This window comes from Lathamus discolor, chromosome Z, assembly GCF_037157495.1.
Source record: "Lathamus discolor isolate bLatDis1 chromosome Z, bLatDis1.hap1, whole genome shotgun sequence".
In the NCBI taxonomy this organism is placed as follows: domain Eukaryota; kingdom Metazoa; phylum Chordata; class Aves; order Psittaciformes; family Psittacidae; genus Lathamus; species Lathamus discolor.
In genome coordinates, this window is record NC_088909.1 from 27,962,441 (window position 1) to 29,027,500 (window position 1,065,060).

The 1,065,060-nt window shown below is 39.5% G+C and overlaps 13 protein-coding genes across 37 annotated transcripts in view; 7 read left to right on the forward strand and 6 right to left on the reverse strand.

Annotated features, from left to right (window-relative positions):
• Positions 1-22,734: 22,734 nt before the first annotated feature.
• Positions 22,735-52,764, forward strand: PCSK1 (proprotein convertase subtilisin/kexin type 1). The gene is made up of 14 exons (XM_065663088.1): positions 22,735-23,064; positions 24,845-24,949; positions 28,418-28,528; positions 30,765-30,911; positions 31,349-31,425; positions 33,345-33,433; positions 37,442-37,614; positions 39,868-40,080; positions 41,225-41,325; positions 42,454-42,687; positions 44,168-44,325; positions 46,289-46,422; positions 48,313-48,474; positions 49,857-52,764. Exons 1-14 carry the CDS (start codon positions 22,885-22,887, stop codon positions 50,217-50,219), a joined length of 2,247 nt encoding a protein of 748 aa, XP_065519160.1. The 5' UTR covers positions 22,735-22,884; the 3' UTR covers positions 50,220-52,764.
• A 120,407-nt stretch (positions 52,765-173,171) lies between these two features.
• ELL2 (elongation factor for RNA polymerase II 2) lies at positions 173,172-207,674 on the forward strand. The gene is made up of 12 exons (XM_065663109.1): positions 173,172-173,382; positions 180,419-180,466; positions 187,696-187,817; positions 190,194-190,357; positions 193,072-193,331; positions 195,043-195,167; positions 195,312-195,399; positions 196,841-197,402; positions 200,241-200,310; positions 202,927-203,098; positions 204,049-204,093; positions 204,230-207,674. Exons 1-12 carry the CDS (start codon positions 173,254-173,256, stop codon positions 204,356-204,358), a joined length of 1,914 nt encoding a protein of 637 aa, XP_065519181.1. The 5' UTR covers positions 173,172-173,253; the 3' UTR covers positions 204,359-207,674.
• A 6,129-nt stretch (positions 207,675-213,803) lies between these two features.
• Positions 213,804-216,457, forward strand: LOC136005612 (glutaredoxin-1-like). The gene is made up of 3 exons (XM_065663241.1): positions 213,804-214,086; positions 215,756-215,870; positions 216,236-216,457. Exons 1-2 carry the CDS (start codon positions 213,889-213,891, stop codon positions 215,861-215,863), a joined length of 306 nt encoding a protein of 101 aa, XP_065519313.1. The 5' UTR covers positions 213,804-213,888; the 3' UTR covers positions 215,864-215,870; positions 216,236-216,457.
• A 15,591-nt stretch (positions 216,458-232,048) lies between these two features.
• LOC136005645 (glutaredoxin-1-like) lies at positions 232,049-234,795 on the reverse strand. Its single transcript, XM_065663294.1, has 3 exons — positions 234,513-234,795; positions 232,636-232,750; positions 232,049-232,270 (listed from the first exon to the last, which is right to left on the reverse strand). The coding sequence occupies exons 1-2, from the start codon at positions 234,708-234,710 to the stop codon at positions 232,643-232,645; spliced, it is 306 nt and encodes a 101-aa protein (XP_065519366.1). The 5' UTR covers positions 234,711-234,795; the 3' UTR covers positions 232,049-232,270; positions 232,636-232,642.
• A 3,936-nt stretch (positions 234,796-238,731) lies between these two features.
• On the reverse strand, positions 238,732-270,057 carry RHOBTB3 (Rho related BTB domain containing 3). The gene is made up of 12 exons (XM_065663156.1): positions 269,688-270,057; positions 269,240-269,456; positions 259,998-260,190; positions 257,482-257,633; positions 255,918-256,029; positions 254,699-255,067; positions 252,164-252,276; positions 250,730-250,841; positions 247,172-247,345; positions 245,794-245,960; positions 244,882-244,978; positions 238,732-242,446 (listed from the first exon to the last, which is right to left on the reverse strand). Coding segments are annotated over exons 1-12 (1,824 nt in total). The 5' UTR covers positions 269,690-270,057; the 3' UTR covers positions 238,732-242,330.
• A 13,123-nt stretch (positions 270,058-283,180) lies between these two features.
• On the reverse strand, positions 283,181-286,023 carry RFESD (Rieske Fe-S domain containing). The gene is made up of 4 exons (XM_065661804.1): positions 285,547-286,023; positions 284,524-284,704; positions 284,399-284,433; positions 283,181-284,180 (listed from the first exon to the last, which is right to left on the reverse strand). The coding sequence occupies exons 1-4, from the start codon at positions 285,622-285,624 to the stop codon at positions 283,899-283,901; spliced, it is 576 nt and encodes a 191-aa protein (XP_065517876.1). The 5' UTR covers positions 285,625-286,023; the 3' UTR covers positions 283,181-283,898.
• Positions 286,024-287,009: 986 nt separating this feature from the next.
• On the reverse strand, positions 287,010-303,830 carry ARSK (arylsulfatase family member K). Of its 3 annotated transcripts, none has more exons than XM_065661102.1 (9): positions 303,528-303,830; positions 302,048-302,177; positions 300,035-300,194; positions 298,077-298,359; positions 294,332-294,503; positions 292,687-292,911; positions 291,662-291,886; positions 291,311-291,577; positions 287,010-287,193 (listed from the first exon to the last, which is right to left on the reverse strand). In XM_065661102.1, exons 1-9 carry the CDS (start codon positions 303,669-303,671, stop codon positions 287,177-287,179), a joined length of 1,623 nt encoding a protein of 540 aa, XP_065517174.1. In that variant the 5' UTR covers positions 303,672-303,830; the 3' UTR covers positions 287,010-287,176. The 3 variants fall into 3 exon arrangements, with proteins under 3 accessions (XP_065517174.1, XP_065517175.1, XP_065517173.1); XM_065661103.1 differs by lacking the exon at positions 287,010-287,193 and adding an exon at positions 289,651-289,922 and having other exon boundaries at positions 292,687-292,845; XM_065661101.1 differs by lacking the exon at positions 287,010-287,193 and adding an exon at positions 289,651-289,922.
• Positions 303,679-360,283, forward strand: SKIC3 (SKI3 subunit of superkiller complex). Of its 3 annotated transcripts, none has more exons than XM_065661098.1 (42): positions 303,679-303,784; positions 304,095-304,201; positions 306,208-306,302; positions 306,806-306,949; positions 307,980-308,071; positions 308,510-308,585; positions 310,547-310,687; positions 316,396-316,494; positions 316,585-316,693; positions 318,458-318,598; positions 320,097-320,198; positions 322,557-322,690; positions 323,348-323,434; positions 323,524-323,627; positions 323,738-323,864; positions 325,146-325,325; positions 326,103-326,227; positions 326,620-326,873; positions 330,029-330,131; positions 330,956-331,132; positions 332,069-332,213; positions 332,382-332,460; positions 332,584-332,645; positions 332,767-332,823; positions 333,915-333,983; positions 334,972-335,046; positions 335,654-335,795; positions 337,658-337,751; positions 338,322-338,399; positions 339,672-339,796; positions 340,610-340,733; positions 342,964-343,182; positions 346,245-346,317; positions 347,043-347,096; positions 347,203-347,314; positions 348,223-348,351; positions 348,979-349,100; positions 350,887-351,045; positions 353,607-353,759; positions 356,096-356,226; positions 357,824-357,947; positions 359,437-360,283. In XM_065661098.1, exons 3-42 carry the CDS (start codon positions 306,213-306,215, stop codon positions 359,512-359,514), a joined length of 4,689 nt encoding a protein of 1,562 aa, XP_065517170.1. In that variant the 5' UTR covers positions 303,679-303,784; positions 304,095-304,201; positions 306,208-306,212; the 3' UTR covers positions 359,515-360,283. The 3 variants fall into 3 exon arrangements, with proteins under 3 accessions (XP_065517170.1, XP_065517171.1, XP_065517172.1); XM_065661099.1 differs by lacking the exon at positions 303,679-303,784 and adding an exon at positions 303,849-303,898; XM_065661100.1 differs by lacking the exons at positions 303,679-303,784; positions 353,607-353,759 and having other exon boundaries at positions 303,910-304,201.
• Positions 360,284-363,975: 3,692 nt separating this feature from the next.
• On the reverse strand, positions 363,976-420,832 carry FAM81B (family with sequence similarity 81 member B). Its single transcript, XM_065663830.1, has 9 exons — positions 420,448-420,832; positions 385,583-385,688; positions 384,790-385,030; positions 380,438-380,556; positions 375,278-375,407; positions 373,585-373,691; positions 371,440-371,575; positions 366,275-366,470; positions 363,976-364,088 (listed from the first exon to the last, which is right to left on the reverse strand). The coding sequence occupies exons 1-9, from the start codon at positions 420,830-420,832 to the stop codon at positions 363,976-363,978; spliced, it is 1,533 nt and encodes a 510-aa protein (XP_065519902.1).
• Positions 420,833-421,086: 254 nt separating this feature from the next.
• On the forward strand, positions 421,087-676,151 carry MCTP1 (multiple C2 and transmembrane domain containing 1). 3 transcript variants are annotated; one of them, XM_065662669.1, is made up of 20 exons: positions 421,087-421,718; positions 506,632-506,746; positions 517,946-518,088; positions 521,381-521,460; positions 521,985-522,093; positions 542,585-542,749; positions 544,322-544,452; positions 556,553-556,739; positions 561,757-561,850; positions 574,106-574,208; positions 576,381-576,483; positions 576,843-576,944; positions 577,292-577,366; positions 579,230-579,349; positions 618,762-618,881; positions 636,856-636,909; positions 664,498-664,607; positions 668,133-668,242; positions 671,818-671,915; positions 674,091-676,151. In XM_065662669.1, exons 1-20 carry the CDS (start codon positions 421,155-421,157, stop codon positions 674,160-674,162), a joined length of 2,655 nt encoding a protein of 884 aa, XP_065518741.1. In that variant the 5' UTR covers positions 421,087-421,154; the 3' UTR covers positions 674,163-676,151. The 3 variants fall into 3 exon arrangements, with proteins under 3 accessions (XP_065518741.1, XP_065518743.1, XP_065518742.1); XM_065662671.1 differs by lacking the exon at positions 421,087-421,718 and adding an exon at positions 446,910-447,193; XM_065662670.1 differs by lacking the exon at positions 421,087-421,718 and adding an exon at positions 493,933-494,034.
• A 10,690-nt stretch (positions 676,152-686,841) lies between these two features.
• On the reverse strand, positions 686,842-722,872 carry SLF1 (SMC5-SMC6 complex localization factor 1). 7 transcript variants are annotated; one of them, XM_065663720.1, is made up of 19 exons: positions 722,661-722,872; positions 722,195-722,308; positions 721,959-722,034; positions 719,920-720,163; positions 717,688-717,850; positions 713,959-714,087; positions 712,497-712,550; positions 708,460-708,618; positions 707,720-707,886; positions 706,179-706,316; positions 705,376-705,481; positions 701,294-701,404; positions 700,153-700,300; positions 697,914-698,059; positions 695,774-695,934; positions 695,155-695,288; positions 693,094-693,186; positions 692,534-692,716; positions 686,842-690,149 (listed from the first exon to the last, which is right to left on the reverse strand). In XM_065663720.1, exons 1-19 carry the CDS (start codon positions 722,850-722,852, stop codon positions 689,665-689,667), a joined length of 3,003 nt encoding a protein of 1,000 aa, XP_065519792.1. In that variant the 5' UTR covers positions 722,853-722,872; the 3' UTR covers positions 686,842-689,664. The 7 variants fall into 7 exon arrangements, with proteins under 7 accessions (XP_065519792.1, XP_065519794.1, XP_065519791.1 ...); XM_065663722.1 differs by having other exon boundaries at positions 695,230-695,288; positions 722,655-722,872; XM_065663719.1 differs by having other exon boundaries at positions 722,655-722,872.
• Positions 722,458-974,736, forward strand: KIAA0825 (KIAA0825 ortholog). 8 transcript variants are annotated; one of them, XM_065663713.1, is made up of 21 exons: positions 722,458-722,561; positions 732,844-732,930; positions 755,057-755,196; positions 764,130-764,298; positions 768,988-769,657; positions 790,476-790,646; positions 800,287-800,381; positions 802,115-802,342; positions 803,326-803,591; positions 804,827-804,977; positions 817,775-817,965; positions 820,001-820,183; positions 827,500-827,610; positions 832,852-832,991; positions 842,730-842,918; positions 844,397-844,630; positions 846,408-846,816; positions 849,916-850,063; positions 854,344-854,499; positions 861,087-861,181; positions 973,183-974,736. In XM_065663713.1, exons 3-21 carry the CDS (start codon positions 755,066-755,068, stop codon positions 973,304-973,306), a joined length of 3,861 nt encoding a protein of 1,286 aa, XP_065519785.1. In that variant the 5' UTR covers positions 722,458-722,561; positions 732,844-732,930; positions 755,057-755,065; the 3' UTR covers positions 973,307-974,736. The 8 variants fall into 8 exon arrangements, with proteins under 8 accessions (XP_065519785.1, XP_065519782.1, XP_065519786.1 ...); XM_065663710.1 differs by having other exon boundaries at positions 722,544-722,995; XM_065663712.1 differs by lacking the exon at positions 722,458-722,561 and adding an exon at positions 723,015-723,088.
• Positions 974,737-989,023: 14,287 nt separating this feature from the next.
• Positions 989,024-1,065,060, forward strand: part of ARB2A (ARB2 cotranscriptional regulator A) — a 298,119-nt gene continuing 222,082 nt past the window's right edge. For 2 of the 6 annotated variants that reach the window (XM_065662653.1, XM_065662655.1), the window contains exons 1-6: positions 989,024-989,112; positions 1,011,122-1,011,245; positions 1,013,549-1,013,650; positions 1,016,253-1,016,353; positions 1,046,826-1,046,891; positions 1,059,513-1,059,704. In XM_065662653.1, coding sequence (XP_065518725.1) covers positions 1,011,140-1,011,245; positions 1,013,549-1,013,650; positions 1,016,253-1,016,353; positions 1,046,826-1,046,891; positions 1,059,513-1,059,704 — 567 coding nt within the window. In that variant the 5' untranslated portion in view covers positions 989,024-989,112; positions 1,011,122-1,011,139. Of the gene's footprint in view, positions 989,113-992,526; positions 992,615-1,011,121; positions 1,011,246-1,013,548; positions 1,013,651-1,016,252; positions 1,016,354-1,018,269; positions 1,018,423-1,026,441; positions 1,027,763-1,029,291; positions 1,030,334-1,046,825; positions 1,046,892-1,059,512; positions 1,059,705-1,065,060 lie in introns of those variants that run through there. The other 4 variants (XM_065662654.1, XM_065662658.1, XM_065662657.1 and 1 more) reach the window with 4 other exon arrangements.

Consider the following 1,065,060-nt stretch of genomic DNA (forward strand, 5'->3'; position numbering starts at 1 on the left):
TGCACGTAGAGGCTGGCTTATGTCATCATCACCACAAACCACAGGAGAAAGTGATTCAATTCCCCATCTAGTTTGATTTCAGTTTAAAGAGACTTGCCATTTCAAAGCAAGCCTCTGCCTCTGTTTGGGGTCACTTGTGTCAGATACTTACCCAAGACAGCAAATCTGCAGGTGCTCCTGCAAGCATGCAAGCTTTAAAAACACTTCAAAAGCAGAGTACAAGCTTCAATCACAAACGCAACTGAAACTTTCAGTTTTGTTTGTTTTTTTGTGTGTGCGGAAGCTACTTGAAAATGCTGCTCTTTCTTACCTTCCTTTAGTAGCTACTGCATGGAGTATTTTATCTGCATGACGGTGGCTGTGAGGGCACCAATGGGGTGTTTGTACAGACATCCAACTGGTCCAGCTTACCTGTACTAGCCCTGTGGGAAATGATACACTCAGAGCTCCCTGACAGATCCAAGTTAAACATCCGGAGCAGGAAAAAAAGAACATAAAAAGTGGTATTTCTGAATGCAGAGGGCTGGGTTGTCTAAGTCATACGGGCAGGACACACCAGAGCAGCCTTGGGCTGCAGCTTTTTGGGGTCTCATCAAGTACCTAGAGGAGAAGTGCATCCCTCCTCTTCTGGAGCACAAACCCTCTTTGTCAGGCTTGCTCACCAGCTAGTACATCTGTATTCTAGAAATACGCTGAAGGTTTCTTATTATGTCTTTTCTGTGGCTGATTGTGTGAGTAAATCTTGTAGTCAGGCAGTGCGTGAATAGTTTGGCATATATAATTTACTCAATGTATTCAGATGTGGCATCCTGAATACTAAGCACCATGCTCTCATCAATGAAAAGGTCCAATTTTAAATGGTGGGTTTAAATTTTTCTTGACAGTTGGAGTTATATGTAAATCTTGTGTGTATGTTTCAAATATATTGCTCTGGTTTTGTGGTTGTTTTGTGGTTTGGGTTTTTTTGATAATCTACACAGGCTTGCAATAAGACAACTTGCTTGGCAAGTTAGACTCCATGGGGTAATACAGGAAGAAAAGGCAGTTCTGAACTAAAATGGGTGTACAAACCTAAGGCTCGAAGAAGTGTGCTCTGTCCCGCCATCCCCTGGAGCTAGCACATTCAAGCTTTTTTCAGTTCCTGAAGATGATGTGAATCTCTATCACTCATATCGAATTCTGTTAACCATTACCAGTGGCATTTCCATTAACATAAGAGTGCCCCGTTCTTTTATTTGCACCACTGTAAATCAGAAGCAAACACACAAAATGAACAGAGAGTAGAAGAGAATACAAGAACCAAGTCGACACACTACTTACGAGAGCTTTGGTCTTTATCTTAGCTTACTCTCTCTGCAGTTTTATTCTGGGATCATTCCCTTTGGATTTACACCATGGCTCAGCCCCCTCCAAGGGTGCCGCCTGATGCCCTTGCTTATGGAAGCATCTTGCTGTGGCAGCTCTGCCAGGTAAAGCCTACGGGTGACAATTCTGTCCCCCATCCTAGGGAACAGCTAGGAATGTGTTGGCATTCACACTGGGAAATGAAGGGTGTTTAGAAGAGAAACAGAAAGCTTCCCTTCCTTTCTTTCTATTTTTCCCCCCCTTTCTTTTTGTGTGTGTGTAATTAGAAAGCCAGAGAGCACTGTAACACTGAGCAGCTATTGTGCCACAGCCTGTCAGCTGTAGCGCTGGCAGGCAGGTGTCTGCTGGTTGTGTCTTGTGTTTGCTGATAGGAACCTTGCACCAAGAATATCTTCTGCCTTCATCAGACCCTCTGAACTAGCCTGCCAGCTCAGGAGACAGGGAACAAGGCTTAAGCCATGGTGATTGCAAGCCTCCAGCTCCTGCTGGGGAGCAAGGAAGACAGGAATCAAACCCTATTGCTGATTTCTAATTGGTAAGACAATCAGACAGTTGAAACCAGACAGCTACAATTAGGATGAGAGGCACTACAGAGATTAAGAGAAATGCTTCTTCATAAGAACAAGCTGGTGCTTCTCTCAGGGGGAGTATGCAGTGGGTGGGGGAAAGGTAGTCTGCTTGAAATGGATTAGCTATGTTAGTTAGAAAACTCAATATACAGACAGAAATGTTTTCCTCCTTTGAGCTCACAACTGATTTCAATGAAATCAGAGCTCACTGAGAAATATGAATTAATATTATTAATCTGGCAGCTTGCTTAGCAATAAACAACTGATATTATTCTCTCTACCCGCATGTTGGGAACATAATTTTTAACAGCTTTTATAATTTTCAAGGATTCATGGAGGAGCACAAGGCCAACTGCAACATTTAAGAAGGATGAAACAGTATTTACGAATTCTGCAGTGGAAGCTGATAGCCGATCAGGCAGCTGCTCTCCCAGGCCAGGTCCCAGAGGGGCTGCTCATGGGATGGTGGAGCTGCTGGCAGTGACTCCACACTGTATGAATGGTTGCCATTCCCTGGCTTGCTTCCTTCACCTGCACCTTTACTTCTCAAAGAGCGGTCAGCCAGTTTGGGAAGGAAAAGGGTTCAGAGGTGCTTCTCACCCAGCACTCACACATGGGAGGCGCACAAGTGTTCACCATTTAGTCATGGCAGACAGCAGCTGTGACCAGGGCTGTTACTACAGTTTCTGGTAAATAAACTCTTCCCAAAATCATACAATCATAGAATCACAGTATGGTTTGGGTTGGAAAGGACCTTAAGATCATCCAGTTCCAACCCCCTGCCATGGTCAGGGACACCTCACACTAGACTGTGTTCCCCAAGGCTCTGTCCTGAGCCTTGTCCTGAACTCCGTCAGGGATGGAGCATTTACCACCTTGTCGGACAACCTCTTCCAGGGCCTCGCCACCCTCATAGTAAAGAACTTCTTCCTTGTATCTAACCTGAACTTCTCCTGTGTAAGTTTAAACCATCACCATCTGTCCTATCATTACAAAATTTGTGGTAGAAGGCATCCTCCACTAGCACAAAGCTCTTATCAAAGAAGTCACTTCACCTTCCTTATTTCCTTCAGTGCTAATTTTAGTCTTCCATATTTAACATTGTCTGCAGGTTGTTGGTAACTATGACATTCTGATGCCACAGAAAATCAGTCATTACACATCTTGGGTGTGACCTGCTCATCCACGGGAAACTGGAGATGAAATTTTCTAGCATTTGAAGAATACTGCTTCAGCATATGAATGCTGAATGCAAGCAGCTGACATTTCCCTAAAAGTTACTCACAAGCACCACTAATTATCTTATTTTTTCCAAAATTTTATAAGTGGTGTCAATGCTTCAGAAAAATGAAAACAATCTGGAGAAAAAGGTTCTCTTAGAAATGTCAAGCAGAGGTCAGAGCTGTAGATGTTAAGGTCACAGGAAAAAGGAGCACAAAACCTGAATTCCTTCTGACAACCTTCATGGTGCAGCAACGTTGAGTATTATAGGAAAGCAGAAGTTTCCATCTCTAAAAATATATTCAGACCAGAACATCAGAGAGCATCTTAGCAGCACAGTGCTGCAGCAGCTGTGGCACTTTCCTTGATCTCCCCAAAGGTCCAGTTGGAAGGAATCAGGCCACTGCCTTTTGTATATTGATTCAATTGAAACCCTCAAAACAAGCAGCCAACAAATGCTTGGACACAAAAAACTTGCTTTCGGAGCTTCTGCTTTTCCACATGCAATTTCTTTTTCTTCCTTCCTGCTTGTGCCTTGTTCTCCAGCCGTTATTAATACTCTTGTGTTGGGTCCTTTAAAAAAAATCCAACCAAAAACGAGGATCAAGCACCTCTTTATGCTGGAGGAGTGCAGCAGAGAGACTAGTAGGCTCCCAATAAGGCTTCTGCTTGAAGCATACACCCCTACCCCGGCACTGTCCTTGCCCCTTGCTGCATGCAGGGAACCTGGAAGGACATCACTGATGTGTCCCCAGGGCATGCGGAAGGGGGTTTCTGTCCTACCTGTGGGGTGCAGACCCCCAAGCATGGGCAGCACCTGGGGCCACCCCATTAAAAATTGGACTGTTGAGGCGACACAGCCATCAATTTTCCCATTTTTAAATATCTGCTTTCCTTTGTTTAAGAGACATACACATTTGGATGGATAAATCAAATTATTTTTTCTCAGAATGATACCCACATGATCATAGAGACAGAACTTGATATCTACAGCATGTTATCTCCTGGTCTTGAAGATTTTTAAGGAACGAAAGAAATCAGGATGCAGATGTACTTAAATAATAATCAAAACTTGATTTATTTTGGCAGATAGATCCCCATATCCATACTCTGTGCATGTCACCAGCCAGGTAGTGCAGGGAAGAGGGTGTTTGAGTGACCTGGGCTCAAACATGAGCTAACTCAGATCTCTGGCTTGTTCTCCCTCAAGCTCTGGCAGTAAGCTATGTTAACAGCCTTATAACATGTTATCATCCCCCCTCCTCTACCACGCTGCCTATAGAAACAGTGGTGGGGAGGGAACTTACAAAGCTGTGTGAGGTTCCCATCCTTTATTCACCACTATCATCAATAAAGCTCAGTGAAAATGCAATGGCATCAAAGCAAATTTATGCTGAATATGTGATATAATAAGAACAATTACAGGTTATAGAGAAACTTCTTGTATATCATTACAAAATTTTTGTCTTTCCGAAAATTAGTTCTTCTCTTAATATTTTCAGTAGGTACTAATGAAGTAGTTACTTTCAGCAACCTGATCTAGTGGAAGGTGTCCCTGCCTGTGGCAGGGGGTTGGAACTTGTAAGGAAGCTATTTCAGAGCTTGAAAACTGACTTTCAATGAATATGAGGAATGAAAAGCTCTCTGGATTTTTAATGTTAACTCACTGATTGCATAGAGCACTGGCCTGGCACTTGGGATGCCTAGATTTTGTCTGCTTGGCTGCATGGCTCCACAGTAAGCAATGCATCTCCCTCTTCCTCCAGTTTCCCTCTGCATAAAAAAGAAATAACAATTCTGTTCCTCACTGTAAAGCGTAAGCTGATGAATCATGCTGTCTTAAAGCTAAATCTCTTAACTTACCATTCTCCCAAAGGAAATTATATGAGACTGTCAGAGTACATACAAAAAAAAAAAAAAAAAAAACCCACAAAAACAAACAAAAAAACCCAACAAAACCAAAAACCAAAAAACCCCCTAGGCATTCTTCTTCTCATGATTTTCTTCACATCTCTAAAATCAGAACATGTCATTATTTTCTTCAGCTGAAACAGATCTATGATTTTTGGCTTTCTTTCCAAACTAAGAGCTGACAAACTGATCTTAGAAATGGTGGTGGAAACTCAGGTCTGAATAGATTTGGGGCTTTTTGATTTTTCTTTAATTTGCACACCAGTGTGAGGCTTCTGCATGGCAGCTTTGTGTTTGACAGTCCTTAGTCCCCTTTCATGTTTGCATGAGCCAAAAGAAGAGGTAGAAATGGAGACTGAAAACCTCTCCCACACTTGCCTTACTGAAGACCATCACCTGCTCTGTATCTGCAGCCAGTGAGGCACCCAGACTGATAGACAGGACATGGTACCAATCTCTGCAACCATGGTTTGGGCACACGAATTCCTGATGAGCGTGGCACAGGTAGAGTTTATCCTAAACTTCCTATCTGGAAACATGTATTACTCTGGAAACAGGATGGATTTTACTGGAGGAAGCACCATGACAAAATATCAAGATGCTGATAAAAACCTCTTACAGTTCATCAGTAAAATGAGGAAGAGAAGGGAAGGGAAGGGAAGGGAAGGGAAGGGAAGGGAAGGGAAGGGAAGGGAAGGGAAGGGAAGGGAAGGGAAGGGAAGGGAAGGGAAGGGAAGGGAAGGGAAGGGAAGGGAAGGATGACAATAAAAGGAATGCCATGGTCACTTTGAACTCAGCAGCATCTTTTCACCACCCCCTCTTGTCTCTGCAGTCAGTTGGATAGGTGATACAAGCACTGCGATAGTGCAAACAAACATCTGCTCCAGTGGGTGTGCGCTTACTCACTCCAACATGCTCTTGAATCTAATTGGGAATTTCCAGGCATATATTGCTCATGCTCTTTCCAAAATAACTTTTATATGTGTAAAGTGTATGAATTAATCATCCTTTTAATCCGGCAAAAGATGTGCTATATCTGCTCAATCACGAGATATTTATTTCTGTCCTGACTATTCAGTATGGAGTATTTTTGTTATATTCTTTTTCTTTTCACAAGTGCCAGGAGGAATTTCCAGCTTAAAGGAAGAGAAGCAGTTGATTTTTGCAAGATTCACAGCCTGCAAGGCAGAGAACACTTAGCAGAATGGTTGTCCTAGGGAGATGATAGACGGGGGCTGTTTCTGTTTGGTTAAGTTAGTCCAGAGCTTCACACAACTTCAAAGAACCTAAGTACAACAGCACCATGTCTTGAAGCTCTGAATTTGACGCACATGCCAGGTGGTCAGGACCATTACTCCTTGGACTCATTCTCCTTGGTGTGGCTGAGAGTGAGCAATATGACCACACAGGCACCAGCCCAGGCACTGCATGTCGTTAAGCATTCTGATCATGCTGTTGGCATACTGGACCATGCAGTCAGCCATCATGGCATGAATTCTGGCATGTAATTTAAGACAAATCTACAGCACAGAGTGTGGTGCAGAGAGCTGTGGGCAAGGATGACCCAGGCACGTGGATGTGACACAGCCAGTACCACCTGAGCATCCCTGTCCACAGTGATAAGTGAATGGTGCACATCAGACATCAGGGCTCCTGAGGAGCACTGAGTGAATGTGCCTGTTCGGTTCCTGCTCCTGAACTGCACCTGGGCAGCAGCCAGATTGCTGAGAAATGCACAAATGTCAGAAGACCTCCAAACCCACCATGGGAACGAGGGGTGTATATCTCAGCCCACTGACATGGGGACAGGTTTACATCCACTGACTGCTCTACCTGCAATGACAGGGAGAAGACATGCAAAAATAACCCAGTTCCAGAACTACAGTGACCTTAAGAAATACAGCTTTGACACTAGAGGAGACACTACTAAAGCCACTGGGGGTAATGACAAATCCACCTGCGTGCTGAGCTGAGCTGAACAGGGCACCTCTGCCAGGCCCATCACAAGGAGAACGGATGAGCCACCAAGAAAAAGCCCACTTCTCTGCAAGACCCTTCCCAGGCTGCGGGGCATCATCAGCCTTCTCACTCTCTTGCATATATGAGGCAGGAGAGCGATCATTCACCGAGGCCTCCCCACAAAATAAAATGAAATTAAATGCAAGTGAAATGACATTTTATGTTTGTTTTTTTTTTTTTTTTTCCTTACATGGAGAGTAAGCGTTTAAGTGGTTCTCACAACAGTGAACATAGGGAATTTTTTACAGTAGAGCATTTCAGCAAAAGTTTCAGTTGCTGTGATTTGACTGGAAGAGAAAGAGCCATCCAGGTACTGATACTTGGATGGAAGGACTCTCTACTTAACATTCAGCCTGTATCACATATTATTCCAAGGCGGTCATTTAATAGTGGAAGCTGTCTAGCAGTTTAATCAAAATGATACCTTTTAGTCAAATAGCACAAGTTTTAATGTGATATGTTCTAGAATATGGTGAAGTATAATATACTACTCACATAGTAATTTCAGATTTTTAAAGAAGAAAGCTGTTAAAGGAGAAGAGGTTACAAGAAAGTGAAATGTCTACAGCAATTTAAAGATGTGCTGGTATGGCTTGCCTTCTATATTGATTTTGCTTTCTGCTTAGCAACAGGGTTTCATGCTGGTTATATAAAAATACAGAGAAACCTGCACATATCCTCTTGCTGTTGCACAAACAGCCAACCAAATTATTTAGGATAACCTGATCTAGAAATGTTGCTGGTATTGATTTTATATGGAATTGTTATTAACTTGGAAGATTTGAATGATAAAATGCAAAGCCAAAGTATTTAATCTGTGGGGAACTAACTGGAAGCACTTGCTTGTATGTGAAAAAGGCTTTTTCTTCAATTTGATTAAGTCTTTATAGTGAGTCCTGTTGAAACATATAACAGGCAACAGAAGACAGAAGACAAAGAAGATGGGTTGATGGAAAGCAGCTTAGAAGAGTGGGCTGTCCATAATCACATATTTTTGAGAAGAGGGTTTAAAAAATATTATACAAAATTTCAAGATAAAACAAATATTTATATTTATGTAGTTCCATGCAACTTCCCCACAATGTCATGGCAGCATGTCTTTTGGCCTAGGATATTCTGATTTTAAATAACACCCAATCTGACAGCTGTCACAGGACTACTGAAACATTTATTTGAGACAACTGGCCCAAAGTTTCAAATGCACTTGTTTTGGCTGTGCTAACCTTTGATGTCTCTTTTCTAATGATACTCGATTGAGTGTATTCCCCAGAAAGCACATTCTTGCCGATGGCTAGACACCATCATCCTGGAAGATGCTTCATGTTTTCAAGCTGTCACTGGAATTAAGTTTAGGTTGTTGGGAGCAGAATTTGCTGTCCTTACCCAAGCAGCCTCATTTGCCTCACAGGGTTGTCTCTCCTATCTCTCCCAGCCCATGGTACTGTGCTCTGCCTGAACCGCCTTTTTTTAGAGAAGAGGCTGGAAAGTTGCTCTTCCCTGGACACAGCAGTGGTAGCTAGGGAAATCACAACATGCCTTTTGTATGCAGCAGTAAGAAATGTCTGTGATTGTTTGTCATGAGAAAGGTGATTTAGGGAAGATTGGTTTTGAAACCTTTCTCCTTCTTTTATTGCTTCCCCCAAAGACAGGATGAGAATAAACCATCCAGTGACATTTGAATCAGCTCGATTGATGGCTACTTAGAATCACAGAATCACAGAATAGTTAGGGTTGGAAAGGACCTTCAGATCATCCAGTTCCAACCCTCCTGACATGGGCAGGGATGCCTCACACTAAACCATGTCACCCAAGGCCCTGTCCAACCTGGCCTTGAACACTGCCAGGGACAGAGCATTCACAACTTCCCTGGGCAACCCATTCCAGTGCCTCACCACCCTGTAAAGTAAAGAACTTCCTCCTTATATCCAACCTAAACTTCCCCTGTTTGAGTTTGAACCCGTTGCCCCTTGTCCTGTCATTACAGTCCCTAATGAAGAGTCCCTCCCCAGCATCCCTATAGGCCCCCTTCAGATACTGGAAGGCTGCTATGAGGTCTCCACGCAGCCTTCTCTTCTCCAGGCTGAACAGCCCCAACTTTCTCAGCCTGTCTTCATACGCGAGGTGCTCCAGTCCCCTGATCTTCCTCGTGGCCCTCCTCTGGACTTGTTCCAACAGTTCCATGCCCTTTTAATGTTGAGGACACCAGAACTGCACACAATACTCCAGGTGAGGTCTCACAAGAGCAGAGTAGAGGGGCAGGATCACCTCCTTCCACCTGCTGGTCACGCTCCTTTTGATGCAGCCCAGGATACGGTTGGCTTTCTGGGCTGCAAGCACACACTGAAGCCAGCTCATGTTCATTTTCTCATCAACCAGCACCCCCAAGTCCTTCTCCGCAGGGCTGCTCTGAATCTCTTCTCTGCCCAACCTGTAGCTGTGCCTGGGATTGCTCTGATCCAGGTGCAGGACCTTGCACTTCGCCTGGTTCAACTTCATAAGGTCAGCATCTGCCCACCTCACAAGCGCGTCAAGGTCCCTCTGGATGGCATTCCTTCCCTCCAGCGTATCAACTGGACCACACAGCTTGGTGTCATCGGCAAACTTGCTGAGGGCGCACTCAATCCCACTGTCCATGTCACCAACAAAGATGTTGAACAAGACCGGTCCCAACACCAGTCCCTGAGGGACAGCACTTGTTAGTGGTCTCCAGCCGGACATCGAGCCATTGACCACAACTCTTTGTGTGCAGCCATCCAGCCAGTTCTTTATCCACCAAGTGGTCCATCAATCAAATTGATGTCTCTCCAATTTAGAGACAAGGATGTCATGCGGGACAGTGTTGAATGCTTTGCACAAGTCCAGGTAGATGACATCAACTGCTCTACCCCTGTCCATCAGTTCCATAGTCCCATTGTAGAAGGCCACCACATTGGTCAGGCAGGATTTCCCCTCAGTGAAGCCATGCTGGCTGTCACCAAGCACCTTGTTGTTTTTCATGTGCCTTAGCATGCCTTCCAGGAGAATGTGCTCCAAGATTTTGCCAGGCACAGAGGTGAGACTGACTGGTCTGTAATTCCCCGGGTCTTCCATTTTCCCCTTCTTGAAAATGGGGGTTATGTTTCCCTTTTTCAGTCATCGGGAACTTCACCCGACTGCCATGATTTTTCAATTATGATGGCCAGTGGCTTAGCAACTTCATTCGCCAGCTCCTTCAGGACCCGTGGATGGATTTCATCAGGTCCCATGGACTTGTGCACGTTCAGGTTCTTAAGACGGTCTTGAACCAGATCCTCTCCTACAGTGGGCCCAAGGTCTTCATTCTCACAGTCCCTGCATCTGCCTTCCAAGACTTGGGTGGTGCGGTCAGAACATTTGACAGTGAAGACTGAGGCAAAGAAGTCATTCAGAACCTCAGCCTTCTCAAATCCAGTGTAGCGAGATCTGCTGATAGCTTCCAGAGGGGGCCTACTTGTCCCTAGTCCGTACCTTATTCGCTACCTTCCTGTAGAATCCCTTCCTGCTATCCTTAACATCCGTAGCCAAGTTTAATTCTAACTGGGCCTTAGCTTTCTTAACCTGGTCCCTAGCTTCCTGGACAACATCCCTGTATTATTCGCAGGCTGCCTGTCCTTGCTTCCACCTTTTATAAGCCTCTTTTTTCCTTTGAGTTTTCCTCAGCAGCTCCTTATCCATCCAAGGAGGTTTCCTGGCCCTCCTGCTGCACTTCCTTCTAGTTGGGATGCAGCACTCCTGAGCTTGTATCAGGTGATCCTTGAATATCAACCAAGAGTCTTGGGCCCCCCTGCCCTCCAGGGCTATATCCCATGGAACCTTACTACGCAGGTTCCTGAAGAAGCCAAAGTCTGCTCTCTTGAAGTCCAGGGCAGTGAGCTTGCTGCACGCTCTTCTCACTGTCCTGAGGATCTCAAATTCGACCATCTTGTGATCGCTGCATCCAAGGCTGCCCTGGAGCATCACATTTCCAACCAGCCCTTCCCTGTTGGTGAGCACGAGGTCAAGCATGGCACCTCTCCTTGTCGGCTCCTCTATTACTTGCAGAAGGAAGTTGTCTTCCACACAATCAAGGAACCTCCTGGATTGCTTGTGCTGGGTTGTACCGTCGCTCCCACAGATGTCAGGGTGGTTGAAGTCCCCCATGAGAACAAGGATCTGTGAGAGTGAGGCTTTTCCTATCTGTCTGTAGAGTGCTTCATCTGCAGGCTCTCCTTGATCAGGAGGTCTGTAACAGATCCCCACAGTAATGTCTCCCATCGCTGTTCTCCCTTTAACCCTGACCCACAAACTCTCTGTAAACTGCTCACCTGCCCCCAGACAGAGTTCCATACTCTCCAGCCTATCCCTAGCATAAAGGGCAACTCCCCCTCCCCGCCTGCCAGGCCTGTCTTTTCTAAAGAGCCTGTAGCCTTCCATTCCAACACTCCGGTCACAGGAGCCACCCCACCATGTTTCTGTGATGCCTGTTATATCATACCCCCGTAGATGTGCACACATCTCTAATTCCTCTTGTTTGTTCCCCATGCTATGGGTGTTCGTATAGAGGCATCTGAGACGAGCTCCAAATGAAGCCAGCTCATTGGCTGGAGCGGCTGGAATCTCTTTACACCTCTCCGAGCATTTATTATAGGTGCTGGCAACTGACTGGGTGTGTTGGGATGCAATGATGAGCCCCTCCCCCAACACTTGCAAAGACAAACGTTCCTGCATCTTACTCCCTTCTTTGAGCTTTTATTGCTCAGCATGATGTCATATGGCATGGGATATCCCTTTGATCGGCTATAACATTTCCATGTCCCCTTCCCAGCCTCCATCCCACTCTCTGCCATGTCCTGTGAGCACTGATCAGCAATAGCGAAAACATGGGTATGTTACCAACACTGGTTTAGCCACAGACATGAAGCACAGCATCATAGGCTGACTACGAGGTAAGTGACGTCCACTCCAGTCAGTGCTGACACTAACAAGGACTGTGGCAGGTTGACCTCTGTTGACTGCCAGATGTCATCCCAGCTGCTCTCTCATTCCCCTGCCTCAATGGGGCAGGGGAGAAATGAGATGGAAACGCTCATGGGTTGATATAAACCAGGGATATCACTTACCAGTTACCACCATGTGCAAAACAGACATAACTTTATGAAAATTAATTTAACACTGCCAACTATAGTGGATAATGGTTAAAAACAAAGACAAAAGCTAAAACCAGCCCTCCCCTTTGTCCTGGGCTCAACTTCACTCCTTTACTGCTGACTCCCCCCACCCAAGTGGTACAAGGGATGAACAATGGAGATTGTGATCAGTTCAGAACTTGCTCTCATTCCTCCTCATGCTTTTATCCTGCTCCAGCATGGGTCTCTTCCCTGGACTGCATTCCATTAGGATAAACCCATGCCAGTATGGGTCCTCTGCATGGGTCACAGATCCTGACTGAGAACTGAGAACCAGCTTCTGCATGGGCACCTTTCCCCACACTATATCAAAATCCACGTATCATCAGAGCACCGACCAAGGTGGACAATTTTTGCACACAATAAAATTCCACTGCTTGGCCCCTCACAATATTACAACAACAAAAAATTCCCCACAATTATTCCCTTTTCTGGTGATGTTCAGTCCAAGTTTTGTCCAATATCACTCCCATGATCAGATCCCACTATCCTTGATCAAACCCTTCTCCTCCTAACTAGAGGGGAAGGGAGACCTGTATCCACCCTCATGCCATCCTCTGGTTCTTTCTGCTGACCAGGGAGAGGATGTGAGAAGGTGATAGTGAAGCCACCTCTAAGCTGGCAGCCCACGGACACAGACAGATGGGAGAGAGAGCTGCTCAGCCTGTATGGTGTGGGACACTTAATCACGGTCATGGGTTTAAGCCCGTGAAGGGGGGAGGAGGTGTTTTACTTCTTATCTTTTCTTCTCACCATCCTACTCTATATTGAATTATCAATAAATTATTTCAAATTAAATTCAATTAGTTAAATTACATTAAATATTCCCAAATAATAGAATCATTGAATTGCTTGGGTTCGAAAGGACCTTAAAGCTCACCCAGTTCCAAACCCCTTTCACAGGCAGGGACACCTTCCATTAGACCAGGTTGCTCCAAGCCCCGTCAAATCCTGGCCTTGAACACTGCCAGGGATGGGGCAGCCACAGCTTCTCTGGGCAACCTGTGCCAGGGCCTCACGACCTTCACAGGGAAGAAATTTTTCCTAAGATCTCATCTCTATTACCCCTCTGTCAGCCTAAAGCTATTCCCCCTTGTCCTGTCCTTTCAGGCCCTTGTAAAAGTCACAGAATCACAGAATCCCAAGGGTTGGAAGGGACCTCAAAAGATCATCTAGTCCAACCCCCCTGCAAGAGCAGGGTAACCTACAGTACATCACACAGGAACTTGTCCAGGCGGGCCTTGAATATCTCCAGTGTAGGAGACTCCACAACCCCCCTGGGCAACCTGTTCCAGTGCTCTGTCACTCTTACAGTAAAGAAGTTCTTCCTGATGTTAACGTGGAACTTCCTATGTTCCAGTTTACACCCATTGCCCCTTGTCCTATCACTGGATATCACTGAAAAAAGCCTAGCTCCATCATCCTGACACCCACCCTTTACATATTTGTAAACATTGATGAGGTCACCCCTCAGTCTCCTCTTCTCCAAGCTAAAGAGACCCAGCTCCCTCAGCCTCTCCTCATAAGGGAGATGTTCCACTCCCTTAATCATCTTTGTGGCTCTGCGCTGGACTCCTTCAAGCAATTCCCTGTCCTTCTTGAACAGAGGGGCCCAGAACTGGACGCAATATTCCAGATGCGGCCTCACCAAGGCTGAGTAGAGGGGGAGGAGAACCTCTCTTGACCTACTAACCACTCCCTTTCTAATGCACCCTAAGATGCCATTTGCCTTCTTGGCCACAAGAGCACATTGCTGGCTCATGGTCATCCTCCTATCCACCAGGACCCCCAGGTCCCTTTCCCCTTCGCTACTTTCCAGCAGGTGAATGTCTGTTTTGCCAGCAACAGTAATTGACAAGTGTCATTGTCCTTATCTCAACCCACAAACTATTGCAGCATATTTCTCCGTTGTTCTCTGTCAAGGAGGATGAGTGAGAGAGCGTGTGAGTGGGTGCCTGGAAGCCAGTCAAGGTTATCCCACCAAACATAAGAAGGTATTATAACTTTGTACCCTTACTACTTTTTATTTAGGGTTAACATCTGTGTTTCGTTACTTTCAAACAATGAAAAGTGCAGATAGTTTTTGAAAACTCCACTAAAAATCCTCTGGACAAATAATACATCAGTATGACAGAAGTAGAGCATAGCACATCAAGATTTAGGCTTCTTTAGTGGGCTGGGTATGTATATGAGATAATAGAAATGTGTTACTTGACATTCCCTTCTGGGATCCAGAAAATTCTCTGGCAAGCACGCAGTGTGGTTCCATGCAGCATGGACGTAAGGACACAGACCTGCCGTTGGACCATGTTAGATGTGGGGGGTTGTATGCCTATGCAAATCTGCTGTGGAAATCCTCTGATTTTTCTACTGCATCTTCAAAACATTTTCTAAAATGCATACCCTATCCCTAAAAATTGTATTTGCTTTGGCTACCACACTGCTCAGCACTGGTAAAAATGCTTTCAATAGCATGCAAGAGAGGCATGCAAGAAGGGCTGGCTCTGCATTTGAATAGCAGCTTTAGTCTAGGGTGAGTTATGTCCTTTGAAATGCCATTGTTTTACTATAGCTGAACGTCAGCTCAAAGAATATTTATAAACTCTTTGCCAATTCAGTGATGCTCCAGTATCTCAAACATTGGCATTTTTCGAGATACATTTTAATCACTTGATACAAATCTGCACTTCAGTTATTAGATGGAATTAGATAGGTAGTTCCTAAAAGCCTCAAAGAGCACGAGGAGTGTCACTCAGCAGCACAGGATGTATAGCAGAGAAACCCAAAACACTTCCCCGAGGAGCAGAGCACAGGCACAAGCCTTGCCTATCCACAGCCTAATGCTGCTTTGGCTGTATTGGTCAAACCAACATGGGGATGTTTTAATTTCTGTTTAAGAATTACTTAAATCTATTCTTCATTGGCCATGAGGATGATCAGGGGACTGGAGCACCTCCCATATGAAGGCAGGCTGAGAAAGTTGGGGCTGTTCAGCCTGGAGAACAGAAGGCTGCATTGAGACCTAATAGCAGCCTTCCAGTATCTGAAGGGGGCCTATAGGGATGCTGGGGAAGGACTATTCATCAAGGACTGTAGCGATAGGACCAGGGGTATCAGGTTAAAACTTAAACAGGGGAAGTTTAGATTGGATATAAGGAGGAAGCTCTTTACTGTAAGGGTGGTGAGACACTGGAATGGGTTGCCCAGGGAAGTTGTGAACGCTCTATCCCTGGCGGTGTTCAAGGCCAGGTTGGACAGGGCCTTGGGTGACATGGTTTAGTGTGAGACATCCCTGCCCATGTCAGGGGGCTTGGAACTAGATGATCTTAAGGTCCTTTCCAACCCTAACTATTCTATGATTCTGTGATTCTAGTGCAACCCACAGGTAGATGTTTTAAGATGAAACAATGACGAGAGAAATTTTCCCCTGTTTGAATAAATCAGCCTGATTTCGGGCAAGTTTTACAGAGAGTAGGTGCATCTCCTGGCAAGGTGACCTTGGACACTGACGTGGGATGTGTAGTCTGTGCCATCCCACCCATTCAAGTGTAACATAAAGAAACGCCTTGGGAAGATGGATGTGAACACAACATGCTTTCACTTCCCTCATGTTCACCTGTCCTTGGGTTCACTGCCAAAAGGGACTTGACAGGGCACAGGCACTGCTATATTCTGCAATAGCCTGGCAACCTAACATCAGCCATTACTTGCCACTGAAAGGATTGTTAAGTACCAGAACAGGCTTCCTAGGGAAGTGGTAGAGTGACCATCCCTAGAGGCATTTAAAAGACATGTAGACTTGGCACTTAGAAACATGGTTTAGTGGTGCCCTTGCCAGTTAATGGTTGGACTTGATGAGCTTGAAGGTTTTTTCCAACTGAAACTATTCCATTATCCTACTGTGGTTTATGATTCTTTTTGCTTTCATGTATACATTATGGAACTAATGCTGACTTTGGTAGGAAGCACTTCAACTTAGTTTCACCCAGTTTTCTTCGGTGAGATTACCCTTTCCTAACACAAGAAATTTTAACCTGAAATCACCATTTATTGTGACTTTATGTTACTTACTCATAAGTGAAAAAAAAAAAAAAAAGAAAAAGGGAGAATTCTTTTACATAGCTTTTATATAGCTCTGAGTGGGGTTTAATCTGCTTACCCTTGTATTTTTACTCTTCTATATTCACGCCCTCTGTACTAACCAGTCTTTTCTCTTTTTCATCACACTTGAAATGGAACATGAAGAGGAAGAACACTGTATAAGAGCCATTTAAAAATAATTAATCAATGTACTTAGCCTTCTAAAATGACTTCTACAAAACCACCCCCTTTAAATTGAACAAGTAATGAAAATAGTAATTTTCTCAGAAGTGTTTTCATCAATGCTATTTGTGCTGTTATTAAAATACATCAGTGATTCATGCATTTATTGGTCTTCCCTTAGGGAAAAGCTTGCAATACAGGACAATAAAGTCCTTTACTGTAAGTAAAATATTATTAAAAGTATAACCCAAAGATGTAGAATTTATAAATGTTGGAGGTTATATCTATGTAGCTGAAGATGATAAAACATTTCCCTAAAATATTTTCTTTCTTTTATCACCTCTGTTATCTCCATTATGAACAAACAGTGCAACTGTGCCTCTTTCTAATGCCAGCAGTAAAATACTTTCGGGGACGGACTTTGTCTCTTTCAAGTAATGGCATTATTGCTGTTTTTTTCTGGGCTTTTCCACCTCTCCAACAATCCTGGCAGCGCGTTTTCCAGGCTTTTTTGCTTGAATTAGTTTCAGCTATAGAGTAAACAGAATTAACCAGGTTGCTACAAACGGACGGTTGTTCACCAACTGCTTCCTGCTCGCCTGAGAGTGTGCGCAGGCAATGGCTTGTGTCATTAGGCCCCTATTTAAGCACACGTATGGCTTGGAGGCCGTGTTTGTGTTTCATTTATACAGATATGATTAGCTGTTCTCAGTGTTCGTCTGCCATAAAACTGAAAATGTGTCATGCGCTATTACCCAGGCAAATGTAATGCCCCCAGAATAAACATGCCAGCTAGTTTGCAGGCAGTAATTGATGGAAAAACAGGTGTTTCCCATGTTCTCTGTGATTGCCTACACATATGGCTCCTTTTATACTATCCTTCAATTACTTTGCAGTTTTGGCTCCTACAGAAAAAGAAATAGTCTTACCAAAAAAGAGTGGGTTTCAAGACTGTTCTTTGGTCCACTGCCAAATAAAATATAAACAGCACAGCCCTTTTTAGTGTTTAAGTAATTAAACTACAGCAGCTACCACATCCACTTTAGACATCAAACTGCATTTCCAATTACTCTCATTCTAAAATGTGGTGCTCCAACTTAGTGAATTAACGCTACATATGACACAAATTCCTATTAAATGGTTAAATTTCCCAAATTGTACCTTTCAAACAGTAGAATCAGTAAAATCATATTGAAACCTGAAAATCAGTTGGCTTTATACTTTACAACCTGAAGTTTTATCTTTCAAAAGCATTCAGCTCCTGACAGCTGTGTAAGATCTACTGACCTTGCAGTGCTAATAATGGGTGGATTTTATAATGGCACACAGGCAGAAATATCAGAGGTCACTTTATATAACAAGTTTTCTGTGACGTATTGTTCTTCTTGGAGGAGGAATGAAAGGAGGATGAGAGGATGTGCCATCTTCCACAAGAATAGGAGCAGTTCCTCAGCGGTCAGGGTAGAAATTGTGTTCTGCAAAACCAGCGTTGAGCCTGACCCAGGAGCTGCTCCATGCACACGCAGCCAGCAGAACAGCCTGAGAGCCACCCTCAAGTCCTGAAACGCAGTAGCCAAAACACTTAGTCTAGGATTGGGTTGATCTTTGATCCCTGTGCATTGATCTCTTCCCCCAGACAAGTGTCCCCGCCTCTGCATCACTATTTCTTTCAGAGCTTGCAGAGGATGGGTCTCTGCTTCGGCTCTCTGCAGTGGTGAAAGATACCCAGCACTGAGACCTGGTCCCATCTTTCTCTGACAACTCAGCAGCAGAGTACAGGGGTGCAGTAACGTGTTCAGGCCATGCTCCTCCTGCTTCATAAACATGCCTCTTCTTGGCTTTCAAAGTGAGGACTTCTTGTTTACCTGCCAAGAACGACCAATATTTTAACCTAATTCAGGATACATATTAAAAGAAAGCCCTGTGGTTAAAGAAAAAATGCTTAGTTTCATTTTTAAAAATCAAGTGTGTTGATTTCCCTTTATGAAGTGAAATCAGAGATGAATTTGCTCCCTGGCTTTTACCTTGTTACTGATTCAAAATGAAATGTGACTACACAATATCCTTCTTCATCAAAAAAAAAAAAAAAGCTTTCAAAATAATAAGATAATAAAATAATGGCATTCCCCTGAATTATTTTGATTTTTTTCTGCAGATAAGGGTTTTTTTACCTGCCTTTGGTTTTCCTTATGCTCTGCTCCTGTTTATCTCTGCTCTTTCATTATTTGCCTCAGCAACCAAGACAATTAATCCTCTTCTACAATGTGCACAAAGATGAAAGAATGCAACATTATCTCTTTCTGCACTGCTTTAATTTCAGTGACAGCTTTGTCACTTCACCAGTTGCAGGGTTTCATGCCTGTGTTACCCACCTTGTAATCGGCGTATTTCTCAGGGTACCACCTGCCATTCAGAGGCAGTGAAGCTTTTGAAATCCCCAGCCTTCTCCCACACGGCAGATTTCACCTGACTGCATGGTTCTGACTGAGGGGCTGGGTTTGTGCATGGTGTGGATGTATGTGGTGAAGCTACACGGTACCAGCTGCAGAGAGCAGTTCCCAAGCGAGCCTCAGCCCCTGCTGCTCTTCCCAGGACCCTGCTTGCATACAGCCCTCTCCCTGCACCAAACCCCACAGCAGTCAGGAGTGGCTGTCCAGAGCAATGCCACAGAGCTAAAGCGGAGAGTTGGGCTCAAGAAGGTGGACTTAAGCCTTGAATAAGAATTGCTAGTTTTAAAATGTGTTACCCCAAATAATGAGCATGGAAACATGGTGTTCTGTGTTAAGTGCTTGGCTTTTCAAAGCCCGTCTGCCTCCCTCTCCAGTGGGCAAGATCAGAAATGCAGGTACAGAAACAGCTGTGGCCTGAAACCTTTACATGCCTTTTGACAACAAGGAAATAAACCCCAGTAAGTTAAACTCCTAGGCATGAGAGAGCTGGAACACTGCCTTTGGCTGTAATGGGAGTAAGTTTTCACCTGGGGTGTGTAAGGACATTTTCAATGCGATTTTCATCCAGATGTTGCAGACCAAGTTACCAAACGTAAATAAAAAGTTCTTCAAAGTACCCCTGCAAGCTAAGCGTGCTAAGGGGAGCATCCAGAACATAAACAATGAAGATATGTATTTATACTTGCTGAAACAATATGGGATTTGAGAAAAGATTCTTGCCCCATGGGTTCTGATTTGGGTTCATTTATGCTGCTGTAATACACTTTTCATAATAAAACATTTTATTTAGTGGGATTACTGGTGATTTACAACCTTGTTATGTCAATATCAGGATGGAGGAGTTTCATGTGTGGCACTCCTGCAGCCAGTGGCTACAGGCCTTTGTGGGTTAGGATTTCATACTCAGTCTTACACACTGTATTGGACACCTTACTTATGTGCAAGGAAACGTTTTGCACTTGATCTGCAAGAAAGCAGTTCAGCTTGGAAAACGTAATGATTCCCACCCAGCTGCCATGCACCGGAAGAGCTGCTCTAGTAACAATTCTCCACCAAATGCAAAGAGGTTCTTATCCGGATGTAGATCACATAGAAGCATATCTGACTTGAATATCATGTTAAACTGAAGTTATACACTAGAAATAATACTTTTACAATAGGTGCTGTGTTCATTTCTGATTTTACATTCAGGCAGAATACCACTGGTTGCATTAGGGGCTAAATAAATCACTGATAAACAACAAACCTAAATTGTTTGTGGAGCACGAAACAATTCTCTTTGGATCCACCTGATGCTGTTGAGCAAGCTGTTCTTTTTTATCATGATATTATTAGTTGGGAATGTAGTGGGGTTTACAGCATTCTTCATTGATTGATAGGATAACCCAGTTTGTGTAGCACATAGCTCCACACAGACTGGTTTGGGGTGGAAGGAACCTTAAAGCTCATCCAGTTCCAAACCTCTTTCACAGGCAGGGACACCTTCCACTAGACCAGGTTGCTCCAAGCCCCGTCCAGCCTGGCCTTGAACACTCCCAGGAATGGGTCAGCCACAGCTTCTCTGGGCACCCTGTGCCAGGGCCTCACCACCCTCACAGGGAAGAACTTCTGCCTAAGAGCTCATCTCAAACTCCCCTCTGTCAGGTTAAAGCCTTTCCCCCTTGTCCTGTCCCTAAAGGACCTTGTCCAGAGTCCCTCTTTAGCTTTCTTGTAGCCTCTTTAAGCACTGGCAGCTGCTCTAAGGTCTCCCGGAGCCTTCTCTTTTCCAGGTTGACAACCCCAACTCACCCAGGTCCTCACCACCCCCACAAGGAAGAACTTCTTCCTGAGATCCCATCTCATTATTCCTTCTGTCAATTTAAAGCCATTCCCCTTGTCCTATCAGTATATGCCCTTATCAAAAGTCCCTCATTTAGAAAAGAGTACCAAGATTTTCAAAGCACTCTTTGGGATGTAGATGTTCTAGCCACTACTTAAGAGTTGGGAATATAAATTATCATTATATATACATGGCTCTCATTTAATTTCTGTATGTAGATGATGTTTCTGCACAGTTGCTTAATACAAGATGTAAAATTCAAGCCCAGTTGCAGTTGCAGTCATGAGAAATAAAAAGGAAAAAAGCCCTTTGTGTTGTGAGTAGAACAGCAATGGTAAAACGGACAGAGGAAAAACCTTTGTGGACCCAGCAGTTGCTTGGTGAGACAACCACATTTTAACAAAGTCTCAGAAGCATTGCTAAAAAAGGAATGGAGGGATCTTTAAGGCATCTGTCCAGGAAGAAGAAGAAAATACATTTTTGGCAGTGAACACTGAGAAAATCATGCAGTGAATACAATAAATTAAAATGAAAACACTTCCTAGTCCCTGGCTTGACTTTGATAAACTCTCTCTTGTCATCTTACCATGGCGCAGATAACGGATATGGGTGGATACCAGGATGGTGCTGTACTGTGATTTTATTGGTGTTTTATTTGATATCAATTATCGATATTACATTGGTGTTTCCAGTATAGTTATTACATATTCATCCTTTTCCATCTCCCTTGAGCCATTCAGATTCCCACTATTTTGGTCTCCTGCTTACATCATGCCTGGTCCTTAGCTGCAGTGGTTAAAATCCCCTCATCCTTACGGAACACATGCATACTCAGGAAGCTCTTGGAATGGGACCCTTCCAGGCAGAATGATGTCCAAGGCTGAGATTCGAGACACTGGAGTGCTGGCCATTTAACAATATTTTCCACTCTTCAGTGTTTGGCATTTATGTTTTCCCTTATCTCCCTATTTTAGAAGCCAGTGGGGCATGCACGTCTGTCCATCTGTAATACATAGAGGAAGGCAGTATTGAAGGACATCTCTGACACCTAAATGCAATTTATTAAAATCTCAAGTTTAAAAGTTGGGAGAATTGAGCAGTGAAATAGAGTTAACTATGACCCAAAGCTGTTAAGAGGGTCTATTTCAGAGGCAGAGGCTAGAGCATTTAGGGCACATCAGGGAATTTTTAAGAGGCAGGGTTTTTTACATGTGGGAAAAGACAATGAAATGTTAGTGGGAAAGCTCAACGAGACAGAAAGGAGCTAGGGAAATACAGATGCAAAATGAAAACAGGGAAATGAGTGAGTCTTGAACAAACTCCAGCGTTTGATTAGAAAGTGCAATGTGCAGACTACTGGATGTGATTGAAAATAGAATTTTTTTTTTTTTTTTTTAAGAAAAAAGTTAATTTAATATAATTTTAGAGAGAGTTACTGTAGTTCTGGGTGGCGGTGCCCGTTACATAACCAGCCATGGTAGCGGTGCCAGGGAATAACCGAATACCTACGGTGGGGTTGCAAGTACCGGGGGATGCAGCACGTCCATCGTGCAGGTCCCGGGTGACGGGATGGATCGGAAAGAAGAGGGGTTGCTCGCCTAGCTCTGCCCTTGCGCCGCGAGTGAGGAGGAAGAGCGGGACAGCTGCAGGGCGAGGGTCGGGACCCGGCTCCAGCCGCCCCTCCTAGCTCGCCGCCGGCAGGGCAGGGCAGGGCACGGCGGAGCGGCACTGACCGTGCTGCCCCCAGGGCCAGGACCCCCGTCCCGGAGGAGCCGCAAGCAGCAGCGGGAGGGCCGGCCCCCGCCGCCCGCTCGCGTCCCGCCCGCTCGCTTCCGCGCACGCCGCCCGCCCCTCCCGGGAATTACCACCCCCCTCCCGGCTCGGGGGCCAGGTACACTTGACGTCAGGATGTCTGTCGTCGTTTGACGTGTAAACACTCATTTCCATTCCGACTCCAGAGGGTCTGGGTGCCGCGCAGCCCCGGGCAGCCGCGCCGGCAGGCAGCAGGCAGGCAGCAGGCAGGGACCCCTATCCCCGCGCTCGCTTAGCAACACATCGCCCTGCCGCCGCCGCGCCCCGCGGCCATGGACCGGCGCCGCTGGGCCGGCCGGTGCTTGGCACTGGTGCTGCTGGCCGTCTGCTGCCTGCCCCGCGGCGGCGGCTCTGAGCGCCAGTTCCTCAACGAGTGGGCAGCGGAGGTGCCGGCGGGCCACGCCGCCGCCAGAGCCATCGCAGAGGAGCTGAACTACGACCTCGTGGGGCAGGTACGGCTACGCACACAGGCGGGCTGCCCCGCGCCGGGGTCCCCTCAGTCCCTCCTTTCCTCCATCCCTCCCTGTCTCCGTCCTTTCCTCCGAGCTGCACCGAAACTTGCGCCTGGCGGCTGTTCGCAAGGCTCCGGGGAGTTTGAAGTGCCTTCTACCCCCGCCTCCCCTCCCTGGACCCGGGTCCACACAGGGACGGGAGGCCCGCGATAGCGGCCCCCAGCCGGGGACTGCTTTTCCTGAAGGGGCCGGGCAGGGTCGGGCTCTCCCTGAGGAGAACGGAGAGGGTCAGGCAGGGAGACTGCTCTCCCCGAGGGACCGGGCAGGGACGGGCAGGGCACCTCGTCTCTCCTTGAGGGGACCGGGCAGTGCACCCCAGCCTTCCTTGAGGAGACTGGGCAGAGCACCCCGGCTCTTGCTGAGGGAACCGCGCAGTGCACCCCTGCTCCCCGCCGGCAGTCCTGGCAGGAGGAGGCCGCGGGCAACCCACCCCGGAGCCGCCGTTGCCATCGTGGATCTCCTCTCCATGAGGCCCTCCCGGCGCTTTTTTGGGATGCTGTGACGTCAGCGTTGTCAAGGATGAGTAACCGTCTTTAGGTGATAGTCCCGTATCCCCCCACACCCCGCCCCGCAGGTGGGGGTCGTGCGCCGGGCAGTGCGTCTGGGAGAGCTGGGGACCCTGATGCCGCCCGCCGAGCCGCGGCCCTGCACCAGTAGCAGGCCGGGAGTGGCGGAGCCGCCTCTGCCCGGGCAGGCCGTGTGCCTCAGGGCAGCCCATTCGCGGCTGCTCCCCGGGAGGGCGTGCGCGCACAGCCCTGCTCAGCCCTGGGGTGTGATCGCACCGCTGTGGGATTGGTCTTTCCGCCTTTGGAGAGAGGGGATTCGCCCCTACCGATTTCAAACGGCACTGCTCGGGGAAGAGGGATGATCAAGCCCACATCTGCCTGTGAGCGGGTACTGTGCCTGTCAAAATGCCTGTTCGGAAGGTGCCCATACGAATCAATGCTGCAGTGAGGCTTCTGAAGCCACGCGGTGTTTTTTACACCTGTTCAGCAGCTGAAACTGGTGTGTGATTACGTTAAATCCTGTCCTTTGAAATGTGGCCGTGTCAAGGTATGTCCATGACAGAGTATGTCTGTACTGGTCACTACTACAAGTAACTACCGAGTACTGTAGTAGTACTGACTGCTACCTCACTAGCTCAGGTGATTCCCCAAGCTTCTTCTAGCAGCACACAGGCTGTGGCAAACACTCAATACTTGAAGAATGTTTTTTAGCTTAGATTAAAATAGAATCATAGAATAGTTAGGGTTGGAAAGGACCTTCAGATCATCTAGTTCCAACCCCCCTGCCATGGGCAGGGACACCTCACACTAAACCATGTTACCCAAGGCTCTATCCAACCTGGCCTTGAACACTGCCAGGGATGGAGCATTCACAACTTCCTTGGGCAACCCATCCCAGTGCCTCACCGCCCTTACAGTAAAGAACTTCTTCCCTATATCCAATCTAAACTTCCCCTGTTCAAGTTTGAACCTGTTACCTCTTGTCCTATCACTACAGTCCCTGATGAATAGTCCTTCCCCAGCATCCCTTATAGGCCCCCTTCAGATACTGGAAGGCTGCTATGAGGTCTCCACTCAGCCTTGTCTTCTCCAGATGCTCGTTTCTTGCTCTTTTGTCTTTGAAGCAGAATGAATTCGGTCAGGTTGCAATTGTTGGTACTTATTTGCGGTATGGAAATACCTCTCGATAGTTAAAGTACACCTGTGACTTACAGATCGGATCACTCAAAAATCACTACCTGTTCAGACATAAAAGCCATCCAAGGCGGTCTCGAAGAAGTGCCATTCTTATCACCAAACGACTTTCTGATGATGAGCGGGTGAGTGTTACATTTGCTTCTTGTCATGCTCTGTGTTTATTCTGTCTCCTTATTGCTAGCTTTACGATGAGGTCACAAGCAGGCTTTCCTTGTTTTGCAGGTCTAAGCTATTCATACATCCATATTCAAGCTGAATAGTACTTTATTATTCTGTCATTAACAGGCAAAGTCTGACCCTCTCTTACCATTTTTTTTGCATCTGCTTTCTAAATTAAGATTTAAAATATGCAGCAATGCAGAGGCTTGGAATTTCAGATGTTTGTCTGTTACTGATGAAAATAAAAACAACCACAGGGCTTGATTCAAAGTAAAAACCCATGGATGCAGTAAGTTTAATCAGGCCACACCTGTGCAATTACTACGGGAATTACATTTGATTTGAAGTGATTAAATATTAAATGACAAAAAAATAAAGTAGGAGAAAAGGGATGAGGTTTTGCTGGATTCGTTTCTGTGACAACCTAAAACCCCTTCTCAAAGATCCATCACACGTTCTAGACTTGCAGTCTTTAAGTACAGTGGGATCCCACGGCAGTCAGAGAACAAGCACAGTGGAGAGCCAGGGATCTAAGGATCTGCACTGGTGCAGTAGACACCCCAGTTATCTGACTTTATTTAAGAGAGAAGCATGTCTGTTTGTAAGTATACTGAAAAACTGGGATGGGTGACAGATTTAAGGAACGGACCAGAATGCTGTCAGCCCCTCTTAAAACCAGTTTCTGGTTTGAAATTTTAATTTCAAATCAGCAGTATTGCAGCAGTGATTGTAAAAATAAGGGTAGCCCAAAACATGAAGTAACCTGGTTGTGAAAACCAGGAATTTATTATATAAGGACAAACTGCTTCATGAGTAATTGGTTATATGGAGGTTTTAGAGGCAAGTGTCACCTAGGAAGAAATATTCTATATGTAGCTAGAAGAATTGAAGAAGGTGGTGAGACGGGTTATTTGCATGTTCCGCTTCAAAATGGTAAACTTCCATCTACATATCCATGCAAACATTGGTTTAACAGTTAAAGTCTTCCTGGTGAAATTGCTCTAAACTGAGGATGTTCAAGACCACAGCTTTAGTGTAAATTCTACCTTATGTCCGCACCCATGATCAGATGTTCAATGTGGTCATAGTACAATGTTCAAGAACAGTTTTGGTTCCAGTTCCTTCCTTTTTCAGACTAACTATATCAAATCTATATCTGTAAGTGGGAAGCATGACTGTGTTTAATATACCAAATTCTAATGCCATAAGCAGAGTGGAAGTGATTGTGTTACACACGTTACTGCCAAACATTGTCGCAGACTTACATACTCAGATTCAAAACCAGAGTTTCAAAGTGCTGGAGGTGATTCGATAAATTTTCTCCAATTTCACTTTTATTTACCAACTAGCATGCAAAATAACTATGTGAATGAACAAGATGTAATTATGTGATTGCATAAGAGTATAAACACAAAGCAATCATATACTACTGTGTATACGGACCTGCCCATGATAGGGGGGTTGGAACCAGATGATCTTAAGGTCTTTTCCAACCCTATCTATTCTGTGATGCTATGACTGTCTCTCAGAAAAGCTGCTCTTCTTCAGTAACTGCCTATTTAAAAAGATTTAAATTCAGTCTTTAAAAAGGGAGGGAGAAGGGAACAGCGCTTTTGTTTGGGTAACGCCTTCATGAATTTTACGGTATGTTAAGTGTGAAAGCTGGGGTAAAACTTGGCTCTCATCTGAATATTTATCTGCTTCTTATAGATATCCCAGAGTTTGTTGTAAAACAGATAAAGGCTGTGAATATATTGAAGGGATATAATTATCTGGTTCCCTTACTTCTTCCAGTGTTTGCACTAGTTCCACAGTCTACTTTCTTGCAAGATATCTGCAGTTATTTTCACTGCTTTATGTATCTTTGACTGGAAGCTTGGCACAGGGCCTTCGGCTTTTGCTGTAGATGGATGGTTGGAACCTCACCCAGCTGCTGAGTGACAAACATTTGGCTTGTTTGTCTGACATATGTGCTTGGTAGTTTCATCTCATTTCCCTCAGTGCAGTTGCCCACATCGAAAAAAATAACAAGCATGGAAGTTGTCAATTGTTAATTACTGTTGGGTAATGAAGAGGCCAAGCTTTGCTGTGGACAGGGAATAGAGATAAAGGTAATTGGTCTAACCTGTTCACAAGTATGTGTGGCCCTGGGTGTAAACAGGACAATTTAAAATGCTTATAGTTGCATGGGTATATTCATCTTCTGTGACTTACTGCAGTTTATAGGGGCTTTAACACTGAATATATAGCAAGGGGAACAGTATTAGGGAGCTTTCAGTAAGCATGCTTGGAGTAGTTACCGTTTTCAAGGGTTCATATTATTGTAGTGAATTTTCATTAGGCTCTCACTAGGAAATCATGTTTTAATCAAATCAATATCATTTTTAATCATTATAGTTTCTGAGTCACTCATTATTGTTTCATATATGGTGACAGATGTAACAATCAGAGAGAAAAATAATGAAATCTATTCAGACATTGAAAACAAAAGGTTAAATCCAAGTCATCCTCTGCTTTAGGCTTATAGCAGGAACTTGGCCATCTACTGAACCTGAGTTTACTTTGCTCATTTTGAAGCTGGGATGAAAAGCACCAACTTGATCTGTTTCAGAGTGACCGTTCAGATTCTAACAATCAATAACATTTTATACCCGCTCCCAAAAGGAGCACACAGCACAGAAGAGGTATTAGAATCAGAATTTGGTTTGGGCTGGGTTTAATAATGCCTTCAAGGGAACTAAGTGGAGTGCTCTTTTAAATGCAGCCTAGTGGCTTAGAGATTGCTGTGTGAGTGCACAAATACTGTGCCAGTTGTACTGATGCTCCAGCAAAACATGCTGAAGCATTTTGGCTTTCATTTTCCTGAAGTTGAATTCGGCTGTGATGAATTTAGTCCAATATTCATAGCTTACTAATTGATCGCACTTCAAAACACCACTGTGAAGGAGACTTGAAGGTCCAGCTGAGCTATGAGTAACAGCATCATTATGATTGCTAGACTAAAGCCAGCCATAATCTTTCTCCTTTCCTTTTAAATCCCAGTAGAAGTAGATGGGGTTTAAAACGTATGTAGGAGAAAGAAGCAGGCTGTGGTTTTGCTTGTTTCAGTAACCACCACAGCTTAGATAACCTTCTAACCGTATTGAACATTTGGTAATAAAAGCCTGCATAGTGTGGCACTCACAGGAGTTCTACTGTTCACTTGTACTAAATGATTTTCTATTAATTGATTCGAGAGTATTGTGATTTCACTGAGTCCTCTTCCCCAAAGTATGCTGTGCTAAAATAGAAGCAATCCTCTCTGTATCAAGCATTGCTCATTTTGCTTTAGGCATCACAATTTTGCTGTGTGAGGAAAACACTTATCCCCTAAAAGAAAAAAGTCATAACCCATAAAGGCTTACTTGTCATATCTATGCAAATAATTGTAGGTGTCATGGGCAGAGCAGCAATATGAAAAAAAGAGAACTAAGCGTGCCATCGTGAGAGACTCAGCAGACAATCTTTTCAATGATCCTATGTGGAATCAGCAGTGGTATCTGGTAAGAATTTATTTCACTATGGAACTGTGGAATGGTGAATTTCAGTTGTACTGTCAGCTGCCTTATTTTACTAGTATGAGTGCGACTGCAGTGAAGGGAGTAAATGAAGAGTCCCTCTCATTAGCATATGCTATAAAAATGAGAGATCTCTGCACATAATATTTCTGGGCAACCTTCTATTTTCCCTAAGGTGTCATTTGTACAAAGACTCTACAAGCCAATTCAGGCAGCTGCTTAGGATGGGGGTTGATGTTAGAAAGCGTAGCAGTTAAAAGCTGCCTTTATGATAATTTTAAAATATTTACTATTGGCATATTAGTCATCCCTTATCATGTCTGAAGGTGGCCATGTATTTCTTTATTAAAATTAGTAGTGCAGAGTGCATGCTCCAGACGAGAACAAAAGCGTACACAGCATATGACAGGCACCTTCAGCCTCGGAATAGGATTTACATAGAAGCGAGTCTGTACAGCTCACATGTTCAGAACCTCAAGGAAGAGAAATTTCCTGAGTTCTATAGTTCTTGTTTGCATCTGACAACTCAGAAATACAGTTGATCATTTATGTTTTATATGGTTTCTTTTGAGAGTCTGTATTTCCACTGTGCATTCTAGCTGTACCTTTGTTCTAGGCTTCATTGCTGTCACTCAGAATAGGGGTGGGATCAAAGGTGGATGCAACAAATCAAGAAGAAAGGTCAAGCACAAATGTGCCCCAATTGGCTGCAAATATTTTTCTCTTCTTCAGCTCAGCTTAGAGAAAACAGACCAAACTCTATGCTGTTTGTATAATGTTTTGCCCTTTCTTTCTTTTGTTTGAGCTAGGAAAAATAAATTAGAAACTACGTAGCATAAAATAGTTCCACGAAGATTCCTGCAGGCTTCTTTGCAACATAAAAAGGATTATCATTAAGAATTTAACTTTTACTTGAAGCTGAATATCTGTTTGCTCCTTTGCCTATTTCCAGTAGGAAGCAGGAAATTTCCAAAATGTCTGTGTTAGACATACATGCAAACACACACAAAAAGAAAAAGAGCAAATTGTAAAAAAAACAACGTCCAGTTCTCCAGGAGACATAGCTCCTTTTTCCATGTTTCAATGTTTTTCACTTCTTCCCTTTAGTTCTCCCATATGAGAAACAGAAACATGATGCTTGCCTTTGTTTGCAGTGCACGCTGATTTTTTTTTTTTTGCATAAATGTGTTAAATATTTTCTTCCAAAATACATTTCTTGCTTTGTAGTAAATAAATTAGTATTACCTTATTATTATGATTTGCAACAGTTTTTAGCTTCATTCAATGTACCTTCACACATCATCAGAAAAAAGGATTATTTGATGGCTTCAAGAGAATAAAATGTGAAACCTCAAATAACTCCCTGAACCGCAGCCGTGAGAATAGAAAGCATAAAATGAAAGAAAGGTCATTTCCATAATAAATTTATTTTTCTAAGCCTCATACTTTAATGCAGAATTCCTGCGGAAACAAAGAAATTAATAACTTGCGATCAACAAATATAATTATGCACAGAGAAACAGAAGAAAAAGCCTTTTTTTCACACCTTTGTTTTTATGGTTTTTTTAAGCAAGTAATCTAAATTAAATGTATGTACTGCACATCTAATATTGAAGAGGAAAAATTGCCCATTTAGGAGCTACTCTTCAAAGAATTTGCTGTGGAAGAGAAGGCTATAGATGATTCATGCTTCCAGTTGATTTACCACAGGAACAGTAATGAAGATAGTAAACAGAAAGTTGTGATTCAGCACAGTTGTTCCTAATCAAAGGACTACCTTAATTTTTTTATCCATTAATTGCTTTGTTCTGGCTAACTTGAATGTCAAAAGAGAAAACACATTTGGAGAAAACACAGCTGACTGTACTGTGGGGTACTGTCTTGGCTTCTCATCAAGGGAAAAAACCAAACATTAGCAGGTCTGATTATTAACTCAACGTTCCAAGGTTCATTGGTGCATCCTCACCATTGCCATGTTTCTGCTGCCTTATGCCCAGTAAATACAGGATGCTCTTTGTTCAGAGATGGTTTTCACAGATCTTGATTAAGGGCATAAATCCTTCAGTGCTACAACTAATTTTTATTTCATCTTTGCAAAATATGCGCTAAATCTACAAGCTCAGGCTGGGATGGTTTAGAGTGTCTTTAAAATACAGCTTTAGACCTGTGTAGTGTAAGTGGATAAAAATGTTGACGTATTTTAATCCTTTCTGTCTGCCAGCAAGATACAAGAATAACTCCATCCCTGCCCAAACTGGATCTCCATGTTATTCCTGTATGGCAGAAAGGGATAACAGGCAAGGGCGTTGTCATCACAGTGTTAGATGATGGCTTGGAGTGGAATCACACTGACATCTTCTCTAACTATGTAAGTTTGGCCATTAGAATGCTATGGAATAAATTAATCAACTGTAAATTTGATATACAGACACTTACTCATCTTGCTGTCTGTTCTGTAAGTCAGCTCCTGCAGTACAGAGACTGAAATATTTGCCTTAGGCATAATTTGGAACCTGGTCTGTGTCACAGGAACTGGAATGTTACTTAGCAATGATAGTGGGGTGGTTCTTTTGTTGTTTTGTTTTTCCCTTGGTGGATTTAGTTCCCAGGCATGTTTGTTAAAGCTCTGTGAAAAATTTATGGAATTGCGAGTGCCCATCAAATTCTACCAACTTGATTGCTGTCAATATGAGGCACACCAGATAAATAAACACAGACTGTAGAACCCATTTTGTTACATATTTTAAAATGCATTTTGTAGTTTTCCAAATTAAGTAAGTCTGTTGTTCTTTTTGTTACATGTAGGATCCAAGGGCAAGTTATGATTTCAATGACAATGATCACGATCCCTTTCCTAGATATGATCCAACAAATGAAAACAAGTGAGTAGCCTTCTAGCTGCGTGAACAGAGCAAAACAGCACAGTGTTAATTTGTCTCTTAGAATGTGCAAATGCAGAAATATCTGTGTATGTCCTTTATGACAATCATATAATAAAAGGAGGAATTTGTGTAACAAAATCACAGGATAGTTTAAGTTCAAAGGGACCTCTGCAGCTAATCTGGTCCAAACCCCTGCTCAGTCAGGGAACCTAGAGCCGGTTGTCCAGGACCACATCCATATGGCTTTTGAATATTTCTGAGGAGGAGGGAAGACTCCACAACCTCCTGGGCAACCTGTGCCAGTGCTTCCTCACTCTCACAGTGGAAAAAGTGTTTCTTGGTGTTTGGGAGGAACCTCCTTTGTTTTAGTAATCTCCCTCTGTTGTTCTAGTAATCTCCCTAGATGTGCCCTGAGTTTCTTCATATCTTTGTCAGGTAAGCTACTGACATGTTCCTGTAAACTGAAGGGGACTATCTGTTCATGTCACTGTGTGTGATTGTAGAATGATACCTCCCTAAGTAGAGTTTTACTTCAGTTCTTTGCTTTGCACCCAGAATTTTAGAACAATATGCTATAAAGGGCTCTGAAAGAGACTGTATCTTAGAGGAGCCTACCAAGGAACCTATTCCTTCAGGTCAGCTGTTGTAGCCAAGGATACTCTACTCCAGTTTTGGCAGTACCTTTTGGACTGATAGCATAGCTTCTAGCTCAGTGTGCGCAGCCACAGGTGAAGTCATACTTCTGACCTCATGTGAATTTGACACATGGTCAGACACTGAAGTAGGTTACATTCACTCCCATGACAATCTTTCTGTCTCTTCTGAGGCATATGGAAGCTTTATTTAGACCAGATGTGGCCTAAATATCCTCAACGTAATAACCTAGGAAGTTACAAAGTGCTTGAACACAAGACAACCAGCCAGCTCATTTAGTGGACTTGAGTGGCCTGCAAGGTGAGAGAAATTTTTTCTGATGCCCTCTGTAGAGCTACCTTTCTGATACTCTGTGGAACATCTGGATGGGTCTGTCACATCCAGTCATGTCTGTCATGCTTCAGTGAGGGATTTTGTCTATCAGAAAGGGAAGAGAATGGACTTCTTTAAAAGCTGGTACTTGGAAGAAGTCAATTTCCTAAAACTGTTAGGATGCTGCTACTCAATACAGATACAGCAGGAAACTAATGCACTGGTTCCCTATTGTCTCTCAGACAACACAGTAACATCCACAACACAAATCAGTGTATGGGGAAAAAACCCAAGCAATTAATCAAAGGATAAATATCCCATGAATAAGACATTTGAAAAATGACATTTCTACTTTGTTACAGCATTATTTAAGAGCAAGAGCCCACTATCCTGTTGTTCTGATGACATTATCTCTTAAATCTACCTGGTTTACCTCTGTTAATAAGTAAATGGAATTCTGCCTAGAAGCGTTCAAACACTTCATTGAATAACAGTCTGTACTATTAAATAATACAGCTCTTCTACAGTTTACACTTATATGAAGATATTCTGTATTGTGGCATTAGAATCACCTATGGAAAAAAAAAAAAAGAATTGCATAGAAAGTTGGTTACAAGAAAAATTTGGCAATGATGAAGATACTTAAAAAGCTTAGTTTCTGAAATCCTAAATACTGGCATCTAATGGGTCTGTTGACTTCAGTGTGTCTTAAGTAAGGTAATTATCATCCCCTCACAATGATCCTTTGATCATGAAGTAGATGAAGTTATGTTGCTTGAAGCCTACGAGAAGCAAGTATTTTTGTGTTACGTAGATAAAACTGAAAAGCTATTCAGTAGCTGCATTGCATTCATTTGAAGGAAGACCTCCACCAAATCAAGGTCACTGATGACTTTGTGTACATTACACAGAGATATTATGAGATGTTGCTTGTTCTTGCTATATTTATTCAGGCATGGAACGCGGTGTGCAGGAGAAATTGCCATGCAAGCCAACAACAGAAAATGTGGAGTTGGAGTTGCCTATAATTCCAAAGTTGGAGGTAAGAAACCAAAAATTATTAGACGCCTAATATGAACAGAAACCAGGCAGATCCTGTGAAGTGCTGAGCATTTTCACCTACAGTTAATCTGAAAGCAATGATTGTTGCTTTTCAGAAAACATCAATCTTGCAGTGTTAGGCTACAAAATCCTAAGTCTGGCGATATTGCAGAGTGTTACTCTATATGACAATGTTTTATGAATATCAGCACACTGTCTGGAATCTGGTTATCAGTTGAATATAGGCAGAATATATAGCAACAGCAACAACAGTGTAGGTGATGGTGATGATGGTGATAATAGTAGTAGTAGTAATAATAACAACAATAGCAAGAACCTATATTGTACCCAACAACAATAGCAAGAACCTATATTGTACTGAGAGATGAGACTGTATCTTTTAAGGTATGATAGACACCCTTACAATTGCTTATCCTGGGAGGAGGTGGCTTGAGGAAGAAGGATTGAGTAGAGTGAAAGTAAGAATACACAAATTTATACCTACGCTTGCTTGCAGAGTATTGTTTACACAATTACATTTGAAAGGTCATATCAGTGAGGATATTCAAACTGCTGTTGCTTTTGTTTCAACAGCTTACTTCTCTACTATTATCCTAAGTTAATTTTGAAAATAAGTATTCTTGCTTGCCCGTCCATCAATATTGCCATTTTTTTTGAAGTGGTGACTGAAAGCTTAATCCATTAGAGGTCTATGAAATAGTTGTGATCAAAGCATCAGTGGCAAATGGTTATTTAGCTCAGAGAAAGATACTTGTACAGAGCTAGTTTTTCCATTACTCCCCTTTTCCCTTTTAAACAAAGAGATGATGAGTGGCAATTGACAGCCATAACTGCTGTTCCACCATTTCAGTCTTATGCTTGTAGGTTCCCATTTACCCTACTGAGCTGTCATAGATGTCAGCTTTGCAGTCTGCCTTTTCCATAAAGCATTATGCTGTCATGCTCTGTTTAAGTAAAATACCTCACTCATAAGAGGAAGACGCCAAGGTTTCAAAGCAGGGGAGAATGGATGAAGCTGAAATGATGTCTGAACTCCCACTGTGCCCGTATTTTAAGGCACTTGCATCAACAGAGAAGATTCTTCCAGTTATTTGCATATGCTCTGTGTTCATTTGCAGATGCAAACTACAGATACATGCAGGGTGATTTTTCTAGAACAGGAAAATAACAGGATGAAAAGCAATCCAGGAATCCGAATTACACAGAAAGCTGTTTATACCTGGGCTACAGAGAAGGAAGAATGGGAAAGTTGACAGAAATTGTAGCTGTTATATACAACAAGCTTGATTAAGATAGGTACATAACAAAAATGTGTTCAAAGAGTCTTCAAAATATTAATGTAAATTTGAAGTGGCTAAACATTGGAAGGCTTTTTTGATGTTCCGTGCCATACAGGATTAATTTCTTCACAGTCTTTTTTTCCTTCTATTTTTTTTTTTTTTTTAATCCATGAAATGGCACACTACACACTTCTATTTGGCATTAGTTCAGGACGACTTCTTTAAGTGGCTCTTTGCTTGTAGCAGTTGCCGTACTGAATAAATCCAGTGGTCCACAGCCAATGCCTTCTCTTTGATAGTCAGCGATAGCTGCTTTAGGGAAAGAAACCCTGACACGTGGAATACCGTGTTCTCTAACCTTCAACATAAGAGGTTGGTTTAACTTTGTCTTGAGGGGTGAAAACAAAACATTCACTTCAGAATATTTTGTTTTCCATGAAAATACTGTCTTTAGTAGTCCTGAGTGTTCTCACTAGCAACATCAATGTCTGGATCTATTCTGAAACCATGATTAGTCTCTTCAGTACTCTGTGCCTGTGAATCCCATAGGCTTTTCACTGCGCTCTGTAAAAAAAATTAAAATGGCTCTTAATACCAGTTTTCCAAGTGACACCTTTCAGTGTCCTTTAATATTCACTTCTTGTTCTCTGTAGTGCTAAGAAATATGTGTGTATCAATCACTTTTGGAGTAAAACAGGAGGTATATGTTTTACGTGTACCCAATCATAGCACTGTGCTCCGATATTTCCATGGTGCTACCATGGAAATCAAATGATTAAGAAGCTCCATTTTACAAAGGACTGGGCTGAGAGATCCTGCACAGTGACATGTTGCTAAAAATAGCCTTCTGCCAGGCAGATACATGTATGTGTCTGAAATTACTTTGGCTTTGGCTTTTGATTTTGTGGGACTGATGATGGCAGCAAGCATGTGCAAGAATACGAAAGAGTTTAGGCAATAGGACATAATTTGAATCTGTTTAGGGAAATATCACTGCAGCCATCAAATCCCGAGTTGACTTAAGCAAGCAAGATTTTTGGCGATCACAAAGACAAGACAGCATTTTTTTCCTTGCACTGTTTTCATCAGTGTATCGTCAGTGTTCTTGCTTTCTCCCTTACTACACCATTTATCTTCAGTTGGCTCTGTCTATTTCTGTGGGAAATATCTGTACACTACTCTGCATTTTCAGTACCTCATTACGTGTTTCAAGCTCACACCCAGAGCTCACAGTCATATTTCCATGCAGGCAGATCTTTGCTCACAGTGCACTGCTATGAGAGCATCTCACAATTCTGAACCAACTGAAAAATGAGTATTCAAAATGTCATGAGTTTAAGCCTATCGAGGGTAAGTGGTGTTTTTAGTACCTGAGGCACAGGAGATATGGATATACCTTGATTCTTTTTCCAGCTTTGTGAGTGATAGTGGATTTGCAGTGGTTGAGTGGATTAACTCCTTTGTCTGTTTTTGATACTAATTAACATGAAATAATAAAGCCAAGCTTTATCTCGGAAGTAGTATAAGTCTTAGAGGCCACCCATATGGGAAAAGGATTATGCTTACAGCCTTTTTTTTTTCCTGCTTTATAGTGTGAAAATAATAGCAAGGCACTGAGCTACAAGAGCAAAGTTGTTTATGTTTTTTTTCTCTCCTTTTTTTTTAGTAGATCACATTTTTCCTACTATCCTTTGGCCCGGGGGGGGGGGGGTGGGGGTGGGGTGGGGGTGGGGGCAAATCCCCATTTTGTGAAAAACACTAGAAAATGAATCCTTGTATTTCACCAATGCCAGTAATGGTGCAGCTGCTGTAGCACTAACTTCCTGCGTTCAAGAGAACCCAGACATTTTTACTGCCTGAAAAAGAGGCTTAATCCTGACAACCATGGCTCTTACATTGCTGCTGTTGCTGGGAGAGCCATGTCATAGTGGGAACTTCGCCAGACTTCTGCTCTCCCTGTCCTCCTCCAGCACTGGACAGAGGTAACAGTCCTACTACAGAGCTCAGTGCTGATGAACCTCTGTCTGCCACTGAATTTTAAGTACTGCTGAGATCAGGGTTGCTCTGAAGAAGATTAGATCATGCAGTTCTTAATAAAATGTTAAAGGCTAGGTCTCTCTAGTGTCTTGGTATTGCATACAGGAGAAAAAACAAATGGTCTGTAAACAACAGTGGGAATTTTTTGTGGTGAAGATTGAAGAGCTAGTGAGATACCAGCGTAAAAGACAGCAAAACCGTTAATAACTGTGAGGACAAAGTGGTTTAGTCAGAACATCTGGAACTATGTCTTTGAACTAAAATTCTCAGAACTCTTAGAGGTAAAAGTAATGGTTATAAAACCTATTTCATTTTAGTGACATGCTAGCAGTTTCAGTTTGTTACAGATTTAACAGAGAGGAAGAGTAAAGGAAGAGCTCAATACAATAGGAAAAAGGAAGAGTAAGGAAAACATCTTGGCTTTATGTAGAAAGATAGAAGTAAATAGTAGTCAACTAAGATTTTTAGAGGCTTTTTTTAATGTTTGTAGAGAGCACTGAGCTCTGCATATAATGGGTAAGTGTACTGTTTCACACTGACATGAATGTTGCTTACATGAAGAACAGTAGGCTGTGCTTGGAGTAGTGACATATTAATTTTGCTGGAAACTTCACGGTTAACAAAGGAGGGAACAGAATGTAAATAGAGTCTGCTTCTTTTTCTTCATTAAGGTATACGAATGCTGGATGGAATAGTCACTGATGCTATTGAAGCCAGTTCAATTGGTTTCAATCCAGAGCATGTCGATATTTACAGCGCAAGTTGGGGCCCTAATGATGATGGTAAAACTGTAGAGGGACCTGGGAGACTGGCACAGAAGGCTTTTGAGTATGGAATAAAGAAGGTACGATGCTTAAGAGAAAGATAGAGTAAAATGTGGTAGAGAACAGAATTATAAAATGGTTGACACCAGGGAAAAAAAACCCACCATGGTTTGTGCTCTTTTTGCTCAAGTGTATTTAAAAAGGAGGAGATATGTTTTAATAGTACAGATCAGAGAGTTTACCAGCCAGAAAAGCACCGTTGAAGCTTTCTAACTGGTTTTAAGCTGTTATTCTCCACAGATAAGCTTTCTTTTTCCATCCTCACTTTTTCTGCCTTTGTCTCACCCTGCCACCCTTCTCTGCACTGAACAGTAATTGGATTTCTGCACTGAAAGCCTATACAATTCAATATAAAATTTCTGCTTTGTACGTATTTTGCTGTGTGAAATAGCAATGCATTTCTGCACCCTGTGGTTGAGCTTGTTTTGTATTAATTGCATTAGTTTATAAATTGGTGCATATCATGATCCAGTTAAAAGGAAGATAGTAAAAATGCATGATGAAGAGAATTGGAAACAATGTTTTTACAGTTCTTTTTCATGTTGTCCTCTTTAGATCTGGTTGGATGATAAGTAGGGTACAAACTGAGAGCTACTGGGGATGTATTAATACTGCCTTGCTCTTGCCAGTGAGGTAAAAAGATACCTAAGGATAGACAGGTACTAATAGAGGAAGACAGATTCAGAGATGAGAGAGGAGAGAGATGGAGGGAAGCTTGAAGGACAGAAGCAAAAAGAATGGGTTTTGGAAGAAAGGCAATTAACATTAGCAGACAGAAGGAGAGAAGAAAGAAGAGTCTGACAGCTGATGGGCATACTCTGAGGGAAGAATGGAGACCAAGAGGAGTGGGCTGGCGATAAACAGATCTAAGTCCAGAGGTAGGCAGCAAGAGAAGAAGGAGAATTAAAGGCTATAATTAGGGAGCAAGTGTTCAGTGGGCTTACTCTGAAAAAGCAGGTTCTTTGGTGAAGAAAGTATCTTTTTTCACAGCTCATATTATTTCTCAAGGGGAGCAAATTTGCCCATTCGTCAGGCTTTGGCAAGGATCTGGATGATCTCCACTCGGCTTAAAGTCAGACAGAGTTGGGGTGACCAGTGACTTTCATCCCTGGCACCTTCATTGCTGGCCTGTATGCTTAGTCTTAAGTGTCTTAAGAGGTATTAGCAGTACTCTTAAGTGAAACCAAAGCAAGTATTTACATATACCAGTGCTTTTTCTGGACTACAGCCTTTATTCTCAATGTAAGATACGATCTAATTTTCTGTAACTGACATAGCTTGTTCTTCCCATTTTAACGGTTGCATCACAAAGAGTGCAGTTTGCTTTTTCTTTATTTTTGGTATTTTAAGTACTGCAAATGTCTTAACACTTCCATGAATAATTTCAAATCTCATCTGAGTGGGATGATAAAAATCTGTATTTAACTGCTGTTTCTAATGAATGTGCATAAACCAATAATGAGCAACATATAAACTTTTGCTCTTCATGTGAAATTTTTTTCCCTTGAAGGACTAGCACAGCTTAAGACTGGGTAAGGTAATACATGTTTCCTCTACAACAGCTCTGATACTTTACATGCTGTCAGCTGCCAGCATCAGTTGTTAGCTGCTGCCCCCTCTTTACATACTGGAGACCAGAGCAGGGAATGAACATGGTTACATCTGGAGACTGGTGTTGCTGGCCCCCAGGCCTCTAAGAGAGGATTTTCAGTGAGATGTGCTTGCTGGCATCCTGTGTTTCAGCAAGTAAAGGCCAACCATGAAAGGCTTCCTTACAAAAAAATGGAATTGGTGGAAAAGTCTTATCGTGTACATCATTCATACTGTTTATGCATACCTCCATGATTGCAGAAAAGGCAAGTGAAATAAGTGAAATACATAAGTTTTTACTTCCCATTTCTTAAAAAAAAAAAAATAAAGAAAAATACTTTTTTTCATAGAAATAGTCTGAACTAGAACATCAGTGTATGGGAAAACTTACCCATTGAATACAGATTCAGTTTTTAACGTAAAAGCCTATTCTGAGGAAAATTGCTGTACCTGGAACACTAACCCTTGACCAGTCAAACTAAGATATGTACTGTAGGGTGTGTAGTAGGATGCCTCAAGTAGCTGGTTTCTTCTGTCTCTGTCTTCTACAGTGCGCATGGAAAACCATCCTTTTCTATCTGAAAATGTTTTATTTGTCAGGCTTTTTGGGGGGGAGGGGTTGTTGAGAGTACATTACAGAGACCAAAATCTCTTTGATAACTGCTCATTTCCATTTTCTCTAGGGCCGAAATGGGAAAGGCTCCATTTTCGTATGGGCTTCTGGGAACGGAGGCCGTCAGGGTGACAACTGTGACTGTGATGGTTACACTGACAGTATCTACACTATTTCCATTAGCAGTGCTTCTCAGCAGGGCCTTTCTCCTTGGTATGCAGAGAAGTGCTCTTCAACTCTGGCCACAGCATACAGCAGTGGGGATTATACAGACCAAAGAATTGTAGGTTGTTTTTACCAGATTCAGGACAAACATAAAAATATATTTCATATGCAAATAGCAAGCGAGAGCTCTTAAATGCTTGTTTTCTAGTATCCGCTTTGTGTTATGTGTTACATGCTTAGTGCTTTTACCTTAGAAAACAGAGGGGTTTATGATTCAAAAAGTGATTGCATTCCTGGAACGTCTTCCACTGTTAGCAATAGCTAAACAAAATCATTGTGTTGATCCAGTTAAATCAGCATGCTGAATTTGCCTGCTGTTTGTATTGCAGAGGTCTCTGCATGAAGCTTTATATAGTCTCATTCTTCAGAAAGGGCAAATGAAAGGAGTTTTAGAGGAAAGGCAAAAAGAACCTTTGAATTTAGTGAGTCAGTATCTCTGTATACCTTGCCATTACCTTTTGTAAGATGTGACAGCAATAGTACTGCTAGCGAAAGTTAAAAAGTACTCAGCAAATAGGCATATCAGTCTGCATGCATTCATTACTGTGCAAGAAATAACTTGTACTGAAGAAAGTTCATGTGATAAAATCATGTTGAAGTACTTATAATTTCTGTTCAGCCCTGGTGGATGCTAATTTTACTATAAACTACATTGAAGGGGATTAAAATGTCATTCCAAGTTAGCCAGGAGATGTATCCTTCCTAAGTGGTTTCTCTTCATGCCTGAGATGTAGATACATGGGTAGAAGAGCTTGGTATTTAATTTCCAAATAAAGCACATGTTTCATTGCAAATTATAGTTCTTCTGCTGAAGAGGGAGCAGAACACCAATACTAATCCTATGAATAATTTTCTAGCAAGCAGTAATTTTAAATGTTCTAGGCCCAACACAATGATCTGTTTTTATGATTCACCAGTAAGCCTGAAACACTTATTGTGAAACCTGAGAATAAAATAAGATACTTAGTGTGGGAGTATTTTGTTCCAACACAAAGCGTTTTGATACAAAAATTATAGTTGAAGTAAAAAGAGTGGATTGAAATATGAACAGATTTAAGCATCCATCACTTTTGTGCTGATGAGGAATGTATAGATGTGCACCAAGTAAAGGATATATGGTTATGTTTGTGAGTGTGGATATGACTGTATTTACAACTGTTTATTCATGCAGTCTTTTTCTGTTGTTGTTTTTTTTCTGTCAGACAAGTGCTGATCTTCACAATGAATGTACAGAGACTCACACTGGGACCTCTGCGTCTGCACCACTGGCAGCAGGAATTTTTGCCTTGGCACTGGAAGCAAAGTAAGATGCCACGCAATTACCTCTGAAACTCCTCTTTCTCAGCCGCACCACCATCTTTCCTGAAGTGTTGTCTGCATGAAGTGGCACCATCTCATGCTGCAACTCCACTTTCTGTCAGTCAGACTTGCTCAGGCTGATGACAAAAATAAGCAGCTACTTGCCTCAACACCTTCTAAGCAAAGAAGAACCAACATAAGTCATATGTGATGAGAGAGGAATTTTAGTCCCATTTCGTGCATTGGCCACAATTGTTCACTGAATTCTGTCAATTGCACTTCAAAGCAGTGAGGTTGCACATGTATCAGAACATGATTTGAAGACAATAGGTTGGAGGAGTTTAAATTAAGTCTTTAGTCAACTTCCTGAAGCTTTGCTGCTGCTGCTGAGACATAAAATGGAAAGTACCCAACCTTGACTGTCAGAGCAGGCTGGGAGCAGGCAGGTTCAGATCCTGTAGGGCTGGTAGTCAGAATGTAGGACTAAAAGAGGACAAGAAAGAACAGGATAAGACAAGACAATGGCTTTTTCACAGAAAACACATCATGCATCAAGGCGTAGGCTTAGTGCTTGAATGGTGTGGGTTCAGCTCCAGTTCCCATTGCATACTCCTTTGATGGCATAAGCCAAGATGCGTAGGGCCATAGAGTTAACAACAGATAGAATCAAATACCCAGTTAATTTTCAAAGTCCATGTCCCATAAAGACTGATGGGACATACTGAAATGCCTGAATAATTTGGAAGAATTTGACTCTCAATTTTGCTAGATAACTATTCTTTATTTACACAGAAACCTTGTCTTCCTGGAGAAGCATTGTGAGGATAAGCATGTATACTTTAAGCACTGTATATTTTTAAATAATGGAAAGCCATATACCTTCAAATTGCATTCTGTTGCAAACTAAATAATAATTATAACGTAATTAGATCATTATTAATAATGGTCACATTGTTATTTTTATTGTTGAGATGCATTGTTATTACTTATTATAATTGTAATTATTATTAATAATAATATTATATTATTATTGATATTATAATATTATTGATATATTACTATTATTCCTATAATAATAACTGAGAGAAAAAAATAGCCCTGAAACAATTAACGAGGAACATTTTCTCAACAGCCCAAATCTAACATGGAGGGATATGCAGCACTTGGTAGTGTGGACCTCAGAATATGATCCACTGGCTGGAAATCCAGGATGGAAAAGGAATGGAGCAGGACTAATGGTCAACAGTCGATTTGGGTTTGGACTACTCAACGCCAATGCGTTGGTAGATTTAGCTGATCCCAAAAGATGGAAAGGTGTACCAGAAAAGAGAGAGTGTATTGTGAAAGACAAAAGCTTTAAACCAAGGTAAGAATTTGCATTGCAGTAATAAAGCTTGTATCTCTTTTATTAAAGCCTGAAAGATAGTATTCTGCACAGATTGCTCTGAACCAGACTAAGAGATCTCTTTTGATTCATTTAATTTTGCCTTACTGTGTCAGGGGCAGGCAAGGAGCATTTCTTTGCTTGCTTTTTTTAGTGTAAGACTGATGGAAATTGCTAGCATGAAGCTGTAACAAAGATAATTATATCTGCTTGTGCAGCCGTTGTATGGATGGATGATGCTGTGAGACTGAAACCAATCAGGTAAGCTATGAATGTTTAGAATGCTGTCAGAAGATGGGTAAAAAGATACCAAAGACTCCCAGGGATTTTAAAAAAATTAAAAGTCTGTAATAGGCCTTAGCAATTCTTCTGTGGTAGGCAACAGTACATGTTGAAGTTAAGGTGATAGATTGAGCTTTAGTCACATGTGGCACATCTCTTATGAAACACAAATCTTAAAGGCTCACTAAAAAGACTTACTAGCCACATTCAGAAGTGCTCCCAGCGTAGTGGGCCTAACTGAGCTCAACATGCAGGTAAGTTATAATTAGTCACTAAGCTGTAATTAAGAAGGATATAATTTTTGTCTCCACTTGTTCGCTTACAGATTTGTTGTCTATTAAAAACACAGCTATTTCAAAGATTGAAATTATACTGTGTGAGTGCATTAAAAATCTTTCTGCAGAAATATATTACTATGTTTTGGAGTGTCACTTCTTGGTAACCTTATTATTTATACTGTTTCACTACCAATTTGCTTTTGTGAGCTCTCCTTTCCAAAGAGTGTTGACTCAGTGCTGATGTATGTAATACTTTCTGTTTATATATGTATATTGCAGTCCTCTATGTTACATTATAAAAACAAGATCCCACAATTCTGAATTTGGAATAATTTATGTGGAGATTTGGATACCTCATTCTCATTAGAAGTAATGAAATTTGTACATGGGGAGGTTTGCATAGTAGCTCTTTGTACAGAGAATGTACAGATGTTAGCTTTTCTTTCTTGGGATGGTGCTGACTACAAAAGGTTAAAACAGCTGTGCCTGCTGCAGTAGTTTAACTCCATGATAGCAGTTCATCTGAATATTTGAATGAGGCAACTAAGTCTAAGCCTGATATAGTCATGTGATGCAAAGATTGGTATTCTGTAGTCTCTGCTGGACAACAAAGTTTTGATAGAAACACTTGGTTGTCGGACTTGCTTGCTTCCAGGGTATGTTGCACAAGTCTGTCTTAAGCAGCTCTTATCATTTGGTCCACTTAAGTGTTATCTGTGCTTCCAGAGCTCCCCATGGCTTTTACTGGAGCATTCAAGAAAATAATGAATGTACAGTTTGTATTTACTTCTTTCTTTCTTATAATTTTGAAATGGGTGTTAAGTGTGTCATTTGCACTTAACATAATGATCCAGAATCAAAAGTTTCTATGCACAATCAAAGAACTCTTGTAATTTTGCCAGGTTATTAAGAGCAAATGAGGAAGTCATCATTGAAATTCCCACGAAAGCCTGCGAGGGTCAAGAAAGCTTCATTGCATCTCTGGAGCATGTGCAGCTGGAGGCAACGATTGAGTATTCCCGTAGAGGTGATCTTCATGTCACTCTGGTATCTCCAGCAGGTACAGGAGGCAATTACATGCTTTGTGTTGCTGTGGTGTGTAACATCTATTTCCTTAAAAAACACCTCCGTGTTCTTCAGTGGTTTAAAAAGAGCTAAATACATCATCAGACAAATGTAGTGACCTCCAGTGGGAGAGCATGAGTACAAAGCACCCTGGGAACCAGGAAACTGGTTCTCTGAAACCCTTTTTTAGCCTTCATGTGTTCTGGGTTTATTTGTGAGAAAAGGTTTGAAAGTGAGACTTCAGAAAATGAAGGCACTGTTTATAATAGGTTTTTGTGTAGCAGCAGGGCCTATAAAAACTGAGAGTTCCTGGCAGACAGCAAATTACAGTTCAATAGTGCTTATCAGCCTTACTACAATTAAACAGACTAATGGAAAACTGAGGAAATCTGACTCCCTAGATTTTGTGTAACTGTGTCTTCCCACTGGTGTATTTAATAACATGGTGTCTCTTTGTACAGCTATACTAAATGTGTTAGAATATGGCAAGCCATCTTGACAATGCCCAGAAAAACACCATGAGGAGAAGAAAAATAAAAAAGAGAATTAGTATGAACAACTTGGTAGAGAGTAAGATGTGTTAGATGAACTGGTGTTAGAAGGAGAAAGGCAGGTGTTCAGGTATGAATTTAAACATGAGGCTGATCTAATTTACTGAAATTAATGGCTAATCTAGTAATTCAGAGATAAACTACTAGAGTCTTCATTTGTATTATTACTGTAGGATCTCACTAGGGAGCAGGGTTAAGATACTGTACATGCAGTGTATTTCAAAACCCTACCTTGTCTGAGATTCCTTTTAAGCCTAACCTTAATTCTTCCTTTTCTGAGTCTACCTTTTTTCCTTTGAGAGCAATGTTGTTGTGAGGTGTTTTACCCTTGTCTCTTGGTGGTATTTCCAAATATAATTCCATCTTAGATAAGTTTTAGTTTGGGAGTAAATATATAGGCTGTGTGTAGTTACATCATGGAGATGACAGCAATAGTAACTCTTACTCTACTTTTATAGAAGTATTTCTCTGCCAGAACACTATTCTGTTGCTAATCTGTAGGAAGCATGGCTTCATCTTAGAAAAACACCTCTTTTTGAAAGACTGACAAAAGTAATATGTTCTTCATCTTTGTATGTATTTCTAAGAGTTTAGCTGAGATAGTCAAGTGCTGCTGCCTCCACTATATTATCATGTTTCCTTCATGGTTCAACTATTTTTCCCTTGGTTCTTGCTGTTTTTCCCCTTTTCTGTAGAACAGTGCTACCAAATGTTTGTCATTCCTTCTCTTCATTTGTGGTGTTACCTTTAAATATATTTACAGCTTGTGATCAGGCTCCCTGGGGCTTCTTTGCTTCTTATTATGTAAATATAACTCACTTGCTCTCCGGTTATATGCAGAAAAGCACAAGAAAATTCATACTATATGCAGCAGGATCTTTTCTGCTGCAGAAATATTCTGGGAACTGCAATATTTTTGTTATAATATCAATGCAAATTCTTTTCACCCTGTTGAACTCTCAGGCTATAACTCACACTAAAAATCTCAACTGTGAAATTCAGGATAAGGCTTTGGTTTCACAATACTGTGTAAACTGGTTTGCCTTCCGAACTTCTATCTCAGAAGTTTCTTGAACCGGTTGTCAGTGTAAAAGGCTGATTGCATCTGACCTCTGTTTCTTATGTTTCTTTATGTGCATCCACTGCTTTTTTGTGTTGGAGATTGAACACTAAGCAAGATGTACCTTTTTTCATGATCTAATGTGATGGTTTTTATGCTGTTAAATACTGCTGTGAAAATAACTAAAGGAACCACTGATCAGAAGTAGCACATTTCCTGTTCCACACGCCATGCAATAGTGCATTTTCCAGGTTATCTGTGCACTAGATAATGTGCAAGCTGAGCAACGTGAAGAGTAAAAGCAGTTACAAATGAAAGTCACTGCTGTTGATCTTGCACTAATACAGGGACCAGCACTGTCTTACTGGCTGAGAGAGAGAGAGATAGATCTCCCAATGGCTTTAAGAACTGGGACTTCATGTCTGTTCACACATGGGGAGAGAATCCAACAGGCACCTGGGTTCTAAGAATTACTGATATGGTAAGTATGTCTGTATGTTAACTAGCTACATTTGGAAGCTAACACAGGTAAAAGGATCATTAACCACTCTTCTCATTAAGCAAGCTACAAGAATTCACTCAAACTAAATCTCCATCTGTATTAAAGATATGGGGCTTTGAGTAACCTCATCTAGTGGAAGGTGACCCTGCCCATGGCAGAGGGGATGGAACTAGATGGTCTTTAAGGCCCCTTCCAACCTGTACCATCCTAGGATTCTATGATTAAAAGATAGGGTCAAATTTTCATGATCTTTACATAAATGCAAAGAACCATCCTCATTTCACCAACATGTACCTGTCAAAAAAATTTCATGCCTGTGTTTCTCACACATTATATGTCAATGAAAGAAATCACTTCATATAATTTTCTATGATTCATGGAGTGAAATATGTAATCAATGTATGATTAACTATTATTTAGTTAATAATATTTCTTTTTCTGTAGAAGAGAGCACAGGCTATGTCTAGTCTTTTCTTGGTGTGTACATAATTTTCATTAGTTCAAAACTTTTTGAACTAATGAATTTCATGTGAAATTCATTAGTTGAACCTCAGAGAGCTGTTCTGGTATATACCTTTCCCTAACTTCTTTCTTAGAGTAATTACTGCTGAACAGCATTTAAGGATTAAAGACAAGGAATCTACAGATAGGCAATAAATAAGTTTACTAGGACCACCTGGGGATATGGATTACAACAGCAAGACACCAGAATAAAGCTGCTTGATAGGCAACTGAAAAATCATTCTCTTCAAAGAGAGAGTGATCAAGCACACTCATCGCTGGAGGATTTCACTGAAGTTGTCTGTTAATAAGCTTGTCACTAGGGGTCAGATCCTGCGAGAAACTGAATGCTTCCTAGCGGACACTGAACCTCCAGTCCCTATTAGCCTCAGACTGTAAACAGGAGGATAATGCCTAGTACTTCGCAGATGGACAAGGCAGTAGAAGTAAATATCAGTGTCAACAGTGTAGTGGTATTGCTGCAGGCTTATAGATAACTCCATGATTACAGATACCCTGCTCTTTGTAATCAATATAATGCATTTTTTTAAAAAGTTTAGAACATTTTGTTTGCAATTATCTCTCACTTTCAATTTTCAACTGAGAGTTTTCTGAAACTTATAATAAACCAAGCATTTTGTCCTCAAGATATCATGTACTCTTTCTTCAGCTTGTAGTGTTTTGTGATTCCTGAAATAAGCAGAAATCACAGATTCCCATACAAAGTTATTCATAATTTAGTTGTGTGAGCTGTGTGTGTTAACTTTGGTATAGACTTCTGTTAGGAAAGAAGAGCTTCAGTCTCTATCTTCAGTCACTAAATGATAGAGCAAAAATTCTGAAAGAAGCTTTGGTAAAATAAAGTTTTAGCAGTCTCTGTACTTGTCTCTTCGGTTTTCTACTGCTAAAATACCACTGCCAAACCTAATGGACCTAAAGCTGTCTTTCAGATTGCTTTGTACGTCTCTGCAGAATATTATTCCAAATTACTGTTCCAGTGGTAACTTTTGTGAGGAAATTGCAAAGGAATGGCCTAGTGAATAGATAATAATAACACAAAATACTACTTCAGTGATTTTTAGCATTCTAATGTTAATTGTAACAAAATTCCACTGATGCTCACACGATTAATAATTATGTTGCATCAAAGTGTGATATTTGGAGTAGTTAAACCATTGCATTAAATCCCACTTTCTGATATATCCTGTCTCTAATATATCTCTTTTATGCTTATAAATAATTGTCTTAATTTAGATACTGAAAGCCTTATAATTTATTTTAGTCACTTCTGTCTATTTTACAATCAAATGTCCTGTTTTGTCTTCTTATGTCCTGAGAACCTGTGCTAATGCCATGCATGTCTTTTAGTCCAGAAGAATAGAAAATGAAGGAAGGATTGTAAATTGGAAATTGATTTTGCATGGCACTGCTACACAGCCTGAACATATGAAGCAGCCACGTACATACACATCTTACAATGCTGTGCAAAATGACAGAAGAGGAGTGGAGAAGATGACAGATTTTGTAGAGGTAGTATGCGGTTAGGTTTTTTCCCTATCTATTTTAAAATTTATAAGAAAATGTTTTTTTTTCCTAGTAGGAAGATCTGTGCTCATTCTGTATTTATGTCATCTAGCCCCTAACTACTTTTGAGTTTTGTATTGTAATTTTGTCCATGTCCACAACTGGTATTTTTATTAGTCTTTGTTTTCATATGCCAATATGTAAGGGTTTTAGGATAGTAAGAGGATATTGTTACTAAAGCAAGAGGATATTGTTACCAAAGCAGTAAACTCAATAGCTAATGCAGTTGAGTGGTACAAGGAGGAGGAAGACACCTTGGACAGACACACTAAATTTGTGTAATTCTAGTGAGAACAAGTGTCACATCCAGAAGGAGCTTTGCCTGCTGGAGTGCTCCCAGGATGTTTGGAAGGAAGTTAGTAATAGAAAACATGACAAAAGTCAGGGATTCACTGATTCAGAAGGTCTGCTTAAATGGATGCGTTGCTGCTGTCTCCTTTGTCACTCTTACTTTACATATCAGGTAGAGTGCTCTAAACAAACTCCAGGCTTCTGAGTGTGACAGTTTGTTTCTAGATACACAGGGTGGTAGTATTGTACATTTTCACAACACGTGATTATGTCAACATCTTTAGAATACTTAATTAATTACATAATCACAATAATGTCCATAAAGTATGGAGGGGTTAATCTTCCTCAGCTGGGTTTGAAGGAGAAGATTGGGGGAGACATGATTATGATCTTTAAATACATTAGATAAGTGTCCGCAGGTGCAGCAGCCATGTACATGAAAATAAATTGGAAGAAATATGTCAGTATAGGAGGCATAATAGACACTGTTGAAACAAGGTTATGCCGCTCACCAACTTCTCTGTGCGTTTGTGTCTGGCATTAGTCTTCCAGGGTTTCCAAGGTATATGTCATGGCCAACTGTTAGCCATATTTCACTATCTTTTCTTAGGTGAGATTACCAGCAGAGAAGGTTATATGGAAGCACAACAGTATGTGACACAATCAGAGCTGCCATCACTACTGCATATGCTTCCTTCAGTTACACTGCTGAGGACCTGTCTCCCATAGTACAAACAGAAGTATCTCTTAAGTCTGGGACAAATCCTGCTATAAAATGACATGTTGTAACCTGCCAATGTGGAATCTGAATTTATAACTTCCTACGTTGGATGTGTGGTGGAGGGATTTGACAGTTTATATAGTGCTTTGATAGTCTGTTTTCTTGCAATTATCTAGTTCTTTTCTAGATGCTAAGTGGCTCCTGAATGAAAAAACAGCATATACCCACACACAGATAGAAATAGATAACCAGAGCAAATCTGAATCCAGTTGGTTTTCTCTGTCACCTAACTTTCTTATGCTAATATGTATTCTAGGACCATACCACACAAGAGAACATGCGTGAAAAACCCAATGTCACAGAAAATACCAGTAGTAGCAGTGACAAAGCAGAAGATAAAATCCCATCAGAGGCTATGCTACATTTACTGCGAAGTGCTTTTAACAGACAGATGGCTCAGAAGCGACTGCCAAAGAAGACTGCAAGTGAGAAGTTAAACATTCCATATGAGCACTTCTATCAAGCCCTCGAAAAATTAAACAAGCCCTCCCAGATGAGAGATTCGGAAGAAAGTCTGTACAGTGACTACATTGATCTTTTTTACAATGCCAAACCATACAAGCATAGAGATGATAGACTGCTGCAAGCCTTGATTGATATTATAAATGAAGGAAACTAAACTATAGGGTCTGTCACTGAGTTGGATATATTCATTCTCCCCACTTCACTTGTAGGCTTTTTTCAGAAGTCTGTTGTATGCTCTAGTTGTGTGATTGCTGCTTTGATTGCTTCATATTTAATACAAATATCAAGGAAGAAAAAAAAAAAGTGTGTGGGAGTATAAGCCAGTAAACTGATGCTTTTTAGTAATAGCTTTTTTCAAAGCCTTTCTTCATTACCATCAAGAGTAGATTTGCCCCCTCAGGCATGAAATCCAGTAGTATTCCCCTGAAAACTTGAATGCTCTATTTTAAACAATTTTCACATTACTACCCTATTCGAAACTTGAATTACCAAGCAGTTTTGAAGCAAACTACCAGAGCTATGGGGAGGTACTCTCATCCCTGGATTTTTAACGAATATTGAAGTCTTATGTTTGGAATTTGTTGCAGATTTAACATGTGTAGCCAGTACTGCTTCCATCATAGGTTTTATGTTCCTTCTCCAAACAACAGTGCTCCCTTACCCTTCTATTCTCCCATAAAGGAGCAACTCAGAGGCTGGAGTTGAACTGGATCATCAGTGGACACTGATGAAGTTATTCACAATTTAGAATATAGACAGACACTAGCATAAAATATCCCCAAATGAGGATGGCCTTCTCGCCACCTAACTTTAATTACCTAAGTGAAGTGCCTGTATTATGAGCCTAGTCGTTCTAGGCTATATTTAATGAGGATAGAGGCTCCTATAGATAGCACTTCAGAGCACTTGGGTAGTCTTTATGCTGTTTTTAATTATCTGGATGGTGTACTGATCTTTTCATATCAACTATATGAGCTTTGGAGACCAGCCACCTACCTATGGAGCCTCAGTTAGATTCTTAAAAGTAAGTAATATAAACGAGATGCCTATGTCTGCAGTAGTCAGGACAATGAAGCTGGGATCTCTTTGTCCTTTCTTTGAACTGCAGCGGAGGTGGAATAGAAAGGGTAACTGCACCAGCAGATCCCACTTAAAGACTGGATCTTGGAGTGTCTGGGATAGATTGTAACATTTCCCAAGTATCTATGAAGTTAAGGCAAAATGGAGGGGGAGAGGTATGAGATACAAAAAATACTCCAAGAATGGAGTCAGAAATTTTCCACACAAAGCTCTCTAAAGTTAGTCAAGACTGACATATTATTTTGCTTTTCATAATTAAAATAATGCAGTGTTGGATGCTCAGAAATTAATGGGGATCTAGAACAAGGAAATGGAGATTCCCAGGGGATATTTTTCTCATTGCAGTGCCTAAGATAATCCAAACAAGTGCTGAATGGTTTTTACTTTATTTTCTCTCTCATCTACTACTGAAATGTGTTTTCCAGACACTCTAGAATATTTGATTCTCCTTCACTGTCTACTCTTTAAAAGATGATGCAAGTGTCTCTAAGTCAGGAATTTAGCTTTTTGCTCACAATTCATCAGTTTGGATAGTGATTTTTCATACTTCCCAGTAAATTCTGTAATTTAAAGGCAAATCTATTTATTGTAACAATATTTAGGTCATCTTCTGTGGAAAAAGGGACTGCTCTAAAGACAATTTTGAGAATTGTCTTTCCAAACTGGAGATTTAAAAATCTCTGCTTATTCTTTCTTTGTGATAGTTTCATGCCTATCATGGGCTTAGTGTGCTTTATTACCAGCTTTAGATAGATTTAGCTTAGTTGATTTAATAACTCGTCCATATTTCTTGTCCATACTTCAAGGATAACAGCTCCATGATTCTGACACTGAATCATTCCCTCTCTACTAAAAAAAAAATTGATTAGAATGAGAAGTCATTAAAAAAAATCCCCACAAGTGGTCCAGATCAGAAAGCTTTCTTCTGCTGTCCCTTACATATACAAGCTTTCTGGCAGTTTATAACTACTGAACAAGCAAAACCATAAAAATGTCTAATTGCTGTAATTGCAGAGTGAGAGCACTAACTTACTTCCACTAATGTTTCATTTTCAGAACTAGGAGTTTTATCTCCATGGTAAATATTCCCATCTGGAGAGGTAGGACCACTTTTAGTCGTGTGCATTGAAACTCAGAGGTTGGTTCCCCCAGATAACAGTGGTTTTAACCAGTCTTCGTTCAGGTATGTTACAGCAAGGAAAGTACTAGCAACACTAAATCATGCCTTGGAAAAGGTTTTCAGATAAAACGGGTGGAAAACATAAGACCTTCCTTTCTTTTAAGATTAGTTCCCACGTTGTAGCCAAAGTTTCATCAGAGGACAAGTTTAAAATCTCTCTTTTGAATGTTTCCAACACAGAGTAGATTGTAAAGGAGTAAATTATTTTTATTGTTAGTCTTTCCTTGGTGCCTGTGTGGGTTTTGTGAAAAATGTAAAAGGGAAAAAAAAAGTTTTCTCTCAGAATTTTAGATTATATTTTCGTTACAGGTATTTATAATATAGCAAAGATTTTATTGAACAGACAGAATTTTAAAAGGCATAATAAATTATATTGAAGAACCAGATTTTTCTTGGGAAAGAGACAATTTCATCCAATAAAGATATTTTTTAAAAGGCATGTTCCAATAGCAACTGTAGCATGTATGTAATGTGATGTTAGATTTGTCTACCAGTGACTTAATACAGTGTGTTAGCAGAGCTCAGTGTGTGGTCTTAACATTTTTAAAGAAAACGATAAGCTAAAGTCAAGCTATTGACCTAAAAGGACTGGGAAATACAGTTTAGAATTAAAAATAATGGCTTGAAGAAATAACCTGGGATTGGGTGGAGAAAGTGTGTGATTTATTGAATATGAATGGCAGAGGATTTCTTCACCAGGAACACTGGAGTGCTTACTCTTCACAACTGCAGCCAAAGTAAGATTTGTTGCAGACATCAGTGACAGCAGCACTGTCTGTAATTAAGATCCTGTAGCTCTTAATTACAAATTTCTGCCTTTTTCACATAAAGGTGTGTGTGTCAGAAGCACTATAATGAAATAATACATCAGAATGATACAGGGGCTCAGCATTAAATACGACAACCTTCTTGCATCAAAGCAGGAGCAGTTAAAATATTTGTTGTTCCTCCCCACCGCCCACTGCTTGTATTTCAAGCCAGTAGAGAAACAAGACCTTATAGACCATTATGTACTGGAAATAATTGTGGAGAGCTGCCTTGTAGTGTACCTGTCTGCTGGCCTGTACCAAGGAGTGGGCTCTGTGGGGACCATGTGTCCATGCACACAATTTTGGGTGTTCCATGGGCTCTAACCTGCACTGATGCACAGAATAACCAGAAAATTCCACCTTCATGAAACCTCATTCTCCCACTGTTAAGCTGAAAGGACATCAAGAGCAAACACTGCAGAGATGAGCCAGTCTGCTTTCCAAAGCTTTAATATCTTGAGGACTTACGGATCATGCATCTATTCAGTTTGCTTCTGAAATCTCAACTAACTACTGCTCAATTAGCAAAATCCTGCTTTGTCAAATGCTGTAAGGATAGTTAAAACATTTACTGTGCTTTCAATAATCTACATTTCTATAGCAGAAATCCTTTTAGTAAATGTAAAAATAGATTTCTGCAGTAGCATTAGGAAAAAAAACCCACAAATAGTTTACATTTGAGCAGTATTAACTGGCTTCCACACTGAACAATGGATTTTCTGTCAAGTTGGGCTGGGCTTTTAAATTTCATGCCACAACTCTTGAGTTACCCATGCAGAGTTTTTGATCAGTTATGTCTTGTACCTCCAGACTTGAAATATAGTTTTCAAAAGAAGCATCCTTTTACCTCCCTCAGAGTCACTTCTGAAATTTGAAAACAATCACAAGCATTTTCTGTAAAAAGAAAGGTATTTTAAGAAAGAAGAGGGGACTTTAAAAAAAGGTTTTAGAATCATCTTTGTATCAGAAGTTAAGAGAGGATGTAGTCTATTCATGCAAAGAGCACTTCATGGGAAGGGGAAACCTTGCTTATGAGCTCTTAACATGTCGTAGATGCAGATCACACCGTGGAGGTGACAGCCATGCTTAACAGCACATGCATCAGCCCAACAGCAGGAGCAGTGCTGTCCCTGAGAGGCTCCTTCTGCAACAGCAAACCAGCCTCCACCACTGCAGACATTGCAAACACAAGGAAAGTTGGCTCCTGAAACAGTTCAGCTCTGACAAAAAAAATATAGTTTAAAAATTGCAGGGAAAAAAATGGTCATTATGTAACACCACTTTTGTGTTTCTGCAGACATAGAACATCTGTGCTGCCTAAAGCCTTTCTGTTTGATGTCTTCTTTCCTTTCAGAAAGATCCAGGAAGCTCCTTTCCAGAGTTCCTAGGAACCATATCCTTCACAACAACACTGTAGAAAGCGACAACTCCAGAAATGAGTATTTTGTTCTGAATCAATTATACGGCCAACTAATATTTCTGACTACAAACTATATATTCTGACTGCAGCTAATATTTCTGACTACAATCAAAAAGGCTCAAACTGCAACACTGCTAGGCAACTAATAGAGATGATTTCTGTAAACATTTTTCTATTTAATTACACAAGTATTCATCAAAAATATTGCTTCTCTTATTGCAATATATCAGGAAAATGTAACCAGAAAGAATGAGAAATTTTGATTCCATCAATGCAGTAAATGCCCACTGGAAAAAAATAGGTCAGATATGTTCCAAGTTCCACTAAGATACCAGGGAAAAATAAATAGATAATATGTGAGTATGGGTAGTTATCAGGAAAATGTATCTTAATGGTTATATGATTTCAGGCATTTGACTACCTCCAATCAAATATAGCTGAGCATATATCTCTTTCTTTCTGGTGTTGTATGCTTTCCCTAAAACAGCTGAATTGGTTGCTGTTACATGTACCATTTTGTTTGACTATGCCCACATTATTAGTTGGTGTTTCAAATCATAAACACGCATCATAAAACAATGCCATATATTCTGATAAGGAAATGCACTTAGAACCGGGGACGTGCAGCTTTGCATATGCCAGTGCACAAACTGCTCATGTGGAAAAAGACCTAACGTAAAGGTTAGACAAAGAGGAAAGACATACGCCAGCTCCATTAGGCCTATTGAATTACTCCTTCAATACAGCTATGGCATGATGTGGAGCATCCCTGACATCCAAGAAGCCAAGGCACCATTCAGTACCACAGTTCAGTAGTGAAATCAGTCCTCTTCATGCTAATTCACAGTTTGTAAGGGATGTATTAAAAACTGAAAATTTAGAAGAAACATGCAGATATGAGTTTCTCCTCCTTTATGTTGCGTTTCAATTACCCTGCTTTAGAGGGATGCACCATACTTGAATGAAATTTTTCTGAAATCCCAGGTTGGATGGGGCTTGGAGCAACCTGCTCTAGTGGAAGGTGTCCCTGCCTGTGGCAGGGGGCTGGAACTGGATGGGCTTTAAGGTCCCTTCAAAGTAAGTAAAACTCAAAAGTATTTTAGGATTCTATGAAAATAGCTGTAGATCTTAAAACCGCTGCTTAAGCCGTGAGTTACACCAGGCTGTCTGAAGCCTATGCAATTCATTGATTATACCTTTACATGAAAAAATAGCAATTATCTGTTCACATAATTGTTCTCTCCGTGTAAACTCTCTTTGATGGCAGAACCTAGCAACTTTTAGTGGGAACAGCAAGAAGGAAGAAGCTGCAGTACTAATTTGCTAGAGGAGAATTTAAAGCTTAATTTCAGCTCAGATTTTGCATCACTGTAGTATTGATAATGCAGGTTATTTTGAAGAGGAGCATAGGACAAAGGCAGATTTGTTTATTTAATAATCCTTTTAAAAGCAGGAGTGCATTCTGCCAAAGAATTCTGTATTTCTGCAGCTGTGTTAATGGAAAAATAGTCCTACTCTCATAAAAATAGCCATAACTCTGTAGGGAGCTTTGAACAGTTTAGGCAGTTATGTAATGCTGACTTTTGTAAGCCAACAGGTAAGTATTTTATCAGGCTCTGTAAATGGTGGATCTCGGCTCTATTGTGAAAACACTGCAGTTAGAGTTCCTTCTTGGCTTTGAACACCGAGTTTGAAATTCACTACGGGAGGGTATTTATAGTACTCTGCATATTTCCTTAGATTTCCCTTAAAATTAATAGAAAGTGTCTCCTTTAGAGCATCTATTAGGATTCAGGGTTTATTCTGCACCACACCATGGAGAAAGCTGTCTCACTGGGAACATAGTAGCTCTCTCCTGAATAGCCCAACTCAGGTGTTGAATTTATGTTTCTGAAATTAGGCACGTGTGGATGCTGTCCTCAACTCTTCCCACTCTTACTCCCAGACTGGTGCTGAGCCATACTGAGCGTTGCTGGGTTACCTGCACACTGCTTGAAAGGCTAGGCTGAAGCGGCAAAAAAAACATCCCTTCAGTCAGCAGGGTCTCTGCAGTCCAGTGGTGGCTACAGGAAATTTATGAGGATGTCAGTGCTGTGTAGCTGTGCGTACATGAGACACCATATATGACCCCTGCCAGGCTAGAGGAAAATCAACTCAGAAAACAATGGGCATTCTTCAGTTTAGCAAGTTGTTTAAGCACGTGCTGCAGGTGATGTAAGGACATTAAACCTGTGCTTAATCTTATTTGCTCGCTTCAATCACTCTCCTGACCTGTTTAAGTATAGTTATAGGATCAAGCATCTGGCTGAATCCAAAAGGATTGCCCCTTGAGGGTGCCTCTGCACAGAGTAAGGGGATGTGATGTTAAAGTTCTGCTTAGTTATTGCTAAGGTCTGCTTACAATTCAGTATTAAATGTGAGTCAAGCTTTGATTTTCTTAGAGCATGCAAGTGAGTTTCGTGAGTTGATTACATTGCAGTGTACTGTGTCTCAGCCTGGTGTGGTGAATCACTTTCCCTCGGGGAAGTGTGCACAAGACATTCTTTATCAGGGAGGCAATAGTTACAGAGCCCCACACGAGCCCTGTACAGTGGAGACCTTACTTCATAGAGGTTAACTTTATTTTTCCGCCCAGCACGTAGGGGAATGGTTTTAAACTGGCAGAGGGGAGACTGAGATGAGCTCTTAGGCAGAAGTTCTTCCTGTGAGGGTGCTGAGGCTCTGGCACAGGCTGCCCAGAGAAGCTGTGGCTGCCCCATCCCTGGAAGTGCTCAAGGCCAGCTTGGGCAGGGCTTGCAGCAACCTGGTCTAGTGGAAGGTGTCCCTGCCTGTGGCAGGGGATTGGAACTGGATGAGCTTTAAGGTCCCTTCCAACCCAAACCAGTCTGGGGTTCTATGGTTTTATGTTCTTACTAAACATTTCAGGATTCAGACATATCTAACCTATATGATCTTAGTCTTCTTATGAGGTTCAGAGAATGCTGCCCATTTTATAAGAAGCTAGACAAACTAAATAATTATCGTAACTATTATTATATATTATCTATATATTATATAGATAATATATATGTTTTATACATATATATATTCAAAATCCAACGGGGTTTCCCCACACAGGTCAAGGAACTGTTGTGGTTTAAGCCCAGCCAGTAACTCAGAACCACTCAGCCATTCGCTCACTCCACCCATTTCTTCCTCCCGTGCTCCTGGAAGGATGGGGAGGATAATGGAAAGGATGTAACTCCTACAGGTTGAGATAAGAACAGTCCAGTAATTAATGTATAACATAAAACCACTACTGCTGCCACCAGTAATAATAATGATAAGGGAAATAACGAGGGAAGAGAATACAATTGCTCCTCACATCTACAGACCTGTGTCTCAGCTACTAACAGAAGGTGCCCTACTGTCCAAGAGAGAAAATACGAGAGAGAAGATATAGAGGATAGAGAAGATACAATAGATAGAAGATAAATTATATATAAATATAGAAATACATTTATAAAATATATTTATGTTTTATATATATATTATAACTAATTCTTATAATAATTAATGTGCTGTTACTTTGACATGATGTGCTGCTACGTTGCATGAATTTTGAGTAACTCCGCTGTCCTTACAGGCTCACTCCAAATTTTCTTGTGTACCCGACAGATGAAACTAGAGGAAAATAACTTCAGTCGGGTGTTGTTCCGCAGCAGTGGAAAGGAAAAGAGGAAGACGACAGAGTTGAGACAGACCCAGAAAAGATCGAATTTTGTGCTTTCTTTATTCAAGCAGGTCTCAGTTGCATTACTCTGGCTTCAAAGGACAAATTTTTAAGATCTTTCTGCTGGTCATGCTGATGAGTCAGATATGGTTTGTTTTGTAATAAAATGCATTGCTTTCTTGATCTGTCGCATCTCCCTTTCCTGCCAGAATTCTAATTACAAAGTCCAAAGCCCAGCATTTCAGATAGTCAGGGATCGTCAGCTCTGCAGTTAATCTGAGTTAATCAGCTCAGTTCCTTGACTTGGCGTCTATAATTTTTCACTGAAAGTCTAAGGCATTATCCATTTTTAAGAACATTCATCAACACGTGCTTACCTTTGAAGTCACTCGGTGTTTACTTTTCTCAGCAAATCTAATGGCGATTGTGTCAGCTCAGCTTGTTGCACAATTCAAAATCCCTACACACATCTATTCAAAGTGTGACCACAGCTCTTTGTTCTTGCAGAGGTGGGCTGACAGACGATTGTGTCATTGCTGAAACTTTAAAAGGGGACAGAAGGAAGTAGGGGTCCAACATCCTTCACTTGTCAATGGCATCCAAGGACCTAAATCCCTTAGGATTTTTGCTAAACCCCAGCCTACACTGTATCTCTCTGGAACAATATATCCCTGACAGATTGTGAAGTGTGGCTGGGGGATTGCACAAAGTTGAGTGTAATCATCTCCTATTAGCACAAAGCTGAGGCTGAGCCTGCAAGTGTCTTCTGTTTGCCTGCATCTGCAGCATGCAGTCATAAAATTAGTTTCTTTGTGTGGGTGGAAGTAACAGTGGAAGAGGTTTGATTTACTGCAGCACACCTTGCACATAAAGAAGCCTGATTCCTAGCTCACCCTCTCTCCTTACAGAGGCCGAGCAGCTCGCCCTTTCCTGAGTCATGAATGGAGCTGATCCACTCATGATCCTTGTTTTCATCCAGTGGCACTGCTGTCAGTCTGTTCAAAGAATCAAATGATGAAAAAGAGTTAACAAACTATATGCGTTTTTTTGCTTCAGGGAGACATCCTCCTTGCCCTCTCAACCCTCAGTAAATGGTTGAAGGTGATTTTCCTTCTACTAGAGGCTCCCTGCAGTGAGCTGATCACATGATGTACAACAATTTATCAGGAATGCATCTTTTTCCCCAATCTGGGAAAGCTCGAATAACCTGTGAAACCCAGAGTAATTCTTGCAGTGCTGACAGACGCGGGCTGGTATTTCACCTGCATCCAGTCCAGTCCTGCCTGGCCTGAAGTCTGCCAAAATACCCAAACAAAGTCTCTTTGCTGATCACCACTCTACCTGCAATCAGCTAAGATTTCATCTGTGCTGGGCACTGTTTTCTGGTGTGGCTAGTCCAGGAGCACTTATTCCAGTGGAACAGTGATTCTGCAGCATAGCTCATATTGATGCTCCAAATAGAACAAATTATAGAAGAAGTGCACTGGTTTTCCTGGTCTATGCTTTGACCAAAACATTCTGGAAGTCCAAACACTTCTTGTCTCTTTTAGGTATAAGTAGAAACACAGTGGTTTGGATTCCAGTGCATTTTTTGGTGCAGTGAAATTAATGACAAAACACAGTATCTCATGTATTTAATTTTCGTTAACCACCAATAAGATATACACACTGTGTGCAAGCTTTGCAGGTCCTGTAACTTGCAGGGATTTATTGGTTCCTTTGCAAAACAGGCTCCAGCCTGACAATAAGGGTATTGTCAGGACTAGGAACCTGTAAATTAGCCAAGAACTGTGAGATGTGAAACAGAACTACCCCGCCTGAAAGTAATGGTTGTTCTCCTCTAGAATTACTGATAACATACACATAGAAGCACTCATATACTTCTGTATAAAACAATACAAACCTTATAAAAATAAGCACCACTAACTCCTCCCTTGGGTTGCATTAGTGTTCCTTCAGTGACAACGTTTGACACTCATTTGTAAGCAGCAATGGGAGAGCAGAGTGCTGCAGCTCCCTCATTCCACAAACTGCCCTGGGTTTTAATGTTTTCCATCCTGAAGATGGCTAGGAGAAAGAAGAACACTAGCACTTCAGCTAACCAGAAAAGTAACATAGAAGAGCAAGATCACCTTTTGTTTACCCTAAAAGAGGGGCAGGCTGAGTCATCTTCAGGCACACCGCATGTTGAGTGCCTTGCTGTGCCATCTGTGTGACTGCTGTTCAAAAACCTTCCAATTCAGGGTTATTCTTGGCATGCCCCAGCTACTGCCGCTGACAAACAGGTTTTTGAGAAGCCTCTTAGAGAGATTAAAATGTTATTTGTGATATTTATAGGTTTAGGTATTATATAATCCGCAGCAGTGCTTTTCTCTAAATAAGACAACCTGAGCAAGGTGAAGTGGTGCTGTATGAGACAGCTGTATGACACGGGCTGTGTAGGAGAGGCCCTACTCTGAGCAGATTGCAGTAGGAGCAAAATGCAGCAAGAGGAAGAGTGAAGGCAGGATATGGATGTCAGACAGCATTTGAATACTTTGACAGAGACTTCTCTGCTCATATACATAGAATCATAGAATCATAGAATAGTTAGGGTTGGAAAGGACCTTCAGATCACCAAGTTCCAACACCCCTGCCATGGGCAGGGATGCTTCACACTAAACCATGACACCCAAGGCTCTGTCCAACCTGGCCTTGAACACCGCCAGGGATGGAGCATCTAGCCAGTCTTGCAGTAATAGCAGTAATCACAACTCCTTGTCTCTGTCTGATTGCCCAGCAGCTGTTCACTACAATTTGGAATGGCAAAGACCATGCCTGTGATCATGGCATTCACATTTGGTGCTCTCGTCATGATCCTTCACATGCAAATAAACCATTTTTGTTTTCTGAAGAATCACACTCACCCTGAGGAATTTTCTTGGCAAGAATGACTTGCTTTCTTCTGCTGTAAACAGAAAGACTTCAAGCTTTATAGGGAGCTGCTGTCTTCCAGAGCTCCTGCTCTCCAGATGCTGCTCAGCACCTTCCTCAATTCAGTTCTGCTCTCTGCCCAGGGCAGGCAGAGAAACCCACATTCCACTGACATCCAGATGCAGAAAGATCCTCACAGCTTTTGCTGCTCTTCTGCTAGGGCAGGGTCTGCCTTGCAGGGTCGGTAGTTTCAGACAAGCAGCTCCCTTGTGACAGCACATCTGCCTGAGTCCTTTCTTGCCGTCCAGAGATTGTCTGAAAAAGAACATGTGCAAACAGCGAAGATTTACGATGACCTGTAAGTAGCACTGCTTGCCAACACCTGCCATGGACAAAGGATTCAACATACTCTATAGAGAGAGTAAACTGGGGAACAGGTTGTTAGCCTGGTGTTCACTTCCCCAGAGCCCACCAGAGCCTTGGTTTTCTCACAGCCATGTGTCTGTGAGGGCTTGGCTTGCATTGGGTACTAGACACTGCAGCAAAGCTGGAGGACACCTCCGCACAACTGTCTCTAGGCAGGTAACAGCTCACCTCCTGCACTGTTCCAGCCGGCAAGCCTGTTGCTCCCTTCTGGGAGCAAGGTGGGGAGTCTGGGCCAGGTGTGCAGAGATGGGTGAGCCACCACTGGGCCGGCTGAGCTACCTGGACTTCTGCCACTGCCCGTCTGCCTTCTGATGGGGCTCAGCCCCATCCAGCCCAGGAGAGGATCAGGCTCCAGTCTGGTACCACTCCTGAGCTTCCCACATGGTCCTGGAGTGAACTGAGCCTTGGACAGCAGATGGTCAGACACTATTTCTGACATTACAAATAACCAGCAGCACCAGAGGATTCCTTCTTGCCCATATTATGTGGAGGAATTCTTTGTGGTACCTGATTTTTCCTGCGAACTTGAATGGAATACTCTTTGTGCTCTTTAATTTTCATTTGACGTGGCTCTGTTGAGATAAAAAAAAATACCCTGCAGGTTTTTTGCCTTCTCTTTTGACTGTTTAATGTAAGAGTCTTGTTGCAGCTGCATGGACACATGGAGTACCTGGAGAGATGCTCCTTTTTTGCTGCTGTACTGCTATGGCCCTGATGAAATTCAGAGCAAGGTAAGTAGAGGTGAGTGTATGGGAAATGGATTCATGATGCACCTGAATTATCTGACAAAACTGTCAGGAGGAAGTTACTGAATTTGTTCAGGATTTTTAAAAAGATTTTTAACAAGGGAGTGGAGCCAATAGAATGGTAAAAGAACACTTAATTCCTCTTGCCGCTCAAATCATGAACCAACAAATTGCCCATGAGGTTTTGGATGCTAAATGCCCTTCATTTTACTGCTTGTAAAGCCCTGCTGCTCTCTGAGCTAGACATTTGTTTGTGAAAACATGCACAGTGCACGAGACTGCATTGAGGGATGCCGCTGTCTGTAAGACAGAGTGGCAGACAGGCTAAAGAATGAGGCCCATGTCACAGGCGGCTGCTCCCTTCACAGGTCTTCCATGGAACTCAGTAAGTGCTGCCTAGTGGAAAGTTGCTCGTGTAGTATGGTGGAGGGGGGCTGCAGCCTGCCACCAAGTCATCTGAAGGCATTTACTAAGCCTTTTACATTACTCTATGGTATAACTGTATGGTCAGAGTCTGTAATCACCCGGAACTCTTTCTATGCTGTCTCTCTGCTGTTCTGAGCTCATATAAATAAGAAGCCTTATTTGTGTAAGGCTGATTTTCTTCAAGCAGGTATTAATGTTGCATCATAAGCATCCTCCTGATTATATATGATCTTACAGGCTATCACTTTCAATAGAATTTACTCAAATTGCTCTTATATTCTCAAGTATAGGAATTTCCTTATACACTATGGCCCAAACACACTGTGAAGAGACCTCTTCCGATACCTCAGAATATATCTTCCAATACCAATAGCCTTCCAGTAACTAAAGGGGCCAACAAGAAAGCTGGAAAGGGACTTTGGACAAGGGCCTGTAGGGACAGAACAAGGGGGAATGGCTTTAACCTGACAGAGGGGAGATTGAGATGAGCTCTTAGGCAGAAGCTCTTCCCTGTGAGGGTGCTGAGGCCCTGGCACAGGTTGCCCAGAGAAGCTGTGGCTGACCCATCCCTGGCAGTGTTCAAGGCCAGGCTGGACGGGGCTGAGAGAAACATGGTCTAGTGGAAGGTGTCCCTGCCCGTGGCAGCGGTTGGAACTGGATGAGCTTTAAGGTCCCTTCCAACCAAAAGTGTTCTATAATATGATTCTATGATCTTCCTTGCTTGATAGGTGAAGCTGTGGTTTCAGTGCTCTGAGCTGCATTTTGCCTTCCTATTCCTCCTCCAATAGAGGTGATGGTTTTGCCCCTGCAAGTCCTTCCCAAGCTGTGGCTTTGCTAACCTGTGCTACAGAAGCAAAGTTGCAGCACTTCCAGGCTTTTCCCAGTGATTGAAATGCCTAGGTCCTTTGCCACTGCTTTTATAGGTGTTTTATGGGTTCTGGGAGTGTTGAGATGTGCAGGTCACAGCAGCTGAGCACAATGGTGATCTCCAAAATGGTGCCGAGAACTAGATGCTGCTAGGCCCCCCACTGGACAATGCAGCCTTATGTGACCCTGGCTTTGGCAGCAGCACCTTTGCAGCACAGCCTAGTGCATCATAATTCATCTGTTCTCCTGCGGAAATTGCTTTCCATGTTGCTGCATCCCAGGTTTCCTCTTATCCAAGCGATGTTTCCTCTGGCTGCAGTTTCCTCAGGTTTCTCTTTATTAAATCTGGTTTCCACTGGCGAAATTTGTGCCTTTTGTTCTCTGCCCATGATTCTGGTGTGTGTTGCTTTGCATTAATTCGCAGCTTTCATCAGTGCTAACTAATCCTCTCAAGTATCAAGTCTCATTACATGCTGCTTGTTTCTTCTTCTGGATCATTAATGAGGATGCTAAATAAACTGAGCCCTGACACCCACCCCTTTGCCATCATATTGAACAAACCCTCCTCAGCTTGCTATATTATAACTTATCATTTTGTTTTCAGTCTTTCAGCCGACTTTAAAATGAGTGCTCCTTCCAAGCTGGTTTTACTGTAATTTCTCAGAATGAAATTTTATTAGTGTGTCAAGTGTTTCACTGCAGTCCAGTCTGGCTGGTTTTTGCTCTCCTTCAGCCTTGACCTCTAGTGCTTATTTGGTGTTTCTTTCAAAATAAGAAAATCAGTAATATTGTCAGGCAACAACTTGTTTCTCACTGCTCAGAGATCTGGCCATCTAAATTACCGGCCTTACAAACAACTGCATGTTAGCTGCATTTCACTTCTGTGCTAAGATTCAGCTGCTCTTTCCAGTGACGATGATTATCTAGTACAGTGTACTGTTTCTTAAGCACAGCCTGCTGCAGATGTCATATATTCACAGGAACATAGGACTAGAGGACAACATGTTTTTTGGATGGATGTTTATTTTTAAATCATGTTCAGCTGCAAACCCTTGTTCCTTGCCATTCCAGGTAATGATGCAAAAAAAACCTGGGGTGGGAACGGAGAAAGAAAGGATGGAAATGTGACTGTGAATGAGTACATAAATGCAGGGAGGTTTTGCCTGCTCACTTGAACATCCTGGTCCTCACAGCTCAGGTTTTGTGAAGTGTTTGCTAGATTTCCTGTTGTTGTGTGTTGCTTTGTGCATTGCAGCTTGCTGTAGCCAGCCCAGGTCCACATCCCTCTTATGTTTGGGCCCCAGAGCTGGACACAGGATTGTAGGGGGGGGTCTCCCCAGAGCACAGTAGAATGGGAGAATCCCCTCCCTTGACCTGCTGCTCACACTCTGGGGGTGCAGCCCAGCACACGGGGAGGTTCTGGGCTCAATGTCACGCTGAAGCTGGGTCATGGGCAGGTTCATCTCATCCAACACCCCCAGGTCCTTCTCTTCAGGGCTGTTCCCAATCCATTCTCCTTCCAGCCTGTAGCTGTGCTTGGAATTGCCCCAGCCCAAGTTCAGGACTTTGGACTTGGCCTTGTTGAACTTCATGAGGTTCATGTGAGCCCACCTCTCAAGCCTGTCCAGGTCCCTCTGGATCTCATCCCTTCCCTCCAGCATGCTGCCTGCACCACACAGCTCAGTGTCATCAGCAAACTTGCTGAGGTGCATCAGTCCCACTGTCCGTGTCACCAACAAAGGTGTTGAACAGGATCGGTCTGAACACTGACTCGTGGGGGTCACCCCTCATCACTGATGTCCACTTGGACATTGAGCCACTGACAGCAACTCTCTGAGTGTGGCCGTCTAGCCATAATCTGATGGAGGGACCATACTGAAAGCAGGGTATGAGTTTTCCTCCTCCTGCTCCAGGGAAACATCAGCCTCCCCAGGGGTAGGTGCTTCCATCAGCAGAGCATATATTTATAGATTTAATATTATATATTTTTATATTATATTAAATAGATATTAATATGCATAAAATATATGAATTAACATAAAATACAGATTTACAGTCTACCAGTGGTATAGCACGTATCTAGTTTTAACACTGGACCCAGAATCCTTGTGGGTTTGGTGCTATCTGTCCCCACTGAAGTAAGCAGAGCTCTTTTCACTGGGTTTCATCTTGTGCTCTGGTAGGTACTAATAAATAACACCATTTTTTGTAGTGCAAAGTGAATTGAATAATATCTGTTTTGTGTTTTGCTGTGTGAAAATGTGATGTGTTTTCTTACATTCAGCAAGAAAAAATACGCTCAGGTCTTATTTTCATAGCAAGAAGACTGTGTATAATTATAGAACTGCCAGGTGCCTTGTTATTTAGCATGCTTACAAACCATGCAGAGCTCTCAGGCTGCCTTGAAACACACTGAGCTTGTTAAAACATAAAAATGGTACAAAATAATTGGACAATTACCAATGTTGAGAACGTCCTTCATTTTACCATGGGAAAATTACACCCTTTACTGAGAAGGTAATTTTCATAAAATCAACGCTTTGGGATAAGAATGTATTAAGCAAATAAAAAGGTTGATTACCACTACTTGATAAAAGCTTGAAATAGCCAATGATAAAGTACTAATAGCATGAAAACCTCTTGCTCTTCTTTTTTTTACCAAATCATGTTATCTATTGATGTAATAATTACACCATACAATTTCAAGAGTAGACTTGATTTTGCCATCACTTAAATGGACGAAAATCCAATATTACTGTGAAAAATTGAAAATTATCTTTTAATTTTCATATCAGCTTGTGGACTTCAGAAAGAATTGCTCTGTAGCGTTGCACGTTTTCCTTCAGCTCTTTGAGGCTGTCTGTTTTGTTTCTCATTGAAACATGACCTTGCAATGAGGGTGACAGTGGCCTTGTCACTAGTAGCCAGAAGTGTTCTTCTTGACTTCCTTAGGTGCACAAATACCATGATTTAATCAGTCTTTCCATATTTCTCTAAGGCCGACAAGCTCCTGCTAGCTGAAACATTTTTCCCTTTACCTTAGGTTCTGGTAGCCCATTCTTAAGGAATTGCCCTCCATATCATAGTAAAATTGATATAAAACTTGTAGGATTTCTTTTGGTTTTTTGTTTTTTTTTATCTTACTGTGTAAGAAAGTGTGAAAGTGAACTGCTCTTGAATCAACTCCTGAAGTCCACATTTGTTTGCAACTATTTGTTTGTGCTTATGCCAAAGTTTGAAATGCTTTAGTAACCCTCAGTTGAAATGAAACCCCACTATATGACAGAAAGGAAACTTTTAGTTGGATAACGGGGTGTGAAGGAACTACGTGTGTGTATGTTACATGCAAAGTGTGCATATCCTCCAAGCAGGATTTTCCAAGTGCAAAATATTTTGGCCCTGCATGTGTTAATATACCTTTATTGGATCAAAACTTCTGATTTACTGACGAATGGGTCAGGAATGAAGACAGTACTCATAACTTTTTATCTCTGCTCTGTAACCTGTTCTTCCTAAGCAGGTAATCTATTCAACCATTACTAGATTATCTTCTCAAAACTTCATCTGAGTACATTAAAACCAGGTTCATGAGTCAGGAGAATTAGAAATTTATTAGAAGTTTTCTGTACAAGTAGTGAAGTAAGAAGTGCTGCCATTAAGCACAACCTAAATCACTGAGGAACAAAATAAACAGCAAATTGATAACCACTCTTGCGTACATAACATGAGATGTTGTTCCCACAGCAAGACCCAGCTATTGAGAATTTGGAAGTTAATAGTTCTGTTTGTGGAGGCCCATCTTTAGGCCGGAGCTCCGCAGTGGCATGCTCTGGCTGCCACACTGAATAAATCCTTTCAAAAAAGCATGCCAGAAAGAAGCATCCTCTTCTAGAGGGTTATGCTGCTCTGAATTCCCTTGGAAAAATAATGATTTATTCTTATTTATCTGGTAGGAGGAGAAATGCACATGAAGACAAGGCAGTTATGAATTGGATGAATTAGGGTTAGATTCTATGAATTTGCAAGTTGAAACGCTCAGCAGCCTAATTTTCATCAGCCAGCTCCTGAGGCAAAAACCACAGCATCTAATTAGAGACACGGTGAGAATGGGGACAGAAAGGTCGGATGTCTCAGGGTTGTTATTCCAAGCAGAAAATCTTGGACAGGTTTAGCTTTAAATCCTGCTGCCAGGGAGCAAAGCCACTTAACCCTGTTCTACAGAGAGGTGCCTGACAGTGGTCAGAAACTTTGGGACTTGGCACTGAGAAGTTCCCAGTCCAGAGCATGAACACTCCTCACAGAACCCGAGTTCACAGAACCCCAGACTCGTTTGGGTTGGAAGGCTCCTTAGAGGCTCCAGTTCCAATCCCCTGCCATGGGCAGGGACACCTTCCACTAGAGCAGGTTGCTGCAAGCCCCGTCCAACCTGGCCTTGAACACTCCCAGGGATGGGGCAGCCACAGCTTCTCTGGGCACCCTGTGCCAGGGCCTCAGCACCCTCACAGGGAAGAACTTCTGCCTAAGAGCTCATCTCAGTCTCCCCTCTGTCAGGTTAAAGCCATTTCCCCTTGTCCTGTCCCCACAGGCCCTTGTCCAAAGCCCCTCTCCAAGCACTCCCTAGAGAGCTGACACCCCCTCTGCCCTGTGTTTATGCTCCAAGCCAGGAACTGCGGCTGTTCCCACAATGCTCTTAATGTGACCTGAGCAGAAGTTAGGGAGTGAGAACTGCATCAGTACCGGCTCCTGTGCACAGACTGGTGCTGCTGCATGAGGTGAGTGGGGTGAGCCTGGCTCAAAACTGCAGCTCAGCAAACCACTGATGAGAGCCACAGGAGGGGCAGAGGCTAGTCCTTTGGTCTGTCTCTTAGCAGCTCATCTCTCCAGCACTGAGGGGCTGAGTCAGTGCTGCACTTGTCCTCCCAACTCTGGGGCTGAAGCACCAAAACTTGGAAGTCAAAATCAAGGACAATGACAACAGTGACTGCTCCAAGGTGAGGTGGCTTCAGCTGTGAGAAAGGAAGAATTCCCAATTCAAGCTGCCAACCCCTCATCCCTTCCTCCCCTCTGAGACTCTCACCTCGTGCGAGGAACAGCTCTGAATACTACCAGTTTGCGGGTGAATCAGCTCCTGGAGGGATCTGTTCGGTCCAGCCTGAGATACAAAGCAGAGGTATGTGCCTGGGGTGGGGGAAAACCCCTTATTCTGTCCTGTCTTTCCTAGGGAGCATGTCCCCACCTCTTTGATTGTTTGTGGGGATTAAATTTCTGTCAGAGCCATGGGTTTTAGGGTCGTTTAACCTCGACTTCAGCCTCCTGTGTTTATCTGGGGAAAGGAGCTGTTTTCTTTGCTAAAACGTGCCCTGTCTGCCAGCCTACCCTCATCAGTGTCACAAGCATGGGTACTGAAGGAGAAGATGAGATCAAATTTTGTTGCAACAGCAAGAGGCAGCTTTTCAGTACCCCTGCTTAAACATCACTGACCACGACTGAAATCCAAGGAACATTATTTTCAGGGGTAACCACATAGTGTAACTCCTTATTTATAAAATATCTAATCTCTCTCAATCTCAATATGTATATCTTGTAATCTGTAGGGTAAAAGTGCGTGTGTGAGAGACACGAGTCTCTCTTATGCCCACGCTTACAGGTCTTTGCCTTCCTTCTTCAATATCCCATTTAGCTGATTTTATTTTGCATTTCTATGGAGGCTTTTTCAGCCCTTTCCTTAGTTTTGTAGTCATGCTCTAAGCAGCTCTAGGAAGTCAGAGGTACAAATCTCCAGTGCATCTGTATGGGTGAGTTTGTACTGCAAGGGTCCGGCAGGACCTCAGTGCACCAGGATCCAGCAAGTCAGTGAGTTGGGTCTCTGAGGTCCAGATCAGCCAGAGGGCTTGAGCAAGGAAACCAACCCCGGCCAGAAACCAACCCTGAGAGCAAAGCATCTGTGATTGGGCACCAGGTCTGCCATGAGTGATAATGTGGGTCAGGGTGGAATAGTGGCTAGCAAGGTGGAGTAGCCCATGTGGCAGGAGTTGGGTGAGAGCTGAAACACCAGATGAAGAGCAGAGGTTATTATGTAGGATGGGGACCCAAGTTGTGAGAGGCAGCAGGTCTTGTTCAGAGGGTAAAACCTGCCCTCCTGCAGAGGCTGAAATAAATGTTCATGTTTTCCAGAAGCTGAAAATTGAAGTGAATTAGCACCCTAATTGATGAGCCTTAATGGGGATGTACCCTACAGGTAATGCGACGGCCTCATATATTACTACATTGCTGTCCTCCAGTGAGTCACTATTCCCATAACAGAAGGTGAAAGCCAGGTGATGGAAACAACAGTTGCTTTTCCAGATAAACAGGTCACTCAGCAGAAAATTATAAGAAAATCATGACCTCTGTCAGAATAGCAGCAGAGGAATTCAGGCAGGTCTGATGGGGCGGTACGCTAGTGCATGGGGCTGCAGCAAGAAGCAGTGGTCTTGCTCCTGCCCTGTCCTTGGAGTGAGCATGTCCCCAGGGTGCCCCAGAGTGCTGGGCTGGTACTGAGCAACCCCACATCCTCAGCCCAGCAGCGTGCAAGGAGGTTCTTGCAAATCACCTGGTGTTAATGTGGGTTAGCAAGGGGTGCTGGAGCTGACCTGGATGGTGGTTATCCATGAGATTTCAAACAAGCTCTAAACTAGGTCTCATTTTATTTTGTATCAATTATAGTTACCAGGAAAAACAATGTTCTAAGTCAAGGGTCTTAGCTTGGCTCTGTGTTCAGCTCTGGGGACTCCAACACAAGAGGGACGTGGAGCTGCTGAAGCAAGTCAACAGGAGGACATGGAGAGGTCGCGAGGGCTGGAGCTGCTCTGGAGACAGGCTGAGAGAGCTGGGGTGGTTCAGCCTTGACAAGAGATGGCTCCAGGGAGACCTTATTGTGTGCGGCTTTTCAATACCTTAAAGGGGCCTAAAAGAAACCTGCAGAGGGTTTTGGATGAGGGCCTGTGGGGACAGGACAAGGGGAAACGGCTTTAACCTGACAGAGGGGAGACTGAGATGAGCTCTTAGGCAGAAGTTCTTCCCTGTGTGGGTGCTGAGGCCCTGGCACAGGTTGCCCAGAGAAGCTGTGGCTGCCCCATCCCTGGGAGTGTTCAAGGCAAGGTTGGACGGGGCTTGGAGCAACCTGGTCTAGTGCAAGGTGTCCCTGCCTGTGGCAGGGGATTGGAAATGGATGGGTTTTAAGGTCCCTTCCAACCCAAACCAGTCTGTGGTTCTATGACTGGCTCAGTTGTATCTGACAAAGTGATCTAATGTTACTAAAATGCCAATACTTAGGGTAGAGCCCAATGGGGTTGTCACCTTCTGGCCCCAAACTCACCACACTCTAGACTCAGTGTCTTGATGCAGACCCACACCCCACTCCAAACTGGTGCAGAAGGGCTGGGGCTCTGGGCTTGAAGCCCACCAGCAAGGCTTGGCAAGCATTGGTATAACAGGTTGAGAACATCTACCCGTGCTTACAGTCCCCAAAACTGGACAGGAGCAGGGTGCACAATAATGTTCATGGAAACACTGGAACTTCTCAGTAATCTGCAGTAAGAAAGATAACTTTCTGGGTTGCCTGAGGTACACGAGCACTGCTCTCTCGACCTCATGAGAAAAACAAGCAAAAATTCCCGAAAAAAGTTGTCCTTTGTAAAGGTGGGTAAGATTACTGTAATTACTCATTTTCTGTGACCCGCTTGTGCCAGAGCTGCAGGAAAGAAATTTACATTCCTGCCACAATTAGAGAAACTGGCTAGGTAAAAGAACCTAAACATTTTCAGCAGAATACCTGAAATTCTTGAACATGGTTCTGCGTCTGTCGATTACCATTAACTGTCCTTATTACCTACCATCAGAATCTACCAATAATCTCTGCCTTCTGAAGCTTTCAGCAAGAGAGGAAAGCAAAGCTGACCTAACACTGCTCATTCACAACTATGCTCCATTTTCTAGTGAGATACTTGTTTTTTTGTTTCGCATCTAAAAGGTCCTGCAATTGAACAAGGGAGCAAATCAGTATTAGGTGAAGTCAGAGAAACAGATGGCAAACAAAACGCTCAAGCTTACTTTTGAAATAAACACTCATTTACTAAGAAAATGTATTGCACACCCACAGCTCTGCGATTCTGCCTGAGGGAAGAGAGAAAAGGCAAGCATAAAGCGAAAGATGAACTGTCCTCATTGTAACACCTGGAGCTCCATCTCGTGGATGCTGGCTACCAGCAGCTGCTGCTGCCCAGGTTGCAGAGGTCCACCAGACCTCTTCCATGTCTGGACCTGAACCAGGCTAGCAGAGGCATGGACGCACTTCTTGTTGGTCATTTTATTATTACTTTTTAACGCTGATAAACATAGTGCAGGTGTTATAGAACCACGCTGGAGTTACTGACAGACCTACCTCCATGTCCACAAGGTTCGTCTGCTAAGTCTTTCTGTTCAGCCATGAAAGAGAATTGGTTTGTCTAATTAAAATAGTTAATGTGCAAACATTTTTCATCTTTATGCTGAGATGCTTCCATGATCCTTCAAGAGGCATATTCAGCTTCCTAAGGTCTTTAAAAGATGTGCAATGTCCATATGTCAGCTAAGAAATGCAGACAGATATATGTCACAGTGTTGTAGCATTTAATCTATAGCATTTGCTTCAGAAAAAGCTAGGACGAAGTGGCTGGAGAGTGTGAAATAGTCTCTACCAGGTATATGTCCATTGGTAACTGTGGCAGAAAAGTCAGTAGTAGGCTGTCAGATAAACACAGCATATAATCATAGAATCATCATAGAATCACAGACTAGTTTGAGTTGGAAGGGACCTTAAAGCTCACCCAGTTCCAACTCCCTGCCATGGGCAGGGACACCTTGCACTAGACCAGGTTGCTTCAAGTCCCTTCCAGCCTGGTCCTGAACACTCCCAGGGATGGGCCAGCCACAGCTTCTCTGGGCAACCTGTGCCAGGGCCTCACCACCCTCACAGGGAAGAGCTTCTGCCTAAGATCTCATCTCAGTCTCCCCTCTGTCAGGTTAAAGCCATTCTCCCTTGTCCTGTCCCTACAGGCCCTTGTCCAAAGCCCCTCTGCAGGTTTCTTTTAGGCCCCTTTAAGGTATTGAAAAGCCGCACATAATAAGGTCTCCCTGGAGCCATCTCTTGTCAAGGCTGAACCACCCCAGCTCTCTCAGCCTGTCTTTGTAAGAATTAACTGCTTAATATGCATCTTCTGCTGTATGTCTTAGAAAGCAGCACCAAGGCTGGCACAGAGAGCCCGCATCCTTGCCAACAGGCAATGCAGACAAGTACTGGGGAGTAGCACGGGCTCCTGGTGATACTGGCTGCTACAAATGGCTGGGGAGCCAGAGAAGGATGTTGTTGTGGTTTAAACCCAGAACCACACAGCTGATCACTCACCCCTTTCCTTCCCTGTTTTGGGTGGGAGGGGAAGGAGAATCAAAAGAACATAAACCCCATGGGTTGAGATAAGGACAGTCCAGTAACTAAAATAAAGTAAACCACAATACTAATCCTAGTATCTGTAGTCATAAAGAGAATAACAAGGAGAGAGTCTAAAACTAAAGGGTAAAAGGAGGGGCTTGGAGCAACCAAAAAACCCAAATCAAAACAAAAGCCAGCTGTGATACACAAAACAGTTGTTCACTGTCTGCTGACTGATACTCAGCCTGATCAGAGCAGTGATCGGTCCCTTCTGGGTAACTGCCCCCAGTTTATATACTGGGCATAACACGCTGTGGTATGGAATACCCCTTTGGCTACTTTGGGTCAGGTGTCCTGTCTCTGCTCCCTCTCAGCTTGCTGTGCTCCTCCTCACTGGCAGAGCATGAGACTGAAAAGTCCTTGATCAGGTAAGCATCACCTAGCAACAACTAAAACATCGGTTTGTTATCAGCATTGTTCTCAGATTAAAGGCGAAACACTGCACTGCACCAGGTACTATGAAGAAAATGAACTCTATCACAGACAAAACTGAAAGGACAGATGATTACGTTGTCAGGGCTCCTCAAGAAGAGGGGATAACACTTGCAAAGAGAGCATACTTACGTGTTGTGTTTGCACCAGGAAGTGTGGTAAGCATGACAACAGAATCCTGTAGAAAGAACAAATTTTCTGAAGAAAAGAGATGTTAATAGCTGAGTTGACAATCAAGACAGAAACACAAAACAAGTGGTGAGTAATTCTGACTTCGGGGCATTCTGGCCACAGTGAAGGAACCCAATGCTGGAAAAAAATTATGTAATTTAATCTTCTGGACAGAAAATATCTGGAGGTGAGCACCTACTGTTAAAGCTTTGTCGAGCTAAAATACTTGCATTTCTTTCATGGAACCTTTAAACAGACCCATACTAAACTATTTGTAGGAAAAAAAAAAAAAGAGAGAGAATGAAAAAAAAAAAAAAAAAAAGCATCGCTCTCCAGCACTGACAAGGATGTGGAAGCTAGATGTTTTAAATTAAGAACCAGATTCATGGCGAATGTGCATGATAGATTCAGCTGGGTGTTGTTTCCTTGTACAAGAGCCTCTGAGATGACAGGGTTTGGAGAAGATACTGGAGCAAAGTTCATACACTAAAGCTCACATCCTCTCCAAAAGCAAAACTCTCATTTTGCATGTTGTACAGATGTGTGCGGCTACAGACCAAGCACTAAGTAAAGCCTCTGCTGAACAGCCAGCTGGACACATTCCAAGATGCTCTTGATGGCCAACTGACACAGCAGAAGTCATGTAGAGAATCCTCTGTGGAGGGTGAAATTCTTAACCAGCTACTTTCTCAGCCACAAAAGGTAGCAGGAGAGTTGGCCAACCTTGCACGGAGCTGACAAGCCCTGCCACCTTGCTGTTGTCTGTCCAGTTTTCATGGGCTCGATGCAATCCCTGCTTCAGCTCCATAGAGCCAACCTGGGAGAAATACGTCTGAACCCCGGCTTAGCAGAGGACATCAGCTCTGGTAAAAAGCTCACTGCCCCTGCTCAAGCTCCAAGACAAATTGGGGTGGCAGCACGACTTGATTGATGTGCAGAAGACCCGAATGCATTTTGAATAGATAAATTGCTTTTCACCCTGGGGGTGAACGTGGTCAGTGAGGGGTGTGTGCCAGACATGCCTCTGCATGTGAACTGAACACTTATTTCAGTCCAAATGCTCTAGAGGGCACCGCGATCCCAGAGTACTTCAGTGTTTATCACCCATTTGCGCGGAAGGCTGTAACTGTGAAACTTATTTAAAAAGGCAGTTCTTCATTTAGGATGTCTGGGAAGATTCCCCGCTGCTGAGACAGCATTAGTCCTTCCTCTTGAAAGACTTCAGCTACCCGTGGCTGTCTAACCTTGTCAAAAGGCATTAAGTACTGAAAAAGCTGTATTTGCAGTTGGGACTTTTATCACTAGAACTGATTTTGTATTAGCACAGATGTGTGCTAATGAAGGAAAAGTAATCAGCTGTAGCAGTGGTCTTTGGGGTGGACTGCTGCCAGTAGCTGGGACACCTTCCCACCTCCTTGTGGGTGCCCTCTCATGTAAGACAGCCAGAGGTCTACACTTTGGCCAGAAGAGATGCCTCTTGAGCTGAGAGTGAGACCCAGCTCGTGAGACCCCAGCTGGAGTACTGTGTACAGTTCTAGTGTCCTCAATATATGGAGGACCTAGAGCTGTTGGAGCAAGTCTAGAGGAGGGCCACGAGGATGAGCAGGGGCTAGAGCACCTTCCGTATGAAGATAGGCTGAGAAAGTTGGGGCTGTTCAGCCTGGAGAAGAGAAGGCTGCTTGGAGACCTCAGAGCAGCCTTCCAGTATCTGAAGGGGGCCTATAGGGATGCTGAGGAGGGTCTTTTCTTCAGGAGCTGTAGTGATAGAGCGAGGGGTAATGGGTTTAAACTTAAACAGGGGAAGTTCAGGTTAGATATGAGGAAGAAGTTCTTTACTTTACAGTGCGGTGATGCCCTGGCACAGATTGACCAGAGAAGTCATAAATGTTCCACCCAGTGTTCAAGGCCAGATTGGATAGAGCCTTGGGTGACATGGTCTAGTATGAGATATTCCTGCCCATGGTAGGTGGGTTGGAATCATAGAATAGTTAGGGTTGGAAAGGACCTCAAGATCATCTAGTTCCAACCCCCCTGCCATGGGCAGGGACGCCTCACACTAAACCATCCCACCCAAGGCTTCATCCAACCTGGCCTTGAACACTGCCAGGCATGGAGCACTCACAACCTCCTTGGGCAACCCATTCCAGTGCCTCACCACCCTTACAGGAAAGAACATCCTCCTTATATCCAGTCTAAACTTCCCCTGTTTAAGTTTGAACCCGTTACCCCTTGTCCTGTCACTACAGTCCCTGACAAAGAGTCCCTCCCCAGCATCCCTATAGGCCCCCTTCAGGTACTGGAAGGCTGCTATGAGGTCTCCACGCAGCCTTCTCTTCTCCAGGCTGAACAGCCCCAACTTCCTCAGCCTATCTTCATACGGGAGGTGCTCCAGTCACCTGCTCATCCTCATAGCCCTCCTCTGTACTTGTTCCAACAGTTCCATGTCCTTCTTATGTTGAGGACATCAGAACTAGATGATTTTAAGGTCCTTCCCAAATCTAACTATTCTATGATTCTGCGTGTAGGCAGGACCAGCTCCAAAGAAAGCTGCAATGGGAATCTGCTGGAGGCATCTTGGGAACTATTCCTCTTTTGGGTTTTTTTTTCATTATATGTAAGTAACCATGTCTTCCTTTCAGACTACCACCAGCTACTTCTAGAATAACCTTAAAAAAAGAGGCTTCTGCCTGACCATGGTTTATCTAAGTTCAATGGTAAATGAAATGCTTCTCTTTGAAAGGCCTTCCTCTGTTCATAATGCTGCCTCCAACTTACAGCTGGGGAGAAGTGTTATCAGTAGGGCATCAAACAGTTCCTTCACTCCATATCTCTATTTCTAGCCCTGGTCTTTACTTTGTTACAGAAAACAAAGACAAATAATTTTGTTAAAAGCAGCCTGTGCTGTTTTTCTGTGATGGAGATATGGGTTTTGAGGTCTAGACACAAGACCGAGTGAATTGAGTAACTAAGGCAAATGTGAATTTGACCATGTATCTGCAAACTACAGGTACAAAGTACAATGCAGCTAGTGCTCATAACCCTGTTTTTTGGAAAACAGGTCACTCAGTAAGAATGTATTATCTCCCTTTGCAGAGGAGTAACTGGGTGAAATGGATCAGCCTGGAAGTTAGACTAGATATTCTCAGTCTCCTTTGGCTTCAAGTTGGATGAATGCATTAACCCAGCATTCATCCAAATTAACTCAGAAAACCCAGGAAAGGAAAACTAACCCTAGGAAGACAGAACTTGAGAAGTTAACCTGCATTTTTTCTTTTGTTCTCCCTCAAAAAACCACACAGAAGCACTAAGCCTATTCTACTGGAAGGTCACCCTTTGGGTCAGGTAATAGGCAGCTATATGAAAACTTTTGGGGAGACAGAGATCTTGTTCATATCTGTATAGGAATTCAGAAAAGGCCAATACTGAAAATTTCAGGTGGTAAACTATCTAACAGGAATCAAGCTTGTGCATGAACACAGAGTGATCATACAGGTTGAACGCAGTGTTGAGTTCATTTACCCAGCCTCAATTACAGCAAGTGTACCTGTGCGAGGTACCTACAAGGTGCATGAAAGAGAAAGCCAAGAAGAAAAGTCTTTCAGAGCTGCAGTTACTGTATCAAATGGTATTTTCTATTGTCCCAGAGAATTCGTGCAGAAAAAGAGGCATTATAAATTCTCTAATGACAGGGGAAATTTCAAATGGAGCTCCTGTTTCCTTTTGACATGAAAGTCAATCATGCCAGAGATGCAAATCTGCAGGGAACGTGGCCTTGTTACTTCTGGTGCTCATGAAACAACTCTTTTTCTTATAATGAAGCAAATTCATAGGCTGTGCAATGTGTTCTGTGTGCAGTAATTAAAAATAATGTGAGCTGAGTCTTTCCACTGTGTTTTTAATAAGGGTTTTGACACAGGTAGGTTTGTGTGAGATCTGCTTTGGTAGATCCATCCTGCTGCATGAGCAGTTCTCTACAGCCACCTGTGAGCAGATGCTTCTTCCTGACACAAAACTTCATAGCACAAGCCTTGTCCTGACAAGCAGTTGGAATACACCTACATCTTGAAGCACAGGAGTAAAATTAGTGCAGAACAGATGAAGGTTCATACAGATTTGGTAGAGACAGCCGGTTGTACACAGGGTCCAGGCTGAGAGGTGATTTCTCAGAGTTTTGTGGACAAGGCGATTTCTGACATGCCAGAGTCTGAAGGCAACATTTCCAGGAGCTTCAGGTTATATTTTCAAAAGTGAGAGCTCCTCCCTCCATCTTAATACCAGCAGTAACCCTTTTGACTCTAAATTCAGTTGTGTACAGCTGGAGCCTGACTTTCTTCTCTTTCGAAGTAGTGTGTCCATTGCAGCTCACAAAGTCATTAGCCTGTTGAGAAGAGTTTTCATCACTTTACCACTGCAGAACTGGGGCCTGGTTCATCCTAAGCAAGGTTAGATGGGTGTTTTATGGGATGAATCTAGTCTGTTGACTCTGATGTGGGGGTCATAGAATCATAGAATAGTTAGGGTTGGAAAGGACCTTAAAATCATCAAGTTCCAACCCCCCTGCCATGGTCAGAGATACCTCACACTAAATCATGCCACCCAGGGCTCTGTTCAGCCCAGCTCTTGAACACAGCCAGGGATGGAGCATTCACAACTTCCTTGGGCAATCCATTCCACTGCCTCACCACTCTTACAGTAAAGAACTTCTTCCTTATATCCAATCTAAACTTCCCCTGTTTAAGTTTTAATCTGTTACCCCTTGTGCTGTCACTACAGTCCCTAATGAAGAGTCCCTCCCCAGCATCCGTATAGGCCCCCTTCAGATACTGGAAGGCTGCTATGAGGTCCCAACACAGCCTTCTCTTCTCCAGGCTGAACAGCCCCAAGTTTCTCAGCCTGTCTTCATACGGGAGGTGCTCCAGCCCCTGATCATCCTCGTGGCCTCCTCTGTACTTGTTCCAACACCTCCATGTCCTTTTTATGTTGAAGACATCAGAATTGCACACAGTGCTCCAAGTGAGGTCCCATGAGAGCAGAGTAGAGGGGCAGGATCACCTCCTTCGACCTGCTGGTCACGCTCCTTTTGATGCAGCCCAGGATACGGTTGGCTTTCTGGGCTGCGAGCGCACACTGAAGCCAGCTCATGTTCATTTTCTCACTGACTAACACCCCCATGTCCTTCTCCGCAGGGCTGCTCTAAATCTCTTCTCTGCCCAACCTGTAGCTGTGCCTGGGATTGCTTCAGCCCAGGTGTAGGACCTTGCACTTGTCGTGGTTGAACTTCATAAGGTTGGCATCAGCCCACCTCACAGCGTGTCAAGGTCCCTCTGGATGGCATCCCTTCCCTCCAGCATATCAACCGGACCACACAGCTTGATGTCATCGGCAAACTTGCTGAGGGCACACTCAATCCCACTGTCCATGTCACTGACAAAGATGTTGAACAGGATTGGTCCCAGCACTGACCCCTGAGGGACACCACTTGTTACTGGTCTCCTGCTGGACATTGAGCCATTGACCACAACTCTTTGCATGTGGCCATCCAGACAGTTCTTTATCCACTGAGTGGTCCATCTATCACATTGATGTCTCTCCAATTTAGAGAGAAGGATGTCATGTGGGACAGTGTCAAACGCTTTGCACAAGTCCAGGTAGATGACATCAACTGCTCTACCCCTGTCCATCAGTTCTGCAGCCCTATCATAGAAGTCCACCAAATTGGTCAGGCAGGGTTTCCCCTTAGTGAAGCCATGCTGGCTGTCACCAAGCACCTTGTTGTTTTTCATGTGCCTTAGCATGGCTTCTGTGATGGGTCGCCCATTTTCCGTTGTCATCCATGCTCCCTGGGTCATCCATTTTCCCCTTCTTGAAAATGGAGGTTATATCACCCTTTTCCCAGTCGTCAGGAACTTCGCCTGACTGCTATGATTTTTTAAATTTGATTGACAGTGGCTTAGCAACTTCATTCGCCAGCTCCTTCAGGACCTGCGGATGGATTTCATTGGGTAAAGAGCGTCCATCCTCTTTATGCAATTACCCCAAGAGCTGAATGTTTATAGGATCATCAGGGCAGCATGGAGCTCATGCCTCTTTGGAGCTGTCCTTTTTTGACTGAATACCAACAGAAAGCTTCATTCACTGTATATTGACCCTCACACTGGAATTATGCTTGCTTTTGTGTGTGCTTTTCTCTAAGAAGTCATCTTGTTATCCAAAAGCTTTTCTGAATGCCACTTCTTCCAGCCAAAACTGTGCAAGCTTTGGTGGCGGTGCTTACTCATTTATCCTCAATATGGATACCTTTAAAGGTAACTAAGAATACAACTAGACAGACCTAGAGCTGGACTTCTGGGTTTCTCCTTCATTTTCTTCAGGGACTATCTGGGGCCCTTTCCCTTTCTCCATTTGATTTGAATTAACTGCTCTCCACAGAGTCAAAGCCTGGTTTGCTGTGGACAGTAAAAAGCCTCCTTGTTCACTTTCTGCGAACACTTGTATAGAGTGGTGGCTATAGGCAGTGGAGAGCCATAGGCTCAGCTGCTGGAGGACAGATTCAGGGAGCAGCCAGTACTCCTCCGCACTTTAAAGGAGCTTTCAGATGGCTTCATCTTACTCCTATCTGGACTGATTAAAGAGAAAAGTCTTTCACTTATGTCTTTCTCCACTATAGATGGTAAGGAAGCCTCTTGAGTAAATGGGAAAAACACAGCGGAGCTGTTGTGGCGGTTTTGTAGTCCAGGAATTTCTTGGGATTTTTATAGCTACTTTATAAACTGTGGCATCAAGGGCACACAAACCCTTACTTCTTAACATGGTCTGATGATGGTGGGTCCTTAAAAGAAGAACAATTACTTCTAACAGGAAGAGACTTGCAGACAAAGTGCTGGGAGTGATAAGTCACTGCCACCGCTTTCTCCCTGGCAGCAGGATTGAGGCTGAGACAGGGCAGTACCACCTCCTTACCTCCTCACCTTTGTCACTCCTGCTTCTCTCCTCCTCCTGCCCAAGGGGAGCAGAGAACCCTCCAGCAAAGGCTGCTGATAGCCAGGCAGAGAAGTGGAAGCAGACTCATTGTGCAGTGAGGAGGAGGAGGATGAAGTCAGATACAACCATGTGGCACTTGCAGAAATCAGCCGTGAGATATTACATGCAACATCTGGGGTTACACCAACCTGGCCAGTGTGTGTCTGCTGTGTGTGACCTCCTTCAGCTGTGCTCGCTTGCATTCTGCCCAGCACTGCCCTGCAACCTTTTCACCACGTGTGTGATAGCAGATGCCCAACTCACATTCCTGGGAAGAATTCAGTGCTCTGCTCGGGGCTGACTGGGCTGACAAAATGGGGCTGCTGAGCTGTTATATGTGCACTGTGTGCTGTATATCTTATTTCAGGTTTCCCACTCCACATTAGTTTACTTAAATTGATTACTTTATTTCCAGTCTGTGCCAGCAGCTTTTCTGAAACTAGCCATGAAAAAAACCCCAAACAAACCCAAACCCTCATGAAGCTGGAATCTAACCAGCTTCAAACACTGCACTGAAAGGGTGCCATGTCAAAACTAGACAGTATTCCTTTCAGGAGCTGTGGTGTCCATCTATAGGTGGAAATACAAATACAGAAACCCAGATATGATTGGTGCCCAGCACTTGATCATAGATACCTCAGCCTTCAGCCAAAATCATATAAAAGAATTTTAGGGAAGAAGAGAAAGAGAAAGAAGATAAATCTAAAAGGAAAATGCCTGGCAAATATTGTTTTTGAAGACCACACTTTCATAACTAAAAAGCCTGTATGACAAGCAGTGGTATTAACAATGTGCCCTCTGCCCACTTTTCTGGAGGATCGTTGCTTTGATTTGTGCTAGGTCTGTAGCACAGCTGGCATTGTTGCTAGTCTGCTTTCACAGCACAAAATGCTGGTCCCAGAAGAGGCTTTACACTATATACGGCCTATGAAGACTAATGAAGCCATTGCACAAATATCAACAAATCTGACTTCATCCCCGTGCCTGCCTCCCAAGGCCAGAACTACTTTGGCGCTTTTAGTGTTAATATTAGAAAGCAGAGCAACAGACAGCAGACTGTTGATTCGCAGCAGTCTGGAGGCTTCGAATTGATTGAATCCTGCTGAGGACAAGCCTAATTACATGGTGTTTAAATTGGTGTCACAGCATCCAGCATGTATCAGGGCTCCTGAAGTTGCAGACAGCAGGATTTTAGTTTTCCATCCCTTCTACAGGCACTGTCTCTACATGCTTGATGCACTATTATTCCTAGTACAGCATACATACTGCATCGTCTCCCCAGGATGAACAATTTTAACTATTAGAAATTACTAACATTTTTCTTTAAATATTTCTTATTTAAGAAAAAGTTCTAGTTTTTAAAAATGGTTGCAGAGAAATAAATAATTGGTGGAGAAATTTCAGTGCAGCTCTTTATTCTTCTAATACTTAAATCAAAACCAAAATTCATGCAACGCCAAGCCAGTTGTTGCCACAGTTAATTCTAGGGTAATACAAGTAGTAAACTTGTAACGTCCTTTTTATTGTTCTCATGTAAGTATGGAAATTTAATTATGTCTATATATCTGTATACAGATACAGTTATAGGTATTGATACATATATATGTATACCTGGATGCATAGATACAGAGATATATAGATATATAGGCATACAGATGTATAGATGTAGGCATATAGGCATATTGGTATATATAGACGCAGATGTGTTTTTCCTGAAATAATATTTACCACCACGTTCTTTAATAATAACCATGTCCTACTGCAAATAAAAATACAATTTATTTTCACAAGTTAGTCTGCATCATTTTTTCTAAAAAAAAAAAAAAAAAAGAGATTTTAAAATAAATCAGGAAGCAATTAGAACTCATTTGTGCCTTTCAAAATTGTCAGCAATGTTGATCATCTGGATATTCTTCTGATTTCAGCGGACTTGGCAGGTGTAAATCCCATGCAGTACAACAGCAGGTTTCAAAGGATCCAGCCTGCCATACAACCCTAATCCCATGCTCTGACATGGGCCTGGCATATTGACCTGCATCGTGCTCCAGACCACTCCAATCTTGCCACTGGAACTGCAGGTTTTGGGTTCTTGATCTAATGGTCCTGCGATGACTAGTGTAAGTGTGTCCTAGCAGGCCCTTGCGTGTGAATGCTCACTCGAAACAGAGGAAGATGCTGCTGTGATGATGAAGAGCTGAAGCTATCACAGTGTAGATGGAGAAGTACCATGTCTGTGCTAATTTTAGTTGTTCGGAGTTGGACAGTGAATATTTGCTGATAGTCACATTAGATTATTTTGGATAGTCACATTAGATTATTTTGGAAAGTACCTTTCCTATTTGCTTCTTGAGGGTGTCCCCATCAGAGGGATCAACATAATGATTCTTATGACCAGGTTTTCATTTGTGCTAACATTTGACCTATAAACATGGTTTGTTAATTTTGGACAATTTGGTTGAACCATAAAAATCCCTGAATGAACATCCTTTATGCAGTTTAGAACTCTTATATCAGTTTAGCATACATCATTACTTCATTTTACAAGCACAAGCCCAACTCCTATGGCAAATTTTAGCCAGCACATGTAAAGAATCACACAGAATTTTACCCTTGTTTAACCAAACCAACTTCAATTTGAACACCACAATAAAGCCACATGGCCCTTCTAAACATTTCTGGCAATGGCAAAAAAACTTCAGTGCAAATTAGGATGAAGTTCTTACGTCTTGATTGAGTTTCATTAACATTAAACCCATCTAGAGGAATGTAAATTGCAATACTTTCTCTTCCTCCTGACTCCCCGCACCCCCCCCCCCCCCCCCAGCTCTTGCATGTCTGCACTCAGCTAGTTTGCTGCTTGCTCTTGAGAGATTTGATCCTTCAGAAGCTTTATCTAAACAGCATTCTCTTTCCCAAGAGCTCGATAAAATCCTTCTCTATAGGGAGCGTGTATCAATAGGGTCTTCAGGGAAACAAAACAAAGAAGTGACCCTGAAATGAATTTTCTGCATGAACATCTGACACATGTGAGGAGCCATCTGGCATTGAGTCTGCACCTAAAGCAATTTGATAAGGCTGGTGGGGAAGTGAAGCTGGAGATCTTGTGATTTATATTCACAAACCTAATCCAACCATTAGTTCATTTGAGTAGCAGCATGAGAGTGACATGCAGCTTTCTTTCACCAACTCGGAGAACTGGTAAAATAAGCATTCATGTCTCTCTTTGTTACTGGTGACTCTAAAGCACAAGCAGCCCTCCCCCACAGCAGCAAAGATAGAGAAGGGCAGGAAATTAAGTCTACTTAAAAAAAAAAGGCTGTCAGTAGGAATGATCACAGAATCACAGAATCACAGAATCCCAAGGGTTGGAAGGGACCTCAAAAGATCATCTAGTCCAACCCCCCTGCAAGAGCAGGGTAACCTACAGTACATCACACAGGAACTTGTCCAGGCGGGCCTTGAATATCTCCAGTGTAGGAGACTCCACAACCCCCCTGGGCAACCTGTTCCAGTGCTCTGTCACTCTTACAGTAAAGAAGTTCTTCCTGATGTTAACGTGGAACTTCCTATGTTCCAGTTTACACCCATTGCCCCTTGTCCTATCACTGGATATCACTGAAAAAAGCCTAGCTCCATCATCCTGACACCTACCCTTTACATATTTGTAAACATTGATGAGGTCACCCCTCAGTCTCCTCTTCTCCAAGCTAAAGAGACCCAGCTCCCTCAGCCTCTCCTCATAAGGGAGATGTTCCACTCCCTTAATCATCTTTGTGGCTCTGCGCTGGACTCCTTCAAGCAATTCCCTGTCCTTCTTGAACAGAGGGGCCCAGAACTGGACGCAATATTCCAGATGCGGCCTCACCAAGGCTGAGTAGAGGGGGAGGAGAACCTCTCTTGACCTACTAACCACTCCCTTTCTAATGCACCCTAAGATGCCATTTGCCTTCTTGGCCACAAGAGCACATTGCTGGCTCATGGTCATCCTCCTATCCACGAGGACCCCCAGGTCCCTTTCCCCTTCGCTACTTTCCAGCAGGTCAACCCCCAACCTGTACTGGTACATGGGGTTGTTCTTCCCCAGATGCAAGACTCTACACTTGCCCTTGTTAAATTTCATCAAGTTTCTCCCCGCCCAACTCTCCAGCCTGTCCAGGTCTCGCTGAATGGCAGCACAGTCCTCTGGTGTGTCAGCCACTCCTCCCAGTTTTGTGTCATCAGCAAACTTGCTGAGGGTGCACTCAGTTCCCTCATCCAGGTCATTGATGAAAATATTAAACAGCACCGGTCCCAGCACCGACCCCTGAGGAACTCCACTAGTCACAGACCTCCAGCTAGATTCTGCGCCATTGACCACAACTCTCTGCCTTCTTCCTTTCAACCAGTTCTCGATCCACCTCACTACTTGATCATCAAGCCCACACTTCCTCAGCTTATCTATGAGGATGCTGTGGGAGACAGTATCAAATGCCTTACTGAAATCAAGAAAAACTACATCTACCGCTCTACCATCATCCCTCCACCTAGTCACTTCCTCATAGAAGGCTATAAGGTTGGTCATACATGACTTCCCCCTCATAAAACCATGTTGGCTGTTCTTAATGACCCCCTCATCCTTGATATGCCTAGTGATGGAGTCAAGAATAAGTTGTTCCATCACCTTTCCAGGGATGGAGGTAAGGCTGACCGGTCTATAATTACCCGGGTCCTCCTTCTTGCCCTTCTTATAGATTGGTGTGACCTTTGCCATCCGCCAATCCTCAGGCACCTCGCCCGTTTCCCACGACTTACCAAAGATGATGGAAAGTGGCCTAGCAATGACCTCCGCCAGCTCCCTCAGCACCCGTGGGTGCATTCCATCCGGACCCATCGATTTACAGATGTCCAGTTTGCACAGCTGATCCCTAACCCAATCCTCATCTACCAAAGCAAACTCCTCCTTTGTCCTGACTCCTTCTGGGGCTATAGAAATCCGGGGCCCTCGGGGAGAGTCTGCAGGAGTAAAGACAGAGGCAAAGAAGGCATTCAGCACCTCTGCCTTCTTTATATCCTCTGTCTCCAGGGTACCCACTTCGTTCAGCAGTGGGCCTATATTGCCTCTTGTTTTAGTTTTATTTGCTATGTATTTGAAGAAGCCCTTTCTATTGTCTTTAACCCGACTAGCAAGATTGAGTTCCAAGGAGGCCTTAGCTGTCCTAATTGCCTCCCTACATCCTCTAACAACTGTCCGATATTCCTCCCAAGCGGCCAGCCCCTCCTTCCATAATCCATAGATTCTCCTTTTCCACTTGAGTTTGCCCAGCAGCTCCTTGTTTAACCACGCCGGTCTCCTAGATCCCTTACTTGACTTCCTACTCATTGGGACGCTCCGATCCTGAGCTTGGAAGAAGCGGTCCTTGAATGCTAACCAACTATCTTGAGCCCCTTTACCGCCTAGTACACTTTCCCATGAGACTTCCCTTAGCAGTTGACTGAAGAGGCCAAAGTTGGCCCTTCGGAAATCCAGAACTGTGGCTTTGCTAGGTATTCTATTCCTCCCACACAGGATCCTAAACTCCACCATCTCATGGTCACTGCAGCCAAGGCTGCCATTGACCGTCACCACTTCGACCAAACCCTCCTTGTTGGCGAGTACTAAATCTAGCAGCGCTGCTCCCCTAGTTGGTACGTCCACCATTTGCATTAAGAAATTATCATCAATGCACTCGAGGAACCTCCTAGACTGTGAATGACTGGCTGTGTGAGTCTTCCAGCAAATATCGGGGTAATTAAAGTCCCCCACGACGACTAAGGCATGTAGTCGCGAGGCTACTTCCAGTTGCCTGTAGAAAGCCTCATCAACTCCTTCGTCCTGATCAGGAGGTCTGTAATAGACCCCCACAACTGTATCACCCGTGCCAGTCAGCCCCTTGATTCGTACCCACAGACATTCCACTTGCTCCTCATCCGACCCCGGACAGAACTCAATACATTCTAGTTGCTCTCTCACGTAAAGAGCAACTCCACCACCTCGCTTCGCTGACCTATCTTTCCTAAAAAGGACATAGCCATCCATGACCACATTCCAGTCATGTGAACTGTCCCACCATGTCTCTGTAATCGCCACTAGATCATAACCTTTAGCCCGCACACAGACTTCTAACTCCTCCTGTTTATTCCCCATGCTGCGTGCATTGGTGTACAGGCATTTCAGGGAGCCAGTCCTAGTACTCTTTTTCCCCTGCGGGACAGGGTCTAAAGAGCTATCCTTTCCCACAAGTGAAACAAGAGATTGATAGTCCTCCTTAGCCCGCCATCCTTCAATCCCTAGCATGTTCCTCTTGGGCTTGTCCCCAACAGGCCCAGTTAAATCCCCTCCCCCCTTCCTAACTAGTTTAAAGCCCTGTCAATAAGCCCTGCTAACTCCTGCCCCAAAACCCTTTTTTTTCTCTGGGACTGGTGTATCCCGCCTGTCACCAGCAAACCAGGTGTCCCATACAGCAGCCCGTGACTGAAAAACCCAAATCCTTCTCCTCTTTGGGCTGTTTAAAGACAAAGTTCCTTAAAAGCAGTCAAAAAAAAAAACAGAAAAACAAAAAAACAACAAACAAACAAACAAACAAACAAAAAAACCCAAACAAAAATATTGAAAAGTGCAGAAATGTTCTCATTGTCAGCGGGTAGAGAGCTGGAGAGTCAACCCAACTTTGAACAGTTTCTTCCAGTGTAATTTTCAGTCATTCCAAAACTACAAAGTAACTACATTGCTTTTCTCCACCCAGGCAGCCTGTGGAACCGTGATCTAAAGCAATTCACAGAATCCAGTTTGTTGCTAAAAGAGCTGAAAAACTGTGTATAAGCATACTTCTTGTGCAGAAACACCAGGCTACAGCTGATTTGTGCTTGGGCTTTGAAGGACAAGGTCTCCTCCCCTGCAGAGGAGCCTGCTGCAGCTTCAAAATTCAGTCTCATAAATACAAAGATTGAGCAAACCTGTAGCTCCAGTTCAGCCACAACTCACCATGAAGTGAGGAATAATGTGTAGGTTGTTACAGAATGTATAGGCTGTCAACTGAAAGTGAATTTCAGTTTAGAGTCGTATCAGAAGTGACAGGCACCAAACGCTGGGTTTTGTGCCTGTTAGTTAATGAGTCCTGCTGCTCATGAAAAACACAACTTTCAGCCTCATTTTCTCCTTCCTTAACTTCAAATTCTAATAACAACCAGGAATTTTATGTCCAGTTCCTGGCAAATAGAGTAATTTTTGGATGCATATAGTAATTCGTCATTTTATTTATGCAGTGGACGACCTGATACCTCTGCCTTTAGTTGCTTCTAGTTACAAAGGTACTAGCCAATTTTTTAATAGGTTTACCCAGCAAACTGGATAGAAATGCAAAAAGGTAAACTAAAAGAACATGCACAAAAAAATTTACAGGTTATCATATTTACTAATTCACTTCATCAGCATTAATTCCTTGGCAGTCACACGAGAAACTTGATCACCTCCCTGTGTAGAGACTACAGACCTAGACTTTCTCAAACTAGTAGAAAGCAAACTGCTCAATTAAGGAACAATTATCACAGCAAGACAAGCCATGAGTTTCGTCACTGCCCAGCACAGTGTACATGGTACATCTTTGGCCATATAAAGGAATGAAAACTGTGAACATCATGCCATGCAGAGATGAAGCTAGTGCTGCTAAAAGGGATAGTTTCTCCTTGTTGCAGGAGGCACGTAACCTGGCAGGGTTATGAGAAGGAGAGCACTGATCCACCTAGATCTCTAGGATAATGTGCACTTGATTCATCATTCCTGTGAGGTGCCCTACATATTTTGTTATGCATTATCATAAACTGCTGCTGCCATAAGAGTGGAGATAACAGTCAATAATGATCAACACACATGCTTACCCAGATTTCTTTCTGTGATGTAAAAACATGAACTTACAGAGATGCTGAGCAAGTTTCAGCTTAGCTACTTAGCAGGTGAAGCTATCCTTCTAACTTTAATACTCTTTCCAGATGAAGGAAGATGGAGTAAAGATAAAATCATGTGAATTAATAAAAAAGTTTTGGCTGAGCTTACAAACCTCAAAACTTTGGCTTCATTTAAGCTTTAGGTGAAGTTTATGAAGGTGATTTGCACCCGAAATTAATACATTATGCTTATGCCAAGATCTTACAACAGCCATTGGAACCACTGAGTTTTTGTATTTCTGATGAGTGATGTCATTGGTTTGTCAACATCCCTCCCTAAATGTAAAGTTGCTTGTGTATCACTTTCTCTTCAGATAATTCATTCTTGGGTCTGAATTCCTGCACTGAAGTAAGAAGCGAGTCAGGCAGGGTGTGCTCTAAGTTTTGGAGGCTCTTCTGAAAGGCCCCTGGGAAGAGGGTTTCCTCTGCAAAACCAGGCGGTTGTTACAAGGACCAGGCTAGTACTCAACTCTGAGGCATGGTGTGGCAGTCCTGTTTCTACTTCCTGCTTTCCCTGCAACTTGCATGCAACATCGGTCTTATTCTGATTGTATGCCGAACTTATTTATGATGTGATCCCATGAAAATACTTTGTTTGACCTTCAGAACCTCAGTTTCCCCAAGTGGATTCCCCAGTTACTCCTGCCTATCTCTCTTGGCTTGCAAATGTTCATTACTATAATTACTGTTCGAATGAAAGCCTCCACAGAAGAGCAAAGAGGGGAAATATTTAATTCTGCAAATGACATACACAATATCTCCCAATGACATACCCTATAGCTTTACTTCTGCATAGAAGTATCTAAAGGGCTTAATGGGGCTGTTCCCAACATGCAAAACAATAACCTGAAAAACTGTACTGGTCATGGTCCTATGTCAGGTGCTTGTGCTGGCTTGCTCTTATCCCCACCAAAAATGATTTTTAATACTACCTGTGCCTGAGGGACCTATCCTTGTATTTCTGAGTATTTGATCTGGTTATGATCTTCCCAGATTTTTTAATTTCTGAAGACCTTAATTTTTAGGTTGCCCAGAGAAGCTGTGGCTGCCCCATCCTTGGCAGTGTTCAAGGTCAGGCTGGATGGGGCTTGGAGCAGCCTGGTGTAGTGGAAGGTGTCCCTGCCCATGTCAAAGAGCTGGAACTGTTTGAGCTTTAAGGTCTTTTCCAACCCAATCCAGTCTGGGATTCTGTGATAAAACCCACTGGAAGCGGGATGGGGAGCGGGGAGAGAGATGGGGGAAGGGGCCTGCAGCACAGAGCAGTTCCGTTTGTGGAGGTTCATTGCTTCAAATGTACAGGTGTTTTGCCAGAATGCTTTGTGTAGTTTAAAAATTGAGTTGTGTGTCAAATCCGTCACTGGAACAAAGGCAAGGCAGGAGCTTGTTAGCTCGGTGAGAAGGATGATGCTGCCATCTGCAGGGAGCTGCAACTGTGGAGCACTGGCTGCCGTAGCTGCTTGCCTCCCCAAACATCTCGCGGCTCTGCCTGTGCCTGGTGGTCACTCTGCAGGGAAGAACGGCCCAGCAAAAACCCAAGCACAGCTCAGTTTTTGTTGGTCACTCATATCTTGCTGTCTGTGGAAACAGTGTGCACACTATACATTTGAATTCTCTTGGAGTTAACAAAACAGGCTTGTATGCCTCTGACAGGGCTTTTTGAGAAGCATCTGTAAACCTTTCAGCACATGGTATGTGACTTCAGAAGTGACTGCGAGGATTTCAGCTCTGGGTTTGTTCCTCGGTGATGCACTGCATTTAGTTGATACAGTGCCTGTTGCTGGTGCACAAAGCGAGGAGAAATACATTAAATTAGACATACCACTTCTGTGTGGGTCTCACTTTTACTCTCCTTTTGTGCTGTAATAAATCCTTCAAGTATTATTTGCTTGTTTACTACCCAAATAGCCCAAAGAAACATCTTGTACCCTTCCATATTTAAAAAAAATGAAAAAGTTCAAGCTTTTCCTGCTATAGGGTACAAAAAGATGCTGACTACATTCCAGGGAAAGGAGCCAGACTGGTGTAGTGTCCCTTTCTCCTAAAGGGTCCTATGATGGTGGAAGCATCTAGTGCCTCACAAATCAGTTCAGGGAAAAATAACAGATGGTAGCCGTGCAGAACTTGGTCATCACAGCCCAAATATCTTCCAAATACTCTCACCAAGGTATCTGAACTCTTGAGAAATACCAGATAATTTCACCTCAATTTGGCAATATAAAGTAGAATAGAATAGAACAGCATAGCATAACGTGGCATAGCATGGCATGGCATAGCATAGTGTAGCATAGCATAGCATAGCTATGGCTGGAAGGGGCTTACAACAATCATCTAGTCCTGCAAACTTACAGGATACAATAAGAAATATCTTGAAGCATAGACAGGGAAGCTGAGAGAATAAGTAATGTAAGGATCCTCAGTGGGTGATGTGTGTCTCTGTTCTGACCACAGAGATTCCATTTCCCTTACCTTATCACAAAGTTACTCCCCCTCTTGAGCCTTGACCTCCTGAGAATGGGACTTTAAGTCCCAATTCCATCTCTGTGGAAGCTATCTCTGAGGGCCATGGGACAGAGTGCTTTTTCTATTTTGTACATTTCAAACGTGGTGCCTTACTGGTGCAATTTTTTTTTTCCCAGACACCTGGAAATGGGCACGTTTGTGTTTCCGAAACTGGAGGGTACAGAGTGATAACGCAGCCCTCCTCATCTATCAGCATAACCTTGGCTGATATCTCAGGATTTAGAAAAATATATGCCTCCATGTGAATGCCCAGTTTTTGTGCTTGCATTAAGGAATTCTGACAAATTCTTTGGGTCTAGTGTTTTTGTTAGATTCTGTTGCTGCTTTTGCTGTTGCTTGATTTATTATGCCATTAAGAGAGTTACTAAGGGTTGCAAGCTACAGTGTCCATGCACTAGCTCTAATGATTGGCATCAAAAAAATGCCATGAGAAAAGAGATGTTAAGGAGACTTCTTTTTCTGGGCATTCAGAGTGCCTCCATCAAGACTAGGAAATAGTTTAAATTAAATGAGATGAGTTTTTTCTTTGTCATTTTCAGTTGCTTGTACTTTACATAAATATTTTGGCTATAGAATAATCTGTTCTGCAGATATTTTCCTCTCCTTCTCCCTCTTCTACCTACATAGTTCTTCCTTAAAGATGTAAAGAAAAAGCATGGAAAAATCTGAGAAGGGCTGTTTTTCAGGAAGAGACATTCAATGAAATCTCCTAATAGTAGATTATTCTGAAGTTTTTTGAAGCTGAGTTGAGCATCACCTGCATTTCTTCCTACCAGACTAATTCCCAGGTTAATTACTTCTCCCACAGCACTCAGAAGAGGAGTGGGAGTCCTGTTTATCAAAGTGCAAGAAGAGGTGGGGCAGAGACTTCATCAGTTCTGCCTTTCAGGAAGCACTATAGCATCACAGGTCAATGAAGTCCTATTTTGAAATGCCTTGACATTTCCACATCTGAATTTTGCACTGAACTGCAGCATTTTGATCTGAGCAGTGTAGAAGAGTGATGAAAAAAAAACCAAACCAACAAACCACAAAACTTAAAAACCCTCAAAAAGAAAAACCCTCAAAAAACCAGAAAATTATTTGTAACAATAAAGCTAAGTATACAACTGTATGGATTTTTTCATAAAATGTCACTTTAGAGCCATTTTCTCCCAGAGCAGAAATTTCTCATGGAGCTGTGTCCCAGTTTTGATGTACACTTCAGTGGTAGTGCCCAAGACTAAGAATTTGCGATTCTTTTGTCCCAGACCTAAATTGTTCACAAAAATAATTTTTAAAAAATTTTATAACTGTATGCTCTTGTGCAAGCCACTTGCACAAGGAAAGGTGCAACAAGGCACTGCATCACAAAGCAGTAGCTGTAGAGATTGTTTAGTTAGGAGCACAAGGTGAGAGCAGGGAGCCAGACACAGCCGTGGAGAGGTGGAAATGAGAAGAGCTTTGTGTGCCGTGTTGAGCTACATGAGCAAATGCCCTCTTGCCAGCTGGATCATGGGAGAGCCTCTCGGACTCTAACACTCCATTAATAACTCTCAGAGCCCATAGCCCAATGTACAGGAAGGCCGGTGATGATCCTCCAGTTCTGCTCAGGATTTGGAAGACCTGGAATGTTTCTTGTGCCATCGGGGTCCCTGAGTCTGAAATGGAGAGCCACCAAACCACATAAGGGACAGAGGTGCCCAGGGCCACTGCTTGGGGGGCGCTGCTGCAGGAACAGAGGCCTTCAGCAAAGGGTTCGTTACTCTCATGTAAAAGTGATGATAATGGACCAGTAATTCCTTTGACATCTATAGAGCTGCTTTTAGAGGGTTTTCCTGTAAGAGCATCTCAAAATATGCTCTCCTGAACCCTATTTCTAGAATGTCACATTAGGACAATATTTAAGAAATCTGTGTGTTTCCACAGGCCTAGAATTTGTGCTAAAACCATTTTTCCTTTGAAATAAAATTAGGGCTTTTCTGCAGGGCCACATATTTCACAACACTTGACATAACGTTACATTTTGGGCAGATGACATGAAATGAAACAGACCCTTTTCTAATTGGGCATCAGTGGTGCTTTGCATGCTTTGGCTTTGCCTCTATGGTTCACTAAGCAACTTTAGAAACAACAGCTTATTCCCTATAATACCTGAAAAAAAAAAAAACAGTAAAATTAATTTACTGGGGGGACAAAGAGGCTCATACTTGCATGGTATTTCTCTAGCAGCTTGCCTATGCTGCTTATATGTGAACCACTCCTGAGTTGTTCTTCTCACAAGTTTCCTTCAGATATGCCTGCACACGAGTCATCCTCAGATAAACTGGAGCAATGCTTTCCAGCAAATCTCCACTTCTCCAAAATCAGCTGTGGATGTGATTGCAGAAAATCGTTATAGAAAGCCTGTACCCAGTGGAAGAAATTAGACTACTGAAAATGTATTGCTTAAAGTACTTAGTCTCATAAACTCAGTTAGATAAAGCGAAACACAGTGGTGTAACAACAGAAGCCTTGATTATGCCAGGTCTTCCATCCTGCCTCTTATCATTATTAGTTTGCTTAACCTAAAATATTTTGCAAATCTTAAATACTGTGCCCACATGAATGTGTCTCTGGCAGACACGTGTCTCATCACTGCGCATTAGAAGCAGAAAAGAAGAAAACGAACTCACTGGCAATGGTTTATGTTTCGACCCATCCTTCCTCTCCTTTCCCTCAGTGTTCTGAGCCAGCAGGATGCATTTCCACAAGGTGCTTTTCTCTTATCAGTATTAACTGTAGCTGCACAGAAGAGAATGCAATCCCAGAGTTAGCAGCTGTTTTCCATATCATTAGTTGTGCTATCAGTTCATGCTCAAAATGTCTAACTGCACCTTGATCAGAATATGACTCATATTTGCTTTTTAGCAAGGCAACTGTCTTTAATGAAACTTTAAAGTCAATTAGTCAGTGTGCCAGTGAATAGCCTTTGTACATCTGAAGAGGAGTTAAAATCTTGCCTGTAGTGTAGTAAAAGGAAAGGGTTTTATGGCCCCAGAACAGTCTTCAATTGCCTCCATTTTGTCTTGCAAATTTCTTTGCAAGTATAGCGATCTGGTTCCTTAAAAAACAAAGCTGAATAAGTTTTCCAGCAGCAGCATTTGATTCATGAATGAGTCTGTGGCTTGTGGGAGCATGCCCTTTCACAGGGAGCTGCTCCTTGCTGGGACTGCCAATGCTCTTCCAGGTAGTCCCACAGAATGACAGAATCCTTTAGGTTGGAAAAGATCTTTAAAATCATCTAGTCCAACTGCGACTCAGTAGGATTAAGGGGGAATAAAAGAAAGGTAGTAGATTATCATAACCTGCCTTTAACCTATGAAACTAAAATGCTTTTGTGCAGTGTGTGTCATTTTGACACAGATCAGTTTTTATCTTCTGCCCTTACTCTTCCTGCAAATGAACATACGGTGTCTAGAAGAGAGATGGATATAAACAGACATATGAGATCTTAAAATTCATTCAGGCCTGGCTTTATGGCTAGATGAATATATTGCCACTGTTGACATGATTTAATTATTTCAGGTGGAAATTAACTGGAAGAACACACTGTTTCTAGAATACTAAACCCATTCATGCAAACTGAAAAACTCTGGACTCTGATGGTGTCTTTCCCATACATACAGCTTTAGCACGTGTCTTGCAAGTTTAGGAAAAGAAGCATATTCATCTTCTTGCAAGATTCTTTGCTGAGGAATTGGGTATCTCATATGATTATGCCTTTTAAAAGAAACGTGATTAGGTCACATTTTAAAATACTTCTTTTTCTTTCTAATTTCTTTCTTCTTTTCCTTTTTTTTTTTTTTTAATAATTCAATTAAAGAGAAAGACCCATTATATGGCTGGAGTTCTTTTACTGTTTCGTTTTTCCCTTTTCAACATAGAAGTACAAAATGTCTAAGCCTGGGCCTCCCTTAGTTGCAGCAACACCGAGTAAGAATAAAGTGTAATTATTATTAGCACTTCAGCAGGAGATAGGAGAATTGTGTCTCTGACAAAGAAATCCTTTATGTAACACCACTTGTCAATGTACATTTTGAACAGATATTTCAGAAAAGGAAATCAAATACAAAGCTGAACTGTTAGCTAATGATCCTTTTCTAAGTCACTCCCTTTTGACTCTTTTATCTTCTGCACCATCACCTTGCAATGCTTCCGGAGGTAATACAGGAAATTATAGCTTAGAAAAGCCTGTATTTCTAATGTAAAAAAGAAAACAGGCAGTTCCCTTTATAAAAAAAAAGCACTGACCCAGTTATCCCAATTTTAATTATATATTTCTTTTTCTCCAGAGTAGTTTTGAGATCCCACCAGCAGAAAATGGGGTGAATTTGAGTCTTGTGCTCGAAGTGTCCAAAATGCAGAATTGCCACTGATTTTTAGTTTTTCCTAGCTTGCCAATATAAAATATGAAGAAGAAACTGTTATTGTTACACAAGCAGGCACCTGCCTGGCACATCTATTTGTTTTACTTCTGCTAAATAAGTTTTTGTTTCTACTTCCAAAGACATAATACCTCCATGTGAAGCAGGAGAGGAGTAAAAAGTTATCACTCAGAAGCTTGGAGGGTGCCAAGCACAGCTGTGGGAACAGTTTCAATAATCTGCTGCAGTATGAATTCAGCTGGGATTATTTCCAAAGCAATTTAAAACACAAACATGGCTGAAAGCAGAATTTTCTTTGTCTGAAAAACAACCTTCTTTTTTACAGTTTTTTTATGTCTAAGTTGTTATTCTCCCATGTCGTGGTTTAACCCCCTAAAATGTTAGCACTGTCAGAAAAGAGGGGAAAGCACCAAAGCAGAAACAAGCAGCTGGAGACTAGAAAAGGATGCTATTTGCTGAGTCTGGTCCTGCTACCAAGAACAGGCAAGTGTGCCCCAAGCTGGATACTTTCCATCAGAGCAGGCGAGGAGCGCTCTCTGCAGCTGTAACAGTCTGTACCCCTGTGCATAGATGTAGACATGTATGCGACAAACTGTTGAACAGAACGATTATATAATGATAGTCCAATACATAATGAGTTGTTATTAGGGCAGATTCCATCTGGCTTTCTCCATTCTTTTAATGTTTTGAAATTGGAGTTATTAAGGGAGATTTAATGTGACTTTCTCCATCCTTTCAAAAGTCTTGAAATTGAATGGTTGGATTTCATGATCCTAAAGGTTTTTTCCTATCCAGTTGATTTTATGGCTCTATGTCTCTTTAGTATCCTTTTAAAAAACACCTGCATATTACCAAGAGTGAATTATTTACACAGTATAACTGGAAGGTACAAAATGAAAACATCATGAATCTATATTGAATATGGCGCTGAAATCAAAATATACTGCTGGAAGTGTTCAGTAAAACCAAGAAAAAAAAAAACCCAACACCACAAAATATCATAACAGAGTAAGAATAATAAAATTTAATTAAATTAAATAATATACCTTGGCTTTTTTACCCTTTGATTCAGGAAAGTAATTTCTCTGTGCTTTCACTGCTGCCTCAACCCAGTGACATATTAATAATCTCTTGGCACTTAATCAGGGAAACATCCAAGTTTGGGCTTGTAGTTAAGGTGATGCTGAGGTGTTACTCTGCACAGGGTGAGATTTCAGTGCACAGATGGACACTTTCCTTAGTTGGGACCTGGCATGATGCTGTCTTGTCTCTGGTCCTGTGTCAGGGATGCATGAAGTTTGCCCCAGGTTGGAGAGTTTGGGCTTGAAGATGACCAGAAGTGGTTTGTAAGGCCAGATCAAGTGACCACTAGTGTGGGAATATTTTGGGGCTGCAGCAATCTGTGGTGTGTGAAGTGTGGGTTGTCCAGAGCTCCGCTTTGTCACAATGGGTTTGTCAAGCTTCCCAGTGCAGTTCCCAATTACTTTACCAAAGTGGTGTGTGTGAACATGTGTGTGTCTCCTCCACTCCACTTTGTACTCATTTGTTTAAGTGTAAAGTTTTTCTATCTCACAGCCAAAACTTGGATTTTTAATTCCTTCCATACAGCTTTGACTTTCTATATGCTTAATTCTCCTGGTGAAGATGTATTGCGATGAAAAAGGAATGCAGAGTGCACTCTTTACAGCAGCATGGTGTTCATGGAGCAATAGACACCTTCCAGCAAAGGTGAGAGCTTTACCCATAGGTCAAGTCACACGTCTCAACTTTTAATACACAAGTGTCTGTGATTTTTGCTACAATCTTGCTTTTCAGACTTAAAAAAACAGTGCTCCATTACAACTTCATCCATGCTCATTTAGCCTGGGTGAGGATGGCCAGCTATAACATGACCTCTGGGTGACAGCTCAAGGGAGTTCCTTCCTACAGGAGAAATATCTCAATGCTGAATTCACAGAGTCCTATCATAGCATGGTTCGGGTTCAAAGAGACCTTAAAGCTCATCTAATTCCAACCCCCTGCCACAGGCAGGGACACCTTCCACTGGACCAGGTTGTTCCAAGCCCCATCCAACCTGGCCTTGAGCACTGCCAGGGATGGGGCAGCCACAGCTTCTCTGGGCAACCTGTGCCAGGGCCTCACCAGCCTCACAGTAGTGCTGAATGCCAGGCAGAAGTGATGTGGGGGCTGTTTGCCTTCTCTGGCATTCGGAGCTTGGTCTCCTGCAGCTCAGACAGAGAAGCCTTATGTACCTGCTCCTGCTCAGTTGGGCTCCAGGCCTCAGGAGGTCTGCCTGACAGCTCTGGCAAAGGCTCTGCTGCCAGGGAGCCCAGAGGAGGAGGGGTTGCTGGTGCACACATCTCCCCTGAACAAAATGACATCATCCCCAGGTACTCAGAAGCCAGATGCCACTATCAAAATGTTGGGTGAAAAATTAGTATTTCCCCCTCTCTGCTTTGCTTTCCTTCTTTGAAAGTAGGAGCTCTTTTATGGATCTCCTGACATCGTTTTTTCCAGACTACTTGCTTGTAACCCTGAGGTCAAATAAAAAAATTGAGTTAGATTTATTTTTTTTTTCCTAATCACATTACTCCAGAAAAAAGAGTGTTTTGAGCTTAGAGATAAGGCTGGCAGAGTTGATGACAGTCTTGGTTTTACAAGGTCCCTGCCATTACGGTCCCTCCATCGTGGCAGAGAGCAAGTCACAATGTATTAAGAAAGTCCCAAATATTATTTACAGGCTAATAACAGAGAAGAAAGATCAAAAGTGACCTTACTCTCAGCAGCAAAACAAAAATATGGAAAAAGAAGCCAAATATCCAGACACCCAGGCCCCTGTCTTCCCACTGCACCACAAGCAGATCACCACATTGTTCTTCATCAAAGAGACCTTTGTTTTTTATTTAGAAAAGAGGAGATGCTAGCTATCTCTCTGAGGTTTGCTTATGTTTTCATTTCCCAAGCTCTGTACAGTGATAAATGTCTCCAGCTTCCTATTTCTGGAATTCTCGTTGCAGAGGTGGGAAATCTCTCTGAGATGTATTGAGCTGCTGTTCTTATGCAGAGCTCTTCTTGCCTTTAAAAAATATATGAATAAACAAAGAGGAGAAAAGATTACATATTTGACTTCACAAGGAATAAGTACACAGTGATGGTTTCTGTGCCTGCTTTCCTTTTATTGAGTGGAGGTTGCACAAAGCAAGGGCAGAAAACAGGCCGTGTGCTGTAGGTGACATCAACACCAAAACATCTGTGTATGGGAGAGCTGAAATGGGGGAACAGGGAAATATGTCTGCTGCCATGGCAGGCAAAACCCTATTCGTGAGGCTCAAGACATGTACTGGGACCAGGGTTGGAAACTGAAGACAGAGAGTGACTATCTGTGGGATGAACATGCTGGGGGTCTGTGCCTGGGTGGGGGTTGCATGGTAGCAGGTTTTGCTGAGTCATTGTTCACGCAGCGCTTGTTCCTCCCTTGACCCAGCCATTTAATTGCACAGGGCCCCACCAGAACTCTTTTTTTTTTGGCTTTCTCCCACTTTTCCTCCAAAGTCTATCAGTCTTCCGGAAGCAAAAGACTGAATTTTGCACTGTCATCACATGGCCTTGTTGCATCTTTCCTATTTTACTCAAGCATCAGAAGTGGAAAATTTGCCTAAAGAAAGAAGTGGGTCTTGTGTCATGCTGTGCATTTGAAATGTTCAGAGAACACTATGTATGCCACAATAAAAGGTCAGCAAGGATGCACGGGGCTTGTGGCTCTTCATTAGTGAGGGTGACTTCAAAAAGGGGAATTAGTCTGTATAAATACACAAATGGTTTCCTGCTTAAAGGTTCACAGAAGCAAATGAGATCTCTAGCAGAGGCCATCCATGACCATCAGAGAATTGCTTGTGGTCTTCCCTCACCTGCATCACTGAGCAAGCACTATGGGATTCACACAATCATAGAATCACAGGATTAGCTATGTTGGAAAAGACCTTTAAGATCATCAAGTCCAACTGTTACCCCAGCACTGCCAAGGCCACCACTAAACCATGTCACTGAGGGCCTTTGTCTACACAGTTTGTGAACACTTCCAGGGACAGTGACTCCACCTGGGCCTGACTGACCTGGGCAGCCTGTTCCAATACCTGATTGTCCTCTTGGTGAAGAAATTTTTCCTGATATCCAGTCTAAACCTCCCCTGGTGCAGCTCGGGGCCATTATCACTTGCCCTATCCCTTGTTCCTTGGGAGCAGAGACCAGCCACCTCCTGGCTCCATCCTCCCTTCAGACAGTTGTAGAGAGTGATAAGGTCGCCCCTGAGCCTTCTCTTCTCCAGACTAAACACCAGCTCCTCCAGTTTTTCCCTATCACACTTGTTCTCCAGGCCCTTCACCAGCTCCGTTGCCCTTCTCTGGACCCACTCCAGCACCTCAATGTCTCTCTTGTAGTGAGGGGCCCAGAACTGAACACAGGATTTGAGGTGCAGCCTCACCAGTGCCCGGTACAGGGGGATGATCACTGCCCTGGCCCTGCTATTGCTGATACAGACCAGGATGCCATTGGCCTTCTTGGCTGCCTGGGCACAAGCTGGCTCATGTTCAGTTCTGTCAATCAGCACCCTCAGGTCCTTCCCATGAGCAGCTTTCCAGCCATTCTTACCCAAGCCTGGAGTGTTGCATGGGGTTGTTGTGACCTGGCACTTTACCTTGTGGAACCTCATACCAGTGGCCAAAGCTCTTCAAGGCAGCCTGTCCAGATCCCTCTGCAGAGCCTTCCTATCCTCCAGCAGATCAACACTCCTGCCTAACTTGGTGTTGTCTGCAAATTTACTGTGGGTCATTTGTCTTCTTGGTGAATGCAGCTTTGCAGCAAAACATACAACCCATCCAGAAAAGTGACCTTTATTCCCAGGGGTCATTCCCTTAATAAAGAGTGTGTACTGACCATGCATGAAGGCAGCTGAAGCTGACTGAAGTGCCTTTCTGAAGGAAGGTACACTGAAGTTTAGGCAAACTGAAGTTTAACTGTGCAAACTTTGAAACAAAGCTTGTACAACACATAAATTAGTATTTCATGGGTTTAGTGATGTTCCAGCTGCTTTGCATGGCTGTAGTAGTCTAGTTCACTTAGTTCTGAGTAAATGTGCATCATCTGATTCAGATGTCTGCGAAGTGTGTTCATATTGAACTGATGCAGCAGGATAGCAAAGGAGGCAGAGGGAGAATTTCAGGGCCAAATTCTATCTCAAATTGCAGGATGCTGTCTGCAGCATCTTTGAGAGATTTCAGATGTGTCTTGTGGGGTTGAAACTGGGCAGGAAACAAGAAAATATTGTAAATAGAGAACTCCTGGTTCTTTGCACTTCCATGGCAACTCAGCAAAGCCTTGTGTGTGGCCCAGGTCGCTCTGACCGTTCTGTACTTGAAAACAACACATGCTAGCATTTCCATTAAAAGACACACTCCTGCCCTCCCTTCCTGCCTCTGTCTATGCAATCAACCAGGTAAAGAGACCAGTCAAGCAGAAAACAAACCATTATAGCCTGTATTGCTCCTTTGGGTGGTTTGCTCTACAGCCACAGCAGCCCTGGGGTGGTGTGGGAGGCTGGAATGGGGGAGCAGGCTGCAGAAATTCTTTACTCAGCTCTACTAGCTTGTGCAGAATGTGAGTGTAAGTGACATTGCAGCTGGAGACCCCCAGTCTGCAGATGAAACCAGGAGAGGCTGTGCATTCCTTGTGCCTGCTATAGGCTGGTGCATGCTGAGAGCCAGCTAGCAGACACACAGATGGGGACATGGCCCCTCATCACTTCTCTGACACTCCAGATGTCTGCTGGGGCTCTACTGCTAACACTGAGAAGCTGCTCAAGCTGCCACTGCCCATGGCAAAGGGCTGCCCCAGGCACAGCCAGATCATCCTGGCTGGAATGCTCCTGTGATTGGGTGTCAGTCCATTTTCAAAAACAACAGGGGCAGCTGCTCTGCCCCAGCCAGTGTCACAGCCTGTGGACTGACCTGCATGATTTTATTGTGTAACGATGGATGTTGTCTTCAGGTCTGTTTCATATGCCAGTTCAGGGTTTTTCTTTGTATTACTTGCTGGGCAGGTATTTTTAAAACACTTGTAATGCCAGATTTTTTAGAAGTAATCTTTTTGTCTATTGTGTATCTAAAATTCTCTGCTTCTCTGATCTGATAGTTAATTTCAGTAAAAACTTAAAGCAATAACCAAAACTTGCCTACATGCAGACCATAGCCCTCACCCATAATGCATCTTTATCAAGTGTAGAACAGCTGGCCCAAGATAAACAGCTCTTTCTCCTTTTAAAACCACAACCAGTATGATATAACCAGAATCATAATTCACACAATGGTTCCACAAAGATACTCATTTGACATTTTTCCAGCTTCCCATATTATCAAGAGTATGCACCTCTGCAACATGTGGTTTTCATTCCCATCCCCTTGAGATGATGGGTATTTACCAACTGCTTCCTCATTGGCTGTCAGTATGTTGGAATAACAGCAGGCAACAAGGAGAAAAAGGTGTCGGGTAATGCTAGAAAATCCTGTTGATGGCTGGGAGTTGCTTATGTAATGTTTATAGGGCTATCTCCTAGAAATAAATGATTCAAGCTGATTCATTTTCCAAAGCAAAATAAGGACTTGGCTTTAGCAAAGGGAGCCACAGCTTCTCCATTTTCAGGAGCTTTGCTCTTGCCTGGGTGCTCCACACCTGAGGCTTCTGGGCTGACTGTGGGTGTAGGGACACACAAAACCTTTTGGGATCAGACCCTGTCTTTCACAGCAGGAAGGCAGCACCTGAACAGTGAAAAGCAGGCTGTCATTCACATAAACTTGCAGATTTCTGTTTGAAGGGGTCAGTATTTAATTTCCCTACCAGCCCTGGACTTTGCATTTCTGCTGGCTCATTATGCCTACCATTAATGTGGCTCCCTGTGCCTCTTCTCCTCTGTTAACAAGTATAACTTTGGTGCTTTAGTATAGATAGGAGGTCACTGTTAAATCAGACTAATTGCTTGATTATTAAAACAAACGTTCTTAAAAGCTGCAAAGAATTTAATTTTATTCTCTATTTGCTTAAGATCTTTTTGTTTCCTCTGAGAAAAGCAAGATATGTTTGCCAGCAGCTGAGTTTAGCGAACACAATTTGTTCTATTAGTTTTGTGCATTGCTGTCTGTTTTCACAGACCATACACAGTAGGCAGTCTCCAGCTGATTACTATTATTGAGCATTTGTACATGAAAACTTCCTAAGCTATGCAGCATATGCTGCAGCCTGACAATACGCTTATGAAAGGCAGCATCTAGTCTACTGAATGCCTCAACCACAGAGGCCAGGAAAAAAAAAACAAACAAAAAAACCCCCAAACTGTCATGTTAAACACAAAACAACCTATTCCAGAGCTTTTAAAGCAGCTGAATCATTTAAACCTAAGTGCTACAGTCTCTCAGCAAGATGAACTTCCACTATATTCGCTATATTAACTTCCACTATATTCAAATTAACTTCCACTATATTCAATATATTATCTTCCACTATATTCAAATTAGTATTAAGCATCATGTTTTCTGCTCATGAATTCTACTTTTTTTGCACCTTTTTCCCTTTGTTAGGACTTTCATAAGCTGAACTGATCATGCCAGCATCTCCCAAAGGTGCCTTGCACCTTTCCCAGATACAGAAAATCCAGTATGTCAGAAAGCCCCATTCAGGACTGGGTGGCTCTTTAGCTTGGCTTTCTTACATTTCACTGCTGATTATTTTACATGACATTTATTTGAAGCATCAGCTTTCACTAGTCAAATCCCTAGCAGCTCTGGTCATCTTCAATAATGACTTTTTTCTGCCAAATCCTCCCCAAAAAGATAAATAAATTGACAAATACTTTTAAAATATATTGCAAAAATGAGTCACCCTGTTGTTCCAGGATGTCAGCGTGTTCCAGGTAGGCACATATTCCATGTGGGATGGTGACGTCTTTGTTTAGTGATGGGCAACTGGAAAGGCCAGGGCGAAACCACCGGAGGATGTGAGCAGATCACACAGGCAATTTGGAATCAATCTCTTGGCACTGTTATTTCGTTTTGGTGAGTGGTAACTGGTATGCTCAATCAAGAGCAGTATGATTGAATGTGATACTAGAAAATATTCCTGAAAGTAGCCAGGTAACCTCCCTCTATTTGTGTGGGGAGGAAGAGCTGCCTGAGCATGGAGAGGCATGCCATAGTACACACAGCCCTTGCCATCCCCTCTGGACACACTATGGCAGTTGCTCTTTGCAGGATTCTTCCTGGGCAGTGCCAAAGGTCAGGCATCAATCTGCTTTTCCAGCAAGGAACCTCTGTGGGTTGCTCACAACTTGCGCTAGCAGAGCCAGATTGTTAAGCACATGCCTGCTGGTGAACCTGTCCCCCTGGTTTTCTCAACTAGCGCTGGTGTTGCAGAGAGACAATGTTTCGGCTGTGCTTTTGAGTAAATTGCCATCTGTTCCTGAGCTTGGGCAGCATGTGGGGGATGGCACAAACCAGCTTTACACATGCCGTGAATCCTCTACACCAGTGACTGTATCATGCCCCAGGACCTGCTGCTGTGCATACCACAGAGTGGCATGAAGCTGGCCATTGGCCTTTCCCCTTTCAACTGGGACACCCCGGGCTGCCCATGAGCCACCACTCTGTGATGGGCAGCTAAAAGGTAAAGAAGAAAAGCATCAGTACTGCTTGTGGCTCTTTGCACAAAGTCATGCTGTAGTGAAGAGGCGATTCATAGCATTTCAGTGCAACGGCATGAGAAACAGAAATGAGAAAATTTCACAAACCTCAGTTTAGGAAGGGCAATTCCTGTGTACTGAATCCACTGAAAACCCATGAGGAATTCACACTAGAAACTTTTCTGTAAAAGACAGGGATCATACCTTGCACCCCAAATTCTCCCACCTAAAAGGGCACCTCTGGTTGCCCTGGCATTGTGCTGTGGCACTGCAGCTTGAGCTCCATGTCGACACATCTCCCACAGGATGGGCAGCATGCACCCCACTGCAAGGAGCACACTGTTGCTCCCAGCTGTGTTGCACAACCCATCCTTTTGCATCAAAAGTTATGCATCTCTAAGTACCAACAAGAGTTTTAAGCAACTTCAAGGTCATTTTTGCCTCAGGAATGAATAAATAAATGATGCTTTTTAACATAACTAATATGGCTTGAAGCCCACGCAAAAAGCAAACGTCATGAGCCACTCTGCTTCACTGTCGTTGAAAACTCTGCTGTGTGTTGGCTCCTGCCAGTCCCTGACAGCCCTCCTTTCTTGAAAAACCTACTCCATGCTTCACTCATTTGGAAAAAAAAAAAAAACATTTAACTTAGCAGCATCCAGGAATGTATACATGTGTGAGGTGCGTGCATACCTCCTACTACAATGCATGTGCACCTCATAGCACAACACTCAATTGTTCCCTACAAATGATAAATGTCACTCTCCTGGCACGAGATAAAACACCGTTCTTTCTCCAGATCTGTGTTTTCTGATGATACAAGTTATACAGCCAGCTCTGGGGCCCCAGACAAGAGGGATGAGGAGCTGTTGGAGAGAGTCCGGAGGAGGCCATGAAGATGCTGCAAGGGCTGGAGCAGCTCTGCTCTGGAAACAGGCTGAGAGAGCTGGGGTGGTTCAGCCTGCAGAAAAGAAGGCTCCAGGAGACCTTAGAGCAGCTCCCAGAGGCCACAGAAAAGCTGAGAGGGCCTTTGAACAAAGGTCTGTAGGGACAGGACAATGGGGAATGGCTTTAACCTGTCAGAGGCGAGACTGAGATGAGCTCTTAGGCAGAAGTTCTTCGCTGTGAGGGTGGTAAGGCACTGGCACAAGTTGCACAGAGGACCTGTGGCTGCCCCATCCCTGGCAGTGTCCAAGGCCAAGCTGGAAGGGGCTTGGAGCAACATGGTCTAGTGGAAGGTGTTCTTGCCCATGACAGGGGGTTGAACTGGATGAGTTTTAAGGTCCTTTCCAACACAAACCAGCCTGGGATTCTATTTTATGCATGATAATTTTCAGAGATCAGTGTCTACAAACTGAAGAAAAGTCCTGAGATAAAAGTTTGTAACAATTTAAACTGATTTAGCTTCTCTATTCAGTAATGGTAAGTGCCAAAATTTACCTTTCCCATCGAATTGTGTATTTATTATGGGCACTATACTTACTTTGACATTGGAATTTAGGCTGCAGTTTGAGGCAATTCACGTCAATAGGAAGGGATGAACATGAAAACCTTAATGCCTTAATGATTTAATAATTATTATTCCTTCTTCAGCAATTGGTCCTTGGGGAGGTTATTCCGTTACCTGTGACCATGCAAAAAGTAACCTGTTGTCCAGGAGTCTGCCAGATGTGCTACCCTTGTGCAAAGGGTCTGCAAAATTGGAGGTGTCCAAAGGCAAACACAGACCTCCATGGCCCCTGAAAGATATTTCATGTTTTGCACAGGAAATTGCCTAATTATGAAATAAAATTTTTGGGATCACTCCCTGAAGAGTACTGTCTGTAATCAGCATGAAGTTCCTGATAAAGAAGAAAAAAGGGGTTTGGATTCTGAATTATTTTATCCTGATATTTCTCTGTGCATTTTGGGTCAGAAATTTCATGCCTCACTTGGATTTAGCCCAGAACTACAATCATATTGGAAAAAACAGGTAACATTGGGAGAAAAGGTTTTTAATGCACAAAAGCATGAATTATTTGGGAATGATGAGTTTCTTTTAAAAAATCTATGCCACCTGCTAACATTCTTTGAAGAAAACTTTAGGGTTTTCATTTGTTTCTCAATGTGTAACCTCTGTGTAAGACTAGTACTTCACAAGCTAAGGCACTTCAGTACAATTTTACCACCATAGAAACCATAACAAAAGCAATTATTTCCTGTGGGCTGCTGCAATTCAAGGGCTGATCATTTGTGGCACCCAAGCTAAAAATTCAGTGTCAGAGTATCACTTTGACAGGTGTTTCTTGCATGAACAGTAAAGGTCATACAATGATGTATCTGTCTTAAAATATAAATGAGTGAATTCATCTTTTCGTGGCTTTATCATTCATATCAGAAAACTACTAGTGGACACAGTGTGGGGAACCTCGAGAAGTCTCCCAAACTTGTCTTCCCAGCAGGATGCCTCTCCTGGGACTGCTGTGGACATGGTGCTCTGAAGTCAAGCACAGGAAAGGTGTGTGTTTTCCAAACCTCTGATCATTCTCATTGGTTGTGTGAAAAGTCTCCTCTTATGGTCCCCATCATTCTTGCATTTGCTGCTCAAAATATGGTGCTTCAGTCCCAATGAGATCAAATAATCACTTTGTATGTTGCAGAATATGATTCAGTTCATGCATTCCACTATACAGGTATGACTGTCATTCCCACACCCTTCACGTTACCCTATTTATTCTATTGGCTTAGCAGCAACAGCATTTAAATGTCATTTGAAATTATCTATTCAGGAGTCAGCAATGCATGTTGTCCATTAAGTTTCTATATCCCACATTCTATAGCAAGGGAATTTCTGTAAGGATTATAGAATCAGACTTGGGAAACATAGTGAAAATAGCTGCCTGTGGAAATAGTAACATGGATGATGCACAAAAGGCACGGGGACAACCACTTGCTAGGGTTAATTCCAAAGTGTGAAATTAATACTCTCTTGCATGACTTTAAACATATTTCAAGCCTTTTCTGGACTGCTTTACTTTGATGTAATACTTGCATCTGACAATGCTGCAGACACAGGAAGAAAATTAAAAACAAACATTTATTCAAAATGGAGCATAGTTTCTGGAAAGACAGATCAGAGCTTTTCTATCTTCATTTTAATAGTAAGTAATTGGAAAAAGTGGTAGATACACACAGAATGAAAATGGGGTAAACTAGAAGGGGAGAGAAATCTTTATTAAGTAAGTGCAAAACCAGGATCATTTTCAGTCTTTGTCCTCAGGCACTCTTAGCACATAATATGCTACATATTTCAGTGCGGAAATTACTCCAAAAGGTATTATTTGAGAAATGCCTGGTTAAAAATTGGGAAGATAGGATAGAGGATAGAAAAAAATGTAAGGAATACCAAAGAAAAGCGAGTAAGATAATGTTTTCCTGCATTTCAAAACCCAGAGGTTTCCAAATAAATTGCAGACAAAAAACTGGTTTACAGTGTTAGAAGTAAACACCTTTAGAAGCAACCAACAAATAAACTATGAAGCTCATTACTACAGGACACCAATCAAGAAAAAACCTGTAAAGAGGAAAATGCTATATATGTAATATTACATTAATATTAGGATAAAAACATGCAGATGATACGAATCTTGAAAATCCAAGGCAGAACACCTGATTTACTCAAGGATAGGCACATCCTTCTGCTCCTGGTTTTCCACCCTGCTGCTCAAATCATGGGATGCTGTTTTCTGTCAGAAACAATGATGTCTCCCTAAATGCATGAGCCTGTCTGAATTGCAGCCACTGTACGTCGGCTTTTATGAGGGTGACAACAGCCAAATTTTTTTACAAAGTGTTTTAGCACAGGTTAGCTGCAACAGGGGTGCCAGAATTAGGCCCAGTTAGAATTTTTAGAGCAAAGAACAGAAAAAAAAAACAGAAAAACAGGTTTTCAAACCAATGATAACAGGCCTTACATATTCCCATCCAGCCAAATTTTTCACAAGCATTTTCTGTGAGTGCACAGTAACTTTGGCAAATGTTTCTCATCATTTTGCATATAGCAAGAAATTGTGACTTTTGTCTTCATTTCATTATATGTTCAGCTGTCAGCTCCTTGATGTTAGTACCGGTCTTAGACACTTAAATGTATTCTGAAAATGAAAGAATAAAATGTACACCAAAAGCTGTACATTAGAATTTTTTAAACATGGCAAGGCTTTGAAAGTTACGCAGTTTATTTAGTGTCTAGGATAAAAACTTTGTAAAGTAGAACTTTGTGTGTACAGCAATGCTGGTTTTGAATATTTAATTACAATTTTTTTCAGTGCAGTTACTTTAACTTTTAAAGCTTTCAGAGGAACTAGATATTTAAGTGGTTTGTTGATAAAATACCCTTTCAGCAAAGGCTGCCACAGAGCTTATATAGATCATTTCACGTCTTTGCACTGAACTACATAATGAAAAGTTTTCACATCTTTATAACCCTGGATGCTGTTTGTTTTGCTTAGATGAATAATGCAGAGAAATTTACAAGCTAACATACAGAATCTACAAATATGCATGTGTTTGACATCAGGCATGAGGGAATTCAGGCAAAAGCTCATGCTGCATAGAAGTGTATAGAAGTGTCACATCTAACAGCTTAACTAGTCTTCTTGAAGAAAAAATAAAGATAACACTTTTATGTGCCAAATTGCTCTGACATATGCTGAACTGACCATGTCCCCAGATGAATAGGGTCCCTGCAACAGGAGAAAATTAGGCCAGTCGTTGTTCGTCCAGGATGCCTAATGCTGCATTAATGCACATGAAAGTACCCACCAGACATGTGGCTTCCTGGCACTGTGATGACCATGCTGGCAGAGGGCTGTATAAACTGGCGAGTCTTGACCCTTGCTGCCAGGGCAAACCTGGTGTGCCATCCCTGTGGTCACTGCAGCTTCTCTGGCAAGCATGGCTCCAGCTCACCCTTAACTCACCATAACCTGCTGGTAACTGTATCTTCACTGGCACTGACAAGTAAAGCCTTGACCCAAACCCCGTTTTCATGCATGATCTATCAACATTGCAATCAGCGAGGGGTGAGTGACTTCTTTGATTTTGCTCAATTTGTTTAAAACAGGAAATTAATTTTTTAGTTGCTCAGCATAGTTTTAACTTTTATTTTTGGGAATAGTCCTGAATTAATTTTATCAGACTGGGGATTAACCTCTCTTATCTGTTGCAGAAGACGGTTTAGCACTGCTCACATGGTGACTTTCTTGCAGAACTATTGCACTCAGATGCAGTGTGGTATACATTAAAAGCAAGTAAGGAAGATTCATGTTTCTTTAAAGACTTTCCTGTTCTATTTTCATTCTATAAAGCAAAGAGAGTAGAAGAAAGCGTATGAGAAAGTTAACTTTTACCCTGCAAGTTTTACTGAAGAGTTAATGAAATACAGTAACTCAGAACTCAAAACTGTTCCAGTTTTCTGAGTTTCACTTTTTATTAGCTATACATTAGTGTATTCACAGATATGCAGTGTCCTCCTAAAAAATATAAAAGCACACAAAAGCAAAAAAATGTGAAACCTGACTGTATTCCCTTTCAGTCAGCCAGCAATAAACAGAAATGCCAAGCAAGCATACCAAAGGAGAAATGTTCTAATACAGCTTGACTACCATTGTAAATGACTGCAGGTGTATTAAAGAAATCAGGACAAAGAATTTTCTACCATCTGTTGACAAGTAAAAAAAAATAAAAAAAAAAAAAAGGAAAAAGACAAAGAAAAAAATAGAAGAATAATTTAGAATTCAGGTCAGCATATTGTGAAAAATAATGTATAGGTAGTTAATGTATAGGTGATATTGAGGTCAATGCACATTCATAAGGAATTTAAAAGCCTACCACGGGTTCAACTTTGCATAATTGAATTTGCATGTATCAGTTCTCAGCTTTCCAGTGTACACCTGCCTTAATGAATGCGTGAAAATTCATGTGCACAGAAAAATGTGCGTAAGTATTTTTAATTGCATTTCATTAATATTGTGCAAATAATTATATTTGAAAAATCATGGCAGTCAAGTGAAGTTCCTGACTGGAAAAAGGGAAATATAACCCCCATTTTCAAGAAGAGGAAAATGGATGACCCGAGGAATTACAGACCAGTCAGTTTCACCTCTGTGCCTGGCAAAATCTTGGAGCACATTCTCCTGGAAGGCATGCTAAGGCACATGAAAAACAACAAGGTGCTTGGTGACAGCCAGCATGGCTTCACTAAGGGGAAATCCTGCCTGACCAACTTGGTGGCCTTCTATGGTGGGGTTACAGAACTGATGGACAGGGGTAGAGCAGTTGATGTCATCTACCTGGACTTGTGCAAAGCGTTTGACACTGTCCCACATGACATCCTTGTCTCTGAATTGGAGAGACATCAATTCAATAGGTGGACCACTCGGTGGATAAAGAACTGGCTGGATGGCCGCACGCAAAGAGTTGTGGTCAGCGGCTAAATGTCCAGCTGGAGACCAGTAACGAGTGGTGTCCCTCAGGGTCAGTGTTGGGATCAATCCTGTTCAGCATCTTTGTTGGTGATATGGACAGTGGGATTGAGTGTGCCCTCAGCAAGTTTGCCGATGACACCAAGCTGTGTGGTCCGGTTGATATGCTGGAGGGAAGGGATGCCATCCAGAGGGACCTCGACATGCTTGTAAGGTGGGTTGATGCCAACCTTATGAAGTTCAACCATGTCAAGTGCAAGGTCCTACACCTGGGTTGGAGCAATCCCAGGCACAACTACAGGCTGGGCAGAGAGGAGATTCAGAGCAGCCCTGCGGAGAAGGACATGGGGGTTTTAGTCAGTGAGAAAATGAACATGAGCTGGCTTCAGTGTGCGCTGAATCTTGGAGCCAGAAAGCCAACTGTATCCTGGGCTGCAGCAAAAGGAGCGTGACCAGCAGGTCGAAGGAGGTGATCCTGCCCCTCTACTCTGCTCTTGTGAGACCTCATTTGGAGCACTGTGTACAGTTCTGGTGTCCTCAACATAAAAAGGACATGGAGCTGTTGGAACAAGTCCAGAGGAGGCCACGAGGATGATCAGGGGACTGGAGCACCTCCCGTATGAAGACAGGCTGAGGAAGTTGGGGCTGTTCAGCCTGGAGAAGAGAAGGCTGTGTTGGGACCTCATAGCAGCCTTCCAGTACCTGAAGGGGGCATATAAGGGATGTTGGGGAAGGACTGTTCATTAAGGACTGTAGTGATAAGACAAGGGGTAATGGGTTAAAACTTAAATAGGGAAAGTTTAGGTTGGAGATAAGGAGGATGTTCTTTACTGTAAGGGTGGTGAGACACTGGAATGGATTGCCCAGGGAAGTTGTGAATGCTCCATCCCTAGCGGTGTTCAAAGCCAGATTGGACAGAGTCTTGGGTGTGTGAGGTGTCCCTGCCCATGGCAGGGTTTTGGAACTTGATGATCTTGAGGTCCTTTCTAACCCTAACTATTCTATGATTCTAAGTACATCTATGTACACGAAACTGTGCTAAGAAGCAGATTGGAGCCTGACATTACATGATTCCGACTGTGCAATATGGTTACAAAATGCCAGTTATGAAGAAGACATTTTGAATTGTGTGGACAGTATCAGTATTTTGTACTCCTGTTTGAGAAGGAATAGGGAATTTATTCCAACAGAGTCCAAGTATCTTGATCCATCCAGGAACAACCCCAGACTTCTTTATTGATCCTCAGCCCACCTATGGGTATGGCTGGTCATTCCTTGTCATTCACCAGTAATCTTGTTTCAGACTCCTCAGGGAACTTCCAGTTCTCTTTAGGGAGAAGTGGGATTATTGTTATTCACAGGCTTCAAAAGGAAGAAAAAAGAAGAATGCTACAGATTGCTGGGGCTCAGAGAGTAACTCTTTTCTCTCCAAGAGAATAAAGACCTCTGACACCTGCTAGCTTTTGCCTCAAGGTGATACAGGGAAACGGATGTTTGCCAGAGCATCAGCAGTGGCATTGGTATATGTGTACAGTGTTAATAAGTACAGTCAAAATTCATAATGCTGCAAAGTGTTTTAAAGCAACCTGTGAAGGGAGTGTACTCAAGCTGTAATGCAGAAAATTAAGTGATGAAATAGCCAATAAACAGTGTATGGACAAACCTCCATTTGAAGGACAATTCATGCCATAAATGTCTTTGCATGACTCCTGCACCCACTGGTGTTGTTGCAGCCCCTGTCCAGCCTGCTCAGCTCTCCATGACATCTGTGCTCTCCCCATGGGGTATGGTTTTCCCTCCCTCCACATTTTATACCCAACTCCCTCTCATTAACCCTTTTCAGTATCAAATTATAACACCTTTACCATTAGGTAAACAGCTTTTTAAAACAGTGCAGATTTTTTTAAGACCCCTTACTGAACTTTGAAAGTGACAGCAAATATTGTATAGATACATCATGCCAATAAGAACTACAGATGCCGAAAACCTCTTTAACCATAATGTTGTGTTGGATTCTGATAGCAGAGAAAAACAAAACAGAAGTATGTCAGCATATACAAAAAAGAGGAAAAATCTAGAGTAAAAATATTTAACATCTTCTCTCTCAAGCAGATTTTTATACCATCTATAAGCAGCAGAATTCTGGAGATTATTACAAAGCCTCACCAGCTGAGAGAGACACTGTAATTGCAATACATTAAATAACTGAAAATATAAATCAAATACATTGCAGTTGCAAATTTTTGCTGTGGTGCAGCCATTCAGTATGGTTAAAAGTAACGAGTTCAGTTACTCATGGGCAGAATTACTCTAATCACTGACAACTTCAGATCACAGGACTAAAAAAGCCAGAGGTATAGCTCCATTCAAATCCCATCAGGGTCAAGGGGAATGTTTAGTGCTCAGCATAGTTTGCCTGCTGAAGTTGGTGGGTGGTGTTGTCAACACCTGTGCAATTTTCTGGAACCCAGCAGAACAGTTCTGGAGATGAGCTGTAGGCCACTCATGCCATGTAGCCTTGAAAGCAATTTACCAGAATCTGAATACTAGTGTTCCATATCTAGCTGACAAATAGCACGTGATATTCAGTACTATTTTTGCTACAGCAGTCCAAATACCTAGAATTTTACGGCGATTTTCCCAGTGAGGACAACGATACCATTAAACCCTTACCCCAGTACTTAGCAGTCAAAAACCCCACCGTAAAACAAGTATTATTTCTAAAACAAGTATAAAGAACGTATTTACCTTCAACTGCATTTGAAGGCATCTGTTTCATTTTGAATGGTTTGATTCATGTATTCCAGGAGTGAAACAATAAAAATAACTTCATGTCTGAGCTTTCAGAAAGAGAGTTCTTCTCTTTTCCTGGTGGTGCTTGAGGGGTGCACCTTTTCCTGAGAAGTGCTTGTGTTATCACATCACCTCTGCTTCAGAGAACCACTTCTAGGAAATGGGATAGGGCAAAATGTTTTGTTGAAAAATGTCTAGACAAACACAGTTTTGCATACCTGGGGGAGTTTGTGGTCTTCTGGAGTGGAGGACTTTGGCTGGCTGGGTTAGCAAACCTCTGGTGGTGTCCAAAGCATACTTGCAGATCACCTAGGCACTAGCTGGAATGGGCCAAGGAGCAACCCCCATCAGTGGGCTGCCCAGATGCTTCCATAACCCCTGGGTGCTCTCCAGCCCATGGTGAGGAATGGGCTAAGTAACCGAATACCTGACCCAAGCCATCTGTTTCACTGGGAGCCAGAGCATGTCCACAGCTGCATTTTTGGCCATCATCAAGGCTGGGTTTCCCAATTTTAATTATATTTTTTTCATTTTTCAGTATTATTGTTTTCAGTAGCTTTTGCTCCAAATTTGCAAAAAATGTTACCAGAACTTCAAATTGAAAACAGCAAAAAAGTGATGCCTATAATGGCTTGCACATCGTAGAGCCTGTGCAAAGCAGCCGATTGCAGAGAACTTTTTTTTAACTGTATCTACCCTAGAATTTTTCTTTTTTTCAGTTTGTCAATTACTTCCCATCTAAAAGGTGTTCAACAAACTCTTTCGGTGGTTAAATTACATTGTCAAGTTATGATTACTGAATCTGCAAAAACTTGAGGCCAGACATTGGAGGAAGAGCCTTAATATTTCAAAGCTGTCTAGAGTATTTGTAGGCATACGCATAAAATAACTGTTTTTTCCACAAGCTCTGAGTAGCTCCAACTCAGAAACACTTTTCTTAGCACTCCTGCAATATTCATCTCTCACCATGTTTTGCTCATCATGTGGATGTTGTGGTAGACTTTGGTGCCCCTTCACAGCTATTTCTGAGGAGCCATCAAGGTGGTCTTCCAAATAACTATCAGATGGGAAAGAAAGAAATCTGTTTTCCCAGCCTCTAGTTACTTGTATGGGGTTCTTCAGGGGTCATAGTGATTAACAGGTTGCATAGTGATTAACTTGGCTACAGGAAAGGCAAAATCAGGAACCATTGTTTTAAAGAGGAGTTCTAAACCACAGAGAAATATTTGCGTTGACTGAAGCAAAGAGTGTGGCATGATGATGCCCAAACTGCTGTTAAAGGAAAAAGTATTTCCTTCATGTCATATAAACTGACAGAAGTAAAGAGAAACCTTATCTGATGAGTACATGGTGAAGGGTTGCCAGTGGAATCATGTTTTGGAGAGTGCGCAGTGGATCTGAAGCTCTGCATGCCCATATCCCCTGGATCTAAGACGATGATACTGGTGATACTTGTCCCATCTGCAGGACAAGCATACAGAGATTTAAGAAGAAATAGTGGAATTGGATAAAGTGAAGGCCCCTTTCTCCTCCCACCAGCAGTCCCGTACCCCCAGACTGTACAGTCCAGAGCCATCAATGGCACATTTGGCAGAGAAGCTGTCTCACTTCCAGGAAAAGGAGATGTTGAAATACTCCATGTACCCAGTGACAACAGCAACAGAAACAGAAGTAACAGCAGAACAATTCGTTTGACAAATACAGACACTGTAAAAGAATTCAAGTGAATAATCTGTTTTGAAAGCTGAATCTTGGTAAAAAAGGCTGTTGGCACAGCAAGTTCCTATCATGTGCACACACTTACTAATAACCTAGCCTCTTCTACCACATACTGTTTTTTGCATGACACCAGAATTTTTTCCAGAAATGCTGTGTTATCCAGAAATGAGTTCTGCCTTTATTATAGTGCAACTGCAATATCAAGGCTGAGAAAGATCTCTAGAAATGTCTCTTCTTCAAACAGGAAAATATTTTCTGTGACGTAAAATAAAATATAAGCCTCGATTTTAACAACAAAAGAGGAAAAAAAATACATGGATCCTGTGATCCTAAAAATTACAGTCATCATTCCTAAGAAAACTACAAGCTTCTTGATCACACTGTGAGGTCATTATTAGTTGTCAATAAGCACGTCCAAGAGGAACCAAGGGACTACCCTTAGATGACGGGTGCAGAGTTAGAGTCTTGTTCTTTTGTGTTTACTGTTTTGGGGTGTCTTCATTTCCAAGTGTGTTTTCACCAGAATGTGGGACTGGATCAATCTCCAGTTTGCAGACTGTTGATTCTCATATAATGCTAGCGTGCAATTTTGCATATTTAAGTTGCTAAATGATGTCTATTATATTAATACTATTTTCTAACTCAGTTTGCCTAGTCAACTTCTGTGCGTCTCTTAGAAACACCCAAGGATTTGTACTGATTAAAATCTTAAACCCAACTTTCTGTAACTTTCCCTGACTTACAATTGAAGTGTAAGTTATCCTACACATGTGAACACATTTTTCTGGATGTCTGCAAAATGTACGTATGTGTGACAGACATACAGGTGAGCATACCCAAGTCAACTCTAATATTGTCAGTATAGGAAATAATAGCAACAAAAGCAATGCAAAAATAACCGGTGTCCTGTGCTAGACAGATGTGTTTCTTGTTCCTCCATGTTGATGTTCTGTATTTCACTGCTGGAATTTTATCTCCGTTTGCCGTGGAAACACAGTTCCAGATAGTACTATAGATAAGATTGTTTCCTATGACACTTAACAGAGCACTCACATTAAAAGTTTATAGGAATCTAGGAAAGCTGCTGCAGGCCAAATCTGGACTGTTGCACTTGTTGAAGCCATCTCGTTGCTAGAATTGTAAATCTTGTTGTTTAGTAGACATAAGACAAAAATATATCCTTCCATTCAAGGAGAAATGAAAAGCACATGGTTATTTTGACCTCACAATTTTGACCCTGCAACCAGCTGCTGCCCAAAATCCACAATGGAAATTTCCATGTACAACAAACAAGAAGCTGAGCCAAATTCCATTTTGTTTTTGCTGTTCTTTTCAAAATTAATTTAAAATGAGATGTTTATCATTAAATGTGTTCTGAGGAGAAGGCCTTCCATATTTCGCAGCAAACAGGTTTCTCAGTCATACGGCAGGGCGGTTTTCAGTGGCAAACCCTGAATGCTTGAAGAGCATCACTCCGCTAGCCTGGCTGTGCTGTAAACACAGGTCTGTCTCCAGGCATGAGAGAAGCTGATTTCATCTATACAGATGCCAGCAGGATATATTTAGAAACTCAAAATCTATGCTGCTGATAGATCAACTTTGGGCACAATTTGCTGCAGATTGGGCTTTCCAGGGCTGTGATGTGAGAAGGCAGAGTAATGAGGAAAACAGGAGAGCAGGCACTTGACGTTTTAAATGATGTTTCCTCTCTGCCAGATGTAAATATAGAAGTGCAAAGTACTTTCTGTTTGCTTTGCTTTAATTTGAAAGAAGTGCAGATGAAAGCCAAACAGATTTAGTAGCATTAGTCATTATATTTTTTTTAACTTTGAAGTACTTCAGAAAAGTGCTGTGATTTTACATCCTGCATTCATTGGTCATAGGACTTCATGAAATAATTTGGACAACAAATTTTCTATTTCCAGGCTACTTTTATTTTTAGCATTTTCTATTTCTTCAGTGTAGGCTATTCAATATATTGTGTTGCTTCTGCTCACTTATTTAATAACTAACATAGATTAAGCAAGGAAATACAATATTGCTGTCCCCATTTGTATGACTAGTAACTCATACTATATATATGCTTTATCTTCTGAGAAGTTTACTGTACTTTCTCATAAAACTTAGGAATATAGCTAGTGGGGAAATTTGCATCCATAATGAAGGCAGATTCTTAACAAAACAAAATAAAAAAAAAAGCGTAAATGCAACAACTTCATCAAGACCTGTTCTGGGAGAGGTTGATCAATATAAGCGGAACAACAGGAGAATAAAGGGAGAAAGGGCTCTTTGATGTTACAAGTAGCTTGCTAGAAGGGCACTCACGTGCTGGGGTGGGACTGGGTCTGAGAGGCTGCTATCCTTCATTAAAAGTAAATTTTCTTTGTTATTCCATATAAAGCACAGACATGAAACACTTTACAAAGCATTAAGTTTGTTTGCCATCTTTTGGGTGCCCAACTGTCAATAAATTAACAGCATAGAATCATAGAATCATAGAATAGGTAGGGTTGGAAAGGACCTCAAGATCATCTAGTTCCAACCCCCCTGCCATGGGCAGGGACACCTCACACTAAACCATCCCACCCAAGGCTTCGTCCAACCTGGCCTTGAGCACTGCCAGGCATGGAGCACTCACAACCTCCCTGGGCAACCCATTCCAGTGCCTCACCACCCTAACAGGAAAGAACATCCTCTTTATATCCAATCTAAACTTCCCCTGTTTAAGTTTTAACCTGTTACCCCTTGTCCTGTCACTACAGTCCCTGATGAAGAGTCCCTCCCCAGCATCCCTATAGCCCCCCTTCAGATATGGAAGGCTGCTATGAGGTCTCCACGCAGCCTTCTCTTCTCCAGGCTGAACAGCCCCAACTTTCTCAGCCTGTCTTCTTACGGGAGGTGCTCCAGTCCCCTGATCATCCTCATGGCCCTCCTCTGGACTAGTGCCAACAGCTCCATGTCCTTTTTATGTTGAGGACACCAGAACTGTACACAGTGCTCCAAATGAGGTCTCACAAGAGCAGAGCAGAGGGGCAGGATCACATCCTTCAACCTGCTAGTCATGGTTGCACTTCATACGGTTGCACTTGTAATGGTTGAACTTCATAAGGTTGGTATTAGCCCACCTCACAAGCGTGTCAAGGTCCCTCTGTATGGCATCCCTTCCCTCCAGCATATCAACCGAACCACACAGCTTTGCGTCATTGGCAAACTTGTTGAGAATGTGCTCGAAGATTTTGCCAGGCACAAAGGTGAGACTGATTGGTCTGTAATTCCCTGGGTCTTCAATTTTCCCCTTCTTTAAAATGGGGGTTATATTTCCCTTTTACCAGTCGTCGGGAACTTCACCTGACTGCCATGATTTTTCAAATCTGATGGCCAGTGGCTTAGCAACTTCATTTGCCAGCTCCTTCAGGACCCATGGATGGATTTCATCAGGTGCATGTTCAGGTTCTTAAGATGGTCTCGAACCAGATCCTCTCCTACAGTGGGCCCAAGGTCTTCATTCTCATAGTCCCTGCGTCTGCCTTCCAAGACTTGGGTGGTGCGGTCAGAGCATTTGTCAGTGAAGACTGAGGCAAAGAAGTCATTCAGAACCTCAGCCTTCTCAAATCCTAGGTAGCCAGTTCTCCTGAGTGCTTCCTCAGGGGGCCTATGTTATCCCTAGTCTGTTTTTTATTTGCTACGTACCTGTAGAACCCCTTCCTGTTGTCCTTAACATCCCTAGCTAAGTTCAATTCTAATCCTGTGAGAGTGAGGCTTTTCCTATCTGTCTGTAGAGTGCTTCATCCGCAGGCTCTCCTTGATCAGGCCATCTGTAACAGATTCCCACACTAATGTCTCCCATAACTGTTCTCCCTTTAACCCTGACCCACAAACTCTCTGCAAACTGCTCACCTGCCCCCAGACAGAGTTCCATACTCTCCAGCCTATCCCTAACATAAAGGGCAACTCCCCCTCCCCGCCTGCCGGGCCTGTCTTTTCTAAAGAGCCTGTAGCCTTCCATTCCAACACTCCGGTCGCAGGAGCCATCCCACCATGTTTCTGTGATGCCTATTATATCATACCCCCGTAGATGTGCACACATCTCTAATTCCTCTTGTTTGTTCCTCATGCCACGGGCGTTTGTATAAGGGCATCTGAGCCGAGCTCCAAATGAAGCCAGCTCGCTGGCTGGAGCGGCTGGAATATCTCTACACCTCTCTGAGCATTTATTGTAGGTGTTGGCAACTGACTGGGTGTGTTGGGATGCAATGATGCCCCCCCCCCCCCCAACACATCTAGTTTAAAGCCTCCCTGACCAGTGTGGCAAGCCTCCTACCGAAACTGCTCTTCCCCTTACCAAACCAGCATCATCAGCTCCCAGTAGACCTGGCCTACAGACTTCAGTCCCGTGTTCAAGACACTCAAACCCCTGACTATGACACCACCCTTTTAACCATTTATTAACCTGGCTAATACTCCTAGCTTTTTTTTAGGTCTTCCCCTGTGTCTTGGAGAATTGACAAGAAGACTATCTGAGCTCCAGAGCCCCTAACCACCTCTCCCAGGGCTCTGTAGGCTTTCTTTATGGTCCCCAGTCTACTACTATCTATATCCCTAGCACACACATGGATCACTAGGAGTGGATAATAGTCCGTGGGACTTACTAGAGCAGGCAGCCTCTCTGCAACATCCCTGATCCATGCCCCTGGTAGGCAGCACACCTCCCTCAAGACCGGGTCAGGCCGACAGACGAGTGCTTCTGTCCCTTTCAAAGTAGAGTCCCCTACTACTACGACCCGCCGCTTTTTCTTGGCAGCACCAGTAGAGATCTTTACCTGCACATCAGCTGGCTGTCTCTGGTGCAAGCATGTTTCCTTATTAGCCTCGTGCAGGAGAGCAAAGTGGTTCTGGTGAGGACAACAGATTTAGGAGGAAGCCCCTTGCTTTTAGTTGTCCTTTTCCTCCTTCTTTTATTTTTTTTTTTTTTTGTCATTAATTCCCAGCTTCCCGGGGTAACGGCCTCCTTCTTTCCTTCATGAGCTGGAGGGGAAGCTTGAGGCCCCCTTTTGAAGGCTTTTGTGTTATCTTCTGAAGGATGACCACCAATAACTTAAGCATGAGACAGAAGTCAAGTGAAAAAAAACATGCTGGAAAACTCGCAGTGGGAGATTCTATCATAATGCAGTGCCTCTTTCTCATGCTCCTGAAATGAGATATCAACCTTATTTTCAAAGACCAGTGTTTTAAAGTGAATCCATAAAATTGTATCTACTCAGGTACCTATCTGAATATCAAACTAAAGATAAAATCCTATCTGAAAAAAAGCATTTGTCAGCTTCTATTACTTTTAAGAGCTTTTGTTGTCATTCATGAGGGGTGGATGTGATGCAGAATGTGCCTTTTATATGAGAACTAGTTACCTTCAACACTTAAATTTAACTGTGGACACTGAATTCCCCCTACTTTAAAGAAAAGGGGGTTCTCATGAGGAAAAAAGTAATTACAACCTGAGTAAAGGACATACCATTTATAAACAAGGTCAAAGTCATTCAAGGGAAGAATTCCCCCAATATGGAAAGATTTCAACAGAAAAAATGGGAATATTTTTTCTACTGTTACAGGCCATGCAAAACAGAAATGCTATAAATACGTATATAAAATCCAACGAGGTTTTGTTATATTTGCTGCTTTAGCTGAACACATTTTTTTTTTTCCCAGAAACTACTATGTACATGGTAATCTCTGTTTTAACAACGGGTTCAGATTTAAAATGTAAAAAAAAAACCCCAACAAAACAAAACAAAAGAGGAAGGTAAAGATAAGGAGACGGAAGGGAGGAGGATTCAGACAGGAGCTATCTTCTCATAAAAAAGTCTGTCTACACTGTGCACAAGTAGAAGGTTACAAGAGACAAGACCTGAGGACCTATCTCACACGGAACCCATTATGCAGTCCTGAGTTTGCCTTTGAATCCATTGAATGCATTTCACGTCAAGGTCTTTAAGTTTGCTGGAGACGTGCTGAAAATATGATTATTAGGTTTTTCCCCTGACAGACTTTGATGCTTTCTGCAGGTGCCAGAAAATAATTTACTTTCTCCCTCTCCTTGAAGATTTCTTTCCCTTCCTCTAAACAGCAGTACCTCCAAAGGAAGGTATCATGAGGCCCAGTTAGCATGTCTCACTGTGCAATCAGGGCTGTTTGGTAGTAATTGCTATTTGAATTGAGCATCTGCCCCCTGGGTGCCTGAGAGAGGAAGATGGACCTGCTGATGCAGATTGCCCCTTTGGTCCCTGTCCCTGTCACAGGCTGGGGGCACAGAATATCATGTCACACCAGATAATGTGATTTTCACTCATCAGGTTGTCTTCACCAGATTTTTACTGTTGTTTTCTCAAATGGCAAGAAATCTGGGCTGATTTCCCAGTGGTTTTAACCATTTCCTATTGTGACCACTCTTCTAATGCTTTCAAGCAAAAGCAGAGCTCTTATAGCAACTGAAAAATCTGCTTCACTTAGACCAGTAAAAATCCATGAATTTTGCTCACATGTACCCTTGCTGTCCACCCTGTCAACCTAGTGAAAAATGTCCTGCCTTGATAAGCAGAGGTATAGCTTTTGATGCACATGGAACAATAGCTATCTTGGAGACAGGTTAAAGGAAAGCAGGAGTAGAGAGTTAGATGAAGACAATTGGGATGACATTGCAATACTGACGAAAAGGCTTTTAACCTCTTTGCTTATCATTTAAAGCAGCATGAAAGTGTTGCATAATAGTGCACAAACTTCCAGGCTCCCTAGCTGGCCGGCTGAGATGATGAGAATCTGGAAAATATACAATCTGCGTTGTCTTTGTTGCAGCAGTGCTTTCTCAGAGGTACCTTGTTCACTCCTCAGCCTTCTTTCAGCAAATCATTAGCTCTGACATTTCAGAGGACAGGTGATAATTAGAAATTAATGTATTAACCCAGACTGTGAAAGCGGGGTCTCACGATCCTTCTGGCTCTTTGGGTTTTAAGCAGGAGGTGTCAGAAAAGTTACCACAGGGATAACTGGCTTGTGGGCACCCAAGCGTTCATAGCGATGTCACTTTTTGATCCTTCGATGTCGGCTCTTCCTATCATTGTGAAGCAGAATTCACCAAGAATTGTTCACCCACTAATAGGGAATGTGAGCTGGGTTTAGACCGTTGTGAGACAGGTTAGTTTTACCCTGCTGCTGATGTGTTGTTGCAATAGTAATCCTGTTCAGTACAAGAGGAACCGCAGGTTCAGACTCCTGGTGCATGAGCTTGGCTGAGGAGCCACTGGCACGAGGCTACCATCTGTGGCTTATGACTGAATGCCTCTAAGTCAGAATCCCTCCTAGACGTTTGATGTTGTGCTGTTACAACACTGGTCGCTCGAGATTGACCCAGGAGACGACAGTCTTGCTCAGAATGCATGGGTAAAGCCCTTCCTGAATCTTCGTTAGCAAAGACAAGCCTTCCTCGTAGGAGGACAGCTCTAATTTCAAACCCAGGCAGATGGAGCTCATTTAGCCCTGTAAGGCCATTCATCTAAGAGATGGACACTCTAGCCAAACCACCGACCTGAGGACTTTGCTGTCACCGTCCAAGCTCGCTAGGCCCTGGCAGATAAACCTCAGGTGTAAAGGCTGGGGCCAGTTCCGCACACGCTGTGCCTCACCTAAAAAATCCACTGCGCAGGCCCGAAGGGTTTACCCACACTTGCAAAGCCCTGTAGCGACAGGCGAGGGACGAAATGGCAGGTGATAAGGTGCACTGGAAGCCGCAGACCCAGCCCTGCATTCAGGCAGTTCAGGACAGTGGTCGCTCATGATTGACGCAGGAGATGACAGTCTTGTTCAGAAACATCCTGAATGCCTAAGCAGCTTTTTTTCCAACTGGATTTGCCTATCCCACATTGCTGTTAGTCATCGTGCTTGTAGTAAGCGTGGGTAAAGCCCTTCCCGAATCTTCGTTCGCGAAGCCAAGCCATCAATATATTAACCATGTCCTCAAGTGGTACAAGCTAAGGTATATGGGCTGAAGGCTTTAACAAATCTTTCATGTGAAAATCAAATGCTTTATATTTATACTGCACCTGGGTTGGGGCAATCCCAAGCACAGCTGCAGGCTGGGCAAACGCTGGGTTGGGAGCAGCCTTGAGGAGAAGGACTTGAGGGTATTGATGAGAAGCTCCCCACGACCTGGCTTCAGTGTGTGCTTGAGCTCATATTGTCCCTGTGTGCTGGGCTGCATCTCCAGAACATGAGCAGATCAAGGGAGGGGATTCTGCTCCTCTGCTGTGCTCTGGGGAAGACCTGCTCTGCAGACCTGAGTCCAGCTCTAGGGCAACAACACAAGAGGGACGTGGAGCTGTTGGAGCAAGTCCAGAGGAGGACGTGGAGATGATGTGAGGACTGGAGCAGCTCTGCTCTGGAGCCAGGCTGAGAGAGCTGGGCTGGTTCAGCCTGGAGAAGAGAAGGGGAGACCTTGGAGCAGCTTCCTCAAGGGGAGCCCTTAGAGCAGCTGCCAGTGCCTAAAGGAGCTACAAGAAAGCTGGAGAGGGGCTTTGGACAAGGGTCTGTAGGGACAGGACAAGGGGGAATGGCTTTAACCTGACAGAGGGGAGATTGAGATGAGATCTTAGGCAGAAGTTCTTCCCTGTGAGGGTGGTGAGACCATGGCACAGGTTGCTCAGAGAAGCTGTGGCTGCCGCATCCCTGGCAGTGTTCAAGGCCAGGTTGGATGGGGCTTGGAGCAATCCGGTGTCCTTGGTGTCACCTGGAAGGTGTCTATGCATGTAGCAGATGGGTTAGAACTAGTTGATCTTTAAGATCCTTTCCATCCCAAACCATTCTATGATTATATGAAATGTGAAATAACACAGTCCTTCAGTATCAAAACTGTTTGAAGATTATCACATTTAGTCCCAGAGGCAGTAATACATCAGCAAAAAGCATACCATGCCATTCAAGGGCAGTGACAAGACCTATCCCACAAAACCTCACTTTCCAGGCCTGTGCTTCAAACCACATATATGTTCAGGTTTTTGCTGGAGGGTGAAAAACAATTTATTGAGTAGTTGATTACCTGGGGCAATCCCTACAGTTCTGAGCCAAATTGGGTTTAGTGGGCAGTCAAGGGGTTCTGTCAGCAGATATACACTTTACAACACTTTACAATAAAGATTGTATAAGATGCTGGATTACAGCTTCCTACAGGATCCCCTCATTGCTCCTGAGCAACTTGACTGTGATGTGTGAGTTCTTATTGCCCCACTGAGGCCACAAGTTTCTAACCTTTCCAAGGGCAATTGTAGGGACAACCATTGTAGCTTTGGATGGAAAGCAGGATATAGTGAATTCTACTGACCAAGAACTTTCTTCAAGCTCTACTTCTGTTTCTTGTGATCTTATTTGGGTTGTGGATGTTGCGAATGCTCCATCCCTGGAGATGTTCAAGTCCAGGTTGGACAGAGCCTTGGGCGACATGGCGTAGTGTGAGGTGTCCCTGCCTATAGCAGGGGGGTTGGAACTAGATGATCTTAAGGTCCTCTCCAACCCTAACTATTATATGATTCCATGATTATATTTCATGTGGCATTTTTTGTCATCCTGGAGAAGTACATGAGAAACCTTCAATTGCTTGTCTCTCCTGGTAGACTTTATTTTGTGGAACCTTAACTTAGATGCTTCCAGAAGATAAGAATGCTTTAAAAAAAAAACTGAATGAATAAATCTGCTCCTCAGGTTGGACAGGTAGTGCTCATAGCAAGACATCATATTGCAGACCCCAAGCCCTTGTGCCCTCTGTCAACCTCTGAGAAAAAATAACCTACCTCTTTACAGAAGCCCAGTTAAGTGAATGGGGATGTTTGCAACATCCAGCTGAGTACTGAAGGTCCCAGCCTAGTCCAGAGAGCTGGTGTGGAGGCCCTACATGCCCTTTACATGGCCACTGAGTCCACAATATGTGAAATTCTGATGCACTGGTTCCACTATTCGCAACAGTCTACTTGATTTTACTTACTCTGAGCCAGTGTAGAGGTCCTGTTCAGAAGTGATATGGAAATTGCTCTGAGTATTTGCTGCTACAAGTTACCCCTCATGAAAGAAACCCCAAAACACAGGTACTATAAAAATATAGGGTTATTAGATGATGAATAGAGATGCACCACCACTGCCTCAGCCATCTACACAAGGTGTCTGAATTTGGAGGTTAGACAGCTGTAGACCATGCACTCTCTGTAAAGAGATCCAAAGCAGTTCGTTTGGAACTGAACTCCTCTCACCAGCTGCAGAGTAGACATTTCAACCCAAAGCTAAGTGTTTAAAATTAGGACATGCAGATGTCACAGATTTCCTAGAGTGTACATCACTCCTAACTATACTGAGCACATGTTACATTTAACATAGTGTTAGTCCACGTGACTCCTTCCAACCCAGTTCAAACATTGCCCCATTTCTGAAGAAGTGGTTTAGACAAGGCAACGGACCTGGAGTTCCCTAAGACTGAATTCCATATGCCATGTTCATACAGAATTTGCCGAAGTGCAGGTGAAAGATGATGGAAGGCAGGAAGGGATTTCTGCCTTTGTCCTTCCTTGCTGTTTTCTCCCAGCCTGAGCTGTGAGTCAGACACTGAGATAAGAAGCCTGCCGCTTCAGCCAGCTGAGCGATGATCCCCTTTACTGAAAACCCTGCGTGCCCATCGAGCTCATTCCACTGGGTGCAGCCTTACACAGCCCAGGTGAGTCTGCCTTGACTCATCTGCTCCTGCATCCAGTCAGTGAATCAGACAGTGACTCCCTTCACCTACACTTGTGTGTCAATTACACCATACAAAACATGAAAAAAAGAATTTTGGCTTGTGTTTATGACTTATGAATGGCAGAGAATAAAGAAATTTCTTCCGTTCACTCAGATACCCAAATATTTTTCATTAGGCTCATTTTGAAGCACCTGAGATAGAAAGGAAGACACTTCTATAGGACACATAATTTTGCTTGTATATAGATAAATGCACACAGGAAGATAGGAGGGGACATTTGTTAGGGAAGTTTATCTGTCAAGAAGTGGTCTATATTTAACTGGTCTTTTCTTTGCATGATTTTCTGCCTAGGGGCCAGAAAGTAATTCCCTCCTGTGATAAAGATACTCTTGTCTCCGAGGAAGTCTTCTGTCTGAAGAGTGCCCTGCCAGCTGCATACCATGCTGGGGCAAAATATTTTACATTGCTTGCATGTCATGTAAATTAATTGTCAGTGAGTAACGGGCAAACTGCATGTACAGCAAAATACCTGTGTGATATACTGGATTTGCTGACAGCTTTTGAATATTCCTTTGTGTGATGATGGAGTGTGCATGATCCTGCTGTATGCATGTTATACAAACTTGAGATACATCATAACTGATAAGGTGATATAATTCTATTGAAGTTACACATGAAAGTAAACTGATGTAAACTTAATCTGTCTAGAGGATCTTCTCAGCTTTACTTCATTGTGAAATTGTTTTGTTTTCCTAAACCTCAGATCACTTTAATGTCCATTGGACATTCATTCATTCTCTGTAACGGTAGGTAAGAATAAAGAGAAAAGAAATCTGAGCTTAAATCTCTTCAGGATTTCACAGGGTTGCTTGTCTTCTCTGGGTTTGCTTCTTACATAGTGCTGCTCCAGGAATGGACACAGATAAAGGCACTAAAAAAGCTAAGTTATGAGCAGAGATAAATAATTGCCGTTCCTCAAAGGCAAAGGGGTTAAAACTACCTACACTGATAGCTCTGTGCTATCACTCTGTCCCTCCCCCGTAAAAAACTATTTGCTATGAAAACTTCACTGCTTTATGGACAGCACAGAAACTACTGCTTTTCATGTTAGTGGTGGCTTCCCACCATGCTGAGCCTGTTTTAATGTTGCCTTTTTTTGCATAAACTGAATTAATTTAAAATACTATAATTAGCTTTACTACTAAGTATCTTTTTATTAGTAGGAAGAATTATGGGTTACTTACAGAGTATTAGTGAAGTCTGACATTATGCATAATTTTGCTGAGTACATTGTTTTGCAGTGTTTCCAGCTGCAAGGTCAGTCTTTTGAGGCTTAGGCATTGGATTTTAATTAAATAACTGTACCTCAGGATATTTGATAAAAAAAACACAATAACAAACAACTACAACATCAGAAGCAGGCATGGAGTAGATGTTAGGATCTCAGTAGTCTGCCATCACTGCAGAATGAGAGCTATGGCATATGATGTTACAACTGTACAAGGTATTAGGGGATCCTTACCCTCCCATCAAGAATGTGACATTACTCTCCCAATGTGCATTATTCCTCAATGTGAATAATGGCATTTACTTCCATGATGATTTTACAATGAGGCCTTTACTGAGAATCCCCCAAAAGACAGAGAAAGCGGAAAAAAAACACCTCTTGATCAAGAAAAGAAATTAAGAATATTTACAACAGAGTATCTTGGAAGTGCCAAAGCACTTTATTTTTTTGGGTTCGTTTTTTTTTTTTTTTTTTTTGTGTGTGTGTGTGTGTGGTTTGCATTTGAGAGGGAGATTAATGAAGGACTTGTTAGGAGGCATGATAATATGATATGAAGAGGACACTGATAAATACTTTGCAAACCTGTGATAATCACCATCACTTCCAGCTTCCATGCACTGGAGAACTACACCCCTGTGTTACCTGCGGCGGGCACAAACCCTCTTCACTGAGCTGCCTGCAATATGCACCTGGGGAACATCAGCTTTACATTTGGCAGGTTACTACATATTCACATACAAGAACAGCTTAAATTAAAAAGGTAATACCCATCACATAAATGTACATACCTTGCTTACATATTCTATTATCTATCACAAATATATTACTACAATGAATCAGTATTGTGTTAAAGATATTAATCTGTTCCTATTCAGATGATGCTATGCTTTCCTCAGTAACTGTTGTCGCGGGGTTTTTTTGGCAGAGATTCATAAAGAATCTTGGTCACAAACACTGGCCATCAGCCATCCTGCACAGTGTAAACTTCTTACTATCTAATCTAAATCTAAATCTTAAAGGATTTTCTGCTTTGCTTAACTGCTTTTGCACTTGCTTACAGTGGTGAAAAAACAGATTTAGTAATGAACAAAGATAAATATTTACTGATCAGTCAGAGAGAACCTGTCCAGGGCTCTTGCAGGAAAAGCTGGAGCCTGTAGCAAGCACCTCTCTGCCTTCCAGCTCTGCTGACAGGCAGCAGGAAGCAGAGCAGCCTCTAAGCCTCTTGACAGTACCGCAGCCTCGGGATGGGAACAACAAAGAGCAGCACTCCATTCCTAACAATATTTAAGACCAGGATATGCAGAATGTAATCTGGGACAGGAGTTTGCAGTGTATCCATGGAACAACCTGCCAAATAGTGAATCACAGAATGACGGATCCTAGGTTGGTTTGGGTTGGAAAAGACCTTAAAGATCATCCCAGTTCTAAACCCCTCCTCCAACAGGCAGGACACCTTCCACTAGATCAGGTTACTCCAAGCCCCATCCAGCCTGGCCTTGAACACTGCCAGGGATGAGGCAGCCACTGCTTCTCTGGGCAACCTGTGCCAGGGCCTCAGCACCCTCACAGGGAAGAACTTCTGCCTAAGATCTCATCTCAATCTTCCCTCTGTCAGGTTAAAGCCATTCCCCTTGTCCTGTCCCTACAGACCCTTGTCCAAAGCCCCTCTTCCAGTTTTCTGTAGCCCCTTTAGGCACTGGAAGTTATTCTAAGGTCTCCCCTTAAGGAGCCTTCTCTTCTCCAGGCTGAACAACCCCAGATCTCTCAGCCTGTCTTTCGAACAGAGGTGATGCAGCCCTAGCAGCATCTCCGTGGCCTCCTCTGGACTGAAAAACAGAAAATAATTTATATGGATCACTATTTGTGAGTTATGTTATTGTCTTTGAATGCTGGGTAGATAACCATGTTCATCAGTCTTGAAAGACTCACTCATCCATACCAGCACAGTTACCCTATATTGTAGGGTACCTACTCTACGTAGACAGAGAGCAGATGCAACACAGCTTGACGAGCTTGACATCACAGCACCTTTACAGTGCTTGCAAAGGCTGCCTTAGCCTGATGGGCAAGTGCTTCCACTTTTTTCTCATTGCATGTTGTGAAAAATTGATGTATTTATATCTGTACTTTGTGGATGAAAAATAAAGCCACTGTGTTTAACAGCAGACTTAAAAGTGACTGTGGGGACAGCAGGGCATGGCACTCAAGGCCACATCACAGACACCTTGTCCAGGGCTGTATTGATGTGTGATAAAATGCCTGCTGCCCTGGGGCAGGTTGGGTCTCATCACTCTGTAAGGTACCAGCCGGAGCCTGATTCTACTGCTTGCAGGCAGGGGATTTTGTCTCAAAGGACCCTCTCATCCCTGTCAAAAAAGGCACAGGAATACTCCTGCAGTTGGAATAAGTTGCCTGAGCTTGTGAAGAGGTCTGCTGTGGAGAAGGGGCATGGGTCACCCCTTCTGCAGCTCACAGCCTCCAGCAAAGTCTTTCCTCTCTTGCTTTGTATAGAAACTGTGGGATGGATGCTCACGAGCCACACGCAGGATCTTAAAAGGGATTTTGCACAAGCTCCTCAGAGAAAACGTGCAGCTGTACAACATCTCCTTCAGCCCTGTGCCTCTCTTAATAGCTCTCTTAAAAATGCTAACTTTGAGCCAAACTGTAGCATAGCTTCATAAGGGCAGTGCCTGGAGGAAACAAATCCTTGGAGCACAGCCAGTGTCGATCCCGACTGCCTGATTGAAAACCATCCTCATGTTTTGAGAAGAATGAACTGCAATTTGTAGCTCCAAATTTAGCCAGAAACCCAGGGTCACTGAACTGACAAGGCGCAGGAGCAGGGTGTCTGTGCTATGCTGGCTGAAGCCACAAATACCTCTGATACAGGCTCAGCCGTGTCTGCTGAGTAGGAGGTGCCCACCTCTGATAGCTCAAGCCCTGCACATGGACAGGAGAGCTCCTACACAAAAACTGTCAGCATGAGTGGGAAAGGAGTTTAGGACAGGTGACAACAGCTCCCTGGGCAGGAACTCTTCCCCTCGGCCTGTCACTTGCTTGATCCCCTGTGATTTGTCCTTTTGACAAACAAAGGACAGCCAGGTGGGATACCCCATGCCGCAGAACTGCTGCTCTGTGGGGAGAAGAGAGACTTAGCCACACTCAAAATATACTTTATTAGTCCTTTAGGAGGCTGCTAGATTTCTGAATGATGACTAATACTAGTTGGATCCTTTACAGTCTTAGGAGCATTGTTTTATGAATGAGAATTAAAATTAGATACTTTGATATTTCTTCTGAATGATGACACATTTTATTTTTGTTTTTAATTAATCCTGCCTTTGGTTGTTTTGTGTTTTTTGTTAGGTTGTTGGGGTTTTTTTTGTGGGTTTAGTGAGTCAGGCAGCTCTGTATTAGTGTCAGTATTTTCAGGCACTGCAGGTAAGTCTCACGTCAGGCAGCTCCACTTCTAACTATTCTTCTGTTGGTTTTTTTTACTCTCCTCAAATGAAGTGTTGAGGAGATGCATAATCAAGTGTCAGCTGCATAATTTACTCTGAGAGATCAGCTCAAGTCATTAAAGAATAAAAACTTGTACAGATTTCTGCCTGAGAGGGCAGAGATATAAAATAATTGTCAAGCCCTGCCTCTTACACTCTGGTGTGAGATTTATTCCATTAATTTACAGGTAAAACCTGGAGGCTGCTTTAGCTGTCCCCAGCTCATGCCTCTTTGAGCAAGCTCCCAGTTATTTCCACTTGCAATGGTAGCCATGGTAAAGTAATGATTAGTAAAGAAAAGCCACAGTAAAATGTTTCCCAGAGATTTCACTCGAGATGGCAAAGGTGCCTTCCCTCCCTGGCAGAAACTGCCTTGAACCATCCACATCTATAACTCCCACCTCTAGAATCCCTGCGGCAACATGTCCACAGAGCCACAGTGGGCAGATACTCAGGAACTGCTGCCCAAAAGTATTCCTGCCACCAGTGCCTCTACATGTCCCTTTGGCTCTCACTAATCTTCAGCTCTCCTGGCATACAACCCTGTGTATTTACAGAATTCAAGCACACTTCCTCCAGTCTGCCTTTTTCTAGGCTAAACATCTACTGCTGAATTTTCTTCCTGTTAAGGTCTCCTGACCAACTATCTAATACAAAGCCATTAATTTCTATTAAAATGCAATGTCTATAGCATCAACTATGAGAACTCATTGGGGAAAAAAACAAACCATTGAACATACAAATGTAACAGAGTTAAGGGAAAAGAAGGAAGCGCTATCTCCTCAACGTTTCATCCTAAAATGAACAGCAGAAACCTTCTCTGCAGACTGCTGGTAACAAAATACCCTGTCTCTTTTTATGGCTTGAAGTCTGCTGATCTGTGTCATTTTACAATGAAAACTCAGCAGAGATGCCATCTAATCATCAGATTCAGAGGTCCTCTTCAGATACATCTACCAACACAGATGCTTACCAATAACATATCCAAATTCAGCAACACCACTAAGACTGAAAAAAACCTACCAAAAACCAAAACCAAAAAACCAAACACAAAACAGCCAAAACTCCTGTGAGAACAAGTTCTTAAAAGAATTTCCGGCATCTGCCAGTTCCACACGAGTTGGGATGCCCATAACATCAAGCATATTTTAGCTATGAATTGACAGGGCTGGCGTTCAAAAGTACAAAAGTATGGGTTATATCTGTCACAGTGCTACTCACTTCCTCACATGTGTGGACCTGGGCAAAATATGCCCTGCTCTCATGTCTTTTAATGTGTTGACTGAAGAATGCGACGAGGACACTGCTGGAGATGTGCCGAGCAGGTAGGGCCAGACCCTCAGGACAGCCACATCACATAGGGCTGTCCATGGGATGCATAGCCATGATGGCTGAGATGCAGGCTGGGAGGAACTCCTCTACATGTTTTACAGGGGCAGGTAGTGATAGGCTAGGGGGAACTGCTTTATGCTGACAGAGGGGAGATTTAGGTTACATGTTAGGCAGAAGTTCTTCCCTGTGAGGGTGCTGAGGCCCTGGCACAGGCTGCCCAGAGAAGCTGTGGCTGCCCCATCCCTGGCAGTGCTCAAGGCCAGCTTGGACGGGGCTTGGAGCAACCTGGTCTAGTGGAAGGTGCCCCTGCCCATGGCAGGGGCTTGGAAGTGAGTGAGGTTTAAGGTCCCTTCCAAGGCAAACCAGTCTGAGATTCTGTGTTTCTATGAGAATAATCTCTTCAGTCACTACCCCTAGCTGAATGAGAAAAAGGCAGCTGTAACATTGAGACATTGATTCTCTGAAACAACAGAACTCAGTAAGACAGAGGAAGAAAAAAGCCCAAGAGCAACAGCCATGCCTATAGACAGGGATCCCCTACAGAGCCCATCTGAGAAGGGTCAGGATACCCTCTGATGGTGAGTCCCTTCCTCAAATGCAGGACATGTATGTGGGGGAAAAGCAAACCCTACACATCATTTTGCCAAACACCCGCATGTGGGCCTGCTCCTCTCAGAAGGAGCCCTGCTGAAAGACAAAGCACAGACATTTCTCTTCCACAGGCATGCAAGCCATTGCTGGTGGGCCGAGCTAAGAGGCACATGAAGGCATGAGAAGCATGGGGAAGGTACAAGTACCTGAAGCAGTCAGGAGTGTGCAGCCACAGCAGCTCTTCCTGCCATGGGACATACTGAGCTGGCTGCTACAGAGCAGCTATATAAGGCAGAACATGGTTTTCTTCCCCCCGTGGCAAAGAACAGTCTACACACAGAATAACCAATAAAATCAGAGGTCACCTGTTAAAAACCTAGATTTCACCTTAAAAGCTCTGTCAAGAAAAGTGGATAAAAAGTGCAGCTGCAGCCTTAGCTGTACTCTGATGGCTTTTGCTCTGCATTATTGCTAGCATGCACAGAGTTGTAGCACATAAAGCTGAGATCAGGAATACATTGTACTAGATACCACACTTGCCCGTGCACATGTGTCCTTGCCTCAAACTGCTCATTCATCTAATCAGCAGAACAACAGCTCTATTTCACAGACACGTAAAACATAGGAGATGAAGACATTTGCTCAGGATCAGGGTTGGAGCCGAGTGTGGAATGGCATGTCAATGTTCTTCATCCAAAGTGGTGCTAAGATACCTGGTCTGCTCTCATCTCTCCTCTTGTGAGACAGATGGGCAGGACCTGGCCTGACCAAAGGGGAGGAGGACTCTTTCCATGGAGGACAGTGTGGGTGGCTGCACCTCTGCAAAACTTCTGTTGGCTGAAAGCAGCAGATAGCAGGCTTTAGAAATGCTGCTAATTATAAACACGTACTCAGAAGTATTGATTGATGGCTTGGCTTCGTGAACGAAGATTTGGGAAGGGCTTTACCCGCGCTTACTACAAGCACGATGAGGACTAAAAGGGCAATGTGGGATAGGCAAATCCAGTTGGAAAAAAGGCTCCTTGGTCATTCAGGATGTTTCTGAACAAGACTGTCATTTCCTGGGTCAATCACAAGCGACCAATGTCCTGAACCGCCTGCATGCAGGGCTGGGTCTGCGGCTTCCAGTGCACCTTATCACCTGCCATTTCGTCCCTCGCCTGTCGCTACAGGGCTTTGCAAGTGTGGGTAAACCCTTCAGGCCTGCGCAGTGGATTTTTTAGGTGAGGCACAGCGTGTGCGGAACTGGCCCCAGCCTTTACACCTGAGGTTTATCTGCCAGGGCCTAGCGAGCTTGGACGGTGACAGCAAAGTCCTCAGGTTGGTGGTTTGGTTAGAGTGTCCATCTCTTAGATGGATGGCCTTACAAGGCTAAACGAGCTCCATCTGCCTGGGTTTGAAGTTAGAGTTGTCCTTCTGCTAGGATGGTTGCTGAAATGCTAGTGAGCAGGATTGATTGAAGATGGCTTGGCTTCATGAACAAAGATTTGGGAAGGGCTTTACCCAGGCTCACTACAATTCTGAACAGGACTGTTATCTCCTGGGTCAGTCTCGAGCGACCAATGTTGCAACAGCACAACATCAGTAGGGTAAAACGTCTAGGCAGGATTCTGACTTACAGGCGTTCAGTCACAAGCCCGCAGATGGTAGCCTCGTGTCAGTGGCTCCTCAGCCGAGCTCATGCACCAGGGATCTGAACCTGCGGTTCCTCTTGTACTGAGCAGGATTACTATTGCAACAGCACATCAGCAGCAGGGTAAAACTAACCTCTCTCACAACGGCCTAAATGAATACAGACTGTGAAAGCGGGGCTTTGCGATCATTCTGGCTTTTTGGGCTTTAAGCAGGAGGTGTCAGAAAAGTTACCACAGGGATAACTGGCTTATGGCAGCCAAGCGCTCGTAGTGACGTTGCTTTTTGATCCTTCGATGTCGGCTCTTCCTATCATTGTGAAGCAGAATTCACCAAGCATTGGATTGTTCACTCAGAAGTATACAGTGGAGAGAAACAACACCAAATGCCCTTCTCTGCCAGCAGAGGCAAAGCATGAGCCTTCTCAGAAGCAGAGGTAGAAGCCCACCCCAGTTCCAGGTGCCTCTGCAGGAGTCTTCCACCCTTTCCAGGCACCTCAGTGAGAGCTGGGTAGTGCTCAAAGAGAAGCAGGACGGGAAATGTTTCATGGTTAAAGTGTTCAAGAAAGAAGGTAGAAACATTTCACATCTCCTCTGTCTCTTGGGAAATTTCTCAGCTCTGTCTTGTAATGTAGAGAAATCAGAAGTTAATGAAAGTTCTCACCTGGTTTTCATGCAAATCTGGGATTTCTATGTGAAGATTCTACATTTTCCTGTTCCTCAGGTCCTACTTGGCTTCAACATCAGCCACTGCAATTTGTCATTGAAAAGGCAAGAAAAGGAAGAAAACACCAGCAGGTGTATGTTCAGAGGAGATAAAATAAGGCAGTGGGCTTGGGCAAAGGAAGGTATGTACACATACACATACAGACACATGCATGTACATGCAGATATATTTATATATATTCCCACACACATGTGTGTGTGTCTACTGCTCTCTAAACAAAGAAAAGGAGGAGAAGGAAGAGGAGATGTCCTGTAGTTCCTCATTAGGAGAACAAGAGCCTGAAATGCTGCTGCACTGTTATAGGAGCCCTGACCCATAGACGCCAGCCTTCACCAGCACACCCTGCCCCCGGTTATTTTCCAGTTTGTCATGCTTCCGATGATGACGAGACAAGACAGTCACTCTATGCGAGATGGCTACTGACAAATACAGAATATTGCTCTCTCATGCCCTTGTTAAACTTGGCCCTTGCTCTTATGCTACCAGCCTGTGCAGACATGCTGGAAAAGACAACAGAAGAAACTGGAAAGTGAATGTAAGGATCTTTTATTTTAAGCATCACAACACTTTCAGGACATCAATCTGCATTAGCAGTCTATTTGAATATTTATCCCAGCTTAAAACTGCTGCTATAGACAACATGTGGTTCCAGCAATACTTACATAGATATGATTTCAAAACACAGGTCATAAAGCTCGTTAAAAGATACTTTGAGCAGAATACTCACCCAAGAAAAGTAGGATCAGTCAGTAGTATCTGTCTTTTCCTGGAAGACTCATTGCCTGTATTTGTATTCTTGGACAAAAGTTGCTTTCAGGTTTTGGGGTCCAAGTGCAGTCCTTGCCAGACACCAAGTCAATATTCATGCAAGAGTTAGGAGAGCACCTTAACCTAAGTTAAGCACTATAAGAATGGAAGAAATGGTATTATTCAAGAGTTGCAGATCGTTATTTCACAGCAACAATGACAAATGCGAAAGTCAGCATATCTGTAGTGATAAGCAAACAAAGGTCAAAGCAGACTGAAGTGTGACAAGCAGTTTGCTCTTGCCAGGTGAATACTACTATGCAGCTCTGCCCATCTTTTTTAGCTTCATACTTTATCTGTGTATTTTCCCCAATTCAGCTAGCACATTCTGCTTTCTATGCATGTTGCTGCTGCCTACAGATGCATCAACAGCTAGTCAGTCCTTGCTCTCCCACTGGCTCAGGTCACCAAGAAAAATACCAAGGAAAGCCCAGAAGCAAACATGAGGATGCAAGGATGCATTTCTTCAAGAAGTGCTGCTATATGCAAAGTCAGTGATGCTTACCAGAGAGCCACAGCAATAACAGTGTATCTCCAGCAGCTCAAATGCAGGACTGCTATTACAACAGGCAGTATTTGCCTATTCCTTGAATCTTCTGAGGGAGAGGAAGGTTGGTGCTATATGCCTGAACATACTCCAAGAGCAGAAAGATGCATGGGACATGGCCCTTGCAGGTTCTCCTGCCTCGGGCTCCCCAACAGTAGCACTGTTGTGGTGTGTACCATGCATGCCCCATGCTTTTACTGCAGCCACAGCGCTGCTGGTGACACTGGACACTGAGCGACCAAAAGCCCTCACAGACGTGTTGCACTCACACATATGCATCTTGTGCCTTGCTCTTCCTGAGGAGCCGTAAAACCACAGAGGGGTTTGATTGCCCTGAGTGCCATTCCACAGCTCTCAAGCAGAGCATGAAGTGTAGCACCAACAAGTTTGAAATGTTTTGTTTCCCTTTATGCTTCAGAGCACTCTCACAGAAGTGGCAGCCGCATGCAAGTACTAACTTGACAGAAACGTGAGAAAAATAGACCCTGTGCCAAATGCTATGCTGTTTTTTTGTTGCGCTATGTGTCCAGGTAGAACCCCACTCATGAGGATACTTTCTTGCTAGGTCTTGTTAAAGCTGCGCATCTAGGCTAAATCTCCCCTGGTTCCTGTTCTTTATGCATTTGAAATGCTTTATAGAATTATTGGTGGGCGATCTCCTGGCTCTGCACAGGAGGGGACTGCAACTTCCTACGCTGTCCAGAGCTGCGCTATATTCAACTGTCACAGCTGTATTTTGCAGTAGCAATGCCTTCTAGCAAGCATCTTAAAGGGGGTTCTTCTAGAAAATGCTGCTGCACTACACAGAAATGATTGACTGTGCTTGTGTCCCTTTGCATAGATTTTAGTTTATTACTAACTAGACAGAGAAAACTGCCACTGTTGTACAAGATGGAGGTGGGGTCATTCTGCTTGCTCTACGCTTTATCAGAATTGGCTAGTAATAGCCTCAAATTTGGCAAGGGCTAAATATCAGCTATATGCTAACTAAAGAACATTTACTAAAGAACATACTGTATATTAGCTTTATTAGCTATATGCTAACATATGCTAACTAGAGATACTGTCTTTGAGAGGATGATCACTGCTACCTTCTTTCAAGTCTTTGAACTTTCAAAGAAGTTAATTTTTATGTGAATTAAAAAAAAATTAAAAAATTGAAACATATGTTGAAGACAACAGCCAAGTCAATCTTCAGGAGATCTTCAAAAGGCTGCAGGGAGCTACTGGGAAATACCTGCTCCTGAGCAGAAGCCAAAGAGCAAAGGCTGTGAAGTTCAGAAAAGCCATCACATATGTCAGGCCACCTTCCCCCAGGCCCATACAGGGCTGCCAGCTCCAGTGTTCCCCTCACAGCATTCATGAGCACATTCTCAAAACGGTAATGGAGGCTTATCACCCTTCTCAGAGTTCAGCGGATAGAATATAGAGGTGAAAGTTGGGGCTCAGCCAACTTTTTTCAGGTGAAAGTTCAGCCTGGAGAAGAGAAGGCTGCGTGGAGACCTCATAGCAGCCTTCCAGTACCTGAAAGGGGCCTATAGGGATGCTGGGGAGGGACTCTTCATCAGGGACTGTAGTGACAGGACAAGGGGTAACGGGTTAAAACTTAAACAGGGGAAGTTTAGATTGGATATAAAGAGGATGTTCTTTCCTGTTAGGGTGGTGAGACACTGGAATGGGTTGCCCAGGGAGGTTGTGAGTGCTCCATCCCTGGCAGTGTTCAAGGCCAGGTTGGATGAAGCCTTGGGTGGGATGGTTTAGTGTGAGGCGTCCCTGCCCATGGCAGGGGGGTTGAAACTAGATGATCTTGAGGTCCTTTCCAACCCTAACTATTCTATGATTCTATTCTATTCTATGACCTGTCCTCCACCTTCTCCTGAAGCTCCAGAGTACCCAGCACATGCAGGTACTTTACAGGGCAAGACATCAATGATTGGATTTTATGATCTTAAAGGTCTTTTCAAACCTAGCTGGTTCTATGATTCTATGATTTTATGATCATTACTGGTCTCAACATTAGTTCATGGTCTGAGCACGAAAGCAGGACTTGGCTCCTTGCACCACAGCTCTCTGGAGGATACATTCAATGATCATACCACTTTAATGCACATGCAACATTTCACATGAAGACAGTAATAAGGCTTTTCCAATTGAAAAATCAATGAAGGAATAAGATTTGGACACACACAGCTTCTCTTCGGCAGTGGGCAAACAATTGTTGAATGGGGCAAATGTCAAGAGTCATGAAGTAGCACTTTGTCTTACAAAAAAGAGTGGCAAAATGCCACAAACTTTAGACTATTCTCAACAATGTTTTGCAGAATCTATGCAAGTATTATAAGCAGGTTACCAATCTCAAGAGTTTAAAAAATACTAGAGAAAGTGCTGGTACTTGTGGACTGCTCTTACTAGATTTGAGAGGCCAGCAGCATAAGGGGTTTAATGTGGGGGGTGTTTCTTTGCCAGAGCCTCTTGCAGTCCTGAGGAAGGACTGACCGAGGGAAGGCACATGCAGTAATAAAGTTCAGAACAAATTACTTCAAAGTGGCATTGTTTGAAGGCTAGCTTAGGCTAATAATTTTCTTGCATGCTTGTTTGTTCTGGATTGTGGAGGCAGTGGAGCTTTACTTTGGTGTCACTAAATCACAGAATCTGCCAGTTCAGGCTTTGGCAACTGGTCATGGCCAGTTGCAATATATTAAAACACATGCTCTCCTTTTTGCCACATCTTCTGCATGCACACGCTTCCCATCTGAACGACATTTTTATGTGAATTGCTTTATTTTCTATCTTTTTTTTTTTTTTTTTTTGGTCAGAGTCCAAAGTTGAAAAGTGGTTGAGAGTGACAGGGGATAAACACATGAGACAGGAATCACACAGAAAATACACACAGCACAGCACAGAATTACCGAGGAGCTGAGCTACATTTTTGGAGAAAACCCTAAACCAAATTTCAGCTGAATTTCTGGAAGACAGCAAAGAACAAACATACCACTCAACTGCTGACCTCTTAATTCTCCTGCTCAGCTAAGGGAAACTGAAGGAGACAGAAGTGCCATCAAGAATGGCCAGCAAGGACCAGAACCCTTGTGCTGCATTCACACAAACACCTGTCCTAGCAAATACTGCATCTCTCCCGAATCCCAGGTGCAGAGGAACAGAGAAAATAGGTATTTCTTTTTTAACTGCATCAACTAGCAAGAAAAGGAATGTATGAAAGAGGTTGTCTCTCATGGTAGTTAGTAAAGTAGTTCGGTGCAAGAGAGAGGACTTGAGGGACCGTTTTGGTTTAACAGGCAGAAAAGTGGCAGCCCTGATGGGAGCCAAACAGAGAGAAGCATGAGCTGGTTGCCAGCACCATGTTATCCCAGTTGCATTACAGTAGCCCTTCTGCACAAAAGCCTAGTTGGCTCCAGGATTACTGGCAATTAATTAAAGGAACACAAAAAATGATGATCAAGCCCTCTGCACTCTGCCTTGCACTGTGCTTTAGCTGGCTGAAGGTGCAGCTGGTGCTCCCTCTACGGTATATTTCTAAAGGAAAGCACTGGAGGTTGTTAGTTGTGTTTGAGATTCACAATAGAGCTATTGTGAATGGCAGCCCAGGAGAAACTGGGAAGCTGTGTAAGGAAAAAGCTAATTAAAGAGTAGCATGAGAAGTTTCCACTCTCATAAAAGTTGTCCAAACAATCGCATGATTTTCAATGAAATATGCGCATCAGAAAAGATTTGAAGCTGCACATAAACAGGTAACAACTGACAGAGGGTGGTGAGGCCCTGGCACAGGTTGCCCAGAGAAGCTGTGGCTGCCCCATCCCTGGCAGTGTTCAAGGCCAGGTTGGACGGGGCTTGGAGCAACCTGGTCTGGTGGAAGGTGTCCCTGCCCATGGCAGGGGATTGGAACTGGATAGGCTTTAAGGTCTGTTCCAACCTAAGCCAGTCGGGGATTCTGTGAGTCTATGAGAATGCCCTGTCCTCCTTCCAAATTTTTTTAAATATTTTTTATTCATTCTGCCTTAGCTTTTCCTTCCTTTTTCTTCCTTCTTCAACTTTTTCTTCCTTCTTACTGAATAGATGTATTGCAACAGAATCCACCAGTTTGGCAGAAAGATAGAACATGGTAAGTTTTTTCTGCTATGACAAACCATGACTTTATTTGGAAGTCCCACATGCAAATTTAAATAACAATTATTTCTAAGATATCTCAAAAATAGAAGTTTTTGAAATAAAATAAATTATGTAAGCAATAAAATATAAAAATTCATAAGGGCATGTTATAATGAAGCTGTCATACTGCAATGGGAATGGAAAGCTGCAGACAAACTGCAGCATGCTTTGTAATTCCTTTGGCCTGTCGCTTGCAAAATATTGCAGCAGCTCAGAGCTGCAAATCTGTGGGTTGCCTGCAAAAGGGAGGTAAGAAAAGGAAGAATGACAATTCCTAAGTCCACCTTACAGCAGTTTTGCTCTCCGTTTTAAGATGTTCTCCATGAGAATCTTCACAGAAGACAGACAGCACAAAGCATCCCTGAAGCCCCAGAGTGTCTTCCAAGTCACCCAGGAATGGAGAACTGTTCTGGAGGCACACTTCAGGCAAACTGAATAACTAAAGCATAAAATCCAAGGCTAAAAACAGGAATCAAAAATGTTGGGACCAACTCACAATCCGTTTCAGCAAATACTGCTGTTTTATAAAAAGATAAAGTGTCCTCTTGTGTCAGGACCCTTACCTCCCTTGTCTGACACCTTGTCAAGCAAGCTGATTCCCAGGATATTAAAACTAGCTCTCAGATTACTATTTGAAGCTTTGTTCTTACTGCACCATCAGTAGTTTTCCAAAGTCTAAGTACAGTTTGGGGGATACTAACATCATTTCTACACTTTGCTGAAAGGTGGCAGACAGGGGCTTATGGAACAGGTTTATTGCCAGTGCCTTGACCCATGGGCCCACAGGGGCTATGGCAGCACTGGCCAGAAAGAGCCTCTGATGTGGATTTGTATCTGAGTGCTACTGTAATGAATGGACACCTAATCCTCTTTGGGCAAAGGATCTGTTGAAGCAAGAGAGAAAGTTCTGCAGTTATGAATGCAAAGCATATGCACTTCATTTCTTTCTGCCAGTGACTGAGAGCTCATGGAAGATATGGGTCATTTTTTGAGCATGATTTAACTCACTGCAGCTGTACATTTTCATTCAGATCCTTGCTCTTGCTTCAGCTGCACACCAGCGACAAAACCCCATCTGTAAATCTGCTGCAAACATATCTGACAGTAACAGCTCGCAGGCATTTTGCACATAGCAAGGGTTTCAACTGAGTTGAGTCACTCCTCATGCAGCTCAATATCCAAAACAAATACATTTGATATATACAGTCATCCATGTCCAGTCACAAATGGGAAAGAAGAATGAAGAAGGAAAGGAAGGGAAAGGAAAGGAAAGGAAAGCAAAGGAAAGGAAAGGAAAGGAAAGGAAAGGAAAGGAAAGGAAAGGAAAGGAAAGGACATTTGGATTAGTGCAATAGATGACTGGAGTGGAGAATTTTAAAGTTTTTTTTCCAAAGGAAACCATAATCTTACTAAGCCTGTGTCATCCACATTAAAGCCAGCCATCACCGGGATCGTCCCTTGCATGGTCTGTGGCCAGTGGCACATTTGGGAAGCAGCAAATTATGGTTGTGCTGGGCCATCCACGATGGCTGCACCATGCATTGTACTGCTGGTAATGAGTGGAGTCCCTGTGCCCATACCAAAATGTCAAAGAAAAAAGTTAACAGCCTTGAAATTTTGGTGATTTTGGGCATGATTAGTGGGAATCAAGGATGAAGGCTTCCTTGCAGAGTGGTACCCGTCCACCCAGCAGCGGCTGAGGAACAGGGGCTGGTGTTTCATAGAAACATAGAATCACATAATGGTTCGGGTTGGAAGGAGCCTTAAGGATCATTCAGTTCCAACCCTTGCCATGGGCAGGGACACCTCCCACTAGACCAGGTTACTCCAAGCCCCATCCAGCCTGGCCTTGAACACTGCCAGGGATGGAGCAGCCACAGCTTCTCTGGTCAGCCTGTGCCAGGGCCTCAGCACCCTCACAGGGAAGAACTTCTGCCTAAGATCTCATCTCAATCTTCCCTCTGTCAGGTTAAAGCCATTCCCCTTGTCCTGTCCATACAGGCCCTTGTCCAAAGCCCCATTGCCCCATTCCAGGTTTCTTGTAGCCCCTTTAGGCACTGGAGCTGCTCTAAGGTCTCCCTGGAGCCTTCTCTTCCCCAGGCTGAACCAGCCCAGCTCTCTCAGCCTGTCTCCAGAGCAGAGCTGCTCCAGCCCTTGCAGCTTCTCTATGTCCTCCTCTGGACTCGCTCCAACAGCTCCACGTCCCTCTTCTGTCGCTGCCCCAGAGCAGGATGCAGGACTGCGGGGGGGTCTCCCCAGAGCACAGCAGAGGGGCAGAATCCCCTCCCTCAACCTGCTACTCACACTCAGACAATGCAACCCAGCACACAGCTGGGTTCTTGGCTCAAGCTCACACTGAAGCATGAGGTCATGGAGAGCATCTCAGCACCCAACACCCCCAAGTCCTTCTCCTCAGGGCTGCTCCTCATCCAGTCTCCCCCAGACTGTAGCTGTGCTTGGACCCTGTACAGACCTGTTTGCCTGGACCCTGTGTGTGACAAGCTGGTCACAGCTCTGCAGAGCTGGTATCTGCTGTCAGACAGTGCTAAGGGGACCAGCAGTGCACAAGTGATAATGGTTTATCTCAGACAAAGCCACTATGGCACAAAACTATGATCTTGGTGAGGAATCTCCATCAGAGACTGCTCAGGCTGTCAGTCGTTTGGGGAGGAAACTGGGCAACATCCAAGCTTCTCCCGTTATTCTGTACATGGCTAGAAAGGATTTTTTTTGTCTTGCATTGCACATGTAAAAAGACTCAACCACACCACTGTGCTCATGTAAGTAACTGTGTGCTACCCCCAGTGTTTTTTATCTCCTTTATTTTTTTTCAATTTCTCCCTCTTGTAGTTAATGTTTGGTGATGCCACAGTTCCTCCTACACCTCCTGCCTGGGGCCAGCTCAGGAATAAGCTGCAGCTGCAAGGTCACAGTACGAAACTCTGCCAGGAAAAAGTCTTTTCTGCTGCAGTAGTAAAGGTAGGACAGTGGGACTCCATTCCTGTGCAGGACTTATGAATCCATGCTAGTGTAAGTTAGCACATACTACATTTTTAACTGTGGTTTCACTTCCTGAAACAAGAGAAGCTTTCACATACTCTGCTTTTTAGGTTTTTTTCTTAGGAAAATCATTGTTATCCTGTCTGAGAGTGCTTGTTATTGATAGCTCAAGCAGGCATCATGTGTTCCCGGCATCCTTGGAAGCCCCACAGTTCTTCAGACTTTCAGCTTCCTTTTCCACCTATTTTTAAACTGGCTGGCTTACATTCAGAGGAAGAACTCAGCAGGAATTTTAATAAACATTTATCAACATAAAATATCTTCCCATCTGCCTGCACACTGCTGTTGGGCTGTGTGTGCCATGGTTGGTAGCACGGACACACCAAGGAGGGTCTGGTTCTCTCCCATTTTGTGCTTTCTGGGCATACTTTGATCAGGACAAAGCAAGAGTGAAGTCTGACACTTTTCTCATGGAGATGCTACCTCTTTATTTAGCCATTTGTTTGGCCACACAAGCAGCTGATTTAGGATAAAAATACCCAGTTTTACCAGTGAACAGGGCTAATTACTTGACCTTTTCCAACCTGCAGCCCATAAACAACTGTACCAACAAAACTAAACCACTGGTACAGGGCAGAAACTACCAAAAGGAGTTCCTTTTGAAGAAGGAGACACTCTTTAATTCCATCTTGCTGCAGAAGGAAGTGTTCATCCACAGATGGGCTGAACACAACAGCTGACTGATGAGGTCCTGCCTGCCTTCCCTGTGGACAGGTATGAATGATGTTACTGCTCCCATGTGCGCACCACGATTTGCATGGCAATGGATGGCCAGGTATGTCGTGGATCATTTTCTAGCAAGGGTGGATCTACAGCTCAGAGGGTTCCAATGCCACAGTCACTGGGGTTACGAGCACAACATGGGTTATCCTCAGCTGAACTGGGGATGGATGCTCTGCACCAAAACTGCACTGCTGCAGCTTCCCCTGCAGATGCCCTTGCATTGCAGCACATGGTTGCACAGTCCCCCCCTGAAAAGAGGCATAAGCTACCTTGTAAATAATGACAGGCAGAATGCTGTAAGCAATTTCTGGTGCAGCTTATTTGCTAGAACCCAAGACTTTCGTAATAGCAACCCACCACTGTGCCAGTATTCTCACTGAGCAGCAGGCAGCACAGCCTACAGACATCTCTACACATGAAAGCTGCCTCAGGATACAGCAGTGTTTAGAAATAAAGCTGAATAGCTGCATAAAGCTGATGCCCAAGTCCCTTCTCAGTCCCTTCTAAACAGCAACTGGTTCTGCTTCCTGAAAAATGCATTAAGGGAATTTCAGGCAGGCCATTTATTTCACAAATCAGGAGCCTAGAAAACCCAATTGTTTTGAATTGCCATGCAAAACTCCTTTTCTGTGCGTGAAATAACTGAAGCTTCAGGCAGTGTCGTGGTAAACTGGCAAGAACACTGCAATATAACAGTTCAGAAGGCGGCCAGCAGACAGATGAATGGGATCTGCCTGCTACCTGTCCAGGATTACATGAGGAAAATGAAAATGAAAGCTAGCCCCATAAAGCTGTGCTCTTCTCTGACGTCACACCAGCTGGTTGAATGAGACAGAGAAATACTTAACTCACTGCTGAGAGCTGAGGCAGACATTAAGCTGTAAACATGTGAATGCAACAATGGTTAGACTTGAAATTCAAGACAGTTTTGCTTTTGTCTGTCTGAGACCACAGCTCTCATCTCAACTTTATTTAAGCAGATTGCTAAATAAACTGTGTCCCCCTTTTAGCTATTTAAAATCAACAGCTTAATTGCTGTTCAGCTGTATCTGCCAATTCCACTGAGAAGCAGCGCAAAGTTTTGTCCATAAGAGCTGCTTACATCGCTTCACAGTAGCAAGTAGAAAAGACATTTTTAATATCTAGACTGTGTGCTGATTGAGAGCAATTAATCATCAAGAAGTCAGTATTTAAACACAAGCCTCACAATGACATAATCGCAGATAAGAAATCTGCCGTTATAGAAAGACAGCATTCTTAGCACAGCTTCTCCCTGCTGAGAACATCATGTCCTGTGCTGCTGCACTTTCAGTTTAAAAGGTGATGGGAATAGAGCTCACTGCAATTATTTCGTGGATATAGCAAGCACAAATACAAGCTGAGAGAACAATAACAGCAGTTCTTTCAAATTAGTATTTAATCATATATCTATAATATCATTGATATTTCTATATCATATTTCAATCTCTTAATCATATATTTATAATATCTATTGTTAAATTTCTTAGATTTTAGGGCTAAAGTGGAGCTCTTCCCACAGCTTCCCATAGTGACTGCTCAAGATGCACACATTAGATGTATTAATAGACACAAACAGCCTGAAAGCAGAAAACTAAAGCAAGGTGGGAGCAAATGGTCAGAAGTAACAAGACTCCTGTGATCAGTTAATCTTTGTTCATGTAGGGACTCACTTTCACCAGAAAAAATACCTCCTTTAGGAGCTGGGAATTAATGCACTTTTGATTGTGAACCTGTCAATCAGAGGAGAAATGGACAAGTCATTTCAGCACTACTTAGCTGATCTTCGCTAAATTCTGTAGCAGTTTATTCACAGCATGTTAATTAGTGAAGTCTGTGATCGCTATCTTCTGCTGTGACCTCACCTGGGGATTTAACTCAGTCTGAGTCATGACTTTGGACATTGATTAGCACCAAGTTCAAACAGCATCACATCTTACAGATTGGTCTTGTAAAAATTTGGCGAACACCCACTGGAGTCTAAGGCACAGCAGCTCACACTCCCCATCACCAACACCCTCATATGGCATGCACAAAGCAGAAGGTGGACCTCTACCATTTCAACGATTTAATAGATTAAGAAATGCATTTTCTAATTGAACTAAAAAAAACCACCCTGTTTTAAGTTGCTGTCAGATTTAGCACTGGTACCCACAGACCCACAGCAAGGCCACGTGGGTTTGGGTAAATGTTAGGTCACATCCATGCACTCAGCTCAGGTGCAGACGCCTAGAAAGAGAGGGAGGGCAGACCACTGGGGCAGCAGTCACTAAAATACGGCGCTGGTGAATGCTAGCATGGGGATGTGAGCAGGGATGCACTGTGTTCCTCCACAAGCGTGGGCAATTCCAGAGAAGCCATGAGGCAGGTATCTTTCCTCCACCTATGCACCTCATCAGTCCAATTTTTTGTTTGCTGCATTTACATTGCATCCTTGCAGTTGCGACAAATGACAGCAACAAGACAGTTCTTTGCAAGCCCTCAAAGCCTGTCCTTTCTTGCCATAGCCTTGTGCTTTTTATCCTGCGATCAGACATGGTCAGCCCAGCCGCAGGCAGGTAACAAAACCCATCCTGCACCCTCAGTGGAGCATGAAACCCATCTCCCTCCCATGTGGAGGCAGGCAGGGCTCAGAGCTGCTCAAAGCAACTGAGCAGCTCTTGTGCCACAGGGTCTGGCTGAAGAAAAGGCACAAGGAGCCCAACACTGGAAAACAGATGCTGCACAGTCAGTATTTGATGCTGTGCCTGTTCCTCTGTCACTATTAGCTATGATCATTTAAGCTTAGGATAAAAGATTATGAATTCCACACTGAGGAAAAATTGTGGCTCACTACTCTAACTGAAATTTAGTTTCTTTTCCTAATTTAACTGAATTTTACAAGGCTCTCAATAGGTTAGCCATGGTCAACTGACACATTTTCAATCACTCAGAGGTGGTAAATGGTCATAAAAACCTCCAAGTTAAAACACACTTTGAAAGATAGTTTAAAATGCATAGATACACTGCAGGCTGCCTAATTAAGTTGTAAGCAAATGCTTTGCTTCTGAATCCTTCTATTTCTGCGCCTGTATATAAATGTAACTTCTGATTACATCTCCTTAGTTTCACAACTCAATAGCGTCTGCCATGTAGTGAAAAACCTGCAAAGGCATTATAGCCACAATTCCAGTTTACTGCTGCAAAGCATATTCATCTTATCATAACAGCAACTGATTTCTACCATGTGTCTACTTCTGTCTTTGTGTCATGAAATACAATTCCGGAGGCAGCAAAAAAACCCCAAACCTGTGGCATTCCATAAATTGTTTCTGAAGGTCTTGTGATAAATCACTTAGCATTGACTGGGCTGGCTTTGGGAGTTATCTTGAATGAAATGGCAAAAATAAGCACAAGAAAATATGCTCAAGACTCACAGGGGCACAAGTAAGAAGCTTTTGGCTCTAGAAACAGCTATTTGCTGTTCGTAACTCTCTGTAATCAAAGCAATTAATTGCAAAGATTTGTCCTTAGCCACAACTAAAATTATCTTTCCGTTTTTGGCCAGCCTTGGCTGATAATACTCAGTAAAGTACAGAGACAGGGAACATCTTTGTGGTGTCATCAAGTTCAATGCATATCAGAGAAAGAAAAGGAGCAGCTTAAGGCTGGAATTTGCAAAAAACCCTCAGAGTGCATGAGGAACAGCTCATGTCCACGGCATTTGTACAAACACAATTATTTAGGAAAACAGAATGATTTATTTTTTAAGCTGCAGCATTTTACATAAGTACAACATCTTGTTTGGCATATACAAATACTTGTATTCAAACCAGCGTTTATCTGTACTCAGGGGAAAAAGGCATCAGCACAGAAAAAAAGTACAGTTCCCACTTGCAAAAATCAAACCAGTTTAAAATCACAGATTAAGTTGGAAGAAACCCTTGGAGGTCATATGGTCCAACTTCCTGGTCCCAAAGCACATCCAGCTAAATCAGGGGTTTGTCCAGGCAGTTTTCCCCACATGGGCAAAATCCCAGCATGTTCTGAACGTCAAAGGCCAGCCAACATAGCCTGCTACTGCTGCTGGTTTTGAATGCTGGGCTCACTGACAAGGCAGGCAGCTAAAATCAATGGATGAGGCTGCTACAGCCCCACTGCCAAAGCTTCTTGGGCAACCCAGACCAAAATATACATGAGCTCCTCAGAGAGTCTTTTTTATATTTATTTTTACTTAAGCCAAGGTATGTTTCATTACTTTTACTTGATTTTAGCAGAGCATTTAAGGCTTAGCTTAGACCAAGGACTCTGAACTCCACTCCTGCAATTATCTGAGCTACTTCAGGGAACAATGAAAGCAATAAGAATACAGCATGATGCATCAGCAGCTGAGCCTGGTTTATTTTTTAGTATCTGAGGTCATTAGAAAAGTTTTTTTCTGCATGTTTACAGTCCAAGCTGACCCCAAAGAAGACATAAATTGGTTTTTCCACTCTCTCAACATTTTCAAATGAAATGTAACAAACTAATTGAAAGTCATTTATTCATTTGCTAAAAATACCTATTTGCTCTTCTTCCTGATGAATTTACAGGTCAAGATCCCCCCACACTGTGCTCAACTACGCAAGCCCTTGCTTTCATTAGGCTATTACTCTGCTTCACGGAAATAACTATCATTCTGTACCAAACCTTTCCATGCACCTGTCCTGACATGATATTTTCATCCTTTTGCCATGGGCAACCAGTTTTGTTCCGGGCACTTTCCTGTTCCTATTGCTCCATTCACTTCACCCGCATGATATTTATAGTATTGCTCTCCAAAATTATAATGGCTTCCAATTTTACAGTATCATTATCACCAGATTTCATTATTTCACTCCCCCATTTCTTTTTTTTGTTTGGTTTTTTTTTTTTTTTTCTCTGTTTTGTTTTGGGTTTTTTTTCTTGGGTTTTGGTTTTTGGTTTTTTTTTTTTTTGGTGCCAATATCATTTTTTGCCAAGATCATTAATGAAAGTATTACATAACAGTGCTTCCAAAACCAATGCCAGTGGTAAGTCTTCAGCTCAGTAGTTTCTTCCACACAAGGCATTGTCATCTCTTTTGTATACCCTCTTCCTTTCCATTTTACAAGTTTACAGTTTGTTGCATTTTTATTATGTCTGATTTTCAATGTACTATGATAGCCAGCATTTTATTGAAGCCAGAACAGATTAAATCAACTGCACATCTTTTACCTACAACAAGGCTGTCAAGATTGGCACAGGCTGTCTTAGGGAAAAACCATGCTGCTTGTGTAATTTTTCATTTAATTCCATGTCCTGCTACTTTTTTTTCCTAGGGTCTGGCACACTGTCAGAACAGTGTGCCTGCAGTTGCTTGGAAAGAGGGACAGGCAGACGTTTTTTTCCAGCCACAAAGCATCACTCTTTGTTTCACATCTGTGGACTACCGGTCCTGCAGTTTCAAGTGCTGAAAGTCCTTCACAGTCCTGGGAGGCAGAGCAGCATGACTCCACGGGTTTCTGATTCTGTAATCTTTCAGTTTAACTTTCAGCTTCAGTACGAAGATCTTTATGTACCTTCTGGGTATGTGCAAGGTCACAAGCCTTATAATTCCAGAAACACCACTAGAAAGTGGTGGTTTCCAGGAATTTCAGCTTTTGTGGTTGAGATTTTCTTCTTTAGTGCAAGTCCAAGCTGTCTGACAGTCCTTTCCCTTCCTCATAAGCAGAAATACTATTCGATTTTTTTATTACCTGTCTATCTATTTGTTTAATCAGGCTTTACTAGCACTGCAAGACCAAGATCACCTTGGTCTGCAGAAGGCCCACATGGAACCACATTCTCACCCTTCCATCACCTTCCCTCCCAGAGGAGGATGGAGAGGTCAAAGCATCAGCTTCAAAGCTTTTGCCAGCATCACACATAATTAATTCGTGATAATACACTTTGGGCTCTAAAAATGTAGGTTCCTATTAAGTCAGCTATGCCTGACATTAAGACACTAAGAAATAAAACAGAGGGGTGGGAGACAGCAGGAATTTCTTCAGAAAGCTGAAAAAAAAACCCATGGGAGCATCCTGGCTGACAAGTCACTGGGTTTATTAGACCACTGAAAAATTAAACATATGACAGAACAATTGATGAAAGAGCATGTTCAAGCTTGATTTAACTTTCCACATCTGTACTAGGTGTCATTTTTTTGGGAAACCAGCCTCAGCTGAGAGTTTAATAAATTGTATTAAAATTAATCTAGCTCTGTCATATGAAGAACCAACAAATACTGTAAAAGCATATGAAATACTTAGTCTTAGTTTGTGCACAGCCTGTAACTCTGCTGTAACAGAAGTACAACGCAGCTAAGATTGTAACCCAGGTGTATGTGACTACTTGCTTGTCCAGATCAATTTTCCCCCTGCAGACTGTATAACCAAGGCACACAATGGCAGAGAAGAGTTTCTGTTACTAAAATACCTTATTAATTTCTGCTGAAGTCTTGCCACCTGATACATAAACACATTGTTCTACACATCCTACTTGCACAGGAAGGACATACAACCCTTTGAAACCTCCTGCCAGATGTTACAGGTGGGAAGTTTTGCCATAAATAAGGGCACTTGAAGTCAAAGACTTGGGTTTCTGACGCAGTAAAGACAGGTGATCATTTGCCTCGTTTTGAATAATGAATTTGAGAAAGGCAGAAAGCACCTCATGCATTAAAGGAAATTACATGTTTTGGACCCCACTTTGCATGCTGAACCTTAGACATAAAAGGCTGGCTCACAATGTTAAATATGTAGGCACACACTGGCTCTGATGCCATGGTGGTCACTTAATTTTTTCAGGTGTATAAGACCAAAAGATGTGCTTATCATAGCCCAGACTCTTCAGCATCCTTGGTAACCAGTGGAAAGTAGTTGCTCTGTAAAGCAACATTTCAGTTTCACACAACAAAAGGGCTAGCTGGGAAGAAGGAGAAGAAAAAGAAAAATCTTCAAAAAGATAACCAGCTTTTTCATAATGCTTAGAAACTCTGCTCACCAACTGTAGACCTGTCAGTTGTCTTAGAAACAACAGGACAAAAGTAGAATCTGCAGAACATCCCCAGAGATGGTTGATAAAAGTTGGTTAGTTCAAAGCAAGACTTTCAGTTGCTGTTTTCTTCTCAACCTTTCTTTCTAGCACATATTAAACCCTAATGCCTAATGGATTATTTGGACAAAAACAAGGATAAAAAGCCAGATAGTTACTTTATCTTTGAAGACCCCACATTCTCTTCAGTCCTCCAGGCAGGTCTCTGACATTCCTCTCCCCCCCACCTCCAGATACTTCAGCAATGGCAGGCAGAACTAACACCAGCAACCTTCCTTCAGAGATTCTAGAGGAAAAATAAACCTACAAGAAGTCTTCAAAAAAAATGTATGCAACACGAAAAGAGGAGCACAAATCCACACGTTTTCAACCCTTTCTTTCATAAGTGGCCTCAGGAGGACAAAACTAGGAGGACAGCAGCAACACGCCTGGAAAAAGAAATTTTGGCAGATTCATAATCTGTATCTCATCCGTGCTGGGAGAAAGCTGCACCACAACAGAGAGCATTGCCAGAAGCTGTCCCATGTCTCCCAATGGAAAAGGAGGCAATGCTGGAGACCTTCCATAGTGCCAGGTTTCAGCACTGATACAATGAGTCTTCACCACTTGCTCTCGTATGCCCCAGGGTTGAGGACTCTTGAGGTGCTTTTAAGCAGAACCACTCTCAGGTCGGGCTGCAACATCACGAAGATACCACAGTTAGGGTTGCTGCCCATCCCAGGATGCCCTGTACTATGCTTGCAAACCCTACATCTCTCATTCCATGTACACAGGGTTGCAAACCATACATTTCTCACTCTATGTACAGCTGGGATTTACCATCTCAGCTGAGGGAACTGGGGGGTTTAGTCTGGAGAAGAGAAGGCTCAGGGAGGACCTCATCTCTCCCTACAACTACCGGAAAGGAGGATGAAGCCAGGAGGTGGCTGCTCTCTTCTCCCAAGTAACAAGTGATAGAACAACAGACAAGGGCCCCAAACTGCCCCAGGGGAGGTTTAGACAGGAGATCAGGAACAATTTCTTCCCCAAAAGGGTGATCAGGCATTGGACAGGCTGCCCAGGGCAGTGGTGGTGTCACTGTCACTGAAAGTGTTCACAAATCATGTAGACAAGGCCCTTAGTGACATGGTTTAGTGGTGGCCTTGGCAGTGCTGGAGTAAAGGTTGGACTTGATGATCTTAAAGGTCTTTTCCAATCTGATTGATTCTATGATTCTTTGACTGCCATCATCTCCTCTACGATGATGCCCACAGCTTCCCTGGTAGTCCAAAACCACTTCACCCCTGGCAGAGGAGTCCAAAGAGGCTGCACAGAGGAGGGCAATGGTGACCGCAGCCAGAGACCCAATCTCACTGCCTGCCTGGTCTGTAGCACAGGAAGAAGCAGAGCTAGACGTTCTGGGAAAAGCTTAATTTCCCTGCTATCCCTCAAAGATAGTACTATTTTAGTGGGACAGTGCTGAGCTTCTGGTGTAACCTCGGCCCTTCTTCAGCCAACACAGGCAGTCTAATTCCAAAATCAACACCATAATAAGCAGAAAGTTCAAATACAAATCTTGGTAATGCAGGACAAACCTTCCCATGCAGCCAGCAATTTATGCTCCATTCTCATTTTCAATCCTTTCTTCATGACGGATGACAGCATATAAATCCGTTATTAAAAATACTTTGATATCAGAAATGTTGCAAAAACATTTGTTATGTTGTTTGCTATGTTTTTGTGGTCATGAGGCTGTAATCTCATGGGATGCCTACCAGACTCTGGACCCATAAAACACACATAAAGTGAATAAGCAAGCTTTTAAAAAAAATTAGCACTAGTCTTTACATTTGGCTTCTGCTAAGAAGCCAATGGATGCAAAAGTTTAGCAAACATTTTAAGTTAAAGCCTTCCAGATTCATCTATGGAGCTGCCTCACTTTGCCCAGCTCTCCCCTCCAGCTCTGGGTGGATGGGAAGAGTGGACAGACTTCCTGGCCTTGCTCTTACAGTCCACACGTTGCCACGCCTCTTCACAACATCTCCATGTCTCTGCTTCTGCTGTGGGGATGAGCCACCTGCAGCTACTGAAGTGATGTAAATTACAGCCTACCATAAAATCAATTAACTCATTAGCCTGAAAAATACAGCAGTTCAACTGTTGCTCTCTGCTGCTGTCAAACCAACCCTCCAACAACCCAGTGCTGGATAACTGAAGTTATCTTAAAGGAAGGTGCCCCTGCCCGTGAATCAGAATCTAAAGAGTGTCAGGGAAAAAAAAAAAAAAAGACTAGGAAAAGTATTGAAGTATTGGGGGAAATAAAAATTAAAAAAATAAAAAATGCACCTTTATTTGGTTTCTTGTCTGAATACAGGAAATTTTGAAGATAAAAACACCACACACAGTTCTCCATGTAAGCCGCTCCAAGACAAATGACCACATGACAATGAATTGGATGAATTAAGTACGAACCAAAAGAATGTCCTCTCAATTAGCTAAATGAGAATGTGCGAAGTTGAGTACCACACACCACCATGTTTTCCCACCTACTTCTAGCATATACACTGCCTCAACGCCTTCATTTACAGTGTGCTGTAAAGTGTTGGTGTTGCGGTTTAAGCTGAACCCAGGATAGTTGCTAATTCACTGAGGTTTCTGGGGAGTTCCACCTCCACCACTGCATGGGTGCTGCGGATGCCATAGATAGGTCAGCAGGCTGAGTGCTGCATGGGACTCGTTAATCCTGGATCCTGGATGCTGTAAAATCTCAGGCTTGTATTTAGCAGTGATCAAATAGCATCTATCTGCTATATTTTTTCAGCCGGCAAGCCAGCACAGTGAATTGACACCAGCTCAAAATTAGTCCCACTTTCCACTTGATAAGGTCAGCAGGAAGCCTGGCTTTGGTCTTTATGGTATGCTGTTCTGCTGGGTGATGGGATATACCCTAACAGCATAATTTGTCCAAAAAATCAAAATCCACTTTGAATAGCTTATGTTGTGTTTGGAAGGCAATTCCTCTAACAACTTCTCCAAATTTCAGCAGTACTGTGGAAAAATAGAATGGGGTGCAAATGAGTATAAACAAAAGGTTTGTTCATTTGCATAAAGTGTGAATTGTGGAATCATAGAATGGTTTGGGTTGGAAAGGACTTTAAGATCATCCAGTTCCAACCCCCTGCCATTGGCAGGGACACCTCACCCTGGAACATGAGGCTCTGTCCAACCTGGCCTTGAACGTCGCCAGGAATGGAGCACTTATGGATCATAGCACTTTTTTTATTTTTTTTTTTTATTTTTAATTGCTGTTGTTTTCCCCTTCTCAGATACACATCTTTATTGCCAGGTCCTGCTCCCATTCCATCACTTTCTCTCATTGCTGCTCATCCATGCTTACACACAAGACTATGGAAGGGTGGCAAGCAATGTGCTCTTCCAACATGAAACAAAAAGTCTTGCACTTCTTAAAAGCTTTCAAAAGAGATGTTAAGAATGCCAGCAGCAGGCAGAGCTCTTTGTGAGTCTTTGCTTTGCTCTGCCTTGTCCCATTTGATCTCCCCACCAGCCTGGGGGAGCAGGATGTCCATGGCCATACCTATACCTTGTTTCCACCATGAAGGAGCATTTTCAGAGAAGCACTCCTGGCATGCTTCTCTGTGCTGCTCAGGGAATCCAGCTCACACACAGCCCACGAATGGTCCAGTCACACCTAGGTGTGTAAAGATCCTCTAAAAAGCTAATGTTAATAAAAACACCCTCTCAGCAAGCCCATCACCATTTTTCTTGCTGAAAGGAATAAAAATACAAATAATTCTGCTTAAGCTTATATTTAACAATGTTTTTTTCCAGCATGCTGCTGTCCCGTTGTTGGCCAGGCTGCAATACAGCTGCTCCTTATCTCCCATGCACATCATGGCACAAATTGAATGAGGATTTCTGAGGCATTTAGGAGCTGCTACGTACACGGGAATCCAAACCTTCATGAGCAGCTGGAATAGATTACTCTATACACCACCTTTTAAAAAGATGATATGCAAAATGGCTTAAAGCAGCTTTAAAAAGCTAATCAAAACCTTAACATGGCAAGGAGGATCTCCAAATTCATATCTTATACTTCCAAATGAACCATAAATCACACATAGCATGAGGGATCAGACGAAGACAATGGAAATGTTTGCAAAAGCCCAGTACATCACTGAAAGTGTAACCAGCCAAGAAGTCAGTGTTTATTCTTTATTCTTCATTCTTCATTTATTCTTTATTCTTTACTCTTTATTAATTTTTTTCTGTTTTTCTTTTTCTTTCTTGCATTTTTTTTCCTTCTGTTCTTTTTTTTTCCCCCAATAAGAGGCTGAAATTCCATCCTTAGCTCTGTGTCTCAAAGTATTGCAGCATGAAGTATGTGGTATGTGAGACTGGCCACTATTTGAAGATGACTGAAATCTCTAGCCAAAACAAAGTGAATTAATCTTATCTCTCTTTTCCTGGCTTTTATTGTCCTAGAACAACCGACTGAAGTTGTTTTAGCCAGTTTCCTGTGTATGTTCTCTTTTTTTTAAATTTTGATTTTAAAAATGCCATCTAAACCAACATTGCTGGTGGATAAGCTACAATGTACTCTGTTTAGCCCTGAAATACAGGTTTCTTTTATGTGTAACTTTTCTATCCCCCCTTAAACATGTCAGTTAAACTTTATTTTTTCCATGTTACCTGCTTTTCTAAATGCTACTAATCCTCTAAATCTGCTCTCAATTTTCTCATTCGTTCTGTGTGTACCAATACACACAACAGAGACCCCACTCCTTCCAACTATTATCCACACATTCACACAATTTTTTATGTGCAAAGGAGATACAGCCTATACACATACCTTAGAAAAAGTGTCTTGTAAATCAGTGGAGTATGTTATGGTACATGACATATGTGCACATGCACATACATATGGTACATACAGACATGTCCCTTGGCATTTCAAAGTGGTAGGAGAGAACAGCAGAGGAGAAATGCAAAGTCTTTTATTGAAGTTATGGGCAGTGGGAGCAACCATGCACCCTTTCCCCACACCCCTACAGTCCTCCTGTGACAAGTGCCCCAGAGCCACTGCGCTGTGGGGCTAGAGATATTTAAACCAGCATCATTGTCACTGCTGGAAATACACCTTTGCTCCTGTTCTGGGGAGTCTTTGCACAATTTAACTGCAGAGCTGCCAGTATCCTGGAACAAGGGATGGCAATAGAAACTGTTGCAGATTTGCAGTTGTCAATATGGAAGGGTTTCCAGGATAAGTAAAGAGTAATAATGCAATATCAGTACAGTATTATCATTTGGGAGACAGTCAGGGTCCTCAGAAATCTATTCCTGTATGATTACATTGCTGGGTAATTTAAAAAGCAACTATTTTTTTCTAGTATTAAAAGCAGATTTGCTTATTTCTGATTTCTAACAGTATTGAATTGCCAGTTAGATGATAAGGCTTCACCTTTATGCATAATCAAAGCCACCTCAGACACCCTGATCCCTTGTCATCTAGCACAGAAAGAGATGTGTGGATGAAGTAAACTTACACCACTGGACTGGATCCCACAGTGCCATCCTGCATGAGAAAGCAGGTCCGGTATTGGGGGACCTGGCAGGGTAAAGAGTTAAAGAACTTATTTTCTAACCAGAGCTTACTTCATGGGTGACGTAGCAGCACATTTGAAAAATAATCTACCACCTCTCCTATTAAAAATAATTAAAAAAAAGAACTTATTATGTCTTGTATTTAGAGTGCAAGTGTGGGCTATGGTCCAGTACCTACTGGGACAGTGCTAGTTCAATAACCCCTCAGCACAGAGCTGCTAATACAATAGCCCACGGCTATCCCCAACAGCAAGCCATAAAAACTCTCCCATACCTCAAACCAAGCCGTAATAATATGACATGTTATTGGACCGGCTACTGGGAAAACGGCCTTTGTCTGCCAGCTCTGACACAGATATTTGGGCAACTTCCCTTGTGAAGCCCTTTGCCTCCAGCGCCGGAGCCCATCCCTGGCAGCAATGCAGATGGAAGCACTGTTGTATTTTCTTCTGGCAGTCCAGTGGACTGAAACAACAGTGGCAAATGGTGTGGATTTCTCCCATGTGTGGGATGTAAACTCTGAAGTCTAATCATGACTGTTTAGTTGGCAATAACATTAACTGTTTCACAGCTCAACTTTGTTCCAGAGCCATTATGCAATCGTGTGGGGCTGGACACATCTGACTAAATTGTGATGGTCCTTTTATTTTAAAAGGTACAAATACATATCCATGAATTTTAGTACAGGTTACAGGGAAAACAAAGGGGAGAGCTTATACATGGAGGTATTTGCTACTCATCCCTGCACAGAGACTGGAGAATTCAGGATTCATGACATATGAATGTCGTGGGATGTGGTGGGTTTGTGTGCATGTGGGTTAGTGGGGCAGAGGAGGCTCCTCTTCTGCTCACAGCAAACCAGCAGAGAAGAGGTGCTCCAAATCATACAAGGAGACCTGATATTCCCTGAAATGAATGTGTATTTAGAGGTGTCTCATTTGTCAGCCCATTGCACTGTTCCATTCCACCTTTGCTACTTGATGTGTTATTTGAATTTATTTAGAACATCAAGAAATTAATGCCTTAACTTTCAACCTACTATCTGCAACGTCCTTAACTGCTCTGTAATTTGCTGTCAGAGTAACCTGTAATCTAGAGGCCAAAATGAGAAGAAAGGTTTGATCTAACACTCTGATGTTTTCCCATTCAAAGGCTCAGATTACAAATAGTCATGCAGGAATTTCATAGAATCATAGAATCATAGAATAGTTAGGGTTGGAAAGGACCTCAAGATCATCTAGTTCCAAGCCCCCTGCCATGGACAGGGACACCTCTCACTAAACCATCCAACACAAGGCTTCATCCAACCCGGCCTTGAACACCACCAGGGATGGAGCACTCACAACCTCCCTGGGCAACCCATTCCAGTGTCTCACCACCCTAACAGGAAAGAATTTCCTCCTTATATCCAATCTAAACTTCCCCTGTTTAAGTTTGAACCTGTTACCCCTTGTCCTGTCACCACAGTCCCTGACAAAGAGTCCCTCCCCAGCATCCCTATAGGCCCCCTTCAGGTACTGGAAGGCTGCTATTAGGTCTCCACGCAGCCTTCTCTTCTCCAGGCTGAAAAGCCCCAACTTCCTCAGCCTGTCTTCATACGGGAGGTGCTCCAGTCCCCTGATCATCCTCGTGGCCCTCCTCTGGACTTGTTCCAGCAGTTCCATGTCCTTTTTATGTTGAGGACACCAGAACTGCACACAATACTCCAGGTGAGGTCTCACGAGAGCAGAGTAGAGGGGCAGGATCACCTCCTTCGACCTGTTGGTCATGCTCCTAATATAGCTACTGCAAGCCCTGTTGAGGACATGTGGAAGCTATTGCAGGTTTCCAAGAAACAGCTATTTTGATTTCACTCAGCCATGGTTATGCACCAGATCCCAAAAGGAGACCTTTACAACTAAAAGGTTCCTAATTGTACTTATATTATTTCTGGTATTTACAAATAACGGCCATGTTTTTAATTAAACCTGTAGTTATATTTATTGTTATCATGAGATCACAGTGTGCTGAATACTCTCTACTGCTAATGGAAGGAAAATTTCATAACTCCAAAAGGATTTAGTTGTTAAAAATACTAATAAATAGGTGGCAGTTTAAAGAGTCTAAGCATCAGATGACTGAATTTTCCAGAGAAAGACCACTATCCTCACAAAAATATTGCCGAGTTTTGCTGAATCACTCTCATGCTTCATCACTTCAGCCCTCTCCTGAAAGAATCTCTCTGTGATTAATCCTACAGAGCATAAGCCAAAAGAAATTTCCTGCAGCTGCAAAACTCATGCCACACCAATAGGAACCATCTGCAGCTATTGCAAGCAATCAAATGGAGGTGAGCTACCAAGAATCTGACTTTGTTTTCACCATAACCGCATTCAGGTTGGTATTCCATAGAAGAGGTGTTTCCAGGGGTTTGCCTAGAAAGCTGGATGTTGATAGAGCCACAAAAATCATCAAAGGGATGGAACACCTCTCTTATAAGGAATGGCTGAGAAAGTTGGGGTGGTTCAGCCTGGAGAAGACTCCTTGGACACCTTATTGTGGCCTTTCAGTTCTTAAAAGAGGCCTATAAGAAAAACAGGGAAAGAATTTTTAGCAGGGCCTGTTGCGCAGGACAAGTTTTAAACTCAAAGAGGGGAGATTCAGACTGGACGTGAGGAAGAAATCTTTTACAATCAGGGTGGTGAAACACTGGCACAGGTTGCCCAGAGCGGTGACGGATGCACCATTCCTTGGAGACATTCAGGGCCAGGCTTTATGTGGTTCTGAGCAACCTGAATTGAAGAAGTCCCTGATCATTGCAGGGGGCTGGACTAGATGAGCTTTGAAGGTCCCTTCCAACCTTTTCAAATCAATTATATGATTCTATGATTCTATGACCCAGAGATGCTCATGCAGGTTGGTGCACTGGGAGGCTACTGAGTTTTATGGAGCTCATGAGTCGTTCAGTTGGGGTCACACCACGAGATCAGCAGCTACTGTTGAGTAAACAGCCATGGGAAGAAGTTCCTTTCAACACCAGCAGCTTTCCTGGGAGAGCCATGTACACAGTGAGCATAGTCCCATCCCAGCACAGGGTAGGAACCAATTTTGCCTCCTTCTTGTGAGCTGCTCCCAGAATCTTTCTCATGCATCTTGCGGTCTCCACCCTATGCAAAGACCCTAGGAAAACCTTAAGGACAGCTTTCCGAAGCAATGGTCACTCTTTGGTTACAGCCAGCCATCTGCCAGAATGTCTTATACAACCTCTGAAACTAGTTGCAAAAGATGTTTTACAGGGGATCTTGCACAAGTGACCAGCTGAAAAGATAACCAGTGCCTACCAGCTCTATGCCAAATGCATACTTCATGTTGTGTTGTAGCTATTGCTGTTACCTGCTTCTTTCTGTGGATGAGATTTATCCTCTACCTCAACTTTTACCAGTCTAAAGGCTGGTAAAAGGGCTGGATGCATTTTTCTGCTCCAGTTGCAAATTCAGCAGAATCACACAGCTTGGCAGGGCTCAGGGCAGCTGTCACTGCACCCTACCACCACAAAAAACAGTTCTCAGACACTGGCAAGAAGACACAGCACTTAGCAATGGGTGACTTCTCTCCATCAAAGCATTTCAGAGCAGTCCAGGTAAGGTCAATGCCTGGTAGATATGCATCCTGGCAGGCATCTCCCCATGGCAGCCTTTCTAGGAGCTATACAGAAAGAAAACTTTATCCAGGAAGGAAACTTTATTATAGGGAGATTGTGTAGTGCTAGGAGTAATATTATGCTACTTAGAGAGAAAACAATTGCACTGAAAATCCCTAAACTTTAAAGAAAGAGCATTTCTTGCATTTGAACCCCTGCCTCCTCTGAAGAATGAGCTGAAAGGAGATGTGTCACATATCAGCTAGCAGGGGCAAGATGGTTGAGAAATCCATAAACACACTGGCAAGTCTGTCTGTTCCACACAGAAAAGCTTCAAATGGAGAAATCAGGACATACGCGCCTGGTGGAGGCACCAAGAGTGGTGCAAGATCCCCTTAGGAATCAGGGCTCCCTGCAAGGATTCCGTCAGGAATGCCAGGCAGTATTCATGTCTCCTGCATGCCAGGTGTCTTTGAAAGGTGAGGACATTAATTTTGTCAGTGAAGTCTTTTGTCCACAGAAAGAGCCACAGGCCTTTCTGTTTTAATACCAAGGAGTTAATTAGATCTGCTCCTAAATTAATGAAATCTTGAGCAAAGTCATTATGGGTTTTGATGACAGTAAGTGACTTAGAAAGATGCTAACAAGACACCACAGGGACCTACTGTGGACCAACCAATGCTGTAAGATTTAGTCCACGAGTATCCTGGAAATAGAAATCCTGTATATGATGGCTCTCGAACAGGAGCCTGCAAGCTTGACATTTTTATTAAAGGCCCTTCCAAGGAAGTGGTCCAAGACAGTTGTGGGATAGTTGGATGAGAGTTTGCCTCAGGATACTGAAGAAGGGCTAACAGGTAGGATGAGTCACTGGCAGCTGCTTATTAATTTTTCTGCTCTGTTAATTCTGGCAACTCCCCAAAACCTGCTTTTTAGTTCCTACAGTACCACACTGGCAGCATCCAGAAACGTAAGCTGCAGAATGGCCTCAAAGGGATGTTTTACATCTTATCAGAATAAGCTCGTGTGTTTTATCTTATTGGAATTATTTGCAAAATAGAACCTCAGGCCACTTGTGAATGTACAGGTTTCTTCCTGTGAAACAGTCCTCCCCTGCCCCAGCACACATACCACCACTCAGCAACACACACAACATGCACCACTTGGGATTAGTATTATTGGCAGAAAGTCCCATTCTGAAAGTTGTCCATCTCTTTATGATCATCTCACATTATCTGGAGAACTAATTACTAACTAACCCCATTGTGGGCTTCACAGCTGGTGGCTCTCCATCACTGAAACTGCTCCCAGGAAATACAAGTCACACGTGAAAAGGTTTTCAGGATTAAGGGTAAATTAATTATTGTATGGCACAAGAATACAATTAGCCTTACTCTCCAGTTTAGCTTTGTAGTAAGGCAGATATATTATAGTCATTGTATTTTTGCCTGCAAAGGTACGTAAATCAGAATCATGTGCCAAGAAATTATTTCCTTGCAAGTCACTGCCAGGAGCAGGAACAAAGCCCCACCCTTTTTGTTATTATATACTTGTACACTTCTAGCATCTACCAGCTCCTAATCATAAACCAGTTTTCCTTTACAGTAGGTATCACCGAAAATCTCATCCCATATTTAGTATTTTGATTTTGTTTGCTTTTGTCATGAAACTAAATTGCCTTTGCTTCTGCTGCTGTCTGAGACAGAAAGCATTTTTTCAGTGGGTCAGGGGTGGAAGGAGAAAGAATGGGAGCTGTGTTTATTTCCTCTGCCATGCCCGATGGCCCCTAGGGTGAAACCTGTGTCCCTGTGCAGTCAGCAGCAGCTTTCCCAACAGATTAAGTGGGATCAGAATTTCAGCCCAAAAGCAAATGATAGTGGTTGGTATATAGCACCTCTTTCCTTCTTTTCTTGTTTTTGAGTGAGGACATGTATTTAATTATTTTTGTTTATACAGTACATTGTAATCAACTGCCTAATGCAGTGGACCACATGGAGTACCTGCTTTATCCATCAAAATTTATGTCTTCCTTTTGAGTGTATGACAGAGTTTTAAAGACTGGAAACTAATGTGGAAGGCAAATATTCCAAGTCATACTTAACTGTCTGGAGGAATGAATAAGCTTTACAGAGCATATGTAAACCAAAACCAACTGAACATAAACAAGCTGATTTCAGCAGTCACAGCCTATGTCTAAAATTTAAACTTCCCTTCGACAAAGTAGAAAAAACTTCAAGCTTACAATTAAAAGACAACAAAAACAAAGAAAAAAAAAGGCTAATTTAAAATACAAGAAAGAAAAAACACCAACCAACCAACAAAACCCCAAACAACAAATGAACAAAAAACCAAACACATTTTAAACAGTGCAATGTAAAATAATAAGGGGTGGCTACCTAACAATTACCTGATAGTATAAACAACAGCGAAGCTGGGATGCACAATTCTAATTGTCAAAATTACAGTAACTGTAGTATTTTGACAGAGCTGAAGACATCTGAATGGTGACTATGACTGCTTCTAGCAAATAGGGTAAACAAATCTTTTTACTACAGCAGTTAGGGCAATTTTGTAAAGAAATTCAGTGCTGCATGTCCCTATTTGAAGAGCTGTAACATCTGGGACAATTTTAGTTTTAAGAATGGTGCTGAGAAAGAGAAGAAAAAAACAAATGTCTTGCTGTGTACTAAGTTACACATAAATTACAGGTTGCAAATCTCAAAGAAATCATAGTCAGGAAAACATGTCTGTAATTGGTTTAATGATTCTCCAGCATAAAAGACGCATATAAGACAAGTATTATATTGCAAAGAGGCTGCATTTCTATTTATAGAGTAAAATTACAATAAGAACTAAAACTACAATAAGGACTCAAACATATGTTTTAACAAGGAGCAAGTTCAGCAGCTGACCTCTTCCATAAGAAAGCACATCAAGGCTGGTACATTCCCAGCTATGCAAGAGTAGTGCTGAGTAAAAGAATCCTTCATAATTGTCTACATTTTATTCAAGCAATGAAACAAAAGATACTTGATACACAGTATGATAAAAAGTGATACGAAAATAAACTTCAAGAAATCTGGAAGCTTTTACTGATTCTATAACCTCAAAATAAAGAAAAAATATGGAAATCAGGTGTCATTCTCCAAAGAAAATAAAGTAGAACTTAAAGTTCACCATCACAGCCCTATATTCCCCATTTTGGGAAAATTATGTAATTATAGCTTATTTTCCTCTCTAAAAAAAAGCTGAAAAGCAAGGACAGAAAGCAAAAGTCATGTTTATTTTCTTCTAATAACGTTTGCTTTGTACTTGGCTATTTACAGAAAGTACGATCACAAAAAGCTCATTCATGAGAGAAACCAAGAATATTACAGATTATTACTAATTTTTAAAGCAAATGGAAACCAAAGTTAAGGTCTGTCCTCTCTGACAGCTTTTCATGACAAAACAAAACTGCTTTGGATTTAATTTTATGACTTTTTAAGTCTGGAAATACTAGACAGGATCCAGAGACACTGGACTGATGATTGTAGCTCTTTGCAAGACAGGGGATGTGAAGAGGCTGTATGGTGAGCTCTTCTCCATTCACTGGGGTAATATGCAGCGGGTAAGCCCATGCCTCTGCAACACATGTAGCTGTGTTGCTGAGTTTGAGGACAAGCTGACCCTATGAACCTGGCCTGGGCCAAGCAGAAATGTAGCCAAGAAAACACAAATACAGTATTTGCAGCATTCTCACTGCTCAGCCTGGAACACTGCTATTCCAATGCTACCACTTCCATCTAATATTAAGCAACAATTTAGTTAAAAGCCTCTAGATAATTTGAGAGCACAAGCTAGTTTGTGTTAAGTAATTTGTATTGTTCATTTTTCCCCATGCAAGTGCCAGGGTGCTGGCACCACCATACGGATACATGGGCAGCAGACACCGCACAACGCTGGTGTTGGCTCTGTGCTGGCTGCTGGACACCCGAGACCACTCTCTGACAGAAATAAAACACAGCTTTCGTGCTTGGTTTCCAGCTTTGATTTCACTCAAATCATCACAGTGATTTTATGTTTAGTTTTAGTACATCTCACCAGACAGACAAAGCAGTTTTGGTCCAGGTGAGGCTTCCTACTGGAAGTAGTATTACCTGGAGAATGAAATCAGCTGAATTGGCGCAAACCTCTAGGACCAGCATATGCCAATTTAAATTACATTTATTTCAATGGCAATTAATATACGAAATGCAATCAATTTTCATTGCAACTGCACAAGGTTACTAAACCACAGAGTGTGGCATATGAGCTCTTCTTCCTATCACAGCTGTGCAGAAAGAGAGCCACCTCCCAGGCTGTCATCAGCTCCCGAGGAATGCTCTAGACCTCCTAGAACAGCACCATTCCCAGAAGGCAAGGAGGGATGCAGAAGACTGACCTCCTTCTCTTTGAGAAACAGAGAAAAATTACCCCAGTCCAGGAAGGCATATTTTAAAAATTAATTCTGGGCAAAACTCATGCTTTCCAGAGAGGAACAAAGGGACAAAAGACAGTGCATTGCAACCCATGGCTAATAAGCCAGGCAGAATTAGGTGTGGTAAACCTGCCTGGTAACAGCTTCAGTTTCAGATGCTAGCCTGTTGATGCTGGTGTTACAGCTATGCACAGCCTCTCATGCCACAGGCAGGTCCCTCTGCTCCTTCAGGAGCCAGAGCTGAAGCAGGGGGTCCCACATGGGCTCCACATGGGGACAAGACACTCAGATGACAGTGTGAAGAGCAGGGGACTCCTGTGATGGCATCCAAACAACTGCTGTGGCTTTGGACCATTTATCTGACCGTGAAGAAAAAAACATAGGTATATCACTTTACCCACCAAAATCACCTTAACCAACAGGGGAACAAATTTCATGCCTTGATAATGGATCAAGAAAATTATTCAGCTTTGCAAAGAAACAGCATGTCAACAGTACAAACACAGGACTACTTAAACTGAATTCTCATGGCAGAGAGCAAGTACTTGATAGTGCTTCTGCTTTAGACATACGTGACTTTAGTTTACCTTTCATCCCGCAAACACTTGTGTGCATACTGACCTACGAGCAAATACTGTCTTTTGAAATATCATAGACTAAAATACACACTTATATAAAACAGAGCAACAACAAAACTTATGAAACTTTCTGTGAACTACTCTGTCATTCTATTCACATCTTTCAAGCATTAGTAAAATCAAACCATAATCAAATCGTAAAGTCAAAAGCTAGTTTCTTCCTGTCTCAGCCCAGTGTTACCCCTTCTATCTAATAAGCAACAATTTGGTTAAAAAAAAACTAGATGACTTCAGAGAAGCATAAAGACTCATTCTCATGCATCTGAAGCTACTCTTTGACGAAAGTACAGCATTTGCTTCAGAAATGTCAGATTGTCATGAAATGATTATGTTTGTGTATAATTGATTACAGAAGTGGATAATGTCCTTTGGCCACATGAATTACTGACTGGTTCTCCTGCTTCTTTGTTCCAGTCTTGGTTACCTTAGCAACTTCATGTTACCCAGGGGAATTTAAAAAGCACCGCATCAATCCAACTTGTGCTAAAACCAAGGCAGTGGTGTGCTGTGCTGTATGCAGTGGGTGCTCCCCAGCAGTGACCACACCTGTAAGGCATGTCGCGAGTACACAGGCACTCTATGTTTAACTTAGTCTTTGCCTTACAATATTGGTGTTTTTTTTCTTTAAGCAGGATAAAGAAAAATTTGTATTGCATGGCAGGAAAGTCAGTAATACCAACAGCACACATTGTGCAGGAGTATTTGTTTCACAATTCTGCTGAATTTCAGCTGAAAAAGTAACAGTGATGGTTAGATTTAAAACATCACAAAAGATTTTTTCATCTTGTGTATTTTCAACAGCCTTTTCAAAACAGAAATCTTGCCTATGTTTTGATATATAAGCCACAGAAATAAATACCATATATATATACAAACACACATAGGCAGAAGCTTTAGGACTGATGGAAAATAGCCATTAGCTTAAAACTGCATACAGATTAAAAAAAATAATTTGTCTTTCTAAATGCTTCTTGATCTTTCCTGTGCCTCATATGGACAAGGGCCTAATATGGGCTTAAATAAGCTGTTTGGGCAACTTGAAAATGATATGACTCTCAGTCTCACACAGCCAGTGAATAGTAGCAAAAATAATCTACAAAACATAAATTATGCAAGCTCAAGCCTGGCAGTATGCAGATGTAGAAGGCAGCTCTACCAAGGACAAGAACTGCAGAGGAATTGTGCATCTGACCCTATATGATACCTGTTGTGGGGTTCAAAAGAAGGGATGGAAGGTTTTACTTTTTGCCACAGTGATGAATGATCCCATGAAGAACAGGGATCAGGGATTACAGTGATAGCTATAAAAAGAGAGATAAGACATAATTCTGTATCATTTGTATGATGGACAGTATTTCGCTAACACTGTTTTATGAATGCAGTGAAGAACCATGTAAGTGGTTAAAGAGATTAAAATGTCAATATTGCACTGAATTTTAAAGCAACATTTTGACATCCTTGGAAATAATTTACTATTGAAGACTACCAAAAATGAAGTACAACCATTTCTTAGGTACACTTAAAGATTTTGTTTCAACTCTCTGTGGAAGCGTATTTTTAAGTTGTATAATGAGGAAATGGACATTTTTCTCGGCAGACCACAAAATATGCCCACATCATTCAGCACCGCTCTTTTAGCAGCATGAATTATCACTGCAGTCTCCCTTGCTCCATAAACTACAAAGAGCTTGGAGTGCATTAAAGGAGGAACAAACAATGCATACGTCTGTTTTGCAGCAGTAAGTGGTCATTTCTCCACAAATGCTGGCTACTTCATATTTTTTTAAGTTACAAGAAATCACTTTCTCTAACACTTGTTAGAGAAAGTGCTAGCCATTAAGACCTTGAGGGGTCCTGTCTATTCAAGCTGTCCACTTTTCAGTGGGTTCAATACAGTACCACAATAAGAGTAAGCAGGACTGGAGTTACCTGAACTTTGATTGCAGTACCAAGCATAAAAAATAGAAAAACCCCAAATTCCACAGGCTTAGTCATGGCAGTCACCTGTGAGATCTGATCCTACTTAACAGGAGCAGGTGGAGGTCCTGCCGTTGACATTACCAAATGGAAGATCACACCAAAACCTTTTAGTTGCGATAGTCCTTTGCAGGTAGTTCCCTTCATCAGGTACTTACCAGCCCACTCTGCATTACCAGTACTTCACACTCTTGTGGTAGCAGCACTTCAGGGGTGCTGAACTGCTGTGTGCTCACCAGTGCAGTGCTCCAGAGAAACCCCTGCTAGAAATGAAGGGTTTCCAAAGCATCGCTATCTCCTTCCTCCCTTCCTGAGCACAGACTAAAGCAATGCTGATTTTCAGCTGTGGCGTCATAGGAATGATACCCCCATTCCTACCACCTGTCAGCTAAACCTTGTGCGACAGTAGCGTACAAGCCAACACACCATATGCCTTAAAAAATTGTTGCTAAAGCTTGCCCTTTAATTTTGTGTGTGTGTGCATATAAATGCCCTACAGTGTTGAAAAACTGCAAAGCAATTTTGCTCATTTCAGTATAGAATGAAATACAGGAGAAGCAGAGGAAGGAATGAAAATAGTCTGCTTTTATCTGTCACTTCCCTTTGGCTGTGTTATTTGCTACAAGCTTAATTGCGCACCTCTGAATCACATCTGGGTTTTTACATATGCACCCCCTGTCTCCTTTCGCACACACTCTGCTCTGTCACACCTCAATAGCCAAGGGAGGAATGATGCTGTTGCCCAGCTACCAAGCTGCTTCTTTTACAGCTCCTTTTTTCAAGAAGCTCATCTAGGGCAAAGTAGATTATGGAAGAGAAAATAGTATACAAAACTAGCAGTATAGTTGGCTCCTTTCTTTCCTACACTCTCCTTTTCCACTTTAAACAACTAAAATCTCCCAAAAGCTACATAGAGATAGTAGCCTCTGCTTTTACAAAGCAATTATCAGAAAGGAGCAATAGTTTAAGCTTTTTAAAATGAAATTAGATTCCTCAATTTGACACTTGCAGAATGCTGTCTGAAAAAAACCTATAAGAAGATCTAGAAACTGCACAAATGTTAAAGCTCATTTGGAATTTGCATTTTAAACAATCAAAGAATAAAAACCAAACACAAAACAAAAAGCCTTCTTCATACCTGTCTATGCTCATGAAGAAATTATTTCACTTATCACTTGCCACTAAAGCAGTTAACTAAGTTCTTAACTTTGTTTTGCAAGATAAGTTTTAACAATTTACTGTGAAAGAGACTTGTGTCAATTAGCCTAAACCCACTACTTACAAAGCTGCACCAGTTTAAGTAGCTCAGCATGCAATCACACCTTTAATTAAAGCATGCCAGGTTTTCTTCTGGGGCTGTTTGCAGGGAGATGTCCTATGAACGTGCTTTGAAAAACCACAGAGCTGTGGTATTGCCATCAGCCTGGCAAGCTGTCTACCGTTTTTTTTTTTGTGAGTCTCATATTGCATCCTTGTCCACTGTGATGCTGATAATAACAGGAGCTGGACCAGTTCCTAAATCAAGTGAATGACCAGAAATGTTTCATTTCCCACAAAACATTATTTACATTCTGCATGTTCTCACAAAGGAAAACTAGCAGCAGAAAGACAATCCGCAAGCAGGTGAACTGAGCACAAATTAGGCTGTGCTTTTGCCATTGCTGAAGGTGTTTATTTTTCCACTATAAACCTTTGGTTTGTTTTACTACAGCTCCTGGCTATGTCTCTCTTGGATGAGGTTGTCTCTGCTTTTCCTAGGACTGTTGGTGGGGGAGAGGCTTTGCCACCTTCTTCCTGTGGTGATCTGTCTGCACACTTACTGGAGGTGAAAGGGGTGGCAAGGTCCCAAAATCAAAAGAACACTGCTCTATTCTGTTTGTCATGCATCTGATATCTGAAAATACAGAAAAAATTACGACACACATCACACACTCCCAAAACAAGCAAATGAAAGCAAAGACCAAAAAACTCTCTAAAGAGCTGAGCAATGGTAGAATGTGTTAAGGGAACAGAGAACATGGAAGAGAAATGGACAGGGTTACTAAAAGCATCAACTGTCTTCAAAGAGCTCACACAAACATTTATCCTTCTACTTTCTTGTCTTTATTTTTGCACATATTTTGCATTACCATTTGTTGCATATATTATGACCTGGTGAAAATTCCAAGACCTACATATTAAGGTATTTTGAAGAAGTCACTGATGTCCGCTCTCCATGCCCTAATGGTCCCCGAGATGTTGCTTATGTAAGAAAGTAGTCATGTTAAGAAAGATTCACATTCCAGAGAACCAGTCTTGTAAAGAAACAGGCAATCTTGATTGCAACAGAACACTGCATAGGCACACCTATAGGTATAACATTTATAGGTCTTGCATAAGCCATCTCTAAATAAAAAATGACAGAGTATGGATAGAATTATGCATATATATGGTCAAGAGACTGTTACCACAAGCTTCCTTTTTCTTTTTTTTCTTTTTAATTATTTTTGCTTAGCTTGGCCAAAAAAGTAAAGCTAAACAGGTATATATCAAGAAGTTACCTGAAGAAAGGGAGTCATATGTGGGTGCATATGTATATGTATCTATGTGTACATATATATCTGTATGCATAAATGAGGATGTGTGTATATATATATAGGCACATGAAAAACAACAAGGTGCTTGGTGACAGCCAGCATGGCTGACCCTGCCTGACCAAATTGGTGGCCTTCTATGATGGGGCTACAGAACTGATGGACAGGGGTAGAGCAGTTGATGTCACCTACCTGGACTTGTGCAAAGCGTTCGACACTGTCCCACACAACATCCTTGCCTCTAAATTGGAGAGGCATCAATTTGAAAGGTGGACCACACAGTGGATAAAGAACTGGATGAATGGCCGCACGCAAAGAGTCATGGTCAACGGCTCATGTCCAGCTGGAGACCAGTAACGAGTGGTATCCCTCAGGGATCGGTGTTGGGACCGGTCTTGTTCAACATCTTTGTCAGTGATATTGACAGCGGGATTGAGTGCGCCTTCAGCAAGTTTGCCGATGACACCAAGCTATGTGGTATGGTTGGTATGCTGGAGGGAAGGGATGCCATCCAGAGGGACATTGACACGCTTGTGAGGTGGGTTGATGCCAACCTTATGAAGTTCAACCATGCCAAGTGCAAGGTCCTGCACCTGGGTCGGAGCAATCTCAGGCACAGCTACAGGTTGGGCAGAGAAGAGATTCAGAGCAGCCCTGTGGAGAAGGACATGGGAGTGTTGGTCAATGAGAAAATGAACATGAGCAGGCTTCATTGTACACTCACAGCCCAGAAAGCCAACCGTATCCTGGGCTGCATCAAAAGGAGTGTGACCAGCAGGTCGAAGGAGGTGATCCTGCCCCTCTACTCTGCTCTTGTGAGACCTCACTTGGAGTATTGTGTGCAGTTCTGGTGTCCTCAACAGAAAAAGGACATGGAACTGTTGGAACAAGTCCAGAGGAGGGCCACGAGGATGATCAGGGGGCTGGAACACCTCCCGTAGGAAGACAGGCATACTATTACTGGAGGAAAAGAACAAAACTGGTAGAGATGAAAACCTAAACAGCAAATTATAATCTGAGCATGTCAGCCAGGAGACCAGAGCAGGGCAGATATGGATGTAGTCTTAAAGACAGGAGTTTAATTTATTACATGAAAAATGTGCTTTGGAAGATAATAGTGAACATATTTTAAATAGTATGCTTTCAACTGCCAACTCTTTGAAGACTAGACATGGGTTTTTTGGTGCTAGCTGACTGAAATGGATGGTAGAGAAGATGGGATAGCGGGAAAATGAAAGTAAAACTATTTTAAACTGCCTGTACTTTCCATGCATGTAAGATTAAATGGCAACCAGCAGTCAGCAGGACTGTAATTTTGGTCAAGGGCTAAAGCAATCCCTGTTTTATGCCAGCTCCTCCTACAGAGAACATGGAAGCCTTTGGATGCTGCTGGCTTGCCTCTTTTTAGGAAACTGTGGGGTGGGAAACGAGGAAATCTCAGATGGATTTTGCTAAACAGATTAAATGAATGACCACATACCTTTGATCAGGTATCGGAACAGGCTGTCTAACCTGTTCCAAAGCCTGTTCCAAGCCCAGGAACACATGGTCCCTGAAGTGTTCACAAACCATGTAGCCAAGGTCCTTAGTGACATGGTTTAGCGGTAGCCTTGCCAGTGCTGGGGGAATGGTTGGACTTCATGATCTTAAAGACCTTTTCAATCTGATTGATTTTGTGCTGTCATGCTGTTATGTCCAGCCTACACTACAAGGGTACATGTGCAGTGATATTAAATTGCTCCTTTTCCTGTGAGACAATAGAATGGGTCAGTTTCCTACTGAAACACTCAATCCACACTAGAAAACTGCTTCAAAACGCCTAGTGCACTATGTCCAAAACAAAACACTATTTAGCATTAGTGGTGCAGTGGGTGAAGTTGGCAACCTCCTAGATACCATCATGCCTCCCTACAGGTAGCATGCCTGAAACATGTGAGGCAGTTTCATGATGTTTCATAGAATCACAGAGTTGACCAGGTTGGAAAAGACCTTTAAGATCAAGTCCAACCTTTACTCAGCACTACCAAGGCCACCACTAAACCATGTCACTAAGACCCTTGTCCACACGGTTTGTGAACACTTCAGGGATGGTGACACCACCACTGCCCTGGGCAGCCTGTTCCAATGCCTGAACACCCTTTCAGAGAAAAAAGATTTTCCTTTCCAACCTAAATCTCCTGTGGCACAGCTTGAGGCTGTTTCCCCCTGAACTTGTTACTTGGGAGAAGAGGCTGACCCCAACCTCACTACAACCTTCATTCAAGTAGTTGTAGAGAGCGATAAGGCCTTCCTGAGCCTTCTCTTCTCCAGACTAAACCCCCCAGTTCTCTCAGCCGTTCCTCATCTTGTGCTCCAGGCCCTTCACCACCTTCATTGCTCTCCTCTGGACCCACTTCAGCATCTCAATGTCCTCCCTGTAGTGAGTGCCCCAGAACCGGCTGACCTTCCCCAGGCCGGGTTAGCTTGCCCCAGGGTCTCTGTCCTCCACCCCAAGACCCTGTGTGAAGGGCGCTGGCGCGTCCTCAGGCACCGGGCCGAGTCCTCGCACCTCACCCCAGAGCCGATCGCAACCCCACCGCCGCCACCCTGCGGAAAAACCGCCAACACCAGGACCACCACCCCCACCGCCGCCGTGGAACCGCCCCTCAGTGACGTCAGCGCCCACCCCTTCACTAGCCTTTATAAGGAGGCCCCTCCCTGAGGGGACAGTGCGCGACTGCGCGCAGGCGGTCCGGTAGCCCCGGGATGGACGGTGAGCGCGGCGTGAGCGGCGGCGGCAGGAGCGGTTGAGGGGCTCGTTAAAGATGGCGGAGCTGCGGGAGGGGGTGAAGTACACCATCTCTCACGAGCAGAGGGCACCCAATATCTCCGTGCTGCCCGTCAGGATGACCGAATCCGCGATGCGAGCGCTGGAGGAGTACCAGAGCGGCAAGGTGAGGGGGTGTGTGCTCGGCGGGTTCGCACCGCGGAGAGGGGTGTAACTTCGGTTTCGAGGTGTGCATCCCCTGTGCCGTGGGGTCCCTCCCGCAGGACCCGCCGTGACGGGTGGGCAGGTGTTGTGCTCCCTTCTCTGGGCAGCGCTCGCTCGGTCCCCGCTCCTGCTCCGTAGGCTCCCCGGGACGCCGCGCCCCGGGGGACGGGTCCGAGGCGCTCGGTGTAAGGCAGCGGTCCGTGGCCCTTGACGAACTTCCAGCCCCACTCTGCCGCACCTCCCGGCCAAAACTAAAGCCTCCATCGTCGTGCAGTCCTTGGTACAAGGGCCGCTGCGCTGTCACAGCAGGTTGCTCGCGCCTCTCCTGGTCTGCCACAAGCTCTAAGCCCGCGCCGCGTCCAAAAGTGACTCAAGTACTTGGTAGTTGCAGCCGCCGCCGCTTTCCTTGGTGCCGGCATGCCCTAAGCTCACCGAAAGCTTTTAGTTGAGGACGGGCGAGTTCCGTAGTCCGGAGAGGGGATGCGTGTACCTGGCGACAGGCGCTGAGTTCTTCTCGGGTGTTTAGGCGCTCTGATGGGGGGAGGCGAATCCCGGGGGATCGCGTACGCGTTATAGGTGTCGCGGTTTGACGCCGGGTGATTTTGTATGATCTAACGCGCTGACTGTAAAAAAAAAAAAAAAAACCACAAACCGAAAACTGCTTTCCTCACGGCAGGCAGATAAGTTTGGAAGATGTTTATTTCTAATTTATGAAAACAAAGTTACTTACCTGTGTTCTTTTTTTGTTCTTTTTTTTTTTGTTTGTTTTATCTAAACCAGGATGAATTTCCCAGTTAAATGTAATTTTCCATGAAAAAGGTGTAATGCAATGCCCAGTTATCTGGAAATTGCAAACTGGCTAACAAGCTATTTGTGGTCATTCTGATCGAGGAAATAATTGAGATTCTTTTCTGTGTTTCACTATTTTTTCTTCTCCCGAACTGTAAATAAGTCTCTCCACTCTTCTTGCCAGGTCTGCTTGCTCTCACCTACTCACGCTGGAGTTTGAATGTGCTGTGTGGAAGAATGTGGCAAAGTGGAAGACTAATGGAGCACAAAAACTTGGAGCTTTGTTATTCTAGCTTCCAGAATTTCTGGGTTTAAAAAAGGGTATCTTTAAAACGGCTTATCCAAATCACGCATTTCTGACTTTTGCACTGGCAGAAAATCATTCTATGGCACTACTCGGGAAGTGATCTCAGAGTTATCTTGTTGCAGATGCTTTGTGGTTTGTTTTATTAGTATTTGACAAGAATATCTGTATCAGGCAGAAGAATCAGGGAGGGAGAGGAAACTCTGTGCCTCAATTTTAAATAGGTGCAGTTGTGATCTGCTAGCTCACACATCTGCCTGGTGCATGAGGAGGACAGGATTGATGGTCTGTAGCTGGTGGTACCTTCCTTCTGTCTAGCTTAATGCTCAGCTACATTGCTGGCCCATTTCAATTCTGACTGTGCAACTGAAAAACTTGCAGTCAAGGGTAAAAATCAGCCTTGCTGAAAACTGAGGAATATGATAAAGTGAATACATGGAAGGTACCAGACAGCTCTACTGCTGCCTCTGTCCTGGGCTGGAAGATCTTATTTGTGTTATGCTGGTAATCATATTGCAAAAAGTTATAGAGGGGAGAAATCAGGATAACCCTCCCATGACCTACTTATCACCATCACCTGTAGAATCTGGGCAGCTAGTAGTCAGTCTCTGCATATTTAATTGCTTAATGTTTAAATTTAAGCAGTCTGCATAAAGAACGAAGCACTCACTCCTTGTTAGTACTGCTCAGGATTTTTTTTGCTGGCATGACAGTTAAAGAAAACTTGAAAGACTCTTGGATTTTTACATTAAAAACATTAGCTTCACCTCCTTCTTTACAAATGCAGACTAGAGGTTGTGTCTCTTGGGCAGGCCTGATCTCTGCAGCTTTCTGTAGGTGAGGAGAAATTCTGATGCTGTACTCACTTTATGAACTCCATCATCGTGGCCTGGGGCTGACTGGATTCAGGGGATGGAGAGCATTCTTGCCTAGACTTCCTTTGACTGTATTGAGCAGCATGCTTTAAGATACCTGCGCATCATCTGTGGCAGTATTAATTTAAAGCATCGCTAATCTTTTCGTATTCTGTGTAGCAGGGAGCAATACTTTGGCTTTAGTTTTTTTAAGTGCTGTGTGTTGCCCTGAAGGGTAGAGTTGCAGCCATGCCTCTGGAGAGAACTGGGAGAAGTATGGGATGGCTTGCCCTGGTTCAGTGTCTGTGTCCTGCAGGCAGGATGTCCCATGGTCCTGCACTGAAAGCAAGGCCAAGCAGTCCCTGCCCACCTTGGGAATGGGTAAGTTTTGGAGGGAATGGGTAAGGAAAGGAGCCAGACTTAACTCTTGCAGGCACCGTGGGCTGTTAAGCAGTTGATGGCCATACAACAAGAGTACAGCTTTATTTTCCAGTTCAGCTAAGTAGTTCTACTTGTCAGCTTCCTTAGGAAGGGCAGTCCCATCTTCTAGCCAGCACACCACCTCTTTCACTCTTCCAAGGGTGATCCTGTCTGGCCCCAGAGCTGTAACATCAATACTGTGGATCCGGAGATGGGGTGAGCAGATGGAGATGTGCCAGGGAAGCCCATTCTGCTCGGCATCTGCATGCTGCTTCTGCTTATATTGTTCTAGTGCTGTCAGTTTGGTTTTGGTGGTTGAGTGCTCCCTTTGGCAGGATCCCTTGTGTAGACTGCCACTGCTGTGTGCTGGTCATGGGTACAGTGAAGGGAACCAGGAGCTACAGGTAAGCATATTGGGTTCCAAAGAGTGTCGGTGAAAATCTTAACTTTGGTTTTTCACATCTGACACCCAGAACTCCAGATAATAGAGATTATCATCTCTCACTGCATGTAAAATGGTATTTAAGCCTGCTTATGGTGAATAGGATAAATGAACTGGTTTTTGTGAGGTGCTGCTAAGGTCTTTTCAATGTTTTGGGTTTTGCTGCTTAATACTGTGCAGAAGGCATTGCATATTAAAAAAAAAAAGCCACAAAACAAAAAATTAAACCTACCAACAAAACACTAACTCCCAAACTCAAAAAATCAGAATGAAAACACCAAAGGAGGCTAAGTTCCTGTTGCATCTCCATATCCATGTGTTGAAATGGCTCTGCCACCCAGAGCATGTTGGGGGTTTTTTTGATGTATTACATGTTGGGAAGTCAGAATTGGCTATCAGAACTTCAGTAAGTGCAGCTTGGCTGGTTGCTTTGGTACCTCTGTCTTTGCAGTCAGTGGGAAGCATGATACAATGGGTGGGTTCACTGGAGTGTGTACATAAGGAGGGATCCTCCATGAAAGCGGTACTATTCTCTGCAGTAATGCAATGGATTTTGTCAGTGCAGGTAGTTTTTCCATCCAAATGCTTTTTAGTTCTCCTTGTGAGACCTCTATAATAAATTGTATTGGTACATGGGATGCTCTGAATTGACTAATAACATTTTTTGGCTCACTGATTGGCTGTAAGCCCTGAAAGGGAAGAGAAGCTGCTTATAGGAGGATGAGAGAGAGTGGGGAAATCCTTAGGATGGCATTCCCAGAGAGTTCCAGTATCTTTTTCTAGCCTCTTCCTGCATAATACATAGCTCTTTAAAAATTACTAAAACACATGAAGAATTTTATAATACATCACAATCTTTAATGTGCTGATATGAAGGCATCTTCTGCTCGCTTTGAGTCACCATGCGTGAAAAACAGTAAGTAGGTAGCTTCATGTACAGGGGTGTTGCCTTGTAAATATCTGAGTTATTTGCAGTGTGTCATGTGTGTGCACAGAGACTTAAGCAAAACAGTGGGCTAAAGAAGCTCTTGAGTTTTTGGCCCCTGAATTAAGGGGAGATGTAAGACCTGACTGTCGTACCTCTAGCTAATATTTTTAAGGAGGCCTGTGTAGGAGAACTTATTCCTTATCTAAATAAAGAGCAGTTACATAAAGGTGATGGAGAGAGTCACTTTGGTGCTCTGCAAAGCTCTTTGGTCCTCTGCCAGCCCACATTTTGAGTTGCCTGTACAATCCTAGTTTGTGAGGGATGCAAGGAAAGACAGCTGTCCTCAGCTTGCTCTCAGCTGTAGCAAGAGAGACCATGAGGCTGAGGTATGAAGGATATGGTACTATGGCTTGGGGAATTGTAGGTGAGGTGATGGTAGAAACTGATACTGCCCACATCTTCAGCACTGGAGCAAGAGGGCAGCTGATGGAGCTGGCAGAAAAAAGTAAAGCAAGTGGGTCTGTTCACCTGTTGAATGGTGAACTTGTGCACCTTGCTGTCGTAGGAGGCTGGGAGTGGGCAATATCAGAAGGTCTGAACAGGGACTCCACTAATTAGTGGACAGCAAGTGTATAAATGGATGCAGTACAGGGCTAATGTGGGTTGCTCCCTGTAAAACACCTAATGAGGGGGGATGGTAAGGAAGTATGAGGGGAATGAGCATGGGAAAGTGGTGGGACTTCTGGTCTCTAGCTTCTCCAAAACTTCATACTCTTTGCTGTGAGAAAAGAAGCACAGAAAACCTGGGTGATCTTGGGAGGAGAGGGAATGGAGCTTTGGAGTAGTGCTTCCTGCATCTGTGCTGAAACCTGAGATCCACCTCCTCAGGTCCACAACTTGTGGTTGTCAGCTTGTCAGACACGGAGATGACAGAAGGTTTGGCTGCCCCTCTCCGTGCTCCAGGCCATCTCTCAGCACATAGGTGGGACCTTTCTGCTTGATGCCCTGCTAAATTCAGATTATTTTTAATGGCATTTTTTTCTCACTGGAGCAGGGGAGGTGGCTGGTTACACCAGCGCGGCCACTCTGGCTCAAAAAACAGTTTGTGTCAAATTCTTGTGTCAAATCCTCAAATCTTTGGTGATGGCTGCTGCGTGGTCCTATGCTGTCATCGCATTGCCTGTCTGGCTCGGTGTTTTGTGAATTGCCTTCATAGGTTAAACTTCATTCTGTAAAATGTCAGACAAGGGTTAGGATTCACAGCTGTTAGCCAGACTTTGTGTAACACTAATTTTTAAAATTAGCTTACTTGGATGTGCTGGCTAAGCAGACAGGTACTGTAGTAGTCTCAAATTCATCACATTTCTAAAACTTTCTGCCTGTAAGTTGGAAGGTTTGTGGAGCAGACGAATTTTCAGCAAGCCATATTTGTGTTTAAGGTTGTACTTATTGTTGGCTGCTGTGTATCTTCAGATAATGTATAAGCCTCCAATTGTGGAAAAACAAGCATAGTCATTTCTAAAGACCCTACTGCCAATTCATGTTTGAACTCCAGCCCTTCAGTGGTATTACTTCTGCCTGAGCCCCTCTCCAGGGTTTTGTGGCACTAGGTGATGGTCTTAGGCAGTGTTGAGACTTGGCTTAGTCGTACATTCCAGCACTCACTGGCACCCATATAAGCAGCACCAGCTCATTGCCAAGATCAGTGTGGGGAGTTTCCTGCTGGGTGAGTGAGACAGATTTTATTGCAAAAGGCTGAGGGAAGTGCAAGTGAAGGAGTAGGAATCTGTGGCTGGAGGGAAGAGAGGACAGGGTTGCATCTAACTTGACTTCCCAATCCTGAATGCTTCTGAATGGCACCTAAATTCCAAATCCATAAACACTTGCTTTTGCTGGAATAAAGAATTAATTCATTAGGATTTCATCCTTTGCAACTTGTTTAGGTTAAGTGTTTGCAGTGGGCTGGCAAACTCCCTGTAACACACTGTGGACAAAGCCTAGCAAATTGAGCTTGTCAGCATAGCTGACCATGGTTTTGTGTCCAGCAGCGTAATTTCAGGATTCAGTAGTGCTGGGCAAAGTCAGCATTGCTGCTGGAATAGGATATTCTTATCAGTGGGCTCCTGATGGCACTGGTGGTGTTGCTGTTTGGGCCATGTCGAGGAGCAGACCTGACCAGAAGCCAGCTTGTGACAGAGAAAAGACATTTTCAACTGGCAAGCTCTTTGATTTTTTTTTTTTGTTGTTGTTGTTTGTTTGTTTGTTTGTTTTTCCTTTAACATTTGCACATCCTCACAGACAGTGGTGTCAGCACGGCAGTAGTAAAGAGCTCTTCTATCCTTGCAGGTCAGGTGAAGGCTGAGAGACTTCATGGTGACAAGGCACAAGTGTCTTTTATTATTTTTGGCCATGTTGTGTATTTTGCTTGGCAGATAGGTACTGAAGAAGTGAGGATTGTTTGAGGGAGCTTAGGATTTTTTGGGAGCCAGTTTGATTTTTGACTTTGACACATGCTCATTGAGGTTAATTAGTGAGTTAAGAGTGCGAGGGAGAAGAGGCTACTCCTTGCCTTCCTGAGGACAGCTGGGCTGACTGCACTGCTGGGAGGTGGTAGGTTTCTAGCATTGCAAGTGCTCCTTGGCGTTACTGGTCCACACCTGGGGATCTGGGCAAAGAATAGGTAATCCATAACAGTGGGAAGTGACGGGGCCCTGCACGTTGTCCTGACGAGGAAAGCTGTTGTTATCAAGACCTTCTCAGTAGACAGGTTGCTTGTGTTCATCACATAATCTAAGCTGATACCTAGAACTCGGGTACATGTGAAAATGTGTCATTGAATAGTCTCTTGAGAAATTAAGCCATCTCAGTCCATAAGCAACTGGGACAGTAGGGCAGGGTTTGAGAGTGGGAAAGCATGTAATTTTGGACTCCCACATTAGTGGTACCTCAGGCAGAGAAGGGATTGGTTTCCCCTTCAGTGCCAGCAGATACCATTGTACAGCATTTTCTGGGCTCTCCATGATACCCTGATGATAAAATATCAGCTCTTGTGCTCCTTGCACCAAATGGAGGAAGCCCTGCATGCTGCGAGGAGCCTGGAGCTGCTGCTGGAGCCCTGGCCACTGGGGTCTGCATCATGCTAGGAGCACGAAGAGTCCACTGTGAGCGCATCCACCTTCTCTCTCTGCAGACAGAGAACCCTCTGCTGGAGTGTGGTGGTTTGTCAGTTTACTTACATTCTATTTATTTTTCCTTTCGTAGGATCGTGTTTCTTCTCAGCCTTCAATTCAGTTTCAAGGATCCCAAGGGGTAAGTGTTTTGTACTCTTATTAAATTGGAAAATAGATGCAGTGTAGATTAACCACTTCTACTTTTTTTAAATAATCTACATGCATAAAATCTGCTTCGTGCCAGATGTTTTTCATTGTATATTTACTTAGTAATTATTAATTCAGTGTAGTTGAAAGTGAAAGAGAATTATGCTTTAGATAGGCTTCTTTTTTATCTTGCTTTTCTCACTTTTTAGCCTAAATTTGAAAGCAGTGGGAATATCTTGTAAGTCATCAACTAAGCAGTGAAAATTTAATATGTTAAAATGGACTTTCAGTGGTTGGTTTCAAGGTGTAAAGCAGAATGGCAGTGTCGAGGGGTAGGGGTTTGTATACCACAGTCTACTGATTGTTCTTGACCCTGTCCTGAAACTCAAATAAAACAGTATTTCAAGCCTGTTGAAAAGTTGAAGGAAAACATGAGGAAATGTGGCCTCCTAAAGGCCATAGGTCCTGTTAAATAATCAGTTTTGCTGTGGTGCAAATTGGAAAACTAAGGCTGAAGGTAAAATTAAATACAGACTGCTTTCCAAGTAGAATGATTTAAGATTCTGGATTTAATATTTGAATTTTAAGGGATGGTCAAAGACTCATTTTTAAAGACTGCCCACAGGTGTGAAACTACAGCCCTATTCCAGCTCAGTCTGGCTGAAGGGTACTCAGATGTTGGGAGAATCGTGTCTATAACAAAGCTACTTCTGTAGACAAAAGTCTCTTAACATTGCACTTGTAAGAAGATCCTTTTTCACTGTAGACCATTTGCAGTTTATACTGGCAAATATTTATAGTAGTAAAAGAATTTCTTTGCTAGAGTGGATAATCATCTTAGTTAAGAGAGGCAGCCAAAATAGCTGTACCAGGAAGGAGTGGATGAGAGCACAGATCCATCTGAATTTGTGCAGCCATCAAGAGGAGAGTTGTGTTGTACTTGTTAATTTGGCTGGGAAGTGAAATGGACTGTCCAGCTCCACTGATCAGCTTCCTGACCCACTGTTTGTGGCAGCAGGTGCCTGAGGGCTGCAAGGGATGGAGCAGGCGATGAATTAAAAATAAGCTCTCAGAGTAGAAAAAAATGAATCTATCTCTTAGCATGATGTCCTGCAGGTGAAGGAAGAATTACCAGTATGCTTTATCTGCCCTGCACCTGCTCATTCTGTGCAAAAGTTCATGTGCTGCTTTCTTCTATGTTCTCTAGCAGCAGCTTCAAGGCAGTAGTATCTGAAGTTTGAGATGTTACTAGGCTGGGGTAGGCTTTGTTTCTCAGCTGTAAAAATTCTGCAGCTTTTATCAAAAAGTGTCAAAATCTCAGGGCCACAAGACTGCTGAAGAGCCAACTGTTAACTTTCAGTGTTGTCACCCTTGTTTCTACTAAAAAGTTAATCCAGGTCTGTACTTTTTCATTGTGTAACTCAGCAGTAAGTTTTGTTCCCTTCTTCTTTAAGATGGAAGCATCTGCAGGGACTTTGCTGCTTGCTGCAGAAGTAATAAGCTCATACAGAATCATAGAATAGTTAGGGTTGGAAAGGACCTTAAGATCATATAGTTCCAAGCCCTCTGCCTTGGGCAGGGATAACTCACACTAGACCAAAAGTACATTTCAAATCTATCCATATTTAAAGAAATGCAAACTAAGGAAGTTACTGACAGAGTTTCCTAGAGCCTAAGTCTCAGCAATAAGGAGAGAAATTTAAAGATATTAGGGCAGATGGTAAGTTAAAACAGTACATTTACTACTGTACATAACTGCAGGAGGGGAAATGGTTAGGTCATTATCTCATTATGTGCAGCCATGTACTTAGTATTTCCAGAGTATACCAGTTGCATGACAGAAGACTGGCCTGGCCCTTAGAAAGTTCTGCCTTCCTCCTCTGGACTGGTTTCCAGTTGCAGGTTTCCAGAATGAAGAGTGTTCAAGATGCATTCTTGCCAAGGTGTTGCAGGTCACCTGTGATGGCAAAGAATTTCCTTAAATGCTGCTAAAAACAGGCAGTGATTTTTGTCTCTCAAAAGTATTTCCTCTGCAATTCATAGAATTGTCTTAAGTTCCAGATGAGGATAAAATACTAATATAAAAAATGAAGATTTTTTTTTTTACTATTTAATATTCCATCTCTAGTTACACATATTCTAGTCCCAGTCGTCTATGGATGGTTGTAAAGGCTGGAGTGGAGAAATACAGGTGCCTTCTGGCTTTGAGTGGTCTAAAGTTGTGTTACGTGTGGGAATTGAGGAAAGGAGACTTCTGCGAGAAGAGGCAAGGGAGGAGCTTTTATTTTATCTATATGTTCAACAAGAAGTCAGTATACATGCCAGAGAGGTTCTGCAGTCATGCTGCCAAAAAGACACCTCAACCCAAAAAAAAACAACCAAAAAACCCCACTAGCAATCTTAATTCTTTTTTTTTTTGTTGCATGTTAGAGTTGCTCTGAAGGGATCTGGAGCTTGATGGAAGTATATAGATGGCCTCTGAAGGCACAACAGCTAATCTGCTAATGCAGTAAGATGGTTTGCATTCTTTAGGATAGTAAATCATTTGTCTGTACTGCATAGATAGCCTCTAGATGCTGTTCAGCTCAAGAACCACTGAAACTGTCCTGGAACAGTTTGCAGAAAATATGGGTAAGAACCCTGTGATTTGTGAATTAGTAAAATAGCTGGTGATTGTGAAAATAAACTTTCGCACCAGATTACAGGTCAATCTTTGGGAAGGAGAACTTTTCTTTTGCTTGGGAATACCTCACTCCCAGACAGTCTGGATGGTAATGTCTGCTGATGGCTGAAATACCTGAAGGACACAGAGGGACTGTGAGAAATGGATCATTATGTTGTAATTTTTAAGAAATAACCTTGTAATTAAAAATTTTGGAGTGCATACACCTAAGCTGCCTGGAGAATGTAGCAGCTATTCTGTGCTAGATTAAAATAGCACTGAGGAATGTAAATATTGGCAATTAACTTTTAATGCAGTAAGGATACATTTAAGTATATAAAAAATAGTGTTTATAGTCTAGTATACTTATGTAGTGATAATGTTTCAAGCAACTGCTCTTTCCATTATGTGGCTTCCCTCCTGTGTTTTTAACTTTCTCTGTTATGTCCTGCAACTTCCAACTAAATTAATTAGACAGAATTTACGAGGCATATGCTATACCTGTAGCTGGTGGTATCCTTAATCTGCTGCTGCAATGCACATCCCTAAATTGGAGGGCTCTGCAAATATTCATTTTTACCTCCTTTAACCCCATATAGAGGCTTACAGTGTGAAGTGGGTGCAGGTGTGGGTGTGGTTTGTGAGCTACCATATCTTATCCTTAAAAGGTGAGATGGTCAGGTTGAAATGATTCTGAGAAAAGGAGAGAGAGAGAGGACTTGGACACGTATGCTGAACAGAGGCACCTGAAAATACAGTGCTCATGTCAACCTGATGATGGAAGAACAAGAAGAGAGAGTAGGTAGATATGTTCAGAAAGAGATTAGATGACTCTAGTCTGTTCTTGAGACCTCACTTGGAGCACTGTTTGCGGTTCTGGTGTCCTGAACATAGGGACGTGGAGCTGCTGGAGCAAGTCCAGAGGAGGCCACTAGGGGGCTGGAGCACCTCCCGTGTGAAGATCGGCTGAGAAAGTTGGGGCTGTTCAGCCTGAAGAGTAGGAGCTGAGTGGAGACCTCATAGCAGCCTTCCAGTATCTGAAGGGGGCCTACAAGGATGCTGGAGAAGGGCTCTTTGTTAGGGACTGTAGTGATAGGAGAAGGGGTCATGGGTTCAGATTTAAACAGGGGAAATTCAGGTTAGATATAAGGGAGAAGTCCCTTACTGTTAGGGTGGTGAGGTCCTGGAACAGGTTGCCCCAAGAAGTGGTAAATGCTGCATCGCTGGCAGTGTTCAAGGCCAGGCTGGATGGGACCTTGGGCAGCAAGGTTTAGTGTGAAGTGCCCCTGCCTGTGGCAGGGGGTTGTAACTGTGTGAACTTAAGGTTCTTTCCAACCCGAACCATTCTGTGATTGTATCTCTCAGGCTTGGAAAGCAAAATACCTCTGGCCTGGATTGAGGATACTGTAACAGCATACAGTACTAGCAGGAATGACAAAAAAGAGGAGGACAGAAGTGACAAAAAGCTAAGAGCCAGAGAAATTGGAGTGTTTTTGCACAGGAGCTTTCGGATAAAATGATTTAAACTGCTTCTACATTAGAGAGCCAGATAAGGGTGGTATGTCAGAGTGAGATAGGGTAATATGATAGATCCAGAAATCAATTATTAAGAGGAAGGGATTAAAGTCAAGGGTCTGAATTGTTCCAGTGGATATTCTCTATTACTGAATCCATTAAATGGTAAGAAATTGCAACCAGTTTGAGTACATAGAATTTAAACTAGCATTTTAGAGTAGACAGCAGATGGTCAAGTTGCTCGATACTTGTTCTGAAGTGCTCCAGCCTGGCCAGATGTGACACTGGGGGCCAGGTCAGGGCACAGCATGCCACTCTTCATGCACATCAGACCGATAACACTGAAGGGTCTGCAGCATTGGGTTTTGCTGCGAAAACTTCCCCGTCATGGGATGAAAGGCATGAGCCAGGAATGGGGTACCGCTGTGTGTCACAAACAATGCTTTTGGCGATGCCCTCTTCTGCCTCGCTTTCCCCAGGTTGTACAGACGCTTAATTGAAGCTTACCAGAATTCATCTGTGTTTAAGTCTTGATTTTTTAATTTTTTTTTTTTGGGTGTGTATTGGTTAAAAGGACACCATTCTGTGATTCTGAAATAAGCTTGCTGGCCTACTGTCCTGTGTCACTTACTTTCATTTGTGAAGGTTTAGAAGTGCTTCTCTGCATTCTTTTGTTTCCAAACAGCTTGAAGTAAGAAGACTTTACCATTTTGTCCTAAAGCTTCAAATTTCAAACCCATAAAAACTTTGAGACTTAACCTCTACAGAATGTCTGTTCTTTCACTTTTTGTGAAAGTGTGTTTGTTGGGGGGGGGTTTGGTGGTTTTTTTTTTTTTTTTAATTAAAGAGAATGCTGTACCAACTTACTCCTTTCTTTCTTACGGGATTTCCTTTAGGAAAGGCCTGAGCAATGGTCATCTAGCTCTTACAAAGTTTGAGGAAAAATATATCCTAAAAATTTGAGAATGAAAGTAAATTTCTAGACCCCTTCTTTGCTTCTGCAAAGACAGCTGTCACAGTGGCTGTAGTGATGGCTCTCTCATCATTTTCAGCCTCTGTGTGTGAGGGAATCTTTAAAACATTCAGCGTTTCCATTTGAGCTCCTGAGAGGTTGTTGCTGGTGATAAGCTTCATAGGCATCTGCTGGTAAGGAGGCAGACTTGTTTTTCTCATACTTTCTCAATGTCTTTTTCAATATCTGGGAGAAGTTAGACCTCACTGAAGACAGTGGAACAGCAACAAACATGTTTTCAAATGTTCTCCAGGGCCGCTTCTGCCTTCATGTTATTGCATCAAAACACACTGAGGCACTCTGAGGTTTAATACCCACAGCAACCTTCCAGAATTTCAGATATAAATATGAGGGTACAGAAATGCCTGATGTATGTGCACCATGTTTCTGTGCATACACATTCTTTAGGCTGATCAATGGAAAATAAAGATTTACTCAAAATAAGCTCTGAGAATGAGTCCCAGAATGCATATCAACATTTACCTGCTTCTTCTGTTCAGCTGTATTTCTTGAGGGCCAGCCTTGGCTAGATCGTAGTAGATAGCTGTTTTTCCAGAAAGTATATCAGGCTAAAAGACACTACCTCTGCTAAAGTGGGTTGATTTCAAATTGTTAAGTTCATACATACATACCTGCAGTATTTATAGTAAAACCACTATGCTGAAACATTCAAACAGTGGTAGTAAATTTTGTAGAAAGTAGATGAATTTTAGTGTCATTTAGGCCTGGATGGTCTTCTCAGGTTTATAGTTACTCTGTAGTAACCTTTGTAATAATTAAAAGGTAAAGCTGCGCATGTAATCAAAGATTATGTGTTTGGTAACTCTCCCAATTTATTTCCATTCTTATATAAAATGTATGTATTGAACTTTTAAGCATTTTAGTACTTCAAGCTTAAGTAAAAGAATATGGTGTTCAGGTGACTTGCCTTTCTCTTTCACATCCAGTCACTGTCCCAAGCTGTTACAAGCTCTGCCAGTACTAATGATTAGAATATAAATGGTAATGGAATTGTGTTGTAGTAGGGCATTGTGCAAATTACATTGAAGTTTATTAAGCCAGTCTTGCAAGCAAAATATTGAAAGATTTCTAAAAGGCTGTCAAATACTGCTTTTATATATCTTTGTCCGTCTTATTTAATATTTCATTAAAAGTTCAAGCAGATTTCAGAAGAATCGCTTTTTTTTTTTTTAGATTTATTGCCAGCTAGTTTTAACTTTAGAATAAAGTAGTTGGATGGCAGTAGGCTTTTTGTGCTTCAGTATTGTTTTATATGGCAGCAGATTAAAAAATATGCCAATTATCAATTTAATACTTTCTCATATTTCCATTTTTAAGTTCCAGCAGAACGCAGCAAATTCTGTAGTAAGTCATTAGTTCAGCTGGGGAAATCCAGTGTTACTACATCTGATTAAGCTTACAGAAATATTTACATTTTACATTTATGCAAATAATTTCATCTGGAGCTTGAGTAAAAGAAAAATTTCAACTGCTCTTGAAGTTGAAATTCATCCTTTATACTTTTAAGAAGTTTTACTCTTGTAATTTGGGTGTTGCTGGAGCTTTTTTCCATTCTTGGAGTTAATTCCCACATCTGCTTCATTGGGACCAAATAAACCACGAAGCTGGGGCAGTGTCTGGTATGGTCTGTGAATTGCACTCATCTGTTCTGCCAGCTGAGCTTCAGTCCATTTAATTGTACTTGCGTGCATGCATTTAAAGTTAAGCATGTGTGTATTAATTCCACTAAATGGGAAAGGATGGCTCGCTACTTGAGCGCTTTGCTGAGTTAAGAGGCTGATTGATGGTAGTTTTTCCAGTGCAGCTACTGGTGTGACAGACACATAGCCAGTGCTGCTTCCAGAGGGAGAATTGTGCCAAAGCAGTCTTTTTAGAGATGTTACTGAAATCATAAGAAAACTTTTAAATCACAGTTTGTCATTTAAAATTATGGTCCTAGTTAATCACAAGTAAAAAAAGTGTAGACTAACGTTTTTACATAAACTTCGGGTTTGTTTTTTTTTCCTTTTAGCTTATTAAAATTCCCAAAGTTGATCAGCCAAATGAGATGAATACATTTAACTTCGTAGTGTCAAATACTGGCAAAGATAATTCTCAGGGAAGCTTTGACCTGTTCCAGCAAAAGGCCTCAGGGTAAGTTTTACTTAACATTTTCTTTCATTGCAAATTTAAGTAGATTCTGTGGCTTTGAACATACAGCGAAAACCTTTAACATAAGCATGCTCTGCTGATGAGCTGCAGTAGAAGTTTCATTCCTAGCAATAGCATTATTTCTTACTAGTTATAAATACTTGCTTTTATGTAGAATTTTTTTTGGTTTTGCTCTTTTAAAAGTAACTTTTTTAATACTTCCTAACCTCCTAGTGGTGTTTTTGAAAGCATTTTGAGCTCAACATCATCCAGGCTACACCAAATCCATTCTACAATCATATGTAAATATGATTATGGCTGGCAGCATGCTAGCATGCTGGCCATGATGGATGGTTGTCTTATTTTAAGAACCACATAAATCAGTGGCTTTACCCATAACTGTATGACCATGGTGGTTCAGAACCCAAATGTAATACAGCAGCACCTTGTCCTGGTCCTTTGAGTCAAATTGAACAATGTTAACATCTATTAAAAAGGCAAGAAAATACCATTTGCTTCAGCTTCTAGAATACTATGTTTAGTCTAGTAACCATGGCACTGAATAACTGCTTGTTCAATTTGATTAATTAGCACATTGTAGGCAGACTTCATGTATCGATTTGGGAAGCAGATAAAAAGCAGGCACACCAGCACAGGTCTCCAAAAGGCGCTGCTCAGGTTCTTGGTCACAGGAGAGCTTCTGGCCTCGATTTCAAAGCTGAGATTTGTATAGATAGCAGGGTTTAGGAGCAATAAGAAAATGAGCTGATTTAATAAGCTCTTTGCCTAACAGGAGATCTCTCAGCATCCTCATCCTCCTTGTTTTTCCCCTTGCTTTAGGTCTTTTCTACTATAGTGCAGTCTTTCAATGAGCTCACTTAGATGATGGGATTGGCAAAAAGCCGAATGGTTTAGTGGCAGACCTGGAAGAGCTTGGGAAGTGTAGGGGTTTTTTTGATTTTCTTTTGGCTTTCACTGTATCTGAAAGGAGCCAGACAGCTGCCAAGGCAGCTGGTAGAAGAGCATGTCAGTGCATGTCAGGTGTGAAAAGTCCTGAGCACTCTCCCAAGCATCTCTGAGGGCATCTGCTTCTTTGGGAAGGAGTACCTTCAGTTAAATTATTTTTAAGATTAAGTTTAAGCTGCTTTAGCTATGAATAATTCTGAATAGCATGTCTAGGTAGTTTTGTGGTTTGTCAAATGTGGTAGTCAAATGTTACTTTACTCTGGTAGTTTGTGGTAGTCAAATGTGGTTTGACTACAAGGTCCTTTGTAACCAGCTCTCAGTTTGTGCAAAGTGACTGCAATGTTAATGCAATACTTGAGTAGTGTTACATGCAGAGTCAGGTTGGTTTTTTTTTTTTTTAAAAAAGGTAAAACCAGAAGTGTCCTCTGCAGGGTGTCTAGTCTAATTTTGTGCTCAGGGCAGCTCTACCTTCAACACTGGCTTGGAGGAGGATTGCAGAGCCCAAGGAGGAGGATTGCATGTCACAGTCCGTGCTCAGCCATTCTGGTTGTGAAAAACAGTGTGAAGTCAAGGATGCTCAGGGAACAGGGCAATGACTAAAAGCTGTGCGTTATGTGGCAAGAAGGATCTTTCTCGTTGTTAATGTGGTGATTTCAGAGCAAGGAATACATAGCTCTAGCCTATGGATGAAATTGTAGCTGAGCTACTGGCCATTGGCTTGGTCTAGCTTTGTGACTTTCAGAAATTCTCTAAGTTGAGACATGAGATTCTTGACCCTTCTTCTTGAAGCCTTGGTGGGGAGTTTAGGGTTGTTAAAGTGTTCCAGGTTAGCTGAAGTTTGTGTCTTTTTCTTAGTCAGAGTTGTTCAGTGGTGGGTGCTGCACAGCATCCTTGTTACGAGCAACGGTAGTTAGGCCAGTTTAAAGAGAGCTCTGGGTGTGCACATGGACTGATCATGGTGGTCCGGGCTCCTCCAGAAGCATCTCCTGGAGTGCAGCACCTGCCCCAAAGCTGTCAAGGAGATGTTGCCGTCCTTCCCCTCATGAAGGGTTTGCTCTGTGCCTCTTCTCAAATGTGAGTCCTCAGAGGAGCGGGCAGGTGGAGCACAAGCACACTTAAGCACTGATGTGACTCCCTGAGCTGTCCCCGCCATTGTCATGGCAGCCATTACCAGCACAGCCCTGAGCCTGCCCAAGTACAGTTACGTGAGGAGATTGTAATTAAGCTGACAGTTAAAACAAACAATTTGGGTGTGTAGAGACAATTTGAAATATATTTACACTGTAGCTACCTGTCAGAACTGGAAAACGTTTTTTTCTTCACCTGTTAAGACAGGTTTTGAAGTTCCTGATACAACCACACTTCTAAATCTGAGCTAGTGCTTGGGCTCAACCTTTTTCAATGTTTTTGTAGTTCTGGACTCTCCCAACTCAGTTGCGTGGGAAGTATACAGAATAAAATTACAGTATGTGCAACAATTGATTCCCATGTGAAGACGAGAGAGCGCATGGCCCAGGCGGAACAGGAGGCGCGCAGTCGATGTGCAAAGTTTATTAAACCTGGTGGACCATTCTTAGGTATGGTTGTATTTTGTTTTTTACTAGATTGTAAGTTTTCTAAGTCAGTAATTCATCTATTCAGTGTATTCTTGAGAAGGTGGTGTGTTTAGAGATCTGAAGTGTAGGTAGCTTGCCCTCATGTTACAGACTTGCAGTGTCCTAATGCTGCGTGTAGATATCAGCCTTTATTCTTTTCCCTCAGAAAGCCTGCCAGGCCTTGCTTGCCCCCATATTTCTTGACTGGTTGAAATTTTGGCTACTGAGGTGAGGGGTTTTCACTATCCAATGCACTGAAATTCGCTGCTTTAGTAGCCACTGTTTGGTTTTGGGTTGGTTTTGTTTTGTTTTTTTTTTTTTTTTTTGTAACAGCACTTGTGAGTACCTAAACATTGTGCTAAACCATTAAGTTTAATTTGTAATCTAAAAAAAAACAAACAAACAAAAAAAAAAAAACAGAACAAAAAAACCCCACAAACAAAATTCAGGAAGTCTCATACAAATTCAGAAGTTTAATATGAAAAACATTGCTTTTCACACTTTCTAATGATGATTAAGTTTTATTTATTTTATGTCTTGGTGATTAATAAGTAACTGTTACCACAAGACCATAGCTTTGATGGTTGTTTTGGTTTGTTTGTTTGGGTTTTTTGTTTATTTTTTGTTGTTGTTTAAGAAGTTAAAGTAAGGTAATGTTGCCATCGTCCCATGGATTTCATCATTTTCCACAAAACATTTCACTGAGGAGCTTGCAGCTAGACACAAGGTAAGCATCCATCTTACAGGCACTCAGTGGTACAGGCAGCAGTGGTCCTGCCCGCAGCAGCAAGCTGAACCATGCCCATCCGTCTTCATTAAGTAACACAGGCTCTCCCTGGCTGTGTCTGCAGTCCTCTGCCAGCGCAGACATGAGTGATGAGTTGTGGTGCAGCGCTTGCTCTTCCTCAGTGTACTGCAGAGTTCTTTTAGCCAGAGTCGTCACGGTTTTTTGGAGATACAAAACTAGGTGTGTGTATCCTTGACACCCAGGGAGCTCGGCACAGGTTGCTACCAGGACGTGGAGCTGGGACTGCTTCCACTGTGTTGACTAAACTGCTAGTTAATGGCAATGTGAGAGGTGCCACTTTCATGTATTTCAAAATGTCTCACTGAGGAAGCTCTGTTTGACACTTGAATCATCTGCGTGATTCTTGTTGGTGGCGTAAATAGATCTTAAGTGAATATTTAACATTAGATAAATTGAGTCTGAAGACTGGCAGTAGGACGGTTACAATATTTAGTACTTTTGTTTCAGACTGGCTTTGAGGATGCTCAGGACAGGTCTAGTTGACAGGTCACGAGGATGACTTTGCAACATGCTTCATGCAGGACAAATTAAGAACTGGAACTGTGGTTGTTAATCATGTTAATATTTGGTTATGTTTTCAGAGTGGTTTGTTGGTTTTTTTTTTCTTAAGTGAATCAGAGACATGACTTTAGGAGGTGTTTTGTTGGAATGCTGCTTACACTATTGTCTGTGCCAGGGTTTTGTGACCTGCATCGAATTTAACTTGTCAAAACATTTGTAATGCATTCGATAAACAATTAACAAGTTCATATTGTTCTAAAAAATGTAACTATGTGTGTTTGCGTGATGAGGTTTGCTCCTGAAAACCAGAAGGGCAGAGTCCCGGGAGCGTGCCAGGTGGAAAAGTTATACAGGTTTGGCCTCCACTGCAAAAATGGAAGCAAATTTTTACTATTCGTAGGGACATGTAGTAAGTAGATAAGCACAGCTCAGTCTGTGTGTGTCTGATAGAAAGGAGCAAGCTCTGGATTTTCTCACCAATACTCAGCAAGTGTCCCTCATGTACTAAACATAAGTTGTTGGTTTTGGAAAAATACCTGGTTTGTGCTACATCTTCTGTTGGATTAGAAATAATATTTGCTACAAAGATTTTCTATAGTATTCTGAGAAACCTTTTTTCTGTCTGGTAGCAAATGCTATTTAAAAACACAGGGTAGAGAAGTTTGTGTCTTTTTCTGGAAAACTGAGATTCAGGTTGGTAGGTATTATTTTTAAATTCTGGATGCATCGCTTGCACGTACTTGAATTGTGCCTCCTCTTGCAAAACACGCCTGTTTGTAGAGTTTGATCCAAAGCACTGTGCAGGCCATGTTTTAAAACTTCACTGGCCCTGGGCCCAAGAACTATTGCATTTTTGTTGTGTTGTTCCCAACAAACCTGATCTTATTTAATAATAGGGGAACATTTCAGCTTAAAATGTGGTGTAACTTGTGGTAACTCAAGTGATTAACACTGAGCATCATTAGTTTCTTTAAACAGTGATGCAATTAATTCTGTAGACATTGTCTCTCTAGACATTAGTAGGATATCTTTTTAATTATATGGAGGACCTTTGCATCATACTTTAGAGTACTCATCTAAAAAGAATGCCTGGTTTTGGGTGTTCAGTGCTTGAGCTTATAAACTGGAAAAATAATAAAAGCCCCATCCATATAAATAATCAGTTGTCTTCCTACTGGTACAAATCAATTGCTCATTTGCCATCTTTTTTTAATATTGAATATTTCTTTGTTAATGCCTAGCTTGATGCATCTTTACTGCCTGTATTCTAAACAGATATTGAAATGCTAACTAAATGCAATTTTCAGGGTTTATCTGGCAAATATCAACTTCCTTGTCTTGTTTATGTTTGGGGTTTTTTGGGTTTTTTTTTTCACTGTTGCTTTAGGAAGAAGACTACCAGTTAAAAGACGACCAGAAGGCATTCCAGATTTTGTGCCTGTCAGAAAGAGATCAACTCCCATGAACCCTGCAAACATGATACGTAAAACTCGCACAGTAACCGCTATTTCTCAGCGACCATACAGGGACAGGGTGATTCACTTACTGGCACTGAAGAATTACAAGAAACCAGAGTTACTTGCTCGCTTGCAGAAAGATGGTGTAAACCAAAAGGACAAGAATTGCCTTGGAATTATCCTGCAGCAGGTGAGACCATGGAGTTTGTGCCAGCAGACTTTCTTTCCAGCTAGTCTTGTAATTTTGAGCTGTGTGACTCCAGTGTTTAAATCAGAAAATAATAAACAATGTACATAATGCTCTTTGTTTTATACAGATGCCCCAAACTGCATGTCCATGTGAGGAAAGGCAAGAAAGAATGAAAAGCTCTGGGGGAGCATTTTGATTTTGCTAGAATGGCAGGCAATAATTAACTGTTTCTAGCTTTGTTCCTAATGTCTTATTTTGTTCTCTCTTTTACTTGCGCTGCTTAGCTGCTTAACTGAGAGAAACTGACTACACATTCTCTCAACTGTGTGAAATAATTTTTTATTCATGTTTCTCTTGGTTTCGTAATGAGTTTTTTTGTATAAATCTAAAAGCAGCAGCCTGAACTTGCTAAGATCGAATATGCACAGGTTTCCTGCTTTTAGAATGCACCTTCAGGGTTTTTTTTTTTTTTTTTTTAAGAAGTGAATTATGGTTTTGGGGTATCTTTGTTACTTTTAATTTTTTTTTTTAAGCTGGGGACAGGCAGACATGAATTATTATTATTTGTCTGTCATGTTTTGGAGGGAAAAAAATAAGCAAAGCCATGACAAGTGGTAGTGGTGATGTATTGATATGTTATTCTGCGTTTTGTATGGGGCAGATTGATAGACTGTTTTTCTTTGTTTTCTTCAGAAGTCTGAACAGGTATCGGGTGTAGAAGTCTAAACCACCACTTTAGGTATAAATGGTCTCGAGGTTTTACTAGGTCATTTTAACTTCTTGAGTTACTTTTTATTTGATGATATATACCGGTTTCATTTTCAAAGGTAGCAAGGCATACACACAACCTTCTCATGACTGTACTTTGCTGTAATCCATCCTCTGTCTCCAAAACAGAAAAGTGCATTTGGGCCTGTACACCTCTCCTTAAACATACTAGCACTAAATCTCATTGTCAAAATGCAGCTTGTTAGAGATGAGTGCAGTTACTCCTTCCCTATCTGTAAAACTTCGATGTGTCTTAAAACTGATGGGATAAATGAAGAAGCTTAGTGCTCGTTACCACATAGAACTCTTCAGGAGAAAGCTAGTTTCTTGTCACTCAGGCACTTGAGAAAGAGATGCAGTTCTGTTTATCAAGACAAATGATGACATACTGTGGCCATTAATGGAATGATGGAAGGCATGCGTTGTTCCAGGTAGTCTGTGCTCTGCCATCACAGTATAGCTGTGTAGAGGGAACAGCAGATGTCCTGAAGTTGAAGAAATCTCAATTTGTATGTGAAGATAGTGTACTTCAGTTATTGAAAAGGAAAAAAGAAAATAAAAAACTTGGCGTATTGATGTATTTCATGCAGTTAATATTTAAAGTTTTGGCATAGTTTGCCTTGATTCTTAATTATATTTTAAAGATAAAAAGCCAGACAAATGGTGCAGAGAGAGATTTTCATAGAGTACGTTTATACATACTTGCAGCTGTTTGATATTTTCTGACATCCAAATTTCTACATACCAAATTTACCACAATTTTTAAAATTGGCACGCATTGTCTGAGAGCTACTTTGATTGTCACGTCTGAAAAAAAAAAAAAACCCAAAACTGGTGTGTGATTTTGTTTTGAGGTTTGATCAAATTTTGCAGTACCAATCTTATTTCTGTACTTTGCATTTAGGTATAATGAGCATTTATTTTCTTAAATGTCTGCCTGTAGGTAGCCATCCTGAACCCAAAGGATAATACTTTCTCTCTGAAGGATTATTTCTTTAAAGAAATTCAAAAAGATTGGCCTGGATACAGTGAAATAGATAAACAGTCATTGGAGTTAATACTTTCTAGGTAAGTTCAGTCTCTAAGGGAAGGAAAATAGCCATTTAAAAAAATGGGAAATTAATGTCTGTCCTCCCTGTAATGAAAGAAATGAAAGAACATAGATATTTTTTTTTTTGCCTTATAACCTGAAATGTTGGGTTGTCATTGCAGAAAATTAAATTCATCTGAGAATGCCACCAGCACCAGCTGTTCAGAGTCTTCTGTAACTTCTAACACATGTGCTCCATCAACTGCTCCGGTACTTTTTGTTTTATTTTTTGATTATTTACACTGTATCAAGATATCACACTTTATAGTGGTGTAAAAGCTGTGATGTGAAGCACTGATACTGTTTTTAACACATGAAAAACAGGAACATGTATTTCTAATTGAATTACTATATTTTTTTAAAGATGGTTGCATCAAAGGCTGCAAAAAACTTAAGGTCATGTAGCCTAAGGGCTGCTATATTTAGTGTTCTCTGTTCCAGAATGCTACCTTAAATGTTTATTTAGAAAAATAAACAATTCTTAGGTCTGCACAATATTTTTTTAAACACACCTTAATCTCTGACACCAACTACCCCAGTGCTAATGTAGGCTACTGTATCCTTATGCTACTATTTTAAGAAAGTCTAGAGAAAGGACAAATTACAGTAGTGATCCACTTGGAGGAATTTTATTTTTTTTCTCCCTATAGGCATGATTTAAGTACTTAGTTTTGATTCAGGGTTTCCCAGGTGTGAAAAGGCAGATCTGAATCAGCAGGCACTACATCTGCCTCCCCCCAGCTTTTTCAGACTTAAAATGTGCATGTCCTGTTTTCTTGTCAATGCAACAGTACAACGCAAACCCTTTCAGAAGAAGCTTGCAAAACCCTGCATAAAAAAAAAGTATTACTTTAAGGAAAAGTTTGATACCTTCTGTGATTAAAACTGTGTTTCACTGCTTGCAGTCTACAGCCATAAGCTGGGAAGTATGGAAAGTCTTTTACCACTGAGATGATTACGTTTAAATAGAAAACAGAGGGCAGGCCTCTTTTTTTTTTTCCCCCCTAACTTTCTTCCAGTCAGGGTATTAAATGGTGCGGGTCCCAAAAACCTCTTTACACCTTCCTCTCTACACACAGATTCTGGATTTATTTCAACTGGCTGGCACTCCTGGTCAAAGCTGCTGCTTGTACGTCAACATCAGCGGTGTATACTTGCTAGAGAAAAACATGTTTCAGCTGGAGAACCAGCTGAATGACAGCTGTGGTGAAGCTCAGGCTTTTACCTATTCTTACCAGCTTTGCACTTCACACTCTCTGATAAGCACACTGCTGCTTGCTTCTTGGGGTTGATTTAGGAAATAATATGGCTGTGTGACAGCAAAAGCTGACTCTTAACCTGGTATATCCAAACAGAAATCAGTACCTAAGCAAACAAACCCAACCTCCTCATCTTGGTGAAGCCTTTGATAATGCTGCTGAAAAGAGCATCTTTCTCCCCAAACCTTTCAGGTGTAGATTTGAAGAACAGCTTGCTAAGATTAGAAACTTAACAATGAAATAAACAGTGTAATAAGGTGCAGTTATTCCTTGTTTGAAAGCTACTTACAGATAAAATGTGTTTTCAACAACTGCTTGCTCAGAAATACTACTTTTTCAGAATGGGAGCAAAACCTAATTCTGATAACTTTTTTCATATTTTCTTATCACAGAAACCACTTTTGAGTTACACATTTTTCGATCCTCTGTTAAATGAGACGCAGAGGGTATCTCAGCCGAACAGTCAAGTCCAGCCAGCATTCAGTGGCCACTTGCAGCTCTCCAGCAAGGAAGCCACTGCTGCCCACCCACTGCCTGTAACCACTGCAGCCACCATTACTCATCCTCCTCAGCCACTGCCTCCTATACTCCTTCCCACTTACGACCCTCTTCAAACTGTCAGCTCCAGCTCCCCCAGCACCTCTGATGGTCGGGGGACAAACAACTTGCTGGTGGGCAGCTTCAGCCGAAATTACAGTAGCACCTCTGAGAATCAGCAACAAAAATACACCTCTAAGACTCCTTTGGGTACCCAAGCACCAGCTGTGATGCGGGTGAAGTCTCTCAAGTCTGCAAGAGAGAAGTATGCGATGTGGTACCAAAATCCCGAGAAGGTGAAAAAACAGGAGAAGGACAAAAGCAAAATGCAGGGCACTGGGAGTGTGAGCAAGAAGGAGAAAGACGTTAGAAAAGAAGAAACTGCCAAGCTTGAAGAATTCTTCTGTTTGGATTCAGGTGAATAAACTGCTTTTCCTAACTACTATATGGGTAGCCCTGGTGAAAAGCACCAGTAAATCCAGGGACTGGAAACACAAGTGGTCACTTTTTTACTTACTTTGCCATTATCCCAGCTTTATAATCATGAAGATTCTTACTGAAAGTTAACGTAATTCTTAAGAATTCTCACTGTGTAATACAAAAACCATTAAAACAAAGAAATCTTAAATGGGTTGCTGTGGTGGGCAGAAACTTGTTAGAGGGAAGAGCTAGATACTAGAAAAACACTGATAGTTCACTGAAACTTACTCTTTTTCCATCAGCAGGTTTTAAAGTGCATGCTGAAAATAAAAACATGTCACACATTTATTGCGTACTAGTTTACTGAAACATGTAGATCAGACATGATCTACCCCCGCCATGGCAGGGGAGCTGGAACTAGATGATCTTAAGGTCCTTTTCAACCCTAACTAAAATTCTATGACATAAGCGTCTTTCATCGTGTATCATATTCATTAAACTCTGCTGTTTCATGGGAAGTCTAAAACCTGCATAAACTGACATGTAGTTTTACCAGAGTTTTGGTTTGAGCTGTGCTGTAAGCTCTTCTCCACCTTGGCTGCAGAATTTATTACTTCAAAAGGTGTAGAAATGGTGCACACTTAAAATGGCATTGAAAAGTTAAACAGAAACACACAAAGAATACATGATTTCTTAGCACATAAGCACACAGAAAATAGGGTGGAGTTCAGTTCATTTGTTAAATGTGTGTTTAATTTCAGAGGTTTGGCTTATAAATTAGAAGTCAGGTTTAGCCCTTTCCTATCACAGGTAGGAGGCATCTGCAGAGTATGCAGGGTGGCTCTTCGAAGTGGTATTGCACTCCTAGATAAAGGTGCCTTAAGATGGTCTTTTCACATCAACCCTGGACATACTACACAGTGCCCACATGACTTGAGGTTGCTTTAGAAATGTTCATGCTTGAATTCATGAACATGTGAGCATCTTTCTCCAGAAGCTAGTAACAAAACTCTGAACAGCTAGGTAAGGATATGTCTGTACTATGTTTCAAGTTGGTGCTTATAGCGAAGCTTTGAAACGGACTGAGCCATATCAATAAATGCACTTGAATTTTTTTGAAGTTAAATGCTTACAGCAGAATTGTCTGCATAAGTTGTATTGTACATACTGTGACTACTAATATTACTGCTGGCATTTCCCTCAAAATTTGTTCCCACTTTTACACTTTTTATATTCCTGCTGTACCATATAATTTTAATATTAAAGCAGAAGAATCAAGTGGAACATTGCATGATGGCTATTTTTTCTCCCAATGACTTAAAGCTCAGGAAGCTTAGAGGTTGGCGAGAATGATTGAGCTTTAGTAAAAACACTGTGTTTACAGAGTGTCAGTGCAACTTAATAATGAGTACAAAGGATTGTATGGTTCTTAAGCTTGCCAGAAAACCCCACATGAAAAGCAAAGAGGTACTAACAAGATACTGAGTATTCCTTCCTGTTCCTATTAACTTTTCATTACAGCAGCTATTTTTCTTATTTATCAAAAAGGATGCTCCTGAAATACTTCTTTAAAAAGAGAGATTAGAGGTTAAGTACATCATGCTTTCATAATGGCATTTAAAAGAGCAGAAGAACAGTTTACAAGTGCAAATAACTTTGAAACATGTATTGCTGTTAATGAGGAGCAAGTCTTTATTGCAGGCTATTGAAGCCTGAATGCCAGCAACCTGTATACAGTGCTACTGACTTTTCTGCTTAGAAGAGTGTTGAAATTAAATGTAATTTCGGATATCTGTAATTGGCAGAGATGAAGGGATAAAAACATGGCATGAAAAGAACTTTAGCTTTCTACTGTATTTCTTGCTGGAACCTGGATGTTGAGATAGATATATATGTATATGTAAAAGGACGTGCTGCTGTGGTTTAAGCCCAGCCAGTGACTCAGAACCAAGCAGCCGCTTGCTCAAACACTCCCCTCCTTCTTCCTCCCCCCCGATCCCAGAGGGATGGGGAGGAGAATCAAAAGAATGTAACTCCGACGGGTTGAGATAAGCACAGTCCAGTAACTAAGGTATAACACAAACCACTACTGCTGCCACCAATAATAATAATGATAAGGGGAATAACAAGGGAGGAGAGTACAACTGCTCACCATCTGCAGACTGATACCCACCCTGACCCGAGCAGTGATCTATCCCTTCCCGGTAACTCCCCCCAGTTTATATACTGAGCATGATGTGCTCTGGTATGGAATGACTCTTTGGCTAGTTTGGGTCAGGTGTCCTGTCCCTGCTTCCTCCCGGCTTCCCCTCCTCCCTGGCAGAGCCTGGAACGCAGGAAGTCCTTGGTCAGAGTAAACATTACTTAGCAACAACTAAAAACATCGGTATTATCAGCACTGTTCTCAGGCTGAAAGTCAAAACCATAGTACTGTACCAAGTACTGAGAAGGAGAAAAATGGCTGCTACAGCTGAACCCAGGACACATACATATTTACGTATCATGCTGTTGTCTTGTGCGCAGCTACATCTGTTCCTGCATAACTTGAATTGCTGTGCAGATGCCACGTCTTCAAATAAGAAAAGCTGACCTCAGGTTAATATTGCAGTAGCACAAAGCCTGTAGAACAAAGTAGCCATGCCATTTTCTAAACTGTGGTACTGCCTACTGTGGAGAAGCTTGTGTGGGCTCTATTATTAACATATAGAGCTTATTCGAAGTAATTCACTGTGAGAATAAAGCTGTAAAGGTTTTTTTTCAGGTCCATTAGGTTGGTACTGTTTGGCTGTATTAAAAATCTGCTTACCACAAGTGTCATATTCTGCTTTTCTGTAGGAATTCAAGAAACTCTCGCTGCCTCCACATATCTTCCTTTACCAACAACTGAACAGCCAGACTACTTAATGTGAGTAAAATCATAAATAACTCTCTTGCCATTCATGGAAGCAGTTGAAAATTCACCTATAAAAGCTCTCATTTAGCTACAAAATTGAAAATTTACCAAAATATAATTTTAGAATAATATTAAGTTCCTTTAAGTCACCCTACTGCTTTGCTTGAGTACCTGTGAATTTTAAGGTCTGAGGTTGTCATCCCTTAATTATTGTGGGGGAATAGAAGTGCTAAAAAGGGTTTTAAACATATTTTAGAAGACAACTTAAGGTGTTTATTCTTCTTCAAGAGCACAGTAAAAAGGAATATGAACCTTCACTGTTTAGAAGTGAGGCAATACCGAAGGAAAGCTGAATACTAAGATACTCAATACATAAATTTGGACATCTTTTTTGTGTTCTCACTGCTTAGTGCACCTAAGCTGTAAAGGTTGGGAGGGAAGAAGGCAAACTTTAAAGTCCAACATGACAAAGCCTGTATATTAGCTAAAGAGAGTTAACCATCAAAGGTTTTACTGAAGCTTTAATATAAAATAGCCACTGACTAACCTGAAGCTACAGCAAAATATCCAATTTCACCACAGAATTGCAGACCAAAAAGCTAAACAAAAATACCCCCCCCCCCAATTCAGATTTTAAATGCCAGCTGCTTAATTTTTACTACAAAGCAAGATAAAAATGCATTAAACTTGACTGTAAAATGTTATGCATCTACAATGACTGGTACAATGCAGTCTATAAAGTTACAGAAGGACTTCGCAGTAAGTTTAATTTTAGCTCTTTAACAAGTTGTCACACATCAGATTAGCATTCCCAAAAGTTAAAATTTACCTCCTATATAAAAAAAGATTTTTATCCCTGACAAGTATTAAAGAACTTGCTTTAAATGAAATAGCTCTAATAACAGAATCATTTGATTGCCTAAACACTTTTTTTAGAATGTTAAAGCTTCTCTGTCAGGAGGATTCTTCTTTACTGTTGTAAAACAGAGAAGTAGCTTTTGCAAATGCCCAGTGTCTGAACTTTTTCCTGCTGTTTTATGGGTCACCATTTTTAAAAACATGTGAAAGTTGAAGGAGGCTGCAATGGAATAACTTGGTCAGTGGAACCTGAATTTCTATGAAATGCCTTTTTTTTTTTTTTTCTTTTTATGGAGGCGAGGGGGGAGAGGGAGTTAGCATAGTGAGAGCCAATATAAAGCTTTTTTCTCCATTGGAAGGCTTAGTTTGAGGTTTTGACAGGCCTTCAATGATCAGAGCCGAAATGAGCACCATGATAAGTAAAGCCAGGATAAGCCTGACACTTCCCAGCCATGCAGTTGCACAGCATGGGCCTAAGCAGGAACATTGAATCCCCTCATCATATTTACAGTACAAAAGAGGGGGGACAATTTTGTTGGTCTCTGAAAACACTCTGAATTGCTGGGTTCACCAGCTTCTCTCAGAGGACTAACATCACATCAGCAAGGGAGGTGAGGCCTCTCTGTAGAACTTGAACTTTGGTGCATTTTGTGTTTGCTTTAAGGTAGACAGCATGGTAGCATCCTGCTTCGTACTTAATACAGTTAGTGGTGCTCCTTGGAAAGACTGAAAGCAAGTCTGGCCCAGCAGAGAAGCAGTTTAGTACTTCATGTTTTAGGCTGAGAACTCAAATTTAATTCCCAGCCTCTGCTGGGTGAAAGTGAAGAGATTCAGCTGTTTGCTCTCTGTTTCTCAATCAGTGGAGGACAGCGATACTGAGGAGTAAGGGATATGGTTATTTGACATAATCAGATATTAAAGATGGATTGTAGAAACATAGAATAGTTTTGAGTTGGAAGGAAACTTAAAGACCATTCACTTCCAACTCCTCAGCCACGAGCAGGAATGTATTCCACTAGAATGGAAGCTAATAGCCATTTCTAAAAGTTAAAAAAAAAAATAAACCAGAAAACAACAAACCAAAACCACCACACACAAAATCGCACACACACACACACACACACAAAACCCTACAAAAACCCAACCAACAAACTAAAACCAAACCAAACCAAAACAAAAAGAAAAAAGAAAAAAGCCTTCATGCAAGATTTCATCAAGTTTTTGTTCAGATTTCACAAAGTGCCTTAGGTAAATGGAAGCAATGGAACTGGTGTTCAATAAAATAAGCAAATTTTATCATTAGCTATGCTTTACTGTTACTTATAAGCACAAATGTAGCCAAAAATCTAAGTGCATCCAACTCCTTAAATTCCATCCAAAAATGAAAAATATAATTAAATGAATTTTCAAATGTAAATGTAACTTAATTAACCTTCATAGAAAGATATTATAATCTAGCAGTTTTTCTTTCACTGAAGCTGATGCATTTATTAGTCATTCTTTATTTGAATGATTGCTAATGTTTTGTAAGTGTGCTACACTTTCTTACACTTTAGCAGCTTCTGAATAAAAACCCTCAAACATAAAATATTAGCAAATAAATGTCACAAAAATATGATAGATTTTTACAATTTCCAAAATAAATTATCTTGGAGCATGTGTGCTTACATATAGAAAGCAGTCAGTTAACTGACTTATAGCTTGGGTATCTATGCTTGATATTCTCTATGTCCTTGGGAGAAATTGCATGTGTGCTTGTTTTTCCATTAGGAAATACACAGCCATCATCTCAAAAGAGCAACGTGAGCGTTACAGGGAAGACTTCTATGCCGTGTATGGTGAATACAGAATTTTGCATGCTTGGGTAGAGAGTATCACCAAGAGATTCATGAAGTTTGATGAACGACGGAAACATCTTCCTCCCGGGTCCAAAGAATATGAGGTAAAGAAGGATGAAAGTGTTTCATCTCCCTCCTATCCCTTCCAAAAGTCCACATTTTCAGCACAGGCAGATCCCTCATATATTTATCTATTAAATTTTATAGATGTAATTTTCAAAGACTTGCCAGGTTCAGTGTCTGAGTGGCTGGTCACATAGCTGGAACTACCAGACTAGCTCAGTCTTTGCCGACCACCTCAGCATCCAGGCAAGGCGAGGGAGTGCTGTTGGACAGATGGGGAAGAAGACTGGAATAATCTGTAATCCCAGAGGTTTCCATGGCCCTCTCTTCACCATAATTTTAGACATTTAACTAAATCTGTATCCACAACTTACCCATCTTACAGGTAGCTGATCCTAGCTATGGTTTTAGCATAGAAGGAGTTTAAAAATCTGATATTCTGGATCTCCAGCCTGGACTGCTCTGGTTTGGACGTACAAATTCCACATGTTTAATATGAGAGTTCTTCAATTCTCTGTGCACTGAGGATTTTGATTGGCTTTTATTTGTTGGCCAGATTGCAAATGCATTTTTGAGTATTTTAAAGCCCCTTGTTCTGTGCAATCAGACAAAGGGAAAACTTGAAGAATTTGCATACATGCTCTGACCCTGCGTGGATTAGCTCTGGTTTTTGACACTTGAGAAAACTCTGCAAAAAGCTGTTCAGCCCTCAGACTCCACCTCTTTGAGCTGTCTGTGAACACAGACAGCTGTGTGAGCAGCTTCTGAAAGGGCATCTTCAAACACATGCTCCTTTTGTTGCCTATTTACAGGTTTAATTTCAGATCTTGGGTGATACGGGGGGCTGTGGGTTTATTTTTGCAATGCAGAAGAGTGGTGGTTCACAACTAAGAAAATATCTTGAGTGAAACCGAGTATATTTTCAGTATGTTATGTAAATTTACATTTTCTGCTAGTAGTGAAATGTTGTTAATTTTCTTTTTATTTGAAGGTACTTCATGAAGAAGTTGTAGAAGAGTACCGAGAGTTAGCACAGGTATGTGTAACGGCAGACTTGTGGGATGGGGTAGTCACTGAGGCTGGCACAAGTCAATTTTTAAGCAAAGGACATGAAATACTGAACTCTTCTGCAGAAACGTTTTCATGTCCTGATTCTCTTTTTATCTTTACAGTCTCATCCCAGCTACCATGAACAGAAGAGGAGATGCGAGTATCTCCACAGCAAGCTGTCTCACATCAAGAGACTGATTATGGAATTCGATGAACGCAACCCTAGTGATGACGTTAGTCATCTGCCTTGATCGGGACATGTGAATGAACCGAAGCTTATTTATGTAAAACCTAAGATTAGTTGCTCTAAGATTCTAAAAAATAGTATCAAACTCTGCATTAAGCAACTCTCAGTAGTAGCAGACTTAACTACTTTAGGCTTTATTTGTTGTCGCTATATGCATATTTTTCTGGTCCTTCTTTTCTTCAAGATTTATGTTTGTTTATTTTAAATAATTTTATCAGTAGATGCTGGGGAACCAGTACCTTTACTATGAAATTCTGCACATTATAAGAAAATATTGTAGCAAACTGAATTGTTTTGGGGCAAATATAAGGCTAGGTTCTGACCTTTTTATTAATGCAAAGTCTTTGCCTTAAATGGTAGAAAGCTTAGAAATTTGCACAAAATACTTTTAAAAAAGAAATCACATTGTTTTGGATGGTTAAAGAAGCATACGTATGTGCTATATATGGCCCATTTTGTTACAACAGAAACTCACCCGTGCAACTTAAACCCGCCTTTGCGGTGATTGCCTTAAAGTATTTGATTGGGTATATTTAGTGTAGCTAAATTTTTCACTACATTGCTTTCCACTTTGCTGAAGCACCTGGGAAGCACTACATGGCCTATTTGTACCCTACTTGTGTCTGGAAGTGTATGCTTGTACTCTTGTGTGTGTGCAAGAACGTGTGAATGTGAGCATGTGTGATGGGAAAAAAAACAAGCTGCTACTCTAAGTAGGCCAGACACTCAGGTTAAAACAACTGACAAGTGTTGCTGTAGGTTTTTCCTGTAAGATTCCTACTTCTGTCATAGAAGATGAGAACATTCCATTTCAATAGTTTGTCAGCTTTAATAATATTGAAGAAGTTGATAATTTACAAAAATGAAAGAGATATATAGTTTTGGGGTAAGATTATAAAATTAAACATGTAGGTTACCTATTTATATACTATTATTTGGGGATAAGAATTATAACTGAATAATCATTATTCAAAAAATATTTTTAAAGAGAGATATGCAAAGAAGCTATTGCTACATGAAATGTATTTTAAAGATTTTTGTCCTGGATACCAGGAATATAACAAAGAATGGATGTATTTAACTATAAAATACTGTGATCACCAAACAGCACAAACTTCCATTTCATGCAGTTTTTTGGTTTATTTTGATGTAAAACCATTGCTTGATGTAAAGCCATTGCTTGATGTAAAACCATTGCTTCTTGTAAAACCATTGCTTCTTGTAAAACCATTGCTTCTTGTAAAACCATTGCTTCTTGTAAAACCATCGCTTACCTTATCAAATCACAGGTTATTTGGTCACAATTGAACAAAATCTTTTGTGTCTTACTGTGTTTGTCTTTTCAAAATGCTGCCGCGAAGCATTACATATGCAAATCTGATTTTGGACTTTTGCCAAATTTTGCAAGTATTGCTAAGGGACTTTATCCTCCAGCATTTAAAAAAAAAGCTGTTATGTATCACTGTAAACAATGTTTTAAACAAAACAATGTTGTAAACAAAATGTTTTATTGCCAGAAAACATGTATTCAGGTAAATGAAAGCAATGGAATTTTTGCCTTAAATTGTGAGTTCAAAGATGTGAGTAGCAAGCAAGTGGGTTTTGTTACTTTCTTGAGACCATGTTGACTTTAAGGACCCTTGTATTGGTATAGTTGTTTTCAACTTCACATTTCAAATAGCAAAATGAAGAGAAGACTTCTTGGTTCCCGTCTAGAGCTGCATCCACCTGGGTTTAATGACTGGATTTTGTCCTGAGCGTGTGCACACAGTCGTGCCCTGAAACTGTTAAATTCATGGCAGTTATGTTGCAGCTTCACTGGGTGGTTTGCTTTCAACCTAGAAATGAAGTGGCTGTTCAGTTTAAAACAACACGCGGTTCCTGATACTGGGACACATTTCGGCAGTTTGGTACTCCCGCATGCCTGGATCTGATATTATCGGCTGTTACAGGACATGATGATACTGCTACAACTGTTTTGATGTGTTGTAATCACTGCTACTACCGTCACTGTAAAACTGGGACTCAGTGCAGTTAATTGATTTTATTTCCCCCCTACCTTTTGCCATAGACCAGCATTCACATGAATCTTCTGATTTATAGGCTGTGTATGTGTTGCAGTTTGGAGGTTAGTGCTACTTCAGAGATCTGGCACTGCGTGTCGTCACCAGACCTGGCAAGCTACTGTAAAGGTCTTAATTGAAGGTTTTGCTCATTTGCACTGGGCATTTCTGAAGCATTGCAAGTACACCCTGCAGCATGTGTATTGCGAAATAGTGCTGTAAGTCTACGTATCATTGAGTTCAGTGAATGCTGGGAGCCTACAAAAGCAGGGCCTCTGACTGAATGATTGCCTTTCCTGCAAAACTGGCCTGCTTACTCGGAAACAAACATTGCCTATTCTGGCATCTTGGCTGGGGTTACACTACTACAAAACCGAAGCAAATGATTAATCTAGAGGAGAGTCAATCGTCCACATCTTCTGTGTGAAAATAATGAATTTCACTACATTTGATATAAAAATTGTATGGTTGAAAGGGAGGCAATAGCCCTTCCCTTTAGGCTGAAAAAGCACAGTTTAGGAGGGTTGGTTTCCAGTCTTGCTGGGACTTGAGGGAGAAGAACTGCACCAGAAGTATTTTTTTCTTGTAAGTTGTAGTTATGCTCTACGCTGTCACTTGAAACAGCTCACTTGACTGCTTTTAATTCTGCACTCTACCTTGCCATTTATCGGACAAAAAAAAAGGTGATATTCAGATCATTTGGAAGGGTAAAACATATAGGCAAGTGGTGGAGGCAGCCTACTTCAATAGGTTTCAGACAGAAATTGGGTTAGTGTGGTGTTATTGTAACTTTGTTTATTATGTTGTTTAGAACAGTAATGCTACAAACAGTTGTTCTAGATAGTAACTGTTGATCCGTGCAAAGACCTATGGCTACTTTAAAGTATAGTTCTCTTTATAATTTTACTGTCCTTTGTTTCTGTACCTGATGGGAGATGGATGTGGCTAGCAATTCCATAATGACCTTTTAGGGAGGGATATGAAATTGGTCAAGGGAGGACAATATTTGGGAACATGAAGGCTTAAAACAAGGCTGTGAGTCCCCATTTCTGACTTGGAGAGTATTTTACAACTTTTCGAATTGATTCCATACAAACTGTATTAAGACTCTGTACGTGAAATATCTTGGGGTGTTTTGTTAACGAATACTTGAGCCATTGTTGCCTATTTGTTCTCTATCAGTTGAAATTCAGTAAAATGTCAACTTTCCTATTTGTTCTGCATCAAATAAAGTTCAGTAAAATGTTAATTTTGCAATCCTGAGACTTCACTATTTCATCATCTGCAGGGGGGCTAGCGGGGTACCTCCAACAATGCAGCAGTGCCACAAGCAGTGCTATGGGGACTGCTGCTTTACCCTGGGAGCACCTGTAGTCCATCAACTTGCCCTTAAGATCCTGCCGCTCATTTACAAAGCACAAAAGGTAGTGCTCTGGAGTGCAGATAAAGAAATGAGAAAGTCTGGAGACTGGATGGAGCAGCCCTGAGGAGAAGGACTTGGTGTCAGCTGACAAGATGCTCCCCATGACCCAGCTTCAGTGCTCACCTGAGCCCAGAACCCCATCCCGTGTGCTGGGCTGCATCCCCAGAGCGTGAGCAGCAGGTCAAGGAAGGGGATGCTCCCCCTCTACTGTGCTCTGGGGAGATCCCCCCCCCCCCCCCCCGCCCCCACAGTCCGATGTCCAGCCCTGGGGCAGCAACACAAGAGGGACATGGAGCTGTTGGAGCAAGTCAGCGATCTAGCACTGCCTTCACTGCCTTAGCTGAGCTCTTCATGCAGCAAATCTCAGTGATGGGGCCAGAAATCAAAGAGACATCTTTCCATCTTTTATGTACATTTTTATAAAATGGTAGGTGTTGTATCAGTAAGCTCTAATACATACCAGCTACTAAATAGGAGATTCCTATCCTCAAGTACGATCAGTCAGCAGCTTGCATAAACAGATGCTTCAGATTGACTATCCCAAAAGATGCTTAATCTTTCACAGAATTTTAGATTCATGGAATTAAAGAATTTTTCAGTATGGAAAAGACCCTCAAGACCGTAAAGTTCAGCCATTAACCCATCACTGTCAAGGCCACCACTAAACCATGCTCCTTAGTGTCATGTCTACACGTCTGTTAAATACCTCCAGGGCAGTGATTCCACCACTGCCCTGGGCAGTCTGTTCCAGTGTTTTACAGCCCTTTCGGTGAGGAAATTTTTCCTAGTATCAGTTCTAAACCTCCCCTGGCAGAACTTGAGGCTTGTCCTATCACTTGTTACTTGGTGGGAGGGACCAACCCCCACCTCACTACCACCTCCTTTCAGGCAGTCGGGAGCGACAATGTCCCCTGAGCCTTCTCTCCTCCAGGCTGAACAGCCCCAGTTCCCTCACCACACTTGTGTCCCAGGCCCTTCACCAGCCCCGTTGCCCTTCTCTGGACCCGCTCCAGCACCTCAATGTCTTTCTTGTAGTGAGGGGCCCAGAACTGAACACAGGATTTGAGGTGCAGCCTCACTAGTGCCCAATATAGGGGGATGATCACTGCCCTGACCCCGCTGGCCACGCTATTTCTGATAGGTGAGGATGCTGTTGACCTTCTTGGCTACCTGGGCACAAGCTGGCTCAAGTTCAGCTCTGTCAATCAGCATCCCCAGGTACTTTTCCAGCCACTGTTCCCCAGACCTGGAGCATTGCAATGCGTTGTTGTGACCCCAGTGCACAGCCCAGCACTTTGCCTAGTTGAACCTCATACCACTGGCCACAGCCCATCTATCCAGCTTGTCCAGATCCCTGTGCAGAGCCTTCCTATCCTTGAGCTGACCAACACTCCCACCCAACTTGGTGTCATCAGCAAATTTACTGAGGGTGCACTCACCTGCTTGTACAGACCATTGACAAAGATATTAAAGAGAACTGGCCCCAGCTGTGGTGAACCTTGGGGAGCACCAGTTGCACCTGGCACCCAGCATCTGACTGGGTGATGTTTTTCTAAGCAAATGCAGACATATTCATGTCCACATCATGAACTTGGCAGTTCAGGGAAGGACCTGAGCAGGTTACATTCATACCTTTTGTGATAGTGGCTGTGATTCCCTCCTGGTCTTACATGGGGCATTGCTATGAGAAATAATTTTATGAAGAAATGCAAGACTCATGCGTGTCTACATACCATGGGAAGCAAATGGGATAGCATGTGATGGTAAGAGGCAGACCTGAGCAGATACGTGATTTTATTTAAATTTAATTCCCCTCAAACCACAGCTAATTATGGAATTGTTTTTTTCCTTCATTAGCATTTCAGCGAAAATGTGCTGGGTTTGTTTCTAAAAATAAAATACCATATGTTTGAGGGGTTTTTTTCTTGTAGGACTTTTCGATTAATTCAGTTAATCCCCACCATAGTGCTAAAAGCAACAAGCTCTCAATGAGTTTTTTTGGCGATATTAGAGTAGGGGTCTTGCATGAGTTCATAACCAAGGGAAGGAAGGGATCACTCAGAAATGACAGAAAGTGGAAGCCTTTGATAAGCAAATATTGACCACCGTGGAGGTCAATTGATGCAAAGCAAACATTGCGTGCAGCAGGGGCAACGTCTCAGTTGGAGTAATAATCTCAGCTCTCCCCAGCATCTTTGCCTCAGCAGAGTGACGTGCGAGTTGACGTGCAGCAAAACCCCTTTCCAAAGGCCAGACTGTCCTGGAACAACTCCAACTGGCTCCACTCCATCTGTATCCAAAGAGCACCTCTTTCATATAAATTGATGTCCAGCTCCCTGAACATGTGGCACTTTCTGCATCCCCTCCATAGAGCTACACCAGAACTGTGTCTTTTAGAAACAATCATAGTATCATAGAATCAACAAGATTGGAAAAGACCTTTAAGCTTATCAAGTCCATCCATTACCCCAGTACTGCCAAGGCCCCCACTAAACCAAGTCACTGAGGGCCTTGTCTATACAATTTGTTGAATACTTGCAGGGACGGTGACTCCACCACTGCCCTGGGCAGCCTATCTCAATGCCTGAACACCCTCTCTGTGAAGAAATTGTCCCTAATATCTAATCTAAACCTCCCTTGGTGCAGCTTAAGGCCATTTCCACTTGTCTTGTTGCTTGTTATTTTGGAGAAGAGACAGACCCCCACCTCACTACAACCTCCTTTCAGGTAGCTGTGGAGAGCGATAAGGTTTCCTTGAGCCTTCTCTTTTCCAGACTAAACCCTCCAGTTCCCTCAGCTGTTCCTCATCACGCTTGTGCTCCATTGCCCTTCACCACCTCTGTTGCCCTTCTATGGAGCCGCTCCAGCATCTCAGTGTCTTCCTTGTAGTGAGGGGCCCAGAACTGAACACAGGATTCAAGGTGTGGCCTCACCAGTGCCCAGTACAGGGGGATCATCTCTGCCCTGATCCTGCTGGGCATACTGATGCTGATCAGGCCATATCTCAAGAGCATCTCAAGGGTCATGACAGCATTCAGGATTTCTCTGTCATACCCAAGAAGGAACCCACACAGCCACAAAAGATAATCAGGTTTATCTCACACAGCACAGTTTATGAACACAGGATGACAATTCAGTTCAAACTGAGCCCCCACTGGGAAGGGCAAAGCTCAAAGTCTCATCAAAAGCCGATGTTCCTCCTCTGACTGGCGAACCCATAAGGATCACCTCCTCCACAACCAGCAAATCTGACATCAGTGCTGTCAGCCCCCAGTGGATATCTGGGATTATGAGAACCACTATTCCCAAAAGAAATCACCAGGGCCAGTGAGTTTTTTCCCACCAAAGCCGTGAAAGCTGTCAGCCCTCTTCCTATAATCACCATCAGAGTTTTAAGTCTTACATTCCCAGAAATATAGTGTGACAATTGTCTAGACATGTAAATGTTGTGTTCCTGCCAGGATTAGGCAAGGCATTCACCACCCCCTTGTGTGGTCAGGGATACTGTCAGGCCACACTGGCATTGGTGACCAGGGGGAAAGCACAGGGGGACCTTGGGGATGCTATGAGCATCTCATAGCATTTGTTGACCACCTTGACTCTGTGTCACTCCTTTTACCTGTTTGTAGTTACCTGGATGGGATGGATGGTTTAACTCCTCTTGGTAGTGATGAATGTAGTTTTAAGCTGCTGCAAGATGTGGACAGTTGGATCCCGTAGGACATGGCTGCAGCGGAGAACTGGACCAGGAAGGTATTGGATAGCCTCGAGCCGTGCTTCTCACCACTGCACCAGGCAAGAGCCCTGGTGGGGAACTTTGGGTCTCAGTGGTTTTTGCATGAGAAAGAGGCAAAGGAAACTGCTCAGCCAGAGTATTTCAGTGCCCTCTCCTGCCCCCAGATCCCACTGGGAAGTGAAATCAAACCCAAATACTGTTTGTTAATCATAGCGATTTGTTACCTCAGGCCTCAGCACCTCTGCTGCCCCCATGGCCTTGGCATGAACCCCTTGCTGAGCCCGGGACAAGGCACCCTTCCTCTCTGCTCTCCTCCCCAAAACGGCTGGACGGGGAAAGCGGAGGCGGAGGGTAGGGATGCGCGGTCCCCGGGCTGCAGAGCTGCGCGCCACCTCCAGCGGGCGGCAGCATCGCCCCCGCTCAACCCGCCGCGCGTCCCCGCGCAAGCCCCCCGCATCCCTGTGAGCGTCCCCCGCGCATCCTGATGACCGTCCCCCGTGCGCTCCAGCACCGCGCACCCCGCACCCCCGCGCATCCCGCCGCACGTTCCCGGCATGACCGCCGAGCGTGCCCGCGCGCAAAGCCCCCGCAGGCAGACGGTTTCAGTGGCCGGCACAAGGCGCGGCTCCAGCTGCAGTTTTCTAGTTCTGGGAAGAGCATCTGGCCTCAGGAGCCTGCTGTTTTCCCATAAGTAAGAGGAAGAAAACTCACACTGAAAGCTGGCAGCGAGGAGAAGTTACGCTGCCCAGGACTGTCACAGCTGTGGCCGGGGCCGAGCAGAAGCTGCGGCTGTGCTGGTGCACAGGGAGCTGCCTAAAGCCATCTGCCTCCGCTTTACATTCCGAGGACTGCAAAGGAGTGTGTTGAGGTTAAAATGTGTATTTGTGCACAAAGGAGCAAGTTCCCTTCTACAATGCTGATGCTGCAGCAAACTGAGTTTGGGAAGCCCTGTTTGGGGAAGGGGCAGCCTGCCTGTCACATGCAACGTTGATCGGCTGACAAACAGAGAGCTTGGGCCCTGCTGCTGGTTTTCCCCTTTCAGACTCATGAAAATAGGAAGCTGATGTCCTCCATTGTCCTTCTGTATCAGGCCTTCTTATTTTAAACAGCTAAAATGTGAGCGGGTTGCTTATTAGGTGAGTGGCCCAAGCTACTTGTGGGAATTTCTCACCTGTGTTGGACCAGTTCCATGCTCCCCAGTGTGAGACCGGAGAAGAGGATGCTTGGGGTGGGGGCCTTGCCCGAGTGCGTGAATACCTGAGAGGGGAATGAGGATGATGGAGCCAGGATCTTCCCAGCAGAGCCCAGTGCCAGGACCAGAGGCAGCAGGGAGAAACCAAAACGCAGAAGGCTCTGTCTAAGCATCAGGAAAATATTCTGTTTGGTTTTGGTTGTATCCCTGGAGGCACTCCAGCCCTGAGGGGACATGGCACGGAGCAACCCGGTCAGGGTGACCCTGCCTCGAACAGCTGCTAGGGCTGGGTGATGTCCAGAGTACTCTGTTGTCCTGTGCAAATTAAACATATGGAAAATGCTGGAAAGTGCCAGGCAATTAACCAACCGAGTTCAAGAGAAAGCAGAGCAGGGAAAGCATCTTAGCAGAAGATGAGCTAAACATTAGACCAAGTCTGCCCAGCAACAGTGTCAGACGTTGCACATGGTGACTGCCACCCCTGGAATAGGGCAGCTGTGTGTTGGTGAGGGGAGACAGGCTCTGCCTGAGCAGTGATGCTGTGGTACTGGCGATGGCCGTCAAGAATCTCAGTCCCACTGAGCTTCTCACTTGTGGGTGCAACCTCACCGCCACAGCTCGACATCCAATATGTGGGCACAGTTTAGCTCTACGAGGCTTGCTGCCCAACTGTGTCTTGTAGAGCTTCAACTCTAGGAAGGACTGTAGCCTTAAGGCTTTCTCTTCTGTTCAGTTTACACAACTGTACGTAACTCAGTCATGCAACGTGTGTGTTAAATCCCTTTGATTCCATTTACCTTCTCCCTAAGCACATTTGCAACACAGGCCTGCAAAAGAAACAGTCTGGGTTTATTTTCTTTTTCAGTTCTGGAATTCACTCTTCAAATTCTTTTGGTTCTTATTTCCTGGCTGGGAAAAAAAAAAAAAAAAAAAAAAAAAGCAAGCATTGCTGCTTTAACAGCTGCGTTTTGTTGAACCGATGACACACTCCTGGGGAGGAGCTTCCAGGAGGAAAGAGCTGTGCAGTTCGTAAGTGTCTCTGCCTGGGATTGCTGCAGTCTCCTCTGCCTGTGAACGCGCTGGTGAAGGGCAGCATTCCCGCTCGTCTTGAAGCAGCAGCATGGCTGATAGGCTTGTGGAGAGCAAGATCAGATGTGACAAAGTAACCCTCTTTACAGAGAGAGGCTGCCGTTACTGCAGGAATGCCGAGGAGATGCTCAAGCAGTACAACTTTGTGCCTGGAGCTCTGGAAGTTGTTGATATCACCCAGCGCAAGGATGTCCAGGACTACCTGCAGCGAAGAACAGGGCACAGAACCGTAAGTTCTCGCAGCGGTTCCTCAGCGCTTGCTGACCCTCTGTCCCGGCGCGCCCACAGCCCGGCCAGCTGCTGCAGAGGTGGAGGCGAGGGCTCTTTCGCTGTAGCTGCCGCAGGGCGAGTGCTCGGTGCCGAGGTGGGCGCCCGCTCCCCGCCGCAGCAGCCGCAGGTGCGGAGCTTTACCTGCCCGAGCCCCCACATGCAGGGCAGGAGCCACCCCGCAGTGGTCCCCGCGTCTCTGCGTAATGAACACAACTTTGCTTTGCCTCCCCACTCCACTCCAGTGAGAACAACACCAGCGATGCCCCGGGGGGAAGCAGAAGGGACATGCTGGCGATCTGCCTCGCCACTGGGGCTTCAGGGGACTTTTCCTGCACTGGAGGCACATGCCTCCAGACATGTGGCTTGACTCAGCCCAGGGAAAACCCAGACCTGGAAGGCTGCTTCCAGTGCAGCAGGAGTGCTGCAGGCTCTGACGGAGGTGTTCCAGTGTCTGTCCTGCCTGAAGGACAGCAAAGCGCCAGCGTACCTCCTGTAGAGTGCTTGCTCTTGGAGTCAAGCCTCTGTCCTGCTTGTGCCTGGTCCTGCTGGCTCGGTTTTAGCCTCTTAGGGATTCCAGAGGGGACCATAGCTCTTGCAGGACGCCCTGGCCCTGTCCTGAGCCTGGGTACGGGGCAGCAGCGTGTGGGCAGGTCTGGATTTGCCCCTGCCAGGGCGGGACTATGGGCAGCCATCGACCCCCTCCAACGCAAGGAAAGGCTTTCCGAGCTGCCGTTTTCCAGGGACCCTTTTTCCACTTGCTGTTTCATGCCTGTTCTGGCCCATGTCTTTTGTCTGCGCTCCCTGAGCTATTACTGTCTCAATAATTCTACTCCTGCCGGTGTTTCCATCTCTTTTTACCTTCCCTGGCTTGCAGCGGTGGCTGTGGTGGTGTCAGCAGTGGTTCACTTCCCTTCGCGGCAAAACTTTGCCTTCAGAAGCCTCAGATCTAAGGATCCAAAATGGCTCCTGGCCGTCAGGAGAGGCCGGAGCTTAAGTTGGTTTTTACATTTGTTTCTGCACTGATTGCTGTCGTCTTGCTGCCAGGCAGCCATCATGAGGTGGGCAGGAGAAGGGACAAGCACAGGCAGGAGAACAGCACAGGCTGTTTCAGGGCTGTGAGGTAGGAGGGGAGCAAAAGGCCAGAGAAAGGGTATGTGGAGAAGGCGCTGAGCGAGAAAGGTGAGTTTGCAGGGCTGAGGGACTTTGATAGCGACGGTGGCCGTTAGGGAGACAGCACATGTCACCCAGCACCTTCACGTGCTGGCAAGCGCTCGGGAGCAGGCTCGGAGAACCTGCTGTGGGCACACGCATGGTCCGTACGCAGGTCTCAGCACTCAGAGCCGCTCGCTGGTGTGCTGCTCTGGGATCGTGTGCTTGGAGCATCTCCAGCACTACCCCGGAGTGTGTTTTTACCCTTCTGCAGCCTCTCTGAAATGCGGAGGCTTCCCCTGCCCCTTTTTCTCTCGCAGCGGTTTTCAGAGAGACGGGAACTGGTCATGGGAACAGGAGGATTTTGGAAATGATGGTCTCCCGGGTGCACAGTCTGCTTCCAAGACAAATCCTTTCCCCACACTGTGCCTTCAGCAGCCAGCTCTTCTGATTAACCTGTGGCATTGCTCTGTGCTCAGCTGCCTGTTGTCTTCGTTGGGAGATGCTGCATCGGAGGATTGTCCGACCTGCAGAGTGTGGACTGCAAGCTCCCCAGAATACTGCAGCAGATCGGTGCCCTGCGGTAGTGTAAGGGTAAGTCTGAGGACTCTGGTGTGTGCTGTAAAACATGGAGATGGAGCTGGGCCAGCAGCTTGAGTCAAACAGATGAGAGATCCCGTGGGTAAAATCTAGACTTGCTATCCTCACAGAAAAGAACTTAGGATTCTGACCAGAGGAGTTTAACAACGCTGGCTGGGCTTACAGTAGGCGTCATGTGCGTCGTATGTGTGCATATGCACGAAATCTCTGTGCATTTGTGCACACACACACATATGTCTGTAAACAGGCGAAATACGTAGCTATGTACACACATGGAAAAACACTGTTTAGTGACATTTTCTTGATCTGATAGTGCCAAGCAGCTGTCTACCCTTTTTGTCTGCTGTTTCTGCTTTCAGGAGAGAGATGACCAGGAGCTGCATCCACCTCATTCTGACATTCAGGGGCTTCCTGAAGGAAATTCTTCAAAACTTCCTTCTGCAGGATCAAATGCATACTCCCGGCCAATGCAGCTTCTTTCTCTGTCAGTGATCAGCCTTTTGAGATGTGAACATATCTCCATCCTTTCTGCAGCTCCACAACATGATCTGCTTCAGCCCAATAAAATACACTTGCTCTAAGCGTCTGCGTTCACTTGTTGTTCTTTTTCGCACAGACCTGTCAACGCGGTCATCTGCAATGCCTCTCTGCTCTCTGCAATCCCTTTCCCACCTGTCTCTCCCTACTGACCTCCTCAAACTTCTCCATGTTTGTTTCCCACATCATGCACAAACGTCATGACAATGGTCTGAGTAGGAGGGATGCGCAGACTACTGTACTGTTGGTGCAGGGCGGTGCAGTGCTGAGGATGGCTGAGGCAGCCTGTACACGCATCCCCTGCTCCGAGGACCCATCTCCTCCTGGCCGACGTCTCATGGAAGGGTCAGGACAAGGCCTCAGAAGAGTACTCTTTTGGCAACGGTTTTGTTACAGCACAGCTGCCGGCAGGACGTGATGGGGGTTCTCATTTACACCGCAGTGCTGTCAAGAGCAGAGCAGCTCGGGACTGAACACGCTAGCGCCTCCTGCTGAGGAGGCTGCTGACTGCAGAACCACCGCTGAGATAATGTTAAGAAGTACTCAGATACTGGTTTTGCAATCGACCATTCACCAAATGTAGCTGTCAGAACAAGATAACAAGATGGTGGTTAAGGCAGGAAACTCTGGTAGGAACCGGGTTAGTGGTTCATCAATGTACAGAAACCTACAGCAAAAGGAGATTAACAAATAATGGGAGTGGGCTCTCAGAGTAATGTGAGATGTAAAGAGTATATTTTGTAGCTAAGGCTTGGCCAGGCATTAGGAGAAAGGTATAGAAAGTGGTCCAGTGGAGTGAAAATCCCTTAGAGGAATTTCTAAGGGAAACCCGAAAAGTTTTTGTAAAGCGAGAGAAGGAGAAACAAAACCAAAAAGCAGAAATCAGGACGTCCGTGGTGAATCAAAGAGTGGAAAAGAGAATATAGAACCCGTAGCTCCAGGAGGCTGAGGGGCCTGGGCAAGGGGAAGGGTCCAGGGCCTGAGTGGTGCATGAGGGGGAGGCAGCAGTAGTAGGGGGCTGGGGAAATCTTGGCAGTGGCCACCATCTCCAATCCCAGCCACAAGGTGCAGAAAGAGCAGACACTTTAAACACGAGTGCCGTAAACTTAGAAAGGAGGAGAAGGTGATCCTGCTGGAGATGTTCAAAGACACTGAATTGGGGGGTCAAGGGTTCCTCAACCTGAGGTTCAGTCGGGACCCCTTGATAAATTTAAAGGTAGGACCTCAGGATGAGGAGGTAGCCCTCTTAATAGATATAGAGGCAGCCAGAGCCATATTGAATTATATACCTCAGGGACTGAAATCATCAAACCAAAAGCTAACTGTTTCAGGAGGGATTTTCAGTTCCCATATTTGAAGAAACTACCCTGAAATTAAATAGGGAAACAATTCAAGGGCAATTGTTACACATGCGTGAAGCAGGAATCAATTTACGAGGGAGAGATTTAGTTGTACAACTACGGTTAGAAATGAAAACTTATGGGGATCAAATTCGGTTTCAGTTAACAGAACAGGTTAAGGAAAAGACAGACACAGTCATTTGGGTAAAAGAGGGAAACAGAGGAGGATTAGATATATCTCCCTTAAAGATCAAACTGAAAAGGGAAGATGAGGTAGTTAATTAGAAACGATGCCCTATTCCTTTAGAGGGACAAAAATTATTACAGACAATCATAGAAAACCTAGTTAAGGATGGGCTTCCAGAACCCTTTAACACCTCAATCTTACCTGTACAAAAAATTGACGGGTCATATCGTTTGGTGCAAGACTTGAGAAAACTGAACCAAGTAGTTCAGGTCTGACATCCAGTGGTCCCAAATCCTTATACCTTGTTAAGTAAAATACCAGAGGACCATGGATGGTTCAGTGTGGTGGACATAAAAGATGCCTTTGGGGCATGTCCACTAGGCCCAGAGAACAGAGACATTTTGAATGGACACCTTAGGACACAATAGACACCTTTGAATGGAAAAACCTTACACAGGACGTCAACAATAGTACAGATGGACAGTCTTACCACAGGGATTTACTGAGTCACCAAATCTATTTGGACAAGTATTGGAACAGGTGCTAGAGAAATTTAATCTGCCCCCTGATGTCAGTGTATTGCAATAGGTAAATGACCTTCTAATCTCAGGGAAAAAGAGAGAAGTAGTGGCAGAAGCCACAAATGCCTTGTTGAATTTCCTAGGAGAATAGGAAACTGCACTCCCAGTCACAAGATGTTTCCTATGTGGAAAGAGTGGACACTTTAAACGCGAGTGCCCTGAGCTCAGAAAACAGGAGAAAGTGATCCCACTCATGACGTTTAAAGACACTGAATAGGGGGATTCTCAACCTGAGGTCCTACTGAGACCCCTTGGTAAAATTATAGTTGGGATCTCAGGATGAGGAGGTTGCCCTTTTAGTAGATACAGGGTCAGCCAGAACCTCATCTATTTGAATGAATATTGGAACAGGTGCTAGAGAAATTTAATCCATCCCTTGATGTCACGGCATTGCAATATGTAGATGACCTCCTAATATCAGGAAAAAAAGAGGGAAGTAGTGGCTGAAGTCACAAATGCCTTGTTAAATTTCCTAGGAGAACAGGGGCTGAGAGTTTCAAAAAAAGAAAAGGAAGTCAAATACTTGGGATACTTAATTAGTGAAGAAAAAGGAAAGATAAAACCAGAAAGGATAAAAGGAATAGTTGAGTTACCCCTTCCGAAGACTAATAAAATGCTAAGAAAATTTGTAGTGTTAACAGGTTACTGCCACCCATGGAGTGATTAGTATGCACAGAAAACAAAAGGATTATATTTAAAATTACTGGAAGAGGAACCTGATGTTTTAAAATGGACTGAGGAACAACAAGAATTAGTGAAAGAATTTAAACAAAGTTTGATAACAGCTCAGGTGTTGGCTCTACCTTCCCTGGATAAGCCCTTCCACCTGTTTGCAACAGTGAGTAAAGGAACTGCTTTGGGAGTTGTCATGCTTTAAGACCATTCAAGCCATGCAGCTCGCACTCTCAATTCCCACCCCTTCCTCTCCCCCCAGCTCCCAGAGGTATGGGGAGGAGAATCAAAAGAATGTAACTCCCATGGGTTGAGATAAGACCAGTCCAGTAGCTAAGGTATAACACAAACCACTACTGCTACCACCAATGATAATAATGATAAGGGAAATAACAAGGGAAGAGAATACAACCGCTCACCACCTGCCGACCGATACGCAGCCCAACCGAGCAGTGATCTATCCCTTCTGGGTCACTCCCCCTAGTTTATATAGTGGGCATGCCGTGCTGTGGTATGGAACACCCCTTTGGCTAGTTTGGGTCAGGTGTCCTGTCTCTGCTTCCTCCCGGCTTCCCCTCCTCCCTGGCAGACCATGAGACTGAGAAAGTCCTTGGTCAGACTAAACATTACTAAGCAGCAACTAAAAGCGTCGGTGTTATCAGTGCTGTTCCCAGGCTGAAAGTCAAAACCACAGCACTGCACCAGCTACTAAGAAGGAGAAAAATGACTGCTACTGCTGAACCCAGGACAGGAGTTTTAACCCAGACTTGGGAAGGCAAGCATTAACAGATTCTTATCCTTCTGGGTTGTTAGACCTGGTATCTTGAGGATGGCCAGGATGTGTGTAGGTCATTGCAGCTACCGTCTTTTTGGCAGAAGAAAGCAGAAAGGTAACTTTTGGAGGAGCACTGATAGCAAGCATCCCACATCAAGCGAGAAGTATTTTATTTAAATATTTATTATTAAGTATTTAAATATTCAACAGGCAGGAAGATGGCTAACAGATTCTAGAATTTTCAAATATGGGGCAATTCTGAGGGAAAAAGACGACCCGATTCTGCTTTCAGGAGAGAGATGACCAAGAGCTACATCCACCTCATTCTGACATTCACAGAATCACAGAATCACAGAATCCCAAGGGTTGGAAGGGACCTAAAAAGATCATCTAGTCCAACCCCCCTGCAAGAGCAGGGTAACCTACAGTACATCACACATCAGGGGCCTCCTGAAGGAAATTCTTCAGAACTTCCTTCTGCAGGATCAAATGCATACTCCTGGCCAATGCAGCGGAGGGTTAATTGCTGCTGAAAACAACACGTGCCTGCAGAAGTTTGCACAAGTCAGTTTCAGCTCTCCAGGACTCTCTGAAATCTGAGCTCATTATTGTGCCAGGAACTGAAGGACTTTGAACTTGCCAGGAGCAAAGCACTGGGATTTCCCGGTCCTTTTCAAGCATGGGATAATGCCTGTGGTTTCTGCTCTTCACCTTCTGAGCAGGCCACTTTGACTGGCAGCCCCCACTGACTCCACTGGGGACTTTTCGGCTTCTTGGGAAGCTGCAGCAGTCGGGACAGGCTAGTGCTGCCTCATCCCAGCCCTGTCACGGCAGAAGGGAACGTGCTTGTTCCAGGGTTTGAGGATTCCGGGTTGAGAGAAACGCAACACAACAAAGAATCGCAACTAGTTTATTAATACAGGGAAAATATAGAGATAATAAAAGATATTTCTGATAGGGATATTTCTGATGTTTGGTTATCTTACCTACCCCAAAGACCATGTAATGACGATCAGAAAACCGGCCCTGAGGAACATCATTGCAGTGTGAGGTGGCAGGCTCAGCCTTAGCAGGCGTCCCCACGGAAGCAATGTTGACCTGGGTGGTATGAGGTTCTGTCTCCTTGCATCACCCAAGGCTCAGGCTTTTATACTAGCAAAAATACACACACATTCTGATGTGGGGGGCCAGCCTCCGTCAGAGGAAGTGGCCAGCTATATCTGGAAAGGTCTCAGAGGGTCGGGACTTTTCCAGGGAGAAGCCACCTCGCAGAAACAATACTTTTCTATTTTCGTGTGTTTCACCACAGACCATTATCTAGTGTCACTGACACAGTGCTCAAAGCAGGGGTTTGTCAAGGACAAGCTGCCAAAGGCTGTGCTGGCACCGTAGCCCCCAGTCAGTGCTGGGTTCTGCCCCTTGGCCTGGTCTGCTCAGCACATCATAGAACTTACACTGCTGGTCAACAATCAAAGAAGTTGCAGGCTCTAAAAACCAGCGTCTGTAATTCCACAGGTTCTAAATGAGCTTGCAAAAAACAAACAAACAAAAAACCAAACAAAAACCACAACAAACAAACAAACAAACAAAAAAAAAAAGCAAACAAAAAAAATACCAAGCTAGTTTCTATTGGTTTTGTTTAAAAGAATGAAGAATGAGAGGACTGAAAGCAGGAAGAATTAAGAAGGTTTTCTTCGGGGTTTTTGCCTCCTCATCAAGTTGAAACAGCTTTTAAGTTCTGTTTGGAGACAGTGTTATTTAGTGCCAGTGCTTAAAGCAGCTCTTGCCCCAGTTTGGCTTGGTAGTAGCCATGCTGTGCATTTCCCATAGCTCTTTCCAGGCATAGCACAGTTCAGCTCAGGTTTCTGTCTGGCCTGAGCTATTGTGAAAAACTTAAAAACTTTTCTTGTAAAGGCTCATGTTAGACACAACAGTGAAGCAGCTATATTATTAAACATCTTTTGCAAAAACGGGTGTCCTAGTAAGTAGGCACACACCGGTTACAAGGCTTTGCCTTTTTAGTCCCAATTCTGACCTCAAAGTCCCTTCCTTGTTTCCGTATTGGCTAGGTACTCAAAGGTTTACAGACTAGCTGAGGCATCTAAATATCCCATGTGAAGTCCTGCCCCTGTTTACATCTCCCACTATTCTGAGAGCCCACTCTCCTTATTTGCTAATCTTCTTTTATTGTATGGTTTCTGCACATTGGTGAACTACTAACCTAGTTCCTGCCCAAGTTTCCCACCTTAACCACCATCTTGTTATCTTGTTCTGACAGTTACGTTTGTTTAATGTCTTAATACTTCTTACCATTCCCTCCTTCTCTTTTTGTTTGAATATTTTGTTTTTTGCATAATTTTTAAGGTACTATTCTATATGATGCTTTCCATCTGGACAACCTATTTTCACATTCTTGTCCTTGAGAGAGAATATTGTTAACTTCTTGTTCTTTGAGAAGCAGCATATTATCATATGGTGGTGGTTTTAGAGGCATTTGTTTAGGGATTTCTTCTTTCAACTAGTCTCTACATTAACCCTCTTACACGTGGAATTGTGCAGTATCCTATAGCTGTTAATAATTCTGCAACTACTATTAAGGATGTTAAAATAGATTTTACCATTCCCTTCTGTTTTCCAAACCAGGATTCCAGCCATCCTGTAAGGGAGCTGTCTATCCCTGAATTTTCTGCTAACTCTTCTGCTAAAGTAGTAAGGCTATGTAGAGCTTTCATGATAGTTCCATCAGGAGCTGTATTATTCGGAATAAATGTACAGTACTTATTTCCTAGCAATACACATACTCCTCCTTTTTCCACTAACATCATATCTAAAACCATTCTATTTTCCCATGCCATCCTTCTGGTAGCATCCAATTGTTCTGCAATTCCCTTTGCTGCATCCCTTGAATAGTTTATAAACTTTGGTTGATTATACTAGATATAATTTAACAAATCTGCATTCTTATTGATTGTGACCCACAAAAACAAAAAGGACTCATAGCCTGCTGCTATTTGGTTTCTGGCCTTATGTTCATCAGGAACAACTCTGGGGACTCCAATTGAATCAATATAAATTCTCTCATCAAAGGAGATTCCTAAGGTACTCCTTCTTACCCTGTTGTGGTTTATTGTTATTTGTTCTGAGCAGGTAACTCAAAACCACACAGCCACTCTCTCGCTCCCTCCACTTTTTTTCTACCTGCACTCCCAGAGGGATGGGGAGGAGAACCCAGAGAGTGTAACGCCCATGGGCTGAGAAAAGAACAGTCCAGTAACTAAGGTATAACACAAACCACTGCTGCTACCACCAAGAGTAATAGCAATAAGGGAAATAACAAGGAGAGAGAATATAAAACTAAAAGAGGGAAAGCAAAAGAAAACAATAAACACAAGTGATGCACAATACAATTGCTCACCATCCACTGACTGATACCCAGCCCAGCCCGAGCAGCGATCTGATCTTCTGGGTAACTCCCCCCAGTTTATATACTGGGCACAACATGCTGCAGTATAGAATACCCTTTTGGCTAGTTTGGCTCAGGTGTTCTGTCTCTGCTTTCTCACTACTTCCTGTTTCCCTCCTCCTTCTCCTGCAGAGCATGAGACTGAAAAGACCTTGATCAGAGTAAGTATTACTTAGCAAAAACTGAAAACATCGGTGTGTTGTCGGTGATGTTCTTAGACTGAAGTCAGAAACACAGCCCTGCATCAGTTACCAAGAAGGAAAAAAATAACCGTTACAGCAGAACCCAGGACACCTATGTCCCTGAGTTACTGTTCCCTTTTCAAATGCCAAGGTAATGGAATGCCAATTGGACAATCCCACATGTACCTTTCCAATTTGGAAGAAGTGTGGGTCTCAAGATTTTCCCTTCACCATACCACCATAGGTCCACTGTGGGGATACTCAAAGCTGAGTAATTACCTGTTTCATTCTCAGTCACGTTTAGAAATTCCAAGCACTTCTCAAATTCTTTAAGATCTTTTGTACCACTCACACCCTGCTGTAAGAGACAAGCTGTATGGTTACCAGCTGCCAAGGACAAGGTGGGAGGTGGTACTGTTCCACAGTGCAGGGAATAGCAGTGAAGGGGACTTACAGGTTTCATTTCCCCATGAAGTCCTTTCCTGGTGCAATGCAGTCATATGCCTCATTCCTTTTGCATCTTGAGTCCATCCTAAAGGAAAAGGGACTATCTATTGCTTCAAGGCACATGCATAGCAATTGCTTCTATTTAAACTTTTCGTTGTATATTTGACCCATTCTTCCCAGGCATTTGTATCTCCATATCCTGTTTCTATTTCAAATGTCTGCTTCAAATCTTTAACTTCAGTTACCTTTACTACCTTAGGATTATTTGGTGGAGTCCACACTTCTATTGATGGAGGAATGGTAGTGTATATAGTTTGGTTATATTCATTTTACTTTGGTTCCCGAACTACTATTGCTGAATCTAGCAATTGCATCTCTTCCTGCCACATCTGCCCACAGGCCACAAATTTGGCTTACATCCCCATCAGCATTTGTAATGGTAATTATTATGGGATTGCATTCTAAAGACTTACAGTCAGGTTCTACATGACCTTTAAGCATCATAATACTACTTTTTAGAGATTTTCCCTGAGCACTGGGTGAGATCCATCCGTTAAAAGCAGTTGTAAACAAAACATCACTCCCCAGGACAAGGCAGTCCCCAGTACGACTGGAAATAATACTCTGGGCATAAGTATTTATTAGTATTTATTGTAACTGCTTCACTTCTTTTGCTCTTTTAGATCTCCACGCTCAAGTACTTGATAAGTGTCAAATTGGATATTTTGTGGATTTTGTTCCTTAGTCATATTTATCCACAATTTGACTGGGTATCCTAGCATTCCTCTCATTTGGCCAACATAGGCTTCTTGTTCCATTTTTTTCCCTTGAACTCCTAATAGATAAAAGTTCATTATTGCTATGATCTTCCACATTTTTATTTTTTTTTTCTTTTGTGCTAATCAGCCTGCTCCTTTCCCTTTTAATCCCAGCAATACAGCAGATACAAAATAATACTGTAAAGGTTTACTCTAAGTTTTGGAAGCATGGGTGTGTATGCTTATTGTCTCTTTATCTTAATACACAGGGGGTTCTCAATTGATTGTATACTCCACTGCCTGTCTTCAGATGGGAGTTCCACTGGTCATTTGATCCTAGTATAGTGTGTCCAAACTTTTTCAGCAGCCCTCACAGCAGTTTCAGTTTCCGACAGTACTTGAAACAGGCTGTCCCATTCAAGCTGTAGTTTAAAGTTCTTCCATGGCTTGGTCAGTATCCAGTCCTCTGGTCAAATGGTATGGACTGCAGACTCTAAGAGTGGTGTTTGATCAAGGAGTCCTTTGTTTCTGAGAGAAGACAAGGAAGAAGACAGCCCCAGCACGTGATTCTTTAGGATTGTTTGAAACCTTTGGTTTCAAACTGTGGGATCTCACCTACCTTACCCATATAAGGTAGACCAAATATTCATAGGGAGACCAAAATTTCATAGGGAGATACCCCTAAATCTTTTCTGGGTGCAGTTCAGAGTCTCAGCAGGGCAATGGGCAAACTTTTAGTCCAAGGTAGTTTAGTTTCTAAGATTAATTTTGACAGTTGCTTTTTAATGTTTGGTTCAGTCCTTCAACTCTGCCAGAAAAGGGTGGATGACAAGGAGCATGGAAGTCCCAGGATATTCCTAATCCTTACATAATTCCCTGGAGCACCTTGGAAGTAAAATTACTTCCTCCATCTGACTCTATATTCTCCATTATTCCACAAGTAGGGATAATTTCTTCCAGAATAATCTTGGCTACACCTGCAGCAGCGGCAGTAGCCATTGGGTAAGCTTCTACCTATCCTGTGAGATGGTCCACCAATAGGCAATCCGATAAAATCAACTTGCACACTTTGAAAAGGTCTTAGAGCAGATTCTCTTCTTCCCTGTGGCTGCTTTTTAAGAATCTTATTTATCTTTTTGCAGACTACATATCTCTCACAAATTTGTTTGGCTTCTGTATAGATTCCCATGCACCCATATTTCCTTAAAACTAATCACACATTGCTTGTGTTCCCCAGTGGCTTTCCTGATGCAGAATAGCCATTATTTCTCTCATAAACTGCTTGTTCAGCATTTTCCTCCCATCTGGGATAATCCATTTTTCCTTCCATTTTTCCGCCACCCCTAATTTTATTAATTCCTCTTTCCCTTTTTCAGAAACACATGGGATTGCCTTTGATGCAGGTACTCTTGGGATAAGATTATGTATTTTTATGATTTCAGGTCCTAATGCAGCCTCCTTAGCTATTTCATCTGCTAGCCAATTTCCCCTGTCCTCCAAAGAATTCGCCTTTTGGCATCCATGTATGTGGACTACTGCTATCTCCCTTGGGAGAAGTAGGCTTTCACAGAATCACAGAATCACAGAATCCCAAGGGTTGGAAGGGACCTAAAAAGATCATCTAGTCCAACCCCCCTGCAAGAGCAGGGTAACCTACAGTACATCACACAGGAACTTGTCCAGGCGGGCCTTGAATATCCTAGACTTGGCTGATTAATTCTTCATGTAATAACTCTTTTCCCTTACTATTAATTGATCCTCTCTCATCATGTATTTTGCTAAATGTTTGTACCCCTCCAAAGGCGTACTTTGAATCAGTATATGTAGTCCCTTCTATTTCTTCTAATAATTTTAAAGCCTGGTTCAAAGCACATAATTCACAAGTTTGGGCTGACCAAGTATTAGATAGTCATCCTGCTTCTAGCACAACCTGCTTTTCCTCATCTGCTACCCCATAGCCACTGTGCCTCTTTCCTTTTATGAGCCAAAAGGAACCATCAATAAATAGAGGACAGCATGTAATGGTGTATCCCTTAAATAGAGGCACACATTTGTTTGATATTTGAGCATGTCTAGACAATTCTGTTCTATGCCCTGACAACCTGTTTTCCCTGCCCACAGAAAGGTGGTGGGATTGAGGCATGAAGCAATAGTAAGGATCAGGTCATCTTTTTCCCTCAGAATTGCCTCATATTTGAAGATTCTAGAATCTGTTAGCCATCTTCCTGACGGTTTTCTGATCGTCATTACATGGTCTTTGGGGTAGCAGCAGTGTAGCAGCTATTTGATTTCTGGCCTTATGTTCATCAGGAACAACTCTGGGGACTCCAATAGAATCAATATAAATTCGCTCATCAAAGGAGATTCCTAAGGTACTCCTTCTTACCCTGTTGTGGTTTATTGTTATTTGTTCTGAGCAGGTAACTCAAAACCACACAGCCACTCGCTCACTCCCTCCACTTTTTTTCGACCTACACTCCCAGAGGGATGGGGAGGGGAATCCAGAGAGTGTAACGCCCATGGGCTGAGAAAAGAACAGTCCAGTAACTAAGGTATAACACAAACCACTGGATTCTCCCTGGAAAAGTCCCGACCCTCTGAGACCTTTCCAGATATAGCTGGCCACTTCCTCTGACGGAGGCTGGCCCCCCACATCAGAATGTGTGTGTATTTTTGCTAGTATAAAAGCCTGAGCCTTGGGTGATGCAAGGAGACAGAACCTCATACCACCCAGGTCAACATTGCTTCCGTGGGGACGCCTGCTAAGGCTGAGCCTGCCACCTCACACTGCAATGATGTTCCTCAGGGCCGGTTTTCTGATCGTCATTACATGGTCTTTGGGGTAGGTAAGATAACCAAACATCAGAAATATCCCTATCAGAAATATCTTTTATTATCTCTATATTTTCCCTGTATTAATAAACTAGTTGCGATTCTTTGTTGTGTTGCGTTTCTCTCAACCCGGAATCCTCAAACCCTGGAACAAGCACGTTCCCTTCTGCCGTGACAGGGCTGGGATGAGGCAGCACTAGCCTGTCCCGACTGCTGCAGCTTCCCAAGAAGCCGAAAAGTCCCCAGTGGAGTCAGTGGGGGCTGCCAGTCAAAGTGGCCTGCTCAGAAGGTGAAGAGCAGAAACCACAGGCATTATCCCATGCTTGAAAAGGACCGGGAAATCCCAGTGCTTTGCTCCTGGCAAGTTCAAAGTCCTTCAGTTCCTGGCACAATAATGAGCTCAGATTTCAGAGAGTCCTGGAGAGCTGAAACTGACTTGTGCAAACTTCTGCAGGCACGTGTTGTTTTCAGCAGCAATTAACCCTCCGCTGCATTGGCCAGGAGTATGCATTTGATCCTGCAGAAGGAAGTTCTGAAGAATTTCCTTCAGGAGGCCCCTGAATGTCAGAATGAGGTGGATGTAGCTCCTGGTCATCTCTCTCCTGAAAGCAGAATCAGGTCGTCTTTTTCCCTCAGAATTGCCTCATATTTGAAGATTCTAGAATCTGTTAGCCATCTTCCTGCCTTTTGAATATTTAAATACTTAATAATAAATATTTAAATAAAATACTTCTCGCTTGATGTGGGATGCTTGCTATCAGTGCTCCTCCAAAAGTTAACTTTCTGCTTTCTTCTGCCAAAAAGACGGTAGCTGCAATGACCTACACACATCCTGGCCATCCTCAAGATACCAGGTCTAACAACCCAGAAGGATAAGAATCTGTTAATGCTTGCCTTCCCAAGTCTGGGTTAAAACTCCTGTCCTGGGTTCAGCAGTAGCAGTCATTTTTCTCCTTCTTAGTAGCTGGTGCAGTGCTGTGGTTTTGACTTTCAGCCTGGGAACAGCACTGATAACACCGACGCTTTTAGTTGCTGCTTAGTAATGTTTAGTCTGACCAAGGACTTTCTCAGTCTCATGGTCTGCCAGGGAGGAGGGGAAGCCGGGAGGAAGCAGAGACAGGACACCTGACCCAAACTAGCCAAAGGGGTATTCCATACCACAGCACGGCATGCCCACTATATAAACTAGGGGGAGTGACCCAGAAGGGATAGATCACCGCTCGGTTGGGCTGCGTATCGGTCGGCAGGTGGTGAGCGGTTGTATTCTCTTCCCTTGTTATTTCCCTTATCATTATTATTATTGGTGGTAGCAGTAGTGGTTTGTGTTATACCTTAGCTACTGGACTGGTCTTATCTCAACCCATGGGAGTTACATTCTTTTGATTCTCCTCCCCATACCTCTGGGAGCTGGGGGGAGAGGAAGGGGTGGGAATTGAGAGTGCGAGCTGCATGGCTTGAATGGTCTTAAAGCATGACAACTCCCAAAGCAGTTCCTTTACTCACTGTTGCAAAGAGGTGGAAGGGCTTATCCAGGGAAGGTAGAGCCAACACCTGAGCTGTTATCAAACTTTGTTTAAATTCTTTCACTAATTCTTGTTGTTCCTCAGTCCATTTTAAAACATCAGGTTCCTCTTCCAGTAATTTTAAATATAATCCTTTTGTTTTCTGTGCATACTAATCACTCCATGGCTGGCAGTAACCTGTTAACACTACAAATTTTCTTAGCATTTTATTAGTCTTCGGAAGGGGTAACTCAACTATTCCTTTTATCCTTTCTGGTTTTATCTTTCCTTTTTCTTCACTAATTAAGTATCCCAAGTATTTGACTTCCTTTTCTTTTTTTGAAACTCTCAGCCCCTGTTCTCCTAGGAAATTTAACAAGGCATTTGTGACTTCAGCCACTACTTCCCTCTTTTTTTCCTGATATTAGGAGGTCATCTACATATTGCAATGCCGTGACATCAAGGGATGGATTAAATTTCTCTAGCACCTGTTCCAATATTCATTCAAATAGATGAGGTTCTGGCTGACCCTGTATCTACTAAAAGGGCAACCTCCTCATCCTGAGGTCCCAACTATAATTTTACCAAGGGGTCTCAGTAGGACCTCAGGTTGAGAATCCCCCTATTCAGTGTCTTTAAACGTCATGAGTGGGATCACTTTCTCCTGTTTTCTGAGCTCAGGGCACTCGTGTTTAAAGTGTCCACTCTTTCCACATAGGAAACATCTTGTGACTGGGAGTGCAGTTTCCTATTCTCCTAGGAAATTCAACAAGGCATTTGTGGCTTCTGCCACTACTTCTCTCTTTTTCCCTGAGATTAGAAGGTCATTTACCTATTGCAATACACTGACATCAGGGGGCAGATTAAATTTCTCTAGCACCTGTTCCAATACTTGTCCAAATAGATTTGGTGACTCAGTAAATCCCTGTGGTAAGACTGTCCATCTGTACTATTGTTTACGTCCTGTGCAAGGTTTTTCCATTCAAAGGTGTCTATTGTGTCCTAAGGTGTCCATTCAAAATGTCTCTGTTCTCTGGGCCTAGTGGACATGCCCCAAAGGCATCTTTTATGTCCACCACACTGAACCATCCATGGTCCTCTGGTATTTTACTTAACAAGGTATAAGGATTTGGGACCACTGGATGTCAGACCTGAACTATTTGGTTCAGTTTTCTCAAGTCTTGCACCAAACGATATGACCCGTCAATTTTTTGTACAGGTAAGATTGAGGTGTTAAAGGGTTCTGGAAGCCCATCCTTAACTAGGTTTTCTATGATTGTCTGTAATAATTTTTGTCCCTCTAAAGGAATAGGGCATCGTTTCTAATTAACTACCTCATCTTCCCTTTTCAGTTTGATCTTTAAGGGAGATATATCTAATCCTCCTCTGTTTCCCTCTTTTACCCAAATGACTGTGTCTGTCTTTTCCTTAACCTGTTCTGTTAACTGAAACCGAATTTGATCCCCATAAGTTTTCATTTCTAACCGTAGTTGTACAACTAAATCTCTCCCTCGTAAATTGATTCCTGCTTCACGCATGTGTAACAATTGCCCTTGAATTGTTTCCCTATTTAATTTCAGGGTAGTTTCTTCAAATATGGGAACTGAAAATCCCTCCTGAAACAGTTAGCTTTTGGTTTGATGATTTCAGTCCCTGAGGTATATAATTCAATATGGCTCTGGCTGCCTCTATATCTATTAAGAGGGCTACCTCCTCATCCTGAGGTCCTACCTTTAAATTTATCAAGGGGTCCCGACTGAACCTCAGGTTGAGGAACCCTTGACCCCCCAGTTCAGTGTCTTTGAACATCTCCAGCGGGATCACCTTCTCCTCCTTTCTAAGTTTACGGCACTCGTGTTTAAAGTGTCTGCTCGTTCTGCACCTTGTGGCTGGGATTGGAGATGGTGGCCAAGATTTCCCCAGCCCCCTACTACTGCTGCCTCCCCCTCATGCACCACTCAGGCCCTGGACCCTTCCCCTTGCCCAGGCCCCTCAGCCTCCTGGAGCCACGGGTTCTATATTCTCTTTTCCACTCTTTGATTCACCACGGACGTCCTGATTTCTGCTTTTTGGTTTTGTTTCTCCTTCTCTCGCTTTACAAAAACTTTTCGGGTTTCCCTTAGAAATTCCTCTAAGGGATTTTCACTCCACTGGACCACTTTCTATACCTTTCTCCTAATGCCTGGCCAAGCCTTAGCTACAAAATATACTCTTTACATCTCACATTACTCTGAGAGCCCACTCCCATTATTTGTTAATCTCCTTTTGCTGTAGGTTTCTGTACATTGATGAACCACTAACCCGGTTCCTACCAGAGTTTCCTGCCTTAACCACCATCTTGTTATCTTGTTCTGACAGCTACATTTGGTGAATGGTCGATTGCAAAACCAGTATCTGAGTATTTCTTAACATTATCTCAGCGGTCGTTCTGCAGTCAGCAGCCTCCTCAGCAGGAGGCGCTAGCGTGTTCAGTCCCGAGCTGCTCTGCTCTTGACAGCACTGCGGTGTAAATGAGAACCCCCATCACGTCCTGCCGGCAGCTGTGCTGTAACAAAACCGTTGCCAAAAGAGTACTCTTCTGAGGCCTTGTCCTGACCCTTCCATGAGACGTCGGCCAGGAGGAGATGGGTCCTCGGAGCAGGGGATGCGTGTACAGGCTGCCTCAGCCATCCTCAGCACTGCACCGCCCTGCACCAACAGTACAGTAGTCTGCGCATCCCTCCTACTCAGACCATTGTCATGACGTTTGTGCATGATGTGGGAAACAAACATGGAGAAGTTTGAGGAGGTCAGTAGGGAGAGACAGGTGGGAAAGGGATTGCAGAGAGCAGAGAGGCATTGCAGATGAGCGCGTGGACAGGTCTGTGCGAAAAAGAACAACAGTGAACGCAGACGCTTAGAGCAAGTGTATTTTATTGGGCTGAAGCAGATCATGTTGTGGAGCTGCAGAAAGGATGGAGATATGTTCACATCTCAAAAGGCTGATCACTGACAGAGAAAGAAGCTGCATTGGCCGGGAGTATGCATTTGATCCTGCAGAAGGAAGTTTTGAAGAATTTCCTTCAGGAAGCCCCTGAATGTCAGAATGAGGTGGATGCAGCTCCTGGTCATCTCTCTCCTGAAAGCAGAAACAGCAGACAAAAAGGGTAGACAGCTGCTTGGCACTATCAGATCAAGAAAATGTCACTAAACAGTGTTTTTCCATGTGTGTACATAGCTACGTATTTCGCCTGTTTACAGACATATGTGTGTGTGTGCACAAATGCACAGAGATTTCGTGCATATGCACACATACGACGCACATGACGCCTACTGTAAGCCCAGCCAGCGTTGTTAAACTCCTCTGGTCAGAATCCTAAGTTCTTTTCTGTGAGGATAGCAAGTCTAGATTTTACCCACGGGATCTCTCATCTGTTTGACTCAAGCTGCTGGCCCAGCTCCATCTCCTTGTTTTATAGCACACACCAGAGTCCTCAGACTTACCCTTACACTACCGCAGGGCACCGATCTGCTGCAGTATTCTGGGGAGCTTGCAGTCCACGCTCTGCAGGTCGGACAATCCTCCGATGCAGCATCTCCCAACGAAGACAACAGGCAGCTGAGCACAGAGCAATGCCACAGGTTAATCAGAAGAGCTGGCTGCTGAAGGCACAGTGTGGGGAAAGGATTTGTCTTGGAAGCAGACTGTGCACCCGGGAGACCATCATTTCCAAAATCCTCCTGTTCCCATGACCAGTTCCCGTCTCTCTGAAAACCGCTGCGAGACAAAAAGGGGCAGGGGAAGCCTCCGCATTTCAGAGAGGCTGCAGAAGGGTAAAAACACACTCCGGGGTAGTGCTGGAGATGCTCCAAGCACACGATCCCAGAGCAGCACACCAGCGAGCGGCTCTGAGTGCTGAGACCTGCGTACGGACCATGCGTGTGCCCACAGCAGGTTCTCCGAGCCTGCTCCCGAGCGCTTGCCAGCACGTGAAGGTGCTGGGTGGCATGTGCTGTCTCCCTAACGGCCACCGTCGCTATCAAAGTCCCTCAGCCCTGCAAACTCACCTTTCTCGCTCAGCGCCTTCTCCACATACCCTTTCTCTGGCCTTTTGCTCCCCTCCTACCTCACAGCCCTGAAACAGCCTGTGCTGTTCTCCTGCCTGTGCTTGTCCCTTCTCCTGCCCACCTCATGATGGTTGCCTGGCAGCAAGATGACAGCAATCAGTGCAGAAACAAATGTAAAAACCAACTTAAACTCCGGCCTCTCCTGAAGGCCAGGAGCCATTTTGGATCCTTAGATCTGAGGCTTCTGAAGGCAAAGTTTTGCCGCGAAGGGAAGTGAACCACTGCTGACACCACCACAGCCACCGCTGCAAGCCAGGGAAGGTAAAAAGAGATGGAAACACCGGCAGGAGTAGAATTATTGAGACAGTAATAGCTCAGGGAGCGCAGACAAAAGACATGGGCCAGAACAGGCATGAAACAGCAAGTGGAAAAAGGGTCCCTGGAAAACGGCAGCTCGGAAAGCCTTTCCTTGCATTGGAGGGGGTCGATGGCTGCCCATAGTCCCGCCCTGGCAGGGGCAAATCCAGACCTGCCCACATGCTGCTGCCCCGTACCCAGGCTCAGGACAGGGCCAGGGCGTTCTGCAAGAGCTATGGTCCCCTCTGGAATCCCTGAGAGGCTAAAACCGAGCCAGCAGGACCAGGCACAAGCAGGACAGAGGCTTGACTCCAAGAGCAAGCACTCTACAGGAGGTACGCTGGCGCTTTGCTGTCCTTCGGGCAGGACAGACACTGGAACACCTCCGTCAGAGCCTGCAGCACTCCTGCTGCACTGAAAGCAGCCTTCCAGGTCTGGGTTTTCCCTGGGCTGAGTCAAGCCACATGTCTGGAGGCATGTGCCTCCAGTGCAGGAAAAGTCCCCTGAAGCCCCAGTGGCGAGGCAGATCGCCAGCATGTCCCTTCTGCTTCCCCCCGGGGCATCGCTGGTGTTGTTCTCACTGGAGTGGAGTGGGGAGGCAAAGCAAAGTTGTGTTCATTACGCAGAGACGCGGGGACCACTGCGGGGTGGCTCCTGCCCTGCATGTGGGGGCTCGGGCAGGTAAAGCTCCGCACCTGCGGCTGCTGCGGCGGGGAGCGGGCGCCCACCTCGGCACCGAGCACTCGCCCTGCGGCAGCTACAGCGACGGGGCGCACAGGGCGGGCAAAGCAAGGAACTTCCTTTCCAGTGCCGCGGGCTGCAGTTTCTCCCTGCGATCCGGCAGGGAAAGCCGCGGGGAAAGAGCCCTCGCCTCCACCTCTGCAGCAGCTGGCCGGGCTGTGGGCGCGCCGGGACAGAGGGTCAGCAAGCGCTGAGGAACCGCTGCGAGAACTTACGGTTCTGTGCCCTGTTCTTCGCTGCAGGTAGTCCTGGACATCCTTGCGCTGGGTGATATCAACAACTTCCAGAGCTCCAGGCACAAAGTTGTACTGCTTGAGCATCTCCTCGGCATTCCTGCAGTAACGGCAGCCTCTCTCTGTAAAGAGGGTTACTTTGTCACATCTGATCTTGCTCTCCACAAGCCTATCAGCCATGCTGCTGCTTCAAGACGAGCGGGAATGCTGCCCTTCACCAGCGCGTTCACAGGCAGAGGAGACTGCAGCAATCCCAGGCAGAGACACTTACGAACTGCACAGCTCTTTCCTCCTGGAAGCTCCTCCCCAGGAGTGTGTCATCGGTTCAACAAAACGCAGCTGTTAAAGCAGCAATGCTTGCTTTTTTTTTTTTTTTTTTTTTTTTTCCCAGCCAGGAAATAAGAACCAAAAGAATTTGAAGAGTGAATTCCAGAACTGAAAAAGAAAATAAACCCAGACTGTTCCTTTTGCAGGCCTGTGTTGCAAATGTGCTTAGGGAGAAGGTAAATGGAATCAAAGGGATTTAACACACACGTTGCATGACTGAGTTACGTACAGTTGTGTAAACTGAACAGAAGAGAAAGCCTTAAGGCTACAGTCCTTCCTAGAGTTGAAGCTCTACAAGACACAGTTGGGCAGCAATCCTCGTAGAGCTAAACTGTGCCCACATATTGGATGTCGAGCTGTGGCGGTGAGGTTGCACCCACAAGTGAGAAGCTCAGTGGGACTGAGATTCTTGACGGCCATCGCCAGTACCACAGCATCACTGCTCAGGCAGAGCCTGTCTCCCCTCACCAACACACAGCTGCCCTATTCCAGGGGTGGCAGTCACCATGTGCAACGTCTGACACTGTTGCTGGGCAGACTTGGTCTAATGTTTAGCTCATCTTCTGCTAAGATGCTTTCCCTGCTCTGCTTTCTCTTGAACTCGGTTGGTTAATTGCCTGGCACTTTCCAGCATTTTCCATATGTTTAATTTGCACAGGACAACAGAGTACTCTGGACATCACCCAGCCCTAGCAGCTGTTCGAGGCAGGGTCACCCTGACCGGGTTGCTCCGTGCCATGTCCCCTCAGGGCTGGAGTGCCTCCAGGGATACAACCAAAACCAAACAGAATATTTTCCTGATGCTTAGACAGAGCCTTCTGCGTTTTGGTTTCTCCCTGCTGCCTCTGGTCCTGGCACTGGGCTCTGCTGGGAAGATCCTGGCTCCATCATCCTCATTCCCCTCTCAGGTATTCACGCACTCGGGCAAGGCCCCCACCCCAAGCATCCTCTTCTCCGGTCTCACACTGGGGAGCATGGAACTGGTCCAACACAGGTGAGAAATTCCCACAAGTAGCTTGGGCCACTCACCTAATAAGCAACCCGCTCACATTTTAGCTGTTTAAAATAAGAAGGCCTGATACAGAAGGACAATGGAGGACATCAGCTTCCCATTTTCATGAGTCTGAAAGGGGAAAACCAGCAGCAGGGCCCAAGCTCTCTGTTTGTCAGCCGATCAACGTTGCATGTGACAGGCAGGCTGCCCCTTCCCCAAACAGGGCTTCCCAAACTCAGTTTGCTGCAGCATCAGCATTGTAGAAGGGAACTTGCTCCTTTGTGCACAAATACACATTTTAACCTCAACACACTCCTTTGCAGTCCTCGGAATGTAAAGCGGAGGCAGATGGCTTTAGGCAGCTCCCTGTGCACCAGCACAGCCGCAGCTTCTGCTCGGCCCCGGCCACAGCTGTGACAGTCCTGGGCAGCGTAACTTCTCCTCGCTGCCAGCTTTCAGTGTGAGTTTTCTTCCTCTTACTTATGGGAAAACAGCAGGCTCCTGAGGCCAGATGCTCTTCCCAGAACTAGAAAACTGCAGCTGGAGCCGCGCCTTGTGCCGGCCACTGAAACCGTCTGCCTGCGGGGGCTTTGCGCGCGGGCACGCTCGGCGGTCATGCCGGGAACGTGCGGCGGGATGCGCGGGGGTGCGGGGTGCGCGGTGCTGGAGCGCACGGGGGACGGTCATCAGGATGCGCGGGGGACGCTCACAGGGATGCGGGGGGCTTGCGCGGGGACGCGCGGCGGGTTGAGCGGGGGCGATGCTGCCGCCCGCTGGAGGTGGCGCGCAGCTCTGCAGCCCGGGGACCGCGCATCCCTACCCTCCGCCTCCGCTTTCCCCGTCCAGCCGTTTTGGGGAGGAGAGCAGAGAGGGAGGGTGCCTTGTCCCGGGCTCAGCAAGGGGTTCATGCCAAGGCCATGGGGGCAGCAGAGGTGCTGAGGGCTGAGGTAACAAATCGCTATGATTAACAAACAGTATTTGGGTTTGATTTCACTTCCCAGTGGGATCTGGGGGCAGGAGAGGGCACTGAAATACTCTGGCTGAGCAGTTTCCTTTGCCTCCTTCTCATGTACTGAGACCCAAAGTTCCTGACAAGACTCTTGCCGACATACAGGTCATGGCTTGAAGCCATGTAATGTCTTCTTGACTCCACCTTTGTCTCTTCCCTCTTCCTGTAATCACCACCACAGTTTCAAAATTTGCTTTCCCAGAAATACATGTGATGATTGTCTAGGTATGGGAAATAACCTGTAAATGCTGTGTTCCTGCCAGGATTAGGCAAGGCATTCACCACCCCCTTGTGTGGTCAGGGATACTGTCAGGCCACACTGGCATTGGTGACCAGGGGGAAAGCGCAGGGGGACCTTGGGGATGCTATGAGCATCTCATAGCATTTGTTGACCACCTTGACTCTGTGTCACTCCTTTTACCTGTTTGTAGTTACCTGATTGGGATGGATGGTTTAACTCCTCTTGGTAGTGATGAATGTAGTTTTAAGCTGGTGCAAGCCATGGACAGTTGGATCCTGTAGGACACGGCTGCAGCAGAGAACTGGACCAGGAAGGTATTGCATGGCCTTGAGCCGTGCTTCTCACCAATGCACCAGGCAAGAGCCCTGGTGGGGAACTTTGGGTCTCAGTGTTTTTTGCATGAGAAAGAGGCAAAGGAAACTGCTCAGCCAGAGTATTTCAGTGTCCTCTCCTGCCCCCAGATCCCACTGGGAAGTCAAATCAAAACAGAACACTGTTTGTTAATTCATAGCAATCTCATCTCATTATTACTGCCAGTTTACAGACAGGCAGCATGGACACAGTTGCATTCTCAAGTTTTCTCCTGACGTTGTTTCTGATAGGCAGGTGGCTGAGCAGCGAGTGGTGTCTTTCAGGGGCCTGTATTGGCATGAGCACTCTAACATCTTCATATGCACCATGGGTTCAAGAACCCTCTCAGCATGTTTGCAGAGAACACCAAGCTGAGTGTTGCTGTCAACATATGTGAGAGAAGGGATATGATCTTTAGGGACCAATGCCAACCTCACGAAGTTCAACAAGGCCAAGTACAGGGTCCTACACCTGGGCCAAGACAATCTCCCATACCAAAACAGCCTGGGGAAAGTTTGAGAGCTGCCCTGAAGAGGACTACTTGTGGGTGCTGGGTGATGAGACATGCCCCAAGAGCCGGCTTCAGTGTGCACTTGAGCCCATATTCCACCTGTGTGCTGGGCTGCATCCCCAGAGCATGAGCAGCAGGTTAGAGAGGGGATTCTTCCCCTCTACTCTGCTCTGGGGAGACCCCCCCCTGCAGTCCTGTGTCCAGCCCTGGGGCAACAACACAAGAGGGATGTGGAGCTGTTGGAGTGAGTCCAGAGGAGGCCATGGAGATGCTGTGAGGGCTGGAGCACCTCTGCTCTGGAGACAGGCTGAGAGAGCTGGGCTGGTTCAGCCTGGGGAAGAGAAGGTTCCTTGAGACCTTGTTGCGCTATTGAATACTTCAAAAGTGCTTATAAGAAAGCTGGAGACAGAATTTTCAGTAGGGCCTGTAGCAATTAGGCAAGGGGAATTGGTTGTAAACCAGCAGAGGGGAGATTCAGGCTAGGTAGAAAGAAGAAATTGTTTACACTGAAGGTGGTGAAACATTGGCACAGGTTGCCCAGAGAAGTGATATTGGCCCTGCATCTGGGAAAGTCAAGGCTGGGTTGGATGGGGCTTGAGCCACCTGGTCTGGTTGAAGGTGCTCCTGCCCATGGCTAGCAGGTTGGATGGGATGCCCTTTAAAGGCCCCTTCCAACCAAAAATATTCTGTGATTCTAATAAGCTACAAATGTATTTCCAGTGTAATTCTCAAATGTTCTAATGTGCACAGGTAAATAATCACATGAGATTGACTAGAGAAAAGTTTTTATTTTGTAACAAAATTTTACATACTCAATCTGAAAACATGTACATGTAGCCAGGGTGTATTAAAAATACAACATTCAGGGGTTTCAATGCATGCCTAATAAAATAGCTTTTCTTCCTCCTAACAGATCTTTCAGATCAAATACACCAAGACCTAAAGGATGATCGCAGAGTTTTGTTTAGCCGTCATGTGGTAAATCTTATCTGTGCAAAAGCTTTCTACATTAGTCCCTCTACAGCTTAGTGCTAGCATGGGACAAGCACACACATCTATAGGCGCAGTGAAAATTGTACAGTGCAATCTGCTATTCAAAAAACTGTCTTCTAAAAGTGGATTTTGAGAGTTAGCTCTAATGAAGGACTTGGGCATTGAAACTCCACTTAAACCGAAGTCTGAAACTATAATCCTAAACACTCCAAGACCTGCCTAGGGATACCAGAATTCAGCAATGGCCTCAGAGTGTGGGAGATGCTGGCATCAATGGAAGCCTTTTCCCTCAGACATTTTATTTCTTAAAAAACACATGACTAAATAACTTTTTTTTTCCCAGCTGGTTCCTGGTTTTTACTTTACACCAGAGTATAAAGGTGTTGGTTTTCTATACCATAGCATTTTTTGCTTTATACCATGCAAAGTCATTCATAAATACCAAACTCAGTACTGGCCTAATTCCTGACTATCTGTGACAGATACAGTCCATGGTTTAGTGTGAGGTGTCCCTGTCCACAGCAGGGAGGTTGGAATTAGATGATCTTAAGGTCCTTTCCAACCCTAACTATTCTATGATTCTAAGGCCTCTGCTAAAAAAATAACCTTACTGACAGCAACTCACCAAGCATCAACGCATCAGGATCTACTTTCAGTCACATTTCTGAATGCTGAAGTACCTATTTTAAAAACAGATTTAAGATAAACACATTTCTAGGGAAAATCATCTTACAGAATAAAAACAAGAGTTTATAATACGAAGACTTCTAATAATTTAAATTTTTCAGATGGTCTGTGCCTGCCAGAACAGCACATCTGCACCTGATACAGGCAGCATTGTGGGGATACTCAGTAAAACGGCAAGCTGTTTTATTGTCTGAATAGTAAGAGATGCTCTTATTATTACTCTTCCATATAGAAACATGCATTAATCTGTAAATAAATATTTTTACACTGCCTGGCTTGTCTGTATAAAACCTATAGTTATTACTGACTAAAATACATAATAGCAAAATACTTCTCTTGGTTGACTATAAAGTGTTTGTGTTTCCATTAATTTGTATTTCCATTTCTACTTTTAAATGCCTATAAAACTATATATGAAGTTAAAAGTATGACTTCGTTATTTGTTATCTATACTTAAATTATTGGCAACAGAGTAACTTGTGGCAAAAAACCTGGAAAAGCTTCAAAGAGTCAAAAATTTAGGACTACATGCAATGCAGACAAATGTTCACGCAGATTTTGTATCAGTACAAGAAGTCAGTGCCAGACAGATAATTCATACTATTGACAATGCAGCTGGCTGCTGATAGCAGCATGTGCTGCCACCGAGGGCGCTGTCAGGTGTCCAGGCAAGCTGCAGTTCAGCTGTATGCTCACTTTTGTTTATGACTTTATGCCTCAAAATCCTGCTTTATTTGCACATATTCAGTTAATGTATAGTTAAAATTTCTGATTTCTACTATAATGATAGGAAATTACCTTTTCACATCTGAGTTCCATACATATAACTTGCCTATTCATTTTTTTTCTTTAATGTTTTCAGCTTTCTTTAGTGATCTTGAAAAAACAGTGTAATGCTCTATATTTCACACTCACTATATGCAAGATGTAGGTAAGTATATCTCATCTTTTAAAGAACTTAGGGTCTCCAGATGAAAAACAAATAGGAAAGGAAATACCCTCTCAAGCTCTGCAAAGCATCACCAGGAAAAATAAAAAACTAAAAAACCCCTACGACTCTAGCATGAAATCTGAAAAGAGCAATTCATCGAGAAAATGGTTCTGAAATATGAAAACAATTCACACGAGAGAAAAAAAAAATCAGCTCCAGCAATTTTCTGTTCCATCTTCATCTCCCAGCTGTAATTTTCAGATAACTTGAGGTGATCTGCTGTGGGCATTGTGGAAACACTCAGTAATTTTCCAGTATGTTTTGTCTTTCTTGGTTAAGACTACATAGCAAAATTAAAGGCAAAGCAGAATCATAAGTACCAAAATTATAAGGAAGCATTTAGCTCCTTGATAAGATTTCATTTACAGAAAAGTACCTATACTCAGACAGGTACCCCTGTGCAAAGGCTGGGTTCATTTTGTCTTTAATATTACTGCATTCTTATAAGTTAGTTGTATAACAAATTAACGATTTAATTCAAGAAAACTCTCAACAGTGTCTGCAAGGGTCATGATAACATTGAGGATTTCTCTGTCATACTCAAGAAGGAACCCACACGGCCACAAAAGATAATCAGGTTTATCTCACACAGCACAGTTTATGAACACAGGATGACAATCCAGTTCAAACTGAGCCCCCATTGGGAAGGGCAGAGCTCAAAGTCACATCAAAAGCCAATGTTCCTCCTCAGACTGGCAAACCCATAAGGGTCGCCTCCTTCACAACCAGCAAATCTGACATCAGTGCTGTCAGCCCCCAGCGGGTACCTGGGATTATGAGACCCACTATTCCCAAAAAAAGTCACCAGGGCCAGTGAGTTTTTTCCCACCAAAGCCATGCAAGGCTGTCAACTCCCTTCCCTTTTGGTCCAGTCCCTACCAGTACCATGTTGATATTCTCCGAGTGGACTTGGCTCTCCCTGAATTCTTTCCTCATGGGGAAAACCACAACATGTACACACTAACAGAGGTGTTCTACAGCTTATTAAAACAGACCTTCTTCTCCTATTCACTGAAAGGAAACACTATTTCAGTATACAGATGTTTGCAAGTAATAGAGAACACATTGATACATATGCATTCTTCTGGAATTAAAATATCTACTCATACAACAGTAAGAGTTCTGTAAAAGGAATTAGAGAGTTACCTTGAAGTAGAAAATGAATCATAATTAAATTGATTAGTATGTCTACCCTTTACTTTGAAAACTAACAGAAGCTGCCATAAATTTTTGGATTCTAAAATACTTAAAGAACTTAGGAGTTGGCTTCTCAGCTTTTCTGCAATACTACTGTGGTACTATTGTATACTGACTTACAAAAGATCTGTTCTCAACCAGCGCCTTTTTAGCAGCCAAAAAATACCCATGAAAACCAATAAAACAATCAATGTGACGTTAGAAGGAGGAGCACATGACAGCATGACAGTCATGACATGATCTGTACTACATTTAATCCCCATGGTTATGAAATTCTTGTGCTTGAAATAAATCTTCATCATACATTTTTCCACGCTTTAACGGAAAAGTAGTAGTCCATTATCAAAGCAAGGAATGTTAGTGGGTGAGCTAGAGCATGGCATATGGTGTTCCAGGGTAGATAGGTATTTTATTTGCTCTTGAAAGGATTTTTATCCTTTGTGTAATTCCCAGTCTGAGGTTTCTGAGTCACGATGCACTTTGCATGTGCCCAGTCTTCTTACATTACCGTGCAATGGCATTTCTGAGAGTGGATGTAGTTCCTGTAATCAGCAAGCTGCTTCAGGTACAGATTCGAAGGCCATCTGTGCATCTCTACAAAATTGCGCTCCTCCACTAAACAAAGCAATAAAGGAATTAAATGTAATATCCAAACATACCACACAAGTGCACAGGCTGCAAAAAGTCTATAAAATAGGTTGAAAACCATTAAGGACATAAACACAACCAGGACAGTAAACAGGAGTGCTGTCTATCTTACATAGAGCTTACAGGAGTACAGGCAGAAGAGTTCCCTTGCTATTAAGTTACCAATAAATAAGTTACTCAATGAAATAAAAACAATACTTCTTAAAGAGAACAGAGAGGCTACTCTACAGATCAATGTTCTTTATCTCTAGAAGATAAGCAGATGTGGTAATCAGCTGCAAGAATTTTGTCTATGCTGCAACTCTACCAAGGAGGGGCTCTCAATCCCTATGCCAACAGTCCGTCTCAAGAGCATTTCAAAAAGCAAGGTAAGGGGAGCAATTCACTTTTACTTGTGTTGCATGTGTTTTTTGTTGCTGACACAACCATGTAATAGTCTTCAGATGTACTGCTTGGATGAATCCCTTTGCCTTGCAGAAATATGCACTGTCATCCCCTGCTCCCTGATTTTCCTGAATCCTTTCAGGGATTCAGACCAAGCTGCATGGAGACCAAGGCCCAGCAGAAAGGTCCTCAGTGTGGGAAGGGCTAAGGCTGGGGCAGCAGGCAGTGCCTTTCTGCCTACCTTGTGCCAAACACAGGGCTGTTCCTGGAGATTTCAGTGGTTGAAAGCCACTGGAAAGCTGCTGCTTTGTGCTGCATGGCTCTCCAAGCCATGCGGTGATGCAATGTCATGGTGCCTTCAGGAAGAAAGGCCAGCTGCCCATAACTGCTGTTGTTGGGGAGATTGCTCTCCTCTGAATGTGCCAGAGGGTGTTCATGCCCTGGCAAGCTGGAACAGAAAGGTTTTACCCACCCACGTATATTTAGTTTCTTTTCTCAGGCCATCTCACTGCAAGTTAAATGCAGCAGAATGTGTCAGCCCCTCAGTGAATCACGTGGAAGGGACTCAGAGGAAGGAGGAAGGCAAAGGAGAGGGTACCAGCCATATGGACACAGTTGGTGGAATATACCAGTGGTTGGAAGCAAAGAGGAAACCCCAGGTGATGACAGAGCAAACATTTGCTATGATGATACTGTACCCTGAGTTACTCGGGTGCTGTCAGAGCACACGCTGACAAGTGCTTACGAGTGATCTCTATCAGAAACATCACTGCATAACTTTCATGACACACTCATATGCAGCCTGATATCCATCAGGATTGCTGCAACATGGAGGCAGAACTGCTATTGCTATTACTTCTTGCAGAAAAAAAAAAAAAAAGAAAAAGAATAAAAAAGGCAATATTGATAAATTGATATCCCACTGGGAAACTGGAAAATGAGTAAGCAAATGTGCTTAGATTGAGTACTGCACTGAACCTAAATCAGAAGGGTCTCTGTGCTCTGCTGCCTCAGCAAGGGGAAGTCATCTACAATTCCCACGTTCACCAAATGATTGGGACAATCTGACTCCTGCAGCTTCAGGAGTGCCTCAGGGTGGCTGAGACAACACAGGCTTAATCCATGTTTAATCCAGATCTGGCTATACAAAATGGATGTTTCAGAAGATACATAGATGGGCCACTAGGAGACAAATTCCAGATCCAAACAGAACAGGGAGGGTCTAGCTCTCCCTCCTTCACTCATAATGATTACAGAGTCGTCCATCATCACACATACATATACGAGCCTTGCAAATGAGGAAAGAGTTCTTTCAATGTACTTTGGACCAAAAAAAGCTTTGGCTCATTGATAACAGAATCCTCAGCTGGAATACACTGGCCCCATACCAATGGTCTGAATACAAACCATGGATCGAAACAGATGCACCCATCAGGACCACCTTCACTAGGGAGTTGAAAATTCCCCCAGACAATAAGCAAAACTTTCTAGAGTTACATATAAAGACATGAATACAGAGTTCAGGAAAATAAATATCACTTCCCTGGAAGAACCTTGTTTATTTATTTAAATAGACATTAGTTATTTGATTTCATGATATCTGCTGGAAAGTACTGTCAGAATCCTTTTTTTCTTCAAAGAAAAGCCCAGCCCTTGAAAAGCAGGTAGTGGAAGTGACTCATTACCTTGGTTCTAACACACCTAACTGAACAAGATTACATACATAGAGGGATTGACACATAGTGACCAAAGTGTCCCAGCTGAATCAGTTATGGGTAGAAACCTTACTATCACTGCAGAAATAAAAAATACAAGGGGATGTGGTTGCTAGACATGCTGTTCTGTATGTGTCACATGCTGGTCCACAGCATGGTGATATACCATCCAGCTCACAAAGATTCTGGCCTACAGAAGTCCCAATTGTCTTCTCATGCAGATGTAGTATTGTCCAGTACCTTGCTTCTAATCTAAGCAGAACTGAAAAGCATTTCTTGTTTTAAAAGTAATAGGTAAATTACCTGAAAGATCTTGAAATTCAGGCTTTTGACTGAAGATGAGGTAGTTAGTGGCAATAAAATGGAGAAGCCAAGTTGAAAGGCAATCAGAATTGTGAAACTGCAAGAAGAAAGAAAACAAACAATACTTACTGCTATCAGGTCTAAAACAGCCGTTCCACTGTCAACATAGCAGTTTACTAAATAAAGTTTTGAATGTAGGAGATAACAGAGAAAAAGTCATTGACATAAATGTGTAAACAGATGGAGACTCAAGATCAAACAATAATACTTCCCCCCACCCCACACACAGTGGTGTGATCTAACTCCTGGGGCTCTTTCAGGCATGAATCTTAGAAATTTTTGTCACAGAAGAGCTTCAGAAAAAGGAAGGTAAGGAGTGCAGCATGTCAATTTTGTGGTCTCCTCTTCCACCACAAAATCCTGTTCATTTAAGACAACATCCTGCCTAAGACTTGTAAATGATTCATCTTTTTATTTTCCTCTTCTGTTTTCCAAGTCTGGCTTTATGGTCTCTCTCTTTTTTCAGCCTCCAGTCTTGTCTTTTCATGCTTTTCATGGTTTCCACTCAATATTCTATCAGGTTGGATCTTCTCTGCCACTTGCATGACTAAAAAGAGAAGTAGTACGTATTCACTGGCCCAAAATAAATCTTTTCTGGCAGAAGCTGCAGTTAAGCTGAATTACTGCAATGTGTCCCTGATGAAGGAAATTGCACAGATTGTGTTATGACCACACATTGTGCAATCAGAGACTGAAGGCCTTGTGCCACAGATAATCCTGATCAACAGACTGTATATTAGTGTTTGTCCTTGGGAACAGAAAGTATTAAGATCTTTAAAAATCTAACAATTAAACAACCCCCATTAACTAGGGTTAAGATATATGTTCTCATGTGATCCATGCAACACATACCTTAGCTTTTTTGAGCAAGCTAACAATGCTGAGACTTGTGGATGCCAGCTCCCTGCTAGGCATGCTCTGAAGCTGTGTGATAATGTAAAGCTCACAAATATGCTGGAGTCTCATTACTTGGTACATCTCTGCACAGATCAAGAGAGACATAGCTTGGAGAATACCAGCTGAAAAACAAGAAAAAAAAGTTACATGTATTTTACCTTTTTGACAATATGATCAAAGCCAGTTTTCACCAAGTCATCTTCCAAACACCTCACAATGAACATAGAATCAAACTGCTGTTGATCACCTTATTTCATTATTATTGATATAAGTTTGTTATACCACTCTCTTTTTCCTATTTAATTAACAGGAAAAGAGTACTTTAGTTTGTACTTCTTATAAGATAGGTCTAATAAATTCTTGTCAGTACCCTGTGTCTTGAAGATGCTAATCAAGGGCTGTTAGTGTATTTAAAGTAAGTGATGATTAATAAAAGGAATTAGCTTTCTAATATCTCTCTCAAAAAAGAACATTCATGATACATGTACAAGAAAATATAGCAAAAAAAGGCCCAAAAGAAAATTAAGCAACCATATATCTAAAAAAAAAAAAATTAAAAATTAAAGATTTATTACAGTTAATTTTTTTTTTTTAATATGGTACAGTGGTTGCATATTTAAACTGAAGGACAGGGAAATGGCAGATGGACTGAAAAGGGAATAAGAGCAAACCTAATAGTAAGGTAGGATTATTTGAAAAGAAAACAAAAGCAAAAATGCGTATCACAACATTATCCATTCACTATCCCAAAGGAAAATTATCTGTATTTAGATAATATTCCATATTTAGTATGCAATTTTCTTCTTATCAAAAAAGACTATGGTTAAGACACAAGGATACAATTTTTCTTACTGAATACTCCAAATGACATTATTTTTTTGAGGATTTACATACAAATAAGGTATTATTTGTATGTATAAATAAGGTATTCTTGCACTTTAACCTTAATTATATTAAATGTAACAAAATATATCCTAAACAAAATGAAAATTTTGGGATGAACCTAAGAATTATGATTCAAAAGCAATATTATTGTGATGTAGAAAGATAATTTCTGATATTGTAATGGACCAGAAATGAAATTTCACTGATTTTTGAGTCTTGTTGTGTAAGCCTATAACAAATACAATGTTTTATTAGTGATATCTGTTCTGTCTGCAGTTGACTTTACTTGAATAAGACTGATTTTTTTTTTATTGCATAACATGAAAATTTCTTTTCCTTGAGACATTATACATTAAATTATTCACATTTTTCAATAATGTAAATGCTACTACATTACTCTCTATCAATGCCCCACTGTGGAAAAATGTTTATTTTTAACTTTTCTTACCTGGACAGCAGGAGTCGGTATAGAGATACTCTAGAAAGGAGAGGAAAGTGTCTTTGGAAACCCCATACACTGGAACCAGAATACTATTTGCTTCTAGATAATTACCATTAAACATAGCTGCCATTACCTCACAGCGAGCTACCAGAACTGCTCTGTGGGCTGGTACAGTTGCATCTGCAGGACACAAGATAAAAATCTATGATGATTTTGTATACACAGAAAGATTATGACTTTAAAGCTCTGGTTTTCTTAGAAGGCCTTCACTTCAGTGAACATGATTAAGGTGCTTAAAATTAACAATATCCAACAAATAACTAATAACACACTCACTTTATACCAGTCAAGATTTTACATCTTTCTCATAGCCAGCAAAAAAAGGAAAGAGAAATACTAAATTTATTAAGACAACCTGCTCCCAACACCAAGTTCTCCAAATCTGGCAAAATTTTATTGGTCAGAAATAGGCTTTCAAGCAGCAAAAAACCAGATGCCACTGTACTTAACACCAGTTTACAAAAACTGAACCTCTGGCCCACTGCATAAATGTGCAAATGAGCAATCTGCATTCCTCAGTAATCCTATTGGTAATGAATGTATGTTCCAGAAGTCAAACTCACACAACCACACAAAGCAGAGAAAGGCAAATTATCCCAGATGAAACTCCTTTAAATCTATTAAGTATGACTTTAACCAGATTAAGTATTTTGCCTAAGCGAATTTCCTGAAGGCTGTCTTACAAAAATAATGCTGATGATTTCTTCTAGAAATGTTTCCATTTTTTAATATGTGTGCATGACTAATTTATTTTATCATTTACTTTACATTTACAGCATCTAGAAGACTTCTAAGGTTAACAGCCTTGGTAGCAGAGGTCTTACAGGCTCTTAATGAAAATATTGACAGCCTGAGCTGCCAGCACTGACCCTCAGACCTCTGCAGAGCCCAGATAAACTCAATGGTCCTGTGCACAAGAAAGGGCCAAACAGGATATCAGCCAAAGACAGAACAAGAGTTTACAGTTGGATGTAAATATTTTAATCAAAATTAAAAAAAATAGATCAACTGACATGCAAGAAAAACATACCGCAAATACTTACATAGAAGTTACTGTCTTCATTTCCTCCTCAACCACAACCCTGCTACCTACCTAATTCCTTGAAAACATCTGTCATTTTTTAATTTGTGTACTCTTTCTGTTCACCTGCGATTCTACTTCCAAAATGTGGCATATGAAATTTATATATTTCCATATAGACAGAACATGTCAATGGTATTATATATTTGCACATGTAACATGAGCATTACACGATGAAGGTATGATTTAAGTTATGCATGCAGTTGTGTATGTGCATGCAATTGGATATTTACCTACTAATTAGGAGGTTCAATCACGTTATGAATCTTTACACAGACAATATGGGCTCCCATTTTCAATGGCTCCCAAGTACTTCTGTAAGCCAGAAAGCTCAAAGCAACCCCAAATATTTGAGGAATTAGTTGAAGAATTAAAAATATTTGCCAAATCAAATATATTTTTCGATATATAAAAGCCTAAGATTTTAGCCTTCTAAAGCCTTCAGTTTCTCTTCATAATTATTTAATACAACTATTGTGGCTGATTAATTAGAGAAAAAGGCTTGGAAGACTTTTATCAAACATTAAGAACATCAGTTCACATTTTAGGAGTGGATAAGCACATTTTTTTTAACTACTTGTCAACCCAGGGCAGGGTTGGGTTTTTTTTCTGCAAAATACATAGTGGTGGTACGGTTTAATCAACTTCCCACAAAGCCTTTCTCAGGAATGGGACACTGAGATGATTTTTGATGTCATTAAACTCAACATCAGTATTTTGTTCTCATTTTCAAAGACCACTTTCAGTTTTTCTGCATATTAAACAGAATATCTAGACAAGCAGAATATCTGCTTGTCCTCACGTGCATATGTCTGAAGGATTAATGCTCCATATTTGGCTCTGAGATACAATTCCAGAAACATGTCAGCTATGACACTCCAGCAAATTGGTGCACCCTGCACATTTTTTGCTGGCAAAATGGGAAAAGAAAATGGTTACACCAGCATGGTTTTTACCCATGCCTTTGGCAAGGAGCACTTGGCGTCTTTGTGAGCAGACCTACAGAACACCACCACCAAGCTTTGTAATTTAACAGCCTCTTACAGACAAGTCAGCAGGGAAAGCCAGTCTCTGCTCCCTACATCTTTTTAATCCTGGCCACAATGAGGATTACGTAATTACCATCATCCCAAGAGACCTGGGACAACAAAACAACGAAACCCCAATAATTTAGATGTTTTTCACATTTCTAGGGTTAAGCAACAGGCAGGTCTAGCCAAGCCCCTGCAAGACTGAAGGTTGCTTTCAGGAGGAATCACGTACCCTACAGAAGTTGACTGTGACAGAAGCATGAAGATTGGTATGGGAGCATCTAGAAGGGCAGTAAAACACAGCAGGTGTTGATGGCACCTAGATTAGTAGGTCACAAAACCCCAGAACATTTAGGTGCAGTTCTAGGGGTGCTCATCTTGGGGGAAAACGGGCTGTGAGTAAAGTCTAAGAAAGCACAGCAGGGGGATGTAAGTCCCTGTCTTCTGGAATGTACAAAAAGGCATGTCCACAGCCAGCACCAGCCTGAGACAGGCAGAGGGAAGGTGGTCAAGAATCAATAATCAGCTTCTGCAGTCTTTTCACTGAGGGCAATGAGTGTAGATGTGGCCACTGGAGTCCGTAAGTCTTCAAGGTTCAATGCTGGACAGAAGGCTCAGGGTAGACCTTATTGCCATGTTCCACTATTTAAAGGGCGGCTACAAAGAAGATGGAGACTCCCTTTTTACAAGAAGCCCCACAGAAAAGATGAGGCGTAATGGGCACAAGTTACTCCTGGGGAGATTCCAGATGGACACAAGAGGAGAATTTTTCACAGTGACAACAACCAGCCACTGGAATAATCTCCCCAGGGAAGTTGTGTATTTCCCAACATTGGATGCTGTGAAGATCCAGCTGGACATCTAGTCTAGGTCATGCTTTGCCAAAAAAGGCTGGAAGAGAGGATCTCTGAGGTCTCTTCCAACCTGGAATTCCAGGATTCTATGATATCTCCTAGTGCTTGTACAGGTAGGAACCTGAGATAAGTAACTTAAAATCACCGTCACCTGTGATGCAATCCCTGGTGTAGCTTTGTTACCTTGGTGGTATGTCATTGCAGTCGTCTTTCGTGAGGCACATCCTTCATTTTGCTAAGCCTCCAAGGGACGCATGCTAATCAGAGAGGCACGAAGTCTACCATGTCAGGCAAAGGTCATTTGTACAGGTGCAGCAGTGATAAACCACATTGAGAGTGAATACTGCTGCAAAGCATCCATAGGGCAAGCATTAATTCTAAGCAAAAGCTGCCCTCCACAGTGACAGGAAAGCAGATACACATATCCTTAGTTCTGGTGCAACAGAAAATAGACACTTCTATTTCCCTCTCTCTTGCAAGCAATATAAATGCTGAAGGTGCAACTGAGCCAATGCCACCAGGAGCAGAGGTACCATACCTTGTATTTTGAAGATGACATCAGCTAGGACAGGCGTATTAAAGAACAGCCTGAGAGAAGTATTATACAGCCGTTTCATCTGTTGAGATTTGCAGTCTTTTGTAGTGTTTAACTGCAAAATAAATTATTAATAAAACACTGTCATGTACAGTTGCCCACAGAATAAAAGGTTACAAGACATCCTTTATATGGGAAAAATAAGTAACAACCTTTTGCTTTCTACTTTATGTTATTTTGCTAATGCTACTCAGCCATGCCCATGGCATGTACATTCCTTTGCAGCCATGGTTTATTTTCCTGTGTCCCACAGCGCAGCAGCTCCAAAGCATCCCTGTCTCTTACAGTCACACTTCAGCTCTCACCTTGGCACTGTATGACCCGTGACAAAACTCCCCCATCCAGCACCTATGGGCAGAGGTTTTTCTTACTTTGAAAATGGAATATAAAGCTACCAAAAGAACATCGAAATCATATTGCTAGATAATGGTAAGTGAAATTCAGATGAGGTTGAATTTATGGTTAAAGTCTTACCTGATTTATTAATTTTTAATTTTATCAAGAAAAATCACAATTTATTTATTTGCCTTTGAACAAAAGGTTTTAAATGTGAAATAAAAGTGCCTCAAAGGCATACACCCTCCCACCCAAACACTAAAGATAACAACAACAACTCAGGCTTATGATCTTAAAAAGTTTTCAGGACTTTCTATGTCCAACCTTACAAGGTTTTCAGCTGTGGACACTTAGGACTGGAAGGCTACAATTAAATAATCAGAAGCTTAAAACAGCTAAGCAACTTTCTGATCTTCCTATTATCTCAAGACAGTCTGAGGCGATTTCCATTTTAAATTGACAGAAATACTTTGTGCAAGTTCTACAGTAATAGGGAATGTATAAGCTCAACCAACAAATTGCTGTTAGAAGTAATTCTGTATTGTAATTTTTATTAACATCATAAAGTAACATAAATTGCATTATACTGTGAAAGCATCTGCTGAATTAAATATATTGAGTTATAGACAGCTTTACATATAACAATATTTGTAAGGGAAACCAGCTCTCCGGACCTACTGCAGAAGCACAACTTCTGGCACACGTTCAGGAAAGCAAAGCTTTCCTGGGCAGCCTCTATTACATGAGAATTAGCTCACATAATCATGTTGTTAGACAATGTGTAAAGCTGTGAATATGAGTAATCCTTTTAGGATACCTATTTGTGTGCTTTTAACTGATTACATTAATTATGTACATGACATCAGCATCCTTGTGTTTCTATTTTGCACATGCCTCTCAATGACCCACAATGTAAGAAAAGCTGCATAAGCTTAAGTAAGTTTAAAAGAAAGACTGGAAGAAAAACTTACCTACAAAACAATTTCCCAAGAATTTAAGTGTAACTAATACTAACAGTTACCCCAAGACAGTTAGATGTACCTTCCCTGGGGTTTTCAGGATGCATTTAACTTTGTCAAGCACATTTTCAGCTTTTTCTGGATCCTTCACCTTCTTTTTTATATCCTCCTCTAGTCGTTCCCACTGGAAAGCACCTGTCACAAGACCAGACAGAGTTGGAATATAAATCAACAAGGCACAGGCCTTAGCAGGCAGAGAAAAAATTATATCAATGACAAACAGTTCTTGCAGAAACCATTTTTTTTAAAAAATCAGCCAGATCTTTGTACTTAGAAAGGGCCAGATGTGATTCTTGCACAATAAAACTTCAATGGTGTTTTTTACTAGAATGCAATCAAGTACAGACAAAGACATGTCCCTTGCTTTCAAATTCAGTTTCTGAATTCCTCCCACTTCAATCTCTACACAATACAGGTAGATATTCAGGAAATAAAAACACCACCACCACCACACTGCTTTGTAGGTGACCAAACCAGAAAAACTTCACGCAGTTATATTATAAGTACCAGTAACTAAAAATAGCACAAAGTTTTCTTTCGGAGTCAAAGCCATGACATGCCCTTAGGTATCTCAATATTAAAAATTCTTCTAGGTGTTCTTCTAAATGTTTGGGGTTTTTTTTTAATACTTATTCTTTAAGGCCCTTTCCAGCCCAAAACATTCTATGATCCTAATAGATTTCTTGGAAAAATAAGCACTACTGACTAGGGTTAAAGCAATTGATTTATCCTTACACACTTTGCTGGAGAAAGTCTGAAAGGTGCCATGGGGCATTCTGGTAACTTTCAGCTCTGATCCCCAGGGCCATGTAACAAGGAAGAATCAGAGACAAGATAAAGCTCCAGGTAAAGCACAAGTCAGCAGAGCCTTGAAGGCATTCTGCTGCAGAAAAGTCTGAAACAGCATATACAGCATACGGCATCTGTAGCCCCATCAGCTCCTATATACACCAGATGGATGGTGTTCGTAACCTCATGGTTATGTCATGGTACTGAAAAGCTGAAAACACTACCTCATGTCTAATCTCTTCTCAGCCCTTGACTCAGGTGTCTTTGAGAGACCTCGTTACCTCTCAAAAGCACCAAACAGTGCAATCACTTTTGGCAATGCCTGTCAGTTCGGGAGCTGTAGCTTACAGCACAGCTTCACCTATGACTGTACAAAATATCCTATACCATTGGTTGACATAAACAGAAGTAAAAAGTAAAATTAATGCAAAAAAGGCAGCAGACACAAGTTGTAAATGGTAACAGATGAAGATACCACACTTAGATCTATCACTTGCTGAAATTTCAGGTTAAATTCCCTATTCATGTCACCAATGAATGAATGAATGAATGAGTATTAAAATAACTAAATAAATAAATCCACGCTGAAAAACTTCTGCTTACATTTTTTATATTTGATACTGGTTTGGAAAGAACTGAAAGGGGTGTTTCCAAAGCGCAAACTCTAATTGAAAGCTGAAGGTGTCCTTTGTGTCTTCACAAGTCAGTGCTCATGTCTCAGCTACTAAGGCAGAAATACTTTTCATATGTCAGGCAGGTATCAGTATAGAGATACTGACTAAAATTCTCTATAGATGAATGTCTAACATTATAATGATTTGTACTTTAATTCAAGTTAAAATCAGAATGCTTCATTAAAAAACATACTAATTCTTTCAACAATTATAAAATAAATATTCTTACGTAGTGATTACTTGAAAAATATTTTATAAAGAACAAAACAGTATCAGGTTATTCCAGAAGGAAAACAATAACTCTCCTTCACCTGGGGATTCCTAAGCTAGATAGTTAGAAAACTATCAGTGCCATCTTAATAGATAGCTGGTATGAGGTAGGTCAGGGCAATGCCTGTATTGAGCTGGTAACAAAAACTCATGAAATGTATTGGAGCTTCACAACCTGCACTTCAACCAGTTATCATCAGAGATAACAACTATGTAATCAGAAATAATAGCTAGACTAGGTTGCTCCAAGCCCTGTCCAACCTGGCCTTGAACACTGCCAGAGATGAGACAGCCACTGTTTGGGAGGTTTTTTATCACTGCTTTCTCTTCAAGAGCACCATAGCCAGAAAAGAAATCACTTGACGTTTTTTTAAATATCCCTGCACTCTCATCAGTGTGTTTAAAACATACAAACATTTTACGTATCTTAAAAGCCTGGGATCAAAACTTTCTCAAGCTCCAGATTTCTTTGCCAAAGCTTTTGAATATTACTGATGTTAGCTTATGGACTTTATTCAATAAAAGACTTGCTCAAGTTATCTTCATAAGATCTGGAATGACAGATAATATATTTTTATTAAATTAATAAAAAATATAAATAAAAGTCTAAATAAAACTATATTTGTAATTATAGAATATTTTTATTTTTTTCTTTTCATGCAGACCTTGTTTGTAATAATCACAAGGTATCAAACGGATACATCATCAAGGAAGAACATAATCTTCCAACAGCAAAGGCATATTCCTTAGAGTGATGCAGATACTCTTTCACAGGATACCAGCTGTACGAGAAATGAGTAGCCAGACCCATTCCCAGTGGGTACCTGAATAGATGAAGTGGAGGATGTCTGGGAGACATGAGCAGAAGGCAGAGTCTTTCACCACCACCCTCAGCAGCGGGATGCAGGATGGGATGCCGCGGGGAGCCAGTGGGAAGGCAGCCTCTGCTTCCACTGTGAAGAGGCTCTGCGCTGTCTGCATGATGGAGGTGTCACAGATGTCTGTGGGGCTCTTCACCTCAAAAAGCAGCATGAAGAGGTGGCTGACGGAGCAGAGGATGACCTTGTGAGCCTCCACCACTGTACTGAAGTCCTCGGGGTAGAATGCCACATCTGCACACTGGCAGCAGCAGAGCAGGTTGTGCAGGTCCGCGTCATAGTGCGAGGCTTCGCCCTTCAAGATTGGCATTTTTTCTGCTTAAGATAAAGAGTAAGGCTGTAGAATTGAGGCAAATATTAACCACAGGATGACTCTATTCCTAGAGACCTGATCAAATGAAGGATAATTTTTGAAAGAAGTACTTGATAAGAAAATTTCTTATATGCTACATGAATCTGTCTAGTAAAATGCGCTAAAATTTAAAATACCTAGCATAGTAAAACAAGAAATACAGGAAGTACTTAGTTTCGTAAGTGTCCCTCCTTTTACAAAACCTCTTTAGGCACTTATGCTTGAAAGAAACATTTGCCCATGAATCCCAAACCTAAGGGATCTGAGCTTATTTCTAGAACATCTGAGAAGAGACAACTACGTGTTTAGAGGTGACCACTTTCCAGTAATTATTTCACTGAATAAATGCATCAGATGCTCAGAAATCAAGCTTAGGAAACCATGTGCAGAAGCATACACCTCTCCCTTAATTTTTCTGTAGCAAATAAAATATTACTTGATGATATCGTAGAATAATAAAGAAAAATAATAAAGAATAATAATAAATGATATTACTTTATATTTTTTATGTAAAGCTTTTATGTAAAGCTTTTAATATTCACTTTGGCATTATTTCATCAAATGCACCAGAAAACTACCCCTATTATTTTAATCTAAAAGAAATTCCAAGTCCATTGCGGTCTTACATACTGTTACACAATTCTCCCCAAGTTAATTAAACCATCAGTAAATATTGATGCAACTATAGCAACATAACTAGAATACTTGATGATAGATAGCACAGATCACAGTATAATGAATAAAACGTGTTAATTGTGCAAAGAACATGACACACATAACAAGCGATATCAGAGACCAGACATCAGCAAGCACCTGGCTGTTCAAGCTGAGGTGGTTGAACTCGATGACACTTCTGCGTCTTTTTCCTTTTCTTCATTTTTTCAGGTGACTTCTGATTCAAACTTTGGATCATAAAATATTCCAGCTAAAATATGAAATGTATTTTTAAAAATATCCTAGTTATTTAAGAGCAAGCTAGACATCAAACTAAGGAGAATGAGTGGGTACTGTACGCAGGACTGAAGCTACTGTCATTATGAACAGTCACCTAGAAAAGTCCTTTACCAGGAGAAGGCACCCTATGAGTATGGAATTAGCACAATTTAAACCACTATTTATTCAAATTATGTTGGTTAATTCTCTTGTATTTAGTCTTCCCAGAAAAGACAGGCACAAAGATACTCAATTTACGAACTTCCATAGATGCTAACTACAGAATTACACAAAAGAATAAGATTTGACAGAAGATGATCAGGCGCAAGACATGGAAATAACAAAACCATATACAAGCTCTTCAGATTGCAGCTAACTGCCACAACCATGCAATGCTACTGTGTCCTCTGAAAAAGTCACATTACAACAGGATCTTTGTGGGCAACAGGCTTCATAACTGCAATAAGAATGTACTTGAGGGGAAATGATCCCTCTTACGGGAACAAAGAGGCACAAAGGGTGAGTCAGGTTAAGTTAATAATAGAATCATAGAATAGTTGGGGTTGGAAAGGACCTTAAGATCATCTAGTCCCAACCCCTCTGCCATGGGCAGGGACACCTCACACTAAACCATCTCACCCAAGGCTCTGTTCAACCTGGCCTTGAACACTGCCAAGGATGAGCATTCACAACTTAATGCATGTTTCAAATGCTTTTATCACCCAAGCTATTACCGTAGCACATACAGTGCTTTCTAAAACCTTGAAAATTACTCTGGCCAGACCAGATGTTGAGTGCATTTCTCATTTTTTTAATTGGGAATGAATGGATCCAATAAAAATGGGCTAGTGTTGTGCCAGATATTCCAAGTTATGACTGAATCCCATGGAAAATACACCACATATGTACACCAGTACAGAATCTAGTCTTTACTGTTGTGAAGACCATGTGAAATTACCATGCCAAAAAACCTGCATTTTTGTGTTCAAATCCAAATGCCACCAGGCAGTAACCAAAAGGTTAAAAAATTAGGTTGCACTTAAAACACTTCACAAAACCAAAAACTAAGTCTCAGTGTGAAAAAATTTTGTGAAGGCAAACAAATCTGAAAGACTGTATTTAGAAACTGCTCAGTGGGCTTTCCTGCGTTCAGAGTGGAAGAAGAACAAGAAGCTCATTAGAGGTGGGACATTTTAACAAGCCTCTTGGCTTCCGCCTCGCTCGGCTTTGCTGCAGCTGACTGCAGGTTCTGCTCAAGACTGCAGACTGAGTGACAGCCTCAGCACCCTCACAGGAAAAGATTTCTTCCTTAAATTTAATCTAAATCTCACATCAGTGGGAACTTCACCTCAGTGGGAAGGCTTGTGGTGTGCCTCCACTTCCTCTCTGAAGCCCTAACATCAGCTGTGCCATCCTGCTTTCAACCCAGCGGTTTGTCACTCACCACGCCTCCAAAATATTTCTGTATGTAGAAGTCATTGAGAGTGTGCAGCTCGAGGTAAGTGGCTCCTAGTTCCTTGGCAAGCTGAACTCCTTCGGCAGTGGTGACACAGCTCCTTCTGTCCGATGTGCACAGTGGGCAGGTACAAGGCACACCTAGGGAAAAAATTGGCACAAACCAGCCATGTTTGTCAAATAATACAGAATATTTATCTTCTTAAATAATTGGAAAAATGTATTATTTAGAAAAGAACAAAGAGGGAAATGGAAACACAGCAGTTTTATAGTAAGAAATCTCTAAATATGGAGGAAAAAAAAACCAAACCCAACTTCTTATTAATTAGTTCAAAATATTACTGGTTCTGCAAAGCTCAGTGTAAATGACATTAGTGTTATTTTACACTTCGTTTTGCCAAGGCTAAAAAGCCAAGCAGGACTTCCAGAAACCAGGACTGACTTAAGGCCTGGCTATCCTTCTATGCACAGGTGTTGTACTAGCCTGCTGGTGTTACCAATCATTGTTGCCACCTTTAAACTTGTTCAATTACTGTGGCCTGTCCATGCAGGAAATACGTACAGTAATAGACAGGAAAATTTTGCTGGCTCTTATAGTCATGTACATACTGTGGAATATGGTTCAATTACACATCATTTAACATAAACTTTTTTTTAATCCAAAATAGGTAGCTTTAAGATTATACCGGTTAACTGATAAAAATCTGTTAGCAACCTTAGTTCAACTTTGCTTAATGCCATGGATGGGTTTTCAAATGTGCTGTGCATGCTTTTCATTAATTTCCTCTGCTCAGACCTATGGGTAACATGAAATAACATGGTTTTGTTTGGGCTTTTTTTGATTTACTTTCGGCAGCATGGTTTGGTACTACAGAGGATTAAGATCTTAGTAATCTGAATGAGCAAACTGCTGTGTTCACAAATACCTTCACAAATAGAAACAAAAGGGTTCTGTGTGCCCACAGCAGTTTGCTCCAGTGGGTCCCAAAGCAAAACGGCAGCTGGAAAGCCTGACTTCTCCCACAGTCACATTATTTTGGGAGGAAGGCATTAAAAAATAAGTGGAAAAGAAAAATGACAGTAGCGGAGTCATTCATACTGGTGGTAGTCTGTGCTTAAATAAAAAGTGTAATAAAAGGCGTAGGAAAGACAAACATTAGCTTAGCAAGACCTTGTCTTTAGAATGGCAGCTTTACTACCCCTGTATAAAACAAAGCATAAAAACATTTGAATGTTAGAAGTGAACTACTAAAGGGGACAAAGATGCAATTGTTCTTTAACAGTTCTTTCTCAATTGCTGAGTAAAAGTATATATAAGTACACTACAAGTAGACCCTGGGAAAACCAAGAATTACATTCACAGACAACACATTTCATATAGCTAAATATAAATTTGTACATTAAAACAAAAGGTCTACATCTGCATCCATCATGTCTCTCATTCATAGCAGGAAAGATGCTCAGAAACACTTGTTTTTGTCAAACTCATAAAGTAGAAGACAGTCAACAGGTTCAAATTTTGTATTCATGGCTTAGTTAAAAAAAAAGAGAAATCAGGATCCATGAGTAAGAAGACCATATGAAAATCAAAAAAAGAACAATGCAAACCATTTGGAAACACAGAGGGAAGTCTGCATGTTTGTTCTATTGGTATCTGTGGTATTTTTTCTGAATTTTATTTCCCTGTTGTAAACAGACAGGAGTTACTAATGTCTACCCAAACTGTGAACATGTTCTCAGCAGCCTTGCCTGTATCAGCTGCTGGACTCTTGTAAGTCCATTAAGTCCTTATGCAGTTGTGTAATGGTGATTTTCATATTGAATAAACAGAAATGCAACAAAAACTTTAAATATTCAGTGTCGAATTGATTTGAATTGTTCTCATAGCAGACTACTGCTCAGCCTGGACAGGGCATTGTGTGAGAGCATAAGCTACGCCACAGCTATACCATGTCTATAACACAGCTACTCTGCCATGAGAGGTCAACTCTGTTGATGAAGCAGCATATAGCACTTTGTGGTACCTGAAGGGCTGGTGTATCCATTCATCTAACAACATCCCTGAGAATTTTGAGGCTTTTCCCACTCCAGTGGTTGCAAGCTAATGGACTTAGTTTTAATCTCATTCAATGGAAATAAGTGCTACGTGAGACATAACAGTAGAGAACTTGTAACCATAGGGTTCATCTCATACACCCAAATGTACGCTGCTTCATCCAAGGGACTAGGTTTAATCTCTGTGCATGATGTCTCCACAAGCACAGTTGTTGCAGAGGTCAAAGCAGGACAGTATGCCCTTCATCACCTGGGTTAATTAAGCATAATATTCTTTCCAATACACCAGTCTACAGAACCATACTACATGTACATAGTGCTGTCATCCTGACAGAGTGGATTTTTCCAAGTAATTGCAACTTGGAAAAACAACCGGCTTCTGCTGAAATTACAGCATAACTAAATTCCAAGTCAGATTTTAACTATTACTCCAGGAGACTGCATACATACCGTTTTTTCTTGCACCAATAGCAGAAATTATTACTGGAACTGAGCAGTGGTTTAATGTTTTTTTTATCATTGGGACATAATTGTCCTTTAGTTCTTGAAACGAAGTCCTATCATTGACGGAGTATTTAATCACAACAATATCAGCTCTTCCAATGAGACTGCGGGAGGTATACCAGTCACTGTCAAATATATCCTAAACAAAAAAAACACAGATCAATAATTTTCTGTCTATAAAGGAAAGGTGAAATTAATTCAGTGCTCTTAATGCAAAACCTTAAAGAAATATTTTTAACTGATAACTTCATCTCTTATTTGAAGACATGCAACAAAGAGCAGAATTCATGCATTGTAATTTTCTTGTCTGAAGAACACACTGTTCATTACAATGAACAATATCTCTCTTATGAATTCAGGAATTCTTCAGGAAGAAGAAAAAATAGGGTTTATCTAGGAATATACTTAGCAGAAAAAAAACTTTACCATTCAATTACTTAACTTCCAAATGTTTTTACTAAGGAAATAAAAGCTGCTTCAGTGGCAGAGGTTTGCAGCAATTAATACAAAATCATTATTTACAACATTTTAGGGAAAGAACTGTGTCACGTGGCTATGAACTTTTAATACAAGTTTCATCAACTGGGTGTGACTTTTTGTCTACCTCACAAGAGCTTCTACATAGATTGAACAAGTGTTAGTGTCTTCAAGATAAAGACTTTAATCACATACCTAAACTTTCTTTTCTACTTCGTGTTCAATTTGTCATTGAGACCATAAGACTTATTATAAGACTTACTCTAAAGTTATATGGTTTATTGTTAATCTACAACTGTGCTCTATCCACATGTAATATACAGTTACTACCTGTATATTTGTCATCAGAACCATAATTTCACAATTTCTGCTTTACCTAAAGGTAGCTCATAAATACCAACGAGCTTCACATATACGCTTAATTGAAAACTCTTGACAGAAATATGGAACTGGTCCAGAGAACTGAAAATCAACTCAAAAAAGAAGAAAAAAATACTATCACCTCTTGGAATAGACAGACTTTTTTGGGCTCTCAATACTTAAAGAGAGACCTTACTCTTACTAGAGAGACCTTTTACCAGGGCCTTTAGGGGCAGGACAAGGGGGAATGGCTTTAACCTGGCAGAGGGGAGATAGGGATGAGCTCTTAGGCAGAAGTTCTTCCCTGTGAGGGCGGTGAGGCCCTGGCACAGGTTGCCCAGAGAAGCTGTGGCTGCCCCACCCCTGGCAGTGTTCAAGGCCAGGTTGGACAGGGCTTGGAGCAACCTGGTCTAGTGGGAGGTGTCCCTGCCCATGGCAGGGGTTGGAACTGGATGAGCTTTAAGGTACCTTCCAACTCAAACCAGCCTGGCACTCTGCAACACTCTGATACAGCATGAAGCAAACGCAGAAGTTGGGAAAAAAAAATGGAAATAAGCAATGATAAAATAAAGAAGATGTGGAAAGGAGGAGTAAATTATCACAGTGGCAAAAAAAAAATAATAAAAAATTCTTGACCACTTTAGAAGGATAATTGTTTAAAATCTGTGGTGAGGTAGCTAGAACTCTCTAAGTACAAGAGGTAGCATGAACGTGATGGTAGTCTATCAGTCAGCAAATATTTGCCTAGAATGCCAGTGCACATCATACCCGATTTAGGTCTTGTCTTTAAAAGAAATAAGTCAGGAAATACAGTATAATATGAATTGCTATTTATTTCTTTAATAGATGTTCTTGTTCTGTAATAAGAAAACTGTGGACAATTAACATAAACACACATTTAGCACTTCTAGCTACAGTGCTTTGAGACAGCCAGCTAGATGGGCATTTGCAGAACCTGAACACACAGTCGGGCAAAAAGTGGCAATTTTCAAGGAAGAGCTTTCTTACATTTTTAACTGATGAAGTTCTCAACAGAGAACTTTTAGTAGGATTGTATGCATTTAATAAGACAAAAGTTTAGGGAAAAAATCAATACAAACAAAAAAAATAATACAGAATATTTAGTTTCTCCATGCTGGCAGACAGAAAGCATGACTACTGCCTTACAATTTCTTTCTAGCTGCTGTCTTCAAGCACAGCCCAGGTTTGCACATGCTCATCTCTGTGAGTAAAGCGATAACCAGCATTATCACCAAGAAGGTCTAGGGCACAGTTGCACAAATATGCAAGAACTCCACCACAACTGCAAGCCTTAATAACAAAATAATGTTTATGAAAACTTCTTACAGAATGTAAGATGCATTTTTTACATGTAGTCATCCGTTTGTATATGGTTTGTAGCATATTTTACAACAGAGATATCTCTTCAGTGCATTACAACACCATTTCCTGTTACAAAACAGCAAGATTTTGGGAAGATTTCTAAGTTAATAGAAATTATGTGTTAACATGAACACAGCCATGCCCAAGGAAAGAACCAACTCTGACTCTTGTGAGTAGCTTCAGCATAAATCTAGTCCTGACTGACAGCTGAGGACAGAACTTCTAGATACCAAAGTGCCTGGGGCTGTGGCTCCATCCTGACAGCAGCTCTACCAGCAGCTGAAGACAGGACTGATTCACAAGCAGCCATGCACTCTGCTCTAGCCCCAGACCTCAGCCTGACTCTTGAAGCAGAACACTGCCCAGTGAAATACCAGCCTGAAAATCCTCCGCGCCCTAACCTGAACCAGCGCCAGCTCTAGTGCTCTTCTTGTTGGTAGGAATCTCAACAGAGTATGTTGAAGAAGACTTGTGTTTGTCTGCATGTGCCTGCTCATGCATATAATAAAACAGTGGCTTGAGAAGTCAATACCACATAGCAAAATAATCCAATCATAAAGGGGTTTGTTACTTTTTTCCCCTAGTGAAAATAATACTAATAAGAAAGCCATTACATTTTAGGAGAAAAAAAAAAAAAAAAAAAAAAAAAGACAACAAAAAGAAAGTATGACCATTATCTTGTACAATTTCCATACCCTTCTTATACTTTGCCCAACTTGCCGTTATTTCCATCTCTGCAGGTGTGGGGAGAACTAGCAAAATCCTTACTGAAAACAGCGAAACAGATGTGCAAATACACCTCTTTGTTTAAATGTTAGAGAAAATAAATCCTATGGAAACGTGGTGCAGGCTACAACAGCTTCCCAGGCACGCATAGCTGCATGTTGCAGCAGGTTTGTGGAAGTCTGTGCTTTCAGCCACTGCGCCACTCCTCAACTGCATTGTTTGTTCATCCTACCAAGAAGGATTTTAACAAAGTTTATGAAGCTCTGGTGGGGATGCACCCCACCTTCCTGGGGTACAGGACAGCCCTGATTACATCAAGTAGTGAAAAACGCAAAATGTGCCAAACCAACATTTCATGACACCCCCTTTCTGTCACTGTTGTGCAGTTTCCCTCTTCTCTCACGTATGTGATTTAACACCCTAAAGAGCCCATTATTTAGTATGAATGTGACATTTAAACACACAGAGGAGACCTGTTTCCAGAGGTCTGGTGGTAATTATTTTCACTTCACATCAAGCGGAGCATGGAGTGCTCAGATTGCTGTCCCGTGCTGGGAAAATCCTCCCAGAACATCTCTGACAGCAAAGGGTTATTTACCCAAGGCATCACTGAGACAGAGCACTTGGATCCTTGACTATCTCTTTAAGGGAAGCTTTCATGCAAAAGTGACACAGGGAATTTCTTCATACAAGGAACAGCAGCTCAGATTCAGGAATAACCTTAAATCTGTCTATGAAATTCATGTAGCAGCTACTCCTCATCATGCATCCTGCTCTTGCCGTGGTCCACTTCCCAAGACAGCCATTGACGAAAGGAAAAAGTAACTGTACAGCCACTGTTATTATAATATGACCTTATTAATTATAGCTATACTTCTGTCTTTAATCATCTCAGGACTTATTTGAATAAAAAAAAAAAAGCTTCATTCTTCCCTTACATGTCTCCAATATACGTCTCACAATATATTCTTGCCGTTAGTAAGCCATACTTCTCAAGTATTAACATTGAAAATACAACCTTCAGAGGCAACGAAGAAGTGATTTTCCTACGAAATCGCATGACCCCTCAAGAGGACAATACTTGCTTTGTTCAAAATAATTTATGAATGCCTTTGCGGAATGGCAGTGAAATCCTGAGCACAAGTGCCCTCGCAATGCCTACACTCTGTCTAAAAGCTGCTCGCAAATGTCCCCATGTCCACCTAGTCTCTGGGGAGACAAGGAAGCCCCAAAGACCATTTGCCTGGGTTTTCCCAGGATCCAAGAGAGCTGCACTGAGCATACTGGAAAGCTCATATCTCTCTAGCATCCATTTACAGACCCATTCGCCATTAACAGACCCATTCTCCACTAACACAGCCTTCTTTCTAGCAATGCTTTGCACACCTCATACCAGAGCCTTCACCATTTTTTTCAAGGTTTCACTGCAATTTCCAACCAGTCAGGTCCACATTGTTCCATCACTCCCCTGAACTTACTTAGCTAAGTAAGATGCAGTATAGAAGGCCCTATCTTCTTCAAAAATAAAGAAAATTCGGACCATAACCCTGGCATGCTGCTTCTGTTTTTCCACTTAAAAGCTTTCCAAAACAGCTTTAACTGGTTGAGCTGACACACACCCCCTTTGCCCCCCAAGAAATAAATAAATAAAAGCTAGCATTGTCCTTTATTGTCCTCTCATAAAGTAATTTAATGACTTTGTAAAAAGCAAAAATAAAGAACACAGTAAGGAAAATAACTTATCAGGATATGATCACTTGTATAAACTTCCAACTTCAGATGTCCAAGCTTAAAAATGAGAGAGGAAGACATATTAAAAATTTAAAAGTTTCAAGCTATGGTTTTGTACTGAAGCAGTAATTAATGTTGATTTCTAAAAACAATAAATAAAATTAAAAAGTGGATCAGATTCCTTTATCTTCAAAAATATTAAGTGCCATCCAGTCTAGCCAGCACAAGGAAAGCAAGGATGCTGAGGCAGCAAAAAGCCAGATAACTACACTGTGGATGTGCATAAGAATGCTCACAGGGTTGAAGGGCTATAACACTCCTGTATCCTTACAGTACTGCCCCATGTAAGAGAGGAAAGAACCTAAGTCAGGTAGGTGAGGCTCACAGTGAAGTTTTAATTCTGCCACTTATTTTCCATCATCATAACTAAATTAAGCAAAATACAAATTAGAGCTCCTGTTTCATCTTTCATTCTGTAGCGAAGGAAGATACACTTGCCACCAGATATGACAAATTTTGCCTGCACTTTTTCTTTGGCTTTTGCTTGTACATTTGCAGAAGCATAAAAAAATTTTGTGCAAACTGACTAATGTTGCGAACTACGCACAAGCCAATATAATGGCAACCAAGTCTCAAAGATTCTCAAATCTGATATAGATTGCTAAATAAAGCAACCTTTTGCAAAGAAAATCTTAAAATTCATCTTGCATCCTTACTCCTTTTAAGTTACTCGCTCCTATACTGAAGTTTATCCCCAATCAGCAAAATTAGAAAATCTGGGATATGATAGTTCAATACGCTTTATGAGAGCACAACTTGAGCATGCATTAGCAAATGGTCACCTAATAAGATCACAGTATTCACCACGGATGTTAGTACATGTATATTTTCCCTAGTTCTTTGTATCTTCTCCCATCTTAGGTCTGCACTTTTTGTCAAAACATTTTCCAGCCATGTGAATCACAAGGGCATGGGTCCACTTGTACATCTGTCCTGTGCATGTGAGAGATATCAGCACACAGCTTTGCAAGAGTAGTGAAAGACATGGTGGGCCATATGATATACCCAGTGACTGACACATGAAGATCAGTGTAGTTTTGGGCACAGTGGCGTTTTCCCCCAGATTTTCAAAGGTATGCTCTACCCCTGTCTCTATGACCCTGTTTCATCTGCATGAATAACGACCGACCTCCCTAAATTCAGCACTTCCATCCTGCACCCAGCAACTGCCATGAGGAAGAGAGCTTTTCACAACATGCTGATGCTGTTTTACACATTGGCAAACATGATTTTAGCTGTGTCATTTCCTAAGCCAAGCAATAACAAAGAATATAGTAACCACAAAAGCAGTTATTTATGGCCACTATGTGAAAGCAGTAGTCTCACAACAGGTTGGAAACACCATTCCCCCGTGTCTGTCTGTAACACTTGATGGGCATTGCCTTGGGTAGTCATGCCCAAGAAGCTTTGCTTCCTAGCTCTGCAGTTTGGCAGCCACCTTCACTCACCTTCAGCTTATAAAATACCACACTCCCATGGCAGCACTGCTGCTCTTCACTGGTCATGTGCCCAAAAGGACAATCTCACCACACCAGTGTTGACCATATGGTCCAGACCCTCCATGTTCCTTCAAACCATCGGTACACTGGCACTGGAAGCTGCTGGAAAACTTTACTGCAGCCATGTGAGATATACAGTCCTCAGTAAGATACACTATAATGCAATAACATCAGGAAGAGTGGTATCATCAGGAAGACACTTGAACTGCTGACCTCTCCTGCAGACTCATAAAGCTGAGCAGTGTCACAGCCTGACAGAAACACGTAGCAGAGGACTGAAGCATGTTCAAATTCACCCTGTACCACATTTTGTCTTACTGAAGGGTCCCTCCTTGCAGTGGGGATCTCTACTTGACAGACTTGCATCCATGTTGCTTTTCCAGACTGAGCTGTAGCAGACAACAACAGCTGAGCACCCCTGAGTCTGGAGATTCAAAGCTATCAGTGTGCTCATTACCAAGTTTATGTCTAGGACTGGCTTGCCTTAACCATGTGAATTTAATCTGGATGAGATACAAATCTCATTTAAATGCAAATCTGCCTTTATGTTACACTCACATGACAGAGGTGGAAATAACGCAAGGCCCACCATACCACCAGCTCTATGTTTCAGTAATTTGCAGCAAGAATCCTCCTCCATGAAGAAAAGTCAACTTACTTGAGGCAGTATCAGCTAATGCTCCAAAATGTCCTGCACCATTTTCCCAGGCTATCACATGAACAGTCCTGAAAGGACAACCCTGACGTAACAAACCTCAAGCATCCAGACTCTGGAAAACAATCCTGTTCCACCTAACCACAGCAAGTTCAACCATGACAAGTGCAAGGTCCTACACCTGGGTCGGAGCAATCCCAGGCACAGCTACAGGTTGGGCAGAGAAGAGATTCAGAGCGGCCCTGAGGAGAAGGACTTGGGGGTGCTGGTCGATGAGAAAATGAACATGAGCCAGCTTCATTGTGCACTCGCAGCCCAGAAAGCCAACCGTATCCTGGGCTGCATCAAAAGGAGCGAGACCAGCAGGTCGAAAGAGGTGATGCTGCCCCTCTACTCTGCTCTCAGGAGACCTCACCTGGAGTATTGTGTGCAGTTCTGGTGTCCTCAACATAAAAAGGACATGGAACTGTTGGAACAAGTCCAGAGGAGGGCCACGAGGATGATCAGGGGACTGGAGCATCTCCTGTATGAAGACCGGCTGAGGAAGTTGGGGCTGTTCAGCCTGGAGAAGAGAAGGCTGCGTGGGGACCTCACAGCAGCCTTCCAGTACCTGAAGGGGGCCTATAGGGATGCTGGGGAAGGACTCTTCATCAGGGACTGTAGTGATAGGACAAGCGGTAACGGGTTAAAACTTAAACAGGGGAGGTTTAAATTGGATATAAGGAAGAAGTTCTTTACTGTAAGGGTGGTGAGGCACTGGAATGGGTTGCCCAGGGAGGTTGTGAATGTTCCATCTCTGGCAGTGTTCAAAGCCAGGTTGGACGAAGCCTTGGGGTTTGTAATAGATGATCTTAAGGTCCTTTCCAACCCTAACTATTCTATGGTTCTATGCTTCTAAGAAGACAGCTTCATTCAGAACAAATAATGTCCTCTAGTCCATCTACCTGAGAAGTCTTCAATTAAGTAAAACATGCCAATAGTTCCTCATTATTCCCAGTAATCTCCTGCCTCCTTTAGCTGAGAGAGGAAAAGCACAAGAGACCCACAAACATATATGATGCCCCAGACAATACCAAGCTAGCTGTTCAAGGGTAAAAATGATAAATTCTCCAGAACTGAAGAACCTTGTTTTGTAGAACAGCAAATGCAAATGTAACAATATGAAACACATGAACTATGTATCCACTGTAGGCTCACTCTTCCCTTCTCCAGCTATCCCTGCCGGCCTTCTCACCCTCCAATCCTCTGAAACACCCTTTTGAAGTCATACTGCCTTAATTTATATTCAGGAGCTTTAACTCATTGCTGCGCTCCAATGACTCCAGCAAACTACACGTGCAGGTCACATGTGGCTTCAAAGACTAAACCCAGGATCCCCCAGACCATATGAACCGGTGTCAGGAAAGTGCAGCTGACAAAAAAGTGTGAGAATCACAGAGCAGAAGGGTAGCTACTGAGTTTTAAGATTACAAACTATATGCATTTCTTGAACTATTGTGATTCCTGGAGATCCCCAAAAGAGTTTCCCTTGCAGGACAGCAAAAATCAAACTAAGGAGAGAATTATGGAGCTGAAACTGATTATTGTTGCAATTTCTAAAAGCTGCTAAGCTGAATTTTTTTTAAGGCTACTAATGAGTTATTAAATATGTTTTAATTTAGATTATCAGTATCATTTCTCACACAATCATTGATCTGCTCATACTCATAACTAATGTCTCTCACTAATGAAAGTGCTAACAACTTGGAACAGTGCCAAAACCCGTTTTACTTACCTTCAAATAAAGGAAATAATGTTAAAATGTGATTTTTTTTCATTATAATAGAAGTAAAATGACTCCATACACAGTTTTTTTACAAGATATCAAGTCTTCTAATTTGTTATTTTTCAAAGCAAGAAAACTGTCTTTTCATTTTTAGAAAAAAAATACATACATTTTGTTTTATAGTTTAGCAGTATTTGGAGGGAGTGCTTGTAATGCAGTGTCACAAAAAGGAGGTTTTTGTTTGCCTCTGGATTATCTCCAATAAAGTTTTCACTCAACAGCACAGCTGAAAATATCACCTTCCTGCAGAGGAGGTGGGCAGCAGCTTGTTAATGAGAAACTTTCTGCAGCACCTATGACTTTGCAGCATTTGCCGGCTTATGCTTTATGTGCTTTTGTTATTTGGAATAATTACAATGTGAATAAAATCTGTCAATTAAAAAAAAAAATACAAAATTAAGATACATATTCATCCTATTAAAACAGCTTGCACTGTTAAGTGCAGTTGAAAAGACAGAGACTGATCTCTTACCCATACAGGACAGTCGCGTACCACCAGTCTGACATTTCCAAACACAGAGGCTTGGTACTCAGTAAAAGCTGGGTTTCCAACGTGACTGGCAGACAAGCTGCAGTCAATCTCAGAAATGAGAGCACTTCTCCTGAGATAGCTCCAGATCAGGCTTGGCTGCTGATTGTCCTCAGAAGGCCCGTCTCTTTCATTCCCAAAGGCTGCAATATTAACCGACCTAAAACGAAGACAAAGCTGCGTTAACAAACACGAAGGGCAGCGATGAAAAAAACCAAACCCTTAAGTCAAAACTAACACTCAATCCTTCAGAATCCTCTTCCCTCCCTAGATTTTAACACCCCACACACAACCCCCTTCCTCCGTAATCAACAGCAAAACACATACATGATCTCAACTCCAACAGCAGCATGAGAGCAAAGTGGAAAAGAAACCTGGAAATGCTGCTTACATTACAAATCCCCAGCTGGCTTGGATTTGTATTTGTTGGCGTCCACGCTCAGCCTCGCTGCTGTGACCTCCGGAGCTCTTGCTGTGCTCCCTCGCCAGCAGCCAGCCTGGCTAACTTGGTGCCTGCCGTGCGCAGCGACGGGCTGCAGCCGCACGCCGGCTATGCGGCAGCGGCGGCAGCGGCAGCAGCAGTATCAGCGGTGGCAGCAGCAGCAGCAGGAGCAGTATCAGCAGCCCAGGCAGCAGTGGCAGCGTTGCTCAGCAGCTGTGGGTGAACTCGAGGCGCAAGGGCGAGCGTCCAGCTGGGCAGTCACAGCCATCACATCCTGACGTCAGTAAGCGGGAGCGCAGCACACGCGATGGGCAGAGCAAGCTGACTTTGCTGCAGAGCCAGCACAGAGCAGCTGGGTCAGCAGAGGCAAACAAAGGCGCTTGACTAGAGTGGTAAGGCAGTGCTTGCCTTCCAGGCTCCTGCAGAAGGACCAACATCACGACACTGAGTCACTGCCACAGCTCCTCTGTGCTATTAGGAGAGACCAGCACCAAGGGACTGTCACAGCAGCAGAAGAAAGCAGCGTGAAGACCCTCAGTTAAAGTATTTAAACTTGTTGTTAAATAACATCTATCTTTTCAAAATTAGGCTGACAATTTCTGAAATGCCATGTGGAATTTTTAGCATACATGTGATGTTTAAAGCACTGTTTTCAAGATGGACACTCTGTGATTAAAATAAAATGAACACAAATACCTGGGACCAAATCCATCCTACAATGGCATGTTCTCTGTCAGAAAATGCTTGCACATTAGAGTAAAAAAACCCAATAAAACGGAGTAAAAATATTTTAGGTACCCTAGATGATAAATAAGCATTCCCTATTTTGTGAACACATGCTGCTGTTAATCCCACAGGCAAGAACTCAGACAACACAGGTCTTAATATGATAGTCAACAGAATAATTAATAGACCTTTTCCTGCAAGAGTCCATACTCTGAGAAAGATACTATTACAGTGTGGGAAAATGTGGGAGGTGACAACTGATGCAACTGCCAAAGTTTTATGCCAGTAGTGTATTGATTGGCTGAGCCATTTTTAGAAATCATAAGCATTAATACATATTTTATGCTAACGATCTCAGATAGTATTTAAATTATTTATTATAAATTTTACAGGGCCTACTGAAAAAAAAAAATCCTACCAAACATAAATCAAATCAAACCAAACCAACAGATAATTTACCAACACTTTTGTTTCCCTGTGTTTCATCACATGACAGCTTCTTCTGCTTTTCAATCTAGCTTTCCTTAGAAAGCTAAGATAACAGGTAGAGGCTTTCTTTGTTTCCCTCCTAGAAAAAGAAGTTTGAATATTTAAATTTGAACTTGTAGTGGTTTAGCTGTTGAAAATGAGGAAACCTTTGAGAGACATGTTCCTTACAACACTAGCGAGCATAACCTAGTGTAGCTAAATAAGCAAATAAATATACACACACATATACACATACATATGTTTACATACTTGGATTGGAACTAGGTGATCTGCAAGGTCTCTTCCAACACAAACCATTCTGATTCTGTGATATGTATACACATGCAGCCTTGCACACAACACGCAGAAAATACAGGCTGGTAAATAAGGCAGCAGTAGTGAGAAGTGACCCAATTAACACAGTTAGCATAGCTCCAATTAGCATAGCTTAGTCTTTGCTGTGGACCTAGCTCTGCCCAAGTGTATGAGGCAGAGATGGAGGCTGGCAGAAAACACTGGCTTTCATTTCACTCCTTCCTTGAACCACCTGGGAAACTAATTAGAACTGCTGGAAACATTAATCTTGGCGAATTATGCAGATGGTGAATGTTGCACTCATCTCACCTGGCGAACAGCACCTAAAGATAACAGACTGAAACACCACAGTGTTTTCGTAATGCTTCAGCCATCAAATTCAAAACAATATTTAAAGGCAAGCACTAAAACTGGATGAAAGTGCCATCTGTTCTTCTGTGGAAGTAGGTCTATAACCCCATTTCTCTCTGCATTGCTGAGGGACTGTGTAATACATTTCAAACAAACAAGCAAAAAGTAGAAAAGAAAATTAGTTCATTTTTGCAGGGTGATAAACCTCAGGAACAGAGAAGTTTCTTGGTGCCCCTATCTTGGCACCCTTATCTAGATGCATTCTGCAAGTTACATGGGCACTTAAAGGGAAAGCCATAAAGGGCCATTTAAAGGAGAGATGAGGATTATAGGGGATTGCTTGGCATACCTCTTTGGCAAACTGGAAGTCGAATATCCTGTATCAACAAACTTTTCAGCCAGCAGGCAGTTCCCATTGCTGCTGACATATGAAGACAAAACAGCGGTAAAGAGAGTCTTTGACAGGGATCAGAAAACAGGCATACTTGGCCTCACGCTTTTCACACTGTGTCATTATTATTTTGTTTCAGATTATCTCTATGGAACCTTTCTAGCTAGTATCTCAGATAAGCAATGAAAACAAATATGCAGTCTTTGCTGACAGAAGAGTAGTGACATTTTTCATGGCAAAGAGATAACTGCAGCCAAGTCCAGGAGGAAGGGTTTTTTTAAACTTGTGGAAGCTGTAGCCTTACTTGCATTGATTCACATGTGACTAACTGGCCCATATTTTCAGGACAGTGAGGGGGTTCAATACACTTGGGTTCAAAGCTGTTGCCAACCGCACTCATTAGCTGACTCTGCATGCAGCACAGAGCTGCTGCTGATGTGATGAGCAAGTTTAGGTGCATGGGAAACTCACTGCTTCTGATGTGACTAAATCCTGTCCTTCACCATTCTTCCTTTTCTTACATCAGCTTTCAGCCCAAAACCCAACTTCTCATCCAATCTTGCGGCAACTTAGGTTCTTTATATACTTTAATAAGCTTTGCAAAAAGCTTCTCAAAGGCTTTTTGAAAATGCAAGAGGATTATTATGCCCACACGACCCCCTTTATCGGCATACTTACCGCCTTTCCTCCAAATGTTGGTGATGCCAGACTTCACTGGAGCCTCTCCAACACCTTCACAACAGATTGTGTTCTCCATACGTCCCTTTATTTCAGTTTCTATCACAGACTGTAACTTCTCACCAGGAATGGCAGCCAGCCCTATCATTTTGGCATTCCCCTGGCCCCACTAAAGCAGTTTTTTAACGTATCAGTAGCCTCCAATGGTTGGGTCAATCAATCTCCAATGACAGAGACCCAGCTCTGTGGTTTCTGATAAGAGTTTCTGAGGAACTCTCTCATAAATGTTATCTACTCCTGACCACTTATTCACACCTACTACAACGGTTTTTTATTTACTGTCAGGTCAAGTAATGTAATATCAGCCCAATACTGAATCAAAAATATGAAAGAGGTGGAAAATGATCTGATGGGAGGAGAAGAAGAAAGGAAAACGACACTTCTAATATTTAAAGCACTGTTTAAGTGGTTTATTATGTGGCTTATTATTATGCTTACATTTCAGTGTTTGTAGCAGAACAGAGCTGTGGAAGCAACCACTGGATTGTGGAAAGCCCCTAATACTATGAGGGTGAGCCATAGATCACCAGAAACCAGCTCTGTTGCTGCAGAAGTCCAGCGCAAGGTCTGCCCTCCAGGCCTGCTGCCCTCAGCAGTGCAGGGAACAAGGTCCTGTATATCAGAAGCACCTCTCTGGTGCTTACATGCTTCAACCTGCTGCAGAGGTGAAGGACTGAAAATTCAACATGTTGCAGAAGGAGACACCCTGTTCTCACTGGTAAGAATATCCAGCTGTGGACTGCACCATGTAATTCTCATGTCATTGTTTAACAAGTGTTGTTAGTTTCACTAGAACACAAGTCAAAGGATTAAAAAAACCCCAACCAAACAACGAAGTAGTTTATATGTTATTTCCACTTGTTTAGAATCAGAAGCCATCACCCTGAGGTGGATGCAGACCATCATGTCATGCAGAGGGGCACCATCCCCACCCAGCCTGCCCCGGTTCTCCATGCCAAGGCTTCTTGGCTTGGCCTGTGGCTGAAGCTGAGCTGCAGGAGAGGTGGGCATGCAGCAAGCACCAAGCGGAATGGTGGAAGGTCAGGTGCTCCCACCAGAGAGCAAGGAAAGGTCTCTCCTGGGATGGCATGGCCACACATATGACCAAACCACCCTGCACTCCACTGTTTGCCTGGGTATCTCCTTCCACAACGTATTTGGAGAGGTGTGGGACTGCCTGGGCAAGAGATGCTGCTGTAGCTTGGTGTAGGGGAGGGATGGCATATGCTCAGCATGTTTTGAAAGTTCTGGGCTATTTTAATCCACCTTATGATCCCCTGGATAAGCACTTAAGACTGAGTGACCCAGTGCATGAATTCTACAGAGAGAAGTGCCTCAAACTGCTTAATGTGGTCCCGCAGAAGCTCTGACCTTTGCCTGCCCACAGTTTTGTTCAGTAATGTATACAGTTTCTAACTTTTCTCACTAAAAATATATTGCAAGAGTGCAGGTAGCATTCATTACAACAGGTAGATGAAAACAATCTAATAATGTCGGGTAAACACACAATTTAATGTGCATTTTAAGAAGAGAAAATTAAAGAACAAAGATACAAGATACAGAGATACAAATGTCTAACATATAGTATATGCATACAAACAACAGTTACCTATCAAATTTGTAAGTTCTCAACAAGTCATAAATAACACATCATCAGGAGTAAGTTTCCTGCTTAAAATTACATTCTAACCCTTTTTATACAACTGCAGCTCTCCAGAATTAAAAGATAGAGCACATTGTTCATCAGGTTTCCTTATACAGATATCAAACATCTTCCAAGTGTCCACTGGATGGCCATGATCATATTTTAAAATACAATTTAGTTTCCCAAATATACAAAGTTCCATTTCAGTGCTAGACTTTAAATTGGCTGTTTGTTTTTTACTATTTATTTTCCTGACTTCCACTTTCTTATTTTCCCTTCTGTTACGATTTCACTGCTACTTAATGCTCGTTCTAGCTCCCAACCTCCTCTGCTGGCCACATACCTGTAACTACAGGGGTATATATCAAGGCAGCAAGAGAGAATGATCTATGTGTGGTAACTCAATGTTTTTGATGGATTTGAATGTTGTCCTTCCTGCTTTCACCATAACAGAAAATCACTCGATTTTAGTCTCACAGTCTCTTGCATTCCCCTGCACTCTGACATTACTCATACCAGAACAGAAGCCCACTCTCAGAAGGTATTTGGCTGCTGAGGAGCCTTTGCAGGGTGACAAATGTGCATGTGATGTGAGAAATGGCACGTGATAAAAAGACATAAATGAAAGTGTCTTTATAAATGGATTACTTTTGAGAACAGAAGCCAGTGAATGACTACTTTCCTGCCTCCAACCCCAGGTATGTAATGTATAGTCACAGAAGGGTTCGGGTTTTAGCTGCTGTCTCTGAAGGAGCGTTAATTGAGGTCTCACTACTGAACAGCCTATCTTTACAAAACTAGGAGGAATTTAGTATCCTCAAGGTTTTACCACCATAAGTCTAAGGGCTGACAGGTGGATGGTAGGGACAATGTGACTTTCTAAGTGTTGATTCCTCTGGAAGCCAGGCTGGCAATCCCTCTGAAGGGGAGGGAGATAGAAATACCCAGCACTGTGTCATTTTTGTTTTCACAGTGTCGCCTTGGTATAGTTTTGGTGTTGGTTTGGTTTTGGGTTTTGGTGGGGTTTTTTGTTTGTTTATTTGTTGTTTAGTTTGAAGTGCACATCTGCACGAAATGCCTCACGTTGAAATCACTGAGGCAGACCAGGACAAATTGTGTAAGTTTTCCCACAAAAAGTTTTCAATATAAAGCTGACATCTTATAAAAATAAGAAAATCCAGCTCTCCAAATGAAAAATGAAACCTTGATTTAATCCACAAAGCAGTGCGGAACTTTCATGTTTCACTTTGAGGTAAAGGAAACCACAAATTACCTTGTATTTGCTGCTGGTCTAGAGTTTGCACAGATGTAAACTGACTGATTTGTACTAGATATTTTCTGGTAACTAGCGTTTGTGTCTAATGCTTTATTAACAGTATTGTAGCTGCAAGAAAAATGACACCAAAAGATCAGGCTGGTCAGCATGAAAGACAGTCTGCTCAGAAACAGTCAATACAGATTAGCATCAAGTGTCTGAATTTTTCATATTTCAAATAAAAAACACTTACAGAAAAGAGCAAGGAGAGGAATTTTCCTGTATTATAACAATATATGACTCTTGATACTGCAGAAAAAAATAAATAACTGCTAAATAGTTTGAGAAAGTTACTGGCAAGCAACTGCAAAGAGAGCTGTTTGCACAGAATGAAAAGAACACACATTCAAGTTACACATCAGGTTTGTTTTCCACTTAGTATCTACAAAGTTCTAGCAAACCTTGACTAAGTAAATTGTTTAAATTTCCTTTTTGACTTCTTGTGTGGTTTTTTTTTCACGGCACGTGTGCTGCTTTTTTGATGGAGGTAAATGCTTTATAAATTTCCCTCTGCTTCTCTTCTATTAACCTCATAGTAAAACATCATGTCTTGTTAATATAAAAGAATGCAATTTTGTCTGAATTTCATAAATCTTCTTTCCTCCTTTCTTAGAAGTTAACTTTTTCTGTACTTACTCATAAATGAGAACAAAGTTGGTATTGTTCATGTTCATAAGCTGCTACAGTTGAGGTCTCCCCATTTTAAAACTGAAGGCAGAGCATATGACAAACAGCATCATTTTTATTATGGCAGAAGAGTTTAAAAAAAACCTGAACATAAATGGGACTTATATGAAAAGTTCTGGTCTTTAAGAGTATTTTCCACTCTCTATCAGTCAAAACATTTTTAGCAATTTCAAATTGACCTGTCAGCAAGGTGATGATTTAGTATATAGGAATATTTTGTGACACATACCTACAGACTGCTAAATGGGATTAAATTAATTTATTTTTAATCTTATTTTGGCACATCCATGGTTTAATATGCACTTCTCTGCTAGAGAACATGTTTTAAAATCCAGTCCTTTTAGTTCTTCAATTTCTGACCAAGAGGAGCTTGAAACAACCAGTCAGGAAGCGCAACAATCTGATAATATCACCCCCAAAATTTATGTGTACAGTTTTTTTTGCTTTCTTTTTTCTTTTTTTTCCTTTTTTTTTTTTTTTCCTCTGGGTCCATGAAGATTCACCTGACACCTTTTCATTTTCTCTGTGGCGCTCTAATTCTCTCATTACACTCCAGATTAAGAGGAAAAGAGGATGTAGTCTCAAATCCATCACCAAGGTCATAGCACAGGGTTGGGATAGCAGCTATGACCAGGTAGCATTAAAAAGGTTCTTGTCTCAAAACTAAGCTGTCACTTCCAGCTTGAGTGAATGAATTCACCACAGGTGGGAGAAATTTGTAGCTAATATCTTAAAGATTCTTTTCCTTACTACAATTCTTTAGTAAATTTAGGCAATTCACTTCAAACAAACATTAATGGGCAATGACTGACTACATTTCTCATTTTCTTCACACTTTATGCTGTGATTCATGTAAGTATGGAGTGCTTACCTGAAACAACCACTGAAGAAATCTGTTTTTTCACATGAAAGTGCTGTATGTTGTTACATACTCAGAAAAAAAAAAAAGAAAAAAAAAAATCCCAGACAAGTTTTCAGTATCTCAGTTCAGAGATATTGGACTGGACCCAAAGTTAACAATCACCATTTATGTTAATTTTTTGCCTCATTTGCAGGAATAATTGAGATTATTATCCTTTGATCTTGCTAGAAAATTGTGGTATGCTTTTCAGTGAAAACTTGGATATTACAATGGTACAGTTTGAGACATTCACAGAGCAAGTAAGATACAGAATCATAGGATCAGCTAGGTTGGAAAAGACCTTTAAGATCATCAAGTCTAACCACTACCCCAGGACTGACAAAGCCACCACTAAACCACATCACTAAGGGCCTTACCTACATGATTTTTGAACACTTCAAGGACAGTGGCTCCGCCATTGCCTTGGCCAGCCTTTTCCAATGCCTGATTACCCTTTGTGTGAAGAAATTGTTCCTAATATCCATCTAAACCTCCCCTGGTGCAGCTTAAGGCTGTTTCCACTTGTTCTATTGCTTATTACTTGGGAGAGGAGACCAACTCCCACCTCCCTACAGCCTCCTTTCAAGTAGCTGCAGAGTGTGTTAAGGTACCCCATGATCCTCCTCTTCTCCAGACTAAACACAGCTCAACAGTCAGAGAATGTTTAACACATAAGAAGACAGCTACTGGACATTAGGTCTTCAATCCTGCAAAACAGTTTATGCACCTGTGTCTTTATTCACCTACTGAATTTTCCTAAACTTGCCTCTGCACCAGTGAGTACTAATCAGGGAGCAGTATCAGGTTCCAATATCTTGGTATATAAACTTTCTGTTAAAATCTCCTCACCTTTATATCTCTGCAGAAGTTTTGCCCCTAACTTCACGGCTGTTGTGGGTTTGCATTTGAAAGAAGGTGGTGTGAGACCCAACTCCTGTACTGCAGCACACCAGGGGGAATGAACTGTGCATGTTAGTAAGGTGGGATTCTAACAGATTAGGTTGTGCTTCACAGACAAACACTGTTAGGCACTGTTTAAAAAAAGTATCTATCTCTTAAATTGTGCCCTCATTAAAAAGCACTGATTTTCAGCTGGTACAATACCCCTAGGATTAAACATCTGACTGAAGGCATCATCTCTCAGCTACCTCATTTGCCATTCACCATGTGCTAAAGCCTAGCAGCTACAGCTTTATGTACAGAGGTTTGTATAATATGCATCTTATATGCATAAGAATGTACTTAGCTCCTCTCAATCCACATTAAAACCTAGGTAGCATTCCCAGGGACCATGCAGCATTGTGCCAAAATCCTGTCTCAGCAGAGAAAGCCCCACCTTCAGCAGAGCAGGATATAGCTACAGTCAGTTCTCAGATATGTGTGCTGTTAAGTGGATTAAAAATGATCTTGCAAAGAGTGAGGGCTGATTGTTTTGGAAACATAGTTTGAAATAAACACCTGAGGCTTCCTGGCTGTTGGGCACCTTCCCCTCCACTGTTCCATTTCCTTGGCTGCAAGGGAACTTGGGAGATGGGTGATACGTGAAAGACCTTGACAGTGATTTCATTAGTGATATTAATTCTTTACTAATGTGTATGTTGCTCCTGAGGTACAGAGATGACATTGCAAAAGCCTGGTTTATGTTCAACACCAGGAGTTTGTCAGTGATCCCAAGATGAAGCTGCACTTTATTTTATCCAGAAAAACTCTGACAAAATAAACTGATACTCTCACGCTTCCTACCCATTCCCAGGTCCAACCCAGCCTGGCCATGCAGAAATCAACAGTGGTTTACAAAATACTGTGATCAAAGTAATCTAAGGAATGGGCATAAACCACCCACGTGCACTTCTAGCTTTTGCTAGCAACCACCTGAACCATAGCAGCTATTGCAGGAACCAAGAACCTCTCACGGAGGTGTGGATTTCATTAGCAATCAGTGATAGTCTGTAAAGGAATACACTGTCCCCTCGGGTGCTGCCCGCAGCTGTAGGCTGAGGGGTGAGCCCTGCAGAGCCAGGCACAGGGAGGGTTCTGGAGCTTTCTCGCAAGTGGAGCTGTACGTGTATGAAATGGCTAAATATGTCATTACTTAAGCAATGGAAAAGCTAGTTACCACAAGGAGCGCAACGGCTGCCCTTTGCAAGGGGCAGCAACTACAAGCTGTGTCACTTACCTAGAATTTCAGGAAGGGGATTTAGAACAGCTCTGGTTTTGTTGCTTTTGAATTTAAAAAGAGAAGAAATCCGGTTTATTTTGTTCAGCACAAAGGAGCATCTGGATTCCTTCCTGTTTCCATTTTGCCATGGGGAAATATGGGGAGAGTTTGGGCAAATGCCAAAACCATGTTTAATACTACTTTTGTTTCACTTTCAGAACTTACACTGGGAAATACTCATCTATATATACCAAAACTAGGGAACATTTTAAATGTTACTTTCTGGTTCAGTTTCAAAACTATGAAGTGCAGGTAATATTATTCACCAAGGAACTGACTGATAAAAGTCGAAATGTGGGCTATATGAGGCAATGTTATTGACTTACTCTATTTTACTCTATGAATTTTCTCAGAAAGGATTCTTCCATGCTGCACAACATGGAAAAATTGTGTGAACAGAAATGAATTACCTGTTCATAGAAATGAACAGATAATTACTGCTAAAGCTTGCATTGCCCAAATTAGGGAAGTAAAGTCTATTCAGATAAGAGATCAACACAGAAGCAGCACACATCTTTAAATGCCCGCATATTTTGTCTGTATAGTTAATGAGTTATCAGTTATTAAAAAAAAGAAATGGAAAAAGTAACCAGGATGCCTCAGAAGGAGCTGGAGCAGGAAGACCCCTGTGGTTGAATCTGCTGTGGGACTAGCTCTGCCGCAGCACTGCTAGCAAAAGGCAGGCTCCTCAAACACATTCCCTCTCTCCACACATCACCAGAGGCTGAAGTACCTCTCCAGCTATGTTATTTCATTCCCTATCCCCTGCCTTCTCCAGTAACCTTCTAAACAGTTGCCAAGCCAAGTGGGCAAAGCAATGGGATGTTTGTGAATTGGTGAATGCTGATTCTCACAAGCCCATGTACTTTTCCAATCATATACAAAAACACAGGTGCAAACTTCAGACCTGATTTCATCCCAAAGTTAGGCATGAAATTAGGAACTGTACAAAGCTATTGAAGAGGGCTTCAACAGTGAAAGGCTGGTTTTAAAGTTAATTTCCTACAGACCAGACACTGTGTGGATGTTTGCAGGTCTTCTGCGAAGACCTCTCTCACCAGTGTATGGGGTATGTCCATGAACCTCTCAATCCTGACACTTTTCACAGTGAAGGTGTCCTTTATTTCATGTGTAGCATTAAATTAAGTCAATGAGACATTGCAGAACAAGGCACTGCATGTAGAAGGAAAACATAGCAACCAGTCTCGCTGTTAAGATTGTCTAATTAAGTTTGATGGTGCAAGTACATCAGGCCAAGGCCAAAGCTGCTGTTAAAACTCCTACAGTTATAATTTTCACCTCTCTTTCTTGAAAAGATGGCTCCATGATAAGATAAATAGAACTTGTTTACATATTCAAGCTGCTTGTGAAAGCAGCTTACAGAGCCTGAGTGTCTCACAGAGTCAGCAGCATGAAAATTTTCAATCCAAAGCACAAATAGTATTTCTCTGTTCTTTGCCTGGCTGATTAATGATGGGAAAACAGATGGTGTTTGCTCATTTGGCAAGTTAAACTAAATCCCCAAAACTATCACCAAGAAAACACTCCTGAAGGATTTGGAGGGTTGATCTTAACTTTGCTGTCACTAACATACTCTCCAGGAAGCTCTGATTATCCAACTAGTGACTTCTTGGCCTCTTGCCCACAATTCTGCCTCTTCATTGTCCCTTAAATGTTAGCTCAGTCTCACTGCCTTAAGTCAACTGCTCCTTGTCTCCCTCCTTGTCCTGCTATTAGTCTTTAATTGCAAACAGGCACATTCCAGCCTTCCTCCATCTCAGCAGTGGTTCCCTGGACTTGGAGGCGCTCAGTCCCCCACCCTGCTTCAGTCTCCTTGCTGCCAAAAGTACCTTTTGCTGCCTTTTCTGGTTTTCCCCACTGAAGTCTCCTTCCCTCATGAGTACCAACACCACTTCTTCCCACCCATCCTGGCCCTCCTTTCTCAGGCAGCTCCAGTGCTTGCTGTCCTTGCCCTCCCATCACAGCTGGGACCCCGCTGTGTTCCCCCTTTATCTCTCCGCACCAATCTCCTGACCGGCTCCTTTTCAAGATAACCCCCGCGTTTTCCGTGTCTTCGCATGATATATCAGTATAACCAGAGACCTAGAAAGGGCTGTTAAGACTCAGAATGTCCAACTCTAGGAGTTTAAATGGTTACAATATTTTCAAATTTGGTGCATAATCTACCACTTCAAAGCTCAAATAAAATGGAGTAGTGCATATATTTTTTTTAAAGTAGCAACTGTAATACTCTGTAGGGTTTATTCTTTGCTGTCAAGAAAAAAAAAAAAGAAGAGAACAAAGAAAAAATGGAAAAGGAATAAAAAGAGGGAAAAGAGAGAAAACAGAAAAAGAGTAAAAAGAGAGAAAGGAAAAAGGGGAAAATATCTAACTGCCAGGCAATTCTTTCCTTTGTTCACAGCCACCTGATTTAATAATTCTCTGTTTCTTCTGTGATCATCAGCAAGAAAAAGCAAACTAACTGACAAACTTTAGATACTAATATGATCTCCCTGAGAATAGGAACATGTTTTAAGTAAAACCAAAACCACCTTAAAAGCTTGCAGAGAGTTATTACGAGAGGCACTGAAAAAAAGAGACGTACCTAAGCTGAGACACGTAGTTCCACTGATTCCATATGATTAACAGTGAACACTTGATTAAACACTTTACTGGTTTTTAGCCAGAAAATTCAATTCTGCAAAATGGTCACTTTTCTACAGATGTGAACATGTTCATGAAACTGTCAAGTAAAACTTCCTGTTACTAACATTCTACTAAATGTCAATACAGGCAATAGCAAATTACTTGTAATTAGTACTTTCTTATACTGAACTGCATCTTTATTATTCAAATAGTGAGTATCTATTTATGCATTATTTCCCCAGACAACAACCCAACCCAAACAATAAAAGTACTATCTAAGCAATCGTGAGTCAATTCAGGTACGCATTTACATCTGATCTCCTCAGCAAGGAGCTGAGCAAGAGGAGAAGGAGGCAGTGGCAGCAGTGAAGGAAAGCATTTCTGTGTGGTAGTTCTTCTAAAATACAAAACTAAAACAGGTCAGCTCCACGGCACTTTAAAGGTGCCACTTCTTCCTATCAACCATGAGATCAATGTAAGAAGGCACGATCAGCGGTGGACACCTAAATTTAAATGTGGTGAAATAAATTGATTGTGTGGTTTGCTTTTTGCATTGTGACATTGAGGCACAGATGTTTTGCTCTGATACTTCCCTATGCCTCACTACTTTTAAATACATACATTTATATGAGCAATGGTGGTGACCCAGACTTACTTACCCTTCACATACACTTTAAAAGCAAGAGAGCCCACTGCATGCACAAGAGAAACCTACAGAAGAAGACCAGGCAACTTCAAACTGAATCTGGTTACGACTGAACTTTGCAAACAGTCAAGAAATCACCAAAAATGCATCCCAAGGAATCGCAGGCAGGGGAAGCCACTGTGTCCAAGAGCCCAGTCTGCCCAGCACTCAGGAGGGAAAATTTCTTGGAGGGCTTTTGGGGCCAGTCTGATATTATGCAGTAAACACACAGAGAAACCTAACTTTTGGCTCTAAACAGAAAGCACACTTTTTCAAACTTGTGTATAAAAATGTGCTCGCAATAAACAAACAAAAAAAACCAAAACAACCCAACAAAACAAGCAAGAGCCACTACATTATGTATCAGGTTTTTATCTCCATGAGTTTCTTCTTTATCCAACAGAATCAAGAAGAACAAGCTAGACATGACAAATGCTTGTCACATTATTTGATGAACTGTCAAAAGGAGTTCAATAAGAATATAGATACTTCTATGGACTCACAGTAGTAATACAGAAAGAGACATTAAAAAGCTCACTAAAATATGCTTAAGATTTGTACTTCTCTTTGTAGCACTTAATAAACATCCTGAAATTTCTTGTGTATCTAAAAGGTTATAAATTTTCACATCATTTATACCGAAGGCATTAGAAGTATAAACTGTCAAGTATATAACTATAACCTTTACACCTGACTATTTACTTAAACTATGTGATGTGTCTTATAAGTAGTATTATACTACATTCACTTCTAAAAATTTAAACAATTCTAGCATAATAGGATTTCTAAAATATCAACTATTACAAAGCACTCTGCTGTCAATTAGTCTTTTTGAAATGCAAGTGCAAAAAAAAAAATCATTGGCACAAGATCAGTCACATTTCTGACAATGCAGAGCATCTTATCATACTCAATTTTACACATTTCAATGCTTTAGCATAACATTAACACTAGCATTAACACTGGAATTTAATCTGGAGACAATCTTCACAGCCACAGTACACTTTTATTTCATGACAATGGTGCTTCGTTAGAGCATTCACCAGGATTTTGATTTCTGGCTCTGATTGCTGCTCATGAGTTGCTTATTTTTTTAATAGCTAATTCACCACCATGTTTGTACTTTTCAGCAAAATAATCAGAGTCAAAGCTTACAGAGAAATCTGGAGGACTCACATATACGTTTCCATTGTCTATTGTGACCTTATGAATCCTTTGTTTGACTCCTTTTGATTGCCATTGTGGTGTTGGCGACGGCTCCAAAGGGTTTATTCCTTCATATAATCCTTCTCCTGTTTCCAAAGTAATTTTATACTTATGCCAAGGACAAACAATACATGCTTGACCATTAATATCCTGCAAGAACAAGAAATAAAAATAGCAAGTCACTGGTTTCCTATTCTTCTCCTGGAAGAATCTCTAGGATAAAAGATGTGTTTCCTAACTTGGCTGTATGGCTGATTGCTTACCTATTTCTTTTGATGATATATTCAGAAAGAGTATTAAAATACAACGCAATAGAGTTTTTACATGACTCTACACCACTACACATTATTTTTATTTTGCTTGCATACCTCTATTTCTCCAAGGCGTAAAGGGCCTCCTTCATCTGAAACATGGTAGAAAACATTATTAATTTACGCAGCAGGCTTTATGCTTAATTGTTGCAACATTTTGATCATATGTGCAAATATCTTACGGTAGCAGCGAGAGTCCATAGCATAAAATTTCCCTTCATGGTAGAAAACAAGAACTTCTCTGCCATCGACTTTGGCTGTTACTCTTCGAGACTTCTTTATGTCATCTTCTTTGCCAATTAATATAAGACCCTCTGGCTCCACTTCAACTGTTCCTGTGCTTGAGCTGTGCAAATCCACATCCTTGAAACACAAAAAATTAAAAAAGCCACTTCTAAAGCAGTTCATGTTTGAATTTCTACATGTAGAATGGATGTCTCAGTCCCGGAGAAGACCCCAAAGCATTTAACATGTGAGATTAAAGGAGCAGAAGTTTTACAAAAGACTAGCAAACATGCACACAAAGCAAAGCATGGGAGTTTGGTGACAACGCTTGACCAAAGTGTTCACTAATGGAACTCAGACTAGGAAAATCAGCTGCTGCAAACCTGATACCAGAGGCTGAGTCAAGATAAATTCTCAATCACAATTCCTTTACTCTACACTTTATTCGCCACCTCCCTTCAAAACCTACATGAAACAAAAATAAGAACAGCAGATGTAATTTGCTGTACTGTGTAGTTTGGCTATGCAATGGGTAGCATTTACATGTAGATCCCATACTCTTTAAATAATACTATGGCTAGAAATACAAAACTGATGCAAGCTGATAAAATATTCCATCTTCAAATGGGAAAAAAAATGTTTATTTAGAATTTGTATTCAACCTGGTCTCTTTAGCAAATGTGTCTCTTTAGCAAATATGTCTGCTTTTCCCTTGCTCTTTTTACATATTTCAAATGTCTCATAGCCTCTCCCAGCAGAGGACATAAGCAATTTTATCACAAAACCTGCCTTTCTATTAAATTTGCTTACAATACCTACTGTGTTCTAGTTCCCTCTGAATTCCCAGTACAGCTATACTACCCTCACTTCCTCAGAAAATCAGGTTAAGAAAGGTCTTTGTATATAGAGACCGAAGGGAAACCACAGATGTGGGGATCCTGCTGCAGAGGAGTGCAGAGCCACAAAAAGCCGCACCATACCTTAGGTCCACGCCAGATGGCAATGGAGATGAGAAAACAGATCAAGAAATGGAGGGTCAGAATAATGAGGTCCAGCATTGCCTCGCTTCACATGCAATGACATGTGTCGCAGCCCTTCTTTATGTGTGAACAGAAGGCAGCAGGGTTAACCCCTATAGCACCAGGGGCATAATGTATGGAGGCTCATCGTGGCAGGGCCCAGCTCTGCCAGAGCTGATAAGGAGCAGGGACATGCTGGGGCTGGCCTGATAACAGAAGAAAACTCTAGGTTCTTCTTGCTACCGTTCTTGCTGTCAGCCCACACCACCACCACCTCCTCCAAGAGGGATGTGCCAAACCAAAATCCTGCTCACAGCCACGCAATACATTACGTGCTTATTCGTGTTCAGCAGCTGCAAGTTTCCTGTACTGTTATACTGGGAAGACAGATATGAGTGTGACGTTTTCGAGGCCAGTTGTTATCTGATTTGCGCACAATCAGGACTGACCCTCTGCTTTCCAGCTTACAGGAACTTCCACCCAGTCTTACCTAGAAAGCAAAACATCACTATGAGACTCATGGGACAATCCAGTAATGCATTCATGCTTATTTTCTGAAAAAAATAAGAATAGAGTGCAGCAAGCTAACCGCAAGAAGAAATAGCAAGAAATACATAGTAAGAAATCCCCAATTTTTTCACTATCACCTGTTTACTGACTCTGCCTATAAATTTTTCAAATTGGCTAAAATTTTAAAATGCAGAAGCCTGTGGTTAGAAACACTCCTATGAAGACACCTCTAAAAATTGCATATCTAAATATACACACATATAGAAATACAGACACACACATATATCTACATACATCAACACACACACATATATATGTATGTCCAAAACAGTACTAAAATAACACTTGGCATCAAACCTGCAGCTCACTTACTGACGACGTCTCTACAGTCACACTGGATTTTGTATACACGAATTATCCAGGCACCCCAGTTTGAAACCTTGCTCAGACTGTCAGCACACTGTGGACCCTACATGGCCCAGTCAGTAGGCAATCAGTACCCAACGGCTTCATATTACCGTCAAGACTTGCACTCTTATCTACAACCAACTACAGACCAAGATCCGCCTTGGCACATGAGGAGTCCTCCAGAAGCCTTTGAGGCAACGTTACTGTGCTGCTGAGTTTGTTAAAACACATGGTAGCAAAAGACTTTCTTCTCTTAGAAAATGAGCACAGTTAAGGACTCCTCATCATGAAAGACCTGTAACTAGACCCTGTTACTGCAAGCCTACTGTTGTCCCTTTTTCTCACCTGTGAAGTGGACATGTACCTGCAAAGTATGAACAGAATATAAGAGATTTCAACACAGAGCAGCCCAGGAGGCACTGAGAAACCCAGCAGAGTCAGAAGTCTCTTGCCTGGAGAGTCCTCTGAGTCTGGGACAGGATCTAGGGAAGGGCAGCAGACTTCCAAGATGGTTTTCACCCATTACCATCTTTTATTCCACCTCAGCCCCTGGCTTGGTGCCATCCAGACAACACTTTCTCCACAGCTGGAACCAGATGAGCGAAGTTCTGCTTTCTCCTTCCTTTCTTTAAACAGCACAGCCACAGGTATTAAGAGTGCATCAGGAGATAGCTCAGCTTGTGACCATCCCTATCAAAAGCATGTTAAAATTGCAATTAGTCTTCCTATTTTCTCACAGCCCCTTGGAAAGTGGACTCTCTATCACAGTCTGAGGTGAAATAATAACTAGTTTTGCTGGATCCTCCTTCTTCCAGGTTGATGATGGTGTTAAAACTGTTCATTCAAACAAGACATGGTGCCCACATAACCCTCTGGGTCCCATGCCAGAATCCCAAGCTACCAAGCAGCTACCAGAATGGCACTTTGTTGCTGCTGTTTAAATCCACTATGCACCATTCCATTTCAGGTGGGCTGGTGTAATTCTTGCATTAATTAACTAATTAGCTGTACAGAGCGAGGGGCTGTAACTGGCATGCTGGATTGGATGTCCAGGTAGGAAACAACCCTGCTTGTGGGAAAGTAATCTAACACACCGTAACTGTTCATGCGAAACATCTTTTAAGGCAGAGCAGGATCACTGTTCTGAGGCCATATCCTCATTTAGCTATAGTTTTATTAGTAAGATTTCCATCACACCTACTTCACCAGCTGAACATTTTTTATCATGTTGACAGTACAAATTAAGCTAAACCTACAATTTTCTGCAACAGGAGAGCTCTACTGGGAGTGCTAGGACTGGGCATGAATGACGTGTAGAGTTTATAGCTGGCAGCGTATGCATGTCATGCCCTCAGGATGGTGGTGGTAGTTCACATGTATGAAAATGACTGACAAACCAGAGCAGGTAACAGTGAGAACTCTGCGCCTGCAGATTTGAGCTCTGTTAAATGCTGTAATTGGACATAGGAGGGACCTCACCAATACCTGATGGAATGGTATTTACCCTGCAAAACTGCAGCCTAGACAGTTTGCTGTTCACCACTTTAATAGTTTTCCCTTTCCCTTCTATTTTGACCTTCAACCAATCCATGCTGAATTGTACCTGATTGAATGATTTCAGGTAACTTTTTCCAGCTAATCAAGACTACTTGTCATTTTAGTCTGTCCACAGAAGCGCTGCTAGCTCTCCTAGGGTGTATTTTCTCATGTTTAATAGAAGTATCTACTCCTGAATTCAAATTACTTTCTAAAAAGTACCAAACAGTGCAGACCTTATTTGATCAGCCCTCCCCTTTTTAACTTTTGGTACCTGCTACTGAGTTCGATTTTAGCCAGTCATGAACCTAACTTACAGTAATTTTACCTAGCTTTCTTTTACCTACCTTCTATTTCCATAGCTTGCTTAAAGTAAGATCAGACAGGCCACTGCCTAGGTGCATTCAATGTCTGGATTTTCCCACTGATTTTTTTTTTTTATTCCTGACTAGGCTAGCTGTCCTGACACAGGCAGCACATGAGTATTTTCCTGTGATTTGTTGGCAAATTTACAGTGGCAGTCTCTTACCTCCCCAGTGATCATCTGGACCCTGTATTTACAAAAATAATCCCATTTTTGTTCAGCAGGACAGTGCTGTCTCTCCTGCCTCTGTAAGCACTTGAAAGAGAGGTGCAGAAGCTGATCACATCAATGCCCTTGTTAGTCTTAGGTAAATCCTAAGAGGCTGTGTTGACCTGGCTACACCTCCTAAATACCTGGTTTGAACCTGCTGGCATCCTAGCCTGCCTCCTTCTCCCTTTCATTCAAAAATTTCTCTTCAATGTTAATACTATATAATTCCCTTAGCACGTTTTAAAACAAGTTTCTTCCTGTTAGTTAGCCAACCTTGCATGCTGCAAGCCTCATTTGTGTTACAATAATGCAGATGCATTCACATAACTAAATCAGAGTAATTGATTATGACCACACTGTTAAATGTATCTATTTTAGTATTTAAATTAGCTCAGTTTTATTCCAACACAGGTAGACTATTTATTGCAAACAGAGGCAGGAAGGCACTAGGGGGCTTTTGCCTTCTCTCTAGCTTTTAAGAACAAAGGTTCACATGCAAATAAAAAGTAACTTGGAAAATAAACCTTTGACAGGTTTATTTTTAACAAACAGGTCAGTGTCTTCTATTTAAATAAACATTTTAAGACTACTGGATACGAAAAGAAGAACCAGAGTAGACATACTGACTTCAGATCATATCACAACCTGCTACTGGTTGGCTCAGATACCACAGAATCACCTTGCAATGGAGCATCCCTGCCTCTTGATGCTGTATCTCTGCTTTCTGAGCTGACACGTTCCTAGGGTTTTCTGCATTATCTGCAAACCTGCCCCCATGCATTGGGCTCTTCTGGAAACCCTTAGATACAAGAAATTATTTCAAGGAATTATGGTAAGAAGTTTGTTTCTCCAAGTTGTTTTTCCATTTTTGTAAGTCTAACACTTATGAAGAAGTTAATCTTAAAAGCTTGTATATTAAAAAAAAGACACTGTCCATGGCACTGACAAAATACAATTTTCTCTAGAAGTTTCTTTAAGCATTTTCTAGTAATTTCCTTAAAAGTTCAGCTATTAAAAAAGCACACACACATACCACATCCAGTTCACTATAATTTTATTTTAATATATTCTATATGATGTACTGCATTCTGTCCAGACTTCTAGAAAGTTATCCGTTTATCCATCCTCTTCCCACCTGAACAAGCTTTCATATGGATGCATTTATTTTCTTTATTTATGCAGAAGGTTTACATTACACTGCTAAGATGTGTTTTTTTCTTAAATAATTTCATTACTATCTGAATTCAGCAAGAATCATAATGACGTGCTCCAGTGTTTGCATTTTTTTAATTATTAATTTGTTCCATGCCTAAAAAAAAAAAAAAAGCTCCCATAGCAGTAAGTAGTATAATGTTAGCCTTAATGTTCTATGAACAAAGAAACATAAAATAGCTAAAACATTCATAAATATGTACCCAATTCTAGAATGTTGTTTGCAAAATGCATGTGGAGTACTCTGACTCAGAAAATACATATATTTTTCATGTTTATTTTTGGTAGCTTACTGCTGAGTATTTATTTACAGATTTCAGAAAGCATTTAGGTATGAAGTATAATGTCATCCTGATTTGTTACAACAGTGGCAATAACTGTGATCAAGAATAAGCAAACCTAACTGCTGCTACAACAATTATGTTTTCCCTTAAGCAGAACAGTTACTAGCTAAATCTTACCCTTCTTCCAAAACTTCAACTGTTTTGTCCCATCCCTGGAAAAATGTGAACTGGTCTTTTTATGTTAACTTTTCCTGAAAGCTTCAATTGCATCTCTTCTGTGTACATTTCAGGTTCCAGTTCGCCACCCACTGACGCACATTAAAACATTTCCCTGAAGAACCTAACTGTATAATGGAGATTTATTCAAGCAATTTTCATCTAAAGCTATGCAAATCACACTGTCACTTTTCAGAGAACTCCTCTATGCACAGATTTGGTCAGAGGGTTGTTTTCTGCTTTTTTGTTTGTTTGTTTGTTTTAAACTTCTGACAGTGACCAGAGACTAGATGCCTCTTCTCCTGTGCACTTGTTCAGTTAGTAGCCCATGCACATTATTAGACAGCAAGGAGTGGTAAGTACCGTATCCAAAAGCAAGAGAACAGAAGAAAGATCTTGAAAACATGGAGTCAACCACGTACAAAACAGGAATGCTGACGTCGTAACTACTTGAATAAACTGCATATATATATTCAGACCAATAATACTTGTTAAGTTTTTGATTCGATTTTTACAGCCGAAGCTTCTCTTAGGTGGATGAACGTTTCTTCACTGTGGACTGAAAATCCATCTTGATGGAATGTTGGCTCCAGCACATTTCACTGTAACTGGTATGCCACTGCACTAAATTTTATAATCCTTGCCTCAGTCTGTCCTTAGAAATGGAAATTGCTGTTGAGTTCTAATGCATATTTGCTACCAGCTAAATATTATATACACACAATCAGTACTACATACTATCCTTCCCATATATATTAAGTGTTACAGAATTATAATATGTAAAAATCTAGATCTGTTGTGTTAGATTGTTGTGTAAAATGCTCTTGGCTTTTTAAAACATAGTGGTAATTGTTCAGGCATTGTTGCTTTCAATCACTTATATAAGACAATAATTTTAACACTTGAAATCCAGCATAATATTACAAATGAATAATGCTTTCATATTCTCAGTCATATTAGATCTAGATTGCTTTTATTTACTTACTTTGATGAAGCCATTTGTCAATTGCATTCTCATATTTTTCTGGTTCCTTTAACCAGTCTTGATGCCACCTAAGGTTGGCAATAACATTTGAGTAATTCTGACCTAAACTTTGTTTCCAGCTGATAAACTGTCTTTTGTTATACTCCTGAACAGAAGAAGAAACCTTTGGGTAGTTTATTATAGAGCGGAGTATTTTGTCCAAGGAATGTACCATTGCTGGGAATTTTACAGCAATGTTTGTTAGCTCATCTGGATCAGCAGTAAGATCTGGAACAAACACATGTCAGTTAGGAGCCAGTTCGCATTTAAGTAAATTAATGAGTTGGTCAGGACATAAAAGCAGCAACATACCAAACAGCTGTGGAAGTACTGAATAGCCATCTGAGAACGTGATATATTTCCATTTGCCAGTTCGAAGCATGTACACGGAAGAATTTACATTGCATCCATGGAACTCACTCAACACCCATGAGGGCCGATGCCCTTTGGGTGACACTGCATTCTCAGCCTTCCCATGTAGCAGTGGTATAAGAGAATATCCACTGATGTTCTGTGGGACAGGAATTCCTGCTATATCTAAGCAAAGATAAAGTCAAAATGCTACTGCAGTTACTTCAAGAAGTCTTCTTCTTGAAGAGCAAGCTTTGCAGAATGCCTTGAAAAGACCATTTTTTCTGAAAAAGTCCCAGATAAACAATCAAATGGTGATTTCACCTAATGTTCAGTTTCAACGAGATTCATCTCTTGCATAATTTATCACAGGTAACTGTTCAAAAAATTCACTCTAAAAAATAACTGCCATCTGCATGTAAGCAATTTGCTATCAGTCTTTTTTATTTGATTCTCTGCCCTACAATGAATATTGCCACATCTAAGAAGGTAAGTATGATATCCATCATCATATTGTATTATGCTTGACATGATCAATCATACATTTCCTATACAAACTTGCTATAACATTTCTTCCACGTTACCCTTTATAAAAGACATTCCTAATGAACCTGCTACCCTTTCATGTTTAATCTCATTTCTGGATGCATTTACACTGTAGTTTCTATAGTAAACTGTTAGGTATGAGGGCTATAAAAAATTATTCATATCTAAACTGCATCTGACTTTTTTATCAGTTTTCCTTTGTTTTAAGATACTCTTATAATCATTTACTATAATTGTGTTGGTGACAGTAACTTGAAGAGCATCACGAGCTCCTTTAATTTTTACATCAATTTTTTGCATTTTAATCTAAGTCCATACATATCCTCTGCCAATAAACCGTTATCTCCCACTGTTAGTACATTGTCTCACAAAGTGGAGATGAAAGCCTGACTATAACACAACTGGGGAAAAAAAGAAAAAAATTAAATTACTTAACTTACCAAGCATAGTAGGATATATATCCACAAGAGATACCACATTTGGTATTTGCTGCTGTTTTTTTATGCCTGGCCCCATAACTAAAAGGGGAACATGTGAACTTCCTTCATACATGCTCATTTTATAGAACTGTCGGTGTTCCATAGCAAGTTCTCCATGATCTGCAGTGAATATAACAATTGTTTTTTTAAGAAGCCCAGTATCTCTCAGAGCTGAAATAACCTCACCTGCAACAAGAAAAAGATACTGAAAGGCTATGTTCAAAATGTTCTTTCCAACTTCTGTACCTACAAAGAGGCATGCAAACCCTGAGGAATCCTAAAGAGAGGGCTGGAAAGTCCTCTCTGCCACAGAAGGCAGAGCCCAAAGCATTCATTCCAGAACAACAGTCGCCAGTGAGTTGCAGGGCTCTGGTTATCAACGAAGTATGGAGGGCACTCAACAACAACAAAAATGTCAAAAGTTAAGGGTGCACCACAGGACAAGCTGCATTTTTGCTATGTCACTTTTGTTTAATTTCTAGCATAACTAATACTAATCATTTCAACAGCAGTAGGTCAGCAGAAGCTCTGACACTACAATTAGGGTGAAGGGCTCTTGAGAGCATCCACTTTACACAGAATCAATGCAAGTTTCTCCTTCCTGTGTCTACAGCCCCTCAGAAGTTCCTTGCACTTTTGTGCAATGAAGACAGGGTCAATGAAGTCAGTAATCACTTACACATCTTCAACATTAAAGATGATTTGTGCATAAACAGACTAATTAAAAACTTAGAGTATGTTACCAAATGAAACCCCAGTGCTGTGACTTTGCAATACCTTCATTTCAGAAGTGCTGTCAGGCTCCAACTGATGTCTCTTTTTTTGTTTTTAATTTTCTTTAAAATGTGGAAGAGTAATTCTGTGTCTTGATCATTCTAACATTGCTAAAAAGATTAGCTTATTTATTCATTAATTTTATATTACAATATAAGGGAATTCTTGTTCTTTCACGGTCACTTTTCAAATTTTGAAATAAAATACTTGTCCTGGGTTCAGCTGTAACAGTAAATAAAGACCAATTTGTATTATAATTTTTATGTATGTAGATGTTACTGCAAACTAAAAAGAATTCTGAATGCCTAATTAATTCTTTTTTTTTCTCCTTAACTTTCAATAATATGCTGCTAAGGGAAACATCGTAAGTTTACTATGTGTAATAGCTGTCATCCAGTCTATTCTTTGAAATCAATCTCCCAGGAAATTGCTTGTGCCATAAAATGTACCTTTCCTTTCAGCTCTGCTTTGCTAGTCTGTCCCCATTCGCAGTTGCTTGCACTGATTCAGTTAGCACTTACTCAAGGAGTATTTAGTTCTTCTTGTACACTGGTCAGGCAATGTTTTGCTGCAGTTACTGGGCTTTTACAGGGTCTCTGACTGGTGGTTGTGATTACTTTTCGCAGTGCTCTGAATTCACCTTGCAATAGCCTTAAAAACTATCCAGTTATTTATCATACAGACTGATTAAGCAGCATCCCTGTGGCTTACTCCAAGATCTGAACTGTGCTTTGTTTTGTTTTGTTTTGTTTTTCCAGAAGACCAGCTTTATGGGCATTTAATTACAAAAATCAGAACAAGAAAACTCACTGTAGAATAAAACATTACCTACCGAGCATGGCATCTGTTTCCGCACACATAGCATAATAAAATGCTCTAATATTTCTCACTTCTTGCTTTGTGAACTCTCCTGTGCAATTCTTGGTGTAAGATGAGTAATAGTCTACTGGATGCATCTCTGAAAGAGAAGACCACTTGGGTATTTTAATAGCTTCATAAGTCACCTAAAAATAAAAGGAAATTAACATTACTTTAGCAACTAATTATTTTTTTTAAAAAACAGATTCAACTTAAAACTTTTTAGCAAAAATTCACAGTTCTCAACTTGTGGTCCAGGAAACATCAGCTTCTTATCCATTACATGGTGCTGCCAGCTTCCCCCTACCTCCCCTCTGCTTCCACAGATATGAAGTATTTTTAAGAGAGTGCTGTAAAATCAGCTAGAAACTAAGGCTAGGAGCCATAAATATGTGTTCTATTAGCTGATGTCTTTTTTAAGAGAGATACTGCAGAACAGCCTTCTGGAACTGTACTCCAGAGTAAGTCCAAAAGTACTGGCATAGTTCCATTAACTATAGGATAACTAAAACCCGTATGTATCGAAAAGATCAACTGTTATGTGAACCCACAGAACAACATGGAAATTTACTTAGTCTGGTAAGGTCTCTACAAAAGTGGATGACAAGTCTTGACATCTTGATAAAAAGAATTCACTATTACTAGTCCAATTTTCTAACACTTTTCTATTTGTTTCTACAGTTGTCAATCCATTCAGTTATAAAGAATTCTAAGATCAGTTTGAAACCAAAAAGCAGGAGCCAATCGGTTACAAATAATGATGGATTTGTATATTCAAATTGCCATGCTCACAGATACTGTGTGCTGTCGTACCAGCTTTAGAGCCTCAGCGTTTGATGTACACGTTTAGCCTAGGCAGTCATACTGTACATATTCCTTTAAGTAAGTGCTGCATTTAACAGTTAATTACTTCCATATTGTGGACTTAAAGCACAAGTTACCATGAAGCAGAGATGTAGTCTTTGTATAGAAAACTTAAGTTTTTAAATTAATAAACCACACGTGTTGCTCTAATTTATGTCTGGAAATCTTCTTAACAAACAAAGCAGAGGCCTATTATGGCACATCAACTCTAGTGCCTGTGCAGCACCTTCTGGGGCTGCAGCCACAGCTCCACTCCCAGGCTGTCCCCAAACATGGGCATTAACATAAATTAACTGAGGTGCTTACTTTCCAAGCAGCTCCATGAAGCACAAAAGCAATCAGACCAAAGGTGTCCTTAGATGCATTGCATCCCTGTTTATTGGTGCAGCAATTTAATAAGCATCAATCTCTGCTGAACCCAATTTGGTTTTGCCCCAAGGTGTGGATGGGTAACTAAGAGCTGTCCGGAGAGCTACTAGCACAGCATCTGTCTCTGGAGCACATGGTATAGTTTTGACCACCAGTGCTGTTATGGACATGTGTTCCAATACCCACAAAGTTCTACTTCCCACAACAGTCAGTATTCTCTATTAAGTTATCTAGCAGATATATTAAGTCATAGAATCATGTAGGTTAGAAAAGACCTTTAAGCTTATCAAGACCAGCCATTAACCCAGCACTGCCAAGTCCACCACTAAACCATGTCCCTCAGCGCTATGTCTACACTTGTTTTAAATACTTCCAGGGATGGTGACTCTACCACTTCCCTGGGCAGCCTGTTCCAGTGCTTGACAATTTCTTCTCTTTTTTATGAAGAAAATGTTCCTCATATCCAGTCTAAACCTCCCCTGGTGCAACTTGAGGCCATTTCCTCTCATCCTATCACTTGTTACTTGAGAGAAGAGACCAGCACCTAAACAGTTGGTAAGGCAGCAGGAGGTGAAGTGCCCATAGGTATAAAACGCAGCATTGCAATATAGTCAGACATACCAAAACCTAAGTTTTCTTAGAGCCTTTAGAAAATAGGCTGCAAGATGAAATTACAGAAAACAAAATAATAGCAGGCAATTGCTTCAGACTTCTTCCTATTGCTGAAGGTCCTTGGCTACAAAAAGCCACATTTTAGACTCCTCAAATGGTATTTATTAGTTACTTTAGACAAAACAGGATGCAAAAATGTCCCACTCCATTCACCATTCATCAGAAGACTGAAAGAGGTTATACAGGAAAAGGGTTCTACAGGAAAAGGGTTCTACAGGACTACAATGTAGTTTTAGGGATTCACAAAGTCATGAACCCTTTGTTTGTCTGATGTAACTCATAGCTAGGAAAAAAGCCATATGCCCTGAAAAAGTACCGGCTAGTGCAAAATACAGGGGACCATCTGCTTAGCAACACAGAGATTCATAAACATACCAGGTTGATATTCTGTTCTGTGTTAGCTACTCAGTAAACGTAATCTAATTCAAGTTCTTCATCTATGCAAACTTCTTCACGAGATTGATCTCTGTCATTTTCAAAGACTGCTTCTTCCATAGGCAAAACATGGAAGCTACATTCCATAAGAATCATCCAACAGTCAATAAATGGTAATATGTGGTTCACATAACTGAGTATGTGTATATAGTGGTGGAAGAGACCTCAACAAGCTATGGAGTTTATGTACTCTAACTGGATGACAAAAATTTGTGAGAGATGTTATAACTGCTTGCGACTTTAAAAATGCTAACCCCACTTCCCAAGATGTCTAACCCAGCAATTAGCACCTAGCAAGTCTTCTCTAATATCCAAGACAGATGTTGATTTTTGCAAATGAAGGTGTTTTTTTTTCCCCAGGCTTTTCCTCTACCCAAAAGCTTCTCACCATTTCCAGAAGAACCTACACCTTGTACACCCTTTTTTCTAAGACTTTGTATTCTTGTTGCACCAGGATAATTTTGCAGTTTCCCAGCAGAAAAGGCCACAAGTTACATGAACTAGAGGTGGGGTTTTTTTGGTGGGGTTTTTTTGTGTTTTTTTTTTTTGCAGGGGTGTGGTGTGGGTTTTTTCTGGTTGGTTCATTGGTTGGTTTGGTTGTTTTGGGGGTTTTGTTTATTTCGGTTTTTTGTTTGTTTGCTTGTTTTAATGAAGGCATGAAGTCTTTTCAAACCCAATTGTCAGTTCTCCAGCTGCAGAGAATCTTGATGCCTTTATGCAATGAATGCTGTTTTAACCCATTTATATTTTTAGGACAGATAATGGTGCCTGGAGACCACACAAGACAGAGAAAAAAAATTACTACTTCTTGGAATGGAGTGCAATCTGTTAGCTTTCCACCTATGGACACAGTGGGACTTTCCTGCACTCTAAAAACATCCAATAGCAACAGTGGCACAGAAGGAAATTAACAGAAAAGTGACTTCTGTGTCTTACTACTTTATGTTCTCGGTTCATATTGTAGGAAAAGTCAATCACTCCCTATAAAACTTAGAATGATGACATTCAGCATCATTTATAACAAGCACAATGAAAAATGCTACAATGAACTTCAGATCATTACTGAAGAAAAAAACTCAAACAGGTATGTATAGCAGCAATTTCATTTTCTGTTTAATGTGTTTTTAGCCACAGAACTCCAAATTTCTTTATTGATTCAGTAACGACTGCTAACAAACCCTTTCCTACAACAGAAAGAAATTCTTCACTTCTAATTGCTCAACCTTAGAGGAAAAATCTAACATCTTGACCAACAATTATCTTACTCTGCACTGACATATCTAAACTGGGTCTGACTTGAAAAGTCATGTGAGGAATAAAATATTGTTCATAACAAGTACATTTATAAATAAATATATTCAAATTTCATCTTCACATACCTTTCCAAGCCAATAGGGAGATGTTACAAATGTAGAGGATCCAAAATTTTCTCCTGCATAGGGTGATGGATATGGGTGCGGTAAATTCAGCCCCAAGTAAAGAACAAACGGTTGAGTAAGGTTAATGGCTTCATTCTTTATCCAATTAACTGCTTTATCAGTATTCTGCCAATCTGCTTCCATCACTCTCACATGCTTCTTATCACCAGTCAGGTTTACCATGGGTCTCCCTTCTTGGCGGAGCAGGAAGTCAACATCCCTAGTCCAAGCTTCCACACGGTTACTGAAAATACATACATATGATACATACTCAGTGGAAAATGTATTCTTCACACCTTCTCCAAGTCAAAAGAGCTAAGAATTCCTGAAGAATTTTCCTTATACTGCAATCTATTTGTGATTTCTACAATAAAGAGAATTGTTATTCAATTGATCAATAGCTATTACACATCTATTTTATACTCAAAGCTTTAGCAATTTTTTTCTGCTTCTGAATATTTTTTCTTATTTATTATAACTTCATGTCAGAATGGTTCTTCTCACATCTACAAAATAATATTTAGAAATAGCATCACCACCTTCTTGGCCCTGCTACTCTTTCTGGTATGGATTCACATTACTTTACCTGGTAAAGAGGGCATTAGGTTTTTGTTATTTGAAAAAGTCCTGTGGGAAACAACTTGCCTGGAGACGCTGCCCTTAGAAGTATCATTCTGGTTTTGGATAACACTATTACAACATTTTTAAACACTATCACTTACAACAAAAGTCTGTAAGAGTGATTTATCTTGTACAACTGCTTTTGATATAACTGATAAATGCTATCAGGAAAAGGGAACAATGGAGTAGAAGGGTGTAGAGAAAGCAAGAAGGAAAAAAAGAATGCTTTAATGATTTTTAACAGATTTTCTAATAGCATGACAATTTTGCCTCTCTAAAATGCTGAGAAATCTAAGCTGCAGATGTCCTTAATTCTTTGCCAGACTGAATGACACCACAGCTGCCATGAACAAGGGTTGGGGAGTTGGAACAGTTCATGAAGAACTGCAGCCCATTGGAAGGACCCATGTTAGAGAAGTTGGTGGAGGGCTGTCTCCCATAGGAAGGACCTCATGCTGGAGCAGGGGAGGAATGTGAGGAGTCTTCCCCTGAGAAGGAAGGAGCGGCAGAGACAGCATGAGATGAATTGACCACAACCCCCATTCCCCATCCCCCTGCACTGCTGGGGGTGAGGAGGTAAAGAAAATCAGCATGAAGTTGAGCCAGATTGTAGGAAGGGGGAACAAGACAGTGTTTCAAGATTTGGTTTTATTTCTCATTATCCTACTCTGACCGCTAACTGGCAATAAATTAAATTGATTTCCCTTAGTCAAGTCTGGTTTGCTTGAGACAGTAACTGGGGGGTGATCTCTCCCTGTCATTATCTCAGCCTACAACCCTTTAGTTCTATTTTCTCTCCTCTGTCCAGCTGAGGAGGGAGTGACACAGTGGCTTTGGTGGCCACTAGACATCCAGCCAGGCCCAACCCACTGCAACAGTGCAAGTGTTTGAAAAGGTGTGACCTTCAAAGAAAAAAAAAAAAAAGACAAAAAACCACGTCATGTTATCTGATGGTGGATTTGATACCCAAGCTTTATCAAATATGTTTTCCTACACTGCTGGTATAATACGGCCTGGAAGTCTCAAGACACCACTTTTGAATTTCACTTATAGAGCAATGCCAATGATCAAAAATAATCTTCATTCATATTGGGCAAAACACCACAGCCTTGATACTCACCTTCCATCTACAGGTAAAAGCCATAGTGCATCTGCATGGGATATGCTTGCTTGTGCACAAAGTTGCTAAATTTCTCTCAAATGAAAACTACCATTTCAGAGACAGAAACCACTTGCCAGACAATTACATGATTAATTCACTCCTGCCTGTTTTGCAGGAGAAGAATCTATCTGATTACCTTACTGAATGATGTCCAGAAGTGTAGTCCAATTTCCCATACTTCTGTGTGTGGTAGCCATGCTTCTCCATGAGCTCCATCCATGTTACATAACCTGGATCTAGACCTTTGAAGTTATTCCAAGACTCTGTTAAATGAGTGAAAAGACCACTCCACATCGCTAGGGAGAACAAAAAAATGACTTATGGTTTTTGATGAGGTGGTACTTCCTATCTGAATGCAAGTTACCTGAGAAGCGATCAATCATTATTTTAGTAGCAAAAAGTCCACATGTACAAAGTATTACACTTCCAAATCTTACTTTCATCATCAATACAAATAACAACTTTTACTAAAATAATCCCCAGAATTACAGAACGTCCCATCCAGGTGCTATGCAATCATTAAATCAAGGTTTCACGTAGATCAGGAAATATTCCTATTAATTGCAGACAGAAAATGCTATGGTAGTACAGATCCTGATGAAACAGTCATCTATTTACATTTACAGAGTATTATCTGCCCTTACTTCAGTTAAATTCGAACACGAATTTAAAGTTTGTGGAGGGAATTAGTATGTATTATTTTTACAAATACTATATGCCCTCAGTTTTATCCTCTTTAGGTAATTTACTTCACTATCAGCTCTAGAAAAAAAAAACAGATTATTAAAGAGGCTAAGAAGAAAAGAAACCAAAGGAAGACTTGCAAAGGAACTGTAAGGAAAGTATTTATTAGTGAATTCTTGTGTTTCTTTGCAAATTGTTGAGAATCATTCACTCTTCCCAATGCTAAGAGTCAAAAGGAGTCCTAAACTGGAACTAAGCTGTTCTATAAGCAACGGAAATATCCTGTACGCACGAATAGTGTGGCAGCCCTACCCTCGTACCATGGCAATACTCCTACCTTCCCCACCCTAAAATCCTCCTTCTCACCATCTCTTCTAGTGTGATCGCTGACACCTCCACAACAGATGTACCCTCAGCTCCCTGCAGGTCTCCAAGCCACTGGCTAAACAAGAGATGTCCTGCTAGTTCAGAGCTACACTTGTGATGACTAACAAGTAGTTACGATGGTGTTGGTGGACCACCTAAAATTATAAACGGAAATGATGAATTCTTAAATTCATCATGCGGTATCTTCCTCACTGGGAGCACTAGCTGCTATTTTCACAAAACTTCTTAGAATTAAATAATATACAGTTACTATTCTCAGCAACAAAGATTGTCTGAAAGACTCAAAAATCAAGAAAACAAGACTGATGGCATGTTCATGTACTCTCATTTAAGATGAGGCCCTGAAAACAGAAAAGGGTACTAGGTTATCAGTAAATAAAGTACTAAAAAATTAATCTGACAGCCTGTGCCTGCTGCAGTCAGGATGGGATGCTTGTTCCAGTGTGTGCTTGAGAGAAAGAGGTATCTTTCTTCCCTTCCTGAAACTGAAAGGTCTAGAAATGTTTTAAGATGTAAACTTTGCTTCCTTCTAACTTCCCAGCAAATTCTGCAAGTGGGAAATTGAACACAGGGCAATGACTGCAGCAAGTATATTCAAATATTCAATTAAAGCTATTGAAGAATACATAATGCATTCAGAACACCGCTTGGAATAAGTGTCATTGGAAGGCAGTACTATTTATCTTCTATTATGTAATACTATTTCCTGAGACAGGAAAGAGAATTATTAATTTTGCATTGGGGAGAGCAGTTCTGAATGTAGCTTTAGCACTGCAGCAGACAGACTGATGATTTTTCTTCAAATCCAGAAGGATTTTTTTTTAAATAGTGAAGCTGCAGTGGAGTTTGCAAAAAGATTTGCGAGCTCACACGTAGCTTGGAAAAGAAGAAACAAACAAACAAAAAATAATGAGAAACAGAAAAGAGATACATATAAAACATGAGTACCCTCTATAAATTCAGACACAAACCAAAAACAATTGGGTCTTACTGAAAAACAAAACAAATCCCCTAAATTAAATCCTTTAAAATTTCCCATTATTACCACGTATTTAAATTGACACATGCTTGGTCCTACCTGCGCGGGAAGGACAACAAATTGGAGAATTGGTATAGGCATTGAGAAAGACAGTGCCATATCTTTTCATAAAATTTATGAAAGGCAAATCCACAGTCTGATTTCCAGGATAAAAGGTCAAGCGTCCATCCTGCATAGAAAAACATTATATAAACAGTATGAAATCAAACTACTGCTACATCAATTCATAGTTCTATTACCTTAACTTGCATTACTCAAATTTTGCAAATTCTACTCAGGTACGGAAAATAAAATGTTGAGAAGCTTTAATTACACTAATTTAATGGATAAACAAAAGTAAAGGCGATGAGGCCTTTTTCATAGCAAAATTACTTCCTTTCTACTGCTATACACATTCTAATGTCCATTTCTTGCGGCAGTAGAGTCTGACCATGATGTATTCAACAGGGATAGCTATGGTGAAAGGTGATGAGAAGCCAGTCTGAATCCTGATGCAGATGTGTGCACCGGTACGTATTTCTGTGAAATCAGAACTGATCCTTCATCTTTTTATTCCTTTTAAAGGTTTATCCACACCACTTCTCTGTGAACTTATTTTACACTCTGGACTGGAAAAGTGGCAAGACAGCTGAGTTTGGTTTAGAATACAAGAGTTACCAACATTCTCAGTAACATGGGAGGCCTGTCTTCAGTTGTAAGCAAGGAAACATACCTGGTATTTGTGAATTAAAGATCTTTCCTACCTGTCTGGAGGTTAAAACAGCTGTATCAATAAATCATGTAGTAAAGCCACTAGAAATCCATAAAAACATATATACTAGTTCCTTTATCCTTTTAGCTGTAGATATACATCCAACAAGCTTACTGTAATATTTGTTATACCAAACAGTGCAAGTATGATGCCCAACAGCTTAACTCAGTCATTTGCTCTGTGATTACAGACATTCTCTATCCCATCCCTAATGTTCTTAGGATTTACAATGGCAAAAATAACAGGCTTTAGTGACCTTACTTTCCATTTTGCTTTCTAGGCCGAGAGAAAAGCATTCATTCCTTTTACACACCAGCTCTGCCCCATTAGCTGCTGCCCTGCTCTACAGCCCAGCTGACATGCCTCCCTCTGCCGTGAGCTGCGGTGACAACCTGGAGGTACCACAGCTGACGCCCCGTACCACACATGCAGACGTCTCTGACTATTGTAATCCACCTGTTGAATACGCGCAGCACGCTCCCATTAAGAAAGCCGAGTTTGGCTTACAATACAAGAATCGCCGACTGAGCGACACGGGAAGCCTGCCCCCATTACCCCAAGCAAGCCCTCCACCCCGTAGAGGTGGTGGAGAAAACCCAGCCCTGTAGCCTACGGCTGTAGAAGGAACAGTCACGGAAAAGTCCTCTCTGCTATTAGACATCATCGAAGGTCCCTCTGTCGCCGGCATGTGGGAAATGCCGCCGCTCAGGCAGCGCGGCCGCCCTCCCTCACCGCGCCCCCGGCCACCACCCCGCACAGGAGCCTCACCAAGGAGTCGCAGGCCACCAGCACTACGCTGGGCCGGGGCTGGCACACGGGGGCGCTGGGCCGCGGCCTCGCCACTGCCCAGGGCGCGGCGGCCATAAGGAGCAACAGCAGCCCGGCCCGCCCCAGCAGCACGCCGCCTGGCATCGGCCCTGCGCCGTGACCTCCCTCTCCCGGACAGAAGGAAGCGGCAGCCCAGAAGGCCGCTCCGGCCGCACCAGAGGATCAGCCGCCACAGCAGTCGCGCTCAGCACATCAGGGTACGGCTCCGAGCGGCGGCAAAAACTACATCTCCCACAATGCGCGAAGCAAAATGGCGGTTAAGTCGCTGCCCTGACGCCAGCGCGTATGCGCCAGGGCAGTGGCTGATGAAGGTGAGGTGGCGGGGGGGTGGCCGCGGCAAGTCGTGTCCGGTTGCGGCTCGGCTCGGCCCGGTCTGCGGCGGGGAAAGCGGCCTTGCTCTGAGGGTCTGCCGCCGCTGTGCCACTTCTCCCCGCGGGCCTCCGCTGTTAGGTACGCGCTGTGGAGCCGAGCGGGTGTGCGCTGACGTGAGGCCTACTTTCTCTCTAGGTGGAACGGAGCCTAGGCTCGGAAACGCCGGCGGGGGATGTCAGTGATGGTCGAGGCGCCTGTGCCCTCTTAGGAAGCAAATTTGTCTGTAGGAGCTGCTGGGCAATGTAAGTGTGACATTTTTTTAATAATTTTTTTAGGCTCTTGGGGGAATCTTTGTAATCCACTCTCTTCCTATGTCCTTTCACTACTAATTTATTTCTAGGCCCTTCACCTGTTCTTTATGTCTTGCCTTTTAGATGTGAGAAGGTCTTTTTGTGTTTCAGCTTGTCCCTCTTCCCGTCTTTGAAAGTGCGGCCACCATCAGTGTTGTTTCTCAGCCTCCTCCCGTTTAAGCACTGTTTATAGAATCATAGAATCATAGAACGGTTTGGGTTGGAAAGGAGCTTAAGATCTTATAGTTCTAACCCCTTGCCGTGGGCAAGGACACCTTCTGCTAGACCAGGTTGCTCCAACGTGGCGTTGAACATTGCCAGGGAAGGGGCAGCCACAGCTTCTCTGGGCAACCTGTGCCAGGGCCTCATCACCTTATGGGGAAGAACTTCTGCCTGATATCTAACCTGAACTTCCCCTCTTTTAGTTTAAACCCATCACCCCTTGTCCTGTCTCTGCAGTCCCTGATGAAGAGTCCCTCCCAGGCATCCTTATAGGCCCGCTTCAGATACTGGAAGGCTGCTATGAGGCTACACGTAGCTTCTCTTCTCCAGGCTGAACAGCCCCAACTTTCTCAGCCTGTCGTCACACGGGAGGTGCGCCAGTCCCCTGATCATCCTCGTAGCCCACTTATGGACTTGTTCCAAGAGCTCCATGTCCTTTTTATGTTGAGGGCACCAGAACTGCACATAGTACTCCAAGTGGGATCTCATGAGAACAGAGTAGAGGGGCAGGATCACCTCCTTCGACCTGCTGGTCATGCTCCTTTTGTTGCAGCCCAGCACATGGAAGGTTTCTGGACTCAATCTCCCACTGAAACTGGGTCATGTTCAGCTTCTCCTCACCCAACACTGCCAAGTCCTTCTCCTCAGGCTCCTCTGAATCAGTTCTCCACCCAACCTGTAGATGCGCCTGGGATTTCCGAGACCCAGGTGTAGGACCTTTCACTTGGCCTTGTTGAACTTCATGAGGTTGGCACTGGCCACCTCACAAGCATGTCAGGGTACCTCTGGATGGCATTCCTTCCCTGCAGCGTATCAACCGAACCACACAGCTTGGTGTTATTGGCAGACTTAGTGAGGGCACACTCACCCCCACTGTCCATGTCACCAGCAAAGATGTTGAACAGGATTGGTCCCAGCAGTGACCCCTGAGGGGCACCACTCGTTACCCATCTCCAGTTCGATGTTGAGGCATTGACCTCAACTCTCTGCATGCAGCCATTCAGCCAATTCCTTATCCACCAGGTGGTCCATCCATCAAATTTATGTCTTTCCAGTTTAGAGACGAGGGTGTCATGTGGGACATTGGTGTTTCTGAAATTTGTTTGAGGCAAAATATTTAACTGTATACATCAAAATAATACATGATCACGTCAGACTTCCAAAGTATGAATGCTTCTTTGCTGTGTCCTTAAGTGCTTTTATTCTTTATCGCTTTTACAGCCATGGTGGGAAGCAGGGTCTGCGATAAGTGTGTGAGGGGAGAAGAGCATTGTGGACCACACCTAAAGGCAGCCTGGCCACAGTGCTGCTGTACGGAACGCCCAAGAATAACTCTTAGGATCCTTAGGAACCACTTACTGACTTAATCCTGTGCTGGAGCTGAATGTAAATAACTAATTGGTAAATATGTAATGCCACATCCCTGGCAGTGTTCAAGGCCAGTTTGGACAGGGCTTGGAGGAACCTGATCTAGTGGAAGGTGTTCCTGCCTATGGCAGTGAGGTTGAAACTGGGTGATCCTTAAGGTCCTTCCAGCCCAAACCATTCTGTGATTCTATGAATTTTAACCATATTATCTGTTTCAGCAGTTTTTAGTGCTGAATGTGCTTTGGCACACTGCATCATATTCCTTTGTTCTGAATGATCTCTTTGTAATTATAGTAGGATATAACCAACATTTTGAGTTCAGTATGTCTTTCTGAAAAAAATGATTATATACCCTTTTTACTTAATAGCCACAATGTCAAATAAGGAGGTGAAGGCAGCATTAAAGAGTGCTAGAGAAGCAATACGAAATAAAGAATATAAAGAAGCCTTAAAACATTGCAAGGTAACTAACTTTTTTGTTTGGAAGGTAATATTTTATGCATGTTTAGCTTGCTGTTCCCATATCCCTACAGCTGTGTAGTAATGCAGAGTGTGGAGTACCATATTGGTGTAATAGTTGAGATTGATTTTCCAAGTTTAACTCCATTGGATCATTCATGTTTGTTGCCCACATGTAAGCTTTTATTCTTCTTGCTTTTGCATTTGCTTATATGTGACAATAAGAACATTGAGCCTAAAATGATAGAGATAAAAATTTTTCTAAATTACACCTCAACAGGAGTGCTCTAATTGCTAAGCTACAGATCTTTTTCCTAGCAAAACAGTTCAGATAAGAAATATTATCTGGTATGAAAAGCTTAAGTTATTAATCCTAGCCTTTTTCTAAAAATTACTTCTTATATTAAGTTGTGAAATAATTCACCAAACTGTAAAGATAAAACTCAATACGTGGATTTATAAGATGAATTTAATTCATAAGTTTCACTTAAAATTTTATATTTCTAGGCAGTCTTGAAGCAAGAAAAAAATAACTACAATGCTTGGGTATTTATTGGCGTGGCAGCTGCTGAGTTAGAACAGCCTGATCAGGCCAAAGGAGCATATAAGAAGGCTATTGAACTTGAACCGAACCAGTTACTGGCATGGCAGGTACTGACTGTCCAGACTAACTTTTTCTGTAGCTGAAAACTGTCATTATGGAGTTAAATATTGCAACAAAGCAGAGTTGAGACTTGTATTGTGTCTTGTTGAGTTCTGCTGAAGCTTTGGAGTAGCTGAGGTTTGTGTTGTTTCTGTGTTCAAAGTTAAGTCATGGGTGACTGCATAGCCTGTATATCAGGGTAAACTTTTGATTTCAGTATATTTAAGTTTGTATTTCTTGTGTACACTAGTTAGCAGTGAAGCATGAAAGGGAGAACGTGAACTGAAACAGTAAATTCATCCATGCTTAGGAGTTTCCATGCTTCTAGCTCAAGGAAGATTTAACAGTGCTCTCATAGGCAAGAAAATGTTTTATCTACTAACATATTTTTCCAGCTTCCAGCATCGAGTGGTTTGTTACTGAATTTTTTTGTTGTTTAAAAACAATAGTATACATTTAAAGTAGCTGTGTGCTGGGTGGTGTGTGCATGACAACCAATAACAGTGTATAGTTACAATGTACAGGTAGGTTATTTGGAGACTTGTGAAGCATAAAGTTGTATATTAAGTCTGTCTCTGGTACCAACGATTGATACTTCTGGAAGACAGTAAGGTTCTTAGTATTTTTAATATAAATACCGTTTTAAAGCATAACCATTGGTGCACTATTTCAAGGCATATTGAAATTTCCTTTTGCAATCAGATTCTGGCTTTCTGTTACTATGGAAGATGGTATGATACTTGGACGTATATCTTTTATCACATGACAGTTTGCTTTGTATATTGTCTGTTATATAGACAACATTATGTAGCATATACGAGTTTCAAGTAGTTGTTGGTATTAGTTAAAAAAGTGAGGAAAGCTTAGTAAAAGGCTTTACAGAGGTATCAGCATAGATTCTGCTCAGAGATTATGACTTTAATACTTGACCCCATTGAAGGCATTGAGTAACTTTTGTGGGCAGAACTCTTGCAGTGTTCTCATAATACAGCTGTTGACAGAAAATCTTACTTACATTTCAAAAATTTTTTTCTAAAGGGATTAGCAAATTTGTATGAGAAATCCAACCAAACAGATGTCAGAGAAGACTTAGCAGATGTTTACCAAAAGCTCTTGGAACTCTATGCAAGGTAAAAGATACTGAATACCATCAATTCAGTCTAAGATCTTCAATGAATACTGTTGCTGATACACAGGATAGAGTTGTTTTATTTTTAAAGCCTTGTAACATCAGTGGGTTCAGCACTTGTTACTAATGTTGTCTGTACCTGTATAACTTTTCTTAATCTTGTCCCTTCTGATAAGGCAAAAACTCTTGGAAAAATTGTACTTAAAGTCAGCAGTTGAGAAAATTCTGTGTTATACTATGTCCTCTGTCTAAACTTTCTGCCTTGAAGCATTCAGCTCTCATAGTTCATTGTCTGCATTAATTAATAAGTAGGCTTATTTTTGTCTGCTTTAAGATGACAGAATATATGTCACCTGGTTCATATAGGTGCAGTTCAGAACAAATGTAACTCTCAGCTGGAAAACTTAGCTTGTTTGTGTGGGATTTTCTTCCTTTCTAGTGGTGACAAGCAGAAATGGTGTGATGTATGTAACAAGCTTGTGGAGCTATATCATCAAGAAAAAAAATACTTAGAGGTAGGTTGAGTAATTTTGCTTTCTCTCTTCAAACAAGAAATTTCCATTTAATCAGAACTAACTACTTTTCATCAAGGAATCTCCATTTTTTTGCGGCCACAGACCATTTAAGATTTTCTTGTGGTCCACAGTCAGGAAGAGCTGATTTTAACTGTATTGCTTTCTTTTTCACTGCGTAAGACATGAATGCAATCCATTAAGCTGACAAAATTTGACAAAGAATGTATAGTGTGCAGGCTGAAATGGTAGAACATTGTTCTTCTGTTTTATTTCTAGAAGTCAGGCATTATCCCAAATACACTTTTACATGTGTAAGTTGGGTGTCCTTTGCCTAGCTTGGCCAGTTCTATGTATCTGATTAGCCTTTCACTGGTGTGGTGATCCTTTCCTAGATTATTCCTGATACTTAATGAGAGAGGGTAAGGTGGAATTTCTACACAACCTGAACTTGATTACCTGTGCGTTATGTACTGCAGTCCATGTACAGCAATAACGACATGCAAAGCTACTCCGGAACAGGCCACCCAGCACTCTAGAAATCCATGTCAGCATGACCATTGCAGAAATAGTCTTGTCAGTTTACTGCAAGATGGAGCTGTTAAATGTCTGAACAGTTCAACAGTAGCATAGCCTGTAGCCTCTCGAGTAACTTCATGTTTTAAGCCCACCGGTAAGTCAGAACCATGCAGCCGCTCGCTCACTCCTCTCGTTCCCTCGGCTCTTGGAGGAGAATTGAAAGAATGTAATGCGCATGGGTTGAGATAAGAACAGTCTGATTACTAAGGTGTGATACAGAGGTACTGCTATTACCACCAATAATAATGATAAGGGAAATAACAAGGGGAAATAATATAAAACTAAAAGAGAAAGGAAAACAAAAAGCCATTAAACACAAGTGATGCACAATACAATTGCTCACCACCCACTGACTGATACCTAGCTCAACCTGAGAAGCGATCTGGGCCTTCTGGGTGACTTGCTCCAGTTTATAGACTGGGCATGATGTGCTGTGGTATGAAATGCCCCTTTGGCTAGTTTGGGTTAGGTGTCCTGTCTCTGCTTCCTCTTGACTTGTGCCCCTCCTCACTGGCAGAATAGGAGAGACTGAAAAGTTCTTGATCGGGGTAAGCATTTCTTAACAACAACTAAAACATCAGCGCATTACCTCAGACTAAAGTCTGAGCATTGTTCTCAGACTAATGTGAAACACGGAGCACTGCACCAGCTACTGAGGAGAAAAATAACTCTTACAGCTGAACCCAGGGCAAGTAATCAGTATAAGTTTTAGGATATGTATTTTTGCTGTTCACTCTTTCCTTACTCATTAAAAAGGTTGGTTTCTTACAAGGTGGTGCATGGTTTTACTCCAAGTCATCTCTGCTTTTCTCCAACCGTGGAAAATGAAAACTTTCACATATATCATAGCATCAGGCTGAAGACTATTAGTTGGCTCCAAAGCCTCTTTGTATACTAGTTTCTGAAACTAAAACACAATGCTAGTAGTTTAGCATATGAAGGCAGACTTGCTCTGTGTTCAACAGGAAACTGCAAATTAGGCATCAGGGTCCTGTTGCCTCTTTCTCAGTTCTGTTATTTTTTCCACAGTGGAATTCAAACATGGACTGCTGCTGTAGATCCAACAAAGCTTCCATTTTTTTCTTCAGGGTTGATCAAATGACTGTTTAGGTGTGTTTTTACTGTTATTTCCTCCAGGAACCAGAGTCAGAATTCATACTGTTGATGTAGACTCTCTTATTTACTGTACCTTAGAATGTGGACCACAATAGGTACCACATATTGCTTTGGGTATTTGTTTTAATCAGAAAGCAGGTAAATGTGGGTCCTTACTTTCAGTGGCACTCTGTTGCCAACCCTAGGGTGGAATTCTTGACAGTAATTAGAAAGCTTGTATCAGGCCCCCAGGTCTTTGAAGTGTGACAGCATGGTTCATTTGTTGACAGGTGGCTGAAACATGGCAGAAACTAATAAACATGAAGCAGAAGCAAGGTGCAGAAAATACAGAGCTTCATCAGCTTTGGAAAAGGATGATCCAGTTACTGAAAGACAGTACACAGTACCAGGATAAGAAGACTGAGCAGTTGGTAATGTTTATTGTTCCCACTCATCTAGATGCATACATGTGCATAGTGCAGCTAGACCAAGCAGAGACTTAAAAATGGTGCAGATCTTGTGGCTGTTTGTTTCATTGATGTTCAGCAGTACTAAACTTCTCGGAAAAGGGGTGATTTTACCTTCTGACAGAAACAGTGAGGATGTAGCAGCCTGAGGTAGGCCTTAGGTGGAATAAGGTGCCTAAATCCAAGAAGTTGTCCTGGAAGTTGTCTCCTTCATTAACTGCCTTGTGCATTCTGCGGGAGTCCACCCAGGCATTCTGTCACTCATCAGCTGGACAGGGGAGAGAAAATATGATGAAAATGGTCTGAACACCTTCTTGGTAAAAAAAATGCTCTCTCATATCCAGTCTGAGCCTCCCCTGGTGCACCTTTGAACACAGTTTTTCCATTTTTGCAAATATGTTATCTCAGAGGTGGTACCGCTAAAGTGACTGAAGTCAGTTACAGGCTTGGCCTTGGCCAGCAGTGGGTCCATCTTGGTGCTGGCTGCATTGGGGCCATCAGACATGGGGGAAGCTTCTGGCAGCTTCTCACAGAAGGTACCCATGTAGTCCCCCTCTTGCCATGTAAACCCAATACAGGCATTCTTCGGAGGAAGAAACTGCCTCCTACTTATGGGTGGAAGAGGTAGCACTGGTTTTCGATTTCTTCGTACCCTGTGCTTATCCTAAATAGCAATGCTTTAGTTCAAATTTTCTTCTTTCCTGTAGATTTTAAGCTAGCTTAGGAGAATGTCTAAGCTAATTGGAGCAAACAGAATGATTATCATGACTTATACTGATCCTGTGTTCTCTATGGGCAAAGTTAATTTAGTTTTATCTGATTTAACTGTTCTTGCAAGATGAACCTTCTTCAATAGATAGGGTAGAATTCCTGTTGCAAATCTGGTTGGTAGCAGTGCTCCAGAAAGGTTAAATAATTAAACTGAATTAATTTGAGATTCAGAGAATTGAATCTGGATCTCTGCTTTTTGAAAAGGAAAACACTTTGACTTACTGGCTGTTATATATATATTTGACTTAGATAGCTGTGATATGAGCAGTGCAGGTGGCACTGCTTTCTTTTTGGGGACAAGAAATTGAGAAAAAGTTGCATAAATATGAGGATTGGCATTCCTGTGCAAATCTGCAGTTCATTTTACTGTGGTTTTGAGTAAAGCACCAGAATCCAGAAGGATGTGGCATTGAAGGCAGCGTCCTGTTCAGTTTTTCACTTATGACAAGCTGTGGTCAACTTTTTGTTTAGCATGCTTGTTTGGCAGCCTGCACTCTACAGTGCCTGTGTTCTTTAGTGCATAGGAGGCAAGAAATAAAAGACTACTTTCTAAACTAGAGCAGGGGGAAGGGATAACAGCTAACGATAAAGGATAGTAACCTGTGTTTTGTGGTACCAAAGTCTTTCTTTTTCTAGTGGAAGGTGCCCTTGCCTGTGGCAGGGGTGTTGGAACTAGGTAAGCTTTAAGGTCCCTTCCAACCCAAACCATTCTATGGTTCTGTGATTTATTTATTTTTTATTTGGGATTAGGTATGAAGAAGAACCTATGTTCTTGTAAATTTTGACTTCCTTGTACCCATCTTATATTATGAAACAGTATATTACTGCTTTGTCTTGTACTAAACAGTGTGCTTTGGATCATATTTGAGTACTACTTCAGAATAAAGATTTGTGACTTTCTCTGCTCACAGTACTAGTAGGGTACAGATAATAACATGTAACTGTCCACCTAAGTATGGAGTATGGAGTATGTCCACCTAAGTATGGCAGTCTGCTGCCTGCCTGGGGCTCGGATTAGAGATGTTAAAAAGAAGCTCTCTGAACTGGTGCAGCCGTCTGACTACTACCCACTGCTGGTTTTTCAGGTTGGCAGTGACGAAATTATTACGAGGAACGTAAGGGCAATGAAGAGAGACTACAGGGCCCTGGGACGGCTGGTTAAAGGGTCTGGAGCGCAAGTGGTGTTTGCCTCCATACCTGTTGCAAGCGAGGGTGAAGGGATATATAAGAAGACTCTGCAGGTTAATGTATGGCTACGTGACTGGTGCCAAAGGCAGGGGTTTGGGTTTTTCAGTCACGGGCTGCTGTATGGGACACCTGGTTTGCTGGTGACAGGCGGGATACACCAGTCCCAGAGAAAAAAAAGGGTTTTGGGGCAGGAGTTAGCAGGGCTTATTGACAGGGCTTTAAACTAGTTAGGAAGGGGGGAGGGGATTTAACTGGGCCTGTTGGGGACAAGCCCAAGAGGAACATGCTAGGGATTGAAGGATGGCGGGCTAAGGAGGACTATCAATCTCTTGTTTCACTTGTGGGAAAGGATAGCTCTTTAGACCCTGTCCCGCAGGGGAAAAAGGGTACTAGGACTGGCTCCCTGAAATGCCTGTACACCAATGCACGCAGCATGGGGAATAAACAGGAGGAGTTAGAAGTCTGTGTGCGGGCTAAAGGTTATGATCTAGTGGCGATTACAGAGACATGGTGGGACAGTTCACATGACTGGAATGTGGTCATGGATGGCTATGTCCTTTTTAGGAAAGATAGGTCAGCGAAGCGAGGTGGTGGAGTTGCTCTTTACGTGAGAGAGCAACTAGAATGTATTGAGTTCTGTCCGGGGTCGGATGAGGAGCAAGTGGAATGTCTGTGGGTACGAATCAAGGGGCTGACTGGCACGGGTGATACAGTTGTGGGGGTCTATTACAGACCTCCTGATCAGCACGAAGGAGTTGATGAGGCTTTCTACAGGCAACTGGAAGTAGCCTCGCGACTACATGCCTTAGTCGTCGTGGGGGACTTTAATTACCCCGATATTTGCTGGAAGACTCACACAGCCAGTCATTCACAGTCTAGGAGGTTCCTCGAGTGCATTGATGATAATTTCTTAATGCAAATGGTGGACGTACCAACTAGGGGAGCAGCGCTGCTAGATTTAGTGCTCGCCAACAAGGAGGGTTTGGTCGAAGTGGTGACGGTCAATGGCAGCCTTGGCTGCAGTGACCATGAGATGGTGGAGTTTAGGATCCTGTGTGGGAGGAATAGAATACCTAGCAAAGCCACAGTTCTTGATTTCCGAAGGGCCAACTTTGGCCTCTTCAGTCAACTGCTAAGGGAAGTCTCATGGGAAAGTGTACTAGGCGGTAAAGGGGCTCAAGATAGTTGGTTAGCATTCAAGGACCGCTTCTTCCAAGCTCAGGATCGGAGCGTCCCAATAAGTAGGAAGTCAAGTAAGGGATCTAGGAGACCGGCGTGGTTAAACAAGGAGCTGCTGGGCAAACTCAAGTGGAAAAGGAGAATCTATGGATTATGGAAGGAGGGGCTGGCCGCTTGGGAGGAATATAGGACAGTTGTTAGAGGATGTAGGGAGGCAATTAGGACAGCTAAGGCCTCCTTGGAACTCAATCTTGCTAGTCGGGTTAAAGACAATAGAAAGGGCTTCTTCAAATACATAGCAAATAAAACTAAAACAAGAGGCAATATAGGCCCACTGCTGAACGAAGTGGGTACCCTGGAGACAGAGGATATAAAGAAGGCAGAGGTGCTGAATGCCTTCTTTGCCTCTGTCTTTACTCCTGCAGACTCTCCCCGAGGGCCCCGGATTTCTATAGCCCCAGAAGGAGTCAGGACAAAGGAGGAGTTTGCTTTGGTAGATGAGGATTGGGTTAGGGATCAGCTATGCAAACTGGACATCTGTAAATCGATGGGTCCGGATGGAATGCACCCACGGGTGCTGAGGGAGCTGGCGGAGGTCATTGCTAGGCCACTTTCCATCATTTTTGGTAAGTCGTGGGAAATGGGCGAGGTGCCTGAGGATTGGCGGATGGCAAAGGTCACACCAATCTATAAGAAGGGCAAGAAGGAGGACCCGGGTAATTATAGACCGGTCAGCCTTACCTCCATCCCTGGAAAGATGATGGAACAACTTATTCTTGACTCCATCACTAGGCATATCAAGGATGAGGGGGTCATTAAGAACAGCCAACATGGTTTTATGAGGGGGAAGTCATGTATGACCAACCTTATAGCCTTCTATGAGGAAGTGACTAGGTGGAGGGATGATGGTAGAGCGGTAGATGTGGTTTTTCTTGATTTCAGTAAGGCATTTGATACTGTCTCCCACAGCATCCTCATAGATAAGCTGAGGAAGTGTGGGCTTGACGATCAAGTAGTGAGGTGGATCGAGAACTGGTTGAAAGGAAGAAGGCAGAGAGTTGTGGTCAATGGCGCAGAATCTAGCTGGAGGTCTGTGACTAGTGGAGTTCCTCAGGGGTCGGTGCTGGGACCGGTGCTGTTTAATATTTTCATCAATGACCTGGATGAGGGAACTGAGTGCACCCTCAGCAAGTTTGCTGATGACACAAAACTGGGAGGAGTGGCTGACACACCAGAGGACTGTGCTGCCATTCAGCGAGACCTGGACAGGCTGGAGAGTTGGGCGGGGAGAAACTTGATGAAATTTAACAAGGGCAAGTGTAGAGTCTTGCATCTGGGGAAGAACAACCCCATGTACCAGTACAGGTTGGGGGTTGACCTGCTGGAAAGTAGTGAAGGGGAAAGGGACCTGGGGGTCCTGGTGGATAGGAGGATGACCATGAGCCAGCAATGTGCTCTTGTGGCCAAGAAGGCAAATGGCATCTTAGGGTGCATTAGAAAGGGAGTGGTTAGTAGGTCAAGAGAGGTTCTCCTCCCCCTCTACTCAGCCTTGGTGAGGCCGCATCTGGAATATTGCGTCCAGTTCTGGGCCCCTCTGTTCAAGAAGGACAGGGAATTGCTTGAAGGAGTCCAGCGCAGAGCCACAAAGATGATTAAGGGAGTGGAACATCTCCCTTATGAGGAGAGGCTGAGGGAGCTGGGTCTCTTTAGCTTGCAAAAGAGGAGACTGAGGGGTGACCTCATCAATGTTTACAAATATGTGAAGGGTAGGTGTCAGGATGATGGAGCTAGGCTTTTTTCAGTGATATCCAGTGATAGGACAAGGGGCAATGGGTGTAAACTGGAGCATAGGAAGTTCCACGTTAACATCAGGAAGAACTTCTTTACTGTAAGAGTGACAGAGCACTGGAACAGGCTGCCCAGGGGGGTTGTGGAGTCTCCTACACTGGAGATATTCAAGGCCCGCCTGGACAAGTTCCTGTGTGATGTACTGTAGGTTACCCTGCTCTTGCAGGGGGGTTGGACTAGATGATCTTTTTAGGTCCCTTCCAACCCTTGGGATTCTGTGATTCTGTGATTCTGTGATTCTGTATGGGACGGCTGGAAGGCCTGTCCCTCAAGGAGCGGCTTATAACTCTGGGTTAATCTTGTTTGGACAAAATGAGGCTGAGGTGTGACCTCGTTGCTCTCTGCAGCTTCCTGAGCAGGGGATGTGGAGAGGGAGGTGCTGATCTCTTCTCCCTGGGATCCAGGGACAGATGTGGGAATGGTTCAAAGGTGTACCAGGGGAGGCTCAGACTGGACATGAGAGAGCATTTTTTTACCAATAAGGTGTGCAGACCCTGGAACAGGCTTGTCAGTGTTTGAGAGGCATTTGAGCAATGTCTTTAATAGCATGTTAAATATTGATCGGCTCTGAAGTGGTTAGTAGTTCATCTAGATGGACTGTATGATTGTTGCAGGACCATTCCAGCTGAAATATTCTGGTCTATGAGTCATTGTTTTTGTGCACTCATAGTTATTTCTTATTTCAGCTTGTGACTGCGTTTGAACATGCTCTGAAGTCTTTTGACACCATTCCTGGTGAAGACCACCAAAACCTTTACAAGGACTTCATTCAGTGCTTGTCAAAAGTAAGGATATCTGTCTTTATCAGTAAGCAGATGTAATATTTTATTTCTAATAATTCACAGAAATAACTATTGATTTTGTTTCTTTTCAAGTTTCCTCATGAAGCAGCTAGGTTGGAAAAAGCCTGTAATGATATGATGGCTTTGTATCCTTCTGTGAGTTATCCTTTAGAAGTACTTTGCTTGCATTTTGTTCAGTCAGGTGAGTAGGATGGGTTTATACAGTTTGGGGGCTTAAATTATTTTATAGTTTTTTGACAATCTTTTTACAAGTTTTTACCATACTTTTATATTATATTCCTGCCTGTCTAGTAAATGAAAGGTGTTTGTTTCTGTGATTTGGTATTTCCTAGCTCTGTTACAAAGTGGTGACTGTAAATGGGGAAAGAGTGTATGTGAATTAAGTCCAATTCTGGCAATATACAGTCTCAAAGAAAGAATGCCTTATAAAACTCTAAAGCAGTCTGAATAAACGGTTAGCGTCCTAAGCTTAGAAGAGGCAATGGAGAATGTTAACCAGTGCTCTAAGACTGATGGGCTATGCTTAGGTTATTCGTGACACAGAAAATCTCTCTTGGCAAAAAAAATCATACCTGTGTGAAACTTCCTTCAAAAGAATGCCTGGTGAATAGGGAATAAACAGACCTGTGTAAATAATTTTGTTTTACGTAGAAAAGGAGAATCTCTGAGAAAACAAAACACGACATGTTCAGTAGTGCAGGGATCTGAAAGTATACAACTCTTATTTTCAGTAGGTCACTAAACAACAGCGTGATGGTATTGGGCAGTTTCTCAGTGTTTTCAAAAATAACTGCTGTAGTTTTGTCTTTCATTGTTTAAGGCATCAGAATTTGGTTTTAATTCTTTTTAAAATAAGGAAAGAAAATGGGGGACAAGCCGCCTCTGGTTTATGTAAGGAGAAGTACAGCTTTCACCTTAGGTAGAAAAATGCCTCTTCCAGTTTTGAAGGTAGGCTTCATGGAATAATATAGCAATGTAAAACAAGGGGGAGTTTTTCACCTTGGTTGGAAAGGATGAAGACAAATGGGGCCTGGCCCCTCATTTCCATATAAGAATGCTTTACGTTTTGGATTAGCATGAAGAAACTGATTTCCAAAAAATGAAGGATCTGGTTGGCACAGTTCTTATATACCAATGCTCTGACAACATCTTACCATCCCACAGCCATCTTGGGGTGGGAAGGACAATGATTAGGTTTTAGTAAATCTATTTATATCTGTGTCATTCCAACCATGTCATAGTTCTCTGTGTCCCAAACTTGTGGGCTTGTAACTCAGATGCATTATTAGTCACCTTTACTAAATATAAATCAAAGGCAAGTGAATCTGTAATTTTAAGACGGAAATAGTTCAAACACTGTTGCTGCAAGCCACAACAGTTCTTTAAGCAAGGACAGCCAAGTCTACAATCGCAACTAAACACAAGCATAAGAAGTTAGTAGCATCATTTAAAATTAAGCAAATGCATTAAATGATGTGGTTCACAGCAAGACTGTTTCAGCAAGCTTATCACAGTGAATTTGTAGGCCTGCTCTGGAAGGAAATTAATATATGCGTGGCCAGTTTTGACATGGGTGTTTAGCTGGGCTTATGTGAAAAGACTATGAAGGAATAAGTTTTTATTAATGAAGGAAGTATGCCTGTAGTAATTTAACACAAGTGCCCAGAAATTCAGGTTTCGGACTCAAAGTGTATTTTGTTTGGTGCTACTGGCTGTTTTAATTACTGCATATTTTGGGGGTTTGTTTTGGGGGTGGATGGTGATAAGTGCGTAGTACCTTTGGAAAAAATTCATTCAATAAATTTGTTACTTCAAGCTCAAAGGATAAGGGTGTTATTGATGTAGATAACGTATGCTGTGGTTTGTTGTTTTGTTGGGTTGTTTTGGTTTTGTTTTTTTTTTTTTGTCTAAAACTCCTATGAAATACTTCTTTTTTTGAAACCAGGTACTTTGTCAGAAGAGGCCCTGTGCTGTTTTTCTAGGCTTTTGGAGATGGACCCAAGTAGTGGTCCAGGCATTATTGGTTTTGGTGTGAAAAGCCTCCAAGAAAAGAAATACAAGGAGGCTGTTAAGAGTCTTACTGAAGGTAAATGTTTAATAAAGGAGTATAAGTACTCTGTAACTTGAACACCAGCTAGTTTTATGCTGGATATTTTGGGAATCTTGTGCTTGCATAGTACTTTGCCAGTTCCAAGATCAGGTGGATTTTAAAAGAATACTCATCACTTTCTCTGAGCATTGAATTTTTTTTAGATACAGCTTTAAGTCTAACATCTCTGAAGTCTGTCATTGCTGTTGTAGTCAGCTTTGTAGTATTTTCATGTGGTCAACTGTAAACTTTGTTTCTAATCTGACTGTTATTGGGGAAATACCTAGATGAAGCAGAAAATACAGCAGTAACAATTAATGAAGGAATGTGGAATTTCTGAAGTAAAATATAATGCTGTTTCTCTAGTTACTGCATTTCTGTATCTGAACAAAGATGACTTCTCTTTAAAGTTACATCATTTTAAGAAGTAGTCTCCATTCTCAACTGTGTTGGCCATGGAGTATTCAAAGCAGTTTACTGAGAAAGCTGGCTAAATAAACATTTGGGACCTACGTAGTTATGAGTCAGTCAGGCTATGTTGTGATATCCTGCATCCTTTCACGTAGGTTTAGGATAAGATTATTTCTGAAATTTGATTTCGGAATATTCTACAATGTTCTATGGTAACTTACCCACAGTGAAATAATATGTCTTACCTAAAATCTCAAATAAAAATTTCAGGTGCTCAAGAGGGAAGAAGTCTTCCATGGAAAGCAAATTCTCCTGGCTTAAATTGGCTTTGGATGTTTTGACAAAAATATGCATCCTAGTTTTGGCAAAAGATTCATCTCCCAAATAATTTTATTTCTTTATTTTTACTTTTACATGTAATACTCTGCTTATGAAGGTGAGAATGCAAAGGGCAAAGCTCTTGGTGTAATATTGTAAATATATAAAATTTGGAGACAGTGTCATTCCCAGTAAGCCAAGTATTTGCATTTTAGGCATTGAATCTTCAAGGCATTATTTAGTGGTAATATATATGTGTCTCAGAAGACTCAAATACAGTTATATTGCTGAATCTTCAATTAAGGCAGGTTTATTAGAAAGTTTCAGTCAAATACTCTTTCAACGTTTTTTTTTTTGCTGTCTTGCAGTTCTGTATGCCTTTTCTGGTTTCTAGTAAAACCCATGTAATATATACAGGCTGCTGATGTTAATGTCAAATTAAAGTGAAGGATTTTTTTATTTTTGAAACAAGTTACCTTAAAACAGTGTTGCATATTTCCTTGCTTTTTGCCCATTTTTTTCTATATATGTAAGTTTGTATGCAAAATGAAGTCTGACAGAAGCTAACATGCTTCCTAGTCATTGCCTTTCTGCATGAAACCCCGTATGTCTAATGCAGTTTAAAATGAGACTCAAAAATTAACTGCATGTCTTCTTATCTGATTGATAATATGTTTTGATGGCATTATATGGTAGTATAGCATCTTCAGTATTTTTGCAACCTTAACAATTTTTTTTAGTGCCTTGTTAAAACTTCTTTTATTAGGTTTGCAGAAGACAAGCCAGTGTCCAGCAGCATGGCATTATTTGGCAGATGCACAGATGAAACTTCACAAACACAGAGATGCCGTCCTGTCCTGCAACCAAGGTAACTGTTCACTAGCTGAAAGAGTAACTGCAGGGGTACACCATTTCATATAGTGCAGCCAAGTGCGGCCTTTGCATGGTAGATTTGAGTTGACAGCGTAGTCCTCTGCTCTCTGCAGTCTTATGGCTTGTGCTGGTGTCCCCTGCTTCTCTTGGTTTACGACAGCTGAAAAGCATCTTGTGCTACTTAGTCTCAGGAAAAGAGACAACACTTGGCTGATTAGGACCAGAGATCTGTCTGACAGTTAATATTCAGAAGGTTTGCATGTTCTGATGTGCATCTTCAGCTGGTGGTTGACCAACTCCACCAAACTGCAGATAATTGCCTGAAACACCTGAGAACTGAAGCACTGGAACAGATTGCTGAGAGAAGCTGTGACTGCCCCATCCCTGGAAGTGTTTAAGGCCAGGTTTTACAAGCCTCAGAGCAATCTGGTCTAGTGGAAGGTGTCCCTACCTGTGGTAGAGGCTTGGAACTAGATGAGCTTTAAGGTGCCTTCCAACACAAACCATTCTGTGATTCTATGAATCCACAAGGCTAGGTGTCACAAAATTTTAGGCTGGTAGATTCCATATTTAGACCCGAAATACAAGATTTTAATAAATTAATGTAAAATGTAGAAATGTTGCAGAATTGCACCTTAAAAAACCTCACAGAATGTAAATCTTCATCCGTGCTAGCTGGGAATGAGGGCATTTATTATGATCTAGTGATGCGTATTGTGTCTGCATAGAGCCATTATTTGATGGTTATAAATAAAGGGCAGCTAAAGTGGACTTTTTTCTGACAGAGAGAAATGCAATTAAAAGCTTCTCATGAAAGACTTGAAGGGGTAAAAGTATGCAGACCTGACTAAACAGCCCTGCAAAATTATTAAAAGCAAGGACAAGTACTTGCCAGCAAGGGAGATTCAAAAGGCCTATAAACTTGGGCAAAGGAAATGTGAAAACAGAACAAAGTAGGTAAAAAGAAATTTATTGCAGAAAAAATGAAAATTCCCATCTGTGTTCATCATGGAAGAGCTCAGGGTGAATTCTACACCATGATCCTTCTTTTCAGAGGATTAATCAAACAACTTGTCCATGATTATAGCATTAATAAAAGTTGCTATAATACAAGACAGGAAAAATTAGCATTAAAGAACTAATTGCTCCAAGCCCCATCCAACCTGGCCTTGAACACTGCAAGGGATGGGGCAGCGACAGCTTCTCTGGACAACCTGTGCCAGGGCCTCACCACCTTCGCAGGGAAGAACTAAGATCTCATCTCAAGCTCCCCTCTGTCAAGCTAAAGCTATTCCCCCTTGTCCTGTCCCTCCAGGCCCTTGTCAAAAGCCCCTTTCCAGGTTTCATGTAGCCGCTTTAAGCACTGAAAGCTGCTGTAAGATCTGTCCATAGCCTTCTGTTCTCCAGACTGAACAAGCCCAGCTGTCTCAGCCTATCTCCAGATCAGAGCTGCTTCAGCCCTCACAGAATTTCTGTGGTCTCCTCTGAGCTCATTCTAACAGCTCCATGTCCCTCTTGTGTTGTTGCTCCAGAGCTGGGCACAACACTGCAGGGGGGAATGCTCACACTACTGGGGATAGAGCCCAGCATACAGTTGGCACAAGACAACAAATAGAAAGAATTAACAATTTTGTTTCTCAGTGCAAGGTATAAGTTAATCTGTGGTGCCTTACTAAAAGATGCTGTTGATGCAGATAGTTTCCTTGGGTCCAAAGAATGTGTGGAAAGTCTGAGAGAGTTCTGAGGAGGCATTGCTTTATGTTTGGACTTTCTTACTGGCTGTATCAAGTCAGACAAAACTTCATCATATGTGAAAATAAATACAGTTAGATATAGTCAGAATTTTGGTGCCTCTGGGCAATGCCAAAGCACAACACAGATGCCCTAGTTCTCTGAGATGAGATTATTTTGTGTATTTGGGAAATAGTCAGTACTGTGTGGAAAGGTACACAATTACCTTTGCACAAAGGTTAAATCCCTTGTTTCGGTAATAATTTTTCTTTATGCACTGAAGTGAAAAACAACTTTTCTATTGAAAGGTGATTGTTTCTTCAGAACATAGACCAGAAAAAAGTAGCATTCCACTTATATGGCCAGCAGCTAGAAAGCAAAGTCTCTCCAGGTTTCTGAAAGGACCAATCTAAAATCGATTTAACTTCTAAATTTGAATGGATAGAAATTTTGCAGAATGATTTCTTCATCATGGGGAAGAGCAGTCAAAAACTGGTTCTATTTGGTGTTCTATTTGAGTGAAATACTGCAGTTAACAAGATTTAAAAGATACTGGGAACAGTGGTGCTCTTCGTAGTGTCTTTTTCTGTTTTTACTTGATGAAACTTTTCCCTTGATACAGCTCTCAGGGCTCTTGGAACATCTGAGGGCCCTAATCTTCAGTGGAAAAACCTCATACTCCAGTTGAAAGCAGAGGCTTTGATTAAAATAGCTGATGCCAGTGCTGCAGAAGAAGCCATTAAAGCAATTGAACAGGTATTTTCATTGACTAAAATGTATATACATTTTTTTTAAAAAGTGATATAATCTTTCTGTAGCAAAAACTCAGGCTGTGTATTTCTCCCCTTGCCTCCTTTTTACATTCTGTGTTGTTTAGACAGCTCCTAGCAATTATGGTGTAAGCCAAACATTCCTTCCTTCTCTGTTGTCTTCTGTCTGTCTGTTAGTCTTCTCTTACATCTTTTCACTCACAATTCTGATTCTAGAAGCTGTCACTTTTGACCTTGTCTGGTCTTGCCCAGTGCTGCTGGGTTCTTGCTAGTGGTATGTCTGTTGCTAACCGTAATCTGAATTATTTCTATAATCCTACTCCCTGCATCCTTCATTCACTTGTCCTTACTCATGAACAAGAGCATATTACTTTTAAGATCAAATGGCTAAGCTTTAAGCAGACTTTGCTGCCCCTTTTTTGTATCACAGTTTCATTATTGGCTGTTTAGTCTTGGGTACCTTTGTCCTTGCTATCTACAGTCTTCTCCCTGTTCTTCATAAAAATTATTGATTAAAATAAATAAAAATTATTCTGATTTTGTTTTTGTATTTGTCTTCATGCAGTCTGTCTGCGTTTGACACATTTGATTTCTTAATCTGTGGAGAGAATAACTTGACTGTGTATATTACTTGTTTTTCTAGATTGTGGATGCAAACAGTGATCCAGTGGTTTTAGCTATCAGCGGTCAGGCTTACCTAAAGAAAGGTTTAATGGATCAAGCTTCAAAGGTTAGTGCTGTATTGTCATTCCTGTAAGCTAAGTGGAATTCTTGTTCTCATAGAGGAAATAAGTAGGTAAGAATGACATTCTTTTGCAGATTTCACAAGAGCTTTTGTTGTCCCACCCTGACCTGGCTGAGTCACATGCTCTAGAGGGTTTCATCCATTATTCCCAAAAGAACTATGAACAGGCAGAAAGAAGGTAGATTTTTTTTTTCTTTCTTCTAGTAGGGAAATGTTAGGGGAGGACAGAAAATACTGTTGTGCACTTTTGAGAACTTGTCTGATCTGTCTTCTGTTCCTTTTGTTTAGTTTTCTAAATGCTATTGAAAGAAAGGCTGAAACTGCAGAGTATCATCAGTACCTGGGGCTCACGTACTGGTTCATGAGTGATGACACAAGAAAAGACAAAGGAAAAGCACTCACTCAGTTCTTGAAGGTAAAGGCTACTTTAACTGTTCATGTAGGATTAGTGCTTTCCTGTACAAGAAATCAAATATGGAAAATACACTGATTAGAATGACAGACTTGGATATTTTTGTCCCTGCCCATGACAGGAAGTTTGGAACTTGATCTTTAAGGTCTCTTCCAACCCAAACCTTTCAGTGATTCTATGATTCTGCTTGTTACAATTTACAAGCTTCCAGAGCCTGTAAACCAAGTTCATGTGTGCCAGAAGGTATTCAAGGAAGCTGTGCAATTCCTTGGAATTGCCCTGCTTTTGTTTTCCTCTGTTTGCCTGTTTCTTGGGGCCTTTGATTTAGCCAGAAGTAGTGGTGATTCTCTGAGTCTTCTTTTCTTGATGGAAGTGGAGGCCTCTAGATAACCAGTGTAGGTCTTTGAAGGTATTTTGAAATGGGAAGGGCAAAATTCAGATTGGAAAAAAAGGCAGGAAAAATTATGAGAATGGTGTTAAGAGTTCCAGTGTTTATCCGTAGAAGTAATTCTGCTAGACATAGTTTATGAACTGTACCTGATCTTTGGGGTTTTGGTGCTTGTGGCTTTTTCTCTGAACATAGTTAAGAATGTGAATCCAAAAATTTAGTCTGGCATATTTATTTGGAACACAGAAGTATACAGAGGAAGACTCTAGACATGTGTGTGTATGTGTATATATATATGTATATATACACACACACGTGTACATAAAACTCACCATATAAAATCATTATAGGTATTGGCAACTCAAATCATTGCCTACAGGTTGCACTTCAGTAGCAGTAGGGTATACTGGAAAACGTAGTTGAACGATAATTTTGGTACTAGACTACTTTCAGTGAGGGTTTTTTCTTATTATTATTGTTCAAATTGTTTTCAGCTGCTTGGGTCTCTGGCTTTCTTAAATATAAATTAATCTGCCAAGTATCTGAAAAGGAACTTAAACTTTAGAGAAGTCTGGAGATAATTGTCATGTAATATGGTAAGAGTATGAACGTAGTGGTTGAAATGGAGCAGAATATAAAATGACAGGAAGGAATTATTTTCTTCTAGCACAACTAACTTATTAGTAGTTCATGTACAAAATGCTTTGTATCATGAGGTTTGTAGCAGATTCTGCAAATATTTAAAGCTCAGGTAATCACTGAAATCGTAAAGTTTCTCATCCATATCACAGAAGGAGCTTAAATAAATTGATACCCAGATTGAACAATAGCTGTACCTGTCCATTAGCATAATCTTTTAAAATGCTGGTTTACACTGTGTTTATATTTCCTTACAGGCTGCAAAACTGGACAGCTACTTGGGAAGTGTCTTTCGTTATTTAGGTAACTACTACAGAGACATTGCTGGAGACAAAAGTAGAGCTCGTGGTTGCTATAAAAAGGCTTTTGAACTGGATGGAACCGATGAGGAATCTGGAGCAGGAGCTGTAGACTTAAGTGTGGAACTTGGAGACATGGTATTGTATATTCAGGGCCCTGGACTACTGCAGTTTCATTTTTCTGTTAAAAATGCTCATGAGGAATTACTTCATGTTTCCCTCGTATTTGAGAATAAGTTCTGAAAACAGATGTTCTGTCATTGCTTAGCAGCTTTCATGGTTGGACCTGCTTAATTTTTATGCTTCAATTCCAAATTAAATCTATCTGGGGATAGGTGTAGGAGAGCCAAGCATAGCATGGTAGTCATCACTTACGTGATTTAGATGAAGGATTTTTTCAGTAGGAAACATGAAGACTTAAGTTTTCTTTTCATATTCAGCTTGCACCACTTCTCTCCATCTTCCACCTTGCTGCTTTCAGGAAAAGCGTATAAAGACATCAGAACAATTGAAAAATACTTTTTTAGATGGCATTATGTAAAAAATTCTTAGCTTGTGATATTATAGAGGAAGAAAATAACCGGTATTTTTTTGATGTTGTTTGAACATCTGGAAAGTATCTAAGCATCTGACTTGCTGCAAATACTTGTATCCTTCTCTGGTTTAAAAATAAGATAAAATAATAGTTTCTACAAAACTGCAGGAAGCTTCCCTCTATTTGCAAAGACAAGTACGTAAGTACTGTAATCTGCCACTCAGCCCTTAAGAAGCTTCTGTAACAGTTCCTCGTTGCAGTAATCAGCAGGTTGGACAGCTTAATGGTTTGCTGGATTAAGAGTATTCTTCTCTAAGAAGAACTTTGTTCTTTACTGCTATACATGTTTACTAACCTGGCATATTTTGGTGCTTTGTTAGGACACTGCTCTGTCAGTCCTGAATGAGGTAACTGAAAGAGCAAGCCCTGGTACAGCAAAATGGGCCTGGCTTCATCGTGGACTTTACTACCTGAGAACTGATCAGCCGTCACAAGCAGTGGCTGAGTAAGGGAACTTGTGGTTGGTTGGTTGAAGTCATTTTCAATAAAACAGGCTTTGATCTAGCAAAGTTTGGAAGTAAGTTAGCCGACTGTAGGATGGATTGTACTAAACAATGGGAAATGGGTCTGAGCATGCTATGTCTGTCTTCAGTTTCAGAATTGACACAGTGTAGTGTTTTCACCATGGCAGTGTTCCGTACTAACAAGCCTGGTGACAGGCATAGACAAACATGGTGTAGCACTGAATAATGAGTCAAGAATAAGCACAGTGTTTATATAATGTGCTCTGAAGATGAAAGCACTACTGTGCTTTGTTTATATAATGCAAGGAAATAATTGTTTATATTAACTTGTATTACCTTTTATTTAAGCAAATTAATATCTTGATATCTTCAGTTTGCAGGCAGCTGTCAGGGCTGATCCAAAGGATTCCAACTGCTGGGAGTCTCTAGGGGAGGCTTATTTGAACAGAGGTAGCTACTCAACAGCTCTAAAATCCTTCAGGAAGGCAAGTGAGCTGAACCCAGGGCTCGTGTACAGCATTTACAAAGCTGCAGCAGTTGAGCAGATTCTAGGCAAATATGAAAATGCTATAGTGACCTATCAGCAAATTTTAAAGGATACAGAAGATTATGTGCCTGCGCTGAAAGGTAAGATGTTTGAATTTGAAAGGGTTAACTTTTTCTCTGTCTACACACTGTAGTGCTTTGTCTTGTGGAGAAGTTCTTGGTGTACTGAGGTTTTCCTGCATGGAAGGATTAGGGTTGGAATTTTGGGTAGGTAGAGCGTTGTGATCCCCCACATGAAAGCTAGTGTGTAGTAGCCTGCAAATGCCTGGAGAGCTCTTAAATCATTATGGGTGGGTGTGATCTTTTTTTTTTTTCCCAAGCAAGTATGAAAAGTTATTATTCCTGTGTAGCTATCAGGCCAGATGGGTAGAAGAAAAGAAGATAGATGAAGCCAGCTAATGGTGCTGTAGTTTTACTTAAGCAGTCAGATGCTGGCTCAACAGGCCACGGAGTCAGGCTGCTGTTTCGAAGAGGTGTGTTTGTACTAATTTTCTGCTGCTCCTGACCATGTGTTCCTCACTTTTTTTGTTAGCCCTGGTGATTCGGACACCTGAGCTTCTTCAAGGGGTGAACAATATCAGTAAAATATACCGCGAGGTCTCACAAGTGTTAGAGGTGGCATTAGATAGAAGTCTTTGATACATAGCTGGGAGCAGAGAGACATAGGGGAACTGTAACTCCATTCTGGTGTTAGAACTGTGATTCTTAAGATACATGATACTGGGAATGTATAATGTTCTGGTAGCCACTGAATAACTGTTTGGTTCACATTCTTCCTGCCCCTAGTATTCAGTCATTCTCACTCCATACATCCATCTGAAATAGATGCTGTTTGCTGCTTGGTACAAGTATAGACTTTTATGTTAGAGGGTATTCTGTCCTTGCGCATAAGGCCTTTTGATTTTGGGGTGAATGTAGGCTGGATCTTGTAAGACTAAGTCAGAATTGTTGGGTTACTATTCCAACAGTAAGCATATTACTGGAAAAGGATACAAGGTGGTTGTACATCCACCTCTTCCTGTATAAATTTGTCACTTGGAGTTTGCCAGACTAACGTGACGTGGCAGAAGCTCCATGATGGAGTTCAAGAGTATTGTGGATAGAGAGTTTGTCTAGTTGTTGGGTAAGAAGGCAACATCTGACTGCAGCAGTAGTTTGCAGAGGTGTTGTATAGAAATGTGTGTGTGTGTGTGTACATGGGTTTTCTGGTTTTTGTAGGTGACTGCTGACAGCATTGCCTAGAATAAAATGCTTAGACAGAATGTAAGCACATGATATCAGTGTTTCCCCCCTATAGTTGCCTCTATACTTATCTTGTTTTCTTAAATCTTCTAGATTTTCTCTCATAATCCCTCTCATCCTAATGATGATTTATTAGCTCCAGACCCTCCCGTGAGCCTCCAGTCTTTGCCTTCTTAGGACTGTTTAATGTTTAGTCTGGTGTGCTATCTTTTTTGTGGGCCTTCTTAAAATTTTTTGAAACATACATCCGTGTTCTTTTGGTTCTTTTCTGATCCATTTAGATGGATTTTGTTTTGGAATAGAGTTGTTGGAAGCGTAGTCTAGAAGGTGGAAAAAATAACTATACTGATGTCACTTGAATACATCTTCTTGATGTATTTTATTTTTGTGTTACTAAATGGTGTGTTTATTCTGCCTGTGCTCCAGCATATCTTTTAGTGCATAACTTCGGGGAATGAGATCAATTTTGGTTTTAGAATACATTGCTTCTTGACATCTCAGAAGCTCATGCTCTTGGGATGTCTTGTGTGGTCAAAACAAATACCTTATGGGGGAAGATAAGATCTTGCAAACATGACTGCTTGATGAATAGCTTGGGTTTAGGTAGAGGGTGTGAATGCATGAGGAAGGTAGCTTCAGAACTGTGAAAATAATACTGAGAATGAATGGTAGTTGTACCATGACTTACTGCCAGACAGAATCACTGCTGTGCCAGCAACAGTATAAATCAAGCAGTTAACTAGTTACCTCATCAGTTCCAAAATGCTAGAAATTGTTGTCATTAAATGAAGTTCCTTTTTAACAGTTGCCTTTATTTGCATACCTGGTGTCCTTGCTGGTCACTGAGTGCCTACCAAGCTACTCTTCCTTCCTCAGCAGGACAGGGCGGGGGAGAAAATAAGATGGAAAAAACTAGTGGGTCAAGATAAAGGCTGTTTCATAAAGCAAAAGCAAAGGCCGCACACAGAAACAAAGGGGAACAAAAGGTTTATTCTACTCATCAGTGAGTGATGTCCTGCCACTTCCAGGGAAGCAGAGCTTCAGTGTGCATAGTGATTTCTACCTAAGACAAATACTGTAATAATGAATGTGTTGTCCCCTGTCATAGCGCCCCCTTGGCCACTCCTGTCCTTTCCCCTTAGCTTTTTTTGCTGAGCAGACATCATATGGCCTGGAATATCCCTTTGGGCAGTTGGGGTTAGTTATCCTGGCTGTGCCCCCTCCCAAGATCTTGCTACCCCTACTGGTGTTGGGGAGGGATGTTGAAGAGACAGCCTTGATGCTGTGGAGCACTGCTCAGCAGCAAACAAAGCACTGGTGTGTTATCAGCACCTTGCTAGCTATCAGTACACAGCGCAGCGCTATGAGGGCTGCTGTGAGGAAAATTAACTACATCCCAGCTAGACTCCATACATCATATGAAGTAAATTCTTACATAAATAGGCTTAAATGATGTTGGTTTCAAGTCTTCTTCTAAGAGGACTTTCCCTTTAGCCTACTGTAACATTGTTTCTTCTGTTTGTGTTTTGGAAATGTTATTTGGCTGGTGTCAACTGAAAGTTGGTGTATTTGTCCAAGACTTCTCGGTGCAGAGCAGATTTCTCAGGAGGGGTTTTCTTAATGTTTGAGGACAAATCCAAAGCTTAAATGCTATGGGCTTTATGCTTTATTTGGTTTATTTTATAATAATGATTTTAATATATTTTTATATAATAATATTTATTTTATAAGAATGATTTAATAAACCAAATACTTTATTTGGTTTATTTCAATATCCAAGTTATTCTACAGTTCACACTTGGCAGGATAGATTAAAAGCAAGGTCTGTATTGTGGGCACTTTGGGTCTTTTGAGTTTGGCATGACCTGTGCATGCTATAAATCTTTATACCAAGCAGAACACTGACAAGGCTTCCATCCTCCCACCCCACCTCCTTTATCAAGCAGATCATAAGAGCATCACTTTTCATAGAGGATATTTTCTTTTATTTTCAGGACTTGGTGAATGCTATCTGAGCTTGGCGAGATCAGCCCTTGATAACTTTTTTGATAGAAAGGCTATGGATTACATACAGCAGGCTCTTGAATTTTTCACAAGGTTAGTACTAAATACTGAGTCATTTAACGTCCACTGGGATAATGGGTTGACAGGCAGAAGTATAAGAGTTATGTATCTTAGGATTTCCAGTAAACTAAAACAAATAGACCAGGCTTCTAATCTAAAAGCAAAAATGTGGTTATTGGAAATGGTTTGAATAATATGGTCTGGACTTGGGCTGCTTTAATGAATAGTAATTATAGAGTTGGGCGGGTTTTTTTCTGATTAATGATACTTAGTAATTTGATTATAATGCAAGTGTGAAATGACACACAGTTCTCTCCAGCAGTCTGCCTTTATACATGACTTTGGGAAGAGGGAATTTCTACCAAAAATGGTGGATAAAAGGAAATTGTTCCTCCCCTCCGTCAATTTTTTGTTTTGCGTTTCATTTAAAATGCTTTAGTGTCCTTAAATTAAAGTCTGGGATAGCTGCTCTTGCAGGACAAGGTCCATCAGGTTTCTGCAGATGAGTCATGCCTTGTGACATAATATGGTAGTGCTCTGAAATGCTAAAGTGAGTTTAGTCAGCTTACATGTTGACAGATAATGGATAATTTGCAGAACTGACACTTAGTCCCCAAAAACTTGGGATATATTGGCGTTTTGTAGGGGCTTTTTTGTTTATTTTTGATCTTTTAAACCCATAAGTTGAATAGGGAGAAAACAATAATTAAAAAAAAAAAAGAAAGAAAGAAAGACAAACAGCTCTGTTGTTTAGACAAACATGAGAGTTTGTGCTGAAGTGGTAAACTTACTTTCAGCAAAGTATATTGAGGTGTCTGAGTGTGTGTTGTGGGGATTTTCTATATTATTAATTACAGGGCAACAAAGCAACGTCCTGATGTATCTTGCCTCTGGAAACTGCTTGGAGATACCTGTACTAGTGTGCATGTTATTTCACCAGCTAAAGTGAATGTTCAAGTTCTAGGATCCCTTCTGGGTAAAAATGCAGCCACACAGAGGTTGAAGAAAAGTGAGCTGCTTGTACTGGGAGGAAGGTAATATTTTTTTATTATATCAGGTTTCTGTGCATCTTGAGATTCTATAGACTCTCAAGTGTTCTAGACCGTTTCTAGAAAATGAAAGGCATGCTGATCTGTCAACAATTGAGCAAAGATCAATGAGGTGGTAAATAGAGTCTCGTGCTTCTTCCAAATTACCTTACTCATTTCAGAATATATTTCCAGGATTGCCACAGTGGCTCTCAACAATTCATCTAGTATCTGCTATTCTCCTTGTTTCTGTCTCCAGAGCATGGCTACATGCTGCTTCTCATTCAGTAAATTACACCTTTTCAAATGGATTGGTTGCAGTAGTTGCTAACTAGTTCTCCCAGGACTACTAAAGTCCAAGATAATACTTAAGCTTTCTGTCTGTATTTCTTTCTTATAAAAATGTCATTGATTTTTCTTCCCTACCTATGGGGTCTAGAATACATTGGAAGGGGGAATTCCTTGTTTCTGGCTCATGATGGTAGAAAATATTTTCTGTAGCCTCTTCTGTGACTCTCCCTCTGAGCTTTGTGCAGTTGGATGTGTAAGGCAGGAAATGCAGCTGTTTTGTAAATCTCAGCCATGATACATGAAGTCAAATGCTTCTGGGGGAAGTCTGATCGAATGTAAAAATGACTAGTGCTTGTTTTAAGTAAAAGCATACATGCTGCAACTGACATAGTTTTCATTTAATGCATGTATGTGGCTTCGTAAATGGTGGGCACTACAGCCTGCCTTTAGACCAGAAAAGATTCTCTGAAGGTATCTGGCTGACAGAAAATGGGTTAGTTGGTTGTTGCTTTCCATTCTTGTCTGGTTTTGTTTGTATTTGTGCATGGTTGGTTAGTTTAGGTTTTTAAGCACTTCTTTGAATGTTTTCTCAGCTTTCTGCTCTTCATGCAGAAAGGCTTGGAATAATGCTTGTGATTCATATTTCTGTAGGTGTTATGGCAGAGCTTTAAAACTGATGCCTTTGCCTAGCATATGGTGTGATCTTGGAATAAATTATTATCGACAAGCAGAGCACCTGACAGCGGTGGGATCTGACATGAATGAGATCAGTGAACTGCTAGAGAAGTCTTTACAGGTATTGCCTGGTTTTCCCATTACATTCTTTAAAATTTAAATTGGTGTTGGTGCTTGTCTGCATAATCTTCCTGTCCTCAATAAAATTTGCATCTCTTAATAAGAAAGTGCATAAAGTCTTAGTTTTTGCTTTTCTAGTGATGATAATCCATATTTGATTTTCTTCTAGTGTCTCAAAAAAGCTGTGAGGCTTGACAGCAAAAATCATCTTTATTGGAATGCACTTGGTGTGGTTGCTTCCTGTAGTGGTAAGTGTTCAGTGAAACCCCTAGCTCCATAATATCCTAAATTAGAAGGCAACTTGACTAATGGCGTTTATGATATCAGCTAGATCTAGCTCTACTATTTCCTTTCTTTTTTTACCTCCCCAGCTATTGGGAATTATGCTCTTGCTCAACATTCGTTCATCAAATCTGTTCAAGCTGAGAAAATCGTAAGTGTTGTAGGCAGATGCCATCTGTTTCAAGTGGGCATTTAAAACTTTTTCCCTGATGCAGTGTTATGTTTGAATATAGTAATAATACACTGGTTTTAACTTCATTTGTTCTGTCTAGAATGTTGTTGCCTGGACCAACTTGGGGGTTTTGTATCTGACAACTGGAAATATTGAGGTAACTCTCTTCACTATCCTCATATATAGTTTCCCTTTCCCTTTTTTTTTTTTTTTTTTTTGTTACCATTTTGATAGAGATTTATGGGGATGGGAGTGTGGGCAAACAGTGAAGAATGTCTCTCTCAGATGCAAAAAATGTACTTTCTTTGAAAGAAATTGGCACCTGTACCTCACTTGAGGCATGCAAATAAATTAGATGTTTGCTCTGGAAGGAAACTTTTTCTGAATTGGTAACGTTGCTTTTCAAGCAACTGGATGGAACGAAAAATGTTTGGAAGAACTGAGAAGTGGTTAGTCAAAGCAGTGCACAACAGGTTTGACCAAGAACTTTTAGCTGTAAGTCACAAACTGAACTTTAATTTTTTGGGTTTCCCACAGGTAGTTACTTCATGCTCATTGGCAGATTTATGATTTATTGTAATTCTGTGTAGCCTTCAGAGTTTCTTAGGAGAAGAATTATAGAACATCTAAAGTGAAGTCCACATTTCTCATGCAGCTAAAGCTGTATCTGTTTGCTGGTCAGAATTACCCAAGTTTTATGTAATTGAAAATGTGAAGGTCAGAATTCCTTTTAATAAAAAGAACTTAATACTACAAGCTACTTACTGCTAAGACTACTAATGCTGGTGCCACACTGAGGGAGGAACTCTGAATATATGCAGTCCATAGAGCAAAGATAACTTGTAGGTGGTAACCAGTTCTACCATTTTGAAAATACTTTTTTTTAACTCTTTGCGTGAAGGAAAAATGAATTTCCAAAACTGGATCCTCCAGGAGTCAGATTTTAAAATATTAGTAGATCCAAGGGTTACTCTAGCTGCTGAACTATTTTGCTGTTATTAGAAGGAAGAATATTTGAAAGGGAGGGGAACTTTGAAAAGATATTTTTTTTTTTTTGTAAGGCTGAGGTGGTTTATTTCTCTAGGTGATGTATTGTTCTGTACAGCCCAATATATGTTTTTAGTAGTGACCTAATTGTGTATATGAAATCTTTTCCAATATTACTGCATGTAAATACTTCTGTATATTCAGAAGTGCTGTGTTACCATCACAGATACGTCAATAGCGATCTTGTCTTTGGTTCTGCAGCAAGCTCATGAAGCCTTCAAGATAGCACAGTCTTTGGAGCCTTCTTACTTACAGTGTTGGGTTGGGCAGGTAAGGTGATAAATACTCATAAAACTGTGCACTGAGCCATTTTTTGGTCAAGGAGAAGACTTGGACTCCATCCTAATAATTGGCACTTCATTGTGTTCTTGAAAATAACACATTTTAAGTAAATGTGTTTAAATGTTTACATTAAGGGAGCTTCTGCCTCCCCTGAGGGTGGATGGGACCCTTTGTTTCTGTAGTGGTAATACAATGGGAGCTACATTCGTCAGGTACTTTATATAATGTTTTTCTGGCTGATGTAGTGAGTTCAGTGAGAAACTAGCTATTAAAAAAACAGCTGTTTGCTGTTTGTGCTCTGAGGCTCTTTGTTGAGTATTGCCACCAAAGCAGCATCTTTATAACATGCTAGTTATTTCAGCTTAAGCTGTACCACTAGGTCATTATCTGGCACCCGTTATCTCTCTTGTCAGCCCTGCTTTCTAACACCACTGTTAGAAAGAGTAAGTCTGTAATGTACCTGGGACAAAAGCAGTTCTTATTTCCTGGGGAGTTACCCTCTCCTTACCAGTGAGGGGTGGATATCCTCCTGGCCATCCATGAATACTTGGAAGAAGTACTTGTGACTCATGCTTTTATGATCACTGTAGGTGTGCTACATAATCCCATGCTGCTAACCTGCTAATGATATCTAATTGAAACTGGATTCTGGGGGAGAACCTAGCACCATCACATACCAAAATTCAGCTCCTGTTCAATGTTGCAAGTTGTGCTAAGAGACGCAAAGTCTGTGTCCTGAAGAATGTGAAGTAGCAGCAGAAGACTGAGTTTCAAGTACTGATACGTTGGAAACTGCTTGTGCAGTTTAATTGCATTTGGTTTATTCATAAAACCAGTGTTTCTTGGAGAATGTTAGAGAAAGAAAGTGTCTTCATGTTAAATGCTTCAAATGTGCGTGATGTAATGTGTGCTGAGTTTTTTGTCAATGTCATAAATTTTGAAGTACCTGACTACAGCAACTCTTGCTTGTCTGTAGGCTCTTATTGCAGAGACAGTAGACAGCTATGATACTATGGATCTTTTCAGGCACACAACTGAACTCAGTATGCATGTAAGTATAACATTTGTATTGTATTGAAGTTTCTGTATATCTAATATCTCTACTTTGGTGATGTAATTTTTAAAAAAGAGGCATGTCTCAAATGGTGAAACAGTTATGGTGTAACACGTGAGAAAGTCTTGACTTCCGTGTTGTTGTTCTTGGCTTATGCTGCCACTGACTAGCAGTCATTTACTTTATTAAATGCTTTATTCCAAATGGTCTAAGAAATCAGTTTCATGACTCATGCAAAGACATTCTTGTCATCCCACAGAATTGGACAGAGGTGAAAGGCATAAATTATAACTATTCCAGGAGAGAGCAAGGATATTGCCAGTGCCTTTAGTTGTAAGAAAGTGAAGGCCTTTCACATTCTCTTTATAGTTTTTTGTCTGTCATCCCTCCAGTGATGCAGGAAGTGATATGTTAATATAAGAACTCCCTTTGCCCTAAGGACAAGTTAACACTTTCGTTTTCTTCTCCTGCTTAACACTGATGCAGATTTTTTAGGCAAGACTGTGCCTTGAAACACAGAATTATTACTATAATCTTTAATTATTTTGCTGTTGCTTGAGCAGGTTTAATGAATCCTGTTTGGTTTTTTCGTTTGTTTCTTGAGACTGAGGGAGCAAAAGGGTATGCCCACTGGGTGTGTTCAACACTGCAGGATAAAAGCAACAGAAGCACTGAACTATATCTATACAACATTGTTCAGATGAATGCTGTTCCAGCAGCCCAGGTGGTCTTGAGCAAATATACAGGTAGGTAATTTAAATACCTTACTAACCTGTCAAGACTAACAGATGCATTCAGAATGAACAGATGCACCTGTACTAATTTTGGCAAAGAGTGATCTTGCTGTGTTAGGGAGAGGCTTTTGAGCTGTAAAGAAACCAAAACAAGGTAACTGGGGCACTGATTTTTATTAACACAAAAATATGAAGTAGGTATGAGTTGTGTTTGCTGGCTCATTCCAGCAGATTTTGTTTCAAAGACCAGCCAAAATAAGAACCAGAGCCTTGTCATGCTTGTCATCGGGTGTTTGCTGTCAGACTTCCTTCAGGTGTGTTAATATGCATGCTACTGCCTCCTCTACCCCGTGCCATGATGTTTGACAGAAGCCTGCTCCCAGATGCTCTGTAACTCCATAACCTCAAGCATATGATTCTGTTAACCTTCCGTAGGAGATGAACCATATTTTTGCTCATGGTTCCAAGCCAGTGCGGCCTCACTGATGGGGTCAGATTGTATAGTCTGGAAGGTAGATAGAGCAAACGTGGGTTTTCTTAAATCTTCATCCATTACTGTACATAAATCCTTTGATGCATAATTTGTTGCTCATTTCTGAGAGCTACAAAATAAGGTGCAAGCATTTAAAATGTGGTAATGAGATAACTTCCTCAATGAGATAATGTTAAAATGAGATTGCTTCTTTGACAAGAACTTCACAATGACCTGGCAGTGTGCATATGCAGCCCAGAACCACCCGTGTGTGCTGGGCTGAATCCGCAGAGTGCGAGCAGCAGGTCAAGGGACGGGATCCTGTTCCTCTACTGTGCTCTGGGGAGATCCCCCCTGCAGTCCTGCATCAAGCTCTGGGGCAACAACACAAGAGGGACGTGGAGCTGTTGGAGTGAGTCCAGAGGAGGTCACAGAGATGCTGCAAGGGCTGGTGCAGCTCTGCTTGGAGACAGGCTGAGAGAGCTGGGCTTGTTCAGCCAGGAGAAGGGAAGGCTCCTTAAGGGGAGACTTTAGAGCAGCTTCCAGTGCCTAAGGGGGCTACAAGAAACCTGGAGAGGGGCTTTGGACAAGGGGCTTTAGGGACAGGACAAGGGAGAATGGCTTTAACCTGACAGAGGGGAGACTGAGATGAGCCCTTAGGCAGAAGTTCTTCCCTGTGAGGATGCTGAGGCCCTGGCACAGGTTGCCCAGAGAAGCTGTGGCTGCCCCATTCCTGGCAGTGTTAAAGGCCAGGTTGGACGGGCTTGGAGCAACCTGGTCTAGTGGAAGATGTCCCTGCCTGTGGTGGAGAGTTGGAACTGGCTGATGTTTAAGGTCCCTTCCAACCCAAACTATTCTGTGATTCTATAAAATGCGAGAATGCATTTCTTTGTCCAATCCCTGTTCTTAAATGGACTGCAGGAGGGTCCTATCTGATCATTCTTAATCTGGGAAAAAAGGCTAAAAGTTTGAGATAAGATGACCACTTTAAAATATGTACCTTAGCTACTAATAAATATTTCAAAGTTGTAGTATTAAAAATAAATTGTAAGATTCTACTAGTGTTTTACTATAGTCAAGATGAGCTGAATAGTTTCCTATTTCATTAAAAAACCCAAAACACTTCATGTTTTAAAACTTAAAATCCATTGAGTGTATTAATGCTGTGTCTTAAAATTTTAAACATTTTTCAGTTAACCTGCTGCAATGTTGTGGGTCTTCATATCTCTTCTGTATTTGCCTGCAGCCTGCCAAAGTGATTCCAGTGAGACTGACAGAAGCACTTGGCAGAATGTTTCCTGTATATGCGTACATTATAGCATCGGTGTAGCAATGTTTTTGTAATAATTTTGTAATGATCTTTCTGATCATGTTCTCTATACTGTCAATTCTGATTTTCTAGAAAGAAATCCAGACGATGCATCTTCTTTCACGATGCTTGGTTATTTAAATGAGCATCTGAATCTAAAAAGGCAGGCAGCTGATGCCTATGAGAGGTAACTGACACACTCTTGGAAAGTTTACTTATACAACCTCCTTGATCGCTTTTTCCATGCACCATCTGAAGAACTTAAGGGCTTTTCTTTTCCTTTAGTAAACCTTACTTTCTCAATTCAAGAGTACATTTCAACTAAGTGGATTGTGAGGGAAGTTGTGGGGATGTTCTTACATCAAATTTAGAAGTGCAGAATGCGGAAGTGGAGAAGTAAAGGCATTCCAAGTCTTCCATGTCTTACCAGGACATTTAGCTAATTAACTGTATGGGACTTAAGTGAAATTTTGGAGGCTGGTAAGCTTAGTTTTAGTTTTGGTCTTTACTCATTCTAATTAATGGAGGTGATTGGGCCCTGGCTTTGCTTTTTTATCTTCTTCCTTCTGTTCAAATGGTAGGTGGACATGATGAAGGAATGTGTTTGGTGAATATATTTGCTGATGCAGTAAAATGGGCTCTGTGCTTAATTAGCATAGAAAAGCTTCTGAGTAAAACATTTGTCCATAGTGAGAACTGTTGTCAAAGTGTGTGTTGTAGTCACATGGTAATCATTCTTAATTGTCATTAATTTCAGGGCAGCTTCATTGCTGAAAAACTCTGCTGATACTGAGAAATATAATATAGCAATGCAAAACTATGGCAGGTGTCTGTGGTAAGTGTTGGCTTATTTTCGCAGCCTCTAACTTCAGCTTTGGATATAGTGAATACAGTCATGCAGAACATGAGGGAGGCCAAAAAGTGGTTGTTAAAAATAATCTGCTAAGCATCATTCAACTGTAGACATGTTTGCCTGAAGTTTTTTATGTGCTCCAGAAATGGGTAGTCTATCAAAAAAAAAAAAAAAGTCAGATTGCAAGGAATTGCTCAGTATCTTCATAGTTTGTAACATGTTAGTAATTCCCTTATCCTTAGCTTGATACTTAAGTGCCTTAACATAGTCTACACAATGTAGCTGGTTTATGGTCTCCAGAATAAATTGTTTTTTTTGCAGAGTCCACAGCTGAGATATGTAATGGGTTTAGTTACAATAAAATAGCTGCTTCAGGGTTTATTCAAAATCACTTCTACCTGCCCTTTGAATGTGTACTGACTTGTGCAACCTGAAGCATGTGGGGTTGGGGTACTGTGTACATGAATGTGACCTGCTTATGACCCTCTCTTCTGCAGTTCTACTCAGAATTTACCGTTCCCTTCTGGTTCTGAGGGAATGCAGGACACAAGTATTAATGGATGAAGATTTTCAAACTTTGATACAACTCAAGCTCTGCTAATCAGATGTCAGCTGTCTGGGAAAACTTCCTATATTCTGAAGTTTTTGTACATGACACTAAAATTTCTAGGCTGTGGTAATTCATTCTTTAACTTCAGGGAAGACTTTAGAAGCAACTTTTCAGTTTCCTGTAGTCTCACATCCATGCCGTATGTGAGGTAATTCCTGTGTGCAATTTAAGCAAGAGGAAGGCTCCAGTACCTGATAACTAGTTCTGTTAAACGCAGTCCTGTATAATTTCTTCCATAGTGATCTTAGAACAAGAATGCTGTATGTCTGTCTGTATGTACGCTCAGCTATCTGTGTGCATGTGTACTTTAATTAGCCTTTTTGATGTTACTCCTTTTCTATTTTCTCCCACTCTTTTGTGTTAACCGTTAACTGACATCCTTACATACAGCTGTCATGCAGATGGGGAGGACTTTTTGGTGTAAGTTATTCTTCATGCGGAAGAGAGTTGGAGGGAATAGCAGCTGTAACAGAAGGAGGAATATTGCACATTTGTCTCCTAATCTGGCTCTTTCCAGAGCAGGTTGTAAGTTGCCTACTTACAACTGTTGTAGAAAAGAAGATACTTGTCTACAAGGACAGCTGCTCTGAATTGTAGCAGATGTTGGCATCATCCTTCATACCAGTGTCTTTTTGTTTTTACAGTGCCCTTGGTGAGTGTGATAAGGCCATTGAGGTTTATACATCAATACCCTTAACAAAGTTTGATGGCATTGTGGGGATAGCATTAGCCTACTTCAAGAAAGGACTCATACAAGAAAGTATCAAAGGTAAGCATCTGCCTAATTCAAAGCATTATGGGACAGATCTCTGGAGAGTAACCTTAATTTTTTATTTTGTCTGACCAACCTAGCTGTAGTTCAGTTTATTTCACTCTTTCAGTTCTAATGCGTAAGTACAAATTTCATAACTATTTTAATGAATTAGCTGTTCAGTAGGGTGCTACAAATACTAAAAGGTACAAAAGGAAACTACTTTTTTTCAAGTGTTTTAATTCAAAGGGAAGCTTCCCTTGTTCTGAAATGAAATGGCATTTCTGGAAAAATCAGTTCTGGGTAGGAGATTAATGTATTGTTCAGAGCGCTATAGTGATAAATATAGGTGCTATATGGTCATGTTCTGTACAGCTAAGATGTGAGACTCCCAAAAATGTGTACTGAATTGTCAGTACAGAATTGTAAGCTCTCACTAAGGAACAGCCAGCTCAGTATTTCAACTATCTCTTCCTTTTTTAGATGAAATGTGCCCATCTGAAGTACTATTTTGTAAATAAACTGTCACAGACGAGTATTTGTACTGTGTTCTTTCAGGCTTTTGCTGGATATCCTAATACTGCTTGTCAGTTCTGTTTCCACTTGATAAATATTAAACAATTCCCAAGCTCTTAACAGCCCTGGCATTTCTAACATACAGTTAACTTCCAAAGTCTTTGTCAACTTTTTTTTTTGTCTTCTATCTATTATTTGAGGTATGAAAATACAGTGAAACTGAAACCAAAGTGCCCTATGTCCTAATATCGTGCCTTTGTAGAGGCTTTATAAAAATGTAATTTTTCTCCTACTTTAATTCTGAATTTTTACCAGCCTATGAAAAAGCTTTGTCTGTTGCTGAGTCTGAAGAAGATAAAGCACATATCTTGACTGCCTTGGCAATAATGGAGTACAAACAGAACAAAGTGGATGCTGCAAAGACGCTGCTGTTTAAATGGTGAGTGGAAGGAATAATAATCCATGTATGATGTTTATGGTACTGCTGAATCCTCAGATTACTTTCGGGGAGATCTCATGTGAAATTTCTTCCTTTTTTATTTTTTTTTGGTGGGTGTGGATGCAGTGTTCCTTTAAGCTTATTCATGTGATTTATCCGTTTTATGGCCTATCTCTTCCATATTCTTAAAGCAGTATGGAGTGAAAGAGTTGGTGGGCTGGGCAGTTTGGATGTCTAAGTGTCATTGAATGTTTATCTTTTAAGATACGATGTAGTTTTCCTAAGCATGAGGCAATATTTTTGTTCTTTAGCTGTAGGAAATTTAGATGACAAATGAAAAAAAAATCAGTTTAAATAGTCAGAAAACTCCAGAACAATTGCGTTCCAAGCATCACAGGCAAGGACAGTCTTGTAACTTCCCCATGAAAAGAAGCAGACATGTATCAGTTGTTCACTTAAGTTATGAATGTCCTTTTTTTTTTTTTTTTCCCTAGCTATGGAGGCTAAAAGCCCATGCATCATTGTTAGTCTTCAGGTTGCTATGGATTGAGAACTAACATCTCAGGGCTATCAGTCAGGATGAACTCTGTCAGAAGAAACTCCAGTAGTAGCTGTACAGTCCCAGTCTTGCCAGCAGACTCCTGAAACAGTTAAGATTCATAATCTGGTACACTCTAAATCTTGACTAACTGATGATTAACTAGCTAGGAACCTGGTATTTCCTACATCCTGTTAATCAGTGCAGATTTCTATTTTTGTCATGAAAATCGACAGTGAGAGTTTTGTTGTGTGGGGATTTTTTTATTTGGTGGTTTGGTGGGGTTTTTTTTTCTTTAAACACAAAGTATTTAAGGAAAATAACATTGCAGTAAATGTATCTAGATGTGAATTGGAGGCACGGTGCTGCACAGATATACAGTGGATTTTACTAAAAGGGTCCATTCTGGTCCAGTAGACAGATGTTTTTTTTTTTTTTGCTGGAATTCAAGCTAGATGTCTTAAAGGGCCTGAGTTAGAACCTCACACAAGAAGCTGTCTTTCTTCTTTCTCATGACCAGCTTGTCACATAAATTTTTAGCAGTATGTCTTTATAGCTAATATGGTAGAATTCCACTTCTTATTTGTCAAAGAGCAGTGCCTTTGCAGCAGATAACAGTGCTGGCTATTTATGTTTAACAAATTTTTATTTATATATTTAAATATTTATTTATATTTACAAATTTTTCTTGCTAGGGACTGAAAACAAAGTATCAAATTGCAAGTTTACATTCTTGTCTCTTCTGAAGGCAGAAATAATAATCAGTAAGGCTTGATTAGAAGCCTGTAGTCACTGGATAAGTGAAAGTAAGCAGCACTTCAGTCTGTGGTAATGTTTAGGGCATTACAGTGAAGTAACTCCGTATTACTGTTGCCACACACTGTTTTGTTATTTGCCTCCATTCAGTTTGTATTGCCTTTACTGTAAGAACACCTTCACCTTGTACATCAGTTAAGGTAATTGATTTGGTTGGTTGTGCTGAGCTCATTGTTTTCACCGGATCTGAAGATCAGGGGATTAATTTAAGAATTCTTTACCTATAGCAGAAAAATTAGCTGAAAAAAATAATTGACTCTATCTAGTAGGTCTCCAATAAAGCCTGGAATACTATTTATATGAGGTTAAATTGCCTCTCATAATGAAATTAATAGAACAGTGCAACTCATGGGGGTACTGAAACTAGTAGATGGTGAAAAGCGTGGTCAAACTACCTTATGTTGGAGCAAATCTTGGTGTAAGCAAGACATAATTTCTGAGAAGATCCCTGTTCTTGGAGAATTTCCATGCAGCAGCTGTAAATAAATACACTACAGTGCAGGTTAGATACTAGTTAGAAGTAGAAATGTCCTCAAGAAAAGAAAATCATTGTCAGTGTTACACAGATTCTCTTTCTATTCATTTTGTGGCTGCTGCTGAGGGACACTTAAAGTGTCAGAGTCTTGCCAAGTAGTTGCATGTGATAAGCTTGGGTGCCGAAATGGCACACAACCACTGCTGTTTTCCATATCCTGAGACCTCAGGGATACTGATCTATCTTGATCCATGATCCAGCAGTGACAGGTTGTTAATTCTGTGCACCATACACAAGACATAGCAGCTGGAGGACTCAAAAGTAACAAGTACACTAATGTTAACAGTAAGTTTAATGTATGCTCCAAAATAGTGTCTTTTTCCCTCTCTATGATTCAACAGCTCGTTAAAGGAACCTAGTATGGAAAGTCTGATGGCTTTATGCACACTGGGACTTGTAAAGGAGGATGTTACACTTGCAACAGCAGCTCTGAAAGAATTACTGAAACATGGAAAAGGAAAAAATAAAATCTATGAGAGGTGCCTTATTGCATCTGCTGTTTATGCATTGCAAGGCAGAAATGTGGGGGTCCAGAGGGAAATCTCCAAAGCAATACACAGGTATGTCTTTTGTCTTTCTGTGGATTCCCATGTAAATACATTGTTTTGGTTATATTGGACAGTAAGCAAACCTTTGTTCCATTACAGGATTCTTCTAAAAAATAAAAAAAAAAATTAAAATTAAAAAAAAAAAATTATTTTCAAACAGTGTTCTCACTGAAGGTGAGAATACCAGCATCAGCTGCCAGAAGCTTGCTTTCTGATTTATGGGAGCAAATGGCAAAAGTTTCATGGCTTGCTTTCACAGGTTTTCTGGTTTTGTTTTGGTGGCTCCTTTAGCAGCTAGATCAGTTCACTGTTCTGTGCAAGCATTTTTTATCACGTGTAACAGAAACTTCAGCGTAAAAAAGTCTCAAGGGCTTTTATATAATAGCAAACAGCCTCTGAAGCTGTTGATTCTGTTGGCTAAATATCTGTGTTTAGATGCATTCTGGAAAGGGGGAACTTTATTCAGTGCCTTAAAGTGACCCGTCTTAGTCTCTCCAAGTGTTTTCAGAAACTCTTCTTTATGCAAACTTTTTTCTCAAACTGCAATTAAAATTCATTGCTCTTCAAGCTATGGTCGAATTTGAGATCCCCAGGAGAGTGAGAAGAGCGTGTAGCAAGCTCACTGCCCTGGACTTCAAAAGAGCAGACTTTGGCCTCTTCAGGAGCCTGCTTAGTAAGGTTCCATGGGATATAGCCCTGGAGGGCAGGGGGGCCCAAGACTGTTGGTTGATATTCAAGGATCACCTGCTACAAGCTCAGGAGTGCTGCATCCCAACTAGAAGGAAGTGCAGCAGGAGGGCCAGGAGACTCCGTGGATGGATAAGGAGCTGCTGAGGAAAATTCAAAGGGAAAAAGAGGCTTATAAAAAATGGAAGCAAGGACAGGCGGCCTGAGTAGAGTACAGGGATGTTGTCCGGGAAGCTAGGGACCAGGTTAGGAAGGCTAAGGCCCAGTTGGAATTAAACCTAGCCAGGGATGTTAAGGATAATAGGAAGGGATTCTACAGGTACGTAGCAAACAAAAAACAGAGTAGGGTCAAAATAGGCCCCCTGAGGAAGCTTTCGGGAGAACTGGCTACACAGGATTTGGAGAAGGCTGAGGTTCTGAATGACTTCTTCACCTCGGTCTTCACTGGCAAAGGCTCTGACTGCACCACCCAGTTCTTAGAAGGCAGATGCAGGGACTGTGAGAATTAAGACCATGGGCCCACTGTAGGAGAGGATCTGGTTCGAGACCATCTTCAAAATCTGAACGCACACAAGTCCATGGGACCTGATGGAATCCATCCGCGTGTCCTGAAGGAGCTGGAAATTAAGTTGCTAAGCCACTGGCCATCATATTTGAAAAATCATGGCAGTCAGGTGAAGTTCCCGACAACTGGAAAAAGGGAAATATAACCCCCATTTTCAAGAAGGGGAAAATGGAAGACCCGGGGAATTACAGACCAGTCAATCTCACCTCTGTGCCTGGTAAAATCTTGGAGCACATTCTCCTGGACAGTATGCTAAGGCACATGAAAAACAGCAAGGTGCTTGGTGACAGCCAGCATGGCTTCACTAAGGGGAAATCCTGCCTGACCAATTTGGTGGCCTTCTATGATGGGGCTACAGAATTGATGGACAGGGGTAGAGCAGTTGATGTCATGTACCTGGACTTGTGCAAAGTGTTTGACACTGTCCCACATGACATCCTTGTCTCTAAATTGGAGAGATATCAATTTGATGGATGGCCCACTCGGTGGATAAAGAACTGGCTGGACGGCCACACACAAAGAGTTGTGGTCAAGGGCTCGGTGTCTGGCTGGAGATCGGTAACGAGTGGTGTCCCTCAGGGATCGGTGTTGGGACCGGTCTTGTTTAACATCTTCATTGCTGACATGGACAATGGGATTGAGTGCGCCCTCAGCAAGTTTGCCAATGACACCAAGCTGTGTGGTCCGGTTGATATGCTGGAGGGAAGGGATGCCATCCAGAGGGACCTTGACATGCTTGTGAGGTGGGCTGATGCCAACCTTATGAAGTTCAACCATGCCAAGTGCAAGGTCCTGCGCCTGGGTCGGAGCAATCCCCGGCACAGCTACAGACTGGGCAAAGAAGAGATTCAGAGCGGCCCTGCCGAGAAGGACTTGGGGGTGCTGGTCGATGAGAAAATGAACATGAGCCGGCAGTGTGCGCTCGCAGCCCAGAAAGCCAACCGTATCCTGGGCTGCATCAAAAGGAGCGTGACCAGCAGGTCGAAGGAGGTGATCCTGCCCCTCTACTCTGCTCTTGTGAGACCTCACCTGGAGTATTGTGTGCAGTTCTGGTGTCCTCAACATAAAAAGGACATGGAACTGCTGGAACAAGTCCAGAGGAGGGCCACGAGGATGATCAGGGGACTGGAGCAGCTCCCGTATGAAGGACAGGCTGAGGAAGTTGGGGCTGTTCAGCGTGGAGAAGAGAAGGCTGCGTGGGGACCTAATAGCAGCCTTCCAGTACCTGAAGGGGGCCTATAGGGATGCTGGGGAGGGACTCTTCATCAGGGACTGTGGTGACAGGACAAGGGGTAACGGGTTAAAACTTAAACAGGGGAAGTTTAGATTGGATATAAGGAGGAAATTCTTTCCTGTTAGGGTGGTGAGGCACTGGAATCGGTTGCCCAGGGAGGTTGTGAGTGCTCCATCCCTGGTGGTGTTCAAGGCCAGGTTGGATGAAGCCTTGTGCGGGATGTTTTAGTGTGAGGTGTCCCTGGCCATGGCAGGGCGGTTGGAACTAGATGATCTTGAGGTCCTTTCCAACCCTAACTATTCTATGATTCTTCTATGATTCTATGAGAACAAGACCCTCAGCCCTGGAGTTGTTTTCTTCCTGTGAATGTTGATATGCATATTGTACATTTCATTTCTTTAACCAGAAATGTACTTCAGTCTTGTGTTGTTTGCTTTAAATTACTGTCCATGTCTATTTTCAGCCACAGCAGATTGTTTTCTTAATAGAACAAGATCCATTTGGGAATTACAGCAACTGCATACTGAGTTATGGAAGACCAGGTTCATAGCTAAACCATGAAGTCTAATGTCATTGTTCTTTTCCCAGTAACCCTGATAATCCTGCCCTCTGGTCTCTTCTGTCTCGGCTGGTTCCACTGTATGTGCCACAAAAGGCAAAAGTAAGTGCATTGCTGTAATACATACGTGTTGTTCACATCCTGAGGAGTCTTGTGTTATTTCTTAACTGGAAAAACCCCACCTTTCAGTACATGGACATTCACTAGTCAGTATAAAAATTTAAAGCTTTCATACACAAGCATATATGGAGCAATGCACAGGTACATACTGAAGCCACATACTCAGTTATTTGCATCTTTCATGAGGTAGTGATTCTTTTTCTTCTTGAAATAAAAAGAACTGCTAGAAATAGTCCAAGAAGAAAAGGCTCTGCTGTGTATGTTTCTTTTGTTTAGTTTTATGCATTATGTGTATTTCTATATAAATATATATTAGGATTTATGTATGTTCAATTTGGTTAATCTAGTCGATTTCACTTCTCACGCTAGCCAGTATTTCCTTGCCACTTTTGTGCTTATTATTAGTTATTCTCCAAATAAATACTCTTTGTCTTAATTTATGTCCATTATGTAAATAGAAATAGCACCTGAAAACAACTCCATATCTGTATGGGGCTAAAATAATAACGTACAATTAAACTCTTATCTTGAACGTCTTTTCCTAATTCTTTTTAGAGGAAGATTGTGCTGTAGGCAAGGAAAAGATCTCATTAGGCAGACTTTGTGTTTCTGATTGACAAAGCTAAAAAGATCTTGGCATTACATTTTGTATAAAATCTCTTAATCAGTCATATAACGAAGTCAATTATTTTTTTCTAATCTTGCAGGGGGGAGCTGTGGCAGGAAATGTTGCACATGCACTTGATGTAAACCGTGCAAAGGTTTGGCTTTCTTAAAATGCAGACTTTATAATTCCATAAATAATCCTAAATTTAATTCCATTTGATCACTTACAGTGTTAAGTCACATTTATGTTCTGTTTTATAGGAAGTCCTGGTGAACATAGCAGTTAATCAGCTGGCAGCAGGACATCACATGTTAGAAGATGAGAAAAACAATCCTCTGAAAAATATTCAGAAGGCAATCCACCTGTATCCAGGTTACTCTTGTTCTCAAACACAGTAGTGATTTTTATTTTTCTATCCATCAGAAACAAAATTATTATGCTAACAAAAAATAAAATCTACTTTCTTTGGGCTGTTTTGATACGGGTTATCCATGAATGATTTGGGGAGGACTCTTAGAGTTGAAATTTTAAATGTCATTCTGAGTTCAGACATGGGGAATTAAACCAGACAAGAGAAAAATTGCAGAGTTCTAAAGGTTTTTCTGAAGACAAGGGCAATTTCTTAATCCCTCAGCAGGAGAAGAGATAATTATTATTCAGTATATCATACCAAAAAGAAAAATGCATGTTCCCTCAGTCTGTATGCTGCACCAAGCAGAAGAGATTTATTCATCTATCTTGAGAATTTGGATTGGAAGTGTTCTCTTGCAGCATGCTGCTTATGAACTAGAAGCACCTGTTCTATTGTGAAATGGTGATCTTCATTAAATGTATGAAGTGTGACTGTAGTGGGGTTTTCAAGTGCTAATTTGTCTTGACAGTGAAATACCAGAACATTATTTCTTCTACTGTAATTTTGATCTGATGCATCAATGTGGCTGTGAGCTAAAAATTTCAGTAATCTTCCTACAGGCTGAAAGACTGACTGTGAGTGAAAACCAGTATACTTCACATTTTACTTTGTTAGATCTTCAAACTTTGTTTCCTTTTGCTGGCAAAATTCATTACCTTTGGGATGACAGTTTATCATCCTTAGCTGAGCTCTGTCCAATTCAGGACAGAGACTGCTCTCCCAGTCATAGTTTCTCTTCCTGGGGGTAGGTCAGGGTAAAGCTGACACTGGTGTTAGCTGGCATAAATGGGAATGGTAAAGACCTTTCTAACTGAAATAACAGTATATTTAGAATGGGCCTGAGTTGCCTTTAACCATTCTTTTCTAGATAATCCTACTGCCTGGGCAGTGCTCATGGCAGCCTGTCATGCTGAAAACACCATTGTCTGTCTAAACAACACTCAGCCAAAGCGAACGGATCTAGAGATGACACTTGTATCTAGAGTTTCAGCCAAAAGTAAGCTATACAAGTTTTCTAGTTTAAAAAAGTAAAATACAGTTGAAATGTTCTAAGCTTGCAGTATCCTTCTGAATTTTGGAATCTTGCAAGCTCAGTATTTTATCTGAGCTATTTTATCATATAAACTATTTATCATATAAAAATGCTAAATCCTAAGGCACAGATAGGGTTTATTTCCTAATTGAGGCTTGCTTTTCCCTCCAAAGCCTCAAATGTTGTTTTAAAATATTAGTACTGAACTGTGATGGCTAAATGGATGGGTGGGTGTATTATAGAACAGAAGTGCTCCTTACAAGGAAAGGCTAAAGTACTCCTGAGTTCTGTAACTTTTCCAATAGAGGGATAACCTCAGCCTCAGTCATGCTCAACATCTATAGTGTTTTCAAAACCAGAATTAAAATTCCATATTTGGTTGGTTGTTCTCAACCATTAGCTCGAATGGTATATTCTTTTTTCCCTTCTCTTGCTTTAAATTTTACTGTTTCTTAATGTTGCTACTGATAAAGAAAGCCGCATCAGGTTAACACTCCTGAAGTTCTCCCTTACCACATCTAGAGCATGGTACATGGTGTACAACTACAGCATATACAGTAATCTGGTTAAGCATTTTATCTGTTCTTGCAGCTGGAAAAAATAACCTTCCACATCATTACGTCCAGACTCTTGAAGACTGGTGTCTGTGTCAAGCTATTACCAGTCTGGAGGAGACTGGTAAACTCTCAGAAGCTGAAGCCCTTTGTACCAAGGTATGATGGTATGCAACTGGCAAATTGTGGTGGAATTGTACAGACATCATGATTTGTGTTCATTTTACAAAAAGGTAATTTTTGGATTAGCAACTATCTGTTACATCAGATCTACAAGATGCGATAGTTACTGGCATTTTCTCCCCCTCCCCCAGATACTTAATGTGTTTGCACTAAAACTGTGTTGTTAGTTGAAACAAGCAGTGCATGACATGGCAAAGCTGTGTCTGCCCTTGCCACCTTTATTCATTAAGCTAGTATTAAGCAAAACATTACAGAAACTCAAAGCAAGAAGTCCTAGTGGGAGACTTGCAGGGGATTTAAGTGTCTTGTGCTCTGTTGTGTTGGTACTCCATTTCAGAGCCACAAGTGGATGCTACAAGTTTAATTATTGAAGAGAAGACTCTTGAGGCAACACAGTTAGGGAAGGAGATTGGACTCTTAGTAAGCCTCAAGTGTGTATTTCATATGTTCATGAACCAAAGACTTGGCAGAAGATAAGCAGAAACCCAACTGGACTCGGCAGCACACATCCTTGACTTTCATGATGAAAAATGACTAATCCTGTACAAATGTGCTTTTTTGCTTACGGCATTTCTGTATAAACAATGAAGGAAGTTAAAACACCAACCCTCCCCCCTGCCACCAACAGATTCAGTGAACATGCTAATTCTCTGAGGGGAAGTTATTTCCTGCCTGTTTGCTTGGTGAGGTAGTGTTTTACTCTTCTAGCCAGCATCTCTACTCACCAGATACAAGTTGGTATCTGAGTATGGGGGAAGGTTATGATGGGTTTGGTTAATTAAATAGCTTGGGAAGAGGACAGTCAGTGCCTGCAATTTGTGAAGAGACAAGAGTAACATTCTCTGGTACTACAAACTCTCATAGACATTTTTGACACCAAGGATTCTCAGAAAGCAGTATAACGGGGGATGATGAGTCAGGCACTGGAGTCGTTCTCTTTGAGATAGGCAGCATGATTCCACACTTGTTTATGGGGGAAGTACAAATAGCAGCTTCTGTTGTGTTTCTGAAAGTATTTGCGTGTCTACACGTTCTTCACAAGTAGGAGCTTGCTCAGGACTCACAGACAGCATATTTTGTTTTAAAAAATGGGTGAAAAGTACAAATGTTGTTTTTTAGAACAGATCTGTTTTGCATTAAAATTGTTGGAAACACTGTGATTTAAACAGGTAAAATAACATGAATTGTGACTTGCAAAAACTTCACATGCTTCACCTGAAAAGGATACAGCAAAGATGCCTTTTTTTCTGCCTTTGCTTTTTTTGTGCATCTATTCTAAAAAATACTCTATAGGTGTCTGCTGTTATTGAACAGGAAATGCTTAGTAAAGTGCTTCTGTTCCAGTAAGAATAAAGCACCTTAGCTGGGAGAATTAAAATTGCTTGGAACATACTCAAGGTCATTTTAGCCACAGGACAGGGTTTTGCCTCCATTAGCCCAAAACTTGTAATGATTATGAAACCAAAGGAGAAGTAGAGGTCCGCTATTTACCTTTGTTTCAGAAACCTCTAAGGATAGGACATGTACAAAATTTAGGATGTACTTCAAATGTATTTTGAGGAGAGAATAATGTTATCTATTTTCATGTGTCAATTCCTGGAACACTCCTTTGTGCAGAGTAGGAGGAAAATGCTGTGTTGCAAGCATCCTGAGCATGCTTTCGATGCTGTATGCTGTAAAGACCAAAATGGAAAAATCAGAATATCTTCTGCTATTTGAAAATGATAATTTTATATTATGTTGAGCCTTGTTTTGGTTTTAGGGTTTAAAAAGCTGCCCTGAGCACCCAGCTTTGTTTTTGCTTTTGAGACAAATTCAGTGTAAGCAGCTGTTGCAGTCTCACAAAGAACTTCCAGACAACATCCTGGAGGAGCTTCGCAAGACAGTTATGACCAGTTCAACTTCAATGGCAGCCTGGCAAGTAAGTGTGGATCCTCTCCCTGACTTTCATGTGCTGCTCTCAGCAGAGTATGTATGACAAATAGGTGAGAGTTTGTTTCACTGTTTGCTTTTATTTGTCCACCAACAGCCAGTGACAGAGAAAGAACAGTTCATATTCAGTTAATTCTAAAGGTTTAACATTATGTTAACTTTCTTTAATAGCTGAAATACTAACAACCATTTTTAAGAAGCAGCAGACTGGGAGGCAAGAGAATTAAAAACTTGAGATAAACCCCTGGTACCTGTGTCTTTAGGGACCTGTGACTTGGTATGTGAGCAGAAACCCATGAAATGTTTCATAACCCATAAGAATAGGTGGAAGTAAATGGTTTCCTAATATAGTAATATACAATTCCTTATTCAGCATCTGAAAACCGAAGTAAGTCAAAAAGACTAACTTAATAATTATTCCATAATCTGCTGACATCAGGTGTCACCATTTGTTCGAGTAGGTTGAGTCTGCAGGGAAGAGATATCACTCCCAGTAACAGTGTTCTCTTGCTCCCTTCCATGGCGCTACAAGTGATCATTTTTAGGTAATACAGAGGTGCTATAACAAGCTTCATATGCTTTTCTGTGAGACAATCTGAGAAGTCTGTCTCACATATGCCAAGAGGTCTTTCTGGTGATGCAGCATATTTATTTATTTATTTATTTATTCATTTATTTCCTAACCGTTGCTCTTAGTTACGGTTACTATCCTCCTTACCAATGTTTAGCAGCACATTACTTAGAAAAATCCCATGTGTTTTTAGAGTCCTTCATATAGTTGGCAGGATTTATGGTGCTCCCTCTGCTGGTTCAGCAAATAAACACCTGTATGTGGTAAGGTTCACTAAAGTTGATTTCAGTCTTTAAGGATCAGGGCAAGGCTACTATAGAGATCTCCATTTCACCCATTACAAGGCTGCAGATCCCTTCTGGAATATAGGAGAATCATTTGTGGTGCTTTTTGGACACGTTTGATTTGTGAGACTTCATCTTTCTGAACTGCAGAAGTCATTCAGAGTGGATTTGCAAAGTATGGGAGCATACAAGACATGATTGTGTTCTCTATTTTAGTATTATATCTTGAAAATGGAATTAGGGTTTATATAAATTGTTCTAGCATCTCTTGCATAACCATGTGTCATCTTGTTTACAAGCAGGGAGAATAAGCAAACAGTGGAAGGGTTGTTTTAATTTGGTGTTTGGGGTTTTTTTAATACAGGCCACACATAAGATGCCTCTGAGGAAGTTCTTTTCAGTCTTCAGTTAAAGAAGATATTTCTTAGGATTGGATAGCATTCTGGAAAAGCCTGGCTGCTGCATCTGTTCCTAACAGATAAATCTGTGCTTTTATGTTTTCTAGCTCTAGGCTTCCTAAGAGTTTGATAAATGTTCTGTTTTACTTAAAGTATCCATTGCAATGCTTTATAGCTTTTTTTATAGCTCTAAGATAGAGGGGCCTTTAACTTTTCTTTTTGCTCAACTTTTGGCTTTTGTATAAATAGTTGTTTTGCAGGATTTAGGAGTGCTGCTGAGCTACTGTTCTGATGTCTTTTGTACTTTTTATACTGTGGCTTACCAAGAAGACAGAGAAAACTGATTTGGCAGAGCTGCCATTGTGCCTTTCACGAGAGTTCTTTTCTCCTTCACATTTTGAGTGCTAGAAAACTTCAGCTGTGAAGAAAAGACACCAAAGAAAGCTTTTTTACTGCACAAGTGGATGTGTTACTTTACAAAGCAGTTCTGCAGCTTTGTAATCGCACTAGTGCTAATCAATACTTTCAAGTGTGTCTCTTCTTAATGGTAAATCACTTTTATACATCAGAAAGGGTTACAAATTTTGTCCATTCTAACACCAGACAGTCTTTAGCTAGCAAAAGTCTAAGCACCTTTGCTTAAAAACAAGGGAATTGTCTTTCTAATAAGAAATTGTTTTGTTTGGTGATCCAGCAGATAATATTTCTAAACACGGCTTGCACATCTTGATGGATATGATATGCACATCAGGGATTTGCGAACTTGTGATGACATCTGCTTCAGAAAAAATGTGACATGACTACAGATATAAAGAGAGAGGAGTTAGAATCCTTTCTTTCTCTTCATGAGGAAATCGGGACATCCTGTGCTGGCAGAGCAGGCAGCCAGGACTTGAACTCTGCAAAGATCCTGGTGTCTGCTTCCTTTGCCCCTCCAGAGTTGGGTTGAAGGCTTGTAGCCCCAAGTCTACACCCATCATCTGAGTTCGGGCTCACATTGTAATGTCTTTCACGTTCCTGGCATTACTCTTATGGGCTGGGAAAACCTACTGTGTCCATGGATGGTCTAGGGAACTCCAAAATAAGTTACGGTAGTGAGGTGTGCTGCCCGCTCTGCAGCAGACTACATTTCACTGCAGGGCAGTGCGCAGCGTTGTTGTTGACATGAGGGCTGGGTGTGTGGTGGTGTTTTAGCTAATAACATGCTGTGGTACTCTCATAAATTTAATTAAATGATATTACCTAATGGATGTATGTTTTCGTGCCTCCTGAACTGATTCTGTTGGATTATTTTCAGTGGCTGGCAAATGTGTATCAGTCCCAGCGCATGATGGTTGGAGCAGAGATGTGTTACAGAAAGAGTCTGCAGTTGGCATCACAGCAGGGCAGCTGGAGCGGGAAGTTGTCCAGTCTGCTCAGGCTAGCTATGCTCGCACTGGAAGTCTGCATGGTAGGATAATCAAAATTATGTAAACTGCATGATTTAACAGGAGTTTATGGGATGTAGGACTTCTGCAGTCTTTAAATGAAGCCCTTTTTTAATTGACTTTGCATTTTATGAATGACAAGTGGAGGATAAAATGAGACTGCAAGGGGCAGTGGACTGTTCTAGAATCTCTTGCAAAGAGATGTTGCTGTGAAACAATCACGTAGAGACACTGTGTATGTAAAAAGCTAACTTGCTCAATAAGGCTTATTTCTGTAATAACAGATTCAGCTTGACCATCCAAACTGATGTTCCCATTCAAGTCTCTATGCTTTTGCTTAGACAAGTGCATTAGGAAACATTTTCACTCTGCTGTTGCTTGGAGACTTCAGTCAAGTTTCAAATACCTTCATGCTGTATGGTCATTTCTACATATGGTGCCTTGCCTTTAAGTATAAACACAATCTTAAGGGAAGTGTACCTTGTAGTATAAAGAAAATTATTCTACTCCTTGCACCAAGGGGGCAGGTGAACATAAGTTAGAACCATAGAATAGTTAGGGTTGGAAAGGACCTTAATATCATCTAGTTACAACCCCCCTGCCATGGGCAGGAACACCTCACACTAAACCATCTTATCCAAGGCTTCGTCCAACCTGGCCTTGAACACTGCCAGGGATGGAGCATTCACAACCTCCCTGGGCAACCGATTCCAGTGCCTCACCACCCTAACAGGAAAGAACTTCCTCCTTATATCCAATCTAAACTTCCCCTGTTTAAGTTTTAACCCGTTACCCCTTGTCCTGTCACTACAGTCCCTGATGAAGAGTCCTTCCCCAGCATCCTTGTAGGCCCCCTTCAGATATTGGAAGGCTGCTGTGAGGTCCCCACGCAGCCTTCTCTTCTCCAGGCTGAACAGCCCCAACTTCCTCAGCCTGTCTTCATACGGGAGGTGCTCCAGTCCCCTGATCATCCTTGTGGCCCTCCTCTGGACTTGTTCAAACAGTTCTATGTCCTTTTTATGTTGAGGACACCAGAACTGCACACAATACTCCAGGTGATGTCTCACAAGAGCAGAGTAGAGGGGCAGGATCGCCTCCTTCGACCTGCTGGTCACACTCTTTTTGATGCAGCCCAGGATATGGTTGGTTTTCTGGGCTGCAAGTTCTTGGCAAGTGTCTAGTCTCTTTAAGCATAGTCACTCTAGAAACTTGAAGTGCAGTATCAGACTTCATTATTGCTGTGATCATGGCTAATCCTTTTCCATGTATTTTAACAGATGATCAAGCTAACAGCCATAATCAAAATCAGGCAAAGAAACCCCATATATCTGAGTGCTTATAAAATAAAAGGCAGGCAGTTTTTCCAAGAATAAAGCTGCAAAGATACTGATCGTGGTGAGAAGAGATGATCCCCATCAGTGTAGGCAAGTCTCTTTTCTCAGAAGCCATATGCTTCAAAAGGCAGAATTTGTCAAGTGACAGGATTTTTCCTCCTATGATTCTTCTGTCTGTGTTTTAGTGATCTGGTCCCTGTTTCCTATAGCTCCTAAATGTCTCCGAAGGTAACAAGGTACCTTCTAACTTAATGCTACTTCTTAAGTGCTGGCCCGAATTCAGCCTGAGAATGTACAAGATAAGAATCTGATTATCTCATCTCTGTATTTTGCATGAGCAGAGTAGCTGATGAGTGGATTTCTTTTCAGCCTCTCTAATCTGGACTGGCTTAATGAAATGTGCAAAAGCCTGGTGAAAACCTTGCTCAGATCCAAGAAAGTTCTGTGGCTGATAATTGCTTGTCTCCCAGTTATCTGTCCAAATGAAAATTCAGGCACCCCTTCAAGTACAGCAATTTGAATGCTATCCAGACACAATAGGGGATAATAAGATTTTTCTGGAGGCAGAAAATACAGGGATTTGTTCAAGAGTTGCTCTATTACATAGTTGCCATCTTGGAGTTGATTTTTACTTCTGGTAAAATACGGTGTCACTTCAGGGGAAAAATTCTGTGTTCTAGACTAGTCTTGTACATAGGATGGAGATTTACAAGATGAAGGGCAAAGAAGGGTTTGTGATTAAAACAAGCATTACTAAAACATGTATGGAAAAAAAAAAAAAGCCAAGCAAGTGGAATGTTGGCAAGGCTGGACCTAGAATATTTAACATGACTTTTTCAGGCTCATCTAAACACTCATCTTTTTGTTTTAAAGGAATATCTTTTTAATCTGCCAAATGCTTCATACAACTCAGAACAGCTTGAATTGAACCTGCTCTTGAAAGAGCTGCAAACAAGAACTGATTTAGACCGCACACTACAATAAAGCCCTTTTTTTTTTGTTTGGTTTTTTTTTCTTTATCATAGGCTAATGTCTCAAATGAGCACTGGCCGTCCTTGGTTCAGGAGGCAACAACTGAAGCTTTAAAACTTACTTCTTGTCCCCTGGCAGCTCTCCTACAAGCACTGCTACAATATAATCGCAAAATGGGAGCAAGGTATGCAAGATCTGTTACGTTTAAATGGAACACACTGTCTACACAAAGCACAGGCAGTCATTATCCCCATATCTAGCTCCAAGAACTGAAAGAAAATTGAAAACAGGAATTAGTTCTTGAACTAGTTTGGCAGTTAAAAGGGAGGAGTTATTAGTAATGTGGGGAGCAGGAAGCAGCAAGATCTTCCTTCTTTTCTTAAAAAAAAAAACCCAAGTGTATGACCTTCATACTAAGGGAAAAAAAAGATCTTTAAGTCAACTTTTATTTTAATACCATGTTACCTAAATAAATTAATCAGGAGGTCTATACATTCTCAAAGGTCTTGTTAAATAGCACGGTGGAAACAGGTATCACTACCATATCTACTGCTGAGATTAATTTTGATCCTAAATTGGCCTTATAGTCCAAAGCTTGTGTTCATTCCTGAACAACCAGGTGCTCATTGTGGCTTTTTGAGGAAGTGGAGAAAGACTGAGGGGAGGGCTTGGAAGCCTTATACTTTTGAGGCAAACTGGCTTATTTTCTGTGTGGGCTTTTGAGGAGGGTAACAGGCAGACCAATGTGATTGTGATGGTTGATGATAATAACAAAATTGGGCTGAAAACTTACTTAATCAATTAAAATAAGTCTTACTACAATTTCTGGTATTAACTTACGTGAACAGTAAGGTATATCACAAGCTCTAGCTGATCTGCCTAGGTGTTCCAAAATACTGAAATAGAAATTAACCTAAAGTACAAATAACAAAAAAGACCCCAGATGCAAGCTCTCAACAGCCTGTGTTAAATCACAGTATACTGGGAAATCGCACTGGTTATAAAGGACAGAATTCTTAAAGTGAAAGCCAAAACTGACAGAGCACCAGCGAATGGGTACGATAATCCCTAAACTTAATTGCTAGTTTTTACTTCATTTCTAATGGCACAGTAAATTTGAAACTGTCTTGGTTAGGTATAAGATGGCAGTGTTAGAAGGTAGTGTCAGCCAAATAGAATTTTAGCCTGTGTGTAGTAGTCTATTCCAGTTTCTTTCTCTGCAATTTCACATCTTGCCTCTGTGTTTGCAGGAACTGCAGTACTTTTTGTGAGTGCCTGGATTAAATATGTGTGTGTATAATATGAAATTATATTTGGATTATTAAGACCTGTTGTAGTACCTGCTTCTCTCAGGTGCACTGTCTTCCAGCAGACTTATTTCATAGCTGTTGATCAGAATACCTGCAATACTTGCTCAGCAGATGACATACTGAAATCAGAGATTGTGCTGAGTTAACTGATAGCAAGATGTTTATTGTGTTATTGTAGCAGTTATAAAATCTGCTGTGTCAACTTAATTTGCATTACATGCTAGTTAAAGCACTAACTTGAGTGTAATTTATTAAGCATAACAGTGGTTGCAGTATTCCTTAACATTCTAAATGCAACTACATAGGAAACAAAGGAATGTACAGCTGTGCTCTCTCACTTTCTCATATGGTAGAAGGACCTTCCTTTATATTAGTCCTGGTTGCTGTTGCTTGCTCTGTGATACTGATATATTACATCTAACCTAGTCAGTGGTGATTTGATTTAGTTTATGTTTTGGTTTTTGCTTCTAGGGAGACTCGTCGAATGTTGGAGAGAGTGGTTTATCAGCCTGGGAATCCAGAAACCGTGGTGTCAGTGGCACGCTGGTACCTCCTGCAACATCTTTATGCCAAAGATGATCAAGAATTAATAGATGTAAGTCTGTTGCAGTCCGTTTTACACAGAAATTCAGTCTATTTAAATTGAATATTGTGCTCACAACTTGGAAGTGGGTAGAGGGAAGCAGGGAGGTGCTGGCTCGCCTGCTCTGGAGGCCGCAATGTTTGAGGTTTCCATGCTGAAAAAACATAACCTTAGTTTTCAAACTGCAACCAGCTTGTTTGAAAGTCTTCCAATCCTGCATGCAATACTAACAGAAAACAAACAGTAAAATCTCTAATCCAGACTGGCAAAAATTCTGCTAGTGGCTTGTTGGTAGACACAAGGACCTTTTTATCAGAATTTTACCAGAAGATATTCATGCACTAAAAATAGTAATTCCCTCAAGCCTGGCTTGAACAATGTGGCATCCTTGTCTTAAAAAAACTGAACAGTGGTGTGCTGTACTTTCTGTACTTAAGATTTTTATTATATCTGTGATGGTGCATTATTTTCAGCACATAGTTAATGGTTCATTAGTTTCTGTTGACAGTACTTCACAAATGCACGCAGGTCTTTCATGTGATATGGTGGTTCATTTGGGCTTGTAATTAGAATCACTTTGCCAATCACACTCTGCAGTCATCCTGCTAATATCCTCACTGCTGCCGCTGACACAGTGAGCTCTTTTGCCCAGATTAACAACAGTTCCCTGGTGAAACTAAGAATCTCTAACAAAATACATTTGGAAGAAGTAGGCTCAGAGTTCACAAAAATCAATGCATACACACAGGGATTCATAAAAAAGCTAGAATTAATGAGAGCAGATGATCCTGGTATGATCTCATTGCATTTGCTTCTGCAAAATCATCTGTACTCCCTGCCAATTTGTACAATAACAGTAATGGCTAGAGTAAAGATTTGCTTGATTCTACTTAGTGGTTTTCCTTTTCAATATGTATAATGTGATTGGATTACGAGAGAAGTGCCAGAAGCTTATGAACATTAGGCTGTCACAGAAGCTTTTTTAATGAGTAGAAAAGCAGCAAATAGGGGGGGTGTGAAAATAAACCAAGTAAAGTTAAATCTAAACGGAGGAGGGAAAAAGGTATTTTGGCAGTTTTAAGTAGCTGCAGAGAATGCTCCTGTTTGGCAAATTGAGATTTATGCAAACAAAATCAAGAGCAAGTGTATAGCAAGAGGCAAGTATATGGCAGCAGGGAGACAGGTTTCACCTGACTCTGCTCTTTTCATTGCCAGCAGGTAACTTTTCAAAGTTGGTCTCAGCCTCAAGTAACAGATGATGTGGTTGTTGTGCATTGCAAGTGACAACCGGTTTAGCAAGTCAGTACAAAGTAGGGGGGTTTAGGTGCCTGATGTTTTAAGCAAGCTGATGTGTCATGTTGAGTATTTCCTATCTGTGCTTATGGGTTGCTTAGTCTTTTAGGGAAATGGCATAGCAGAAATTAAAATGCATTTGAGATTGATGATAAAATACTAACAGCAAAATATTAAATTCTTCATTTTTCACTATTTTTCTCTGCAGGTGCTTATAGAAAATGCCAAAGCCAATGGAGATGTTAGAGCTCTGGAACTAAATGAGAAATTGTCAGCAAGTGCCTAGTATGGACTACATCAAGTGAAAAGTCTTCCTTTCATGCAACTTAATAGTCAGTCTTCCAAGACCTTATGTTGTTTGGGATTTTTCATTTGTGTCGGCTTTTTTGGTTGTTTTTTTTTTTTCCCCATTGCACCAACTACAACTTTGTCTTTAGTTTCATTTTTTCTTGCAAAAAGTAGGTTATTTTCCTGTTGACATGGGGGGGGGTTCCACCATAAAAAATATTTTTTATTTGAAAGAAATACCCTGAATTTTGTATTCGTTTTCTTCCTCACTTCAGCACTATTCACAGTGGAGAGTACTCGTGTGTATTTCTCCCTTTTGCGACACACAGAAGTACAGTATTAAATGCAAGTTTTTCTTGGAACAGAAATGTACTAGCCAGGTAGCAGCAAACTTTTCTTACAGATATTGTAAAACATTGAAAGATTTAAAATGTCTGTATTCCTCTGTTATACTTTGTTCTGCAGTTGAGACCCAAATCCACTTGGAACTTCATTATACTTTTTAAATATATATTTAGTTAAGTTTTAGTGGTGTATCCTCTTGACTGCAGGCTTCAGTAAACATTCCCATCAAGAAAAGCTTGTGATCATCAGGGACAGGATCATATTTACAAATGTGTATAACAGGCTCCGTTTATGTCTTGGTGATTCTGCTGCTGACTGCTTAATTGGATGAATCATGCCAGTGGTTCTTCAGACATTGTTATTTTGACTTTACACACATGAAATAAATGAAATAAAGCAATGACTCTAATCTGTTAACGTTACCATTTGGCTTTTCAAGCTGTTGATCATGATAGGTGTCCATACAATCCCTTATCATAGAGACAAGGGGAGCTTCCAAGGTGAGCAGTGAGATTGCATTGAACATACTCTCACTTGGTCTTGGAACCAGTTGTATAGGGCTTAAAGAGATAAAGCTGCCAAGCTGGTGTGTGTGGGGTGTGCATCTCTGTGACTATCCATGCACAGGGATCACTGTAAAGTGGGTGAGAGACACAAGTGTGACACTGCCACTTTGAAGAGGAAGTGGCTGGGATTCCTCCTGTGTGGAAGAGAGTAGAAACCTCTCTGAATGGCAAGAATCACTCCTTGTCTTCCACACTCTCAATTCTCCCACCCGTCATAGTGCAAAGTACCTTCCTTAAAAAGATTTTTCTTGTTAAATTTAGGTCAATTTTGGTTCCCTTGGCGGGCTGCTGTCATGTAGTCTTGAACTATCACTAACTGCAGACACCAAAAGGGAATGTTGCAAACGCCAGACTCGTGACTCTAGACAAGCTGTAACTTTTTTTAGCTTGCTGCTATTAAAAGCCTGGTGAAGTTCTTACAGCCTTTAGTTCGTGTCCTTGGCATATGGTCTAGAAGTTTGTGCCTCCTACTGCGGTGGTGGGAGAACCACCACCACCAGCCTGACGGCAGCGTGGTAAACAAGCAGCTGCCTGCCCTTGTGATAGGCAAAAGTGCTTCTGCATGAGTATGAGCCCATGCTTTTTTCAGCACGAAGCCTTACATACTTTCTAACAGCTAGGAGAACAAGCAAGTAACAACAGGCCGAGAAACCAGCTAAGTAACTATCTACTGTGAATATTCTGTATTAGTAAATAGAATACTGCAGTGCTCTTCAGAAGACCATGAAGTTACTTTTATTGTGATCAGTGATGAACTCCTTGAACAACATAGCCTGAAGTTCTATTAAGTGCTCTGCAGGGAAAAAAAGACCCACGTACCTCTACTCAGTGAAAAGCACTCAGGGAACATAAGTTTAAATTTCAAGCTTCTGTAAAATCCAACAGTATGAGGTAAAAATCGTGCTCTCCTCGTTTTTTAACCATGCATAGCCTCTACAAAATCTGCACTTTGTAGGTCTGCTGTAACACTGAGACAACATGCAGATTCATGCATATTGAAGCAGCCCTGTATTTTATATGATTGTAGAGCTCAGATTTAGAATGCAAAGCACTGTACGAAGGCACGTAAGCATCACTGGATTGGGGAGCTGGTAGTTGTTTATGGATTTCACTGCCTGGGAAGTTATATGTTCAGCTGCTATGACTGCAAAGGTGGGGAAACATTCCTCAGCTGTAATTTGTTTTATGTTGGCTTATGCTGAAGGCAAAATGGAATTAGATCTACTGAATTTCAAGGTAGAAATTTTTGCTACGTCAGACATGAAGGTGATGCAACTTACATTTACTTTTATACAAACATGAGACAACGGTTTACTTCTGAGAATTTTTATTTGTTTTAGGGTCAGGCATGTTCATCTTATTTTCTCTATTTCCTAAGAATTGCTGGATTTCTACCCAATTTTTGAGCTTCTCAAAGTGGTACCATGAAGTACAGTGAGTAATTGCATTAATTCAGATAATCTTCCTTAGAGTTTAACAGAAACACAGATGTATATTTCTGTCTCCCTAATACTTCTATTTGACACCTTTTATATTTTTTGAAAATCTATAAATTCACAGATATAAAATCCTTGAGAACTGTTTTCATGCTGCACAAATGCACTGCTGCAAGGGAAAGCACATCCCTAATCCAGCAGCCTGGCTGTCTAGAATTTAGCTTTCCTTCCTTCCTTTGCTTTCTTCTCGTTTAACTGAACTGCTGACAGTTAAATGACTTTTAAATTTAGTGTTCTCAAGGGTGAGAGGGATAGAGTTTGTCTGCAGCGTGGAGTGATAAATACTGAGATAATGCTTTCATGCTGTGAAGTCATTCAATAGCAACATTCCAAATGTATATATTCGTGTGTGATCTGAATTCATAGACACTCCAACCTTTCTGCTATAAATCCTACAAAGCAACAATCTTACCTAAAGCAACATCTGGTTGTGTCAGACTGCCAGATAGGTAGAAGGAAAACGTACAGCAATACTCTGAAGGTTGTCCTGGCTTGCTTTTAGCAGCATGTTCATCAATAACCTTGTATTTCACTTTTTTGCTGTGCCTCGGTATACAGAGAACAGAAGCACCCAGGTAACTGGTGGGGAGGCAAATACACCACACCACTAACTGCTGCTTCACTGGCAGCCAAGTAAATAGTCAAAAAATGGTGAAAGTGCCTAAAAGCTAGAGAATGGCAGTCTGGGAGGCTGCACTCAAGCCCAAATGTCTTGCCATGGTGGCACAATGGACTTTCAGTCTACAGTGGAGGCGGAGCCCCCTGTAATGGACAGAACATACAAGGAGACTGAAATACAGACTTTGCATAGCTCAGAAACTGCTGCTTGTTGTTGGCATTTCAGTGTTGCTGGTTTCTTGTAGCTGGTGGGAAGTGTGGCGAACACAGGCCTGGCTAGCAGCAGTTGCAAGTCTGGGAGTAAAGCAAAAGACCCATGGAGTTCAGCTCCAAAGAACCTGGCCACCAGGAGAATGCAGGAAGGTCACCTGCGAAACCTGGTGGCTGCAGTTTTGTCATCTACAAAACGCGAGCAAGTTCTTACACTTATTTGCTGGAGAAAGCTGAAACATATCAAAGTTTCTGCCTGCAGGAGCAGCGTGATTCGTTGCTGAAGTGGTATTCCCTACTGACTGTGTCAATTCAGTTTCAGCTGTTGTGCTCTGCAGGTCTGGCTCCTCACAAGCCACCTGTGATCCACGGCTGGAGAAACCTGCTTTGCTGTAGAGCAAGAAGCACAGGAGACTTGAGATGCCGATTATTGGAGGAGGATTATCTGAGTTCTTTTGGATTTTCTTTGGGCAGTGGACAGTATTGGGCTTTCTGGAAACAAATGTACAGTAGAAATTCAGGTTTCTAGTGCAATTGCACTGTGACCACCTTTTTTGGCCTCCCTGCTAAAGAACTCTAGTTAGCCTCTGTTGAGAAATTACAGTGGTATGTTTCTTTTCCACTGCTCCCAGAGTTTTTCCTCCTTATTTCCAGGTGTTTTTTCTTGTTATTGAAGCTAAACAAAACCACGGTGTCAGTTACATTTCTGAGTATTCTACTGCAAACCACCACTAGCTTTTATTCAGAAACGATAAGAAATAAACCTTTTTAATAATACATATGCTAGTAATTAACATGCATTTTGTCACCTATACACAATTTATTGGCTACTTTTAATGATTCAGTAAATTACTATAGTAGGTCCAAATCATGCCTCAGTAAATAGTCTGATACCAGTTTTGATAATGCTGTGTGGAGCTGGACAAATTTACTAGGCCTGATTTAAATATTTACAGCAATCTAGAACTGATGCAGCTTAAGGCAGGACTGGTGTAACCACGCTAAGTGAGTACTGATTTTCTTAACATCCTTTAAATAATATGCATATTTTTTGTATGAAGTGTTTGTAAAATTTTAAGTTAATCCTCAAAATTTAACCTCTCTTCAACAGCAAAGTATTCCGTTTTAAAACTGGCATGAAAATGACTATTGAGGAGCTACATATATATGTATATATATCAGAGCTGTTATTATAGACTTGTTCATGGTCTTCAGTCTTCCAGGTCACTTCTGTTGTACCTTTTTCATGTCTTTATGAATTTTCTTTTTTTCTAGTTTCAGCTTTGCATTGTATATTTGTCTGAGCAGCTCCAGAGACTCATAAATAGACTGAAATCCTGGTAGAAGAATAGGAACAATTAATTTAATAGTGGTTGCTTTCATCATATTTGAAGATTCTTTCCTTTGCAAAGGTTTCCTACCCTTGTTTAATACAGAGCACATTAAATCTACTCCATTTCATCATTTTATTGAATACCATAGACACACATTAGCATCTTGGGTTGCAAGTTCCTTGCTCTTGGAATGGTATCTTCCAATACCAATAATAATGGTATTGGAATAATGCCAAGCATGATTATAAATAGCAGTAAACAGCATTTGACATCAGGTTTGTGGTGTGGAGGAAAGAAAACACTATCTGTCTTTAAAACCAATGGTATTGTCAGCTTTTGAAGTGGTGGTTTTTTTTTTTTTCATTAAGCATTGGAATTTTTTTTTATTTGAGGGTTTATTAAGTTTTGGGGTTTTTTTAATTGGTGTATAAAAAGAGAGAGGTGGTGGTGTGCACACAATTCTTTTGCAAAACAGAGCTACACAGCACCTGATACACCTTTTTTTGGACCAGTGTTCCATCAAATATTGTCAATAAAGCCTGTAGAAGCAGATTGTAAGCTGCTGCTACCCAGCTGATTCCAGACTGAAGTAACTTTCAAATTGCAGCATAGTAGTGCCTTACATTTATTTAGTGTGTCACATAGGTGTTAATTTATTAGCCAACAAGCAGCCTAACAGTGGATTAAAATAAATTCTCTTCCTCTTTTTTTTTATTTACAGTGCTTACTGTAACATGGTAGCTGATGACATGTTTTTCTTTATGGTTCTTTAATATGGATTAATTTTGTCTCAGTAGCATTCAACCAAATTTCTTCATAGTGCTTAGAATTTTATGAATACCAAACCTGTCTCTGATCTCCAAGAGGCCAATCTGTGCACTAGTTGCTGCTGAGAGAGCCTAGACACTGCCTCTGTGCCCTTCATGCTGCTCCACAACCGTTCAGTGGCCTCTTTTCCCCCTTTCTGGGGGTCAGCTCCTGCTACAGAGGACTGCCATAGGAAAGAGCAGTCCTTGGACCTGAGTTTAAACACAAGCATGGCCAAAGTATTATATAAACAGATCTCTCCTGTCCTTAATTTCTGCAGGTGGAAATTTGAAGTTAAGCACTCTCTCCTTCCAGCACCAGAATCCTTTATTCCTATTTTTTTTAGCCACAGCTTTCTTTGGGGCCTTGTCTGGTGCTCACTCTCATGGTCTCGTAGCCAGCCAAGCCTCACCTTTCTGTCAAGCTGCACAAAGACCTTAGCTAATTTAGAGCCTGGTTTGCTACAGCTTTCAGCAGGGTTCGTTGGTGGGTTGAAGATGATGAAGGAATTGGAGCTGAAGTAAAGAGTCCTTGATCACAGCCATCTTGGGAGATGAGAACCAGATGCTTGAGTTTCAAGTGGGAACATGTAAGATGTGAAACCCTTGTGTAATGAATTTCACCCATCTGTTCCCTTGGAGAGGGGGCTGAGCGATTTTTTTTCTGGATAAGCTGATGTTCCCATGATCAGCTGCAAATGGGGGGTATTACAATAGGTTAGGTTTGAGTGACAGAGGATGGATTATAATGAGCAAAAGTTCTCCTTGAGAAGACCATGTGCTTAGTGTCAGGTGAAAGCCTTTCTCATTGCTGTTGAAAGTTGATTATCTGACTGATAAAGTAGTTCATGCTCTGTGAGATAGATTTCTGTGACTGTTCCCATAAGAAGCAGCTGCTGTGTGTTCAGCAATGCTATCCGACCACTTCCCTATCTGCTTGCACAAGGTACGCTCACTGTCAGGCAGCTGTAACTCATCCAGAATCCTCTTTTTTTCAGCTACTGTTGGTTGAGAATGGGGAGTACAGCATGGACATGATACAAAGCCATCACACAGGATCTCAGCAGCAGGATCTGTGCAAAAGGGAACGACTTGAGTCTTCCAACAGAAGTTAGGGACCTTGCTAACAGAAGGAATAGTTGCTGTAAAAAATCTGGAAAACAGGTTGTGAAACAGCCTTTTAAATGGTCTTACCTTGAGACTCTTAGGAAGAAGAGCAACCTGTGTGCAGATGTCATGCTGGCTGTTTGCAAAGACAAGTGGGCTAACCCACACACCTCTGTTTGGGGTTTGGGAGAGACAAATCCTAATTTTAATGTCTTTCTGTCTTTACTAGAAAGTATCTTTTGGTGCAGCAAGTTACTGTGGAAAGCCCATCCTCACCTGATCTGTATTCGTTTTGGATTTCCTCTATCTCCTTCCAGATCTGTCTTTCAAATCTGGTGAGTCTTTCATGCAGGCTTTTTTCATCACTTATCAGCTGGTTCAACTGTTTTTCATACTTCTGTGGTTTATCCATTTGTTCTAACTTTAGTGACAGAAATAGGAGCTTTTCTTCTACTCTTTTTTCTGTTCTTTCCTTTAAATAATAACACAGATTTATAGTAAGACACTTTACCTGCACCCACATTAACCTGCCTCCTGCCAACAACGTATTCAGTCAGTCTTGCTTCCTAATCCCATGCATGACAGCACTGAGTAAATGTGGGCAAGGCCTGGTATTCTGTAGGATGTGTCGATCCTCTCTTCCCCAACAAACCAAATAGACTGAGAAACCTGGGCTGGGCCAGGACAAGGGTGTTTTCTAATTATTCTTTAGTCTTTTATTTCTAATTACTTTATTCTTTTATTCATTTAAATCCAGTGATTTGTTGTTACATTTTGTAACATGTTTCAGATTGCTTTCATGCGCCCATCATTCAAGCTTTCTGAGCTAAGGGGTGCAACACTGTGGTGTAAACCCAGCTCAGCTGCTGGCATGAATAAGGAGGCTGAGCCCTGTAAAATGCAATGGCTCTGCCTCCCAAGGAAGGTGTCTGTAAACCTGAAGCAGCTGTCTGAACCTAAACACAATTCAGTGTGGTGGTGGAACACACACAGACATTGCTGTGCTGGTGGCTGATGGAGTGAGTCAGCTCCAGGAACTACCAAGATGCTGCTGTGTGCTTCCAGAACAGCTCCATTACCATCACATACCCCATCATGTCCACCAGCTACATGAGGGTTGCGTATTGTCCAGCATTTGTGCTGAGGTTTCCTTCGGCACCCAGGGAACTGAGCTGTGCCTCCACTGAGAGGACACCCAGAGGACCACCATGCATGCGCCTGCGTATGTGTATGTGTACATAGAAAAACAAATGCATTCCTTATTCAACCTATTTAAGAGTGGTTTTGAAATTTTTAACTCCTGTTAACACTGTATTTTTTTGGCACACTAGTCTCCCTTAGGAATGAATAACCACATATATTACACAGAATCACAGAATCACAGAATCCCAAGGGTTGGAAGGGACCTAAAAAGATCATCTAGTCCAACCCCCCTGCAAGAGCAGGGTAACCTACAGTACATCACACAGGAACTTGTCCAGGCGGGCCTTGAATATCTCCAGTGTAGGAGACTCCACAACCCCCCTGGGCAACCTGTTCCAGTGCTCTGTCACTCTTACAGTAAAGAAGTTCTTCCTGATGTTAACGTGGAACTTCCTATGCTCCAGTTTACACCCATTGCCCCTTGTCCTATCACTGGATATCACTGAAAAAAGCCTAGCTCCATCATCCTGACACCTACCCTTTACATATTTGTAAACATTGATGAGGTCACCCCTCAGTCTCCTCTTCTCCAAGCTAAAGAGACCCAGCTCCCTCAGCCTCTCCTCATAAGGGAGATGTTCCACTCCCTTAATCATCTTTGTGGCTCTGCGCTGGACTCCTTCAAGCAATTCCCTGTCCTTCTTGAATTGAGGGGCCCAGAACTGGACACAATATTCCAGATGCGGCCTCACCAAGGCTGAGTAGAGGGGGAGGAGAACCTCTCTTGACCTACTAACCACTCCCTTTCTAATGCACCCTAAGATGCCATTTGCCTTCTTGGCCACAAGAGCACATTGCTGGCTCATGGTCATCCTCCTATCCACCAGGACCCCCAGGTCCCTTTCCCCTTCACTACTTTCCAGCAGGTCAACCCCCAACCTGTACTGGTACATGGGGTTGTTCTTCCCCAGATGCAAGACTCTACACTTGCCCTTGTTAAATTTCATCAAGTTTCTCCCCGCCCAACTCTCCAGCCTGTCCAGGTCTCGCTGAATGGCAGCACAGTCCTCTGGTGTGTCAGCCACTCCTCCCAGTTTTGTGTCATCAGCAAACTTGCTGAGGGTGCACTCAGTTCCCTTATCCAGGTCATTGATGAAAATATTAAACAGCACCGGTCCCAGCACCGACCCCTGAGGAACTCCACTAGTCACAGACCTCCAGCTAGATTCTGCGCCATTGACCACAACTCTCTGCCTTCTTCCTTTCAACCAGTTCTCGATCCACCTCACTACTTGATCGTCAAGCCCACACTTCCTTAGGTTATCTATGAGGATGCTGTGGGAGACAGTATCAAATGCCTTACTGAAATCAAGAAAAACTACATCTACCGCTCTACCATCATCCCTCCACCTAGTCACTTCCTCATAGAAGGCTATAAGGTTGGTCATACATGACTTCCCCCTCATAAAACCATGTTGGCTGTTCTTAATGACCCCCTCATCCTTGATATGCCTAGTGATGGAGTCAAGAATAAGTTGTTCCATCACCTTTCCAGGGATGGAGGTAAGGCTGACCGGTCTATAATTACCCGGGTCCTCCTTCTTGCCCTTCTTATAGACTGGTGTGACCTTTGCCATCCGCCAATCCTCAGGCACCTCGCCCGTTTCCCACGACTTACCAAAGATGATGGAAAGTGGCCTAGCAATGACCTCCGCCAGCTCCCTCAGCACCCGTGGGTGCATTCCATCCGGACCCATCGATTTACAGATGTCCAGATTGCATAGCTGATCCCTAACCCAATCCTCATCTACCAAAGCAAACTCCTCCTTTGTCCTGACTCCTTCTGGGGCTATAGAAATCCGGGGCCCTCGGGGAGAGTCTGCAGGAGTAAAGACAGAGGCAAAGAAGGCATTCAGCACCTCTGCCTTCTTTATATCCTCTGTCTCCAGGGTACCCACTTCGTTCAGCAGTGGGCCTATATTGCCTCTTGTGTTAGTTTTATTTGCTATGTATTTGAAGAAGCCCTTTCTATTGTCTTTAACCCGACTAGCAAGATTGAGTTCCAAGGAGGCCTTAGCTGTCCTAATTGCCTCCCTACATCCTCTAACAACTGTCCTATATTCCTCCCAAGCGGCCAGCCCCTCCTTCCATAATCCATAGATTCTCCTTTTCCACTTGAGTTTGCCCAGCAGCTCCTTGTTTAACCACGCCGGTCTCCTAGATCCCTTACTTGACTTCCTACTTATTGGGACGCTCCGATCCTGAGCTTGGAAGAAGCGGTCCTTGAATGCTAACCAACTATCTTGAGCCCCTTTACCGCCTAGTACACTTTCCCATGAGACTTCCCTTAGCAGTTGACTGAAGAGGCCAAAGTTGGCCCTTCGGAAATCCAGAACTGTGGCTTTGCTAGGTATTCTATTCCTCTCACACAGGATCCTAAACTCCACCATCTCATGGTCACTGCAGCCAAGGCTGCCATTGACCGTCACCACTTCGACCAAACCCTCCTTGTTGGCGAGTACTAAATCTAGCAGCGCTGCTCCCCTAGTTGGTACGTCCACCATTTGCATTAAGAAATTATCATCAATGCACTCGAGGAACCTCCTAGACTGTGAATGACTGGCTGTGTGAGTCTTCCAGCAAATATCGGGGTAATTAAAGTCCCCCACGACGACTAAGGCATGTAGTCGCGAGGCTACTTCCAGTTGCCTGTAGAAAGCCTCATCAACTCCTTCGTGCTGATCAGGAGGTCTGTAATAGACCCCCACAACTGTATCACCCGTGCCAGTCAGCCCCTTGATTCGTACCCACAGACATTCCACTTGCTCCTCATCCGACCCCGGACAGAACTCAATACATTCTAGTTGCTCTCTCACGTAAAGAGCCACTCCACCACCTCGCTTTGCTGACCTATCTTTCCTAAAAAGGACATAGCCATCCATGACCACATTCCAGTCATGTGAACTGTCCCACCATGTCTCTGTAATCGCCACTAGATCATAACCTTTAGCCCGCACACAGACTTCTAACTCCTCCTGTTTATTCCCCATGCTGCGTGCATTGGTGTACAGGCATTTCAGGGAGCCAGTCCTAGTACCCTTTTTCCCCTGCGGGACAGGGTCTAAAAAGCTATCCTTTCCCACAAGTGAAACAAGAGATTGATAGTCCTCCTTAGCCCGCCATCCTTCAATCCCTAGCATGTTCCTCTTGGGCTTGTCCCCAACAGGCCCGTGGTTTTGAAAACTAATCACAAAAACTATTGGAGGAGGAAGGGAATTCAAACTTTGAAATTTTGAGATAGCAGCTGGCAAGTCAGAAATGTTTTTATTATCTTCATGGCTGCTCTAAATCGTGGTTGCTTTGAGTACAAGAGATCACTGTCAGGTAGAATAAATGGAGATTAAAGTTCAGGAGCCTTGTAGTTCCAAGCGACTTCTGAACCTGGTCTTTGATCAGCAGCTTTCATCCTGGTGCTAAGACATGGTGATTATGCTTAGGTCACTTTTGAACTCTGAAGCTGCAAACAGCAAAGAAGTAAAAGCTTTAAAAACTGAAAGAATTAATTAAAAGGCATTGGTCCTGTGCCAAGTGCTAACTGCTGCTGTGGAACCAAAGCGAGCTGTGTTTTAAAGTACTGACCAGAAGATGATGAGGGCTTGTCTGTATTTAAAAGCAGGCAGAACTTGCACAGATGCTACGAACTTGTCAATGAATGGAGCCAGGTGGCATTCAGTGGTGGCACCGATGCTCACCTTGGAGCTAGAAAAAGCCGTTGCTGGGTACAGCTGGGATGCACAGATGTGAAGTAGTGCCATGATCATAGAATCACAGAACAGTTTGGGTTGGAAGGGACCTTAAAAGATTATCAGGGACACCTTCCACTAGACCAGGTTGCTCCAAACCCTGTCCAACCTGGCCTTGAACACTGCCAAGGATGGGGCAGCCACAGTCAGTGAAGACTTTATATCTGGGATGCCCATAGCACTGTGGTATCTCCATCCTTGGAAACAAAAATCTCCTGGGTGAGGTTTAAGCCCTGACTTTGATGTTGGCTCTGTTTGACTGAGGAGTTGAACCTTATGACTTCCAGATACCCCTTCCAAACCTAATTAATCCATGATTACATGATTTTCATAACTCACCATTTTGCTGGCTGTGTCCTGAGGAACCTAGTTTTGTGTTGGATCTTGTATTTTTTGTGCATGATTTGGTACCTCCTGGGATCAAGGTGGTGTTCCTCACTCCCACTCCTGGCAGGGCTGCAAACCACCCTGTGCCACCCTCTTGGAAACTCTTACCAGTCTTTCCTTCACCAAGTCATGCAGCTGATGCCTCTGCTGGGCTTGATCTTCTTCAGACCTTGTCAACTGCGCTTCTGTCCACTTCCGATGAGTCTGTATCTGATCCCTGAAGTCACTTAGAACACTTGCCAATCTAAAATGATGGTTATTTCTTTAGTAGAAATATTAAGGCTTACTCAGCATTATGGAGGAATCTTGACTCAATTGTTTAAAGTACTCCATATCTCGTCAGTAACTTCCTAACAAGCCCTAAGCTCAATTATTTTCTTGATTATTTTCTATGAAGGCTGTACGTAGATGCCAAAATATGATTTCTGTGGTGTGGTCTACTTTAGGAAGATATCTGAGGGCTGAAAAAATATTAATTCCCGTTTGAATTAACTCTGAAATGGATGAAGCTACGCTATTCTATTGAATGTCGACTGTGTTGCTGGGCATTGGGGAGAGCAGCAAAATCAGTTGTGGTGTGAAATTGAAGCTCATAGGATAAAAAAAGCTTCTAACTAAACCAGGATCTGTAGGCAATTGAATTAACTTTGTACAGCTGAATGCAGCTATTCCAGTCTAACTGACCTCAAGAGATAAGCATCCACTTCCCTCTGAAGGGCCAAATTTCTGAGCAAGGCATGATGCCCATGAGATCCTGAAATAAGTTTACAATTAATCTGGTTTTCAGTAACAATACCAGTTAGTGAACATTTATAATAAAACTGCCAAACTGCAGTCAAAGGTGACCGCGTCTCAGGCAGCTGCATGTCAGCAGAAGAGGTAACTCTTGGCTTTAAAGCTGATTTAAACATGTCAAGTTTTATGCAGAAGCTCCAGTCTGTTCTGGAAGTTAGATTTTACTTAAGCTTTATAAAAAGAATATATAAATCTGGTAGACTTTCAGAGGAGCAATATAAAAGGAGACAGACACTTCCCAAAGGGCATGCTATTTTAATTAAATTTTATATTAACTGGAATAAAATCTCAACATTTAGTGAATAAGTATTTTGGATTTCATGTTAGATACACAATGCCACCACATCTTATTGTCTCGAAAGCCTCCTCTTTTTAAGCTTCCTGTTTCTGATGACAATTTCAGTAAGGTCTCATTAGCTTTTGAGGAACTCAGCATTTACTTCAGTTCTACAATCTCTTTCTTTTCTGTCATTGTTCCGTTTTTCCTCCTTTCTTATTTTGTTTTCATATCTTGTCCCTTTCACAGCATCTTGATCTCCATCATTCACTGCTCTCTGTCTCCCTGCTTGTCCTTCCCTTTTCCCAATTTTGATTCATTGCCCACTTTACCAGTTATTTTCCTGTTCACCCCAATCCCTTTTTCTTTTTGCTTGATGAGAACTTCCTTGTGCTTAAATTTCTAGCCTATTTAATACTATTCAGATAAAATCTTAATTAAAATAAATCTTTATTCAAATACTTCACCATTTTAAGGAGTGGAACTATTGCATTTGAAATATCATTAATGCAGAATAATTATAATTAGATTTGAAATTATTTGTGCTGTCTCTACTATTCAGTGCTGGGAGGTTTGGCATTGTTCTGAACATGGATGCCAGATACTTCTGTTCGTTGCATACTTCACTGGAGTTTCATCTTCTCTAAAATTCAAGATTACAATGGCACCCTAAAAATACATCTGGAATAGGAAAAATATGCTAGGTAAATAAGAAATAAATCGCAAATCTATGGGCACATGAGCCTGTATAACTGCTTTAGCCTTGTGCCCACCTTTCTTCATTAGCAGCACCCCTGCCCTGGGCAGTTGTCTCAGAGTGCAAGTGCACAAAGAAAACATTCTGCGCATTAGGCAAGTCACAGATTAGACCCAGTTATAATGGTAAACAGTGTCTTTGTATCTGCTACCTTTCTTCTAAGCGTATAAAGTTGTTTTCATAGCTTTCTTCTTACAGGATGTCATTTAGTGCCTCATTTAAAAAATTAGCTTGAGAGATGATATACTTTCAGTATGTATTTTTGCTATTTCATGGCATAGATCTTCATTAATCTTCTTTAAGTGTTTCTAGGTTTTGAGTGGGTATTAATTAAAGTGTTTGTTTTAGTGTTTCATAGCAACCTGTTCGTCACTCTAACACATTCAGGGTGAATTATCATAATGAAAAAACCTCTATCACCTACTTGTAATCCAGAAGTTGCAATTTGTGATGTTGATCTCCCTGGACTGTCTTTAAATTTGAGCTTTGATCAGAGTTGGAAGCCTCTATCTTCCCTAATAGCTGCATTACCTAATGAGAATTCAGCAGAAAGCCTTTATGAGCATTAACATTTAAACATGCATTATGATTGCAAGCATGGAAAAAACAGATAACATCAAGACACAGCTACATAAGCCCCAATTTTTCTCACCATTTCATTCAGTACAAACGGAAGACTTGAGCTCAGCGTCACCAAGGCTGTATGACCTGCTGAAGTCAAAGTCTGTGGATGCAGGTTTTCTAATTACATGCACAGGTAAGCAATGCTGCTTTAATTTGGACAGAGGCACCACTCAAACCTCCCCAGTGGTGGAAAAAACACAGGGTAAATCCTTGGAATTGCGTGTGTGTTGCAAAGATGTGTCTGTCCAACACCTAACAGGACCCTAGGAAGAGTGAAGAGAAGAGAGGCTCATCCACAATAACACATGCTTCGATAATAAGATGGTACTTGGTAGACCGTGTTCAAAGCATCTCCCTCCTTCAGGGGAGGACATCTCCATGTCCAGGCTGGGGCATTCATCCCCAGCTCTGTGCAGCCCTGTGCAGCCCTGTGCTCTCTAGGCTGTGGGATATCCCAGGTATCTGATTCTCTCCCACATGATTTTGTGTACTGCTTAATGTGATTCTGACACACACCAGGTCCATTCCATGGTTCCAGGTGAAAAAGTACATTTTTTCAAAGGTATTCAAGGAGACAGATGTCCAAACAGTGTCTTTTGACAGAATTTCAGGTAAGATATCTTGTTTAAATTCTGTCATGAGTAGTTTTTCTTCGGAGAGGAGGACCTTGGGTAGGCAAGGTACACGATGACTGGCACTGTGTCTTGTGCAGCAGAAGATGCAGACAAAATACAGTAATGAGATAATATTCAATACCAAAGTGTATAAGAAATTGAATGTTCCGTATCTGCTCAATCCTGGCATACGATTGAGTGCTCTGGGAAGACCCCTCCCTGCAGTCCTGCATGCAGCGCTGAGGCAACAACACAAGAGGGACATGGAGCTGTTGGGGCGAGTCCAGAGAAGGACATGGAGACGCTGCAAGGGCTGGAGCAGCTCTGCTCTGGAGCCAGGCTGAGAGAGCTGGGCTGGTTCAGCCTGGAGAGGAGAAAGCTCCTTAAGGGGAGACCTTAGAGCAGCTGCCAGTGCCTAAAGAGGCTACAAGAAACCTGGAGAGGGGCTTTTGACAAGGGCCTGTATGGACAGGACAAGGGGAATGGCTTTAACCTGACAGAGGGGAGACTGAGATGAGCTCTTAGGCAGAAGTTCTTCCCTGTGAGGGTGCTGAGGCCCTGGCACAGGTTGCCCAGAGAAGCTGTGGCTGCTCCATCCCTGGCAGTGTTCAAGGCCAGGTTGAATGGGGCTTGGAGCAACCTGCTCTCTTAGAAGTGGGTTGCAACTGGATGGGCTTTAAGGTTCCTCCCAACCCAAAATATTCAGTCATGATTCCGCAGTATCATGGAAAACTTCTTTTTTTTTAATTAAAAATCCTGAAATATTGTTTAAATCCCATATCAGTCTTTAATACTCGTCAGTAATTATGAAAAGAAACTATACCTGTATGTGCCTAGTCACCACTTACCAGGTGTTTAACTGTAGGCTTCTCTACTCACCTTCTTTTCAAAATCAGCAACACAATTTTTGAGGGTAGAATGAACGCCATAGAGCTCTTTATCAGTCTTCTGGGCCTCATGCCTGATAAAACTGATGTCTCCCAACAGCTTCGCGATGCTTGCCTCGCATCTGCAGTCAAACCAGAGACAAGAGCTTTTGCCAGGGGATGCTGGAGGGTGGCTGGAGGCAGACGCTAGTCCCTGTGCACTGCTGCTGGACCAAATTCAGCCCCCCAAGGACACTCTGGCAAGTGGCAAAATAGACTCCCCATTGCAACAACTCTGATCCCCAGTCTGCTTCCAGACATTACTGTGCATTGAAATGCTGCTGGAAGTGATGACAAGGAAGCAAGAGCCAGCCACAGTCAATGTCCCCCTGCAGCAGCCATTTGCTATCTGAACTACTGTTACTGGCTGTTAAAACAGTTGCACTCACCAAATTACCTAGTCACATTTTAATTGGACGAATGAGCAATTTGAGAGTGGCAGCATTAACTGAACAGCCTAGGGATTGAATAATATTCAACCAGCTAACCTTCCTGGTAAACAACTGTTTCAGCTTGTCTTTCATGTATGTATACACACACACATACTGTGTATGCATAGTATATACATATATATATACACATATATTAAAAAATGCACACTTATAAAAGCAATAAGATTTTCTTCAGTGTTTGTAAATATACATATGACATTATTAATATAATTAACATAGAATCACAGAATGGTTAGGGTTGGAAAGGATCTTAAGATCATCTATTTCCAGTCCCCCTGCTGTGGGCAGAACAGAATTCCCCTTCTGCTACCCTCCTTCATGCTGTTATCACAAAAGTAACTGACTGTTCCAGTGTCAGCTGTACAAGAGTGTGGGAAAAAAAACCCTTTAGGCCACAAAGTAGTGCACGATTTAATATAAATAACTGAATGCAAGTTCAGTGAGGAAAACAGCTAGTTTTTAAAATGCCAGAGAAATTATCATCCAAAGCACCACAACTGAATAAAGCTGGTGCTGTTGACAGATAAAGGATCTAAAGAGAAATTTTGACAGTTTAAATAGAGGGCTTTTTGTCATCTCCTGACTATGCTTAGATATTGTGATACACCTACAGAGCATGTAGATCAAGGAAATAAAAAGAAGTTACTGCGAATAATAAAGGCTTTGTAGAAAGGCCAGAACTGTGATCAAAAGAAACCATAGATTTGGAAAAGCAAGTACAAAATTGCTGGCAAGGTGAATGTGGACCTGGAGGGGGAGCAGGCTGTTGTCACAGCTTCTCTGGCTACAGACACAGTAATCACCACAAGAGCTGGTGAGGAGAGGCTGCAGGTGACCACAGTCCTGGGGGATGAAAGGTGCCTCTGGGGTAGGAGTGTTGTGGAACACAGGTACAAACAAAACAAGGCTACCAAGGCTGAATGCAAGGTTAGTGACTGGCCAGGTGACTGGGGCTCACCACTCCCTTAGGAAAATCCCACCCCAAGACAGCACTGGCAAGGCTTTGCAAGAAGTGCACAGTGAGAAAGAAGAGGATTAATGGATCTGTAGCAGTAAGAATACATAACTTCAGTTACAAGAGAAAGAAACCTGAATATTCTATACTGAAAATACTTAAAAAAAAAGCATTTGACAGGACCCAAAGAGCTCAAGAATTAGATTTGCAGCATGGGATTAATGCAACCACTTCTGCATTATGACCCAAGGGGTCATAATTCTGACCTGAGAGATCAGAGCTCTGCCTGGGGATCTCGCAGACATAGCAAGATTCACAAAGACTCTCAGAACCGTTGATGTGCCTTAAGTCTCCAGGCCTGCTCAGATCTCATTTTCCCTATAATTTATATCATTGTTATGGCAAAGTAGTTAAATGCATTATTGCTGTTTAGCAGATTGAGTGTGGAAGAGAACAGGGATACTTAGGAGTTGCTTAAATCTTGCTCTAATTTAATATTTCACTTAGGAGATATTCACAGCTTGCAGTGAGATCATGGTTGTCTAGCCATACAAAACAGAGCCTGGAGAGCGTGCAAGAAGCAGTGCAGATGAGCTGGGAATGATACAGAAAGCATGCTCCTAGATTTGCTTTTAAATAAAAAACTATAAAGAAATACAAGCCTCTGATGGTTATATCAAACCATTTAACTAAATATGGGAATAATGGTATATGTTCAAAGAGCTTTATCCTCCAAAGTCATGAAAGGAACAGTACATACTGGACTGCTGCACTTGCCAATTAGCATTTATGAAGGATCTAGTAACTTCACAGGTATACATTGGGGCTTTTTATTGTCTAAATCTGTGTTAGACTTTTTCTCTGAACAACAAAAATGCTAATGAAAAAAATAAGTATAGAAGTACGATGTAAGCATCTGCATACAGTGCATTGTTCATTCATTCGTTTGTTCATTCATTTTTTTGTTGGTGAGGCTGAAGAGAGTGAATTGTTATATATCAGAAGAGTGGCTTTTTTTTACAGTTGATTACCTAATTCTTATAATACATATTCCCATGCCCAAATGAAGTCTTATTAAGAGCTAGAATACAAATAAAATATATAGTTAATCCAATGGGAATACCACTATAGCTGAGATGCTGAAGCATGGTTTTTTTTTTTTTTTTTTCCAAAGATCACTGCTACTTGGCACTTACTTGTTTTACATGGTGTAGAAATGTAAGTCCCAGCATTAATGGACAACTACATCAGTGGCTGGCAAGAGATCTAAATCTATTTTTCAGGGAAGCATAGAGTAAGAGAATAGGCACAATTTGAATTTCAAGAGCTAATCCACTTTAATCCTTTACACATCGCAGAATACAAGAGGATGAATCATCTGCTCTGAGAAAGAGCAGTGGCTTCATTACATCCCAGATAGCCTTGGATTAAGGTTAGCCTACAAATCAAGAAGAAAGCTGTCACTGCAAGTTTGCATTTGGAAGTTTTCTATTAATGCAATAGATGTGAGCTACATGAATATGTGCATTTGTCTCTGGCCACTCTGAGCTCTACTTAATATACATAGCAATTTTAAATCCCGAACCTCAAGAGCAAAGAAATGTGAAAAACCAAAATATTAATCATCACTGTAATGTCAGTTCCCTGTCAGTTCTCGCTCACTCCTCCGCTGGGGGCAGGTATGCCATGGAGGCTTGGCATTTCCAGAGGGCAACTTCAGCAGCAAGAAAAACAAGAGAGTGCTGATGATTCATGACTCCCATGAAACTATACCACACTTTAGCTTAATGGGAACCATTTGGGTAAAACTACATTACAATATAGCTAGAGCTGTTTCTAAAACATCACTCTTTAATATCAGTAGTTTCTGGTGAAGCTAGAAAACCAGTCATTTTCCTTTCCCTCACCTTAAAACTAAATGGGGTCTAACAACTCAGTTTCCAGCATCATAAGATGATTTCTTTGATGTCCTCATTACAGTTTTTATGTGCAATACATATTTTGGGCTCTTTGCTTCTTCCTGTGGGAAAAGCTAACCAACACACTGCAAAAATGGGCAAGGAAACAAGGGAAGAGGGACTTCATGGAAGTGTTGCCGTGGACCTCCAGGAGCCCTGAACCTCTTGTCTCTTCTATTTATTTAATTTTTATTTTTGCAAGTAGAAGTGAACTGGTGATTTTTTTCCCCAGAATTATCCTGTTTTCCTATTTTCCCCAAATGCTTTTGCTTTCCTCTACTGCAGGCAAATGCTCAAACACAGATGATGGGAGCATAACCCAGCTGACAAAGGGAAGCATTCACTCCTAGGAAAAGACTGGGGAAAGAGGAGTGAGATAGAATGTTACGGCTTTTAAAAGCAAATTATCTAGAGTGTCTGCCGACCTGAATTTGAAAACAGAAGCAGAAGACTCTTGCAGAATCACCTGCAACTTTGTTCCAATGCTAATCAGCCACAAGGTTAAAAAAAACCGTCTTTTTCCTGCCAACTTTGAATGTGTTGGCTTCCTCTTCTTGTTTTGTACTCTTGGGTCTCTCTGCAGTAATCTGGAGTCTTTCAGTATCCTGTGATTTTATTTTTTTTCTTTCTTTTTTGGTAGTTACATATGGAAATGAAGATATCTCTGGATTTTTTTTTTTTTTTTCTATAAACTATATATAGATGTATACTTCCCTCAGCCAGAAATTTTCCTCATCTCACCACCACATTCCTGGCTCTCTTTTTATACTGTATTAAATTCTTAATTTCAGTAAGGGGACTCTAGGCTTAGCGCAGTATTCTGGTATCTATATGTGTGCCATACATAGAGCTAAAACAACCTCCCTGTTTACTGGTTCTCCTTCTCTCATCCAAGACGATATTCCTGGCATTTCTGATGCCACACTATTGTGAGAGCTCACGTTAAGTTCTTTATCTGATCTATTCCCCAAACTTTTCAGGGGGCACTGTTGTGAAACAGTCTCTTGTTGGGTTTATAAAGTACATTTCTTAGTCAGGCCACATTACCAACAATCCTGGTTAGTCTCTGTTACCATCTTGTCCTCACTTGACCAGTTGTGTGTTATCCACAAATGTCAGTAGCAGTGTTTTATATAACAAACACATGACTGGCCTCTGAAGGAAAGAAATGGTTAGAAATACACCAGTTCAGGGAGGTTTCTTCCTTAATGGTTACTTTTCCCCATATATTAGTTCAGACAGTTCTTAATCCATGTGTTTTCTTGATATTATATAGCAGAATTTCAGTTTGTCTTTCTTCTGATCATAATATTATGTGTTACAGAATGCCACATGAAAGTCCACCTATGATACATATGTGCAACTACTTGTACCAATGAAAACTTAAAATCCCTCCAAAAGGAGAAATCAGGTTTGCTCAACAAGGCCTACTTTCCAAGATACGAGGTTTTATTGAAACAACAGGAGAGTTTAAGTAGGAGGTAATAACCACTTCAGCTGAAGTCTAGCCAGACTGAAGAAGAAAAAAATCCCCAAAATGTTAAGCATGTGATGAAGAATGAGACAGGAAAGCATAGTTATTTTTCCCTGGTTTGGTAATGTTTCTAACACAGAGAGCATGAAAGCACAGATCTGGCACTAAAATGGAGATATAAAATGAGTGTGAAGTACATTTATGCCCACTCTGAATCTGCTCTGCACAAGTCAACTAGTGGAGATGAAAACCAGGGCCATGATGCATTCCTTACCTTGCCACTCTTCCACGCAGGTCCCTAAGGCACTGGCTGTATTTATGGTCCAGAGTTTGAACTGCAAAATTAGTTTCTGCTGCAGCACGATCCCTTGTTCTGATTTGCTGCTCCAAAACCTGTAAATTCAATTCCATTAATGAACTTTTGGCTTTCTGCTTTTGGCTTTGTTGCTTTGCTGCTTTTGTTTGGGTTTTTTGGTTCTTCTTTCATTTAAAAACAAGATTCAAAGCACCATTTATATCAGCAGGTCCTGCTGTTAAAGCACATTATGGATATACTCATCCAACTCTGAATAAGGATGTGGGTCAGTCTATACAGCTCTTTAATGTCTTCTTTTACCCTTATTGTTCAGTATGGGGCCTGATACCTCATACATTGCACAATATTGAAAGTCTGATCTAAAGATCAGACTCTTCTGAAGTGGCTCATCCTGACGGCACCTGAATGTGTCACAAGCATTAATATTAGGAAGCCCTTATGCCCTGTAACCTTTTACTGGTATGTGAATCAGGAGAATGATCTCCTGATTTTACTCTTCAGGTTGAAAGGAAAACCCTTGAGGTGATACTTCACTGTAATTCAGCACTACAGAGCACTTCACTTGGTCAAAGCATAGCTTTTACCCTTTTTCATGCAAATATCCTATTTACACAAAAAAGGAGTGGCTTTTATTGGCTTTTTAGTAAAAATGCTCCCCACTGAGTGAATTAAAAAAATGGAAAAGGAAAAATATCAGGGGAAATTTCAACTGTATATGCTTAAATTTTGGGATAGTTGTTGCAGTTGGGTTTGCCCAGCTCATCCCACTGCTGGAGCTGCCAGAGGACACAGGACAGCCCTGCTGGGTGTCAGCAGGGTTGTGACGATGCCCTGAGCTTTTGTATCTGAACATGTCCCTGCAAACAGAGCCAGGGCTAGTGTTTCGTGGCTGGCTGCCAGCAGGGCAGGTGTGGTGGCACATGGACATACTTGTAGCACTGAGTCCCATGCAGCAGCATACTCCTGTTGGAAGTCTCTTTGCTGGAGACAGTAAAGTGAGATACTATGGAACCAATCAAAATTAGGCACAGGTGAGTGGACAGAGGTGTAATAACTCTGGAGTAAAATGAAACTCAAATCTGTCATTTATTCAGTTATTCCTGAATAGTCCTGGCCTCCCCTCCTTCCCCCCACATACAGAGTATGGATAACTGAAATACTGAGTATTCCAGGCATTCCTATTTGTGTTCTGCATCAGAAAATAATGTTCTTAAAAAGCTGAATGTACTGCAGCACCCCAGTGTTTTTCTCAGGGCATTTGGCAGTGCAATTCTGATGCTGCAAGTCCATGAAGACAGAAGCACAAAATAGGACCATCACTTCCTCACTGGCAAAATCAGCACAAGACACTCACTCTGAGGACGGAAAGCAGCAGCCCCCTGTCTATCATGGGAGATCAATATGCTCCTTCTCCAGCAAGTTTCCCGGGCTCCAGTCAAGCACTCCCACCCCCAAGTTCACCATCCCTGGGCAAAAGACAGCCATGTGCACAGTTTGGCGCTTGTGACTGATGGTCACCCCTGAGTCTGTGTGCTCAGATGTAGTTATTTTAGCATAGAATCCCAGACTGGTTTGGGTTGGAAGAGACCTTAAAGAGCATCCAGTTCCAACCCCCTGCCATGGGCAGGGACACCTTCCACAAGACCAAGTTGCTCCAAGCCCCATCCAACCTGGCCTCAAACACTGCCAGGGATGGGGCAGCCACAGCTTCTCTGGGCAACCTGTGCCAGGGCCTCACCACCCTCACAGGGAAGAACTTCTGCCTAAGAGCTCATCTCAGCCTCCCTTCTGTCAGGTTAAAACCATTCTCCTTGTCCTGTCCCTACAGGACCTCGTCCAAAGCTCGTGTCCAGCTTTCTTGTAGCCCCTTTAGGCACTGGAGCTGCTCTAAGGTCTCCCCTTAAGGAGCCTTCTCTTCTACAGGCTGAACCAGCCCAGCTCTCTCAGCCTGGCTCCAGAGCAGAGCTGCTCCAGCCCTTGCAGCATCTCTACATGTCCTCCTCTGGACTTGCTCCAACAGCTCCATGTCCCTCTTGTGTTGTTGCTGGATGCAGCCCAGCACATGGGGGTTTCTGGGCTCAAGTGCACGCTGAAGTTGGGTCATGGGGAGCTTCTCATTGACGAACACCCCGAAGACCTTCTCATGAGGACTGCTCTCAACCCATTCTCTGCCCATCCTGTATGCCTGTTATCAGAGGTGATGCCAAGAACACCTCCTTCTGCCTCTGGGATTTTCTCTTTGCAATTTGCAACTCTCTCCTGGGATCATGAAGGATGTCTTTGTCAAGGGTCAGGTCATTTCCCACCTGGCACTAATTGTGTTGACACCCCTGATGCAGCAGCAGAAGGGATAATTTTCTGGCTCTAGCAGAGGGCTGTGTTTAACTCGGGCTCAGCTTCATTCTGGGTGGCAATGGCATGCCAGCATCTTCTCCGAGACAGGCTTTTTTGAGGGATATTTCTGCTTTGGGGAAGATCTGGAGTACAAGTGAGTCACATTTCCTAGCGGATCGTTTCTTTTTTAAGTGCTTGAGAAATTGACATTGCTGAGCTACTCTCATTTCCTGTGTGCCAGGAGCAATTCTTCAAACCCCCACTAATTCTGTGGTGGCTTTGATTGACATGTCTCACTGTGCTGTTTTCTGTGCTGCCAGTGCTCTACCCTGACTGAATCTTCACAACTGGAATCTACAAAGCAAGCACACACCGGAGATAAGGGCCCAGAGAAAAGTAATTTACAACTAAGGGTAAAGATTAGGTTTACAGAATCACAGAATCACAGAATCCCAAGGGTTGGAAGGGACCTAAAAAGATCATCTAGTCCAACCCCCCTGCAAGAGCAGGGTAACCTACAGTACATCACACAGGAACTTGTCCAGGCGGGCCTTGAATATCTCCAGTGTAGGAGACTCCACAACCCCCCTGGGCAACCTGTTCCAGTGCTCTGTCACTCTTACAGTAAAGATGTTCTTCCTGATGTTAACGTGGAACTTCCTATGCTCCAGTTTACACCCATTGCCCCTTGTCCTATCACTGGATATCACTGAAAAAAGCCTAGCTCCATCATCCTGACACCCACCCTTTACATATTTGTAAACATTGATGAGGTCACCCCTCAGTCTCCTCTTCTCCAAGCTAAAGAGACCCAGCTCCCTCAGCCTCTCCTCATAAGGGAGATGTTCCACTCCCTTAATCATCTTTGTGGCTCTGCGCTGGACTCCTTCAAGCAATTCCCTGTCCTTCTTGAACAGAGGGGCCCAGAACTGGACGCAATATTCCAGATGCGGCCTCACCAAGGCTGAGTAGAGGGGGAGGAGAACCTCTCTTGACCTACTAACCACTCCCTTTCTAATGCACCCTAAGATGCCATTTGCCTTCTTGGCCACAAGAGCACATTGCTGGCTCATGGTCATCCTCCTATCCACCAGGACCCCCAGGTCCCTTTCCCCTTCACTACTTTCCATATTAGGTATTTTTCTAGCAAAACAGTCCTGTGTATACTTGATCTGGATAGAGACAGAGGAACTGGATGGTCTAAAACAAGTAAGCAGTTTTATAGCATTGCTTATCTCCATAGTATCAAAATATTGAAAATAAAACCAGTATGAAATGTACATAGACCCTTGTTTAAATTCAGATTAACTTTAGGTGAGCCATGATTGCATACTTCTGAAGATAGATGTACAGAAGGTAAAATATTTCTCCAAGCACATGGAAAAACAGAATGTATTGTGATTTTTAGTGGTATTTTTAAGACATTTAGCACTACAAAGGACAAAACAAATCTCTGGAGAAGTCTATTTCATGATATTTTTGTATTTTACATCTTTGCCCTGAAAAGGTATTGGTAAATTTCACATACAAATTTAATAAGCAAAAGCAAATATTCAGAGGTCTTCAATCAGAAAAAGGGCATCCCATGCACTTCTAGCACAGATCCATCAGTCAGCTTAAATATAATGTTAACCTGAACATTGATTCCAGTCTGCACTGATCTTTGTGAAAAGTTTCAGAAATATTTGATTGATGCAGAAGTTTACATAAAGTAGCAGAACATCTTCAACAGGAAAAACTAAGAAGTAAACTCAAACTTGATTATTGATATTACACATTTTTACTTTACTTCCCCTTGTTGCCCCTGTTTTCACAGGTAACTGCAAGTCACCCTATACAATAAAACTCAGAATTTAACTAAAACACAGCAGTCATGTGGAGTACTTTTCTGCTCCTGAAGCCAATATTAGTGCTGAATGGACCACAAGCTAGAGCTGCACCACTAAAGCAGGTAAATGCTCCTCAGCATGTGTTACCTCAATATCCTGGCTGAGCTTTTTAACAATGCTTGTAATTGTTTGGATGTGGTTTTCCAGCAGATGCCGGGCAGCAGTCTCCCCATTCTGATAACCTTTGCTTCCCTGGAGGTAAGCAATGATGTCATCCTTGATTTGGAAAGCCTGATGGAGGAGGAAAGCCGTGGTCCATTCCTGGGTGGATAACCGCTGCTCCAGCAGGCGAGCCCTGTCTCCGGGACAAGGAGGGGAAGCTCCTCTCCTGTGAACATCAAAAACCCCAGTGTCACACCACTCGTGGCAAGCAAAACCAAGCGGTGGGACTGTTGGCTATCTCCTGTCCACAGCAACACCAGCGGACAGCCCTGTCTGTCCCGATTGTCTCTTGTACCAGGGACTTTGATGCTTCTGTGCATTGCTTACGCATCCCTGCAATGCCACAAGCCATAACAACCTCTCCAAGCAGGGCTACCATTTGGCTATTGCCCCCATTAGTGGCTTTGGAGATGAAATGCCATTTTTGCAGCTAAACCCGTACAGCTTAAGGACCAGAGCTTGTTTTCAAAGGCTTTGAGGTACTTCCACAGAATGCCATCACTGCACTCCTCATTTTAAGTTCTTCCTATGTCATTTAAAAAAAAAAGCAAATACAAACACATACAGTGACCACCTTTCAAAACACCCCAGTGGATATGGTGATGCTCGTGCAGATCATCTCCAGAAACACATCACAGCTGAGAACAGGCAGAAGGAGAGCTCATGCTAAGTACAGCTACACTTGTCTTTGGTTTTCCTTTGTATTATTTATACCTACTCTCTGAAAAGAAGTCTGAAATCCTGTTTTCTTACAGCTACCCCCTCTTCATCTGCCTCCTGAAACCCAGGGGACTGGTCCAGGAGCGAAAATGCACTCACTGAAACTGTGCATAAATACAGAAGAGAGGTAGGATGTCGCAAGGATCTGAAACTGGCAGGTACAGAATAAAGCTCAATTTAGATAGGCACAATCTGGAGTTTGAGGGAAGCTAGAGTAACTGTTTACTTTTTTTTAAAAAGACTGAGATTCAGCTACCACAGAACTTTGGTTTTGTATGCTATCCAGAAAAACGAAGCTTGTTTTGCATTTTAGTTTAGTCTGAACAGCATATTTTTATGATCTCAATCTTACATGGTGTACTCTTTCATCAGGCAGTTTAGCTAAACCCTGTAGCTTAATGATGAAGAAAAATATTCAGTCATTTGCGAAAGAAGTCATACAGATTTTCTCTTGATTTCTGCTTTTAGACTGCTAAAAATAAAAGTCCTGATGTAAAAATAATTTTTAAACAAGAAAAGCAAAAAGAATTCAGCTACCCTACTCAATCAATACGCAAAACATAAAGATGACAGTTTAATGACTGAAGTGTGCCTAAGGACACTGCAACAAATTTACAGCCATGTGGGCTGCAATAATGTTCTGCAGCTGGCTTATGTCTGTGTGTACCAGGAGCCACATTACATTTGTCTGGCAATTAAGGTATTAAAATAAATGTAACCTTTGGCAACCATGAAGTACTGACAGGATTTGAACATATAATTTCTGTTTCTTTTTTTTTGTAAAAACTTTAAGTAGCAAAATGACCAGCTGAGGCTGTGTGAGCTCTCTTCTGCTTGTGACACCACTAGTCACTGGCTGAAAATGAAGTGCGTCCACAATATTTTCTTTTTCCCCTTCAGGATTTTTTTGCCCCTTCAGTTTTCAAAAACATCTTGTTTCTTGCAAACCAACTTAAAAAAAAAAAATTAAACAAAACAAAACAAAAAAACAAACAAACAAAAAAAGGTTAGAGGAAATGGTTGTATGAGGATGTAAGTCCAGTGGAGTCCACTTTTGTAAAGCTCTATAGACAGTCTCAAGGCACAGGCTCGAGTTACACAATCTTGCCTGGCTTGTCAATGACCATGACTGCAGACCATAGTATGTGTGGAATAGGACACCTTAACTCAAGGCACTCTTACATAAGTCAGAGGTGAGTCTGCCCACATTGCATTTTCTATAAACGTAGCCAGCCACATGCATCATGGCTCCACTGGTGCGCAGCAGTGCAAAAGTGATGGCTTGATTTGAGCCTGAACCCTGCTAAAGAGTTGCAAAGAATGTAAATGTCTGATCTCTGAAGTGTTACTCCCCTTAGACTCCGCATTTTCACCTGCCTTGCAGCCAGTTTCCTCCTGTGTTGTCTCAGGGAACTCCCCTCAAATCCTTCACTGGTAGCCAAGCTGGTCCAGTGATTCCTGTAACCAGCAGAAACGGGTGTTGTTCTCCCATCCCTCTCTCCTGCTCTTTCCTCTGCTCCTTTTCTCCACCCCTAGCCACCCAGTCCCATTCTTGTATCCACATAGCACATGGAGGAGAGCTAAAGAGGCAATGAATTAAAACACAACGAAACAAAAAACCCTGGAAACCAGCAGTTACTCATCAGGCTAATGAGAAGTTCTGTTGTTATGACTGTTTCAAGCCCCTTGTGAAGGTCTGAATCCTTCAGGATGCCTGTCACTGGCCTGGAAGCTCCCAGCAGCCAGCCAGACTCTGAGCAAGCTGTCGTCAGCTTGGGGTGCACCTCTAAATGCAAACTTCTGGGAGCACAGGTGGTGGCTACCTCGTATCAGCTCCCATACATATCTTCCTCTTCATTATGACACTGGGACTCATCACCCTCTACCCATTGTCACCTTGTGTCAGTTTGAAGGCTCATGTGTATAATCCATGTGATAAAACTCACTCGATGATTGTCAGTCTGCACTGGAAGATTTCCCAAAGACTTAGATCCACAATTTACAGAATTAACCTCTGCTATCTTGCTGGCCTTCTAATTTAATGAAAATTTTAGGGGTTTTTTTGTTTGGCTTTAGTAGAGCTAATATGAATTTAGAAAGTCCAAGCCACTTTAATTTACTAATGACCTCCTTCAAAATGCTGAGTATGTTCAGAGGCTAACTGCTCTAAGAACATCAATTACTATTATCAGTCATAATTAACCATTGAGTGGAGAAGCCAAGAAGGTTTTCAGATTCCAACGACTTCACACACTACAAAGTACTCTAAGCCAGTTGCTTCTTCCATGTCAGGATGCTTTCTACAGGCAGAGACATCTCCTGTGGTCAACATAGATGAGATGCTTTATTCTCCATCTGAAGTGCTAAAGGATATACGTTAATGGCCTTAAAGTATCCAGGTATTAATAGAAAAGAGAGAGACTGCTAGAAAATTAGGGAAACTGATTGAATAAGAGTTCCCTGAATACGCTGCTCCCACAAGACTGAGGTTTAAAGGACCAGGAGGAACTAGCTGTATCAGAAGACATCTGAAATCCTGAGCTCAGGTGCTCATGGGATGTGCAAGAGAAAGCATGTCAAGCAATTGAAAGAAGAAAATGAAGTGGGGAAGCCGGATGAGTTATATAAGATCCACAGTCTGGGTCTGAAGGCTGAAGTAGCAGAGATGAGCTGGATGGGAGGTGGGAAGAGAAGAGTTTGTTTCCCTTGACCTTCCCATTCCTTGAGCTGGAATGCCTTCAGCTGCCCCACACTCTGGGACCTTCCCTTCCTTCCTCCCCAGTAACACAGTCTGCAAATCCACTCCACCAGCCCAGAGCCAGCATGCCTGGGGTAGCTCCAAGCTGTGTTTGCATTTCTGTATGCCACAAGATCAAACAAATAAGATGAAATAAAATTAAACGACCATCACTTTGCATTGAAGATGAGCAGTCACACTTCTCTGCAGCTCTACAGGACCTCTGGCCTCTGACCACTCTAAACTTGCCAGAAATTCAACACTTTGAGCACTAAAGTTTCCATCCAATCTGTTTGAAATGCCAAAGGAATTAAAAAGTCATGAAAAGAAGAGCAACTCCACTTTCGTTGAAAAGCAGATGAGCAGCAATGAAGGGAGACTGCAGATAGGGAAAAAAAAAAAAAAAAAAAAAAGATTCAAATGGGGCAAATGCTATATTTCCTGGATTTTTTTATTTATTTTTGTCACTACTGAGAGTGCTTTAGTCAGAAAAAAGAGGGACATTTAGCTCCTAGCAAATAACTTCATTGTTCTGACAGACTATGAGCATTTCCTGACAGACTTTTCTTGACTGTTCTTTGTAGATGCAAATCCACCTTCATTTCTCTGCTTATTCAGCAGAGAGCAGGCAATGAAATGACTTATGGAGAGTCTGGACTTTTCGTGGTTGAGCTGCTGACCGGGGCATAAGAGAAAATACATCTAAGACCTAGACACAGGATACTTTTTTTCGTGCATTGTTCGAGGATACTGCTGCCATTCCCAGCATAGGGACTTTCTTACCAGCATGTCCCTCCCTCCCTGATCAGTTACCTGCACCACCCCTGCGTAGTATGAATGCCAGAAATGAGTCCTGCACTGCACAATGCTCACCAATGGAAGGACAGGGCTGAGAAAGTAGGGATGTTCCTCAGAGCTGAAAAATAGCTCCTGCCCAGCCCAAGCTGTTGCATGTCTGAGTTAATTCATACATTGCATAAATAATTTATTTCTGTTTGGCATTTGGAAATCCATATCCAAGGAAGAATTTCTATAGCCACTGACAGGCTGTTTGCCAGTGACTCCATGTCCTCAAAATTCCTGCCTGCTGGGGGTAGAGCAGTTTGTATTTTTGGTGTAGGTCACTCTGCCCTTCCTGCAGTGTCACAGTCACCTCTTCCCTCCTTATTATAACTCAGCTGCAGAATTCTTCCACCTCCCTGAGAGCCAGGGACCGTATCTGCTGTGCAGAAACTGTGTTAAAAAATTCCATGACCAGTTTTAAGAAGTGTCCGAAACACACAGTAAATCTGGCCACATAGAATGGTTTCACGAGAGGTATGTATACACAGGTCTGGATAAAGCCTTCCAAATTCTCTTGGGGAGCAGCATGAGAGGAAAATCATAGAATCATAGAAGGGTTTAGGCTGGAAAGGACCTTAAGATCATCTAGGTCTCACTCCCTTCCATGGGCAGTGTGGCCTCACACTAGGCCATGTTGCGCAAGGCTCTGTCCAACCTGGCCTTGAACACCACCAGGGATGAAGCATTCACAACCTCCCTGGACAACCCATTCCAGTGCCTCACCACCCTAACAGTGAAGAACTTCTTCCCTATATCTGACCTGAACTTCCCCTGTTAAAGTCTGAGCCCATTACCCCTTCCCTTATCTCTACATTTCCTGATGAAGAGTCAGTCCCTGATGAGAAGTCAGGAGCTTTGCATGTTCCACAGCTCTCCTCACAGCATGGGAAGCCAATCCTTGGCCAGAGGCACAGCTCACAAAAGTTATGGAGATCTTATTCCAGAAAAATACCTCCAGCCTTTTCCAGCAGTGAGCAGAGCAGAGCAGAGCCTGAGGCAGGCTGGGCGAGGGCATTTGGAAACAGCAGTGCAGGCAGCACAGGGACTAAAAACAGTTCTACGGCATGAAGGAACCCCAGCGGCACAGGACGGCTGTTGCCGTGTGAGCCAACACATGGAGCTCGGGGGAGGGCTAAGAACACATTACCAGCCTGCAAAGGCTTGTAATATTTCACTGTGAACCACTCAGCTCTTACTAACTGTCTTCCTCCGTGCTGAAGAACAGATGCCACAGAAATTGGCTCACTGACACAAACACTCTTCTATACGGAGCATCGCATTTCATAACCATGGTGTGATAACAGAGATTACCCTGGGAAGGGCTGTAGCTTGGGAATCATTGCAAAAGTAACTGTAAAAAGGTAGTGATTACAGAAACTGCTTGCTACTTATCACTTCCCCATCACAGCCTCGTACTCAGTGCAATGAAAGCTACACTCCTGATAAAAGTTGCTGCGACAGTATGATGTCTGATCACTGGCTAGGAAATAAAAGTAGTAATAATTTTGTACCTTTGTACCACTGTGAATTTTGATTCACAACGAATGCTATAAGATGATGTGTTGAATTTATTGATGTTGTTCTCAAAGCAACCAGCTGAATAAAATGATCAGTTATATGACCCATCTTGGTATCTAGATAAATGTAAATGCAAATAATAAGGTACGTCCAAGAATACTGAATGTAAGGCCCTTCTTTTAAAATTATCACCCCTTGCACCTACGAGCAAGCCAAGGGAAGAAAAAAAAAAAGTTGTTTATTTTTAATTTATTTAATATTTTTTATATATATAAAAACCCCATGAATTATTAGCCTATTTTTATTTTCTGTATTACAGAGAACTTACCTCATTTCTATTGCTAGTCAAATAAATCATTATGAAGGCTCTTGCATGAAAAGAAATGAGACTATCAAATAGGCACAGGATAGCTGTTCCATAGACACTCCCATAAATGACCAACACATAACAAAGATGCACACAATTCCTCCTAAAATAAAAAATACAGCAAAGTAACATGAAATGCAGTACTGTACATGCAGCACAATGCAGCTGAAATTTTGGTGCTGCATCTGGATGTTACTTGTGTCTTTATCTCACAGAGCTGTACTGCTGACAGATGTGTTGGACCACTAGAAGAGCAAAGGTCTGAGCTCCTCCACCCCACTCCCATATCACAATGCTCCTGGGGGCTTCTGGTCAGCCTGGAGTAAGGAGAGTGGAGATTTTAGGGTCATTTGTCTGGTTTTCTGTGTTGTTTCTCAAGAAGCAGATGAGCAAGTATATGTTGAGTTTAACTCCAGGCATGTTCCTTGCTAAAACCAGTAACAAATGTTTTGCAGTGTACCCACAATAATGATTTGTCTGTGTTGCCTAATTGCTTCTGTCGTAAATTAAACAATCCTGGTGCCTTTGTTAACAATTCCTTGATAACATCTGTTGAGCAGGAGGTTTCTAAGCAATGACAACGGTCTAAGGAGTTCAGCAAGCTGCTTTCTCAGCCAGCTTCTGTGCTCAGATCTGTCTCCTGAATTTTTACTTGAATCAGTTTATTTTCTATTGAAACATGAACTGTCTCTTCCCATACTGAATAAAACCCAGAAAAGCTGGGATGCCTTGCAGAGCTGGGTTTAGAGTTGTTGAAAATAGCGAGTGTAACCAAGTATCATTGAGCAGATCATTTAACAGCAGGAGAAACTAGGATCAGCAAGAACTTTCTGGGAAAACAGATCATACTGGGAGAGCTACCAGCAATCTCCGACATTAAACTGAAAGCTGTGCTCCAGCAGCAGCTTGGGTGGCCAAAGTCCTTCCCGTGGCTTGCTTACTGCAACTTCCTTATGTTTTAAAACCCTGAGGGCTGCTGCAATCGTCTGGCTGAACTTCCCATAGAGCACATTTCATTATATCATCTTGCAGTGCCTAAAGACAGGAGACAACCTTCAGCAACTGATCTCAGCCGGTGTTTTGACTTGGGATCAAATCTCCAGAACTGCAGCTGGAACGTGACATTTTACTGCCTGGCCATCACACCTACAATTTTAACATTAATGATATAATTTCCCTCACATTTTTATCACCACAGCAAATTGGTGGCATGTATGCTGATCATCTAAAAGCAGAGCTACCAAATGCACGCAGAACATTTTAAAATAGAAAGTCTTTTGAGAGAAATCAGCCTGCAGTGTTGTGCAGAACATGGATTCAGCTAGCACAAAATTACGTAATTGTAGGTATTTTTCCCTTTTTCCTTGACCAGTTTCAGTCCTTATTTACAAATGCAAAAGTAGAAGAATAATTAATACTTGGAAGCAACTTAACTAGCTGGCTTTGGTAGTCTGAGGCTGCATATTAGGTCCTCAGCTTAAAGAGATTGCTGTCTGCAAATGTTTTAACTCATCTGGTCTAAGAAAACCAACTGCAGGTCTTATTTGCTGTGTCACTTAATCATGTCTGCAAAGAATCACCCCATCACCTGCCTGTGACAGTTTCAGCACTGCATGAAAAACACTTGCAAAAAGTCTGTCTTCAGTCCTCTCCCCTGGCACCTTCCAGGGCCTTCCTCTCTTCTTGGGGAGCATCCCTTGAGATGCTGTGGAGGCAGACTTTTCCTTATTTTGACTGTGGGCACTCTCAGAAGACACAGATGAGCTCAGAGGAGTCATCAGACCTTTGAAAGCCTTTCAAAATAAGCCTGGAAATAAGGATTACCTAAAGGGCTCAGAGAAAGGAGAGATTCTGTGGTTTTAAGCATTTAGAGTCTAGATGTGGGCATTCACATGCACAGAGCTTGAGGAGAGGTTTGTGTCACAGACACAAAGTACCAGTTACTCTGCACCTCTGCCTACCACTGTCTGGGGCACAAAGATCATCTTTAGCCCCATATTGCAGAAGGCTTCCCCATCCCTTCCACCTGCAGTCCTGCATCCAGCTCTGGGGAAAGAACACAAGAGGGACATGGAGCTGCTGGAGCAAGTCCGGAGGAGGCCACGGAGATGCTGCAAGGGCTGGAGCAGCTCTGCTCTGGAGACAGGCTGAGAGAGCTGGGCTGGTTCAGCCTGGAGAAGGGAAGGCTCCTTAAGGGGAGACCTTAGAGCAGCTCCAGTGCCTAAAGGGGCTACAAGAAACCTGGAGAGGGGCTTTGGACAAGGGCCTGTAGGGACAGGACAAGGGCAAATGGCCTTAACCTGACAGAGGGGAGACTGAGATGAACTCTCAGGCAGAAGTTCTTCCCTGTGAGGGTGGTGAGGTCCTGGCACAGGTTGCCCAGAGAAGCTGTGGCTGCTTCATCCCTGGCAGTGTTTGAGGCCAGGTTGGATGGGGCTTGGAGCAACCTGGTCTCATGGAAGGTGGCAGGGTGTTGGAACTGGATGCTCTTTAAGGTCTCTTCCAACCCAAACCAGTCTGGGATTCTATAATTCAAGTGACAGGTTCAACAGTTTCAGGTGGGCTTTCAGCATTTAGACATTTCTGAGGGCAGGACACTGTGTCAACCTGAACTTTCTCTCCTATGCCTCCATGAACATCACCAGACCCAGCTGGCTGGGGAACCGGGAATGATTTCCTAACATTGCTAGTGAGAAATCTGTGTAAATAAGCGTAACACATTTCTCTCTGTCTGCACAGCATTACTTGCACTCCATCATCAATTATGAATGCATAAATTGATAATACACCTGGTTATGATTCTGTAAGAAAAGCAATTATAAAGGGCTTCTGGAATTCAAATGTCTGAGCTGGTACTAGCTGTGTAATACCTGTTTAAGCAATCTCAGTATTGTATATAAGCTTCTTCATACAAAAAAAAAAAAAAAAAAAGAAAAAAAGCTTTTTTTGGGTTTGTTGGTTTGTTTGTTTGTTTCCTAAATATAGAGAATAACAAAAGCAGCAGACTGGGGCTTCTTGAACAATTGTACAAATACCACCCTACTACCACAATGCCACCAAATTGTCCCCTTTGACAACAGCAGCTGAAAGCCTCAAGAAAGTCATAGACCATGCACCTTACTTGAAACTGATAGTTTCCTCTCCCTTTGTCTTTTCAAACCTTAGCTAATCCTAATCCTGGCCACCCAAATTCTGTCTCCCTGCAGCCAGTTCACAGGTTTGCTGGGCAGACCAGAAAATAGAAAGCAAACCACTGACATGCATGCTGCTAACCTGCCCAGAATCCTGTCCCCTGTGAGCAGGCTAAAGGCTTTAAATTAAAGAAGGACCCCAAAGATACACAAAACTTGCCTCCTTAGCATGATGCAGCAGAAGCAGCTGGGCAGAGGGGCCACCGGGTGTCTGGTCGGTGCAGACTGTTGCTGCCAAGAGTTTTGTGTTTGCTCATGTCTCCAGGAAACCCCAGTGCCTGCTCCAAGAAGGAAGTGTGCTGAGGATCAGTAGCTGTGATCTTCTTATCCCATCTAAACTGTTGAGATCGATTCACTGGGGAGGGGGCTGATTTGCTGCAGCTCTCCCAGCCTGTCAGATGAGGAGCCGTGTGGGGATACTGGGGGTGAAGAACCCTCCCTAGCAGTACCCCAGTGACTGCTTTATGGCAGCGGCTTGGCTGCATCTTGAGTTGCATGGGACCCACTGCCTCCAGCTCCCTCTGCCTCCAGCTCCCCCTGCCTTCAGCTCCGTGTTCAAAATCTATCCAAGAAAACTTCGGCACAGTGGGGTTGCCCTTCAAGTGCAATATATGATAAATTACAAGTAGTTTGGGCAGTGTGTTGGCATGTTTGCAGATAATTTCCCCAAGATCTGTGGCATCAAACCTTGCAGGAACCTCTTCTGAAGACTGTCATTACTCTTCACCTGGTAGTTGTGGTGTCAAAGCAGTGTCCAAGGGCTTGACAGCTGATGCATCAGAAGTATTCAGCATCGTTCTTCATTTGCAGGTGGGCTGGAGAAATGTAAAGCAATAGCAAGCATAAATGAGATGGGTGTTCAAGAAATGGTAAATAGCGCTGTTTCACATGAGGTCTTGCATGTCGGGCAGGTGGCAGTATTATGTTAGGGTGCATGTCATCCTCAGCATCTGGGGGCACAGAGGAGGATCAGACACACGGGGGTCACAGCATAAATGATCACAGAATCACATTTGACAGCCCTGTCCCTATCAGTGAAATCTTCTAATGATTTGCTTTTGTTATGCTGCATGGATGTGCTGGGCACAACACAGAGCTGACCATGTCAAGACATAGTATGTGTCAAAGGACAAAATGACAGTTCCTTCCTTTTTGTTGATGCTTCTGCAAATAGAAAATGACTGTGATTTTCTACAAACATATGTCAAAAACAAGAGATGAATACACAAGAAAGCTAAAAGGCCTTTAAGGAAATATCACTGGACATAGGCGATATTTTATCTTGAGAAAATGGTCTCAAATTAGTTTAAATCCTTCTATAGCACTGTAGAGATAACATGTCATAGACTGACAGGTGGATGGCTCCATTGGAGAAACCAAAACATTCCACAATGGAACATTTGGGCACCCTTTTCACCTCTGCTCTGGTGAAAACAACCTGCAAAACCATCCTGAATCAATATTTGGAAGTTCAACAGTTCTGAACTCTGGAAAAGGAGCAAGTCTTGTCTCATAGCACCCATTCTGTGAAAGATGGTGTGAAAATCAGCCCCTAGCTGAAATAAATCTGCCTTGATGCAATCCCATGAGACAACCATGGGCAATATCACAGCACTTGTCTCTTAGAGGACAGAGAGCGTTTTGTCTTTGTGTTGGACAAAGGGGAACCAAGTCCAAAATCCACCACAATTGACTGCTTTGAATTTATCTCTGTGCCCTATCTGACCCCCAAGTATCTCCTTTCCTCCCTCCAAAATATAACCTTCTAGGATGACCAGAAGAGGAGCTCCATATACACTTTATCAGTTGCTGATGGAAAGGAACATCCTAGAAGCAAGAGTAGTGCCTGATTTATCAACCAAACTGAAGGTTAGATATTATTAGAAGTTCAGATCTGCTGAGTACCAAAGTTTGTGCATAGACAATAAGGTAAAAAACTAGATTAATTGAAATATGAAAAAGATACATCATGTTTTAAATAAGGAGTTAAAGTTTTCTAAGACTAATTTCAAGACTCTCTGTGCACGTTTGCAGCTAACAGGAAGTTTGACCTGCTTCCCACACAGAAGTAAGACATAGATATTTATATATGCTTCCTATATACAAATAATCCTTTATGCTCCTTCTATACATACACGTTTCTTTTGCAATAACAATCCCCTGTAGAGGCGTTACAAGTAATAGTCAGTATTGGGATGATAAGGCTGAGACAATGAAGGCCCAGAGAGAAAGCATCTTAAAAATGATGAGTCAGAGCAGAATACTTTCATAGGCAGTCAGATGCTCACACTTCATTTCTTTCTTTGCCTCTTGGAAAAGGAGAAGTAGTGCTCTCTTTGTTGTTTTTGTTCCTGTTTACTATAGAAATAAACTGAGCTGTTCTCCCAGCCTCAAAAGAACTATATTTTGCTGGCAAACAAAACCCAATAAAAGGTGCAAAACAGAGAACCTGAAATCTAGCCAAAAGACAATACTTTGCTTTTTGAGGATAATCCATAGAGAAGACAGAGTAACAGAAAATAGTTTTAAAATGTGGCAATAGCTATTGTGTTCTGAATTTTTATCAGGGAATGCCCTTGAGAAGTACTAGGTGAACTACACACACTTGAGCTTTTTGAATATGTCCTCAGCATGTTGCTGTCTTAATGGAACCCTCTGGTTTTGGACAACATTTGCAACAAAAGAGAGTTAAGTGATGACTGGGAAATCCTGACTGCTGAGCATAGGAAATAAACAATTATATTAATAAATTATCTTATTTACAGAGCTGGTCTCTCCTTCATGCCAAAAAAGTTATTGCTTCAAGGAAGTGGTGGAAATTCTTTTCCTAAATAAAAGAATTAAGAAAAAATGCTCAGATATTAAATGGAAAAGTCTTAAACTACATTGGAAAATTTACATTTTCCAACATAAATTATTATCTCTTTCAAATTACTTCCAAGAAGCTGTAGCAAGAGATTAAAGGTATCAGTTTTGTTACTTACTAAAACACATTGTTACTGATATGCTGCCTCTTAAAAAAGAAGAAATATCCAGACTTGTACAGTAGTGAATAAGGGGAATATTTTTTACAGCCCCTCCCAAGAGGAGAAGGAATTTACTCTTAACAAATACTGCTATGGACTTATTTTAAACTCCTTTCTTCAGGAAGGTATTTCAATGTGTAGTGTCTGTCAACACCATCAACGTCAACAGCTAGATGTTGATGTAAATATTATTGCAATAAGGTAGAACAGGCTATCCTAAAGCAGGTAGAAGGCAATGGGACAGAGTCACTGTTTTCTGAAGTCAGTTACCGAAACCCCTGTTTTTTACACATCTGTTTGGTGGAGTGGCACCCAAGCTGTTTGCCTGGATGGGCAGGTCCCCATGCTCGCTGGCGCTGACTTTCAAAAGACCTAATGAGGGGTCCTTCTTTGCCCAGCAAGGGCCAGTACCTCCAGGGCCAGTGGGGTAAAGCCAGTTGTGTTCCAGTCCTCCACTGGTGCCCTCAAAACCTTCTACTGATCTTGCCTCAACCCTTTGTGTCATCTCAAGGAATTTCTGCTTATGACATCTTGGTCAGGGTTAAAGACAATAGAAAGGGCTTCTTCAAATACATAGCAAATAAAACTAACACAAGAGGCAATATAGGCCCACTGCTGAACGAAGTGGGTGCCCTGGAGACAGAGGATATAAAGAAGGCAGAGGTGCTGAATGCCTTCTTTGCCTCTGTCTTTACTCCTGCAGACTCTCCCCGAGGGCCCCGGATTTCTATAGCCCCAGAAGGAGTCAGGACAAAGGAGGAGTTTGCTTTGGTAGATGAGGATTGGGTTAGGGATCAGCTATGCAAACTGGACATCTGTAAATCGATGGGTCCGGATGGAATGCACCCACGGGTGCTGAGGGAGCTGGCGGAGGTCATTGCTAGGCCACTTTCCATCATCTTTGGTAAGTCGTGGGAAACGGGCGAGGTGCCTGAGGATTGGCGGATGGCAAAGGTCACACCAGTCTATAAGAAGGGCAAGAAGGAGGACCCGGGTAATTATAGACCGGTCAGCCTTACCTCCATCCCTGGAAAGATGATGGAACAACTTATTCTTGACTCCATCACTAGGCATATCAAGGATGAGGGGGTCATTAAGAACAGCCAACATGGTTTTATGAGGGGGAAGTCATGTATGACCAACCTTATAGCCTTCTATGAGGAAGTGACTAGGTGGAGGGATGATGGTAGAGCGGTAGATGTAGTTTTTCTTGATTTCAGTAAGGCATTCGATACTGTCTCCCACAGCATCCTAATAGATAAGCTAAGGAAGTGTGGGCTTGACGATCAAGTAGTGAGGTGGATCGAGAACTGGTTGAAAGGAAGAAGGCAGAGAGTTGTGGTCAATGGCGCAGAATCTAGCTGGAGGTCTGTGACTAGTGGAGTTCCTCAGGGGTCGGTGCTGGGACCGGTGCTGTTTAACATTTTCATCAATGACCTGGATGAGGGAACTGAGTGCACCCTCAGCAAGTTTGCTGATGACACAAAACTGGGAGGAGTGGCTGACACACCAGAGGACTGTGCTGATATTCAGCGAGACCTGGACAGGCTGGAGAGTTGGGCGGGGAGAAACTGGATGAAATTTAACAAGGGCAAGTGTAGAGTCTTGCATCTGGGGAAGAACAACCCCATGTACCAGTACAGGTTGGGGGGTGACCTGCTGGAAAGTAGTGAACGGGAAAGGGACCTGGGGGTCCTGGTGGATAGGAGGATGACCATGAGCCAGCAATGTGCTCTTGTGGCCAAGAAGGCAAATGGCATCTTAGGGTGCATTAGAAAGGGTGTGGTTAGTAGGTCAAGAGAGGTTCTCCTCCCCCTCTACTCAGCCTTGGTGAGGCCGCATCTGGAATATTGCGTCCAGTTCTGGGCCCCTCTGTTCAAGAAGGACAGGGAATTGCTTGAAGGAGTCCAGCGCAGAGCCACAAAGATGATTAAGGGAGTGGAACATCTCCCTTATGAGGAGAGGCTGAGGGAGCTGGGTCTCTTTAGCTTGGAGAAGAGGAGACTGAGGGGTGACCTCATCAATGTTTACAAATATGTAAAGGGTAGGTGTCAGGATGATGGAGCTAGGCTTTTTTCAGTGATATCCAGTGATAGGACAAGGGGCAATGGGTGTAAACTGGAGCATAGGAAGTTCCACGTTAACATCAGGAAGAACTTCTTTACTGTAAGAGTGACAGAGCACTGGAACAGGTTGCCCAGGGGGGTTGTGGAGTCTCCTACACTGGAGATATTCAAGGCCCGCCTGGACAAGTTCCTGTGTGATGTACTGTAGGTTACCCTGCTCTTGCAGGGGGGTTGGACTAGATGATCTTCTGAGGTCCCTTCCAACCCTTGGGATTCTGTGATTCTGTGATTCTGTCAGTGGGAAGGAGCAGAAGGGTGTGTAGAAATATGCTGCTACTGCTTTCATCAGTGTTACACAGCACTGAACCCAGTAGATGTGTTTGTAAAGGTCTGGCATTTTTCTGGGTTTGTGGTTGCCACAGGGAGAGCACAAACTCTCTGTGTGTAGATGAAGCCCTTAGTGATATGGCTTAGTGGTGGTCTTGGACAGTCCTGGGGTAATGGTTAGACTTGATGATCTTAAAAGTCTTTTCCAACCTGGCTGATTCTATGATTTTACAATTCTAAGCGATAGGCTCCTGGCATCTGAAGCTGACCAGAAAGACCCTGTGCGTCATTTTCCCCAAGTGACAGTAAGATGAAGGGATGGTGCTCATGGTGCCTGTGACAAACTGTATTTTCAGACAGATGGGCTCCCACATATCTTGTACCTCAGAAAATTCGCCAGGGACCTGGCAGAGCTGCCAGATAACCATGTGTTTCTGAACGCAGCCCCTGCATGGCAGGCTCCGGCACTCTATGTTTAGCATGGGGGTGAACAGATGGGCTGTTCACTCAGTGCGCGTGCAGGCTGGGTTCCCTTGGTGTGAAATAATGCATATCTCGTCTAGACAGGGATTAAATGGAGACAGGGCGTATTCTCATGAAAGACCTGCTTGGCTTTTCCTATGCCGGATTTTCATTGATGGTGCAATTCTAACAGGAAGGCAGGCTGCTCCAAAATCAGGGTGCTTGGAAATTTTCCATTTCCATTTCTATTTGCAAGACTATCAGAAGGCTGGAGCAGCTCTGCTTTGGAGACAGGCTGAGAAGGCTGGGTTTGTTCAGTCTGGAGAAGGCTCGAAGGAGACCTTAGAGCAACTTCCAGTGCTTAAGGGTTCCAAAAAGAAAACTGGAGAGGTACTTTTGACAAGAGCCTGTAGGGACAGAATAAGGGGGAATGGCTTTACCCAGACAGAGGGGAGACTGAGATGAGCTCTTAGGCAGAAGTTCTTCCCTGTGAGGGTGCTGAGGCCCTGGCACAGGATGTCCAGAGAAGCTGTGGCTGCCCCATCCCTGGCAGTGCTCAAGGCCAGGTTGGACAGGGCTTGGAGCTACCTGGTCTAGTGGAAGGTCCCTGCCCACGGCAGGGGGTTGGAACTAGAAAAGGAACTGTTTGTGGGAACCACAGGGTGGCTGGGCACCAATGTGGGGACCATGGGCTCCTCCAGCCCTAGCTCCCCAGAGGCAGCAGCAGTCCACCCTCACCACTGGCTCAGGACAGGGACACTGGAGAATCTCTCAGAAGGAAAAATCAGAGGGAATCACTCATATGGGAATCACTAACATGTAGCCTGTAATCACGTGAGAGACTGGGACAGGAGCTAAACCAGTTACAGATACTACTTTTTTTTTTTTTTTTTTTTTTCAATTCAGATGAACTACTTGCATCTGAATAGTGCCAGGCTTTCAACTGCTCCAGAGGAAGACACTGTATTTGGCTTCAGCTGGGAACACTCCATAAGTGCAGACCTGTTATGTGAATTTGGACTTCATGGTTGTTGTTTATTTTCACATTCCAAATGCAATTAAGATCATTGCTGGTTTTATTTCAATGTAAAATCTGGAAAATCTTGCTTCTTTAAGCAAAAATCATGACATTCTCTTATAATTGAACACGCTGGGCTAAAAATACATATGTAGCAAAAGTACAAAAATAGAGCATGTCAGTGGAAGCAAAGATTATATCCCAGCAGATTGTATATATATGTATATACATTCAAACTGTGCAAGTCACAAAATTTTGATTGATAAGCACTTGAAAATCCAGGTCACTTTATTTTAAAATTTCTATAAGAAAAAGGTAGCATTATAGTACCACTATTTCCATGCATCAGGCTACCATGTCTAGTGTAACGTGCTGTTTTACTCATTTTTGTTAACTGCATGACTGGACAGTTATTCCAATTAGATTTTGTGGCTTCCAATGAGAAAGACTATTAGCTCCACATAAGTAGGATATGTTTCATTTAACTTAGCTGGACATATGGTCATAGTATTTTTCAATGATGAGCACAACAGAAGTATTTATTAAATTCAGTGGATCAAATCAAATACACTAGCACATCTAATAGCACAAAACCTTGCAATAATATAACTCATTTATCCCATGATTAAATTAAGAAGACTTACACTTCACATGAAATGTAGTAAAGCCCAAGTATAGCTATATACAGGATATCATAATAAGCACTTCAAATTCTGCTAATGCTCCTTCTATTTGGTAGGAATAAGGTGCAGCTCGTAAAAAAATTAAGGAACTGGACTTTATAGCTCTTTTTATTGACTCTTCTGAAGGGGATGTTTTGCCTGAGGTTAGTTACATGTTCAAGGAAGGTGTTTATATATTTACAGCAACACAAAGATATGTCTGCACAGCAGAGAACTTCCCTAGAACTGTGTTCCTTTGCAGACACCACAGGTACACCCCACTTTGGTTTTTTAAGTATGTTTTCTCCTCCTCTTAACTTTCCATCACTATGAAGGTCTTGTAAATACTCCATGAAAGTGAGAAACACAAGCAAGAGTTATTTCTCAATGAAATGAGAGGGCCTGAAAATTTTTAAGTTTTTGCAGAGAAATGACATTGCTAAGTAATGAAGCCACTATCTACTTTTAACATTTTTATCCTAATGATGAAAGACATGATATTGAGCAATGAAGAGAACAATTTTAGGGATTAACCTAGAAAAAAAGAAAATATACTTAAGGGTGTCTGTCTCCCTGTTTGAACACACGCAGTGTTTTATTACCCTCTGATCAATAGCATGGAGCAGTAGATGTGCAGGGAAATAATTTCTGCAGTACGTGCTCTCAGAGGTGAAGTCTCCTGTGATCATCATCCAAGAAAAAGAGATTGACAAAAAGGCTTATTTTGTAGAAAGGAAAACAAATGTGTTCCCAATGATTATTTATTGTTTCACTTTAGGTCAGATTCTTTCTAAGTATGCTCTTTCATCAGCATAGACTGCTGTTTCTAGGTTTATTAGAGAAAAGAGGACATTTTCCTAGCTTCATGTATTTCAAAAAAAAAAAAAAAAGAAAAAAATTATGAAAGCTGCTTAATATTAACAGCTCTGATGCCAATGAAATAGAAAAAACTGTGGCTGCTGACATCAGTTAATCCTAAACAGAGAACAACTATTGCAGCTGTTACTGGGAGTATATACATTCAGCAGGCAGGGTATGCTTGGTACAATGCTTTAAAAACCCTCATGATAGACTAATCCCATTTTATCTGCAAAAATGCTCTGTCATGTGTGTATGAATTCTGCATGTCAAACATAATAACAGTGTAATTTCACATTGGTGACATAGTAATGTTGTTAAACAGACTGCTTTAAATAGAAGAAGTGTTTGAATATGCTCCTTTGTAGTTGCCCGTTTTGTGCAATTAATCCCATAGTATTTTTTTATCAGTGATTTATCAGTCTCTGTATGAGTCTGATATATACACTGAATGTATCAACCCAAAACTTTAAAGTTTGGCTGGATAACTACGACATGCAACAGGAGCAGCTGAGCAACTCCAAAATAGGCCACCTTTCCCATAATCTCCACTCTCGCTCAAAATCATTTGTTGTCCTAATTGATGCTTAGGAGTGGAAAATGCCTCACGTAATGAAGGTCAGCATAGTGAGCATCTTTTTGAAAGTCTCGGTAAAAAAAACCCTGTTTATTGTTCACCATTCCAACCCTTGCTGGTCCTTATGGCAGGCAGCTGTAGGAGAGAGCAGGATGGGACCAGATGGGTCGTCACCAGCCACCATGATTAGTTAGTGGCCCTGGCTTTGAGACCTGGTCACTTGTTCATGGGGATATCTCTCCATTGAAGGTATTGTCTATGATGCACTTTAACTCAAATATTATGCTGCTTACTTAGGCAGCTGATTGCTTTTATGCCTAATATTTATTGTAAGAACGGTGTCACACTTGTTCTAGAAATTGTGATGCTTGAAGTGGTTGAGGCAGGGTCAGTTTTAGTGTGATCCCCTCTGTTAGTCAACTCTTAACTTGTATTTCAGTATTACTTCTCCGAGAAATCCAGTGAAAGCAAGAGACAGCCTCTATAAACTCTAATACAGAATGACTCTCTTGATAGCCATGGAGAAGAACAATTAATGTAGTTTAAAACTTGGAGTAATACAAGCAAGAAATCATCTCCACAGAGAGAGTGGGCATGTAGTTATGTTCTTCTGAAGCATCTTGAGACTCACAAAACATGTCAACATGAGCAAGCCCTTTTTTGGTTAGTGGAGAAAGTAGGAGCTGGCTAAGAGAAATATACCTTGAAATGTAATTGAAGGAAGCAATTTGGTTTAGAGTTCATGGTAGAAATTAAACATATTTGGTTCGAATATTTTTCAATCAAAAAATACAGAATATGCTGCTGCCAATTAAGTATATCAAACCGGCACAGAGTGCATGATGAAAAAAGGAGCAAAAATGAGATAATCATAGGGGAGCCTGGCAGCATTGCCTAGACACTGCCAACACGAAAAGAGTAAAAGCTGCCAGAGAAAAGGCGAGCTTGTCCATTGCCATGTGACTAGATCAAAGAGAAGAAGGAAGACCTCCCAAATCATGTCCCTCTTCCAGAAAAATAAAATAGCAGAGGTAGATATGGGTATCGAAAATACCAACCTCAGTCACAACTCAAAAAATACTGTCTGAGTCTCTTGCTGAAGTTGAGACACTTCTGAATATATTGATTTCACATTGTTTCTCCATTTATAGTTCAGGATTTTTTGGCTGAACATAGTGATGCCTAACAAGATTGGCGCAATATTACCCAGAGGAAGAAAAAGCTGCTATGAAAATCATACGAAGTTTTGCTGCACTTATAAATACTGCTTCAGAAGAAGCATAGCGGCTGTCAAATGGGAAATATGGGAGAAGATGTCTGTTGCTGAGCCAACAACTGTGGCAAAATCACTTTCTTTAGGTGAACCTTGGTCATATAATCTCATTGAATTTTATACCAACCAGTGGGACGCCTATTGGGTAAGAACTTCATCTTCCCCTCACTAACTAACTAACTCAAGCCAGCTGTCACTGTATATCACTTCAAGATTGGTTTCGCAGACGGTCCCTACCACCAACAATCCATGAACCTTCATTTGTCAGTTTTATATCAATAAAATGTGTTACTCTGTAAACTGTCAGCGTCAGTCCTTCATGGGCACCAGCAGTTGCCAGCAGTGGGTAACATAAAGTGGGCAGACCGCCTGAGGGTTCGCCCTGAGGCTGCTGTTGCATTTCCCTCAGCAGGTCAGTGAAATCACCCGCTGACACAGCTGGAACGGTCAGTGAAGGGTCCCTATAATAGGATGCTGACAGACTGGTTGGGCACAAGGGTCTTGGCTTTCCTGTGGTGCTGATAGACAGATCAAACACTAGGAATCAAGAAAATCTTCCTTCCCATCCCCCCCCCCCCCGCCATGTGGCAACAATGTAATGAAGATAATATTATTTAGCTGTTCTAATGACATGACATTTCTATTACTTTGCTTTGAGTGTGTAAATCCCTGCAAGGCATTGGCTGATGAGTATCAGAAGGATGTAGATATTATGTAGTTTATTCAGGCAGAAGTGTTTATTACTAATCCTCTCCAATGTCATGCTAAGCTTTACTAAGTAAACAACTCACCAACACATTTTCCCCTGATATCTAGGATATTGAATTAATTGTTTTTTGTTGTCAAACAACTTTTTAGAGAAATTATAATTTCAAAAACCATTGATGGCTGATTCCTCCGGACATGTGGAGGCCAATGATCTGATGTGCCTTTCCATCTGTTTCTTTCAGAAGGTCACACAGGGCATAAGCAAAGGCAGTCACTAGCCTCCTCTACCATTCAGGAAGAGCCGACACATTCCCATTCATATCCCTAAGCAGTGCTATCTCAGCTCTTGTAACCTGAATTCCCAGCACAAGGTACAACAGAGAAGGCTATGTTATTTTTTCCTACCTGACAATGACTTTCCATAGTTACAATGCTAGTAAAAATTGAGAACTACTTAGAAAAAAAAGAAAAAAAAAATTAACACTGATATATTCCAGGCACAAAATGACTCATAAAACTCTTCTATTGTTTTAAAAACTCTTTGTCATTTGATCATATTCTATATAGAAAATTTGTAAAGAACTGGATTTGTCTTTTTTATGCCTTCTTTATGTTGTCCCAAATCACTTGGTATTAGGCATTTATGCGAATACTGGCTATGGTTCTTTTTGTATACCTAGCAAGACAGTGAGCAGCATCGTGCATATTCACTAAGGAAAATAGGTCCTGAATTAAAAGTAATTTATCATATTATTAATTTACATGAATGCTCGAAGATGTGTAAGGTTTTGTTAGCTGCAACAAGAGAGGAGGCACAGAAAAGTTCAGTAGATAGTTCTCCAGAATATTTGCTGCTTTTATTGTCCTCCAGTTTGGCTTAACCCTGAAGTGAAGGTTGACCTGAATTTTGCTCAGAAAAATGTCATTTTGACTTAGTCCAAGCAGGCATCATCCTACCAGCTGCCCACATCCAGGCAGGATCTCTGTGGATGGCAGAGAATGTAGGTCTCTGCAAGGAAGTGGCACTTGTGATCAATCTCCTGTGAATTCTAATTACAGGGGCTGTAAAGCAGTGGTAATGATGGATGTGGGCAGCGGGCTTTCCCAGCATGTGACAGCCAGCTTTTATTAAATAAGCAAAACCTGCAGCCTTTTCCACACATTACTGCTGGTCTCAGCTCAGTGTCACAGGGCTGCTTCAGGTGGAAAGATATGGGTTCCTATTGCAGAATTACTTTTGTAGCAGTGAATTTACTTATATAGGGATTAGTCTTCACTTACGGTACCACATACTCATGTTGTATTTCTGGTAAAATGTAATCCTTTTCCCAGTAGACACAGCCATCAAGTTTTGGACAAAATAATTGGCAGTATTTTGTGATTACTCGTAGTTTTCCACCTGACTGTGAAAGGCTTGAATTAATTAAGCTTCTCATTATCCCTGTGATGTAAGTGTTACATTAATTAAACCAATGCATAGCCCTGGAAAGCCCACTGCACGCATAAATACTCATATTGTAACAGGACAAAATACAGGTCAGCTTTCTGTACTTTAAAGAAAACAAATGAGAATGGGTCTGCACACCAGCTTATTAAAGTGCTCATAGAAGAAGAAATGCTTTTTATGGGCTCTATTCCACACTGTCATTTTCCATTGAAAATCCATACCAATAACAAGAAACTAGAAAGGGCAAGCTAGAAAGATCTATTGTGAACCCCAGAATAAAAGGGAAGAATATGGACTTTTCTTATCCATCTAAGTTTTTTTTTTTTGGAAACTAATTGAGGTGGTGTCCTGCAGAGCAGTGTGTCGGTAGGGCACCATACACAAGCCTACACGAGTTCTTTGGAAGGCGGAATACATTGGTTTTGTGAAGATGTGTGGAAATGCAGGTGAGATTCAGCTGGGGAGCCATTCTTGGCACTCCCTGAGCTGCGGGAGACCCCAGCATACCTGCAGCACATTTGCAGGGACTTGGGACCCCAGCATCTCCCACCTCAGCATGGTCCACCCTGCTGGGAAGCTGCCTCTGAACCAGGATTTCCACAAATATTCAGGGTTTCCAGAGTTCCAGACATGCAGCTGGGGCTCCTAAACCCTGGGAGCTGTGGGTTATTGAGACCTTAACAGCTTGGGCTCCCTGGTGTAAATGCATCTCCAGGTTTGAGTAAAATTCTGCTGGATGAGTTTTCTGTATGTGCCAGTGTATAGTCAAATGCCTCAAGGTCAAATGATCAGGCGATCACATGATGGTAGAGCTCTGCACATTATTATGTGAACAGTGCACACCAACTGCTCTTCAAGAGTGCAAAGTCTACAAAACAGAACATTGCAGTACTTGCCTGTGACCCTGACTTGCATTTATTTGTACATGTGTTTAAAGTAATACTGAATATTTTTTTAATCAGTTTGTTTCATCAGCTGTAGTCTCCATGTCAGGAATGCATTATTCATCAAATGATTTCCAGCAACATCAATCATGCATTAGAGCTTTTGATTTGTTTGAAAATGTTCATATTAATTTCATTAGTCAAAAATTAATTTTTCTATGCATAATTAATTCTTTTACCAGCTGTTGCCATTGGTTCTTTAAGAAAAAGACACAAAAAACTCATTGTGACAGAGAAATCATTAAACCTAATTCCTAATTTCCCACCAATGACTGTTTTTTCATGGATACTTTCAAGACTGAGGAAAAAACAACCAAGGAAAAAACCATATCTGTTACAAGTAAGAAATAAATGAAGTACCTTTTGAAAAAAAATGTCTTTAAATCTATGTAGTGTAAGTAAGCAGGAAAATGTGCCAGTGTTGCTTAGATAAATTTTACTTTTTTAATTTTTCTCTTAAATACTCCCTAAAGTGTTCTGACACTTGAAACTCCTTATATCTGCCACTTAGAGCTAAAATGTGGTATGACAGACTGTAGCGCTGAATCTGACAGAATTTCTGATCTCACTAGAAATACATAGGCAAAGTCAATTCTAAAAAAGCAAACAAGTCAAGAGAAGAGTGAATGAGAGAGATGAATTAACACGCAGAAAGGAATAAGCAGAGAAAGGCAGAGAGTAATCACAATGCTTGAAAGGATTAGTGGGAGGGAAATAAGGGAGAAATATGTGGGCAGTGGGAGCATTTACAGTATGGATAAGAACATATCACAAGAGAAGTTTGGGTATAAGAGGATGAAGACAGCTCTCTTAGCTCCCATATTTTGGGATGCTGTTGGAAAAGCACATTGTGTTATAAGAAAGTTATTGCTCAATAGAAACATGTACCCTTGAATGCTTGCTACACGCCACATCTGCCCACGATGGTCTGAAGAAAGGAAAACACATCCTTACCATGCTGCTTTACAGGGACTGGCAGAAGGAACAAATCCCTTCAGGGGAGTTCATCATTCTGCAACTACTCTACCTATAAAAGCAGACAGTGCAGCACCCCGTTAACCTTGAAAGACCAAATTCTTCTTGTGTAAACCATAAGGTGTTGAACATTTCAAGCAAAGCAGTTATTTCTTCTTTCATTACAAAGTCAACCAAAGAATGGGTGCTAAGGGAGCCTCTCGTTATGTAACCAGCTTCAGTTGGTCCTGGAAGAGAGGATCCATGCTTAGTTTTCTAAATGCCAGCAATTTTGGCTTTTCATAGTCTTACAAAATTTTGCCGTAAGTAGCCTGTACAATTAGGGGTGGCCCTTCCCAGGGGAAGGTGTGGAAGTGATTCTTCATGCAACACAGCCATCAGACAACATCTCTGCTCCTTAGTTCTCTTCAAAACTGGTCCTTGTTCAGCAAAAAGCACATCACAAAGTGGGGGAAATGCAAACAAACCCTTCTGAGCTCTGGGTTTGCTCTGTGTATATGCAAATATATACACACATTTGGGTATATTTCCATGCATTTAGTGGAAAAAATCTGCCTTTATATAGATAACAGACAAATAATATGCTATTTATCATATCCAAGAGGTAGTTCTTTGATTCAAAATAAAGATTATTTTTTTTCACTTGAGAATATTGCCATTGGAGATTGTATCAATTCAGACTACTACATCAAGCAGATCTTCTTGCACAGATGCACTTTTTTCTCTTTGCCTGATATACTTTAAACTACTTGTTTCTTTTACTCTACTTTCCCTAAATTTCTGCTTTTCCAGTTGAAGTTCTCTGATAATAACTTTCTAGGCAAAAAGGGTTTCATAAATTATTTGATCAAAATAAAAAAGAGGTTCTGCAAAGTAGCAGACAAGGGCTGGGAATACTTACCCTGATGCTGAGTAGCTGGTAAATTTTCTTGTAACAGCTTTGCAAGCAAAATTACTTCTATGTTCTGCAGAAAATTAGCTTGATTGAATTGAATTATGAGGCTGCTGCCAGGTTAGAGGGACAACTCCTTTCCTTTTCTTTGACTACCTCCCACTTCTTCAGCATTGCCTCCCCAGCCAGGATCAGGTGAAATACTCTGTCACAAAATCATAGGATCATAGAATAGTTACGGTTGGAAAGGACCTTAAGATCACCTAGTTCCAACACTCCCACCATGGGCAGAGACACCTCACACTAAACCACGTTACCCAAGGCTCTGTCCAACCTGGCCTTGAACACCACCAGGGATCAAACATTCACAGCTTCCTTGGGCAACCTATTCCAGTGTCTCACCACTCTTAAGGTAATGAACTTCTTCCTTATATCCAATCTAAAACTTCCTTGTTTAAGTTTTAACCCTTTGTTACCCCTTGTCCTGTCACTACAGTCCCTGATGAAGAGTCCTTCCCCAGCATCCTTGTAGGCCCCCTTCAGATATTGGAAGGCTGCTATGAGGTCCCCACGCAGCCTTCTCTTCTCCAGGCTGAACAGCCCCAACTTCCTCAGCCTGTCTTCATACGGGAGGTGCTCCAGTCCCCTGATCATCCTCGTGGCCCTCCTCTGGACTTGTTCCAACAGTTCCATGTCCTTTTTATGTTGAGGACAGCAGAACTGCACACAATACTTCAAGTGAGGCCTCAGGAGAGCAGAGTAGAGGGGCAGCATCACCTCCTTTGACCTGCTGGTCACGCTCCTTTTGATGCAGCCCAGGATACGGTTGGCTTTCTGGGCAGCAAGTGTACACTGAAGCTGCGTCGTGTTCAGCTTCTCCTCACCAAACACACTCAAGTCCTTCTCCTCAGGCTGCTCTGAATCTCTTCTCTGCTTGGGATTGCTTCAGCCCAGGTGTTTAACCAGCACTTGACTTGGTTAAACTTCATAAGGCTGGAATCAGCTCACCTCACAAGCGTGTTGAGGTCTCTCTGGATGGAAGGTCATTTACTAATGACCTAGTGAACACACTATAGATCTGAAAATAAAATTATTGCTCATTTGAAGTTCTGCCTGGCTGCATTTCACGCAGCAGAAACCACAGCAATATGACAGTCCTCTTTGCAACATCTTCTCTACTTTCACTGAAAACAGATTATAACAATATACAGTGTAAAATCAGATATTTTTTTTTATTTGCAGTGCATAAGCTATGCAGGGATATGCAAAGTTAGAGACATACGGAGATACCATATTGGTTCCCTAAGAAAGGATAAATTGCAAAATGCTGAAATTCTGAAGTAGGTAATATTTTCATATTGGTGTGTGCAGCTCTTTAAATACCTAAAGTTGATAAGGAAAGTGTCAGAGCTGCATCTATTAATTCCATAACCTTATAAAAACATCAAATCACTTTCCACAAAGTAACCATAAGTTACTGTAACTGCAACATGCCCCAGTGATATGCTCACGATTCACCAGCCCAGCAGCATGATGTTTTGCAATTCTGCAGACTTGAATGGGCTAGAAACTTTCAGCAGTGCTTGAGTACTGCTTTCTGAGGCTTTCTATCACTCCCTGGTGTATAAAATTGTTCACACAGAAGTTAAAAGATTCTTCAGCTTCACTCTCACGCAGTCTGATCCACATCTATTCACAGATGTAAAAATCTGGCTCTCCTAATTGCATATGTGACAAACCTATAGTTATTACAACAATTACTCAAACAAAAAGGCAATTACTTTGGTTTTGTCTTTTATTGGTGCCTTCTTGTACAAGACAGTAAGTTAGCCTCGTCTAACAATGAGCTGCGTGCGAACAGTAGGGTAAGCTGAAATTCTAATAACATATCAAGGAAAACAGGTGCTGAATATTCATAAGTACACATATTCTTGATTGTGTAAGACAAAATTCTGGCTTAACAGCCGCATGTGAGGAAGTATTAGCTTGCAGTTGTCTGCAGGTTATGAAACAAGCACACAGGAGAATGTGCATATCCAGAATTCAATGTGCAAAGTGAAATGCACATTTTGCACATCAGGCCATTTGTATTTCACAAAGGTGTGATCTCGGTCACTTCTGGTCCACTTACATGAGACTGATCAGCTCCCTGAAAGCTTCTGCTCAGTGGGAAAATCCCAAGAGTCTTGCCTAATCTCAGTGAGTGAGCAGTAAGAGTATGAGAATCATAAATTCAGATTACAATCTCTTGTCTGAGTGGTATGAGATTGCTGCAGATTGAAAGGACTAGTGTTAGTTTCATGCTGCTGAAAAAACTATTTCCCTCATCATAAAGACACTAGTACCTTCCAACGCATACCATGTAGAAAAGATATTAAATACAAAAATCATTTTAACGTTCAGAGGTGTTAAATACTTACAAAATGCATTTCAGATGAACTGTATACATACTCTCCAGCTGATAAAAGAATAGCTAATGAGGCCAGTAACAGGCTACAAAGTCTCACAGTTCCCATAAGAAGTGGTGCACAAACGGACAGAAGCTCAAAACAAAGTTCTATTCCCATTGCCCACATCATAGCAGTTCTGTTGTTCAAAGTGGCTTAATTTTTCAGAGCTCTCAGACTTGTAATTTTTTTGGGTTCAGTTCTCAGTGTAGCTTGCAGTTTGGGTGTTTATGCATGCAAATAATTGCATGTGTAGTTAGCTCGTGTGCAAATATGAGCTGGTAGACATCCAGACTGAGATTTCCAATGCTCAGTTCAAAATAAAAAGAATAATAAAACATGTGTGTTCCATATACTTCTTTAGAAGTTTGCATGTCCAAGCAGGTAATTGGGTAACAAGTTACTACTGCTTGCATCTGTCATTTAAAAGTCCAAATGCAAGAGAGTACCCAGAAAATATGACATTGCACTGGCAGTTCTGAAAATCTGTTTGTGAACATGAAATTTGCCATCTGTCTTTTGTGCTATGGATGCCTTTGCAAACCCTCAAAAATCAGTTTTGTTTGGGCTTGTGCAGGATCCTGTGCACCAGATGGCACTTATATTGAGCTTGGCTCTCAAGTAGCTGGCCACAAGTTGATATGCATTTTATCAATGTTGTAAAAATGTTTATAATTTGATGTGACTCTAGCTTACCTTTGAAGTTAGTTACTCTCTATTGATATGCAGAAGTTCCTCTCTGCCTGTCATGCAACTAGAATAAATGTATTTATGAGCTTTGAAAGAGTTGAAATCAAAAAACATATGGTAAAAGCAACTGTACAAATCAAAACCATAAATGTTGTATTCGTTGTGAGCTTCATACTGAAGTCATTTATGACAAAATGAAAACAAGGTCAAAATTGTGCTAGACAATGTTGTGTTCAAAAGAGATACCTGATATTTTTAAGTGGTTTTGTTCCACTTAAAGTATACTGAAAGTATAGTGAGTTGTTCTCATGAGACCTCACTTGGAGTATTGTGTGCAGGTCTGCTGTCCTCAACATAAAAAAGACATGGAACTGTTGGAACAAGTCCAGAGGAGGGCCACGAGGATGATCAGGGGACTGGAGCACCTCCCGTATGAAGATAGGCTGAGGAAGTTGGGGCTGTTCAGCCTGGAGAAGAGAAGGCTGCGTGGAGACCTCATAGCAGCCTTCCAGTACCTGAAGGAGGCCTATAGGGATGCTGGGGATGGACAATTCATTAGGGATTGTAGTGACAGGACAAGGGGTAATGGGTTAAAACTTACATAGGGGAAGTTTAGATTGGGTATAAGGAAAAAATTTTTTACCGTTAGGGTGGTGAGGCACTGGAATGGATTGCCAGGGAGGTTGTGAATGTTCGATCCCTGGCGGTGTTCAAGGCCAGGTTGGACAGAGCCTTGGGTGGCATGGTTTAGTGGAAGGTGTCTCTGCCCATGGTTGGGGGGGGTTGTAACTAGATGATATTAAGGTCCTTTCCAACCCTAACTACTCTATGATTCTATGGTTCTAAAGCTTTTTGTCTAAAATTAGAGGTAGCGAATATAGAATCACCTGAAGGAATAATCTAGCAATGTAGTTGGAAAATAGAGTTGTTCCAGCAGGACCATAAAGTCTTTGCTTTCTAGGAGTCTATGTAATCACTGGCAATCATTTCCATGTTATTGTTGTCTCTTGTAGTTTCTCTTTATCAGAAACTACACTGGCATTCCACATTGCCTATTTTACATTGGCTACAGATGCAGGCACTAGTAGTTTTTAACTATTTGCACATGTACATTCTGTCAAGATATTATGGATCTTTACTCAATCACAGCAGAACAAATTTAGTACTGTATTCTTAAGGCTGTTCCCACTGTATTTACATCCACATCAGAAGTTTCAATTTGGTCTGCTGCTGCATGTCTATATCGCCATGGCCTATGGAAGTATTTAGTTGGGAAAAGACAGCTAGTACAATACACAGATGTAAGTCATAAGTTCAAAACTAGAACAGCCAAACTGAATAATAATTGAGTTCATATAGATAGCTTCCTTTATAATTAATACTTTAAGAATACAAGGCAACCAAGGAATATACTTGTACGAGAAATTACAGCTAAAGGAGCTTGACATTTTGGTGATTGAAATAACAGAAAAGCAGCATGATTCAGATTATATATATATATGTATATACATATAAGCTCCAAATGATTCTCTAGTCAGCTTTTTGCCTTCCCACTCCTGCTAATGCCAGTGCTAGGATAGAGGAGAAAACGGAGGCAGCCATATGACTCCTCCACAGCCTCTCATTTCAACTGGAATTGAAACTGCTCATTGTACTGCAGGACCCCAGAATCTGGGGTTGCAGAACCTGAAGTTCTAAATCTGAGCAACGTTAATGTGAAAAAAAGATCATAATGCTTATATCCTTTGGGATATCGAGAGCTTACAAAACAATAAGGCTGTTGGAAGGGGATATGATTTTAAGCAGAGATCACTCAAAATAAGTAAAATTTTAAGAGAGAAAAAAATCATTAGTTTCTACATTGTTCAGTGGTAGTTGAAATAGGTGAAGTGTACTGACTGTAAAGGTCAGTAAATCTTATGTGTATTTCAGTATTTCGAGCTCTCAGTTATGATGCATATAGTCAATTTCCATACAGGGTCAACAGGACACATCCAAAAGAACAAGCAGGAACGGAACAAAGGGCTCACCACTGGTGATGCTTCCACAAAGACACGAAAGCTGTCAAGGACTACTGCCAGATTCATTCTGAACTGAAACAAAGAAATACAAAATGAAGTATAATCTTTTCTAAATAAGTAAAATCAGTTCTGCTTTGTGGTTAAGTAATGTTGAGCTTGGTAGCTTTGCAACAATAGCAATGGGTAAGAGCTTTCTGGTAGATGACAGCGAAGAAGTATCTCGGGTAAAAGTTTTATAATAACCAGCTAGAACCGAACTAGTGTTTGCTGGCATGACAACAGGACTTTTCAAACCTAAAGTTCAGCCAAAGGGCGAAGTGAGGAAGAAGATGATGAGGAAGAAACCGCCACCAGGGGTCCCAAAGACCCACTACCCCATTATTGTGAGCATGTGGGAGGAATTTTTTAGAAGAATGATGTAATGTATAAGTACCTTTATGAATATGCATGTAATGTAATGAACATGTATGTCAGATGACATCATGGCTTGTTTGGTGCTTGAACAAGACACACTCAGAAGAGCTATCCCCCCGTGTCTCCCAGGGTGCAAATAAAGAACACCTGCTTGTCAACTTAAACTTTCATAGTGAGTCCTCAGAATTTTTCTACAAATCATAACATCTAAGATGCCTAACATCAGACGAATCTACAGAGACGCTTTTTTTGACCAAAGAACAGAAAAACCAAACAGTGACAAAAACTGTTACAAGAAGATTTAAGAGGCACTGTGTTAAGGTGGCTAAGGAACCGGGCAAGATCTGAAGTATGAGATGCTTAGCAACTTAAGATGCTATAATAAGATGAATATGGAGAGTATCTGCAGTTTTGTTTCTTTTTGTTTCTAATTCTAAAGTAAATGATGTCGTGGTTCTAATAGGACACTCAATTAAGTGGCTAATGTGCATGCGAAAGAAGGAAATAAAGAAAACTGAACTTAATACCTGAAGAGACAGAGGGATTATGGAGAAACAGGTCCAAACCTTAAAGAGAATAATGAAATTTCTCAGAAAGCTAGGCAAAGGCCTGAAAGCAACCCCCCTTAGAAAGAGTTTTCAGAGGGACTGAAAAGGGAAGAAGTTTTAGCTGATCTAGTAACCCTGGCAGATACTGAAGGAAACACCAGAACCTGTCCTGAAGCAAATGCTGAGGAGCAGTGGAAGCACTTCAAGGCTTGCTCATCGATCCATCGATCCGATTTTTGTAATGATATAAAGCTACTTGGGTCAATTAGCACAGACAACTTTAAATGTCAATATGACCATTTGTAGTGAATCACAAGCACTGATTGGGTTTTATAATACAGGAATAAAAAGCAAGGCTAAAGTTGAGATGAATCACAAAACAGAAAAGAAAAAATAATATACTTATTTTGTTGTGCAAATATATTTGTCATGCCAGCAAATTAAGATTAGACTAGTAGAAGAGGCCTAAGAGTTAATACTACCAATTCATGAAGACCCTACAAGCATTTAAAGATGCAAACTTTTTTTTTCAGACATTTGTTCCTACTATAAAACCAGCCCACATACAATAAGCAGAGGGTAGTTTGAAATGTTGAATCAAACATAGGCTTGCACATTAATGTACGTATTAACTAGGGAGATGAAGATGTCAGACAAGTTTAGAATAAAATTGAAGCTTTATAAAGTTTCTAAATTAATATTGTAATTCAGCACTGACATTACTGCAATTTAGTACTAACTTCAAAAAAGTGAACCAGACCCCATGTGAAGAGCTGTGTATTCAGCGGTGCAGATCTGAAGGGAAAAACACCTGCGAACATTTGAGAAAGTGTCATGTCTCGATGCTCAGCCCTCTAGTAGGTGGAGCTTGCTGCTTCTCCGTTGTTAGAATGTCTGGTTGGATTTCCCACCATTGAGTGTAGACTGGTATATGGCTTAACTACATGGTTCGGAGACCTGGACATGGCTTATGAGATAAAGATGCTGTGACTTTGCACTGACCTGTGACTCTGCTTTTACTTCCCCTTTATTCCCCGGAGCTGCATTAGACCTTCCTCACTTGTTGTTAGGGGAACTGTGTCAGACACCAACAGCACCAAATGCACAAATAGCTACGAAACTTTAGCAGAAGGCTAGCAATACAACTAAAATTATGTACAAAGACGTACACAAAATTAAGGGAAATCAATCTCGAGTGAACTGACTGAAGTTCTTGTAACAGTGCACCCTATAATCTTCATGGTACTTTGCTAATATATAAAGGGGGTTATCTCATTTCAGGAAATCATTTTGAAGCCTGCAGTATCCTCAGTTAATGGCTATATCTTTATCGTCATTGCTACACCCAAAAAACCTCAACAGTTGGTTAAAAATATTCAAAACGGCACCAAGACAATGAAACATTTTGCTGAGAGAAGTTGTGATTTACTCTGTGAGATGATATGTTTTGTCAAATTAGAAAAGCCGTATGTGGTAGGGGCATAATTATCTGTATAAAACCCAAGAAGAAATGTACTCATTGCTGTGTACTTGTGGGTGAAGACACGACTTGTTGTACTGCCTCTAGCTAATGCTGCCTGAAGCTCCAAACCATGTAACACAGTTTTAACACTTCAAACACTTCAAAGCTCTTCTCTGTTATGACTACAATGCTCTATACTGAATTTGTGCCTTATGCTGAATCTTGATTAGAAAGTTTCAAGTAAAAATACTTTGGCCATGAACAAGAGAAGTTAAAGAACATGTTGTTGTCTCCACAATACAAAAATTCTTACAACAAGCTTGGGAGAAGTTGCTTGAGATTATCACTTACGATGCTAAGACTTGAAATTCATCCATAGGTTGCCTAACATTCCCTTGTTGCTGTTTGGGAAAAGACAAGCGAAAAACAGCAAGTATAATGCTGTACTTAAAAACTGTGTTACGGACAAGAACTTTGCCATTTAAAACATCACTCAGATGAAAAAGAGACTCAAATTAATAATCATTCAGACTGGAAAGACACTGATAAAGAAGACTAAATGACAGCAGCAAACATGTGCAAATGGTGTTAAAATGTGGTTCCAGGCTGAGAAGACCAAAATTGTGTTCATCCTTTGAGCTATCTTCAAACAAATATTACCCTCATAGCTGTCTGGTATATATTTCAAAATATTGACATCTTTTGCTGTATTTTAGATTCTGAATGATAGCAGAAGCGAGGGTATTTCAAAAGGAAGCATTAGTAAAGAAAATTAATTGTATTTCCAAATATAAATATATGTAGATAATGACCTAAATATCAAAAGCTGCAAAGTAGCTTAATCTCTCACAACCCCAGGAAATAACCAACACCAAAACAAGAGATTTTTACTTTAGGAGAAATTTTGGGCTTTGCATCAGTCTGCAAGACTGCTAAAAATATATGTATTTTTTAAAAAGCACAGTGCTTAGCACTGAGTGGTACATTTGTTTTATCAGTTTAAATTAAACTAATTAAAGTAATCATGTATACAGATAGATCAAATAGAGTTCTGGGGAGATTAATAGTTGCTTTCCTAAGAAAGAGTTCTTCTTTTTTGACATGTATAATTAATACATTGGAAATAAAAAACATTCTCTGCTATGAATCTCCTTTGTTTCATGTCTGAAATACCGTATAACACTTTTTCTTGGTTTTATATTCTGTTTTGTTTCAGGTAACAAAACGCTGAAGCAGTAAGGCGTAAAGAGATCTTTTCAGATATCTTTCTTTTATTTCTAAGGCTAATAAAGGCTTATTTTTACATTTTTAAAAGTGTCATTCCCATCTGTATAGGTGTTACATCCATATTTTTGTTAAATGTTGAGATCTCTGTCTGAATGTTACTTGAAGTCTTGCTGTGATCTTTATGCCAGGTTCAACTTCAACTTTAATAAATGAATGCAGCTGAGAGAATTCAACATGCAGAATGACTCATTTGATTATAAAACTGTTTATGGTGAACTGATTTGAATTCTAGAATAATCCTGCTCTGTTACAGTGCAACCATATACAGCCTTCTGGTCCCAGATCCGCTTTGCCCCCAGGACAGTATGTTTCTACAATTAAACAGCCTGAGCTACTCTTGACTTTTTTCTTTTCTAGATTAATTTACTTTGTAGTTGGATAAAATGGACACAAATTAGACAGATTTGGAAATTATCTGTAATGATACCACTTTAATGTAAGGAATGCTTAGGCTGGCTTTTGTGGAAAAAGAATCAGGAAGCCTGACAGCATATTGTTTGGGACAACACAAGGCAGGCAGGGGTTGTGAGAATACAGCACAAGGCATACTGAGAACACCAGTCTGCTGTACTGCAGTGTGCATCTGCTCATGAGACCATGAGCTTCCATATAGCACTGTACTGATGATATTGGTTGCTGTAGTGAATATGTCTATACAAGTAACAAATTTCTGGACTTTATTTTTTGTTTGTTTTCTGATAGTAAAGCATGATCACTGCAGAAAATAACTGTAATTTAAAGATGAAAATGGTCCAGTATTTTGTCAAATAAACAGTTCTTCTGAACTCAATGTTGTATTCTTCCTATACCTATTGGTGGTGTGAAAAACAGCATTCACTTTTCCATAACTTTAATAGAAATTACTCTTTCTCTGAAAAGCTGCTTATTTTAGACCTGTTTCAACTGTATGAAAATAAAAAAACAGAAGGCAAATACATATACTGAAATACTTTAGATGACCTTTGCCACTCTCCTGAGTATAGGCAAAGGACTAAATTAATTTTTTCTTTTACTTTTTTATTGCTGCTGAGTACATCCATTACTCACCAGCAAGCAAATCTTCTAAAGACTTTCAATCTCAGCACATTTCTTTGATTTAAAGATGTCATGTCAGATACTGAGACACATAAGCTTCCTCTAGGCCTTGATGCATTTGATCTTTGCTATCTGATGCTTTTGGTTTTAGGTGGTTAGAAGCTGATCATTTGTATTCGCTTCCAGAGATCCAAGTAGGTTGACTTATCTCTGATTTTCTAAATTTTATTTTTCACTATGTTTGTCTTTTCCGGGTCCTGAAATGACACTTACCTGACAGGACTTCTCAAAAATAACCTACAGCGGCTCAGAGATTATTTTGGCGATCTTCTCAAGTGTTGTAGCTTGAATTCCAAAGGCTCTGATGATTTGAAAACGCCCATTTTATCTCAATACTTTTAATTTGTATTCTTCCTGTTCTGTTCAGTATGAGTTGTATTGTCAAATGCCTGGTTGCCAACTTAGTGGGGAAAGCCAAATCAGAATATAGGTGGTCAAATCCTCTAGGGTGCAAAGAAGTGACTTCTGCAACAAAACCCAAATTTACACTGGGTAAAGGTATGGCTCATGGAATGCAAGAAAGATACAGACTCACTTTTCACAAGGAGTCCTGTGCAAAAAGAGGAGGTATAATGGGCACAAGTTACACCTGGGGAGATTCAGGCTGGACACAGGTGGAAAATTCTACACGATGAGAATGAGCAGCCACTGAAATAATCTGCCCAGGGACATGGTGGACTCCCCAGCAGTTCACATTGTTAAGACATGGCTGGACAGGGTGCTGGGACATCTAGTCAAGACCATACTTTGCCTAGAAAGGTTGGGCCAGAAGATCCTTGAGGTCCCTTCCAACCTGAGATTCTAGGATTTCTTTCACTTCAGTTTGTTTCATGAGTGTATAAACCTGTTCTAACCCAAATGCTGCTATTTTTATTTAAAAAGAAACTTCAGCTTTAAGCATATGAAAATACAGCGATGCGGGCACTAGGATAGTGTGCTACGGTGAGAAAACTATGTGATTATTTGCAATTATATTAGTAATATGCAATTATTATTTACAGTTATTACCATGCTCTTTCGGTTTTTCGAAGAAACGAAACCGTGTCGGATGAGCTGAGGTTCTTTCCCCTCCGCATTCCTGACAAACCCGCTGGCCCGGGCAGTGATACCGCAGCCACCAAAGGGCAAGTTCTCCCGCAAGCACCCCGGGGCCCGTGACCGGTGCTTCCATGCCGTGTGCCCGTGCTCGCCCTGTGCCTGTCGAACCGGCTAGACAGGAGTCGCCGGGGCCGGTGCTTGCAGCCTCTTCGCCCAAAGGCCGGGTGACCGCCGGCTCCGCCGGAACTGCAGCATCGCCGTTTGCCCTCTGCCTCCTGCACGATGCGGCTGTCACGGACACAAAGAATAGGTGGAGAGGGGGCCGGGCAGGCCCGCTCTGGCTATGTCCCCGCATCGCCACACTTATATAGGCGGGCCGCCGGCAGCCCGCTCCGCGCCATCCGCTAACTTTTCGGCCGGGCTCCTCGCCGTCCTCCCTGGGGGTGCTCACGGCGGCAAGCCTCCCGCCCGGCGGGCCCGGGGAGGGAATTTCATCCTCCCATTCCCAACTCCGGGCAGCCCCGGCCGTGCCGCGGGGGGCGGCGCGGCAGAGCCCCGCGGTCGTCTCCGGCGGCGAGCGCCGCTCCGGCCCGCCCCGCACTGGAGTAAAGGCGCCGGGCTTCGGCGGGCTCTGCTGCTGCTATTGCTACCGGCGCCGCCGCAGCAGGAGGAGGAGAATGGAGCCAGGCAAGGAGCCCCGGGCGGCCGTGGGACAGCCAGAGCCGGCGGTGTCGTTCCAGGCCCGGCTGTGGAAGAACCTGCAGCTGGGGGGCAAGAGCCGGAGCGGCGGCGGGCGGGCGGCAGCAGATCGCCGCACTGCGGAGCCCCCCGCCCAGCCACCGGCCAGCGGCAAGGGGGACATACCGCCCGGAGCTAAGTGGGGCGGCTTCAAGCGGCGGAGGCAAGTGCTGGACCGCGTCTTCTCGTCCTCCCAGCCCAACCTCTGCTGCTCAGCCGCCGAGCCGCTGGAGCCGGGCGGCGAGTCCGGCTCCGCCTTGCGCCGGCTGCGGGAGCACCTGCTACCCCAGGGCAAGGGGCCGCCGCCCGGCCGCAGAGACGACCCCGGCACCGCGGATGAGGGGCCCGCGGGCGGGAAGGAAGGCCGCCGGCCCGGAGCGCATTTGTCCCACCAGAAGAGCTCCTCGCTGCCGAGCACCGCCTGCCTGGAGCAGCTGCTGCAGGGCTCACCCGCCGCCGGCAGGAGGAAGGAGCAGCAGGCGGAGGACGGCTTCGGCAGCGAGGTGAGTGCCGAACCGTCGCCGCTCCCCTCGGGGGTGCGCTGCAAGCGGCCCTTCGCGGGTGGGAGCAGGGAGCGAGGCGGAAAGGTGGTCTCGGGGAGGGGAGGCGGGAAGAGAGGCGAGGCAGAGGGCGGCTGCCGGGAGGAGGCAGGGAAATGAGGTGAGAGAACGGGGGGCAAGGCGGGGGTGCGGCCCGGGCTGACTCTGCCCCCCGCCCGCTGGTGCGGCGCGCCCCTTCGCCTTAGGCAGGGCAGCTGCCGGCCGCTGGCTCCCTGTTACAGCTTTCCCCGCCACGGGGCTGGGCCTGGGTGCCGGCCGGGCGGTGTCTGTCGTGACAGGCGGTGTGGCGCGGCCATGTCGTGGGCGCGCTGCGGGGCGCCGGGTGCTCGTCCCTCAGAGCTGCCCACGGTACACCATGCAGAGAACGGGCGTCCCGACGGCCGAAGCGGGGCCGGTACCCTCGCTTCACACCTCTCCCCAGAGCCACTCTGTGTCCCTGAGGTCCTGCACTGCTGGTTTTTGTCCTTGGTGCATCTAGGGTGGCTCCACTCTTTTCTTGCCTGGTTATCCAAATTTGAATAATTATTTCTTTTAATCTCTGCAGGACACCTAAACAACTTCCACTAGTTAGCAGATAACTATTTTCCAGAATGTACCAGGCGCTGTCACACACAGCCGTCGGTTCAGGCTGATAAAGTAGTTACTCTTCCCTCGTCTCTCGGGAAAGGTGGCGTACAAAGCCTTAGCTCTTCCAACTGTCAGTTCTGAAATTAAGTGGTGAAGCTAGAATTGGTAGGGGCTGCTGAAGCTTGCAATAAATTTCCGAAGAGAAAAAGAACAAACATGTGAGTCATTCTGGAGTTTGTGTAATTCTAAGCAGCCATCCACTTTTTGCAGGAAAAGTTGACTAATACACATTATTATATATTGTCTTCTGTCATAATTAGGGAGAAATGAGCAACGAAGCTGTGTAAGTATACTTGGTGACAAAACCTGTGGTCATGGTCTAGTGAAGAGCAGTTGTGTTTCTGCAGTGACTTGGAGAATCCCTTGAGGGACTGTCATGCCCCTCTGCAGCATCCAGCACTCACCTCTATAGACATGGGACCCAGACCTAACTTTATGTCCAAGTCCGTCAGAAGGTGCCTTGGTTATCCCATGTATAAATCATGCTTATAAATGTTTTAGGTGGTTGCTTCTTGAGGTAGGATTATTTAAATAAGTGTTGAAGAGTAGTCAATTGCTTTCTCCCCCCAACCCATGCCTCACAAAAATGTATTTTACATTTTAAGTATTACTGTTTGGGACTACCGGATGTTATTCTGTCTTACACTGCTACACCTAACAATTAATAAGTAAGAAAATATGGGTCCCTCTTCAGTGCCATTCTGCTGTTGAGTTCAGCAGGGATCAGCACATTTATTTACAAAACATATAAATTTTTAATTTAATTGTGAGGGTATTACTTCTGTTTTGGACAAGGTACAGTCATAACGTTTGGAAAGAATACTCCTGATCAAAACAAAGTGGTACCCAAGCTTTCTAACATATCTTTAATTAGCAAGATCATGGCGAGTTCCTCCAAGCAATTTCTAGTATTCTAGCACTTGGGCTGTGCCTCCATATAATGAGTTTGGAATAATTTGCTTTTTCAAAATCCAAATTTTACTCACAGCAGCACAGACTTTCAAAGTTGCCCTGAAAGTTGGTTTTGGGTTTGTTGTGGGTTTTTTTTTTTTTTTTTTTGTTTTAATTTTAGTTTTATTGCCCTGCAGCCTTACCTGTCCAAAGATCAAAAATATTCTAGTAAGTAACAGAATCACAAAAATGAGGCTAAATTATGTGTAAGTAAAACAGCACTAGAATTGCAGCTTGCTTTGAAATGTATTTAAAACTTGATTGAAGGCAAGCAAATTCTACTGCCTCTTTCAGATCAAGACTTAAACTGATTTTTTTTAGCAAATATGTACACAAAAAGACCTACTAAATATTTTAAGGGAGATGGTGGGGGAAAATAAAATCCCAGGAGAAGTCAAATGTTCTGTGCTTTTAAACTGAAATAGTACAGTTGTTATCAGTGAAAAGAAGCACAGGTTAGTGCGGTCGATTGGAAGACTTGCCATGTCAGTTTCTGTACTCTGTGTGGATTTAATCTTGCAGTGTACTGTTCGGCATAGTTGAGAAATTGTTTGAAATGATTAAAATAATTAAAATATGATGAAGCAATACTGCACTGGACATGGGCAGTCTAGCAGAGGCCAGGTTTTCTTAGGTGTGGATAAAGTGTTTGTTGCAGTGAATAGGATTAGTGTCTTGGTTTGAGTAAAGGTGCATGTTTATGGGTGGAGTCTTACACAAAGAATAACCATTACGTTTCAGCAGTAAATGCTGATCTACTTCTCCCCCGGAGACTGGATACTTCTCACAGGTGTCCTTGAATAGGGCGTCTATTCAAGTACTATATATAATTCACGTAAATACAGTGAGTACTCTGTGTGGGGAGAGAAGGGCATCATAACCACTGTATTTGTTGTCAAGAGAAACAATGTTCCTTTTAAAGAGTAGCCAAATATGGTTTATTAGGACAAGGAAATAAACACAAGCAGAATTAAATATCATACTTCTTCCTCTTCCAAAGGCTGTATATCAGGCTTTCTTGGCCAAACCTTTCCTAATCCCAGACGTGGCATGCAGCCACCTTCATGCAGGCGAGAGCTGCAGGATGTGTTCTGCACCGTGGGGGGAGGGAGTGAAGGGTGATGGAAGCCTCAGGGAGTGTTTCATGGGCAGAAGGTGACAACAGCCTTCCAGGGGTTTTGTGGCTCATGGGACTTCCAGCCCTGGATGTGCTTCCCATGTTTTTTTCCCATTTTACCTAATAATTTGCATTTACTCACCAGTGGGAGCTTGGGTTTACCCAGCAGTGCCCATGCCAGCATGGCCTTTCTCTTGAATGTGAGATGCTGTTTTGCATGGAAAGCTTTATGCTACTTGCAGTGTATCATAATTGTGTAGTGAAAACCAGGAGGGTGGAAATACCACTATTTCTTAAGATTTGCAGTAATAGGGAACCTACAAGTATTTAATCATCTTAATCAGAGAACACTGGTGTGAGCGTATGTCATCTTGAATTGACAGTGGACATGAAGAGCATTTGGGGAGAGGGTTCCTGGCTGAAGAGGTGTCCAAGCTGCAGTCTGGCAACTACACTGAGAACATATGTTTCCCCAAGGATTTCCTTGCAAGATAATGATTTGTCTTTTTTAGCTATGTCCTGGTTGATCTGTTAAACTCAAGATTGGACAGGTTCTTAACTGTTTCCCTCCCTGTCTGTTTCCAGTTTTGTGGTTATGTGAATATATTGGAGTTGTGGGAGGGCTTACTGCAAGGAGGAGGAGTGGAGGAAGGCTAGGACTGCCACTAAACCATTAGATGCATAGCTGTAGGAAATGAAGCTTCATTAGTTTTGCTGCACTGGAGATACGTATCCAGATCTAGTGTCTCTCCCATTTTCTCAATAGTGTGTAAATATTGCTCAATAAAGTTGGTGTAAGAGGGTGTGGCACATGAAAGGGATCTGCTGAAAAAGGGGAGTTGAGTGAGCTGGGTGGTGTGGAGAGAGAGATTGCACTTCCAGAGAGAGGAGCATGGTGTTGTACTGAGATGTGTGGGAAGAAGAAAAGGAGGAGTAGCGATGAAATACAAGCAGAGATGGAGTAGTGATGGAATAAGAGCAGAGGTAGAGCTGTGAGGAAGCCTTAAGAGAGGAGAATCTTGAATTTGGTGTGGAGGGGGATGGAGAGCCAATGGTAGCCTGATTGGTGTACCGTGCACGTTTTTTCTGCCTATACCAGAACAAGTCTGTGTCTGGCATAGAGCCACTGGAGTCAGTGAAGTTGCACAGGGTGAAAATTTGGCTTGTGTGTTCTAACTGCTGTATTTCACAGGTCATGTTTCAGTAATTGATCCAGCCAGTGAAAGCAAAATACCAGAATAAAGACAAAAGAAAAGGCAGAAAACATCAGTGAAAAGCTACACAGATAATGCCATCCCAGAGCATCTTAATTGCTACTTCGGATTTCTAAGCGTTGCAGTGGGAAAGGTGAAGGTGGTGAGGAAATTCAAATGCTTCTCACTGTCAAGATTACATTTTCCTGAGATAATGCCAATACAAAACAAGGAGAGTAAGAGAGAGCTAATTTGCACAGGTTTTTGGAGCATGATTTGAGGCCAGCAGCATTCTGAGAATAAATGGGCAAAATTTCAGAAAACAGGAGAAAGCTTGATTTTGGGGTCTGGCCACTGACACATGGGTAGTAAGTACATGACTGAATGTTTAGGCTGGATCAGAAGAAACTAGAGCTTGTTAATAGAAATTACATAGAAATCACAAGCAGGAGTAAAAAGCTGTTGCTAATGCTCATTTCTTCTTAAGAAAGCTGTTGCGGTCTTTCAAGGCTGTTTGCTTTTTCAGGAGTTTAATTAGACATTAGATTTTATCAGGGGATGTTCTGCACTGCCCTATTTTGTCCTTATGTGAGTATCTGATAGAAGGCTTATGTTTCAGCAGCTTGAGAAGCATTAATCTTTTTCTTGTGCTCTGTCAGCTTCTGACCAGTCTGTCAACTTACAGTATGTTAGTACAGTGTATGTATATAACTAAAAGGAAAGTCAAGAGAGGGCACAACAGAATTCTTGGATAACTTCTGCTTAATTAACTGAAGAATCTCTCCAGAGTTTTCAGAGTCAGCTGCACCATTTTTCAGGATTGCCCAGTTTGCATTTATCCTCATGTGAAACACTTAGCTATTTTAAAATGAACTAGGAGCAGCTGTTAATTTAGTGTTTATCCATGACCTCATTTAAGCTTTGCTTTATCTCCTCCTCCCACCCTGCTTTTACTATGTATATGCAAAGGTGTTCATAGTAAAATAATGGTATTGAGAATAATAGACAGTTGCTGGAGAGGAATTGAAACAATCCCTGCACGGAAGGAATAAAACCCTGCTTATTTTCTACTGGGTGACTCTGTTGTGAAGTGATTGAATTTCAGTGTAAGGATTTCAGCCAGATTTCAAGTGACTGTGGCAAAACCGTTACTTCAGTGTACTTCACGTGTGTATCTCATAACCTACTGAATTGTGTTAAACCTTTTAAATGTAAAAAGACAAACATCTAAATATGGTTACAGAATCAAGTTTTTTTTTTCCAGGAAAAGTTCTTTCCCTCTTGTTGGAAGTGTTGAATGCAGAAAATTATTAGGCATACCAGTAAGACTTATTAGTTACTATATTGTTGCCATAAAAAGTAGTTTTTAGCATTTAAAAAATACATGATTAAAAGCATTTTAAGACTGCCAGTATGTCATTCAGCACCCAGCTCTGTAGGTAGTTCTAATTTAACTGTTTTGTCTTGTGATGTGGTACTAATGCATGAATAGACCCAAGTGTCATAATTTCTTTCCTCTTGGAATTTGAGGTCTTTGGCAAGGTGGTTGAGGACTCTGAATTGATCTGAAGACTGAATTTGGCTTTTTCTCACAAATTGATCCTAGATCTTAGATACTGTAAGTGTTATCTTCCAGGGAATGTAAACCCTGAAGCTTAAGTTTTAAAAAGAATTATTTTCCTTTTCCCTTGTGCAAGAAGGCAGAATTTCTGCAAGATTTATCTGTGGTAGACTTAATTTATTGAAACTTTAAATTAGAATCATATAATCACAGAATGGTTTGGGCTGGAAGGGAGCTTAAAGGTCATCCAGTTCAAACCCCTGCCATAGGCAGGAACAACTTCCACTAGACCAGGTTGCTCCAAGCCCCATCCAGCCTGGCCTTGAACATTGCCAGGGATGAGACAGCCACAGCTTCTCTGGGCAGCCTGTACCAAGCCCTCACCACCCTCACAGGGAAGAACTTCCTGAGATATCATCGGCATCTCCCCTCTGTCACTTTAAAGCAATTCCCCCTGCATCCTGCTACTGCAGAAAGATAGTAACTCCCGGCCCAGAAATGTAACAGAGCAAAAATCTGTGTTGAATTACAGACATGGTATTCTGACAATGTGTCTTTTCACAGGTGAAATGCATGCCATAAATGTCAGACAATATTGAACCCAGATAATGGCACAGCAAAAACACATTTAGAGCTTTTGCTCTCAGTAGGAAGGGAGCTTCAACCACTGGGACAGATTTTGTTGAGCTGTCAAAATGTTAAAGTATCTGCAACACTGTCTCTTCATTCTGATGTTGGGAAATGTGAACCCCTGTGAGCAGAGTTTATTCCTCCCTTCAGCCTGTATTCTCTGTCATTCTTTTCTGTTCATTCTTTTAGGTTTTTTTTGTTATTATTTTTTTAGATCAAACCCTATTTTCCCCACTTCTGCATTACCTCCTTCATACTAAGATCAAAAGTTGCTGAAAAAAAAAAATCCAGAGGCAACAACTTCATACTTTTGAACGAAACACTGCATTTGAAGCTTTGCTCAAATGCATGTAATTCTTCATCGCTTTGTAATTTTCCTCAGGCTTCCGTCTGCCCATTTGAAATGGCAGGAAGTAAATTTCTTTTCAGAAAAAAAACCCCAAAAAACAAACCCACGAAAAAGCCCCAACACAATTTTGTCAGTTGTTTAATTACCCTTTTGACCACTGGCCTTGTTATGATGCTCTATAAAACTGAGTAGCAAGTCTGTGAGATGCTGCAGTGTTCAAACTTTTGCTCTCCTCATTCGTTATTCCAGGGAAGTTCTACAGCTGTTGAGAGAATCACATTCAAGAATGAGTCATGAAAAGTGACCAGGCAGATTAGATTTTCTTTTTTTAAATTTTTTAATTTTTTTTTTCTGGAAAAGTCTGAGTGCTATTTACATACAAAATTGCCTTTAGGATGCCATTTGGTTTTGATGTATCTGATCTGGCAGCATTCATATTACTGTATCTGCTGTGCTTGTGATTGGGTGATCATGCTATGCAAAGATGAATAATCCTTTGGAGGCTTGCAAGCATTTAGTGAACAGGATAAAATTAACTTGCCTTACAGTTTCTTTGTGCAGAATAACCAAAGAAACTGTTCAGTACCTTGCAGTTAGTAAGTGTCCTTATTGATTTCTCACCTTGTGCGAGTTCTGTTTCATATCTCTCATGTAAGTGATGCACGCACCAGTGAGACGCTTCTTGCTTCTCATGTGTGTTATTAAATCAGCGGCTAGACTGCCCAGTAGCTATTGATAAATATTTTATGGAGTTTTTAAACAAATACAAGAATGTTCTGTGTAGTGCCAGAGGGATGAGAACCCAGACGCTTTTCTGTTGCCTGTGTTTGTTTAGGGTAGCTTATGCTACAGTCAGTGTAATTATAAGGGAAGGGGAACTGTAGCTAATGCATTTGTTGGTTCCTTTGAGCCAAGTTCTCTTTCCAGGCCTTTTCTACCCAGCTCTGGATCCTAGAAGAGAGCACACAGCAGAGGTCACTGACTGAACTGTAGTTTCAGTCTGTGCTGGCTCTCTGTATGCTGTCAGACTCAATGCATGGGAAAGGAGTTGAGACATTTTCCAGAAACTAATTCTTGCCCAGTTTGGACAGGACTCAATTTTCAGCTGTGGTGAACCTCCTGTCCTCTGTCCAGAAAATGGAACTACCTCCAGGGAAGTCTTAGATTTAATTTTTTATCTCCAGAAGAAGAAAATCCTACCCATTCATTTAGGCATTGGCTTAAAAAAAATAAAAATAAAAAATTAAAAAAAAAAATAATTGCAAAGTCCAGCTGATTCTGACTGGCAAATGGCTCTAAATTCTTGGGGAGAGGGGACAAAGTCTTTCCAGCAGGAAAAAGAAAAGGCTGACTTCCTACTGTTGTATTTCATGGGTGAGAAATGATTATCAAATGAAACTTCATGCACTGCAGAGAGTCTGAAGTTCTAGGAGGAGAAAGAATTACTGAGGTCAGTTAATTGAAGGTAGGAAGTGAAGTCTCTCCCTTTCGTTTTAAGGACACCCTTACTCTTACAGTTAAAGGTTTATTCCCTTGTTTGCACAGACTTCTTATATTCTGTTACAGTTTCAGTAACTCAGTTTTTGAATTTTGAACATTATTGACATTAGTTGGGTGTTTCGGTGTTTTGCATTACTGTAATCAGTACAGTATTAACATGAATAGTGTTCTATGACACAAGAACCAGCTTTTGCAGTTTGTTTTTCTATTACATTCTAATGAAAAAGACAGAAACGCCATGTGGGAGTCAGCTGGAGTCCAGGAAATGTGAAGGAATAAGTGTATATTCATAATGTAACCCTTGTGGGATGCATAAAATTTCCTCTCTGAGTTACAAGAATTGGGAATTTCAATATTTATCATATTTATAAGATTTATTTCTAAGATTCAGCTAATAAATGTAGCTCAGTACACAGCATAACAGTTGATCTTCTCATCAAAACAAATTTATGTTACAGTGTTTCCTGTGAGTTAGTGTGGAATAACAAGAGAAACAGCCTAAACATCTTGATGTGTTGGGAGATCTGCATTTCTGAAATTATCTATAGAATGAAGGGATTTTCCTTTGAAAGCTGCATCTATACGGTAGATACAACTAGGGGGAGCCCGTTTTATTTTTTTTGTGTGGTTTTTTTTTTTTTTTTTTTTTTTTTTCGCTGTTACAGCAGTAAGATGCTTTGATTGCCTGGCTTTCAAATTAGAAACATATGGTGCATGGCTGTGTGGTTTTGTGTGGGGAAGACACACTCACTGAGGGGCATTAGCTGTGTTTTAGTATACAGTGTGTTGCATCTGGGATTGCAGATACATTAGGTGTGGTGTAAGTGATACAGACAGGTTTGTTTTGGTGTGCTGGAAATTGATTCTTCAGCTTTAGAAAGTTTTATCAGTCATCTAATCTGGAATTTCTGAATTCCATGGATCTTTGTATTTCATGAGCTCTAATACTCTGTTGTTCAGTCTGAGTGATTCTCTTTCCTTGCCTTTCTTCTCCAGCCTACATATCTTAAGTTTTGTTTGCATTGTGTGGGATTTATCTTAATTTGCTTTACTTTCTAAGTTTTATTACTTCAAGTGTGGGTTATCTGAATGAAAATATGATGAGTAGTTTAAATGTACACTGTATATTTAAGGTGATACTTGCTTAATATACATGATTCATACTTTTACCACTCCCCCCGCTTTTTATTTTTCCCCAGCATAAGTAAAAAGTTGCACTGACAGTGGAATGCTCAGACTCTGATGGTCCTAGACTGAGACATGGAAATTATGGACTCTCTGTTTCAAAGTGGTCCTGTCCTGTGATGCTGTTGTGCATTTGGAGATGTACTACAGGTTATCTCCTGGTCTGCAGCTGCAGGCAGACTTGGTTTACATCAGGTTCGGTCTGTATGCTTTTTTCTCTTTTTCCTTCCTCACATGGTTGATCTAGGTGGAGAATAAGCACAGACAAAATGGAGCAATATCATTTTAGCAGGCAATTAAAGAAAAGCTAATTAGCATTTTAATTATTTTCATTTTAAGTGACTTCTGCTTATTCACTGTGGGTTAAAGAACTCCCTTTTACGCCTGACCGGATTACGTTAATTACTATTCTTAGTAATTACATGGAATTACTTTTTGTGTAAGGTTAGATCCTCAGCTGGTGTTAATGGGTGTAATTCTGTGATATACAACGCAGAGGGTCAATTCATATCTGCTCAGGATTTGGTCTGGGTCTAATTAAGTAATGCTCTAGGGATACAGGTATCATAAGGAAGTATAAGGCATTTAGTTCTGCTAGTTAAGAATTTCTATCCAAGGATTTCCCTTGTAGTAGGCATTCAAACCCATTAAATGTGGCTCTGACTTCAGAATTCTTAAGGGCTAGAGTCTGCTTTGTGGTCATCTCAGTCTGAGCAGCCCCTGCAAGGTTTCTGTCTGAACTTTGGGGCTAAAAAAGAGTGTGTCTGTGTCCTTGTTTTGATAGACTGTTAGGCACTGCCCAGCAGTGAGACTGGGATCCCTGCAAGAAACTTGGCAAAGTTGTGTTTTTCATCATGTGGTGGTCTGCCTCCTAGCCCGTTGTGTCATAAGACATTAAACTAGCTATTGAGGAGTTGGGAGACTTTGATTCAGTACCTTTCTATACAGAAACTAGTGAAATCCTCATCTCTTGCATCCTGCTAAGCTTGAGTTTTTCTAGACAGTCGTTTTCATAGAATCACAGACCAGTTTGTGTTGGATGGGAGCTGAAAGCTCACCCAGTTCCAACCGCCTGCCACAGGCAGGGACACCTTCCACTAGATCAAGCTGCTCCAAGCCCTTTCCAATCTGGCCTTAAACACAGCCAGAGATGTGTGTTTGTTATTAAAGATATGCTACTTTAAAGGAAAAATTAAAGAAGCAGTGGTTGTAGAAGACTCATGAATAAACATGAATCTATCACCTAGGAATTAAGACTGTTGATACTGATATTTGGTTTTTAATTGTTTCTGGGTTTTGGGGCAGGGTGGTTGTTTTGGGCATTTTTGGTTGGTTTTTTTTTCCTTCCATAAGAAATGCTAAATACGAAATGAAGCAAGAATTGGCTTAGGAAAGGAATCTTGGTTCACTTTTCTGTGCAAGATGATACTGAAATATTTTATAGCTTGCAGGAAAGAAAATGGAGATTGTGCTGAAGGAAAAGCTTCTTTGCAGGGAACAGCTGCCTTACCATTTCAGCACCAGTTTACAAGACAGGAGTAATAATCTCTTGCTTTTGTATAGTAGGTTCTATATGTTAAAAAAAAAATGAAAATGCATTTTTATTTCATTTATGACATCACTGAAGTGCTCTTTGATGCAAACATGTGACATCAGGCATGTGCGCAGCCAGTTGATAGTCAAAGCTATTACCTGCTATGTAAGAGGCTTTTTTTCTGTGTTAGTGCTTATATGCTTAATGCTTAATGCTTTCTGTGTTAATGAAAATATCTTCATTCAGAAGAAACCAACTTTCAGTGTTGTCATTGTTAGTTTTATAATAAAGTAATGAAAAGTGATGATTATTTTACCTATTTGCCATGAAAATGTTAAGTAATTCTTGATAACTGTTCCTACATATTTGATTAGGTTGTGATACTTGTGATGGTTAAATACTTTTTCCTGTGTGTGCACATTATCTAAAAATAAACAGTTTAAGTAATAAACCTTGTACAATTTACCCTGTACAATTTAATGATTTTTGCCTCCAGATGAAGGTTGGCCTGTTATGGATTAGTAGTTTTCTTTTACAAAGCATTTTGCTGAAGGAAGCTTGTTTTAGTTGTCATTTTAATGTGTTTGAGCTTGGTGTTTGTCAAGGGTGGATGCTTGTAACATGATTCCCCCGCCCCCCCTTCCACTTCTATGTGGAGAACTTCCTAATGGGAAAAAGCCTTTCTTTCTTTTTTTTTTTTTTTTTTTTTTTTAGTATCTAGCTTCTCAAATTTTGATGTATTTTTCAATTGTGTTTTATTTGAGAGAACATATTGCTGCCTTCTTGTTTGGACTGTCAGACTGCCTCACCTGTGTCATGACTAACAAACAGCCTTATGGCAATTTCAATTGCTTGCACATAAAAGACAGTATTTGTTTGTGTTTATCTCTGTTTTAATATCATTTAGCAGTGAAAACAAGGTGAAAAAAGAGTAAAAAATAGCGCAGCATATCACACCCCCTCAGCAATATGTGACAAGCCAGTTGCAGACTGGTAAACTGTGAAAGACTTCTGAACTGCCATTGATTTATTTTTACAGTCCATTTCCTCCTCCTCCTGAAGAAACTTGGAGTTGCCTTTCTTTTTATCTGTGGGTTTATGTATTACTCCTGCCCTTTCATGACCCTTGTATATCTTGGTACAGTGTCTCCTAGGTGATCAAGGCAGCCCAACTACATTTTTTTGTGGGGCTCGGACTGCTTTGCACCATTCTGAAAATGCTCGAGCTGCACTGAGCAGCTTGATGCACCTCTTCTCTGGGATGCTACCAGCTGTAGAAGTGCACATGCTTAAGCTCAGACAAGCACGTCTCTTCTCTTTTCCTGTAACTGTTTTTACCAGTGTGAGTGCAAGAAGCCCTCTCCTGTGCCTCCATCCTTGCATGTGAATTGATCCCTCTAGTGCTGAGGTCCTGTTTCAGGTGGTCTGCTTGTCTGGGAAGCCAAAGCTGAAGGGGAGAATTGGTTCAAAGAAATCTCCATATGCTTGCAGATTTCTCTAGTGTCAGTTCTTCATCCTTGGCAGCCAAAATTTGGCCTCAAGTACTCTTTATGCTGGTTGTTAGTGTTTAATTTAATAGGACAAAAAGGACATTCTATTCTTGGTAACTATTTTTATTGCTGGTAATAATGCAGTAGACATAGCCAAACTTAATTTTGGTCTTAATTTTTTCACAGGAGGAACTGCAAGCATTTGTTGTGGAAAATATTGAAGAACAGTAAACAGTTCCATATTGCAGTTTTTTATTTTATTTTTTTTTAAAGAACAGAACTTAATTTTGAGGAGGTGTTTCACCAGGAAAAATGATGGTACACAGCTTTGGAAATTTGGAATAAAGCTAACTTTTTTGGATTTGATTTGGGGTATGTTTAAGAGAAAACTAAGAATATGGAATAGCAATAAATAAGGATAGGCCAAAGCTACTGTATGTTGGGAAACAGAAGGTACATAGATTAAGACTTTTTTTTTCTTTTTTTTAATCCAATGTCCTATGAGGATTTGCTCTGAATGCTGTACATTTCATCTCAATAAATTCAAAATCATTGCATTTTTAGGTCAGAGCTGAATTGAAGAGTTAGATTAATCTTCCTAATTTATTCCTTTGTGAATGTTCATTACAGAGCTTTAGGAAAAAGGCTGTGGCTTGTAAGGAAGAGCTGAACTAAAAATATCAGAAGCAGTTCAACCTCTTGTAGACAATTTACACTAGAGAGCAGCTATCTGTTTTTTTTTTTCCAATTTCATAGTCCTTTAAGTATCATGAATTTCATGTATTTATTATACCACCAGTTAAAATGTCCCTTTGTTCTTGAAAATTTCAGAATCTTTGGTTTTCAAGGAACTCTATTTTGACTTGCAGGAACATTTTGCCAACCAAATGTGCATGGGTTCTTTAATTTTCAAGGTGTCACTGCTGTTGCTGAAGTGATGTGCTGTGGTGAATTATTTCTTCTCTCTTCCCCATTTTATTTACAACTTAAACAGTCTATTAAAAAACCCCAACAAACCAAAACCAACAACCTTTATTTATTTTATTTATAACTTAAAATGTCATCTGATAGGGTGATGTAGAATTAAGTGGGGCTAAAAGCAAGCTAGCTTGTGTGAGTTGCTGACGTGCTGAAGCTCTTGTCTACCTAAATACATTCCCTGTTTGTATCTAGTGGATATCTACCCAAGTAACATACTAACATTAACTTTAAGTAATATATATACTTGAAGCATGTATACTTTTGATATGTTTTCTTGTTTGCATTCTATGTTATGAATATTATTTAAGGAATATGATAATAATGTGTCAGAATGTAGAGTGTGGACTCATAGGATTTGTGATTTTTTTCTATCAGATACGTAAGAGTATCAGATGAATATTAAAAATACTAAATGCTAATTATCATACAGTTTTTACATATTCTTTAAAGATAACTTTACATGCAAAAGGCAGTGGTTTTAAAATGTATCATTCCAAGTGCATGCGATATTCATTAAACTTCAGTTTTTTGATGCTGAATTTAAAAAAAGCATACCATATAACAATTTTTCAGTATTATATGTGCTCTCTTTATTCCCAGTGACACTATGAAACCTGTTCAGACATGCAACACTTTGTAAATAAAGTCGGTTTATTTAACTTCTGTCCATATTTTTAATGTTTCAGTAGGAGACCTGATTTTGAGAAGTGTTCAGTGACTTGTAGTACAAATAGAGCTGATAAGGGCTGTGAGTTTCAAAAAACAAGCTGCATATTTAAGCTCGGAAATACAGACATGTCCAACTTAGGCATTCATTTGAGAAACAACAGATCTTGTGTGTAATTTGTACTCATTGTTAGGCAGTACTTCTGTTTAAAATGAGAAGCATTAGAAAATTCTGTAGCTGAGCCAAAATATGTTTTTCCTGCCTTGGAATTTTAACTCTGAAGTTAAATTGCACAGATTTTTAATTAATTATTAAAAAAAATAAATAAAGAAAAAGCAGCTTAATGTTTAGCGAGATGGCAAAACAGTAATGGTTAGAAAAATGAGGAACTATCTCTGTGGTTTGGTTCATAAACTTCAAATTACCTTTGGAGCAGCTGCTCCAATTAATCTGTTAAAACTGCGGCGTAGAATAAAGAGGCGAAAGTTTGTGACAAGAGAGTGACATGTAGAATATAATAGTTTCCAGCATCACATCCACATTGTTTTGCCTCCGCAACTGCCTGTTAAGAATGGTTATCTCTAAAGTATCACTTAAAATATCTGTTATTGGAATCAGCACTCTTAGGAAAAAGGTATAGATAATTTTGTATAGTTTAGGTAGCTTTGCATCCCTTCAGATGCTGGGAACCCTTAGTTGTGTAGCACTGGATGGGCCTGCTGTGTGGTGGTGGGTATAGGTACTACTTGATGTTGTCAGCTTTCCTTTTCACTCATAGATAACACCTCAGTGGAGCAGGGTATCACTGTTGCAGTGGTACTTTGACTTACTCTTCATATATATTGTTTTTTAAAGTATCCTTCAACAGCTGAGAGAATCAGGTTGTTTTTTAGTAGTGCAGCAGAGAGGGGAGGGCTGGACCTCTATTTCCCCACTTGGTGCATCCCAAGCTGTTTCCTCTTGTTGCAACTTCCATTTAAATTCAGTCTGGGGAAGGTCTATGGGTTCCCATTTGAGAGTGGCCACCAGGATCTACCCAGGGCTTGGGGGAGAGAGGCATCAGAAAAATCCAAACTGGCCTTTCCCCTTTTCTCCTCTACTCTTCTGCGTCTTCTGTGCTTCACTTTTGACAAAGGTCTGTAGGGACAGGACAAGTGGGAATGGCTATACCCTGACAAAGGAGAGATTGGGATGAGCTCTTAGGCAGAAGTTCTTCTCTGTGAGAGTGGTGAGACCATGGCACAGGGTGCCCAGAGAAGCTGTGGCTGCCCCATCCCTGGCAGTGCTCAAGGCCAGGTTGGATGGGACTAGGAGCAACCTGGTCTAGTGAAAGGTGTCCCTGCCCATGGCAGGGGGTTGGAACTGGATGAGCTTTAAGGTCCCTTCCAACCCAAATGGTTGTCTGATCCTATGATTTGTTTTCTCCTCGCGTTCCTAAAACCTCTGTGAAGAGTTTTAGTTTACTTTGAGCTGGTGCAAGGACAGATGGGAATGAAGGCTAGCTTCAATCTTTGGTATGCTTTGTGTGTACAGTAAGGCCACTGCATTGGGCAGGTGTTAATTCTTCCTCTTCTGTTTCCTCCAGTCTACATGGCAGACCTTCAGTTCCAGAATAGTGAGTCTTCTGTCTGGGATCAGGCTAAACTGGATAACTTGGCCACATTCTAGAGGGTGTCTTTTTTGGTTAGGGATGGATTTTTCAGGGGGTAATGAGGGAAACTCGTTGCTGGCAGCATCTACTAGGGGAAGTACTGCTCTGCTGCAGAAGACAGACTGCTGAGTGGATGCTTCCTCTTGGGGATGCTGGTTTTGGGTCAGCACAGGACCCTGTATGTCTGGGGAGGAGAAGGCGTCGTGGGCCATGGCACTCAGGGGTTCTGTGGTAGCACAACTCAGCAGCAGGTGGTGCAATGTGAGGCCAGAGAGCAGGCATATCCGTACTTGTGTTTGTTTGGGAAGCAGGATGGAGGACTGCTCACAGTGAAAAAAAGAGAAGTCCTGTCTACAATGTCTGAGTTCCTGCTTTGCACAGTCTTTTGTGTGGCTGTTTCAAGGCTTAACATGCTTTTTAAGCATTTTCTTCTGTTTACCACACGGGAACCACAGGAAATCAATCCTTCCTGCCTGCTGCTCAGCAACACCTTGAAGCACTGACAGCCCTGACATGGGACATGTTCATCTGGAGAAGCTCTAATATTGCATGAGGAGTTTTGAAAAAGTTCTTGTGGGGAAGTAGGAGGGGCTGAATGTGGAAGAGGAAAGGGCAGAGGAAGAAAGAGCCAAAAGGGATTACTTCTGTGTTTCTCATATCTAGACTTTAGGGTATATCCTCAGCTATTTCTCCTCTTCTCTGGAGCACCCACCTACAACAGAGCTTCTCAGTATGTGTCCAGAAATTGATTTTTAGAAGAAATCAGTTGGTAGAGGCATTCCTGTAGGAGAGCAAGATAGATTTTTAACATGGCCATAGCAGCATCCTCTAAATAATTAAGAATGAAAACAAGAGGCTACTGGATCCTACTTACTGCACTTCAAAACATTTATGCTGTCATTATCTCATTTTTGAGGAATACACATCCTAATTAAAAAAAAATGCCTCTATTAATCCAGACTTCTGGCTGTGACTCTCAGTTACTTAAAGTCTTTAAAATTCAAGTGCTGCTGTTTTACATTACTGTAATGGGATTGGGCTGTGGGGATCATTTGTGTCAGTTCGTGGTGAACTCCTGGCACATGACGAATTCCTGCATGCTGAAGGCCCAAAGCACCATCAGCTGTTAAGTCTGTAACAGAGAAGATGTTTTGCACAGAAAAAGAAAGCTGCATATGTACCCTGGCAACCTCTGCTTTCCTGAATGCTCTTCTTGTCCCAGAAATGTTTCAACTTGGATCTTGAGACAGCTTGGAGCAGCAGTATGGCTAGTCCAGTTAGCTGAGACAGAGTAGTGTACTGATCTGCATGTCCTTTGTCAGCTCCTGTATCACATTCAGCTCATCAGTCAGAAGAACATAGTCTTAAAATTTGCTGTATATTTGAAAGCTGTTCTTGTACACCCCAAAAAAATATAAATTCATTCTGTTTACATGCAGGTTACTAGGCTGTGGAGTAGCTGCTTTGAATATGTGTGCAATATGGTTTGTTAAAGGTGTAATGTGGAGCACACTTTCTCTGGGTCAGTGAAAGAAGAAACCTGGCTGAGAATTGCCAGGTTTCTTAGTGTTAGAAAAATGCAGCATTCCTCCTAAATGTTTGTTACGTGTTTATCCCTGAGAAGACCAGGCAAGTTGCTGGAAAAAGTCACGTTGCAACACAAGTTACTTAGAAACACATGGAGCAAAAGTGCTATCCTGATGTGGAAAAAATTCAGATTTAGAGTAACAACTTCAAGTACCATGAGTGTTCTAAGGAGGAATTTGGGGAGGAGGAGTGAGAAGGTAATAGAGCATTGATCTCAAGGTGCAGCATAGTACTGCTGTCCTTCAGCCTTCAGAATAACTCGTGCTTCTTAGAATTGCAAGCTTAGAGACTCTGAGAGTGAAACTAATGTTTTGTTTTGGTTGCATTCTGAGGCTTTCTTTTGACTTTCAGGGAACATTGATTTCTCCTGAATCTTCAGACTCAAAAGCACAATGGTTATTAAAAAAAATAAACAAACAGTAAGGAAAAAGACTTTTTTTTTTTTTTTTAACTTAAGTTTTAATATTTCACTATATTGTATTGATTCCAGGAGCTCTGAAGAAAACCTCAGAATATCATGAGACCTGTGATAAAAATTGAGGCATCTTTAACACTGAACAAATATGTGGTGCATATGGTGCTGTGTGGTACAATAGAGGAAATCCCACCTTAAACTCAGTGAGTAAATCCAAGTAGACAGACTGAAGGTATTTTAATATGTTCTCCAAAGATAACTCATGAAAATCTTATGAGTGAGGTGACACTAGTGTGCAAGTAGAAATACTTAGTGGAATGAAAACCAAGTGCAGATGCAGTTTCCAGTGTGGTTTTGCAGCTTTTCATGCTAGAACTCTTTTTTCTCATCTGGTATAGCCTTTAAATTGGAGCTGTCTCAGCTGTGTCGTTGTTCATAAAAACAAGAATAACATCCTAAGGACATCGACACAAAGTCCTAATGCAACTGCTGAGGTTTTCTGTGCCACCATCTACTATAAGCTGCTTATAGGTGAGTTCTAGCTTCCCAGCTGTCCATATAGCTCCTTCTGCACCACATCTGCGAGGTGGAGGGAGGTGGAGCGGTTCAGGTGAAAGGAATTCCAGCTTTCTGAAGGCAGAGGAAAAGCTTTAAAGCATACATGGGGTAGAGGATTTCCTTAGCTAAGCAGGAGAGGAGAGAGAGGGTTAGGGGTCTCTGGTAGAAACCCTGTTTTTAGGAAATCTCGGAAGTATTTGTAAGTAGTTTCCAAGTTTGCCTTCTGCACAGAGTCCTCACATGCTCAAGTACACAAGTATTTTAAGTCCAGGTAAGTGCTGGCTGAAGTTCATGTAAGTGCATTTAGAGTGCTGGCTTAAAGTTGATATAATCCTTCAAATTGATGGTGTCAGCGTGTCCAAGGTCAAAGGCTAATACTACTTTTTCTCCCTTAGGTGATTTCTGACCACGAAGCTACAGATGCTGCAGATAACTGCTTAAATTCAGTGTATCTCTAGTCATTAACCAAACTAACATTGAAGACTGATTAAGTTGTACAGTAGTACTAGATTATTGCATGTGATCATGTTAAAAGCATCCCAAGAAAAGCCAGTTAAGTTCTGATTTTTTTTAATTCTTGAGGTTTTCGGTTTATTGTTTTGATTTGTTTGTTTGTTTTTTCTTAACCAGGTATTAGGTATTGGTCTGGTTTATCTTGGTTGATTTATCTTAAATCAGGAAATGACTTTGTTAAGACAGGGATGGGAAGGAAACTAAACCAGATCTATTCAGGCTGAAGTGATTTATCAGAAGGTTTATGGGGAAAATGAAAAATGCTTAATAAAATTTTTAAATAATGCAAAGATCACAGTGCATTCATCCATAACAATAATGTGAGCTGCAAGGAGCCATGAAATTGTAAAAGGATAAATTTATATATGCAAGCATGGTACTTAAAAATTATGCTGCTGTTTATCACATGGCCTGTACTTTATCTATGTTTTTGCTGGGTTGGTTCCCTTCATACTTGCAGAGCTGTGCAATAATTCAAGTGAACATGTGGGTATACATACAGATCATGTGTGACGCTTCATGTCATTGCACACTGTGTATGTTGTACACATAACACTGTAAATGGAAAACATGTACATAGTAGGTGCTGGTAAGATAGAATAGTGGGCATCGCAGGATAACAGAGTCCAATTTTATGGTCTAAGCTTGTTTTCTGCTTTAGAAGTACTTACTTTCAGTTTAAAAAATCCTCCTACAGTGCAGATTCTACCCTTTGTTAGACCTGGATGGCTATCTGTTTCTTGGAGCCTTGTGGGATTTTAGCAGGAAAACTCATGAGTCAATTACTTCTTGGCGAGATTCTGTTAATTTATACAGAATGTATAACAGTGCCTTCTGTGCCTCCTATTTTGCCGGATAAAGTAGCAGCAAAAAAAGAGGAAACAATCTCCTTACTTATAGGAGCAAGGAGACTTATGATCTGGTAGGCATTACTCGTTTCTGGCTGTCACTTTGGCTTTCTGCTTTTGTGATTGCTTCTGCCATGTGCACATACAGCTGCATCCAAATCAGTTCCTAGCTTCTGGTTTGTATCCAGCCTAGACATGAGGCTTTTTTCAGGAGTCCCTTGGCTTTCATTTAACTACACTGAATGCTGCTATTGCATTTCCAGCTTCAGCTGCTCAGGCTAGTAGCTGATACAAACTCCATTTCAGGGTCCTCTTAACCTGGTTCCTCTTTCTCACTCCTAATCATTGTTGAGAAATTTCATACAGTGAAAGTAACTAAATATTTTAGATTTTAAAAATTTTACAAATCACTCCAAAGATTATGGTGCGTGTTCAGGCTTTGAGAATGGGATCAAAGAAATCGTCTTTGTTGTGTTGATTGGTTGTGGAGCTAAAGATCAAGGATATCTTAAGGCTTGGAAGGGTGGGAAGTTTGTTGTTAGATTTTTATTTATTTGTTTTTTTTTTTTTAGGTTAGCTGCAGCTACCATCCATTTTATTTTCAGATTCTAGGAGCCTTCGTTTAGTTTCTGTTAGGTTTATCTTCTTGCTGAATATAAGAAGAGTTCCAAAAAGATACAAGTGCATTGCTTAGGCACTGAAATCAAAACAGTACAAATATAAAACCCCCAAATAGCTCTACCTGCTTCTTCTGGTTTCTTTTTTGCTAGCTTTTGAAGATGTATTTTTGATGCTGTATAGGCATTCATCTAGTATGTTCCAGGGTGGTCTCAGAAAAGGATATATGGTTTAATCTTCTACCAGTCTCCTGTGCCTGTGATACAAGGACATTTTCCAGTTCTCTGTGAAGACTCATTTTGAACCAGAGGTTGCAGGCAAGGAATGTTATAAAAAAAAAAAAAAAAAACAAAAAAAAAAAAACAAACCAAAAACCCCTTAAATTTTTAATAATACATAGCAATTTAAAATTGCTGTAACTGTCTCTAGCACCAGATAACAAGTTGGCTTCATCTACTGAGTCAAAATGTTTGTGTTATTTTGTTCCTTTCAAGGCTAAGACAATTTGTGTGTCTCCAGACAGTAACAGATTTTTCACATGGTGGATAAAGGAAAATAATGCCATGTTTCTCGTTTTAGTTGATACCAGCTGGCCACGAGCAATGTGGGTTTTTTTTTTGTCTATATTGTAAGCAAAACTAGCAAAGTAGATATCCTAATGAGCCAGGTCAGCTGGAGGAGCTGAGGAGGTCATGCTGCTGCTTCTAGATTTGAACTGTTTGTTCTGCAAAATATGGCCATGTTTTTTCCAAGGATTTTGAGCAACATTATCTGATTTGTAAATTCTGAGGTGTTTTTGCTTTATAATTATTAGCTACACATCAAGGGGATATTTTTTCCAATTACTTTGTAGGATGCATATTCATTTTCTTATTTATGCCTTGCTTATGTATGCAGAGTAATACAGATTGCAGTAGGACCAGCTGTAGTTGCTCTCTATAAATGCTGCTGCACTATTTCTGGCATTAAAAAATGGTTGTGATGCTTTACAAGGTGACAGTTGACTCTGGCTTCTGTGTACTGTGGAGAGTGTGGAAGGTATCTGCATTGTGTTCATGAGTGTGACTTACTTGCCTAACTATTCTTACGTTGTGGGTGGTATAAATTTAAGGTATTGCTTCATCCTGTCCATCTAGGAAAAGGAGCAGTGAGAAAAATTGTTTTGTCTTGCACTACTCTTTTAAGTATAGACACAATAACGTAGTAATTGGTCAAAATTTGTTTTCTGTTTAAAACGAAAGCCTGGATATTTGAGGCAACAAAGCACGCAATGGTGAGATTTGCTTCTATTGAAAATTACTGACACAGATACCTATAACGCAGCTTTTGCAGATAAAGCCAGAGGCTGTTGTGGCATGGGAAGATAAATAGGGACTTAATGTTTTCTGTACAGTGAGGCACAGGATACAGACCCCCAGTGCTGTTATGGAGTGAAAGCATCCATTTACTGCAATATGTGCTTATGCCTGGGGGAAAAAAAGTCCTGCCTCGAAAAGGACTAATGCATTTGATACACTTGTTCATGGCAATCTTTAACATAGCTGTACTGTCTCCTGTTGTGGAGCTATTGTAGTACCCAAAGTATCTCGGGGTATGAACATGTCCTAGGAAAGCAGAAACTGGAAGATAGCTTAAGTCATGATCTCAGACCTTCTTCATTACTTTAATCAGAATCTCTAAGTAAGTTCTGTGTTTCTTTGGGTACAACAAGAAATAAAAAGGTCAGGGTTTATTTGTGCAAGTGGGTCAGTTGAGTAGTAAGGCAGTATGGATCCTTCTGAAGTAGTCAGATCAGTGAGAAGGAGGGGTGGAATTTGGAGAACTCCTCCATGTGTGAGTAGACGTGGGACTGTTGGTGAGGCTCCTGAGGACTTCCCTTCAGCAGCAACCAGATGGAAGAAACAGGGAGTGTGCTGCAGTCTGACAACGACAGATTTTTGATTTTCTGTTGAAGCAGAAAAATGAACTTTCAAACTACCTTCACAGAATGGCATCTGACATTTTTAACTCTTGAAAAAGGCTTATTTGTTTGTCTCCAATACTATATTTGTAATGCCTCGATGTCCTTCTGTGCTTTCCAAATATAGTGTGTTTCTGGGTGGCAGCTGAGTGAAGCATAGGCTTTGCCCTTATCCTCTGAGTTCTGGCTACTTGTTTAAGAGGAGGGTTTTAAGCTAATGGAGCTATTTGTGCTGTGCTATGGGTTGGGACTCTGGGAAGAGGTGTACAGGTCTGCCAGAGCAGCCCTCCTGACCTAGACTCCCATCACCATTATCTGTATGCTACTTTGCAGGTCTGCCCAGCAGAGAGGGGCTCAAGTGTGGCATGTAAGAAACATGCTCAGAATTTATTGTACAAGTGAGCACAGTTAGTAAATGATATAAATGGTATGTCGCAGGTCAGCACATTCTTCTATTAAGGCATGATTGACAGGTTAGCTGATCATCAAGGAGGATGTGTTGGCATTTGCTTTTGTAAGTTGGTGTACTTTTGTAATGTGTTATGAATAAGCATTGCATTACAAATAATTCTTGAAATTAAAAAGCTTAACATCAATGGCAGGCAGGTGTTACTTATGTTAGCTTTGTTTACCTTTGTTTACAGAATGCTTGACTTCCTGCTGTTACGGTATCAGACTTACTAAACTTGGGTTTGCTATTTATGTGAGGCAAGGTATGTGCATTAAGTGCTCAAGTTCTGGTGTTATGTCCAGTTTCCCTTGGAGACACTTAAAAGTGTACGATAAAGATCCCCCTTGGAGACACTTATAAAGTGTACGATAAAGATCAACAGACTTTTTCAAGGCATTACTAAAATCCAGACAGCTTAATTAATGTTGTAAAGAAGTTGTCAGTGGAAGGATTATACGAAAATAATGTGAAAGAAGGAAAGAAGCCACTGTACCAGCTTCTGTTGATTGAATTTTCACATAAAGTTTTTGAGAAACTGAGATTTTGAACAGTTGCAAACTTCATCTTATAACTGATATTTTAGTGGACCACATTTGAATGTTTAGTGAATTCCCTGAATAGCTATCCTAGATACAAATTTCTTTAAAAACTTTTTTGTGAGTAAGTTCACTTTCACCTGCACTTTATTTGAGCAAGAAGTAGAAATTCACAGGATTTACTTCACCAGTGTATGAGAGTGCTAATGTGGCACTGCAGGGATTTTTGGCGTGTAGAATACCTTTGTAAAGAAAAGAGATTGCCTTCCCATGTACCTATTCAAAATCTAGGTGCAAAAAAATAAATGAAAGAACTTACGGAAAAGTGAAAGAATAGTTGCTTTTTATGGAAGGGACAACGGAAAGAGTCTCTCTTTTAATAGGAAGTATTGTCCTCTAGTAGCAGAAAATTGATAAAATTGAAGGTCAGAAAACTGTTGTACCTTCCTATGTACTATGCATTATCAAATTTCTGGAAGAAATGGAAGAAATAAGGACTCACGTACTTGAAGAGAAATGCCTAAAAATAAGTTTGTGGTGTGCTAATCCCTTGTGAGCACAGAAGAAAAAATATTTTAAAAAGCTTACAGAGTGAGTTTGTTTTTATTTTTTTTTTTCTCCCAAGCATTGCTTTACACATTAGGAATTAAAGTTTTTGCCACTTAATCCTTCTTAATCGTTTAGATTTGAAAACATAAGCAATCACATTTATTCTTAGAGTATAAGTTGTTTGGATATTATGAAATAGAAAATAAGAACTGCAATTAAAAAAAAATAATTGCTTGGAACACAAGAAGCCAGATATGATAGATACAAGAAAGGAGGTGTGTGCATTAAACTTCCACTAGGTGTTTTAAAAATGTAACATTTCTAAATGTGTCCCCTCCCAACTTCAGTTCATAAAACACTGATACTGACAAAATATAAAATGTGTTAGAAGAAGTGAGAGATATCTTGTATATTTTTGTGCAGATACATAAGGGCAAAGGATTCCAAATATGATTATGCTTTTGTTGTTTAAAAAGAATTTAAAAATCTTTTAGAATTTTGATATGTAAAATGTTTTCATACTACTAATTTACTACTTACTCATGACCCTTCACTGGAACGGTGAACTCAAAACACCTTTCAGGTGTTTTGCCTTTTGTTTGGTTGGTTTGGCTTTTTTAGGCCAACATGTAGACAAGCAACAGAAGGGAAAATAACCAAACTTTAAAATAATGGAAGGGGATTTTCTGCGAATTTTCCATTAAGGCTTTTAAAAGAAAACCCCCAAAAGACAAACAACAAAAGCAGGGGTTCAAATGGTACCCTGGTACTTAGACCTATATAAGGCATTTGAGACCCTGAGGATTTGGACATCAACCTGAGTAATACAAACATTCTTTAATTTGGGAGTTCTTGTAAGATTCCCAGCACTTTTTAACAGCCTAAATTCATGTTTGTGTCAGGTCAGATCTGTGTGATCTGAGTCCCTGCTTGTTAACATTTTTCACATACCAGTGTGGGTTAAGTACTGAAAAACATCTGTGATCCCTGTTTCTGGAGCCCCAGTATGTATTATTTTTACAATGCCCCTGAACAAGTCATTCAGAAGAGATGACAGAAAATCCCAGGTCAACAGACTATTTGATGTCAAAGCATAACTAAGAGTCCTCTTGTGATACAGTGTGTAGAGCTCAGCATCCTCTCTGTGGAAGATGTGACAGTCTGGAACTCTTCACCTGCTAGTGGCCATGTATGCACCTTTGCTGTTAAAGCACATGGCAAGATAAATTATGTGTCAGAAAATCAGATATATATTTGGCAGAGTTATTATTGTCTGCACCTTTGCATTTGAGTGTACTGTTCTAGAAATAAAAAAAATTATACCAGCCTAACACTGCAGTCATGATTTTGCTTTTTTGCCAGCTGGAAGAAGTAGAAATACACCTGATGACTATGTGTCTGCTTGTTTATGAAGAACTTTTTCAGGGACCTAATTTCTGTGTCAGTAATATTTTAAAAAAGCATTAATGAACTATTTTCCAGAAAATAGTATTTGCAGGACAGAGGCATGGGGAGTTTTTCATTCACTGTGTGACTGGGCTGTGGTGCGTCCAAACTCCATCTCCTATGTGGGCTCTTTTGCCAAGTTTAGCTTGTTTGAAGGTCACAGTTGCTGTTGAGCAGCCAGAGCATAATGCGAAGTCAGATTGCTGAATGGAGCACGAATGGCAGAGCTTGTACCTGCTTTGCTCTCAAGGCAAACACCACTCAGGCAGTGCTGGGAGTATATTTGTAAATTTTGATTCCACAGGCTCAAGCCAATCTTAGTTTTTCTTGCCTACAAGATAAGCGAAAGTATTTATTGCAGCTAGAGAGCTGAACGAAGAAGAAAGCAGCGTGCCGAAGAAGCAGCTCGTGTACATGAATACTTAGGAATACATGTGGACTTCCAGAAATGTTCCGAGGGCTATACAGGCCTGTACAAAGAAAAGAAACTGGCCGAAAAAAGTAAGTGTTTTTTATAGGTAAACTGGAATAGTTCCATGATCTTCTGATGAGAGCCTGTGTGAACTTTTCTATCAGAATATACCTGTTCATAGGAACTAATTTAATAATTTAATAATCCTGTGTTAGGGATTTTTATCTTTAAAAAAACTTTTTCTCCTACATTTTTCCTGTGCTGTGATAAACTTGTTTTGTTTGTGCAGATTTCAGTAGAGTTAAGGCTCTTCTGTTAACAGGTAATGGGTTTCTGTGGGAAGGATGCTAATCTGTGTGGTGGGAAACCTGGATGCTGTCACTCACTCCCTGAAATCGTTTCACTAAGTCCTGTCTTCCTGCTTCTGTTTCTGTGATAACAGTATGACTTACTCATCAATGTCATAGTGGTAAAGATGAGTTAATTATTAACCAGCTTCTCTATCAAGTATAGTAGCTTCAACCATAAGGGTCTCGGCTTCGGTTAAGCAGCACAAGATTGCTGCAGGTTCTCTTGGCAGTTTATTCAGCTGGGGCTAAATTTGGGTGCACAGTTGAGCTACCTATCTAGCTTGTGTTAAATGTCAGCCAGCTGCAGCCACAGCAAGGTGCATCACTCTTGAAACTGGCAACATTTTGGCCAAGAGTAGGAGATTTGATTCTGCTTTTGGAAAACAGTGTAGCTTATTCTTTAAATGACAAAAAAATACTGAACTTTGCATCATCCAAAATGAAGCGCAGTACAAATTTATTTCATTAGGTGGAATAGAGTCTCAAAATAATTGTCTGCACCTAAATGAGGCAAATCCTCCACTGCAGAAGTTTAATTTATGACTTAGATGAGTCTAGTAAAATTTTTTAACGTGTACGTAATTTTAAGGATGTAAGGGAAGAGTTGCATTGATTTGTGTTACTGCAGGCCCTCGTTTCTTCTCTCCAAGAAGGTACTTTTGATCCTGCTGTTATTTTACTCAAACCCAGTAAGTGTATTCTGAATCTCTGTTGTTACATGATAATGAATAATGAAATAAATGAAAATAGTGATTTTCACTGAATTACAGTAATTCTGTTGTTTTCTGAAACCAAACTTTTTTCTCCCTATGCTACTTCAGAGAAACTTAAATTCTGACTTTTTTATAGTAAATTTAAAAGGAGTTTATATTAAACGTAATGTGTAGTTAGTAACCTGCAACAAATGTACATTGTTTCTCAAAAAGTGTCTGTGTTCAAATGTGTAGTTTGTATTTTCAGATTTATGTGCAACGACTGTGACATTTCCAGCTTTATATGTAACAGCTAGGACTCTTGTGTTTCTTTTAATAATAATGCAGTGGGGGAATGAAAGCCTTTAAATTAATTCTTCTACAAAAGTTATTTATGAAAGGAGCTCCCCAAAAGGAAGCCTAATACTCTATTCTGGGAAGGAGGATTTATATAATCTTATACAATACAAAAATATAAAAAAAATGAATATATGCTCTGTATAATGTTATGTGTTCTATAATGTTATATGCTCTATAAATGTATATATGTTCTGTATAAGTTCTATATAATGTGACATATCACACAGTCAGTTTCCAGATCCTGGTTGTTAATTTGTGGTTATGTTGTTGTTCTTGTAGTGTGCAAACTGTATAGTCAAGATATATTTCACCTTTCAGATATATTATTTATCTGAGATTACAAATTCAAATTAGTTCATCTGACCATATTTATGCTACCTTTTAAAATTTTGAGAATCCTGTAAAATAGTTGGGAACAAGTAAAGCAAACATTTGTCTGAGTTCTAAGGCAGAAAAGTTTGTCTATTAGAATAATAAATGTTCTTTGCTTACAGCGATCCTACAATTTCCTTATCTCTCAGAGTTAAACCCTGGAGACTTGCACAAGTTACAGGTTACTGATGTTGCTGAATGAGGCGCCTCTGTTTTCTGTCTCAGCTATTTTGGTGACTGGTGGCAGTGTGTTGATTGCAATACCCCATCTTCTGGTTGGGAGGTGCTGCAGTTCCATTACCTTTTGCTTTGGTGGGTTTATTAAGAAGTGTTCTTTGTTGCAGTGAAGGAGGCGTTAATGCATTAATGCATTCAACCCACGGACTGGTACTGGGGGTGTCTCCTGTGATACAGTTCTTCAGGGGAGATGACTATGCAAAGGGAATGCAGGTTTTTTTCTTTAACTGTTGAGTTGTCAGAGGGCAATAGAATGAAATTTTATTGTCTGTGCATGGAGCCCTTCCTCAGGCAGTTTGAGTACTTTTGTACCATATGAGCTTGGCAGCTAGGTAACTTCATGTGCTTTTAAGTTTATATATATTCCGCTGAGACATTTCTGACCCTCCCACACGTCTTTCTTTTGGCAGTAATTTAACAAGTATTCATGTGCATTTGTATGTTTACATGCTGGGGTATGCATCTTCACCTGTGTACACCAGTGCTACAATAGAATAAACTTGAGGTTTCACTGCTTCAGTAACATGGCATTGGAAAGAACCTACTCTAAATCTTTGTCTCTTCTCAGTGATGATGTCATGTTTTTATTAGTTATTTTCTGTGCCACTGCCAGTGGCAGGGGGTTAGAAGTAAACGACTTTTAAGGTCCTTTTCAGCCCTAACCATTCTGTGATTCTATCAATAGTTGTAGTGATGGAGAGTTTTTTCAGCCACTGCTTTACTTTGATCTCTTATAGGGCATAAAGCGTGTTCAAGGGAGATGGAGGTCTGTTGAGCAGTGATATGCCTGTGTAAATTCTGTCATGGTTTCAGTTGTATTTAACTGTGACATTATGTAATTGTTCTGAAAGAAGCTGTAGTGTGTTATGCAAGTTAAAGTGAAGTGCAAGCTCCTGCCGCTGAGCTGGGGCAATCCCAGGCACAGATATAGGTTGGGTGAAGAGGTGAATCAGAGCAGCCCTGAGGAGAAGGAATTCGGGGTGTTGGTTGATGAGAAGCTTAACATGACCTGGCCATGTGCACTTGAGCCCAGAAGCCTCATGTGCTGGGCTGCATCCCCAGCAGAGTAACCAGCAGCTTGAGGGAGGTGATCCTGCGCCTGTGCTCAGCTCTTGTGAGACTTCTCTCGGAGTGCTGTGAGCAGTTTGGTGTCCTCAGCATAAGAGAGGCATGGAGCTCTTGGAGCAAGTCCAGAGGAGGCCATGGGTGCGATCAGGGGGCTTGGGCCCCTCCTATTTGAAGACAGGCTGAGAGAATTGGAGCTATTCAACCTTTGGAGACCTCAAGAGCAGCCTTCCAGTATCTGAAGGGGCCTATAAGGATGTCGGGGAGGGACTTTTCAGCAGGAGCTGTAGTTACAGGACAAGGGTAACGGGTTTAAACTTAAATAGGCGAAGTTCAGGTTAGATCTTAAGAAGAAGTTCTTCCCTGTGAGGGTGGTGAGGCCCTGGCACAGGTTGCCCAGAGAGGCTGTGGCTGCCCCATGCTTGGCAGTGTTCAAGGGCAGGTTGGACGGGGCTTGGAGCAACCTGGTCTAGTGGAAGGTGTTCCTGCCTGTCGCATTGGGGTTGGAACTGGGTGGTCTTAAGGTCTTTTCCTACAGAAACCATTTTGTGATTGTATGATTTTAAGTTATGCTTCTTCATCCTAATTACACGTTTAATTAAATTTACTAAATGTCTTTTAGAGAAAATCGTTCTTCAAGAATGATTACAAATAGCTGTTTTACATTTCCTGTCACTTGAAGATTAACATTAGTAAAATGAAGTACTACCTACTTTTCAAAGGAGAAAAGCTATATTGCAGGAGTATTTCTAGAAAATATTCTGAACATTCTTCTCAGGTAGCCATAGAAGTATAAGCCAGCAGTCTATTCCTTGTGACTGAAGAAAAATGCGATACTAATATTACTCACTAATCCTTCAGAACAGTATGCTGCTGACACTGAAATTTTAATCTGACCTGTCCCCTGTTATTTCCATCCTCTGTTTCTAGCAAATGAATGGATGGGATTTGTTGTTGTTGTTGTTGGTGGTGGTGGTGTTTTATTGTTGTTGTTGTTGTTTTTGTTTTGTTTTGTTTTATTGGGTTTTTGTTGTTGCTGTTTGGTTTTAAAAATTATTTTTCTGGTCGTTTTAGTGGCAATTTATATGTGAATCACAATACTGGTAATGTGTACAGTTTCAGAATTGTCATTCTGTAGCATTACTGAAATAAGTGTCAATAATTAATTCTTGCTGCTGTAAACATCTGTGTCTCAATGCCAGCAGTGAGCAGACAGCTGATACAGTTCTCAAAGTGCCCCCTGCAATCTTAAGTGACTGCAAAACTGTGCGTGCCTTACAGTCAGTGCTAGCTAGCCAGATACCTTTTTTCCTCTATGCAGATAAGTTATTTGATGCCCTGTGAAGTTAAAGTCAGAAGTATAGTCATGGGATTTGAAGTTCCACTGCTACAATTGCCTTCTGTTTCTTCTTTGCTCCTTATTTCTTTTTGAAAATTGAAATGGCTACGAGATTATCTAAAACAGGATAGGAACCTGTATGAAGTGATTCTGGAAGTATTAGGTCTGATTGGAGACTAGAAAATTTCATGAAAATGTAGGAAAAGATCTTTTGAGCCATTTAAAAGCACCTTGGGGATTAATATATGAAAAAAACTTTGTCTTTAAAATTTATTTGCAGGGTTTTTTTTTTGTTTGTTTTATGCTTATTTATCTTTTTTTTTTTTTTTGCGTGGATTCTAAGAGGAAAAGCAGAATGCTTTCTTCCATTGTGTATTTTGTTGACAGCTGCAATTAAGCAGCATTTTGAAGCTCTAGTTGACATTTGAGGTTTGTATAGATGCTGTGCTTTGCCTTGCATTTGTACAGGAAATTAATCATAACCAGAATTACTAGGCAGTGAATGGGAACTAGTCTAAACACTTCCTGCATGTTTTGCTGGTGCAGACTCTCTCTGTGGTTTTGGTCAGCTGTTTTATTCTTCGAATTCCTTTTCTGCTTGGGTTATGTTCAGTGTTCTGCAGTGTTAGTGGTCTCATGTGGATGTCCCTGTGACTGGATATCATATTTTCTAAGCAAGATCTGTAGTGGTAACATCCAGTCACAGCTTCTTGTTGTTAGTTGAAAGGACTTTCTCTCAGTCATGTATTCTCTTTTATAATCAATCATGACTGGTTATTTTCTTTTGGCCATGGGATTTTGCCATGTTGCCATATACCCTGGTACCAGTTTTCCAGCATTCATGCTGCAATTATCAGGGCCTATTGAATGTCTTTGAAGATAGTGTGGCTGGATTCAAGGTGAAATGTGATTAATCCCAGAAACAACTGCAGACTTTTACGAGATGTCCTGGAGGGGCATGTTCATTTAAGTTTGACCTCATCTTTGCTTGTCGGAGACTGAGATTTACCAGTATTTCGTGCAGAGCAGATGCTACCCCTTTGGGTATTTGTAGGCTGCTGAACTGGGCCTGCTCACGTTTGCCTCTGTAGAAGGAGCTATAAACTGAATCATTCAGTCAAAAGCTTCACTGTGAGGTCTTGATAAGTCTTTGTTCTAGTCACTGATGAATGATAAAATAGAAAGAAAACCCTTTGACAGGGCAATTGTCTATAAAGAACAGATTTGTCCTTGAATGTGCCAAAATATGCTCAGCATGTTACGTGTATGTGGTGATCATAATTTTATACTGATGGCCTGTAACATTGTCTTCTGTGCATATAAGAATTTATTTGTATTAGAGAACATAACTAATGTAAGGCCTGTAAGGTAATGTAGGTTATTATAATTCTATTTTTGTTCAGGAGCAGAAACTGGTCTTAATGACATATATACAGGTGACTTCTAAACCACTTAAAAGTATCATAAAAATCTATATTCAAAATAATGTTGATGAAGGCAAAATTTCTTGATGAATGTTGATGAAGGCAAAAGAACTTGCAGTTCTCTTAGCTTGTATTATCCAGATAAGAATGAAAGAAACTTAGTGGCTTTGTATAATAAATCTGGTGCAGTATATGCTTGCAGACTGAACTGAAGTCCATACCTGATGATTCTGTTGGCGTATATCTAGTGGTATTGTTGAAGTGTTATCAGGAAAGGGATCCCTAATGCTTATGCCATGAAAAATGCCTTTGAAATGTGTAATTTTAAAATGCAAGATGCAGTCCTCTCCTTGTACATCTGAGATGTCAAGAGATATCTTGCAATGCCACTGGCGCTGGTGAAACAGTGCAGGCAGGAGGCCTGCGGTGGGAGGACATGCATGTGAGAGCCCTGTTGCCTTCCTTTGGAGTTAGTGAGCTTGTGCTGAGGGCACATGTAGGAGATTTGGGACATAAACTCAGCCTTTTCCTTTCGTGCCAGTGAAAACATTATAGAGAGCCAATCTACCTGTATGGAATGCCCTGAAAAACCTCAGCAGAAATACTTCTGCTCAGTGATGCTAGAAAATGACTATTTTTTTTATGCATAGTTATTTTTAACATGAGTTTTAATGATAATCATGCAGCAAAAATTTTTAGGTATAACTGTGCAGTCTTGGCATTGATGTCAACGTGGCATGTTTGACATATCTGTACCTTACCTAAATGAGCAGATAGCATTTAATCCTGCAATTTATATACTCAAGTCAGAAGAATTTTAAAGTGCAAGGACTTTTTCTGCACTGTAAACAGAGTAGTTGCTTACAGCAACCGTAAGTCATTCTGTATTCATGTTTTTAGCAGTTTGGATTATGAAGTGCGTTCCTGTTCTGCTGACAGGCAGGGTACACAACAAAATGACCATACACTAGCTGTATAACATGCACAGTTTATTAAACAAGCACATTAAAGTGAATAGTATCACTAAAGCAAATAAGCACGCTTATGCAAATTGGGTATATATGTCCATATAGTAAGTAAGTGCAATAAAGCAAATCATATATATGTAAGTAAAGTACAGGGAAAATTTAGCCATGCATCAAATCATTACTGCATAGGGAGAACAGAGATTAAGAAGAAATGCTTCACCAGTTACCTCCAAATCATCATCTAGGCTCACACTTCCAGCTGGGAAGCCCCATTGCAGCCGCACGCATCCACCCATAGCTGAGGCTTTAGATTTGGCCACAAGAGGGTCCTGCTTTTATACCGTTAGAAAAACAACCAGCTTTATGCCAGCTCTGTCATTGTTTACTTGTGTGGCCGTGCAGTTTCTCATCATCTCAATGGCCAAGTGTGAAGGTCATAGAGCAGCTGCACCCTCCTATTTTACTGCTTCTTTCAAACAATCATAATGAACATACATACATACTCTACAGAATACACTTTGACAAAAACATACTTTGTTATGTCTCTCAGTCATGAGATGGAATCAACTCTCAGCTTACAATTTCTTTGTTTTATTTGGTTTGGTTTAGTTTTTTTGTTTGTTTGCTTGTTTTCCTGTGTCTCAAGCTATGAGTTGCTGAGACACTGAGCTCCCACAGGGACTGACACTACTGGGGTGTTACAGGTTTCTGCCTGCATTTGAAACCTCTCAGAGCTGGACTCTAAAGGGATGGATTCCCAGATACGTAAATGGGTTTGTTTACAATTTGTGTTCATAAATTCCTGTTACAAAGGCATGCTGAACTGAACAGAAAACATGCCCTCAGTCAGGACTTAATTACAAATGAGACTGGGGTTAAAACATTATCTCAGCAAAACAAAGGTATGAGGGAAAGATAGTGTATAGAAATGGGCTGAGATTGTTGGGCTTGTTCAGCATGTACAACAGAAGGCTCTGGGGAGACCTTAGAGCAGCTTCCAGTGCCTAAAGGGGCTACAAGAAACCTGGACAGGGGCTTTGGACAAGGGCCTGTAGGGACAGGACAAGGGGGAATGGCTTTAACCTGACAGAGGGGAGACTGAGATGGGCTCTTAGGCAGAAGTTCTTCCCTGTGAGGGTTGTGAGGCCCTGGCAGGTTGCCCAGAGAAGCTGTGACTGTCCCATTCCTGGCAGTGTTCAAGGCCAGGTTGGCTGGGGCTTGGAGCAACCTGGTCTAGTGGAAGGTGTCCCTGCGTGCAGCAGGAGGTTGGAACTGGATTAGCATTAAGGCTTTTCCAACCTAAACCATTCTGTGATTTTATGATTTGAAACTGTACGTGCAACGCCGAAGAGAAGCTAATGCACACACTTTGCAGAAAGTGCAACTAATTGACATACAGTACACCTGAGATTATTAGAATAAGTAGGGCAGAAACACTGAAATGCAGGCCTGGGAAGTACCGTCTGGATGCAGTCATTGAAATATGGGTTATAATTGCGTCATCTTACCACTATCTGGGAAAAATGTTACATTTTCTCTGTCCTGTTTCTACTCATGTCCTAGACCGATACTCTTTGGTTAACAGGACACTTTCTTCAATTTTCCAGCTTAGATTTGTTCATGCTCATCAGCAATTGTATACCTTACTTAAATAGCTAGTCTTTGCTTGCATGAATTGTAAACAGACAACCATGTATAGGGCTGGGTTTTAATTGTTTGTTGTTTCATTGTTGGTTTTCTTTATTTTTTATTTTATTTAAGAACTTTTGCCCCCCTCCAAAAAAAGAGAGAAATATTTTAATATTCTATAAGTTATTACAAGTTGCTTTTCCTGTCTCTTTCCTTTTATTGGCATAATGCTTAAGAGCAACAGTTGCATATAGCTGGGCTCTGCAAAAGCAGTAATACCATGGTCCTCTCTCTGCATATGTGACAGCATTTTTTGTTTGTTTTTTAATCCATTAGTTTTACTGAAGTTTTCTAAGGTTTCGTTTAATGAATTAAAACAAAAAAACTGGCAACCATACCTCAGGAGCCTTACCAGCAGCTCATGGCTTGAGGAAGTCTGAGTGCCAGTTAGTACTGCCGTGGTGTTTGGATGATGTCTGGAGCATGAAAGCACCACGAATGCCCAGTTCTCATATAGTGCTCCTTCAGGCACAGGGCATTGTACAATTCAGAGTAACTCTAGCTGTTGTAACTCCAGCTATTGATACCACTTTTCATTTTATTTCCCTATTCAATCCCATGGGTTGTAATGAACCAACAAAGTAGACCTGATAAGAGTATTGAGTCTGGAGGAATAATCCTTTTAAATAGTAAACAGCTATTTGCTAAACACTAAGCCTCAACTAGAGCAGAGCTACTCTCTACTATTACTACGCACTGTAACCATCACCCAAAAAGCCATAATGGCCATTATTTAGGAAAAGCCATTATTTAGGTAAAGATCTTACTTGCTAAAATATTTGCTTCAGGGATGGGTGATGCAGTGATTTTTAACGAATATCTTGCATCCCACATCTCTTAAATCATACAATGAGTTTTAATGCATGTATTATACCTTATGCGGATTACTTGAGTTGAATGTATAGACTTGTGCCCCACTTATAGGTAGTAGCTAGATAGGAGGATATGTAGTCAACAGTTGCTTGGCCAGAAAAACATTCAAATAAGATTAGGTACTTGTTGAAGGAGAAACAGTTAATAACAGGAGCATGTAAAAGCAAAATAAAGATATGCCAGAAATCTCAATCTTCAGTCTTGAAAGGTGTGGTCTGTTGTTTTTGGCTTCTGGCGTCCCATCTTGGAGTGGCATTTTTGTAAGTGCTGGAATTTCTTCTGGCTTGCGGAAGTAATGTTTTGGCAGATGACTGGAAATATATTAGCAACAATGAGTTCATTTTGGATAATGTAATTCTTCTAAAGCTATGTCTTATAAGAGGCACACAATTCTATGTGCCCCCACCCATGAATAGAAACTAAAGGACTTTGGGTTTGTTCAGCTTTGCTCAGGAGCAGCTTCACTCAGCAGCAGATCTATTTGTAGGAACTGCAGCAGAAGCCTGTTTAGAATTGTTCCTGGGCTGGCCATTGTCGGATCTCTTCCAGTGTCTGCCATATCTAAACTTTGATCTACTTTTTCATACAGTTGCTTGATAGCCCAAATGTTTGAGGATCTCACTGTCATGGCCGTGATGTCTTCCGCATGTGTGAGGCAGTGTGAACAATTTTTCACTGATATGTTCCAGACAGGTTTTGCAATGTCTTCACACAAAAGTCTGTCTGTCCTACATTTTCTTTCTGCTTTGTAAGAGAGTAGTAGTATGCCACATTTCAACTTGCAGTGTGTGCCATCACAGTTTCATACAAACTTGAAAACTGTAATTGTCTAAAGTTTTTTGGAAGCACTCTGATTTCTCTCCAGGGAAGTGGCGGATTCCCCAACACTGGACACTTTCTAAGATTTGGCCGGACATGGTGCTGGCACATCTAGTCTAGGTCATGGCTGTCTAGCAAGGTTGGGCCAGAGGATCCTTGAGGCCCCTTCCAACCTGGGATTCTAGGATTCTATCATTCTGTGATTCTAATCCAAAAACTGATGTTATTTCTTTTGTGTCCTTCCTGATGAAATAGAAGCAAATCTTACAGCTTTTCTGTTGTTTGGTCCCTCATAGATACTGTGAATTAAACTATATCATGAATTCTGAGCATCAGAGCTGCACCTGTTATTAAAATGCCCAGTCACAGTTCTCTGTGTGGTCTGCATCTGTGTTAATGGTAAGGATTTTTGCATTTACTGGGCAGTAGTTATTTATAATTGAATTTATACCTCTGGAGCAAACAAATTGAAAATAGCAAACTCAACCTGTTCCCTCTCCAGACCTACTGATTGAACAGATATAATAACTTGTTTTAAATCACTTTTAGTATGTCAAGCTCATGTTAAATCATCTTTAAAATGTGTATATATGTAATGCATTTTGAAATTGTCTATTCATAAACAAATGCATCATATATACATTCAAAATGAGTGGTTCATAAAAAATTTAGCAGGGAGGTAATGCACTCCTGTACATTTAAAATCATATTTAAAAATTCACACTCTCTCAGGAATCAGGTTAACTGAATATTTTATAAAGACTCCCCAAACTCATATGGCAGATTCTTGTTCCTCTCCAGCTCCTCTCAGAGACAATGCAGACTGGAAGTCTAGCTTCTAAGTGCAAGTGAATTAATTTTTAATACATTACAGTTTTATATACATGACAGTAGAGACTTCGAAGGGTTGTAAATGGATACCCTGAAATGCCTGATATAATTCAGTGCTTGAGAAGGAAAAGAATCCTGAAGGAGATGGGACTGGGAACAGTTTTTCTCCGTCCTTATAAAAATGAATATAAGTAATTTTGAATGGATTCAAAGTTCAGCTCTGAGTACCATCTGACACATCTCACTGTATCTTGGTATTTTGCCTCTGGAATAATCGGTTGCCAGGTTTGATGTTTCGTTATTTTTATATCTTTCATATGAAAAGTTCTTAGGTGTTCCATGGATTACTGCATTCCTGGAGGTGTTTTGAAAATTAGCAGATCTGCTGTATGTTCCCTGCCCTTTTTTTACATTACAGATGTTATGTATGGCTTTCATCAATAGAAAGGTATGAATGTAAAAGTAAATGCAGGTGTTTTGGACAGTACATTAAAGAACTTGTCTGGACTATGTACACTGTGATATAAGTGTGAGACTGTATTCGGCTGTCTTGCCTTTTTAGTCTTTTCTAAACATTACATTTTGGCTTGGTTAGGTGTATCACTTGTGCTTTAATGTTAGTCATTGCAATCTAATTAGCAACTTATGTTACATCATCCCAAGCAGAGTGTGCCTACCCAGGGTAACAGTCCATGCTTGTGCCTTTCCCAGTGCCTTGAGGCACATTGAAGCTGAAGTTGAGTGTTAGTAGCAGTGCTCTGATGTGCTGTGGGAAGGAGCATGAGTGTGATAAGATAAAGGTGAAGAATGACCTTAACCATGACAGGACATCAGTTCCTGGAGTTCTTGAGTCATTATTGTGTTCAACCCTCAAAGCACTTTATCAGAGCACTTCAATTTGAGAATACTGTAAAAAATAATGATTCCTTGCATCACTTACCAGTAAATAATTGGGAATATAGTATAAATGTAGTTCTATTAGTATGGTGGTCAAAAAAGTGTATAATTTCTATTAGAATATTATGAATTAACATTCAAGTGTTCTCATTTTAAAAAGGTGAGGGTGATTAAAACAAGGAGCTATACTTAAGAGCTTTACAAAATAATTGTGTTGCCTCTCATAACCGTGATCACTGTTACAAATGCTTGTAGAGTGAAATGTAATGCTTGACAAAACACAAAAAAACGCATAGGCTTGTATTTCTACAGGCCTTGTAGCTCTAGACACAGTTGTATTTTGTCTGTATGTCTTGCACATGTTCAATTCTATGTATCTTTTGACTAAAGTGACCCCATTGCTAGCTCTGTACATTTTGCACAGCTGACACAAGCAGCTTTAGATGTTGAGTCTGGTTTGGATCTCATAGCTGATGGGTCCAAATGCAAACACCTCTCAATAATCTCCTTTGGCACCCGTGTCTCTTTGGCTCTTTGATGTGTTCTCCTGGTGTGAATAAAAACTTTCACTGATACCTTATATGTATCTGTCCTTAAAATATGGGAATGAATGCTTGATTCTCATACTGCTTTGTGAATTTCATAGAATTGTAACACAGAATCCCAGACTGGTTTGGGTTGGAAGGGACCTTAAAGCTCCTCCAGTTCCAGCCACCTGCCATAGGCAGGGACACCTTCCACTAGACCAGGTTGCTCCAAGCCCTGTCCGACCTGGGCTTGAACCCCGCCAGGGATGGGGCAGCCAAAACTTTGGATAATAATACAAATATTAGAGTGTGTAATTACAACAATAACAACAAAAAAAATCAGCTGGCTGACTCAGGCAAAAGTAAGTTCCTAAATCCATTAGTACTCCCACAAAGTATGATTTTTTAAAATTTAAGGTTTTTGTTCAGAATTTCCTAGTGCTATTTTAGGCTTGTTATCTGATGGGAAGTTTGCAGGAAGCAAAGTCAACACACCATTTAACAGGTGCAGAGAGAAGGGTATACTAAGAAGTAACCTTTCTGAAGTGTAGAAATCAACATGACCGAAAGGGTTGTTTCATCACCCAGCACCAAAAAACTCTTTCAAAGGCGTTCTATTCAGCAACAAACTTCTGGTTTTCTATTCAGCAACAAACTTGTGTTTCAGGGAATGGCACCTTTCCAAACGCCGCTTGGGGGTAAGAATGTAATTAGCTGAGAGGCAGGAGAGCAGCACTTACTGACAGCAACAGCAGTCCTGGGATTAGGAGAACTGGCAGGACACATTATGGATTTTAAAAATATATATGAGCTTCTGAGGACCACTAAAATAAGATGTTTCAGCTTTTAATATGTTAGTTTTAGAATTACTAGAAATTCGCAGCTATGAGATGGGTAATTCCTCAGTGTATCTGTGTGTACCGTCATCACCACAGGAGACAGTCGAGAATGTGTTCTTGAGCTCTGGTTTTACTTCATTAGGCAAAATGTCTCACTAATTTCTGATGTTATTTGGTTAAAGTGTATGATTTTTACACCAGGATAAATTATTAAAATGATAAATTATCTCAATTATTTTAGTGTAAGGTGCTAAGTATTTGTGGGAGTATGTTCTTAAGTCACAATTATTGCAAAATGTATTATTTTTGTTAAAGCTAACTTGATACTTTCAGCTGCCATTGTTCCCTCACATACAGTATTACATTACAGTATGGCCTGTTATCAGCACCCAGTGTGGCAGCAGAACCATGGCAGTGATGATACCCCTGTACTGGGCACTGGTGAAGCCGCACCTTGAATCCTGTGTTCACTTCTAGGCTTGTCACTACTAAGGGACACTGAGGTGCTGGAGGAGGTCCAGAGAAGGACAGCAGAGCTGGTGAAGGGCATGGAGCACAAGTGTGATGAGGAACAGTTGAGAAAACTGGTGTGTGTGTGTATGTGTGTGTGTTTGTTAGTCTGGAGATGAGCAGCCCTGCAGAGAAAGACTTGGGAGTGTTGGTTGACGAGAAAATGAACATGAGCTGATTTCAGTGTGCGCTCGCAGCCCAGAAGGCCAACCGTATCCTGGGCTGCATCAAAAGGAGCGTGACCAGCAGGTCGAAGGAGGTGATGCTGCCCCTCTACTCCGCTCTCGTGAGACCTCACCTGGAGCACTGTGTGCAGTTCTGGTGTCCTCAACATAAAAAGGACATGGAACTGTTGGAACAAGTCCAGAGGAGGAACACGAGGATGATCAGGGGACTGGAGCACCTCCCATAAGAAGACAGGGTGAGAAAGTTGGGGCTGTTGGCTTCTCTTCTCTGGAGAAGAGAAGGCTGCGTGGAGACCTCATAGCAGCCTTCCAGTATCTGAAGGGGGGCTATAGGGGTGCTGGGAATGGACTATTCGTTAGGGACTGTAGTGACAGGATAGGGGGTAACGGGTTAAAACTTAAATAGGGGAAGTTTAGATTGGATATAAGGAGGATGTTCTTTCCAGTTAGGCTGGTGAGGCACTGGAATGGATTGCACAGGGAGGTTGTGAGTGCTCTATCCCTGGCAGTGTTCAAGGCCAGGTTGGATGAAGCCTTTGACGGGATGGTTTAGTGTGAGGTGTCCCTGCCCATGGCAGGGGTGTTGCAAGTAGGTGATCTTAAGGTCCTTTCCAACCCTAACTATTCTATGATTCTATGAGAATGCTCAGGAAGGACACTGTCAACTCTCTACAACTACCTGAAAGGAGAATGGAGCCAGGAGGTGGTGTTGGTCTCTTCTTGAAGTAACAAGCAACAGAACAAGAAGAAAAGGCCTCAAGTTGCACCAGGGGAGGTTTAGATGTGATATTAGGAAAAACTTCTTCACCAAAGGGGTTGTCAGCTACTGGAACAGGCTGGCCAGGCAGTGGTGAAGTCGCCATTCCTGGAGGTATTTGAAAAACGTGTAGATGTGGCACTTGGGCAAATGGCTTAGTGGTGGCCTTGGCAGTGATGGGTTAACAGTTGGACCCAATGAACTAAAAGGTCTTCTTCAACCAAAGTAATTCTATGATTCTGTATTTTGTCTGCTTAGTCCAAGCATGTAAATCTGTTTTTTCTAGTTAATTTGCTTATTAAACTGATGGTTTGAAGTTCCTTTTGAGATGAGAATTAGAGCTTCGGGTTCCACAAACATAGAAATCATTTAAGTCAGAATCTTTGGTTGCTCAGGTGAGTAACTTTACCTCAGAAGATGATGGAGGGACAAAGGCAGGCCCCTACCCCTCTGACTGCAGAGAGCCAAGTGCATCAACTTGCAGATATTTCTGGAGCCTTAGGTTGCAGATCATGAGAGGTGCTTTTATGCACCACAGAATGAGGTGCTTAAATTCGTAGGAAGGGGTAAGCAATTGCTGTGCCTTGCTAGCATCAACTAGGAGACAGTCTCACTTAGCCTTCATTTTATGTGAAATCTCAGCCAGCGGTTTCTCCTTATGTTGTGGAGATGAGACATTAAGTAAATTGCAGTTGTGTGTTCCACAGACTGCTACTGAAAGATACGTATTGCTGTACCGATCCAAAATTAATTTTGTTTTCTTTTTTTATGATTACCTTCATCCAGATTTGCTTGCCTATTCATTCCAGTACTTCTTTCCAATAGTCCTTTGTATCTTATCAGTGATTGTGGCTTCTATTTATGTCCACATCCTGGCTTGTGAGAGTGTTTTTGAGTGACAGAAAATGCATACTGGAAGGTATGCAGTTAGTGGGTGTAGGGTCCTAAAATCAGCAGAAGCTGCTCAGATGCAGTCTGTTTCCAGTTGGGCTTTGGGATTGAATAGTTGCAGCAAGAGAAATCTGTGAGCCTTTTTGGAGCAGAGCCTTGCTGTATTGTGAGCTGGGGGTTGGAGGTGACTCTCCACCTGTTCTTTCTGTACACTGGAGGCTGCAATCCAGTCATTGTCCGTGGCCCTGGTGTGTTTAAATCTGGCTGTAATCATTTTAACTGCAGAGTGATTTGGCCTGCTTCTTGCGCTACTGCATCCTTGCCTCAAAACGACCTATATACTGGATCAAGGCTGACTGTTGTGTGCATTGCTTGAAGCACAGCAGTTTGCATTGAGTGTTGGAGACAGTTTAGATAGCATTGCTAGACTATGCAGTGTTCAACGATTGAGAGGTAGGAAACCTACTTTAGTTTAAATATCACTTGTAGTAATTTCATTGTTACAGAATCACAGGGTCATTAGGGTTGGAAGGGACCTCTGGATCATCCAGTCCAACCCCTTGCCAAGGCAGGGCCACCCAGAGCAGGTTACACAGGAACGTGTCCAGGTAGGTTTTGAACGTCTCTGGAGAGGGAGACTCCACAACCCCCGCTGGGCAGCCTGTTCCAGTGCTCTGCCACCCTCAATGTAAAGAAGTTCGTCCTCATGTTGAGGTGAAACTTCTTGTGTTTTAGCTTATGGCTGTTGCTCTTCATCCTGTTGCTGGGCACCGCGGAAAGAAGTCTGGCACCATCCTCCTGGCACCCACCTTTGAGAAATTAATCTGCATTAATGAGATTCCCGTCTCAGTGTGTTCTTCTTTAGACTAAACAGGCCCAGCACTGGCCACAATACTCCAGATGTGGCCTCAGCAGAGTAGAGTAGAAGGGGAGCATCACCTCCCTCTACCTGCTGTCACAGTCCTCCCAGTGCACCCCAGGGTACTCTTGTCCCTCCTGGCCACAAGGGCACACTTGCTGGCTCATGGTCAGCTTATCATCCACCAACAGTTCCAGCTCCTTCTCAGCTGAACTGCTCCCTAGTAGGTCAGGCTCCAACTTGGGCTGGTACTTGGGGTTCTTCCTCCCCAGGTGCAGGACCCTGTACTTGTCCTTGTTGAATCTCATTAGGTTCTCTCCACCCAGTTCTCCAGCCTATCATGGTCCCACTCAGTGGAAGCACAGCTTCAGGTGCATCAGCTGCTGCCCCAGCTCCATATCATCAGCAAACTTGCTGAGGGTGCACTCCAGCCCTTCATCGAGGTCATTGATAAACAAGTTGAGTAAGACTGGACCTGGTACTGCTCCTTGGCGAGTACCACTGACTACAGGCCTCCAACTGTATTCTGCTCCACTGATTCTGATACTGGATTCTTCTCTGTTAGATAATGAACTTCTAGAACAGCTAGTATGTTATGCTGCAGAAGCTGTGTTTTAATTACCCTAATGTTGCTTTTAGTGTAATAGGAAGCATTTACAAGATTTTTAGTTTTATCTTACATTATTCACAGAATATTAGCACTAGCTAAAGCTAATGATTTTTACTGGGCCCATAGGAATTAAGACATTTTGTAGATGAGCTAGAGTGTGTAAATGTATCAAAAGTTCTTATTTTCAGACACTGTAGTCTTTCATTAAGGGTAAACCCCATTGCTCAAAAGGAAAGCAAGATGGAGTGAATGTTACTGCTTTTCTGAATAAGGGGAAGTATTTGGAGAAGATGTGAAGGTGTATTAACTGCAAGTTCTGTAGGCATACAAGAGCTTACGTTGCAAGGAAACTTCCATTCGTTATGGAGCTGCATTCTGCTGCAGCATTTGGAAGAGATTTTTACTTTTGCTAAATTATTGCTAGCATCATGTAGGGAGGGCATCCAGTGTAATGCATCACTGATACGCATTTGTCCTCATACCACCGATGTGTGTGCCTTCCTGATGGCAGGAGCAGTGGTTGCAGGGTGCGCGCACTCAGCCACAGAAGCACTGTCTATGTGAGGAGTGAACTGTTTTCCTAGTGGGCCAATGAGTCAGCAGTTTTGCCTGAGATTGGTTAAAGAGTTCTCTTAAGGAAAGCTAGCAGGTTGTGATTAGACATACAGAACCAGATTCTGAGGAGTCCCTTTTAAGGGAGGTCAAGAACTCAGTTAATACAAATTTTAGGTGCAGCCAAGGGTCTGTTCTGTGTCTTGAAAACTGCAGGGGATGTTCCTGCAGTGCTTGGTTCTCTCACTGTATAGTCAGTGTAAGGACCTAATAACTACTGTATGAAAGTCTTGGTCTAGTCTAGGATGTAGGGGAAAAAGAAAGAATTATCACAATCTCCTTTTCAGGGGCTGGTTGACATTTTACTTAACACAGAAGTTACAGAGTTTTCACATTCTATAAAAGAAACTTTTGGAAATTATTGAGAAGTAATATGGAGCCGAGGCTTGCTAAGAAAAAAAAAGTTTGCTCAGAATATGAAAAATACAGCAATCTGTATTTCTCATGAAAGTGAGTTTTTTAGCTGACTGGTGATTTAAAGTAACTTTTAACAAATAATTTTATTTTTACTGTCTGAAATCTAGTAAATTCTGTACTACCAAGTTTTATTATTCATCTCACCTTCAGCAGAGATCAAATTGTTATCAAAAAAGCTCAGCTACAGCTAAGCAGGATCCTGAAGAGGCCAAAGTCTGCTCTCTTGAATTCCAGGGTAGTGAGCTCATTGCACACCCTTCTCACTGTCCTGAGGATCTCGAACTCAACCATCTCATGATTGCTACAGCAAAGATTGCCCTGGAGCCCTGCATTCGCAACCAGCCCCTCCCTGTTGGTGAGCACAAATTCAAACATGGCACCTCTCCTTGTCTGCTCCTCTATTACTTGCAGAAGGAAGTTGTCATCCACACAATCAAGGAACCTCCTGGATTGCTTATGCTGGACCATACCATCTCTCCAACAGATATAGCAGTTGAAGTCCCTGTAATGACAAAGGCCTGTGAGCATGAGGCTACTCCTATCTGTCTATAAAGAGCCTCACTCACAGTCCTCCTGTTCAGGCAGCCTGTAGCAGACCCCCACAGTAAAATGTCTCATTGCGGTTCTCTCTTTGACCCTAAACCACAAGCTCTCAGTTGGCCCATCACCCGCCCCCAGGCAGAGTTCCGTATGCTCCAGCCTATCATTGACATAAATAGCTACATGGCATGTTATGCAACTTCCAGTTAGTTTTTATAATATTTAAAAATTAAAGCATATTAATTTCAATGAAGCATTCAAAAAGGAGTTATCCTATCTTTAGATAAAAGATCATCTGCTTTTTATTTTTGCTTCTCGTGATACCATGCTGCACTTACTGAAGACACACTGAGTACTTTGAAATGAGCTGGGGGTGCTGTGATTGATACTTTCTGTAAATCCTTTCCTTTATCTGTTGGAAAACGGAGATGGGGAAGCACATAAGAAAAAGAGGATAGGAAGAGAGTGACGGACCAAGATTAAAGTAGTTAAATGTTGATATGGAAAATATATTACTATTTTACTTTGTTGCAGAGATTCTGGAAGGTGTTTTGCTTTTTTTCCATGTGTTGAACTTAGAGCTCCTGGATTTTGATTTTCACCAGTGCCAAAGGGTTCATTGTTCCGGAAAAAAATACATCCATAAAACATGGGTATATTAATGCCTCTCAGGATTTCTGTGACAATAAAATAATGTGGTGGAAAAATAGGCACTAATTGTTTGTGGGATAGTACTCATAAGGTCCTTAAAGCTCCTCCAGTTCTGAAACGCCTGTGATGGGCAGGGATACCTTCCACTAGACCAGGCTGCTCCAAGCCATGTCCAACCTGGCCGTGAACACTGCCAGGGATGGGGCATCCACAGCATCTCTGGGCAACCTGTGCCAGGGCCTCACCACCCTCACAGGGAAGAATGTCTTCCTTTTAGTTGATCTAAATCTACATTTTAAATAAATTAAATAATATGAATATGTATATATCATAATATATAATTAGATTTTAATATCTAATAACATAAATTATAATGATAAATTTTGATTCATACATTTTGACAAAGGCTTGGTCCCACCCTCTGGAAGTCTGCCTCTGAACATCCATCCTTCAGTCACGTCAGAAGTGCTTCTGGCTTCTCTATACAGATGCAGGAGAAAGAAAGCAGCCCTTCAGAGCTCAGAACACACCCAAAATGCATACAATGTATGTGCCTTCATCTCAATTGACGTTTCCATATATTATGATTATTTTTGCCAAAATAAATGAGTCTTTGCTCACCTGCCCCTTTAAAATTTCTAGCAAAGTACTAGGCATTTTATTTGATCTCACAGTAACAAGTTTCTGGGTTTTATGTTGAATTCTTTCATATCTTTTTGAAAACAGCACTAATTCTGTATTAAAGTTTAAAAGGTTCCATATGCTTGCATGTACAACCCTGTAAGGCCTCTGCAGCTATTTAAGCATCAAATTTGTCTCTGACTACATACTTAAACCAGTTTACATCATACACAACGCTCTTGTTTATGGAATATGTTCAGTTACCACCCAAACCAATGTAGGGCCCACATTTATGTTCCACATAAGTTTTATTCACTTGAATATTCTCCTTGATCTTAGACACAGAAAATAGCAACAGACATTTCACAGCCTTCCCCCCACTTTTTTTTTTTTTTAAATTCTAGAGGACATTTTGTCTACAATTGGTAATTTCCCCATGTAACTATTATGTCTAACATAAAAGGATAGGTGTACACTGTGGTTTGATACTGCAGACATCACCTCAAGCAAATTAATAATTTTACTTAAACAAGTACTCTTTGTGGCACTAGAAGATGCAACATTGTGCTTTAAACCACCGTAGAACAGAAATGTTAGCAGAACTGCAACACAGCCCTCCTGAGCAGTTTTGGAGACAATTGAAATCTTTTGGAAGATTAAAAAAAACCCCCAGGAATTACAGAAGACAAGTAACTAATGCACTGTTTGAAATACTACAGATTTGTCTAGGTGATGGGTGTAACAACTGAATGTATTTATGCTAGAAGTAGCAAGCTGTGAGATATTGCATTTACAACCATACTTCAAATTTATAATAACTAAAGTATTAATTTAAACCATATTTTATTACTCACAATCAAAATTATGCAGAGGAAAGCAGAACACAGAAATACTAAAAAAAATCCCAGTCTACTTCTGGGGAACCTGGAGGTTTAATATTACTGAACAGGAGAATAATGCAGGAAAGGTTTTGTCAATTAAAATAATTCAGAGTTATAAATGGGAATTTAGTATTTTGCCTAGAAAAACAGAAATAAAGGGTTGAATGGAGAGCATTCAGTAGGCAACTAACTTTGGAGACTATTGGGTCCTTTTAATAAAGTCGACTGCGCAGCTCAAACCTACTGGAATCATACCATAAACAACTAACATGGATCCATGTGATGGTACTGGAACATGATTATCTAAACCATACAGATTTGTACAGTTGCCTTTATGAGAGTTTTCTGCACCTCTTCATTGGCTTGCAACATTCCCTACCCATAGCAAAGCATCTTCTAGTAGCTTGGTGGTTTACGAGGTAAAATGGAACACAATTGAAATGCAAACATTTTCCTCAAGTTGCAAACAATGCAAAGTCTTCCATTTAAAAAAAGTAAGCCTTTGAATTAGTAGTAAGAACTTTTTTAATTCGCAGCAGTGCGGGTACTAGTAAGAGAATGACATTTAATTATCTGTATTTGCAATAATACTTAATAGTTTAGCATAGCCAAGAACATTAAAAAGCTACTTATTGTATAATAGAAATATATGTTTTAAAAAATGCATCAGGAAGGTTAGCTGAAGGCATTATGCTAGAAAATATGAGTAGCAGGTAAATGAGTACTGCTACGTAGTCCTGTTGAATTTATAAGTTACCTACGAAAACTTTCATGGTATCTTAAAGTTAGTCTCTCAAGGGCCAAAATAAATTATGTGTTCAAGTTGATCCCTGGAAGTGTCCAAGGCCAAGTTGGATGGGGCTTGGGGCAACCTGGTCTAGTGGAAGGTGACCCTGCCCATGGCAGGGGGTTGGAACTGAATGAGCTTTATGGTCCCTTCCAACCCAAACCAGTCTGGGATTCTGTGATGATTCTATGATTATGATTTATTCTTTCCTAATAACATTGTTGTTCACATCAGCTGTGAAGCAAATTGAATTTAGAGTAGAATAAAGCAGAAACATGTAGAATAAGTGAGATGCACAAGTCAGATGCGTTCTTGTGAAGTACGAAACTGGAGAGAGCATCACTATGTAGGATTTATTCATAGCTCCCTGGCAAATAATACTTAACAGTAATCCCTTTTCTAGAACAGGGCATATATCCAGAATCAATAGTACTCTACTTTTAAAAGAATTAAATGGTTAAACAATGAGAAGGAGCAATAAGAAAGCATCTGTCTACGATTGTTCCATAACCTGTTCCTCTCTTTTGCTCAAACATTGGGCTGATACATTGAGGCCAGTGACCCTTTCTGTTCCTCCCAGTTGCAGCTCTTCCATCATTTTCCAGATTACACTAGGAGATGGAACAATGTTAATCCACATACTTATGAAAAAGCTATTTTTCTATTATGACTATGTTAGTTTTAAATACTATATAACTTAGGGAATGTTACATTTCTGTGCCAAGTTAATGGCAGAAGTGCTGCAGAGCAGCACTGCAAAGCAACTGCTTCATGGATTTGTCCACTCTGCCCATGAAGACTAGACTTTTGTCTCATCTCTTTTGTGCCTTATAAATGGTTAACAAAAATTGCAGGTATTTTCATGTCCATGAATTATGAGAAAAAACTCTGAGTACAAGCATGCTGCTGAGACAGATATTTTCGGTCTGAGGGTGGAAGGCTGGTAATGAAGCATGTGTTGTGTTGCTTCACCGGGTCTCCTGCACCACTTCACCTGTTCATTTTTTCCTCACTCCTGCCAGCTCAGGACCGGGGAAGAGCAAAGTGGGTTCATGTTTTCCGTACTGGAGGATATACATGAAGTGCATTGCTGAGTTGGGGATTCCTGCCACACTACATATTACTCCTCAGATCATTTTCCATAATGTTTTTCTAAACCACTCAATCACTCTTTCAGAGAATGTATTTATTTTACTGTATCATGTGCCTCATCTGCTTGATGGTATACTCTGAATCCAAGGCTGAAGCTATTTTCTAGGTCAGCCACCTTCACCTGTGAGAAATGAATGAGAAAAACACAGGACCTCAATATGAGGAGTTTAAGAATTTAGATAGTCCTGTGTTAGTTGTCTTCATGGTAGGTGTATTTCTGTGCATGCTTTGTACAGCAGTGTTCAAGGTTAAGTGTCTTTGTGATAGAGCAAAAGTTGACATAAATGAATAATGCCAGACAGAGCACCCGTACTGAAACCCAGTGGCTTTTCTGAGCTTTTTCACTTGGCATTAATGAAAGAAGTGGATCTAACACAATAAAGGATATTGTTTCATTTCCTTTTTGTCTATTTTAATAACAAAGTTTATTAGACAATAGATTGTGTTGTATGGCTTCTCTCGACACCACTCTACTAGATGCTTTTAGGGAAGAACACATTGAAGCCATCTAGGGAAATACAATAGAAAAGATTTAAAAACAAGAGGAGACTTGACTGAGGTCAACGAATAAGAATGACTCCTTTTTATTTTCTCCTGTCCTTAATGGGTCAATCTTGAAAATCTTAGTGAGGCTTTTAGTTTAATCAGAACCGGATGACACAAAGAGCATATCGTTAAGTTGAGGGAATTGAAGGAGTTCATAAGGAAAGTTCATAAGGAAAGCTGAAGTAAATGGCAATTGTGTACTTCTATTTAAAAGAAGAACCATCTGAGACGGTAGCACTAAAGTTCTTATAGGTGAGATGCTGTTTCGTATAATTGCATGTGTCTGTTTTCTTGTGGGATATTAAGCCAGCACAATTCAGCAAGAAAACTTCTGGAAGTCTTGGAGAGTAGGAAAGTGCAAAAAGGTGATGAGGAGTTTGGATAATGTGCCAGGAGATAATTGGTGAAAAGCTTGACTAGGAGAAGAGTAAAAGTGATTATGGCCACTGCAGGGGTTAATGTATTTCATGTCCTTTTGAGACTTTGGTAAATAAGCCATCTGAGGGAGCTTAACTTAGGAGCAGCTCAAAGACCTCTTCCGTGAGCACTTCCTGAACTACCAGCTGAGGAACTGAGAAGCTGATGCTTGCTCTGGGGATTGGGAACAGTTACAAATGTCCTCTAAATGAGCAATTCTTGTTATGCTTTCTGCCTATGTTTGGGAGAAATTTTTATTCATTGTTTGTTTAGATTTCCTTGGTTGATCCTCTGAAGGAAGCTTTAGTAGACCTTTCAATTGGGTGAATGTTCCTGAATATGCCTCCTGTGTGGTGTGGTTCATTGCATTTTTTCTGTTTTCCATCACATTGGTGGAAGAATGAGAATGTTCAAACACAGCAAATTATGGTTTTGAGTTAATAGAAGGAAGCTGATAATTAGAAGAGGGACTTTTCTAGACAAATATGTTGTCATAAGGCATGTGAGATTACTTATTTATAGAATACTGAGGATGCATATAATTAATTAAGATGATTATTTCACAAATGTGATAGTGCTGTGATTCTCCCTTGTCCACAGTATTGCACTTACTGGTTTTATATTCTCTTACTAGGTAGTGAATATGTATTAAGTTTGAATAAGTATTCAACATAATAAGTTTTGAAGAGAGTGAGAGAATGAGGGGGAAATTAATTAGGTTTCCTTACACGTCACTTTCTGTTTGAAAGGTAACTTATACTTCCTGAAGTCAGACTTCTTAATTAAAAAAAGAAAAAAGAGGAAGGTAAAGCAACTATCAAACATACATAAGATGAAAGGTGTAGCTGAATCTATATAGGTAATGCAGGAACTTCCAATGTGATCTTTCTGAACAGGCAGATAACACTCTACTCTCAAAAATTAGTTGAAGACAAAATAAAATGTTGAAAGTTTCTCCTAAGAAGAACAGCGCATGAAATCCATCTTCACGGGCTCATCGCCTCTGGCTGGGGGAGGGTAAAATTTCCTGTCTATTTGAAACCGCAACTAATCTATTATCTCTGTGTATCTGGAGGTGTTCAGTTAAAAAAGAAGTTCAGTTCTGGGCTGTCAGTTACATTTCCAAATGCATTCACATATCCAACTTTGTAGCATTGCTTCCATTTTCTGCCCTCCTCTTTGCCTACAGGGGAACAACTTTTCTTTTGGCCACCTTCTTGCAGTTCATTGTACCCTGGTGAGTCGTGAAGCAAGCATTTCATTCCCAAAGACTCTGTATAGGTGTGCTGAAGTTTGAATTTGGATCTAAGCACTCCAGAATTGTCACCATCACCATTTAAATATTTCTGAAAGAAAGAAACATTTTAAGTTTCATTTTAGTGTGTAATCCTGAAGATAGCAGTGCTGAAAAAAAAGATAGATGAATTTAGTGAAGTTATAAGCCAGATAATGAAAAAATTGAGTGTCCTTTTATTGCTGTGCTGTTAGTATTCTTCACCAACTCAAACTTGTTTCTATATGATCCAGTTTTTATTCAAACTTGTCTTGTTATTCTGAGTACGAACTGTGCCAGATTATCAGTTTTATAAGTGAATCCCCAATGAATATAAAACGGTACCTACTCTACCCTGTGAATTTGATGGATTAGCAGTAGAATTTACAAGGTAAACTTATTTCTCAAGAAATGATACAGGTTTCTATACAGAATAAATAAGCTACGGAGATTTCATGTCTTCATTACAAGTGTAATTCGGTTTGTGCTTTTGGATAAGTGAGTATAAGAGATTTTTCTGACAGTCTTGCTTTAAATAATGCTTTCTGCCTTTTATACTGGATTCATTCTCTTTTACAGTCCAATAGAATTCTTAATAGAAAAATAAAGCAGGAAAACACCTTTTCAGAAACTTATTAATAATTGTTAAATTAAAAAACTAAAAATGTGACTTTTATGTGTTTAAGGGTTGATTTGGTAATTGCTCAAGCTGGCTGGAAGAGTATGGGCAATGAACTGAGGGAAGAAATAAATATTGTAGAAAATTACTCACTGTCATTTTCCATTAGTACTTCAAATAAAGGCTAAAATGAAATTGTCCATTTTTGAAGTTTCTCTAGCTATCTTTGTCTTTCCAAAGGCAGAGAGCTGTCTGTCCTGCAGTGTCGTCTCAATAAAAAGTTGAATCAGGATAAAATTTTAAGAACCATACACTTCAAAGGTTTCTTTTTTGTTTTATATGGAGCTGTAGTCTCAAAACAGTTAAACTGAGCTGTGAAGTTAGTCTACATAAAAATACAATAACAATATCACATGCTGAAATTGGTGATGACATGATTTTAATTTTTGAATTATGAATATTCTGTGTGTCGGTTCATGTTCGTGACTGATGCAGACTCCCACAATGTTTTTTAACCTCACCAATTATTTTTTTTGTAAAATGAACTTATTGTGCCTAATTCAAATTTTAGGGTCACTGTTACTTGTAGTTCCAAGATTAAGAGCTAGAGAATGTATGCTGCCATTGCAAACAGCAGTGCATTTGGTTCAGTGATCTGGTCTATTGTTTTTTTTCAGTTGTGCCTCCTGTAATATCTTGAATTGAGGGCTATTGAATGTCATTCTCACAAGGAATTTATATTTTTAGTGGCAGCTAATTAAGAGATGTGAAGAGCTGAGCCTTGATGCTTCAGTGAGTAATTACCTCCCTTTGATACTTACCTTATTTTAAATTTGACTTATGAAAAGAGTAATTTGTGGCTTTCAGCAGAAGCGTGGCTCTCCCTGGAGATGAGGGCTGCTCAGCTGTGGGGAGCTGCGTGCCCCTGCATTATCTGCTGCTGGTGGTGGCACTGTGGGCACCGAAGAACTTGCACGTGTGTTTCTGGAATGGCTTTTGTGAGGACCACTGCTGATCTCCAGCTCTTTGTTGGGGCTTGGGTCCCCATTGCTGCCTTCACCAGGGTGTCAACGCCAATCTGGTTGGTGTTCTGCCACCCAAGGATTCATGCCTGCGGGGGATTCCTCTCCTGGCAGGGTGGAAGGGTTTCCAGTTGCTTTGCACTACTGAAGCATTGCAGAACCAATAGGTCAGAGCCAGAAAACAAAGACAAAAGGATTTACTAGTGTCAGATGTGAAGACTTTACTGGAAAGTTACTGTGAGACTGTGACCTTGCCCTTCACTGTGTGCAGCAAGAAGCAGAGGTAAAGAAGCTGTTTCTGCCTTCCACAAAGTTCCTGTTTTGGCCACTTGTTGAAGCACTCTGCATCGTTTGTACTGTTTGTAAAGTTTGGACAAATTCTGAGATAATTTATAGTTAAATATAATTTTAATAGTAGTACATTTAAAGGTGTTTCTGTAATTTAGTGAGTTTATGCATGAAAGAAAGTAATTCAGAAGAAATTAATTACTGTATATTTTGTGTAGCACTTCCATAGAATCATAAAACGATGTCCCCATCATTCTGCCAGGGATGAGACAGCCACGGCTTCTCTGGGCAACCTTTGCCAGCACCTCACAACCCTCACAGAGAAGTTGAAAACTAGTGCGCATCAGGGAAAATTGTTAGATGAGTTTTGATTTGGTGAGGGATGTTCAAATGTTGAAATCTTTCAGTATTTGCTGTTCCTGATACCTTCCAATGTTCACCTTCTAATCACCCTCTTTCAGCTTGAAGCCATTACCTCTTGTAGTCATTCTTTCCTCTCTCAGGTTAAAGCCATTCGCCTTTGTCCCATCCCTACAGGCCCTTGTCCAAAGCCCCTCTCCAGCTTTCTTGTAGCCCCTTTAGGCACTGGAGCTGCTCTAAGGTCTCCCCTTAAGGAGCCTTCTCTTCTCCAGGCTGAACCAGCCCAGCTCTCTCAGCCTGTCTCCAGAGCAGAGCTGCTCCAGCCCTCGCAGCATCCCCAGGGCTTCCTCTGGGCTCACTCCAACAGCTCCACGTCCCTTCTGTGTTGTTGCCCCAGAGCTGGACACAGGACTGCGGGGGGGTCTTCCCAGAGTGCAGCAGAGGGGGAGAATCCCCTCCCTTTTCCTGCTGCTCGTGCTCTGGGGATGCAGCCCAGCACTGGAGGGGGTTCTGGGGTCAAGCTCACACTGAAGTAGGGTCGTGGGGAGCTTCTCATCAACCAACGCCTCCAAGTCCTTCTCTTCAAGGCTGCTTCAAGTCCAGTCTCCCCCAGCCTGTGTCTGTGCTTGGGATTGCCCCAACTCAGGTTCAGGACCTTGCACTTGGCCTTGTTGAACTTTATGAGTTTTGCATGGACCCACCTCTCAAGCCTATCAAGGTCCCTCTGGATAATACTGCCATTTAATAACTTGTGGTGTGCTTTTGCTTTATATTTAGTAGGAGGCCACAGGCACTAAAACAGTGATTGTGGTTTTTGCTGTGGCAAGGGAAAATTATCCCCTTTTGCCTCTCAAAATGAAAACTTCCTGTGTGGAGGGTGAAGGACTGTGTGAAGTAGCTGGTGCCTCTTGCCAGAGGCCTGTGTCAAAATGTGTGCAGCTGGTCATTTTGGCAGCAGAGTTGAGCAGGCAATAGTTTGGAAGTTGTTACAGACTTATATGTTGATGTCTGTGTTTCAGTGAATGCATTTGCTTTGGCTGGGGTAGAGTTAATTTTCTCCATAGTAGCTGGTATGGGGCTTTGTTTTTTGGATTTGTGCTGGAAACTGTTGGTAACACAGAGATGTTTTATTTGCTGCTGAGCAGTGCTCACACAGAATCAAGGCTTTTTCTGTTCCTCAAACCCTATTGTATTCTTTTTGGACTTGATGTGTAGGCAGTTTTCCCTGTAGAAAACCACAGTAACTGAAATCATATGATATATTGGGCCATCTGTGTCACATGTTTTGACATTATTTGTTAAACTTGCACTATACTTAAGCTGCAAATAATATTTGAGCATTCATGGTGTCTTGGCCAATAGCTCAATGCTTAGTCTTTGCTGGAACATCTTAGATCAGGACCTTGACTCTGAAGTTGGTTCTCAAATAAGTGGAGGAAGTACAGTGTAGGTACAATGTGTGGGTGAAGCAATGCAGTGATTGTGAATTCTGATGATCTTTCCTCATGGTTTTTCATAGACACTTAAAATAGATGCATTAAATGCAGTGTGGGTAGAAAGAGAAGCATAGTAATGATTTTTTAATAGTTTCTTCACAAGAAGATTTTCTCGTCTTTAGCAAATTTGAAGAGTATTCTCTCCAGCAGGTATTGACAAGCATGTATGAGTTAGCATTTGCTATCTGAAACAAGAAACCTTCATAATTTATTTCACCGAGATTTTAATTGTTATTTCTTATAAGTATATATGAAAGAAAACTGAGAATATTAATGGAATTTATGGAAAACTACTGGAAACAGAGCCCTTTTTTGTTTCTGGATCATTTTGAATGCAAGATCTTGCTTGGTCATTTAGCACACAGTTTACTCCTCTAAAATAATGGTCTGATTAAAGACAAGTTCTGATTAACTTACTTTTTTATGATTTAAGATTATTTTCAGACTTTTATATCATAGAGGAAAAAGATTATTTAAATCAATTATGAATATTGCTGTCATATAATATAATTTATTTCTTCTTTTTACCTGCTAGTTGGATTCAAGAATGACCTGAAAGAGAATGCTCTTTCTTCAGTCTCATTTTTCCAAACTTAGAGAAGGTTTTTGTCAACAGAAATAAAGCAGGCAAAGAGCATGAAAAAATGGAGGAGCTGCAGATTAGCAATATTGAGACTGCTACTGTTCATTTTCACTTACAGCCAGAAAATTGACTGGAAGACTGTTGGCCAAGATCTGAGATACTTAACAATGGTCTGAACTAAGCACAGTGAAGTTGGTGCTCCAAAAGCTTACAGAGGCTTAAGAGGTGATATTATATAGCTGAGAGTGTGAAAGAGATATAAGTGGTTTAACATGAATGACTAATGAGGTAAAAGGGAATTAACATTGACAGGGAAAAGAAGTTAGCAAAGCACAGAAATAAATTACGTCTGATTCTACCATTTGGAGATAGAATTGGAACATATTGGGAGGAACTTCCTGAAAAATCTCTTGTTTCAGGCAACATTTAGTGGAAGAGATGAACATACCCACTTCAATAATAAGGCAGTTGATTTGTTGGTCTCCAAGGTCAAGCGATGTATGGTATCACTCAGTGAGTACAGTGTCAGGTGAATTATGTGGATATGTATATATGCAGTTAGGAATATATGCACATATGAATATATGTGTAAGTTAAATTCACATTTTGGTTTGTATCAGAAGAGATTTTTAAGACTGCTGTCGTAAATTTTGTTGTGTAAGTTGATAGTTTTATTTGCACATTCTTACTTGTTTTAATACAGTGATCTTGTGAAATCTTTAGGTGCATTTATATACTTTTGGCAGTCAGCTTTTTCTCTGAGAAAACTGCACATAAGCAAAGGACCCCTAAATAACAACTTAGAAAGTTACTGGTTGATGTGCATCCTTTCTTATGCTCCAGACTTCAAAATATGTATGAGCACTGTTTGAATGAGAAAACATACTGGTGATTTAAAAGTTATATGGCAATAGCATTTTAGTGATTCACTTTTACTTTAGGAATGAGATTTAGAGGCCTAGTAGAAGGCAGTCCTCCTCTGATACATCTGTTTTTTTCTTTTTTTTTTCACTTTAGATGTCTGTTTTCAGGGAAATTACTCTGTATTTCCTAATACAAAGGGCTAGATTTTTCAAACTCTGTAGCACATAGAATCATAGAATAGTTAGGGTTGGAAAGGACCTCAAGATCATCTAGTTCCAACACCCCTGCCATGGGCAGGGATGCCTCACACTAAACTGTCTCACCCAAGGCTTCGTCCAATCTGGTCTTGGACGCTGCCAGAGATGGAGCATTCACGACCTCTCTGGGCAACCCATTCCAGTGCCTCACCACCCTAACAGGAAAGAATTTACTCCTTATATCCAATCTAAACTTCCCCTGTTTAAGTTTTATTTTAACCCATTACCCCTTGTCCTGTCACTACAGTCCCTAATGAAGAGTCCCTCCTCAGCATCCCTATAGGCCCCCTTCAGATACTGGAAGACTGCTATGAGGTCTCCACACAGCCTTCTCTTCTCCATGCTGAACAGCCCCAACTTTCTCAGCCTGTCTTCAAACGGGAGGTGCTCCAGTCCCATGATCATCCTTGTGACCCTCCTCTGGATTTGTTCCAGCCGTTCCATGTCCTTTTTATGTTGAGGACACCAGAACTCCAGGTGAGGTCTCACAAGATCTTGCTGTTTATAGTGTCATAACAGTTTAAATAGTTGTAGAATAATGTGTATTCTTGTCAGACATCTGAGACTCTTGGGTAACACTCCAAAATAGTCATTTTAGTGATAGCTTTGGTAATGACTTTAATTCCCACAGAGGAAGTCAGTGCAGTGTAATAAATTAAGATTTCACTAATGCATACTAGCGGTGAGGGATCTTCACTTCTAATTGCTGAGATGCCTATTGCTTCTTAGCACTCTGTAGAACGAAACCAGTGAAGAGTGTTTCTGGGCTATGATCTCTCATTTCCTGAGATTTAGTCAGTTAGACCCTTCTGTCCATATAGAGGCTTCAGCATCTGTTTATGTGTAACTTTCTTCAGAATTGGGTGTTTGCTTGAAGGGGATGGCGAGTATCTGCAGTGGACTGAGATGATTGTATCCACATAAACTCAACATTTGATGAAACACATTAATCTCTGTTCATGTGTTAGCTGCTTTCAACCATACAAAATGGAGCTGTTGAGTAATTCAGTGTGCTTTATTTCTCTACTGTGTGTACTCTTTCCATCTGTGAGGCAAACTGTTGAATCCATGTTAAGCTTCTGTTATTGTAAATCTAAGGGACAGTGATTAATTATCCAAATAATCTTTTTCTCTGCTTAGAAATCTCAGATTTTTAATCCAAGTGAAATAAGAATATACAGGTAGTATTGAGACAAGTGCTAAATTTAGACCCAAAGTTTATATTGTTCAGAATGTATCTAATGATAGGAAGACAGGAGAAATATATCAGCTTTGTTGAAAATGTGTCACAATACATGTAAATATTTATGCGCACATAAATTTGTTTGAAATGAGAAAACTTCAGAAAGCTTTACTGTTAAAAGTGCATAGTATCAGTAATTTGACAAATAAATTCTTGGTGTTTTTGTTTTTCTGTGCATGATACTATTGTAGTATTTAAATTTGAAGATGAGTTCCAAATTCAGTCCTTGGCTGACAGACTAAATAAAAAATTAGGTTAATATCAGTGTTAAGTGAGTCTGCATACTAGAAGCATAGTACAAGAGAGAGCTAAAATGTTTAGCTTTAAAACCTTCCAGTACCTGTAGTACTCTGTTAAGTTCTGAGGCCCTCAACACAAGAAGGACATGGAGCTGTTGGAGGGAGTCCAGAGGAGGCCACAGAGATGCTGCAAGGGCTGGAGCAGCTCTGCTCTGGAGACAGGCTGAGAGAGCTGGGCTGGTTCACCTGGAGAAGAGAAGGCTCCTTAAGGGGAGACCTTAGAGCAGCTGCAGTGCTTAAAGGGGCTACAAGAAAGCTGGAGAGGGGCTTTGGACAAGGGCCTGTAGGGACAGGACAAGGGGGAATGGCTTTAACCTGACAGAGGGGAGATTGAGATGAGCTCTTAGGCAGAAGTTTTTCCCGGTGAGGGTGGTGAGGGCCCGGCAAAGGTTGCCCAGAGAAGCTGTGGCTGCCCCATCCCTGGCAGTGTTTGAGGCCAGGTTGGATGGGGCTTGGAGCAACCTGGTCTAGTGGAAGGTGTCCCTGCCCATGGCAGGGTGTTGGAACTGGATGCTCTTTAAGGTCTCTTCCAACACAAACCAGTCTGGGATTCTATGATTCTAGGAAAAAAAGAAACGTATCATTTGGGAAACCAATATGTGCATTGTCTATTACAGCTATAATCAAAGGCTGATGTTTAGGATAACGGATTCCTGTGAATCTTGCAGATTTTGGCAGTACCTTTCTTACCTTGTCTTTGCTCTATATAAGTGGCCTTATTACAGACTATTCAGGTTGCTTCTGGTATGCTTTTTTGCCTTTAAGAACTGTTTAAGTCAGGGAGTGATGCAAACCAACTGAGTGACAGTCATTGGGAATGAATATGTCACTTAAACTGTGCTTATTACTTATACATGGGTATTATATATGCTGTCTTTGCTGAGTCACATAGGATGTAAACGTCTTATCACTTCAATGAGAAGTATAGCAGTTCATAAACTTTTAGAACACATATTAGAAGTTTTAATGTGTGGTAGAATGTTTCAGTTTGCTAGCATGAAATAGCACTCATTTCTAGATGTTCAGATTAAAAAAACAACATAAAATTTATATCCATTCTGCATTTATGCTGTAATTTTGAATGTGTGCATAGGTATTTTACAAATAGTATGTAAACATTTTTGCCAGACAGGGTTATAATGGATGTTCTGGATTACATTAGTTTTTTTTTTTGTTCCTTTAACCCAGTATTATGCTATAAAATGTAAGACTGATGGATGAGGGCCTGAAAGGATAGAGGTAGAGCAGTAATTAGTGAAAGAAGGTAGAAGGTATGACAGAAGGAAGTTAGAAGAGCTGAGGCTGAGGAGTGGAGCACAAGGTAGGACATCTAAGTGTCTTTGAAATCTTTCCTTGGTAAAGGTTGATTACTCTGAAAGTTACTCACCCCATAAGAAGTAAGGAATGATGGATTTTCAGTGTAACAACTTATTTCCTTCAGATAGAGGACTTACTGAAAGAGAATATGTCGTGGGTAAATGACAACAGATCTTTGCAGCATGCAGGGTGTTTTTTTTATCTATGTCACTTCATTTGCTAGAAGACATGCACTTGCATGCAGAACCAGGTTTTTGGGTGTTGGTTTGGTCTTCCTACTGTGACTTGGCTATCACCCAACTATCTATTAGTTCTTCAAGTGCCAGAAAATGAAGAATTGTGTTAGACATTTCATAAAGGAGCAGTGCCCACCTTCTTATTTGTGTTCTGTGAAAACTTTGAAATTAAACGCAGTGGCTTGGGGCTTACAGGTTTATGGATGTTCCATTCAGTCTGTGGTGAAGTGATTGATGGTGCCCTTTTGCTGTTTACTCCTTCTGGAAACTTACTAGATAGAGCTGATCAGTTCTGTGTTTCTGATGAGACCCTGGGAAAAGTTAAGACTTTGAGCAGTTCTCATTCCTTTGCCTTGGAGAGGGAGAAAGCAGTAACTCCAGTAAGACTGTAATCAGGCTTCCCTCTTCTTTCTGAGGCAGTAACTATGAGTCAGCACAGTTTGATTTTCATGACATGGTTACCAAAAATACAGGCTAAAGCTGGTTTTGCATTTGACTACAGCAAAAACACTGATTTGGTATAATAGTTTTAAAATTTAAAAATGCAGAGTTATTGAAGCTTAAGAAAGCAATGGGCAGGGAGAGGAAAGAAATGTCCTTTTTTTTAAAAAATTTTTTTTTTTTCTATCCCCATCTTACTGATGTGTTGCTGCTCCTTATCAGATTTGTCTGCAGTGCAGGACTTTAGCCATAGTAGAGGCTGCTATGTGTCACTGAAATTAATGTAATTCGTTTGGTCTCTCCTGCTCTGTAACACTGAGAGGAAGCCCTAGAACAGAAAACTTCATGTTTCATTCAAAAGGCTGCTGTCGTGACTGCTGCTATAATTAGTATCGTGCAGCTTATTGTTTTATTCTGTACTGTAAGAACTGGATAGTCCATTGCTATATTTGTGGTTAATTCATAACTGATGGTGAAGATAATGTCAAAACACCTCCTGTGAAGTCAGACACTTCTCAATTAGATAATACTTTACTGGGAAAATTAATTGGCTACATAAACAGATCAAAAGGTTTCCCAGTAAAGCATTGCCTAATTGAACAGTGTCTGACTTTACAGTTCACATAAACATATCAAAAAGACTGTGCCAAAGTATCAAAAAGACTGTGCCAAAGACTGTTTGAAAACAGCTGTTTACTTTTGTACTGTTGCAAACATGTGCCCTGTCATAGAAGTTTGCCATCATATTGCTTATGGACAAGCTCTGAACTACTCAGGCTTGATTATCGTGGGGTCATTTTGGTCTCCCTTCCTACATGCTACAGGTTAAAATTATATGTTTCCCTTTTCTCTTTTTTGGTTGGCTTTTTCAGTGATTTCATCTTATGTTCTCAAATGTCTTCGAGACAGTCACAAAATACATTCAACATAAATAAAAATCCTTTTATTGCACAGGTGCTGGACACAGAACTGTTTCATTCTACAGAATATGACCCAATACACGAAGCTGGGCTTCTCTTATAAAGAGTTTGCATCTTGTAGGCAGTGGCATTGTAGGAGGGGATTTTCTTAGACAGGAAGCTATCCCTCAGTATCAGTCCTACTGCAGATCTATGACAAACTGCCCTGTGAAGTGTAGAAAAGCAGAACTGTCAGGTTGTTAGATTTTTGGATTTAGTGCTCAACCTCTTAATCACTTCAATTTACCCTATTGAAAGGTTGGAACAAGTCATTAAGATTAACTATTGCCATCATCATCAATCCATCAAGACATTGTCTTCTCTTTCCTGCCTATCACCACAACTTTGGAATAAGCTCAGCTTTCTCATCCAAGAAAATATTATTTTTTGGAATTTGGAATATAGACAAATGGTTATTTGGAATAGGGACAAAATATCTCCTCCTCAGTTGTTCTTTTCGCTCTCAGTAATGGCCATATTGAGATTCCTATAGCTGTGTATTATTTGGGGAGCATTTAGATAGCTGTTGAATGTTTCGTGAAGTGCTGCTTATATTGTCCACAAGGTACATACATATTGGATTTTAATCCATTGCTTGTGGTTGAAAGCTATAAAAGCAGGTTGTAGACAACTCATTTTGTTTTTCTTAATTGATAGTCTTTGTAAGTGACTTTTCTTAGATAAGGTGTCCTCTGACATGAGGCTTACATGACAACATACTGAGAGATGTGACAGCTTGTACATTGAGCAGGGAGTGTTCAAACTGTGCCTTTCAGTAGTGATTTACTGTTGTGCAACTGTACTTCTGTTGTGATTTTTTATTTTTTTTTCACTCTGAGAAATTTGTACTGGAAGAATAATGTGCAGAGGTGGCAAATCCTTTAACTCTCTTTTGTCTTTTTTTTTTTTATGGAATACTTCACAATTACTGTCACTGTGGTTTTTACCTAGGTATAATCAATAGAAGCTCGAGACCTCTGGTGTGCTTCATTCTGTGTATCTCAGCAGTTACTTGCCACACTACGCCAGGTGATTTTTGCATGACTGGATGAGCTCTAGTTAACTAAACAACAATTTGAGTATGACCTGTCAGCATCCTGCCTGTGGTTGCCTTGCATTACTTCTCTGTCACCTTGTTTGCGGAAGATATTTTCATATGAAAATACTCACATTTCACATAATATCAGATATCTGGAAAAGTACATTCATGTTTTGTGTTCGGATATTTGAGCTAACTCTTTACAGAAGTGGCTTTTTGTGTGAATAAAAAGAGAACAGGGAAAATTAATTTGATTTTTAAAAGATAGAAAAATGCTAGGAAATCAGATGTCTCCCTTCTATGACCTGAGGAATGGTAGTAGTTCTCTGGGTTTGGTCTAATTAACATTAGTGGAGCATTAATAACTGACTGTTACTGTGAGTTACAGTTTGTACAAAATATTGGTAGTTCCATTATGTGTTTAAGATTTATTTACTGAAGAAATCTAGTAAAAGCAATCGTTTAGGAAACTGATTACAATCTTTACTGAATTTTGTTTTTTAATGAAAGGTACAGTGTGCATTAGTGACTTTGGCTGAGGAGGTTGTACTTCTTTAAAATGTTTCTAGCACTCCATGGTTTCTTACACAATTCTAATTCCATTTTCTTGGTTAAAAATTGCTATTCTTTCACATCTTTCAACAGTGTCAGATTTCATGTGGGGGCAAGTGATTTCTGTAAGAATACCAAATGCAGTTATGAAATACCCAGTTCAGTCGCATTCTTGAATTACCTACTCTTGGTCACACTCGTGTTATTCATAATTCTCAGTCTTTTTCATTGTCCCAAGTTAAATGGAATTAATCTCATTCTGCACAGATCAGGCTTAAGGTCAGGGGAAAAAAACAGAGCAAAACAGGAAGTATGATCCTGTTACTCATTGACAGTGGTGTGCCTTCCAGAATGCAATCCTATCTTCCAGTCTTGTCTTGCAGTATGAAAATCTAAGCTGGAGGAGACAGCTAAAAACAGGGAGGAAGGGATGGGTTGTAGGTAGCACTGAGAGCAGGTACCCTGCAGAATAGATGGCAAATGAGGAGGATTTTGGGGGGTGCGTGAGGTTGCATTTTAGTCTGCTCAGTCTGAATTCAGCCAGCATGCTGAAGGAAATTCTTATGTGCAGTAGGAAACTTAAGTCTGATTTTGATCTAGTACTAACTGCTGATCTTAGCTGTTTGGTCTCTTTCTTAAGCAAAAATATTATTTGCAAGTGTTAATATAAGTTCACCATGTGGCCACTGTGCTGGCCTTTGATATGTTCCAGGTCTTGCTTGACAAATTAATTGGCTAATTAGAGCATGAGGACACATAGAAGCTCGGCTTGAGGCAGGAATGTTTTCTTCCTAAATAAAATCTAAGTTCTGTTGAAGAGAAGGTGCAAATATATGCACTTACAAGTTCAGAAGACTTTTGTAAATCATTACTAATGTGATAAGCTTTGGACTTTTTTAAGAAAAAAGCCATCTGTATGTTTCGACATTTTTTTGTACAAAATTTGTGTCTTTCTGCCTATGAAGAACAAAAGAAAATGCAGTCCTATAATGCAGCCTGTCAAAATGATGCTTTTCTAAGTTGCCTGATTTCACTAGAGTAGATTAAGAGGGTTTGAGTGCTCTGTTCTCTTCCAGGGAAGTCTGCAGTGTTCCAGTGAATAAAATGTTCTGTGGTGTGCTGTGCAGTGACTGTGCTTTGAAAAAACTGAAGCTATTATTTGATGTAATGGTATCTCTAACAGTCCATCTTCAATATTTGTATTTACAAAGATGCTGTGAATCCAGCACAGGTTTGGGAAGAAGCCTGGGGAAGTGTCAGAAATGCATTTTTATATGAGTAGAAAAAGGAACTACTCTTCAGGTTTTCAGACTGGGAAATAGCTATTGTAGGAAATCAAAGCTTTGCTCAGTCTATCAGCTATTGAAGCGTCTTGGGTCCAGCCTTTCCCCAGAGCTCATAAATTCTTCTCTCTGAGTGTCTGGAAGAAATTACTATGGAAATGAAAAAAAAGCCATACAGACAATCATAGAGAAATTCTTCAAAAATTAAAAATACGCAAGCCGCTAAAATGAGAAAGTACTAATTCTCTTGTTTCAGAATGATTTAGCACAGAAATATATTTCTATGCTGGAGTAGGTTTATAGTTTTCCATTTATGCTGCTCACTTAGTTAACTCCAAGAGGAGTTAACTAAAACTTGAAAAGTTATGGAAAGAAGATTAAGCATTCTGATACTGCAGCTTTGTAACAACAATTAAACAGTACATATGGATATCAGAAGTCACTGATGCATTTAAAGGTTCCTGAGAATAGTTAAACCAAATTCCAAAAGTCCCTGTCCTGATACCAGAAAGCACAGTCCTGAGTTGCACATTAAGTCTCCCTGTGTGCCTACAGCGAGGCGGCTGGTATTAACCTATTAGTTAGTACTAATATCTCATTATTAATATTTTCTTGAGGAGAAACTTACATCCAGCACCTCCTTCAGCTGCAGAGCTGAGTGTCAGAGATGTGCCCTTGGAATTCACAGAGCAGCACTGCTTCTGGAAGTAGGCACCTCTGCTCTCTCTTTGAAAAAGAGACAAAATACCACATCCAGAGGAAAAGTCTCAGCTCCCTCCTTCCTTACTCCTACACAAAACAGTGCTGTTTGTTACAGCCTTCCTGGGTTGCACACAGAACTACAGGCAAAATTGCACTTTAATGCAAACTTTAAAATCTGGTACCAGATTGATTTGAAGGAAATATGTGTATAATTTTTTTATTACTTCTAGTGGGTCTTGTGTCCCTTTCTGTTTAGTGGCTATGTCCCATCTTTCATCCTCTTCATTGTGGCTGTTATAAAAGTAAAGTCCTGAAGGTTACCTGGAACACTTTCATGGTGGTCATGTCTTTGATGTATTGAAGAAGACTTCTTTATAGGAAAGGGCAACCCTTTTTAAAGACAAGGTGATGCAAAGAGGCATCTTAGGTGAATGAGATATTTGTGCTCTCTGAGGTGTTTGGTTAATCTGTTCTGGGAACATAGTTGTCTTTATAATAAGTGTAATAGATGGACATGATGTATTCTAAAAGGCTATTTTAGTTCAGCACAGATCTTTTTTTTTTCCTTTTTTCTTGTATGTCTTTTTTTGTAGCAGAACTGTCCTCTGTTGTGTCACTGTCTGGGTCTTCTTCCTTCTCTGTTAATTTAGGTTTCTGTTGTAACCAGACATCTGTCATAACAAACTGACATCTATACAATGTCACCTGCATTCAGTTAACATCTGAACTGTACCATTAGGACAGAATATTTGTTAAAAATACGTATTTTTAACCAGTAGAAAAGAAACAACTGTACAGACACAGAAACTGCCCATAGTGGCTATGGAAGTACACTGTACATTTTCAGTGGCTAAAATAAGGAACCAGACTCAGTTCTCAAGAGTCTGCTAATACCAAGTTCATGTCGTAATCAGTTACATTGCACCAGGGCTACAAATCCAAACTGAGATAGTTTATACAGCTTTTTCTTAAATTCTGTTGGCATTTAGTAAGACGGTATCTCCCTTAGTACTAAATGCTAAATACTCTTAAGATGTAAGTACCTAACTGTAAGTGGATAGTCTCTCATTTACAGGAATAGCTACTTATTTCAAAATCCTTAATGTTTTTTTCCAAGTAGGTAAGATGCAATACATTGTACAAGATTCTTTTCCCTTACATCTTTAGTGGGTACTTTGTTAACCAATCGTTTGGCTATTAGAGAGAATCAGCAGAACTGCAAATTTGTACACGTGTGTTTTAAACATTTCTGCATCCCATGGTTCTCCACACAGACGTGAACCCTATATCTTCATGCATCATATACTGGAAGTTCCACTTGGATTAAAAATGCATTTCAAAATGCATTTCAAAATTGTGATTTTGAAAATGGTGAATCAGTGCTATGCAAGATTCTGTTTGTAGACCTAGAAGTTCTACTACAATGTTCATCTTTCATTTGGGGAAATGCAGTAGCATCAGCAAATTCTGATGAGCACTGGGGTTTATTCTTTACCAGGAGTTCCTTTTCCATAAGTACTTTAACAGCTCTTTATTGTGCGATCTCTGGGTAGCTTTTTACTCAGCTGTGCTGAGACATGTATCTTACAGGTGATAGCAACAGACTAGAAATTTAAAAAATGAAGTAGTTTGTAATATGCAAAGAGTACGGATTTAATCTGAATTTGTGCTGTTGTGTCTTAGCTGTTGTTTCCACTTAGTTTACTAAGAGCGGCCTGACTTTTTCAGGTCTTCAGGGTAAAATCCTGTGACTTGTGGCACCAGATGAAAACCCCTGGGTCTGACTGTCAAATCCCCTACAAAAATGTTAGTCAGCTCTTGAATTAGGGGAAGAAAGCTGTAATTTCTATTCAATAGGTGAAATAAGTATTAAGATCTGTGGTAGCTTTGCCTGTCATGGTGCTATCTTTTTCTCCTCGAGAGTTCTTATGATTTGAAAGATGTTAAGGTTGGCAAAAGAAATACACAGGAGAGATTTACCCAAAGGAAGTTACAAGAAACATATCCAGTGTATTGTGTTAGAAGTATTCTAAGGAGAGGGGGCAGGAAGGGAAAAAAAGGGATGTGAATTCTGCCAGAAATGCTGCCAAATCTTTCAGCTGATAAGAACTGCCTTAGCCCATTTGTGTGAAATGTAAAAAGAGCTATTAACCCTGTTTGCATGGGACTGAGAGTGTGTTTGTGGGAGAATATAAAAAATGTGAGTATTGTCCTCAATTATTTCCCACCACTTAAATGTCACTGTAAAGCTTCATAGATCATCAAAAAGTAGCACAATAAAATAACATTTTAAAGGTCTCCATGGCATTTATATGTTTGTTAGCATGGAGTTGCTCATCTGTGTCCATAGCTGAGCTCTGGATTTTGGAGACAGGTTGCATGGTATTGCATTGTGTGTGGGCACCCCCAAGCAAATTGCCTGGTTTACAACAAAGCTGTAGTCTAACCAAAATCACCTAAAGTTGTATTCAGTTGTCTCACAGACATGAATGAAAACTGTTTCTGTAATGAAGCTCTAAAAGGAGTTTTGATATATGTAATCCAAAAAGGCCTGGAGGAATATTTCCAGGAACTGATATTATAGTCATCTTCCATTATGCATGAGCCATGAAACTATAATTACTAATGGAGAATAAGTAAATATATTCTTAAAAAGAGATATACCTAAGTAGAACTCCATTAACTCTTATCATTCATTCCAGGCCAGGCTGTATGTGGTTCTAGGCAACCTGGTCTAGTTGAAGATGTCCCTGTTCATTGCAGTTGGATTGGACTAGATGACCTTTGAAGGTCCCTTCTAATCCAAACTATTCTGTGATTCTATGATTGCTTATTTGTACCTAACTTTTAAATGCTTCTGAATTCATTTTGTATTTGAGTGATTCATCAATGCTTTAGAGGAAGAAGTGCACTTTTTTTTTTTTTTTTTATGAAAAAAATGATGTTTCAGTTTGCTTTTGTTTCAGGTAACTTGGGACATCATGACTCTTTCTAGAGTGCATCTGTCTGTAATATGTTTATGTTGGCATAATTTACATATTTTCTAGTAGAAGCAAAACTTCATTTTGCTCTTAAGGAGGAATGTGCTGTTGCTTTACCTGCTTCTCTCTTCTGTAAACTGCATAACCTTGAAGTTAACAGAAGCTGTGAAAAGAATAGATCTAGTGGGAAGGAGAGAAATTGCATTTCCATTTGATTCCAAGAACAAATCTCCTGAGAAGACAGCTTTATCTATGGGCTATACTTACTTGCTTCCCTTTCTATAAGAAGTGGAAGTATATAATTACTTTTAGTTTGACTTTCTCATAGCATGGCAAAAGTCAAATGTCATTGCAGGATCTTCAGAGGTTAGTATACTGATCAGACAGGGGGAATTTTGAAATCTAGCAGAATAATTGCTGAGGACTAAGACGAGGACGTGGTTATTTTTGACATTGTCGTGGTTTAAACCCAGTCACACAGCTCGTCCACTCGCTCCCCCTGCCGTTTCTCCCTCTTTCTTTCCTTCCCCACCTCCACACACCACCCCCACACCCCCACCTCCGGGGGGGATGGGGAGGAGAATCGAGAGAATGTAACTCCCATGGGTTGAGATAAGAACAGTCCAGTAACTAAGGTATAACGCAAATCACTACTGCTACCACCAATGATAATAATGATAAGATAAAATAACAAGGGAAGAGAATATGATACCACTCGCCGACCAAGTCCGAACCCATCCCACCCCACCCACCCACCCCCCCCCCCGGCAACCCGAAGAGAGCCTGTGCCCTTCCAGGTAGCTCCCAGTTACCTCCCTGGGCATGACGTGCTGTGGTATGGAATACCTCTTTGGCTAGCTTGGGTCAGGTGTCCTGTCTCTGCTTACTCCTGGCCTCCCCTCGTCCCTGGCAGAGCATGAGACTCACAAAGTCCTTAGTCAGATTAAACATTACTGAGCAACAACTAAAAACATCGGTGTTATCAGCTCTGTTCCCAGGCTGAAAGTCAAAACATAACACTGCACCAGCTGCTAAGAAGGATCAAAACTGACTGCTACTGCTAAACCCAGGACAGAGATGTAAGTGTTCCACCGGTATTTAAATGTCATAGATGCTATCCTTTTGCTAAATAAAAAAACCCCAAATAATTAGACATGGAAGTTGGTGTTTCAAGTTCACAAAACTTTCTAATTTATGAATTTACTTATCAGTTCTCTCCAAAAGTTCGAAGCACAGTACTAAAAATTAATAGTGAAGTCTAAACCAGTCCAAGTCAAATAGCAGACAAACCAGGAATAAAAATTATCACCTTTACTGAACAGCTAAGGTCAGCTTTTGCATTGAAACTATTTATAACGGAATGTGGTAGACTAACCTTACACTGTAGCAGGTTTAATTTTATCAGATTACCAAATCCATATTCTGCCCTTGTCCTTAAACTTACCTACCCTTTGATCATTTATACCTTTAGAGTGACCAAACTGCTTCAGAAACATAATCGTAAGTAAAACAAAGCAGATATGTAAGCCATTGTACATATTCACAGCAGAAACTAATGGCTTCTATAGCACATGGTTTATGAACAAGCCTTTGAGCTCTGAATATGGGCAACGTGGTGAGTGGTGGACCAATGTGTATGTTAGCAGTACTGGTGGGCATTCTTGTGCAAAGCAGCCAGTTCAGCTGAAGTGAGAAATTTCAGAATACTTTATGTAGCAAGAAGATGCGTTATCCTCTCATTTTTATCAAGGCAGTGACTTAAAAGATTAAATTTTCTAAATTATTTTATTTAAATAATCTAAATAAATTCTATTAAATAATCTAGTTTGTTACATTTTTGTACATACTGTTCATATTATTGTGCACATTGGTTTGCAAAACAATCTGTATAGAGCTTAGAGAATGTGAAAACAAATATTTGAGTAGCTTGTAAGAAAATAATAATTGACATTTCTTATTTTGTTTCTTAATATGGATTTTCACTGAACCTCGTGTTGGGTTTATTTTGTTTGTTTGGGGTTTCGTTATTTGTTTTTCTGTTTGGTTGTTTCATTATTTGTTTGTCTGTTTGGTTGTTTTTTTTAAATTGAACTTTATCATAGGGTTCTTTAAGTTAATCTAGTATTGGTAGTTATTTAATTGGCAAATCTAGGAAGACTTTTAGAATAAAGTGTCTTGAAAAATGAGGTTCTAATCAGCAGTTCCCCAAACAGTTATTTTCTTTTTACATTGTCAGATAAAAAGTAAAGATTTTCACAGAAGCATCAAGTGGCTGGGGTTGGCAGAGACCTCTTGAGATCATTTTGCCCAGCCTGCTCATAGCAGGGTCACCTAGTGCGGGTTGCCTGCAACTGTGTCCAGCTGGGTTTTGAGTGTCTCCAAGGATGGAGACTTCTGGACAACCTCATCCAGTGTTTGACCAGCCTCACAGTATAAAGCTTTTTTCCTCATGTACAAATAGAGTTTTCTGTATTCCAGTTTGTGCACATTGCCCCTTGTACTGACTCTGGGCTCTGCAGAGAGGAGCATGACTCCATCTTTCGTACTCACCCTGTCTGATATTTATACCCTCAGCTAAGATTCCCCAAGCCTTCTCCAAGAGGAGCAGATCCGGCTCTTTTGGCCTCCTTTGCATGACCTTCTTTGTAATCCTTTTATCACAGAATCACAGACTGTTTTGCATCAGAAGGACCTGAAAGCTCATCCAGTTCCAGCCCCCTGCCACACACAGGGACATCTTGCACTAGACCAGGTTGCTCCAAGCCCCATCCAGCCTGGCCTTGAACTCTGGCAGGGATAAGGCAGCCACAGCTTCTCTGGGCAGCCTGTGCCAGGGCCTCACCACCTTCACAGGGAAAAGCTTCTGCCTAAGATCTCATCTCAATCTCCCCTCTGTCAGGTTAAAGCCATTCCCCCTTGTCCTGTCCCTACAGGCCCTTGTCCAAAGCCCCTCTCCAGGTTTCCTGTAGCCCCTTTAGGCACTGGAGCTGCTATAAGGTCTCTCTTCTCCAGGCTGAACCACCCCAGCTCTCTCAGCCTGTCTCCAGGGCAGAGCTGCTCCAGCCCTCACAGCATCCCTGGGGATGCAGCCCAGCACACGGGTGGTTGTGGGCTCAAGCTCACACGGAAGTTGGGTCATGAGGAGCTTCTTGTCACCCAACACACTCAAGTCCTTCTCCTCAGGGCTGCTCCAATCCAGTCTCTGCTCTGCCTGTGTTTGTGCTCAGGATTGCTTTGTTGCAGATGCAGGAGCTCGCAAGACCTTCCAGATAGTTGTTTAAACAGCAAAGTCATCTAACTGAAATGTACACGTAGATGCTGTAGAAAGTGTTTGTACTGTGTGTGTTTATTGGCATGTGAGCTTCACCAGAAAATGCACATTTTAAGCACTCTATAGTGTCACAAGTCCATTCTGTTTAATTCTTATAGGAGACAGCTGTGAGACCTTTCGTACCTTCCAAATAACTGATTTCTCACCTATTGTAATAGGGTTTCAAAACCCAAATTTGCAAAACATTTGTTAGTGCAACACTATATAATCATGACTCTTCAGAAACTAAGAGGGACACATTGCATTTTCAGAAAAACAACAGAAAAAGAAGTCCAGAAATAGACTTTCTTCATGGGAGTTGCACATCATTACATGTATGTGTCGGTGGGATGCTCAGGATCATGCCTTTTCATCCAGGCATCCATGTGAGCACTCTGGATGGTATTTCTCAGTCCTTCCCTCACTTCCTTTGCCCATTTGCTGGTATCCAAGAGAAGTTATCAGTGGGTTTGGGGAAGCCCTCAGCATGAGGACTCAGGAGAGTGGCTGTTGCGACTGGCAGATTATGGAGAGTTCGGGGGGCATCGGTCAAGAAGAGGATACCTTACCAACATTGCACCTGATGGGAAATTCAGTGATCTCCATCTCCCTGTTCTATCCACAAGTCAAAGGGGCTCATTGGGCTGGGTGCCCATCAGCAGCATCCCTATTCCAGTGTGTTTTTGTGGTCTTGAGTAGCAAAGTGATTTCTTTCATCATTATGAAAAGCGATGGTTGCTTTACCATCTTTTAAGCCACTTCTTCAGAGAGCTCTTCCCAGAGGGATTTTAGCTGTATATAAGTACCTGTCTTTTAGCATTTATTAGTTTGGAGCAAATGGGATTTCTTGCTTTGAAGGCAGAGAGCAGTGATAGATTAAAAAAAATCTATCTGCTTTAAGAAACATATGCTTTACACTTTCTTCTTTCCATAGTGTTTTGGCCTCCATTGCTTCCTTTTACTGTATGGAAAACACATGAAGTCTTTGGAAATTGCCATTAAACAAGAACAAAACCATACATGCTTCTTGTTCTCTGGAACTGTGGTCAGGGGTGCACGAATGTTACTATTTACTATGAGAGGCCTAGGAAGAGAAAACCCTCATTTTCAAATGCTTCTCATTTCTTGCTGGCTGTGGAATATTATGTGTACTGCAGAGAAAGAGAATCCCAGAAAACTGAAACCCCATAGATCAGAAGCAGTCAAATGCACAGGGATATTAAAGGAACAGAAATAAAAAAGTTAAAGTCAAAGAGATATACAGATTTTGAGGAAAATGGTTTCTTTTCCCATATTCAAGATTCAAGCTAAATTAAAGATTTTCTTCAGTGAATAGAGATGGAAGAAATAAATTGTCATATTGTATGTAAAACTGGACAGGTTCATATGCCAAACACATAACAAAGTGTATACAGTTGTGGAATACTTTTTCAGTTGTAACTGAATGCATATTGAAACTCAGTTGGATTAAATCTACATTTTTACAGCTTCCTTATTATCTCAACTTCTATTTAATATCTTTCTGTAATAACCAAGAAGAACTTTTTCTAAAATTTTGTGAGATGAATATCAGGTGGTATCAAATACTGCTTTTAAATCTCAAAATATTTTCAGAGTTAATATATTAGGATAGAAAGTATGTGTTCTTTTTTATTTTAATGAAATCCTTATATATTCATTTATTACAACAAACACATAAGTTTAATGCTGCTCTGCTCAAGGTGGTATTTGAAAAAAAGTCAGTGTAGGGATGATCTATAATTTTATGTGTAACAGTTAAACTTTAAAATTTCTGTCACACCAATATTTAATAAATAAACTTTAGAACTCTTCAGCTTACAGCATCTTCTGCAGTGGCGGTGGGGGAAGGAAGCAGCTTTCAATGTTTAAAGAAGTGGAGATAATTGAGTCATTTCCCCTGAATATGTGTTGAAACATATTCATGTACCAAGACTTCTCTTACTTTCATTCTGAGTAGCTGCAGTTCACAGCAGCAGTGAAATGATGCTTGCACAGAGCTCCTTCTACCAGCGGGAGGTGAACAGTACTGAGGAGCCGCCAGCTCAGGAGGCTAATCCAGATTTGCAGGTATCTGTGTGAAGCTAAAGATGTTTAAACTCACTCAGGTAATACTGTTTTAGGTAGGTGAAAGCTGGAGGAACTTCTCAATTTGGACCTGTTAAGGTAGGAAATCAGGGTTTTTTAATAAGGTCTAACGTGCTCTGGTATGGTATTATATGCATCCTGCTTTAAAATGTGGGTAGTTAAGAACTCTGTTTTGAAAATAATTAAATGCTTGGTTTTGATGGAAACTGCATGCCCTAAGTGGATAATAGAGAATGAGGAAAACTGTTTCTTCAGTTTAGAGTATACAAAATCATACAGACAGAAGTATCAGGCACTGGCAGACTTATGTCTGCAGTAGCTGACAATACAGAAGATTTGCTGAAATCCCACTGTTGTAGTTTTTTTTTTTTTTCCTAAATTCTCCATGTTAACAGAAGAATCTTAGTAATTTAGTTACTTACAGTTATGGTGGTTTGAAAACTGCCACTCTTCCTTTTAATTTGCTCTTGGATACCTGCCTTCTGCTGAGTAGTTTGTGGAATTCTGTGGATTTTATGGCTGTAGCACACTGTCATTCCTTAATAGCAATTAAACATGTAAAAATATTTAGGCAGCACATAGTCAAATAAATCTGCCCTTGTCTGAAAAATTTGAGTCTTATTTTTCAAATGTTTTTGCCATTTCTGTTTAACAAACCAGTGTTATTGGTCTTTTGACATGTGAATATCACCAGCAGTAAGGAAGTTCCTCTTTGAAGCAGTTTAGTGTTGTTTTACAGGTAATGACACTATTGCTGTATTTGCTTTAAAATTAATTCAAAATAATTCAAATGCCATGTTTTGGTAGTTATATTTTGTAGAATTTAAAATATAATTTTGGCATATAACTTAAATACTCCTGAATAACCTAGATTACATAAAGTACATTTATATTTATGTATATAATTGATTATGATTAATAATATGGAAAAGTAAGCTAGGAATATTTTAGTATGGTCTTCTATTGTGAAGATATGGACAGTGTATTTTTAAATACAATGACTACAGATTATTTTTTTCTGAGGGAATGGTGCATATTGCATGTATGTTGGCTTCAGGTATTTGTCTCATTTTGAAATGGAGACAGCTAATTGTTCATATATCATATTTGATATGGATGTGACACCTGTCTTTATCTCCCACTTGAGTTATCGTTCATGTGCCATGTTTGACACAACTTGCAGGGCAATTCTGCACTCTTCAGGCAAGAGAGCGTATTTTTGTGCGTGGCATTGCAAGTTTCAGAGATGATAGAAACACCTAACTGTTAGAAACTAGGGTATTGCTGCATCTCCCTGAGAATTAGTCTTTAGAAAAAATAGAGGAAGGAAAAGCAGACATGATTTTAATGATTCACAGTTTGATTGTTTTAGGAATTTAAGGTTTGATTTAGACAGAAAAAAAAGCGTGTTATTTTGTATTTTCAGTGTGATTTCATCTCCTTGCAGACTGCTTTTATTTCCTTATTTACTTAGTGCATGTATCAAGAGTGCAAGTGCATGTATACCTGAAAAAATGTGCTGAGACAGCCATGTAACTAACTCCCAATAACCATCTTAAAATGAAAATGGCTCATTCTTTTTGCATGTGTTGGAAACTGAATAATTATGCACAGATGAAAGTCAGATTTAATTCATTCCATGAGTGTTTTCATTTATTCTGCTTAAAAGAGCAATTTTTTTTTTTCAACTATTATACTCTTGGGGTTTTTGAGAGTATGGATAAAGTACACTGTAGAGTGCACGCAGGAAGCAACATCATCTTTATGCAGTCATACGCAGTATTTCTTGCTGTACCTTTGAAAATAATGCATTTCTTTCACAGAATAATACTGGAATGTGAGGGGAAGGGTTTAAGTTGCAATGTATGTGAGGGCAGCAGCATAAATGCCAGGATTGTTTTGGAAGTGTTCAGGTTTTATATGTATCTTGGTATCTAAGACTCTTCTCTTAACGGGTGAAGAGGGTGGTAGTTCTGAATGCCAATAACAGCACTGCCATCTCAGTCCAACCAGAGGTGGAAGGCAAAATGGCACTTTGAAGAAAGGTAGCTGAGGTCAGCTTATGCTTTATTTATTACGATATTACAAAGTGATAGAGCATCACAGAATGGTCAAGGTTTGCAGGGACCTCTAGAGACAGCCCAGTTGAACCTCTTGCCCAAGCAGGGTCGTCTAAATTTGTGCTGTGTCTGTATGTCTCTTGTACCAGGTGGCCTTGACAATGCTTGATGTGGCCTCACCAGTGCTGAACAGAATGGGAAGAAGTGTAGAATGACCCCTAAAACTGAAAATAAGCTTTTAAAAAAGAAGAAGGGGTCATGAAAAACTCCTTTAATTCACTTTGTTTCTAGGGCTTTATTTTACACTCCAAATGTATTTTCAAGTCTTACTCTGTAATTTATCAAGGCTCTTTATACTTCTGGTAACTAAAGACTGAGGCCAGTAATAAGCTTTACATTCCCATAGGATAAGATAGCTTGTAAATTATTTTTTTCACAAGTAAGATGAATAATCTGGTAATAAAATTTGCTGTAGGAATATCTTGCATACTATTTGTTATTTACTAATAAATGAAGAGTGGTATTCTCCTGTCAAATGTTATCTCCAGAACTAAGAATATACAGAATCCCAATCACAGAATCACAGAATCCCAAGGGTTGGAAGGGACCTCAAAAGATCATCTAGTCCAACCCCCCTGCAAGAGCAGGGTAACCTACAGTACATCACACAGGAACTTGTCCAGGCGGGCCTTGAATATCTCCAGTGTAGGAGACTCCACAACCCCCCTGGGCAACCTGTTCCAGTGCTCTGTCACTCTTACAGTAAAGAAGTTCTTCCTGATGTTAACGTGGAACTTCCTATGCTCCAGTTTACACCCATTGCCCCTTGTCCTATCACTGGATATCACTGAAAAAAGCCTAGCTCCATCATCCTGACACCTACCCTTTACATATTTGTAAACATTGATGAGGTCACCCCTCAGTCTCCTTTTCTCCAAGCTAAAGAGACCCAGCTCCCTCAGCCTCTCCCCATAAGGGAGGTGTTCCACTCCCTTAATCATCTTTGTGGCTCTGCGCTGGACTCTTTCCAGCAATTCCCTGTCCTTCTTGAACAGAGGGGCCCAGAACTGGACGCAGTATTCCAGATGCGGCCTCACCAAGGCTGAGTAGAGGGGGAGGAGAACCTCTCTTGACCTACTAACCACCCTAGGATGCCATTTGCCTTCTTGGCCACAAGAGCACATTGCTGGCTCATGGTCATCCTCCTATCCACCAGGACCCCCAGGTCCCTTTCCCCTTCACTACTTTCCAGCAGGTCAGCCCCCTACCTGTACTGGTACATGGGGTTGTTCTTCCCCAGATGCAAGACTCTACACTTGCCCTTGTTGAATTTCATCAAGTTTCTCCCCGCCCAACTCTCCAGCCTGTCCAGGTCTCACTGAATGGCAAAACAGCCTTCTGGTGTGTCAGCCACTCCTCCCAGTTTTGTGTCATCAGTGAACTTGCTGAGGGTACACTCAGTTCCCTCATCCAGTTCGTTCTCTTTTGTGACTCTAGGTTTTCCTTATAAGAAATTTTTGCACAGTTTGCCTCTAAAATGCATGAAGGGAACAGGGTGGGGAGTGAAATTAGGGAGAGGGATACTGCAACACCTCTCAGCATATTTGGCATTTGACCAAATTGCCTTGAGTTTCAAAGTAATTCCCATTCTGTTTAACAATCCTCCTTGGAGGAATTAACCCAGGAGGCTGTACATGCCACCAGGTTGCACATATAGCTAGGGCAAATGAAGTATATCTGTAATGGTGTAAAGAAAGTATCTCTTCTGGAGCTTGTTTACATTTGAGACAGCTCTAATTATCTGGGAATATCCATGGAATTTCTAGCAAGCCATCTGCTTGTGCAAGAAAATCAGTTCATCTCCTTACTCTACTGTGTTTGGGCATGTGCCAGTCCACTTGGATGATAGAACTTCCTGGTCAGCAGCAATGAATGAGGCAAACCTGGAGGTAACACATCCAAGACTGATGCTTTAGGAGAATGACTCCTGGGATAAACTGATTCCTTCTCCAGATGCTGCTTGAGCCAGAGCACTTCATTTGTCAAAGTCCCTGACCTGACTTGTCCTTGAAAATTGGTAGGCAGCAGCCAGTTGATTTGCTTATTTCTTTATTTTCTATTCTATCTTGTGGAGCTGGCGTTGCATTTCCTGTCATGGGATCCAATGTGGGTCTAAGTGACAGAAATGTCGAATGTACATTCCCTCTGTATATAGTGGAATGTCAGTGCGCCTGTGCTGGGACAGCAGGTCCTCTGCCTGCAGCTCAGGCCTGGGATGAAAGACTTCAACAGATGCTACTGGTCAAGAGCCCAGATTTATGGCAGGCTGTCCGTTCAGTTTCTCCTGGACCCTTTACCAGATGTTGAGACAGCTGTTAAGGTGGAGTCCTGTAATGTCTGTAGGTTCTTCAAGGGATGGTAAATTATTTCACAATATTTATGTGCTTCACAAAGATTTGGAAAGTGTAGGTGAGCAACCGGTGCTGAAAGGAAGTCCATGTTGAGCTGTCACAAGCGCTGTCACTTCAGCAGAACTGGCCCATTGGTGCCAGGTTAAGGCTTTGTCACAAGACTTGAATTGGTGGGAATGTTCATTCCAATGGTGCTGACCATGAATCTTCAGCTTAATTTTCTGGTATTGCCCACCCACATTTAGCTTCTCCAGTTGTAATGATGCTGGCTTTGTGGGCACGCACAGATTATCTAGCTTCCAAAAAATATATCAATTGCTGTGCTGTTTCTCATAGTTTACTCAAAGATGCTAAAACAAATCAATCTTTTGAGAGTTGTGCATGATGATTTTTATGCTAATGGCACTATTTCTATTAAGAAAGAGATGAAAATTTTTTTCATAGTATAAATTCATGAGAGAAGGTGATCAGTTGCCTCCTGAAAGATGACAGCTAATTTTGTTATCTCCATTCTAAGTAGAGTTCCTTCAAATGAGAGTTCATAAATATGATAATGGTTCATATATATGATAATGGTTCATATATGCCTTATTATTACTGGTGTAACTACTCTGGCACTTGATTAGTTAGTATTGCTGGTAGGGGTTTATTCTGGAGTTGGATAGACGACTGCAGGAAATGGGCCTGTGGTCATTACTTTGCATCTCATTCTTGTATCAAAGATTATGCAGTAGATGCTTCTATTGAATTAAGGAGCTTGCATGAACAATATAATACCTGTAAGGCTGTGGGTCATTTTTAGGGGAAAAAAATGCATAAACAGATCAGAACTAATACCCATCACTCATATGCTTATACGCTTTTCCTGTGAACTCCAAAAATTTGCGTAGCTACCACCTGACTGTCCTTCCCACTGCAAATTGTTTTTTTTTTTCTATCAGATTCTTTTTTGCCATCTTTTGTTTCATTACTTATATTGGATTTTGGTTTAACCATTTCTGGACATACCAGTTTAACTGTTGTCAGTAGGAAGGTTTTCAGTGACCAGCTGCTATAAAGACTGGTAAAAATCATGCAAGAAAATACCTTTAAAGCCACAAGAACTGCTGACACTCTTGGTCTTGTTTAGGAGCTATGAAACCTTCACCTCCAAAGAATCTTGCTCTGTGCTTTTGAATGTACACTTCACCTGAATATAGGTTAAGATAAATTCAGCTTCCACTTTTTGGAATAATTTTCCTCAAACCAAAATGATCTTAATGGTAATTGCTGCCTTCAAATGCCTTTGTCCTGTTCAGCTGAAGTCCCTGGAGAGTAATTATGCTAATGATACTATATTGAAACCTCATGTGGCTGTCTTTGGTACTGTTACTAGTTTCCCTGCAGCAAGGAAAGATACTTCTGGGAAGATATTTCTGGTACATTTGATAGTACTAGTTTAACTGGAGAAGTTTTGTGCTGGGAACATGTCAAAAACAGTTCTTCCTGGTTTATATCTTGCTTCTGCAGAGCAAGTTATTTCTGGATTTCTGAATACCAGAAAATAAAGTTTTGTATTACAGAATCATAGAATAGTTAGGATTGGAAAGGACCTTAAGAACATCTAGTTCCAACCCCCTGACATGGACAGGGGCACCTCCCACTAAACCACATCACCCAAGGCTCTGTACAACCTGGCTTTGAACACCTCCAGGGATGGAGGATTCACAACTTCCCTGGGCAGCCCATTCCAGTGCCTCACCACCCTTATGCTTTAATAAAGATAACCCAGGTAAATATACACAGTAATAAATTGTTTTTCTGTTAACACAGTTTTCAGGCTTGCATAAATAAGGATCTAGTTTCTATAGGCTGTAAATGCAAGGCAATTTAAATAACGTGTTTAGACAGTGTTTTCCTCTAATAGACAAGATGCTTCCTTTTATACTGGATGTTGCAACCATCTTGTGCTTGAATGTTTTCACATTGTTTGCTTTCTGAAGTGATAGTTCACAATATCAATTTTTGCACAAATAAAAGCATAAGAAAAGCTCAGTGCTGGGGAGTGATACAGGGTTAGTAGTCCCTTTTGTTTGGTTGTATCCAGATATGTGTGTATCTGTTTACATGTCTTCAGGGTTAAGGATACTTTTGTTGGATGATTTGTGTAGTTTGCTGCTTATCAGCCAAAAGCATGGGTTAGAAAGCATAGAATCATAGAATAGTTTGTGTTGGAAGGGACCTTTAAAGATTATCTAGTCCAACCCCTGCAATGACCAGAGACATACTCAACTACATCAGGTTGACCAGAACTACATCCATCCTGGCCTTGAATATCTCCAAGGATGGTGCATTCAGCATCTCCCTGGGCAACCTGTTCCAGAAATGTGGGTATCTTTTGTAGAAAATAGCTTTGTTTTCTTTCTTTTAAACTAGGTAGAACATTTCTTTATTCCGTGTTGCAAGGGCTATTTTTGAAGGTAACGAGTAGGAATACCCCAATCATTGTTCAGGTTTTCAGTTTTAATAAAGTATGTCAGATCAGAAGTACTTTGGTTTGCCTAGCATGCCTACTTGATTTATTCCTGATCTCCTCTGTGATGTTATTGAGAAGGGAGTTATACACAACCCATCCCTCCATTCATCTTCATCAACCAGCTCCTCCTGCAAAGGCACCTGGTGGTTGGGGAAGTTTTTGTCTTCCTGCGAAGGACTGTACAGCCACTGGTGAGGACACAGGGGTCTATCAACAGTAGGCTCCACCATGAAAGCTGTTGGAGAAGGACCTCCTCTAGACATACCGTGTCTTAGGTTAATGAAGAAGCGTTGTCAGAGAAAAAGGAGCTAAAAAGGCGGTTCCAAAGCAAACCAAGAAGCTGTGACAAATCACTTTGTTCAGAGAGTAAAATGTGTCAAACCTGATGAATTCTTGGCAAAAACGTGTTTACCTAAAAGCAGAATCTGTAGTGGAGTGCTGGGCAACAATAGATAATTTCTAATAAAATGGACTCATATTTTGGTACTTGTGATCTGCAACAAAATGTAGTTACAACTCAAGACTCACAATACCAAATATAGTAGTTTTCAACTTATGTCTTCTAAAAAAATTACTCATCAATAGTAGATTAAAAAGCTTTTCATTCATCAAAGCAGTGCAATACAAGGGTAAACAAAGTGATAAAAAATATTTTGGCTTTCAAAAAACCTGTGACACAATCCATTAAAGGAGATGGAGGCAATGGACTTTAAAGGAGAAATGAGATGGAAAATGCAGCAAAGAATTAGCAGCCCTTACTTGTATATGAAAACAAAGACTTTCTTCAGTCCTTGAAAAGTTTACAGTCTAAATTTCTGTGCTTACAATGTAGGCGAGCTATTCTGAAATTACACTGGTAATGCTGGAAGGATGTGGCATGATTACAGCAGTAGCTTTTCAGAGATGAGAGCTTTTAGTTTGTGATACAACAGATTAGGATAAGAACATGGCGGGAGGATGAGAAGGCCAAGATGGAGCGTGGCAAAACGGGGAAGGAAGTTGTGGTTGCTTTTGTCAAGAATAAATTTATAATCATGGTGGAGAAGGGATTTTCTGTTTGCTTTACTATCATAGTCTGTAAGTGGTGCTGCAGAAGTAAAATTTTATAGTAGATTTGAATGAGTAAGTGGCTGCAAACTGAGCGCTGTCACCATTGTGTGATAAGGAGCACATATGTAAAATACAAATTTATCGTTCATTAGTATGTACACACAACAGTTGTGGCTTTTCACATTCATTATAAGTTATCAGGTCGTAACTATGGGAAATATCTGACGAGCTTTAACAAATTAGCCAATCCCATCCGAAACGCATACATGTTTAATCAAAAAGCATATTATTAGTTCATATAATATACTGCTGATAATTTCTGCACATTCCCATAATATTTAAAATCCCAGAATGTTCTTTTATATTGCTGTTGAAATGGATTCACATTATACACCTGCCCTTTTATTCAGGGAATAAGGAAAACGGAATAGAATGAGACGAAGGGAGCTGTATAACTTTTTCTATTCAGAAGTTCCTCAATTCTTTCTGATTTACTATCAATCAGAACACTAGCATACAAAGTGTTGTGTAGGACATGATCAGCATAACTCTTAAGTTAGCTAAGCGAATACTGTCAGCAAAATTAAAACTTGTTTGTAACTTGACTGTATTGTCGTAACTTTGAAGTACAGTCAGTACCCATTAGTTGCACTAACAAGGAGTTGACAGCTACCTAGATGTTCAGAATTTCTGAATTTCTTGCAGGCAGGTGTTTTCAAAGCATGAAGCTTTGACTGGTGTAAATGAACTGAAGAAATCAGTTTGAGGTAGGCAATAGCTGGTGTGGAAATTTCTGCTTATGCAACATTGAAGACACAGACCAAAAAATTTAGATTACTTCAAAAAATTCAGTTACTTCAAAAATTTAGATTTTTTTTTTTTTTTAAACATGTTGTGAACTCTTTTGCTGCTCCCTTCTTGCAGGACACTTTTATTTGATTTTGTGTGTTCTATGCCACTACAAAAAGAATGCTGATTATTTCACCATCCCATTTCCTTACAGTGACCCCAGCACACAGTCAGTATGGTCACATCTATAACTTTGCTTGTCACTCCTTTTATATGATTTCTGTCACATTTCTGTTTTCCTTTATCTACCAAAGGAAGTGTTGATGCTGATGCCTTTGTTTTTTGCTGGAAAAAATAAATGCTTTTTTTCTTGTCTTAATCTGTATCTTCTGTAATAATATTGAAATGGAAATCAACAGAACCATAACCTGTTGCTTAAATGATTCATATGAGAGTATTACTTCAATCTACTTCATAGACATTTCTGAAATATATTTTTAAGCACAGGAAAGTGTTAGGTTTGTAGCTGTACCACAAAACTTACGGATTTTTTTTTTTTCCTTTTTGGATCAAGGAGTGTGTTACAGGTCTAGATTTTTTTCTTAAAATGATGACTAGATTTTGGCATCAAACAAACTGTATTAAATTTTAAGATCTCTTCCTCTGAAGTGGTATTAGTTGTCTGCAGCAGAGATTTCCTTAAATCTCTTAGATCCCTTGAATTGCTGGCACAAAATCATGCTAGTGTGTGCTATATAAGCTGTAGGAGGGCAGCAAAGCCATTGATTTTTTGGGTTGGTTTAGCTGATTAATTGTTAGAAATATTAAGAGCTTTGAGGGAGAATGCCAGTATACATGGTAGTGTAAATGATAGATGGTTGCTGGTTGTAATCTTCAGGGTCTCATTCTGGGAGAAGTTAATGTGTTAGACTGAAACTTTGTAATGTGTTTTGTAAGAAGATAGCACAAATGATGTTACTGAATCTCATCTTCCAGCTGTAAACTGCTATCATGACTTTAGTAGATTTACCCCTGACTTTGGTAGTGCCTAGTTACCACGATCAGGTTCACTGGCTTTTTGTTTTGTATTATATTTTAGCAAACTGTGTAAAATCATATGATGATAAAATAGCAGTGATTTTAGGCACTCTGTAAGTTTCAAAGTGCTCTCATTTTGTTTGCACGCTGAGGTGAAACTAGGTTCTGGCCCTTTGTATGGCAGAAGTATTGGATGCACAAAAGCTGGGATAGCTTTTTCCTTTATTACTGGGTGCAGCTACTCACTGTGGTGGGTTGACCCTGCCTGGATGCCTGGTGCCCACCAAAGCTACACTGTCTCTGCTATCTTCAGCTGGACAGGGGAGAGAAGACAGAATGAAAGTCTTGAGCATTGAGATAAGAACAGGGAGAGATTATGAACCTATTATCATCATGGGCAAAACAGACTTGACTTGGGAAAATTAGTTTTAATTTGTTACTGATTAATCAGAGTAGGATACTGAGAAATAAACCCAAAATATAGAATCATGGAATCATAGAATGATTTGGGTTGGAAGAGACTGTAGAGCTCATTCAGTTCCAACTCATTGCCATGGGCAGCGACATCTTCCACTAGAGCATGTTGCTCCAAGCCCTTTCCAACCTGGCCCTGAGCACTGCTAGGGACGGGGTGGCCACAGCTTCTTCAGGCAACCTGTGTGAGGGCCTCACTACCCTCACAGGAAAGTTCAAAACTAGTGCACTTCAGAGAAAATGTTTAGATGAGCTTTCATTTGGCGTTGTTCTTGAAATCTCCTAATATTAATCTTCTAATTTTGTCATTGTGGCATGCCTAAAACTATCAAGACTTCTTGCAAGAGTCTTGCAGAAGGCACCCATCACCTTCTTTTAAATGACTAATGACTCACTCACCACGTCTTTTTATTTCCATTTTCTTTTTTCAGTGCACTGATTGCAGAAGGATGCAAGATTGAAAATAGTGAATTTTCACCCCACCTCTGCAATGCTTAGTATCTAGTCCAGCCAGAAACAAGGAAGATGTTCCATAGTGGCTGGTTCCTCAGCCCCAGCATTCATTAGGGTATTGTGAAAGAGGAAACTTGTGTTCCGAAGTAAATGATAAACACCAAAATTTCCTTTGCCTTTCTTACCCTTCTACAAGAGCTTGCAGACACAAAAGAAACATGATGTCTCCCAAAATTTATAACCTCCTTCCTAATTCTTCCTCATGGCATCCCCTCTCCCTTCCCTCCTGAGGTACAACACAAGATCCACACTAAAGTTCTTTGGTTTTGCTGGTGGTTGTCCCTGCCCATTGGCAGGGAGGTTGGAGCTAAATGAGCTTTAAGGTCTCTTCCAATCCCAAGCAGTCTATGATTCTATGAATTTTATTGCTGTAGAAAGGGTGAGCATGTCACTATATAGTTTGGCCAGCACAGTGTGTGTTGCAGCAAAGATTAATGGGCTGAGACTCAGAGTGGTAACTCTGGACTAATGAGAATCAGCCATATGTTAAAATGTATTTTGTGCTTAGTTCATGTATTAGATTTATTATTACCTTAAAAAGCAAAGAGGCATAGTAGGAAGAGAAACAAGAGTTTCTTCTTGAATTGATACAGCTGTTAGTACACACGTGGTCTCTGAAATGTTTCTGTCATGCTTCTTTTCTTGCAGAGGACCCATAATCAGATAATAAAATATTAATAACACTGGTCATAAAAGATTTAGCTCTTAGAATGAGAATGTGTAACCGTGGTGCTCAGTGTGTATAATACATTAATGTATTATATACATAATACAGGAGAATAATAGCTTCTGTATGCACTGTGAATGTATAATAGACATAGTTGTTCTAGTCTTAAACTTAAATGTGATGTTCCGAGCATGCTCTGTAATTAGTGGTTACTTACAGAGATGTGTTAAAAAATATTTTGCAAAAGTTTATACATATTAAGAAATATGATTTCTCTCTTTTGTTATTTGGGATAGAAATGTAGTTACTATTTATGCAGGCCAAAATGTTCCTGGCATTCTGGGATGCAGTCATACTTCCCTTAAAAAAAAAAAAAAAAAAAAATGGAAAAGAAAAGAAAAGAAATTATGATACAGTTTGTATAAATAACTACTCTAAGAATCTTATCTTTGCCCTAGCATACAAGCAAACTAAAAATGAAGACCTACAGCTTCATTTATTACCTTTAATGATTCTCCCTACCCTCCCTGGTTTCCCCCATAACTGGAAAAAACCCTCATATCTTGCAAAGTACTGCATTAGCTGACAAAATTCTTAACTCTTGTATCTTTATTCAGTGCTGAGATTAAGACTGTTGAATAAATACAAAGTTTGAGGGTACTGGTAGTGACCAGTCCAATTAGTACTGCAAGGTCCAGCTCTTAATTATCCTACTTTAGTGGACCTAGAGAGTATATGAATGTAATTAAAATGGAGGTTGCCATAATAAATACAGGTATCAATTATTTTCCAACCACCTTTTTTAAATAATAAATTTAACCTTTGAAATGTCAACCAGTTTGTTTGTTGTTTTGGGATATTTTTTTAAGAAAAAAGAATCCTGAAGAGTTGTGATACTGATGACAGGAGCAGGTTCCTTGGTGTTGTATTAGCTCTGAGGTGGGGGAATGAGATACCATTCACCATCCTCAGTTCAACAGGATTGTGATACCAATGAAAAATACACCTTACATAAAACTTTTAGTAACATTAGCTATTGCATTTTTATTTTTTCTCCTCCAGAGAACAAATCTGGTTGGAACGAGTAATGCAGATTTTCCCCCAGGGGATCCCGGAATGTACCAGTTGGACGTTACTCTAAGAAGAGGACAGAATCTAGCAGCACGGGACCGTGGGGGTAAGTACACTGGCAAACGCTTCCTTAATGTTTGGAAAGTCACCTGTCCATTGGGTAAATTTATATGAGGGCATTAAAGTTACAGTTGAGGTTGTAGGTATTTTCATTAAGCTCTGCTTAAAGCTATGTAGTTTAAATGACAATGGACAAGAATGTTAGCTTATACGATTCAGAAAGATTATAATAAGTTTTATCTGAGTCAAAAATACACTTAATGATTTTTAAGAACAACTAGGGATGTGCAGGTCTGGAAGAACTAGTTTTTAAATGCTCAGCTTCCTTATCACAGAGAAAGTGAGGATAAGATGCTGAAAATTTCTATAGGAGCTTGGCATGCTTGTTACTCTGGAGTTCATGTAAAATTAAGTAGATAAGTGGACCAGCAATCACAGTGTGTAAAAAACGTTTACAGGATATTTATTTTAAAGGTATTTATTATTTTTATTCAAGGGTATTTGCTCATTAGGTAGGCAACACTTTTTGTTTGTATCTGAGTAAATATGCCTAAGATTGAAAAGAGACTACTGGAGTTTTAGTTTTATTTTCTGCAGAGAGCGGTTAGCTTTCCTTAAAATGGAAACTGGATTTCATTCCAATTGTCAGCAGCTATAGATCAGAGTTGCCCCATGTTAAATGTGGACTGGGGAAAATACTTCTAATTTTCCTTTCTGTGCTTTAGTCTTGCTGCCACGCTCTCGCTCTCTGCAGCAGTGCAGAGGTTTCTCTTCCTGTTGTATATTTTCTGCTCACCCAAAGGTATCCAGATCTTATTCAGGGCCCTGGCTGTTCTGACTCATCCCTGATGGTGATGGGGAATAGCTTGCTTTTGCTCATCTCTGATGGTGATGGGGAATAGCTTCCTTTTGCCATGTAGAAAAGCACGGAAGAATGAGCAGAGAGGAGTAGTGGGAAATGGGGTTGCACATTTAGCCTAAAGTGCATCTAGTAATGTAGCATCTAGTGTGCTACAACAGCATTGTTCATCCAAGCAAGGCCCTATGCACCCGAGTCCACTGCACAATGTGCTCAATCTGTTGGTTTGGTTCCTTCTGCTCTCTGCTTGAGCCGGTGCTGCTCCCTGTGGGGTCCTTACACGCCTGGGCTGCATTGTCCAATGAAACAGCTTATATCAGGTCTACATGCAGCATTTTTCTTCTCATATGGCTTTCTGTCATGCCAGTCATTCTTACAGTCCTCACATGGTGGTGGTACCTGACTGTCCCCTTGAGAACTTCAGAGGGAAAAGCTTCTCCCATTTGCATAGGAAGCTAAAGGAAAGTCAGTCCATCATTTGCATCCTGCTGATCATAGAATCATAGAATGGCGTGGGTTGAAAGGGACCTTAAAGCTCATCCAGTTCCAATCTCCTGCTATGGGCAGTGACATCTTCCACTAGAGCAGATCATTCCAAAGCCTTTCCAGCCTGGCCTTGAACACTGCCAGGGGAGAGGAAGCCTCAGCTTCTCTGGGTAACCTGTGCCAGGGCCTCACCACTCTCACAGCGAAGAACTTCCTATGATCTTATCTGAATCTCCCCTCTGTCAGCTTAGAGCCATTTCCCCTTGTCCTGTCCCTACAGGCCCTGCAGTGTTTAGGTAATCAAACAGGGCAAAATGATGGGCAGTCTAGTTACTTTTTTATAGTTATGAAAATCATTTTGACTGGGAATATTAAATTATCTTCCTATCAGGAGTAAGAAATGAGCTGTTTTTCAGTCAGAATACTGTATCTTGCCTTCTAATGATGCTTACCTTCTGTGTTGGTTTGTAGCTGGCTTACTATAGTCATATTCTTGGTAGCTATCACTATAATAAGAAATTACAGTCTTGCTGAAAGGAGAGGTTAATGGTTCTATTGTATATAGAATCATAGAATCACAGAATGGTTTGGATTGGAAAGGACCTTAAGATCATCTAGTTCCAACCCCCTGCCACGGACAGGGACACCTCACACTAGACCGTGTTGCCCACATCTCTGTCCAGCCTAGCCTGGAACGCTGCCAGCTATGGAGCATTTATCAATTATTTGGGCAACCTGTTCCAGTGCCTCACCCCCCTCACAGGGAAGAACTTCTCCTTACATCTTACCTGAACTTTCCCTGTTGAAGTTTAAATCCTTTAGTTACCCCTTGTCCTATCACTACAGTCCCTAATGAAGAGTTGCTCTCTAGCATCTTTGTAGGCCCCCTTCAGATACTGGAAGGCTACTCTGAGGTCACCCCACAGCCTTCTCTTCTCCAGGCTGAACAGGCACAATTTTCACAGCCTGTCTTCACATGGGAGGTGCTCCATGTCTCTGGATTTGCTCCAACAAGTCCATGTCCTTCTTATGTTGAGGACACCAGAACTGTGCATAGTACTCCAAGTGAGGTCTCACGAGAGCAGAGTAGAGGGGCAGGATCACCTCCCTCAACTTGATGGTCACTTTGCTGGGGGCGCAGCCCAGCACATGGGGGGTTTCTGTGCTGCGAGCACACACTGAAGCTGGGTCATGTTCAGTTTCTTATTGCCTAACACCCCCAAGTCCTCTGCAGGGCTGCTCTTAATCACTCCTCTGCTCAGAAATATTCCTTTTCTGATTGCTGTGTGTCATTGATACTCTTATCATCCAGAGTTTGATGAAGAAATGTTGCTGTGTAAGTTAAGCTATAAAGCAAAAAGTAATAGCAAAATGATGGAAAATGAACCTTCTGGCTAACAGCAGTACAAGTCTGTCATTAGGAGTGATGTGTCATCTTTGATGAAGTCTGGTGACTAAAAGTTCGGAGCCTGTTATCTTCTGTCTAAAAAAGATTTCAGCACTGTCTGTTTCAGAATTTGACTTCAACCCAGGAAAACCAAACCATTGTATTTCTATATAATGGCCCTTACTGGTCTGTACAGAAGGTCAGATTTATGCAAAGGACTTGCTGTGTTTTTCCTGAAATGATACAAAGCTTCTGGTATGCTTTTATTTTTTTACTTGTTGCCATGTCCCAAACAGGAAATTAATCATGGGCACAATTCAGCCCCCAGTGATCTTGATCTAAGCATGCAGACATGTGCAAAAGACAGATATTGGCTGATGAGGAAGTGTGAGGAGCTTCCTTCCATCTGCAGAAGAGCCTCACTTTTCATAGGAGTAGCACAGTGTGACGGTTTTGGTGTGAGTTACGTGGCATGAAGTTGAGAAGCAAGGAAGAGGTGGGTTTACATGAGGGCTGTCCTTTGTAGATGAGAACAAATTCCTGTTGGAGGTCAAAATTTTCCTACTAGTCCAGTAGGAATGGCAGGAGATACTTCCAGGGTGCAAGGTGGAGTTTCCCATTGTGTTATTATTCCAGTCCCTTAGGGCTTTTCAAAGTGGGAATCACACTAATTGCCTGCTGATTAACCCATACACTTCATCCAAAGCACACATGGCTTAGCTTTGTAACTTGCTCAAGTTCTTTCTTGTAAATTGTCATAGTCTAGAGTATAATCTGGATCTTTTTTCTCCCAAACTATAAAACTGTAGTTGTGATTCCATTTTTATTAGTTCCAAAAAGTATAAAAATAGTCAAAATTTGTTTGAAGACTCTAGAAATAACGTTAGGGATGAGGATTTTTTTTTTTTTTTTTGTTCTGTACCTTTTAATCGTTGGGGGCTTATTTTTACCATCACTTAGAGGTGGCTATTTCTGGTGTAAGAGCAATAAAGAAAATAAAGCATGTTTCTTCTTTTTCTCTTCTATGGTAAATGCACCATGGTATTGGTTATTCAGCAAATAAATTTATGTGATAACGAATCTGAAATGATTTGCCTATGTTTTAGTTTAATTTGTGTGATACTTATTCTTTAAGCATCATAGAATGTTTTTATCATTCACTCTAATTTCACAGGACAATCTATTGTGTAGGTACATGGATTTTTCCTTTGCTAGACGTGTGGAAGAAATTGCTAACATTGCAGATTACAGAATGTTCTTGTTTACCACTGTAATTTGTGGGGACTAAGTTTTCATTCCTTTTTAATATCTTTTGTTCTCGAAGAAGATATTAATATTCATAAAAGGGGAAAAAGCTTGTATGTTCCTGGATACATCTCTGGACTGTTGTATGAGTGTAGGTGATCGCTGGGTCTTCCCAAGTTGTAAATATCTTATTGAATCTTTGAATTGCCATCTTCCTCTAGCTATGAAGTGATGGAGACAAAGCAAGAGGACCCTGACAGTGCTATAATAAGGTAGAAAAAGAAAGTTTGGTAGGCTATCAAGTCACTTATAGAGCCTCTCAGCTATTGGCAAATGCCTGTGTCAACAGCTGAGTGATGTTGCTGAGAAGTGGAAATTTATGCCAAGAGTAAAAACCTGTTGGTGTTGTAGATGGACACCAATTTCACTCTTTAGAGAGAAGTAGCAGTTTATTTGTTTATGTAAAATAGCAATTTGATAGAGTTTGATAGTAAATGCGACAGTGGTTTAACAAGGTTCAATGGTGAGGTACACTTGAATATTTACTGCATTTACAAAACTGTCAGAGACCCTCGTGTTGAGTCACAAGGTTCAGAAAGTACCCGCTTGTGTTCTAAACATCTCAGAGTGGAGTCTAGGTACAGCTAGATCCACACTTAGTCCCATGCTTGGTCCATGGTTTATGTCTAAAGGGTTATATGTGCACAGTGAATCCTTTCAATCACTTAGCTAAGACTTCAGAGTTTAGCATGCTATCAATCACTTACTAGGGGTCTCTTGCAGTGAGGAATCTCTCAGCCTCATGGAGTAGCATTGAGAGGTGTCACTACTCAAGGGGAGACCCTGAACTGCAGCCTGCTGTCACACAAAACAGCTCCATGGGCTCTGGGCTGTCTACCAGCTGTGGAGTGAGATAATTGACCCATAGTTATGTTTGCATACCAACTACAGCAACTTGGCTTGAGTTGAACTTTGACCAGCACCATGGTTGGGGTGTGCATGTTGGTCAGATTAGGTATTACCTGTCTCCCCTGAATCCACTTTGAGCTGTATACAGCCATCCTGACCAGACACATCCATTACCGCCACCGTTGATGACTATCACTTGAGCAGATTTATGGGAAATAAAGCCCAGGTTGGCAGGGGGAGCACACCACCACAGCTGGCCAGTGGTCTCTGCTGCTCCAGTATCCAAGATCCCTGTGAAACCATTTATTGTTAATGCAGGTAAATTGACAGAGCATTGGTAGCAGCAGCTTGGCTTGAGACTTCCAGACCATCATCCTGGAGAAACCTGGTTTGCAAATTCAAATTAGAAGGCATCAAATACTTCTTACCTGATCACTAAAAGAGAATACAAAGTCCATCTTAAACAATTTCAGGAAGATTATAATTTAAGTCATGAGGTTTTAGGGACAAACAAACAATGTTTCCTTTGATTAAGGGGTGCAATTCTGTTTATATCAAAGTATATTAACTAGAATAATAAGTTGAGCTACCATGAAAACATTTCTATATCATGCTTAAATCCTGTTTAAATAAACCTGACTTCACCCATGCCAAAAATGAAATATGAATGTTTTCTTGAAATTAGGTTGATCATTGCACATTTGCTTTTTGCTTTATTCTGTCCTATGCCAGTATGTTTGGTTGGGGTTTTTTTACTTTCTTTTTATTTCACAAGCAAAATTAGTATTTGCTTAAATGAGTATTTAATAAACTAAGTAAAGATACTTACAATGGGCTACGTTGAACTATAGTATGGCAGCTATCTTTTTTTGTGGCAGGAATTAGTCTTCAAAAGAAAGATAAAAAGCTGTGATTGTTATAAACAATATTTCTTTAATGGGCACTGAATAATTAAAAGTTTGTATTCCCTGTTCAGTTTTGAGTAGAAGAACTCTGCAGCCAACAATATCCGTGTGCTCACTGGGAATTTGTAATTGGCATGTGCATTCTTAGGATATTAGCTTTCCAGAAAAGCTTTGTATAGTTTAAGCTAATTAGTGCATTGTTTTAAGTGAATTGGGTGGATAATTCTTTGCTAGGTGGACAGAGTGACAGAAAGTATGATTATTTATGGAAAAGTCTTAGGCTTTAGTGGTGTATTTGGGGTTTTTAGGGGGTTGCTGAAGACCAATGAGAAGATAGGCTTGGCAGCTCTTCACAGAATCACAGAATCACAGAATCCCAAGGGTTGGAAGGGACCTCAAAAGATCATCTAGTCCAACCCCCCTGCAAGAGCAGGGTAACCTACAGTACATCACACAGGAACTTGTCCAGGCGGGCCTTGAATATCTCCAGTGTAGGAGACTCCACAACCGCCCTGGGCAACCTGTTCCAGTGCTCTGTCACTCTTACAGTAAAGAAGTTCTTCCTGATGTTAACGTGGAACTTCCTATGCTCTAGTTTACACCCATTGCCCCTTGTCCTATCACTGGATATCACTGAAAAAAGCCTAGCTCCATCATCCTGACACCTACCCTTCACATATTTGTAAACATTGATGAGGTCACCCCTCAGTCTCCTCTTCTCCAAGCTAAAGAGACCCAGCTCCCTCAGCCTCTCCTCATAAGGGAGATGTTCCACTCCCTTAATCATCTTTGTGGCTCTGCGCTGGACTCCTTCAAGCAATTCCCTGTCCTTCTTGAACAGAGGGGCCCAGAACTGGACGCAATATTCCAGATGCGGCCTCACCAAGGCTGAGTAGAGGGGGAGGAGAACCTCTCTTGACCTACTAACCACTCCCTTTCTAATGCACCCTAAGATGCCATTTGCCTTCTTGGCCACAAGAGCACATTGCTGGCTCATGGTCATCCTCCTATCCACCAGGACCCCCAGATCCCTTTCCCCTTCGCTACTTTCCAGCAGGTCAACCCCCAACCTGTACTGGTACATGGGGTTGTTTTTCCCCAGATGCAAGACTCTACACTTGCCCTTGTTAAATTTCATCAAGTTTCTCCCCGCCCAACTCTCCAGCCTGTCCAGGTCTCGCTGAATGGCAGCACAGTCCTCTGGTGTGTCAGCCACTCCTCCCAGTTTTGTGTCATCAGCAAACTTGCTGAGGGTGCACTCAGTTCCCTCATCCAGGTCATTGATGAAAATATTAAACAGCACCGGTCCCAGCACCGACCCCTGAGGAACTCCACTAGTCACAGACCTCCAGCTAGATTCTGCGCCATTGACCACAACTCTCTGCATTCTTCCTTTCAACCAGTTCTCGATCCACCTCACTACTTGATCGTCTTCACCAAGAACATTACTATTTCTATTTGTTAAATTACTATAAAATAATTCATGCTAAGTAATTCCTTACTTTTCAGAATAAATGACTATACAGAGCAGACATATTCTTCTGTGTTCTTTATTATGAGATGTTTCACAATGCAGTTTGAAAATGTAAAATACGTAAAATGCTAAGAACTGATAGGTGTTATACTTGACATACTCTGCTAACGCAACTGAGAACTTTCCCCCCAGTTAATTAGCATAATATTCTAAAACTTGCCTTGAGAATTTTGGTGTCCAGTTACTGTATGCTCCTGGACTTGGGCGGTGTCTTTAGGTATCTGTTAGGATGATGTATCCTAGGAAAACAGAGGCTGCCACCCTGTGTCAAGAATCCTTATTGCCTTTACACAAGTAGTTGTGGTGCTTCAGCAAGAAAGCAGCCTCTCACAGAAGTTGTTTTTGAGAGAAGCTGTTAAGCTTGTGATGATGCAAGGTCCTGCACCTGGGTTGAGGCAATACTAAGCACAAACACAGGCTGGGCAGAGACTGGGTTGGGGGCAGCCCTGAGAAGGACTGGGGGTGTTGGGTGACTAGACCCCATGACCCAACTTCAGTGTGAGCTTGAGCCCAGAACCCTCCAGTGTGCTGGGCTGCATCCCCAGAGAGTGAGCAGCAGGTTAAGGGAGGGGATTCTCCCCCTCTACTGCACTCTGGGGAGACCCTCCCTGCAGTCCTGTGTCCAGCTCTAGGGCAACAACACAAGAGGGATGTAGAGCTTTTGGAGCCAGTCCAGAGGAGGTCACAGAGATGCTGCAAGGGCTGGAGCAGCTCTGCTCTGGAGACAGGCTGAGAGAGCTGGGCTGGTTCAGCCTGGAGAAGGGAAGGCTCCTTAAGGGGAGACCTTAGAGCAGCTTCAATGCCTATGGAAGCTACAAGGGGCTACAAGAAAGCTGGAGAGGGGCTTTGGACAAGGGCCTGTAGGGACAGGACAAGGGGGGATGGCTTTAACCTGACAGAGGGGAGATTGAGATGAAATCTTAGGCAGAAGTTCTTCCCTGTGAGGCTGGTGAGGCCCTGGCACAGGTTGCCCAGAGAAGCTGTGGCTGCCTCATCCCTGGCAGTGTTCAAAGCCAGGTTCGAGGGGGCTTGGAGCAACCTGGTCTAGTGGAAGGTGTCCCTGCCCATGGCAGGGGGTTGGAACTGGGTGATCTTGCCTTTCTTTATACATATACTTTTAAAATTTGATGGTCTCTCTTAAGGAATGTAAGAAGTCTGTGAAAGGAATGCAGCTTTTGGCTCAGTGGACCTAATGAATTCTCAGCTTTAAAATAGAGATGTATTGAAGCTAGCTTCTTAGTGGTTCTCAATGTTTACAGCACAGAGATAAAAACCCTGAGGTTTTGCAATGTGCTAAGTAGAACCAGCAGCTGAGCCACTTTACTACTAAATTTACACAAAAAAGAAAAGATATAATAGTAAATTATTTGCCATCTGGATTAAAAAGTATTCACTGGGCATGTATTCACAACATTATTTTACATTGATTTCAAATTTCACCAGGGTTTTTGAGATTTGTGAAGTCTGCACAATAAAAGATCATGCTTAAAGTGCATCAAGGGAACCATGAGGAACCATGAGAAAATCACTGCTTACAGGGAGTTATGGCTTGTATTAGTGTCATTAGTTTGTTAGTGTCCATATTCAAAGTATTCTTCATATTTTATTGAATTAATTCAGATGTCGGGTCCTTGCCTTAAAAAGCAGTACTTGAATACTCATGAAGCAAGCTAATTATGCCAGAATAAGTATTTTTACACAGTTGAAATTCTGCTCCAGTCATTTCCAGAGTGAATGACCGTAACGCTGTCACATACGTGATCATTGCTTTACACCACTACTGTTTTTTGAAAGGGATTTAAGGTAAAGAGTACTGACATCTTGTGGCTTCATGAAATAGTGTAAGAAGCTCTGGTCAGAGCATGTTCTGTTTAGAAGAGCATGTTGCAATTTCGGCAAAAGCTAACGACTGCATTTCCCAGTGGATGTAAGCACACTCCTCTACAATATGCCTGTCTTCTGAAAAATGTTAAAAGTAAAAAAAACCCAAACAACAGCCCCCCGCCTCCCCCCCCCCCCCCCCCAAAAGTCTGTCTTATAATTCTGCTACTGCTCTTGAAGATGGAGCTTTTCAAGCTAGAATTATTGTTTATTTTAAGGTACTCTTGGATTGGTTAGACTCAAATATTATTAAGGCTCAGAAATGGTGAAGAGAGAAACAGAAAATCACATCCAGTATTTTTTATTAAAATGTGTTTCGCTTACCTAAGAATGAAATTGTTACCAACTGGCGTTTTAGGGAAGGGATTAGTTTGAATTTTCTCTCCAGCTTTTTTCTTTTGTTTAAAGACAGCCACATTTTTTGCCATCAAAATGTGCAGGAAAAGATGTGTAGTCTTTCTTCAACTCACCATGGAAGTGGTGGTTTCATGAGGACTGTCTCAGGCACAACTACATGTCTTACAGCTCTATTTGGGGCCCATCTAGCTGCAAAATGCTTGCCTTTCTCGGCTGGACCAGTTCCCAAATCCATTTGGTGGCCATTTCCTGAGCTGTTGGTGCCAACGCAGTAGAGGGGCAGCAGCAAGCGCCGCAGTTGTTCCTTCCAGCAGCAGCAATGGCTCTGGCTTCAATACTTGTTAAGGGCAGCCTTGTGCTGCTCACTGCCGGTCCCCATGGTGGGGCTGCTGGGCACAAGTCAAAGCAGCATTTGTCCAGTTCTGCCCGCATCCCTCCTGCAGGTTCACCCTCTTTCCAAGCATCAGCTATAGTTAGTGCACTGGGAGTGGAGGCTGAACTGTGTGAAACAGAATCACAGCAGGGTAATAGCAACATAGTAAACCTCAGTGTGAAACCTTGTGGCAGGGGAAAGTGATTTCATTTTAAACCCAAACTGATTTTGGTAATTTGCTTTCACTTTCACACCCACATACACACATTCACAAGCACAGATGTGTTCTCTGGGCCATGCATAATAGGGAGGGCAAGGATGTCAGCTGACAGGTCCTCTTTCCCTCTCTGGGATTTCTGCTAGTCACTTGACTATATCAATGATGATTTTGGATGGGCCATTTTGTACCTTCTCAGGGCTGGCTGTGATCTCTCTCAGCCTTTTCACATCTCTGTGTGTGCCGTTGGGTTTTTGCTCACTGTCCTTTGCCCACATGAGTGCCTTGAGAAGAGGGCACACGTGCTCCTGTATGGCAGCTCTTCTCTATGCCCCCACTATGTGTCATCTCAAGAGCTCTCCTTCCACCAGTTGCTCCTTCTGACATTTCCACATCCATGTCCTCTCCATTCTCCATTCATGCCATATTTGACATTTCTCTTTCAATTCCCTTTAGGGTTGTTTTTCTGACCCTAGTTTATTGTCATTCAGTGGCATCAGGGGGCTTGGACCTTGTGCTGTCGTGTGGGCTGGTGCTGCAGGAATCACATGAACTTTGTGGACTGACTTCATAGTTGATCTGCCCATTGTGAGTGTTGAAGGAAGTGTGTTTTCATGGAAAAGGGAAGCAGGGAAACAGTAAAGTCAATGATGAAGCTACACTAGTGGTGCCAGTGGAGCTTGTGCCTTTTCAAAGGCAGAAGATAATTAGATTAATATTTTTCAGAAATAATTTTAACTTTATAATCTAATTGTTGTGATTGCATTAAGATAAAAGCCTAGTCCTAATAAGGATATAATTCTGTTAACCGAAAACTACACTGCAACAGCCAGTATTCTATGTATGACTGTGAGTACAGATTGCAGACAACAAAGTGATGCAAACACCCATTTGACATTAGCACAATGAATTACAGAGTAAAGACACTGCGGAAAATAATAAGTTGTGACAAAAAAAAATTCTTTCCTCAACTGCTGTTTTCAAATTGACTGTTGGTAGAAATTGCATTTACTTCTGTTTCAGTTAATTTAATTTCCATTCCCTTAATGTATTAAAACGATATCATTAATAGTATATACATGTCTTTAACAGGAACCAGTGACCCATACGTCAAGTTCAAACTTGGAGGCAAAGAAGTATTTAGAAGTAAAACAGTACACAAGAACCTCAATCCTGTGTGGGACGAAAAAACATGCATTCTTATAGATAACCTAAGAGAGCAGTTGTATATAAAGGTGAGACACTACTTTACTTATGTCTGTAAAATTATAACAGAAGAGTTATAGGTAGGATTTAGATCTTACAATTTTTGTGTGCTGAAAAATTTTTTGTGCAATAGTGGGTTACTGAAGACTTTAGAGGTGAAAATTACTTAAATTACATCTGGAAATAACAATATCAAAATTTTCAAAAGTAAAAGGTAAATACAGGTATTTTTGTTTCTTTCAGGCAATATTTTTTCTTTTATACTTCTTTAGTGACATCTTAGGAGAAGGACAGAGAAAGCTAACTGTGTTTCATGATGATGGCATCCCTTTTATTACAGAAATATTGCATCTTCCTGATACGAAGCATAATCTGTCCCATTAAAATAAATTCTTTGCTGAGATTAATTTGTCCTATGTTTTCTTTCTTTTTTTCTTTTTTTTTTTGTACTGAACACAGTGGGTTTGCTTATATGTTTCATAATGCTTTATGCTCTTTTCTATTTTCATGTTGTATCTCTTTTTTAATATATGACAAGGGAAGATGATTTTTTCATAACAGAGGCATCACTTAATCCAGAAGAACAGATAGCTTGAGTTTAAATCAAAGAGAGGCCAGCAGAGCCCAGAGTAATTAGCAGCAGTGATAGTAACTAATCCATGTTTGAATGGACACCAGAAAACCTGTGATCATTGTTTTATAGGCATGGAAACAAAAGGCACTTTTCTGGCCCCAATAATTTATGGTCATCTATATCCAAAAGTGATTCTTAATTGCGTAAAGGAGTAGATAAATAATCAGTTAGAAAATTGTGTCAGAAAAGCTATAATCTTAGGCTTCTAATTAGGACACAGAATCATAGAATAATTAGGGTTGGAAACTACTTTAGGATCATCTAGTTCCAACCCCACTGCAATGGACAAGGACACCACACACTAAACCATGTCACCCAAGACTCTGTCCATCCTGGCCTGGAACACTGCCAGCGATGGAGCATTTATCACTTATTTGGGCAACCTGTTCAGTACCTCACCCCCCTCAGAAGGAAGAATTTATTTCTTTTATCTAACCTTTTTATCTAAACTTTCCCTGTTGAAGTTTAAATCTTTAGTAACCCCTTGTCCTATCACTACAGTCCCTAATGAAGAGTTGCTCTCCAGCATCTTTGTAGGCCTCCTTCAGATACTGGAAGGCTGCTATGAGGTCACCCCACAGCCTTCTCTTCTCCAGGCTGAACAGGCACAACTTCCTCAGCCTGTCTTCATACAGGAGGTGCTCCAGTCCCCTGATCATCCTCATGGCCCTCCTCTGGATTTGCTCCAACAGCTCCATGTCCTTCTTATGTTGAGCACACCAGAACTGCACACAATACTCCAAGTGAGATCTCATGAGAGCAGAGTAGAGGGGCAGGATCACTTCCTTCGACCTGCTGGTCACACTCTTTTTGGTGCAGCCCAGGATACAGTTGGCTTTCTGCACTCCAAGTACACACTGAAGCTGGGTCATGTTCAGTTTCTCACCGTCCAACACCCCCAAGTCCTTCTTCTCAGGCTGCTAGGAATCTCTTTTCTGCCCAACCAGTAGCTGTGCCTGAGATTGACCTGACCCAGGTTTAAGACCTTACACTTGGCTTGATTGAACTTCATGAGGCTGGTATTGGCCCACCTTTCAAGCATTTCAATGCCCTTCTGGATCTCATCCCTTGCCTCCAGTGTAACAACTGAACCTCATATGTAGTTCAAAAACACTTAGAGAAAGTATGGAAACTTGAGTCTTACCTATGTAATCTTTTTAATTTGTCTGTAATATAATACTTTAAATCAGCATCATTCTTAATCTGAAATACATGACAAAAATTTTAACTGAAATATCAAATTGTAGATTTTTTTAGTAGATGAATGCCACTTAAACAGCCTCTGACTATTGATCTGTACTGTTTCATGTATTCTGCTCAGATAAAGTGCATTGTTACTAGAAATGTGTAAAGTTAATTGTAATTGTCAGTTGACATTTTCCTACCCTTATTGAGCTTAGTAACTCACAAAGAATAAACACATGCCCAGAACTATGAAAAAGAGAAGCAGATTTGAAGGACACTTAAAGCACAGCTGCCTATTTTGGTTTATTTATGCCAAATACCAGCCCTGCAGTAGGGTCATGAGGGAATAGGTGTGTGTATTTCTATTTCTTTTCCTCCTAGGAGGAGTGTGCCAAGTGGCAAATGTCTATCCGTGTTTGTGCCCTGAACACAGTGTGCAAAATACCTCATTTTTATAGCTTGTCCAGACACTCTAGGCAGTGCTGTGTAGTGTTTGGGCCATGAGGCTTGTTACTACTGTCTTACTCAGTCTGTGTTAAGGTATTTGTAGAAGATGAACAGCTTTAACTGCATCCTGGAAAACAGTTTCTGTAATGCAACCATCAAAGTATTTACATCAAAACTGAAGACCTTGAACCTAGACATGTCACATCTCAAATATTCTCATTGCTGTTCACAAGTCTCATTCTTACTTAGAGCTGAAAGTATATTTTGGTCCTTACAAATTCTGTTGACAATATTTGCCAGGAAAATTTAACTAACCTAGAAAGTAAATTTTGATAACAGACATTTTCCTCTTTTTTGTTGTAATTTTGTGTCACTTTTTTCAGTTGCCATCCACCTTTTTTGCTTATTTCCCTCCAAAAGCTGTCCCCAGTTTATTTATTACATGGGAAGGCACAGTGTATCTCAGATCATTGATACCATTCCGTGTACTGGCACCATAGTTATCTGTGGATGTCAGTAAATTTGTCCATATGCTTTCTCTTCTAGGTAGCAAGGTTTTTTCTTACAGAACTACATTAAGATTTCATCTTAGGTTTTAATATTCCCAAAACCTAGAAACTTACACGGCCTTCAAAATATACGCTTTTATGCCTAATACCAATGCAAGTGCAGTAAACCCCCACTTTTCACATTTTACTACCCTACTGCTTGTACTCTGCAAAACTGATAAAGGTATCAATGTATAGCATATCAGCAATTCTGCTTGACTTCACTTGTGCTCTTTGTCTTCCTGCATTTAATGCCCAAGTTTATAAAAATTCTTCTTCTGTTTCTATAAAATTGGTGTTGCTCACATATGCAGTCTGGTAGTAGTATAGCCTCATGTGTGTAGATGATGCATTTTGACTTATATGTAAGCAGTTTCAAACTTGATTTTGTGGCCAGAAAGTTTCAGGTTACTTTCAGAGTCCTGGTTTAACAAGCAATATGAAATAGTAATATATAAAAAAAGATTTCTAATACTGGAAAATGCGTTTCTCTCCTGTGCGTCTTAGGTCTTTGACTATGACTTTGGACTTCAAGATGACTTTATTGGTTCGGCATTTTTGGATCTCACATCACTGGAATTAAACAGGTATGACAGAAACAAGCCTACGGAGTAATTCTTCACGGTTTTTGTGGAATTGCAAATAGAGCAGTGTGCTGGAAAATAATTATATAAACCTACATCATATAAAACCATCTGAGGAAACCACTTATATTTAGGGAATTACTGTAATATGAAAGTTAATATATTAATTGATCATGGACAATATTTTTTACAGTGTCTACAGAGACGTTAGCTTTATAACCACTTTAACCTTGTATTTATGTTCCTTGCATTCACAGCATTACCACCTACCAAACTTTCTTTTTCCAATCCATTAATGTTACAGTTCAGATTTAATTACTGCAGTATGTGTAAGTCCTTAACACAGGGTAACAGTTATTACTATTTACGAGTGTTCAGACTGCAATGCTTGGAAGTAGAAATAGGGTAAGTTTGTGATATTTTCAAGTGTTTCATATAAATGTTGATGCCCTTAATTCCCATGATTCAGAAATTTCATTATCTGAAAGCTTGTAATCAAAAGAAATGCATATATTTTTGTTTCCTAGGCAAACAGATATTACCTTGAGTCTGAAGGATCCTCATTACCCTGACCATGATTTGGGAAGTATATTATTATCAGTTCTGTTGTCTCCTAGAGAAGAACAGCGGGAAGTGGTAATTTCAAATGTTTTAATATGTGTTACCTGTCTTGTTATGTAACCACAGATGTTAAAGCACGATAATAAACCAGTTAAATACAATAATAAACCAGTTAAATTCTGGGATTAACCTGATTTTTCCAGTTCTTAAAATAAAGTTGGAGAGTGTTTCTGGTGTAGTACCACATATTTTGTCTGATTTGAATCTTTCCTAAGACAGAACTGCGGGATCCAGATAGAATGTAAATGTTCAGCAGTTTCAGTTAAAGTCAGTTTCAGGTGAGTGGTGCTGATTAATACAGATAAATATCAGTAAACCACTGGTGAAGGATTTTGGACTAGTTTTGCCACCTCTAGATAAGAGCATTTGAATCCTATTCCACACTGTAAACAAAGAAACTTGAAGAAAGGTAGTATTTCTGCTTTTTGGTATCTAATGATGGAGTATTATTTGATGTTTTTCAATTCCATGACCTGATTTCAATTATAAAATCATGCGCGTTTTTAGGTTTATTGTAATTTCTTCACCAATCTTAGTTTTTAATCTGCTTAGTTATAAGTGAAAATTGTTTCCAGTTTTATAGATCCTGTTACTTCTGAAAAATTCTGTCTCTAGTTTGATGTATTTTACTAGTTTTTTTGTCAGTTGACTTTTGACTTGAGCAGTACTGGTATAACTATGGCAGAAATACAAGAGATTATTTCTGTCTCAGAGCTTGTAAAATAATGTGGATTGCTTTGGCTTCAGGGAGGTCAAGAAAAAAATACTAATATGATGAAATTTTCCATGGATATGGTCCATTATATGGTTTTTGTAAGAGAATATATGTTTCTATATGCTGCAGTATGACAAATCATCCTGTTGTATACCTGAGGGATATTGGCAGGTTCTAATATGCTTCGTTTTCCTCTTTTCTCCTAGCTGTTATTAAATAATCTATTAAGTTAGTTGTTGAAACTAGGTGTTTTGTATTTGGTGTGACAGAAGTGTGGAGTTTTGAAAACTGGGTTTTCATCTCTTCATGATATTCGATTAGAACTCAATAAAGAGAGTAGAATGTGGAAGCAATGGCAGTTTAATTAGTACGTTTTTCTTTTTTGTAACAATACACTTGTACAGACAATTCAGAGTACTGTCTTGCCAGATTTGTACCACTAAGGTGTTTATCACCTAAATTGAAAATTTGATTTAGTTTCAGGGGGGTTTGCTTGTGTGTTTGGGTATGACCAGCATTTCTGAGTAAGCTGGTAATAGCGCTGTTTTCCAAGTGGGTTTGGCACTGTTCTGCCATAATCCTAAGTCAACACAGCATGGAAATACTGTATTTTAATGTGGAAATCAAACACGTGAACAGCACGTTAGTTTCCTTTTTTTATCATACAGCTAGGATAGCTACCGTGATGCTCAGTGTTACCAGCAATTATATCAAAAGCACTCAAGAAAATCACAGATGAAAAAGTACAATTAAACCTCTATAATGTAACATGTCTTTCACATGAGTATTTACTTGGTGAATTTGCCACAGAACGTCAGAAGTAATGGGAGCACCATAGGCTTGCTGGGTAGCAACTTTTTTCACACCCAGCTGACTGGTTGTAATAGGGGGAAGAATTGAATTTGTGCTATTATGCTTTTTTTTTTTTTTTTTTTAGCTCTCTCTAATGGGTGGATTCAATGATCTAATGGTTGGACTTAACGATCTTAAAGGTCTTTTCCAACCTAAATGATTCTGTGATTCTATTTAGTAAGCAAATGCTCTTAGTTTAGCTCAAGTAACTAATTTTTCTTCCCATTTGAACTGTTATTATGGGACTTCATTCTGGAAATGGCCAAAATTCAGAGTAGGCTTCAAGTTCTTAATCTAAAGCTTTAGTATTAGAAACCAGAGTCTCTAAGGTACGGATTTCAGAGCAGTTCTGACAAAGTTGAAATAAAATTAGAGAATTTGTGTCAGAGGGGAGATGACCTACAAAATCAATACTGAATTGCTGTATATAAGTGTGTTAGGACTTTAATAATTCAAGGCACTGTTATCTTTTATTCAGTTGCCACATGCACATATTATTTATTTATTAGATTTTATTTACTCTCTAAGGAGTAGATATATTACAAAATGTGTTGCCCCAATTAAATTGTCATCCTTAGTCATTTTAAAAGGTCTTGTAATAATGAGGATAATTTTTGTTGAATTTAATATGGCTGAGATCAATATTTTTTCAAATGTTATGTTAAAGGATTGAGGCTAGTTCTTGTCCACTCTGGAAATGTGCAATGTACAAAGTACTGATTAAAGAAACTCCCAATCTGTGTAGCATGCTGTTTGCGTAATTGCTGCTTCCCTTGTACTTGGATATCTCTATGCAGGTAATAATTCAAACAACATAGTTGAAATATATAGATAAAACAGTGTAAGCACCTCTAAATATGCTTTAATGACTGCTGCATAGAACATGCAGAAACACTGCCTCTTCACATAGTTCACCTTTTTTTTCTTAAATCGTTGCAAATTTATTTAAATCTTGTTGTTTTGATATCTCTATGTAACCTCCATTTAAAAAATATAATTTATTCTGAATAAGTTTTAATTTGTTCAGGTGATAATTCTAAATTTGCTTGCACATATTGTCACATGTAAATGGTGTAAAATAGTTACATCTTCAAGCTGAAGAATTGAGAAATTAACCCCTACTGCTTAAATTTTAGGTACTTCAATTCCATATGTATTTAAAATTAGAGGGTTTATTGAGACCACTGGGAAAATGAAAACAGGAGTAGCATTCTTGTGTAGCCATAGAAGCAATGTTGTGTCTGATCCTGCATTTTGGGCAGCGGAGCTTTTTTTTTCGAATATCAAGATAGTGCACGGGTGTATTATAGGAAGATGCATCCTGTCACACTACGTAAGAAATACTGACACTGCTGGAGGATAAGATACTGCAGCTGGAATTTTGAAGTTAAATGGCACAAAATATGTGGCCTTGTATATTGCTGTCTGTGATAGAGGTATTATCAAATCATTTAAAACAAGCAGTCAGACAGAGGAATACTTCATTTGGTTTGGGTGAAACTTATCTTCTGTGAAGCTGTGAGGTGTGTGAAGAGAGAGAGATTATGTATACTTAGGATCATTCTCTTCCTCATCTTTCTGAAAGAAATTCTGAGGAAATGCAGATTTTCTGTGTGTTGTCTGATGACAGGTTCTTTAGAATTTATAGCCAGAAGGACAGTTTTGCTAGGATCAAACCTGATTACATCTTTGGATTCAGATATCAAGCAGGAATATTAACATATGCATATGTTCGTGTAAATGGATGTGAAACTGTATTATAGATTAGGAGAAGGGAGAGTTTGTCTTTGAGTCATGGAGGATTTACTTACTCTGGAGCGAAAACCAGTGCTCAAGTAGTTTACTATTTGTGTTTTTCCAATAAAAAAATGTTAGACATGGTTTCAGGTAAAGCAGATTTGGTGTACTAGTTCTATAAAGAAGAACACACTATTTGATTATTGTGGTATGTTTTATTGGAAGAAAATACAGAAGTAGCCTGCAGTTGTCACTGAATATTAATTTAAGAGTATGGGCCAAACTTTCTAGCAAATATTCTACGCCACTATCTTTGCCTTTTGTGACCTAATGCTTGTTGTAAAGGCATAAAAATGTGAACTTTTAAAGTAATAATCTTGTAATATCTCATTCAAACTATATACGTGAATTAAAGTCCTATTCTTTTGAATTTTGACGAATGAAGGCAATCTGATTTGTTCCTATTTTCAATCAGAACTTGTGAATCAAAATTGATGAATATTCCTAAAATTATTCCTAAAAATAAGAATGTCTTAAGTATTATCTAAAAGTAATCTATTTCCAGCCTAACATAATTCTTTGCAGTAACAGTGGTTCCAGTAATTCATATGCATTTGCTCTTTGCTGTCAACTATACTTGTCCTTTACATTAATTATTTAGCATTTTTAATTATTTTGCTCTGAGAGAAAAGATAGCTTAGATAACTAGTTTAAACTAAGAAGACATGAAATAAATAGGTATGGGGAAAAGTATGTGTTTAGAAAAACATTAAAACCTGTGAGGTCTACAAAAAATGTATTAACTCTTCTTTTAAGAAATAATATGTTTATGATGTACTTTCTGTATTTTTCATTAATTTCTCCTTTTGATGCCCAGTTTGAAAGAAGTCAAAGCTAGCAATGATTTAATTTTTTTGCTTAGACCTGCTCCAATGAAGCTCGCTTTTTTCTTTAATTCCAGCAGTATCCATTAATACTTCCCTTCGGATGCGTGTAGTGCTGTGCATGCCGCTGTGCTGTTTGTAGCTATGTGCATGCCAGTCACACTGTGCATGTGAAGTCTGCAGGTGCTGTGTTTGGCGTTGTTGTCACAGGTGCCACAGTGTATGTCAGTCTCTTTCTCTGGCAAAGCTCAGCACGTAGATTTCATCACTGCAGCATGACTGCGTGCTCATCACTGTTGCACATCTCCTGTGTCTTCTCAGTTGTTTCCAACCATGGTCTTGCAGGCAACTCTTGGCTACAGAGAATGATAACAACTGTTGCTTTGGGGCCGGCAGAAGCTGGGGACTACCATTCCACCAGTGCCAATGGCCTGGGTAGTGTAGAAAGTAGGAAAAAGGAAACACGAATGCTACTTGGATGTTGCTATTCGATGAGAGCAAAGTTTACAGCATTTTTTTTCATTAAATAATTTATCCCAAGTGATGCTTAAGTATTTTTCTTTTTTTTTTTTGCTTCAAATAAAGATATTAGAAGCATTAATATGCTGTCAATTTGCTTGCTGTCTCAGATCTTACAGTGATTCTTCTTTCTTTTTTTTTTTTGTTTGTTTTCTTTTTTTGTTTTTTGTTTTTTTAATTTTCAGGAGGGATATTATCATCATATAAAAAAAAAAAGAATAGAAGGAGATCAACTGAGGGCATAGAATCATAGAATTATAGAATAGTTAGGGTTGGAAAGGACCTCAAGATCATCTAGTTCCAACCCCCCTGCCATGGGCAGGGACACCTCACACTAAACCATCCCACACAAGGCTTCATCCAACCTGGCCTTGAACACTGCCAGGCATGGAGCACTCACAACCTCCCTGGGCAACCGATTCCATTGTCTCACCACCCTAACAGGAAAGAATTTCCTCCTTATATCCAATCTAAACTTCCCCTGTTTAAGTTTTAACCCATTACCCCTTGTCCTGTCACTACAGTCCCTGACGAAGAGTCCCTCCCCAGCATCCCTATAGGCCCCCTTCAGGTACTGGAAGGCTGCTATGAGGTCCCCACACAGCCTTCTCTTCTCCAGGCTGAACAGCCCCAACTTTCTCAGCCTATCTTCATACAGGAGGTGCTCCAGTCCCCTGATCATCCTCGTGCCCCTCCTCTGGACTTGTTCCAGCAGTTCCATGTCCTTTTTATGTTGAGGACACCAGAATATTTTCAGATTAAACAGTTCTGTGTGGATTATCCATCCTAGTCTTCCATATGATGCGTACTTGTTTTACTGGCTTCTAAGGATGGTTATGATGGCTTCAGCTTATCCTGCTGCAGCTGGTGATGATGCTAATTCACTCAACATGTTTGGTCTTAGGTTCCATAGCTATGACTCAAACAACTCCTCAGAGTCTAAATAATATTTAATATACAGTTAATTCATCTGTCAGGCCATATTCTCCTCCTTGCTCACAGCCTGGTCCAAATCCTAGTTGTGTTTCTGCTCTGACTTACAGCTGTGCAGGATTCACAGGGTCCAGAAACCAGAGGTTTTCTCTTACCGCCTGCTGTGGGCTTCAGGCTGCTCAATTCTTGCATGAATAGCTTTCTCCAGCCATATAAAACTTTTAGTATCTATAGACATTTGTCAAAGCCACAGTGCTACACAACTTATGGCAGTCTTTAGGCTTTAACTTTCTACAGCAACTTAAACTTTCCTCACCAGCTCTTTGATTTTCTTCTCCCCCAAAACTGTGTCAATTGGAAGAATTTCTGGATATGTCAAAACTAAGAATTACACTTATTTTCTCCCATTTTCAAATTTTACCCATGTAATACTTTCATTTCTTAGCAACAAAAGTGTCTGCATTTCAGGATATGTTTCCATTATCTGAAAAAGAAGGTGGCTTTGGAGTAATTAATAAAAATAAAAATTACGTTTGTTTTCATGGCAAACTTTCAATAGAAATAAGTGATCTTTGATGTGTCAACAACAGGCTGCTGATTATTATTTAATTGTATAAATTTACTTGTATTTTCACAGAACTGCTTTAACCAAGAGTTATGTTCATGGGTAAATTGTCCAGTCCACCTCCATCTTGACCAGTATTTCTCTTTTTTTTTAAGAACGTGTGTCTGTGGACACTTTGCCTCCTGGCATGTCAGAACATTGTATCTAGCAGTCCCAAGGTTTCACGGATTATTTGGGTAATGGTATTTCGGCTACTGCATTTTGGGGTTTTTTGGAATCAAAGTATGAGGTTTTTTCTGTCCCATGTGCATAACTATCAAGCCAAAGAGCTATTTTTACTGCTGTGAAACTAATTAGCAGCGGCAACCTTAAGGACTTTTTCATAGATACATGTTGTCCAAAGAGCCTTACAGAAGATTTCTCTTAGGTGGCTACACCTGTGAGCTAAAAAGTAGTGGTCAAAAAAACTGGAGTACATTAATACTAAAAAACCTACCATTCAAGTATCACTCAAAGTTGAAGTCACTGTCAATAATGGCACATTCATTTTTTCCATTTGATAATCTAATTATTTTTTTCTTTCTTTTTTTTTTTTTTTTTAATTTAAATGATTTCATCTAATGTGTTGTCTCCAGAAACAGTGCCGACTCTGAACTGTGCTGCTAGTTGCCCAGATCTATTTCAGTCTTGTGTAGTTGTTGCTGGAGTGTACATGTGGCTGCTTCAGTTATAGTGTGGTTAAATGTGGATTGTCCCATAAGAGATAGCTGGCCTCCTTTTCTGTATTGCAGAGAAAAGGTAATTAAATTGCTCTATTTTGTTTTCAGACAATGCTAATGAGGAAGAGTTGGAAAAGATCAAGTAAGGTAACTTTTAGCATGTGGCTTTGTGTTTCTTAGAAGAACTATGTTTTACCAAACATGCCATATAGGGCCTGAAACTTGTGGCACAGGGTTTATTCTCCTTCAAATTGTGTTTTAATGACTTTGTTTTGTGTTTCATCAAACCAAAATCGTGAAATAGTTGAGCTTTTACTGTAATCATTAAACCTCTCAACTTTGTTACAGCATTTTAGCCTATTTTGAAGTCATCTAGTAACTTCGTGTAAGTGGCAAACATGTCCTGCTGCTTTGTCTAAAACCTTTAATTTCTCTTGTATAATCAATTTTCTCAAAGCTTACTTGTTGGTGCAGAAGGAATTCATGCCAAAGGGTAACATTTATTTCCCTATTACTTTCTCTTCTTACTGATCAGAGTTTTTGTGTGTGGAAGATTTCAGTGATGCTTCTCAAAGACAATCATAGCTGGGCTTTCCAAGAGTGGAAGGTTTAAATAATCCTTTTCAGCCTCCACTTTATACAGCTCTTTAGATGCCTCTTCAGGCAAGTTCAGTATCTGGCTTTTCTCCTACTAGGAGTCATGGAAGTGGTGAAAAAAGAGCAGCGTATGCTCCTTATCACTAGGGAAAGGCCAGGAGTTTGACTCCCAGTGGAATACAATCCATTCTTACCTTTTTCCAGTATTTGTATCCAAAAAGATTACGAAAATGTGTATAGTTATAGTAATATTATATTAATATATAATCATAATGCTGAGATGCTGCTTTCAAGTTTTAAGCCTTCTTCTCGCATAATTAAAAACAGAATTAAAAGTTTTCAGCCTTGATCTGGTGTGGTAGGTCTGGGGTTTTTTGAGATATTACCCTGTAAACGTTAAAAAGGTTAAGGGTTTCTCATATTAAAACAGGAAAAATGAAATAGCTATGGTGGGTGATTTCACTTATTTTGCAAAGTGGTTTTCTTCTTTGGCATATTGATGCACATATTTAAACAGAAGATTACTAAATAAACAGTAGGTATAGTGCTAGGTGACAAATATTTTTACAGTAGTTTTAACCTTTTTAAGAAAAAGAGAGCAGGGTTCATAATCCTTGGGTTATGGATAGGTTTTTCAAACAGTCCGTTTCTGCAGTGCAGGACAGTACTCAGTCTGTTTCCTTTTTGAAATCTGTGAAGCAAAGGTACTTGGTGAAGTGATGATGTGCAGTGTTTTGTTTTTCATATGGTTCATGTAACTTTTCCTGAAATATCTGAGATGCTCGAACTTCTGAAGAGTTAATGAAGAGCTGTGAGGATGGTGGAGGGCAGAGCTGTTTTGCATCACAAAAGTTATGCATTAACTCCTGAGGTGCTGAATGTGCTGTTGACAGTTTGTAAAACCAGTTTATTCAGAACTTTCCCATGCTTCAAATGACAAACTGAGAAAACTGTGAGCTTGAATAATCGTGAATGGATGGCACAACATGACAGCAAGGAGTTCTTCAGGGCTGCTCAATTTAATTATTTATCCATGTTCTCCTTTGTTACATTCGTTTTATAACATTTCACTCAGTAGTTGCCATTTTTGCAAAAGGAGGTATCAAAAGATCTGGCAAATAGCAAATGTATTAATTTAAGTATTTCATTCTTCTATATTTATCCCAGCTGAAGTAATAATTAGAGATGTAATGCACGCACAACATCTGATGTTCACTGAAAGTATCTTAAAGGTCTTTTGCAAGCTAAATGTAGTATCTCAGTTAAAGCACAGGAGCTCATTTGCCTTGTGGGGCTATTTCAGAGTTCCAGATCTTTGTTCTGTTCTCAGGAAAAGAAACTAAAGAAATATTTTATTTACAATGGATACCTTAAAAAAAAAAAAAAAAAGAAAAAGAAGAAAAAGCTGCTGTTCTCTGTGATGCAGGATGATCAATATTAAATAAAGCATCATTTGTGAATTTAAAAAAAAAGAAGTCTAGAAATATATCCTTGATGCTATTAGATAATGGCAAAAGTGCCCTGTTTGAGGCTTATCTTCTTCAGGAAGAGTTTGTTTGCACTTGTGAAAGCTTAGAAAAAACAGAATATTAAAATTTTTTAAAGAGATTATTATAAAATTTCCTGAAACTACTTTTTTAGCTCTCCAGAGTCTTTACAATGGCACTTCTAATAAATTAATTTGATATTACAGATTATGGCACTGTATTTTAATTTTTAAAGTCTATATTCTTGAAGCTTCTTGTTCTGTAACAAGTGTAGACTGAAGTTAAGATGCAGCAGCACAGGCGACCGTGGCATTGTGTGTGTTTATGAACTGCACTGCTTGAACATACTTCCTTGGACATGTAGTAAGATGCAAAAATAATGGTAACTGATCTTTTCTAAAGGTATGCATGTATTTGCAAACAATTACTTTGGCCAAATTGAATCTCTGCTTCAAATATCACCCCTCCTGTGCACTTCAAAATGGAGTTAAATACCATTAAATACCCAGGCCAATGCAGCTGTGAATTTTACCTACTTTGCATGTAAACCACTGTTTTCAAAAACATTCGTGCTGTAAACATTTGTTAGTGGCATTGCAAAAATGCAACACCAATTTTCCTTTTGTTGTTAGGGTTTTTCTTCTGATGCTATTGTTTATTTTTGGGGGGGAGGGAGAGAAGAGTCTTAGTTTTGCTTGGGTTTTTTTTTTTTTTGTTTCTATTGTTTTAGAGGGCCTTGTAAGCCTTGTTTGGTTAGGTTTTGGTTTTGACTTTTTCCTGTCATGTTTGCATTTTATCACACATACTCTCCATCCAAGTAAATGGGAGCCATATCACTCCCCACACTGTCTGGGTCAGAGGGAATACTCACCTTTCACTGAATCTAGCAAACATTAAATTCGAATAGTTTTGAAGTCAGAGCATTTATATCCTCATTCTGTGAAAAGTCTTCTTGTCTTCAGCAACAGGAGACTCCTGGTGGGCTATTGAAAAAAACACCAAATTAACAAAACAACCTAAGCTGTTTATATACAAACCCCCAAAACTTCATTTGGGAAGATACATTTGCATTCAGTTTCAAATTGATTGGTTTATTTTATCCACCACAAGCTTGGTGTTGCAGCAAAGTGAACTGGTGTCTGGTGTTATGACTTAGCGGGCTGTTTGCTGCATGGTCTGGGAAAGGAGGCAGCTCCATTTTTACCACTATGTCTGTACGATGATCCATTACACCTCAGGAGAAAGGGGAAGTGTGTTATTCAATGTTTTGTGCACTTTTTTGTGACAAAGGTGTTTGCTCAATAACCTTAATGCGCCCATGCGTCCTATGGTTTAGGGTCCATTTTGTTAGATATTATGAGGGTTAGCAGACAAGTGCTACAGTAAAATGACAGTGCTTGTAGGATCCAAATAGTCAGTCATTCCTTTAAACCAAACAGGACTTTTTAACTTCATTTTTCTTTTAAAAAAGTTCTTGGAAATATTTTGACCTGTGTAAAATGTCTTTTCTCTCCATGTATGGATCTGACTTGTTCAGCGTCTGTGGTTTTCCACATCCACAGCCAATTTCCCTTTGGGGTGGGTTTTCTATTTTGTATTAGTTCCTCTGCTGACGGTTCAGACTTTCCTTAGTTCTTATTCTTTGGGTTGAGGGGAAATACCTTCCTGCTTCTCTCTTGCTTTCTAAATTGTCTGCTTACCAGATGTATTTTATTAAACAGTTGATGCAGTTTAGGTGTAAAAGGGGCACAGAAGAGCCCAAGCTTCCAAGAGAGGTAATTTATTACTAGTAGTCAACATCACCTCTGACAGTGAGATGAATAGTGCTAATTGCTGGAGTGATTTCCATTACATGATCATTGAGGTGCAAGCTATCCTCTGGCGCCTCAAGGTGATGAGAAATAAAGAATCACTATTTCCATCAGGAGCCAGTGTGGACTAATTGGGAAGACTTGTTTTCGCCTTTTTCTCTGGTTATGAAAACAAGAAAATAAATGAATTCTGACTTCTTATTTAGTAATTCTCTGCAGCACAGAGGCTTAATCAATAGCTGGGGAAATGGTATGGGAACGGAACCTACCAAAGTGTTGGCAGCATGCAACTGAGTTAGAAATGCACATATTGCTCTTTCTCCATGTAAATTATTGCAATGTTCAGTGCAATGCTGTCACAAATAACAGTAAAAAAAAAAAAAAAGCTTAAATTTTTCTTTACTGTTTTTAAGGCTAGAGCTGGTAACAGAGGAAAAAAGAGACTGTTTAAAAGCCCTATTTTTTCTCATGTAAAAATTATCTTCCCTGTAAGTACCTCCTCCTCATTCTTCTCTTAGCTTCTAATGGTGAAATTTCATTACTTTTCCCATGCCTTTACTGCCAACATTTTTAAATGAGAAAAATTCACCGCTTGTAGCACTTTTTAATGTGAAGTGCTGTTTAACTTTAAAATCAAAAGCATAAATCCTGAATTGGGGCTCAGTGAAGCTGAGGTTGTAGCTCAGCGCTGACAGATGTATTTTCCAGGCCAAATCAAGATTTTGCTTGATTATAACTTGAAATTAGGAAGGGGAAGAGCCTACATGCTTTTTAAAACAAACAAACAAATAAACCAAAACACAGCTTGTATTTTTTCTCAAGAGTTATTAGGTAATTTTACCTACATTTGACATTGGTTGCATTAAGTTAAGCAGAAGCTTTTCTTTGCATGCTCTCTCTCAAAGAACATTTCATTTTATATAGAGCAGGCAGACTCCTCTTTGAGCAACCTGAAAATACTAAATATTTTATGAAAAATCACCTGTTCCCCCTGCTGTTGTATGATTTGCTGTATGATTACAGGAGATTAATTGAGAAAAGAGTAAGGAATAGTGGCTTCAGGTGGTGCTATTTACTTACTGATAGGGTAATGCACCCAAGAGCTTGCTTTGAAAGTTTTCTCTCTGCTGTGCCAAGTGGGAGGAATGGAGGAAAAAAAATCAGGCAAGGGTCTTTGGAAGGTAACAAGAATATCTCTGGAAGATGAGGCCAATGACAAGGCAGGTAGTGCTGGTAGACAGACCAACCCTCACTTGCCACAATTTTAAGTGTCTGGGATATTTAAAAATCTACCTGAATGCAGGGTACGCATGAAAAAGAATGTAGGATTAACACCCTGAAAAGTTGTATTTCTACCCTCAAATGGGAACAATGGCAGCTAAGCTCTGTTTGACAGGTGTTCAATCTGTCCTTAAAAATCTACAGTGATGGATATTCTACAACTTCTGGCTGTGGCTGGTTCCAGTGCTTAACTGTCATCTCCATTAAAGCCTGTTTTTTCTCTAATGTCTGACAGTATTTCCCATGGTGCAAATTAAACTCGTCTCTTCCCACAACAGAGATGGGTATGTTTTATCACACTGATTTCGGCACAGTTTATATACTCATTTTAGATTGAGTCTTTAAAAAATGATCCTTTGAAACATATATGTGTGTGTATACACACTTCAGCTGAAAGTTTAGGATGCTCAAATAATGAGCATTCTGCATGTAAGCGGAAGCAGAACAATGGTGTTTGGAATTAAGTTTTACTGCAAGCAGAAAATGGGTCAGGATGAATAGTGAAAAGGTGGGACAAGTTAAGGCTGGTGCTTTGAGCCTAGCCAGTGTGAAGCCTTGATGCTGTGTGCACGCTGATCAGCAGTAGCCAAAACATTGCTGTGTTATCCACACTGGTTTATCCACAAATGCAAACCACAGCACCCATCCCCGCCAGACCCAGCGCAAGGCAAGGTGGAGTGATGTGGTCTGACTGGTTTGCTGCCAACCATGTCTCATGCTCACTCACTGGTCCCTGTAGCGTGGAGGAAGCCTCTTTTCAAGGAAAGGGGTTGGGCAAACAATTACAGACATTTATATATGTCTCCTCACTTCTGCTGTAACAACAAGGGACTTGACACATTGTGGATTTACTGGACATTCCCAGAGAAAAGAAATGTGAAAAATAAATATGTTTTGTTTTCATCTGAGAACCTTCGTATGCTTCATTGTGTTTGTAGGATAACAAAATACCCTGTCAAAGATAAAAGCACCGAGGTCTGATACCTGCTGAAAAGTTCTGGTTGTTTCTATAGGGCACTAAGCAAAATTCCAAGTGGGAAACCCTTGGAAATTAAGTTTGGTTTGACTAGTTGTCAATGTGTCTTCCCTTCCTGCTCGTTTAATTTACAAGACAGGAGTATGAAAGTGATCAGGATCTGTCTCAACATTTAAATTTGGTCTTCCAAACTGAAGATGAGAAGATGTCAGTGTAATTTTTACCAAGTAAACAACTCGTCCTCTCTGACTGAACTTGGACAGTGACCCTGGCACAGGGTAGCTCCTGTGTTTTCTAGACAGCATAGAGATGAGTTAGTAGAACAACAGAAACTCACAGAGAAGATGGGTAACCAAAAGCCATAATACTAGCTGACCATGCTGTTTTGTATTCCTTTTTTTATAACAAGTTCTGATGAATTTGGTGTGTTCCCACATAGTGGTCTGATTCTCTCTGAACAGAGTATACTGATGTTTATTGTGAGAATTTTTGCCAGCTTAGCTAGAGGGTGAGTGTTGTGCTATCTTATGTGAATATTTCATTTTGACAAATCCTACACTCCAAGAGAACAAATTAATACACTCACTGCATCTTTTCACAAACTGTATACAAAGAAATAAGATTAGCTCATGCTTTCCTATGTACCTACAAGTTTTTAAGCAGCACTATTTCAATTAAGACAGTACCTTTTAGCCAAAGCATACTGGGAGACCTCTGTCAGAAATGTTATTTCATTGAAAATTATTTTCATCAAAATAAGGGACTACTCTGCCCTTTTCACATCTTAGGGAGAATTGCCATTAAATTGGGTTCAGACATGATCACACCCCATGTTAAACCTGCTACATTAATGATACATTAAGAAAACTTCAGGAAAATCTTTTGAGTGCCTTGAATTCAAAGACAATCAGAGGAATGAGTGGTATGGCATGTTTACCCAAACATAGTAGGTTAAAAGATATTTAATAATTACCTGCTGTGTCTTATCAAGTCATAGTATTCCAGTAAAATCAGGAGCAAAAGATGTCACCTCTTCTGAGAGAATACTTGTTTTTGTAAGCCATGAGGTTCTAAATGGCAGTTCATCAGCTGCAAACAGTGCTTGATGGAAAGCTACTAAATAATGGAATAGAAGTAAAAAGATGTCAGAATAGATTCACCTGTCTGTTAGACATCTGGTTATAAAAATTATTCAAATATTTGGTGAGGTTTATATCTGCATTATTTGTATGTGAGTGATAACAGCTGATACAGTTAACAACCAAAACAGTGGAGTAAGCATTTCACTGTGGGGTTTTCTGGGTACGTGCTCCAAATGAGGAATGGCTTTAAGCTGACAGAGGGGAGGTTCAGATGAGATCATGGGAAGTTCTTCCCTGGGAGGGCGGTGAGGCGCTGGCAGAGGTTGCCCAAAGAAGCTGTAGCTGCCCCATCCCTGGCAGTGTTCAAGGCCAGATTGGATGGGGCTTGGAACAACCTGGTCCAGTGGAAGGTGTCCCTCCCCATGGCAGGGGGCAGGAACTGGATGAGCTTTAAGGTCCCTTCCAAGCCAAACCAGTCTGGGATTCTATGATTCTATGAATTCTGAAAGCATAGTGAGTTTTCATCAAGTCTTGGTAACACTGGTCATCCTGGGCAGTAGCAGGGTCATCAGGACACCCTTTGACTTTAACTCATTGCAACCACAGTAAAGGGGAGTTGTTGGAAGGAAGACAAGGGAGAATAATACTGACAGAACCTCTCTGACAGCTCATGCTGCATACCGTTGTCTTGTGTATGTATTTCCACCCTTTTCTAGAAAATGCAAGCCATTGTGGGTGCTTGAGAGAGTCACGACCTTCATCATATTACACCTGAGCTGGCTTCGGCAAGTGTCCTTAAGCAGAATACACAAGCAAACAACAGAAATAAGTGAAATGCTTCAGAAGTATCACCTCTTATTACAAATACTGTAGTGCACTAAGATTGCTACTAAATACAATATTAAGTTGTTAGAGCAAACATCCTAAACCAGATTCAACATGGCAGTCACATTAAAACAAGGTATAGGGCATATTTCTCAACTACAGAAATATAGACTAGCTTCACCTAGAATCAAAATATTCTGAAATGTTAAATATAGTTGATAGAAAGTAAAGTTAAATGTTCTTTCATATTGCATTAATTATCAGTAGTAGTTAATTTGCAAAACTTGCGTACTCACAACAAGTGAACATTAAAAAGGAATCATTGTGATCCCATTGAAGGCTTTTTTGTGGATCAGTGTCTACAGGTTGATGAATTCTGCAAGGTGTCATATTTCATGTGATTTCTGACAGAGGAAAAGCATTGTGAATACATACGACTGTCCCTTGATTTATTTTCATTATATGGACAATGCTGCATCTATTGGCATTCTCAATCCTTATTTTAAATATTTGTCCAAGGCATGCAAGCATCTCAGAAACTGGGTCTATTATTCAACTCTTCTAGAACAATAAATTTTGCATTCAAGGATGCAGAGGAGGAGGAGTGTGTCCTAGTGGTGTGTGTAACAAGGAGGAGATTTTGTAAAAGCAAGGCCTGTTGTCATGGGCATAACCACTGAGAGAGGTGGTGCTTTGCAGGGCTTGAAGGCTGCTCAATGAAGAGGTGAGGTATCCTGGGTTCAGCACTAGCAGTCATTTTTCTCCTTCTTAGTAGCTGGTGCAGTGCTGTGGTTTTGACTTTCAGCCTGGAAACAATGCTGATGACACCGATGTTTTTAGTTACTGCTCAGTAATGTTTACTTTGACCAAGGACTTTCTGAGTCTCATGCTCTGCCAGGGAAGAATGGAAGCCGGGAGGAAGCAGAGACAGGACACCTGACCCAAACTAGCTAAAGAGGTATTCCATACCACAGCACGTCACACCCAGTATATAAACTTGGGGGAGTTACCCAGAAGGCCCAGATCGCTGCTTAGGTCCTATTATCTCCCCTTGTTATTTCCCTTATAATTATTATTATTGGTGGCAGTAGTAGTGTTTTGTGTTATACCTTAGTTATTGTTCTTATCTCAACCTGTGGGAGTTACACTCTTTCGATTCTCCTCCCCATCCCTCTGGGAGCGAACAAGCGACTGCATGGTTCTGGGTTACCAGCTGGGTTTAAACCACGACAGTTGTTTGTGGCACCCAAAGTGGGGCTCAAAGTGTTTAGATAAGGTTGAGGTCAGGCTGTGGGTTTCTCCAACTCATTAAGAGTGGGAGTTCCAAAGATCAGTTAGATACAAACATAAATATGTGTGAAATTTTCAAAAGTACTTACTAAAGGCTCTCTTTTGAAAAGAGCAATAGTTAAGCCGTGGCAATTAACACACTCATCAAGAACATGGTCTTAATGAACCTGGGAACAATGCCCAGATTCTGGCTACGCCTAGTTGGTTTCTACCCAGCAATGTTATCCAGCAATATGTGGCTGAATATAGAACATTAAGCCATGTTGTAAGATCGTCTTTCAGCTCTGACATTGTATTTGGCTCACTATATTAATCATGTCTAATAGAGGATACAGTTCTGTGTCAGAAGACTTTCTGCTGTTGGCATCTCTCTCCCTCACACTACCCCACATTTAGACAGTATAAGTGAAACGCAAATAAAACCTAATTTTATCATGTAATAAAATGTTGGTTTTGAATGCTGTTTATAGTATAAACATTAAAACAGCGTATGGATATGAAAAGTTTTTCTTTCACAGGCAGGTTTGAGTATCCTTTGACATGAAAGACTGCTTTTCAGAAGTATAATTTTAATTTACTTGTGAGAAAAGAGAGAAAGCTTCACAGTATGGAGGCTGCAACTCCCTTCCACATCTCTTCATTTTTTTTGTTTAGAACATGTCAGGTGGGAATGTCCATGCCTGCATATAAATGCGCAAGAATGGGAATAATAATCCCACATTAATGACGGTTGTAGCCTGAGATCTTGACCTTGCTTCTTTCCAAATTGTGGCATTGTATAGACAGTATAGCCAGTTTCAGATGGAAATACTGTGAAAGACATTACTTCCCACCTATTCCCAGAGAAATGAAAAGCTGTATAGTGTGTTTGTGTTTTTTCTTTGTGTCAGAAGAATGAAGCCAAGATGAAGTATGCATGTTCTGCTTTCTGAGGGAAAAAGTTATCCAAGAATTAGTCTTGAGAAATGCTCCTTTATAGGAGAAATTTGGAAAGATCTGTGGTCATTTCTTTATTTTACCTTCATGTATTCCCTTCTGACTCTGTAACTGATCATCGTGGGCTGGATTACAGAAGGTTGCTCAGATACCTAAAAAAGTACCTACAAGTGACATACCTCTCTCACACTGTGGAATTAAGTTCATAAGGGAAGAACTCTAAAATGTGAAATCAGTCTTATTCTCCCATTTTTTACATCTGTTAGCTCTTTTTCAAATTTGACTTGAAACCTAAACATTCATATTTATTTATTTTACTTCTTACAGAAAACTATATGAAATTAGAGATGATGTCAGTATCTGTAATTTCTGAGGATAAGGATGACTTCACCTCTAAGGAAAGCATGTTTCAAATGTGCTCAGTCTCACTTAGAAACAAGAAAAATGCCAGCTGGAAAATTTTCTTGCTAGAGAAGGACATGTGTCCCATGTCTTTCATGTCCAGATGATCTCAATAGCTTGAGCTTCAGCCAGCTATACCTTTCAGTATGTTTTCCTGTTGCTGTTCCGTGGATCTGGGTGTTACCAATAAAGACGTGGAGAAAAGAGCATTGCTGTGGTCCAAATTCCTAACCTCAGGGAAGAAACCAGACCACGCCACTTTACTTTTAGCATCCAGCTGCTGTTCTTCCAGCAGATTAAGATGTAGGCTCTTCACTTCACAGTCAGTCAATGTGCCACTGGACTCTGTGAGGCGTGCTGTGTGTCGTTGATCTGGCTCTGATCCAGAAGGATTTTCTCCAGCAACACATGAACCACTACACGCAGGGTTTCTGCTTGACTCTTGTAAACTCCTGTCTGACCCAGCTGTCGTATTACGCTTTACGTGTGGTTATTCAGTTCTTGCCTTGCCAACTCATATGTAAATTACCGTCGTTGGTGAAACTCCCTACTGGTCATAAAAAATCAGCACATCTTATATGGTGGCAGCTGCTCTAATGCAGCAAATTATTTTAAGAGCCATTGAAAAAACAGAATTTAGATCAAGTATACTCTCTAGATGATTCACTGTCTCCTTTGTGATTCGTGAAGTAGAGCACTGAGCAGTTGTGCTTTAGCTTTGCTTTACAAGAATTGTAAATGCAAACTCATACTCATTTCCATGATAGTATCCTGGAAATTGTTTGGATCCCCACTCAACTGTAAAAAAACCCCAAATCAACAACTGTGCATTCTTTACCAGAATCAGTCTCAACTAACCACTGCTTCTATCCACATGTGAAATGCCCAAAGTACCTCGTCTCGTTTCTATATCATAAAATCCTAGAACGGTTTGTGTTGGAAAGGGACCTTAAAGCTCATCCAGTTCTAATCCCTTGCCATGACACCTTCCACTAGACCAGGCTGCCTAAAGCCCCATGCAATCTGGCCTTGAACACTTCTGTATCATCTTCTTATTTTCAGGGCAAAGTCAATTTTGGTCAATCATTTTTTGGTTATTCAGTGTTTCTTTTACTCAAACCTAATAAAAAACTGGAACCAGAAAAACAAAAACAATCCACTGATTCTTCACAGGTCTCTGGCAATGTTGAATGTGTATCCCTAATGAAGGGGTATTTGTGCTGAGGAAAAAAAAAAAAAAAAAAGAAGTTTAATAGAGTTCCTGTGTTGTGAATTAAATCTCTTCTGGCAACTGAATTTCTCAGTTGTGCCCTAATTTTTGTAGAGTTTATGCTTTCTGGTGTCCTGCTGCTTCTTCATGTCACAGGTTAGGTTAAAGGTTATTCCACAGTTCCTTGTTTGCCTTTGGAGAAACAGTAAGTTTGTGAGAAGTTTCTCTGCAGTGAAATCCTTCACTTCAGGAAGAGAAATTTTTAATAAATATAGTGAAGTATTTCAGGAGTAAACATCCTGCTTGGAATGAATAGCCATTGGAAAGCACAAATACTTTCTAATACAGTATCTGGAATACTGCTAAAAATATGTTATTCAGATTTGCTCCGACCCCAATGGCCACAGTCCTTGTCTGTAACACATCCCTCAGGAGTCTGGTGCCTGCAAGTTACAGTCCAGTGACTTTGCTCCAGTGTACTTTCTGTGATCTTCCCTAGGTAACATAAAGTTCCTGCCCTGGGCACTTGTATAGATATAACCATCCAGCTGTGTTTAGCCTCAAACCAAATTTGCACTGAAAACCTCTATCAGAGATACTGGAAGTATGCAAGTGGTGAAATGAGCTGTGCAATCCTTCATGTGGGGGAGTTGCTGAGCCCATAAAGCCTTCATTGCTTAAAGTACATTGCATAATAACGAAAACGTATATATTTGTTGTATTTATAGCTGAATATACATGCAGGCTTGCCTTTTTATGCTTCCTAGAAAGTATAATTTGTGGGTTTAAGTATTGTTCCACTCCCTAGTGTTCTGATTATAGGTGAGGTAACCTTGAACAAATAATATTTCTCGATACAAGGAGAGCCTTTGGCAGCCTTACTCCTCAGGTGCACCTGAGATGCGTTTGCCTGCAAAGGGGGTTCCCCCATTCTGGTACCTTGTTACCTTGGTAGCACAGAGCTGGGTAGAGCTGATCTTAAGTTACTCAAATTTGTAATCCCAACTTTTGCCACAGTGGGGTTCACTGACGAATGCTTTGAGTCATTCCCTTTGAACCCCCAACCAAAGTCAGCAATTCCAACTAGCAGCTCTTCAACATCTTGTTTTGAAACTCTTGGGCCAACATGCTGGTATTTAATTCAGTTTTCCTTGTTCTTTTGTGGTAAAAAAACCACAGCATTTTAGAGGCTGAGATAGTTGTCACGTGCCCAGCAGTTTATTATTTTTCCTTCATCTGTGCTTCTCTTGATGAGTTTGCACTATTTTTAATGGAAGTTTCATATTCCTGCTTTTTTTTATGTTTATTTCAGTGTTTGTTCAAGATCACTTAATCTTATGATACCAATAGAGGGGACTTTAAAACATTGATTTTTAATGTTGTTAGTTGTTTTAGCATAGGAAGAAGAGAAGCAGGAAAAAACACTATTTTCCCCAAACATTTCCTTCAGTAGCATTTGTTCTGTTTGCTGCTGCAAAAGCAGCATATGACATTACCTGCATATTTGTCCCTGTTTTGTTTCTTTCAAAGTATTTATTTTTAATACAGTTTACATATGTACTGTCAGATAACTTCAAAATGGCTTAAGATTGTTATTTTACATTCGTAGTTACATGAAATTGCACACTAAAATGCAGAGAAAAAAATTGGGGATGTTTTTAACTAAATCTCTGATTTTATTTCAGACACAAAGCTTACGTCTCTCAGACCTGCACAGAAAATCTCAGCTGTGGAGAGGGATAGTTAGTGTTACCTTAATAGAAGGTCGTGAACTAAAGGCAATGGATGCAAATGGACGAAGTGATCCTTATGTGAAGTTCCGGTTGGGACATCAGAAGTACAAGAGCAAGGTAACTTTAGCTGTGACAAAAAATATGCCTTGGCTGTGTTTGAAATGTTTTGTTCCTGTTTGCAGGGTTTTTTTGCCTGGCATGACTGTTTAAATTGTAATGGAGAGTTACTCTTGTATTAATTAGCTGCCAGAATAGCTGGAGTTTTGTTTAGATGATTCTTTTTACTTTGTTATTTAAAAAATAAATAGTAGGTGGGGAAAAATATAGTGCTGAAAAACGCAATGTGGTGGGGAAGCACACCTGCTTTTCTATGCAGACTGTGTTGGTTTTATTTGCTGGTACAGGTCTTATCCTCAAATCACATCATGCTTATATTCTCACTTTCCTCATTGTGTTATTACAGCAAGTTTCATTAAAGTTTTGTGTATTTAGGAGTTTAACAAGTAGATAGATCTGTGTGAAGATGATTGTGGAGCCTTGCTTGGCTTTATTGCCATTTTTTTTTACCCCCCTGACCCCTACTGGTTTGAAAATGGCTGTTTATGAAAGATGCTGGGACTGCTGATGATGTACTTGACCTTTCTCTCTCAATGGCCATGGCAGCCCACGTGGATTTCACAGCCAGATGAAGGAAAATGAGAGGAAGAGGCCAGGAACATCAAGGTGCCATGTTTGCAGACCTCTGAGCCTGCCTTGTGTCCTCTTAGTCTGAAATTAGAAGAAATCAAACTTCATGATTTTGTGACTTAAACATTTTCTTAGCATTTCTGCATTCAAATCCTCTCTGAGTTTTGCGTTTGTTTTTCAAACCAGCAGAACTGGTAGATGTAGAAAGTAGTGATTGCTTTGTATGGAAGGTACTAGGCAGTCCCACTCTTGCTTAGGACAGATGTGACTGCTGTGAATACCGCTTTTGCATTTTGGTAGAAAAATGTGCAAGCTTTCTGTTCTGCAGAGCATGGTCAGAATTACAGACTGAAATCCATTGAATGCACTTTTGTTAGAAGAAACTGGACTGAAAATGATGGAGAAACCTACTTTATTTTTACTGCAAAGGAAAGGCAGTAAAATACAGTTTTTTGAGGGGAAAAAAAAAAAAACCCACCCAAAAAAATACCCACCAAAACCAAACAAGCAACAGAGAGTATTATTCCATAAATATAAAAAGTAAACCATGATATCATCTTTCCCACAGCTTACTGCAGCTAGGGAAGGAGGACATGATAAAATCATTTCTTTTGAAATACATACAGTCATTATCTAGTTGTCATTGCCTGTGCTTTGTTTTCCTTTAGGCTCAGACACAAAACTTTAGAGCTAACTGTCACTTAAGATTGGGCATAATTATTCTACAGAAAAATGGACCCATTGTCAGGGTAAATCCTTTGTTTGGGAGGCTTTTTGAAGGTGACAGGTTTCAGGATTTTGGAGGTTGCTGTTGTGTCAGAGAGGCATGAGAGAACTGGTCAGTGGACTTCTCTAATTACTATTTTGTCATTCTCACTGGTAAAGATAGTCACAGTGCAAGTAGAAGGAACTCTCTGAACAGCCTCTAAACATTGAATTCACAATTCTAGAAAGTGCATGCCTGTACAATGCAGTATGACTTTCTGTTTGCTCTTCTTTCAGATTGTGCCAAAAACTTTGAATCCTCAGTGGAGGGAACAGTTTGACTTTCATCTCTATGAAGAACGAGGTGGAATTATTGATATTACTGTGTGGGACAAGAATGCTGGCAAAAAGGATGATTTTATTGGCAGGTTTGTGCAGTTACAACCTTCTTGCTCCCTGGAGATGAGAGCAGATGATTAAAATGAGCCTTGCTGTTGAAACTATTTCTTATGACCATTTGTTCTTGGGTTTTGCTGTGTTTTGGGTTTTTTTTTTTCCAAGGTGGGGAAGGATTTTTTCAGAGTATCAGTACCTTTTGCTGCTTTGATGTAATTCTTTACTTCGCCGGTGTAAAATACTTTTTATTGACCAGTAGGTGGCAGCTTTTACCAATTGATAGTTTTTCCAAAGTAAAAATCATAGGGTTAGAGTAACATTCAAGATGCAGGAGATTCCATAGGGCAGCAGCTTGCTTGGAGGAAAAATAACTCTTCTGGCTTCTAATAGGCACGTAAGACCAGAATTATGTACTTACTCTTTTAATCTGTTAGGTAAATATAATGAGAGTCTTGAAAGGCTACACACAGCTTTCGGAGCAGAGAAATAAGATCATTCACCTAATTTGGGAAAAGCAAATGTTTGGGATCTCTTAGAGTTCAAGAAATTGTATAAATTTCCCCAGTCACACTTCATTTTACTGTGTAGGAAGAAGAAGATGCTAGTGGGTATTTTAACAATGGTGTTAACTGTTAGGTAATGGGAAAAACTGTCTTGTGTTCATGTCAGCCACAAAGTAGGTGCTATTTGGAAAGCTCACATATTCGTTTAAATCACACTTTAAGTGCTAACCATACAATAATTATAATAATTATTAATCCTTTATATTTTGGTTGTGTTTTAGAATATTGTTTGCATTGATACTGTAAACTAGTAGAATTACTTTTTTTGCTAGTTAAAATTAGGAATGGAAATCCAAAAGACCAAGGATGTACTTTTTGTTGTCAGTGTGGTTATGTTTCTACTGACTTTTTCCTCCCTCTTATTCTGTTTAGGGTAATGGCATTCTTTATCAAATAATATCAGTTGGATAATATTCTGTGTTTATTTGCTATCATAAATTGTGGGAACTCAGGACACATACAGAGTCTGTGGCAAGCAAACAGCTTTAATATCAACAAAACCACTTCTCAAAAGTATACACAGCAGGATTTTATTTCATATGATTAAACCCTATGGAAGGGATGATATACTTGAAGTTTTCATGTTGTGTTTGTTCCCTGGCTTGATTTCAGTTGGTGCATATGGTAACTATTTTTCTTGAGTAACAAAATAATTTAGTCTTATGTCAACATGTAATATACCTTGGGAAATTATTCCTATTTTCTGCTTAGCTTTAACCTTCCTTTCCAAAAGATGTTGAGATTCAGAGTTTTCAAGTGTGATTTTTCAGAAGACTGTCATCAAAGCAGCACTTACATTGTTACTGTTACCAGTAATTATAAAGTCTTTGTAAGAGCATTGCATAAAATAAAAGACACCATTTTTGCTCAAAGGCACTTGAAATCTATATAAGAATGTGATAGAGAAATTAGAGAAGCAAAAATTGTAACTTGAAACTTGTGATCTGCTTGGGTAGTTTTTCAAATACCTAAAAAAGTTAAACGTGTTTAATTATGCATCTATCTCTTTTTAGTAACTTGCACGATATTTTGCAAGTAACAAGTGAATTCTACATTTTATTTTGGCTAAAAATACTTGATAGCATGAGAAGTCTCTCGCAGAAGAATGCTTGAAACCTTCATCATTTTTCAATGGGAGAACCTTGTTTTGTTATATATTATTTTCCTAAATAGGTGTAGTAATTATACTAAAAAAGATGCTCATTAAGCAAAGCTAATCTGCAGTGCTTCTGCAGTATATAACTGATTTTAACAAAATCAGTGGTATTTTTCCCTGGTATCTTGCTGGTCCTGATTTTTGTGGCCTTTCTGCTGACAGTGTATGTATAACCCGTCCTTAGTTTGTCCTTTCAGACACTCTCCCATTTCACCTTCTGCTGGAACCTTATCTCTGGATAATGCAACCTGCAAACAAATTCCTCTCCATGAAGATTTCCATGAAAATCTGTCATTTGTCAAGCTCAATCTGAATACAGAAATAGGTCTTAATATTCCTCCTTTCTGACACTCTTTTCCAGTCACTGTGGATAAAAATCACTGACACCTGACAGCTCCACTTTACATTGACCTCTCTTTTCCCCAGTTTCTCCTTTCGAGGCTGCCTCTAAAAGTTGGAAGTATTTTGGTAGAGACACTAAAGGCTTGCTTGTGTGTGTGTTATGCAAAATGCATATTAATTTTGTAAACCATGACCAAGTTGTGCTCCACCACTAAGGCTCTGTGACTCTCAAGGCGTGTGAAGTATATTTAATATTTTGGTTTGGGCTGTGGGAGGGAAACAACAGACTTGCTTGTGGTATTCTTGAATTGCTTAGTAATGGAGAGGAATCCCTTTCATTTGACAGTGATCTGCCCCCTTTCTTTAACAACGTGCAAGTAGCAGCTGTTATATGGGAATAATTTTTTTAAATGCAAATGAAAATAATTATTGCTTGAAGATGTCCTGCATGGTCAAAGTATGGTTAGGGAGAAGACACATTGATTGAAGAGATCCTATTCATTGAGGAATACAGCAGACCAAATTGAGAAAGCAAAATAGAAAGTTGTTTAAGGAGTGGTTCTCATCTCTCATCGATGGTATTGGGATTTTGAATCCTCCATGTTCATCTGCTACAGGACGCGTGTGAAGGCTAGCAGAAAAACAGGCATTACCAAGCAGCTTTGCCAGGGGATCTCTTTGAAGAAAGCCATCCCTAAGATTGGTTCAGTGGTTCCAAATGGAGCTGGAGGTGGGAGAACAGGGTTGCCAGGTGACAGGCTGAAGGGACAAACTCCGGGTTCCTCCTGGAAAACATCATGGGAAATCCCCTTGAGCAGAAACGTTCTTACTATGATAAGCTCTGTAACTTGCAGATTTTACTCCAAAGCATAATGTCATAACTTCTCCTGGAGCGATACTCTGTCTCTGCTGGACTTCAGTGAAATAAAAGAAGTGGGAAGTCAGGAATGTAGATGTCTGTGGCCTCTGCGTGTATTGTCATGCTTATTAGGCTGGAACATGTTCTGGGCCAGGTGAATCTGGGATTGTGACGAGGTGGCAATGGCATGTGTGCTCAGACTGTGAGGGCTTGGACGGTAATCTGTAGCTGAGAACAGGAAGACATAAGAAAGATATTTGAGAGGGCTGAAGACATGAAAGGGAGATCCTGGCTTTGGGGTGGCATAGCAGGAGGAGGGTGGAAGTGGAAGAGGTGGCTTGTAAGAGATAGGAAAGTGTTTAGAGAGTGTGAATTACATCCTGATTCAGAGAAGGAGAAAGACATGTCTTTCACAGAACTGTCATAAAGCTCCCTCTTCATCTTGGTGCCCAGGCAAGTTCAGTATGGGAGTTCCTGGAAGGAGACGCTGATGGCTTTCCATTCTTTGAGCACTATGTTTTTAGAGAATTCATTTGAGTTTATGTTCATTCTCCATGAGAATTTGAAGGATGTAGCACCCTGTGAACTTTCATCTTGGAATACTCTGAAAAAAATGAAATAGTAGAATCATTTCAATGTTTCTTTTGGGATTTCAAAAGCCTGGAAAAATACTTCAGATGAAAGCTTCAAGAAAGATATATTTCTGATCAGATGCTGATTTGTTTGATGAATCACAGGGCTTAACCAGGACTGAGCTTCATCATGCAGGAGATTAAATTCTGGCATTCTTCTGAATATCTTATTTAAAAAAAAAAAAAAAAAAAACACAACTCTTTCATCACCATGAGAATTTAGTTTTGGGGTATTTTTTTTTTTGGTTGGTTGATTGGTTTTTGTTTTGGGTTTTGGGTTTGTTTCTTTTTTTGTTTGTTTCAAAAAAAAAACCTATTTTTGACTGTGAGGGTGATGATACCCTGGCAGAGGTTGCCCAGGGAAGCTGTGGCTGCCTCATCCTTTGCAGTGTTCATGGCAGGGGCTTGGAGCAGCCTTGTCTAGTGGAAGGTGTCCCTGCCTGTGGCTGGGACTTGGAACTGGATGATCTTAAGGTCCCTTCCAACCCAAAACAGCCTGATTCTATGATTCTGTGATTTCCAAGTCCAAAGACTTGAGCTCTAGAAGTTTGGTTTTTATTTTTTAAAGCACCAGCAGCTAAAGCCACAGGGGCAGCATTCTTGAGTTCAAACAAGCATATGAACTTGAGAGAGCATTATTATTCATTGCTTCATCTGATAAATAGATTTACATAAGTCTGTGTGTATATTGTTCAGTTTGAGTACATTTAACATTCACATTTTTTTGCTATAAGAGAACAATTTCTCATCTATTTCTCTCAATATACTCCTATTATTATCAGCATATATTGCAGTAGGTTTATGTAGCTAATACTAAGATCAAAATGAAGGTGGAATGATTTTAGTCTTCATGTAATTATTTAACTTTCTTATCATTTCTGGTTTTGAGGGTGATCCTGACTGTCACCTTTACAATAATCAGCTAATAAATCCTCATGATTGTTACAACTTTATGCATAGCAGTAATCTGAACAAATTGGCTGCTGACAGGCGCAATAAATTGCCAAGAATGAGTGCTGTCAGAGAATAAGTTGTTTCTGTGAACATACAGGATAAGTAAATCCCATGTCATACTGTTTTTTTCAGCTGAAGTTATTTGCAGTCCAGTACAGCAGGATTTATAGCATTATTTATTGTTATGAAAAATGTGTGTTTATTGTTAAAATGACATTGAATTTTGCTCATATTTTTGCCAGGAAATTACTGTTCACATCATCTAGATCTATTTTCATTGGTATTTGTAGATGGTATTATCTTTTTTTCCCATCTGATGCAAATTAAGAACAAAAGACCTTGTGTACTCTGTATTTGTTAAGGCTATTTATTAATTTTATCTGTAGCACACTGAAATCTCCCTGAATATTGTCATGAAGATTCAGATCTACTTTTGTAATGCAAGAGTGCATGGGTACACACCATAATTATGAAATACAAAGCTAAAATATTAAAAACTAAGTATTGAGTATTTCAGTGCCTAACCTGCTATACTTTAACTGTTTATTTTTTTCACAGTAATGAAGCTATAGAGATTTTTGGGGATACATACAATATAATAATGTGTAATAGTTTGTTGATTAAACATGATGACTAAAGTTAAATTACTTCAGATCTATTTCTCTATGTAAAATGAAGATTTTGCCCAAAGCATTAAAATCTTAAAGTGCTGCTGGCAGGCTGGCCCTTGACAAATCCTGACAGGTGCTGAGCATCTCCATTTTTGACTTATCAAAGGGAGTTGGATGTAAATACTGCATCTCAAAATTCAGCCCTTAGGTATTCCACACCTTATTTATTACTATCCCTCAAAATTTTAAGTTCTGGTAGTGCAGGGGCACTGCTGGTCTGGTAGAAAGCCAGAAAACTTTCACTTTTGGCTCACATAGCTTCAGAAACTTTCTCTTATCAGGTATTTCACTATATACAGTTCTTACTGATAGTTGTTATGTCCACATACTGTTGCAAAATTGATAGTATTTGCCAGTGTATTCTGCAATACAGAATGCTGCACGCAAGCTGGATTATGTTTATGGATTATGTTTATGGATCCTTCTTCTGACCCCCTGCCTCCCACCAAATGGCAGAAGAATGGCAAAATAAGTGCAAGGGAGAGGGAAAAGTGGAGTAACTGCTCAAACATGAGGAGCATGTCAATAAGTGTAAAAAGTGGTTAGGGGTGTAAAATAGGTATTTGTGAGGATTTGTGGAAGGTTGGAGCTGTGGGAAAGCTCTTGCAAAGCTGCTTGGACCAGCTAGTGAGAGGAGAATCATGTAGGAAGGCACATGATGTTTATCAAAGCAGAGCAAAGTCAGCTTTGCTGCAAAGAAATTGCACATGTGACACTCTAACAGCACTACTCTGTGAGTGTATGGCTGTGCCACAAGTACAACAAAGGAAATACCAGCACACAAAAGGCCTTCAACTGCTTTTTTTCTGTCTGTGCACTCTCCAAGGTAAATCCGTGGTTTCATTGTGAAGAGCTGTGCTTAGGAAGATGTTAATTGCTCATTTCAAAATCCTCCAGCAGGATTTTGTGGCACAGGCTTTTTTTCATCAAGCAATAAACGCCTGACTGTATTCAGGAATTGCTCATTGACCAGTGACATTGTCCTGTATTTCATCTAGCTCTCATATTCCCATTTTCAAGACTGATTTAGCCCAAACTGCAGAGCTCTTTCCTGCTTTCCATGTGTTGCTGCATCAAAACACTGCCTCCCAGGTCCTTCTGAGTTCTCCCAGCTTTCCAAGGATCCTCTCCAGCTTCCTTGGAATCCTCTCCATTTTCCCAATGACCTTCTCAAGCTTCATGTGGACCCCTTTCAACTTCCTGAGAAACTTCTCCAGTCTTCTGGCATCCTTTCCATCTTCCCAGGTATCCTTTCCAGCTTTCCAGTCTCCCCGTCACTCTCCCCCTGAGTCGGTGTCCTACTTAGCCAAGTTACAATCTCCATCTCCTTTTGGAGATCTCCTGGTTTTCAGTCTGTCACCTCTATCAACCACCAATCACAAGCATCATGTAGGATCTGTTTTTTTATTTCTTTGTCATTATCTTTACACTTAAAAATTCCATGCTCTGGTTCTTCCAAGAACTTCACGTTACTGCGGTCCTGTCTCCCCGAGCTGTGTTGTTTCCTGTCAGTGCTTTCTGTTGGAGAATTTCCCCTCTCTGTTTGTTTCTTGGTTTTACTGGAACATTGTACTCTGCTCATAAAGGATATGGAGTCTTATAGATTGTAGCAGTTTATGCCTCGTTGCTTCTGATGTGTGTCCAGCTCAGTTCTAATTGCAGAATCGCACAGTTTCCTCTCCCTGGCATCCTTTGGAACAGCATAGACCTGGATCACAGTGGAGTTAAAAGGCTGTCTTCCTGAGGAAGTGCTGATGATAATTAAGTTGCCTGGGTTGTAGCCAAGTGGTGCTTTTCTGTCCCTATCACTTAGGATTTTGCCAATTCCTCTTTTATGCTTTATTTTGTCATGTGAGAAAATGATCTTGCTGTCTGCTGTCTCTCCCTTGCCTGGCCACCTGGCTTTTAAGAGGCCTTCTATGTCATGTTGCTACCTTTGTAATTCATCCATTAGCAAGGACATTTCACCAGGGTGCCAACGCGGTCTTACATTCCAGATTCTGTTAGAACTAGCGAGGGGAGGTGATTTTTACCTCTTAGACATGCTGATAATAAAATACTACATTTAGTTCTGGCTTCCACACTTTCAAGAGGAAGCAGGAGGATTTCACTGGATCAGAAAAGTTACAAAAAGTCATTTGAGGGCTGTAGGAGATGTGTTCCAAGGAAAGGTATAGGGAGCTGAAGGTGTTTAGCATATCAAAAAGAAGATCAAGAAGAGACATGATTTTGGTTTATAAATACCTCCACTAGAAGAAAACACCGAGCACTAAAGGCTTTTTCAACAGAGTAGACGAAGGCATTAAAAGAACCAAAGGCCAGACATATTTCTAATTAAAAATAAATCAGAAATGTATTTATAACAGTTTGGGTGATTAGCACACTGAACACAGTTTCAGAGAAGTGGTAGAATCCCCTTGAAGCCTCAAATTTCCTTCAATGGGAGCTGTACCCTGTTTCCACAGCGACTTTCCTGCGATACTTTGGTACACGAGCTTGAGGCGCTTGTGTTTTTATTCCCTCCTGATCTCCTAAGAGCCAAAAATCCAGATCCACCTGGTGCTTGATAATGCTCATATGCAGAGCTGGTCCGAGATGTGCCTCCGTAGCTCTCCTGGAACAGTCAGCCAGCCAGAGCCCCTGCCTATCACTTCCAACACTGACACAAGTCAGGCACTGAAGGGACCATACAGTGAGGGGCAGCGGAGAGATGCAAAATGCTCAAACTGCACTAAAAAAATTAAATTCACTGAAATGCCATGTATAGCCATGCTTGAAAACCTGTCTGTGAAGTTAATGACTATTTTTAATAGCTTGGGGATGTTGGCTGATGAGAAACTGAACACGACAGGCAGTGTGCACATGAGCCCAGAACTGCCCTGTGTGCTGGACTGCATCCACAGAGCATGAGCAGCAGGGAGAGGGAGGGGATTCTGCCCCTCTACTGTGCTCTGGGGAGATTCCCCCCTGCAGTCCTGCGTCCAGCTCTGGGGCAACAACACAAGAGGGATGCGGAGCTGGTGAAGAGAGTCCAGAGGAGGCCACAGAGATGGTGCAAGGGCTGGAGCAGCTCTGCTCTGGAGGCAGGCTGAGAGAGCTGGGCTGGTTCAGCCTGGAGAAGAGAAGGCTCCTTAAGGGGAGACCTTAGAGCAGCTTCCAGTGCCCAAAAAGGGGCTACAAGTAAGCTAGAGAGGGGCTTTGGACGAGGGCCTGTAGGGACAGGACAAGGGGAATGGCTTTAACCTGACAGAGGAGAGACTGAGACTAGATCTTAGGCAGAAGTTCTTCCCTGTGAGGGTGGTGAGGCCCTGGCACAGGCTGCCCAAGAAGCCGTGGCTGCTTGATCCCTGACAGTGGTCAAGGCCATGCTGGACAGGGCTTGGAATAAACTGGTCTCATGGAAGGTGTCCCTGCGTGTGCAGGAGGTTGGAACTGGAAGAGCTTTAAAGTCTTTAAGACCTTTTCATCTTCCAACCCAAACCATTATATGATTTTATGAATTCTTCAGGCTGACTTCTTCAAAGCTGGAGAACTTTTTCTTTCAGCAGCACCATGTAACTAGGAATTCCATGAGAAACGGAATTGTCAGTAATCACTATTATCTCCTACTTAGTGACAGCTGCCAGTTTTATGCAACTTATGGTCTCCTCAAATGGCTGTAATTTTTCATGGTCCTCAATTTGAGAATGCAAGACAAAATTTTCTGCCACAACAGTATCATTCTGCATCACATTCTGATAACATTCAAATTCACCTTCAAACTCAAAGCATCTTTGTTCTCCACAGTTGTTTGTGACAAATGTCTTTTAACAGAACATCTTAACTGATAAGAAAGTCAAAATTGCTGGAGCTTTAAAGCTTGGAATACTTGTATACACTCTCAGTAATATGGAAAGGGGCATTGTCAACTCGAACTTTCCAGAGCTATTTATCTTTAGAAATTTTTTGTTAACTTCAGGGCTTGTAAAGAAACTAATCCGAATAGAAGTTTGTGAGTTTCCTACTGATGTCTGTAAAGGTTATTCTAGGATAGGGTTCTAGGTATTCTAAAGGTATTCTAGGATAGTGTTTAGGCAGTGCCTCAGTAAAACCAGGTTTCTTAGAAGCTGCATGTCCTACAAGGTAGAGGAGGGGACATGGCACAGAACAAGAAATGTGCTTTCACCCAGCGATGTACTCACAGAAATGCACTCAACCTGCATTTCTGTGAAAAATGTTGGCGACACTCCTTAATGGAATCACAGACTGGTTTGGGTTGGAAAAGACCCTAAAGCTCATGCAGTTCCAACCCCCTGCCACACGCAGGGATACCTTCCAAGAGACCAGTTTGTTCCAAGCCCCAGCCAACCTGGCCTTGAACACTGCCGGAGATGGGCCAGCCACAGCTTCTCTGGGCAACCTGTGCCAGTGCCTCAGCACCCTCACAGGGAAGAACTTCTGCCTAAGATCTCATGTCAGTCTCACCTCTGTCAGGTTAGAGCCTTTCTCCTTGTCCTGTCCCTACAGGCCCTCATCCAAAGCCCCTCTTCAGCATTCGTGTTGGCCCAATTTAGTTATTGTTTTCATCAAGTTATCTATGGGCCCTCAGAGGATTTTTTTCCTGTTGAAATGGTTAAGGCACCTGTTGTAAGAAGCTTCCAGATAACTTCCTACCTGTTGTATGGTTTTAGGAAATACCAAGCTGGTGATGGGGTGTACATGGAGATCTATCAACCAGACAGTGGTGACATGTTTCTTTGGTCTTCGTTCTAGAAGTTAGGATATTAGGAACATTTTATAGATGCATTAAAGGTGCACAGGTAAAAGCAGTTCTTTCTTTTGACCTAAATAAAAATAGCAAGGACTATTAATGTTACAAATGTCCTGTAACTTCAGGAGTTGGAGAACTTGGAACTCTGATGTAAACAATGTAATTTTACAGTCATCACAGTTTTCTGATTCGTGCAAGTTTTTCTGTTCTGGTGGGGTAGCTTTTTGTGCCTGTATTTGAGTCAGAAGTGGATTATTTCTACATTACTTGTATCATAGTGGCTTTCTTTAAGAGAGTTTAGTCTGATCCTTTCAATGATTATTGTTTAAAGATGTAATATTCTTGCAGAGACGTATTTTTGAGTGGTATCTGTTTTGAAATTAACTATCAAAGAATATTTAAACCAGGGACATCTCCAGCTCTGGATACTTGATTCCAATATTTTTTGTCTTAAGGAGGGCTTTACACACCTTACTGCAGCCTAAATAATAATTTGTCAATCTTTGTACATGTGCAACATTTATATTGACCACCAGCCTCCACTAACAGCTTTAGTCTTTCCTTACAGTTGTTCATTTAATTTCTCACTCCTTATCATTGAAAGGGTTCAATTTAAAAGGTATATAATCTGCTCAGAATTCTATGTCAGTTGGAGGTTTTTTTCCATTGTAAAATAATTGATCCTTGTTACTCTATGAGCTTTGCAGTAGCTCAATTTTGACAGCTGCACTACAGACAGTAAATTTAAAAAAAAAAAAATTAAAAAAAAAAATTTCCAGTACCAAATTTAATCTGCCTATGATAGCAGAGGACCCATTTTATGAGGCTGCATTTATTCTCATAATTGGCTATTTCCTGTCCTTAAATGCCTATTTATTCATGTCTGCCACTTTTTTCTCAGTTTATTGGCACTGAGGTCACCACATTATCTTTCTCTTCAAAATCAATTGACATTGTATGAAAAGAGTTTGCTGGATGTTTAGTTTAGTGAGAGTGGCATACCGAACATGTGGTTGTCACATTAAATAGTGGCTTTTGAAAGCAGAGTATTCAGTGACTTAACTGTATATAGAATATATTCATTTACTTTATTTCAGTACTGTTATTGTTTTTATTTAGAGTAATGAATTGGCAAAACATTACTAGGGGATGCTATCAAATATTCCAAATAGTGTTCTTTCACAGAAATTCCAGAGCAGTGCACGGTGGCGTTACATTTGGCATAGGTGTTGAATTTCTCAGCATGCTTAGAGGTGCAGTCTAGGAAAGTTGAAATTAGTGAATTATACAAATTAAAATATTAAAACTTCTAAGCTTTGCACAGACTAATAACTCACCCTAAGGTATTCTTGTTCTAATTAAAAACTTGTGGACAGCTCTTTGTTAGCAGTGATACTCTTTTACCTTCGATGCTCTACCTCTTATTTTTAAAGGTGTCGCAAAGCTATTTCTGCTGGCAGGCACATACGAAGCCATTCTTCATTAGCTCAGTGTACAGTACAACCAGGGTTTATTCAGAAGGGGATCAAGCAGGCTTCAGCCAGTCTGTGCAGTTATAAGTGGTCCCTGCTCATTACAACAAGAGTCATCTTATTATATAGGGGGTTGTGGCATGAGGTTTTATCCTAGATGCCTGCATGGAGCTTTGACTGCAAGCCGTGCACAGCTTACTGCAGGAGAGCTGAGCCTTTTGGGTGGTGCTCCAGTCCTGGTTTTCTATGCTCAGTTATGCCAACTCCATCACAGTTAAGTCCACGCAGATTTTCAGTTTATTTATTTATTTATTTATTTACTTATTTATTTTAGGGATTTTTACTGTTAGATAAATGGCATAAAAAATATTCACATCAAAACTTCTATTTTTTGTGTAATTAAAAAACAATTTGCATCCAAAGCTGCGTTTTTAAAATTCTTTTTGGCGGCATTTGAGTAAGACACATTAATTAACCTTGTTTCTAGTGCCTACGTTCTTTTTAATATTTAATGTTCACAGGGATAGCAGATTGTAGCTTAAAAAAAAAAAAAAAAAAAGGAAAAAAAGGTCAAGCAAATGGTGTAGGTTGAAGCTGAAGAGAAATCCTTCCACAAGCTGGGAAGGAGCAGGATTTCTAATTATTTTTTCTGTCCGGCTGAAGGCAAGTAAGGCAGTGTACTCTGGTTTAATGTGAAGAAAACTGCATGCTGATGGAGAATGTTTGTTCATAGGTGCCAGGTTGATCTGTCGACCCTGAGTAAAGAACAAACCCACAAACTGGAGATGCCGCTGGAAGAGGGAGAGGGATACCTGGTGCTGCTGGTCACTCTCACAGCCTCAGCTGCGGTCACTGTCTCTGACCTCTCTGCCAACTCCCTGGAGGACCAGAAGGAGCGAGAGGAGATACTGAAGAGATATGTATGCAGTGCTTCTCTTGCCCTTTGCTTGCAAAATGTTTGCTTATATCAATAGTAACTATTGGGGGAGGAAAAACACACATATATCTCTTATATTCTTATCACACTCAGCCAGTGACAATCATTTAAGCTAGTTACTAGTGTTATCACAGCTGGTACAGTTAACACCAAGAAGGATACAAATCCTCTTTATACAGTAGGGCTTTTTAACATAGTGATTCAGCTATTTGGTGAGGTTAAAGAAGTTAGTTTTACTGCCTTGCAGATAATTTTACCAAGTACAAAATAACTAAGGGGTCAGTCAGTGACTGTATACTTTCTAGTGAGTATTTACTCCAAATGGTTTGATGTGCCAGCGGTTTTCTGCTTGTTTTGAATATCTACAAAAGGGCAAGAAAACGTTTTTTTTTTACCTGCACATTAGAGGCTCAACTAGTATTTTGTGTCATCAAAATAATTGTTTTAAGCAATATTTCTATTTAAAAATATTCCAAAACAAAATATTTTTATTTTTCACAATCTAACATTGCTCAGAATCTGTGTAGTTTTATCAAAGCAACAGAGAGGGGAGCTCTTACTCCAGTGTTTGCTAACACCTAAATCACTAAAAGTAACTGTCTCACTGCACATGGAGAAGTCAAAAAAAAAAAAAAAAAAAAAAAGCGTAGCTTTTTCCACTTAAAATTACAAATCTTTTATTGTACAATGCTGCCAGGTGTTTAGAAAGGCTTCTCTAGACACTCAGGCATTAAACCAAGCTCTGATTAACAAAGAGCTGCTTAACTTTTTTTTTTTTTTGATTTTAAAATATTCCTATTCCATGACTGACATCCTTTCAATAACTGAATTTAATAAAGATGTACCTTATCAGGCTGTGCAGATAACATGAAGTGCTAGTACTAATGCTGTACAATATTCTTCAAACAGATTAGCAGGATGTGCGCTTCAGCAAATTTATTCTGGCTATCTCCACTGAATCAGCTGTCTGCTAATGCTTGTACAACTCAGACACCAATAGTGTTATCACAAACACAGTTTAATAGAGGTGACTTAGTGAGGCTAAACATAATATTCCTAAACCAACTGAGAGCTAAGGTATTGCGCACCATCTTTGAAAAATAATTATAATTAAGAGAGTTATTGCACATTTTGGAATTCACATAGACAGCTGTGGTTGTCAGAATAGACCTTAATAAATGTAATAAATTTCTGGTGGATATGTTTTGAAGTGACATACTTCCTGCTACCAAGTCCAACAGTACCGTATTTCCGTGTATTATTGTGTGTGGTGATATGGCAGCCAAGTGATACTGATAGTTTTGATAATTTCAGTAGCAGTATAGAAACCTGTGGCAACTGTGTATTATTAATTGATTTTCCTAAAATCCTCAATTTTTTTTTGTTCCCAGTGTAAAGCAAAATCATGTGGTATAGATCAATCTATTTATTTCTGTTTCTTACATATTCAGTAGGTATGTATATGTTCTTGGTTTTACATTACTGTAAGCATTTAAAAACATTTACATTTTTGGAAGATGTTCATATTGCAGAAGCATGAATTTCTCATTATGTGTTTTGGAAAACTATAACATCGATGTACCTTTGAGATAAATTTTACTGTTTTTATTAAAATGACTGGTGGGTAGCAGAAGAAAGAAATTATAACTGTTAATGAAATTCGAGTAGTTTATTTTTACTGATGTTTGATTTGTCTTTGGTATTCATCTCTCTCCTTCAGAACCAATACAAAGGAAGAGTATGCAATGAGAAAGATGTACTTTTCCCCATTGAGTAGCTGTATTTTGGGGTTTCTTTTTTGTCCTCTTAAAAAAAAAACTAGCTACAATTTGAGAAATGTATTTTGCACCCTTTCTGCAGCCAAAACCAGTTAATGAGCTGACCTTGCCATCAGATCAAATAGCCTTGGAAAATGACTCTATTACTGTCATTTAACCATTTGTAGCTGAACATCAGAGCCTTACAAATTAAACAGGCATTCCTGTTTGAACCATTATTTTACCACAATTGTCTGAAAAGATTAATTCCTTTTGGGGTGAGGAGGGGGGCGCATTAATGGGTACAGACCAAGAGAGATTGTATGACCTTTTCAGAACGGGTGTGCTGAACCCATGGTCCCCCTTGTCACAGTTTAAAAACCAGAGGAGCTAGTTTAGAGAAGAAGTTGTTAGCATTCCATTTTTATTATGACATTTCACAGTCATCCGATTTAATGTCCCTTGACCAGATTGTCCACCGTGAGACGATGGGCTTGAAATGTTATTTAGAGCATTGATAAAAGGTGAGCAGTTCTAAGATGACAGCAAGTCATAAGGCTGGTGGTGTGACATTAATTTTCTCCATAACAGAGATGGAATAAGACGTCATGGTGACAAGCTGTCAATCAGTACTGGCCCCTCAGTGTATCTTGATGCCATAGGATGGGGTATTGCTTCTTCCATAATAGAGCTGAACTGAGATGCTCTCCCTGACAGCTGCTGCAGCCATACAGAAAATATATTATACAGCCTTTCATTAAAGAAATAAAGAGGACTCATCTCCAGAGCATTTCAATCTTTTCCCATCTATTGAGGGCTGAAAAGATTCTCAGCAAATCACGGATTCCTCTGCTATGGAAATTTCAGGCTTCAGGAACCATGCAGGTTTCGAGGCCTTCAACAATAGTCATAAATAAGAAGACAGAATATCATCTGATAAATCATTACTTAAGGTTATGTATTTAAAGTAACATATTAAAGTAATTTGCTTCTCCTGCAGTCTCTGCCACAACATTGTACACATTTCCAGCAGTCTCTGCAAGTCACGATGTGCAGTAAATGAATCTAAGACAGCTGACTTGCTGGAACTAAAAGTTAAAAAATAATTATTCTGCGGGATGCTGACAAAGGTAGCAAAGTGAAATACAGCATGGGTGCCTTTAGGCAGAATAAGCTGACCAGAATGAAATTTGGAGAAAAGGGGACTGTACAGCACTACAGGAAGGGGGGCAGTCACTTGGCTTGCTTCGTGTTTGGCTTTTGCTTTGTTTTCTTTCTGCAGCTTGGTGTTTGTTTTGTTCATTGGGAAACCTGGGTGAAATGGAGAAACGTTTTTGTAAATCCTTTCACCTTCATCATAGTATTAGAGCAGAATTATACCAGTCGTGGTATCAGTTCTGATAAGAAACACCCAAATCTTGATCGTTACTATAATAAATGAGGGATGGTGCCAACACGCTTCTGAATTTTAACAGTGTTATCTGTAATACTGTCTCTGCCACCTTCAGTGTGTAAGCACACAAGCAGAGGGTTGAGCACTGATTAAATTTGACTGACAGTGTTTTTAAGCTCTACTTCTGGTGATTAATATATTAAAAATTATAAAAATATTATTAATCATTAACTCATGATAACATGCATACATGTGTTCATATGTGTGTACCATGTGGGTTATTACACTTAACTAGGTTCCACTGTTCCTTATACCAAGGTCAAACCTTCACTCTAAACAGTAGATGGTCAGTTGGTGCTTGTGAAATTAGTATGAGGTGATTTAACTGTTAGAATTGTCTTACTAATAAAGGGATGCATATTATGCCCATTATAATGGATAGGTTATCTATGCATAAATACTGTACATTTTGCAAGATAACATTTAATATTTCATTTAAACAGTGCCTTTGGTTTTCAGATAAGTGATGTTGTTTATTCTGCTTTTCCATAACAGTCGAGTTTGTCTTCATAGTAAATTAAAGAACTGTTGACTTGGTGTTTTACCTGATGTTAGTGTTTTCTAGAAATCTGGACATTACCATAAGCAGTGGAAAAGGTTTCACCCGCACTATGTTAAAATTTTAGAAAAGTCCACAGGCATTAAATGAGTTAGTCCAGATTTTAAAATACTTCAACATAAAGCTACATGCTAGCATTTATGAACAAGACTTGCAAAAGCAACCAAAAATTAGGCCACATAAAAGTACATGATTTAAAATGAATCTGAAAAATCTAATTTTAGTCTTCTCTTTTGGAGTTCCTCCCCTAGGTTATCTAAAACTGAATGATAATAACAGGTTGGTTATTAATTAATTGCAGATTAAAAGTTTCACTCAATATTCTATCATTTGAAATTCTGCAACTATTGAAATATATTCAAAACTAGATCATGGGAATTTTAGCATTTCACACCTAACCAGTGCAATACTCCCAGACTTCTAGTTATTTGAAAAAAGAGCAGCAACAGAGCACATTTTCCAAACAGCTTTCTGAACTATGTTAGATGAATAAATGCAAGTGTTAGCCTACTCTTTAATTTTTAATTCCTCTTTTTAATATCTGTATATATTGCTAAAATGTATGTTTAAAAAAAAATAAAAAATTATGGTGAGTGCTTTCTGCCATGGAATTAGAACAAGCTTGTAAGTCTTCTTTTTTTTTTTTTATATATATAAATAAATTTTTGCACTTGATTATTATGAAATTTAAGTTGTTAAGTCCTCTTTTGATTGTTTTTGCTCTTGTTATTTGCAAGCTAGGTCCAAGCTTGCATATAATAGTGAACTACAATAAAAAATATTGACCCTAAGTCACTGTTCAAAATTTTGTTGGAGCCATCAAAGTGAAAAATAGAAAAAGAAAAATAGAAAAAATAGAAAATGTGAACATATATCTTACAAAAGTATTCAGGAAGAGGAACTGTTTAATTGTATTAATTTCATTAATACACTGATGTAGTTTAAAATGTTGATGGACAGTTGTTCATGAGGATTAAGGCAGTAGAATTGGTGATGTATTTAATAATTCATATTCTCATTTTTCCTTTGCATTTCTTGATTGGGAAGTTAAAGTTGCAAAACACTCAAAGAAACACTGACAACTGTACATTCTTCAGAAAATAGTGTTTAGAAGTATGGGTATGTTGGACAAAATTGCACTAACATCTGAGCTCGGGAGGGGACTATTAATATTGGTTTGGTTTGTTTTTTTTTCAACCCAGAATTGTTTTTCTTTTTATTATTTTTTTAGAGTCCAATGATGATGTTCCATAACATGAAGGATGTGGGATTTCTTCAGGTGAAGGTCATCAGGGCAGAAGCATTGATGGCCGCTGATGTCACAGGCAAGGATTCGTTTTAGTTTTTGTGATAATAAATATTGTAGTAAGACTGGACCTTTTTAGAAGTGAAACATATTATGCTTAAAACAGAATCTTATCCAAAGATTGTCGTCTTCACAGAGCTCAGCCTCACCTTCTGCTCATTAAGAAGAAAGCCTGCAAACAAGTAAAACTTTTGTAAGCAAGGCAGCAAGTCGTTCTAATGCTAGCAGAGCATTGCATAGGTTACTTCTCAGGAGGGTGAAATATACATTTTTCTCCATCAGAGGTCTTCAAAAAAATACATAGAAAAAACTTCTTTTTTTTTCTAGTAGAGAAAAAAATACAAAACTATCCAAATTAAAGATGAATTCCAGAGGACTAGGCAAAGGAAAGGTGCTAAATTTAGATGCAACTTCAAATTTTTTTCTGAAAGAACAGCTTGATATCTGCCAGACATTTAGCAAAGCTGGTGTTGATTTCAGACATTTCAGTGATTTCAGAGATTTCAAATAAATGCAAAATAATTGCAGTTTCTTGTAACTACTGCTTGTCTGTTTAAGAAATAAAATAAAATTTTTTTTATTTTCTGTTTTTGTAACATAAGCTGGATGGATAATTCAACCGTTTGCTTTTCAAAATAAGAAAAAGTATTTCAGCCATAATGGCCATATTTCTCCAGAAATATCCAGGTTGTCTCCTGTAAGTACAATCACATTCACGCTGCATAAGTTGAATGGAGCAAAATGAGCTGCTTCTGTGTCAGAAAATAGCCATCTCTGCTTTAAAAAAAAAAAGATTAAAAAAAAAAATTATACTAATCTAGCTGGTTTAACTGCAAACTGGACATTGTTCTGTTACAGGAGCTGAAGTAGATATATATCAACATACTAACTTTTAATAATTTTTGTGAATTAATATGAGCACCAATATTTATTTTTTTTTTCCTCAGCCAAGTTAGTTAGCAGCAAAGACTTTATTTCTATAACTGATCATCCAGTTTGTGGCATGCAAAATAACAGATTCTGTTTTCGGGGAGGTTGGAGAAATGCTTCTAAAGATTCCTCTCTCTGCTTTGACCTTATAATCCAATGTGGTCTGAACAGAGAGAGAGATTAAGTTATTCAGGGGCAAATGGGATAATTCAGTCCCTGACCTCGTTCAGTCTTCGACTTTTACAGATCAACATGTCATTTGTGCTGGTTGAACAAATTTTTTGGAAATACATTTGATTCAATTAAAGATGCACAGAGCTACCAAAAATTTTCAGACATTTCATTTACAGTGGCGGTCACGAAGACAGGGAAGAGCAGTCGTTACCTTCCCGTGTCCCGCATATTCTGTTCATTGGCAAGAAAATGTGTGGCAGATACGTTTTGTAAGATGGTTGTGCATTCCAGACACTGGGGAAATAATGTATTTTGGACAAAATTACCTTGTATTTTGAAAAGAGGTTTTATTAATTGCTGCAGTAATGTATATTTACTTTTAGTAACTTATGGGTATGTACAGATCATTGATTTCGGATTAAACTTTGAATAATGATTTTTAGAAATAAAGTAGTCATTTGGTGATTCAAATTTGATTTGCAAAAATTGTTTGAAACTAGACCTTCCACCTTGATTCAATGGGGCAATGTTATAAGTCAGTGTAGAGAGCGCTGTCATCAGTGGTGTAATTTACGCGACTAAGGATTGCTTCCTAAGGACTCGTTTGCTCTACTTACTATGTTGTTTTTTCAGAGTTAATCTTTTGTCCTCCCCTGAGTCTGAAAAGTAGCTGAAACACCTGTATAGTACCTGTGTGGTTTGCTTTGCTTCCTGTCTGCTGAATGTATCCCATTTCACTTTCAGGAATTTTTTCATGTGAAGCAATAAATCAAAATTTATTAGTTTGGGCTGAGTGGATTTTGAAAATCTTTAATATTCCATCATTAAGGATAAGCATAGACAGAAAAAGATTTCTGTAATCTTTTAAGTAGTCATCAATCTTGCTACAGTTGCAAGGATTTTTTTTCCTTTCAAATTGTGAAATTTTTCTTTTGTTACAATACATTCATTGAGCAGCATTGTAATACTGTATTAACTCTGCGTGAATAAAGAGCAATTGAGACTCCCGTTGAATGAATGAGTAAAAAGCACAAATTACTTTTTAATGAAACCCTCAATTCTTCTGCTTTTCTTAGAAAGCCCCATAGCCTTGTTCAACTGAATGCTGCTACAGTAGGTCACTTCACCTAAGCCCCTAATAAACTATTGACAGTCAAGGGCAGTTTTTTCTCCAGTCTCAATAGCCCAGTGTTGGACAGTGCACTTCAAACTGTTCAGGTTAGCGTACTTTTTTAAAAGAGAGAGATTAAGGGTGGTGGCTCATGCCTCAGTTTACAAACAGCCCTCTGGTCCCATGCAAACATGTTGAACAAGGTGGCAGGGTGGGCTGGAATTAGGGCAGAGTTGTGTACAGGGAGCAAGTGGCACCACCTGTTTGAAAATGAGGCACTGCTTAAACATGCCAGAACTAAGTTTTAAATATACTGCAGAAAAGAACAAAGTGAGATCTGTCCTCACTCGACGTCCTTGCAGGGAAGCCTAAGAAAGGGAGGAGCACTGGAGGGTTGAGAGGTTCCCCACCGGTGCTTGAAAGCTGACCTTGAGTGCAGGGGGAGCTGGAAAACAGGGTGTCTTCCAGGACTGGTGCGTTTGAGAGAATTGCCAAGTCTATGAGGATGTTTCTTCTGCAAAAGCAGCATCTTTCCATGGTCAAAACACAATTCTAGGGCTTCCACTAATGCAAAATTATGTTTTGTTGGAAATTGTGGTCACAGCAAATATCCCCATCTGGAAAATGTGGGGGTTATTTTAAATTTATTATTTTTTTAACAATAATCTAACAAATGGAGAGACATGGAGCGTGGCGTTTACTTTTTTCTTTTCTTCTTGAGAGGGAAAGGGTCTTTGACTTTTCCATTGTGTTTTAGCTGTTCACTGTAAGACTGTTTTCTCCCTAAAATATCAGCTAAAAAGTTTTATATCCCTCTTTCCCCACAGGAGTCTTTGGTCATTTGTGGTTGCTCTGGAACACATACAGACCTTACTGAGGGTTCAGCTGCTTGCAGGGCCCTGGCATAGAAACATGTGTCAACAGAGGTGTCCTTTACACCAAGAAATATGCGATGGTGCAGTAAGACATAGAGCATAATCAGCTTACCATGACAGCCTCTGAAACCATATGCAGTTCATATAACCTGTATGAGTTTTGGAAAGCAATAGACCATCAGATCTTAGGCAGAAGTTGTTCCCTGTGAGGGTGGTGAGGCACTGGCACAGGGTGCCCAGAGACGCTGTGGCTGCCCCATCCCTGGCCGTGTTCAAGGCCAGGCTGGATGGGGTTTGGAGCAATGTGGTCTCGTAGAAGGTGTCCCTGCCTGTGGCAGGGGGTTGGAACTGGTTGAGCTTCAAACCAGTCCATGGTTCTAGGATTCTATGATCCTATGACCTGGTGCAGCTGGGCCAATAGGTAGGCATATTCTGTTTGCTGCAAAGAGAGGTGTAGGTGTGTTGCACTGGGGGACGGCAGGCTTTGCAGGCAGCACTTGTGTCTCCTTTACTGGGGAGATGTACTCTTCCTTTTCCTTGAATCATGAAATACAGTTGAAAACCTCTGCCTTATTACTGGCAAGAAGCAAGCAGGTTGGGAAAAGAAGTGCTTTGATCAGTTTCATTTGATCAGTTTGATCATGGTTTGATCAGTTTCCTCAGAAGTCCTATTATTTTAAGGAATAATAGGTAGCAACTCAGATTCTTTAGCAGAGCAAAATCCAAGCTCCATATGACGGCCTGACTAGAAAACAGTTTGTTTTGCTGTCTTTGGGCTTTAATTAAGACATGTTCAATTCTTGCCCCCTGGCTCCCTGCTCCCCCTGCCCCCACCTTGCTTGCTGTGTCACAGACCGGCGATCAGACGCTTTCAGATGGTCCAGCCCATGACTTTGACCTTCTGCGCGGTCTGGCGTTCCCTGGGGAACCGTTCAGCTCATGAGGTCTGATTTCACACTTCCAGGATGCCTCGGCTCTCTTAACAATGACAGGGAGACAAAGCCCTTTAGAGAGGGCCGCATGGGGACTTGTTTAAATTGGAAACTAGAGAGGAGTCAAGGAACAAGGTTACAGGCTGCAGAATAGTGCTTTTAATAAAGAGCTCACAGCTCTGGTTCAGCTCAAAGAGGGCTACCTCTGTACAATTAATTGAGACATTTATCTGGAGCATCTTAGGCCTCTACTTTCTCACAGAATTATGTGATAAATATCAGCTAAGAGGCAAATGAGATGTGCATGAAATGAATTTTTAACACTTTGATTACTGTGTCTCCAGTCTTCATTAGAAGTAAATTTACTTGTATTTCTGACCTTATTATTAATCAATTGTCTGAGAGGTTGTTTTTTTTTTTTTGGTTACCATGATTCCAGAACCTGACATATTAGAAAGATTTTACTGAAGAGTGATGCTTGGTGATATTTCAGTTTACAGTCAGAAGCTTTCCAGACATCTCCTCCTCCGAAGAAAAGAAACTAAGCATAAAGAATTAAGATTTTTTCCCCTTCTTTTTCAGTTTTATGTATGAAAACTGACTCTCTTCTAAGAAAATTCCATGTTAAAATTTTGATTAAAGTACTTGAAAAGAGGATGAAGATACCAAGGTGGCTAAATGTGCAGAATGTAAATGAGTTTTCTAAAATCTGTTTTACTAAAATGTCCTTGTAACACATGTGCAAAAATAGTCTTTGAAATTGCTCTTCAAATGCTAGGAAATGTCAGAGTAATGTACACAAATGTTAAATTCACAAAGGTGTGGAAGCCCATGTATGTAAAATGGAAGGAATAAATTCAGAAGCCCTTTGGAAATACAGTTCCAGAAGTAATTTGCTCTGTCAATTAGTGCAACTAGATTTCAATATACACTTGAATTATCTTCATGAAGTACTGAAATCTACTAGGTGGGCAGTGTTCTCTGATAGATAAAATTTCACCTGCTGCTATTCCATAGGTCATCTCAAGACATAAGTCCAATATTGTGAACTGCAAAGTGACTTGTTTTATTAAGAAAGTAGCAGGCTTAGGATACTAGTGGCAAAATTAGGACTTAAAAGAGATTCTTGGTTAATCACAGCGTTTAGAATTAAATATGCCGTGAAAAGATGACTTGTGGTTGTTAACATTTTTCATTTTTTTTCTGTAAATATTTTGTGGAAATGAGTTTGACACAACTGTGACACTACACTGAATTGTATAGTGAGATATCTTACACACTCATGATATGGGTCCATTGCAACATGTTTGCAACAGCCCCATTAAAGAGGAATTATCATTTCTATTTTAAAGATGGGAAAAACTAGGGAAGGTTAACTGGCTCAGCTAAGGCCGACAGAATGAGTCCTTGTCAAAGCTGGCATTTGGCTGGGGTCCTGTACTTAATCCATTAGATAAGGCAGCTTCTCATGCTATTAAGCCATTTCTCCTCCTGGCCAAAGGTCAGAGTGACTGCTCTGTTCCAAGCAGCTGGCTGGCAGGGAGCTTGGAACAACATTAGTGACATTAGCGTCTGCATGAGTGGCACTGCCCCCCAGAGTCATGAACTGGCTGTCTTGTCTTCCCCCAAAATAAAGGCCCTTTTTTGGCTGTGGGGACTCAGATCCATAATGGACAGGCATCGCCAGCGGTAGGGGAGAACCATAATAGCCTATGAAATATTCAAACAATATTTCAGCTTTCATAACCACATTAAACTTGGTTGAACTTTATGAAGTCATGGTTTGTGAGCTTGACTTTTAAAAGTAGAAATGGAGTTGAGATCTCATTAAATTTTTAATCTATCAAAAACAATTTCAGTAATCTTTGGTATTCTAGTTCAGTTTTGATAATGTACTTTTAACAGTGCAAAAATTCATCTAATGGTGCAGTATAAATTTCAGCAACTTGTTTAAAATCAGTTCGTGGTCTAGCTAGTGCTGGAGTTTAAGTAACATTACAGACTGGTCAGTGGCAGGTAAATGTTGACTATCTATATTTAGTCTGCAACATATTTCTTTTAGTTGAAAAAACTCTTTAAGAAACAAAACCAGCAAATTATTTGTGTCTTTGGATGTGTAGTGACACAATGCATATTTTCTATAACCAAGGTAGAAGTATCTCCATAGGGCTTACAGGGAGCTAACCCCGTGCTCTCTGCCATTTCTTGCAAGTTAATATTTTGAAGTACAATGTTTGCCAGGGGACAGGTAGATCTGCCATATGCTTCTTGGCTTGCATCTACTCTGGAAAGAATTGCATCAATGGTAGTTTCTTTTAAGACTCCATGGCAGTGTTGATTGAGAAAGAATGACTTGTTCTGCAGTGACTGATGGTCTTTCTGATTTTTTATTTTCTTTCCTGGGCTGGATTTTCAAAGACTGGAAACAGAAAAGCATGATTGTATGCAGGTGGGTTTTCTCTCTCTAAAACAGGGAATCATCATACTGCATAAAATACAATGCTCCCATATGTTTGTTTACTAAACTCTCTTTTTTTTTTTTTACAATATTAATCAAATAATACACAATGACACACAGTTTTCAGGAGACAAGTGTTTAACAGAGTTTTATAATAGGACATCACAGTTTAAGTGGTACTAAACATTGCAAGTAAGAAATGTAACTTTAAGCTTTGGTAGCTTTTCATCAAGGAAAACTCAGCTTTGTGTGCAAGTGAAGCTAGAAAAGGAGTCCAGAAGTGCAATTACGTTGAAGTCCCTCTTTGGAAGTATTCCTCTGCCCCAAAATGAATTTTTGCTGGGAAAATAATCTGCTAACAACCAAAATTTTTATTCGACAATTTCCCCCCCAGGGACCACTGGAGGACATATCTCTTTAACTTGCCCAGAGATATGAATTATATTGTATTGCAGTTTGACAGCGCTAATATTGACAAAAGATACTTGCATCTGAATTGTTCACATGCCATTCAATTTCCTGTGAAAAAGCAGTACTTTCGGACTTGAATTTGAGTTGACACCCAGTGTTTTGTGCTTTAACTTGCTGTTGGACTGGACAGATTACAGCTCACCTCCAGCCTGGAAGTGGGCTGGAGAGGCCTCTCTCTGGTACTGGTCTACCCACCCTCAAACATAGTTCACAAGGGCACACGGGCCACCTAGCCTCTTTGGTACTTGCTAATGAGTTCCCGCACAGTGAGCCAGCTCGCTTACAAATGCGGAAGTCCTGTGGCCTTCAAACTGATGGAAACAGCCTTTCTTAAACATTTTCAAATGAAGCATGGCCAAAACATTAGACAATGTGGTGCTGTAACCACTTGAGAGGAAAACTCGAAATTCGAAATTGTGTGATGGTTAAGATTTTGCTGTTTTGATTTTCTAAATATTTTGAGAAGCAATTAAAAATTGTCACTATTCAGGTCTCTCTTCTATGATGAAAAAGTGTATTTTATATACTTGTAGAAGAAAAAGGTTCTTCCAGTGGCCAGCCTTCTGAGATCCAGATAATGAATCTGAGCTCTGAACTGACTTTGATTCTTTTGTGATGGAATTTCTGCCTGTGGGGGACTTTGAGTTTTGAAGCAAATAACAAATAAAACCTCTCTAGTTCCTGGTTAGCATCACTTGCACCTTAACCACTGTTGCAGACTTCAGCTGGTTTCACTAGATGGGTGTACAGTTCATCCAGAGGCATGCAGTAGTTCAGAGAAATAAGGTGAAAAGTAAAAAAAGTATCATGTTAATTAATGTGTGTATAGTGTGCAGTGTGAGGGACACAGTGCTGATGGAAGTGAAACATTTTACATAGATCTAAGTAAAGTAATCTCAGTTTGTGCTCTGGTTTTACCAACTGTCTAAAGATTAAATGCAGTACAGCATAGCATAAACCGCGGTATCTGTCAAACTAGCTGCAGTGTGTGGTGTGATGAAAAAACCAGGAAGCTTCTAAGGATAAGTAGTTCCTTGATCTTTTTCAGTAGTAGCTGAAATTACCACTTAATTTTTTTCAGTGGCAGCTTGCATTACAAAGTAGAAATCCTCTAGGGTACATTCTTAGATAATCCAGCTCTGTAATGGGTAAAGGGTTAAAAAAAAAATATGAGGGAGGCCTGTCCAAAGAAAAGCTGCTCTCCATTCCATATTATTATGTATACTATGTAAATTAGCCCTTTATTGCTGTCATTTCAGGAGCCCTTAGTCCTGTGTAAGTAGAGACCAAAAAATGTGAGACATTACAGCAACAGAATAGATTAATGAGATTTGTTTTAGTTCTTACTGAGGTTTACTGCAGGTCTGATTTCAGAAAATTGGAAGGTGATGTTCACTGGGTTTTATTAACCGCTTGTATCACAAATTCCTTCAAACAGTGCTGGGTGTAATAATAATTAATCCTAGAGAGGTCGTGGAATTACTCAAAATTGTAAGTGCTGGTTTCAGTGCTGCTTTTAATGTGTAAGTGAGGTAAGCGGGTGGTGGTAGTCTCACCTTGCACAGCACTGAGCACATTTAGGGCCATATTCAGAAAAAAAATTATGGCTGTCCTCCTGATCAATAGAGTTGAGTACCTCTGAAGTCACTGGAACAGTAGCTGGAGAGCTAGGGAGGGCATGGAGCAGGGAACTAGGTGGAAGACCCTCATTAGGCACAGCGATACAGGTAGAATTTGTTGACATAGGACAGGTGACATATGGTGATATATGATAGTTGTGATTTAGTCTGTAATGAAAGGCATACTTGTGATGATGACATAATTTAGAATGATGTGATTGAGCTTAGGCAGCACAAGTCTAATCACAAGATAAAACGTGTACTGTTAGAATTGCTAGATGTGCTAAACAGCACATACTTCTCTGAATGCATGTGGTTCTTTTATATAAAAATGAGGGAAACTATCTATTGATAATTTTTGAAACTGCTAGTTGCATTAACCAGACAAAAGTTATGTGCCTTGGTTAGAATATGTGTTGTGCTTAAAGTTCTGATTTTGAATAGTACAGTGATGAGTATATGTTGTACGTTCCCAGATTCTCCTTGGCCCTGCTAGAGACCAAAGAGACCTAAGGATGATGTCTTTTAATATTTTAGTGCTGTCTTAAGTCTTTCATTGGGAATGATCCCATAATTTTGAAAACTCCTGCAATGCGGCAAGTTGCCATGGCTGTCAGTGAGAGTTAAGATTGCAGTTATCCGTTATAATAATGAGAACTTTAAAGATGACAGATGGATATGAGTTTCACCAAGTACTTGTATATTGCTCTGGCTTTGTCTTTCTGGATCATGTTCACTTATTTAGGTTGGTTTCCAAATAACTTTTGTGCATACTATATGTCAGCGAAGTGTGTTGCTTCTCAGATACCCATCTTGGTTGTGATGAGTGTTTTAGCATACAGAAGTGCCCATAGGTGATGGTGAAGGGCTTTGCAGATGAAAACTTCATAGCTTCCTCATATGGCAAAAACAGTATTCTGTTTCAGAGATACTCACACCCAGGAAACTTCTACTTGTCAACCATGATATTTGGGCCTCCCTTTTTCCCTTTCACAATATTTCTTTCTGTCAAATTTGGTCTCAAACTGTTTTCAAGTTATAGGGGGGTGGCGACATTGAATGTTGAGTGTGAGAGGGGGATTTTTTTTTTCATTTCTGAAGATCATTTGTCTTTGTTTTGATTGGGGACCTGTGTGATTAATATCCATATAAATCTAAAAGGAAACTAATTGAAAAAGTGCATGTCAATGAATGCAGAAAATAAATGAATGTAGTAAATACCTTCTCTTTGTTTACAGGTGTCCTTAAGACACTGCAGTGCATTTTCCTGTGTCTGCATACAATTAATAGGCAGATATAACATTGTAACATCATAAGCAAATATGATTGATGATACTTTAAAAAAGGAGATGAAGTATTATTGCCTAGCTTGCCTGCTCTATCACTTCTGCCCAGTTATCTTAACTGAGTCTTTCTTTTTCAAATACTGAAACCTAAAGAATTAAAACAAGTACGATTTTTTTAAAGTTTCCTGATACCTTTTAGGCCTGTGAAGTAGAAGAACATTGAGATGTGTGATACATCCATCTCTGATGAGTAATGAATTAATTGCTTTTCAAGTTTAATGGGAAAGATTCAGCAGTATATTGTTTTCTAGAGAAGGTAAACATCAACTCTAACCATAATTCTCAATGTTTTAAAAACAATTATTCTTTATCATTAAAGTAAATAATATACACATTAACCTCTGATGTAGTCTGAATCAATATTGCAGTTTGGGAGATGTGACCCCTCCTTGATGGCTTTGTCTAAGTATTGATTTCATTGTCATTTGTATAAGGTACGAAACAAATTACATGCCTTCCTAATATCATTAATGTAGCCCCATTGAGCTACTCAATTTATGGCTTCTTACAATGCATGACAAAACATTACAGAGTTATTGAAGGCAACAAATTGCACAACAAATTGTGAAATGCTATTGCATTGTGTGCCGGATTTGATTGTGGAAGATCAGTGCCAACACTCAATAACTTTCAAGCACTTTGCTGACCAAAGAAAGTCCAGAGACAAGAACGAGCCACTCTGGAGTATCTGACCAAGTTCCCTTGAGTTCTGGGAGCAGCAATTTATTCTACAGCTTTCTACTTATGTGTTTGTAGCCTTACATGAAAATAGTCATACGCTTGTTTTCTGTGCCAAGGGAAAAGGTTGTTCTCTTCAATTACTGGAGAAAATCAAAATAGGTAGGGGAGATAGCCTCTCTCTGTCTTGGGCAGCATTTACAGTGGTTGTCATTACTGTCATAATTTGAAATATGAGTTAAATAATTTACTTTACACTGTGATTTCTTCCCTTTATTGCCTCTCTTTTGTAACGGTCATCTCACTCATGATTCTGTAACTGCTCCTTCCCTCATAGCTGTTCCTCAGATCCTCTTCACAACACCTTCTTCCCCTTCCAGGAGATTTCAGGGTTGCCCTGAAACTCTGGAGATATTTATCTTCCCTTCTTTTGCTTCCTCCCTCTGCAGAGAGCTCCTTTATTTACACCACCTATCTGTTTTTAAATACGAGATTCAGGCATCTACTTTCCTTCTTCTCCAAACCTTGGCCTCATGGATATCTAAGAAAAAGCTTAGCATAAGTTTCATGGCTTCCCCCAAAACTCTCAGTGGGGATGACTTTTCTTGCTCTTTGCTTGGTATCAGCACTGCTCACCTGCCGTCATTGGCTATAAGCTGCTTATTTCACATTTGGGGCTCATACACAGACACATGCACGCTATCCCACTCTTTTTTTTCATTGCATTGAAAAAAATAAAAATCAATTTCCATGCCCAATCTAGGATACTGCTTCCATTATCTATATACTATATTTTCAAAGCAGCATCTTCATACTTTCTCCTGTGGTGGCTTTCGTGCTGAGGGACCTTCTTGTAAATATATGGAAAGCTACCCTGTTGTGCTTTAATGTATACAAAAATCTCAACCACTTTTGAGCTTCTGCTGTGCTGAGACTACAGCCTATCATTCCAGCTGGTATTGTCTCATTGTTTAATTGTACTTGCCCACTTTCTCTGGTGTTAGGCTTTTATCTGAGACAGTCTTTAAGGCTTTTTGATTTTGGAGAGAGGATTTGTTCAGCATGAAACATGTAGGGCATAGTAATGATTGGATACGTATTGTAGGTGCTATGTTATTACAAATAATGTGGAATAATACATTTCTACATATCAAAATGCTCTAATTATGTTTTCATTACAGACAATGTAGAGTTGGCACCATTAAATTAAAGTTCCCTTAGCTGTCTGAGAAGGGTGCTTAGCACCTTTTAGGAACATGCTGGGTTTTCGTCAGAAAGTCTGTATGGGTTTTTTCTTTTCTGTTTCTTTTTTGGGGTTTTTTTTTTTTTTTTTGGTGTGTGTGTGTGTTTTGTTGGTTTTTATTGTAAGACAAAAAAGATGTTTTTTTAGTGAGGAATGTTAATAGAATACAGAGGTGAACTGCCTGTTATAGTCATCTTGAGCATAATGCAGACCATAGGTTTTCCCTAAATTAATTCCTGTAAGAATTACAATGCAGCTTAGGAAAAAAACTTAAAATGGAAAAATAAAATACAATAAAAAAGACAACCAACCAAACAAAAACCAAAATGAAAACCAAAAATCCTCAACAACAAAACCAGCCATAACTAGTGTTTTCTAAACCTTGTTTGTGGTGTATTTCTTAGTTGATATATTTTGTTCCAAACTTTCTCTTACAGGTAAAAGTGACCCCTTTTGTGTAGTTGAATTGAACAATGACAGACTGCTGACACATACCGTCTACAAGAACCTCAATCCAGAATGGAACAAAATCTTCACATTGTAGGTGTTTGGATTTTGTGAGTGTTTTGTGGGGGGATGGGGTGTTTTCAATTGAATATATGTTTGAGTCAAAAACAACTACTGCTGATTCTAAAGCAAGAAAGCAGTGACATACTGGTACTACCAAACTAGCCAGCTGAATAATTTTTTTGAGGATTAAGAACATGAACAAAAATAAAGAAGAGCTACCATTTTAAAGGTAAAAAAGTAGGCCTGTTACTTGGAAACCAGGTGTGAGTAATGCTGAGCACTCCAGATTCCTGTCAGGTTCGGTGAAGTTTTCAAGGCCAAATACATCATGCTGGGTTTGGCCCTGAAGTTTTGGGTGGGAAAAAAAAGATACTGTGATTATGACCTTCATTAAAATGTGGTGTTAACTTTAATAAACTTTAGGTAACTTCATAAAGGAATATTTATAAATACGTTCATACTTTCCTGAATTATGATCAGATACTTTCCTTTTTTTTTTTTTCATTTACCAACTGCACTTTTCACAATACCAACTAGCATCAAACCAGCACAATGCAGCTATTGGGTAAAATGCAGTCTTAAGCATTTAGTTTACTGGGAAGTAATATGGTTGATGGGGGGTTTCTTGGGTTTTTTGGTTTTGGTTGTTTGGTTTGTTGGGTTGTGTTTTTTTTAATCCTGTTATTTTGAAGCAAAAGGCTCTGGCAAAATAGAGAAAGTCTTCCACAAACAAAATATTCCTGGTATCTGTCTTGCTGAGTTGCCTTTTTTCCCTGCCTCTTTTTCTCTCTCTGGCTGCAATGTGACACCAGTGAGTAGAAACCTGATCAGTTGTAGGTTTCCCCGCTACTGAAATCAGCTCAGAATCCACTTCAAAAGCCAGTATAAGCTTTGTGTAGTTACTTCACTTTATCGTAAATGAAAAGGCTGTATTTTGCCCATAATCTGAAAACTTGTTCTGATTTTAATTTTCTCTCTCTCTTTTCTTTTTTTTTTTTTAATTTTATTATATTTATCATTCTTATATTTGGCATCTGTAGCTTTTTTTGCCGTGCAGTGAGTTCTCAGTAATGAACTGGGAACAAAAGAAAAAATCTCACAACAGTTGTACTTTTTCATTAGCTTATTAACATTGTCCTCACTTATGTATCCACAAAACCACATTAAACTCTTCATTAATTTATTTTTAATTACCTGCTAATAGAGCAAATAACTAATCAATCTCTTCTGCACGGACAGTATTCTCTGCATAAGAAATTGCCTGGGTTTGTAGAGGACAAGAGACTAATCAAGTAGGAAAACTCAAAAGGCCTTCAAGGAGAGTTTTTACCTCTCTCCTGTGTATATTTGCATTGATCATTTTATTTATCCTCAGATTTGTTAATTAATTTTGGGCTAGCAATCCAGTTTCATCTGAAGGTGTAGATCTTACTGAAGTTAAACTCTGTCGCTTGAATTTGTAGTTCCTGGATCAGCCATTTGATCAAAGAAGAGTTCTTTCACACAATTCTGTGTTGTTTTTTTCTCTGAATAATGAATGTGAATTTTTCACTTGAGAGTTTACAATGTACAATGACAATTTTTGTGCGTGGTGGTGGAGTGTTTAATAGCTTACAGGCAAAAAAAGCAGTAGTATCTGAAAAACGCATTTCATATTGCTTGTTCCCAATTTGTTCCCAATGACTGTTGTATAGCTACAATTAAGCAAGGATTTCAGAATTAAAGAGCTTGTTGGCAGGGCTAAGGTATGCTTGTGTGGGTCGCAGTTATTTCTATTGACATACCCATGGATTTCACAGTATTTGCAGTAAGAACTGCTGCAAGGATAGCAGTGTTTAAGGTTTTTAAAGGCTCTTGCTGCTGCTGCTCACTGCTGTAAATCCCCACTGCTGCGCTGCGCTGGGCTGGCTCTCCTTGCAGCTCACACAGCAAAAACGCCAGGTAGGGGATTTAAAGCAACATCCCTCGGAAAACTTCAGCCTAGAAAGCCCCACAGAGAGCAAGCACGACCACTGCAGCCCTCAGAAAGCATTTTGATTATATGGAGGGATGCTTCATGTGCTTAAGTTCTGTTCTCTGCTCTGCCTGTTCTTGGAAAAATAGATGGGTACATGTTTTTTGCTAACCTTTCATGCTTTTGTCCTTGGTACTCTCCGGTGTAGATGACTTCTCTCTTCTGTGTGTGTGCTTCTCCCTTTGTAGCAATATTAAAGACATCCACTCCGTGCTTGAAGTGACAGTTTATGATGAAGACCGCGATCGCAGTGCTGACTTTCTAGGCAAAGTTGCTATACCACTGCTGTCTGTAAGTTCCATTCACCTGACATACGACTCTGAATTTTTCCTGCTGAAGTGAGGGGGGGTGGAATTTAAAAAAAAAAAAAAAATTAGAAAAAATTGCAGCTTCGTGCCTGTCATTTCTCAACCAAGGTCTGTAATAAGAACACTAAAATTTTAACATACTCAATTCACGGCCATGTTGAATCCCATGATAGTTAATTTTTCCTGACAGACTCGGTGCTGGTAATGAACAGGTACTTGTCAGACTTGCCACAGTTGTTTTGGGTTCTCTGTCAGTTTCAGCAGCTGAGGGTCAGGGGTCGCCGGGGGGGTGTATTCAGTAGAGACCGCGAGACAGACGGCTGTCATGTCCTTTTCCTGCAGATTCAAAATGGTGAACAGAAAGCCTACGTCTTGAAAAACAAGCAGCTGACAGGGCCAACAAAGGGGGTCATCTATCTTGAAATAGATGTGATTTTTAATGCTGTAAGTCTTAACTTTGGCTTTTTTGTACTGCTAAAGAGTTCAGTTTCATGAAAGCTTTTGTTCCTGATTTGTAGAGAATTTCTGTCATTCCTCATTTTCTCTAAACCTTGATGTATACTACAGAATACTCTTCTGCCACTGCCTGGCACACCCACTCTTTTTGTTGCTGCTGCTGCTGCTGTTGCTGTGAGCGAATGGAGCAGCAACCCATGCCTCTGTGCACTTACGTGTCGCTTACAGGCTTGGCAGCCATGACTTTGAAACTTGGTGGGTTTTGCAAATTGAAGCATGTGTTACTAGTAAGGAGCGGGTAAGCTTGAAATACTGACACACATTTTAATGTGTAGGTGAAAGCCAGCATACGAACCTTAATGCCCAAAGAAGTGAAGTACATTGAAGAGGAAAACAGACTGTCTAAACAGGTAAAGAGTAAGGAAACACTAATCCTTTCTGAAAGCCTTAATATCAAGTGTGCACATCCAAATATCTGGTATCATACTGCTGAGGGTAAAGAATAACATTTTCATTACCTGTTTACAAAAGAATATGATAGGCTGGAAAAGGCAGAAACAAAATACATGGGTTTATTGTGTCTCCTCTATAAATTGCACCTTAATTTCCATGAAATACTTGAATAAGAACACAGTTGAAACCATTAGGTTCCACACATATCAGATTAACCCACAGGTGCATGTAAACTAAGTCTTGCATAAATTTTTGCTGTTAACCTTGACCCTAAAGATCTTCATTTGTTGCACGGTGGAGAGCCTTTCAGCATTCTTTTAGCCAAATTTTAAATAAGTTAGTTGAGTAAGGTTTGAATCAGTGGTGAAAGCAGACTGAAAGTCTTTATTACTTTGAAGAGTCCTGTGGGTAGGAAATCACAGAATGGGCAGAAATCACATGTCTGCACCTTCCCCCACCCCCCACCCCCCCCATGTATTTTTGCTATACACAGTTCTAATGTTTTGGTAACATATATTTAACACATCTTTTTCTCTACTTGAACTACTTTTGATTAAGGTTTATATGTTCCACAAATGATGCATTTTATATGGAGAGAACTGAGCTTTTCATTGGGCTTTGGGAGTGAGGTTTTTGTTGTTTACACGGAAAAAGGCGAAGGTCTCAGAACTGTTTTTTATTTTGCTGAAAGCTAGTAGACTTGAGCATAACTTAAATTACCTGCTGGATTAATTTTATGTCATTTATGTATTTTATTTATATTTATTATGCATTTCATTAAAAAAAAAGATTTCAAGAGGAAAAATATTTCTTTCTTTAGTGTTGTGAGTAATGCAGTTACTAAAGCTGCATTTTGTACAGTTGTTCCAGCAAAGAAGCAGCAAGGCATTTTATTCAAGATTCATTCTTCTCCCAATTTTCATAACAGAAAATGGCATTGTGATTTTTGCAGATGACAAGAAGAATAAACTTAAAATACCTATTTCCAGTTGATTGGGATTTTTTTATTAACTTGAATGGGATACCCCACCACAATACCACTTTGGGTGAGGGTAAAAAAAAAAAAAAAAGGAATCTTTGTGTATAACTGATGTGGTTGTATTTTAAAGCATCCACATTTTCCAAGGGTGAGAATGTCTTACTTAACTAGCATTTTCTATGCTGTTCACTACACAAATCATTCCCTGGTTTGTTCACTTTTTTTTTTTTTTTGGTCAAATGTAATGCACTTTTAGAGGATTTAAGCATATTTTCCTGATTTAAAACCTGCAGCTGTTATGTTTCATCTCCATAGATTGAATGTATGTGAGTAAAGTTACTTTGATAGATACAACCATGTGGCCAAAATTTTCATCACAGCAGACAAATTTGATAAAAATGAAGGAAAAATGAATGTAAAAGATGCATGTGATCTTAATCAGATTAGAGCAGTAATTCTACTTGGTTTCAAGTTACTGTCCTGTAGCATCTTTTTATTCAAAAAGGCTAACATTTGCTAGAGTACCTGAGAATGGGGAAAGTCTTGCCTGCATAGTAAAATCTTAATATCAAAATAATTCATGAAGTTCTTTATGTGGCTTTTTAAAACTAAACAGCAACTTGCCAGAATTTAATTCGACAAATATCAATTCACACAACTAACAAATTCTCTCTCTTACAAGACTCAGATTTTAAACTACCTTTCTCAGTTTGTGAGCTAGAGAGTTTAAAGTGTTTTTTCTCATTCTTCACCCAAACTAAGAATGAAAATATTATAAGTGTTAGCCTCTTTTGAAGCTTTTGGGTTTTGAAACATTTGCGTTCCTTCATCTTTTCAATAGCTATTGTTAAGAAACTTTATCCGGATGAAGCGTTGCATCATCGTGCTCATAAATGCCGCCTACTACATTAGCAGTTGCTTTGACTGGGATTCTCCCTCAAGAAGTCTCGCTGCTTTTTTGGTATGATCTTCTTTACATTATTGTTAATAACACTGGTGTATTTGTGTTCTAGACTGAGAAATAATACACTGTTGACATGATGGAGTGTTATTTATTTATTTGTTTTAAACTTTGCATTATGGAGATACCTCAAGTCATGTTTATTCACTTTCTTTTTTTATTTTTAAGTTTAAAATGTCACACAAACAAGACAGAAAGTTGGATCTTTTTAAGATTTACAATTGTACTAATAATAGAGTGATAGCACTCAAAATACAGTCCATGAACTATGGATGACGTTCTTGAGCTTCTCACCCATTACCGCCATTAAATTTTGCGTGGGCCCATTGTATGTCACATATTTATTCTTAAGATTTGTTTTGTATATTTCATGGATTCTTTTACATTTCAGGAGCGTAAACTTAGTGTTATTTTACCCTCCACATATCAATATATGTTATGCTTGTAACTGTTTTAGAAGTACAAAACTCTGGACCCAAACAGTCACTTCCTGTCTAAGATTTAGTGTTCTTGGTTAAAAAATAACAGCAAACAAAAACCAAACAACAAAACAAAACAAAAATGCCACCCCAAAATAAAACAAAACCAACTTTAAAATCATTAATGTAAACAAATTAGCATCTTGTAGTCATCAAGCTCTGATCATAGTTGTTTTCAGTGAATTCATTTTTAGTGATTTAAATGAAACTATTTCTCCATAGCCATTAGCTTCACTAATATTAACATTTATTTTTCTTTTAAATTTAGAAAATTCCAAGCATCATTGTAGGCTAAAGTCTGGTTCCCAAATGAATATATTTTAACTTTCAAAATCATATGAGCCACAAATAAGACCAAAGTCTCTGTTTTTTGTTTGGTTTTGTGGGGTTTTCTTTGTTTGTTTGTTGTTTTTTTTTTTTGTTTTTGCCAACAGTAAACATGTATGCATGGGCACAGTTTCTGGAATATCTAAATTTATTAAGTTGGCTTAATACTGACATTATGAGCCTCTTCACCATGAATATGAACATGGGTTTGGTGTTGCTTTGAATAATATAAAGGGAATCTGGGGACAGTGCATCTAAGTTGGGTGTCTGAAGCTCACATACCTCAAATCTGGAGAAAGCAAACCAGGCAGTGGAACTGGCTGTGCTGGAGCCATAAAATGGCATACTTTGGTGTATCACTAAATTTAGCTGGTTTGCAGGAAGTTTCTTTTAGCAGGACTCCGTTTGTACTACAGGACTTGTTAAACTCTGTTGTAGCCTGTCATCATCACCATAGCATGGTTTGGGCTGGAAGGAACTTTAAAGATCTTCTAGTTCCAACCCCTTGCCATGGGCAGGGACACTTTCCACTAGACCAGGTTGCTCAAGCACCATCCAACCTGTGAAAGGATGGAAGCACACTGCCAGTCCTTGGTTGCAATGTTCATCAAGAGTAGAAGAGATATGTCTGCTGTTGAAGCACTCAGGGGTTTTATACTTTTACTGATGTCTGTAGTAACTATAATATGTGCAAAACCTAAACAACTTGCTACTGTTTACTTTAGAAAAATTATAATTTCAGTTTAAAGTAATCAAAATTTCATAGGAAAATGCAGGTCTCTACTTAAAATTTAAATGTTCATGTTGCTATTACTGCTCCCATTAGTGAGTATGAATCTGTCTAAGTCTGATTTTAATATGGATATGGAAAACCCACTTCTTCCTTGTAGAAGAAAGGGAAGTAGAAAGACATCTTATTCTTTAGGCTAGTGAAATTATTTCTCTCTCATAGTGCAGTTCAGTGGCCATAGAAAAAGTTGTGTTGTTGTCAAGTTTTAATTGTTTCCAATCATAACAGAAATTCAGTGTCCTAACAAGTAGTTGGAAATATGTAAAACAGAATTTGAGCAGGGAGAGCTGTAGTTAGCATATTGCTGTAGAAACTAGTTCCTGGTTTTATTTTTATATATATATTATTTATAAGTATATATATATATTCAAAGCCTGCTCTTAGTTTCCTTTTAGGATTTGTTTTGCTATATGGTGGTTGTGGTAGTTACGGATATATTACATCGACATCAGTGCTGAGGCTTAACAGATGTGTTCCTGCTCTGCATCCAAAGTGCATACTGTGCTTTTCAACCTTGTGTTATTCTCCCCAAAGATCAAAACAACCCTCTGTGGGGCAAAAAAAATTGATAAGATTTTGCTAGGCAAGTCAAATCTACATGAACTTCTATCATGATCATAAGCTTTGGAATTTAGATGGTTTCTGAAGTTTCAAAGCTACTGTAGGCCCTTAAAAAATCTTGAGAGTGGTCCACTTGCATGTGTGATGCTGAATTATGCTTGCATTAAGGTTACACTTCAGTTTAATAGAGTCTGTTAAAAAAACTGTACCTATATGTATCATTTTCATCTCTTCACTACTATACAAATTGTATCTCCTCTTGAAGTCATTTCCCAGAGGTTAGAGAATATCACAGTGAAATAACAGTGCCAGAAAGCAGATGACAAATAGACTGGTTTGGAGCATTCCAACTCTGTATTTAGACTAATAAATAATGTACGAGAAGTAAACTTTTAAACTAACCACTTTTTCTTTCCTGTTGGGTTTGAAGACATACCTTGGTGGATAACATTCTGATACAAATTTACAGCCATTTCACATAAGTACATGTGTGAGGGTTGATTTTTCAGATCTCCCATTGTCCCAAGTTCCTGTCATTACAATTACAGGTACCCTTGTCTCATATCTCTCCCCAGGTCTTCACTTTCTGATGGGGCTACTGATACAGGAGACCACGGGGGTGGAAATTCTGGCAGACTAGCTGAGTTTTTAGAAATATAAATAATAAGAGAGATCTGGAAAGGCAGACTTGTCTTCGAAACCCACATAAAGCCTCCGTTAATATAGTGACTCTATAACATGCTGCATTTATGTGCTTTATGCTCTTTGCATGCTGAGGTGTTCACTGCAGCTCTTTTTAATGTCATTCTCCTTGGAGAGTCACAGTGGTGGTCATCAAGACTATATGTGTTCATTGAAGGGGTTTGCTGATTGTTTATATTCCAGAGCTCAGCTGTCTCAAACCAAATGTTATTTGGGACAATGGTTCTTTCTCAAATCTCTTCAAATGCAACAGCTCAGTGACTAGTTTTGCACATGCTGTACCTAGAAGTACAGAAACCTAGAAGTTACATTTTTAGTGTTACAGATGATGCACTTCCTCAACTAAACAATGTTTTACCTGTTTCTGTTGAACTCCACTGGGGATTTTGTCTGAATGACTTAAGGGTTTGACTCCACTTTTTTTTTTGTGTGTGTGCCTCAGTAATTCAGAGGAAAACAATAATTCCTACCCAGAAATATTTTTTGTATTCTTACGCCAATCTGTGACATATTATTTGTAATTTTTCTGATATTCAAATATATTTGTAAATAGCTCATGAAACATAGATTGCTCTGACTAGAATATGGCTTTGGATTTGAACCATCAGAAGGTTTTATATTCTCCACAGTTTATTCATATTTATTTCCTGTTAAATAAGTCTATAACAACAATGTTAAAATAGTGTTTGAGTTCCAGAACAGCTTTATTATATTACATATAGCCCTGTTATGTCTAGTGGCTGATAAGAATATGTTATGTGCCTGTGTTAATGCTTCGTAAGAGACTAAATGCAATGGAAAATAATGCTATAAGTAGAGAGAGCCTTCACTGTAAATTCGTATTATTGATTGTCTGTATTTAAACAGACCTTTGGATAATTTAGCAGTTAATTTTTATATATTTTTAATTCAGTAATTAATATGTTATGTGTCAGGCTGAAGAACTTTATTACAGTATGGAAAAAGGGATGTTTTTTCTTTAGATTAATCTACTGTGGGCTCTCAAATGTCTGCTAAATTGGGCCTAATTTCCATCATCTTCTTGACCAGACATTTGTGTTCTTGCAGATGTCAGTGGGTGCAATGTAGGGGGAAAAAAGTGTGCACACTTTTTTTCAAATACTGTCATTTCTCACTGTAATGAGCACAAAAATAATTGGACAACTGAGCTATCAGTAAAAGGACACACTTCAACTTGAGTCAATGAATTATTTTACGGGACAAACTTTAATCTTTAAATGTGATTGTAGATAATTTGTGCTACCATCTGTCCATTTGGAATTCTTTTAGCCTTTTCAGTCGTTATACAGTAAGTGCTGCTGTGTTTAACATTAACATTTGATATTTTACACATTTAATTTCTGTACTGCTGCATGGTCCTTGGGGAGCTTTGCTGTAGTGCTACATGAGAGAGACAAAGTATTGATCAGTTAACATTTCAGCTACATTTATGTGTGTCGCAAAATTAATGAAAATGCCAGACAAAAATGTCAGAGTGCACAAAAAGGTAGAATTTAAATTTGGTAGTTTAATGAAAAGTTTAATATGTGCATTATCAAAAATATTCCCTTACCTTTAAAGTACAATTCATAACTGATTAACTAAAGGGAACCACATATTTTACTTAGAGGAACATTGAACATGAAATATGAGGGAATATATAATCTTCAAAGTATTTGGTATCCCAAAATGGTCTTACTAAAGCACTTTAATTACCTGCTTGAACATTTAACTGTTACTTATAAAATAAACTTGTTTCCTTTCTTATTTGGAAGGAGAGTACTCTGGCCTGATCACATGCATGCTTTTCAATACACCCTCAAATTAGGTCTTCCTATGAACATATTCTCCTGTTCCTCTTCATATTCCTCAGAATCTTTCTATATGTGTGTATGCACACAGAAAATACTCTCCTTTCTCAGACTGAAATATTGATAAAATGACTTGCCCTGCATCCAGGTCATTTGTCAGGTCTAACTTACCTTCGCTTTGTCTTCTAATGTTACAGAATTGTGCGTGAAAATGACATAATAGTGTACCTAGCAAGAGTTAGTTCTCTTGCACATACACCATTTAGTTGTGGTGATGTCATGCTAATTAATTGAAACTGAGAAGGAAACAGGATTAAAACAGGGAAGGCCCCTAGCAGGAAATGAGACAGTAAAGTAATTTGATCAACTTACTTGGCTTTTCCGTAGTGAAAAGGAAGGTGATCACTACCGTGTATTTCAGAAGCAACTTTCACTCAAAGCTGAAGGGCAGATTATGTTTTGGGAGTGTGGGTGCCATCAGGAGTGGGAATGTGCTTGTGTTAGCTACTAGATATTTACCTTTTTTTCCACACTGTAGGAGAATCAGAATTTTGAGAATATATTTGAGAGCCACTGTTGATAACAGTATTGAGGACATAAACACCTTCAGATTGCGTTTTACTGAACCCGGTGTTAAGTGGACCATCAGGTTGTCTTTGCCACCTGTTGTCTGGAGTTAGAAATTGGAAGAAATGCTGGTGAGGTAGTTGCAAAAAACGTATTGCATTCTGAAAAAGCCTTTCCAAAAATTCCTGTTGCTGTCAAAACTGCCTGTTCTAGAAGGGGAGATTTTCAGAAGTAAAGTGACATGGAAGTGGCAAGGCCAGATACAAGATTCATTTCTGATGCGGGTTGCACACATGTGAGTGTGCAAGAGTCTTTGAGCTTTTGTCATCTGTATCTTCACCAGCAAGAAAGAGAACGAAGTAGACCAGACTGCTGTGCTTTTGCTTGTTTGTTTCAGGTTTTCTTTTTCGGCAGAAGTAAAGCAGATGAAAAGTGATCTAAAACCCGTTTCCTCTTTCCTGGTTTTCTATAGATCAGAAGAACTAATGTGAGACTGCTGCAAAAATACAGTGGGATTTGAGCTCTCTGAAGCACTTAGCTATACTGTGGGCCAGGTTTTAGAAAGTGGGATAGGGAAACAAAAAAAAAGAGCAGATCCTGGTATATCTGACCATTGAAATCCTGAAATCCATTAACCAGTCATAACTAAAGAACATACCACCAGCAGCAGTGATTAAAAAACCCTTCTGTACTTATCTTTAAAACTGAGGAAAGATGCCAGTGTAGAATGATGCTTGGTGCCATCAATCTATGTCTTATGTTTGAAACATTGTGTGTTTGTAAATGTGGTATGCAGAAAGATTGGGTAATATTTCTGTATGTAAATTTTCTTGTTATTTTATTTTGGGTTTGTTTTTTTTTTTTTTTAATCACTTTCATTTCACTTTCTTCATGGAGTGAATGCAATACTTGCTAAACCAGTTTAATGGTGTGATTAATTGCCTAAGTGCAGACTTGGTGCTGTTTTCAGTAACCTCGAGCATCCTGTGCGCTACCCAGCTGCTGTTCCAGGGGGGCATGTGTCTGTCGTAGGTTCTGTGTCATTTCAACCATCACCATCCAGGTAACTGGGTTACCCACCCTATGGTGTCTAAAGCAACATCAGCTCTACCTTGAGGCTCTTTAATTGCTCCCTTGGGTGTTTATTTTACCTTCATATCTATTTTAGGTACTTACCTATATTCCGTTCTAAATTCTCATGATCTTAAAGTGTTCCATCTCAAAACTAGCTGCGCAGTGTGGGGAAATACCTTCCTTGTTTTATGATTTCTCAAACAGGAAATGCACAGCAGACTAGAGCATCAGTATCCCGAGTCTTGGACTTTTCCGTTCACTACTAGGCCATCCTTCTCATCTGTTTTCTTCTTCTCCCTTCTTAGAAAACTGAAACTTTGCACTGAAAGTTTTTGATTAGCAGAACTTAGATTTCCTTTTAAGGCAGTGAAGTGACCTGAAGTCCAGGCAGCCAATTCACATGAGTTGCAGTCTTGCTCTGAAGTACATTTCCCGTAATGCAAATCATGCAAGGCAATTCTCAGCTGCCTGGTGTCTCTGGAAATGTTGCAGGGTGGATGCATTAAACCCAGCATGGTTACATATCCAGAAAGGGGTTGCATTGCATCAAGTATTCTTACTTGACTTTCCTCTTGAGTGCACAAAACTCTTCAGGATATAAAACATTCAAGATAGCACTGATATTAAATTTGGATAATTATTTGGTAATGCTGTTCTAAGAAGGAAGCAGTTGCACAGCCTTTCATCCTTGTGTTCCCCGAGTTGCTCTTTAACAGCCATTGCAGGAAATCTTGGCCATTTAGACTTTAATTACTTAAATAATACACATGGATGGATTATAAAGTACCTTACTTTTTCATCATTTAGCTGTGAGTGACATGAAAATGAACACATTATAAAATCGTGTTACAAAGAGTGTTTTACTTCCTTTTTATTTCAGCGGTGGTAGGTATTATAATGGTTTCATTTGAAGTGAAAGAAGTATGGGGCACACAGATTTTACTGGGCCGTTCAATAGGTAATGCAATGTTTTGCAAAAAGGGTTTCTAGTAAAGAAAGAAGCAATCAGATATGTTGCATGCTAGTGAGGAAAAGCCCAAGTAAGGAAAATCAAGCAGAGAAGCAGAAAGGACAGCCTGTTCAGAAATGAAGATACTGGTTTCGTTCTAATGTTCTTAAGAAATCTTCAGTGTGCTCATCCCTACAGAGTAGTGACTTCCTTAATAGGTGTGTAGATGGTATATGATACTGTAATCATCTGTGCCTGGGTGGAAGAAGTAATTTTCAATATGCTGAATTTTACTGGCATGAAAACACCTACAGTAATTATGTAATATTTCAAATATTTGTCCTAAAAATATTAGTCCTGCTGATATTGTTCGACATGCAATTTTATAATTTCAGTTTTGATTGCAGAATCTGAAATCCACAGCATTGATATATAAAAAAAGGCTTAGAGCATATTTAGTTTCCACTGGTGCCACACATGCTATATGACTGACAGCAACTGATTTTATAGGTGTTGTAAGTAAAGCCTTCTGAGTAAAGAAAAACACCCTTACGAAGCTCTTTCCAAAGTTACATGGAAAATTTTGTCCCTTTTCTGTAAAAAGGGACTGTCTGCCACACACAGCTTTATCCTGCATTTTTGGCCAAAGAAAGATGCTTCATGCTTCTCATTCCAAAATTGTCTGGCTTGGACCAGAGAATGTTTGAAAGCTTGCTTACCGCTTGGGAATCACTGGCAGGTAGGAATGCTGCTTGTGATGGTGTCCAAAACCAGCAGAACTGGCAGGGAGAATAAATGATCAGCCTGTTTGCTGTCAGGACAGCAGGAAATTGAAGTGGAAATCAACTGTGTCATTCTGCTGCCTCTTTCTTGTGGCCCCTCTGCCTTCCTCCTCTAGCTTGAGGTGTACTTCTTGTGTAAGAAGCTTTATTTTCTCCTGAGCTCCACTCAGATTCATGTAGGAAAGTCCTGGGAAGGAGCTGGGTGTTTACAGCTAAACTAGGAAAACTGCTTATTGACACAGTTGGGAAAACTGCTTGTGGCAGGGTGTGAAAAATTTACATTGAGCGGATCACTATCTAGGGAGAATGCTTGCTTAAATTGCTCAATTAAAGGACAAAATTATGGCTTCGAAGTTGTGAAGAAAACCCTCACATAGCCTTAGCCATGTAAAAGTTGGGTGTTTGCAATGGCCTGTCTTGCACAGTAACTTTTTATACAGGTGACAGCAATATAAAGAGGAACAAAAACTGCCTTGAAAAGCCTTTTAGTTAAGTATTAATGCAGGAAACAACGTTGTTTAGGTAGTCTTCTAATACATGAAACACTCAGAGTGTGGATGGAATGTTAAATTTTTACCAAGTGTCACTCTATAGTAATTCAGCTTTTGCAGGAGAGGAGAATTTCAGTTGACCTTGAAAAAAAAATCTGTGAACCTCATAGCCTTTTGTTTGGTAAAAACAACATCTGGGTTTGTTTTTTTTTTTTTTTTAATATTATTTACTTTAATAATTTAATTTTCAAAAGAAAAATAATAGTTGTTTATATCACAGAATCTGTTTATTACTTTCAGTAAACAAGGAGACTTAATTTAAAAAACATAATTTATTTTGGTTTCACTGGTAGATTTTATTTATTCCAGAAAAAGTATTGACAATTATCCAGGAGAGTTTACTAATGTTGTGACCAGAATTGCTACTGAAGAGGAAAAAATAAATCAGTAACTATAAGCCAAATGGCTGTAGCTGTTACTGAATGGACGTAGAGTTGCATGGCAGATCTTTGGAATTTGTACATTTCCATGAATAACATCCACACAATTACTGTAGCTCTGAAGTTACAAGATACCAACTGCTTTCCAGAGATACAAGTATCCTAAGAAGAATCCACTGATTTGCAAAAGCAAAAAATTGGCATAATTTAGTCTTGTTTATTTGAGATTGACCGCTGCTCTCACAGCTATTTGTTAGCTCTGCAACATTATCTGTTAAAACCGGTACTATGCAATTGGAACTTCTTGGGCAATTAGCGTGCAGCACTGGCTGAACAGGAGACATGATTTTCTCCCCACAGTCATGTAGTAGCTGTGATTAGACATGCCTGTATTCCAGTTCTAATTGACTGGCCTCTGTAAGCAGACACTGCTCATTAATGAACAAGAGACAGACACATCCTAATCTGATTAAAAAAATAAAAAGGTAGCAAAGAAATGTTTACAAATGGATAAAATTAATTCTGTTTTGATATACTGAGTACATAGTTTTCATTTTTGCTACAGAAGTGTTACTGTGTATATGAGTAAACTTAGTATTAAAGAAAAATATCAAGCCATTATTAATGTATATATCTGCACTCAATATGTCTCCTGTAAATCATAACTTGAGGGGTAAACATGTTAAACTGAAGGTAAATCTCTACTTTAGTATTAGCTCTGGCAGGACTAATGCATGAGGTTTTGCCATTTCCTTGTATTGCTCCGCAATTTCTAAGTATATGAGTATGCACTGTCTGTTTAGCTTCAGATGCTCCTTTCTGGACTACTCTTATCTTAATAAAGTCAGCCTGAATGATATGTCTGTTCTCAATCTATATGGGAGAGAAAAAATATCTCAGGTGCACATATTCGAAACTCTATTTTCCAATGGCAAATTCTTCAATTTCCAGGAAAATTGTATTAATAGTAACTAAAATCATCTAATTCCTTTGAAGATGAATGGTTGATATTTTAAGGGATGGTGTTAATGACTATTTAAGCCTGTTTTCCTTAATAAAGAAAGAGGTTTTGTTTTTTTCCTCAGTATAAAATATCCCATTTTCCCCTAAAGAACCTCCAGTACCAGCAGATACTGTATCTCCTTAATGTGACTGAAACATTTAAAAGTAGGTATTTTCAATATTTGCTGCCATCTTAATTATTAGTGGTTTAAAGCACCACTGTTAGCAGAGGGAGTATGAGTTAATAAAAATGTCATTGTATTAGTATATAAAACACAATATAATTTTCCCAAGATAATGATTAACAGCATAAGGCACTTGGCGCTTATTCCCTATATGTGCTTGATTTTAATCTTTTAGGAATGGTATCACAAATAAACATAGAGACATTTTTGAGTGATTTGTTTTAAAGAAGAGGTAACTGGTGAAATCTCTTGTTAGGGTTTTTTTCTGTGTTATGTCACTGTCTTTGTAGCATTACAGATTCGCATCAATCTGAATAGTCTTTTTAAGGCTGATATTAAGCCTCCCTGGTGCAACTCTGGTGAAACTCATTTAAAAGTTATTTATTCATTTATCATTAAAAAGTTATTTGTTCATCACAGTCTATTAGCTAAAGCATTTGGAAAGTGACTTCTGAGTGCTGGTAGGTCATTACTGTGTCAGTATTCCTTTTACAGACAAGAATCACTTTGTGTGGGTTGTGTGGTGTTTTTAACCTCTAAAGGTATTTTTGCCTTGTTCCAAGGCTGCTTCAATTGTTTCAAAGCTGCTTCAATTGTTTCATTAGCTACCTTGATTCAATTGGCATGACCAAGACCCATCTCTGTAACTCTTGATGCACTCAAGCGTGTGTCCTGGCGTAGCAGCTGCGGTGGCCTCCGCTAGCCCAGCTTATGGGTGCTGTAGACCACTGGTATGACCGACCACAGCAGGGTGGTCCTGCTGGCTCAGATATCCCCCGGCTGCCAGCTGAGCACCTGCAAAACAGCAAGAACGGCTCCATTGTGGAGGGGAGAAACGTTTGTTTCTGGGGGAAAATTACTCCAGTTCTACTTCTGAATGAAAGACGGGGCTGTTATTACTCAAGGGATGTTAGGCCTCGCTGCTTTTTTGAGAAAACAAATTTGCTGTAACTTTATCTGTAATTTAGTACCACATGGGTGCAAATAGAGTCTGCATTGTGTGGAAGAGGAGGCAGAAGTAAGGGTTTGTTAAAGCAATAAAAGGCTTGGGTAACCATTACATTTCCGAAAGTAGCCTTATCAGAGTCATAGGTTAAAAAAAAATAAAATTGTTGTGGCCTTGCCATTAACCATCTGCTTTGAATTTGCTTTAAAAATAGTATTGAAGAAGTGAGCTTTCTGTCTATGTGGAGAATATGGAGGAAAAAATTTATTTGGAAAGTGACCGTAGATATTTTGCCTTGACCAGCAGCTGACCCAGTAGGTAAAGTGGGTTGTGGTAAAGGCTATTCCGATCTTTTTCTGCAAAGTTGTTTATTTTTTTTTTTCCTTTCTCCCAGTAAATGTAGCAGAGTTTTGCGTTCTTAAGTTCCACTTTCTTGAGGACTATGATGTCAAAATGCTTAAGTAAAATTTTCATCTTCTTGATTTAATTGTTTAAAGCCTTTGTCCTGCTTGCATAGGAAAACAGCCTTTGCAAATTGTCCTATTGAAGCTGGTCAAAAATCAGTCAAGTACCTTATTCCATCGAAGTTTATTTTCACAACTGTATGCTTGTTCACTGCCTTACATCCTGATTAGGTAGTAAAAATGCAAACTCCTCCATAGTCTTTCTCTTTTTTCCTTTTTTATTTTCAATAGAAGAAACTGCTATCCAGTTGTAAGAGTTTGATCTTGCTGATTAGCAAAGTTAAAGTTAAGAACTTGATGTGGTTTCTAATCATCTGGCAGCTGTTATTAGTGACAATGTATTTAATCCCCCCTGACACGCAACCCTGCCCCTGCATTCTCCCCAAAACAGAGGCAGCCACCTCCAAGCACACTCCCAGCCAAAGCTGGGAGCTGGGAGTGTGTATCTGACCCTGGATCTGAACCAGGGAATCTCTGGTTGGTACACTTCATTGCCTCTGGATCACTGCACTCACCCCTCTGCTCCTTTACTTACAATGTCTAATATGCCTAATTTAAATTAAATTATTTTAATTAAATCATTCAACTGTTTCTCACAGTGTGAGATAGTTAAGAGCTGTAGCCGGTGGTGTTTTAAATCAGGTGCCTTCACTTGATCGGATCAAACATGACTGTGGATTCTGACGCAGGCAGAGCAAAATGTGTCTGTGAAAGGGCAGTCACAGATTAAACTAGAGCTGAGAGTCATAGCAGTTATTTTTATAAACATGGGTAGCATTCCTGGTGCTATGTTTCTCTCAGTGTCATGCCACAAGCGATTTGCAGGAAAGGCAAAAGGCTGAGCAGAGAGTTTGTGATTTCTGGATGGAAATAAAACTCATCTCAGTTTATCTCCTGATTTGAGCAGTCCTGCCTTTTGCCAGTCAGAGTAATGAATCCTCTGCTGCCTCACTGGACAGGGTTTTTTGTAGGTAACCTCTCGACAGCTGATGACAGTGCACTGTGGTACTCCAGGGCTGGTATTTATTCTGTTTTCTGCAGGCATCCACTCTTTCTCACACTTTTTATATTAAAACCACGAATATTCCACTCCTCCAACTTACAGAGAGCAAAGTAAACCAAAACCCCTGAAGAATTCTAATGCAGGAGGAGTGCTTTAAAACAGGCTGTCAGTGTTTTAAAATGTAGTTATAGACTAATTAAATTCCATCGTCTCCCTGGCAATGACAAATATGGCACTTCTTTGAGACTACTTCAAGGTCTGCATGGTAGAACCAACACTCCCTTGTATCTCTGAAGTACAGACCATCTACTTGCTCTGTGATGAATCTAGTCCCTGCTGACTTTTTGGTTTTTAGAGCTGGTAGTCAAATATACAGTATAAATTGGTTAAAAAATGACAGAGTATTTCGGGGGCATTTTCAGTGCTCACCTTTATGCTAGTTGTATTTTTTTAAGTTAATGCAGTTTAAAAATAATTTTCAGTTTTGTAACACGAAGGCAAGGAATGAGATATTGGATTCACAAACAAAAGCTTTATTGTTTTATGACAAGTAATCCATCTTTTTGCATTAGTGTAGCATTCTACCCCAGATTATTTTTCATAATTGATAATTTGTGAGTCAGATATTTGTTATCTATTCTTTTATGGGTTTTTAAATAGTGAATGATGTCAAAGGTCATCAAACTTTCATAAAGGAAATGGTTTTTATTTTGTTTTTTAAGTTATGATTGGTGTTCTGAACAACTTTGAGGACATTTCAAGGAAAAGTTTAAAGGAAAAAAAGTGATAGCAATTTTCCTGGTAGGAACTTCATGCAACATACTGTTACAGCAGTTAAAAGCTGGAAATGCATGTGTTGCATATGCATGCAGCAAAATCAAAACCGATATTTGAATGTGATTAATTTATTTTGATTTTTTTCCTTATCAGAAATATTTTTGCAGTAATCAGCCAGACATGGTTTTACTTCTAGCATAAAACTAGGTGGGTGTTGCAAACATGTGCCGTCTCCACTTTTTGGAGGAATACTGGTTATGGGTTAAAAAATCTAACATGGGGGAAGAAAACTATTTTTGCACTTTAACATGTTAGAAGACACCAAAATGAGATTATACGTGATGCATTTGTTTGTCAAGGTAAAGTAATTAATAAAAAGATGTGGGCATATGATTTAAAATTTAGTTAGCCTAATGCAAAAGCTAGGAGGAACTTTTCCTTTTACTGTTTCTCTAGCAACCCATGAGCATTGCTCACAGAGCATTCTTATGCAATTAAAAACTATTAATAAGTTTAAGCAGGGAAAGGCAACTTAAAATAATTTACAGACAACTATAAAGGAGGCATAAAGTATTTTTAAATTAAATATTAATTTCAGAGCAAAGTTGTTATGATTGTGCTGTTACTTGTGTGGTTCTCTTCAACATTCATTTAAATGCTTTTGAACAGTTTAATCATAGTGAGACATTTCTATTAAAAATGATTCAAGATTATCATATTAATTAAAATTGCATAGAACTAATTTAATTGTGTTGTAATTATATTATTATATGTAGAATGTCATTAAAATGGTGTAAACATTTTTCCTCAATTTCTAAAAATAAGAAAAAGAATAGCTGCTAGTTCTTGCTAAAACTGTTCTTGAGATTTTGTCTGAAAATCATCAATAATTTAATATTTTGAAAAATAATTTGAATCTCAAATCAATGTCAGTAGGTTCAATACTTTTTGTCCTTAAGAGCTATTTCAGTTGCATAAGATTCAAGCAAAAGTTATGTATCATTGCTGAATACTTTTAATTTAATTTATAGCATACATCAATACTGTTGCTTTTTCTCTGAGATTTAATTTTTTTTTAATCAGAGTTTATGTTGGGTTTGAGGGTTGGTTTTTTTTTTCTTTCTAATAATGTTTCTAGCCAAGCTGGAATTAGTAATGTATTGTAACTATTTCGGAAAAGTGCTTTAATCTAGTTGCTCTGTTCAACCGAGACTGTAAAATAAAGCATTTTTTTTCGGCTTATCAGATTATTAATCTTTAATATCATAATTATTTGATACAAGTAAAAATTGTATCTTGACTTTTTGTAGTAAAAATTGTATCTTGACATTTTGTCCCTAAGAAGTATTTAGGATTTGGACAAATAGACACAGAAAACACGCATTTTAAAATTCCCATTTCACATCATTGCAGTGATTTTAAATAAATCTAATGTTGTGACATTCTGATGTCCTTTCATCAGTACAGATATAAAAATACAGCCTTTAAATACAGAAGTGATGAGTGCAGTACCTGGAAGGAAAAATATTTTTAAGTTATTACTCTGGTATCTGATATAAATATGTTTAATAATATTACTGTTTTTTCCTGGTTTCATACTATTTGGGAAACTGTGCCCCCTCAAAAGAAAAAAAAGAAAAAAAGAAAAAACCAACCAACGAACCAAGCAAACAAACCACAAAAAAACCCACAAAACAAAACAACCCACAAGACAAACAAACAAGCAAAAACTAAGAGAGAAAGGATGTCAGATCTTTTTTGAAAGCCAGAATGCGCTGCTTTTGCATTGTGTGGCTTGCCTGAATCTTAGCAGAATATCAATGCAAAGAAGACGCTGCTGCTGCTGCTGCTGCTGCTGCTGTTATCATTATCTGCTGGTTGTATACTGCATTGATGTCTGCAGGGCAGCGGGCACACTGTAGGGACCCTTGTTCTGAAAAGTTAACAAACTGAGCCTGTGCTGTTAAATTCATATGATTCAATTTTAATCAGTAGGGCTGTCCCCAGGAGTAAATTTACACATATGCGTAAGTATTTGCTGTATCTGACCTATGTGAGGAAGAGATGAATGTAGAAAATGCACAGGGAAGAAAAAGCATACACTTAGATTAGAGAACCTTTCCAAGCATTCAATATTGGACATGCTGTTGTATTTCAGCTATTGTTAAGTAATTCTCAATACAGATGCAACTGTGTCGAATGAAGCATCGGTTACACAAGACAGATAGAATAGAAATATATGTAATATGATACAGATACTTCCTATCTGGCAACTTAATATGTTTACAAGACCAAGCAGTATTTGTCATCTTTGAATGTGATTTTTCAGTAGTTATGGTCAAAATTTTTTGGCAACAACAGTATGTCTGAAATATGTGTGTCAGAAGAGCATAGAGGTTATTTAATGATTGCTACTAAAAAAGAAAGTCTATTTTTCATGATACCCGAAATAATTCACATAGAGAGAAAGAAAATAATAATAATAATAAAAAAAATAGAAGTACCATCGTTAAGATTTAAGATTAAATTGGGTTAACTGAAGATCTTTGGGATTATGAATTTAAAACAAACAAACAAACAAAAATCGGTAAAACACAGGTTCTTTAGCCTGAAATTAAGAAGGGTTTATCTTAGTGATAATACTGGTTCTGTCTTATTTCCTCATAAAAATAGGATCTTTTCTTCCCTATTTTACCTGGATGTCATTCTCCACGCAGGCCTGTAGGTAGCACCCTTGCACCACACAAAAAATCGCTGCCTTTCTGAAATGCAATTACTATGTAGGTCGGGAAGTCTTTACTTGCGCAGACCTCTAAATGTAGCTAGTACTATTTGCATAATTTCCAGACTTTGATGACAATCTGTGATCTTAAAACAGTAGCCTAAAGATTATGCATTATGTTGTTTGGCCTTGTGACTCACTCCTCTCTTAAGACTTACCCTTTTTTTATCATGGGATGGGTGGAGGACGGCACAACAGATCACTCTCATGAGGAAATGTGGAGGTACAATGTTCTCTCATAATTATTTGTTTTAGAATCATAGAATAGTTAGGGTTGGAAAGGACCTTAAGATAATCTAGTTCCAAGCTCCCTGCCGTGGGCAGGGACACCATAACACCATTTTAACATACTGTCGTTCAGGTATGAATACACGAGCAGAGTTAAACATTTTTGTCTCACGTTTTCTTCTCTGTTCTGCAAAATACGTGACACTTGCAGTGTCTTTAGCTGCTGGTTAAGGTAAACTCTACAGCTGTGAGCAAACTCTTTTCATCCTCCCCTCCAGAGTTTGATCTGTACTTTGAGTCAGTAACTGTCCCTTGAGTTGCTGCCTACTGACTTGGTGGTGACTAAGTTTCACCAAAACCAGTGGATCAGCATCAGGCCACCCGGAGAGCATCAACCCTGCTGTCGGTACTGGGGACGTAACCCATTACCAGTGCTGCTGTTACTTGCTTTTTCAACTAGTAAACTATACAACAGCAAAAAATGCAATATAAGCATTATTTTTAAATCCAGTACTGTTCAGATAGAAAATTGTTCTGCAAATCTTTAGAGTTTAACTTCCAAAGATAATTTGCAGAATTATCCCCTCCACCCCTTACCCCCTGGTAAATGCTTCCATTTCCAGAAACCATCAACATTTCATCTCTTAAAATGACAGTTTATTTTCCTTTGGAGTTGCTCTTTGGTCACTTAAATGCAGAATGTCTCTAGGTTTATTTTTTTCCTAAAAGCTCATAACAAAGGTCTGGTTATCACCCTTACCCATGATCTCAGTATGCTGAATAAAACTTTGTATTTTACTAAGATTGCATTTAATTTTACTGAGAGGCAGTATAAGCAGGATTTAACAGCAAAAATCATACAAAGCTATTGTCACTGGGCAAGTTAATTTCGTCTGTGTGCTGGTCTGGGATATTTGAGAAGGGAACACTGATCGTCTGAGGGAGCCTCCCGTGAACAAACTGGTCTTTAATTGTATTGCCTGAATACTGGGTTGTGTATTAGAAGCAGCAAAGTATGATGCAGGTGGGAGGGAACTAACCTTTGACTCACTGTAGCAGCAGAAAAAGATCAGGACTATCAGCATGGGAGTTTCCAGCCTTTCCCTTTCTTGCTAGAATAGAAGGCATTTTTGTCATGGAGCAGAGAGAGGCACAGATTGAGTTCCCACACACACCGAGACACTCTTTGTCTGTTTTTTGTGTTTTCTTTTTTCTCGTGAGTTATTTTGGGGATTTTTTTTTTTGATTTTTTTTTTTTTTTTTTAATGAAAACCTCCTCAGCCTTGCAATTGTTACAGGAACCCAAGCATTAAATAACAACTGAGAAAAGAGTATTTTTTACTGGTTGTTTTGCCTGGGCAAGGTTTCCACATGGTTAACAAGGAAAGCTGACGCATTTTTGAAGGCCCTGCTTCAATTTGTAGTGTCAGTGACCAAGTTAGAAAGGCATCTGCTCTTCATAGCCACTATTGTAACTTGGTAGACAAGGGCTTCGTTTTTCAGCACAAGCGTCCTTGAGGGAAACAGGATGCCCAGGAGGACAAACTTTCATCAAACCAAAGAATATACTTGTATAGAGAGGAGAAGGGAGGGGAAAAAAAAAAAAAAAAAAAAAAAAGAAAAGGAAGGGAAGGAGGCTTTTCTATCTATACATTTGAGAAAAAAACCCAAACTTGTTTCAATAACATTTAATTTTTTTAATCTCCTGTTACATCCTCACAGCAGTGCACATGTTCATGTCAAAGTATTTTATATTCAGGTCATACACAGGTTTATGTAGACATACATACAACTTGTGAAGCACGATGAAACAAGTCATGTACAGGCATGGCTGGTAGGGTTTTCTTCTGTATATTGTATTCTCTGTATTTCTGTTGTTAGTGTGTGGAAAAAATAATGCTACACAAAACATGACAGGAAACCATTTAGCTGCTTGTCTGGGGGATATAAGTTACCTTTTCTAACTTTTCATAGTTAGGTAGCAGTAGGTAGAAATCTGCTGGGGTCTGTGGCAGAAATATTACAGAGAAATACACTTATATGGTTCTATGGTAGATTCCTCTAAACTTAAAGGAAAGTCTCTAGTGAGGATATAAAACAGTACCTCATGATAAACTTATCCTAAAGCTGCTATAGATCACTTTTGGTTTTTTCCTACCTGTTTTCTTTTTCTGCCTTGTTTTTTTGGTGTTTTTTTTATTTTTTGTGATTTTTTTTTTTTAGTGAGCTGATTATTTTTCATTAATTGCTCAGCATATAAATACTACATATACCTCGTTGTGCATGGGGTATTACAGTGATGTGAAACTTGCATTTCAGGGATAATCGTGAACCATGCCATAAGAAAAAGAGGCATTTTTAATGTTTGAAGTCATTTAAAATTTACCTGGTAATCTATTTTAAGATGTTCTGTCCTGTGATGACATTCAAGCAATTAGATCAAACTCTTTTTAGTAAAGGGCAGATTCGGTCCATGTGAATGTGTTTACCTGAAATACTCCTCTCTTGGGGAAGAATATCTTCTATTATCAGGCAGGTCCACTGAGCAAAGAACCAGCAATTTGTCACTGTCAAGACACAAGATCAAATTTTCAAAGGAAAAAACTGGAATGCAATCACAAGCTTTCACGACGCAGACATGGAGTATTGTGGTCTTACTTTTAATGTATTTTTTGTTTTGAAATCTGACATGGATAAACATTATCAAAGTACTGGGTTAGGCAATTACTGATATTACTTTGTTGTAAGATGTGAAAAAACCCATGGACGGATTCTGTTCTCATTAGGCTACTTTTACATCAAGATTTTTAACAGTATTGGATTCTCCACATGATTGCACCTTTTTTATCAAGTTTCAAGTATTTTGTTGCTGAGGCCAGTTTGCTGGTGTAGGCTGCCAGTGACATCATTCTCTCAGGAGAGGAAGGATGGCGTTTTTTAGCAATGGCGCTTTCATTCAGTCCAAGTCAGTACAGACAGGAGCCAGAGGTCACTGCTTTCTGGATTCCTGACACCAGAATGGCTGCGGCTGGGTCTATATCACCACATCCATTTCTGTCATTTTCATGGTATTGTCCTGGCCAGGAAAGGTGTTTTCTTCTGCTAGCATTGGGATGCCATTGCCTGAAGTTGTAGTGTAGCAAAATAAAGGTCCAAGAAAAGAGAATGTAAGAGGCTTACAGCCAGTTCTTTGTAATCTGAAATCTTTTATCTTAGCGTGGTAGTATTTTAGAGTGGGATGTAAGCACTGCTCTGGTTTTGGCTTTCTGCACTCTGAAATAGCTGAATCCTTTCAGGTTACTTATGCCTTCATAAAAGTAAAGTCACCAGATTTTTTTTCACCCACCTGTATTGAGAAGTCTGTTAACTAAAAGACTCTACTACAAAATATTCAGCTATTTAAGAAACAACAAACGGGGTTGTTTGGAAAACTCACAGTTCTTTAAAGTTACTACAAGTTGGTCTGCGAATGACCTTTCTTACATTTCTATCCAATTTCTCCTTGGTCCATGGTGTTTGTGGAGAAGCTAGCAAGATGGTAGCACCAAGTCGTGCCAAGGTGCAATCCCACCAAAGTAATCTTAAAGATATATCCTTTTTTTTTTTTTTCTGTGGGGGTGAAGAATTCTTCATGATTGAATCAACAAACCTAGTGTTATAAATTATATAATTTTTTTTCTGTATAAAATCAGATGCAGTGTAATACCTATCTGTTTTCTACCTGAATTTTAAGTAGCAATAATTTTTACCCCAGCAGCCAGTGTTGGTAAAAGACACACTCTGTATTAACACAGGTTTACCTTTAAAGTGAAAAAAATAATCTTGATTGTAAATTGGGGCAGAGTGTGTTAATATTGATTTTGTCAAAAGCAGTAGTAAATCAAGAAGGGGGCTGTACTTTTTGAATATTTATTATAAAATAAGTAGTAACAGCTTTGCATTTTGTTATTTCATGGAAAGCTAAACCACCAAGTGAATCGGAGCCTATTTATTTCACAGCTACTTTAATTTCACAGCTACTTTAATTTCACCTTTTTTCCCCTTCTGTGAATGCTTAAAGCCCGCTTTTCTTTCCAAGTGTGTTTAAGACCAAGACCTAAATCAATCCTAAGCGGCAACCAATTCTCAAAGTGTTGTGTGTGGCTGTGTGTTAATTGGCTGAAATAGATTATCCCCTGGTGTGTAGCATAGTGTCTGTGGTAACTTTTAGTGTGCATAGTTTGAAGTGGATTTCATGTTTATTTTCATGTACTGAGGCAAATTCTCAGTATGTCTTCAAATTATCTCCTTGGGGGTGTTTTCTTCCTGAGCTAATCCTGACAGACTCTCCCTGCCAGTATGCCCATCATCAAGAACAGGAGAACACTACATATGCAGGAACCTCTGTGCTTGGGGCTGTATGCAAATTTAATGCCCATCTTGTTTCTGTTTCTCTTACATGGATGACAGACATTTTAACAATAACTTTCACTTTTCCCCATGGAAATTCCATTGTATTACTATATGTATATGAGTGCATACATGCATTTACTTTGTGTACGTGTTTGAGCATGATATCAGGAACACCTATACTTGTAAATATGTTTTACGCCCTATTTGTGTATTTGCATGTAGATAAAATGTGTGCAAAAAAGCTTGTGTCAAGAATGCAGTCATCAAACAGGTTTTTATCAGAGATGTAGCTGGATTCCAGGGAGACTTATCAGATACTAAAAAATAGGGTGGAAAACATAATAAACAAGAAATTGACACTGAATATAATTCTACAGCATTTGGGACTTTCGTGCCTTCATATTGTAGTGAGAAGCGAGAACATAGGAAATAAGCTTTTGTTTTCTGATGTTTGAAACAGGTACAGTCAGAGCAAATGATATCCCAGCAATTGCAAATAGAGCTTTCTCCAGATATGTCACAATCTTTGTGACTGAAATGCATTCTCCCTGGTGATACAGGTTTGGGAAATGCTGGGATTAGCTGAAGAGCTTCTAACTTTTTCTCCACCCTGCTCTTTAAGTCAGTAACCGCAATGTGGGCTCTTTGACACCAGCATTTGTACATAAGTGCTGAAATACAAAGTGATTTGACTAGCAGGGGTGTAGCACAGAATACCCATGGTCACTTTCCCCTTTCTCTGTGTGTGCTTCTGTGTGCACATCCATGCCGCCTCCTGATAGGTATTACAAGAGGAAGGGGTCACAGCTTTGCCCCAATTGGAGATGAGACATGTACCTGTTCCTCAGTATCTATGAAACCAAAAATCGGTTATGCTGGCTTCTATGTTTAAACTTAGGTAGCACAAAAGTCACTCTTCAGAAGAACTTTGAAACAGAGATTCCAGAAATATGGAGAGAGGTTTTAAGGCGTTTTTAAATCTGTGAATTAATACAGACTTATTAGTCTGCAATAATATACAATAATAATAATATTTACAGGCTGTAAATATTATTTTTTCTTTTGATGAGAATTTTTTTCCTCTGGAATTCTTGGTCTATCTGTATGCTAAAGTTGTGTTGCAATAAAACTTTTCTTATTAGTCATCATTCATGTTGCATTTTGACTTTAAAAAGACATTATTATTGGCATACTATTTTTTTACTTCAATGTACTGGTAGATATCTTCTGCCCTTTCTTTTTCCTACTCGAGGTTGGAATGACAATTTCATGGTGGTGGTGTGCAGAAGAAAAACAACAAAAAACACCCACCTACTAAAGTATTCAAAGATTACCATCACAGCTCAAGAAGTTCTATAAAACTGATAGGAATATATTCAAGTATAAAAATAAACTGTAGAAGTAATTCAACCAATTGTCTTTCTTTTTATTCTTAGAAATAGAGTTATTATTGGTATGGAGAGATATAGCTAAACCTATGTGTAGATATAGTTGCAAAAAATATATATACATAAACCTGATTTTCTCTACTTTTTGACACTGCCTGCTCTTATTAAATCATATTAAGGAAAATTAAAGAAAATACCTCATAATTAAGGTTCATTCAGTTTAAGACATTATACCTCATCAATTTTAATGTTATTTCACAAATTAATGAATACTATGTAGTAGTACTGAATAGTGTGTAATAAAGTGAGAGGAATGAAAGAAGTGCTATAGTTATCTGGTGGGGTTTTGACACTGCTTTTAACTTTACTGTTTGATTAGTTTTAAAAAAGAAGGAGTACATACCTTTCAGAAACATCTGTTGCTTTGGCATGTTTTTTTTTTTTTTATTTACTGGTGTTACTTCTCTTTTTTACTTCATTATTACGCCCTCTTTTGTTTCAGGCTGTATTTCTTCTGTTGTTTGCTTTATCTTTTATTGTGCTATATGATAACTTACTACACCACTACTTCTCTGGTTGTGATTTGTAGTCACTTTCCAGAGCAAGTGCTTCCCAATTATAAATCTATATTATGTAGCAAATATTTAAAAGTTTGATGATGAGAATGTGTGGTAGTCTGGAAGAAAACGTGATGACTTAAAATGGCCTATCATTTCAAAAGCTTGAGAAGTAGCGCTCTAGGCAGTACAGACTCACAGAGGTATAGCCATATCTTGAATGATTTGAAGGTAAGGTGAATAACTCACTCATGGCATGCTGTCTCATCTTTACATAGCCTGCCTCACAGTCAGAACACATCTTTGTCCCTCTAACACAGAAATACAAGAAGTTATCCACGTTTCTTGGGAAGGGAAGGAAACCTCTGAGAACACGGCAGTGACTCCTGTGGCACATCTTGTTTTCTTATAGTTGCTACAGATGAAGGATTTTGCACCCTGCTATTACAGGCTGTAGTGGGACTGTGTCTTGGGAGGTCAGCTACCGCATTTTTCAGTTTTATCCTGCCTGTGTAGTGGGCAGTAGACATCAAGCTGGTTTGTCCCTTCGAAGTTGAGCTGCTCTTTAACATACGTGGAGAGCATTCTGAGAAATTTCAGGTAGAAAAGCTGTATAAGCAAGCCTGGAAGGATATGAAAAATTCTGTGATGTTTTCACAAATTTGTGTTTTATTAAAAAAAGAAAAAAGAAGAAGAAAAAAACAAAAAGCAAGCTTTCTACATTATTCCTATACCTTTCTGGCAGCTTTTTAGTGTGAAATTATTCATATTCTCTCAAAATAGAAAACTTCATTGCGGTGATCCTTCATATAACATACTGGATTATATATATAAATATTTAAGGAATGATGTTTTTAAAAGTATTCTCTACAATACTGAAATGTATTTTTAAGAAACTCAAGTATTTTCTGGACGATTTCACTTATGCACTGCAGGATGGAAGGGCATACTTCCAGATTTTCACTGAGGCTTATTGCCTGTAGCATGACAAAAAGCCTGTGATGTTCAGAGAAGATGGTAAAATACTGACTGTTACTAAATTTGGAATTTTCCCTGTGTTTACCCATTAACTGTAGATTTAAAAACAAAAACAAAAACAAAGCAACCATGACTTTTTAATACTGTCTTAGGCACTCTGAACTCAGGTAGGAAAAAGGGATACTCTAATATAAAGCAAAAAGAACAAGACCAAAAGAAAATTTTCCAGCCCTTTCTGTAAAATCTGAGTTGTTTTCCTTTCAGTAAGAGTAAACTTTATGTATCATTTTCAAGTGGGCAGAACAAGTGCAGAGTAGTAGACAGCTTTTCTACTTTATCTCATTTCTTTACTGTGCAATGGTATAAGTGATCAAATGAGGTACTGAGCAATGAAACCTCATCCCAACAGTGATATTACTAAATTATGTATGTGACCCAAAAGACCTATCTAACAAGTGTAAAAATGGAATAAAAAAAAAAATTGTGCAGGAAAGATTACTGTGCTATGTAAATACATAGTGGTGTGTGCATACATTTCAAATTATGCTTGCACATAATGTATGTTTATCTCTTTATCTGGAGCTAGTTCATTTCTGTTTCAAGTTGGTATATGTTGATTTTGGAGATACGGCTTCCAGCTGTGGTGATTTCAGCCTCACCAGTATTAAAAAAGTATGGAATCACACACAAGTATGTCTTTACTAATTAGATTCTACCAAGGGTTTTCAAAAAACAAGAAGTTCATGCTTCTAAAATATGAAGAGAGAATGTTGGAAGGGACTCGTAGTTTGTTCTATTTTGGACAAACAGTGCAGCTGTGAAACTCTTAATGAGGAATACAGTTTTTGTGATTATTCCATAGAGACTTTGGCCAATAACTCAGATCCTGATCTGGTAATGCACTCAAACTCCTTCTTTGTGCCTGGTATTTATTGTATTTATTGTCGATGACAACCAACATGGCTTCACTAAGGGGAAATCCTGCCTGACCAATTTGGTGGCCTTCTATGATGAGGCTATGGAGCTGATGGACAGGGGTAGAGCAGTTGACATCATTCATTTGGACTTGTGCAAAACTTTTGACTCTGTGCTGCACTGCCTCCTAGTCTCTAAATTGGAGAGACATCAATTTGATGGGTGGAAAACTGGCAGGATGGCTGCATGCAAAGAATTGTGGTCAACGGCTCAAAGTCCAGTTAGAGACCAGCAACAAGTGGTGTCCCTCAGGGGTTGGTGTTCAGACCAATCCTGTTCAACATCTTTGTCAGCGACATGGACAGTGGGATTGAGTGCACCCTCAGCAAGTTTCCGATGACACCAAGCTGTGTGGTTCAGTTGGTATGCTGGAGGGAAGGGATGCCATCCAGAGGGACTTGGACATGGTTTAGAGGTGGGACAATGCCAACTTCATGAAGTTCAACAAGGCCAAGTGCAAGGTCCTGCACCTGGGTTGGAGCAATCCCAGGCACAGCTACAGGTTGGGCAGAGAAAAGATTCAGAGCAGCCCGGTGGAGGACTTGGGGGTGCTGGTCGATGAGAAAATGAACGAGTCAGCAGTGTGCACTCACAGCCCAGAAAGCCAACCGTATCCTGGGCTGCATCAAAAGGAGTGTGACCAGCAGGTCGAAGGAGGTGATCCTGCCCCTCTACTCTGCTCTCATGAGACCCCACTTGGAGTTTTGTGTGCAGTTCTGGTGTCCTCAACATAAGAAGGACTTGGAGGTGTTGGAAAAAGTCCAGAGGAGGGCCACGAGGATGATCAGGGACTGGAGCACCTCCCATATGAAGACAGGCTGAAAATGTGGGGGCTGATCAGCCTGGAGAAGAGAAGGCTGCATGGGGACCTCATAGCAGCCTTCCAGTATCTGAAGGGGTCCTATAAGGATGCTGGGGCTGGACTGTTCCTTAGGGACTGTAGTGATAGTACAAAGGGTAACAAGGGAAGTTTAGACTGGATATAAGGAAGATATTCTTTACTGTGAGGCACTGGAATGGGTTGCCCAAAGAAGTGGTGAGTGCTTCATCCTTGGCGGTGTTCAAGGCCAGGCTGGACAGAGCAGCATGGTCTAGTGTGGAGCATCCCTGCCCATGGCAGTAGTATTGGAAATAGATGATCTTAAGGTCCTTTCCAACCCTAACTATTCTATGATTTTATGATTCTAGATTATTTCAGCAATGTGGACTGTGGTTAACATCTGTCCATAATCTCTTCAGTTGCCTTTGACTTTCTGAGTCTTCTAATGATGGGGTTGAAAATTTTCACTTAGTCAAAGTAGTAATGCAGTTTCTGACATACAAAAATCATATGCTCACCTTAAAATACTTGTAACCATCTTGAGGCTGAATTCCTATATTTTTAAACTTACAAGGACTTACTAAAAAGGGGTCAGCTACTCATGTCAGTGTTTTGCCTGTTGCTTTCTGCCTGTGCACTGGCAAATGTTGGCCAGCTCTTGAAAGCTGCCTAGCCCATGTGCTGTGATAGACATGTTCACAGTGTCCGTCTGGCTACCATCTTCTTTTTTACACTCTCTTCCCCCACCAGCAGCCTTGGTGCTCCATCCTGTGGGAGAGAAGGCCACATGCAGAAGCTGGGATCTAGAAAACCTCTTATGTTTTCTCTGGGGCCTGCAGTACAAGAAGGGTATGGAGCTGCATGGTTGCATCCAGAGGAGTCCACAGAGATGCTGCAAGGGCTGGAGCAGCTCTGCTCTGGAGACAGGCTGAGAGAGCTGGGCTGGTTCAGCCTGGAGAAGGGAAGGCTGCGGGAGACCTTGGAGCAGCTGCCAGTACCTAAAGGGGCTACAGGAAAACCGGAGAGGGGCTTTGGACAAGGGCCTGTAGGGACAGGACAAGGGGGAATGGCTTTAACCTGACAGAGAGGAGGTTCAGATTAGACCTTAGGCAGAAGTTCTTCCCTGTGAGGGTGGTGAGGCCCTGGTGCAGGTTGCCCAGAGAAGCTGTGGCTGCCCCACCCTTGGCAGTGGCCAAGGCCATGTTGGACAGAAGTTGGAGCAACGTGGTCTAGGGGAAGGTGTGGCAGGGGCTTGGAACTGGATGAGCTTAAAGGTCTCTTCTAATCCAAAGGTTCTATGATTCTATGACTCTGTGTCATATCAAGGCAAGGAAAAGGAATAGGGATCCTGATCCAAAACTTTTTTTGGGAGGGAAGGAAGAAGGGAATGATAACGCATCACATTATAGAAAGGGTGGGAAAGAGGATGAGATAGATTTCTGCTGAGCGTTGTGACAAACTGGGAAGAGAGACAAGAACAGGATAGAGAGGAGTGCAGTTAGTGAGGCGAGACCAATCAGTGGAAGGTGAGCTAGTTCTTTCCCCGTGTGAGCTGGGTAAAGACAGAAGAGGGAGAAGATAAGGGAAGGGCGTCAATTGAAGCTGGTCAGAGGTCCAATGAGAGGGAGTGACAGAGGGTGGAGCAGTCTATACCTGCTGGAATACACTTTGCTATAGAATAGGTAGTTGAATTCCCGAGTCTTGCAAATACCTTTGATGAGCATCAGCAAAACATTTAGGCCACTTTCAGATGCTGGTGTGTGGATAGTGGCCCTGCAGAGCGTTACCTGAAGTGGTAAATTCTGACCTGCAGCTCTGAAGAGCCCAGGCCTGCTCACAAACCATCGTTGTACTTCAGTGTGACAGATCAACTCCACAGTACCTTATAGGATTTTTTAAATCCCAGTTGAAACTACCACTGCCTTCCTCTCCCTAATGTCAGCAGAAGCTTAGGTGAAAGTCAGGTACAGGGGAGTTAGGGAAGAAGAAGCGACATCAGAAGGAGGGTCTACTTAAACCTCGAGTCTGCTCCCTGTATATTAATAAAAATACAAGGTCAGTGTTTATACCATGCACACTTCAGCTGCTTTGACTATGAAAGTCACAAGGTCAAGTCTTGAGTTTTCAAGGTGTCATCATTATTTTGGCTTTCTGGCAGTGCAAAAGGAAGTAGGGAAGTGAAGTTTTTCAGAAGTGTGCAAATCAACTAAGCATTAGTGATTACATTTGGAAAAGAAAATGTACTCTTTTTGCCCTAAGGACAACTTCTTGTTTCAAAGACATGCATTAGAACTTCTATAAAATTGCAAAAAAAATCTCTTAGAATGGGAAGTGGTGGGCAACTTAATAATTAGAGCTTCTGTAATACCGTATTCAGCTGGTTTAGCTTGACAGAAAGATTCTGGGACTTGAATAAGCTGTTGTGTTAATAATTCCAGGTCTTGAGTTCTGCTCACTTAAATTAGTGAAATGTCTAATGCCAGGGTTTGGTGCTTTCAAGGGGAATACTTCTTTCCCTGGCATGTGTAGCACCTTTAAACACACACACATACAAAACCTGTCCTTGTTTTAACTCCAGCGCTCTCATTGTGATGTTATTTTGCAGAAAAAGTTGAGAATATAGCAATGGCTATTAAGAATGATGATGCACTGTTCTGTAGATAGCAATAAAATCCGAATTCCCCTATTCACCTTTTAAGGATGTGCTTTAATATGAGCATCTATAAAATGTACTGTTCTTCACTGGTTAGTAAATGTTATTGATGATGCTGCTGGCTCAATAAATGGTTTTTTACAGCTGTGAAACATTTCTATGTTAAAGTGCAGCTCAACTTGTTGGACTGGCAGACGTCTAAATAAATGAAGTGTAATGTTGCTGAAAAAATGAACTACTGAAAGGTGAGGTAGATTCTATGAAACATCATATATTTGGAGTGCACAACTGCACTTTCTGCAAACTACTACAGCATGGAGAGAGATGATTGTAAAAAGGGAGACAGTTTGGGTTGCAGCATTTGCTGGCTGGAAAAAGTAACTACAAAAACAATAGAAAAGTTGCAAGGCACACGTCTTTGAGCTAAATATGATTTAATGTAGTTTTGGAAATAGAAGTATAATTAAATTTATTACAGAGAAACAATTGGAAGGGCATGTTTGGTTTTTAATAGCATGAAAATATACTTTTCCCTGCAGAAGCATTACCTCAACAAAAGCAGCAGGAAACAGTTTTCCACTTAGGATCATAAAAAAGAGAATCTTGTCTGGTTGAATTTGTTTGTCTGACAAATTACACTGCAGGTTATAGATTAAAAAATTTATTTCTCTATGTATCTGGCAACAGTGAAGCTTAAAAATTGAGTTAAAAATGTCAAAAAAAATTGTAGGCTGCTTAATTACATGGTTTGATTTTTCTTTATTTTAGATGGGTTGTGCCCTATCTAGCTTACTGCTATCCACAGAGCTTGCAGTGACTGCTATGAACATCTGAACGTCATCCACCTTTAATTCTCTTTCAGCCTTCATATTACTTCAGTTTCTCCTTCACCTTGTATGAATGGTTGCTTAAATCTAGCCAGAACGTTTTGTTAGTGGTTTTTTTTCTGTAGTTTGTTAAGAAAAATAATTCAGTTTTTGACATTCTTCATGCAGCACCTCCAGTTCCTCCAAGATGCTGCTTTTCTTCTTGCCCTTGTTAAGTGGAGCAGTTATGTGAGTATTGAGAGAAACTTTTCACAAGTCTGAAAGTGCATTTGCCGCTGTTAGGTGTGACTAGTGTATTTCTTAAACAGGTACCTGACTCCATTTCTTGCACAGCTCTCGCCTGTTCAGAGTTTTGCTGTTACAGGAAATGGTGTATGAATTCAATCCACTGCTCAGATGCACATGACTGGAACTTTGCAGACTAGAGAAGGTCTGCAAAGTTCCTAAAAGGAAGAGAGAAGTAAACTCAGCCAATATTCTAAGTGGTGATAGAGTAATAGCTATCTTTGGGGTTGTTTTTTTTTTAATTATTTTTATTTTTTCATTTGTGACTGTTCTACCAAATTGTAAAGATATTGTTAAGAGTTATGTTTGCACTCCTTTCTGCTGTGTATTACAACAGAAAGAGTCAGACAGAAAATGTACAGGATATCTTACTTTTCACAGGCACAGGCTGCCCAGAGAAGCTGTGGCTGCCCCATCCTTGGCAGTGGCCAAGGCCAGGTTGAACGGGGCTTGGAGCAACCTGGTCTAGTGGAAGGTGTCCCTACCTGTGGCAAGGGGTTGGAACAGGGTGAGCTTTAAGGTCCCCAACCCAAACCAATCTGTGACTCCATGATACTGTCACATTTACCTCATGGAAATATATTGAATTTGTACGGTTTATGCTGATAGCAGAATCTGTTGCTTCATTTATAGTGCAATTTTTACCTAGAAGGATGTGAACATGCATTAGCTTCCTGAGGATCTACTGTAGCCAACAAGAGAAAACTGCCAGCGAAAAATGAGCTTAGTTTTATTTTGCATTTATTTTGCAAAGAAAGTTTTATTTTGCAAAGAAAGTACTGCAAAATATAATGATAACTATCCTACCAGGAAACTAAAAATACTTGCTTGTCTTTGTGGCCTTAGCCCCGTGACAGTCTTACTACTAAAGAATTCAGGTTGTTCAGACACCTGGAGCTGCCTTGCTCTCCCATCTAAACTAGTATTCTCTGCTGACTTCTTGTTACTACAACCTGAAACATTAATCTGCACAAGGACATTTAGAGGTTTGGTGAATACTGAATAAAAATATATACCCATCATGCTAACATATAGATATCTCTGGCATCTAAATAAATGTAAAGAGATAATTCCAGGTGGAAGTGCAAAATAGAACAGGATGTCCACTGTAAAAACTGTAAAGAAACAAGATGTCAGTAATACCAGCCCTGGATTAGTATTAGAGTTGCAAATAGAAACAGGCACACATTGCTGGTGATGCTACCTATAACTCTGCAAGGTTTCAGAACTGAAGTTTTGGTGGGGCGGAGAATTCTCACAATCTATGAAGCAGAAAATTAGAAAATTACAAGACAGACTGGGAGACGAAATTACAAAGAATGGTAAGGTAGCTGAAATGTCTTACTCCTTAAAATTGATTTACAAAGCACATTAAAAGGTAAGAAGGTATTTTCTTATGTTGTGTGAACAACTGTAGGCTAGGTCATATGTGCTTAAGGAGAGATGGTCAGTGAAAACCTAGATGTTAGTTTATTTATGTTTTACAGTTATACCTAACCAATAGTCCAGAAATCACAGAACAGCAAAATTAAGCAGGTCATCAATCACAAGCATGTAAATCAGCCTGGAGAGCTCAATAAGGTTGACTGATATCTTGAAAAGTTAAAATAAGCCAACATTAGATCAAGTTAGTTGCTATCAAGTAATGGTGGCAAGTGGCACCTTCTGTAATTGCTTTTAATATGTACAAAAGATTTTAAAGAAACCATTAGGGACAATTGAATGTCCGCATGTGTTAGTGCTGTAAGTAATGGATGTTCTCATTATTTTGAAAAGCAGTGGCCCTGCCACTTGGTGATTCTCCTGTCATCTTGTTCTTTGATGTCTCTGTCTCCTTTTCCTCCCTCAAAAGCAGCATAAAGGTTTCTTGATTCAACTTTATTTCAGCTCTGATTAAAGGGACAGATCCAGCAAGGGGGTTCTGTGTGTGAGCAGTTGACATCTCCAGAACATCACAGAAACCAATGTGTTGATGCAGTTATCTCCAAATATTGTGGAAATGAAATTAAAGGATTTAACCCTAAAAAAAAAATTAAGCCAGAGTACCTATGACAAGGTCAGTACAGATCTGGTCTGTGAAATAAGCCTTCAGAACAGCTTGTGGACGTGTCTCTGCTTTTCTATGGAAGTCACTGTTTCTGTTTGCTCCAGACATGTGGGTGGTTATCAAACCAAAAATCAGTAACCTTGTTTTTTATCACTGGAAATCACAGACTGCCCATGTACTTTTAACCACATGATTTTAGTCTTCATTCATACAATTTAAAATTTATTGCTGTCCCTTTCACTTCTGACAGACACTTGGCAAAGTGTAGGCTTTCCTACAATCAGTGTAAGTTTTTCTACAACCAAAGGACTTAGTTTTTCCCTGGCTAGACTTTCTAATATCTTAATGGTCTGTTTATTTTGATGGTGGCTCTTTGTGAATGAATAGTGAGGAGGGGTCGTTTGTTTTTTCTGTAGTACAATAAGGGTGAGCATAGTAAACATTTGGAAGTTCAAGTAGTTCACAGTCAGCTTTTTTAAGTAATTGACTTATTTTTCTTTCAAAATGTGAATATGCAAGTCTTTTATCTTCCAGTAGTTGGGCAATAGTAACTATTTCTACTCTATTAAACTTTTTATAGCGTTTTCTTGAAATGCTGAGTGATATTCATACATCTCCAAAAATGGATGGAGAATAAGGGAGCAAATTAAGAACAAGTTGATCTGATGCAGTTATGGGATGTAAAGAAGATACAGCACTTGGAACAACTTCCAACAAATATCCTGAGTATATCTGTCGTTTAGACTACAGTGGACATAGAGTGAAGCCTTTCTTAGTAAGCTAAAGAAGATTATAGCAAATATTTTTTCTCTATGCCCAGCTTAATAGATTTTGATGGACACTTTAATTTTACAATCTTCAGGAGTTTGGAAGGAACAGGAGGCAGGTTCAAAGCCTGTCAGCCCCTGCTCAGTGTATCAAGCTGTAAGAAAGGAAGGGGGCAACCCATTACACATAAATAGCTATAGTTATCTAGCATGATCTATGTTGTGATATTACACTTCTCATAAAGTCAACACTTTAGAGTTTTCTTCTAAAGTGACACATAGATTTACACTTTCAACAGTCCCACCCTCATATCACCGCAATTGTAACACAGGAGAAATCTGTCAGATAACTTTTTTTTTGGTAAAAGGAATGTAAACATAGATTTGTGACATATATCTGAGTGTAAAAAAAAAAAAAAAAAAGTAAATAATGACTTGAAAAGTACTTTGTAGAAATATTGGTCATAATATGACACTTCCAACAGAAATGTCATGTGTGGTTCTGTAACTGTTAGCAAATTTTTAAGGAATTTTAAAATTGGGAAGGATAGGATTAATTTCCAAGACAGGAAGAGGTATGTGCAATAGGGAGAGGGACAAAGCACCTCTTCTTAAAAGAAACGAGTAAAATTTGACAATTTGAATTACAAAATTACTTGAATCGTACAGCTGGTGACTAGCCTTTTCAGCAGAACTGTGCTAAAAAGAATAGGTCAACCTAAGAGTTACATATTAACCCAAAGCAAAATCAGTCTGGGGACAGGCATTGAAAGCACTTTTTAACTTGGAAAATAATTAATGTGTAGAACAGTCTTCTAGGTAATGTCACTGAAAAAAGGATATGGGTCATTCAGTAAACAGTTGGGTATTGTTCAGAAAATGAGGTATTAAAATGCAACAGAGCTTTGATGAATCTAATAGCACTCCTCTCTGCCATGCCTTTGATCTAATGTATCCTCACTGGGCATTTGTCACTTGATGCCAGGTGTTATTGCTCATAGGGAAAATATTATCAATTTCTCTTAGTTGCCTGCATTTTAGCAGTCTGAGAGAACAAATCTGTATAGAAGTGCCCTGAGAATGGCAGGAGGCTGTGAGTATGGGAATGGCCTCAATGAACCATATTTTGCCCTTATAATTTTTGCCTGGATACCAACTGCACAGCTGTAATAATGCAGTTCAGAAACTCTGAAGTGAAGGGAGAAAAATGGATGAAGAAATTCCACAATGACTAAATATTTAGAGGGATGGCAAGAGGAGCATCACTAACCTTTGCTATGTGAAACCATTTACAGCAATAGGACTTTTATATCCATAATTCATGTGCTTTTTAAAACAGTGCTGCATTCATGAGGCTCAAGTTCTTGGAACTGTCGGTATTCCCAAAGCAAAGTAATTTTGCTTCTGAAAGATTCTGTGAAACATCATTTAAAAGTGTAAGCAAGAGAAAAGTATGCAGAAATTAAATGTACATTTTTTTAAGCTTTTAGTTAGAAAGTTTTACTGGTGCTGACAATTTTGTAAAGACCCTGTTATGTTACAGTATGATGTAATTGGACAATAGAATCATTGTGAAGGTTGTTCAGATGAAAGAACTATCTAGCTGCAGCAGTGTTTCAAAAAAATCTGGGTGGGTTGAAGTACATCAAGTGAATCACACTTAATTGTCAGACTCCTTTAATAACTAATGGTACACCATGCATAGATGAAAGAAGTGAGATGAAATAGATCCGTGGGTTTGTTGTACACCTTAATAATTTGGAAAAACCATGAACAGAGGTGTCCTACCTAGTAAGAAGTGAATTTCTATTTTTTTTAGCATTCTTCTAGATGTGGGATCCAGGTGCTTTAACGAGAGCTTAGGTCTTTCAAATATACCAAATGTTTCATCAAGACTGGCTTTAAAATAATATTTTACCCAGTTTGCTAAGATCTGACTATTATTTGTCATGGAAGTATCTCCATTTTCCACATGAAATAAACAGAAAGAATGAGAGAAAAAAAATCTAAATTGTGGAGAACTGGATTATTCTAATTCCAGTAAAGAGAGAGAAGGAAATCCCGTAAGGTTGTTTCCGAGTTAAAGTAGTTCTTAAAGGATCAAATTACTAATTATTAGCATTTCTCAGGCTACGAGGATCTCAGGCATTTGAAAAAGAGAACCAACATTAGTCCAAGGTTGCACTGGAAATCTGTCAAAATAATGCAGGTGGGAATGACATGAATCTTTTCCTGTATTTTTTCTTTTACATATTCCATGCTTTTGCTGTTTTCAAGTTGACTTTTGCCTGTTTAAAGAAACGGAGTAATGGAGAATGTTGTATCCTCAGTCTTTCAGATGCCATCTTGTCCTGGCACTCAAGTAATTGGAAGTGAAATTGCAAGACTGCTGAAAAAAATCTGCTGGAGGATACTTTAGAATATGTTCAAAAGGCACATTTTTTCCAGACTCACCTGCATAAAGGCATTGCATTTGAAATGGATTTCCATAACTGTTTACATTAGTACTGGCACGTTTGAGATCTGATACAGTTAAAAGAAATGCTTCCTTTTTAATTTTTTAATACAAGTACCATACAAGATGAGAGGAGTTGTGATTGCCAGAGGTAACTAACTATTTTTGTAGTGGAAGAAGCTACTGATTCTCCAAGGTACAGCAAAAAGTATTTTCAAGTGCTTTGCTGTATAAACACGAGGCAGAATTTTACCAGAGCCCTTAAAACTGACAGTACTGTGGCAGAGTCTATACCATGCAGATATGGGGGTTATCTTTCACTCTATTTAGTCTTCTGAGAATATGTCTAAGGGGCAAAGCCTCAGGAAATACAATTGTCCTTTTAATCTTAAAAGGTAAATGGACAATCTTATCATTTGAGCATAGTGTTTGGAGCTGCCAAAACACTGTGCAGCCAACTTCTGCATTTCCAGGGTAGTCAGGAGTTGAGTAATGCATATAATGCAAGGATATAGGTAACATGTAAATGCAACCATAAGGATCTTTTTTGAAAATGATCAGAGAAAGCCACAATTGGACAAGGAGGCTGCTGTGTGAGTGGCATGCCCTGTGTATCCTGACACTGATGAGAGTGCCCATAGCCCATCACACTGCCCGATGCATTACAGCTCATGACTGTGGTAGTTGACAGTGCAAATCTCGAGAGCTCCCATGCCAGCCTGGGGCTGGCCAGGCTCACCCATGGGGACTTCCCCTTCCCTGTTGCTACCAGGAGAAGCTGGAAAGCAGAAAAGCTGGCATGCCATCAAGATTCCTTTTCTCTTTTGCCTGAAGACAATCCACATATCAAGGTTGCTGTGAAGCTGCAGATTCTGGAAAGCTCCCTGCATGTCAGATAGGAGAGTCTTATGCCTGGTCCTGTGACTGTCACCAAACCCAGGCAGTTCTGTGAAGTAAGCAGTTTCTAGATTTTGTTGGAAGGTTCTCAAGCAAGAGCCACATCCCTGGCAGTGTTCAAAGACAAGTTGGAGGGGGCTTGCAGCAACCTGGTCTAGTGGAAGGTGTCTCTGCCTATGGCAGTGTGGTTGAAACTGGATGGCTTTTAAGGTCCCTTCCAACCCAAACAATTCTGTGATTATATGAAGCAGCAGTACTCGCAGCCCTGCCTTGTCATATGCACTGCTCTCTCCTGCACCTGAGGATGTGGGTTAGTCTGTTCTGTGTGGAGTTATCCTCTTCTTTAGTGTTTTCCTCCGTTTGCAGTCAAAACAGAAGGGAAAAAAAAAATAACATGAGCTGGGAAATGAAGGGGTTAATGCTGTGAAGCCTGTGGGTGCAAACAGGGTTCTGTTAAAAATGAAATGAAATTGGGTGGAGGTAGATAAAAAGAAATCTGAAATAATTGTTCTGTAGAATATGGCCTTTCCACGTAGGCAAAAATCTTTCTCTCCACTTCTGTCTGAAGAGAGAGTCAAATAGAGAATCTCATCTCTTAATTAGAAAGAAAAATACTCATCAAACACATCTCATCACTGGAAAGCTAATGATCCACAGCTGCTAGTCTGAAAGGGCAGGCTTTTTTTCTGAACAGTAGGAAGTGTTAATCATTTTGGATGAGATTTCTTTTTAAAATATACTGTAGTTTGCAAAAGAATAGGATATTCAATATTCTAACTTAAATTATTTTTTGAAGTGTTGTACACCAGGGATAGTGTCATGTGCCTCCCTGAATGATCGTTTAATGCGTGTGTCTCTCACTAAGAGTATCATAGAATCACAGAATGGTTCAGGTTGGAAAGGACCTTAAGACCAACTAGTTCCAACCCCCTGCCATGGGCAGGGACATTTCCCATTAGACCATGTCGCCTAAAGCCCTGTCCAGCCTGGCCTTGAACACTGTGAGGGATGGGGCTTGTGATGTTTTAAATGGCCAGTTCGTGCCTGTGACTCTGAAAATCTTGATCTCATGGGGGAGAAGAAAAAAAGTCCTTCCTTATATTCTTCTGTGTAGGGAATGGCAGCTATATTAAACTGTAACCTTTGAGACTCCCACTCCTCACTTAAAATAGTTGGCTTGTTTCAGTAGCGATGAGGCTTCTTTTTTAAATGATCTAGAGCCATTATTTCCTTGGAAGAGATCATACCAGATACAGTCCATGTTTCAATAGATGCCTTACGTGCATAGTCAAGTCCAAAAACTGACCTTTTAAAATTGCTCCATAGCTTTTCTGGATTTTTACTCCTCATGCTTGTTTAATTGTTGAAGACATAGGATTCTCTCCCTTCCTGTGTGAAGTGAAGGTTTCTGCATAGCACTTCTTCCCTCTCTTGCCCCCAGCTACTGGGCTCTTTAAGTCTCAGTCCTGTTCTGCACCATATTTTGGGTTTGCTCATGTTTACTTGGTTTTTTACAAGCTTTGTATAATAATAATACTAAAATACTAATACTGGGAATATGCTTGCTTTCTCCCATGTGCATTTCACGAGTGCATTTCTCTTCTGGGGAAGGTAGTGAGGCCATTTTGCTTGCAGTGTCATCACTGTGCTGGTCTCACACATCTCATTTGTGTTGCCAATACGGAGTCCCTGTTTTCCTAGTGACTGGCTGAGACAAGTGCCTGAAAGGAGGAACTGGTTGAGATTCAGCCAGACTAGATGGAAATTTAGGTGGCAGGTCCATGAAATCATCTACAGGAGGTGGTGAATGTAATAGCCGCATTTTTGAAAGGTATTTCCATACAAGTCATAAAGAGGTAATAATATAATATTTTACTGGCCTACAGAGCACAGTACTGTAGGGAATTAATACTTTGAAGGATCATCCTGCACTTATAAACTCCAAGTGAGGGGTGTTTGGATGAGAATTCACTGATTTTCTGGAGTACAAAGTACTTGATGGCCGTGTTCCTCAGTCTCCGTTGAGGTCTGTATCTCCTGAGACTGTCTAGGTTGTTGGTTTCTTCTGGATCTACATATTGTATGGATATTACTTGATTTTCTTTCCATCTTTCTAGCCAAAGTTCAGATGGGACCATAAGAAAGAGACTGTGCATTGCCATTTCTCAACAGATAATCTCCAGTACTTGGTTTTCTGATACTTAGGTCATGTTTGCCAAATTCCAGAGCTCCCTTCAGCATACATCCATGGACTTGAATCATTTCTGGGGTTAAAGGGTGCAAGGACTATTTTCTTTCGAGACACAAATTCTGTTGCAAGTTGCCGTTATCAAATTTACTGCATCAAATCTCTATAATCTTGCTCTCAGTAGGGTGGTTAGCAAGCTCATGGAAGAGCTTTCGAACTCCTTGAGCTGATGTTTGCTTCTTATTCATTAGCATTTCTGACAGATTTCCTTTTAAACTAAACAACCTAAAAAAGGCAGTTTTCTTTCAAATGAAAAACTGTTAGAAGCGCTGGTATCCTCTTACATATGTCACACACACACTGCTTTTTTAGTTTTTCAGTATTTATTATGTTTGACTTACAGTCTCACAGGGCTTCCATATATATAGCTCTCAGTGGAAGAAGGCAGGGCATGAGGTACATTAGCTCATCTTGAGAAAGGAGATTGCTCAAAATGTACATTTTTTTTCTTTTACATGGAACCTTGTATTTGATAAGAGTATTTTATTTTAACTCTAAGCAAAAATCCAACAGAAGATTGTTAAAATCCCCATTTTAGTCTTAGATTTATCTTGGTGGCTGGTTTGGGAAAATGAGCCCCTTTTAGTTAATCTAGTATTACCTAACTACATTACCTTTCAGTTTATGTAGCTATTGGCATTGCTTTAGTTCTGTGGCACAACACCTTCTTTCACTTTAGTAGGTATTAAAAATACAAATATCCAAACCAGTAATTATTTGGATGATAAAGGCTTAGTAAGATTTCTGGGTGTATATCCAGCTGTGGTACATAGCGTGATTTGCTATAGTGCTTTCACATTCAGTTTTTGTTGTATTAGAAGAAAACAAGCCAAAGTTATGGCTAGAGCTGGCTAAAATAGGGGCGTTTTGTTCACAGGCAAAACCAGATGTAAAAACGGTTTCAGTCTGACCCCATCTAAGTTCAGATATTTTTAACTCTTTCCTGCAAAACAATAATTTTGTACCAGCACCAGAACATTCAGGCTTCCAAAAAGTCATGTTTGTCCCACCTGATGGGTGTGACAGAGCTCAAGTCCAGCATATGAAGCTGATCAGATTTCCATGGCAGAGATCTGAGGTGTACAGATGGTTTCTCTTGGGCTGCGATCCTTGTGTGGCCCCAGCGCTGGAGAGTATCCCCAGTTACCAAGGCACATGCTTCTGCCAGCTTCCAGCCATGCAGCACTCAAGGGTGCTGAGAAAACACTTCAGCAAATCAGTTTTCGAAGTGGTGGACTGAGGTGGTTTCTCAGCTTTCTTTTTAATCCCATTTTCAGGAAGTCTGTGGTCAGTACTGTTTTACTTGTTTTCATTTTTAACTTTTAGTGTGATCTTTTTTTTTGGCAAGGTTTTTTTTCCAATTATGTTGTTTGCTTCTTCTGCTTGCTTGTGTGACATTACTACTAAATAATCAAGTTCTTTCTTCTAGATTATTAATTTTTATTCATGGAAATAATTAAGTTTTCTTTCCAAAGTTGTAACTTTATTATTATGCTATTTGCATTATTTTACAACAGAACAATTAATACAATTAATATTCCTCTTAGACTTCATCAATTTTCCTTTTGTATGAATTAAAGTATGAGCAGAAAGTGTAGCAGTTTTTTCATGTGGGTAAGTGGCTGTTCAGCAAAGTGGTTAACAACTTTCCTGCTAAGGAGAGGTGGGTTTCCTTTGAATTGTCTAAATTTATTAGTCTTAACTGTGCACAGTAGTTTAATGTAATGCTGATTTGAATCACTTTTTTCTGCTCTGTCTTCTAGATTTTTCTTTTTGTGGTCTGGAACTTTGAGCTCTACATGATACCACTGGTTTTGTTGCTGCTGCTGGCATGGAACTACTTCTTGATCATATCAGGGAAAGATAACAGGCAACATGATATGGTAAGTCTTCTCTACTTCAAGAGCATACGTGTCCTTTCCTTTTATTAACCAGACAAAATTTTGTAATTGAATTACCTATGACATCTTTTTGAATATGTCTCAGTTCATAATGCTTGATGGACGATTTTCTCACCTGCAATTAAATTTAAATTTTCTCCGGCTATCTAGTAAATATGTTTGGTTTTGTTGAAAATGTTGGGTAAAAACACAGGAGAACATGTACTATCCTTAGAATCTGGTTTGTGTGGGAGCAGAGATGAGAGGCATGACCACCTTTTCTGTGTTCAGGAGAAGGCACATTCTTTGAAAATGCTTTTGTGTGCCTAAGTCCTTATGTTGCTTTTTTAATCTCAGATATTGAAGTTAAAGGTTGAAATTATTCCAATTTGTCAACAGTTTCGGAATGTATCACATTTTATTGTATTTCACATTTTATTGTATTTCACAGTTTATCATTAATACGTTAGCATTTCTTGAGCTTAGCTTAGGACTTTTATTATTATTTTCTTTTCATCTAATGCTGTCACTTACATGCATATAGTTGGGATATAAAGTAGCAAACATTTACTAATAGCTGCCATTTATTATTAATAAAAGCGTGGCTGAGTACTACATATCAGAAGTTGAAGTTGTTTCTATGCTGTGCAAATTTTCTAGTGTCCAGGCAGCTTAAGGTTTTTGCATGCATACTATTGCTGAGACTGATGAATCTGATATTTACATCAGTATTGATATCCCAAAAGCAGTGTACTTTATAGGACATTATGATCTGGATGGACAACTGGATGGGTGGGAAAAAACCAAAATGCGTTAAATAACTGATCTCAGAGGGTAGTGATTAATGAAGGCTGATTACAAGTGGAGTACTGCAGTGTACAAGGGCCTGTCATGTTTAACATCTCTGTCAATGACCTGTAGGAGGTGGCAAAGTGCACTCCCATCCAGTTTTTGGGTGGCATCAGTTAATACCCTGGATCTACCAGTCAAAAAGACCTAGGTAGGCTGGAGAAATGTGACAGCAGGAACGTGATGAAATTAAAGAAGGTGAAATATGAAGTCTTGTTCATAGGGAGGAATAACCCCCTGCAGTGATACAGGTAGGGGATTGAATGTCTGGGAAGCAGTTGTTTGAATTGGGCCTGGTCGTTTTGGAAGACAGCAATAAACATGAGCCAGCAGTGTGCTCCAGCGGAAAAGAAGGCCTCCCACATCCTCGGCTGCATTAATAAGAGCACAAGCAGTGGATTGAGGGAAGTGATTATCACCTCTGCTCAGCACTTGGTGGGCTAAATCTAGAAAAGTGTCCAGTTTGGGGCACTCCAGTTCAGAAAAGCTTTTGATTAACTTGAGCGACTTCAGTGGAGAGCTTCAAGACAGTGAGAGGGCTTGAGCACTTGGTCTGTAAGGAGATGAGGGAAATTGGCTTGAAAGATCCTAGAGAAGACTAGGCTTCAGATGACCTAAAAGGGAAGACATGAAAGCTGAAGAGGGACTTTTTACAATGACATGTAGGCACAGGACAAGGGGGAATGGCTTTAACCTGACAGGGTGGAGATTGAGATTAGATTTCAGGAAGAAGTTCTTTCTTGTGAGGATGGTGAGACACTAGCACAGGTTTCCTAGAGAGGCTGTGGCTGCCCCAACCCTGGCAGTTTTCCAGGACAGGTTGGATGGGGCTTGGAGCAACCTGGTCTAATGTGAGGTTGTTGTGGTTTAAACACAGCCATGCAGCTTGTTCACGCTCCCCCTCTTCTTGCCCTCCCCCTGCTCCTGGAGGGATGGGAAGGAGAATTGAAAGAATGAAACTCCCACAGTTTGAGATAAGAACAGTAACTAAGGTATGGCACAAACCACCACTGCTACCACCGATAATAATAATGATGAAGGAAATAACAAGGGAAAAGGATACAACACCTCAGCAACCGCCAACCAATAGCTCACCCCACCGCACCCGACTGAGCACCAACCGATACCTAGTACAACCCTGCAGTGCACTAGGCCTTCCGGGTAATTCTCAGTTGTATCCTGGACATGACGTGCTGTGGTATGGAATACCTCTTTGGTCAGTTTGGGTCAGGTGTCCTGTCTCTGCTTCCTCCTGGCTTCCCCTCCTCCCTGGCAGAGCATGAGACCCACAAAGCCCTTGGTCAGACTAAAACATTTGAGTGGTAACTAAAAACATCGGTGTTATCAGTGCTGTTCCCAGGCCAAAAGTCAAAACACAGCACTGCACCAGCTACTAAGAAGGAATAAAAATGACTGCTACTGCTAAACACAGGACAGAGGTGTCCCAGCCCACGGCAGGGGTTGGAACTGGATGAGCTTTAAGTTCCCTTCCAACCCAAACCATTCTGATTCTATGACCTGAGCAACAGCTCTCCACTACCTATATGGAGGTTATAAAGAAAATGGAGCCAGACTCTTCACAGTGATGTGTGGTTGAAGAGAAAACAGGCATAATTTAAAGCAAAAGTTCTGACTGGAGATCGTTTTTTGCACTGAGAATTTTCAAGCCATGGAAGAGGTTGTGTAGGAAAGTTCTACAGTTGATGGTAGAAGTATTCAGAATCGGAGTGGATAAAGCTCTGAGCAACCTGATCTGACCTCATGGCTGACTCTTCCTTGAGCAGGAACTTGGAGGTCTGTTTAAGTCTCAATGATCCCATGACATGCTAATAAAAACCTGAATGTACACAAAAGCCATGGGACCCGATGAAATCCATCCTCGGGTCCTGAAGGAGCTGGCAAATGAAGTTGCTAAGCTACTGGCCATCATATTTGAAAAATCAGGTGAAGTTCCCGATGACTGGAAAAAGGGAAATATAACCCCCATTTTCAAGAAGGGGAAAATGGATGACCCAGGGAATTACAGACCAGTCAGTCTCACCTCTGTGCCTGGCAAAATCTTGGAGCACATTCTCCTGGAAGGCATGCTAAGGCACATGAAAAACAACAAGGTGCTTGGTGACAGCCAGCATGGCTTCACTAAGGGGAAACCCTGCCTGACCAATTTGGTGACCTTCTATGGTGGGGCTACAGAACTGATGGACAGAGGTCGAGCAGTTGATGTCATCTACCTGGAGTCGTGCAAAGCGTTCGACACTGTCCCACACATCCTTGTCTCTAAATTGGAGAGATATTAATTTGATAGGGATCAGTGTTGGGACAGGCCTTGTTCAACATCTTTGTCGGTGACAGGGACAGTGGGATTGATTCTGCCTTCAGCAAGTTTGCCGATGACACCAAGCTGTGTGGTTCGGTTGATACGCTGGAGGGAAGGGATGCCATCCAGAGGGACCTTGACACGCTTGTGAGGTGGGCTGATACCAGCCACATGAAGTTTAACCATGCCAAGTGCAAGGTCCTACACCTGGGTCAGAGCAATCCCAGGCACAGCTACAGGTTGGGCAGAGAAAAGATTCAGAGCAGCCCTGCGGAGAAGGACTTGGGGGTGTTGGTCGATGAGAAAGAACATGAGCCAGCTTCAGTGTGAGCTTACAGCCCAGAAAGCCAACCGTATCCTGGGCTGCATCAAAAGGAGCGTGACCAGCAGGTCGAAGGAGGTGATCCTGCCCCTCTGCTCTGCTCTCGTGAGACATCACCTGGAGTATTGTGTGCAGTTCTGGTGTCCTCAACATAAAAAGGACATGGAACTGTTGGAACAAGTCCAGAGGAGGGCCACGAGGATGATCAGGGGACTGGAGCACCTGCTGTGTGAAGAAAGGATGAAAAATTTGTGGCTGTTCAGCCTGGAGAAGAGAAGGCTGAGTGGAGACCTCACAGCAGCCTTCCAGTATCTGAAGGGGGCCTATAGGGATGTTGGGGCTGGACTGTTCATTAGGGCCTGTAGTGATAGGACAAGCGATAACGGGTTAAAATTTAAACAGCGGAAGTTTAGATTGGATATAAGGAAGAAGTTCTTTACTGTAAGGGTGGTGAGACACTGGAATGGGTTTCCCAAGGAAGTTGTGAATGCTCCACCCCTGGCAGTGTTCAAGGCCAGGTTGGACAGAGCCTTGGGTGGCATGGTTTAGTGGGAAGTGTTCTTCCCCATGGCAGGGGGATTGGAACTGGATGATCTTAAGGTCCTTTCCAACCCTAACTATTCTGTGATTCTATGATTCTGATATCTATCAACTGCAATTATTAGTGACCAGGGAAACTGCTACAGCCCTGATCCTGGCACTGGTGTGGCTGTCTACATCGCTATGCTTCCAAGGGTCATCTAAAAATAGGGGTTGATGATATAGTCCCTAATCCTGAAGTTTGTTATGTTTATATAAAAGACCAAGATCAAGATTTAAGACATGTTTAAATCACAACCCTATGTCTCCTGCTGCATGGAATTCTTAAAGCTTCTCAACCTGAAGATTTTATGGGTAACTAAAATTCCTTGTGAAAAGAAAGGTTTTGCTAGCTTCAATACACTTCATTTGTCTTTCAAATAACACCTGCCTGTGAAGATTAATTGGGTCATTTAACCTTACTAACAAAATAGCAAAGCTATTGATGGGCTCTGTTAAGGACACCAAATGCTACTCTAAACATTCCTCTTGGTGAGATTTCTTCAGACCAAGGTACACAGCTCATATCATCCAATCCTGTTCATTCAAAATATTTTATATCTGTGCCATTAATTACTATTTTTTGTTTGGCTTTATCACACGTAAGTTGGGAGCCAACTTTTGATTATTTGAGCTTGGTTATCATCGCAGTGAGCATCTATCTTCTATGAAGTGATGCCTTTTCTAATTAACTCCCAAATCTTCAATAACATCTCAAGTCTTCAGCTCATTAGGTCATTAGCACAGTATCATTAGATTAGGAGTCATTTAAATATTTCTGTTTTCTTATGCAGAGTATAAATATTAACTAAATTATTTAAGCAGTGTTTCCTGGTGGCTAGAGAATGCTTCAGGATTCACATGATCTGGCTTCTGTTCCCAAACCTCGAGAGATTCCTTGTGTGACTCAGTGAAATCATTGACTACTTATCTTAGGAATTTGTTCAGAAGTCACTTTGACATCCTCAAGCTAATGATAACACAAAAAAAATAAATATATTTGTTTGTTAATTTTTCTCACTCAATTAACTCTAGACAAGTGTGGTTAGAAATCATATGCGCTTCAAATCTGTTTAATGCCCATGGAAAATAGTTAAATTTGGGACCTCCAGAAGTAGCTCAGCAGAGTTAGTTTCCTTTGTAATATCCCTACAAGAAACCAATTATCAATTGTCTCATCAATTCAGGCATTAGGGACTGCACTCTTCTGTGGGTCAATGAAATAGTTATCACCATGTTTCTGTCCAGATACGTCGTATGGAACTTGTTTGACCATCTCTATAGACAAGGCATCATTTGCTGTGTTGGGCATCAGTTTCTTTGAAGTAGTTTGGAATTTACTTTCCCGTGAAATGATTCACCTACCAAATGGTCTGGCTTACTCCATCATGACATGAGCCTGTGCTGCTCATTTAAGTGAGAGTATGATACTTTTGCCATTTTCTCTGACTCCTAATAAGTAACACGTGCAAGTCCTTTCTTGAATTATAAGTTCAATTAAGTTGGGGTGCAGGGGAGCCCAAGTGTGTTTACTAAGAGGAGATAAGTCTATTGGGAAGCTAGACAGAAAGGTGAAACAGCATATTAGGTGATAGTGCTTTCATGGATTCAGCTGGACTCTTTGTAGGATTGATCACTGTGGTTTTAATTGAACACTGGCACAGACTTCAAAGAGAAGCGTTGGATTCCTTGTCTTTTATACATTAAGATTAGTTGTGTTTCTGAAAGATGTGCTTTCATGAAATATGAACTCTTGCATTAAACATTGGTGTAAGCAGATGTAGATAGATGTAGATTTAGTGGACAGCTCTGTTCTGTTAGAATTCAGAACTGATCTAAATGAATGAATTCCTGACTTTGGGTCATATGGCAGGTATAAAAAATCAGAGAGTAAATTTTTACTTCCTGTATTAAGCAAGGAAAAAATCACTAAAATGGCATTCTTAATGCCTTCCTCTGAATTTTGCAGTAATATTTTTTGCCTGAAGCTTACTCTCCAAGGATCCTTGCACTTCCTTAAAACACAATTCCTAAATATCCAACCTCACAAAATAATTTCTTTTTAGCACCATTGCCATTCTGCTCTTAAACCATCATCACCTAAACACAAAAGACTAGAGCTGAGTGGATCTTACTGCTGTTATCCTCTTTTCCCTGCCAGCCCCATGCCTATGGCAGGTAGGGGGTATCAGAGCATGGCACAGTGACAGACCGCAAACTAATAAGAAGTATGCTGGCACTTAAAGATTCTTGTCTTTTCATTCTTTGTCAGAAACTACCTAATATTTTGATGTTTTCAAATGTGTTGGACAAAAATCCCCACCTTTGCAGCTTGGAGAAAACAGCAGCACAGCTGACTGGGATCACTTCTCAGTGGTGCCCAGTGACAGGGCAGAAGAAAGCACTTTAACTGTGTGGTGGTCCAGGGCCACATTCCGCAGGGACGCTGTGGAGCCTCCATCCATGGAGATATTCAAGACCTCACTGGACATGGTGCTAGGCAACCTGCTGGGAGGTGACCTGGATTGAGCAGGGTGTTTGGACTTGGTGGTCTCTGGTGGAATAAGGCAGTTGAACTCAAGACGTCCCTCCTGACAAACTCTGCCACTTTGTGATTTTCTGACTGAAGATACTAATCTTTCTCTCTTTTTGGTCTATTATTAGTTAGGTTTTTTTTTTTTTTTTTCCCAAGCAATTTAAATTTTAATAGAAGAACAATGCACAAGCCTGGAGTTACCTTCTGCCATATATACCCCTACGGAGAACAGGTTTAATCAGTTCATATTCTGCATTTACAGTTAATACTTAGAGCCTTTAAGGAAGTATTAAATAGCTAATTTCCTCAAGTTTCAAGTTGCACATGTCATTGCATAGAAAATGATGGTGAGCAGCTGGAAGTTAATGTGCCATACAAAATTCTTATGAATGTGTATAATAGAGTATATACACATATTATTGATCTTGTAAGAGTGGTATACATGATACATTCTTTAATTTCACTGGAGATTTTTTTCAAAATAGGCTTTTATGATTTATGTTTCTGGAGTATATGTTTCTATTAGAAGTTGGGCTGGACAAGCTCAGGACGATATTTTGAGAATAGGAGAAAAATACTGTTGAAGACAACCTTTCATTCTGAGATTTTAACCAGTTTGTGTGGGTACATTCTGTGTAGTCATCTGATATGGTATGTATACTTAGATTTTTTATTCATCTTTATTTTTTTTCTGGAAATTGCCACATGAAGAAAAACAAAAGGGGGAATGGGAAGAAGGATGCTTATGAACCATGACCCTAGATTCTTTCTCTCCTCAAGAAAGAGTTGTAGGCATGATGAGCTCCAGCTGGTTGTGCAAAACCGTCTCAGCTGCAGCTAAGATCTTTTTCGATTACAATTGGATCAATGTCTTTGGGGGCAAGGCAACAGTGTCTGTCAGAGCTTTTGGTGATTTTTTTGGAGGCAGGAGAGTGTCGCTTTGCTGTGAATTCAATACAGAAGCTAACTCCACTAGGAAAGCGCCTGACTTCACCCACCTGGTTTACTGCAAATTGAAAACCAGCTTACCAAGCAAATAAACAAGGTTATAACTTGATTTTTCTCTGTTTCTTCACATTATGGTCTTAAAACGTGGAAGCATAAACCTTCAGGTTCTTAGTTTGCAAGGGGTTTTGAAGGGTTTCATCTGCAGATGAATACAGGACAAGCCCCAAGTGCTTCAGATCCTTTCCCTGTGTAGTACTGAGGGGTTTTGTGCTTGATATCGAGAAATTCTCTTCTGCCAAGGAGTTGGTAAAGATTTCTTTGTTGAGGACTGAATTCTTGCCGTGAATTTATGGCAAAAAATAAGTATCATTGTCCTTGTATTCTAGCTAAACAGTGTCTGGAATACGCCATTTGCATAGATGGTAGAAAATGGCTTTGGGACTTAGGTTGTCCATTACATCTTGACTTGACTGTATGTTCCTGAGAAGTTTTGTCTGTGGTATGACAGCAACAATAGCAGCCACAAAAGCCCAAAAGCATGAAGGCTCATGGGGCAGTACAGCATTAGGCATAGTTACATGTGTGTAAAACTAGTCTGCTTTTTGGTACCTCTGAAATTAAGGAAAATATGGTTGGTTTTGTAGAACAATTTTCAACATCACACAGAAAGGATTTTACCTTGTATTTGATAACCAGAGCTGAACTTTTGTTCTCCTCTGCACCTCAAAATAGAAAGTGACTCTTTGTTTCTGCTGCAGGCAAATGTGAATCAGCACATCTCTCTGAACAGTACAGCGAAGTCCACCATCTTTCTTTAAAACATGCAGCCTGCCTTGCTTTTGCCAAATTAATCTGTCACAAACTTGCTCTCCATTCATTATCATCAAAATAAGTTAGGAAGGCTTTTGCAAAGAGGTGGTCATTTGCCCGTGTGTTCTGTGTGGGTGCTGTCAGAGTACAAAGACCACTGGCAACACATGCCGGGGTATTAAGCAATCTGCTGAGAGCCACTGCTGTCTCCCTGCAGCAGTTTGTTCTTTCTATATGATCCATATAGTCAGAGAGGAAAAATACCTTGGAGTATCCCATTATTAGACAGGGCTTTTTATTTTAATAAATCAGAAAAGAAACATGAAAATGTCAGCTTAATCAAGCATTTAAATTTTATTAATCAAGTCTAATTTTTATGAGTGCAAATAATCGCTGAAGCTGGACAAATTTGCTCTAGATTGCATCAGAAACATAATTTTAATATTTAATGGCCTGCTGAATTTAAATGGAGAATTATCTTTATGAAACATGCTTTTGATAATTTGCCATTAAATGAGAAATGAACAAATCAACATTAATCTTACATAAAGGTTATTTAACTAAATATTGGTATTATAAATATTTTAAATGCATTATGCACTAATTTAACAGTCACACAGTACACTATATAAAGATGTAAGTTGGGCAGAAAGTGTTTCGTTCCTGCAGCGTAATAGAATGTGATACTTCAAGTGGTTATCTTGGCTCCGGTTAAAAGAGTCTGTGCTGCAGTTATAATCCCCATGTCAGGGATTTACATACAGTATCAAAGTATGGAGTAACCCTTCGCTAAAACTTTATGTGGCTGTTCTCATTCCAGTAACAGTTACAAATTCCAAACGCAGTACAGAATTGGAATATTTTGGCTGGGTTTGGTCACCTGAAGACAAAACCTCAAAACCTTGGGTATCTCCAGCATTTAAAAAATCTGGATTTTTTTTTCCTATCATAAATCACTGAGCTTTCTAATTTAAGTTTTGCCACATTCTTCCAAATATTGTCTTCCAATATTTCAGGCATCTAAAATAAAATTGAAGTTTACAGCTTACAGAGATTTTTTTTTTCTATGAGAATATTTTAATGATTTTTATTTTTTTTTAATCAAGATTTACATGGCAAAAAATCTCAGTTGAGAGATTGTAGTATAAATAATCAATATAATATAACTCAACATCAGTTTAGTTTCCAATAAAAATTCCCATAGTCACATGAGATTTTTATTTATCTTTGGTTTAGTTTTTTTTTTTGCTTTAGCACATTTTAATTCAGCCTGGACTTTTGGCACTTTGGGATTGTACTGCAGTTTTATTGTATTTACCAAAATGTATCAATACCTGGAAAGTACCTGGAAAAATATTAACTGAAATAATAATAGTGTGTATTAGATAGATTGTCACCTAAAACGCATAATACAGCTTTTTTTTCTGTCAAAAAGTCTGTTCAGCTCCAAATTTGTATCTAATAGACTGTGTCACACCTAGAAGCTTAAAATTATTTGGATAAACGCTGTTCTATAAGAAAAGTGTATCTGGTCCCATTAGAATCTGAAAACTTTTTGAAGAGAAGTAGTAATAAGAGTGAAAACCATTATTGAGCTATTTTGTTGTTAATAAGACCTGTCACAAGTTGTTAATAATTTGTCGTTTTATTAAAAAGTTTATTGTGAGGTCTTGCCCAAGAATTCTGGCTCACAACATTTATTGAAGGTGTTACTTTTAATAGTCCTGCATATTAATCTTGCCATTGGAATTTGGCCAAGCAAGGAATATTTTTTGCTGAACTAAAAATGAAGCATTCTGAGATGACACTTCAGAGTACAGTACACGTTGAAGCCTTTAGATGGAGACAAACTTCAAATAAACATCTAATATTCAGTTCACAGTGCATTATGTAAATAGAAGAAAGAGCTAAAATAAATGTGAAAGAAATATTTAAAGAATTATAGAGAAAAAGGCTTATAACGTGTCATTTTTACTTTAAAAATGACTCAGTCTAAACTACATTGGCAACTGAATTTTGAGGGCATATAACGGTGACAACAGGAAAAAGGTTACATGTTCTTGTATAATAAACTGTATTTACTGCCCATGCATGTTGCTAAGAAATTTATTATACTGTAAATAAAGATTCTGTTGTTGACATTACAGAACTACTTGTAATCAGCAGTGTGCATCAAAAGCCATCTGATAGCCATATTAAAGTCTCATTTCCTATTAAGAATCAGACTCAATAACAATATGAGCACTTCCCAGAATAAGCTAACAAAATGCATTCTGTAAGAAGAAATAATTGCATTTGAATGGAAAAATCAGGAAGTATTTTAGCAGTAAAGTATTAATGCCTTTCTTTTTAGTTTGCTGTCTTCTGTATTGCAATATATCTAACCTTACTGGTAAGTTTATCACACTAATTATTATTACATCTAATGGCTCAGTTATCTTGATGATTACTGCAGATGAAATACCCCAAGGTCAAAACATTAATAGTATAAATCAAGATCAGCTGTATTCCAGATACACTACACTCTTAAATCAGAATCTGTTAATTTAATTTTTTATTTACCTTACAAATGTGAAAAAGGTGGGCATTTTAATTAAACTGTATCTCCTGTAAAGTTTCTTCTCGACAATTCCATGAAAGAAGCAGACATCATGTTGTGAAAATGAGCACAAAGCTGCTGCAGGCTTATTGATGACACACATCTTTGCTTCAACTTGAAGTACCTGGAGATAACCTGTGAGACCCCAGGTGGTTTTATGCATCCTTCTTAATCTGTATGCATTGCACAATTTTATACTGTACCTACACATAAAGAATTTAGCAGCATGCAAGCACAAGGAGCTGTTTATGTTTGGACAGTATGAATTATCATGAAATCCAAACCACAGTTCTGACCACATTCACTGCACATCTAAAATGTGATTAATTTGGAACCAATTCTCTTTCTCTCATTTATTCTTTCTTATTAATGCTAATACCTATATATGAAAATAGAAATATCTGCAAATATCTTGACACCATAACATGTGATATAGCATAAAAAGTTTTTTCTTTTGTTATTCACTTGAAACCACCTATTCGTGCTCGAAGGACTACATCAAGTAAGATACAAGCAAATGTAGAGAAGTGCTGAGCAGTGGGGCATTGCTTCACATTAAATAGTAAGGTAACTCATCAGGGTTATCTGAAGTGGTAGTGCTTCTCCATTTCTTTTTTCTTTATCTTGTGTATTGGTGCCAAACATATATCTGGTATTGTTAAAACGTAGGGATATCAGACTATCTTCTCTGTAGGTGTTTCTGTTGGATCAGCCAAAGAACTTTGAAGACAATGCATGGAGTGACTTGTGGTTTGCACATTGTGTGTGAGAAATGGCAGGCTGATACTGAGAAGGACCTTTCATTTAAAGTGGTATTAAGTTTGATGTGTCATTTTTCTGTGGAGTCTTGAGATTCAGGAATGTCCTGGGTTCAGCAGTAGCAGTCATTTTTCTCCTTAGCAGCTGGTGCAGTGCTGTGGTTTTGACTTTCAGCCTGGGAACAGCACTGATAACACCGATGGTTTTAGCTGCTGAATGGTTAGATCACTGCCGGGGTCAGGTGGGTTATCGGTTGGCGGGTGGTGAGCGGTTGTATTCTCTCCCCTTGTTATTTCCTTTATCATTATTATTACTGGTGGTAGCAGTAGTGGTTTGTGTTATACCTTAGCTACTGGACTGTTCTTATCTCAACCTGCAGGAGTTACATTCTTTCGATTCTCCTCCACATGCTTCTGGGAGGGGGGGAAGAAAGGGGGGGAATGAGAGAGAGGCTGCGTAGCTGGGCTTAAACCACGACAAGGAGGTATTTCAAAGTTGTCTGCAGTCATGGGGGTTTGGTTCAATGTGCTTGTACATAACTAGGATGCCACCACAATTAATTATTTTCTCAGAGATCCTATGCTGTTTGTTAGTCAATAGATCATTTTGAGAATAAATTTAAGTTGTACTTAATTTTCAGCTTCCTCAGAAGACTCAGAGTTCAGAAACTACAAAACCAGGTTTTCTTTGGCATGCAAATGTGGTGGTTGTGCTTCTTTTTGCTAACCTGCTATAATGTAGCTGCACACCATTGCAGCAGAACAGACGCTCCTCCGGCCTCTTGTAGATTATGAATCACAGATTATTTATAGTCTGAGTTCCTCAAAGAGTGTGGGAATGGACTGGGGGCAATGGCAGTACGTAGGAATTAGACTGCATACTCCTGATTAATAACCTTTCGGCGGGGCTATTTCGCACAGGAAGGATCTTGACTTTGCAACATTTAAACATCATCTGCTCACTCTTTGGCAGTGAAGTAGCTGACATGCTGTATCTGAGGCCATCTACCTGTGTATTTGTATTGCATTCAAGGGACAGTACCAAGAAGCAGGTACTTTCAAGGCCTTCTACCAATACGCAGCATATAAGACTGTGACAAGTGACGTTACAGAAGGTCATGTCACTTTTAACTGCTTGCATTAGATCTTTCTGATTTCCCATGTGCCCTTCCTTTGTCTGATTAACACTACTTGATTTCAAGCAATGTATTGGAAGGCATAATTTAGAGTGAGTATTCTAGGGACAGTCTAAGATTTTTACCACAGAACTTTTAATAAAATAACACTAATGTTTCATTTTATCTTCCTATGCTTTTTCCTGTCCTCCTTCTCTCTCCTCTCCCTCCATCCCCACCTCTTCCCTTCCTCCATCACACCTCCCTCAAGTACAATGCTTGACATAGAGATCTGAATAACTACTCTGTTCCTTCAAACCAAGGAGCACATGTGCACTTTATTTGAATAGCAATGAGGCAGAATCAAAGGAGAAAAAAATCCATTGTATTTTTTTTTTCCTACAATATTCTTACTACAATGTTACACTGAAATCTGTTGCTCAGTCCCACTGTACCTCTCTTGCTTTGTTCTGCAAAAAGAGGTCAAACTTCAGTAAATGGCTTTTGTAAGGCTTTGGCATACCAATTCCTCATATATCATATGATTATGAAGGATCTACTTTCTGTGTTTTAATTTATGTCAAAGTTCTGGAAAGCTTGTTATAGTGAACTAATAAATTGTATTATTGTGTCCATATTGTCTGAATGTTCAGGGTTTGTATTTTTATTTTGAACTCTTTTCAATTTCAAGACAAGTGAAAGCATGGGCTATGTTTCATATACTGTAAAGAACAGTTTAAGCACCTTGGGCGTAGAATCACCTTTACTACATTTTATTTTGCTGCAATATTTGAATTCTGTTTTCCTTTCCAGACAATTCAGTACTCCAAATCTCAATGTAATTGATGATATGACTAACCTAGAACAAGAGCACAAAGTGGCAGTGGCTTTTGAATTAAAAAAAATTGAATGGGGGAGCTGGAAATCAGGGCTTAATCCTGGGCTTCAAGCAATTTCAAAGGACTTTTTATGTCCTTTGAATGAGTTAACATTTTGCCACTCTATAGAAGCTTGTAAAGTAGTTTGAGATCATTAGATGGGGAAGGAAAAAAAAGTAAAAAAATTAGTTTAAAGTATTATTATCTGGATAATTTAGAATGGGTATTGTCACGCAAGTGATTTCAGCAAGGTTCCATCATCTGCAACAATTTTAGAGGTTTCCAATTCAGCTAATTGTCTCCATGCTAACTTTAGCACTAATGTGAGATAGGCGTTCTGCTGTTCAATCCTGTCAAGACGAGAAATTTCTGGATGTACATAAAGAGATCTTTAAGTCTCTGGGGATTATTAATGTTGAAAAGTATGAGACCTAGTGTGTTTAGTCAGCTCCAGGCGTAGGCAATATCTGAGTCAACAGATTCAGGTTTATAGCTTGGGCTTCAGTCACATAATGATGTAATTACAGACTTTTCTGCATGTGGCAAAACTGATTTAAGAAGTTTTATATCTTGCTGAAGCCCTTAACGGCTTGTTTTCATCCTCTCTTTTCAGTTCACCATTTCCTTGTTAGAGCTAACGGTAATGTTTTTGGAGCTGGTTGGTAAACTGGATCACTGAAACCATCCACCTCAAAAGTTTTAGAGTAGGTAGGTCCTGCACATGGCTCAGGGCAATCCCAAGCACAGCTACAGGCTGGGCAGAGACTGAATTGGGAGCAGCCCTGAGGAGAATGACTTTGGGAGTGCTGGTTGTCGAGACGCTCCCTGTGACTTGATAATGTGCTCTTGTAGCCCAGAAAGGCAACCCTGGAACTGTTTAAGGCCAGGTTATACACAGCTTGGAGCAACCCAGTCTAGTGGAGGTGTCCTTGAGGTGGAAGGAATTTGGAAGTAGGTGGTCTTTAAGGTCCCTTCCAACTTAACCGTTCTATGATTCTGTGACATGCTTGTGAGGTGGGCTGATGCCAACCTCATGAAGTTTAACCACGTGTCCTGGCTTCAGCAATAGCAGTTATTTTTCTCCTTCTCAATAGGTAGTGCAGTGCTGTGTTTTGATTTTTTGGCCTGGGAACAGTGTTGATAATGCCGATGCTTTTAGTTGCTGCTCAAATGTTTTGTCTGACCAAGGACTTTCTGAGTCTCATGCTCTGCCAGGGAGGAGGGGAAGCCGGGAGGAAGCAGAGACAGGACACCTGACCCAAACTGACCAAAGAGGTATTCCATACCACAGCACGTCATGCCCAGGATGTAATGGGGAGTTTACCCGGGAGGACTAGTTCTCTGCAGGGCTGGAGGAGGTATCGGTCAGTGCTCAGCTGGAGGGAGTGGGGCGAGTTATTGGTCGGCTGGTGCTGAGGTGTTGTATTCTTTCCTCTTGTTATTTCCTTTATCATTATTATTATTGGTAGTAGCAGGAGTGATCTGTATTCTACCTTAGTTACTAAACTGTTCTTATCTCAACCCGTGGGAGTTGTATTCTTTTCGATTCTCCTCACCGTCCCCCCGGGTGTAGGGGGAGGGCAAGAAGGGGGGGAGTGAGTGGATGGGCTGTGTGGTTTATGGCTGACTTTGTTTAAACCATGACACCATGCAAAGTGCAAGGTCCTGCACCTGGGTCAGAGCAATCCCAGGCACAGCTACAGGTTGGGCAGAGAAGAGATTCAGAGCAGCCCAAGGAGAAGGACTTTGGGGTGTTGGTCAATGAGAAAATGAACATGAGCCGGCTTCAGTGTGCGCTCGCAGCCCAGAAAGCCAACCGTATCCTGGGCTGCATCAAAAGGAGCGTGACCAGCAGGTCGAAGGAGGTGATCCTGCCCCTCTACTCTGCTCTCGTGAGACCTCACTTGGAGTATTGTGTGCAGTTCTGGTGTCCTCAACATAAAAAGGACATGGAGCTGTTGGGACAAGTCCAGAGGAGGCCACAAGGATGATCAGGGGACTGGAGCACCTCCCGTATGAAGACAGGCTGAGGAAGGTGGGGCTGTTCAGCCTGGAGAAGAGAAGGCTGCGTGGAGACCTCATAGCAGCCTTCCAGTACCTGAAGGGGTCCTATAGGGATACTGGAGATGGACTGTTCATTAGGGCCTGTAGTGATAGAACAAGCGGTAATGGGTTAAAACTTAAACAGGGGAAGTTTAGATTGGATATAAGGAAGAAGTTCTTTACTGTAAGGGTGGTGAGGCACTGGAATGGGTTTCCCAAGGAAGTTGTGAATGCTCCACCCCTGGCAGTGTTCAAGGCCAGGTTGGACAGAGCCTTGGGTGGCACAGTTTAGTGTGAGGTGTCCCTGCCCATGGCAGGGGGGTTGGAACTAGGTGATCTTAAGGTCCTTTCCAACTCTTACTATTCCATGATTCTATGATTCTATATAACTGCCTAGCTTACATCAGGTCAGAGGCTGCAGAAGATTCCATCGTCATGCTGCTCCTGACAAAATTGTTCTCCGGGCAGGAAAGAATTGAAGAGCAATTCTTCCTTAATTTTTTAGGTCATGCTTCTGCCTTGGGGTTTTGGACATGCTAACTCTTTACCATTTCTTTGTGTTTCTAGTTCTTTTGGTTATAAGCTTAAGGACAGAGCAGGTAGCAGACAGAATTGGAGGCTACTTCCCCTCCAAAATCCCAGGCTTATTGTCAGAGGGGTTTCAGGACTGAGTTCAATCAAGGATGAGCAGGTGGAACCGAAAATGTTTTGAACTCTGCAGTTGACTTGCATGTATGCAGAGTGTGTGTCTAGACATGCATGCTTAGTACACCTACGTGTTGCTTACATCTTACATGGGCCCATGTAACATGATTAACTGGAAGCTTCGTGACGGTTGAGTTACCTCAGAGAAAGGCATCTGATATGCACCCATTTAACTTTTAAGTTCTCTTGCCTGAATTTGGCTCTTGGATAGTGTTAAAGTCCATTTGGTTTTTGGACATGGAGTTAGACTTAGTGAAAATATCCTTGCAGCAGTGTTTGCTGGTGAGGATCATGAAGTTTTATTTTTAATGTGTTGTCTTAAATGACAAGTACCCTATAACTGTTTGTAGCTTCACTATATGACGAAGTGAACTATCTCATTTTAGCTGGCTTCAAGTCTGTAAAATAAGCACAAGTATTAATGTTTCATACCAACAAGTTTTTCCTTCTCTTGTCCTTTTTATGCATATTTTACAGTACATAATACAAACTTTTTGCATCCATAATATGAGACTGGGCTAGGTAGATCTTTGCAGACCTTCATTATGGCTGTACTTATATCCTAATAAGTCCCTAAATAATGATAAATAAGTATAAATAATGATCTAAAGTGTCACATTATTTTCTGTTTATAAAGAGGTACAACTTCATTTCAATTCCACAAACACAAAATTTTTCCCATAGGGTGGGCTGAAGACTTGATCACAGTTTTACGAGAGAGGGATTTTTGAGTTTTTTAGTTGAATCTGTCTCTGACCTCAGAAAATCACTTAATCTCTCCATAAACCAGATTTAACAGTGGTTCATTTGATGCTTATGGTGTGATTAATAATTATTAATATTTGTAGAATGAATTACATGTACTTGTGTATTTGATAGTTACACTGAATAGGCTTTAAATGGAAAAATACCTAGAGGCAGACATAGCAACTGCAGCTAGCAATGAATGTGCATAAAGTCAGATGCACAGATTGTATAAAATCACTAGCAAGAAACAATGTTAATTCTGACGGAGCTTATGGTATATATCGTTGTTGTAGATCATAACGAGATAAGCCAGTATAAATTTATTCCAAGTTGTGTACTCTTCAAAAATCTATTGGTGAATGCTGTAAATTCTATTTTAAATGTTGCACTTTTCTGTAGGTAACAGTAAATAAAAGAAAGCAAGCATCTGTGTGTGCTGCATGCAAACCAGTGGAACTGATAAAGGATTCCTTTAGTTAAAACAATCATATCTTGAGTTTTGAATTACCTTTTAAATACTTAACTTGTCAAGCAAGCATTTTGTGCAGGAAAGGTTTTCAGTATATAATTCCCAAAGGTAGGTCAATTAAAGCTGTAACACTTTCCTGAATTTGAATCTCTAGATCAACTGTTTTTTTCCTAGTTGCACATTTTCCTTTTGTACATTTATTTCAAACATTAAGAAAGTTTTCATCTACAAAAGGTTCAGAATTGACAGAACAGCACTCTTCCTTTTTAAATCATGACAACTACTACTGTTTCTGTCTGCAGGTAGTGGAGGACGTGCTAGAGGACGAGGAAGAAGAGGATGACAGAGATGACAAGGTAATTATCTTTCCTAGCACTTGGGTAACTGGGGAGGGGAAAATTTAGACGTGACACTGTTTTTAGACAGTTAAAAAAGGAGTTGAAGTGTTTTAGTCCAGAAAATTGGACGGAGCTGTTTATCATCCTAACAATGCTACAGTGCGTTGCAGGAAAGGACAGACGACTATAAATCCTGCTTTTCTGGGTTTTTTTTTCTTGGTCCAAAGCTGGACCATTTTTTCTGCCAGGAACAAAAATAATTCAGCCTGTCTGGGACTTGATAGCTGTTGTGAAGATAACTGCAGTGACAACTGTTTTTGAAGGACAAAAATTTGTCCTGAATATTACAAATAGGGCTGCACTTTAGGGAAAAACTGGTGTAGCAATAGCAACTCCATACTGGTTAAAGGTGGGATATTGACATGTATAATTTTCAAGGAATTACTTGCCGGAAGAATGGCTGAAATGTCTTGCATGCTGTTTGACATTTAAATAATCACAATGCCTATAGACGTCCACTTGATTTGAAGTTGGCATTGTGGCCCAGCAAGCCAGAATTATGATGCAGATCGTTCAGCTATTTGAGCAAACATGGTTCTGTTTGGAGGTGGCTGGTTGGGTTGAGGATTGCAACCACAGTAAATAACAGCTCATTTCCACATCTTATTGAGCCAAGCTATGGGACTGCTTGGATTGCTTGTCCCCCAGGGAGAGGGAAAAGCCAGAGAAAAGAAATTAGAATGACCTTGCACCACTGAAGCAATGGCTGATGCTGGCAGGACAGCTTTCTGGTGAGATGAGTACGGTGAAGACAGCCCCATTGTTGCTGGTATTTTCATACCAGGAAGGTGATATTTGAGGAAGAAAAGAAAAGGAAAAAAAAAATCATAATTTTGCAAGAACTCTGAATTAAAATACAGATGATTTTGACCTTCATGGATGTTACCACACTGCTGTTGTAGTACAGCAATGATTTTTTTCTTTTTTTTTTTTCAGGAGGAGAGAAGAAGTGTATCTTAATTTATGCCCTTGACCTTTGTTTCTAGTTGAGATGTACCGTTATATACCACTGTAAGAACTCATATGCTGGCAGCAGCATTTGAAATGTCAGAAAATTCACTGTGATTAGTTAATCCTCTGAATGATTATTTTTCTGTTAGCTAGCACCTAAGATCTGAGAGATGATAAAAAAGGAGTATTTTGCTCATTGCATTGCCAGCTCAAATATTTTACAATTGACAGAAAGTTATTATGTGATATTCTTCTATACATCACTTAAATTGTTAGCTACATCATTTAAGAATTGGCAAACACTGTAGTAAGAAAACCTTCTTTTACAAGACACATATGTGATGGTTTTTAGCACTAAATGATATGAGCATACACTTCTGGCAATAAAATATATGATTTATTGCAAAGGTCAGTCACGTAGCTGTGGAGAGCTTGTATTTTAACTCAACATGCTGGCTTTTCTGATAAACACTGATCTGCCATCCATTTGAGGCCATTTTCTCTCATTTCTCCCTCCTTTATTATTAGAGCTGGTGCAAAAGTATCATCCCAGTAACATGTGTATTCCTGGATATTTTAATCACTGTGATTAGTTCACAAAGAGTAGTGTTTGACTGCTTGCAGTTCAAGCCAGCCTGTGTACTTACTGCATAGTGTTTTCTGGAAAACGTTAAACAAATTCTTTTTAAAGGGAAGATGAGGGAGGGGGTCAGCCCTCTCTTTTCCTTCCCAGTTCCCAGGTGATTAGCAGATGGCGGGCAAAACATACCCAATTAGAAATATCAGTGTAGGTTTCAATGTTGTGATCTAATATTCACCTTTCTCAAATTGACACAAAAGTTAAAAAAAACATTTTTCTAGATCTACTTGCCAAGGTTGAATAAAAGTGAGTACTGACATTAATGTGTGCATTCAGTGAGCCCTTTTATTGAATATTTAAGAGGTGTCTTTCTATACAGGAGGTGTTTAGGTTGATTTTTATAAATTCAAAGCTGTCTTCATCATTGCAAACATTTTGAGTTCTCGTGATAGAATATGCTCTTTGAATGGAAAAAGCAAATCACACTTTTTAAACTAAGCATGTATGGACTACCATGTACATTCAGTACTCTGCACAGCAGGCATTATTTTGCACTGGGTGAAACTGTAAAACATCAACACATCGTTAGGACTGAATTGATTGTTGCTGGAAAATGGTAGGGTGTTTTTCCTTTTCTGGTGTATGAGACATACTGTTAACTACTGCTGTCCTTCTTACATCTCTTTGTCAAAGTGAAAGGGTGCAGTTCCCTATTATTTTATTATATATATGTGTTTTCTCAAAGCCATGTCCAAAATGGAGTTTTGTGAGAAAAAGTGTATGTTTTGTAACACCACCTAGTAGTGGCCTCTGGCTTTTCCTATTTCTTTTTTTTTTCATATGGCATAACAGAAAACTCAGGTAAATGGGTCTTCTTAGGCGATAAAAGTAAAAAGATTAATAAATGTGCCAAAGCCTCACTTTAATTGAAACTGAAGCATATGTTGCAAGTATGTAAAATATGACCCAGATGTCTGACCATGGCCAGTGTCTTTGTTTTCCCTGATAATCACAAGGCAGCTATTAGTCCTGTAACCTTTGGACTTAACAGTAAATGGGCTATGACATGGTGCAGAACTGGAGCACCTGTTTTCCATTCAGTAAAGACCCCTTGCAGGCTTTACCTAAGCCTATCCATATGTTTTCACTTAGCAGATTGTTGGGCGATTATGAAAAGTGTCTTTCTTTAGAGCCAGCTTAGATATTAGTCACTTGCTCGCAGTGAAAGGGCAACTTTTTGGCTACTTGATGAGGTCCACGTGGGCATGCACTGATGTAAGTTATGGGACTTGTGATGGAGGGACGTTGCTCGACAACCCGAAGTTGCAGAGTTACAGGAGTAATAAACTGGGCATGATGAATGCTCAAGTGTATGCAATTAGTTAAAATAATGCATTTTATGAATATTAGTGGTGTGTGGTACTGAGAGGAGTTTGACAAGGTGGATCTACACTTACCACATTATTTAGTATCATTTCAATGTTAGGGATTTTAGTGACTTCTTTCTCACCTTTTGCTGTATGTTAAGGTAGAGAGGACTGTCAATTTAAGGTAGCAGGAAGTTGTTTTGGGGTTTTTTTTTAGGTTTTTTGCTGGAGAATATTAACTTTCATGTTCAGTTACAATATGACTAATAAATTAAGATGGAAGGTACACTTCTTATATCAGTTACAAAGTGGTGTTTAGCAGCTGAACACTTTTTTCTCCAAATTTTATTTCTTTGTCCTATTATGTATTTAGGAACTGTCCATAATTTAATACCTTTTTTTCGAAGAAATGACACTAGATTCTGCATTCCATATGTTCTGTACCGCTTGCGAAACCTATGCCAACCACAGATTTACAGTTTGATATGATTTCACTCCTGTCTTTTTTTTTGTTGTTGGTTTTTGGCTCCCTTCCAAACACTAGCTTACGCACTATCTTAGCAAATAATGGTCACTTAAATTATATGAAGTCAAGTTATCAACAAGCTATCAAAACAATTTTCACACAGTTATGTTATAATAACGTAGTGGTCAATATGCATAATTTACATATATAGGATTTTAGTTTGTCTTTTAAGAAGTGCTTTACTCATATAACAAGCTCCAGATAAGATTTCAGATGATCACAAAGAACCTCAATTCGGCATTTTCTGGGAAGCCCTCAGCATGCCACAGAATTGGGCCAATGAGCAATGCTACTATTGCAGATTTAAGTGGAAGAAGATGCATGCTACAAGCACTATTTTATTTTATCTTTTTATTAACAGTAATAATATTTTATTAATACAAAATATTCAAATCATTTGCACCCTTGACTACTCTCTCTCTAGGCTTTTGTTCTTTGGAAAATTCTTTGCAGTTCTGAGTCAATGTTACTACCTTTCAAGATAACTAGAAGCTTTTATAATGAACAATAGTTGAGTCAAATTAAATTACGTTTTAGAGCTGTTAGTCATCACTGCTGAGAAGTACCAACTTTGTTTTCAGACCAAGATATGTTCCTAGCCAGTCTTAGAAGCATGCCCTGTGTTTTGCCAAGATTATGAAAAGGAAGAAAGATAACTCCAACGTAGGTTATATTTTTATATCCTATAAGAGAGAAGATTGTAGTCTATTGTAGTGGCACTTATTTCCTATAAAATAAATGGTAGGAAAACAATAAAGAAATAGAGAGTGGAGTGAGGAGAAAACTCTAGAATTAATAAATCCATAGGTTCACCTTTAGCTTGATTCCACCATTAAATTCTGCATGAATGTAGCACCTAAATACCAACTGTAGATTAAAACTTAGTAGCTTTCAGTGAAAACTGTAACTTCATATGAAACTGCTGTCCCTTAAAAGCTTAGCTAGGCTATGTGTACTTATCAAACAAGCCTACAACAGGGCAATCTACAGTACATAGCTGCAGAGGTCAAACTTGTCAGTGCAGTTTGTGTTCAGCTCAGCTTAGTTATTCTTATAGAGGTGGTGATAGAAACTATGTGACTTTTATCAAAAGTGTGCGTAATAGGAAGGAGTGATGGTGTAGACTGCTTCAACCCATCAGCTGTGGCTGTTTCTGATCATTGGATCACCCCAAAGTCACTTTTGTCCGGGTATACCTTGGATCATGTGGAGCCTTTTCACCAGAACTTCCACAAAGAGCAGTTTTCACCCTGCCTCACTCTGGGGCATGGGATGTGCTTTATGATCAAAGTGTACACCTTTGAAGACAGGTGACTTGGACAGCCTTCTGAGCAGCTTAGTTTTAATGAGATCAGACTTCTTCATCCTGGTGCAGCCCTGAAATACTGTCAAAATTAGTGGAGTAAAATGAGTATTACTGACATCAGAATCTGAGATTTATATATGAAGTTTAGCACTCAAGGAGGTGTACATGCAAGATGATCCCTGGGGGACTTTGGGTCTAAAAACTGTTGAATGAATTACACTCATCCATGTACATGTTTTTTTTCACCTGTGACTAATATAGTGTGGGTAATGCTCCTCATTTATTAAGTAATCCAAGTATAATTCAATGAATTATTAAATCAAATGAAGAATATGTTTTAATTATGTTAGCTGCTTCAGAGTATGACATGATTTTGTCCTACGGGTTTCCTCTACCCTGAATATTATTTCTTAATATAACTAAGCAGATTGAAATTCTTTGAGACCAAGCAAAGGTTTGTTTTCAACTAGCTCCTCAAAAAGTAACTTTATAAAATGGGCTATAGTAAAAACATCTGTATGGTCTTCTCTGTGGCTCAGGGAAGATGAATTATGAGTGTCGAGGAAACAACTTTTACTCCTTTTACTGCTGGCTCTCTTTGAAACCTTCCTACATGTTCAGGTTGGTTTACTCCTGAGCTCCAAAGGCCTCCAATTCTTATGTGGCTTTAAAAGTGGTGAGAATAGATCATTCTTCATTATCTAACAATTTTTTAACCTAGTTTCACAATGAATTATATTCTGTTTAAGCTGCTGCCACGAGCAACTTGCAATTTGCGAGTGCTCAAGATGAGGTTGTATGGGCTTGGAGCAACCTGGTCCAGTAGAAGTTGTCCCTGCCCATGGCAGAGGGTTGGAATTGGATGAGCTTTAAGGTCCCTTCCAACCCAAACATTCTAGGATTCTACGAGTGTAAGCAATCCATGTAGTCAGTGACGCCTAAGTATTTGCTAGCAACCTTGATATTTCTCCAGGTTTCTCCATAGCTCCCCATTTTAGCCTTCTAAAGAACAGCCCCAAACACCTGTTTTAGAGAGATGCCATTTGAACTTGTTCTTCAGCAACACGTAGAGCCCGTAATACATTATTCTTCATCCAAGTCCCACAGAAAGCAGAGAGTAATGTATAAGACAGAACTTTGGAAGCCTGGTAGAAGGAAAATGATGTTTGAGATGTACTAGCATGAGGATGAATGCTGCATGGGCCCAGCCCATGGTGGCAGATATGTGGCTGCCACAGTGTCCGTGAATGAGAATGAAGGACCAGCAGAGGTGATGTTGAGAGAGAAGACAGTGTCCATCAATACAGCTCTGCAAAATGAGTGGCATGTCATGTTCTGGGTTTTCAGCTGAGGTTTTATGCTGAGGGTCACAGCACAGCACAACTCAAAAATCTACTTTTTAAGCTAGGTGTGTGCCTTTGACTCCGCTGAAATGTGAGAAAAATTTTAAGCTGAACTGCAAAAATTTGCCATGACATATTATCAGGCGTTGCTGTGCTTTATGGTGGAAAATACAGGAATATGGGAAAACAAACTGCAAGTTCTTACAAAGAATATGCATATATTTCATTTGCAGTTTGATGTATCTGTGTGTCAGTAGAAGCTTTCATATTCTTTAGTTAGTGTTGATATATGGATCAGTGATGAAGTTTCTGGACAGATCATTCAGGCAAAATGTGATCCCAGCAAAATGAAAGAGGCATCCCCATGCTCAGGAATTTAAGCGCAAAGCTTTCCCTAGAGGAGTGTGGTATGGAGTTACAATTGGTGTTGTGCGGTAGCATCCGCAAGGACACATCATGGTGTGGTAGACAGCAGAGTCCAGCACTGCTCAGGTTTCATCTGCTGGTAGATGAAGAGGTACATTTGGCGTAAATAAAACCTGTGGGAAAACAGTGCATACAATTAGCTTCATCCTCTCTCCTTTTCATTTTGTAGATATGAATTTTATGCATTTACTTAAGCTAGAAATGCATTTACTAGAAAAGCTCTAAAGCTGTTATACTTACCAGGGCGGTTTAACCTCTAAGTGAATTGTTGCAATTGTCTGCTTCAGAAGGCTTTCAATACACTTTCATTCAGAACAGACAACTAGTTCCACCTATCCCAGCAGGAGGACATGCAGCTCATAACTAGCAGGTATCTGTAGATGCCTAGGGACTTTTCACCAGTAGTTTTGTTTGTAGGCATTTTCCACTTCACTATCCTGGAGTATGCATGCCTTTTTTGGGGAAAAAACATGTATTAGAATATTGATAGATAGGATGACATCGTCTCTGCCTAAAAAAAGCTTTGTCTAGTCCTCAATCCTGTGTTATTGCTTCCACTTTCTGTTGGAATAGGGGTTAGAACAGTTGTTTGTTACTTCATTTTTGTAGCTTCTTGGGTTTGGTGTCTGTTGACATCAGTTGTGCACCATGTAAGAAATGTGCCTATTTTTCAGTATTCCAACCTTACAGGTGATTCCTTAATCACAGGAACTTTCCATTAAAACACTTCTGTATATTTTAAAGTGTAAGTGCAGGGAAAAATACATTGGGTTTTGGTGTGGGACAAGTATATATTTTTGTTGACATCTAGCAGAGACTTGAAAATAACCAGTGAGATGTGTGGCTGCTACGAGAAGGATGAGGCTTTTCTAATTACTCTGGAACTCATTCTTGCTTGCAGTTTATGCAGGTTGGTGGTAGATCTGGCCAGCGGAAGAGGCAGCAGTTTGCCAGCCATCGGTAGAAACTTGCTAAAGCCAAGCAGTTGATTTGTGAATTCCTACCTCTGTCATCACAGAGAACCCTTTCTGTGGGGCTGGGACATCAGCTGCTGCTGCCTGGCATGGACTCATAAGAGGTCAAGTGTTGGAGCCAAGTGCTGGCAAAGGAAATGAGTTTTCAGTGTATTTATTATTACGTTGAGGAGACGTCAAGGGTGCAAATGCCCACCCACAAGCCTTGTAAGAGCAGATCTGAGTCAAGGAGTCTGAGGGGGAATCAAGAGGGAGCAAGAGGGGGGACACAGAGAGAGGTGTAAACAAAAGGCAAAAAAACAATGTAGAGACAAGTCAAGGAGAAGGGGTGGCTGGATGCTGAGCAGGCAGGAGTGTGGAGAAGGATGCTGGGATATATATCAGAAGGCAGAGAGAACCCACACAGTGCTGGGTGGAGGTGTGCTGGGGAGTAGGCATGGACTGATCATCCATGATGCAGGCATGTGCAGAGCTTACCTTAAATCCCACATACTGTAATTTTGGAGCATTTGGCTTCGTCATCTCACTACTTTGGATGTAGTGTTTGGTGTATGGTCAAAAATTAGAATTTATGGCATGTGAAAAAGGAGTAAACGGTTGTTTCAGCCTTCTGGCTTAGTATTAAATGTGTCTTAAGGACTTGGGTGGTATCTGTATTATCTGCATGATCAGCAAATGAATGTTTGACTGATTTGTGAGCCAGTGAGGTAATACGATAGGTTAACATACAGCTGTAGCAGTCTGATAATGCCGTGTTGTTATTGATTGTCTGAGTAACTACACCAGGTATTATGTTTGCTTGTCACAGTGCTTAGTGCCTGGGGTAGTTGAGCAAGTTACTGTTCCATTGAGTTGACCCCAAAGTCCCAAAGTCTTTCAAGCAAACTCCTCAGATTTCATACACTGGCAATTCCTTTCCTTTTCTAATGGGCTATATTAAAGAAAATGTGTCACCTTTTGCACCATGTAATACTAAATCAGATCAGAATTCATGCACAATTATGTCAGTGGAAATGTAATATTACAGACCTGCTTATCTTGAGATAGCACATGGAAAAATAAACTTGCACAACTGACAACTGACTTGATTCTACTGGTAAGTTATTTGTATGTGGTTGAGCCAAGGAATATATATATAGGCTATTTTCATACATCTCAAAAAACTTATAAGACAAATGGCTAATAAATATTATTGTTTCTTTCTCCTTTCTCTTTCTCCTAAATCCTTTATCTTTTTATCATTTCTTGGCCTGCTCAACTACTAAAGTAATGAAGTCCAGGATGGGAAAAACAGATGTTATGTTAGCGAACTCTTTTTTGGTCTGAAGGCTAGCAAGTTCAGAAAAACAAAATGGACACCACTCACTGATGTAATGTCACAGATATCTAACGGCATCTAGGTAACACAGAACTCTGAGAGAAAAGCGTTCTATTGAAAAAGCATTGCTTTCTGGTTTTCTTTAACAGTGTGAAGAAGTCACAACATCGTTGCTAATCTGAAGCTTTCTTGCAATCGGAAATAGTAATATAAGATCTATTGCTCAGCAGATGTGCTTTTTAGTGTTTTACACAAAAGAATGGTGCAATTCCTCCTACCTTCAGCATATACATCTGTGGTTTTGCCATTTAACTTTCGGTATTAGCTATAATTTTAAATGAAGTACGGAAAAGCTGTTCACCTTTAATTTAAATTCACCTGGAATTTAAATTTTAAATACCAATATGGAAAGAATATATAGAAATCCTTTAAAATACCATCTCTGCTGCTGACTAGGAGGTTAGTTAGTGGCTGGAATGGGTTGTTGGTTTGTTTGTTTGTTTTGTTTTGTTGTGTGTGTTTGTTGGTATGGGGTTTGGAGGGAGGGGTGGGTTTGGTTTGGGGTTTTTTGTTTGGTTGGGTTTTTTGTTGTTTTTTTTAATTTTGGAAGGAATTTGACATTTTTGCATACGTTCGTGTGCACCAAAGCATCTTCCTATCTATTCTGTGAAGGCCCAGGGCTGCTTTCCTTTGCACTCTCAAAGAACAAATGCTGCCTGAATAATTTAGATCAACACATACCATAAAGCAAAGATCCAGAAAGAATTTACTCAGCTATTTTTTATTTACACACCCCTATATTTTTACAGAGGAATGGTTTGTATCGCATTCATTGTGGCTTCTAGACAGTATATTAAAAATTAAGATTTTATAGTATGTTCTGGGAATGCTTGAAGCTGCATTATGAGAAATTACATTATATAATGTTAGAGGCCAAGAGCCACTTTGTTACTAAATAGTTTTTCAAGCAGTATTAGGTTGTATATTCCTTTTCACCCACCTTCTTCAGAATATGATTCAGAAGAAGCTGTTTTCTAACACCGTGATATTAAAATAAGCAAACCAACAAACAAAAAAAGATCATGCTGATTTTTGAAGTCTTAAACCGTAAATACAAAAATGTCATTTCCTGAAAGTGCTGAAGATTTTTTTCTTTCCTGTGAAGTGTTGTTTGTTTGATAATGGACTGAAAGTGTTGAGATAACAGCTGCAGGCAGTCACTTTCTTGGTTTGCTTTTGCAAATCAGTGCCCACAGACTACCCAGAGGAACTGCAATGGCCCACTGAAAGTTTCTTTCAAGTGAGACTAAAAGCGCTTTTCAAAATAATCTAATCAAGAATGTAACTAACACTATGCTCCAGCAAAGCTTACCAAGCAAACACAGGCCACCTTAAGGTGTAAAATGCTGTTCTGGGGGTTGTATTGTTTCAGGAGACTGGTCTCACCCCTGTGCACAGGGAGGCACAATTTTCCTCAAACTGGCCAGCTTGGAAAGGAAAACACAACAGTTTGGACCAGGACCGTGTTTTCTTCTGATGCCAGTTAGACATCAGGGACTGCTCGTCCAATGGGCGGTAGCCCCCAAAAGCCACAAACAAAACCTAGCAGAGACAGCGCAGCACTTCATGCTGTTGAAGCTCCCCCCGAAAAATTTGTTGAGAAACCTCTTTCCTAGTAATTCTGGTATTTGGCATTGTGTCTAATGATTTAGTCAAAGAACAGCAAAACCCCCTCCTGCTGAAATAGTAATATAGGGAAAGTTCAACATGTTTTGTATCTGCAAATTATTGTTTTGATAAGAAGTTCAGGTGTCACCACAGATATAATCTATTGAGTTTGAAGAAATACTATTTCCTTCTAAAAGCGGGGTAGCATTAAAATACAAGGGAAAGTAGAACATTATGCAAGGTTTGATGAAGTGTGTAGAACAAAGTGAAATTCTTTCTCCAGATGACCAAATCAGAGTGGTTATAAAGCATGCGAAGTAATTACTGAATCCTGGAGAGTTTTTTGAATCAAATATATTGGGTTTTTAAGTTATTTTTCCTGCAATATACTGTTTATTTTTTAGTGTCAGAACAGTAGAAAAAACTTCCCTTGCTGTTGGCTTTTTTTCTTTTCTGTGGCTTGGGGATCAAGTTATTGATTACCCACTAATCCCTAAATCCTTTAATTTTTGCTCTGCAATTCACATTTTGATGACAACTAGGACACTAGAATATCTATTTTCTTCAAAGTTCATTCAGGAAAAGAAACAGTTTCAGTATTGTTCTTCCAGGTCATTCACAAATATTACTTGAGGGACCTCAAGAATGCAGGAATGTTTTACAGGATTTTCTTCTTTATTCTCATTTTAATACTGTGATTATGTGACTACTGTTTTAATGTGTGATTTCAGATTGTTAAGATTCAGCAGTCTGTCCATGTGTCCAGAGCTAGAGTAGAGAAAGAAAGGTCTTTTCTCCTTCCTTTAAACATTTCTTCTCCTATGCCAAAACCCTGGGGGAGCAAGTCTGTGAATGGTGTTATTTGTCACAAGTATTAATAGTTCTAGGAAATTACTGTTTCATAATGAGCAGCGCACTGGAGTAACTCTTAGCAAATATGGGAAGAGTGAGTCAGGGGAAAAGGTACAGGGGAGGCAGAGAGGAGAAAAGAAAAGAGTATGTATGATGTATTTCACTGGGATAGGTAGAGACAATGGATGAAGGGCTTGCAAGGACATTGTCTGCAGAGCTCTGTATTTCTGGGGCATTTCAAATGTATAAATATAATTTGCATGCATTATGTCTCTTAAGGTGATAAACACAAAGCAGCTTGGAATTTGTGGACAAGTTAATACAGATCAATACACGAGGGGTTTTGGTTTTTTTCTCCACAAAATGCATTGAAGTTCACAAACCCTAAGTGATATGTGTTCACAATTCCTTTGGGAGGAAAGGATGGCCATAAACATCCAGTCCCTGTAGTTTCACAACAGATTGCTTGAAGATCCAAGGTTAAAATAAAAATGTATTAAAAATAGATAAAAAGAATTTGACCAAACTGGACTACAAAGTCAATTAAGACCTGATCTCCAAAATCAGTATCAGGACTTGGGCATCTAGGATCAGTTCGGTACCTCCTGTCAGCTTCCCAGGAAGCTGAAGAGAGTTGGAGGAATTTGTTTTCAGAATCTGAATGTGAAAAACAGTCACAAAATACAATATTACCTTTTAAAAGAAACTTTAAAAAGATAAATAAAATAAGAGTCTACAGTCAGTGCTATCTTACATCATGTTCTTATTTATTTTTATTTTTTTAATAATTCCATTTACAAGTATGAGATTGCAATGACTTCCAGAGAGTCTAAAATATTTCCTCAAAGATGAAACTAAACAGCAGAAACACTGCTACAATTATGCTCTAGTGGTATCCTGCTTTGCTTTCTCCATCATTTATCTACAAAAAGGTTAGTCAAGGATAGGAAGCACTGCAACATTGTCTCACTACTCAACACGCGCGGTGTTGTTCTTTCCTTTCAGAAATGTCAATACCATCAAGACACTCTATGGTTCTTCTGGGCACTATCAATATCTTTATGCACAGTTGTATCCTAGCAGAGCATGTAAGGACAGAAAGCAGAAGCATAGCCTGAGCTCTGGCGCACATTTATAAACTATGATATACTAGATAGGTTACCTGCTGTTAGGACTTTGCCAAGTTTTTGTGTTTAGAAAACCTTTATTTTCTTCCTTCTCCCTCCTTTTTTCCATGTACAATTCTTCCTACTCTTATGCTCTAGGAGAAAATTGGAACTGTGATTAGATATGCTAAATTACCTCCACCATAAACTATGCATAATTTGACGCATGTAGTTATTGCTGTTATTTTACAGGTTTATGTCTTATTTAAACCACATTAATGGTGGCTAGGTTTTAAAAATGTTTATTGAAAGTAACTTTTGTAGTAACAGAATGGAATATCGAACGGGGGTGGATAACATTAAAGCATATTGCTTCTTAATAATGTTTCGGGTGAATAATTTGAATCTTTCTTTTAATAATATATATCTTTTCCAAATAAGATACTTATGATTTGCTCCATAATATTGGGCAAGTTGGAGAGGGGGAAGCTTAGTGCAACTCTGTCACTGGAATCAACTAGGGGATTTGTACCACATAAATGAACTCTAAAAATGTTGGAAACAAAAATAACTACATGTAAGGGTGTAATAAAGGCCTCTTTGCCATTGAGCAGATCTCAACCCTCTGATGCTGGGACTGCATTTAGTGATGCAATGCTATACATAGTGGTGCCCTTGTGCTTGGAAAGGATCTTTTAGGCACTCACAAAATACACACAAAAGACACAACATGGTGACAGCTGAGGAGGGCAAATAAAGTCTGTGCATGAAATATTAAAAATAACAATGATTACCAGCTGTGAAGAGGTGGCTTTCTATACTACTTTTGTGAGAAGTGATTCCCATTTTACTTCGGTTTAACTAGTTGCTTTGTTACCTTGCATGCTCAGAAGTAATTGATAAATTCCTGAAAGAGGGTAGACTCAGATTAGGTAAAAGGAAGAAGTTCTTCCCTGGGAGGATAGTGAGGCTGTGGCACAGGTTGCCCAGAGAAGCTGCAGCTGCCCCATCCCTGGCAGTGTTCAAGGCCAGGCTGGACACAGGGTCTTGGAGCAACCTGGTCTAGTGGAAGTGTCCCTGCCTGTGGCAGGGGGGTGGAACTGTCTGTGGCAAGGGGTTGAGCTTTAAGGTCTCTTCCAACCCAAACCAGACTGTGATTCTATGATAAATTATTATTTAATGCTTTTTTACTTTTTTCATTCACCTTCTCTGGTGCAGCCAACTTTTTCTGCTCCCTGCTTCAAGGTAAACTTGTCCTCTGGGGATGTTGACTGGAAACCCCGTTTCTGCTTCAACAGGTCTCCACTCCCCTTCCTAGGGTGAGCAGCAAAAAAAATCTTAACAGCTGTAGTCATTAATTCCATTAATTGTTAATAGTATTATCACTTACTAATGTTAATACTGCAACTAATGAAGAGCTTGAGCTGTGTCCCTGCAGTGGGGAGCAATCTCAAACACAACCCTGGAAGGAGGGTGCCCATTCAGGATGTGCCATCCTCATTTGCCACGGAATCTTCCTTACTTTCCCTTTACATTATCAGTTGGGATATCTCTCAGTTGCTTCCAGGTACTGGAGGGAAATGCTTTGCATGCTACACATTTCAACCCTCCCCAATTTTGAGTGAGCCTTGTTAGTACTGTATTAATATTTTCCATTCCATACGTTAACATTTTCAACCACACGGGAATCAAAAGCACTGAAGTCAAAGGAGAATGAGATTTTGGGGATGAGATTTTGCAGCAGAGGCAGTGCAGTAGGATGCCATGTGGGAGCTTTGTGTTCAGGAGTGCCGTCTTCTCCAAAGCTCAGAGGCCATCTGTGAGAGAATCTCAGTACCCCAGGAGGAGGTAGAAATTCCCACAAAGTTTTGAGGCACTGACTTAGTAGCCGATTTCTGAACTTTCCTGTCATAACAATAGAAAGTAAGCAAACTCAAAGAAAAATGCTGTTGTGTTTTTATATGTAAAGCAGAGGTTCTCAGGTGATTTTCAGTTTGAGGTTGGGTTCAAGGTATTCAGATTTCCTCTCCTCCCCGAGAACCCTGGAGATCTTCTTACACATTTGTTTTTGTACATGCTACTGTACAACCATGTAATAAAATGAATCTATTCCAAAACATGGATTGGCAGAGTTCAACAGAAGGAAACATTAAAATAGCTGTTAGGACATAAGTATTGATGTAAGTGACCAGTGTTACAACCATAGACATGCCATGTGTTCTCTTAGCACTCTTGTCCATAACCAGAGAAAACACAGTAAAATTAACCATTCATTTGGGAAGAAAATCGTTAGCCAAAAGTGGAACTTGTAAGTTTTTTTTCTTCCAGAAGAAGTCAGTGCTGTAGCTGGAAAACATGTGGCCATGTTTGTTCAGAAACTTTCTTTGAAGTTTGTTTCCACTATATGGCTCGGCTGAAAAAACAGGAGACTTTTTTTATATGTGTGCCTATCTGTACAATCCTTTTTAGCAAGCAGTGGACTGTAATCCTCAGTACTTTTTCCCTAGGCTACAGTATCAGCAGTTGGTTTCTTGTTCTCCTACTACTGCTCTGACACATTTTAACAAAGATGCAAGTATCTCAAATAATAAACAGGAAAGGTTTCATCTCATGTGTGCATTGTGTACACTTAATTTTCAGAGTAACTCCTGTTCTCTGTTGTCACTCAAACTCCTGCTTGGGCTCCACAGGAGATTTTAATTGTGTTATAATTTTGTCTGAAATGACGGACAGTGTTCTACCCACTATTTTCATAATTTCATGGGAAAATGATGGTGTATGTGCTTAATTCTGCTATTAGTTTTATTATACTCTTCATATTAATGCTGTTTTGGCAGTGAGTTCCACCAGTGAGTTTTGCATTGTGTGGAAAAAATTTTGCTTTTATCAGTTTTACCTCTGCTGCTTTTCAAGTTCATGGAACATTTCTCTCTAATGCCTTATGAGAGTAATTAGGAGTCCCAATTTACTTTCTCTAAACCATTCATTATTTTGAATATCTTGATTATGTTAATTCATCTTCTGTGTAAATTAAAATGTCTTAGCCCTTTCTGTTGCTCATTATCTAATTTTTCCTCTTACAACGTTCATTATTTCAATAGCTCGTGTCTGCATTTTTTCTGGATCTGCTTTTTTTTTTTTTAATTTTTTATCAGGAATTTTATCTCATCAGGTTATATAATGGTGCTAGGTAAAGTTAAACCACTAGTGATAGTAATTAATCTAACTTTGTTTCATTCCTCAGAAATTTGACATCACCTCCTTAAGTAATTCTGTCACCTATAAGATTGGGATTTCAACCTTCCATCTTATTGATTTAAATTAATAAATATATTAAACATCAGGTCTAATACCAAATTTTATGATAGTTTACTATCAATCTTTTAAAATATAGCTGCTGTTTTACCTCTTTCTCCTTGCTTAGTTATTTTTAGCTTTTTTAGCTTTTTTTTTCTCTTCCATAGGAACAGTCCAAAAGATTTTGGGTTTTTTTTAGCATAATGTAAGTTACCATTTGCTTTCCTTAAAAAAATTTGTTAGAAATCATTTCAAAAGTTTTGTATACCGTATTAAGAACTGTGGTTGTCTGCTGTTGATCATTCTGTTTCTTCACAGGCATATATCCATACTGTGCCTTGCCTGAGCTGTCCTCCCACAAGTTTAATAGCAAAGAAGTGTAGTACGGTCTGGGTATTTCTAAATATCACACAAATCTGTCCCTTTACAAAAAAAAAAAAAAAAAAGCAGACTTAATCTAATACAGTTGCTTATTGCAGTCTCTTTTGATAACTGTTGTGCAACAAAGTCTAAATACCTCAAGTGTGTGTGCTTAATCTCAAACTGCCTTTCTAGAATAGCACAGTTCTTCTAGAGGAAGGACACCTGCTCTTTTCGAGGTTTCCTTTGGAAAAAGGTTAAACACAGTGTAACCTTCCAGCCAGTTGTTTCAGTGATGATAAAAATTTCACAACCTTCTCCCTGTTTACTTAGCATCACTGTGCCCTAGATATGACAATGTGTGCAGATCCAGGAGAAATAATGAGATCTATGGAAAGCAGGCGCACAGGAGAAAAAAAGGCACTTAACAATGGCAGCTTTATTCCCTGCTGCTGTTGGACTGCAAATGGGTACTGAGTTTGCAACCAAGGCTGAAAAGCATTTAAACTTTATTTGCTAAACAATAAATAATACAAAGACTGTTTGCAGAAAGTTCAAGAAGAGAACTGTCATTGGATTCTTGCACTGTGGCTGGTGGCTGATGCTTTTCTGAGTGCCACTAAAGCAAGTTGTGAATCTGGGAGAAGGGGAGGGGGAAAGCCTTTCTAATTGTTTTGGGTTTGGGGTTTTTGTTTGTTTGGCTGTTTTTTTAGTTTGGAGGCCTATAGGAGTAAAATAGGTTATTCTAAACAGACTGCACTTTGTTAGACATCACACACTATACAACACCTTCAACTAGAGGGCAGTGGTGGAGTTGGAGAAACAGGAGGTGGCAGAGCACACAGACATCTGCAAACAGCTTGCGCCTGCAAACCTTTGAAGCTTTGAAGCTGATGGCATCTTACGCTGATCTCTGGCTTTTGTGAAAAATGTCAGGAAAGGATCAGGGATTTAGGAAGTGAGAGATGGTCTCCAATTCTATTTACAATTTCCTGTTTTCTCTCCTGAAAATAATTCCATGTTCACATGGGTCCTCTTCAAACAGGGGCACATCGTGGCTTGCATCTTTCTACAGCTTTCCTACAGCTTTTCCACATCTTTCTACAGCTGTTCTTCACAGACTGATTCAGGTTGGAAGGGACCTTAAAGCTCATCCAGTTCAACACCCTGCTACAGGCAGGGGCACCTTTCACTAGACCAGGTTGCTCCAAGCCATGTCCAGCCTGGCCTTGAGCACTGCCAGGAATGGGGCAGCCACAGCTTCTCTGGGCAGCCTGTGCCAGGGCCTCAGCACCCTCACAGGGAAGAACTTCTGCCTAAGAGCTCATCTCAGCCTCCCCTCTGTCAGGTTAAAGCCATTCCCCCTTGTCCTGTCCCTACAGGCCCTTGTCCAAAGCCCCTCTCCAGCTTTCTTGTAGCCCCTTTTAGGGCACTGGAAGCTGCTCTAAGGTCTCCCCTTAAGGAGCCTTCCCTTCTCCAGGCTGAACAAGCCCAGCTCCCTCAGCCTGTCTCCAAGCAGAGCTGCTCCAGCCCTTGCAGCATTTCTGTGGCCTCCTCTGGACTCACTCCAACAGCTCCACATCTCTCTTGTGTTGGGAGCCTCTGGCCCTTTTTCGAGCTAAATGCTGTTGGATACTCTTTTGCTCATTCTAGATTCAGTCTTGTTTATTCATTTGCTTAATGCCCAATATCAACTGAATTGTTAAACAGCAGTGATCAGTCAGTTTGCTGTCAGGCTTGTTATTCCCTGCAGGTTTTCCAGCCTTCCTCTTCCTGCATTTACATATCATAGATCTTAGTATTTTAAAGTTTTTGAATAGATGGTGTGTAAGTTAGGAGATGGTGAGAAAAAGGCTGGTGAAATGCACACCATGTGGTGACATGTTAAAATACTTTGTTTTGTTGGGTTTTTTTAAGAAAGCAGGTAAATGCCATGGAATGCCTGGTTTTCATCTATTGTAAATTAGGTGTCCCAGCTGTTTTTTTGATTCTTTGATTTCAGGATTTAGTAAAAATTGTAGAATTCAATCAAATAGTTAGGGTTGGAAAGGACCTTAAGGTCATCAAGTTCCAACCCCCCTGCCATGGGCAGGGACACCTCACACTAAACCATGCCACCCAAGGCTCTGTCCAACCTGGCCTTGAACACTGCCAGGGGTGGAGCATTCACAACTTCCCTGGGCAAGCCGTTCCAGTGCCTTTACCTTTACAGTAAAGAACTTCTTCCTTATATCCAATCTAAACTTTCCCTGTTTAAGTTTTAACCCATTACCCCTTGTCCTACCACTACAGTCCCTAATGAAGAAGTAGTATCATCTGTGATCCAATATATGTACTATGTCATGAATGGTCAAGTTAATACTGCCCGAAGAATGACAAATTTCCTGCCTTTTTTTTTTTTTCCATCTGCCGTTCCATAATTACAGCAATCATCTGGATTTTGCACTTGATTTTAACAATGCATTCCTTTCCTTTTTCCTTCTACAGCATCTCCATTCATAATCAATTCAATTTAGCAAGTTTCATTATTCATTTCTTAGAAGTAAATTCACCAAAGGTGACTGAAGACAATGTCTGGTAGCTTCTTCTACAATGTTTTTTTAATTTAAAGTAACAGATATCACAATCAAAATTTTGCTTTAGCTACATTCCCCCCCCCCCCCCCCAAAAAAAAAAAAAGAGGCAGGAGTATTTGCCTTTGAGCTACCATTTTCTTTTCAGCATTGCAGATTGCGTACACTACCAGAATGTGTGCACCTCTTACAATGTTATCAGTCGGAGTGTCATTTACTGTGGTCCAGCATATATATGTGCTTTTTTTTACTTCTAAGACATTAGTTTGCTGAAGTGGATTTGAAATGAATGTAGAACAGACTACTGTAGTCTGTTATGCATTAAAACAGCATTGTTTCTAATTACCCTTCACTGTGATTTTGTATATTCATGGACTCACCCTGTCTTCACTAGATGGCTCAGCTTCAGATCTTGTTCAAAATTTCAGTACTTCCTAATAAGCAAGAGGGGTGGGTTTTTTTTCCCCCTATTTCAGTAAAATAAGCACACGGTGGAGTCTTTTCAGACTTTTATCTGGATTTTCTCCAAAAGGACCCTAGAATTCTTGGTACACTCTTCACTCCCGCCTACTGTTCCCCCAGAATATTTGCAGGGCTATTTTCTAGGTGCTACTTTTTTCTTCCTTTTTGTATTGTTTTGTCTCAAAGACCAAACTATTTTTCTACACTATATAATTTTCCAAAAGCACAGCTTGAACATTTATGCAGGGGAATTATATAAAAAAAAAGAGTGGTTTTTAAAAGCTTTCTTTCTTTCTTTCTTCAATTTATTTATATTTGATTATATTATTTATTTATATTAGATTTCTTGAATAATTGTAACTGCTGTTTGAAACATGTACTTATGTACGCATGGTCTTTGGAAGATCACTTTTTTTTTCCTGTTGTAGACACGGTAGGCTTTCTTCTGAGCTGAAGTAGCAGAGCTAGTGACAGGAAGAGCACACTCCGCCTCCTGAGGGGAGCACTTCTAGAGAGCAGTTCATGTTAACTCTGCAATAGAAGTCTAAGTCTGGAGTACTGAATCATCTTTTAGATCATAATTCGACTCCTTCCAATGGCTCTTCTCTTGGCAGTTCATATAGTGGTGGTGACAATTCTGAGGTTTGTGAGGTGACAGTTCTGTAGTCCAACATTAGAGATGCAGGTCTTTTGGCAGCAGAAGCAGTTACAGGTGCTGTTGCTTAGGCTTGCCAGGTCTGGTTGATAAGTTAGTGTAAAATCGTTATCTCTGTTTGTTTAGGTGAATGACTTACTTATATAAGAATTATAAGATCATAATATTCTGTCAACACAGGGCTGGGAAACTTCCAGAGACAGTAGAGTAAATCTAAATGCAGACTTTGGTGCATAGTGTCCTAGCCCAGTTTGGAGGTGATCTTGAATATTCAGTCTCTGCCCAAATGCATGTTTAACATTACTGTAATTTTTACAAGCAGAAAATGAAAATTATGTTCTACATGCACTAATACCTCAAATATAACTTTTACACCTGCTACATTCAAGCCAATGTATTTCAGAACTGCAACAGAAATTTTAAACAACTCAACTGCAGCAGAACTCCATAATCTTCCTTTTATGTCAATCAGTGTTGGCTGTACGGATATTTTTTGAAAGATAAATTTTAAGACTACTTTAAACTTTCAGAACAAAGCACTACATTACTTTGATGAGGCTCTTGTTGGTTACAACTGGACAACAAATACGTGTGGATATGATTTAGATAAGCATCTCAAAAATTCAGGTGTTTCACTAATCGCAGTCTTTCATCAATTCCCTTTCTGGTTTCTCCAGTCTCTTGCCCCCATCTGAATACAGAATTTTATAGTAGCTGGTATGACTTGTCCTCACCCCACAATCCTTCCAGGCTCTTCCATTGTGGGGCTGTTCTTATTTAAAATAACTCTTTCTCATAGAACTAGCAGGATCATTCTTTATGTTAGTATTATTAGAGCTTTGAGATTTAACTTTTTGATTTGCCATCCCTCATATATGTATCACAGAACTTCAGTTCTGTTTTCAGTTTTGAATTGTTCAGTTCAGTTTTGAATTCAGCATAGATAGAGGGTAAGCACTGTTAAGAACTACAGGAATTTACAAATCCAACTGGAAAATAGTGGCCAAAGTTTGCTCATTAGTAGAGCTTCAGGACTGTATTCTAAATTAGGTATTGCAAAAAACTGCTGGACAATATACAAAGATTTCTTTCATAGCCTCTGTTTGATGATGTGGCTGGATAAAAGAAGAGTATTACTGCGATCACTGTCGAGCGCCATTTCAGTTCTGTCTCATATAAAGAAAGAAATTCTCTCTTTACTTGTTTAAATATAGCAGAGCAGGGTGAAGGGGAGGGAGGGGGAAAGAGGCAGCTGAGAGAAAAATTTCAGCTTTTTAAAAACCGAACATAAAGTAGGTGCATCTGATGGATTCTCATTACCCCAATGCTTACTCCCACAGTGCCTTGATTCTTTTAAGTTTCCTTCCCAAATAATGTCAAGAAAAGCAGGGCATTATTTAGCATTGTTGACTTTTTGCCCATAAATGTGTCACCATGAACAAACAAGCTTTCCCCTTTTTCAAGTGATATATTTGTTTAGAGTATTTATGAAATTAACACTTCATAAAGGTTTAGCACTAGCCAAAAAGTTATCACACAAGGAAAATTTAAGTTTTTGTTTCCCCCCACTAGATGGCCCTTCAATGGAATGGCATGTAATGCCACTGACTGGCTCTATTACATTCATACTTCTGTGTTTCTACTGGAGTGTTATCTTTACAGTATTAAAATGTGCAGTGAAGGAGACATCATGAAGGAACATGTTTAAACAGCATTGGGCAATACTGTGGAATGTTGCAGGGAGAAAGAAAAGGTAAAAAGCATTGCAAAAAAGAAAATCTCCATTTAATAAGCATTTATGTAAGAACTGACATTAAAGTGTTTCTTTGCTTTGTAATAAGCTTGCAATATCTTCTTTTACCATAGAATTATTACTGTAGCTCTTGACCTTTTTTTTTTTTTTCTGAATTTGACATGTATGTTCTAGCACTGCAGCAGTTCATTACACATGAAAAAGTCTAATTCGTTACATAGGTCGTAGTGCCAGAAAGTCACAGAAGGTTCAAAATGATTTTTATCAGCTCTTAGTGTATGCTTGAGGAAGAGCAGATTGTTGTAATATTCATGCTCACAGGCGTGGTGTCTTCATAAACAGTGAATCTTCAGTGTTTCATCCTCATGTTTATATGGTTTCTATTGTGCCTACTTTCTGCTGGTTTAAATATGAAATGCTTACTAGACAATAATATTTTAGCACTTCTTTCTTTAAAAATCATGACCACAAACATTATTTCTTTTTATAAAAAACCAACTTTTTTTAATAACTATGTGTCTTTCTCCATATTTTAAAATCTCCAGCCTAATTTCCATTCAGGCATAAGCAATTATTTTCAGACCTATTCTGCATGCACACATAAAGACTTATGTTAGCAGGTGGACTTTAGAGATGACATATTGAGCATTTGTAAACAACTGATAGTGTCTTAAAAATGTGGTGACAGAAGGTGGGGTGCCAGGTAATACAGATTCAGAGAATGGTTTGGGTTCAAAGGGACCTTAAAGCTCATCCAGTTCCAAACCCCTGCCACAGGCAGGGACACCTTGCACTAGAGCAGGTTGCTCCAAGCCCCGTCCAACCTGGCCTTGAACATTGCCAGGGATGGGGCAGACATAGCTTCTCTGGGCAACATGGGTAAAAGTGAAGCCCACAGTTTCAAAGCTCAGTTCTGGTTATGTAACCCTTGCATTTGATGTCCAGTGTTAATTGGTGCCAGCGTTGCACAGAAGCCTCTTCCCAGTGTTCCATTTCAGGATGGTATGAGTACCAGCCAGGCCTTCTCTTTTGCTGGGGGGAGAATGTAAGCTGGTAACTGTCTGCCTGGCCTGTCATCAGTAACTATTTAAAATAACTGAAAGAGTTACAAGGTGGCTTACAGAAAGGGTGGAAACTTCTAAATCAGTAAGGTCCCACGGAAAGTTTTCAATGCCTCCAAGAGTCTTCCTGTGATTTTTCAATTAAAAGGTGGCAAGACTAGATGGTTATGGTACTCCACAAGTGGCCACCTTTGAGATGGAAGTGCAATCAAAACATGATCTTCGCAGTTCCTTATCAACAGAATGGAGGAGGTCACCTGATGCACTTTCCCACATCCTGTAAGCCATTCAGCTTTACTTCATGATCACACTTCTACAGTTAGCTTTAAAATGGCAATATCATTCTGACCTCTCTCCGTAAACTAATGACTTACCTGAGTATCCATCACCAGATTTAAAGCCTTTTGATAGGTGTTCAGAAGACTTGGAGGACATCAAGTGTGTCCAGAGCTGGAATAGTGTTGGCTTCCTATCTTCTTCTTAGTGACCTTCCCAGGAAGCAGATATTATAGTCTGGGAGGTAATAGCTGGGGCTATTAATCCCCAGTGACAGGTTTTTGAGCAGTGGCCAGAGCGTAGGACATTATTCAGCAGTTAGTACCTACGTGCCCTTCCTGGGAGGTACTAATGAATCCTGACAGTAAAGGGCTAAGGCATTTCCTACCAACACTTGTGAGTCTACATCATGAGCCTCCACAGGGAGGTCTACCAGGGTGCGGCAGCCCTGCGTGTGGCTAAGATTCATTCTGGGGGGTGACACGGGTGCCTATGGATGCACTCTGCTTTAGTGTCCAATTATTAGTTGAAATAATCTGCAGTGTTTCCTCATAGAAGCAGCATTCTTCTATTCAAGTAATAATAATCTACAATTTTGTTACTAAAGTTGTTCCTCACAGACAATTGTGGGGATATACTTGTGTGGCCATAGGTAGTCTAGCATGACACAAGAAAACTGCAGTCTTTGTCAAGAGTGTATGTGTCTTCTGGTGGCCAAGTGACAGGACCACAGCATGTACAGCATATCAAGTGAACACTTTTGCTCTCAGTGATGGCTTCATATCCTCTCTGTACCTATTACATCTTAGTCTGGCCTTGTCTCAGTTGCTTTTGATCGTGCAGAGATGCTTCATCATATCAGCTTGGTAAATGAAGGGTGTTTCTGGAAGATCCATCTGGATCCTTTGTCTTTCCCAGACAGCATCTCCTAAAAATTTCAAAATGTCCTTCTATTCTTGAAACTCTCTTGTTACTTTGTTTTTATGATCTGTGCCTTTCTCTCCAATTTAGCAGTTATTAGTAGGACAGTTACCCACCAAAAAATGTTCAGAGTTTTATACCCTGTACTAAAAATGTCTCCTTTCACTTAAAGCTCTTTTTCTTGCTGGTGTAATTCCATTAACTTTGTTAAAGTTCACTTTTGATTCTGGCTGTCGTGGTTTAAGCTGAACCCAGGACACTGGATTATATATTTCTCCTGTCTTTTGTAAAATTTGTTTTGTAAATGCACCTTAACTTGGAGAAAAGAGAGGTTTTGGGGTTAGATGTATAATCCTTTCCTAAATCACCCTATTTTGCTATGGATTTGGAACCATAGTCCACTGAATGGAGACTCACACAACATGGGCTGTATTCACGGTTTCATGTGAATGAGCTCCATGGTCTAGAGGAATTAATTTACTTTGTTTTGCTTTGTTTTTACCAAATGTAAAATACAATTATAGCTGAAAATCAGTTAAGTATGATTATTGGAGTTATTATTATATACAAGAGTTAAGTATTATTATTGGCCAAGCAGTATATCTGTCTGTAATCTACCATTTCCTATGAAGGAGGAGAGGACATAGTCTCAGACTTTGTTTTTTGTTCATTCCCTTTTGTAAATTCAAGTCAGTCTATCAACATCAATTTGACTTTGCTTTCACAGTTTATGCTTAAAGCTATCCCTTAGCACACATCTTGCTTTTCAGATACCTTAAGCCTACTGCAAACAAACAAATCATGAAAATTAAATAGTAATAATGCTGTTGTTAGCTTTGTATAATAAATTTTATCCACTATTTAAGTGGCAATTATTTCCAGAAACTTGGCATTCTAGCCATACAAATGATGAAATTTATTCCAGTTACAACCCATCTTTCTTTGGAAAGGAAATACCAATAGTGTTTGAAAAATGGATTATTAAGAACTTTGGTTTGCTCAAAGTGGCACATATGTTCTATTTGCTAACACAGCACCTTTCTGGGAGAAAGTGAGTACAGCTTTTCCCTAGCCCAGATTACCTTTTCCACAATTCTTTGGATCAGGAAATAAAAAACAGCTAATAGTTGTGGGGCATGTGGAATTAGTTTAAGCAAAGCCAAACCCTGATCCTCTGACTACCTCCTCTTTCCTCTGTTTTGTCTATTCCTGCCTCATACTATGTCAACAAATCTTCTTTAAGCTCAGAAGGTGCAGGGGAGAGGGGGTGGATATAGTGATTCTTTCTCTGTCTCTCTCTGCCTTTGAGGGTTTTGTAGGGTTCTTTTGGGGAATGATTTAAAACAGATGTATTTTTTAAAAAGTATTAGTTTGTCTTGTAAAATATTTGTAAAGAAAAACAGCATCAGGATGTCTGAATGTAATCCCAGTTGAGTTCTGGAGATGTCAGAAAGGGAACTGGTTTCATCACAATGACATAGCTCTTTTCTCACACAAGTTAATTACAAATCAAGGTAACTTTACAGAAAGGGCAGAATCTGTTAAGTGAAAATGAAGGGGCAAAGTGTACAGTATTTTAAAAGCAGAAAAATACCTGTGCTTTCTGTGTGGTTTATTGTTCACTTCTGCCATATGAGAAAACATTTATTTTCATGTTTCTCCAGTACTGGAACTACGTGTTTTACATAAAGGAATAGAACAAGTACCTCTTCCCAATGAAACATGCTGGGTATATGCTGCACCTCTTTAGAATCTGTATACCTGAGGACAATAATGGTGTCATTCCTAGGCTTCAAGCATATAATAAATATTAAGGAAATAACTTCCCAAATAATTCAGTGTTGCTGTGCAGCACTGGATGAAGTTGATATCGGTTGTTGTGGTTATGGTCATCCTCAAAAAAACCAAAAATATTTCTTATGATATGAATAGATACTAATCTTAACATAGAACATAAGCCCTTTCATGTTACCTGAGAAGCTGGTGTTTTTTTCTGAGTCTGAAGTGTTTGGGGTCTTAAATTATAATCAGTCATTGGAAGTAGTTCTGCCATCTCTGTCTGTTTCATGATTGTATATTTTAGTCTATGTTCTGTAGCTAAACACTTCCAACATTTTCACAAGAAATCTTGACAACATAATTGCAGAACCAGTGTTGCTGAGGTAACTTTAGATGATTAAACACTAAATGATGTTTTTCTCAGCTGATCTGGTTTATTAAGATGGCAAAAATGGCAACGATATAAGTGAACCAATATACTGTATGCTAATTAAGCATCAGGAGAAGAAAATAAAAATTAAATGCAACATATGCTAATTTCTTGGGTGCTAGACTTTGGGGTCAGTTACAGAGACTGTTGTATTATGCGGTTTGTGATGGCAAAATGTTGAACAACTTTTTTATCAAATATTTTGCTAATCTTGAAATATTTATTTTTCCATTTCTTATTTTGAGAAAACACTAATCATATTCAAACTTGATGCAGTAATATAGCATCAATCCATTGGAAATGTTGAACATAAATTTTTGACATACGTGGAATCTGATTAAAAAAATTGAGAGAAATTGTCATTTTTTTCCCATGGTGATGCTTCATTTTCATCCCATGTAACACAATGTTTTGTTGAGAGTGCTGTTGGCTCTGTGTGGATTTGATGCTGCAGCCTTTATAAGCTTAGAAATAAAATAGCTTTCTGAGGAAAAATGAACAGGTCATCGGAGCAGGACAAAGCCCAGTTGAGGAATGATCCATGGAGTACATTGATGTATCCAGGCAGTAGATTGCTGGGTTCTTCCAAGATGTAAAGTCTGCTTGAGTTGGCAGAAAGGAGGACAAAGACCCCAGAAAACATCTTAATGAGGGTGGTTCCTGCTTTTGAGGGACAAATGGTCATTCCGTTTATGAAAAAACTCTCAGAAATTCTTGATAACTTCAACAAAAATGACATTACGGTTAGACTTTTATGTTAACATACATTGATGACTTTGTAAATTTAAAGCCAATAGTGTATAGAATACCTGAGTAAGTAAGGGGGTGGTTAAATTACTTCCTACTATGATACCTCTCCTGCATTTTTCATTTTCTCCATGGCTGAGATGTTATATGCTTTTGCAGTATGGGCTGAGGTAACCATATTGTAAAGGCAGTTGGAGTTTCATCTCTGATGTATTTCCTGCACAGTGGCACTTGAATATTAGAAAACAAAAATGAGAGAGAGAGAGAGAAAGCAAGTATGCTCAACAGCCAAGCAGAAATGATGATGGGGGCATGGGTACGTCTGACAACTTAAACACAGAATGGAGCCAAAGGGTATCATCCCTGTAAGAGCTGGGGTGTTTCTGGTTTCTCACTCAGCACCTTCCACCAGGAATGTTCATCTTCCTCTTCCTGGTGCATACAGCAGCACAAGGACCAGCATTTTGAGAAACTGCTCCCATTCCACCTTCTGTCTCTTTACCACTTGAAAGGGTGCACAACATAGGGGTTGGCACCTTCAACATGTTCATAAGCCAGCCACCTGGCTTATTGAAACACGTATTTAGAAACTAATGCAGTGACAAACAAAACTGTGTGGTGCTCAGCGTATACTCTATCATACTTACTGTAAATACACACAAATACACAAGAAAACAATTTCTGATAACCAGGTTTTATGAATTACTTCTAGATGAATATGTAATGTGCACTTTTGAAACTTAACTGATGGATACGTGGTCCTTTTCCTACAGTCAGAAATTTTTTTATGCAACTACTTTTATTCTTCTCTTTAGGACAGTGAAAAAAAAGGATTTATGAATAGACTTTATGCCATCCAAGAGGTGTGTATCAGTGTCCAGAATATCCTTGATGAAGTGGCTTCCTTTGCAGAAAGAATCAAGAAGTAAGTGCTGACACAGGTGCCATATTGCTCTCCAAAACTATTAATGTTGTTTTCCAGCTGAAGTACCAAGTGTACCCTTCGTACACTTTAGTACCTTTAGACCTTTACTCCTTTTTATTTTGTGGGGAACTCCAGTTTTTGATGATACATTGTTAAAACTCATCGATATTTCCTTTGCTTTGTGGACGCCCTCAATTAATGAAAATCCTGTCATATTAATATTGTAATTTAGAAGTACAGAAATTGGGGGGAAGAAAATTATAAAGAAGGCTTTGAAGTAAAAGAGAAACTTGCTGTGAGACCTTACAGTAGTTACTTAAAGGTAATAATCAATAATGCATCTTTGATAAAGGAAATAAGCAGAGCTGAATAGGGGTTTCAGATTTTAAGGATGTACATATATATGTTCAGCTGATGGAAGTATTGCAAAAACCTTTTCTTCTACAGTATTTGTAATTTGTAACACTTCATACATGATATATAAGAATTGCCAATAAATTTAGGCCTTGAGCAGGATTGGTTCTGAGATTTACTACAGGAAGTTTTGTGTAGTTTTGTCATGGTCAGTGAACAGCAGTGTAATATTTATTACTGGAGATCAGAAGGGGTCCAGAAAGATGTCTTCCAGCCATCATCTGTGACACTGGCTTTCTGGGGCTCAAAAGCCAAGAGTGTCTCATCCTTGGTGGGTGAGATGTCAGGAGCAGCATGTTCACAACCACCTTTCTACTGCAGGTAGAGCGGGCAGGTAGAGAGATAAGCAGGGAGCCATGCCGAGTTAGAAAACCTCCACAAGAGGCTTTGCTGTAAAGCTCCCACTGGTGCACGCAGCACATCTTACAGGAGAGTTAAAGCCATGTGCTGCCTTCTTCTGGGTGGGATCTAGCAGTGTGAGGCACCTGTCTCATCCGCTGCTGGTGCCATCTGCAGCACATTGGTGCCTCACGCCTCTGAGACCATAGCCTGTGGAAGGGGTATGGCCCCCAAATAAGTTCCAACTTCTGGAAGTGAGTTTTAGAAACTTGATGGATGAAGGTCAGCCTATAGGAAACATGAGGATCATCTGTCTTGCTGTTCTGCCTAATTTTTTTCCCTCCAAATCTATCAACAATGGCAAGCATATCAGGATTCAAGAGGAGGTCGCCGTTTTTGCATTTAAGAGCAAAGTCCCTAACAGGAAAGCTTGGGAAGCATTCCCATGAGGACACTTCCAGACAGCCGTGTTCACAGCAGCACAGGCAGGTGCAAGCACATTATATTGCATTACTTTTCCAGGCAAGCAAAATGAGCCTGTGTCTGAAATAAATCCTTTATCAAAAGGCTGTTCTTGGAAGTTGTCTTGATAATTAAGTTTTTCTAATTGTGCATTTTGGAAGTAGGTCCTGTTCTATTATATACCAGATGAGAGCAACAGAATTTTATGAACTGAGTGAGACCAAATCTTCCTATAAATCTTTGTAATTTGTTCCTAAAACTATAATGGGAAACCTGTACTGAGTGCTGTGCTAACACAGCACATAAGGAGGTTTGCTAAGTGAGGAGCCAGTATTCCCACACATGGCGTGTCTGTGATCCATTGCACAAAGCCGAGTCACAGGAACATGAGCAGACCCTCAACCTTCTGTTCATCCCAAATGCATGCAGAAGAGGGGAAAAGAGCAGGTGTCCCCTGAGGAGAAAGGGAGTGATCCTGCACCAAGTGACACTAACATAATGTTCACTCTGGAGACATGTCAAAATTGCCAGGGAGAAAAGAAGACAAATAAACACAGGAAGCCAGAGCTCATTATGAAAAATATGGCTAGCAATTCAGATAATTGCAATTATTCAGCCAGAGAAGCCAAAATAATGTAATCACACTGATTGGGGATGTAGCTAGTGATAATACTTTAAAGAGTATCATCAGACTACTTAGAGCCAAAGCCACATTTTCCTTCTGGATAAATGTCATGCAACACTTTTGACATGGTGGTGCCTTCATGGAACAATCCCATTGAGCCAAGCTCCCTTTAACCAGTGTTCCCATGGGACATATATATAAATAGGCCATCTGGACTCCCTCTCCTTCTGCACACAGAGGTTGGAGAGCCACAGTGTGGCTCTTTCAAGATTCCTCAGCTTTCAGTTCCTCTCTGTCACACCTCAGACTCTGCAAAGTGAGGTGATCACAGCGTAGAGACTGGGAATCTTGATGAGGATGTTTTTATCTGGGGCTTTCTTGGAAAGGCAGTGTCCTGAAACTCTGATGAGATCCCAGAAGTTCTTTTCCTTTATCCGTAAAGAAATACTATTTCTTTTATTTTATCTAAAAGATAAAGTTTTTCTTTGCAGTGTACTTTATCTTATTCACTCCCTCCTTTTTTTCTTCTTCTGTCATTTTTCTCCTTTTTTTCCCCCCCCCACTCAAAGGTGTTTTATTTCGTTCCTTCATTCAGTGCTTTTGCATTATGTCTGTCTTCAGGACAGACTGTTCTGCACTCTCCTTTTCCCTAACCCTCTCTTTCTTGGGTGCATGGATGAATTTCCAGCTTTGCATACCCACACACTTGCCATTTCCTGAACATACCCCCAAGACAGAAGGGGACGTGGCCAGGAAGTGCATGTAAATGTTAGGCAGAGGGGAAGATCCCTGCTCAGACTTTAACTGCTTTCACTTTCCTTACAATAAAGCAGATAACGATAAGGCAATGTGCACTTGAGCGCAGAAACCCGCCATGTGCTGGGCTGCACCCCGATAGAGTGAGCAGCAGTTCGAGGGAGGGGAATCTGTCCCTCTGCTGTGCTCTGGGGAGACCCCCCCTGCAGTCCTGTGTCCAGCTCTGGGGCAACAACACAAGAGGGACATGGAGCTGTTGGAGCGTGTCCAAAGGAGGCCATGTTGATGCTGCAAGGGATGGAGCAGCTCTGCTCTGAAGACAGGCTGGGAGAGCTGGGCTGGTTCAGCCTGGGGAAGAGAAGGCTCCTTAAGGACAGACCTTAGAGCAGCTTCCAGTGCCCGAAAAGTGGCTACAAGAAACCTGAAGGGGGCTTTGGACAAGGGCCAAGGGGGAATGGCTTTAACCTGACAGAGGGGAGACTGAGATGAGCTCTTAGGCAGAAGTTCTTCCCTGTGAGGGCAGTGAGGCCCTGGCACAGGTTGTCTGGAGAAAGCTGTGGCTGCCCCATCCCTGGCAATGTTCAAGGCCAGGCTGGATGGGGCTTGGAGCAGCCTGGTCTAGTTGGAAGGTGTCCCTGCCTGTGGCAGGGGGCTGGAACTGGATGAGCCTTAAAGTCCCTTCCCGACGATGGGCTTGAGACATGCACACTCCACAGGGAGTGTGTTAAGCTAGAAGCTCTTTTGGTTTCCACTGGTAGTGAGTCCAAGCCTAGGCTCAGCTGATTTACAGCATCCATGTATCCATTTGTAATTTCAGTTTGTTCTTGCTGACGGAACTGATGCTTCTCCCCCTGGCCTGCCCATTATTTGTACTTTTATTGGCTCTGTTGGGTGACCACATTTCTGACTTTTGTTAATTTTCCTTTTAGTACATTCAACTGGACTGTCCCATTCTTGAGCTGGCTGGCGATTGTTGCCCTCTCCGTGTTCACCATCATCCTGTATTTCATTCCACTAAGATACATTGTCCTTGTCTGGGGTAAGTAAAGTCTCTTTTAACTGTCTGTGCCACTTAGAAAAAACTGGTTTTGCAGGGATGACTTATATTGTCAGTACTTTTCCGTATTTATGGTCTTGAAGCTGCCCCATGATGGAAACAGACAGGTTAGCTAAAAATCACAACTGTGTAAAGATTTAGGTCCACCTGTAAAATGCATTTTTCTTGGCTGGCATTCTAGACTTCATCATACTATAAACATGTAGCCATGAGGATTCTTCATATATCAAAGTGTAGCTTTGTCCAGATATTACTCAGATTTATTTTCACCACTTATACACAGACAGAGGCATTTCAATCTATATGATGCATTTAGGACAACATGCCTTTTTTACTGCAGTACTTCATCTTCTGAAACTGTATGTAAACATAGCAACAAGAAACCTGTGTAAAGGGTCACCTTTAGTCAGACAGAAAGGTATATGTGGTAGTCGGTGTTGGTAATGAACAGAAACTGGGGGGGGGGGGGTTGGATGGGCAGCGAGGTGAAATCATGATTGATCCAAGCTCTCACTACTTGTCCTTATGTTTATTCTTTACACTGATTTTAAACAGCTACCGTTACCACATCTGTCATAAACAATACCCCAGGTTTTCATTTGTGTATTTTGTATATACATTTGTATAGTGTATATACATCTTACACCACCAGCAGCTGTACCCTTATTCCATAGTGCAGACTTGTGAAGAGCACTGTTCTGTTAAATCTGGGGCTAGTTTTGTTTCTGAAGAAAAGGATGCCTCTGTGAAAAAATTCTGAATTTAAGAGACAACATAAAATCATTGAAATAACAGCGAAGAATGTAATTTTTATACATCAGCCAGTATTATTAATATTCTGACCGAGTCTTCACAAATAATTGTAGCAGAATATGCAAAATAGAGAAGAACCAATAAGGAGGGTTTGAACAAAAGTATTTCTATGGAACTAAAAGAAGCAAGTGTGTGGGCTTACTGTCTTTGCCTGTCTTGGAATTTCACTTATTCCTCACGTACCCTATATCACGTGGGTGCTATCTAGCACACACACACACTATGGTAGGCCTCCTGTTACTTAAGTTTGAAGTACTTGGTCTATTATCCTTTTTGCTGGTGTTTTTTGGGCAGATCTGGCATCTTGTACACTTGCTTTAATATATCCCCTTGATTTCATGCAAGAACCTGAGATTGTAATACCCACAAAACTGTAGTTAGCATTTTTTTATTAAAAACTCCTGATATGGACCTCTGTGATACCCCGGGAAGGGTCATACTCCCCCACAAAAATTGTCTGGCAAGGAAAAGCCTCAACTCCCAAACTGGAGTCCATGCTTCCCAAACCATGGATAGATAGCATAAGCACAAATTACTGTAAATGCACCATGTTCTCTTCCCCTCCCCATCTCTTCTCTTCCTGTCTCCAGGTTACCTAGTCTATCTAGATACAACTTCAAGCACCTTTGTTCATAGAGTTTTCAGGTCCACATTTTCCTCCTGCATTTCAGTTTAGGTAGCTTCTTACTCAGCAAGCTTGTGGGGATCCTGCTACATTTTTTCTGTATTTCTCTTGCCCATGCTAGGAGACTAGACATGTACTGCATAGGTGCAATGCCAGCAGCTCAGACCTCCCTGGGGTGAACCATGTTCACGCAGAACCACATCATACTGTGTGTAGCTTTAAGCAGCTGTCCCTTCAAAAAATGCATATTCTAAACACATGCCTGTTTTCTCCATTAATGTGTATTTCTAGGCACCCCTGTGTATATACATTTCTTCATACTTTCTGCACTTGGAAGAAGATTACCTTTGTTATCTGACTTTTGTTCGCAGGAAAGTTTGAACTGGTCTGTAGCAGCATCACTCATTTCATTGTTTGGGAAGTCAGGGAGTTTTAAATGAAAATTCCTCTGTGTTATGGCTGGTCTTTCTTACAGCTGTCTTTATTCTGTGCATCTGTAGGCACTGCCTTTTTCAGCCTGCCCTGGCAGGAAATTTTAGTTCTTTCCCTCCTGGCCATACTTTTTGGTATGGAGACTACTGGTCCTTCAACACGTGGTGCATTAGCCACAGTAGAGGAGGAACCGCCTCTGCACTGTAATCTCATTCACTGTAGTGGTGGTAAAACCACTGGGTTTATCTCCTGGTAAAACCTCCTCGTAAAAGCTACAGATGTTTATCTGGAAAAGACTCTAAAAAATATTATTTTCATCAGAAAATTTCCACACTTTGGAAAAGACCTAATCTTCTTGTTGTATTTTAATTCTCTGGTAGCGTCCCATCTCATCTAGTTTATGCTTTTCTTTTCTGAGCCTTAATCATGATTTATTCATGCATTTACTTTCACAGCATGACTAGTACTTTATCAGGTGGGACAAGGTGAGACCGCATCACCCATAGGCGGTCCAGTGGCGAAGTGCAATAAACAGTGGGGCAGATCTGAATTTCTCAGTCACTTGCGGATGCAAAGGACCCTCTTAAACAAGGTTTTCTAATCTCAGATGTTCCTTCTCAACACTCACGGCTCAGTCACTAGATAAAAGGATGGCAGCATCTCCTATCTATACCACAGAACTGAGAATTCATGAAGTGGGGGGCTGTGGGTGTTATCAAGACTGCAGCTTGCACTCTCCATCCTAAAGCTTTATGTCCTTGCTAAAGCTTTCCAAAAGGCCTTGGCATCAAAGACTTTGTGGAAGGTAGACTGTATTATCTTATCTCTGATACAGCCTGGATAAATTACACAGGATGGCACATTTTTAATGCTGCTCTGGTTTTCTCGACTCACACAAGAGTCTGCACAGTTTGTACCATTCCTGCCTGTGCTTCAAATGTGCGTGCCAGAGCCCATGAACAATGTTCTTACATGAAAAGTGTATGAACCTGACCCAGCATGTAATAATAAGAAAATTAGTTTAATTTAAAAGCCTGTTTTCTGCTTAGTTTGGGGAGGATTTTCTTGGTGCTTCTGAGCAGTAATTTTTAATAGGCATTGTAAAACCATGATGTCTGAGGAAGGTACCACATCTCTTCTCTCCACTGTCATCAGCTCATCTGTATCTGTCATTCCCGTACAGAGGCTTGTGTAAACTCATCCTAAAGCCTTCACCTGATGCAGACTTCGCTGCTTCCTGTGTGTGCTTCACCATCCCTAGCATTAGGAAGATTTACTTGTGTCTGACCTGAGTCTTCTGCCCTGCAGATAAGCTGTTAAGCTTGTTACTGCTCATCCTCTCTGCTACAGAAATGGAGTATGCTCTATTCCTCTCTTTTTTGCAACCTCCACATAACAACCACAGTTTCTTTTACTTTACCCCCCCCCCAAAAAAAAAAAAAAAAAAAGTATTTGAGGAATTTGAAAATGTGCCTAGAACTTTTGCATTTTGAAGCAGAGGGAACCACAGCAGCAGCTTATGACTTTTAGAGCTTGAGTTTAGAGTTCATTCATTCACTAATTCAGTGCTAATGTCAAACTTACTTTAAAATGGATCGTAAAATCTTTTTTTTAGAACTTTGCCAAGAGATATGTTGGTTTGGGTTTTTTTAATAGTGATAGTAACTTTTGAACTTTCACTTTGTAGGTATCAACAAATTTACAAAGAAGCTTCGAAGTCCGTATGCGATTGATAACAATGAGCTGCTTGACTTTCTATCCAGAGTTCCTTCAGATGTGCAAGTGGTGTGTATATTTTTAAAGCGTCCCTATGGCTGTTAATATGATATATGGCATCATGATTTTCTGGGTTTTTTAAAACACATTTTAAAGAAGTTACTTTCATTCAATATCATATTCTTTAGCACAGTATTGTATTCTTTAGACAAGAAATTGCATACTCAAGCTGGGGAGGGTCTATGGACATTAAGAAGGTTGATAGACCTTTTTCCAGTGAGAAAGTTGCCACTACCTTAGCTGTGCCTTTGAGGATTCTTTGGAGCAATGAGTAAAAAGACAAGTAGATGGGTGACAGTAACAGGTGTTAGTTTGTATAAAAGAGCCTCCAGCCTTACGTGAAAATGGCTAGGATAAGGCTGAACATGAGTAAGCTTGCGCCCAGACAGTCAAGAAGGCCAAGACCATCCTGGCCTGTATGAACACCAGTGTGGCCAGCAGGGCTAGGACAGTGATGATCCCCCTGTGCTGGTGAAGCCACACCTTGAAGCCTGTGTTCAGTTCTGGTCCCTCACTACAAGAGAGACATTGAGGTGTTGGAATGGGTCCAGAGAAAGGCAACAGAGCTGGTGAAGGGCAATGGAGCACAAGTGTGATGGGGAACGGCTAAGGGAACTGAGGGGTTTAGTCTGTAGAAGGCTCAGGGGGTACCTTATTGCTCTCTACGCTGCCTGAAAGAAGGTTGTAGCCATGAGGTGGCTGATCTCTTCTCCCAAGGAACAAGTGACAGGACCAGAGGAAATGCCTCAAGTTGCACTAGGGGAGGTTCAGAGTGAAGATTAGGAAAAACTTCTCCAACCTACCAAAGGGTAGTGAGGCATTGGAACAGTCTGCCCACAGCAGAGGTAGAGTCATAAGGCCTGGAGATGTTTAAAAGACATGTAGATGTGGCGCTTGGGGGCATGGTTTAGTGGTGGCCTTGGCAGTACTGAGTTAACAGTTAGATTTGATGATCTTAAAGGTCCATTCCAACCTAGCTGATTCTATGATACTACGATTCTAAGGTTTTGTGTAGGAAACGTATCATAGCCTTTCAATATCTTATGAAGGGCAACAAGAAGGCTGGAGAGGAGCTTTTGACAAGGGTCTGTAGGGACAGAACAGTCCCTGGCAGTGTTCAAGGCCAGGCTGGACAGGGTTTGGGGCAACCTGATCTAGTGCAAGGTCTCTCTGACCATGTCAGGGGTTTGGAACTGGATGAGCTTTAAGGTCTCTTCCAACCCAAACCATTCTCTGATTCTGTATTACCTGGCACCTCACCTTCAGTCGCTACATTTTTAAGACACTGTCATTTGTTTACAAATGCTCTATATGTCACCTCTAAAGTCTACCTGCTGACATGAGTCTTTACGTATGCATGGAGAATAGGTCTGAAAGTAATTGTTTATGCCCAAATGGAAATTAGGCTGGGGTTTTTAAAACACGGAGAAAACCCACACAATTATTAAAAAGTTGGGTTAAAAAAAATAAAACAGGAAGGTCAAATGGCGAAAGGAGCAGCACCAACACGGAGTCAGTGGTGGGTGGCTTTGTCTTGCAGCAGGACTGTGAGAGCATTTCAGCCTTCACTTTCCTAGGGTGAAAGATTTTGATGTGGCCACAGTTCAGCCGTGCACATAAACACTTTTAAAAATAAGCTGGTTGTGAATGATAAGCTTTTGTAATGCAGTACACAATCTCTTGAGGAGGTGCAACCGTTAAGATAATGTCAGGCACATAAATCACCTCTGGTATCACAAGGATTATGTACTTTCGACATTTCCAGGTAGCAGTTTCAGATCAGAGCTGGTATAAATTGGAGGTATGGGTGCACAAACACCTCTGAATCTCATCCCTTCTGTGGCTGGCCTCTGAAAATAAGCAAGTTTTTAAGAAATGTTACAAAGACTATTCATCCAATTCATTAAAGAGAATACTCTTTATTCTCCATTAAAGTTCATGGAAAAAACAAAAGGTGTAGCCTTCTTATATTTTACTTCAGCACACAGTGTTGCTTCCTGGCAGGATTTTCCTAATGCTGTCTTTCCTTCTTACTCCAGATCTATCATTCTGTTGCTGTGGAATCACAGCTACAGATCCCATTTAGTTTGCAGGGGGATAGTTTTTCTTTAAAAAAATAGAGATCTTTCTTTTTCTAGCATGTACCACCTGACTAGTTTCTTCCTGAATGTTGTGTTTAAACAGGTGCAATACCATGAATTGAAACAGGATCCCAGTCACAGCCCGAGCAAGAGGAAGAAAAACAACCCTGGCTAGCCAACTCAATGTGTTGAAGGGACAAGCATCTGCTGGGGGAAGATTAAAGAAAAAGCCTACAGCCTAAGCAGTGTTTCCTTTCTCTCTTGAGCTTTTTATTTATTTTTCCTTTTTACCTGATGGGGAGATTTTGTAAATACTGTAAAAAGGCATTTCTCATTGAAGATATATTTCACACTGTAAAGACATTTGTCGAAGGTTTGAAGTACGGTTTCTGCTTTTGAAAGCCTTATTAGATGCAGCATAACACATTAAAGGAATCGGTCTAAAATGGTAAATATGCACAGCTACTTGGTGGTCAAAGGTACCTGAAATACTCAAATCATGCTGACTAAATCTGCAAAAGGTGTACATTTAAATCTGACTCAAAAAAATCAGTCAGATTGTATTTGTGAACATTAATATTTTTATCCAGTAAACCACCATTACAATTTTCTATGTTTTATATGTTTCAACAGAAATACAATGTAGTGAAGGCTACTGCACTTAAGTTTTAGCAGATTTTTTTTGAACTCCAGACCCTATGTTAACTCCTGGTGCAATGTTTTCCTGTGCAGGAGGGCTGCTTATAAGGTAATGAGAAACACCAAGTGCAAATCTCTTTCTGGAGCTCCCAAAAGTAGTTCCTGATGTTTTTATCATTCCATTGTAAGATCTAAAAATCTCTGTCTCTCAAAATACTGCCAGGTTTGTAATTGATTGCCTATCTGATTTTTCTATATGTACTGGTAATCTCCATTTGTACTACATAGTTTAGTGAGTAAAGTTCATAATTCTGTTGTAATGGAAGTACTATCAAATTAACTCCATATTGCTTTGGTGTCATGCTATGAACACCTTCTGTGCACATAACTATTTTAATATGGAATCTTGCAGAAAATGTTTTTGCTTTCAAATCACAAGACCATATCAATATGCTTTATGGTATAGCACATTATGTGTTACCAATGTGAAATAATATGGTGTGGAGGAAAAAATGCAGTTGTGGTAAAACTCATATACTGGTTTTATTTCCTTAGCTAATAATGTAGTCAATTCATCTGATACAGTTGTGCCCTACTGCATGGAAACTGTATTATTTTATAAATTATGTGGAACATAGATGGAAAAGTTTACATTTCAAATGTCTTAGTGGCCACTACATAACGAGTACTTGGGGATATATTCTGGTAGCTGCATGTAGACTTCCATGCTCAGCTCCCCATGTAGTGAGCAGAGACTTCATTCCTAAGGGACTATCTGTGCACAGCTCTTAGCCATAGCTCCCAGCAACATGAAAAGGGATTTTTGCCCAGGGGAGAATGGTAGGACTGATTCTTTGAGGGGAGCTGTTCCTGTGGTCCTGTTTGGGTTACCTCTTGCTGGTTACAGTTGCTGATAAAGTTATATTGCACTACTCTAACAATACTTTTTGAAAAGACTATTTAGAAATACTTTGAAATCAAATGTGTATATATTTGTGTAAAGAATTGTATGTTAGCTGCATTGCCCATGAAAGGTCATCCTGGATTTGTTTATTTTACAGATGTGATGATAGCTGGTTTCTGATGTGACGGCTATTTTGATCCTTCTGTTTCTATCTTTGAGAAAATGCCAATCAAATAACTTCTGCAGAAAGTCTTGGACCTAAATATGCTCTTGTTGCACCATGACTTTAAAAGAATTTATTTATGAAGCTTGTGTAACCTTGTTTTCATTGTATGCTTCCTGAAGAGCAGCATACAGCTGATAAAGTCAGAATCAATGATGAGCCTATTTTGTTTAAAAAAAAAGCCAGACTTTTGTCTTGACAATGTGCAAATGTTTGTTGCCAGCTGTCAGTTTTGCAGAGTTATTTGATACCCTGTAAGCCTTGTACCTTCTTAATGTTGCCCATCGGTCTGCGTACGATTTCCTGCTGTGTTTCTTTTTCTGTACTCAATTTCAAATGTCTACTTTGGTAGTAATGTCTGAGTTAGTTACACACATCTACTGCATTAAACACATTTTATGCATCTCTCTACTAGCTATTACGAAGCCTCTTTCTTTGAAGTCCTATGCTATTGTTTTCCATGAGTGGCGCAAAGGACAAGCAAATGAAAGCACTGTATATCTGTGTGTGGTATTTCAGTATTATAAGCCCCAAAACAGAGAACTGGATGGGTTAAGGGGAGAAAAAGACTTGTCTGTGGAAAACTGATGAACTACTTCTAATGCCTTGGTCACTCAAAATTGATATCACTGAAAATACAATGCAGGACTAAGAGTGCATTTTGGTTAAATGCGACTCTCCTGCTACAACAGGACATTTTAAAATCACATTTTAAAACAATTTTTCAGTGAATCCACTTTCACTATTTGCAGTTTGTCTATTCTACTTTGTGTGGGAGGCCTCTGGAGAGAATCAGTCCTGCCTTGTGCTGTGAGTGGTTCAAGATTTCATTCCATTTCCAGATTTGTTCTGAAGTAAATTTCTAACCTGCTAGATTTACTGAGTCTTATTCCTAAGCAACTTCCCTGTTCCTGAACAATCAGAAAAGAATAATGCACTTCATGATCGTGAAACTTTATCTGCTCTCAGAAAATAACATTTAATGACTTCATTTGAGTCCAGTGAAAATTAGTAATTTAATTGGGGTCCACACTTAAAATAGGTGTCAGGATCTACTGAGGCTAATTGTCTGAGAGGTTCTAGTCACTGATTCTGATGATAACTTACAATACAGAGCTTGTTTACCCTGATTTTATAGTTATTTCTTTTTGTAGTAAGGAACAGCTCAGTGTTTTTCATATTAGCAATGAGCTTTAACTTGAAAAGCTACTGTAACTTAGCATTTTTAACCCAAGTGGAATAAACACTCCTATTTTTTATTGCAATTAAGACAACAGTGGAATAATGAGAAAGTAATTAAGCAGGCTGCATACAGTGTATCTGGCAATATCTACCAACAAGAGGAAGAGCTGCTGGACCTGCCACCAAATGAACTACATGATGCTGAAGTATTTCATTCTAGGATAGTGCATGAGCACAAAGGAAAGGAGAGATAGGAATAGTTATTTCTGTCATCAGCGCTAGATCACATACCTGCCACACAAAATATAATAGAACCTTTGCAGTTCTGTGCCCATCAGCCAGGGATACCTGCCTCATGGGAGAAGGGCAGCTTCTACCTGTGCCTGCTCTCCCTCAGCTGCCAGAGCCTTGTTTGACAGTTAGGCGCAAACTTCTTTCTGAGCGTGCTTCTCCTTTGAGGGCAAACTTCTTCCTCCCAGCTGGGCTAATTTCCAGATGCTGTGCAGCAGCTTCTGTAGAAGACAGCTCATCTCCCCACTCCCCCACCAAAACCGGTACTGCAAATTTTCAATAAATACCTCCTCCTCCTCCAGAATATTTCCGAAATCTCCCCAGAATCAAAAACCAAAATGTTTTATAGCAAGCACAATTTCAATTATAGCTATTTTTCACTGTGGAACACCAGATTTCCATTACTTTCTTCCTAATTAAGGTATAGTATAAAAAGTGTAACTTCTGACTCTCAAAGTGGTAACTACTCCAGATAAAGTGCAAACTTCAGATGTCAACCTAGAAGAACGTGAAGGCTTTAACAAAGTATACTGTTCTCTACTCTGTCACTTAGGGAAGTGGGTGAAATCCAACTGGTTGAAAGCCTCATGCAGTTGGTGAATCAGTTACGGGGAAGCAAAAGGGAAGGAGGGCAAGGGGCAGTCTAGAGAAGGGCTTGTAGACAGAGAGAAACATTCACAAGGGCTCACCTCTAGGCAGTGATCTCCACCTGCACCCGATGGAGAAAGAAAAGATCCTTCACATTAGAACCTGTGTAGGTGTTCTAAACCACCTTTGCCTTTGTTGTGAATAATACATCCCGTCCATCAAAAGCAGCCTTTTTCTCTCAGGAAAAAAAAGTACTGCAGCTGCTGCCAGCCATGGAAGATGTGAGCAAGAGTATGTCAGGTCCTCAGATCAGGAGGCTGGATGCTGCAAAAGGGTTCTTTCACACCATACTTAACCAAGAGAAGGCATGTTTCTCGTACACTAAGGATTTTAGATATTAATTTAAAAAAAAGTCCATAAGCTATCCTATGGCAAAATATGAAATAAACCTTAGCTATGCATTGCACAGAACTGTATATTTCTGAATGATGTCTTCTTTACGCTCAAAGTCAGATTTAGCCTACTTCAGAGAGGACGAATTCAGCATCAATGAATCTTGAGGGTCAAACTTGAATTTCTTGAAGTTTGAAATTGAGTTCTTTTAACAAATGGACAAAAAAAAAAGTGTAATAATGTTTTTCTCCTCATCAACCTTAGTACTGAATTAAATTTAAATGTCAAAACCTTTTTTATGGTTCAGGTTGCACAATATAGAAGCCTGAAACCCTTAGTTATGAGTCACCGGTAATAAGTATTTTCCCATTATAATCAAAAGAAGCTCAAAACTTCTTTTCTCACTTAACTTCTAGTTAAATTGCAGCAAGTGATTAAAGTAAAGCCCACAATGTTGATCACTGATACATATTTTGATTAGAGCTCTGATGAATAATTTCTCAAGAATTCTAGTTAGTATTGCCTGACATGAAGACACATTCCTAGAAGTTTACATTTTGCATAGTTGTACATGCTCTTTTTTGGGGGGGGCTGCTCTGAGCCTTTACCACTATCTCACTGAAAGGTAACTGTAAAAGGGCTTTCTGCTGAATGGAGTGCTGGGAAAGCTCTTTTCCAGTGGTGTTTTTACCACGTTATAGGACTGGCCTCAGTAATTCATGGTGTGACACTCTAACCATTTCTTTCGTTTGCAAAAAATTTACATCTCAGAAAACAGCCTTCTTGGTGCACGTCTATCCTTGAGTTATGACATGCAGGAAGATTTTTCACTGCCTCCTGAACAAATATGGTAACAAAAGTGCAAAATCTTTTCCTTCCCTGCAGGGATGCTAGCCCTGGGACATGTAACAAGCTTGATAAGCAGTGGCACTCAGACTGGGAGGAGCTGTTGCTCATAGGCACAAAATAATGGCTTGATCAGAAGAAATGGGCCTGGGGACTAAAGCAGTTTATTCCCTCAGCTACAATTCTGTTCCTCAGGCTGAGGCTCCCTGAACACATCTGTTGGGGAAGGGGGAGGAGAAATAGGAAGGGATTGGGCTGCTTAAGTAAAAGATTTACTCATAAACTAAACTACCAATTCTTGCAGATTTATTTATTATTTATTTGGTTTTTTGTTTGTTTGTTTATTTATTTATTAGACTGTGTTTTATTTGAATGAGAAAAGTCCTTCTGCACTACATTTCTAGAAGTAAATATCTTAGAAGAAAGTTCAGTCAGCACAGCTTGCTGAGGCAGCATACAGTTTTGGGAAGACTGGGTGGCATCTTGGTAAAGAGCTGGGGGACAATTTCAATGGATTACGAGACTGAAACTAGCCTGCTTGCATTTTCCCTTAACAATATAAACAGGTCCTTTCCCCTAGCATACTGATGGAGATTCACAGCTCAAAACTATAGTTACATCTACAGGCTTCTTTCCAGGTACAGCACCATTTCCTATCTCTTCTCAACATCAGAGATTGCTCTTCCTTTTTTCCACTTTTCCACGCACTCCCTAGTGATCAAACTGAAGGATACAGCACCATATCTCTTCCTCATTTCCTAGTCACTGCTGATACAAGCAATTAAGCCTTACTGTGAAATCTTACTGTTTGTCATGTCATGCTTTCCCACTTCTCCCTCACTGTTTTTTGTTGGCTTCTTTCCCTTATCCACAATTTCTGTTTGGCTTATTCCTTTTCTTTTGGACCTAAGTCCTTGGCAATATGGTCACAGAGCTTCAGCTGCTTGCTTTGCATTGGCACTTCAGGTTTCCCTTATTTATCTCCTGTCTCTGAAGTTCAATGTTTGTTTGGTTTCTCATCACTGAATTAAGCAGTCATTCCTTTATTTCATCAGTGTTGCTCCTCTTGAGCCTGCAGTGACTCCCATCTAGACTACCGTCCTTTTGGTATTCTACACCCAGACTTTGTTGACTCCCCATTCCCTTGTTGTGCCATATTTTGAAATCTTTCCCCATGAAAGTCAGTGCAGAAAAGATGAATACAGGAAATGAAAATCCAGGTTTAAAGGAAGAAAATGTGTCCTGGACGATGTGTAACTAACTGTTCCTGCAACATACATGCATCTTGCTGTCAGTTACTTGCTTCTGAAGTCTCTGAGCTTAACCTTCTGCTCCACTCCAGGTAAAGAATTTGGACCTCTGTGTCACTTGCATCAAATCGTAATGAGCATTCATTTTCAAAAAGAAAAAAAAGTAACATAAAGCCATGCCAAAGCAGGAAACCTGTACTTTAAACATAATCTCCTTTAAATATATGGGGGGAGGATGTATGTTTAAAACTGGCAATTGCATCAGCTCTGTATTGTTTGGGGTGAAGGAAGATTGCTCTAAGGAATTCTCCATCACTGTTCAATTTGCTGTTCTTCGTTAAATCCTATGATCCATAATTAAATACAGGACTATGAATTTTTTGCAGTTTGGCTTCCTTCTCTTCAGGGTAACACAGAAGCTGCACTTGAACCAGACATTTTCAGAACTAAAGGTTCTATTTTAAAAAGGAATGATTTTTTTAAGTAGTTGACACACTTGGTGTTGAAGCTGCCAAATGTCAGGAAGTTTAAAGCCAGGGTCTCTGTGTATCTTTTGATTTAAGTTGTGATAAAGCAAAGGAAGAGGTGCAGAGAGGATCCATTGTCACAAGGTGCACCTGCTTTCAGAGGTAGGAAATTGGCCTCACATATTATTGAAGATATAGGGAGTGGTACAGTTGATGTGTGCTGTCCCAGAGCTGCAGATGCTGCATGGCTGACAGTAACCAATGAGACAATCAGGGTTGTAACAACAGAGGCATGAGATGCCCTGTTACCTTTCTGTGAAGAGCTCTATACAGTATCTGTTCCATCTCAAAAAGATGCATAAGTTCATTCTTTTGTGAGTGCAAATTTAAATGACCAGTTTACAACAGGAAAATGGTCATCGTGCAAGGGAGGCAGGAACACTCAGTCTTAATTTTTAGTTTCTTGGGCTTTCTCCATCTCAACCCTTTTTCTTCTTTCAATACACAGTTAAGTAGATCTGACATACACCACTGCAGCTATTTCAGAAGTTCTGAACTTTTAGAAACACAAGTTACTATATTGATACTTCAGTTCATCTGCACATCCTTAAAGAGTGCACATCCAGCGCTGGTGCTGAAAAGTAGTCAGTTCTCTTACATTACTCATGCATGCAACAAGGAAAGGCCACATGCATCTCAAATTCTCTCATCGAGTAACACTCAATGATGAGAAACACATGCTAATTCTGATGTTATTTTGAAAAAGGCAGTGTAAAAATAATTTTTCACTCCCTATATTCAGTAGCAAAATGCAGTTGACAGCTTGTCTCTTAATTTCAGCCCACTGCCAGGGACAGACTTTTAGCCATGGAGTGAACTACACCCCTCAACCATGTGTAGAATCCATATAATAGACTCTGCTGTTAAACGAGGAAATAAATTATCAGTCTTAACCTAGAATCAGCCTACTTAATCCAGAGGACACAGATAAATTTAAGAGGCACACAAGTCGTATTTTAAGGCTTGTGGCATGCTCTCATACAACATTCTTGTGAATTTGGAGAGATACGGATTTTATGTATAGATACTTGATGGATAAGGAATTGGCTTGATAGCTGCATCCAAAGAGTTGCAGTCAACAGCTCAGTGTAACAGTAACAGCTAGTGTCCTTCAAGGGTCCATCCTGGGACCAGTACTGTTGAGTATCTTCACATTGAGGGATTGAGTGCACCCGCAGAAAGCCTTCAGACTACACCAGGCTGTGTGGTCCAGTTGACATGCCTGTAGGATGGGATGTTACACAGTGGGACCTTGACATGCTTGAGAGGTGGGTCCATGCAAACCTCATGGAGCTCAACAAGGCCAAATGCAAGGTCCTGAACCTGGGTTGGGGCAATCCCAAGCACAGCTACAGGCTGGGGGAGACTGGATTGGGAGCAGCCCTGAGGAGGTCTTGGAGGTGTTGGTTGATGAGAAGCTCCCCATAGCCCAGCTTCATTCTGAGCTTGACCCCAGAACCCTCCCTAATGCTGGGCTGCATCCCCAGAGCATGAGCAGCAGGACAAGGGAGGGGATTCTCCCCCTCTGCTGCACTCTGGGGAGACCCCCCTGCAGTCCTGTGTCCAGCTCTGGGGCAACAACACAAGAGGGACATGGAGCTGTTTTTGAGTCTAGAGAAGGCCATGGAGATGCTGCGAGGGCAGTTTTGAAAGATAAGCACAATCCTCATTCTGCTTTGTAGGGACCTCTCTTCCCCTGTGTCACTACACAGAAGCCTAGAGGGCATCCAGAAGTGTTTCTTGGATCTGTCATTTGCCAGGTACTCGATGTGTAATTCATCTGTTATTCACAGGTCTTCATTTCAGGATGCTGCACATTTCAGGGTAAGAAAAATGAAATTTATGATTAAATTTATAAACAGGGAATATTTGAAACGATGCCTTGTTGCCCAACTGTAGTCTGTCATGCAAAGAAGTTTTCCTTCTTTCCCCTTGGCCAGCTTGCGACAGCCTCCTCCAGCAGCCAAGCAGGGTTAATTTACTGATGTTTGGCCATCACTGTGGGCAAATGAGATAGTACCATCTCAGAATTCTGCGTCTTAAACCTGGTGCTTCTGTAGCACAATGTGGAATTTGTAGAAAAAAACAAAAAATCCCTAATTTGTATCTTAGTTTTATAGTGGTGATGAAGTCCCTATAAATACAGTTGTGATAGAGCCTTTGATAACTGTACCCATCATCTAATCTTATAATTTCCCTCCTTGCTCTTTCGTGTGGAGTTTACAAAGGCCTTTTGTTACCAAACAAAATCCTGAAATCAGAAGGGGTTGTCAGAGAAGATAAGTTATCGTCAGTCCACATGGCGTCCATATGAAGTTCAGTCTTCAGTAGTTCAAGAGCCATTATAGATAGCATATCCCCTGCGCAGAGAAGGTGTGCTTTGAACAGCTGAACGTGGCGACTGGTTGACCATTTCAAATTGCCAGATCATGTTTGTTCTCAGAGCAAAATTTCAGGAGGCATGCACATAGTATAACATTATTAAAGAAAATTGGAGCTGGAGCACTAGTGAGAAGTAGAAAATCTCAAGTTTTAAGACTAGATGGGTAAGAAAGGCAAATAACAAATTAACAAGCTGAATTAGTGACACTGCAGTTCTAAGATTTTTTAACAGATCTGTCTAGATTAGTTTAATTTTTTAGTTTTTTTCTTTGTTTAGCTTTGCTTTCCCTAAATTTTTCCAAAGTGCCACTGGTTATAGATGAGCTTGTATAGAGATAGCTACATATCTTGGCAAGATACCCACTACTTTCAAATAAAAGAGCTAGGTGATTTAGGTGCACTGGGAGTTAGACAAAAATGAGACCTTCTTTATGTGACTATCCTGAAAAACTGTGACATTTAGCAAACATATATACCAGCTCATGTAGGTAAGACAAGAATTAGATTAATTAGACTTCAGCTGTGTGTGACAAGCCACAACAGGTAAACTTCCCTGTGTCAGCACTGAACAATTTGTACAAACTGACTGTTCACTCTTCCACTGTTTTATTTTCACTTCTCCCACATTCAAGATTAATGACAAATTTCCAGCATCAATAAGACAGCTCTCCTGAAAGATTAATAAAAGTTCACTTGAAAGAACCCTGTAGATGGATCTCAGTTTCTTAACAGCCAGCAGTCCCTTTGAGTGTGAGTGGTAGGTAACAGTAACTCCTGGTTGTTAATACCCAACAAAATAGCCTATTTTTAACTTTTTTGGGTGTATATTATCATCAGCTTTTGGCAGATAGAAGTATTGTTTCTTAATATTCCTAATTATTTTTGGAGTAGTTTAGTCATGGTCTGCAAACACCTGGTTCATGGATGCCAGTGTAGATAGTGTTACTGCAGCTCTGCAGCTTTAGTGTTTTACTACTTTTGCACAGCTATCCCCACTTGCCGGCAGGACAGTCTGTAGAACAGTCCTCAGCTCATCCTTTTTTTTAAAGAAAGCATTTTGCATTTACTCAGATACCTAAAATATGCTACTATAATAGGATCTATTGATAACTTAACTTAAATCAACTTCTTAGACAAACCAGAATCCATATTTTTTATACACAGACGTTACAAGTTTGGTTGGTAGATCAGGTACATTTTCACTATCTTCATCCAAATTTGAGAGCTGGGACAAATACTTTTCAGACTGTGATTTTTAGGGTTGTTTTCTTGAAGAAGCATCATTTCACATCCTGGTAAACATGATGATAAATTTATGAACTTGTAAGGATATTTATATACTATAGTTTGATGATGGTAATTATTTAATGTGCATTTTACAAATTAAAAAGTGGTTATCAGACAGATTTTAAACAGTGCGCACTTGGGAATAATCACTGAGCATGAAATATTTCTCATGGTGTTCCTTTGACTCCGACTGGCATGTTTCACCAACAAACTAAACATTCAGTCATTCATATTCACATTTGCATGTGGAAAGGTCTTGACGTAGCCAGTGCAAGTTAAATACAAGACCGCTATGAAGGCTGTATTTACCTGAAAATAATTTACTAGGCACTGTTGACCACATGGGAGCATGGCACAGTGCTAAGGAAAAAGGCGTAGTTTGGTCCTTGAATTTATAGGGAAAGGGACAGTCTGTCATGGAATCATGGGATCATAAAATAATGATAGGTTGGAAAAGACCTTTAATATCATCAAGTCCAACCATTAACCCAGCACGGCCAAGGCCACCACTAAACTATGTCCCCAGGTGCCACATCTACACATCTGTTAAATACTTCCAGGGATAGTGACTCCACCACTGCTCTGGGCAGCCTGTTCCAGTGCTTGACAAGCCTTTCATTGAAGTTTTTCCTAATATCCAACCTTGTTCTTTCCCTTTTTTGCTTGGAAGAAGAGACCAATCCTCCTAATTACAAGCTGCTTACAAGTAGTTGTAGAGAGCGAGTCTCCTGTAAGACTTTTTCTCCAGACTAAACACCCCCAGGTCCCTCAGGGGTTCCTCACCACACTTGTCCTCCAGGCCCTTCACCAGCCCCATTGCCCCTCTCTGGACCTGCTTCAATGTCTTTCTTTTAGAGAAGGACCAAAAACTGATTCTAGGTGAGGCCTCAGGATTGCCCAGTACAGGGGGACAAAGCAGGGGTCTGATAGTACCTGCCCAGGGCATTTGTGATATTGCTCTGTGATTGGCCCTTTTGCAATGCAGCATCTTAGCATCAGTTGAAATAGTAGATGGTGCAGGAAAGAGCTTCAGGACTGTTCAGATAGTTTAAAGGGAGCTCAGGCTTTGAGGCTTGGACCTCCTCTCTAACAAGTTTTAAAAGTTTATTGGAGCCACAGTAATTAAATTTTATAAGCTAACCTTTGCTCCTAAACACAAATAAGATATATCAACATCAAAATTCCAGAGCCCAAACTGCTAGTATACTGGCAGTGGTGATTTACTTGCCAATGAGTATGATCATTTTGAAATCAAGAGACACTCTGTAAAACATCTTACAAACACCACCAAGACTTCTGCATGCTAGATGTGCTTCACATCTAGCCACGGCAGTTGTGTGAAACAAAGAATATGGGTCAGAAAAAAATCTAGCACTGAAATTTGGCTTGATGCAACCTTTTTACCAGCTTTCAAAGCTTGACAAGTATGTTGGCACACCATTCCTGACTGCACACCCTAGTGTGCTCTGTCTTCTGTTTTGCTGCTAACAACCATCATGCTGCTGGCTGCTGTTACTCAACTGTCTGGGCAGCACTGGGTTCATGTGTAGAAGGGAGATTCTCCAGCTGATTGTTGAAGGTGGAAAACAACAAAGAACTTCTCAGAGTCCTCGGAAAAACAGGCCTGATTGAAGATGAAGATGTACCTTCCTGCTTGTGAAGTATGTTGGCATGTGAAACAGCAGCATAGAAAGGAAAAGTGGAGGGGGGTTAGATGTTTTTTTTTTTTAATCAAGCCAGGAAGTGGGAAATACCCTACATACCTAGAGAGATTTTAAAAAGAAGACAGTTTAATCACTAATAGATTGCACCTTATTGCAATCATGATTTAACAGGAAATTTTCTCTATTCTAAAAGAGAGCAGGTACTCTCTAATAAATCAGATGAAGCACATAATTTTGTGTTAAATACAACTGAAAAATACGTGAGACTTTTTAGGGATATGGAGTTTGCAAACTTGAGTACACATAAAACTGAATATGTATAAAACTGAACAGGAAAATTTTCAGTATATGATCCTTAAACTGAGAGAACATTAGGGAGAACAAAATGGTGTCACCATACAATTAAAGGCTGACTATGCACACAGACAATATCTAAGTCCACCCTACATGGGGAATTTTAATTCAGATATTTGCTAACTTTTGATGTTTCATTTTGCAGTGTTAATAATGTTCATTTAGCATATGCTATCTATTTTACAGCATCTTGGAGAGAGGTACTTAAAATTAGTTTAAATAGGTAAGTAGGACTTATAAATGGCTAAGATGTCATTTACATATGAAAAAGCACATAATAGCAAAATAATGTGAGGATATCTTGGATATATAAGCAGAATCACCTTTTATCAGACCAAAATAATGGTTTTCCAGCTTTCATTTTATTCAGTCATGTATTCACTAATATATTAGGAATAGATATGAATATTTTGAAGCATTTACTTTCCCAGATCCAAAAGAATTTTTTTCTATGGTTCTCCAAGTCCCAATTATTTCAAATTTCCAATTACTGTTCAAATTTGTGACTAAACAAAATGTTAATATTGCCAACTTAAATGCATATTTTGCATTCTTTAGAATGTATATACATAGTATTTCTTTCATGGCATCCTGCAACAGGGAATACTGATGTTTATTAGCTCATCTCTGTCTTGGGTTTAGCAGTAGCAGTCATTTTTAATTTTTTTTTCTCCTTCTTAGTAGCCAGTGCAGTGCTGTGTTTTTGACTTTCGGCCTGGGAACAGCTCTGATAACACTAATACTTAGTCTGACCAAGGACTTTGGGAGTCTCATGCTCTGCCAGGGAGGAGGGTAAGCCGGGAGGAAGCATAGACAGGACACCTGACCCAAGCTAGCCATACCACAACCACATACCACATACCACAACCCTTCACGCCTGGGAGGTAACCGGGAGTTACCCAGAAGGGCACGCTCTGCTCGGTCGGGCTCATTTCAGTGAGCGGTATCGTATTCTCTTCCCTTGTTATTTCTCTTATCATTATTATTATTGGTGGCAGTAGTAGTGTTTGGTATTATACCTTAGTTACTGGGCTGTTCTTATCTCAACCTGTGGGAGTTACATTCTTTTGATTCTCCTCCCCATCCCTCCAGGAGGCGGGGTTGTGGGGGTGGGGAGTAGACTGCATGGCTGACTTGCTGACAGGGCTTAAATCACGACAATCTCCTATATGATAAAGATTTTTTCACTGTTGCTTTCTTACTAGAGAAAAATAGAAAGTGCACAAACCAAAACAAACTCAGTATTCACTGTCCCTTTATTCTATTAGAGCAGGCTGTTCTGCATGCATGTATAAAAATAATAATCTGTCATTAATAACCACTCCACGCAGTGAAGGTCTGCTTCTCAGACCAACTCAGTCTGAGCATCTTCAGTGGATTGCTTTGAGATCATGTGTCTCAGCTGCAGAAAGGCTAAATGGAAGTTCTGATGTGTCCCAAGCCAGCTGCATCAACATAACTTACTCCCTCTGGCCAAACAACATCAGCTTCAGAAGCAGCTATTATTTACACCTTTTCTTTAAGGGTCCTTTTTTAAAATACTATAAATGGCTATTACAGAAGAACTGTAAGTGTCACTAATTAGTACCTTCCTTGCTAAGATTTTAGACTACTCCTAATTTATTACTGAATCTTTTAGAAAAGTATCAGGTATTCTCATTCTAAAGCAGCACTCCCTTCACTCCCCCTGGAAGGAATAAACTTTTCTATAACCAGTGTCTTTTCCCAGACCCTAGTCTGAGATGAATTCAGCACTGAATCTCTACAAGACACATGGCAGGAAAAGTAGTTGTTGCCCTGTAAACATACAATAAGACATCTCCAAAATATGTAACTGTTCCCCATCCTCAGCCCCATGCAACACCATTATGTAGTTCAGCTGCCTCACGAGCCTCAACATCTTCAAGGAACAGCGCAGGATTTTCTCTTTGTCTTAATTAATTAAAAGGACCATCTGATAGAATATGTAGCACACAACTCTAAATTAGGTTAGAAGATTAGTTTAGAGGATTCATCATGTGTAGTTTGCATGTTTACAGAATGAAGAACAAAAGCCTCATACTAAATGGGGTGTAATTTTTAAGGAGATCTGTATTTAGTGTCTTACAACATTTTGTCTAATCATCTGTAAATTTCCCTGCCAACATAACTAGATTTGTGCCACTGTTACCACTGGCATCCTTAGCTGAGGGAATCCCAGGAGTGTTACCAAATCATTTTACATACTGCCAGTGTAATGGATATATCAAACGAATGCAAGCCAACACAAGTTACAGCAAAGCCAAGGACACTGTATGTTATGCTGAGGGTAGATTTGGCCCTTCACCAAGTCAATGTACTGGGAAGCAGCAGGATGACTTGGTCATTTTAAAGCTCTAGAGTCCCCACTGGAATAGTGCAAATCACCTGACTATCTGCACCAGTCTCCGCAACTCAGTCACTGCAGAAATGAATGTGACCACGAGCACAGCATGCTGACAAGGGAGAAGATTTTCCACACAACTTTGTGTAAACATTTCTATGAAATTCACAAAGACCTGTGAAATGCTAGTACATCCATTCTGTAAATACAGATATACTACCTTCTGATTTGAATTTTACACGGTGTTTTTAATTTTTACAAGACAAGGATAAATAGGACAAAAATGGATAGAAGGAACTCTCTTTTCAACATGTTTTAGTTTAATGACAGATATTTGTAATATTAGTTTTATTAAAGGGTACTAAAATATGTAGACACAAGCCTTTTTAAAGGAAAAACTGCTTTTTTTTGCAACTCTGGAAACCAAAGTAAACTATGGCATGAGATGGGTAACAAAGATTTCCAGGACTGAAAATGCAAAGTTTAACTTAGTACAAATGATATAGCACAGGTGGTCGCATTCAGATCTGCTAGATCTAGAAAACTAGAAGGCATTAGTACTGGAAAAAATTTGCCCCAAAAGTGCATTGACTCAATGCATCTGACTTCCAGGTTCTGCTAGAGGAAAGTATTAACAACATGGGAGAAACTACAATGTAGGGCTCATGTAGGCTGTGAAATCAGTACTGCTTCAGTTGCCAGAAAAAAAATTTAGGCCAGCACCAAGGGTGAGAATTCAAGATTCAACCAATGCAGTTTGTTTGGAAGCTAACTGTTAAAAAGATCTAAGCAAAGCGCTTGAATGCTTCTACTATAGTTTCCAGAGTAGCTAATAAAGCCTTCATCTGTTCCCCAGGGAAGAAATCCATATTTGCAGATATTTCCTGAAGAAATTGTGGAAGCTTTTGAAAAGTTTCTAGCTCTTTAAAATACATATCTACTAGCCAATCTGCAGAAAACGTATTTTTCATCTCACAGTTATCACGAGCCATTACTGGAAGTACATTTGAACAACCTACCTCTCTGAGAGTTAAAGTAAAGGGTGAAGACAGATTATAAACTGAACAAAAATTCAATAGCATCTTATTAAATAAAATCATCAACAGTTCTCTCTGCTGACTGTAAAAATCTTGATCTGTGCGTTCATAGAAGCTTTCAATACTCTCTTCCGGATGAACAACATTCAAAAGTTCTTGCTTTACTGGGATGGACTCAACACAATCCAGTGGCAAGTTTCCAGTGCAATCCCTCTGCTGTAGAAGGACTGGTCCTGCAGGAAAAATATAAACATTAATAATAACAGTATTTAAATTTGGCAGCCAAACAAGATCCCCCCCTCACCCCTCCTCCCTAAAAGCTAGAAGTGTGTTTAAATTCCGTTTTGTTATGTTATGTTGATGTAACTGATAAGTTACACATTTACAATACAATCTAGAACATGCAGAGAGGCCCTTTGTAACAATTTCTTTTCAGTATTGTCTTAATTTACAGAGAGTATGTAAAAACTTAATGTTAGTACTGCTGTAAAATTCTATTAAGCCTTTTATAGACCAGATTATTTGCTGACACTGACTCCAAATTAAATGCATGTTACTATGATGGTCTTTATTCTACTGGTCCAGATGCTGTGGCTGACCTTGTCTTAGACTATGCAGCAAGGTAAACTATTGAGGTAGGAATCTTGGTCTCCCCCAACAAGTGAATTTCAAAATTTGGTCTTAACAGACTTATGAAATGCAAAAAGTATTCACTCAAATAGTTTTAAAGTAAGTAAATGGGACATGTTTTACTTGTTCAGATTTTACTACATTCTTCTGGCGTTTCCTGTTTATTAGTACAATGAAGCTATTAATATTTAAACAGTTTACAGATGACTTCATAAGCTTAAGAAAGGCTGTACCAGAAAAAAAAAAAAATGAAGGCAGTTAATATGCTACAGGTGGCGGTTTTCAAAGATGAACACATCCGGAATCCTTTTACATGTGGGGTTACTGTGCTAAAGGAACGATGTCATTTTAACTTAAATACAGTTTTAGAAATATGTTTTAATAACAAGAGGTAATTCACTGCATTACATATCCATGCTAGAGGTTGTAACTTTGATGTGATGAAAGCTGTATCATTTTACGCCATCACTGATTATCCAGTGCAATTAATTTTTGCAAGCTGAAGGTTTCTAGAGACAGAGATGTGTTCTAAATTATTGAGCTGAGTAAATTCACACTCAATGAGTAACATGCCTTCTACCACAGTCTTGTCAGTTATTTGACAGGCCAAAATCCAGAGCGTGACAAAGGCAAAGGTAAGGGTATATGCAACCTATGCAACCTCACAGTTGCCAGAAAACCTTGATGAATGCAAGTGCAAGTAGAGCTCTTCCCCTAGGACAACAGGATCATCCACTACCTATTCTTCACAATAGCCTAGAAAAAATGCACATCTGTCAGTGCAATGCCATTTCAAATTGAGGAGTTGAGCTTACTATAATATTGGCTATTGCATCACTTAGACCGATTGAACTGAGCCCAGGTATTGGCTTGGCATGTCAGATACATGGTTCAGTAGATATATAGAACACCTGGGAGCCACAGATCTGAGGCTCAGCAAACACAGAGGTAGAACTGCAGAGAAAAGTATTGATTATGACCTGGTGCTTGCACAACAGGCACAGAAATAGCCTTTAGGGGGCAGGAGAAGACTGTAAATACAGAGGGTCTAATGCCAAGAATGAAACAAAATTCTGTTTCTCTACCTTAATTAAGTAATAGGTCATCTAAATACAGTGCATTCTTCTGCCTCATGGGTATACATACAATGATTTTTATAAAAAAAATCTGGTCCTGGTGTATAACGCACAGAGATTAAACTGACAAAGTAGGTTAATGGTAAGGCTATCACAACTATTTGCTTTAGTAAATGAATTAAAAGACGGAAGAATTGCTATCCAAGAACATTCTCTGCAGTTGTTTTTAAACAACATGCCAAGTTAATTATATTGATACCGTATATTTCAAGACAAGATACAAGTTCCATGTCACTGAACACAAAATAGTGTTCAAAACATTTATCATGCCTGCCTAAGGGGCAATGTATCTTTTTTTAGAAACTAAGATGCCCCTCCCACTATTATTCCTAAACAGCAGTTATGATTACAATATAGATTCCTTTCTTAAACTAATTGCCAAGCTAATTGTGTTCTTCAAAGATCACCACATTAATTTTCATAAATGCTGAACAAATTTATGTTCAAATGCATTATTATATAGAGATATACTGATCTATTTTTGCATTGTGGTAAAAATAGATCAAAAAAAAAAAGAAAACCCTTAGTTTTGCTGGGTAATCTTTATCTTCATTAATGAGTTTGGAGAATATAGTTACAATGCATATGGTGTAAAATACAGAAGAAAAACATTACCATATTGTAAAAAATGTGAAAATCCTGGTTAATTTCATATTCAGCTGATCAAGATACGTGTGAAAACAGTATTATTTTTATTGTGACCAAAACAGCTTGACTTAAAAATGTTTAAAAATAAATATTTCATCATAACATTGTATTTTAAGCAACTATTAAGAAAAACACCACGAACTTCATATGCACTCAGAACAGTGGATAATTTACCTAAACCAGTTTAGCATATATGCACTCACCCCCATACTGAAGTAGCAGCTTGCCAATTTCTACATGTCCATTTGACAGTGCATCATGCAAAGGAGTCACCCCGTCCACTTGACTGAGCAGGTCTACCTCTGGACAACGCTGCAAAATTTCACGGACACACACTGTGCTGCCATGGTTACAGGCTTCATGCAAAGGCGTCCAGCCAGCATAGTCTGAATTATAAATCAAGGGAAGTTTTAAAACGGCAGAAGTAGTACTAAAATGTTAATAATGCAATTCATTAGACAGCAAAGCACTTTGCTTTTTATTATTCATCACAGTGGCAGCTAGTGATTTCAAACCAAGAAATTAGATTGGAAAATATCTGGAAAATATTGAATAGGTATTTAAAAAATCAACAGAAAATGTGATATCAAAACACACTTCAGCAATAAATTAACCTTTCCTTAATGTTTGCAATAAAGTCTTCATTTTGTGGTGTTTAAAGTAATAAAGACAGTTTTAATAGTATAAATATAAACCTTATTACCAAACAGGTATCAATACAGTTCTTTACTTATTAGTTCTGTAGAGAAAGTGAATAACTTACCTTTAACATTAATGTCTATTCCAGGCAAAGAGAGAAGCCGAATCAATCTCTCCACTTTGTTACTTATGCAAGCTTTATGCAGGGCTGTCTCTCCTACCATAAAAAATTAATAGATTACACTAGACTAGGCAAGATAGCAACTAAAGAAAATAATCAAAGTGCCTGGAACTAGGAGACCTGGCTATATGCCAGAAAATTCAATAATGAGTAAGATTTTCCTTTATCCTGTTTAACCATCTTTCAAGAAAATTCAAAAAAACCCACAGAGCTTCTGTTCCACCAGAGATCCAGCAATGAAATTGTATTGCAAACGGTTTAACACAGGAATTATCTCCCCCCAGTTCAAGGTTTAAAGCTTCAATCACACTATAAAAGCCCCAAGTGATCACAGAACACCAAAAATACTGGGTTTTGAAGCAATAAAACTTTAGAGCGCAGTTGCCCTCCCTTAAATTTATTCATGAACCTCTGTTAAAATGTATGGCTCTTTTTACACAGCATTTATAGCTTAATTCAAATGAATGTTTCTGGCTAAGCACGAGTGCCTCTACACACTCAAGTATAATTCAGAACTTCAAATCTGTTAACAGATGGTTTGCTGTTTCTCAATAGGCTGTCTAACTTGGCTACAGTAGCAAGGGAGGGGGGAAAGAGAGAGAAATAAACGAAGAGGTCTTAATAATAATAAAAGAGAGAAAATCCTCAGGAAAATAAAAAAAAATCCCGGGCCTTAATACCATGTAAAGCTGCAGTAAGTGTGAAAAACTGAACAGCAAGCAACTGAGAACTGCTACTTATATGTAAAGACACCATTAGTTTCTGCATGATAAAAACTTCAGAGCCATTCTAAAACCTGTTTTGCTTTCGCTAAATGATCATGTTTGAACAAGAGCCAGAGGAAAATCTTGACACCAGGTGAAAAATGATGTAACAAACATCTTGGAAATAAAAAATATCGCAGGCTAAATCTCTCAGCATTTGTGATAAGATTTAGATGGTGTATTTTATTATATTAATACCTTCACTATGTAAATCTGTCAGCTCCATACTCATTCTTGCAACAGAAGATACTACTTACAATGTTGGCAGGGAAAGAATAGATAAAAAGCAGTTTGGATTTTTTTCTGCCCTAGTCCTCTAGCTCACTTTTCTTTGTAGAAGTCAGTATGTAATAATTCGCATCAATTTTACTTGCAAAGGCAATAAAGAGAAAGGGAACCACTTCTAAAAATGCATGGCCTGGCTCTGTTATTGAAGCTCTCTTAAATCCCAAAAGAGGGTTAGGGTATTTTTGTCCTTCAGTGCTTGTAATACAATTATGGTTTTAATTTTTTGAACAATCCCAGCTTGCTTTTGCAAAGTTTTTTTAAGCCTTCTCTTGGGTGTCATATTAATATAATTGTGTTTTAAGCGATATATGTAAATTTCTGATGATGAAGATGACAAAAAGTAGTTCCAGCAAGTAATTCTGTTCAGGTAAAGGCTCATGTAAAGTATGATTTATTAAATTTGTTTAGTAAGCTGAAACCAAATTACTGCAGTGCTGTTTTATTCCTTAGGTACTTGGGTTCCAGTATAGCTCAGACAAAAGCCAAATGCCTTTCATAGTCTGGGCTGAATGCCTGGGAGAAAACAGTCCATATGCTTAACACAGCTATGTAACATAGCATACTCCTCAGTCTTTGTTCACAAAATGTCTAGGACTGAAAGAGATGAAGACTGAATTATACTTTCAAATCAGAAGACGTTGATCCTACCAAGCACAGGTTGAGGTGGATTAGCAAAGTAAGGCAGGCAAGACTGGAATGAGCTTGCACAAGCTGTACACTGTATTTAATATCTAGGAGGGGGAGGGGACTGATGAAGGCAGCTTTATTCCACCATATATAAAATCCCTCCTTTTAAATACACATCAGAAAAAAGGAATATGAACCATAAGAAAGTAATTCTTGGGTATAAGCCATAATTTTAGTCAGCACTTACCAGGACAAGATTTTTAAACCTGAAACTGTTGATTCTAACCGTATAAATTTCTTAACATAAATTAGATATATAGAATACCTTTAATATTTCTTCTGTTAAAGTGTACCTCTTCAGCCAAACGGCAGTGATTCTCTTTGGTATATGCAGCCTTACCTTCTGCTTTTGCTCCAACCATCTGTGCCAATGGAGGGCGCTTCTTAAAGACTAAGTCACTGAAGACAGAGCAAAGGGAACATGTCTAAAATCACTATTCCATATTTTCAGATAATGCATGTGTATTTAATGCTTTAAAATACACTATACTTAGATCCTCTACAAATTTCAGAGTAATTTCTGAAACTTAATTACATACTTTTTATTTCATTTAATTATAACTGTATTTAAAACTGTAATAAAATTAAATTACCCACAATTAAACTTCCTTTAAAGTTAATTCTATGAATGGTTCAACTTCTCTATGCACCCTTTAACACTCGGAAAATATAACTACATCAGACTGCATACAGACTGAGACAGATAATGGGGAGAAAGGTGGAACCCCAGCCCAGAGGTGTTACAGGTTTATAATGGAGCTTTCTGACAGTTGCAGTAATTTGTAGACAACAAAACAGGTCATATAAAGTTCAGGAAACATGTCAGGTCAGAAGCTGTCCCCCAAAGCAAGAGTAAAATTGGTGATGTTATAGGTATTACTTACGGTAGATCAGGCAGCACTTTGACTTCGTTCTTATTGCCGTTTAGCATCTGTAATGCCCTTTGAGACCCAGGGCATGGCCACTGCCCTATTTTCTTAGTTTTGTGTATCTCTCTTTCTTCATGCATCCCTATCTCTTGCAAAATGGGCAAATAGGAACTGACCTGTTGCAAAAGCAACATTTTCAATTACTTTGCATACGCTAAATTAAAATGCAGTCAATTTTCTTTTGTCACCCATGATGCAAAGCAGTGATCCACCACTCACGGCTTGCAGTACCTACATTTTTAAAAATATGATCCTAAGTGATGGCATATATAGATTGTTTAAAGCTGTCTTCTGCAATCTTATTTTGTGTTATTGTAATTCACCTTTATGCTGGCCGCAGAGGTGGGTGGGTTGTGTCTGAGCCAGAAAGTAGGAAATTCTAGACTTCTGACGCAGATCTTTGGTAGCTGAGAAAATTTTGATCACTTTAGCTGGATTTAAGACTGAAGTAAAGCTAATTGATTCTCAGTACTTAATGAAAATATTTACAAACTTCCTGCTCACAACCCAGGGAGCAAAACCCAGGGTGTAATTTGGTAAAAAAATACTCCCCTCCTTCATCTCTTCTAAGATGGATCAAGCCCTTAAGCACTGCGAGTGTAATAAGCTAGTTCCTTCTTAGGTGCTGTCCCATTGGTAGGATAGCTTTGGACATTGTAGATACGGCTTCTTTCTTGTAATACAAAGCTTCCAACTCACCTACACCACTCATTTTAAAAAGTCTTGTAAGTTTCTGCAGTTTTGCAAAAGCAAAGGAAAAAGTCCACTGAGGAGACTCATTCAATGATTGCACAATAATAATACATGAAGAAAGATATTAAAGAAGGCTTTGAGTATCTAGCAGATCACTGTAGATTCTACAGGCAACTTGCAGTGGGTGAAGGACACCTTAATTGCACCTTTACTTTACATTTACTGTCAGAGAGTAGCAGGTCACCATTTAAACTCATAGAATAGCCTAGCTGGTAAGATGGTGTATGAGAAGAGCCGGCAAAATTGGACAATAATTAATATTTATTATAGGGAAAGAGAAAGGAGGCACAGTAATGCTAAGGAAAGCCATAAAAAGCACATGAACTTGTTTCAAGCACTACAAAAATTTACATTTAAGTACTTGCAAGAGTGATCAGTAGTCATGGCAATACTAAAAATAGCAATTGCTGCTGCATATGTTCTTGCAACATATGTTAAATATTAGACATAGAGTTGGTTTATTTTTAAAATTCTGACAGTCCTTTGTTCAAGCTCTGTTTAAACATGATGTATTAATAAACAATGTTCTCTATTCACAATACCTCATGTAAAATTCAGGAAAACTTATGTATGGCAAATATATAAAAGTGTAAATTTCTTTTTCTTTGACTCTACCTGGAGAATTTTATGACATATAGAAACAGTTATGGATTCCATGTTCTGTTTATTCATTAGTATTAAGATTATTGAAATGAAGCTCTAAGTTAGGGCATGTCATTACTGTGTGATCTCCCTGATTAGCCCGCATCCTGCCAGTAGTCATGGTTTTGAGAATTTCTTTCACAGTTTTCACCATATATTTCTTCATCAGCTATCAGAAATTGTGATTTGAAGACAGGAAAAGGTTTGCAAGTAGGAGAAAGTTCTTAAGAGGGAAAAATCACAAGAAAACACTGTTGTTCAAAGTCATAAAATCTTGTATGCAACAAATGCTTGGACCCAACAGAATAACAGACCATCATGTCTGCAAAAAAAGTGAAGGAAAATATAACCCAGGAAAATCACACACATTTTCCTTAATTACAAATGTAACACTGCAATAAAGTGTTTATATCAGAGATTATTTTAAAAAGCTTTCATTGTGACCTTTAATGTTAATTGAATGTAAACAGATGACCTGGGTGTTACAGATTCTTTGGTAAGAAAAATCTTACCATTGTTTATAAATTCAGGTCTCCATCAAAGAGAAATTTAAATGCAGTACAGTCTATCCACAGGTGGAAGACAATGCATGCCATGAGCATAACTTCAGACCACAGAAGAAAGGTATTTTCCAAGACTTCCACGAATCCAATTACTTGTAAAATACTTGAGTGTGATGGTAGATAGATGAGTTACTTACTATTTTCTGAAGAGAAAGAGGTTCCGTAGAAATAGTTATACTCCTTTGTAAACACAGTTTTTTAAAAACTGCTTCTGCAACAAACATTTGAAGCCAGAGGGATGGTATGGAACAAATGAACATTTCTAATTCACGCACTGAAAAATCTGGATAAAAACATAGGGAATAGGGGGGAACAGAAAGCCTTAAAATAAGAATATACAAACCTGTACATCTAGAGTTATCTAGAAGATAGCTCTCCCAGATGCTTTTTTCTTCCTGCTATTACAGATTCAGAAGCTAGTCTCTAGGAAAAATACTAAAAATGCTCATATTAAAAAAGATTATATCCATCATCTGATAATAAGACCAGCTTCTAAGAGAATGGTCAACAGACTTTAAAAGGCAAAGCACCACTTTTTATGTGAAAATTTTAAAAAACCTTCACTCGACAAGTTACATCTTGGTTTTGAGAATGATTTATTTGGCAAATTACACGAGCGATCACCTTTAAAATCTGTGACACAATACAAACGCAATTCAGACAAAATGAGTAACACATAAATAAAGAACAAGTAATGCAGGGTGATCTATAAACTCTACATTAAAAATGACTGTAAGCAAATTTCAACCCCATTCAGATGTGCCAAATAGTTCATACTGTCTAAAAACCAACCAACCAACTAAAAACCAGACAATGGCTGAAGAATATATATCTGCCTCAATATATATGGCATATATCTGGCTACCTTTCTTTGTTTTTGGAAAAGGAGACAGAATGACTGATTTTTCTTGTAGGGTGGTAAGAATTTCTATTTTGATTCCAGCAAATTAATTTTTTTCAAAATAGCAAATGAAACAGGTGGAAAGCAAAGGCTGTCATGAGGAAGAAAGTCTTTACTGTATTAAGGGACTACTCTATTCCACTAAATAGTACTCATACATTAATTGTTAGACATTAACGTTAATTGTAGGCTCAATCAAAACAGAAACACAAGTTTTGAGAGTACAGATCTTTCCTCCTCCAAAAGCAACAGAATTTAGAAGAACTCTACAACAATTTAAAAGACTTTAAGCACTGTGGGCTGAACCAAGCAGCAGTAATCATCAGTAGGTCAAATAACTTTCACTCTTTATAACCAGACTGTGAATGTTGTTCTTGTGAATCCTCTCAATAAAGGAGAGCATAGAAAGTATAATTTTCCATTTGTGTACTGGAAAGTAAAAAAGTCTTACAGAAATACATATCAAAGATTCTCCCTATTACATGACAGCTAGCAAATCTTTTTGAAAGATGGCATCATAGTAGGTACTAAAAGCCCCATTGATTTGAATAGTATAAAGTTCCAAGTGATTTGGCCTTCTATGATCTAAAGGAGGCTATAACAGCTCTGATGATTTGCTTTCTATGAGACTGGAGTAACCAGGATGTCCATATTTCATAACTGGGGGGAAGTTTTGGTTGGAATTAAGTTTCAAAATTAAATTAAAGCATTCGGTAGTTTTCTTGAGATTATTTTTTTCTTGTCTTTTGAGTTCCTCATTCTATAGTTGTTAAAAGGACAGATACCTTGAAAAACATGCCATGTTAAATGATATTTGAATTGTTACATTTCTCTTTATCTAGTATATTTAATGAAGAGGAACAATACTGATTCATTTGGTTAGTTGGAATTTTCCTCCCCTTCCCCCCACATAAAGTCTGTTAAGGATGTGGAATGAAACAGTGAAATGTTTCATTTGGAGTCTGCATGGGTCAAAGAGTTCAGCACAGCTTCTGGACTCATGGATGAAGTGTCTTTAGTGAAAAAAAAATCAAGTTTGTGGAGTGAAAAATTTCACCTGAGAACCTGCCTTAGGTAAGGTATCTCCAATCGCCTCTCTGAAGTTATGGTTTATTATCATATGCTTTCAGCTCTTCCTAAACTTACAGGGGAGTTCCAAAGATTTTCCAAAGATTTTTTTTTTAACTTCTTTTATTCTTCATACTGTGTGGTCGTGCTTTCACATTAACACCTACTGATATTTATTTAGAAGGATTTTAATATGAAAGCCTGTTCCATTTGATCTTGGGAGAGACAGACAGATGCATACACCCAACAAAACACAATAAAACAGTTTCCTGCATACATACACATCCTACCGTAAGAGTGCACATATGCAACAGAAGGTTAAATAAAACTTGGAAGTAAACCGAGGATTTTACTGAGCACTTTGGTGTGTCTGATTAAAAACTTTGAGAGGCCTTTCAAATACTCACCATCACATGCAATGGCAAGGTACTGTGCCAAACCATCAGATATTTGATTGAACACATTTCTGTCCATAAGCAAACTTGAGATGATCCAATACTCCACTACAGTTCCAAGAATTGCATTTAATAGACCACCTACTTCACATATGAAAGCCTACATAAAAAAAAAAAAAGATAGAAAAAGATTATCTATAGACCTGTAGTGTATAATAAATTGACGCAGATAATGTGGCAGTAATAACACTAGAGAACTTCTTCAGATAAAAGACCACTCTGATGTCACATCACTTTTTTACTGTTTTTCCTTTTTCTGCTCCAAGGTTAACTGTTGGAGACAGGTCAACAAAATTAACACGCTATTGATGCCACATCAGTTAAGACTTGGCACTGAATAAATATGATATTTGAAAATATCCTTTCTAAACCAACATGCACAATGGGATCAAAATTTGCCAGTCTGTGGGATCAGGAAACTTTCTTCTGCTACCGAAAATTCCAAAGAGACTAGCAGCTGCAAATTTAGAAAAGCATACATATGAGAATTAGCCTTACCTTTTTCTCCCCTGAACCAGCACAAAATGGTCATGATACAGAAAACAAAGTGTATTTTTGGCAGGAGGCATCAAGACAACAGATCATAATGTAAGACAGATGAATGTATTTGCTCACCCGCATGAGTAAAATGTGGGTGAAAGGGATGGGGAGCAAAAGCTGACCTTGAGGCAGCAAATTCAAATACTGACTGTTAATACTGCAGGTATTAATGTTTTGCAGTCACATATATAGCTGCGTAATAAATGTGGCTGGTACCCTAGTTGCAACTGCATTTGCTCAGCTAAGTATCTCTGCACACTGACAAAGACAAACTATATACTGCCAACTGGTGTAGGCTTGGTTGCCATTTTGGTAAAACAATGGTAATACAAAACATGAGCTTCTTAGTATATTGAAATGGTTCAATGCCACGTGAGGGGGATATGCTCCAATTAACTGAAATCATCATCTGTTCTGAAAATATTTTCATACTCAACCACAAACCAATACAAACATAGTAATGAAAACACATGCAAAATTTAAGGAAAAAAAAGCATTTCCATTAAACATAGGAATTGTTACCATGTATGACAGTGCCAAGGCCTTGACTTACTCCTACTCTGCTCCCACAGCAAGAAGCTGGGAGGTGGCACAGCCAGGACAGCCGACCCAAAATGACCATGAGATATCCCATGCCATAGAGTGTTATGTGCAGCAATAAAAGCTGGGGAAAGAGGATGAAAGGGGGGACATTTGGGGTTATGGTGACAGCCTTGCCAAGTAACCACTACACATAATGAAGCCCTCATTTCCAGGAAGTGGCTGGACATCTGCCTGCTGATGGGAAGCACTGAATGAATTCCTTGTTTTGCTTTGCTTGTGCATGCAGCTTTGCTTCACATATTTAACTGCCTTCATCTCAACCCATGAATTTTCTAGTTTCTGCCCTTCCAATTCTCTCTATCATCCCACTACAGGGCTGGTGAATGAGAGGCTGAGTGGGCACTTACCTGCCAGCTACAGTCAACCCATTACAACATGCACAGCAAATAAAGTAAGATCCAGTTAAACCTTTTTTCAAAATTCTCTTCCTTGTTCTTATTGTTGAGAATCAAAGCTATCTAACTAAGAAAAGCACTGAAGTGGGAAGAGGCTGTTGACTTTGTTAGCATTCAAAGGTCACATCAGTACAACTGATGTCTGCCAGCTTAGCAAATACAATTCCTACATTGCTGTTCCATTTAATGCTTTGCCAAGTACAGCACGGCAGTGACAGAAGTTTCACAGTGTGTTTTAGTACACATAAAAGTTTTTACAGAAAAGCTTTTAAGTCATAGGAAAATTCACCTTAACTTTTTTTAGTTACAGCGTTATTTTAATTGTTCTTTACAGTTCTTTTTCATATGGTGTAAATGCAGTGCTCCGAAATTGAAGTGGCAGCTAGACCAAAAAGACATTTAGATCTATAAAGTTACACCACAAAAACTTATACCAGGTAATGGTACTTGAAACAGGGAAGAAGACAAATTAGAAATGTGTAAGATGATACAATTAAAAAATGGAACTAATGTCTTTTTCACTTGTCAGGCTGTGCAAGACAGCTGTTTTTGAAAAAAAAACCCACACCAGTAGTATCAGGAATGAAAAACATTTCTGTGGCATTATTAAGAGCCATGCAATCGCTCAATATACAGGTTGCTTCATAAATTCTTAAACTGAATTAACAGCTTTGATTCAAAGAACCTTGACCCAGGAGTTTCTGTATCAAACCTATTTGAATAATGTAATAAATAAAAAATATTACTTATATTAGAAGTACATTTGATATTGATCTGGAGATCTCAAGTAGTGGAAAAACTTGTATGTTATCTAGCAGTGCATTTGTAATTCCAAGTACACTATATCAGTACTTTCAGGTATTTTTAAGATAAACTAACATCTATCAAACACCAGAAAGCAAATGCACTCATATATGTAACTTAAGGCTTAACAGCCCTTCATTCTTTCTTTTTCTTATTTTCTGATGTAGGTTATAATAGATCTCAACAGTGAAATACCTTCAGAGTAAGTAAGCCAAGGAAGCCAGTAAATCAGAATTTCAGCACGGATTTTCACAGAATATTGCAATTGCTTCTGGATTGTTCTTTCTACACACACACATACACACAAACGTGTATTTATAGAACATAACTTTGCAACAAATCAGCACTGGAAGCGAGGAAACATACACAGTATTTTCCCTCAAGTGATGACTTGTTGCAGTCTTAGAATCAATCTGATTCTAAAAAGCTAAAGAAGAAAAAAATAATTTTCCACTTTTACTATGTAGGAAAGAATGTGTTAGATATATCCCAATAAAAAAATTGTTTACCTGGTTTTAGTTACAGATATTTTCATTGGAGAACTGCACGGAAGTTGAGTATATTAAAACTCGCATGCTTGTTTCTTCCCACCAGCTAACATGCTCGTAAAACTGGGAAACATGGTCACCACTTTACACTGTGCTATAAACCACTTAATTTCTGTGCCCAAGTCATTACTTCCATTTATCTTTCTGAATGGCCTTACATGATTCTCACCAATGTATTGCCTCTTAAGCAAAGAGCGTTTAAAAAACCAAAACTGATAACAATGACTCACACCCTTAAACTCAAGACAGGAAGGGAAATTTCACACCCAATATGCTATATTTAATGAAATAGAAATACTCTGGTTTTACTTATGCATCTCTAAAATAATAAAAAAATAGGGAGAAAAAAAATAGGTGGGGAGGATTTGCTCCTTTGGCTTTCTGAATGCCATTTTCAACCATGTCATGGAATTTTAAATGAGTCTCTGAATATATGGAAAAATCAGCATATCAAATTTTAGTATAATAAAACTGAGAGTGCAGAAAAATATAATGACGATTTTTAAATGTAAAAATATAGTATTTTGTTTCAGAGTTTATTTTTGCCCAAAAATGCAAACAGAAAGAAAGTGAAATATGAAATTAAATAATAAAGCTGTAAGAAAGAACATACAACACTACAGATATATGAGCCAACAAGGTGCTTTTTAAGGTTAGAATTTGTATCTCCAGGGCTATTGTACAAATTCTTATATACACGTACAATACAAACTAAATTGAAGGCAACTTAATTGCTGTTCTGTGACCTGCTGACCAGCAGGACATTGACCTGAAAGATACTGTGTTCTGTATACCACCTCTTTCTTTACAAAATCTAGAGGCCTTGTAAGTACAATTCTTACATACTACAAAGTACAATAATTATATACATGTATATAAAGAAAATAGAATCTAAACAAGAGGTAGCTCTCTATATTTTATGTTATGTTTTATTCTTTATTTTTCATATATGTATTACACTCTATCTGACACAAGTGATTATTCTGCTTATGCAAAGAATGGTTTATGAAAAAGGTATGGCTTAAAGTGCTGGAACTTATCAAAGGAAGGTGTAGTAGAAAAAAGAAAATGGTGCCTATACTTGAACTGCGGATTCAACACCAGGAACATATGAAAGCAGTCTCATTTTCCAAAGAAACAGAATGGCCACTGACACCAACTGAATGCAAGCCTGCTTGGTGCTCACTGCCTTTGAAAAGGTAGGTTGTTTAAATATAAATACAGGTATAGAAACCCAATTTTAGGCACTTTTTTAATATCTTGACCAAGGATAAAAGGCAGCACTGTTTCAGAACGTCTTGCTTTGATAGCCCTCAAAAAAGGTAGGAGGTCTGGCAAGGTAAGATGAGTGAAGCTCTCATTATGTTTAATCTTTCTTCTTTCTTAACATAATGAAGAACTACTAGGTATTATATTAAAAGTGCTTTTTTCTCCAGAATACTTCATTTTCTATTGTTGTTCTGTTATTTTATTGAAAAAATGAATGAAGTACCTATTTATTCTGTGCTTTCACAATAATTTAAAAGAGAACGCAGAGACAGCAGTAAGTTTGTATTTTATTTGAGAATCTAGAAGTCAAAGATGTTTCACAAGGCCTCTAGCTTCTGAAAAGAAAGAGATGGTACAGAGGACACTCAGTATCTTTCAGGTCAATGTCCTGCTGGTCAGCAGGTCACAGAACAGCAATTAAGTTGCCTTCAATTCCGTTTTTCTGAAAAGACCTAGGGAAGATACCAAATGAAACTAAGGGACTTGGAAAGAAAACTGAGACATTTATTAAAATAAAATAATGCATATCTGTTGAAAATAATAAAAAAAACCCCAAAACATTAGTTTTGTCAGCTATCCCCTTCCAACATTTCCTGAATACAATCACTGTAAAATAAGATAATCACCTTTTCCATTACACCTTATTGTTTGATAGGATGTGTTAAGTTGGTGTCCCTAATGACCACAGTAATACCTGCTGGTAAGGGCATGTGAACATCTGAATGCAGCCAACAAGCTACTCATGATTCGTTTCTTCTCTACAGATCAATATGAGTATCTTATGGATCAATTCATTTCCTTTAGTGGAACAAAAACCAGCATGCTTCACAACAAAAGGCAGCTATAACAAGCAGCTGTGATACTTACATATAATTCCTCACAAAGGAACGAACAAAGGAATGCCTTTAAAAAAAATGTCAGTCTTCATTATTTTAAAGCATAAAATTCATACTCACATCATTTTTTCTGCTCAATTCTCTATGGGAAAGTATGACCCAATCTGCTAAAATATTTACGTTTTTGGTAAAAAGCACTGAGGTTTCACTTCCCAGCCAGAAGGTCTTTAGAAGAACTGTCTGTGGCCTGACTTGCTGATGCTGTGAATTGGTCCCTTCAACCAAACTGCAAAAAAAAGAAAGTGAAAAAGCTTAAATCTTTATGCTGCTTTGATTACTGTAGTTACCAGACAGAAACGCTGTCTTCTGTCAAAACACACACAGGTTTGGCAATCTTTAAGTGTGGAAAGATCAGACACAATTTCTGATGAATAGTAAGTAAAATAATGATGACTATTACAGTCAGACTGAAGGAATGCTAATATTGTGCTAATATTACATAAAGTAAAGGCTGCCTTTACAGTATAAAGGCAGAGCAAAACCAAGACTATTTTTATACTTGATAAACTAAGGAAAGGTAATTGTCTCACTGGCAAAAGATAAAGGTTAATTGAATAAGAAAGGAAAAAATCAGTATGTTCAAAATACTGCTTGTCTACCTTAAAAGAATGAATACCAAAGCATTGCAAAGCTAAAAATACAACCTTATCAGCAAAATGAAATGCTTACTGAAACTTGTAATATCGTGAAATAACAGGCTGGTAAACGTTAGAGACCTTAAGTCATGATTATGAAAAAACCTATACAAATTACAATAAGCATATTAAGAATTTAAAAATACAGAAGGAAATGCTAAACTGCCATCTCTGTAGAACATTATCTTATTAGGAATATACAAAAATCAGGATGCAACCTGCTGTAGATACAGAAATGCATATGAAATTGTGAAAAATAGTAAAAATGTATTATCCTATAAAACCTACCTTTTTGTCAGATACTCTACTTCAGATTTTACTAACTCAAAGAAAAACTTCAATAATCTTTTGTGAACTATCCTCTGTTCATCTCCTCCCCCTGAAACTGGGACTGCATGACAAATGGCTTTGCAATAAAGGCAAGACCTGAAAAATAAACACCAAAAATCCATTTGTATGACAGGAATCATAGTCTGATCTACCTGCTAAAACTGACTTTCGACAATTCTGACAAGGAAATTTCTTGCTCCCTAGCAACATTTATAATTTTAAAACCTAACTTTCTTGTTTTAAAGCATTATTAAAAAAACCCCAACAACATAAAAAAGAAAGGTTTGTGACTGGGACTTTTTGTTGTAGCTTAAATTTTTTTATTATAGTCTAAACTAAATAATGTTACCCTATTTAATTATTCTGTCTCTACCTGAGGTACTACACAATTACTGAATTTAACAGGACTTCTTTAAAATCTTTTAATTACAAGGTAGTCTGGTAATATTTTATGGACACTGTAACATTCTACAAAGCTTAGTTAAGGTAATAGTTCACACATACTGCTTGACAGGACTAGTTTCACAGTTTGTGACCAAGTCTAATGATCAACATGATGGAGATAATTTTGAAGTCAAGTGTGAACACTTTTTTTTTGGCTACTGGAACACATATTTTGGAGTACTGGAACCACCAGGTAAACAAATACCAGGTATTCATATTCTGTAAGTAAGTACCAAAAGATAAAATACTTTATCTAAGAGATAAATTCTCTCGCATTCCATGTGACATGTTCCTAATAAAAACTATTAAGTGTCCAATTACAGTGATCCAATGCCCTTTAAAACCACAGACATGCTTACAATCACACACATTCATATATCTGCAATCATGGTTGCATCAAAATACTTAGTTTTTACTTAACATTTTATGACAGTAATAAGAAGAGGTACTGTTTCCCTTCCAAATGTACAGAAGAATTTATTTCTATTGATGTACATTACAAAAAGTGAGTTCTCAAGCTAAAGGTTAGACCATCTACCCAAACAGCTCCTATTTATGAGACTTGTATTTGTCAGTGTATAGGATATAATCAGACTTCCTGAACAAGATGGTAAAGTTTATGATTAAAATCAAAATAAAACATGAAGCTTCATATTTGGTAAGGCAAGATTGGAATTTGCTTTGTAATTGCAGCTCTATGTATGTGTGTATACATATATGTACGCACACATAAAATCCAGAAGAGCAGTAATACATGGATTATTGTAATTTGTGGAAAGCTTAAAATAAATCATTTTTTTAAAGGAAGTAGGATGAGAAAATGTACTTCTTTTCCTTTCCAGAAAGAAAATCAAACCCTTTTCCTGTGAGCTAACACTTACTGAATCATAAAAGTGAAAGGTCCAGATCTCAGTTACAATTCTAGACCTTCACATTCTGTTAACTTTTCCTGGTGAAAATGTGACTTTAATACAGTAGAATTTCAAGTCTCCACCCCCATCCCAGAGTCTGGAGCAAGATAACAACTATTGCATCCAACACATCATTAATCTTACCTTACAAGCACCTCAATCAATGACCATGTGCCTTTCTTACAGACAGGACACTGAAGAAGTTCCAAATAATACTTTAACATAGATGGGGACTTCCAAGGCGGATCATGTTGGAGAACAAGGTACAAAACGTGATAAAACTTAGCATAAAATAATGCATCAGTATTTCCCTGTAATAAAATGTGAAAATATTATTGTTTCACTACTGGCCAAGGATCCCCCATCACTGAGTTTATTCATTTTCTTTATTTCTTACAATCCCAGGTGACCAAATTTAATCATTGAAGTAATACATAATCTAATGCATAACTACAGCAGCAAAATTCTGAGTTTACAAAAAAAAGGAAGGGAAAAAAGAGAGCTTGCTCGAGTGTGATATTCCAGCTGAGCATATCACTGCTTAGAACAAACCTTCTTCTCAATTATGCTCTCTATATATGGTCTAATAGGTGAAAAAAAAAAAAAAATCACAGAAGTGCTGTTTCTAAAAGCAACAAAAAACATTATGGGCCAATTCTTCCACGATTTTAGAGCACTACATTCATACAGTTTGTAAATAAATAATAAATTTAAAGAAATGCTTAAGTATTAAATTCTTTCCTTTTTAACACACATTGACGAACACAAAGTGAAGGGTAAATACATCACTAAAAACCCCACTAAGTACTATATCAGAAGCAAAGATTGTAATGCTTCAATTTCTTGCTTTAATATTTATAACATTTTTAGTCTTCATCTCTCACCAATAGGACATATTCTAGAAGAGAATTTATAAGTTGCACAGGAGGTGTAAAGTACTTCTGATTAGCAGCAAGTTCTGTGATTACATCAGGAAATAAATACTCTTCAACTAATCCTTCAAGTATATACCATGTGCCTCTGGACAGGTCAGTATTTTTAACCTAGGAATGAGATAACTCTGTAAGTAAAAGAACAACTTAATAAAACCAAGCAAAACCAAAACCAACAACAAACAAAAACACCTTACAAGAACTAGCAGGAAAATGTTGGTAAACAGGGAGAAGATTACAAATTAAAACAGAAATACCACTTATTCCCTGATCCAATAAGTTGTCATCTAGAAAAGTTGCTCTTACTGAACTAGGATTTCATTGAAAAGACAGTAGGCTCCAGAATGTGCTTCTCTTCTTAGAAGAGCTGGATACACCTACACTTTTTAAAAACAAAACAGAATTCACACACAATAACTTGTCTACAATTTATGCTGGAAAGGTATGCAAAGGAGCGTTAATATTTCTAAAAGTGCAAAGTACCTCCCACAGGTACTCCACAGTGGCTGGAGCACTAAGATAATTAGTACCAATGAACAGCTTCTGAACAGCATTGAAGTTAGAGAAAAATGTAAAATCATGAAATACATCATTTACGAATACATATTATAAAACCATAAACCATGTAACTGTTTTATCTCCCCAGTTCTCCTATTCCCATTTAGCATGTCAGAAAGCAGCTAATGCTACAGATAGCATAGATATTGATCCCAGTGGACTTTCAAAGCTCTGAAGATCATCTTAATGGCACAGGCCGTTATTCTCCACCACTCCCGACAGTGAAACACTTAACTATGCAAGCTTTCAGAGGACCCAGAAGGATCTAATGGCTTTCATGAAATGCTGTATCTGCCCTGCAATTTCCCTGTTATTGTCTGTACTCTCAGCTTTCCAAACCTTTATTTCCACAGATTAATGATAGGAAAGAGGAGCTACTGAATATCTCAGCTACATTGTTATTTACCTCTTTCCTTCAGCAAGGTATTGCTATTTCTAGTCCAGATTCAAGCTGAAGCCAAGATGTACTAACCGGTCACAACCACATTGCTAACAGAAGCACAGTTTATGTCTGCCTGATAAATTTCTGTTTTGAAATCCAGCTATTTTGTTTGACCACGCTCCCTGAGGCTCTGGTAAATTCCAAGAAACTCGGCTAGGAAATCACAACTCAGAGAAGCAGTCAGGAAGACCACTGACTGAACTGCTGGGAATTAAACAGTTACATAAATTTATTGTTGCTTTTGACCCTTATAAATTGTAGACTTTATGATTCCTGCCAAAAAAAAATGGCTCTTAATGTACATTAGATAAAGCTACTCAACACATCCTAACTAACTGATCTAAAATTTGTTTAAAATTTAAATTAACACAGATTTTGAATCAAATTCTGGTTTTCAGGTCTGTGGAGTACACTGCTATTGGTGAGATTGTTTTCAAAAATATTTCACTAATAAAAACATTAGGAGCTCAGGTCAAACCTGAAAAATCTCCTGAAGGAAATGATAATCTTAGTTAAAGCATAGCTAAAGTCTCAGCAAATGAGCTCCACCTTAGCACAAGACTCTCTGCAAATGTTTTATTTCTCAGTTTCCTAATGTATGTCACTGTTACGTTAACAATAAATAAAGCTGCTCATCCAGACAATTTTCTTTTAATCAAGTCTTTATTCATCTGGAGTTTGCAACTCACATTTATTTCAATTTTCTTGTTCATATATGTACTATTAAAATCTTCACATTATTCCCCTTTGGCAATAATGGTTGCATTCATACTTTTGTAATGTCAATGGTATGCAAACAGCACATATAAAGAGCAATCATAAACTGTTTAATAGCAGTCAGAGAACAACTTCTCTGTTGTCTGGATTTAAGATCTCTAAAGATGACTAAGTATAGTGCCCATACAAGCAGATTACTACTGGCCCTCATCTGGTGATCATACCAGCAGCCGTCGTTTTATGTTGTGATTGAAACTTGTATCTCTTGAAAATTCTAGTACTAGAATAAATAGCAGCATCGATGCATTATTTGGAAAGTACACCGAGACAAAGCTATTTTGGGAGAGTGTGAGGCTTTTTGCATTACATTCAAGCTAAGGAGGAACTGAAGAACTGGTTTTCAGTTTATTTGTAAGGGGGGAAAGAAGAAGGATAGAAAACTGAGGTCATGAACTTTGTTCAGTAGCAGAGACACCTACTGTAGGGCCTTAATATTCAATAAGCTGTACAAAGCTGCACTGGCTCACATCTGGCTGATGAGGAACTAGCAGTTTCTTACGAAACACTGCTGGCACAACTATCAAAACTATAGCAGAAACAAATTAAAGATCCACAAACAATTAAGTTGTGGTTTATATAGCATAATGTGGAAGAGAAGCTGACAAAAGAGAAATATTTTAGAGAAGATAATAGATAACAGAACACTCTCTGAGTTAAGCCCTCCTAGGAGATGCAAACTGAGATGACTGAACATAGTATGTAGTTCTAGTCTGCTAATTTGGTTTGCAGATTTTATTTTGCTTCACTACTATTACTGGAAATGTTTCTTGGAGCTGTTTTTAAAAACCATTAATATACTGCTTATAAAAAACCCATGGAAGATGCAAAGACTAGCAACAGATATTCTGCAAAGCAATAAAAGCCAGTGGCAGGTCATGCATAAGAAAAGTCTTAAATTAGTCTTAAAATTTCCATACAAAAAATATACGCTATTGTTAAAAGTACAGAAGAACAAAGATAGCTAAAGGGGTCTTTCCCCCATAAATTCAATAAGCTAAACATTAACCTTAAATTTCAATACAAATCTGTTCAGTTACAAATCTGTCCAGTAACAGAAATGCACACAGCATTCTGCCCATTAATGGCAGTGCTGGATGACAAAGGCATTTTAGTGCTCATGTTTTAAAAATATTTTTTTTCTTCCCTTTCTTACAGTGTTAACAGAAAGAAACCAGATAAGAAGAGATTTATGTGAAGCCTGAGAGCTGATTCTGTCAAACTAGGACCTCAGCATACATCCCATAACTATTTATGTAGGACAGCTCATGAAGTTACCAAATCTTCATTTACCAAAAAATACAGGAAACTCATAGATAACTTCAAGTGTTTCCTATTTTAACTCTTAAATAACACAAGTTATCACATAAAGTACAGTACCTCATTGCTACTACGTATAATGCTTTTTACGTACTAAAAGGTAATGTAGCAACATTATTTAAAGTTTTATGATTAGCATTATAGATAGAAAAGGAAAATTTTGAAAAGTATTTAATTCGATATAACAAAGGCTTAATAAAACCTGCTGCTGACCTGTACCATGATTTATGGCATTTATTTGGCTTAATTGGAAGAAAAAGGAGAAATGGCACAAAAAAAAAAAAAAAAAAAAGGAATTAAGTCAAAGTAACTGTGAAAACAGGACTGTAAAACATAATGTATTCAACTTGCAATCTCCGCTTCAGTAGACTTTGAAACCTGCATGATGATGTTTAAGGCTCATGCTGTAAAAACTACTGTGGTTTTTTCTACCATGAGACAACCTTCAGTTAAAGTCTGTCCCTACTAGCAAAACCAGGTGGCCACTGCAAAATGTGTACACTTTCTCTTTATTGCTACTGCATAAATATAGCGCTTGAACAATTTAAGATGATCTAAATCATATTAGGGCATTTTGCTTCTTCTAAAATTAACAGGTAAGGTTCTCTTAGGTAACAGGATTAAAGAGTTTCTTTGTAATAAAGGGGACAGTACAGAAAGTGCTGTAAGAACAGGCAACATTAAACATAGGATCAACTAGACTGGAAAAGACCTTTAAGATCATCACATCCATCTTTCCAATGATGCTTTTTAACTCTTCAATAATTTTATCAGTTTTGGACAACAAGTATTTTAAAATGTTTCTCTGATAGAAGGCTTCTCACTGAAAGTGCATTTGCCTAATTCAATAATAAATTCAATATACGCAACATGACCTCTCTGTGACTATACTTACCTCTGCGTCACGTCTGTTCAGCTGGTCTTTTTGAGCAAACTTGTGCTTAACAGCCTGTAAAACAGGATAAAGTCAATCTACCAGTAAACATATTCAATAAATACTGTACAAAGTTCCCAAAATGAAAACTTTTGTTAAACACAGTACAAGCAAAATATTCATCATAGCAATCTATTTCTATTTTAATATTTGGATGGTGAAGTTATGAAATAGTGAATTAGTGACCTAAAAGGAAAATAATATGGGCATTCTTTCTATCCATTTTTCTTGATATTCTCTGTTTCTTGTTTCTGGGGTTGTTTGGAAAGGACAGTTTTACTAGATTTGGTCCACTTAACCACCTTAAAAAATATTAAGTGTTTTCAGTTTTTCTGTGGCAAAATGCAAACTTTGGATCTCTCAAGTTGCCTAGATATGGCACTAGGTGTAAAAACGTGTTACTATTGTTGCTGCATTTAGTTAGCAGCCTAGTGGTACAATTTTACTAATACATGCTACCAAAGAAGTCTTTTAAGAGAGAGAGATTGCCTTCAGGATTATGTTTACGCCGTATGCAAATGTAAACTACGTAACAGTTTGAGGGAAATATAATCTGATAATAAGTGCACTTGTGTGTAGTATACATGAAGAGTCAACAACATGTTTTAAAGGCCTGGAGGGCATAGTCATGACAAAATGTCTCTGAATGTAAGATGTATCATTTGAAGGTATATAGATTTAAGCAGCACGAGTCTTCTATTTGTTAATCTTGTATTTAAACATTCTGTACATTAAGGAGTTAAAAATTTTGATTCTTTTGCTACTAAGAGCTTCATATACATAGAGTACCTGATTTTGCAATCACAAAATCATATAGTGCTTCATGTAAGCAAGCTCTTAATAAATACACCACCATCTGTATCACTGTAACTTACAGAAATAATGTGCCTTAACTGAAATTATTGTGTCTTTTTAGATATGAAATAGTGGTTTTAATTGCTAATGCAGCATGTTTATCAGAATTAGGTATCTGACATTAAGACAAAGAAGCACATCTAGTTCCATCTTTCACTTTAAAAAAAAACATTCACATTAATCACCAAAATACTTGCTCTAGAATATGGTTAGTTTTGCATATGTGTTAGTGCAATTTGGCTAAAGAACAGGAAAGTCCTAGAAAACCTGTAATCCAAAGACATTTCCGTGAACAATATTTGTTACTTATCTCACATATTACACTATGATTTCAAGTAGCCCATGATGTCTTTCACACATCCATACTTATCAACTACCAAAACTAAATTATAATTCAACTAATGGCAGATGTAGTAAATACAGGATTATAAAACGCTGAAGGTTAAAAGGCATTATTACTGTTTCAAAAAATGTAAAATATCTACTTTAATCACTCTGCACTAGAACGAAAGATAAATTTAATAGTATACATTGTACGCTAAGAAAGCATTAACTGCTTGTTACTTACTTCAGCAAAATACATATGTTTTATAACAGCATTTTTCATTTCAGCAAGCTGCATGTTTGACATGATTTTGTCTCCTTGTGCAGCCGGAAAATGGTCCGTTATAGCATCTTTGGTATTTTGTATTTCATTCTGTGCAGAACAAAATGATACTTTTAGTTTCAAAGCTAATGCTCTAAACCCACTCTTATGTGCTAAATCTTTCCACATATTCTATTATAATCTCTTGTTTATGCATGCTGATGTAATTGTTCAAGGTTCTACATTACGTGCCAGATAAACAGCTGGTGGTTTGGAAACAAACCACTGATGCTGTAGGAAGTTATAGTATAGTAATGACCAACATCAGCTTCCCCAGAATTATTTTTCCTAACTGACTTTAACTCTGACCCAATCGTGTGGCTGAAACAAGAGCTGTGTTTCCATAATGGATTCTTTCATGGAACTTCACAAAAAATAAAAATGAAGCCTGCACATTTTTAAGTAGTTGAAAATGTGGTAGAGATTTTTTAAGACATTGTTTCATCAATTTGATTATGACCATGCCTTCATTTGATAAAGGCCACTACAATAAAATCTTCTCCATTCTTGCTTATAAGCCTGAGGTAAGGTAGTAATTTAAAATGTTAAAGGTTTTTTTGGGAGGTTTTTTTGGTAGGTTTTTTCACATTTATTTTTTTGTTGAGGGAGAAGGTTGGTTTGGAGTTTTTTGGCAATTTATTCTCTAAGTCCACCTATTGTTTCCAGCTATCTCATCAGCACTGCAATGAGGATGCATTTCTGAAACTGGTTTCCGACTCATTCTGAAAAGACTCTCAGTAAATCCCCTAGATAAGTATTTTAAAGTTATTTAGGATAGGAGGACAATACATTTCACTAAGCGTTTCAATGTATGCTTGCCATTAAAGACACAAAGACTAAGAATAAAATACCATTTTTGTTTTAGGCAAACACACATGTAACTACAAAATCAGACTCCTCCAGCAGTGTGATGAGTTAAGAATACAAGGTAGATACAAGGGAAGTGCTCCCCTTGGCCACAGTACTGATGAGAGCAGGTGTGGAAGGCTTGGAGTAGCTTGCCTTCTTATTCAAACACCTACATATGCTGGGTGGATGAAGTATGAGAAATATGGGAAATAATAGTAGGCAAAAAACCACAGTAGTGCATGCAGTGGCAAGACAGAAGTATAAAATTGTTTATGGATTGCAAGCTTTCAAGATAAAATTTCATGCATGTTTCATCCTGATTTTCCCTTAAATAGGATTCACACCAACATATATCTCAATATATAATTCAAATGAAAAGTATTTGGCATGGGCCTTACTGTATTTCTAAAGAAATACTGAGTTTGTTGCACATTACAGGAGAGTTAAGTATTTTTGGTGACTTGAAAGATTAATAGCTTTTGATGAGCCGGAGACAAATGAACTCTTATTCCTTAATCTTTATCTCTTGTGGCATTTTCTTCACATTATTTACAACATGCTTAGAAAAACACTCAATTTACAGTACCATCTTGTCAAAATTTTATGAATTTCAGCATGCATTCAACAAAGCATTTAAAGCCTCTTGTTTGAGAAGAGCTCCCTAAACATGTATGCTTTAATATCTCAAACCAATCTTTGACACCTTGTAGGGTCTGATCATTAATGGCAATCCCACAGAGCATTTTAACACTACAGAGTTATGAGGTTGAGATTATAAGAACAGATACAGAAATATAAAGGTGAAACAAAGACTTCGTTCAAGAAGAAAAAAGATCACAGCAAGAGTAGCCTGAACATCAGTGCAGTTACACTGAAAAAAATAATATAATACTGTTCTGCTAAATTCCACATCTGGATATGTATGTGGGTGTTTAAGGGAGGAGGAGGTATATTTATATTTGCTAGAAATAGCAGTGAAATAGCACAACTACAAATTTACAAAGTTGGAACAGTCTGAATTATGTGCCAAGTACTTCTAGAAAGGAGAGAAAAAGATCATGTTCGTAACATTCTTTGATAAAGCATAATACATTTGGACAAGCACTGCGATTTGATTGCCTATGTTTTATTCTTTTCCTTTTAAGAGACTGTGAGCCTTGGCAGTTTTCTGAGTTCTTTAGATGCATTTAAACAGAAAGTAATGCTCTCTTGGCCTCTGAGGTGAGTTACTTTAACGAAATCTAAGAAAAAAAGACACGTGCAAGTTAATGGACTGTTTAAGATGGAAGCCTGGGAGCAATTCAAGGTGCATAGCAAGAAACACTTTATTCTCGGAGATCAATAAAAGGTGAGGCAGACATAAAAACTTGACACTCATTCCTCTATTAAATGTAAATGTCTATCTGAGCTGAAAGGTGCAATAGAGAACAGTTTCCCTGAACAAGTTTCCTTAAGAGAGTAAGCACTAGACTCAAATTCCATGTTGATGTGTATTTTATTCACAGCGTAAACAGTAAGACCTTTCAACTCTTTTCTCACCGTTTCATACAGCTTTGCTGCTCATTAAAGAGCTGAAGAATCCAAAGGATTTTCAATTAAGTAGGTTTCTCCTATTAGCAAACAGTTTTAGCTCCTACTTGCTTGCAAAGGTGTTTTCAATTGGCAGTTGACTAAAATTATCCCACAGTCTAAGGGACTATCAGATAAAAAGAATCTTCTGAGGCCTCGGTATTTTGACCTGGAACTACTGAAAGAAGTTCCAAATAGTGCATCCAGTGAGCAAGCAACTACCAATCATGAGGCACCTCTCTCAGGGGAAACAGCAAGAAAAAATTCTAGTTCTAATGAATTACATACATACAGGAAAATTCACTCAACGGTGCCACGTTCTGTCAAGGTTTAACATAGAAAAATGAAAGGGAAGTAAGCTGCTTTTCTTGTTCTGCCATGTCTTTTGCACCACTGTAATTTTAACCTCTGCAGCTTGTAGCTCAATGGTAAACCTAACACTCTGAAACAGTTGATATTGCACTGGGCTCCTCATCTGGCTCAGCTATTCCAACAAAAAAATTTCATCTCTCTGGAATGATGACTTTTAGTGTGGCTTGTCTCAAATAAGGTCCATCCAGGACTTCATGTCTTAGTGGATCTGATGACGTACTGTCTCATTTTATATAGTTAGAGTAACTTTGGAGAATCCTCTATCAACCAAGAAATACAGAGCTTGCATTCTCAAGAATTTTAACTTCTGACTAATGAAAGAATTTTTGTCATGAATAGCCACAGGTTTTCCGACATGAAAAGAGACAAGTTGAATCCAGTGAACAAAGCAGGAGCTAAGGAAGAACATGAAGAGGAGAAAGAAAAAGAATGATGGAGACTCCACAGCCCCTTCAAGCAACCTCTTCCAATGCTCCATCACCCTCACAGTAAAAACCCAAGTGTCTCCTGACTTTCAGACAGAACCTCCTATGCTTCAGTTTGTGCCCATTGCCTCTTGTCTTGTCATGTCACAGGGCACCACTGATGATAGCCTGGCTGTCTTCCCTCATGCTCCCTTCAGGTAAGTATTCATATACATTCATCAGCCTTCCCTCACCTTGGGTAAACAGTCCTATAATCAGAATGTTTTGTTACCTTTGATTAAATCACAAAACATTCAGGCTGACCATTGTTATTACCATTCATCTATCATTAATCATTAATCGCTAATGTTGCATTAAATAATCAGTAAACATTATAAATTGCTAACAGTGACAATAAAAAATCCTAATTTTAGGTTATGTTTTTTAATTTACTTACCTCAAAAATGTAATGTCCTAGATATTGCACAGGGTAGTAATGAGCTTCAGAGAGACAATTTTTGCTTTGCATAGGAAAAGTCTTATTACTGACAAAAATATGAGTTATATTGCCCTCTGCTTTTTGTGATGAACATATCACTGCCTTTCCAGCTTGAAGAACTCTATAAATAAACATATTTGGGAAGACGTTTACTGCATTACATTAATAACGCCTAAAGCTACATTCACAAAATAGAAGCATACAAGTAGAAGTGACAAAGGGTTCTAGATGTATGGCACTGCCCAGCCTTCAGTAGGGCACCTAATAGCCTTCAGGAAAGGAAAGAACCTTTTGTTCTTTCTCTTCAAAATTCAACAGTATCAATTAAAATCAATGTACACCTCCTACATAGCTCACAGAAGGCTTTACCTGTGCTTTTTTTTCAAAGATCAAATTTGGTGACAGCAGCTATGATTTTATTGCATTATGTTCCCCACAATGATGATAGTCTTTCTAACTGTAACATGATATTTACGCAATTATGGTACTTCTGCTCCATTTTGGAGTCATTTAACAGCATTTGGTGCTGTCCTATATCACACATAGAAAACAGGTTTGTCTTTGAGACACCATTACATGTAAGTTTCTCCAGAGTTGTACTGCTGCAACTGTTCCTATCATTTAGAAAAGATGACAGACAAAAAAAAAAAAAAGGAAGAAATAAGGTCTCTTGGCATGCTGGATATACACAATCCAGGTATGTAAAAAGAAAATTATGCTGGTCTTGCACTCTTACCCATCCAACAGCTAGGGAATAAAGGCAGGAAGGGCATAGAAGGAGGGAAAATGGCAGAGTTTTATTAAATACTAGAGAAAAAAAAGTCTTTTCCCAAAGCTATAATGACTTTAATGACTGGAAACAGAACTTGCTGTAGAGAAAAAAAAAAATAACTACTTTTCAATGGTTTCTGGCCAAGTAAAAGGATGTTGATGTATGGGAAAGTCAGGAAAAAGAATTACTTCCACAAAACTGCCTGTTCATCTGTCTTGCTGATCTAGCTCCTGTTAAAGGTTCTCTCCATTGCAAACAGAGCTGTGCAAAACAGCATTTCAACAGTTATGCATAAGCAGTTTTTATGGAAAAAGAAACAGCATCTTTCACAAGTATAGCAGGAGGAGTGCATCCTTCCGCTAGACAGCATATAGCAAAATCTTCTACTCAGCCAAGAAAATAGTCCACTTAGAATGTCTTCAGTTGACAAAATCAGAAGACAGTATCTTCAGATACACCTCACTTTGTCCTCATGAACTAGACAGATGGTACTCTGTGATGCAGCATGCAGACTCATAGCATGATCAACTGGACAAACTGCACTTCCCTTCTTGCCCCTTTATCTGTGGCATTCCCAGACCTGACTGTAACTGGGATTTCTACAGTGCAAAGTAGCACAGTATCTGCTCCTGCAGTGAACAGAAAGCTCTAAAACAGTGTACCAGAAGCAAACACTACTTATTATGCTCTGTTTGCAGTTCAATGTAGCATTCAAACCATGGAACACTAATGTGTCGGCAAGAGTATGGGGGGGGGGATAGGGGGGGAAGGCAGTCCCAGAATTCTTGCCCTTGTGTTGTTTCCCTGTTCTCTGCTTTTCCTTTATACCTTTGCCCTTTCCCTTCTGATCCATCTCTGCTTACCTCTAATTACATAATATCATAAACATCCATTACAGTACAAACTTGGTCTTCAGAGCTACAAGAAGCTGTTACGTAGATGTGACACAGCAACCTCTCAGGTCAGACAGTGTGGCCCAGAACTGCAACACACAGTTCACACCTGCCTCAAGTCACCCACCCAAGTGAAATTACTTATCCTGTTCTAGCTACTGTTTGAATGTAACATCCATACAAAATAAGCAATTACTTACAAAAAACATTAGCCTATTTATCCTGCCTCATGAAGAAAGTTTCTGTAAGCAGTTTCCTTAAGACACAAACATATGTGAACACATGCTATTTTTGACACTACGCTGAAAGAAAGCAAGAAAAGCAGAGATGTTAAAGATTTAAAGTAATTTTATTATAAAAAGTATGGAAATATATTAGTGTACGTGCAGTGAAAACAATTCAGAGTTCAAAGAGCTGGAGGTTGTTATGGACCAAATTAACTGGAATGCAAGAACAGAAATGTGTTCAACCATACAGTAAGTGTTCCATCATTCATCATTTAAGCTCTAAGACATATCCTCCTACCTTCTAATAGATGCCATTTGTTTATCACCTTCCTTAAAGGGGAGGACAACTTTCCATCTGTGGAAGGCCCCTGGAGCACCAGAGTGTGTCAGTTCTTCGCGCCATCTTTTAGGTGCAGATTGCATTTGCGGTGAATAATGGGTGTCTTCTTCAATTTCATATCCCCATTCGTACGTTGTTTCATCAAGCCATCTGCCACTTTCGGCACTATTAATTATGTACTCCTTCGTCAGTATCCACTTTCCTAAAAAGCAAATGAACTGTCAACCACAAAAGATTTTTTTTTACGAGTGCTATTTCTAAAACTTCTTCCTGCTACAAGAGTTCTCCTCTTTACACTTCAGAATTACAATGCCACTGAAACTGTTTGTTTTGTTTTCTTTTAAAGATGACGTACCTTTCTACACTTCCTAGATAAAATATTTGTTCATCACCTCAAAAAACTGCAAATGGAATTTTTCAGCTTCCCAGACTTTAAGATTTTCACAGAACCTTGCTTAACCCTTTATTTTTAATATTATTTAACACTTTTATAAATGTACTAGAAAGTAGTAAAATAATACTTGATCATCAATGATTAAAAGGAGGATCAAAGGCTTTAGCATGTAAGCTGCTTCATTTATATATTCTTAATATTACTTGTACTGTGAGTGTAGTGAATACCAACATGAGAGAATACAGTTTTAGACTTTTGTCTTTCCCCTTTCTTCTTTTCACATCCTTTTCTTTCATCCTTTGGCTCCACCTCCTCCACCTCTCCTCTTCATCTTCCACATGCATGCTTTTGATACTGTACATAATGATCTCCCTCTTTTTCTCTGTCTCTCTTTTCTTCCAGGTTCAGGTCAAGAGCTGTGGTTAGTACCCTGCACCTGTACTGAAACACTATCTACAGAAGATACTGTAAAAAAAAATTACTTGAATTGTGTGAACCTAATTGGTTTCACAGAACAGCAGGTTTGACTGGCAAAATGTCTCAATGCAGGAGCACAGATGGTACTTCTATATAACCTAGCATAGCTACCAGTAGACTTGTGACTAGAAAAGATATGCTGTGAGCTACCTGTATGTTAAAACCACCTTCAGTCAAAGCTTCCACCTCAAAATTTATGCCAGTTAGGACCTCCATGAGGACAGGCATCCTGGTTAGTACTTCTATTCACATCTAGGGAGCTCTAAATGGGTTTAAATACGATCTTTTACACTTACTTGAAGAAAAATCTTCATCTTGGGAATGAAGACACTCCCTCTGCCATAAACGGGAAGAGCAATGATTATGTGAAAATAGCACCTCACCCCGGAGTACTAGATGGTACTGGGTATAGAAACATGACAGCTTTGCATTGCCACGTGGCCACTGCCCATATTGCCTTCACGCAGTTCAAGAAAATATCTCCAGATGCTTTAAGTTCCAAAAAGTAAGAAATTCTTACTCTACAAGCATTTTAGTTGCTTACATAATGGACTTCAGCATCAGGACTTAGGTAAAAAAAAAAAAACCCACAAAAAAAACCCAAAACCCCAGCAAGAGTAAATACCAGCGGCTTGTGTCAGAATGGAAAAAAACCCTGGAATTTTCTCTTGCTGCACGAACAGGAATGTACAGACAGTGACCTTTGCCAGTGAATGCTACATGTGAATTTGGTGTCAAAAACCCACGCTGGCTACAGGTGGCCATACTCTCCCTGCCTCCTTCTCAAGCAATCTGTTTTTAAGTGCTTATATCATTTGCCTATGACTTCATGATCTAAGTAATAAATATACTAATACGCTAATATAAAAACAAATGTCTGGGAACAAATGTGGATCAAATAAGGAAGATGGCAGGAATATCATTTAAGAAAATACCCAAACCAAAAATAAGTAAATCAGAACTTGAACATAATGCTATGTTAAAAACCAAGGTTAATGGAACAAGTGCAACGGTTTGTAAGGCCGTTCATTCCTGAAATAAATGCAAGTAACGAGACACCTTTTAGGGGTCCTTTCCAGTCCTACATTATGGTGCTAAGAATTTTTAAGGTAAACCTTTTACTCACCAGCAGAACAGGCAGCTAAGAACTTTTCACTCTTGCACAGCTTTTTTGCTATAAGGTGTGTACAATTCCTGTATTTCTAACAAAACAGAAACAAATAAAACACACTTGCATCACTGGAAACAGTTCCAACTTCCTTGGTTATTTATACACAACCCTAAACTCCTGCGTGGTCCTTTCTTTTAAGGCTCGTATTTTTATTTTCTGCGCTAACCAGCAGGTACTTTAGTGTACAATACCTTAGTATCTATGAACACACAGTCCAGTCTGAACAGCCATTTCAGCAGCGCTTTTTTCTCCTGTTTTTTAAATCCAGTGAACTGGATTATCCGCTTCCGCCCAGCACTTGCCATCTGTTAAAATGTAAAACACACGAGAAGGAAACATTAACACAAAAGATACAAATCACGAAATGTTGCTAGGATCAAAAGTGGAAACCCGCCGCCAGGCTCGAACGCCACTGGGCGGCGGTTCGCCACAGCTGAAGCCACCACCCCGTCCCAACGGCAGCACGGGGCCGCACCCCCGGGCAGCCGGAGGCTGCGCCCCTAAAGCCTCTGCCTGCTGAGCCCCGGCGGCTCCGGGGACCACCCAGCCTGCCATGAGGTAAAGCGACTTCCCCTTCCCCTTCTCCGCTCGCCATGTGGAAAAGCTCCGCTCCCTCCACCCGCCAGCTCTCCCGCCATGAGGGAAACCCACACCCACTCCCCAGCGCAATCCCGCAGAGAAGTGCCCAGCGACGCGGCGAGACCAAGCGGAAGCCGCAGGGAGCGAACGGCCTCGCGCTCCGCTGCGGGGGGAGCCGCTGGCCTCATGTACAGCCGCTACAGCGGCGGCGGCGGCGGCGGATCCCCCCTCACTCCTCACACTACTCCCCCTCCGAGCCGGGCGCTGCATCCCGCGCTCGTCCCCCGGCGCGTTCCCGCCTTCCTCCCTGCCCCGCCCCCGGATGTGGCGGCGCGGCCGTTCCAGGACGTTGTCTCTGACGCTCCGCTGTCGCCGGGGCTGGCAGCGCGGAGCCGCGGGGGGAGCCCAGCCGGGTAAGTGGCCCCGGCGGGGCTGCCCTTCCCCTCCCGTTGCAGCGCTGCCGGGGTCGGGGACCGCCGCGTATGTCCGAGGCGGCCGTGAGGCTGGTAGGTGCCCCGCTGAGGGGCCCGATTTCGCGCCTCGGCCTGGGGCGGGGAAAGGCATTTTTCCTTTCCTCAGGCCGCGGGCTCTGGGTCCAGGGGCTGAGCCATGCGAGTGGCGGAGGGAGATAGGCGGGACACGCCGGCTCCGACTGACATCCTCTGAAAAATCACTGCTTCTGTTGCTCAGCAGAGTTAAGAGTGGATTTCTGATCCCAAGTACCTTTATGGCTGTATCTCAGCGAAACTTTCAGAGTGCCTTGTACTACATGGTGGCTGGTCCTCAGGGAAGGTGGCCAGGTACTGCCACAGCCAGACATATTTTGAAAGGCATTCCTGCCCTCCATGATCAAGCTGGTGCTGACCTTCATTGTGGAAGTCAGGGTTTGATTTGTTTTTTTTTACATTAAAAAGCACCCCGAAAAGGTCAAGGTAACAGTCAGCTTGTACCTCAAGCATGCAATTTAGAATTTAGAAATTTAGCAATGCCAGTATTATGAATGTTTGCGAAACTCTGTTTTGGTCCCTTATGTATTTGAGAAGTGACTTTTGACTTGATTCCCTTGTCATGTAATGTGCTGAATGGATAGCACATTAATAAGGATCATCTGGTCCAGCTTTTTAAGAATACTGTTGCCACTTCATAATAAAATTAGCTTTGTAGCACACTTTAACTCCTTTTTTAAAATAGTTGGGAGTGTAGAAGGTGCACATCCTGATTCAGGCAAAGAAAGGACTGAATTGCCTGCTTAGAGAGCTGAATGCTGCTCTCTCCACTTTCATAAAACTCATATGTGAGGGTGAACAAGGCACTTTGTACTCATTGAGGTACCAGCTTCGTATGTAAGTCCTGTAAACTGAGGTATGTATGGCAAATCTTTCACAAGTGCTTGGCGTTTGTCACTGCAGCTTAGATCTGTAGTTTTCAGCTCACCAGTGCTGCAAAGCATAGGTATTCCTGTGGAAAGAACACCAAAACCACCTAGCTTCTGACATCTAAAATTTGGCAGCACATTGAAACTTGGTTTTGAATCTGAGTTTCCCAGATATCAGAATGGGTAAATAGTTCTGGTGGTTCTAGTGTTGCTGTTTATAAAGTATTCTGGTAGCCATAATGCTTACTGAAGTTCACATCTTCTGTTTCCTCAATATTCTAACTGTATTTTTGTATGCAAGCATGATAATGTAACCATCAACAACCTCTGACATGTATTTTTGATATGTGGCACTGAAAAACCTCTGAACATCTACTTGAATATGCAGAATACAGTGGCTGTGTTTATTGCTTGCATTTATCGATTGACAATGAAAATAAGTTGTGTTCTCTATTTTGCACTGTTCCACATCTTTATCTTCCCTTCTGAGTTGTCAGCACTGTAAAGGTATCCATTTTAATTCTTGTAAACTTTCACTTTCGTGTAAACAGTTTAGTTCTTATTAACTGCTACTAGCTACTAACCATTACTTAACTGATAACTAATAGGAGTTCTTAAGGGCTCTTAACAGGCTGGAGGAGTCTTCAGCATACAGTACAATAAATTTCAGCACACAGTACTGTAAACTAGCTTCTAATGAAGAAGTTGCATACTTCTATGATGACTGTCACCTTTGAGAATTAAATATTTTCTAGGTTTTGTGTCTGGTGTTGTTTTTGTTTTGTTGCTGGCACATGAAATGTAGAATCAAAGTAACTCAAACATTTGACCTCAAACATTTCACATTTATATTCACTTTAAAATACATGAAGTGTATACTTCAAGTGTAGATTTAAGAAATGAAGAACATGTTAACTTCATTTTAATGATATTTGATGTTTGGATTTCACTTACTCTCTCCATTATTTTTTTTTTTTTTCCATAAAAAGCCTGAAGTACTTTCCTCTTTTCTATCCTTCTTGTCATCTCTTTATAGTAGCTAGATATCTCTTAATGCATTATGTTTTTTCTTAGTTACAAGGGTAATTTAGGTCTCATAGGTCTAGGGAGTGATCTTTTTAACTGGTGTATTTTTCAGTACCTCTAGGTTTCTTTGTTCTTTTAATGTGATTGTCAAATACAGTACTATAAACTATGTTTAAGCTGTTTGTTTCTGGGTTTTAGATGGTTATCTACTTCTCCAGTTCATCTTCTACAGTACCTTTGATGTCTTCTGTAAAAATTCAGAAGTGATTTTCAGTGCTACATGAATGGTATTTGACTTACAAAATTTCTAATTGCATTTGAAGGACTACCAAGAATGGCTGTACAGCTTGCATGTCCTCAGTTCATTAAGAAGCCAAGATCGGAGGAATATGCTTATGTCAGACTTCCAAAACTGCTTCTTTCTTAATTTTATTTACTAGAGAGCCAAAAAAAAAAAAAGTGTTTTGTTTTCATTCCACTGTTCTAGTTTTCTACCTAATGCTTTTTATTCCCTTTATGTTTGACACAGAATCGTATTACCACCATGTGTTTTCCCTTGAAATTTTACTTCTTACATTTTCCCATAGACAGCTATTCTGTTTTTCTCCAGGGCTCACTGGTGTTGCCATGATCGACGTGAACTTTTTCTGTAAATCTCATGACCTCTTTCTGCAGGTCTTCACCACTTTATCATTAACTTTGCAACTTACAGTTTGGTGGGGTTTGGGTTGGGTTTTTTTTTCAGTTTTTCATCTCTAAAAAGGGTTTTGTCTTGCTGTGTTGAAAATTTTATGTAATTTCTTGCAGTAGTTGTGATAGTGATACAATTCAAGCAAAACCATCAATTTTGAAATATGATCTGACAGACTTTTTGTCATCTAGTGGAAGATACTTTTCATTATGTGCTTAAAATATTTTCCATCATGCAAAGAAGTGTATTAGAATTTCAAAAATTATTCATTAGAGCTTTTTTTGTCTGTTGCATGAACATAACACGTACACTCGTTTAAGCAGTACCCTTTGACAAAACAAAAATTACAGTGCCACAGGCAAATTTTGGTCAAACAGTAACCAGAGCTTTGTAAGAAAAAACAAACACAAATCCTGAAGTGATACTGTAAAGTCAGTCTTAAAAAGCTAAAACAGAATGAAGTGTCTCCACACTGCCTTCATGTGGAGAAAAATCTAACTTTATGCCCTATTTTAAGTCCATGTTGTAAGTCTGTCTTCAGTACAAAGCAGTGACAAAATTATTGTAAATTTATCGTAAATTTATGATCGATAATATTGTAAATTTGTTACCATAAATTTGTAATTGGTATCGTAAATTTATACTTGTAGTCAGAGACATCTTTGTGGTCTTTTCAGGAGAGGTACTGTTTCAGTTTCTCTTATTTATTTTTTTTTTTTACAACCAGTGTTTCTTTTTCTGATTATTGTAAGCTCAGCCTATGTTCTTACCTCCTTGCACTCATCAGCCCTTCTGCCAACTCACATTCCACTGATGTCTGTCAGTTGAGTCAGTGCTGAGAGTCAAATGCAGACAGCGCAGAACAGTGTTCAGCAACTTGTTCAGTAACTCTTCCGTAAATGGTGCCAGGCTGTATACTTTATGTGTATCAGTTCACTCATTAATGAATTAATGAACTGCACTTCATGAGTGCACTTTCAGTCACTCATGACTTGGAATAAGATTTAATACTTAACCTTCCCACCACGTGAATTTTAAGTTTCCTGTTGTTAGTCCCTGGCATCGTGGACCTTCTTTCTTAATCATATTACTGTTCTTCTGCCCTGACCTAAATTTGCTGTACCTGCCTGGAATACTTAATTGAGCTAATTCCCCCATTGACCTCCTAGTACTTTCTCTTGTGTAGAAGATCCATTCTGATGTGATCAACAAATTTTCCTTCGTCAGAGTCCTTTCACCTTTTCTTTTTTTCCCCGAATCTATGTAAGCTCTTTCAGATTGTATTGTTTGATTATTAGATTTTGAATTTTTGGGGATGTGTTTTAAAATGCATTTTCTTTGTCTTTTGTGTATTATCCTTTTCTAAATAGCTGCCATCAGAATGGTGAATGTGTGTAATGGCAGAAAAATTATAAATATTTCTTACATTTCTTAGAATATTCCAGAATTTTTTCTTCTCTGTAGTAACCCCTTTCTTCCCCCAGTTTTGCTTATTATTAGGCAGCTGCCAACAGCATGGCTGATGCCCCACAATGCAGATAAACCTGAGCCCTGGCTCACAGACATTAGGAAATTGAGTTAGACATGATGTAACCAGTGGGGTAATGTGGTGCATGTACACTTTTTGCCTTCTCTGCTGTTTGCTGTACTTCAGGTCAGTATAGAGGGTAGGCAAAGGGTGCAAATGATTGTGGATGAATGGAGAAGAGAAAAAGACTAAAAAAGAAGTTAAGAGAAAATATAGCATAAGTTATTATAGAGAAGATAGTGGAGGTACAACAAAGGCAAGCTAGTATCAAAATACCACATAGCATTTTGCAGTTCTGTCAGTGTGTTTTATCAAAACGTAACTTGAAGCTTATATAAAATTGTGAAATACAGGTATCAGATATAGATATGCTATTTTAGGTGTGGTTAATAATATATTGCAGTGGTTCCTTATAACTGTTCAGTTCTTTAAGTTGAGGTGGAACCCCTGTTATCAGCAGATCTTGTAGAGAACTCTTGTATTCATTTGATATCCATCCAAAAGAATTCCAGGTCAGCACACCGCGGCAACTTACCCTGGGATATTAGTGTCTCTTTAAAATCTCACGGAGATTGTAGTAGAAGCATTATGTACCAAAATGATTAGCTTTTATTGGTTTGTTTTTTTTTTTTTTAATTTTAGCAGCTATCACTGTCTACTAGACTCAAAAAGCAGACAGCATTCAGCACAGAGTAAATCCAAAATGAACTGTCAGAATAATAGCAAAAAATATTAATTAGTGTAGTATTAACGTAGTAACCTGTTGCCATAAGAAGGTGAGTTTCTCTTCAGATAGGCTTTGAGGTCTTTTTCAATGCAAAATAAGCAAAATAGCCATAATTTTTGCTTTTCTCAGTCTTACGAAGTCATTTGCATGAGCAAGAAATTTTGTGTAATGGCTCTTTGCTTCCCATCACACTTGTGGACTTGGGAGGTAAGAAGTGGAATTTTGTTGCTGTGAACATGATGGTGTGATTCTACTTGTCTTTGGTATAAGGTGTAAGACCCAGGTATAGGACATACAAGTCCTTTCCCCATCCTGAGATAGTACTCTATGCTATGAGGGAAATGTTCCCTCGAGTAAAGAGATGGCAGTGGTCTTTTGTGATCTGTAGTCTCAGGAACTTTCAGAGAATTGGTGTGGTCCTTCAAATATCTTTCTGAAAATAATCTGAGGATTGCAGAAGTGTCTAGACCTTTTGCAGAAGGGGTACTTTGGCAGTCCCTTATGCACAGAAGAATGAGAAACTTCATTTGAAGCAATTGCGTAGGTAAGGTCTCTCTGTCCTTCCACTTTCCCAGTGAAGCAATGACATTAGTGCAGAAGGTTGTTGCTGTTAGCTGTTTCTCCCATCTGAGGTGCCAGTATTGGCAGAAGGGCTGTGTGGTTAGTAACATTACTGCTCATAAAGATTATTAGTAAGGGCTGAGATGAGAGCAGGACTGAAATCCTTGACTGGGAGCAGCGTGTCTTTTCAGGAAATGCTGGGGAGCACCTCTGGGAAAGCAAAGATCCCTTGAGAAGGCATTATGGGCCCTGCTGCATAAGCATAAACTCTCTAAAGTGGACAGCCCCATTTCTCTCATTTTCCTGCCTCCCTACTCCCCCAGTGGCATCCTCAAAAATTTATTAGGCAGTCCAGAGTAGTACTACTGTACACTTGTCCATCTGCAGCTGACTAAACCCATGTTTTGGTGGTGGAAGGCTTAAAAAAGTATGCCTGTTCCACTCATGTTGTTTAAGGACACTATGACAGGAGAGGCAACAAAATGAAAAAGAGCAGAGACTAATTAGGGGAGTTGCATGTGTAGCATGTTGAAAACATACAAGATGTATGTTTTGGGGAGACTAATTAGGGGAGACTAATGGAGAGACTAATTAGGAGAGTTGCATGTGTAGCATGTTGAAAACATACAAGATGTAAATCTTCTGAGGTAAACGGTAGATGCTGACTGAAATATGGTAAATTAGTATGTCAGGTTTATAGTTTAAACATTTATAATTGCTTGCAGAAAGTGGTTTGTTGTGGTCCGTGGAGGCATGAAATAGGCCTCAATATTCGGAAGTGTTTCCATATTTAAGTTACTCATATGCCAATTTTTTTCTGTGCAAAACATCTACCAGTTAAATTTTCAGGATCAGTGTTATTTTGGAATGAGCTTGTCTCTGCAAGAAACAACATAGAATTAATCTGAGACACTGCGTTAGTTAAAAATGTGTAAGTGTACATGTGTCTCTATACAAATATACAAGGTAGTAGGATGTGCTATACAGGAGCGTTTCTTGAACAAGGCAAAATTCTTTGCAAATCCAGCAAGTTCATTACAAAATGTATTTTTGTATAAATGAATGATTATGCATTCTACTTCTGGGTTTGTTTGGTTTTGTTTTTTTTTTTTTAATGGATAGATTTAGATCACTTTATAAGGAATTAAAAGGAAAATTATGTTACAGAAAGAATCCTTGATTAAGAATCTTTGATTTTCCCTCTCCCCCTTTAGTTCCTATACTATTATTGTTCTTTACCTAAAAGTCTGAGCAATACAGTTAGCAATTCTTCCTTTTATAACTACATATGTCAGATAGCTGTCAGCTCTGTGATGTGCCTGATCTTCTCTCTTGTGGAGTTCAATATCAAATCCAAATCATCTGATAGCGATGCAAAATGCTGCCAGAACGTTACTCTGCTCTGCTTTGTAATCTGCTCTTCATTCCTAAATTTTATGTTTGATAGAGGTGAAACTCTTACTCATTGTTGCTTAGTTTATTTCTTATTAGTTGATATAGGTGAAATAATCAGTGTGGTGCATGCTTCTGCTTATAATTTCAGTTTTAGCAAATACTATACTTACTTAACTTGTCCAAACATGTTGAAAGTATTGAATTTTAAGGCAAAAACATTCTGAAAAGAGAACACTGACAAGTTCAGTCAAAAGGGAAAAGAAGAATAATTTATAAAAGGAACTGTAGATAATGATGCCATCCAGTTGTTTTAAAGTGCTTCTACCTCACCTTTAATGAATTAGATTTGTCAACAGCATATGTTTTATGCACTACTTCTAATGAAGTGGCATACCAGCACTGCAGCGTACTTTGAGGTTTATTCCATCAAAGCTTTTTGCTGTCGTAAAGTAGACCTTTTTAAATAATAGATACTAAAACCTACATTTAAATAACATTAAGGTTGTGACACAAACACCAAATGACAAACTTCAGGCAATTCAAACTCAGGGCTGACAACTTGTCATTAACTTGCATTGTTGCTTTTTAAAAAAGAAGCCCAATTGCATGATTTAAGGATTTAGTGTCAGACTAACTTTAAATTTCTTGGCTTTTGTCGGCTGAAGTTACAACCTCACTGTCATTTTCAATATAGTTTGTTGTTTGCTGGGTTTTTTTGCATAGCATCTCTTTTCAGAAAAATAATAAATACTATGGAAAAAATACAGGCTTTGTTGGCATTGTTTATAATTTAAAACACAGGTATGAAAGTGTTGGTCAAAGGACAGGGGCTGTCTGTCCCATTGCTAAACTTAGATGCAGTTCTTTCAGTCTTCCTTTGTTCTTGCCTTTGATTCTCTGTAACTCAAAAGTTCTGTAAAAGAATTTAGTCCTGGGGTACTTCAGCTACAACCATGGCAGGTGCTAAGAGTTCCCATTTCTTTACCATGTAAAGAACCACTTTCTTTTTAATACTTAAGTACTGAATCAAATGGGAATTTTAATACATGTAGAAAACCTTGTAAAAAGGCATTTAAATTACTTAAAATATTGTGAAACAAAAGCAGGTGAACAGGACACTTGCTGTTACTTCTTACATACACTTTAGCATTTTGTTGCTGTTGAACATAATGGACATTTCTGTTCAGGTACGTAAACACAGTCCTTTCAGTTCCTCTGTAGAGGTGGTTTCTCAAGGTCTGTAAGTCTAATGCTGGCAATTTATCATTTTCATCATAGTTTTGTCAATTTAATATAGCATAAGCTGCCACTGATGCTAAGTGGACAGGCCTGCACCAGCCACTCACTGTAGTCACCTGCCCTGATCCAGCCATGATTGCCTTGTAAATGAGGATGGATGGGCTTGCTTGGGGTAGGTGACTTGTACAGAAGGTTGGTAGAGTATTTTTGCCATGTGTGATGGTTTCGCCCCAGCTGGCAAGTAGTACCCCTTCAGACACTTGCTCATTCACCCTATGGTGGGATAAGGGGAGAGAATGAGGTGAAAGATAAGAAAACTTAACGGGCTCAGATTAAGACAGTTTAACAGGTAAAGCAAAAGCTGTGCACACAAGCAAAGCTAACTAAGGAATCCATTCACCACTTCCTATGGTCGGGCAGGTGCTCTGCCATCTCCAGGACAGCAGGGCTCCACCATGTGTACCAGTGTCTTGGTAGGACAAATGCTGTCACTCAGAAATGTCTCCACCTTCCTTCTTTCCCCCCCAGCTTTAGATTGCTAACCATGATGCCATATGGTATGGAATATCCCTTGGGTCAGGTGGGGTCAGCAGTCCTGGCTGTGTCCTCTCACAAATCCTTGTGCATCCCCAGCCTACTCGCTGGTGGGACATGGTGAGAATCAGAAAATGCCTTGGCTCTGTAAGCTGAGCACTGCTCAGCAATAATGAAAACATCCCTGTGTTACCAATACAGGGCATAGAGCTATGATTCAGGTTTGTGCTGGAAATGCAAAAGAGCTGGAAAAGTTGCTATGAAGAAAATGAACTCCATCCCAGCCAAAACCAGGTCACCAAGCTAGTCTTTAGCTACCCTACTTGATTAATTATGTTAGTGTCAACAACCACAGCTGGATGCAACAGTCAGTCATTAGTTCTTTCAATATAGGCATCGAATAACAGACTCACAGACTGGTTTGGGTGGGAAGGGACCTTAAAGCTCATCCAGTTCCAACCTCTGGCCATGGGCAAGAACACCTTCCACTAGACCAGGTTGCTCAGAGCCCCATCCAACCTGGCCTTGAACACTGCCACAGCTTCTCTGGGCCCAGCTTCTCTGGTCTACAGTATCAGGGCCTTACTACCCTCACAGGGAAGAACATCTTCCTCAGATCTTATCTAAATCATGCCTCTTCCACTTTAAGACCCTTGCCCCTGTCTTGTCACTACAGGCACTAGTAAAAAGTCTGTTTTTTTTAAAAGTCTCCTTTATATGTGGGATGTTAATCTCAAACTTCTACCTCTTATTTTTTGTAAGCTGCTCATTTTCAAGTGGGTGACCACAAAGTAGATTATTCTCAGTGAAAATGCTTAGCTATTTGGACCTTGCCTAAGCATTTCTTATGGGTGCCGTATGCTATTTTGGGAGACTCTGTGGCTTTCTGATTTCCCATCCCATGCATACCTACTCTCCATTGGGTTTCTACCTTTGCAACAGTGAAATGAAGTGTTACGTAGCACCATAGTTTTATAAGTCTCAACAGAAATGGAGGCTTCTAAAGCTAAAACTTAAAAAAATTCTGAACTTGGACTACTATTTACTAGTTGGAAGTAAGACTAATACTCTCCTAGAGTATGAGCAATTTTATATAATACTTAAGCAATTAGGATTTTTAGCTGTGAAGGTGTTAGTTCATCAAATGCTACCTACTGGTATTTATAATACTTTCTATTTACATAGGACCACTGATGAAATGAGTATTACGCATGGGCCCTTAAAACTGAAAACAAAAAGATTTCAGTTACAGAGAGAAAATAGTGACTGAAGGTATGTATTTATGTAAATTGTACAATGGTTTGTTCTGAAATTGACTTGCTATAAAATGTAAAATGTTTAAAAAGTTCTAACTGGGTGGTTAGATGACCTGTAAAGTTTGTAAGAATTGCTGCTTATCGAGAATATATATAAATTCTTGCTGCTTGAAGAAAATGTAGAAATGCTGCATTTAAGAGGGTTTAAGTTCTAAATAAGCTTGTTCAGATTAACCATTTTGTAAATTCTTACCTTTCTGCAGCAGCTACAAAAATTACTAGCTGTTTTAACTATTAAGAAATTGATAGGTATGAACTTTGGATTAGTATAATTTCATAAATTTCATTAAGTTATCTCTTTGTAGTAAGGACTTACACAGTTACTGTGGAAGCTGAGAGCATTGTTTTTTAAATACGTATTGTACTTTGCAGCATTTGCTTAAGTGCAATAGTCCCTAACATTTGTTGTATTTGGAGCAGAATACAATCTGTTCTATAATATACAGAAAAACCTACTAAACTCTCTTTGGTTAGCAAGGTCAGAAAATGTGCCTGTCTCTCAAATTGCCTGAATCTCTACCTCAGTATAACCAATCAGTTTCTCTGCACTGTTTTTATTGCATTGCCATTAGTGCATAATAGTACAAAAATCTAACTTGAATAAAAACTTGTGATCATTCCAGGAAGAAGTGGTTTAGGGAACTATGTCAACCAGTAGTACAGATGAAGAAGTGAATTATTTGAAGTAGGAATAATAGACTATAAAATGTTTTAAAATCTTAATATGCCTTTTGACTGGGAGCACGTGAGTTATGTAAGGTAATGCAAGTCTAGGAGCTGGTGAGGAATACAGCACACTTAGCTATTTTCCTGTAATAAACTTGTCCTCATGCACACTGTAATAGAAGAAAACAGTGAAAGAAGCATTCCAGTCTGTCTTGATATTAAAACTCAAATTATTTGTTCAATATTATTCCATGATACACACTGGCAAAGCAATAGACTTTTGATTCTCTTACTTGGAACAACCTTAGAAGTTTCTGAATAATGTTCAGCTCCAAAGATTAGCATTGAATAGGATGTTGCAGTGTCACTTATTAACAGCTTATCTAGGAAAAACATGTCATTTCATTAAATGCTCCCTCCCTTTTCTGTCCTTGAACTCTTTTCTCCATTATTCAGAGCACATCCAATTAACTGTGTTTCCTATTGGATGTTTTCTTTGTGCTTGTAACATCCTGCACACTCTTCCCTGGTGGTGTACCACTGAAAGGAATCTTCGGTTGGGAGCTCATGCTATTGGCTGGGTCACAACAAGCATGATCTGTTTTACAGGCTAATAGAGTAGAGTTGTAACCACAGAACCTTATTTTTTATACAAAAATAGGTTTTGACTAAAAATAGATTAGATTACAACTCATGCTTCTGAAAGATACTCTGCTAGAGTTGTTACTATACTCAGTTTTAAGCAGTTAAATTAAAAAAATACATGTATTGAACCTTAAGTATTTGATTATAATACAAGTTTCCAGCTTGAATGATATATAGCTTACTAATTTTTAACTTTAGAAAAGTTGTAAAATGCTATAAAATTAAGGAAAAAGAAATGTGCTAAAATGCTAGCATGACCCTGGAAAAAAAGTTTTACTCTTTTTTAGTATGATGTCCCCTTCTTTTTCTGTCTAGAAACTTGAAATGTACTGTTACTTCCAGATAAAAAAACAACAAACAGATCTTCAGTTTTCAGTCCAGTTTTGTTCTGAAGCAAAAGATTGATTTCGTGTGATAGACAAGTAGTGCACTTTGTTTACACTGTAGTTCCACTTCTTGGCTGGTTGCACAACTCATTTGAACCTTGTAAGTACGTAAGAAATAACGCAGCTCATGGTGTTCACTTGTAAGACATTTATGAACACTTGCCCTTTTAATCATGAAAACAAAGGCTAAGTGCTTTCTCCACTAGAGATCTTACAAATTGTACAGTAGTTGTTTAAGATGATAGGGAGGAGGAACCCCTTTCTGCATTACAAATCAGCTGATTGTCTTTCCCTTTACACAGTAATTTATGACCTTTCTGGTTCCAAACAAAGATATCTTTTCCCCTCTGTGAATGCATTTTTTTATGATTCCTTCTCCCTCCTTTGTAACACTATTACTTCGATATTTTGAAATGGTATTCTTGACACAGGATCTTCCCAGAAAAGATGGTAGAAAGGCGTTAGAGTTCTCAACAAGTATTCTTGAATCATACCAATGTGGCGCTTCCATGGCATATACAGCCTAACAGGATAGAGGTAAATGAACTTCACCATGAAGTATGAGATGTTTCCTTCATGAGCTGACAGCTACAGGCCTTAGTTGCCCTATCATAAGGACCTTCAGGCAGGAGTGTGAGTGTCATTTAAATGATTCTTGAGATGAAGGAAGTTGATTTCACTATAACTATTCCTTTATTTTCCTTTCTTTCTTCCGCAGCAATGGAAAGGTATTGTGGATAAACATTCTTTAAAAGTGCCTCTTGGTTCTGCATTTCTATTTTTGGGGGGTTTTTTGTTTGGGTTTTTTGTTTGGTTTTAGGCAAACACCTGATAATGTAAGTGATGAGTGAGATAAAACTGGATCAAAATAAAGAATGCTGTGGGAAGATCAACGCTACCTCTGAGTAAGTAGTTGAAAAAATGTGTTATATATGGCTTGTGGATTAGTAGGAAGCTCCTGTCTTAAAAATAAACAAAGAGTGGTCATGGAGCACCAGCACCAGTTGCCAGCCCAAACTGTTAAAAGAACACTAAAATGCTGCTATATTAGTGGAGAGCGTAATTCTCTTGCTGTGGAGCTCTAAACACGATCTAAATACTACATTTCGTAGTGAAATTATGGATTTCCCAAAGGTAGTGTTTTATTGTTTGGTGTATTTAGACTTGTTACCAAAGAATCTTTTAGAACAGCTTTGATGAGTCTTAAATTAGGTCTATGCATGGGACAGGCAATCTGAGATGTTTAAACAAATACTTCACATGAAGCTTCTGATGGGAAACATCTTGGTTATTTTGGTGGGTTTTTTTCATAGCTAGTAACACTTTAAAACCCGATTGCGAGTTTAAATAAGTCAGAATAGTAAGAAGCAATAGACTTTCAGATGATTGGAGAGACCGGTGTATCTCTGTGAAGAAAATATTTTTCATAAAAATGTATTGTGCTTTGATTAATCCACATAAACTTCAAATAGAATGCTAATTATACAATGCTGTGCCTCATCAGAGAAATCAATTACTTTTAAATTGATACATGTGAAGCAGAGAGTTATGTTATCAAGCTTGCTTTGAAGACTAGCCAACAGAGAGGAAAATGATTACAGATCACATCCTTCAGTGGAAGCTTGAACATATTTCCTGTTGTCAAATGCTAACCTTTCTTAGACTACAGCTGATGTAGTTGAATATAAAGTTATCCCCCTTGAAATTCTGATTTATACTGCATCTTAGCTGCAAGCCTTTGGTCAATCTCAGAAATGTAAAACGATCTTGAAACACATCCTATGAGATCTACTAAATTGAAATTATTTGTATAATCTTTTATTTCAGTTAGTTTATGACATGCAATTGTCACCTTTTGCAAGTAATTTTTTTCTTCTACTTGAAAGCAATGGCTTCTTTAAACACAATTACAGTTGTTGGTTTGCTAATCCTGTGAGTCAGTCTGCACTAAACAAGAAGCTTATCTCAAACCCTTGGCAGCTTCAGTGAAAATTAAAAAGCGTGCTTTACTGTAGAGTTTGTCAAAAGTGGAAATAATATTTGTCCAGTAGGACAGCTTGCTTTTGTAGTCTCTAAATGAAAGTTGAGATTCTGTCTCTTCCTTGAAAGCTTCTGTGTCAAGAAGGTAATTTGGACTGTTTGTGGTTTGACAGGGATTATTAAAATCAGATGAAGTGAAGGGAAGGAAGTGTGAGAAAGCAAAATTGACAGTGACACTCTCTATTATTTGCAGCTTGGATCATGATGACTATGTTGATATGATAGATTCTAAATGTTAGGTTTACTGTTGGGATATGTTAAGCAGCAAATACAGTACAATGCAGTTACAGATAATTTTTCTGACTTAACACAAGATCATCCAGCGTTTATTTTCATTGGGAAATTTGAAAGAGGGAGTCTAGCAGAAAATGAAAGACTAGAGGGGCAAGTGAAAGGAAAAAGGGAGTGAATCAGAATGAATTGAATTTTCTCCCTTGTGGTTTGATTTAAACGACAACTCCTTACCTTTTTACCCTTTTTTTTTTTTTTTTTTTTTGAGTTCATGCAGCTTTCTAGTGTATGTCAGAGGGAAAAAAACTCAGCGTTAAGAATTCATGTGACAGGTCATAAAATTTATTTTTCTAATTACTTGAATTTTGGTGGGAAATTTCTAACAATAGTTTTGCAGAAAGTGAGCTTAAGTCTTAAAGATTGCTGATCCACATCACATTTTTATGACTTGCATCTTGCATCTTATTGTTATATAGTGATCTTTTCTGCTGCTTTGAGATAAATTATTTAAAAACTTAAATTATTGCAATATTCCTATAGCTGAATTTTTGTTTGCTGGAGATACATTAGCCTCAAACTGTATGCATCTTTTGGTGTCTAGTGAATACAAAATGTATCGTTTATCTGAACTCTTTTTATCTCTTGGTCAATAGGTAAACTTTCAGATTTTGAGTATGCAAGTTAATGCAGAAGTAAGATAGAAGTCTAGTTTGAAGGTAGCTCTCATTTCCATGTGGTTTTCTTTTCTGTTTTCCAGTACAGAAACTGCAAAAAAAATCTATTTTGGGGGCAATCTTCAGTGTAGAGTTTTAGCATATTTTTGGAAATTAGAAAACTGAAAGGAAAATAGGTGACACATGAAAGCTTTTGCTGCTACTTAGCATAGCCATAGCTTCATACCTTTCAAACATGTCATGCAATGTTCTAACAGTTGAGCCATGCCAGTATAGCAAGTCCCATTTCTCATCTGCACCTGTCTTTGCAGCAGAGTGAAGCATATTAGCATCCAGAGTGATTCATCTCCTTGAGCAAAAAGGGTAAAGGAGCAGAATGACTGAGGGAAAAGAGGTTACCTAGAATTGTTCACAGTCTCACAAAATAAGGACTGTCATGAGGGAAGAGTGTGATGTTAAAAACATTGAGGACACTGGTAAAAGAGCATAAAAGTGCCTAATGTGAGAAGAGTGTGCAGACCCCAATGTAGGCTGGAGGGGAGAATGTGAAGCACAGACAAGCACCATGAAATAGACCCTGAGATGAAGGAAGATTGAAAATGTGTGCAGAGGACAATGTTAGAGGGACATAAAAGGCACAGCAATGAGCTGCTCCTGTGCAAGAAAGGAAGGGCTTAATGCTGTAGTTAGAGAACCATATACTGGTACTTTCAGAAAGTTAGATCATAGAATCATAGAATAGTTAGGGTTGGAAAGGACCGCAAGATCATCTAGTTCCAACCCCCCTGCCATGGGCAGGGACACCTCACACTAAACTATCCCACACAAGGCTTCATCCAACCTGGCCTTGAACACTGCCAGGGATGGAGCACTCACAACCTCCCTGGGCAACCGATTCCAGTGCCTCACCACCCTAACAGGAAAGAATTTCTTCCTTATATCCAATCAAAACTTCCCCTGTTTAAGTTTTAACCCATTACCCCTTGTCCTATCACTACAGTCCCTGACGAAGAGACCCTCCCCAGCATCCCTATAGGCCCCCTTCAGATACTAGAAGGCTGCTATGAGGTCCCCACACAGTCTTCTGTTCTCCAGGCTGAACAGCCCCAACTTCCTCAGCCTATCTTCATACGGGAGGTGCTCCAGTCCCCTGGTCATCCTCGTGGCATCCTCTGGACTTGTTCCAGTAGTTCCATGTCCTTTTTATGTTGAGGACACCAGAACTGCACACAATACTCCAGGTGAGGTCTCACAAGAGCAGAGTAGAGGGGCAGGATCACCTCCTTCGACCTGCTGGTCATGCTCCTTTTGATGCAGCCCAGGATACGGTTGGCTTTCTGGGCTGCGAGCGCACACTGCTGGCTCATGTTCATTTTCTCATCGACCAGCACCCCCAAGTCCTTCTCTGCAGGGCTGCTCTGAATCTCTTCTTTGACCAACCTGTAGCTGTGCCTGGGATTGCTCCGACCCAGGTGTAGGACCTTGCACTTGTCATGGTTGAACTTCATCAGGTTGGCATCAGCCCACCTTACAAGCGTGTCAAGGTCCCGCTGGATGGCATTCCTTCCCTCCAGCATATCAACCGGACCACACAGCTTGGTGTCATCGGCAAACTTGCTGAGGGCACACTCAATCCCACTGTCCATGTCAGCGATGAAGACGTTAAACAAGACCGGTCCCAACACCGATCCCTGAGGGACACCACTCGTTAGTGGTCTCCAGCCGGACATCGAGCCATTGACTACAACTCTTTGCGTGAGGCCATCCAGCCTGTTCTTTATTCACAGAGTGGTCCATCCATCAAATTGATATCGCTCCGATTTAGAGAGAAGGATGTCATGTGGGACAGTGTCAAACGCTTTGCACAAGTCCAGGTAGGTGACGTCAACTGCTTTACCCTTATCCATCAATTCTGTAGCCCCATCATAGAAGGCCACCACTTTGGTCAGGCAGGATTTCCCCTTAGTGAAGCCATGCTGGCTGTCACCAAGCACCTTGTTGTTTTTCATGTGCCTTAGCATGCTGTCCAGGAGAATGTGCTCCAAGATTTTACCAGGCACAGAGGTGAGACTGACTGGTCTGTAATTCCCTGGGTCTTCCATTTTCATTAATGTTACAGTTTTCTGTTGTCCTGGTTTTGGCTGGGGTAGAGTTAATTTTCTATTTAGTAGCTGGTACAGTGCTGTGTTTTGGATCTAGAGTGAGAACAATGCTGGTAACACACCAATGTTTTAGTTGTTGCTCAGTGTTTACCCTAGATCAAGAACTTTCAGTCTCATGTTCTGCCAGTGAGGAGGGGCACCAGAAGCCAGGAGGGAGCACAGACAGAGCACCTGATCCAAACTAGCTGAAGGGGTATTCCATACCACAGCACGTCATGCCCAGTAGATAAACTGATGGCACTTACCCGAAAGGCTCATATTGGTGTTTGTGTCAGGCTGGGTATCAGTCTGGTGGTGAGCAATTGTATTGGGCATCACTGCTGTTTCTTGTTTGTTTTGGAAATTTTTTGATAAGGGAGCATCTCATTTGCTTTCAACATAATTGATTTTATTTTCTAGTATCAGGACTTGTTCTGGTTTTGCCAGTCATCTTGCAGGATTCTTCTGGTTCCAAGATATGTATTTTCTGCTTCATTTATATACTGTTCCCTAATCTTGCACATTTTCCTCTTTGTTCTTCTGAGCCCCTTGTTTGCAACCATACCATAAGTTTCTGTTTGTTCCTCTCATAGAATCATAGGATGGTTTGGGATGGACAGGACCTTAAGATAATCCAGTTCTAACCCTTCCACCATGGACAGGGACATCTCACACTAGACCATGTTGCTTAAGGCTCTGTCCAACCCGGCCTTGAACACTGTGAAGGATGGAGCATTTACCACTTCTTTGGGCAGCCTGTTCCAGTGCCTCACCATCCTTACAGTAAAGAACTTCCTTATATCTAACCTGAACTTCCCCTGTTTACATTTAAACCCATTACACCTTATCGTATCTTTGCTGTCCCTGATGAAGAGTCCTTCTCTGCATCCAAATTTTGGAGTTGTGTGCACCTGTTTAGCTGAGTTACAAAATGCTTACACATTTCCATGGGTTATGCTGATAGTAGTGCTGCAGGGTGCTTATGCACTGTCAGCAGTTGTGATGTTTAGTGACCATGTGTCTCTCTTCAGTGCAAGGAAATACTAAATTATGTCAAAATAGTGGAGGTGGGGTTGTGATTGGAAGCATGGGTTCAGGAGTTGACTGCAGCTGTGAGATGGCATTCTGATGTTAATACTGGATGGGAGGAGACAGAGTACACTTGAGCCATAGCAGTACACCACCTGACAAAAGTTAGAGACAAGCAGGGCTGCCCAGACAGAGGGAAAAGCAAGCTAGCTATCTGCCATTTCATGGTGAATCATTTATTTGTTCTTAGAGATACAGATACTGTGTTAGCTCTTTCAGCTACTGATAGGACATAATTCATTGTAAACAGCACTGTGTTACACCTTTGTGTTTTGTAGCCTGTTGTTAACTCTTAATTGTGGTATAAAGGTGTAAAAGTGAAAACCAGTCACTTTGATGAAAATGGGAATGATTTTCCTTTTTTCCCCCCTAACAAATTAATTTCATTTGGGGACAAGCAGTGTCAAATGTCAGCTACATATCTTCATATTTACTTCTCTATCTATTCTCAAATGACAATATGTTATTTGGTGGTGGTAGTCTTTGGTCTTGTTAAAGTACTTCCAAGTGCAGAAAAAAAAATATTAAAAAAAATTCATGGAATCATAGAATAGTTAGGGTTAGAAAGGATCTAATCATCTAGTTCCACCCCCCTGCCATGGACAGGGACACTACACACTAAACTATGCCACCCAAAATTATGGAGTACCTAATTAGAACAGTTAAAATTCAGTGTACAGTGTACAGTTTGTGTGGACTTATTCTGGGCTGGTTAGGGTTGGGGAGTGCTGCCCTTCCTGAATGTGCAGATTTTACTGTGTTACTTAGCTAAATACTCGTAATTTTGAAAATATTTTGTTGGAATCCATCTCTGTCTCCTGATGCCTAGTATTTATCAAAGGGGAGGTGGTTGAATCAGGCTACGTTTTCTATTGGCTGGCTGTGGAATTAGTCTGAAGAGCAAGGAGAGAGAAACAATGAACTCAAAACCTTGCATTTCAGTATTTACAGTGTTTTCAGGTACAAGAGGTAAGATATTTGCTAGAGATTCAGAGCACAGCAGATCAGAGGGAGAGGCTCCTGGCAAAAGTGAATATTTTGCATCGTTCCAGAATTAATTACAGATTCTTCATTGCTTATGTTAGTGTGTAATGGTTGTACTGAGTTTCATTCTTAAGATGAAAACAGAAATGCCTTTCACAATTTATACCATGTCATATTTTTTCTGCAAGTATAATGCATGTGTTTACATTTTGACGTTATGTTAGTCTTGGAAGATGTAATTTAGTATTTCAGTTCCTACTGAGCAGTTACGAGCTGAGACACCTTTCCTTTTATAATTAGTTTTTAGTGCAGGGGTTTTAGTTGTGGGAAAGGTGTCTTTTTTATTTTCTTATTAAAAAAAAAAAAAAAAAGAATCATAATGCAGAGCCAGTATTTGTGATTAGCAGAGGTTCACTTTTTACCTGTTCCTCCTCCCAAAGCTTTAGTCAGCCAAATGTAAGGGAGGAGGCCTGGAATCTTTTCCTAAAGACATCTCCTAAGTAATGGAGTTAAAGGTCACTACAGGCTTTTGGTGGGCCTCTGCAGAGGCCATGGTCAGCAGAATCTAGTTCACACAGTGATTAAAAACTTCTTGTTGATTTCTAAGGGATAACCTCACCTTCTATCTGTTTTTTATGTAAAGGACTGATTTGTCTTTATGCGGTGGCTGTTGTTTCCAGAACTACTGGAGCTAGAAACTAATGCTACACTTTGGTAAACTAACATGTTAATCTCCTGCCTGTTTGTGATACCAGCTGTTAAAAGCTGTTAAAAGCTTGAAATAAAAATGTAATGTGAACAAAAAATAAATAAATATATATATATGTATCTTTAACCTGTTAGCCAAGAGAGAATTATGGTTATCTTCTGTCCTGGGTTCAGCAGTAGCAGTCATTTTTCTCCTTCTTAGTAGCTGGTGCAGCGCTGTGTTTTGACTTTCAGCCTGGGAACAGAGCTGATAACACCGATGTTTTTAGTTGTTGCTCAGTAATGTTTACTCTGACCAAGGACTTTCTGAGTCTCATGCTCTGCCAGGGACGAGGGGAAGCCGGGAGGAAGCAGAGACAGGACACCTGACCCAAGCTAGCCAAAGAGGTATTCCATACCACAGCACGTCATGCCCAGGATGTAACGGAGAGTTAGCTGGAAGGGTTAGTGGAGTGCGGGGTTGAACTAGGTATCGGTCGGTGCTCGGTCAGGGTGGGGGGAGTTATCGGTTTGCGGGTGGTGAGGTGTTGTGTTCTCTTCCCTTGTTATTTCCCTTATCATTATTATTGGTGGTAGCAGCAGTGATTTGTGTAACCTTAGTTACCAAACTGTTCTTATCTCAACCCGTGGGAGTTGCATTCTTTTCGATTCTCCTCTCTGTCCCTCCGGGAGTAGGGGGAGGGCAAGAAGAGGGGGAGTGAGAGAGCAACTGCGTGATTTATGGCTGACTTTGTTTAAACCACGACATCTTCTGACACCTGTTCTGGTGTTCATTGTCACAATGCTAACATGATGACTAACTTAAATATTATGAAGGGATCAGGAGTAGCAGCCTGAAACTGGAGGCAATTTAATTTATATCTGAGAAATAAATGTCTAAAAACTTGGTCAAAATCAACAGTAGAATTTGTAAGAAAGATGACAACGTGTGTGTTGCTTCAAATGAGAGTAGAGTTTATTGTCAGCAAATGGACTAAACTTCGAAGAAGGAAGGAAATCCTTTGGCCTACAACCCAGGCAAGGCCTCAGTTGTCTTCTTTCCATTGTTTAAACCAATTGTGCAGGTTCTTACCACATTTCATAGCATATTCAACTAATGAAAAAGATCTGACTAGTTTTCTCTACAAATACTTTATGTTATTCAAATCTTTTATTTTGATTACAGTTAAAAGCTGAACTTTAATAAAATGAAAGCCTAACACAAAAATAAAATTGTGTTAATTAAGGTTAAATTTAAATGAACAAGCAGCTTAGGTTTCTGCATAAGGTTAAGTATTAGTAACGTTTGTCAAGCGCTCTCTTTCCTACTTCCGTCTGTTTTGAGCTAAACTTCTTCATGTCCTTGATGGTATTCACCTTCGGAAGAGACTTACTACACTGCTTCCTGAAGCTCAAATAGGCCTGCAGGTTGAAAAGCTATGGGCTGCAAACTGCTGTCTGATCTAGGAAGAAAAGCTAAGTTACATATGGAATCATACCATCTTCCTTCTTTAAACAGTGATGCCAGTTACATTTGATTGAGTACAAGTATATGATTGCCTGTGAAAAAGCTTAAGATTTAGTCATACAGCAGCTATTCCAAGGTAGAAATACGAGCTGGATATTCTGAGAGCTAACAAATACCCATTCAGACCCACCTACATACGTATCTTTTTTGGCCTCCCCCTTTTTTGATAAGTGCTATCTGTTTTTCCCCAACATATGACAACCTGGGAGATTCAGAATAGTTACGTTCTTTCTACCTTTGGTATGCTACTTCAGCAAAGCCAGGAGACTTACTTTTACTGTATATATGGTGTCAAACAGAAACAGACTTTTTATAAATATGATGTCTAGGGTGGAAGTCTTCAAGTCAACAGTTTTTATAAAGCCACACAGATCTGTGGTTTGATTATAAGCTGGAGGAGATAGATTTCTTGTAAGAGAGACTTGCAGGTCAGTATTTTGCAAGCAGTGTTCTGAAAGGCAATATCCCTTGCAGTTAAGCCCTCCTGCTTCTTATGCTTCACGTATTAATATTTAGGCCACTATGCACCTGGCATTGCTTGAGTTCCTCTCAGCTGTGTAAAATAGCAATGCTGTTCTCAGCCACATCATAGTCATGAGAGTCTCATGCATTCTGCAGTTAGGGCACTTAATTTTGTCATTATTTTCAAGAAGAATCCACACATACCTTCGTGTTGTTTTCTTGTTGGGTTTTTTCTTTCCTCTGCTCCTGTGTTTCTGAATAACTTCTTATGCAACGTGCAGCAGCAGTATGAAAATAAATGGTTTAAAAAATTATTCAAAAACACAGACTTAGAAGGTAACATGGTTTTGAGAGTCAATGGAGAAACATACTTCTGACTAGTGTATTGTGTGCACTCTGTTAGGTTCTCATTCAGCGAGAGGCTTCAAAACTGCCTGATGAAGCCTAACTTCTGCATTTAATCATAACTTTTGTCCTGAAATTCTGCTTTGGGACTTTGCTCTGGCAAGGTCCATGTCCTTTCTGTCAGCAGACCATTTAGCAGTAGCTGACATTTTCAAAGAGATCTGATGTCAGGAAATACCTTTCATGAGTGTTTCAAAACACTGCCTTGAGTGTGCAGAGGCCTTCCCAATACCACTCATCATTCATCTTGCATTTTGAGAACAGTTTGTTAACACAGAAGTTGCATCTGAGTAAGTTGAAGGACCACAAATAGCTTCTCACTGTTTTCCTGTTTTCCTTCACTGTTACAGGGAGAGGAGTCCAGCAAACACTCCTGGATGTTGCAGAGGTTAGTCATCAGTACTTAGAACCACTTCAAACATAACTATTTAGTATAAATGGTGCCAAAGTGGCACAGACTCTCCATCAGGCTGCTTTTTGCTTCTGCCTGTCAGAAGTGGTCCTTATTTAAAACATTGCATCTGCCGAACAGTAAGCATCCTGTGTGCAAGTCAGGTCATAACTTTCCATGTTTTCCAGCATCACAGCATGGCTGCATTCTTAAGACATACCTAATGTTTTAAGGCTTTGTCTTTCATATTGAATTACAAATTCTAGGTAAAATACAGCAGAATTAATTACAGGGATTTTCTTGCATTTGTGCAACTGTTTTCCTGAAAATTGTTATAACTTCATTATCTCTGAGTCTTCTACTCCTTTGCAAAAGTTGGCTGAAGTTGGGAAAAGCGTGTGCCTGGGGCAGAGTGGAGAAAGATGCACAGATGATGGTTGTGTAAGCCTGTTTTCTTTGCAAAGTAGACTGGAAAGCAGCTACCTGGAGAGTTGAAATAGAGGAATAGAAGGTGAAATTCATATATTAAATAGAAAATAGTTTTGTATAAAGAATGGAAAATAACAGTCGTCTTTAAATTCTATATACTTGTGCTTTAAAGAAGAAAAGGCTACAGACACTGGGGAGGAAGGTGTTATAGGCAGTGTGTAATTATTCTCACGCTATGGTGAAAAGCCTTTTTTCTGAAAGGGGGTGATACAGGTGTCTTTATTTAGTCTTGTTTTGCAGTCCTCCTACAGTTTGTGTGTAACTGAATATTCCCATCGAAAATACTTTGTCTCTTCTGGGCTTGATCATGAATTTGCTGATATACTTTGAGTAGGAGCAGTGGTGGTTTCTTACAAATTTAGAGGCTGAGATTACATCCTAAAGATAAGTCTAATTTGATCTACTGGCTGCTTTGAAAGTTTTGGTGAGAGACTGACTAAAAAGCTTCCATGTTTCCATTTCATACTCCTGGATTTGGAGTATGGGTGAAGGAAGCAGATGCTTTTTGTTCAAACAAGACTGTGTCTTGCAACCTTGAAAATGTTTAACTTTTCCTCTATCATGTGTACTCAACTATAATGTACTCCAGTATACATGGTAAAAGGAAGTAGAGTGCCATTACTTATGTCTGGGGTTTGCTTTTTGGGTTTTGGTGTTGTGTTTTTTAAAAGACAGATGCAGAAGATTAACAGTGCTTTTGAAGTTGAGAACTGTAAGTAGTAAGAAGCAGTATGTGGCTGTGTTACCCAGTAGTATCTTAAAGATGTATTGAGCAGTAGGCAGTAAGGCATGAAACTTTACAAGTTGAGTTATGCCAGGAAGAACTAATTTAAACATTTGATTTAATAAATTAAAGATATTTTTTAAAAAGGAAGCCTAATGGACATTTACAGTTTTCAGTTAAAGTGTGTCATACACCATTAGAATTTAGTGAGAAGCTATAATATTTCGGAAAATAAAGTCCATGACGTTTATGCTACTAAGCAAGCCACTAAGACTGTGACTGTAAACTTGGACCCACTTAAGAGACATTTACGGAGAGTTTTTGTATTCCATTTTTAGAAAATTGTCATTTTTCTAATTCTTAACTTTAAAATGAGAAATAAAAGAAGGAAATAGAATGTGAGGGAGTGAAGGGACTGAAATGCAGTCTGTTTTCAAAGCTGCGGTTACAGACTTCTTTTTGTAATTCTTTTAAATACAGTAGTTTCATTGGAAGACTATTTCCTGTTAAAATTGTAACAATTCTGTATCTGATCTACACAACTATAAGATCTCAAAGGTCTTAAAATTTCTTTCCTTTAAATACCATTGTGCTCAAAGAGTATTGTATCAGGATGGAGGATTTTTCCAATAAACAAGAAGAGAAGAGGCTTTTGTGGTCTAGTATAGAAGCGGTAGTATTTATTTGTAAGGGTTTTAGTTGAAAATTGTATAAGTTGGGTTCTTTACCACTGTGTTAAAAGATTAGTTTCTTCAGTACAGTCCTTATAAATCTGCACAGTTTTAAACATTAATGAGGAGCAAGATAAGAAGGCTGTAGCAGGTTATTTTGAGAGCATAGATCTGAGAGGGATTTGTGGTTTTATAAAGAATTGCCTCTTCCTTCTGAGTTTGTAAGTAACACAAAATGAGAAAACTCATCTAAATAGCATCTCTTACTGCCACAATTGGAAAGACAATTCTAGAGTAGATGCACTGTTAGTCTCACACATAGGAGATCTCTTATATTCTTGTCCTCAGGAAAAAACAATGCCATGGGGTCTTTCTGGGGAAAGTAATTATTGCTCTCAGACATTTTCTCATAACAGCATGCAAAATTTGCTTAATACTTAAATCTTCAGGTGTAGCTATAGAAAATAAATACTGTATGCTAATTTGAGCTTATTCTAATTAATGTTTTTTTTTTCCTGGCAAATACCATTAGTAAAAAAGAAAAGGATGATAAGAGAACATACAGTAGGTATTTCTAACTAGGGTTCTAAAAATCTCTTGTCTATGCATTAGTGATTATAGCAGCCTACTGATTGGTAATTATTTTGCAATTGAAAAGTACCCTTGAAACATCCACCATTCATAAAGCATATCCATTGGACAGTGAGATTGACTGATGTAGTCTTAATTGAGGACAGTGGCAGAAGAGGATTTTATGTCTCATTTGTATATATGTGGCAGTGGCGGAAAAGTTGATTACTGATTTTACATCTAAAGAAGAAAAAATAGCACCAGATTTATCCGTTTTTAAAACTTACTAAATATAATAGAACTACAGGCACAAAAAAAAAAAAAAATCTGTGAGAAGAAGCATCTTGAATCCTTGTTTTATCTCTACTCAAAAACCCGAGAAAAATAAAAAAAGCAGCACACTTGTATACAAAAGTATATAGTTGTATGCAAAACTTAAGGCTTTAGTAACTGTAAAGACTAATAAATGCCACTGACTTCACAGGTAGGATGCTTAATGTCTTTGGACTTCTGGTCCAAGAATGGCTTGTCAGTGTTGACTCTTGGATGTTGTACATTGTGGGATTCCAGTTATGGGGTAACTGACAGAGAGGCAAAGATGATACAGGACTGTTTCACTCAATACGTACTCAGTAAATGGCCATTTCTTCTCTTCAGAAGGTTATGAAGTCATGTTATGCCTTATTCCTTTCTTCTGATGTAACTCCTCAGGAGTTTCCTTGCAACTCCAGATGGCATATTCCTCTTTTGAAGTCACTGCTTTTGACCAATAGTGTTTGATTAAGTTTATGTAAATGAGAATTCTCTCCTTGTCTTTGAACATCTCTTACCAGTCCCAAGTAGCAGGAAATATAAAAAAGCAGTGCTGATTCCTTTGGTTTATATTCTCAACATTTCATGTTGTGTGAGTCAAAGAATGGGGGAGAGGCAGTAGAGAGAGCTTCTGCGGATCTCAGTTTTAAATTCTTGCATGTACATATGACTAGAAAAACAGGACTAAGCACCATAGTTGAAAAAACCTGCAGATACTAAAAATAACAATATATTGCTGTTTGGCAGAAATGTGTATTTCAGAGTCCTTTTTCAAGGCTTGAAAAGGTTTGATGATTCAATGGCTGATATAGCTGCCTTAGATCATAGGACTGCATTCTAATATTACAGCTTGAGATGGAAGGCACAGCTTCATCCACGGTGAGGACTGTTTCTTCAGTCCCACTGTGGATTGTATCTTGTTCCAACTCTTTTATCTGCTGTTATGTTATAGTAACAGAATTTGGGAAAAAAAACTATATTCAGTATGGTTACAAATTTAATTATAGATAGGTAGAATCTGTCTTTGAAAGATGTAAAAAAAAATATGTGTATGGTGAATAATAACAGGGGAATGTAAAATCAACATTTAAATACAAATTTGTGTCAACAGCAAATGTGGAAAGTCTGCAGGGGGAACATTGCAAGATTTTTTTAATAAAACTTGTTTAAAAGTTTGTGACACTCAAAATATGTAAACACTAAGAAAGACTTTTTCTTATGCATTATATGTTCTTTTTTACTGGAATGGTATGGTATTCTATTAGTAAAAGCTGTGTATGACTCAGCAAAGTGTGGGAAATAAGTGAATATGGAAGGCAAATTCGAAAATCTAAATGGGGATCTTTAATACCTGTGTCCTAGCAGAACTGAAAATGGGCTATTTTCTTTTTTAGACTTTATCATTTCTTCCTTTTCTTTTGCTGTCTTTATTTTAAATAGTGATACAATTTTGAAAGTTTTCCCACAGAAGCTTTTACTGTGTCAACATACAGCTCAAGAAATGATAATTTTTAAATTTATTTCTTGTGTAAGCTGTATGTGGTTTCAAAAAAACCCTTTAAATATTCAGGCGATGTGGAGTCCAGAACAGTAGGAATTTCACATTGAATAGTATTATCTCAGTCCATTGCCATCACTGTTTCTACCTGCTGTGTGATTGCAGATGACATCTTCTGTGCTGTAAAGCAGCTGGGAACAGTTGTGCAACTAAAGATACATAAAGGAAATCATTGTTAAGGTGATGGTTTGAAAGTGTAAGCTAAGTGATGAAAAATCTTGTCAATTGTCTCATCCCCTTTTAGTTTTGCAAGGATGCTAGGGCAATAAGGAGATACCCCCTGTAAGGTAAGAAGCAGGATCAGAAAAAAATCTTCAATGGTTCCGCTAGCTCTCTGTACATACAGTTCTGCAGTTTGAAATAGCCCTGTTTTCAAATCGTGGCTACACTGACATCTTCTTTTTGAAGTAATGCTAATGGCAACAGTTTTCTCTTATTGTCCTGGATATGGGTGGAATGAGAGCTCTAGGGATAAAACTCATATAATGTTAAAGTAAGTTTTCAAATATTTAGATTGGCTGTAAAGTAGTAGTCCAGAAAATTTGATTGCCATGGTGCTTGGATTACGCTTAGACAAAGGTTTTTGTGCAGAAGTATGGAATATGATGTGTGGAAAAAAATTGCTAAATAAATAAATGTTATAGTAGGTAATAGTTTCTAAGTGGTTTATATGTACTAGTTTTTATTTAAATTCAAAATATAGCTATTTTCAAGTTATGCTGAAATACTCGGAAAGTAATATTTGAAGTATTTGGAAATAAATGTCTTATACAATGTCTCGTACATTGTTATTAACTGAATGAGATTAATGACAGGTCGTGTTTTTTAACTATTGAACGCTTTAAAAGCTGAATTGTAAAATAACAAGATTTATGTTTATACAAATATTGACTTAGAAATGAGTGATTTGGACAAAACAATACAAGTGTGCTGTTCTTTCTATCCACTCAAGAGGTTTGTTTACATATGTATGCTGGTCGTGGTGAATAAGACAAGTTATGATGAAACCAAAACATTTTATCTGTAATAAATCAGGAAGCTTTTATTTGTTTTATTCTTCAGCTATTAGACACAAACTTGGTATTTTATTCTCTATCTTTGTGAAACTGTTTATGTTAAAATGATTTCAGGGTTCATTTAAGATTATTACTTGTTAATTTTCAGTCCAGGAATAAAACTGTTGTATATTGCCTCAAATTCTGATCTTACCAGGTTAGAAATACTGGGAATTAAGACCTTCTACGCAAGTATATATACATTCCCTTGATGAGATACCCTATAAATTATTTTTTCCATTAAACATCTGCAAGTGCTTAAGTAGTAGATTCTGTTTAGGTAGGTTTAGAGAACTTCTTTAGATTATTTCATACACAATACTGTGTGTATAAAAGCCTGCCTTTGGACCTTAATGAAACCTTAATGCTTTGTTTTGTCTTTTTTCTGAAAACCTACTGTGTAACTTGCTGAAGTAGGTGCTATAGTACTCAAAGACTGTAGCATCTTTGCTGTATCTCTTTGGATCTGCATTGTATGCAATGATATTCTGCTAAGGCTTCTCAGTTTGGTTAGAGTTTGCATAAAAGTATACAGGCATTTGAAAACCTATGAAAATTTAACCTTTAGTTTGAAGTTTGACACAGTGTAGTCAATCATAATGAGAAACTACGTCTAACCTTACACTTACTGCTTTAGTTCTACTATTATTTGCTTGAACACATACGTACTATGATTTTTTTACAGACAGCCCAGCTGACTGATTTTCCGTTAGGCTTAGGCAGCTGATTCAGAGACAACTGCAGGTGAACTAAAATTTAGATTTCTTTAATTTTTTTTTTTTATTTTATTTTTTTTTTTTTTTTTGCATACTCCTAGCTGTTCTGTGTAACTGTAATAAAAAAAATGCCTGGCATTCTCCCTGGTGATGTTCTTCTGTAATAAGTGAAACCCACTGAAGCTGGAACAAGAATCTTAGCTGGCCGAAGTGCTGTAGGGAAGTCACAGAGTAACGGGGCTGAGTACTGATGCATGAATGAGTCTGTCAAAGTTTACAAAGTTTCTAAAAAATGCTGGAATTAGTTTGTATGCTATAAATGTGAACTAGTAATGTTCTACCAAGTGAACTGTAGAACTCGACACTAATCTATGTTTTAAAAGAATAGTGTTTGCGTCAAAAAGTAGGAAATGTCTGTTACCTGCTTGTCTACAGTATGTTAGTCTATGAATTTAAATATTACGACTTTCATACATTGAGCTACATCATACATGTGTGAATTCAGCCGAAGTGCTCGTACAAAAGTCTGTTCAAGTTTTATGTCCATGTGAACAGTGTGTTCGAGAACTAATACTAATTATAGTAATTCAAACATTTCAAATTAATCTTGGAAATCCTGTGGAATTTCCCATGTATGTTTGTAGTGGAAGGTTTTCACAAGATGTTTATTGAATTATTTTATCAGAATGAAGAAATACCTATTTGAACTAGGTATCATTTTATATAGGACTTCTAGGAGAAGATTCCTTCCTTTTGATTGACACTGAAAAAGAAAATACTAAAATGGAAAAGTACTTTTTGGTGGTAAACACTACGTGAACTGAAAAAGCAAGAAGTATCTGTTGATTCAACTTGAATATTTCGTAGTGTTTTTTCAAATAGAACTAATGGGTTTTGATAAAAATTGGTTTATTAGAAGTGGTGAGTTGTTACAGTGAAGTTAAATTGCATTGGTGCTCTGGTTTAAAATAAGAGACCTGAAAAATATTTCTCATTAAGCTACTCTGTACATAAGTTTCTTCAGTAGCTACTAAAAGGTTGACAACTACATCAGTATAATGGTAATGAATAGTCTTCTAATGTGTTTTGAAAAGAACTATACCTATTACAGATAGGAACATATTGAGTTGCATCTGAAGCAGGTTCTCTGGGACCATTTGTCTCAAAACTCACAGTATTTCTCTGTAATAGTAAAAGGAAATATGATGGAATGATACTTTTAACGAAGCATAGTAACAAGTGTGAAATTAACCTTTGCAGACGAAATGGGTTGCTGCTGTCTAAAATACTTTGAAAGAATTTGAAATTTTAAAACAGAGTTCTTCCCCATATCTCAAATAATAAAAATTTTAAGAAATGTATTTATTAACAAAAATTGGGTTTTGCCATCAGACGAGGACTGTGTCATACTGGCTGTCAGGGTGCAGCAATGACTGACTGCTCTTTCAGGGTCAAGAGAGAAGACAGATAAACTAAGTGGCTGGGGAGGAGTCTTGGCAAACTGAGGCCCATCCTGCTGCCCCTAAGGGATGCAAGAGAGGCAGGCACCAAAGTGGTAGTCTAGTTCCTCTGAGAGTCCCGGTCATCAGACAGTTAAAGCGCCTAAGTGCACCTGGAGCCCGGACACTAGTTATGCTAAATAACTGTAGAATTTTTTCTCAATTTTTTATCAATTTATATCTTAATGTACTTATTTTTACCTTCTGAAACATTTTTGTGTTTTCCTTTTTCATGTGATAGTCTTGTATTAGGGAAGTTCTTAGACTTTTACAAGAAGAAATTACTATTGACCAGCTAAAACAGTATTTGAAAACTGAATAAACAGATGTTGCTTTTTCTCTCATAAACTGAGAGTGAAAGCAATAATTACCTTGTTTTGATGAGTGAACTGAGGAAGTATGACATAGAAGTCTTACGGGAATGCATACATGAAAACTAGGCTGTCATGTTAACAAGGTAATTTTTTCATGTGATGAATTTTTCAAACAGTAAGTGGTCTGTAAACTATACTGATATTTTTCTGAGGAACACAAGCTTCTTTTGGCTATCGTGTAATGGAAAAATATTGGAATAAATATAAAATTTTGATAGTGCAGCTATTTTATGAAAACTCTGAGTCATTCCAAGCTGTTGTTATTTTTGCATTACATATATCTATTACGGAGTACATTTTATACTAACCATAGACTGTTCTGCAAGCATAGTTGAATAAAGGGTGGGTTTGAATTATAAGTACTGAATGGAATTAGCATCGTATTCTGTAGAAATTCTGAGATATTTCTGAAGAGAAAAGGGAATGGATTTGAGTGACCTTATCTGAATATAAAAATATGTGAGTGAACAACTGTATTTTCAGTATTGCTTTTATCTCAGTTACGTAAAGCCCTGCTTAATCTTTTCCATTTAACTTCTGCTTTTAATTGCAATGTCTTTAATTGCAGTAACAGATGTTAAGATACTTTGAGTCTTATATTCAAAGACTGATCTTTCCTCAATGAGTTATGTGTATTTGGTTTGCATCCAAAACTTTTAACCGGAAGGATGACTTGAGTTTCAGCTACATTCCAAAATGTTGAAAGTCTTTGAATTGTTATTTGAAAAGCAGTATTCTGTAGCTTCTGAGAATTAAAGAAAATTACATATCCATGAAATATTTTGTAATGTTGGGCTGTTAAGTCGTATGTGCAAGACAGTAGGTTTTAAAGGACCTTCACGTTCTCTTTATTATTGAAGAAGAAAACCAGAATTAGTCTTTCTGCTGAAGAAATGCACAGTTCTGCTACTTGTAGGTCTTCACTCACGTTTGTTCAAAACCTACCATCTTGACCTTGCATTTTAATCTGATGTTCTTTTAGAGCATGTAGCTTGTATGCACTTAGAAAAACTCGTGTTTTTCTCATAGTGCCTGTAGGTAAATTTCTAATCAACAGTGTAATTGCTTCATAAAAGAATACTGCTTGCAAGAAAAATATTTATTAATTCATTACATTTTGTTGCCCAAAAATTGTGTGCATCTGGCTAGTTATGTTTTGTTCCTCATGTTGCTACTGCAATATGAATACTGTTATTAACTCCGAAATAGCAGATATGAAATATGCTGGTTATTAAGAAGTTTCCACTTTTCATGTAATTTTAACTTTGGTAGTAAGTCATCACTGTTTGTAAAACCAACTGCATTATTTCTCAAAAAAGAGAGTACAGTAAAAATACAAAACAGGAAAAAAGCTCTGGTAATGTTTTCCTTCTAATATAAAGACTACTGGGTTTTAGTGTCTTAGAGTAGGTCAGTGGTTTTGACATGTTTTGAGAAAATATTTATTGAGTAAAATGTGTACAAAGCAAGATGACACTTGTTCTGATCTGAAATTTTGTGTTCTAGATATTTGCAATGATGTGCCTACTGTCCAGACAGCAGTTACTTCTCAGACAGAAATTATAAGCACACAGAAAGGAAATTTACACTCTGATATATTTATTTGTATATAATAGAAATTTATAATAGGGATAATGAAGAAATCTACTACTCTGATTAAGGTAAAAGAACTACATAAACACATCCTTTATTAGTCCAAGTGTTTCGAAGGAACAAAATTATGTATATTTTGATACTTCTGAGTCTGAGTTTTTTCATTATTTAACCACTGTATCTATTTTGCAGATTCTGAAAATGGAATGGGGAGGAGAGTATTCTCTAGATTCTTCCAATTTAGACTGTTTGTTGGATGTCCTTCCTACAGAACTGGAGTTTCAACAAATCCTCAGTGATCTTGATGAAAAAATAAAGAAGAACTCTTCTAGGTAAAGAGTATTTTATTTGCATTCGAAATACTAGTGAAAGTCATTGCATTAAGGAAGAAATATGACTTTTGTCTTGTTTTGTTTCTAGTTGTAGGTTAAAAGTTTTATAATTATTTTACTAGTAATTTTACCTTAACCACTTGCACATTTAACGAATTTTTAATGCCATATAATTTTTGTGCCATAGTTTTTCTCTCAATGGAATTTTTGACTGTTAAATCATCTTAATCTTAGGAATTACTGCAGTAGGTGTGATAGTGGAGGAAGAAAATGTGTAGTCCCATGACAGTTGTATTTCCTGCAGCTATGAGATAGAACTTTAATCACTGAAAGAGCTACAGAATTTTACAAGAAGGCAAAATTTGAACCCCATGTGTTCTTTAAGCTTTTCTAATGGAAATAGAAAAAGCAAGGAAGTTAATGTATGTAATCAGTGCTACAGAAACAGTGGAGTGCTGAAAGGCTTCTTTGTTGATGCAGATTTTTTTTCACCATTACAAAAATACCAGCTCAAGGTTTTGTGCCTTACTTAAAAGCAGTGGCGGTGTTTTGTGGCTAAGCACTTTAGTACCTTTAAAATACTTTGGAAGATGCTCTCAGGCAAATAAACTAATCGCCCCTTTTGGTGTCAGAGAGATGATATATATCATAATTTTGTATTAAATTTTGCAAATGCTTGCCTTTGGATAACAGTGCATGTTACAGAGTTGTATGACTTCAAGGAAATAATCTTCAGATGACATCTGTTTTACAATTGTGTCATTTGGAAGCCCACATTTCTGAGAGGTCTTTGTCTGCTCCCAAACAGCTTCCTGAAGAATGGAAATAAACCGTTGCTGTATCTCACTGAAAACTGGTTTATTTTATTCATCTCTGAATTATTGCTATATTGTTTATGCCAGACTTGAGACATTTTTCAGGCTTTTTATTTATATTACTCTTACCTCATAGTTTGAACATTCTCATTTAAAAATAGTGTTTACAAAGGTAGTTGTGATAGTAATAATGTGAGGGTAGCAATAATAGTGAAGATCTGGGAAATACACTTGTGGACCACCACATACTGCAATTTTGTGGAATCATATTACAATTATCCAGCTGTTGACATCAGTGAAATGTAGATGCTTACTCAGAGTTTTGTTGATGCCATAATACAGTAATAGGTACTTAAGTTTTGAGTTGCTATGGTCTTGTATATATGGGAAAAACTAGGATCAGCATTTTTGGCAGTTGTCACTTCAGCTACCAGATAAAGGTGATTTTGTCATGATTATACAGAGCCACCTCGAGAGTTAGAAAGGTTATTATGAAGATGAGTCTTTGGAATGCATCCTTTACTACTATTTTTGTTTTTAATTTGTGTAAGATGTTTGCTGCTGGTTGAGAAAATTTGGGCTGTGGGAAAGCAGACCAGATGTACACTCCTTTTAATGCTACTTTATATTAACATTTTATGGTACATTTTACATTAACATCATCACAGTGGAACTGTTTGTAATTTTTTTAACAAGGCCAATTGTCTCTGTCTTAGGACATGGACCTACAAATTAGAAGGGACTTTGTAAGTTTTATAAGATAAAAATGGTATTTTATGCAAGGGCAGCAGGAAAATGGATTAGGGAGTGGTACACAGCAAAGCATGCCTGGAAAAGCTTTGTATTTCTGCTGAATTGACACTTAAACTAGTTTTCAAACTAATTTTCACAAGCAAAAATCAGAAAGTAGCCCTGTAGTTACCAGGTGATATTTTGCTCCTGTGATATGTCAGTTTCAGAAATGGAGAGGAGTTTAAAAGAAGATGGACAGCAGCTGATATGACTTTTAAATTAAAAAGAGTCCTTTTATTGCTAATATATTAGAGGTAGCATGGAGTGAAATCATTTTCAAGTTACCATTGATCTTTGTAAGTGGTATGATAAGAGCAGCTCTATGCGCTACAGTGATACAACTGGAATACAATCCATTTTTCATCAGATAGATTTATGATTTTAGTATACCACAGAGAATAAACATAATCGTATACAGCATATATATATATTTTTAAAAATAAAACATTGTGTAAAGAATTATGATCCAAAAGTGTGTAAATCATTTGAATGTTCATTTATTGCCTTCCAACTGAATAGCTTTTATGAAATTGTGTGACGCGACAAATCAGATATGCTTTCCAGCAGTTGAATTACCTTCACTATATTTATATTGTACCAATTCTATTTGGTACTATAACAGAAGAAAAAAAGAAAAGGCCATCTGTGTGAAATCATTTTATTTGTAAGTTTTAAGGGAGTAAGTCCCAATATCCTATTAACAGAGCCCTTATTACACTTGAATGTTAACTATTTTTGCATCGGTTTATAGAAGCAAGTGATAATGAACTCTCACAGCTATTGTCACTGCTGGCCAGTTTTGTGTGCAATGATACTCTCAGGTTATTTGCTGATTTTGTTTTCATAATTTCATCAGGATGGCCGTTTGCTTTCAGTCTTTCCCTTACATTTGCCTTGCCTTTCACTGTTAATCAAAATTCTTTGGATTTTTTTTTTTCCTAATTGGAGGATTAAGATTAATAAGAGTTACTTTTTGAGCAATCCACAGAACTAAACTTTCAGCTGGTATTTAGCAGGAAACAAAGTGCAGAGCTTGACACCAAGCTTATAGCACATAACTTGAAAGTGACTGTCAACATGAAATCTCTTCAGCAGTTGGGTTTTTTTTGTGTATTCAGTTCCTAGTCAAGCTATGAAAAAAATGTTATCAGACACATGAACAAACCTGTATTATTAGCACAACAGCTTTACTTTCTGTCTTTCTCCTGTGCTGTTGGGTTCACCATTGTAAAGAACATAAAATATTAACAGGATTTTTATCCGTTTATACAGTTGGGTTAAGGAGAGTGAAAAAATGGGCATGCCAGAAAGAGTAAGCTGATGGTCAAATAGATTAAAATGGAACAACGTAAACATTCTAGAACTGGAACTATAATAACCTCTTCTTTTTTCCAGAATATTAGACATCCTAAGAGATACATTGTACCATTAGTGTTACAGTAGGTTATCATAAGCATTGCAGGAACATGCAAGATGATAAACAGCCGTTTTTGATAAAATCTCTTGTTTCTGTTCAAGATAAGATTATCAAAACATTCTTTGCATGAATTTTTATGGTTTTGTGGGTTTTTTTCAGTTAGATTGTATCTATAATTTTAAAAGTTACGAGGAAGTAGTTTATATTTTTGGTTAAATTCCTGCATCATCAGCAATGCCCACATGAAATTTTCTGTAGATCATGGGAAATTTTCTTACTATTTCTCTGGTGGCAGCTCAGTTTTCATTAAATAAGCCAAAACGCTTGGTTATCATGGAGAAATTGTAGCAATAAAAATGCCTGTGGGTGTTATATTGGTAAAAGTCTCTCAAAAATTTTTTACTACTCTGACACACAGGTTTATAAATGATATGACTGATTTTTTGCAAAATGGTTTCTAGTATACAAGCTTTTTAACGAATACACATGATAATAATAAAGTAGCATTATGCTACGGTTTCTTCAAAAAACAGTGGAAACAAGTATTTAATTATTTTTGAACCGTCTCTTCTCAATAGAAGACATGTAAACTGGTTCTAAAAGCAGATCTCCATGAATATGAGGATCTTAAGCATAAGTAACATGAGGTTTAAAGATAATTTCACTTTATAGCTTAGCAGTTTAATTTAACCAATCTCATTGTCATTTTTATGGCTGCTCCATATGTTACTTGAAATAAATTGAAACTATGCTTGTTAGAAATTGAAAGGAGTTAGATCATCCTTCAGCTTACTCATAGTATTCTTAGGAAATGGAAAATGATAAATGGAGACAGCAACCCTCATTTTGATACTGTGCTTTTCAAAATTGTCTTGTATCAGTATAGTAGTGCTTACACTATCAGTTCCATTGTAAGTACGTGGCTTGTTACTGGCCATTGATGCAGTCATGTAAAAAGCAGTCTCTCCATATGATTTATTCCTAAAAACTGTCATTAACTTAATAAATAATAGCACCTAGGAGTTCTCAAATTGAGACTGCCTCTCTACAGTGGGAATACTTACCAAATGGTATAGACATGCTACTCCAGAGAAAGCACTCCAGTGTGGAGACAGACAACATAAGAGAGCTTACACTTAGCTTGTAAAACAGACCAAAACTGAACTGTAAAAAGGAGTAACAATTTCAGTGAAATCATTTTCACTGGCATAATGGTATACCAGTAGTGCTAACCACAAGCACTGATGTGCCTACAAAGGCTCAAGATACTGCTTGCATGGGACAAAAGATTTCTTTCTTGAAAAATCAGTCAATTTTACGAAAATCCATATGAGCCTAAGTATCATTTCTACAGAGAAAAGTTAATTTTTCTTTGAGCTTTTATATTCCACTGCTTGTTTAATAGTTTGGTGACTGGTTTTTTTTCTGTTTATGTCTGAACAGTTCCACAAGTTCAACAAAAAGTGCAGTTGTCTCCAGAAGAAAAACTGGGGGCTGATAAATACCAGGACACTATCTGACTTGAGTCCATGTGTCATAAACTGCTAGAGATGATGAAAATAATCTGAGAAATCTCAAAATATTAGAATCATCATAGAATCATATAATGGTTTGGCTTTGGAGGGATCTTAAAGCTCCAGTTCCAGCCCCCTGCCACAGGCCTGGACACCTTCCACTAGACCAAGTTGCTCCAAGCCCCATCCAGCCTGGCCTTGAACACTGCCAGGGATGAGGGAGTCACAGCTTCTCTGGGCAACCTGTGCCAGGGCCTCACCACCCTCACAGGGAAGGACCTTATATATGTTGACCAGTGTTATTATGACTTTTTTTCCTAAACACTTTCTGAATATATGCATTCAAAATATTCACAATATCCTCCAATTCTTAAGTTTCATAAGTTAAATATTTTTTTCTTATGATTTTTATTTTATTCTTCTTTGGCATGTTCTAATGACCACTGTCAGGGACTCGAGATCTTCCATCTGACCAGGAATAGGCTAGTTTCCAATGGAAGAATGAAGCAGCTTCCAGTTAGGTTCAGCAATGTCTCAAAATTGGTATGAGCAGCCAAAACATGAATTGTGTGCCTTGCCTTATCATTAAGGTATAGTGTTTCAGAGGGTGTTTCAGAAAACTTACATACAGAGCATAGGACCAGTTAACAGTAGTAGACAGGGAAAAAGCAGTAAGTACTGTAATGTGTCTAATTTTGGGGTTGCACACAGACATGTTGTATTCTTCCACTGACTGCACATGATTTTAAGATGATTTATGCTTCTATCATACATGTATAGTATGAATTGATATCAACTGGGTTGGTGACTCAATTTGTTAAAGAATGGAGCTTATTTTCTGCACTGAACTTGACAAAATATATTTGCATTTAATGAAAAACTGTTATTTGTGGGGAAAAAAGGAAGTTAGCACTTTATATGGCTTTTTGTAATTGTTCTTTTAAGAGTGAAATTCATTAAATACATTAAGCACATTTTTCATATCAGAAGTATGTTTATGTTTACAGTTTTGAAAACTCCAACAAATTACCTAAAAAAAGGAGCTCAAAGTCTCATTCTCCCTACACTGATAAGAAATTATAAAGTTTTAAATACTGGTGTACATAGTGAGAATAATTTTAATCCTATTTGTCAGAAGTTTTTTATTTTAAATGATTGAGTTTTAAACCCAAATGATACTTCTTTTTTTTTTTTTTCCCAGAGGTAACCAAATTCCTAAATATTTAATTATGTAGCTAATGTGAAGGAATAAGTACCTGTAGTTAACTGTGTTCTTGTAATACTAAGTGTTGAGAAAAATCTTAAGAGTGTTTCTGAAACCCTGTTTACATGCAGTATACTGGAAGCAAACAAGATGAAAATATTCAGTCAAAACCAGTTTTAGTCCTAATTCATTGTTTACTTTATTGGGATAACAGGATTAAATAAAATGAGCAGACTTACCGTGATTTGTACCTACAGGGAGGGTCACTGAAATGTATCCCTTTAATACCCTTATCAGTGTTGGGACAAATTACCAAAATATCCAGCTTTGAGAGCGCTGTCGTCTATTCATAGGTTGTAGTTTATTGGCTAGCACACAGATTCATGTGTCAAAGACGACTGTAAAAAATGGTTTGTAATTGAGCAGATTGACAGAGACTAACAACAGTAGTCTCTTTTACAATTCACAATGCTGTAATCTATTTGGGTATGTCTGAATGAGACACATAAGCACACCACAATAAAAGCCTTTGGTATTGTCTCAGGAGTCCAGGTGTATGAACAGGGCATTCAGTTTTCCAGCCCTGAGAACTGGTTTCACAAATAAAGAAAATAGATACCAATATTTTATGAAGTTCAGAATTGGCATCCATGGCTGGACAGTCCCATCAGGCCACAAGCAAAGAGCAATTGCTTTTCATGGAGAATCTTTCTGCTCCTGGTAAATCCTTGGATGATAGGAAGATACTTGTTCCAGTGCACTTCATTTTGAACTCGGTCATGCTCAGGATTGTCTTTTACATCAGTTTTATAGGGGTGTTTTATAGACCATCCATGTATTCATAAATTTAAAAAGGTTTATTTTATATTTTATCACTGGTTGTAGTTACTGAATTTGGTTTTTGAAGGTAATGAAGCTGTAAAATATGACTTCATTTTGTTAAAGTAGGTACACTTTGAATGGTTTACTTAATGTCTTTTAAGCGTAAAGCAAATATGCCCATAATTCTTAATGAATACAGTTAAATATGGGAAAATAAGATGTTCAAAATGACCTACTTATTTTGATGATTTTTTTTTTTAGAAGTTTTATGGTCATAGTTTTGGAAACAATTTATTTTTTACAAAGCAAAATCTATCATAGATAATTATGGATGTCATTCTCAGAAAAAGTATACTTCTCTCTTATGTGTTTGTTATAGGTAAGTAAAAAATAAAAGGAAATAACAAACTACTGTTTATCTCTGAACTTAATTTTTTCTGAAATAAAAATCTCTGTTATTTTTTTCCACTGTTTTTTAAAATGTCAATTCAAACATACTCAGTTTCCCAAGGTATGAATGACACTGATAATACTTAATTGCTGTTGATCAGAATGAGGCAGCTAATAGGGATTTAGGGTAGATTGCATAACATCTGCAAAAGAGTGAAATGCAAATCACTCAATAAAAGAGAGAATCCAGTAGAAAATCAAATAAGTACTTCTGCACCCTGAAAGCAGTACTGCAGTCAGAATTAAATGAAGTAAAATCAGTTAGTGGGTGATATGCAGAATGCATCTCATCACTGATTTCTTCTACAAATTGTTATGGGTTAGTAGTGTTTAATTTTTTTTTAATTTCATATTCAAAGCCAATTATATTTTTCATAAAAATATTTTCCTCAAAATTTCCTCACATTTCATGGAAAATTAATCTTTCCACACAGAGATGCTATGCGGGAAAAAAACTTTAAACTTTATTCAGGGCTGCTAATTTAAAAAATAGTTTTCCTTTTTTTCTCTTTTTTTAAACTAGAGGTCTTTAATTTGGTATTTTGTCCCAGCCTGTAATGCACTTAATGATTTTGTTTGTTCTCCAGTTTCTTTTCTTCCCTCTCCTCTCATTCTCCTTTTCTTCTCTTCCTTTTCTCTTTTCAAATCTTCTCTAGTCTACTTTTGATAAAAATTGTCAAGTTTTAAAATGTTAGTCAGCAATTAAAAAAAAACAGCCATACTTCATCTCTACAAAATAGTGGCAAGCAGCAGTATAATAGACAAGTTTGTTGTTTTGTTGTCATGAAAATAGAAGGTAGCATGATCAAAAGTATTTGACACTGAAGTACCTGTCTCATATGATCCCATATCTCTGCACAGATGGAAAGTACTAAATTTTAATTTGTGCTAAACCTTTCATCCATTTTTGTAAGACCATAAATGGAATAACTAATACACTCCAAAATGAAATTCAGATAGTAGTGAGAATCACTTAGTACTTCAGTAAACCAAAACTAGCAACAATCTTATTGTTGGCTGTCTTTGTATTAAGCCTAGATCTGCCTAGATCTAGGCAATGCTGCTTTTCTAACTGAAACTATATAAAATATTAAGCATTGTTTAAAAAAAAGTCATTCTGAAATACTGAAAAGGTGGTTTTGTTAGAAAAGATACAGACTTAATTTGTTTCTGGATTTTTTTTTTTTGTTGTTGTTTTCAGTCTCCTCACAACTAGAAATAAAATCATTTTGGATATTCAGTTGTTCTTGCAAGTTGTCCAATCGAAATTCCTGTAACAACCGTAGCAGCCACATCTGATTTCATAAATAGGGTGATCATTCTAGGTGAATCTTACAGAGTGGATCAGTGCCTTGAAAACAAACTCCATTTTCTTTCAAATACTCTAATGACAAAAACAAGAAAGAAAAGATCTGCTTTCTCAGCACAACTGACTCTAAAGTTCTTTTCAGCATTTTCTGTGATGTCAGTGAGTTTTTCAGAAGTCGTTAATATATGTTATGTATTATAAAACAACTGCTGATTGCTAAAAGAGCAAAATGACAAATTCACCTTTGAATGAGGTAGTTGGTTCAGGTTATGTTCTCTCTTTTAGCTAATTAAACACCAAGGACCAGATCTTAGGTTGGATGATGTCTTACTCACTGACAACAGTATTGAGAAGTGGGGTAGTATTTATTGAGGATGGTGCAGTCTGTCCTGAAGGAAATTTATGTTAGCTCTAGCTCAACTGTATTTAAATATTAATCCTGCAAATAAGTCAGGCCTTATTTTGCAAGAGTAATTTAATCTATTAAGAAGGACTAGTGCTGCATTAATTTGATGTAGTTTTTCTTTTTGAAATATGGAGTATATAAAATGCTTTTATCTCCTAAGTCTTGAAAAAAAATCCTGTGATTAATTTTATTTTATTTTTTTAGCATAGACCAGTGTCTTAAAGACCTGCAATCAGAAGTAAATGAAGTATGTCCTGATGAAGTACTGCAAAGCACAACTGACTGCCTTCAGTGGCTAAACAACTGCAATTTTAGTTCTCTCAGACCTTGTCCTACAAACCATGGAGAGCTGATGGAGTTCCTTAGGACCCTGGTAAAAAGACTTCAGTGTTTGGGAAAGTTGGTTATGTGATGAGGAGGGGGGGAGCTAAGGTTAATTAGTGTTCTCATTTCAGTCTTCACTGTGGTGAGGATAGTCCAGAATTTTTATTATAAGGCTTAGTACTGGGTTTATGTCTGCAGCAGGGAGTTATGTTTCCTTTTGATCATGCCTTAAATAAACAAACTTGGGACAAAATCTTTTCACTGATACTACCACATGTTCAGCACTGCTAGGACTGTTATATGAGCACATGTTGGTGAAAAACATCTGAAGTTACTGTCTACCCTGAGGCTGTTACTGTTTGTTTTTCACTTGTATCAGTATAATTTAATTCCTCTAATACAGATTATTGTTCCTGGTGCATAATTTAAGTATTAATTATCTGTCTACTTTTTGTTATTAGAAGTGTGGAAGCTACATCCTTTGTCCTGGCAAGTTGTACAACTAGATATAAGCAGAAATCAAATTTCACTTGAATAAAAAAAATCCATCATTTTAGAAGCCATTTGTATCCAAAATTTTTTATTAAAAGTTAACCTTAGGAAATGCCTATGGAAAAGGAAATCTGGGAAATTGAATTAGCTAGAGAAATGAAGGATGATACCTCGGTAAACAACAGCCTGCAAATTTATGTATAAACTATGTATTAGTGTGTTTAGATGATGTAAATATGTAACAGCGTCAAAACAAATAAATGCTATCCAGTGAATTTTTCTTTGTCACTCTCATGTCATGGTTTAGTTATAGGGCATGAACAGCTTTAGATTAAGATTGGCTGTATTGGCAGAGGGAAACTGCTGCGAAGAAGTGGAGTATTTTGTCCTTTGGGACTACCTCCTGGCTAGAGCTCCAGCTTCATCAACTCAGCTCTTGGTTTTTCAACTCTTTCTTAAAGGGGGTTGTTGATCTTTCAGTCACCCTTTAATCAACTGAATATTAAGCTGTGTCAGTTGGGGAAGGCATCTCTAGAAACACCAGGTCTTTAATGTTCATGCGGTGAAGATTTTTGTCCCCTTCTAACACAGTATGAATGTTGCTGTTAATAATCATCACACTCAAGGATGTCTGAGATTCCTTGATGTCATGCTTCATCTAGAAAAAAATCCCAGCAAATGCTGACTTATGAAGTCTTTTGTTACTCCTCTTTGTCCAGTTAGCTCCTTACTTAAACCCCCTCCGAAGAGGGCATGGCAATGATAACTTCTGTTCATTTCTTGCTCTCTCTTAAATATCTGTTCAAACCATATACCTGAACACCAGGTGGCGGTATTTGTTTGGGAAACACTAAAATGGCCCCATCTCTGCAATATTTGGGGTATCTCTTACAGATGTGCTTTCTAGCTCTTGGGCTTACCAGGAGCTTACTGGCTGCATAACAGTCTGGATGTGGGCTTTGGAGTACAGTTAGTTCTTAAGAATGGCTCTGTGGCAGGCTGCTACGTGAACAGGAAAGGGTGAGAAGCCTTAAAGTCTCATTTCTGCACAGTTTATCAAGAAAACATCAGGAGCTCAGGAACTTGGACGTCACTGTTTCCAGGCTCAAGATAATCCAGCCTCTTGTGTAGATGAGACTACAGATGAAAAGTGTACATGTATCAGCACAGGCAATCCTATCTGTAAGAAGTTATACTTGCAGTAAATAATCTAGCTCCATAAACAATTCTGCAGTAAACTGGTTTCAGTAATATCCAGCATTAATGAGATTATTACTGTCTGACCTTTCTTAAATATGTATCTTCATCCATTGAACTAATTATTCAGTTGACTGAATTTCTCACTAGCAAGCTATTAATTAAGTATCATATAATTCATATTCAGTAATAATAACTTGCCTCCTTCAGGAAAATGTCCCTAATCATTGTTACCCTTTACAATGTGTGTTTAATGTGCTATGGATTTTGTTTATCTTTTAAGCTATTGGAACAATTAAAAAATAGTGGAGAGTTACGTATGTGCTTTAACTGAAGTACTATATTTAGATTTATTATTAGTGTGGTATTTCCATGCATTTCTGAACTGTCATGCAAATACTGAGAGGTTCTTTATGAAGCCCAAAAATCTTAATTATGTTAATTTTATCATCCTGTATAATGTTTTACAATTCTAAATATTTAAAAGCTGAATATGTTTGTGAACTGATCTTAATTAAATTCTGTTCCTGCTAAACTAATGACAAAATCATTTTAAATGAAATCTTAATTTTTATTATATTTATTTATTGATATGATAGGTAGTAGTCTGTATTTAGGTTAGTAGTCCAGTTGGTAGACTGCAGATGTTTTCCTCTATATTGTTGTCACTAAATTTCTCATAAGAGAACTTTTCATGCTTCTCTAAAACCTTTGGATGCTAATTTGGATCTTTTTCTCTTTAATAGTTTTGGCATCATCTTCTGAAGTATTTTTACAGGTTAATTTTTAAATAGTAAAGCCTATGCCAATATAGGGAACGTTCAAAAAGACTTGATGACTCTGTTTTCAGAACCTCAGAGTTCACTTCAGGGGCCTTTTTTCTTAGTAACACCATGTCTAACATGGCATCTGTAAGCCTTAATTTAAGATGCAAAGGGCTTGAAACAGTGCTTAGTTTCTTACTAGCTTTCATGAGTAAAAATATTTCTGCTTAACCTTAAAAAACAGCAGTAGGGATTTGCTTGGAAGACATTTTAGATTTATCATTATTCCTTATGCATCAGTTACATTCACTGTTATGACAGCTTCTCGTTTTCTTTATTTCAGAATATAGTATTTGAGCATGATTCATTAAAAAGAAACCCCAACATTTAAACTCCAGAAGCCTACCTGTGGAGACTTAACTGTTCATCACCGTGGTTAGTGATTAGGGTTTCAGTTTACACACCGAGACACAGTCTTTTTGGTACCACAAAACTTTATAGAATACTTCAGTGGATAATAACAGAAAATCAAATCAGCCTTATGTATATGCATATTGATAAGTATGATTTAGGATTTTAACTAGTTATTCATATTTCTGTCATCTGCACACGTTTTTGTAGGATATTTGACTGATAATTTCCTTTATTATACTTTCTTCCTCATGTGTTCCCAGCTTATAAGTAAAAAAATTCATAGGAAACATTCTGAAATAAAGATGTAAAATGGAAGAAAAATAGCTAGTCTGTTATTTTTAAGACTTTCTTTTATGGGAGGCACTATACTCTCTGTCTTTTGTTCGGAGTTAGCTACTGTGGTGCAAGTCTTTTTTTTTTTTTATTTTCACCATGGAGTATGCCCAAGTAGAGGGCAATTGAAAGGTTAAACTCTTGTTTTCCTACATGAGAGTGTAGGATTCAACAGTTTTGAATCATCTGAAACAAAGAATTTGAGGTTTGATACTGAAAATTTTTGTGACTCAAAAGCATGAGGAAGAAAAAAAAAGGAGCCTATTGAAGCTTTCATTCTAAATTCTGTCTTTTTTATATTTTTGTGAATTATCTATTGATAAAAGCTTGATACAGTAGAAAAATTGTACAATTACTTTTGTTTGGAAATATTTCTGTAGTACCATAGTAAAATTTGATTTGTTTCTATTTCAAAATTAAAAAAAAAAATAATTTTCTCAAGTGCTGTAGGATACATAAATGATCAGTTCTGAAGGTGGAGGTTTGCCAGGTGTTTTTTTGCAGGATGGGGGATAGCCAGGAGACCCAGACGAAGGCCGTTAGTGGAAAGAACTAACCCTAACTGATTTGCCAAAATGCTTTTCTGTGTTGGACAGAAGTGGTAGGTGGCAGGGGAATAAGGGAGGAGGTTTCTATGTTCTGCTTCACCTAAGACTTGCCTATTCAGTTTCTGAAACCCAGAAAATCAAGAATACCATCAGTTTCACTCAGTTTTCTTGTGACTGTGATGGGGAAATTTGTAGGCACCCCTAGTGTAGCTTCAGGATTGAGAAAAGATCCTTACAAATTTGGCCTAGCACTGTGGTCACATCCAGCCTCAAACAGGAAAAATGTTGAAGATTCCGGAAATGCGTTTATAAAAAGACAGGGGGGTTTGTCTGAAAGAGAAAGAGGATTTTGATAAATTGTTAATATATTCATCTGAATCTTGATTTGACAGGATACACAGCTTCTTATTCTGCCCTGTGTGATTTAAGCCTGTTCAATTCTTTACAAGTTTTCAATTTTAGTTCTTTAAGGGGGTCCTGGGAAGTTTAGTTTATCCTTAGAATGGCCTTTTTGATGGTTGTTGAGCCAGAACATATAAAGCAGCAATATTTCATTTTATTAATTCCTGTCTTGGTTTGATGAGCAGACCCTGTCATTATCTCTATAAGTCTTGAGTCATTTTCATATAACTTTCTTTCGAAGATTTGTGTGCAGACCACAACAGGCTGTAAAGGCTTACCTAATGAGCTTTCCAAAGCTTTCCTTTGAATTGCAGTTTAGAATTGGTAAAGAGAAGAGGTTGAGGATGTAAGAAGGATGGGAAGATGAATGTGAGTTATTGGAGCAGGTAGAAAAGGAGATGGATTGGCACATAAATCCATGGAAAAACAAGCTTTCTTATTTCTGTTGCTTATATAATAATTTGAGTATCTGATTTGCTGGTAAGATAAGTAGCATTAGAAACCTTTGGTACCATAGCATGAAACTGTTTATTTTATGAACCAGAATTAACAAAGCATATCTAAAATACTCTGATTTACTTTTGATAGCAAAGCTTGCTGAAGAATGAGCAAAATCAAGAAGAAATGATACTTCACTTCCTTCTGGATCTCTCTAGTCAGTGTGGTGTCTCATTTCCTTGTACTCCGAGTGGGACATCTTTTGAGTTAACTTCTTCCCTTCATGCCATTGAGGATGATTCGACTATGGATGTGAAATCTCTCTGGGATGATGTGAGATTGCATCTTCGAAGATTTTTAGTAAACAGACTGCAAAGTCAAGAAGAAACAGCTACTAATGCTTTACAACAGCAAATTGAGTTTAAAACTCAGTACATACAGCAACTTCTGTTTCTTTACCCTGAATCAGAAGTCTTAGCGAAGTATCAAAATATGCAAAAAAGTGTGGTTAGAGATCTTCTGCAAAACTGTATTTTGTCTAGCTGTGGTGAAACAAGCTTCGATAAGGTGGTTCATGGTTACCAAAGTTCCATACCCACACTGTGCACAATGATAAAAGAAGATTTGTATCTGCTATGTGGAACTATTGATCCTTCTTCATCATTGAAATTTGTTAATGAAACTTATCTGGTTACCATCACTGAAGAAATGACAGTTCTTCTTGAAAGACTTTGTGAGCTGCAGTTCAAAGAAAATGCTCTACATATAGTTAAGGCAAACAAGATTTCAAAGAAGCATAGAGGAACAGTTCATGCTGTGGGTTAGTAGCCTTGTTTTATGTCCATTGTAGTTAGATATTATTTTAATTATACTTTTTTTTTAATGTATATTATTATTTCCAATGAAGGGAGAGGCCTGAGATTGTTAATTGCAGCTTTATGTTTTAACCATATTATTGCAGTTGAATTACAGACTGTTTCAAAATTGTGATAAAAAATGTTTTAAAGTTAAGGGGAGTATCTTGTGCTTATGTATACAGAAACACAGTTATAATTCACTGGATAACATTGTCAAATCGTAGTAATTTTTTTCAGTCTAACTTATTCCAACTGCTGAAATGTATAATAGAATAAGAACTATTTAATCCGGGTTTAAGAGAATACAAACTTCTCTGCTGTCTACACCCACGTTTTCAAATTGTCAGAAGCTTAAAGGATGTTATAGGAAAGTCTGTACAATAATGCAACCATAAAATAGACATAGATTCGTACATCAGAGCTGACCCAAAAGATTACTATACAGATTCTAAAATAAGTAATATGTTTTCTAATCTTGTGAAAATACAGTAAATTAGTGTTAATGCAACCTGGTCCTTTCTTCTTGTTCTCAGGAATTTAAGACAGGAAAGGAGTCTGTTATAGATGTGGTATTTTCTATACTTTTCACTGTTGGTGAGTCTGACATGTTAATTTCTAAAAAGAGGAATCAGAACTTTAGAAAAAAAGTCATACAGAATGGACGTTTTCATCACATAGTTCAGTATGCAAGAGGTGTTTGTTCATAGTCTTCTATAAAGGTGAAGTAGTTTGCAGATGAAAAATATTGAAATTTCGAATCATGAAAACTAAGAGAAACCAAAGATAGATCTTTGGGTAGTACAACATACACAGAGGGTGAGTGAGGTGATGATTTGCCAGGTCTACACAGAATAAAGTTATACTCTTGTGAGTTTTAAAGTCAATATACATGTTAGTGTCAGTCAACTAGAAATTACACTGGAAGAAATGCAGAAATAACTTTTCAACAAGAGCTGAAGTATGGGGAAGCATGTGGAACATATGTAAGAGAAGGTAAGTGAGAAGGCATGCAGACAAATTATGTGAAAGGATGAGAATTTTAACATAAAGCTGATACATTAGTGGGATGGAGTGTTGGTGGGAAGCAAGGAGAAGTAGTGTCAGAGTGAACTTGAGTTAAGAAATAAATGACGGGAAGTGTATCTTTGAGTCACGTAGTGAGATGGGACACAGTGAAAGGCTTCATTGACAAAAAATTACTGATACGGAACTGGAAGGTTTTAAGCTTGTTTTTCTTCCAGTCTCAAAACAGCTCACAATGATAGGGAAATTCTATTGTCTCCATTTTACGTCTAGCACATGGAGATTAAACTGAGTTACAGTCAGGGTGGCTGTCTATAAAAGCACATGTTAACTGTTTCTGTATTGCAAGAAGGAAGATAACAGTCCTTCAGTCTATTAGGATAGTCTTTATTCTTCTACTTAAATTTTCTACTTAAATAGTCTAGATTATTCTAATTAATTTTCTTTGCCACAAGATGTGTCTTTACATGCTTTTGTGCCAGCAAATCAGGACAGATTTCCACAGTTCTGTTATATATTCAGAGAAAAAGAGGAAGATAAAAAATGAAAAGTAAATCTTGGTACCTGCTTGCAACTTTGAAAGATTTCCTTTGATTTGAAATATATTAAAGGTCAGATTTGCAGGTGCAGCAGCTATCCTCTCAGCTCTTACAAAATGTATTTAGAAGTGGTGCTGGTTAATATCATTTAATCCTCAAAATTACTTTCTTCACAGTGGCTGTCACACTGTATGTTTTCACCTCTGCACAGTGTAGTGCTTCATACTGTTTTTCTTCAGGAGGCTGGTCTGGGAGGCAAGCACTGATTTTTTTGCAATCTCTTTTACTAGTTTTCTGCAGCATCAGACTTTTCTAGATGATCTCTGGTTATAGGCCTGCAGGCAGCCAAACAACAACAGTGCGTGAGGTCAGCAGGCTAGAGCAAAATAGGGGGTCAGAGTTGTGAAGTAACACAAGATTTTTTTTTTTTTTTTATTTTCATTTGGTGGACATGACATAGCCTATTATTTGTCGTTATTTATAAATTCAAGCAATGTTTATACTTGTATCATTAACAAAACAATTATTATTGAAAAGTTTATGTATGTTATTGAAAATGCTCTTCTATGAAGAATTTTTTTCTGGAAAAAAATTTCTTTTACAAATTTTTGAATATACTATGTTTTTACTACACTAAGTCAGAAGAAGGCACTTTTCCTTTGGAATTAAAGTGTTCAGAAGGCAGGTCACACTGAAATAACTACTCTGGAAAAAGTTCAACAGAGTAACTGGTTTTGGAGTTTTATAATGGTAGACAGGTGCTTAGCTGCTGTTGCTGCTCGGACTTCTTACTTAATTCTGATACCTTTGCTGTCCTTCCACAACTGAGAGTGGACGTCTGTACTTATACATCAGTGTAGTTAAAAGACAGTTTTAATAAGTTGCCTTTAATAAGTTGACTGTGATACCAAATTTGTTGACTATCAAAAAGAAAAAACACCAACATGCTGGAGTGTGGATGGAAGGGGAGAAAAGAAAGAAATGAGATTTTCTTTTTTCTTAGTTGAGAGACAGTTATACAAATCTGTTTCTTCTTTTCCTTTTTTTTTTTTTTTTTTTATGCATGTTGCCTCTGCCTGTGGAAACCACCAAAGCGGTACATTTCAGAACAGCAAAATAATCTAATCTAGGGAGTTCAATTGGAACTGTTATCCCAGAGGTGAAAAAATGATTTGTGTTTACTTAGGTCCACCCTCAGGGAAGTGTGGTATTTTGTTTGTTGAGTTGTATTTGTTGGGGTTTTTTTGCATTGGTTGGTTTGCTTGATTTTTTCATAAGTCGTGCTGTAATTGATCATACTGCACAGGAGAGGAAAAAAGTAACATAAAATAATGAGCAATGTTATAACCTCAGAAAACTTTAGATGACCTATTTCTGTCAGGAAAATACAGGCAGACTATAACAAGGTTTAACAGCATTATGAATCTTTAAAATATTTCATTTATAACAATCCATTTGTGAAGGAATTATCATTTTTTTTTCATACTGTATTAGAACAGTTCTTTGTCAAGTACTGTAATGAGATTGTATCCATTTATCAAGATTAAGGATGAGCATTGGTTTAGAGAGAAGCTAGGAATAAGGTATGGGAAAAGAGGAAAATTCTGTGCAGCTTGGCGTCTTTAATTGTTAACTTTAGGAGACAGGTGGTTTTATGGTATAACTTTAACCTGTTCCCGGTTAAGTCAGTGACTCTATTTTAACAGTGCAAGTTTTACAAACTATTAGTGTTTTGGCTAAGTTATTGTAATAGGTTTTTACCTGGTATGGGTCATAATTTCTCTGTGCTGTGTGTACTCTGAGGACATCATTGGTGTTTCCGATTTGCTAAAATAATATCCAAGAAATGATTCTTATTTGCCTCAATATTTTTTATGATGTAATTTTGTAAGATGGTGTTTCAGCCTTTATGTCATACTAATCATATGTGTCTTTCAAAAAAATATGTAATGTTACAGGGTTTAAAAAAATACATGAAGACACAGCTGCTTTTATAAATTATATCAGCCAAAGAAACTTAAAACCTATGAAATTATCCGTATTTTATATATTAGTGGAAGGTTTTCTTTGGTATTATTTAGTCCTGTTTTTTTAATATGTCTACAGAGAGAGTGTAAATATATGTGGAGACTAATTAGACAATTTTTAAATTTGTATGGTTAAAACTAAAAGAGATTAGAGCTTTGAGTTTTTATTTTTTGTGACATGCACTAATTAATCGGCTTTGTATTTATATTTAGTCACAAACTTACCAGAGATCCTTAAATAGGCTCTCATATCTAATGGCATTTGAAAAAAAAACCCAAACAAAAACCCAACCAACCAAACAAAAAATCCAGAAACCAAAATCCCAGCAATTTTAGTATATTTATTTGTTTATTTATTTTAAAATTTGAGGCCATACATAATGTCTTCTTCAAAATCAATAGTTGATTATTTTTACGAAAATATTATTGCAAAATAGAGGAAAACTGAAGTGATACAGATGTGACTAAGTATATTTTTAGCTACAAAGTAATTTAATTACCTTCACTGATATATTTTAATATTCATATTTTACACTTTTACCCCAATATGTAAGCCTCTTATGTGTCCAGAAGGTTTCTCTTTTCTTTTTCCAGAATACGACCAACTTCCATTTTATTGTAAAGACATATTCGAATGCAAACTGTGATTTAAATAGTGATATTTAAAAGTTATTATCTTTACATATTCATGAGTTCCTAAGGAATATGTTCTGTTGATGGAACACCTAACATGAATATGACATATATCTAAACTTGAATACAAGGACTAAGTATTGTTTAGAGGAGCTACATTTGTGGGATGGAGCTGAGACCCAGAAAAGAGACAGGCTTTGGAGTAACTTGTTGAAATGAAGGTAACTTTGGGACATGAAATTAAAGTACTTGGTAAGGAAAATTTCTTTTAAGGTCACTTATCCTTGCATATTCCCAGAAATTTATTGTCCAGCTAACTTGAAATGTTAATTTTGGGGTTTTGCACATTTGACTTAAATTTGATTTCTCTACATTCGTGTGCACATGGCTTTATTTCCCCTGGTTTATCATTTCTTCCCTTGGAAATAAAGAACCTTTGTTTCAGACTTGCTTTTATCGTTCCATTTAATTTAAATTCAGTTGGTTTGTGACTCTCCAGCCACCATTGTTGCCTGCAACCAGTCTTCCATGATCTTCTTCTTATCTATTAAAAATATGCCAAAAATAGCATTGATATATGCTGGGTTTCTGACTGCGTGATGAAAAAAAAAAGCAGTTACTCATGTCTGGGAATAATTAGGACCCAATAACTTTAGTATAATTTATTCCCCCATTTATATCTGAAAATTGAAGTATTCCTTAGTTTCATGTAATTAATATTTATGTCTTTGCACCTTTTTTGAAATTGCTGTCCAGATTACAATCTATAGCAGATAATTCACAATATTTATGTTGTTTTTCCATGATGTTTTCTTATCTGTAGTACATTGTTGAAGTCTGGCTTTTTAGTGTTTAGAAGAGGGAGGTGTCTCAGTCACCTGGCTGACTGCTGTTCTGTCCGGGAAAGTCCTGTTGCATTTTTCAAAGTGTGGGTACACCAGGCTATTGTAAAAGTAGCCCATATGGATTGCAGATTGTAATATGCAGTATCACACGCTGCCTCAGCAGTTCAAGTTCATTATATTTTCCGAATCATTGCATTAATAAAAGCAAGTTTTCAGTTATATCTATAATCTGTTGCTAAGGGCTAAGCATTTTAGAAATACAAAGTTTAAAGCTTAATTATGGAGGTTTATTTAAAGGGGGGTTTACATTAATTTAAGCTTTAAAATATTTCAAGACCTACATATCTATTGTAGTGACTGATAGACATTATAAAGACAAAAATGAGGGAATGGTAACAGAAACTGGAACTTCACCTCCTGGCTTCCTTGCACATACTTCTTTTCTTTCTTTACTCCAGCATGCCCACAATAATCTGCACATCCCTTCTGATGGACATGCTAGTTTTGTTTCCGTTTCTGCATGACAGCTGTAGGTGATGTGCTTCCATTATATTTTCACCTGCTTGGCATCTCCTCCTCTCTTTGATTTCCACACTATCTGTCACTCTGCAGAGAACCTGGTGACAGCTTTTATAGGAACAGGTCTTGAGAGGCCTGTATGAAACAAGGTATGTAGCAGTTACTGGAAAGAATGGTACATGGGCTTTGCAGCTACTGACTGTTGGAGCTGCACTGCCTGTGGTGATATATGGCACAGTCCTTGACATATCTTACACAGATGGAGTGAAAAATCCTACAGTTTCCATCCATTAAAGTTGGGGGAGCAAAATCATAGCCCTTCTTTCTTATGCATATATAACCTTCACAGAAAACATGACATCAGCAAAAATTGCATAGGCACCACAGATGGATCAAGTAAGAATGCAGATGTCATCATTAGATTTTTTTACTTCATAAATACCAGCTATTTCTACTTCTGTATTATGAGCCAATCAATACTGAGATATTCAGTAGGTTTAGTTGTCATGTACTTAAAATAATGGAGCAAATAGTGTTGGTGGGATTTTATATCAGGAAGTTAAAATTGAAAACTAGTGGACGTACATATATGATGCAGATTTCTGCAGCTGTCTTTGTTCCTTGGGAAGCCTATAAAATTTTGACAGCCAAAACAAGATCATATTACTCAGGAGAAACAAAATAAATGTCTTTGCATTTAATATAGGAAATTATGTGTTTCATAGCCTGTCACATATTGTTTATTTCTTTTCCTTGCAAGTATTGTATTTGATTTCTGTTGCGCAATTATATTAAATGGAAATATGAGTAGTACTGAGGAGAAAATAAAACCATCTGCTTGAACATACAGAGTTGAAGTTTTAATAAAAAATAGGCACTTTTTTTTAAAGGCCATATGAACATAATACCCCAGGACCACAAATGTGTTTCTAGCGGGAGAATGACATTTTCGTAAAGATTACAAAAGCATTAAGCTTGTTACTTGTTAAGCCTGTAGTAGGGGGTAAGATAACAGTATCCAAGTTACTGAAATGTCAGTTGAACTGACAGAATTTCAAAGCTGGTAGCATGTCTGAATACCTTCCTTCTTTTTAGAGCAGTTGCTTGAAATTACTTATTAAGCCCATAATATGAAGACGGGCAGTGAAATCTCATTGATTCTTCATCATATTGAAAAGATGCCCATCCCAAATTTTTATATTCATGGTTTTCATTTAATAAGTAAACACTAACTTTCTTTTTCAAATTATTTATATATATTTTAAGTGTCAAATTCTTGATACTTCTTTGAGTTGTATTTTATTAGACTGTCATGTCCTGGTGAAGTTCTTCCACATCTTCTTTTCCAGCAGGAAAATCTGTTTTCCAACAGCAGATCTGTTTTCTGAACTCTATAGAGGTTGAAAGAGGCATAGTTCCATTCTTTAGGTATAGGGTTTTTTTCTTGTTGAAATGTTTACAATTAGCAAACACTGACTAATTATCTTCCTTTTTGCCCTCTTGACACACCTGCATGTTCTTCCGCAGTGTGAAGAGAGCGTTTGACTCACTATGCCAATTATTGCATTCTGCTCTCAAGTTTAAAAGGTGAAACTGATTTGCTCTCCAGTCTGATACTTTCTGAGTGGTCAGAGGTCAATTTGAGTTTATATATCATAGTATTATATATAATAATAAAAAAAAGTGACAAAATCTGAGAATTACTAAACTAGGCTCCCTTACTTCAAAATATAAGCCTGCATGAAGAAGAGTGTGTAGAACTAAAACAGATAAGAGAAGACTTCAAAAATGTCTTTTAAAGAAGCTCCTTCTGTGTTCATTGAAAAGAAAGTTGTTACAGAAATCTTCAATATATGCATCTACTATCATATAATCACAAGATAATTAAATGGTCCTGGCTGTGATTTTTGTCAAGACAGAGAACCTCTTCTGACGTAAAATGTGTATTTAGAGAGCAAATTTAAATTTTAAAGGGCAAAAGTATTTTAATCACAACAGTTTTGCAAAAAAAATTATGTGTTTAAATTGAGTGTGTTACAGCCACAAGATGGATATTACATGCTAAGTTAGATCATGAATCTCCTTTTCACTGTGACTTAGGCTTAGGATATTAAAAAAAACCCTCCATCTTCAATCAAGGGACTGCTCTATCTACTGAGTTTTTCAAAAAACAAAGTTTCAGTCATTTTATAATACTTTCTACTACATTTGCTGAATATAGGAGGGCAATGGAGTTACTCCTGTCTGATCTAGAGAGAAAGGTGGTTATAAATCAGTACAGCTTCGTAGTTAGAAAGTTAGCAGTTAGTGCCCTGGAGGTTTTTAGGACCCCTAAATGTTGTGAACTGTCTGGAACTGGATCTGGTCTTAGATTTTCAAGAAGACTTCTTTTTCCTCAGTAGCTTCATGCACTGATAGTTCTCTGACTAAGACCGAAATCTTGGTATTTAAGTACAAGGGATGGTGTATGGATTTGCTGTTCATGTGCTGGGAAAGTCCAGCAATTTCTGTAGTGCAGGAATTAGGTGTTCTGTTATGCACAGTACTATGAGCTAAAAAGAGGTGTTTTAAGAGTTCACTCAGTGAGTAGGAGCCTATATGTGTACATCTGTGCTGACATATGATTAATCCTTCATTTGTATTTCAGCCTTTACCCAAAATATTTGTTAAGAGGTTGAATTTCCAAACTTAATTCTCTAGAAGTTTTTATATGGCAGTGTCTGACATTTTTTCTGTATGCCTAGACTTATTTCTGATTTTTATATTCCTTTTAAAAATGAGTACTTTGTGGTGACTTTACCTAACTAGGGTTTTGAAATATAAAGAGGTAGGAAACAGAATACGAGTACTGACTCCAGCTTTATAAGTTTTGGGGTTTTTTTCGTTTTTGTTTTTTTGTTTTGTTTTGTTTTGTTTTTTTTTTTGAGTGTTTTCTCTTATTAGAACAAAAGCTGTCACCATCTGCCTCTGTTACATCTTGGAAATTCCAAGGAGTAAGAAAAGCAAAAAGTGACAGAGGCACTTTAATCTATTATTTAAGGAGATACATAATATAATGTGTAGAGTACACAAAAGAATGATGAACACTTGATAAAAGTTCCTGATTGGTTGAAAGTTACTAACAGTCTAATTTTAATGATGTAGTGAGCCAATCTGTGAGACACCCAACCATTCCACTGTGAATATAGATACAGAGGATAGAAATGAAGCTAGCAGGCATTTTTATATTTGCAGACATTAAAGAAATTGAAATCAGATTAAAATAAATATGTTAATTACTGTGTTTTCAAATACAAAGTGCACTTGTTTTTTATCATCCAAGTGTTTTAAATTACTTACACAGAAACATGCAAGTCCTATCAAAGATAGAATTAATGGGAAATTTTGGCAGACCTGGCAGTATGCAATTTCTCATTCAGCAAAGACTGATGAAGAAGATTAACTTCTTAGAGTTCTTCAAGGACTCCACTGTTTCAAAATAAGTGTTGTGTCCAGATTGGTACAGACTCCCTCAGTATTTATGCTTTCTGTAAACACTCTATTTTGATGTTTTATATCTGTGTGTGAAGACTTCAGGAAATGCTATGACTCCCTCAGTGCACAGTGCAGGCAAACAATTCAAAAAAGGTGAGTGTAACCAGTTTCTGTCATTGGTAACGCCACAATACAGTGTCAGTTCTACTGAGAAATGTTACAAAGAATAGCATTTTGTCACAGGATGATTCTTGGAGTTTTCTAAAGAGGACTGTTTGCTGATAGTCACTACTTCAGAACAAATTCTCAACTATAGAATAGCACCTAAAAAAAGAAAACCCATAAATGCTACAAACAACTGCGAAAGGGAAGTGTAAAGAATGCCTGCTATTTCATTATTATGACAATTATCAGAAAATTATTGGATACCAACTGCTAAATTCCTTAAATAGACCCATAATTAATGAGTTTTTATTCAGAGACTAATTAATTTATTTACATTTGAATTTTTTAAAATGTCATTGTCTACGAGAAATTGCAGTGTATAATCAAAGCATCTTCTAATTTATTAGAGAATATGTGTGGTTTTGAAAATTGATGACCAGGTTGAGTCTCTGGTTTCACAGCAAGCTGAGATAGGTATCTGTGTATAAAGTAGTTTTATTAAACATTACTACAGGGCACTTCATCCTCAGAGCCCTTGGGGAAGTCTCTGTAATTTGTTCAATGGACTTGTAAAGTAGCTGCATGCTGTCAAGGAGTAAGATTGGTGAGATGATCAGCACAAGATTACTACACCAGTTTGGTGTCAGAGCATGATCAGATATTCTTGCTTTCCAGCCTGTGTTTCCACCAATGGTCCTTTATCAGTTGGTCAGTGATCATGGTTCCAAGATTTAATTTTGACGGACCTAAGCACTCAGTGCGAACAAAGGACTTAAGCATTTAGTAGCAAACATCTAACAACCTGATACGGAATCAAACTTCAGGATGAGGTGAAAACTGATCTTATTTAACTGTGAAGACATGATGGAGCAGATTTTATTAAAATTTCATGTATGGTGAATCTCTTCCAAAACATTCGTGTAGTCTTCACTGAGGTTGTTTAATAGCTGGCAATGACATGCCTCCTTCTATGGCAGGCACACTCTCTTGATTAAATATATGCAAATTCGTACATGCTTACCATGTTTATACACAAGTTGAGATCCCTTATTTCACTTTTCTTTTTTTTTTTTTTTTGACACTTGCACGGTATGGATTTATAGTATAAGCACTTACAAAAGTCACAAGTTAACAGTGATGTCTAATAAGAAAATGATTGCTCTCTGTCCATCTATGACCTTTTTTTTTTTAAAAAAAAAAAAAAGCCACCAGACAAAAATAAGCCACCCTGTAGTTTGTTTGTGTTAAGCTGCTTTATCAGATTGTCCCAGGGCTCCTGGGTTTCATTGGAACTAACAGGGAGCTGCAAAGCAAGACAGGTGTTTAAAAAAGCTTAAATACTCATAACAGTTTGCATCCATGTGGTTTGCTTTGCTACAGTGATAGTTCTTTATAGGTCTGTCAGTTTCAATCAACAGAGAGCACATGTGATCAGTATATCTGATAAACTTGTCAATGCCTTTTTAAAGCAGGATTCCCCGACCTATTCTCTTCAGCTCTCCTCCCCCCTTCCCTTTTTCATCATTTCAAGTAGAATCTTGATAAGAGAAAGATATGTTATAGGCAGCTGTGCATAGCTAGCTCAGGCTACAACTAATTTGTGCAGGAAAAAATTAAATCAGGAGGTAAATTATTTCATGATTGCTCATTCCCAACAGAGTTGGGCATCATTCTGAAGAAAATATCAAATAATTGGTTTCAGGCCGTGTCAGACACATGCAATTCCCTTCACTAATGGCTATGTGAGGTAGTGCTAAGCCTCAGGGGTCATCGAAGAACTGAAAATAGCTTAGTGCCAGGCACAGCAGTAGAGAGACAGAGCACAGAATAAATGAAGTGGCAATAAGTGCAATCTATAGGGGAAATGTGCTTCACTTGGAGTTTAATATATTGGCTTAGAATCTGGCAGTAAGCCATGCAACAATTGTTTACCTTTTTGTCAGCATCTGCATCTGTTCTGTTTTGTAAACGGCACTTAACTTTGAGTCAGTAAATGCTGGAATCAATAACAACTGTTAAGGGATTTCCTCTCTTTTTTTCATATTCCATAACAAATGCATGCTACAAGCAATGTTTGCATTAGATTAACAAGGAACAGACATTAGCAGGGTCAAAGGGATTTGGTTGGGAACATTTTATAGCTCCTTGGTTTTGCAGTAATTGTATCTGTGTGATTTGAATGTATCTTGTAACCTCTCCAAATTAAACTGTTAAAAAAATGCTAGCATGCAGTAATGAAGATGATTTTTTATAATTATCTTAAGTACTGTGTATAGAAAACTGCTGGCACTGTTTATAATAATTTAATTCTGTGTAATATTGTGTATTACATCTGCTATGCAGAAATATTAAGTTGTCTCTTACAGTATGAAGAAATTAGTGATTATATCCAGCAATAGTAATTATTTAAACCTTTACATTACATTATTTAAATGAGTTACATTAAAAAACATACACCAACATGCGGTTTGGGAAAACTGTGAGCAGATGTCCATAGAAATTTAATATGTCATTACTAAATGCAAATGAAAGAATGATACAGTTTATATACAAGCTTTGTTTAGGAGATAGTGTGCAGATGAATGCCATCATAAATGCAAGATTGTTATAATAGTTATAGCATCACTTAGAAGTTAATATTGCTGAGAGTTGAGGAACACATTATTGTTAATGGAATTTATGTATATAACTCCCTGTGCACTGCTCTGAAAATTTACCCCTTGAAATATCCCTGTACACAGTGACGATCAGCAGCTGAGTTTCTATTAGGCTATTTCTTTTCAGATTTTAACAAAATGTTAGTTCCATTTATGAAAAGGCTTTATTATTTGTACACCAGTTGTAGATAGATTTTAAGTTTAATATTACACTTTTTCAATTTTCTTCCTCAAATGGCTTCGCTGGATGAAAACCCTTACATCACTTTCTTGTGTCCCTTACAGAACAATATTTTAGATCTATCTTATATGAAATTAAGCCTTATAAATGGGGGCAGGGGAATAATATTTAATGTATTGGGAAGGTATTTTATAGTAAAATTGATTAAAAGGGTTTTAAACCCTTGGTTCCTGCTGAGGGAGAAATCCCCACTGTAATCACTGAAGAAGGCAGTCATCAGGTTGCTTTCCAAGGATTCCACCATGAGTCTCAGAAGCAGTTTAGTCATGTGGCTCTGTGCACTAAGTAGTAAGGCTAATTAATCTGAGAGCAATGCTGTCTTAGTGTAGCTATTCTTGAACATCCACAGCCAGCTCACATACGATGCAGGGATTTCTGCACCACACTTTACTGTGTCACATCCCTGGATGGATTGATATGATCAGAATTAGCTGTCAATTTTTTGAGATCTTGTGAACGCCAAATTGTTTAAAACATATAGGATAATATGCACATTAAAAAAAACCCAAACCAAACCAACCAACAAACAACCCCCCCCCCCGCCAAAACCAAACAAAACACACACACAAAAAAAATCACTAAAGTTATGTTAAAGTAATGGGATCTATTCATATGCATATTTTCTTATGCCTTTTGAGATTTTAAATGCTTCCAGGCTATAACCAAGGATATTGGAAACACTTTATTTAATGATTTCAAGAGCTACAGCTTTGAGGAAAATACCACTTCTGAAGCATGCTATAGAGTCGGAAGTTAGCAAGTGTGCACAGGTCATTAGATCTAGCAGAGCCTTATTTCTCATGCCGCTTCGTTTTTAGAGACGAGGACAAATCTTTTTAAGTTGTAAGGCAGATATCTTGCTACTGAATATAAGTATTTAAAAGTAGCTCAGGCACTATGATCAAGTGCTTTATTGAACGTGTGTCACTCTGTGTTGCTTGAAAAATGTTTTAATTAACTTACTATCTGACTGAGAATTCATATGGGCACTTGTCATCACTTGTGAAGTAAAATTCTCTAATACCATCTTTTTTTTATTCCTAAGAGCTCCCAAGTGGTCACATTATTTTGCAGAAAGTATCTTTAGATAAAAATATGTAAAAGAAGACTGAGATTTAGTGTTCAAGATATGTTGCATCAACATGGAATTTGATCTTAACATTTGAATGACATGCTGGTTTTTTTGTTAGAATTAATATTGAGTAGAATTAGCTCTACAATGTATTTATCTTGTTAGAAGGTGAGATATTAATTTCACTATTAGTGTTGCAAAGTTGTCTCTGATTTCATTAGTAATCCGTATGTGTCTCTTTTACAGTATTGCTGCTGCCTGTTTCACTAGACTATATCCTATAAACACATTTTTTTTAGTTGTAGAAAAAAGCAGAAGAGACTTAAGGGTAACAAGGTGATAAAAATACAGAACAACTTCCATATAAGGAGAAATAAGCAAGCTACAGTTCCTCAGTTTGAAAACAAAATTTAAATGGTGAGATACAATAGATGTCTATAAAATAGAGGCATTATAAAATGTTTCAGTACTGGGTTTCAGTAGCTGATTGATTCTTAAAACTGGTTGACAACAGGTGAAGCTAGAAGATGAAATGTTCAAACAAACCAAATGATGTATTTGTTAACCCACAGTGTAGGTAAACTGTGAAACTTCTTTCTACAAAATGTTGTGGGTAATAAAAATGTAGAAAGGGTTGAAGAGTAACAGGAGAAATTGATGAAATGGAAACTCAGACTATTAATGTATGTTGCATCTGTGTGTGAAAGCTGCCCAACTATAAGTGGTCAAGAACTAGGTAATCTCTGAGGAAAAAATACTGAAATAAAAATGGATTCCTTGTGATATTTTTATTTGGTCTTCCTTTCTCAGCCACTGCTGAAGCCCAGGATATGGGGTAAAACACTGTAGCTGAACCCAGTATAGGTGTTCTTACAAGATCATGTGTTTATGTTTTTGATACACAGAGATTCTTATTTATTAGCCACACTTATCTGAGGTGCTTGTAGTTTTTCAAATTAAATGTATTATGCACTAAAATTTGTTCTAATTAGTATAAGTGAAATCCGCTTTTTGTTACTCTCTATTCTCAGGATTTTGTGTTAAAAACTTCGGTAAAGATACCATTAATTTCTTTGGAGTGTGGTGTTTTTCATACTCCAATAAAAATGTTGAGGCATGCATTTTTGTTGGTAGTTGATAGAAGAAGGTGTTTGCCAGCTAGTTAGGTTAAAATTGTTTTCAGTCTAGCATTTCAAGCCTAAGATACAAGAATACATATAATTCATGGCAGCGTGCTTGTCTTCAGTTTCGAAGTTTTGAACCCTTAGAAGGCTACCAGAAGTCTAAATAGATATCTGAATTTTGTGTGTGTAACTTCATATGCACAAAACTAATGCAATTTTTGTTGTTTTCTAATCTTCACAAGTAAATCACTAAACCTGGTTCTTGAAAATTATGATGCCAGTGTTTCCATTTTGTAGGGTGTGCTTGCACTACGTGCTCATCTCTGCAGTCTCAGCATCTGAATCTAAATATTTACTGTTAACCAAATGTCATCTTTCATGCAGTGAAATAGGAAGACCCAGTGTTCATCCGACACAGGGCTCAATGTCCAATTGACGGGCAAAGAGTGGTGTCCTTCAGGGTTCAATGCTGGGAACAATCCTGTACAACATCTTTGTTGGTGACATTGGCAGTGGAATTAAGTGCACCCTCAGCAAGTTTGCTGATGACACCAAGCTGTGTGGTTTGGCTGATATGCTGGAGGGAAAGAATGCCATCCAGAGGGACCTTGACACATTTGTGAAGTGGGCTGATGCCAACCTTATGAAGTTTAATCACACCAAGTGCAAGGTCCTACACCTGGGCCGAAGCAATCTCAGGCACAGCTACAGGTTGGGCAGAGAAGAAATTCAGAGCAGCCCTGCAGAGAAGGGCTTGGGGGTGTTGTGTGATGAGAAACTGAACATGAGAAGGCTGCATTGTGTGCTCGCAGCCCAGAAATTCAACCATATCCTGGGGTGCATCAAAAGGAGTGTGACCATCAGGTCAAAGGAGGTGATCATGCCCTCTACTCTGCTTTTGTGAGACCCCACTTGGAGTGTTGTGTACAGTTGTGATGTCCTTAACATAAGAAGGACATAGAGCTGTTGGAGCAAGTCCAGAGGAGGCCACGAGGATGATCAGGGGACTGGAGCACCTCCCGTATGAAGACAGGCTGAGGAAGTTGGGGCTGTTCAGCCTGGAGAAGAGAAGGCTGCTTGGAGACCTCATAGCTGCCTTCCAATATCTGGAGGGGGCCTACGAGGGTGCTAGAGAGGGACTCTTCATCAGGGACTGTAGTGATATGAGAAGTGTTCAGGCCTAAACAGGGGAAGTTTAGACTGGATATGAGGAAGAAGTTCTTTACTGTGGGATGGTGAGGCTCTGGAACAGGTTGCCCAAAGAAGTGGTGAATGTTCCATCCCTATCAATGTTCAAGACCAGGTTGGACAGAGCCTTGGGCAACATGGTCAAGTGTGAGGTGTCTCTGTCCATGGCAGAGGGGTTGGAACTGGATTATCTTAAAGTCTGTTCCAACCCAAACTTCTTTGTGATTCTTTTCTAAATTACTCTTAAGCTGAGTAAACTCATTTGGGTTTAGAACATTTGAAAATATAGCTGAAGAGTTTATCCATACAGATTGTAGAATTGTTTTGTCTTAAATTTACTTAAGAGCACGTATTAACTGCATGTTAAGGAGCGCAAGACCCATGGATTTTATGTTAAAATGTTAAAACACCTTTGTGAGAATTTTGAGAACTTGATTAGTGTTTTGGTTGCATAATAGGCAAGGATGGAACAGATGCTTAGATTGTTTAGATCTAATGATGTATTAAAAATGTAGATCAAATTTAGGGACCATAGTGATAGGACAAGGGGTAACAGGTTAAAACTTAAACAGGGGAAGTTTAGATTAGATGTAAGGAAGAAGTTCTTTCCTTTAAGGGTGGTGAGGCACTGGAATGGGTTGCCCAAGGAAGTTGTGAATGCTCCATCCTTGGCGGTGTTCAAGCCCAGGTTGCACAGAGCCTTGGGTGACATGGTTTAATGTGAGGTGTCCCTGCCCATGGCAGGGGTGTTGGAACTTGATGATATTAAGGTCCTTTCCAACCCTAACATTTCTATGATTCTATGATAAGATTATTGATGTATGCTTATCATAATGCTACCTTAATTTGGAGGATGTGCTTGTTTCATGTTTTTATATGGGGTTTATGACCAGAATTTATTTCTTCTGCTTTTCCTTAAGGAATAGGTTTTATTACTTATGGTTGTGGCATTGATGCCTTCACTAAGGGCCTCTTCTCAGGTATGTAGCATTTGCAATGGCCATATTTCTTCCTTAGACTTGCCAGCATTTGGGGCTTTCCTGCTGCTTTAGAAAGTACTCTGCATTTTCTAATTTTTGCTGTCAGGAGGCTTGGATGAGATCTGAGCGGAAACTTGAGATTCAGTATATTTTCATACAGATTCCATCTGTAACACCTAGTTTAGAAGGTTGATTGATCCAGGTGATGAAACTGCTTATTCTTACCTCCTGAAGACTAATAGTATGCTTCTTTCCAGATAGAACCAGACAGATGGTCTCTGATAAGATGGACTGCTTCATTCTTGAACAAGTGAGGGTAGTGAGACCTTGGCATAGGTTACCCAGAGAAGCTGTGGCTGCCACATCCCTGCAGTGTTCAAGGCCAGGTTGGATGGGGCCTGGAGAAATCTGGTTTAGTGGAAGGTGTCCCTGCCCATGGTAGGGGTTTGGAACTGGATGATCTCTAAGGTCCCTTCCAGCCCAAACCGCTCTGTGATTCTAAGTGTGGCATATCCTGCAGATCTTAAGAAGATTTCTTCAGCTTCAGTCCGTTCTGCTAAAGTGAAAGGCCAAACTCAAAAATAAGTGCCCCCAGTTTCTCTGATGCTGTGTGACTGCATCAGCTGCCTTGGCCCCAGCATTGACAAACTTTGCACAATTTCATAAACATTCAATATTAGTTTTACTTGGTTTTTTTTTTTTTCTATAGGCAAAGCTCTCTGAGGCTGTCCTTATTTGGGATGGCGGGCTCCTGCTGCCAGTCTTCTGATGGTTGGGGTGATAAATCAGCACACCAGAGGAAATGAAGTACCCTTTATGTCCCCTTTGCTTCTATGTGATAGGAAGTCAAAAGTACAGATTTTCTAAATGTAGGGATTGTAAGAGGATGACAGTTTTGAGCTTATTCCTTTGCTTCCTTCCAGTGTTATGTAGTGAACTGTTAAGATTTATTTACAAATAAATGCAGTGTAGGTTCAAGTTAATTCAAGTAAATCTTTTGTCTTTTCCACTTTTTCTTCCCTCTACCTCCTAGAACCACAGTCCAGATAACAGAAGACTAAAGTACTTTTATGGAATCATAGACATGTATATGGAAATTACTGTATGTGAAAAGAAATACACTTCTGGTGATTCCCCCTGTCCAGTTCTTCCGCACTGCTGTGGATCAACTAAGCAAAGTTGAGGTTCAAGCTAACTTCTTCCAAAAGTTGGCCTGTTCGATAACATGCTTTTGTTACCCAAACCCACAAAAACAGCACCAATCTTACATAAGAATTAGTCTGTCCATGTTTCTGGCACACTTACACTTCTGCAGCTGTAGTGGCTGAGGTAAAGCACTCTGTAGTAAGACCCATGGTTTTTTGTATGAGAAAAATGAGATGGAACACTGCCATGCTGTGAGAGTCCTGTGTAGCTCAGATGAGTAGTTCAAAGATTACTGCCCTGAGTCAAGAGCCTCAAAAACTGTAAGCTATGCAGAATAAGACAAATGACTTCATCTGAGCTGTGCAGGTCAGCAGTTGAGAAGTATTACTGGACCAGCACTCATCCTTTCAAATACCTACTGCATTACCACCATCAATTTTGGTTGATAGTTCAGTGATATATGAGCATGATTTGTAGTGATTGCTAATGAAAATAGTATGTGGCTTTACCCATCCGTAATGTTGTAGCAAAAAACTTGTGTAAATGATGCATGACTCTTTGTCACGTCTGGATCTTTGGTATAATTTCATGTCCAATGTAAATCACGTTACATTTTCTTTAGCACAACAAAACGTAACAGAGGACTAAAGAAAATTTAAGAATGGGTTACCTGTAGTATATGGAGCTCTTTCTATATCCCATACAGATATTTGGTTGCTTGCTTGCTTGCTTTTTGGTCACTTGGTCTCCTTCCAGAGAAGTCTTAAGATCTTGTTTGTATGTATTAAGGATTCTCTGTCTTACACCTGTAGTGCAAGATGATTATTAGCCTTCTTCCCTCAGTGTCAACAATTCTAGGAGAATAATATTTACATGGTGGTCTCATCTTTCCTTTCTATTTTCTAATGCCTTTATCTTGACCGTATTCTGATCACAGAGTTTTGCACATCATTTTGTTTCAAATTGTATCACTGCGTTCTCACTGCCTTTATGTGTCTGATGAGTTTCAAATCTCTCTTTCAGGGGGTTTCAACTTCAGGCCTTCATGAGTGTACTTAAAACACTGTTCTACTGCCTTCTTTCCTCCTGGCTGTGAGGGCTGGCTGGTTACCAGATGATGGTGCATATATTTGTGCCATTTTGTCAAAAACCTCTGTGCTTACCTCCATTTTGTTTCTTAATTTTGTGTCAATTTTGTGTCAGCCATGAAATTAACATACTGTTCTCCACTAGCTTCAAGCACCTAGAGTTTGTCTATACTTAAACTAAAAGTCTAAGGGTTTTTCTAGATCTTATAGAACATGTAATATTAAAAGGTAAGCTTTTGCTCTGATGACTATATAAGTGTTTGCATGTGCTATGATATGGTTTGTCATATATTGAAGTGTTCTCTCAACTTCCAAATGGCATGAAGGATCTTTGAACTTATTATCTTCAGCTTCCAGCTGAAATGTACTTCAAATGGTCCTTGAAAGTAAAAATTTAAGTTTTGACTTTTTTCTGAGTCTGGTAATATATTCTAAAATTATTATTACTGTGGTAATCTTTGGCTTTTAGGACCACTTCCTGTCAGTCTAATAAGGACAATATTGCTTGGGGCAATCATATAATTGGAAGGTTTCCTTGTCCTCAAGAGAGGGGGCAGGAGCATCACAAGGTTTTGGAATTATAGGATACACACCTAATCTTCCATTGATTTTTATTATGTTATCTGTGGTTCTTACATTTGGATCTGTCTGGCTATGCGCAGTGTTGGGAAGTCATTTCTTCACAGTTAAATGAAGTTTTCAGGTGAAGGAGAAAAATTCTCTGAACAGCAGAATGTCCTTTCTTGGAAGTTTAAGACTTAAAATTGGAAATCCAATGATATTGATATTATTTACTTGTTATTCAGGGGACAGACACTAACAGAGGCAGTTATGCATAACAATTTCCTTTGCCATTCTTAGAAATGCAAGGGAGTAGCATGAATGCATCTGTTTGGAACCTTGAGGAAATTCAGATGTGAATGCAAAACTCACAGCTCAATCTCTAAGGCTGCAAAACTGGAATAGCAAATTAGGGAATTTATATTCACAGCTCAGCTTTGCTACTTAGATCTATGTCTATTTAAAAGTGATTTGTGAATACCTAAAAAAAACATATCTAGGAGCTTTGAGGGAAAAGAGAGGTATTGGGTACTTCAAAATTGCAAAGGTAGGAGATATTTGACACATAAAAGAACATTTCAATCAATTTCTATTTGTTTTCGTCTTTCAGAGCTTCCCTTTCAAACTACTCTGGCTTTTGCTCTGACACTTTCTACATAAACTGTTCTTCTGATGTTACATCTGCAACAGAACTGCATAGGAACATGGTATCAGCTCATGACAATTTGCATAGAAGTGCAAATTTATTATGTTTAAAGAAGTTATAAAATTAAAACACTTAAACCCATGTGGTTTGGTAATACTGAATTAGAAACAGCTTACAGTCTTTTATAGTCTGACTGTGCTCAAAACAGAGTTCTCTGGTTGATGTGACATGATTGTATGTTATGATTACAAGTGTTAACCTTTCAAAATAAAATGTTCAGTTTCTTCTTTTAAATACCAACTGCTTATAGGTATAATACTTGCTGATATTTGTTCACTGACAGTCTCACTTGTTTTCAAGCCCCACATATTTAAAGTTGTGGAGTGTTAGATTGATGTTTCTTTTTACTCAAATGTCATATTCATCAACTGTACTGTGCTAGCAGATTGTTAAACAGACAAGGTGACTCGCAGAGTGACAGTGTAGTGATATGATGTCCCAAACCATTAAAATACAGAAATGACATGGTTTTTTTTCCTTTTGTTCAATCAGTTTTACAACACAATGGTATTTCTGTAAAACACAGGTGAGAAGGTTTCTAAGAAGATCTGTTGCTTGGAGAAAATCCTAGTTAATCAATAAAAAAAAAATGGAATTCAGTTGCAACTCCCCAGAGAGCTGAGAAATGCCAAAGACTTAGGAATAACTAATATAAGAGTATTTTATAATGAGAAAAAGACACATTATGCTATGACAAAAATGAAATTACTTGATACATTTTCCTACATAACCAGTTTTGCAGGATCTTTTCTTAAGCTGTAGTAAAAGGTATTCTATGATTTTACTTGAACAGCCTCCCAAGAATATCCCAAAAAAGGAAGGAACTTCTGCTTGACATTGTATCAACTCAAATGTCTTTCTCAACTTATCAAGCTCTTTTTATTAATGGAAGAAAAAATTGAAGAGCTCTCTGCAGAAATTCTGTTGGTGCCTTCGTTTACTGAGAGGAATAAGAATGCTGAAGGTAATGAACACTTTTCTTATTTATTAATTCTACTTTGTGCAAAAGGATAATTATATATGATTTTAAACATTAATTATCTAATTTATACCACCATATCTTAAAAACAAATGTATTACCATATCCACTCGAAATGTTTTTGAAATATATGGATTTATATTTGAGCACAATGACTTGCAGAAAAGAACTGATAGTTGTGTGTAAAGATGTGATGTACAGTAGTTACTGATGGAAAAAAATAACAAACTGTCAAACACTGTAACATTATATCTCCTATTGAATTATATATAAAATCCTGTGTTTCATATAGGACAAAACAATACGTAAAGTCTGAATTCTTTGAAACTGTGACTGTTTCTGAACTTATCTTTGCTGCCTTTTATAAGAGAAACAAACACTGACATGGACAGTGTTTAATTGACCTTATTATACATGCAAATAAATGTTTTAGTGTATAGTTCTGCTTTAAACCGTAGTTCTTGCAAACACTAATTTGTGCTATATTTACTGTCATGTTTATCCGACTGGCTTAAGTGTGTATTTTACAGAAATAGGCTTTGCCTCAGAAAGTAAATTTGTTCACAGCCAAGCCTCAAGTTTGCATTTGCTTTAGATTCCTGGGTGACTCTCTGTATCATCTGATTGCATTCATGTTATATGACGAGAACCTAAAATTTCAAAAATTCAGGTGAATAACACCTTCCAGGTCACAGTATGCTCATAATGCTGTTCTACTCTGCTACTTCTGCCAGTAGAGAGACTCCAGATCACCAGAGAGCAAGTGGTTTCAAGAGCTTTGATTAAACTGCAGGAAAGGATCAGACCAGAAATGAGGCCAGGCTGCTTGGGGAGAGAAGATAGGTGGAGTCAAACATTCGATATCTCTCTAGTCAAGCTGCAGGCTGAGAAGAAAGATGTTTTGGGAATGTAGTCTCAGAATACTAAATTCATAAAAAATTAAAATTAAATAAGAGCAGTACTGAGGCACACATTTTGTTGATGAATTCTTCATCTGAAATACTGACACTCCAAAATAAAGAAATAAGGTTAAAGCTATGTATTTTTAGAACATACATAAAGGCTCAAATAAAATCTGCATTCAGGTTCCATTTTTTCTATTGATTTCAATGTATTTCTGCCTTCTTCGGCCTCTCAGTTTTACTAATTCTCAAGAAATGTTAAGCTACTATACACTAGGTTTTACATTTTATGCCCTTGATCCTACAAAGAGGTGTTGCAGTAATCTTCTCATAAGGGTAATGTGTAGTATATAGTATATATTCAGTAAGGGTAATTTCAAGTGTTCTTTTTATTTGTATATTCTGTGATAAAATGTAAAAAAAATTAAACTCTTGAATAGTAAATATATTTAAGTACACTCTAAGACATGTGATTTCCAATAATTCAGAGAACTTAATGATGTCAGTGTTAGAAAGAAATATTTTGCTTTCTAGGAAGTGTATTTAGGACTTTATCCTGCAAGCATGCCACCAAGCTTAATTACACTCAAAACTGCTCCTCAAAAAATGTGTTAAGTCTTCTTTGAGGAATATTCTTTTAGAGTAATCCTGTCTATAGCAAGTCAGTTCTTAAACGATGCATCTAATTAATCAAACCTAAATGGCAAGTATTACTAGGTCTTCTTGTAGGAGGCAGTCTTATGGGTAGGTCTGTTCTAAAAAAAACCATAAGATTACATTTACCCTGAAACACAGGTGAAGGCAAGTCTTTCCCATGGAATGTTAGTGAAGACATCAGACATATTTCTGTTCTTAATGTTGCCATTCTGATCAGATGATTTTATTCAAAAATCTTTGCTCATTGTACCAGTTTCTTTATAATATATCAAGACACTACCAGAGTTTTTTTTAAAAAGTCTGACTAAAGAAGGATTTATTGGTGTTATTTTCAGTCCATATCATCAGAAGTCTCAGTTGTAGTGATGAAGTGAAAGATGATTTGGTATGGGAGAATGAGAGCTATGTTCCCAGTAGTTCCAGGTTCTGCTAAGTACCAAAAGGGATTTAAGATTTTCTTTGTTAATGGCCTATATTGGGCTGATAGTTTTATTTTTTTCACTGATGAAATCTGAGCTTTGATAAGAAGGATTGATTAGAATCCTTGCTTTGTTTTCATCAGAACACATTATATTTGACTAGAAAACATAATGGCTGTCTTCTGTACTTATTTAGAAGCCTTCTTACTAGAAATCTTGCTTAATTTAGTAGGATCTAGATCTGTCCAAAACAGCTTTAAATTAATTCAGATACCAGTATCAGGTTTACAAGGCAGCACGGGCTGCAGAACCAACTTAAGAAGCAGAGTGAGTTAGCCCAGATTGGACTGAGCTAGACAGTTACCCATACTGCCTCTCACTGGTTTAAAGCTAGGTTGGGTGTAGCTAAACTACCTTGCAGTCATTGCAGTGTAGTCATATCTGAAGTATCAGTCCCCTGCAAGTCATACTGCTGGCAAATTAAGGGAAGCTGGCCAGTTCATAAAAGGTAGGCTAATATCCAAGTGAGCTAAAGTTTCCCTAGGCATCACATATATTGGAACCTTGCACTTGCTTCCTTTTCTCTTAGGTTGCTTTTAGTATTCACGGGAGCCTTTTTATCTATGTAACTCACGCAGAGATGCAACAAAAATAATGTTTTTTCATGTGCTTGTGTCAAGAGTTGTGTTTATGTGTGTAGTTCTTTCAATGGCAGTTTTAGTTGATTTTTGTTCAGCATATCCCATAGAACTTCAATCTTGATATATAGAACATGTGTAAAGTTCCATCAGAAACAAAGTAGTTCTTTGGATGGTTCCTCTTTTTAATTTTATTTTTTTTTTTTGTCCCAAAGATGGCATATGAGTTTTATCTAAACCAGACGGTTTCTTGGCCCTCATTTTTCCCTAAACCCAGCAATGACAAAGAGCAATGGCTGCATAAATTGGATGTAAGAAGAACACTTAGGGTTTATCACAGAAGAATCAAAGATTTCATATCTTCTGAGAGATTGTTTGTACTCTTAGGGGGTCTTAAGAGGGGTCAAATGGCTTCTAAGAGTTCCTTAGCTAGATGGTTAAGGGATTGTACTAGGGAGGCGTATGTAGTTAAGGGTAAAGAGGCTCCCAGGGTTTGTAAAGCTCATTACACTAGGACTATAGCTGCTTCTTGGGCGGAGAGGTCGAAGGCTTCCACATTGGAAATTTGCAAGGTGGCCACCTGGGCTTCTCTTCATACTTTTTCATTGCATTATTGCTTGGATGTAGTCTCTTCTGCGGATTCTGCTTTTGGTAGGAGGTTGCTTGTGAACCAGAAAAAGAACAGTGAAGAAAAGAAAGACATGTAGTTCACAGTTCTAGCTGGCAACAAGACAAGTTTCTTTGCAGTGTGCACAATGGAATCCTATGAAGACCAATTTAGGCAGTTGAAAATAGATGTTAGAGGGAAGTACTGCCTACCAGTGTTCTCTGATGGTAACCCCATAGCAGACAATAGCACCAAAGGAAACAGTGAACCGGAGTGAACTCTGTAGGGAGATGGATATAGAGAATTTTTTTAGGTGATGCATACTTCTCAGAGTTCAGTTCCAGAATATTGTACACAGCGTCTTCTGGAATATATTCAGAATCTCCATTTTCCCAAATTGTTTTGCTCAGATTGAAAAAAAAAAAAAAATCTATTAATTGCATTTTCCGCTTGAACCTTTCACTATTCTCCATCAAGATCTTCCTCATTTTATTGTTTGACTTTCCTTTACCAGACCTAACTTAGGATGCATTCCTCGATAAGCAGTGTGTACATGCCGAGTTTTGCACTTGGTTTCAAAATGTATTTGTGTGGTCTAAGAACAATTTTTGAAAAGGCCCTGTACGTACACATTTTATCTAGTACCAGTGTAATGTTCAAGTTTTCTCTTGAATCAAATAGAAGGAGAAAGTAATGAAAACCTCTCAGACAAATAAATGATGGTGTGGTTTTCTTCCATCCCTGAACTTTAATGTGGTGTCAAGCATCAAGACTTCTACTGTGTCTTCCTGAGGAAAGGTATCCATATTTTTCTAACATTTACAGGACCTTTATTCTCCATGTTGAGGAACCTTACTTTGTTCCACTACAAGCAATAGGTTTCAGAAAACTAAAGGAGTAGGCACCTTCTATTTTAACTTGACTAGACATTTAACCCTTCTCTATTTACACTGAGTTGAGATTCCTGAGATGTTCCAACTGGAGTTGTTCTCCTTGAAGGAATCTGGAACATTCAGCTACAGTCAAGGGTTGAGCAGGAGATTTTGGTTTAGAATCCCGCCAAATTGCAGTCTCTTCCCATCCTTAGGGTAGATTTCTCTTCCCTCTGGCTTTTCAGAAGCTTCTTATTGAGATTTAAAAAAATCAGAAATATCTAACATACTTTCATCTGTCGGTCACTTTCTTTTTTTTTTTTTTCCTATTCCAGTGAGGAAGGTGAACTTTGGACAGATCAGATAATGAGTACCAAGAAAAGCTTTTTCCAGTGGAGCTCTTTGAAAACACTGTGGGCAAAGTTGTCAAGGTTTATGAGCTTTGCCTCAGGGGACTGGGAGGATTTGCAAAGGTCTTTCTTTCACAGCAGCAAGAAGAAATTCTTTACTCTATATCCACTTATGCAAGGTGTAATAAATGGAGTGTGGAATTAAATTTACAAGGTGCATTCTCTTAATAGACTTTGAAGTTGTAAAGATTTGAGTAAGAAGGTATGATTTTTGCTTTGGTCTCAAAGCAAGATGTTCAAGTAGCTTCTTTAAGAAATATATAGCTTCAGCAGATCAATCCAAAGTAAAGATGGAATTTACACCAGGAGGGAGTTTGATTTCAGATGAATATTTTCTGTATTTGTGTTATTACAGTTTGCTCAGTATAGTACAACAAATAAAAAGTCCATTATTGAAGACAGAAAGCAGGAGGGTTTTTAATCCACAGCTAGTCAAATATTTTTTCTTTCTTTTGTTTATTTATACTGGTAGGGGAGTGATATTTCCCATTTCTGCGAGATGTATTATTTCCAGTAGAGTTTCAATAAAAGTTCTGTTTAAGCCAACCAAATCCAACTAGTAAGCCACTTTGGTGGTGCTGCTACTTACCTTAGTCACAGTTAGTGAGCTGTCGTACAAAGGGTTTCCTTGATGCTTTACTGTTCTATGCTTTGCTGTTCTATGCTGCATGCAAGATGATGTCGTAGTGACTGCTCTTATGACCCTAAATGCTATGAGGAAAGTAGAAAAGCTATGGAATTCTGTAGAAAAAAATAATAGAACTTTTTGTAAGGAAGAATAAGATTTATATTAACAATGCAAGAGATCTCTGTCGTATTCATCACAAAGCCAGAAAAAATACAGAATTGGAGAAGGAATTAAATACATTGAAGACAAAGGGGACATAGGTAAAAAGGTTGGCTTTGAAGAGAAGAGTAATCCCAAACAATTTTCAGTACATGTAAGGAAAGTTGGCTGAAGAGTTTTAATTTTAAGTGAAGCATATGTGATCTTGTCTTGGATATTTGCTTGGATATCTGCTATCTACTGGGGACTGGTAGAGCTGGTCTGATAAAGGGGAAGAGCAGTTTTGGTAGGAGGCTTGCCAGACTGCTCAAGGATGCTTTAAACTAGATGTGTTGGGGGAAGGGGGCATCATTGCATCCCAACACACCCAGTCAGTTGGCAACACCTATAATAAATGCTTGGAGCAATGTAGAGAGATTCCAGCCAATGAGCTGGCTTCATTTGGAGCATGGCTCAGATGTCTCTATGCAAACACCCGTAGCATGGGGAACAAACAAGAGGAATTAGAGATGTGTGCACGTATGATATAATAGGCATCACAGAAACATGGTGGGATGGCTCCTGTGACTGGAGTGTTGGAATGGAAGGCTACAGGCTCTTTAGTAAAGACAGGCCCGGCAGGTGGGGAGGGGGAGTTGGTATCTATGTTAGGGATAGGCTGGAGAGTATGGAATTCTGTCTGGGGACAGGTGAGCAGTCAACAGAGAGTTTGTGGTTCCGGGTTAAACGGAGAACAGCTATGGGACACATTACTTTGGGGATCTGTTACAGACCACCTAATCAAGAGGAATCTGTGGATGAAGCACTCTACAGAGAGTTAAGAACAGCCTCACGCTTGCAGGCCCTTGTTCTCATGGTGGACTTCAACCACCCTGATATCTGTTGGAGGGACAGTACGGCCCAGCACAAGCAATCCAGGAGGTTCCTCGATTGTGTGGAAGACAACTTCCTTCTGCAAGTAATAGAGGAGCCAACAAGGAGAGATGCCATGCTTGACCTCGTGCTCACCAACAGGGAAGGGCTGGTTGGAAATGTGATGCTTCAGGGAAGCCTTGGATGCAGCGATCATGAGATGGTCAAATTTGAGATCCTCAGGACAGTGAGAAGAGAGTGCAGCAAGCTCACTGCCCTGCACTTCAAAAGAGCAGACTTTGGCCTCTTCAGGATCCTGCTTAGTAAGGTTCCATGGGATATAGCCCTAGAGAGCAGGGGGGCCCAAGACTCTTGGTTGATATTCAAGGATCACCTGCTACAAGCTCAGGAGTGTTGCATCCCAACTAGAAGGAAGTGCGGCAGGAGGGCCAGACCTCCTTGGATGGATAAGGAGCTGCTGAGGAAAATTCAAAGGAAAGAAGAGGCTTATAAAAGGTAGAAGCAAGGACAGGCAGCCTGGGGAGAATACAGGGATGTTGTCCGGGAAGCTAGGGACCAGATCAGGAAAGCTAAGGCCCAATTAGAATTAAACTTGGATAGGGATGTTAAGGATAACAGAAAGGGATTCTATAGGTACGTAGCGAATAAAAGATGGACTAGGGCCAACGGAGGCCCCCTCCAGAAACTACTTGGAGAACTGGCTACCCAGGATTTGGAGAAGGCTGAGGTTCTGAATGACTTCTTTGCCTTGGTCTTCACTGGCAAATGCTCTGACCACACCACCCAAGTCTGGGAAGGCAGACGCAGGGAATGTGACAATGAAAACCCTAGGGCCACTGTAGGAGAGGATCTGGTTCGAGACCGTCTTAAAAACCTGAACGTACACAAGTCCATGGGACCTGATGAAATCCATGAAGCTCCTGAAGGAGCTGGCAAATGAAGTTGCTAAGCCACTGGCCATCATATTTGAAAAATCATGGCAGTCAAGTGAAGTTCCCAATGACTGGACAAAGGGAAATGTAACCCACATTTTCAAGAAGGGGAAAATGGATGACCCGGGGAATTACAGACCAGTCAGTCTCACCTCTGTGCCTGGCAAAATCTTGGAGCACATTCTCCTGGAAGGCATGCTAAGGCACATGAAAAACAACAAGGTGCTTGGTGACAGCCAGCATGGCTTCACTAAGGGGAAATCTTGCCTGACCAATGTGGTGGCCTTCTATGATGGGGCTACGGAACTGATGGACAGGGGTAGAGCAGCTGATGTCATCTACCTGGACTTGCGCAAAGCATTTGACACTGTCCCACATGACATCCTTGTCTGTGAATTGGAGAGACATCAATTTGATAGATGGACCACTCGGTGGATAAAGAACTGGCTGGATGGCCGCACACAAAGAGTTGTGGTCAATGGCTCAGTGTCCAGCTGGAGACCACTAACGAGTGGTGTCCCTGAGGGATCGGTGTTGGGACAGGCCTTGTTCAACACCTTTGTCCTCCTTCTTGCCCTTCTTGATGGTATAAGTGATATTTGCTTGCCTTCACTCTTTGGACTCTTCTCTTGGCATGATTGATCAAAGGTTATTGAAAGTGTCTTTGCAACAACATATATCAGTTTCCTCGGAACTTCCAGGAGAATACTATCAGGGCCATGGGTTTATGTTATGTCCAGTTTACCTGAGTATTTCCTGATCCCTGTCCACCAAAAATATATCTTCCTTGTTCCAACATTACTGTCTGGGACTTGGGATTCCTGAAGGCTGGTCTTGCTGGGAAAGACTGAGGCAAAGCAGGCATTCAGTGCCTCAGCCTTTTCCATGTCTGTGTAACCAGATCCCCTGTATCACTGAGCAATGTGCCTACATTTTCCCTAGTCTTCCATTTGTCACCTGTGTACTTATAAAAGATCTCCTTTTTGCCTTTTGACATCCCTTAGGTGCATTTGAGCTTTGGCTTTTCTAACTTTGTTCCTTGGTGCTTGGATGTTGTTTTTGTGTTCCTGTCAGGTTACCTGTCCCTTCTTCCACCCTCCATATGCTTCATTTTGTGTTTGAGTTTAGCTAGGAGCTCCTTGTTTATCCATGCTGGCCTCCTGGAATTTTTTCTTTTCCCAGCACTCTTAAGCTCAGAGGAGGTGATATTTGAATATTAACAAGCTTTCTCAGGCCCCATTTCCATTGAGGACATCCCATGGGACACTTCAAAGCAGATCTTTGAAGATGCCAAAGTCTGCTCTCCTAAAGTCCAGTGAGCTTGCTTTTCACCCTTCTCCCTGCCCTCAAAATCCTGAATAACGTCATCTCATGGGCACTGCAGCCAAGGCTGCCTTTGACCTTCACATTGCAACAGGCCCCTCCTTTTTGGTGAGTATGAGATCCAGCGGAGCACTTCTTCTCACTTGTTCCTCTATCACTTGGAGGAGGAGGTTATCAACACACTCCAGAAACCACCTGGATTGCTTGAAATGCTGATGCAAGTGGTGTCTACCCAAGATATTAATTTGTTCTTGTCAAAACTGAGGCAATATTCCCATTACTCCAAGATTTGCCTGGAGAAGAGAATCTGCATGGAGACATCATAGCAGCCTTCCAATATCTGAAGGGAGCCTTCAAGGGTGCCAGAGAAGGACTCTTCTTCAGGGACTGTAGCAATAGGATAAGGGGTGATGGGTTTAAACTTCAACAGAGGAAATTCAGGTTAGATATAAGGGCGAAGTTCTTTACTGTGAGGGTGATGAGGCCCTGGCACAGGTTGCCCAGAGAAGTGGTGCTTGCTCCATCCCCGGCAGTGTGTTCAAGGCCAGGTTGGACAGAGCCTTGGGTGACATTGTCTAGTGTGAGGCATCCATGCCCATGGCACGGGATTGGAACTTGATGATCTTAAGATCCTTTCCAATCCAAACCATTCTGTGATTCTATGATTCTATGATTTCTGAGTGAGCCCTATACCAGCCCTTCTCAAGGAGCTTCACTTGATCCTGTTCCTGTTGCCATTATTTGCTTATAAAAAACAACTGCATTAATTAACTGTCTTTTTATTCTTATCTTATTGGCATTTTCAAATAAGTAAAAACTATAAAAATACGTTAGTGTGCAATTCATATAATATATTGGGCAAAGAATAGAAATCAATTTCTGCATAGCTGTTCTAACATTATCTGTTCTCCCTAGGAATAGGTGACTGCACAATCAGTATAAAAATGAATTAATGACAAAAGAAACTATATTTTACACATTTATATGTATGTTTGTATAAAATCTGAATACAATGGGATGTGGATTTCATCATGTTATATAAAAGGAACTGCGTATAACTTGAATTTGACTTTATCATTAGTGTTCCCCTACATCTTGTTGAGGGTTTTTTTATGCTTCATATTGATATGTCAGAATGTGTTGTAGGCTGCTGACTTTTCTACAGAATTAATCTTAACTTTGATCCCTTTTATCATACTGTGCAGGAGTTCTGAAGAAAGCTAGTGGGGAGCTTTTAATAGGAGAAAGTAAAGCAAATGAAACCAATGTGTTTCCTGAACAGTTATTTCAGGTAGAAGAGGTGAGTATGAAAAGTCTTGCACTTTGTAGGGGATTTTCTTTTGTTTGTGTCTCCAGTGTAGTCTGTCGCCGTGTTCATTATAAACACCTATTTTCCTAGTTTCATTATTTAGCTACTGTAATTAATTTTAGCTGCAAAGTCTCAGTTACAATGGAATAAAATCTTACAACATTCATGAAGGATTGGTTGTTATTTAAGATTTAATAATAATATGGATTTAACATCAGAAATATAAGATACCTCATGACAAAACAGTAAAAAATGCCTAAAATATTATAGCTTTCTTCAGAATTAAATACATTCTCAAATACAGCAGAATCTTAAAAAAATCTATCAAGTTCTTAGCCTTTGATCATCGTGGTCAAATAAGAATAAATACTTACATAATGTCCAGTTTCTTTGATGCCAACAAACAACTGTGTAGTAAGCATTATGCTTTGTAGAATGTATATGCAAGACTAAGTACTAGTCTGGCTTACATTTACTACTAAACACATTTTTATTTTTGAGTTTTGGGGGCCTAAATGCTCTAAGAAATCTGTTATTTTACATTAGTGGCATTTAATTTCCTAATGGCTCAATTTTAATGCTGAAATCACTTTTTAAAATGTATGTTGAATCAGTCTGTGAGACTAATGTTCCTATTACAGATTGCAAAGAACAATATCTTTGAGAGAAATGAGCTTTACTTGACCCACAAATAAAAAAAAAAAAAAAAAAAGAAGAAGTAGGGAATGAAAGAATGGGCATCCATGGAGGCTGTCTCTGTGCTCACTGGAGTTCATTGTTGGGAGGGAGAAACAGAAAGGAAGGAGAAGGCAACTTCTAAATTGGAGTAAACTGGAAGGGCTTCACTTAATACCCCTTCCTTGACTTCCAATTTAGTATTATAGCCACAGTTCATTAGGAATCCTTTTATTCTTTTCTCCTGCAATGCACTTATGGTGGGCATCTGTACTGTATATCTTATGTCACTAAAATATTTCTCTTTACAGTGTTGCAATTCTCAGTTTGCTACTTCCGGTAATGTTTAAGTCTGCTGTATGTCAGATAAGCAATGCAAATTAAGATTAGTGGAAAAGTAATGATGTCCTACTGTGTCTTCTTCTCACAACTGCTGCATTTCAGATAACTTCAGGGGTCTTTATTTATAGAAGGCAGGGAACTGTTCTAAACCATAATAAAAGCCAGCAGTGGCTCAAACCTAGAAATCTCTATTTAAACATTTTAATCTTTGCTAAATCCAGCTCTAGAGAAGGGATAACCAGTGTGGCTGTTTTAAAACCAGCTTCTTGAAAAGTTTTCCATTAATATTCATGGTTAGTACCATCCACTTATTGCCTTGCAGTGAATATTATTGCAGGGTACACATTGCTGGATTACTTGTTAAACTGTTGAAAATGGTCACACTTGATTAAGTGCATTCTGTTAAAGATTATAAATGCATAGATGAAGAATGGCTTTTAAAAAGCTGTCTTGTTTAAATGGAATCTTTTATAAATTTATTTCTTTAAAATTTGATGACAAATTTAATATTGTTATGCATGTTCAATTTTGTTGAGTGTATATACTACTTCTAATATAATTTCAAGCAAGCAAATTTTAAGTTACTCCGATGAATTTCAAAAGGTGATGGTGTCCTTTAGTTTAATTATGAATGTTTGTATAAGTTTCAGACAATAATAACACTCAGGAATGAATTTGGATTGATTTAATGTAAATATGTGTTTCAGCCTATTTTGCTGAATTTTGGCTGGAGAAATGCATTTAAAGACCTGTCTTCTTCTGTGGCTCACTGTATAACAATAGCAATAGAGGATTTTTCAGCTAAAATTCTTCAACATGAGCAAAAAGAAGAGTTTTCAGCTGCAAGCTATGCAATGAGTCTTGTAAACAACCAGCAAATGAGGGAGTCCTGCAGAGCAGTCCAACAGGAGGAGCAACCAAAACGAATTGCTAAGGCAGGTATCAAAAGATCTGAAGTTTGAGGGGAGACAGAATGCCAAGGCTGTTTGCCATCTACACTTTGAAGTACTTACAGTACCATTAATATTCTATATCTTATATAAATGGAATTAAAAGGAAAGTGAGAGGCATTATAATATGAGGCTAAGCAGAGCTTTATACAATAGCCCATAGTCTATACTTGAAAGAATTAACTTTTAAACTTTGCCGGCATAATTTTTTTCATCAAAAAAGTTCTAAAACATTCTGATTTGTATCAGCTCTGTTACCAAGTGGTTTGATGTAGCTATAAAGGGATTTCCTGTGTTCATATCTTTAGGCATGCCATTTAACTAATCAGCAAAACCAATAATGTGGCCAAATTAGAGTTCTTTGATTTGGTTGAAAGGTCATTTATGACGGTTAATTAAATTGTTTTTCTAAGGAGATATATGCTTGAAATTTTGAGTTGTTTTCTTTTTCTTTAGTAAGCTTTGCAACTGTTCTAGCAAATTCGGAATACTGTTAATGAATATTTGCTCAAAATAACATAGAAGCTTTGGGGAGATAATTTTAGGGAGATCAGTGTATGAATTTAGATGGAAATGACACGTTTGTTTTCAAATTCAGTATTAAGAAATATGTTTGTATTTTTTAAAATAAATTATTTGAGAAAATTATTTTTGTTTACAAGGAATTAATGTTATGCTTTGAATGTACATCTCATTAAATCATGAACAAAATGAAGGCACTACTAGCAAAGATGGTTTTCATTTTTTTCCTATTATATTATGCAGCTTTCAAGCAAGAAGGAATGAAATAATTTATTTATTGCAGATAAACGTTTCTCCCCTGTATAATAGAATGAAATGTTTTTAAAGCTGATTTAATATATTTATGCTTTATGCCAATTTCATTATTCAAGAATCTGACCCTAGTGTATATAAATTAAACAGTGCTGTCAGAATACAAATAACAATGCCATGTTTATTTCTCTCAGTTTTGTTCTGACATCATGGAAGAGCTTGACACATTACTTCCATTGGCTCTGGCATGCAGAGATGATTCTCTTCAGGAAATCAGAGCAAACTTTGTGGAGGCCTGCAGCAAAGTGGCAACAGCTGTCCTGTCAAGACTGCAGGAGAAGAGCAAAGACGTCCCCTCCAAAGCTCCCGTGCAAGACTTGTATGCTGCCCTTTCCACAGCAATATATGTCTCTCAGCATTTTACGGCGTATAGCAATTTAATGAGAGAAACAAGCAAAAAGTGAGTCCCTTTGCCTTACAATGGTTTAATTCGAACATAAATAATACAGGGCTTCTTTCCATTTTGGATGATACGGCATGGTGGTAATTTTCCAAATTGCATCATATTTTTCAGCACACTCACTGTGTGTGTTACTTATGGGAAGAGCTGAATCAAAGCTGTTGATAATCTAAAGCATCTATTGCAAAACAAATTATTTGTATGTTTAAGATCTACATTTGATTTGCAGATCAATGTTTTTTATTTATTAAGCTTAAGTAAATAGGATGGTCCAGTGAACTGAATGTTCTTTGCTATTATATAAATAAAAGGCTAAGGCATGAATTTCCTTTTCTGACCTTTGCAATAGCTGAATTTTCATAAAATCTGATTTAGCACATAGCAATCTTAGAGGACAGTATAAATATACATTCCTGTGCCTTTTCCTTATACCATCTGTATCCAAATATGTGAACAAATACATCCACTGTAGTTTTAGAATTTATTTTTTGTCGCACACAGAATAAAAATTAGAGATGATATGAAGTAATAGTGTAAATTCTATGTCAGTGTTTGCCATGGGAGGCAATATAACTACATTTGCTCTGCTTTTAGGAAATTTTACCTGAAGATACTAGGAATCTCTTTATTGGTCCACATTTTTCTGACACGTAATTTAAAAGCAGAAAATGGGAGGGACACCTGAACTGGTGCAGTTTTCAAGGAATGTAGGATTTCTAAGGGTTTGTGTGCACTGCTGAGCTGCTTTCCATTTGATGTTTTACTCTCTCCTGCATGAAGTATAAGTTTGTGAATGGGAAGTTTGATCCAAAATATTGCTCAATAGTTCTACTCATGTGTATTATGAAAGGTTCTTAGTACATGCCTACCAAAAATAATCTCTGGACTCTGTGTTTATGTTTTCTTTATCACACTCAATGCTGATGCAATTATGTTTCAACCCAGAATCTCCCAGTAACTGGATGAAAAACATACTTTTATCTCAGAAAATAGAATGAATATATTTTTCAGTGATGTGGTTAAATGAGAACTTGGAGATGAGCAGATATATGTAAAGAATTTCTGAAACAAAGGCCAGATGCTTTTCAAAAGTGAATACTAGTCTCAGCCTTCAAGACTGAGAGGAAATTAGTGATTGATAACTAATAATCAAAACCATTTGCAGTACTGGGGATTGTTACCTCCTACTGCGCAGCCTTTCAATCTTTGCCTCTTTGATCATTCTCTCTGAACAGACCCCTGTCCCTCATGCCTGTCCAAAAATATCAGGAATTCATCAGTGTTCTTCAGTTTCAAATTACGAACTACTGCGTCAGAGTCTGTGCTACAAGCATATTACAGGATGCTGAGAGCCACCACTGGGATGACTACAAAGCTTTTTATGAGGTATAAGGTTAAGTTTATTGCGCCTCCCTTTTTACAAAATGTGTTTTACTGGTTGCCAGCTCTCTAACTAATTAGAAGCATAAGATCAGCATTATTTTTACATAAAGATTATTGGATTTTACTGCTTTGAAATATGTATTATCGCAGGCAAATATCTGTAGGAATGATGTAGGAACACATAAGCATTTAAAGATGAGATAAATTGTTACGATGGCGTGTTTGTGTCATTTGCTTAATAAAATATTGTGTCAAGTTCAAGACATTTATACAGAACTCAGTTAAGAAGACATTCAGAAGTCATTTTAACTCTTCTTACAAAAAGCATGACATATGAAAATGAAAGCAGGTTTTCTCTTGAAAATTTTTAATGCAATTCTTTGCTTTTTTTTTTTTTTTTTTTTAACTAGTTCCCCTTCTTACCTTTGGTAAGTGAAGAATGTAACAAAGACAGACTATCAATATAGTTACTTTCAGTATTCAACAGTATATTTCTGAGATAACTACTGCTATTTCATCTGCATTTTGAAGTCACAGATCTAGTCTTAAACCATAACCCTAACGATTCTGTGGAAAAAAAAACCCTGCTAAAAAGCTCCTAATGATTCTCTGAAAAAACGATCAAGTGAATTATCATTTATTGGGGTTTTTTCTTCATTCCATTCAAATGGAGACATAGACTGACGTATACTGTTTGAAATTATTTTCACTTAATTTCTGGATGAAGTGGAAGTGTTATATGTTTTTTTATCATGAATAACTGAGATCTCTTGGAGCCAGCATCCTGCTGTTCCTTATGTCATTTGCTGTGTGAAAGAATTAGGGTGGTTTTTTTAACCACTTTCTAGAACTCTTACATGAGAGAAAAGTCTGTGTGATACATGTATTCTACAGATGTAATATAAAAGCTGCTGAGTCAGTGACAGAAATCTGTGCTAGACAGGTGTTGCAGACCTTAGTATGAGTAATTATCAAAATGCCCACCTCTCAAGGATAAGTAAACAAACATTTTACTTTTGTTTGAATGTGAGCACAGGTGTCCTTGGTTGATCAGGTAAGAAATTTAGCGGCTTTTGGCAACTGAAAAATCATGACATGATCTTCACTTTACCATATGGTGCCATGTCCTGTTTTTTAAGGCACCAATAACTGTTCACTGTGGAGGAAACCTAATTGTCAGAAATAGCTGTCCCAAGAAAAAAGGGTGTAGATTAGCTAAGCATTTTTATCATCACTGATCAGAACTGATGTGTGTAGGAAGGGATGAAGACAGCTGGCATCTCAGCTCTGTGTTGTTTGCAGGACTAAAGGTGGGATGTAATTTTATGTCATCGCTCTGCTTTTTTTATTGGGCCATGGTCCGTGGACCAAGAGTGTACCATGAGCTGCTCAGGGTGCCTGCAAGAGACACGATGCTAACCAACCACTACTTCCATTGTGCTCTTGTAAGCATCTGAAATAAAAGAGGTTGGTGTAAGACTTATTGATTGTTATAGAGGCAACAACCTACTGAAACTCCTAGCAACAAAAGGTAGCTCCTTCTGAGGTCTAAGCTCTGCAGGAAGTGTGAGGCTCTGCCTCTTAAATCACACCGATCTTGCTGAGCTCAGAGAACAAGAGTAGCTTGGAGTCAGGTGCCAGAAGACTTTACCACTCATCAAGAGCAGGCTGTGGTATGAGTGCCTCCTCCCTCAGTTGGAACATATCTTGCACTTTTGTGAGTCCCTCATTCTAGTCTTGCATACTTGATTACAATCAAAATGGTAATCCTACACTTGAAGAATCACATAAGTTACTCTTCTTTTTCCCCAATAATATATGACTTTCAACTGGTATTAAAAAGAATATGTGATAGCCTTCTTTTCTGTCCACCACTAATGACATATTGATTAATAAGACTGCTAGACTTACTTGTTGTGTAAGTCATCTGGGAAAAAGCCAAACCCACTGAAAGACAAAGGGAAAGGAGGAAAGGGCAGGGGACAGTGTCTGTGTTTGATTACACAGAACTGCAGTTTCCATATCCATTTATTTGTTTGTTTGTACAATGGTGATATCTGAGAAGAACAAGATTGCTAGCAAATGGTTATTACATTCTGTAAAAGAATTTGCTGCATTTTAAAAATAAGAATAAATAAAAAAATATTAAAATATCTTTTGGATTTTCATAACCGATTTCATGACCTGCTCAGCCATCCTCCTTCTGACGCGCACCTAACTCAGTAGTGGCAACTGTGATTAAAAGCCAAAAGACCAGTTATAATTAGGGGATGAACACATTACTCTTTTAATCACTGTGAGATCACCAAAAGTTCCAAATGCCTTTTAGGTAGAGATTTTGCGTGATACAAGTAGTGAATTGGTGGTGATGTAAGATGTGAGCTGACCTCTGAGAGCAGTTCCTGTTCAGCACTATGAATCTGAGCTGCCAGAGAGGGAAACTCTGGGTTCGGTACAGTGAACACATGCTGTGTAACTGGCCAGGCCTCCAGCTTAGGCATCCGAATGGAGCCTTTAGCATAGCAGACATCTGCTGTAGCTTTGGGAACTTATGTTTTCTAATAGTCAAAGAATAAAGAATTGTCTGTTCAAACATAATATTGAGTGCCTTATGCAGTAAAGCACAGCTACTTATTTCGTGATGTGTAAGCGAAATAAAAGCTCACATCTGTTTGTATAATTTGAAGCCTGCAAAAATAACAGATGTTTACCAGTAGAAATGACAACAAATTGGAAAACAAGTCAGAAAAGGGGAAGGAATCTTGTTTAGATCTTCAGTGACACTGTTGCTTCTGCACTAGTGGTACAATGTTACAAAATGGGTATTACTCAATTTACTGCTTTAGACTGAACAAAACAGAGAAACTAAAGCATTTTGTGTTTAAGGTTACATAGTTAAAAAGTAAAACTCACCAACATACAGTAACTTAAAAAAAAAAATACTCTATGTTAAATAGTCAGTTTAGAATTATATTTCTGGTTGCTAAGACTGCATGGTTTTTGAATTTTTTTTTTTAATTAACCATTCTATGATTCTATGAACTAAATAAATTAGCTTCCATTAGGCATTCAAACTAATTATTTTTTACCTGGTAAATTTATTCTGTAACAGTTGAAATGTTTTTTACAAAGAAAGGGAAATGTTAGCAAAATGTCTGTGAGGTAGGGTTAGGGATTTACTTCTGGCAAGTTCTACTGGAAGGTACCCCAAGAATAGTCATGGTGTTAGAGAAAAAGGCAAAATTTTACGATAACTAAACATTAGAAATGATTATATTTGAAAATTTATAAATCAGTAGTGTGGGTTTGGAAATACTGTAATTTTCCAGTACAGTCTGTAGTTTGTACCAGAGTTATTCAGTAACCAATGTTAACAATGGTAGGCTAGGTGGTAAGAGCTAACATAATTACATACGGTAAAGGGCATACGGGTGGATTTAAAAAGTATTGTGAAAGTCTATCGAAGTAGAAATTAATGGATACACCAGGGTAGTCAAGTGAGAACAAGACAATGCTGGCGTCCACACAATGGTTGGGATATATCCAAGGAACAGAAAGGTGAAGGAGGACAGAGCGAGGAAGACTTCTTACTTCATCTGAGGAAGACTCCTTACTTCATCAATGCGACCACCAGAAGAGGCTACGCAAGCGCAGAAGAGGCTGATGTCGTAATAGACTGATGTGGCAATCCTTGATGCATATGTATTAGTTAATGATGCAATCCGTGTTAAATATGTATTAGTAACCAAATTTTAGTGTATAAATTGCGAACGCGATGTGACGAGGTCGAAGCCAGATTTGGGCGAGTGCCCCTGGTTTCCCAGCGCTGCAATAAAGCACCTCATATAACCATTCCGGTGGTTATGTGTTTATTCTTACGCTAACATTTTGGCGACCCAGATGGGACCTCGCGGGCATTGCTGAGGCGGATCGCGTTTCGATCCCGCTCCAGCCGGCACCGAGAAATTCTCGGGGAGCCATCGACCGCGACCGACCTCTGCTGCTCACGACGGACCTCTGACACGGTAAGAAAGGTGCTTTATTTAAGTTACAGAACCGGTTTCTAGTAAAAGTATGGTGTATTGACCTTTGGTTAGGTCTGGTAAAAGCCTGCCTGTAATACGCAGCGAAAAGCTGCGTTTGGCTGGGCTAGTAGTAAAGCCTGCCTGTTAGACGCGGTGAAAGCTGCGCTTGGTTGGGGCTAGAGAGCTCTCGGGGTAAAAGCCTAGGCGCCGTCCGTTAGACAGTAGCGAAAGCTCTGCAGGTTCGGCAAACGTGGTTATGGTATTGGTATTTCTGCTGCAGGATCAGCATCTGTCTGTGTAATTCCTGTAACGTAGTGGTAAGTGTGTGTGCGTGTTTTGGAGATCTCTTTGTATTTACAAAATGCCATTGGTCCCTAAGTCGTCTCCATTAGGTTGTTTTTTTTAAGTCACTGCAAGGAGGGTCGGTTTGGGCAGAGCATGCAAAAGAATAAACTAATTGATTACTGTAATGTACGGTGGATGCAATATGAATTAGAAGACCAGGAAAATGGCCTGAGAATGGAACTTTACAGTATAATACCATCTTGCAGTTGATGTTGTATTGCAAAAGGGAAGGAAAATGGGACGAGTTTCAAGGGAGGCAGGAGCGAGCTGGAAAGCCCTGCTGCTGCCTTCCTCCCACCCACCTACCCCTCCTCCTTTACCCCTCTCCTTTCCCCACTCCCTTTCCCTCCCTTCAGAAAAAAGAAAAATGAAAAAAAAAAAAAAAAAAAAAAAGATGAAACCTTTAAAAAAAAAAAAAAGAGAAAATATGAATGGCAGAAATCCTATGGAATAATGGTTGTTAAGGTAAATACTAATGAACAATGTAAGGGATGTGTTACTACTAAGAAAAGAGGTATAGGGTGTCTTGCTTTAAAGAATAATTTACAACATCAGAAAGATATTGAAAGCTTGGATTTGACAGTTGCCCCATCAGCCCCACTGGCATTAAATGAAGAAAGGGGGGGAGAAAGAGGATTTTGTAATTAAAAAAAAAAAAAAAAAAAAAAAAGAGAGAGAATGAATGTAGACAGAATGTGATATAATCAATGTGCCCTTTGCAAGCAGGAAGGAGATTGGAAAAATGAATGTCCATCAAAAGGGGGGCAGTTCATGTCAACAAGAAATCCTTTTGCAGGATCCGACATGGCTAAAACAATGTTGTTGGGGGATTTTGTTAATCAAAGCTGACTAAGCCAAGCAGAAAATAAAGAACCCCTTGTAAAGATCCAACTAGGAGAGGAGGAAGTAAAATTTTTTTTAATGGACACAGGGGCTACATATTCAGTTTTAAATGATTTATTTAAAAGAACTATGACAATTGTGAGAGCCACAGGGAAGGAGGAAATACGGCCATTCTTGCAGCCCCTAGATCTGCGATTTGGAGGGAAGGAATTAGCACACGAATTTCTATATGTACCTGAATGCCCCATTCCCCCTTTAGGACGGGACTTATTGGCCAAATTGGATGCAATAATCATTTTGAAGATGGTGTATTAATAATGCAAATCCCCGAATCAAAAGCAGGACAGATTTTGGTTCTTAAAAAAAAAAAAAAAACAAAAAAAAAAAAACAAAAAAAAAAACCATTGCTCAAATTCCAAAAGAGGTAAAAGTGGCTGTGATACCGACAGTTTGGGAGACAGAAATCCCGGGAAAATCAAAAGCAGCTCAACCAGTAACAGTGGAATTAAAAGATGGGGTTAGGCCAGTAAGAGTTAAACAATATCCTTCGAAGCTAGAGGCAAAGTTTGGGATTATAAAAAACAATTGAGAAATTTTTGAAATGTCGAATTTTGGAAGAATGTGAATCAGAATATAACACACTAATTTTTCCAGTAAGAAAATGAAACAGTGAATATAGGTTAGTACAGGATCTGAGGGCAATAAATAAAATAACAAAAGATATCCCCCAGTAGTAGCAAATCCTTATACACTGTTAACATCTGTGAAGGAAAAATATAAATGGTTTACAGTGATTGATTTAAAAGATGCCTTCTTCTGCATTCCTCTTAATAAAAATAGCAGGAAACTGTTTGCATTTGAATGGGAAGAATCCACAGAGTGGACGAAAAACAGAACTAATGTGAACCAAACTACCACAAGGATTCAAAAACAATCCAACCCTTTTTGGGAATCAATTGGCTAAGGAACTGGAGACATGGACTACTCAAGGAAAGGTACAGGTACCGAGATCACAATATCTCCGATTGCAATACGTAGATGGTATCTTTATTGTGGCAGAACAGAAATCATTATGCATAAAAGTGACTATTGAAATCCTGAACCAGCTAGGAATAAAAACTGCATAGAGACAATTTGTGCCATTCCAGAACCATGGAATTTACATGAGTTAAGAACATTTTTGGGCATGGCAGGATGGTGCACGTTGTGGATAATGAATTACGGACTTATTGCTAAACCCCTGTATGAAGCCCAAAAATCACATGCTTTTGTTTGGGACAAACCACAGAAAGAGGCCTTTAAAAACTGAAGAAGATGTTAATAAAATCACCAGCATTGGGACTCCCAGATTTGACAAAGGACTTTCAGTTATTTGTCCATGAGAGGCAGAGATTGACGTTGGGAGTATTAACCCAGAAAATTGGAAGCTGGAAAAGACCAGTAGGATATTTTTCAAAACAACTAGATCCGGTAAGTGCGGGATGGCCTTCATGTTTAAGAGCGGTAGCGGCAACTATTGTTCTAATACAGGAGGTCAGAAAACTGACTCTGGAAAACATATGGAAGTGTTTTCACCACATATGGTAAAAACTGTCTTTGAACAAAAGGGGGGGTATTGGTTATCCCCTAGCCGAATGATGAAATATCAAGCAATCTTAACAGAACAAGATGATATGAATCTAAAGACTACTAATTTGTTAAATTCAGCAGCTTTTCTAGGAACTGACCTAGAGGAAGGAACTCTTGAACATAACTGTACAGAGGTCATCGAGCATATATATATGCAACCAGAACAGACTTAAAAGAGGTACCTCTTGAGCAACCGGACTGGGAACTTTTCACGGATGGAAGCAGCTTTGTGGAGAACAGAACACAGTACGCAGAATATGCTGTAACAATGCAACAAAAGGTAATTGAGGCAAAAACATTACCTCCTGGGACGTCAGCTCAATGGGCAGAGCTGATAGCTCTTACAAGAACGTTGGAACTGAGCGACGATAAAAGGTGAATGTATGAACTGATTCAAAGTATGCGTTTGGTATAATACATATACACGGAACATTGTAAAAAGAACGAGGACTGTTGTCTTCACCAGGGACTGATATAAAATATCAAGAAGAAATTTTGAAACTGATAATTGCTGTACAAAAACCCAAACAGATAGCCAGTATGCATTGTAAAGCACACCAAGGAGGAACTTCGAAGATGTCCGAAAAAAAAACACTGGCAGATTGGACAGCTCGACAAGTTGCCCGAAAGGTATGGAACATGATGGCCCTGATACCTCTCAAGGTAAGACCACTCCATACCTATCTTTCACAAGATCCTAATTATTTAAAAGAAGATGAAAAGCTGGCAGGACTATTGGAGGCTCAAAAGAATTCTGAAGGGTGGTATACAACAACAACTGGACAAATAATAGTACCACCAGCAATAATGCGAAAAATCCTACAAACTGAACACCAAAAATGTCATTGGGGTGCAGAAGTATTGGTAACTTATTTAAGGCTAGGAATAATTTCCACACAGATGTTAACGATGGCAAAAGCAGTAGGATCAAAATGTGAAATTTGTCTAAAAAAAAAAAAAAATAAAAATAAAAAAATCCGATAGTAAGGAGACAAATTGAAATAGGAAAAATTAAAATAGGAATGAAGCCAGGAGATTATTGGCAGGTTGATTTTGCGGAATTACCAAAAGTACAAGGATACAAATATCTGTTAGTAGGGGTTGACACCTTTTCTGGATGGCCAGAAGCCTTTCCCTGTCGCACCAATCAAGCAAAAGAAGTGGTAAAATGGTTACTTAGAGAAATCATTCCACGGTTTGGAGTTCCTTTAGGAATATCATCAGATAGGGGTCCACATTTTATTGCCAACGCAGTACAAGAAGCTAGTAAACTATTAGGAATATCATGGAACTTACACACTCCTTGGAGGCCCCAATCTAGTGGACAGGTAGAAAAGATGAACCAAACAATAAAAAGACAAATCTGTAAAATATGTCAGGAAGCCAAAATAAAATGGCCACAAACATTGCCTATAGCTCTGCTACGAATTAGAATAAAACCCAGAAGTAAAATGTCAGTAAGCCCCTAAGAAATCCTCTATGGAAAACCATATGAGACACCGGAACCCAACCCTAATACCCATATTAAAGGGAATCAGGATGTTTATAATTATGTGCTATCTCTCGGTAGAACCTTAACTCGACTGCGAAGCACTCTGGTGTAGAATAGGCCACTATCTCTGGAAAATCCAGCACATGATATCCAACCAGGAGACCAAGTATACATCCGGAACTGGAATAAAGAACCATTAAAAGAACAGTGGGACTGACCATATCAAGTATTGCTAACCACATTCACAACAGTGAAGGTAAAAGGAATAGATTCTTAGATACATTATACACGAATAAAGAAAGTTTCAAAAATCTGGGAAATACAGGTACTAGGCCCTACAAAACTAAAACTGGAATGTAAATAAGATGCCTGCGTTCTATTATAAAACTTTGATTTTCATATGGTCGTTAACAGAGCTGACAGCTGTTTTTATCCTAGCAATCCCTCGGAAAGAAGTTTTAAAACGACCTAAAACAAGATGCCATTCTGACTTGCAAGTTCGCAAAAACCACTCCAATAGGACCAACACCAACAAGGGTAGTTGTGAAAAAGATAAATGGTTCTATAGGACTGGATATACAATTAGCCATAGCGAAACTAAGGTTACAAGAAAAAGGACTAAAAGATCAGTAAATTCAACACAAATAATCCAATTGTATCATCGAAATCCTGAGGAAAATTTAATGACAGGACTGATTGAAGATTTTGCAAAGATGAAAAACACAAGTAGAATAACAGCTTGTTTACCAATACCCAAAGCGGCAGGAGAACCAACTGAATGGGGAATAATAACATTCTCACTTTCAGAAATTAACAGAGCAATCACGTGTCAGGAAAAGGAGGTAACGGAAAACATGACAGTGACAGAATATCGAGAAGAAGGTGTTTTTGGAGATCCTGCAGTTTTAGTACTGAGGTCAGTCTGTGAGAGATACCAAAATGCTCAATTTACCTCTGTAAGAGATGAATGGGGAAAATGCATTTATAAGAAAGAAATCAAGATAAACAGGCAAAAAAGGGTGTGGGAATGTGGAAAAACAAATAGTTCAAAACAAGACTGGAATGCAATTTGGTCAGTGAGCATTTTACAGAAATTCCAATATATTGGGAACATCTCTTGGTGTCTTAGATGGACAGGAAAACAAAACTTAACAGAAAATATAAACATCAGTAACTTACTGTCCATAAATAGGGTTAGTCAAAATATAATCAAAAATGTTTCTTGGTGGAATTGTACCAGAATCTTAGATTGTGACACTGACCTTGAGAAAATTACAATACCTCCAATCAAGATTGCTTTAAAGGCAGGATGCGCGTGCCGAGGACTGAAAATTGGAGGAAAAGTAATACAAGCCCCCGTTGACAATATAGATTGTAAATATTCAGCAGTGCATAGTATGGGACATTTCGTTTGGGCAGCAAGTGACGGAACCTGGACTACCCACCTACCCATGGAAGGTCCAGCTAAAGAAATTACTTTAGGATTACCAACTCTTTGTCCAATTTGGAAAAAGTCACCATTCAAAGGCAAATTAGAAATCTTACAAATTCGAACAAGAAGAGATATAGATAATAACGACAATAATGATGAAGACATTTGGCAGGAGCCCTCAACAGGAGTTAAGATAGGATGGGCTTTTGAATCTCTACTTGCCCTAGTGGCAGCATATCGAAACAGAGAAATGATTGACAACCTGTTTAGTCAAACAAAAAGGTTAGCCAGAATAACAAAAAAAGAATTCAGAGATTTAAATTTACAATTGCAGGCAACAACCAAAATGACCTTGCAGAACAGAATGGCATTAGACATGTTATTACTTAAGGAACATGGCGTTTGTGGATATTTAAAGGACAGAGTGGATCACTGCTGTATTCACATTCCTGATGTGACCACAGATATAGAATACGACATTTCCCAGCTGTACAACATTGAAAAAGAAACGGAAAAAGAAAAAGAATATATTGAACAAAACTGGATCGGAGCACTTTTTGATGATCTAGGCCTTCACCTCACAGGATGGGTCCATTCCCTCGTACAAACTATAATAGTGATACTGATTGTATTTTTAATGCTATATTTGATGTATCTTTGTATTCGAAAGGAAATAGCCCAAAACAGGGCATGGACCCATCGAATCATAGAGGCAGGAACTAGGAAACATTTGAAATACCCTACACCTCCACTGACTTATCAGGAGACAGCTACCTAAGAGAATGAAAATACTTACTTAAGTTAAGTGAAGTATTTTCAAAGGGGGGAAATGTTAGAGAAAAAGGCAAAATTTTACGATAACTAAACATTAGAAATGATTATATTTGAAAATTTATAAATCAGTAGTGTGGGTTTGGAAATACTGTAATTTTCCAGTACAGTCTGTAGTTTGTACCAGAGTTATTCAGTAACCAATGTTAACAATGGTAGGCTAGGTGGTAAGAGCTAACATAATTACATACGGTAAAGGGCATACGGGTGGATTTAAAAAGTATTGTGAAAGTCTATCGAAGTAGAAATTAATGGATACACCAGGGTAGTCAAGTGAGAACAAGACAATGCTGGCGTCCACACAATGGTTGGGATATATCCAAGGAACAGAAAGGTGAAGGAGGACAGAGCGAGGAAGACTTCTTACTTCATCTGAGGAAGACTCCTTACTTCATCAATGCGACCACCAGAAGAGGCTACGCAAGCGCAGAAGAGGCTGATGTCGTAATAGACTGATGTGGCAATCCTTGATGCATATGTATTAGTTAATGATGCAATCCGTGTTAAATATGTATTAGTAACCAAATTTTAGTGTATAAATTGCGAACGCGATGTGACGAGGTCGAAGCCAGATTTGGGCGAGTGCCCCTGGTTTCCCAGCGCTGCAATAAAGCACCTCATATAACCATTCCGGTGGTTATGTGTTTATTCTTACGCTAACAATGGTAATGTGTCTAAGAAACCCCACCTTACAGAAATGATTTGGCATTTGAATTATGTAAAGCTATGGAGTTATGTTATGAGTTGTGAATTAACCTTGTACTTTTTTACTATTATGTTTCAGTATATCATGCTATAAAAATGTAATTTTATTTCATATAAGAAAAGCAGAAAATTATTTTAGTATGTCCATTATTTTATTTTATCAATTTTTGAACAATGAAAGACTATTTAACCTGTGTGGAAACACTTGTCAAGTGCTTCATTGTTCAAAATGAATTTGAATGATTTGGTTTGGTTTCCCAGTTGAAATATGCTTGAAGCAGTTATAAGATGTCCATGGTTGTATGTATGAAGAAAAGTAGATGTATAATTTTGTCTTGAAACTTCTCTGTATTACATTTCTCTGTTCTGCTTTAGAGTTTAGTACTTTTGGTTCTAATTTACCAGTTTTTAACATAAAATACACTTTGAATATTATGGCAGAGAAACACTGAATAATGGAAATTCCTAATAATCTGTTCATGTGGTGTGTGTAAAAAAGAAGACAGATTTATTATTATTATTATTATTATTATAATTATTATTATTATTATTATAGAATGCATATCAAACTCTTACAGTGTTTTAAAACTCATGGGGTTATTTTATATTTTTGATAATGCTAAAATATCAACAAATTCTTGAATTATTTCTTAACTCCATTGTAATTTTTTAAGTTAAGATTCAAGTCTTTGTTCTGATGCAGCTTTATCATAATCATAGAATGGTTTGGGGTGGATCATCCAGTTCTAACCCCCTTACTATGGGCAGAGAATAACAGAATCTTTTGAATAGGTACTAGTTGAAATACTTAGATGTGATTTGAATCATGTACTGGGAGATGTTATGGATTAACCACTGTGATTTTGACTCCTCTTTATCACTGTATCATATTGGGGTGGCTCCGTATAAACAATGAAATATTAATACTGATGCTGATTCCTTCCTAGAAACTGTTTTATTTCAATGAGTTACCATAATAAGATGAAAATTAATCTTACTAAAAAATTCTGAACATTTCTTATTATAATTTTAATTGTTCAGTTGTTATTTTTTCTGCTCTTACTGCATTTCCATCACATATAATCAAAGTTTCATAATCATGGTTATGTGTAGCATTTATGAGTTTGTTGAAACAGGTATGCTTAACTAATTTAAATTATTTTCTTTTGAGGACAAAGAAACTGTTACATTACATTCCTCTGACTATTATAGTGAGTACAGAATACTGTACGTGTTTTTAAACTAATCTTAAAACACAGTGGGTTTTGAGAATAGGTTAATTAAGGATATAAGAGGTCAAATGTCGTAGTTTGGTTTTGTGGCAGAGCTCGAACATGAGTTTTCTTGTTAACAAAGATGTTTCAGAACTTGCCAAGGACCACATTTTGGTGCCTGAGACTTTTAATCTATTTTCTTTCAGATTGAATTAATTAGACTTACAGGAACTAAACTGACATTTGGAAGGTGTGTTTTTATTATTTATTGGTGGTTTTGCTAGGGGGAAAGATGCTCATTCTCTGTCCAGATGTGGCATTACTTCTGCTGTGCTCTTCAGCACGATCTATGGACTATTCTACCCCCCAAGACAGCCCAGGAGATTCTTACAGATGTACTAGAGGAATCTTTGTGTATGCTGTCCTCCAGATATTGTCAGGCCTGCCCCAGTTACAAGAGAACACCACAAATCAGGTAATGGTTGTATACTTAATACAAGTTTTTAATGGATAAATAAGTCTTACTTTTCTGTTATGCGCTTTTTTGATTCAAATTTAAGTGTTAATGAACACAGCAGAGGGGATAGACACAGTTTCTTACTTGGATGTCATTTTAATTCAATCTATTTTGTATATATTGGTATATTTGGTGGTCATACACTAAACTGGGCAGAATCAAAGACCTCTTTTGAACTCTTAGTGAAATTGTTCCATAAGCGGCTTACTTGGTTTGAAAGCCTCATGAGAAACAGTGCACCGAGGAGTAGTAGCACAACTGAAAACGTGGGCAGCATTGGCAGCATCAGGAATCATTGATTCATGAAGAAAACTCCATGTGTTCCAATAGAATTTGGGTTTTCATAGGGCTTTTCAAGTCGAAGAGCTAGAAGGTCACATCAGAACATGCCAGAAAGAAGCCAGTGATGCAGGAGAGAGAAAAAAGAAGCTATTCCTTCTCCTGTTGTTTTAGGAAGTATGAATGTGGAAGTTCTTGTTGGGATTCTTACAGTTTGCCAGAGAGGAGGGTCTCTTCAAGAAATACTAAAGCAAGTGGCTCCAGGTGGAAGCTTACCCTACCTCTGTCCTTTCTCTTTCTATGAAATGTCGTGTATTAAAGAAATTGGTGCATTTCCTATCTTGCCTGTTTGTAGGAAATGAGACACAGTCAGCAGAGATATGTTCTGTCTGAGCTAAAAGTTATGTGCTATCATCCTAAGTTTCATTATGAAATGAAGCAGTGTCATGGAAACTTAAGTAACTTGCACAAATTCGCATTCTTAGAATAGCTGGTGAAAAAAAAAGTTTTATTCTACATATCAAAATGCCATTTTAAATGCTCTATTACTGCAATAATTTCCCATTACTTTGTATCTTTAGGTACAGGGAGGTTTCCTGAAAACTGCTATAAATTTCCCGGAAAGTAAAAATACCCTGAAATATGAAAAATATGTATTGATATAATTATTTCTTAAATGTGGTATTAGTCAGTTCTATATGAATTTGCTTCAAAATACTAAACAAGAAAGATTTTTTTACACTGTCATTTTGTAGAGAAGCTGTTTTATCTAATAAGGCTATTCTTGAATTTGTCAGTAAGTAAATTGAATTATCCAGCCATCCACAAATGAAAAAAAATATTTTTAATTAAGATAATTCAATATATTTTTATTATAGAGGGTTTACGTATTCATTTATAATACAGTACTTTGGAGGGGGTCTTTTCTTCCAGTGGTTTTTGAAATATTAGAGATCTGATCTGCAATATAGACAAATGCGTGTTTGCTTAACTTTTCCAAAAATAAGATGACCCTTAAAAATGCAGATGATCACATATGCATCCATTGGCTTTTAGGTAATGAGGTCCTTTTTTCACTCCAGCATCATGCCTGCTGTATATTTTGTGTTATCCTTCTGTTTCCTATCTGTTGTACGTCAGCATTTGAGATTATGTCGTTGTACTTTGCGTTCTTGCTATTGTTTAGGCCAGTATCCCATGATGCTCTGTCAGCCAGTATCAACAGCAACACATTACTGACTCAGAAATGCTCCGTATTGTAATATGTTGCCTGGCAGTTTAAGTTTTACAAATTGAAGATTTAGTTCACTTATCATGACTTTTTTTGCACCAGCAGGATTTAAAAGTAGTATGAACATTCTAATTATACTTTAGTCATAAAGAAATCAAAATTTAATTGTATTTAGTTGTAGTTTAGAAAATAAGGTGCTTCTGCCTAGTGGCATTGTCCTTTGAAAGAGGAAATGTCCAAATTTTTTAAGTCTCCTCTTGACTAGTGTCAATAACAACTTTTCTGTGGAAGTGCTGAAGTTTTACAGTGTAGCTCATAATTCCTACACCACTGATGAAAGATGAAATTTGAAGTCCACGCTGTGATTTAGCTATTTTATGTTGTCAGAGGAAAGCTCTACTTAACTGAAATTTACCACTCTCCTGATATCCCAAGTAATGTTATTTTCATATTTTTCTTTTTTTTTTTTTTATTCCCCTACAGAATTGATATTGCAGCAATTTTGATGTCCACTGAAGATATGCTCTGGTCAGTTTGTAGCTCTGTTAAGGAGTTTCTAAATCCACATGAAGACAGAGATCTCAAGATCTATAAAATACATAGCCACTGCAATAGTCTGCTGTCTGTGCTGGCTATTTTAACTTCACCACTGAAGAATTTTTATGAGTGAGTATGATTGAAACATTCAGTTTGAGATAAAATTGGTTCTTGAACTTGCATAGGTATATCTACGAGGTGAATAATGTGTTGAAATACAAATGCAATGTGTAGTGTTGACACATTTTTATAACCTTCAACTATTTCTTGATTTGGTCTTGCACTTCTCCTTAAAAGCTTACCTAAAGCACAATTATATCTTGTGGGATTTTATTAGCTTTGGATCAAGTCCTGTACTTCACAATTTGTCTGGTCATAATATAGAATGCAGTGAATATCTGGTTAGATTTCCGCTGTAGCACAAGCAGTAGAATTTCATTACTAATTACTGGTCTAAATTTGCAATTTACTGTTTAGTTAGCAGACATGTTGGAAACATATTGTTATCTCTCTAAAAATGTTTACTACTATGGCATCAAAGCCTGTGGTAAGGTTTTTCAAGGACTTAGTCACTTATACAATTGAAAAGATTTTCATCTTCATACTTACTAGTTCAGATTTAGCTACATAGAACTTCCAGGTGAATTAGAACGTTCTGCTGTCATCCCATAATAATTCTATAGGTAATGGGTGAGCTTTAACTCATCCATTTGGGTCCCTTCCAACCCAAACCATTCTCTGATCCTAAGATTCTATGGTAAGAGCTCTGCTGTAAATTTGGTATAATACAAACTGAGATCACAAATTTTAAAAACCCAAGAAAACCCAAAACCAACAAAGCCAAGGCCTATTCAACTGATTTTAGTTATTAATCTAAACAAGAATATTCTAGGTGATATTCTAGGTTGTGCAACTAAGAGGGTGGCGACCTCCTGCAGTTAAGCTTCTTTAAATATTTTTTGCCACGTGTGGGCTCTTTTCAGTCTTTTCATTATTTGTAGACTCTGAGGAACATGCAAAAGTGGATTATAACTAGATGTTTGATCTTATAAAATGCAGGTTTATGAAAAAAAATTGTAATTAAAAAGGTGATTCACGAGCAGATTAGGTAGTCTTGCTGTGATGATAAGAGGAAGTTACAGCTACCACAATGCCCATTCCTGCCTCCATTACTACTTCTTCATGAAAGCCCTTAGAACGATGAACTAAAATAAACACGTAGTATAGTCTGTTCCTTTTAGCTATTCTGGGCTACTTCAGTAATCCATGTTGTTTACAGATTTTTCTATACCTGGAATGATTATAAAAACTGTGCTAACTTGAGAACTCAGTGAGTTTCAGAACAAACTGCCAATGGAGAGAGTGAGGCAGCATATTTTTATTTTATGTAAAATGCTACAGATTAACAACTTGGTCATATAGGTTTCATATTTAGGCATATACATTTCAGTATCATAATCTGATTTTCTAGAGATCAAGAACTTGACATGCACAGGATGTAGCAACTCATTTAATTTACTACAAAGTACTCTGCAAATCATAACCAAAATCTGGCAGCTTTATGTAGGAAGAATATAAAAAATGTCATATTCTGTTATGTGGTTACAAAACCAATATTAACACTGAAAAACATTGTTAGAGATATGATACATGCTTTTGTGTAAATAAAAGGGGGCAATTTTAATGAACTGTGTATTCAAAAGTTCTATTTTCAAAACCTCTGAGACTTCACTGTCAAAACAGTTCTTTCATATTGTATGTTTCATTACAGCCAATATTAGTAACCTTAACCTAACCCGGTGTCCAGATACAAAGAACAAACAGATTAACTTCTTGAATGATCATACCCAGTTGGCAACACTTTCATATACTGAATTTTATGTTGAATTCCTAGCTCCATTGTTTACTGAGCTATGGGTGGCTTACTATGTTAAGAATCTATCAATAGCAAATTTAGAAGCTCTTCATGATTTTAAAGGGAACTAATCCTTTATCAGTTCTCTTTACAATTGCAGGTGTGTAATCAAAATTTCCATCAGTTAGCTTGACCCTATATCTCTCAAAACATTTGTAAAATTAACTGGAATTTAAATAAAGATTTTTCTTTTAAATCTATCATGCTCACTTTTGGTGCTAGCAGATTTCACTGCAGGGCCTAGATTTAAATTAATCTTTGGACTGCTCAGGAAAAGTTTTGTGTAATCAGAAAAGTGGTGAGGACCGAATGTTGTTTTCCAGGATTTGTCTAATATGATAAATAAAAAATTGCATGTTAAATAAAATGTGAAAATATGTAAAATATGAGAAAGTTGTCTAGTGTGATAAATTAGATAAAGTGACTGGTTCATTTCCAGCTTACTAGAGATGCTCTATTATAAACTATTGCTTCCAGAGAATTAAAATTATTCAAGATTCTTTATTATGTTATCGAAATGCAATGAAATAGTAAGGGTGCTGAAAAATTAATAATATCCTTAACTTCAAATAAAGTGATTCTGGCTTTCTCCTTCCTAATTTTGTGATTTAATGTTTTGCATTCTGCTGCCACTTAAAGTTTCTTTTATGTATGACAAGGCTTCTTAGACCCAATCCTAAACTCACCCATTAATCTTGACTCATCAGTTTTTAATACTCACTCAGTTTTCTGTGCTTCATTTTCCTTCACTGTTCTCTGGCCTTCCTGAAGTAGCTTTAGTGTAGAAGTGTTGGTTGAAAAGGGTTGGTGGAGGTCACCTAGTCCAGCCTCCTGCTCCAAGCAGCACAATCACCAAGAGTAGTCAGACATGACTGTGTTAGCTGACCCATGTAAACCTTTGGGACCTGAGATTTTACAACCTCTCTGGGCAAACCAGTTCCATGGCGGCACTGCCTTACTGCAAAGTATTGCCTAATATCTAGTGTGAACCTTCAAAACTGCTGGCTATGACTTGCCATATCACACCAGCCCCTGCTCAGAGAAGTTTGTCAGTGTTGTCTGTGTAATTACTCTGCATAGGCTGCCATTAGATGATTCAACCCTTTAGCCACCTCTTCGCCAGTGTAAAGGAGCCTAGATCCCTCAACCTGTCATCATAGATGGTGCAGTCTAGTCCCTTCCAGTTTTGTCACAGCCTCCTTGAGCTGTAGGACCCACACCTGGGAAAAATACATAAGGTAAGGCATCACAACCTTTAGGTTGCTTGCCATAGTCTTTATGCAGCCCAGTGTACAGTTTGCATTACTCCTAGTGACAATGCACTGTTTGCCTCATTTCAGCACCCTGCTGCCTATAAACCCCAGGCTTGGGGCTGGGAAGGGTTGGTACTCAGACAGCCCGTTCCCAGGCAAGGTTGTTACAATTCTGTTGCTGGAGCAACAAGTTGCACTTTATCTCAGTGAACTTTGTGAGTTTCTGTTGGCCCAGTGGTGCATGACTTGGCACTCTACTGTTATGTTACCTACTGTACTCGCTTTCCTCCGTTTAGTGACACCTGCAAATGTCCTAAATGTCTGTTGGCATCTGTCTGCTTTTGTCAAGGTTGTTGAGGAACCTCTTGAACAGCAGCAGTGTCGAGGATGTGTTCCCCGAAACTACTAGGTGTTGCTATTTTCTTGCTGCTTACCCAAACCTCTGAAAAAAGGGAGGTCATCCCTCAGAATTTCCACTTTTTTTCATCCCTCAGATGAAATTTCCACTTATCATAGTCTTACTCACTGGCAAGGTTGTCAGTTACTCAGTTCAAGTAGCTATGGTTTTTTGCAGTGGATCTAAGAGTTTCCATCCTGCTTGTGGATTCTGTAGGGCAATCCAATGCTGTTCTTCATTCGTTATTTTTACAAAATTAAATCATCCAGAGGCAGGCTGGCAATATGCGGTACAACACACCCATTTATGACTTCAGACAAGAGACTGTCTTCTGCACCAGGTTGAGGGTTGCTCAGGTTGGAGCAGATACATTCTTGTGGTTTGTTTTCTGTATTCTTTAGTCTTTTGTAAGGAGTGGGAAATGACAATCTTTCTGTTAGGGAAGATACCAAGAGTAAGGTGGGTGCACCTATTTATGTTTCCATGCTATGAATTATCGTGTCTTGCTTTCTCAGCAATAAATCAGGTAAATTACTTGAATTATGAGAGAATAATTTTCAGATTCTATTGGTAAAATTGCTGTCTGTTGGGTAAAGATATCTGTCATTCAACTGTAATAACTGAAAATATTTCTCTCAATTTTAATGTATGATTTTTAATTCATGAAGTTGCTTTTTAGTCGTGTTTATTCCTTATACAGAGCTAAATCATTTGAAGTCTCCAAGGAAATACCATTAGAATGCATCTTGTTTGCATCTCATTTTTTCACACCTGCACTGGGGCTTACAAGATCAATTCTCACCTTGTCACACTCTACGGAAGAATGAAACTACTGTAGCTTGGAATCTTGCTGTAGTATTAAATACTTTCACAGATGCCATCCGCTGCTTTGAGACTATAGGCAGCTGCTTTAACATAACTTGTAGTCAAAACAAATCTCCTACTAGCTATTATTATACACCTGTCAGAAGAGTGGTTGAATTAAACTGTCTGGCACAGAGTTGGGTTTTCCTGACAGGAATTACACAGCCAGCAGTGGACACTGAGAAATGCTGGCACCAGAATTATTGTATTATCATTAGACACTTGATTTTTTGATAGTATTTGAATTTATTCCAGTATTTCAACTATTTTAAGGCCCTCAGATTATCTCCATTTCAGTTTAAAAATTTGTGTGTTTTGTTATAAGCCTCAGAGTCCAAAAGCCTGCCCTGTGATTGTACTTAGGAGACGGCTAAAAAAACACACTAAGGAAGCTGCTTAAGCCCAGAAGTCTCTCAACACTTTAGACACTATCAATAGAAAAGATGTAGATTATTTTTTATTAGGTTACTACCCAAACTGTATCTATCATGCTTTCTTGTAGGAAGTTTGCTTTATGCTTTGCTATATTAAGAAAAATATTTCAACAGATGAGAAACAGTAAGGTGGGGTTTTTTTTCTTTAATTTTCTCACAATGTTTAAATTACTGTCTTTAAGATAATTATTTTGTAGTTCAAGTTCTCCCTTTGTCTATATTACAATCTCTGGCTTATTTTTAATCTTCATGTTTTCATGAATTCACAAGGAGCACAAATTCACTGTGTGCTAATCCTTATGCTCAGATACCATGATATCATTCTTCAATATGAGGGTGGTGAGGCACTGGCGCAGGTTGCCCAGAGAAGCTGTGGCTGCCTCATCCCTGGCAGTGTTCAGGGCCAGGCTGGACTGGGATTGGAACAACACGGTCTAGTGGAAGGTGTCCCTGCCCGTGGCAGGGGGTTGGAACTGGATGAGCTTTAAGGTTGCTTCCAACCCAAACCAGTCAGTGATTCTATGATTCCATAGAATCATAGGATCCCGGGTTGGAAGGGACCTCAAGATCATCTCGTGCAACTTTTCTAGGCAAAGCGTGACCTAGACTAGATGTCATAGAATAGGATCATAGAATAGTTAAGGTTGGAAAGGACCTTAGGACAGTCTAGTTCCAACCCCCCTGCCATGGGCAGGGACACCTCACACTAAGTGCTATGTCCCAGCACGCTGTCCAGACAAATCTTCACTGTGTCCAACTCTGGGGAGTACACTACTTCCCTAGGGAGATTATTCCAGTAGCTGGTTGTTCTCACTGTGAAGAATTTTCCTCGTGTCCAGTTGGAACCTCCCCAGGAGTAACTTGTGCCATTTACAGGTCCTCTTTTCCATGGGACTCCCTGCTTACTTAAGATAGTTTTGAAATCTGTAGTAAATTATTACTATTGGGTTTATTAGTAACTTTATTTTTATAAATAAATCACCCTGTCTTTTGGAGAAGTTCAGAAGCTACACACCTGTCTTTTTTGTTGCATAAGTGTAATTCTCTTCTTTCATCTGGGTCTCATAGCCAGACAGTGACTTTATAAGCATGAAGCTACATGTCTAGATAGCTTACATGCAGCTCTGAAAAAGAGCTTTTTAAATAATTAAATGACAAAGCACAAATTCTACTGGTGCCATGGTGACAAAGCACTCTATAAGAAAGAGGAGATCTTACCTTTTAGGTTAGGAGTTTGTGAAGTCTTTATTCCAAAGGGTTTCCATTCTGTCTCCAGTTTTAAATGCTTAGATAAGTTCTCACTCTTTCTGTACCATGACAGGAGCTTTTTTTAGCATCTTGTAAAAAGAGCCTCTTGTCCTGAAAAACTCCTCATGTCTTTTCCTGAGGTATTTTTAAATGTCCTTCTACTCTTACTGCAATAGAAATACTGACTCAAAAGTGGGAGTGACATTGAATCACTTCAGAAAGTAAAGCAAATATACCATAAATGAGTTCTGTAGGAGTGGCATTTTTAAAGGTAGTTGCCTTCTTTGTATAACTTAGAAAATACCAGACATGATACATAAAGGAACAACCTTCAGGGAAGGAAAGTTATTAAGATGAAAAGTTTACCGCCAAGTTATTTTAAAAAATAAGGTGCAAAAGAAGTGATCATTGATTGTATTTAATAGAGGATGGATGTAACAGACTATATCCCCTCTGATGCAACTGTATTCAGTGTAAATGAGAGTAAAAAGGTAAGAGCCCAAGGGGCATCCATTCTTATCACATTATTGTATCTAGTGATTGCTACAGAACTCACAAATACTAATGCATCTATTATTATTACTTATTAAATAACAAAGGCAAATATTAAATTTTATGATCCTCTCTATATATACATATATATAATCATAATATCATTAATTAATAAAACCAGTTAATTTTTAGTATCAGTGAATTGAACACATCTGATTTTTTGCCTCTCACATCCTTTAAGTGAGAGAAGTTATGCAAAAGTGACATAAAATTAGCTTATCTAATTCTTCACTAGTCTTTATATTTGAAAACAGTACTTTTTTCAACCAGCATTCTAGTTCTTACAAACCAGTGAAGTTCCAAAGCTTCTGGTTCAAATCTTTTGCCCAGTTTAATCCGAAGACTGTAAATACTTGAATATTAATCAAAAGATAACCATACACTTTAAAAAAATATTTTGCTTGATTATGATAAAAGTATTGTTAATATGATGCATGTATTATGCAGAAAGAAAAAAGCTATAGAAATGAATGAAGAATAATGCTCATTCAATGCATTTTCAAACATAGTTTGAAAACGTGCTATATAGGAGTGAAAATACAAAGAAAACTGCTTTAACAGTACTAACAGTGCTAGATACCAAGTTTCAAAGAGTGAATATAAATAAGATATATTAGAAATTTTTAACAGTACATAAGTAAATTTGCAGTCATGTATGCATATGCATATGCATATTAGTACTATTTGTCTTAAGGGATTTTCTGTGTATTTGTATGTATTTAGTAGCAGTATTCTGAAGGGATTTTCTTCCATGTAATTCAGAAGTATTTGGGTTTTTTCAGGACATTTCTGGACAATTCTGATGAACATCTTCCTCCAGATTTTTCAGAAGTCTTTTATCACCCATTACACTGGTTATGTTGTATACCGGCGTCTTGCTCTTCCTTACTGAAGTGAGTATCAAAAGTTGATTGTTGTTAAAGAATCACTAGCTGGTCAGTACTAATCAAATTCTGTTACATTTTGAAGTCTTTTCAACATTTTGAAAAATCTATATATTAATGCATGTCTAATTGATATTATGATTAAGAAAAAACACAGAAACATCTTTTTAAATTCACTGTAAATTTTCCTAATTTTCAAACTTTAACAGTCTGTAAGAAAGGCCAAACTGAAAGCAGTGTACTGTGTAGCTTTTTGCTAGTCTATTCATTATGTTTGATATTCTAATTATCTGTAAGTTTTTTTCCTTTAATTAAATAGTATATAGCTCTTGACAATAATGTATTTCAGCACAGTTCCTGTTTTGAAAGGTTTATAATAAAGAATGTATGACTCCCTGTTTATGACTGCTGGCTAAAAAAAAAAAAAAAAGTTTGATATATAAATAACTCAATGAAAAATATGCTGATTGATCGTAGTTGATTTTTTGGGAGATTACTGCATGATTAGAGGCAAAAACTTAGCTTCTTTTTCTGTGTCACTGTATATAATGACAAGTTACATACGAGACGTATGCTACCAGCTGTGCTGTCATTCCCTTTCTAATTTTGAACCTGAAGCACTCCCACACCAGTGCAGATTCTCTCCTAACCCCTTCACCTCCTCCTCTTCAAAAGTTATTTCCTGAGAGATTTTCACTCTCCATTTTCCTGAAAAGCTGCTTTTATGAATTGTTATTGTGTTTTGTGAGAAAGTATTATTATATTTTGGAGGAACACGTTATCATGTGAGTGGTCACCTATGGTGACCTCCCAATGACCAGTGTGATGTGGATTTACTGCCTCTTACCTTATATACACAAGATCTTCTACCTTGTATATTGCAGTATCTTCCCTACGATTTTGCTCCATACTACACAAAACATGTGATTTCTCTTCCTAATCTTCATTCCTAATACATTTCAGTAGTACTGTTATCTCCTTCCTGGGTGACTTTGATACCTGCTGAGCCAGAAACAATAGACGCCGTGACTGAATCAAAGTTGTGTGGTTCGCTACCTGGAACACCAAACCAAGTGAATAACTGTAGGATTCAGAATGTGTCCTTTTCCCTGCTTGAAATAGTAACTTAAGTTTTTCCAAAGCTTGAAAGATCAAGTACTTTTACCTCTCAGTTGAGTTTCAATGAAATTTGTCAGTGGCTTTTTAAGTTATACATGGGTAGAGAGAAAGGAACGTAGGGGATATAGGAGAAGGAGTGACTACATCATCAACTGAAAAGAGATCTACTCTATTTCTGGGAAAATTTACACTTCATTAAGCACTCATTGTAGAAAAAGTGTTAAGCTCTTTGATGCCCTCAAAAAGCCACTTGGTCAAAATTTAAATTATATTGTGGGTTATCAGTTTTGGAAGATAACTTCACAAATGAGTACGCTCTGCTGTGTAAAAGTATGTAAAGGAAATGCTGATACCATTTCAGTTGAATATAATTCTGTTTTTGGGGTGGAATTAGTATTTTAGAGATGATTTTTAGGGCAGATTTGTCTTGATAAATAGCATAAGACTACTCCAGAGTTATCTATATTTTCCCTTTATGAAAAATGAGAAAATATGCATCTTCTTGACCGCATAATGAGAAAATGAGGAATGTAAAAGAAAGCACATGTCTGAGAAGATAGTTAGCCTGCCTGTGTGAGGACAGTCCACATATATAAAGCCATGTACATTGTCCTGGTGATGATGAGTGAAGTATGTTGGTAAAATATTGAATGTTGTCTTTCAACAACGTACCTTTCAGCTGCTCACAAACCACCCCCCAAAGAAAACAAAATAAAAAAAAAAAAAAAGGTGAAAGACCCTGTATGTAATGAAGTAATTTGAGGGACATATTCTGAGGCATTCTAATTTTGTATTGGTTTTACACTCTATATTCGTGTCACAGAAGATTTTCTTTCTTGAAATGTTGCATTTGGTGTATGAATGAGACGCTTTATGAATGAGACACTGTAAGTGTTGCAGAAAACTAATTTTTAGAGCATTCTGATTCTTCCTGGATTTTATGTTTTTACTTCTTATATCTAATAAAAATACATATTCACTGTCCATAACAAAATTGGAAGCACAAGCAGTTGTATACACCTCCCAGCTGTGGCCACCTAATTTTTAACTGATGGCTCTAACCTGCCATAAATATAGCTATAAAATATTTGCTCTTCCTAAGCTTGACACTTCAAGAGAAGCTTTTGCTAGTTCCTGAAATTATTTTATTTACAATTTCACTATTTAACCAGATTTACTACATTATTTTTTATGCCTGAAAAATGCCTAGTCTATGTTCTTTTATCTGACTTCTACATCTTTGTCAATATTGTTAACATGAATTAGTTTTAATGTTTATTTGCTTTTTAAAATCCTGAACTTACCATTTGAGGTCTTCTGGTTTGTTTTGTTTTGTTTGGGTTGTTGTTTTTTTTACCTTGGATACTAACCAAAATAACATAGTTGATTATTAAACTAAATAATTATTGATAATTTATATTACAGTTCCTTTAGTGGTAATTGTGATTCATTCTTTGCTTCATTTGGGGTTTATAATCATATCATTCGCAAATCAGAGTCCTGGGGTTTTTTTCTTTTACTGTAGAAAACTGATCATTTATATGTGTGATATTTATATGTACTTCACCTTTTGTCACTTTTTATGAGGCTGGTCTTATTTTCACTAGTACTGAGCTACAAGCATGGCAGAACATATGCCTCTCCATATGCATGTTACAAAACTTCTCAGTGCATTTATTGGTGCTAGCTACATGGCTGTAGGGAATGTCTGCTGTATTTTATTTTTCCTCCAAGTGAGTCACATCACTGTACATTTCAATTTGCAAGAGGCCTAAAGAGCCAAGAACGGATGTATATCACAACATGATAACTTCCCATCTGGTCAATGACAGACAAGATTTCTTTCAACTCAAATATTTTAAAAATTATATTTATTTCTTAAGTAATTTAAAATACTGTCCTTCATAAATCTAATTGACCAAACCTGTCCCTTTTCTTATAGTTTGAATGCAATAAGTAGCTTTATATATATATTATATATATGAGCAATAACATGGCATTCAAGGGAGAAACAAAATGAAAGTGAACCATATATTTTAACTGAGTTAGTGAATTGTGAGTTTGCTTTCAGACACAGTGAGAACTAGTGTGAATATAGTAACTGTTTTAATTTAAACTTTAATTACTAACTACATATGAGTTCTTAACATGGTGAGAATTTATATAACTAATCTTGAACATACAGAAATTAAGATAATACTATTAAGAATGCAAAGCCCCAGTGCTCAAAGTTTGAATGCAGTATGTATTTTAAATACAGAAAATTTATTTTGGCTGCAATTCTATGAATATTTAAATGTATATGTGTATATATATTTTGATAAACATTATTAGAATTCAGTATGCAAAAATATAATTGTGGAGTTAGCACGATATTGTCAACAATTATATATAGTGTCCCAGATGAAAATCACAGTAGCTGTTCATAAGTTTTCATGGCACGTACATTACTTATCGACTCATATGTATTTCCTTTGCTGTTAACATTACAAAGTCTGTGATGTATAAAATCCTCTTTTACTGAAATGATTATTACAGTATTAATACTTAATTATGTAAAGTTTTGACATAATAGTGTGATGTAAAGTTCCTTTTGGGCGATGCTCCTATGGAAGCTCGGTTTCCTTAGGTAACTTCAAGGTTGCCCTGCAAGATTTGTGGCAAACTGCTTTTCTGGTGATGGATGCAAACATACCTGAGAAGGAATAAATTGAAAGAGTGTATCAAGTGACATTTTCATTTCCAGGTGTTGTACATTTGTATTAGGTGTATTATCTGTGTATCAGCCTTGACTGAGCAAGGAAGTTCTTGCGCAGTTATCTTTGTTTTTTTCATGTGTGCATACAGGCAGAGTTGGGTGGTAACACAGTTGGTCTAGTCCGATTGTCTTAGAAGTGTGCACATAACAGAGAAATTCCTCTCTGTTAAGACAGTTTAGTTCTGTCCAAATATTTGTGTGTAAAGGAAACATAAAGTATATCCATATAAATCCTTATACTTTCCTGACAGGAAAATCTAGCCGCTGATGAATAAAGCTTTAGCTGATGCTGAAGGTGTTGTGTGTGTGCTGCCAGAAAATGTTTATGCCTGCATAGTCAATTTGTCAGTGCATATGTAGTTCTTACAGCGGTACATGTAAAATTTATGTGCATAAAAGTTTACATATGCAGTGCATAAACTTTCAATGTTAGCAACTATTGTTGTATAAACTTGTAGCCAAAGTGAATAAATACAATGGCTAAACAGCAGCTGAAATTTAATTTTAAAACCTTCAAAACAATGACAAATTGAGCTTTCAAGGAAAAAAAAATAACCACAACCCAATTTTGAAAATATCTCTTTGAAAATGTTGCAAGAAGAAGAAAATAGTGAATACAGTGGGTGATAAACACCTAGCAGGACAAGATTTTAATTTTTTTCTCCCCTTTGCCCTGGGTGAGTCCAACAGTTGTTGTTGAGTCACTGGCTTATGTCAGAGGAAGCCCTGGAATATTTTTGTTTGGAAGTCTAAACTTGCTGTAAATGCAAACCACAAACAGTAAACAATCTGCAATCTCCTTGGAAAGTATTGAATTTGTACCATGATATCTCACTCCTCCCTGTTGGCAAAGCAGTCATTTAACCAGTCTAATAGTTCAGGTAGATTTTTCAGGATGTGTAAGCATTGGTCAACCTAATGTGGCATGTTGCAGCCCCTTTGAGCATTCTCTGGTTTTTAATTATGAGCTTCATATACTTCTTCAAGGACACTTCAGAGCTCTTGCTAAGCAATTAATGTAATAGTGAACTAAAGACTAATAGCCTTAAATTTATTCCAGCACAAAAAAAAAAAAAATCTTTTTTGCCTGGTAGAACAAGGCAAACATGGTTCCATGAATGAGATAAGTGAGGTTGCTTTGTATCAGTTATAACTTTGGCAGACAACCAAATGCTAATTTGCTTTTAGCTAGTTGAAATTAAATGTAATTCCTTCCCTGAGCTGCCTTAAAGTAAGCAAGCATGAAAGCGTTTTCAGAGTAATCTGGGAGGAATTGACATTTAAGGGAGTTAGCATTACATCTGCACTATAAGGATATTAATTTCATAGATAAATTAACTACATTATTCTCTCTTTATCTTACATTTTGAAAGGACTCCATCAGCCAGAGAAATGGCAGCCCAGGGTCAGCTAAAACTGCTCTTATCCCAGCCATACTGCAACTTGAATTTGCTTTTGGAAACACTGCTACATCAGGATTGTCTCTTAGTAAAAATTTTACTGAGAAGTTCAAGTAAGTATTTATACTGTCAATCCTTATATTAGTGAGAAACACAAATCCATTTTTAACTACTTGAATACTGCAAGGAACCTGTCACATGTTTTGGGGGGGGGATATTGGTTATTTTTCATATATGCATACACGCATACTCCATATATATAACTATAACCTATTTGGTTTTGGGGGTATTCAGTTTTCAGTAGGGCGCACCTCTTGAATGAGTAAAAAGAAAGAAATTATTGTGTTTTTCAGTCAATCTGTACATTCTTAGTTTCAAAACAGACTGTGATTTGATATTTTCATATATTTGTGACTGCTATTGTGAATTCAGAGGAGTCAAAATAAATTTTAACTTAACACAATTTGATACCATAACTGCTTCACACAGGTTTTTAAAAGTGTGGATTAGTAGTCTGAAAGACCACTTTCAAAATTGTTTCAACAGTGAAAAGCTTCTTAGAGGTTTTGTTGAAGTTATTTTATGTTTGTCACTGTAGGCATTCTAGAAGTACATTTATATGCTTCCTCTTGTTAATACTCTCATTAATGCCACTATGAAAGCGGAACAAATAAAAGAATGGTTCTACAAGATTTTTTTCTTTTTATTCTGCTAGCACTGTGTTTGAAGCAACAAACTTTATCACATCTTTTTTTTTTAATAGCTTCTGGATGAAATGGTCATACTGTTGAAAAGCTAATGGTATAATCACATTTGACGTAATTTTCCAGTAATAGTGAACGACAGTTTTGGTTCCTATCTTTCTTTAGCAAAAGAATTCTCCCTACTTATAAAAAGAAAAAACTGCTAGGTTCACATAATAGTAGATGAAACATAATTTAGTTCTGTCATTTTAAAATGGTCTAACATTTGTCAGAGGTACAACTTTGCTTCCACTTCTGTCATGCATCTAACTGAGAGCTGCACTGCATCTGCTTGCCTACTCAGATACCTGTCATATTTTACAAAGACTAACAAATGTTTGATCAGGGTTGTATTCTTACCCCAGTGTTATCCAGTATTGTATTTTACTAGCTGCTTAAATTATCACAGGTATTAAGTGACAGAATGTATTAATCTATTGGCTGACCAACCTCCTGAGCTTCAGGGAAATATACTACTTTTAATTAGAAAATGTGCTATTTACACAGACTTTATTAATGTAACTACAACTTTGGTATGCATAAACTTTCAGTTTAGATTAAGTTGAAACCTGCGATGATACATATCTTCTAAATTAATTTCAATGGGGTTAATTATCTAATGATGAAATTATTGTATTCTTTATTCCCTCTCCTATGCAGCAGCTTTGTGATGCTATATAAAGTATTATTTTTTTACTATGTGAGCTGTTATATATTAGTACAAGGAAAGTTGGACTAACAAGCCATACTTTAGTACTAACAATGACAGTTTTGGATTCTTCTGTTCAGTAGGATAAAAGTCTCACAGAATTATGTACTCATCAACACTAAAATTTTGTAATGTGTAATATTATGAGTGAAAACAGATTAAAGGCTAAGTATACTGTAGTTTTTTAGTTATTTGCTGTAGCAATAACAAAACTCCCTCATATTTAACTACATTATGAGAATATTTTTCATGTGAAAACAATTCTCACATTTTAGTTTATTTTACACTCAGTCTTTCTTTCTCCCTTTTAGAAGGCAGGCCGGAAGGCAAAAATTCTTTATGAAGAGGTGCTTAAATGTAGATTTTTTTGGTAATGTTACCTTTTTTTTGTATGGTAGCAATATTTTGGTATAGTTGCAGTAGGCGTCATACAAACACATTTAATTTAATTGCATTCACCTTGTTCTTGTACAGTTGTACCCTGGTAAGGGTTACAAATAATTTATATTCCCTGTCACAATATGGAGTATTGTTGGTATTGACTTAGTTGTCTCAGTAGAAAGAGTAGTTTGGCAGAATGCATGTATGCATCAAAAATACTAAAAAGCAATAAATGAGGATATCTGAAACTGGACCACTTATTTGTCTCCAGGGAGAGTGACCACTAGATAAAAGGCAAGTTTGAAAAATATAGTTGAAAGATTGGATTTGCATATTGGAACTCTGTAACTTAAACTACGAGTCTAAATAATGGAGGTGCATTGAATTGCAGTTAATTATATTTTCATATAATCCCATACAGGGATTTATAGGGGAATATATATTACCATAGCTCCAATATTTAGAAAATATCTTCTAAGACATATTATTGCATGAGTGAAGTAGCTAGCGTCCTTTGCTGTGCCTTTGTGGAGAGAAATAATGAAGGTACCTGGTACTGTGTTAGTTTTCTGGCAAAACAAACTGTTCTGCAATTTTCTGGGTGACCTTTTTCACCAGAATTGCTTTATCACCAATGGTTGTGAAAAAAAAAATTGATTATTTTGACAAGCCACAAATAATAGGGGAATAAAGAGAGTGGTGCTTGCGTTGTATGAGTTATTTAATCCAGCAGATGATGATATGAAAATGAGAAGGGTGAAAGTGAGCTCTGAGATTTTCTGCTAGACTTGCTGTAAATACACAGCATGCCAGCAGAGCAGTCAGTGGGTTCTCATTTGAGAGTCTTTATTTCCAGGAACCAGGACTTATTCTCTGCATAATAAAGCAAAAAGTAATAGCTTTATTGAATTGCACTAGCCTAACACAGGTTTAATGCCAAAGGGAACCTTGTCAGTCAGCGGACACCTAGCCATTTATCAATAGTTGATAAGAAAGAGGTCACTGAGAAATTGTCAACAAGGCACATCTGAGTCCTTCAATCAGTCTTTGGGCCTCATACACACTTTTGTTTAAGTAGAGATGGTAGCACCAAGTTAATGCTATACAACAAAAAACCCAATGTATTCCTTTAAAAAAAAAACAACCCTTATTCATAACAATGAATGCATGAGATTCCAGTTGTCACAGAGATATAATTTAATTTTCTACACAAACTTAAAGCGAATACTGGCATGTGGAGATAAATTGGAAGAAAACTGGCCTTCACAGTAGGACAAGGCCATTGGCAGTTTCACCTAATGTTTTTGGATGGCACAATGCATATTTGAGAGACTAATGTAAGAGAGTATTGTACAGTTAAATCTAGATAATATGCTGGTCCCCAGTAAAACTTAGTGACATTTGCAAATATTCTGTGTTAAGTTTAAGGCTGCAAAATGGAAATTGTACCCAAAGAAATGTGAGATATTTCAAAAAAAAAGATAATTTAACTTGCACACCTAAGGAGGGTTAGGAAAGGAGGATTTCCCCTGAGAAAAATAAAACTGTGTGGTACAGTATCATCCAATTCCCCAGACACTAATAGATATGAAGAGCTTTCTGCTACTGTGCTATTATAAACAGGTTTCTGGCAAGAGATGTTACTTGAAACTATGTTTGTCAAATGGAAAGACATTTTTCCCTTACCCCAAGTTTTTGCCCCTTGTGAGGTAGCTCTTTAACCACCACTATGTATAATGTGGAATTTAAAAGTAAATTTTAAGCACTAGTTAAATTTTAATTAAATTCAATTTAATTAATTGTTAGTCATGTAAAGGTAAACAGCACTGGGTTTTCCAAGTTACCCAAAAAAATTGCGAAAAGTGGTAGCTTTAGCAACTGACCTCGCTCAGGAATCAGACTGAACTTTGTGACAGTAATGAGTTACCACCAAAAAAAAAGTACATTCCTTTAATAACTTATCAGCTCCGTTAAAATCTTGGCCATTGGCAAAACCTGTACAACAGTTCATTTCAAGTACTTGAAGGTCATTATTTTTGTACTTCCTTGAAATAATTGTCCTCCTTAGGAGAGCACAAGTCCCTTAGAGGCATTTATATGCTTATGCAGAGATAGCTCTGTCCACAGATATTTGTGGGTCATCCAGGATGAGGCTTGTGAGTACAGACTCCAGAAAACCTAGAAGTTTTCTTAGCTTCTTCATGATAGCAAACAATATCATGGTAGCCTAACGACAAAAAAATCAAAAGATTACTTTAAAAGTGGCATCCCCTTAAAATACCTATCTGACCAGCAGACTTATTGGGTACTGTACCTGCGTAACCAGTGTGGTAAAATTGTAGAAGGGTTTGCAGGTGTCCTGTGCTTCTGTCTGGAAGATCAAGAGAAAAGGGACCTTAATCAGGTATCCTGTTCCTTTTGATAACTTTCCAGTGATAAAATAAAACAGTAAACAGATTTTATGGACATTCTGAAATGCTGAACAGGAATTTCCATGTGGATTTACTAGAGCCCTGCTGAGAACCACATACCTGCTTTTGACAAAATGTGATGATAGTCTCTGTGATATATCTGTGACTGTGATATAGGGTCGTATGGGTAGTTTTTTAATGACATTTCTGGTCTTTTAAAATAAGTAATTTCTGGTAGGAACTTCATGCTACAGAAGTAGAGCTCTAGAGCAAATACATTTTAAGAGGGGAGGGTTACCTGTTCAGTATCAGTCCTAATACATGGACTAATACAAAGCAGATAATGTGGTCATAGGACTAAATTCAATAATGCCTCATCAAATTTTGGCTATCAGAATGCCACAGTTTCAGCATACTATCCCTGTACTGTATTACTGTGGGTATTCTTGTAGCAATTATTTTTTTGTATTTGGCATGAGTAAAACAGATTTCAGATAAGCTATTAACCTAGAGATTCATTAGTAGAAGGTTCTTCTCAGATAGTTGAAAATAAAATGGTTAGGTAGAAAAAATACTAAGAGAGTCGAATGACAGTTAATTACTATGGGATTGGTGATATACATAGCTGCAAAAGTAGTATGCTGATTTTATGGGCAGATGTTAAATGTTTGTTAAAGTCTTTTTGCCTTGTGTTGATCCTTTTAGTTGTCACAAATTTGGGATTTATTGAATTCACAGGTAGCAGCTAATACAGAGGATTATTTGGGTTTTACTGCATTGAAATGGGTAGGATAAAGATCTGTATTTCATTCAGGATGGAAGTAATACAATCTAAAAGTTCTTTCTGGAATTAAAAAAATAGAATAATAGACTTTCTGCCAAAATAAAGACATATTCAAAGTTACAATAGAGTCTAGCTGTCAAGACTGACTGGAGAATGATTGCATTGGAGAGGAGCAATTCTATGAGAGACAAGTAAAATGATCTACCAGAACAGATACAGAAAAAGAATAGAAAAAAACCCTCCAGTAACAGAAGAAACACTGAGAATACAATGCAAAGAAGCAACTAGTGCAAAGTGCTTGCTGAAATATTTGGTTCTAAACAGATAAAATATATCCTTTTTGCATTTTTTTATATCTTCATCAGCTGCTGTGATTTAAGCTATAAAGAAAGCAGAAGTTTTATGAACTTTGAAAATAAAAGAACTGTATCAGAAATAACTTGCGCCATCTTCGGTTTCTGTTCCTAAATGAAATAGCATGTATAAATTTGAATTTTGACTACATCTTTTGGTCAAAAAAGACAGCATGACTGTTTATAGTTTGTCTGTCTTATAAGGATTCACTAGGGAAGGAGACATCTAGAATCAATAACAGAAGATTTTCTAAATTCAGTAAGATTCATTCCATGGCTAAACCAGTAGCAGATAAGAGCTGGATGAGTGTGATAATGTCAGCGAGTTACTGGGAAGTATTTCTATCAGTGAGAAAGAAATATGGATAAATTACGCTTCCCCCTGAAGATACATTTTTAAAATACACGGTACTACCCCAAAAGGTTAAGTTCATTATCTTGTCCTAGAATGAATGATACATTGTGACTGGCTAAGACATAGCTGTTATTCACTCGATACATAATTGTCTTTTAAATGTATTTATTAATAATATGGATATTTTAATACACTTTGATATCCTCTGTGCATATGGAACATTATAGAATCATAGAATAATTAGGGTTGGAAAGGACCTTAAGATCATCTAGTTCCAACCCCCCTGCCATGGACAGGGACACCCCCCACTAAACCATGTCACCCAAGGCTCTGTCCAAGCTGGCCTTGAACACTGCCGAGGATGGAGCATTCACAACTTCCCTGGGCAACCCATTCCAGTGCCTCACCAGCCTAACAGGAAAGAACTTCCTCCTTATATCCAACCTAAACTTCCCCTGTTTAAGTTTTAACCCGTTACCCCTTGTGCTATCACTACAGTCCCTAATGAAGAGTCCATCCCCAGCGTCCCTATAGGCCCCCTTCAGATACTGGAAGGCTGCTATGAGGTCTCCATGCAGCCTTCTCTTCTCCAGGCTGAACAGCCCCAACTTTCTCAGCCTGTCTTCCTACGGGAGGTGCTCCAGTCCCCTGATCATCCTCATGGCCCTCCTCTGGACTTGTTCCAGCAGTTCCCTGTCCTTTTTATGTTGAGGACACCAGAACTGCACACAATACTCCAGGTGAGGTCTCACGAGAGCAGAGTAGAGGGGCAGGATCACCTCCTTTGACCTGCTGGTCATGCTCCTTTTGCTGCAGCCCAGGATACGGTTGGCTTTCTGGGCTGCAAGCGCACACTGAAGCCGGCTCATGTTCATTTTCTCATCAACCAGCACCCCTAAGTCGTTCTCTGCAGGGCTGCTCTGAATCTCTTCTTTGACCAACCTGTAGCTGTGCCTGGGGTTGCTCTGACCCAGATGTAGGACCTTGCACTTATGGTTGAACTTCATAAGGCTGGCATCAGCCCACCTCACAGGCATTCCTTCCCTCCAGCATATCAGCCGTACATTCTACTATATGAAAATAACAAACAGTGATTTTCGTTAACAGGTGCCTAGCTATATAACAATATTTATACATGGATGTAAGTCCTGCTAAAATGAGAAAGAAGCATTGTCGTGGTTTAAACCCAACCACAAACCTTGTTCACTCACTCCCCCCACTTCTTGCCCTCCCCCTGCTCCTGGAGGGATGGAGAGGAGAATCGAAAAGAATGCAACTCCCACAGGTTGAGATAAGAACAGTTTAGTAACTAAGGTATAACACAAATCACCACTGCTACCACCAATAATAATAGTGCTAAAGGAAATAACAAGAGGAAAGAATACAACACCTCAGCACCAGCTGACTGATAACTCGCCCCACTCCCCCCAGCCGAGTACCGACCGATACCTCGTCCAACCCTGCAGTCCTCCCAGCCCTTCCTGGTAACTCCCCCTTACATCCTGGGCATGACGTGCTGTGGTATGGAATACCTCTTTGGTCAGTTTGGGTCAGGTGTCCTGTCTCTGCTTCCTCCCGGCCTCCCTCGTCCCCGGCAGAGCATGAGACTCACAGAGTCCTTGGCCAGAATAAACATCACTTAACAGCAATTAAAAACAACCGGTGTTATCAGCTCTCTGCCCAGGCTGGTAGTCAAAACACAGAGCTTGCACCAGTTACTAAGAAGGAGCAAAATGGCTCCTGGTAAACCCAGGACAAGCATCTACTTTGAGCTACCTATAGGAGCTTTAGATTCCCTTCACAGGTTAGCTTTTGATACTGAAATGCAGTAAGCAGAAAAAAGAGAAATATATAGAGGTAGGCATCGGTGGGCAATAGGTATGATACCTATCACATAAATACTATTCTTATATGATGTTTAACAAGAAAGCTGCATTGGAGTTGAAACTAAGATGAATATTTAATGTTATGACAGGTGAGCTAATAAGTGCTAAAGAAAAATTCTAAAGCAAGAGAAACCTACGTACCATTCCGTAGATTCCTATTTCATAATATTTAACCAGCTATACTGATCAACTTGTTAAACCTTCCAACCAGCTGACATTATCTTTTAAGGTCCCTTCCAACCTGAACTATTCTATGATTCTCTGATCTATGCCAGTTTAATTTTCAAAAAATTCATTTCAACTTGAGCTTTGAAAGGTCAGACATTCTTCCAACGTGGGCAACATTTATTTAAGGGTAAAACAAAAGAAGAAAGCTAATGAAAGCTTGCATATCTTGTTATGTTTCACCTCAGAATGGTTTCCCAGTGGATTTCTGAATATCTTGGCTGAAAAGCAGACTTGTATTACACAGTAGTCATAAGAAGATATATATAAACACCTACAGAATTCTTTTATACTTCGTTCAATTTATCTAAACTTACTGGTAGAGCTAAGTTGATTAGAAAAAATATTAGTAAGTTGTGACTCAAACATTCCATGTGGCATGATCATAAAGCAAATTTAGGCTTAATTTCATGTCATAAGCAATAAAGCCATTTCCCATTACGTTCTGTAAAGACAGTTTATACAGTATTTAAAATCTCAGCAAATCCTCCTCCCTAGAATTTGATTAATTTTTAAAACTCCTTATAGCAATATAATCAAAGTTCAATTCAAATTTTCATCTCAAAATCTGAATACCTCTGGGGTTTCCTTTTTTAACTGCTTTTTCTGCTTTTTTGGTTCTTTCTTTTGTCACATCCATATTAGACAGCATATCGCTGGTTTGAGTGAATTACTGGAATCCATTTGATTCTTCAGATACTCTGAAGCATCTGGCACTGGAAGGTGTCTCAGCAAAGTATGCTGGCTCCCTCAACCCATAGGAAGAAAAGCTGACTGAAAAAAAAAAAAACTTATTGCTGATCTGTCTCCTGCCTCAGGGAAAAAAGCCGCAGCTTGTTGGCTATGAAATCACTGATCTTATTTTTCAGCTTTCTACATCCTTTGTGCTGTTTCTATCAAGGTTGCATGCTACCCAGGCTGAATGGTTTGCAGTAATGTGTGAATTAGATTCTAGGAATTCTAGAGGAGAGTAAAATGAGATTCTTTTAATTTTACAACATTCTCAAGTCATTCAGAGCTGGGTGGAGAGCAGCAGTTTTCCACTGTGGTGTATTTTGAATAGGGTGTTTGAACCATTAGAAAACAGTTTAGAAATTCAGTCTCCCGTCTTTCTCCTGCAAAGGTTGCGAAAGTTAAGGGCAGTCAAACGGTCATAAACTAATGATATTTTCAAGCACTATTTATCTAAATTTCAGGTTTGCAATCTAAAAACTTGAATGAAAAGTGTTTAATTGGTTCTGGCTCTGGTCATTTGTTATGACCGTTAACATCAAAAGCATTTTCCACAAATATAAGGGAAGCTGAGGTCTTTGGCATTAACATAAGTCAAAGCCACTGAGTTGCACTGGTCCAAAGAGGTTTGAACACATTATTATCTTTCAGCTGGGAGAATGTTTGATAAGAATTATGAAAAACAGTTAGAAATATGTGTTATGTGAGCTATTAACCACTCAACTCTATGAAAATCACTAATTGTCTCAAAAAAACAAAAAATAGATAGCTATATCTTAGCAGGGCTGAGATTTTGTTTTGTGAAACTGATTTCTTCTCAGTTTCATTTTATACTGAAAAAAGAAGACAACCCATTTTGGGGAGTATGCAGCTGCTACTGTATTATAGAGTTCTGTTATTTCATGTGACTAATATATTGATAAGAGGAATTAAGTAATAATAACTTCTTGACTGTGATTCTACAGAAATAGTACAATTTACTTCTGATTAATATTTATCAAATAATCAAATTCCAAACATATACTGAGTGTGTTTTGAATTAAGCATATTCCATAGTTTGTAAACATGCTTCAGTGTTTTTTTTTTAATGCCTACATATAATTCAGGAAGTCAAATATCATTATGTAGAGGAAGATCAGATTTCAATATCTGCATTATTGTTTGAAATACTAGTCAGATACAGTTTGCAGTTCATTTTGACTAATACTATCTATTACTGTGAACTTGAATTACTTGGAAATTATTGTAACCATGGTTTTGTTTATTTTTAAGGAAATGAAGTATTGAATCGTCATGAGCAGAGTTCTCTCTTAGAACAGATAAGTAATAAAGAGCCTACTCTGATTGAAACAATCTTCAGAGTATTGTCTTACTGCACTTTATCACCAAAATCTCTTGGCATTGCTTTTGAGACCTACATGGAAAAAGAGCAGTTGTGGAATTGCTTATACAATATGACAGGTATTTTATGTAATAATAAGTATTTAAAATCTAATGTTAAACCTAGTCAGTTTTTTGGTATATAGTGCATATTATTTTTACCTTAATAAATCAGATGTAATTGTGGTAGTTTACTTCAAAATTGTAGTATAATCAAAGTCTTTTCAGCAGTCAGTTCATGGTAGGAGTGATGAAAATTCTGAAGACAGCAGAGGTTATGGAGCAGTATGGTCAACCAGGAGACCTGATTTCCTTGTGTCTGCCATACCAGCATGCTGGCAGCAGATCCTTTTTGTACCTGCTTATCAGCACAGGTTCTTTTTCTCTGTGCATTTAATAACTCCAGACCTTTGCCACGATTTAAAAGTAAGAAACGATTAAAGGAGAGTGGAAAAAGAAAAGGAAGGACTCAATGGGCATATAGACTCCACTGTCAACAGGCAGGCAGGCTCCTAATTTTCCATGGAGTAGGAGAGCTGCCCTCACAATTAAAGCATCTGACACTGCCCTCAACGAAAAGCAGTATTCAACCAGAGAAAAGAGGTGAGGTTTAGAAGGATGATCTTGCAAATGATGATAGGTAAAATGGAGGAAAGCTCAAAAGAAAAGAAAGAAAACGGGAGAGTGTAAGAGGGGACATAGAATTATGAATATCACAAAATAGGAAACAGTTTTGGTAAAACTGCTCAGGTACTCCTCAGAGAAAAAAGAGATTTCAAAAGCAGCAGTCTATGGTGTAAGAGAAAACAAAGAAAAGAAATGTTGCATGGAAGCTTCCAGAAAGGCCATGCAAAAAAAGAATGAAACTTAGATCAGCAAAAAGTACAAGCGAAATAGAGGAAAGGACCTAACTCGTCAGAAGACATCCCTCTTACGTCCTCCAGCACTCTGCCTGACATCTGCTGCTCCACAATTCTCTGTGGTATTAAGAATGAGGAGAAGATTGATACTTGTTGTAATGTCAGTAACTGTAGTTTGGGTGGTCTATTTTCAACATGCAATCTCTGATAATGCCCTATGTCTCTGTTAATAACTGTCATTTGTATGCATTTTTGTTTCCAAAATATCTTTTCTTCCTTTGCTGTTCCCTAGTGTAACAGTTTGAGTATCTAATAAATGCAACTTCATTAATATTATCAAGACAAGGAAGTAGAAAAAAACCCAGCTCTATCTATTTGCCTCATTGATGTCTAACAAGTAATTAAATGTATTCCATATGAAAAGGAAGATGTCAACTTAAATTAAATTTTTAGAAGCATATTGAAGGAGAAAGGAAGATGAAGGAAATAAATTAAATTACATTTTTGACAGTACTGTATTAAGATGGTACAAGATGCTATGTTGTTTTGTTTTATTTTCGCTAACAGGTCAATAGGTCTAAGTTATTATGACTCCTAATATCGTTACTTTTCTTTCCATATGAATTCTGAAGCACTTCTTGAACAGATTTACACAAGTGACTACACTTACTGAATATTTAATAATTTTTCCTTCTGAAGTTTCCAGTTGTGGTGAGTCGGAGCCAGAAGTTATCAGATGCTTGAAGTTGACTTTGATTAATTCAGTCAAGGGTATCGTGAAGCAGATAATTTCTTTGATGCATTCATGGGAGGCAACAGAAAACTATGGAACATACCAGCACAAGCAAATAGTGCCTGAAAGTTTACTGAAAACGGTTCCAAAGGATTGGAATTACACTCCTCGGGAAATGAAGAGAAAAGAATCTGGGAAATGTGGGTGAAATTTATACACTGTTTTATCAATTTGTCATAAAAGCTTGTTACTGCTTTAACGAGTACATATCAAAATTAAACAGAGCTCGTGAGTGCTGCAGTTTGACAATGAATAAAATTATTTCCAAACATCCTGTGTGGTTTTTTGGCGTTGGCGTTAAAATTCAGTTATTCTTTCTTGAGGCTTACACCAATGTATACACAAACAAGCTTTTTAAAATAATAACTATTGTAGTACTGATAATAGTAGTACTGAAAATATTTTTAGCATCTGGCAGTAATAAGTTGGGATTCAAGGCAGACTAAAGCATAATGTCTACACTCTTGTCTTAACGGCTGTAAACAGTTCCTAGTTATCTTTTCAGTCAGGACTGTTTAAATTTAGATACATAATGCTGACTGAAGTGATAACAACTTATTCCAACTTTACAACACAGCAATTTGTGTTTGAATAGTGCTGAAACTGTTACAGAATATGATGCTGCTGGGTTGTTGAAACAGTTACTGAAGAAAGAGAAATAGTACATGTAATAGGAGATCTTTTGGAGGTTAGATGTAAAGTTGATTTCCAGTATATACTTTCATAGCCTACAGTGCCTAAAGCCTCCATCATTTCAAAAGGGTAATTTTTTTGGAAATGTTTCACTATAAATTTATTGCCACCAAAATATTACCTGATTATTTTCACTACAGTATCATCGCTGAAGTAAATTCTGACATACAGTTTTGAATATGTAGATTGCAGGCAAGCCAAGGCATCAATCCATTCTTTCTTTCCATGTATGTTCTCCCAGCATGTTGTACATTTATGCAGCGGTGTGCTTCCTGCACTCTTTCTGCAATATCACTTTAATCCAGAACTTGTATGTCTATTTTAGGCTACCAGTAAGTCTGAACTGGTATGCAAGCTGGGACGTAAGGCTCAGACTTGGTCACAAGTTAAACTGGCTGTGTGACACCTAAAACAGATCTAGCAGTTTGGGGAGTTTGTGAGTTTTTTTTCTCTGTGTGTGTGGTTTTGGGCATTTTTGTTGTGTGTTTTTAAGGTTTTATTTTAAGAAGTTAACAATACAGATGCAGTGAGTCAGGGGTTTTCTTGTTTTGTCAGGGTTTTGTTTTGGTGGGTTTTTAAATCTTGACACTGTATTGTGGATCACCCTTTGGTATATTTTTTCATTTGGGTTTTGAGCCCCATATTTACTGTAGTTTCTTCTACTTTTAATATCTGGAATGTTTAAAGTGCCATGCTATATAACATGCATGCTTATGTGAAAATTGATAGGGTCAAGTTTTGCAGGGTTGAACATAGAAAGGGATCAATAAAACTGAGGAAAATGTAATGAAAGAAAACTAAGAAAACTAAAGACTAAGCATGTATGTAATATCCTGAGATATGTAGTGCACTGCTCCATTCATGAAGTTCTAAAAATATTACACTACAATTTCAGAAACAATTTTTTTACCATTCAGAATAGCTAGGTGTTGTCTTTTTCATTTATTCTGTAATAACTGTGCACATCAGGACTAATTATTAAGAGGCTCACAGTCTGAATTCTAAATTTTCTGGGTTCTCTGATTTAATTCATGTTATTGTTTAGATTTTGTGGGACTTATGTGGAGGAAGCATAATAGAAGTCAAGCTACAGTGTTGAGTACTCAAGCTTTCTACCCATTTTCCATACAAAAGAAAGTTAGAAATTATCACACAACATTCAGAAGCATGCTGTGATAGAACTAGAATGTTAATGTTAATCATATCTTCTTTTCTTTTTTTAAGGCTTCACAAGGCTTGCAGCTCAGGCAGTATCTATTGTAATCAGCAAGTTACCTACAGTGATTGCATGTTTGCCTCCCCCAATTAAGTACTTCTTTTTTCTGGCTGAGAGAAAAATGTCAAGAAACTTTGCTGAATTGAAGAAAGCTGGTCTGCTTGTCTGGAACTTGATTGTAATTATATGTCGAATATTTGAGGATGGAAATACTGCAGAACTTTTAACAGGTGCAACACTTGACAGATGGAGCAAAGAAAAACTCAGTTTAATTCATGTGTGCTTAGAAAGTATTATGGGAAAACAGAAAAGTGGCCCTAAGCAAGTGATCCAGAAGGTTATACAAAACATTGAACAGCAAAGACCAAACTGGATTGAAAGCCAGTTGCTGAAGGCAAGAAAATTGAGCATGGACCGGTAAGAACATTGCATTTTTCAAATGCTATGTTTGGTTTTTATTTTACTGAGTTTTACTATGTTTATGGCTATCGTTCAATTTAATTAAAAAAAAAAAAAGTGGTGATCTTATTAAATTGATTAGTTCTTAATATTGATGTCTTTATAGCGTATTTTTGCGACTTAGTTGGTGAAACAGTAAACCATGGTTGTTTTATTGGAAAAGTGTCTTCATAGTACTCAGAGATTTCATATTTTCATGATGATCAAAAAATATGGACAATTTAATTGATGTATCTTTCAGAATGTGAATAAGTATGCTGACTAGAAGGCACCACAGTGTATTTATAAATTAGTTTTGTTACAGTGATTAAATTAAGAGTGACTATGAAAAGCTTTCAGTGTTCATGTGTGATTAAATAGTAAGCATACTTCCTTTTAAAATACAGCAAACCCTGAGGGCAAGTAGGGTATATCAAAACAGGACTAAGAGAGTACCCTGCTGTGCCTTTCTGTGGAAATATCAACCTTCCCTCCAGATTTGACATTAAAGTCCAAGAATTTGGAAACTTTATAATGATTTTTCAAGGAGTTGTGTTCATGTCAAAGTGATCCTAGTCCAGTCTGGTTTAATGTTGAAGTCATGTACCATTTTGTAAAAACACGATTTATCAGCTCTCCAATATTAGATTTATTGGAGTTACATGACTTACTGAATTAAGTTGTTGACTACTGAAAGTAAGACTGCTTTTTTTACAATTAGTATTCTTGAAGGTTGCAGTTGTTGCTCTCCTGACAGTAATTTTCCATACAAACAAAGGATATAGTGATGGTAGGTCAGAATCACCAATACCGGTGAGCAAACTTTCACACAGTTCTTTAAGGGACAGTATCCTGTTTCTATGAGGAATCAGTTGACATGAGTAGGACTAAATAGTAATAGTGCCACATGAATGTCAGTGACATTGACCTTTGTAATATTTACATTTCCATTTAACACTAATTTACAAGGTCTAATCCAGTAATTAAAAGATTGAAGCCAGATGCTAGTGACTGAAAGAGTCATAGAATAAAAAAAAAATAATAGTGATGTGTAAATTGATACTTAGCAGTATCAATTGCATGAAATAATGAGCATATCAAGAGCATGAAATAATATAAACCCCCAAAATTTCAAACATTTGTTTGTGATTCATCTACACAGTTGTGGAATCATCTTTAAAGTGCACTGAATTTTTATAAGCAGAAGTCTCGCAGGATTTTGTGTTACATTATTGTTGTCAGAACTGCTAGCTACATAAGAACTGTAAATATTACATAGTTTCTTCCATTGTGGCATACAAACTAAATTTAGTTTTTAGGAAGATTTCAGGAAAAAATCTTCAGTGAAAGAAAGAGTCAGTTGCATGCATTGCCTGTCTTGTGTACTGCCTGAAAGCATTAGTATTCATTAAAATAACCTTCACTTTATGGTAGCCCCAGAGCTGTAAACAGTCACGTTAGATTCTGAAGAACACGCATCCTGAGAAGAAAAGAAATGCCTGTCTTTGCAAAGTAATTTGTCGAATTGAAGATTATTGTTTTTCATCGTGGCGACCCTGACTTGGCTGGCTGGGTGCATATAGAGATTAAGATGAATGCAGTTATTCCTTAGCTGAGGTCTGCCTCTTTCAGGGCACATTCTTCCTAATGACATGATGGATAGGCAGTCCCAAATACAGAGAGGAACTCATTAATCATAGCAGTGACTGAATCCAATCATCTGCTTCACCTGCACACTGACAGACAGGAAAGGATGCAATTTGGGCACTGACACAGATACACTCCTTTGTCAGAGGTCCTCAACTTTTTTCAATGTCAGTCATGAAGAAGTTTGGAAAGAAATTCAGTTTGTATCTGTATGTGGCATCAAAAGATCAGTCTTAAGCATGCCTTAATTTTTAAGGTAAATTTCTTCAAAGCTTTTCTGTAAAATACACCATTATAGCAGAGTATCGTTTACTTCTATTCAGCAAACAACAAAATCATAGTTTATATTTTGAAACTATTTGCTCTGTAGGATGTTCTGAAGCTGCATGTGGAAGCAATACAGCTTTAATGTCCAGCAGCTGTATAGCATTTAAGTGTGCCTGGAGGTCAAGCAGCAACTTTCAGCAGAACTAACTTTGTAGTCATGGCACACTTTCAACAGTAAACTACAACACACAGCTGATCATACCAAAGTACATTGGAGCTTTTTGGGTTTACTTCTAAAAAAAATTGTGCTTTTTTTATATTCAGAATGCTTCTTTTGTAGAATTTAAATTAATTCAGTAATGACTGTAAAATGAATAATATATTCTTGTTTGTCTTTCAAGTTCTTGACATGTGTCAAGGTGCCAAAATATACCTGTGTCACAGATCTCATATTTGAAGACAATAATTAGTTTAAGTACTTTTTTTTTTCCTTAATATTTTGTCAGCATACAATGCTAAGCTGGTAACATACTTGTATGTAGAGAGAGCAATTTGACAATGGTCCTAGTTTTGAAAGCATATTTTTCAAGGCATTTTGGATGGTCACCTGAAGATTTTTTTTTTTTTATAGCAGTTTCACACAAATACTCTTAAGGAGAAAAGAAGTAGAGGGTAAAAAAATGCAACAAGTGGCAAACATGTACCTTTGAAATGGTTACCATCATACCAATGCAAAGAAAAAGACTTCAGTTTAAAACTTCTAATCTATGCTTAGAGTAATGGCTACCTTTCTGACATGTTAATTAGGCTTTGATATGTACAACGACAAGCAAAAAAAAATGTATGAAAGATCAAATGCAAATGCCATTTCTGGTGGAAAAGATACTTCTCTAGTGGGAAAGGAAAAAAATATTGCTGCTTATGTATCCATAGAGTAACAAATGCTTACTGTTTTCATCTTTCAGATTAAAATAATTAGATTTTAATACTAAAAATATTGTATTTAGCGTTTATTATTTCTATAAAGGCTTATTAGATGTTTATACAGCAACATTTGTTTTGTGCAAGCCAAAACTCTTTAAGTGTTTTTAAGCTGATTTTATATTAATATTTTGATTTTTATAAATTTAACTTAGGAATATCTGCACTTTTTCTATATTCCAGTGCCTCAGCCACAGTAGGTGCAACGTTAGAGGAAGGAGATACTGGGTTCACTGAGCAGAAAATAAACATGATGGTCCTGGATATCTGCCACAAACCAGGTGGCAGCGAGTACCTGAGGCAAATTTATCACATCATCCAGCTCAATGAGGTAAGGAAACGGCCTTTTTACCGAGCAATTAGGTGTGTACTGGCCTGAGGCAGCGTCTGTTGGCAGCTAGGGGTTAGTCAAGGAGGTGATAATGTTTCTTAAAGTCAATATGAAATCCTATATTCTACTGTAATAGAATCCATTCAGTTTAGGCTTTTCTGCAGTTGTACAGAAAAGAATACTTTCTGGAAAACAATGTGGATTTTATTTATGTACTTAAGCAGTAGTATGGCTCATAAACTTCCTTCAGATTCTGTAGACCATAGATACATTTTAGGAGTTTGAACCCTGTAAAAACAAACAAACAAACAAACCAAACTCAAAACAAAACAAACAAACAAACAAAAAAAGAAACAAAAAAAGAAACCCCCCAAAAACCCAGCAAGGTTATTGAAAAATTGACTGTTACAGGAAGTGAAATTAAATGTGGTAAATCAATTTTCCTGATTTAAAAAACAAATGAACAAATGAACAAACAAACAAACAAACAAACCCTAGGGCTGTTCTGAGGAAGTAAATGCATCCACATGAAAATCTTCCTTAATCTAGATAGCTCTGTTCATTTAAAGTGCTTTTGAAATCACTGTAAACAAATTCAGATTTGTTTGCTGCACATTGAATTTGGGCAATGTGAAAGAATTATCTCATTATTTTTAATGCTGTACTAAATTGCCCAAAGTTACCAAAAGCATTCTGATTTCATACACTGACATAAACACAGGTTTGCTTAAATTGTATGATAACACAGATCTACAGAGCTTAATTAAGAAAGTTCTGTTTATTAGATTTAATTACTAAATTACTTTTCCTTGAATGCATAAGCAGGTGCTGTTAAGATCATTGGAAGTATACAGAAGTGTTTATAATAAAATGCAAAATAATGCAAATATAGGCATAGGCCAAGATTTTTCTTAAAAAAAACACAAAACAATTAGGCAGCTATGTCAGTGTGAAGGCAACAGAAAGCAGCTCAGTACTGGCACTGTGCTTCTGAAAATTAGATCAACTGTTTAGCTCTTAAGTATAGTCTTAAAAGCAGCCTTTATGCATCTGCATTTGAAAGCTTTAGAAGCAAAGTAAGCAGGTACGTAGAGATGGCAACCTAGTATTAATACAATACAGAATCTTTTCAAATTTCATCTCAAATAATTAAATGAATTAAATGGTTCAGGAAGTGAAGTGAAAATTATTACTGTAATACAGTTCAAACAAAACCTCTTCACCTGGAGCACATTCAGGATTACTCTCATGGAGTGAGGAAAAGATGATGAGCAAGACCTCTGAAAACAGCATGTAATGAATTAGTTAGGGCAATCACCTAGAGGCCAGAATAGGCAAGTTTAAATCTTCATTCTGCTGGTTTAGACCAGGGAATTGAATATGCATCTATGTGTCTCCCACATCCAAACTAACTCCCCGAACCGCTAGACCATTAGCTGCCAGCTTCAAACTCGGTCCTTTTCACCTGCTGGAGTTGTTTCGCCCTGTAGAAACTGCTGTAAAATCCATTCTGTAACTTCCAGGGTCAAAAATAGAATCATAATCTAGCTGAAGGGGTAGAATGCCCCTATCAGGTTCTGGAGACACTGAACAAGATCTGGCTCCTGTGAGCATTTGGTTATTTATACAAAGTGGAGCAGTTCCAATAGGAAGTAAGATGCTGAGAGAATTAGGTGGAAAAGGGACTTTAGACTGACTTTTCACATCCCAGGTGTATTTACTTGAGTTTCTGCAGCTGGTAACAGCTTGTTAAATATGGAATGTTTCTCAGTGGAAAAAAAAGTCTTGTTTTCTTTTGTTTTGTTTTTTAAAAAACAAGAAGAAAAATAATCCTGACCAGCTTGAGTCACAGAAGGTTGTAATCATATTACTTCAAATTGCCTTTGAAGCCATTAGAAAACATTTTAATGCTTAGCATGGTATTATGGTAATGCACTTTTCAGTATCATTTTTCACTTATTGTGTATACAATATTGTTTTACTTTTAGTGTGCCTGACTATCAGAAAAATAGACTTGATTGCCTGTTCAAACGTCCATCCTTTGTTTGGAGACTCTTTGGACGTTCAAGGGATCGTATTCTTAAAATTAGTTTGGAGATCTATACGCTACACCAGTTAATAATTGCCTGTGAATATAGAACCAAATAATGGGACAGAAAATTGTTGTTCTTAATAATTTGCCTTAGAAAAGCAGATGAAAAGGGATATTGTTCTTAGAAGCTGTATTTGGAAATAGAGCTATTGTGTTATAAACATCTATAATAGATACTGTAGAATTCAAAACACCCTATGTCCTTCATGTGTTTATCTAAAAGAATAATAATTTTTAAAAGCATTTATCGACTAACGGCTACCAAAGAGAAACCAACTCTCCTAAGCTGTCAGGCTCAATAATATTCTGCCTACTTGGTTTCATGCCCAGTCAATAATAGTGAGGATATAGCTCACAGGTTTAAAAACATGATTTCATTTCTATTTTCGCATTTTTGAAACACGACTTTTTCAGGGGCTACAATACACACTGTACTAAAGGAGTTCTTAAAGTAACTCATTTACCAATTTTTAATAAGTCTCTGTGTCAAAACATAAATCTGCAATATTCCAAAGACAGAAAACTGCCTGTACTGGGAGGTGAACTGTCTACCACTCAAAATGTTCAAACCCTAGCAAGCACGCACAGCAATTTCCAGTATCTTTGCTAAAAAAGAAAGCCCAACAGAATCTGCTTCTGCTCTCTCTGTGACACCCAGAGGGCTTGGTTGCCCTAGAGATGTCTAGGGGTTATGTGAAAAAAATGTAGGTAACAGTGTATATTCACAGATGTGTTACACTGTTGTCTTAAATCAAAAAAGCTCGGGCTTCAAAGCCTTTTTGGTTTGGTTGGGTTTTTTCTGCAGGTATTTTGGTTTTGGTTGTTTGAGGTTTTTTGTTTTGGGGTGTTTTTTTTTAATATTTTTCTCTTTTTCTATTAGTTTGTTTTGTTGGGGTGTTTTTTTATATTTTCATGGGTTCTTCATTCATTTTCACAATCTCATGGTTGTCTCAAGCAGTCCTGACCACTGGCTGCAATCAGCAGAGTGAAACAGTCTTACTTTTTCTCTTGCCATTTGCGCTACTACTAGAAATCATGGTGCTTGTTTATATGGCTGAAACCTTTCTTTCTTTCTGGCTGATTTCACAACATCTGCTAGTGTCAATGCAAGGGAGAAACAGCTACAGTATATGTGGACTGGGAGAGAACTTGTGCCTTTCAGGCCAGATCACAATTGGATCAGTTTAAGCTGATGATGAAATTATTCTTTCATAAAGACCCACTGAGGAGCACAAGGTGCCTTGGCAGGTAGTTCACATGCTCCCTCACCTGCCTCTGAAATGTTTTATCATCTCAAAAGCACTGCAAAATGAAAGGAGGATTTGAATCCACCCATCTTAATGGAGGCTCACCTTGAGTACTTGCTCGGTGTTAAGGCAATCATATCATTGTGGACTTAATTTTAATAATAATAAACTGTTTAATCACAGTACCCCTTCCAGCAAATAGATCTGTTTCATTATCTAGCTCTTGGTAAAATAGCTTTATTTAATCAAAACATTTTATTGGCATGCAATGATGATTTATTTACATTATAGTTTAAGAAGTGAAAACAGAAAAGATTGTGGCCAAAATAATCATGCATCTGTTACAGTATAGTTTCTAAAATTGCCATGTAAATCATAAATGACTTCTAGTCTTTGAATGCTCAAACAATTAAAAACAGGTTTTAGAGTGGGAAAATATTTATTTCCTGCATTTAAACAACTGGTTTAAACATATTCATCAAAGAATTAATTTCTAGTCATGTAGTAACTATTTAATGCTGTCAAAAAATAACTTTAAATATTTGTGTGCAGTTTATCATGTAAAAGAAATCATGTAATAGCCATATTACATTATAACAGCTTACAGAAAACATTCGGTTTTCACTTCCGCATATATATATTAGATGAGTACTGAAACACATAATTTGATGACAATTTCAAAACAATAGCTTATGTTATTCTAATTTGCTTCAGTTGGATGGATATTCATGGAGGTTATTTATTGTTTCTTGTAAAATGGTGGTGCTCTTTAAAAAGGTTTCTATTTTGTAAGAGATCATTTATTCCTTCCATTAATATAAGGAACTATCAAACACAGTGTGAAGTTACGCTTGAGATTTAGGAAAATTTCACTTAGAAAGCTAGGAGGCATATATTGTTCTGTGGTTTTGTGGTGTTTTTGTTTTTTTTCTTTCTAAAAGGCATATTTGAAGGAGCAACTATCTTGTGAGATTTCTTCTGAAGATAGTGTTACCTCCAGTAAATGCCTGCCTTTGACACTTAAGGGCAGAGAAGAGCAGCCTGTCTTCAACCCTTTCCAGGTGTACAGAGAATCTTGTGCAAAAGTGTTCAATCAGGTCTGTGAAAATCTGAGTTGGTTGTAGTATAATTTTTACTTGTTGATCCTTTTATGTTCGTGATAAGGTCAGAGGCTGAAATTATGGAAATGGTATTAATTACATATGTTCATATTTGATGAAGCGCAAAGGAATATTATTAGAATCATAGACTCATAGAATAGTTGGAGTTGGAAAGGACCTCAAGATCATCCAGTTCCAACCCCCCTGCCATGGGCAGGGACACGTCACACTAAAACATCCCGCACAAGGCTTCATCCAACCTGGCCTTGAACACCGCCAGGGATGGAGCACTCACAGCCTCCCTGGGCAACCGATTCCAGTGCCTCACCACCCTAACAGGAAAGAATTTCCTCCTTATATCCAATCTAAACTTCCCCTGTTTAAGTTTTAACGTGTTACCCCTTGTCCTGTCACTACAGTCCCTGACGAAGAGTCCCTCCCCAGCATCCCTACAGGACCCCTTCAGATACTGAGGGGCTACTATGAGGTCCCCACGCAGCCTTCTCTTCTCCAGGCTGAACAGCCCCAACTTCCTCAGCCTATCTTCATACGGGAGGTGCTCCAGTCCCCTGATCATCCTCGTGGCCTCCTCTGGACTTGTTCCAGCAGTTCCATGTCCTTTTTATGTTGAGGACACCAGAACTGCACACAATACTCCAGGTGTGGTCTCACGAGAGCAGAGTAGAGGGGCAGGATCACCTCCTTTGACCTGCTGGTCACGCTCCTTTTGCTGCAGCCCAGGATACGGTTGGCTTTCTGGGCTGTGAGCGCACACTGCCGGCTCATGTTCATTTTCTCATCGACCAGCATCCCCAAGTCCTTCTCTGTAGGGCCGCTCTGAATCTCTTCTTTGCCCAGTCTGTAGCTCTGCCTGGGATTGCTCTGACCCAGGTGTAGCACCTTGCACTTGACATGGTTGAACTTCATAAGGTTGGCATCAGCCCACCTCACAAGCGTGTCAAGGTCCCTCTGGATGGCATTCCTTCCCTCCAGTATATCAACCGGACCACACAGCTTGGTGTCATTGGCAAACTTGCTGAGGGCACACTCAATCCCACTGTCCATGTCAGCGATGAAGACGTTAAACAAGACCGGTCCCAACACCGATCCCTGAGGGACACCACTCGTTACTGGTCTCCAGCCGGACATCGAGCCATTGACCACAACTCTTTGCGTGAGGCCATCCAGCCTGTTCTTTATTCACAGAGTGGTCCATCCATCAAATTGATATCGCTTCGATTTAGAGAGAAGGATGTCGTGTGGGACAGTGTCAAACGCTTTGCACAAGTCCAGTAGATGACGTCAACTGCTTTACCCTTATCCAACAATTCTGTAGCCCCATCATAGAAGGCCACCAAATTGGTCAGGCAGGATTTCCCCTCAGTGAAGCCATGCTGGCTGTCACCAAGGACCTTGTTGTTTTTCATGTGCCTTAGCATGCCTTCCAGGAGAATGTGCTCCAAGATTTTGCCAGGCACAGAGGTGAGACTGACTGGTCTGTAATTCCCCGGGTCTTCCATTTTCCCCTTCTTGAAAATGGGGGTTATATTTCCCTTTTTCCAGCCATCGGGAACTTCACCTGACTGCCATGATTTTTCAAATATGATGGCCAGTGGCTTAGCAACTTCATTCGCCAGCTCCTTCAGGACCCGCGGATGGATTCCATCAGGTCCCACGGACTTGTGCGCGTTCAGATTTTGAAGGTGGTCTCGAACCAGATCCTCTCTTACAGTGGGCCCATGGTCTTCATTCTCACAGTCCCTGCATCTACCTTCTAAGAACTGGGTGGTGCAGTCAGAGCCTTTGCCAGTGAAGACCGAGGTGAAGAAGTCATTCAGAACCTCAGCCTTCTCCAAATCCTGTGTAGCCAGTTCTCCCGAAAGCTTCCTCAGGGGGCCTATTTTGTCCCTAGTCTGTTTTTTGTTTGCTACGTACCTGTAGAATCCCTTCCTATTATCCTTAACATCCCTGGCTAGGTTTAATTCTAACTGGGCCTTAGCCTTCCTAACCTGGTCCCTAGCTTCCCGGACAACATCCCTGTACTCTACGCAGGCCGCCTGTCCTTGCTTCCATTTTTTATAAGCCTCTTTTTTCCTTTGAGTTTTCCTCAGCAGCTCCTTATCCATCCACGGAGTCTCCTGGCCCTCCTGCTACACTTCCTTCTAGCTGGGATGCAGCACTCCTGAGCTTGTAGCAGGTGATCCTTGAATATCAACCAAGAGTCTTGGGCCCCCCTGCCCTCCAGGGCTATATCCCATGGAACCTTACTAAGCAGGTTCCTGAAGAGGCCAAAGTCTGCTCTTTTGAAGTGCAGGGCAGTGAGCTTGCTGCACGCTCTTCTCACTCTCCTGGGGATCTCAAATTCGACCATCTCATGATCGCTGCATCCAAGGCTGCCCTGGAGTACCACATTCTCCTATTACTCAGGAATCTAATCAGGGTACCCTCTACAATAGCATGATGTTCAAAAAAACATTATTGTCCTTTTCTTTCATTAGAATTATTGCATGTAAGATCAATTTGCCTTTACTTAGGCTTTCTGTATTAGTTCAATACAGTGAAGAAAAGCCCATTAGTAGCAACAACATCTTTTACATCTGTGTAATTGTACATAGGGTTAGCCTCAGTCCTTCGAAAAATCACAGCAAAACTCCAAGTGCACATATAGAATCTTCCTGATAAGTTTTCCACTGAAGTGCTGAATTGTAAATATAAACGATGGTTTGGAAATACAGAAATTTAACAGCGCAGTGAGAGTAAGCAGGGGAAAAAAAATCCCCACACTAAAAAGAAGGAAAACATCCATTTCTCTGTTCTGCATTGTGTGATATGTAAAGGATTATAATTTACTTGTAGAAATTAGTTTCCTGATAATGAAACAGTTAAACAAAATAGATGGCATAAATCTCTGTCAGAGCCCCACATGACCGATTTGTTACACAAAACAGTATGTAGTTTCTGACAGCACTTGTACACTTATAAAAAGCCTTACACCATAATTTCTCAAGTCTTCCTAATCCATCATCTGCACTTTTGATTCTGCCTCTCAGTTTTAAATATTTAAAAAGAAATGGTATTACAGTAGCACAAAATTCACTTTACAGACTGGTGGTAGAAAGATATCCTTTTTTACTACAGCTATACCAAAGAGAAGGCTGCTTGGAGAGCTCATAGTAGCCTCCCAGTATCTGAAGTGGGGCTAATAGGGATTCTGGGGAGGGACTATTCATTAGGGTCTGTAGTGATAGCACAAGGGGTAACGGGTTAAAACTTAAACAGGGGAAGCTTATATTTGATATAAGGAGGAAGTTCTTTACTGTAAGGGTGGTGAGGCACTAGAATGGGTTGCCCAGAGAAGTTGGGGACGCTCCATCCCTGGCAGTGTTCAAGGTTGGACAGAGCCTTGGGTGACATAGTTTAGTGGGAGGTGTCCCTGCCCATGGCAGGGGCATTGAAACTAGATGATCTGAAAGTCTTTTCCAACCCTAACTATTCTGTGATTCTAAACTTTGAAATTACATAATCTTCTTTCCCAGTTTTGAGCATTTCTGGCTATTTCGAATCAGTTCGAAATACTTCAAAACAGTATTGCTGTAACATGTATTGTTTTGGGGTATGGGTTTTTTGTTTGGTGGGTGTTTTTTTTCTTTATTTGTTTATTGAATGCTTAATCGTCAACAAGTTGCAATAAAAGTGTTAATATCCTGAAAAAGTAGATTAATACCAATTTCACAAGGCTTCTCACTCCATGGGAATATGCCTTAAATTTACCTTTTTTCAAAAAAGAAATTTCTATTTGTCTCTTTATGTAAAGCTTAAATTGATATAATTTATTTGGCTACAGAATCAGTTATTCCAATTTGAAATGCAGAAAATATTTTACCATGCCTCAACTGTCAATTCATTAATAGCGTGGCAGAATAAGACCCTCAAGTAGTGACAACTCAGGGAGGAATTCCTCTGCTACTTGACAGGTTTGCAGTGCTCTAGTAATCAACAGATGACAAGGAATAGTTCATATTGAATTGCTTTGGATTTTGTAAACTTTTGGCACAGTCTATTATCTGAATATGGAAACATATCCTAAAATTAAAAGAAAAAAAGGTAGGTCTGTGCTGCCGGGGTGGACACAGCGCTGCACCAGATACTAAGAAGGAGAAGAACTGACTGCTACTGCTAAACCCAGGACACAACCTTAAAGTACCATGTGCCAGTCCTATTGTTGGCAGTGACAGAGTTTTTTCCTGACCTAAATAATATTCTTAAATAATTTAGTTCCCTTACCGTAAAAGTGCACGTTCATTTAGTGACGTGAACTGTCTATTTATAACATACTAGTCAGAATAGCTCAGTGTCTGTTTTCCTGTGAAGAGTATTGTTTTCCTGCCAGAGTATTGGCAGGAAACAATTGCACTTCTCAAAGGATATATTTCTTTCTAAATTCATTTGTTACTGGTTGGCAACTGCCATGAAGCCTAGGAGTTTATAATCCATGGTTAATTTATTGATATTTCTTTATTGCAACTAGATGTGTTTTTAATACGTCAACCTACGTTTTATTCTTTTATATATTCTAAGTCCCGACACCCTACTGGTTTCACAACATGCTTTGCATATGAGTTAATTATGTATTGCTTCTTAAAACTTTTCTCTCAGAAGAGCTTTCTCAGTAGAAGATTTCTGATTTTTTTCCAAAAGCTTTATGAAACATAATTCAAAGTAAACATTCCATGCATTTTTTGTTGGCATATGGAAAAATTGCAATACATTAGAGTAGTTGACATTTCTCTCCTGAAGTTTGGCTAATTTGTCCTTTTCATGTCAAATTTAGCAAGACACTTAATCATAATTTCCATGAATTTTATTGCTCCTAAAACAAAGGCCACTGAACCTCTATTCTGAGATCAACTCTAGCATTTTTTATTAACAATCTGTAAATTTCTTACCTTTCAACTCTATAGTTCAGTAGCTGGTTTTAGGAAGTGTCATTTCTGTTAACAGTTCAGCCACTTCATTCTTACATTCCTGCAAAAAACTTGAATAATCACCATCTGGTCCCAGTAACTTGTTGCTCTTGATTTTATCAATTTTTCCTGACACCTCAATCTCTGCCAGTGCTGCTGCTCGTCTATTGTCTAATAAGATTAAGTCTAGGCCATACAACACCTCAACAGTATCAACAAAGAATAATGCTACAAAGAAATTATTTTCCTTTCTGGAAGTGACTTTTTTTAAACTGCCTTTTTTTTTTTTTTTTCTTATTTTAATCACAGAACAAATCAGTCTGGTGGACTGAATTTTTATCTTGTATATTTATAAATTTTCATATTTGCTTTTATGACTGTTACTACTGCCTGTCTACCTTTTCCTTTTTATTCCTCTTGATTTTACAAATACGTCCTCCGTATTTATTTATCTAATTTTAATTCAGTGTAGTGTACAGAACAGTTGCCCATTTTCTCCCCAATGTTGTTCTTCCCCACTGTTCTCTCAGTTGATTTTTTCCCCTTATTTCTTGTTTATCACATGTTCACTGTTAATTCATCATTCACTTTCCACTTTCGCACTGTATTATTCCTTCTTTAGCTACCTTTGTCTCTCTTTCTTATTTTGTATTTCATCTTTATTTTTCTACACTACTTTTACACACGCGCCAAAGATGAGGGTTAAGGGGAAAGTTAAATTAAAAAAGAAGAGAATAAAGTAAAAATGGAAGGATTGCACTGATTCTGCTCTCCCAGAATTAAGTGCTGTCTGTAAAAAGAGACTGCAAGATGCAATTTTTTATTTAGATTCATTTCTATTGTTTTGACTTTTTTATCTTGTTTTTTTTTTTTTTCCTTAAACTACTCAGTGCTGGTTTAGTGTTACAGAAATAATTTTTTTAATTGCTTCCTACAAAGTATGTTGAATTCTAGTCACTACTTGACCATTACCGATGAAAATCAATAATATGCAAAAGGAGTTACTGTTTGGTAAACATAGGAATGTTGTGTGTGATCTTTTGTCTGCCCAGCATTATTGTAGATTGCTTTTATTTAATAAATAAGCAATATGGAGTTATATTTATTCATATTGTCTAGACTTGCTGCTGTTTATAATAACCATCTGGTGACTGGAGTGCTTTACAAAACAATAGATGAGTAAACCATCACTCTAATTGCAATACAGGTTACATTTTGAATTGTAGCTATACCAAGTTTTCCATGACAAACTTTTTGCTGACAGCAGAAAATGTAAATTGCTGTTACATAAAAAGTTGCCAATTATTTTGCTTTTCAAGCAAGGAGTCAAGCTCTCAGACAAAGTAGTTGGGCAGAATGCCATTAACAGAGGAATAACAGTTCAAAAATTGATGTATCTTTTTATAAATAATGGCTACATCCCCAAATTGATTTATAAATTAATTGCTGTCTTATTGGAATAAAAAACATCTTCTGTGGACATGATTGATATCATCTGTCTAAGTCCTTGTTCTAGACCCCCCTCCTTCTTGGTTAGTGTATCACAGCTGGGGCTTTAATTTACTGATCATATTAACATGGATTAATAACTAACAATAGCTTCTTGCCATGTATCAACAGTCAACGATTACTGAATGGAACTGGGATTGGTCAAAGTTGCTGCCAAGTTATTTGGGACTGAATCAGATGACCTTCAGGATGCTGCTGGCACACAGGTAATTATTTGGCAAATAATTGCACTTTCCTATTGTCTTTTTAACTTTGTAATGCTCAATACAAATAGATTTTACTGGTGAAATTAAACATTTATTTTTAATATTGATTTTTTAAATAGAGATATTTTTTGTCTAGTCTATTTGATTCATAGACAGTTTTCAGCTCCAATTTTGAGGTACCTAGTATGTTCCTTCTGTCTGAGACCAGAATATATATTGATATTGCACTTAGATAGTGCTTTTAACAGAAATTAGTAACTTTTGCAAACCTATACTGTGCGGGCAGATTTCAGCTGTATAGCACAGAACTTAAAGGATGTTTACTGAAGTTGCAACGAATCTTCAGCTGGGGGCATGACAAGTGTAGCTAGAAATAGAAAGTGTTTCCTTAATAATTTTTAACTAATTTTAATTATTTTAACATTTTAACATTCTCTTACTTGTAAAATGTAACTGTGGAATTGATAAGCAGCAATATTTGGTGCTGAATTGATACTTGTTATATTCAGAAAATTGTAGGTGAAAAAAAAATTTCTAAATGTTTGCCACTTATATCCTTGTGAAAACTGGAAAACTTGTATCTTGCAAAAAAGTTTAACATTCCATTCTTAATTCTGAATCCTTATGATGATGTCTAATATGTTCATGTCGCTCACCTTTTAAATTGAAACATTATTTAGAAATCAGAGTGACAGTTTCAAAAGTGTGAGAATTTGTATGTAAAAAATGTTTCTATGGGTATTTTTATGCTTTTTTCTCAATTTATTGCTGGCAGTCTTAAACATTTAAGTCTTCATTTCATACATAAAATATTTGTACAGTCTATTTCTGGTCATCTTTCTTACTTTTGCTATGATTAATTCTTTCCCCACCTAAATTATTGTCTTCTAAAATCTTGATGCAATTGCCCAAAAGGTGATGCTGTTGAAAATGTGACATTCAGTTCCTGTGTCTTCTGTTACCCTCTACCAGATGGAATATGGGTCCTCATGGACTTTCTGGTCTGTATCAGTAGGGTGATTTCTATGTTAAATGGCAGACAATTCAGTATCGTTTGGGTTTTTTTCCTTTCCCTGATAGGTCTGCTACATGCTTACTCTTGGCCTTCATTAAAAATAAAGTGGTTTGCTCTTTTAAAAGCGATTCTCACAGAAAGTCTTAGATTCAAGATGGTTCTTGAACTTTCCCTTCATGTTGATGTCATCACTATGAGTCAAAGGGAGCAAAGAGTACTGCTGTGATTTGCAGACGAAACATTTTCTGTGGCTGATTTATCTCCTCTGTTATACTGAAACATTTAATTTTTCTTTTGATCTCTTTATAGAGTTTTGAAAGAAATCATGTATATGTTTTCTCTGTGCTTCTCTGTATTTCAGGCGTTAGTCATATCATCTTTTGTTGCTATTTATTTGTTTATTTATTTGTTATTTTTTACTCAATAATTGTCATCATCCTTCCTAATTTGAAAATGTCTCCATTCATTGCCTTTCTATGTGATATGGAAATTCTAATCTAGAAGTGACATTATGCAAGCCATTAATTATTAGCTCATGGATTTATTATTGAAACCACCCTACTTTGAAGACCAACAGATCATCTAAACCTGTTGTGATCATTAAGTAGAACTGCTAATCTAGTATCTGTCATAGTGACCAGTGTCTCCAACACAGCTCATGATGGTGACTTACAGCCTAAGCACAGCTTAAGTATGTCTGCTCATGTTTTCCAACTGGATAGGCCAGTTCTCACTGGTCTTATGGCTAATCAAACTTTGCAGAAACTCAAGTGAGCCCTGTCCTTAGGTGATTCTCCATGCTTCTTAAAATTGCATAAATCTCAGGAATTAAGGTTCAAGCTGAAGGGGTGTCTTATTATTTTGACCTCTTGTTTATGATAGACATATTCTGTTTCTACTATTTGCCTTCAGAGATGTGTTAAACAAAACTAAGGACAGTAGTAGTTTTTAAAAAGAGTCTGAATCATCAGTTTATAAAGTGGAGTGCCAGAATACTTTAATTGATCCTTTCTTTAACACATTCTAAAGCTTTCACTTATCTGTACTTCTGTGCAGGCAAAAATATTTTTACCTATTCACAGTGATATTGGGGTCTATTTGATTTTATTTATATAATAAGATATATAAATTAATGTATTATATATTATATTTAAAGAGAAATGCTGTGTGTTTTGTGTGAAGTAAAATAAGTATCCTCTGCTCTCTCTTTGGTGGAAAAAGAGTAACAATGCTTGGGGGACTCATTTACAAGGGAAATGCTCCCCTAACCTAGTTAATGACTGAGTTAGGTGGGAAGGGGGTTATGGGAGCATTGTCCCAGAGCCAGCAAATGGTAGGCAAATTAATTGGTTGGTGGTTAGGGGAAAGTAAAAGACTTTTTAAGACTGGTTAAAAAGGGAATGAATTGCTGTATACTACTCACAGTTGGGTCCACTTGCTCATGTGAATCTAATGCATCCATTCCTATCATCCTCAAAGCAAAAACATTCAGGACAATTTTCAGATGAGCAATGTGGATGGTTAATGATATTATTTTATTTCAAAGCTATCAAATATAGAACACTGTCAGGAGAAGCCTAATGAAGTTGAGCAGTAAGCAGTAACATAGAAAACTTAATGTTCATCCCTATTTACAGTTCATACCTTTAGAATCTGTGAAGCTTCCCTTACAGGAAGAAAAGGGATCTATAGATAGATTCCTTTCTAGTTTAACTTCTGATTATTTTTATTTATTTTTATGTAGATTTTGAGCTGCAAGAATAAAAGTTAAAACATAGTTTTCAATTATACTTGAAATAATCTTTTAATAATAAGTCCATTAACACTCAGCTAAATTATAGTACCTGATCTACCCAAGGTTTTAAAAACGTCCTGCGTTCTTGCACAGATACATGCTGCTTTTCCAAATATTGCCACTTACTTGTACATTCTTAGATATTGCAGTACCATATAGGAGTTTCATAGATATAATACATATATGAAGGCAAGAAGACCATGTGCATTTAATTATTGTTTAATGCACATGTATGTCAACTTTTAATCCCTTTCCTGTCATAAAAGAACAATTGATATTGTCTGGCTAAATCAGCCTTTTGAAATTGTTTCTGCAGTTTAATCAACTATTTTATCAACTATTATCTCTTCTTTTTAACTCTCTGGCCACTATCTATGTGCATATTATCATATTTGAAAATACTTTATTAACTGTAGTGAGTTGATCCCAGCCAGCAGCCAAGTGTCCATATAGCTGATCGCTCACTCCCAGCACAATGGGATAGGGGAGAGAACTTGGAAGACCAAAGGTGAGAAAACTCAACAGGTTCAGAGAAAGACAGTTTAATAAGTGAAGCAAAGCTGCATGCACAAACAAAGCACAGCAAGGAATTCATTCAGTGCTTCCCGTCAGCAGGCAGATGCCCAGCCGCTTCCTGGAAATCAGGGCTTCATCTTGCACAGTGGTTACTTGGCAAGGCAAATGCCATGATCCCAAAAAGTCCATGCTTCCTCCTACTTTCCCCATCTTTTACTGATGCACATAACACTCTGTGGAATGGAATATCTCACTGTCATTGTGGGTCAGCTGTCCTGGCTGTGCCACCTCCCAACTCCTTGCAAACCCCTAGCCCACTTGCTGGGTGGGCAAAGTGGGAAAAAGAAGAGGCCTTGGTGCTATGCAAGCACCGCTCAGCAGGCACAAAAACAAAGCACAGCACTATACATTGCCCTTCTTGTTTATGTACTCTTCTTTATAGTGGTACATAAGTTAACTAGTTTCTGATCACTTATTTTCAGAGAAGTATCTCAGCAACATGTACATAATTATAAGATATTAATGTTTTGCTGGCTTTTGAGATGTGACCTTCCTTCCACAGTTCTGGAGGACCTCCAAGCACACTGAATGTATTACTGTAGAGAATAATAACTACATTCCACTCAATGTAATTGTGAGAAACAGCCAAGGACTTTTTTGTAACATATGAAGCTGTTCTCCAATATTGCAGTAATTTGGTGTTCTAAGGAGGAGCATCCAGGATTTCCTCCTTTGTTCTGAGGGAATTTTCACAGAGCACTGGTGCCAGTGCAGGGCAGGAAGTAGTGATTTGGTTGGAATGCTGTGGAGTTGTGTGTGCCAGCAGGAGCACTCTGGGAGCTAGAGGAACACAGCTCATGACTGGCAAAGCCAGTGACGCCAGGTATAGATCTTAAGAACAGGAAACATAATAACTTACTTAATAACTGAGAGGGGAATGTGTTGATTTACCATAAATGCATCAGATGAGACATAGTACCAATTTAGAGAAATTATGCAAGTTAAAACTAGTATTTTTTCGAGTAACAAACATCATGAAAAGCATCTAGACTGGAAATTAGAAGATCATTTCCAACAGATAAACCAGTGTAGCTTGGGAGTAGTTTTCCAGAAAATGTTTGCACAGTGATAATGAGCTTAATTAGTTTTAAGCTGAAACAGGTTAGACAAGTTCTTTGCTTCCAGTCATGTGTTCCTGTGATAAATATTATCAACTGCCCAGTAGCTTCTCAAAGCAGAGTATAAAACCTGAAATTGTTTATATATTGGATCTAAGGAAACTACTAAAAATTAGTAAGTCTGTTTTCTACTAAAACTGGATAATATACCTAGGCTTTCTAGTAATGTTTGCTGCAAAATATGTACAAACTCTCACATTCTTCAGACTCCAGTATTTTTCTTAACATTGTCCAGACTGCATTCTGTCTGAGACCCTACTGGGCTGTTTGCAAGTGAAACTGTTTTTTAGTACTAGAAAGGTAAAGACTATTCTTGTCAGCCCCAAGAAGAGAAGATCCCTTTATGATGTGGAAGCTGATGTTGGACCTACTGTCTCTCTTTTTCTGAAATCCTTTTGACTTCACTGGGTGAGGACTGTCTATTTTCCTTTTGCAAATAAAATAATATAGTGGTGGCATTTGCTCCCCATACTAGAGTTAGGTGATAAATTTATATATTTCACCATTGATTAAGTTTAATTAAACTGAAATTAAGTAAACAATTCTTGTTTAGAATTTTTTAGAATGATTGCAGGGCAAAATATGCATAGCTTTTGTATATTCTAGTGGATACACAGACACCATCTGTTCAAAATGGTAGCCATATGGTGAACTATTTATAGAAAATGTTTATATTCATTGTGTTGTTGATTATCTAGATATCCAGAAAATGCTCTTTTAAAATCCAGTTTATCAACACATGGAAAAATGTATTATGTAGTTTTGAAATTTAAAAGAATGTCAGCAAACTGCATGTGCTTTGCTGTCTGGAAGATTTTCTTTTTATGCAACTCTACAAAAGCCCAAGTCTGAGAAATAAGTGAAAATACCCCGGATACGAAAAAATAGGAACTTCTATAACAATCGTCTTCTTAGAAGATATGAATGGTGGAGGAGCAGTTACTGGCATGATGCCAAAATAAAGACCGTATCTGTTTGGCAGACGATGCCAGTGTTACGTCTAGTGTACTTAGCGATGTGTTAGTCAATCTGTTTCTGGATCTGCGGATGCTCCTAGACCTTTTGTGTCCAAATTGCTGAATATTGGAAATCCATATTGTTGTTACAGCTACAGCCATTAATGATGTGGTAGTGAAGAACTGAAATGCCATTAATACTACAGTAATCACCACCGTCTTGGTGAGATTATAATGGATGCCCTTATAATGCATGTGAGAATGGGCTTTCTAAAATGCATGGGAGGCTATGAAAGACAGTATCCCATTGTTCCTGTGTCAAAAGATGTAGGTGAATTGTATTAATCCATTATTGCACGTCTCTTGGCTGATCATAGATTCAGGTTTAAACCCTAATACTAGACATACACCAAAAAAAAAAAAAAAAAAAAAGAAAAGGAGGGAACAAAAGCCACTGATTTTGAGGAAAATATGATTTTGACCTTTCTGGATAAGCAAGGACCCTTTTCTATAAATGAGTTGGTCAATAACAAGGTATATGTCACATCTGTCAGCATAAGGATTATCTCCCATCTGCTTATCCTCCGCTGACATAGCTAATGAAACTGTACTCTGACCTTAAAGGATCTGTCAGAAGTAGGCTTAGTTCCCTGCCTGGCAGTTTTAAAGCACTGGTGGCAGAACATAGATCAGTAAGCAAGAGGAAAGCCTGTATTACATACTGTTTGAATGCCACTTCAGCTGCTATTATGTATACAGTTGTAGCATGAATTTCACAAGTTTAGTGAGGCTAAAGGTGAGACTTCCTATATGCAGTATGCATATAGTTGTTATAGTTGTTAGCAGTCTCTCTTTCCTGCAGACATGTTGATGAATCCTATGAATAAAACACTATTGTCCAGCAACAATCTCCAACAAAAGATGCTAAAAAAGAAGGGACTTCCATATTCCAGTGACCTTACTTAATGTGATCTCCTTTTTAATACTTAGAAGTCCTTTATGATGAAGCCTTTGTCTGCATAGGGTATGGAAATATGTACTCAGCAACTCTCTTTAAAGTAATAACTATAAAATTGTTTTAATAAGGTTTCATTCTAATTTGATGCTATTTCCAATGCTCAAACTTGGCCTCTAGAAAAAGAAAAGAAAAAAAAAGTATTGGTGATACATATTTTGCATTTAAAAGTGCATTAAGCACAGCTTATTGGCTAGAGTGTAGGCTGGTGAGATAAACCCCATTCTAATAATAATATCTCATTGTATCTTGGTTTCCCCATTTAATATTAGGTAACATTTGCCCACATTTATGTCCTTTCATATATTTTGAAAATATATAAAAAATATTTGGCAAAAATCCTAAATGAATGCAAATATATTAGTGTTAACAATGCACATATGTGTTTATCGTTGGGATTCACATTTAATTTTTTTTTTAAGGTCTATATCTTTTCTTCATAACTAGATTTTTTGGTATACTGTAACCACAAATCATTATTTGGAAGTTTGACACTTCAACATTTTATGTCATTATGCAATTAACCTGGTGACTGGCTTCCCTTGACATCACTGGCTTTCCTTAAAAATAGGTACTTCCTTTAATCTGCAAATAATTTGCCTTCTTTTCAACTTTCTCACATCCTGTTGCTCACTCAGGATTCTTAGTAGAGAAAATCATATTTGTTTTCCTATCTGTTCTTTTCTTCTTCCTTTTTCTGGGCTTTTCTGATCCAAGTTTTCTTTCTTCATAGATACATAGTGAATATGTACAAAACCTGTAAATGTGTATTAATGCATGCAGAGTACTGACTACTCCAACTGTACTCAATGGCTTAACTATTCATCCTATGTATAGGCCTTTTGACACCCCTACAAAGGAAGAGGCTATGGGACACAAGCCAACAAGCTAAAAGCCTGTTTTGCCCACCAACCCATTGTTTCTTTATTCTGCTTCTTTCAGTTGAGGGATTTTCAGCAAAGTGCTAGTAATGCAGAGTAATTCAATTTCCATACAGGGATCTCAATTTCTTTGCAAGCTATAAAGAGCTGAGACATCTAAATCCCCTGTAAGGTAGAGGGGGAAGTATTAATATTAAACAGATGAAAAATCTGGTCCTGCAAGTCACCTTTAACGTTTCTTCTACACTGCAAAATTAGTCTATAGCAAAGCCAGGAGTATAACCTGGCTCTTTTGACTAAAACTTTAAGAGTCAAAGGTACCATATAGTAGTTGATCTGTGGGAACTGTTTATGTGCACAGCCCTGGGTGGCAACAAAGGGGAGGTGGCTCAGCTTTAGTTAACACTTAATTGCTTAGCTAATTTGAATTACCTTGCAGTCTTCTTAGGAAATGATAAGCCCATTACTTTGCTTCCAAAGGAGATGGGGAACAAATGTATGCTTTCTTTTGTCCTTAAAACAGTTGTTGCTACCACAAAGTAAGTACTGATAAGTAAGGACTGCTGGCTGCTACTGTGTAGATTCACAGACCTTTCTACCTGTAGCCACTCTCTCAGAGCTACTGCTTTCCCAGGTTACTGGCTTTTTCACATGACTTTGCTACTGAACTTCCTCTGGCTCAACCTGATTCAATAGCTAATTGCTTATGAAAGGACGACAAGTCACAAGTATCTCATTGCCTTTTCCCCAGGCCCAGCTGTCAAAGTCAAACAGGCCTTGGAAGTTTTAGAATTGTGATAGTTTTGAAGATACAGCAGAGCTAGGTTATTTCCTATGTGCTCTTAATGGGCTCTGTGATGAGTGGCAAGTAGTCAGTTTATAATCTACATGGACTCTGTGAATTGGGGATTTCTGATGCTGACTGATACTCTGGCCCAGAAAAACTGTTTCTTGTGGTTTTTTGTGTTGGCTGTTGGTTTTTTGTTTGGGGTTTTTTTTTTTTTTTTTCCTGTAAACTTCCTTCTGAGATCTAACAACAAAATTTAGCCTTTGTAAAGAGTGGGAAACCATTATGCATCCTGCATCATGTAGCACAGAGTGAATTCAGAATTGTCATTCTAATAGTTGACACTGGAAAATGTCATTGAAGAAAGCTTTTTCATGTTAGACTTTAGATTGACAGGTTATGACAAAACTGCATTCATGTTGCTTGAATACATCTTTTGTCTAGTTTTACATGCTTTTTGACTTGTCTAGAAAATGACATATTGAGTTTTTCGTTAGCCTTAACCAGGTGTGATTTTCTTTATGGAAGATACCTTGGTAGGACTGCAGTTGAAGGCGAATAAACCAGTGAAGCTTAGAAAGGCCATGGCCTTTCTTCAGATGGTAGTGATGAATTGAAAGACTCATTAATCAACAGCCAAGTCACAGGTGTGATGACTTTCCTGCAAACTGCCAACAGACTGTGAAAGTCACATCCAACACATGAAACTGCTAAACTAGACACATCTATAAACATTATTAAACTTTTGTGTTTCTATTTTAGTTTAGAAACACAGCCCTATCATGTTTTCATTTTTGATAGGTTTTGTTGTGTTTTTTTAAACAAAAGTGTTTGAAGTAAACAAAAAAGTTTGAAGAAATACTACTCAATTTTGGGAGCAAGAGAAAAATATGATACTGTTTTAATCTTTTGGTCATTTTAATACAATAACAAGTTCATTTAAATGGACATGCAGTTTTGATTGCAGTGATAAGTGTACATAGCATTATACATTTTTGTACACATAAAGTAAATGCAAAATCTTTATCAGAAAAAATTAATCCAGGGATTTTCTGCACATAAATGAGTGGTCATTTTTTTCATGATTTTCCAGTACTTTAGGACAAAAACTATCTGGAACAAAGGTTCAGTTATGCTCTAGTGCTGCAATGTAGACAGTAATAAAATGTTTAAAATGAAATAAAGTTTTTATCATTTAATCAACCTGCACATTTTTCACCTACACTGGTGGGAAAACCCCATAATAAGAAGCCAAAGAATGAAATCTCCATATAATTTTTCCACATCAATTCTTCTTTCTGTGGATCCCCTGGAATGAAGGAAAGTCTAGTCAGAGGTCTTATATCTCCCCATTAATTTTTTTCCCCCAGATTATCCTTAAATTGATATACTCCCTATAGATAAAAATTAATTTTACTCTGTCAAAGAGCAATGAATATGAATTTGCTTGGGTTTTTGTATTTGATAATTTCTTGCTTTCCTTAATTCTCATCTTTTTCCAAATATGGATGCTCAAGATATTAAAAATTCTTTTTTAAAATCTGAAGCAGATAAGAACAGTGTCCACCTTCATCTGAGATGAGGAATTTCTTCAGTTAAGTAGTCTGATCTTCTGTTTCCGTTTTTAGCACATCTGTTTCAGTTTTTAACTTCATATCTAAAAATTACTTTTAATTTGCAGTCCATTTTCTCTACTGTTTTCAGCCTGGGTTGCCAGTTGTAAAGTTACTTTGGTTTTACCCAATTTAAGTCAATGTATGGGTATAATGCCTGCTGGCTCAGCAACACTGTAATGCACGCAAAAGGCAAGGAAGCAATAGTGCTGCATTTATTGAAGTAATAAGGTATTATAATAGTGATATATCAAAAGTGATATCTGCTTTGCCTTTACAAGGCTCAGTAAGCAGATACTTGAATATACCTGTCTTTAAGATATATCTGTTACAGATTTTATCTGACTACTCAAGGTAGTGCTACTGCTTGTTATTGGAGGGCTTGTTAAAGTATATACAGCTGTCATGTCATGTCACCCGTTTTAGAAAGAACTGTTGTAATTTCATTTTAATGGCAATGTATTTTAAAACAGATTTTACTATTGGGATCAGGAGAATTGTGTTTTGTTTCAAGTTTGACCACAGATTATTGCCTGTAGTTTTTAGATTATAGCCCATTAACTTTCTGCTGTTGCTTTAACTCAGTAATTAAACACCCCCACAAAAAAACCACCTTCTAGAATAATAAAGAAATGGTCCCTTTTATTGTACTAATAAAGACTGTGACAGCTGAATTTAAGTACAACCAAACTCTTCCCACTAAAGTGTTAATGAAATTATCGATAAAAAAGTATAATGATTTCTTTTGGGATAATTACATGGGTAATTTAACAGCACATTTGGATAAAAACTGAAAGCATTTATGTGATAGATAGTTAAACCTCTCTAAATGGTATATAGAAAATCAAAGGCTTTCTTACTGTCTTTCAAATACAAAAGAAATCTTTAAAAATGCTAAGCTAAAAAGTAAATTTATTTTTTATTTCAATCATATTTTCAACATTGCATTATTTATTATTTCATATGGAGTGACTGTCAGATCGTACTGTAGAAACAGCATTTAAAGTACTTAGTAGTCTCAGAGTTGGTGCATACACAATTTTGTGTTCTCTTGCATAGCTCAGGGAAAAATGGTTGTTGTGTAAGAATTTTTGTACAATATTTTCCGAATTTTAGCAATAAGAACCAATAGTATTTGAATAGTAAATCATTAATTCGGAGAAGAAATATATGACAGTGAACTTGCAGGCATTCTGTTTCAAAAGTAATAAGCCACAATTTCAAATGTAAGCTGACTTTCCATTAATACAGTAATATGGTTGTTGATTCTTTGCATGTTGGTAATCAGATAGTGTGATTGCCCCATGCACAGAAATAAATCTAATTTGGTAGATGTTCCTTAGGTTCTTTTTTTTTTTTTTTTTTTGAAAAGAGATTCTTCTCTAGCATGTCTCTGCTGCACTGAAGCATCTGCAATTCACAAAGGGAAAGGTACATCCCCACTAGGCCAGGCATAGGTTATTTATTACTTTCATTAAGTCATAGTCAGTATCTTAAACTCATCCAGAGACCAAGGGGCTTCATAGTGATCACAGAACATCTGATAAACATATACTCTGTTCATTAAGTGAATTGATGCTTGATGCAATTGTCATTTTTCCAGTTGTTTTATATTATAGCCACAAGCTGAAACATGTTTGCCAGCTTTCACCTTCCACAGCCCCCTAGTGTGGTCCCAGAGAAACAAGCACAAGCTCCCTGTTCACAATAAATCATCCATACGACTCGGGCTATTGCAAAGCTCATTTTTTTTTAGACTCAGCTCCAAATCTACTCAATGTTAGTTGAAGCATCAACCTATGTTAAGCAAAGACAAGTGAAAGACACATGATCATATGGCTTTCAAATATAAATAGCCAGTGCCAACAACAAATATCTCTCTCTCCTCTTTTTTCTAATACGCTCCCAAAAATTTCACGTGTGCCTTGAAGATTAGCAATAACAGAATGGCATTCAAAACATGAGACCTCTCCAGCAAAAGCAGATATTACAGCTACTATCAGACACTGAAAAATTAAATGCACTCTCAAAATTGGATCTATTAGACATACAGAGAACAGTTTATTCACTTTTGCCAGTCTCGGCAAACAGCCTAATGATATATCAAGGAGTGAATCTAGGTGACACGTAACAGCAGCAATTCTCTGGACACTTGTTCTCCATCTGTCATAAAGAGATCATTGACCTCTGTCTATCTAAAATTCAACCCAAAGTAGTCATAGATCAAGGTGATATATGACATTCAGATATTTTAAAGTTGGGCTCAAAGATCATTCTCCAGCATCATGCCCGAAATAGAATGGTTTAATACTAACTGGTCTGAGTCAACCAGCTTCAGGCAGCAACTTCCTCAGTAAGAAAGATTCAGTGATAGTCAGCTGGTGAAGGGTACTACTTTATTATTTTTCCACCTGGAAAGGTAGAGAGCATAGCGCAAAGCCTGTTTGATGAGGCTTTCATGGTTTTTATAGTGTCTTCATTATTGGTAAACATTTCTGGTAGGAATTTAACAAATTCTGAGGTGACTTAAGACCATGCTTAGGTTTATTTTACAGCAACATAAAGGAGTTGCTCTAATGCTTTTAGAAATAGAAAAATTGACAATTTTTTGTTTATTTATACTTAGATCAGTGAGAATTGGGTTTCCTTTGCAGAAACTATGCTTATTATACCATGATCTTTTACTTTTTCCATCAATTTATTCTAATTGCTTTTGCAAATGGTTGTCCAGACCTATTTAAAAAAAAAAAAAAACAACAACAAACATTTCTTCTTTCAAAAGAAAGCAATCTTACTACTCCTTGCAACTCTAAGAAATATCAGAAAACTCACATGTATTCCTGCTGGCTTTAGAATCATAGAACAGTTAGGGTTGGGAAGGACCTTAAGATCATCTAGTTCCAACCCGCCTGCCATGGACACGGACACCTCACACTAAACCATGACACCCAAGGTTCTGTCCAACCTGGCCTTGAACACTGCCAAGGGTGGAGCATTCACAACCTCCCTGGGCAACCCATTCCAGTGCTTCACCAGCCTAACAGGAAAGAATTTCCTCCTTATATCCAATTTAAACTTCCCCTGTTTAAGTTTGAACCCGTTACCCCTTGTCCTGTCACTACAGTCCCTGACGAAGAGTCCCTCCCCAGCATCCCTACAGGCCCCCTTCAGATACTGAGGGGCTACTATGAGGTCCCCACGCAGCCTTCTCTTCTCCAGGCTGAACAGCCCCAACTTCCTCAGCCGATCTTCATACGGGAGGTGCACCAGTCCCCTGATCATCCTCGTGGCCCTCCTCCGGACTTGTTCCAACAGTTCCATGTCCTTTTTATGTTGAGGACACCAGAACTGCAGACAATACTCCAGGTGAGGTCTCACGAGAGCAGAGAAGAGGGTCAAGATCACCTCCTTCGACCTGCTGGTCACACTGCTTTTGATGCAGCCCAGGATATGGTTGGATTTCTGTGCTGCAAGTGCACACTGAAGCTGGCTCATGCTCATTTTCTCATTGACCAGCACCCCCAAGTCGTTCTCTGCAGGGCTGCTCTGAATCTCTTCTTTGACCAACCTGTAGCTGTGCCTGGTATTGCTCTGACCCAGGTGTAGGACTTTGCACTTGGCATGGTTGAACTTCATCAGGTTGGCATCAGCCCACCTCACAAGCGTGTCGAGGTCCCTCTGGATGGCATTCCTTCCCTCCAGGGGATCAACCAAACCACACAGCTTGGTGTCATTGGCAAACTTGCTGAGGGCACACTCAATCCCACTGTCCATGTCACTGACAAAGATGTTAAACAAGACTGGTCCCAACACTGATCCCTGAGGGACACCACTCGTTAGTGGTCTCCAGCCAGACATTGAGCAATTGACCGCAACTCTTTGCGTGAGGCCATTCAGCCTGTTCTTTATTCACAGAGTGGTCCATCCGTCAAATTGATGTCTCTCCAATTTAGAGAGAAGGATGTCGTGTGGGACAGTGTTAAACGCTTTGCACAAGTCCAGGTAGATGACATCAGCTGCTCTACCCCTGTCCATCAGTTCTGCAGCCCCATCATAGAAGGCCACCAAATTGGTCAGGCAGGATTTCCCCTCAGTGAAGCCATGCTGGCTGTCACCAAGCACCTTGTTGTTTTTCATGTGCCTTAGCATGCCTTCCAGGAGAATGTGCTCCAAGATTTTGCCAGGCACAGAGGTGAGACTGACTGGTCTGTAATTCCCCGGGTCTTCCATTTTCCCCTTCTTGAAAATGGGGGTTATATTTCCCTTTTTCCAGTCAGGAACTTCACCTGACTGCCATGATTTTTCAAATATGATGGACAGTGGCTTAGCAACTTCATTTGCCAGCTAATGGGCTTGATAAATTGCTACATTTTTAGGCTTTCAGTTTAAGGTCTTTTGACCTTCAGTCATTTGGTAGTAGCTAATGTGTATCATCTACTGAAATTGAGTGATGTATTTTTTTTCCTCCTGCAGAATATAGAATTGCAGTATAGTATAATCCCCATTGTGTAGTTCTCAGCTGTTTTATTTTTTATTTCAGCTTCTTGTATTTAATTGGATTATATTAACAAAGTTTCCTTTTATTTGTTGTGCAGCTAATTCTGCCAAAAATGATCCCTGAAAGTGCTGAAACTGTATTTCCAAACCATTTACCACTACATTATTGGATCATTTCATGTTAAAATACCTAAAATCATTCTAACTAGTATTCTCGGTGACTTTGTCTTCTTGGCCTGATACTTTTGGATAATCTATATCCTTCTTTAAATCTGGATTTGGTATGATAGCTCTAGAAATGTATGTGTATTCTAGAGGCCTGTTCATATAATTTTAAGTAGAATGGTTTTCCCTTTTTGAAATATTTAGATTTATCACTGTGTGTTCATCTTTTTCATCTTTTCAACATAATCAGTCTATTCTATGTATTTTATAGGTGAGTATTCGGTCTCCCAAAAATATGAACCATTCCATTATGATTCTGTAGTATCTTTAATATTAGGACAGGGGGTGAGGTTGAATGTCTCCCTTTTTCTTCTCCGAGTATATGTAAAGATTTGTTGAATATGGAGAGATGGCTGCTTCATTTTCCAGTTCTGTTTTTAATATTACACCAGAATTTTACATTGCCTACTCTACAGCTCCTACCAATCCTAAATGTATTTTTCTTGTTTTTATTTTATCAGTCTCATTTACAGTGTTTAGGAGAGAGCTCTTTCTTTTTCATAATGGCCTTTCATGACATTTTCTATTGTGTTTTCTTAACTTTGTCAAATTTAGTTTTCTTTTTTAATCTGTCTTTGCTTCTACATTCAGAATTTTCCTACATGGGAATTAATGAGTAATTAATCTTTTTATTCCAACTAAAACATAAAGCTGAAACACCTTATTCATATCCTTAGTCTAATGAGTTCACTCTGTGAATTCAGTACAATAGCTGGAATTTAACATGTTAGACTAGATTGCATGCTTGCAGTTCTGGGGCTTTAGAAGGAGACTACTCGGAATTAGCAGTGTTACTTTGACCTTGCGTTTGCCTTGTGGTTGCATGCTGTGATCTGCAAACAACCATTTGCCTGCCCCACAGAACGTGGTCAGTACCTTTTCCACACAAATGCACTGAAAGTACAGGCTATAGAAATTTTAATTAAAAGTTGAATGATAGCTTTTATGGGGGCCTGCTAGGTATTCTGATGGTGCAGTACTCTTCTGTTCTGTAAAATAAGACAGTAGTGAACTATTCCATTAAACTATCCATTAAATCTAGTTAGTCCCAAGAGCAGATTTGAGATATAAATTTTTCTTTTCTCATTTTTTTCAGTTATGATTTATTGGAAATTTTTGAATGTCTCTAACATCACTACATTATCTGTTCATATAAGTACAAACGTATGTCCATACAACTTAGTGTGTTAATGATTTCAGAACAGTAAAGTATTTAAGTGAATATTTACTCTGAGGGAGCAAAATAGAATTTAAAGCAACAGTGCTTTATATCTCAAGGCATATCTTTTGAAGTGCTTTATTTTAATCTGAGGAAAATATTCTGTTGACTTTTATTTTAAGAAAAATATGTATGTAGTAATATACATTTAATACTTTGGTCATTATATCATCTATTGTTTTGTAATGCTAATTGTTAGAACAAATGAAAAATGGAGTTTACACAGCATTCTAGCTCCTCACACTGGGCTAAGAGTTAGCAAAGTCATAATTTTACAAAGTTGATCTCAAATATTCCTGTGGTTAATGTAATAAAGAAATTAGGATGAGTTTTTCCTACTGCACTGAAATAAGAAAAGGGATGAAGAAGCTAAGATAATTTTCTGTTGCTTAAAGTATTTTTCTCATAGCTTATTGACATGAGAAGTAATAAGACAAACATATAGAACAGGCTTTGATATAACTTAATTAATTTTAGAAGAGCTAGAGTATTATAGGGAGTGGGCACCCTGTGAACTGAATGGGGTTTTTTTTCTTTAATGGCATTTTCTCAGCATCCAATAATAACATAAAAATAAAGCTTTATATCTTCTGAAGCAGACGTATCAAGTTCTTGGCGGCATCTTATAATTGTGAAAACTAAAGATATGTTTTAACTCTCCACTGTTCAGGATCTACATCAAGGTTTTTGCATGCTTATTTTTCTCTATAGTTTTAAATGCGTGGGAGAATTTGATCAGTGTCCTTTTTATATTCAAAACGAGCCAGCTTCTGTCTTGAAAGTGTCTTATTGTCATGATGTCACCACATCTCAAGATTTGTGACCTTTTGCTCCATATGGATTCATGGTAGACGTTGTTGTGTTTTTGCAGACTAGATTGCTTTTGTCCCCCCGCTAGGGGGTATCAAAGCCTTTTGGACTAAAGTTTTGCATACTGGTAGGTTAGTAAATAAATAAATAAATGGAATAAAAATAATATTCTAATAGTACCCAACAGCAATTGAAAGCACCCAACAAAGAGCAAACCTAAAGTTTATGTATAGTAAGGACCGCCAGATGTCGCAAAGGCATCACTGGTGAAGTGGTTTTTTATCCAAAATGTGGCACTTATATGAGGAATAGTAGTATTGTGTTTGACAGTTGCAGAGGCCATAACAGGTCAGTGAAATGTCCTTCAAACATTTGATTTTTACATTTGAGAATAGGCAAAGATGAAAAGATAAACACATATCTGACATTGACGTTACTACCATTTAGACAACCGATGCAATTGCCTTAGTCAGTGGGATCAATCAGACCTTTATTACTTTGAAAACCACATAAAAGATTTAGGTTTGGTTTTTTTCTTATAAATATAAAGGTTCTGAACATCATCAAATCACAGACTTCTAAATGTGAAATTATTATATGTGTATAGTTTTATTTTTCCTTGCTCTTTTAAAAGTTGACTACTGTAAAAAAAACATTAAAAAGAACAACAAGTAGTCTTGAAGGATTTGAACTGAGTTGAACAGTATGCATAAATTGGCAGTTTAACAAGTTGGAAACAAGTATTTGATGATTGATTCTTTATTGAGACAGAATGAGAATGATAGTGGATAAAGTGATTTTCCTTATTGAGAGAAAATATAGTGTTTTTCAACATGTCTTCAGTATGAATGGAAGCCCTGTCAAAAAACCTGAGCAACACATAATATCTTTTAAAAGGTAAATTAACATAAGTATATCACTTAGTTTATGGATCAAATTTTACACTTGTCAGTTTTATTCATAATGTCATAAAGTTTATGTTGTAAAGATAGTGTTATTACCTTTGTTATGTCCTGGAAAAGCCTGATATAACTGAGTTCATTGTAGAATTTAAAGTATATTCAGCTGAAGAAATGCCAGTGCAGAAAATTAAGTCCAAAATATGTATTCATGTGCAGATCTTAGTCAAATCCTTAGTAATTTTAAGCTCTTGAAATACATTATTCAACAAGTAACCTGCTGTATGCTTACGTTTAATGGGCTCTGCCTGAGTACACGGAAGCTGTCAAGATAAAATATGGAACATGCATCATTCTAATTCAATTATGATTATTCTTAAAAAATGAAATAAATGTGTGTCTGTATGTGCTTGTGTTGTACATGGAAATGCGCAGTCTTTATTGGTAAGTTTGAATTTGAATGTTTTACATAATTCTTGCTAATTTCTCTGTTTCTCAGGTGTATGTGTATATACCACATAAACACACAACATATAAATACATGAATTATTTATTCAGACATCGAAGATGTTCCTAATGTTAATTGAATTTATACTGAATGTGAATGTGTATACTTAACATACATTTTTGCCTTTCCCTGTTACACATAAAAAATAATATACTGATATGGTTATGCATATGCATATTTGCATAATTGATATTAAACAAGTTAAATAGGCCCTGGACTTTCCTCTGACTTCAAGTAAAATGCTTGTTGAGAACTGATGTGTGGAAGGAAGCACGTCTTTGTCTCTGATTATGATTTCAATTACATTTGTCTTTTATAATTGTGATGTCAGCAGAGTTCTTAATGTAATAGGCAGTTCCTAACTTAACAGACACAGCTGCGTAATATTTCACAGATATCAAATTCTTTAACTCTACCTTTGAAGCCTGTGAGTGACAATTGAGGGTTTTTTTTGGTCATGGGGTTTTAAACTGAGATAGATTTATATATGTATGTGTTTGTGTACACTGCTTATAAGCTACATGCATATGGAATACTTTGCATTTTATTCTAAGACTTTATGTACATTTAACCTTTAATTTAACTAGCAGGTTGTAAGATTTCCATAAAAAATAGATGAGCTTTGAACTCACTGAATGTTATTGGTGTAACACAATCAATCATTTCTAAAGGTTAATGGTGTTAAAAACAATGAGAACATATGTCTTATTTTTAATACTGTTATATTAGTAAAATTATTTAGCATAGACAAGGAATTTGCATCCTGTTATTTGCTTTAAATCAGGATTTACAGTTTTTGAAAAGCAGATTATAGGTTTTATTATCAAAGTTAAAGGTCAGGAAATACAAATAAGTATTTATATAAACTTTCCTACAATGAATAAGATAATTGGTGATATGGTAGCTATGGCATCTTTCTAGAGTTAAGTTGATCTCGAATGTATCACCATTTTTTGAAATGTTTTTACATTTCTCCATCCTGTTCTGCTATCTTTTAATAAAATACGACTTACATAGGTGTTATCCTAATTACATCATACATGCAATTCCTCAATGAAATAAAAAGTCAATACATGAATGACAGCGGGGGGGGGGGGGAGGGGGGGGGAGGGCCACAGGATTTAAAATTATAAAAACCTGCTGTGGTAACAAAGACTGAATCCATCCCTATGTTGCATAGCTTCCTGATCATATCTTTAAACCTGATAGTAAAAAAGAATATTTATTTGTTGCCAAGCTATTGTAGGATTTATTTCTGAACTCAATCCCAATTATCAAGAAAATTACATCCTCTTTATCTCACAGAAGGGTATACTGCATCATAGCATATTTAGTTATTTGGTACTATAATATTGTTACCTTGCTTGAAACACATGGTCCCTCTTGATATACAAGAAAAAAAATCTGAATCCATTTCAATAAATTAATAGGGATGAGAATCCCAATCCATCGTTCTTTTCAGAGGTTCACATACATTGTAATGAAATGCATTAGGAGTTTTCTTCACTTGAAATCCAAATGAGACCCATTTTGGCTCACACCCTTGACAGTCTCTTTTATAAGCACTGCTGTCTCCTGCTCATGTGTGGGCTTAGTAAAATGCTTCCTTTGTAAGATGCACAGAGACAATATAATGCCATGAAAGACGAAGGTGTCAAAACACAAAGTTAGAGGCAATCTAATCAATGCCTCCTGATTTAGCCTTTGAAGGCTCTCTTCATTAAAACTCTTTAATTGTGAGGCTTATCTTGAGGTAGAGCTGTTACTTAATATTTTTCAGTGTCATTCTCTGGACAGTCATTTGTACCTTTTAAACGTAATTTCAATATTCATTGTTTAGTAAATTGGATGCCTTGTTAGCAATAGTGGTGGTATGAATGACTTGCATTCAAGTGATTGAAGGTAATAGTGTATAAATGCTTGGTTCTCTCCCCCTGAAGTTTAATGTGCTTTATTTCTATGTATGTCATTATAAAATATATGGTTTTCATTATAGGTCTTTTTGTGGTTATGTATAGGAATGTAGGTTAGAATATTTTAAAGTTACGAATAGAAAGGCTTGTAGCTGAATCTTTTTGAACTTTTGAAAATTTTCAGATTCAGCACAAATGTAAATTCTGTGTAAGTGGTGAAAAATGTAATCTCAGATTATATTATTCTAAATAAATCCTGAAAAAAGAGTAAGTTGAAAGGAGATGGCACATAGGCCTTATCTTCACAAATTATCATAAAGAGGGTAGTGGTTGCTAGAAAGTAACTTTTTGAAATCAGTTGAAAACAAAGTGTGTCTGAAAGCATATAATTTCTAAAATGCTTTTAAAATGCTTTCCACCTGAAAAGTGCCAACATAAAAACAATGAAAGCCTAAAATACAAGTCATCTTTTTTTGTGAGACGGATGACATATTCTGGTTTTTAAAAGGATATATAGATACAAATATATAGATGTAGTTTCTCTCTGTGTGTGTATGAATGGTGAATTGTGCTGTGCTGTAGTAGTACCACATGCATATGTCTGTAAGGAATGTATGTGCTATATCAGTAAATGCACTTTCATATTGCAGTATTTGCTCATAGTCTTATTAAAATTTTGAAAAGTACTGGGAAAAAAAATGTGCGTTTTTACAATCTCTTATGAAACTTGTTATCTATTTAATGTCTAGAATATCAGGAAAGCTAAAACTATCTGCTTTTTCCCTTGTAAACAAAAATTGAAAAATTTTTACATGTACAAAAGAAAAAAATATGAAGACTATAGAATCGATTTGAAAATGGAAAAAGAATTGAGGCAACTTTGACCTGATTTTTAAATGACTAGTGTAGTGAGTACAGCTGCTCTAGCTTAGTAATTATTTGTGATAGGTTGTTTTTGAGTCCCATATGTACAGGAGCTCCAGGCCCAACTACCTCATTTGCTGGCACAGAAACAGATTCTTCCAGGTGCTGAAAATTAAATTTTAATATATTATTTAAATATTAAGAGAATTACAGTTTCAGTAATTTTACTGCTACAGCTGGAGTGCAGAGTGTGCCCATACACTGTAGAGGTTGTTGCATCGTCTACCAGAATGAAAATTCCCATTGGCTTTAAATACTTCCAAGAAAGTAAATGTCTGATGTAAAGATAAAAACATAATTTTTTTTATACACTGTATTTTAAAAGTGTTGTGTTGATCTTGACCTATTTATAGACTAAGATTTTAAGATATTATATTGCCGTTTATATAAATTTACATTATAAAATGCAAAAACGTTTAAGAACTAGCAGGGAAAAACTTGGTTACCCCTGCGCTGTGGGCTTGAGTAAGATGACAGTTCCAAAAAGATGTTAAGCAGGTGGTTAAGCTAAAACACAGATTTAATCACACTGATACCAAGCTAGTATATTTTCTGGATTGAAGTTCGGGCATTTGACTTTAGTACATTTAATCACATGGAAAATATATGTTGCTGAATTAGGCATATCAACCCTCTTTCAGGATTTAAGAGAAATATTGGGAGCTAACTGACTGGCTTACACCAATTTTTTACCTGAAGAAAATTCAGCAGGTTATTGTAAAATGGTAAAGGAAGTTTTAGATAAGTTGGAAGGTGTAAATGTACTGAACTGAAAATACTGTGCAGTGAAATACACTTTTAATTCTAAGAATTTTCTGTTATGTCCATCACTTCTGTTTCATGAGTTCAGCATACCTTTAACTATTACTGGAATGAGCAACAATATCCAAGTTCAAATCCAAGCAGATGTGGAATGCTCTTCTTAGTTTTTTTTTCCCTATTTTGAAATACTATAACTGAAAGTGTACCCTGAAAAAAAAAACATTTCTATTGTACCCAGATTAGCAGATAGCACGCTTATCACTAAGGATGGTACCTCCTGTAGTTCTGCAGTCTTCTAATAAATATTGCAATCCAGAATCTTTTTTAATACAACATCAAAGAATTCGTTAATTAACTTACTGATTTTTCATTATGCATCAGGAGAATTCAGTAGCTCGTTGGAAAAACTTCAGCCTAGCACAATACTCTGTTTTATCAAGTGAACATTTATTTTCACTTTTTAAAAGCTGTCTTATTTAAAAGGGCCTTAAACAGGACTGTGTTGTCAGCAATCTGCACTCAGTGTTATTTAATTTCTTTCTTAACTGTGTGAATTCTAAAAGGTTGTTCAGGTGAAATTAATTCAGTTATGGATTTAAGTTCTCCACTGATTACTCTTTGTAAGGGGAAATTTCATTTGTTTTGATTATAGTACTGAATATTGATTGGGATTCGTTTTAATAGTGAATGGATCTTTTATTCTATTGTAACAAGATCATCACTGCAGATCTTGTCAATGTCCGTCTCACTAAATCCATTAATCTTTGAATTAGGTGATTATTCTGAAAATAGGATAGGCTGTGTAGTCTTAGTACAAGGTCGTGCTTAAGGCAAGAGTTATAACAATTTTTAAAACACATTCTAATCTTCACAAAATCATTTTGGAAAGAAGTAAATAGTAGTGCTTTTGTCTTAATTATGTAATTGTATTTCACAATGTTCACAGTTCCTATTACAGTAATATCTTCTAGTATTTTTAATAGTTATGGAATATCTTCATCTGGAAAGCTCAAGATGAAGCTGTTTTAGAACAAAACACCAAAGTAAAATTAAAGAAATTAAGTCCACAAAACAGAATCATCACCACGTGTCTCATAAGGTTTTGCTATTTAAAAATCTAAATTTCTCCCTTACTCAGTGCCTTACATTTTTGTTCAAAGCATCCAGTCCTGTGTTGCATACATGCTGATTTTATTTTGACTTTTACTGAGGTTTAAATATTTTTGTGTCTGATGAATTAAAACATACTTTTGCCTCATGAATAGCCTTATTTAAGCATCCACATATTTTTTGGAGGTTACACATTGATTTCAATGATACAGAATCAGTCCCTAATTTTCCATCCTATCTGAAATACCATTCAAATATAACGAACTATTGCTGTTAATAGTTAGCATTATGGTTTTTTGAACAGTTCTTTGGACTGACGTAAGGTATTTCTTCCCCTACTGAGAGATTCATTTTCATGTAAAGAAGGCGTATGTGATTCAGGCTTACAAAATACATATGCAGTCCTATATTCATGAAATAAATTATGACTTCATGTTCCTTTTCTGATCCAGTCTCATGTGCTAAGAATGTTACTGGTGGATTTTGATTCATGACAAGATAAATATACATGGTTTCAAAATTAGGTTGTTAAGGACTGGGATGGTGTGTTTATAACAAGGCTTGAGGGGATGTGGACCCCTTTGCATTACCTGGTAGGATGTGTGCCCCAGTCCTGTGATACACAAGTTCACGCATCTCTCCGGTCAACACTAGGATGCCTCCAGCCTATTGATGGCTCTGATTGTTATCCAATCAGATGGCTATATCCTGCAATCTGATGAACACTACTAATGAAGACAAAAAAAATTACATTTCCTCTTCTACATTGTTAACTATTATTAATATTTACGTTGCCCAGAAATTAGTTGCCTTGCTAGGTTCTCTCTGGTATGGGATGCTTGGAAAGGTAGCCACATCAGCTGTTGCTCATGCTGCCTGATGTTGTGCAAAATATCTTTTTTTTCCTGAGATTAAGCAACCTTTATCTTATTAAAAATACAGAATGTATAATTAAATGTAGTATCAACAGGCTCGGTATTTCGATGTATAGAAGTATAAAAATATTGGCCATGATAGAAAGTATCATGCTAGAGATTTCTAAACAAAGCACTGCTTTATTAAATTGAAAGTGACTTATAATGTCATTTATGTCTCTTTTTAAAGCAATAAAATAAAAAATAGCTATGTTGGAAATCTGTCTTAGGAACTGAAAATGCATTATCTGAAGCAAATCCAGAGTCTAATTTTGTAATCTCACCATTAGAAGAGAACAAACTGGTAAAGCAGAATTCTTTGCTCTTAAATGAACTTTCACAGCAGCCTGGGACTTTGTTTTCTCTTGACTTAATAGGAGACATTCCCAGACTGAAAGTGAGGATCTAATGAAGTCAATTGACAAAATTTTAGTAAGACCATGTTTTTCTTTTAGGTGAGAAAGTATTATTGATTTTTTTTCTTTATGTTAACATTTGATGTATTATTAAAATTTTCTTTTTCACTGTAGCACATATTTAAAATGGATTAAATTCCTTACATGTAAAATAAGCAGAGGAAAAATGACAATTCAGAAAATATAGGAAGGGGTTTTTTTGCTTACTTTCTCTTCCCAATAAGAAGCAGTTTGAGAGCATAAATCCATATTAATAGAATAAATTAATAGAGGAAGAGATTTTTAAAATTTTTCTTCATCACACTGTGATTGGTCTGTGTGATTATGACTCTGAGACTTCATAGAACTATCATCCCCTTGTAATAACTGCAGATATACAGTAGATTTTAAGTGAACAACTTAAAACGTAACCTCATTTCTCAGGAAATTGTCAAATTTCAGCATTCTGAGTTATCCTGAATGCTCAGATATAAAGGATTGACCCCTCAAGAAGGAACAAGTCTAATTGGAAGTAGCATAAAAGATGATAATATCAATGGATTTCAGTGTAGTATAATTATATGCTGAAGCAGAACCCTGAAACTCTATTACTGCACATTGACATGCAGTATCTTAAAAGGCAAAGTCAGGAAGCTAATTTCCAGGGAAAATAATAGTAGACAGATTAATATAAAATATGTATTTTAATTACAAACTATTGTAGCCTAATAATCAGAAGCCCTTTTTATTTTCTTTTTTTTTTTTTAACTGTTAGGTATTCTTATTTTTTCCTTGTATTTCAAATGAGACTAAAGTAAGAGCTAAAATCCCAGCATTCTCACATTGCAAGGGCTTACAAAACTTATGTTCAACATCTCTCCTCTTTTCATGCTCAGTAATTAAAAATGGCTATCGGCATTTTTCATCCTTTGAGATTTACCAACTGCTATAGCATTTGTAGAATTATTTCTTCACCTGCTTTTACATGGAATAACCAAATATCGGAGCAGCTTGAAGTACTTGAAAAAAAAAGTTTACCTCTAGGCTTCTCATCTTCAGCACATAGGCAGCTATATTACTATTCCACCATTCAATTAATTTTGAAATCCTAAGAACAAAAGTCATTAATAAGTCTATTGTCATGGATAAAAAAAGAGAGATTCCTTTTTAGTATTTGTATGTCATCATGCCAGGCCTAGAAAATTAGCCTAATTTATTATTTAAAACACTGGTGGGATTCCTAATTGCATTCATCATTAGATATGACACGTTTAGAACCGAGAACCATATCCAGTGAGAATTTTCCAGTTTGAATTTTGAAATAAAAATATTTTTCAAGAGATCCCTAGCTATCGCTTGTTACTATGGCAACAGTCCTATTTGTCTGAGAGCTCTGCCCGCTGCCAATGGGAGCGTGAGCAGCTTCAACTAAACATACGAATACATCAAAGACAAATTCATATGCTCAATCTGATCAGCTCAATTAATGTAAGAACAGAAGCTGAAGGGGGTTAAAAGAGGGCATCCATTCAGGATAGATGAAGCCTCTTTTAGCAGAGTATATACGCCGGCCTTTTGGGGGAGGAATTTAGCACACTGTCAAAAACATTATCAGAAAAGGAAAGTACTAGGCCTCCTACACCTAACAGATATGAAGCTGTCAGACAAAGAATAGCACTATTCATTAAATGACACTTATTTTCTCCCACTTTACAAGAATACAGTGAACAAAACAAGCAGGGGAGCAGCTGAGAGAGACACTTTTTTCTTTTCCTGGTGATGACAGACATGCAGCAATTATGGTGATAACTAAGGAATACTAAACAAGAAGCCAGGCTCCATTCTGTTTATCACCTAAAATTTTATGTTACTAAATTTGCATGCCACTCTTGTTTTGTTTTATTATTTATGTCTAGGACAAATTAGATCCTTTTGTTTTTAACATGGTGCTTTCAGTTTGGTGAAGAATGTCGCTAAACTATACATGTTCTCCCGTTTTTCTTGTTAAATGGCCGTATCAAGTTGAAGTGCTTTTGAAGTGAGAGAGTTTCAAAGCACAACAAAACTGCTGTTACCAGTGGGGGAGTGGGGGGAAAGCATTAGTGTAATGACAGGTATTGTGTACTGTTTCTGCAGTACAATAACTTTGAAGGCAGTTAGTGAAAATCTCCTCTAATTCTCACCTTGGCTTGAAGAACATGGTAGGGCTTTCTTACTTATTTTCAGTATTGCCATTTACACAGACCTATAGAGTCAGTAGGTGTTGTGTTAGTTTTATTGCACATGGAAGTGAGTGGGAAGTCCCACATGGCTACTGGCTTTTAAGAATCTTACACTTAAGCCATGATGACCTGATTTAAGGCCTATTATCAATAGTCTGCTACTTTTATCTGCATGATCATGGCCTGATTGATGCTGACTTCGTAGCCATGTACTCCATAATACCCTGTCAGGCAATGCTGACAGCTGCAATGAAAGAACAATAAATGTGGGGCAGCAGTAATGTAAAGGTCCAGCCAGGCTGTATGAAAACTGATAGCTGCAATATTGGCTCCTATGTTACCACATATACCAGCCCCTTTGAGAATTTCTTGGTGAGTGAATTAAAATGGTCTCCTTACACATTGAGAGAGGTCAGGGGGAAGGTCTTCACTTAAAAACCCTGCAGATCGCTAAAAACCTACATTAAAGTTGATGGGTAGACATAAACTTACTTCAGAAAAAATCAAGAAACCGTTCTTCTCTGGAAAATGGAAGCACGAATATTGCAGTAGGTATTTAGGTACACATGAGTACTTTAATGCAGTAGCTTAAAATTTTTGGTAGGACAACTTTTCAAGCACTCCAGTTAAGTTTTTGAACAAGCTTTTGCTTTCAATGTATTTCTATATGTGTCCATTATAAAGCAGTGAGAGATCTTCAGTTTACAAATCAAAATTCCCTAAACTTGTAACTAGTGCTCTAAGACAATTCATAATGACTTGATCCAGGGTTTGATTTTAGCTAAGACCTGTGACCTACCTGAATTGAGTGCTTTTTTGTTTTATTTTGTGAGTGTATGTGGATGTATGTCCTCTATTAACTAAAGAAACTAGTAAAATGAAAATAAAACAACCAGTATGTAAAATCTCAGTAGAATATTATGTTTCCATTCCTTTGGTTTATAGAATGTTTGTGGTGTCAAACACTTCAAGAAACTGTAGGCCAAACAACAATATCTGGCTATCTGACACTAAAACGTGTGTTTTCTTGCATTCTCTAGCCTTGTTACCGAACAAATAAATAAATAGCACTCAGGTGTCAAAACCGAAATCTGAATACAAGTACTTGCATTTGATTGTTTTATTGTTTAAGGATATCTAGAAACACCGAGGCCTCCATCAAGTTCAAATCGTAGTGTTGTGAAAATAAAAAAACAGGTTCCTTGCCTCAAAGACATGATGAACCCTGTTATAAACAATTATTACCGTAAGAAATATGTAAGAGAACTACACTTCTCTAGATATGTGTTTAGTTACTTGCGTATCCTTTTTTGCTCTAATTTGGCTCAGTAGAGCATTTCTATTAACAAAAATTAAGATTATTGTATTTATGCTTTCATACTGAATATGCTAATACATCTGTCCATGTTTGAAAAAAAAAATTTTGATCATGTGCTATCATTTAAATCTTTCCTAATCTTGATACAATATATTGAATCAATGTTCCTTTTGCTGAGATCAAAGATTTTTCTATGTGTTCATGTGCAATAAATTCAAAGAAGGATTTCACAGAGTGCTAGTCAACCTGCACTAGCTCCATGCATGACCAGTTTGCTGTGGCCATCTTGCATTTAGTATGCACTGCAGAAAATGTGCATACTAAATACAGTTTGTATGCTGTTACTAAGGTCTTGAGTTTATGATACACTGCTTGCACTGTTTAGAGAAATCAAAGTTTTTGAACATGGTAAAGTATAGCATTACAGTATAATGATATAATAATATTTACATACCCCTGGTAATGCGTAGATACTTTATATGAGAGTATGCAAAAAGTCCAAAGGAAGAATTAGAAAGTAAAGTGTTTCCAAGACTATGTACAAATACATAATTTGCTGATCAATGACGTCATAAGGCCAACTCCCTCTATCCTTAATCATGAAATCGGGTTCTTTGTCTATAGTGTGATTAGTTGAATAAGGAAGGCAAACGAAATTTATTTTACTTAAATGCTGCAATGGTGGTCTTTCTCTTACAGTTGGATAATCAGTATGCAGCACTCAAGTTTCTAAAACAATAAGCTGCTTTTATATTACTATCATTTGGAAAAAACATATGCTTCTACTAGCTCCTTTTCTATAGGTATGGGCTAATATGCCTTAATTTGGTAATTAAAAAATATAATGTTTAAGAAGTAAAAAAAAAAAAAACAAACAAAACAACCCAGTTCTAGCCTGGTATCTTGTACAATATGCCAGGAATCAGCCTGAAGCAAATTTTAACATTCACATTATAACTTTCTGAAAATAGGGATATATAATGGGAGCACTGACAGACCCTGAATGACACTTGCATTGACAGACAGTAGCACCACTAGGCACCCATGATTAGATCTTTTGTGTACGTGCAGTTAGCTAAAAAATGCTCACTAGTTTATTAGAAAAACCATTTCAAACTTAATCATAAAACGTAAGTTGTGTACTGATGATGGAAATAAAAAGTAGTGCAAAAATAATGTTCTTAATTTCGAATTAATTGTGACAATGTCAGTTATGTTTTCATTTAAAGATACCAGATTAACTACAGGTTTCATTCAAAGCTATCCATCTGACACAACTCATCAATATATTGAAATTAGTTTTTGAAATATGGGCTTTACTTTTTTCCTGAGTAGGATACTCAGTATAGGGAGTTTTGGCACTGTACTAAATTATTATCTTCCTAAAATACATGTGGTTTTCTCTGGCATAAGTTCTCATGATAGTTTTGACTTCTTTAAATTCCTGCATCTTTTCAAATTTGCACAGGTTTGCAATGAAATGCATGGGAGTTGAACTGTGAGCTGAGGTATTTTGTAGAAACTAGTTGCAATATTAGTTTGTAATGCTCCTGTATTCTTAAAAATACAAAAGCTTCTGTACTACATTTATTAATTTTAATTACTCTTATTCCAGAAGAAAAATTTAGGTTGTGATAGTCTGCATTTGGATAGGAGCAAGAAACAAATTTTCTAATTTTTCTTTTTTTACGGTTACTTTCTATAGTGTTCCCTATAACACAGAGGAGCTCAGAACGTTACCTGAAAATCACAGTTCAAAGTAGAAGGCAGTGTTGTGAGCTTCTCTGTTGTACACAAGAAATAGAATAAATATTTGTTTTTATAGGATGATCAAAATTAATAGTAGGCCAAGAAATTATTTTGTTACATATAACATGTAATGACATAAACTTATTGCACACTGGAGGTCACCCTTGCTACTCCAAATTTTTTTATGTTTTTCTAAGAAAGAAAAAAAACCAAGCAGCCTCTGTGTCTTTTAATATGCACGCTGAGGTTTTTAAAATGCTACAAGTACATGTTTGGGATTGTGTTAACTCTTTCATTGGTTGAGTAATATGCAGTGTAGCTATAGACCTTTGGTAAAACTTTTTGGGATATGTGTTTACCTAAAGTCCCAAGAGGATTCTACAGCCTGCTTTGAAACCTCTGTTACTGGAAGTTGCTCTTATCTCTCACTCCAGGAAACCTAGTTTAAAGCTGGTTCTAGGCCATCTAACTAAATTTTCACTGCTTGGCTAGATAACCACAAGGATCCACCAACAGCTGTACAGGAGTATTAAATTACCATCAAAATAACTGATATGTCCTTAGATAGGTACAATTAAATGTTTTATTCAGTTGATAAGCAACATGCAAGTTTTACTGTTTATAAACATAAGGACAGAGTTGAAAGCTCTTGAGAAAGCCTGTCCACTGTAGCCATAGGAGTCTCAAAGGAGAAGCTTAAAATTAAATCAATGTCTTTCTGTTTTCAGTCTTTTCTATGACAGAAATCCTCACACATCAGGATAAAAATGGCATGTTCTCCAAGCTATAGCTAAGCAAGGCCTTAACTGAGAACCTACCTTCTACTGGAGTTGAAGAGAAAAAAAAAACAACGAAACAAAAAAATCCTCTGTTTGTCAGTCATAGTAGAAGCAGGATCATCAATCACTGAAAAATCTAAAATCAAACGAAATACAGCTTATTCATGTATAACAAATTTAATACAAATATTTGCTACTAAAACATTGTGGAGTTTCTTGCATTAGCGAAAGTACAACACTTAATGAATATTGATTGACAAAGCCTCGTACAACTTTGTGAAATTCTTTGGTGCTGTGTGGAAAGTGTTTTAATTTTAGGGAGTGAGACACACAAATTCGGGCTCAGACGAAGTCAGATTCCTCCATGATCTGACTGCAACCTGTTAGCTGAAAATACATAGTGCAACGTGGGAAAAACCTGCCTGGTCATGCAGTGTACAAGCTGCTTTACTGAATCAAAACTCCTGTGCTTGGTACCAGTATCTTGCCTCTAACAGTATCTGCTTCCTGTGACTTCAGAGGAAACTGAATTTTTAAATAACAGATTTTTAAATAAGCTAACTGTGGTTTAAGCATTGTGATGTTCAAGATTTTGACATAGATTTTGAAGCTTACTGGGCTGTGATGATGACCAGCAGTAACAGATTTTTGTCAGGAGCCGTCATGGTTTTCCAAATTCTTTTTCATACTTAATTTTTAAAAGAACCATGTTTATTGTATCAAAATATATACACATATTGGAAAATATACTTTACTGTAAAACCTTGTGATTTTTTAAACAAAATCATCTAAGTTTTGGATTCCTTGTTAGGAATTAGGGACACAGTTGCCTTCTATTCCCCAAAATTCCCCCCAAAAATGTCAGCCTTGGTTGGATGCACTCAAGGAATTAGCTACTCTTTCCTACCCTAGCAAGTTAGCAGCTCCCCCAATGCCTATCATGTGATAGCTAATATGAGTGCTGTGTAGCACCATTCCTCTCCAGGGTTTTAAGCCTCATAAAAGGCAGATTACAGTCTCCACAGACTTTTCCTAAGTCTCTGGGAGGGCTAGCCGAGAACAAAATACTCCCTGCCTTTTCTCACATCCAAACCCACGAAGGGTCTTTTGTTTTTCAAAAAGAGCAGAAAACTAAAATTCTACCAGTACCACTAGACAGTACCCTGTAGACTTCAATCCAAATATGAAGAAATACTTGTCCACAAAGAACTTCTAGTGTAAACGAAGCATGTCTTATAAATTAATCTACAATAAAGGCAGTCATTTGTCTTTCCTACTACAGGATCCTGTGGACTTTCCAGCTGGAGATGTTTTACCACTCAACACCTGTCTATGCAGACTTTTCATGCTGACGGTTCCACTTTACAAGAGTCTGTGTGAGGGACATGCAGGAGCTGAATATCCCAGTTCTGTGCTCTTCAATAATAGCGGGTGAATTCTAGAAAGGGTCTTACTAGTCACTGAGAGGGCCACATAGAGAAAAACAGGCCAAGGGATCAAAGTAGACCCAAAGTATTAATTTGCTTTTTATTTGCAGTAGTTGAAGTCATTACTTTAAACTATTCTCCCTAAAAATCTACATAAGATTACAGAAACTAAAAGGTTATTTTGTAATATATTGGGTAATTATTACAGCATAAAACGTCTCTGTGATACCAGTTGCCCTCTGCTATGTATTTCAAACTATATTTCTAACATCATTTGGCAAAATGCAATTTCTGATATATCATCCTATTTCCTAGTTTCTGAAACAATTATTTCAAAGTTTGAATTGTGTTTTCTCATTGAAGTAGTTTTCTCTACCGAATTCAAGTTGTGTTTTATTACTTAGTTAATGTAGGTACTTACAGGTAGCAGTCCTAAGCTCTAACTATCTGGCTTGTGTATAGAGCCATTGTCATGGTTTAAGTCCAGCCTGTCACTCAGAAACCACAGCTGTTTGCTCACTCCCCCTGCTTCCTCCCCCTCCTGCCGGAGGGATGGGATGGAGAATCAAAAGACTGTAAATCCCATGGGCTGGGATAAGAACAGTCCAATAACTAAGGTATAACACAAAACCACTACTGCTACCACCAATAATAATAATGATAAGGGAAATAACAAGGGAAGAGAATGCAACCGCTCACCACCCGCTGACCTATACCCAGCCCCACTGAGTAGAGATTTAGCCCTTCTGAGTAACTGCCCCCAGTTTATATGCTGGACATGATGTGCTGCAGTATGGAATACCTCTTTGGTTAGTTTGGGTCAGGTGTCCTATCTCTGCTTCCTCCTGGCTTCCCCTCCTCCCTGGCAGAGCATGAGACTCACAAAGTCCTTGGTCAGACTAGACATTACTAAACAGCAACTAAAAACATTGGTGTTATCAGCACTGTTCCCAGGCTGAAAGTCAAAACCACAGCACTGCACCAGCAGAAAAATGACTGCAACTGCTGAACCCAGGACAACCATAAAATCGTTTTGATTAGAAAAGTCTTGTAAGATTATTGAGTCCAACCATAAACCTAACACTGCCAAGCCCACCACTAAACCATGTCCCTAAGTGCCACATCTGCATGTCTTTTAAATAGCTCCAGGGATGGTGACTCAGCCAGCTCCCTTAGTAGCAAATCTGAACCTCTCCTGAGGAGTGAGGTTCATATCCTGTGGACGTATCTGGAATCCAGTAGCCACCAACATGCAGGAGGAAAAATCATCACTGCTGAATAGAATGACAAGGACTGAATAGTCTGAAATAACTTGGGAAAAATGCATGACTAGCCCCACTCAATGCACTTAGCCAGTACCTAGATGCAGAAAAAACCTGAGCTGTAGCAGGGACCTCAAGCACACAATAAAATTACTTTATTTAAGGTTTAATACCATAACCTGTAACTGCCAGCATACAAGCAGGATGAGGAAAACGTTGTCCTTTCCTTTTTGGCTTTCTGTTAACTCACCACAATACACAGTTAGTCTTCAGTAAAATATTAATTTATTTTTGAGGATGAAATCTGTCCAAATTTGTAGCTGATGGGTTGTAAAATAGCGTAAACATGGTTGAAATAACAAGGTAAAATTTTACAATGAATTTATTCCATTGGGACGGAACAATAAAGTCACAATTCTGAAAGAGACCTGTAAACGTTATGTAATATTATCATCATCAATTAGTAAAAGATGCCTTTCCAGTAGTTTCAACTGAACAAATAATAAAGAGGTGGAAGATGGGAGGAGGATTTGTCATTAACTGAGAAGCAGGAATGCACTCCTTCCCACCACTTCCTCAAACAAGGACTTTTATTTTTCAATATTCTGGCAGCACGCCAGCATGAGCGAGTCAAGCTTTCCAGCTGCCAATTTAAGCAGTCCAGTCCATTTCCTTGCCAAAATGGTGTAGTAGCCCAGTCAAAGCTTTCACACAAACTGTTATTTCAGAAGAGTCCTAGAATTTTGGGAATGATTTTTTCCCGTTGACTTGAACCAATAAACTAAAAAAAAAACTAAACACAAAACCAACCAAAATAAATAAATAAATAACACCCCCCCCCCAAAAAAAAACCAACAACAAAAAACCCTAAAAGAATGCATTTGTAAGGTGAGATTGCATAAGATCTGTAGAAATGTGATATCTCAACGTATGAACTTAAAAAAACTAGTAGTAAATTTTTTAGTCTGTAATTTCTTGAAAACTGCATATACATTGAGATCACTGAGTCATACCAAGAACCAAAACGAAATCCGTGAAAAGTAACACAATTAAATAACCTGTATTCAAGACATAGAGTCAGCCTATATTCTCACTCAGTGAAGATGATAGATATAAATGATCAGTAAAAATTCAGCAATTGGAGAGGTAATCTTTATTAGGGACTGTAGTGATAGGGCAAGGGGTAATGGGTTTAAACTTAAACGGGAGATTTAGGTTGAATATAAGGAAGAAATTCTTTACAGTAAGAGTGGTGAGGCACTGGAATGCATTGCCCAGGGAATTTGTGAATGCCCCATCCCTGGCAGTGTTCAAGGCCAGGCTGGACAGAGCCTTGAGCAACCTGGTCTGGTGGGAGGTGTCCTTGCCTGTGGCAGGGGTTTGGAACTACGTGATCCTAAGGTTCTTTCTAAGCCTAACCTGTGTGTAATTCTGTTTCTATAACCACTAGTGTACCCGTAGTATTGAAAATAAATCAGAGTTTGGTTGCGATCTCTAGAAAAAGTGGAATGACAACATACAGAATCTTCATATTCCATGACAATATAATCTCTCATCTTAAGAAAGCTCTGACATATTTATGATGTCTTTATAAGTAGGACTTACTGCATCGCAAGGAGGAATAATCAGAATCTTATAGCAATATGAGTTCTCGATTTTTATGATAATGAGGAGAAATGAAAACTTAAAGTGATGTGTTACGTGTTTCTCATGGTGCTTGTCATTTTATGATGCATATCGCATAAAACAGCTATGGATGACATCAAATCATTTTTTAGTTATTCTGAGTTCTCCCTTCATACTCAGATGAAAAGTCCTTTGCCAATATTGGAATAATTACCAGTCTTTATAGTCCAAAATTTAAATTATATTTTTCTCAGTGATTAATAGATGTAAAATCTTTCTCAGTGATTAATTAGATGTAAAAATCTTCACGTTAAGTAGACAGTAACTCCCTTGCAACAGAGTGAACTAGTCAATGAATTTAAGATAATAGAAACTTTACTAATAAATTGCAGATGTTGAGATAAGATAAATATTTGCTGAATGAAGAAGCTCATGAGGAAGGGGTAACAAAAATAATGATGGAAGTCGATTTCATTATTACCCAGTCTGTGTGGTGGTCTACATGGTTATTTTTGAAAAAGAGTCTAGTGTTATGAACACATAAAAATATGAAGAAATTAAGTGTGAATAAAAATCCATTGTCGTTGTTTATGGAAGTTAATTACATAAAATTTATCAAAAATGCTGATTGTGTTATACTGGTACTTTTATTCAATATGTGAATAAACCACTTGTACAGGCAACTTCTAGGTTAATCTGGGTCTAAATTTCACAGTACATGTATTGTCAGTACTTGAATATTTCCTGAGTTTTTCACAGTATTTTACTGCATGTCTAGAACATCATGACTGCAAAATGAAGATGTTTAAAGAAAACTTAAGGCAGTACATTTTAGGATTCAAAGTTATATATTTTAGGTCTTTACAGAAACTGTTTTTTCTTTCTCTGCATGACTCCAGTGTAAGGCAAAGCCAATAATTTAATGTGCATTTCTGTTCCAGATACGCTATTTCTAAATATCCTCATTCTCTGACACACCAATAGATATAGGTAGTTTATTAAACTAGAAGTATATATAAATGTAGATATTAATTATAACAAAGTGTTATTGCAGTAGTGAACTTTATATTTGCAGTGGTGGGATTTCTGATGATCTGTAGCTCCTGTGGGAAGGCATTTTGCAGTCTCAGACTAACCCCAAGAAAGGTTTTTTCCCTTTTGTGAGAGTTTCTTTAGGTCAGAGGACTACTGTCTAGCTTTAGTCAGTCTTTTAGGTAGGCTGCTGACATCTTTTTAATATTTGAACAGACTTTGAACATCACTTAAACTCCAGGGGAAGCCACTGTGGCAAGTGGAGATGTTCAGAGTTAAGAATATACCAGCTAAGAACCTTAATTCTAAGAATGTACATCTTGTTAAGGAAAAATGCACTACACTAGCCAGTTTTTAGAATGAAAATGTGTCCAATTATTGCATATAGCCCAGCCAAGAAGTAGATGTAATGAGCTTAAGACATCACACATTCAGCCATTTCTGGATAACCCTGTACTGACCTCCTAGCTGACCCTTCTTTGAGCAGGAGGTTGGACTAAAGACTTCCTAAAGTCTCTTCCAACCTGAATTTACCTATGATCTTATGGTTGTCTACCAGGATTGGAAGAAGTTTCCTAGCAACAAGAAATTGAAGGCATTAGTAATGGATGAAACTTAGTGTTAGGGAAAAATCCAAGACTACTTCTAATCTATGAACTGAATTGACCAATATTGTGTATGTCTCCCTTAGAGCAAAGGAAACTGTACATTCATTATGAATCCTTTGAAATGCTTTTTCTCTGCTCATCTGTCATGCTCTTCATTCCTTTTTATGCAGCTCGCTCCCTCTTTATTTCTGATCTGATTTCATCCATTGACTGGCTGGTAGGTGTTATTGATATAGCTGTAGGTGGTGATAGATAGGTCGCAGTGTAGCATCATCAATATACGGCAGGTCCTTCCTGATGTGATTTCTTCCAGATCATTCAATGGGTGCATTGTTAAGTCTGGGACTTGGTATTTTGTTTGGTAATAGACAGAGGCACACTGAGGAATGACTTACTCCGTTTTAGTAAGTTACTGGGAATTCATGTGTCTCACTTAAGAGGGGTAGCCATTATTAATAGTATTATGAACTATGCAATAACATTAATGCTGTGGAAACACATAACCTCTATCCACCAGTAGAGAAAATGACACAGCAGTGCCACTGTCAGCTCCATAGCTTGTCCCATTTTCACTGAGCCTATAAAATTATTCATTAGATCCATTTGTTTTGGCTTTTCAGTAAGCTTTCCAGGAGTTTGTTTGACAAAAGGAAGGTTAATGGTGAGCAGCATTAACATGAATTTGTATAATCTCAGTGCATTTTTGCCAAACTTTCATTCTGGCATTCATTCATTTTTGAAAAATAAAGGAAGCTTTTTTTTTTTTTTCCCCTGAAGTAATATGTTCACTATTCGTTAGTACTGACAATTGATATTTATTACTCAGATGTAAAGCAGAAAGGCACTTTTTTCAGACTGACATATTGGACTGAAACCCTTTTGTTGCACAATCCTACATGAAGAGTGAATAGAAGGAATTGTGAAAACATTAGATCATAGAAAAAAAAATTTTGAGAAGCCTTCCTCAATACTCTATTACTATTCTACTTAGAACAGATTAACAGTTTCACATAATTGTGGATGTCTGGCTCTTGTGCAAGCCGAAACTTGCCACAATTGATAAAAAAAGCATGCGAATAAATCCTTGATATGGGCCTTCCCAGATGCGATGGAAGATGATGAAAAATAATCTTTGCCTATAATCAAGCTTCAACACAGCCTTTGAGAAAATGACTGATTTCTTTCTTGTATGTTCTGCCGTTTGTGCACTTTTTCTCTTCAATGCAGAATACCAGTAAACAAAAAAATACCTGCCTAAGAAATGCTGCAAAATATTTATCGTGTGGTTGACGCTGCTGTACATAAGTTACCTTATTCAATATATTATTCTTTAGTTTATGGGCTTAATGCTGTTTAGCAAGCAAAACACTTGGAATCAGGGATTTCTGGTCAAGCCAGAATCACTAATTCATTTTCTTGTCATGGAGGAGGGTAATCTTTGGCCATTATTTCAGTATGAGAATAATCTGTTTAAAAGAGCGGCTGGACTGTAATGTCCTGAATCTTGATCTCTGCAATCATCATTTGCTCTGTTCAGCTGCCTGCTTGTTCTGAGCCACAAGTTAGTTTATAAAGCTGTAAGATGCCAAGCAAGGAAGTAAGAATACACATGCATAAACATCTTGAGAAGTACTGTTTGCTTGCAAAACCAGACAGCTCCTTACTGGTATTCTAACCGATGCAGAATGCTCATGGCTAAAGATATATGTGATTTGATCAGTGATTTAATATTAAGGATGTGAATATATGCTTTACATGACCTGCATGCTTTCATATAAAGAACAAAGTGTAAAAGTATTTGAGCTGTATAGAAGATGTTGGAAGTGCTTCTGCTTTTTTTTTTTTTTTTTATTTCAAAACCTTCATAGGAATAGTTTAGGTAAAAACATCTGATATCTCAACCTGATCTTGCTGCAATGATTCTACCTTGGTTACCTCAGTGTAAGAGCAGTTAACTCCTGGTTCTGTAAGTCCCTCCTGGCTAATGCAGAGGTATTCAATAAGCTCGTGAATAATCCCAATTTCTGTTCTGCTTTTCCTATGTGATTGTTCTGCTCTTCATAACTATTGAATAATAGTAATGGATTCAACCAATTTTTAAACTTTAATTGAAGAAAATTAGAAGCTTTTACTAGCAAAGCATTAATATAGTGCATTTCATTTTGGATTGCAAAATGTTTAACCCAACCTTTTCATAAAGTCCTAGATTGGTTTTTGGAATTTGAAGCATTCTTAATGAAGGCTTCATACTCATTCAGGTTTCTGTTATGACTTGCGATGTTGCCTGTTCACTACAGATTTAAGTACGTCAGGTCCAGAAATAATATTCTTTTTCTACCCACAGTACTACCAGTCAGTCTTCTTGTTTTAAGAATCATCCTTATCTTCCTGTCGTTAGCCAGTAAAGAAATTAATAGTGTTATAATGCCTTATGGAGCAGGTTTCATATAATTTAATTCTTCTTTAACTTTCATATTGTTAGACTGTTCCAATCAAATCAGAAATGTCAGAGGAACACGTGTCTGCAGACTGTTACTGTTAACCTTCCTGCACAGTGCAGAAATATTTTGGGATGGATGAAACTGTCTTGAATCATGATAAAAAGTTCAAACAGCCTCTGCAGAAATCAGCAACTTTAAATAACTGTAATTTTAGCATGAGATAGGAAACTTGCCATGAAGCTGAATTCCACAAAAAACATGCCATTTTTGTATCTTACAAAATAACGGTTAGTATACTGTGAACAGAAACATATATGTGCCAGCAGTTTTTGTTTGAGCGAAGTATTCAGTGTCTTACTTTTTTCTGTCTTGACCTTTCAACAAACTCTTCTACACAGTTATAGACTCACTGATTTCAAATGTTCACCTCCAGTGCAAAATGAGAGAAGGTAAGCAGCAATATCTTTGGGATCAACGAGAACAAGTGAGAAGAAAATTTAATTATGTGGACTGTCTCAGCTCCACTTTTCCTTTGCTAGTAGGAGGGGCCTGCAATCTGTGCTGCAGATGGAACACTGGTGGCATGTTTTCACTTTCATTATATATCTGGTGAACAGTTCTTCATTTTTATATTGTGTATTTAATAGCAATATTAATAAGAATATTAGTATATTTAGTAAAATCTGGATGATTAACATCTCAAGCACATGATCTTGTATGTGATCCCAAAGTTCTGGCATGTTTAGGCCTCATGTTCAGGCTCGTTTCTAGTGCAGGGTCCTCTGAGAAAGAGTTATGAGATGACTTGTTTATTCCTGGTTTGATCCTTTTCTTCTCTAATGTTTCTACAACTGTAATGGTGCAGGGTTCAGACATTCTGAAGCAGTCAGAATATGTTTTCTCTCAGCCTGTCTGGATGGATGTTTACTTTTGTTTCTTACCCCAAACCATATTGTCCTTTCCTTCAGCCTCTGTAGAACTGTTGGTTGAATATTGTGCCCCTTCTTACTTCATGTGAGATATGAAAACGTGTTCCTTCTCATCAGGAAGCAGTGACTATATTATACATACAAAGATGGATATGTAGCAAATATTCATAGAAGGCAGCTGCAAGCTAAAAGATGATACTCCCAGATCAAAAGTTTCTTGATTACATCACCGTAACCAAAAGATCAAAGATAATGTGATTTAATTTGATCACTGAGTCATCCAAATAAGCCTGGAGCTCTACTGGCAGTTTTTCTGAGGTAGCAGATTGCATTTAGTATTTAATCAGGAAAATTATTTTAAAATAATGCCCATAATAGCATTTTAAAATATTAAAATAATCTCTGTGGTTTCCGAGGGTTTGGTGGAATTTAACTATTTGCATAATGAGGTTTTACTGAGGCTGCTCCTAAGATATTTGCAAGCACCTTGCTGATGGGTGTAGGTGTGGTGAGTCACCCATTCAGCACACAGCTCCCGTTCATTCCCACAGTTGTCACCTCCCTGATTTTGCATAACCTATGCAGCACTCTGTTGTCAATCAACCTCTGCTTTGTACAGTAAACTCTCTGGCTCTCTTTTGACTTGAATGAATGTTGCCATTCATTCACATCATATTTTTCTGCAGATACCATTCTGAAACAACGATCAAGTGGTTAGCTTTTGAAGTGCAAGAATTGTAAGGCATTAGAGTCAAAAGAATTTGATAAGTGTGGAAATCAAATAAGAGATGCAGGAGAAGAAAGGGGCAGGTTGGTTAATTTCACCTCTGCTACTACAGGCCCATCAGCTATAAGCAATGAATTTTTCACCAGGGAGCATGCAACAGAGAAGGCAATTGTAATCATATTAAGCAATTGTAATCATATTAATTAAAGCAATTGTAATCATATTAATCTGCCACTTTGTCACACTATGCCTCTCTATAAGAGAAAACAGTCTTGACTTTTTTTGTCTTAGAGATAATTAGTTATGAAAACATTGACCTAGATATTTACATGTTTTATTTTTTCATAGAAATGTAGAATCTGAGACTGGTTTAGGTTGGAAGGGACCCTAAGTCTCATCCAGTTCCAACCCCCTGCTACATGAAGGGACACTTTCCCCTAGACTAGGTTCCTCCAAGCCCCATCCAACACGGTCTTTTTGCTTTCTTCTGGAAGAAGCCAAGATTGGGTTTTTAGCTCTGGCAACTTTTTAAGTCCTTGGATGTTGTCATCCTTGCTACAGTTGTTGCCACACCTAGCGGCACTCAGCATAACTGGGTCAGTCACAGTCTGAAAGTCCTTTAGGAGAATGCAGAGTGGGATCCTCAGGCAAAGGTAGTAAGAGTGTCAGTAATGACAGTAGTGAGAGGCTTCTGGGAGACGATCATGGAAAGAAAGGAACTGATCATAACCTGTTAGAGAAGAGCAAGCAATGGGCTCCTGCATGATGCTATCTGTGACCTTGAAGGGAAGGGTTTCAAGTGTTAGGAAGAATAAGAGTGTAAAATGCGGTGATTCTCCCTCCTACCAAACACAGAAGAGCGCTGACAGTTGATCCTAAGGGTCCATTGTTTGAAGTTTAATATCCTCCAGAAAACTTACCTGATTTACAAGCAAAAAATCTCTGCATTATCTGCTATGGCAATACAAGTTATTAGCTCCTAGCCCATGGGAAGATCTTTGGGATTTGTGAATGCCTTTTCTGATGCCTTAATGATCAGCATCATATTCTAGGTTATCCCTTTAGTGAAAGTTATCATTACTGAAACTCATTGCTTATTGAAACATCAGATAAGGTATAATTTAGTATACCTCTCTGATTTGCCATAATTTTTAAGCCTTGTGATTCTTTAAAACTAGCTAAAGCTGATCTCTTTTTGTAGTTGAGTACTGTGATTAAGCAAGATTTAAAATGTTTAGAATGTGTCTTTCTTAATTTCAATATGTTTATGATGCTGTTAATTGAAGGGTCTAACAAAACTTTATTGATACATACTAATCTAAGCATTAGTTTCTTCCAATTCCTTAGATCTCTAATTATATAATATGGGTTTCAAAAATATACAGCATTATATGGTTCTCTTCTCTTTGGAGTTTCTAAGAAGAACTCTAAATACAGATATAGTTAGATTAGTAGTTACGTGCAAATTTCATAATTAATGAAATGTAACTAGTAAAACTATTCATAATTCTAATTACATTGTGTATCAACACCTTGTCTTAGCAGTTAAGTACAAGGCTCTCCAGTAAGTGCAACTCTTAGCTTCTGTTTCTCCCAACATCATCTCCCAGCACAGCTGAATGGTAAAAGGAGGGTGGAAGAATCTCTGGTGCACTAGAGAAAGTGTAGAAACCAAGACCAACATCTGTGCAGTGGCCTTAATGTGGTAATGTTTTATGGGACTTCTCCATGGCAATACAAATATATGAGGCAGCTAACACCTAACATAAAGTGAGGATTGAAAACTCATTTTTCTGGATGAGGCTGAAAATCATAAGTGAAAAAAAATTACATAGGTAAATTTTTGAGTTTAATCACATTACCATATGCTGGTTTACCTATCTCTGTGGATATTTACACGTGAAAGTTCAGATCTCCTTCCAGTTACTCTGCAGCTAATTTATAGTTTATTTAGTAAGGTCTATAAAGTAGAATTTTTCTTGGTAACTAGGTTACGCTGTCAGTTTTTTCAGTGATCTTGAACTTCAGGTTTTTATTAAATGAAAATTCAGGAACAATCCTCAACATTAAAATGCACTTTATTACTGAGTGGAAATGAAAGGGGTTTTTTTCAACTAAATGTCATTATAAAATTTAATTTTCAAATTTTTAATTTAATTCATCATCCTTTATGTTTTAAAATAAAATTTGATTATATACATGTACGTATGTATACATGACATATATTCTTTGTATTTTGCTATGTAATGTCTAAATCGTAAACTTTGCTACATTGTTAAGCAGTTGTCAACAAAAGAATAGATTTAATATTCTTTGTTTAAAAATAGTCATACCTGTTGTTGAATGAGACAGTCTATTCTATTTTATAAATATCATATTTAATAAAGAACAATCCACAGCAAAGAGAAAAAATGTCTTTATACATAAGCAACCAGATGAGAAATGGATTTTTATTCAGTCAAATCCTTTTAGTCAATGAAACAGCACTTTCATGCATACTGCACTCAAGTGATAATTAATATAGTCTAATTCAGGACATGATGCCCGAATTGATGTACTGTCATCAATACCCCATGTTAAAATCAAACCTGGACAGGGACTTAACACCCTGGAACAGGTCATCATATGATAATATTCTCTTTTCCTTTCAGTATTTGTCTTCAACCAAGCAAAGTATTACAAGATAGGGGTGGGGGGGAAGAGAAGGGAAATAATTACAAATGAAGAGTGACACAGGCTGTGAATAGAACATATGTTAGGCTAGGCAGAGGCATCAGTGAATTATATCATTTCATGATGAAGTGGCAGTGGGGCTGAACGGACCTATTTTAAACCTTGATGTATTTTATCTCTACTGTATTTGGACTGTCATCTTTGGAGAAAGACTTTGTATAATTGAGAGTCAGCTCCAATCTGCATAACTTGAGCATGAAGTGTAAGCCAGATGAACAGTTTTGTGGAAGAAAGGGAAGCGTCTAATAAGGTATAAATGAGTAATAACCTTTATACCTCAGACATTTAGATGCATTTTGTGAAATATGATGTTTAATGGTATTAATTTCATGGTAGTATTAATAATATAAACAAGGCTTAAAAATACTTTAAAAATTTACTTAATTTTATCTGTTATTTTAATAAAACCTATGTATTTACAGTTGAGACATCCTTTGTTACATTGAACATACAATTATGACAGAACAAATGTTTCCTGATAGCACATAATTTTTATTATTATTGTGTTATTTTTTGTTCTTCTTCTTAGGCTGAGGTTATAGTTTTAGTTATTTGTTAACTTTTAGGGGAATTTTTTTTGATGATGTCCTTATCTGTAATGGCACAAACAGTTGTATCTCCAAAAGAGTCCTCAGGGAGTCTGTAGTTGTGTATATGTGTATATGTAAGGAAGTCTTTTACTTTTCAGCTACTACCCAGCAAGAGTTTGGTGTATTGATAGTGCATGATACAAAATCGAACCTCAGTAGTGATTATTTAGGAATAATTTGTGGCAGTTCTAGTAATACATTAACGCATCTTCTGTCAGGTAAGGCTGAGAAAATTGAGCTGTTCAGCCTGGAGAAGAGAAGCTGTGTGGAGACATAAGAGCAGCCTTCCAGTATCTGAAGAGGGCCTAGAAGGATACCGGAGAGGGACTGTTCATCAGGGACTGTAGTGATAGGACAAGGGGTAATGGGTTCAAACGTAAACAGAAGAAGTTCAGGTTAGATATAAGCAAGAAGTTCTTTACTGTGAGGGTGGTGAGGCACTGGAACAGGTTTCCCAAAGAAGTGGTAGATGCTCCATTCCTGACAGTGTTCAAGGCCAGGTTGAACAGAGCCTTTGGCAACGTGGTCTAGGGTGAGGGACCCCTGCCCATGGCAGGGGGGTTGGAACCAGATGATCTTAAGCTCCTTTCCAACCCAGATCATTCCATGATTTCATGTAAAAAAGCATGTGAATGCCATGGAGCATGTCCAGCAAAACTCAAGAAGCATGTTACAGACTTACTTATTTGAATTTAATTGCATCTAACCTTTTGTTTGGATCAGGGTTTGTTAGAAAAATTCTTCAGACAGTTCACCTTTGGAGGCAGAACGATTTTTTTTATTGTTACAGCTATGAATAAGGAAAAGTAATTGCTTCTGTGATGCAAGCTACTTGTTCTGTATAAACATTTTCTTCTTAGGTCATTGTAGTTATGTCAAAGTGTAATGAGCATTTTACAATCTCTTGTGCTTCCTCTGCATAGGATGTTTCAAGCAAAGGTTTCAAGCTTGAAATAAATGTTATTAGCACTTTTCATTTTGAAAAACAGCTGATTAGAAGAAACTGAAAAAAATAGGCATAGTATTCCAGTACATGAATCCTTGCACTGGAGAGGACTCTTCTCTGTTAGCTAGATTCACATTGACCAATACCTGCAAGTAGGGCACACTCATAACCCAGTGAATTCCATGTGAGGGCAGAACAGGTTTTTCTGAATAGCTTTGGTAGCAGGATTGGGGTCACAGAGGTTTTGGCAGTTCTTTGCCCTGAGAATCTGTGCATAAATAATGTGTAAATTCATTTACATTGCCTTCTTCATAGAAAAAAGATTTCCTAGAATTGGAGCTCTAAATATGGAAGCTTTTTTTGTATAGGCCATGGCTCTAACATTTTAAAGGTGATATTTTGGGTAAAAAGTATGCAATATCAGACCAAAATGCTAGTGTGACCAGACTAGCTTTTCTTTATCCCTTGCTTTCGCATTGTTTTATTAAGTTCACCTCAAGTTTCCCCTCAGAGCCTGAGGTCCGTACAACAAACTTCCTAGCAGCTGTAGTTACTGTGACAATTATTGGACATTGTGACATTAATGGTTACACTATGTTAGGTATGAATAATTAATTTTTCATGAATAGAACGATGTGGTACAGGAACATTTAAAATCTTCACATTCACTTATTGGGATAAACTGCTTAATGACCTACCATGAGTATAAATAGGTCACTCTGTTCCAGCACATGTAGGAGATCTAACATGTAAAATTAAACAGATATAATGATAACAAGTTGCTTAAAAACAGAGCAAAAGGCTCAAAGTGAACACAGAAATAAAAGCTGAGAAACCTTCATGAAAGTCATAGAGGCAACCAGTTTTTAAAGCCTTGATTTTCTGACATTAGTTCTCTCTGCCCCACGTAGTACTAGTGCTTCAGTTTCCTTTATACTGATGAACCTTTTGACTCTTTTACTGTGCTGCTTTGCATTCTCATTTTACTACTATTTTAAGACATTGTGTATGATTCTTGAATAGCTTTCTACTGACACACACGCATATATTTAAAGAAGGACAGCTGTCATAGAAGTTATCTGTTATCCAAAGACCAAATGTGTTGCTTTTGAACTGTATGTCTTTACATGATTTCACTGTGAAAATTCACTTGAATCTGATATTCTTCTTGCAAATCAAAAAGCAAGATAATTTCTGGATGAGGAGGGAAAGGTAACACTAGCAGAGTCCACAAGATGCAGAGATCAGGCACCTAAATAATGTAATTCAGCCTTAAAACAGACAAACTTTTGTCTCTAGAAAGCTAAGAAACTTTTCAAATTGCTGTTCTCCAGTAGGCAAAGAAGAAAATAACATCAATTAAGCTGCTAAAGGGGTAAAAAAACCATCTGTTCACAAATAAACTTGAAGTAATATAACATCAATATAATTTGATCAAATTTGTGGAAAATTTATTTATGTTTTGAGACTTCTGAGATAAATGTTAATTCCAAATGTCAGCTTGTAAAACTGGATGCATCTTTGCTGTTACATCAATGATTTCTGGCTGATATTTACTTTGATGTGCTCCGCTTTGGGCTTTTCTCACATCCTGTCTGATGTGAAGCATCCTGCCTCCACCCAGTTCCCTCCCACCCCATCCACTGTCTTACCTGGCAAATTTTGCTTGCATGGGTTTGGTTTTCTGGGTGGAGATGCCCCTGTGTGATCACTGTGGCCATCATGTTCCCAAAGGGATTATCAGTTTGCAGTGAGAGTGAAGCATTTTTCTTAGGAATATGGGTTTATAACTGGAGCTGTCATCTTTGTTAAAATTATTATGCAGGTTGGAGGGATTTGCACAAGTGTTTATTCAGGTTCGGTTCCAGTGAAGAGAAGAAAACAGATAGTAAACCATAATTTTATTATTTTTCCCTTCTGCTTTTTATGCCTTTTAGAGGTCGTACAGTGATGTGGGTATCCTGAGTTAAGAATTGATGACTTAAGGAGCCAAAATTAGAAGTTATATATTTTTGACCTCTTATGAATACATTAGCTTAGTTTTAACATAATACATCTTAATAGTTGGTTGTGGTTTTTTACAAAAATATGCATTTAGTGTAAAAATCTCTGTAAGTGAATGCATAATGGTGGCTGCTTGGAGGGTTTGAAACTGAAAGTTATGTATTCCTTTTATATGTCTGTACATCAGTTTGTGGTATTCCTCATGAGTTTCACACAGGGTGACAGAAGCTTGAGTCAGTGGCAGGGAGATTAGAAGTACTGCTATTGTCTGTCTAGAAATATGCACAGGCTGTTGTTTCGGATCACGACTCATAGGGTAAAATCAAAACCAGTGCTCTCTACCTTAAATTTTGGAGGGGAAAAAAAAGAATCCAGAAGAGTGAAATTTTAACCAGAGAAAAGTGTACAAATGAACCATGCATGTAAATCTTTTTAGAGTACTTTCATGGCTTCAGATTTAGTCTTAATTTTTTTACATACTCTTTGAAGACTTGTATCCTTCCTACTATACTGTAGGTCCTACAGCTGTATTATTAACAGTAATACTAATAATGGTAAAATTGGACAAGAGGCAAATTACAGCTCTTTAGTATGTAATTTTTAGACTCTAGATGTGTGAATTTTAACCAGTCTACAAATTTTAGTATTAGTCGTTGAGAAATATATTTGGTTTATTTTTATTTTTACAGATCAGTTGTTTTTTACATGAAGAAATTTAGAGAAGTCTGGTTTGTTTTTTTATCCTGAGCAATATATTTGTTGCAGCTATCACAGAGAAGTATCTTGCTTTCATTTGTATTTCTTTTTCTGTTCCCCTTTTTATTTTGTATCCCATGCCCTTTTTGCACTAATGGAATATAAGAGACTATTCTGCACTTGTGCTTATAACAGGATTCCCATTCCAGATTCCAGTACTGTAGAGCTGGAGAGCAGCTGGAAGTGTTTAGTGGCCGTCTGTAATAGTACTGCCATCTTTTTCGCTTTAAAATTAATTTTCCTTATCTTGGCATATGAAGAACCCAGGTGTGCCCCTTACCTCATTACCTGAATTTTTACAGTGGCGCCAACAGCAGGGATTGTGGTGGAGCAGCTTTTTGGATATCAGAATAGAAGCTCTGGGGGTATTTGCTTGAATAGGCACTGCAGTCTTTGTAGCATTTTATAGGTTCTTGCTTCATAACTGCTGATGGCTGAAACAGTGTGGATGGATATCATCCAGGTTTTTCTGTTACTTGGATAGCTTGCAATTCTCCTACCTAGGTAAAAGAACAGCTAGGCACACATCTGAAGTGTATACTTGCTGCATAGTACTAATCAGCAATCTTGTTGACTGTCATAGAGGAGGCTAAATAACTGAATATGTTTATTTATGTATAGTGCAGTGTAATGACACAAAGTAGTATTTTGTTGACTATTTTAGCTGCTGTTCCAGTAAAGCACTTATTTTGTGCATGTATATTAATTTTCAGTTTGGGAGATGGATACACTGAGTTCCATAAAATCAGTATTCTTGAGCATTATATTTTAGAAGAAAGCAATGTTTAATATGGATAGATATATCTATGAATGGGGGGGAAGGGTTAGATCCCAGTGGAAGCAAGTGTGCGGTGACACTAAGGTCAATTCCCTCCAGCTGGAAATTTCTGATATTCAAGGAAATGAGTAGAAGGCACCTGGCTTTCCTTGGGAAGAAAGTTGGAAATATTTTTATTCTATCTTTTTTCCTTTGTTTTCCTAAGCTTTCTTAGTTCAGCGTTCAGAACAGGACTTCTAGAAAATTTCTGATCTTTTAAATTTACAGATGACATTTTCCTTGAATTCCTAATAATTGAATATTTTTTGATAGTGCTTATAAAAAGCTCCCAAAGTGACTAAGTCAGTTTTTAAATAGAATTTTGAAAGGAGATGGTTGCAGCTATTATTAGAAACAAGAAGTCAAAAGATTAAAAGAAAGCCCTAAAAAGAGAAAGAAAGGAAGACAATACTCTAAACAATTAAAGAGGAAAAAACTAAAAAATACTAAGGATAAAATTGACTGGGGTATGACAGCAAGGCCACAGTGGGAAGAATATTACAGAAAAAGCAATCATGTAAGAACATCTATATCTTCACTTGCCAAATTAGTGTCAGTGAGATTCTTTCTTGGGTAGTTTTACCATGCTGTACCTAAAAGCTGGTACTTTCTCAGGCTCAGAGGTGTGCCATATTATAGTTACATGAAATCATGTTAATTTCCTTCTTAAAAAAAAAAATAAAAATCAGCATGAATATATTGTTTGTATTTATCTATTAATAATTTATTTTAAGGATATTTCTTTACAATGTTTGGAGATACTACTCTTGCAGGTAGTCATAAAATCAAAATCTCGTATTGTTAATATATTCGTAAAATACTATGAAGCTGTTGTTTGGAATTGTTAAGCTACTCTGAGCTATTCTGCTAGGTGGCTTGTTAGATTCTGTTGAAGAGTTGAATAATATCAATAGATACAGATGCCTCTGAAGCGGATTCATATTTTAGAGAAATATTTTCTTTAAACATGAGAGCAGTCTTTGAGAAAGCAATATTAAAGGAAAAAAAAAAAAAGGAACTTTAGAGAGTACTTTAGCTAATTATATAATTGTAATCATCATAATTTAGTATAATTACATTTAGATTTGTTTAGTGCAATGATTAAAATTTAAATATATCTCTTCAGTGTATTTGGCATGAAATAAGCTTGAAATCTATGGGGGAAAAAGGAATAGAAGTAATTGGACTTTCTATAGGAACGGTCCTGGAAATTGTATGCTCTTTTTTTTTTAATTTATATTCTTATTAAAGGTAAGCATTTTGATTAAAGTCATTTAATAAGTGTTGGAAGAACAAAGTTCAATTTTCAATGTGTGATTTTGTATATTCTTTGCTTCAGCTGATAATTTTACAGTCATCCAAAATATGCAAGAACTGCACAGAGCATAGTTAATAGGGCTGAAAGGATTTAACGATGCATTTTTTTTTTCTGGAAAAAACATGGATGCTTCTATTTCGCTCTTAGCATGTTGAATGAGTTGGTTATCAATCGGAGTGGGGGGAGGAAAGAATTATAGAGATTATTAAATTGAAAAATAAATGGTGACCTCTGTCCTGTGAACTCAATATCTGATTGATTCAGGTATTCGCAAAACCAAAACTGTGCAACAGAGCAGCCAGTTCAGCATTATTTTTATTTTTTGAATGAAGCTACAGACCGTATTCAGAAAATTGAGACATCTTAATACATTTTTATGCATAAAGTACTGTTAAATGCATATAGGCTTTTCCCTTCATTTTGAGATGGGGTTTTTTTTTGCCTTGGTTGTGTATTTTATATAGGGTCCATTGAAATGAATAATAATATTTTATTAAAAATTAGTTCTTTACCTCACAACCGTTATTACAGAAACCTCTCCCTAATCTTGGTTGTGCAGGCCTTGTCCCAGCTCCTTCATCCATCCCTGCTTTGTCTGTCATTTGTAATAAAAGTCAATCAAAAATGAGGGCTAAGACGGAGCATTCTGGTAGAATAAAAAACAGTGATGAAAAAAAATTAAAGAATAACACAGCTATCAGTATGGTGATGTGACTCAGAAAGCCTGTGAACTTACCTTCACTGTTGGTGGAAAGGAAAAAAAATCCTTTCTCAAATTCTTACATTCCTTTTCTAATCCACCTGTCGTCTGGCTGGCACTGTAAACAATTTTAGATGTCAGATTACCATTGAAATACCTTAATGCTGTTAAAAAGTGTGCATCAATTTCACTGTGACAGAAATAATGTCTTCCTGCAGCACTCAAGTGTGAGCAGAAGCTTCTGGATAATACCTCTATGCAGATACATAGTTATAATAATAATGATAATGTGGAATGTTTACAATATGATTTTTTTTTTAGTCACACAGTATGCTATAATATGTATCTTAGTAGATCACCTAAAAAATAACACAGTTCCAATGTAAATAAATCCTTACTAATGCACACCACCGTATTTGAGTTTAGACAGACAGTATTATTAACAAGAGTTGTGAAATAAAGGAACTCTCCCAAGTTTTCTTTCAAGTATCTTTCGTATGTTCTGTTGAAATTAGACTTCTGTACATTGATATGTATGTAATAAAAACTTTTTTTTTTTTCTGGTACATTTCCAGAGCTCTAGCATGCAGTGAAGGTTTTATAGTCAATGTGCAGTGCAGCAGATGTCATTCCATTTGCCTAAGTCCTGCTGACATTTGGAGTTCTGGATTAATTGAGCTACAGAATGAAATTTAATTAAAATTAAATACAGACTTGGCCATTCATTTTTTACACTCTAGTGTGTACATTTGCAGTCAGCGCCATAGCTAATTTGTTTAATCAGGATGCTATGTGGGAGAAGCTGCACTTTGTTTTAAGCTAAAATTGTGGCAGATGCCAAGTGGAGCACTGTTCCTATAATTTCATGTGATACATGTAATGCAAATGATGCTATTGATGTGCCTCAGAACAACCTGAGGGTTTAGATTATTCTATTTGTGAAGTTATTGAAAAAGAAAAGACTATATAAAACATTGGGGTTTTTTTGGTATTTTTTGAGGTAAAATTTTTGTTTAGAATGATGTTTTGACTACTCCACTAATTTAGTTAACTTATGAGGAAATATATTGGAAGTCAAAGAATTACGGAAGTGCAATTTATTTCTCTCATAAAATGCCATTGTCAGAATCCGTTTAGCCTTGAGATAGATCTGTAATGGAAATGTCAACAGAAGGCATTAAAAAATGCCAATACTTGATTGTAAGAACTTTTTTCCTAATAATTGAGTAAGTATATATGTGGGAAGGATTCAAATATTTTTTCTTTGACCATATTGAAAGGTAGCAAATACTAGGTAAAGCAGAAGTAACACTGAGAGAATATTTATGGATTCTGTCTTTACACATTTAATTTAGGTCCATCTGGAAACACTTACTTCTGCTCCTTTATATGTAGGTAGCACTAATTTTAGGTATTCTGACTCAATCTAAATGAGAAGCCTAAAGCAGCTGAAGTAAATGGTGTGAATACTTCTCCATGTATTAAAATAAAGAAGACATTAGTAGACGCCATCCTGAATATTGCATAATAAACTTAGCGACACATTTCTACTGTGAAAACTGAGGACATAAAGCTTCTCATTTGTAGTTTACTGAATGAACAGACTTTTCAAAAACTGAGTCTGTTTTTTCAACTTTGTCCTTCATTACTACAATGAAAAATGTTGAGGTGTAGTCTTCTACTACAGCTGTATACTTCTTGAAAGCCAATTGAAATATCAAAATATCCCAGAATTCACTCAGTTTCCAAAAGCTTTTGCCTCAGGTTTCCTTGAAACAGAGGAATTGTCTTTAGTATGTAATGAAGGATTTCTTTTCCATGAACTTTTCAATTCCCCACTCGAAGCCATATAAAGTTCAAGTATCTAAAGCAATGCATAGATTGACTGCAAGTTGCATGAAGAAACCCCTCCTGTTTGGGTTTAACCTGGTGCTGTTCTATGTGCTTGAGACCTACCAGCTTCTACACTGGAAGAGGTGGTGTAACTGTTTAAGGCCTCTTGCATGCTTGGTAACAACCAGCTCAAAGCCCATCATTTTACCAGTACAGTTAGGACTGAGATTCCCTTGTACAACGCATTTGTCTTTTCTGAATTTCACTTACCACCTTAATGCCTAGTAGTTCCAAGTCATAAGGGCTTTCTTGGTGTTTGCACTATCATTTCTTGACTTTACCACTTGTATGTTGTATTACCAGCAAACTTTGTTATCTCACAGCTCACTCATCATTTATGACTAAGTTAAACAGCTTGACTCCTTGTATTTGTCTGCATCACCATGCAGTCTGACCATCCATCCTCTTTACAAGGCTTTGGTGAAAGTCTTTGTCAAAAGCTTTTGAAAATCTGAGAAACCTATATTGAAAAATTCTCCTTTACAAACTGGATTGTTGATACATTTGTCACACATGCCTTCCCCTTATGAGGGGTAGGCTGACTCTTACTGACAGACCAATTTATCTATCTGTACACAAGTTCTTTTCTTTATTATAGTATCCAGTGACAGGCCGGGTGCACTCTTGAGGCTTACCTGTTTGTACATACTCCCTGGAATACACTTCACAAAATGGATGGCACATTTACCATATTCTAGTCCTTAATTAAGTGGGTTTAAGTGCTAGGTTTCATATTACAGTTCGTGGTTCACTTATTACATTCCCGAGTTCCTTTGAAACTATAGTGGGGTTTTAGAAACTCTTTGTTTTGGTTTGGTTTTCTCCCCTCTATTTGTCACATAATGTTTTATACTGACATTCAGTTTGAAGATGGGTTTTCTGCTGAGACCTTTACTGAGAAGCTTCAAGTGTAGGAACCATCTCAAGTTTCCACAGTATTCAAAAGCAAACAAACAAACAAACCAAAAAACCAAACAGCAAAAAACATGTGACAGTGGCACTCTGATAGTCTTCTAGCCCTGTGAACATTCAGGCAGAATTCCTTCTCCTGGTGTCTTTGAAAACACATTATTCTATTGCAAGCTTTTAATGCCTTGTGTGGGTTGTTACTCAAACTCTCTTCTGGACTGTCTCACTGTGTTTTTATAAATAACCACAGTTTATAATGCTTTCTATTTTCAACTTTCAGAATGATACCTCCTTGCTTTTGATAACTACCTTTCCCCTTCTAACTCTTCTCCTTGTTCTCTGAAGTGACTGCTTTCTGCCTCCAACAAGATGCCCCTTTTCTTTGCATTGCCTTCAAGGACTTAATTCTTTCAACTGCCTCTACTGTGTTCGTAAAGCTTTTCATGTTCATAAGTAGCAGAGCTACAGTGCTGTTATATCACAGCTTTTTTTGGTGAGGCACAGTCACGAGGTATTCTGGGGGGCTGTCCATGAAGGTTGAATTCCAGTGTATTATAGCTGCTGTTAGGGAGTGGATTTTTGACAATTTCAAATCAAGTCTGTTGTTCTGCTCAAAACCCAGTTAAAGGTTGTTTCTTGTCTCATGGGCCACTAAACAGACTGCCCTATCAATCAATCGCTGATGATGTCTACAAATTTGGTCATATCGTCAGGTCATAATGTGATGTTTTTCCAATCCACAGCATGAGAGAGTCATCTGAGTCTCCTTTTATGGCAACATCCTTGCTGTCTTCTCTCCCTTGCCATATCACAGACAGTGTCACCAATTTTGATCAGGCAGTCAGCAACATTATTCTAATACTAAGTTTTTCCCATTTAGGTCTTGAATTTCAATCATCACTCAAGGATCTGTCTTTCTTCAGACAGCTGCAGTCAAGACCAAATGTGTTTGATTTCTGTAAGCAGGCTGAGCCAATATCCCAGCTAACCTGGATTCTCAGCATCCCTCCAAAACTCTCAATTAAAGTATCCATAAAAACAGATGTATTCTGAAGCTTTATCGCATATAACATTGCCTTCCTCTTCTGAGTTGTGATCACCTAAAGTTTGACTTCTTTGGCTGTTGTTATTTCTATCTTACTGCTCATTTATAGAGTAGCAAACAGGAACGTAGCACCTTACAGACAAGAACAGACATGCTCTGAAAGTCTGTCCCTGTCTTGGCATCTAAAGTCAAATTCAGAAAATGCCCTACAAGTAACTCAGTTTTAAAAATAATTTTTAAAAGCATTAAAGGGGCTTACATGTGGCTTGGCTTACTTACTCACATGGTAAGAAAGGGATTAGCCAAGGGGTTAAGGCACTACTGATGCTATTAAAAAGTTGATATGCATCTTAGTAGTAAATTAATTAGAATTAAAAAAGGGTAGCTGGGTGGAAGGAGGCACCATTTTGTGAACTCAAAACTGAGAGAGAATAGAGAAATCAAAAGGCTTTACCTTGAGGGTTAGGAGAACCATTAACAGTATTTTGGAAGGGGACATTGCAGTAAAACACGTTCATTCCTGTCTGTGCAAGAAAGTGGCACTGTGACCAGTGGGGCAGATCACTACGTGAGAGAGTCCTCTTAGAGTGAGATGTGCACTACAATTTGTACTTGTTTGCAGAAAAGACGTAGAAAAGAAAGACTTGATGAGGATATAAGTGTTATATGTCAGAAAGAGGGTTTAGTCTGGATGAAAAGAAGATAACAAGAATTATTTAGAGGATGCTGGGGTAATAATGCTGGCAGAATAGTGGGTTTGAAAATGGAGAGAGATTTCTAACAGTGAATAGAAAGATTTTTTGCCTAAATTCCAAGATAACATGACATTCAGGAGGAGTTAGTAAAGGGACAATTGGAGGGAAGACGCAAAAGAAAATAGGTAAGTCAGGAGTTTTCTCTGAGGCAGTGGTCAAAATTGAGTACTAGGTCTGAGAGGATAAACAGAGGAAAGATACTAGGAGTAATAAAATTTTAAAATAGAGGTGAACTATGAAAGAAAGAAGGGGAAGACATGAAAAGACAAGACATTACAGACACAGGCTAAAGAGAGAACATTCAGGAGTTAAAGGGTCATGTAAGAAGATAAGTCATGGCAGCAGAAATAGAAAAAAAGCTGCAGAAGAATAAGCAGATCACAGTGCTGAAGATGAGAGTAGGAGGAATGCAGTGGATATATTTAGGGGTGTTGTTCTGTACAAGTTATATAGCTCAAGGGATGCAAAAATACATAACAGGAATATTCAGAAATTTTAACTGTGGGAAAGGAAGAGGCTAGTGAGCCACCATGGCAAAGAGCCTGTGTTCGGCAAAAGCTAGTATGTTGTGTTTTTTCACCTCATTGAAGGGAAAAGTTGGTCAATCTTATTCTAGGGGAGAATCTTTATGGGTACAAAAAATATGGCTTATTTAAGCCCACAGCACAATAGTTCTGTGTAGTTTGTATACTTTTTTAAACTATAGCTATTTTATTCATGCAGTATCTATTGTATTAAAATTTCACTGATCTATTAGTATCAGTAATCTTGTGATCTTCAGCTTCATGGTAACTACTCACTCATTTTCCTTTTAAAGTTTTAAACTGATTGCCAGATGGAGTCATTGTGTGCCTTTTCATTTATCTATTCAGGATGGTAAAATAACATGCATTTGCAATTCTTACTTTGACATAAGCTTGCAAAGTTTTGGATGACTTATTTTGCAGTCTGCATAGAATCATGGTAAGGGTTGGAAAAGACCTTAAGATCATCTAGTTTCAACCCCCCTGCCCTGGTCAGGGACACCTCACATTAGACCATGTTGCACAAGGCCCTGTCATCTGCCAGTATTGAATAGGTAGCCAGTAATTCTTCATGGATCCATTCTTTAGTCTTTTTCATGTAGGAGCAAAACTAATCTCTCATCTTTCCTCATTGCAAGCTTGCAAATATAAAGCTTGTTTAAACAACCTTTACACTTTGTTTCACCTGAAAGACAAACTAATTTGATGTCTGATTTTGATGCTTATGACTTTCATATATGTAGGAGCATTACTCAGCGTTACAGAGCCTCCTTGTCCTGTCTTATGAGCTGGTTCATGTGAAATACACAGATACAACTTTACATTAAGAATTGGAAACTACGATAATGCGAAACAAAAAAATGGCCTGCTCTTAGTCCAATTAGTAATTAATAATCTGCATGTGTTATACCCCTTTGTCTAAGTGATACAGAGCCTAATACCTCTGACATTTGCTGCAGAAATTGCTCTGTGGGGTTCTCTGCTTCACATAATTTGGACTCGCCCCAAGATGATTTAATTATGGAAAAGAAATTTGTGCTATTATTGAACCAGTGTTGGAGATTTCAAGTGGAACCAACATAGGCTAAGCTTACATAAATTATTAAACCGGATTTAAGTTAAACTTTTCCCTTTTACACGTTATGAATGGCCTTGTGTCTAATCTAGAAGATAACAGTCAGAACAACTACTCCTGGGGTAGCTGTTGTATAGATAGAAATAATTCTGATTTGCTTGTTTTGAAAACAGAGTGTGAAAAGACAAAAAATGGAATTTCAGATCAGGCTTTTGGAAGTATATGATTGCACTGGTAGACTTGTATTTGCACAAAATGGTCTTCTAAGAATATACTCTTGTTTTAATAGATTTTGTCAGGTGAACACCATGGGAACGTTCTTCTGCCGTATTACTGAAGATTGCGCTGTTGGGCTTTGAAGTTGCATACTATCAGACTTGTTTTCATCAATCTTGAGAACTGCTACTGCAATTCACTTTATTTTCTGTTTTTCTTGTTCTTTAGCATAGCATTATGTAATTCATAAATTATCCAGATAATCTTACAGGCTTTTATTTTCTCTGTAATAAGTATTTTAGTTTGGTGACCTCTGATCATTAGGCAGAATATTTCAGAGGTGAAGAGAATGAAAGTCTGTGAGAAATGCCATACTTTGATGTTTTTGATGAGGAGATCCTTCATGGAGTCATTGTGACACACAGCATGGGTGTAATCCTTGACTACAGGCTGACTTTAAAACATCATGCATCAGCTGTGGTCAGCTCTGTATTTTTAAGGGGTGGTTTGGGGCTAGACTTTTTAATGATGTAAATACTATTACAAGACTGCAGACCTTATATTCTATCTAGTATCTATAAGGCATGGCTTTATAATTACACAGGTGGATTATCATTGTCTATGTTGTAAAACTGTACTAATGACTGTTGTAAAACTGTACTAACCAGACAAGGACAAGGACAACAAATAGACTTTAGCAGTATTCCTGTTGGGATACCTGAGAAAAGAGCACGGAGCTGTTTTCATTGACTAACACCGTCAGTCTGAACAAACTCTTTCTGAACAAACTCTGCCAGATACTGTGTGAGACAAGAGAAGGCTCTAGGGAGACCTTAGAGCAGCTTTCAGTGCCTAAAGGGGCTGCAAGAAACCTGGAGGGGCTTTGGACAAGGGCCTGTAGGGACAGGACAAGGGAGAATGGCTTTAACCTGACAGAGGGGAGACTGAGATGAGATCTTAGGCAGAAGTTCTTCCCTGTGGGGGTGGTGAGGTCCTGGCACAGGATGTCCAGAGAAGCTGCGGCTGCCCCATCCCGGGCAGTGTTCAAGGCCAGGCTGGATGGGGCTTGGAGCAACCCAGTCTAGTGGAAGGTGCCCCTGCCTGTGGCAGATGGTCTTTAAGGTCCTCCTCCCTTTCAGTCTTGCAGTCCAAACCATTCAGTGATTCCATGATTCTATATGTTATCTCATTATAATAAGGAATTAGTGTGTATAGTTCTGGCCATTTGTGAAGTTTTAAGAAATATTCTTTTTTAGCAATGAGGTATAGATAATTATAGGAAGTGTTTATTTTTGTAAGAAAATGATCACTCAACATTGATATGCTGGTGTAAAAAGGGAAAAGATGGCGAAGAGATAACTTCTGGAATTTCTAACTTCAGCAAATAATTTTGTCTGTGTAGTTTGTTTTAAACTAAGTTGGGCTCTGAAAAGGCATAGGGACAATAAAATATATTCACAGTTAGAATCAGACCCCACAAAGTGATGAACATATCTAAACATGATGTTAGTTTGTGATTTTTTTTTTTGTCATTTTTTTTGGCTGATTACTTTCAAGTCTGCAGATGTACATGACTCACATTTTCCTATTAGTTTAAAAATTGTACTTTTAAGAAACAGGATGATTTTATTTTATTTTTTGTTTTCACTTTGGTAGAATGAACTATCTTGGGACTTGGTGAATATTTGTTGGAGCAAGTAATGCTATACCACCTCTTACAGCTGATGGGTAAAGATCAGGTAGTTCCGTGTGTCCCTTATTTTCCTTTCCATCTGCAGATGAAGTAGAAAAAGGAATAGACTTGTTTGTCTTAAGTTCTCTTTTAGAAAGCTGTTGTGACTAATTAAACTTTTGGCTCACAGTGAGTGATTCAGCCTGTAATATTCCAAAGGCCTTGTTATGATCATCTCATTCAATAAATGTGAAGCATCCCCAGGATAACAGTGGGAGAAGTATGGGGTAACATGTACTCTGTATTCTTAGCGAGCTGCTATGTGGGCATGTGTTTATTGTCTGATGGTGGCTGGAGCCTTCAAGGAATTGAAAGAGTTAAAGATCTGAAGATACTCTGCCTGTAATTTTAGACACATTTTAAATGGTCAAGGCAAAATGTAGGCAAATTTAAACTTAATCTCCCTCTCAAAAATAATAAAGTTATTAAACATAATAAATGTTTATTGTAAAATGTTTATTTACTAACCATAAAATAAATCATAAAATCATAGAATCATAGAATGGTTTGGGTTAGAAAGGACCTTAAGATCATATAGTTCCAACCCCCTGTCAAGGGCAGGGATGTCTCACACTAGACTGGGTTGCTCAAGCCCCGTTCAGCTTGGCCGGCAACACTGCTAGGGATGGAGCATTTACCACTTCTTTGGGCAACATATTCCAGTGCCTCAGAGCCCTCACAGTAATGTCCAATTAAATCTAAATGTATTGTTTAAAGCAAACATTTACAATGACTATTTGCTTTCATATACTTGTGTTTTGGTAGGTATCTGTATCACATTTCTTTATGCTGGAATTAGAAGTTTTATGTTAATCTGAAGAGTCTATGCCAGACTCATGTTTACTGAAAGAATCAGTGATTAAAAAAAATAAAAATCAAAACCCCAAACCAAACCCAACCTCACCTCTGCCAGTCTAATATATTATCAATTTATATTAAAAATGTGATTCATGAAAGAAAAGGCACACCGAATGTATGTGTTATTTTCAAGTTTCCTGTAAAATTACAATGTAGGCTATAAAAGCTACAGTTTTTCACAGTGTTGGCTTAAGAGATACTATTCTCCACTGCTGTATGTAACTTCCTAAAATCCATATGGAGTTACTTTCCATTATTTTCTTTGAAATATCTTTTTGAAAGCATCCAATGGTCTGTAAAAGTGTGAACCAGTATTTAGTTAACTTAAATGCGTATACATTGCTTTGCTGTAACTGAGACAGACTTAAAGAAAGGATAATACAAATATCTCTCTCCATTTAAGAAGAGTGATTAGAGTAAGCAAGCATGAATATTAAATTTATTTCACCTTTCTTTATGGATATTTTATTTCCAGAAGTGGAAGTATTTTTATGATGGAGAGTACATCATCCTGAGTAACTTCTAATCTGAAATGAAGGCATGCAAAACTATTTCAGAAAGATTTTGAACCTTTCTAACTCTGCAGTTATGAAGACTTGCTGTATTTCTGAGCTATAACAAGGAGATTTTTAGAAAATTTTCTTCATAGTAGAAGTTGTTTTATATGAGACCTAAAAAGCTAATTTCTTTTCTCTTTTCTGCACTGCAATCCACGAAGTGTGATTAATAATAGATTTAAATTTGCTAAGTGCATTTACTCCTTTGTGCCATCATAAAGAGAATCTATTACTTCAAAATTGAGGCTTAGTTCCAAATTGTGCCATTATGAAGTTTTCTTCCAGCAATGTTTTGTCTCTAATACACTTCTCTCATTGTAATTCTATTGCAAACCTGATGTCTAGCATCAAGTCTCACAATAATTATTTTAAATTGCTACTAGGAACAGTAGTCCTGGTGGGATATATTGCTACCATTCTAACAAGATGAATTTCAATGCACTTGCAACTGTATTATAGTGTATTATGAAAGAAAGAAAATCTTTTGAGTTGTAGGTAGGCAAGCAGATTCAGAACATTGAAAAATTATTTTTATCAACTTCCTAGCACTTCATGTTGCACTTTTATATTATCAATTTAAATTAAGATTAATTACGTATTCAAATGTATGATAAATATCACTATTTGGTGTTTTTAAGTAAAACTGAGCAACGAGATAGAATGGAACTTTAGAAATTGAATTGTTTACCTGAAATTACTACAAGACTCAAAGCTTGGAAGTCTCCTGAACTTGTGCTAAGAACAAGTAAAAACTGAAAGAAAATGTTAACTAAAGTAGTGCACTAAAAGCAGTCATTTCAAAGAGACAGAAGGTGCAAAGCTCTGTGGCTCTACTTTGTAATGAGATCACATATTAGCTCCTAAATTCATCCCACTTTGCCCAGAAACTTCAAGGCAGATCGTAACCAGTGGTTTTAAAATGAGTAGCAGCTGATGTAATTTATGTATGAATACAGTAAATCACTGCCTGTAGATACATTGTGCAGATCTAGAATTAAGTGCTTATGCTGTAATTAAATGATAATGTGTAATTATTTGCACACCAATATTTAATATCATTCTAAAGTTATAAACAGATAAATCTAAACCCTAATCTAAAATGAACCCTTACACAGCAGTGCCCAGAAGATAGCTAAAATTTCCAACTTTGCCAATTTCATACTTACAAAATTCAGAACTGAATATTGTTTAAACAACATTAAAATAACATCCCCAGGCAAACAAAAGAATAGCACAAACTTTTGCATCACTCTATCTTATAAAGGAGCTAGGTGCCTGTAATTATTTCACACCTTTAAACAAAACAATGTAAAAGTTTTGTGGTAGTGGTCATCATACATGTGCTGTGATCTCATTTTTCTTTGCAAGAGAAGACAAACTACACACAGCATGTGGTGGAAACTCATCAGTAGCTCATTACCTTTTATTTTAAACTGAATGGTTTTAAGACTCTGAACGTGGTGTTGATAGGTTAATCTGGGGAAGGAGCATGTGGTCTGTGTGTATTCAGTTGGCTACACTTTCAGTCTGAGGGTGGTCACATCATGCACAGGACTGCCTGTAGTGACTCCATCCATAGATACAGTTATAAAAGTCACACCACACTATCTTATTTGGGGATAAAAAAAAATGTCTGGGTGATGGAAAAATTATTAGAAAGAGAAATTGCCTTAAGTCTAATGGTCTGTTTTCTCTGACTACTCAGATCCCACTTCATAAATGTTTTATAATGCCTTCATTTTCCCTCACCCATTTCTCAATTCCAATCTTTTCTGTGAATTTATGAAAGAAACTACAGCCCAAAAGTACACATCAAAGTTGTTTCTCTAAGGATGTGGCGTGGAAAAAAATATGTTACCTTCTAACTGCCAATTAATTTTCAAACCACTGTTGATTTAAAACAATGGTGTAAAGAAGATTTTAGATACTCTTTACAGGACAGATTATTGTATTTCCTCATACTTGTTTCCGCTGTTACTTTAGTTCTTTGAATCCTGCACTCTTATGGATGTTTAAAGTGCAACACATCTGGTTTTGCACTTTTGTATTTCTGTGTATATATGTATATATATATATATACACAGAGGCTCACAGTTATCATGCCCAGGTTACTCATACATTTCAACAGAGTTATAAAATAGGTTTGTAACATAACTGCATATGTTGTCATCTTTACAAATTAAAAAGTACAAGATGTATGTAACTCTCCAAATTCAAATGTCAAATGGCTTTCTTAGTGACCACATTTTCACATTTGGCCATCACCAGCAGACTTCCTGTGATAAGGTCACTGCAGATTAAAAGAGAGCGCAGATACTCAGAGGCAATGGCCTCTCATCCGATATGAAGTAAAACTAAGGAAGTGAAGCAAAGGTCTCTGCTGGATCAGGGCTAAAGCGCTTAGCACCTTACAGATCCGATGCTAGAAATTGAGAATTGCCAATAACTACATTGCTACCATTGGTGTTTCACCATTAAAAATAAACACATAATTTTGCTTTTGTGCCTTGCCAGCTTGAAACACTGAAAGTAATTTTGTTCGTTTATAGAAAGTACAGAATGAGTTTCAATGAGTGTCATGAGGGCAGGTGCCACACAGCTCCATCAGAAACAGTATGTCACAGTCTATTAAAATGTGCAGCTTTTCAATGGATGTGAAAAGAGTTCAATATTCCTATTCTGCCTTTTTTTTTTTTTTTTAATCTTCTGCTTGAACTCTTAGTTAAGAGCATTAGGAATACTTTATGACAACTTACTGGACACAATTCTACAAGTTCTTCACTAATGGTGACTTGCACCAACTTTGCTGCAAGTCAAAGAAGCAGATAGGAAAATGCTGTATTTCCCCCCTTCCAGTCCTGACAGGGGGTAAATACACATTAATCGAGCTACCATCCATTAATTGTAGCTTTCCAATTGAAAGTGCTCATCCTGGTCTGAAAAGGTCAAAGTCCAGAATAGTACCATATTGCCTTTGTACAGGTATTTCAGTGCTTGTAAATGCTAAAGCAATACAAACCGTCGTTTGAAGTTAATTTTCCAGAGTATTTAATCAAATTATTTTATTCAAATTAAGTATTGCATGGTGTCTTTTTTTTTTTTTTTAATTTCTTAAATTATTTTCAGTGTTTGGAGATTAGTGTATGCAGATGTACATTTTCAGAGATGGTAGAATGGTTAAAAATAGTTTTACTTTTGACTGCTCTAAATACGCAGTGTACCTGAAAGTCTGCTGCTTGGCAAAAGTCAAACTATGAATCTCAGATATTTTCAGATTAATAAAAGGCTACGATTAATGCTAAAACAGGTGTATTCTGTAGCACGTTTCTTTATCTAGCAGAGGCTGTTGGAGAGAGAAACAGAATTTCATTCAGGGCCCTCTGAGCATTAGTAAAGTAAAACTGAAGATACATAGTACTACTTAAAGCACTAAAGTGCTAAATAAAAAATTCTGTCAGAGTGAGCCCATAACATCACCTCTTGGGACTGATCACATCCTTCGGCTTAAAATATGAAGTGAGCCTTAATGAGAAAATGAAATTAGCTTGGAAATGTTTAGTAATTCTTACTTCTTTGAACTTGGGAAAAGAGTATGTCGTTTGCTAGCTCAAGTAAGGCAAGAATATGTGCTGTTGAAATATTTTAATATTACTTAACTTGCCAACGCTAGATGGCAAGAGACATATTCTATTTAGTGTTAAAAAAGTACTATGTGAATTTACCAATATGTGTATCGACTTCAGATTTGTTCAAGAGTATTGAATGGATTATTGTCCATAGCTAGATAAATTTGAATTCCACAGAGCTGAAATGTTGGAAATTAGCTGCATGATGTATGAACCCAAATAATAGTGTTCCTGACGTAGGAGAAAGTGATGGAAATTAAACATCTAGTTATGCACAGTGTGTCTGCACAATGTGCTGCATGCACCGCATGTGTTAGAATTTCTTCTCAGTTCTTTTTTTAATCTTTTATTCATAGCATTGCAGGTGATGAAAAATTTATGCCTTGAGTCTGGCATTGAAATTAAATGCAAAATGAAAACAGAAGCAGTTTATACTGACAGCTTAAATATCTTTATCTAGCATACGGTTGCACTAAAAAAATCACTGGGTGACTTTTAAAATCTCCCACGTGCAAAAAATGCAAACATTGCACAATAAAGGATAAAGTTAGGACTCCATGTATATTAACAAAAAAAGTTTCTAATTATTACTGCTCAGTACTAATTTTTCAGAATTATTTTAGAATATCAGGTGAGGATGGGTACATATTCCTACACAGTCCAGCCACTGACACTATTAAGCAATGTGGAGAAAAAAAATAGGTTTTGTGTTACATTTTATTAAGACAATTTCTGTACTTGCCTTGTTTAAATTGAATGAAAGGCATAGATATTGCACTTGTGTACTGCTCAAGCAAGAGTTTAATTATTCAGGTGAATCAGTTCCTGAATTGTGACAGTCATAGCGCATTTATTCTGTAATAAGAGTGGGATTACTAAGATACATAAGTATACTTTTAAAGTGACAATCCATATAAAACATACTTTGAAAAGTATAAGAGTGTTTTAAAAAGCAATTTTTATTATAGTAATTTCAGGCAGAAATTGCTAGATTTAAAATGCTGGTTTATTTCAAGTCATTCAATCATTATTTGAGATGTACATCTGCAATGGGGTTTTTATTGTGGTTTTTCTTGTCATTGTTGGTTTTACTGTTTCTGTAATGCCAAGTCATTAGTTATAATTTTAAAATTATAATTATTGTCAAGAAATTAAATGCTAGGAACTTTTGAGAGTAGTGCATTATTGTGCAATATCAGACTTATGTACTAACAGTAAGAAAAATAATCTATTTTTTACATATTTTAATAACTGAAATATGAATTATACAAGTCTATTTGTAGTTATGTAGAACCATAACAATACTTCTACAGTTGCTTGCTCTCCAGTGCTTACCAGTTTTACATATAGTTTCTGATTTGTGGCTTTTTACAACGCCTTATATAAATGTTAGTGTGTATAATTATGCAGCTAATTTTATACAATATTAATTGTGCTAAGAGTGTACTGAAAATCTGTTTAATTCAGTAATTCATTTGCATTTTAATAATTCTAAAAGCACAGTTTTACAGAATAAAATCGAAACATCTCCCTGACTGTTACTGCAGTGTGAAAAGAGTTGAAGCTCTTATTTTGTGCTCTTAAATCTGTTAAATACATCATTAGGAAAAGTTCACATTTAAAAACATTGAAGAACACATTTAAGGGGTTTAAAAAATCAGCTATAATGTATCTTAAATTCCATTATATGATAAAGGATACTTAAAACATTATGGAATTTGGTATCTGTGGCATTTGATCACTGATTTTAATATGTTCAGTACAAGCATTCAGCACCTGAGCAGATAATTCTGGTAGTGAAGGTAGACTGAATGTATCAAATGCACTTGGAGAGAGACACTGAGGTACACTGAGGTGCCTTTCAGTAGGAGGAATGAAAGTAAGAGACAAATACATTTTTATTTTTTTATCAGATCTTTTAAAGACATAAAATACAGTCTAAGGGCTCTTTTATACCACAGAGTGAATGTACTAGCTTTCACAAATACAGGGAATAACATATTCTTTTCATCTGTATCAATAATTTTTAAGTTAGCCATGTAATATTTCTCTCATTTCCTTTATCATATACAGATTTAATATCAGCATGAATAAATCTAAATTGTTTGCTTCTTTCTTCCTAATTCCTGAAGCAATGTAAAAGCCTGGAGAGGTTTGAAGTGACAGGATTACAAGCAGTCTTTTGCATACACGGCCTTTAGGGATGAGCGGCTACCTTGCATCTAATAAACAAGAAAGTGAATTCGTTGAATAATGAATTAAGTGGCATAAGTTGTGATAACAAGGAGCAAATGTAACTTCAGACGAATGGTGTTTGCTTTGTGTGGGGTTATCTGAGAGGGCTGATGCTTCGCCAAGGGATATCGAAAAAAGGCTCATTATATTAAGATGTTCTTTCACAGAACACAGCCTAAAATGATCTTGCAATCTTTTCGTTTGCTGAGCTCCTTTGTGTGCCTCTATCAAACCAACTGTCTCCACCAGGGGGATAACTGGGATTCTTTTAGGCTGCCGAGTTTTGTTTATAATGAAAATTCCTAGTGAGTTTTAGATGGGTCACCCAGCAATTAAATAGAGATGTCTAATTGGTTGATTCATATTAGGGTCAGCAGCTGGTTACAGAATAAAAGCTCACAGTGCCCCACTTGCACAGTTCTGAACCAAATTAAATTATTAATCTACTCTTTGCTTCAATGTAGCTTCACAGGGATCCCTAACCTGCCATACCAAATAAAGCAGAACTACTACTTTACATTTTCATTATGATGAATTATATTTTAAATTGCAAATACATTCCCATTTAGTTTGCATGCAGCATCTCATTTGGTATCTTGAATTTATTCAGGCAGTTAGTGTTTATGTTTATTTTGTTAATTCTAGTTATTAAATGGACCTGAGAACTTATAGGCATACAGTTAGTATTAATAACACAAGAGTCAGAATATGAAAATCAGAGAACTGAAAATAGAATGTTTGTTTTCTTCAATTGCTATTTTTTAAATAGGGAATAATTTTATGCGTTGAAATGGGCTATAAGTTAAATCGTAATTAAACACAATTATGTTTGTAGTAGCAGTGAGGAAGCACGTCTCTTACCTTTTCTGATATTAGATGTTTATTTCACTTTTGTGTTATTTGATTAGTTAAAACTGGTGCGCATAATGTATTAGAGTTGACTTTCAGCAAATTATTACTCTATGAAAAGAGCTATGTGTTCACAGATAAAACTTGCAATTTTTTAACAGTTACACTTCATAATTTGTAAAGAGCAACAGCTGAGATGTATCACACTCTGTGTTATTGTTCATTCTAGCCCAGTGAGTGAAGATTATAACTTGACTTATACTTCATGAAATAATGGCAGGAAATATCCAGCTCTGTGTTTTGTCATTATTTTTTAATTACGTTTTTAAAGATACCCAGTACCAGTACCCAGCTGATTAAGTGGCCTTGATGCTAGATCCTGTTGCTCTTAAAAATATTGATATATACTGCTTTTAGGAACAAAGAAGCAGGTCTTGTTTTTAATTTCAATAGAATGAGGTTTCAGGCTTTAATGTCACATTAAATGGAGCATACTGTTTGTTGGGAAGGGGACCTGGGGAAGACATAATCCAAAGCGATTGTTGTTTAAGTTATAACTTGAAATTTGGTCAGCTATTCTAATGATTCTGCATGATAGCTTACACTGATAGTGGGCCTGGCCCATTTCCAGTGATGCTACTTGTAAGAGCAGGATTAGTTCTACTGTGTTTATGTCTGAGTTATTCACTACTGAGGTCATCGCAAAAGTAATACAGCATTACAGTTTACACCTCAGTCAGGTATTAACAGTTGTTTCTTATGCTGTAGATCTCCAAATGTAGAAGATCCTTTGATCACAAAATGGTTTTGCTTACACTTTCAAATAAACTCGTTATTCAGCTATTGTATGACAAGGTTTAAAATTGATGTTGATGAGGTTGGCTTTGGTTTTGTTTTGTTCATGAGGATCTAGTCTTTTTTACTTTTCCTTTTTTTTTTTTCTTCTTTCTTGGGGTTAGTCAAGTCCACAGACAAATTATGACCAAGTTAAATGAATAGTAGGTACAGTGTCAGATGAAGCACAAGTTAAAGGAGGAAAAGAATGTGAAGCATTCATATACTGTCCTCAATTCTCACTGTAGTGGCAATATTAATTTAGAAGAAGAATGGAAATTTCTGTTAAAAGTGAGGTTGCTGTCAAAAAGAAATTAGGATATGTAAAAAAATAGGCTAGAGAATAATATAGAAATATCATTAGAGAAACTGTCTCATTTCAAATGTTATTTCCCGTGGTGGATACCCCTCTCTTGATGGATGTGGCAGAATACAGAGCACTCAGAAAGAGTGGTGCAAAGTTAGAAAGTTCGTATTGTACATGAAAACAGTATTTCATCAGACTTGAAATGTGTTTGTAACTAATGTATAAAGGTTATACTCAGAGCCTCTGTTTTCACTATTAGGAAACAACACATGGAAAATGGAAAGATGGTAAATTCATAGCTGGTATAAAATATACTTTCACACAACACAAAACTAACCTGAAGGTAATTGACACACAATGGTTCTTGTAAGCAAGTTAGGTCCGGAAAGGAGACAAAGCTTTTTTCTTCAGAACTGTGCATTTTAATAAGTAGTGATATGAAAGACACAAACTGGTGAGATAAAAACTAGCCTTGTGCCATTCTCTAAGTAGTTATGATTGGAAGAAGTATTTTGTGGAAAGGGATCTCAGCATCTTACATTTGGGTTTGTGTGCCTTCATTCTAGATTTTCCTTGTTAAAAATGTTCCTCAAAAAATTTTTGCTGTGTCTTCTAAAATATGTCCATGCAGAGTAGAGCTTTGCACCATGCCTGTCTTCTGTGGCTGGGTAGCCCAGTCACCCCTCTATACCCCTTGCTATCTGTTCTCTGCTGCTGTTCAAATTTATCTTTCTACTCCCAAAGTTAGAATATTTTTGCATATCGTGCACATTCTAAGTCATTTAAAATTGTTTCAAATAGTCACTAATAGCGGCATTGCCACAGCAGCAGACAGATGAGGGTTGCTGACTTTGTTGAGGTTCTACCAGTAGGTTTTATATTTCTTGCTGAGATCCAGTATGACATAGCCGTGGTTTTGTTGATACTTACGCTATATACTTGAAATTTAGCTCACGTATGACTATGTAATCTATCATCATGCCTCTTGACTTCAGCATAAACCTTCCCTGGCTTTTGGATAAAGAAAAATAGGGTTTAGCTCTTGTCTGCTAGACTCTTTGTGATAAGAACAAATTTAAGATGAGAAAAAAATTGATCAATGCTAGGTAGATAGGTAAAATATTCACCTATCTGTATTATAGTTTAAAAATGTAATATATAAATACTTAAAATGTAATATTACTAGATTCAATGTGACCGCTTTTTATCAGCCTAAGAGCTAGTGAAAAAAAAACTTCAGTTCACATATGGTAAAAGATTTTGAGGTTTTATGTATTTATTTAAGTGTCTGCTTCTGAAGAATGACTACGTGGTGAAAATGGTGAGAAAATATGACACTGTTAGATTTCAGTAATATATTCAGAACTTTTCTCAGCTATGAGTACCAAAATATATAATACATAGTATAAACTGTGGATTCAAAAGAACCATAGAAATGTGTAATGCTTGTATGGACTTTTTGTTGTTTTTTTTTTTTTTTTTAATTTTCACTAAATCGGCATGCTTTCCAGAAATAAGATTTTGGATTGATTTTGAACAAGAATAAATAGGAGGGCCCAGTCAGAATCACAGTTTTCAAACAATAGATTTATTAAAATCAGGGATGCTGAGAAATGAACTGTATTTCTGTTCTCACACATGAAAATACGACAGCGCTTAGTCTTTCTGGTCTGTGATAATCTTTTGACAATTTTTATCAACACTGAGAAATAAAACTGTTGTTTTTCCAAACCAGAAGATTTTGAAGCCTTTTCAAACACAGTTCAGCATAGAGCATCTCTGAGCTGATCTTCACATGGCTCCTGTTCCATTTTGACTTAAATGGAAATGTTTCATTTGGCTCATTTTAGCAATGTTGCACTTCAAGATACTGTTCGCGAAACCAAAGATTCATGTTCAGCATAAAAATCTTCTCCACAAGAAATAAGAGATATGATGCATTCAATCCACAGTGCATCTAAGGTGTAGGAGCAGCTCAAATAAGCTTACATTATCGCTGAACTGATGTGAGATAAAACAGTTGGATTTAATCAAAATAATGGACTGCAATGGGATTTGTTTTTTTTTTTAGTTCTGTTCTTCACTTTAAAAGTAAGAAATTTCAGTGGGAGAGAAAAAAAAATGTCCTGTGAAGGACTTAACTTTTGCTTAAACAACATTTTCCATCAAGATATGTTTTCATTAAAAACTATGAAGTTCTATGTCAGCTCAACTCATTAATGATGGTTAATGTTATCAGTGTTTTTCACTGAGATCAACGACTGTAATTTTTAACTTGCTGTTCATTTCAATGATTTTTTTTCTAAGTAGCACTTTGTGACATTTTGAGAGAAATTTGGAATGTTTCCATGATTATAAGTGTAACAGTGTTATCAAAAGTAGACAGATCTTGTATTACTGAATACCCGTAGGTGTGTTCTGAAAGCAAGTTACTCATAAGGATGATGTTATCTCAGACACCTCATTCTCAAAAAGTTATTGCTAATTAGAATGACTGGTATTTGTTTTCTCTCTTGGACAGGAATAAGCTCAAAATAAAATATTTAAAGTCAAAAGACTGAGTAGGAGAACACTTCCTATTGAGTTTGAATAAGATGTGGTTTCAGAGACTTGTGACTCTGACTCAATGCAACCACGGTATTAATAGCCATGTGGGCTTCTGATGAAAAGAACCCAAAAGCTGCAGTACCCAGCAGGAAATTTTTGTCTTCTTTCTTTAAGTAGACTTTCTTCTGGATTCACAGATAAATTTTGCTTACCGCCATTTCCCAAAAGCATTCTTTGACTTGCAATAAAAGGGTTGTGATCAGTTTGATTTTTGGAAAGTAATTTTTGGTTCATATAGCTCATTATTACTGCAACTATGGATATCAGTTTCTTAGCCAGGGTCTTGTTTTTATAATTTATAACATTCTGAAGGTATAAGGAGGGGTTCTTTAGACCATCCTTCTAGGGATTTTCTTCCCATACAACCTTTAAAGAGTGAGAGATGAAAATTTTCAGGATGAAAACCAGAATAAGCCCTAATCATTGAGGGAGTTCCTGTCCTTGTCCTCTCCTGTGGATGGCTTGGAAAGGAAATCACCTCTCTGAAGACTTGGCAGAAGTGAACTAGCTAAATTATGATAAAGCACCATTCAAATATGCTAATTCATGACAGTTTGTTTTCTATTTTCTTCAACTTTCTGATTATTTTTTTTTTCCAGATAATGCATAGAATCATAGAATAGTTAGGGTTGGAAAGGACCTTCAGATCATCTAGTTCCAATCCTCCTGCCATGGGCAGGGACACCTCACACTAAACCATGACACCCAAGTCTTCGTGCAACCTGGCCTTGAACACTGCCAGGGATGGAGCATTCACAAGTTCCCTGGGCAACCCATTCCAGTGCCTCACCACCCTAACAGGAAAGAATTTCTTCTTTATATCCAATCTAAACTTCCCCTGTTTAAGTTTTAACCCGTTACCCTTTGTCCTGTCACTACAGTCCCTAATGAACAGTCCATCCCCAGCATCCCTATAGACCCCTTTCAGATACTGGAAGGCTGCTATGAGGTCCCCACACAGTCTTCTGTTCTCCAGGCTGAACAGCCCCAACTTCCTCAGCCTATCTTCATACGGGAGGTGCTCCAGTCCCCTGACCATCCTCGTGGCCTCCTCTGGACTTGTTCCAACAGTTCCATGTCCTTTTTATGTTGAGGACTCCTACTCAAGTGACAAAGATACTGATAAAATTAACATAAAATCTGTTTTACAGAGTTACCCAAGCACATTCTAAAATGTGAGATCAGACACAAGCTAGCATGGTAAGACAATTAATTAACTTTATTTCACATAAAACAAAGCCTCAAGATTGCCTGTGACCGTCCCATGAACATAAAACGAGTTAACTTGAAGTAACACATTAGACCACTGTAAAATACCAAAACAAAAATGAATCCACAAATGTTTCCAAACACCAGTTAGTTGATACTGAATCTGCTAGGCATAATGCTTTAAACAACACAGATTCTACTGAAGCAAAATGGTTAGTAACAGGGCCAGGTATTCTGGGCAGCTGGGTAAACCTAGCACTTTCTTATCCTAGTATGTTTGTAATAAAATAAATTAAAAAAAAAAAAAGTATAATATCTATATTTTTTTACATTGATACAACTAGTTTATATGTAATTAAATTTTTAGAGAGGCTATAATTCTTAACTAAAATTTAAAGCTATAGGAAGATAAAAGAACTTGTCACAAGTGAATTTTGCTTTGTTTTTAAAAATGGGATTATGAAAGTTCTTAAGAATTCTAAAAGCATTCTTTACCAGCACCCCAGCTTTTTTAGTTCTGCAGGTAGGTTTAGGGTTATCTCAGGTTTCTGTTTTGTTTTGTCTTTCAGGCTTAGAAAATTCCTCTGAAACCTCGTCATAAACAGCTCAAATGCTCTTCTTTGCTTTTGCATAATGCTACTTAAACTGTCAAAATACAATTTTGCAGGATCTAAATTGAAATTTTGATGATCTCAAATGCTACTTGATAACGTGTATGCTAGATTTTAGATAGTTGTTTTGTGGATAGTATGAAGTGTGCTTTAACTGAAATTACATTTTGACAATCCATGGAAGAAACCATCAAGTGAGGTGTGCTTTACTGAATGTTAGATGGTGCTTTGAGCAACCTGATTGAGTGGAAGATGTTCCTGCCCATGGCAAGGGTGTTAGAACTGGATGACCTTTAAGGCCCCTTCCAACAACCACTCCCTCATTCTGTGATTCTGTGAAACATATTTACCTCTCTCATGTTTACCTGAAGGTTTTGAGATTTGGGCAGTTTTCTTAGGTCTCTTAATCTTCATAAGCAGCAATCATTATTATGATTACATATTAAAATTAAAAATAGTACATGCCTTTCTTTGGGGAAAAACAGAGTGAGATGAGAATTGAAAGATGTTTGCCATAGGAAACTGTTTTAGGAAGTTATAGAGGCAATGCAAACAAGCACAATTTTACCTTAAAAGAATGTTCAGTCGTCTTGGCTGGTGTTTTGATAGACTCGTAATGCCAGCATTATTATTCTCCCAATTTTTCAATATGACAGACAGTAACAAAACATTTGTTTTCTTCTTGCTGGAAATCCAGTGGACATTAAGTCAGACACTTTTTGGCCATTCGGATAGGTCTATTAGTCATAATTAATAGCATTTTAGGCAAACAAATGAGTACACTGAATCTCAAAATCAAGACAGAGAAACTCATATAAAAATGAAAATTATTCTCTGACATATCCAAAGTGGAGAAGCAGTGTTTCTGCTGCAATTTTCCTTCCATTGTAATGATTGATTTCTGTCACTAGTTTTTAAAACCTTTGACATGAAGCAACCAATATCTTCTGTTTAAATTATTTTGTATCTTTTATAATAATAATAGTTGCTCTTACCAGTCACAGGGGAAAAATTATTCCTTAATTTGCTAGAGAACTGGATGGTTTTGTCAAGAATTAAGTAACGGGTAGGTTTATATTGTTTCCTGGTTGGAATTGGTAAGGTCTTTCTGAAAGATGTCTGAGATATCTTTGCAGTGTTTCACTTAGAACTGATCAAGATAGTTAAATCAGACATGGACCTGACACTAATTTCACACAAAAATTCACAGATCACAATGAGCGTATCTCTGAAATAAGAACAAGAAATATTATAATATGTATATTCTTCATCAGTTCTGACAGTACAGTCTTAGAGTTATTAAAAGTCAAAGAACTGAGCAGATGTCTAGCAATGCTGAATTATACAGTCTGAATAACTTTTATATCTAGGAGATCCAGTGCAATCTTTTCTTGACTCTTAAATGTCTGTCAGTAAATCCTGATGCTTAATATCAAGTGGTTAACAGAGCCAGCTGTGTACTGTTCATACTTAATAGAAATGAAAAAAAGGTTAACATACAACAGGTAAATTTTGCTGCCTTATTGAAATTATATGACATATAAAAGGTTTCATTTTATTTTTAGTGAATATTCAAAGACATCAGCACTGGGTCAAGCATACTGGGGAAAAGATTGCAGAATACCCTTGCTAATTTCTGTCTCTTTTTTATAAATGAAGACTTAACAACAGAAAGAACAGAAGTTGTTTTACTAACCTCATAGTACCTTTGACCATATTTTGACTCTGGGGAATCACAATAGTTGATGGAGGAATGTGTGAATATAATTCTTTTGGTCTGTCAAACTGTTTAACAGGCAGTGCAATGTATCTCCAAGATTTTGTGAGTAATCTAATTTTGTGACATTATTTTCTACATAATGAGTAATACTGGCATCTTTTAACCTGCATTATATAGTTCATAACATGATACTTAGAGATATATATCTACATAGGAATTTAAATAGGAGAGCAGATAAATTTCCACAATGAGTGAAAAAATATAGAAAATATAAAAACTTTTACTGCAGTATATAATAGAAAAATTTGGCTTACACCAAGATTTTGATGTCTGCTGCCATGACTGCAAGGCTTCACGCATGATGATGTTTAGATAAAATAGTTTAGAAGTCATTTCTGATAGTAGTAACGCAGAAGGAAAGAACAACAACAACAAAAAAAGACAAACCAGAAGCCTCTGCTAGGAATCCAAAACATTACTCAATGGGTACCAAACCTATGTCCCAATTTGGGTGCTGTATTACTGATGTTTTATCTTAAAAGTACAAATGAAATCACATGCATCTGTATTCTCTTTAGAAAGTAACAGATGGACCTAAAGAGTTTGCCAAACAAGATTTTGGAGTTTAAAGCTCAGGTAGAAAATGAAAGTTTAGGCTTAACAGAAGTTTGTTGTATTCCACAAACCCACTATTTAAAGATTTGCAAGATCTCTTATCAACTAATGTGTACAATGGATTAAACTAACACAAGTAACCACACTGAGAAGTTAATGTATTCAAGTAATTATCTTTTAATTTCTAAAATAAAACAATATTTCATTTATATTTGTATTTAGGAATCAACTTCAACAAAGCATTGGGCCATAAAGACATATGAGCAGTAAGTGCAAAGTCGTTGTGACTATCAGCGTTGATAATGCATTTGTAGGCAAAGTAGGCAGATTAATTTACTTACAGTAAGCTAACTGGATTCTTGGCTCGTGAAGGGAAATCATTTGCTCACTTAAGCCAGATATCTGACTTTTGACGGCAAATGTCACTGCCTGGATTTCCCTTTGACAGTTTGGCAACCCTGCACCCCTGTTATAGTATCCACTTATTTGTCTTGTTTTCAGCCAGATTAATCCATTCTGTTTTGACAAGAAGACTGATGGGTAATTGATAACTGTGATAGACACAAACAGAAGAGTTGGATGCTGAATAATTCAGCACTTTTCAGTATCAATAAGAGAACAGGTTGAAGAATTTGTGTCTCTATTTACACTTAAACTAAACTAAGTCAGCCCAGACATTTATGCTGCCAGTCTATCAGAAAACCAAACAGTGTACATTCGGTTTCCACCCGACAAAATGTTTTATAAGCTTGTAACAATATGTGTGAAGCTGCCAGAATAATAAATAGGTACAGCAGCCCATGCATGCTAATGTTATGTTGTAAGCAGTTTTGTTGACAAGTGCTAATACTTCTTTCATACTATCATCAAAAGCAGCTAATACAACAGCCATTATTTGCTGGCTTTCCAAGCAAGACATGATGGATTGTGACCTTAATATGGGTTAGCCGAGTTTTGAAAGTTAAACAACTTGCAATAAATCATAGAATTATTACAATGCAGTTTAATTGGTTAAGGACTGTTTATTTCCTAAACAGAGTGAAAAATTTCTGTTTTGGTACTTTCAATTTGCAAAGTGCATTTTCGTTATGAATGGCAGTTTAATATTCTGTTCTTTTGTCGTGCAAAATATGCAACACACAGGCAATCTACTAATTGGACAAAAATGCATTACAAGCGTAAATTATCCTTTATATCATCACTTGTGAGCTTTTTTGTCTATTAAATGCGTTAAATGAAACATAGATGTTTTACAACTTGCAGGTTAGTTCTGAAATCTAAGCTGAGCTTCAAGCTTCAATTAATGATCTTTATTTTTAGCAAAATAAGGTAGTTAAGTAGTAGTAAATATCAAGAACAATTTAAGTGATATTATTCTTAAGAAATAGGTATCCTGATTTTATTGATTTAAAAGACACAGAAATTGTAATAGCTGTTTGTATTAATATAATTCTTTTGTAAAAATGGGTGGGGAGTTGCTACCTCCTCTGTTTTCTTTCTCTAAACCCAAATACCAAATATTATAAAACTATTTTATGCAGAGTGGTTCAGTAAGAAATGGAAATTACGGTATCCTTCAAAAATTTTGCAGCATTTGGAATTGTATTTGATGCACTAATAGCCATTTTGGTCATAATGCTCAAAATGTGTGTTAAAATAGCATACCTTTAAAAACTTGGGAACTTTTTTCTAGTAATGCTAAAACAGCTAGAATGGCATGGTGGTTTAAAAGGCACTAATCATACAGCTTGTGGATGCTTTAATTTTGCTTAAATATAAAATTAAAATTACAGTAGATACCAGAGAGGCACCTCAGTGGTACACATTATTAAAGGGATAAATTGACTGGCCATGCATTTTAGCAGAGAAGTTAAAAGGTTCATAGCACGTGAATTCAGCAAAATGGGAATCTCTAGAATTACCTATTGTCTGAAATAGTCTATTTCCAGTAAGCAGTAATTGAACATGGTTCATGACATGAAAAAGCAAGACATTTTTTGACACCACACTCTACTGAATACACCTTTCTTCAATAATTTATTGCTAGCCTAAAGTTAAAATTGGAAAGTATATTATTTATTCTTTATTTATGTCTTACAAACAACTAACAACTTTTAGTTGTTCAGTAACTGTCTTTTAAAAGGAGCAAGGGAAATTATCTCAGAATATAGGCTTACCCTTTAGTGAATGGTGGCAATTCCCTCATCTGCCATACCCACTAGTTGGAATCGGTATCTGAAATATATAGCCTAATTAGCATAGAAGAAATGTAAAGATCATTGTAAGTACTTGAGAATAAGTGTTGCTAACATAGAAAGATATGCCTTCTGTTTGGCACAGTACTTAGTGAGGCAAGAAGGAGTTAAATAACAGACGTTGAAAAATAAGTAATATCAAGTAACACTGCATGTATGTGTGTATATATATATATATATATGTATATAAATATATATACACTGGAGGCCTGCAGTCAGCGGTGTTCCAGGGATCAATACTGGATCCGGTCTTATTCAACTTTTTTATCAATGACCTGGATAGGTCATTGATAAAAATATCAGGATTCATAAAAGGATGAAGGGCTGGAGTGCACTCTCAGCAAGTTTGCTGATGATATGGAGCTGAGGGTAGTGGCTGATACACCTGAAACTGTGCTGCCATTGTTTGGGACCTTGATAGGCTGGAGAACTGGGTGGAGAGAAACCTAATGAGGTTCAACAAGGACAAGTACAGGGTCCTGCACCTGAGGAGGAAGAACCCCAAGTACCAGCCCAAGTTGGAGCCTGACCTAGTAGAGAGCAGTTCAGCTGAGAAGGAGCTGGGACTGTTGGTGGATGGTAAACTGGCCATGAGCCGGCAAGTGTGCCCTTGTGTCCAGGAGGGACAAAAGTACCCTGGGGTGCACTGGGAGGAGTGCAGCAGCAGGTAGAGGGAGGTGATCCTCCCCTTCTACTCGACTCTGCTGAGGCTACATCTGAAGCACTGTGTCCAGTCCTGGGCACCTCAGTACAAGAAAGGCAAGGAGCTGCTAGAGAGGGTCCAATGGAGACCACAAGGATTACCAGGAATTTCGAGCATCTTTCTCATGAGGAGAGATTGCAGGAGCTGGGCCTGTTTAGTCTAGAGAAGACTGAGAGGAGATCGTCTGAACACATACAAGTATCTTGAGAGCATCAAGAGGATGGGGCTAGACTCTTTTCAGAGGCCAGCGACAGGATAAAGGGCAATGGGCACAAACTAAAACACAGGAAGTTCCATCTGAGTATGAGGAATAACTTTGTTATTTTGAGGTGACAGAGCACTGGAACAGGCTACCCAGAGAGGCTGTGGAGTCTCCTCTGCAGATATTCAAAACCCACTTGGCCACGATACTGTGCAACCTGCTATGAGTGAACCTGTTTTAGCAGGGGGATGGAATAGATGATCTCCAGTGGCCCCTTCCAACCCTAACCATTCCATGGTCCTGCAAGGCAAAAGATTCCCAGACATATATGCTACAGGACAAAAAGTTTTCACGGCTGGAGGAAAATCGATTAGGACAGAACTTTGGGTGCACATGTGGGAATAAGGGCAAAGAAGGCAACGTTAAACAGAAATGTTACTTAAGCTCCGTGCCGTGATGAATAGCCAAGAACAATCAGCTCCCGTATACCTGGGGTTTGTTAACCTACTAGTCAAGATGATTGCCTGGCCTCCAGCAGTTTGTGGCCAGGTGTTTGCTTGCAGAGCTTTCTTTGCAAGCAAGATCTAATAAGAGCTGACAGCAGCAGTTCAGGGAGGTTTTCTCTTGGAGCCTTGTCCTTGGAAACATCTGGCGTTGTTTCTTTGTTTTGATTCATCAGTGACAGAGACTTTTTCTGCATTTTCTTATGTATGATTCTGATAAGGAATGTAGGCATTTCTAAAGGCTGGTCAACTCTAGAGCCTCTGAAGGGCTCCAGACAGCCAGCTGGGTGGCGGACACAGGTGTTGCAAAGAGAGGTTAAACATGAGGCAGTGACATACACAGCATAGTAATAGAAGAATTTCATATGCTAATAGATAAGTTTGTGCCATGATGTTAAAGCAGACAAACTCTACAAAGTTTTGGGTTTTTCCCTTTTCCTGCAGTAGTTGCTTTCTAGTAACAAAAGAAGTAAACTTCATTTAAAATATGCTACTTACATAGGGTGTCTTGTGGGAAAGCTATGTTATTGGGAATCTTTCTATAAAAAAGCCTAAGACAAGCATTTTGGGGCTGGAGTTAAAATAGGAGGCTCTGCAACTCCCAGAAAAAAAATAGAGATAACTTGGAAGTCCTTTCATTTGGGTACCATAAAGAGCTACTTTACAAAGCTGCTAAAAGTGTAGTGGATTTTTATGGGAATTTAGGACCAGATTTGAAGGCATGTACATATGTCATTTGTGTGTGAATAATTATGGAGAAGTACTTCCAAGACAGGATATGGTACTTACAAGCTCTAGCTTTTATCTGTGCTTCAGAGCTGTGATGAAAATGTTACATCGATACTACTATGGTAAATTCTGAAGGTAGCTTTTTGTATCTTTTGTTATTATTTTGGGGTAGGTTCTGGTACAGGCCAAGAAATAACTTCTTGGACGTATGTAACATCAAGTTGAAGTTTAAAATGGGTGTGCTGCAGTGTACCTGGTCTCTCAAAATGAAATTAACTCTATTTGTGCCTCAAAAGTATGTAATAAGTTCTGTTTGCTCCAACAAAAAGATACAGTGAATTCTGTTCTGCAACATGTTTTTATAGGGTAGTATTTTATATAGTAGTATTTTTATATGCCAGATAACTCAGATACAGGTAGCAACATATAATAAAATCCAGCACAGATTTAGGTGAATTTTGGGACAAGAGATTGACTATTTTTCTTAGCATATTAATATATGTTATATATTATAAAAATATATGTTAATAATCCTTAACATGTGTAAGGCTGCCTCATGACTGTGCTTTATTGTGCAGCCTTAAATAAACTCTGAAAATGCAAGAGCTTTCTGACTACATAATAATAAAGACTATTTTTCTCTCATATATTTTGTTAATGCAGCACTTTGGCTTGTATGTGCTTATAAGAGTGACGGTTTACGTGCTTATATTGTGTTTGATCCGTATGACTGTAAAAACCATTAACACTTTAAGAAAACAAAGCCATGGCTACTTGAATTCAGTTGTCATGACTCGGCACTAGAAAGTTACTAAAAGTAGTTATAACATCATCTTAACAGAGTAAAGATTGACTGAAAAAATAGAAATCATCTTATACTCTACTGAAATCATTGAGTTCCTTTAGAAATTCATCCATGTAATAATGCTGTTCCATATGTTACTGAAATTTGGACTAATTTGATCTCCATTGAGAGATACAGGTGAAATGAAATGTAAAACAAGCAGAAATACAATATCAAAAGGGCCTCAGAGCATGCTGCTTCTGGATTTTGGAATTGATAAAATAGTCTGTCAAAAAAAAAAAAAAAGTCAGAAAAGGTATTTTACTAAATCCAGCATGATACAGTTTTGCAGTTTACATCTTCTGCTTTATGTATCCATTTTCTAGACTGTTTTTAACAGATTTAGCCTTGGTCATGCAGATTACACTGTTTTGCAACATACAGTCCAAATATAACTTGCAGGAATGTAGCATGCAATTCATTGTCAAAACAGGGTTATTAAATCAGGGCTTAATTTTGTCTTTTGATGTAAGTGGTGAGATCCTTGTAAATTTAAAGAGACAGCTATGCAGTGGAGTAAGGTAAAAAAATTCAACTATAATTTACTTACTAAAACCTGCAGGACAGAGCTCCTGAAACTCTTGATTACTTTTAATCAAAACCAGGAGTATTTACATTGCACATCAAGTGAGGACCAGCAGCGCTCACCAACTGGGCTAGCCAAGTGAAGCAATAATTTCAGGCCATTCACCAGCTCATTCTTAAAGATGGTCAGAAAAGACAGTGAGTATGTCTTAGATACAGTAACTATTCAAACTCTGCAGTAACACATCAAAATGCAAACAGTGGCACACAGCATCATCGAATCACAGCATCACGGCATGGTTTGGGTTAGAAGGGACCTTTAAGGACTATCTGGTCCAAACACTAGTCTGAGGTGTACCTGCCCATGGCTGGGGGGTTGGAACTAGATGATCTTGAGGTCCTTTCCAACCCAAACCATTCTTTGATTTTATGAATAAGCAAAGATATAGTTTAAATGAGCTTTGATCAGATCTTACACAAGACTGTAGGAAAGTCTGGGTTCTTGCAGTGGTTTTGAGGTCTCAGGATATTCCATGACAGTGTCAGAGCCTTCTTATATGCAGAAAAACACTCTAGTCTGGTGATGACAGATGAAAGACATAGATGCTATACAGGACACTGTAGGCTTGGAAATATGTGCTCTTATACAACAGAAAATATTTTTTTTCTGTGATTTTGATATTATCAGAGACCTTACTGCTATACAAAGACTTCAATGCTATTTTAAGAAAGCAAAATAGACATTCTTTTATTGCAAAAATTTGCATTGAGGAATATGGTATTTGTATCTTACATTTTAAAAGTGCCATGGCAAGAAATGGGTTTGATTTTGAAGAAGAATCGTATTGAATAATTAACCATGAATTACTCTAATTAGACAAAAATAATTATAGGTTGGACATTCTGCTTCAAATGAGATGTATGGAGTTAGTGACTATTGGAAAAATAATGTCACCTGATAGAAGCTGAAATAAATCTAAAAAAGAGCTTTCTCTTGCAATCAGGTCTTAACTATGGTATTTTAAAATGTCTCCAATTTCAAACATGCAAATTTCTTCTAGACAGAATTATTAGTAGGGCTATATTGTTGAATTACAAAATCCTCAGTGTAATAATTAAAGAAGGTAGTCCTATCCTGTAAAAGAAAGTTGTGATTAACTCTTGTCTTAATATCTGAGCTCTTGCTCGGAACTACTGAGAATACTATAGGTATGTCTTCAAATCATAAAAAGGTTAATCTTATTTAAACCCAAGATATTTTTACAACTAAATGTTATATAATAATGTTATTTAAAATAATATATGTTTGTATGACATATAGAGAGACAAATATATCGACAACATGGTTGCCTTCAGTTTCAGGTGTAAGGGGTTTAGCATCCATGTGCCATTAAATTTCATTACATTGAGAAGAATAATTTATTAGTTTCCTTTAAAAATCATACTTAGGAAAACACACATAGGCTGAATAGACTAAGGCTGCACACTGTTCTGTAAGAACTCTTTTGTTGCTTTGAAAATCTCCTGAAAACTGCAAGAAAAAATCCTTGTAATTTAATTTTTTTAGCCATTTATTCAGGTTTAGGATTTTATTACAGAAATACATACATACAGCTTTTATAAATCAAAATTTGCAACAAAAGACTTAAATGGAAGAGTGAAATTCTGGTTTTTTTTGGTGGCTCTATAAATGCCATTCTAAATGTGAATATTGCATGTCTGTAAATAACCTACTGTAGTTTCTTCTAACACAGAATGTTACTTCTTAAAATCTTAAGGAGCAAGATGACCTTTTAAACACAATTAAAGATTAACCAATCCATTTCTTTCTGAGCAACAGGGACAGCCAAACCTGAAGTTTTCTAGACCACCGTGCTATCAGCAGTGTGTCTCACCAACGAATTTTACTGCCATATATTCATCGTATGGTCAGGGCACTAAAACTAAGCCAGCCAGAGAGTGTTCAAGTGTTTGCATCCTTATGAGCATGATGTATGAACATTAGTTGTATTAACTCACTCTAGAGCCAGTGCATGTTATCTTAATGCAAACTGTGAGAGTGCTCCTGTCCTTTTTTTGTGGTTAGGCTGCTGTCATGTTGGCCCATCGTTTTAATTGTGAATAATACTTATGTTGAATGGGGTTTTCTGTTAATTTCTAGATGCTTCTAAAAGGTTTGACTTTGAGCCTGTCCGAAAATTATATTAAACATGTAACCACAGAATTCAGATCACTTTGAATTTCTAAATTCTATAGTAATTTCTGAACATAGTTTCAGATTAAATTAATTTAAATATAGCTTATTCTACTGCAGCAACTTCTTTCCTAAACTGTATTTGGCTGTGCTTTGCCAATTTTTCACCCACATTGTTGTCATAAATGAACTTGCTTTATAATGTGGAAATTAATGTGATGTAATTTCACCTCAGCGTTTTAGAATTTTCATCATTATTTCATCTAAAGGCCAGAAAATTATGAGCAACTTCAAGCAGTTCAAAAGGATTGTGAAACTGTAAAGTGAAACTAAGGATGATGTGGAAGAATCATTCTTTTTATGAATAGTACTATCATATCACTCTGGGTAAGGACTTCCACCTTTCCAGAGTGAATAAATGTGTCTATTCAAATTTTTTAGAAAAATAACTTTAAAAAAGAAGGAGGAAAAAAAATCTCTTTTCAGAATTTAATTGCCAAAACGCGTTTATAAAAAAAAAAGCAATGAAAAAAATGGGGCATTTAATTATGATTTAAAATGATTGAAATTCCAGTGCACCTGTTTAATCAAAAGAAAATAATGTGTGCACAGTAAAGTCTTTTTCTATTATGCTTCTGATGACAGTAGCAGGGTATTAAGAAAATATAATAGGAAAAGTAATATCTAACATTTTGTTTTGTTATGTCAAGAGAATAAAAATTGTTACTGGATAATTTTTACAAAATTCTGCTATATTAAGCTAAAAATTTCCAATTAATCTTCATCTGATTACCATCTAAAATTAAATGCTCACCCAAATACACAATTAGATATCTTGTCTACCACTGGTATACACTTAACAAAAACTTGTTCTCAGATACATATGTCTGTACAGAGTATTGCAAAGCTGTTACCAAGACACAAGTATTTTTTGCTTGCAATCCAGGAAAGCTGTAATTACAGGATTCAGTACTGTTTCCTTCTTTCCACATAACTACACATTCAGTCTGTCGAGAGCATGGGCTGTGCCATTGCTGGACCATGGCTGTACAGTGATCTGAGCTGCTCTACAAACAACTGCTGCTTCATTACTACCGAAGTTGGAATGTGTGAACATGTGGATTGCTGCAGAAAGGGACAGGACCCTAGCACTTGAGTGATGTGCTGAATTCTCCCCTTCTTGCCTCTTCAACAGAGTTTGCACAGGATGCATACCAGCTTACTTGAAGTGGAGAATACAGTATGTTATTTGGAGCAGACATGAGCATTCACATGTGAGCATCCATCAGCAATTGAAACTACTGGAAGTTGTTCTTTCAGAAAGGAAACCCCAGTGTGGTACTAAGTATTCTGCAAGAGTGCATTAATGGTGTCTCAAAATGGCAACTCAAAGTTGGTTTTAATCTCTGTCCCGGTTTGGTGATACATGAAATAGGGTAGCATCTATTGATCTCAACGTGTGTTTTACAGATACTTTCTTTATTGTTTGTGAAGCACTTGGAGAGTGATGCCTGCAACAGAAAAGCCTGAGATAAAATTAATAATAATGATAATAATACAAGCTTTGAAGTGTGTGGTAAATTAGATTTAAGGTCATCCATTGAATACTTAGTAGAAAATATGACTGTTACACAGTAAGAGATTTATCTCTGTTCTGTGCCCCAAAAAGACAGAGGTAGGTAGAAAAATGGTGTATGAAAATTCACAGTTAACCTTAATTCCAACTTCTTACATATCTGATTTTAAACCTTTTAACAAAATTTTGGCATCTGTAGGAGAATTTGCACACATCTGGTTGGCTAGTTGGTAAGGTGGAAAAGCACTTTTAAATGAGTTAGCTTTTTATACGGTTAATTGAAACCAAGACACTGAATATTCTGGAAAGGCTGTTCAGAAAATGTTTGTAAAGTAGGAGAAAGGCTTAGTTAATATTTAATATAACTTTTGTCTGGCTGTTTCTTCCTTTCTATTGTATACCTTGTTTGCAACAACTTCAGGTTACTGAAATAGTTGACCTGATGTGTATACGAAAACACCTGTGTAATTTTTGTTTGGTTCTTTTATATAATTTCCAGCTCAGTTTTTGTCTCCAGTTCTTCAATATATCTCTACAGTTTTACAGGTATGCAGATTACAGATATTATGGCATCTTGTGTAATGCTCTTATATATTGTTTTTGCATCTGAAACACTTACAGTCCCAAGGGGCAGTTGAGTATATTGAGATTTAAAGAAATAATTCCTTTTAGTTTTTTATAACTTGTCTTCTTATTGTTGAGTTTTTAGCCTGCACTTGTTCAGCCTTTTTTGCAAAGTATGAAAATATGGTTTTGTTACTCATCATTCCAAGGAGTGCAATTCTATGAGCAATGTTCACTTTTCCTACTGGAGCAGTCCATGTGATTCCTTGTGGATGAGGCTTATGCCGCCGATCCACTATATATTAGGTGTTCCTAGACCAGGTGCTTATACCTTATCATATATCAAGTCCTTTCACACACCTAGCATTCATTCAGTGAGCTACTTCTATGGCATAGAATAGCTGATGGGTTGTAGTCTGGGACCACTACTTTAACAAAAATGGTAAATATTTTGTGATTGTATTGTAATGACATAAAAGTCATCTGAATTGCTGCCTCTAGAAGAAACAACAAAAAAACAATTTATGTGAAGTACATGAGGTAATGATTAAGTACACAGTGATTTCCCCCTTAACAATTCAAAGTGCTCAATTAGCAAAAACTTGATCCCTTAATTGAAGCTTTGAATATTCACCTTCTTTTGAACTACAGTTTAGGTGGCCATTGTTGAAAATACAATGTTTAAATAAGATCTCTCATTTTTAGTAATGCATCTTCATAAATGCAAGCAAATGCCTTTTTTAGTATGATGATCAAGAGGCATTTTTGTCTCTTAATAATTCTACTGCTCAACCGGTTATAAAAAAAAAAAATATTTAAAATTATTTTAAATGTAAAAGCATATTGGGTATGGTCTTGAGCCAATACTTCAGATTAAAACAGCTAATTTGGGGCTTCTTTCTACTGTAATCCAGATGTATGTATTATGGAAAACATCCTATCATTGCTTTTGCCTATGTGGTTACAGCAGTTACCTTCTGACCTACAGTGTCTTTGAATTTCAAAATCCAAATTAATACCATCTCTTTGAGCTATTTCATTCTCTTTTCTGTGGCCTAAGAAAAACAAAGTTATTTGTAAAAGCTGGTGTATTGTTAGAGTGTTCATTCAAAGAGGTCAGCTACAACTTCATGTTAAATTCAGCGGAAAAAAGTCTAAGTGAGCTGCCACCTCAGCATTTTTGCAACGATATTTATTCAGAGATATTTACATTTCTGAGAAAATTACAACTGTGAAAAAATTTAAATTAGCTTTTTCACTTTGACATATAGTTCCTCTCTTTGCCTAAAGATTTATGGTCTTGCCAAGGTCATTCTCCTCATTCATATTATTGCACTTTAGTATTATGATATGTCCTTTGCACATACATGAATGCTGCAACCTTGCACTTCCTAGTGGCATTAAAATGAGTGAATAAGTGTCAGAACTGAACAAGTCCTGACTGTCAAATATAAGCTTCTCTAGCATTCATGGCTAATGCTCTAATCATTGGTGCAAAACACTGAAATAATTTGCTTTCCCTACATGTTTTTACTGGCCAGGATGCATAGGGGAGTAGTGTGCTCAGTCATAATCATGCTCCACAAAGGCTGGAAATGTTCCCTTTGAGCTTCCAATCATTAGGCCAGCTGAAGTGAAGACAAGCCCATTGACAAGCGAGAATGGCAATAATTTATTTTCTATTGATGGGTTGTGACAAATCATGTTTGGAGCAGTGGCTGCATACTGTGGGGCTACATGAAGAAAGACTGCAGTGCCCTAGATGAAGCTCTTCACAGCTCATTTAGTCCAAATGTAGCCACCTGGGTGGTGAATCGGTTCAACGTACCAGCCCAGGCATTCCTGCACAAAATTAGATCACTTACAGGCAAGGCATATAGGGGTTTCTACAAGGCATTAATCAATGGGGGGGGGAGGAGAGCTGTCAAAACCTGGATTTCAAAATTAAAGAACACAAGAAGGATTAAAATGCAGCCACGCCAGGAATTCAGGAATGTAATTTCCATCACATAACTCCAGGTGTGGAAAAGAGCTTGGAAGAAGAAATAACTAAGATATTAAGGGTGGATTCAATAGGGCTAGATTTTTACAGATCTTAATTAGTAAAAGCAGTATAAGGATTTATTTGAGATGGGGCACATCCCCTTCAACTTTCAGCTGACAGGTCAAATTAATTTATGTGCTTCGTACCACTGCATAGCACAGTTCATATCTTATTTAAATTTACTTTTGCCAAGGCCCAGTGATGTGGCTAGCATCTCACATCTCATGCTGTTTCAGAATACAGATGGATATTTTATTTTGCAGGTTATGAACAGCCTGCCCCATTCATTTTATCAACTTTATTAATATTTTATTTTGACAGAAAAAAACCCCAACCCTGAAATAATATTGAGATCTGACTCTAATAGGTTTGCATATATTTTACTCTGCTTTTTTTAAAAAAAAGATGTATTTTAGTTTCCTAAGAAATTCTAATGTCTTTATTTAAAGTCAGATATCCTCTTAAGCAGCAGTCCTTGAATCTTCTGAATGGGAAGCTTCCTGCTAAGTATTGCTTAAGATTTGATAAGGTTTTGCACTCTCTTCTTCATATTGGCCATTGCCCTGGAGGGAGAAAAGAGGCAAGAAATAACAGAGGGGCAAAGTTCCTTTTACCTTCAAAAAACTGTAAAGCGGACATCTCTACAAAATCTCTGTGGTAGCCCTGTCCTTCGCCTCCTGCATCTCTCTACTTTGTTAACTTGCAAAAGTGGAGAATCTGGGTTTCCTGCTTGAGAGGAAATAGCTGATATTTCTGAGATGCTTCAGAAATCAGTAAATGAGCAGGAGTTGTCTCAGTATTATCACAAATATCATACTTGTCCGCACTTTCTGATGGCCATCAAAGCAAGTATCCCCAGCTCCTGCATTCAGCAGCAGCTGTCAGGAAGGAACCATTTGCCACACACATTTTCCTTTTCCAGAGGCTGGGGGTGAACAGCCCACAGGGGATAACAGCCTCCTTCTCTGACACTGCTCATACAGACATCTCTACTATGGCGCTGAAAATTCAGTGTGTAAGACCTACTAGCCACACAAAAAAATAATTTTTGCTTAAAAAAGTAAAGATTATAAATGGCAGGATACGTAAATGGCAGGATTAAGGTTTTCCCATATCACACGCAAAACATAAACCCAAAATAAAAAAATGTGCTATTACATCTACCTAAACCCAAAATAAAAAATGTGCTATTACATCTACCTAGACAATATTTTTTTATTTACACAGAACAAGTCTCGGACACTCATATATAGTAATGCAGTGTAAGTGATCACGGATTAAATAAGCAAATACCTATGTGGCAATTTAAATGTCTATTAATTGTAGTTATTTCTCTTCTAATCAGCTTAAATTATAACTTCTTCAAGAAAATGCAAAATAGAGGGAGTAGAATAGAGTTATTACATCTTTCAGGTAGTCTTGAAGTTCTTGTTTGTCTATAACGTGAGGAGGTTTGTGTAAAAAAAAAAACAGGTCAGGGGTGATAGGGTTTATTATCATAATGGCTGCAATACAGAGGGAGATACACAACATTTAATGTGCCAGGTAATCTGGGAGCACCGTTAATTATGTCAGTGTACTTTACATACTGTCAAGCTTCCTTTAAAGGGATATCTCCATCTCTTCTCCCCCTTTAAGGCAATCGTATCACATTATGATCCTTAGAAGTGAACTGAAAATACAATGTTTTAAAGGCAAAAAATAACATTATACTTCAAACTACAGACATATTATGATATAAAATACTATAAAATAGTATAAAATGTTTGTGCTAGTTAATAATTCTTGTGGGCTTCCTCTGGTTTTGTTTCAGAATTTTAGTGCAGCTAATAAAAAAATAGTATAAAAACAGTGTACCCTAAATGCAGCTTCAGCTCTATATTTCCTGCATGTTCCATTAACATTGGAACTATAGTAAAGAATTTTTCTAAATAATTTATTATAGCAGGCACTTGAAAATTTTATTTTTATTTGGCATTACTTTGTCCTCTAAAGTAGCATGACAGGATAACTGTCTTGCATAAAACCCAAGATCATCACTCTTTTTCAGTGCCTATCAACCAGTTTGTGCTTAAACAAGCATTTATTTATTAGTTCTTAATGGTAAGGTCCACAAGGTTACTACACCTGAGAGAAAAATCTGTAAGACAGGCTTTCTAATTAATCACTGTGAGGGTTCAAGAAGGTCTTGTTATTTCTGTGAACAGCAGAATTTATGTAGTCTATTACAAGTGTTGATTTCTAAAATTGCAGCTCATTTTTGTTTCTTCAGATCTGTAGCTCTTTTTGTGCTAAACAGTAACATTCTTATCATTCTGTTTGCAAACATGCACATAAGAAGGTGTGTAGAGAGGGAGACAGGTCTAACTTGTTGCCTGTTTGCTCCTTAAGCATCTGGAAAAAAGACTGATGAAAATTAAAAGGAAGACTATCAAGGGAATAAATTTCAACCATGAATGGGTTGGGGTGGGGAAAATGTCAAATATCCCATACGGAAGCATCAGGCAGTGTAGAGTGAAAATAGTTGAAGATTCCACTTACCCTGCATGTTACCTTATTTTGTCTAAAAGGTCAGAATCTAGTAAACATGGCCATTTAATGAGATCTGCTAGCTGGTGTCCTTGCTGCTGCTCAGGCTGGGCAGAGCTCTTGCTGCTGGAATACAGGCATTTGAGAGCCAGGGAAGCTAGAAAACATGGATATTGAAAACAGTACATGTGCTGAGATTCCATATTAGAAAGCCATTTGAAATTAAGTTCTGGAAATTACTCTTTGCCACACCAGCTCTCCCCCAGCTGAAAAATGGTCCAGTTTTAGAGAAGCTTGCCTAGCACTGGCACCAGAAGGGATGGAGAAGCCAGAGGAAACATCCTAGTAGTCACCACTATCATGGCAGTAAAATTGCCCAAACTGATCCTTATGAGAGTCATATCTCTTTGAGGAAAAAATTTGCAGCAAAGAGAATAAGTAGAACACCGGGGGGGGGGGGGGGGGGGGAACAACAAAAAACCCAAAAAAACCTAAAGGATTATTTCCTTCCCTTACTTCCTCAGTGAAAACCAGAGCACACATTTTAGAAGGCTGTGAATGCTGGGCCACTGTAATCTTTCTGTGCTTTGCCAGTCTGTTAAATACGAATACAAGTAGCTCCGTGGCTGTTTTGAGAAGAATATATATTAAAAAAAACCCTCAAAACCAACAAAACAAGCCAAATCAAACTGAAACAAAACAAAACAAAAAACAAACAGCAGTTCTTGTGCCACTGGAAATCTCCATACAGAAAGCTGAAAAACTGCACTGCCAATGCTCTTGTAAGGAAGCAGTTTTAAGTTCCTTGACTGGATCCCCTTCTTCTAAGCTCCTCAAAAACACATGTTTTTTCTTCCCATTTTCATAGCTCAGTGAAGCTTTCCTCTTACCTGTGTACAAATCTTCCTTTTTCATGTTAGCATGTTACTCTTGCTTTGCCATCTTACCTACATGCTCTCCTTTTGCGCCTCTGGAGCTCTTTGAATTTGAGCCTCTTTTGAATAGGTTCCTTTTGGAAAAGGATGTCCCCATCTCTTCTGCAGGTGATGTTTCCACAGGGAGAAGTAGCAAGGAGGCTTCTCCGTGTTTATGCTTTGCTCCCTTAGGTTTCCTCTGTTTCACCAGCTCACGGGAGGGAGCCTTAATACTCCTGAGTAGCAGCCAATGATAATGAGGGGTCCCACACTGCATTTCTGCAACCCTAAGCAAAGGTACAGCTTGAATTGCTGATGTTCATTATAAATATTTTGATATGGCTCTTTTTTTTACTCATAAAAAAATCTTCTACAGATGCATATTGTCTAGTGTGATAAAACTATCACACTAATGGCCTCAAACTGCACCTAGTTGATTCTATGATTCTATGAACTATATTTGCAATTAAGAAAAAATAGCTAACAGATCATTATATGCAGTTAGACAAAGGTTGTAAATAAGTAGGGATAGCTACACACATTTATGCTAGATTTGAGGGTGGTCAAACACTGGAGGAGGCTGACCAAAGACACCGCAGACTCACCATCCTTGAAGGGGTTCAAGACTTCACTGAACATGGACCTGAGCAACAGGTTACACTTGTTTTGAGTGGGGAGTTGGACTAGATGACCTCTAGAGGTCCCTTCCAGCACTGATGGTGAATAGCAGTGAATGTGTTCAGACTCCAATGGAGAATAAATGTCTTACTAAGCACCTTTAATCTATGGAACCTGGCAGAAGACTGGGGTCTTGTGAAAGTCCACCAGTCCAGTCCTCATCATAAGACAATAAACAGCTTTAGCGGTCAGTTGCTCTCACACCAGAGTGACACCACTAGGAAGAATGTCAGTCTTACTGATAGCATTACTCTTTTCAAAGAGGAATGCTGTTGATAAAACTGAGAAATGGTAAAGCCATTTGAGATCAGAAGAGGGAGACTGATGTGAATCCCCAAAGACTGGAGACTATTTGCAGTCTGAATGAAGAGTACTTCAGGGCAGTCCCTACATGAGTATTAATGGAACATCCCAATGCACTGAACAAAAGCCCACTTCCCCAGTCCTATGGCTGGCAAACAGGCACCCATATCTGAAACTGGTAAAATATAATGACTAAGAGCAAATGTGACTGAATGCTTGTGCTTCAGGCTGGTTTTGACTAAGAATAAAGTCCTTCTCCCCTCCTAAAGCATCAATTAAATCAGAAACAAGGTCATATTAAACTTAACAGCCACTTGCATCAAATTTTAAATTGAAAAGCTACCATTAAAAAAAAACAAACAAAACAAACAAAAAAAACCAAAAACCCCAAAAAAACCAAAACCAAAAAACCTGTATACTAGAATAATATTTGCAATGTGAAATTTTGTGAAGAATTATTATTTTATGGATAAGTTCAGGCTAAAGATGGATAGAACACAGTAATTTTCAATTTTAACTAAAATGCAGCTGCTGTACCCCTATCATTAAGCTGTAATTCTTACAAAAACTTCAATTAATTGGATTTTTCACCAGAACTTTTTTGTCTGATTTAAAGTACCATGTAGATCCGTTATAGAAACTTCATTTAAATATGGATTTAATTAGAAATGTTTTATAATTTTAATGAGTCTTAAAAGTCTTTTGATGAGCAGTCAGTGTAATTATGGTATTTAAAATGATTGGATAAATGCATACTTTATAATTTACCTTCCTCGCAACTGTGTTTTCATGCCGGTTATTTTTAACATGAAGAATTGTTTCATTTTGTGTCAGTTTATCCTCCTCTTCCTTCCACAAAATGTTTAATCTCTGAAATAAAATTAAATACGCATGATACTGGTAGTATTGGATAATATTGTAATAGCACAGTTAAAAATCAATCTAGGAGAGGAAAATTATTTTGGTTTTGTTAGAGAAGTGTCTAAATTGATAATTTGTTATCCAGAAGTAAATTACAAGCTAGCTCCATCATATAGGTGTTGTCTCTTTTGTGTTTGAGGAAATTATCTGCAAAATTTCTGCAGAAGACACATTGCATTAGCTATTATGCTATCAGCAATCTGCTTCGCTACTACTACATAAAGAGAGAGGCTCAGCAAATTTAGGAAAATAAGGAGGTTATAGAACTACCAGTTAAAAGGGGGGGGGGAATGGACTTTTTAATGCATCCTGTGCTTTATCACACAACTTACATGAAGGCCACTAACTGTCACATACTGAGCCTTACAATTCATTGTTCAGAAACAGTACACATCACAGAATCACAGAATCCCAAGGGTTGGAAGGGACCTCAAAAGATCATCTAGTCCAACCCCCCTGCAAGAGCAGGGTAACCTACAGTACATCACACAGGAACTTGTCCAGGCGGGCCTTGAATATCTCCAGTGTAGGAGACTCCACAACCCCCCTGGGCAACCTGTTCCAGTGCTCTGTCACTCTTACAGTGTCACATCAGCTCCTACGTATCTAATAAATTGTTGTTGCATTGCTTTTTGTGTGTGGATCTTTGAATATGTATTTTTATTAATGAAAACTGAGCTCATAGTAGGTCAAGTCTTTAATACAGACTAGATAAGCTAATTTTAGCACAACCAGCCTAAAGAAAGCAGCAAACAAGAATCTTACATACTGCTTCTCAGGACTGTAAAACCTGTCTGCAGATCAGCCAGATCTCTTCTGCTGGAGTGCTCTGGGAGGGTCACATTTCCCCAAAGACCACAGGTCATTGTACTTACTAACTGAATGAGTACTTCAGAGGAAAAATACTCGACTAAGACATAATGCACATCAACAGTTCCCATTCCCTGATTTAAAATCACAGAATCACAGACTGGTTTGGGTCGGAAGGAACCTTAAAGCTCACCCAGTTCCAACCCCCTGCCGCAGGCAGGACATCTTCCACTAGACCAGGTTGCTCCAAGCCCCATCCAACCTGGCCTTGAGCACTGCCAGGGATGGAGCAGCCACAGCTTCTCTGGGCAGCCTGTTCCAGGGCCTCACCACCCTCACAGGGAAGAATCTTTTCCTAAAGTCTAATCTAAACCTACTCTAAATCTACCCTAGTAAAGATTTTATTCTCTAGTTTAAAATAGAAAGAAGTCACTGTGATCATGTCTTACTGTCATGTTCGGCTTGTAGACAGCTGGCCATGAGGTACCCATGCTTGATGAGTGCAAAACTTTAGCGTCTTACCCAGGGAAGATTATAAAAGAAGGGTAAACATGTCATGATACTTGCTTGACATATTCACACAGATCCATCAAATTAAGCTTATAGCTCCTAGCCCTATATAGATCTGTGTGTGGGTTTCCACCTTGCAGCATTAGCCATCAGTTAATATAAACTCTGTCTTTTATCAGCAATGCTAGGTTCAGAAATCTTCCTCCTCCTTTTGAGAGAGAATATGAGGATGTATCCTCTTCTGTTAAATGGCTGTTCATTCATTGTCAATCGTTTAAGTGTGAGGAGGAACTTCACTTGCACTCATGCTTTGCAATTAGATACCTGATAATATCATCCATGTACTGTCATCTTTCTACCTGTGTGCTGTCATGTGGGAAGGCTTAAGATCTGATAATTTTTGTTATAATGTGGGTCTATTGGACTTTTCTTGGAAGTATTTAAAGTTTTTATTTTAAATCTAATTTCTCACACAGTCAAGTGGCCTGGTTCTCAGATTTATACACAACTTTCCAGCAGCTGCTAATTCTGTTTTGCCATGGACTGTGTAATTTAATTGTCCCAAATACAGTTTTGGATATGTTAGTACAAATTATAATTTTTTTTTATGTTGAAGCACACTTACATTTTTTAATACAATTTTCTCATAAGCTCATTTCATTTTGGCTCTCTTGGACTTAAAGTAAAATACTTAAAATTATATTCTTCTTGTGAAAATTGTTACAAGTTTAAATCGAATTGTAGTATATGACCTTTCTGTAGGTGATGTGTTTGTCTAGCAAACACTGATTTTTGCTTTCTCAACAGCTTTATGATCTGCAATACCAATTTTGGATATTGAGAACACTACATTACCATCACATAACCTTTTTTGTGGCTTAAACAAATAAATCTATGTTTATTTATGTCATTGATATGAAGCTTCCATGTATATATTTAAGATTAAAATAATATATAAGAATAGAATATAGATTCTGTTGTTTTATTCCTTTATTTTCTTTCATATGTTTTAACAACATGGGGTTTTTTTTTTGGTGGAAACAAGTTTTTAAATAGCATTAACACCTTCTTATACTTTTCTGGGAACTCCTTTACTCTTTTTACTTTTTTCCACTTTCTGTGAGCATAGGTCTTGTTCTTTTTATCTCCATGCCTTCTATTTTGTGTGTGTGTGTGTGTGTGTGAGTGTGTGTGATTTCAGCTGCTTCCATAAAGTTATAAAATGCTTTCAGTCTTATAAATATTTTCATCCTTGAAATTGCATAATTTCCATTTACTTATCTTTCTGTCTATTTAATGTATTCATCCAAGATAAATAATCTTCTAAATCTCTAAGATTCACCTCTTTGTGATTCTTTTATTTATTAACCCTTTATCTTCAGATAGTATGCTGACCTTTAATGCACTGTCCATCTTTTAAAATATTTAACTTATTTAGGTCCTTACTTACCTCAATAACAGTCAGCCTTGGGAGGTATGTCTATTGAATACATTCCATAATGAAATCCCCTTACCCTTCACCAGTGGTGCTATACCATGCAAGTAGCTGCACATTGTTTCTTTGCAGGTGTAAATATTCCTAGTTTATAAATATTTCAAAAAAGCTCTGCTTGCAAATCTAGCAGCTTTGCCAAAAAGAAGGTAACTCCTTAAGAGTGTTTGTTTTCATGTTTCTGCCTTTTCCCTTTTCCCACTTTAAAGCGTCACTGATGTTGTCCCTCCCATTTTGGCTTCTCGCAGCTGCCAGTCCAAGTCACAGAATTTACAGCAAATGTTGTGAATCTGAGGGGGAGAGGAGCTTATTTGTGGTTGGCAAAACCTATACCATTCCATATACGTAAACCTTGCCTGCTCTATTTTGACATTACATCAATTTTATGAAGCTAGTTAAAGGCATTTTACACAGATTCCATGATATTTTTTTCTACAGATACTTGTCTAGTTTTAACCTCTTCTGTGATACCTATATCTCCTGGTCTTGCAATAAATTTTCTATGTGGATTTTAAGGTGTGCAGCTTTACAGTGAAAAGAAATTTCATGGCAGAGAATTAAATCCCACACAAATACTCTGTTATAGAATCATAGAATAGTTGGGGTTGGAAAGGGACCTTAAGATCATCTAGTTCCAACCCCCCTGCCATGGGCAGGGACACCTCACAATAAACCATGCCACCCAAGGCTCTGTCCAACCTGGCCTTGAACCCTGCCAGGGATGGAGTATTAAACTTTTATAAGATAAAGGTCATAGTCTTTTCAGCCGAAGAATATGTTTGTTTTCTGCAGAACTGCAGTTGGGTTTTAAACACTGATGTGCTAGTGTGCATACATCTGAGAAGCATATATAGGGATGTTGAAAGATTGGTGGTGAATGTGTAAGGTAGAAGAAATAGGTGTGGTGTCTATTTAAGTACAATTTGTATGAGCATCACATAAAAACGAGCCAGGCCTGTAGTCTTTTTGTGCTTGACCTTGCAAAGGTTCTTATTCTCATAAAAATCTTAATGTAGCCATTAGAAGCACTTCATCTCTTCATCTGAAGTGACTTAGTCCCTATAAACGTACGTAGACAGAAAAAGCATACTTGTACACAGTGCTCACTTTTATCTTTCATGGTTTCAGCCATATCTATGGCTACTTCAGATATTTCAGAAGCAGAGAAATTGCTAGTTAGGACAAAACAGATTGCAGGTGCCAGATGAAGCAGACATTGTAGGCTTTATTATCCTTAATTTCTTTGTAATTTCTAAATCTGTCATTCCTATTAATGATACTGAATAATTAAAACCAATTCAATGCATTTTCAACATTATATATATATATATGTATAAACATATATTATCCTAGAATAAAGCTCACATGATATTCCACAAATATGTAGTAGGACTGCTATTTTCCTTGAGCATAAATAGAGAATTAGAATTTCAAAAAAGAGAGTAATATTGCACTAAGTTTGACTTCATGGTCTCATTTATTGTAATATCCATAATTTCTTTATTTTCTTGGCAGATCTTTATGCAGGAGTTATCCTTCTGAAAGCATTGAACTTTGTGCTGATTTCTGACTTGTAAAAATAAAAAGTAGATTACTAGGAGCTTGAATATGGCAATGAATTATTACATTTTTTAAGTCCTTGCAACCTCAGATCTGTCCTAATCAGGTTTGATCAAATGCTGTTGCTTAGCATCCTGTTCTCCGCAACATCTAGGCAGCTGCAGAGAAGTTAATAGGCTATGGGTTCCTATTTCAAATGCTGAAAATGGCAGTAAGTGATAGCCATTTTGCCAGATACTGTAGGTTCCACCCGTATCTGCTTTTTTTGGCATCTTCCCAATCTTTGTATGTAGTGTCTGGATGATAAACAGATTTTATCATCTTGATTTCAGTACCCTTCATGGATAAAGGAGAAAAAATTATATTTCTATCATGAGAAGATTTCTGAGATTTAGGAAATGTTCCCATCCTGCATCAAGGTGAAATCCAAACCTTTCAAAGTTCATCTTGCAGAGACACAAAGCCAGGCGTCTGGCAGGTGCGGATTTCACTGGTACAGGGGAGACCCTCTGTCACTCTCACATGTCTCCTGTAAGTCGTTTGAATTAGAAAGATACAGACTGTCCCACAGTGACACTTCCTTTCTCCTGTGTTAAGGAATTAATAAAATCCTTGCTGAATCACTGTACTGCAGCCCAGTTGGGTGCTGCACATCTTCCCTTTTTCTCCCTATGTCCCTGTCCAAAGCAGCGGAGTAGGGATGTGAGACTTGCTCCTGGCTGGCAAAGGCCAAACTGCCAAACTGAAGGTATTTGTTTGATTTGTAGCTTTGAAATATGTTTTCCTTGTGCAAATAATGAACATAATGAACTTAAAAAATGTTCACCAAATGGTCTGTTCTGAGTCAGTAAAAGTTGCGACCATATGTTTTCATGAGGTTCCTAGTTGCAGATATATGCACGTAATCCCAAGCGAGTTCCCAGTTCCAAAAATCAGTGGGAACAAATATCATTTAGATGATAGCAATAACAAACCTGTGCAGTTCAATTTAGTCTACATGTCTCAACCAAGTGTTTGCATGATGTTACTGTTTCTTTCTGCCATGTCTTTTTCTTCATCCATCTCCTCCCTTATTTGTGACTTCCAGTCCTGATATCATACTTACCTTGCACAACAAGCTGCAAGCCTTTTTGCATCATCTGTTGGATAATGCCATCCTTAGCTTATGTACGTTACAAAACAATCCCAGTAGAAAGTTTGGCAAGTAATTTGCCAAATGTTATTCTAAATAACCTGTTTGTCAATTAACTAAATCCTCACTGGAAGACATGCAAAATTGATATTAGATATAGTATGCTCAGAGAATTTTTTAGCATATTATATTCATGTTTCTTTTTTTCTTTTTGTAACATATATTTTTGGCTATTGCAACACTAACAGATTAATTAAGAATAATGTAATAGGCCAACTCCTTCAGTATTCATATTAAGTAGAGGAAAATTCCTGAATCACTGCTTGCATTAGAAAAGCCCATACTTAAATTATTCTACTGGATGAATCTGTAAAACAATATTTGTACAGTAGTATTTAACTTTCACTGTATGGAGGAGTGGAAAAAAGCCACAGTAAATATAAGTTATATTAAGACATTTCATCATGTAGTATTTCTGTTTAATCAATTCTCTATTTAACAGCTATTCTAAATATGTATCTTGAAATATAGTAAGCACTATTTAAAGTTAAAAGATTTCTATGTGTATGCATGTTGACTAAATTCATTAATCAACGTGATCTTAAAATGTATTTAATACGCAGATTTACAAAATTAACTTTTTATAGATGCTTTTCTCAAGATCAGTTTACGTACCAGAGCTCAGTGTGCCATTCTGTAGAGTCCACCAATCTTTGTAATGGGTCAAAGCCAAAGAACACTGGCTTTGTTTATACATCTTTTTCTAGTTAACAACAGTGTAAGGAGTGGACCTGAGCTTAGCAGAGAAAGGAAGGCTCTTCTCAATTTATTCAGGAGAGCTATTGGGGAATTTCTTCTAGCTCTTGCCTTTACCTTGTTTGCAAGACGTCGGCTGCATGACTGATTACCAATAATTTCAGTCTTTTCACTTACCTTTCTTTTCTTAGGCTTTGTGGCTTTCTTATTTCTGGTTGTATTAGTTAACACTGATATAAGCAATATTACCTTGCATGGAATGAAATGGGGAAAATTACTAGTTTTTCAGCTCCAAATATGAACTATTTGTTTACTTACTTTGCATTAACCTTTCTGTAAACGGCTGCAATACAGGAGTGAAAGAACTAAATGACAAACAGTGAAACACGCTGTGGACAGAGATCCTCTTTATGTATCTTTATGTATCTTCATGTCCTCCTCTGTATTTGCTTATTCAGCTATGTGCTAGTCTAAAATTGATTTGTTAGGCTATGTAGATTTTTACCTACAGTTTTTCTGATTCTTCTTTGGGATGCATCAATGGGTTGGTTCATTTTCAGTCTGGCCCTGGTAATCGTCAGGGAGAGTAAGACAAGGCTGTACAACCAGTTACTAAGTTTTGAAAATGAAATAAGAAGCAGCTGATAGGCTTCTGGGCTTGTTAAATTCTTTTTTCATCTCATATTTTGTTTTATTTTGGGTATATCTTTCCCAGTCTCTACCATTAAAGAGTTCATTCTGACTCAGTATTAGCCATTAATGGTCAGGCCATATAGTGCACAGATGCCATACACTGGCCTCTCAAGAATGCTCTTCAGAACTGAAAAACATGATTGTAGATTTTGTTATGCTATCATCCATTTTCTATAGGAAAAGACGTACAGGCACTACTCACATGCTGTTCAGTTCACCCTGCAAGTGTCAGAAAGAGAAATAAAGTACTGATGTGAAGTACAGGTGCCTGGTTTTGGCCGGTTTACCTCAGTATTTTAGCTATTACGAAAGTTATAATCACTTTGATTTTTCTACACAGGGATAATTTGCATGGACAAAGTCATGTAAAGGCAATGTGCTTCATTTTCTCAGTGTACAAGTGACTCGAGTGAAGTTGTTGGATGTTGTTCCTAGGGGCTTATCCAAAGCCTTGGGAAGTTAAGGGGGCTTTTATTCACTAGTAGGAGCATTTGACACATGGCAGAAGACCTGTGACCACTGTTGTCTAAACAAGGGAATTTTCCTCCCACAAAGCTCTGAGCTGGGCAGGAGACCAGGACACCCAGAAAACCCACTTCCCACACCACCAAGCCTGGGACCCTTCCCTGGCTGACTACACCTCCCCGGGTAGCCTTACTGAAAACCATATGGTCATGCCAGAAAATATACCAGCCAGGAGTGAAATAGGTGCATTCCAGTGGCAGCTGGATTATATTGAAATGTATGTAGGCAGTCCTTTTAATACTGCCTTAGGATGAAAATACTATGTGATTTTATTTACATATGGTATTGGGATTATATTCCCTGTATTGTGGTTCTGCTTGTATACCATCTTGTGATATTCTGCATTGGACTGTTGTCAGCATTTTCAATAAGGCACTCTCTACTTTTAAGATAGTGTATAAATGTACTACCTTCAAAGATAATTCAAATTGCAAGCTGAAGGTTTAGAATGTGTAAAATGCCAACATTAAAGTTATCTAAGCAACTTAAAGCCTGCCCTCATCAGGGCAGCTATGGGCTTCTTCACTTGAGCCAGTACCATGCAAGAGAGCAGGGAGCAGCTCACATGGAGTGCTGTCGCTGATGTTTATCTATAACACTCTGTCATGCCACATAGAAATGCACAACAATGCCATGTTTAGTTACACAAATGTGTAGTAGTCGTGGCAAGATGCAGCTGCAACTGCACAAGAAGAGACAACTATGCCATAAGGGACAGCACAGTTGGGGTAATGCCTCCTTTGGTGAGGCTGCCTTCTTGGGTTCCTATAGGTGTGAAGGAGACATGGTGTTTTTGTGCCATCTGGGGTAGCTCCACATGGTATGGGGAAATACAATGAAATGAGGGGAGGCTTCAAGACCTGGGACTGCTTAACCTGAAGAAGAGATGGCTCAGTGGGACCTTAACCGTGGGTATGGACACCTGATGAAAGGAGTGAAGATGATGGTTTCTTCTCAGTTGTGTCCAGTGCCAGGACCAGAGGCAATGGGCACAAGAATGCAGGAAATTCTGTCTAAACAGAAGAAAAAAGCTTATTTTTTACTCCATGGGTGGTCTGGCTCTGGACCAGCTTGTCCAAGGAAGTAATAGTGTCTGTCCTTGGAGATACTCCAATGGGACACAGCCCTGAGCAACTTGCTCCAGGTGGCCCTGCTTGAGATGAACACAGCCTTTGACACCTATGATATCCCAGGATGGGGCATGCCTGGTCTTCCTGGGACATGGAGAAATTCTGGCCACAGGCCAGGCAGGGATGGGTTTTTCTTTGGTATGAACACTGAAAGGACATAGGCTTTTTCAGCAGCCTATCACTTGTCCAAAACCTTTTGGTACCAATAAAAAACAGCTTCCTGGTTCCCCTAAATGTTCTGCTTAGACTGCACATTTTTTTCTGCAAGTTATGAACTGAGAGGGACTCTTCTAAAAGAAAGAAAATAAATATTTTTTAAAATTCGATGCATTAAGAAAAGTAAGGGATTATACTAGTCCCACAGTAATCTGTGTTTTCAATTTATTCATCTTTCTATGCTATCATAATAGCCCCATCTTAACAAATGGAGGAAGTTTCTTGTTGACAAAATATGAATTTTTTATATTCCTAAGCCACAAAGCTGTCAAATTATCAAATATAATTTCTCTGCATATATATCTTATGATTGTATTTACAGAACACACATATGCCACAGTAACCACATTTGAAAGCTTAATCCTTTAAAGTATTTACATTGGGCTTTCAACATTCATTATGGAAAGCCTTTTTAAATAGAAATAAAAAATGGAGGGGTGAAGAAAGGGAACAATCAGTGCATGATCTGAAGAGCAGGATTGTTTTAGTAGCTGCAGTTTTGGTTCCTAAACTCTACAGTGTAAACGTATGCAGGTAAAACTTATATTTACTGAATAGAAATGTTGCCAGCACTGTAATTATAAGATACTAACTTTTGTGAATTTGAGCCTCTTAATTTTCTTTAAAAAATACATTAATGTTTAAAATAATTAATTTTATGTAATGACTACCAACTTATTTAAAATGACTGAAAATGTGAATGCTTTGTATGTTCACCTCCAAGTACTTAGTGTAGACATAGTGTTATTGATCCCATTCTTCCATAAGAACTGCCATTTTGAATGCCTTCATTCATTACTCTGTTAATTCCATGAGTATATGTAATATGTTTGTATATATATAGGTATATATAGGTACGCTTTATGCATATATATGTGTTTGCACAATCAAGCATATGGTGTTCCTAATTCAGATATTCAGATAAACAACTTCATACATGCAGTAAAGGCTTTTGGCATGGTCTAAAGAAGAAACAAATTAATGGGGACAGGATAGAATCTGTAGGCAACAAGCACTTGTGATCGGAGCACAATTATTTCTGTAATGTCATCATAAGAAATCATCCTTTGTGAATAAACTTTGCTTAAGATTATAAGCAATTACACTAACAGAGAATGTGTTTTGCTCCAAATCTGAGTAAGGCACAAGTCCAGCAAACTGAAGGTCTGTGTATTATTGTTATTATTGTTATTTGCTTAGGTTTGGGGTTTTTTTAATTATTTTAAAAGCAACAGCAAAAATCAAAATGCTTTGTTTTAAACACAAAATCCTTTACACATACTTGGTTATCTGAAAATATCAGTTAAATAAATTTCTGAAATGAAAAAAAATCCATATTGAAATGCTATTTTCAATAAAACCATATATCATTTATTTATAAAACATTGATATAGAATGTTTGCACACTGAATTTAAATTTATAAGGTTCACCTTAATTAAAGTTACTTGGCAGTGAAAAAGTAACTTAAAATCTGTCCTGTTACTCAAAATCTTTCAGCCAAAATTTTTCACCAATTAGGATAAAAAGCTGCATTTATTAAATTGCAAAAGAGGGAGTGGCAGGCATCTCCCCTACAACTGTTAGCTCAGGGAATGTGCCAGCATTTGCTTCAACCCATTAAAGCATTATAGTTATGGGATCCTGCTAATAAATGTGTATTTCTATAGGCCTTTTATTCTTTATGGATTCCAGCATGTAATTCACCCCAAAATCCACTGAGATGCAATAAGTCCCTTCTCAAAGACTTACACTGAAGTGATGTAAAGGCAGGAGGACAAGGTGTGGGACACAAGAAGCCATATGGGAATTCATATGCCTTAGTCCAAGAGTAGCCTTAGTGGATCAGATCAGTGTGGAAGAAAACTGTTAGAAATTCATGATTTCTCTGCTTTGTACTCCTTTCTTACTTTAGGATTTATGCAAATTAAAATCTCAAGTGCTCTTGGGAGTAAATATCTAGGTGCCTGAAACATCTGGTTTCATTTCACTTTAGTTGTGTTCATTTTCTGACAGCTTGTCACTCTCAGAAGTGTATATATTACCCTTCTGTTAATTGTTTAGTACATTCCCTGACTGTGAATCTTTGGTATCCATGTGTCTCATTCTCTAATGATCATAGAATCATAGAATAGAATAGAATCAAAGAATAGTTAGGGTTGGAAAGGACCTTAAGATCATCTAGTTCCAACACCTCACACCATCCCACACAAGGCTTCATCCAACCTGGCCTTGAACACTGCCAGGGATGGAGCACTCACAACCTCCCTGGGCAACCGATTCCAGTGCCTCACCACCCTAACAGGAAAGAATTTCCTCTTTATATCCAATCTAAACTTCCCCTGTTTAAGTTTTAACCCGTTACCCCTTGTCTTATCACTACAGTCCCTGATGAAGAGTCCCTCCCCAGCATCCTTATAAGCCCCCTTCGGATACTGGAAGGCTGCTATGAGGTCTCCACGCAGCCTTCTCTTCTCCAGGCTGAACAGCCACAACTTCCTCAGCCTGTCTTCATAGAGGAGGTGCTCCAGTCCCCTGACCATCCTCGTGGCCCTCCTCTGGACTTGTTCCAGCAGTTCCATGTCCTTTTTATGTTGAGGACACCAGAACTGCACACAATACTCCAGGTGTGGTCTCACGAGAGCAGAGTAGAGGGGCAGGATCACCTCCTTCAACCTGCTGGTCTCGCTCCTTTTGATGCAGCCCAGGATACGGTTGGCTTTCTGGGCTGCGAGCGCACACTGCCGGCTCATGTTCATTTTCTCAATGACCAGCACCCCCAGGTCCTTCTCTGCAGGGCCGCTCTGAATCTCTTCTCTGCCCAACCTGTAGCTGTGCCTGGGATTGCTTCGACCCAGGTGTAGGACCTTGCACTTGTTGTGGTTGAACTTCATAAGGTTGGCATCAGCCCACCTCACAAGCGTGCCGAGGTCCCTCTGGATGGCATCCCTTCCCTCCAGCATATCAACCGAACCACACAGCTTGGTTTCGTCGGCAAACTTGCTGAGGGCGCGCTCAATCCCACTGTCCATGTCAGCGATGAAGATGTTGAACAAGACCGGTCCCAATACTGATCCCTGAGGGACACCACTCGTTACTGGTCTCAAGCCAGCCATTGAGCCATTGATCACAACTCTTTGTGTGCGGCCGTCCAGCCAGTTCTTTATCCACCGAGTGGTCCATCCATCAAATTGATATCTCTCCAATTTAGAGAGAAGGATGTCGTGTGGGACAGTGTCAAACACTTTGCACAAGTCCAGGTAGATGACACCAACTGCTTTACCCTTTTCCATCAATTCTGTAGCCCCATCATAGAAGGCCACCACATTGGTCAGGCAGGATTTCCCCTTAGTGAAGCCATGCTGACTGTCACCAAGCACCTTGTTGTTTTTCATGTGCCTTAGCATGTCTTCCAGGAGAATGTGCTCCAAGATTTTGCCAGGCACAGAGGTGAGACTGACTGGTCTGTAATTCCCTGGGTCTTCCATTTTCCCCTTCTTGAAAATGGGGGTTATATTTCCCTTTTTCCAGCCATCGGGAACTTCACCTGACTGCCGTGATTTTTCAAATATGATGGCCTTTTCTTTATCAGTGTCTCTTATTTTCATTAATTAATTAGATGCATCATATGTGCATATATGTATACACATATTTATTTTTTCTCACCCAAGCTGGACACACTTAACAAACCTTTATTAAAAGCATCTTTCTGTTTTGTGACACACTATGACATCGACAATCACAGGTTCCTAGAATGCTAGAATTATAGAAGGGTTTGCTTAGGAAGGGACCATAAAGCTCATTTAGTTCCAAATCTCTGTCATGGGCAGGAACATCTTCCACTAGACCAGGTTGCTCTAAGCCCCTTCCAACTTGGCCTTGACATTATTACAACATTATTACATTATTAGTATTAATATTAATGTTGGTATTGTATGCATTATGTATTATGCATTATAAGCTATAGATTATGCATTGTATTATAAGTTATACTGCAATATATTATTAGAATATGTTTTATATTGTACATTATTGTGAGGTAAATTATGTTGGACCTAGAGAAGCAGTACACAGGCTGTGTTTAAAAAAAGAAATCTCAGAAACTGGAAAATAAAATGCAAGAGACATCCTGCTGCCACAGAAACCTAACAAAATGGAGTATCTGCAGAATAAGATATAGTGACAGCTTCAGCAAACCTAGGTCAGTGTGAGCTGAATTCTCTCAAATGTCCATTATTCAAAGCTCTGCAGTTAATAAAGACTTGTAAGAATGCACTGAAAAATGGAAATTTAACTTACTGATTTTTTTTAAAAAAGAACCGAAATGTTGTGGTTGTAGACCTTTCCAATTTTCTATTGTGTTAGAATTGTGAACAAAAAAAGTTAGATTTTCAAATATGGGATGTGTGATAGTCCCCAGTAACAGGGATGCTGGGTAAATACTGCCTCTCCTTCCTTACTGCAGCTGGAAAGTTTCTAAAAATGTTTCTGTGTTGCCTTCCTCTGCCCTCCATAGCATCCTTTGTAGCTGTGTTCTTGCCCTGGAAAAGTGTCTTTCATCATTTCATTCCAACACTTCTGCAGTTTCTATTTCAGTTCAAAACTTCTTAAATATCCTTATAATGTCTTAACTTCAGAGCTGGGACAGGTTAACCTGTGATTCAGAGCTTCATTCTCTTCTCATGACATACTTTCTACTGTTTCCCATGTACTGATATCTTCAGTAGATCGAAATACTGTTTCTTCTTTTGGCTTGCTGTTTGGAATTAGGAGCATAACTCTGTTCATCCCTCAGAGCTCTGTCTTGCTTTATTTTTTTTTCTTCATTCCCATTCTAATGACATATAGATAATTAAAAACATAAATGATAATTCTCATTGGTCTTCCTGTATATCCTCTAGTAAATAAATGTTATTTTATTCATTGGTAAAACTCTGGGAGGGCATTTCTCCTGATGTTTGTGTATACGTAAGAGAGGAATTTGGCAAAATTGTACTGACATTTTCAGGTTTTATTTATTTCTGAATATGATGAACACTGATTTTCACATAGACTGTCCTGAAAGCAATACAACTTACCAATACAGGGGAGGATTGATTATTTTGGATGAATAAAAACAAGTGAACCATTTTGTGTTAGGTAGACATAGAGATGTTGTCCCAGTTGGGTGATTTCAGGGTGGATATCACTACCAGAACATTTACATGTAGTGTTTGCTCCTTCTTCAATAGTGCAGTAGTTGAGTATTTGATGGGTACATGGCCCCATCTTTTTTTACTGTTTTTCAAGGGAGTATGTGTTTAGTAGATGGATTAAAGAGAGATTAAAAAATCAGATAAACTTATTACACAAATGACTGAAACAAAGCAGACATTTTTTGAATGGTTAGTATTTAAGGAGTTAAACTGCTAGTTACAATCCTAACTAAATACTTTTAATCAGATGCAATCTGATTAAACTACCAAAGACTTACCTTTTACTTTAAAATTACAATTAGAAAAAAAGTAAATTATTGCCCCACATAGAAACTGAAAGATTTTTCAGGACTTGAGACTATGGACAAACATTGGATTTAGTTTGCCGTCTAACATTGATGTAAATGCATTTCCTGATCTATGATTTCTCATGATAAAAAAAAAAAAAAAATTGTATTTATAACTGAAATATTAAGTGAAACTTACAGAAATTTATATTCTTCTATCACCTTAAAATGTCAAATGAGATAGGAGATGCTGAGATTTCTTGTCTTGTGGTGAATTATAACACACTGGACATTGATAGAACAATTATGTCACTGTTTGCAATAGCTTAATCCACAGCTGTGTCTCTCATGAACTTCAGGAAGCAAAGGGTAATTCATTAAAATGCTCCATGAGCTGGTAGCAAGATATTATATTTTATTTAACTGCATTATTTCTCTACCAGTTCCAGCTCAGTGTAAAAGAACACTACTGACTTTACTAGCAGTGTTCCACAACATTTAAATGTGTAAGTTTATTTTTTATTTAAAATTAAAAAATGCATGGAAATTCAAACATATTGATTTATCATAAGAAATCTTGAGAACTGTACAAAAATACCAAACTCTATCACTTTCCGTCTCATGTATAAATATAGCAGTATACTCCAGCACAAAGGCATAATGATTGCTTCAGCCAAAGATGTTTGAATGCAATAAAGGTCCTGTATGAGAACGGGACATGAGATGATGGCCTACGAGTAGGGTGGAGTTCGCAGAAGGCAAAAACAAAACACCTGTCTGCTTCATACCTGCTTTGTCACTTTTCCTCTCTCTGTCAATAGCTGGTAAAGAAATGGTCAGTCTCATCTTCATAAAGCCACTAATAATGTTTATTAAAATTATATTCTTCAAGGAGCAAGCATAAGGGCAAGTATGAAGACGTCTTTTGGAGAAAATACAATCATTTCAAGTCTACTCAAGTTTAAAATGCTGCAAGAAATACCTGCCCATGAAAAATACTCTTTAAACAGAAAGGGACCCCAGGACCAGCTGAACTGGGAGGGCTCCACAGCTGCAAGCACAGAATGTAAGAGAACATGCCACAGCTGGCAGCGCACATTAGGGTTAAGTCCCCTGCAGAAAATCTGCACCTACTAAACAATGGGTTGAATTTCATCTCAATTTCAGAAAATTGCATCAATTAGTTTATTATGCACAAACTCTTGCTTTCTTTTGCCTCTTTCAGTTTACAGTGTTATTTATAAATTAATGCATTTAGACAGAAGTTTGAAAATGACAGCAAAACAGTTTATTGGAGAAATTGAAGGTATGCGGAAAATATTTCATGTAAATTACATGAAATGACTCTAAAGTCACATAAAGATAAAAGGGAATGCAACATAAGTTTAAGCACCTTTTTTGTGTTCCTTTCCCATGTTTGCCTTCTTATACAACATTTGGCAAAAAGGGACTTTCTCTATTCAGGCTCACTGCTTTTATTAAAATTTCTCTTGAAAACAGTGAAGTTTTTCAGTGGTAATTCACCACATTAAAACTAGATAAGCTTAAGAGCTTGTGGTGCTCGAATTCTGAATATTTACCCATGTTAGGATGTTTGAATGGCACTTTGATTTAGATTAGATGTGAATTATGACATCTTAGCACAGTATCAAATACATTGCTGGTGTTTGATGCATAGCAACTGTTAAGTACAGCTATTATTCAGTATGGAAATGCATATTTTCAGCTATCTAATATACAGCTATACAGTTATAGTTTCATCATTTGCCAACACTTCCCTGCAAGAGGACCTGAGATATTAGCTATTTCATAGGAAATAACAAAGATGGCATGGATTTCTTTTTTTCCTTCCTTCTATAAAGTTATGCATTAAGTGACATTTTTCAGGACCTTAAGGAATACAACAGATATCAAAAGACTACACAAGCAGTACTAGCAATACATAAAATACCCCTATGAAATTATATTAGGGTGACCCCTTCTATAAACTGTTCACTTTTAGACATTGTTTTGTACAAGCTTTAGAAAAGGGTATAGTTAATCTCTCAAATATATTAATAACTAGATTTCTAAAAGTGAAAAGAATACTGAGTTAAAAAGTACTCTTAGATTTTATTTCAATTTTGTTCACATTTATTATTGCTTGTAATTTTTTCCATCATTTTTTTCCTTTAACTTTTACATCCTTGTTATAACTGATGAACTGTAATAAACAACCTTAGTAACTAATCAAAGAGTAGCTATTAAAGTAAACTTCTTAATGGGACTTCTTAAAATGTGGCAATCTGCTACAGGTAAAATCTGTGTCACTTTGGGTAATCCCTATACACATACTACTGTATGTATTTTATTTCTGATTTAATATACTTCAACTTTGCTATGAAATGCATCTGCTTCCTTTTGATCTGCAACAAGCAGCTAAATGTAATATATACTGCCTATTATGGTTTTTTAAAAGTGCCTTCATAGGAATATATCTATAATTTACAAAATATATGCAATTCTGCAACAGAAAATCAAAGCAGCAAATGTATTACCCTGTATTAAAGCCAGCCCTGCTAAAATGCTTTTTAGCAGATGCACAGAAGATTTTTCTCTGCATCTTTGCAAACACGTTTGCTGTTTCTATACCTTTTATAATTCAGTATAGTGGAGAGACAAGAGTATCACAAAACATAGTCCTGTATACCCATTTATATAAATGGATATGTTGGTGCTAATTATAAGCAAGGATAGCACATGGAGACAGTTGGAATTACTGGATCTTCTTAGGGCACTGTATATTTCTCCCCTTGCACTTTGTCATCTTGTGGATGTGCAAGACAAGACTCCCCTCTTGCATCTTATTTATTAGAACCAGAGGCCCTCCAAGTGCTAGTTATCTTCTTTGACCTCATGATCTAAGGTCTAGACTGACCAGCAGAAAACTTGTGATTCCTGTATTTATCTGTGCTGACCTGTTTTGCTCTGTCTGAAAAAAAAAAAAAAAGTTTACTGCTAATGGGGTTTTTTTTACCCTTGATCAGCCTCCTGAGACACAGAAAGGAACAGCATACAGAGAAACGGTTTTCAGCAATTCAGGTGAACATATTATATAGGCATAATTAGAGTGATACAGAGTTTATCTGACTATGTATCAGCATTATTTCTGCATTTATTATCCTGATTTTCTGCAAGGGAGTACTGTGTGACTCTTCAGGTTTCATATTTAATTAACCACTGTTAATTAAATTTCAAATTCTTTTTGAACATTTAATTCTGTAAGTATACAAGTAGTTAGTATTGGCCTGAATACTTGCAATGCTACCCTACAAATTACAAAGATGATTTTATTATAAACATATGTTTTCTTCGTAATTCTGAAGAATATACGGAAAGTTGGCCTTATATGAACTCTAAGAAAAATGTAGACAGCGACGTGATGGATTGGTTCAAATAACTCCAGTACCTTTTTGAAATGATGATTTTATTTAATCTTCCAAGACACAGACAGACTAAAAATACATGCCACCTATGTATTTGGAAATTTTCTCTAAGAGCTATACTACTAATAATTTGAAAGAACAGAAGTGTACATGTTGGCTGTTCAACTGATGAAGCTCACATTTTGAACAATTCAGGATGACAATTTCATTCACATTTCTTGAACCGTTCAGTTGGATTTGTACCTATTACTATTGCCAAAACAACTGTGCCATATTTTAGATATGCTAGTAAAAATATGTTCGATTTTGGACAAATTTTTGAATAGCAAATATTGATTCTTTTTCCATTTGAACTCAAACACCTGATTTCCTATCCCATTTAGGAGAGCAAAGATATTCTGTAGCCTTCTTGTTTACTGTCTAGTAGTCTTTTAGAAACCAATATTGTCCTCAGACTTTAGGCCTATGAGTGGGAAAATTTCTACAGTAGATGAGGGACTAGGTGTTTGTCAAGCTCGTTTCGTTGATCTTAAATTCATGGATATTGTTAAGTGAATGCATACAAGACATTCTTATCCTCATTGGACCTGCTTAAATGCTTTAAAAATAGACTAGTTTTTGCTAAAATTATAATGCAATGTATTAGTAATAACTTGATATAAAGTGAACACTAAAGAATGTCCAAACTGGATGACATTGAAGATTTTTACCAATGCTAACTTTTAAGTTTCAATGAAATGTGCTGACAAGTATGAAGGCGCTATCTTTAAAAGGAATCTGCTGAGTTATTAAGCTTCCTTTAGCCAAGTATGCTAGATTTCTGTGTTAAACCTCCAGCAATAACTGTTTTGAATGTATTTCATTTAGCATTTTCACTTGTCATCTTTCTAAGCAAAAAGCTCCTCTACTCAAAAATATGCAACAAATCAAATTAATTAAAATGAATCAACTCAATTGGTGAAGTGGTGGTTTGGAATGACTCTGAGGACCATAAATTCAAATTAAGGCTTGTACAATTTCTTCCTGGCTTTGGAGAGGCTCCTTGGTCTATTAGCAAAAGGAAAAAGGGAAACTGGTCACCCTGTTTGACAGCATTCACCCTGGGATGCTTGCAGAAGTAACCATGCTGAGGGCTCATGTAGCCAGATGTTATAAACATGTCAAAAAACAGAGAATGAAGCAGATGTTTATAATAAGAATTAATTTTACCTAATGTTAATAATCAGATCAGGTTAAGTATGATAGTGGTTGTACATGAGTGGAATTGCTGCAAATTGATGCAAAACTCTGATCATAGACATAGTGTTTATAATTTTATTCATAGTATGCTTTGCTTGTTCTGATACTTCTTCAATTCAGGCGATAATGCGGGTTGTCAGATTCAGTTTTTAAGGTAAAAGTATGATGGATATATGCTAATTCATACGTGTTCATTGAATATATTTTTCCTGACTAAGTTTTAATGATCAGATTGTAATACAGAGCACTTGTTCTTTTTCTGGTTTTAGTAAGCTTTTAAATACAGTTACAAAAAGTACACACCATGCTTTATTGCAAATATTGATTGTCCTCGTTTGCAAATATGATGAACTCTCACCATCCTGTATTACATCTGATTTATTCACCAATCTAAACTTGTATATGGCTTCTGGTTTCTGCAGTCTGAATGAGGACCTAAGAAATGTGGGGACAGGACTAAAGTATTGCTCCTGACATTAGTTTCATAAAAGCAGTCTTTGTTCTGATGCTCCTCTACACCTCTCCTACTTTACAGGATCACCCTATGCTCATTTATATCCACTGTATTTAATACTTGAAAATATTATTTCTGTATTCAGCATTCATGCATTACCTTTTGTCTTCAGCTGGTCTGAACTGGGAACGTACACTTTACTATCTACTTAGAACAGAAAGAGATATGTTAAAGGGATAGCAAACTCTTTAAAATCCACAAAATTTGTAAGAGAATGTCGCATTACATAGGCATAATTACAGTGATAAAAAGTTTAGCTAACTATGTATCAGCATTATTTATGCAATTGTTATCCTGATTTTCTGCAAGAGAATCCTGTGTGACTTTTAAGGTTTTATATTTAATCAGCTACTAAAGAAAAACAAAATTGGCTCCATATTGTTTTATTTTTTCAGTTTTTCAGATTTAATGGTATTAGGACTTTATCCTAAACTAGAACTCAGTATTCACATGGAGAAAGGGAAGAATCTGATATTTATTTCTTGGTATGATAGGTATACCTGATGATTGACAAAATAATAAGCCAGTCAGTTTTGTGGTGTTTTGTAATATAGTATTGTCACTGAGAGAAAATGATGACCATTCACATTAAATATTTGGGCTGATCATCATGTGGTGTTTGAGTTTTCACTACAAACCTATGGAGTGTTGAGAGCACCTGCTAAGCTTCCAAAATGCTTGCTAGTTCTTCCAATTCTTCTCTGCCATTTTTATAGCGCTTCCACATCTACCAACATGTGTGATAAGAAAAATAAAGTACTATCAAAATAAATGTGAGATTTTTTGGTGGTTTTGACAATTTGTTTCAATTGCCCATGCCAGTTGTGTGGGGAAAGAATTTGGGGAGTTATATATTCTATGATTCAGTTTTGTATTGACTTGCTTGTTCTAAAGACTGGTTTAAAACACATTAAAAAAATTAATAAGTTCTCTTTCTTTTAGGTGGGAGATGAAAGAAGGTGCAGATCTTGAAGATGAGGAGAAAGTTATGGTGGAACACTTAAAAAATGTTTATTTGACACAAAGCACTCCTACATCAGAGGAAAAAGAAGAACAATTACCTTGACAGGTTTCGGGTAGCCCCTTTTTCTGAATTCACCATGGTTTAACTTAATGGCTTAGTTATAACTGACAGGACTAGAAAACTCAGGAATATATGTTGAGTAGGAGTCTTAAACTAAAGAATGTTCCCCTGTTATTGTCTAGTTACCCCATCCAGGCAGCAATTGTTCACACTTGCATCAGGTGAGCAACAATATATGAAAATGTCAATGTCACAAAGCTAGAAGGGTGTGTATCTCAATCCTGAGGAGGCATAAACCTGAATGACAAACCAAGAACTGTTTTAGAAGTTCATACTCGCTCTGAAAATAATGCAACTTTGGAAATGTACTGGGCAAACACTCATGCTATGCTTCTATCGACCGTTTTGTAGTCAGACTGCCCCAGTTAATATTACTCAGGGACATTTTCTCTCCCTTGGTGCTTGTGTCCTGCCATTTAATCATCCAAAATATATGAAAAAGGACAAATACAGGACATGGATCTGCAGTCCTTTGTGAATTACTCTGGGATGAGTATGCTTGGCCATTACTCTCATGCCAAAACATATCACTTTTATTGTACTTACGCACCCTAACTTAACATCCAGTGTATGTTATGGCTTAAAAGCCATATTATAGAGAAACTTGTTAGCAGCTTTTAAAGTTTTGAGAAGCATATTTTCATAATATGCTTAACTGTGCATATTATATTATAAAAGGAGTCACAGGCACTGCTCAAAGGATTACTTATACAGTGAACTGAGAAGAGAAAATGATAAAGAATGAAATATTTATTTCTGATATAGTAAAATTTCATTTTCATAGTGAGGCCTGTCTAATATTCAGATTTTCCAAATATTAAATGTTTTTCTTTCCAGTAAAAGTTCTTCCTTGAGAGTAAAAGTAGCTGAGTTAGGGGGCTATTATGACATTATTTTTTATACAGAAATATATAAGTTAATATTTCCTTAGCTCTGGAGAAATAATCCATCTATTTTTTATTTGGTTCTTGGACTGAAAGTCCAAGGGAACTGTTTCCTCTGCCTGATGAAGGACCCTGACAAGATCTTGCTAAGGCTGCAATCTTAGCTGCAGCTCTTCCTGTTCTCATCACATCTTCTCACAGGTGCTATCATGGACATAACTCAGACCACCTGAATAGGAGGAAGGCAGCCTTTTTTGGTAAAGACTTCAGCAGCATCATAGGAAATCATAATGCTAAAGCTGCTGCAGGTTCTCAACTGAAACACAGTTTTTCTTCCTCTTAATTGCTTTTTTTTTTTAATCATGTGTATAAAATATAAGACCACTTAAAATGAAAATATGGACCACTGCTTCTCACAAATCTCCAAAGATCTTGTTACAGCACTGCATCAACAAAAGGACTGTGAGGCACTGGTGCTTCAGAAATGCTAAAAATATTACTTAATGAATAAACCAGACTTTTTCCTCTGATGCTGATATAGTCATTTCAGATTATAAAGATGCAATTAAATGTAAAAACGATTTTTCTTTGCTTTGTATTTCATGTTGAAGATTATTTTTGGTCTTAAGGCTTAAAACATGGCTACAGGGATTACCTATGATGGCAGGTACAGTATTCTGACAAATGAGGCAAACATACTCCAAAGCATACCAATAATGTGTTAGTGCATGTAGAAGTTGGAGTTCAAAATATTCTTTCCTACTTTATCAAAATCTACTGTACATAATTAATTTTTTGTATTTTTTTGTCACATGAAGTGAAGTTTTTAGGCTGAGAAAGTTGTGGCTGTTCAGCCTGGAGAAGAGAAGGCTGCGTGGAGACCTCATAGCAGCCTTCCAGTATCTGAAGGGGGCTTATAAGGATGCTGGGGAGGGACTCTTTGGTGTTCAAGGCCAGGCTGGACAGAGTCTTGGGTGACATGGTTTAGTGTGAGGTGTCCCTTCCCATGGCAGGGGGGTTAGAACTTGATGATCTTAAGGTCCTTTCCAATCATATTCTATAATTATATGATTCTAATTTCTGTTCATGTGGTGAAACTCACTGAAATACTTTGTGAAAAATCTTTCCTTATGGGAAACACTTATTCTGAATAGGATAAACTTTGCAAGTGAAATAAACTAATCCAGAATAAAACCCCTCTCTTACTTACTCTGAAATGGGACTGTCCAAACTGGTTATTATCCTTTAAATTCACAACACACCTGGTTCTGGAATAACCTGTAAACAGTCATGTTAAAAAACAAATCAACCAACCAAACTGATAAACAAAACCAAAAGAACCAAAAATGAAACAAAAAATTCTTCATGACCCTTCCTTCATTCTCTCCCTGGCAAATTAAGTCAGCAGTAACCCACTGGGTAGCACAAGAACAATTCTGTTTTTCTTATAAAGAGTATATTTATAATCTATACCACTGTGGAGCTGACAAGACAGAATAACTAGTCTGAATAGAATCGCAGAATCATAGAATCATTTAGGTTTGAAAAGACCTTTAAGCTAACCGAATCAAACTGTTAACCCTGTAGTGCCAAGGCCACCAATAAACCATGTCCCCAAGTGACACATCTACACATCTTTTAAACACCTCCAGGGATGGTGATCCCACCACTGCTCTGGCAGCCTGTTCCAGTGCTTGGTAGCCCTTTTTTTGAAGAAATTTTTCCCACAATCCAATTTAAACATCCTCTGGCATAACCTGAGGCCATTTCTTCTTGTCTTATCTCTAGCTACTGGAAGAAGAGACTGACTCCCACCTCACTACAACCTGCTTTCATTTAGCTGTAAAGAACAATAAGGTCTCCTGTTAGTCTCCTTTTCTCCAGGCTGAACAGCTCCAGTTCCCTCAGCCGTTCCCTATTACCCTTGTGCTCCAGGCCCTTCACAAGCTTTGTTGCCCTTCTCTGGATCTGCTCCAGCACCTCAATGTCTCTCCTGTAGTGAGGGGCTCAGAACCGAACACAGGATTCGAGGTGCGGCCTCACCACTGCCCGGTACAGAGAGGTCATCACTGCCCTGGCCCTGCTGCCACACTGGTGCTCATACAGGCCAGGATGCCTTTGGCCTTCTTGGCTGCCTGGGCACAAGCTGGCTCATGTTCAGCTCCATCAGTCAGCACCCTGGGGTACTTTTCCATGAGCAGCTTTCCAGCCACACTTCCCCTAGCCTGGAGCATTGCAGGGGGTTGTTGTGGCCCAAGTGCAGGACCTGGCACTTTGCCTTGTTGAACTTCATCTCGCTGGCCACAGCACAGAGATCCAGCCTGTCCAGATCCCTCTGCAGAGCTTCCCACCCTCAAGTAGATCAACATTCCCACCAGACTTGGTGTTGTCTGCAGACTTACTGAAGGTTCACTCAGTCACTGGTCCAGGTCATTAACAAAGATATTAAAGAGAACTTGCCCCAGTATTAAGCCCTAGGGAACACCACTTACGACTGGCTGCCAACTAACAACCATAACAATACAACATAACAACTGAAAACAACATAAAAGCTGAACCTTTGCACAATAATTTATTTGGATGTTTTTTCTTATCAAATCTTTCTTTATATATGAATAGTTTAGAATATGCAAGCTAATGTGGTTTTGAAATTGAACTTGTCCCTCAATCCACACTGAGAAACAGCTGGGCTCAGATTGTTGGCAATGTAGCGATCTTATTAACAAGACTTCAGGGTATAAAAGAAACATCATTTTAGCAACATCACATGCTGAATAGATACTTTTGCAACAGTCACATTTGTTCAATAAAATTACATTAATAATAATAGTTGTATAACTAACATTGTTAAATAACGTATCATTAATTTCTCAAGACTGCTTACTTAACCCTTAATTGAAGCTTGAAAGAGCTGATCATTTTTATATTGCAAGGTATGTAAAATTAGGAGTACTTCTATAACAGATTGCTGCTTTCTTTGCCTTAATAAAACAATAGTCCTGTATTATTTTGAAAAGTTCTGCTGATTCTAAAATGGATTTAAGATTAATTTAATTTTAGAGAGTGATGGGTTCACAAAGCTACAATGTTTTGCTTTCTTATTTTGTGTCTTGGCTCTTTGTTACTACTTGTTTATCCAAGAACATCTCACATTTACATCTAGCCTCAATAAACGAAGGCAAAAGGAGATAGATTTGCTGGCTGCAGTGTGGGCCCTGTGTTGCATGACCACTGCAATCTGACCATGTTAACTGCTTCTGGAAAGGTAGTCAAAAATAAGGATTGAAGCCTTTTGTGTACAACAGACATTTCTGAATGGGCAAAAGCTGGCCTTGTTGGCTCCGCTGATTTAGCCTCAAAGCAAATTTTGTATTTGTAGGTATTAATTGGATCAGATAGTGCAAACTATGTATTATCACTAACGTTCACATCTAATTCTCATATAACATTTTAGTATGCTTAACCCTTTTTACTATAGAGGCTTAAATAGAAGACTTCATAGCATGGGCTATCTGTAATTACATTACTTTAGTACCCAGTTCAGAGTGCTCCAAATCTTTAACATCTTGCTGCTTTTGAAAGGTAGTTAATAGAATTAGAAGCAGGGCAAAATTGAGAGAGCATTAATAGTAATGGAACTCAGACACACAAGGGAGAGAGATAATTTGGGGAGAAAGATATCATCGAGACATAGCCCTGCCTTTAAGTGACTGGTGTCCTGACAAACAGCGTGCTGTAGATCATGCTTTATTCAGGGAGAGGGATTTTGTATACACCACAGGCAACAAAGCTATTTGTTCTGGAAATATGCACGATGGCAAATGGATGTTTAATTCACCTCTACATCCTCACAGCAGTGCAAGGTAAGCATGAGTCTGGCTTCTTCCAATTAGCTTCCTCTGACAGAAATACTCCATTTCCCGCTCAGCTGGGAGGTCTTCACAAAATACTACCGAGTTTCATCTACAGTAAGCTACCAATTATATGCTGATATAAAACAATTTTATGGAACACCTTAAAAAAATGTGCAATAATTTTTAGTGACAGACACTAATCAAACATCCAAGGCAACAGTCAAAAGACTGACGAATTAGACTCATTGCCCAATTAGGCATGAAATGAGAGAGTAACTTGATGGTAACTGGGAGACTTCTAGATGAGCATATAGATCTTGAGGAGGTCCAGGCTGGTGCAAAATTGCTTCTCTGTAGTAACTGTCCATGTTGTAAACAGTGATATGAATGGAAGCAGAAGCTCTAATCCTATTTTGAGTGTAAAGCCCAGAAAATGGACAAGGGTGAGCTTGCTTTTTCCCCTACCTTTGGACTCCAACATTTGGGAAGCAGATAACATCAGTTGATATTGCCAGGTAGGCAGTACAAGAAAAGCATGCAAGGCCCTGAATAGGCTGGGTGTCACTGAGGATCTTACAATACCCACTAGTAAAATGTTGCTCTTTAGCAATAGAATCTGAAAACAGACTGTTAGCTATCATTGCAGAAAGTGAAACGATATAGAGCTGATAAAAAAAACACTCCAAAAAGCAAGGAATCACTCAAGCATGCAAAAATAAATCCAAACACTTTTTTCTTTTTCCTGAAAAAGTGATTCTATCACGTGTTTCAGGAAGAAGTAGCAATTACCAAGTACTAATAACATAAAGTGATCATCTGAATTAAGACTGTATGTCTAAATTTAGTAGATGACTACCCCTAAGCTGACAAGGAGCACTCATGGCTAGTGCAAATTTGATGACTATCAGATTGACCCCTTTAGATCCATGACAACTTCAGCTATTAGTAGGTTGCAGACATCTCTGAGTAGATACTTTATAGTATCTCCTACTGAAGAAAGTGTTTCAATGTTAAAATAGCTTATTATCTAATTTCTGCAGTAAATCAACCCAAGCTCCAACAGACAACAGTCTCAATGTCTACACATTCCTGATTCATATCCATTCTCTACATAGAAATGAGGCAAAGAACTGCATAATGGTGATCATATTCAACAGATATGAACTTCTCCAGTTACCAGCACAAACAGCATGCCATGTCTGCCACGACAAACTCAGGTTTCAAACTTAGTTCATGGTTGAGGTTGGCTGCAACAGCACTTAACTTGGTCTTTTTCTTTTCAGGACAGCTTTTTAGAAACATAATCTCCCTTCAATTATCCCAGTGAATAAATATATTGATTAAAATTAGTCCTATAAAACAAGCACTCAGTCATTAGAAAACAGCTTATGAATGGTTACCAGTGTGCCCATGTGCGTTCCTGAAGATAACTAATGACATGGTCATGTATAATTTGTCCCTAGATGAATTCACTGGATGACAGAAATGTGGTTACACAACCAATACAGGTACTGCTGTCACTCAAGTTATACATGGGTAGGTAATTCATTTTCCAGACTAACTGTCATACAGATCTGAAGCAGTGTAGGTCCTATATGGGTAATAATTTCAGGTTTAGGATTGTCTGAACACTTCTGCTCCTAAAGTTGCACATGAATTTTGTACTATGTTCTTCCATTGTTCTAAGATACCTGTGTTAGCTGGGATAAGAAGATCTGTTTGTCTGCATTGCTTTATGTGAGTTATTTCTGTTTGCTGGTGAAACTTATTTTTCACTTAAGTACTTTTAATTTACACTTCAAAGTCCATAGCATATCTGTTTTCACAACCTACAAACACCTAAATACATATCAACAAAGTCTGATCAAACCTGATAGAGTCTTAGATTACCAAGAGCTTAATAAATATAAAATTCAAACCAACCACCTGCAAGGTTATAATTCAAGAAATGCAGTAGCTGTTTTCACTTGAATTTTCACCTTCACTTGAATATTCCAGAAATAACACCTTTAAGCAGTTGTTTGGTTATGTTCTACACACTTCCTTGGTATCTTCCGTTCTATCACAGAATCCCAAGGGTTGGAAGGGACCTCAAAGATCATCTAGTCCAACCCCCCCCCCCCCAAGAGCAGGGTAACCTACAGTACATCACACAGGAACTTGTCCAGGCGGGCCTTGAATATCTCCAGTGTAGGAGACTCCACAACCCCCCTGGGCATAATATATAAGAAACATGTCTTAAATAGGCTTTACTATGTAGATTAAGATTATGCTTTGCTTCTAGAGAATGGAACAAATATTGGGGAGGTAAGAGGTTGAAATGGCAGGTGGTTTTTGTTTCAGCCAGTGGTCTAGCAAACAGATTACCATCTACAGTAAGACAGATGTGGTTTTGGGAATGAAATAATCTTGGCAGTAATCCTACCTGCAAGTATGTATTAATTTCAGGAAACTGATGGCTGGACATGTGCTATGAAGACTGTCTTCAGAGGCAAATGGATCAGGTCTCTTCAAACAGCAACATTCTGTTCCAGTTAAGGCTCCCAAATTTCACATATGCCTGTCCACTTTATGAATGACCAGACTGACGGAGGTTGTTGCATTAATACAATGCAAATGTGTAATATTAATCAGCTGGCCTCCTCTTCTCTCTAGGAAAGTAATTAACGAGAACACGGTAGACTGTTCTTTATTTCCAACAAATATGCACGGTCCTGATCAAGCAAGACCGTACTTCTACCAGACTTTAGCATCAGCTCAGATACCTCCACAGTAAGAAGTTGGAGAATGCAGTTTAATTTATCATGTTTTAAAAGTGCTGTACATGCCTGGTGTGGTTCTCGGATTTGTGAACCAAAACCGACCAGTCCTGCGACCCTTTCACTTTCGTTCCCTTTCCTTCTCATCCTTCCCCAATTTTGTATGAGCTGTCAGTGTTATGATCATTCCTGACATTTTCAGGTGAGGCTGTGAGCCTCACAGACCACATCTCACACAGTAGTGTAGAAAATACATACAAAGCAATTAACTGTCTCACAGGGCATCCAGTGTATACAGATGAGTAGCTCTCTAGGCCCAGTTTTTGTTAAAACCTCTTGCATTTCAACCCTATGCTCTTCCCTCTTTGGGAGGGCCTCCAAGCTGACAAGCGTCAAGGTGAGACATACCTACTTGTTCTGTAGGAACTTCGTAGCTTGGATTTGATTAAAGAAAAGGAGAGGATGGGAAAGGGACTGTTTGTTTATTATTATGCTTACAATGCTATGTCAGTTCTATTGCTTCTATTCCCAGTTTGGTTTCTTTCTAAGTGGACTGATGATTGGTCAACACATGATGGTTACAGTCTGCTTGAGTAGTTTGGGCATTGATAAAATCACTGTAAGTGCTAACAACACAAGTAATTTGTGAGTTTAGTCTCTTCAAAAAGTGTCTATCATGGTAGTAGAAGCGACAGGAATTAATTCAATCTAAATATCTCTACTAAAATAGTCTATCATTAACATTATCTCTTAGTTCAGCTTTGTCAGGTCCTTCCTTAATAACCACAGTATTTCTTCTTTCATTAGCAGTGGGAAGGAGAGAAAAATGCTTGTATCGTATGTGCCATGCTTTTTCAGGGGTCTCATTTTTCCAACTTGAGTTCCAAAAGGTGCACTTAGACTATGTAATGGAAAATGTACTATGTATTTGCTTTTCCATTTTATGTGTAGACAAATTGTTTAGAAGACAGTTGTACAGTTTTTTAAAGAGTTATATAATACCCTGGAGCAGTCATCTGCTCTTACATGCATAATTTATTCAAAAATTTGTGGAGTTGAGGGATTGATAGTTTGGAACAGAAAAATTATAGGTATGCTAAGTATGTTCTTGCAAAAATCAATCACGTAATCATGTACGAAATCAAATATTTCAAAATTCAAAATGCAATTAAATTGTTTGCACATGTAACAGCAGTGAAATAACTTTGCAAGGTTTACATTGTAAACCCATATATCTATAAAGGGTAGAACACAAACCATAAAGTTCTGTCAGTAGCATTGCTTTCAGTCTTTGTTTCATTCCACCAAAACTTTTCATATCAGTCTGGCATTTTTTTAAACAACTATATACAGGACCAAAGAATTAGCAGTGGTTACTTGAAATATAGATCACATATATTTAATTTTTACAACAAATGCAAAAGCAGTAAGTGAAAAACAAAGACATAACAGACTGTAAAAGCTCTCGAGAACATATAATGAGGCGTAAGAGTGAATGTCACGACAGATTTATGTATATTCGAGTTTCAGCAAAAACTGCTGAAGACAAATTTGAGAATATTTGTGTATCATACTTTTGGCACAATAGCAGGAACCAAAATAAATTATCCAGGAATAAGACATAAGAAACAGATTCAGGGTGTAAACAACAAGCAGAGTAAGAATTTTGAATTAAAGAAAACTTTCAAGCCAAAAGAGAGGTTTTTCAAGCCTTGCAGAGCACTCAAGAACAATGTTGCTTTTTCATGAGTTTTCAGCATTTCAATTTTTTTTAAGTTTCTAATTTAATTCTTGTGAAAAGTGTTTCTCAAAAGGTAACACATTGTCTTTCTCAGGAAAGCTAACGTTTTTATTTTTCATGAAATGCATTCTCTGTATTTATGCACTATACACGGTACACAAAAAGCCTATTCCATCGATGTCAAGCCAAAAGAACAAATGAAAAGAAACTACAAAGGCAATTCTAAAGAGAATTTATTTTTTCTTTTGGCTTAGCATCAGAAAGAATTTTTGTGTCCCAAAAGACACACAATAACTTTTCCCAATCATCACACTTCTTAAAGTTTTCTATGCTTAAACGCTAGGTGACAAGCTTATGCTTTTCTTTTTTTTTCTTTTTTTTTTTTTTTCCTTCTTCCTTTTTAAGCTCTGGAAATATCAGCTGTCACTGGGGGGGAAAAAAGGAGAAAAGTTTAATTTTTAAGATTAAAAAAATCAATATTTTCCAGTTCTGCATCTGATAAGAACTGGGTTGAAGCTGATCAGTAGTGAGGCCTCTATATGCAAACGTATTGCTTGGCATTAAAATCTTGTGATTTGCATCAAGTAGGTGACAAGATAGTCAGTAGGACAGAACAAAAATAAAATGCATTTTTTCATGTAATTCTTCTCTACCCTGATACCCTTTGCATCTTTTTGTCTCAGCAAAGGAATCCTAAACTGGATCATATCTTGCAATTTCAGGATTCAGTGCAAAGCTCAAATGGAATAAACAGACTACTATATTTATTACAAACGCAAATTCAGCTCATGTAAAACAAGTAATCAGTCTTGGCATACCCGTCTTGCGAGGTTTAGCATGCTCTTTACCAGCAGTAATCTGACTTAAGAACTAAAGATGTTAGTACTTTGCCAGGTGCTGAAAGCAGAAATGTAGTTCTTGTGAGAGAAGGGCTGTGGTGTCCTACCATCACTGAACACAGGAGGATTTAACAACTCCTTATGAAAGTTGCATTGCAGGATAGCTATTAAAATCAGACATCCTACTTGCTACAATCATCTATCAGCTGCTTCTAAAATCCTGCCCACCTTCTGTGTGTCATCTGGAGGAGATAAAGTTTTAATTGTGAGCGGGTGGTATAAAAAAAATAGAAAAAAGACAAGGCGCCTTCTGTCATTCCAAATTTCTTGTCCTATCTTGCTTTCTGTTTCTGCGTCTTTGTGCCAGTTGAAGTTTTGCAGGCAGCTTTTAAAAAGACACACACACCAAAAAAAAAAAAAATTAAAATCAGTAGAAACAAACAAAATCTAGGTCAACAAAGAGCATACCATAAGGAATGCATTGGCAAGAATGGCAATAAAATTACTGCATATTGCAGCTTTTTCCCTTTTATACTTTGACTCTTTTCTCACCTAAATTTCAAATAATTCCTAGTTTCTTTGGTATCCATTACCAAATTCCCTTTTTGTCGGTTTATTCATTAATATTTATGACCTTAGGAGCTTCTTCCTTGTTTTCACTAAGCTTCAGTTTTAAACATCAGAAGCTCCCTTTTTGGGGTTCAAAATGGTTTCATTCATAATATTTTCATTCAGCTTTTCTGTTCAATTTTTTGAGTGGATGAAACTTGACTTTTTTCCTGCCATTCGAAATAAGCCTTGTTGAAGCAGTATTTATTTATTTTTTGTTACTGTAGTAAGAACTGTCTTCAGATCATGATCACTTGTCATAGACACAACAAATATTTGGTTCCCTTGGTGTGATCCTCTTCAGATATGATGATGAAGTCTTAAAATAACTTCTATCATCTTAGATACAATTCTTCTGAGTTTCATTTTTTGCCTCTAAATTTTAGAAAAAAGTATTTTCATACTGACAGCACTAAAAATTTCATGCTCTGTCATGCAGACTGCAGCCCTCAAGTGAGAATAGCTTTTCTCATCTTCATGCTGCAGACAGACACTCATAGAGCCACACCACCCAGCTCCATGCCTCCTCCATAGGTCAGCTAATCTGCTGTCTGCTTATCTCACATTCCCAGTGCATCCCAGGCCCCTTCCTTCCAAGGTATTATTATTTAGTGGCTTGGAAGTCTCAGGGCCTTGTTTCTGAGTTTTATTCCCCCCCCCCCACCCCGGGCTGTTTTCAGTGTAGAGTTGCCACTATTCTACATGACTAGAAGTTGACAATTTTTCTCTTTGAAACAACCTGTCTTTAAAATTCAACTCCCCAATTGTTTTGTGGGAAAGAAACACAGTTTCTGGCCTTTATTATTTATATATTAGGAGGGAAAAAACAAAGGCATGGGAACAGAAGCAACTCCATTAGGGCTCAAGTCCATGCAAATACATGATGTCTAGTTTGTGTTAAAAAAAAGAGGAGAAATGCCTCTCTCCGACAGATCCATGACCACGACTATTGGCTTAACCACTGCAGCAAGAGAGAGAAAATCAGGTGTTGTAAGGTCTTCAAGAAACCTTAATGTTTCTAAGAAAGACCTATTTCCTAATGAGATCACAGCAAAGATTTTATGTTCTTTTAGTTCCTGATTTTGAACTTTATGCTGTTAAATTTCATTTCTCTTATTCTAATCAAGAAGATCATTACTCGTAATACCTTCCAACTTACTGTCACCTGCAAATTTCATGGATGCAAATCAAATTCTTATTTCTATCTCATTAATGACTATATTGCACATATTATGTCCAAAACCTCATCACGGTCTCCAAAGAGTGCTACTGTTCATTTCTCTCCTTTCGGTTTAGGCTTTTGCAGTCTTCTCCTTAGCCACTCCACATCCACCTCACCAGTTAATTTTGGTCTGAATTATCCTACCCACCTTCAGTAATATTCCCCACAGGGAACCTGTTCCTTTACTGCAGTTTAGATACAACAGGGTGATAAGCACTAGAATTACGTGATCTGCTCTGGGTAGCACCACTAAGCAACTTACTACACTTTCTACTCATATCTGTGTTCACAAATAAGTCAAAACCTGGTCTAACTCTATATAGTATTAAGTGGGCAATCTAAGGGGAGTTGGTGCAATCCATCTTATTTGGAAAGAATTTATATAAAAAGAGTGTTTTTTCTATGCATTTTAACCTCCTCATGTTTCCTACACTTCTTTTACAGTCATAGAGGCTACCTGTCTTTGAAGGAAAACATAACAAATGATGCATCCACCCACTGGTTTTAACTAGTTCTGCAACCTCCTATAGACTCGAGAAACACAGGGAGTCATTAAAAACATGCAGACCAGGGCAGTTTTCATTACATGACCACATACTCTTTTTGCAAGAGACTGTTGTTTCATATGCTGCATGGGATAAACAGTGCTACTGACACCGAATTAATTTAGTATTTCACTATAATAGTTGATACCAAATTAAATTAGTATTTCACTGAACATAGAAACTTAGAGAAGGCTACAAGGGCTCTAAAACTGAAATTTTACTGTGTATAGAGGCTACAATCCTGAAGATGAGGAAGACATGCAACAAGAGAACCAGATTCTTGTCTCAAACCAAATTAGGCCTTCCTCCTGTTGATAAGGCCTGAGAAATAAATAAATGGCTGTGAAAACAACTCCAAGAGCTTCTTAGGCTTATATATTAGCCCAAAAAAGAATATGTAGTTAATCGTAAAGACTAAACACACATTCCAATGTCCTTAACTAACAGATTCCCATAAAAGAGTAAAATGAGTAGCGGTATCTCTCCCAAATAACCACTACAACCCCCACAGATTTCTCCTCAAAATTCACAGCACCTGTGTTACAGCCTTATCTAGCCATATTACCACAGGCAATAAGTAACAAGAACTGGGTGGGCATTTCATGGAATTATAATGAACATGAGAATAAGGAAGATATATAACCTGTAAACTGTATCTTCTCAATGTGCATGATGGGCGGAGTCATGCACATGGTACCCTAATAAAGTCATGTCGGTTTCTAACCTGTCATTCTGGTCAAAGAGTTTATTTCCCAGATTTTGGTGACACTACTGTAATAACCAGCAGCTCAATGCCTTGTTTTCTCTATGTTCTTTGAAAAGAAGGGTAAAATCCCAGGCTTTTAAGATCTTTTATGAAACTCATTTCTACAGCATCTGAGTGTTTCAAACTTCAACTTACATACGCCACATACGTAAATGATGGTTTTGCTTAAACTGGGAATTTAAATTAATGCAAAGCAGTTTTAATAATCTTGGATGGTCAATCAAAAATAATGCCCACCTGACTTGAAACACGTCTGTCTATTTCAGATTAACTATTCATACTTCTTACTTCTGAAAACTGAACTCAAGAACCTCACTGGACATGCGACAAGCAATAAATAAATGGGCTTCATTACCATATCCAGAGCCATCTGTGAATGCTCTAGCATTAGGAGGGATAGAGGAATAAAGAAGAAAACAGACACAAATTTTTAAAAAGAATCAAAACACTCCATTTGTTTAGGTACAATAGTAAGCATGCAGATTAGTTTTTTTTTTTTTTTTTTGCTAGTATTGGCCTACTACTGTTTTTACTGTGTCCTGGGTTCAGCTGTAAAAGTTTTTTTCTCATTCTTAGTAGTGGGTGCAGTGCTGTGTTTTGGACTTTAGTCTGAGAACGATGCTGGTAACACCGATGCTTTTAGTTGCTGTTAAGTAATGCTTATCCCAATTAAGGACTTTCTAAGTCTCATACTCTGCCAGTGAAGCAGGGGAACGGGAAGCCGCAAGGAAGCAGAGACAGGACATCTGACCCAAACTAGCCAAACGGGTATTCCCCGTAAACTGGGGGCAGCTGGCCAGGAGGGCCAGACTGCTGCTGAAGGACAGGCTGGGCATTGGTCAGCAGGTGGTGGGCAATTGTATTGTGCATCACTTGTGTTTATTGTTTTATTTTCTTTTCCCCCTTTTAGTTTCATATCCTCTCCTTGTGTTATTTCCCTTATAATTATTATCGGTGGTAGCAGTATTACTTTTGTATTATACCTTAGTTACTGGACTGCTCTTATCTTAACCTGTGCGGTTTACATTCTTTCAAGTCTCCTCACCATCCTTCGAAGGAGTTGGGGGGGGGAGGTGGGGGGGGGGGGAGGGGGAGGAAAAGAAAGGAGCAAGTGAGCAAGCTCTGTGTGGTTCTAAGTTGTCGGCTGGCCTTAAATCATGACATCCTGTAGATCACAGAAGACTGTAAAGACACCAGAACTCCACAGTCCTATGTGCAAAAGAAAGTCAAAAGCCCAGTGAATGATGATTTACCAGACTGTACCTCTGTTTCACCATCACTGCTGATATTTGGAATTTTGGTATCAGTCCTCTAATGACAGCTGGAGAGCTCAACTTCCAGCCTGCTGCCTCTTTGTAATATTAAGAACTTCAAATCTCTCGTTAATAGTTCTTTGCTGGTCAAGCATCTCCAAAAACACTACCTTATTTTAATAAGGTTTTCCACCTTGAATCCTTCTCTGGACCTGCAATTAGAAGGGGTGCATCAAGATCATGGGCAGGGCACTTTTTTAGCCATTCAGCTCATGCAAACCACCCCTGAAGCTTGTCCCTGACTCCTACATTCTACCAGTTCATTTTTGTTGCTTGGGGTTTGGGTTGTATCCCCAGAGCGTGAGCAGCAGTTTGAGGGAGGGGATTCTGGCCCTTTGCTGTGCTCTGGGGAGACCCCACCTGCAGTCCTGTGTCCAGCTCTGAGGCAGCAACACAAGAGGGACATGGAGCTGGTGGAGAGAGTCCAGAGTGGGTCATGGAAATGCTGCGAGGGGCTGTAGAGCAGCTCTACACTGGAGACAGGCTGAGAGAGCTGGGCTGGTTCAGCCTGGAGAAGAGAAGGCTCCTTAAGGGGAGACCTTAGGGCAGCTCCAGTGCCTAAAGGGGCTGCAAGAAACCTGGAGAGGGGCTTTGGACAAGGGCCTGTAGGGACAGGACAAGGGGAATGGCTTTAACCTGACAGAGGGGAGACTGAGATGGGCTATTAGGCAGAAGTTCTTCCCTGTGAGGGTGGTGAAGCCCTGGCACAGGTTGCCCAGAGAAGCTGTGGCTGCACCATCCCTGGCAGTGTTCAAGGCCAGGCTGGACGGGGCTTGGAGTAACCCGGTCTAGTGGAAGGTGTCCCTCTCTGTGGCAGGGGGTTAGAGCTTTTAGGTCCTTCCAACCCGAAGCAGTCTGTGATCCTGTGACGATTCTGTGAAATATTTCCTTTTTATAAAAGCAAAGCTGCCAAACTGCAAACTGGAACCGTGACCTCCTCAGAAATCTGCCAGCCCCGGGCAGCCGCCCCAGCTTCAGGGGCCTTTACTAGGACTGGAACTTTACCCCGACCGAGCTTCGCCCCTCGCAGGCCGCCGGCCCAGCGCCCACCCTGGACGCGGCAGTGGCCCGAGCGAGACAACGCAGCAGCGACATCTGCTTCCTTTCCCGCTCCACTTCCGGGTTCCCCGCCACGGCGCCGAGCGCTGACGTCACCGAGCACGGACCCCGGAACTGGAGCCGGAGGGGGGCGGGCGGTAATAGGAGCCGGAGCGGCCGCTCGTTGCCAGCCCCGCCCCGCCGGCGATGGGCGTCAGGTATGTGCTGCGGGCCGGGCCGGCCCCCCCCCCCCCCCCCCGCCGGGACAGGGACAAGGACAAGGACAAGGACAGGGACAAGGACAGGGACAAGCGGGCTGCGGGAGGGGGGCTGCCGCCTTCGCCCCGTCAGCGGCCGTGGCGCCCGGCCTCCCCCGGCCGTGCTTCCCTCGCAGCCCGTCCCCTGGCGAGAGCGCTGGGCGCGCGGCCTTGCGTGTGCGCGGCGGCGGGCTTTAGGCTGCGGCGGGGCTGGACGGGTCTATAGCTTATGCCAGCGGGCGGCCCGCGGGCTCGGGCTCGGCCCCGGGCAGGTTCCGCGGCCCTGGTGCAACCGGTGTGGGTCCGCGCGGTACCGCGGCCTCTGTGTCGGGCCGTCCACCTTGTCCCGTGGCCTCTGCTCCACGTGTTTGCATCTTCCTACACCGGGATGGAGCCCAGAGCGCCTGGTGGCAGCGATCGTTCGCAGCTGTCTGAACGGTTTAAAGGTTTCCCAAATACACGGCCACAGTCATTGCTGCAGCTTTTGGTGCTGTGATGAGCCGCTTCCACAAAACAAGACTTGTCAGTTTTCCGTGTTACCTAATGCAAGTTTTAAATGAGCATAGTTTTCCCAACTTCGGAGTACACTCGGGCTTGAGGGGTCACTTTCAGCCAGAGTTTTGCTTTCATTAGTTACGTGTGATTGAAAACTTCTCTCTGGAGTGAAGTTTCTCATAGTTGGTCTGGCAGCTTCAAAAGCCACATGAGGTATTTGTCACTTCTGAGTTGTGAAACACAGGGAGGTGATTTTTCACTTTATTACTGCAAGTTGGGTTTGTTTTGGCAATGAGATGACTCCAAACCCATAATCCTAAAACTTCAGATGTTGAGCATCTGTAGTGCTTTCACAAAAAAGCATGCACTTTGTTTTTTGAAGAAATCCTGGATTCTTTTTTTCTTCTATTTGAAGCTAAATACCGAAGCTTTCAATAAAGAATGTGCCGCTTTCCCTCCAGATAGTTAACCTTTAACTGTGGTGTTATGTGAGCCAAGCTGCTCTGTCTCATTAGGAGGGCTTAATGTAATGACTCTACACAAGATGTGGCATCAACTTTATGTTATTGCTGCATGAAGTATTTGGCAAATGTAGTTAAGTTTCAGTAAGCAGGTACCAGACCTTGGTAAGGACATACCAACACTGGTTAAAAAGGTGTCATAAAATCAACAGCAATTGCAAAAGTAACTGGGTGTCTTTGGTCTAAACTGCACCATAATTTGGGTGGCACAGTAAAGAGTAGGATGGTAACACTCTGCCTTCGAAGAAGCACAGTTACCACTAGTACAGTGAAAAGGTGGGGTCCTTTTAGCAATCATTAATATTTTCTTGGTGTCATTAGTGAGAGTGGGGGTGAAAGGGGGTTGGCAATATTTTGTACTGTCCCTGGTAAAGCCGTCTGATAATAACCTGTTGGTTAGAGATGTCTGTGGGACATTAAAATAAGGTATTATGTAATTAGGTAGGAAAAGATAAAGATGCTGTTGTGTAGGAAAAACTAAAGACTTGGCAGTCAAAGATACTTAATGTCTCAGGGGGTTATCACCAAGTGATACCAATGTAAAATATAGGAAGCATGTCTTCATATGGTCCTCTGGGTTGGGAATTGATCTGGTGTTCTGAGTGTTTCAGATATTATTTCAGTTTGGTTTTTGCTCACAAAAGTGCTGGTCTAAATTACAGAGTGGCTCTAGACAGAAGCCCCAAGTGGTGGCTGCCTCTGCTGCTGAAGTCGCTGCCATTACTTCCTGCCTGCCTGTGCTGGAGGTCTTGTGTGCCACCCCTGGTGCTGGTCTGGGCACTCCCCATACTGCCTTTGTCAAAAGAGGGTAGGCAAAGGCAGGTGTAATAATTACAGTGTTGAAGCTGACCTGACTCTTTGTATCTGAAATAGGTTAGCGGGTGCTGGTAAGTGTAGGAGCAAGATGAAAACTTCCAGCAGGCCAACAGTACTGAGCAGCTGGAGGTGGCCAGGGGCATCGTCATTTCAGAAGCATAGTGCATGCTCATAGTGCTGTCTGCCTTACTGAAATACCTTTAATTATTGGAGTTTTTTGCACCAGTGCCTGGATTTTGTCTGTGTTCTTCAGGTTGCTTATTCAGTGATTGCAGCCAATTATGACTGTATGTTAATCAGCTACTTGACTTGACCGTGGTCTTTACCGAACTGCTTTTTATGTACTGGTTAGCTAATGTTTGGGAGAGCCTCTCCTTATAATTACTCAGTGGGGATTTATCTGTTGGTCTCTCTTCTTTTTAAGTTCACAACCTTATTTTTTCTTTTGCCCCCTGAAGACTCGGCACTGACTTTGGAGGTTTTGTCCATTGCAGGCTCTATAGAAAAAGTTCTGAATACAGCTCTATTGCTGGTACTTTGAATTTGACCCAGTGTTCCTTTAGGGAACAATGTGCTGTGGTGACTGAGGAGTTTTTTAGATTTACAATAGATTCCTGGAATTCTTTGAAGTTAAGCATAGACAAAGAATGAATGGATATCTTTTTTTATTTTTTCCACTCGCTTACTGAAACAAATTGGATAACAGTTGGCAGGAAAACATCTACTTATGAAATTTAATGATGCCCTATGAATTTATTTTTCGTGTGTTATAGGAGACTGGTTTATTCTCTTTCTAAGTGTGGTCTATATCTATCTAGTTAGCCTGTAGATCAGTTTCGCCGATTTGCACTGAAATATGCAGAATTCCTGAAGTACAATTTAATGGGTTTTAATTAGTTGTTTTTCATGGATGTTCCTCAGTTTTTTAAGTGACATGGTTAGAATGTGCATTATATATACACGCTTCTTTTATTTTTCAGAGGAAGACTCTGGAATGAGGACTGACTACTGTTAGTGACTTTAACTATTCACAGCATTCTTCACACTGTACTTCTGATGTGACCGTGTCTTTCTGGAAAGTGAAAAGAGACAGCGTTCAATTTTCTATAGTCATTGCTTTTCTGCTCAGCTCATAGTTGGGTATTTATTAGTGCCAGTTTTGGCAGTGGGTTTTGTTTTATGGCTGGCTGCTTCTAGGAATGAGGCTGGGACCCACAAGTAGTTTCCCTCTAGCTACAGACCCACCCTGTTAATAGAATGCCCATGGTGCAGTTTCGCAGCCTGTTCACAGTTACGTTCCTACTGTTGGAAGGGACAGCCTGCCTTTCTTCTTCCTGCCCCATGGCTCCTGGACATAAGAGATCACCTGATTGTGTAGCAGTGCAGTTTTATGTAGTTGCGTTTATTCGCGTTACACTTTCCTGAAGAGTATTGGCCTCCAGCTTGATGTAACTGCAGTTTGTATTCTGTTGAGCAGGTGAACAGAGAGGAAAGATGAACCGTAGAATTTATCAGGCTAATTTTAGGTGTTTCTGCTTTACAGTTAATTTCCGGATTATTCCGGCTTCCTGTTGCCCAGCAAAAACTGAAGGGGATCAGTCTGTGCAAAGCCTGCTACGTAGTCATTTGAGGTTTGGAAGTACTGGTTTTTAATACCTACCTGAAATAAGTTTTATCTTAGCAACTACAATACGAGCTGAAACAATATATTTAGTACAGTGGTAAATTTAGGAAACTGCTCTGTCAGTAAATATTTTTTTTTTCTCAGGCAGACAAATGAAAGAAAGTGTTCTTTATCATATGCCTAGAAAGAGTGATGATGTTTAGAATGAGAAATGGTACATGGTGTCAGATGGACTGCAAATTGACCAGTTCTGGTGTTGACTGAAGCACCAATGGCACTGAATGTTGTTATTTGTGTTTATTGATGTTTGTGTACTTATAGTCAGGCCTATCATAATACGGTGTTCCTCTTGGTAGTTTATTATCAGTTGTTAATTAGGAAGTTTTCCTGTTTGCTGCTAATTTCAAGTCAAAGTTAATTTTTTTTTTTGAGAAGGACATATAAAAAATTTTTTTGACTGTATTGAAAATATTCTTGATTGCTCTTAAGTCCCTCCAGGCGTCTCCAAGAAATAGGTAAGAGATGAAATTTAATAAGAAGATATCTTTGGAAATTGTGCACTCTTTCCCGAGACAGCTAGTCTGGATTTGTCTGAATTGTAAGCCTCATAAAGTTGCCATTTTCCGTTTGCAGTTAAATATTTTAAGATATTTGTTTTGAATTCTCTGGACATTTCAGGTGCAATATACATACTGCACTGGTCTACTGAGCTTTCTTTGCCATTGACATTGCTTTATGCAGCTGGATGACAAAAGCTCCTGGTGAGACTCAGGAAAAATGGGTTCTCCTGTTGCTCATCATCCCTTTACTGAAGTATATTTTGGCTTAGGAACAGGCGTAGCGGACCTCATTTGTGTTTCATTTCTGCTACATGCTGGGAGTTAGGAGGTCTATTGTATTTTGCAGCCATTGTATACCTCTGTGCTTGAAGGAAAAAGCTATCTTGATTTATTAGAGAAATAACGGCTAGTCTTGGAAGACAGACAAGGTGATTCTGACTGATCATGTTGTCAGTGTGCCATGTACTCTTCAGGTTGTCTTGAATTTTGCATTGAAGACCAAGCCCAAAAAATAATGTAGTGATTAAACTTTCTTTTAAAGTTTTGCAAGCCAGGTTTCGCAAAGCCTGGAAATGAACATTTGAGTGGATGTTGTATTTGTGTGTAGCGCCATAAGCATATAATGCATGCAAATCTCAGTCTCCTTGTTTAGCTGAAGAAGATGCTAAACCATATTCTTTCTTTGCTTTCGTCCTTCTTGTCTTGAGCACTGGAGTATAGCCAGGCAATCTTGAAAACATCTGGGTTTTTTCTTAACAAATGAGTGTGTAATTCCTCTTGCAGTACATGTGTGCTATAAAGCCATCTCAAGAAATAAGATGTTGAGTAAGTGGACCAGATATAAATAAAAACAGATACCCATGGTCAAAAACGAAACTGGAAGTCTGTTGAAAGGAGAAATATGCTAACAGGAAGACTCAGTGAAAGAGCCATTATATAAAGGCATTATGGAAATATGGTGAAATGAGGGATAAGTAAGTGTGCTCATGCACACAATCTGTATCTCTGTTGAAGAATAATAGTCCGTGTACTGAAAGAGTATCTCTCCACTGAAGCATACAATTAAATCTTGTGAAATAAAATTTGAGTGACTGGGAATTGTGTGTATCTGTATGTTGGTAATTCTCAAGCTGCAAGACTGTGTTAATACAGCTGCTCACCCCCAAGGCAAGGTGAAAGATTTCAGGGTAGGCACGACCATCAAAATAAAGCAAGCTCTTATAAATGCAAACTTGCATTTGATGCATGCTAGTTGATAGGTAAAAAATCAGTGGAGTTTTCTTGATGCTTTATTCCAAATGTTTGCATTTTGGAATAGCAGGGTTTGAAACTTAGAAGAATAAACCATTACCTATCACAATGATCATTTATTGAGTCCTTTTGCTTTATCTGTATTTTATTTCTTGTGCTTGTCGGCAAATCAGGCTAAAAAGTTTTCAGACAACAAATGTGTGTTCCTGCCTTGTTCTGTCACCACAGTTGCGCCAGGTCATGAACTAAATCTGAAAATTCATAAGTATACTCTTAAAAAAAAAATAAAGGAAGGAGGAAGAGGAGCGTGAGAAGAAAGGTACTTTTAACCTGGATCAGGTTCCTGTTCTAGTTTAACTCAGATCTGTTTCTGTTAAACGGTTTGCAATGCATTGCTACAACCAACTTGTGCCAGCACAGCTGAGGAGATAGCATGGGTAGGGGGTGGGACCACTTAAGTCGTTTTGCAAAGATTTGTTGGGAATATGTCCTTTGATTCTAAGACCTGGGGGCAAAAACGGTCTTTGTTCTGTATTTGTTCTCTGTGACACAGTGGGGTACTTGTTATCTGTCTGGATGAAGTCGAGCGCAGCTTTCCCTTGGGTTAGATTTAACATTTCTCAGTATAAGAAATTATCCTCAATTTTTAGAAATTTCAAGCATGTTCTGATAATGGCAGCATGAAAGCTCCAGGTTATCTCACTTGGTGCTATGTCCAGTACGATAATGAAACTTTTATTTCCCACAACATGCAATAGATGCTTAACTGCCATGCTATGTAAGCTTTCGTATCTGTAGTAAACCACAGGTAGTATCCTGACTTGTGTTTTATTTCTTAAGACATGATTTTCTGTTGTCAGTGACTCAGAAACAGACATTTTTGGCATACAGTGCCATTTGTTCTCCATTGTTGCTCTTTCTAAATAGGTTATGTCTCTTGATTTCTGGCATCACATTGATGTGAATCATCCAACCAACTTCACTAATATCAGATAGGTTGAAGGTACCTTCCTGCAGGAGTGCTTTAAGTTCTTCTTCATTGTCTTCCCAGCAGCATTCTGTGGGCAATTAAAGATTTTTTAAAAAAACACTTATCTTTCAATTTTTTTTCTGTTAGTTCTGTTCTCCTTGTTTGTCTTTCTGGTGAGTATTTAAGTACACATAAAAATGTGGATAACTCCCTAAGGAGTAATTGTGAGAGGATCACACTGAAATAACCAGAAGTTTGAATTCCTGCATGTGTGAGGTAGTTGATTTAGGGAGGAGAGGAGGAATGGAAATATGCTGAGATGGGAATTACAGTATCTTAATGATACCAGTCAATATCTGCATTTTGAGAGGGAAGATGAGAGACTATTGCCTGTTTGTATCGGAGACAAACCACATTTTGCAAAGCTAGTAGTTAATGCCTTTGGGAAGCTCAAGAAACTTTGAGGTGGCATTTGCTTACCCAGTGATGTCCAGAGGAAATACTTAAAAGCACATTGCTTAGAAATTTTCTGAGAATTAACATCTTTAAACAGTACTACTAGTGGGAATATAAGAAAGCTTTGTACTTGTGGTAGTTTTAAACTATTGAGCTTTGCAGAGTACATGATGCTGTGATGTGGTGCCTCAGTGGTTTGGATGAGAAACACAGTATTTGACAAGGGTGTTTGGGTTTTTTTTTGACTACTTTTGTGTCAGGTCTCAGCTTCAGCAGTCTTAGTGTGTAAAAATATTCAGTGATTCCACCCGTACAAGACATGGTGTGCACTTTTCACAGTTTGGATGTGTCTCCTGGCACCACAGAATAACCAAGTGTGCCTGTTCCACCACTGTACTGTCATGAGGATGAGCAATGGAAGTGGACAACTGGGAGTTTGGCCTGAGGAAGACGCTTAATGGCTTTGTAATCCCCATGCTAATTTGGTAATGGCAGGATGAATGAAACCAGGGGACTGGAGTAGAGTAGATGAGTGGAAGTTTGGAATGAGGAGTTGAGTTGGCAGTGTTTCTGTGAAATCGCTTGAAAGGACGAATGAGGAGGGCTTGAGGAGGGATAGAATGGCACTAGAAGCTGTTGGGGTGGAACGATGGGGTGTTTGTGAAAGTATAGAGGATGATTAAGAGGCACTTAAACATGGGGGAAGAGGAATTGAGGATGGCAGAAATATCAGGGTTGCACTTAGAGCTCGAAAGAGGAAGGTCAGACGAAAAACTGAATAGCTCTTTATCAAGTGAACACTTTCATTCTACCTTTTGACAAAGGAGGAAATGCAGTGGAAAAAAATGAGATTATGTCTTTAGTATTGGTTTGCGTGGCAAGGTTTTGGTTGTGGGGGGCTGTGGGATGGCTTCTGTGAGAAGCTGCTGGAAGCTTCCCCATGTCTGACGGAGACAATGCAGCCTGCTCCAAGATAGCCCTACCACCGGCCAAGGCTGAGCCCATCAGCAGCAGTAGTAGTGCCCCTGGGATAAGATATTTACAAGGGGAATTAAAAAATAAACTGTGTCACTGCAGCTGGAGAGAGGAGTGAGAATGTGTGAGAGTAGCAGCTCTGCAGACCCCAAGGTGAGTGAGGAAGGAGGTAGGAGGTGTTGCAGGCGCCAGAGCAGAGATTCATTCCCCTGCAGCCCATGGTGCAGAACAGGCTGTCCCCTGCAGCTCATGGAGGTCCTTGGTAGAGCAGGGGGATGCCTGAAGAATGCTGTGAGCCTGGGAAGCCTGTGCTGGAGCAGGGTCTTGGCAGGCCTGTGGTCCCAGGGAGTAAGAAGCCCACACTGAAACAGGTTTGCTGGCAGGACCTGTGCCCTGGTGGGGGACCCACACTGGAGCCGTCTGTTCCTGAAGGGCTGCACCCTGGAGGGGATGCTCGCTGAAACAGTTCATGGAGAGCTGCAGCCCGTGGGAAGGACCCATATTGGAGAAGTTGGTAGATAGCTGTCTCCCATGGTAGAGACCCTGTGCTGGAGCACAGGAAGAGTGTGAGGAGGATGTAGCAGCAGAGACAATGTGGGATGAATTGACCACAACCCCTGTTCTCTGACATGTGCACTGCTGGAGGAAGGGGACGTAGGGTATTCAGAAGTGAAGGTGAGCCTGGGAGGAAGGTGTTCTAAGACTTGCGTGTATTTCTCATTACCCTACTCCAGTTTGATCTGTAGTAAATTAATTTCCCCACTTTGAGACTGTTCTGCCCATGATGGTAATTGGTGTGTATTCCCTCCCCTGCCTTTATCTCCGCCCACGAGCCTTTTGTGATATTTTCTCTTCCTTGTCCAGCTGAGGACAGGGGCAGAGCCGATAGTGGGCACCTGGCACCCACCTCACCTTTTTAATTACTTGGATGATGTTGGTGTAGAGAGTATGTTTATTAATTTTACATAGCACCAGACTGGGAGAGGATTCAAGTTCCGTGAAGAATAAATTTAGAATTTCCAATGGCTTAGAAAAATTGAATAAAAACCATCAAAGGAATAATGCTGTTTAAAAGGACAAATGCAAAAAGTACCGTGTTTAGATTAGATGGTTCCCTACATAAATACAAAATAGCAGTAATTCTAGAAAAAAGAATCTCAGATTTTGGGTGAATCATAGCCTGAACATGCGTCAGTAGCGCTGTGCTCTTGCAATAAGGGTAATCGTTCTTCTGGGATGTATAGTTAGAAGGGACATATTTAAACATATCACATGATAATTTCACTCCGCATTGCTTGGGCTTTGTCAGTTTTGGGCATCACATTTAAGAAATGTTTTGAGCCCATGGGAGAGTCTTCCAGGGGAACACAGCAAGAGTCTTCAGAAGCTTAGGGAAAAAAAAGTGCAATGGTGAAAGAGAATTTGCTCAGACTAGAGGATTTTAAGAGAGGCAGCAGTCGGCAGGTATAGGAAAGGATGCCAAAAAGAGAAAGGGCATAAACTTCTTAAGAGTCAGGAAGAAAAGGGCTGTGGCAAAGTTAGGAGAAATATGCTTCTGAAAAAGATAGTTTGACATTGGAATAGATTTTTATATACAGCCAAAATACTCATACCCTGTCAAGCAGGTTAGTTTAGTTGTCAGTGATACTGGGGGACATGGTTCTCTGTTACTGCTGGAGAGTGCACTATCACCCACTTCTTATGGAAAGGAGAGCTCCAGCTTTGGTGGGAAGGTTTCCCCTTGCCTTTCCTATTTCCTAAGACCTGTAGACTTGACAATGTTGTAATAGTGTCTTTGGGTAAGGAGGGCACAGATACTAAGTGTGTGCTATCATCTTTGGAAACATGATAATGGACACTTCAAGGTTTTATTCATATGCAGGATGATTTTAACCAGTTTATATGTGTTCTAGTGCACTTAAAATAATGGTTACCAGTAGAATGAGTAATACTCAGTGTTGTCAGCTTTCATAAATTTGTCATGGCTGTGGCCCTGATGGTTTTGACAGTTTCGTGATGATAAATTTTGGCTGTTACACACAAATTGAAACAGAATCAAAAAGAAATTCCTAAAAACACAAAACTGAAACCCCTGAGACCATGAGCTGTTCATTCTTGTTCAAGCACGCGCTGCACATAATGATTCTCACATTCCTTGTTAGAAGCTGTTCGTTGCTGTTGTGGGAGGTGACTAACATATGTGTAAATTTATATATATACACACACACAGAGACATACTTTTTGCATATTCATTTCTATTGCACTTAAAATTTTTCTTGTCTCCACAGAACAGCATGGTGGTTGTCTAGTCCAACACCAGTGCCCAGAGCAGGGTCACCTAGAGCAGATTACTTACAGCAGTGTTCAGTTAGCTTTTAAAATGTCCCAGAACAGAGATTCTGTAACATCTGTTCCAGTGCTTGACCACCCTAAGAGTAAGGGAGGTTTTCCTCATGTTCGAATGTCCAGTTTGTGCTCATTGCCTTCTCACTAGGCACCAGTGGGAGGACTGTGGCTCAGTGGTCTTTCCTCATCAGGTTTTTAATAGGGATTAACTCCACTCTGAGGCTCTTCTCCAGGCTGAATAGTCCAAGCTCTCTCAGCCTTTCCAGGGTGCTCCAAGCCTTTAAATGTCTTTGCAGCCTCCCACTGGTCTTGCTCCAGTATGTCTGTGTCTCTGTCATACTGGGGGGTCTGGAACCAGACACATCACTCCAGATGTATCTCAGGAAGGAAGACTAGAGGAGAAGGACTGTGTCCCCCAACCTACAGGCAGTGCTTTTCCTGAAGCAGCTACAATGTCATTGCCAGCATCTTCTTCACAGCCTTGTTTCTCGAGGTCTCATTCTAAGCTTTTGAGCAACAGTAGATATATATGGTCTTGAAAATACTCGTTACCTTCTTCAAAATTGTGATGTTTTCCATTTCCAGACTTAAGCTTGAAATAATATTCATGATGCTTGGTGAAGTTTCAGTGACAGCAGCACAAAAGGTATATCCCTTTGAGTGGAGAAATTTGCTTCAGCTGATTCTTGCAAGAGTTGAGAAGTACTTTGTAGTGGAGTCATTTTTAGGTCTAGGCTTATTTTGGTAGTTGCTTTCCATTTAGTTTAGAACCTATACCTAATTCTTACAGTAGTTAAACACTTGGCTGGTTAAGACATGTTTTACCAGCAGTATAAAAATATTGCTCTCACTGTTACAGTTGGCTTGGTTTTAAAGCACTTGAGTCCTAATTTCAGATAATTTTTCATGTGGAGTAAAGGATGCTTAAGTTCTTAGTTGCTTTTAGTACTGAATGTCTCCAAGGACAGTGGTCTGTCCCTGTCCCTCTTCCCATATTTTTTGGGGGGGAACTTTATCAGATATTTTGTGTCACCTTCTGGATTGTACCAAGTCTGCTAAACTTCACCTACATCAAGAAGGCTTTTTTTTTTTTTTTCCTAGTGTTGCTTTTATTTTATTAACAAGGTTGGGGTTTTGTTATTATTACTTTCCATCTGCTTTTCTCTCTCATTTTAACTGTTTTTTTCTGTATCTTTTTTCATGGTTTACAGTAGAATTTAATAACAAAGCATGGACAGTCTGAAATTTTTGGTTTCTCTAAGATTTTCTTTCTTTTCCTCTTTCCTCCTTCTCCAGCACAAGGAAATTTAGGGCAAAAGGTTTTTGCTTCTTCACACTGTGTCACATCTTTAAGCTGTTGTAACTGAAATGTTGCTTCTGCTTTCATTTGGGAATGTTAAAAGCATAAAGGATTGAAGGGTTGGCTACACTATCATGTGGATCCTTGTAACTGTGCTGTGCTGTAATTGTTCTTTGGTAGTTGATGTGATATTTTTCTTTCCAGGTTCATTGTGTCCTATGTTTATTCTGCTAATGTGACTTTACAGTGCTTGATGAAGCTTTCAGTTAAAAAAAAATACATTCTAGTTTATGTAAGGATACTGTGGTGCTGTTTCAGTGCAGATTTTGTTGAAAATTGTCAGTTATGTGAGAAAATGTATTGCTTTCAGAATTGAGTTAGTGAGGCTGCTGCAGGTTTGTAATTTTTCCACTTTGTAGTGTATCTCTGCTTTTCTTGTGTTAATTTTCAGGTAGTCTTGAAGCAGTATGGCCAGCTGCTCTAGAGGTTGGTATAAAAATAAGAACTTCAGCATGGGCAGACCTTAGTACGCATGTATTTTGTTTACATGACTTTTCGGGGTTGGACATTATCCATCTGATCATGAGCTGACACAAAGGTAGAATAATGGAACGGATTGTTTACCCTTGTCCTCTAAATACTGTTCTTTATCCATAAACTGTCTTGTAGCTGTTACATTTTTTGGCTACCACATTATTCAAACGTCTAAGTTGTGTTTAGCAGCAGTATTCCTTCTATAAAGGCACCTAATTGCAGTCTGAGTCAAAAAGACTGCTACTTCCTCTGATGTAATGGTTAGTCATAGTCTTTTCTGAGAGTGGTTATTAATGTTGACCCAAAGAATGATAAAAGCAGCTTTAAGGGAAGTCCTTTGTTAATAATTTTAAATAATATTTGGAATGATAAGGAAATCCTAGAAGATGGGAAAAGTGCTGACAGTGTGTCAGTATCAGTACTTGGTAGAGAAGAGTGGTTCAATCCAGACAATAATAGATTGTTTAGCTGTCTGACACAACCTGGGTAACATATGGGGATCCTAATGAAAAATTCTGTTACTAATGAAATGGCAAAATAAACTGTTCAGGTAATGAGTTTGGTTGATTGCAGTTACTGCTCCAGTATAACAGATGCAACATTTTGTAAAGGGAGTACTTTAAGGTGAATCTCATTCAAATTTCAAGACTGTTTAGTATCAATAAAATAGGCATGTCATGAGGCACTTGATGTCTTTCTGAAAAGTTTTAAGTAACAGTTATTAGGAGTTTAGTCTTCCCTAAATACTGCTGAGGAGTGATCTTCGGAAATACTGTTAAATCATTGATTTTGTTTTCTAGTAGCAGTACTGGCTGGGCTGTAGCTCTGCTAAAAGGGAGCTGGAGGTGCTGTGGGATGGCAAGCTGAACAGTGCCAGCGGCGTGTCCTTGCTTGTACTGGTAAAGCGTACCTAGGGTACTATGTATGTTTTTTTCCCTCATTTCAAGAGGGGCATTGAAAAATTAGAGAAGCACTCATCACCAGGATGATTAGTATGCTGGAAGGAAGTCAGGTTAGAGAAGGTTAGAGAAGTCAGCATTTGGTGAAAGGTTCAAGGAAGTCTGTAGAGGAGAGAAGGCTTGGAGAGATGTCATCAGTCATCCAGTACCTTCTGGTGGTTGTAGAGGAGTTGTGTTTTCTGTTCATAAGGATGCCTGGTGAGAGAAGAAATTTCATCTGTGTATAAGAGAAAGAAAATCTGTTAGAAATACTAAATATTGGAGTAAGTTCCTCAAAGGCATAGCAGAATTTCACTAACTGGAAATATTGAAAGCTTGTCTTAGCAGCACCCTGGCTTACCTGATACAAGTTATAACAAAGGGAAGGTCCAGTGGAAGCCTGGGAACCAGACCTCTTCCAGACATCTTTTCCAGCCTAGAAAGGCACTGCTCTACAGTGCAATGGTTACAGCTGTCTGGCAATCTTGGCTTTGTGCAGAAATAGCAGGGTTGTAGATAAGACAGTAGCAGAGCTGTCTAGAGAAGTGTGATTAAAGTTAACTGACTGAGGCAATTAATGGAATATTTTTAATGTAAATATTAAGTTTAGTGTAAATATTCCATTTTTAAAGCTGAACCAGTAAGAAAAATGAAATTTAATTGTTTGGTTTTTTTTTTTAATCTTTGTTCTTTTTATTGTTTTGTAATGGAAAGTAAAAGAGGAGCCACTAATGTGAAAAAATCCAAAATAGTTATGATGCAGTCAAAATTTTAAGATGCAGTTAATTTAAATATTGAGCTAAAAGGATAATGTGTTTATATTATTCACATTTTGTGTATATATATATATATATCAATGTAGTGCTGGTTTTTGACAGTCAGCAGAGGCAAATCTGTGGATTGCATGTGTTTAACAGGGCTATTTGCTTTGCCTGCCGCCTAGTTGAAATGAAGCAGTGCTTCTTGGTTCAGCTGGCCAAAAAGCATGTGCTGCCCCTCAAGTTGAGGGCAGAGCAAAGATGTTTGAGATACTGTACTAGTAAAGCTGGGAGAAATGATAAAATCGAGGAGACGGATATCCTACAGCAGGAGAAGCTATGGGCAGAGCTGTAAGGCAGATTTCTTGAGGCAGATGCTGGTGCAGAGAGGAGATAGGCATATTATGAGAGTTTGGGGGCTTTTAGTCTGATTCTGAAATAAGTTATTTTGATGATGAACTGATGTCTTCAGTAGCCCTGTGTGTTCATTTCAGTTGTGCATGATTTGATTCTGCATAGCATCCATCTGTTATAGATATTTCTGTGTCATCAGAGTGTCTGCATTAAACATAGAGTAGTGGAGTGTTGATATTTATTCTTTTCGTGTGCACATTCTGGAAGGTGTTGGAGGAAACAGGCATGTCACAGAAATCTGGGTGCCTCTTAGTTTTCCCTAGTCTCTTTTTGTGCACCTCCTCAGCATGGAGCCTGGAGTAGAATTAGAAATATCTTCCTGTGTGTGAGGACCTGGGCTGCAGACCTAGATTAACTGCATTTCTACCTGGTCTGTCTGTCTTCTTTTCAGGAGTCTGAATGGCAGACAGCCCCTTCTGAAAGTCATACTATTACTTAAGAGCAAAAGGGGAGAGAAAAAAAAAAGTGGTTTTAAAGTACTAGAGACATATGCATATGTCTAGGGTTTTTTAGCAGCTTTTGATGGTAGACTAAGCAGGAAGCGTTTCCCTAGAGTTTTCCAGTCTCTCTCTCTCTTCTTCTGTGGCCGTCCTGCAAATTACTTTGGTGTCTGTCCTAAGAGAAGGCTCTTTTAATAGTCTTCGAGTTTTATGGTGTTCAGAGGCCCTTTTCTCTGACCCATGGGATTGCTTGAGAGAAGATGACATTAAAAAAAGATTAAAAATTCTGGCTTTGTCCTGTAACTGCTTAGTATGTACAGAGATGAGGCTACTGAGAGTCAGTCTTCTCTACCCCATCTTTCAAGCCAGAATCTCGTTAAAACTGACAATGTAGTAATATTAAAATGTCATCCAAACCAGTTTTTTTTTTTAACAAACAATCACAGAATAGTTTCAGGTATGTTATGAGGTAATATTGTGCAAAGTCCTTGTGACTCATCCTTGCAACATACACTGACAGGAATATCTGGTTCTGTAATTAAAGAGCACTTCACACAAATCTGACATGTTTTCAAAATGATTATATTGCTTCAACATTTTTTTTTTTTTTTGTCCTCATCATCTAAGATGTAGCCCTGTGCATTAATGGAACAACACAATACAAATCTTGCACTGAATATGGCATTATTACACGTTGCATGGGGTTTTTTTGAGTCTTTAATTGCAGAACACCATTAGTTCTTCATAAACATTAATTCCTTGAATTTTCCCTAGCATTTGTTGTTTGTGAAGGATTATTACCAGACTTTGAAGAAGGTGGTGGAGAAAGGCATCTTGAAATTAATGTCCTACTCATCATTGTACAATTGGGTGCTGAGATTGGTAGAGCTGGGGAAGATACTTCAAAGTTCTTAATCTGGGAATCCACCCGCCCATAGTTCTGAGCATTGAAAGAAATCATTCAGGCTGAATGCCTGGGAAATATACAAAAAAATAAATATTAAATATAAAAAAAGAAATATAAAAAGAATATAAGGAAATCTAAAAATGTTTCAGTTTTCAAGTATTCAATAATATTCCATAAGAACATCTGCAAATTATGAATTGACCTCTCAATGCAGCGTTCTCTGTGCAGTATTCTACTGTCTTCACTTTTTCTGTCCCCAGAGTTGCCTGCATGATTTGTCAGATAACTATCCATCTGCCTCAACAGAAGTAAGGCTATTCATACACTTAATTATTGATATTCTGGAGATTTAAGAGAGTACTGTATTATGCATTGTTGTGGTTTAGTTGTATGCGTGTTGTAGGCAGCCCCGTATATCTGCTTCCTCATTCTCTGTGCATTGGGATGGTGGAAAGAATCAGAAGGGTGACAGCGAGGAAACTCGTGGATTGAGATAAAGACAGTGCAATAGTTAAAGCAAAAGCTGTGCAAAAGCAAGCAAAGCAAAACACAGAATTGCAGGTGTTCAACCATCCCCAGGAAAGCTGGGCTTCATCACGTGTAAAGTGTCTTGGGAAGACAAACACCACAGCTCTGAACGTCCCTTTTTTCTCAGATTTATTGCTGAGCATGACAGTATATGGCACATAATATTGTTGGGGTCAGCTGTCCTAGCTGTGCCCCCTCCCAGCTTCTTGTGCACCCCCAGCCTGCTTACTGGTGGGACATGGTGACAAGCAGAAAAGGCCTTGATTTCATGTGAGCACTAATAACTAAAGTGTCCCAATACTACCAACATTATCCATAATATTTGAAAAATCCTGGCAGTCTGGTGAAGTTCACGATGACTGGAAAAAGGGAGATACAACCCCCGTTTTCAAGAAGGGGAAAATGGAAGACCCAGGGAGTTACAGACCAGTCAGTCTCACCTCTGTGCCTGGCAAAATCTTGGAGCACATTCTGCTGGAAGGCATGCTAAGGCACATGAAAAACAACAAGGTGCTTGGTGACAGCCAGCATGGCTTCACTAAGGGGAAATCCTGCCTGACCAATTTGGTGGCCTTCTATGATGGGGCTACAGAACTGATGGACAGGGGTAGAGTGGTTGATGTCACCTACCTGGACTTGTGCAAAGCGTTTGACACTGTCCCATATGACATCCTTGTCTCTAAATTAGAGAGACATCAATTTGATGGATGGACCACGCGGTGGATAAAGAACAGGCTGGATGGCGGCACACAAAGAGTTGTGGTCAATGGCTCAATGTCTGGCTGGAGACCAGTAATGAGTGGTGTCCCTCAGGGATCGGTGTTGGGACCGGTCTTGTTCAACATCTTTGTCGCTGACATGGACAATGGGATTGAGTGTGCCCTCAGCAAGTTTGCTGATGACACCAAGCTGTGTGGTTCGGTTGATATGCTGGAGGGAAGGGGTGCCATCCAGAGGGACCTTGACATGCTTGTGAGGTGGGCTAATGCCAACTTTATGATGGGTGTTGGTTGATGAGAAAATGAACATGAGCCAGCTTCAGTGTGTGCTCACAGCCCAGAAAACCAACTGTATCCTGGGCTGCATCAAAAGGAGTGTGACCAGCAGGTCGAAGGAGATGATCCTGCCCCTCTACTCTGCTCTCATGAGACCTCACTTGGAGTGTTGTGTGCAGTTCTGGCATCCTCAACACACAAAGGACATGGAAATGTTGGAACAAGTCCAGAGGAGGGCCACGAGGATGATCATGGGACTGGAGCACCTCCTGTATGAAGACAGGCTGAGAAAGTTGTGGCTGTTCAGCCTGGAGAAGAGAAGGCTGCGTGGAGACCTCATAGCAGCCTTCCAGTATCTGAAAGGGGCTTATAAGGATGCTGGGGAGGGACTCTTCATCAGGGACTGTAGTGATAAGACAAGGGGTAGCAGGTTCAAACTTAAACAGGGGAAGTTTAGATTGGATATAAGGAGGAAGTTCTTTAAGGGTGGTGAGGCACTGGAATGGGTTGCCCAGGGAAGCTCTGAATGCTCCATCCCTGCAGTGTTCAAGGCCAGGTTGGACAGAGCCTTGGGTGACATGGTTCAGTGTGAGGTGTCCCTTCCCATGGCAGGGGGTTAGAACTAGATGATCTGAAGGTCCTTTCCAACCCTAACTATTCTATGATTCTATGACACTGTTTTCATCACAAATCCAAAGCATAGTTCTCTATCAGCTACTGTAAAGCAAACTACTGTGTCGCAGACAAAACCAGTGCATGTATTCAAAGCTGTTGCTACTGCAGAAGAATTCTGAATGATCATTTTGAACCTCGTTTGCAGTTGGTAAGACTGTCTTGTTCACCTCCCAGGTGCTGTGTTGAGGTCGTACTCCCTCTTTCTATTATTTTGACATCTTTATTGGATCATGTTTACATGGATAAGTTTATGAAATTCAGTTCCAGCATTTCAGGAAAATTAAACTGAAATAATTAAAGTATCAGTGTGTGGAATCTTATTGTCACTGCCTTGTATAAACAGCCGAGTTGCTGACATGATTGGGTCGCTAATGCATATAGCTCATAGTCCAGTGTATATAGCTCGTAGTCATCTGCTTTTTGAGCTTACGGGGTGAATAACACTGAAACGGAGCTGCTGTGCATATCAGCCTTTATTGTCATGTACTTTATCAGCAGGTTCCACCACCATTTGATAAAATGTGGCGATGTACACATTTGATAAAATGTGGCGATTGAGAGACTTCGTGATCTTTGTATTCTAGTGGTTAAAGATGGTCTTCTAGCATCTATTACTCCCCTCCTGTTCATCTTCCCTCTGGCTTTTTGCACCTGTATGGAGCATGCGTTAGGCAAATACATACATTTTCTGGAAATTCTGATAAGTCTTAATAAGTCTATAGTAAGTATGTGCAAAAAACATTTTTTACTTGGGCAGATCTGTTCAGGCTTTAAGAGGCACACACTGGAAAGCTGATCCTCTGGCTAAATTTCTGATCTCTGCAACAAGCAGATGCTGTAGCTGCTCATTAACATCAGCAGAGCTGAGCAGAAGATACTGTCTCTGAACCTTCTTCATATACAAGAGATATTTTAGCTGAACTTTTTCAAAACCTAGTCTAAAGTTTAGTCTAAAGCATACTGGAAGTAATTGGCTTTCAAAGCTGAAGTTTGGCAAACCTGTAAGAAGCTGAAAAGAGGGTCTTGTAAGTAGAGGGAAGAGAGGTACGACCTTAATTGATGCAGTTCTTACTGATGTCATCTGTAGAGCAGTAAAAGCTGAAATAGGTAAAATCCAATTATAGACAGAGAATCCTACTAAGAGTAAAGTAGGGGTTTTTTTGCTTTGTGGAACCAATACCGAGAAGGGACTAGAGCCAAAGTGTCACCCAGCCATCTCTCAGAAGAAAAGCTGGGTCTTAGTCATCAGCCTAATTGCACATATCTGACCCACACTTGTCCCTAGCTTGCTTGGCATTTTAGTTTACAAAGAACAGGGCTCTAATTCAACTGTATTGTAATGAAGCAGTGTAATAAAAGGATTCTGATATCTCCTGTTCAGATTACATTCAGATAGCCTTGATGAACTTGTGCTGTTTGAAAATACTTTTGTGTTTTTTCCTTGTGTTGCACTTGTGGTGGGTTAGCACATCAATTATTTGTAGCCTCATTTGGAACATTTGTAGCATTGACTTAGTTTCAGGTATTGCTAATGTAGAGCCAAATTATATACTACAACTTTTGCCGCATCTCAAGCTAAATTTACGCAATGAAGACTAGTTGAAGTCTTCACTGAAATCTGTGTATGTGTGCATTTGTTTCAGAGTCAGAATATGTGCAGTCGTGAATCCATCAGCTCTATAGTTGCATATTTAGAGGTATGATGACAATGTAGCCCTTTGTTTTCTCATGTGAAACTATGAAACAAGAATATTTCTACTGCCAAATTATTTTGAGTATTGCTGGGCATAGAGTTGAAGAGGCACAGAATATGCGTAAGATATTTTGTGATCAAATACTTCAGTTTACATACGAAAGCAAGATACATAAAAATAAATATACATTGTCATGGCAATAAACTTAATTACTATAAGTATTTCTTCAGGTGATATAGTAACTTGCTTGTTAGGAAGAATGCTTTGTGTAGCTCATGCTAAAAAAAATATCACAGAAAAGATGTTTTTAAAAGAAGTATCCAAGTAATTGTACAGAATAACATATGTAAAATAATCTCTACTTGCTATGAGAGACTTGATGATAGTGTCTGGGAATTACGTGGAGTACTCAATGTATGAAGTTAAAGATCACTGGGGCTAGAAACTGATGCCTAAAATAAACTGCATATTCCTGCATATGGGAGAGCTTTATAATTTTCCCACTATTCATTTCTGCACCATCAGACTATAGTTGATTTGGAACCTGTCTGTCAAAGAAAGGAAATCCAACCTCTCGTGTAATTTTTTCAATTTGTTATTTAAACATACACCAGTGAGGGATTCCACAAAATGCGGTGTTCATACAAACAATGTATAAAATACTGTGTGCTTGTTTCATCCTCATTCTAATATCAAGTCCTCCCTCCAGTGGCTGCTGTAACATTTTTTTAGTTTGTCAGACAGAACTGGAAATTCTGTCTCCGAAAGCTGAATTCTGATTTATTTATTTATTTGCTTTTTGGTGCTTCCAGCTTAGCAAGTGTACCTGTTACCTACTCCTCTGTCAGTGGTGGGGTCTTCATCTGTTTAAGGAAGAAGGGTATCCATTGTAGAGACAAGAATGCCAGGGCTTCTTCATTTCTTCATTGATTTATCTGATTAGGGGATGGGGGTTTGTTTACCAAGATACATCTGTTCAGATAAATTTTATGTTTCTTCCCTTGGGTAATAACAAGTTATTGAGCATCTGTATGTGTTTTGTAACTGCATTAATGTATCTACACCCAATTATGAATTTTCAAATATTGTGTAGGGAGTACTACTTAATTTGTATGACTACAATAATTTTAATCTGGGCTATCACAAAGCACTATCACTGTCAGTTTGTAGCACACCTAATAATTTTAACTGGAATTAGTTTGTTTCTTTTCTGAGTGATTTAGTAGAATGTACATAGTTTTGTGCTGCAAATGTACGAACTGATGATGAACAAAATTTTGTATTCAGTGATGTTTCGTCAGTGGGCTGTTTGGAGGCGTTTGAGAAAAGCCTTTAATACCATCCATGTGTGTGAATAGTCATTTGAGTCATTGGAATGTTTACATTGACTAAATTATACACTAGAAAATACAAACAAATGTCTCTGTGGTTTTGCTGTTATTTTTGTTGATTACCTTTGTTACGAGTACTGAGTTGATGAAGGTGTTAGCCAAAAGATGTACATTTTGACTGAATCATGTTGAGCTGTGACATAATGGTACACAATCGAAGCAGAGCTTTCTTGATAGAATTGTGTCTTCAAAAGACTTCTGGCAGTGTACTGTCATTTCACATCAGCGTAATCTGAACAGGCTTCTGCAAAGGAACATGTCAAAGTCTCCTGTATGTCCAACTTGTGGAATGGATCATAGGACTTTCTTCAACCCCAACTTAAAAAACCAAACAACCAACCTTAAATTGCTGAATTTTTCCTTAATCTACAAGAAAATATTTCATTTAGTAGGTGTTCTCCAAAGACAATAGAAAAATAGTCTTTATTACACTTATTTGTGGGTTGTTTGGTTTTTTTCCTGCTGATACAGTTCATGGAAAGACATCTATAGTAAAGTATATTGGGGAAAAGAATAGAACAGTTTGGTAATGACTGACAGATAAAACGAAGAACCAAAGAAAGATGAAGGGAAAAAGAATTCAATGCATGGAAGTCTTTTTACTGAGAAGGAGGAAATGGTGATTGTGATGTGGTTGTTTGCTCCCCTGGTGTCAGATTCAGGATGAAAGAGAGTACAGATTTGAATGTCTGGGTTGACTTCTGTGCACTAGGAGAAATTTATAAATATATTTTGCATGTAAATTCTCACCTTGAGAATATCTAGGTTCATTCTGTATCTGGACATTTACTTTATACATTTCAGTGCCGATAACACAGTGGTTCAAAATGTGCTCCATCTATTTTTTACTAAAACCAAAACTAAATAGTACAATAAGAGCAATAAAGTGGAGTTAATTGATGATGAAAATCCTTACAGATTGTGGAAGTCCTATTGTTTATGTTTTGTGTTTTCTTATATCTTCTACTTTGGACTTACAAAGTGTGGTGCTTCTTTAAAAGGTTTACCATTTACTGATATTACATTATAATCACAAAAAAGAAGGATCAATTAGCTAAATGTCCTTTTAGGATTAGGGTAAAGTTAGTGTTCTTTCTTATGAACTTGAGTCTTTGACCAAACTTGATTCTGGAGTGTGTGTCACACTTCCTGTAAAATGTCTTAATACAGGATAGTGTGATGAGACTTCAGTGTCCAGTATAAATTTCGAAGGAGTGGAAAGTTTTCATTTTACCTTGCATATCCTAGGGATTTATAATACTTACGAAAGTTTTGCTTTAGAAACAAGTTCTGGGTTTTTTGTGACATAAGCAGTAGGAAATGAGATCTGTTGAAATAGAAGTCAGTTAATCTCTTAATTTCCAACTCTTGTTGATTTTCAGATTGCCCACTGAAGATTAATGTACTTCTACCTCAGTATTCTAAATCTGTTGACGGTTTGGGTAATGATGGCTCAGCTCCAGCCAGGGTGCCCAGATGAAAAAGAGAAGACAACTGCATTAAAGGGTATGAGTCTCTCTGCCTTCTCTATATATATATTGACATTTCAGAAACAGTTACTAAAGAAAGGAAAATAGTTTGATGTATCTATGGGTTAGAGTCTGGGAACTGCAGTAATGGAAAAGACTGTTAGTCTGTCTATACTAATGCTTTTTGTCTAATGGTGTGTCCATTATCAGTATTTTCATAACAAGATATGAAAAATAATGATCTGTGGTAACAGAATACTATATTCATTCATTTTTAAATTTTCATAATTAGCCTTTGAGAAAGTTTGCTGGTGTTTCTGTGTTCTTAGTTTCTGGGAGTTGTCATTTAATTTTTATGCCACTTATAATTATAAAACCTTATTACAGCTTTTAAAAATCTCTGACAAAAATGTTAGCAGGGAAAACATTTTCAGGGCATTGACTGCCATGTTGATTTTATAAAGTGGGTTTTTTTGTATTATTTCTTTTAAAAAATCAGTGGACTGAAGTGACTTAGCGGAGTAATTTTCCTGAGGAAAAAAACCCTATATTACAGCTTTCGTACAGTGTTTTTCAGTTTTGGAAGTACGTGGAGTTGGTTAGACCTACAAGTGAGCTAAGCAAACATTTGATTTAAATTGCTTGCATCATACATTTACTCACTAAATTGTCTTTCAAAAGAGAAAAGAATATACCTTGCAACTCCAGTGTAAAAATCTGATTTCTGCGGAAGTATTGTTAGAAATATGTGTTGTTATACAGTGATGGTAGATGGTGTTTGTTCAGTTACAGCTGTATTTTTGGAAATGTTAGATGAAAACCTGTGTGGTGTTTGTTTCAAAACTTCTACTAATTCTGTCAAATTAATGTTTTTTGAGATGATTCTTCATGATGTGAAAAGTAAAACTCCGGTTTTATACTTGCCAATAATTTGATTGTCCAAGAAATAAATACTCCAGATAATGAAAGCTTTCTCTGAGGATGTTGTTTTCTTCATGCAACCTAGTGAGCTCCCATTTTGCTAGAGAAGGAACTCTCAAAAATGTTGAAGCTAATTTTCAATACATTTTAAACACTGTAGAAATTCCAGAGGATTAACGTGCCAATACTAAGCTTAGGTAATGTGGGTAACCTGTAGGCTTGTCACTGGTGACAAGACTAAGCAGAAATAGTGATACAAAATGTATTCAAATAATGATTTAAAGTAATTAAAGGATGGAAGTGTAGTTAATGTCAAACAAAGAAAGTTTAAAGAAAATGAGTCTTTTCAAACTGTTTTCTTTGAGCTACTGTTTTGGGTGCTAAAGGTACAGTATACTTAGAATACTTAACACATTTCCTTGGTTTAGTACATGGTATCTTGATTTATGAAACAGTAATACTTCAAAGTCTGTGTAGCACTCCTGAACCTAGTGGTTTTGTGGTCTTTAATTAATTAATTTAATCAAATTAAGGAAGTAGGAGAATATATTTCAGTGGAATCCTGCTGAATCATTTCTTGATTATTTTTTTTTAATTAATAATCAGTGTATTAGAATGATATTGCACTATGTGGTGGTGGACAATGAAGAGAGAAGGGATTATCGTACACTATTATCTGCATATGCAGCAGTTATGTAGTAGTTAGATGTAAGCAAAAGATGTCCCTATATGTTTGCCTCTGGTTAAATATGAATCCTTAAATCTAAGGTAAAGACTGTTTATTTTGGTGAATGAAGGCTGTGCTAGGTTATACCATCCTAGTCTGACAAGGATGCTTGCAATAAAATGGATGGTGTTTTCTCTACCTTGAGAGTTGTTAAAGGAGGGTGGCTAAAGGAAGGGTTCAGATAGCGTAGCCTGTTTGGGAATCAAAGAGAAGGTTAAGGATCGTTGTGGTGACACAACTGGTAAATGTCTATGAGATGATGTTCATTTGATAATTTAAGCTCTTCATGAAGTCAAACGAGAATGTATTGATGACTTGATACTGAAGCTAGATAAGTTTGTGTTAAAACCATGATGCATACCAGAGGTGTATTTTTAACATTGAGGGCAGTGAATCATTGAAGCAAATCCCTATGTCTTTGGTGACTTCTCTCTCCCTGTATGTTTTGGTCAACATTAGACATAAATAGGCAGGTAAATAAATAAATAAGTAAGAAGATGCACTGACAGTGAGGCCCAGCTTTTGAATCTGAAATGAGATTTCCCATAAGAATGTTCTGTGCTTAGTAGTATGTAGGATGTCCTTCTGCCCTTAAGATATACAAATCTGAACAAACAAGTTTGTCAGTGATAACAGTGAAATAAAAAAGGCATAGCATGCATTATGTAATTTTTCTTGTCTTTTTTTTTTAGATTTATTGTCTAGAATAGACTTGGATGAACTAATGAAAAAAGATGAGCCACCACTCGAATTTCCTGATACTCTGGAAGGATTTGAGTACATTTTTAATGAAAGTAAGTCATATGATTTTTAAAGGTTATACTTAGAATAGTGTTGAGAGGTTATCAGAACTTTAATTATACCATACAAGTCCCTATCAGAATTTCACACTTTTCAGTTAAGAATAAAATTTCAAGCCTTAGTGGTAACACACTTGTAAATCTAGCTAAGTAATTATTTTTTTTAATTTCATAAATTGTCACAAAATTCCCTCCTTTCATACAATACTGTAGGTTTGTATTGTGCATACTTTCTGACTTCCTGTTTTCTGTTACAGCAGTGTTAATACAAAAAAATTCCGAAAATAATTTCAGTAGCATTAGCAGGCAAAATTAAAGGGTAGTCACTCATTTAAGAAACGTTTTATTTACTGATTCATTTTTATAGATACAAAAGAAGTTGTTAGGATAATGATTTATCCCAGCTATTTTATTAATATCAATAGAAAAACACCTGTTTATATTGATGGAAGAAAGAATGAACATTGTGATAGGCTGCCTCTTGCTCTTCTGATGTGGATCACGATTTTGCATCACAGCTAAGTGTTTGATGACTACGAGTACTTCCAGGTAGCTGAATCTGTATGTTAAATGAATTAGTAGTATTTATAATTTCCAGTGCATGCATTTTAAAATCCATGAGATTTTAAAATGAGAAATAAGCCTCTGAGCTAAAGTAGTACCAGACTCAAGCAAATGGCTCTTTCAAGATTGTTTGAAACCTGTAGGACAAATGGGGACGTTTACAGTTTTACTCCTTTGCAGTGCCTGCTCTATGAACAGAGGAACTTTAGTTTCTAAATCTGCCCATCTTACATCTTGACTTTTAAAGAAAAAAAGAGCTTTCCTTTAAATAATAGTCATTTATGCAACACTTAGCTTTTTAATACCCTGATGGCTTTCACAGGAAGGTACTTAGAGACTAAAAGTGTCATGAAAGTGATGCTCTTTCTTTGATGGGAGGGGTTCAGCTCTGTCACTTTTCAGCTCCTTATTTTTAGATCTGCACAATGTCTACTGTCTTCCTTACTGACTTCAGAGTTAATGGTTCGTATGTGGTTGATAAAAAGGGATGAAATTTTAATTTTGGAGAACAGTGTTTTAGAATGATGTTATTGAATATTCCATCACTGTCCTCACAGACTGAGTGATTTCCATAGAATGCAGCAGAACACATGCTGCTGGGCAGCAAAGCAAAAAGATCTCTGTTTTGCTTTTGTACATTTAATTAAAATGTTTGGTCCTGTAATCATGTCATAATCTTGCTTTTTTTTGTGATGGAAAAGTAAGGGAGATTTTTATCAGATTTAAAGAATCTGAAGTTCCTGAAAGCCAAAGAAAAATATTTACTGGGTATTTGCTCCACTTTACTTGTGGAGAGAGCTACTTCATGTTCTGGTGAATGGAATACTTGAAGAGTAAGTAGCTGAGAAGGAACAGCTGAAGATAAAGTTACGATGAAAATGTGAGAAGGGTATTTGGACCTGAGACAGGGATACAAAATTTGGGAGAGATGTTTCCCTGGTGTCTAGTACGTGAGGTAAGACAAGTCTGGAAAAAATGTCAAATAAAGAGATAAGCAGACTATTATAGATGTCAGATCTTAAATACTTTATTTAAAACATCAGGAGTCAAACCTTAAAGATCCTGAAAAGGTGTGAACTAAGTTAGTAATTTCTTACTATTCAAGAGGAAACATTTTGCTAAGAAGCCTGACTTTCATCATGCAGACATTTCAGCTTTCAAAGGAGATTCATACATATACCTCCCTGCTTTTAATGTTTCTTTGATTTAAATTGATTTGTGGTGCTTCGAGATCATAACTTGTGTTTTGTCTAATGAGTTGAAACATTACTGGTAAGATACCCATTTTCCTAAAACTACTTCCTGTTGGTTGCCATTTTTTTATTGCTGTTATTTTAACTCAGTCCATGTTAATATCTGTGGTTGGGTGTGATACTAAACTTTCACTATAAACAAGGCCAACTACAGAAAGTTACACTGGAATCTCAGAATAGCATGTGGGTTTGCTCTGATCATATCTCCTTTTATTCTAGTGTTGTAATCTTGATGTACTTTGAGTGTAAGAGCTCCTACCTGATTGCCCTGTGTCTAGGAGTTAAGATACTTACGCTAACTGTGCTTTTTTTTCAAATTAATTTAAAATGTTGTTAATCTTGAAAAAAAAAATGTTGCCTTTCCTTCCAGCCTCCAGCCCATGTTGTACTCGCATTTCCTTATAAATTGTTGGTTTTGAAGTGGGGGATTTATAGCTACAATTTGATCACCTAATTGACACCGCACATCAAGTATTAACTACTAATGTTTACATTTCACTGTTAATCCATAGCAGTTGAGACATAAATATTTCTTGCAGAGCATTTTGGTGTCCTCATGTAATTTCACTGTCATCACTTACGTTTAGCTTTATTTAGCAATATATACCATTCAAGGGGAATGCATTTTGTAGTTATGCTGCAGTTGTTTTTCTTCAAAAATACTGTAACCATAAATGAAAAGGAATTCATAATAGCCCAATTTTTATATGTAGACTTCTTTTAAATATGTCTTCTAATGAAGAAGTTACTGAAATGTAATGATTTTGTTTCTTTTCCAGAAGGGCAGTTAAGACACATAAAAACTGGGGAGCCATTTGTCTTTAATTATCGAGAAGATTTACATAGATGGAACCAAAAGCGCTATGAAGCTCTTGGAGAGGTATATGAATAGTGTGTGTGTATGCATGCAAATATATGTTGGAGTGCTGTGGGTTTTGTAGCATTACTCTGTAGAAGTGATACTTTTATGTATGTCAATAAAGATTTAGTGAGGCTGCAGTCATTTAACAAAAGGTATTTCAGGATTTATTGTGTGTTAATGCTCTAACAGTAATTTCCATTATTTGCTGTATAGCTTAAGATGCGATTTAGACTACAGTTTGACTTTAATGTATGTTCAAAATAGAATGTCATCTAGATTACACAAATTGGAGAATATTATACAGTGCAGTATTCTCACAGTGAAGCATTGGATACAAAACTGGCATTTTACCTTACAGCTGAAGATAGATGCATTGGCTAGTTTTCTCATGTTACGAAGTGATACCAGGACCACCTAGGTTAATTGACTAGAGATCTGAAGAATAATTTATTAAATATTTGTTGGTGTATTAGATTTTGGATGCTACTGGTACTTCGTAGGCTTTTTGTAGGGATGCTGTGGATGTAGTAGCTATAAAAGCAACGGATCTTAGTTTCTTTTCTATGTTAAAATGACTTTCATTTCAGTGCCATGTTTTCTGTAATACTTCAGGAGTGAGAACAGTGACTTCAGGAGAAAGGCAGCTGATCTCAGTGAATGCAAAGCAGTGTGTGCTGAATGCAGAACAGTGCTGTTCCTTGCATTGTCACAACCTCCCCTGCCCCACGGAAAGAACATTCTCTAGGTAGTAATGCTGCTGGATTTAGAGTGGCTTTTGGAGAAAGGGGATGCACAGTTCTGTCCACAAAATAGAGTCTTTCTATTAGAAAGAATTAGAAAGAGTTCTCTCCAGGTTTCTTGTAGCCCCTTTAGGCACTGGAAGCTGCTCTAAGGTCTCACAGAGCCTTCTCTTCTCCAGGCTGAACAAGCCCAGCTCACTCAGCCTGTCTCCAGAGCAGAGCTCCTCCAGCCCTCTCAGCATCTCTGTGGACTCCTCTGGACTTGCTTCAACCAGTCGATTTTGGAAGATAACTGCATATATCTCCTTTTCGTCCTTCTTTCCCCAGCTTTTATTGCCGTGCATGGCAGTATATGGCATGGAATATGATAAGTCAGTTGGGGTCAGCTGTCACGGCTGCACCCCTCCCAGCTTCTTGTGTCTCCCAGCTTCTTGTGACCCCCCCAGCCAGTGTAATTGTGTACTGAAAAGTAAATGGAAAACTACAGGGCCTGAAATGACAGCCAGTCCTGCACTATTGCAAAGTAAACAGTGTAAAGCATCTTGGTTGAGTTTCTTGAATTGATAAATAAGTACATAGTAAATTTATCACAAAATGATTTCATATGGTTTCTCATGCTGCCAAGAATGCCTTTGTTAAGCTGAAGAAGTATCTAATTACATGGCCTGTTCTCAGAGTAGCAAGATAGGCTCTGGGAGCTTCCGCAGGCACAGAACATGTGGGGTCCAGAAGGGAGCGCACAGCAGAGGTCTCTGCCCATCTGGATCAGCACTAATAGTACGCCATCAGTGCTTAACCTCTGCTGGGCAGTGCTCTGGTGCTGTATCCTCGCTCATCCCTTCTGTTTCATGCAGGGCTTTCTGCTATGCTGGAGCTGCCCAGCTGTTCAGCACTGCTTTGTCCTGCCAGATCTTTCTTACCAGAGACTCCAGAACTTTCATTTTTATCTCCTCCTCCTCGTTCCTGCGAGAACTGTGGCAGGGAGGAAGCAATGGGGGCTGCTGCTGCTGCTTCTCACACCCTTTCATCTCAACTGTATTTTTTCCAAAAAATGTGCCATTGCCCAATCTTTGCATTGTCTAAGTTACTTGATACACACTTCTCTCAACAGAAAACAGATTAGCACTTATTCTGGGGTCTGTGTGTGCAGACCCTTGTATGTGCCTGTATTTTTCAAATATCCCCATTTTCCAGATAAATGAATTGGATGAGACAGAACTACAAAGAATAGTGTATCTCCATGTAGATTCTTGTGTCACCGCACCTTCTTGTACATGTTTGGCAACATCATCAAATTCCTTATTCTGAACGTCTGAATAGCGAGTGCCACAGCTTCAACTCGTAATGGTATGAATGATTTTCTGTGATTTTTGGTTAACAAGGAGGTGGGTGTGTTCATGGAGTGGGTGCCTTACATCTGTACTGTTTCTTGTGCATTTTGCCTTAATTATAGCAATTCTCCAGGTTTGAGTGATCTTTGAAAATGCACACTGTTTATATTGGTATGTAAAAGACAGAAAAGGTTTGAGGTCAGGAATCTGACAGAGTGAATTGTTCTAAGTTATTTGGTTTGTATTTTTACAGAAAAAAGAAACTCACATGTGTTTCACTCTGTTGTCTGCTAGGTACTCAGTACTACACAGTTCCTTCAATATGCCACAAGTTTATAAATGCTCCATTGTTTTTGGTGCTGTGAGTGGTTATATAGTTATCTGAGAATGCAGGGGACATTGGCCAGCAAGACCCTTGGCATTTCTTCACATAGATAGAACCTTCTTTTGTGCCATAGATTGGTGAATCACTGATGTAGATGTTGAAAAGTACAGAAGCAGTATATTACCCTCTGATTTGCCATTTTGTAGTCCGGTGTAACATGTTTAGCAAATGTGGTAGCTTAAGAAGCAGCAGCTCATATAATTCATAAGGCAGTATAGTAAAATCTGGCCTTCAGCCTTTGCTCTGAAACATCATCCTTTCGCTTTAGGAGTTCCCTAATACATATTTGTGGCTGAACATTTATGTAGCTGGACATACACTGAGATGATGAGGTAGCTAGACTTGGGTCATCAGACAAAAGTGATTTAGGTGTTCAATGCTTCTATTGTTAGTTCAGTCATTTTGTGCTGGTTTTCTAATGTTTAAAAGATATACCCATCCTGCTGAAGGCGGCTTCTTTTTTTTTTTTTCCTTTACTGTATGTATATATTCTGGGCTTCTTTTATTGGGTTTTACTAATTTTAAGAAGTGAGTGTACTTCCTGGCCTAATGTCACAGCATTGTTCTCTCTTTTTCAGATCATTAATAAATTTCTGCTCAGTAATTTTTTGCTGTTAAAAGTCATGAATGCACTATCTGTGATGTTCTGCCATTACTCTGGCTGTATGGAAATTGATTCTTCACAAATTACAATGGTTCGTCAACGTCTCCACTGCTTATATCTCTTTATTTTTCATTCATTGATCTGTTATTTCAGGCACACAATTTGTTCTGCCGCCTCTTGATATGTGCTCCTAATAGACAATTTAGTGAACTGTTCATAATTTTGTGATTCTGGTTCAGTCATTGCTTTTGCGGCATTGAATTTTGTGGAGAGCCTCTCCATTTGCTTTTTAAAAATTAAAATGGCAACAGAAGTGCACAGAACATGGTGTTGCAGCTGCTTCTAACTGCTGATTAATCCATGTGGCAAGTTTGAAGTACGATTGAGAACAATTTTGTGACAACAGTTCAGTCGTTGCAGACGTACCATTCAGTTCAAGGTTGAATTTTTATTTATTTTTTTTTTTCTTGCTAGATGTTATGGAGATATGGATTCTAGGTTAAACTTCAGATTAGACTCAGATTGTGTACATCTCCATGCCTTTTAAATAGACGTTTGTTTATCGTTTGTGCCGCACTTTCAGTTGATATTGTCACTACTGAAATTGCCAACGGTCAGCTTCAGCCTCTGGTTCATCATGACTTTGAAATTAGCTGCAAATTATAAAGAAATTACAACTAAAATCTGTTGCTGGGATTTGACCTTGCATTTTGCCAGTCATTGTTGTGTTGATAATGAGATTTCATGTGAAAAATATTCACATTCTCCTTCTACAGTTGTCAGTAACCAGAATATCCCTAGCATCAGTTACTGTCTGGCCCTCTCCTTGCCTCTTACAGCTCTAGCACTGGCTAATAATGATTTAGTGATTGCTTGGAGGCCATTTGATATTTAAAGATATTTTTGTGAGTGCCATCACTAATGAAGATATTTTTACCTATACTAACAATTTGATTGACTACTTGTGACTTTACCTAAGTCAAATAAGATTCATAAATATGTAGATGATAATGTGGACTGTGATATAAATGCCTCTACAGTGGTCCTGTTCAAGGACTAGTGTATGCCATCCCTTGTCCTTGCAGGCTGTCTGACTTGCAGCAGCTAGCAGAACAGCTGTGGTTATTTTTTGCACTTACCACACCATAGCACAAGAAATACCTTATATTTATGTAGGATAGGTACAGAATGAAAGAAATAGAACACCTAAGTTAGAAATTCCATACATGTTTCATTTATTATAAGATAGAGTTAATTTTATGTCCTCAAACAAGTTTCTCCCACTAAATAAACTGCTTTAAAGTATGTGCACAATGTTGGGTCCAGCTTGTAAGAAAGTAGATTAACCACCAAGGTTAATATTTCGGGGGGAGGGAAGGGAGTTGGGGGGGAAATAAGTATGTAGAATTATGACAATGACAACCCATAATTAAGATTGCTAAGTAGTAAAATGGGATATTTTTTGTTCCAGATCTCGTTTAAGTTAAAGAACAGCTTGGTCTCGACATAATTTAAAAACTAAGCGTTCACCTGCTACTAATTTCCTCCTTGGTTGCAAAGAGCATTATTTGTTTGGATGACTGAGAGAAAGAAGCTATTTACATAGCACAAATGAAAGCATAGAGCAGCAGAAGAGGACATGTAAGTTAATGAAGAAGGAAGCATTAAGTAGTCTGCATTTGAAAAGATAGCTTCTTACATGAATAACCCAAAATCTGATGATAGGCTGCACGTGCACCTGATAGTACTTAAGGTCCAATCTTGCAGCCGAAGCTCATGTGAATAAACTCAATAGGTCTGATCTTGTGAATAAGGGCTGCAGGATCAAGTTCCAAATAAAATTTGCAGATGATTAGTAGAAATCCTTACACTTTAGTTTCAGTTTCTTTGCACAGACAGTTTTCAGTTAAGCATTCCAGATTTTCTCTGGCTAGCGAGACTTAGTTGTAATAAACTATGTGCTGCACACCATGGATTAAGCAGAATTATGTACCTTGACTTTATTTTGTATTTGCTGTTAATTATTTAGGGATTGGAAAAAAAATATCTTACTGAGATTGGTAGTGATGTGGTATATAGGCAGGTTCATGGACATTCACTTTCATGGGATGCTTACTTGGCTGGGGCTATTGAAGAGGGTGTTCTGTTCAAAGAAATTAGGTGCCAAATACTTAACAGGTACCTGCTGAATGTGTATGAAATCAATTTTTTCAATGTCTTCTATTACAGTCAAGTAAGTGTAAACTTTAATGGGGATAGTAAAAATCCTTACTGAGAACCTTATGAATGCTTCCTAAATTTATGTCCTCTTTCAAAGGTAGAGTGAAAACATCTAGATTAAATATTTCCCCCATTGTTATTTTGGAAGTGGTTAAATACCATTTTGGGTGGTCTCCTTTGAAAGCAATTGGGTAGTGCTATTTATGGGCAAGTTATGCCCCATCTGCTAATGAATGTTGCGGAAGATTTTTCTTTAGCAAAATTTTACAGTGGAGGAAGTGTCACAAAACTATTTGGAGTTGTATTTTTTGGACAAAAATAGCTGAGGAGGAGGAGATTGGGCAGTGTCTTTAAAATAAATTAAAGTGTGATCTCATTTCTTATTAGACAGAGAAGAACCCACGTGCAGTAGAGACTTTTGAATGTACCAGTTGGAGGAAGAGCTTAAATGACACCTGTCACATTTTGAACACCAATGTCAAATATAAATGCAGCTCTTTAGGAATCAATGCCTTATTGGCTACAAGTTTTTTGTAATACTAATTTGATTATTTTCAATTCGAGATAGGTACTTGTGAAATGGAAAAATGACATGAAAGACTAAGGAAACTAAGTAAAGCACCTGCAAATGGGGCAGAATATTGGATTTCTTCTCATAGTAGTTCCTAAACCATAAGTAATACAAATCGATAACGTTCCAGTCATTTTACTTCACTCATTTTTGAACCAATGCTTTTTATAGGAAAAAGCAAATTCTAGTAGGGGCAGCAGAAAAAAAATCTAAATCATGCATGTGTGCTGTCTTCAGAATTTTAGAAAGATTTCAGCTTTTAGCAATCTGTTTATCTTTTCTTTTTAGTGAGTGAAGCGGATGGACAGACAGCAAGGAGTGAAGACTACTTAATAGTACCTAAGGAAATTTAAATATGAATCTTTGTTGCATGCAATATATTCATTTGCATATGCTAAATCCGCTTTCAAAATCTGCTGTTTGTGAAGACTTTTTACTGGAATGATTATGTCAGATGTGCTTCAGTGAACTCTTCTAGTTTGTAGGCAGCAATTGGCAGTAGGTTGGTTCATCACTGTAACATGACAGTACTCGAAAGGTTCAGAGATAGTTTCATAATTATTGTTAGCATGATTCTTGAAAGAAATGATGAGCATCTCATAAACCCAGATGGGAATTTGTTACATTGTTGATAAATGTGTTGATAAATGTGTTTTACATTTTTAAATTGATAAACAGTGAAAAGCAGAGAAGATACAATAAGGCAGATGGTTGTTTATAAAGCACTTGCAAGTTGCTGCAATTCAAAGAATGGTACTAATTGTTAAAAAGAAGACAAAAATTGGAGTAGGGGGAGTGTTTCAATGAGTTAATCATGAGCTTTTTAAAAATAAAACCTTCAGCAGCTTTAGTTCAATTAGAACCATTCTTGCCATCCTGGGTTTATATGCAAAAGTTTAAACTCTCAGTTCTTAATAAACTTTTGTACCAACCATTTTCATGTAGCCGAGATTAAAAATACGATTAATCCACCTTTATCTAAATACATCCATTCCTTTCTTTTTCCTTTCTAGAAAAAAAAAAACAAACCAAAAAACAAAAAACAAAAGAAGATTCACTGCACAGCAGAATAAAATTGAATTATCATTATTAATCATTCCCTCTTAGATGGAATGATTGATTTGGATTGAAATCCAAAATCAGAGAGTTCTTAGCAAGGAAGTAAGATGGGATATAGCTGGCTTATTTTTTGTTAGAGTGGTGAAAAAAAATGTTTTTTTTTGTCAACGAGGTAACTACAAAAACATATATTTAAGTAGTGCTTAGGCAGAACACAGATCAGCGTATGTGATGAAACAAGTTGGTTCACCTCTGTCTCGTGAACGTTCAGTTCTTGTTTCCATCAGTGATAATAGAAGTTTCTATGAAAGGCAAAGTATTTTGCTACTGTTTCTGCAGGAATTTTTGAAAACTGGAGTTATGTAGATTACTGCCTTCATCAAGCAGCTCTTTTAAAATATGTTTATTTCACCTCCGTTGCAGAACTCTGGAAGAGTTACTTCTCTGACAGGATTTTCAGCTTTCCTAAGATAAAGAATTTAACACTTTCTGTGTTTTCAATGAGAGACTTATCTCTTTCAATTTTCTGGGAATACTTTTATTGAAATTTAGCAGAATAGTGATATTTTTTAATAAAGTTGTATCAGCTGTGTCAGTCCTTAATAGGAATAATTTGGAAGGAAAAAAATTCAATTATAAATCAATAGAGCGTTGTATTTCTCTATGTGCAAACAACCTAAAATTACTTTAAGATGCTCCAGCTGCTCAATTCATTAACTCAATCACAACTGAATTTTGGTATCTGTTATCTTGTGTTGATTGCTGCAGCAGAAATACCCAGTTAGTGAGCCTGAAGCTGATAGATGCAGTTACGACTATTAAGAAATATCAGTTCAATAGGTTAGTTACCTAGGATTTTGAGAGGCTTAGTACATAGTTATTTATCCTAACTCATGTGTTGTCCTGTCTGTAATGATTCAGGGAAGCATCGTGCTCCTCCACAAATAGTGTCAATTCCTTCTCACATTCACGGTTTCCAGATTTGCTTCCTGTGGTTTTTGGTTGGTTGCACCTCTTGTCACTTCCCAGTATATCTGTTAAATCTTTGAATTATTCGCTTGAGTGATACCCTAAGTATGTTGTTGGTGATAAGATAATGTCCTGGGTTTGGCAGTAGCAGTCAGTTTTTCTCCTTCTTAGTAGCTGGTGCAGTGCTGTGGCTTTGACTTTCAGCCTGGGAACAGAGCTGATAACACCAATGTTTTTAGTTGTTGCTGAGTAATGTTTATTCTGGCTAAGGACTTTGTGAGTCTTATGCTCTGCCAGGGACGGGGGGAGGCCGGGAGGAAGCAGAGACAGGACACCTGACCCAAGCTAGCCCAAGAGGTATTCCATACCACAGCACGTCATGCCCAGGGAGGTAACTGGGAATTACCCGGAAAGGTACGGGCTCTCTTCGGGGGGGTTGAACTAGTTCAGCGGGTGGTGTTGTATTCCCTTCCCTTGTTATTTTCTCTTATCATTAGTATCATTGGTGGTAGCAGTAGTGATTTGTGTTATACCTTAGTTACTGGGCTGTTCTTACCTGAACCTGTGGGAGTTACATTCTATTTTCGTCCCCATCCCTCCAGGGTGGAGGGGGAAGGAAAGAAAGAGGGAGAAAGGCAGGGGGGGAGGGAGTGATTGAATGAGCTGTGTGGCTTGGTTTAAACCATGACAGTTCTTTTTGGCACCCAACGTGGGGCACAAAGAGTTGAGATAACAACAGATCTGACTGGAGTGTGTCTAATCGTATCTGTGATAAGCATTCATTGTTGTAGATTTATAGTCACTCGTCACAATGCTGATTTATTGGCTCTCAAAGTTGTTACTCTTGATCTCACAGTCTCAGTATACCATACCTTACTTAGAGCCGGTATTTGCTGTGGTAGTGTTTATCGGCTGGGGGCCTTGGGCTAAGGTTCTTGTCTCATTGTACTTTATGGTAATGACTTGTAATACAATAGAATCATTGATCATGAAATTGATCTGGCTTATGTTCCCAGTGTGGTCACCACCTTTATACTTTGGGAGATATATAATAAAAGTGCTTAGCAATTACACATCTTTTTTCTCCTTCTCGGGTGGTCAACCTGTGAAGGAGACATTCTTTTATCCTCCCAGCCCCCCTCCCAGATCATTTACAGCATCATTTGAGAGTTTTGAAGTTTTTTAATGGCCTTTTAATACTGTTGAGACCTGTTTGCTGGTTGTGATGGGGATCACTATGTTGGCACGCATACAGAGTGTGTTTTGCCCAGGACCATTTCGTCTGATTTCAGGAGTTAAGCAGAGTCAGTTCGGACCTTGTCCGGGGTTAAACGACGATATAGGAGGACCAAGAGATTTTCCCCGAGGCTGGACAGCCATGAGTGGCAGGGTGTGTGGGATAGTATGGGCAAGTGTCTAGGCCAGTGGACCCCTCCAGTACTTTGGAATGTCACCACCGAACAAGTGCAAAATCTGGAAAAATTAGTAAAACACTTAAATGAAGTGTGGTGTCAGTCTGGCCGTACCAGAGATGGACAAATCATGGCAATGTGCTGGGGCTTGGCCTATGCTTACAGGGCCTTGTTCAACAACTTCCAGCACCTTCAAAAGGAAAAAAATGCCCCTGCATCTGAGGGCAAAGCAACAGTCAGTGCAGCTACCCCAGCGACAAGTACAGCAGCTACTCAAACTTTGACTGCAACAGACAGTGCAGCTATCCGAGCTCCAAGCACAGAAGCTGCACCACCCCCAGTGACAAATATAGCAGCTACGCAAACCACAGTGATAATAACTGCAGCTAAACCAGAGGACCAATTCTTACCAGTATCGGTTGCCCCTGTAAGCAAGAGAAAAAGCAAAAAAGAGGCAAGAAGGGTGAAGCAAGATGAAGAAACAATGTGTTCACCACCCGGTCCAGGCTCTGATTGGGAGTCATCATCACATAACGAAGAAGATGAAGAAGAGGTGACTTCTCAAACTCGGACCTCAGTCGAGCTAAGGAATATGCGAAAAGATTCTACCCATCAACCAGGGGAGCACATCATCACCTGGTTGTGCGCCGATGCTGGGGGACGATGGTCACAAACTAGAAGGTAGGGAAGCCAAGCAGCTGGAATCACATGCTAGAGAAGGGGGAATTGACAAAGCAATTGCAAGAGAGAAATGGTCCCTCAGCCTTTGGAAGTGGCTCTTGGCAGCTGTGAAAGAAAGGTTTCCATACAAGGACGATGTTATGAGTCGTTCGGCCAAGTGGACTACTTTAGACAAAGGCATCCAGTCTCTGAGGGAATCAAACATTGTAGAGATGATCTATCACATCAAGCCAAATAACGGGGATATACCCATAGACCCAGATGAAGTCAAATGTACACGACCCATGTGGTGAAAACTAACACAGAATGCACCGTCATCATATGCCCATTCATTGGCAACAGTAACCTGGAGTGACATGGTACCACTAACAGTGGATGAAATTATTCATAAACTCCGAGAGTTCGAAGACAATCTCACCCCTTCCATCATCTCAGCTGTGGAAAATCTGTCCCAGGATCTCAAACAATTGAGGGACGATCTGTCTGATTTATCCAGCTCCTCACGTGTACCAACGCACGTCTCAGCTATTAACAAAAGATGTCCTATTCTTTGAGAGAGAAGATACAGCAGGTATACGCCACCGGCCACCCTATGGTTTTACCTGTGGGATCACGGAGAAGACATGACAAAGTGGGACGGAAAACCTACTTCAGCTTTGGAGGAACGGGTGAGTGAATTGAAGAGGGGAGCAAGGGCCAAGACTGATCATCCCATGAAAGCTGCGGCTTCAGTCTCTGGTGAGCGTGTTCACAGATGGAGTAGAAGGGCTGATTTTACTCCAGCTCCTGTGATAACGAAGAATAATCTCTTTCAACATGACTTAAGTGTTCAACATTGTGATGACTATTAGAGGGGCCCTGCCTCCAGCCAGGTGGAGGTAGGGGACAATCGGACTTACTGGACTGTGTGGATCAGATGTCCTGGCACGTCTGTCCCACAGAAGTAGATACCTAGTAGATATCTAGTAGATACCGGTGCACAGTGTACCCTGATGCCATCAAGCTGTCAAGGGGTGGAACCCATTTCTATTTCTGGAGTGACAGGAGGATCCCAAGAGTTGACTGTACTGGAGGCTGAAATCAGCCTGACTGGGAGGAAATGGCGAAATCACCCCATTGTGACTGATCCAGAGGCTCCATGCAGCCTCAGCATAGACTGCCTCAGGAGAGGGTACTTCAAAGACCCAAAAGGGTACTGATGGGCTTTTGGTATTGCTGCTTTGGAGACTGAGGAAATTGAGCAGCTGTCCACCTTTCCTGTCTCTCAGAGGATCCTTCTGTTGTGGGGTTGCTGAAGGTCGAAGAACAAGTGCCAGTCGCAACCACAACAGTGCACCGGCGGCAATATCACACCAACTGAGACTCCCTGATTCCTATGCATCAGGTGATTCGTAGACTGGAGAGCCAAGGAGTGATCAGCAGGACCCGCTCATGCTTTAATAGCCCCATTTGGGAGTGAGTTACATTCTCTCTATTTTCATCCCTATTCCTCCAGGGTGGGGGGGGGAAGGAAAGAAAGAGGGAGAAAGGCGGGGGGGGGGGGGGGGTGGAGGGAGTGGTTGAACAAGCTGTGTGGCTCAGTTTAAACCACGACAGATAAGAAAGATCCTTGTGGAGAAAACCAAATTTTTTCTCTTTTGACTGAATTACCAGAGGGTGGGGGGAACTGTGCATATGTTTTTGCCGTGTTTCCACCTGTGTATATTATATAGATATTATGGTAACTTTCTCTTACTTCACTGTAGATCTTGTACTCCGTAATGTAGGATGGGAAAAGTAAGCAAAAATGTTTTCAATTTCTAGATTCAGGAATTCAGCTTCTGTCATTGTTTCTGCTATATATGGCTGTATTCTAAGGGGGGTGGTTTCTAAGGTAAAACCTGACGTATCCATCCCAGTCAGAATGCACGTGAGAGTTGCACACAGAAGTCCAAATAAATGTGTAAAATGTATTTGGAAGTGGTTTTGTTAAGTTCTTCAACCTGAACTTGGTTTTAGATGTGATTCATATTCGTGCATTAGACATCTGCCTTCATCACATGCTCATAAGAATTTTGGTTCAGTAGTCCTTAAAGCTTGATGTTTAGGTAAGAGGGGAAAAAAAAAATTAAATGTAAGAAAAAGGGGAGTTTGTCCGCTGTAAGCTGTAATTCTAAGTGAGAGACCTTTTTCTATATTTTATGTACTTTCAATTCCATGACATTGGTTAGAAAAAAAAAAAGCAAAAAATATAAACTTAAATGAAAAATGGAGCAATATTTTCATATAATATTGATACAACAGGAGCAAAGGTAGTGTTACTGTAATTGATTGTGCCATCTGAAGGTAATGATGCGAATGAAAGAAGGAAACTACTCAGAGCTCATGAAGATTGTAGGAACACAGAAGGTTCAAGCAAAGAGAAAAAAAAAAATCAGGACAGGTAACCAGAAGAAATCTCTAAATGAAATAACTTAGAAAGTGCTAAGCATTTTTACTGCCTGATCATCAGGGGTTTGATACTCAGTTTCCTCTGTGCCATTAAACGCACCAAGATTGATGGTTATAGTTGATCTCAAATTTTTCAAAAAACCTGTTTGCCTTCTTTCATTACTTTTGCTGAAGCAAATTTTTAATCCTGCTTTACTTGATACTGTGGAAATGCACATTGGATTTTTGCAGTGAACATTTCTGTTACTGCTGACTTATGAAGGCTTTTAACTTCTAAGTTTTAAAACAAATGTTGTTCTGTGTAGTAGTGAAAAACCTGTATGAAACTGCAGGTAGCAGTGGAAGTGGGAAGTAATGCTAAAATAGCTGTCAGCAAAAGAGAAACAGTGAAAGTCTAGGATAGCAATTGCTTTTGTTGAGTTAGAATGAAGTGTCAGAGATGTCAGGACACAATGTTGATAGTTGATCAAGTTCTTTGTGGGTTTTCTTCAGCTTAAAACTTCATAAATCTTTCATGGAGGGAATGATTTGGTTTTTTTTTTTTTTTTTTGCAGAAGGATACCCTTTCTGCTTGTGACAGAAGTCAAACTGTTCAGTGGAAAATAATGTATCCCGCATACCCAGCTCCCAGAGAGATGCAAAATTCATATACATATGTGTACAAAAGTTGTTATTTCTGTGAAAGCAACCACCCTCAAAGTCAACATGTGTAAAAGATGCGAATGGCAGAAAATCATTGAAATGAGTTGCCAAGATACAGCAGAAGTCATGAATACTTTTCTAGTGCCACAGTGGTTTGTCATTACATTTGGTCATGAGTGGAGAATTACAGCAGTCAGCATAGTCAGTGCACCTTTTGGGGATTTCTACTAGCTGAATGGCTGATAACTACCACATGCATTACTAAAGTATAAATACAGTAAATATCACACATGCTATTTACTTGAATAAAGTGCAGAAGGACTGAAGCAAGTCTCTCTGTCAAATGTGTGGGCAAGATTGACCATATGTCTTGTGATCCACACACATTTGTACTTGTGAAGCTCATGCTGGCATGCACTGGTATAGTAATGGCTGAGGGCAATATTTTTCTGTTCTAGATACCCATGCGGGCATAATACTGACCCAGCAAAGGGCTACAGGAGTTCACCTTGCGACTAAACCCATTAATGGAAGCGGTGATGTCTGTTGTCTGTTATGAGAGAGATCGTTGTGAGGAGTGAAAAAACTTACTTGGTTCATCTTTAGAGGGGAGACACACTCATCCTATCTAATTATGCATTCTAGACTTCAAGACAATTAGTTTGAAGTCCTTATACCTGCAAGCAGGTGTTTAACCACCAAGAAAGCAAGGCTCCATCACACACCGTGTTGACTTGGGAAGGCAAACACTTTATTGGAAGATAACTCTGAACATACCCTCTTTTCCTCCTTCCCTTAGCTTTTTGTATGCTGAGCATGATACCATATAGTCATGGGATATCCCTTGGGTCGGGTGAGGTCAGCAGTCCTGGCTGTGTCCTCTCCCAGCTCCTTGTGTATCCCCAGCCTGCTTGGTGGTGGGACATGGCAAGAAGCAGAAACGGCCTTGACTCTGTGAGTACTGCGAAGCAATAACTATAACATCCCAATTAAAACATGATAGCACCACTGTTTTTGTCACAGATCTAAAATATGGTCCATACAAGCTGCTATGAAGAAATAACTCTTATCTCAGCTGAAACCAGCATAAAGTGGTATTGATGTCTTGGAAATGTTTACTGGTGGTACTGGTTATTGTTTTAGAATTGCAGAATAATTTTGTTTGCACCTCTGGGGACTCTACCATCCTTGCTCAAAGCCTGGTAGCATATATACCGCTAGTCAACTCCATTATCTTTGGCGAAAGTGCACTCTATAATAGGAAACAACGTTTGATAACATGAGTTTGTACCCATAGCAGTCAGCTAGGGACAGGGCTTCCTGTCCTGGGTTTCGATCTGCTATTCAGTTTGTGGTGTCACACCTTTCCTCACTGGAGTACTTTGGGAATGTCAGAGAGCGCTGGATGCTACTTAGGACCATATAAGGATTAATCATAAAGTGAGAGGTCTGATAAGTTCTTGCAGATATCAACATCGTTCAGTGCTCTTGGTCACAGTGATGTCTGGTGTGCAAAAATATTTCTAGATGGGTATGGCTGTAGGTAGAAAAAGTTAATTTTCTCAGTGGATATGTTGAAGTCACCTTGTAGAAGTGATCAAGGTACATACTGAGTTACAATATATGGCTTCAGGTTTCATTGAATCATAGAATAGTTAGGGTTGGAAAGGACCTTAAGATCATGTAGTTCCAACCCCCCCTGCCATGGGCAGGGACATCTCACACTAAACCATGTCACCCAGGCCTTTATCCAGCCTGGCCTTGAACACTGCCGGGGATGGAGTGTTCACAACCTCCCTGGGCAACCCATTCTAGTGCCTCACCAGCCTTACAGTAAAGAATTTCTTCCTTGTATCCAATCCAAACTTCCCCTGTTTAAGTTTGAACCCATTAACCCTTGTCCTGTCACTACAGTCCCTGATGAAGGGTCCCGCCCCAGCATCTTTATAAGCCCCCTTCAGATACTGGAAGGCTGCTATGAGGTCTCCACGCAGCCTTCTCTTCTCCAGGCTGAACAGCCACAACTTCCTCAGCTATCTTCATACAGGAGGTGCTCCAGTCCCCTGATCATCCTCGTGGCCCTCCTCTGGACTTGTTCCAACATTTCCATGTCCTTTTTATGTTGAGGACACCAGAACTGCACACAACACTCCAAGTGAGGTCTCACAAGAGCAGAGTAGAGGGGCAGGATCACCTCCTTCAACCTGCTGGTCATGCTCCTTTTGATGCAGCCCAGGATACATTTGGTTTTTCTGGGCTGCGAGCGCAAACTGAAGCCGGCTCATGTTCATTTTCTCATCGACCAGCACCCCCAAGTCCTTCTCCGCAGGGCTGCTCTGAATCTCTTCTCTGCCCAACCTGTAGCTGTGCCTGGGATTGCTCCAACCCAGTTGTAGGACCTTGCACTTGGCATAGTTAAACTTCATGAAGTTGGCATCAGCCCACCTCACAAGTGTGTCGAGGTCCCTCTGGATGGCATTCCTTCCTTCCAGCATATCAACCAAACCACACAGCTTGGTGTCATCAGCAAACTTGCTGAGGGTGCACTCAATCCCACTGTCCATGTCAGCGATGAAGATGTTAAACAAGACCAGTCCCAACACTGATCCCTGAGGGACACCACTCGTTACTGGTCTCCAGCTGGTCATTGAGCTATTAACCACAACTCTTTGTGTGCGGCCATCCAGCCAGTTCTTTCTCCGCTGAGTGGTCCACCTATCAAATTGATGTCTCACCAATTTGGAGACAAGGATGTCATGTGGGACAGTGTCAAACGCTTTGCACAAGTCCAGGTAGATGACATCAACTGCTCTACCCCTGTCCGTCAGTTCTGTAGCTCCATCATAGAAGGCCACCAAATTGGTCAGGCAGGATTTCCCCTTAGTGAAGCCATGCTGGCTGTCACCAAGCACCTTGTTGTTTTTCATGTGCCTTAGCATGCCTTCCAGGAGAATGTGCTCCAAGATTTTACCAGGCACAGAGGTGAGACTGACTGGTCTTTAATTCCCTGGGTCTTCCATTTTCCCCTTCTTGAAAATGGGGGTTATATTTCCCTTTTTCCAGTCATTGGGAACTTCACTTGACTGCCGTGATTTTTCAAATATGATGGCCAGTGGCTTAGCAACTTCGTTTGCCAGCTCCTTCAGGACCCACGAATGGATTTCATTAGGTCCCATGGACTTATGTAAGTTAAGGTTTTTGAGATGGTCTCGAACCAGATCCTCTCCTACAGTGGGCCCATGGTCTTCATTCTCACAGTCCCTGCGTCTGCCTTCCAAGACTTGGGTGTGTGGTCAGAGCATTTGACAGTGAAGACTGAGGCAAAGAAGTCATTCAGAACCTCAGCCTTCTCCAAATCCAGGGTAGCCAGTTCTCCCAATAGCTTCTGGAGGGTGCCTGCGTTGTCCCTAGTCTGTTTTTTATTTGCGACATACCTATAGAATCCCTTCCTGTTATGCTTAACCTCCGTGGCCAAGTTTAATTCTGACTGGGCCGTAGCTTCCCGGACAACATCCCTGTATTCTTCCCAGGCCGCCTGTCCTTGCTTCCATTTTTTATAAGCCTCTTTTTTCCTTTGAGTTTTCCTCAGCAGCTCCTTATCCATCCAAGGAGGTCTCCTGGCCCTCCTGCTGCACTTCCTTCTAGTTGGGATGCAGCACTCCTGAGCTTGTAGCAGGTGATCCTTGAATATCAACCAAGAGTCTTGGGCCCCCCTGCCCTCCAGGGCTATATCCCATGGAACCTTACTAAGCAGGTTCCTGAAGAGGCCAAAGTCTGCTCTTTTGAAGTGCAGGGCAGTGAGCTTGCTGCACGCTCTTCTCACTGTCCTGAGGATCTCAAATTCGACCATCTCGTGATCACTACATCCAAGGCAGCCCTGGAGCGTCGCATTTCCAGCAAGCCCTTCCCAGTTAGTGAGCGCAATGTCAAGCACGGCCCCTCTCGTTGTTGGCTCCTCTATTACTTGCAGAAGGAAGTTGTCTTCCACACAGTCGAGGAACCTTCTGGATTGCTTGTGCTGGGCCGTACCATCACTCCAACAGATGTCAGGGTGGTTGAAGTCCCCCATGAGAACAAGGGCCTGTGAGCGTGAGGCTTTTCCTATCTGTCTGTAGAGTGCTTCATCCACAGGTTCTCCTTGATCAGATGGTCTGTAACAGATCCCCACAGTAATGTCCCCACTGCTGTTCTCCCTTTAACCCTGAGCCAGAAACTCTCTGTAAACTGCTCACCTGCCCCCAGACAGAGTTCCATACTCTCCAGCCTATCCCTAACATAAAGGGCAACTCCCCCTCCCCGCCTGCCGGGCCTGTCTTTTCTAAAAAGCCTGTAACCTTCCATTCCAACACTCCAGTCATAGAAGCCATCCCACCATGTTTCTGTGATGCCTATTATATCATATTCCTGTAGACATGCACACATCTCTAATTCCTTGTTTGTTCCCTGTGCTACAGGAGTTTGTATAGAGGCATCTGAGCTGAGCTCCAAATGAAACCAGCTGGAGCAGCTGGAATATCTCTGCATTGCTCCAAGCATTTATTAAAGGTTCAGGCAGCTGACTGGGTATGTTGGGATGGAATGATGCCCCCATACCCCAACATATCTAGTTTAAAGCATCCTTGACCAGTCTGGCAAGCCTCCTACCAAAACCACTCTTCCCCTTAGAGCAGCTCCACCAGCCCCCAGTAGACCTGGCCTACAAACTTGGGTCCCATGTTCTAGACACCCAAATCCCTGACTATGACAGCACCCTTTTAACCATTTATTAATCTGTCCAATCCTCCTAGCTTTTTTAAGGCCCTCTACTTTATCCTGGAGAATTGACAAAAAGACAATCTGAGCTCCAGAGCCCCTAACCACCTCTCCCAGGGCTCTGTAGTCCTTCTTTATGTTCCCCAGGCTACTATCAGTAAGCTAAAACTGTACAGTAATAAAATATATTATTAATATTTCTTTCTGGAACAATTTTTTTCTTCATACAAATACAGTTTGATTGGATAATTCCAAAGTAATTCTGTAAAATGATGCTTTTTGATCTTTTTGTAAGAAAAATCTGATTTCAGTTCACAGTCTGCCTGAGAATTTAGAAGTATCTTTTCTTCCACTGTCTCTTAGAAGGTTCAGTATAAAAGCTCAGTATAGTCTTGTGTTTGCAAGTTTCTCAGGCTTACCTCTCCACCTCCACAGGAAACCAGTTGAGGATATTGTCAGATACATTAGAAAGCAGAATTCATTTGGCTGCAGTATTAAATGACCTACTAATAGTCTCTTACATAAAAATAGCCTGTATCCGTAGAGATATGGGTAAAGTGAACAGAAATTAAGTAACTCTTAAAGTGAATACAACTGGGAAGTGAAGATTGATGCATGTTTTTAGTACTTTCATAAAGATTTTTTTTTTTTTTTGACAGACTACATTAGGTTAGAGAAAGTGTCCTAACTTAGATTGTAGTAACATCATTTTGGGCTGATTCCAATATTCAGGAATGCATATGTTCTTGGTCCTTCATTACAACTAGTAATTTTAGGAATATTGTGTTGGGAAAATAAGGCACATTAGCCAGCAGCACAAATAGTAGGAGAAGCCATAATATTCATTTCCTCTCAACCCAGCCAAAACCAGATTATTTGGCTGACTATCAAAAGGAGCAGCAGTAATTGTTTCCAGTATCAGTGGAAGCATTTGCTGTTTAATAAACCCAAAGCTTCTATTTCATTAACTCAAGAAAAGGCTTGGTCTCTGCCATCAGTTAAGAATGGGACTCCCATGGCAAGCTGTAGGCTGTTCTCTGTCTGTGCCTTGCTTCATAGAATCATAGAATAGTTAGGGTTGGAAAGGACCTTAAGATCATCAAGTTCCAACCCCCCTGCCATGGGCAGGGAAACCTCACACTGAAACATGGGTTGCTGCTGGTGCTGCCTCTGCAGTAGCTGCTCGCCTTCTGCAGACTTTTCCTCCTGAATGGAGTAGCAGTCTGCAAGAGCAGCTTCCCAAACCTGGGTGATCAGTGCATCAGGACCTGCTGCTGTGTGTGTGCGCCCAGGAGCTCAGCCAGATCAGAACCACCTTGTGAACACTGTCCAAAAGGTCATCCCAGGCTTATGACTTAGTCTTGATTATATGATGATTATAGGCAAACTGTAGATGGTAACAAGGCAGTTTGCCTCTTGTCAGCCTGTTTGCTGACATGGAATGGTTTGGGTTGGAAGGGACCTTAAAGTTCATCCAGTTCCAACCCCCTGCCACAGGCAGGGACACCTTCCGCTAGACCAGGTTACTCCAAGCCCCGTCCAACCTGGCCTTGAACACTGCCAGGGATGGGGCAGCCACAGCTTCTCTGGGCACCCTGTGCCAGGGCCTCACCACCCTCACAGGGAAGAACTTCTGCCTAAGAGCTCATCTCAGTCTCTCCTCTGTCAGGTTAAAGCCATTCCCCCTTGTCCTGTCCCAACAGACCCTTGTCCAAAGCCCCTCTCCAGGTTTCTTGCAGCCCCTTTAGGCACTGGAGCTGCTCTAAGGTCTCCCATTACGGAGCCTTCTCTTCTCCAGGCTGACCCAGCCCAGCTCTCTCAGCCTGGCTCCAGAGCAGAGCTGCTCCAGCCCTTGCAGCATTTCCGTGGCCTCCTCTGGACTCTCTCCACCAGCTCCATGTCCCTCTTGTGTTGCTGCCCCAGAGCTGGACACAGGACTGCAGGGGGGTCTCCCCAGAGCACAGTAGCAGGGGAGCATCCCCTCCCTCGACCTGCTGCTCATGCTCTGGGAATGCAGCCCAGCACATGGTGGGTTTTGGGCTCAAGCGCACGCTGAAGCCAGGTCAGGGGGAGCTTCTCCTCAGCAAACACCCCCAAGTCCTTCTCCCAGTCCAGTCTCCCCCAGCCTGTGTTTGTGCATGGCATTGCCCCAACCTAGGGGGCAGGACCTTGTCCTTGGTCTTGTTCAACTCCACAAGGTCCACACAGTCCCGCCTCTCCAGGCTGTCCATGTCCCTCTCAGTCCTATCCCTTCCCTCCAGTGTGTCGACTGTCCCCCACACCTTGGTGCTGCTGGCGGAGCTGCTGAGTGTGCTCGATCCCACTGTCCATGTTGCCAAGAAAGATGCTGAACAGCTCTGGTTCCAGTACTGACCCCTGAGGGACACTACTCGTCACTGATCTCCATGTGGACATCGAGCCATTGAACCCTGTCTCTTCTGTCTGGGTTAGGCCTTGAGTAGAACAAAGGGGCAGCACCCACTGACCTGTGTGCTCAGATTATTGACTGACAGTAGCAGTGAAGGTGAAGCTGCTAGGTCAGGGTAATCACAGCAGTGTGTGTTGTACAGAGCAATGAGTACAGTCTTGTATTTAATGGAGGGCAGGTCATCCTTAGTTGCAGCTTCTCTGCTCTGTTCCCATGTCATACAGATAATTGTACCAAATTCTGTTGTCATAGAGCAAGTTGCTTTCAGGCAAAAATCTGATTCTTAATCTCACCTCTTCATTTTATTCTCTTGACTGTTATTTGTGTTAAATTTAGTTTATCTGATACATGATGAATTTAAAATGTCTTTCACGTGTCTTTCTCTTTTATAATACCCTTTGACCGAACACAGAACTCCACACAGCATTCTGCAGGCTAGCAGCTGTGGTATAAATTGCGTACAAGCATGCTGTTCACTGTTGTTGATGTCCATTTTCTCTATTTATATCTAGATGGTAAAATTGCCTACTCAATTTTTCTATTAGATTCTATAAAAACCACAGAAACTGGATCTTATGAAGAAGTTTCCTCTTCAGACAATATTTTGATATCATTTTTCAGTAGGAATTGTTACTACTTCCTACTTGATATATTTGTTACAGATAAATACTGTATTAAACCACTTGTCCAATCAAATGTGGCTCTTCTTCCACATGCCCCTCCCCTCCAAAATAGCAAAGGATCCCATCATGCAAATTTCTGTTGGGAAACTGATGAACACCAACATGAGCTTGAGCTAGTCCTGGCTTATAGCATTTGCAAATGGACATCTGAACAGGCTTTTATGCAGTGTTTTCTGTTTCAGGCTTTCATGGCTTTACAGGCTTTTTAGAAATAACTGCTTAATTAGTTGGACATGCTAAGTGTTTTACTGTTTTAATGCAAAACTTCCATTAGAGCTTGCAATCCATTAGAGCTTGCAAAATGTCCCTTTCGATAAAAAAAAAAAAAAAAAAAAAAGCTTTTCTTTCACAATGTGTTTAGTAGAAGTTAATATTTGAAATTTGCATAAAATCATGATTTGTCGTGATCTGACTTCAGCACTGTCACGTTAAGCAACTTTATGTGTAATTGGACTGTATCTTGGTGGTTGGACTAAGAAAGACGTGATTCCTTCTCAAATGAAGTCTATAGGTAAAAGTCATTAAAACACAATGTTCCATAGTGCACATACCTGCATTATTGGCTGGTTTTCCTTTTCTACTGACACTTGAGCCCACGCAGCTTGGTGAGAGGTACTACACCGTTGTGCTGTCTTTGGACATGTACATGCTACATGATTGGCTATGTTAGTTTTTCAGTCATAATTTCATAGGAAAAAAGGATCTGCTGTGCTTTTTGGAGTTCATCAACATACATATTCATGAGGAACTAACAATATCCATACATACTGTTCTCATATAAGCAAAGTAGCATGGGCTATGAAGTTTATTTCATAATCCTCAGTTACCAGCACTGTTTCCTCCTTGTAGGATTGTTTTAAAAATAAAGTGGGGAAAATGCATAAATTAACCTTTCCAAATTTGACTTAATGAAGGTATTGTAATTTATTTCATTGTTAAATTAAATTGTTTCCCAGATTTTATACAGGAGTGGAAGTGTCAGGATTTTACTTGTCACATATGTAGCAATCTCCCTTACCTCTTGGTTGAAAGTTCTGGCATTTGCTGTACCTGGGGGTTTTGTAGTTTGCTCCCTCTTTGAGTTTGCCTGCCAGCAGAGCACAAAGCTAGGTTAGGTGGGCTCAGTCATGTGGAATAGAAAAAGAAAACCTTTTCTTGAGAAACAGTGAGGAAAAAGAATTGAAAAAGATTTGTCAGTGTCCAAGGTGTTTTCTTAAGTTTCAACTTGATACCCCCAGAAGAGGCAGTGCCTTCAGGGCAGGTTTTTCTCTCCTTAAAGGAAAGTTTCTTTCAGAGTGCTAGGTATCATAACCGTAGACTAGAAAAGCAAAAAGAAAGGTAGCCATTTCTGTTAGAAGTTAACTGCTGGCATTTATCAGTTACTCAAAGCAAGTAAGGGTCCTAGGTTTACTGCTTAGTATGTGATGAGTTAATGACCATGGTGCAATCTATTTGGTTTGCATAACCTAGTAAAAAGAGGTGCAGGTGTTATTTAATAGTGAAATGATAAACATTTTTTTGTGATTTGTGTTCCTGAGAGTATCAACTACTATTTGTGCCAAGAAAAGAAAAAAGAAATACTGCTGATGGTTGGCGCTGTGGCCCTTTTCAGATAAATTTATGTAAATCCAATTTATTTTGACTCCACTGTTTTGGAGCGTGGGGACAAAATGGTTAAGACATCTTGCTATGGAAAGAAGGTGTTAATTTGAGTTCTGCTCTGCATTTACATAAAATTAAGCCTTCAGTCCATCTGTGAATATTTATCTGGTCATTTCTACTGAGGAATCAAAGGTGGCAGAATGAGATGCTTGACACATCACTGACTTTTTTGTCTGTGACTACAAAAGCTGGTATGCTTTAACTACGTAAATCTGATATGTCATTTGGGTTTGGCATGGATTTTTGACTTTTCAAAACTGCGTAGCACCACCTCTCAACCTAAACTACAGTTTTTCATTAATAGGTGAAATAATCAAAACTGCTACTGTTCTTTCTTCTAGATATCCTTTTGTAACCCATCTCTAATATGAAATTTAGAGATAATGATCCTAAATTTTAGTTCCTGAACTGGAATATTAAAACGTTATTATAAGCCTCATTTTTATTTGTTCCTCTGTTATTTTTTGGGGCCTTTTTTACTTTCCTTCTTTGTGTTTTTTTATTTTTTTTTGGTTTTGGGGTTTTGGTGGAGTTTTTGCAACCTTTTCATCCTTTTGTTTCTTATCTCAGTTTGGGGAAGGAGGTCATGCTTTCTGTTGTTTAATTGCTTCTAGGGCAAGGTGCTTGATTAAAGCCTCTGCTTAGCATGAATACATGTATCAATCAGGTTATGTACAAACATGTAAAAGGAATTGAGAATTTTCTTAAGATGTGCTATATATAATTAAGCCATTTCTCTAGTCTAATAATTTTTAAGCAGTTTCTAAAATTAGGTATGCTTTTCTTAACGAGGGAAAAAAGAAAGAAAAACAAAATATAAACCAACAGGTGTCAGCAAAGACCATGTAACAAAACATTGGGTCAAATCACATCAACAGTATATGCTGCATTCAAGACAAATCCCTGTCGTTTTTCATTTAATTCTCACAAAAGATCTTGAAATCCTAGTTGTGATCAGTCAACTCAGAACCCAGACACCCATGTGTTAAGATTGGATTGAATTGCTTTTAGTAGGAAATGCAAGAAATTCCTTAGAGGTAATATCAGTTCCGTTTTAATGAATTGTTCTCCCACACTGTATAATCCAAGTGAGGTCTTTTGTGGATTTTTAAAATGTCATTGATTTTTTTCTTTTTTTTTTCTTTTTTTTTTTTTTTTTTGTTTTTGTTTTTGTTTTTGAACTTGCAGTGAACAGTGCCTTTAGAAAGGCCATTCAGCTTTTAGGATTTTTTTTTTTTGTTTGTTCCAGTTCTTAGGTAAGTCTGTGTGCAAGAGTAGTATGTCAGAAAGTTGCTTTGCATCTCTTACAGTTACTTATTGGCAGGTTTGTCACTTGAGTGACAAAATAAAGCTGATTCAGCCAAGGGTATGGCAGCCAGAGCAGTAAGCCTTGGGTCAGTCCCACCACTCAAGATTTGCTGCAGGGCACTCACTTGGAATTAATTTTGCATTTGTTTTACTGAATGTTACTGCTCTTACACTGCAAAGACTGGGGAGACTGCTGTATGCTGGAATGATTGTTTCCTTCTTATGCTAATTTTCTCCTTTTTTTTTTTTTTTTTGCATTAAAGTGCTTATTACCAATGAGGAGACAACTCTTACAAAACAAGAAAATCCATTACTTGTAATGGTATTGCTTCTAGTAGTTTATACTTGTTTATTTTTAAAACCTCCAACCTGTGTACCCTGCTTTATAGTTCTTAGGACATACTAGTAGTGCTGAGGGCCCTAATCTCTTAGTCTGAAGTTATTTGGAAACAGTATCCTTTCTGTGCCCATGGAAGATCAATTTTGGGGAAAGTTAGATTCAAGAGGTTGTAACTTGTTATCTCAGGCCTGAGCTGATGGTTGAAAGCATTTTAGAGGTGAGGGTGTATCTCCTGCTATTCTTTGCAAAGTCAAGTTGAACTTGCTACTTGGGGAAAAAAGGAACACAAGGTCAAATGAGGCTGATTTTAACCTGCATGTGGATTTGTTAGGTGAGCAGGTAGTGTTCAACTGTTGCACATTTTAAGTGCCGTTCTGTCACAGGATGGAATTGGCAAGTGAAGCTAAGGCTTAACTGTGTCTACATTCTCAAAAGAAAAATACAAAACCTTGTGGTTTTCTTTACTTCAACTGAAAGCATAGGAAATTATATCTGAGCGAGTTACTGTGTAGAGATTGTCAGACTTTGGTGGTTTCTGAGCAAGTCTTTTTCACTAATATTTTTTTAATTTAAATTTTCCCCTTTTTTCTGTAGTGCATATTTATGTAGGAGATTAAACTGAGGTTAAAATACAGTTAGCTTAGGTTAATAGAGGAATAATAAGCTACTAATGACACTAATAATTTATTAATCCTTTTTATAATATGATTTATGAAAATCCAGGAAGTCATGCAGCAGGGAAAGTGCCATTGCACCTCTGTCTTATTAGGTCCAATCTCCTTAATTTTAAATGTAATATTTATATTATTCTAAAAAATATGGCCACTAATAAAAACCTGGAAGGGATATTACTGCCGTTAGATTTCTTAACTCTCTGCACTTAATGTACTTCAAGAACTGTCTTTAAATATTAATGAAACAAGTGATCTGATAAGGTGTTTTGAGTGTTGTTTCACAAGTTGACATCTTCAGAGGCAGAAACTTCCTATACACTGAGTAAATATATTGTTGCCAATGCATCTCACTCTTGATGGGAAGTAGCCTTTGTTAACTTTGAGAGAGTAGTTTTGCCTCCATTTTATTTAGTCATCAGAGTAGTGAAAAGTGGGAATAGTAGTAATGGTGGTGATGGGGTTCTGTTTGTGTTTTGAATAGCTGTGAATGAGGAACATGATGTAGGAAGACTCGGATCTATCCAGTAGATCTTGTCCACCAGAAGAATAATCAGGAATTTGCTCTGTTTCCTATTTTCCCAGAAATCTGCTAGACATGTAGGAGCAGGCAAAGGTGTGGACAGCATGGGTTAGCAGTTTGCACCCCTTTATCCTTTCTCTGGGGTCTTGTAATCCGTCCTCTGTTACCTGAGTGGCATTACAAATGTCAGCTGCTCACATGTGCTTTATCCATTGTCATATCACATTCTTCATCATGTGTTAACCATACACCAGCTGTTTGAAGGGGTAGTTGGTGTTTTGATCATGAGGGGTGCACATATCGGAGAGGGACATGGGACATTTGATTTTCTTTAAAGAGACTTTGTGGTCTGTGGTAACCGAAGGATTCCTCACATCTGTCCCGAATCCATGAACATTCAATGCATGGTAATGATTTCCAGTGACTACTGATAGCTGCTGGTTCAGAAGTGAAAGGCCACAAATCACACGATCCTATTCCATTTCTTTAATAGGTTTTTAGCAGTGAATTCACTGTGGAGAAAACATTTCACAAGTTAGAGTAGGTCACTTTCTCTTTTTTTCCTCTCTATGTGGGTTTACTGTTCTGCTCATATACATAGTCTGGTGCTGGGCAGAGTTACCTGTAGTTGGTTTTGAAAGAGGGAGCACACTTAAGGGAAAATAAAGAGAATTCAGACGACTTGGTGTAAAGCACGGCAGGGAGGGGTCTTAGTGAACAAGCCGCAGTGCACTTCACTGTGTCCCAGCATGGTTTTTGATGCAGTATGTACTGAAGCAGCTCCTCTGGATTGGGATGTAGGTGTTATGAAACAAGTAATCGAGTTGTGTTCTGTGTCTGTATACCTGTCTGTCTTGGTTATGAAAATGTTCTCCAGTGGGTCAGGTGCAGTTCTGCTTTTCTTTATGTGTGCCAGACTGGTTCTTGATATTTTTGATACATGTTTTAAGGCTTTTTTTAGCTTCACACAGACTTAAAATGTGGGCTATATTATTTTAAACTAAGTTATTTTTTTAATTTTAGTTGCCTTCTTACTTCATGGGCATGCTTTTGGTTTCCTCTTTTCCAGACTTTTACTGTTTAAAGACGTCCAGTACCTACTGCGTTGAAGAGTCTTTTTGGCATTTGTCTTCACTTATAATCATGTTTAAGATTCAGTACCTCCAGAGTCTTTGTAACTTTAAATCATGTTGGTCACAATGGCACTTAGTCTTTAATTTCTCTTTTCACCTAGTGGTATGCATGTATTTATCTTTTAATTGCACAGCTTCAGCAGTGGTGTAATGCAGAGGTTTCAGAAATTACAAGGCTAACAGAATTTTTCAATGCTTTTGAGTAATTGAAAGCAGTCCTGAAGAAAGTCCTCTATATGAACAATATAATCTTAAAAGAGCACAAGTCGTATAAAGCCAAGACCTCACGAGTTAATGTGTGCTACAGTTACGTGTATAGAATCATAGAATGGTTTGGGTTGGAAGGGACTTTAATGCTCATCTACTTCCCACCCCCCTGCCATGGGCAGGGACACCTTCCACTAGATCAGTTTACTCCAAGCCCTGTCCAGCCTGGCCTTGAACACTTCCAGTGATGAGATTCACAACTTCCCTGGGCAACTTGTTCCTGTATCTCACCACCCTCATAGTGAAGAAATTTATCCTTACATCCATACACGTGTACCAGAACTATATTTCCACCTGGAGTTTCTGTTCTGCTCTGCCATAGTATACATGTATAAGAGGACTACTTTGTGCTGGGAAGAAAGTTTCTCCTCTCCCACAGTTTGATAACAACCTTTTTTGGGGGTGGAAGTGTTAGGCTAAGTACCTTTTTGTGGTTGGAAAGGATTTATCCCTCGCTGTTAGAATAGGTGATCAGAGGTATGGAATTTTGGAGGGTTTGTGTTTGGTTTTTTTCCTCCAATTCTCAGAGTCGTATCACAAGGGCCTAAATATCCCAAGTTTGTACAAGTAACATGAGCAGGGTTCTCTAGCAAGTGTTACGGTTTGCCTGGAGAGCAGCTTGTACTGGGCAATTTGTTGCTTGGTAGATCCAGACAAGTTGTTAACACTGGACTGGATTGAATAGCCTCTGCTGCTACATGCCTGCCATCATGACCAACCATATGACCAATGATTAGTCCAGGAGAGTTCATGGAGTGTAGCCATACTCATCTTATTCAAGAAGTCACACTTCTCAACATTCCTCAACAGCCTACAACAATTTTGAGATCTTAAAGATAAAATACCAGAATACATGAGCCAGTACTAGTATTTAAAGAAGTTGTGGCTATTTAAGTTGTATAAATTTGTAATAGGAAGTCTGACTAGTGCTATATGAATAATATAATCCAGTTTTCCTTGTCTTTTTAATGCCTATAGGAAAGGTATTTTAAAGAGATTTTTTTAAAGTTAATTTTGCAAAATTTACAGATCAGCCATAAATTCACAAGAATTGATTAAAAGTATGGAATCCCGATGTTAAATTTGTGGCATTTTCAGTACTTGCAGCCATAGTCCTAGATAGGACAGGATTTTGCTAGATTTCCCAGGCACATCCATGCCAAGTGCAGGAAACCTGGATTATGATGATGTTTTCAAATCTGGGAAGTTTTGGGCTTTGATGCTACTTCAGGAAATGTTGTGTGTCACTTTCCCTCCTTTAAAGCTGACAGCATACCCACCGTTGCTAAGAGATTCCTGAACTCCTTGATCTTTTGCTGCCAAAAAAAAAAACCCAAACCTCTTGTGGTCTTATGTATATATACTATGGCAGTCTATGGCATTTTTTCCTCAAGTCTTTCTGTGCTGTGGGGTCCATCCAGGTGATGAGCTGCCTGAGGATCATCATCTCACACTGCCTCCAAGCCTCCAACCTATTAGATCATTCTTCATGTTTGCACTTATTAAAAGCGTTTGTTAGGTTAAGTCTTTGCTGTACCAGCATGCTTTACTGGGTTATCAGTCCCATTTTTAAGGCTGATACCACTATTTGTTATATTAGAGTAGTGCATAAAAAGTAAATTAGGATCACACCCCTATTGAGCCAGGGTGTGGAAAAAATGAGTAAAGATTTCCTTCTACCCTGAAGACATCACAGTAATGAGAGAGTATAAAAGAAATAGATACACAGCTGCAAAAAAAAAGGTGGTTTTTTTGCAAGTAGTGTCGAAAATACATATTCTTCATAGCAACTTTTTTCATCTCCAAGTGTTATTTTAGTGGTTTTGATGGTTAGTAGAGGCTTGGAATTAAAGTGAAAGAATGAAATTTCTACATTTGAGGCCATATTATCATTATACTCATTTTAATGTCTGTACAACATCAGCATCTGAGACCGCAGGAACTTAACTGCTTTACTTGTTGGCATTACACTGAAGTTGATTTCAGTGAACCATAAAAAGTTTGGCCCTGAAGGTAAAATTACACTGTATGCATGTTCCTAACATACTGCTTTGGGGATAAACATGCCTTAAATCAACTCATTGCTCACAGCTAAATCCGTTTTCCAAATGCAGTTTCCTCATAGATAGCAATGTTCAGTAAGACTGACTTTCTTTAAAACCATAAAGTTTTTTGAACATAATTCTATCAATAAACATATTTGAGCAGGGTAGCAAAGAATTCATATAATCCTAATAAAGACTTGGGGGGTTTGTGAAAGGAAGGGAGGGGCGCGTGCCAACATTTTTAATTAGTTTTCCTCAGTACCTCTAATTTGTTCAAATGTGTTCCAAACGTTTGCATATTGTGTTTGCTCACACGTACATAATGAAAACTTTTGGACTTCATTGAAACTTTAGTTGATAATTGTGCATTTGGAAAATTAAAATTGAAGTTTACGATAGCCTGGCTCCTACTTGCTCTGTTCATAGTGTGTTTCTAAGACACCATCACTTGAGAGCTTTGTTACAGCAACATTTCTGTTGTGGCTTAGTATGTTGTGGGTTCAGATGGCTGTAATTGTGGCCTTGAGGGGTACAAACACCAGCTGGGTTTGTACCCAGGTATTCTTGGATTAATATTTTCAGACTTAGATCTTGTCCTGTCTGGACTTTAAACGTAGCTCCCTGTACTTTAAAGGGAAGGCAGGCATCATTTGGGGTTCTTAATGAGCACTTTGTTTTTGCCTCTTTAATTTGACTTTTTTTTTTCTTTGTTTTTAACTCCTGTAGTCAGTGAAATCCAGGCAGTTACTTGCAAACTGTTTTTACAGCCCTGTATGGACTAAGAGATTTAGTTTGCTCCTCTGCTTAATTCCTGAATTAATAACAGTTAGAAAGTTTTGATACCTGCATCTCCATTTTCCTTAGAATATATAAGGGTGAAAAAAAAATCCCCATATATTAGGCAAGCCTTTGAAGTGTGAACAGCTTTGTTATATCTGACATGTAACAAGTCTTTCAGGGCAACTAGTTTTTTGGTGGGTTTTTTTGTTTGTTTTTTTTTTTTAATAATTCCTTTCGTTTCAGGTCTAAAATTTCACTTTTATTTCTGCATGGAAACAAGAGATTTAAACTCCCCCATAGTGGGGAACCAGTCAGGGTTTTTCTTCTGTTTAGAAACCTTTGACCCATCCCTCCCCTGTTCTGTGAATAGAAATGGCAAGGCAACTTGTGCTGAGGGTGACTACAGATCTGCTTTCCATGTAGCTCATGAAGCAAACCTGCAGGGGAGAGGGTTTCAGGAGTCCTGCATGTGGAAAACAAAATGCTTTTAAAGTATTTCTTTGCAAAAGAAAGCCTTTCTTATACCTCTGAGTATATATTAATTGGTTATAATCCTTAGTTTTGAGGCACATAATTATTCACACAGCAGCACATGATGGATTCGCAGGTACAGTTACAATTTCTATGTATTGGCAAGCAGCCTTTTCCAAGGGACAGAGGGGACTTTTTTGTGTAAAGCTCAAAGTTCTATAATTAGTTGTACAGTAAAGGATTTAGATACGTGGCAAAACATATACAAGGGTATAGAAGTTTAATTAAGTCACCTTTAATTTGTCTGCCTGGATATGTCATTACTATAAGTGGTTTAATATTAGCATCTATTTACATTTCTTTTTTTTTTTCTTTTCTTCCAGATCATCACTAAGTATGTTTATGAGCTACTGCAAAAGGAATGCCACTTGAAGAAAGTAACTCTCCCAGTAAGTATAAATTATATTTTTCCAAAGACATTGTTTGGATCTGTAAAAAGCATACCCTGCAGTTGGACATTTTTGTAAAGGCAAGCTGTACCAAGGCTCTGTGCAGGACATTATCTCAAGACACTGCCTTCACATGCAGCATCCATGTGCACATAGAGACATGTTTCAACCTCACTTCTCAGATGCTTGATTTTTGAGCCTTCCTTGCCTTACCAGATACCAGCACTTCCAAAACGTGGTTTTGATAAAGGAGCTATAAGCTTTGCAAAAAGTGTGAATGTTTTGATGTATTGCTGGATGTGGACAATAAACGTGCATTTACGGCAGAGGAGTAAACTCAAACGGAGTTTCAGTAAATTACTCCAAGTCTTTTTTTAAAACACTTTTTCAGTAACTTGTAGCATGTGTGTAATATAAGGTGCTGCTCTGGTGAAAATACCTGGCAAACTCTTGGAAGTGAGGAAACACCCAGAGAACAGATACGACAGTGTTTGTAAATACATGTAGTACTATTATCATGTTTAAGTACTTTTACATTCTGTGCTGGAGAGTGTGGGGGAGATTAGAGTGATGGCACTGTGCAGGTTTTCCATCACTGTCATCCACAATTCTTACGGTCTTTGAGGTTTTGCATTACTGTTGTTCTCAGCCAGTCCTTCATATTCAGTTGAGGAAAACCCATTTGGGCTCACGGAGGAAAAAGTTATTTGCTTCAGCATTCTGTAACGTTTCGCAGTACCCATTTCCATTACCTAAGTCTTGTTTAGGGCATGTTTTGGTAACTTGCCCAAACTACTTAAGTTTTCCCACCCAGGCTTTGCCAGTGTCTCCTGGTCAGGGCAGAAGGAGCTCTGCCAGGAGCTCCATGCAGCAGTTGGAGGGCAAGCAGGAGCTCCCACGTGGGGTGCAACAATGCACCAAGACCACTTGAAGAAAGTATTTCCTCACTTTAGATTTTCAAGTACAGACAAAGAAGAGGATTGCTTTCATAGCGGTGGTCTGCCTGGTTCAGTACTGGCCATGATCTCTAACTTCTTCGCACAACTGGTTTTCTTTGGGGAAGTTTTCATCCAAGGTGTGCTTCCGTATACCAGACAGGTAAGGCTTCTTCAAGCCATGTCACCCACAAACTGTGAAACCAGGAAGCTGTCTTTTATAAACGTTGAAGTGCCTGAATCTTGAGGCTACAGACCTGTCTTCGAATGTCCTTTGTAAATACAAAGTTGCATCTATGTCATGCAATACTAAGGCTGATCTGTTAGCTTGAAAAAAATCCTAGAAGTTGGGTTGGAAGGGACCTTAAAGCTCATCCAGTTCCAACCTCCCTGCCATGGGCAGGGGCAACTTCCACTAGACCAGGTTGCTCCAAGCCCTGTCCAACCTTGCCTAGGTTACTTGCATTGTTGTTGTTATTGTTATTATTAATGTTATTATGTTCAACTTTATTTCAATTGTTAAACTGTTCTTCTCTCAAACCGTGGGTTTTACTTTTGTCCGATTCTTCTCCCCATCCCACCAGGCACACTGGGGTCAATAAGCATGGAGCTTAGTTGCCAGCTGGGGTTAAACCACAACATATCTGTAGGAAGCCCTCACCATAGTCAAAAATACATTGTGAAGAGGCCTACAGAAATGAGAAAAATTAAATAATATATGTAGAAGCTGAAAAATTAAAGCTCTCTAAAGGCTATGTTAAATCACTGCTGACAGCCTGCCACCTAACAATACAAAAAAACCTAGTTTAAACTAGTAAATGAGACTAATAAAAGCAGTAAAATGGCTTGTAGCAACAGTAAGTCCTGTGCAAGTGAGGAGAATAGAAAAAAGTATAAATGCTTGCAAGTTACATGTAAAATCACCCCAAACTTAATTTGAGGAACTGGTTACAGTGGTAAAGGCTGCTATTAAAAGGTAGCTGATGAGGCTGGTGAATGCTTAGTTCAAACAAGAAAAACAAACATGGTTATTTCCAATATTATTTGTCCGGTTTCAATGTTTCATTTTTTAAAGCTTCTTTAAGCAGGATGGAGTTCTGAGGAGCTATCTCAAATCTGGTTTTTCAGTAGTGGAGCTCTTAGTACAAATCAATATATTGTACAACAATCAAGTCTATAGGAAGTCAAATATGAAGCTGCAGAACAACTAGCTAGTACATAACTTCCTGCTGAAATCAGTTGTTTTAATCAGAAAGATGGAAAAAGAACGAATGTGATAGTCTTTGAAAGGCCTCCAGGAGTGATTGATTGTGATTCCTGGGTATTAGGAGGAAATAATACGTGGGGAGAGGGAGGATGGAGTCAGTACAGGTTTCTTTTTTAAAAAACCTGCTAGAATTCAGTGAAGGAGTCAGAGATCATGTGAAACAGGGAGATCCTGTCAGTAAGAGTATGTGGATTCCCAACAAGCTGTCAGCAATGTTAGAAAATGCTTTGAAAAAGCATAAGAGGAGGGAGTCCCCTTATGAGTTAATAATTGGTTAAAAGGGAAAAAAGATGTTCATATTTCACTGATGAAATAATTTGTTACTGGTGCAATATTACTAAAGCCTGCGCTGACAAAGTTGTAAATAAAAGGAAAAGAGGAATTAATATAAGCTAACAAATTTAGCATTTTTTTTTCCTGAAATTATTTCGAATACTTAAATCTGAAGCTTATTGTGATGAGTTGGGGAATTATTTCATGATGCTGAATGATTGGATGATAAAATAACATGATATTCAATTCTCGTAAATGTGAAATTATGGGGAAAATAACTCACTCTGTAAACACAATGGTGGCCTCTAAATGAGCTATTACAACTCAGGAAAGAGCTTGGAGTGACTGTGAATAGTTCTCTGAGGACATCAGTTAGTGCTCAATGGCAGTCAAAAACCCTCAAAGCAAATAGGATGTTAGGAATTAGGAGGTGTTGAGAACAAAACAGAAAAACATCCTCATTCCACTCATTATGTGGGCCCTCATCTTGAACACTGCGTGGAGTCTGGACACCATATCAAAAATGATATGAAGAATTTAAAAAAAAAAAAAAACCACAGAGGAGGGTTACAAAGATGATCACAGACATGAAATGCTTTTCACACAAAGAAAGATTAGACAAAGATTCTTCAGCTTGGAAAATAGATGACTGAGGAAGGAATATGACAAATCTATAAAATCATGAAAGGTGTGGAGGAGATGAATAGGGAATGGTTTTCTGCTGTTTTCATAATAGAGAAGCTAAGGGGCATCAAGTTTAAATTATCAGGCAGGAGTTCTCTACTGAAAGAGAGGCAATACTATTTTATATACATCCCAATTGTATTGTGGAACTCATTGCCACAGAATACTATCAAGGAGAAAAGTATAAATGCATTTAAAAAAAAAAAAAAAAAAAAAGCATTTGACAATACTAAGGTGGGATAAGTGCACTGAGCTATTGTACACGCTTGTCCAGTTACAGAAGCTGGCTCGGGAGGCTCCAAAGTTACTACTGGTTGCCAAAACCAGGGAAAAGTCACACTATAACCACTCTGTTCTCATACTGTTTCGCTACGTAAGCTGCCAGTTGCCAGAAGCAGGATCTGGGACCTTGATCTCACCAAGATGTCTGCTTTTATGACTGTGAGCTTGTTATATGAATATTTTGGACGTGAAAGGAAAACGTTTCTTATGAACTTTGTTACAGGTGATCAGGAAGTTGGTATATCACAGAGCCACAGAATGGTTTGAGTTGGAAGGGACCTTAAAGCTCATCCAGTTCCAACCCCCTACAATGGGCAGGGACACCTTCCACTAGACCAGGTTTCTCCAAGCCCTGTTCAGCCTGGCCTTGAACACTGCCAGGAATGGGGCAGCCACAGCTTCTCTGGGCAGCCTGTGCCAGGGCCTCAGCACCCTCACAGGGAAGAACTTCTGCCTAATGGCTCATCTCAGTCTCCCCTCTTTCAGGTTAAAGCCATTCCCCCTTGTCCTGTCCCAACAGGCCCTTGTCCAGATCCCCTCTCTAGCTTTCTTGTAGCCCCAAGTTTCTACCCAGCGTTTTGGCCTATTTGCCTTCCTTTTTTATGTCAGCTCATAAGAAATAAGCAGTGTAATGATGTTTGAATATATAAAATGTGTTTCAGGGCTGTGTTAAGTGGAATACTTCTTGTTTTTTTCAGATGATTTTCTGTGGAATCACTATGCTTCAAAGGTTTACGGTGACAGCATTTCATGTTCTGTCATCTTCATTCATTTCATCCTCGTGTGAAGTCCAGCTTGTCTCTATTTTGCCTTCTTGTGGTAGCTTCAGTATTGGACAGAATTATTTGCAAATTTCTTTTCAGCTATGAAAATAAGAACGGTTTGGAAAACAGGAAAGCTTGTCCATTATTTTATTATGACAGCATCTCTGACAAAACGTAAATCTGAACATTTTTTTCCTACACAAGGAGACTGAGAGGCATATTACGTTATTTGGTACTGTAAAGTATAGTTGTACGTCTAATTTTCATCATATAGTACTGGACTTGTAAATTTAAATGAAGAGACTTACATTTGGGGATAAGCCATTCAATTATTTCTTTCAAATTTCTTATTTGGTGCTCCATTGAAGGTTATATTATAAAGAAGACTGCAATTTTTTTCTCCAGATGACGTCTTTATATTCCTCTAGTTTTAATGGCATAATCAGGGATTGATCTTTGCTCTTCTTTCGCTGCTGAGGAAAAATAGAGGGGTTCTGAATTAAATGTATTTTTAACAGTTCTGATAAGACATGGGATGGAGGTTTAAGTAATTACTGACATGTTTCATTGACCATGGCACTGAAAGGTCTCACTTTGCAGTATCTTCTGATTTATCAATGCTTTTCTTTTTCACTTCAATAGGTAAAACTTGGTTCGGTATTTTTCTTGATCAACTTGACAGCTAAAAACTTTTTTTTTCTTTGAAAAACAATGGTCTCTTGTCTCCCCTGTATGTTCCTTTTGGCTATTTTGTCACCTGAGTCCAGTCAATACTTGTTTCTTCAAAATTCCCCTGATTGTAGGTTTGTCATGTTAGCTGTGGTAATGACCAGATGCTAACTAGCTGCTTGTAATATTGGTCAGCAATTTTCATTTTTACAATTTTGAGTGAAAGATTGTAAATCAGGATATTCAATATTGTGAAGATTCTAACATGAGTGAGTTAGCAAGCTTTATGTAGAACCACATAACAGAAGACTCTCTTGTCTTGTGAAGCAAATGAGCAGTTATCTCTCTCCACCAGCTGCTCACAATTCTCACAATCTTTTTGAGTCTTTTCAGTTTCAGTTCCATTTATTTGCCATGTTCTTTCTTCCTGTCACAAGCTGCACCTGTTTCACTTATTTGTAGGCTACACGCTTGTAATTTTTATTGTATTTTTTAACTGGAATAGGAAAAATATTAGTAAATTTTTTTCCCTTTAAAAGTTTAACATTGTCGTGGGATAAGCACAGGCCATAAGTCAGCCACACAGCCATCTTGCTCGCTCCCCACCTTTCTTCCCCCGCTCCTGGAGTGACAGGGAGGAGAATCGAAAGAATGTAACTCCCACGGGTTGAACAGCCCAGTAACTAAGGTATAAGACAAACCACTGCTGCTACAACCAATAATAATAATGATAAGGGAAGTAACAAGGGAAGAGAATACAATACCAACTGTTGATACCCAGCCTGACCGAGCAGTGAACCAGAACTTCCGGGTAACTCTCAGTTACATCCTGGGCATGACGTGCTGTGGTATGGAATACCTCTTTGGCTAGTTTGGGTCAGGTGTCCTGTCTCTGCTTCACCCCAGCTTCCCCTCCTCCCTGGCAGAGCATGAGACTCAGAAAGTCCTTGGTCAGACCAAACATTTGAGCAACAACTAAGAAAATCGGCGTTATCAGCGCCATTCCCAGTCTGAAAGTCAAAACCACAGCACTGCACCAGCTACTAAGAAGGATTAAAAATGACTGCTACTGCTGAGCCCAGGACAGTATCTACCCCTTATTCCATACCATTCACGTCATGCTCAGATCCCACATTTTCAATATACCATTGCTCTTACATACATATATATATACACATATATACATATATATACACATATATATATATATACATCCACATACACACACAGACAGAGAGAGATCATTCCTTAGTGCATGAAACAATCCCTATAAAGCTGCTGAGTCCATTTGGTCCATGATGTTGGGTTCCATCTCCTGCAACAGTCTCTTGGGGCAGGAGAGGCTTTGTGGAGTGTTAGATAGTTGCCTGCTGATGCTGATCATTCCTTTGCCACAGAACTCGTCTGGTTCTATCAAAATTCATTCTTTGTTGGGATGATGGTCGGAGGGAAGTCAGGGGCCAGTTGCTGGTGACCTGAAGATGTCTACCTGGTGGGCTATAGAAGTTTTACATAGCAGGCAACAGCATACAATTGAGTTCATTGGCTGTTTTCCCATAAAATCAAATCCCCTTGAGGTATACACTGGACTTCACCATCTTCCCTCATTACCCACCAAGTATATCCAGGTCCCCGAGCAAAAGCAATCCCACGAGTGGATTTGCCTTTACCTGAAGCAGGAATAACCCAGACTGCCTTCCCAGCAAATTCTTCATGTGCACCACAGGAACTTTGTCCCCCTCTACAGTATGTAAAAGTTCTGACTGGGCTGGGCCAGCCCTGTTGGCAGATCCTCTGGTGTTGACCAGCCAGGTGGCTTTTGGTAAGTGTGCATCCCAATGTTTGAAAGTCCCACCGCCTATTTCTCTCAGCGTAGTTTTTAACGGCCCATTGTACCGTTCGATTTTCCCAGAGGCTGGTGCATGGTAGGGGATGTGATATACCCACTCAGTGGCATGCACTTTGGCCCAAGTGTCTATAAGGCTGTTCCAGAAATGAGTCACACTGTCTGACTCAGTTCTTTCTGGGGTGCCGTGTCGCCACAAAATCTGTTTCTCAAGGCCCAGGACAGTGTTCCGGGCAGTGGCATGGGGCATGGCGTATGTTTCCAGCCATCCGGTGGTTGCTTCCACCATGGTAAGCACATGGCGCTTGCATTGACACGTTGGTGGGAGTGTGATATAGTCAATCTGCCAGGCCTCCCCATATTTGTACTTCAGCCATTGTCCTCCATACCAAAGAGGCTTTAACCGCTTGGCTTGTTTAATTGCAGCACGTTTCACACTCATGAATAACCTGGGCAATAGTGTCCAATGTTAGATCTACCCCTCAATCACGAGCCCATCTGTATGTTGCATCTCTGCCCTGATGGCCTGATGTGTCATAGGCCCACTGGGACAAAAATAATTCACCCTTATGTTGCCAATCTAAGTCCATCTGAGCCACTCCAATCTTTGCAGCTTTATCCACTTGTTGGTTGTTCTGGTCTTTCTCAGTGGCCCAACTCTTGGGTACATGGGCATCTACATGGCATATCTTCACCACCACGTTCTGCACCCGGGCAGCAATATCTTGCCACAGTGCAGCAATCCAGATGGATTTACCTCTGTGTTGACAGTTGCTGTCCTTCCATTGCTGCAACCACCCCCACAGGGCATTTGCCACTATCCATGAGTCAGTATAAAGTAGTGGCCACTTTTCCTGTTCAGCAATGTCCAGGGCCAGATGGATAACTTTCACCTCAGCAAACTGACATGGATTCACCCTCTCCTTCAGCAGTTTCTGCAACTTGTCGTCGGGGACTCCATACGGCTGCTTTCCATCTCCGATGCTTTCCCACAATACATCAGGACCCATCAGTAAACAAGGCATACTGCTTTTCACTTTCTGACAGTTTGTTATATGGTGGGGCCTCATCAGCACGCATCACATCCTTCTCTGGTGACATTCCAAAATCTTTGCCCTCTGGCCAGTCCATGATGACTTCTAGAATGCCTGGACTACTGGGATTTCCTGTTCGAGCTCGTTGTGCAATTAGTGCAGCCCATTTACTCCATGTAGCATCAGTTGCATGACGTGTAGAGGAGACCCTGCCTTTGAACATCTAGCCCAGCACGGGCAACCAGAGTGCCAGGAGGAGCTGTGCTTCAGTGCCAGTCGCTTCCGAAGCAGCTCAAACCCCTTCATAGGCTGCCAGTCTCTCTCTCTCAGTTGGGATATTAGCTGGCCTTAGATCCTTTGCATGCCTGACTCCAAAAGCCAAGGGGTCGACCTCGAGTCTCCCCTGGAGCTTTCTGCCAGAGGCTCCAGGTAGGACCATTTTCCCCAGCTGCGGTGTACAGTACACTTTTTACATCTGGCCTGGTCCAGACTGGTCCAAGGGCCACTGCATGAACTATCTCTCGTTTAATTTGCTCAAAGGCTTCTTGTTGCTCAGGGTCCCATTTAAAATCATTCTTCTTCCGGGTCACATGATAGAGAGGGCTTACAATCGAACTGTAATTTGGGATATGCATTCTCCAGAACCCCACAGCACCCAAGAAAGCTTGTGTTGCCTTATTGGTTGGTGGAGACATTGCTGTTGTCTTGTTGATCACACCTGTGGGGATCTTGCAACATCCATTTTGCCATTTTATTCCCCAAAAGTGAATCTCCTGTGCAGGTCCCTTGACCTTACTCCATTTTATGGCAAAACCAGCTTTCAGCAGGATTTGGATTATTTTCCTCCCTTTCTCAAAGACTTCTTCCACTGTATCGCCCCACAGAATAATGTCATCAATGTATTGCAGGTGTTCTAGAGCTTGCCCCTGTTCCAGTGCAGGCTTGACACAGCACTGCATCAGCTACTAAGAAGGAGGAAAAATGACTGCTACTGCTAAACCCAGGACAAATGTTCAGTCTTAAAAACTTCCAGCGTACAGATAAAAGACGCCTAGAGCCTAGTCAAGTCACATGCATCTTGGGTTGATGAGGGCTGAGAAACGAAAACTGAGTCATTGTCAATGTGTTAGCGTGAATGTCAGTAAGTGTAGATTTCAGGTATAGTTTGATCTTACTGTATATATTGATAGCTGTGCAAAATGCTAACTGCTGTACTGCTGAAATACTCTGCAGACAGCTACTGCTGTATTAGGTGATAGCTCATTTGAGACAACTCGTGGAAAAATTCAGTGTTCGAAAACCATAAGTCATAAATATATGTAGAGTGTGTAACTCAGAGAATTTTCTGCAACTGCGATTATGAAAAAAGAAATTTAAACTTTAAAGTTTAATAGATACGAAAAAAGAAATTTAAACTTTAAACAGTACTTCTGAACAGCAGGTTATTAGCAGTGTTTATGTTGGTTCAACATACCTACCTACAGGTTATTGGAAGATTGTTACTGCATGTGAACAAAGATGTTGAATCAAATTGTTACATTAAACTAACTGAGGTTCAACATTTTACTGGATTTGTTGAATTTGTGTTTAAATAAGGGGTCAGAAGTAAATGTGTATGAGTAGCTCAGAAGAGAAATTGGCTGATAAATGCAAATTACTTTATGCAGACTCGGTGTGTCTAACACTAAATGGTATCGTATGTTGATTTGTCAATAAAGTAGGGTTGTGCAGAGGAGTGACTTCTATGTGCATTCTTTATTGAGAGCTTGATCTAATGAATTACTACTGTTTGAAGGTAAATTAGCTTGAATAAAGGTTTCCAAATATGATTAATTTGAGGAAGAGAATGAAGAGTTATTTCTTATGATGTTGGTAGATATTTTTAACTCTTTATAAATTAATGTTTTTGTAGATGTCGTGGTTTAAATTCAGCCACGCAGTCTCCCTCTTACTCCCCCCCTGCTTCATCCCCCCTGCTCCCAGAGGGATGGGGAGGAGAATTGAAAGAATGTAACTCCCACGGGTTGAGCTAAGAACAGCCCAGTAACTAAGGTATAACACAAACCACTACTGCTACGACCAATAATAATAATGATAAGGGAAATAACAAGGGAAGAGAATACAACCGCTCACCACCTGCCAACCGATACGCAGCCCAACCCCAGCAGCGATCTGACCCTTCTGGGTAACTGCCCCCAGTTTATATACTGGGCATGACATGCTGTGGTATGGAATACCTCTTTGACTAGTTTGGGTCAGGTGTCCTGTCTCTTCTTGAGCATGAGGCTCACAAAGTCCTTGGTCAGACTAAATACTACGAAGCAGCAACTAAAAGCATCAGTGTTATCAATGCTGTTCCCAGGCTGAAATTCAAAAACACAGCACTGCACCAGCTACTAAGAAGGAGAAAAATAACTGCTACTGCTGAACCTAGGACAGCAGAATTGTGAACTAGTTATGTCTCTTACATATGATTGCAAAACAAGAAATTAGTTTAGAAATACTAAAGTGTATAGCTAAGTTATATGTTTGACTGAAATACAAATTTGCAATGTTTTTCTTAATTACATTATCATAGGTATCAAGTTTGTGTGCAAAAGTCAGTTACATCTTGCCAAGTACTGTTGTGGGATTTAGTGTTGTCTGATGTTTTACCTAAGCCAATTTACGTTTTAAGGTATCAATACTGCCACTTCAGAAGTGGCAGTGTGATCTGACCGTAGCCCCACTATGGTGCCTGTACTTACATCCTCTGAACTCCTTTCAAGAGGGCGTATTTTTTACCAAGTTTTTATTTTCTCACAAAGTGTGAGTTCATTTCCTGGTGTAGAGCATGTAAGCTGAGGCACAGTAGACGTCATCATTTTGTGTCAGGGAATAAAGTCTTTAGTGTTACAGCAGAAGTTGAAGAGAGACATGACGATTCTTTCAGTTACGAACTTGTTTTTCTCAAGTAGCCTTATTGACTTAGTCATAAAAATCACGGACTGGTTTGGGTTGGAAGGAGACCTAAAAGCTCACCCAGTTCCAACCCACTGCCACGGGCAGGGACACCTTCCACTAGACCAGGTTTCTCCAAGCCCCATCCAACCTGGCCTTGAACACTGCCAGGGATGGGGCAGCCACAGCTTCTCTGGGCAGCCTGTGCCGGGGCCTCAGCACCCTCACAGGGAAGAACTTCTGCCTAAGAGCTCATCTCAATCTTCTCTCTGTTAGGTTAAAGCCATTCCCTCTTGTCCTGTTCTGCAGGCCCTTGTCCAGAGCTTCTCTCCAGCTTCTCCCTGTGGCTGCTGTATCCAGTCTCCATTGAGCCTGTACTTGTGCTGAAAAATATACTTGCTAGGATTTCCATTAAAAAAAAGTACAGAGGTTCATGAACAATTAATTTTTCCTAAGTAAGAGTAATTAAGAACAGAATCATAAAATCATAGACTCATAGAATAGTTAGGGTTGGAAAAGACATTAAGATCATCAAGTTCCAACCCCCCTGACATGGGCAGGGACACCTCACAGTAAATCCAAGACTGGCCAACGTGGCTTTGAACACTGCCAGGGATGGAGCAATCACTTCTTTGGCAGCCTACTGCAGTACCTCTCTACTCACAGGGAAGCACTTCCTTATAGCCAATCTAAACTTCCCCTGTTTAAGTTTTAACTCATTACCCCCTGTCCTATCACTGCAGTCCCTAATAAAGAGTCCCTCCCCAGCATCCTTATAGATCTCCTTCAGGTACTGGAGGGTTGCTATGAGATCTCCATACAGCTTCTCTTCTCCAGGCTGAACAGCCCCAACTTTCTCAGCCTGTCTCCATATGGGAGGTGCATCAGAGAAAAAAATAAGATAATCCAAATAACCATGTCTCCTGTGTCAGTGTAAAGCTTATATCCTGGCCTGACTTTCCATGCTGCTGCAGAGTGTTAGACAATTCAAGTTTGTTCCTAGCAGCTGTACAGTTACTCCGTTAGGGGGAGGAGTACAGAAGGAGGGGGAGATCTGCCTTTTGTATTCTTCCTTTTTTCTGTATTCATATGGTAGAAAGGGAGGAATGAGTAGACATAGTGTTTTTTTTCAGCCCTCGTGGTGTTTACACCGTCACAGTCCTTTTGCCTTGATCCAGGCTTGCTAAATCAAGTGTTGAACTGTTTTGAATTTCTGTTTTTATTGAACAAAAGGTGCTGCTTTACTCTCTTGAGTTAAGGATAAATGTTGGAATTAGATTGTGGTTTACTGAATATCAGAGCTGGTTGTTAGTCTGTTAATGCAGCAAAATAGCTAATCATTGACCCAGTGCAGAACTCTTAATGAAGACATTATTTAGACCTAAATCGGATTTCTGTATTTTATTAGGCCTATCCTATTAAATTTATAATAAATAAATTTGTGATACTGGTTACTATGTGGCTTATTGGGTATTTATGTTGACGTGACCAAGATAGAAGTCTCCAGGAATTTTTTCATATTATGGAAGAATTTTATTGTTGCTTCAGGCATATCAGAAGTGATAAATTACTTGACAGCCCCTGCTCAATTGTTCTTTTATGGACTTTCTTTTTTACCAGTACATTTCTGTAAAAACTGATGTTTCAAAGCTTTCACATACTTCTTACCCCCTTTTTTTTTATTGAAGTCTCAGTTGCACTACTCTTCTAGACTGTGGTACATTTTCATGTTTTGAAGTTAGATTCCACAGATACTAGCGCTTGCTTTATTTTTATTTAGTACTGGGCACACATTAGTCCTTGTAATATGCATACAAATAGTTGTCAAATGGTGAAGGTTTTCATATCAATTAGGAAACTAACTTTACAGGTGTACTTTTTACTGGTGCATTTTATTGATGCAAGTCTGTGTGATCTTTAATTGCAGGTTGATGCAACAGAGAGTGAACCAAAGAGTTTTATCTTTATGAGTGAAGATGCGTTGACAAATCCTGACAAGCTCTTGGTCCTGATTCATGGTAACGGTGTTGTCAGAGCAGGTCAGTGGGCCAGGAGGCTTATAATTAACAAAGACCTGGACAGCGGCACACAAATGCCATATATAAAGAGAGCTGCTGAGGTAAGTGAAATTAACATGCATGTGTGGTTGTGTGTTCATACACATATGTGCGTGTCTTCCTGTATGTGAAGATCTCTAAATCTGCAATGGTTTAATTTGTGGATCAGTGTTCGGTATTTCTCTATATAACCATTTTATTTATGATGGGAATGCTCTTTGGTTTCTTTCAGGACCTTGTTCTAAAGGAACCAAGTTTCCCTCTTACATTAAAAAAAAATAAAATTTAGTTGTGTGTCATGTTGCTGTGGCGGTGCTGCCATGTAGTTTAATATGGCAGCTAACATGACAAGAGCCCTTAGCAGGCGATGAGATGCCATAGAAAGCACTACAGAAATTTGTTATGATTTGAAGTGTTTTCTTTTACATTTCATTAAATTTGTACGTATTCTCACTCAACGTCTGTTGTAATCTCATGATAACATGAGCTTTCATGATAACAGCAGGCTTTTTTGCTAGGCTTGTACTGAATTTATTAGAGGCACAGTCTTTTTCAGTTTTGCACTGAATACTGATTCACCTATCAATACTTGACAGTAAAAAACATTTACATTTTCTGGACACTATTTTGTTACATTTACATCTGTGTGAGTGACAATGCACAATTTGTGTAACGTGTTTTAACACTGGAACTTCGTAGGTGTAATTCATCTCTTGCATCGTGCTAACTAAATGAAACTTAATGCAGTAAACATAAGAAAATCTTACTTAAAACTCACTATTTCTATTATATTTACCAAGTTGAGCTAATGTTCTGCTCTACATATCAGCACTGTCACTGATTGTTGCACATTTTGCAAAATGAAGTTTAATTCTTTGCAGTTGGCTTTAAAGTAGTCAGTATAGAAAATGGTTCTCTTCAAACATGTTTTTTTTAATAAAGCAAAGCAAGAAAAATTATTCAAACATTAAACCATTAAAATATTTTTGTTTTTTATAGTCCACTAACAAAGTACCAGACTACACTTTGTGTGAAAAAGAAACTTAGTCTTGTGAAAGTGATGCTTGCTTTCTTCTAATACAAAGTTTTTGTTCATTTTAAATTAATACTGAGAGTCAGAAAAAATATACTTTAGGTTTATTGAGTGTAATATGGGTGTATGGTAGGTCCAGAGTTGGAGATTAACTCCTAGAGTGCAAATTACAGAGGTTTTCTCAAGAAACCAAAGAGCAGTTGCTACTTAAATGCTTGTATCAATGCTTACATGCTTGCATTTTCATTCTTTCCTAGAGATGCTGCTGTCTTGTCTAACATGAGAGGTTGAGTATTTAAAACTGGGATCCCTGACTTAACAGATACTCTTTAAAGGAGTGTTTCTAGTAGAGGAGAGTTATAGGTCATATTCCTGTTTTGTTATATATTTTATGTAATGATTGTGCCAGAGTGACGAAGTTCAGACCTCTGTTCCCTAAAACGGTTATTATACTTAAGAACAGATTATATATTTCTGCATTTTGAATACTTGTCTATTTGTTAAAATAAAACACCCAAAGGAAAAAAACCCAAGGAGTTTGATCACAAAATATCTTTTAATAAATTTAATCATTCTATCTCATTTGGACATGAGACATTGCATTCTTATGATTTTACTTCCTTCTTTCTCATAATGTGGTTTTTAAATTCATAGTTCTTTTTAGTTGAATAATTCCAGCTACTGTAAAACGCACTAGCCCTTTTTGTGCATCTTAAAATTCTGGTAAATGTGTTACATGTTTAGAACACATATTATTTGCAATGATTTTTTTTCATGCAAAATGAAGATGAGATCATATTAAGTTGTAGTATATTAAATGTGTTCCTGGTTTTTGTATCCTGTAATGGGAATTAGGTGTGTATCTGATTAGACAAGGCAGTACTTTATGGACGTCGAGCCCAACTGAAGGTATTTGGAATCATTATGTTATGACTAAAAAGAGAATACAGATAGTTACGCACTGATATTATGTCTGCTTAATGTGCAAATCATATAAATTGGTCTTCCAAATGCAGGAAATTACAGTAGAGTGAGTAAAAGGACTTCAGTTTTAGTTAATAAAAATTGCATCCTTTTCTGGGTTTTCTGGCATTCAGTCCTCTGGTTGATTTAGGCACTTCTGTCTGGTATGAAATGAAAATAACTGGCCTAAACGATAAATGGCCTGAATGAAAATTGTAATGCCTCCTCATGCAACATTGCCAGTTTGAAGTAAGGAATTACTTTCCTTGATCTTCCAGTGTTTCTTCTAAGAACAGGTCTCATCGTTGAATGAAACCAGCAGACCTTATCAAAGCATAAGATTACAGTGCTGATGACAAGAGAACGGATTTTTTTTTCTTGACAGACTGTCTAGGATTTGAAAATTCCACTGATCTGTTCTGAGTGTGAAACACACACAGGTAGCTTATGAGACTAGATTTTAATTTTAGAAAAAAAAATAAAAAAGAAAATGCCAAAGTGGTGCTTAAATGTCTGTTGTGCAGAAACTAGTTCAGAAATATCACCTCTTATTTCCTTTAAATAAAACTTGACAAACAAACAGAAGGTGAGGTAGGTCAAAGTCCTATCTTTTTCCCTATTGCTTTTTTCTCTGGAGAGTTATGAGCCTACCACAAGCAAGTTTCAGTTCCCTTCTTGTGAAAACTGAAAACAGGGATGTAAAAGCTGGAATTACCAGTGGGCAGTGGATTGAGCAGGATGAACTGATACTGCTCTCAGAACGAGAAGTTAAGGGAAGAAAATAAACTATTTCTATCTGGTACAGCACTTTCAAAAAAAAAAAAAGAAACAACAACAACAACAAAACCACCACCAAAAACCCCAGAACAAACATAACCTTTTCTCTTAAAGCATGTGTGAAATAAGGGAGCAGTGCAAAGGCTTAAAATTTACCATGCTTCTTAGTGGCTTGGGGCTGATACACGTTGGAAAGAAAAGATCCAAGGAGAAACATCCCTGTGGGAATTTGAGTAGCTAGAAATGTGTTTTTTCTTTTCATCTAGGTGGTTCCTGTAGATAACACTGCTCCTTCTGTCTTTTTTATCAAACTCTGTTGTGTAGATTCAATCTTTTGTGTAATAGGTTTGGGAGTAGTTCACAAGGTTTTATGTGAAGGGGTAAGATTAATGTGTTAATTCAGGAATTCAAATCTGATAATATAAAAGATTTTGAAATATGAAAGAAGAGAACACACAAGCAACTAGATAGAGAACAGATTGTAGGACAAAGAGGAGGGAGAAAAGTGTATACAATGTGAGAGACAGATATGTGTAAATACGTTAAAACACGGTAGGAAAAGATGTACTTTAGAAAAACAAGTATGAAAAAGGCAAATGTGATAAAGCAGTAAGACTAACAAAAGCTTAATTAAAATAAAACAAATACATATTATAAAGATACTTGACCCCCAAAAAGACGGCAATTTGGTATGGAAAGAGTACAAAATGATACAAAGTATGGTATGAAATAAATATGCACAGGTTTGTTTTTTTGTTCAGATAGAACTAATCTATTGAAACTTTCTGCAGTGGGAAATACTGATTTTTGACAGAAGCAGTCATCTGATGTGTGAGAGACTGAAGTTCAAGTTTGTCCTTTGGGAATGTGGGACTTACAAGTATAATACAGCACTGAAGCTATTCCACTTTTTATTAATAAATAAATGAAAATTATGTTAAAAAAATTAATGTAAATGAGAAGAGGAATCTTAATGTGTCTCTTCTACATTTTGCAAAAATGTCTCATTCACTGTAACTCTGCTGTCTGGAGTCAGGCTCTTAGATCAGTTATTATGACTGAGATAGTTATTATTTAGTCATGTATATACACTGACTCAAGGAGCACCAGGAGGAGATGATGTGGGATAGAGGTGAATTTTTTAAATCAGCAGTGAGGGCATTTACATAGGGTGTCAGGAATTAAGGTTTTCCATTCCTGGTTTCCTTTAGGTAGTTCAGAGTCTCCTGTGTTCCCTATGAGGGCCTTGGTCACTGTAAGAGGAGGTTTGGAGGAGATATGCTGCTCTGCTTCATTGTTGAGTGATAACAACATGGATGGTAATCTAAACGGTGCTCCAGGAAATGTACTGGCGATACTAGTGATATAAGGAAGCAAGCAAGAAGGGGTACAGAAGTTGGCTCCTGCTCCATGGAATAGCATTCCATTCAATAGCATTCCTTACCTAGTGGCTGGAGAAGGGGGTTCTGTGTTTTAAAGTCTGCTGAGTGTTAGGGCAAGGAAAAGCTGAAGTTGACTTACTTATGGAGGAAGTTTATTTCTTGGGGAAATGGGAGCTCAGCTTACAGAAGTTTGGACATTGAGAAGAATAGAAAGGATATCTGTTTACTGCACAAGTACAAAGAAACTGTTGGATGTCTTCTCTGTGTTTGGAAATACAGTACATTTTCTGCCTAAATTATCTGTGGTCCCAAGGGTACTAATAAAATTGAACCACAGCAACTGTCAGTTATATGATTTTTCTAAAATAATAATTATTAATTTTTAAAATAAACATCCAAGAATTGTTGCCTGGTTTTGAATTCATCACACTATAATATAGCTTAGATATTGCTATTTCATGGAGCATCAGTACTTGACATAAGGGTAACAGCACCAGAAAATTAGCTTCTTCAAAGAACCTAGATGAGTTTTTCAGAAGAAATGCAGCACCCAAAAATCTGACTTTCTACAAACAAACAGACAAAAAAAGGTTTGCATGAGATGGGCATCCACTGCAGAAATATTTCTTTAATGGCTGATAAAACACAATTTTCAGCTTCATGTTTCTGTTGTGTTAATCCTACTCTTTTATGCATTTTCTTAACAATTTCTAGTCTTAAGAATATTTTTCATCAGAATATTGGATTTATTCAATCATATTAAAATTATTAATTTGTATAAAACTATCAGGTGGGTAATATTTACTGAGAATTAGTGAGGGTAGTTACTTTCTTCAGCATGCGATGTCATTAATTTTGTAACTTGATTTAATAGAACAAAATAATTCAATGTAATCATAGTAAATTTACCCACCATACCTTCCATGTGATTTACTAACCTTGCTATTTAGTAACTGGTCTTCCATCTTATAAAAATTACCCAGTTTCAAAAGTGGGCTTTTACACATTGTTGTCAAGAACTTCTGCTTTGTTGAAACTATGTTAACAAGAATTCTTGCTGGAAAACTTTTATAACTTGCTTTTAAGAATAGAATTCCTTGTTAGACAACATCCTCTTTGTTCTAGTGGTCATATTTTAGGAATCTAAGATTTTAAATTTTGTCTTACAGTTTATACCTGGCTAGCTGAATTTCAGTAAGGTGGGCAAGGAACACTTTCTGGAAAAAAGAAGAGAGTTGACATTTCACTGCAATTACAGTTCTT

What these genes read in the sequence shown, in the direction of transcription:
- PCSK1 (XM_065663088.1), top strand. Translation starts at nt 22,885, where the DNA reads ATGGACCGGCGCCGCTGGGCCGGCCGGTGCTTGGCACTGGTGCTGCTG. An exon ending in GCCTTGGCACTGGAAGCAAA is followed by an intron (nt 41,326 to 42,453) that starts GTAAGATGCCAC and finishes TTTTCTCAACAG; the next exon opens with CCCAAATCTAACATGGAGGG. An exon ending in TTCTAAGAATTACTGATATG is followed by an intron (nt 46,423 to 48,312) that starts GTAAGTATGTCT and finishes CATGTCTTTTAG; the next exon opens with TCCAGAAGAATAGAAAATGA.
- ELL2 (XM_065663109.1), top strand. Translation starts at nt 173,254, where the DNA reads ATGGCGGAGCTGCGGGAGGGGGTGAAGTACACCATCTCTCACGAGCAG. An exon ending in AGGAGTACCAGAGCGGCAAG is followed by an intron (nt 173,383 to 180,418) that starts GTGAGGGGGTGT and finishes TTCCTTTCGTAG; the next exon opens with GATCGTGTTTCTTCTCAGCC. An exon ending in TTGGAATTATCCTGCAGCAG is followed by an intron (nt 193,332 to 195,042) that starts GTGAGACCATGG and finishes GTCTGCCTGTAG; the next exon opens with GTAGCCATCCTGAACCCAAA.
- LOC136005612 (XM_065663241.1), top strand. Translation starts at nt 213,889, where the DNA reads ATGGCTGATAGGCTTGTGGAGAGCAAGATCAGATGTGACAAAGTAACC. An exon ending in GAAGAACAGGGCACAGAACC is followed by an intron (nt 214,087 to 215,755) that starts GTAAGTTCTCGC and finishes CTCTGTGCTCAG; the next exon opens with CTGCCTGTTGTCTTCGTTGG.
- LOC136005645 (XM_065663294.1), bottom strand. Translation starts at nt 234,710, where the DNA reads ATGGCTGATAGGCTTGTGGAGAGCAAGATCAGATGTGACAAAGTAACC. An exon ending in GAAGAACAGGGCACAGAACC is followed by an intron (nt 232,751 to 234,512) that starts GTAAGTTCTCGC and finishes CTCTGTGCTCAG; the next exon opens with CTGCCTGTTGTCTTCGTTGG.
- RHOBTB3 (XM_065663156.1), bottom strand. An exon ending in AGAAATATTTTGGAGGCGTG is followed by an intron (nt 256,030 to 257,481) that starts GTGAGTGACAAA and finishes TTCATATTTTAG; the next exon opens with CTGGAATATTTTATGATCCA. An exon ending in CCTCCACTTCATCTATTCAG is followed by an intron (nt 252,277 to 254,698) that starts GTACCCACTGGG and finishes GTCTTGTGACAG; the next exon opens with GTGCTTTCCAGTGGGAACGA.
- RFESD (XM_065661804.1), bottom strand. Translation starts at nt 285,624, where the DNA reads ATGCTGGACCTCATTATTCTGACCCTCCATTTCTTGATCTGTTTTCTC. An exon ending in CCATCTGGCGTGGACCTAAG is followed by an intron (nt 284,705 to 285,546) that starts GTATGGTGCGGC and finishes TTGTGTTTCAAG; the next exon opens with GATGTGGATTTGCACAGCTC. An exon ending in TATGGACTCTCGCTGCTACC is followed by an intron (nt 284,434 to 284,523) that starts GTAAGATATTTG and finishes ACCATGTTTCAG; the next exon opens with ATGAAGGAGGCCCTTTACGC.
- ARSK (XM_065661101.1), bottom strand. Translation starts at nt 303,671, where the DNA reads ATGCCAGGCGGCGTGCTGCTGGGGCGGGCCGGGCTGCTGTTGCTCCTT. An exon ending in GGAAACAGATGCCATGCTCG is followed by an intron (nt 292,912 to 294,331) that starts GTAGGTAATGTT and finishes TTCTTGTTGCAG; the next exon opens with GTGAGGTTATTTCAGCTCTG. An exon ending in AGTACTTCCACAGCTGTTTG is followed by an intron (nt 291,578 to 291,661) that starts GTATGTTGCTGC and finishes TGTTTGTTCCAG; the next exon opens with ATCTTACTGCTGATCCAGAT.
- SKIC3 (XM_065661098.1), top strand. Translation starts at nt 306,213, where the DNA reads ATGTCAAATAAGGAGGTGAAGGCAGCATTAAAGAGTGCTAGAGAAGCA. An exon ending in ACCAGTTACTGGCATGGCAG is followed by an intron (nt 306,950 to 307,979) that starts GTACTGACTGTC and finishes TTTTTTCTAAAG; the next exon opens with GGATTAGCAAATTTGTATGA. An exon ending in TGTTAAGAGTCTTACTGAAG is followed by an intron (nt 318,599 to 320,096) that starts GTAAATGTTTAA and finishes TTCTTTTATTAG; the next exon opens with GTTTGCAGAAGACAAGCCAG.
- FAM81B (XM_065663830.1), bottom strand. Translation starts at nt 420,832, where the DNA reads ATGCGGGGACATAGCCAGAGCGGGCCTGCCCGGCCCCCTCTCCACCTA. An exon ending in TTCAGACTTCTTTTCAGAGA is followed by an intron (nt 385,031 to 385,582) that starts GTAGGTATAAAT and finishes TGATGTTCACAG; the next exon opens with GAGAGGAGCTTCCCCTCCTT. An exon ending in ACTTGGTGAAGGAAAGACTG is followed by an intron (nt 366,471 to 371,439) that starts GTAAGAGTTTCC and finishes TATTATTTAAAG; the next exon opens with GAAAGAACAGAAAAAAGAGT.
- MCTP1 (XM_065662669.1), top strand. Translation starts at nt 421,155, where the DNA reads ATGGAGCCAGGCAAGGAGCCCCGGGCGGCCGTGGGACAGCCAGAGCCG. An exon ending in ATAACAGGCAACATGATATG is followed by an intron (nt 618,882 to 636,855) that starts GTAAGTCTTCTC and finishes TTCTGTCTGCAG; the next exon opens with GTAGTGGAGGACGTGCTAGA. An exon ending in TTCCTTCAGATGTGCAAGTG is followed by an intron (nt 671,916 to 674,090) that starts GTGTGTATATTT and finishes GTGTTTAAACAG; the next exon opens with GTGCAATACCATGAATTGAA.
- SLF1 (XM_065663719.1), bottom strand. Translation starts at nt 722,852, where the DNA reads ATGCAGCGCCCGGCTCGGAGGGGGAGTAGTGTGAGGAGTGAGGGGGGA. An exon ending in CTTAGCTGCCTGTTCTGCTG is followed by an intron (nt 720,164 to 721,958) that starts GTGAGTAAAAGG and finishes TTTGCTTTTTAG; the next exon opens with GAAAGTGGATACTGACGAAG. An exon ending in TGAACAGACGTGACGCAGAG is followed by an intron (nt 708,619 to 712,496) that starts GTAAGTATAGTC and finishes TCTCATTCCTAG; the next exon opens with GTTAAAAATACTGACCTGTC.
- KIAA0825 (XM_065663713.1), top strand. Translation starts at nt 755,066, where the DNA reads ATGGAATGGGGAGGAGAGTATTCTCTAGATTCTTCCAATTTAGACTGT. An exon ending in TGGAGTTCCTTAGGACCCTG is followed by an intron (nt 764,299 to 768,987) that starts GTAAAAAGACTT and finishes TACTTTTGATAG; the next exon opens with CAAAGCTTGCTGAAGAATGA. An exon ending in ACATCATCCAGCTCAATGAG is followed by an intron (nt 850,064 to 854,343) that starts GTAAGGAAACGG and finishes TCTTTCTAAAAG; the next exon opens with GCATATTTGAAGGAGCAACT.